This window comes from Triturus cristatus, chromosome 10 (genome assembly GCF_964204655.1).
Source record: "Triturus cristatus chromosome 10, aTriCri1.1, whole genome shotgun sequence".
In the NCBI taxonomy this organism is placed as follows: domain Eukaryota; kingdom Metazoa; phylum Chordata; class Amphibia; order Caudata; family Salamandridae; genus Triturus; species Triturus cristatus.
This window is the reverse complement of record NC_140593.1, coordinates 766,760,678-767,891,350: the sequence shown is the minus strand read 5'-3', so window position 1 is coordinate 767,891,350 and position 1,130,673 is coordinate 766,760,678. Positions and strand designations below refer to the sequence as shown.

Here is a 1,130,673-nt window from a genome sequence, read left to right as displayed (position 1 = left end):
ATTTATTTGTCGTAGAGTCAGGATTCTGGGACCCGGCTGAAGTGGATTTTTGGCCGGTACACTCTACTGAAGAGGTGACCATGTCAGTTTTTGATGACATGCGTATAGAAGTAGACAACTGCAACAGGGCCACAGGTTTACGGGACTCAGTACTAAAATGGCTTATCTCCTTTCTGAAAGATAGATCCCAATCAGTCAGGTCACCCCTTTCTCTTCAACAGCGGTACAACTGAATTATGGGGTTCCTCAAGGCTCTTCACTGTCTCCCCACCTCTTTAACATCTATATTTGCCCCTTGATTAATGCCTTCAAAAATAAGAAAATCAACATCTTTAACTATGCGGACGAAATGAAACTGTTATTCACGATTAACGATAGCCTCATGCCTTGACGGCAACTTCAGTATACTATGCTGTTCATCCGGGATTGGTTGAACAGCAACCATTTGAAGTTGAACTCCGATAAAACAGAGATAATCATCACAAAAAGTGAGATGGATCATTGGACCCCCTCGTTCTAGCTAAGCGAAATGGGTTCCCCCTTGCACCCAAAAAGGCAGTAAAAAGCTTGGGCGCTATTATCAAGACAGAGCTATCCTTCAGGCAGCAGGTAGGAGCAGTGACCTCAGCTAGTTTCTGCCAGCTCCGACGCATAAAAAGATTAAATGAATTCTCACAATAAATGATGGCTTTAATCATGTCCAGAATTGACTACGTCAACTCGCTCTACCTGGGTCTTCCCAAAGTTCTATTGCGCAGGCTCCAGCTAATCCAAAATCAGGCCGCCCGGCTGATATACAACCTGCCCAAACATGGCCACTTCAACCAGGTGACCATGGACCTTCATTGGTGGCCAGTCCTACATAGAACAATGTTTAAAGCATGTTGTATGGTCTTTAAGGCCCTCCATTTGAATTCCCCAGCATTTGTGAAATCTCGTATTATAAATTGCTGCCTCATTAGAGCATTAAGATCTAGCCACCTTCACTTTCTGGTGATCCCTCATGTAAAAACAAAGGATCGGATGGCGTAGGTTCACCCTTATCGCCCCTCGAGCAAGGAATAGCCTGCCCCTGGACCTCAGATCCACTTCTGATCTTATTAGAATTAGGAAACTCCTGAAGACATGGATTTTCAGACAGGCTTACCAACAAGTGGGGAGGAAAGCCGATCAGCTACTTAGCGCCAAGAGACCGTCTGATGAACGTGCACTTTAGAAATGGAGAGTAACATAACATAACATAACATGATGCTGTGCTGGGATGGCAGTGCAGTAATATATGATTTATATGATTCCATACACATATGGCTGCGAGTTTTCAGTATTTACTGAATTTTACAGATAAATACAGACAGAAACGAATGTGTTTTCTATCTATATTTATTTTTAAAAGCAGGAAAATACAGATAATTAGTCTACTTTAAAGTCACTCTGCATTCTGTCTTTCATGAATTCCAAGCCAACAGCTGTGCAGATAGACAGAATGGGCAGTTAAAAAACACAGAATTAAATGTCCTTAAACAATGGGGTATGTGGACTTACTTTTGTAGTATAATGCTAACATGTACCTGTGGGTATATGCTATATTTGGCTGATTAATTTGCTTAAACATGACAGGTATCTAAGGATGAGTGTGTGGCATGTTAAATGTTGTTCTGTAAAACAATAAAATAAAGTTACAAAGAAATACGTTGAGTGCATGTTTACCTGTTGAATGTAGAAATACACAATTTTATAACTTCATTCAGTCACAAAACACAAAATAAGTATAAATAAATACCGATAAGAACACAAAAAATACTGTGAGAGGAAAGTAACACAGGAAGATCTACAGTATCAAATGCTGCTGACAGACCAAGAAGTATGAGACTAGATGAGAGATATTTTATAAGAGACTGGTGTCCATTTAACAGGCAGAGAGACGCCAAAAGTTCCCAGTAGTTTTTTATATTTACACCATAGACTGCATAGGAACAGGTTTATTAAACTCTAGAGTTCTCTCTCGGGACAAAAGTGTAATGCAAGATGCAAATTAGCACAATCCCCTGGAAATCTATGAACAATAGGCATAACGGGGGCAGAACCAATCCAAACATCCTTAGGAGTACACGCAAAGCCATATTAGTTAAAGTCACGCAAATTAGCGCCACCTAGCTTTGCGTTGAATTCTATCACTAGATGAAAGCAGGCACAAACAATGGGCAAAAGGTAACTCGTGTATTACCCAATACCACTGGGCACCTGACTGCACATTGAGATTTACACAAAGGATTAGTGGTGAATTAGTACAGTGGAATATAGAAATTGAGAGGTGAACATGTTAGTCTGTTATTTTGATTGAAAAGGATGGTGGAGGGACAGAAGAGTGAGATTTTTTTTTTTGCGGTCATAGCAGTAGGAGGAGGCTTTTGGATGAGTTAAAAGGGGTTTTTGAGGGGAAGAGTCAGAGGGGAGAGTTTATAAAGGTATGTTTTGGGGGATCCGTATCGGAAAAAGAGGTGTCAGATGATGCAAGGAGGGGTAGAGTAGGAGAGAGTCTAGAAAGGGTTATTTTGGGGATCATAGTAGTGGTATAGGGTTTCGGATAAAAGAGAGAGTGGATGTAGAGGGTATATTGATAGATGTATAGGGTGAGAGATAGGGTAGTGCATTGGAAAGAGTAGTAGAAAGAAGTTTGAGATGAGTCAGAAGGTTGGGCCAGAGGATATATTGAGAGAAGTATAGGCTGGGAAATAGGATAGTGCATTTGAAATGCTAAATTAGAAGAAAGTGATATATAAATAGATCCATAAGTACAATGAAAGTATATAGATGCATAAAGGAGGTAAGTATATATAGATTAAAGATATTGATAGAGGTACAGGATGAGAAATAGGGTAGTGCACTGGATATGCTTTTTCAGGAGAAAGTTAACAGACACACAGATCCAAGTACATGGAAGGTACATAGATGCACAATGGAAGTAAGTACATGTAGACCAAAGATGATTTTTATTTATTTATTTACAACAACATAATTTTTCTACATGTTTATACAAAGCAATACACAAAGATAGGTACGTATCTATATTGAAAATACATGCTTATATACAGAGGAATATGCTGTAAATTTCTGTTTGCGTATGGTGCTTATGTGGGGAAGAGCCAATTCTTGAGTAGTTTTCTGAAGATAAGGTGGTTGTCGATGGATCTTATGTTGGGGGTTTAAGAGTTCTATAATTTGGCTGCTTGAACAGAGAAGGATGTGCCACCCACGTTTTTTTTCTTGTATCTTGGGATTTTGAGGCGAGATGCCCCTTTAGAGCGTAGGTTCCTTTGTTGAATGTGTTTGGTGATTTTATTCCTGATGAAGAGCAGTCCCGTTCCATGTATTGCTTTGTGGGTGATACAAAGTAGCTTGAACGTGGATCTTCTGGCAACCGGTAACCAATGCAGGGCTTTCAAGGCAGGTGAGATGGGGTCTCGCGGTTTGATATGCAAGAGTAGTCTGGCAGCCGAGTTCTGAATCCATTGTAGTTTGTTCATGGTCGTTAAAGGTGATCTGTGGTAGAGGCTATTGGCGTAATTTGGCGTAATATGCTGGGCCCAGGCGAAAAGCGTAGCGCTCCGTTGGGGAAACACTACAGGATTGCGTGCTTTGCCATTGGCAGCAGCATGGGATGCGATACTAACAGACTTCTGCAGCTCCTGGCAGGAGAATTCGGAAACACAGGAGACCCCCTCATGGATAGATGAGGCACACGAGCAAACTAATAATACAGAGTAAAATAAACATCATGAAAGGGGAGTTTCAGCCCAGGAAATCTGCAAGGCCCCCAAACACAGTGCACCTCATGTACATATCCAAGTTAAAACATGATCATTCAACAGCTGTGGAGGTGGGGTGTGTGGGGGAGGGCTGCTTTACACTGCAGCTGGCATATGCTGTTATCCAATTGCGTTGATTCAATGGGGCTTTATCCTTATGTTTCATTTGATAATATTAATACCCTGTTATATTTGGCACTCCAAATGCTTCGCATAAACAAAATGCTGACTATGTAATGCTTATATGATAACATCTGCTTTGTAAATTCTTTTATCTTTGTCAACATGCATTTGATTGTCAATGGTGCCTGTCTAAATACATGAGAAGTTTAAAATTCAATAAACAAATTTAAACAATATCAAGGTAACCTATGTATTTCTGAAATGGGAAAAAGATATGGCGTTTAGAAGCAGTGGTTATATGTACATCTCTGAATTTGTGGGTACCTGTAAGATCATGTGATTTAGAGGGTATTTTTCAAAATGTCTTCTTTCTGACAGACTGGCTTACACTTGGAAGGCACAAATGCAGTTACATTTAATTTGTAATAACAAACATCCTACTATTCCATGCTCTCACATGTTTTCTGATAAAAATGGTAGCTCACTTTTGTGGGTAGGCCTAATGCCTGCAATAGGAAAGGGCCTAAAACGCAACATGGATACATAACATTTTCTACTCAAACCTGACCTGTTTTTTTGCAAAGTTGGCACCTGATGATTTTGGGCCCTATCTCTGCTGGCACCTAGGAACACCAAGCAAACCTGTACATTTTTGCAAACTAGGCACCTAGGGTAATCCAGGATGGGGTGACTTGCATTGCTCTCACCAGGCTGTTTTCCCAGAATCCCTTGCAAACCTCAAACTTTGACTAAAAAAGACACATTTTCCTCACATTTCTTTGATGGAAAGTTCTGGAATCTGTGGAGAGCCACAAACTTCCTTGCACCTAGTGTTCCCCTAAGCCGTCTGATAAAAATGGTACCTCACTTTGTTATACAATTCCTGCAAATTAAGTAATACTGTGTATCAGTACAACATAAGCTTCAGAATATGGGAACTAAGGTCACACATACCATCAGAGAATGTTGGCCTGGTTCCTAGCTGGCTCACAGTGCTCTGTCTAAATCCCTAACAATACCAGAATACCAGACAGTATTAGCAACCTCAAACATGACCACTCTTTTACTCCCCAAGCAAAACGTGGAAACAGATCTATGCTTTCGTTGTTTACTTTTGCATGCCCAAAGTAATCACAAGAAGGATATCGATATACTTTTCAAACATTCATTGAAACCATCGTATTGTTGTATAGAAAGAGTCTGATTTAATTATTAGGCAGAAGAAACAAAGCATTGTAACCAGCATGACAAGAACGGTGAAAAAGATAAACAGTTCGACCATTATGACATTATTATGACTATACTTCTACCTAACACTAACTGCACTATAGAGAGCATAGTGGGAGTATCCTCTGCCAGATCCCTTGAGATAGCCTACCCCCCCATACCTGAGAATGATATATCAGGAAGCAAACACAAGGAGATGATCAACAGAGCGCTAAAATGTTTTAGACACTCACCCCCAGTCACTATTAGATCTGGGATGAATCCATCATCGTTCTTTAGCTCACTTCGCAGCCCCAGTTTAGACCCAACCATATGCACATCAATCTTGGCCCTGTTCCTCATGGGAACAGTCCAGCCCCAACTGCCTAGCCAGGTCTTCCCTGAACCGTAAACAAACATCCTGGGACTGGTATCTGGGTAACATCTCTCATCAGCCAGGCTAGCTTGAATCAGGTGGCAAAGCGAGCAAGGGACCCACTTCTGGGCATACCCCAGCCAACCCAGAGCGAACAAAGCAAACACAAGTAGATGATGGACGTAGCACTGAAACCTTTTAGACACTCACCCCCAGTCAATATTAGAGCTGGTAAGAAGCTGGCCTATGCAGAACAGGGAATCGTCCTTTGGAGGATAGAGGTGAGAGTCAGCAGAACTGCATCTCAGTCACAGTGCGTCACATTCCAGGATAGTCTCAGCAGAAGTGTTCCACTGCCGAATGTAATGCAGAGATCATTTACATAATAAAAGTACTGTTCTAATCGCACTTTGTCAAAGGTGTAGAGTTGATGTGATGTTTAGTCTGGAGTTGTACAGCTGTCTCCAACCGGAAAACAAGATACAAGGGCATTGCGTTCCATGTGCCTAGCCTTAGACATAGTGTACATAAAACATAATAATAATGCTTGCTAAGAGATGAACTGCACATGTAATAATTTCTCAATACATTATTGTGTAAGTGTAAAGAATGTAAAGTATGTTAAAAGCCAGAATGAGAAAACAATGTCAAGCTAAAACGTGAAGCTAAATGGAGACTGAGCGCGGGCACTGTGGAACATCATAACATCTTGTGTGGATAGGCCTAGTGACTCAGATACAAAATGTCCCAAAACGCAACATGAATATGACATTTTTTCACTCAAACTTGACCCATTTTTTAATAAAATGACTAGCTGTGGATTTTGGACCCTAGCTCAGCCGGCACCTAGGGAACCCTAGCAAACCTGCACATTTTTTAAAACTAGACACCTAGGAGAATCCAGGATGGGGTGACTTGCATGGCTCTCTCAAGGTTGTTGTTCCCAGAGCACTTTTTTGAAACCTCAAACTTTGACTAAAACACAAATGTTCCTCACATTTCTGTGATGGAAACTTCTGCATCTGTGGGGAGCCACAAACTTCCTTCCACCCAGCATTCCCCTAAGTCTTCTGATAAAAACAATACCTCACTTGTGTGGGTAGGCCTAATGCCCGCGATAGGAAGCAGCCCAAAATGTAACCTGGATACATCACATTTTTCCACTCAAAGCTGACCCATTTTTGGGAAAGTGGGTAGCTGTGGATTTTGGGCCATGACTCAGGCAGCACCCAGGGAAGCCTAGCAAACGTGTACATTATTGAAAACTAGACTACTAGGGGAGTCCAGGGTGGTGTGCCTTGTGTGGATACCATGAGGTCTTTTTACACACAATGCCATGAAAACCTCAAACTTTGCCTAAAATCACACATTTTCTTTCCATTTCTGTGATGGAAACTTCCAGACTTGCAGGAATCGTCAAAATTCCTACGATCCAGAATTACCCTTTTGTGCCAATAAAAGCACTGCCTCAATTGTGTGGCTCGGCTTAGTACCTGTGACAGGAATGGATCAACCAAGGTCAATGTAACCCCTTGCATGGGGACAGGTCAATGGGAGCCCTTGCATGGGGACTCCTATTGACCTCGGTTTGATCCGTTCCAAGCTAATCAAAAGTAGGGACTCTGGAGGGGTTAGATTTACTATTACCACTCCAACGTAACCAAAAGTATGGAAACTGTTGGACTTCTGAGGTGCCAAATTTCATATTCCGACTCCAGTTACGCCAAAATAGGGAAAGTGTTGTACTTTAGAGGGGTCAAATTTACTATTCCCATTAAACAACAGTAGGGAAAGTGTTGTACTATTCCCAATCCAACCTGTGCAAAAGTAGCGAAAGATTCCTGGACTTTGGAGGGGTCAGATTGTCAATGACCTGTTAGGAAGGCCCTTCTAGCACAGCCAGATTGCCCTATAGGCCAGTTGGACTCTGCTCTGCATTAATGCCAATATGTGGTATGCTGTTCGATAACGTAGTCTGAGGATTGTATTTATGTGCATGCATGTATTTATGTTCTAGTGCTTCTAAAGCGCAAACCTGCTGGCTAGCAACACAGTGTTGTGAGTGCATATCATTCCTCTATAATCGCTGTGACTTTTTGTTATTGTATAGTTGTGTTGTGTATTGTTCACGGATCACTTTATGTTAAAGTTTGGCTTCTTTGTCATAATGATGCCAAGCAAAGTGTCTATAACAGAAAACTAAAGTGGGTTTAGCAAACACTAAAGGTTTCGGTACACAAAAGTCCAAAGAACTGACTTTGCAAATGCTCGTTAAATAATGAGTCAATTTGTTTTTGTTTTTAAGATGTATATTTATATTTTCTGTTAGAACTGCGACTCAATAACAACATAAATGAATGGAGTAAATAAATAGGTCTGTTCTGGAAATTGGCTCGTGAACAAAACACCCTTAACATGCACATTAAACTGGAAAACCAAAGAACAAGATTTTAACAAAGGTTTAATTTGAATGCCATTTTGAGTGACAAGGGCAAAACAGATCCCCCTTCGATACACTCACAGAGAACCGCTACCAATTTCATAGCTTTATTTTATTCTACGAGTAGATATTCTTCTTAACTGTTCTTTGTCAGTCACAACACGAGGGTCATGATTACATTTGCCTTGTGCGCAGTTTTCCTGAACACTTACTGGCATGTACTGTGCTCGAAATGTCAGCCTGCGGGATTCACTGCTCTATTGAGCAAAGCAGACAGACTCCGCTCTCAGAAGCTAGGCATCCACAAAACTATGTTTGGGTGGGTGTTTAGTAGAAGAGCATGCCAGATTAACAAAATGTCATGCAGGGTGACTTTATTATTGTGCTAGGACCGGCACATATATGGGGATTTTAAAATGCTAAATTGCTAGTTTGATTTTTGTTGTTTATAGACTAGCAATAGTTGTACATAGCTGAACTTGCAAAAAACACCTATATAATCTGAATTATTTTTTTTTTTTATGCCCCAGAACGCTGTGCTGTACTTTAATATATTAGAGAGAATGGTTTATTCCATGACGTTTTTTCACGTGAATTTGTTTAAAAAAAGTTATTTAACCTTAAAAACAGGATGCAAGGGGACAATTTCATGCAATGAAGTCAGACTACTTTGTAGTCTGCTAGTTATGGTTTGCCTGGCTGTTGTCTGAGTTGTGGATTGTGCTCAGCACTTCAGCTATGGTCTTTAGGTACATTTCTGAGTTTTTTTTAAACTTATGTTTAGGTGTTTATTACCAAATATAACCAGAACATCAATTTAATCCTTGTTTCTTTAAGGATTGTTCTGTTTATTTGATCATATACTCCATCCAAGAGTTCCTTGCACTAAACCATTTGCAGGGGGCCAACCTAGTTGCGCATTGCATTTGGCCAAGCACAGCGGGGTTGACCACACAGCTTGAGCTCCAGACACAGTGCCCAACCCTCCACAGTTGGCCAACCTCAACTGAGAACATCCTTTGGCCATGCAAAGCCTGCACCAAGCTTTCTGTTGGAGGCCAACACCCATAGCGCATGGCCCTTTATAGTGTACAGATTGAGCAGGCCTCAATTCCTGACTTCTGGCCAGGCCCTACACCCAACTCTACACAGGAGGTTAGGCCATGCGCAGCAGTGGGCTGGCTGCAGACCTTGCACTGCCCCAGGTTCTGCCCCATCCCCACTTCATGCAGCAAGCCCCCTTATGGCAGCAGTACTGCACTAAATACTTTTTTTTCCAAGTTATATACAGGATTCACAAATCCTATGCTGAATTCACAAATCGCTAGGTCCAGGTAAGATCATAGGACTCATGATTTGTGAATCCTATGATAAAAGTCATTTTTGGATAGTGATTTTATTGTCAGTGGCAGGCACTCTGGGCTCTACCCACATGGGCCTGGGAGTCAGGGTATGGGCACCTTTTTAAAAATATGTTCCCAGCACGGTGCCCACTGCTGCAACAGATTTTTTTTCTGTGACTGACAGCCAATCAGATTCATGAATCCATAGCCAGATTTGGCAATAAACAATGCACGACAGGCGATATCAATCAATCAAGAAGAATTTATAAAGAATATTTATAAAGCGTGGCTAATTACCCAATAGGGTATTCAGGCGCCTGAAGGTCCCAGTGACTTAGTCAAACAGTCAGGTCTGTTTGAATGGGAGAAGGAGTGTCCTCCACTTCTGCTTTGGTAGATGCGGAGAGTATGGGCAAGTGAGAGGGAGACAGAGAGAAGTCTTTTTGACGGTTGGTGGAAGTTCGGACACTGGTTAATGTAGGCTGGTCTTGGTTGTGCAGAGCCTTGTGTGTGTGGGTCAGCAGCTTGCACTGGCATCTCTTCTGTATGAGGAGCCAGTGGAGTTGCCTGAGGTGGGGTGTGATGTAGGTTCATCGGGGAAGACCGAGGGTGAGTCCGGCTGAGGCATTCTTTATGGTCTGAAGTCTCTGTAGGAGTTATGAGGTGATTCCTACGTTGAGGGCGTTGCCGTAGATCAGTTGGCTGGTGATGAGGGCCTGTCTCACGGGGCATCTCATGTGTAGGGGTAGCCACTTGAAGCCGGCAAAGGAGACGGCGTTGATCTGTTATTTTATGGTGAACTGGTTGTAAATAATGATTACAAGATTTCTGGCCTGGTCTGAGGGAGTGGGTGCGGGTCCTAGGTTTGATGGCCACCAGGAGTCATTCCATGTGTTGCTGCTGTTGCCGAATATCAGTACTTCCTTCTTTTATGTGTTCAGCTTCATCCAGTCGGCAACGCTTATCAAGCATCTGTGGAAGTTGGTTCTGGTGGTGGTGGGGTCGTCAGTGAGTGAGAGGATGAGCTGGGTTTCACCTGTGCTGGAAATTATGTTGAGACTGTGGGATCTGACGATGTTGGCCAGTAGGGTCATATATGCATTAAAGGCCAGGGATGAGCCCTGGCGGACACCGCAGGTGATGTCCTTGGGTTTGGTGGTGAAAGGTGGGGGATGGATCTTCTGGATTCTTCCCATGAGGAAGGAGGGGATCCATCTGAGTGAATCCTCTTGGATGCCGATGTCGTGGAGCCTTTTGATCAGCATGTGGTGGAATACGGTGTCAAAGGCTGCTGAGAGGTCGAGGAAGATCAGAGCTGCTGTTTCTCCTCAGTCGAGGACAGTTTGGGTGTTGTCAGTGCCTGTGATCGTGAAGGTTTCAGTGTTGTGATTGCTGCAGAAGCTGGATTGTGAGGTTCTATCCAGGTGTGCCATGAGTTGCTTGTTAATGGTCTTTTCCAGTACCTTCGCTGGGAATGGAAGCAGGGATTTGGGCGGGTGGTTTTTGAGTTCGCTGGGCGACGGAGTAGGTTTTTTTGAGTAGTGGTCTGACTTTAGCATGTTTCCAGGTATCAGGAAATGTTGCGGTGGTGATAGAGGTGCTGAGCAGGGTTGTGAGTTCCTGGCCCATCCAAGGTTGAAGATGTGGTGCAAGCATGGGTCCATGGGAGCTCCCGAGTGGATGGAATTCATCCTGAAGGTGGAGTCCTGGGAGTAGAGGAGGTTACAGGTGGTCGGTCTGTGGCTCGTGTCGGTTGCGGTGGTGACGTTATCTATAGTGGAAGTCCGTAGGTGTGGGTTGGGGTTTGAAGATTCTGTATATTGTTGCTTACTTGTCGTGGAAGAAGTCTGCAAGGTTGTAGCACAGCTCCTGCGAGGGTGTGATGTTGTCTTCCCTCGCAGCCGGGTAGAAGAATGCCTTAATGATGCTGAAAAGTTCCTTGGCGTTGTTGGCTCTGGTTTTGATGTGTGCAGCTAGGGCTGTTTTCTAAGTTGCCCTCAGCAGGTTGTGGTAGAGGTTGAGGGAGGTCTTGTAGGCTGCCCTTTTAGAGGTGTCCTTGCTGGCATGCTATCTCCTCGCCAGCTGTTTGCTGTCTTCTTTTGCTGTTCTGAGTTCTTGGGTATACCAGCTGGCCTTTTTGGATGATTTTCTTTGGATGTTGCTCTTGATGGGGACAATGCTGTCGGACCAATTGGTGATTCAGGTGCTGAAGTTCCTCACTCACTGTTCGAGGTTGAGCCAGGTCTCGGAGAGGAAGACGATGCCGGGTGCGAGGGTGGCGATGAGATCCCATAATTCAGTGGAATGCTTGCATAGAGAGCATGTTGAGAAGGGCTTGTGTGAGTTGGTGTTTTTGTTCAGGTGGTTTGTTCACAGTAGGGCTGGTCAGGTTGCTGGTGTGGGTGTTGTGGCAGGTGAAGAAGCAGTGGGTACAGGTGAAGGCACCCACCGTGAAGCGTGAGTCAGAGTGGTGGCAGTGTTGTTATATCTGGAGCAGGGCCGGGCTGGGAAGTGAAAGCAGCCCTGGCAAATTTTGCCAGACCAATCCGCGTGCGCACCCGACCGCTACTAGGGGGCTTTGGGGGGGGGTTCTTCCCCCAAGAAAAGTTTAGAAAAAGACAGACCAAAATCTTGAATTTTACAGCACATTTTTCATTACATATTCAATTGTATCAACTTTCAAAGCACAGTAAATAGTAGATGATGACCTTAAAGAGCACCAGGTTAACCACCTAGTCATATGTACCCATAGACATTCTTTCAGAGAGCACCAAAAATAGACACAACTAGTAATCAGAGAGACCAAAGTAAGGGTGAGACCAGCCCCCACATGGTGTGTAGCGAGCAAGCGCAGTGAGCAACCACTACTAGGGAGAGTTTGAGGGTTGTCCCCCCAAGTAAATTTTGGAGGCAGAAAGGCCAAAATAAAGCATTTTTCAACACATTTTTCATTACATATTAGATTGTATTAACTTTTAAAGCATAGTAAATGATTACCTCATGGGTTTAGGCTTTTTTTTAAGACTGTTTCAACGTCATAACTTTACAGCATAAAAACTACATTCTGATATTCTTTTTTGTATTTTCAATAAATTGTCACTCACGTTGTCAAACATTAAGCACTGACATGTGATGTCACACATCAGCATACAGGCCACTGAGGCTAGAAACTGTGGAAATTTCACACAGAAGCACATAGGCACTGACCCAGGCCTGGTCACATCAGGCCAGAAAGCACGGAAACATCACACATAAGCACCCAGGCCAGTAAGCATGGAAATGTCACACATGAGCCTCCAGGTCACTGAGGCCAGAAACAATGGAAATAGCACACATAAGCACCCAGACCAGAAAGAATGAAAATATCACACATAAGCACCCAGGCCAGAAAGCATGGAAACATCACACATATGCACCCACGCTGCCAGAAGGCATGGAAATGTCTCACATGGCACCCTAGCCAGAAAGCATGAAAAATTCACACCAACGCACCCAGGCCAGTGGCACTGGAACACTTTTCAGAGCGTGGGTGCTGCCATTAATGTTGCCTGTACATCACTGAAGTCATGGGATTGTGAAAAATTCAAGAATCACACAAACAAGGGTAGCAATTCAGCCTTGCCTATTCTGGGACATTTAAAACTTAAAAGTATATGCCAAACCAACTAAATACACTGCACTCTGCATACTGCACCCTGTCGCATTGAAAGAGCTTGCGCTAGTGGTGACATCCCGGTGACATATGTAGTAAAAGGAAATATTTTTAGGCCTGGCAAAAGGTTCCTTTTGCCAGGTCAAAATGGCAGTTTTACAACTGCACAGGCAGACTGCAATGACAGGCCCTGGCCTTGACACATGTTTAAATAGGCTACTTACGTGGGTGGCACAATAAGGTGCCGATTCCGATCCTGTAAAAAGGCCCTACGAATCATCGTACGGAGCGTTTTATCCATACGACTCGTACCCGGTAAACTGTCCGTACAACCTAAGAAGTACGATTCATACAGAAAGCCTATTTCCGTACGAATCGTACAAAAGACCGTACAGGTAAAAAAGCGGTGCGTACATAGGGGAGGGGGGTGGGGGGGGGCCTGTACGACTCGTACCCCGGGAACAACTTTTCCCGGGCTACGAGTATTACAAACTTCGCTTCGTAGCGGGTATTGTCATTCCCCATGTACGGGACGTTTTCCATACGATTCGTAAATCGGATAGCCGGTCCGGATCGTACTTGTACGCTCGGACTGTATTTTTACAAATCGTACGGAAAAGTGTCCGGGTACGCCTCGTACAACTTTTCCCGTTACGATTCGTACGGATCGGGCCGATCCGTATGTACTTTTTCCCGTATGAATCGTACTTCACGGGTCGGACGTGACTTGTACGATTCGTACAGAAAAAAATACGGATACAAGTCGTACGGAATTTTTTTTTAACGGATCGGAATCGGCACCTAAGTGTTGCAGGCCCACTAGCAGCATTTAATTTTCAGTCCCTGGGTACATGTAGAACCACATTTCTAGGGACTTACAAGTAAATTAAATTTGCCAATTTGGTGTAAGCCAATGTTACCATGTATAAAGGAAAGACCGCAAGCACTTTAGCACTGGTTAGCGTTGGTATTTGCCTTTTTTGATGTAATAAAGCAGATCAAACCTGAATTTAATTTGGAGGAATCTGAGGCCGGCAAGGACTTATCTAACCATGTCTCAACAATCAGTATGAACAATATGTATCTAAAAAACACTTCATAAGGGAGGCCTGTGGAAGACTAGTGCTACAGCTCACCATCCTTGAAGAGCATCTCCCCATGAAGTCCCAGTATCATTTTGAATGTTTAACACAGGAGAGAGTTTACAGATGCATAAAGTATTCTGAGTGTTATGTGAAGCAGATTAGCAGATACTTATGTCCATTTACTTTGAGGAGTTAATAATTGGCATATCCCACTGCCATTGTATCAGCAGCAAATAGTTACAGACCCTACCACCAACCATTTAGCCCAACCGTGAACATGAAGAATAGGTTGTCCCCAAGGGCACTTATGTGACAATTCACTTGTGTGACAACTTGTAGGACACTTTATGACAGGCATGTGCTTTACATGTGCATCGCATGTGTGCAGCCTTTTGAATCTCAAAAGAACCTGGAGGGGACTACGGAGAGTAATCCCATTTAAATGGATGGATATATGGATGGATGAATGAATGGATAGATGGATGGATGGATGAGCTTTGATGAGAGGACAAAGATGTATGTGAAGGACATTGTAAGAGTTTGGCCCGACAGCTTTATTACAGTATATCTAAGATAAAGCCCTCGCAGGTTCAAAATACAAACAGTGCACCATCATATAGTATAATCGCACGGCCTATGCACACATTGTGTTAATGCATTCAATTAAATGCAATCCGACAGATCTGTTCCATCTCCCATCCGTACAAAGCCGAATAAAAGCGTAGTAGCCATCTCCACTTCTTGTTAGGGCGAACACAATGCCTGCGCGCACCAAATCAATTTTTTAATTATGATGATTGTCACATTGCCAAGGTATTTAAAATGATCATTTGACCTTAGAAGGGTAGACACTTCCTCTGCGTCTGCATGGCCACCTGCTATCAGTATATATTGTTTTCTCCCATATAAGTAAGAATTCAGATGTGTCCCCACATATATCCCACATATGCATATCTGGGCAAAAATCGTTCAAGGTCTTCTATGCATATTAAAATATTATCCGCATTTAGCAAAATCCTGTCTTCCTTGGATGACCCTTACTCGAAATAACTGATCTAGGGGGTACTGTTCCTACATTCATTTGAATGTGTCAACATCCATCATCAGCAGAGACATAGGTTTAGCATCAGGCAGCAACCATTCGCTAAGTCTCCACCCCGTTTCTTCTCTTTGCCCACCAAGGTCAAGCTTGAGTGTCAGTGGGGAATGATCTGACAAGTCACTGTGTATTCAGTGATTGAAATGGGAAAACAGAAGTGCAGATACTGTGTACCAGAGTACCTGCTTGTTTCTGAGAAGTGCCGGTACTCTACAATTAAAAGTTTTAAGTCTCTCTTGAGAAGTGCCTGTACTCTCCAATAAAAAGTATTACTTCTCGCTCGAGAAGTGCCTGTACTCTCCCTCTCAAAACAAAAAAGTGCCTGTACTCTATACCGACCCATTTAAAGCACTGTGTGTATTCATCATGTGTCTAAGGTTGAGGAGTGGCTTCAGAAAGAAGTAACCCTAGAAAAGGCTGTGAGCCCCAGTCCAGAGTAAACATGAATAGTCATTCACTGGAGGGTGAAAGATTCCAAGTGCCGACTGGGCTCATGTATACACAAAGCAATTCTATTTTTACTGCACTAGTCATTTATTGCTGTTACCTGTATTCGAGTACTTTCCTAATGTTTGCTTATGTTTGATCATGCTGCAGTCTGGCTTACTATAATACAGGGTCAAAAGTTAAAATAACATGGTAAAGCTACCTCTAGCTGCATCGTAGTCACGATTCCCGGCAATTTAAAATGTACAAGTGACTCCGCTTTAAGGAAATGCTTCCCGTGGTACTAGATGGAGAAACCTCAAACACCCCAGATGTACAGGAAGGTCACGGTGTATTCAAATGCCAATTCTTGAATACCTGGGAGTGTTTTGTACGACCGATAGGGTGCCCAGATCTTGAGAACCAAAAACTGGGGCATTTTGGAAAAATAGGACTACAATTTTTCTCGGAGGGTTGATGACTAAGTTACATGGATCGGGGTCCGGCCGGGATAGCGCCACTCCGCAAGGGACATCACGTCACTCTTACTTCACAACTGGGTGATTTTCCATGGATGATTGATGGTGGATCAATGTGTACAGATCAGGGTCACCCAGGCAGGCATATGCTAATCGCTGCCGCTCCTCGAGTCATAGCCTAGACTAGAGCCATGCTAAGGCCAGCCACCACCTCGCTTCGCCCCTGCCCACAACAAAATCCACTGCACTGCGGTACCGGGCCGGGGCCTACCCTTTTGCTTTTAATTCCGGCCCGGTGGCGACACCCTCAGTACCATGAATCAGATCGGGATTGCATGCAAGTCGACTGGACGGACAATAGACTCACCTGCGGGCGGCCGGGACTGGCAGACTGGGGGGCTATAAATAATTCAATTATGGGATGCCTAAATTCTCAGTCGTCTCTCTGGCCTCTGAGATGCCTGCCTCCTCGACCTCGCCTCACCAGCAGTCACGCGCACTTCAGTGCGCATGATCATCACCAGGCAGACCCCACCCTAAGGCTGAACTGTAAAACCGCAGTGCGCAGACGACGCGGCGGTGACATCTACGTGTTGCCCGCGGCATGGTGCAGGTGGATTTTAATAAATTATAATAATCATTGCAGCCTGCCTGCCTACATGAAATTGAAATCGGGTCACTACCAGGCTGAGTCACGGACACGGACGGTGCGTGCGGTGCAGCACCAGCATTATTTTATGCAGAGAGATAGTTCTGCTGGTTTTTGGTCAGAAATCGGCCCCAGCAATGAAACCGGCCCCCTGTCATAAAACTGGCCCCCACCCCATCCAGCCTACCAGGGGATTGCCCGGTGCCTGGAATTACCAGTCCGGCCCTGGTCTGGAGTCGAGGGTGCAGAGCTCGGCAATGGTGTAACTTCGGGGAGCAGCAGGGCCATGAGTGATGGCACTGGGTGCGTTCCAGATATGGACGGGCTGCATTAAGTAGGTACTGGGGCCTGGAAAGAGCGGGAATAACGGTGAGTTGGGAAACTCTGGTGGGAAAACCTGGCTGGCAGCGGTGTCACTGGATAAGTCTGGAAACACAGAAACTGGAGGCCACAGGTAAGTGGCAGGCTAGGTGTCCAGGTCCCTAGTCTAATCATGTGGCAATCTTTTTTAATTTAATTGAAGTATCCTCTGCGGGTTTGCAAATCTGCAGAGGATCTGCAAATTAAGGATCTAGATATCTCTATATGTTGTGTACTTTTATGGTTTTTATTAACTGAATAAAGTGGATTTGAATGACTAAGGGTCTAGATATCTCTAGAATATAACCTTGTAATGACCAGACTGGAACACATTTTAGTGCTAATTTGTCAAAAACTATTGAACAGATTTACACCAAACCAAGTGAAGGCACTTCCTTGATTATAGTTCTGTGTACACTCCAAGTTTGATGTAATTCTGGTTTGCTGTTTTCTAAAGGTTTCTGAGTGTTAAACATATATGCTAAGGTACTATAAAAGTTACATTATTATACTTTGTGTACTACTAATGAGTGATTTAACTGTTTAACATATATTATGTGAGTGGCTGTGTGACTGTATCCATGTGTGAGTAGCTGTATGGGCGAATAAGTGGGTGTGTGAGTAGCTGAATGGGTGCGTGAGTAGCTGTGTGAGTGGCTATATGGGTGAGTGAGTGACTGTGTTGAGTGGCTCTATGAGTGAGTGACTGGGTGTATGAGTGGTTGTGTGGGTGAGTGAGTAGCTGTTTGAGTGGATGTTTGTTTAACTTAGTAAGTTTTTTAGCAGCACTTCATCAGGACCTCTCGGCCTCAATGAGGGTCACTCAGGATGGGAAACGCACTAAGCACTTTAGGTCAGAGAGAGGGGTGAGGCAGGGGTGTATCCTTACCCCACTTCTCTTTACTATTTATATTAACGGCCTGGAAAGGTCCCTGGGGGTCCTGAGGGCAGACGCGCCGCGTGTAGGGGACCTAGTTGTACCGGTTCTTCTAAACGCGGATGACGCTGTCCTGTTGGCCCGCACATCTGTGGGGCTTCAGAGATTTTTGGATGCCTTTGGTGCCTTTATGGCTGCCTTAGACCTTAAGGTGAACATAAAGAAATCACATTTTATGGTGGTGGGGAAACAGAGAAAAAAGCTTAAATCTAGATCTTTATTTTGTAACGGGGAAGAGATCTCTAGAGTAAAGGTTTTCTGCTATCTGGGAGTCCTCTTTGACGAGAATGGTACCTGGGGCCCGCAAATCAAGCTCAAACGTAACTCTGTAGCTAGGACTACCTCTGCGTTGCTGAGTTTTGCTAAAAGACTGGGGGCAAGACCAATGGAGGCCCTGTTGAAAGTCTATTCTTCGAAAAGCCTGGCTATCGCCACTTATGGCGCGGCTCTGTGGGGTTATGTTACGCAAGACATGATCCAAGTAGTTGAAAATAGATTCTTGAGACATTAGCTCTCAGTTCCTCACTCGACCCCTGTTTTTTCTATCCATGCGGAGGTTGGTCTGGGCTATGTCACGGATAAGCTGAAGATGTCCCCATTGTTGTGTTGGGTGAAAACCTGGTTAAATCAGGAAATGACTCTTAACCATCTGATTCTTAACGACATTCTAGCCTTGGACTATGCTAAAAGAATACCCTGGCTGGAGTACGTCAGAGTGGAGCTCTCGCGTCTTGGGCGACCTAAGCTCTTTGTGTCTCCATCACATATTGTCAAGGCTGACTTAGCTTGGATCAAGCAGTGCTTTTTAGTTAGGGTCAATTTGGATCGTGAAGAAAGAGAACTCTTAAAACCTTGTGTTAGAGCGCATTTTATGCTCCTCTCATCTCCCTCGCTGGAACCTTATCTGAGTATTGTTTCCAACCCCTTCCATAGATTTTTACTGTTAAGATTTAGATTTAATTTGATCCACTACTCACTTGGCTTCTATCCGTCCTGGGGTAGGCCTGAATGTAGTAGGCCATGCCATTGTGATAATTTTTCATCCAAAGACACCTTGCATTTTATTATGTTTTGCGAGTTCTATTCTGCACGCCGGAAAAAATATCTGCGCCCAATTTTGAAGGAAGCCGGCTTTGTACAAGTTAGACCTGCCCTGCTATTTCTCCAGCAGTTGAGTAGTACTCGTATTATATTTAGTGTGGCAAGTTTCCTGGTGGCAGCTATGCGCTGCAAATCAAAAATTTCTCCTAATCTGCCCAATAATGGAGCAACTTTTTTATGTCTATTCTTAGGTATGGTATCTCTATTTGTGTGGATATGCTGTAATTATGCTGGTACATTTTATGTCTTTGACTGCCTTTTTATTATTGTATGAATTCTGTACTTTTATGATTTTAATTAATCGAATAAAGTGTTTTTGACTGACTGACTGACTGATTAACTGAGTGGGAGTGGGTATATTGGAAAGTGACTATATGGGTGAGTAGATGTGTGAGTGCTTATATGGATGTGTGAATGGATAAGTGCATGTGCGAGTGGCTCTGTTGAGAAATTGTATGAGTGAGTGACTGGGTGTGTGAGTAGCTATATTGGTGAGTGAATGGGAGTGTGAGTGGCTGGAGCAGTGAGTGCCTGTATTAGTATTGTTTAGGTATGTGATTGGCTTTGTGTGTGAATGAGTGGGCGTTAGTGGCTCTGTGATAGAGTATGTGGGTATATGAGTGGTTGTATGGGTATGTCAGTGGATGTGTGAGAGGTTGTGTTGGGATGTAAGTGGGTGTGTGAGAGGTAGTGTGGATGATATCATCAGTGATGTCATTTGAGATGTCATCAGTGATGTCACTGACTATGTCACCAGTAATGTCATATGTGAGGTCATAAGCAGTGCATTGTGGGTGTGTGAGTCACAATTTTCTCAGGTAACTATAACTGCTGAATTTCATTGGTTTTGTACAAGTGAAATCTGTGCCTAACTATAATGTCCCTGTAACCTTTGTTTTTTCTGTGAATTTCTAAGGTTCTTTTTATTCTATTACCTAACTATAACGTCCCTTTAACCTCTATTTTTTTCCGTGAATTTCAATGTTTTTTTTGGATAATCAAATTTTATTGTCTTCAAACACATCAGCAAGTGCACAGAGGACATTAAATCAATTACATTATTGTAAGCACTGCATCCCACTGTAGCAAACCCCATAAGACATACACAGGTAAAGTATGGAATCAAGTCAGTCAGAATCCTCCACAGTACCCAACCACTTCCCCCACACCCTTCGGTATTTTTTGCCGCATCCCCTTGCCATGTAAAGCGCTTTCTCCTGGGTCGCGCACCAGTCCGCCCCTCTACACCACCTCCCGAGGTCAGGTGGGGCAGGACTTTTCCAAGCCGACGCTATGTCACACTTGGCCACAATATTAGCTGTATTAAAAAATAACTTTTAATTTCTGGACCCATCCAGCCCATCCGTGATCCCCAATAGTGAGTGACGTGGATAGTGGGGAATCCCACATCCCAGTACCTCCGTAAGCTCCTCCTCAATAGCCCCCCAGAATTGCTCCAGGCAGAGGCAAGACCAAACCACGTGGAAGAAGTCAGCTGGGACTTGATTGCATCTCGCACATGACGCATCTGGGCACAAGCCTGCTCGATGAAGGCGCAGGGGAGTGAGGTACGCAGCGTGCAGGTAGTAGAGCTGAATTAGCTTAAGTTTGGCGAAGGCAGTGACTGTCCTGGGAGCCATGAGCACATCGCGCCAGTCCACCTCATCAAGAGGGCCCACCCATTCCACCCATTGGTCCCCCAACTTATCTAAGGAAGTGGGGGTGTTGTTAACTAAGGTGCGATATATACGGGAGACGCCCCCCTTGCCCAAGTCCTCCATCATTGTCTGCGCCTCGGTGGGACTTTATTCGGGGAGCCTTGTGTCGTCCACGATGTGCGTTTGGAGGGCATGCCACATCTGCAGTTACTTATAAAATTGGGAAGAATGTAAGGAGTAGCGGGATTGGAGCTCCTGGAAGGAAAGTATATGGCCTTTAGCCATATGTGCCCTAGCTGGGAGATGCCAATGAGGTCCCATGATTTAAACCCCTGCAGCCCACTAACCTCCCGGAGCCAGGCCCCATGCCAGAGGGGTGTACATTGGGTCAGCTTACGCATCCAGCCGGTTTGACGCAATGAGGCCCGCCATGCCAATAACACGGAGCATGTCACTTTTAGGCAGTCGGGATGGAATGGGCCCCCCATACATCATAGCCTGGATTTTATATAGTCCTAGCTCACTCAGCTCAAGTCCATAGGCAGGATCAGACCAGCCCCCATTGAACCAGTCGTGCACCACCAGGAGACGTACAGCCACGAAATAAAGATATAAATGTGTCATCCCCATAACCCCGTCGAAGGAGGGAATCCGGCATGCAGATAGAGCCAGGCGCGCCCTCCCTCCGCTCCAGAGAAACTTGGTAGCTAGACGGTCCAGTTCCCGGAACCAGGTCCTGGGAAATCAGAAGGGGGCATTTTGAAGGACGTAGAGAAATCTGGGGAGGAATATCATTTAAAACAGGGCAACCCTCCTCAGGGGGTTCAGAGGTAGTGTCTTCCATTTATGGAGGTCCTCCTTAGCCTTCTTGACCAATGGGGCTACATTGAGGGACCAGCCCAGTTCGGGAAGAAGGGTAATCCATATCCCCAAATATTTAAAGGATTGTCGCCGAAGTGGTATGGTGGATTGCCAATCATAGCAATCTCTAGAGAGATGCAAGGGGACCAAAACTGATTTCCCAGGGTTCAGCCGCAGACCTGAGGCCTGCTCGAAAGATTGCAAGATCTGGAGGCAATGTGGCCCGAGGAGGCTGGTTCAGCCAGGAAGACCAGGACATCGTCCGCATATAGTGCAATCTTGTCTGTTTCAGTATTAGGCCACTCCCAGCCACAGATACGATCCTCAGCCCTCATTAGGGAAGCCAAGGGCTCCATCACCAGGGTGAATAGTAAGGGGGAGAGGGGACAGCCCTGCCCAGTGCCCCTGGCAATGGGAAAGGCCTCTGACAGTACCCAGTTGACCAACACTTGCCCTCTCGGGTAAGTGTAGAGAACCTGAACCAGCACTGTAAATTGGGGCCCAAGCCTCCCCATCTCGGCCAGCACGTCCTGCAAGTATGTCCAGTCCACCAAGTCAAAGACTTTTTTGAAATCTATGGACAGGAGTGCTAAGTACGGGGTAAGCAAATGCCGATAGCTGAGCCAGCTGCAGCCTCCGGAGGCAATGGCGGGTCCCACGTTGAGGCATGAATCCACATTGGTCTGGGTGGACCAACAGGGTTAAGTAGGGCTTTAATCGTTGAGCCAGAATGGTGGCATACAGCTTGACTTCTGTATTGAGGAGGGAGATGGGACGGTAGTCCGCACATCTACGGGAAGGGGGCTGGGATTTCGGGAGAACTACGATGGTGGTGATATCCGTTTCTGGCGGAAAGGAACCTCTCTCCACGGCCTCTTGAAATAAGTCAGCCAGGTGGTGCAGTAGAGTTTTGCAGTATGCCGGGTAGTATTCCTGAGGAAGACCATCGGGGCCCAGGGTCTTGCCCGAGGAGGTTAGGGGGATCGCTTCTTCAATTTCTTTCCGAGAGATGGGGCGGTCCAGATCCTTCTGGGCTGCCATTTCTAGCTTAGGTAGACGCACCCTACCTCGTTCAAGGAGAACTGGGAGCGATAGCTCGGGGGTGTGCGCTGTGTATAATTGCCGGTAATAGGCAGCGAAGGTGTTGGCCATCGCCACAGGGGCGCGGTGCACCGTTCCAGCCTCATCCACCACCTCTGGGATAATGTGGTTCGCCCTAGGGTATGTGGCCAGTCTGTTCAGGATCGCACCATTTTTGTCCCCCCAACCATAGATTCTCGCCACCGATGACCTCCAAAGGAGCTTAGCAGCGTCCAGGGACAATTGTCTAATTTTGTCCCAAAGGTGGGCAAGTTGTCTGGCCTGTGCGTCGTGGTCTGATAGGGACAATAGCTGTTCCAAGCGGAGCGCCTGCGCTTCCCTCGAGGAGATCTCACGCAACTGTGCCTGTCTCTGGGTCTTGAGCTGCCCTTTACCGACGCCCCGTATGGTCGCCTTCCCTGCCTCTCATAGGGTACCCGGGGAGGCCACGGAACCACTGTTAGTATTGAAGTAATGTATAAGTTCCTTCTCCACCCCTTTCTTGAATTCTTTGTCTTGGAGGAACCATGCGTTCATCCTCCATGTTTGGCGGGCCGAAGGAGGGGGAGCCCTGTGCTAAGGAGTACTGGAGAGTCATTGTAAATGCCTCTAGGCAGGATGCGGGCATCTAAAATCTCAGAGCAGTCAGGTGCAGGGACAATATTCGTGCCTGTGTGTGGTGGGCCGCGGAGGTGTGGGTGAATTGAGTGGTGTGGGGGTGCCATGTGTGCAATGCATCGCAGAATCCCAGGGACTCGGACCAGTTCTTTAGCTGTTTCACGTGCGCCATTCGGGAAGTGGAGGGAGGACCCGTTGTATCAATGGCTGGGGATGAAACTGCGTTAAAATCGCCCGCTACAACCGTGTTACCCATAGGCATATTGTTCAGCAGGGCAGCGGTGTGTGCAAGTGTGGACGTAAGCATTGAGGGGGGGACATATACAGACATGAGAGTGAGGGGGAGCCAGCCAATGACACACAAACTGTCACAGATGACCCTTGAGGATCGTGAATCACTTGGGAAAGGACGAAGCGCAGGGTGCGTCTCAAGAGGATGGCCACCCTTCGGGAGCCCCTGGAGAAGCCGGAGTTCCATACTCTATCATACCCATAGCGGGCCAAGAAGGGACAGCAGTTGCCTAGTAGGTGTGTTTCCTGAAGCATGAGGATATCTATGTGGAGGCGTTGCGCATAGCGCAGAACTGCCGTGCGTTTGTGTCGGTCCAGTAGGCCGTTGATGTTCCACGACAACACGTGGAGAGACGCCCTAGGCGTATTATTAGCGGTCATGACAGGTATTACCTGGTTTAGGACGTGTAATCTGACAGGGGTATGTAAATGCGCGTGGGAGCCCGCAACTATGTGGGCAGTCGTGTGCTTTAAGGGCATATCCATCTCTGGTAAAATTAGCGTGTGTCATTCCGTGGTAACAAAAAACAACAAAGATAACAACATAGGGAAAAAAACCTTCCCGAACCTCCCCCCCACCCTACTCTTCGGGAACATAAGTATCTGTCGACCCCCCCATGTAAATAATACCAAACTGCAACATTTGTATTAGTTGCGTGGAGGATCCCTCCAGGAGAACGGATCTATAATGGAGCGGAATTAGAACAAGGTGAAAGAACTTAGTAGTCTATCAGTGTCAAAGAATCCGACCGAGGGAGTGACCCGTCCCGGTGTTTAAAGGAGAGCATACCGAGCCCCGCATGTCCTCAGAGAGTAGGAGTGTGAGAAAGGTCTGAGTCTGGTGCGAGAGATCCCACCCGGGTTGGCGATGAGGATTGTGAGGGTAGGCCCTCAGTAGAACGGTGCCAGGTGCAAGGCGGAGAGCCCAACTGGCTGGAGGAGTCCCGACACCCATGGGCCGCCACATTCGAGGATCGAGGTGCTGCTGCCTGTGACTGTCGTCCCCTACGGGACTGCGTGCTGCACCGGTGCCGGTGTCCCGGCAACCGTGTTCCCCCGGGCTGGGAGCCTGCGAACCCCGGAGAGGGGTCAAGCCTCTGACGGAGTGGCCGTTCCTCCGTCAGCCATGTCCATGCTGCCTGGGGTGACTCAAAGAACTGCATTTTGTTCTGGAAAATAACTCGCAGGCGCTCTGGGAATTGGAGCTGATATTGTAGGCCAAGGGCCCTCAGTTTCTTCCTAACGTCCATGTAGGAGCACCGGAGTTCTTGCACCTCCCCAGTGTAGTCCGGGAATACCATAATGGTGTGGTTTTGAAATCTGAGAGGACCTGCAACACGTGCCGCTCGCAGGATGGCGTCCCGGTCCTTAAAGTTAAGAACCTTCAGGATTATGGGGTGAGGCGGAGCACCCGGGGGCGGCTGGGGTGCAAGGGACCTGTAAGCTCTTTCCACCACAAACCACGATGACAAGGTGTTTTCAGGCATCCATGATGTAAACCAGGCATCGACGAATGTGGCCACCTGACCCGTTTCAACCCCCTCAGGAAACCCCACCAGGCGGAGGTTGTTACGGCATGCGCGGTTTTCAGCATCCTCGGCCCGCTTATGGAGCTCCCCGTTATGAGTGCAGAGGTTGGCCACTTGTTCTTTCAATTGTGCGATGTCATCTTCTGCGGTGGATATACGAGACTCAGCTTCTGTCAGCCTCGCAGTGGCATTACAAAGGTCTTGTCGGAGGAGGGACACATCCACCTTGATTTCTCCAATCTTCCCCTCAACGGACACTTGTGAAGCGCTAATGGCCTGAAGGATGGTGTCGAGATCCCCGCCCTGTGGGGGAGGAGGACCCACGGCCGCCTTCCCAGGGGGTTCCTGTTCGGAGGTAGTGAACCGGTCCATTTTCGTCTGCGTGTGGGCCGGTGTGGATTTAGAAGCCCTGTCTCTCCCCATAGTTGGAGACGGTTCTTATCGTTGGTTGGATATCGATGGCCAGGCCTGTGGGGAACTCAACAATCAGGATACTCTGCCGGCAGGCCAAGACCCCTGTCAGTGCACAAAGGACACCAATCCCAGGACGCGGAAAGGGGGTGAGAGATGTCCCACAGCACCAGTCCCATGGGGGTGGCTCGCCCCTCAGACGTGCCGCTGTCCGAATTGACAGCCGGTCCCCACCTCATCCAGAAGGGGTGACGCCACCTTCAGGCTGGGCAGGAGGTCAGCCGCGTGTGGTAAGCTGCTAGCATCAGAAAGGAATAGGCCCAGACCCGCTAAACACAGGACACCGCGCCCCAAGTCATCGAGCCGGGTAAGCATAGAACAATGCTCCAAAAATCAACCTCACAGCAGGGGGATGGGAAGAATGTCTCACACTGCCAGACCCGGAAAAAAGGGGGGGCACATGCATCCTCCTGTGCCGCTGCCTGAACCAACAGCCAGTCCCCTCTCCCGAGGAATCTGCAATCAGATCCTGCAGCCCAGGGTCGGCCCGGCGAGAGGGCCCACAGGTGTTCCCCAGCGGCGCCGGTATGTCACAGCAGATGCCAGCCGAGACGCTGGCCGAGCACTGGATGATGCAGGAATCAGGCCTTGAGGCCGCCACCAGCAACTCTACAGGCGACCCGGGGGGCCCGCTGCCCGAAGTGTGCAGCCAATGGGCACCCACACCCCCCGCCAAGCTAGCCCACCACACCGGGAATGGCCTGAACCCAGGCACCAGGGGGACTTTAGTGCCCCAGTCCAGAAAAGGCTGCAGCACCGGAGTCAACAAGGAGGGGGTGGTGAGAAGCCTCAGCACGACCTCCCGTGCCACTGCCTGACGCGGCAGCCAAACCCCACTCCCGGCCCCACTCACCCGGTGGTCCCTCTCATTCAGGGTCTCGATTCGGCCTCAGTCGGTAGCAGCGGTGCAGTGAATCTGCTCTGGGGACGCCGCTCAACAGCACGCCACCACTCACGCCGCAGCCACTTTCCCTCAGGCCGGACAGGGCCCACAGAGCCCCAAGGCGGATGTCCGGCTCAACAGTTCACTGGCTGTGGGCGCCGGAGGCCGCTGTCCAACGCGCGTGGTGGGTGGGGGACCCAGAGCCACAGACAGGCTGGCGGACGGCCAGAGCAGCACCTGGAGGCCAAGCGGTGGTTCGTAGGGGCACCAGTGGGTCAGGAGGTGCAGCGCCGACCGGCTCCTCCCAGTGGATTGTGCCGCGGTCACCTGCAGATCGCAACGGCGTCCGCCATGTTGCGGCCCCAGGGCTCGAGGAAGCCAGATCTCAACAGGGCCTCCGAAGCCTCGAGCAGCAGTCCGGATGCGCCAGTGCAGAGTGTGCCATCCGGGGGATCTCTACGAGCAGGTAGGGGACTCGGATGACAGCCGCATACATCGGAATTTGAGGCGAATGATGGAGGGGTCCGGAGCCCTCTTAGGGGGTCTATTATGATGTAGGGCGGATCCGCCCTACTTCATACCCCACCCGCCACCCATTTGCCCCCACCATATTAGTATGGCGGGGGTACCCCGGTGGACGGAAAGACCGTCCGCTGGTTTTCTGCCAGTCACACAGGTGACCGGGTGGAAAAGGGGCCTGATATGGTGGCGGTGTCTGCTAGACACTGCCATCCATATTAGGAAGGCAGCGGGAAGCAGCCATTCTGTTGCGGCATTGCCGCCACAGAAAGGCATGCGGATTTTGCTTTTGGGGGCCCGTTGCAGGCCCCCAGGGTATTGGGGGGGGTGCACATGGGGTGTGCCTATGGTACCCCCCCTACATTGTCACGGACAAGGTGGCAGGCACCACGCGGTGCCTGTCACCTTGTGCATGACAATGCACAGCGTGCATTCCCAGCATTGTGGCGGGCAGTGCTGTGAGCACCCACAAAAAAAGCCACGGGTCCGGATTGGGAGGAGGTCAGTTATCTGTTTGGATATGGTATGTCATGCAAGATGGGGGGATTCCCTTTTCAGGACGGTTCCCCTCACACACCAGAGGTGTCATGCTTCATCATGGGGGTGCCTCCTCACACAAAAGACCTAGTCTTCGTGTGGGCTACAACCTCCTCTCTACGAGGGAGGAGCTCAGGGATGTTTTTGTTGAATCAGGCAGGGTGTACTAAACCCCTATGTGAGCTGGTGTGTGTGTGTGAGAAAAAAGGTGCAGTGCTGTAAGGTGAGAGGTTAAAACTGGCTACAGGGTTAGCTATATTGTAACTTTATTCAGCTATTCGGTGTCAGGATTAAAAACAGCGAGGAGCTGATGGCACAAGTGCCGACATTAGAGACAAATGTGTAGCTAGACCAACATGTTTCGGCCAAGAGGACCTAAATAGTGTCACTGCCTTCTTCAGGGGAAATTTGTTCAGCTACTGCAGATATAAAGTGTTAAATACGTTAAAAAACATGAACAAACATGTGAATAAATCAAAATGTTTGATACTGAACCAGTAGTCTGACTGTTCAGTATGGACTGCATACAACCACAGTGGGTTGCGCAATTCACTACATCTGTCCAGGCGTATTAGCCATGTGGTGCGTGTACCAAAACCACAAATGTGTGGATCCCAGTCAGGCGAGCACCGCCCGCCACAATGCTGGGAATGGAGGCCTAATTGCAGGTGCAGGACCGCCGCACCACTGGCAGCCAGTACGAGCACCACTAGGGTGGCGGGCCGACTAAAGTCCGCCCGCCATCCTGATAGGCCCCTTAGAGTGTGACGGCCATGTTGACGTCTCAGGCCACATCCTCCAAACATTCTCTTCAATGTTTTTTTTAAATCGATTTTCTAGCTATAATGTTCCTGCAACCTTTTTTTCAGTGAATTTCTATGGTTTTGTAAATAATTTTTTCTATCTGTAACCTGTAACCTTTGAGAGTGCGTGTGTGAGTGACTGTATGGGTGTGTACATGGCTGTGTGAGTGCCTGTGTGGATTTGTGAATGGGTACATGTGTGTCTGAGTGTAGGTGTGTGAGTGTTTCAGTTGGTCTGTGGTTGGTTGTGTGAGTGTCTGAGTGGGTCTGTGAGTTGGTGCATGAGTGTCTGAGTGGGCCTGTGAGTTGGTGAGTGTCTGAGTGGGTTTATGAGTGGGTTTATGAGTGGGGGCATGAGTGTTTGAGTGGGCCTGTGAGTTGGTGCATGAGTCTCTGAGTGGGTCTGTGAGTGGGCGCATGAGTGTCTGTGAGTGGATGGACGAGTTTCTGAGAGGGTGAGTGAGTGGGGTGCATGAGTCTCCGAGTGGGTCTGTGAGTGGGTGCATGAGTCTCTGAGTGACTCTGTGAATAGGATCATGAGTGTCTGAGTGGGTCTGAGTGGGTGCATGCGTCTCTCAGTGGGATATGAGAGCATCCATGAGTCTCTGAGTGGGTGCGTGAGTGTCTGAGTGGATCAGTGAGTGGGTGCATGAGTCTCTGAGTGGGTCTGTGAGTGGAGGTATATGTCTCTGAACGGGTCTGTGAGTGGGTGCATGAGTGTCTAAGTGGGTCTGTGAGTGGGTGCAAGACTGAGTGAGTCTGTGAGTGGGTGCTCAAGTGTGTAACTGGGTATGTGAGTAGGTGTGTGCATATATGAGTAGTTCAGTGAAGGAGTGAGTGTCTGTATGAGTGGGTTTGTGAGTGTGTGCACATTAAAAAAGGAGGTGGCACAAGAGTGCCTCCTCTGCTTGTTTTATGCCTGTTTTTCTACCTCTTCACTATTTACTCCTGCCCTCTGCTCTGCCTCTTTCTGCTCGTTCTGCCCATTATTATGCCTCTTTCAGCTTGTTTCTAACCTTTATTTTGCCTCTTTCTGCTAGTTTCTGACCTTCATTTTTCCTCTTTCTGCTTGTTTCTGACCCTTATCTTGCCTCATTCTGCCCATTTTTCTGCCTCTTCTCTGCTCTTTGTGCTCATTATTTTGCCTCTTTCTTCTAATTTCTGACCTTTTTTTAGCCTTTCTGCTTGTTTTTGACGCTTATCTTGCCTCTTTCTGCTCGTTTTCTTGCCTTTTCTCTGCTCTTTCCGCTTGTTAATTTCCCGCTCATTTCTGACCTTTATTTTGCCTCTTTCTGCAAGTTTCTGATGGGGGTTATAAACAATAGCTTTGAATGCTCGGTGGACACAACTGAGCCCAGTACTATCTGTTAACAAATGTAAACAGCTCAAGACTTCAGTGTATCAGACGTGATAAATAGCTGCATTTTTTTCATGTCCTGAAGAGGTGCTCACGCTCATAGAGATATGCAGACCGTGACAGACAGACAGACAGAGAGAGAATGCTGTGAGCGTTGGTGTGCATGTGTGTGTGTTGGAGACTGTGGTAGTCTATGCCGCCACCCCCAAAAATAACAAACAAACAATATAAGTTAATTTCATAACACTTACTGGGACCATGTAAGCTGAATGCAAACCCGCAAATGCCGCCCACCCACTGTGCACGTACCTCTTTTTTCCTCCTCACTCCGTGCCTTTCACCTTTAAATGGGTTTCTCCAAGGTTGACGACCCATGCTTAGCCAGACCTCGGCTGTTTCAAGCGAGCTTTCTCGACAACTTTAAATTAAAAAGTGCCCTGATGTCAGTGATCCCAGACATGAATACAGCGTGTCACCCACCTCTGTCTGAAAATATCTGTTCCTTCTGGGACACATCATGTTCTCTGAAGGACAGTTAGGCCCAAATGACAGTACGACGTGTGCACGATAGAGTGAGTCCGCCGGACACAAGGCACTATACTCTTCTGAGTATCTGAATGAAGGGTGCACACTTCTATCCTATATGCACTATTGTGTGGCTAGCGCCTCTATGACAGCCAGCCACTTCTCATTGTGAGCTGCCGAGCGACATCACCGTAGAGTCAGTAAGCTAATGTGCCAGCAGAGGGGGCGGAGCTTGTCTGGCTCAAAGATGGCCACGGATTAAGAGTGCTCGCCAAGCCATCACAACGATACGGTAATTATCCTTGCATTTCCGGCCACCTAGGTCCCGGCTACCGCTGCTGCCTAAACTTCGAAGTGCAGGCTATCGATCGAGCCCGGTATGGAAGGATCGAGGAGACCTAACTGAGTGACTGAAGACCGATGTCACGTGACCTACGGTGAGCGCGAGATGAAGCCTACTGCTGGGCTCCCCCGAGATGCCTCGGAGGGCAGCTGAGGTCCCCTGATGCCGGGAGTCACGTGTAGAGTGAGGGCGGAATGACCGGAGAACACAAGTACTGCCACTAATAAAATCCGGCCGGCAGGACTTGTACCGGGGGCATTACAGGGAGAGCTGGCTACTCTGGGAGGCCTAGGAGCGGGACTGCCCGTGGAGACGCCGAGCCCCAGAATTGCGCGGTGGAAAACAAAAAAAGCAGCGGAAAGGGGGCTGCCGTGGGCTTGTGGCGTGACCGCCCTGCTTGGCCTCTGAAGGTGCCCTGCTGCGGAAAAGAAGACGGGAGGTGAGCTGCAACACGGCAGCGGACAGCACTAGCACGAGTCCTGGGCATTGGGTAGGGCTGCATGGTCTCCAGAAGGTAGAGCAGCAGGGCTGCTGTCGAGGCTGCCGATTCCAAGCCCGATAAGGCAGGCATAAGGTATCCAACATGAGGACCTGAGAGGAGACACTCGCTGACCAATACAAGCCCCAAATTCAACATCTGGCAAAACCTATTAGGTTGAAGAGCGTAGAGACTTGTGCCGCGGCCAGTTCAGAGAAGGGAGGTCAAGTCGATGTCCGCGAAGAAGGCACCTGGCTGGTGATCTGTGTATAAGTGAGAGGCGCAAGAAAATTGAAGAGACTTTCTGCAATCTTAACAGGTCACAGCAATCTCCACCTCTAATTCTCAATACAAGAGCGTATATCCCGCAAAACAAGAGGATCGTTTCCAATTCACGAAGAGCGCTGGAAGAGGGCTGCTGGGATCGCCTAACAGACACGGGCCTGACTCTGCGCTGACTGACTGACAATTTTATAGCGCTGAGCTGAATGCGTAGTTGACTCCTATCTGTACCTCTCGGGGGCTGTGGGGGAGAGCTTCCTTGTTGCCGGTTTGGGGAAAAAGGGTAGATTGCAAGTGTCAGCCCTGTCCCCCACAAACATGGGCAAAGTGGATAAAATGCAGCAGAAGCTGCAGTTCGTGCAACGCAAGTCACGGCATAGGGAGGACGAGGCAGGCCAAGCAGGACGGATCAGCAGACTACTTCAGACGAATCGGAGGGGGACCTGCGACAGATATTGTCAGCAATGCAAAATAGTCTGACCACCATTGACGGCAAGATTGACTCTCTGGCCTACAGAATCTCGGAGCGAATCGACAAGCAAGCTGAACGCACAGATATGACAGAAAGGAGAGTTGCAGATGTTGAAGAAGCTCAAATGGAAACTGATAATGCGCAGAAACAGATGAGCAAGCTACTTACGACCTTGCAAGAAAAAGCTGAAGATTTAGAAGCAAGGTCTAGACACAGCAATATCCGTTTTACCAGACTGCTCGAGACTATGCCGATGGGGAACATGGAGATCTTCATAGAAAAACTGCTGGTCACCTTGCTTGGTCGAGATACGTTCTGGTACATGTTCATTGTGGAGCGCGCTCATCGCACCTTGGGTCCCACTCCGCTGCCGGGTGCTCCACCTCGCCCAGTAATTGCAAAGCTATTGGACTATAGTGATAGAGATGCTGCACTGAAACGTGCCAGAGAGTTGAAAGATTTGCAGTATGAAGGTTCCTCCCTCGCTTTATTCCCAGAAGCCAGCTGACAGTTTATTCCACTGAAGCGGAAACAGAGATCTTGGTCTTGATTAAGCGATGCTCTATCCGGCCTGAATTAGGGTCACAATGAACGGTATGTCGAAAATCTTTGTTGACCCTAGGTCCCTACAAAAGGCCCTCAAGGACTGCAAAAAATTGGAAGGGTGAGTGAATTCGAAGCAGGAACAGCCGGGGCAGCAGGAGGTGACCTGGAAGAGTAGGCGTCCCAGTGGGGTGAAATGAATAGTTTGCAAATGAAGCAAAAGGTATGTTACTGTTAAATCTATGATCAGGATGTCAAAGATTTATCCTAGGACTGCCTAGTGGTCTGGACCTTTATTTGTGTGACTGGTAAACGGTTATTGGTTGTACCATTGATGGTCATTGAGACACTCAACAAGACTCTGTATACGCCAGCTGCTGTGGTACAGTAGTACGGAGCTGGACTATGTTTATAACTCTCCGTGCACCACTGTGAGGTTTGCCCAAGGGGGCCTCTTCTCTTGAAGTTGGGTGGGAAATGTATAATTGACTTTGATGGCAAAGTTTCAACTTCAAAGTTTCACAATTGCCTTTTGAGGCTATGCCGGTAACATCCGCCCCTGAGGAATATATGACGTTACAACTCAAACCAATACAACGCATGCTTTTACAACACAACTATTACAACGCAAATGACATTACATCGCAAGTTTTTAAAACGCATACCATTTAAACACAAATGTAGTATAAATGATCCATTACAACGCATACTACAACAACGCACACTTTTACAACGTGATATATATATATTTTTTGTACAATAAACTCCTGGAGCGGGATGCAGGGAAAATAGGGGTTTTGGGTGGGGAAGTGTATTAAGACGTGGTTATTGAAATTAATACATAAATATTAAATGTAATACTCAAGTACTAAAATTAATACTCACGTATAATATTAATACATACAAAATTGAAAAATATATAAATTTATTAAAATATTGCTACAACAGATACTATTTGATAACACAATAATTAATAAAATTACCTAATTGTAAAAATAATACTCGCGCAATAAATTAATACTCGCTTACTTTTTTCCACCAATGATTTTTTTTAATATTAATTTTACTAAACATTACCAAAATGTATAAAACACATATAAAATAAATATCAAACTTAAATTAATATCAAATAATTTATCTAGGATATTTTAACATAACATACATTTAACCAACATTTTCAAAAATGTATGTAAACACAAAAAAAATAAATAAACATTAATACACTTAATTACACAAAGTAAACTACCATTAATAAATTGTAAAGTTTCACATAAAAAAACACTATCACACACAAGTAATATCAACACAAAAAAATCCTGTTTTAAATTCCGGAAAACAAAAGTCCTACAACTCTTTCAGTGAAATTATTTTGCCAAAACGGATGTTATAACATACAAAAATAAAAAGTTACGTAAACTAACATAACAAAATAATTATTTACATTTTTACACACCATTGAAAAGACAAAGAAAAAATATGCACAAAACCTATATTCCTTTCAATTTACGTTCAACACAACAAAACGTATAAAAGAAGCCGACCACCATTTTAAAAACTGTAGTTACCTGATTACCAGAGACTGCACACGCGTTTTTCTACTCAGAACGATACACCTCGGAGCGAGCCATCTAAAACACGAAGTAAGTACAAACTATAGAAATGTTTAACTACTAAACAATTTGCAGATAAGCAAACATACTAAAATCAAATATATTAACTTTTTTCAGTTTGTTTGAAAACTTTTCAAAATCAGAGAAAACATTTCAAAATACTCTACTTTGGACAATATATATAAAGTAAGTGACTCAAACTATATATTTTTTTCGTTTTTAAATAAATGTATAATAGTAGATTTATAAAAAATATTCCAAAAATAATGTATACTATTCCAAATAAAAAAGACTTACCTGAAGTAAGACGCAGGATAGTAGTATATTAAAATAACTATTCCTGCTCCAAAAACTGTTTTCCTCCTGTAAAATACAGGATAGTGGTGGGTTTAAAATTACTATTCTAACTCCAAAAGATGCTTCCCTCTGGGAAAATACTAGTTAATAGTGGGGTTAAAATTACTATTCCAACTCCAAAATATGCTGGCCTCAGGGAAGGTGCAGAATAGTGGTATATTAAAATTGCTATTCCTACACCAAAAGGTGCTTGCCTCTGGGAAACTGCAAAATATTAAAGTGTTAAAATTACTGTTCCTACTCCAAATAGTGTTTGCCTCAAACATAACACTGGATAGTGGTGGAGGAAAAATTACTATTCCAACTCTAAAATGTTCTTGCTTCTGAAAAGGTGCAGGATAGTGATATTTTAAAATTACTATTCCTACTCCAAAGGGTGTTTACCTCCTGTAAAATGCTGGCTAGTAATAGGGTTAAAATTACGATTCCAACTCCAAAAAATGCTTGCTTCAGGGAAAAGTGCAGAGGTTTACCTTCTATAAAATCCTGGATAGTGGTGTGTTTAAAATTACTATTCCAACCCCAAAAAATGCTTGCCTCAGAGAAAACGCTGGATAGTGGTGGGGTTTAAATTACTATTCCATCGCCAAAAGGTGCTTGCTTCAGAAAAAGTGCAGGATAGTGGTATGTTAAAATGACTATTCCCACTCCAAAGGCTGCTTACCTCAGAAAAAACACTGGATAGTGCAGGGTTTAAATAACTATTCCAACTCCAAAAGATGCTAGCTTCAGAAAAGGTGCAAGATAATGACATTTTAGAGTTACTATTCCTACTCCAAAAGATTCTTGCCTCAAATAAAACGTTGGATAGTGGTGGGATTTAAATTACAATTCCAACTCCAAAAGGTGCTTGCTTCAGGAAAGGTGCAGGATAGTGGTATGTTAAAATTACTATTCCCACTCAAAGGGTGCTTGAATCAGAGAAAATGCTAGATAGTGGTGGGGTTTAAATTACTATTCCAACTCCAAAAGGTGCTTGCTTCAGGAAAGGTGCAGGATAGTGATATATTAAAATTACTATTTCCACTCCAAAGGGTGGTTACCTCAGAGAAAACGCTGGATAGTGATGTGGTTAAAATTACTATATTAACTCCAAAAGGTGCTTACTTCAGAAAAAGTGCAGGACAGTGGTATGTTAAAATTACTATTCCTACTCCAAAGGGTGTTTGCCTCCTGTAAAATGCTGGATAGTGGTGTGTTTAAAATTACTATCCCAACTCAAAAAGGTGATTGCCTCAAGGAAAACACTGGATAGTGGTGGGGGTTAAATTACTATTCCAACTCCAAAAGATGCTCACTTCAGGAAAGGTGCAGGATAGTGGTATGTTAAAATTACTAATGCTACTCCAAAGGGTGTTTGCCTCAGAGAAAACACTGGATAGTGGTGGGGTTTAAATTACTATTCCAACCCCAAAACATGCACACCTCAAAAATAGTACTAAATAGAGAAGAAGATAAAACTATTATTTCTAATCTAAAACATGGCTAACTCTGTAAAAATACTGTATATATTGATGAAAACTAAGGCGCCGATTAAGATGGCGGGCAGACTTTAGTCCGCCCGCCACCCTAGCGGTGCGGGGACCGGCCGCCAGTGGTGCGGTGGTCCCGCACCTGCAATTAGGATGCCACCGCCACCGTTACAGACAAGTAACCGACAAAGAGTAACACCCCAAACCTATTATGACATAATAATTCCACCTGAACTCTCAGTTACTGTTTCTAATGAACCTTTCCTTTTGCATGATAGCCAAAATCCTCGAAAGAGAATAATAATCTTTAGCACACCCCATAATCTAGTAATATTAGAAAACATTGATATTCGGATGATGTATGGAACGTTTAAAAGCACGCCCCATCCATTCACCCAAATATACACTATTCACGCATACATTAACAATACTGTAATTCCCTTACTATACAGTTTACTACCTGATAAACAATACTCAACATACACTAAATTATTGTCAGTGATAAAATCTAAAACAACCAACAAAAGTCAGAGAAAAGTAATATTTGACTTTGAATTAACTATGATTAATACAATAACAAAAACATACCCAGATACCCAAATTCAAGGATGTTTCTTTCACTTTTCTCAGGCATATTGGCGAAAACTACAAAAAACATCCTTAATTGAGGATTATATATCAGGTAGCAAACTAAAGTTTGACCTTAAAAAATGAACTGCCCTTTTCTTTGTTCCTCCTGACAGTGTAGACGAGTACTACACTTCAATTACAGAATCTGAATATTTTACAACTAATGAAGAAAAATTGGCACCTATACTAAATTATTTTGAAGACACATGGATTGGTCATCTTAAGCAGGTCGGGTCACAGGAGGAGACCATGTTTCCATGTGGTGTGGTGGAAAAGTTACTCGACCTGCTTAGTGGGAGGAGCAAAAACAAACAATGCCATGGAGGGATGGCACAACTCTTTTAACAAAGCAATTGGAAAAGCTCATCCTAATTTCTATCATTCCTTGGAAATTTTGAAGAAGGAGCAAAGTTTCCAAGAAATGAGAATGTCGCAATCATTATCAGGTAGTCTAAACCCACGTGTTTCTACCAGAACTAAGGAAATGTCTGAAATTGGGCGTAATTCAACAGTTTACGTTGACAGTGGCTTCAGACTACCTTGATAATCTTGCTCACATACTACATTTCTAACACACAAAATATTTTTACTTGTCTGTTTTGCCCTAAAACTACTCCCACTAATTCAATTGATTATTTCCCCTAATTCAATTGATTATTTTCCCAAAAATGTAAATTAATATTAAAAGTCGGGTCTCCTTACCTTCAGATGTTTTCTTTCTTCAATTTTTGGACTTACATTCCATGCATTATTTCACCAAGAGTCCTTTATCTTTTTTAAAATCCAAAGCAAATAACAGAGAATCCCTTTGAAATATCCGTAGACCGATGAAAAAGATATTAATATGAACACTAAAAACTGTGCATATGTAAAAAACGCCCCCCCAAAAAAAATATATTGTTCAAAAACACAACAAATTCCAACGTTGCAATCCAATTCTGATCGAAATACAATTCCATTTCAATATCTGTATAAATCCAAAATGAGTTGACCCAATAAAAAAATCCAGAAAATATTTTTCTTTGTTTGTCGAAAAAACGCAACAAATTCCGAAAATTCAATGCATCTGGCACAAAAATCCTGTTGAAAAATAATTATGAACACATCCAAAATGTTACTTTAAATAACATTGTAAATACATCTAACCGCGACGATGATAAAAATATATTGTTTATTAAAAAGCATGTCACTAAACTAAAAAAGCACACCTTTCAAAACACTTTTGTTTCATGAAGTGTTTAATATATATACCATTAACCACTTTATTAAACAAAAATAGTTTGTGAAAAGAATGAAACCCGACGTGGGCCTAGTACTACAACATGTAATGGCGGAAATTAGTTGGTAAACAAGCATCAAAAATACGTAAAACACATTTGCTACATCTATCTACCTCCCTCAACTCTCCTTACAATAAACATTACCACAACACTATGGGGCCTATTCCGCCCGCCACCCTAGCGGTGCTGGGACCCGCCGCCAGTGGTGCGGCGGTCCCACACCTGCAATTAGAATGCCACCGCTCCGTTCCCAGCATTGTGGTGGGCGGTGCTCACAGCACCACCCACCACAGTGCTAGGAATGCACGTTGTGCATTGTCATGCACAAGGTGACAGGCACCGCGTGGTGCCTGCCACCTTGTCTGTGACAATGTAGGAGGGTACCATAGGTACCCCCCATGTGCACCCCCCACCCCCAATACCCTTGGGGCCCACAACGGGCCCCCGAAAGCACAAACCGCATGCCTTTCCGTTGCCGCCACGGAAAGGCTGCTCCCCGCTGCTGCCTTCCTAATATGGACGGCGGTGTCTAGCAGACACCGCCACCATATCAGGCCCCTTTTCCACCCAGTCACCTGTGTGACCGGTGGAAAACCGGCAGATGGTCTTTCCGTCCGCCGGGGTCCCCACCGCCATACTAACATGGCAGGGGGGAAATGGGTGTCAGGCGGGGTGTGTTGTAGGGCGGAAAAGGGCGGAACGCCACCGCCATGTGGGCGGTGGCGATCCGCCCTACATCCTAATAGACCCCTAAGTATTTTAATAATGTAAATTTGTCTTACCTTAAAGCAGCTCTCCCTTGCTTCTGTTCTCTCCAGCGACGATCTCCGTAATGATGAAACTTACGTTAACGCGTCAACGTCATTTTATTCTGCAAATATAAAAAAAGGACATTTTCGCTCATTGAAAACAATGGAAAAGCGTGAGAAATTTTTACAAAAATGTATTATAAAATCTTACTGTACATAATAAAATACAAAATAATTTTTATAAAATATGTATATGTCTACTCTATTTATTTAAAATGTTTCCTTAATTTATTTCAATAATTTTAAATATGTACATTTATATGATTAAAAAATAAATATACATGTTTATTTATATCCCAAATAAATTAAAAATGCAAAATTATTTTTGTCTAGTTTACACATTTTAATATATATATATATATTATTTTTAAACATACATAATTTTAAATATACATCTACTTAACATTCAATTATATATTTTATTTTCCCATTAAAAATGTACATATCATAATTTTAAAACATCACAATACCTATCTAATTTTTTCATATTTAGGATATAAAAATATTTTTTTATAACCCAAAATAATATTTTCTATTCATTTTTACATAACAAATAACTACTTTTAATGAATATTAATACCTGAATATCATTTTTCTAAAATTATACCTAATCCATAAAATAAATAGTATCATTATTGTCATCAATATAAACTATTTAATAACAAAATTAATACCAGAGCATTATTTTTCCCCTAAAAATGTAACTAATATTTTCTATAATTTTTTACCTGATTAATAACGTTAGTATTAATATTCATACCTGAGTATTAAATTCTCAACAAAATATACATATTCCATAAAGTAATTATTATAATTACTATCAGAAAAATTAACTATTTAATAACAATATTAATACCTGAGCATTCATTTTGTCTCTAAAAATGACACTAATATTTTCTATATATTATTGCCACATTAATAACAAGTTAGTATTAATATTCATACCTGAGAATTAAGTTACCAAAACATATACCTATTCCATAAAATAATTAATATGCTTATTATCACAAATATTAACTATTTAATAACAATATGAATACCTAAATATTAATAACTTTCATTTAAAAAAAGTATTTATAATTTAATATTTCTTATATTATTAAACATACATTCTCAAGAAGTTAAACAAAAGCTTACCATACAATACTTACCAATGCGTTGTTAAAGCATGCGTTGTACTTGTATATGCGTTGTAATGGCAGGCATTGTAAAATCATACGATGTAAGTGTATATGCGTTGTAATGGTTGCCTTGTAAAGGCATTGCGTTGTAATGTCTGCGTTGTAAAGGATGTGCCCCGCCCCTGAGTGTTACCCACTATCTAGTCTAACACCGAAAATAATAGTTTCATGTAGTTCTCAAATTGATATGGAATTGTTATGGGGTCTTGGCAGGGAGGGTTAGAGTCGATCATGACCAGTTGGGAGTGGCATGGCGTGGGTGGGGGGAATTTTTCTTGTTTGGTACAACAGTGCGAAGTACAGGAAGCGTGCAAAAGATGCTCTATGTTTAATGATGATTCTGGAGAGAAATCCGAGTAATTTTCCATAAGCATATACCTCTGAAATGACAACTGTACAGATCTTAGATGGAGGGTTGAGGTGCTAAAATCCGATTGCTCACTTGGAACATTAGAGGCTTGATAGATCATTGAAAGCTGCGCAAAGTGGTTGCATATCTAGTGAGGCACAAGATAGATATAGCGTTGTTACAGGCATCCCACCTCTCTGCAGGTAGTAATATTCTGAAGCATAGAAGTCTACATGGTCATGCTCATACTGCTGGTTTTACTTCCCATGCCAGGGGAGTTCTTACATGGGTTAACCTCAAATCCGATATCGAAATTACAAGCGCTTAAAGCCGACGCATCTGGTAGATATGTAATCTCCAGGTGTGCGGGTAAGGGAATTGACTGGCTGATAGTCAAAGTCTATGGCCCTAACAATGATTGCCCACAGTTTTACCAGAACTTGCTAGACCGCATGATAGCTGGGGGAGACTTGCCTATCATCTGGGGTGGGGATTTTAACTGTGTGTTGGATCCCTCGCTGGACCGATCTGGAGGGCCAGCGAGACGTCCATCGGCAGCAGCCAAGGTTTTGTGCGATATAGCTGTGCAGCTGAATCTACTAGACGTATGGAGGGAGCGTTCACTGAGTGGGGGTGGGTTCACCCATTACTCTGCCCACATCACTTGCACACCACAATTGATTACTGCATCGAGAAGCCTGATTCAGCGAGTGCAGGATTGCAGGGTGCTTCCCTGCTCTTTTTCAGACCACTCCCCAATACTGTTGGATATAGACAATTTAAGGAGGTGACCTGCACATTTCACATGGCGCTTCCCACCATTCTCATTAATGGATAGCGCTCTCTGATCTGAGCTTGCTAAAGCCATAGAAAGCTTTTTTCATACTAATATAGGGTCTGTCCAGAGGTTCTCCACGATCTGGGAAACGTTCAAGGTGTACATCAGGGGTGGCGGACTGGCTGGAGGGCTGGGGAGATGCTGGGGAGCACAACCCACGCTGAGCCTTGTGACGATTGCCACCTCTTGTTATGTAGAACCTAAGGTTGTCTAAACCTATTCCGGGACCCCTGTGTATCCTAACTATCCTGGGCCCGGGCCCTGTAGGTTGTGCTACAACGCGGAACTGTACATGCTGACACTGATGACTCTATATCCTTGATTGTTGAACTTGGGTGGCCTCCTGCTGCAGGACTAGTACAATGTGTTTCCCTTTTCTTTTTGGGGGGGAGGGGTGGGGGCCTTCATCCCCGCATTTAACTTGTGTTGGTATTTTTGGGGCGACAGGCACTCTGCGCAGTTTGTTTAATGGGCTGGTTTTTGCCCGAGGTGCAGGGAGGCAGGGAGGGGGGCGTTGGATGAGGGGTTGGGGGATGGGGTTGTTCTTTGTTGCTACATCGGCTCCAATGATGCATACGGCTTTAGGTGTGGCATCATCTATTAATATGGCTTTGGGATACGAGTCCACCTTTAGCACTCCATTATGGGAACGCACTGAGACAAAAGCTTCACCTTAATTATTTGGAATGTGAATGGGCTGGGGGACAAGGTAAAACGCACTATTGTCCTGCAGTATATAAGACGGCACTCCCCGGAGGTGGTCCTCCTTCAGGAATCGCATCTGGTTGGAAATATGTGTAAAGCCCTAAATAGATGGGGATACAGGCTCCTTACCCACTCAGGCTTCACTAGTGGGTATCATGGCTAAAAACTCCTTCCCCTTTTCTTTTCAGTCTTCGCACGCTGATGAACGTGAGAGGTATATCGCACTCACTGGGCAATGGGAGGGTAGAGCATTAACCCTGGTGTCTGTGTATGTTCCGCCGGGACTGCAGGCTCAAACGTTTACAGATCTGGGCACTCTGCTCCTTTCCCCCCTGGAGGGCCTACTGCTAGTAGGGGGCGACTTTAATGCTGTGTCATCTGGTATATTGGACCTCCAGCCCCCCGTGTTACGGGGCCCTCTAATAGTTGGCTCCCCGACTTCCTTGAGGCATTTGGCCTGTCAGATGCCTGGAGGGCATTCCACCCGGGGACTTGCAACACACCTTTTTCTCTGGTGCCCACCACAGCTCCTCCCGCATTGATTATTTACTCTTGCCGGCCTCTCAACTACTCCACTTACACGAGGTCCATCACCTAGCATGCGGCATATCCGACCACCCCCTGTGTGGAATAGGTTGGTGCTGGGGGACCACCAGATCGACATGGTGGCTCCCATTAACCCTTGGTACCTGCGAAACCCCTTGGTTTGCATGGACCTGCAGAAGGCGACTGACTGCTACTTCCAGGAGAACCTCGGCTCAGAAGACTCCCCCCAGACGCTCTGGGAAGCATTTAAGCCCGTTGTTCGAGGGGCAACCCTCTCTCTCTCATAGCGGGTGTTAGGAAGGAGAACTCCAAAGAGCTTGAGGCAATCGAAAGGGACGTTCTACGACTAGAGCGAGACGTTGGTAGGGGGGACAACCCAGAAGCAAAGCATCTCTTGCGATTGAAGATGGACGAGTATAAAGCCATTGCCACTGACTGTGCCAAGTCCTGGGGCAGGGAGAGAGACGAAAGGGTGTATGAATGGGGGGACAAACTGGGGAAACTCATTGCTTGGCTGGACAAGAAGGAAAGGGCCAAATGCCTCGTGCCCGAGCTCACGACCGACTTGGGTGCAAGGATCTCGGACCCAGTTCATATTGCCAATAAGTTTGCCGCGCACTATAACACTGTATATCAGGCACAGTCATCCCTACTTGAGGCGGACTCAGCTGCCCTCCTCAGAGACATCAAACTCCCGGTCCTCTCTGAAGGCGACCGGAGATACTTGGATAGCGGCATAACTAATGACGAGATCGCTCATGCGATCAGGACTCTCAAACCGGGTAAAGCTATGGGGCCTAATGGATTGCCCAGTGAGCTCTATAAATTGCATCCAGACAAACTGGCCCCACACCTGCGGGCTATGTTCGAGGAGAGTAGGAAGATGGGGGAGCTACCGCCCAACCAGGGGCTGGCATCGATAGTGGTCATCCCCAAGGAAGGAAAACCGAAAGACAGATGTGCCTCTTATCGACCCATCTCCCTGATTAATGCAGAACCAAAAATCCTCGCCAAACTTCTGGCCACTCGCCTATCGCGAGTGATTGGTGCCCTAGTACACCCAGATCAATCAGATTTTATGCCCCATTGCAACACTGCTCTAAATCTGAGGCGAGTTCATGGGGTGATAGAGCGGGCCAATACAGTTCAAGAAGACGCTGTAATCCTGTCTTTGGATGCCTCCATGGCATTTGATATTATTGAATGGTCCTACCTCCTTGTCAAATTGGGATTTGGCCCGCAATTTGTATCATGGGTCAGACTCCTCTATTCCGCTTCCTGGTGGTCAACAAAAAAAGGTCCGGGCCCTTTGCACTCAGTCGAGGTACTAGGCAGGGGTGCCCACTGTCGCCCCTGCTCTTCGCCCTGGCCTTGGAGCCTCTGGCTGCCTGGATCCAGTGCGACCTGGCCATACGTCATCAGCGGTGGTCGGCAGAATGGGAGGACCGCATCACGCTCTACGCAGATGACATTCTTCTCTACTTGGCCTCCCCCAAGAAGTCCCTCAAATGTGTTTTAGACATCTTCACATAATTCGGTAGATTTTCGGGCTACTCTATCAACTGGAAGAAATCTCTCCTTTACATCCTGTCCGGTGGGACTCCATCTCTCCCCAGGGATTGTCCGATACAGGTGGTGTCCGATGGTTTCCGATACTTGGGGATTTTTGTAACCGCTGACCCGGGGCTCCGTTATGAGAGGAATTTGCTCCCGCCCCTACAGCGCCTGAAACGTGATGTTGCCAACTGGAGGGCGCTCCCTCTCTCGCTGCTGGGTCGAGCCGCTCTCTTTAAGATGATGTCCCTGCCCCGCTTCCTTTATGCCCTACAGAACCATTCCGTCCCAGTTCTAGCGCAATATTTTAGAGAGATCGAAGACCTACAGAGGCAGTTGCTATGGGACGGGAGACCAAGAATAGAGCTCCACAAACTAACCCTCAATTGGTACGACAGCGGCATTAGCCTCCCTGACATAAAGAAATATTACTGGGTGGCTCACCTAGCTGCCATCAATCAGCGTACGTACCAGGCTCCGGGAGACCCGGGATGTGCCATGGACAGATGGCTGCTGCCAGGCGGGACGTACAACAGAGCCCTCTATGTTAATCCCAAGAAACTCCTCTTGACTGGGCCCACCTCCCACTCGGTCCAAGTGTACCGCTTTGTTCGCCTTAAGTTGTCAGGGTATGCTCAGACGTGAGTCCCTTGCTCACTTTGCCACTGGATTCAAGCAAGCCTGGCTGAATACGGCTGAAATGCCAGAAACCGGTCCTAGGAAGCTTGTTTCCGGTCCAGGGAAGGCATGGCTTGGCAGTTCGGGCTGGACTGTTCCCATGAGGCACAGGGTCAGACTGATTTGCATATGGCCATGTCTGAACTGGGGTGGCAGAGTGGGCTAAAGAACGGTGATGGATCAAACCCAGATCTGTTGACTGGGTGTGAGTGTTTGATTGGTTCTGATGCTCCGTCCATCACCAACCCCTTTTGTACCGCTTTGTTCGCCATAAGTTGGCAGGGTATGCTCAGACGTGAGTCCCTTGCTCACTTTGCCACTGGATTCAAGCAAGCCTGGCTGAAGACTGCTGAAATGCCAGAAACCGGTCCTAGGAAGCTTGTTTCCGGTCCAGGGAAGGCATGGCTTGGCAGTTCGGGCTGGACTGCTCCCATGAGGCACAGGGTCAGACTGATTTGCATATGGCCATGTCTGAACTGGGGTGGCAGAGTGGGCTAAAGAACGGTGATGGATCAAACCCAGATCTGTTTACAGGGTGTGAGTGTTTGATTGGTTCTGATGCTCCGTCCATCACCACCCCCTTTTGTACCGCTTTGTTCGCCATAAGTTGGCAGGGTATGCTCAGACGTGAGTCCCTTGCTCACTTTGCCACTGGATTCAAGCAAGCCTGGCTGAAGACGGCAGAAATGCCAGAAATCGGTCCTAGGAAGCTTGTTTCCGGTCCAGGGAAGGCATGGCTTGGCAGTTCGGGCTGGACTGTTCCCATGAGGCACAGGGTCAGACTGATTTGCATATGGCCATGTCTGAACTGGGGTGGCACAGTGGGCTAAAGAACGGTGATGGATCAAACTCAGATCTGTTGACTGGGTGTGAGTGTTTGATTGATTCTGATGCTCCGTCCATCACCACCCCCTTTTGTACCGCTTTGTTCGCCATAAGTTGGCAGGGTATGCTCAGACGTGAGTCCCTTGCTCACTTTGCCACTGGATTCAAGCAAGCCTGGCTGAAGACGGCTGAAATGCCAGAAACCGGTCCTAGGAAGTTTGTTTCCGGTCCAGGGAAGGCATGGCTTGGCAGTTCGGGCTGGACTGTTTCCATGAGGCACAGGGTCAGACTGATTTGCATATGGCCATGTCTGAACTGGGGTGGCAGAGTGGGCTAAAGAACGGTGATGAATCAAACTCAGATCTGTTGACTGGGTGTGAGTGTTTGATTGGTTCTGATTCTCCGTCCATCACCAACCCCTTTTGTACCGCTTTGTTCGCTTTAAGTTGGCAGGGTATGCTCAGACGTGAGTCCCTTGCTCACTTTGCCACTGGATTCAAGCAAGCCTGGCTGAAGACGGCTGAAATGCCAGAAACCGGTCCTAGGAAGCTTGTTTCCGGTCCAGGGAAGGCATGGCTTGGCAGTTCGGGCTGGACTGCTCCCATGAGGCACAGGGTCAGACTGATTTGCATATGGCCATGTCTGAACTGGGGTGGCAGAGTGGGCTAAAGAACGGTGATGGATCAAACCCAGATCTGTTGACTGGGTGTGAGTGTTTGATTGGTTCTGATGCTCCGTCCATCACCACCCCCTTTTATACCGCTTTGCTCGCCATGAGTTGGCAGGGTATGCTCAGACGTGAGTCCCATGCTCACTTTGCCACTGGATTCAAGCAAGCCTGGCTGAAGACGGCTGAAATGCCTGAAACCGGTCCTAGGAAGCTTGTTTCTGGTCCAGGGAAGGTATGGCTTGGCAGTTCGGGCTGGACTGTTCCCACGAGGCGCAGGGTCAGACTGATTTGCATATGGCCATGTCTGAACTGGGGTGGCAGAGTGGGCTAAAGAACGGTGATGGATCAAACCCAGATCTGTTGACTGGGTGTGAGTGTTTGATTGGTTCTGATGCTCTGTCCATCACCACCCCCTTTTGTACCGCTTGGTCCAAGTATGGCATGCAGTCAACAAAAGTTTAGGGTGGGACCGTAGGCTGACGCTTGCGACACCCCTGTGGGATTCGGATCAACTGGGTACTCTCCACTCCTCCAAAGGTTTCGATAAGTGGGACCTTATTGGTATCTCTCAGGTGGGCGACCTCTGTGTGAAGGGTAACATGCTCAGTTTTGGCCAGCTGCAACAACAGTACGACCTTGTAGACTTGGAATTCTTTCACTACCTACAGATCCGACATGCACTGACCACCGCCATTAATAGGGACTCCCCCTTCCTGACTCCTCCCCCCTAGAGGATAGGTTATTGGACAGGCTACTTCCGCAGAAAGCTATCTCATTAACCTACAAAAGCTTGTCAGCAACACACCAGATCCCCTAGTTAAATTACGTGAGTCATGGGAGGCGGATGGCCTCTTACTAGAAGACGAGGAATGGAGAGAAGCGGTGGCCTCCCCCAGGGAGGTGGCGATCTCTGCACGTCTCCTTCTGATACAATTGAAAATTCTCCACAGGATCTACATCATGGGACCACAGCTGGTCCATATGGGGCATGGGGAAAACATGGACTGTAGGCGTCAATGTGGACAGGTTGCCATCTTTATACACATCCTTTGGGAATGTGAGCAAATTCAGAGATATTGGAAGGGGATACATATGTTCATGAGTGAGGTCCGTCATAAATCTGTCTGCCCGAGGCCAAGAGATGTTTACTCAATGTGTGGGAGCCCACTGACTTGGTAGAGGCGGAAAGGTTGTGGGTCACACTGGGTGCCGCCGTTGCTAAAAGAGACATAGCTCAATTATGGGGAGGCTAACTCAGCTGTTACAGCGTGGAAGCTAAATCTTGATTGGTGCATGTTGCGAGAGAAAACTGTCTATGTGGCAAGAGGATGCCCCCAAAAATGGTCAAGAGTATGGGCGAAGTGGAACGCATACAGGGGAGATATCTGTGCTGCACCTACTGCCCCTCCTGACAACGAATCATTGTCTCCCTCAGTACTCTTTCTGAAATATGTGCTGTTTCCCGCAATCGCTATGTATTCTAAATGAATTGTCATAGTCAACCATGCCTTAATTTCCCCTACATGTGATTTGCCGATTGTTTGTGTGTTTCTGTTAATACAATCAATAAAAAGATATTTTTGTTTAAAAAGTGTACATCCGGGGGGGTAGCCATGTCTAAGCATTCAGGAGTACTGCGCTCCATCCATCAGCGCCTGTCATGTTTAAAAGGGCGGCTAGCAGAGTTGGAAAAGGAAGCTATAGAGAACGACTGCCCCGAGTCGTTGAATGCCTGAAAGAGACGCTGATCGAATACCATGAGATTGCAGATTGTGAAATAAAGCACTTGGGGAAGTATGCAGTGGCTAGAACATATGATGAACGTAACCGACCGGGTGTAGTGCTAGCAGCTTTGTTATGCGGCAGGAGGGAGGGGGAAAATGTGACAGAAATACGGGCCATGGGCAGAGGGTTGTTGACTGACACCACAGATATTGCAAATAGATTTAACCAATATTATACTGACTTATACAGTAAGAAAGAGCCCACGGACGAGACAGCTATTGCAGATTACCTAGAACAAGTACGGACGCCCTGGCTCTCCAATGAGCACAGGGAGTGCCTTTTGAGGCCACTGGATGCGCATGAGATATCGGTGGCATTGAGCTCGATGAGATCGGGGAGTGCGCCCGGATCGGACGGTCTCACCTTGGAGTTTTATAAAGAATTTAGAGAACTGCTAATACTGCACTTGCGTACGCTTTTCGAAGAGATGGAATAGGAGGGGACGATGCCTGCTTCCATGAGGGGAGCACTCGTAACTATCCTAAAACCTGGTAAACCGATGGACGAATGCTCGTCATTCCGACCACTATCGCTACTCAATGTTGACACAAAACTCTTTGCGAACATTTTGGCTAACCGCCTCACCTCTTTGGTTGCCAGGCTGGTAGGCTCAGAACAAGCGGGGTTTGTCCCAGAGCGTAACCTGTCATACAGTCTTAGAACGGTATTTGGCGCAATACAACATATCAGAGCTGAGGTTAAGGCGGTGGCGGGTTTTTTTAGACGCCGAAAAGGCTTTTGACTCGGTAGAATGGTCATTCATGTACGTTGTTCTGAGACACATGGGTGTGGGTGATATCTTCCTTCAACTGGTGGGAATCTGATATAGATCTTTGACCGCCCAAATACGAGTTGGCGACATCGTCACGTCCCCTATCAAAATATCGAGAGGCACGCGACAGGGATGTCCTTTATCCCCGTTACTATACGCCTTGGCAGCTGAGCTGCACGCTTGCGCCCTTAGAGAATACCATAGCCACAGGGGGATTATATTCCCCGAGTATAATCTCATTGTGTCGGCTTATGCTGATGACAGATTGTATGTAAGGGACCCTGAGGTTAATCTCACCCCAATTCTTGACGAGGTGGTGCGATATAGTGACAGATCGGGTTTGAAAATTAATTGGGTGTAATCGACAATTTTTCCCTTGACACCCTCAATGCTACTAACTGAGCTGGGCTACCCTCTGCAGTGGTCATCTGATGAGATAAGATGTTTTAGTACTTAGAGAGAATTATGGCAGGCTAATCTCCTGATTAGAGAAAGACGTTGAAAGATGGATTTGGCTACCTCTGTCGATTCTGGGACGTATATCTCTTATGAAGATGGTAGTACTGCCCAGATTTTTGTTTCTATTTTTAAACATCCCCATTGTGCTGCCTATGCATATTTTTAAGACAATCTGTACAAGGCTGGCCTGGGCCGGGAAACAGCTGAGGGTCAGTTGGAATATTTTAACTCTCCCATACTCAATGGGGGGGTCTGGGTGCTCCAGATCTGAAGCTTTACTACAGGGCAGCCCAGAGCTCCCATGCATACCACTGGATAAACGAGGAAATGTGCCCTCCAAATTTTTTCATAAAAAAGGTGGCGGTGGCGCCTGAGTTATTGCCTGTAATGTTGTATCGGGCACCGATAAGAAGAATAGGAGTCCTGGACTCGGTAAACTCTTTGGTGCACGCGTGGCATAATTTGTTGAAATGACAGGCGGGGGTCATCCTAAATTCCCCTTTAACCCCAATTAAGTGGTGTGTTTGGATGGCAATAAGCCAGGAGAAAGGGGTGGTTCAGGCTCTCGATAAAGTGGGGGTTTCCAAGATGGAAGAGCTGTTTACAGAGGGTAAGGCCCAAAGCTGGGGCGAGCTGGCTATGGGAGAGGAGCCTCCCACGCAGCTGGTTCGCTTTCAGTTCCATAGAGTGAGACATGAGCTGAGTGAGTTGTTGGGTGCTGAGCTGCTGAAACCCCCTGAGCTAAGGGCTCTCTTCCATATTTTACGCTGCAAAACTCCCAGAAAGTTGGTCTCCATTATTTATACTATAACGCAAGACTATAGGCGACACCGCTATTCGAAAGCTAGATTAGAATGGCAAGCAGACCTAGGAGTGGCACTAGAAGATAGTGTGTGGGAATATTGTTGTGAGATCACTAAAAAAGTATCACGGAATGGCAGAAATCGATTAATCCATTTTAAGTTCCTCCAAAGAGTCTATTATGCACCAGAGCGGCAATTTAGATATGGGTTGTGCGATGCGGCAGCTTGTGAAAGGTGTGGAGTAGACCCTGCTGGATTTTTGCATTTGGTCTGGACGTGCCCACGTATTGCTAAGTATTGGGAGCAAATCTTTCAAACATTGAGTGAAATTTGTGGTCTGGAACTCACGTTAAATCCGTTGATGACTTTGTACACTGCCTAAAGATGTACACAAATTAATTGATATAGGCTTATTGCTAGCTAAGTGAAGAATTGCTATTAAGTGGGCAAGGGGCCCGACACCTACAATCACTGATTGGTCCAAGGACATGATATATTGCAACACGCAATTGGAACTGTACAGTGAGCTGCTACCACCACAGAACCCTCCTAAGAGTTTTTGGGGTCTGTTCCAGCAGTATTTGGTGGGAAAGGAAACAGGGGAAGCGGAGGGGACAAGCGAAAAAGACAAGGAACTAATGGATTAACTATGCTAGCACAAGTGGAAATGTTATACTGGATAAGAACTGCATAGCTAAGTTACTGGATAGCTATGTTACTGGATAACAGATTCTCTACCCTGGATGGAGAATATTGGAAATTTAAAGGGGGCAATGTATCATTGGTAATAGCAGGTTTGTATGACAGAGGGGAATGTTCTACTGTACTGATATAGAAACTTGCACATTGTAATTCGCTCCTAAGCATTGTATGTACTCCATTATGCTGTTTCAATAAAAACAATAATAGAAAAATGAAAAAGAAAAAAAAGCAAATGTGCCAGCATGTTGAATAAACTACACTGTGTTCACAGAGCTTGAACACGAGTGGGTTCACTGCACAGTCCGCACCTGGATCCCTAGGGCTGTTGTTTAAGCCCCTGGCCAGCTGCACAAATCTCATCACCTATCGCCACACCTGGAAATCCCTTTTCAGCGATAGGCCATAAAGTTAACTATTTTTGCACGAATATAATTTTTTGATGTCTATACATAAGAAATACATTAAGCATTATTGCATGCTTTTAGAACATAGCGGGTGCACACATTGTGAGCTCCTAGTTTTTACAGTACAGCTTTGCATGTTTCTGCTCTGTGTGTTTTCAGCTACAGGTATGCACCATTAGCATCAGTGCATACTCTCACTCTGCATATTTGCACGAACCTGTACTGCAGTGCTGTATGTCCTGCACTGCCGCTCTGCACATTTTTTTATTTTGTTTTTTTTTTAAGGTTTATATAACGCAGACTCATGCCAAAGATATCAGAGTGCTTTACATGAACACTATTTACCCTTTTTTAGTCACTGGGACATTCTCATTTGCACAGAATCACAAGATGTTGGAGCTGACGCCGAGACTCGAACCTGCTCCCCACTTCAAGACAGCCTCAGCCGCAATCTCTTACATTCCAAACTGGAGTTGTGGATGTGACGCATGTCCACTTTAAACATTTCTGCAACCCCAGCTCTAGACGTTAATACGCTGCAGCTCTGCATGTCATTGCACTTCAGCATGACACGTTCTGCACTGCAGCTACATATTTACTGCAATGCAACTGCACACTTAGTAACATGCAGCTTCTTCTGTCAGTGCTACAGATCTGCAGGCTCTGCAACAACACACATTTTACCCTATAGTCCTGCGAATTCTGCACTGCACAGTTGCACATTTCTGCACTGCAGTCCTGCATCGCAGTTTTACTGGTTCCCAGGCCGGTTCTAGAGGGTGGGCCGGGTGGGCCAGGACCACCCAAACATGAGCCTGGCCCACCCAAACATGATCCTTGGCCCTCGCAGTGAGGACATGAAGGCCAATAGAAAATGGGCACTTTAATTTAAAACGTTCTTCAGAACTTTGTTTTTCTTCCTATTCTGGGAGTTGCGTGATTGGGCCTGGACTCTCTCACAGCCATTTCCAATCACCCAACTCCTTAAAGAAAAGGTGGGCTGTGTCGTGAAGTACAATAGGGGCATGGCGAAGGGAACAAATCCTTTATTTGGCACCGAGTAACTTTTGCCCACCATCCTGTGCTGTGTGGATATTTCCATTTCTGTTCAGCATTGGAGAAAAGAAGATTGTTTATTCTGATTCACCTTTCCTGACTCCTGCTGCTGCTTATCAGATCAGGCTGTGACACAAGGAGTAGGTAAGAGAATGCATTACTATTTGTTTTATTTTTTAAATCTGCACAGGCCCAGCAAGGCACATCAGTGGCGTAACAAAACTTGAGGGGGCCCCCCTGCAAAGCACATGGAGGGGGCCCCCTCCCCGGCGGCCCGGCCCACCACCTACCACTTTTCCCCACCACCCAAAAATCTGGCATATTTTGATTTGAAACCTCCAACATTTAAATGAAATGCCTCTATATTGTCTTTCTCAAAGTTCTAATGAGAAAGTGGGAAACCCTCTTAACATATAAGCTACGCCATTTGTAACAATAATGTCAAAAGCAGGTTATTTATCTGGGGCAGCAATCAGAACAATGCCAAGGAGCGATCCTATTGTCTCAGGAACTGCCTCTGGCTGAGGAACAACTATACTTGAAACTTTGAAAGACAAACCAAACCTGCAATTTCATAAAAACGTGACTGACAATATACACCTGTGCCCATTCACGGATTGGCTTTGCCCCTTGCTTTCCCAGTGGCCATCACCGACCTAAGCCTCAGATAACAAATCAGAGAAGCGATAACAAAAGTCTTTAGTTGGCTGGGCTATTGAAACCAGGGGCGCAACTAGACCCGAACTTCAGGGGGGCTACCACTCCCAGCCAGGACTGGCCCTAGCACTGGTCGCACATGGTGCAACAGTCTTTTTTGGCACCCCCTCCCCCATTTCCTCCTTTTCCATGAATTCCCTCACTACCACTCACCAACAATGCACCTCATCTCTCTATAGCACCTTTCTGACAAACATTTCATGTTTTTATAGCGCTACTCATAGTTTACTCACACTAAGTTCTGTGATCTGCATGGTACACGTTCTTTGTAGCAGGCACATTAACCTTCTCTGCTTTGTGGGTGGTAGGAGTGCCCATGTGAGTGCATGGTGAGTGATGCGACAGTGTGAGAGTAGGGTAGGAGGAGTGACTTCAGGGTGAGTGAGGTGAACATATGAATTTGGGAGCGGATGTAAGTGCAGAGTGGGACGAAAGAATACATGGTTAGTGATGGGCTTGTTTGAGTGAGATTGCAAATTGAGCAGTGAGGGGGACAGGTGAGTGAAGTGTGACATGAGTGCAGAGTGAGTAGTGTGCTCGTGTGACTGCAGGGTGAGGTACAGGATGAACAGCGCAAGTGCATTGTGAGTGCAGAGTGATCACTGTGAGTACAGAGTGAGCGGGTGAATGGTGGGAGTACATGGTGATCAGTGTGAGTGCATTGTGATTGCTGTGAGTGCAGGGTGAGCATAAAAGTGAAGGGCGAGAATAAGGAGTGAGTTGTCTGAATGCAGGGTGCACTCCCAGACACTTGAAGTAACTCAGCATGCTATTGACGGCAGTGCAAGTATTTCAGATATAGATTAAACCCAGTGGTCGAAGTGGGGGAAAAAAAGTAGGGGAACTGTGGGCGAAGAATCAGAGGGCGGGAATAACCCGTGGATTTGGTCAGTGGGTGGAGTCAGAGGTGTGGCAGAAGAGCAAAATATCCAAATTTTTGGTATTTGTTTCCCATTTCACTAACCGGTTAAAGCTTATTACGGTTTTTAATTTAACCAATGGCTACACATGTTTATTTAAGGTTTAATATCAGTTATTGGCATTAAAATAAATTCACAAAGTGGGATACATTTCCAATCCCAGAATGTCCCAAATATCCTTAAAAGTGGAATCACAAGCCATTTGTCTCCCAGCCATGGAGTTTCTGTCATCAGCACTTCTCCCTTTTTCCACAAGAGCAGTTCAAACATGAATGGCAAAATATCCTTGTTTGCAAATGTTTCCACATAATTATGGCTCTGCCATATTAGCCACATAATACATCATCTGCTGCATAATTTGATGATTTTAACTAATAAATTGTTTATAGCACAAACGGATCAAAAGTTACTAAAAAATGGGATGTGTGCTGCTGTGAAGTGGAGGGCCCTTTGCAAATGTGGACTGGTCCCCTTTCTCACTGCTGCACTTGTATGTTTCACTGGTACTAATAAGGCAACATCTTTGCAGAGACTGTTAGCATGTGTAAAAATGTCAAAATAATAAAGTATCAGATAATGTACAGCACCACTAATACCAGTGTAGGGTGTCAGAGCACTGTACATCACCCACAACACAGAGCCAATCAATTATATGTGTGTAAATCACTGTATAGGAAATGTTACATTAGACAAAGAACTACCTCACTTTTAGAAGGCTGGTGAAGACATGGCTATTCTCCCAAATCTAATTTTTCTTAGGTGCTGTTGTCTCTCTTGGTGCTCATCTTAGCGCTGGGACGCCCCGTTGCTGGGGCAGCCATGCGCTCTACAAATATTTTTAACATTAACATTAACTACAAGGTGTAGGAGTCACATGACAACCATACTTGTAGGCAGCATAGTTTAATAGTGATTGGTCTGGAGAGACACAAACTCAGAATTTAAAATGTAATACCATGGTTGGTGGTTCTCTTTAATAATCAGAAGTGATTCTACCCAAATGAATCCTTTGTTGCAACATTAGGATAATCAAAGACTGGGGAAAAACCATAACGCTCATTTATACCTTGCAGTTTGCATGCAGCTCTTACATGACAGTTAATAGAGCTATTAACTGTCATGTAAGAGCTGCATGCAGCTCTTACATGACAGTTAATAGCTCTATGTTCTATGTTAGGATTTTAACTTTAACTGCAAGTAACAATAGGGTCTCTCTGACAAAAGCAGTAACCTACTGACCTATTTATATTATGTGCACTTTGTGATCTGCATGGTACAAGTTCTTTGCAGCAGGCACATTAACCCTCTGCACTTTCTTTCCATGAGTCAAAACGTCCACTAGACAAAACACCATCTCTCTCTACTAAGAACATTAATCACTGGAGTTATCATGACATTTTTATTGTTGCCGAAAATTGTTGGAGGCGAGGAAGGAGGCAGCAAGTGCTTTTGAAATCATATTATACTTGCAAACACGACGCCCCCACCTGAAGTCAGCGCCTGCAGCGGTCCATGCAGGTAACAGTGGTGGAGGGATTTCGAGGGACGATGCAGAGGGAAAATTAATTATTTATTTAATTTTCCCTCGACATTGTCCCTCAAAATCCCCCATTACCCGGCCCCTCTGCCCAACCGCTGTTAACTACACGGACCATGGCTGGTCAGCGCCTGGTGCAGTCGCACTACCCTAGAGCCACACTGCTAAAGGGTCCTGTGACCACAGTGACTGTGTGCTGCTTCAGAGGCCTGCCCACAAGACTGTAGGTGAACTTCAGTATGGATTGTGCCTTCAAGGTTAACCCACACTCGCCATTGCTAGGGTCCACCTGCTGGTGCTAAGACACCAGGGCTTTTAAGATCTTGCAGTGCCTTCTAAGGTCTAGCATGGGAATGTGGTCCCTCAGGGGGAGTTGTCAGGTGGACTGGTTATGAAGGCTGAACCTGGTTCTCCAGTCCCAAATTCAGCAGCTCGGACCATAGTGCCATATCCTCTCCCCCACTGAACACCTAACTGCCTCACTGAAAGAAACTCGCACTGCCTTCAACTAGAACCCAATTGTGCCCCACTATAAACACCTGGATGTGACTCAATTCAAATTACGAACTAGACAAGAGCAATATGCTGCCTAACAAAAAAAAATCAACATCCTATAAAAAGCAAACACTCATAGGGAATGCATGATTAAGTGAAGTATGTGAAATGTAAGCAGGAACAACATGGTTACCTTTTTCTTTTTACACTCATTATTCAGAAATTAGTGAGTGCTTTTGCCTGCAAAGTTAAGGACATGACTACAGGGCCCCGAAGGGACCTATTTCAATGTGCATTGCTTATATCCTTACAAAACGTCAGCGTTATGGTTTCAAAAGACCATGGGGCATATCAACAAGCCAGGCGATAAAATTATCTCCGCTTTAGTGGCAAAAAACTGCCGCTAAAACGGCGATAATGGGCTTGATAATATGCTCTATGGAATTCCAATTGAAGCCCATGTTAGACGTCCTTCACATTTAACATGGGCTTCAATTGGAATTCCATAGAGCATATTATCAAGCCCATTATCGCCGTTTTAGCGGCAGTTTTCTGCCGCTAAAGCGGCGATAATTTTATCGCCTGGCTTGATAATATGCCCACATATTCGTGAACACACAGGCGCTGTACACATTTTGTTTTCCAATTCACCCATCAAGCAGGTATTTCAATATCTCCAGGAATAGTGCACTTTCCCACCCAGGGAAAACAATGTTGTTCAAAGAGACGGAGAAAACAAAAGTAGCGCTTCACTGTCAAACACTGTAAAGTGGCGCTAATGTGTTTATTAGGTGTAAATAAATCAATCTGGCCACCTTGCAACCACTCTGTCTTACTTTAGTAAGTTAGTTAGTTATTTTTCATATTTTAAATGTTTTATTTCTCTCCACCCCGAGGCTGTACTTAGAAATTGAAAAAAGTCAGAAAAAGATGACGTGTCTAGCAAAAGTGTTTTTCTTTTTTGGATCCATTTCACAGGGGAGCAAATAAACGAAAGGAGGAAAGAGAAGGTAATACCTGTTTCTTGAAGTCTCGATTTTCACTAAATGAGGAGGAGCGAGACAGAAAGAGAGGGAATAGGGGGAACAAGGAGAGGATGGGCAGCTGCCAGCGGCAGGAGAACTGGACATTGTCCTTGTCTTCTCTGGGCACGAAGGAAAAGGCAGAGTCCTTTTCCTTCTCTCCCCGTTCCACCCATCCCTAAAAGCTGAGCCTTGACTATCAGTCTTGGCGATTTCTGCCGTCCAGGAGAAATGTTTAAAATAATAAAGTAGGGGAAGGGACTCTATGAAATGAATGAAGTAGTGGCACGCCGTGCCCTTCCGATCCCGCCCACTTCGACCACTGGTTAAACCACCTAATTCTAGTTGCCCGACTAGCCCCATTTTGTTAGCTGGATGATCATCAAATGACTTTGGGCTCGCTTCTAAAGTAATCTTGTCGGTACTCGCAGAAATCGTTAGATACAGATTTTCTATTTTTGCAGTTTTATAGAACTTGACCCGAAGGTATTGGAGTGCTTTACATGCGCACCTGTTACATTACACAAGGACAAGTTCATTTTTGGTAGGTCCGGGGAGAGATTACAAGATTTGCCCAGAATGTTGAGCCCACACCGAGACTCGAACTTGGTTCCCGTCTCAAAAGTTGCCGGCTCCGGTCATTATGCCACATCCTCACATATGGACGCCCACTATTATTATACAGAGCGGGAACCGTGCAGACTCCGACTAGGGCATTTACTACAACAAGAACCCTGCTCAGGCTGCCTCGCTCCTGACTCGATCACGGTCTCCACCTCTCACCAATATGGTTTTACCGGCTGGACTTGGACTTTCTCTTTCACTTTTCAACTTTCTGTTTTCCGAATGTAGTCAAAGGCGACCTCGGGCAGAAAACGGGTGACAGGAAAAGATTACTGCTGCCGCCCTGGGTGAGCGGAGCTGCCCTCCCCCCTCGGCCCCTCCAGGACTGACCTCACCTCACACTGGACATAGATCTACATTCGCTTGTCTGCAGTCGAAGCCGGGTCTAACGGTGTCCTTGGGCGTGGCCTCGGCGGAGAGAAAGGGGGCAAATGTCAGGCCCATCGCTTTCCTATCCTTCGACCTTTGAGCCCTTTACAACCAGTGCCTCGACGTCTGCTTGTCTGTGCGCGCGAAGCTGTACAGGCGCCGGCGAGATGGGGTGCTCAGGGAGAGCACGTGCTACTGATCCCTCCCGGCCTTTTCAAAGTTGTGCGTGCACCAGGGGGCTCTGGTTGTTGCACACGTAAGCCCGGACCCTGCCTGCGTGCGCATCGACTGCGATCTTAGAAGAAATTGAATGAATCCCCTGAGAACTCTCAAAGAGTAGAAAAGAAAAATGCACAGCTTCTCTTCTTCACTACAGGAATCTCTGCGCTGCACTTGCTGGCTCTGCTGAGGGGGCCCCTGGATCGTGGGGGCCCCCCCGCAACGCAGGGGCTGCGGGGGCCTGTGTTACGCCCCTGAGGCACATACTTCGTGTATGCTTCATTCAAATTGTTTTTATCATTATCATGGCCATGGATGCAAGCCAACAATAAAATAGGTCCAGAGAACTGGTGAATAATGATCCTACTGGGGAGCAGTCCTTTGCCTGTTGGTAGTTTTGATATGCAGATAAGCTGTATTTTATTTGAATAGCTCAGTGGGTTACTGCCTTTGTCACTGAGATTTTTGTGTTACTTGCAGTTCAGAAGTTACAATCCTAACATAGGACAGTGACCAATGAACTGTCATCAAAGAGCTGCATGCAAACATGAATGGTATAGTTGGAACTTCACTTTTTTGTGTTACTATATAGTTAGAAATTCCCCAGTCTTTCATTATTTTAATGTTGCTAAGAAGAGTTTGGGCTGATATACATTTTTATTAGTAAAGCCAACCCCCAACCACTGGGGTATGCTTTAAATCCTGAGTTTGTGCTTCCCCAGTCCAAACCCTCTTAAATTATACTGCTCACCAGTATGGATGACATGTAATTCCTACACCTTGTAATCCTCATTGGTTCATGTGACATTCCCTATAGACTGATTTACATACTTGTATGATTCATTGTCTCTGTATAATGTGCGTGTGATGTAAAGTACTGTGACACCCTACACTGATATGAGTAGCGCTATACAACAAATGAAATGTATATGAGAGGGGGCTACAGAGAGATGAAGGGCACTGGTGGAGGCTGGTAGTAATGGTGTCTGCGGAAAAAGAGGTCATTGGTGGGGCGCCAAAAAAGACTTTCACACCAGAGCTAAAACCAGTCCTGTCATGGCCTTTCTGTTTTTATTTAATTAGCAGTCAGGTCATTGGGGCAATCGTGGAACAAATTTTAAAGTGTGTGCTAAATATATTTACCGCTATATTCAATGTTTTAAGTTTAAGGTGATTTTACTAATGTTCATTACAGGAATAATGAAAGTAGAGCTGGCTGGTGGCCTGTTGGAATTTGAGTTTGAGACTTTCCACTTAAGTCCAGACATCGCTCTTACTTTCAAATAACTCTCCACATGCTCTGTATACACACAGAATTGATCCGTTGTATCATGGTGACTGTTTGCAAGTAAGTATAATGTAATCTAGGGCTTGTAGGCTACCACAAGAAGCGACAAATTGGGCCCGCAGTGGCCCACCCAAATGCACCCTTGGCGCACCCAACAAAAAATTCCTGGAATTGCCCCTATTGTACTTCACGCCTGCTGGTTCCCCGGCCCTCACTATTTTGCAATGCCTGCGTGTGCACACACACACACACACACAGTGCATACAAGAATAAACACACACACATACACAAATAAACACACAAACACTAAACACAAAACATGCATCTTAGACACTCGTTCCTAACACTCACAGCACTTAAACTGCGCATTGTACACTGTCATAAACACAATTGCATACACAGGCACACCCACTATGGACACAACTGTGCCTCCATTCACAGCACACTACACACGATCACAATCATTGCTCTAGAAACCTCTGCACACACCCTGCATATATGCTCACACAGCCTGCACACACACACCGCTCAAGCATTATATATACACACACACACATACATACACTGTGGCACACGCTCGCGCCTCCTTGGCCCCCAGAAGCCCCCACCATGAGGGCCCAGCACTGATTGCTGGTCTTCCAGAGAGCTCCTGGTGCAGGTCTACTGCAGCCACACAATATGAACTGTCTCTTGCCACTTCTGTTTACCCAAAGGAGTTCTTCGAATGGTAGACTCCGGGTGCACAGGGTGGGGGTTCAGGCCTGCTGAGGTGGACGGGGTTAGAGTGGCTGTGCACCTCAAGAATGCCTGGGGTTTCCAAGGGTAAATAGACCGCCCTCCTATGGGCTGCTGTTGACTGAGGGAGACGGAACCCTCAGTCGAGAATTAGGCACATTCAAGGCCATGAGAGAAAGGCATGGAATAAATTCCAAACTCACTGCAAGGGTGTCTAACCTCATCAACTCTGGTAAAGAGAAACACAAAGAAGCACACATGTTGAGGGATCATTTAGAGAGAGTTTCAGAGCAGTAAGAGGCAGTATTTCTACAAACAAGCGTGGGAGCTCACGCGTAATTTTTTTTCTTGCCGCAGATTCGCTGCTCCATCGTGTTTCTGTAGCAAAACCTTTAAAAAATATGTTTTTATGCTCTGGCGGGGTCACAGGGAGGACCACAGTTAGGAAGTTAGGGTATTCCTACCCTGCCCCCTTTTGAATTGAATTGAATTTGAATTTGTAGGGTGCACAGCTACCCCGAGGGGTTTTCCGGCACCGGCCCGGTAGGAAAGCTGAGATCTAGCAAAGAGGATCTAAGAATTGAAGAATCAAGGGGCATATTATCAAGGGCCATTTCGCCGCTTTTTTGGCTTTAAAAGCCAAAAAAGTGGCGTAAATGACATCGCCCTATCTACAAGGGGATGCTAACATGCATTAGCGCATGTTAGCACCCCTTTTCCGGATGCCTCGCTTTGCATCTCTAATGAGATGCAAAGTGGGCGTCACTGGGCAGTACTCCTCGTAAATTATTGCTGATGTGCACATCGCGATATTTACAAGGAGGCCCACGCATTTTTGCAGACGTTAGTTTTTGGCGAAAACCGCGGTTTTTGGCAAAAACTAACGTCTCCAAAAATGCTGACTTAGGTATACTTACCATTGGGGGTGAATTATACTGATACGACCACAGGGTCGTATCAGCAAGGTTATCGCCATTTTCCATGGAACATTGCTGAAAAAACAGCGATGTTCCATGGAAAACACCGCTACCGCTGGAAAATTATCGGCATTGCGCTATGCGTTGTTAATACAGCGCTAGCATGGCGATAATTACCAGCAATAGCCGGCGATAACATTTTTGACGCTGAGTGCGGCCAGCGATAATTATTGCTGCTGCTAGATGATATGCCCCCTTGTCTTCAAACTTCTGTGGACTATACCATAAATACTTTCCTCACGTAGTGAGATAGGTAAAGTGTTCCAAAGGGTTGGTCCTAAATAAGAAAAGGACCGGCCACGCATGCAAGAGTGTTTGAATTTCGGGACAGAGAACATTATCTGGTGGGCAGAGCGCAGAAGACGAGAGGGTTGGTAGCGTTGAAGTAACTTTTATAAATATTTGGGTGCCACTCCAATTTTGATTTTAAACATGTAACATAGGGCTTTGAATTTCATTTGGTTCTCCACCGTCAGACAATGAAGGCCACGGAGGAAGCCGGTGATGGATGAAGATTTAGGCACTTGACACAGGACGCATTCTGCACCACTTGAATTCTTTGGATTATAGCTTTATTGGAGCCCAGATAGAGAACATTGCTGTAGTCCAGCCTAGAAGTGACTAGGGCATGGACTACCGTTTTCTGGTCAGAGAGGGGAATCATCCATAAAAAAAAATGTCAGCCATTTTAAAATAGTGAAGCTGATGGTGGATATCTTAGTGACTTGGTGTTTCATAGAAAGAGGCTCGTCAATAATGAAACCCAAATTGCGAACGTGGTGTACCGGCAAGGGCAGCGCATTTATTTCGGAGGGCCAATGCTGAGGACCCCACAGATCATGTTTTTTCCCTAATATCATAACTTCAGTCTTTTCACCGTTCAGTTTGAGTAGATTGTTTTGCATCCAAGACGCAACTTTACTCAGACCTGACTGAAGAGCAGAGGGGTCTGACCCCTTAATCCCTTCCCCGCTCATGACGGAACCGTTCCGTCATGAGCCACGGTTGCCGTGTGCTCATGACGGAACGGTTCCGTCATGACAATCCTGTTGGCGGCCGCTCCGCCTGCGCGGCGCTGTTTCCCCGCCTGTGCGAGGGGACAACGCAAATGGGCGGAGTCATGACGGAACCGTTCCGTCATGAGCACAGCTCAACTGTGGCTCATGACGGAGCGGCTCCGTCATGAGCACAGGCCCACCGCGCTGCCCCCCTGCCCCCCCCAGCGCTGCAGCGGAATGTCCGCAGCAGCGAAGGGGTTAACAGAGTAAAGGGAAAAAATGATCTGCGTGTCATCAGCATAGGAAAAGATGGAGAGACCAGCCTCTTCCACACCATCCGGCAGAGGACGGACATACACATTAAACAGCAGTGGGCTCAGCACTGAACCTTGAGGAACTCCATAAGGGGATGGATAAGAGTTGGAATTATCTGACGCAGAGAAAACCTGGAAGGTTCAGTCAGCTAGAAAAGATCCAATCCACTGTAAGGCTAAACCAGCGAAGCCCACAGCCTGTAAGGCTCTCAACAAGACGGAGTGAGACACCGTGTCGAATGCGGCGCTAAGGTCCAGTAAGATAAAGGTCACTGTTTCACCCTCATCTAACCTATGCCTTATCATTTACGTAACTCCATAAAGAGTTGATTCAGTAGAGAAACCAGCTCTAAAACCTGATTGAGAGGTTTGGAGAAAGTTCTGAGATTCCACATAGGCAGTCAACTGACCATTTATATGCTTTTCCAGAGTTTTAGTGAAGGCTGGGAGCAGCTAGATGGGACGAAAGTTAGATGGCTTTGTGGGTCGGCATTGGCTTTCTTCAGAAGAGGGAGAACCATAGCATGTTTCCATTCCCGCGGTACGACACCCTCCAATAAGGAGGCATTAAGGAGATCCATAATTAGCTAGAGTATGGGAAAGTCCAGCAGGTTAATCACATAAAAGGGGAGTAAGTCATGGGGGAACCCGATTTCATGTTTGCCAAGAGGTGGCTGAAGGAACTAGGTTCCAGGAGGGTCCAAGTTTCCAACTTATTGGAGGAGATGCTATTAACGTGTGACCCTAGTCCTGCAGACTCAGGGGTGACCGTAAACAGTAGTAGTGGTCTTGGTCTCCGGGGAAATATTTTGTGTTTTCTTTTTTTTAAATGTTTTTTGTGGGTCTCGGCTGAAACCAAGTCTCAAGATGGCTGCCAACACTTCCTGGTGGAAGTGTTGGCAGCCAATTAGATTTCAGCACAGGACTGTGAGATCCTCGGAGGATCTGTATATGTACAACTTTGGATTTCCCTTAATATTTCCAAAACTACTGAACAGTTTTACACCAATTTATAAAAAGGTAACTTTCTGGACCAACTGCTACATTTCTGCCAAATTTGGTGTAATTCCGTTCAGTGGTTTGGGCTGTAGCTGTATCCAAAATCCCTATGGAAAATTGCATGGGGAAAAAGTGTTTTGGGACCTCCCCTTCTTCTTGGCCCCTGCTTTACAGATCACTCCAAAACTTTCAAGACAGCAGCTGAAGTGACTGGCAAACTAGTTTTTAAACTTTCGCGAGGATTCCTCAAATGGCGCTAAAGTTATTGGCAAAACAAAAAATTGCTTTCCCTATGGAAACTAGGTCCTACCTATAGGTCCTAACTATAACCACCTACTGGCAAGCGCCAGTGGGTAATATGAATGAATGAAATGAATGAATGAATAAAATAGCATTTATAAAGCGCATGGTTACCCGAAGGCATCCCAGCGCTAGGGCAGAACCGCACTAACTGTGGCAATCAATTTGGGAAAAGCCAGGTCTTAAGCTTCTTACGGAAGATGGAATGGTCTGACTCTTTACCTAGCTGCAGCGGCAAGTTCTGGACCTCCTGATTCTGGGGACAGACGCCAAATGGAAGTCATTTGAGTGTAACTGTCTGTTGGCTTGATAGGGCCGGACAAAAGAAGAAATGATATCCGGTCCCTCACCCCCTAGCATCTTATGGGTGGTACAAAAGGCTTTAAAATGGACCCTTTCCTGAATAGGAAGCCAGTGTAGAGACCTGAGGGAGGGTTTAGCTGATTTGCGGCTAGGGTCACCCTCAATAATCCGTGGGGCGCAATTTTGCATGGTTTGAAGTTTCTTAAAAACCACACCGGGGGCACCGAGATAAAGGGCGTTGCCATAGTCCAGGCGGGATAAGAAAAGTGCCTGGACCACGAGCTTCCTTGCTAGAGGGGGAAGCAGAGGCAACACTTTACGCAGCATTCTTAAAATGCCAAAGCAGGAGGCAACAGCATTCCTTACTTGGGTTTTAAAGCTAAGCTCAGAGTCAAGCCAGAAACCCAAACTCTTTATTTCAGGTTTGGGGACAGGCCGAGGACCCATACATGCTGGCCAAATGGAAGAAATCTCGAGGGGGGAGGGATTACCGAGCAGCATAAGCTCTGTCTTGTCACCGTTCAATTTAGGATGGGAATGGCACATCCATCTCATCACCTCCTCGAGACAAGGGCCCAGGCAGGTTGGGGAGCTGCTTTTGTAATTAAATGCCACCACTAATTGGGTGTCGTCGGCATACGTAATTATGTGCACCCCAAAAGGTAGAACAATGTCCGCGAGAAGGACCATATAAGCATTAAAAAGAGTGGGGTTTAGGGATGACCACTGAGGCACTCCATAATAAAGAGGCCTGGGACTTGAGATGGCCTCGCCCTCAAAGACCTGGTAGAATCTGTCCTCGAGGAAAGAACGCAGCCAATTCAGGGCTGTTCCTGTCACACCCAACTCTTTGAGTCAGTGAATTAAGATACGGTGATTCACCGTATCAAATGCCGCACTGAGATCCAACAATATCACGGCTAAAGAGCCACCTGCATCAAGGATCCTTCTAGAATCCTCTACAACTGCCAATAGAGCTGTCTCAGTTCCTTGAGAGGGGCGGAACCCAGTTTGGGATGGGTGTAAGAGTTTGCCAGCTTCAAGGTGCCTAGGGAGAGCCACATTAACAAACTTCTCAGCAGTTTTGCTGACCCAAGGCAAAAGCGAGATGGGACGGTAGTTTGCAAGACAGTCTGAACCTAAGCCAGGCTTCTTCAACAAGGCCTTTACCAGCGCCTTTTTCCATGGAGAGGGGACCATTCCAGAGGACAATGAAGAGTTGATCACATCTGTGAGGAAAGGGCCCAAAGAGCCGGCTACTAAACACAAAATTATGGGGGGGACAGGATCTCTAGGGGATCCACTCTTGACCAGGGCAGAGATGGTAAGAAATGTCTCTTTGTCAAGCAGTGGAAATACTTCCAGCAGAGGAGCCATCCTCCAGACAGTAGTTTCTTCAATAAAGGAGTTTAAATCAGGTTCAGAGAACAAGATTCAAATAGATTGAATTTTGTTGTGAAAATAACCCGCAAGTTCGTTGCAGCGCTCGTCTGTTGGCTCGGGGATGTCGGGGGTGGCCGTAACTTGAGAGAGTTTTTTAACAATACGAAAAGTTTCACAGGATGAGTTGGCTGCGCAAGAGATTTTTTCATTATAGTGGCAGGCTTGGGCTCTTTTAATTTCAATTTTGTAGGTTTTGGTGGTGTCTCTATATTCCTCTTTCTTAGAGGGGGAGAAATCTTTCCTCCACGCTCTCTCAGCTTTTTTACAGATCTGCTTTAATTGACATAGCGAAGGAGTATACCATGCAGATTTATTGCGGCCTAAGTTCACTCTATAGGTCTCTTTTGGGAGAACTAGATCTAAGGTATCTTCCATCCAGTCATTAAATTGGTCATTAGCTACTTCGTATCTGGGTTGATAAAAGGTATACTACCGTCTAAAGAGAGGACTCATTCTTCGAACTGCAGTTTCTGCCAACAGCGGGTTTTTTTTTTTTTTACAGGTCGAGCGGAAGGGATGACCACCTTAGGGGACCAATAAAGAGAGATTAAATGATGATCAGACCAAGGAATAGGTGTAGGCTTCAAGCAGCACAGCTCCTGCAGGTTTGAAAAGACAGGGTCAAGAAGGCGTCCTTTCACATGAGTAGCGTGGAATACTTTCTGCAAGAGTTAGAGGGCTGTGAGGTCCAGGAGGACGATATATAAGAATACCCGAAAGAGAAAGCAGGGGTGTGAGACCTACAGAAAAGTGGAGGTTCTCACAATCAGTCAGAGGGCTTCCAAAGGTTCGACAAATCAGGTGGTTTTTATAAATAATAGCCACTCCTACTCCTGTCAGCCTGTCCAACCTTTGTATTAGGTAATCAGACGGGAGAGTTTGAATAATGTCAGGGCCAGAATCGGAATTAGTCCAGGTTTCAGTAAGAAACAAAATGTCTGGAATTTTGTCAATAATATATGCAGCTCGATGGAATGCTTAGGTAAAGATCTGCAATTAAGTAAAAGACTCTTGAAGGTTTATACAGGCAATTCCACGAGGGGTGGAGGAGGGAGAAATGTCCGTAACCTAAACAGACAGTGCTGACAGGTCGAAGCGAAGCTATAAGGATCAAGGGAATGAAGGCAGTTCAGCTCAGGGGTAAAGTTTAAGCATGATAACTGAGCCGAGCTGTAGCAATACCTTACTGGGGAAGAAAGGCCAGGGGTCGTGGCCCCTGGACCCAGACGGGCGCAGACAGGCGCAGACGCGCTTGCCTTAGGTGCGCCCGCTGCGCGCGTCCGCTGCGCGGTCGCCTCATCGGTCTTTAAATCCCTTGGGTCGGGTTCAGCGACTAGAACGCTGATATATATATATATATATATATATATATATATACATATAAAAACATAGTACACTTAGTACAGCTGTTCCATAGGAAAAGTGTTTTTATTTTGTAAATAACTTTGGCAGCCATGGAAAATTTCGGGGTGATATGTCAAGTGGGGGCCGAGAAAAACGGAGGGTCCATAGAAGGTCCATAGACGTAATATCCTGAACGGAATTACACCAAATTTGACAGGAAGCTAGGTCCTAGTACACAGATTGTGCTATTGTGACTTGGCGTAAATTCATTAAGTAGTTTGTGAGAAAATAAAGTTGAAAATAATTATATATCTGGACGTTTGGGTCCATGAGAGTCTCAAGAGACTCTTGTGGGAGCGCCAATATCAAAATAGAGCATTCTAATTGGCTGCCTGCAACATGAGAAAAATGTTGCTGGCAGCCATGACAGGAGATTTAGGGGCGTATTTACAATAAAATGTCAGAGCAAATTTGGCAGCGCCGTGCTGCAACATATTCAAAGCGCAGGGATGGGCCTAATTCATAAGAACACGACGCACCTCTGGGTTTCCCCTAGCTCTGGTGCAAATAAAGCTGGCTAGCGCCAGTTTGGAAATGTACCCAAAAGTGAGCACACTGGTGCAGGGTCACCCTATCGTCCACGGGTCCAAAGACCAACAAAATAGAGATCAGCACTGGAGTTGAAGTAAAATAAATCAAGTTTATTAATCACTCATGAGTGGGACCACGTCCACACAACACTCTCAGGTGCTGCAGGAGGTAGTACACTGAACGTACATGCCATCGTCCTTATATACTGGTTTTCTGCAATGTAAGCATATGGACAGAAATGGAAAGAACAAGTTTAGACACAGAAATAGCTATCTGCAAACAAGGGTACATGGATGACCACTTGGTCAGCAAATAGGGAGGGGGAGCAGAAATGCTTATGGCAGCAGTAAACAGTCAACAGATAACATCTAAGACCTGGTGCACCGACAGCTACAAAACCCCCAGCACGTACATTGTTGAGCCATGTCAAAAGAGGTCAACTAAAATAGATGACACAAGCACGGTGAAAAGGCGAACAGCAGAGGACGAAAGAATTATGAAGGAAACAAAATGGACACCTCAGTCAAAAGGGCTGGTGCTTATGTTAATGTTAAATATTACACGTTTCCACACCAGCACAGTCATCCTGCCACCATGTTGCAAGGGTGCCTGTGATGCAGGTGTGATTGTTTATGTGCCGGAAGGGGCACTATCCTGCACATAAACATTCAATAATTGCGATTTGCACCTTCTAAGTGTGCTGCGGAATGCAGCACACACAGAAAGAGCAAAAAAATAGGAGAAATTAATAATTTCCCCCCGTATCGCCATTCTAATGACTGGTATTTCTCGGTGTTAGTTTTTGGCACTGCCTCAGTTTTGTAGATCTGGGGCAGCATCAAAAAGCAATGGGTGTTGCGGTGGAACGCCTACAGCAACACCCATTGCATGCCCCTTTGCAAGAGAGGACTGGGGCGGAAAGGGGCATATTTACAAGTTGGTGTTAAGCCATGCAAAGTGGCTTAGCGACACCTTGTAAATATGGAAAATGAAGCTGCGCCACTGGAGCGTCAAAAGAAGTTATGCTCCAGCGGTGGTGAGGGCTTGTAAATATGCCCCTTAGTCCCCTGTCTTGAAATAAATAACAAAAGAGTATAATGGGGCAGGGTAGGTATACCCTGACCCACTAGGGTTCATTGGGGAAACCACTGGGGTCAAAAAAGACTGTCTTGGTATCTGTTAAAACAAAAATCAATATGGCAGCCGGGCACAGGGAGCGTACCCCCGGGGCTGTACTCTTGAAGGGGATGGGAACTGCATAGGCCCCCTCCCTGAGCATTCAAAGGCCATTGGATGAAATTTGTTTATATGGGGAGGGGGACGCGCTGCCGCCCTCCATGAGCCTCCAGAGGCCACAGGGAGCTCACCACCAGGGTTCAAATTTAATTATATGTGGAGGTGGGCCATGCAGCTCCACTCCCCGAGCCTCATGAGCCCCCGGGGAGACCAACCGGGCCAAAGACACTGCATATAGGGAGGGGGCCTGGGGAGCCCACCCCTGGGCTGAAATTTGTTTTATTGGGGTGCAGGGCCATGTGTCCTCTCTCTCCCGAGCCTCAGAGGTTAAGAAAATTGGGAAGAGGCCACACATACCCCTTCCTGTGCATCAATTGGCCCTGGTGACCCCATTTCCCATGGCCAGCTAAGTAGCTATGCCCCAGGGAGCCCAGCCATGGGACAGAGCAGTTTTTCTGCCCGCAAGGAAACCTGTGTTTGCTAAAGTTTGGTGGGAGCATTTTTTGATTTCGCCCCAAGCGGGAGCAAACACCAAGTCTGCTCTCAGAGGGCAGGAGCTTCGAACATGCTCCTGCCTGCTGGGAGCAGCCTTTTGATCTGTTTCCCACACTGAAGCTGACAGGGAAAACAGATCAAAATATTGCTCCCGCCCTGATCAAGCAGCATTAGGAGCTGCTCCAGATGGGCAGTGCAATGCCAGCTCCAGTTGTATGTGGGGAGCTAGCTGGGGCCACAGGGGCCTTGGGGCTCCCTTGCGACCCTCAACAAGAGTATGGTTGGTGCCCTAGGTGGGCGCCTGGGCATCCATCATTAAGTTTGAGGGCCCCAGGAGATGAGATCACCGGGACCAAAATCAACCCAGGGAGGGAATTCCGCATGCACCCTAAAAATTGAGCCAGGCCCCAGGGATGGGGTTCCTGGGGGGAGTTTGTGCCTCTCGCTGTGGGTAACAATGTATCAGACAGTCTTAGTATCCCACTGTGGCTAACACCTTGTCCAGGGGAGTTTATGCCTCTCGCTGTGAGTAACAATATATCAGACTGTCTCAGTATCTTACTGTGGGTAACTCTGTGTCCAGAGGAGTCTGTGCCTCTCGCTGTGGGTAACAATTTATCAGGCAGTCTCAGTATCTTACTGTGGGTAACCCCTTGTCCCGGGGAGTCTGCGCCTCTCGCTGCGGGTAACAATGTATCAGGCTGTCTCAGTATCTTACTTTGGGTAACTCTCTGTCCAGAGGAGTCTGTGCCTCTTGCTGTGGGTAACAGTTATCAGGCAGTCTCAGTATCTTACTGTGGGTAACACCTTGTCCTGGGGAGTCTGCGCCTCTCGCTGCAGGTAACAATGTATCAGCCAGTCTCAGTATCTTACTGTGGGTAACAGTGTGTCCAGAGGAGTCTGTGCTTCTCACTGTGGGTAACAATGTATCAGGCAGTCTAAGTATCTTACTGTGGGTAACACCTTGTCCCGGGGAGTCTGTGCCTCTCGCTGCGGGTAACAATGTATCAGGAAGTCTTAGTATCTTACAGTGGGTAACACTGTGTCCAGATGAGTCTGGGCCTCACACTGTGAGTAATAATGTATCAGACAGCATTAATATCCTACTGTGGGTAACAGTGTGTCCAGAGGAGTCCGTGCCTCTCGTTGTGAGTAACAATGCTTCAGGCAGTCTCAGTATCTTACAGTGGATAACACTGTGTCCAGACCAGTCTGCACCCCTCACTGTGGGTAACAGTGTACAAGGCTGTCTCACTATCTTACTGTGGGTAACACGTGTCCAGAGGAGTGTGTGCCTCACACTGTGGGTAACAATGTATAAGCCATCCTTAGTACCTTAATGTGGGTAACACCTTGTCCAGGGGAGTCTGTGCCTCACACTGTGGGTAACAATGTATCAGGCACCCTTAGTATCTTACTGTTGGTAACAGTGTGTCCAGAGGAGTCTGAGCCTCACTCTCTGGGTAACAATGCATCTGGCAGTCTCAGTATCTCACTATGGGTAACATTGTGTCCAGACCAGTCTGCCCCCTCACTGTGGGTAACAATGTATCAGGAAGTCTTAGTATCTTACTGTGGGTAACAGTGTGTCGAGAGGAGTCTGTGTCTCTCACTGTGGGTAACAATGTATCAGGCAGTCTCAGTATCTTACTGTGGATAGCACCGGGTCCAGACTAGTCTGCGCCCCACACTGTGGGTAACAATGTATCATGCAGCCTTAGTCTTTCCCTTTTTATGGGTGGTTTTCAGTGCAGCTTCGGTCTCTCACTCCGGTTAACATTATATTTAGAGTAGCACTCTGAGGGTGTTTTAAATAACTGACTAATATCCACCACTCAAATTATTTTCATATTTCACTATACTAATTCAGCACTAATCCTTATGGGTTCTGGAGTAGCGTGCTACTCGCCGAAAAAGCGCTTCCACGCCTCGTCTGGGGTAGTAAGCGCTATATACATGCAATTACAATTACAATATTGGCCTGGGGAGGTAGGTTGTGGGCCCCCACTCTCCCTAAAAATCACACCGGGCACCTGGGGATCGGGTCCCAGGGCCGATAACGGCTCAAGGAGAGGGGTCACAAGGCCCACTCCCATTAAAAACATACATGGCCCTGGTTGATTGGGTCCTCAGGGCCTAAAAAGGCTCAGGGTGGCTGCGCAACCTTCCTTCTCTTTGTTTGAATAAGTGGCCCCGGGCCTATAACAGCACAGGGAGTCATGTGGCCCTGTTTAACATATGAGTACGGCTGCGGATGGGGTCCCCAAGGCCTAAAGAGGCTCAGGGAGGGGGCCGTGTTGGCCCCATCCTCTTCAATAAAAAATGGCTCTGGGGTATGATGTCCCTAGGGCGAGGCCCTATGGCCAAGGGCATCAGCATTTACAACGCATGCTTTAGATCGCATGCCATTACAAGTCGGTTGTAACAACGTGAACCATTACATCGCAAGTCGTTACAACGACTTGCTGTAGGGGACACAAGGTGTTGGATTTACAATCCAACACTTTCTCTGCTGTTGCACAAACTGGAGTAGGAATAGTAAATTATACTATTCCTAAATCCAGCGCGCCCCCTACAGCAAATCGTTGTAACGACTTGCGATGTAATGGTTAGTGTTGTAACAACGCGGTCGTTGTAATGACCGCGTTGTAATGGCATGTGATCTAAAGCATGCATTGTAAAGAATATATTCTATGGCCAACCCCACATCGTGGACAGCCAAAGACCTGTGCGCAGTAAGCGATTGGTTGCATGCGAGGAGTTGGCCTGTTGCCCGGCCCTGTGGCCAACCCCCCACCTTGAAAGACCAAAGACCCTGCACAGTTTGGGGTTGGATGCATGTGTGGGTTGGCTGTAGGGCTTGGTCGCAGGCGAGGGGGTTACTTTCACGAATGTTATTTAAATATTACTGTACATTAAAAAAGCCTACAAATTTACTGAAAAAACAAAGGTTAACCCTTTCCGTGCTCATGACGGAACCACTTCGTCATGAGCCACGGGTGCGCTGTGGTCATGACGGAGTGGTTCCGTTGGCGGCCGCTCCGCCCACGTGGCAATAATTCCCCACCTGTGCGGCCGATTAGCGGAGTGGGCGGAGACGTGACGGAACCACTCCGTCATGAGCACAGCTCACCCGTGACTCGTGACGGAGTGGTTCCGTCACGAGCACAGCGGACCCGCAACTGCCCCCAAACCCCCCCAGCGCCGCGGTGGAATTCCTGCCGCGGCGAAGGGGTTAAAGTAACGTTATAGTTAGGTGTGATAAAAAGGTGAGTATGTCATTGAAAACATTAATATTTTGAGCTCCAGAACATCAACCAACGCTGCTGCCTGCACCATGACCTGTGGACTCTGCACACTAAATTGCCCCATCTCACACCGCAGCCTTGGGTCTACTGATGACAATGCTTCAGCAACAACAATGCCATTGCCTGCACAGTGACCTTTCAGTACCGTAACAAGCACTGTCCCACTTCGCACCACAGCCCTGGTCTCACCAATGCCGCTGGAGGACCATCACAGAGCCACTGCCTGCAACCCAGATGAGGGCATCACACGTCGCACTGCTCCGCTTCACTCCGCAGCCCCAAAGTCTGCAACGCTGGTGCGCCTGACGTCAAACTCATGGAGTTCGACCTGCAACGCGTGTGATTTCTAGGGCCCAATGACTCCAGCACTGACTTCCGAAACCGATGTCTGTCGACGCGCTCCTCCGGAGCTCATCACAAGGTCCTATGTACTGCATCGCCAAAGGTACTGTTTTACGGGTTTTCCCGACACAGTAGCCGGCCCGCAAAGCTGCGACTGCCCGGAACTGTCGGATTTGTTTGTTCATGACGCCATGATAGCACCGGACGAAGCTATCAACTTCAAAGAACTGTATATAAAGTCTATTTTTGATTAATTAGTACTTTAATCATTGTATGTTGAACTTTTTATTGTTTTGGTCTTGTTTTACATAGATAAATATTGGATATTTTTCTAAAACTGGTGTGGTGTCATTTTGTAGTGTTTTCACTGTAATACTGTTGGTTATGTGCAAATGCTTTACACACTGCCTCTGAGATAAGCCTGACTGCTCGTGCCAAGCTACCAAGGGGGTGAGCAGGGGTAATTTTAGACACGTAATCCCCTTATCTTGACTAGAGTGGTGGATTCTGCCTGGCTAAGGTACATGCCCTAGCCAACCAGAAAACCCATTTCTAACACTGGCACTGGCCCACTAGCTCAGGGTCTGTACCATGAGGCTATATAGATGACTGGGGTGGGCTCTCCCACAGTCTGTCCTCCTCCATGGGGCTCTGCACCCTCCTCCCTGGAGTAATACCCCAGACTTCAGAATTGTCAGGGTGCCTGTGACAGGTGTCTTGCATAATTCTCCCACCAGTTCAGTGGCGCTATCCTGCAACTGGACTCCCAACTCAGGGTCAGTACTCGTAGGCTGGACTGGAGCCAGGGGCAAGGCTTCCCTCACCTAACCCCCCTCCAGGGGCTCTGCACCATCCCATCCAGAGTGGTACCCTCAGAAGACAAACCGGTAGGGGCACTACTAGCAGTTGCCCCTTCTTTCAAGTCAGGCAGACACACTGAGCCTGCCCCTCCAACCCAGGGTCTGTGCCCTGGGGCTGGACCTGTACCTGGCAAGCCAGGACTTCCAGGGGAGTACACCCACCCCGCAGGGAAACCCACTCCTCATGAGTTGTGCGAGAGTCTGCCTGGTGAGGGTCTCTAGCCTCCTGCCCACCTGACAGTGCAGTAAGACCCCCCAGGGCAGAAGTGGCCTCACCAGTACCAGTCCTGGGGTGCTCTGACCTCAGAGCTGGTAGCCTCTGACACACTGGTCCTTCCACTGGGGACTATCTCCCCCCTCACCCCTTTCCCTGGACTCATACACACTCCCCACTGGAGTGGTGCTGCCAGACACCAGAACTGGTGGGACATTTGTTACAGCAGCTCCCCCCAGCTCACCTGACACTTTGGGATCCCACTCAGGGGGTGGCCTCTCAATACAGACTAGGCCCCCCTCCTGGTGTTCCCTCAAGGAATCAACCAGCCCTTGGGACTCGGTTTTGGGCACCTTGTGACTCAGCCCACCCCCACTCCCTCTACTCATACACAGGACATGGGACCTCTCACTCATCCCACTACACTGGGACCTATCTGGGTTACTCCAAGCCTCCCCTACCTCACCTGGTTGAGGAAAACCTGAGCCACCTCCCTCAGGATCACTCCCAAAAGCCTCTTCAGACCCTCTGGAATCCACCAAAAGGTCTGCCTCCAGTGCAAGTTGCCTGGGGTCATAAAATTCACACTCCACCGATTGTTGGCCTAGCTCTGGGAAACAGGGACTGAACATATGCTCTCCAGCATCCAAATTACACAACTACCCTTCACCCAACCATCCAGTACCTCAGCATAGTACCCCATATCACCCTTGCAAGATTGGGGAGACAGTGTCTGACTGTTGCTGTCACTCAACCCATACTCTTCTGGGTGGTCTCCATACTTACTTACCAGGGCTTCTACCATGGGGGAATCCCTCTCATCTAGAGTCAGTAAAGTGTCCCTCCCACCACTAGGAAGGAACATGCCCCCCTGTGCCAGTTTACCAATTCACCTCAGGGACCCTGCGCACCACTGGAGATACCCCATAATCCTGAACCCCTTGGTGTATGTCAATCCCCTCCTTCAAGTAGGGCACCAAGTCTCTGGGTGTGTGTCTACGTCTCCCTCTTCAGTACTGGACATAACACTTTTCTGCCACCATCTGTGCTGGACCCAGCCTTCCTGGCTTTCAAGTCCAGCTCCAGCTCTCTCACTTTGAGCTCTTAAGCTAAAATCATTCGCCTTTTCTTCATCTCCAATTGCCTTTTTACTCTTTCCATCTTGAGCTTCCTGGCTCTCTGCCAATTCTCCAGCTCCTCTGGAGACAGATCTGGAAAGGGACTACTGCTGCCTGACACGAAGGGTACCACCCCCCTTAACAGCTCCTGCTGAGCCCTGAGCACCTCTTCCCTTTTAATTGGCTCCTCGGTCTCCACACTAGGATCCTCAGAATGCCCACTGGCATTCCTGGCTGCTACCCAGGCCCTCGGTGCCTTTTGTAGCTCTTCCTTTTTGGTGAGACCTCTAACTTGAATTTTGAGGTTTTTACAAACTGCCTTCAGTTACTTCGTGGTGTAGGTTTCCAAACTATCCTCCTCAAAAACCAATTCTAGGAATGTAACTGATATAGCTCTTACTGAGACATGATGCAGTAAGAAGTTCAAAACAGGGAAAGACAAACATAGACCAAAAAGGAAAAACCTAGTATGTGATACGTAGTGGTCTGCGATATGGTAGTAGTGTACACCAATCACTGTAGGTCAAGAGCAAATACAAGTCCTAGCCTCACTGTTAGCAACCAATCTTAGAAATTGTTTTTTTTACTCATCAGGGTATGCACCTAAGTAAGGCAGAATCCACCACTCTAGTCAGGATAAGGGTATTACACGTCTAAAATAACTCCTGCTCACCCCCTTGGTAGCTTGGCACGAGCAGTCAGGCTTATCGCCGAGGCAGTGTGTAAAGCATTTGCACATAACATACAGGAATACAGTGAAAACACTACAGAAGAACACTACACCAGTTTTAGAAAAATATCCAATATTTATCTGTGTAAAACAAGACGAAAAATTATAAAAATCCAACATACAGTGATCAAACTATGAGTAAAGCAAAAATAGCCTTTAAAAACAGTTCCTTAACGCCGATAGCTCAGTCTGGGGCCATCACAGCATTGTGAGCAAACAAATCCAACAGTTCTGTGGAAGAGGTGTAGCGCAGCAGCCAGGGTGGCTGACTCCGGAACACCGGGGCTCACAATTGGATCCCCGGCGACAGGTTAGCCCACACCATGTGACTCTGGGAAATAGCTTGCTTAATCTCCCTGACGGCCCCCAGCGCCTTGACACCCTTAGGGGTAATTGTTTGCGCTTTACAAAAATACTGGTATTCTGCCCGACTGCAGGGTCACGGGCCAGCTATGGTGTTGGGGAGACCCATGAAACTGTACCTTTGGAGATACAGGGTATCGGACCTTGCGGTGAGCTCCAGAGGAGTGGCTTCGGTTCCAGGAGTCGGTGGAGGAGTCGTCAGGCACTTGAAGTCACACGCGTTGCAGGTCGAACTCTTTGAGTTTGAAGTCAGGAGCGCCGGCAGGCATTGGGGCTGCTGTGTTAAGTGAAGTGGTGCGACGTGCAGTGCCCTCAGGTCGTGGTGCAGGCAGCGGCTGGGTGATGGTCATCCAGCTGCATCGGCAGACCCAAGGCTGCAGTGTGAGACTGGCCAATGCAGCGTGCGGGCCCCACAGGTCGCGGTGTGGGCAGTGGTTCAAGAACTGGAGTCGATGTTGCTGGCGTCGGTGAGCCAAGGCTGAGGTGTGGGACGGGGCGGTGCATCGTATAACTTATGAGCTGTGCCCCAAAAACACGGTGCGAGCAGTGGGGTCGATGTGAGCTTGGAGCGGCATTGTCGGTGAGACCAGGGCTGCGGTGCGAAGTGGGACGGTGATCCGTGTTCTCCACGAGCGGTGTCTACAAGTCACGGTGCAAGCAGCGGCATAGGTGAGGGCGTCGCAGCGTCGTCAGGGATATAAAGGTGGTGGTGGGAAGCTAGGCGGTGCAGAATGTGGTGCCCACAGGTCACGGTGCAAGCAGCGGCTCAGTGGCAGTGTCAGGCGGCATTGTCGGTGAGACCAGGGTTGCAGTGCATAGAGCGGCAGTGCCCTCTGTGGTGCCTTCACGTCATAGAGCCAGCAGTGGCGTCATTGACTGCATTGGGTTACCTTTTTCCTCTGTGGCATCTGAAACATACAGTTCCAGATGCCGGTACCTAGAAGAAGTTGAAGTCTTTGATTTCCTTGAGACTTCCAACAGGAGGAAAGCTCTACTTTGAGCCCTTGGAGATACTTAGAATGAAGAAAGAACAGCCCAGTCATTTCCCTGGCCAAGACAGAAGCAGCAACTGCAGGCCAAACCAGCAAAGCATACAGCAAAGTGGTAGTCTCTCCTCACAGCTCTTCTTCCTGGCAGATTCCTCAGTTCAGCAGTAATCCAAAATTCTGGGGCTAGGACCCCAATATTTATACCAAATTTCCCCTTGAAGTTGGTACAAACAAAGGGGCATATTATCAAGGACGGCATTAAAATTATCACCGCTTTAGTGGCAGAAAACCGCCGCTAAAGCTGCAATAATGGGCTTGGTAATATACCCTGGAGAATTCCAATAGAAGCCCATGTTCACACCAGAACATGGACTTCTATTGGAATTCTCAAGGGCATATAGATATTATCAAGCCCATTATGGCCGCTTTAGCGGCAGTTTTCTGCCGCTAAACCGGCGATAATTTTTAACGCCGTCCTTGATAATATGCCCCAAAGTTCCTCTGGCACACATAAACCAGTTCAGCCTGGCTAAAGCCAGATTCACCACAGGAGGTGGAGACAGTTTTGTGAGAGGCAGCCACAGTCCATTCAGGTGGAAGCAACAACTCCTCCCACTACTCTAAATGCAGCCAGGTCTATTCAGCCTGGCTATGAGTCACCCAGGAAAGGGAGGACACACCTCAACCCCCCCTCGTGTCTCTCTAGTGCTAATGCACATCCCCTGCTCCTATTACTCTAAACCGAGACAGGGTATACACAAAAGGCAGAGGCACACCGGATGGTTAAGCAAGAAAATGCCCACTTTCTAAAAAGGAGGACCTGGCCTGGCAATTCGGCTGGACTGTTCCCATTGGGCACAGGGTCAAGACTGATTTGCATGTGGCTGGGTTCAAACTGGAATGGCATGTTGAGCAGAAAAACGATGGATTTAGGCCCAGATCTCTGTACTGGGGTGAATGTATGACATTGTTCTGCATTCTGTCCATCAATAGTTCTTTTTGCATTTGTCACCCCGAGTGGGACGGGTATGCTCAGACGTGAGTCCCGTGCTCTCCATGCCACTGGAATCAAACTATCCTGGCTGAAGAGGGGTGAAACCCCGAAACCGGCCCTAGGATGCTTGTTTCCAGTCCAGGGAGGACCTGGCCTGGCAGTTCGGGCTGGACTGTTCCCATTGGGCACAGGGTCAAGACTGATTTGCATGTGGCTGGGTCCAAACTGGAACGGCATGGTGAGCAGAAAAACTATGGATTTAGGCCAAGATCTCTGTACTGGGGTGAATGTATGACATTGTTCTGCATTCTGTCCATCAATAGTTCTTTTTGCATTTGTCACCCCGAGTGGGACGGGTATGCTCAGACGTGAGGCCCGTGCTCTCCATGCCACTGGAATCAAGCTATCCTGGCTGAAGAGGGGTGAAACCCCGAAACCGGTCCTAGGATGCTTGTTTCCAGTCCAGGGAGGACCTGGCATGGCAGTTCGGGTTGGACTTTTCCCATTGGGCACAGGGTGAAGACTGATTTGCATGTGGCTGGGTCCAAACTGGAATGGCATGGTGAGCAGAAAAACGATGGATTTAGGCCCACATCTCTGTACTGGGGTGAATGTATGACATTGTTCATCATTCTGTCCATCAATAGTTCTTTTTGCAATTTCTAAAAGTGGCTCTTTCAAATAGACAATATAAAAATCATCTTTACTACAAGTTGTATCTGTAAATTCTGAGTTCAGGAAGCCTAAACTGCATATTTCCATCTTGTACCCATGGAAATTTAAGCTTGTAAGATGTTACATAGCAACTCCCATGTTAACCTATGAGACAGATAGGTTTGCAATAGTGAAAAACGAATTGTCCAGTATTTCACTATCAGGGCATGTAACACACACCAGTGCATGTCCTACCTTTCACATACACTGCACCCTGCCCATGGGGGTATCTTGGACCCACCTGAGAGGTGTCTTACACGTAAAAAAAGGGAAGGTTAGGGCCTGGCAAGTGGGTGCAATGGCCAGGTCGAATTGGTAGTTTAAAACTGTGCGCAGACACTGCAGTGGCAGGTCTGAGAACCCCTTTGAAAGGCTACTGTTGTGGGTGGCACAATCAGTGCTGCACGCCCACTAGTAGCATTTGATTTACAGGCCGTGGCCACACATGTGCACATTGCTAGGGACTTAGAAGTAAATCGAATAAGTCAATCATGGAAACACCAATCCATACACAATTTACATAGAGAGCACATGCACTTTAGCACTGATTAGCAGTGGTAAAGTGCCCAGAGTCCTAAAACCAATGAAAAAAGGTCAAAAACAGGAGGCTAAAAAGCAAACCATTTGGGAGTAAACCTGCTGAAAAAGCCAAGCCTAACACTGGTGGACACAGTCTTCTGTCTTAAGTAGAAATTGTCATGCTGAGACAATTCAGTCTAAATACTCAAAGCTGCTTACAATGCTTAGTATGTAGAATCTTTGCCCTGCTGGAAGCTTTTCTGCAGTTCCAAAAAATGTGTGTGGAACATAATTAAAAAAACAATGAGAGAGAAAGGGTTTTATGTATGGGGTACTCCTAGTCCCCTTGATAAAACTAAACAAACAATAGGAGGAGTACACCCTCAAAGGTAAATCAATACCTCAGAGATAAGGAGAGGTGCACTAAAAGGATAAATTTGTCATTTGTTATAGAAGACCCCTCACTCACCAACCTAGTTGGTGACATGCTTCATCATCGGGGTCCCACCCGGATAGCCAAGTGCCATCCGGGTGTGCTGCGACACCTGATTACAGTGGAGCAGGTATTTTTTCTTTTTCTTGTGGTGCAAGTGAAGGTAGTGAATTAAAAATTGGTCAGATGTAACTCTCTATCAAAAATTATTTAATCTTGGAGCAACTAAACAATATTAAAAGGATTAAGGGGATACCATGTGAGGTTAAATTGACCTGAGGTATCAGCAAAAAGTGAGGTGAAGAAAAAACGTGAAATAGGTCTACATGTTTCAACCTTATGGGAAAACTATCCAGGTTTTCGTCAGGACCGATGTCATTAACCAGGGCGGTCTACACATGCTAAGGTGTACCCTACCCTTGGTTAAAATAATACCTCCATGTAATTCCAAGGGGTTAATCCTTTCTTTGAATTCCTTAAGGAAAGTACTAGCGATGCGATAAAAACATGCCTCGAAGATGCCGAGGTCACGTAGCAAGATCCTACCACGATTTAGTGTAGAACCGGATCTGCTATTATGCCTAAACCGTGCCCCACATCGGCGTCCCGTAAATGAACGAGACGCCGATGCGGGGCACGGTTTAGACAGACAGACAGACAGACAGACAGACAGACAGACAGACAGACAGACAGACAGACAGACAGACAGACAGACAGATAGACAGATAGACAGATAGATAGATAGATAGATAGATAGATAGATAGATAGATAGATAGATAGATAGATAGATAGATAGATAGATAGATAGATAGATAGATAGATAGATAGATTTAACAAGATCTACAATAAAGCACTAAATCATTAAATCATATGATATATACCTCTTTCGTAAAACCTTTGATTTAATTAAGTGAATAGATAGCTAGATAGCTAGATAGATAGATAGATAGATAGATAGATAGATAGATAGATAGATAGATAGATAGATAGATAGATAGATAGATAGATAGATAGATAGATAGATAGATAGATAGATAGATAGATAGATTTATCAAGATGTACAATAAAGCACTAAAGCATTGGATCATATGATATATACCTCCTTCGTAGAACATGGGCCTGACGCACATGACACGGTCAAGGCTATAAACTAGTGCTAATTCCCAGTTTAGCCCGGTTTTTAAGCAGCAATCCTGAAATTCTTGGATGGCGTCCAGGAGAGAACAGATGGCATGCAGGCTGTGGTGTGCGAAAACGATGCCTTGTGATCTCCAGGAAATGAGGCCTGGAGATGCTCCCGACCAATGTGAAAGGGTAATCTGAAGCCGAACGTGAAATAATGGGGCACCATGGAACAAGGACGGGCCTTGTGTTTACATCTTTCTACTCCATAAAACAAGGCCTCTGACCGTCAGAGGCAGCTGCACAGGCCACGAAAGACAAATATGTTCGGCTCTTAAGGCCCCCTCATTCATTCCAGTGTTGCCTCTGTTCTCCTCTCGCTTAAACCACACCACATACCTTTCTCACCACAGCGAAGATGCATATCTCTTTCTTTGTGTATATGAAATACAAAGCTTAATAAAGTTCAACATACATTCAGCAAAAAAACAAAGGGGGATGTTACCAAGAAATTGCGATAATTATCGTAAAGCGCACTTAGCGCTGTTTTTTTTATTGCCGGCTATCGCTGGATTTCATCGCGGAGATAACGCGTTATTATCAACGCTTATCTCCAAGGCGATAGAAAATCCAGCGATAGCGGCGAAACCCAGCAATAGCGCGAGAAATCCAGCGAGAAATCCAACGCTCCAATGAAAAGCTTGCTAATAGGCAGATGAGGACTTAACCTTACAATCCACCTCCCATTGACTAGAATGGTTAAGTCAGGTTTTTAGCAGGTGTTAGATTCCAGCGATATTCGCGGTTAGCGTGAATTTTTTTATCGCTTCGTGGGCATTGCTAATAGGGGGAAGCTGGGTTTGTGACTATTTTCAGTCGCTTTAAGTTGGGAACGCCCACTTTACATGTCATTAGCGATATAGATCGCTGACATACAAAGCGGCACCAAAATGGTCGCTTTTGCCATAAAGCTGTCGCTAACAGCTGTTGCGACAGCTTGCTAATAGGGCGATAGAAATATCACCGCTTTAGCGGCAAAAAGTGCCGCTAAAGCAGCGATAAGGCCCTTGCTAATATCCCCCAAAGTTTTACAAGAATCATGTTAGCGTTAGAAGTCAGGTAATGGCAGTAGAGGTCTGCGCGTCAGTTCCGCAGATTTGAGGATTGTTATGCGGACTTGAGGGCAACGGTCCTGAGATCCACTGAGGCACCGAGTTTAAGAGCACCCGTGGCAGTGCCTTCACGAAGCCCCCGAGCACCGGCAGACACAGCTCAAATTAAGTAAGCACTGTATCACTCCCAAGCACAAACATTTCTCGTCACTTGACCAGAATTCAGGTTCATTTAGCAGACTACGTAAAACGTAACTCCTGCTTTCTCCCTCCTGCACAAAACCCTGAAGAGTGGGGGAGGGGAACCTTCCACCACAAGTTTGAGGCAGGAATATTACAGGAATCCCACAATACCGACATCTGCCTGCACAAGTCAGCATTACTAGACTAAGCTCCTTTGTCAGGAGGTGGCGTACGGAGGGCAACTTGTACTACACATTGGACCAACATATGACTGCCCAGCACTAAACCATGCACTAAGCCTATTCACATTTCACATTCACATTTCACATCCTGATGGATATACATAAAAGGATATTTTCTGCCAAAAACATATCATTACAGCGAAAGGGTTTAAAAGGAGGGGGCGGGGGGAATGCCAAGATTTGGGAGGGCAGCGTTGAAGAAAGGGGGTGGGGGCGGTAGGTGGAGACATAGGGAGACCCTCAGTTCATGTTGTCCCTGGTGCTCTCATTCCTAGGGCTATATTATCAAGAACACGTGATAAATATCGCAATTCGCGCTTAGCATGTTTTTCATTATCGCCCTCTATCGCTGAATTACATCGCCATGTTATCGGCATATTAGCAACGCTTTGCTAACAAGCGAAGTACAATCCAGCGATAGACTGCGATAATTATCATTAGCGTGTGAAATCCAGCGATGATTTCACAGCGCTAATGAAAAGCTTGGTGATAGGGGAGTGTGTACTTAACCATATAATCCACCTCCCATAGGCAATAATGCTAAGTCAGGTTTTATTCAGGCGTTAATGGGGGATTAGCGCGCCTTTTATCATCGCTTCGCTGTTCAGGGGCAGCGTTGTTAATACCACGATGTTGGTTTTGCGATCATTTCACATGTTGTCCTAGGAGGGAACGCCTACTTTGCATCTCATTAGCTATATCTATCGCTGTCAGGAGATGCATTGCAGATTCGGCCGCTAACATGCGCTAATGCATGTTAGCGATGCCTTGCTAATATTGAGATAATAAAATTGCCGCTTTTTCGGCGCTATGTGCCAAAAACGCGGCGATATATCTCTTGATTATATGCCCCTTTGACTCTGACAATGGGATCTGATGTTGTGGCTGTGTCTTCCAGGGCAGATAAAGTGCAGTTGGGCTGAAGTGGTAACCTTGTTAAATTAGATGTACCCACTTCTCACTTGGGTTTATTTTTTAGTATTCCTTTACTCCATGGTTCTATTTTAATCTGCATTTGTCCTTTCGATGTTTTACACATCTGTTAACTACTAGGGTTCATTTCGTTTTTCATTTAAATTGTACTTTGTGATTTTCCTGCTCTCTTTTGGTTCTGTTATCTACTTTTTGCTTTTATGATTGTGTTCCTATCTTCCATTTTTCGAAATATGGCATTGACTTTGTGATGATACACTGAGTAGAACATTCTCTTCTTGGAATATCTTATTTTTGTCTCCCTCATAGTCCTCCACAAAAGAACTGACGGGCTTATTTATGAGTCCCTGCGTCACTTTTGCACCGCCGTTGCATCACTTTTCGTGACACAGCAGTGGCGTAAAAAATGCACCACGTTGCGCCATATTTACAAAGTGGCTCATCTGGGCAGATGCATCACTTCGCAAACCCCTGGGCTACTTTATACCTGCGTCAGCTATAATGTATGCAGGGTGGGCGTCCCCCGCAAGAAAGGGTCGCAGGAGTGGAGCCGTGAAATCTATCAGATTTCGCTGCGCCACTTCTAGGACGCCAATGCGTCAAAACCTTACAGGCCTAAGGGTGATGCAGCCCTTTCACATATGGTTCGCCCCATGTGAAAGGGACATTGCTGGAGTTGCGTCACGCTTCCGACACAGCTCCAGCAATGCGCCACTTTTGCGCCGACAGATCCGTCAGTAATACTGTGCGCTCTTTGGCAAATGCTGGCTTCAAAAAACGCGCTTCTCTCAGAATGACAGGGTCCAGAGCGAGCCTACTGGGACAAAGGGAGAAATTCGAGAAATAGAAATAAAAAGTTGATTTGGAACATTTCCAAGCAGTGTAGTATGTATCCATTCTTCTGAACCTGTTTGACTGATAGCTTTGCTTTTGCATGACCTGCTGTTTTTCATGCCCAAGCCTGATGAATATACAAACATCTGTAACAAGTTTTCACTTGTCTTTGAATAGCTCGGAAACAAGAATAGTAGCTGACGAGGGGGGTTGTTGACAGTTTTAAAGGAGGAATGGACCACTGACCCTAGATAGGGGGTAAAACGTAACCAGGATTAGAATGTAATGGGGCCTTCACACCAGTAATCACCGGTGGCCCTGCACCTGTCGCACTAGTGATAGCTACTACCCCCCCAGACAGGGAGTAAACACCCACCGAGAAATGGAAGGGTCCGAAACAGGAACCCCATGGCGGTTTTACGATTATTTCAACACTGTATTTCTCAGTTCCAGAGACACAGATTAATGGCCTTTGTATACGGTTAAAAAAACAGCTAAAATGCATTCCTGCTCTAACAAGAAATGCCATGTTCTTGGCAGCGGGGACTTGTACAGTAGATTAAAGCCCACAAATGGCCTGAACTGAGCTCTTTGTGCAGAAATTGTAACACTGCCAGCCATGAGCACAAACGATAGTAAAAAAACGCGCTCATCACAATTAAAAAAAAAAAAAATAGAACCTCATTTCTGCGTTTTATCCCTTTCGGGAAAACTAAGTGCAAATTACTGTCAACATTTATAGTGGTTTTATTAGGCACTGCAATGCACTTATCACTTCAGCTAATGATTTATGGCACTTGAAAAAGAATTTGCAATACTACAAATTGTATGACTAATTTATTATCCAAAGCAAATATTTGGCTGCATGGTAGATTAATGTTTTTTGCGTTTTAGGTGAGGGGAAAAAGATCCACATCCCTTACTCATCATATAATAAGCATATGTTGTCTTCTGTTTATTCTGGCCCAGAGACAGGGGGAGAAACCCCTATCCCCCTAAAATGAAGTAGAACGAGTTTTGGTGTGTCTGGGCAAGATTCTGGATTTTTTTATGATTGATATAAATATCCAATTGATGCAAGTATATCAAGCGATGCCAGTGAAAAGTTTGTGCTTTTATTTGTTTGGCAGAAAAGAAAAGGGATGGCACAGCCAACACGTGTTTCGCCCTCTAAACGGCCATCAGGCCTAGGGCTTCTTCAGGGCTGAGCAGAGGTAGAGTCGCCATAAGGATTCATAACACCCAGTCAAGTGGATCATGTAGTTTAGTACATGCGGGTGTGTTAGGTGTGAATAGAGGTGAAGGGGTGAGGAAGTGAGCAAGTTGTGTAAAGGAAACCAATGAAAGACCAGAAAAAGGGAAGGAAGAGAACATAGTTAGGGTATGAGCGAAGGGCAAGGGTTATTCCCGAAAAAAGGGTGTAGTTGTAAGGAGAGGTATACGTGTGGGTTAGTGTATGACAGAAGTTATGTGGGGGTTAATGTAAGTGTTTGCGGTGGTCAAGCAAGCAGCGGTAAGGTGGTTTTGGAAAGTGGGGGGATGTGAATTCGGTATTTTGATCATTTAGATTGTGAGAGAGAGATAGTTTAGAAAGGTAGAAGAGGATAGGTTGGCATTTAACGGAGGAACATTATATACAGTTGGGACATATGCATGAATATTTTATGTTAAGTCAAATGCAAATTGAAAGACAAGTGTAATGATAGAAGGTGAGTAAGTTACAAGGTAATTAAAACACAAAAATAACAAGTAACGGTGGTGCGCGTATGTAAAAAGACATTTCAGAGCAAAAAGCGAATGAAAATGTACAGTTTGTAAAGATTTCATAATAACAGTATTTATGAGAGCGTTTGTGTCCAGAACAGGAGTGGGGCAGAGACCCGTTATGTCATGCATTATTGTAATATCGTAAGGTGACGAGACAGTATTTAAATATACAGATTCAAGCGGATATTTAAAATGCCAGGCGAGGAGAGAGCATGTCATGCAAGGAGTCGGGTATTCAGCGCGATTAATAGTAAAGGTACAATATACGGTAGAAAAGTAAAGACACGGTCAAGAAACGTCAAGAAATAGTATAAAAGGTGAATACGATACAGTTTAGTCACAAAGAAACAACGGTAAGATTATAGGTTAAATCAGATGGTAGAAACACAGTAAAATAGTTACAAAGATATTTGGAGTTCAGCGTCAAGGCGGTCCGGTCAGGTATGAGAGGAAGAAAAAGAGGTTGACTTTAGTCACATTATTAGGAGGTTGCGTCAAAAAGGTGAGGCGGTGACAGTTGCTGGCCGCCGGTCGAGTGTGTCATGCGTTCACAAATAAAGTGGTTGGGAAAATTGCAGTATCATGCATATATTCATCATTATTGATCTTGTGATGTCATTAAGCGTGGCAATAGTCATGGGCATTGCGGGAATAACGTGGAGTGTGGATAGATTCACGATGTCTAGTGGTGCTCATACGCGCTAGATCTAGGTAAAAAGCTTCGGAATCGTACGTAAATGCCAACCGTGGTGTGATACTGGTGTGTTGTTTTACTGGAGTGTCGGAATTGTGAAACGTACGGATGCACTCGGCGTTTTAAGGTGAGCAAAACCTTGTGAGGTGCTCAAGGAGATCGAGATTCCCTTACCGGGAGGTCAGGTAATGGGATATCACTTTGGTTGCGAGGGTTTGTCAACCCGAAGATTCTAGAGGGGGATCAAAACAAGGCAAAACATTATGAGATACGGGTAAGAGGCCGACGTCCAGTGGGACATAGCGGCGGTGATTAGTTGATTCTTACCTATTGTCTTGGCTAATGCCAGTGGCGAAGGGTTTCTCAGGTCGTGGCGCGATGTGAAGCCGGTTAGTTTGCGCGAAGATAAGGTGATCGTGACTAGGGACTTCCGGGTGAACAGGAAGTGACGGTGAGCTGACGACTGGCGCCATATTGGAGCGGGGTGTTTGGAAGGGAGTAAGTGACGTTTCTTGACCGTGTCTTTACTTTTCTACCGTATATTGTACCTTTACTATTAATCGCGCTGAATACCCGACTCCTTGCATGACATGCTCTCTCCTCGCCTGGCATTTTAAATATCCGCTTGAATCTGTATATTTAAATACTGTCTCGTCACCTTACGATATTACAATAATGCATGACATAACGGGTCTCTGCCCCACTCCTGTTCTGGACACAAACGCTCTCATAAATACTGTTATTATGAAATCTTTACAAACTGTACATTTTCATTCGCTTTTTGCTCTGAAATGTCTTTTTACATACGCGCACCACCGTTACTTGTTATTTTTGTGTTTTAATTACCTTGTAACTTACTCACCTTCTATCATTACACTTGTCTTTCAATTTGCATTTGACTTAACATAAAATATTCATGCATATGTCCCAACTGTATATAATGTTCCTCCGTTAAATGCCAACCTATCCTCTTCTACCTTTCTAAACTATCTCTCTCTCACAATCTAAATGATCAAAATACCGAATTCACATCCCCCCACTTTCCAAAACCACCTTACCGCTGCTTGCTTGACCACCGCAAACACTTACATTAACCCCCACATAACTTCTGTCATACACTAACCCACACGTATACCTCTCCTTACAACTACACCCTTTTTTCGGGAATAACCCTTGCCCTTCGCTCATACCCTAACTATGTTCTCTTCCTTCCCTTTTTCTGGTCTTTCATTGGTTTCCTTTACACAACTTGCTCACTTCCTCACCCCTTCACCTCTATTCACACCTAACACACCCGCATGTACTAAACTACATGATCCACTTGACTGGGTGTTATGAATCCTTATGGCGACTCTACCTCTGCTCAGCCCTGAAGAAGCCCTAGGCCTGATGGCCGTTTAGAGGGCGAAACACGTGTTGGCTGTGCCATCCCTTTTCTTTTCTGCCAAACAAATAAAAGCACAAACTTTTCACTGGCATCGCTTGATATACTTGCATCAATTGGATATTTATATCAATCATAAAAAAATCCAGAATCTTGCCCAGACACACCAAAACTCATGGTAGATTAATGTGACAATATCTCTGTCGATAAACATAAAGCAGAAACAGACCCCCAGAGCTCGTCAGGCCTGTCCGTTTCCACAGGCATGTAGCACCTAGAAGTTGATCTGACTCTGATATCTTATGAATAATTACAATATGTATGTTTAAAATGAAACTTGGCCTAGGGCGCTCGCAATATGCAAAGCAGAACAAACAGTATCAGTCATTTTGGACGAGCAAAATCATTTTTTAATATAAAATTGGAACAAGAGCTGCGCTAAGTGGATTTTGTGTCGTGTAGCGCCAAACACTCTATAATAATTCACATAAAGTGAGCGAAATTGGACAGGAACAGTGCAAAACCTCAAGGAATAAAGCAGTAAAAGAAAAATGGTGCAAATAATGGGTGAAAGGAAAAATGGAGGATTTTTCCATTGATGTGTGTAATTTCCACAAAATTACACAGATTTAGCAAATGGGCATTTGGGAAACGGCATGAAAAAAATCGAACATTTGAATAGAAATGCCCGCCACGACTGATGGGAAAATGATACTGGACTATATTCATATTTATTTCAAAGAAGGAAACTTTATCAGAAAATCAGCTGTTTTAGAACCACTCTAAGTACAGATGGTCGATGTTTAGGTGTAGATTTTATAGGAGGAACGTTGCTGCAATATTTCGAAGTATTTACAGACAATGAAACAGCTGTTGGGTAAAATCTGTTTAATGTGGGTTGAAAAATCATCAATCTTGGAGCACGGAACGGCTTGTGTGACAGCCACAAAATCTTGTTGATGTAAAAGCCTGGACTTGTACGCGATTTTTAGACTCTTATCAGCAGAGCTAAGCACACGATGTACCCGATGTTCCATTGAGAGGTTGGGTTGTAGATACTGGTTGCAGATTATGAAGCCTGTAGTACTTCGCTAGAGCTAAATGAAAGCTACTGATAATGCCAAGGGGGCATATTATCAAGAAACGGCGTTAAAATTATCGCCGCTTTATCGGCGATAATGGGCTTGATAAAATGCCCTTGAGATTTCCCATAGAAGCCCATGTTCTGGTGTCAACATGGGCTTCTATTGGAGTTCTCTGCGGCGTATTATCAAGCCCATTATCACCGCTTTAGGTGCAGTTTTCTGCTGCTAAAGCGGGAATAATTTTAACGCCGTGCTTGATAATATGCCCCAAGGTCTGTAAGGCTGAGGAAAGGTGTGTGATAGCCGGTATAAGGCTAAAAGACAATGGGGCATGTTTAAAAGAAAATCGCGCGGTGCCGCAAGCAGTTTTTGCTGCAGCGAACTGCGTCACTTTCTAAGTGCAGGAATGCACCGTATTTACAACAGTGAGGCACATTCATGTACTCACCCCTGTGCAGATGCAAAAAAAGCAGCCTAGCGCCAACCCAGGCACCCTTGCACCATGATGCAAGGGTACCTGCGTTGCAGGGAGGATTGCTGTTGTGCAGGAAGGGACACCTTCCTGCACAAAAACAATCATCAATGGCGTTTTTCTCCTTCTATGTGTGCTGCAGAAATAAAAGTATTTCTCGTTGCGCCATTCTTACACCTTCCATGGAGAGTCGTAAGTTTTTGGCGCTGCCTCATATTTACAGATCCTTGTAAATCTGGAGCAGTGTTAAAAAGCAATGAGCGTTTAAATTGTTTTTTTCTTTATTAGCATTTCAAGAGATACATTGCACTGTGAAATCAACAAACATCAAGCACGGGAAAAAGATAAGAGAGGGAAGGGGTGAGAGAATGTCTTACACATACATTATGTTGAAGAGAGAGACAGTATGCCGAATATCACATTTTACACATTAGCATTTCCGATATCACTCACAATTCCCGCACTTAACAAAGCAGTTGTAAGGCGGAAGCCGCATGCACTGACGCAACACCAATTTCGCCTAAGTACATATTATCTGACACTATTGATACAGGGGCTGGTTGTATTACACAGCTGGCATTAAAGGTGGGGTGGGAGCTTGTGCACGCAGGAATGCTAGTAATGGATCCCAGATGTCTTTCGGGCAGGACTGTTGATCCTGACAATAAGTAGCGTTACGCAGTCATGTCGACACGGAGGGAACGGCCCTCCTTCCCCAGTGCCTAGCCAGGTTGCGCTTAGCTAATATTAAAAGCATTGCAATGAGACGACATGAGATGTAGGCCATCTCCCTCACGTACCCAAGGAGGCAGATCAGCGGGTTAAGGGGATTTGATGCCCAAATATTTGCTGGAGGGTGCAGTGCACCTCGCGCCAGTAATCCATGATTAGGGGGCATTCCCAAGACAGGTGCAGAAACGAGGCTTGAGGTACAGAGCAGCACAAGCAACTAGCCTCCTCGCGCAGTCATATACGTTTGAGCTGTAAGGGAGTGTGGTACAGCCTATTAAAAAACTTAGGGGCAGATTTACAAGCCCCTTGCGCCTCTTTTACACCGCAGTTGCGTCACTTTTGTGACACAGCGGCGGCACAAAACCAGTGCCATGCTGCGGGGTATTTACAACGTGACGCATCTCAGAGATGCGTCGCGTTCTAAAGCCCTGCGCCAGAAGTAGGCGTTCCTGCGCAGGGGGGGGAGCGTTCCATCGCAGGAACGCCTCTTAAAAGTGGCTGAGTGAAATCTACAAGATTTCACTCAGACGCTTTTGAGCCCATGCTGCGTCAAAACCCTGCGCCTGCTTGAAGCAGGCGTAAGGATTGACGCAGCATGTTGGGAATAGGGACACCCGAGCCTTGCTGGAGCTGCGTCGCACTTGCGATGCAACTCCAGCAATGCGCCGCCTTGCGGGGCATGCGACACGCATCTGCCCATCCATGCACCACGGTGTGCCGCATTGTAAATGCGGCGCATCAGTGGTGTGGCACGGGTGGGCAGATGCGCCGCAACTCTTCTGGCGCATCCCTGCTGATTAGCAGAGATGCGCCAGAAATTGCAAATCAGCCCCTTAAAATGTAGAAGGCGCAGTCTGTAGTTGGGCGAAAGGGCTGCGGTCTGCGCGCAACAAATTGACCATTGCTCATCAGTCACAGGGGGGTCTATGTCCCGTCTCCATTGAGCCTGAGAGGCAGGGACGCACACAGGCGCTTTATCTTGCATCACTGTATAAAGTCTGGTGACAAGTTTACGATGCTAAGTGTGTGAAAGTAAATGTTCAAGCGCATGTAGCGTCGGGGGAGGAGCCGGAAAGGTGATGTCAAGTGCACATCATGTGGCCCTAAGTTGAGTGTAAAGAAGAGTGTCCATCATGCTAGGTTTAGAAGTGTCAGTCGGTGCAGGTGCTGCTAAGAACTGGTCATTCAGGTACAAGTCTGCGAGTGTAAAAAGGAGTTTATTCATGGCCCTTTTGCACATTCCGTTATCTATCATTGTGGGAAGCACGGGATTATGTGCTAAGGGTATAGAGGGGGCATATAAACAGTCAAGGGCCGCTCGTTGCCTGAGACCATCCCACGCCCACCTTACGCACTCCACTGTGTCCGCTGCAGTACATGTATGTTTGTAGGGCTGGTAGAGTGCTGTTGCAAGCGGGTCCGGGGCGACAAAGTCTGCTTCCACCGCGACGTGCGGCTGAAATATGACCGGATACAACCAGAAGTGCAAATATTGGGCATGGGCACGTAGGGGATACAGCTGTAGGTCAGGTGCGTTTAGACCACTCTGACTAAAGGGCAACATAAGAGTTTACAACGCTATTCTAGGCTGTTTTCTTGCCTATGCCATGGAAATCAAGTTGGACCTTAGGTGTTTGAAGAAGTGGTGTGTGAGTGGCATGGGGAGATTAAGAAAAAGAAACGCAATGGGTGAGTCGAGGACCATTTTTAGGTCGCGCCTGGGCAGCGCATGCACTGTGAGGCATGCTGTATTCAAGTATGGACTTGAAGCCCCGCCCACTCTCCGCCCATATTTGTCATTGGCTTTTGTCATTGTCCTTTATAAATGCTGGCTTCTGATTCGTTAATAGGCTTGTTAGTCCCTTGTTAGGACCGTCTTGTCTTCATTTGTAACCACCCATGACAACTGGCCCTTTTACTTCAGTTGTTACACGGTGAGGAAATTCAAATACGACCCCATCTTTGCTTGTAACACCATTACGCTGTTGCCCTCACTCAGGCCCCCTTCAACCTTCATAGTGTTTCTTTCACATTCTATACTGTTACACATATTACACGACCTTTCCTGTTTCCCTGAGCTAAGTCCATTCTGAGACCCCGCTCGAAGCAACTAATCCCCGAGATAACCATCTATTGACACTTGGTGACCGTTCTCGGCCTCTCCAGTTGTTTTATGAATCACCATCTTCAACACGCAAACACGTCCTGTCGTAAATTAATTTAACCAAGGAATGGCTATGCCACCTGACCTATAGGGTCGGGTAGAGAACACGACCTTAGGGAAGGAATTTCTATTACCCATTATCCTGTATCTTGTACAAAGAATGTTTTCTTGTGGATGATTTGTATTTTTATTGCACATTGAGGGGGTTGTTGCTTTAGGGGATTCAAGCGCCTCAAAAGACTGTGAGCCACAGATTGAAGTGGCAGTCTCCTGAGAACCTACCACTGATGTACTTCTAGGACAACTGTACCTAGCTGCAGCGAATAAATTGAATTTCCTATGCCAAACAGAGTGTTCCGTGTCTCTGTAATTTGGAAGGCTAACTCAGAAGATTCCAGGCGTACCCTGCGCCACCAGGCTTAATAAGCCCGGTTCTTCAATTGGTGCCCTCTGTGAGGCCGCTTCAGAGGTCGTGGGTCCAGCCCGAGGATCGTGAGGAGCCCCGCAAGGAAATTCCGGAGGACGCGCACCACGTGATCGGCCCCTGCATGTCGTAAGTGGACCGAAGGTTTTTTACCGTGTGGCTTCTCCCTTCCAACGGCTGCGAAGACCTGCTGCCCTGACTGCGGCCACGCTTTGGCTCCTTTGGTAATTGGTATCGCGAGACATCACACGGACCTCTGTTGGCGTACGGAAACATCTGGTGAAGTTAAGTATAGTGGCCACTCCTTTGTCTTTGTTTTGTCTTTGTTCGACTTTTGCAAAAGCCGAAACCGAGGGGTGAGTGCAGTTTTTGTACTATAAAGTGACTAATTAACCCCTTGAAGTTTGTAAAGAAACTATTGTGGTAGTGATGCCTGGTTTCAGTAAGTTTGGAAAATGGTTTTGTTGTAATCGCGATAGGGCTTCCCGACTGGAGGACTCTTGTCCAATTCCTCCGTCCGGAACTCCCACTTATGAAGTATATTCTAAACGTGGTATTGGCCCCATAGCTTTTAATAAGGCATGGGTTCGCTATACTAGAAAAGATGGTGTTTTACGATGGCCACAGAACGGCAGTTTTGAGCTCAATATTTTAGATAATTTGGAGAACACTTTGTTTAAGCGAAAAGCCCGCCCGGCTATGTTTGACTCTTTTCGCCTATGGCGTAAGGAGGCCAAACAGAAAGAAATAAAACAAGCTAAAAGAGATAGGAGGGATATGTCTATTTTACAAGCTGCGCAACAGTTTAAAAATAATGAAAGTGATCATGCGATTGAGGTCTCAGATAGGCAACATCGTATGGCGGTAGATAAATGTTATCCAGTGTTGCCAACTTCCCCTGCAGAGAAAAATGTGGACCCTGAGAAGGATCCTTTAATGTCCCATCTGTTGAGATTACCCCCGCACTATGCGCAGGGAGCTAATGTACCTTTTGGATTACCGCCTGCCCCCGGCGCGAATGCACCTTTCTTATTAGCACCTGCCCCGCCTGTTCCGCCTGTTGTCCCACCTGTCGCTCCTCAATCGATTCTTCAGACCCCCACCACAGCTTTCTCCGGTATTACTGAGCTCTCCCTTACCTTCGGCTCCCTTCGTAAATGTTACTCCCTGTTCTGCCCCACCTAATATTCTGTCTCCTGTCCTAATGACGAATTCTCCCTCCGCTCGGAGGCGAATGATCGATACCGTTTCTGGCCTTTTGTCCCCTCTCTTTGGGACATTTCAAATGACCCCTGTTCCTCCTCGTAGACAAACTCGTAGTCAGCTCCCAGGTCTGGAGGAACGGGAAGTGCTAGATCTTCAAGCCCGAATGTGGATCACGAATGGCCCCCAGTATAGTGTGCAAGATATCATGGTCACCTTTCAGCAGTGGGAGGCACCAACGCAGAGATATGTTTTTGATACTATGTGTAACATTTTAAGTCAAGAGTGGGAGGATATGGGATTGGGACGAGCCCCTCAGGGCCTGCTCGATGTACAGGCCGAGTTTGATAAAGGGCTGATTGTGGGCGCAGAGGTTGAGGACGCGGTAGGAACACTTGTCACTTTTAGAATGATGTTTGTCTGCCGGTCCTTGCCAAAACGCGATTCCTCCGTTAGGCGAAAATTAAAACACTATCCCATGAGAGAGGTTCCCCCAGTGTGGAGAGAGGAGGTTGCAGCTCAGGGTGGTAATCCTCTTATACCTGCTCACTTTCAACGTGTGTGGGTACATGTTCCTTGGAAACGATCTGAGGTATTGGCCCTTAAGCAGTCGTTACCGGACCCCCGTAAAAATCCTGCTGGGTACTACAAAGAGTTGTCCCAAACTGTCGATGCATGTATTATGAATTTGGCCGATATAGACATGCTAATGGGTAATGTGGTCCCACAACCGTTATGGGCTAGGATTCGGAAGGAGGACCATGTGAGGGAACTGGGGGGTGATTGGGCTGCCATACTCGCCGCGGACAGACTCCAAGTGTATGGTGCCAAACCTGAGGCTCTAATTACAGAACTCCCAGCTAGGATCATTGCCTTACTGAAAACTATGATGCCCCCTCTGCGAGTTAATTGGGATAAGTTAGCAGCTTGTAAGCAGAAAGTGGACGAAAACGTCTCTGATTTCTTCACTCGTTTCGAGTAGACGTTCATCGATCATAGTGGTCAGGATATGAGCATGGAAGGTGGCCAACGATTGTTTGCAGACACATTTGTGTCAAATTTGGTTCCGGAAATATCTAATAAGTTGAAGAATTCCGAAAGTGCGTGGGCGGTCTCCTCTTCGGCCCAGATATTGGCTACTGCCCAGTATTATAGGTAAGGTAAGGTAAGGTAAGTTTATTATGCATAGTTAATTAAAACCAGTGCAAACATTTTACAAAAGTTTAAAATAACATAAAAGTTTGTTCATTATAATCATCATTTTTAAAAGCGTACAGTAAAAGACCCAGAGTAATTGTCCAGCAGCATTTTTTCCCTGATGCAGGGCAGCATGTTCCTTAGCGTCCTAATGACCTCCTACTTGTTGTCTGTGTACTGCCCAGTATTATGAAAATAGGGACAAAGAGGAAAGAGAGAAACTTGATAAAAAGACCAAAGAGTTGAACACAAAAGATCTTTTACAACAAGCTTATCCTCCTCGCCCTGCCCAACTTGAGTATCAGCCGTCTCCACAATTCCAGAGACAGTTGCAGAGGCCTGGGCCTTTCGTTCCCCGACCCCCACTGGGCCAAAATCAATGCGCCTACTGTAAAGAAGAAGGCCATTTAAAGTACAATTGCCCGGTTTTGTTACAGCGCACGAGCGGTATTCCCGCGTCACGAGGCCAGGGTGGTTATCAGTCAGCACCAAGAGGTAGAGGACGAGGTACGCCGCCTAATAACCAACGTTCCATGCCCCCTGGAAACTCCACGAATTATTTTGATCAGCAAAATGTTCAGTCTACCAACTATTACAACAGTGATTACTATACTGAGGATGAGAGTCAGAATTCCCAACCTAGCTAGGACAGCCATGGACAAAGTAAGGGAGTAGTATCAGTTCCAGTGGACCAAAGCGGGCCTTATGTTGATGTGGAAGCACAAGGTGTTCCAGAGCCATTCCTATTAGACACTGGTGCAACAAAGAGCTCTATGACTCACTCTAAACTCCTTGGGGCACCTTTGTCTCGCTGTACAAATGTTTCTGTAGGTTTTTCTGGCGCCCCAGTTCAGAACCCCGTTTCATGCCCTTTGCCCATTTCCATAGGTCCTTACAAATTGGAGGCCCCGCTCCTTTTAACAACTGGTTGTGGTGAAAATTTGTTGGGCTTGGATTTGTTGAAGAGATTGTATGCGACATTACACTGTTCCCCTTCTGGTGTACATCTTACCTTAGGTAAGAAATTGACCTCACCGATGTACTTGTCTAAAGATCAGCTTCCCCTTGAATTACAATCTCTTCCAGCCACCCTCTGGGCCACTGGCCCCAATGATGTGGGCCTCCTGCGGATTCCTCCCTACATTGTAACACTCAAGCCTAATACTAAATTTCCTCGCATTCCACAGTATAAAATTTCCTATGACGGCGAAAAAGCTCTTTTGACTATAGTTTACGATTTGGTACAAAACGATGTAGTCGAAGAGACTAGGGGAAATGTATGCAATAGCCCTGTTCTGCCTGTTTTTAAACAAACCAACCCTTCCCAGCCACCTGTCTATCGTTTTGTGATTGATCTCAGAGAGGTCAACAAGATTGTGGTACCTCAATTCCTTGTTGTCCCGGATATTAATGCCCTGCTGACAATGATACCAGCCTCAGCTTCCTGGTTTTCTGTCATTGACCTCAAAAATGCTTTCTTCAGCATTCCCATTGCTGAGGAAAGTAGGGATATTTTTGGCTTCTCCTTAGCAGGCCGAAGCTTCCGGTTCAAGCGAGCTCCTCAAGGCTATTGCGAGAGCCCCTCCATTTATAGTCAAGCATTGAAATCACAGCTCGATACTTTGTGTTTACCACCAGGGGCCACTCTCATTCAATATGTGGATGACCTGTTGGTTGCAGCAGACTCTGAAGACACTTGTAAGAAGGCTACCATTTCACTGTTACGCCACTTATCTGACCACAACCACAAGGTTTCACCATCAAAATTGCAATATTGCTGCCAAGAGGTTACCTACCTAGGTCATCTCTTGTCAAAGGAGGGACGGCGATTGACCCCAGAACGCATCCAAGCAATTGTCCAAATGCCTATTCCATGTACGCAGAAAGAGGTGCGTGCCTTTTTAGGTATTACCTCTTATTGTAGACAATGGATCCCCAATTTTTCCCTTCTGGCAAAACCTTTGTTGGCACACACTCTTAAAGATACACCACACCCGCTTCAATGGACTGCGGAATGTCAGAAAAGTTTCACTGATTTACGCACTGCCTTGTGCTCTGCCCTGTGTTAGGTACTCCTGATTACAGTAAGCCTTTCACACTCTATGTTCATGAGAAAGAAGGTTGCGCGTTAGCAGTCTTAACGCAACGATTTGGGGACAAGCAACGCCCCTGTGCCTATTTTTCGGCCACGTTAGATCCAGTGGCCAAGGCATTACCTAGCTGTTTGAAGGCTACAGCAGCAGCAGCAGTTTCCATTCGCCAGTCTGCTGGATTGGTATTAGATAATACCCTTATTGTCATGGTACCGCATGCAGTAGACACCCTCCTAAACAGAACAAAGACTCAACACCTCACGAGTGCACGCCTTTCGGGGTACGAATTGACGCTCTTGGCTAGCCACATACATATTAAGCGATGTAATACCTTGAACCCGGCAACATTGCTGCCAATTCCAGTAGAAAATGACACTCAGGAGCAACACAACTGCTTCCTCCGCACGGAGGAAGAGACAAAAGGCAGAGTTGATTTAAAGGATACTCCACTCCCGGACCTGGATGGGACCTTATGGGTGGACGGTTCTTGTTTTAAGCTTCCCAATGGTGAAACGACCTCAGCCTATGCAGTCACTACCTTATACACTGTTGTAGAAACAGCGCGTATTATACATAACTCAGCCCAGGCAGCTGAATTGATAGCACTGACTAGAGCTTGTGTGTTGGCTGAAGGAAAAAGGGTGAATGTGTACACTGATAGTCAGTATGCGTTTGGAGTGGCCCATAGTTTTGGCCGCCTGTGGAAGGAAAGAGGGTTTCTCACATCCCATGGCACTAAGATACAGCATGGCCAATTGGTAAATGACCTCCTTGAATCACTCACCTTGCCCACTCAGATAGCGATTGTGAAGTGTAGTGCACACAAGCAGATCACTGATGATGTAGGTCAAGGAAATGCTTTCGCAGACCACATAGCGAAAGAGACAGCTAGAGACACTACAAGCCGCATGTATGTTGCGGGCTCTGCTAGATGGGTTGCACAAGGAGGGATGTGTGAGAATACTGTGGACAGTGTGAAAATGATCCAGGCAGAGGCCACAGAGAAAGAATTGAGTACGTGGAAAGAAAGTATAGGACGATTGGATGTGACAGGGTGCTGGACAGACTTGTCAGAACATCAACGCTGGTTGTTACCAGATGCTTATGTACTCCCAGTAGTTACCATGGCACATGGTCCAGCCCATATTAGCGCTAAAGGTATATGCAAGCTTCTGGCTCCGGTATGTAAGAATGTGGGGATCCCTAAATGTGCAGACAATCTGGTTAAGCATTGTATTGTATGCTTGATGCATAACCTGGGGAAGGGAACACCAACACCAGCAGGACACTTTGCTTCCCCAACTTACCCTTTTGAGGATTTACAAATAGATTACATCCACATGGAACGATGTAACAATCTGAAGTACGTTCTTGTTGTGGTATGTGCCTTCTCCCGATGGGTAGAGGCCTATCCCCTGAAAGATAATACTGCTCTATCCACGGCAAAAGTCCTTTTGAAGGAGTTTCTGCCAAGATTTGGGTTACCCAGAATTATTTGGAGTCACAACGGGAGTGAATTTGTGGGTCAGATCATGCAGAAAGTATGTACAGGCCTTGGCATCAAGCAAAAGTTCCACGCAGCAAACCATCCTCAGTCAGCAGGTTTGGTGGAATGCTATAATGGCACCCTTAAGCTTAAACTGGTGAAAATACAAGCCAGCACGGGTCTTGCCTGGCCTGATGCCTTGCCCTTGGCTCTCTTATCCACCAGAACAACCACGCATTCCCGTATGGGGCTTAGTCCTTATGAGGTTGTCTTTGGACGCCCTGCAAATGTTTGGGGAGTCCCAAGGCCAAAGAAATACTCAGAGATAGAGCATCCATTGTTGATTGACTATTTACATGATCTAACCACTAAGTTACGTGTCCTTCACCAACAGGTACAAGATACTTTGCCCCAGGCTTCAACGGATCCTGGTCACACCATATGGCCGGGAGACTGGGTCTGTGTCAAAAACTTCCAGAGGTCAGAGAACTTGGAACCTCGCTGGAGAGAACCTCGTCAGGTACTACTGACGACGCGTACTGCAGTAAAGGTGGTCGGCAAAAAGAACTGGGTACATGGGGTACATTGCAAGAAAGTGCCCCTACCATTGCCTTATGATCAATGGGTTCATAAACGAATTAGCGACTCTGAAACCGGAAGAGTACCAAGATTTGGACTATTCAGCGATGCGCACCTAGACTTTGCCGGAGCAGGACAGGACGACGACGAGGTCTTCCAGACAGCTATACCACCTGCAGTGAAATTGGACACGACTAAACCACATCTCCTTTTCCAAGAGCAAACTGTACCTGGTTCTCGGAGGTACGATTTGAGGCCCAGACTGAACAAAATACCTCAATAGTGCTTCATTGACTTTGTTTTTATCCCGGTTTCCACATGATTGCAGGGCCGTGATCGTAAGTCTCAGAATTGTGACCCAAGATGTGGCTCTAGGCCTGTGGCACTTGTAGGAAAGTATAAAGAACTACAGAAAATCACAGCTGAGTGAAGCAACCTCCCGTCATGGGCAATATTTAGAGCTCGAAATAACTGTTAACAAGGGAATGAACAAAATGCAAACAATGAGCACAAAGCATTGTAAATTATTGCATAATCGTTTTATAGTGGCTTTAATAATATTGATTTCGATATGTATTATATTGTCTTGTATAGGATGGGGACTACACGTAATTTTTACACAGCCTACTCCCAAAGTTACTGTTAAAATGCATACACATGTCACCCTACCACCTCATGTTGAGTCAAGAAGGAGTGAATTCCGCAACAACACATTTGTTTCCATGCTACACCAACATCAATTGGCCACTAATGCGACAAACTGTTGGGTTTGTGGTCTTCTGCCAAGTTTGGCGAGTACTGGAATGCCATACATTACCCTTCCTTTTTCATTTAATGGCTCTTGTAGTGCATGGTGGGAATTGAGCGCCAGTTGGGTATTTTCTGGAGATGGGGATACTCGAGAAGTAAGGAGCTTGGGAGTACATCTATACCATTTATGTTGGCGGGACAGAAAAAGGATATATGGGACGGATAGTGAGAAGTCAGAATATGCTGATCGCCAAACCAAATCTACGGATTTGTATTTTCTGCCCTCTAATAGAACCTCTCGAAAAGGACAAACTTTTCTAGTGGTACCTGGACAAGCACCATTCTGTATTAGGAAAGGAGGGTTAGAATATTAAGGTACAAGCAATTGCCAACATATTGTGACATTGAATGGGACAGATTGGCCTCGCATGGTTCCCTCACGTAATACATACTTTGTGTGTGGAAATAAGGCTTAAACTTCTCTACCTGGTAATTGGTGAGGCACTTGTTATATCGCTTGGTTGTTGCCCCCTACATATATAGCGGATGCCAAGCATCATTTACAGAAAAGAGGGGAGGCATCTGACCAGGATATGTCAGGTCAAGAAGTCGGGGATGTCTTGAAAGGACTCCTTCCATTCTGGGGCTCAATAGCCAACAGTAGAGACATAAGACAACTAATTTGAGTTGTAGAAGCCACTGTCAATGACACAGCTGGAGCTTTGAGTAACATCACTGCAGAACTCGCTGCTGACCGCCTTGTCACGCTTCAGAACAGGATGGTATTAGATATCATCCTTGCTGACCGTGGGGGCGTATGCAGATTGATAGGATCTAGCTGCTGCATTTTTATTCCAGACAACGCCCCTACAGTATACCAAGCCATCTCTAAGCTACATAAGATCGCTGAGTCCGGTCACCAGGATGAAGGGAATTGGTCTCTGATGGGATGGTTTGGGGGACTACTGTCCACATGGGGATGGAAGATTTTTACCTTTGTCGGAGCGACTTTGGCCATTCTCTTCTCATGTTGCCTTTGCCTTCAATGTGGTCCAGCTATATGCGGGCTCTGCGCCACCCTGTGTGTTCCAAATCCGGTATCACAGAAAGCAGCGAACACAAAGATAATGCTGCAACAACAGCTTGTAGATTTCATGGCTATTGAAGTCGATTCAGATTAACAACAGCCTCTGGTTTCTTTGCCTGAGTAATGGCAAAAGGAGGGTCTGAGGAAATTCAAATACGGCCTCATCTTTGCTTGTAACACCATTACGCTGTTGCCCTCACTCAGGCCCTCTTCAACCTTCTTAGTGTTTCTTTCACATTCTATACTGTTGCACATATTACACGACCTTTCCTGTTTCCCTGAGCTAACTCCATTCTGAGACCCCGCTCGAAGCAACTAATCCCCGAGATAACCATCTATTGACCCTTGGTGACCGTTCTCGGCCTCTCCAGTTGTATTACGAATCGCCATCTTCAACACGCAAACACGTCCTGTCGTAAATTAATTTAACCAAGGAATGGCTATGCCACCTGACCTATAGGGTCGGGTAGAGAACACAACCTTAGGGAAGGAATTTCTATTACCCATTATCCTGTATCTTGTACAAAGAATGTTTTCTTGTGGATGATTTGTATTTTTATTGCACATTGAGGGGGTTGTTGCTTTAGGGGATTCAAGCGCTACAAAAGACTGTGAGCCACGGATTGAAGTGGCAGTCTCCTGAGAACCTACCACTGATGTACTTCTAGGACAACTGTACCTAGCTGCAGCTAATAAATTGAATTTCCTATGCCAAACAGAGTGTTCCGTGTCTCTGTAATTTGGAAGGCGAACTCAGAAGATTTCAGGTGTACCCTGCGCCGCCAGGCTTAATAAGCCCGGTTCTTCAACGGTATGTGTTATTTAGTCTGTAAGTACAATTCTTTTAATGAGTTTCTCCTACTACAGGCATGATATGCTTTCCTGCAACATTCGGCGCGCCATGCATGCTTTCACTTTCCAAGCAACCCGGGACAATAGCAGCCGCATCTTTGAAATGAAATAGGTCTCACATTTACAAGAGTTAGAGCTATTGACATTGTAAATGACAATACCTTTTTTTATGAGTTAATTATCAAAACAGAAAAATAAAAGGCATTGATTTACAATGCCAATAGCTTAAACTCTTGCAGATGCAAGACCTATCCCATTGCAAATGCTCGTTACAAGGTATTATTAAGCTATGCAAAGTGGCTTAGCACCGCCTGGTAAATATTGAGCAGGACACAGCGCCACTGGAGCATTGTATTAAGTGCCACTATGGTTGTGCAATGCCCTTGTAAATATGCCCTAATGTTTTGAGGCCAAAAGGCCGGTATTAAGCGCTCTACAAGTCACAATTAACATTAACATAAAAGCAGAACATCACTCAGAAGGCCTACAATGTCCAATCAGAAGTTGATACTCTATATAAGGAGGGAACCAGAGCACATACACATTGGAAAAATTTGATTACTGAAGAGAATATGTTTGGGAAACAATAGCATGATCAGAACAACATAGCTAATAACCTGTCAGTGGTTCATCTGAGTGAGAAATTGGTAAACATTTAAGACAAAATAAATGTACATCAACCCAAAAATTCGACACATATTGATAAGTTTACTTTAGATTTTCCGTCTTTAGACATGTAAGAATGTATATTGAGAATTTAGGATTGGTTTCTGATATGTCTAGTCCAATGATCTCAAAAATCTCCCTTTACACCATTAAGGAATTATCTGTGGTCCAATGGCTTTTTGAAGAAGACCAGCTCCAGGAAATATTGTGTGAATAGAACATGAAAACTAATATCAAACAAGCCAGACCCTGAGTTATATCACAACATGATCTAACCAGTCGAGGCAATAAAATTATTTACAAACCATTATTTATTTTACCAACTCCTACTGAAAGCCTTAAACAATACGTCAAAGTCAGTATTCCTAGCAGTCTTCAAGCTTGTATAATATATTTTCTCAGAAACAGTCAAATATGGAGCCCTGTTCAGAAACCTTTGCATAGTGGCATGTAACTTAGGCGTGCAAAAAAGATATTTGGGGTTCAAAATTCCATATCCCTATTCCCCCAAACCGCAACGAGCACTTATGATGCTGGAAAATCTGCCAGTACAGTTGAGTGTAGCACCGCAAGTTGAAGGGTACGGAAAGGAGAGAGGGGTTCAAGGGGATCATGGCAAAATGTAATGACCAGTCACAACGCATACATTTGTAAGTACTCACCAAAATTTTGTAGGTAGTTTGTCAGCTGAAACCATATATAAAACTCCTGTTAAAGGCTGACCTGTGGCATACTCTTACCTTTCCGTGTTTAGCAGGCATACGTGTGGCAATAATCCAAACTTGAAGGCCCTGCTCACATTCAGAGATAGGAGAAGTCAGCAGTGCATGTGGAGCATAAGTGCCTCTTGGAAAGAGGCTTTGCAACTTCATAAGATGCATTATGCAAGGCATCTGAAGGTAAATCAGGAAAATACATTCACCCCTGAAGCCATAGAACTCTTAGGGGCATATTAACAAGGACAAGCGATAATTATCGCTAAACGCGCTTAGTGCATTTTTCATTATCGCAATCTATCGCTGGAATACATCGCCGTGTTAGTGGCGTATCAGCAACACTTAGCTCACAGGCGATGTAAAATCCTGCGATAGACGGCGATAACCGGCAATAACGTTGGAAATGCAGCGATAATTGTACATCGCTACTGAACAGCTTGCTAATAGGCAAGTGTGCACTTAACCATTCAATCCACCTCCCATGAAAATGATGGTTAAGTCAAGAATAAAGCAGGTGTTAAAATCCTGCAATAACCCTGCTTAACGCAACTTTTGTTTTTGCGGGTCCGGGCCGTATTGTAAATAGTGGGAAGTTGTGTCTGCAACTGTTTCCATGTAGGTTTAGGGAGAAATGCCCACTTTGCATGTCATTAGCGATATATATCGCTGACATGCAAAGTGGATAAAAGACGGCTGCTAACTCAAGGAAACACGCGTTAGCGTGTCCTTGATAATAGAGCGATATTTAAATCGCCGCTTTTCAGCCTAAAACGGCCCCTAATGCGATGAAATTGGGCATGATAATATGTCACTTACAATGTTAAAAAAGGCGGCAACCGGTTTAAAAGTATCAGGTATAAGTTCCTTATGGTCCAGAGCATCCTTGCTAGGCAATGGACATACATTATTGCTGCACCCAGGACCTTTTAAGCAGAACACATAGAAAACCTTGAAGATGTTTAACATTTTGAAGGCATGTTTGAAGGTTCCTAGGAATCCAGTTGTATTGCAGAAACAAACTGTCATTGTTTAAGTATTCTTTCAGTGACAACCTTTAAGAAGTATAAACGTACATTTTCTTTTGAAATTTTATTTGCTAATCTACGTGAGGAATTGGGATGATCCTTATCTGTTTAAAAGGCTTTTGATACTTTTGTCTAGATGCATATATTACAATATAGTAGTTATGTGAGATTAGTGGAGTAATTATTTGGTATAAATGTGGTCTATATAATTCTTAAAAATGTTTACAGTTTAAGAAAACAACCTTGAACGTTCATTTGAACTAGAGAGTTTGTTCTCACATACAGAAGGTAGGTCCCTTTATCAGAGAAGGTAGTGAGATGATTCCAAAACTCTAAGACCCAGACTATATAGAAATTATTTGTGTTTCAGTTCCATAAATGTCAGAGTTCCACGAGAACACAGAGTCTAAGTTATAGAGATATTCAGAAGGTATATCATGTTTTTATAATACGTGTTTGGTGCTACAATACCTTAATAAGATACTAAAAATATTAATCTTGCCTTTAGGTATCTGCTAAGATTCAGTGGAGTTCAATGCCAAGAAGAGTGAAGAGCCAGAATGGGGTTCAGTGTCTCTGTTTTCTATCTTATCTCATTTTCGATATCCCCCATCTATACTGCTAAGGAACATATTCCTATCATGTATGGTTGGCTGTGTATTCGAAGAAGTGCAGAAAATGTCTTTGCCCCGTTGGATGCGGAATACAGTTTAGCACATTCTTACACAGGCAGTTGTTGGGGAAGGTAAAGAAACACTGCCCTATTTTATTGGTACATCTGGGACCATATTACACATTATCACTGTTTGTGCCAGCTCACCTTTCAAACAGTGATAATGCGCCCCATTACGGTGTATGCGCTGCCCTCAGGGCAGCTGCAATCTCGGGCTGCCCTGGGGGCAGCGCATTCATGTGCAAACACTGAGCAGGTGCTCCGTGTTTTCAGTGCAGGCGGCACCCACTTGCACTTTCAAAGGGGTTCAGAGATCCCCTTGCAGGCAGGTGCAGTAAGTGACTGTACCCACCTGCTAGGGGATATGTGGGGGGGCCCATGGGACCCCCTTTGCCCCCTGCAGAGGGCTGCTGTCAGGAGGCGCACTGACAGTGCGCCACCTTTTAAATGGCGCACTGTCAGTGCGCCTCCTGAGGGCTTCTTTGACTCTGCACCCGCGTCTGTAATATGGTGAGGGCGCAGAGTCAAATTAATTCCCTCATTTGCATAGGGCACACCCCTATGCAAATGAGGGCGCACCCTCTGTTGATAGCAATGGCGCTTTAAGTGCGCCAGCGCCATCGTTAATATAGAAGGGGATGCACAAACGTCTGCATCCCCTTCTGTAATACCAAAGTGCCCCATGGGTGCACAAAGCGGGCACAAACGCCTGTTGTGCCCTGGGGACACCATCTGCAATACAGCCCCAGTAAGGGGTTTCCCCACAGGAAAAATATTTTCTTTATGCAGAAAAAGTTAAACGTTAAAATGCATGTTTCTGCTTGCTGTACTAATAAAAATCATGCATTGAGTACATTATGGGTTTTAGGAGTAATCCTGGAAATCTGTCTTCAAACCTGGAAATTCAAAGTAGTTCAAACTACTGACAGAAAAAGGGTTTCGAATCAGGCATTCTAGATTTCAGGGAAAAAAAATATAAATACATAAAAGCTGAGTATGTGGTCTTGCATTTACTCTCATGATGTCCACATATATTAAAGATGGGATTGGGGATGCCTAATAAGTGATGTCCTTACCCTATAATTAGGCTATCCTGTGTTAGGTTTAAACCTATAACAACTGACAAAACCCCACCAAAAGGGAAATAGCCCTCACCAGTGTAAACCTATAAACACTGAAAAAACACCCGCACAACCACAAACTAAATGACATTCAAAGAAAGGAAAAAGAGAGTGAAAGAGTCATTTTTATTTCTTCCTGAAAGGGCCAATACAACGTAACTTTGTTATACAAGGTAGGAACAAGAAAAACTAGGCTAACATTATTCTGCTTGAGATTTGTTGTTTAGGGATGTCACTAAAATATTGTTTTTCTCCTTTTTACTTTTTCAATTTTGCTGGTCTTTGGCTTAAAAGATGCTGGGTTTAGAAGCATGTTTTTAGGTCTTTTTTAATCGTTTTATGAACTGTAGAGAATCGGGAAATATCAAAATCATATTTTATATTTTGGGTACGTTTGATTCTTTCACTGATAGGTAAAATGGCTGGTTTCATAAGAATCTTCCCAATCTGCACTATAACATTTACCCACAATGAATAGGTAAAACTCCTTGATACATCAGCCCCCTTTTCTAGCAAGTCAGTATTGATAGTAGGTGCGTTGTCAAACAACCCAACCTTTAAAAATTAAATGCAAGGTGTAGTGACCGGTATATGTGAAAAGAGTGCTGTCACCAAGCATCTGGGATTGTGGTAAAAACATGACAAGCGACTTTTGGAAAACATGGAACACAGTGTCACTTGGAATGCTGCTGCAAAAAGTTCTCACCAAGTTCAACAAAGATTGGAGTGATATTGTTTGTATATGCAGTGATTCAGCTACGTAGATGAAAAAGTTGTGTGATGAACTGCCAAAATCCATACCTGAGCTGAAGTGCTTCCCTGTAAGAAATCCTTGCCTCTTGCTAGATGGTATGTTGAAATCATCTTTACAATCCTCAGAGTTAATGAAGAATGCTATTGACTTTTTAGTCCATTCTGGTGTACTGTTTTGTTATGCGCTGGAACTAAAATGCAAATATTTCTCATTTTGTGCTTTGTGTGGCATCAAAGAAAGAGTCATCCCATCTGTGTCATTTAGCTGGTGGTTCTCAGTCTTAGAGGCCGTGAATGCTATATTATCCATGTGACAACTGTTTAGAGAATATTTGCTGAGTGATGATGCCAAAGGCAAGAATTGTGAGGCTCTTTGGTCGCATATTGATAGTGATGTGAAAAAAGTACACTCTACTGCATTCTTAGATTTTTAAAGGAAAACATGACTGCTGTAGAGGACATAATGAAAACACCCTACCAAGTGTTCAGCATAATTGGGGTGATGTGAAACATCTCTGTGAGAGTAGGCTAGGCGACACTTTTAGTGATTTTGGCACTGCAACATCTTCCATGTTAGAGTGCTTGTCACTTGGTAAGCAAAGCAAAGAAATGTTGAGGAGCAATTCAGGAAACTCTATTTTACAATATATGTGAATGTATGTGAAATGGCTTGCAATGATGCATAGAAATGTCCCTTCACCAATCATGGCATTTGAAGTCAATGAAACCTCACTGTGGTACTCTGCTCAAGTTCTAGATCCCTTCTATACAGGAGAATTTTCTCCTGACTTTCAAAGGTGCTGCTTCATTTGTGACCGCTTCAATAACTCTGAGGGCATATGCGTCCAGTTCAACGTATTTGTTGCAGAACCTGTTACAGAGAATCACAATCTTCAGGTGCACCAGCATGGAGCATGGAGAGCTATGTCAGTAGTCAAAAGTAAACACAAGGAGATGGTGGACGGAGCGCTGAAACTTTTAAGACACTCACCCCTACTCACAGATCTGGGTTGAATCCATCATCGTTCTTTAGCTCACTTCACCACCTCAGTTCAGACACAGCTATATGCAAATCAGTCTTGACCCTGTGCCTCTTGGGAACAGTCCAAAGTAGCCAAAGTTAGCAAATTGAGTACTGGCTGTTTTGGCATTGCCCATCTAAAGTGCCAATGTTGAGAGAGCCTTTTCACAGATAAAGGTTTACATAGGAAGGAAAGAGCAGGTGCGCATGACCAAAGACTCACTGAAGAAGAATTGTATGGTGTACTACAATAAGTGTGATTTGTAGAAACATATGTGTACCTCATATACACTGTATGTACACTGTCTGTACACCATGCACTATCAGTGCAGAAAGTAAGCAATATTAAAAGCAAAATGTTCCATAAACACCGGACAAAACACTGTTTCTGTTGTTTTTAATGGAGCGAAAATGTGAAACCACTGATAACCACTGACTTTTTAAGGTATTGAAATCACTTGAATACACTGAAAACAAAAAACACCAGAATTTACCAAAAATAGAAACTGAAAACAGGAAAACCCACATATGATTTTTGGAATTTGCTTTTTCAGGGAACTTAAATAATCTCCTTTCAGAAGGCAGAACAGAATTACTTTATTGCTTTTCTGTGCATGATCAAAGGGCTTAAGGGCACACTTACTATCACAGTGATCAAAAGAAGGCTGTTTTATTATCATCGAGATTCATTATTCCAAAATGACAAGACATTTCTCTCTTTTATATATTGAGATCTGAAGACAATGATGATCACTGATAAACATCAAGTAATATATAAAGGTGGAATTAAGGAGATATGTATATCATATTCATTATTGGACATGAAACAATTATTTCACCAATCATATGCATCTGATCTGTGATTTCTAAATAGACATGACATTATTAATCTATTCATTCATCTTGATTGCAATATGTACACTGAAAATTGAATTAATTCTTGGCAAATGTCTGACTTGGCTAATGGATAGACAAGAATGTGGTGAAATTAGTTAAGGTGTTCCTGAAGGACAGGAACAAGAGGAGGACACAGATGAGAACGTGAAGCTGGGCCTTGAACTTAAAGACCTATTGGGGGAAATCATTTGTCCATCTGCTCATAATTTGGAGATGGGAGTCAAGAACAAAACTGGTAGCAGAGTAGAGGTGTAAGTGATTTTACATAGTCATTCAGCATTCGAAAATATAAAAGAAATACAAAACTAGACCATTTACCAAGGCAATTCCTTTAGGTTTAAGGCAATTGAGGGCTTGGTGGGCCTTAAATAGTATGGAATGGCAATAGTCTGTCTCTGCTAGAGGGTGCCTTATCAGATAATCTTACTGTTTCCTGTGAGTATCAGGGTAGGGGGATATAGTGTATTATAAGAGCATTATAACACTGCATACTTGAAAGGATTTGAAACATGCAGTGCGATAACGTTACTTTATTTTCTTATTTAGCGCGAAGACGCCTCGGCAAACACGCGCTTTACAAAACCTTCATTTCATTTCATTATATGTTATTTTATTGTAGCACTCCTTTTTCATCAATTCTTGTAAAACAGAGAGCACGTATATGTTCTCAGGAACATTTCAGAGGTTTGAGGAATATAACCTTTGGGCCTGAGCCAAGTTAGAGACCTCCTCACCGCCACCAGCCCTAGACATCAGCACTGCCTTACATAAAAGTGGATTCCAAATAGAGTTGAATTGGAGGTGATGTTTGGGAAAACAGAACTCACAATAACATTTTTATTTTTTGTCATTGGAATTAATTATTAGGAAAAGGAGAGAGGAGATGTGATCACTGATTTTGGCTAGGAGAAGATGAAAAATCAAGGTGGGACATGTGTGAAGGAGATGTGAGTCATTGACACTTAGAAAGGTGTGTGTAGATAAAAGAGAGAAAGACAGAGAGCAGTGTGAGAGTTAGTGAAGAAACCTAGGGAAATAGAGGGGCATATTATTAAGCGGCAGCGATAATCATCGCTGGCCGCTCTTAGCGAGAACTTTTTTATCGCCGGCTATCGTTGGCAATTATCGCCATGCTGGCGCTGTATTAACAACGCATAGCGCAATGGCGATAATTTGCCAGCGATAACGGTGTTTTCCATGGAACATCGCTGGTGTTCCAGCGATGTCCCATGGAAAATGGCGATAACCTTGCTGATACGACCCTGTGGTCGTATAAGCATAATCCACCCCCATTGTTAGGTATAGGTAAGTCAGCATTTTAGCAGACATTAGTTTTTGGCGAAAACTGCGGTTTTCGCCAAAAACTAACGTCTGCTAAAATGCGTGGGCCACCTTGTAAATATAGCGATGTACATTTAGCGATATTTTACAAGGTAGTCCATCAGGGGTACGCCCAGTGACACCCACTTTGCATCTCATTAGAGATGCAAAGTGAGGCGTCGGGAAAACGGGTGCTAACATGCGCTAATGCATGTTAGCACCTCATTGTAGATAGGGTGATAAAAATATTGCCGCTTTAGCGGCAAAAAGTGCCGCTAAAACTACAATACTGCCCTTGTTAATATGCCCCACAGAGAGTCAAAAAATGAAGAGAAACAAAGAGTGTGGGAAAAAGACAGCGCTAGTCACTTGGGGGCATATTATCAAGCACAGCGTTAAAATTATCGCCGCTTTAGCGGCAGAAAACTGTTTTCTGCCGCTAAAGCGGCGATAATTTTAACGACGTGTCTTGATAATATGCCCCAAAGAGAGAAAGCGAAAAAGCAGTAGATAGAAAGAATGAGAAAGAGAGATAGAAAAAGAGAGAAAGATAACACAAAAGTGTGGTCCGTCGGCTTAAACTGCCGACTTTGGTGCAGGAAACCAGGGTTCGAGCCCGAGGTCGCGTCCACATCCTGTGATTCTGGGCAAATCACTTAATCTCCCCGTGCCTGAATATGTAATGTAAATACGGTGCTATGTAAAGCGCTCCAATACCTTAGGGTCGAGTTCGCGCTATATAAAAGATGCAAAAAAAAAGAGAGAGAAATAGTTGGAGGAACTGGATGAGCTGCTGACTTGAACTTCCATCTTGATGATGGACTTGCAAGATAGAGGTGAAAAAGCTGTGACGGTTCCCCTGAAGTTGACTGATAGTGACTAAAATCTAAGGTCTTCATTGCAAGATTCATGTAAATCGTGCTTCAGACTCAAACTCCCGCTTGCAACAATATCATAATTACAACTAGTACTAATTGTGCAAAGCAGGGTTGTTTGGCTGCAGACATTTTGCCAAACAAAACCAGTTTCGAATTGTGTGGGGAAAAATGCCTGCTCTCGGAGTCTACCTAGATCTGACTGGAAGCGGAGTTGGGTGTCAGCTGTGCAAACTGTGCACACAAAAAAGACCACACCCAGAAGTGGCCCTAATTTTGAGAGTGTGTAATTCAAGATTCGGTCAAAAACAGAACTTTTGGTGTCAAAATGGCCAAAGATTAGGAATTACCAGGGGAACTGTGGTGGCCCTCCTGATTCCTGGATAATTTCTCATTTCTCAGGACACCATCTATGTCACACTTGTAATTGTTAGGTAATTTCGCTTCCTGAAACTACTGAAAGTTATGGTATCATTTATCTCGAGTACAAGATTACCGATGGAGATTACCGCAAAACATTTCATGGAGGCTCCATTATGAGCCCAGTACCGTTACTTACCTGGTGAGCAGCTGGTACATTTAATCACGGGTAACTTGTAATGAGTGCCCAAGAGCGGTAAATACGCTCTAAAATATTGCCTGTATTTCAGAAATAAGAATTCATTGCATTTCACATTCCATTTTGTAGACACGCTTTCCATCGACTTATTTTCAGTGGAAGTTTATTATCCATGTTGTATTAAACAGCACCTCCAGTAAAGGCCCACTGGAGTGGTATGCATATAACTATGAGCTGTTCCAGGTCTCAGAAGAATCTTTAGTAATAGTTATGCTTAACTCTCTCTTGAAATTGAAAGTACTGCTTTGAAGTTTCGAGCTGCTCCTCTAGCACTAAAGTGCATCTGCTCTCTAGACATTAGCCAGTTACCTACATAAACGTTCATACTCTGGAAAATGTATCTCTGGCAGTGGCGGCTGGCGACATTTCAAAGTGGTGTTGCGAGAAAACATCCACTGAGAGTGTGTCTGGTGGCGCCTGCCTTTTATTGTTTAGTCCAAACCTATAAAACGGATGATCCCATCTCCGCTGAGCGGTTTATGTAACCCTTAAAGCACAGAAGCCAACATGAATGTGCCAATCACAGTTTATATTGAGCACTATGTGGTTTATATACAGAGGGAAGCACGAGTGCGCAACATGCATCTGTCATTCACAGTTTATACTGGTCTATAAAGCGCTATATCTGATCTAGGCTGAGCGGTTTAGTGCGCAGTACCTCCCCCATGTCTCTGGTGGCGCATTTGTTTTTAGGTCTCATCTAGCATTGCAGCGCGCATGCGCTGCTCACTCTGCGCGGTCACTTGTAATCAAGACAATTTCAGAAGTGGAGTCTAGGCTCCGCCCCTTCCCCCCATTAGCTTTCGTCATCATGCATGCTAAACCCTGGCTTTCCACTGTCAGTGAGGCTTTTTAGTCCCTCCTTTTTGCCGCCCTGTCTCCTTTTGGCCCCGCCCGCCCGGACTGGATCTTTTACTTGCGGTGTGACATGGTGTCTTTTAATGAGCCGCTAAGCACTTTTTTCTTGTTTATTTATATTTTTGCGGCATCCACTTCAGGGACACCGCGCTCTGTTTGTGTTTTTTTTCTTTTTTACTTGAAACTGAGCGCCGCGCCGCTTCACGGAAACCGCGCTTGGTTTATTGATATATTTCTTAACTTTAACACTGAGCACAGCGCCCGCTTCAAGGACACCGCGCTCAGTGTTAAAGTTTTTTAAAAAACGAGCGCGGTGTCCTTCAAGCGGCGCTGTGCTCAGTTTTAAACTTAAGCATTTGCAATGCAATTGGGCCTATTGCATTGCAAATGCTGGTTATTGTTGCCAGCGCTCTTCCTAACCCCTCGGGTCCACGAACGCCCACCCAATCCTGCGGCCTAACGGATTTGTAACTCCGCTCGGCAGCAGTAGTTCTGTGGTTTTTTTCGCTCTCTCTCTCCTGCTGCCACCAGGGAGAGGGAGGGAGGCAGCCAGGGAGAGTTGGGAAGCACAGGGGGAGGAGGCAAGGGGGATTTGTGACTCGACTGTCCATGAAAGGGAAGCCAGATTGAGCGAGCCGAGAGCGTGACGTTATCGCCTGTGAGAAGGGGTGCCCGGGACTCGATTAACGCCAGCTGAAAGAAAGAGTCACCTTTGAGGGGTGTGTGAGCCAGGCCGGGCGGCTTCCTGTGTGGAACGTTGAGGCAGTTGATCCCTCTCTCCCCTCCCTTGACGGACGGTTCCATATTGTGGTCCGCTTGTCGCTGACGGACTCGCCCCGCTGAAGGTGAGTCCAAGGCTGGGGCCGGCGCCAGAGGCCAGGCGCCCCTTGGGGTCTGCTCATGCTGGGGGTTTTCCAGCTGCTAGCCCTGAGAGTGCGCTCTTGCTCCAGCTGGGAGGTTTTCCTTTAATTCCAAGTCCCGTTTTTTTCCCTGAGTAAAACCTGTCGGGCAGCTTTGTTTGGCACGGGAACAGGTGAACAACTGTTTTTATTTTGCGAAAGTGAAGGCTGCCTCTAAAGGGCGGTTTCTGCTCACGGTACCCCATCAGTCAGCTTCGGGTGTCCTTAGTGGCAGGACGCGAGGAGCGGTGCTGTCAGAACACGTGTCCTAGAGCTGCATTTTATTTGGGCAAAAAGTTGCTTATTTAGTATAGTAAATATCTGCATATTGTGTGCAGTGTTTAATCAAGCCCATGATTATTTGGTCACCCTTCCCCACCCACTTTGGCTAGTTTTAAAATGATATTTGCGCAGAGCGGTATTTGCTCAACTACTTTTATTGTCATTTAAAAGCATACACAGTTTAACAACATTCCTAGCAAGTTAAACGATCTGCCTAAAATCCTGTTTGCATTTTGGTAATTATGACATCAGCCATCACAGGAACTCGCCCCTTACATGAATTAAGCCCACGCGACTCTCCTTCCAGCCTGCAGTGCATTAATGCCATTTGCTCAATTGCAATCGGCTGATTTTGCTGAGCGCTGCATGTTGCGTTTATTTGGGCCGCATCCACGTGCTTAGTATAACAGAACAGGCATCGATTACATCTGAACGTGCTGGGATCTAGGCTCGGGAGTTGTAAATACTGTGTTTGAGGGGGCCTCTGTCTGTATCTGTACAGTCCTGGAGCGGCGCATGCGCTAATGCCATTTCCTCTGCCCCACTGACAGGAAGGAATCATGGCCCTGGACGGCATAAGGATGCCAGATGGCTGCTATGCGGGTGGGACGTGGGAGTTAAATGTCCTGGTGACGGACCTCAACCGGGATGTCACCCTCAGGGTCACGGGGGAGGTGCACATCGGAGGAGTGATGCTGAAGCTGGTTGCTAACGATATTTTTTCGCAGGATCTATGGGTCAAACTTTAGTAAGTTATGTTGATCAGTGAGTTAGTGCACATGTTGCAGAGCGTTGCCTATAAACTGGAGGACAAAGGATCACAAGCATTTGCAATGCAGTAGATCTCGCATTTGCGAGAGTTTGAGCTATTGGCATTGTAAATGACAATGCCTTTTATTTATATGTTTTGAAAACCTGCAAGCGAATCGTAAACACACACTTTGTACGAATAGTCTTTGCTCAAGAAAAGCAAGTCTGGCAGTAAAAGAGGCGCAGTTACTGCTAGCCTTGGTTCTCGTAAGCAAAGACTGTAAGTACAAAGTGTGTGTTTACGATCTGCTTGCAGGTTTTCAAAACACATAAATAAAAGACATTGTCATTTACAATGCCAAGAACTCAAACTCTCGCAAATGCGAGACTTGGGGGCATATGTATCATCATCTCTATTTGCGATTCTCAAATAGCGATTTTTTGAGAATTGCTATTTGAGAATTGCAAACGGGATGTATTTAAAAAATCGCACACATTTTGCGATTTCTTAATATTCCTTAATTGCGATTAGCAAATTGCGAAATCGCAATTAAGGAATACCTTCCCATTCATTCCTATGAGCCAGGAGGCCCATAGCAATGAATGGGAAGTCCTTCTCAATTTGCGAATCGCTATTTGCTAATCGCAAATTGAGAATATTTTCAAAGGTGCAAGGGTGTCATGATGACACCCTGATGCACCCCTGAAATCAGCATGTGTGCACATATGGCGCACATACATGCCCTAAGGGCATGTATGTGCATCACATGGCACTTTGAAATATGCAAATAAGTGCATATTTCAAAGAAATCGCAACTTACCACCAACTTAAAGTTGGTGGTATTGCAATTTCTTAAGGAGAAATCGCACAACTTGGGTGCGTGTTACATTGCATTTAAGAAATCGCTATTTGCGATTTCTTAAATGCTTACGCAAACTTAAGAAATCGCAAATTTAGCGATTCCTTAAGATTGCGAGGCTGAAATGCCTCATACATCTCCTTTTGCGATTTTGTATTCGCAAACGCTGTTTTTTTCCAATTCGCAGCGTTTGCGAATACAAAAACCTTTGATACATATGCCCCTTAGTGCATTGCAAATGCTTGTTCTATAAAACAAGTGAGGATGAACGGGGAGTCGGTGCTGATGTCGTGAGCGTGCACAAGAGCCCAGAGGTGTGCCAAGGAAGCCTCTGGCTGAGTCAGTGCTCTGGTTAGGATCGAACTGGGAGTTTGTAAAGCACACGAGGCACTAAAGCCCAGTAGTAGTGCTTTGGTGCTTTCTCCAGTCCTTCTAGCATGGCCCGGTTGAGATCCCCAGTGGCAGCTCCCCTAAACAATCTAGACCCTGCTCTGATGCTGTTAACCAGCATGAAAACAGTGCAAGGATTGGTTGGAGCAGGCTGACTCAGAGCTCACAGTGGGCTAAGGGCCTGTGCTGTCTATCCACCCGGCTGTCTAACACAGCTTGGATTGGAGAAGTTTAAACTGCATATGTCAGGCTGGCAGTCACAAGACAGCTGGCCAAAGTGACATGCGCTGTTCGAACCGGTGTAGCCCAGCACCACTCCTCCCAGTCTACACTGCAGCAATGGCCCTGCACCGCAATGACCTCACACTGAGCTGTGGTGGCTAGCAGAGCAAAAGTAAATTGGTAATAAAGTCACTTTATCACCATTTTATTTTTCACTTTTGCTGTGCCCACGTCAGGGAGGCGACGCTCCTCTGCCCAAATGGAGAAGCAGCTGCTGATCTCTGGTAAAGCTGTTGGTGGACAAAACCTTTCTTTTTTAGACCCTGAGTACAAGTTGTCCCAGTCAGATGTGATAATTATCACATCCGATAAAAATCCGACACCAAGATATTTGAAATGTACTGTGTGTGGTAATTATCGCTTGTGGCAAGTTTTGGGGGAATAACACATGGATTCTGGTGGTTACAGCATCAAAATCCAAGCGTTCCAGTAAATATTGAGCCTTGCCCAAGAATCGCTGTTCATTAGGACACTTGCGAGAGTAGGCACTAGTTCCTTCTGGATAGGAAATCAATCAGAATTAACACATTGTTTGAATTGCCTTATGTTTACGAAAGCATAGTGTCTCTGCTATAAACTGAATGGAAATACTACAGATAATTCAGTTAATTCGTTATATAAGAACATTCTAAAATCATTGAACAGTGGCCTTAATAAAAACCTTTCCATTCATTAAAACATCAGCATCATAATTACAAATCGTTGCGCAACTGTAAGGCACTTTTTCAGAATGTGGGTATAAAATGTAACAACTGCACTAAAGTTTGCATTAGAATCCCCTTCATTGGTAGTGCTTATACATCATTACAAATAGGTACTTCAGGACTGATTTACAAAGAAAATGTTCTGACCTACAGCTAAGGTTCACCAGTAAATAGGAATTACTTTATACTTGCATAAGTAAACTGTATTTTCCTAAGTTAAAATAAAAAAACTGAATGGAACTTACAAACGTGTTTGACTTACACACACTTAGGGGGATATTCTCAAGAACGTGTGATAAACATCGCAAAATTAGCGTAACGCAACTTTGCATATTGCAGTCTATCGTGGGAAAACAATGCCGTGTTAACGTAGTATTCTCAACCCGGCGGTACCATGCAATAGTCCCTCTATAACGCGTCAAATGACCGCATTAAAATCAATGCGACGCCGCAAAAATGGGATACATGAACGCCCAAAAAGTTGCGATGAGGCCAATCGCGCTCCAAAAATCAGCGATAACCAGCGAAAGGCCTGCAATTCACATGCGTCATGCGGGAAAATGCACTAAAAAGCAGAACAAGAAAACACAACATAAACAAAATAAACTGCGTAGCAACATGGATGCACCCAGACCGAGTGCCCAGGTCAACGCGAACCCCACAAGCCCCACAGACCACCAGCAAGGAACCTCAGGGTCGGGGAAGGCCAAGGAGAAGAGGAAGACGCGGTTCAGTCCGCATGACAACCAGATCGTCGTCACGTAGGTGACAGAACACCAACAACTATCCGTCACCTCCACCGTGTCATTGGCAACACAGACAGAAAAATGGTATTCCATCGTGAATGCAGTCGGAGTGTCGAGGAGGCCAAGATGCGCTGGCATGATGTGAAAAGCCAAACCAAGCAGAAACCCGCTGCCAACAGGAAGGCAGCAACGGTGAATGGTGGTGGGAGTCCTGCGCCACAGGAGCAGCTGGAGCAAATGGTGGCCATCAGTGTGGAGACAGTGCAAGGAGTCGGGAGTCCGGATACTGCTCGACATGACCTGACACAACATCAACAGGGTGAGTAACGAACAGGGACTGGGGGGACGGGGGTGACGGGCACAATGGCACACATGCACAACGACGTGTATCACACTGCACACCCACAATGACCCTGGGTCATGTTCCTGATCCCGTAGCACACTGCAGCACACATACAAACATCAAGTAGGCCACTGTCCACCATGTGCCCAAAGGGGTCCCACCCCACACATCACCAATTCCACAACACACACATGCACCCATGCGAAACACAGCAAAGATGCGTATTTGTGAGACACACTGACAATGCAAGTGGCACTACATGACGAGCTGCATGGCTGGAGTACAATCACCATGACATTGTGCACGCCACGACACTGAGGTGGCTGAGTGTGGACCACATCTGTAAAGGAGCAGGTCACACTCTGACACATCCACGTGCACAAACAACCACTGACGTCAACAATACATCTGCAGACAAACAATGCACAAGAGTACAAAAACAGTCCAAGAGCACAAATGACCCAAGTCGCCAACATCACAGCACCCTAAAAGCACAAAAGTCACAGGCACACTTCAGTGGAGAAGTGTGGCTCAATGATTAGAGCGGCAGACCCTGATGCAGAGGTCTAGCCCAGGACCAGGGTTCAATTCCCCGCCTCGGCGGGTCTTGGGCTCAAATAGTCCACGGACCTGATCATTCTTGCCTCGGTGCCTATTCCAATCATGGAGTCCCACTCTGCAACTCTGGGCAATAGCTTGCTTAATCTCCACAACGGCCCCCACAATGCTAAGGATGCCTGGCCTCCACGTTGGGGGTGCCCAGGAGTGGACGCCTCACAGGGAAAGCCAGGATGGGTTCCACAGCGGTAATCGTACAAGCACCTTGAGACCCTTGCGGGTGAGTAGTGCGCTATACAAGTATCAATTTACATTTTACACTGCCTCCAAGGGATAAGGGGCAGCAAAATCACAGTTGCAGGGGCGACTCTCCCACAATGCAGCACACACACATAGCAATGACAGCACATCCACGTGGACGACAATGTGGTACACAGTGCAACACTTACACTGCAGAACAGAGGACACAACTAGGTCCGCTTGTCTGTAGAAAATGGCCAATCACATCTGACATAGCAGGAAACTGTGAGATGAAAATGTACGTGTACAATCTCACCTACGTCATTAGTCCAAATGGCCACTGTCCCGCATCAAAAAGTCCGCTCCTCCCAAACAGTCACAATGTACATTGTCATGCAGTCTGTATGTAAACTTGAACAATGCGTCAACATTCATGCCAACACAATGTCAACAAGCATCTCCCCTTCACAATGCAGAGGGACAAACAACACCTTCAGCAGAGCAGACCAGACAACTCCATAGTGATGCTGAAGAGGACCGCCACACTTTCGACACCGATGCCCTACAACAGTTCATGGACACCTTAGGCAATCGACCTCTCGGAGCAGGGCAGCCCAGCTGCATCGCGGATACCCCATCCCCTGCATAGACCACACAGCTGAACGCACCCACCAAGGCTGGCTGCCAGCAGCCCGCCGGAGCACACATCGCATTCCAAGGCCAGGTGTCAGAGTGCCAGAAGGGGGTGGCCGAACAGGTGCGGTTGGGGTTCTACCTCATGCAAGACGAACTAGATCACATACATGGGTGTCTAAGTACCATCAGGGACCATCTACACTCCCCAACGGATGCCACACTGCGACAGAGACACATGCCTGTGCACATTTCCAGTACTGAACCACACCCAGAGCCACGGGATAATCTTCCACACCCCCACGCAGGACCGGCATACGCCGGTCCAGTTCACTCCTCTTACGTATTGAGTGGGGGACGACAAAGCTACATGTGCAAGGTCTCACCCGCTGCCTGCGGTGACATGGCTGCATCTGCTGTACATGGCACAAGGTAATGTTGTATGGCCCGGGCCCTAATGCATACATCATGAGCACACGGACACACTCAGATAGTTTGTTGAACTGGCTACGGGCACGTGCGTTCGACACCTTTATTGCCAGTGTTGCATGTACAGTGACACCTGTGCTGGATGTGTGTGGGTTGAGGGTTAGCCAGCCCTCATGGAGTTGTTGGTGCTGGCAACAACTTGAACAGTGTCACAATTAAAGCGGAAACAGAAAACACCAGCAAAACATAAACAACTGTGAAGCATCATGGTGGTAGCGGGAGAAAGTACATTGTTCACCCAATATGCAACCAGAATGGTCCATGAGTTGTGATGCACTGAGTTAGTGGCACCTGAAGCAGGGTATCACGCTGATGATGGCACCCACGACAGGTGTGAGCAACTCTGATAGTCTGGCAGTAAGACACCTCCAACTCTGGCACCTGTTGTTCGGAGTTGGTCCTGGCGGTGGTGGCGTGTGCATCTTGCGGTGATGCCATGTCCGGGCAGGTCAGGACTCGATTTGATGTGTGAGCCCAGGTGGACCGCAGTTGAGGCCAGAGGCAGTGGACAGCGCAGGACCGCAGACACATGGTGTTGATGACCCCCCCCCCGTCCATCGAGCCAGAGGCCATCCAATATTCTATCAGACAGGGTCCATGACTTGAGCTGCACAGAGTTAGTGGCCCCGGATGCACTGTGGCCGGCACGGGCACACCGCCACGAGACAGTGACTTGCGGTGCAGTGAGATAGGGCCACGTGAGCTGAGCGGGTCCACGTCGATGTCGAAGGTGAATGTAGCTGAGGGTTGTGGGGGACAGTTGAAGGTGTCCTCCAGGGGCATGATGCAGAGGGCAGAAGCTGGCCAGTAGCTGCAAATGGAGGAGTGGAATGCTACAGCCTTGTCCTTGCCACAAAGTCAGTAGCACCGACATGATGATGAAGACAACCCCTAGTCCATAGACTCAGTCGCCACCAAAGTTCAACCAGAAAGTGTCCATGGATGTTGGGGAACAGACATAGTGGCACCGGAGCTGAAAGGGGATGCAGTCTGCGATGAGGCCTGTACAATTATATAAAAACTGCCATAAATAAATCAAGACTGAGTTCCCAATGTGTGACCTACTCGACCGCAGTGTAGGCCCGAGGCAACGGTCAGCAGGGGCTCACACCCACGTTGTGCTGGCTTGCGATGCACAGAGTTAGTGACACTAGAGCAGTTGTTGGCAGTGTTCGATCACCTCCGTAATGATGATCCTTTTTTCCTCCAGACCCAAACGTGTCTTCCATTTACACCGTTCCTTGTGTGCAATGATATGAACTCTGCCATAAACAAATCAAGACTCAGTTCCACATGTGTGACCTACTTGACCGCTGTGTAGGGCAGAGGCAGCGGTCAGGGCGGGCTAACCGCTATTCAGTAAGCTCCTCCTGGACCTCTAACACACGTCATTGAAATGGCATGTGGGGATGACTTGTGGTTGACGGAGGTAGAAGCACCAGAGCTGAGCAGGTGTTCAGCCAGCAACGATGCCCTGTCCTGCCTGGTACGGACTGGATGGGATTGGTGTGAGGCCTGCTGGACCGCAGTGTAGGCCGAAGGCGTAGTCATCAAGGGCCCACAGACACATGTGGTTGGGATGCTATGCACAGACTTGGTGTCACCACATCGAAGGGTGTATAGGGATTTAAACCCTGCATTGATATGTGTACTCGGCCAGTGTATAATCAAGACTCAGTTCCAAATGTGTGACCTACTTGACTGTAGTGTAGGCCGGAGGTAGCGGTAGAGTAAGTCAACGAGAAAGGAGTACAGCGGGCCTGTGTCGCGGAGGCCATGATGGTCTGAGGAGGTGTAGGAGAGTAGGATCTGCACTTATGTTGCCCCCCGTTTTTTTCTGATGTATACACTGGTTTCTGACTATAGTCTGGCTGGGTCCCTGCTAATCAGGGCCCCAGTCTCACTGATCTCTCTAAACAACTTGGTGTGCATATTAGATGCACTAGTGATTGGATACTGTGGTACCTTGTGAGCCCCTAGTATATGGTACCTTATGTACCTAGGGCATTGGTACTTCACAGGCCTATCAGGGGCTGCAGCATGTATTGTGCCACCTCTGGAAAGCATTCACAATCTGACACCACAGGCCTGCTACTGCAGCCTGTGTGAGGTAGTGTTAGCACTCCTCACTGAGGTATAGGTTCCTATATCTCACCATACACACACATATAAACCTATCAGTCACCCCTCTAGCAGGCCCTAACAATCCTGAGGGCAGGGTGCTTGGTTTACTATGTGAGGGGGTGCTTCTGCCTGAGCACGACCCCTCTGCAGCTAGCAGAGTCTATTCTCTACTGCTGTTTGTGGATGCGGTTAAACCATATACTCTTAAGTGCATTATAACCTCGCGGTAAATGCTATCTTTGGAATGACTGCATCAAAACATGTCGTGTTTGGGGTCAAACAACTTGGAATCCTACCCCCACACCAGTAGCTGGTGTGGGAGTAGGATCCCACCCTTCTAGAGGGGATGACATGTACCCACTGTACTACACGGTAGAAATCTTTCAAAGCCCTGGCATCACAAAAGGGATGCCACCAGCACAGACACCGGGCTGCCCTCCTGCTGCTGACCGAAACTCTCAGTGGAGGGAGCCCAACAAAGGGTTTCCTGTCACAGGGAGGTGTCACCACCTCCCAGACAGGATTTAGTGTATTGGAGCTGGGTGGGTGCACTCTTAGAGTGCGTTGAAGTCCTGCACTGGGGGTGCATATGCCAGCTCAAACCGGTTCAGGGGCTACCTGCCCCTGCTCTGGCGCGAAACTGGACAAAGGGAAGTGGGTGTAACCACCCACTACCCTGACCCTCCTAGAGGAGTGGTCATAGAGCTAGTCCCTCCCATCTTTTCACTATAAGATACCAAGCATTGCCAATGCAATTCAGATTACACCTGGACGACGCTCTACAAAGAAGAATCCTGGCCCTTCGACATTCCACTATCTCTGGAAGACTGAAGAATCTCCCTTGGAGTCAAGGAGTGACTCCCCTGCTTGGCAGGCACCAAAACTCTTCGACAACGGTTGCAAACTTTACCGCTCCTGCCGGAGCCCGAAGTCCCTGCATCCCCTGAAGCGGATTTCCTGACCTCTTGACGGCCATTTTGAGTCCCCAGCGAAGCTGTGGCATCCGGACCCCGCGAGCGACGAGTAACAGCAATACCAGGGAACCTTGCACTGATTTCGAGTGCAAGCCCTAATCTACGTGCTACGAACTTGTGCTTTGGACCACTTGTTGTCCAAGTTCCTAGCAGGTCTAGTACCAAAAATCAGCGGCCTACCCCGTCCCGAGTGACCGTGGGCTGTTGTTAAACTTTTCCTGCAAAGGTGTCTTTTCAGTTGCTTGCCCGTTGGCTAGTAACTCACCTGAAGACTTCCACATCGACTTCAAGGGCTCGCCTGGTTGCTCTGGGCTTGCCCTCACTTACCCTTGCTGGGTAAGTCCATCAGACCTTGCTGGTCTGCACCATTGCCAATCTTCACTCTACACGAGACTTGCAGTTGCCAAGGCTTGTTGGCTCCAATCCGGGTGCCGACACCGTCATCAGCTGCAGACGTTGTGGGAACTTCCGAATCCAGCTGGTGGTCATCGTCGATCTCTCCTGGACCTCGTGAGACAAAACACCATCATCGACCTGAAGAGACACGACAGCTGTGGTCATCCATCTTGCTGGCCACCGGTCACTGGCAAGTGACTTTGAACTCTGTCCCCTCAATTTCTAGGTCTTCTGCAACTCCAATCCATCTTCGGATTCCAGCGGACACCTCTCCAGTCGTCACAAGCAGCAAGTCTTCAGTGATCTCCATTGAAAACAGCATCGCGACCCGACACCAAAGGACACCTATGCACCCGGCTTCCCTGGGTGAGGTAACTCGTGCACTCCGGTGCCCAAGTGTGTGTTGGCCCTCGAAATACTTACCCTGTAAGTTGCTTGCTTGTTGACTTTTGCGAAGTGCCCTAAAACTGTAAATTACAAACCGCGAAATTTGCCATTGAAACCTATTGAAAACCTGCATGTATGTTTAGACACTGCACGCGTCTCCTGTGGGCTGATTACTTACCTGCTAACACTGCAGAAGTGAAGCCCCAGCGATTCCCAAGGCCCTAGGCCTCTTCATTTTGCAAGTCGAGTTTGTTATACCATTTTTTTAGTATATGGTCTGGTACGCCCCTAGGGCTACAGCCATATTTGTGCTTAATTTATTGAGAACTGTTGATCTTTTGAATGTTTACCTGGCTCTAATCTCATAAAGAGATTAGTAGAGTATATTTAGACATAAATACATATATATTTGATATATATACCTGTGTGGTGTCTTTTCATTTGGTAATTCAAAAGATTATAAGGTAAAACAAGCTGCTTTACATTCCTCAGAGACTTAGCCTGAAGGCTGCTCTCCACAGCTACCACTAGGATAGCTTTCTTTAAAAGGTTGTCTTTAAACCTATCTACCAAGAGTCGAATTGGACTGGTGCAAGGTGGCCACTATACATACTAACATTTTGATCTTAACAGAAACATGGCTAAATGAAACTTCTACTCCCATACTGGACATATTGTTACCTCCTAAATATGACATCTCCAGACTCGACAGAACGGATAGGCCAGGCGGTGGGATAGCCTGCATACACCAGACCAACCTAACTGTGACCAACTCCTTTGCCCCCGCTACACCATCCTGCGAATACCTATGCTTAAACATCGCCAACAACAACAAACAAATCTGTTCTCTCCACACCTTCTACCATAACCTCAACTTCATTGAACACTTCATGGACATCCTAGCCTCGAATGACAATAAACAGGTCAAACAAATTTTCTTAGGGGACTTTAACCTTCACTGGGACGACCAGAACGACCCTGCGGTTAACAGTCTCAAAGCCTTCCTCACAGACCTCAATCTCACTCAAATTTGCAACAGCCCTACACACGACAAAGGTGCAATGCTCGACCTAATTATCTCCAAAGCTGACTCCACTCAGCTAGACTCGATACTCCCATGCGACTGGTCTGACCATCATATCATTACCTTCCAAATCCTTGAATCCTTTAAACGACTCCCGACACAACCCCTAAGAACTAAGATCTGGAAGAGAAACCTGAAAAACATTGAATCTGACCTCTCATCCTTAGATAACGCAAACCCCCTCCGTCCCCCGGAAGACATGAATGATGTACAAGGACTGACAAATCACTACTTTCACTCCATGAACGCCCTGCTCGACAAAATGGCCCCATTACAATTGAAAAGAACCTCCTCAAAAGATTCTAAACCATGGTACGATGGGAGGCTAAATGACGACAGACGCTCGCTTAGATTAATTGAACGCCGATGGAGAGATACTCCCACAACGGACCTCCTCCAATCTCTGAGAACAGCCAGAAACGCCTATTTTAAAAAGATCAAAAAATCAAAAACCGATTTCTTCAGGTCTCAATTAGACCTGGCCAAGAACCGCCCCAAAAAGCTATTCGACCTGATCAAAACCCAAACTAAAAGCCTACCTAATGCCCTCAACACCAGCCTACTCTCTCCACCCAATTGTGAGGAGTTTGCCTCCTTCTTCACATCCAAGACAGAATCTATTAAATCGGACTTACTCAAGAACCTTAGATCCTTAACAGATCTGACTAAGAGCCCCCCAACCCCCCTGGATGGTGATTTAACTAATATCCGCCCATTATTTAAACTCAAAAACAATGCAAACTGGTTCCATTTTGACACTTACTCTGAAGACTCCATCCTAAAAACACTCAACACTCTGAAGCCCTCCAATCACTTCACGGACCCACTCCCTGCGAATAACCTTAAAGACTTCATCCCTCTCTTACTATCCAGTTGGACTAAGATCATTAACACTTCCCTCCTTCAAGGCTCCATCCCCGACATCCTGAAAATTGGTCAGGTCTCACCTATCCTTAAGAAAACCACGGCGGACCCCTCGGACCCCAACAACTATCGCCCGATATCTAACATACCTATGTTAGCCAAACTCCTGGAAAAATGTGTTAACGTACAGCTGAACAGTCACATTGATCGATACAACTTGCTGAACCAATTTCAATCAGGCTTCAGAGCAGGTCACAGCACCGAATCAGCCATGGCGCATGTTGTAGACGACGCGATCAAAATCCTAGACCAGAATGAAGCCTGTCTTCTAATCCTACTCGACCTGTCATCAGCTTTTGACACCGTCAAACACAACAACCTACTTGACCTCCTAAAACACAGAATGGGTATCTCTGGAAAGGTTCTGAACTGGTTCACCTCCTTCCTCCAAAATAGATCCCAAAGATTCAAGATCAACCAATCCCTGTCCAACCCTACGCCAGTCACATTAGGAGTACCTCAAGGCTCCTCTCTCTCACCCACCTTGTTCAACCTCTTCATGGAACCTCTCACAGATCTTCTTCGCCTCACCAAGATTCACTTCCACATGTACGCAGATGACACACAAATTTACATCAAGATACACTCACTAGAGGACATCAAATCGCTCAACACCACACTTCAAAAAACCCAAACATGGCTGGCAGAAAACCATCTGAAACTTAATTCTCTCAAAACGGAATTCCTTTTAATCGCCCCCCCTAACAAAACCCACACTATCCTGGACTGGATGAAACACCTAACAGCTCTAAATGGTCACACGCACATAGTCGACTCAGCGAAATCTTTGGGAATAACGCTAGACAGCAACTTAAAGATGCAGAAACACATTAGCACCGCAACTAAAGGAGCCAACTTCCAACTAAAGACCCTAAGAAAACTGAAACCCTTTCTGCCTGCACATGATTTCAAACAAGCAGTTCAAGCCCTAGTAATTCCCCGAGTGGAATATGGAGCAGTTACGCTATGCGGCCTCCCAAGATCCTCAACAGCACCGTTAAGAGCCACGATCAATGCAGCAGCGAGACTCATCACAGGCTCAAAAAGAAACGCTCACATCTCCCCCGACTTGAGAGCCCTCGACTGGCTTCCATTTGAAGCCAGAATTCACCTAAAAATTGCCTGCATGACACACAAGGCCCTCCACCACAAAACCCCACAATACCTTGCACAGAAACTGGTTCTCTCGGCGGGCAACAGAGCCTCTAGGAGTGCCAAAACGTTTCTCCTTCAACCTCAACGCTTTGCCAAGAAAAAAACCTATAACCGTACCTTCTCAGGTATGGCTCCGAAGATATGGAACGCTTTACCCAGTGAAACAAGAATGAACCCTTCCACTTCTTCCTTCAAAATAGAAGCAAAAGCGATCCTCATGGCTAAATTCACTTGAACTCTATATCTATTCACTGTGATTTTCTCTAATTGTCTGTTGTCTATGTATATTGTACTTTGCCTCCTTCCTTCCTGTAAAGCGCTCTGATACTCGCAAGAGTCTTGTTCGCGCTATATAAAACTTTCAAAATAAATAAATAAATAAATAACTAGTGACCAGCATATGCCAGGCCAACTTCTCACAGGAGGCTGCCAAGGTTGTGGGCCTCGGGCTAGGAGATTGCGCCGGCACGTGGTGGGCCCTCTTTGAAACACGCCGGTGTCAGCAGGTGGGCAGTGAGGCCTGGCTGCGCAGGGGCAGGCAAGACAGGTTCGGGGACCAGCGGCCCGGGGTGCAGCAGGTGCACAGGATCGCAGGCAACACCGCTCACGGCGACAGCGTCGGCCTCGTGGCGGGGTGGGAGGCGCGGCCCTGGCAGACATGTTAGGCATTACCGGAGAGAACCACGCCCAGAGCTACGTGCTTTTTATTCACACCCCTACACTGACCTGCTGTACGCCGGCCCAGCCAACTCCGCACACGCTTACAGGGGGGACGTCACAAGCTACATTTCGGTGATATTTACCCACTGGCTGGGGTGACATGGTTGTGTCCACTGTCCACTACACTCCAGACAACAGCAGTGCATGTACACATGGATATGTCTGTGGTATGCATACTGCAGTCTGTCCAGCACATCACCGCCACACTTGGCATTGTGTACATTCTCATTCATGGGTCACTTGCCTCTTTCGCACTTGCCTGGTTCCCACCTCTCCCCACATTCCGCTATTGTGTGGCTGAGGTGCCATGCCGTTGAAGGCTCATGTACATGGCTAGCCCAGGTTGCCACAGTAAGTTGTGCTGTCGTGTCTTGTGGGTGGGCATGTTGTTTGGCATGTTGTATGTGATTTTGTAACGTGTGCATTGCCAGAGTTGTGAGTTGCATGATTGAGGAGTTGAGGTGTGTGGTGTGTTCATTTGGTACTTACCAACGAGCAGTGCATTCCCATAGGTGCCATCCTGGAAGTGCTGGATGATGATGGTCTGTTGGAAGATGAAGGAATCTTGCACACTGCCTGGGTAGTTGGCAACGACATGGGTGAAGTATTGCCTGCACATTGATGGGATGCGTGTGCTTTCTGTTGCGGTGATTGTGTGCAGTGTCGGCAGGGGGCACAAGTAGGACATGTGTGCTGTTGATTGCCCCCAACACGTGCAGGAATCCAGCTATGGCGTATAGTCCTTGCGTGATCTCCAGCTGTTCCTGCACATTGTGGGGGACGTATAGGTACTGGGGTACCAAGCTGATGATGGCATCCAGGACAGGTGTGAGGAACTTGGATGGGGCTGGCTGTGGGACTCATCTGACTCTGGCGGTAGTTGGTTGGGAGGTACCAGAGGCCAACAGGTGCAGCACAGCCAGCAGCTTTGTCTGAGGTGGGACGTTGGTTGTCCGCTGTGTTGGTACTGTCAGCCTGTGGGCAATGAAGGTCAGGATGCGTAGGATGGTTGTCCTTTTGAGCCTGTAGTGGGCAATGACATGGTCTAGTGTTAGGTCTGTGAGGCTGGTGCGTTTCCTGAAGGTCCGCTGTCTTTGTCCGTGCTGCCTCTGTGGTGGTCCGGGGGTGGAAGGGGTCCGGGGGGGCGGTCCTGGGGGTTGTGGCGATGTGTGTTGTGGTCCTGTTGGGGCCCGAGCTGCATGATCAGTGGCTCCATGGCATCTGTTGTTCTTCAGATGTGGCTGTGGGCTCCCTTTTCTGGTGCAGGTTGTCCTCCGACTTTGCACCAGGTCAGAGCAGGTGTTAATTTCCTTCTGCTAACATGCCTTATCGTCTGTTCTGTGGTCTTTTCGTGGATCTGGCTGGTGGTTGAGAATGTTGAGGTGTGGTGTTGTCGCTGCTTTTTGCTCGGGAACGCCTACTCTGCATCTCATTAGCGATAGTTGCCAGGCTCATCTGTGGCGATGTTTTTTGCGGATGCTATCGCAGGTAAAGTGGTGGTATCGGCTGTTAGCACCAGCTTGTGAATGGGGTGAGAAATTTATCGTGGCTTTGGCTGCGGTAAAGTGCCGATAACTCGGCAATAAGTCCTTGAGAATATGCCCCTTAATTTTCCGCTTACGGGCGTTCACAGGGATTTGTCAGGGAAAGTCATTCCATGAAATATGATTTTATTCTTTGGTATTATCAGGCATTTTATGAATATTTCCCACATTTAGCTGCGCAATTACATTAGTAATAGAAGGTTCAGAAGTTAATGCTCCAGGAAGTATGTGGAATGAGTACTAATTGTTCGCAATCTTCAAAGGGATGGTGGAGGAAGAAAGGGAAGTATTTCCTAGTGAATCCCAAAAGTCTTTCGTTGGAATTAACAGAAATGGTGCAAGAGTGTTACCACTGGCAGAACAAAATCTAGAGAGTCCATATTATGTAATAAGATTTTTTTAAAATGTATCGCTATAGATCTCATCAGAGATCAAGAATATATACAATTATAAATAATGCGATTAAGAGAAAATACAGAAAAAAGATGTGACACTTTCATTACAAAGCTTGCTATTAATACATAGGTAACACCGATTTTGAAAACTTGTGCAAATTGTAGTAAAGAAATTCATCAGGTTGTGTCTTCGCTAAGGTAATCAGATCATTAATTTTGAATATATTATATTTAAAACACAAAGATTTTAGACGATTCCTAGCTTCCGTCACTAACTTACTAGGACTGGTAAAAAGAAAGTGCTTAATATCTTGAATTCCACACTTACAGAGTTTATATGTTTCAGTCTTATCTCCTTTGTCAGACCAGTGCCTTTTAAAACATTTAAAGGTAAAATGTTACAGATAAATTCAATTACCCTGTGTCAGCACACTCAGATCGAAAGAAGTATACCCGGCCTAACCAGCATATAAGCTTCTCAACTATTTACTTGCAATCTAAATATATACTAAAAATATATTAAGAACAAATAAAATATAAATGTATTAAATGCAATATAATACTAATCATCTTTCTCCATTTGAGGTAATCTGGTACTCTTTTTTGCTTTGAAAAATGGGTGTCTGGCCGTCCCACGGCGCTTTGACCGCAATAAACAACAAACCAACAGGTCAACAATAGAGTTACGTTCAGCATCAGGGATTTAAAAATCAACAGTTTTTGGCACAAAGCACTGGTCTTCTAAAATAAATTGTGGTTGATAAACGTAAACAGGTACCAGCAACAGTGCCTTATTCTTACTGTCCAACATTCACTCCTTCATTAAACATGCCACAGAAGTTTGGGAAAAAGTCCTCTTTAAATTGCTCTGTTGAGTACAGTCTCTGTCTTGGACCAGACAGAAACCAACAACAGAATGGGTCGCAACTGAATAACATCCTCCTACATACCTATTCTGACTCTTTTGCTCCTATTTTATTATCTTGTTTATGCCCGTCATTACTGATTCTACATCTGATTTTAACAGTTGGTATCTAAGAACGTTATGGTATGCTATGCTATCTTACTGTTAGCTAGCCAGTGTTAAAGTGCTTGTGCTCTATCTGTTAAACATGATACAATTGACTTGCACCCAATTGTCACATTTATTTAACTTGTAAATCCCTAGTAAAGTGGTACTACATGCACCCAGGACCTGTAAATTAAATGCTAATAGTAAGTCTGCAGCACTCATTGTTTAGTGCCTGAGGAATTGTTATTTTAAACTCTCTTTAATGGCAAAGCTGGATTTTAAGCCACAATTCGGAAAATGCCACTTTTAGAAAGTCCTAAAAATATATTTGTCTTTGTATTGCACTGCCAATATAATCTGAATATAGAAAATCTTAACTCACATCTACAAGTTTGTCAAGTTTAGGCTGCACTTTGTGAGGGGGAACCACCCTCGCCCCCTAACTTTTAGGTTGAGCCTATAGCGGCAGCGCACATGCGCTGCTCGCTTTGCGAGGCATGCAGTATTCAGTATGGAGTGGAAGCTCAGTGGAAGCCCCGCCCATCTTTTTCATTGAATTAGTTGCTACATGCTGCCTTCCAATTGGTTTTCGGCTTGTTAGTCCCTCCTTATGACGGCCATGTTGTCATTTGTATCCTTACATGGTTACTGGCCCCTTTACTTCGAGTGTTGCATAGTATGTTTTTTTAAATTGTGAGAACTATTTTCTTCCAGTGCCTCCCCCCCCCCCCCCCCCGTTGTTCGTACCTTCTCGCCGTCCTGACCCCACCCGCCTGCAAACCTGTTTGCAATGCAATAGGTCTCGTGTAAATGTGAGTCCTATTGCATTACAAAGTGTCTGCTCTCGTTATATGTGATATGCAACACCCACTCTCGCATTTCCTTTTACCACTTGGGACAAATGATGTGTGTGTACCGTAAATTGATTGGACACAATGTCAGGCGAGAGCCCAGAAATCAGGCAGGAGCAAGCAAGCATGGTCGGGTGTGTGTGAGCCGCAAGTCTGATCCGAATTAAGGGACAGCCTTATCGGAGCCCCATTCCTGATCCTGGGGGATGTCTGCTGCAAGGCAAGGCAGGAGCAACGACTGGACACAATGGCTGTCAATTATCACCGTAGACACCTATTGTGATAAGTAAAGTGATAAGTGCAATCACAACTCGATGACAAATTTACCCGAGGGACTGCTGACAATTAGCAGCCGGATCGGATGTGACAAGCACAAGACCGGCAAAAAGGATGCTTTCTCCTATCGAAGTATAGCAAAAGAAATAGAAGTTCCCAACACGAACAAAATACAATAAGCATTATTACGCAATGAGCGTTTTAACAGCTACCCTTGTCCAGGCTTGTAGCTTTCGGCTAGTAATGGGTGTATAAGCAACGGAGCTGCGCATGCTGGGATTTGTAGTGTCCTCTGCTCTTTAAAAATGGGCCCTGCAAGTACCAGTTCTGCTTATGCCAAACGTCACTGATGGGAAGTCGCCCCACATGCACGAGGCTCACGTTTTTCAAGTCCATGCCCATCCAGTCCAAGTTTCCTTTTTGCATTCTGGTACTTGTAGTGCTGATTTTATAATAGGACTACAACTCCTAGAATGCATAGAAAAAGCACAGTCGGGATGTGGCACTCCCCCAGGAGTTTAGTAAACTTGAGACACTGCTCATCAAATGGGGCCAGACACCATCCTGTACATAAGGAAGTGTGCAGCAGGCAGTATACAGAAATGTCTCTCCCATGTTGGTCACGGGAGCCTCGTTTAATCCGGGTCATTTCTTGGCTTCCTGGTTCACTCCATCCCGTATTATAGGACAGTCACGTTTTTGGAGTACTCTTGAATTCGAACAGCAGATATTACATCAAAAAATACTAGAATTTAACCAGAAAAACACACATGGTAGATGGATGTCTTGCAGTTGATAAGAGCAGCTTGGGGGTGAGAGTCACGTCCCAATTTGCTGACAGGTTTGTCTGGTTAATAGCTACTTGCATTCTGGGAGTTGTGGAATCATTCTTAGCATTTTCTTCTTTATTTATTTTTTGCAGTTTTGTATAGCGCGAAATCGACCCACAGGAATCAAATCGCTTTACAGGAGCACCGATTGCCTTACAGACGGACACTCCTTTTTTTGAGGCACGGGCAGATTAAGTGAATTGCCCGGAGTCTACCGCCAAACTCGAACCTGGTACCCAGCATCAAAGTCGGCCGCTCTAGCCGTAATCTGAATAAGCAGTGCGCCGTTGGCTACAATGTGAATAATTGTGAATGGTCTGCTTGGGTTCGGGGGGCTGTTCACAGCTGTAACATAAGGCCTTTCAAACAAAACTTCCCAGCTGAATCGTGCACCTTTCTTTTTGGTCATTGCTTCTCCGTCCCACCCATCCATCTTCCCCATCTACTGGGACTATTCCCCGGTAAATGCGATGCAGTCATAAGACTGTCAGCCATACGGCTATTTATAGGATCAGGACACCCTGGCAGGCTGGCATGCTACAACAAGCATTTGCAATGCAATAGGTCTCGCATTTACGCGAGTTTGAGCTATTGACATTGCAAATGACAATGCCTTTTATTTTTGTTTTCGTTTTTAAAACATAAATAAATGGCATGTCATTTACAATGCCAATAGCTTAAACTCGCAAAAATGAAAGACCTATTGCATTGCAAATGCTTGTTAAATTAGCAGACTATCTTGAGCGAATGCTCCAGACACAGTGTGCACTACTATGGCCCTCTAGAGGGTTTAAACTCAAATCTTAAACAATAACGAAATTGCATTTGACACGTAATCACATCACTAGTCAAGCATAACTGTTCTGCAAAACAATGACATATAACATGTATCATATACTACTCAAATTCACACAGTGAATCAAGTTAATTTAATTCCAAAAACATAATTCTTGATGAAGTAGTTGACATTTGAAAGCTGGTCTCGACAGTCTTTAAGACTGCCTGTTAGGCGTGTCCCAATGCATGTCAGGCTATAACAAAAGCCCTTTGTTGGGGGTATCTATAGATAAAGGAAACAGTGTTTTTCAAAATTGTTAACTTATAATATCTAAGTTTTGGTGAAAACCTCAACCGTGAAGAACAAAACATGATGTACATGCATGTAAGAAGTCTCCATTTCTCTATTCCTTGCATCAAGCGATCCAAAATCACATAAACATACCAATCCATTCACTTCGTATTTAACTGTTAGAAATGACTGGCTAATGAGGAGTCCCTCATGATCCCACCTGACCAACACTGAAGAAAGAGAAAACCATAAGGGTCCTATGATCGACTTAAGGTAGTCCAAATATCAGTGCACGTGCCCATGCATTAATTCTCCCGGTGATAGCACGTCTAGGTGAACAACAGAGAGTTAAGCAGGCTTTCCCCTTGTGGATGGTACACGTGAACTGTATGAGCTAGTTACCTAGTGCAAGTTTCACATTTTCCAGACCTCTAGATCTCATTAAATATAGCTATACGGTTTGTAAGGCTGAAAGTCACTCGACTATGAACCAAAAAATAATAGTAATGTAAGTGAATTTAAAATCCGTAAACTGTCAAATCACCATGAGTGAAAATCTACCATAACATTTTTTCCCTTACTATCCACTCGATCCTCTGAACAATATTTATGAATACGAGCGCACTCACCAATGACGAGGCCTCTCTTCCGTAACGTGGCCGGCAAAACGCTGGAGTGGCACATTAAAATACACCTAGGGGTATATTCACAAGAACGTGTGATAACTACCGCAAGAATAGCGTAACGCAACTTTTAATATCGCAGCCCATCGTGGGAAAATAGCCCAACGTGGAATTCACAACAAGGCGGTACCATGCGATAGACACCAGATAATGCGTCAAATGTCAGCGTAAAAATAGACACCACGCCGCAAAAATGCGAAACACAAAAAATCATGCGATGAGGCGAATCGTGTTACACAAATCAGCGAAGACCAGCCACAGGCCTACACATCCCATGGGTCTGGCGGGAAAAAGCAACATAAAAGCAAGAAAAAAAAGCCCCAAAGCAATTCAAACTGCGTAGCAACATGAATGCACCCGGACCGAGTGCAGAGGACAAGCTGAACACCAAAAGCCCCACGGAGGACCAGCCAGGAACCTCACGTTCGTGGAAGGGCAAGGACAAAAGGAAGAGGAAGACGGGGTTCAGTCCACAGGAAGACCGGATTCTCGTCACGGAGGTGACCGAACACCATCAACAACTGTTCGGCACCTCCACTGCGGCACTGGCAAACCAAACCGAAATATGGCAGGCCATCATTACCAACGTCAATGCAGTCAGAGTGTGGAGGAGGTCACTGGAGGAGGTCAAGAGGCGCTGGCATGATCTGAAAAGGCAGACCAAACATAAGCTCGCTGCCAACAGGGAGGCAGCAACGGCAACTGGAGGTGGGCCTCCTGCGACACAGGAGGAGCTGGATGAGCTGGAGCAAATGGTGGTCACAGTCAGCAGTGAGGAGACGGCGGCAGGATTGGGGGGCCTGGACACAGCACGATATTACCTGACCGAACAGCAACAGGGTGAGTAACGACCAGGGACGGGGGGACAGGGGGGAGATGGGCACAATGGCACACATGCACAAGTATGCGTAGCACACTGCACACCCACAATGACCATAGACTATGTCCCTGATTGCCTTGGCACACATAACAGCACACATAGAAACGCCAAGTAGGCCCCCATCCACAATGTGCACAGAGGGCCCCCCCCCATCACCAATATTACAACCGACCCATGCACATGTGCCGAATCCAGCAAAGCAGCAGCTCTGTGACCCACACTTACTATGCAAGTAACACTGCATGTCCGATAGCATGGCAGCAGCCAAAAAAATGACATGGCCCACAATTTGACATGGAGGCAGCCGAGTGCGAATCACAGCCGTAAAGGAGCAGGTCACACCCTGACATGTCCACGTGCACCCACAACCCATGCTTTACAATACATGCAGCAGACGAACAATGCACCAGGCCACAAAATCTGTCCAAGAGCACATATGACCCAAGTCATAAGCAAATCAGGCCCCCAAAAGCACACAATTCAAAGGCACTCCGCCTCAAAGGGAGAAGGCCACATGAAATCAGAGCTGCAAGGGCAACTCCCCCACAATGCAGCACACACACATAGCAATCACAGGACACCAGCAACAACGGCAATGTGGTACAATGTGCAACACCAGCACCACAGGACAGAGCCCACAACAGGTTCCGCTCGTGCGTAGTAACTGTCCACTCACATCTGGCATTGCCAGACACAGTGTGATGATAATGAACGGGTACCACAACACATCCGTCATGTTTTCGGAAAACACACTGTCTGCCATCGAATAGCCAGCTCCCCCAAAATAGTCATAATGTACATTGGCATGCAGTCTGAATGTAAACATATGCAAATCCCCTTCACATTGCAGAGGGACAATCAACACTTACTGCAGAGCAGAACACAAACCCCATCATTGACGATGTAGAGGACAACCTGCACATATGTCAAGATACCCTCCAACTGATACTCGACAGCCTCTGCACCCCACCCCCTGGAGCAGGGCAGGCCGGCTGCCTCGAGGTGACCCCATCACCTTCACAGACCACAAAGCAGGAAACACACACCACCACAGCGGTCTCCCAGGACCCCCCGACCAATACATGGAGCACATACAACGTGTGTGGTCTTCCTAGGTGGAGTTGGCTGAACAGCTGCGGGTGAGTTTCGAGCTCATAGCAGCCGAACTCAATGCCATACGTGGGTGTCTGAGTCCCATCATGGACCACGTACAGTCCCTATCGGACACCCCCTGTCCGCACCATGCTCCGCCACCGACCTTGGCTGACCTCGCTGGTGCCATGAATCGTACACAAGAACTGTGTGGGCAGACAGGCACCAGCCATGACACTACAGAGTTGGGACAGATGCGGAGGTCAATGGAGACCATAGAGCGGATGCAGGCTGGAAGGATGTCTGACACGGATGGACACCAGCGAGTAGTAGCTGGGGACTTCAATGCCTTGCAGTACTTCATCCTGCCATTGCTGCCACTGAGCCGTTCCCAGATGACTGCAGCGGGAACATCGACACACACAGCTCCGACCTCTGATGTGTCCGTGGCACACAGTGATGCTGCCCCATCACCTTCGCAGTCTGATGTGTCAGTGGCATACAGTGATGCAGCCATCACCCCGCCACACACACCGGACACAGAACCCATATCAGGGGAGTAAGAAGGGGATGTGAACTACTGTGTGAGTAAGGAGGCAGTAGCAGCCATCACCGCCGTATGGCCTGTCCCTGCCTGGTTATGACCTATGCATCATGGCCTGGGAAACACCTCATAGTGACCCCCGGAACACTCTGCGACTTTCACCCGGACCCTGGCACGGACTGCCATTTCTTCACCGCTGGCCAATTACACAGCTATCCTGCTGCGGACTGCACTCTCCCTCTTCCCAATCACTGTGCAATCCCCAAAGGACTCTGGTTGGCACACCACTGGGCTTCCATGTGATGTGGGCTTGGATGGCCATGTGCAGCCCCAGCTCCCGCAATCACCTGAATGTGAATAAAACATTCTAAATCACACAGAAGTGTCATCACTATGTTCACTCACGTATGGAGGTATGGCTGGATGTAGGTACAATGATTGCACATGAAGGTACACCCTGGTAACTGACATCAATGCGCATGTGTATCCCTGAGACACATGGCCAATTGGATGACTGTGAAGGTGAGTACTAGCTGTGTCCCCATTGCACATCAACAACAATCTTACAACCCCCAACGTAGGCACAAGTCCATGTATTGAATAGGGCTGTGTGTAGGACAGACCCAAACGAAAGCAGGCCAGGAGGGGTGTACTACAGCACATGTGACACCAGAAGTTCATGTCGCATACCTACTCACACACATCTGTGTGGACACATTCTGTTGTGATATATGACATTGCTCCACATGGTCAGAGGTCGGACACCATACTCACATTGCTGAAGTCACGTAAGTGCACATGGCGTCCAGCACCTATCCAATGACAATGTTGGGCTCACAGAGGTGGAGCTTGCCAAAGGGACACCCCGCCATTGCACATGCGTCAGTCAGTTCCTACCTGTGTAGGGACGATGTCCATTGTGGTGCACGAGTGGAAAATCCAAACAACACACCTCCCAGTTAGACACCAGAGGTGTTGCATAGACTTTATTGGCATGTGCGTGTCAGAACGGACGAGGCAACGGCCACAACAGGCAAGGACATACTTAAGACACTTACACGCAGCATGGGTACATGTCGAAGTTCAGAAAATGTTGGGGCACGACTCACTACCCATGGGATCTGCATTGTGCTCTGCCTCCAGAGTGCGCCGATTGTCTGCTCTGCTGATAGTGATCAGGTGTGAGGGTCCAACCGGTTCACATGTCGTGCTACATTGCCATGTGTGTGCTCTCCCCCAGCAATGTGTCCGAATTGGCAACGTTGCCAAACGATGCTGTGTTGCACCGGGCATGGACCTGCATCACCTTGCACAGGTGTGTGTACACACGCGTTGTTCCATGCACATGCATCCAATGATGTAGGCAGACGTATCCTCTGTTCTGGTGGGATGTGTGAGCAATCCCCACGATGCAACAAGTTGTTGGGACGTGTTCTGTGGGTGACAATCGGATGTGGCTGCAGGAACATAGTTACTCATCCATGTATGTCTTGATAGCAATAAGATTACCACGAGTCTATACCGTAAACCGACTGACAGGAATAGCCTACTCTTATTCAGTAGTTATCATCCTAAGTCACTGAGGGAAAACTTACCCTTTGGGCAGTTCTTGCGCATCAGAAGGAACTGTAGTTTTGTCACAGACTATCAGAAAGAGTCAGCGACCCTTATGAATGATCTTATCAAGCAAGACTATCCCCAACATGTGGTGGCGAGAGCTCGCAAACGAGCAAGGAATAACAACAGAGAGAGCTTGTTGGACATAAACATCAAGGAACCTGAACAATCCATTACATGTGTCACCACCTTCACCCCTGACTCCAACAGGATCAGATCCATTATAAAAAAACACTGGGGTATTCTCAACACTGGTGACTTGGATTTGATGACCCCTAGATTCGCATTCAAACGAACCAGCAATCTTAAGGATCTACTGATTCATACTAGACCTAAGAAACCTGCGAGTAGATCACAAAGAACACTGTGGGATCTACCTCCAGTCAAGGGTCACTACCCTTGTGGGTCATGTTCAATGTGTCCCCAGACACGCATCAGCAAAGAATTGGTATTCCCTAATGGCTTGACATGGAACATCTCTAAGCACACCAACTGTAACTCATCTAACTGCATCTATATGATGACATGTCCCTGCGGTCTACCTTATATTGGCATGACCACCCATGCAGTTAAGACCCGCATGTTGGAACATAAAAGTAGCTTCAGGTGCGCCAAAACGAACACTAAAATGACATCCCACTACCAACTTGAACATCATGCCCCCAACTCATTTCAATGGGTTGTCTTAGAATCCCATCCACAAATGTCACAAAAAACCCTTTTCAGACTCGAACAGCGGTGGGTTCTTAGAGTAGCTGCGGATGCCACTGGCCTCAACGAGGATATTCCATGGAGTATGCTGACTTGATTTCATTAGGATTGACTCCTGTACACCTCAATACCTCTCTAGCAATCCGCAAATCTGTCCTGACAGCAATCCTTGTTTGCGGTTTTCCACTCCCATTGATCCCATATGACAAGTCTCTATCTTTAACCTTGGGAGTCCCGGATAACCATGACCCCTATTAGGTCATCTTTATATCCTTGGTGTTGTCTGAAGTAATTTCCTTGCAGCACCAATCATTTTGTATCGATTATTTGCACTCTTGCGCACCAGTTGCCACAACAACCATGGACGCGCCTCGCCCGACCTCCATTGTAAGGTTAGCATTCTAGTTTTTTCGCATCAGCACTTCCGTGTAGCCCGGATATTCCCGCCCCCTACGCACGCGTCCTATGCGCCACCGTGACCCTACAACTAGGAACGATCTGGACACACACTCACCAGACTCCAGTGGCTGGCGAGATTTTAGGCGGACGGTGTTTCCAATCTAACGGAACTGTAAGTACGAGGCTTGCGCAGTGTGTATACCTTACACGCCGATTACCATTAGTTCCTTTCTTGAGTGCGTGCTCTGAGTTTATTTTCACTGATAGACTTATTTTCCACCCACTAATAGGTGTGGTTCGCTGCTTTGCCTCCCGTTAACCCTGTCCTACTATGTCGCCGAGTGTTCGTGTCTGACACGGCTCGCCGACCATTACAGATTTTTTCTAAGATTGAGTTTGACTTCGCTTCCCAGGCAACACCACCACTCCTGAGGGGCTAATTTCTTGGGCTCAATGACCGGCTCGCCGACCATTACTGCATATCCTCACAGGTTGCGCTTTTGAGGCCGGTTTCATGTGTGTCATGTCCACGGCCAGACGATTTACTCTGGTCACCGACAAGCATTCACCACACAATTCTGTGAGCGATCCAACGTCCCCGTGGGTCCCTTCGTGATCAGTCTTATCTACACAGTTCTCAGGTTCGCTGACCATTAGTGGTTTTTTCTAAGATTCAGCTGGATGTCGCTTCCCAGGCAACACCACTACACCTGAGGGGCCAAATATCTCTGGCGTAGAGTCCCATTACAGCGTTCTTTAGCTGTTTTCCCTGACTGTTTTGTGTCTCCCTTATTTTCTTTTCCGTAGGACACTAAAATTTAGTGCTCTCTCACCCCGGCCTTGTAAGCAGCACAGCCTAGTAGGGTGAGTTTCTATTTATTACTCATTACCAATTAATCCTGTTTTACTTGAATTGGGCTCTGAATTGGGTGATTATTTCTGTGTTGCTGCCCTTAGCCTTGAACATGTCCTTCAAACATCGCTTACAATCCATGCATGTCACGTGTGTTTATTTCTTGACATCACCTTTGTCTGGAATTAACCCGAATTTATGAATGTATTGGTTTTTATGCTTTTATCTGTTATTTTCCCTTTTCCGCAGGTGTGCTCTTTTATCCACGGTACCACACATTTTTTTAGGGTGCTGTATGTGTGCCCACGATTGTCACCTCTTAGAGGCTGTGGGCACCACCAAAAAGGTGTAGGTAGCCGTATAATTCCCCGGTCCTGAAGAATTGCCATTTAATATAATCTAAGGCAAGAAACATGTTGACCTATTGACCCCCCTAGCACATTCACTCACATAGCTTAAGGTGAGATATGTGCGGATTATCTTTGGTTTTAATCAGGATGGTGACCATGCTTCATTAAAATTGTTTAGTGGATCACCTACCCCTGTTTTAATACACTCTCCTTCACCTCATTTGCACCTACACTCACTGTTGTAATTGATACTTTCCCCCCACACACACCTCACTCACCGGCGTTGGAAATAAAGATCTCCGCTAGGAAGGCCCCATTGGGTGCCTGATCGGGCATTGCACCTGCCGGCCCGATAAGGAGCAAAGACCCGGTGATGAAGCAAGACACCCGCTTGTTGGGTGTGTGAGGGTCTTCTTTTCCAAAAAGAAGTAAACTTGACTCCTGTCTTTCACATCATTTTACTCACCCTCACCCTGGTACCCCTTAGTGACTCTAACACACCTTGCGCGTACTTTAGGAACTGCATACCCTTTGCTTTCATTATTGACGGGCATGTATGCTGGACCTGTGATGATAATAAGATTGTCTATTATTATTTAAAGCCCTCCTTTCCCTCCTTTTGTTTGAGATTAATTGTACGGGCGACCCCCGTGGGAACCTCAGGATACCAAGCGGTTAGACAATGTCCCCTTGGACCATTCACCATTAGAATTTGTCCGGAATCGACTCATTCTATATTTTAGAACCTCAGGTCCCTTGTGGGCCGACATAAGACCTCCAGATGGAGGACTTCCAAGGACTAAGCTTTGATGATGAAGCAGCAGCAGCAATACTTAGAACTCCATCACTGCTTGCCCCTGATGGCACTTCTGCCTCTGGGAGTCATTCAGAAGACTGGACTTCTTTATCTAATCTTAAACATGAGTGGCTCAAAGTGACACTCCATGGTGCCATGATGACCGAATATCTAAGAGCTAATATAGCCCCTAATGGGCTTATCGTGAACAACTTCCCTCGCCTATTTTTAGAGGATGCGCTATTCAAAAAAGAGTGGTCCCTGGTAGCATGGAAATGCACCAGGGACTGGCTCATCTTAATCATTAACACCGCAAAAAGAATAGCGGATGCCTTGCTAATCAAGATCCAGACAGCGGAGGGTGCTATCAAAGTCATCATCCAAACTACTGCATACAAAACTAAATTAGCAGAAATCAATGCTGAACTTGCTGAGAATAGGGAGTACCTTATGAAGCAAAAGATATCTAAACTCCAGAAAGATATTAAGAAGTTTGCCACAGAAAAGATATACCCCTATCTCAAAGCAGACTATACCTCAACAGTAACCAGTTACTCGTCAGATGAGAGTTCAGGACCCTCCAGACGGAGTTCCTCAACCAATAGCGACTCCAGCACAGGCAGCTGGAACAGCAACAATAGGAAAACACGACCCTTTCAGTCATCAGGATATCCGGCATTTAATATGCCCCCATACCAGGAACCAACCTTTTGGCAATATCCCATGTACCACCAAGGCCCGCCGCCGCCCTTCTTCCCGCCTGGAATACAACAACCTTTTTTAGACAGAGGCTGGGGCAGAGGAAGAGGGCGCAGAAGAGGGCGACAACAAAAAAGAGTGCAATGGCAGGAACAACCCCCCAGGACAGTGGAAACCAGGAGCCAAACCAGGGACAAGAGAGATTGATGATCAATCTTTCCCCTAGAGTCCTTACTCCTGTGGAAGAAAGAGTACTCCAGAAAGGGTTGGGCTATGTCCCGACACCCAAGATCGACAGATTCCGTGATACATGTGAGGTCCAGAATCTTTTTCGTAAAATCAGGTTACAGGCGTTCTTTCAAGATCGCCCCCCGCCCACTAAAGATGACTCAGGGCTACATAGATCATCAACCTTCACACCTACTAGGAGCATGGTCCCCCCGGAAGTACTTACTTTCGAACAGGCAGTTCTTAAAGACCTTAACATGGTGTGACGGAGCAGGGACCGAGGATCACGGGGGGGTAGCGGACTGGTGGGTGCACAATACAAACTTACACCCTCTTATCCCCCCCCAGCAGCAAGAATGTCTTCCGTTACCGGACAGGGGAAGCCCTCTAGAGACGGACGACGCCGGGCCCTTTAAGTGGAATCCCGATGACAGCTGGTACACGCCCCTGAGTGACGGCATGACGCGAGAGACGTCAAAAAGGAAGGAGAGTCAGCACAGGACGGACGGCGATCCCCGGAGGAGTTTAGGAGACGAGTTGCGACGAGGCGAGGAAAGGAGTGAGGAGAACGAAGGCGAGGAGGACAGCGGAGGACGGGAAGAGCGAAGCGTCTTGGAGGAGGCGTCCAGAGGAAAGGAGAGGTCCGGTCCGGAGGACGACGAAAAGGAGAGGAACGAAGACGGACGGAATACGCCAGGAGGCTCAGGACACCGCGAAGCGCCCCGCCACACTCCCAGGGGAGGGGTGTGGCTCGAACAGGTACGAGGGCGTATGGCGGGGTGGATGGGCAGAGGGGAGAAACCAACCAATCCCTCTGTGTGACCCGTGTTCCCCCAAATCCTCCCACCTGACCATAAACCCGCACTACCTACACTACGTACCCGCACCCGGAGGTGTAGCCTGTATTGAGTGGCACGTTGACACACTGTTATGGTAGTCCCTCACCCCCGGCCCTGGTTTTAGGTGTAACTACTCGAGAGAGACTATTCTCCTGAACGATCCTTTTTCTTTCTTTTATTTTTGGGACCCATCCTGTCCGAGTGGGGGAGAACCAGTGACGATACAAACTGACGCCCATGAAAGCCTGAAACAGACGGGAGAGCGGGAGAAGAAAACCCAAAACCCTTCATCACGGACCCCAAGGAAAGAAAGACTAGTAGAAAGAAAAGCTATCTTTCAATAAAACCTACCGTACCTACCAGTCGAGTCCTGTCTATCCCTGACCAGTCGCCACAACTGGTGTCAGAAGTGGGATTCATTCCGTCTTACTCCACCTGCTACCAGATGGAGGCCCTTATACAGCATTTGGTGCAATGTCAGGAAAAACTCGGATGGGCAGTGGAACGTCAGATGACCTCCGCCCAGGCTGACCGGGAGGCCTTTCACAACACCATGGCGGCGCAATTGGAAGCCCTACAAAAAGGCCCCGTCACCACAGGGACACCACTCTCGAGACCGCACAGTCCTCATCCCTCAGGAATAGCCCTGCAAAAGTATGTCCCGGGAGAAGACCCGGACGCATTTTTGACTAACTTTGAAAGGGCGGCCCGAGCCTGTGGATGGGCAGAAGACAAGTGGCCCTTCTTCTTGGCCCCCCTTCTGTCCGCAGAAGCCCAGGCAGCCTACCAAGCCGCAAACCCAACAGGGACCACTCCCTATTCGGTGATAAAAGAGGTTATCCTGGAACACCTCGGATTAGACGCAGAGGCGTATAGAGTGCGGTTCCGCAAGGAGAGAGGTATGGTTGGGGAGAACCCAAAGACTTTATACTTTCGCCGCAAAATGGCCTCGGAAAAATGGTTGCGACTGGACTCCAGTTCTAAAGAAGAGATAATGTCCCGAATTTGTTTGGAACAATTTCTAGAGGCCCTACCCTATGGGACTCAGCGGTGGCTGAGACAGCATCCCAACTTAACGGTAGCCCAAACCATCGAAATGGCTACCCAGTTCAGTAGGGCCCAACCCCGACACCCCGCCCTGGAGTATGAGAAAACCCATAAACCGGGACCGCCGACAAGGACAGAGAAGAAAGTCAAAAGTTTCCCTGAGATAGTCCACCCCAGACCGGGAAAAGTGGACTTGGGAACCATACGGGGGCCCCAGTGTTATGATTGCGGAGAATGGGGGCATATCGCCCGCCTTTGTCCTAAAAAGAGGCATGAAGAGCCCATGGAGGTCGGATATCTGCCAAAGGCCGTGTTGTATTCTGCAGAGTTTGGACCTTCATATTACGTAAGGGTAACTATAAATCAAAAGATGGTAAAAGCCTTGTTAGACTCCGGCTGCAGACAGTCAGTGGTAAAAAGGGCCCTAGTACTTCCTGGCCAATATCTGCAAAACAACACTGTCCTAATCAGATGCATACATGGAGATGTCAAGCCCTACCCCTTGGCCCGAGTCCCGATTACACCACACAAACATCCCACTCAGGTAGTGAGAGTAGAGGTGGTAGACACCTTACCCGAGGACGTCATTCTTGGGGTGGACAATCCCGGGTTCATGTCACTGTTCAGGGAGGAATTGAGGAAGGGAGAAAGGAAAAGACCCGCTCCGACCCTGTTAGCCACAGACCCCTGGATTATCGACCGCAGTTTTAGGTTTTCCCAGGCCAACGACCGAACCCTTTTTAATGCATGGGAACAAGCCCATCAGAATACAACCAGTACTGAAGAAGTATTCCCCAGGTTTCTTATCAAGAACGACCTGTTATATAGGGAGGGCAAGAAGAACGAGCCCCTTCAATTGTTGGTACCTCAGCCGTTTAGAGAACAGGTCCTGTTCTTTTCACACACCCATTTAACGGCAGGGCACGCGGGCAAAGAGAAGACTACCTCAAGTATCTTACGACACTTTTACTGGCCAGGAATCTATAGGGATATTGAACGGCACTGCCAGTCCTGCGAAACCTGCCAGAAGAAGAACTCCTATCGACCTCCCCCGGCTCCTCTCCGCCCGCTACCAATCATAGGAGTCCCCTTTGAAAGGGTGGGAATGGATTTAATTGGACCACTTCCCCGGACTCGGAAAGGACATCTACACGCTCTCGTGATTGTGGATTATGCCACCTGTTTTGTGGAGGCCTACCCCCTTCCGAAGCCTAACACCAAAAACGTGGCTGACAAGCTCATAGAGCTTTTTTCACGAGTGGGGTTTCCCAAAGAAGTTATCACAGACCAGGGCCCCCCGTTCACTTCCCACCTGGTGAAGGAGGTATGCTAAACATTGGACATCCACCAGTTGAGGACCTCGGTGTACCACCCTCAAACCGACGGACTAGTCGAGAGATACAACCGCACCCTGAAGAGTACCCTGAAAAAAATGTTGGCAGTGGAAGGCCGAGAGTGGGACAAACTACTTCCTTTGGCATTATACGTCCTACGATCCCAGGTACAGGGCAGCCTAGGTTGTTCGGCGTTTGAACTCCTATATGGACGGCAGCCACGATCATTATTAGAAATGACAAAGGACGCATGGGAAACTGAGGAGAGACAGGACCATTGTACTCTACTCGATTATATGACCCAACTGAAGTCCAAGATAGGAAAATTAAGACAGATGGCACACGCCACGTTGGAAAGGAGCCAAGAAAAACAAAAAAGGTATTATGATCAAGGAACCAAGTTAAGAAGACTACAGAAGAGAGACTGGGTGTTGATCTTGCTTCCCTCCACCAGTAGCAAATTCACAAAAGAATGGCAGGGCCCCTTTCAAGTGGAGAAGGTGATAGGCAACACTACATATGGGATACGGATGACGAACTCCAAAATACAGAACTATCACATAAACCTGCTTAAAAAATGGATCGGACCCTTACCCAGACCTGCCCATTTTTTAGTGCCGACCCCCTCCCTTAAGGAATCGACGGTTCATGAATTAGTAGTGAATCCTGACCTTTCCAGATCCCAGCAACAGGAACTGGCAGAAACCTTGAAACCTTTTGAGGAGTTGTTCTCCAATAAACCAGGGAGGACCCAGCTGATAGAACATCAAATCCATACCATCCCCGGAAAGATAATCAGGCAAAAGCCCTACAGAATCCCGGCTGCCAGGAGAGAAGCCATAAAGAAAGAAGTCACCGACATGTTACAACTAGGAGTTATTAGACCATCCACCAGCGAGTGGACGTCACCCATTGTGATGATCCCGAAGCCGGACGGATCCACTCGGTTCTGTATGGATTTCCGAGCGTTAAATGAGATATCCACGTTCGATGCATATCCAATCCCAAGGGTGGACAAACTCATAGAGAGGATAGGGGATGCCAGCTACATCACGACCTTCGATCTCACCAAAGGCTAGTGGCAAGTGCCCCTGAAGGAAGCGGATCGAAAGAAAACCGCATTCGCCACAGATCAAGGTTTGTTCGAATTTACAGTGTTACCGTTCGGCCTCCACGGGGCCCCGGCCACCTTTCAACGGTTAATGAATGCGGTACTCCAACCATATATATCCTTTAGTTCAGCCTACCTGGACGATATTGTGGTATATAGTACCACCTGGGAACAACATCAAAACCATCTAACGACCATATTGAGTGCCCTTAGACAAGCGGGCCTACACATCAACGCCAAGAAATCGAAAGCCGCCTTTCATAAGGTCAAATACCTAGGGTATGTCCTTGGTGATGGCGTTATAGCTCCCCAAGCCGAAAAAGTGAAAGCGATTACCAACACTCCCTTTCCGGCCACAAAAAAACAGCTTAGAGGGTTCCTTGGTCTTATAGGCTACTACCGGCGGTTCATACCACAGTTTGCCGAATTAGCCTCCCCACTGACCGATCTTCTCCAGAAAAACAGCCCCATCAGTAGGCTAACACACCCGAGTGAGAGTGCTTTATGGGCCTTCCAGGACTTAAAAGCGCCCATAACCACAACCCCTGTCCTAATTTCCCCTGACTTCAACAAACCCTTTATTGTAGCCACCGATGCCTCCAATACAGGGATCGGGGCGGTCCTCTCTCAGATGGGGGGGGGATGGGTAGGAACACCCCTTGCTATACGTAAGTCGAAAGTTGTTTCCCCGGGAAATCAAGTATCCCACGATTGAACGCGAATGCCTGGCCATTAAATGGGCTATTGAAAAACTGAGTTACTACCTGGAAGGTAAACCTTTTGTCCTATACACAGACCACGCCCCCTTAAAATGGATGTACAGAAACAAAAGCCAGAACCAGAGGATTCTTCGTTGGTTTCTGTCATTACAGCCTTTTTCTTTTGTGGTACAACACCGTAAGGGGAGGGACAATAACAATGCTGACTTTCTATCATGTTACCCTCCTCTCCCCGATCGGGAGAATCCAGGGGGGGAGGTGTGTGACGGAGCAGGGACCGAGGATCACGGGGGGGTAGCGGACTGGTGGGTGCACAATACAAACTTACACCCTCTTATCCCCCCCCCCAGCAGCAAGAATGTCTTCCGTTACCGGACAGGGGAAGCCCTCTAGAGACGGACGACGCTGGGCCCTTTAAGTGGAATCCCGATGACAGCTGGTACACGCCCCTGAGTGACGGCATGACGCGAGAGACGTCAAAAAGGAAGGAGAGTCAGCACAGGACGGACGGCGATCCCCGGAGGAGTTTAGGAGACGAGTTGCGACGAGGCGAGGAAAGGAGTGAGGAGAACGAAGGCGAGGAGGACAGCGGAGGACGGGAAGAGCGAAGCGTCTTGGAGGAGGCGTCCAGAGGAAAGGAGAGGTCCGGTCCGGAGGACGACGAAAAGGAGAGGAACGAAGACGGACGGAATACGCCAGGAGGCTCAGGACACCGCGAAGCACCCCGCCACACTCCCAGGGGAGGGGTGTGGCTCGAACAGGTACGAGGGCGTATGGCGGGGTGGATGGGCAGAGGGGAGAAACCAACCAATCCCTCTGTGTGACCCGTGTTCCCCCAAATCCTCCCACCTGACCATAAACCCGCACTACCTACACTACGTACCCGCACCCGGAGGTGTAGCCTGTATTGAGTGGCACGTTGACACACTGTTATGGTAGTCCCTCACCCCCGGCTCTGGTTTTAGGTGTAACTACTCGAGAGAGACTATTCTCCTGAACGATCCTTTTTCTTTCTTTTATTTTTGGGACCCATCCTGTCCGAGTGGGGGAGAACCAGTGACGATACAAACTGACGCCCATGAAAGCCTGAAACAGACGGGAGAGAGGGAGAAGAAAACCCGAAACCCTTCATCACTAGACTAGTAGAAAGAAAAGCTATCTTTCAATAAAACCTACCGTACCTACCAGTCGAGTCCTGTCTATCCCTGACCAGTCGCCACACATGGATACCAATCGTATGCCCTTTCACAATCTGTCCTCCAGCGAGTCACTGGCCAGAAAAGATCTGGCCAATGACAACACGATTGTAATAAAACAAGCAGATAAGGGCGGGGCCACTGTTATCTTGTCCACTGTTGACTACGACACTGAATGCCGCAGACAACTCAATAATACAAGATATTATACCCCCATCAATGAAGACCCTACCCCTCAGTTGACCAGGACTATATGTTCCATGGTCTCCACAGCAGAACTGGAGGGCTGGATCTCAAAGAAAGAGGCTAATTTTCTTATAGCTAAAGAACCAGTGATTCCCTTTTTCTACTGTCTCCCCAAAATCCACAAAGGGACCACACCGGTGCCTGGCCGACCTATCGTGTCAGGCTTAGGATCCATTTTGGAACCATTGTCCCAATTTGTTGATCATTTCATTCAACCCCTGGTGACTACTACCCCGTCGTACATCCGCGACACTACCGATGTCCTACGCCTCCTTGAGGGGTTCCAAAATCCACAGGACATAGACCTATTACTGACCCTTGACGTTGAGGCGTTGTACACCAACATACCCCAACAAGCAACTCTCCAGGCCATCGAGGATGCCCTAATGAGCAGCGACCATACTTCCATTACACCTGTACCATTCATTATGGAATGCGCTAGTCTGGCCCTAACACAGAACTTCTTTGAGTACAATACCCAGTTGTACCACCAAACCCAGGGTACATCGATGGGTAGTACATTCGCGCCGAGTCTGGCATGTCTGTACATGTCGGCCTTCGAAGCCAGGGAAATTCATCACTCTTCAAATCCATACTCAGCGAATGTACTACTATGGAAAAGGTTTATTGACGATATCCTTATCCTTTGGAGAGGAGATTACACGAAATGTACAGAATTCTGTACTTGGCTCAACACCTTGAACCCCTACTTAAGATTCACCCACACGATCTCTGACACAGAAGTTCCCTTCTTGGATCTCCGTGTATGTCTTGATAGCAATAAGATTACCACGAGTCTATACCGTAAACCGACTGACAGGAATAGCCTACTCTTATTCAGTAGTTATCATCCTAAGTCACTGAGGGAAAACTTACCCTTTGGGCAGTTCTTGCGCATCAGAAGGAACTGTAGTTCTGTCACAGACTATCAGAAAGAGTCAGCGACCCTTATGAATGATCTTATCAAGCGAGACTATCCCCAACATGTGGTGGCGAGAGCTCGCAAACGAGCAAGGAATAACAACAGAGAGAGCTTGTTGGACATAAACATCAAGGAACCTGAACAATCCATTACATGTGTCACCACCTTCACCCCTGACTCCAACAGGATCAGATCCATTATAAAAAAACACTGGGGTATTCTCAACACTGGTGACTTGGATTTGATGACCCCTAGATTCGCATTCAAACGAACCAGCAATCTTAAGGATCTACTGATTCATACTAGACCTAAGAAACCTGCGAGTAGATCACAAAGAACACTGTGGGATCTACCTCCAGTCAAGGGTCACTACCCTTGTGGGTCATGTTCAATGTGTCCCCAGACACGCATCAGCAAAGAATTGGTATTCCCTAATGGCTTGACATGGAACATCTCTAAGCACACCAACTGTAACTCATCTAACTGCATCTATATGATGACATGTCCCTGCGGTCTACCTTATATTGGCATGACCACCCGTGCAGTTAAGACCCGCATGTTGGAACATAAGAGTAGCTTCAGGTGCGCCAAAACGAACACTAAAATGACATCCCACTACCAACTTGAACATCATTCCCCCAACTCATTTCAATGGGTTGTCTTAGAATCCCATCCACAAATGTCACAAAAAACCCTTTTCAGACTCGAACAGCGGTGGGTTCTTAGAGTAGCTGCGGATGCCACTGGCCTCAACGAGGATATTCCATGGAGTATGCTGACTTGATTTCATTAGGATTGACTCCTGTACACCTCAATACCTCTCTAGCAATCCGCAAATCTGTCCTGACAGCAATCCTTGTTTGCGGTTTTCCACTCCCATTGATCCCATATGACAAGTCTCTATCTTTAACCTTGGGAGTCCCGGATAACCATGACCCCTATTAGGTCATCTTTATATCCTTGGTGTTGTCTGAAGTAATTTCCTTGCAGCACCAATCATTTTGTATCGATTATTTGCACTCTTGCGCACCAGTTGCCACAACAACCATGGACGCGCCTCGCCCGACCTCCATTGTAAGGTTAGCATTCTAGTTTTTTCGCATCAGCACTTCCGTGTAGCCCGGATATTCCCGCCCCCTACGCACGCGTCCTATGCGCCACCGTGACCCTACAACTAGGAACGATCTGGACACACACTCACCAGACTCCAGTGGCTGGCGAGATTTTAGGCGGACGGTGTTTCCAATCTAACGGAACTGTAAGTACGAGGCTTGCGCAGTGTGTATACCTTACACGCCGATTACCATTAGTTCCTTTCTTGAGTGCGTGCTCTGAGTTTATTTTCACTGATAGACTTATTTTCCACCCACTAATAGGTGTGGTTCGCTGCTTTGCCTCCCGTTAACCCTGTCCTACTATGTCGCCGAGTGTTCGTGTCTGACACGGCTCGCCGACCATTACAGATTTTTTCTAAGATTGAGTTTGACTTCGCTTCCCAGGCAACACCACCACTCCTGAGGGGCTAATTTCTTGGGCTCAATGACCGGCTCGCCGACCATTACTGCATATCCTCACAGGTTGCGCTTTTGAGGCCGGTTTCATGTGTGTCTTGTCCATGGCCAGACGATTTACTCTGGTCACCGACAAGCATTCACCACACAATTCTGTGAGCGATCCAACTTCCCCGTGGGTCCCTTCGTGATCAGTCTTATCTACACAGTTCTCAGGTTCGCTGACCATTAGTGGTTTTTTCTAAGATTCAGCTGGATGTCGCTTCCCAGGCAACACCACTACACCTGAGGGGCCAAATATCTCTGGCGTAGCGTCCCATTACAGCGTTCTTTAGCTGTTTTCCCTGACTGTTTTGTGTCTCCCTTATTTTCTTTTCCGTAGGACACTAAAATTTAGTGCTCTCTCACCCCGGCCTTGTAAGCAGCACAGCCTAGTAGGGTGAGTTTCTATTTATTACTCATTACCAATTAATCCTGTTTTACTTGAATTGGGCTCTGAATTGGGTGATTATTTCTGTGTTGCTGCCCTTAGCCTTGAACATGTCCTTCAAACATCGCTTACAATCCATGCATGTCACGTGTGTTTATTTCTTGACATCACCTTTGTCTGGAATTAACCCGAATTTATGAATGTATTGGTTTTTATGCTTTTATCTGTTATTTTCCCTTTTCCGCAGGTGTGCTCTTTTATCCACGGTACCACACATTTATTTAGGGTGCTGTATGTGTGCCCACCATTGTCACCTCTTAGAGGCTGTGGGCACCACCAAAAAGGTGTAGGTAGCCGTATAATTCCCCGGTCCTGAAGAATTGCCATTTAATATAATCTAAGGCAAGAAACATGTTGACCTATTGACCCCCCTAGCACATTCACTCACATAGCTTAAGGTGAGATATGTGCGGATTATCTTTGGTTTTAATCAGGATGGTGACCATGCTTCATTAAAATTGTTTAGTGGATCACCTACCCCTGTTTTAATACACTCTCCTTCACCTCATTTGCACCTACACTCACTGTTGTAATTGATACTTTCCCCCCACACACACCTCACTCACCGGCGTTGGAAATAAAGATCTCCGCTAGGAAGGCCCCATTGGGTGCCTGATCGGGCATTGCACCTGCCGGCCCGATAAGGAGCAAAGACCCGGTGATGAAGCAAGACACCCGCTTGTTGGGTGTGTGAGGGTCTTCTTTTCCAAAAAGAAGTAAACTTGACTCCTGTCTTTCACATCATTTTACTCACCCTCACCCTGGTACCCCTTAGTGACTCTAACACACCTTGCGCGTACTTTAGGAACTGCATACCCTTTGCTTTCATTATTGACGGGCATGTATGCTGGACCTGTGATGATAATAAGATTGTCTATTATTATTTAAAGCCCTCCTTTCCCTCCTTTTGTTTGAGACTCATCCATGAATGCCCGTGCAGCTTCAGGTGCAATGTGTTCCAATAGTACGTCGTTGTCGTGTTCAAGGAACCCCAGGGTTCGGGCAGGTGTGCTCAGCCCATGCCGTTTCACCAATCCGCAACACAGCCCAGTAGGGGAGAGCCTCGATGTGGTCACTGCACACGAGGAATTGTGCAATCTCCCAAGCACAACTACCAATACATGCGCAGTATGTCAGGGCATTCCATGCACGGCTGTCTCGGTTACACTCCTGTTCGTGATCCAACAGGGGGCGCAGACACAAGTCATAGTCAAATTCATCAACAGTTGTGTTGGATAGGCAGACATCCATGGGACACTCGAATGTGCATGTTCGGCAGTGGAACCAGGGCTGGACATGTGACGTAGGCAATGCGGAAGCTGAGCCGGTAACTGATCCGCAGCACTGCCAGTGGCACTGCGCCCAGTAAATGCAGCATACGTGTACGGTACTGTTCCTCATGACGGGGGGTTGTGCATGTGCCCAGTATGGCCTGCCATTGCGTTGGTGCGTCTCGTGGAACCGGCACTCTTCTGAACTGCGGCAGTTGTGAGGAGGATATGCCACAGCTCTGAGCAATGATTCAAATGTGTGTGCAACATTGGGGAGAGTGGGTTGCTGTTTCGGTGAGTGTCAAGAGCATTCCATGCGGGGGTACCACAGGCAGGGGCTTCTGTGTGTGGGGTGTGGATGAGTCGGATAGTTCATTTGCGGAATGCATGGTGCGGGAGTCGTCCCCGTCTGCCATGGCATCTCTCTCAGGGTGTTCCAGGCGCGTTCTGGACCAAGGTCAGAGGTGCAGGTGTCCTCCCGCCTTCTGCAATGGAACAATGGAGCTTTCATCCCTGATGTTTGTTTGACTACTACTTGCGTTTTCGGAATGTGATGTGGCTTTGGTGCTGAGATTGGGACACGGCCTTGGGCTCATGGTGTACGGATGGCGATACACACACACATGTTGGCATGTGGAGCCAGGTGCCCGAGGAGCCTTGCACTGCTTGTGCAATCTCACTCCGTCTCTCTCCCTCGCTATTTCCCGGTCTTTCCTTTGTTGGGCGCATGGCACACCTTCCTCTCTTGGATTTGGTCTTCCAGGCTGTGTGCTACCTTTCTCGTGGGGGCCGCTCCTCTGCCCCGACTCTTTGGCTAAGCAGGACTCGGTGGGGGCCGCTCTTCTTCCCCGTTGCCTTCATCAGCATTCACTTGGTGGGCCACGCCCATCTCATTGGACAACCACAGATTGAGGTGGTAACGCGCTTGCTTGAATGTTATACGCCTGCTAAAGCGGCTAAAGCACTTGTATGAAGGCGTTCTTGTGGAGCACATGAACATCTGCATTTTTCTGTGTTGGCAAATTACTTATGTATTTAAAGTCTCTGCTTATTGTTCACGAGCTCCTACAGTTAAGGGGACACGTGATATCAGTGCATTCCAGGTCAAATAAACAAAGGTCTTCAGCATTATAATACTCCTGACGTAAGGAGTTACCTTACATGCTATCCTTCTTGGCTGCAATTCTCCTCAGCAGGCAGCCTTATTCTCTCCTGAGTGTAAAGGAGACACGGTTGTTGTGGCACGCACTTTTTGCATATTTTGTTCACCACTCTGGCTGTACGGAGAGTCAGCCTTGGTTATATTACTTTTTGGGCTACAGTTTTACACTGGTAAGTACCAATACATAAAGGCCATTACATACAGAATAGCAAGCCACCCTGGTGAATCTTTCTCTCTGTTTTATATTTGTCCAAGCAGAATTGATTGTTGATTCCTGTAACACGATTTAGTGGACACAAGTGGAAGAGGGGAACAAATCAGGTAGATGCCTTATGTTATTGGTAACCATTTTATTGCCTTGCCTTACAATCTTATCAGAGTAGTGTATTGACGAACACTTTATTTGCAGGATAACAGAAGTCTCCAGTGACATAACCTTGATGCCAAGCCGTGCAGAGGGACCTTCTTTAGCTTTCTCCTCCCCTTGTCTCCCCTCTTCCCCCTGCACACTGGTTCTGCTTTGACACTGTTGGGCGGATTGGTGGTAGAGGGAAGTTGGGATTTATTCTTCAGTCTCCTGTCTCTTGTTCCTGTGGAGACATCAGGTGAGCCTTGATACTAGCATCATGGGAGCAGCCGACGGGCTCTCCTTGCGGTTGTTCTGTGTCTCTCATAAAGTTTAAACAATAAAGTTGTGTGCTTACATAGAGTGAAGTACACAAATACATCGGAATCAAGGTGTCATTATTTGAACAACGGCTGATGATTATAAATAAACTTAGATTAAACACTCCTACTCTACTTACTTGTGAAAAACCACCCGGTGTGTACGATCCCTAAAAATAAAAATAAAAACTTTTGGCACGAGCCTGACTCTAATTCAACACTCTGACTCTGCCTGCTTGATAAAATCCATCCGGTATGCACTATCACTAAAAATAAAAATCATTGTGAAAAAACTAGACATAGACACGAACCTGACACCCAACGGCATCATTGCAAAACATGGCTTAAACAAAAGTGAAAATGGACAATGTATTAGTTCCGTCCCTAGAAAGTTGGCATTTAATTGTCCTAACAATTTGGTGCCTTCAGACTGTTTTCTGAATTACATGACTAGGTGTAGTATGCCTTTGTGTATTCCTCCAGACAGCCACGCAATATAGGGGCAGAGCTGTTATTAGTCATGCATGCACTTCAAAGACACTGCCTCAGCTCTCAGACAAAGGACTTCACACTAGCCCATTGTCCCAGCAGACAGACTGGCACCAGGGCAGTGAAGCAGGAGATTCCAGACACCTCCATAGGGGGAAGATACCAGAAGTTTCTTCCACTTCAAAGTGGATACTACAGAAGAATTGCCATGCTGCTTGAGGCCTGTCCTTCTGTCTGTGAAGGAAGGCTGGACCTTCACCCTTCATCCCATGCTGAAGTTACTCCAAGGGTCAACTGACTGACCTCATGTTCTAAGCTACAGAGACACAACAAGCTGCAGAGGTCTCCTTGAAACTGCCCAGCTGACCGGTTACACCAGACCTGCAACCTGACCTGCCTGAGCCCTGCTTTACTCTGCTATAGTGGGTTTCTGATCCCAAGAGGTTCATCCAGGTCCTGGAACCTTGGTGTGGCATCAACTGAGCTCCTCCTGGAAGATAAAGAAGAATCCAGAAGTTTTGGGATCTTTGCGACCATGAACCGGGCAGTTTGTGCCAAGATCTTACCGCTTGTGCCACCTGCCGAAGCTTCAGTGAACCAGACTATTTGTGCTGCAGCAACCGCCAGTAATGATGGCAATGTGGATCTACACTGCACACTAAAGAATCGATAGCCAGCGGTGACGCCAACGTGAATCTACAGCAACAGCCATCCACAATGCCCAACACGATCTTCATGCTACAGCAACAACTATCCGGGGTGCCTAGCCTGTTCTTCACGCAACAGCGGCAACCATAGGCAACACACTTCCTGCTTCTCGCAGCATGTGCACCGTGAACAAAACTCTTCACGCTGGATATAGATGGTAACTTTTTCAGCTGGACTAACCTCATCCCTGTATCCAGCCCATACACCATTGTGCTCGCACGACCAGCTAACCACGAGTGGTGCATTGTGCTTCTTGGTTCTATTCTTACCATAACATTTGAAATTGCATATTTCCGGTTCTACTGACTGGATTTTTGTCATTTTGGTGTCAAGTACTTTATTAAGTTTAACTCTATTTCTCTTGTGTTGTGTTTTCACTTTATTGCTGGTTGAGTACTGCATTAATACTTAACACATTACCTGAACGTTAAGACTGACTGCTTTTCTGCCAAGGTGCCAGAGAGTTAAGCAAAGGTTAATTTAGTGACTTTTGTGGTTACCCTGATATGGTTGTTGCTGTTGCTTAAGGAGGGCTCACACCATGCTCAATGAACAATCTATTTTCCCACAACCGTCCATCATGCCAATGTTATGTCAAGGCAGGAGGACAAGTGACCTTCAGAATTTCTAGTCTGGGGATCTTGAACCTTTCTTGGAGTGTTGAATGTCACCAATTAGGTGCACACTACCAACAGCTTGTAAAGTATTACAACGCCCCCCTTCATAAACTATTGAATTAATTCACACCACTTAAATAATTTCTAGTAAGGGAATGAGCTATCTCTACTCTGAAATAGTTCACTGGCTAACTAAACAAGCTGGAAGCCAAGCTACTTTTCGCCACATAAAGTAAGCAAAAAACAGGCCCTGAACAAGATAAAGTTGTCATCAATGTACTAAGATTGACTGACAGGAGCGCCCCTGTACACGCCAGAAAGAGGTATTTTGCCTCTCTAACGGAAAAAGATGGTCAAAATTCTTAAGAAAGTCACCAGTATAAACACAGTCACCTTCTATCTTACCCCAGGAAACTCTGGTTTAGCACCAGGAGCTCTTTCTATAAATATAATGACAAAATGACACACTTTTGGGGTGACCCGCCTGCTCATCATGATTCGAAATCCTATTATTCCATTATCGGAACCATACATCCTAAAAAGTGTATTGGTCTACCTTGTTCATTGATCATCATCAGAAACCAATTTCCACTCTCTCCAATAATTTCTGATATTATCATTCCCTCTTTTTGGACAACATTTTGCCTGGGTCTACATGGCTTTTCAATAGCCCTTTTTTAACATACTTACCCTTATATCTGCAGAGCCTTCTATTTGTAGCCCTCCAAACATTTCTAACTAACAGGTTAAACAACAGACTACATACCTTTGTAAAATTGTAGCAACATTCTCAATACAAGGTTCTGGTCTACTCATAGCATTATCACTTTCCTTAATGTCTGAAGGGTGTGCAATAGCACTTTCTATTCGTGAATTAAAGCCACCCTCCATCAAAGTCACACCATTTCCACCCATATTAAAGGCAAGCCACTCCCCCAGATAACTGATAAACCACACTTTTTAAATATTTTATTTATTACATTTTCCATTTTACCAACGTATTTGTAAAACAGTCGAAGTGTACATAGGCATCCATCAGTACTATATCAGCTAATGAGTTGATCTACACGTGGCATCCCAGCTAACAGTTAAGCATTTCACAATGTTGACTCATAGGTTGACATCCTCGTAGTATATGCATTAGTCAGGCAAAGTCCACAGAGTTAGCAATGTCACTATCCCATTTCTTCTATTAGAGTTAGATACTCCCTCCCCCTTGTAGGCTATTCATTCAGATTCTATATTGGCTCCATATATATTCCTGGATGGGTCCGCAGAAGTCTCTGGTCTAGAGACGTGGACGTATGGCCGCATATCATTCTGCCATTTCTCCACACATTATCATGGTTTTTAGGCAATATTTAAAGTGGGGTGTTTCCTTGCCTCGCCATGTCATTGATACTATGGCCCCATCGGACTTGCCATTGAAAACAACGTTCTATAATGTTTTGGTGCATCTAACACATATTCCAGCAGAGCATCCAAGGGAGAAATAGGCAATGACCGGTCAAACATATCAATAGCTAGATCACCTGTGTCAAGAACTTGGCCACTGCCGGGAAACTCCATGCCAGATGTAAACAGTTAATACAAGGAGTCAAGCATCTATGGCAGCTGGAACCATTTGATATACCATAATTAACCATACTCATAGCTGTATGGAAGACTCTGTGCAATTATTTGTAGTCTATTAATCTATGTTTCCCATTGAAGGATATTTCCTTGGTTTGTGAGCAGAAGTAGGACCATTGATTCTCACAAATTACAATACTTCAAGGGATTTGGCACGTGTTTCCAGCTAAGGGAGCCTTTAGTGCTACAGTGAACATGCAAGTTATTCGTTTTTTGGAGATAGCATTCGATAATAAGATAACTGATAAACCCCTTTTTTGAAAGCCTTTATTTGCAAGGGTACAAAGTGGATAAGCAGTCCACTCATATATATTCAACAACTGTGAAAGAGATAGAAATCATCACAAATGATCTAGAATTAGGCAAAGCGATCCAAGCACAGCCCATAACTTATAAAGCAACATGGTCAACCCTCATAAGAATAAACGGAATGACACAGCGGAGAGGAAAATGCATGGACATGTTGTGCAAGAATTCCCTCATAACAGACAGGGGTAGCAGCCAATGAACATTACTTAATTGGAGCAAAAGAAATAATGGCACTGTCATGGAAGTTACTACCCTAAAATATAAGCCTAAATTACATGTAGAAAGGTGTAGATCAGGCAACATAAGCTCACGTGAACAGGGAGACTTTGTCACCCGCAACCACTTTCAATTAATCGGGGAAAAGTATGCTGACCTGTAGTCTCATAATCGTATTCTGAAGCCTCTGCAAATTTTTCCATTTTTCAACAGTGACAGGATTAACACTGGGGAACAATAGGGCATGGTGGCCCAAACCTCAAAGGTCTCTTTTCTTTGAAGCCCACTGCAGAACTAATTTCTGGTATTCCTCTTTTTGTAATGTCACCAACACAGTGTTTATCGCTTCATTGGTGTTACGCTGTCTTTTTATAGGTAACGCTATGGTCCATTCAATGAGGATCGATTGATAGTTGCCATCTGAGTTCATTTTTCCCCCCAGGAATCCCTCATGTGCAGTCTTCAAATCCTTGCCGTCATCCAAATATTTCCATCTGATCAGACTAAGGGGGATATTACCAAGAAAGTGCGATAATTATCGCAAAGCGCGCTTAGCACTGTTTTTTTTATCGCCGGCTATCGCTGGATTTCATCGCTGAGATAACGCATTATTATCAAAATAGAAAATCCAGCGATATGGGCGAAACCCAGCAATAGCGCGAGAAAACCAGCGATAAATTCTACACGCTAATGAAAAGCTTGCTAATAGGCAGGTGAGGACTTAACCTTACAATCCACCACCCATTGACTAGAATGGTTAAGTCAGGTTTTTAGCAGGTGTTAGATTCCAGCAATATTTGCGGTTAGCGCAAATTATTTTATCGCTTCGCGGGCATTGCTAATAAGGGAAAGCTGTGTTAGCTACTGTTTTCAGTCGCTTTAAGTCGAGAACGCCTACTTTGCATGTCATTAGCGATATATATCGCTGACATGCAATGCGGCACCAAAACGGTCGCTTTCGCAATAAAGCTGTTGCTAACAGCTGTTAGCGACAGCTTGCTAATAGGGCGATAGAAATATTGCCGCTTTAGCGGCAAAAACGGCTCTTGATAATATCCCCCTAAGTTTGGCAGCTCTCTTTGAATTTTACAACGAGGAGATGGAAGTGACACAACCAGTTTCAAAATTGCCCATCTTTTCTAATCGCTCCTTGTTACAAGTCACTGATGCCTCTGTTCTCTTTCCCACAGACTATAGAATGGATTCAACAGCAGTGATCTTTGTAGATGCAAGGTTCAGGTGGTTCTTCACCTCTGCCTTTAACAAGGTGCGAGAAGAGGAAATATTGTCACTCTTCATCCTTGGGTCTTTCAGAGCCATCAAAAGGGCCTGCACCCCTTGAAGTCTTAACTGTCACTGTTTCATTCTGTGGGGAGTGCGCTTTTTGGGATTTTCCCCCTAGGATTTTCCCCACATGGTCTGGGCACTAGCAAAGAGCCGACAAGTTATACCAGATTATTGTCCCAACACAACAATCCTCCTAATAAACAGGATTAATGTCCGCTATGTCTCCCCTTTCCAATCAGGAACTGAGAAGTTGTCGGCGCTTGTTTCCGGCTGTTTCTGATAGCCGTACGGTGCCTACAAAAGACCAAAACCACCAAACACACCTAAGCAGACCTAGTCTAATGGCAAAAAAGTCTGAGGCCTCTGGTTCGGCCCACTGAACCACTAATGTTAGAGCCAACTCAGCCCTCCAGCTTCAACCTTCTGATAATCATATGGCCTCTCAATTCCGGGCATGTGTTGCTCTAATATAGATTGGTGGTTGTGCCCTGAGTGGAGAAACAACCCCATTTGTGCAACAGTAGAAGGAACAGGAAGTAAGAGACACAGGAAGGCATCAATGCCCTGACAGGTATGGATGACTTCTCATTACAAAGTTGGTTAGTAGAAGGCATTTCCCAATTCTATCAAGGAGGCATATAAGTGCAGAGAGGCGGGGAGAATAATCTAATCATTCAAATTATGAAATTATTTTCCGCACACTTTGAGGACAAGGGTAGGGTCAGCCTTTAGTAACTCCATCTCGCGTTCAAGTACAGGACAGAGTGCATAAGGATTAAGTTCAGTTCAGTAATGCACCTAGCTTATTATATGGCCTAAGTATCAAATCCCACGAGGCAATAGGCTCAAGGGGTCTGCCCGTCAATTTGGCTAAAACCAAGATTGAGACTTTAGCGACTATGGGGAACTGACTATGGAACGGGTGCATGATGCATGTTAGATGTTATTTAATGGCCTAATTGGTGGTGGAGAATATCCCTAGGTCTTGCATATCAGAATATTGTGCAGGGAAATATCAGACATAAAGTTTGTCTGCAGAGCCATAAGGGGTTTGAATACTGAAGTGTGATAGGCTTCTAAAGGTTTAACTGCTCTTCCCCGAACATTATCAAGGGGTCTGGCTGACACATGTTCTTTGGTGTGCCAGAGAAATGTTCCTGCAACCCAGTGGCTTCACCTTTCTTTCCCATGATCAATCACACAACTGACATTGGCTGAATGAGGGTTCTCTAGTTGTGGTGTCTTGCTACCATCCTGCTCAAGGCTACTCCCGGTGACCAAGATGCTGTGCTCATTCTCTGACTCCACATACACACGATGAAATCCAACATCTCCTGCTGTATCTTTGTATCCATTTTCTGCCTTCAAGCCAGACAGCTCCAGATCAACCTTAAATCATAAGCAGGACAAGCATTGGATACCTGCTCCACATACAAGAGATGCAGAGGTTATGCAGGTCTGCTGCTACAAACTGTCGATTGGCTAGGCATGCATGATGTAAAGTGCATTATTGTGGCATTAGTTACAAGAACTGAACGAATAAGAGGGAAGGAAAACTGAAAACAATCAGAAAAAGACATTGGTGAGGATCCACAAAGGCAGTTACGGAGCATGAGAGGAGACACCCTTCAACACTGTAGGGTAAAAAGGGAACTGCCTGCATGTATAGCCCTAGGGATAGGCAGAATGGCTGCATATGACACAGCGATGTGGCATCATGCGCCTAAAGCTCTATTGTGACAGATAAAGAAAGTTTTCCGATCCCACAATTATGTGGCAGTGTACCAACATTTTGAGAGTCGGAAAGAGACAAGATGTAGGGGTAACAGCTGTTTTAAGAACTGGAAAAACATTTCACAGAACCTTCCTAAATATAGCCTTTTCTAAGTAACTTCATAGTAATTTTGTTTCCGGTACATTTATTTGATTTAAAAAAAAGTGAAGCATAATCTCCTCTTTCTTTGTTGCATGTTTCTGTTGCATGTTGGAACAAGCAGCTGATATTTTAGGTGTAGCCAATGAGTCGTGGAGTACTCGGGAAGGTCTTACGCAATCCCATACATTGTTCCTTGTCGATGTATAGGGAATTTGTCTTCACAATAAGCTCTTGCTGAAGCCTTGATCTGTTGAGAGCAAGCAGCTGAAGAGTAGACTGCGCTTCATTTAAGCGAACCCTCAATGTCTGAATTGAGTCATCAATGGTGTGAACTTCATGTACAAGCCTATGAAAAAAGAACAATTTAAGTCTTAGAACATACCATTTTGCACCTTTAGTTCAAAGATGTGTTCACATGTTCGAATCTACAAAATAACACAGTTACTGCTAGAAAACACATTCTCTATACTGTTCTCTTAAAATACCAACAACTGTGATTTTCTTAGAGAGTATGATTTCAAGAAATGGTTGGCATCAAAGTTTTAAAATATTTAAACTACTCGGATTACATACGTCACAACAAGTGTGGGCAGGAAGTGAAGTACAGATGGAAGATTGACATCCACATTACTAATGAAAATACTCATTATGACGAATCCTCTGGAGCTCTACTAGCCCTTGAAGTCACCTTGGGTTCTGGGTTCTGGGTTCAAGAGATGCAGGTCCATCCTTCTCACCCAGGCAAGAGGGAAGCAGGTCAGCCTAGCAAACAGGAGTCAAACAAAGTGGCAGTCCTTTGGCAGCACAGTGGTCTTTCTTCCTGGCTGTGTATCCAAAGGTCCAGAAGTGTACTGAAGTGGTGGTGTCTGAGGCCCTTCTTTTATACACAGTTATGCTATTGAAAGTGAGGAGAAGCTTCTAGAGGCATGCCTTTGAAGTGCACATATGCCCTGCCTTCCCTGTCGTAGCTCTGGACTAACTACAGGGGGTATGCATCCCTTTGTGTGGTGACAAGACACAGCCTATTCAGGTGTAAGTGAGGCTGGGCCCAGCTCCTCCCTCCCATGCTGCCAGTAATAGCCCATTCAGTCCCACCTAAGCTCCCATTGTGTGAGGCTGTCAAGGAGGAATACACAAAGCCCCACTGCCAACCACATCTAGTCATGTGACCAGGCGCCAAATGGCTAAGGCAAGAAAATTGCAACTTTCTAAAGGTGGCATTTTCAGAATTTTAATTTAAAAATCGACTTTAAATTAGGATTCCAGAGACACCAAACTTGAACCAGTTATTTCTTCCCTTTTGGAAATTACACTTATTAAATGTAATAAGGCAATCCTAATGTTATGCTATGGGAGAGGTAGGCCTTGCAGTAGTAAAAAAAACAGATTTAAAAGTTTTTCACTTCCAGAACATGTAAAACTTAAAAGTACATGTCCAACGTTTTACATACATTGCACCGTGCCCTCTGGGATGTCCATGGCCTACCCTAGGGGGTGACTTATATGTACTTAAAAGTAGGGGTGGGCGGAATTTGCGTAATCGCGTTACGCAAATCTCCGCGAAATGGTAAAAATCTCCGCGAACACGCAGAAATTCCGCGAACACGCGGAATTGCTTGTTCGCGATGCTTTTTTCCTGTTCACGATCGCTGTTTGCGTGCTCGGGGAGAAATATCTCGCGAACACGTATTTTGAGAACGCGAACAAGCAAAAATTTCGCGAAGTCGCGGAAATTGGAATTTTGAACAATTTCGCGTTCTCCGCGGAACGCGAAATTACCCAAATTCCGCAAATTCCGCGAACGGTACGGAATTTACCGCCCAGGCCTACTTAAAAGGAAGGTATGGGCCTGTCAACATGTTTCCTTTACCAGGTCAAAATGGCATGTTAAACTGCACACACAAGCTCTGCAATGGCAGCCCTGAGACATGTTTAAACGGCTACTTAGGTGGGTAGCACAATCAGAGCTGCAGGTCCACTAGTAGCTTTTAATTTACAGGTCATGGGCACATGTACTTTACTAGGGACTAAGTGAATGATATATGGCAATTGGGTATAATTTAATTCTATCATGTTTCAGGGAGACAGCAAAAGCACTTTAGCACTGGTTAGCTGAAAGAGTCCTAAAGCAAAGAGTCCTTAGCTGCAAGGAGTCCTAAAGCCAACTAAAACAAACTCAGCAAAAAGAAGAAAGAGAAAGGCAATACGTATGGCAATCGACATTAGAGTGTTAAAGTGTCCTTGACAGGTCTGCTGGCTTTACATATAACATTTGGGGCTCATTTCAAAGGATGGAAACAAAATGCCAAATCAATTTGTGTGTATCCGTTTTCTGATTGCTTTGTTCTACCAGAACCATACTTCTGTCTGAGTTTTTTGGGGGTCCATGGACTGGCTAAAACTGGAGTTTAGTATTAGATGTCAGAGGACACTAGGATTACCACAGTACACACCTACATATGCCCTCAGATACCAGGTTTAGTTAGGTCGAAGAATTCCTCCATCTTGTAAATGCCCAAAGTGGGTAGGGTTAGCCCAGAGAACCTTTGCTCCATTGGTTAGGGCATCCCCAGGGTTCATTCTCACTCACTAGCTTGTATCAGGCATAATGTGGCATTTCTAGGCCTATCTTGTCATTTCAATTGGAGTAGGTTATTGGTTTTCAAGGGGCAGAGATAGCAGGTTGTGATAAGAGTTTAAAGTTTAAAGACCTGTGGAAGATCAGAAGAGTAATTAATCTGTCTTCTGAAGCCTGAGAAGAGCCTAGAATACTGGTTCTGTTCTCCTTTGTGTACCCAGGACAATAAAAGGACTCCAAGGGTCATACGCATGCTCTCCTGCTAAAGGTACAGAGACACAGCAGGTTACAAGAGCCCTTTTTCTAAAACTACCCAGTGGCAACAAGACCTAGACAGGATCCTCCTGTTCACCTCTATCTGCCACCCAGTGAGATTCAAAGTGCTTCCTCTGAGGTTCTGTCTGGTTTTAGAAGTGTACTCCTGTTGTGGATAGGGACATATAGGACTTAGGGGGGTGATTTATAATTTGTCGGATGACCTGCTCCAAGCAATCACTTCAGAAGACTCCTGGATCTGTGGAAAATCAGAAGAGTACTGAATCTACTGTCTGAAACCTGAGAAGAGCATAGAAGACTGATGCTGTTCTTCGTGCAGCCAGTACAAAGTAGAGGACTGCAAAGGTCATAAGGCTAACTTCCTGTAAAAGCTACAGAGACACAACTGCCCAGTGGCAACTGGACCTGGACTGGACCCTCCTGTTTGCCTCTACCTGCCAGCCTGTGAGTCTCTAAGTGTCTTGCTTGAGGTCCTGGCTGGATTGGGAAGTAAAAGATTTAGGTGGTGATTTATATATAGGAGGACAGCCTGCCATTCCACCATGAAGAGAAGGTAAAATACTCCGTCCCCATGATGGAAGGGCCGCCCGCCTAATTTATAAATGACTGCCAAGTAGGTGGTCATTTATAAAAGCATTGTAAGGAACCAATGTCATGCCGGTTCCTGTCAACGTATTGTAGCAGAGAGTATTTGTTCTTTCTTTACAAAACGAAAATTCCAAAAACAGGATTTTCTTTTTGTAAAGAAAAAACATAATGCTACACTCGTCATGAGAGTTTTACATTTTTACTGTTCCTTACCGCTAGGTTCTACCTGGCAGTAAGTAACAGTAAAATAATGACTACCTGTCCCCCTATCTAAATTAGGTGGTTGGGCATGTAGCCATTTTTCCGACGGCCATTACTCACCAGGGCCTCCGGAGAATATTGGACATGGCGGAGACACAGTAGACTCTGTAGTGGCCAGACGGAAGGTCCGCTCACATTTAAATCTGGCAGGCGGACCTTCATATTGGCGGTATATATACTCTAAGTCACACGGTGACATCTTTCACCAGGACGAACCTGGTTAATGTATCTGACCCGCACTTAAGCTTGGTCACAGTCAAATCGCACTTAGGTTCTGTGCTACTGCGACCATTGGCTATCATTGACACTATGTGTTTTTTGGGTATTATTATTTAATACTATAAAAATTCATATCTCTTAATTGGATTTTTTTGATTTTGGTGTAATTTTGTTTATTACATTTTACTTTATCTCTCTAATCATTTTTGGAATTTTTTTATTATTTTGCATTTCATCATTATTACTGCATAAATACTTCACATATTACCTTTAAGTTAAGCCTGTCTGCTCTGTGCCATGGGTACCAGGGGGTTGAGCTGAGGTTAATTTAGTGACTTTAAAGCTTCATCCTCACAAGGATTGTGATTATTACTTGAGGTGGGTACTTACCCTATCTCCACAATTTCTTAAAGCCATGCACTGAGAAAATGTTTTCATTTTAATACAGCGATCTATCTTGGTATTTCAATTGGAGTAGGTTATTGGTTTTCAAGGGCCAGAGATAGCAGGTTGTGAATACTGTTAAAACTGAACGGAGGAGCAAGTCTAGGGTGAATTTTTAGAATATTTGAGGCACAGCGAAGATGGGTATCTAAGGGCTGACTTCATAATGTTCTGTGAAGATTCACGTCTGTTACTGTGATGTCTTGATTTCCTTTAGTTATGTTATGTCATGTTATTTAGAAACTTATATAAGCGCACGTTCACCTACAGGTCTCTTAGCGCTAGTGGGTTTAAGCAGAAAAAGAAGTGAAAACATAAGGAAGGTCAGCTAGTTATAAGCCAGGGAGAACAGCCAGGTTTTTAAGGCCTTCCTGAACCGCATGTAGTCAACCTCCAGTCTGATAGGAGTAGGCAATGAGTTCCAGAGCTGTGGACCCAGATGGGAAAACCTGGTCCCCCCAATTAGTATCCGTTTAATTCTGGGCACCTTCAGGAGATTCAAATGTTTCGATCTCAAGTTACGCTCAGGCAGGTGCTTTCTGATGCATGAGGAAATAAAACAAGGACCGGTTTCTTGAGTGGCTTTGAAAAGTATACAGCCGATTTTGAACATCACACGCTGCTCCACTGGAAGCCAGTGGAGATCTTTAAGTAGCGGGGTAATGTGACATCTCCTATCCTTAAGATGGATGATTCTAGCTGCTTGATTTTGAATCATCTGAAGACGGTGTCTCAGATATAGTGGTATACCAAGATAAAGGGCATGTCCGTAATCTAATTTTGAGAGGATAAGGGCAATCACAATTTGAATACTGGCCTCTCTACTAAAGAAGCGTCTGATATTGCGCAGTTTACGAAGTTGGACGAAGCAGGCAGATGTGACTGCGTTAATTTGGGTGCTCATAGAGAAGTCAGAGTCAATATGAAGACCCAAACTCTTGATCGCTGGTTTAGGGATTGGGCCCGCACCTAGCTCTGGTGGCCAGTAAGATAGTGTCCAATGAGTAAGTTTATTGCTCGGGATTATTATTTCTGTTTTTTCTGAGTTGAGTTTTAATTAGTTCTTATGGATCCAGGTTTTTACATACATCATAGAATTCCTAACAAAATCTTTGCATTCTGAGGAGTTCTCCACAGTAAAAGTCAGCTGCATATCGTCCGCGTAATTAAAGATTTTTACCCCCCTCTGCCGAAGACTCGCGATAAGGGGACGTATGTAAATATTAAAAAGGATCGGCGACAGGGAAGAGCCCTGTGGAACACCACAATTAATTTCAACAGTATTGGATTTGTGGGGCGACAGCCACACCGATTGTTTGCCGTTTTCTAAAAATGACTCAAACCACTCCAGTGCCGAGCCCCCAAGACCCGCTGCGGCAATACGGTCCAACAACATTTTGTGGTTCACGGTGTCAAATGCCGCAGACAGGTCAAGGAGGATCAGAGCCTCAGTGTGATCAATGTCCGCCTGTCCTTTAAGATCGTCCAAGGAAGATAGGATCACCGATTCGGTGGAGTGTGCAGGATGGAAGCCCGCCTAGTGAATGTCCAAAAACTTGGATGCTTCTAGAAAAAAACTGAGACAGGATGCAACATGACTTTCAAATAATTTTGCTGGAAACTGAAGCAAAGAAATGGGTCGGTAGTTTTCCAACTTTTTAAAATCTACACCTTGTTGGAATGACTACCGCTTCCTTAAAGGATGTTGGTACAGTTCCCTGAGACAGGGAAAGATTGAGGAGCTCAAGGAAGGTATCAGGAAAGCCCGGTAAATTGCTTTCTTTAGATTAATGGGGCATTCTTCCTTAAGGGTGCCTGATTTAACCTTTGCTACCAATTCCAGAAAGCATTTCCTATCTAACATAGGAAAGGTGTTAAAAAAAAGAAGGATTGGGAGGAACCACACTATCTTCAATATTGTTATCGCTGCAAACAATGGAATTTTGAATTTTTGCTATTTTTTCAACGAAGAAGAAGTTCAGGTCATTACATAGTTCCTGAGTGGCTTTGACAGGTGGGGCCACGTGGCTAGGATTGGAAAGCTCTTTCACGATCCTGAAAATTTCCTTAGAGCTATTTTCAGAGTTGTGTACTTTATTGGTAAAGAAGGCTCTTTTGGCCTACACAATAGCTATTTTGTAATCCTGTGTAAGAAGTTGGCCTGGCATATGCTGGTCACTAGTTATAGTGGCCACCTTGCACCAGTCCAATTCGACTCTTGTGGTAGATAGGTTTAAGACAACCTTTTAAAGAAAGCTATCCTCGTGGTAGCTGTGGAGAGCAGCCTTCAGGCTAAGTCTCAGAGGAATGTAAAGCAGCTTGTTTTACCTTATAATCTCTTGAATTACTAAATGAAAGGACACCACACAGGTATATATATCAAATATATATGTATTTATTTCTAGACACACTCTACTAATCTCTTTATGAGATAAGAAGTCAGGAACACATTCAAATATCAACGTTTCACAATAAGTTAAGCACAAATATGGTTGGGGCCCTAGGGGCGTACCAGACCATATACTGAAAAAGAGGTTTAGGAAAGTTGACTTGCAGAATGACAAGGCCTAGGGCCTGTAGAATCGCTGGGGCTTCACTACTGCAGTGAAAGCAGGTAAGTAACAGACCCACAGGAGACGCATGCATTGTTTGAACACAGCCGCGGGTTCCCTATTGATTACAATGGAGCAAGTCGGGGTTTGATTTTTAAAGTTTTCGGGTACTTCGAGGAAGTCTACAAGCAAGCCACTTACAAGGTAAGTAATTCGAGGGCCAACACACACTAGGGCACCGGAGTGCACGAGTTACCTCACCCAGGGAAGCCGGGTGCATAGGTGTCTTTTGGTGTTGGGTCGCGTCGCTGTTTTCTATGGAGACCAAAGAAGATTTGCTGCTTGCGGCGACTGAAGAAGTGACCGGTGGAATCCAAGGCTGGATTCTAGACGTAGAAGACCTGAAAATTGAAGGGACAGTGTTCACAGTCACTTGCCAGTGACCCGGGGCCAGGTAGATGGATGCCCACGGATGTCGGGTGATTTGAGGTGATCAAGGGTGTTTTGACTCTTCGCTCACGAGGTCCGGGAAGGATCGACGATGACCAGCAGCTGGATTCGGAGTGTCCCACGACGTCTGCAGCTGACTGCGGTGTCGGTTACCGGATTGGAGCCAACAAGCCTTGGCAACAGCAAGTCTCATGTAGAGTGAAGAAAGTCGATGGTGCAGGCCAGCAAGGTCTGAGGGACTCACCCAACAAGGGTAAGTGAGGGCTGGCCTGGAGGAACCAGGGGAGCCCTTTGAGTCGATAAGAAAGTCTTCGGGGGACCCACAAGACAATGGACAAGGGATCGCGGAGCCACCTCTTGAGGAAAGGAGCCCACGGTCACTCGGGACAGGGTAGGCCTCTGATTTTCGCTGCAAAACCTGCTGGAGGCTTGGGCCACAAGTGGTCAAATGCACAAGTTCGTAGAACGTCGTGAAGGGGTTGCACTTGACAATAGTGCACGGTACCCGGGTATTGCTGTTCCTCGTCACTCATGGGGTCCACTCGCCTCAGCTCTGCTGGGGACTCACAATGGCCATCGAGATGTCAGGAAATCCACTTCCGGGGCTGCAGGGACTTCGTACTCCAGCGGGAGCGGGAAAGTTTGCGACCGTTGATTAGAGTTTCTGGGAGTAACTCCTTGACTTCAAGGGAGATTTTTCTGTCTTCCAAAGGTAATGGAATGTCGAAGGGCCAGGATTCTTCTTTGTAGAGCGTCGTCCAGGGTTATCTGCTTTGCAATGGCAAAGTTTGCTATCTTATACTGAAGATAGGGGAGGGACTAGCTCTATGACCACTCCTCTGGGAGGGTGAGGGTAGGGGGTGGTTACACCCACTTCCCTTTATCCAGTTTCGCACCAGAGCAGGGACAGGTAGCCCCTGAACCGGTTTGAGCTGGCATATGCACAGAGGAGCCTACTGCTCCCCCAGTGCAGGACTTCAAAGCCTTCTAGAAGTGCACCCACCCAGCCCCAATACACTAAATCCTGTCTGGAAGGTAGTGACACCTCCCTGTGACAGGATGCCTATTGTTGGGCCTCCTCCACTGCGAGTTTCAGTCAGCAGCAGGAGGGAAGCCCAGTGTCTGTGCTGGTGGCATCCATTTTGTGATGCCAGGGCTCTTTCAGATTTCTACCGTGTTACCACAGTAGGTATATGTCGTCCCCTCTAGAAGGGTGGAATCATACTCCCACACCAGTTACTGGTGTGGGGGTATGATTCCAAGTTGTTTGACACCAAATACGACATGTTTTGATGCAGTCATTCCAAAGTTAGCATTAACCGGGAGGTTATAATGCACGTAAGAGTATATGGTTTAACCGCATCCACAAACAGCCACAAGGAATAGACCCTGCCAGCTGCAGAGGGGTCCTGCTCATGCAGAGGCACCCCCTCACATTGTAAACCAAGCACCCTGCCCTCAGGATTGATAGGGCCTGCCACAGGGGCGGCTGATGGGTTTATATGTGTGTGCATGGTGAGATATAGAAACCTATACCTCAATGAGGAGTGCTAATCAATCAATCAATCAAAGCATTTATATAGCGCACTACTCACCCAGAGGGTCTCAAGGCGCTAGGGGAGGGGGGTCCGCTACTGCTCGAACAGCCAGGTCTTGAGTTGCTTCCTGAAGGCGAGGTGGTCCTGGGTCAGGCGGAGGTGGGTCGGGAGGGAGTTCCACGTCCTGGCGGCGAGGAAGGAGAAGGACCGTCCCCCTGTGGTGGCTCTTCGGATGCGGGGGACGGTGGCGAGGGCGTGGCCGGTCGATCGAAGCTGGCGTTTGGGAGCGTAGAAGTTGAGGCGGCTGTTGAGGTATCCTGGGCCTTGGTTGTGTAGGGCTTTGTGTGCGTTGGTGAGGAGACGGAAGGTGAATCTCTTGGTGACCGGGAGCCAGTGCAGGTCTCTCATGTGTCCGGAGATGTGGCTGCGACGGGGGATGTCCAGGATGAGTCGTGCTGAGGCGTTCTGGATCCGCTGAAGTCTTTTCTGGAGTTTGGCGGTGGTTCCGGCGTAGAGGGAGTTGCCGTAGTCCAGACGGCTGGTGACGAGGGCCTGGATGACTGTCTTCCTGGTCTCGGTGGGGATCCACCGGAAGATCTTTCGTAGCATGCGCAGGATGTTGAAGCACGACGAGGAGACGGCGTTGACTTGTCTGGTCATGGAGAGGGTGGAGTCCAGGATGAAGCCCAGGTTGCGTGCGTGGTCTGTTGGTTTGGGTGCGCTGCCTAGGGCGGGGGGCCACCAGGAGTCGTCCCAGGCGGAGGGTGAGGATCCCAGGATGAGGACTTCCGTCTTGTCCGAGTTCAGTTTCAGGCAGCTGTTCTTCATCCATTCGGCTACCTCTTTCATCCCTCCGTGGAGGTTGGCTCTGGCGGTGGCGGGGTCGTTGGTGAGGGAGAGAATCAGCTGGGTGTCGTCGGCGTAGGAGATGATGTTGAGGTTGTGCTGGTGTGCGATGTCTGCGAGGGGGCTCATGTACACGTTGAAGAGGGTTGGACTGAGCGAGGAGCCTTGAGGAACGCCGCAGATGACTTCGGTGGCTTCAGATCTGAACGGGGGGAGGCGGACTCTCTGTGTCCTTCCGGCGAGGAAGGAGATGATCCACTCCAGTGCCTTTTCCTGGATTCCGACGTTGCTGAGACGCTGCACTAGTGTACGGTGTCAGACAGTGTCGAAGGCCGCGGAGAGGTCTAGGAGGATGAGGGCCGCTGTTTCTCCGTTGTCAAGCAGAGCTCGGATGTCATCGGTGGCTGCGATCAGGGCGGTCTCGGTGCTGTGATTGGCCCGGAAGCCAGACTGCGAGAGGTCGAGGGATCCGTTCGTCTCGAGGAAGGCGGCCAGATGCTTGTTGACGGTCTTCTCGATGACTTTAGCAGGAAACGGGAGCAGCGAGATGGGGCGGTAGTTCTTGAGGTCGGTGGGGTCGGCTGATGGCTTCTTTAGTAGAGCGCTGAGTTCGGCGTGCTTCCAGCTCTCCGGGAAGGTAGCGGTGTCGAAGGAGGTGTTGATGATGTCCCGCAGGTGGGGTGCGATGACAGCGTCGGCCTTGTTGAAGACGTGGTGAGGGCAGGGGTCGGTAGGAGATCCGGAGTGGATGGAGTTCATCGTGCGGACGGTGTCTTCGGTGCTGATCGGGGTCCAGGCGCGGAGGGTGGTGGTGGGGGGCGGTGGTTCGGTCGTGGCGTGTGTCGGTTGAGTGCTGAAGCTGTTGTGTATGTCCGCGATCTTGTTGTGGAAGTAGGAGGCGAGGGAGTTGCAGAGGTCTTGTGAAGGGGTGATGTCGTTGTTACCGGCGTTGGGGTTGGAGAGCTCTTTGAAAATGTTGAAGCGTTCCTTGCTGTTGTGTGCGTTGTTGTCCAGTCGTTCCTTGAATGCGGTTTTCTTGGTGGCGTGGATGAGTTGGAGGTGTTTTCGGGTGGCGAGCTTGAGGGTAGTCATGTTGTCCGGTGTTGGGTCTCTGCGCCAGGTTCTCTCGAGGGCTCGGCAGTTCTTCTTGGAGCTCTTGAGTTCGTCGGTAAACCATGGGGCTTTCTTGCTACCGGGTCTGCTAGTCGGGGTCTTCAGAGGGGCGAGGTCGTCTGCGCAGTCGCTGATCCACTTCCTCACACAGGCATGCAGTAGCAGGCCTGTGGTATCAGATTGAGTCTGCTTCCCAGGGGTGGCATAATACATGCTGCAGCCCCTGGTAGGCCTGTGAAGTGCCTATGCCCTAGGTACCTAAGGTACCATATACTAGGGGCTCATAAGGTACCACAGTATCCAATCACTAGTGCATCTAATATGCATACCAAGTCGTTTAGAGAGAACAGAGAGACTGGGGCCCTGATTAGCAGGGACCCAGCCTGACTATAGCCAGAAACCAGTGTATACATCAGGAAAAAAGTGGGGGCAACATAAGTGCAGATCCTACTCTCCTACATCCTGTAGTTTTACTATATAATTTGTTTTGGCCTCTATAGAGTACAATTTCCACCATGTACGTTCAGCTTGGCGTACATGAAGTTTTAGGACTCCCAACTCCTTAGTGAACCATTTGGATGCTTCATGTTGCCTAAGGCGGGAGTTTTTTTGTCTGAAGGGGGGCATGGATGTTAAATGCCTTCCTTTGCCAGTCAGTTATCTCTCTTTCCCTATTGTCTAAATCTCCTTCAGAAGAAAACTGCTCAAAGGAGAGAGTATCCAGGAGCGCTTTCAGATCAACACGATTCCAATTTCTGAACGTGCTTCTAGAGTGGGATAATTGTTTCAATAGAGACAGATTATTCAGTTTGAAGCTAATGATATAGTGATCTGACCAAACGCATGGTTGAGTTACCAAGTTGTATAAGGTAATATTAGTAGACCACACTTGGTCAAGAGTGTGGCCTCCGGTATGCGTTGGGGAATGAATATGTTGCGTAAGGTTGAGGCTGGCGAGGGACTCCGTAAACTCCTTAGACAAAGTTCCCTCATCTGCTTCATTAGCCCAATGGTTCAGATCACCTGCGACCAAAACTTTATCATAATCTGTAGTCAGAGACGCAATTTGGTTCGCTAGGGTTTCGGGAAAATCAGGCATTGATTTGGGGGGTCGGTACAATTCCATACACAGAAGGGTACTGTTGTGTAGGTCCAATTTAACTACTAAGGAATCAACTGATGGCAGTTCAAAGTGAGGCATAGTGGAAAAATGTAGTTCTTTTTTTATAACAGCCGCCACTCCACCCCCTCTTTTCCCTGGTAATCTGTCAGTGTGAAAAAGCAAATAATTGTCAAGAAGGGCTGTTAGAATCTCAGGGGATGATTCCTCCGTGAGCCAGGTTTCAGTCAATAGTAGCAGGTCTGGAGAATCAGTAGTCAATATGTTAAAAATTTCTAGTTGATGCTTGACCATGGGGCGCGTGTTTAGATACATCACATTGAGATCTTGAACTCGCCGTTTATTCCGACCTGTATTCGTGACAGATGTAGGCGGGCCTGTCGGGCTAATGTATTGTTCACCTTCATTTGTGACGAGGGTATAAGGTCTAGGATTAATGTTTAAGAGCTCCAGGTTTTGCATTTTTTGTACCAGATGAGTTTTTAGCAGTTGTACTTTTTTGGGTGCCATATTTTTATGACTAGCCGCTGAGTAATAGTATTTTTGGGCAGAGTAACATGCCCCATGCCCCGACCCGGCACGGACGGGCGCAGACAGGCTTGCCTTAGGCGTGCCAGCGGCGCACCAGCGGTGCGCCTGCTCCGTGCGTCCACTGCGCGCTTGCGCCACAGGCATGAATTTAAAGCCTTTTCCGGCATCAAGGGCTCCACCCCCCTCCCAGCTGATGTCCAACCCTCCTATTGGGTGGGAAGCAGTATAGGGAGTTACCTAGTCACAGCCCCAGTAGCATCAACATTCAAAGCAGTAAGTAATCATTTCCAGTTTTTTTAAAAGAGCGAGGAACGTGCAGGTTGAAAAGCTAGAATAAGCAAAGTGAACAGGGTCACAAAAGAATCTGCTTAAACGAGCGCTCACGCCGCAGGCATGAATTTAAAGCCTGTTCCGGCGTCAAGGGCTCCACCCTCCTCCCAGCTGACGTCCAACCCTCCTATTGGGCGGGAAGCAGTGTAGGGAGTGACCTAGTGATGTGTTTCGAAGAGGAGAGGTCTGTGTAGAGGATGAATTGCAGGGATCCTGCATTTGGGGTCAGCTGGGGTATGAAGCTGTCGAAGTTTATGTCTGCGAGCCAGTCTTTAAATAAGCATCGATTGGCATACATGAAAAACAGGCTAAATTCTGTCTTTGGTGGGGTTGACCTTTGGTAAGGTGTTTGACATGTAATTTTGAAGATTTGAAGAACGTTTAGATTTGTTGTGTGTCTATCACTAAGAAGATTTTGAGGTAGAGATGTGAGCCATCTGTGTACTAATGGATCCTGATGTTGTTTGTGAGTAATGTACCTGTGATATCTCAGAATATGACTCCATATATGGCATGTATCGATTTTTCCACAGCTTTTGACCATGTAAATAGGCCTACACTGTGGTGTAAACTCAAGCATTTAAAAAGCCCCTATCATTTACTTAATCTCGTAATAGCAATTTATTCTTCTACCTAGTGCCATATATTACTTAGGAGCGACCTTGGGCTATCACTTAAGATCTTGACAAATAATGGTCTTAAACAAGGATGTATTTCAGCTCCTTTACTATTCTCCTTATATATTTATGATTTACCTATGGCTTTGGATGACCTGGGAGGGAATACCCCGAAATTAGGTTACTGTTATATAGCTTATCTGCTTTATGCAGATGATTTTGTGATCCAAGTCCTAACTCCCAGAAGTTTTACAGAAACACATGGAAAGTTTACTTAGGTATGCTGCTACTCATTGTTGAAATCACAGTAAAGTTATGGTCTTTAAAGCAAGGCGACGTAGGATGCCAAGAAAATGGGAATGGTTTTTAGAAAGAGAAGAGTTGGAGACTTTTAAAACATTTCCCTATTAGAGTAAGATTTTCTTGCTAACCTCTCTGCAAAGAAACACATCTTACTGGAAAAGTGACGGGCCATACAAATGCACATTTTATTGCTTAATAGGGCTTTAAGTTGAAGAAATGTAATCATTTAATTTCCATATATTGTGCAAAAACATCCCTCACAAAGCTCTACACTATCGAAGTAATGATTTGAAATATTAGAATTGTTTGCATTAGGTCAAAACAGGAGCGGTAGTTCTTTTTATAAGAATTGTATTCAAGCACGGCAGCACTTTAATCTGAGGGATCTGAGCTAATGGCAATGTCTAGTCCTGCACTTAAAATGTTTCTAAAACAAAGTCATAGGAATAGTTCAACAAAACAAGATATGATGATGTATTAAAATAGGGAGGTAATAATTGCCACATGTCCTAAGGTGTAATTACAACTGTACTTAAAGTGGAATTTGCGGCATGGAATTGGTAGATTTTTTCTAATGTTCTGCATGAATATCTTGCCACTAAAAAACATTACAGATGCTTTGACTGGGGTGGCTCCGCAGAACAGAATTTGTGATTTATGTTGCATCGCCATACAAACTTCAGAGCATGTACATCTTATTTGCCCCCCATTGCGTTTTATTCATGGCAGTTTGTTGAAACTATTATTTATGAAATATGGTGTTGGATCATCAAAGGAACCATTGCATTTATTATTTAATCCAGTGAATTAAATGACGTGTTTTAAAATATTTACTTTTTTTTAAAAAGTGTTGTAATTATGTATTTTTGTGTATTTTATTTAGGTGCCTCTAATTTTAGATCTGTATCTTATGAAATTGAGTAATGTACCCAATGGATCCATGAAGAGGTAAAAGGTAATGGGGAGGAGATCATTTCCGATGCACTCAGAAGAAGAAGAAGGGGAGTACCTGGTGATGATCGCCCAAGTAAAAGGTGCGCTACTATAGGATAAAGTTAGCAAACAACATTCCTATTTTGAATTCTATTGAGCAGGAGTAGGATGCAGTAGTCTTTATTGTCACTGAAGAAGAGGTCATTGCAGACTACTTGCATATTAATTGTCTCTGTTTCCCGATTCCATATGCAAGTTGATAGGAAAATCCATTTTTTATCGTTTGAATTGTGGTATTTCTAGTCCTAAATTTCAAATCACATTGACAGGACTACAAGTACCAGATAGCAATGAAAAATAACAGGGTTCAATGAGTTACTAGCACATGGAATCTGAGTCATGTGAGAGCTCAGAAACATTATGTTCCGGGGCGTAGTTTCGTGGCGGGGGGTATGTGGGATGTTACTCCCCACCTAATAAATGGATTCTTTAGTAAATAGTTGGGTACAGGTGCTTTTAGTTGGGTATAGTGAGGTGGTTGTCGGATCTCACCTAGGATTTTTACATGCACACTGAGACAAAATCATACACACCCACACACTCTCTCTCTCTCTTCCTCTCTCCGTTTTGAAATTCTTAAACCAGTTGGCTATTTCACAACATACTGGGGCAGATTTGCCATTATTTTATACAGTGCTTCCATCACAAAAGTGACGCAAGCCAGCACAAAATGTTCGATTTTATTATTTACTTTCCAGCACAAAACTGGATTTGCGGTGGAAATTGCCTAAAAGTAATGCAAAAGTAGAGTGAAGTGCTGATTTGCATCACTTAGTGACAAGGGAGCGTTACATGTGCGTTCCCATGCAACCACCCATGCTTTTTGATGCAAATTTCCATCTACCAAAGAACTGACAGTTTTTGCACTAAAAATTAATGCCTTTTGAAAACAGGCTTTAAAGGAGAATTTTTTTTTATTTCTCCTTTCTTTTCCAACTTTGCATTTGTGCTGCACTGTACAGCACGCATACAAAGTAGGAAAAGATTTAAAACTTGTCTGCTCCTAGTATTTTGAACTGGAAGGGAACCCTTCCAGTACAAAACATATGCTAGAATCACGCACACACCCTTGCACTATGGCGCAAATGTGTGTGTGTGGCATACGGCAGCAAAATTCTATGCCAGTGCTAAGGACAGGGGAGGAGAGTCCCATATGTCTGTAGATATGGCGCTCTCCTGATCCCTCCCTGCCAGGCAACGAAGCACAGCATTTTTGGCTGCTGCCCAGCATCTTGCGATATGTTGGATAATCTTTTAAGCAACTCTAACAATCTGCACTGCTCTCCTCTTCACTGCTCCTACCACCCTAAGTCCCTACTTCTTATATTATATATTTTAGCAAGATATGCCAGCATGATTGTTGGAAAATGTGATGCTCACACCTTCCAAATTCTACTGACTAAGCAACGCCCTGCTTATGCTCATGGGCGTCTGTTGGAAAACGAGGCAGCATCTGTGAGGCTTGCACAAATAACATGACTACATTTGTCCTTCACTGGGAACCAAACACCCAATTGTAGCACCTGACTCTCAGAGGGCGGAGAGTGGGCCGATGGTCCCCTGAACAAACAATGAACCTTCATGGCTCTATCTGTTGTTCCAAGGCCATCTATGGTGCAGAAGTATGGGGCTTTGCTAACATCCAGCAATTACAGCGGGAGGAAAACACATTTTTATGCTCAATCCTGAAAATACCGCAGAGCACCCCAGCTGTAATAGCCCATAGAGAATTAGGGAGGCCATACTTAGAAGACTTGGTTAAATTTAGACCTATTTTGGCATGGCTAAAAATCTGGTCAAATCCGGAGGCTACTTTAAGCAGCCAAATTTTAAGCGACTGCATGGGAAGGAACAAAAGTATGAGCATACCATGGCTGAAATATGTGTTAACCAGTTTGGAAAGCCTTGGACGCAAGGATCTTTTTTCAAATCCTATAACGATTGTATCTCAAGATATGTTGTCCATCAAGAGGTCCTTTTTGGCCCAGAGAACCACAAACAGAGCAGAGGCTGAAGGGATCAAATGTACTGTGAGTGCCTATAGCTTTGTAAAAAATACCGAGGGAATGGAGCCGTATCTTTATCTCATGCATAATGCCCAGGATAGATATTTAATGTCTCGTTTTAGGCTCAATCTTTTACCTTATTTACTAGCTGATCCCTCAGGTTTTACACTCCTAATTGAGCAGAAGGGTGCCTGCGGCTGCGACAATAGATCTCCGCAGGACACCCTTCATTTTGTACTCCTATGTTCCTTTTACTCAACGCCTAGGCGCAGATTTTTGGTAGGAATTTTAAAACAAGCTAAATTTAAACATGCCAAAGAGGCTCTAATTTTTTTGCAAAAAGCGGTTGACCCCTTGACATTATGCTGTATTATGAATTTTATTAAAGTTGCGGTGCGATTGAGGGTAACAAGAGAGTAAGCGGGATTGTCATCATCATAATGAATCATTTTTTCTAATTCCTCTTTTAACTTTGTATGTAATAGCAGTCAGGGTCTTGACAAAGATTTAATTGTATTTTAACTGTTTGTATATATGTGCTTTTATGGTGTTTTTTAATCACCGAATAAAGAACTGATTGACTCTCAGAGGGTAGCGTTGCAGAGCAATCTGAGGCTTACTCAAGGGAGGTGGTGTGGGCTTGTCGTACTTTGCAATTTGGGACCGCTCCGCTGCCCCAGGTCAGTCCGGTCTCACGAGTTCCCCGTCCTCTGGGCACCTGTGATTAGCATCAGGGCTTGACACACCATAAAGCCTTTACATTAAACACGAGCCTCCAGCTAATCTCTTTCGCACCTGACTGTTCCTGCTTTATGGCTTGTTTTCCAAACAGGAGATGCTCATGTTTATTGGGGCCTATCGATATCTGATGTGGGATCTGAGCCTTGCTGGGTAAATAATTGTGGGCTGGTTTAACTGGAATGTGGGATGGTCATCATGACTCTGCCTTTTCGTTTGAAATGTATACATCCAAATGACCATGCCATAAAACTAGGAATGTATGCCTGAAGCAGGATATTTTGTATTTGAGGAGAAGCCCGTTACTGTGATTTTTAGCAGTCTCCTGAGAACATACACGCTGTTGTACTTCTAGGATACCTGTAATTGGTCTGCAGCCAATAAACTGATCTTTGACTTCACCCAGAAGACTCTGTGTTTCTGTAGGTCTGAAACAGGAAGAACCCGAAGTCATAGGGTGTGTTCCCCTGCACCGCTGGGCTTAAAATTCCCAGTACTTCAGTTGGCGCCCAACGTGGGGCGATTTCAGCGGTACCGGTCTAAGCCAGAGGTTCGTGAGGAGCTTTGTGTGGAAATTCTGGAGGAAGGCCGCCACTTCATCGACCCCTGCATGTCGACGTGGTCCGAGAGTCTTTTCTGCGAGGTTCTCCGCGTCCCGACGGCTACGAAGGACTGCTGCCCTGATTAATCGCCCTGTTTTGGACCCTTGACGATTTTGGTAGAGCGAAACATCGAGAGAGTCTTCTGGTGACGCCATTGATCATCGATATTCAGTTAAGTATAAGTGGAGCGTCTCCCAGTTTGAATTTGGTATCCTTCGGGATTATTTTGATTTGGAGTTTGCAAACCCCAAAGCAAGAGGACTCGTGTATTCACGAGACTATCGTAATCGATAATCCTTTGAAGTTTGAAACTAGACTAGTGAGCGAAGATGCCTGGTGCTAGTGTATTTGGAAGATTATTTTGTTTGAGTTGTGGAAGGGATTTCCAGTTACAGGATTCATGTCCGGTTCCTCCAATTGGAACTCCAACTTATGAGCTTTATGTAAAACATGGCGTGGGCCCCATTGCATATAATGAAGTATGGATCCGATATACCAGAAAGGACGGTGTTTTAAAATGGCCCCAAAATGGTAGTTTCGATACAGATATCTTAGATAATTTGGAAGTGAAATTGTTTCAAAAGAAAGCCCGGCCGGCGATGTTTGATTCTTTCCGCCTATGGCGAAAGGAAGCCAAACAGAAGGAAATTAAGCTAGCGAAAAGAAATAAGAGAGAAAGAGGTATGTCAGTGATGCAAGCAGCTGTGCAATTTAAAGATAATGAGGAGGAACAAATGAATGAGCAATTGCACAGACAGCGCAAACTAGGGATTGATAAATGTTACCCTGTTTTGTCACCCCTTGTGCAAGATGAGACAAAAGAGAAAGAAAAAGATTCCCTAATGTCCCATTTGCTAAGTTCGCCACCCCCATATGCGCAAAATGCCACAGCACCTCCACAGCTTGTAAATGTGCAGCCTCCAGTAAATATGCCGCAAGCCTTCCCGCAGCTGCCAGCTCCTCTTCAGCTGGCTCCTATCCCTGCAGTGCAGCCCTCTCAAGGGCCGCCAGTCTTGTTACCTGTTACCCCCGCGCTTCCTGCGACTTTGCCTAGCACGCCAGCGGCTTCCCCTGGCGCTCCTTCTTACACTACCCAGGTACCTGTATCTGAATCTGTTTTTCTTCCCTCTGTCTATCCCCCCGTTTTCGCCTCAACTTCTCCTTCAGCACGACAACGACTAGCTAATGTAGTTACTAGTTTAATGTCGTCTCTCTTTGGGTCATCTAGTGCGACTCCTGGCTTACAGCGTAAGCAATTGCGCAGTCAGCTGCCTGGTCCCGACGAGAAAGAGGTGTTAGATCATCTGGCGCGTAGGTGGATTGGTTTCCCTTTACTCTATAATGTGGAATCAGTTGTTACCGGTTTTTCACCAATGGGATGCCCCAACACAGAGGTATGTCTTTAACAAAATGTGTGAATTCCTCTGTGAGGAATTGGAGGATAATGGTGCAAACCCAAACCCACAGGAATTGTGTCGAGTGCGATTTGATTTTGAAAAAGGTACAATTGTGGGTCCCAATGTAGATAAAGCAGTTGCGACTTTACTGTCCTTCAGAAATGGCGATTGTCAGCAATCGGTGCTCCTGCAGCCCCCCTGCACCCCTTTTCACACATGAGGGTGATCCCCTCCTCTGGGGGCCACTAGGCACCAAAACGGCAGATTTCTTCGTGCTGGGGGGGGAAAGACTGTGCTTCTCCAGCAGCTCTCCCAGCACCTTTTCACAAGTGAGGGTGACCCCCCTCCTCTGGGGGCCACAAAGCACCAAAACGGCAGATTTCCAAATGTCTGGCGAGGCCTTATGGGGCGCTTCATGCTCCTCTTTACCAGCCACAGCCACTGGGAACACTCTTCTCCGCCCTCGGGGTCTCTGATTCAGCAGGGTGCTGTCTTCACTGGCTCCCTGCGCCAGCCTTTCGCCTGGCTCTCCTCCGTGGCCTCTCTTCTCCCTGTGCAGAGGCCACTGCTCCTGCGCACCGGTCCTGGGCTCTTCTTCTGGTGCTGTTAGGGTCCTGGGGCAGTCAGGGGGTCTCTCCCTCCAACTGCCCATTGCGCCAGGCTCCAGCACCTTCAGCCTCAGCAGACCACACCCCAGAGAGAGTTTCTCTTCCTGTGCAAGCACTTTTTAAAAGTTGAGTAGGGGGCTGGCAGGAAGTCCCTGTTGGTCCTATCAAACAGCGACACATCACTTTCCTGCCCCTGCTCCCTCCTTCTTGTCCAGCCTCTGGGTTTGTTAAAAATGGCGTCGTCCAGTGTCTCTGGCCACAGGGCTCTGAAACCCAACTCCTTCCCTCCTTGGTGCAGCCTGGTGCCTGGCACCTAGTGGTGGATGAGTCTGTAGCCCCACCCATCATCTCTTCATGGAGAGGAGGCCCTCGCTTGTGGAAGAAAGGTTATCAATCCATCCAGCTGAGGTCAGCCCTCAGCCTGGGTCTGGTCATGGCTGGCTCAGAGAAATATGACAGTTCTGGATGACCCAAAAGCAGTACAAATATGACTTTGGACTCTGCAGAATACTTGTTTTCACATTCGCTACATTGGACTTAAGTGTGTGTCTGGAATCTGTAGGCCTAACGGAAGTTAATCTAGTCATGGGCCCCACATCCCCATAGGGGAATAATGAAGTGAAAACACAGTAAAACACACTGACTTTCCCTGGCATGTTTCTTTTCAGTGTATAAAGCCTATTCCATGTCACCACCCAATACTGCATAAGTCCTGCCACACCATTCACTTTGTAGCTGCTCCTGGACTGCGCACGCTAGGAATCTCCCCTGTGCAGCCCGTACACGTGTGCACACGCATGTACACATGTGTCTGCATGTAACCAGCCCATTGTCCCTTACTCCAGCTGCTGCGCAGTGGCCTGGTCAAGCCAGGGGAACACCAGTAAAATCCCTATTCAGTCTCTTACATCCTGAGTTCACTGTGGGTGAGTCCCAACGTATAAGGCTCCCCCATAGTAAAAGCTCAACAATTTGGTGCTCAAAAAGCGAAAAATCCGGGCGGCCCATAGTGTCAGAACCACCTTCTAACACACGCCGCGCCCAGCTGATTCCTACAGGGAAGAAGTAGCCACTCTACATGGGTACACTTCCCGTAGTCAGCGATAACTAGTTATAAGGGGTTCTGACCAGACCCCCCTTTCTGACCAGTTATCCGCTTAGACCACCTACTCCTCCCATCCATGAAATCTCCACCCATGACAGGGATCCCAGACTACCCTAAGAACCCTCCGGGCTCTAGGTTAGATACCTCTAGGTCACTCATGGTCTACATGGACTCAGCCTAACTAGGCTCACCTTTGCCCTTGGGCATACAGCACTATGCCTACCACTTCTCCGGACAAGGGTCCAGTGCCTCAGCACCGATGCGGTCTTCTGGGATAGATCTAAATCCCATCACCTGGGTCACTAGCTGGTCTCCCTTCCAGAGTTTGTTCCAACCAGTACCCTCTCTCCGTTTGGTCCTTGCACCCCAAAGATGCAACCTCCCTGGACCCTCACCCTCAGCCTGCCGCTGAGGTCATTCTGCTGCCACCACCCTTTCGGGATGACTGTCTTCCCTAAAGAAAGCACAACCACTTGTGCTTTGCCACACAGAAAAGCACCCTTTGGCCACTGGCCTGGCTCCCTGATAGGACCTCAGACCGGCCTCACCACCGCACTGGCAGTGCCAGGGAGGAACACTGAGGGTGCCTCATCAGACATCCTACAGCTCATTCCCCCCATCAGAAGCTCCACCCGGAAACTACCCCGGGAACTTAGACCCCTTCCTTGTTCTCCGCTGCGAGAACAGGGCCTATGTACCCTTCCCTCCGAGAGGTGCGCTCTCCTCCCGGAGTACACTTAGAGAGCCTGTGGGTCCCGAGTTAGCTAGACCCAGGCCCACCTCTCATGGCTCTCCCTGGTCTCCCTGCAGCGCCTTGGGAGACCGCCCAGGGACCTACAGGGTCCCTGGATGGCCTGCACCACCCCTTCTGAAGAGCAGGGTCCCTTCACTTAAGCTAGGCCCCACCTGTGTTCAGGGTGGTACTACCTGGCAGAAGTCCACCTCCAACCTCGAGCTAGGGGAACACCCCCATGCTCTTGGTCCTTGGGTCAAGGTCCCACAGGACCTACCGGACTGGTTACCGGCTAGGCATCGCCCCAGCCACCACTCAGGTTCCCTCCACCAGCTCCTGGTCCTGGGGTTCAAGTCCCACCGGACCTACCGGACTGGTCACCGACCACCCGACCCTGACACCTCACGGTCCACTGCTAACCCTTTCCCTGGAAACTAGGGAGCACATCGCCCCCACTCAGATCTCCACTGGGTCAGTTACCTAGCCCACCTAGGGGCTACCACTACACACCATCACTAAAGAACTACCCTCCTTGGGGGCCACCCACTACCAGCGGCCACCCCTGGGTGGCTCACCTCCCCACCAGTTAACCTGGGGGACCTGCCGGACACTCAACTCTACCACACCCTCCTACCACAGTGGGAAACGTTTCTTGGGGTCCCCCACCATGGGAACACCTGGGGCGCTACTACCCGGGTAAAGAAACCTCCTGCCCCACCCTTCCAGTGGTTTTGGCCTGCGCCATTAGCAAGACACTTTCAGTGGGGGAAGGATATCTGGGGCCCCTCCTGTGGAAACCCTCCCTGCCCTTAAAAAGCGCAGGAACCTCCCAGGACCCCTACTTCTCCTGTCCCCCTTGAAGGTCAATCCACCCCTACACCCCCACCTGTGATGTACGTATCAGTTGCTGTCCCTATCTCTTGAGGAGACACCCTCCTCATGCAGGTGTAGTGTATGTAGTGTTAGGGTTCAAAGGTGTACAATATGGCTTAGAACATTTGTATGCAATCATTTCCTGGAAAGCACCATCCCGCTAGTACATTATAATCAACATAGCGCAGTCATATCAATACACCTTACATTTAAACCATAACACCTTCACATGACACATATGGGCGCGGGGCTTTCCTTTCCCATAACTTTAGTTCACATAACCAAAACTTTGAACCTTTCTCAGAGCCTTGCACTCTTCCATTTGCTCATTACTGCATAGGTAATGTGTGGCAAAACTGGACTTATCAAATGAGCAGTTTGCTGGCCTGTTCTCTTTGACCCCAGGCATCACTGAGTGGTGTATGCACCACATTGACACTGGTGAGGCTGCGGTGCTCCTGCAGCCCCCCTGCACCCCTTTTCACACATGAGGGTGACCCACTCCTCTGGGGGCTACCAGGCACCAAAACGGCAGATTTCTTCGTGCTCGGGAGGGGGGGGGGGGTGGAGGGCGAAGTCTGTGCTTCTCCAGCAGCTCTCCCAGCACCATATCATAAGTGAGGGTGACCCCCCTCCTCTGGGGGCCACAAAGCACCAAAACGGCAGATTTCCAAATGTCTGGCGAGGCCTTATGGGGCGCTTCATGCTCCTCTTTACCAGCCACAGCCACTGGGAACACTCTCCTCCGCCCTCGGGGTCTCTGATTCAGCAGGGTGCTGTCTTCACTGGCTCCCTGCGCCAGCCTTTCGCCTGGCTCTCCTCCGTGGCCTCTCTTCTCCCTGCGCAGAGGCCACTGCTCCTGCGCACCGGTCCTGGGCTCTTCTTCTGGTGCTGTTAGGGTCCTGGGGGCAGTCAGGGGGTCTCTCCCTCCAACTGCCCATTGCGCCAGGCTCCAGCACCTTCAGGCTCAGCAGACCACACCCCAGAGAGAGTTTCTCTTCCTGTGCAAGCACTTTTTAAAAGTTGAGTAGGGGGCTGGCAGGAAGTCCCTGTTGGTCCTATCAAACAGCGACACATCACTTTCCTGCCCCTGCTCCCTCCTTCTTGTCCAGCCTCTGGGTTTGTTAAAAATGGCATCGTCCAGTGTCTCTGGCCACATGGCCTCTGAAACCCAACTCCTTCCCTCCTTGGTGCAGCCTGGTGCCTGGCACCTAGTGATGGATGAGTCTGTAGCCCCACCCATCATCTCTTCATGGAGAGGAGGCCCTCGCTTGTGGAAGTTATCAATCCATCCAGCTGAGGTCAGCCTGGTCATGGCTGGCTCAGAGAAATATGACAGTTCTGGATGACCCAAAAGCAGTACAAATATGACTTTGGACTCTGCAGAATACTTGTTTTCACATTCGCTACATTGGACTTAAGTGCGTGTCTGGAATCTGTAGGCCTAACGGAAGTTAATCTAGTCATGGGCCCCACATCCCCATAGGGGAATAATGAAGTGAAAACACAGTAAAACACACTGATTTTCCCTGGCATGTTTCTTTTCAGTGTATAAAGCCTATTCCATGTCACCACCCAATACTGCATAAGTCCTGCCACACCATTCACTTTGTAGCTGCTCCTGGACTGCGCACGCTAGGAATCTCCCCTGTGCAGCCCGTACACGTGTGCACACGCATGTACACATGTGTCTGCATGTAACCAGCCCATTGTCCCTTACTCCAGCTGCTGCGCAGTGGCCTGGTCAAGCCAGGGGAACACCAGTAAAATCCCCATGCCGTCTCTTACATCCTGAGTTCACTGTGTGTGAGTCCCAACTTATGAGGCTCCCCCACAGTAAAAGCTCAACAACTAGGTGCTCAAAAAGTGAAAAATCCGGGCAGCCCATAGTGTCAGAACCACCTTCTAACAGAATCATAGTTATCTCAATTTCCCAAAGAGTCAAAACGTTGTATGTGCAAATTTCAAAGGTTTACTACAATCAACGTATAAACACAATCAACAATCGATCACTGTGGCGTATCCAAATGACCAAGTGAATTATTTCACTTAAACACCAACAACTTAAAATATAGTGTACCATCTCATCATTCAGTCATACACTTAATTTAATAATTTGTAGCACATGTATATGAGTCTTTGGAACACTTTTTAAAGGGAAAGTTCACAGGAATAAGATTTCATAAAAACCAAATGAAGTGCTCAAAAGTCCAATGTGGAAATAAAAATACGCTGCCATTAGAAGGAAATGCGCAGAGATTCATTGTGTGGCTCGCCTCTAAAGCAAAACAAATCTCTGCATTAACAAATCTGATGCAATGGGAAATTTAACAAACTGCAACCAGTCTGATCTGCTTCTTGTAACAAGCATTGGCATAGCCAATAGGTCTCGCTGTTGGGACCTATAAGTATTTAGTTATGCAGCACAATATCCTTAGTGCAACAACATCAACTGTTGGATGGCTAAACACTTATAAGGTCCCAAAGGCGAGACCTATTGGCTATGCCAATGCTTTTTCTCACAAGAAGTGGCACATTTCTGCACAAATCTTTGTTGGTATTCAGCTGACCTTTCCTCACAAGATGTCCATGGGTCAGAGAAGACCATGTGATCCACAATGTGATAAGATGGTACATCAATCCATTTGAGCTCCACTTTCTTTTATTTACATATATTTTTTCCGAATTCCAGATACTTCTGTGAGTAGACTTTAAACGCCTTGCATGCTGTAGGCTTGATGGAACTGAGAGCGTATCAATGGACTGGTTATCTATGGTGTTGAGGGGTACTATTTATTGATAACGTACTGTTGGAACTGAATTAGTGATCTTATGGGGGACAGGTTGTCAGAGCGCTAATGCTGTTGAGCTTATGTTGTTGGTTACAAACCTAATAAAGAAATGCTAAAAAATTCAAGATACTTCTGGATTGGTACAACAGTGTTATCTGACTCAAAATAGCACAGAGATAAGATCCCAACTCTTTTAAAAGAATGACTGAAGTAAAATGGCGTGTACAAAAGAGTAATATATGTCTTGTTTCATTGTACCATTCTACCAGCTTGTTATCCTGATGAGGATGGCCTCCTAATTGACTGCGGTCAAAAATTTGACCCCATTAATCTACTGCAACAAATTTCTTTAAATAAGTCCTAATGGCCTTAAGGTTGGCTTGGACTTGCAGAATTGTAAATGTCATCAGCTTCTTATTTATTTCCTCCTCAGCTTTTCACTCTGATGTTTGGTCCTTTTAGATACTTCTTTTAGATAGCCTTTGGGGGCTGATATTGCTCTTTCCTTTCCTTTCTGTTTTTTTTTTCTTTTTCTTTTCACTGAAGGAGGGGGAGGGGTAGGTAGGCCGGTAGCGCTTGGCACCAAGTCATAGTGCCAGTTAGCGGGGGGGGGGGGTTAGCTTAGCAGGTGTGAGCAGGGACGGTTGGACTGCTCACTGTGGCTTCCGGAGGATGGAGAGGTCAAGGGGGTGGAAGGGGGAACATGAGGGAAAAAAGAAATCCATTTGTAAAACTTAGATTCATCCATTTACTATTCACAAATACATATTTTGTTAGGGCTAGGATGGGGTTGTTGATTGATGTCGTAGTTTCCCAGAACACCTTGGTCTTCTTTGCGATGTTGTTAGGAATATTCTTTGATAGCTGCTAATGGATAAAAAGGAAATTTTAAAAGTGTTCTCCTCCTCTGTCTCATCGTGGCACGGCGATCTTCCTGGGTAAAAAACTCCAAGCTGAGGTGGTCGATTCTGTAAGTGATTAGAGTGGAAGGAGGTGCTGGGTTACCTGTAATCTAGGGAACAGACTCGATTCTGCAAGTGATCAGAGTGGAAGGAGGTGCTGGGCTACCTGTAATCTGGGGAACAGACTTCTAACTTTTGCCAGCATCTATGCCCCAGTAGAGGATAATCCTTATCCATATGAAGAGCTTCTTCAATCTCTAATCCAAATTCCTGGTGAAGTGATTATAGGGGGAGATTTTAGTTTCTTAATGAACCCTAAAATCAATTCCTCAGCTATGACCAAAAAACAGTTAAAACCGAAAACTCTTAGAGTCATTCAAAATTATGGAAAGACTCTAGACATAATTGACCCGTGGAGGGCAGCATCCCCGACTAAGATCTCGTATACCTATTTTCCAGGTAGATTTCGTAATTCCTCACGTATTGTTTTCTTCCTCATCTCTAGGATATTGACTTTGATCCAGCAGAGAATTCCTCCGAACAGATTCTCGGATCATGCTATGATCATTCCAGAGTTTGGGGCGTGGCCAAGCCAGCAAATATGTCAGACTCTTCTCCCTGAGGCTCCAACTGTGGCCCGTGCAATCGCCACTAATATCTGCCCCATGCACCTGTAGACCACATAACAGGCAGTACCTGGTCTGGATGATGCAGTGACGGCTCCGGTGAGCTCAGATCCCTGGGGTGGGCTGTGCCGGTATTGCTGGGGCGCCTGTCGGAGGTTCCCTGAGGCAGCTGGACAAAATGGCGGACTCGAAGCATAACAGCGCGACCCTCTGAGGAACGGAGAGAGCAACAACATCCTGGTGCAGGACTTGCACTATCAGAGGGCGAAGGCAGCGAAACGGCTGCCGGGGGCACCGGGTGCGGACAAGGCGGCCCCCCGACGGACCCCGAGAGAGCAGATGTCCCCATACATCGGAGCGCTGGGGGCGTCCCCGTGGACAGCGTGCTGTGATGCATGGACCGCGACTCTTTAGAGTGTCAGCGCAGGATCCACCTTCTGGGCTCCACCTATCCTGAGAATTGTCTGAACGGGAGGAGGGATGAATCACGAGCCACCGGACCGGTGCTGCAGCCCCGTCAACCCTGGGCCAGGCGGGCCTGGGCACGTAATCGGAGCGGAGGGACGAACCGCGAGCCACAGGACCGTTGCTACAGCCGCGTCAACCCCAGGCCGGGTGGGCCTGGGCCCGTAATCGGAGCCCCTGAACTTACTGAAGACCGCCCGAATACATCACAACAGAGATGAGGGGAAGACATTGCTCGGGCCGCGCACGAGTGTCTGGGGTGCGAGATGAGCACCTGTCCCCTGCTGAGACCATAGCTGGCCGAGACAGTGGAAGCGCCATTGTCAGTGAATAGTACGGGTGAGAGCGCAGCGATCAAGGGGCGGACCCTACAGAGGCGGACTCCCTCTAGCGCCGGGACTTCATGTTGGTCCCATACCACTGGCCCTGCAACCTCGAGGCCTCACGTGGAGGAAGAGTGCGACCCTATACCCTATTCTCCGTGCGACTCTCAGTGAGGGGGCAGTTTGAATGGGAGATCCGCAGCCACCCCCCTGCCCACGCATCCATTGAGTCGGAGAGGTCCCACTCAAGAACTGGACGGTGTCGAGGGGTAAGACCTCCCATCGTGAAGACTGCGCAGCGGAACTCGGTGGAGTCGGGGACACCCTCTAGCTCTATACGGCTCTTGGTGACCGGGATCTGGGAAGTAGCGGCCCTTTCACCCCCGCTCAGCACTGGGGCTTGCGGTGTGTATGGGGTAGGAAGAGAGAACGAGACACATGCTGACAACCTTTGCACCCCGAGGTTGGAGGCCAAAGTGTCAACATAACAGCCCCCCCACCCCGATGGCCCTTACTGTATGACGGTGGGGTCTGGGACGTGTACTCATCTGACTGGCCAACAGCACGGTCGAGAACGACCCACCACCGACACGCCCGCTACCTGGGGACACGTCCGCAGGCTAAGCACCCCACCACCACAGGTCCGATTTGGCGCAGAAATATCAGAAGGACTGAGCCTCAACTGAATTGCTGTGGCCTCGGATCACCTCTCGGACGCGGACGTCAGGTCTTGACGCGGGGGCAGCTCACCGGGCCGCCACTGGCTGCTCTCCCCGCACTCGGGTCACAAGAGGGGGGGTGAGACGCAAAGTCAAAGTCAAAAATTGGCTTTATTCGGTTAAAAAAATTTAAAATCATCAAAGCATACACAGTAAAATTCCTATCACAATTAATCACATTACTGTATCATAATTAACACAACTAAATATATTACAATGTAAAGTGCTATTCAATTGATAAGTACAAAAACACAATAAGAAGTTTGTCACCCAATGGAAAATTAATTGTTTTTTATAAAAATTTCAGAAATCATTGCATCCAGTTGTCGTTACAGTAAAACTTTCTGCTACACTGCGGACATGAAGAGGCAGAGGGGGGCGATTAGGGTAGCAGCATTTTCTTACGACATCTCACAGCCCCTATAATGTAACTCGCCACCCCGAAACAAATTGCAGAAGACCCAAGCATTTGTAAATAAACCAGAGCTGGTCTGACCTGTTCAAAATTACAACATCTTAGCAGTGGCAGGATAAATTTCTTTCGCTGCAGTACATAGAACTCGCAGAAAAAGATCATATGCAGGACATTTTGGTCTGATTTGTTGTCACATGGGCAAGGCCCTAAAGACCCACTTTTGGCATACCCCCGGGAGAAAGATAGCAACCATGGGAGCATGCCGTGTTTGAACCTTTGCAGAACAAACAAATGGAATGGCTTATTTATGTATGTTAAGTACGGCTGAATCTCTCTCCCTGTGCTTAACATAACAAAGTTTCTGACCAATGGTTTTGCCAATTCCTCCTCTTCCCTTAGGACCATCAACCTATTTAAGTACTGAGATTTTACTGCCTTAATTGCGGTTTTACTTAAGGCCCTAGGGTTTGTAAACAAATCAAGGCTACCCATTGACTCCATTTGAGTTTTAATATAATGGATCCATGGTATATCCATGGCCTTGTCCAAGGACAGACAGTCCTGAATAATTAGTTGATTTAGATTCGGAGCTTGCTGTGACCAGATTCTAAGCCATCCTAATACCGGTGCCACAGCAATCTGGTCAGAAATATAACCAGCACCCAAGTCTTCATGAATGTTAAAGGATGCTGCAGATTGAGGGAGCGATAGGACTTTTCTAAAAAATACATTTTCTGCCATTTGGATCTCACTAGATATAGTATAGCCCCACACCTCACTCCCATACAACACCATGGGCAAACATTTGGCGTTATAAATTTTCATGATGGCCGGTACTGGCTTACAACCTAAACGTTTAGCAAAGCCCAACAGGCCCCCTGTGGCCTTCACTAATGTGTTTTTTTTCAATGAGCGTTGCATTACCCACGATCTTCTATCGTCAAAGACAATACCTAAGTATGGGAAGGCAGGTATTTTACTTAGCTCCTGCCCTTTACAGACAAATGATGCCCTTTTCGCCCGACTGCTGCCTAACGTCATAGCGTGTGATTTTTTAAAATTAGTTTTCAAATCCAAAGAGTCCATAAAACTAATAAAACAATCTAGAAGTGATTGTAAACCTCTTGCCGTCCTGGCTACCAACACAGCATCATCTGCGTATAATAGCACAGGAATCTTTTTATGGCCCACTCTCGGGATGTCCTTACATGGTGAAATTAAGGCTTCACCCAACTTGTTTATATAAAGTGTGAACAGCAGAGGAGCAAGGATACATCCTTGCCTTACCCCTCGATTTACTGGCCAGGCTTCCGTCAAGCTCCCGTTCTCATTGTAACGCACAGCAGCACTAGTGTCTTTATGAATATCGGCTAGGAAGGATATCAGTATGGGATCTAGACCTATATCAGACAGAGCAGTCCAAAGTTTCTGATGGTTTACAAGGTCGAACGCAGTGGACAGATCCATAAAGGCTAGATGTAAATCCCCCTGCTTTGCGACCGTGTACTTCCCTATGAGGAGGTGTAAGTTGAGGCATTGCCCAACAGTACCTCTTCCTTTTCTGAACCCGAACTGCAAGTCTGAGATAACTGCATTCTCTTCCAACCAGTTTGTCAGCCGCTCCAGGACCACCTTCCCCATGATTTTTGCTGCTGAGTCCAGGAGAGAGATCGGCCGATAACACGCCGGATTCTCTCTTGAACCCTTTTTAAATATAGGAACGATAACTGCTTTGCCCCAGGACACTGGGGAGCCCACTATGGTGACTGCGTTAAACACAGCAGTTAAAACCTTTGCCCACAAATGCGTATCTGCCCTATAAAGATCTGCCGGCACCCCATCCGTGCCGGGTGCTTTCCCATGTGCCGTGGACTCAATGGCCTCCAACACTTCCTCTTCTGTGAAGTTAATCTATCCTCCCTGAGTGGGTTTACTTTGAATCACAAGAGATGATTTATTTATTCCAGCATAGAGGCCACCGTAATGCTCCACCCACTTATCTGGTGGAATGAGGCAGTCTTGATTAGTGTTTACTGTCTTATTAAGCAAGGGACTGTTAATCACTTTCCAAAATTGAGTACTACTTTTCAGAATACTCACGTTGGTCAGTTCCTCCCAGGCCATATCTTTTAACTCAATTTTCCTAGTTTTAATAGCCTTTTTATAAGACCTTCTTGCCTCCGCAACCTTCTGTGCGTCCTTGCCAGGTTCTTTATCACTTCTAAAAGGGCCATATGGGTGTCACTACAGGCTTGGTTAAACCAATTTTTCCATTTCTTGGGCCTTATTTTACTTTTCCTAGTCAAATTAACTGTTACCTGTACTGTGATGCGATTAAAAGCATCCAGAATTTCCCATTGGTTCTGGATTTTCTCCTAGGCATTTTGCCAGGTCCTCGGCATTACTCATGTACAGGTTTTCCAGAAAGTCGCTAGGAGTAATGACCTCCCACCTTAGCCTGCGTCCTTGACATTTGGAGACTATATTAGAATTTAAAATAGTGGATGGTACAAGTTCAGTATTTAGTGCCCTGATATTGATAGTCAACGTGAGTGGATTATGATCACTAAAGCCTATCTGATCCACACTAAAAGGACCTAGAGAGTCCCTCAGTAGACATGACACTAAAATGTAGTCAATCGTAGACTCATTGCCTTGGCCATTAAAAGTTGGGACAGGGCGCTGAGTTTCCCCTTGTGCTGGGACAAACAAGTAATATGTCGATAAAAAACTCTCCTGATAGACCCCACTCCTAGTGTGCTCGAAATGAATATTCCTGAGTGGGTCTTCCTCAAAATCCAAATTCTGTAAACATTGCATGAGACAAACATGAATATTAAAATCCCCAAGCACTAACAAATAATAAAAGGAATTGTGGTGTTCATCATAATCATCCAGGAACCCTGATAATGCTGGTAGATGTTCTAATTCATCATTCCTGGTGAAGGAATTATAAAAATTTACCACTAAAATAGTAGGCAAGTTATCACCCTCCAGTCTTACTGCTAAAATGTTTGGGGAGCTTGTCACTACTAATACAGCTTTGTATAGTAGTTTCAGACTGAATAACAACAGAAGTCCACCCCTGGATCTCCCCATTGTGGAAGGAGTTGCAAATTTAATGAATGATTGATAACCATCCAGGTAATAACCTTCTTTAGCTTCCCACGTTTCCTGTAAAGCTATAACATGATGGGCAACAAGAAAAGCCTCCCAGTTGGTATCCCCTCTTTTGGATCTTAGTCCGGCAATATTCCAGGATAAGATTGCCATCTTGTTCTCAGATACTGCGAGACTTAATTCTTTGGGGTCCTGATTCCCTGTTGGCAATCTGTCACTCACTGGTGAGTCACCGTCCTCATGTTCCACTGTGGGACTCCCGAAACCATCTTTCCACCCTGCGGACTCCCCCATTAGTGTAAAGCTTAAAACAGACCCGTTTCTCATATTGTCCCCTTCCCTGGGCAAAATATTTTGGACTCTATGACTGGTAGGTGTGGCACAATTTACCATTAAACCACGGTCAACACATTTTAATCCCAAATCCGTGGTCGGACACACCATACATAGACGCATTGTGGAGGCCTACAATGGACGGCACCAAAGAGACAGTCGAGCAGTGAGTTGCACGCATAGTGGGACATAATTACACGAAGGACCCCTGGGAAAGGCGAGGAGAGACTGTAACAGCCCAGAGAGAGTCAGAAGTCTCTGGGTGGACGCATTCGCCCAGCAGCTGTCCATAGATCTGGGATCGGAATTGAGGGTCACTGGGCACTGACCACTGCAAGAGGAGAAAAGAACCCCCCTGTCATGGGCCATCGGCGCGCAGTGGGGGAGTCGCATGCCCTGGAACAGCAGAGAGAGACTCCCTCGACACCCGTTGTGACCCGGTCAAGAGAGGAGCCCATCAGTGAAGACCCCATGTCCAGGAAACTAGACTAGGTCCTCACAGCCATCGAACACTCAATAGTGACGATGGAAAACAAGTTCGGCAAACTGGCCACAGACCTCAATATTCTCCGAGACGACCATAGGAAATTGGCAGATAAAGTCACTCAGAGTGAACAAATGATCCAAACAATGGAGCCACAGATGCAACAACAACACAATGCTATAAAAGTTCTGCAATCACGGATAAAGGCATTGGAAACCAAGATGGACAATTTAGAGGGACGCTCCCGAAGGAGCAGTATCCGAATTATGAATCTTCCGGAAGGGGCAGAAGGGATGGACCCGATCAAATACATCACCTCCTGGATCACAACATTCACGCCCGCAAAAGATTTAACCCCCTACTGTTCTGTAGAGAGGGCGCACAGGGTCCCAGCGCGCAGACCACAGCCGGGCCTACCTCCTCGCCCATTCCTCTTGAAGCTCCTATATTATCAGGACAGGGACACCATCCTCCGTGCAGCCAGGCAACATGGACAACTACAAGTAGAAGACAAACAGGTCATGCTGTTCCCGGACTACTCGCACGCTGTCCAACAACAAAGAGCCACCTTCCTCGCAGTTAAACGCACCATGCGCCAAAAGAACATACTATATGCTCTCCTCTTCCCTGCCAAACTCAAAATCATACATGATGGCACGACTCACGGACCCAAGGGATGCGGAAACCTGGGTGGAGCAACGCATACGGCACCCTATGTATGACACTGGCAAACAAGGTGTTCGACCGCCCGGACGCTCGGGATGGCGATTCCGAAAGGTCACCCTCACACAACTCAGTACGCGGCCCAGCTCAGCCACTACCAGCTCCCCAGACCTCGCGCAAATCATAACAGAAGCAGGAAAGTACTACAAGTAGTGGATACGCTACGCTGAGCCCCGCAGAGAGGGGGTCGGACATAGAGAGAGGCCCACACTTGTTCGGCTCGGAAGACGAAGGCAGTGACCCCCCAAACGGCGGACACACTGATATAATGGGACAACGGTCATCTGTGATGCGCGGGGAGAGAGACACGACCTCGAAATGGAGTAAATGCAGACGGAGTGGCATCCAGTCTCGACGGCACGATGTCGGGATTGTCCAGGCGTGCTACAACAATTGTAGCAGTGAACGATATTCCACCCAGAAATAGATGACTAAGTGCAGGTGTGGTGCTAGCGAGCACCTCTCTGGTGCTATTATCATACGGGCAGCCACAACGACGGGGACCAGGGAGAAACAAAGCCACCAACCCCACAGCAACGAACTAAAGTCTACATATGACAACCAGTTTGGACGTATCGCCCCGAGCGATAGGTCCCCTGAGTTGGGAATGTTCCCCAGTGTTTCAGTTTAACGCCCCCCCTTCTCTTTTATCTCCCAGGTATCCTCAAGTGGGCGAGGAGATGGAAATGGACAATGCAGATTAATTGTAAATGGCGGGTGGTAGGGTGGGTTTGACGGGTTAAAGGGGTTAAAGGGGCAATGTACATCAAGAAAACACTGCTTCAACTTCACACTACATTTCCTACAAAACCCCTAATACAGACATAAAATGTATCACACTGAATGTCAGGGGAATCCACACACAGCCCGCAAGCGGTACTCTATCTATGCATACATTAAGAGACAGCAGGCTCAAGTAGCCTTCCTGCAAGAGACACACATGACAGCGAAGGAGGTGGACCGTCTGCACAAAAAATGGCGGGGCATTATCTGTGCCATTCAAAGAGCAAACACGACTAATAGATAAGGACGGCCGATATGCACTGCTGACTGGGCTGTTAGAGGGTCAATCGCTACTCATAGGGAGTATATACGCCCCCAATGTAGAACAAGAGCAAAACTGGGATAAACTCACGGGCGTATTGGCTCACCACACATCGATCCCGTAGCTCCTAGGGGGAGACTACAATTGCACACTAGATATGCACCTAGACAGATCGCATCCCCCACCGCTACACTCACCGGCATATAAACAAGCTGAGCGCTTCTGAAGATGGGTGGATCGATGGGCATTGATGGACGCCTGGAGGGCTCGGAACCCAACCGCTAGACTCTACTCCTTTCACTCCATCCCTCACAATTTGAGAGTCAGGCTCAACAGGTTTCTGTGCTCCGCGGTACTCCTACCCAAAGTGCAGCACGCAGACTACTTGGGCAGGATAGTGTCGGATCACGATGCGCACACAGTAACCCTTAGATGGCGACCGCCCCATCCCCCAGTCCTAACGTGGAAGCTACCCCAAGAATGCCTCACCAACCAGGCGTTCCGCCAAAGCCATGGGGAATACATTCCGGAACACTTTCTACAGAACGCTGGCATGGCATCCTCCAGATCAATAGAATGGGACGCATTTAAGGTCAGCGCCAGGGGACACTGCATCCAACAGGTGGTGGGGGTGAGGAGAGCACTGGAAAGCACCTTACAAAATGCAGAGACCAAATTGGCGGAACTGTCAAAAAACATAGACCAAGGGAAAGTCACGCAGAAGCGATGCGAGACCTGCGCAAATACAACTTTTGCACTTATGCAGCTAAAGCACACCGGGAGGGTAATAGAACGGGGTCACTATTGGCTTGGTTAGCCAAACAAGACGCAGTGATACACCCCATCACAGAACTCATAGACACAGATAGGCAGCCCAAATACTCCCAAACTGACATATTACGCATATTTCATGACTACTACGCGGAAATATACCGAGCTCCACAGACTGAGATGCCACGAGAGTTGGCCCAGTTTCTAGGACCATCGCCCATGCCCGAAATCTCCCCCGCAGACAGGAAGGAATTAGAAGGGAAGATCACACCCGCAGGCGTAACGCCTACGATCAGGTCGTTAGCGCGAAAGAAGGCGCCAGGAATGGACGGCTTTCCACTCGAGTATTATAGCACGTTTGCGGCCCAGGTGGCGCCTCGGTTGGCTTCTATGTACGAGGAGGCATTAACCAGAGGGACGCTCCCAGAATCGCTTCGGGCATCGATCCTGGTGACATTCCTGAAGCCGCACAGAGACCCCACACTCCCAGCCTCCTACAGACCGATAACGCTCTTAAACGCGGACTGCAAAATTGTAGGGAAGCTCTTGGCTGATCGCTACAGTCAAATCCTTCCGGCTTTAGGGCACCCTGACCAATGTGGCTTTGTTCCACGACGCAATACCTCACATAACTTACGTAGACTATTTCATATTCAAGACAGAGCAAGAGACCCATTGCCACGAGCAGCATGCCTGATCTTGGATCTAGAGAAAGCGTTCGATACCTTAATGTGGCCCTATCTGTTCGCAGTCCTCCGGAGAATAAATGTCGGCCCCACACTTATGGCATATACTCAGCTCCTCTATAGAGACCTCACTTCTAGGGTACAAATCGGCAAACTTATATCAGCCCCATTCCCGGTAGCACGAGGGACCAGGCAGGGGTGCCCCCTTTCCCCTCTCCTCTTCGCTCTGGCCGTGGAACCTTTGGCCATAAGATTGCGACGGGAGGGGGAGACGTGGGGGATCCCAATAGCAGGTACAACACATTGCGTGTCACTATACGCAGATGATCTTCTGATTTATGTTCGGGACGTTACGGACGATCTCACCCCAATATGGACAGCGTTACAGGAGTTCGAAGAGACCTCGGAACTTAGAGTAAATTGGGGCAAATCGACGATTTTTCCACTCAGCAACTATCTGGCGCCTCTGGAGATGACAGTGGGCACCCAGACACTGGTGTGGAACGCTACGGCCCCCAGATATCTGGGAGTGCAGCTGTACCATTCCCCCGGGGATCTCTATGAGGGCAACCATTGCAAAGCACTGGCGGGCTTACGAACGGCGGTGGGTTTCTGGAAGACATTACCTCTGGCACCCATCAGGCGTGTAGCCATAGCAAAAATTATTATGGTTCCTAGAATGCTCTATTACTTCACGAATCTCCCGGTAGTCCCACCGCGATCCTTCTTTCGGGAACTAGACGCGCTACTGGCAGCTTTGATTTGGGGAGACAGTCGTCATAGAATAGAACTGCGCACGTTGTACCTGCCCACAACTTGCAGAGGCCTGGGAGCTCCATCCTTCGAATCATATTTCCTCGCGGCGCAACTCCAATGGCTCTCTCACTGGACAGTTGAAAGGCATGTGGGAGAAACAATAACCGAGGATGGCAGACTACCCCTCCCCGCTATCAGAAGAATGTTAATGCCGGGCACCAAACCGGCGCGCACACACCCGCTACAGGTTTCTATAGCCCGCAAGTGTATGATGCGAGTGCACCGTATGTCGAAGGGATGACCATTGTACTCTCCATTACTTCCCCTGGTGGGATTCCCCTAGAGGAGTGAATACTACACCGCGGGAGCCCTTCGAGTATGGACCGATCACGACGTAACAGAGGTGGAGGCGCTGTTTCATGAGGGGCAACTGAAGACCTATGCCCATATGGTCAAGTGGTATAACCTCCCACAAGGACAGTTTCTAAGGCACAGACAACTCTTACACAGTGGTCGCCAATACTGGGACCTTCGGGATGGGGAGCCCCCGACACATCCAGTGCTACACACGATACTGCGAATGGGAGCGGGTAGGCACTTAATCACTTGGCATTACAAAGCGATCCGGGAATTGACTGATATCTCCCTTGACAGACTGCGACAGACGTGGGAGGACGACGTGGGTCGGGCATTCCACGATAAAGAGTGGAGCCAAGCTTTGGAATATCCCAAAAAGGTTTCCAGAAATGCGCGATTCAAAATCATACAGTTTAATATTCTACACCGCGCGTATCTCACGCCGGATAAACTACACCGATTCTACCCCGATACACAATTCACATGGCCCCATTGCCAAACGCTAGAAGCAAACTTTAAGCACATGTTCTGGGATTGCTCCTCCATACAACCATATTGGGACAAGGTACATCATGCACTTCGAACAACGGTCAATCTCCCGAACATCTCCACATGGGAAGCAAGTGCTCTGGGGGTCTTCCGGAAAAAGAAGTCTGCAAAATTACAATGGCAATTTGCATCCTTAGCCATCCTCTTGGCAAAGAGGAATATAGCCATGCATTGGAGAGCCCCTACCGGGCCTCCGGAGGCAGCTTCCGTGGGGGCAATGAACAAATAAGGGTCAGCGGAGGAAGAGACCCTGAGAGAGGAAGAAGTAAAGGGTACGCGTAAACATCCAGTATCTATGGAATGGGCGCAGTTATTAATTCACTTCAAACAGGAGATGACAGCAGGGGAAACACCTGAAGCAACACAGCCCCCGCCCCACACTCCCTCTCTATCTCCCGCTACGCAGATCCCAACAATAGCGGAATAATAGACAGGTAAGAGGGTCGATTAAATGGGATGGACAATGCCCCCGGGACAATCGCCCACCCCTACGACCGCTCATTTCCCCCACGATGACCCCATGACGTACCCGTCGGACCTATAGTCAGTCATCTCATCACTCGTCACAACCGATCATCCTTGCCCACCTTGTGTGTTCCCCCCCTCCCCAGGTTTTTCTTCCCACGGTTCACAGTTAAATCCCCATCGGCAGTTCTGACGCCGACTTAATCATCATACGGAATAGATGATCAGACACATTACAGGGGAAGGCATACACAGATAGAGGAAGGGATGATATACCAAGCCTCGCTACCATGTGACACAACGGTTCAGACACAGCAGGATACATTACCATCCAGTGGGGCAAAACAGTAGTAGATCTATGGACTATGATATGTTAATGTATTTTGAGGACTAGACAATAAATGAAATTGCCCTTTATAAACAGTGCTGATACTTAAAAGTGGCCCAAAAGATTGTTAAACTGCGAAATATCTGATGTCTCTCATGGAATATTGTAACGCAAAACCCTAATAAAAAAAAATTCAAAAAAATAAAATGATCGTTCCAGAGTTAGAGTCAGGTAAATACGATATGAATCCCAAAAGATGGACTTTAAATAGGCGATATCTATCAGAAGTTGGGTGCTTCACGTCAAAACAGAGATAAATTAGTTTCTTGCGCAAAATCACGGTTCGGCACCTCCTCACATAGTCTGGGACTTGCTTAAGGCATATATACAGGGACTAGCCATTGGAAAAGATGCCGATAACTCAAGAAAAGTGAAGGATGAAAAGCAAAATCTAGAGCAGACGGTGCAAAGGAGCTATGATACCTTTCTCAGTAGCCCCTCAATCCTTAACCAACGGAAATTTGAATAGGCTAAACGGGATCTTTGCAAAAAGTATTATATTAAATGTGAATCCTCTTATCAGAACCATAGGCAAAAGGAATATGAAGAGAGAAACTACACCAGGGAGGTTTCTTGCATGGCAGGCCAGGGAGCAGGCAGCAAGCAATCAGATTAGCACACTGAGATGCCCGATAACTGGTCTTTGTTCTGATTATCCAGTGGCCATAGGGGATATATTGTCACAACATTACAGGAATATCTATGGCCAACAACAGTCTATTGGCAGGGCATCTTTGGAAAAATTTCTCCAGAGATATGAAATGCCGGTACTCTCTGAGGATGATAAAATGAGAATGACGCGTCCTTTCTCTAAAGAAGAACTGGGGGATGTTATCAAAAATCTCCCCAATGGCAAAGCTTGTGGCCCGGATGGTCTTACGGCTGAATTTTTTACAACCTTTTTGGGTGCCATTCTTGAATATCTTTTGCTGATCGCAAATTGAATTTTAGAGGGCGTTTCAATACCCTCCTCAGTCAGAAAATGGAATAAAGGCAGTTTCTTGAAAAAGGGAAAAGATTGTGAAGACCCTAACTCTTATCGCCCTTTCACGCTCTTAAATTCTGATTACAAAAACATTACTAAACTTTTAGCCACCCGATTTAATGTAATAGCTACGCATTTGATCCATCCCGATCAAAATGGTTTTATCGCAGGGAGGCAGCTTGGGACCAATACGCATTATTTGGTTGAAGCACTTAATTATTTTGAGACCCAGTACATATCAGCTTTGGTCCTTTTATTAGACGCCAAGAAAGCATTTGACCTAGTGGTCTGGGAGACTTTATTTTTTACTCTCTTAAACTGCGGTATACCTCCCAAAATTACTGGTCTAATTCAGAAATTGTACCTAAATGCAGAAGCCAACATTATTATCAATGCCTCTGTGGTAGGCAAAGCTAGTGTTAAACGGGGGACTAGACAAGGCTGTCCACTGTCCCGGGTGCTATTCGCCTTTTTTATTGAGCCCTTGGCGATAGCCATCCGGTATAATGCAGATATCTGTCCCCCTCTACCAACTATGGGAAAACTTAAATTATATGCCAACGATATCATGCTAATAATAAAGGGAGATAAGGAGGTCCAGGCAAAAGCTTTTGAGATCTTTGAGCAGTTTGAATTGCTTGGTGGACATAAAATCAATTGAAAAAAAACCCGGAAATAATCCAGTGTGGCTGTAAATCTGCGGATTTACATGATGATATTCTTCCTTGTCTAAATACTAAACCGAAAAGATATCTGGAGGTTTATTTCTCGTCACAAATTTCTCTTTGCCCCGCTTATACGAAAAGTACAAGACTTATTCCTTCGATGGAATTAGCTTCCACTAACCATCATGGGAAGAGTCGCTCTGATTAAGATGCCTGTTCTCCCGTTATTTAATTTCCTATTTTCTGCGATCCCCTGTGTCTTAACGGCTTCTTTCTTTGCTAAATTAGAGTCTATGTTTACATCCTTTCTCTGGGGTAAGAAAGTCCCCCAAATTACACTCAACACTTTATATGAGGAACTGGAAAATGGCGGATTAGCTCTCCTCAACCTCAGGGATTATTATTTTGCATATTTTGCACAATATATGTCAAGGTTTAAGATGGAACCACAAACAGGTCTATTTGTAAACTATTTCATGAAGTTAATTTGTAAAGAGAACCAGAAACGCTGCCCTCTAAAAATCGCAAAAGTCCCCAAACTAATACGTTATAAGTCTATGCAGTGGTTTCTCGATAAACGTCAGGCTTTCTATAGAAGATATTCAATCCCCGTAATGAATTCCTCAACTCCGCTATCCGAACTCACTTCAGTATCTGGGATTATAGATTCAACTGCAATCATACAGAAATGGGCCACGGCTGGCTTTGGGAAAATCTCTGATTTCTTAAAGAATGATGTTATGTGTTATGTTATTATGTTTATAAAGCGCTCAAATCACCCGGGGGCATCTCGGCGCTGCCTAGTGGACTAACAACTTTAACACAGAAAAACAAACCAGCAGAGGGACAAGCGAGGGTTCAGAACAAAAATGCTTTTAACTTTTTTTTAAAAAGTTCAAATCTAGGCGTTGCTCTCAATGCAAACGGAAGTTGGTTCCAATATTTTGGGCCTAGGTAAGAAAAAGATCTGCCTCCTGTCCGAGGTAATCGGAAACGAGGAACCTGTAGTAAGCCCTGAGAGCTAGATCTAAGATGTCTTACAGGGCAATATTTAAAGAGTTTTTGTTGTAGGTAGACAGGGCCACCTTTGTTCAGAGCCGAATAGGTCAGACAGCAAATCTTGAAAAAAGCTCTCTTTTTCACCGTTAGCCAGTGAAGTTCTTTAAGTAACGGTCGAGAGGGGGTACCTGAAGGTTGATTTAAGATCATCCTTGCAGCCGTATTCTGAACTACCTGCAGCTTAGCTAGGTAGGTTTCACCTACCTCTGCCATTAGTGCGTTGCCATAATCCAACCGACTGGTGACTAGGGCTTGTACCAGAGTCCTGCGATGGTGGGTAGGCATATAGGGCAGAATTTTTCTCAAGAGCCGAAGGTTGTAGTAGCAGGAAGCGGAGGTAGCCATAATATGTTCTTTCATGGACAGAGCCTTGTCTATTTTTATACCCAGGTTATTAACTGAAACCTTAGGGGTAGGGGCCATGCCCAATGTAGTTGGCCACCAATCACTTGACCAAACATTAGTTGCTTTTCCCAGAAGCATGATTTCTGATTTATCTGGATTAAGTTGTAGAAAATTTGCCGTCATCCAGTCGTAGATTGTCATCAAACCATTTGCAAAACGGATTTTCTCCTCCTCTACGTTACCCCTAATAGTGAACACGAGCTGCGTGTCATCCGCGTAGGAGATGACCTCGAAACCCAATTGTTCGACTATCCTTGCCAAAGGAGACATGTACATGTTGAAGAGGGTTGGGCTCAAACAAGAACCCTGCGGAACACCTCTCTTCAAAGGCATCTTTGGCGAGGCGTAGGGGCCCAAGATGACTGTTTGGGATCTGTCCACCAGGAAGTGTTTAAGCCATTTCAAAGCCGTTCCCTTTATACCCCCCGAGACTAGTCTCTCCGCAAGCTTAGTATGTGAGATGGTATCAAAAGCTGCGGAGAGATCTAGAAGGATCAGTATAACTGCACCCCCTGCATCAACTGTTCGTCTTAGCGAGTCAGTTACTGCCAGCACAGCTGTTTCTGTACTGAATCCTTTCCGAAAACCCGATTGAGAGGGGTCAAGGATTCCATTTTGTTCAAGGTAGGAGCAGAGTTGTTTATTTACAGAACCTTCCAACAGTTTGCCCAACAGAGGCAAAAGGGAAATAGGCCGATAGTTCGAGAGGACAGCCGGGTCCGCTGAGGGTTTTTTCAAAATGGGACGGACGGAGGCCTCTTTCCAGGCTGTTGGAATAATGCCTGTGATTAAGGAGGAGTTGAAGATGTCTCTAATGGCCGGGGCACAGCTACTGGCTAAAAGGGCCATAATTTTCAGAGGACATATATCATTGGGCGAGCCTGATTTTGCCTTGGACAGGCCCTTTATAATCTCCTCAGTGGTAATTAATTCAAAGTGCTCCAGAGATTCCTTGCCCCTTGGAGCTTCAACATTCAATTCAGACAACAAATCTGAAACCAATACATTTTCTGGAGGAAAGTTATTGTAAATTGTCGAGATCTTATCCTTAAAAAACAATGCCAGAGAGTTACATAGGTCCTGAGATTCAATGAGTGGTTGGGCACAGGCTCTGGGAGAAGAGAAATCTTTAACTATGGCGAATAAGACTTTAGAAGAATTGCTGGCTTGTTCTATCTGATTGATAGTGAAGGTGCGTCTAGCTATTTTCAGATTTATGTGATAAGTAGCCAAAGCTTGTCTAAACAAAAGTTTAGATTCGTGTTCCTTATTCCCTCTCCAATTTCTCTCAAGACGCCTGCAGTTCGCCTTTTCCCTCTTAAGATCCTCAGTATACCAAGGGCTAGGATTACGTCTTCTCACTGCATTCTGTTTGATTGGTATAATAGCATCGAACGCAGTAAGAAGGGCCAAATTGAAGGCTTCTAATTTTTCGGCAGGCTTATTTAGATCGCTTTCCCCAGAAGGAAGAAAGATGTTATTGAAAGCTTCTGGAGATAGATTTCGCCACACTCCATGATGACCCAAAGTTATTCTCTTCTGTGGATCATCTTTTTTCTCCCGCACTTTGTTAAATGTAAAGGAAATCATCGAGTGATCCGACCAAATTAAAGGGTAGGGAGGGTCGCAGATCAGTTGGTCATCATTAGCGAAAACTAGGTCTAATGTGTTGGGCCGGTCACCCGTTGTGTAAGACCTATTGAGTTCAGAGCGGCAAACAGTTTGTCTACCTCTGGGTTCGTGATATCTTCAGCATGATAATTAAAATCCCCAAGAAGGAGAAAAAAATTAGCTGCAAGCACAGTCAGTGCAATGAGTTCGACCAAAAGGTTTGAGAAATTAGCTTTGAAACCGGGGGGTCTATACAGTAGTGCACCATACCAGGAATTCGTAGGAGACACAACAACCTTAAAAATGCCTAACTCCAGCCAGTCATTTTGTACTGAGAAAATCCAATTAACTCGCAAGTGCTTCAAAAAAGCAATAGCGATGCCGCCACCTACTTTCCCTTCCCTATTTAAATGTATGAATTGGTAATCATCTGGGATTGCCAGATGAATCTGGGGAAGGTTTGTAGAATTTAGCCAGGTTTCAGTAAAAAAGCATAGGTCAGGGGTATTTGAGGTAATAAGATCCCAGATTTCAAATGGGTGTTTAGCCATGGACCTGACATTGCAAAGAATGCTTTTTGAAACCACGGTGGAGGGGGTCGAAAGCCCTGGAGGTAAATCCCCTATCTGAGATCCCATGGAGAATAGGCAATGCTGACAGGCTGCCGGACCATCCAAAGCCATGGGAAAGGTCTGAGTACACATGATGAACTTATGCCTCATATCGACCCCTGTCTGCCTTATAGCCCACAAGGATTCAGCGGAATAGGTGATACGGCTTGTGCAATCACTTGCCTGGGGGGAAGCAGCATCTCCAGCCACCAGTCGCGTCAGGGCGCGGACGGGCGCAGACGGGCTTGCCTTTAGCGTGCCTTTGGCGCGCTGTCGGCGCGCCCGCTGCGCTCGTCCGCTGCGCGCACGCGCTGTCATCGCCTTATATAGCAGGGAAGACCGATGATTATCGTGCTGAGCGTGATCCCTACCCAAAATGTCTGCCGTTCCTAATGGGGGAGAGGGTGCAAATGGACCGGCACCTTACATATGCAGCAATTTAATTAAAGTGACAAATGCGAGAGCATCACAGATACAAAGGCATATTGACACCAGAAAGGCAAAGTGATTTTAAAAACACGAACAAAGTTAAAACATAAGCGATTACCACACGCTAACAGTATCCTTCTCCCGGCTTCCGCCTCAGGAGCTAGTCTGATAGGTGAATACTGCGAAATGTATGATTTAATCCTGAATGATTTCCTTCTCCTTGGGTCATATAACATTCTTATTAAATTCCTGAGTAACCTCGATCTGGTACACATTATCAAACGTAAAATTTGGTATATGAATTACTTGATGAAATCATAGTTAAGAAACCTGGGGAGTGGAAACAGTGTTTAGCTTCTATCAAGGGTATAGATCTTGCGTAGAAAGCAATAACTAAATGGGAAAAACATGAGGAGTTTGAAATCATAGCGAGTATGTGGTCTGTATTAAACAAACTTAATTTCAGCACATTGAGGGGGGCCAACTGGCGCTGGATATTATTTTTTAGCAAATGACTGCTCTATAGAACTTCACATTTTCTATCTAAGGTCTACCCCAACCAATCAGGGCAGTGTTTTCGCTGTCTAAACCATCCTTCAGCCAATTGGACACGCATCATATCACAGTGCCCCTCGATCCAGGGGTTCTGGAATGATATTTTTGACCATTTGGAAGCTGAATGTTTAATAACAACAGATGCAAATATTCGGCTGAAAGTTTTTGGTTTCGACCCTACTCTACATTTTCCTGACAAGGTGGTCAAACTCTTATATATTGCAATGGCAGTAGCCAGGTCACTCCTGCTTCAGAGATGGCGATCAGATCTTATACCAACAAAAGGCGAGTGGGTTCAGAAAATGAAGCAGCTTTAAAAAAGTGAACAAATCTATGCACTACGAATTAGGGAGCTTAAGAAGTTTGAGAATGTCTGGGCAGCCTATTTTGATTAAAGCCTCAAAGTGAGCCTATATTTCAGGAGGTACTCTTATTATGCCCCTATCCTATTTATGGCCAGATCTTTGATATAATTGCACATCTTCTTGGATTTGATTGCACTATAGACACCTATTTCTTAGCATATTTCACTATAGACACTTTAGTTTTTATTGCTAAGCATTTGAATTGGCTGTCATAGGATGAAATATTATTCATGGTACACATGTTGATTTTTCTGCATATTTTAATGTACCTAAGGCATAATCAATTTCTTAGCTTGTTTTAAAACAGACAGTTGACGTTGTATTGGACTTTGCAATACTATCCGCTGTAATAGTCAAAGTTACATTTATAAGATTTATAAGATTCATCTGCATGTACATTCTAATGTATTATCAGAACGTTTGCTTAATTTTCTTAACTCCGATGTGATATTTTCTCTGTCTTTTTGGAGTATTGTTTTTAGACTTGTTTGTGGTGCTTAATGTTTTTTTATTACCTGACATGAATTGTATAAATGTATTTATAAAACTTTCTTTATGGATTTCAATAAAAAAAATGTTTCTTTTTAAACTTGTGTGTCCTGCTGTCACACAAGGGCATGTTCTATCTCTCTTGCTCATTTTAAATCACATATGTCAGGGATGTCCACCTCCTTTATGCTGGAGTAGTTCGAATTTTGTCACGAATGCCCAAGATCGTGTAGCCACCAGTATGACGGTTTTGTGTGAGTTATGGCAAGATCGCTCACAATTTGTTATGGATGAGAAACTAGTATACCAGGGCTTGGAACAATTATATCAATGTTGGCCTCAAAATGGATATGCATCTGTATCAAAAGACCATCACTATGTCAGGAATCGCCAGAATTATCGTGAAAATGACTCTGATTCGTCAATGGTGAGAACGATTATCATTGCTATGGGTTCCATTGCGCCACAAATGGCCACAATTTCAAGCATTGACACTTTTATGCCAGATGCAGTCTCAAATATGCCACGAATGAAGGGCTACAGCTATCAGTAGTGCACCAAGGCCCGGAGGTGTCTGGTGCACTCTATCCTAATAATGGGCATTTTTAACTATCCAGCTAGGGCAGGGGGGATTTTTAACTATCCAGCTAGGACATGAGGGATTTCCCTTTCTTGCGCTAGGGTCCATGGTATTCTTACTACCACTCGGGAAAGCTCATGACATTCTGTTGAGAGAGTAAGTTTTTGTCAGGAATCCCCTCCCGCACACGGATTCCCTCCCACGATGCCACTCCCGTGAACCTGGTGCGCTTGGAGGAGAGCGGACTACAACTCCCAGAATGCCCTCCGGCAACAATTGCCTTATGCAACTCAAGAGTTCTGGTTACATAACACCAAGGGAAACGCCTAGTTTTCATGTTATGCAACTCAAGAGTTCTGGTTGCATAACACCAAGGGGAACGCCTAGTTTTCATGTTATGCAACTCAAGAGTTCTGGTTGCATAACACCAAGGGTAACGCCTAGTTTTCATGTTATACAACTCAAGAGTCATGGTTATACAACGCCGGGAGTACTACTTAAGGAGAAGATCACTGGGACTTGGCGTCGGATATTCTGATCTTTGCCGGAGTACCTGGTTGAGGTACACGGACCCGTTGGTGAGTTGAGCGGCGGAAGGAACATTCTAAGGAGCGGAGGAGAGGTGCTGGCGTGTGCTTCCTGCCGTGTCCTGTCCCGTTCTGAGAGCCGTATTCAACGTCATTGGGCACAAGTCCCGTTGGTAGAGCCGAAGCTCCCAACGGCCTGACAATTTGGAGAAAACGAGGTTGGTGCGAGCCGAAGCTCCTAACCCTCGTTCCTTGGGTAAACACACGCTTAGAGCTAAGACGCTATCCAGGAGGTGTTTCCGCGTCTTAGCCATCGACACTCGTAGGAGAACTGGGATAGGTAGAGCGGCTGCTCCCATCCATTCTCTGCGCCACCTTGGGTATCATCACTTAAACCCGGATACAAGAGACGCACACTAGGAGGTGTTCCCAGCGTCTTTGTGTTGTGGCAGTACTCTGGGGGATACTGGTAGAGCGGCTGTTCCCAGGTGGTAGAGAGCCCGGCCGGGTGACTCCCATCCTGAAAGGGAGCTGATGCTGCCCGGAGGGCCCCTCTGGCCGGTGATGTGGCGCTGATTAAAACCAAGTGCCCCGGAGCTGCCAAACCTGCAGAGGCACGAAACACTGCCACGGAGAAGCACTGCCGGCGCTCTCTAGGATTGCGTCCCATCTGGCCTGACCTTCACTGGAGCTCCGCGGTCAGCTGCCACACCGGGGAGAGTGGTCTGGCCGGGGTTGGAACTACATACTATGTGTCCCGGTGAAAGAAGCGGTGCGGTGTCTCTCTCGCCTTTCCCTCCCCCACCGATATGGAGAGCTGAGGAGGCTGAGGGGAAGAAAGGGGCCATGAGGCGGTAACTGAAAGTGGTCAGAGCAGCTGCCAAGTGCTGCGTGAGACCGGCGCCAGCCGGTAATGGCCCAACTAGAAGAGCGACGAAAGAGGTGGCGAGCCCCGACTCTGCTGCTCCAGTATTGACAATCGGCATGGAGGAAGCGTGATACCCATCTGAGGTGGGTCCGGTGGCCTTAGGTGGTGGCTGCGGTAAAGGGCAGAGATTGTGACTCCGGGACCGGTAAGGAGACGACCCACCGTGCCTCGTGCTAAGCAAGGGGAGTGACCCTGTGGCCAAAAAGAGAGACTGCTAGAGCCCCCCCCACATTATTCCTTTTGCTCTACTCGACGGCCTGGGGCAGAGGTCCAGGTACGGTGGAGTGGAGAGGGGGATTGAGCGGGGGGAGTCGAGGGCAGCTCCCAGAATAGTGCCAGAAGAGAGGGCAACATCTGGTCGCAGAGCTGAACCCCACTGTTGCTGTTGGGGCCTGGAGAAGAGGGCGGCCCTGACCCTCGGTACAAAGGGAGGGAGGAGGCGTACTGGCTATTGGCCCGAGCCCACAGTATTGCAGATCCAAGTGACTGATCCCCACTATGGTGGCAGAGGCGGGACGTCTGAAAGCAGAGAAGGACTTTGGACCAGGCCCTGGTGTGGAGAATAGACTGATTGTGTAGAGAGCCTTTCGAACACTTGCTCATGCATTTCCCCTGTGCAGTCAGCTTGAATGGAGCGGCCAGTGGAAGCGGGGGGAACCAGGAGAACAGCAGGGAACCGTCAGGGTACTATATGCAATACCCAAGCGCCACTCCTCAGAGATCGACGCCGGGAGCCCGAAACAGAAGGGCCTGATCCCTTGACTCTTTGTTGTTTGGCCCCCCAAACTGTTGGGTTACCTCACCCCACAACTTGTTCTTGGCGGTCAGACGAAATAGCCTTGCAAGTGGTCGTGCCTGGAGAGGTCTAAAAACGATATCCGCCCACGACGATGGCTAAAGACAAGGACCCCAGTCACCCTAGACAGGGAAAGATGGACACGTTCATGAAAGTGCTGGCCCCCCAGATGGAGGCCATGGAGGCCGCTCAGCCTTCCCTCAGGCATGGCCCTGTTACTCCAAGCAGTACAAAGCTCCACAGAGGCGCTTGAAGGTAAGATAAGGGAAGTCTGCTCCGAGGTTGCACTCCTACGTCAAGACCTGTGCAAGGTGTCAGAATATTTGACAGAGGCAGAGACTCGAGTCTAGGAGGTGGAGGAACACCCCGGCCCCCAATGGGCTACCGACTGAATTGTATAAACGTTGTATAGACCTTCTGGCTCCTACCTGATGCGTCTCTTCAAAGAAGCACATAAAGAAGGCATCTTACCCCCCGACTTAAGGTCAGCAACAATAGTAGCAATAAAGACTGTAAACCACACAATACATGCGACTCGTACCATCCCGACTCCCTACTGATTTTAGCGGCCCACCACCTTAAACATATCACATCTCTTGTTCATGAAGACCAGTCGTTCTTTATGCCAGTACGCACCACCAGAATAAACCTTCGTAGGACTCATAACTGGTTGATGAAGGTGAAGGACCAGGACACACCACACATTTTTCTGGATCCGGAAAAAGCATTTGATGCTGTACACTGGCCATTTTTAGAGTGTACACTGGCCAAATTTGGTATAGGCCCCAAATTCCGCAGTTGGGTAGCTCTACTATATAATATGCCCACTGCAAAGGTTAGAATAAATAGGGCGGTGTTGGCAGCCTTCCTCATTGGACGGGGGAAGAGACAGGGATTCCCCCTTTTGCCGCTTCTCTTGGCGCTCACTCTAGAGTCACTTGCCTACGGTGTCCAGTATTATCCAGAAATGCGAGGTTTCAGGATAGCTCCCACCAGCGAGGAGGAAGAAAAGATTTCCCTTTACGTCGATGACATCCTGCTCTACGTCACCAACCACGGTACCACTATCGCTGCCCTAGTCAATACTATAGAGGAGTATGGAAGTCACTACGGGTACAGTACACACTGGAATAAGTCCTCACTCTACTGCCCCAGGGGAACCCCAACACGGTTGCCACTACCTGGAGACATAAGGGTTGTTCCTGAAGGCTTTCAATACCTGGGAATTTTTATCGCCCCACACAGGAAGAGGTGCAGGTTCCATAATCTTGGTAAGGTCCTACAGAATTTCAAACAAGACACGGAGAGATGGTGAGATCTCTCCCTCTCTTTGCTTGGGAGAGTGGGCATTTTTAAAATGATTACCGTGCCCCAACTGCTATATGCTCTCCAAAACACGTACCACCCATTCCCTCGGACGGTGTTCACCAGTCTCAAGAGCGACCTCCGATCCCTATTGTGGCAGGGAGGTCATCGCAGAATAGTGCTAAAAACGCTACAGCGAAACCCCTACAATTGCAGGATTGCGTTACTGGATATAGAGGCCTACTACTGGGCCGCTCATCTCATTCCCATAAATGAATGGTTGCACCGGAAAGGGATCACCCTACATATCGACTGGAAAGTGAATTGATGGTGCCCCATACGCATCTACACTACCTCTATGGTGTAATGGGAACTTCCCAATTATTGCCCTTAACAAACGTTACCCTGGAGGCATGGGATAGAGCAATGAAAGCACTAGGGTCGACAAACCGGGTTAGAAAGGCTACGCCGCTTTGGGGAGGTGGGTGGTTTAAGGAACTGCACAAATTAAAGGGATTTGAAGCCTGGGATCTCTTGGGCATCTCTATGATAGGTGCTATCCTGGAAAGGAGTGCATTTAAACCTTGGTCCACAATTAGTCAGGAATATATGCTACACTGATCCCAATTTATTAAGTATGCACAGTTGCGTCACGCATGTCAGGCAGAGGACATACCGTGCATGGACTTACCTAAAAACGCTCCACTAGAGGGGAGACTACTTCAGGAGGAGCTCGTAGAGAAGGCAGTCTCTTTCACATACAAAACCATTAACAACAACATGCCAGACAAACTGAGTAGGTTACGGGAGAAATGGGTGTATGGCATGTGTCCTTTAGAGGATGTAGATTGGGAAGCAGCTCTAATGCATCCCAGAGAGATAGCCATCAAAGCAGGATGCGCCTTGTCTAATATAAAATGCTGCACAAGACTATACTATGACAGGGAGAAACTACATAAGATGGGCAGGTCGGAGACCCCATACTGTCTTAACTGTAGAGATATTAAGGGTAACTTCTATTACAAGATATGGGCTTGCCCCACTATACAAGCCTACTGGGAGGCTATAAGTAGTGTTGGGGACAATACTGTGGGTGTCGCTGCCAGTCGATCCTGGCTTTGTCCTCCTGGGGATCTTGAGGGGATCTTGAGTGTGGTTGACATTAATAGGGCCCAATTACTCTTTGCCTTTCTGGGTATGGCTGTGGCCCAGCGAGATGTGGCCAGACGAACGGGGGGGGGAGGGGTGGAGAGAATCCCACGAGAAAGGAATGGTCAAGAGGGATAAAGTCTGGGGTCCATGAAGACGATACTATGGGTTAGATCTCTAGGGCACTGCACAACTCCACACCAATGTCCCGTCGGTGATGTTGACACTGTTGCGAACAGGGGTCTTCCCTAGATGGAAATATAATATGTTGTCTGTTGTGATGTACATTTACCTGTTTGGACTTGGCTGCGTCCAGTCCTTGCCTCCGCTTGGAATGTTCAGGCCGAAGTGTTCTGCGAGCGTCAGTTGGTGCCTGGCTGGCGCTAATACACGACGCATCGATTTTCTTTATCTTGTAATAAACATCTGTTCCTGTCTAAGGTACAGTGTCTGGTGTCATCACTACAATTTCTGGCGACGAGCGCCAGCCAGCTGTAGTGACACGGGAGCAACGGGAGCATGCTGGAAGGAATCCTCTGAAAGAAGGTGTTGAGTGACGGAGAACTGTCAGCTGACAACTCGGCGCAAGGACGGAGCGATTGAGGTGAACAGAGGAAAGGAATTTCAGCTGGTGAGGAGTTGGCAATCCGGATGGGGAGAGTGTTAACTGCTTCATTACAAGTAAGCTGCGAATGAACAATAAGTTTGACAGCCTGGTTAAAAGGAAAATAACGTGATTAAGGAAGTAAAAGAAGCGTTATATAAACCGACAGTACTTCAAAAGTAGAAGTGTAATTCACGTGGAGGTACTGCCAGAGCAGAGCGAGGTCGAGTATGACAGCTTACATGTAGTCGAGTTATACCGCCTGCCTGGCGATTGATGACGCATTAAGAACGGCGTGAGGAGAATTCTAAAAAGAAAACGCGCGTCGACTTTTAGCGCGTGTGAGGTGACAGCTTTGAAGAGCTGATTATCAGTCTGCCTGTTTTCACCAAGCACTCCATTTAGGAAAAGTATTGTACATGGGAAGTGAAGTTAGTGGACGATTTTTACAGTAAAGGATTACTAACATGGAGTTTGACAAGGTGGAAAATTATTAAGGGAAGACGCCCTCTGGTGGTTGCTTTTAGTTGTGAAGGGAAATGGACATTGCACTTCACGTTTTCTTCGCAGCTATATTTGAATATAAATGTGGTGAAAGTATTTACACAACTCTGCAAATTACAAGCACTTATGGTATGCTGTGTGTTTTAGTTAAGGATAACATTCAAAGACATTTTTAGGTGAAAGCTTAAAATCTTTTTCAGAGACATCTCAAGTGAGAAAATATATTCAACGACCGACATAGTGAATAAGACAGGTCATGGCAGTTACAGCGATAGTAATCCCACCGTGCTTCATGGCACAACCAGGTCCGCCTACGATGCCGTGGGAGGAATGGATTGACCTTTTCGAAAATTACATCATAGCTCTGGATGGTGCAGAGTTCTCACCAGAAAGGAAAAAAGCACTTCTTTTGGGAACCATAGGGAAAGAAGCACACAGGATTTTTAAATACTTGCCACAAATGTTAGGGAGTAATAATCAACCAGTGGAGGATGTATTCTTGGAAGCTAAACAACGTCTAGAGAAGCGATTTGCTAAGGAGGAGAACGTTGTTCTATCAAGATATAAATTCTATACAAGGCCACAGAAGCAAGAGGAAACTGTGGAAGAGTTTGTGTCTGTATTGAGAGAGTTATCCATCAAATGCAACTTTGGGCAGATGACAGATGAGTTGATTTGTGATCAATTCATTGTCCAATGCAATAGCAAGAAGGCCCAGGAGAGATTGTGGGCAGCAAAGAATCCTACACTAAAAGATGCAGTGTCAATAGCCAAAGTTGTAGAGCAGAGCTTTCCAAACTGTGTGTCCCGACACAGTACTGTGTCACCTGAAAATGGTGGGTGTGTCGCGGGATGACACTGGTATTACCGGGCACTTAGCACATAACTGCTGCTAATTTAGAGGCATTCCTTTGAAAGCTTTGTTCTCACTATGCCTCATCTATTGCATAATATCTCCCAGTAAATGGTCTTTTAAAGACCTGCGAAGTGCTCGGGTGCGGCTGTGTCTGTGCCCGGGAAGCTGGGGTAAGGTGACAGAGGGTGACAGACAGAGGGTGACAGGCGGAGGGTGACAGGCGGAGGGTGACAGGCGGAGGGTGACAGGCGGAGGGTGACAGGCGGAGGGTGACGGAGGGAAGGGTGACGGAGGGGAGGGAGACGGAGGGGAGGGAGGGAGACGGAGGGGAGGGAGGGAGACGGAGGGGAGAGAGGGAGACGGAGAGAGAGGGAGAGGGAGGGAGAGGGAGAGGGAGGGAGGGAAAGGGAGAGGGAGAGGGAGGGAGGGAGAGAAAGAAGGAGACAGTTGGAGAGAGGGAGACAGTTGGAGAGAGGGAGACAGTTGGAGAGAGGGAGACAGTTGGAGAGAGGGAGACAGTTGGAGAGAGGGAGACAGTTGGAGACACAGAGAGGGGGAGAGAGAGAGAGACACAGAGAGGGGGAGAGAGAGAGGGGGAGAGAGAGAGGGGGAGAGGGAGAGGGAGATAGATATATATATATATATATATATATATATATATATATATATATATATATATATATATATATAGAGAGAGAGAGAGGTGTGTATGCCAGGTCTGGTGGCTCAGTGGACGAAGGCAATCGCTGCAGGGGCCTGTGTTCAACCTCATGGTCTCAAATTTGCTTAAAAATGCACCATTTCCCCGCTCGCTAGACTGCCTTACTGTGTCCCAAAATGATGCATCTCCAAAAAGTGTGTCACCAACATGAAAAGTTTGGAAAGCTGTGTTGTAGAGGAATCAGAGAAATGTATGATGGTGATGAGTAGGAAATTAACCACTACTGAAGAGGTTGCAGCTATAAGTCGGAAGGTTCAACCATCGAAGCCTACTCCAACAAATAAAGTGAATGAGAAAATGAACAAAAACAAGAAACAGAAGAGTTGTACCAGATGCAGAAGTTGGGCACACACAAGCGACTCTAAGTGGTGTTTTGCTAGCAAACAAGAATGTAGGAAGTGCGGACGTAGGGGACACTATGCCAGGATATGTAAGACCACTGACCGTTCAAGAGTGGCGGTTGCCGAAGGATCAAGTTCAGATGGGGACGAAGAAGAGCGTGTTTTGATGGTTCTACCTGGTAACACACTTGATGGGAAAAGAAAGCGCCCTAAAGCTGACTTTATCATTAAGAGCAAACCGGTGGAACTGATGGTGGACTGTGGATCACTATGCACCATCGTGCCAAAGTGGATGTGGAAGAAAGAGTGGCCTGAAGTTGATCTGGCACAGAAGGACATTGATCCAAGAGGATACCAGGGAGAGAGGATTGACGTACTTGGTTTCTTCGAAGCACCCATTGTGTTTAAATCACGATGTACCGTTGGCAAAGTTTATGTGGCAGAAGATGGACCGCCCATACTTGGGTGGGGACACCAATTTGACTTGCACATAATCATAGACCCGCACTCTGAAGGGCAGGTTCTCTGTTTGAATGACCTGTCTACAGACGAGATTTTGAGAGAAATGGATGCGGTTTTTACTGAGGGACTTGGCGAACTAAAAGGTTATACCCACAAGATTGTTTTGAAGAAAGGCAATATCCCTGTCAAGCACAAACTCAGAAGAGTGCCAGTGGTGGTGCGGGATAAAGTGAAATAAATGTTAATCCAAATGCAGCATGACGGTGTAATTGAACCTGCGGAGGCCACCGAGTGGGTTTCTCCAGTGGTGATCAGTAAGAAGAGTGATGGCAAGTTAAGACTTTGTGTGGACTTGCGCAGTCTAAACCAACATATTGTAACCGACACCTTTCCTCTCACCAATATTAATGAATTGTTGTTGTTGCTGGGTGGCGGTAAGTACTTTTCAAAACTAGATTTGAAGAGTGCTTACCACCAGATCAAACTGGATGAAGATAGCAAAAACCTCACTTCATTCATCACTATGGAGGGCACTTTTAGGTTCAGGAGACTACCTTTCGGGTTGTCTTCTGCAGCCAGCGTCTTTCAACGTATAATGACTGCAGTGTTGAAAGGTGTTCCAAAAGTCACATTTTTTCAGGGTGACATCCTTGTGTTTGGAGAGACCATAGATGAACACAACAAATGTCTTAGAGAGGTACTAGGTCGGTTGAGGGATGCTGGTCTAACTCTAAGGAAAGAGAAATGTAAATTTCTTGTGGAGGAGTTAGAGTACTTGGGTCATACCATCTCTGGTAACGGTATAAGACCGAAAATTGACCTTATTGAGGCCATAAGAGATGCTCCTGTGCCCAGCGATAAGGACAAAATAAGGTCGTTCATGGGCCTAATTGAATATTATGCAAAATTTGTACATTCTTTTGCAAACAAAACTGAGGCACTAAGAACCTTGTTGAGGAAAGGGTGTTCTTTTACACGGGGAAACGAACAGCAGGCTGCATTTGAACTGATAAAGAAAGAGGTTTGTGGAGCTGGGGTTTTGTCTCCCTTTGATACCAAACTCACCACTTTTCTTACTGTTGACGCAAGCGCGTGCGGGTTGGGTGCAGTTCTTTCTCAAAACTCCGAGGGGCGGGAGAGAACAGTTGCATTTGCTTCACGGACATTAACAGAGAGTGAATGCAACTATTCGGTCATAGAGCGAGAAGCGCTCGCTGCAGCTTGGGCAGTTGAACACTTTAGAACCTTCTTGTGGGGCATTGAATTTTGCATCAGGACTGACCATAAGCCTTTAGTCAAGGTCCTGAGCCCCGGGGGTGCTGGAAAAGGTTCCGCAAGATTAGCGAGATTGGCATCCAGATTGCAGGAATACAAGTACAAGGTGACACACATACCAGGTTGGTGAAATGCACAAGCGGACTGCTTGTCAAGATTGTCCCTGAACAAAAATAAATGTGAGAGTGAGAAGAAAGATTGGGAGCTAGAGGGGGCTGTAGCGCCCTTATGTGATGTGGCGTGTTGCTTGGGCGGCGCAGTGACTGAAGAGGAATGGAAAGTAGGAATGGAGTAAGACAACGTACTTAAGGAGGTGGAGCGCATGTTGGTCTTGGGGTCAAGACGTGAAAGCGTTGTTGCACCCAGTGTAAGACCTTATATCAAAATTATCGATGAACTCAGTATGAATGAGTCCAAGGTACTTATGAGAGGTGATAGGTTTATCCCTCCCTGTGACATCAGGAGGAAAATCATAGCTTTGGGTCATGAAGGTCATCTTGGACAAACTTTAACAAAAAAAATGGTCAGAGAAAACTTCTGGTGGCCTGGGATGGATGAAGCGATCAATGAATAGGTTGTTAAATGCAAGGTATGTGTGCAGGGCGAGAAAAGGCTTAAAACTGGTCCCAAAAGCAATGTTGGCCATATTGAAGATCCTGGTTCTCCTTGGGATACTGTTTGTCTGGACTTTATTGGTCCTATGCAGGGTGTAGAGGAGCACATGAAAAATGCTTTAGCTATGGTGGACGTACACTCTAAATGGCTCATAGTGAAGTTTATGTCTGTGATTACTACACAGAGCACAATAGAGAAACTTAAGACTATCTTTCAGGAGGAAGGACTTCCTTGTGTCCTTGTTACGGATAATGGGACTCAACTGGTTTCAAAAGTGATGAGAAATTTCCTGGACATGTGCGGTATCACACACCACCGCACTAGTCTCTATAACCCACAGGCTAACGGTATGGTTGAGCGGGCCAATCGCGTGGTCAAGGGTACAATCTCCATGGCAGTAAAGAATCTTAAGGATGTGTGTGGTTTGGTGAATGAAATGGTTTGGGTGCACAGGACGACAGTACACAGTGTAACTGGGTTCTCACCTATCGAGAAAATGAGGGGATAGAAACCAGGAACTAAGCTTGTACCTGCTTGGCTTATGTCGCCCATTTCTCATGTGGACCGAGAAAAAGACCTCAACGATCACACTTCAGGTATCTGTGTTGGTGATTTAGTTAAAATCAGACATGGCAGGACCGTACGTGGACTGTCAAAATTTTGGGGCCCTTAAAGCAAGTTTTTCAGAACTATGTTGTTGTGGAGAATGGCAACAAATGGAACAAGCGTAAGGTCGCTTTGTACAGTAAGGGTGGGGAGTCTACTCTTAAAGCTGATGGGCCAACAAAAAAAAAATCTGACTCACAATCTAATGAGTTTTGGCTTTTGAGTGATGTGGGATTTGACACTAACGGTGGGAGCGGACCGAGTGACTGTGTTTTGCGGCCCAGCATAAGTACTGTACCTAACAATTTGCAAGGGACCTCTGCACCTTCCACAACATCATTTTTTAGGGTGGAGCCTTCTCGCCCTTGCCGTGAGCGCAGAGCTCCTAGCTATTTGTCTGACTATGTACTCACTTGATTACCTTGTTTCTCCCTTTCCTCTGCCGCCCTCTCTTTCACTTTGTTTCTATCTTTATTTCTCTTCTAGGATGAAGGGAGGGAGGTGTGTTGTGATGTACATTTACCTGTTTGGACTTGGCTGCGTCCAGTCCTTGCCTCCGCTTGGAATGTTCAGGCCTGAGTGTTCTGCGAGCGTCAGTTGGTGCCTGGCTGGCGCTAATACAAGACGCTCGCTCGTTGCTCTATCGATTTTATTTATCTTGTAATAAACATCTGTTCCTGTCTAAGGTACAGTGCCTGGTGTCATCACTACATTGTCCTTGTTTCTGGGCTCTGAGGTGAAGATAGGTTTCACAGAACATCAACATTATTTATTAACTCCAACATGGTACACTGGGGATGTTTGGATTCTGTCATTGGTGACTTTGTTTTATGCGACTGAAGTTACAGTTTTGATATCTGTATGTACTCGTCATCTACAAAATAAAAAGATTTGTGGAAAAAAGATCTAAAAATAGAAGGCTGGTACGTTCATAACTGGGATGGCACAATCCAAACGCCCATTATGAGAGAACCACCACTTGCCTGAAAATATACTTGTTAATAAGTTTACTCACGAGTTAGACGCCTCCCTAAAGTGAATCTGCATGGGAACGGTTTCTCAATCTGGACGCCGTCAGTCACATACTGCCTAAGGAACGCATAGTAAGCTTGGCATGCACTTACTTAAGCTGGGGAACATCCCGACACAGCTCTACATTTGGACGCTTTGTTCTTTCTTCAAGGCAGGTCTGAGCAACTTTTTTTGGAAGTTCTTTCTCCCTTATTGCTTGTTGCAACATCATCACTGCATTTTCGGTCTCGCAGGTCTCCTGTAGTGTCTGAAAGGACAGCATCGGTGATTGTAATACCTCTGTATCTGAATCTACAATTCCAAGCAGTGCCTATGCAATGTTTTGCAACATTTTACATGAGTTTGAAACATTTAGTCGAAATATTATATTTGTTCAAACATTAACATAAAAATTCCGCAACTGCATTTTTTATTTAAAATCCTAAAAGAAATATTAGATACAAAGGAAAGCACACCGGAAGTCAGCCATTCCCCCTGCCTTCCGGTGCCTCTGTCTTACTAGAAGCATTTCATACAATTATCCTTGCATTCGACAGAAGCAGGTTGCCCGATCCGAAAGCTTTGCGGTTATGGGTACAAATAAAAGTAAAAAAACGTGAGATTAAGAAAGAAAATCATTTGTAACTACTTGATCTTAATCTACATTTTTTCACACACTACACACACTTCATATTTTTATGATACATAACTTTGTTGACATAACTCCTGTTCTGTGGGCCTTTCTTAAAGAGTCTTTTTCAGGGACACTTTGAATGCAAAAACGTTTTTTGTGCCAGTTTCTGTTCTTGCCCATCACTTTTCTATGCAATCACCGCCCATTTTTTTCATTAATGAAAACAGCATATTCAAAAAGTAAAAAAAAATGTGGGTTATTAACTTGCAGAAAATGAGTGCCAACATTTTTTGCACGCATTACTCCACATATTATTTACACAAAGGTGTACAGTGAGTTATCCTGTAGCTTTACCTGTGTAGTTTTAAAATGGTGGGCAAAACATGAGGGATTGTTCTGTTTTTTGGATCTTCATTGTGTACTGTAGGAAAAACATTTGAAATCAATTCGGTTTTACACATGCAATAGACTGTCATTCAAGGACACGTATTGCATATATTAACAATATTTTAAAGATACATCTGTACAGCTTTACTGAGGTGAAATACACAGATACGAAAAACATGTGACAAATACGTATACCTTGCACTCAATGAAATTCTCATGCTGATGACGTTAAAGTCTGTCATTTATCTGGTTTCTAAGTTTCACCTTAAGTGACATCAGATTCAAAGCATGCATCACTATGGAATTAACTATTACCGGCAGAAATTACTTTCCACAGATAAATACTCCGAGCATGGTGCTCTTTTAGTTAAAAAAAACGATGTTACAGAAGCAGCTATCACTGTCTACCCCTGCTAACAATTCCAATCCACCTGGTACTAGAAGCACAAGGAATTGACGATCAGGGAAAGAGGTGTGACTAATTGACCATCTGTGTTGTGATTGGTCGGATGCTAAATTGGTAACTAGACAAAATATCGAAAAAAAAATATCGAGTAGCCAAAATATCGAGTTTTTAATATCGAATGGACAGAATATCGACTTGCAAAAATATAGTGGTGAAGAATATCGAAAAACAGGTAAGAAATATCGATTGCAATAATATAGAAGTAAGTAATATCGACAGTCATAATATAGTTGTTAAAAATATCGAATTTTTTATAGTGTTTTAAGTGTTAGTATATGTGTTAAAAGTATGTATTAATATTGGAATGTATGTTAGAATATTTTTAAATTAATGAATTTTATGTTTTTTTATTTTTTTGTAATTTAATTCCGTAGCGGGTTGTGGGTTTATAGGGGAGTAGGGTGGGAAGTAATTTAATTATAGTACATTAAATAATTTATAGGAATTATTAATTATTTTTAATTTAATTTTGCGTTTTACTTCTGTAGCGGGTTGTGGGTTTATAGGGGAATAGGGTGGGAAGTAATTTAATTATAGATTATTAAATAATAATTTATAGGAATTCTTAATTATCTTTAATTTAAATTAGCGTTTTACTTCTGTAGCGGGTTGTGGGTTTATAGGGGAATAGGGTGGGAAGTAATTTAATTGTTATTAGTTAATTATTAATTGGTATTGAAAATTAATTGGTTGTTGATGAATTATTAATTGGTAAATAATTAGTATTAATTGGTAATTAATTTGTATTAATTGTTTAATTGATAATTATGTTAATTGTATTCATTTAATATTTGTAGCGGCCAGTGTGTTTATAGGGGAATATGGTGGCAAGTAATATAATTGTAAATAAATAATTATTTAATTTATTTGTGTATATTGTTAATTAATATATCTTTAATTTAATTTTGCGTTTTACTTCTGTAGCGGGTTGTGGGTTTATAGGGGAATAGTGTGGGAAGTAATTTAATTGTTACTAGTTAATTATTAATTGGTATTGCAAATTAATTGGTTGTTGATTAATTATTAATTGGTAAATAATTAGTATTAATTGGTAATTAATTAGTATTAATAGTTTAATTGATAATTATGTTAATTGTATTCAATTAATATTTGTATCGGGTATTGTGTTTATAGGGGAATATGGTGTGAAGTAATATAATTGGAAAAAAATAATTATTTAAATAATTTGTGTATATCCTTAATTAATATATTATAAATTAATTATTAATTGGTATTATTTGCATTTATTAATGTTTGTTATTGAAAAACAATTGTTTGTTAATTAATTATTAATAGTTAATTAATTAAACAAAAATGTATTGGTATTTATAAATAATCAATTCTTGTGTGATTGGTAATTAATTGTAATACTTGTTTTTGTATTAATAATTAATTAACTTAAAAAAAAAATACATTTATTATTTTCTCTACTATTGCACTTACTTGAGTGGGAATAGTAATTTTTACCCCTACGCTATCCAACCCTTTCCCTACTGTTGCACTCACTGGAGTGGGAATAGTAAATGTTACCCTCCCGCTATCCAACGCTTTCCCTACTGTTGCACTCTCTGGAGTGGGAATAGTAATTTTTACCCTCCCGCTATCCAACGCTTTCCCTACTGTTGCACTCTCTGGAGTGGGAATAGTAATTTTTACCCCTACGCTATCCAACGCTTTCCCTACTGTTGCACTCACTGGAGTGGGAATAGTAAATGTTACCCTCCCGCTATCCAACGCTTTCCCTACTGTTGCACTCTCTGGAGTGGGAATAGTAATTTTTACCCCTACGCTATCCAACGCTTTCCCTACTGTTGCACTCACTGGAGTGGGAATAGTAAATGTTACCCTCCCGCTATCCAACGCTTTCCCTACTGTTGCACTCTCTGGAGTGGGAATAGTAATTTTTACCCCTACGCTATCCAATGTTTTCCCTATTATTGCACTCTCTGGAGTGGGAATAGTAATTTTTACCCTCCCGCTATCCAACGCTTTCCCTACTGTTGCACTCTCTGGAGTGGGAATAGTAATTTTTACCCCTACGCTATCCAACGCTTTCCCTACTGTTGCACTCACTGGAGTGGGAATAGTAAATGTTACCCTCACGCTATCCAACGCTTTCCCTACTGTTGCACTCTCTGGAGTGGGAATAGTAATTTTTACCCCTACGCTATCCAATGCTTTCCCTACTAATGCACTCACTGGAGTGGGAATAGTAAATGTTACCCTCCCGCTATCCAACGCTTTCCCTACTGTTGCACTCTCTGGAGTGGGAATAGTAATTTTTACCCGTACGCTATCCAATGTTTTCCCTATTATTGCACTCTCTGGAGTGGGAATAGTAATTTTTACCCTCCCGCTATCCAACGCTTTCCCTACTGTTGCATTCTCTGGAGTGGGAATAGTAATTTTTACCCTCCCGCTATCCAACGCTTTCCCTACTATTGCACTTACTGGAGTGGTAATAGTAAATTTTACGCGCCCGCTATCCTACACAGAAAATATTGACTATTTTTAATTAATATCACGTTAAGATATATGTATTGATTTTTTTTTTTACTTACTTTAATTATTCATTAAGTTTACTGTTATTTCAGTATTTTTAAGTATGTGTCAGTTAATTATATGTATTATTTCATTAATTTAACATTACTTTTAAAACATTTAAAAAATTCGATATTTTGACTAACTATATTATTTACAACGATATTTTGGATTCGATATTTTTGTAATTTCCTGTTTGGAGATAGGACTTCGATATTTTGGTATTCTATATTTTGGCATCGATATTTTTGTAAGTCTATATTTTTGTAGTCGATATTATGTCAGTGATCCGCTAAATTGTAGCTGATGGTGGTGTACACATAGTTGTTGGGCCAAAAAGCCTTTTGGTGAGAGGCAATTGGTCAGAATTCCTGGTTAGTTTATTTCAGTACGGCCACAACTGCTTGCTATTTTTTTTGTGATAAATAAACTTTATTGATTTTTGTATACAAATAAACAAACAGTTACTTCTGTAATTACGACATCAGTTTACAACTTGAATCAAGACATCATGAATCTGCACCTAATACCTCAAATAAGCTTTCATTCCCCACTCAGCCCATTGCATGTCCGCCATTTACCCCAAATCCTGTTTCCGGGGACAAACCCTAAATTGATAAATTGGTTGCTCCTGCTCCGCACACTAGTCAACCTCGCCTGCCACTCTTCCGGGGTAGGGAGATGTGAGAACCTTCATTTGCATGCAACATCTCATTTGGCAACCACTGTTGCCACACCTACCATGGTTAGTCACATCGAGGACCACTGATGTCCTCAAATATGCCCAAAAGGGCCACTTCATGTGATAAGTCTACCTGCCATTCAAGGACCTGGGTCAGTGTCCTCTTGATTCCTCACCAGAACTGGGCTATTCAGGGGCAGGCTCGAAAGTAGGTGGGGTGGAGAATCTTAAAAGCATGCCAGCGAGTATGTGGTGTGTAGATAATTCAGCTGGATCAATCGAAACCGAGAGGAGACGGCAATTTCCCTGGGGGCTATACAGGTATCTCACCAATCAGCATCATCAAGGGGGCCAACCCCTTCCACTCGCTTCTGCTTCAGGAACATAAATGCGTTGGGGGGTTAATAACAAGCGCATGGTATATTTGGGATATTGCTCCCCTACCCAACTGACTCACCTAGAGTTTGGCATAAAGTAGGTTATAATCAGGCGGTTCTGTTATTCCAGTCAGGTGGCTAGCAAGGGCATGGCAAAGTTGAAGGTATTTTTGGAATTGTGTTTAGGACAGAGAGAAGAGATTTTGAAGGTCTTGAAACGAGCACTTGTCCTCCCTGCCATACATCTCCCGGGCTTGTGTTGTACATTCTGTCCCATTTCAGGCAAACCCTCTAGTTGAGCAGTGTTTTGTATGCACTTCCACTTCCGTGATAGAGTGACTTGTGTTAATTTGCTGTCCAAACCAAGAAAGCGCAGGGCCAAGTGCCAATTCGTGAAGACCACCATAGTGACCTATAGAAGCTGATGAGGGATTGGGTTGCCTTAGAGCGGTGTGGGATTGGGTTGCCGTAGAGTGGTGATACTCAAAGTACGACCCCGGGCCGCATGCGGCCCTCCTGACCTTTACATGCAGCCTCCTCTTCAACAGCAACACTGGGCTGCTGTTTACTTGACAGCACTAACAAAGGGTAATTGAAGTTAAAGAAAGGAAGTAACGAGGGTGTCCATCACCGCTTAACCTGAGAACACTAATTTTTTGAAGGCATCTTGCAGGTAAAGGGTAAAAATATGATAAAGTCTCTTCAAAATTCAAAAAGTGTGTTTCATTAACAAGCAGAATCTTTTCACCCGAACCTTTTCACCTTAGTACATCAGAACGTATCAGTAGATTGAGAAGTATTTGTTTTAAGACGGTTTTAAAACATGAACTTAGAAACATCAATTCTTCCTCTCACCTAGACAACAATGCCAATAGTCAACTAAGAGGCAAGCCAGTTGTATGTGCACTCTTTGGGTGACCTGGGTTCCTATTATATGTGAACAACATTATAGTTTAATAAATCAAACACAGGAGAAGGTTTTGTTTAGCACAAATGCTGCATTTCCTTAACTTCTTCTGTGTGATAATGAAAAAAAGAGGGAAGATGAACTAAAACAATTGCTTAGGATGACACGATTTGGCTAAGTGGGGAAGCCGGGATTAATTACAGGTTTTTTGTTTTCACATTGTGCAATTCAGCCACTAGATGTATATGCATCGCTTCCACTACACCCACCCAACTCCCCCCCTCAAACCCATGATCACCAACCAGGAGACATCCTTTACAACACAATGCCTTTACAACGCAACCATTACAACGCAGTTACACTTACATCGCATGATTTTACAACACATGCCATTACAACGCATGTACAAGTACAACGCATGCTTTTACAAGGCATTGGTAAGTATTGTATGGTAAGTGTTTGTTTAACTTTTTGAGAATGTATGTTTAATAATATAACAAATATTAAATTAGATTTTTTTTAAATTAAAGTTATTAATATTTAGGTATTAATATTGTTATTAAATAGTTAATATTTCTGATAATCATTAAGTATGTTATGGAATAGGTATATTTTTGGTGAATTAATAGTCAGGTATGAATATTAATACTAACTTGTTATTAATTAGGCAAACATTTATAGAATATATTAGTTTGATTTTTAGGGAAAAAATAATACTCAGGTATGAATATCAACACTAACTTGTTATTAATTAGGAAAACATGTATAGAAAATATTAGTTCGATTTTTAGAAACAAATTAATACTCGGGTATTAATTTTGATATTGAATAGTTTATATTTATGATAATAATGATACGATTTATTTCGTGGGTTAGGTATAATTTTTGGAAAATGTATATGCAGGTATTAATATTAATTGTAAGTAGTTATTTGTTATGTAAAAATGAATAAAAAATATTGTTTTGAGTTATGAAAAAATATTTTAATATTCTAAACATGAAAAAATTAGTAATGAAAAAATAGGAATTGTGATGTTTAAATATTATGATGGGTAAATTTTTAATGGGAAAATTAAAAATATTATTTAGGTGCCGATTCCGATCCTGTAAAACCCGGGTACAAAATGGTCGTACGGAGTGTTTTCTCTGTACGACTCGTACCCGGGAATTCCACCGTACAAACCAGCAAGTACGATTCGTACAGAAATACCATTTCCGTACGAATCGTAAAAAACACAGTACGGCTAAAAAATACATACAACTCCGATCCTGGACAGCGCGTACGCGACGTCCGCACGGAGTCAGGCAGCGTTTTACGGACCAGCAAGTACGATTCGTACCCACAGCACTCCGCACAGCTATATTTTTACGGGAGCCAAAAAGTGCCCGAAAAGCTAAGTACGCCGCGATGCACGAGGAAAAGGGGGCCCGGTACGTGCCGTACACGCCATCACCCACATCGTACGTGTCATCATGTACGGTGTGTACCCCAACATTGCATATGTACGGACCGTACCCCCAGCCCCCCGTATGTACGCGCCGTACCCCCAGCCCCCGTATGTACGCGCCGTACCCCCAGCCCCCCGTATGTACGCGCCATACCCCCAGCCCCGTATGTACGCGCCGTACCCCCAGCCCCGTATGTACGCGCCGGGGCTGGGGATACGGCGCGTACATACGGGGCTGGGGGTACGGCGTGTACATACGGGGGGGAACGGCGCATACATACGGGGCTGGGGGTACGGCGCGTACATAGGGGGGGTGGGGGGTACAGTCCGTACATACGGGGGTGGGGTGGGGGGGCCGTATGACTCGTACCCCGGGTACAAGTGTACCCGGGGTAGGGGTCCTACACAGTTCGCTCCATACGGGACGTTTTTCATACGCTTGTGCATTCGGAACGCCGGTACGGATCGGACTTGTGCGCTCGGACTTCAGTTTTACGACTCGTATGTAAAACTGCCCGGGGACGTCTCGTAGACTTTTCCCAAGGCGATTCGTATGTATTTTTCCCGTACGAATCGTACTTCACCCTTTGTACGGTACTTGTACGATTCGTACGTAAAAAAATACGGATACGAGTCGTACGGGAAAAAAAATACAGGATCGGAATCGGCCCCTTAATATAAAGTAGATGTAAATTCATAATTATTTATGTTTAAAAAATAGAATATATATAGATATTTAAATGTGTAAATTATAAAAGAATTATTTAGCATTTTTAATTTTCTGGGGATATAAATAAACATGTATAAACAAATGCAACACGTAATGTATTTATAATTATTTTTTAATCATAAATTTACATATTTATAATTATTGAGATAAATTAAGAAAGAATTTTAAAAAAATAGAGCAGACAGACATATTTTATAAAAATAATTTGGTATTTTATTATGTACAGTAACATTTTATAATACATTTTTGTAAAATGTTCTCACGCTTTTCCATTGTTTTCAACGAGAGAAAATGTCCTTTTTTTAAAAATCATTACAGAAAGAAATGACGTTGACGCGTTAACGTAAGTTTCATCATTACGGAGATCGTCGCTGGAGAGAACATAAGCAAAGGAGAGCTGCGTTAAGGTAAGACACATTTACATTATTAAAATACATAGGGGGTCATTAGAATGGCGGGCGGAATTTGTCCGCCAGCCATACTCCCGGTAAACGGGACCGCCCGCAATGCATGCGGCGGTCCCGCATCTACAATTAGGATGCGCCCGCCACACTGGCAGTCACATCCCGCATTCATGACATTGTGGCGGGCGGTGCAATGCCACAAAAGCAAGTTTTGCCTTCCAATGCACAACGTGGCAGGCAACGCGCGGTGCCAGCCACGTTGTACATTGAAATGCACCCCCCAGAATCCCTGGGGGCCCGCTACGGGCCCCCAATGTGGAAGACTGCCTGCCTTTCCGTGGCGGCCACCGCCACAGAAAGGCAACACCCCCCTGGCATCATAATATGGATGGTGGTGTCTACCAGACACCGCCACCATATTATTTGCTTTTCCGCCCGGTATGCAATCGGGCGGATTGCCTACCGGCGGAAAACCGGCGGTCGGTCTTTCCATCCGCGGGGTCCCCCCACCATAGTAATATGGCGGGGGGAATTGGCATGCGGACGGGAGGAAATGTCGGGCAGATCGCCACCACCATGCGGGCGGTGGCAAACCACCCGACATACTAATGGGCCTCATAGTGTAGTGGTAAGGTTTATTGTAAGGAGAGATGAGGGAGGTAGATAGATGTAGCAAATGTGTTTTACGTATTTTTAATGTGTGTTTACCAACTAATTTCTGCCATTACATGTTGTATTGTATTGTATTAACATTTATAAAGCGCGAAACTGCGACCCTACGGGTATCCAGGCGCTCTGACAGAACGGGTCACTTATGCTGAGGGGGGAGAGGTCCGGGAACATCAGGCTGCTGGAAAGAGCCAGGTCTTAAGGCTCTTTCTGAATGCCATTAACGAATCTGTCTGTCTAAGCCCCTGTGGGAGCTTGTTCCACATCCGAGCTCCAATCATGCTAAAGGCCCTCCCACCCAACCTTGAGCGTATAAACCTAGGTTGCGTCAGCAAGCTAGCAGTGGAAGATCGCAACTGTCTTGAGGGGGAATAGCGTGTGAATCTTTCTTGGAGCGGGACCGAGCCCCTCCCATAGGTTGCTTTGTGGACTAAGCAAAGGGACTTAAAGAGAACCCTCTCTCTAACTGGCAGCCAGTGGAGATCACGCAGCGCCTGAGTAGAGGAAGAATCGTACTTGCGATTTAACGCCAGCTTCGCCGCGGCTGATTGAACACGCTGTAGCCCCTGCAGAATATATTGGGGGGCTCCAAGATACAGGGAGTTGCAGTAATCTAATCTTCTTAGCACCGTGCTCCTCACAACCGTGCTTCGAGAGTCTACGGGCAGCAGTGGAAGAATTCGGCGTAAAAGCCGAAGTAGCCCAAAGCATATGCTGGCTGTCTTATTAGCCTGCGAATCCAGCTGGAGATTGCTGTCAAATAAAAAGCCGAGATTTCGTACCATGCTGGGACCAGTGGAGCCTCATCCGGTACAAGCCTGAGGTCCACTGGTAGGCGTTGAATCTGCCTTATCGGCGCAAAGTACACCAGCTCGGTCTTATCTCCATTGAACTGCAGGCTATTTCTTTGTAGCCAGTCGATGGTCCGCCTCATGCAACTTTGAAATTGCTCAAGGGGAACTGCCTGCTTCCCTTCTAATGAGAAGACCAATTGTGTATCATCAGCATAATTAATTAGCTCCACCCCGAACGCCTTGATGATTGGAAGGAGTGGCTGTAGATATATGTTGAATAAGATGGGGCTAATGCTAGAGCCCTGCGGTACTCCAGAGGCCACTGGAGTTTTTTCTGAGGAGAAAGGTCCCAGAGTCACCATTTGATGTCTTCCCGCCAAATAGGAGTGAAGCCACTGTAGTGCCCGGCCCTTCACCCCAAACTCCTCCAGACGCTCCAGCAGGATTGAGTGACTCACTGTGTCGAATGCGGCTGACAAATCCAGGAGCACCAAGACCGCGGTGCTCCCTTTGTCAGCCCGCATTCGCATATTATCCAGCATAGTGACCAGGGCTGACTCCGTTCCGTGGCCGGGACGGAAGCCAAACTGGTCCTTATCCAGCAGATGGTTTTCCTCTAAGTAGTCCGAAAGGGACCTACTTACAACCTTTTCTAAGATTTTAATGGGAAAAGGGAGGAGAGAAATGGGCCGGAAATTAGCTGGAATAGTTGGATCCAGAGTTGGTTTTTTGATAAGGGGGGAGACCACTGCCTGTTTCCAATTCTCTGGAACCAAACCCACTTCCAGAGACTGGTTGCAGATCTGGCGCAGCCATGGGAGGGTCAAGTGACCATATAGCTTCCACGCCCTATGGGGCAGGGGGTCAAGAGGTGAGCCAGAGGAGATACTATGAGCCGTTGTAACAAACGACACGTCCGTAAAAGAGGGGAAAGTAGATAAGGACCAGTGGCGGCTCGATCTCTCATTGGCCAGCCCCTTGTCTAACTCCTGGTTGGCTGTAACATTATCCTTAAAAAGATCAGTTATCTTAGCCACTTTATCTTTAAAGTGGTTAGCAATCTCATCACACAGCTTTTGTGATGCTACTGCTTTGTTCTCGAGACAGTGCGGGGCCGAAATGGACCTTACAATTTTAAACAGTTCCTTAGTCCCATTTGAGGCTTGCACTATAGAGTCAGCATAAAAATTAGCTTTTCGCTGCATAATGAGCTGCTTATATCTGCTCTGTGCTGATTTTAGTGTCAGCTTGTCCATGTCTAGGTATCCCTTCCTCCATTTCCTTTCAGCCCGTCTGATAAGCTGTCTTTGCGCTCTCAGATCATCATCGTACCAGGGAGCAGACGGTTTGTCCCTAATTCTTATCTGTTTCATCGGGACTAGATGATCTAGGTCAGCAGTGATAAACTCACAGTAGGCGTTATAATTCGCCTCCACCGTATTGGAAGCCTGATAGAGGCTAACTGTAGGAGGAGAAAGAAGGGTGCCCGCTTTAGCGAGTTTGGACCAGTTTCTGCCTTGCCGATACAATACTGCGGGTTTAGCTTGGGCTGAAGTAACAGCTATCAGCAAGTTAAAATGAATAAAATAATGGTCAGTCCAAATTTGGGGCTGAATGTTTAGGAGTCTAGCCTCGGACTCATGTGCGAAAATGAGATCAAGTGTGTGGCCTCCCTTATGAGTAGGGGAGGTGACTAATTGCTGAAGGCCAAGACTATTGCAGGTGTACGTCAAGTCCGTTAACTGGTTCTTCAAGTTAGCATTATCCCACCAATTAAAATCGCCCAGAATAACCAGTTTGGAGTGTGATAGTGACAGGTTGGTAATAGTATTCAAAAGAGGCTGCAGTGGGGTGTTGCTCCCAGGGGGGCGATAGCAGAGCAAACCTGAAAATAGATTTCCACTGTCTCCATGAAACGAGAAGGCCATCACTTCAATACCTTCCAGCTCATCCATCTGTAACAAGAGGGGTCGAAGACCCTCCCTGTAGATTAAGCCCACCCCACCTCCTTTGCCTCTCTTTCTGGGTTTATGTAGGATTTTGAAGCCCTCGGGGCAGGCAAGGCCGACCTCCACTACTGATTCTGCCCTGATCCAAGTTTCCGTCAGGAATAGTACGTCAAGCTTTAGATCTTCAATCAGTAGTGCGATTTCTGTGTGGTGCTTGACTAAAGATCTACTGTTAAGCAATCCACATTTGAGATTATTCGGCGCCTTCGTGTACCTTTCGTCTACACTCACTCCGAAAAGGGTAGCCTTTTTCACCCGCTTGGACTGGGAAGTTACAGCGTTATTCATCCTGCTGCCTATCTCTAATAGTTGTGTCCTGGAATACGAATGGCGAACCTTGGTAGCGTTATGTGAGTCGTCAGTCGTCCTGTGCTCGTCCGGAGCGCGGACGGGCGCAGATGGGCTTGCCTCTGGCGCGCCGGAGGCGCGCTAGCATTTGCCCTCTTTTATATCCTATCCCCTTGTGGTCCTGGTGCCCCTATCAATATGGCACCTGACTACAGCCTTCAAGCCTGTCCCAAGATGGCGTTTGGCACAGCGTGAGGTGAAGGGGATCCCACTCAAGCAGCAGGTGAGAGAGGATATGTTTTAAAGTGCGGGTATGCGGAGGGTTAAAAAACGCTAAAAAAACAAACACATAAGCACACAGTAAAATATTAGATGCGGTCCCATGGCAGAAAATACACCGTGAGGCTCCGAATCAGAACGAAAAGTATTTAGCAGCAATATGACAGTTTAAAACAGTATAGCAGCAGCAGCCCCCGAGACAGCCTCTCGGCTACTCAGCAAAGTGCGTCTCGTCAAATATGGCCTGCGCGCTAGCATTTGTCCTCTTTTATATCCTATCCCCTTGTGGTCCTGGTGCCCCTATCAATATGGCGCCTGACTACAGCCTTCAAGCCTGTCCCAAGATGGCGTTTGGCACAGCATGAGGTGAAGGGGATCCCGCTCAAGCAGCAGGTGAGAGAGGATATGTTTTAAAGTGCGGGTATGCGGAGGGTTAAAAAACGCTAAAAAATAAACACATAAGCACACAGTAAAATATTAGATGCGGTCCCGTGGCAGAAAATACACCGTGAGGCTCCGAATCAGAACGAAAAGTATTTAGCAGCAATATGACAGTTTAAAACAGTATAGCAGCAGCAGCCCCCGAGACAGCCTCTCGGCTACTCAGCAAAGTGCGTCTCGTCAAATATGGCCTGCGCGCTAGCATTTGTCCTCTTTTATATCCTATCCCCTTGTGGTCCTGGTGCCCCTATCAATATGGCGCCTGACTACAGCCTTCAAGCCTGTCCCAAGATGGCGTTTGGCACAGCGTGAGGTGAAGGGGATCCCGCTCAAGCAGCAGGTGAGAGAGGATATGTTTTAAAGTGTGGGTATGCGGAGGGTTAAAAAACGCTAAAAAACAAACACATAAGCACACAGTAAAATATTAGATGCGGTCCCGTGGCAGAAAATACACCGTGAGGCTCCGAATCAGAACGAAAAGTATTTAGCAGCAATATGACAGTTTAAAACAGTATAGCAGCAGCAGCCCCCGAGACAGCCTCTCGGCTACTCAGCAAAGTGCGTCTCGTCAAATATCGCACATGTTGCAGTAGTATGCCCACGTCGGGTCTCTTTCTTTTCACAAACTATTTTTCTTTCATAAAGTCGTTAATGGTATATATATGAAACAGAAGTGGTTTGAAAGGTGTGCTTTTTGAATTTGGTGACACGCTTTTTAATAAAAAGAATATTTTTATCATTGTCGCGGTTAGATGTATTTACAATGTGATTTATAGTAATACATTTTGGATGTGTTCATCATTATGTTTCAACATGATTTTTGGGCTAGATGTATTCAATTCTTGGAATTTGTTGCAGTTTTTCGACAAACATTAAAAAAAAAATCGGGATTTTTTATTGGGTCGACTCATTTTGGATTTCTACAGATATCAAAATGGCATTGTATTTTGATCAGAATTGGATTGCATTGTTGGAATTTGTTGCGTTTTTTTAACAATATCTTCATTTTTCTGGATTTGTTTATTGGGTGCGTTTTTTAGATTTGCAGTTTTTAGTGTGCATATTAATATCTTTTTCATCGGTCTATTGATTTTTTCGAATGGGTTTTTTGTTATTTACTTTGGATTTAAAAAAAATAAAGAACTCTTTGTGAAGTAATGGATGGAATGTAAGTCCAAGAGTTGAAGAAAGAAAACATCTGAAGGTAAGGAGACCCGACTTTTATTATTAATTTAAACATTTTTGGAACTAATGAATTGAATTAGTTGGAGTTGCTTTATGGCAAAGCAGACAAGTAAAAATATTTTGTGTGTTAGAAATGTAGGATGTGAGCAAGATTATCAAGGTAGTCTGAAGCCACTGTCAACGTAAACTGTTTAATTACACCCAATAGTCTTTCAGACATTTCCTTAGTTCTGGTAGAAATATGTGGGTTCAGACTACCTGATAATGTTTGCAACATTCTCATTTCTTGGAAACTTTGCTCCTTCTTCAAAATTTCCAAGAAATTATAGAAATTAGGATGAGGTTTGCCAATTGATTTGTTGAAGGAGTTGTGCCTTCCCTCTATGGCATTGTTCGTTTTTGCTCCTCCCTCTTAGCAGGTCGAGTAACAGTTCCACCACTCCACATGGAAACGTGGTCTCCTCCTGTGACCCGACCTGCTTGGATGAGCAATCCATGTGTATTCAAAATAATTTAGTATAGGTGCCAATTTTTCTTCATTTGTTGTAAAATATTCAGATTCTGTAATTGAAGTGTAGTACTCCTCTACACTGTCAGGAGGAACAAAGCAAAGGGCAGTTAGTTTTTTTTAGGTTCAAACTGTAGTTTGCTATCTGATATATAATCCTCAATTAAGGATGTTTTCTGTAGTTTTCGCCAATATGCCTGAGAAAAGTGAAAGAAACATCCTTGAATTTAGGTATCTGGGTATGTTTTTGTTGTTCTATTAATCATAGTTAATTCAAAGTCAATTATTATTTTTCTCAGACATTTGTTGGATGTTTTAGATTTTATCACTGACAATAATTCAGTGTATGTTGAGGAATGTTTATCAGGTAGTAAACTGTATTCTAAGGGAATTACAGTATTGTTATTGTATGCATAAATAGTGTATATTTGGGTGAATGGATGGGGCGTGCTTTTAAACGTTCCATCCAACATCCATATATCACTGTTTCCTAATCTTACTAGATTATGCGGTGGGCTAGATTATTATTCTTTTTTGAGGGTTTTGATTGTCATTCAATAGGAAAGCTTCATTAGAATAAGTAACAGAGAGTTCAGGTGGAATTATTATGTCAGAGTAGGCTTGGGGTGTTACTCTTTGTGGGTTACTTGTCTGTTTTTGACATTGAATAATTCTTTGCAAATTAGGTATGGTGGGCATACTACTTGCAACATGTGGAGGAACATGTTGGGATACCTCCCTTAAAACTGCACCACAGGTTGCATTGGAGGTGGATGCAATATATTTAATGTCATTAATTCTTTCTCTAACTTCAATCTCCATTGCAGAGGTAGAGTGGTTATGGTCTGTGGTTCTTAAAACTGTGTCACCAAGAGCAACCGCTCAGCCTGTGCAATGGGTTGAGTTATATTGCACACACCTCCAATGACACCTGGGTTCAGATAGTCTCTCCTTACAATAAACATACCCACTATGGTTCAGTAGTCTGTTCCCTCTTTTTGATGTCAGGTGTTTGGCTTCCTTGGATGGGGTAGACATTTTTATTGTGTATACCTGTTTAGAGGGAAAATAACAGTATATTTTATATAATCAATTTAACAGTTTACAATTCATGCATTTTCAAGTTCTGTTTAATGTTTTAACTGTGTTGATTTTCTATGTTTGTTGATTTATTATATAGAGAATCATGCTTTATTGGGAGAAAATAAAGTTAATTTGTTGTATAGAAAAATATTTACATTTTTCTTACCTTTGAATTAGATGTTGTTTGATTCTTTTTGTTTGGTAAATTTATTGATTGATTCGGTATTTCTGAAATTAAAAATATTTAATGGGTTTTATCATATATATATATATATAATTTATGGAAAAGTTTCCTAGGTAGAGAAATATAGTTTGTTTTTTGTATTGGTTTTTGTTTCACAAATCTTACCTTTATAATATTGTTTAGGTTGTTTCTTGCTTTTGTTTGTGAGTTTGAGTTGTGTTGTGGTCTGAAAAAGTAGAAAGAAATTTATTGTTAGTATATTGAAAATATTTAAAAGTATTTGTCTGAAATAGAATAGTATATGTTTGGTTAAGGAACAACAGGTTCAGGTTTTATAACTGGACAAATGTTTTTCATTTTTATTTGAAGAGATACATTTGTGCTTATTTGCCTACATTTCCTTAGTCAAGTTTAAACAATTTATTTACCTGCTATTGGTCTTTTTCTGTGGTAGAAAAAAAATCAATGTATTTATAATAATAAAAGTACAATTTTTAATGTAATAATTAATTGTTGTGAAAATTACCTTGTTATGTTTTTCTTCTTTATGGTTGTTGAAAGTTTTGAAAGCTGAAAGAAAAAATATTTGAACATTGTTTATAATTTGTAATGATGATGTTTTTTAACTTGTTTCATTTGTGTTTGTATACTATATCATTTATTTATTTATTTATTGTTGTTTATATTTAAGGAAATTACCTTGCAATATGCTTCTCACAACTTTTGTGGATAATTAGATATGCATTTACGTCCAAATGTTCTTGGTGTTTTGTTGTTGGATGTAGTAGTAACCTGTTGATATATAAAAAGAAGTATAAGTGTGTTTAGTTTGTTATAACATTTATTAGTTAAAAATACAACAGTATGTTTTACTGAGATAAGTTAATGTTTTAGTAGGATTAGGAATTTAGTTTTTATCAATATACAGTATTTTTTACAGAGTTAGGCATGCTTTAGATTAGAAATAATAGTTTTATCTTCATCTCTATTTAGTACTATTTTTGAGGTGCATGTTTTGGGGTAGGAATAGTAATTTAAACCCCACCACTATCCAGCGTTTTATCTGAGGCAAACACCCTTTGGAGTAGCATTAGTAATTTTAACATACCACTATCCTGCACCTTTCCTGAAGCAAGCACCTTTTGGAGTTTGAATAGTAATTTTAAGCCCCCCACTATCCAGCATTTTCTCTGAGGTAAGCACACTTTGGAGTGGGAATAATTATTTTAACATACCACTATTCTGCACCTTTCTTGAAGCAAGCCCGTTTTGGAGTTGGAATAGTGATTTAATCCCCACCACTATCCAGCGTTTTCTCTGAGACAAGCACTCTTTGGAGTGGGAATAGTAATTTTAAAAAATCATTATCCTGCACCTTTCCTGAAGCAAGCACCTTCTGGAGTTGGAATAGTAATTTAAACACCACCACTATCCAGCGTTTTCTCTGAGGCAAGCACCCTTTGAAGTGGGAATACTCATTTAAAAAAATCATTATCCTGCACCTTTCCTGAACCAAGCACCTTTTGGAGTTGGAATAGTAATTTAAACCCCACCACTATCCAGCGTTTTCCCTGAGGGAGTTGGAATAGTAATTTTAAACACACCCCTATCCAGCATTTTACAGGAGGCAAACTCCCTTTGGAGTAGGAATAGTAATTTTAACATACCACTATCCTGCACTTTTTGTGAAGAAAGCACCTTTTGGAGTTAAAATAGTAATTTTAACCCCACCACTATCCAGCGTTTTCTCTGAGGTAAGCATCCTTTGGAGTGGGAGTAGTCATTTTAATATACCATTATCCTGCACCTTTCATGAAGTAAGCAACTTTTGGAGTGGGAATAGTAATTTAAACCCCACCACTATCCAGCGTTTTCTTTGAGGTAAGAACCCTTTGGGGTAGGAATAGTAATTTTAAAATATCATTATTCTGCACCTTTTCTGATGCAAGCACCTTTTGGAGTTGGAATATTAATTTTAACCCTACCATTATCTAGCATTTTACAGGAGGCAAACACCCTTTGGAGTAGGAATAGTAATTTTAACATAACACTATACTGCACCTTTTCTGAAGCAAGAACCTTTTAGAGTTGAAATAGTATTTTTAACATCACCACTATCCAGCAATATGTTTGAGGCAAACAGTATTTGGAGTAGGAGTAGTAATTTTAACATTTCAAGATTTTGCACCTTCCCAGAGGCACGCACCTTTTGGTGTAGGAATAGCAATTTCAACATACCACTAACCTGCACTTTCCCTGAGGCCAGCATATTTTGGAGATGGAATAGTCATTTTAACCCCACTATTAACTAGCATTTTCCCAGAGGCAAGCACCTTTCGGAGTTGGAATAGTAATTTTAAACCCACCACTATCCCAACATTTTACAGGAGGCAAACAGTCTTTGGAGTAGGAATAGTAATTTTAACATACCACTATACTGCATCTTACTTCAGGCAAGATTCTTTTTTATTTGGAATAGTATATTTTATTTTTGGAATATTTTTTATAAACCTACTATTATACATTTACTTAAAAACGGTAGAAATATATAGTTTTAGTTACTTACTTTATATATATTGTCCAAAATAGAGTATTTTGCAATGTTTTGTCGGATTTTGAAAAGTTTTCGAACAAACTGAAAAAAAGTTTATATACTTTATTTTTGTATGTTTGCTTATGTAGAAATTGTTAAGTTGTTTAACATTTCTATAGTTTGTACTTACTTCGTGTTTAAGATGGATCGCTCTGAGGTTTAACGTTCTCAGTGGAAAACGGTTGTGCAGTCTCTGGTAATCAGGTAACTACAGTTTTTAAAATGGCGGTCGGCTTCTTTTATACGTTTTGTTGTGTTGAACGTAATTTGAAATCAAAAATGTTTTGGGCTTAATTTTCTTTGTGTTTTAATGGTGTGTGAGAATGTAAATAATTATTTTGTTATGTTAGTTTTCGTAACTTTTTATTTTTGTATGTTATAACATCCGTTTTGGCTATTTCCGGGTCAAAGTAATTTCATTGAAAGAGTTGTAGGACTTTTGTTTTCCTGAATTTAAAAACGGAAGTTTTCTATTTTGTGTTGATATTAGTTGTGTATTATAGTGTTTTTGTTATGTGAAACTTTATGATTTATTAATGGTACTTTACTTTGTGTAATTAAGTGTATTAATATTAGTTTTTTTGTTTTTGTTTAAATAGTAAATTTTTGAAAATGTTCGTTAAATGTATGTTATGTTAAACTATCGTATATAAATTATTTTATATTAATTTAAGTTTGATATTTATTTTATATGTGTTTTATACATTTTAGTAACGTTTAGTAAAATTATATATAAACATTTTTATTGGTGGAAAAATCCCTTGAGAAATAATTGTATTACTCAAGTATTAATTTTACAATTGGGTAATTTTATTAAATATTGTGCTATAAAATAGTATTTGTTGTAGTAATATTTTTAATAAATTATATACTTTCATTTTTTTAATCTATCAATATTATACATGAGTATTAATTTTAGTACTCGGTAATCATTTTAATACTTATGTATTAATTTCCAATATCCACGTTTTAATACACTTCCCCACCCAAAACCCCTATTTTCCCTGCATCCCGCTCCAGGGGTTTATTATACAAACAAATATATATTTTGTGTTGTAAAAGTGTTGTGGTAGTATGTGTTGTAATGGATTATTCAATGTATTATACTACATTTGTGTTGTAATGGTATGCATTGTAAAGACTTGCGATGTAATGTCAGTTGCGTTGCGTTGTAAAAGCATGCGTTGTATTTTTTTTGTGTTGTAACGCCATATATTCTCACCAACCTGGCTGCCATCAATGTGGCCCTCAGTAACATCACTGACCAAACTGTTTGGTCCCTGGGAAAATGTTTGCAAGTATCCATGCAGTAGAGTAACTCCATTACATTGTTGAGACGTAGGAGGGAGAGTTCTATTTGGTGCATCAGGTCGTCCCAGCCTCCACATAACCAGTCAAATGTATGCCGCCCCTTCAAATACTGAACAACATTTAGGTAGGGCTCTGGAAGGAGGGCGCCCACCCATGAAAAGGTGTGGCTCATGAAAGTGAGTTTATGGAACCAGTGACTTAGGATCCAGAGAGGAATGTTTTGGAGGGTGATTAGGAAACATGGGAGTTTTATCATTTTAAAAAGGGCCACTGTCGAGTAAGTGCGCAGGACTCGTTCCCATCTGAGGAAGTCCTGTTTAATTTTGGAAGATAAGGGGTAAGACAGGGGAAATTGAGGCTCGATGACAGGTCAGGGTCTCCAGGAATATAGATCCTCAGATGGAAGTGAAAGGTCAGTCTTTTAATAGAAATACAGATTTGCCAGGATGTGGTGGGGCGGGACCAGCAGAGATGTATTCCAGTTCACCCAGAGACTAGAGTTCTGTTCTTATAGTGCTGGGATTCCCAGGTAGAGAAGCCCGAGATGTGTGTGGATTAGCTAGCAAAAGAAGGGCATCCTCAGCATAAAGCGCAATCCTTTCTTCCGTTTCACCGTCCCAATTCCAACCCTGCATTCTAGCATCACATCTGATGAGGCTAGCTTGAGGTTCTAGTGCAGGGGCGAAGAGAAGCAGGGACAAGAGACAACCTTGTCTGATACCTCTGTGGATAGCGAACGGGCTGGAGATCACACAGTTAATTTGCACCCAAGCAGACAGCTCTGAGTACAGAAGCCTAATGTAATCTGAAGACGTGGGCTGAAACCCATACGCTTAAGGACTTTAGTTAAGACGTTCCAGTCCACGGAGTCAAACGCCTTTTCTAAGTCTATTAACAGGAGGGCACAGGGGTCTTGTATAGATTGAAGGTGGACAAGTGCCACATGCATGTGTCACATACAGTGGTGGGTACTGTGGCCAGGCATAAAACCACATGAAGGAGTTAACTCATAGGACATTCGGACCAGGAAAAAGAAAGGATGAAGATAAAATGGGAGCGCAACACGCCATCGAGTCGTACAAAATTGTATCTATGAGGATTTATGAGATAACAACAGGAGCCAAAACTGGGTGGATGACAACATTGGGATTTTGATCAAGCCCTGATAAAGTCCCACTGGGATGAAACACGTTGGCTGGGCAGAATGGATTGCTTCTGCAAATTGGCAGTCTTTTAATACAATTGGATTCATAGCAACTCACAAGACTCCTAAATAACTTTTATTAATCACATCATGACTACTTGAGCTATTACTGGAGAACAGTTAATCCTGAATAGAATTGAAAGCTCCTTTTCATTTGTTATTTCTTGACCTTGTGTTGGGGTGGCCTCTTATCAATGGGGTCACAAAAGTAGAGCGTTGGAGGAAACAGAATTTGTATTAATCACATATCAGTGCGCTGTTTAGAGCCCACTTTGCCAGTGTGCTGTTCACAAATAAAACGACATTGGTCTGGGTGGACCAAGATACTCAGGACTCGCTGAAATCTGTTAGCAAGGACCTTGGCAAATATCATGACTTCCTTGTTAATCAAGGAGATTGTTCGATATGAGAAGTTAAAGGTGGGTGGTTAGCCCACCTTTTGGGGTACCACAATTGTTGGGCATATTGGGTCCTGTTGGAAAGGCTCCCTTCGAAATTGCTTCTGTAGAGCTCGAAGAGACAGGGGTTGAGGATTTTGCAGAATCTACGGAAATATTCCAGGGGAAAGCCATCAGACCCAGGAGCTTTGCCGGTTTCATACCTTGCAATGCTTTATCTATCTTCTTCTCTACGAGAGGGTGAGAGCAATGGAAGGGTTATATAAGTCAGAATTGAATTTTCATGTTATTTCTTGGGAGTACAGCGTCCGATAATACTGAGCGAAGACCGCAGCGATTTCCACGGATCTCCCGGTGGGGTCTGGGATCCCTTGAAGCCACCTATCTGGGGGCCAGCTGGTAGAGTAACTTTCCATTTTTGTCTCCATGTTTATAGATTTGCCTCGTCAATGCCATACAGCATTGGTGGGCCTCGTCCAGGGAGATTTGCGTAGCAAGGCCCTGGCAAGGTAAAGTTGGTGGCTAAGGACCACTGATGTCTCTCCCAGTAATTTTCTTTCCGGCACTGGATTTGACCCTCAAGAATGGGTGCTTGGTGTAGCATATCCGTCTCTCTACATCTGATATAACTCTTCACCAGCCCCTCATGGTGGCCTTACATGCCACCTATAACATACCTGCTGATGCCACTGTGCATTTATTTATATCAATATTTGCCCGAAGTTCAGTGATAAGTATTCGCACCACTTAATATCTTCAAGGCACCAGTTGCCATATAGGATGTTGAGTCACTTTGGACATCCCAAAGCGAGCTGTGTAAGTTAAGTGATTCCCTCTGGAGTACTGTTGTATCTGTTACATGAATAACATTTGTTGCAGGGAGAAAGAAGAGCTCTATACTGGACAGTGTCTTATGTGCTGCTGAGGTGGATGCATATGCTCTTTCGTTGGGGTGCCATACCCGCTAGGTGTTACATATGCCCAGTGAGTCTATCCAGGCCATAAATTGTCTGGCTTATGCCAACAGACCTACTGTGGGAGGCCCAGAAGAATTGGTGTCTGGGTTGGGTGAGGCGTTGGAGTCTTCCCCTATTATAGTAGTTCCTAGTGGGAAGTTTAAAATGCTCATCTCAGTCCTTTCTTTGGCAGGAGTAGGTAGATGGGGTGGCACATGAACACTCAGGATATTCTTTTGTGTCCCCTCAAGGAGACTCTCCACCCCCACAAAGTGACCTTGGGGGTCAGCGGCAATGGACGTTACCATCAGAGGGTAGTTTTGGTGTAGTAGTATAGCCGCCCACCTGTAGCCCCTTGTAAATGCCACACAAAAGACTCTTTCATAGCCAAAACGCCTCAGGAAGGGTCAGTATGTTCTGGTGGGTCTCTTGAAGCACTACGATGGCTGGCAAGATTCGTTTGGTGTGCAGGAGAACAACTGTCCTCTTAATGCAGTCCAGCTAGCCATTAATAGATGTTTGGTGTTTTATAAGTATTCGTTACACATCAAAATCACAATCGAAGCTTTTGGAGAAACCACCAGAAGCCAACGATAGAGGAGGCAATGTTAATTACTTTACTCTTTGGGAAGGATGAAGGGAAAACCCGTATTTTAAATAAAGATGCAAAACTTGACTTCAGTGTATCTCAGCAACCATCTGCCAGTGATGGTGTAGATGATGAAATCTTCATGTGATCCACTTAAAACGCCTATTAACCTGGCAAAATAATTTAGACAAGAGACAGAGATGAACCCAGTATTACCAGAGGTAAAATTGGAGGAGCTTTTATGTCTTTTCTGCTCAAAATGATAAATGCACAGCTGGGTGGCTCAGGGTCAAGAGATGTTACAAATCTTCAATGGAAAGATGAAAAGTTTATTAAACTGAATGGCAGCAGAATTATATTGCCTTTCGATGCAACCAAAAAAAATTCTATCTAGGTGAAATTTAATACAAACGCTTGCAGAGTATGCAATTGCCATCGACTCAAAGGTATACAGACTGAATATTATGTTAGAGAAGGCTCAGGTAGAGGCAAAAAGCAAGCAAATCAATTTTGAATGTTGATGTATCTTTGACAAATTAAGCTCTTTCCAATTAAGGTAAGAGCTTAATTGAGCTAGAATCAAAAGCTACTTTTCAATCAACAAGCACTAAAAATGAAGAATTCCCCTCTCACCCGACAGACTCTGAAACCCATCCTCAAGTGAAACATGATGCGCTAAAACCTAGGAAAGGCAATCCAATAAAAGCCCCTAAGGGTGTAGTGGGAGAGCGGTCTTTAAGAGCAATGACACTAAAGTAACACCTGCAGTGAACAAATCTGAAATAGATAGTACATAGATACCAGGATAAAGTAGAAGCATCTTCACCAATTTGCTCAAAGTCATGAAACGATGAGGGCTATTGTCAAATATAAAACATTATCAAAAGAAAGGTGCAGAAAACTTCATACGTTGTATAAGAAAATAAACTGGACAATAAAGCAGCTTTTTTTAAAATTTCATCGCAACCCACAAAAGTCATTATCACAACTATATGTAATTTACCTTTAAGTCCCTAGTAGTGTGCACTGCATGTGCAATTGGTCTGAAAAATTCAATGCTACTAGTGGGCCTGCAGCACTCATTGAGCCACCCACTTAAGTAGCCCCATAAACATGTACCAGGCCTGCCACTGCAGAGCCTGTGTGTGCAGTTTACACTGCCATGTCGACTTGGCATTTAAAACCCCTTGCCAAGCCTTAAACTCCCCTTTTATTACATATAAGTCACCTGTAAGGTAGGCCCCATGTAGCTCATAGGGAAGGCTGTTGTGTAACTAAAAGGTAGGACATGTACTTTTAAGTTGTACATGTCTTGGTAGCAGAAAACTTCCAAATTTGTTTTTCTCTACTGGGAGGCCTACCTATCCTATAGGTTAACAGTGTTAAGAAAAGATTGCCTTTACGTGGCCTTCATGGACCTGAAGGTAACTTTTGATTTAGTTCCCAGGAAAGGCCTGTGGGATGTTCTTAAACAATATAATATCCCTGAAGATCTTTTGTTAATTCTAATTAAAATACACATTGGTACCTTTGCTCAAGTAAGGTGGAATACTCAAGGAGACCTCACCAACAGAATTTGAATAGATCGTGGGATTAGGCAAGTGTGTGCATTAGCTCCTACTCTATTCAGCTTGTACACAAATGGCCTGTTGGAATGGCTGAATAGGTGTCAACATGATGCTGCTGAAAAACCATGGGGAGAACTTGTAGATAGGGCCAGGAAGTGCACTAGAAATGCGCGGTTCCAGCTGATTCACTTCTTTGTATTGCATAGAGCATACCTCACCCCGAGTAAGATTAACGAATATTTTGGGTCCTCGACCGCCTGCCCGAGGTGTAACATTTAGGGTACGGGGTTTTTACACATGCTCTGGGATTGCCCACGTCTGAAAGAGTTCTGGAGAGGGGTGACTGCAGGGTTGGCGACCGTGACGGAGAGAGAAGTGGCTCTGACCCCAGGGTGTTGCTTGCTGCACTGGTTCCCTCACACTGCCAGGAATAAGGTCACTAGCAAGTTCATAGACTTGGGTTTGGTGTTGGCTAAAAGAGAAATCACTTGCCATTGGAAGGCAAAAAATGGCCCTAGTGTGCCAAGGTGGACGAGGGAGCTTGTGAAGTGGGCAGAATGCGAAGGGACATTCAGACTGCAAATTTCCTGAAGAACTAGGAACAAAAAGACGTTTGAGGCAGCGAGGGCATGGGTGGCATTAGTGGACCTACTGCAACAACCGACTGATGACGAAGATGTAAACCCTGACGGGGAGGACCCTACTGCGGGAGATTGATCTCTTGACACATCTAGTGTCCCTGTCTGCTGACTGCATAATAGGACTGACTGGTATAGTAAGCATCCCCCACAGCTTCACCAGTAGGGCAGGTTCAATGGAATAGAACACACTGTGCACTGTTGGATCGACCAACACCCACATGTGGAGGATTTGATAATACAGTGGCATGCCTGGGGGGTGGGGAGGGTGGATGTTTGGAGGAGGTGGGGTGGGATCGAACTCTGTTGGGGCATCGATTGCGGAGAAGAACCTCTAGAAGATCCATAGCTAATAGCGTGCAATGCAAAGCACTAAAGGACAAAGGGCTAAGGATCACCCTGGGGCTACGATGAACACTTATTTCCTTGCTCATTAGCGGGACTGATGATCGTTTGTAGCTGGACATCCTGAGGATACTATGCTTAACTGCATTACGATGTAAGATGAGACTCATGCGCAATCCCAATAATCTTTGTAAAATGTTTCAATATGTCTTCTGAAAATCAATAAAATTCTGTGGGGAAAAAAAACATGATGCTGCTGAATTAGCAAACATCTGTATTCTGGTACTGATGTTTGCTGATGACCCCCTCCCCATATCACATACCCCCATGGGTATCCAGTACTGCTGGATGAATTTTACAAATGACGTGAAATGAGAAGACACAAAATAAAGGGAAAAGAAAATGTATGGCCTTAAACCTCCACTGTACATTCACAGATAAGATGAAAGTAGACGTTATTCCTATTGAGCGGGTCAGGAGTTTTGATTACTTAGGAGTGCAAGGATCAGACATATTGGACTGGAAGCATCAACTGGAGAAAGGTCAATCATTGTTACAATGTTGTTTGTAAGTCATTCTAAAAAAGTTAGATGTACTTCTAGTAGGACACTGTCTCCGGTATTAGAGGTATACAGAGGAGTAGTGCTTAGGGGGGCTCTGTATGGGGCTGAAATTTGGGGATTCTGCGATAGAAGCCTCTGAGTTCGCATGGAAAATAAATTCTTAAGGTCTCTACTAGATAGACCATCACTACTCCGATGATTCCATTGAGGTGGGACCTTGATCTAGAGAGGGTTGACCATATTGTTTATTTAAGGATTATAAAATATCGAATCAGAGTCTGGTACACCCCTGAATTGGGCTAATAAAGGTTGGTGTTGAAAGAACTGATTTCACTAGGTAGGATCTGCTCAACACCATGGCTTAAGGTGGTCAAGGAACTTTAGATTAGTTTACATGTGACTGAAATGTGGGCCCCCAGAAAACCTTGGAAGCAATGTGGCATCTCAGATCAAGAGGATTTGTTGGGAGTATGTAGAAACCTGGCAAGGTGCTCGAACTGAGGGTGTACTAGATAGTCTTTTAGCCCAAAAATATCTTTCAGAATATGAGCCTTACGTGGATAAGATTGTTCCCCATCATGCCACAATATTATACTTTCATTTCAGGATTGGCACTCTTCTTTTTAATTTGCTGACAGCGAAGTGGAAAGTGGTAAGCGGTCTAGCGGAAGAGCGTCATTTGTGCCCTTCGGTTAAGGAAACCGAGGGCCACTTCTTATTTTTTCACCTAAAATATATTTTTCCCCATTCTAAGTTGATTATACCGATATATCGCCTACTGGGATTCAATCACTGTACTGTGGCACAACAAATCCTGACACATGTGAACAAATAGTGTTTGCCTTTTTGAGATATTTAAATTGGGACTGTCATTTAAGGGCATAATGCCTCATTAGTAGCCAGCAGATTGATTAATTCCACTGATGTGGAGGTTGAGGCAAACACTCATGTAGCCTCCATCTTTTGTGTAACTCATTGCTCTCTATTACTAATAACTGTCAATTCCAAACGGATACAGTATCAATGTGGGCTTTTTTTTTAGCTACTAATTTTAAGGTTTGATTATGAGCATTTTATTATGAGATACTTTCTAGTAGTTCTTAATTTGACACTGTTGTCTCATTTAGATCCGGTTTTAAGAATATTATTTGTATCTATTCTTAGAGTGTTTTCAATTGTTTAAAACTATGTTAGTAATGCTAACACTTGTCTTCAGGATATTGTACAGTGAGCTGGGCTATTCTAGAGCTTCTGTCTTACTCTGTAAAGACTTACAATGGTATTTAAGATGATAGTGCAATATATTCTATGACTATTGATCAGGGTTCTTTTATTAATTTTCCAATGCTAGGATGTATTGAGATTTATGCTTGAATTAGCTATGGTACAAGAACCTTGAGGATGATTGTCAAATGGTTAGGTAGCTCATGATCACTAATGTAAAATTTGAGTATCTGAATTGTTTATTTAGACCCCGTTTAAAGGTGGTCAAGGAACTTTGCATTAGTTTACATATGACTGAAATGTGGGCCAACCAGAAAACCTTGGTAGCAATGTGGCATCTCAGATCAAGAGGATTTCTTGGGAGTATGTTGAAACCTGGCAAGGTGCTCCACCTGAGGGTGTACTAGATAGTCTTTTAGCCCAAAAATATATTTCAGAATATGAGCCTTATGTGGATAAGGTTGTTCCCCATCATGCCAAAACATTATACTTTCATTTCAGGATTTGCACTCTTCTTTTTAATTCGCTGACAGCGAAGTGGAAAGTGGTAAGCGGCCTAGCGGAAGAGCGTCATTTGTGTCCTTCGGTTAAGGAAACCGAGGGCCACTTCTTATTTTTTCACCCAAAATATATTTTGCCCCATTCTAAGTTGATGATATCGATATATCGCCTACTGGGATTCAATCACTGTACTGTGGCACAACATATCCTGACACATGTGAACAAACAGTGTTTGCCTTTTTGAGATAATTAAATTGGGCCTGGCATTTAAGGGCATAATGCCTCATTAGGAGCCAGCAGATTGATTAATTCCACTGATGTGGAGGTTGAGGCTAACACTCATGTAGCCTCCATCTTTTGTGTAACTCAGTGCTCTCTATTACTAATAACTGCCAATTCCAAATGGATACAGTATCAATGTAGGCTTTTTTAGCAACTAATTTTAAGGTTTGATTATGAGCATTTTATTATGAGATACTTTCTAATAGGTCTTAATTCGACACTGTTGTCTCACTTAGATCCAGTTTTAAGAATATTATTTGTAGCTTTTCTTAGAATGTTTTAAATTGTTTAAAACTATGTTAGTAATGCTAACACTTGTCTTCAGGATATTGCACAGTGAGCTGGGCTATTCTAGAGCTTGTGTCTTACTCTGTAAAGACTTACAATAGTATTTAAGACAATAGTGCAATGTATTCAATGACTGTTGCTCAGGGTTCTTTTATTCATTTTCCAATGCTAGGATGTATTGAGATTTATTCTTGAATTATCTATGGTACATGACACTTAGGATGATTGTCAAATGGTTATGTAGCTCACGATCACTAATGTAAAATTTGAGTATCTGAATTGTTTATTTAGACCCTATTTACCTTATATCTGAATGTGTTTTGAGTGTTTTCAAACAGCACTATGGTGCTGTGATTTATTATGATTTTATTTCTGAACAGGTTATATTTGTGAATACATCAATGTACTTTTATGGTTATTTATCTGTACCCAAAAAAACGTTATACTAACTAACAGTGGAGATTCCTTATTTATTTATTACATTGAATAATCTGTAATTCTCAATTGGAAGGAGGTAGGTCTACCATGTTTAGTACCATTGGAATTGTAATGATAAATCCTCTTTAATGGCAAAGTGGAATTTATCGTTACCATTTTAAAAATGCCACTTTCAGAAAGATGCAATGCAAAACCAAAAGGGATGATGGATGGAGTGTTGAACATTGCAAGCACTCACCCGCAGTCAACTGATCGGGGTTTAATCCATCATCATTCTTTAGCTCACTCCGCCACCCCAGTTCAGACATGGCCATATGCCACTGGATTCAAACTAGTCTGGCTGTCGACGGCTGATTAGCCAGAAACCGGTCCCAAGATGCTTGTTTCCAGTCCAGGGAAGACATGGCTTGGCAGTTCGGGCTGGACTGTTCCCATGAGGCACAGCGTCAGACTGATTTGCATATGGCCATGTCTGAACTGAGGTAGTGGAGTGAGCTAAAGAATGATGATGGATTAAACCCAGAACAGTTGACTGGGGGTGAGTGCTTGCAATGTTCAACACTCCGTCCATCATCCCCTTTGGTTTTACTTTCAGAAAGATGCAATTTTTCTGCTCTTAGCCCCGTATGCCTGCAGCCTGTCTCTGATACACATCTGGGGAGGGTGACAGCTGGACTATGTCCATTCCTCCTAATTATCAACACACAATGGGAGCTTAGGTGTGACTTGATGGGCATCCTGGAAAGAGGGGAGTGAAGTACTGTGCACAGCCTCACACTTACACCTGAATAGGCTGTGTCCTGTCCCCACGCAAAGGGCTTAATACCCCACTGTAGTGAGTCTGGAGCCAGGGCAGAGAGGGAGGACCTGTGTGCACTTCAAAAACCCTTCTTTGAAGTCTTTCCCACTTCAAAGGCACCAGTAGGTATATGAACTGGACCTCAGCCCCTACCACTTCAGTACACTTCTGGACCTGTGAACACTCTGCCAGGAAAAGGGACTGCTGTGCTATTGAATTCCACTCTGCTGGACTGCTGCTCTGTAGGAATTTCTCTCTTGCTGTGCTGACCTGCTGCCTTTGTGGTCTGGATGAGAAGGACTTGACCTGCATCACTTGACCCCCAGAACCCAGAGTGACTCCAAGGACTAGTTAGCTAGCCTCCTTATCTGAAGTCTCAGGGATGGGCCATAACAGACTTCCAACTATACTGCTTCTGGACTCTGCCATCTGTGAGTCTACTCTGCCAAGTGGTGCCACCCCAGTTAAGAACCACTGGAAGTGGGACTAAGGTGCTTGCTCAACACTTCAATGCTGCTGCGGAGATGGAACTGGCGCATCGCCACTACTCTGTGGTCAGCAACGATGCATTTTCGCCACTGCACGGATCAGAATCGGAACATTGCCTCTATTTGCGTAGGCCAGAACGGACACGTCGCTGCATATGTGTGGCTCAGAGCCTCCGCTCTGCCTTCGGAACCACCACTGGGCGATACTCTTCGAGTAAGTCTTTTCATCTCCCTTGACAACAGCAATAACGTCGAAGCTGAAACTGTTCATCGCATGAGAGCCAAGGCAATGTTGCTGTTGCACCGCCAGGACCAGCACAGTGCTGTCGAACGCATAGATCGACATCAGCGCATCGCCCCTTCTGTGCTCTGCAGTCTCTCCGTCGACAGGATCTTCCACATCGATGCAGCCCAGAATAAGGTACTTTTACTCAGCGGGCCTAACCTGGACCCTCTAGCCGGTCCGCTCTTCATTGCGGTTGGCCTGAACATTTGACTTTGTTGCAGTCCAGCGTGACTAGCTTGCCCTTGTTGGTGCTTAGTGATTTTTGGCGCTATTTTCACCTAATTCTACTAAAATCAATATCTATAGTTCTACGTATTGGATTTTTGTTGTTTTGGTGTCAAATAATTTATTAGGATATAATCTATTTATCCTATCTGGTTTGGGAATTTCTTTGTGTTGTGTTGTGTTTTCACTTTATTACTGTTTGTGTGCTGCATAAGTACTTTACCCATAGCGCCCGATTCACAGAAGTAATCAGAGACAAAATCCTAAACTTACTACTTTTGGTATTCACAGAAGGCATTTATTAGTAGTAAAGTTAGGATTTCGTATTAAGTCGGTCTTAAGTCTGTCCTAAGTTTGTCTTAAGTTTGTCTTAAGTCTGTCTTAAGTCTGACTTAAGTCTGTCTTAAGTCAAACTTAAGACAAAATCCTAACTTTACTACTTCTAAATGCCGACTGTGAATACCAAAAGTAGTAAGTTTCAGATTTTGTCTCAGATTAGTTCTGAGAATCGGCCCCTACGTCTCTAAGTTAAGCCTGGCTGCTTGTGTGCCAAGCTACCCAGGGTTAATCACATGTTAATTTAGTGACTTTTAGCAGTTCACCCTGCAAAGGATTTTGGTTATTGCTTGAGTAAGGTTCACATCCTAGTCAACCAGCAACCCCATTTCTCCCAATTACATAAATACTCTATAGCAGATAAAAAGGAACCCAGTATTAGTATTACTATCAAGTGAACAAACCCATTAGGAAGTAGACATTTCTTGTTACATTTTGATTGGTCGTTCTAAGGTCTGTGCTAAAATACATCAATGCTTTTGGAGAATAAAACAACTTTGATGCTTCATATTTAATAATCCTACATACCGTTGGCTCTATCTAGCACACATCAACTGGTGACTTTCTGCTCCTGCCTTTCCAGAATCACACATTCAATGACCTGCTGCTTTGCATTAGTGGTGGAACAGCATCAATGTTGCAAAGCTAAGGAATTTGTCTAATAAAGAGCTATAAACATTTCATTGTTTTAGGGATCATAAAAAAGAATGAAGTAAAAGGTATTCAATGATAGAACTTGAAAAATTCTAATTGTGGCAACTATTCTAAGCACAAAAAAGGTGTGGCGAGCCAAAAATATGAAATTTAATGATGCAATCTTTTTACGAAGTACAACTTGAATAGCTTCCTTTATAGCATATTCTGTGAAAGCACACTGAGGAGGTAGAGATCTTCACACATGAAGGAACAAATGTACATAGCCATTTTGCAGTTGCAATGACAATCCTGCACAAAGAGACTGACTTTGTGCCAGGAACATATGAATATGCATAGTAAGACAACCTCTGACTCACACTGTCATGAAATCATATGAGGGTGTGGCCTTCATCGCATTAACTGACAGGACATCTATTATTATTCTACAAACCTCCAGTTACACCCAACAACCTTACAACAGTTATAATTATCAACAACACTTAAACAATTTTCACACTGCCTGCTACCTATGACAATTCACTAAGAGTATAAGACTTTGCTCTGGCATGGAATCCTTCAACCCACGACAAGAAGGTCCTAAAAGTTATTGGCACTGCACGGCCATACCAATGGCAGAATATATGCAATATAACCATGCACACCATAACATTACCATACATTTTTATTAGCACAGGGCTGGTGGTAAACAATCGCAGTATGAAAGTCTTCTGTGACAGACACTTTCCATATTGTCATGTGAAGACTAGTTATCTGCTGCAGTTTAGCCCATGAATAGACTCCTATTGATTCAACTTAGTAGTAGACTTCAAGAAATTTCCTTCAGATGCTCACGCGGTGTCTGACTATACATTAGCTGGGCCGCCTTATAACAGCTCCACATAATGACAATATATCTGTATAAATAGTGCTGAAAAAAATAATTTAGGAATTCCAGCACTAGAATGCTTTGTATTGTGATATCCTATCTTTAGGAAAGTTATCCTTTTTGCCCTGATCACCCCCATTTAGTGACTGATGTTGGTGGTTAATTACTCTGTAAGTCCCCTGGGCTCTCCTAACCAGGTCCAGTCCTCAGTCCTCTAAAGGTATATGGTAATGGTAACATTCTAATTAGCAAAGACAACCCATCTGTAGTCTTTCATATATGGTAGGGCATGTAGGATTAGAGACCCCAGTAGACTTAATGCACTTGAGTGTGCACTGCTATGGTGTCTGATGTCCTTTTAAAGCCAGGCCTGCCTTGCAGGCTAGTTTTAGGATACTACTATGTCCACAATTGACTATGGAATTAAAAGTACTTCCAAAATTCCAAAACAACCTTTTAATTACTTATAAGTCATCCCTAAGGTCTGTCCTAGGTGCCCCAAGAGTAGGGTGCATAGTTATAAAAAAAAAGCAGGGACAATATACAATATGTTTTATATGCCCTGGTAAGGAAAAACAGCCAAAGTATGTTTTCCCTATTGTAGTGCTGCTAGCCTCATAGGCTGACATGGAAAAGGCTTTATTAAACTTAATCAAGTCTATCTTTGCTTTGGAGCTAGCTAGCAATATCATTCAAAGTATCAAATTAATGGTCACATTAAATCCAACAACGTGCCAAGGTTATATTTAATGTAACTATTACAGAAATGCAGTTTTAGAACTCACTATCCTGAAGATACCTAAAGAAGCAGTGTAGCAGCCTCTTCTGATTGACCACCCTTTGACAACCTGAGCCAAGCTGCTTCCTTAGTAGGTGTCAAGAGGTCTGGGGCTGAAACAATACGGCCATTTGGTGGGAGGAGATTTGCATCCTGGAGAAGCCAGGGAGAGAAAGGGGTCTGGGGAGACAAGCTGGACTTCAAAGACAGGAGAACAGATGTCATAGGACCCAAGCCAGCCCCCATTTTCTTGAGCCCCAGCCAGATGGGAGCCCCGCTAATTAGATGAGAGGGGCTGGAAAGGGAGTGTAGTCAGTAAGCCTGGGCAAAGCACTACGCTACGCTCGCGTAGTTTGCGAAGTTTGTGCTACTTCGCACTACGCAAATTGCACGTGGCACAGTGCAAACACGCGTAGCGTAGCGTTGCATAGTGTAGCGGTCATTTTTTGCTTGCTCGCGGTCCTCAACATCAGGTTGGCGACCGCGAGCAAGTAAAATGACATCCCAGCGAGACTTTTTCCTCGTTCGCGGTCAGCAACATCAAGTTGGCGATCGCGAGCGTGGAAAATAAACCTCCCGGCGAGATTCTCAACGCGGGGAGGTCAGGTTTCTCATTGCGAGTGGTCGCATATGCTCGCGACCACTCGCGATGAGAAATTATCAGTCTGCATTGAGAAAGCTGCAGCTCGAGTAAAAGTCTACTCGAGCGGCAGAAAACTACACTGTGCAAGATGCCGTTTTCAATGATTGCACAGTGCCGGATGCTTGTCCGCACTGTGCAATCAGTGAAAACGGCATCTTGCACAGTGCGAACAGGGTACTACGCAGTTCGCGAAGTGCTACGCGTAGCTCGCTTAGTGCGAAGTGCACTTTGATTAGCTACGCGTACCGCTACTTCGCGAACTACGCCCAGGGTTAGTAGTCAGATGTTAGCAACACATTTTGGTTGGGTTACAAAGACACACACACCAAGGAGAGCTTTTCTCCATTTTGATTTTTGGTGAACAGTGTATTCTGGGTCACAAAATATGCCACACTTCACAGGAAGTGATACTAGCAGAGGGAGGTAACTTACCCCCTCTTGCCAGCCCAGAATGGAGGATAAATATGGGAGAGCTGCAGCAGCTCCTCAGAACACTGTCTGGAACATCAGAAAAAAAGTACTGCCCTTGTGGAACCTGGGACTGCACCACAGGAGGCTTGCACTCAGAAGGACTGCACATGCTGCACTCTCAAGGCTCCACAAAGAAAGGACTGTGCCTGATTAAAAGGGTAAGGAGTGGATCCCCTGATCAGCCACAGGTACAACAGAGTTGGAAGAAGTCTCCTTAAAAGCCAAAGTGACCCCAGTGGACCAGTTGCAAATTGATTTTTCCTGGACCGTGCAAGTGCACTGTGGGAAATTGAGTCCTAGCCTCCAAAAGGCAATCCAGAGTCTCTGAACCCTTAGCTGGATTTACTGAACCCTTATTTTCCCAAAAGGAACTCCAACACAGCCAGATCTCAAAGACTGGAAACTTTCTGCTAAATTTTGCAGGAAAGCTGCAGGAGGAGACCGGCTCAATGTCGAGAGTCAAGCTGCTGACACTGACTCACTGATAGTGTCGACCTTCCTGCTTCGCCCTGCTGAAAAGCTCTAGGCGGAGACCAACTCACCGCCAAGAGGCAAGCCGCCGACGACCTCTTTGACACCCTCCTCGCCATCAGCTGCAAAGGATCCGATGCCTGTCTTTTCACTGAGCTGCAGCAGACAGCCATTGTTGCCTCAAACTCCAGATTCGAGGATCCTGGGGACTTGATGTGAAGAGAAAAGCTCCAAGACAAAGACTAAGGGACTGATTTATATCTTGGCTGAACGGTTACTCCGTGACAACGGTGAAGGATATCTCATCCACCTAAATATAAATCACATAGGATATAATGGGAATTAACTTTTGGATGGCGGGTGGGATATCTGTCACCGCTGTGAAGGAGTAACCAGTCTGCCAAGATCTAAATCAGGCCCTGAGTCCGAAAGTAAACTTCTGACCGGGACCTAGCATTTAACCTATCAGACCCGCACTCCATCACGGTCGGCCTAAAACTTTGAGTTTGTCCTGGTGCAGAGTGACCCGATAGCTGCAAGAGGGGCTTTAAGCTTTTTGGAGCTAAAATAAACAAGTTGTTATTTAATCTTTAAAAATTCATGTCTCCGGTTTACTACGTTGGATTATTGTTGTTTTGGTGTTGTTTTAAAGATACTAATATTCTCTATTTTTATAAATTAGTGTTCTATTTTTATTGTGTGGTGTCTTTTACTTATTTACTGTTTCGGTGATTTTGAATGCTTTACACATACCTGTCTCCAAAGCTCAGCCTGCAAAAAAGATGAGTACGTCCTCCCCTTACATCTACCATGTTAGTGAACGTTGTCACTTCAAAACGTTCCACAGTGTAATAAATCCAGACGTAGCTTGTAGTATGTTAGTGCAAATATGGGTTGTATTCAAAAAGAGAAATTTCCTCAATCCATCATTAATAGAGTGTTCAGGATGATAACACAATAAGTGCCGATATGTTTCAGAGCAGCTGACACGTGTTTCACCCCCTGGTGGCCCATAGGCCTGGGGCTTTTTTAAGCCTGCGAAAAGCACATAGATATTATAATGAGTGTGAGGATTGCAATTAAAATGAAACGATCACCAAATGTGAGGATATTAGAAAAATGGAGAAGAAGGTGAAAAACACACCAGTAGGAAAAGAAGAAGAAATATTAGAAGTAAACAAAAAGATAAGAATAAAGAGAAAAAGTATAAATAAAAATTAGATAAGAGCGCCTGAGTGCTGCATGGTCACATTTCATGCCAGGGATGTACCAGGTAAAAAGTCCCAAAGTGGAACAGACCTGTATCTCCATATAGTGCAAGAGTTAGTTAAAAACTGTTAAGAGAGGTGCTGGTGAACTAGGAATAATCGGAAAGAGCGGTGGCAGAGTTAGGATACATTAGTCAAGACCACACTTAGTTGGCGATTTTGGAGGAAGCGTTGTGATAGCAAGCACCAAAATGTGCTCATGGTAAATAAAAAAGTAGAAAGTTATAAGGATGCGCCTGTGAGGCTAAAAGTGTTACACCATAATTGATAAAAAAAATACCTCGCAAAATACAATAGAATAAAAGTTTTCAGGGTACCTTACAAAGATAATCTTAATAGTCAATGGTAGGCTTGATGAATTCCATCTGTACAAGAATAACAAAGGAAGCAACAGAAAAAAATCAATAAACAGCTAGTGAACCACTGCAACAAGAATAATGTGTCACCACTGGTCTTTAGAAAATTCAAGTTCCTATGCAAGTAATGAAAGTAATAAACAGTACTTAGGTGTTCTTGTTTCTGAAGTGTGCGGACCAACGAGGATCAGGTGAATACATTAAATCAAGATTTCATTGGAGCTAAGGTCCCAAGGAAGATTTTATAAGTAATTAGACGGGGCAGTAGTGCAATTAGACGGTTGCCTAAGGCTTGTCCAACTATATTGTATACCGTCTAATTTGTACCATAGCATAAGTAGATATGAGACGGATGGTGGGAGATTTCATTCTGAGCATCTTTCAATTAGTTGCTAGGTGAAAATTATGTACAACAGCAATCACAGCGTTTAAGAGGAAAAGATAGACAGGAGCCAGAATGGCTCTGTTCCTCGGTCTCAATGACGGGAGAGGGCACATTAGATTAAACAATGTTGCATTTCCGAAAAGTGGAATGATTATATACACGGGACCTGGTATGGTGTTGCAGCCAGTTAAGTGACAGTCGGGCATACCATGGAAGAAATCGTACACTATATATCAGAACACCTTCCACGTGTTGGTTTTGGGCAGGGTTAATCGTACAAATAGTGCAACAACCCATCACAAGACACATTAACGACATGTTTGTGCTGCTGAATGTCTTATATTCTGACAAGCTTCAGGAAGAATCACACTTTATGTAGTGTCTACATTATATACGGGCATCTCCTTCGCATTAGTTGCAGACAAAATCTGCTATTCAGCAAAACTACAATGGAACAACACGAGATTGAAGAGTCTTACGTAGTCCTGGGCTCAATCCCAATTAATGTTGGCACCAGCAGAACTTGGCGTGGCGAGTAGACGCCAAAAAGAGCTGTGGTCCACACTGATAGGTCAGAAACCATTCAGCTAATTGTGGAAGGAAGGAGTACGAAACGGTCCGCCATATTGTAATATGCAGCGGCCCCATTTTTCAACTAAGGGCAAATGATTATGCCGCCTAAATGTTAAGATTAAAAATTTGGCAAAAATAGGAGCATGATATTATATTGCCAAAAAATCCTTTATTGGTCAAGTTGTCCCATCTTGCAGGAAACTGTGTCGGTTTATCCAAACAAAGTGGGCGACAGCCCCTAATACCAAATAAAAGTAGGGATGGGTCCATAAACTAATTCATAGTGAGGAGTATGCAACGATAGAAGCATGATCCATGTATCCTTATGTTCAGAACTAGAAAGCTCAGCTTATTACTGTGATACCATGAATGGGGGTCCTCCATCTCTGAATTGTCAGGCAGGAGAATAATAATATTGTACTTATGTCTTGTAGTGAGTATAGGGAAATAAGTCTACCAACTAATGTCCCGAAGGGAGATCAGATTCTGTGGAAAACCTCTTGATGTTGTATATATAAGTTAAAAGTAAGCTCTTGATGTTGTATATATAAGTTAAAAGTAAGTATGCACAATGGTAGTAATTCAGATGTCCCCTAAGGGCCACATGTAACTAAATGATGTGCCCGTTTATCAAAGACCAGGAATGAGAGTTCCTCAAAAGCAGTGGAAATGGATAGGCAGAGGGACAGGCAATGTCATGGACCCTTGCGTGATTACGTTGGGCGGTATCTTATGCGTTACAGAGTAAAATATACAAAAACATAATTTCAAGAGTGCAGTATGATATAGTCAATTAGTGGCTAATTTCAGGCTGCTGACACATTTGATAAGGACATATATTAGAACCTAGAAAATACAAAAATAGTAATACACCCTCACTCACGTATAAAATACGAATCTTAAGGCAGGAAACAAGATAATACTCCTCTGCAGATTGTTTGGGATACTTACAAGGGGGAAACTCATTAGCCTAGCAGATTTTCAGAGTAAGGAAACTAGGAGTAAGGTAAGAAACTTGGAGAGTGCAATACATAATCTAGTGGGGGAAGCAGAGCGTACTAGTGACTCATAAGAATGAAAGGTAATAGAAGAAAAAATAAAGGGTTTTAAGGCTGATTTGGCAAATGTTTTATAGACCATAATAAAGCGAAGATGGGAAGCAAGTAAGCTTTCCCATTTTGAATATGGAAAGGGCTGTGGTAAATTATTGGCGTGGAAAACCAAGATAGAACAAACTAGAAAAAGGAAAGCAAATTAAGAACTATCTTAATAAGATAGAGGCCACAACTCTACAAGCAGATCTGAGAGAGGGTTTAAACTCAGAGATAAGTACTGAAGAAGTGATTAACGTAATTGGAAAACTGAAAAAAGGAGAAGCAGCTGGGCCTGACATTCTCCCGAATGCATTGTATATTGCCCTAAAAGATGTGCTGGGCCCCTCCCTTTTTAAAGGGTCAAGAGTTACCAAGATCATGGGAAGAAGTCGTTATTAGTATAATTCTTAAATCAGAAAAGAATCCTAAATTATGGCAGTCCTACTAGCCAATTTCGTTATTGAACAAGAATTATAAAATATTTACTCAGATTCTAGATAAGAGGCTGGAGAAGGTGATGGGTCTATTAATCCATGAAGATGAAAAAGGTTTTTATCAAGTGTGGCAGCTTCACAAATCAACACATGACTTGATTGGAGCTATAGATTTGACCATCTAAGATAAGGTCCCTATGATGGTACTTACCTTCAATGCTACTAAAGCCTTTGATAGGGTAAGCTGGCCCTACTTACAATGTGTGATTAAACAATATGATTTGCGTGAGGCTTTCTCAAGGGCGGTACGATCCCTTTATAAAAACCGAACCGCAAAGATATTGGTAAATGGCAACCTAACAGAAAAGATAAGCATTAAAAGAGGGACGCACCAAGGTTGTCCGTTGTCACCACTGCTCTCTAAATTATATATTGAACCTTTTGTAAATTCAAATAGGGCAAGCCAGAATACTATCCAGTTTGAATATCAGGGTTGGGGGGTTGGGAGAAAAAAGTAGCCCTTTATGCTGATGACCTGATGGTATACACCAGAGACTTGGCAGGTTCTCTTCCAATAATTAGTTTGGGAAAGTCTTGGGTTACTTAGTTAACCAACAAAGAACAGAAATCATGGAGTGAAACACTTGTTGCAACAGTCCACTGGTAAAACAGAAAATATGATATTTGGGGGTTCAGGTGGAGAAAGATCTTGGTACAATGGCTCAGTTGAACTTTAACAAAGTAGCGACCATAACTAAGAAGTTATTAAAAGGGTGGGGAGGTCTCCCACTATCTTTCCTAGGAAGATCAAATATTTTAAAAATGTCAATACTGCAAAAAATTACATTTATCTTTAATGCAATACCACTAGAATTTAAGCCAGAGTGGTTCAAGAAACTGCAGAGGGAAGTGGGGAGCTTTATTTGGGCCTCAAAAGGGGTATGAATTGCATGGAGGAAGCTGGGCAGAAAAAAACAGTAGGGGGGTATTGCAAGCCCAGACTTCTATCAGTATTGCTGGGACTTTCAGTTTAAGAACATAAGATTTTTACTCTCAGAGAAATTTATATTTACCCCACTCTTCAAAGCCATGATGAAAAACTTACCCGGGGAACGGGACTGTTTTCTCTATAGATTCGGGCATCCAAAGCACTTTAAAAAAGTTAGGCTGAAGATACTACAAGCCGCATGCAAGCTATGGTACCAAATTAGGCAGACACTTGGGAAACCCTGCTACAGCACATTTGCTTCAATATGGGATTCTCCAGGAGCCCCAGAATATCTGAAGGACAAGTTATCAACACCATTGATTGAAGGAGGAATAATGAAATGGGGTCAATAGGTGGAGGATAATGTACTAATTACCTGGGATTCTCTGATGATTATTACAAAGAGTAGCTTGTCTAAGTTTAAATATTACCAAATCATAAGCTGGGCACGGGGTCTTGGAAAAGATGGGAAAGGGAATTGTGCATGGGAGGGAAAGTTACAACAAAATCTCCTCCAAAGAAAAGAGGTACCAAAGTGGTATTGGATGCTGGTAAAGGCTGGAGATGAAGAGTTTACATTACCAACAGAGATCTGGGGGAGGGACCTGCCAACGCTGGATGTGCAAGACATATGGCAAGTATCAATGTCTATACTTTGGTCGACAATCAAATCTGCGCTTCTCAGAAAAAACATCTCTTCACATCGCACAGAGATTACTGGACGCCGAAGAAATTGTCGAAGTTGGGTAATCAAGAGGAGAAGAAATGTACTAAGTGCGACGAAGGAAAGGCGGATGATACGCATATGTTTTGGCAATGCCACCAGATCCTAAACTGTTGGCAAGGAGTGGGTAATGCGCTCACAGAGGTTATGGGTCAAGAAGTGGAGGAAAACCTGGCACTAGTGCTTTTTGGGGTCACAAATGGTGAAGGGTTATTGACTAAGTTGAATAAAAAAACCAAAAATGTTGACTCTTTGTACTGATACTAATGGTAAGGCGAGAGAAATGTTTGAAATTGGTGCATCAATGCCCGCCGATGTTATGGGAAAGGTTAGCATCGGTTCAAAGGATTAATAGTTTGGATCGCAGTAGCCTCCAAACCAAGAGGACAAGATTTATGGATATTTGGGAACAATGGCATAAACTGCGTCAAAATAATAAGTGAGGTTTTGAAATTGGTCGAGAAAGTTTGTCCAGTGATTATGCATGTAAGCAATAAACCTTAATTGGGGGTTCTGAGGTGGAATCCTGCGGGTAGCTCCCTTTGATGTTAAGGTTGCTTAGGAAGCATTTGGGCCCTTCCTATGTGAGTGTTCTCTCTTCTCCTTTTCTGGAGAAAAGGGAGAGACTAGTACTTGCATTTCCAAAGTAACGATCCCCTTTGACCTTCTAATTTCTATTGCACAAATGAGGACAACAAAAAAAAAGCTACATCTGGATTTATTACACTGTGGAGCATTTGAAGTGACGACATTCACTAACACGGTAGACGTAAGGGGAGGACACACTCGTCTTCTTTACAGAAATCCTTATATTAGACTAAGTAAGGTCCAAACCTCGAGAGTGTCACACTCTGCAGTTAAAGTTAAAAGGGCATTGCATATGACAGGGAGAGAGATCTGGACCTTGCACCACTTTTACTCTCCTAAGTTCAGCCTGACTGCCCTTTTGCGTAGCTACCAAAAGCTGAGCAAGGATTAATTTATTGAGAACTGACTGGATCTAATAGTGATTGTGGTATTATTACTAGCTGAGAGTGAATACCCCCACCTACTTATAATCCACTTTCCTTCACTATATCAGTGCATTTTGCCCAGTATGTGCAATAGTTTGGCTGAACACTCTTTTTGGAGACCAAAAAGACATAATACATCCACTCTTCTTCATAATCAAAGGTATCTAGGAACAGCACAAGCAGAAATACATGATGATAAAACCTGCTTTTATTCACATATACAAAGTGAGAACATCTACATAAAATCTCGAGTACTACTTAAAACAAGGTATCAAGCACTTATCACAATCCATAAAAAAGGTGATCAATTGGACCAGTATTTTACTGATGACATGGTTTCCCCTCCAGAGACACTGATGCTGTAGACTGACAGAGGTGTCTCATCATATACTTTATTTGGTCATTACGACCATAAAAGTGCAAGTGCTTACAGTACATGAATTCGAGGCTGTATACATGGCATTTATTCCTTAAATACAACTCTTCAATTGCCATTTAATTTGTCAAATCCAAGATTAAAATAAAAATTTTCAATACAATTAGAACGATAAAACGTACTGTACCAAAGACATACACCCCAATTCTGTTTGCTAAAAAAAGGGCCCTTCATGCAAACATAGCATCAAAAATTAATCAATGCACAGGGTTAAAAAGACCTATAATTGTCATGTTAAAACATAGACTAAAAAGTTAAATGGTGGATGTAGAAGCACGCGGTAACGCGTCGTAGACGCGTACCATCTAATGATCAACATTTTGCCCAGGAACTTGTCAACTCCGCAAGCAACTGAGGGCCTCAATCGGATTTCAGCATGCGCATTGCTTCTTGGTAGCATCGGGTTCCTAACAGTCTGCAAACAGGGGCTAGCCATTTCTTTCTTGGGATAGTATACAGAGGGCAAACAAAGAAAATATGGCTAATTGTCTCAGCAGCTAAAGGGCAACCTGGGCAGTACTGTAAAGCAGAGGAGGACCGACGCCAAGCTGCTGTAAAGGAGTTCACGGGAAGGGAGCCACATCTTAAATTGGATATAGAGCTTCCTAGCCCGTGGAATAGCAATGACCTCCATATATTGTTCGTAGGAGCTCTGCAGTTTGAATTCCATGAATTCTGTTGTGAGACAGCCCAAGGACAATTGAGTGACAGACGTCCGTGCTACCCAGTTCCAGCATTGGGTTTTGGCTAAACCTTTGCTGGGCAGTAAGCTGAGATCTTTAACATACCACGAGCTCCCCAAGCCTATCGCTGTAAGCAATGACCTTTTAGTGAACCACCCAATTTTCTTAAAACGGTCAAGCGTGCAGACTTCATCAAGTGCTGCGGCGTAGTGGGAAGCTCGGGGCTTAGCTTCAGGCGCAGCCAAAAAAGTAGGGGGCGAAGCCTTGCTTTATTCACTATTGTCGATCTGCCCATGTCTAGCCCTAGTAGTTGGAGTGGAGTGCTCTGGGGAAGGGAACAAATGGACCTTGTAAATATGTTCTCAGTGTTCCAGAGTTTGGCACCGTACAAGGCAGAGCCCACTGCCTTATGATCGTAAATCTGAAGTGGGGCAGCAATTGGTTTGGTCTGGGAGGTCCTGTGCTCCTTAATCAAGGCCCCAACGGTCTGTCTCTGCTGGAGGGTCCGCTTCATATGGCCTGGTACTTGCCTAAGACCCCTTTTAACGAAAAAACAAACAAATCCGCCCTTGTATGGATGGGTACCCCCTCCCCCCCCACAGGGCAAGCATTTCAAACCACACTGTTCTTGGATTAGGGGGAGTGACTCCCGGCCATATTTATTACATATTAAAAACATTGATCATTAATTTTTATTATGTACACTTTACGCAGAAAGTCCAGATACATTGATAGATACATGGGCATCCCCTCCCCCCCCCAGGGCAAGCATTTCAAACCACACTGTTATTGGATCAGGGGGAGTGACCCCGACCGTACTTATTACATATTAAAAACATTGATATTTAATTTTTATTATGTACACTTTACGTAGAAAGTCCAGATACATTGATAGATACATGTCACTTGTCTAACCTTAACATGCTCTAATACAAATTCCACTCCTAACGTAACCTAAAAATGTAGATACTTTACTTTCTGCGTGTCCCCTCTAGAGCCTACGGCAAGGTCAATGACTGGCAGCCCCAGATCCCGGTAAACTACAAATACTACTCCACCGGAGTAAGCTTGCGTAGGGGGTACAGCTTATCGGACAGATACTTTCCCCCGGGCCCCCCCTACGCCCTAAGCCTTAAATTCCATAACGGGGGCTGCAATTCTGCATACTTGCGCCCATATGCGCATGTGCGTGCAAGGGTGGCCACTGGCCTACTGGAAAGAGTGACTCCCCTGGCCCCTGCACCCTGACAGCCTACTGACCAGCTGTCACTGCCCCCGGAGTTACATGGTGCTGGCCGCTAAGGGTCGAAGACTATGCTTACCAATCATGACCTTACCGCTGACCAGGGACACACTACTAAAATACGACAAAATTACTTGCAACATAGACCTATAAACTTCACATATTACTACGACATTGAACTGATATTTCATTACATATTAACAAATGCATTCCACTAAAATTACCTGTAACAAAAATCACCATATAACACACACTTTTGTTACCAAATTGCCAAACACATCATAATTCACTTTGAAACATATCACAGATACCTGCAACCAAAAATTAAGCACAACACTTAATTACTGTAATGCACATTCAAACTGCCTGCCCTAGGGGATGGTGGGTGGGGAAAACAAGTTACGGGCCGCCGATGGCCCGTGTGCTTTCCTGGTGGGGGCGTGAGGAACAAGAGACTGTTCCTGCACCCACCACCCCCTTTTAAGAAGGGGCAGTGGGACCACCAGGCAGGCTGGTCTAAACCAGTCTTCAACAAATGTCTGGAGTTTATGTGAACCGGAAGCACTTAATGTGCTTCCGGTTCACTGCCGGGGTCTAGCGCGACTGCCATAATGGCTGTGCGCGCTAGATAGCGCGTTGCCTTGCCCATATGGCCTGGTACTTGCCTAAGACCCCTTTTAACGAAGAAACCCCCAAATCCACACTTGTATGGATGGGTACCCCCTCCCCCCCCCCCCCCCCAAGGGCGAGCATTTAAAACCACACTGTTCTTGTATTAGGGAGAGTGACCCCGGGGGTATTTATTACATATAAAAAGCACTGATTATTAATTTTCATTATGTACACTTTACGCAGAAAGTCCAGATACATTGATAGATACATGTCACTTGTCTAACCTTAACATGCTCTAATACAAATTCCACTCCTAACGTAATCTATAAATGTAGATACTTTACTTTACCGGAGTAAGCTTGCCTAGGGGGTACAGCTTATCGGGCGGATACTTTCCCCTGGGCCCCCCCTACGCCCTAAGCCTTAAACTCCATAATGGGGGCACTGGCAGCCCCAGATCCCGGTAGAACTACAAATACTACTCCACCAGAGTAAGCTTGCGTAGGGGGTACAGCTTATCGGATGGATACTTTCCCCCGGGCCCCCCTACGCCCTAAGCCTTAAACTCCATAACGGAGGCTGCAATTCTGCATACTTGCGCCCTGATGCGCAGGCGCGTGCGAGGGAGGCCACTGGCCTACTGGAAAGAGTGACTCCCCTGGTCCCCGCACCCCGACATCCTACTGACCGGCTGTCACTGCCCCTGGAGTTATATGGTGTTGGCCGCTAAGGGCCGAAGACTGTGCTTACCAATCATGACCTTACCGCCACAGGCCAGCATAGTTGCCCGACTATCTGGCCTCCCCCTGCGCTCACTAGGAGGTCATGCCCTGTGTCTTGTGCCCTCCAACCATGCTAAGATGTCTTCCATAAGCCTGACTCCCTTTGGATGATAAGTGAAACCCCGTTTTGCAAAAAAGAAAATGCGCCCCCCGAATGTACCCATGGCCTATTGACTTCAGTTTTCCATTAGTAGTAGCCCTGAGATAAGTCGTTCCCCCCTAGGTGCAGGGTCCAGATTGCTGGTGGTCCCTTACTAACGGGGGCTGTTTCTCGTAAAGCGCGGTTCACCAGCTCCCTGAATTGCCCCACGCACAGTCCACCCTATCCATGAAACACTATTTTTGTTCCTAACTTACGCGGCCCGGCCTTGCGGGCTTCTCAAAAGACATTTTCTTTAAACGACGGACATATGAGTGACCAACTACTCAGATTTCCTGCTGTTCCGGGACCCAGGAATGCACTTGGGCCATCACCTGAGCTGTTCTTGGACTGTTGATTGCCGTCCATCTGTGTGACAAGGTGATTTCCTCCTGTCGTGATAATGAGCTGGTGCAGACTTCTCCCCTGAGTCACAGGGTGAAGAAACTGCAGGCAAACGTGAAAAGCACAATCGTCAGTGCACTGCCCCACTGGCGGGCTAACACATACACAACAGCACATAGCACTAAGTAACAGTGTACCTGCGCAAGCTTCTCTCTGAGTTGCAGAATGAAGAACTTGCAGTTAAATGTGTAACGGAACCGATGGGTTAAAGCATGTGAAGCCGCACACAGCGCTTGTAGCAGTTAGAGGACCACCTGCCGATCCTCTTGACCTGCTCCTCCCTTAGACCCCTTGCCACTGCTTCGGTGGCTGCCCTAGTTCTAAAGGAGTGGGTCCCAAAGTTAGCTGAATCCAGACCGGCGTCCTGGGTGGCCAAACTGAAGATAGTGAGGAGTGACCCATCGCCATGTAGCAGGAGGGGCTCCTTGACGACATCATGAGACTGTACCCCCCCTTTACCACCCACACCCTCAGCCCAGGGTGCATAGGTACGGTGTGACAACGCGGACCAACTGCGTAAGAAATCGATGCATAGGTACTGTGTGCCACCACATACGCATCTAGTGCAACAGTGTACAAGCACAGGGTACATAGGTACTGTATGATATGACCTGGGCATTTAATGCCGAAATGTGCCCAAGCACACAGGGAATAGGTACAGTGTGACCCAACCCAGAAATATACTGCTTAATAGGCCCAAGGGTGCATAGGTACCGTGACACAAACACGGACAACTAATGCCTAAGTGTTCAGGCACAAGGGTGCTGATGTATTGTGTGACACAATACATTAATAGTATAAGTGTACGAGCCCAAGGGTGTAACGAACCACAGGCATATAACGCTTAATTGCACAAGCACTAGGGTGCATAGGTACCGTGTGACACAACACGAACATCCAATGCATAAGCGTTTAGGCACAAGGGTGCCGAGGTACTGTGTGATACAATACATAACTTATTATAAGTGTACAAGCCCAAGGGTGTGACAAACCACAGTCATATAACACTTGATTGCACAAGCACAAGGGTGCATAGGTACCGTGTGACACAACACGGACATCCAATGCAAAAGCGTTCAGGCACAAGGGTGCCGAGGTACTGTGTGATACAATATATAACTTATTATAAGTGTACGTGCACAAGGGTGCATAGGTACTGTGTGATAAATCCTCAGGCATTTATTGCATACCTGTACAAGCACACAGGTGCAGAGATAGAGTGTGACATAACCAGCTTCCAATGCATACGTGTACCTGCGATGGGTGCATAGATGCTATTTGACAACAGACTCCTAATTCATGTGATGTGTGTAACAGCACACGCGTGCATATGGCACTCTCGAAATTGTGACAACGAGGCCTGGGATGTATTGATGTGACATCACAAGCACTGATAATGTATGTAAGTGACATCACAGAGGCAGGTGCCTCGCAGGACTGACATCAAAGACTTGGAATATATTGATGTGACCTCACCCCGGCTTGGAATGTCTTGATGTGACGCCAATAGTAAGCAGTCATGTTTCAACCTGAAAAACTTCAATGGTCTGACCATTCCGTGGGAAATAATGGTCACCCCATGGATGCGTAGCATTGCGTTCTTCTCGCTCAGATTGACCAGACACATTCTTACTCCATGAGTAATTTCTATGCCAAAATGTGCCATGAAAGTAGAGCGAGCTAACCAGGCTGTCATCACTCTTTGGCAAGCAGGGATATGTATGCTTCCGCAAGGATTCGTTTGTGAAACTACAATGAGAATAACGGGTAATAGACCGTATATATCCCTGCTGGCTGACCCGAAGCCGAGCTTTTAAACTTTACATTGATCACAGACTTTCAATTCCGAGCGCTTAGCCTAGCCTCAGTTGTATTACATCAGGAACATTGAAATCTGACTTTCAATAAGAGCGCCTAGTATAGCGCTAGTTGCATTACAAAAGGAACATTGAAATCTGACTTTCAATGAGGGCGCCTAGCATAGCGCTAGTTGCATTAAGAAAGGAACATTGAAATCATACTTCCAATTAAGAGCGCCTAGCATAGCACCAGTTGCATTACATAAGGAACACTAAAATTAGACTATCATTGAGAGCGCTTAGCATAGCACCAGTTCCATTAAGTGAGGAACATTGAACTCAAAAAATCCAATTTAAAAGCGCCTAGCATAGCACTAGTTGTATTACATGAAGAACATTTGATATCAGATTTTCAGAGAGACTTTGAGAGCACTAAGCATAGTACCAGTTTCATTACATGAGGAACATTGAAATCGTACTCTCAAATGAGAGCGCTTAGCGTAGCACCAGTTGCGTTAGCTGCTGAACATTGAAATCTGGTCCTGTCAGGCTGAAGTCCACTCGCGCCCAATGCAAACTGTGGCCAGATCACAGGAACTGCGCCGAATCGCAGTGTGCATTCTGACTGCTAACTTGTACCTTATTGTTTTGACCAGCAAACATATCCTCCTTAAAATCACAATCAGACAAATTGGTCACGAAATGACATCCCATATATCGGAACCTCAGTTCGCTATGCATTAGCACCAGTGATTTTAAACAGCCATCTAGCTGGGTGAAATTCTAATTTCCATGTTTTTTGTTATTAGTTACTCTCTGCGTTACGATCAGTGTAAGAGTATGTCGGCTCATTGCAGGGCTGGCTGACCTGAAGCTGAGGGACTTAACATTATGTTGAGAGCACTTAACATAGACCAATCACATTATATGAGGACATATTCATATTTGTTAGGCACGGAGAGATTAAGTGAACTCCTGCCTTACTCCTGTGTATCATGCGATGCAGTCGTGCTAAGATGGACATGATAAAACGTGGTAACCACCCCCCGGTAACACACACGCTGTAACACGTGTTAACACCCATGTGGTAACACTTACGTGGTAATACCCAAAAATGCCCATGTGGTAACATCACTGCAGTCACCTCCATGCGGTAACAGCCACTTTGATAACACACGGTAACACTAACACAGTAACAACCACTTGTTAACGACTAAGTGGTAACCCTTACACGGTAACAACCACTTGTTAACACCTACGTGGCAACACACGGTCACAGTCACATGGTAACACCCCCATGGTAACAGCACTGACTGTTTGTTCTTAGTGTTCCGCCTTATTCCATCACGCCTCATCTCAACTATTTCTATCCTGTGACCACGTTGCACACAATAAACGTTTACGTCTGAATTCGCGATGTGGTACTCAAATCAGATGCCTACCCTTTCATTCAAATTCCAGGATGCACGTGCCCAACTCAGCCACAGAGGTGGTAACCCTATTTGTTGTGCAAGCATCCCCCGGAGACCCCCGTCATATGCCCAAAGATTACGAGCATAAAAACAGCATTCCACTTACCCTGCAAAGTATGCCCCCTTTCTATGGGCACCTGAAATCAGGAACATGAAATCAGGTCACTGATCAGCATTAGATTTGATACATCACCGGAAGGCTCGACTTCCCAGCTATCAGAGAAATTCATACACAAAATTAAATTACCGGAATTCCCCAAGTGCCATAACACAGGGCAAGACGGGCACCGTTCTCCTGAGATAATCAAACTCCTGGGGGCTCAAACGTGGAAACATTTGAGAAGCTGTGTGGCACTCACCTCGCCCTAACACTTATGCATACAACCGCAAAGCCGTCCCCTCGGGGAGGCATGAAATTAAATAGCTATCTGTGGCATTACCAAATCACACTTTATGCTACCACTACTGGGAGGTGAACCAAGTTTCTGACATAAACACACCAAGCTTCCCACAACAGACATGTGTGGCCAGCATACAATAACAGATAACTTATATGTATGAGAAAAACAGAGTTTCATTATTTCAGGACCACAACTGTGCAAGAAAACCCCTGGCCGTAACCCCACTGTCTCCGGCACGAAGCACAAGGCCTTGCATACCCCTTCACTATCATTTTGGTCCAAAGAGTGCCTCATTGCTCTTGAGCTCGAAGTGGCACCCTCAAAGGTCATACATGACCCCACTGTTTAACCGCAAGAAATAAAGGATGAAACTTATCTGCAGAAGAAAGGACTTCTCATAGTGCAGTGTCTGCTGGCATCACCCACCCCGCTCTGTCAAGCACCAAGGAAAAATGCCGGAGCAAACTTCCCCCCGCGGTGGGCAAGAAATCGTCACTAATCAGTGGCTGTGCGCAAGTGGTCCACGGATTAAGGGATTGAGCGGTGTTACCATTGGTCGAGGTAATAGTTAAGAAAAGGGAGAAATTGTGTGCTATACACCTTTGAAAACACCCAGCACATGGGAAGCTGCGCACAAACAAGCACAAGTGCACTTTGATGCCGCCTTACGCCCCTTCCCAACCTTGTGATACTTTGCAACCAACATGCATGGCTACCTTGCTGCCACTGTACCTAGGATTGAATAATAGTACAGCTGGACAGTGATTGACCCTCAAAAAATCCCACCTTTGGCGCTCACTCGTCTCGGGCACCATACAATCATGCGGCAAGAACATTTTTGGTGTTAAGCACCCCTCCATGCGCACCGCCGCCGATCGCTGGTGTGCATACAACTGATTGCCCGCTCGAAGCGCTCACGTCTCCCGCTTGCTATGTTGAAATAACATGGTTACCAATATGTAGATAACATTCTTGAAAATAAATGTGAAAGTTCAAATAACAGTGCCCCCTGCACCATGTGCCTCCCGCTCACCACCGGAGCTAACTGCCACCACTCAATGCTCGTCCCAGCAAAATGCTTGGATCTATACAGTCATGCAGCCAGAAATACCGCCAGCATGCGTGTACTTAACGTTTGTTTTAAGCACCCCTCCTTGCGCACCACCGATCGCACTGCGGTCCTGCCGATTCAGCCGCCACTTGTCCTCCAGCTTCACCGGACAATTCCCGCAAATGCCGCCACACTTTTCCCGTTGAGCAACGCTGATGAAGATTGTCTGCTCTTCCACGAGCGCCGCCACTCTTCCGCGATCTTGAAGGCCTCCAACAGACCTGCAGGGAAATAAAAGAAAACAAGTTACGGGCTGCCGATGGCCCGTGTGCATTCCTGGTGGGGGCGCGAGGAACAAGAGACTGTTCCTGCGCCCACCGCCCCCTTTTAAGAGGGGGCAGTGGGACCACCAGGCAGGCTGGTCTAAACCAGCCTTCAAAAAAACGTCCGGCGTTCGTGTGAACCAGAAGCACTTAAAGTGCTTCCGGTTCACTGCCGGGGTCTGGCGCGACCGCCAAATGGCGGTGCGCGCTAGATAGCGCATTGCCTTGCCCATAATATGATGTTTCCAAGCCATTTACTCAGAAAGGGTTACCCCCAGATAATCGAAAGTGGCCAAACTCTCAAGGGGATCCCTCCCAACAACATTTTACCCTTGAACGTTTTGTGGGGATTCATCAGCAAAAGTTTGATTTCGAGGTGTTGACCACAAAATGCCTCAAAGCGGTCCAGGAGCAGTTGCAGACCGCTGGGGTTTTTAGAAACAATTAGCGTATCGTCCGCAAACAATAAAGTTGTTACTTTGACACCCCCCAAAACGGTGGCATCAGCGAGAACTTCTGCTAGATGTTGGACGACTCCGTTAATGAATAGAGACAACAGAGTGGGGGCCAACACACAGCCCTGACGAACACCCTATCGACAAACCGGGTCTGTCAGCTGCCCCTGGTCTCCCAGCAAACCTTGCATAGTTGCCCTCATGGAGACGGATGACTAAAGCAAGGATCTCAGAAAGAAGACCCAACCCTGGGAGAACAGCCCACAACTTATGCCTAGGAATGAGGTCGAAAGCTGATTTCAAGTCAATATTTGCAATGTAGAGACTTCCCCGTTCAATGGTCACAGTTTTCCAGGCCAATAAAGTAAAATGAAATACCTGATCGATGGTGCTAATTTTCCATCTAAACCCTGCTTGGAAGGAGGATAGGATGTTATTCTCCTCTATCCAGGTCGTAATCTTCATAAGAAGAGCACAGGAAAAGATCTTTTGAGCACCATTGATCAGGCTGATAGGCCTGTAGTTGGATGGTAATGAGCTATCGCCCTTCTTGTAAACTAGGATTACCCCGGCGCCCTTCCATGAGGGCGGTATAGGAGCCCGTGCAGCAATTCCGGTGGCGAGGGCCCATATGTATTTAGACCAATTGAGGATGTCATTTAGGAAGACATCACCAGGGATTCCATCAGGCCCCTGAGCTTAATTCCTAACAACAGAGTTTATACTTAGTATGATTTCAGCATGTGAGAACAGCCTGAGGGTCTTGGTACTAGTATGATTAATGAAAGGAGCTTTAGTGGTCGGATTCCCTGGTCCGGTATATACTGTTGTGAAATATTCGTGGCAGGCGGAAATGACGATATTGTTAGTAGGTGGCCTCGGTCTTTCTGCATCTCCTCTCACAAACAAAAGCCAAAACTGTTGCGAGTCTGTCCTCTGGCAGGCATCGCTAATCTGAAGCCATCGGCTCTCTTCCTACTCACTTTTGGCTTTGGCCAAGGCTGCCCTAAAGTTTCTCCTCGCTTCTCTTAAATCCACCAGATTATTTGCTCTAATAGCAATAGCCAATTTGGATCTTAAACTCCTCACTCTAGAGTGAACCAAGAGGAGTGTGGTCTGACGGATTTAGGCTTACCCTGTGGCCGTGGGGGCATACTAAAGTAGGATGTTAACTGATTATAAAGATGAGTGTGACAAGCCGTAATCTTAATGAGCCCATCCTGCTGATCGAGAAGGCTGTATAACTCACTAGTACTATCTAGAAGGTTAAACTTCATATCTTTGAGTTTCGATGAGTCAGTAGCTACTCGGGCCCATTTCAGTCGCCTGTTATCATTAGATGGACACATCGCCCTTATTGTAAGTGGCACACTTGTAGGGCTAGGGATTTTGGCCCAAATCGATGTCATGGTAAGCTCAAGGGGGTTATGGTCGCTGTCAATGGTCATTCCAACCACCATGTCCATCACTCCAGGCGTCTATTAGAATGTAATCAATGCAGCTCATATTTAATGTCCTATTGTATGTGTTCACCCCCATCATATCTGACTTGGTTCGACCATTAGCTGCCCTAAGCCCGTGCTCGAGGGTTAGGGCATGAAGCTGTAGCACTATGCATGTCCATTTTTTAATAGGTGGTAACTCAAGAGGGGGTACGAGCCATAACCCATCCACCTTATCACTATATGTTATATCGTCTATGTCTAGGGGTTCATAGGTGACATTAAAGTCTCCTGCTATTATTAATGGTGTCAGGTGCTCCCTCATCTCGAGACAGTCTTCTAAAGCTTGGAGAGTGGGTGAGTTGCGCCCGGCCTTGGAGCCACGGGCATAGACATTAAAAAGATCTAGCCCTATGCCATTCCTACCCCTAATGTGAATGGCTAAAATATCTGAGCTGTTGGTCTTGAGCTCTTGTGTGGTACAGTGAAGCTCAATTTTGACCCAAATCAACAGCCCCCCAGACGGTTTTCTGGTCTACTGGTAACTGCTGGGCGACCAAACATCACATACCCGGGGATAAAGACGGGGGTAGTGGACCAGGTTTCCTGCAAAATGCATATATCAAATTGCTCTACATATTGAATCCAGTGAGAAAATGCCACCTTGGTCCTTACTCCAGCAACATTCTATGATAGTGTACTGATTTTTGAGGACAAATCCCTAGAGGCTGGGCATGGAGACTGATTCCTATCCCCATCAGCACCTAACCATGGGCCTGAGGTGGTTTCTCACAATGGTAAGAACCCTTCCTCTGTGGTATCGTTAGAAGTCTGCAATCGATCGGGAGGCCCTTGACTATTTGGCTTTGAAATTGCTAACATACGGTCAATATGGAGCCTAGCATTGTTTTCAGGGCGATCAGCCCTACTAGGATATGAAGGTGCCGTATTGGGTGGGCAAGAATTTCGTGTCAGTCAATCATTGATAGCCAAAGGTGAATCTGAACCCAATAAGGTGTCATGTCAATTGGTAGTTTGTAGCTGGCGTCTGGTGAAGGGTCTGTATTTTAGCTGTATGCCAGTGGGAGTAGGTGAGCATGATCTTGCCTCTAGTGCTATGAGATTGTGAGCTAGATCCCCATCTCTTAGATGTAACCCGATACAGTCCTTTGGGAAGGTATGGTCAGTTAATCTTTTAATCCATAAAATGTCTTCCCTGATGACTGATCTACAACCCCTAACTTTGCGGATCCAATGAATAGATTTGTTAATCAGGGAGATTTGATCTTTGTATTTCACGTATGATGGAATTTTGGGCACATTCGCCATATAGATACTCCTGCCGGTGCATTGGGACTGATCTTGCCTATTGTTAGGGTGTTGTCCACTGGCAGCTAATGTTCTATCACAACTTCGGTTTAATTCCAAAACATTCTTGCTGGGGGTGTTAGCAGGGGCCTGGATGGGAATGGACATTAAGGGGCCTATGAAATCACGGGTGCTGCTGGGATCTTGCGGGCGTGCGGTTTTCAGTTTTGGAATCTGTTCTGCAGGGGGACCTCTAGCTAGCAAGAATTTGACCTGATCTGTAAGAGTTAAAATTAGTGACTTGAGAGAAGTAACTTCAGCCCTTAGATCTGAAATAATCATCGCCATCTCCTGTCCCATCAAAACTGGGCTGCCCTCAGCCCTTCGATCAATTATATCTTCCTCTGTATGTACAAGGGCGAGCCTCATAGGAGGAAGGCCCCCCACTAACTCAGACGCTTCTCCCTGCTAGTTATGAGCCAAATGCTGAAAAGGGAGAAACCTATTGGATAAAACAATGTTGGTGTCAATATTAGTACCAGTGCCTGCTACGGTTTTGTCCGTAGTAGCAATGGAAAGTGTGGAAACCGTTGCCTCAGCTATATCTGTTGCAGCTGTATGCTCAATGACATTATGGTGAGGGGTATTTTTAAAGCTACGTGTGTTTTGCTTGGACAAAATGGCAGGGATACGCTTCACAGGTTTGGGAATGAGATTAAGATTTGGGCTAGAGGAGGGCAGAGGCTCAACCAGGGATGCAGGTGTCAAGTGGAGCATGGCGGGAGCTAGGATTTCTTCACATTCTACTAGGAGGTCATCGATACGATCCAGAACACAATTGTTGTCTGCCGACTTACGAACCAGTTTTCTTCTACCGGCTTTCAAATGGTGCCCATCGGTCCCCCCTCACAGGTTGCAAGTTTTCTCTTCCCCATAGAGTTAGGCAGAGTCTAATACAGTTAAAATAACGTATGAGCTTACCGGGGCACAAATACAAATGGTATTGTGATGCTGTCCTTGTGCCACTGCGAGTGAATAGCATCTATAGAGCTGCTACTTAAAATAAAGAAGAAAAGCTGGATGCCCGGGTCACACAGTCAGGCTTCACAGAACGGATATAAGATCCAGTGTTGAAAAAGAATGACCAACTCACAGATGATGTCACCACAGTCCGCAGAGCCAAAGGAAGTGGCCCTGTCCTGCCTCTTCCTGGCAATGACGGGAAACGACTGGCCCACCCTTGGCCCGGGCGTGGCACGCGCACGTCCCGCGCAGCGGAGCTTCGTGGTCGTAGATAAGCACCTCCGGGCACAGGAAACAGCGTCAGGTGGAGTGAGGGCTCTTGGGTGCTGTAGTCTGGTGCCCCAACACAGCAGTTGGCGGGTCCCGAGCAGCGGGGCCTTGCGGTCGTAGATAAGCACCTCTGGGGGCAGGAAACAGTGTCGGTGGAGCGAGGGCTCTTGGGGGCTGTAGTCTGGTGCCCCAACACAGCAGTTACCGGGTCCCTATATTTGAGACTTAAATCACATTTTAGACTAGCACTGGCAAAGCCAATTGGTCTCAGCTTTATTATGTGAAAGCTAAGCTATTGACTTTGCCAATGCTTATTTGTACAGCACTGTTAAAAAATTTAAAGAAAAAGGAATTTTAAAATACTGGAGGAAAAGCAAACTCAAATTGGAACACTGAATTCAATCTTTATAAACAAGCATATTTTATTCTTTCAAATTTCAAACAGGAAATTCTGAACAGAATTTAAAAAGTCTAGGTATGGACCATGATCCAGCTTAACAATAACTAGAGAACAACCATCAGGTACTTACAAAACATAACAATTTTCTGAAGAAGTGTCAGAATTTAACGGAAAAAGCTTGTCATTCACTTTCCAAACAACTAGAAACTGCAATGCATTCTCCAGCCATCCAGCTCTTTGCTGCAGCTCGGTGACAGATTTCAAAAAGCCTAGTTATTGACCATGATCTAGCTTAACAATAAAAAGGAAAACAAGTTGCAGGTACTTCAAAAATATAACAGCTGTCTGAAGAAGTATCAGAATTGCAGCCAGATCATTTCCTAGTGCCAGAAATTCTGTCTTTGAGTGTCAACATCTTGACTTTCATGCACCATGAGGAAGGCTTGAGATCAAATAAAACCACCCTAATAAATTCTGCTCTTTAGTCAAACCTGGCAAAAATATACCCAATGCTGTACTTCTAAAGACGACCTGGAATGGCAGGGGGAAACACGTCTAGAGTATACAGGGGAAGGGATGTGAGGGGGAAACAGCATATGATGAGAAAAGAAAAAGAAACACATAGTTCCCTGAAATGAGCTGCTGAATGAGACAAGTCACCCAATTAAAAGGATGGTGGAGAACCTATGTTACAGGGGAGGGACAAACATGGAAAAGGGAAGGAAAGCAACTGAATAGGAAGCAAGCACATGAGACTAACAAGAAAGCAACATATGTTAGCAATGGATTGACCCAAAGATCACAGTAGCTACTAGTCTTGTATACAATAGGTCGACCTAAAACAACATTTAAATGGCTGTTTGTAGTTCTATACAAAGTTGTGCAAAGAGAATGCCGATTGGAATGCTGTTTAATTGAAATGTGATACATTCTAAATATATGCTTGCAAAGTGAAATTGGAGGTTCTACCTCTAAATGATTATTACCAGGTATAAATGGCATGTTAAGTTTTCATTCAAATTTGAACCAATGTTTTTTGACCGAAAAATAATTGTGAAGGGAAATTGGGTGTCCTCACCTAAAGGTGCTTATGTAAAATAATAACATGATACGTTTCTACAGGACGTCTGATGTTTTTCCATCAAATCTCATAATATATTTTAAAGGAGCAATATAATTTGAGCTCTCCGGAGTTCGAGAGTGATTTTATGAAAAATGAAACAGAAGAGCCATCATGGCCACAAGGACGTGATCCTGATCGGCTCCGCTCCAAGCCCCGAGAATCAGGTCCCTTCTCGGCACAGACAACAGCGAAAACCGCCTGAAAGGGAGGGATAATGCACATGAGTGTGGTGTAGCGGTCTAGTGGTTGCCGCGCCCGCCCCGTGACGTCACAGGATGTCCGGCGGCGGCCATTTTGTGGGAGTTAGAGCGCCGAATTCAACGGGTGCGGAGCTCCGTGCCGGCGCTCCTGTGAAGTGAATAAATACATCGCTCCACGACAACGTGTGCGTGTGGTTATTGTAACGAGGGGCCACGAGGGCAGTAACTTTACAATGGCGACGAGGTGGTGATCCGGGGGGGCTGACACGGCGCCCTGAAACCCGAGCCCTCAGCATCATCAGGCCCAGCAGCAGTACACCACGTGCGAGCCACAGGGGCGCGGCAGCGCAACGGAGGAAGCACCCACCAGCACAGGCGCAGGGAGGCACACAGAGAGCACCATTCTTCGCGCGCCGGAAGGGGAGGCCATGCAAAGGAGCTGAATACCCAGGTGCAGCACAGCGAAGGTACAGGCCACTACAAAGAGGAGAGAGAGCAGCACCCTGGAGGAGGCAGGCAGCAGTCCCGCGGAAGGGGGTGAGTCCAGTCAGGAGGACAACGGAAGGGGCAGCGACGGTGGGGAGGACGAGACAGCGAACGCACCCACAACAGGAGGAGGACGCGCAGGCAGTAAGAAGAAGATGTCCTCCCAGATGTGCTCCTTAACGAACCCGGTACCGTTCTTGGCCAAACCAGGTGAGCCAGAGATGCCGTGGGACGACTGGAAAAGGTACTTTTTAAACTACCTAGCAGCCCTGGAAGAGGAGGGTGACACTCCATACACGAGCTCACGACGGAAGAAGATCCTCCTACATATCCTGGGCCCGGCAGGGCAACGAGTGTACCAGGACTTGGTGAAAGAGGACAGGACGGCGGCAGGCGACGACATGTTTCAACACGCGTTAGATGATCTGGATGCTCACTATCGGCCAGTGGTGTGCACGGCGATAGACAGATACAACTTTTACCATCGGAAACAGAGTAAGAGTGAATCAGTCGACGAATACGTGGCGGCTCTTCAGAAACTGGCTCTAACATGCAAGTTTGGTACCCTCCAGGAAGAGCTAATAAGGGACCAGATCATAATGCACACTGTGAACACAAGTATCCAGGAGAAACTGTGGACAAATGGAGACGCGCCACTGAAAACAGTTGTGGCCCTAGTAAAGAAAGCAGAACTTTCCAGAAGGTGCGCGGAGGCAGCCAAGCGCGAGAGCCTCCCAGGACAGACGGTGTGCAAGATAGAAGACCGGAGGCCGACAGACAGCAAACAGCCAGTTTGGCAACAAGGTACACGAACAAACAGAAGATTCAACGCTAGGACGCCAAGAATGCAAGGACAAAGACAAGGGAACAAGACGGCCTGCTACAGGTGCGGCAGCGGCACCCACGCAGCTAGCGACAAGGGTTGCCCGGCATTTGGCGCCAAATGCTCGTATTGCGGACCCATAGGACACTACGAAAAGGTGTGCAGGAGGAAGTCTCAAAGGCAAGAAGTGAAGTTCGTAGCCCAGGGGACACCAGAAGAAAAAGAAGACGGGGACGGAGTTGAGGAGGATGAAATCCTGATTGTAGAAGATCAAGTATTGGGCATAGAGAGCGTGACGGACAGAAAACCCAGGTGCGAAATGAGGATTGGAGGAATACGAACCACCATGGTGGCCGACTCAGGGTCGCCATACACAATAGTACAAAGAAGGATATGGGAGGAAGACTTTGCGCCGAACACGACATACTACTTGAGGCCCACTGACATCCATCCTGTAACCTTCACCGGGGAACCGATACCCATGGTAGGGTACTGTCCGCTAACCTTCAAATTCCGAGGCCGCACATGCGAAGGGAAACTGTATGTGGCGGAGAAAGGACCATCGGTGTTAGGCTGGAGAGACCAAGGAGAATTGGGCATAAAATTGAACCCAGGTGGACACATGCAAGTCCTCATGACGGACGAGGGCCAAGACACCGAAGGACGGCGATGGAAAGAAGAATTCCCAGAGGTATTTAAAGACACTATTGGCCGCATGGCGAAGTTTACGCACAAGATCCAACTTAGAGCGGGAGCACAGCCAGTATCCAATAAGGTGCGCAACATACCGTTCCGCGTACGAGTTGCGGTGCAAGAAGAACTACAAAGATTGGAGGACAATGGCGTGATCGAGGCGATCGATAACGCAGAATGGTTGGCTCCCTTAGTCGTGGCGCAGAAGCCCAACGGGAAGGTGAGGCTGTGCGTCGACCTTAGAGAGCTGAATAAGAACATTGTTGTCGACAAGTTCCCGCTGCCCAGGATTAACGAGATGCTAGCAAAGACCCAAGGAGCGCAGTGGTTCTCCACGGTAGACCTTACGTCTGCCTACCACCAGATCGCCCTGCATAAGTCATGCAACCACCTGATGTCGTTCATTATGCCGTTCGGGTGCTACAAATTCCTGAGAATGCCGTTCGGACTCGCGGCCGCGGTCTTCCAGAAGTTGATGCATAAGCTGTTCCACAGGAAGACAGGCATCCAATACTTTCAAGATGGCATCTTGGTAATGGGAGCCTCCCGAGACGAGCATGACAGGAGACTGGCAGAAGTCTTGGCGGTACTGAAGCAGAACGGGCTCACGGCCCAATGGGACAAATGCAAGTTCGGCTTGAACACAGTCACATATCTGGGCCATGAAATAAGCAGGCACGGTATAGAACCAAAATCATCAAATGTCGCAGCAATCAGGGAAGCGCCCACACCATCGAGCAAAGAAGACGTAAGGACCTTTCTGGGGATGGCGGAGTTTTAAAGCAAGTTCGTACCCCATTTCGCCTCCAAAACCCACCTAATGAGGTCACTCCTCAAAAACAAGTCCACCTTCATATGGACGGGAGAGCATCAACGGGAATTCGCGGAGGTGAAAAAGAACATCAGCGAGGCAGTGCCGATTCACAGATACGACCCGGAAGCCCCCACCATGTTGACGACGGATGCCAGTGATCGAGGGCTGGGAGCAGTCCTGACGCAACGGACGGCGGACGGAGAGATAGCCACGATTAGCTTCGCATCGCGAGCGCTAGCCCCGAATGAAAGCAAGTTCAGCGTCATTGAAAAGGAGATGTTAGCTGCGGTGTGGGCGATGGAGAGGTTCCGACAATTCCTATGGGGCGGACGGTTCCTGCTACGCACAGACCACAAGCCGCTAGTGAAGGTCCTCACATCAGGGGGGCATGAGCACGCCACGCCACGAATCGCGAAGATGACGCTCAGGTTATTAGATTACGTCTACGACGTGGAATACCTACCAGGACACCGGAACAAAGTGGCGGATTTCCTGAGCAGAGCAGCGGCCAAGGAAACCGCAGAAGTCCACGAGGAAGGTGGCTGGGAAGACTATGCAGTAGCATTTACCGGTGACCACGAAAGAGCAATAAGTGCTCAAGACTGGTAAGAGGAGTACGAGAACGACGAGAAGTTGAGCGCAGTCAAGGCGTACGTAACAAACGGATGGCCAGAGAAGAGATTGTTGAGTGAGGAGCTCAAACAGTTTTGGGAAGTCAAGGATGAACTGTCCCTAGGAGAGAAGCCAGGGTTCTTGCTGCGCGGCAACAAAGTGGTTCCCCCACACTCATTGAGACAACGCATATTAGCCATCACCCATGAGGGCCACCTGGGCATTGTAAAGACCAAGGGGAGAGCCAAGGAGGATTACTGGTGGCCGGGAATAGACCTGGCAGTAGAACGACATGTACGAGGATGTGATCACTGCAGCAATGCGGACAAGACTCAAAAGATGTTGAGACCACCCCTGGGCAAGTACGCATGTCCGGAGAATCCATGGGAGGAGATCTCCATCGACGTCCTGGGACCCATCACAGATGCGGACAACATCCAGAAGTACGTTACTGTAGTGGTAGATCGATATTCCAAATGGCCAGAAGTCCATGTGGCAGACAATGCAGAGACGGAGACGATTCTGGAATTCCTGACAGACGTCTTCATAAGGGAAGGTTTACCCAAAGGGATCCTGAGCGACAACGGCCCGCAATTCACCTCCAGCAAATGAAAAACCTTCATGGACAGAAACGGAATCACCATCCGGCACACCCCCATCTACCATCCGGCCGGGAACGGCGCGGCGGAAAGGTTCAACAGAGTGATCATGGGATCCGTTCAAGCAGCAATCAGCCAAGGAAAGGACTGGGAAAAGGAGTTGAAAAGGCTGATGTGGGCCTATCGGATCACCCCCACTTCAACGGGGTACAGTCCGTTTCGGGTGCTAAGGGGACGAGAGCCCTTCACGAAGGACAATGTTGCCTGGAAGCGCCTCACCGTTCAGAGTCATTGGTCCCCGGCAGTAGTGCGGAAAAACTGGGAGAAGGCACAGGCAGTATATACGGAACACTATGACAGGAAATACAACACAAAGGAGGTTGCACTGGAAAAGGGAGAGTGGGTGAGAGTCAGGCTACCCACCCTGAAGAAGAAAGGGGACAGTAAGTTCACACCGCCGTTCCAAGTGCTGGAACCGTACTCAAGATCAGCGCTTCTCAGTGATGGGAAGATATGGTCACAGGACCGCATGGCGAGGTGCTTACCCTTGGAAGAGAAGACACCGGCAGAGACGACACCTGCAGGGACACCGCGCGGTGCAAAGAGTCCAGCGGAAGGGGGAGAGAGCCCCCTAGAAGGAATGGAAGGGAGTCCTCAGGTAGAAACGGGACACAGCATCAGCGAGGAGAAGAGAGGGCAGGAAGGAGAGGCCCGAGAGGACAATGAGACCAATGAGAAGGGACATGCAGGTAGGGAAGGCGAAGATGGGGCATCCGACCGACGGAGCATGACAACCACTCCGAAGGCAGGTGAACCCAGTAAGTGGACAAGACGGGGAAGGAGAATCACACTGCCCCGGAAATTCGGAGAATTCTGCATGGACAAGTAAGACTGTATATGTTATAAGGGGAGTAAGTTGGGGGTTGTGTTGAAAAAGGGGGAGATGTGGTGTAGCGGTCTAGTGGTTGGCGCGCCCGCCCCGTGACGTCACAGGATGTCCGGCGGCGGCCATTTTGTGGGAGTTAGAGCGCCGAATTCAACGGGTGCGGAGCTCCGTGCCGGCGCTCCTGTGAAGTGAATAAATACATCGCTCCACGACAACGTGTGCGCGTGGTTATTGTAACGAGGGGCCACGAGGGCAGTAACTTTACAATGAGGGTAAGGAGACACTAACTGCATCAAGGAGGCATCCCGGGAGACCCGTTACGGGGCTGACGGTTACAGGCCGGCGCGGGGAAACAAATTACAAGATGACAGCAGAGTCTGCATTAGTCTGAGGCTCGCTCTCGGACTGCATCCCTCAACTGGAATGTCGGCCGGCGGCTACATGGACATATGATCCGACCCCCACGAGGATGGGCAACAGAAGACTGCGGCGTAGAAGACTGCGGCGTAGAAGCTATGGGCCCTGGGCACCTGCGGCTGTAGCGATAGCACCCTCGCTCTGCATGTCAGCAAAGAAGGCCGGATCGCCGCTGCTGCTGAGGTGAGAGTGCATCAGCCGGCGATAGCAGAGGAGAGTGGCACTAGATACAACCCACGGGCTGCTTCTGGAAAACCGACGAAGGCACGGGAAGAGAAGTCGTGTGGTGGGAGCCGCTGACGATGCCTGACCCCACCATGGTGCTGGCGGGAACACGAGCAATAGCAATGTGCACGGCACTGCCCCGGGCCTAACTCAGAAGGGAGTCGGCCCAGGCGGGAAATCAGCGGGCTCTACCGTGGAGGGAGCATTCATCAGGGACCGTGGGGCCTGTGCAGGTGATATTCGGAGCAGGGTGAGGTCTCAGCAATACGTGCTCCCCAGTGGGTCTAACCAACTAACGCCATAAAAGAAAATTCACTGCTGGCCAGTCTTTCAACTACATCCTGGGTAGCGCCAGAGGGGGTGGCTTTGGCGAGGTGCTTGGAGGAAGTGACCACCGTTCCCAACTGTGCATGGGAACCTGAGAGACCCTACGCGACTATTGGGCACCAATTCGGGGCCCCATCTTGTCAAAAAGGTGTGCCTAGAGAGGAGTGGAGTGCCTCCAGAGCAGTAAGACACATGGGCTGGGGATGGGGGTCTTGAAGGTGCATCTCCCGCCCTTGGACTAGGGGACCACCTGGGACACAGTTGAAACAGAGGAGCCCTGGGTTGGGTGTGGACGTCTATCTGTAGCCGGGTCCCAGCATAACCTACAACCGAAAAGGAGACGGAATCAAGGTCCTTATGCCACCGAAAAAGGCTTAGGCCAACAGTCTCTAGCTATTTCACCCCAGCAGGGCCAGAAAGAAGGGGGAACCCACGTACCGGACGAGATGGCGCTCAACTGGGAAGATCTGCTGACATCCCTAAGGAGTTCAAGAGGGAGCTCGGGGAAGACATCAAGACAGACATTGGCGCCTCCTTCAATGCTTTCAAAGTAGAGATGGATACAAAGCGCGTGGCAATCCAAGTGGATGTGGATTCGGTCGGCACTCGTACACTGGATCTAGAGACAAAACTCCAGGAATTAGAGGATCAAATGAAACCCCTGGAGGAGGGCATCGCTGGTATGACCGCCCAACTGAACGCCGCTCTACTCAAATGCGAGGACCTAGAAAACCGCTCTCCTCACTCTTATGTTATCTCTTAGAGATAACATAAGAGTGAGGGGCCTGGCAGAAGAAAGCGAGGGAGATGACCTAGAGGCGTTCATGGTGGGTCTCTTCGGTGAGGTCCTGGGAGATGGAGGACCGGAGGGACAGTTGGAACGGGTGCTCAGAGTGGGACCGCGACTGCAAGGGGAGCATAGACGCCCGAGAGACATATTGGCCAAATTTGGCTCCTTTAAAGTCAAAGAATTGGTCCTTCAAAAACCAGGAACAGGGACACAGTTACCTTCCAGGGCGCGACATGCTCTCTTATCCAAGATGTGGCCCAGGCCACCCTGGCCCGCAGACAGCAGTTCCGCCCGATCACAACAGCATTGAGGGACCGCCAGATTAAGTACCGTTGGACCTACCCCTTTGGAATAACTTTCACCTATGGCAACAAACAACAGTACTTCGCGGAAGTGGAGGGAGCGGCGGCTTTGATGGGTCTCAAGGATTCCCCATCACAGCAAGCGTCGGCCCCGAAGGGAGACCTTAGTCAGCAGGCAACCGTGAAGCGCTCTCTGGGGCCCTGGCAGACGGCCAGTCGCTGACAAGATCTAGAACTCCAACCTGTGACCAGTGGAAAAGACACACGCCCCCCACCGGATGGACAGAGTAAGTATTGTCTTCACCCTGGGAGAGGGTGGCTGGGAGGGGGGTTCTTTAGGATACTGCAGTCACACAAGGAGAGCCAGGGAAAAGGGGTACCTACCTATTGTCAGACAAAGCCCAGACTACGCCATATGTCTTTACCATTTATCTCTACCTCAGACTCATTCTAGTCTGAGAGCCGATGTGCAGCCGGCACTTAGTGGCCAAAAGTGTGCACAAGAGGAGGCTCTAGGAGCGGAAGTGGACTTGCCCCTGGAGTCGTCAAAAGTGAAAGGATTTTTTCGCCTTGGAGACTTCCCAGTTAAATGTTTTAGTTTGTGTTCTGTTTGGTGATTATCTCTGTGGTGCCCAAGATGTGTTATCGCTGTTAGGATTGTTGGGGGGTGGAGGGGGGCGGGGCCGGGGGGACCCAGGGAACTGGGCGCGTAGATGGAAACGGTACCTGCCATCAGATAAATGGTGGTTAACTGTATGTCTTGGAATGTTCGAGGCCTCAACTCCCCCAATAAGAGACAGCGCCTGTGGAAGTTCTTAGGGAACCACAGCATTAGCATTGTTGCCTTGAAGTAACCCATCTTTAAAAGGGAGACGACCTTCGCTTAAAACACAAAACAGAAATGGCAGGAAGATCTAGATTGGTGTTGCACTACTGAGAAGGTGGTATACAAGGGAAGAGGGTGCCCAAAGAAGTGGGATAAGATATGGGGGAATTGGGTACAGTATAGGGGACTTTAAACAAGGGTTATTCGATTGTGTGTGGGAATTGGGGGATTTAGAATATTGCAATGTATAAATATGTACTGGACCATGCCTTGTCACAGGGATTTTGGGCGGCATGTAACTAATGTTGTCACATGGAATTGGTAGTGATGCTTTTGCCCAGAAATGTGCTTACTGTCAGATATATTGTCAGGTGTGTTTATTTAATAAAAAGATGTTAAAAAAAAAACAGAAAACATATCCACAAATCTTTCGATAATCTGCCGCTATTAAACAGAATTGAGTTGCCCTGCTACTTCCTTCCTCCACTCACTTCCAATTACATGATTCCAAAACTGACAAAGCGGGAAGGTTCCTAATAGTCAGGGGGGTACTGTGGGGGCGCCCTTGAACTGTAACCACGGTCTACGCCCAGAATTCTGGGCAATCAGAATTTCTTCTTACATGTCTAACCGCCCTAGAGGGCTTTGCTACCGGTGACATCATCCTATTGGGAGACTTTAACCTTTTATGGGACCCCTTAATAGATACGACTCACCCACAGAGATCACCGGGAGGAGTCTTTAGTAAAACTCTCAAATCCTTCCTGCAGCGTATGGGGTTGGTGGATATATGGTGAGCCTTTAACCCCATAACACAAGACTACTCCTTTTTTTCTCACTCCCACCGATCCTAATTCAGGATTGATTACATATTTGCTGGCCAAGTGCTCCAACATACATTTTCGAGATCGCAGCTATACCCGATATGTCTCTCGGATCAAGCTCCCCTTGAGGTTTCCTTGAATTGGCCGGCTCCCGCATCCAAACACGCAAGATGGTACTTCCCTGATATCTTGGGCTGGGATAGGCTCATCGGGGATGAGTTGCGAAAGGAGATCAAGGAATTCTTCGCCATCAACAAACCCACAGATACCTCCCATTTGACTGATTGGGACATCTTCAAGGCGGTTATACGAGGGAAAGCATCACTTTAGCCACTACCCTGAAAAAACATCAGATTGCGGAGAGGGTGTCTCTGGAGGGGGAGCTCCTAGTAGCAGAAAAGGTACACAAAGACAACCCGTCGGTCCCGAGGATACGAAAGGTCACAGCGCTGAAGGGGAAACTCCAGGTGATTTACACAAATAGGGCGGAAACAACCCTTCTGCGCCTACAAGGCCGGAGCTATGTGGGGAATGAAAAAATAGGCCCCCTGCTGGCCACGCCAGCTAAGAGTGAAGCAAGAAAAAGACTATATTAAACAAATAACCAACAGCAATGGCACCACTTATCTCAGTGAGGGGGGAAAGCGGGGGCCTTTCGTGCCATTTACTGCTCACTCTACAAGGCAGACCCTCTAAAGGATGATGAGCAATGCCAATCCCAATACCTGGACCCACTAGAGCTTCCGCAGGTCTCCCCAACTATGAATGATGATCTTAGCCAACCTATCTCGAGCGAGGAGGTTTAGAAAGCAATAGACGGCCCCAAGCTTATGAAAGCCCCAGGTCCGGATGGCCTGACAGCCCAATTCTATTGTACGTTCACAGCTGAGTGAACCCCGTACCTCACAGACCTTTTTAGCGCCATAGCCACTACTCAAAGGGAATCTCCCTTCATGGGGGAGGCATTAATCACTGTAATTCCTAAGGCAGGGAAAGATCTTCAGTTTTGTGCCTCATACAGACCCATAGCATTACTAAATTTAGATGCTAAATTATATTCAAGAGTCCTGGCCAGCAGATTAGAGGATATCTTACCCCACTTAATTCACCCTGATCAATCGGGCATTATCAAGGAATGCCAGACTCACGATAACCTACGTAGAATAATTCATCTAATCGATAAGGTCCAAAAGAAATACATCCCGGCAGCCCTGTAATCATTAGATGCAGACAAGGCCTTCCACTGGGCCGACTAGCCCTTCCTAATGCGCACCTTACGTCACTTTGGATTTGGAGAGACGTTCATAGGTATGGTGAAGGCTAACTACTGCTCCCCGAGATCGCAAGTCCTAGTAAACGGAGTAGCCTCAGATTTTATTCTGCTCTCCCGAGGAACCAGGCATGGCTTTCCCCCATCCCCCATGCTCTTCACCCTCTGCAATGAGCCGTTCGCAACCCAGATCAGAGCTAACCCGGGGATTAGCGGCATTCGATTCGGCTCAGATAAACAAAAAATATCTCTTTTTACAGACGATGGGCTGCTACCCATCACCAACCCTAGGGAGTCCCTGTCTGTCATACAGGCCGAATTACAACTCTTTGAACGAGCTTCGTGATTCAAAGTCAGTGTCTCCAAATCCTTTCTACTCAATCTAACCATGCCCCACACTCTAGTAGTGGAGACTGCAGAGACCTCACCGTTTCGTTGGGCCGGAAAGAAATAATCTGCCTAGGTATTAAAATCACCCCCAAGCTGACGGAGCTCTACAGAGATAACTGCCCCCCATTGTTGCGACAGCTAAAAACCAATTTTAAGAACTGGAGCTCCGCATACATATCGTGGATCAGCCGCATGAACCCCATCAAGATGAACGTCCTCCCCTGTCTTCTTTACCTGTTCCAGGGCCTCCCGATCACGATAGACAAAGAGTGGTTCACTGAACTCAAGACCACAATTACAAAATTTATTTGGCAGGGACAAAGTGTCTGCTTGTCCCTGAGGCTTTTGACAAGACCTCGTCTGTAGGGCGGGCTAGCACTCCCTGATTTCCTCGTATATAATCGATCCGCGCAACTGTGGGTGATGACCGAATGGTCCCTCAAAGCCTCGCACTGGCTCTATATGGATAGGCAGATAGTGGGAAGAACCATATGGATTTACTTTGGAAACCCAAATGCGATAGGCCAAACAATGCTTACTTGAGTACCCGTACCGCCACCACCCTCAAGGTGTGGGACTGCGTCACCAAGACCCTATCACTAACGACGTTTCCTTCCCCTCACACCCCAATTCATTTTAATCCTGCTTTCCCTCCAGCACTGCTAGAAGGCCCCTTTGACGGGTGCAGGGAGGGGGGATACTAGTGCTTTGCTCCTTTGTAGACTGCATAGCGCGCTTTAAGCTGCCCCTCACAGAAGAATATCATTACTTCAAATTAAAACACTGGGTACAGCCACCTTGGGAGCGACTAGCTGCATCTCTCGAGACCAACTCATTAGAGAGAGATTTGTCCAATCTGGCAGCCCAGTTACAGGCTGTATATCCTTCTTATATTCCCTTCTCCTCACTGCAGGCTGGCACAAGCCCCCCGTTATAGAGGGGTTTGGGATGCCATACTTCACACCTCTGTAACAGAGAAGCAGTAGGGCCATTTGTACAGGGACAATGCCAAGCATAATCGGTCCATGTTCTTGAGAGAAGCCCATTGCAAGGTAATGTACGACTGGTATCTCTATCCCCAGAAACTGCATGCCATCTTCCCTACACCTCCGACAGATGCTGGAGGGGCTGTGGGGCCATGACGGATTTCCATCATATCCGGTGGGACTGTCCCTCCTTACAACCCTTATGTAAGGAAATCTCATCCCAGATAAAGGAGATCCTGGGGTATCCGATCCCTGCCTCTCCCTCACACACACTGTTGGGGTTACGCGATCCAAGTCTGAGGTATCAAACATTGGGAGACTGTTCTATTATGTGGTTATGTCTGGGTGCGTCCAAAATGGCTATTGCAGCAGCCTGGAAGAAGCCAGAGGCGTCCTCTCTAACTCAGTGGCATGCCCGCCTATGGAGGGCCCCCTTCCTGGAGCGGATGACAGATGTGGCTGAGGACTACATCTGGAGTCCTTTGGTAAGCTATCTGTCGGAGGGCTTACCCTTATTCGCCTGCAGGCCCAAAGTGAGCTCTACATCTCTTCCTGATATAATAGCTTAATAATGGTTTCTCCAACCACCCCCTTCCCCACTCAGCTACTTTGAGACGGACGACACGGATCACCACAAAGAAGTTACTTGAGTTTTGTATGTTATGGTTTACTTTTCAGCTCCCGAGGGCAGGGCGCATGGCCACCCGACATTAGCAATGGATGCAAGTAAAGCGTTGTAAAGAAGGAAAGGCTGCGCCTATATAAGAATAATAGTTTTGCTGACAACCTGTGGGGAAGCTGTGAATTGTGTTTAGCTAACTAAGGATCTTGGCATGTATACTGAGCTCAGACGAGCTACAAGTGTTGTGGTTTTTCTTATAAAAAACATTAATAAGATTTAGACATTAAAAAAAATAAACAGAATTGTCGATTTATAAAGCACTTTGGAAGGTACCTCTGGGAAACTAGTTATAGAATGCTCTTAAATAGCCAGGATTTCCAGTGACAGGGGCACGGGATTGTGACAGTGAGCCTCATTTGAAACACAGAACACTGTCTTATCTCACAAGATATTTGCACTTTAACATGAAGCTGCTGCTTTATATGTGCATTGACATTGCACTCATGTAAGTGTTAACAACACCATGTCTTGCCCTCATATCTGCCTTATCTGGGTCGCATCAATCAAGAAATTGGCAATGAACAGTCATTTTAATCAGCACTTACAGCACCCAGTCCAGTAAACTCAGGAGCATCCTCAAGTAACACTGAAACATTATCAGTAATGGCGAAGTGTTGAAAGACAGAATCGGTTCTAGCCTGGCTGTTACCTATAAAGATGTCCTTCAATTCGGGCTAAGCTGGTGCGTTGTCATCTGTGTTCTTTGACTCAAGCATGGCCCAACCCTTCCAAAGGCTTGCTTCCTTGCTGAAGCTGCAAGGTTTACAAATGTATCCCTAGCATCAAAGAATGTGTTTTGCCAAAGAATAAACAGACATGCTACATCAACAAACACATCTTATGAATTTACCGCAAATGTGATATTATGTCTTTGTCGAAAGCGGTATACTGGTAGTACGGTTTTTCCAGTAAAAAGTGCACATTAGAACATATGAGGGCGATAAGCAATGGAAACAGGACATATGGTACTGCTAAACATTTTGCTGAATCACATAGCAGTGATTGGAAAGAACCCAGATTTTTGGGAATTGATACTGTCCCAAAGAATCACTGGGGTGGTGACAGTGTCAGTGCATTATGGGTCTAGGAGTCCAAATAGATAATCAAAGCAGGATGTGACACACCTGTAGGTATGAACATTAGTGAAGAATTACATATACATCTTTGACAACAATGTATGTTGTATTGTTTTCACCCTGTCGGTTTGAAAATTTGTGATGGCTTTTTAATGTTTTTAATTGTCATTAACACTTTAGATGGTCACTTAGCACTTTTCTAGGATCACAAATATGTACCCTTTCTCATTGTTTCAGGACCATTTAGAAGAACTAATTCTGCATTTAACATATGATTCTAAACTTATTAGCCACGTGTTGAGCAACTGATGCAGAGTGTCATGGTACACAGAGCTAAAAGACATAAAGATCTTTACCACCTAAAGGTGGACCACAAGAGTCTTTATTCTTTAGACATATAGCTAGAATCAATATCATTTGGTGTGGTTTCAAGTCATTCTATGAATACAGTAGCTCTTTGACGACACATATATATTGTTGTAATGCAGTTTAATGTGACTAATTAATATAAAATATACATAAGAATTAAGTTTTTGTTTTCAAAGTTTTAGCTCATTGGGAAACAGGTATATATAAATTGTATTAAAAAAATTGTCATCTTATTCAATTAATTTGGTAAGATTGATTCTCCAAGTCCTGTTTCTGTTTCCATGATTGGTATGATGCACGTTTCACAAAAGTGTCATTAAATATGGCTGATGAATTTTGTTATGCAAACTATCCGTCCTGTTGATGCTAAAATCTATTTTGCGAAGGATATCTATTAATTACAATGCTAAGAAGTGAAAGTGAGTGGATGTTTTATTTAAGTTAGTAACACACATCATTATTCACCTTATTATGTATTTTTTGGGTTGTCATGAGTGATGTAATATGTAAGGTCAAAGCAGTGCATTGCGGGGGCGTATGTTCCAGTTAGCACAGGTAACTATAACTGCTGAATTCCTATGGTTTTGTACAAGTGAAATCTCAGCCTAACTATAACGCCCCTGTCGCCTTTGTTTTTTTTTCAGTACATTTCTAAGGATTTTTAAATTCTATTTCAGAACTATAATATCGCTGTAACCTTTGTTTTTTTCAGTGAATTTTGACTTTAAAAAAAATTCTATTTCCTAACTATTCTGTCCCAGTAACCGTTGGTTTTTCAATTGAATTTTTAAAGTTTATAAATGTTATTTCCTAACTGTAAACTGTAACGGTTGAGAGTGAGTGTGTGACTGAGTGCATGAGTGTCTCACTGGGTGAGTGACTGGGCATGTGAGTATCTAAGTGGGCCTGGGAATGGCTGCATAAGTGTCTCACTGGGTGTGTGAGTGGGGGCGTGAGTGTCTGAGTGGGCCTGGGAAAGGTTGTGTGAGTGTCTGAGTGGGTGTGTGAATGTCTGAGTGGGTCGGTGAGTAGGTGTGAGAGTGTCTAAGTGGGTTTGCGTGTGCCTCCATGTGTGCATGTGTGTGTGTGAGTCAGTCTGTGAGTGCAGGAGTGTCTGAGAAGGTCTGTGAGTGCGTGCGTGAGTCTGAGTAGATCTGTGTGCGGGTGTGTGTCTCTGAGTGGGGCTGTGAGTTGGTACATGACTCTCTGAGCAGGTCTGTGAGTGGGTGTGAGAGAGTATGAGTAGGTTCGTAAGTGGGTGCATGAGGGTCTGCGTGGGTCTGTGAGTGGGCGCATAAGTGGTTTTGTGAGTGGGTGTGAGTGTCTGAGTGCATCTGTGAGTGGGTGCATAAGTGTCTGAGTGGGTCTATGAGTGCATAATTCCCTGAGTAGGTCTGTGAGTGGGTGTGTGTCTGAGTCGGTCTGTGAGTGGGTGTATCAGTGTCTGAGTGGGGCTGTCAGTGGGCATGTGAGTGGGTGTCTAAGTTTCTGTTTGAGTGTGTCGGTAGCTGTGTCAGTAACTGGGCCACAACGCAACCGCACCTGCCCCTTTATCTAAAAAGAGTCCACAGTTTTGCACAAAATATCTACCCAAGTGGAGTACTTTCTACTGGTTGATTACTAAGTGCTACCTCCTTGGATAAATGTCCAGAACATATTCTGCACTACAGCTGTGTAATGGAGCACAAGAAAATGTCACCAGTGACCTCCTGTGAGTTTTGGCAATGTGATTGTTCCTCATGCGTCTTTATCCAGTAATTTGTAATAACCTGAATCTTCCTATAGAGAAGACGGCAAGAGTACCAGGAGGTAAATCTCCAACAAACCAGGGTCCTTCCTCTTAATTATATGAAGTGCTTCTTTGTTTGGTGGATATGTCCTCGTATTCCTCAGCATCAAGAACTCCTCGCCAAAATCTGCGGGAAACACGCTGTAGATGTTGCTTGTGAAACTGTCCATCATCCTGGCAAAAGGCAGGAAGACCTTTGCATACTACTATGGTGGGTGCGGCCAAACGGTCGAAGCTTCCAAGTGATTTGCACATTTCCATACTTGTAGTCATTTAAAGGGAGAACCATGGACTATGTTTTCACCAGGACAGGACAAGAAAGACTCCACTCCTCACAGTAACATACAGGTTGCGCTCCAATAGATCAATAATGAATTCCCCTCCACAAAGCCTTTCAGATCATTTTTCAATATGGACTTGCCGAGAAAATACACTTGCTTTGCCTTCGCCAAGCCCAGGAGTTAGGATCATAACTTGTTTACAGAAATGGAGCTTCAACGGCGGCACCGGCTATTATCTGTGTAAGTGCTTACTGTTGAGGTTTAATTTTTGTGAAATGAGCATCAGGGCCAGAACGGACCCCGGGCCCTGCCCCGACTTAATGGGGGAGGAGTCCGCGCACCCCCTTCCCAAGCCAAATTTGGCCCCGGGAACTTCATCCCCAAGGGCCCAGCTTTAATTGAATGGGGAAGGGGGCTGCGTGGCCCTGCTCCCTGGGACGATTTCAGCCCCAGGAGTCAGGACCTGGCCAAGTGTCCCTGGCTACCCTGGTCCCGCCCACACAGTGTGCAGGATAGGTTCCGCGGGGGGGGGGAGCCTCAAGGTTCCTGAAGTCCCAGCTGGCTTGCCATCTCCTGCGGGAGCCAGCATTGCACTTGCACACAGGGAGCTGCTGGAAATGCAGCTCCCTGCATGCGATAGCAATATTTTTATCTCTTTCTTTGACCGCATGTCTGTGGGCAGGGAAAGAGATGAAACCTCCACTTCCAGCAAGTGGGAGCACTTTGACAGCTCCCGCTTGCTGGAAGCGGAGTGTTTGCTTTTGCTTGGTGATAGCTGTCAGCTCACGCCAAGCAAAAGCAAACTGCTATGTCCCGGGGGGTGGACACCCTGGGACATAGCAAGAGCTGGCCCCGGGATGGCGGTCCCTGGGGCCATTAATGGCTCCAGAAGGCGGGACACGCAGTCTCCTTCTTTACAATTCACGGACCGGCCGAGAGGGTGGTGGTCCCTGAGACTGTATTTTGGCCCGGAGGGGTTCCACGCGGACCTCCTCCCAAATATTTTAAATGCTGGCCCCAGGGAGGTGGTGGTCCCCAGGGTGCAGGGGGTCCATGTGGCCCCTGCTAATTATTCGTGTTAAGCCCAAGGGAGGTGGTGGTCCCCGAGCTTTAATGAGCACATGGAAGGGGGTCCGCTTGGCCCACCCTCCATTTTAATAATAAAGTCCCAGGAGGTGGTGGTCCCGGTGCTCCCTTGAACCTGTGGAGGGGGGTCCGCGTGACCCCCATCAATATTTAAAATAAAGCCCCAGGGAGGTGGTGGTCCCTGGGACTCAAAGATGCCATATGTGGGGTAATTAGCTGTACACAGGGGAGGGCATGAGTTGTAGTTACCTTGCGGCACAAGTCACTTCAACCTTTGGTATTTTCAGTGAATTTCTAGGTTTTAAAAAAAAAAGAATTTTACTTACCATATGTGAAAGCCAACTCCCCCACCTCGCACGGCCTTTGGCGCCAATTCCCAGCAGGCAGCCAACCCCCGCCGGGCCTGCAGCCAATCTCAACGGGCAGACAACCCCTCACCATGAATGGACTTTGGTCGTACGGAGCGCGGGATTGGCTGCAGGGCACGGCCGCCTGAAGCCAACTCCCCACAGGCAGCCAACCCCCTGTGAGCAGCATCAGGTTGGCAGTAGGGCCTGGCCTGCGAGCAGCCAACCCAATGTCAAGCTCGACCTTCTGCAAGACCAAAATCTAAAAAGTGAGCCTATTTGCTTTATTAACGTGTGAACATATCAATATATATAAAGCAGATCTATTATCTTTCTCTGAAAATCACCAATATTTTTTATCACATGCATTTTTCAATAATTTACACAATACAATGTTTATTAATATCGATTATTACAAAAATGTTTAATAACGTTTTAATAAAAACCATGCTTGTGACTCTTTTTACATATTTTTCATTATTACTTGTTGGTGAAAAATGTCAAAATAAATAGACACATTGTTTTAAAAAAGCAAATGATAATAAAACAATCATAAGCTTTTAACATTTTACGGTCCAGAACATGCAATCCTAAAAACAACCGCAAGAGGGTCTTGCACTCCAGCTGAAGAGCATAGAGCTCCAGCTAGGTCTGCTTTAAAAAATATAGTAAGTTCTCCTGGGGTCATGGATTTAATGACCCAGGAGACTTACTGTTCTCACTTAATGGCGTTGGGGGCTGCAGTATTCCCTGCAGCCCTAAACAACATTAACAAAACCAGGCTTGGTGGTGCCACTCCCAATACTAGAGGCACTATCAAGCTCTAAAACAATCTAAAAGAATAAAGCCCTTGAATATTAGATCAGCAGCTCCTGCCGCAAATTTTTTATTCACTTTTTTTTGTTAAATATTTGCTGATTTTGTTCCGCTGCCCACCCGGGACATCCATATAATAGTTTTATAAGGGGAAGGGGCATGCAGCCCCCTACCCAAGCCACAAGTGGCCCTGGGGACCTCATCCCTCTGGGCATTTTTTTATTAAAATAGGGGAGTTGTCGTGCGGGCCCCATCCCCTTGCCTTTACGGTCCCAGGGACCACAACCCCTGAGGTTTCTAATGGGTGCTCCGGTGCCACCTGGGGCACCCATAAACTACTTTGTTGGGGGTCGCATGGGAACCTTTGCTCCCACCTGGGCATGAGCAGCATTTTTCAACTGCTCTAGCCTAGTGGAAGCAAAGTGGAGTCTCCTGCCTGGGAGAGTGCAGGCAGGGTATGCCCACATTCCTCCGGGCAGGAAACCAAAGTGTCTGGGGATAGCTTCCCAGGAACACAGTGTTGTTTTTGGGTCCCCGGGCAGATTACACTACTGGGAGGGGGGTTGTGCGGCCTCCTCCCCTCTTTGCATTTTTTTCCCCCAGGGACAGAGACCCCACGGCCCAGTAGAGGCCCATTTATAACATTTGGTCCCAGGTGATGGGGTTTCGGGGCCCATTAGTGCCTCGTGGAAAGGGGGTGTATGCCCGCCTCCCCTTAAACACAAGTTGAGTCCTTGGGGATTGGGTCCCGGGGCCCTGAATGGCTTGGGGGAGGAGGCTGGCCCCACTCACGCCCCATCCCTAAAAATAAAAATGAGAAAAACCCCGGACCCTGTCACACCTGCTGATCTGTTTAATTATAATTAAAACACCGAAAGTCGTTTCTTTTTTTTTTTAAAGCTGAGATCCCCCGGAAATCCTGCAGAGTCGCAGCTTTTTTTTTTAAAAAAGGGGTGAGGGTGGGGGGGTTGAGTACTTATATGGCTGCCTGCAACACTTTTCTTCATGTTCCAGACAGCCAATCAGATAGATCACTCCCACAGGGGTGGATCTCCTGTGGGAGAGAATTGGCCCAAGGGCAATAAGCCCCCTGGACCAATCAGAACACTTCATTTTTTTAAATATGGATAAAAGGACTCTATGGCAAATCCCTCGAACCCAACAATCCAGATATCTAAATATTTTTTGGGACTTAATATGTGAAAAACTCCTGAATGGAATTACACCAAATCACAAAAAGAACGCTTTCTGGACCAAGATCTAGCTTTCTGACAAATTATGTATAATTCCGCTAAACAGTTATTGCTGTAGTACTTCTTTAAAAAGTCTATGGAAAATGAAGACACATTCTGCATTTTGGCAACTCCTCTGTTTCTCGGCCACCACTTGATGGATCACTCAGAAATTTCCGTAACTAGGCAAAAAAGATCACTTTTTTGGAAAGATTTGTCAAACAGCGCCAAAGTTATTAGCAAAACAAAAAAAAAAAAACTATAATTACCCAGTGGCGACATATGTATATATATCTGGTATAGGGTGGGTGGTAAGGGTATTTTAGGTTTTAGAGGTAGGTTGGGGAATAGGGTTGTAAGGGTAATTTTAAGGGTTTTAAGGGTTTATGTGTGGACAGGGGCAAAGGGTGGTAATGCTAATTTTAGGGGTGGGAAAGGGTATAGGGCGGTAAAGGTATTTACATGTTTTAGGGGTGGGTACGGTATTGGATGGCAAGGATAACTTTAGAGATTAGGTGTGGGTAAGGTTATAGAGTGGTAAGGGCGATTTTAGAGTTTAGGGGTGGGAAAGAGCATAGGGTGATATGGGTATTTTTAGGGTTTATGGGCGAGTAGGGGTATGGGGCGGTAAGAGTAATTTTAGGGTTTGTGGTAGGTAAAGGTATAGGGTGGTAAGGGTATTTATTTTTAGGGTTCAGGAGTGGATGGGGGTATATGGTGTTAAGAGTAATTATAGGGTTTGGTGGTGGGTAGGAGTATAGGGTGATATGGGTACTTTTAGGATTATGGGATGGATGCTGGTATGGGATGGTAAGGTTAATTTAAGGGCTTTGAGGTTGGTAGGGGTATAGAGTGGAAAGGGTATTTTTAGGGTTTACGTGTGGGTAGGGGTATAGGGTGGTAAGGGTAATTTTAGTGTATTGTGTCGGTAGGAGTATAGGGTGGTATTGGAATTTTTAGGGTTTGGGATGGGTAGGAATATAGGCTGATAGGGGTAAAGAGTACTAAAGGTAATGAAAAAAGAGGAGTTTGTGGGGTTCCCTCCAATCAAGAAAAAAAATTACAATTATTTTAAAATATATATTATACGTGTGAGTGAGTGTGTGTGTGTGTGTATATATATATATATAAGGAAGGCTGCTGTGACAGCCGAAAACGCGTTCTCTCTGTGCTGCTGGGTCAGAGGAGGCCTAATGCAATAAATGCCTATTGAAACCTAGCGCTCTTCGTGTACGTGCCCTTTTCTGTGAGGAGTAGGGTTGGTTTGGATATATATATATATATATATATATATATATATATATATATATATATTTTTTTTTTTATGCATCAGGAAGGGTGTTGACCTTTGCAAGGAAATTTGAAGGCCCAAGAAAATTGCTAATGCAACAAGGATCACAGATAACCTCCTCCAGAGAAACTTCGGAATCTGAGCTATCTGAAGGCGAGCAACCAGCACGCAAAGAAAAAGAAATAATCCCTTCTTTTTTTCAAGAATATCAATTACTAAGACAGGCGAAACAGAGACCGGCTGCAAGGACACACCCACCACAAAAAGAAAAAAGAGACGGAGAACAAGAAGAAGTGGGAAAGGGAAAAGCCGGAACGGCAGGATATATGGTGACCAGGAGCAGACGTGGGGGGAAAAGGAAGTAACAATGAACAAGCAAACAATTATTAATTTATCATCAAAAAAACTAAAGGTGGAAGAAGAAAAAGTACTAGAATTGGGACTTTCATTCTGCCCCACGAGCCAATTTGATTACGCAAATGTGCGCATTGATCTGTACAAGTATGTAAGAAAATTAAAGTTGATGAAAATGCACCTCCTACACCCAGGAAAATCACAACCGGCAGCCGAGAAAGGGGAGTTGGAAGGAGAAGAGATCATTACGAGCATGGAAATAGATCTGGAACAAGCCCTACATGAACTTGAATGTGAAAGCACAATGCTGAGTCAGCATGATATTGCGAAGACATTACAGGAAGCAGGAATCACGCAAGTAGGTGCTTCCAGTAATCTAGAAATAAAATCGAGATTTATTCCACAAATGGCATATGACACAATAGATGCCTTCCATGATTCTATGATCAGTGACCTTAAAAAATTACAGACAAAGGGACCAAATCTGAGCAAAGAAAACATCACGAAAGCCCAATGGAAGATAATCATGGACTTGAAAAATGATGAGAATTTAATTTTCAAACCCTCGGATAAGGGAGGTAACATCGTACTAATGGATAGGAAGCTATATCAAAAGGAAGCATGGCGACAACTCTCAGATAAAGAATGTTACAACATTGTGACCCGGTCAACATATGAGCAGAGTATAACCAACTTCCATATGATTTTGAAGAAATGGCATGACAAAGGGATTTTAAGAGACACAGATTACAAATCTATTTTGTGCGAAGCACCGGAAATTCCCACCTTTTATCACTTGCCAAAGGTGCATAAGTGTCACAGGAATCCACCAGGGAGACCGATAGTATCCTCTCTGAATAGCCTATTGGAAAACGTATCCATCTATATTGACTGCTTTCTAAATCCACTAGTCCGGGACTTAAGTTCTTATATCAAGGATACAAAGGACTTTCTTCGTGCTATCTCGAACATTCAATGGGAACAGGACATGTGGCTTGTGACCCTAGACGTCACTAGCTTATATACAAGTATTGAACATCATAAGGGACTGAAGGCAATTGAGTTCTTTCTAAAAAAACGACATGCAAAGTATTATGAGCATAATGCTATGATCATGGAATTTGCAGAATTTTGTTTGAAAAACAATATTTTCATGTTTGCAGGAGAATTGTACCACCAACAGCAGGGGACTGCGATGGGCACGTGCTTCGCCCCCAGCTATGCGAATTTATTCGTAGGCTGGTGGGAGAAGCACGTGGCCTGGGCAGGGGAGAACGAGAAATGGCTAGACAAAATTGCATTATGGGTCCGTTACATAGATGACCTCTTCATTATATGGAAGGGGACACATGAGGGGGTGAGTCTCTATGTGGCGGCCCTAAACAAAAATGATTGCAATTTAAAGTTCACTGAGTGCATCAGTAAGACCCAGGTACCCTATCTAGACTTAACAGTCTATATTGAGGATGACAAGATCCAGACAACATTATATCGGAAACCTACAGCTGGGAACAGTACATTACATGCAAAGAGTTTCCATCCGAGTAGTGTGATAGAGGGGGTCCCGTATGGAGAACTTGTCAGAATAAGGAGGAATTGTACCATTGACAAGGATTTTATCAAAGCCAAAAATGAAGCATTCAGTAGGTTGAGGAAAAGAGGGTACAAGGAAAGAACACTGAACAGGGCGGAGAAGAAAGGGGAACATCTGATAAGACAGGAGTTGGTAATGGGAGAACGCAAGTCCCGCAACACAGATAACAGCAATACAATGAGAATGATAACCGAATATTCGGCTCAGTCATCAGAAGTTGTACAGATTTTCCGGAGGAATTGGAAAATACTAAAAACAGATGTAGTTATAGGGACACATATCCCGAAAACCCCACAGATAACTTATAGAAAAGGCCCTGCCCTGAAAGATCACCTCGTAAGGAGCCATTTCCCCAAAAACCCCAAGAGAAAGGATCAAATAACAGCGTTTTTCCCTTGCATGAACTGTAAGGCGTGCAAAAATGGAACTAAGGTGAAAGAATTCTCGATTCCAGGCAGAACCACGAAAAGAAAAATTAACAAATTAATGAATTGTAACACCGAATTTGCAGTTTACTGCCTGTCCTGTCCCTGTGAACTAAAGTATGTAGGGAGTACTATTCATCCCGCTAAAAAGAGAATTCTGGAGCACATGCGTGCTATAAAGAATCATGATGCAAATTATCCAGTGGCACGCCACTTTAAGGAGTTTCACAAGTCCAACCCGAACCTTTTGAGGTTCTTTTGCCTGGACCATATCCCAAAAGATGAGAGGGGTGGGGACAGAACCAAGAAACTCAGAAGACTCGAATCGAGATACATATTGGAGTTGCAAACTAAAAGCCCCTCTGGTCTGAACAACGAAGAAGAGCTCTGGGTACACATTACATAAATAATCAGAAAGCAGTTAACAATCATCAGATCGGTATCACCCTAATTTCCTCCTTGTGAAAGGTTCGGCAGGGAACTAAGGAAATGCAATAGGGGAGACATCAATTAACAGAGAGAGGTGCTGAGACTATAGTGGTTATAAAAAAGAAAAAATATTTAGCAACCATGATAGTAACCTCTGTTTGCGTATGCCCATTCAGGGCTAAAATCTCATGTATATTTATATGTACTTCATGAATTTCAACGATTATCGAATGTGAATATTTATCACAAAATATGTAAATACATCAAACTTGATATGTAATCATGACACGTTACAAGATGTCTGCCCCTACAAGAGATCTTGTAGAATGAGATTCCCTCCTTTATTTCCATGGTATGTAAAAAGTGATCCCCTCTCTCGATGTCGATGAAACTTTATTGTTTTATTTAAAAGACAAAGAAATGTCAACCTTACCGACATTGACAAAGGCGTGTAGCCGAAACGCGTCTGTCGGGTGTTTTGTGTTCTGTTGCCGAATAAACCTTAATGAAGATATTCCCATGGAGTGCGCCTCATTCATGATCCGAGATAGGATCACCGACCAGGAATATATATATATATATATATATATATATCACAAAGAAAAGCACCAGACTTGGGAGGCCACACACCTTGTTGAATGATTTATTCCTGCAGGGCAGTATTGCACGTCAACTGTAAACGCACAAAATTCATCTTGTCAATGGTATTTCCTTACGCGTTTCGGGCGTCACAGCGCCCTTGTTCACAGGACTTTGACAAATGTAGAGTGCAGAATACCGAGCAGTTTTTAAGTCTCGCCCACTGGGCGTGGTTGCACATTGCATTCTGGTAAATAAAGTTCATATTATCAGGAAAGTCTTTTTATCACCGGCTGCTATTCCACATTAAAAACAGTTCAGATACCTTAATAGGTCTTTGTGGGCTCCGCAGTAGTGGCAAGAACGTCGTAAACCCTTTAAGCAGAAAACAGCAAGGCTTCGTATTGTGCTGTTAGGTAATGCGCTGGACACCGCTTTATGCGCAGGGGGGCTTCCCGCGACCCTGGTAGTCCGCCATTAATATCACAAAGAAAAGCACCACATCTTGTTGAATGATTTATTCCTGCAGGGCAGCATTGCACGTCAACTGCAAACGCTCAAAATTCATCTTGTCAATGGTATTTCCTTACGCGTTCTATATATATAGATAGATTTAGGGGTTTTACTTACCTTTACTATACTTACCTTGTATCTTGCATGGTAAAAGCATGTATGGTAAAGAATGCAAGGTAAAGGTATGCATGCTAAAGTCATACAACTGATGCCTGCTCTCGCTCCTTCCCCATCACACGCATTCGTAATCAGGTATGTGTGTGAACTTGCTCACCAGTGGTTCAGTTATGGAGGTGGTTGCAGGTCGTGGGCATGGACACTAAGGACCTGTTTACGATCTTGGTGGATGGGATACTCCATCACAAATGTGATGGATATCCCGTCCGCTGTATTACGAGTTCCACAGGATACAATGGAATCGTAAGTAGCACTTCCACTTGCCCGATATTTGTGTCTTCATGGAGTTCTTCTTCAAGGGTTTGTTCACAGCGTCAGAAAAATGGGCCAAAAGTATGTCTACATGGAATTCCCAGATAACTGACTACGCTGGATCATACTGATAACAAATGCATCAGCCAGGGCCGGCTTTAGGGCTGTGCGACTGGTGTGGTCGCACTGGATGCTGACCTGTGGAGGGGACGCTGACCTCGGGGGGGGGCTGTGCTGTGTTTAGCAATAACCTATGATTGAAGAGATGAGGGGAACTTTTGCCCAGTGGCAGTGAGAGAATCTGAGGAGGCGGTCATGAGGTGTGGGGGTGCCAAAGAGGATTGTCGCACTGGGTGTCACCAGCGCTAGAACCGGCCCTGGCATCTGACACTCAAGCAAAGGTGGGGAATGTCTTTTCAAAAAAAGTCTGGTCTTCAAGGCACTACCCCTCAAAACAATGCAAGTTGATCCACATACATGAAACATTATTCATTTAAACCTAATAAAGTAAACTTGTATACTGGAACTGTAATTCATTAATCTACCAGCTGCTGCTGCTGCTGCTGCTTTACGTTTTAAACAAACCACTCTTTCCTGCCACAAACTTGTACACTACCTTTTTCTTTGTTCCTGTTACATGGTAAGGAAAAATTACTCGCCAAGTTCAGTAAAGAGGTGCTTACAAGACAGCCATATTGACCACCTATTTTTGATTTTTCAGCCAATTTGGATAAAGGATAGCTAATCAAAAAGGTTGAGCAGAAAATACCAATATGTATTTACATTGCAAATGAGTCAACTACCACTCATGCGGAGTTATTTCCATGGATCTGACTATGAGAATATTGACTGGGATTTTCTCACTTGAGTGAGTCATACAACTCTTCTCCTGCAGGACTGGTTTCTGAGCCTTTTCCATTAGTTGGTGTGGTTTGTGGCACTATCAGCCGTTCCCATTGCACAAACATAATAAATCCAGAACCCATCCACACATCTTTCAAGAGACTGACACGCAAATAAAGGTAAAGTATTAAACAAATATTGATTGCAAATGTGTTCTGTCCCCCGACTACATGTGTGCTGTGTACTTTAATGGAAATGAGGCATGAATATGCATATGGTATCCACCATGACCTTTTGACCCTCGTGCCCTTAAACCCCCAGGCATCACATAATGTTCTGCTATTTGCAACAAGTACAGAGGGATGCAGTTCATCTGATTATTACAACAACACCAACATATTGTGTGTGATTTCCATACTTTATTGCACGAAATATTATTAAGGTTTCTCCACTTACAATATGCATAATTTCTTTCAATAAAATAATATGTCAGCAGGCTTTGAGGAGAATGCCTTGTTCCATGCTGGAAAGAAAGGACTAGTTACTTATCTGTTCCAATAGCTTTTATGTTTATGTTATGAAATGTAATGTCATAAGAAACTGTAAAGTGCTGTATATGTTTTAAAAAACCTCGCACTCAAAAAGGCTATATTCTGAAATACTTTTTTACAATTAAAGAAAATAAAGCAAAATGATTTTACCATTTTAATATTTTAGTAGCGCGAGGCACTCAGAGCCCATAATTATGTATTACGTGACCATACGGTGCAGTATTATTTTAGGCCAGATGTAAAAACCTTTTTTTAAAGACACAAACTCATTTCATCCCTTACCGCATTTCTGGTTCTATAAAACAGTGGATTAAGTCGTGTACTGCATAAAATACTGTTTTGTAACCATTTTCTCAAACCTTTTGCGCCGTTTTCCCGCTGTTTTTCACAATATTTCATGTGTCACTTGCGACGATCACCTCCTGCACCAGCACGCTTGCGCACACGCCTATTGGGATTACACCCACATACATTGGAAATAGTGCTGATATAACTCTCAATGTTTATTTAATTTTCTAAATACAGATCGCTATTTATACATCACAAAAGTCTTGAGTGTCTCCCTTTTTCTCGTGCAACTCTAATCTATGTTTATTTTGTAAATGTGCCTTTCCTTAATATTATCTGTTGAGACAATGTTGATTCTTATAATTAAACTACCCAGGTCTCAACTGGGTTTAAGGGTCATCTCTTCTTTTTGGGTCAATTGGGTAAGCTGGGCTCGTGGGGCCAAAGAATACTGCCATCACACTGGACAGGCTACACTATCAACATGTGAAGGACCATTAACGATAAACCTTCTGCTGGTTTCACTGATGGTACCCCTAAAATCTCAGGGGGGGATCTGTGTACAAAGGAGTACTGAGGGTCAGAGTATTCCTTCAGAGTATGATCCCGAAGACACCACCTGGCCTGATGCGCTGACCAGTCACGCTTAAGTCTCCCTGTCGAATCCTGTCCATATGTTGGAGTAATGGCCGATGTGCCACCTCTAACTACCCCCACAGTGGAATCATGTCTCCAGCTTAAGAATAAGGTGTGCCATTGGTCAACTCAAAATTAAAAATGTTACTTCAGGAAATATAATGACATAATATTTGTTAGGAGAGTAGGGTGGGTCGGCCCCTCAACCAAGAACCTGAAGGAAGATTGCACTGTATTAACTGTAGGCATCCGAGTCTAGCCCATTGTCTGATTACATTTAATAAGAAGTGTAACACCTTGCATTGTCATATCAATGTTTCCCATTAGTTTTTTTTACCAGTCACTGCAACCCAGGATGGAGTCTCGGATACTGCAGCCCCCATCCATGGTCTGTGGGCCTGTTTGACCCCTTACTCCAGTTACAAACAGATTTACCCCTTTGTCTGATCTTGAGACTATTGATTGACGCTCAACAGATTTCATACCGGCATCAAAGGCATGTCTCGTCCCTGCAGGACTTTCTTCAGCAGATCTGGATACTGAGAATGGCTCCTTGACAAAGCTAGTTTGTTGGAACATTGCAGGTTATCGCTCCACACAGCAGGATCCGGCCTGGATTATATTACCAAATTTGACATTGTAATGTTGCAGGTAACGTGGTGTCTGGAGGAAATTGTCTGGGGTGGTTTTGGAGTCTCTCTGTGTTGGCCATTACATCAGCTGGGCATAGAACATGGGGGTGCCTAGTTACTATGATTCACATTTCAAAGTTTTTTGAAATTGTTCCAATTGCTTACAAGCATCGGGGAATCCAAATTTAATGGGTTGTTTTAACAAATAAGTTTAACTTTTTCCTTGTTAACTTCTACAACTGTTCATTGTATGGGATGCCAGATTGCTACTCTATTTCATGTGCGATCAGTCTTAAAATTAAAGTCGTAATCGCCTCCTCCCACACTTGCAACGTCAACAGGGCTTGAAGGCTGGGACCGGATGGGGATTTCTTAATTGGGGGACGTTCTCCAAGGCATCACCCTCAAATCCTTTTCAGACCAGCAAGAAGAATATTTCATGCCGCGCACTCAATTTCATTAATATTTACAGTTTCGTCATGCCCTTGCACCCTATCTTAGAAACCTCACAGCCCTCTTTGAATTTAGACCATTGGAAGGGAAACTCCTCATGGGAGACCCAGTCGACCATAACATTTCCAAAGCATCAGATGCTAGTCACCCACAGCGCCACCACACTGGAGACTCTTAGAGATACCTGCCAAGCTGATATAGGTCTCATTGACAATGATGACTGGAGAGAAGCTCTGGAGTCCCTCAGGGAAGCCGCAGTCTCTTCGTGCTTGCGATTGATCCAGTTGAAGTACCTACACAGAGCACAATACACAAGCCTGAGGCTTTGGAGGGCAGGGCTCCTAGCCTCCTCAGCGTGTCTACGCAGTGGAGTGGAAGAAGCCACATTCCTGCACATGGCATGGACATGCCCAGCCCTTGATAAGTTCTGGAAGGGAGTGTTTCGGTGCCTAGCCGAGGTGCTAGGGTGGACCCTACACAGTACACCACGGCTGGCGTTATTACATATCACTAAGGATGTTGAGGGTAACAGATAGATACGCCACCTGCGGTTTCTGGGTCTGACCTTGGCTAAACAGGACATAGCCCGCACTTGGAAGGCAAATTCTCCACCCCTGGTGGGTGTTTGGAAGCAAGGATTAGATTACTGCATGAGGTAGGAGAAGCCTGTAAGGCTCGGGATGCCCTCAAAAACATGCACGCATATGGAGGCACTGGGCAGACTACAGAGGTATTGCCCTGACCCCAATGACACCAAAGCCCACACCGTCAGACGTACAGGTTCTGCTCCATGGCTAACACATACATTATGTATACTGCCAAAAAGCTGATGAGATCCAGTGGCTGCCCTATATAAAGAGCATTGCTGAGGCGCTGGGTAGACCCGAGAGCGTGCTAGGGTCAAAGAACAATTTCTTTCTGCAACCATAGAAAACAGGGAACTGGATACATAGACTTTGAGAGACTATATAGTCCTGAAAATTAGTGGGGGGCCTCAACCCTATTTTTTTCTGGTGGAAAATGTTTGGAAAAGGTCCCTTTTAACTAATTTCCGGACAGGCTAAATTAGAAGCCATCTCTGTGTCCTGTTAGGTAAGTATGACCTAAATTCAATATTGGTCTGTCCTTATGATAATACCTCCTTGTAGACGCTGGAGCATTTTACCTTTTTTTTGGCAATTATTATAAGCCCTCGGGTGTAGACACTTATTAACTACTCTTAAAATGTACCGCTTTTGCCAATATATACCAGCCTTTTATTTTATCCTTATGATGCCTGAGCCAGCCCTCGGCTATTCTGTGGGAGGCTTTCTGAAAAGTGCACTGCGCTAGCGCAGCTTAATGATTTTAATTTCTTTTAAGCCCTTTGTAATCTGTATGTGCCTTCTGTTGTGTTTTAAACTTTGGAAGTTCGGATAAAGGTATGTTTATGTAAACTGTATGTTTCGGCCTTACAGACTAGGATATCTCCATACACGAAAGCTCGATTGGCTTGGCAGGCCGACATCAGGGAGCAGCTCTCGGATGAGGTTTGGTTTTATTGCTGCAAAGTCACCCGCAAAATCTCTTAATGGCAGGCACAGATTAGCACATTTTAAATTTCTCAATAGGGTTCACTACACGCCGGAACGATTGCACATTTATGAGTTGCGCGACTCTGATTGCTGTGAACGTTGCGATAGTCCAGGTGCTGGCTTTTACCATTTGGCATGGCTATGTCCTCCGGTGGCAGAGTTTTGGCCTCAAATTTTTAGACTCTCTCTGCCATTGTGGACTCCCCTATCACACCTGATCCCTTACTGGCATTATTGGGATACACGAAACCCCTGCGTAAAATGCTGCGTAAATTGATAGCAATGGGCCTTCTCTTGGCCAGATGCAGGCTTGCCATGAGATGGATGCGAGGGCCTCTACCAACAATAGCCGAATGGGAAAGAGACATGGTGTACTGTAATACCCAATCAGACGTATACAGTGAACTGCTCCCACCTTCCTGCTGTTTTTGGGGCCTCTTTTCTCAATATCAAGAATCCAAACGTATCACTGCTACAGAAGCAGCGAACTAGTGTTGAACGCTACATTATCGAAAGCCTGCCAGCAGTAGCTTTATAGAGAAGTGGATGTCGACTACTGTGATGACAATGTGGGCTTATTGTTTTGTTATTTGGAATATATCTCCTCAGGGGATGCTACTGTTGTACAGTTGCTGTCATGTAAATGGAATGCCCCCCCTCCTCCTCCTCATATTACTCAAATGACGTATTGAACTCTGTATGTGACCTGCACACTTTTATTTATTCTTATTTTTTTCAGTAACAGTGAATATATTTTTTGTTCCGTGTCTGTGAAAATACTCAATAAACAAAGTTAAAAAAAAAAGTATGTTTATGTTATGTTGTGATGTTTTTTTTTATCTAACTCAATGAATACGTGTTGTGTGTGAATCGAATTTTAGTTGATATTAATTTGTATTTTATTGTTGCTGTTCTTGTATGATTCTTTTTTTATTAGTCGAATAAGGATAATGAATTGAATTGAATCACCGGAACAGGTACTGAGTGCGAAGGCTGCACATTAGAACATAGTTGGCATAGTGATGAACTGGCCCGCAAAACATATTTGAGAAGGGGAAGACCTCATAAATGAATACACAGAGATGTTCAAGGAAGGCCTGCAGTTCCCCAATCTACCCAAATTTACCAACACCCAGTGAAGTTTCACTGGAGGAACCCTCGCAGTCGCCCTTCCTTTCTCGATTCATTTTAAGATCCTCTTCTATGCATTTCTCTTTCCCTTGCAGCTAACTAACCAGTAACTCCCACAAGCTGCTCACTTCTCAATGTTGTAGCCGCATAGCTGCCTCTTGTTTTTAGAGTTTTGTATCTTCTGTGTAAGGGAGCCAACTTTCGGGGCCACACTGTGGATACTCGCCTTCAGCTCATTGGATATTCAATGAAGCAGTTGCTCAACACCTCCTTCATCACCTTCAGCATAACCTTTTCTTTGACCTGCAGTGATGGTCATGCTGAAGTAAAGACTACAGAGCTTACTGAGGCAGTTTGACAACTTGTCTTTACTGCACTTGACTAAGGCCCAAATTTATCAAGGTTTTGCTTCGCCCTTGTGCAACGCCTTGCGTGACCCTGCACGGCTTGATAAATATAGAGTAACGTAAGGCAGTGCAAATCGCTACTTTGCGTTACTCTGCAGCCCATGCATCCACCAATGCATTCTGACACATTCCCAGATTTACCAATACTGGTAGACCTGGCATCAGAATTATCTGCCTCCTCGCCAGAGGCGCAACAAGGAGAAATATCTTTATTTCTTCTCATTGTTTCCTCTTTCTAAGTTTGCAGCATTCTTCATCACCCTTAGAATGAGGAAAATGCCTCTGAGGATTGTTTTTGTGCAGGAAGGAGCCCCTTCCTGCACAATAACAATCCTGTCTACCATGCTGCAAGGGTGCCTGTGTTGGCGCTAGGCAGTAGTTTGTGCACCAGTGCAGGCGGGGAGCAGGAATGTGCCATATAATGTTAAATACAGTGCATTCCTGCCCTCTTCCTTTCAGGCAGCGCAGCAACGTGGCTTGCTGCGTTACGTTGTGTGAAATATTGATAAATATGGGCCTAAATATTTAATCGTGGAAACATTTCTTGTGGTTGAGGCGAGGGGTAGGATGAGAAAATGGTATGTGAAATGCCCTTAACAACAATATGAATCAACTGCATTACACAGGGACTTCAAAAGCGCAAGCATGTTATAGGGAAATTGTACAACAGCAATATTTAGATGTCACCCGAAAATGGGTAGAATGTTATTGGTATTGCATATTGTTAGATTCTTAGGACTAAAGTCACTGTACCAGACATTCCAGAAAACCGGGTGGCTACAGAGAGACAAAGTAGATTACCAAATAAAACTAGGCGATTGAATTGAGAGTTGGAACTGAAAGCTTATGATGCTGCAGACACTTATGCAATGCATGAAATTCCATCTGGAGAAAATCAGAACTAAATGCAATATAACACCATGTGAAGACTGGATCACATGCACTGATTCTGACTGAGATGGCCCCAATATGACCTGACTGTTCTTAACAGAATTAGCCAAAAGGCCAATGATAAAGCTTGGCCTGAACCCCATCAAGCTGTGTCTGTGACATTGCTAGACTATGCAACCCAAAATATACAATTAAGTCCCACAGAGCAGCACATTGTGCTGGAAGGGATCCATTCATTCATCTGGGTGCATTTTAAAGATAAAGCCTTTTATGGTAGGATAAAGTTTCCAATTTAAAAACTACTGAAAATCATGTGTATACGCCTTATTAAAAGAACTTCTTTGTTTGTAGTTGTTTGACAAATATTTATTTTATTGCATTATTACTTAAAACTATTGCAACCATTGGAAAATATTATCCAGTAGCGCGAGTCTCATAACAGAAACTAAAAATGAATGTTAGTTCCACCAATAACAATACATAAGAAGGGTCACAACTGAAATAAAGTGCAATTGTTAGTTCCAAAGTGGTGAATTTAGCAGCAAAATAGCAGACTGATTGCGAGACATAGAAACACCTTCATAAGCACATTGAGTAATTTACAAAACAAATCAAAGACAAGTTGCAATAATTTACCAACACCACAACATCAAGAATGCGTCAATCATTAACCAAAACAAAGATGAAGAGAGAAAAAAACTGTCAGAGAAAAATGAGTTTGTAAAAAAAAAAAAAAAACTTTAGTCCACTACTAGCGCCTGCTACCCAATGACGAGGGGAGGCTCAGTGTGGTACAAGGGACTAAGTGAGCTCGATAGTCTGTCAATATCGGCTCCGGAACAAAGAAGATAATGTATGCAGAAAAGAGCAAAAACTCGACAACTACTGGCCCTTCTAAGCCAAACACAAGCTGCACCTAATCTCTAAGGTCCAAATTTTCGCTAGCATCCAAATGACACCCTATATCATACCCAGGGGTCATGCATACTATCTGTGTCATGCCCAGCAGTTCAAGCGAAGAACACCTCTAACTTCTTTCAGATACCAACAGTGTTAAGAAACAGGTAGCACTGAGAAAACCCTTTTAGACTAAAAAATAAGATTGAGGTGCTGGCCCAATATCACAACTAGGGCCCAAGCGTACCTTCTGTGTAACACCCAGAGGTTCAAGCGTGAGGCATCGCCTCTATCACACCCCGGGGACAAGCGACTAACAAACTTCAACTTTCGTAGTGAGCTGGCTATGGAAAACGCCTAGGAAGACGTTTTGCGACTGCTCAGTTCGGACACATAAAATATGTAACTGATGCTATTGCCGTAATACATGTGTAATAAAGTTACGTTAAAACAAGCATCGGCAAAGCCTTTAGGTCTCGCCTATGGAAGAGATATTGTCCTTGTGAATGTGTTTTAGCCATGTTGTCTCCAATTCACTACCCAATATTTAACCCTTTTACCTCTCTCAATATATCCTCTACCTCCACTCTCTGACTCATCTCAAACCTCATTCTATGACTATGATCTGCCAAATATCCCTTTCTAGACTCTTCCCACGTCTATCCCTCCTTGGATCACCCCAAACCTCATTTTAATACTGTGATCTCCCAAACACCCCACCTCAATTTTTCCCTCACCTATCCCTCATTTGACTCATCCCAAAACTTATTTTACTACTATGATCTCCATAATCCATTTCTAGAGATTCGTCCCTTCTCCATCTCTCCTATACTCATCCCAAACCTCATCTTATTACTATGATCTCCCAATAAACACTTTTTTTATACTCCTCCCTCTTCTATCCCCCATTATCTTTTTCAATCCAACTAACAGACTCACATGTCCACCGCTCAAATTAACTCAAATTTCACTATACTAATACCCCACTAATCCTTTTTGGGTTCCGGAGTAGAGTGCAACCCGCCAAAAAGCACTTCAATGCCTCTTATGGGGTAGTAAGCACTATATAAATATAATTACAATACAATACAATAACTGTCTGAAGTATACAAATGAGGTTGGCAGCAGGATGTGTTTCAGCTGTGCCCTGCCTTCAATGCCCACCAGACAAGTGCCATGGCCGGTCTGTTCCCCATGTTAAGCTTACTAGACATAATAGTGCTGATTGACAAAAGCATTAAAGAGTACGGGAAATAGTACTAATGGAGTACTCTTTTGGACTCCTAAGGAAGCAGATGTTATGAAGAAAATATAACTCACCAACCTAAAAGGGCCATGTAGTGTAGAGAAAAAGAGGTTTTCTCTGTGACAGTCATGCATCTATAACAATCACCAACAGACATTCTACTATATTTCTTTGTTTGAGGATATTAGATGGAGTTCTGAAATCTATTGTTACATCATTCACAAGATTATCCCTTTAATACATACATCAAATCATGATGCATGAACTTGTTCAGTACTATTTAGTCACTCAGCTTCATTCAACAACATGGAAGACTTACAACTATGGATATTGACTCCAGTTTCAGATAAGGTGAAAATATTAATTTAAACTCCCACCACACACTGGTACTGCCATATTTCTACACACCAGTACCGCCTTGTGAGAAGTTGCCCTGGCATATGATGTCCACTAATTAAAGTGGGCACCTTGCACCAGTCCAAACATCTCTTATGGTGATTTAAGAGGTCAAAGATAACCTGAGAAAGCTATCCAAGTAGTAGCTGTGGAGAGCAGCCTTCAGTTTTAGCCTTGAAGGAATGTTAAGCAGCTTGTTTTGCCAGATTGCAACCTTATAGTATTAATTAAATTAAAGGAGAACCACACAGTAGTTATATAAAATATGTATTTATTAATATAACACTCTCTAGTACGACACAGAATATCCTACACAGAGATAACAACACAATACACAATACTATAGCACAGAATAAACAGTAAGTAGCAATAATACACAGAGGGCACGAGGAGGGGACCGAACCATATACAAAAATAGTGGTATAAGAACCACGGCTTGAGCCTAGACAGTGTCTAGAGGACGTAGAATTGCTGGGACCTCAAGGAACCACGCAAGTTGAGTAAGCAGGGACCCCACAGAGGACGGGTGCAGTGTGGAAACACAACCGTGTGCTTCATACAATTCTATGGGAAAGTCGCGGTTGAGGCTTTAATGTTGGAGGACCCTTCTCAGTGGATTACGAAGGAACCCTTTGGATCCCAGAAGGTTGAAGAGCCACCCCACCCGTGGATACCGAAGTACCAGAGTTACCTATCCCAGGGGAGCCGGGTGCATAGGGCTGAAGGGGTGTAGGGAACCGTTGTCGATCTCAATGGAAGACTTCAAGGAATAGCCACTGCTGGAAAGAAGAAGAACGTCTGGTGGAACCCAAAGGTGGATTCTTGATGAAAGGAACCTGAAAGCAGAGGTTTATGTCACTCAGGGGTAACCAGGGGCTCGGAAGACAAATGCCCACCGATGCCGGGTGCTTCAGGTGTGATGATGACGACCTTGACTCTACAGCTGCAGGGACCGGGAGACGTCGAGGACAACCAGGAGCAGGATAAGCGCTGTCCCACAAAGGATGTCGAGTGCTGAGGGGTCGGTGTCCGGCGGGAGCACCAACAAGCCTTGGCAGAGGCAACCCACGAAGAAGGTCAAGGAAGGTTACGGTCTAGCCCAGCAAGGACCAGGAGACTCACCGCAGCAAGGGAAGTCAGGACAGGCCTGGAGCAACTAGGGGAGTCCAAGAAAAGCAGAGTTGACCCTCAAATGGACCCACAGGCTGGAGGCACAGGAGTAGCGAGAGGACTTCGAGCAATTTCACAAAACGACAGCTTGCAGAGCACTGGGTGCAAAGAGGACAAAGTTCTTTGTAGGAAATGTGCCCAGAGGTTGGGGCTATTTGTAGCCCAATGCACTTGTTTGGGAAGCGCCAACAAGCATATGCACCTGCAAAAGAACATGGTGCACAGGGGTTCAGGTTATGCAGTCCCCACGAAAGATACTGGCCTCAGACTTGCTGAGAGGGCAGCTTGACCTCAAGGAACGTAGGAACCCACTTCCTGTGTTACTGGAGCCTTCGGAGTCCGCAGGAGCTCAGGATCAGCAGACAAGCCAGTTGTGTTACGGTGCCTGTGAATGCAGGGGAGTGACTCCTTCACCGCAAGGGAGATAACTTCAGTTCCACAGGTCCAGCACGGAGCATGTACGGTGCACGGGCACAGACGATGCTTTGGACGGAGAGGGAGATGAAGTTGGGCCCAGTCAAAGTCCAGCAAAGTCCAGAGTGTCCAGACGGTCAAAGGTCAGTAGTTTCTAGTTCAGAATCTTGTCCATGTCGAATCTAGGGTCCTACAGCCAGGTAAGCACTTATATACCCACGGGATAGGGTTGGACAGATTCAGGAGGACCCTCCCAGGGGAGGGTTTGGACAGTGAGGAGGTTACTCCCATGTCCTTTGTCCAGTTTTGCACCAGGATGAGAGCCAACGGCTACCAGAACTGGTTTGCTTCAACACCCTCCGCATGCTCCGCAAGATCTACAGATGGATCCCCACCGGAACCAGAAGGACGGTCACCCAGGCCCTCATCAGCAGCAGGCTGGACTACGGCAATGCCCTCTACGCATGAACCACCGCAAAACTCCAGCAAAGACTCGAACGCAACCCCGCCACTCCCACATCACCGCTCACCTGAAAGACCGGCACTGGCTCCCAGTCAACAAGAGGATCACCTTCAAGCTCCTCACCCACGCTCACAAAGCACTCCACAACGCCGGACCAGCATATCTCAACAAACGTCTCAACTTCTACATCCCGAACCACCAGCTTCGCTCTGCCGACTTTGCCCACGCCACCATCCCACGCATCCACAGGACCTCCACCGGCGGAAGATCCTTCTCCTACCTCGCCGCCTAGAAATGGAACACCCTACCCACACAGCTGCGACAGACTCAGGACCTGCTGACCTTCAGGAGACATCTCAAGATGTGGCTGTTCGAGCAGTAGCTGCACCCCCCCCCCCAACACCTTGATACCCGCACGGGTGATTAGTGAGCTCTACAAATGATTAATTGGTTGATTGATTATGCACAGGGACCCCAGGTGTGACCCTCGTGCAGACTTTCAGGCACTTTGGAACTGCACCCACCCAGACCCAATACACTAAATCCTGTCTGGGTGGTGGTCACACCTCCCTGTGACAGGACGCTTATTGTTCTGCCTTCCCCTGCTCGAGATTGGCTCAGCAGTAGGAGGGCAGAAATGTGTCTCTGGTTGGCAGCAACCATTTTGTACTGTCTGGGTCGAGAAGGCTGGTACCGGGAAGACCAGGGACCCCACGAAGCTCACTCCAGAGGGGTGGAATCATACCTCCCACACCGGTTACTGGTGTGGAGATATGATTCCAAGGTGTCTGATACCAAAGACGACATGTTTTGTTGCAGCTGTTTTCGAGATAGCATTTTGCGCAAGCAAATAATGCACCTCTACTTATATGTCTGGCTGCATCACCAACAACCCGGGAGAATGGTCTCCGAAGGCTGCAGGGGTGTTCTGCTCATGCGGGGGCACCCTCTCACGTAAAACCCAGCACCCTGCCTTCAGGATTGTCAAGGCCTGCTAGAGGGGTGATTGCTAGGTTTTAAGTGTAGTGACCTATTGATATAGTAAACATATATCTTTTGTAAGTGGTGCAAGCACCAGCTTACACAGGCTGCAATGGCAGACCTGTAGTTCCATTTTGCATGGCCTCTCATGGGTGGCATAATACATGCTGCAGCCCATTAGAGGTCTATGGGGCACCTATGCCCTGGGTACATGTGTACTATATACTAGGAACTGACAAAGTTACCCCAGTATCCAATCTGGAGTGTACCCAGTACATACCATAACAGTTTAAGGGGGAAAGCAGATAGGCTGTGGTCCTGATTAGCAGGATCCCAGCCAGACTAGTCAAAAACAGTATTACATTCAGCAAAAAGTGGGGGTAACCATAAGAAGCAGATCCTACTTTCCTACACGCCTTGCCTCCACACACCAGTACTGCCTTCTCCCCACACACCAGTATGGCCTTGTCTTCACACACCGGTACCACCTTGCCTACCTTCTCAATGTTTTATCTTTAATAACATAGATATCCAAGAGTGCATTCAAGGGTCTGTGCCCTAGGTACTCGTGATGGTCTTTGGGATCTTCGAACCCTTTCCAGTTAAAAGTATTTTAAATGGTTTCGCTAAACAGACTGTCCTTCAAGAATTGTTCCACAAACAATTCCATATCACCCTTTCCATGTTCTGTAAAATCTCACATGCGTATGCTATGACAGATTCAATACTGTTTTGCATTAGAGCCAGTTTAATTTCCAGAGTAGCTACTTCACCTGCAAAGACATAGTTATCTTCTCTCATATTCATTAGTGTCAATGCAAGTTAAGAGGTGACTACGTCCTCTGTGAGACTGAAGCTCTGGTAAGCCAAGACGTTTCATGGGGTTGGCACCTGTAGGAACGTGGCAGCTCCTGGTATGCCTGTAAAGTTCATTATCTTTTTATGTTGTGTCTGTTTGGCTCACAGCAGCAGAAGCAGCAGAGTGTCCTCCCAACTGTGTCATAATTTATATAGAGGATAGGCAAATAGACTCTCAACGTCATAGTATTATGAGCTTCGGAGCGCTAGGCAGGTAGAGTTGTTTGCATATGCATCTGGGGAGGGTTTCTGCAATGAAGACCTTCTGTGGCAATTAAGTAACTGCTCCTTCCCAGAACTGAATACCTACCAAAGTTGAGACTACATCAAAAAGTGTGTGCTTTGCTGTGAGGCTGCCACTACTTCCTCCATCTACCTGACTTACTAGGAGCCTTGCACTGGGACATGCAATCAAGAGCTATCTGCTGTCTGCTGCTCTGCTTCCTCCTAGGATAGAATCAATGTGCAGGCCTTCCAGTTTAATGTCATGCAGGGATGTGTATGTTGTACCACGGGGGAGAGCGTGGGGATGGGTGGGTGATTCGTTTGCTGACTTGAACTCCCAGGTCTGCTCAACACATCAGAGTTGGGGTGGAGGACAGGAAGCATTGAAGGGACTTTATAAGAACCTTCTCTATTTGTGCCAGTGCTGTAGAATTACAATATGTCCAGAATTTAGTGATGTCCTAGTAGCGAGCCTTTGGTGTCTATCGCTGCATTATGCTTAATTGTTTGTATGTTACCATAACAGCCGGCATTACATCATCTCCTTTCCGTCTGGGGGCTTTTTTTTTTTTTTTTTTACTGTTTTACCACTACACCCTGACTCTTTACATCAGCCTTTATTTTACACAGTTAGTTTCTTTTTTCTTATTGTAATTGATATAGTAGCATTTTTTAGTTAATTCTATGCTGTTTTAAAATGTTTAATTACCTGCCCTAATTGTATGTTCTAACCTAAAAATGTAGTTACAATTTTGTTTTTACTGATAGATTTAATAACCTTAATAATTGAAATACTTTATTTTGGGGGAACCAGCCAAACCCCTTGTTGTTTATTATTGTATAATGTATGTTCGTTATGCTAGAGTAATCTTTGATACCCTAAACCTAGCCTTGTTCTTTTTTGGTAACTTAATTGATATATATTTTTGGAAGTAAGCCCACCCCAAACCAACCCTTTTTTTTTATTGTGAAGTGCTTTAGTTTATTTACCCACTTTTATATAAAAAAAAATAATTATCCTTCCTCAGTATTTATTTTTGGAGTTTAAATAAAATAATTTTTGGGGTGAGAAACCTCCAACTGGCTTTTGATATATGAATTTCAGTTAGGTGATTGTCAGACCCCCTCTCAGAGCAACTGGGCAAGTAGGTATTACTGGGCCCAAACGTAGGGGTTTTAATCCTAATGTTCAGGGGCCTGAGTTACTGTGGATCCCGAATAACTGGACTAAGTACCCCTTGCGCAATTGACTCTCATGGATGAGGGGTCCGGGCAGCCCAAGGCTCCTTCGATATAGTGGGGAGAGGTTTGATGTTGATACAGGATAGTGAACCCAGGCTCACTACTCAAAATGCGCGCAGCCAAATACTCACTTTTATGAAAAAAGAGAAGTATTTTATTTCTACTGCATACCACACAAAGGAAAAATACAACAATCACAAACAATTACAGAGTCCCTCTTGAAGTCGGGCTCTGGTGTTTCTTTGGTGATTCCATGTCGCACTCACTCCTCATGTTAGTGATAGTGGTTATTCCTATTCACTATTGATAACATCCAAAGTTTGCCCCAATAGCCATTTGAGCCTCAAGAGTCCACTTTAACTCCAATTTAAAGTCAATACTTTTCCAGCGCTACTGTGCTAACATAGCAACAAGTTCCCGCAGGGCCGACGGGTCAAAAACCAGTCTTACCTGCACCGGCAGGAGTGAAGTGTCTAGAGTTCCTGAGTGCACCTTGTCTGCAGGTGTTTTCAGTGGCTGCAGCTGAGTTCAGGTAAGTCTGCCACACATGTACCAGGTGGCTACACTCACTGAGGGAAAATTCTCACTCACATTCACACTCCTGAAGCAACCGGAGGCTCTCTGTGGCTCCTCCTTCAGGATAGGTATCCGGATCCTCTCTCCGTGGGAGAGGGGCTGGCTGTGAGGATCCTGTCTTGGGTTCCTCACCTGAGTGATGGTGCACATGTGCTCCCACAGCATCCTCATTTCTCTAGGCAGAGGTGGCAGATCAGGTCACAGTACGTGATTGTACTGCTCGATTTTCCCGGCCCTATTGTGTTGATGGGTGATTAGGGTGACTTCAGTCTCTTTACCATTCAAGCCTAAGGGTTAGAGTAGTGAATGAAGTCTATTTACTAGGCACTTCGACATGATCCTGTGTTCTTCCCCATAGATTAGGGCTTGCACACATATCCTAGGGGATAGATTTGTTAGTATTAGGGATAACCTGCCCTGTAGTGAGGGTATTTCATGGAGCCGTGCTGAATTCAGGCCTGGTAGGCCTCAAACGGGAGAGACTCCATCTTTCTTTCTGCTCCGGCAGCTTGAGATGCTTCTAGGTTAAAGGGGATGTTTTAGTTATGAGGTGTTATTCGCTTGGAGAGAACCGGTTCAGACCGGCCCTTATCGAAGGATTGTATTTTTCTTCATGCCGAAGACGCTACATCAGGCCGGCCGGCTGGGAAAGTGTCCTTGGCACGGGGAGGTACAAGAATTTGGTGGGCGGCAGGTTACGGGCCGGAATTTTCCATGAGGAAATGCACCTCTATATTAGTAAAAGTCTGAGGCAGTTACGATGCACTTACTTCAGTCCGTAGGCGGCATCTAGCCGTTAGCAGTAAAGCTACTACTTATTCCAGGGAAGACAGATGACAAACTTGAAGGCGGAGAAAAACCGAGAGACAGATACTCTTCTAGCAGAATTGCCAGAGAGGAGAGAGTAGCCGATGAGGAAGAGGTCCCAGTGACTCGGAGAAAGGAGCTACGGAGGTGTGACCTCCAGGCGAGCCGAGGCACAGACGAGAAGGGAACCTAGATGACCATTGAGTGCAGGCTACACACGACTAAGGTGATGTCGACCCCTTTCTTATTAGAGTGTACAACCTAATCTTTCACTTTTCTTTGCAGGTTATGTGTTAACCAGTAATGTTATGTGATTGCGTATATAATAAATAATAAAGTATCCAGTTTGTAGTGAATCAACATGTGCTGCGTGTTCTTGTATAAGAGGGTAGCCTATTCTTCTAGTCAGCTGTGACTTGACATGAACAGATGTTAACCCTGATCAGGTAAGTGGTAACTGAATAAGGGAGAGAGGAACCCCTCGAACCAGAGAACAGGTTGTGCTCAAACTGGCAGTTCTTGTGTGATCTGATAAATAGTAAAACTGATTCCCCTGCTGTATGTTATGGTAATCATAGGATGAACTTGTATTGAGGCTGCCGTCTGGGTAGGAAGTCCTGGGTCCGTCTGGGAAAGCGAGGCTAAGGCTGCCGTCTGGGTAGGAAGTCCTGGGTCCGTCTGGGACCGCGAGGCTAAGGCTGCCGTCTGGGTAGGAAGTCCTGGTTCCGTCTGGGACCGCGAGGCTAAGGCTGCCGTCTGGGTAGGAAGTCCTGGGTCCGTCTGGGACCGCGAGGCTAAGGCTGCCGTCTGGGTAGGAAGTCCTGGGTCCGTCTGGGACCGCGAGGCTAAGGCTGCCGTCTGGGTAGGAAGTCCTGGGTCCGTCTGGGACCGCGAGGCTAAGGCTGCCGTCTGGGTAGGAAGTCCTGGGTCCGTCTGGGACCGCGAGGCTAAGGCTGCCGTCTGGGTAGGAAGTCCTGGGTCCGTCTGGGACCGCGAGGCTAAGGCTGCCGTCTGGGTAGGAAGTCCTGGGTCCGTCTGGGACCGTGAGGCTAAGGCTGCCGTCTGGGTAGGAAGTCCTGGGTCCGTCTGGGATCGCGAGGCCGCCACTTGTATTATAAGAGGTCTAGATATATATATATATATATATATATATATATATATATATATATTAGGAATTCCCTGTCCTTAGGTGGTATATATATCTGTGGTTACTTGTTGTGAATAGGCCCTAGGGAGAGGGTAACGTTCTGGCTGGGTTAGAAAGGTTCTGATGAGCGGGTTCTATCTGATCCGAAAACCCAAGCAGAACATTTGGCGTCACGAACCGTTTTCGAAACCTGTGTGCGTCGTGTTGTCTCGTGTTTGCTTTCGGCGTGTGCGTGGTTTTGTTTGTATATTATTTGTGGTATACTTGTGTGTATAGTTTTTCTTCTTCTTTCTTTTCTTTTTCTTTCTTTTCTTCTTTCTTTTTCACGATGTTTTCTAGAAAGTCAAAATCTACTTTTAAGTTGCCCGTTGATATTCCCGGATGGGATTCAACGCCTTATGAAGCCTTAGCCCGTGAGTGGGCTGATTCTACTGGTTTGAGTGAGAATTGGAATTCTTTTTTGGAGCTGGCGGAGCCGGCTAATGTGATTACTTGTTTACAGAAGGCACCCATCTCGAAGGGTGAGGAGATTCCCATTTTGGGGCGCAGAGGTTGGATTGTTCTGTCTGCGTACAGGATTCTGCATGAGAGGGTGTTGAAGCTACAGATATCTCTTAAGGATGTGGAAGCGCACTTTGTTGAGATTCAGAATTCTCATACTTTGTTGCGGTGTCAAAATAAGTTGCTTGCTGACAAACTTGAGACTTACCAGACTATTGCCGAGAGGGCGGCTGTGCGAATTGCTCGTTATAAATACAAGAATCGGCGCGGTCGGGTTTCGACGCGAAAGGTGCGTCTGGTCGTGGCGAAAGCCGGACTGGATTGGAATCCTGATGAATGGGATGGTAATCTCTGGAATTCGAGTGATTCTTGTTCCTCGGGTGAGGAATCTGTCAAGCGCGAGTCCTCTCGCTCCCGCCATGATTGTAAGCCTGCTTCTCGCACCCCTGATGGTGCACCCCGTGATTGCGCTCGTCCTTCGAGCGGGGTTGATGCTTCTTCCACTGATTGTTCCTCTACGTGTACTGGTCGAGCTCCTTGTGATGCTCATCCCGCGGTCTCGGTGCATCCAGTTTTTCGTCGGAAGTTGCAGCAGTCTCCCGCTGCTCCGCAGGGTGTTTCTTTAGACTCTTTAGAGGACTTTACTCAACAGGAAATTAGAGATATTTTGCAGCGATTTCGGCAGCGAGGTGGTGAGACCTTGCTCACATGGATGGTGCGCCTTTATGAACTGGGCGCTGCTGGCATTATGTTAGATAATGGCGATTGTTTGAAGTTTTGTTCCTTGAGTTCGGATTCTACTGTACAGGATCATTTTCGTAACTATAATGGTGGTGGTCAAATTTCTTTACTTCAATTGGCGACTGAGGGTTGTAATATAAAGTATCCTACTGAGTCTGATTGGCCTGTGAATGACAAACCATGGTATACTTTGCGCGACGCTGCACAACGTCTCAAAGAGGAGGTGATGAAAACGGCAATTTTTCTGGGTACTGCTGACAGGTTGCTTGATGGTTCGTTGACATCTTCTGTGCGGAATCGTATTATTCGTTCTTCCCCTGTTGCTTATAAGCAGGTCATGATGACTTTATTGATTAATCAAACTGGTAACGTGTTATCTACGGTACTGGAATCGGTACGCCAACTCGGTGAGTTGGGTGAGTGGTTTAAACCTGAACGTCAGTCCCGGCCTGACACTCGTACTCCTGGTGACAATAAACTTACTAGACGTGATATCTTTTCTGGTCTTCTGGCCGATGGTGTGCGGAGGGAGGACATTGACGGTGAGACTACTGCTCGTTTGTGGGAGTTGTTTCGCAAACGTGGCTTGGATCGGAAGGAGGGTGCCCGGCGTGTTCGGATGACTGAGTGTGATCGTGGTGGTTCTGACGGTAGCGGTGATGACGACCGCCGTGGGCGCTCTGTTCGTCGTGATGATCGACGTTATGTACGTGATATGTCCCCCCGTCGAGAGAGAGACAGAGAGAGAGAAGAGGAAAGAGAGAGGGGAAAAAATGATTATATTTACAGTAGACGTAGAGATGATAGGGATCAATCCCCTGAGTTGAGGAGGAGAGAGGATCGTCATAGTTTGGCCGATCGAAACCAGCAGTGTACTGCAGAAGACACGAATCCATTTCGTACTGGGAATGGATATGAACAGGAGGTACCGATACCTAAGAAACGTGAGAGTCTTTATCCTGATTTATCCTGGTACACAGAATGCAGTAAGCATGACTAGGAAATAGGTCAAGCTCCAGTACACAGATGGGCTCACAGAGATAATAGACCCTATGTAGATATTGAAATTTATTGGAGACATCATAATATCCAAAGGGCCCGAGCATTGGTAGATACAGGAGCGGAGGCCACTCTTATTCATGGAAAATCAAAGAGGTTTACTGGTCAGCCTTTTATAATTACCGGATTAGGTGGGAAGGAAACTCCTGCCATTCAAACTTTACTTGAAATGAGAATAGGTAGAATCCCTAGAAAAGAATACTCTGTACTAGTGGTGCCACTCTTGGAATTCATAATTGGAATTGATATTTTGAAAGGAATGACTTTGCATTTAGATGATGGATGTTACCAATTTGGAACTACGCATTATATATCGTCCAGGCCTATACGGGTTGGTCGTTTACGAATGCCCCCCATAAAAGTTCCTCAGGCGACAAAAGTGGTTTGTCAGAAGCAGTATCGTATTCCAGGTGGTCATGAGGAGATTAGTACCACTATTCAGGAGTTGGTGGATGCAGGTGTTATAGCCCCAGTTACTTCTGCTTGGAATAATCCTGTTTGGCCTGTACGTAAGAGTGATAATTCTTGGCGCATGACTGTTGATTATCGAGAATTGAACAAACACACACCCTCTTTGACTGTTGCAGTACCGGATGTCATTACTTTAATTGAAAGAATCCAAAAACATCCAGGTACATGGTATGCGTCCATTGATATTGCTAATGCTTTCTTTTCGATTCCGATTGCCCCTGAGTGTCAGGAACAGTTCAGTTTTACGTGGAATGGGCGTCAGATGACGTTTAGAAGTCTTCCTCAGGGCTATGTGCATAGTCCTACGATATGTCACCGGCTGGTGGCAGAGCATTTGGCTGAGGTACCGGTTCATCCACAAATTCAGATGTGTCATTATATTGATGATGTTTTGATCCAAGGCGAAACACAAGAGGAAGTTCAGACCCAATTGGACAGAGTCATTGGGTGCCTGCGTGAGAAAGGTTGGGAAATCAATCCGGATAAACTACAAGGCCCGTCCCAGGCTGTAAAATTTTTGGGTATTAATTGGCATGAAGGGCACCGTGAAGTGATCCCTCAGGTTAAACAGAAAATTCTTGATTTTGCAGTTCCAAGGAATAGGAAAGAAGCCCAAAGCTTCATTGGTTTATTTGGTTTTTGGCGTCAGCATATTCCTCATTTGAGTCAAATATTGGCCCCCTTGTACCGTGTCACTCGTAAAAAGAATGCATTTGATTGGGATAAACCACAGCAAGATGCGTTCAACCTAGCAAAAGAGGCAATTCAACATGCTTTGGATTTATGGCCCGTACGTGATGGTGAGGTGGATTTGAATGTGTCTGTACAGGGCCTTTATGCGAATTGGAGTTTGTGGCAGAAGCAAGGCAGGAGTAGAGTGCCGTTGGGTTTCTGGACCAAAAAGTTACCTGATGCTGGTGAGCGTTATACACCTTTTGAGAAACAGTTACTTGCATGTTATTGGGCTCTGGTGGATACCGAGCAACTGACTTTGGGTCATGATATAGTTTTGCGACCTGAAATTCCTATCATGCAGTGGGTTATGAGTTCGCCGAAAACTCACTGAATTGGACATGCTCAAGAGGCGAGTGTGATTAAATGGAAATGGTATATACAAGACAGGGCACGTGTGGGACAGAAAGGGGTTGCATCTTTACATGAGCAGGTGGCGCGAGCGCCATCGACTGAGACGGAGAGTGTATGTTCCGTACCTTTAGTACAGGAGTCTCCTGTCAAGTGGGGTAGACCTTTTGATGATTTGTCCGCGGAGGACAGAAACCATGTCTGGTTTACGGATGGTTCAGCAAGGTTTATAGGGACGAAACGGCACTGGAAAGCGGTGTCCTATAATCCGATCACACAAAAACTGCTGAGCACAACTGGTGAAGGTAAGAGCAGTCAATTTGCTGAACTTTATGCTGTTTATCAAGTCCTGAAACAAGAATTACCTGGCACATGTCATATTTTCACCGATTCTTGGTCTACTGCCAATGGACTGGCAGTTTGGTTACCGGCTTGGCATTCCCATAATTGGGAATTGCATTCAAAACAATTGTGGGGAAAAGAATTATGGCAAGAGATTTGGGAGATGCTCCCACAGAGTACTGTTACAATCTTCCATGTGGATGCTCACACCCCTATAGATTCTCTTGACAAATTTTTTCATAACATTGCAGATGAGAAATCTAAAATTGCTGAGGCAGTGGTGGACAGGCAAGATTCTGATATTGCGGGATTGGCGAAATGGGCCCACCAGAAGGCAGGACATTTTGGAGAGAAAGCCACTAGCAGGTGGGCTGCTGATCGAGGAATTTATATTCCCCTAGATTTGATCAAGAATGTTATTTTACATTGTCCCATTTGTCAGCATATCAGACAGCGCAAAGTGCCCCAAATTGTTAAAGGTCATTTACATCGCGGGAAACTGCCCGCTCAAATTTGGCAAATTGATTACATCGGTCCACTTCCCATGAGTAGGAATTGTCAATATGTTTGCACTATTGTTGATACATACAGTGGCCTGTTGGTAGCCCTTCCCTGTAAGCAAGCTACCCAATTGAATACCATTAAAACATTGGAATTGATTATCATGTATTATGGTGTGCCATTCCAAATTCAATCTGATAATGCATCCCATTTTCGTGGAAGATTGGTACAGGAATTCTGTGTGGAAAACAATATTGACTGGGTATTTCATGTCCCATACTATCCACAGGCCTCGGGTCTTGTGGAGAGATTGAATGGTCTGCTGAAGGGGCAGCTGCGTAAATTAACAGATGACAAATATAAGAATTGGCGAGACTTTTTGTCCCAAGCGCTATTAATTTTGAATAATCGTCCTTTTCTAAATGCTGAATCTCCACTTATGCGTTTGTTCCCTCCGAATGTTAATGCTCAGCCAAATGAAATCAGAGAGACTGTGATGTACTGGGAAATTACTCCCGGAGCTTTGGCTCCATGTAGAGCGACCCCAGGGTCGGCAGGTTTAGACTTGCATGCCATGGATGACACCGTTATAAAAGGTAAAGATCGGGTCATCATCGCGACCGGTGTTGGTGTTCATATACCACCCGGGAATTTTGGATTAATCGCCCCTAGATCGGGACTGGCTGTAAAAGGCATTCAGGTACTTGGAGGGGTCATTGACAGTGATTATCAGGGAGAGATTAAGGTGCTCCTGCTGAATAGCAGTGAGGCTGACTTGCTGATCCATCGAACTGACCGAGTGGCTCAATTACTCATAATGCCTGTCTTCAGTGGTGGGATGGTAAAAGGCACTGCCCCAACTTTGCTAACTGTACGAGGCCAGAAAGGTTTTGGCTCCACAGATAACCCTGGGGCCAGGGTTTGGGTGCAGTCGCCTAAGACTCCCCCTGAACAGGCAGAGGTCATCGCCACCGGTCATGACAACACCATTTTAGTTATGAGACCAGGGAAAGATAGCTGGGAAGCGGTCCCGGCTGACAAATGTTACTTACGAGAATGATTAATGCCTGTATTTGATACTCTTTCAGATCATTCTTTGGACTGTTGCTGCAGGATGTGTCGTCGTCGGACTATTTTCGGGTTGGTTCGACGAGAGAGGAGGAATCCCGTCAACCCCGGATGAGCTACGCACCCGAGTGTCGCGTTCCCTCGCTGCGTGGGATTCGTCATCGAACTTTTGGACCTTACTGGCGAAAAGGGTGACCGATGCCCCTCACTTTTGTTTGACGCCGATGAGATCTGTACACGACATCTTAGCAACCTGTCTGGTTGCTGTCCCTGCTTCGCTGGAAACTTTAACTAATATTTTCAACATTTCAAAGGCTCGCCCCAATGTTCTTCTGGGCGATTTTGCCACCCATGCGTATTGCCCCTTATGTACTGAACTACCGGACCAGATACCCCCCGTCCAGTCCCAAATAGTTACCTATAATATCACACAAGGAGATATGTGTTTTTTCCTTACGTGTAATCCTAGTGCAATTTCTGAATGTCTGCGTCTAAAATTGAAAGGTGCTACTTCCTTCACCCTTCATGAGCGAACTTTGTGCTTTCAAAGGACACCGAAAACATGTGCTTCGGTCCAGAACAATATGACTTGCAAGAGTTTGGTAGTTACCCCTAGTCATTATCGCACGATGTTGCTACCTGCCGGATGGCTTTTCTCATGTGGTAATACTTCCTGCCCATATGTCCCCGCAAATATTTCTGGTGGCCCCTGTGCCATTACGAGACTCAGTTTACTGATGTTCTCGTCACATCCGAATGCCAATTCTCGTGTGATTCGAGATACAGTGATGTTACAGGAGGATTGTGACTCATCTTTGCATTTATATTCCAAGTCTGAATACCTTAGCCTGGCTATTTCAATTATTGGTGTTCCTGCTTTGGCGGTTTATAATGCTAAATCTATTGAGAAAATGGCCTGCTGGATGGTAAAATCCATTAATCATACTTCTACAGTCCTGTCTGACATGCTGTTAGACGCCCAGGGTGAACGGAGAGCCATCTTGCAAAATCGAGCGGCCATTGATTATCTTTTGCTTAAACATGGACACGACTGTTCCGATTTTGAGGGTCTTTGTTGTTTTAACTTGTCTGATCATACACAATCTATTCGCGCTCACATTGACAGGCTACATGACTTGACGGAGGATGTTAGAAAACACATTGACCAGGGCTGGTTTGACTGGCTCTTTAATTGGTTACCTGATTTGTATCTGTTACGTCGAATATTAGGAGGTATTCTAATTACCATCGCTGTTTTGATTTCTATTTGTTGCTTTATTCAGTGTATTCCTTCACTACTTCAATTTTGCACATTTGGTACTAGACATAGATCAGTTAGCTTTGTTTCATATTATTCTTCCACAGATGTTAGTTCTGTTTAATGAATGTATAATAGACTGAAGTCAAGGGTGAAATGTACTGCTCGATTTTCCCGGCCCTATTGTGTTGATGGGTGATTAGGGTGACTTCAGTCTCTTTACCATTCAAGCCTAAGGGTTAGAGTAGTGAATGAAGTCTATTTACTAGGCACTTCGACATGATCCTGTGTTCTTCCCCATAGATTAGGGCTTGCACACATATCCTAGGGGATAGATTCGTTAGTATTAGGGATAACCTGCCCTGTAGTGAGGGTATTTCATGGAGCCGTGCTGAATTCAGGCCTGGTAGGCCTCAAACGGGAGAGACTCCATCTTTCTTTCTGCTCCGGCAGCTTGAGATGCTTCTAGGTTAAAGGGGATGTTTTAGTTATGAGGTGTTATTCGCTTGGAGAGAACCGGTTCAGACCGGCCCTTATCGAAGGATTGTATTTTTCTTCATGCCGAAGACGCTACATCAGGCCGGCCGGCTGGGAAAGTGTCCTTGGCACGGGGAGGTACAAGAATTTGGTGGGCGGCAGGTTACGGGCCGGAATTTTCCATGAGGAAATGCACCTCTATATTAGTAAAAGTCTGAGGCAGTTACGATGCACTTACTTCAGTCCGTAGGCGGCATCTAGCCGTTAGCAGTAAAGCTACTACTTATTCCAGGGAAGACAGATGACAAACTTGAAGGCGGAGAAAAACCGAGAGACAGATACTCTTCTAGCAGAATTGCCAGAGAGGAGAGAGTAGCCGATGAGGAAGAGGTCCCAGTGACTCGGAGAAGGGAGCTACGGAGGTGTGACCTCCAGGCGAGCCGAGGCACAGACGAGAAGGGAACCTAGATGACCATTGAGTGCAGGCTACACACGACTAAGGTGATGTCGACCCCTTTCTTATTAGAGTGTACAACCTAATCTTTCACTTTTCTTTGCAGGTTATGTGTTACACAGTAATGTTATGTGATTGCGTATATAATAAATAATAAAGTATCCAGTTTGTAGTGAATCAACATGTGCTGCGTGTTCTTGTATAAGAGGGTAGCCTATTCTTCTAGTCAGCTGTGACTTGACATGAACAGATGTTAACCCTGATCAGGTAAGTGGTAACTGAATAAGGGAGAGAGGAACCCCTCGAACCAGAGAACAGGTTGTGCTCAAACTGGCAGTTCTTGTGTGATCTGATAAATAGTAAAACTGATTCCCCTGCTGTATGTTATGGTAATCATAGGATGAACTTGTATTGAGGCTGCCGTCTGGGTAGGAAGTCCTGGGTCCGTCTGGGACCGCGAGGCTAAGGCTGCCGTCTGGGTAGGAAGTCCTGGGTCCGTCTGGGACCGCGAGGCTAAGGCTGCCGTCTGGGTAGGAAGTCCTGGGTCCGTCTGGGACCGCGAGGCTAAGGCTGCCGTCTGGGTAGGAAGTCCTGGGTCCGTCTGGGACCGCGAGGCTAAGGCTGCCGTCTGGGTAGGAAGTCCTGGGTCCGTCTGGGACCGCGAGGCTAAGGCTGCCGTCTGGGTAGGAAGTCCTGGGTCCGTCTGGGACCGCGAGGCTAAGGCTGCCGTCTGGGTAGGAAGTCCTGGGTCCGTCTGGGACCGTGAGGCTAAGGCTGCCGTCTGGGTAGGAAGTCCTGGGTCCGTCTGGGATCGCGAGGCCGCCACTTGTATTATAAGAGGTCTAGATATATATATATATATATATATATATATATATATATATATATATATATATATATATATAGTAGGAATTCCCTGTCCTTAGGTGGTATATATATCTGTGGTTACTTGTTGTGAATAGGCCCTAGGGAGAGGGTAACGTTCTGGCTGGGTTAGAAAGGTTCTGATGAGCGGGTTCTATCTGATCCGAAAACCCAAGCAGAACAGTGATGCTCCTGAAGACCCCCTCTGGCTTACGGGTTGACAGTATCTCAAAGTGCATGGGTTCCTGCCCGATCAGCAAGGTGAAATCCTTCACGGTGGCCCCTCCTGGCATATGGGGTCGCCTCCCACTACCACACAAGGCTACGCCCTTGCTGTATAGCAGTATTTTATAAGGTAGCCCCCCGGCATACAGGGTCACCGACTCAGCACTACACACAGGCTTCAGCCCAATCGGCACAGAACGGAGCACAGCTCAATTCATGGCGGCCTTCTCCTGGTATAGGGGGATCATTTACTCTGTCCAATGACCAGATCGGTGCAGCAGCCATTCCCTCACACCTCGCACAGGGAGTCCACTCAACAGGGCTCCCCACTGGACCTTGCTCCCTCCAACGCTCTCCCCTTTCTCACAGAGTACAGAGGTCTTGGCAAGCAGATAGGCACTGGAGCTCAAGACTCCAGGGAAGGTGGTCTTCCATTCCCTGGGTGATATCTCCAAACACATTAGGGAGACTAACAGGCCTTTCCCCCAGTTTTAGTCACAGCTAGACATTTTGCAGAGCTTCCCCTCCTCACACAGCCTGTCTGGCTGCTTGGTAGATTACATTTTTTGGGGTCTCAAACTCCCCATCTTATAGTCCATTTCCCGACACCAAATTTGATTTAGGGTCTGAGTCTTTGAAGGTTTATGTTGGAGTTCTGCCTCTTTTGCAGAGTCTTTTCATCTGCTCTCTCTTCCTCCTGACAAGCAGTCCGTCACAGCAGGTGAAAGTCCCACAACACAGGCCATGGGAGTGACTGGAGTTCACATTCAGATGTCAGCCACAGTCATTTGTGCATTAAAAGGTTAGCCCAGGGCCCACAAACCTACTCTTTATGATTCTACTGTCAGCTCCATTTCCTTACTGAGATGTGCCCAGGCCCTTTCCTTGTAACCTCTCACTGAATCAAAGTGCACTCTTTGAAGTGTACAGGGAAACCCTGTCCCCCTTCCAGTGTGTCCCACTCAGCTTGAGGGAATGCAGCAATACACAAACCTGCCTGGGGGGATTGTTCTACCTCCTCTCCATGTTTCACCATGAAGGCCTAGGACTCCCAAAATGGAACACAAAGCCCGCCATGCATTGTACCATTCACAAGCACACATACAACCAGTACATATATACAGGATGCACACACTGCACAGTACTGCATCCTTCATGTACTGAACCACTCATAGTCACACAAACAACCAGGGCATACATTTAACATGCACGCACTTCACAGGACTGCAACCTTCATGCACTGTACCACTCATAGGCACCCATACATCCAGTACACGCATTTAAGCTGCAAGCACTACATCCTTTATGTATTGTACCACTCAAAGGCACACATACATCCAGTGCATGCATTTAACATGCATGCACTGCCCAGTACTGCATTTTCCCTGTATTGTACCCTTCCCGTGCACATATACACCCAGTGCAGATACACCACTCCTGAGCTACGCAGCACTTCAAACCAAACCGATGCAGGCCAAGAGTGAGTTAAGCACACAGCAGCTGAACTTTAGAAATGAGAATAACGTTTATTTGACTGAGTGAGTTGGTAGTCCTCTCTCCAGTGACACAGGTTAAAAGGGCTTGTTCACTCCTACTGATCACTACACAGTATGCTGCCGCCACCACACGTGCTGCTTAACTCTAGGTGAAGGCAGCGGGCTTCAACCACTATGAGCGCAGTGCTTTGGCTCCCCTTCTAAGTCCAATAAGACAGCAATCTGTGAGACAGATCTATGTTATGGAGAACACAAATGATCTGTTATTTGCTTATGATAAGAAAAATCAGCATTAGGGATCCAGGTACAGTACAGGTGGGCACTCAGGGCAGAGGTGCACGTCCATTACTATGCAAACGACTTTTCCATCCCAAAAGCGATTAATTTTCCGTAAATAACATTATAACGGTTAACCATGTTTGAATAAAAAAAATTAAAAAAAAATAATTTACATGTTTTTCAATTTATTTGAAACTAAATAGAAAAATATGCTTGGTATTTTTATTAAGTAATTAACCCTCAATGTTACTTTGTTTGATTTATTTGTTGGTATCCCATTTTATTAATTTGCCACGGTCTTTATTTATAATTATTATATATTTTATTGATTAAGCCGAAAACCTAATGTAATTATAAATAAGTTAATTAATACCTTGGACGATTGTCTATTACATACGGGTGAGGGCGATGCACTACAGGCAATAGAAGTGTAGGTCGATGCAGTGCTGGTGATGTAATGGTAGTGCACTGAAGAGATATGTTTTCAAGGGTCAGCAACTGAATGGCAGGTTTTGGGTTCTTTTCACCTTCATAACAAAAGGTGAATTCTCAGTAACTGATCTGCATAACATATTTTAAAAGGGAAGGGTCGCCCATTTTTTCCCACTGGATGGCACTCACTGCATGCATTCCAAATCATACGCTTGTTAGGAGTCGCCTACTAGAGAGTGCATGTCTGTTGCAAGACATATTGTGAATTTACCAAGAACATACAGTAGCTTGGAACCCGCCCACTGGTTACCATCGGTTTTCTTTCCCGTTATTGTCATTTGCCTGTTTCTTATTTGTGTCTCAGCTTGTCAATCTTGTGATCGTCACTCCCATGGAGCAAATGCCTCTTCACCATCACTTTTGATTGGTGTGCTTATAAACTTCTACTGCTTGGTTTTTAAGCACTACTTTTTTCCTTTAAGCTAAGCACCAAAAGAGAGTACTTCCCCTCCCCTGCACTCCGTGCTGCTCTTTGTTGTCCGTGGGCTTCTCTCGCTTCCATGCGGCTCTCACTGTTGTGTACTTCCCTATTGTTTTCTCACTGTATGCTTCTCCCTTGCCTGCTCCACGTTGCCTCTTTTCTTTTGCAGTCTCGCCCATTGCTTCTCCTCCGCACCTTGCTTTACCCCACCCCAGTACTCCCCCCCCCATTGTCTGCACACGTGTAGTTCTCCCTCACCCCATCCATGTTGATCTGTCGCCTGTTGCTTCTCCGCCACCCACCCGCACCCCCACGAGTTGCTTTCGCCCCCAGTTCACAACCTACAGCATCAATCGAACCAGCGCCTAACTGCATAAACCCATGAGCGCCTTTCCCTAAAATGAAGTGTTGGTATTCACCACCTGCTCAAATTAGGCACTTTATTCAACCGCCTCGCCCGCGCTCAAATAATGAACACATCATGCAACCGCTGAACTCGCTGGAAATGCCCAAGGGCCCATAATCAGTTATTTCTGCCGGGACGGTTAATATTTCTAAAGTCCCAGTGAGAATTACAAGATCCCAAAAATGTACTGCCGACATGTTGCATTTAGAAAGGAGCTTTAGGTTGCTTAAATCTCTGCAGGGGGGAGTCTGTGGGAAAATTACGAATTACTGGTGAATCGGACACGAATTGACCACATCTTTAAGGGACTGTGTGGGTTCCACTTGTAATCGAATGTGGTCCGTCGGCTGCGCTGCCGCCTCTGGTGCAGGAAACCAGGGTTCGAGCCCGAGGTCACGTCCACATCCTGTGATGCTGGACAAATCACTTAATCTCCCCGTGCCTGAATGTGAAATGTAAATACGGTGCTATGTAAAGCGCTCCAATACCTTCGGGTCGAGTTCGCGCTATATAAATATTCAAAAAATAAAATAAAAAAAACCCTCGCCCCTTTTACCCCCGGTATCGGTTACTGGGTGGGGCTGTTGGGTGCAGAATTAACGGCCATAAATCCGTGGACCACCTCATCCTGAGACCCCAATAGGAACAAGCTGCATACGATTCATACGCAGCTATTACATCATTTGAAACAATGACTGACATTAAAATAAAGACAAAAAGTGGACATTTCTTGTGTCTGGGGGTCTGAATATTACTTCTGTCCTGAAGTGTATCTTTCCTGTTGGACCCTTTCTGCTACATCGAAGTGATTCTACGTACATGCAGGCAGGGATTGGCCGAGAGTATTACTTTAGTAATTCAGAGATTATGCTTCTGAATAGGGCGCACTGACACTCGCCAAAACTGTGTTTTCTTTACTTCTGTTTGAACTCCAGCCCGCCCTGGCGCCCTGCAGGTGAAGCCGTGCATGGATTTTGTTAGGGTCGCATACAGTACTGCTGGCTGAGGTCTCAGATTCATAGCATGCCATTGAGAGCGCACAAAGAAAGCGCCTGGAGGGAAACCGCCTGCAACACACCAAAGATACTCTTTAGAAACGCAGCTGTCTTTGATTACAGCTAATGCTTTCTCGGTGGATTAGTTCAATTGTATGCTTTAAGGATGCGCTCTCTGAATGGGGAGTTGATCACAACATGCCCCCCCATGCTCTCAAACAGAACTCCTTAATGCAAATTTCTGATTTAATACAACATCAATCAAATTTAACCTGAAAGAAACGCACTGCCATCTAAGGCTGGCTATTGGAGTTGTCTGCACTTGAGACCTATACGCGAGCTTTGTTGTGTATGATTTATAAGGCACCGACTTAGCATCAACAGGTCCTCACTGTGAAAGGGGTGGGGGGGGGGGTGAAGCAACCCACAACACAATTTAGAGAGCCTAACAAATGTGATCACCTCTTCCTGCCCACTAAGGTGCCTGACTGCACGAATGACTTATCCTCTTGACAGCAGGGGTGTAGTTTAGTTCAGCTGACACTGTGTGTGGGGAGGGAGCATGGCAGCTCGGGTTACACCATCATTCACTTTCCTCTCCTGTGCGCATTCTTATTTCTTTGAGAGCTAAAGGTGGTTAAACCAGTGAAAAGCTCGAAATCCACCACACATCTGTGGTATTGCTGTCACGGCCTGGGACTAGCGTTAAAAGGACACAGGGAGACTGTGGTAACTTAGTGGCCAGCTCCGAACTAAGCCACGCCCAGGGCCCTGGGCTTTTATTATCTCTTACACGTGGTCCCGGCGTAAGCCGGGTCAAACCCATTTAGGCACTAACACCGGGGGTGGTGGTCTAACAGGACCACCCCCTAGCACAATGGGAGACGTGGACTGTTCCACTGTCTCCCGCAACATTACAACATCCTATAATGGCAGCGGAAATCAGTTTGGCAGCGGAAATCAGTTTCAAATCTTTTTGGAGCCAAAGACTGTTTTATAGAAAGGACACCCTGCCCCAGTTGGTGTCACAGTGCGCCTTTAAATGGGGGCCACGGGCGAGGCGCTCTTCTACAGATGATGCGCAGCACAAGTGCAGCCCAAAACTCACATTGTATAAGGGAAAGGCAGGACTGGTTGCTAGAAGCAGTCAGTCTGTCTTTCACTTTGCACATGGCAACAGCCTGCCTCTGGAAGGGGGAAGAGATCCCGCCTTCTGTCGAGTACAGTGATTGACTGTGCCCCCCTGCAGGGAGCTGTCTAGAGGGGTCCCTGGGACCCTCTTTGCCTGCTTTAAAGGGGACAAATTCCCTTTTGGAATAGGAATCCTGACAGGCGGCTTTAGGGCAAGGAGGCAGTAGTGCAGGGGAACACTGCCTGCCTTCCCGCTTGTCCTCCCAAACCGGAAACATTAAACAAACACAACAAAAACAGCAACTGTGCCCTTAAGAAACACAGGCTGCTTTAAAAAAAGTTTCCCTTTTGGAAGTGAATGAAAGGATGGTGGTTTGTTGTTTCTTGTAGGCCACCATAACTGTGTTTGTAGCCAATCACTGGGGATGGGAAATTAATATTCACCAGACAGGCTGTGTTGCGACCTCTTGCGAATTTTATTCTGCTGTGGGAAATTAGGAAATTAGGAAAATTATTTGATTCTGCTGTGGGAAATTAGGAAAATTATATTACAGCCAATAATTCTATTCAAAATTAACCTGCACCACCGCAGCACAACCATGATGAAGTTGTTAAGTTGCCTACTTATAAGAGTTTGTTGATACGTACTCGAGATAAAGAAGCCAGACACATTTGCTAATTACATTTTAAATATTAATGTAACCTGTTTTCTATTTACCTGAAGGGGGATATTATCGTTTTATTAAAGGGGAAGTAATATTGTTTTCATGCAATGATGTCATGTCAACTTAAACAGGGGCATGTTAGTGTGGCATGTGTGCCCAAAAGGGTATTTACCTGTCTCTCTGTAGGGAATTCTAATAGAAAACAGATTTCTTTCAGAAAAACTTGTTATAGAAAAACAAACCTTGATAAAGTTAATAAGTTTCCCTTTTTTTATAGTGCCTTTTCACATACAAACCACAAAATATACACCTAAACATGGCCCTAAATGAACATAAAGGCAACTATTGTAACACAACATTCCTACATATAACCATGCATACACTGACCCTCACACCTCCAGCCATCGACAAACATATGTGAGCAAAAAAACAGGCATCCAAATGCTCAGATCAGATTCACAGGCATCTGTCCACATACTCGCTACACACAGGAAAATTCAATAGAAGGGTCCTAGGGAAAATGTAAAGACATCCCCAATATTATACATCAAGAACACAATCAAAATCCTTGGGTCTATTCAAAGAAAAAGAAGACACTGACTATATCACACAGTCCTAACTGTGGGATGATCCCTTTTTTGGACGAAATCCCTCACCCACCAAAGGTGGCATGCTTCATCATTCCGGATTCTCCTCTCAGAGGAAAAACCTAGTTGCTCTGAGGGCTACAACGCCCTCTCTGAGAGGGAGGAGCACAGGGATGTTTTGATACCTACTCTGCACAGATATTCTAAATCCACCAAATGAGACGCATAGTGTGAGTGAGGGCGCAGCGCATAGAAAGATTAAACGTGGTGGGAGTGATGATAACACTAGCTAGAGAGGACACAATATATGCTTTATTGGTATGTTCTCACTGCCAGGATTAAAAACAGTGCATCTGCGGTATGGATTTAAACCGCATGTATCAAGTGAAATATCATGGTCAACATGTTTCAGCCATAATACCCCGGAAATGGGCAAGGCTTTCGTCAGGACTTATAAGATGCTGCTGCTTAAGTGATGTGTGAAATAACAGAATTTTCTTTTGAATTAAATACGGAACCAATGATGTTGGCGGTTCTTCTTCTTTGAAAGGTGACTGTACCTGGTAGGAACAGAACCGTCAAGGCATGAGATATAGACAGTGGCTACAATCATACATAATAAACAACAGAACTGTAAATGGGATCAACAGATGCCTCTCTTTACATGCTTTACCAACTGCGTATATGAACAATATAAAACTAAAAACAAAGAAAGACAAATATGCTTCCCCGCAGTTGCTGGGTAAATGACTTCACCTCAACCTGGCAACAGCTCAGGGAAGGGGGCGCCGCTCTATAGAAAAGTAATTGAGGGTGCTTGTGTCAATAACACTATTGTTGAAAAGTCAAAAAATGGAAAGGACTGACCGGGGTAGGACATTGGGGAGAACCCATCTAACAGAAAGAAACCCATACAATGTTGTAACAGAGAGTCTGACCAACAGTAGTGCAAAAGAGAATACTGTCTGAACTCAACACCTGAGTGATATTGGTAAAAGACTCAGTATTTGGTCAAATCTCTTGGATGTTATAACCCAGGGTCAGTATGACCAAAAACTCGTAAGTATATATGTGAAACACCTGTGCAGGTATATACAGAGTTTCGATTGATAACAAAACATTTCACTTGCCGCCAAAATTCAGGAGTGCTGTAAAGAAAACTTGGCAAAGTCAAGGTATACTACGCATTCACCCCCTCAAAATGGATTCATCAAGATAAACAGTGCACTTTGTACTACAGTTATAGTTATAACACACCTTGTTAGAACACTAGATAGCCTTTCAACCCTGCGAAGTATACCAGGAGTTGACAGCCATATTATAAAGATTGCAAGGCAGGGATTCCCCAGGCTTCGTTCGAATCGTATGCCTGTACCCTGAGTTTATAAAATGGACAGCGAGCTATCTCCGTCGGTACCCCACACTGAAAACAGCCTGTGACCGGAGGTGAGTGTTGTTTGATGCAGTCGCTCTTAAATACAGCTTGATAATTTGAAAACCTGATACTGGTGTGTGGTGCGTGCTACACCAAATCTAGGCACACATGCGCAAGATGGTATACTAATCAGTTGCGCATGCGTGCAACGTTAAATGCCTGCCGGGAAATGTAGTTTTAAGTTTTAAAATATGATACCGGCATGATTGTCAATTGTAATATGAACGCGGTCAATACAATACAATGATGTAATTAAAAGCAAACTGATTGGGCAACTAGGTTTCTTCAAGAGTAAACAGACATAGACCAAAAATTATTATTTAAGATGTAACGGATCAATCTAACCAACCCCCACTCGGATGTTATATTAATGGCTGGGTGCGCCGATGATCTCTGTTTAGAGAGCGTCAACAGACATGATCAGTATTGGAAGAGGGTTACAAGATGAAAGCGCATGATTTTAAATGCATACTAATGGTTATGCCAAAGGGTATCAAAGAACTCCCCTCACTAATGATGCTGTTTACAGAGAAACCTATGGGATCTCATCATTCAAGCCCATGTTGTCACTATTAAGCCGATGTACTCATCGTTGTTCATGCCTGAAAACGTAAGTAGAAATATCAGTGACATGAGCTGGAATGTGCGTTTTTTCCAAAAACCGTCCATTGCAAGTCTTCTGGAGAGTGGTTGACTTCTAGGAAGTGACTGGTAAGCTTAGTTGCAGGTTTTTTTTACAACGAATAGTGCTTTTATGTTCTAAAATTCGAGTCTTAACCTTCTGTGTAGTCATCCCCACATATCGCAACGTACATGGGCAAGTGATCAGATAAATTAATCTGTCGCTATTGCAATTTGTATGTTGGGACAGTGTCCATGGTCTTGTGGTCCCAATATATATAGAGATTGTATGTTCCGTATGTGGACAAACTGCACACATACCACATGGAAAATGGAATTTGACCGCAGGAAGGTTCCAGAGAGTGTTTTTGTGCCCTTTCTTAGTAATGCGTGGACGTGTATGCACTAGCTGGTCTTTAATGTAAGTGCTACAATTGAAGGCAAACAATGGTTGCTGTAGGGGAGTGTTCTCAATGTTGAGTATTCTCCAATGCGAAAGAATACTTTCTTTGATTTTGTTAGAGAAGCTGCAGAAGGTGTTCACACATGTGAATCTGGTGTTAGCTTCTTTTGGTCCGCTGGGCTCGATGAGTGCTTCCCTGTTATGTTGGCTGCACGTTTCATTGACCTCTTTACCAACTTTTTAGGGTCGTTTTTCACATTCAGTTGGAGAGCCAGATGTTGGGCATGTTCTTGGTATTTAGAGGTTGAAGAGCAATTTCTCCTGATTCATAAGAATTGCCCGAACGGCAAGTTGTCGCAAAGAGCTTTGGGATGGAAGCTCTTGTATGACATCAAGCAAGTTCCTGGCCATAGGTTTCTTGTAAAGTTCGGTTCTCAAGCCAACTCCTGTTGGAAAAATCCGGACATCTAAAAAAGGTAAACTGATGTTACTATATTCACAAGTGAAATTGAGGAAATCGTTCCTCCTGTACAACCACATCTTGAACTTAGTGATAGAAAATGGTGTACCTCTCCAGACAACCAACACGTCCTCAATATAACGTTTCCATACACGTATATGACCCTTGTATGGATTGTCATTGCAAAAAATATGATTTTGTTCAAACAAATGTACATAGAGATTGGCCAAGCTTGGGGCAAAAAAAATCCCCATCGAAGTTCCTGATATTTGAAGTGCATCATTGTATTGCCCGCGTTCACATTACAATCGACAATAATGCCGGTATCCTATTTTAAAACTTAAAACTACATTTCCCGGCAGGCATTTAACGTTGCACGCATGCGCGGCGGATTAGTATACCATCTTGCGCATGCGTGCCTAGATTTGGTGTAGGACGCACCACATAGCGGTACCGGGTTTTTCAATTATCTAGCAGTATTTAAGAGCGACCGCATCAAACAACACTCACCTCTGGTCACAGGCTCTTTTCAGTGTGGGGTACCGATGGAGAGGTGAGTGTTGTGTTTATATCTCGCTGTCCATTTTATAAACTCAGGGTACAGGCATACGATTCGAACGAAGCCTGGGGAATCCCTGCCTTGCAATCTTTATAATATAGCTGTTAACTCCTGGTGTACTTCGCAGGGTTGTAAGGCTATCTAGTGTTCTAACAAGGTGTGTTATAACTATAACTGTAGTACAAAGTGCAGAGGTCACTGTTTATCTTGATGAATCCATTTTGAGGGGGTGAATGCGTGGTATACCTTGACTTTGCCAAGTTTTCTTTACTGCGCTCCTGAATTTTGGCAGCAAGTGAAATGTTTTGTTATCAATCGAAACTCTGTATATACCCGCACAGGTGTTTCGCATATATACTTACGAGTTTCTGGTCATTCTGACCCTGGTTTAAAACATTCAAGAGATTTGACCAAATACTGAGTCTTTTACCAATATCGCTCAGGTGTTGAGTTCAGACAGTATTCTCTTTTGCACTACTGTTGGTCAGACTCTCTGTTACAACATTGTATGGGTTTCTTTCTGTTAGATGGGTTCTCCCCAATGTCCTACCCCGGTCAGTCCTTTCCATTTTTGTGACTTTTGGGTTTTTAACAATAGTGTTATTGACACGAGCACCCTCAATTACTTTTCTATAGAGCGGCGCCCCCTTCCCTGAGCTGTTGCCAGGTTGAGGTGAAGTCATTTACCCAGCAACTGCGGGTAAGCGTATTTGTCTTTCTTTGTTTTTGGTTTTATATTGTTCATATACATAGTTGGTAAAGCATGTAAAAAGAGGCATCTGTTGATCCCATTTACAGTTCTGTTGTTTATTATGTATGATTGTAGCCACTGTCTATATCTCATGCCTTAACGGTTCTGTTCCTACCAGGTACAGGCACCTTTCAAAGAAGAGGAACTGCCAGCATCATTGGTTCCGTATTTATTTCAATTTGTTTTCCTGTTATTTCACATATCACTTAAGCAGCAGCATCTTATAGGTCCTGGCGAAAGCCTTGCCCATATCCGGGGTATTATGGCTGAAACATGTTGACCATGATATTTCACTACACACCTGCGGTTTTAATCCATACCGCAGATGCACTGTTTTTAATCCTGGCAGTGAGAACATACCAATAAAGCATATATTGTGTCCTTTCTAGCTAGTTTTATCATCACTCCCATCACGTTTAATCTTTTTTTGTGCTGCGCCCTCACTCACACTATGCGTCTCATTTGGTGGATTTAGAATATCCGTGCAGAGTAGGTATCAAAACATCCCTGTGCTCCTTCCTCTCAGAGAGGGGGTTGTAGCACTCAGAGGAACTAGATTTTTCATCTGAGAGGAGAATCCCAAATGATGAAGCATGCCACCTTTGGTGGGTGAGGGACTTCGTCCTAAAAAGGGATCATCCCACACACAGTTAGGTCTGTGTGATATAGTCAGTGTCTTCTTTCTTCTTTTTCTTTGAATAGACCCAAGGATTTTGATTGTTTTCTATCTGTCCACATACATCACTTGACTTGCAGTCACCCATACACATAGACCAAGAGACAAGTATAATGCTGGTTGCATGTATAGCACTGTACGAAGCTGTAGCATCATCACAACGAAGTAAATCAGATAGAAGAGTTGAAATGTGGTAACTAATGAGAGGGAAGGAGAAAAAACAATTTTTAATGCAAAGATCTTCTCCAAAACAGAGTGGTAGTGATAGACAACCTTAGGAGTCTGGCTAGCAAAGAAAATGCAGGAGAGGAAAAACGGCCGTAGAAGAGAGAAGAATAGAGCGCAAGAGGGTAGGAGGTGTAAATTAGAAGCGATGGTGACACTTTAGTAGGAACTGAGGCCTGATGCAGAATTAGGAATGGAAGCCTATTTTCCAAATGCCAGGTCAAGCCAGTAAGAGTCAGTGACCTAGATAACATAAAGGCACACATTCAGTCCAACATAGATACTCTGAAGTAGCATACAAGCAGGCACAGAGAGGGACATGGTGATAAACCGGCAGAAAGAAGGAACAACAGAGGTAAGGATGCATGTTTCTTACCCACTTAATATTTTGGGCCTTTGCTAAGGAAATCATATTTGAGGTGGGGAAAGATTGGTTCCAGTGCCAAACAAATCCTTTGCCTCTACTTAGAGAAATCACTTTATCTGGTGATGGAATACTTCATTCTTCAAGAGCATTTGTTTAAGGATCTCTCTGGAATAATCATGTCAGCAACAATACAGTGCTCTCTGCATTCCATGATTTGCCTCTTCGCTATAATCATACATATGTAGAACCGCAATTCAGCCTTCATTTCTTTAATACAAAATGACACACGTAGCTATACAAGATCGCAACATCCACATAAAACATGGTGTAGTCGGTCCTGCAATTTCCCTTTACAAATCACTGTTATTAAATGTGTTGGTTAACTCAAGCAAATGAAGACTGTAACTCACAGATAGAGAAGTGCACCATTGTGAATGTTTTTCATTTAGAAATTTCGAGAAATTACGCTTAGATAGTGAAATGTGATTTGCCAATATCTCATGTGACTTTTTAAGCACGCAGACACCTCGGGTAAAATGTCCTGCAAGATACCGGCAGGCGGCCGGTTTGAGCAGAAAAGGTTTCTTGGAAAGAGACTACTGTGAAAAATCTCCTGCCAGTATTTTGTGAGACCTTTTTATGCAAAGTGTTCACTAGCATAAAAACGTGGGAAATTGTGTATTGAAAAATTTCAATATATTTCTCAATTTCACATAACGTGAAATTCAGAAATCTTTTAATTTCGCCAGTGAACTTAACATTTCAGCAAAGCCTACATCCACAATACAGTGAAAAATCAAAGCCCAGAACCAAGAACATGGGACTCACACAGATGAGATGAACAAAGCCAGGTAAAATTTACTTAGTTCTGTTACCATACTTGAGTGACATTTCAGTTGCTTTTTAAAAGATCAAAAATAAAATAAAATGTCACAAATTAATGTGTGGCCTCTGTCTGTGCTAAACATGCACTAGGTGTTTATGATACCTTGTTGTCCTGGGCCTTCTTTCACAAAAGTTACATTTTGTAGACATTGTTAAATTTTTCATCAGCGTTGTCTCTATTTGGCAGTAGTATGCATCCTGTCCAAGTAGGGACCCTTACTTTTAGTCAGGGTAAGGGGATTACAGAGCTAAGATATCCCCTGCTCACCCCCTCTGTAGCTTGGCACAAGCAGTCAGGCCTATCTCAGAGGCAATGTGTAAAGTAGTTGTACATAATACACACAGTAACACAGTGAAAACAATACAAATGGACACCACACTAGTTTAGAAAAATAAAGTATCTTTATCTAAAACAACATAAAATCCAGCTACATAACTCAAAATATCACTTTTAGAAGGTTTTAGTAATTCTGTCCATATAACTGTATGAATGCTATGATTTTACAAAGCAATCACAAGGAGATGGTGGACAGAGCCCTGAAACTTTTCATAAACTCACCCCCAGTCACAGATCTGGGCTGAATCCATCATCATTCTTTAGCTGACTTCGCCACCTTAGTTCAGACCCGGCTATATGCAAATCAGTCTTGACCCTGTGCCTCATGGGAACAGTCCATCCCGAACTGCCAAGCCAGGTCTTCCCTGAACCAGAAACTAGCATCCTGGGACTCGTTTCTCTGTAACACCCTTCATCAGCCAGGCTAGCTTGAATTCAGTGGTAAAGTGAGCAAGGGACCCATGTCTGGGCATACCCTGCCAACTTAGGGTGAACAAAGCAAACACAAGGAGATGGTGGACAGAGCGCTAAAACTTTTCAGACACTCACCCCCAGTCACAGATCTGGGATGAATCCATCATCATTTGTTAGCTCACTTCGCCACCTCAGTTCAGACCCAGCTATATGCAAATCAGTCTTGACCCTGTGCCTCATGGGAACAGTCCAGCCCCAACTACCAAGTCAGGTCTTCCCTGAATCGGAAACAAGCATCCTGGGACCAGTTTCTGGGTAACACCCTTCATCAGCCAGGCTAGCTTAAATCCAGTGGCAAAGTGAGCAAGGGACCCACTTCTGGGCATACCCTGCCAACTTAGAGCGAACAAAGCAAACACAAGGAGATGGTGGACGGAGTGCTGAAACTTTTCAGACACTCACCCCCAGTCACAGATCTGGGTTGAATCCATCATCATTCGTTAGCTCACTTCGCCACCTCAGTTCAGACCCAGCTATATGCAAATCAGTATTGACCCTGTGCCTCATGGGAACAGTCCAGTCCTAACTACCACGTCAGGTCTTCCCTGAATCGGAAACAAGCATCCTGGGACCGGTTTCTGGGTAACACCCTTCATCAGCCAGGCTAGCTTAAATCCAGTGGCAAAGTGAGCAAGGGACCCATGTCTGGTCATAGCCTGCCAACTTAGGGCGAACAAAGCAAACACAAGGAGATGGTGGACGGAGCGCTGAAACTGGGGTGTCATGGTGAGCAAAAGAACGATGGATTTAACCCAGATCTCTTGACTGGGGGTGAATGTATGAATTATTCAGCATTAGGTCCATCATTTGTTTTCGTAGTGATTTTACAAAGCATCTTTAGATGTGTAAAAATTCACAAGGAAAAACAGCTGCAGAGGGAAGTGTCGGAAAACACAGCGATGCGTCGGTTCCTGAGTCCCTGGGGAGGCAATAAATCAGTTCTGCTACACGCAGGCGAAGTGTTGACTCGTAAGAGGAAGCGAGGCGTCAAAACCCAAGATGGTTCTGGTCTGTAGGTGATGCGGTGAAAACTTTGCGCACAGGTACGATGTGTGGAAATCCAGACGCATTGGAGGTCGATGCGTCGGTGGCAAACAGGTGCTGTGTTGATTTCTTCAGCCACAATCCAACAATGTGTCGATTCTTTCAGCCTCACAGCAGGGCCTGCATCCGAGTCAGTGTGGTGGTCTCGGAGTTCAGAGACACGGTGCGCTGAACTTGGGCTGCGGCGTTTTTTTGGGCCACGGTTATGTGCGATGTCGAATTTTGTGTCCGCACAGCGGGGATGCGTTGAAACTTCTTCCGCACAACGGTGCGGTGTCGTAAAACCAGAAGATGGAAGGGCTATGTGTCGATTTTGTATTGTATTGTATTAATTCTTGTATAGCGCTACTGTGACCCTACGGGTATCCTGGCGCTCTGATATAGCACAGCTATTACCGGTTCGAGATGATAAACACACGGGGGATTAGGCTTTCGGAAATAGCCAGGTTTTAAGGCTCTTTCTGAAGTCGGTTAATGAGTCAAGTTGTCTAATCTTCTGTGGTAGCTCATTCCACAGCAAGGCTCCTGCCACGCTGAAAGCCCGCCCGCCCATCCTAGACCGTTTGAATCTAGGAACTACCAACAGGTTAGCGCTGGAAGAGCGAAGCTGTCTCTGTGGGAGGTACCAGGTGAATTTTTCCTGGAGGGGTATTGGGCCCATCCCATGTGTTGCTCTATATACCAAACAGAGGGATTTAAATTGGACCCGTTCTTTGATTGGCAGCCAGTGAAGCTCTCTCAGAGCCTGAGTAGAGGATGAAGCACGTCTACGGTTTAACACTAATTTGGCTGCAGCTGATTGGACTCTTTGCAGCCCCTGGATGATATATTGAGGGGCCCCCAGATACAGGGAGTTACAGTAGTCCATCCTACTTAACACTGTGCTGCTCACGACCAGGGAGCGCATCTCATTCGGTAGAATCGGTAAGATCTGGCGCAACAAGCGCAGTAGCCCAAAACACACACTGGCTGTCTTGCCTGCCTGAGATTCCATTTGGAGGTTGTTATCTATAAGGACCCCCAGGTTGCGTATTGTCTTAGTCGGGGTCAACGAATCTTCCTCTGGGGCAAGCCTGAATTCGACCGGGGATAGTAGAGGTACTCTTGCTGGTGAGTAGTACAGTATCTCAGTCTTTCCTCCATTGAACTGTAGAGAGTTACGCTGCAGCCAGTCTGTGGTCAGCCGCATGCACTCATGGAATCGTTCCGTGGGGACAGCATGTTTACCCTCCATGGAGAATACCAATTGCGTGTCATCAGCATAGTTGACCAATTCAACCCCGAATGCTTTGATAATAGAGAAGAGTGGTTGTAAGTAAATGTTAAAAAGAATGGGGCTGATACTGGAGCCCTGCGGTACTCCATGGGCTATAGAAAAAGTCCTAGATGTAAATGGTCCCAAGGTTACCATCTGCTGTCTCCCTGTCAGATAGGAACGGAACCACTGCAGTGCCCGTCCCTTTATCCCGATGCCCTCCAGTCTCCTGAGCAAAATTGGATGACTCACTGTGTCGAATGCGGCCGACATATCCAGGAGCACCAAAACCGCTGTGCTCCCGTTGTCCGCCCGCATCCGTAGATTATCCATCATAGTTGTCAGGGCTGACTCTGTCCCATGTCCGGGTCGGAAACCGAACTGATCCCTATCCAACAAGTTATGCTCTTCCAAGTAATCTGAAAGCGATCTGCTCACAACCCTTTCCAAAATTTTAATTGGGAAGGGAAGGAGGGAGATTGGCCGAAAGTTGGCCGGGTTATTCGGGTCCAAAGAGGGCTTCTTGATCAGAGGTGACACCACCGCCTTCTTCCAACCCTTTGGGACTGTACCTTCTTCCAGAGAGTGGTTACATATCTGTCGTAACCAAGGGAAGGTCAGGCGGCCATATGATCTCCACACCTTCTGGGGCAAGGGGTCGAGTGGTGAGCCCGAAGATATGCTTTGCACCGTAGAATTGAAGACAAGGTCTGAAAGGGTAGGAAACCTATCCAAGGTGCATTGCTGACCCGGGACCCCTTCAGTTACCTCTAACCCATCCTGGGTAGCAGTTTCGTTGTCCTTGAAGGAGCCCACGATCTTTGCCACTTTTTCCTCAAAGTGGGTGGCGATCTCGTCGCATAACTTCTGTGAAGCCTCCACTTTGTTTTCTAGGCAAGTTGGAGCTGAGAGGTCTCTAACAATCTTAAAGAGTTCTCTGGTTCCATTTGTTGCTTGTACAATAGTTTTGGCGTAGAAAGTGGCTTTACTTTCTAGAATAAGCGTCTTGTACTTAGTCTGTGCCGTCTTTAGCACTAACTTATCCTCCTCCAAGTACCCCTTCCTCCATTTCCTTTCTGCCTGCTTGCACCGGAGGCGTAGCTGTTTCAATTCCTCATTGTACCAGGGCGCAGAAGTTTTATTTCTGGTTTTTATATTCTTCAGAGGGATTAATTGATCCAGGGCATCCGTAATGAACTCCTGATAAATAGCATAGTTTTCCTCCACTGTGCTAGATGCACGGAAGGGGTTCCCTATAGGAGGTATCAGGAGGGCACCGGTCCTGGCCAACTGAGCCCAATTTCTACCTCTTCGAGAAGTCGCAGAGGTTTTAACTTGGTCCCGTCGGCCAGCTAGCAGCATTTTAAAATGAATTAGGTAATGATCTGTCCAGTTTTGAGGAACAATGTTTAGTATTTCAGCTTTCAGCTCATTTGCAAACAGGAGATCGAGAATGTGCCCTCCCTGATGGGTCGGGGAGGTAACTAATTGTTGGAGATTAAAGTTGGTGCAAGTACATTTCAAATCTCTCAAATAGCTACCCATATTTGCATTCTCCCACAAGTTGAAGTCGCCCAGAATGATTAGATTAGAGTGAGTTAGGGATAGGTTGGTAATGGTATCCAAGAAGGACTGATACATAGTGGTACTCCCTGGAGGACGATAGCAAATCAAACCTGAAAAGAGATTACCCTTGGCTTCCTGCAGCGAGAATCCCATCAGTTCAATGCCGTCTACCTCGTCCACCTGTAGAAGGGTGAATTTAAGTTCTTCCCTAAATATCACCCCCACCCCTCCCCCTCTGCCTCCTTTCCTTGGGTTATGTAAGATTTTGAAGCCTTCGGGGCAGGCGAGGCCTATCTCTACTATCGATTCTGCCCTGATCCATGTTTCCGTGAGGAACAGGGCATCAAGCTTCATATTGTCAATCAGCAGAGCAATTTCCGTGTGGTGTTTTACCAATGACCTACAATTAATCAGCCCGCAGATTAGGCTACTGGGCGTTGTAGTGCCCCTTTTACCCACAGTGGGACCAATGTGTGCAGGCTCAGGTTCAACAGTGGTACCTAAACTGTTGCCTATATCCAAAAGCTGTTCTCTGGTAAAAATGCGACGTACCTCGCTGGGTAATCGGGCAGCATGTACCTCACCGAGCACATCCGGAGCGCGGACGGGCGCAGACGGGCTTGCCTCTGGCGCGCCTACGGCGCGCCCGCTGCGCGCGCCCTCTCCGCGCTTGCATTTCCTGCCTAAAATAGGCGTCCGTCGTATTCCTGAGCACTAGAGTGCTCACCAATATGGCGCCTGAAATGTGTCTCTGCTGCCCCCCAAGATGGCGCTCAAAGAGGCAAGGAAAGGAGAGAGCCCTGCTCAAACGGCAAGGTGATCGACTCGATTTAGGTGCGGGTATGCGGAAATGTGAAGGTAAAATTAGAACAGTTTAAAAAGCGTTTTTAAAATATGTTACTAGCTTTAAAATATAGCACCCACAGGCGATAAAAGACCCTTGGTCAGTAACTAGCAGCAACAAAATCCCACTGAAAACCTCCCGTATCCTCTCAGCTCGGCATAAAAGCGCTGTATCAGATTAGTGCCGGCGCGCTTGCATTTCCTGCCTAAAATAGGCGTCCGTCGTATTCCTGAGCACTAGAGTGCTCACCAATATGGCGCCTGAAATGTGTCTCTGCTGCCCCCCAAGATGGCGCTCAAAGAGGCAAGGAAAGGAGAGAGCCCTGCTCAAACGGCAAGGTGATCGACTCGATTTAGGTGCGGGTATGCGGAAATGTGAAGGTAAAATTAGAACAGTTTAAAAAGCGTTTTTAAAATATGTTACAAGCTTTAAAATATAGCACCCACAGGCGATAAAAGACCCTTGGTCAGTAACTAGCAGCAACAAAATCCCACTGAAGCCCTCCCGTATCCTCTCAGCTCGGCATAAAAGCGCTGTATCAGATTTTCAAGTTATTTGTAGCTTTTTACGGAAGGGTCCACCTCCAAGGGTCCTAAACTTGAATTGGCATCTCATGACAGGTCAGAACCCCAGCAGGGGAGTTCAGGAATACTGTAGGTCAGTGATACTCAAAGTATGGCCCGGGGGCCGTCTGCGGCCCTCTTGACCTTTACAATCGCCCCCCTGGTGAACAGCAGCACTAGCTGCTGATCACTAATAGACAGAATTTTTTTTATATAATCGGACAAGCATTTATGAAACTGCATATAAATGCTTGCCCGTTTATTTAATAGGTTTATCGACATCCTTAAACAATCCCTGGCCTACCCAGACCCCTTGCAGCCACACCGCTGGCATCGGTGCGGCCCTCTGTCACACCACAGACCATACTTTGTGGCCCCTCGACCAATGTTTATGAGTACCCATGCTGTAGGTGAAGTCTTTGATTGCCCTGAGCTTTAACAGGGGGCAAGCACACAAAAGCCCTTGGAGAGACTTCTCTTGCAGGATACACAGCAAAGTCCAGTCCTTTTACTCTCCAAAGCGGAAGCAGCAAATACAAGCCGACCCATCAAAGCAACACACAGCAAAGGGGCAGTACTCCTCCTTACAGCTCTTCTCCTTGGCAGTCTCCTCTTCATCCAGAAGTGTTCTATATTCTGGGGTTTTAGGTCCAATACCTATACCCTTTTTGGCCTTTGAAGTAGGCATACTTCAAAGAAAAGTATTTGTGGTTCACAAGTTTCTGCCTTGCCATGCCTTGCTACAGACACACTTCAGTGGGGTGGAGACAGCATTGTGAGAGGAAAGGCACAACCCTATTCGGTTGTCAGTGACAACTCCTCCCACCACTCTAGCTCAGGAAGACTCATCGGCCTGGTGATGGGCCATAAGGATATGCAGGGCACACCTCAGCTACTTTTTGGTGACTGTCTAGAGTGAATTCACCAACAGGCCCCTATCAGTCTAAACCAGACGTTGATTCCACAGACAGGCAGAGGCACAGGATAGTTAAACAAGAAAATGCCCACTTTCTAAAAGTGGCATTTTCAAACACACTTTGAAAAACGACTTCTCTATAAAATGTATTTTTTAAATTAAGTTCAGGGAGCCCACACTTCAAATCTCTATCTCCTCCCAATTGAAAGTTACACTTGTAAAATGTTACAAGGCAGCTCCACTGATAACCTATTGGAGAGAAAGGTCTTGCAATAGTGAAAAACAAAATTGGCATTACTTCACTACCGGGACATGTAAACTACACCAGTACATGTCTTACCTTTTATATACACTGCACCCTACCTATGGGGGTACCTTGGGCCTAACTTAAGCATGCCTTACATGTAGAAAAAGGGAAGGTTAGGGTTTGGCGAGTGGGTGCACTTGCCAGGCCGACATGGCAGTTTAAAACTGCACTCACAGACACAGCATAGGCAGGCCTGAGACAAGTTTACAGGGCTACTGATGTGAGTGGCACAATCAGTGCTGCAGATCTACTAGTAGCATTTTATTTATAGGCCCTGGGCACATACAGTAACTACTAGTAAATCAAATATGCCAATCATGGGTAACCAATCAGAATCATATTTTACACAGGGAGCAATTGCACTTTATCACTGACCAGCAGTAGCAAAGTGCCAAGAGAACATAAACTAGCAAAAATAAGCCTAGCACACCATCAAAAATACAGGAGCGAGAGGCAAAAAGGCAGGGGAAACCACGCCAAGGATGCCAGGTCTAACAATGAGGCCCACCTATTTGCATTGTTTTATGTTACTTGCCAAAAACTGCTTCCATGTGATAAAATACTGTATTGGACGGAGACCTCTACTTTGAAGAAATGCTACTATCAGCAAGCCACACATTTATATGGGCCACAAAGCTATCTCAAGACATGCCTGAAGGAAAGTGCTCTTAGTATACATTAACTTTATTTCTACTAGAGTTTACTAATGAAAACAACAGATAATGAATTAGCATGCAATAGATATAAACTTTATTCTCAAACTGTGCCACTTGCATATTTCGCTCTCTTAACTAAGGCAATTCTATAGACCAGTGCAAAAGTCCCTTTTTGTTGAGTACAGTATGTAATTTATACTGGTGTTAATGGTGCAGGAGCAAATACATTAACCCTAACACCAGGAGGGTAAGTGGGTCCAGACTTTAATCCCTCTTCGGCTGCTGAGTGTAGCACACTACCAAACAGGTAGGTGTAGGTTTCAAAGGGATTTTGCAACCACCTCCATATAATACATGCCTATTTGTAATAATATAATAGCATTCTATCTCATTCACAATTCTATTCTGTACAGGAAAGAACCAAAAAACTACATCAAAAGATAGTAAAACTACATTTTAATATTTGTTTCATTGGAGCAGCCTGTCAGGGGGTTGTAGACCATCCTCCTAACTAGATGGCCTGGAGACTTCAAACTAAATGTTGTTTTCAAGTTTTCTATTGAGACTTCTCTAAAAAGTTTACAATTTTCTTCTACCTGCTTTGTACATAGACATGCCAATGAGTTACATGGGTCTTCATAAGTATATATTCCCTTCAGTCTAGACAAGTATGTAGACCAAACAAGTATCAGCCTGCATATAAACTGCAGTTCAGATGCTCAATAATGAGTTAGAAAGTGCTGTGTATATCAGTGTATGGTCACCTGAGAACATCGCAATAGAACTAAGGTACAGATGTACGAAGTCATTTTGTGGTGGCAGAGGGCCAGATTCTCAGAACTGGTCCATGTGCGACCCCTATAAGACCTTTTCTTATGTATAACACTAAATTACGATTCAGTAACATGTAACCAAATTGCAATTTGGGTTTGGACCAAATACCAATTGGGTATTTGGAAGGCGCTTGTTAGGGCGTCCCTTCCAAATACTGAATAGAAGTGGTACGTATTCATATTTTGCATCCAAATTTCCGTTGCAAAACAATAGCTTTTACCATCTACTCAAAGGAGGTGGAAAGCCATTGGCAAAGGAGAAGGGAACCCCATGAGGCATGTTCCCCTTTGTGATTGTTGAAAAAAACATTTATGAACAGTAAGAAGCAGTTCCATTGACCACTGCTTACTCTTAAAAAATAAAAAATATACACATTTCATTTTCTTTTTTCAAACACAACTGGCTTTTCTTCAAGGAACGTTTTCTTATAATATAGTTCAACCCAAACAGGTCTACTTATGTTAAAAAATCCTTCTTAACTTTTATAAAGTTGCTAAACTTTTCCTTGAAATAACCAACAAGAAACCATTATGTTCTTGTTACTTTTAATTAGACAACTAGAGCAACACCTGACACATATTTAGAAAGTGAATTCTGATGTGTGACCACATTTGATTTTTTTTTGAAGAGTGTATGTTAGAGGAAAGGACTAAATCATCTCACCCACTAATTTACCACTTCCCACACACCTCAGAATACATATTTTGAGTGAGGTCCTGCTTTAATATTTTTGGACTATTTATGTATGTGCTCACTGCTTTACCCAGTAACCCTATTCTATTACTGGTAAACCCTCTGACCATATCCTTCAACTTCTCTCTATATTTTCCTTGACCCATTCCTTGCTCATTGCTGTGCTCCACACTGTAGCATCTGTTCCCAGCAGTGTTCTTCTTCCTTTACCCTGTTCGCTGCTGTACTCCCCACTTGGACCACAGCTGCCTGCTCTATACCTGAAAGTGATCTGTGCTACCTGCTTAGTCTCTGCACCTTTACCCACTGTCAATTACAATTCAATGAGTCTTCAAGGTGTCATTCCCACATTTATATTTCTATGGCCTCTACTTTTCACCTGTTTCTTAGAAATCTTTCACCTCAGAGTTCGATCTGACTCATTGATGTCTCTAAAGGTCTTTCTGACCTGTGCTTTAGAGTTTTTTTTGGATATTTATTTATTTGTTTTCCTGATAATTACAAAATCATTTCATCAATTTTCAGGCAAAAGAACACATCTCATATTGGATCAGGTTAACATTAAAAAAATAATCCAATTCATTACATAGTCAATTACTGGTTCGATTAGCGGCATCTGTAAAATACCTCCATGTCTGTAGGAATTATTTTCTTTGATACACCCTTTGGTGCCTATAGATTTCTTTTACATATAACTTATGTAGCTTAGGAAGCCATGTTTGTAATTTCGCATAATCAAATGTTTATTATTAGTTTATATATTATTATTGCTTGTTAGTGAAGAGGTGGCTACTAGAGTAGCTATGAACCACCAGCCACAGGCGTCTCTGGAGTTTACCTTTAGATTTCTAGAACTTCCTAAACACATTGATCAAGCATTAGGTATTATGTTGATTCTGGGCGAGTTTTTAACAAAAGATATAACCTCACACCAAAATTCCTTTAACCTAGAACAGTTCTAACTCACATGAACCCATGTCCCCTCTTCTGACAAGGTGGCGCCCATGGGCATAACCGGGCGTAGAGGATGCTCGCTGGGCGGTAAGCCCCGGGGAGGGGGGGGTCAGAAGAACCGTGTGGCCGGAGATCAGGAGCAAAGCAGCGGCCCATGGTGCCTACCTCTCCCTAGGATCTAGACACTTCCAGCAGCAATGGGATGCCAGCACGCAGGAGCAGCACCTGTGACACCACAGCCCATCACCGACACCACCCGTGCGGATCAGGATCAGAGGCTGCTGGTAAACTAGACTCTGTGCCGCAGGTGGTAGAGAATCTGGGTACCTCCCTGGACCAAGCACACACTTCTCTGGAGGAACCCATTGATAACATTACAGTGCACTTCACCCTACTGAATGCAGATCACTGCAAGCTAGTAGGCAAGGTGCGCTACATGGAGCAAGAGTTGACAAAGGTCTGTCCTGTGATCGAGGCTGTGGCGGCCGAAGTGCAAGATCTGCAAGCGTGGGTATAGATACTGGAACGGCAAGCAGCGGATGCCAAAGGCTGCTCAAGATGGAATAATGTCCGAGTGGTGGGGTTACCTGAGAGGACGGAGGGGGCTGACGCTGTGGCACATACCGAACAACAGCTATGAAACTTACTGCCACCCAGAAGTGCTCTCAACCTTATTAAATGAGCTGGCCCATAGAGTGCCCACCACCGCGAAAAAGGCTGCAACCTTTCCTCTTCTGCCTATTGAACTATAGGGGCCGCGACACAGTCCTTAGAGAAGTCCTCAGTCTGTGTGAGGTGAAGGTGGGGAATGCCACGGTGCTCTTTTTCCCAGACTATGCTATGGGAGTGCAGAGTCAGAGGGGGTCCTTTCTAGTGGTCAAGCGGCAACTGCGAGGATTAGACATTCAATACTCCCTTCTCTTTACGGCCCATCTACGAATAATCTCAGAAGGCACCACCCATTTCTTCGATACACCGGGAGAGGTTTGGACTTGGCTGGAGTCCACCGGGTGCCACAGCCCAGAGTGAGGAGTGAGAATGGCACCAGTCGTAGAAGGGAATACAGTGGACGCCTGTTCCCACCGCCGTGGGCAGTCCCTATCCTGGAGCAGGTGATACAAGAACAGTGATAGGCTCTACTAGCAGCTGAGACGATATGCCATCATGGCAACAGCCAGGACCAGGATCCCTCGTCCGTACACTCCCTCAGTGAAGATGGGCCGTCGGCGATGTGGCCATCTGGCAAAGAAACAAGGAGACCTACACGCGTCATGCCACAAACAGCAGACAAATCGTTCCAACTGAAGGCGAGATATGAAATCCACAGGCTGCAACTTAATGCACTGTGCATATTGAAGAGACACTGGAGATATGTGGGGGGAGGGCACTGCCGCCTGAACACCATTGTGTTAGGCTGGCCTGGTATATGATGTCTACTAATGTAAGTGGGCACCTTGCACTAGTCCAGACAACCCTTATGGTGATTTAAGAGGTCTTAAACAACCTTAAAAAGCTTCCTAAGTGGTAGCTGTGGAGAGCAGCCTTCAGGCTTAGTCCAAGAGTGTAAAGCAGCTTGTTTTACCAGAATGCAATCATATAGTATAGATTAAGTGAAAAGAACCACACCAAGTATTTATAAAAATATGTATTTATAATATAATACTCTCTAGAATGTTCAATTACCTCCAACATGGAGATAAACACAATGCACACAATACTTTAGCAAAGAAACACAGTAAATAGCACGAAATACACAGTGGGCCCAAGGGGGGGACAAAACCATATACTAAAAAAGTGGTATAAGAACCACGACTCGAAGCATGACACTGTCAAGAGGTCGTAAAATTGCTGGGGACCCACAGAACCACCCAAGGTAAGCAGATAGGGACCCCACAGAGAGTGTGTGCAGTGTAGGAACACTCCTGCGTGCTCCGTACAAGTCTATGTGCAAGTCGTGGTTGGATTGTTAAAGATTAAGCACCCTTCCCAGTGGACCCTGAGGAAACCCCGTGGAAGACAAAAGGTTAAAGAGCCACCCCACCCATGGATATCCTAGTACCCATGTTACCTACACCAGGGAAGCCGGGTGCATACATATGAAGTGGTGTCAGAAACCGCAGTCAAATCCAATGGAGGACTTAACAAAAGTGCTGCTGCTGGAAGAGGAGAAAGTGTCTGTGGGAATTAAAATGTGGATTCTTGAAGAGGAGTACCTGGAAGCAGAGGGGACAGAGTCTATGTCACTCAGGGTTGACCAGGAGACTTGGAAGACGAATACCATCCGAAGTTGGGTGCTTCAAGATGGATGATGAGGACCTTGACTCTGCAGCTGTGAGGACCAGGCGACGCTGAGGAAGACCAGGACCCGGATACGAGCTGTCCCACGAAGGATGTCGAGTGCTGAGGGGTCGGTGGTGTCATGTTACGGCGCTTGCCGTCCCCCTCCACGAAGACGCACACACAGAGACGACCCGAAATACTCACTTCCGGGCGGAAGTCGAGTACCGGTCTAGTCATCCACAGGAGCACTAGGGTCAAGGAAGCGCTTCCGGGGGAAACGCTTATACGCCGCGTTTCCCGCCGGCTCGGCGCTTCGTATTCTTTGGAGTTCCGAGCAGCGAGGAGCGAGAGTGACCGTCCTGAAGCCGAACGGAAAAGAACGCCGTCCCTATCCAGTGGAATCTGTTTCTACCTTCGTCCACGCTTCGGAACCAGTCCTGGCTTCTCAGGTTTTTCCTAACCCTTGCCCCCTAGCCTTCTCGGGCTGTTGAAGGTTTCTCCTGTTCTTGTGCCTGTGGGGGAGTGGAGCCTACCATTGCTGATTTTGCCTTTTATGATTTTGCACAGTTTATTTGCCTCAACGCGCATAGCGCCATTGCAGATTTCCATTGCTGATTTTGCCTCGATGATTTTGCCACTGTTGGTTTTGCCTAAACGCGCATTGCGCCATTTCTGATTTCCATTGCTGATTTTGCCTGGATGATTTTGCCACAGTCTGTTTTTGCCTAAAACGCGCTTAGCGCTATTTCTGTTCTCCATTGCTGATTTTGCCTTTGATGATTTTACCCATTAGTATGTGCTGAATACTATAGATGAGTTACTTTCTCGCTGTGGCGCCTTGCTGTTTGTTTTCTCTACTCGGAAGCAGGGGTTAAACATTGATTGCCGCTTCCAGGGTTGTTACAGGAAACTAGCTTGATTTCCACTGACCACGGTGTGAGAGCACCGACATTTGCTTACTGCATAGCCTGTCCTTGGCCTTTCACCTACGCTACGGCCGTGTAGCGACCGGCGTTCCCGCAGTAGGGTGAGTTCCTTGAGTCTGGGACAGGACATAGCTCTGTGTGTGCTTCCATTGTGGTTGTGGGTTCTTCACTGACCATAGTCTTCCTCTATCACAGGTCATTCCGAGATACCCTGCACCCCTACCCACCGCTTTCATTCAGGCTCCTTTCCCTGCGTCCATCTCATCCCTGCTGGGTTCTACGGTCCACGAGGGTGCGGGGACGGGCGCTCCTGTCGTCTCTGCGGAATCGCTGCACAAGCAGAGGTAAGTCTTGTGGAGCAAATTGACAGAATACGAAGCCCACGTTTACCATTCTGCCCAGACGACATGGGCGACCCAGAGGTCACCTTGCAAGACATTGCCTCCATGCTAACCGCAATACAGGCAGAAAACCTCAGCTTACGTCACGACATGACTACCCTACAGGGCCAGATGTCATCTGGGGTCACCAACCCTTGGGGGTCCGCCCCGAGCCACCGGAGCATACAGGAAGGGATATTACGACAGCCAACATTTACGTTTGGGGGGTCCTCTGCCGCCAGCAACCCGACTCCTGCGGTCCAAGTTATCGCTCCTCATCCCGTACAACTGGCACCACCGGAACGGTTCTATGGCGACAGTACCAAGTATGGCATCTTTATCCATCAATGCCACTTGCATTTTATGGCCAGGAACACTGCCTTTCCTGATGATGCATCCAAAGTTGCCTACATCCTGTCGTACATGGGCGGAGACGCCGCTCAGTGGTCAATAGCCTTGGTTGAACACGACGACCCCATGCTGCACCACCTGCCGACCTTTAAGGAAGCTATGCGACGTATGTTCGCGCGGCACACCTTTGTGCAAGCCGCTGATAACGCGTTGCTCAGCCTCAAGCAAGGCAACCAGGACCTCCTGCACTACATCACCACTTTCAGTAGGCTAGTGATTGAGTCCCAGTGGCCCGAGGACAAGAAGGTGTCAGTCTTTTATCGAGGATTGCGAGACGAACTAAAAGATCTCATTTCGCAGTTCCCTGACCCACCCGAGGAAATCGGTCCCTTCATCGATCTGGTGGTGAAGATGAACTTTCGGTTGCAAGAACGAAAGTCAGATAAAGGAGGAAGCAGTGACAGTCGTCTCCTATCTATGGGGGAGAAGGAGACCCGGAAGACCCAGGAAGGGCCCGGTCCCCAGAGCGACGCACCTGAACCTATGCAAATCGGAGGCATAAGAGGTCCTTTGTCAAGTCAGGAAAGGGAACGGCGGAGGAAACAGAATCAATGTCTGTACTGTGGGAAAAGCGGACACTTCGTCAGGGAATGTCCGGTGAAGCCCACGAAGTCCCGGAGCGGGAGGCCGTTCGCGTTGCCCATCACCAAAACGGAGAAGACGGGAAACGAGACAACCCAGTAGATAAGGGGATCCGTCCTCTGGGTTTTTCGTATTGCAATGCCGCGATCCCTGCTGTAGTCGACGGTACTCACCATATAGGAATGGATGTTTCCTTGCAAAACCAGGAGGGCAGAACCTGGCAAGTGACGGCGATGTTGGACTCCGGTGCTACAGGCTGTTTCATAGACACCGCATTCTCTCGTGCCTTGGGTATAGCCACAGTGTCAAAGGCCCAACCCGAGACGGTCAAGGCGGTGGATGGAACAGACCTAACTTCCGGCCCTATTCGGCACCACACCGAGAACATGACTATGTCCTTTATCAATCACCACGCCGAAGTCATCAGCTTTGACGTCATTGATGCTCCTCAATTCAAGGTGATATTGGGGTTGCCGTGGTTGGTGAAGCACAATCCTCGCGTTGATTGGGTATCCAGAAGCATCCACTTGGACTCAGAGCATTGTTGTGATTCCTGTTATACCCAAGACCACCTCCTCGGGACTCGCTCCATACAAGCAAGATCGCTGCCCGTGCAGGGAATGGGGTTGGTTTCCCAAGCAGCCGTGCCCAAAGAATACCTGGACCTCGCCGACGTGTTCGACAAAAAGGGAGCCAACACCTTGCCGCCGCATCGCTCGTTCGATTGCCGGATAGACCTGATTCCCGGTTCCACGTTGCCCTGCAGCAGGATTTATTCTCTCACGGAGAAAGAAAACGCCCACCTACGCTCCTACTTGGACGAGTATTTGGTCAACGGCTTTATCCGTCATTCCAGGTCTCCGGTTTCCTCTCCTCTATTTTTCGTGGCCAAGAAGGAGGGCGATCTGCGGACGTGCATTGACTTTCGAGCGATGAACAACATCACCGTCAAAAACAGTTACCCGCTGCCCTTGATAACCAATCTCCTGGAACAGGTAAAAGACGCCTCGGTGTATACTAAACTCGACCTGCGGGGGGCGTACCATCTAGTCAGAGTCCGAAAAGGCGACGAATGGAAGACCGCTTTCCGAACCAAATTCGGGTTATTCGAATACCAGGTCATGCCTTTCGGACTGTAACGCTCCAGCAGCGTTCCAGTACTTTATCGACGAGGTGTTACGGGAGTTCATAGACGTCTTTTGCATCGTCTACATAGACGATATCTTGATCTATTCGCAGACCATCACAGAGCACGTGCAGCACGTGCGTTCCGTCCTTCAGCGGCTGGGTAGACATCGTCTGTATGTAAAGCTGGAAAAGAGCGTCTTTCACGTCACCACGGTCGAGTTCCTGGGGCATGTCATCACTCCAGCGGGCATACAAATGGACAACAAGAAAGTGGAAGCCATCCTGTCCTGGCCCCCCCCGGAGTCCGTGAAAGGGGTACAACGGTTCCTGGGGTTTTCCAATTACTACCGCCGATTCATCACTGGCTTCTCCGAGATGGTAGCCCCGATTACCCGGTTGTTGCGTAAGGGAGTGCGCTTCAATTGGGATCAAAAGGCGGACGACGCCTTCCAAGAACTGAAGAGACGTTTTACCGTAGCCCCGGTTCTGATGCACCCCGACACCAAGCAGCCCTTCGTCGTGGAGGCGGATGCCTCTAAAGATGCCATCGGGGGCGTGCTGTCTCAACGGAGCACCCGCACTGGACTACTGCATCCGGTGGCATTCTATTCCAAGAAACTACAACCTGCGGAACGTAACTACTCGGTGTCGGACAGAGAGCTCCTTGCCATCAAGACCGCTTTCGAGGAATGGCGCCACTTCCTGAAAGACGCCGAACACACCGTAACCATCTATACGGATCACAGGAACCTTCAGTTTCTCCGGTCAGCACGCGCTCTCACCGCCCGACAACTCCGATGGACCCTTTTCTTCAATGACTACGATTTCGTGATCACGTTTCGGCCAGGAAGGGAAAATGCCAAGGCTGATGCCCTCTCGCGGATGGAAGAAGCTGACAACGAAGCTGAGAACACCGAGCCTGTTCCTATCCTTGCCGAGAAACACTTCCAGGGTGTGGTGACGTCTTCGGGCTTCTTAACTCAAGTACGGAAGGACACGGAGCAAGTCAACCTGGAGGGACTGGCGGATGGACGCACAGACGTGTCATACACGGACGGATTGCTGTTTCATGGAGACCGGCTGTATCTACCTGGGGTGCCCAGTCGGCAGGAAGCGGTCCGCCTATGTCACGACCACGTTTTGTCCAGCCATCCCGGTTTCCATAAGACACTGGAGCTCTTGCAGAGACAATTCTGGTGGCCGACCATGGTGGCCGACACAGGACTTCATGTGAGGAGCTGTACCATCTGTCTCCTGAGTAAGAACGCTTCCGTGTCTCCGGTAGGCCTTCTGCGTCCCATTCCGATACCACCGTATCCATGGCACACCATCTCCATGGACTTCGTGGTGGAACTCCCTACCACCAAGACGGGGCACACCACGATTCTCACCATCGTCGACCATCTCTCCAAAATGGCGCATTTCGTGCCTTTGCTGAAGGTGCCCACAGCTGTGACCCTGGCCGGAATCTTTGTGCAAGAAGTAATCCGCCTTCATGGCATTCCATCGGTGGTCATAACAGACCGGGGATCGCAATTCGTGTCCCACTTCTGGAGAGAGGTGTGCAGAATCCTCAAGATGGACGTACGCTTGTCCACAGCGTACCACCCACAAACGGACGGTCAAGCGGAAAGAACTAACCACACCATGGAGCAGTACCTCCGTTGCCTGCTGCTTATGGTTGACAAAGACTGGTCCGAGGTCCTATGGATGGCTGAGTACGCCTACAACAACAGTAAGCATTCTGCCATCGGAATGTCTCCCTTCTTTTGCCTCCAAGGCCGTCACCCCCGCACCTCTGCCTGGGAAATACCCCGGGACTGCTTCTTGCCGTCAGTTCGTTCCTATCATGCTGCCTTACGTACTATCTGGCAGCAAGCTCGCTTTGAGTTGGCCAAGGCAAAGGACACCTACAAGGCGCATGCTGACGCCCATAGACAGAAGGAGCCCGAATACCGCGTGGGTGACCGAGTGTGGTTGTCTATCAGACATCTCAACGTGCATGGCCCCAAGAAACTGTTACCCCGTTATGTGGGTCCCTTTGTCATTGAGAAGGTGGTGAATCCGGTGGCCATGAAACTCACGCTCCCTCCGCACATGAGGATCCACCCCGTTTTCCATGTTTCTCTTCTGCAAGCGGTCCGCCCGGATGGCGGGGTTCCCTCTCCTCCGTCTCCAGTGGTGGTGGAGGACCACGTGGAGTACGAAGTCCGGGCCATCCTGGGTTCTCGTCGTACCAAGAGGAAGTTGTTCTACCTGGTCGATTGGAAGGGGTACGGCCCGGATGAGCGGTCTTGGGAGCCTTTGTCCCATGTTCACCATGCTCCTGTTCTGGTCCGTGCCTTTCATCTCAGTCACCCCTGCAGCCCTCGCCCTGCAGTCCCTTTTTGAGCCCCGGGGGGGGGGGGGACTTGTTTTTGAGGGGGGGTTCTGTCATGTTACGGCGCTTGCCGTCCCCCTCCACGAAGACGCACACACAGAGACGACCCGAAATACTCACTTCCGGGCGGAAGTCGAGTACCGGTCTAGTCATCCACAGGAGCACTAGGGTCAAGGAAGCGCTTCCGGGGGAAACGCTTATACGCCGCGTTTCCCGCAGGCTCGGCGCTTCGTATTCTTTGGAGTTCCGAGCAGCGAGGAGCGAGAGTGACCGTCCTGAAGCCGAACGGAAAAGAACGCCGTCCCTATCCAGTGGAATCTGTTTCTACCTTCGTCCACGCTTCGGAACCAGTCCTGGCTTCTCAGGTTTTTCCTAACCCTTGCCCCCTAGCCTTCTCGGGCTGTTGAAGGTTTCTCCTGTTCTTGTGCCTGTGGGGGAGTGGAGCCTACCATTGCTGATTTTGCCTTTTATGATTTTGCACAGTTTATTTGCCTCAACGCGCATAGCGCCATTGCAGATTTCCATTGCTGATTTTGCCTCGATGATTTTGCCACTGTTGGTTTTGCCTAAACGCGCATTGCGCCATTTCTGATTTCCATTGCTGATTTTGCCTGGATGATTTTGCCACAGTCTGTTTTTGCCTAAACGCGCTTAGCGCTATTTCTGTTCTCCATTGCTGATTTTGCCTTTGATGATTTTACCCATTAGTATGTGCTGAATACTATAGAGGAGTTACTTTCTCGCTGTGGCGCCTTGCTGTTTGTTTTCTCTACTCGGAAGCAGGGGTTAAACATTGATTGCCGCTTCCAGGGTTGTTACAGGAAACTAGCTTGATTTCCACTGACCACGGTGTGAGAGCACCGACATTTGCTTACTGCATAGCCTGTCCTTGGCCTTTCACCTACGCTACGGCCGTGTAGCGACCGGCGTTCCCGCAGTAGGGTGAGTTCCTTGAGTCTGGGACAGGACATAGCTCTGTGTGTGCTTCCATTGTGGTTGTGGGTTCTTCACTGACCATAGTCTTCCTCTATCACAGGTCATTCCGAGATACCCTGCACCCCTACCCACCGCTTTCATTCAGGCTCCTTTCCCTGCGTCCATCTCATCCCTGCTGGGTTCTACGGTCCACGAGGGTCAGGTGGGTGCGGGGACGGGCGCTCCTGTCGTCTCTGCGGAATCGCTGCACAAGCAGAGGTAAGTCTTGTGGAGCATATTGACAGGTGGCCGGCGGGAGCCCCAACAAGCCACGGAAAAGGCAAGCCAAGCATGAATCAAAGAAGGAGCAACATCGGGACCAGCAAGGTCCAGGGGCTCACCAAAGGCAGGGGAGTCAGGGCAGGCCCGAGCAATCAGGGGAGCCCAAAAGAAACAAGTCAGACCCTCAAGTGGACCCACAGGCCGGAGGCACTGGAGTCACAAGAGGACCTCAAGCAGCTCACTAAAAGATGCAGGCCACGAAGCACACGATGTGGTGTGGCTGAAGATTCTGGTCATAAGAGATGCTCGAGGTTGGGACTACTGTTGCAAGGATTCTGCTCATGCACAGAACTATGCGCAGGAAACCAGGACCTCAGTGAATTGTGGTGTACCAAAAAACTCACCTCAGTACCCAGAACCACTATCCAACTAGCATCAGTGTCTCATTCGTTCTGCGTATCATCTCGAAGCTACCAATGATTAGACAACCCAGAACAAGCGACTTAGAGTACTCGCAGGAATGGTGGGAATCAGAAACACCTTTTTGTTATTATTCTCATATCAGTCCACAACAAGAGTAATCAGAGACACGGTAGAGTTTAAAATGTTTATTTTAAACTACGTGCTCTAAGGTGCAGTACTTTGGCCAACATAAGCAGACAAATGATTAAAAACAAAACCATCAGCATTGTTACAATACCATAGAAAATGAAGGAAGAAATCATATTACAAATGATAGTGGAAAACAACGACCCTCCCTTCGCTAGTAAACAAACTTTTATGAAACTAATAGAAGGTCTAGGCTTGAATGGGGAACCCCATACCGTAAATATCAGCTTAGGTGAATCACATCACAGGATCAGGTCTGCTCTCTGTGTCTGGAAAGTTTTTCTCCAAGTGCCTGAATCATGCATGCAAATGCAATATTAAAGGCACCTGAGTTTCAGATATTTGCAGCTGTGTGCGTGTTGTGTCTAGAGCGTGGGCCGATCAACCTGAATTCAACAGCATACATTGTTATTTGACCTTGACCGCTTCTGCACACAGTGTTCAGACTAAGGTCGCGGTGTACGTCTAGGGCTGTGAACAACAGACCGTTCTCATGTGAAGAAAAAGCAAGCAAGCAGTTTTTCTTGTAATAACAGCTACCTGCAGTGGCGTGTGTAAAAGCAGCAAAGTGGCAAGATGGTGTTTTACATCTAAAGCGCTTATGCTAACATAGCAATGTGTGCACATAGAACCCCGTCCTCACTCCACCCTCCCTTGATCGGACCACGAACAGAATAGGGAATCAATGTAGGAATGCAGAGTTCAAGTTCAAGTGAGACAGAACCAAGGTCCTATAGTGCCAATGCATATAATTGGTTAGTGATAGTTCAAAAAGTTGTTGTGAAAAGGAAAACATTTAAACATCTCTCAGGGGCGTGACACAGCCCAATGTGGAGTAAAAATGAAAAAAATTAAAATTCTGGATTTGGACGTGCAGAAGATGGACAACTGCCAATTTAATCCATCAACGTGTAGGCACAATAAGTAGCAACTGCCTCCAAGAGGAAGTCATTACAATGCTCAGCAAAAGATTCAGCCATCCAGTCAAGCAAAGTAAATGAACATACATGTTCTTCGATAGCCGGAGCCTCTAGCACAATCAGAGGACAACTTGCGTGTTCTTCAAGATAACTTCTCACCAAGAAGTCATATGCTGCCGCATATATATCCCAATTCCCTAGGACTCCCTGTGCCGCTCCACAGGCCTTAATCCCGATGCCAGAACAGTCCAACTCATGAGCCACCAAGGGACTCATTAGTCGATCATAATCCGGGGCAGGAGACACTGTTTTCGACAGGCACAAATCCCGAGCCCATTCGAATGGACAATCTAGGCAATGGAAAACAGGTTGCACGCAAGTAAAGTAAGAGAACCGGAAGGATAATCCATAGACTACGCTTAAAGTGGCCAGTGGTAATGTTCCATAGTATTCAAGCATCCGGTCATGCTGTTGAAGCAGCCGGTGCAGGCTGTCTTGTGATACAGATCGTGCAGCCATTGCGAATTAAGCAAACCAACAGGAGCACACCAGCAGTCAGGGCGAGAATCAATGGTAGCTCGCCGAAGACTCTGGAAAAAATAGAATGAAAAAATGCCGGTATCACACCAAATATTGTTTGGAAGGAGGTCACGAGGCCGGAGCCCACAACTTTGAAAAAATCACTAAGCCAGTTGTTGACGAGGCATTGAATATAGTATGAAACAGAGCACCGAAATGAAGGGGGAGATCAGTATTTAAAAGCGCATGCGGGGGAGCGCTAGGTGGCGCCTGACCGTCATGGACGCCTTTCCGTGAGGCTCCCGATGCCGGTCCCCGCAAATCCGCCTGATTCCCCCCTGGACTGCCCTGGCCGGCCACGATCTGGGCGCTGGGGTGTGTGAGGCTGCCCTGCTGCCCCACACCGGCTCCTGGGACGCTGTGATCACCGGGGGCCTGCCTAGACGACGCGCAGCCCGGCCGGCGGCGGACGCTGGCGGCTGCGGAGCCACAACCCGGGCAGGCAGCAAATTTAGCTCGCGGCGCCCACGAGGGGCACAGGCCTGATCCGGCCAGGGACGGGGACGCGGCGGCCGCGAGGCTGCCGCAGATGCTGTGGACACCGGCTGGGTGCTGTCCTGCTTCGCGGATACAGCCCGAGGCCCCTGGAGTGCTGTGATGGGACCCCCCCCTGTGCGGAGCCCGAGGGCAGATTAGGCGGTGAGTGCGGCGGCGTGGGACCGTTTCACCGGGGCAGCTGCGGGGGTCGGAGGCGGAGGGGAGATCCCCCCATCGGGCCGTGCGTCGGCGGCCGGGGGACCCGGACCCCCGCTCCCCCCCCCTTCTCTATACCTTCTCTTCCTGGCTACGGCGCTGACCCGGCCCCGTTGCTCCGAGACTGGCTGCCGGTTCCGGGGGTGGGGGGGCTCTCATTGATTCGGGCCGCACATCGGCGGTCGGGGGGGTGTCGGTGCTGTCTCCCCCCTCATCGTTTGGGGCTCCAGCTGGAGAGAGCCGACAGGCGGCACCGTGCCCCCCCCTGGGGGTGGCGGGGGGAACGCACGGGCGAGGTGTCCCCCCTGGAGAGGTGGGCTATGCTCAGGAGTGCTGGCCCTGGCGATTCCCGGCTGCGGTGCTCTTGAGGAACGATCCGCCGGCCTGGGACTGTGAGCTGCGTTGCTGGACCTCGCTTCGCTGGGGGAGGCCTACGGACGCGACTGCGGCGGGGGATCGGACTCGCTGCCCCGCTGAGGAGCTCATCGGAGATTGACCGCTGGGGCTGGTGGTGCCGGGCCCTTTCCGACCGCGGGTTCCCCCCGCCGTCCCCCTGCTGGGCTCCCGTCCGCTTGAGCACCCGCTGACATCCTGCTGGTGTATCTTCCGTCCGTTGCCCCGATTCACTGACGGCCGCCCCAGAAATGGGTAAAGACAAAGCCAATAAGCCAGCGTCCGGGGCCACCCAAACCAGGATGGACAAATTCACGACTTCCGACAAGGGGCCCGGCTCCGCGGCCGTGCCGGCCCCGGCCCCGGCCCCCGCCACAGACCTTGCTGCCATCCTGCAGGCCATCAACTCCTCCCGCGCCTCCCTCGAGGGCATGGTGGGAGAGGTCAAGGTGGACGTTGCTCTTCTCCGGCAGGATCTGCGGAATGCCACCGCCCGCATTTCAGAAGCCGAGTCCCGGATATCCACCGCTGAGGATGACATCCGCCACCTACAGGACCAGGTTCGGGAGTTGACCACCCACTCTAAGGAACTACACCGCCGGGTCGAGGATGCAGAAAACCGCGCTAGGCGCAGCAACCTGCGCTTAGTGGGATTTCCGGAGGGAGTTGAATCGGGCCGGGCGGACGATTTCATGGAGCGATGGTTCCGGTCCTGGATGCCGGCGGACAGCCTATCTCCTTCGTTCGTGGTGGAGAGAGCCCATCGTTCCCTGGCCCCCAGGCCCCCGGGTGCGCCCCCCCGGCCGTTCATCCTCAAGCTCTTGAACTTCCGCGACCGGGACGCCATCCTCCGTGAGGCCCGCTGCCAGGGTGCCCTCCACTACCAGAACCACAAAATCATGATATTCCCGGACTACACCCGCGAAGTCCAAGAGCTGCGCCGTTCCTACACGGAAGTGAAACAAAAGCTGCGCTCCCTGGGACTCCAATATCAGCTCCAGTTCCCGGCCCGCCTCCGGGTCGTCTTCCAGCACAAGACTCTGTTTTTCGATACCCTGCGGGCGGCCTGGACCTGGTTGACAGAGGAGCACCCCCTGCAGTGCTCTGGGCACGGATCGCCTACGGGTATGCGGGGGGGACGGGGAAGGCCCCGGACATCGAAGACCCGTCGGCGGCACCGCACATTACCCCGGGAGCGCACAGCGGAGGAGGTGATCACCACGCGCTCTGGGAGACGGTCACGCCGAGGGTCGAGAACCTCCTCTGCCTCCTCGGCCGCACACGCTAGTCCCGTGGCAGATGGACGGCGGGCCGTGCCGCTCCGGCTCACGGGCCCTGCAACCCAACCGGCCGAGTTGGTGGACTCTTCGGACCTCTCTCGCAGCCCTAACATTTGACTTTCTTTGCTTCTTTTGGGGGAGGGGGGGTGGGGGATGCCTGGGCAGGGGTGGAATGCTTCGCTATGAGTGTTGCTCTTGGCCAGGGCAGGTAAATCAGGCTTGACTTTATTTATATCAGGGGTCCACTAGCGCTCAAGCCCAAGCGTTTTAGCTTGGTGGTTCTTCCATTTGGTTCGGGCGACAGATGCTTCCGTTTTCGAAGTATAGGGTGGGGGGTGGGGGGTTGGGGTTGGTTTGGGGTTGTTTCTTCCTCGTTGGGGAGACTTTGTTGGTGGGGGATGACTCCCTCTTAATTGTTGTGCTAAGGTATAATGTGCTGTTTGGCCTGTTCTCTTGCCCGATGTCCCGCTGTCCTTCCTCTCTAGGGGCCTGCTCAGACGCGCCTCCATTGGCCCCCTCTTCTGTCCTAGACCATGGCTGACCCACCTGTCCCTAGGGCCGCCATGCGCATACTATCCTGGAACGTCAATGGTCTTCTGGACCGTTAAACGCATGGCGGTCCTCAAATATGCGCAACGCGCAGAGATTGATGTACTCCTCCTCCAGGAGACTCACCTGTTGGGTAACAACTGCCTCTTCCTTGGCCGTTACGGTTATGACAGGGTATGGCATTCAGGTTTTGCACGGGGATCCCGAGGGGTGGCCATTTTGCTCCGCAAGTCCTTCCCCTTTGTCCTGACCCGGGTGCATTTGGACCCCCAAGGTATGGTAGTGGTGGTTTCTGGCAATCTGGAGGGGCGGCCCCTTACCCTGATGTCCCTTTACGCGGCGCCATCCCTCTTGCCGTCGGCCCTCTCCCACGCAGCGGGTCTCCTCCCGACACTCCCGGCGGGCTCCCTCATTCTCGGCTGAGACTTCAACGCTGTCTACTCGCCCCACCTGGACTCAACGGGCCCGGTCTCCCTGACCCGCGTCGCCCGTGCAAAACAGCTCTCATCCTGGGCTGAATCGCAGGGCCTCTGCGATGTCTGGCGGATCTGGCACCCGCAGGCGCGCCAATACACCCACACGTCGGCGGCCCATCACTCCCATGCCCGGATCGACCTCATCTTCGTACCATCCACCGACTGCGCGGGGGTGCGAGATGTACGCATTCTCCCGAGGGGCCTTTCGGACCACTCGCCTGTGCTCCTCGCTCTCGGCCCCCCCCCCCTCTCTGCCCGTCCGATGTGGTGTCTGAACGCCTGGTTCCTCCACGACAAGGCTTTTCGGAAGGCGGTCGGGGGCGAAATAGCCGACTATTATTCTCATAACGAGGGCTCTGTCATCTCCCCTGCCGTCCTGTGGGAGGCCGGCAAGGCGACTGTCCGGGGCGCCGCTAAGGGGCATCTGCAATGCCAACGGCGGGCCCAATCCCAGAAGCTCGCGGAATGCGAAGCCCAAGCCTTGGAACTAGAGCGCAGTCTGGGGGACTTGGATGATGCCGCACGGTCTCGTCGCTTGGCCTTCCTGCGGGAAGAGATTCGCCTACACTCCCTGGAGGCGGCGAAGATTCTATGGCGCTCCTCGGTGGCCCGGGTTTACGGCTGGGGAGACAAAAACGGCACTCTTCTCCACCGACTGGCGACCTATCCCCGGGCGGGAAGGATCATTCCGGCCATCGCGGACCCAGCGGGTGGCATTCACACGGCATCGGTGGCGATAGCCCAGGCGTTCGCTGACTATTATTCCCAGCTGTACCGCCACAGGCCGTCCACGCTCTCCCTAGAGGAGTTGCTGGGGACGACCGGAGCGACGCTTACGCGGCTGCAGCCTGAGGTTTCTGAGACCCTTGATTCGCCGATCGAGCTGCAGGAGATCGAGGAGGCTATCGGCCGCCTGGCGCCTGGGAAGACCCCGGGACCCGACGGGTTCCCCCAGGAGTACTACGCTCACTATCGTGAGACGCTGGCCCCGAGGCTTCGGGACCTATTTGCAGCCGTGGTGGAGATGGGCTCGTTCCGGCCCGAGACGGACACAGCAACCATAGTTGACCTCCCCAAGACACAGCCTCCCTCGCGGTCTTGCTCCGACTACCGGCCGATATCCCTTATCAACACCGAACTCAAAATCTATGCTACGGTCCTGGCGCAGCGGTTGCGCCCGTCGCTTGCCTCCCTGGTCCACCCGGATCAATGTGGCTTTATGCCGGAGCGGGGGACCAGACACTGCCTGCGGCGCCTACATCTTGCGATGGCGCACCGCGGCCGCCTTTCCCCCTATCTGGCCCTCCTCTTGGTCGACTTTGAAAAGGCCTTCGACTCCGTGGGATGGGCGTACTTAGATGACGTCCTGGAGCGCATGGGCTTCGGTCTCCGGTTCCGTGCCATGGTAGCGGTCCTGTATGCGCACCCGCGAGCCCGTGTGTTGGTCAACGGGGCTCTATCTCGCCCGTTTCCCATAGGTCGGGGGACGCGCCAGGTATGTCCGCTCTCGCCCCTCCTTTTCGCGTTGGCCATGGAACCCCTGGCGGTGCTGATTCGCGCGGATCCCGTTCTTCGCGGATGGGAATGGCCAGATGTGGCCCCCGATAAGATTGCCCTATACGCGGACGATGTCCTCCTCTATCTTTCCGATCCAGCGACCTCGGGGCCCCGGGTCCGCCAGATCCTCCATCGGTTTGGCCAGGTGTCGGGTCTCCATCTGAACCCCAAAAAATCCGTTCTAGTCCCGCTACACCCGTCGCGGGAATGTTTCGACTGGCAATCGGATATTCCCCTCCGGAGACTCTCCTTTAAGTACCTGGGGATCTGGGTCACCCTCCTTCCGGAACTCTGCTGGGCCCTCAATGTGGCTCCAGTAGTCAACAAAACCAGATCAGATATGCTCCGGTGGCAGGCCCTCCCATTGAATCCGCTAGGGAGAGTCGCCTTATATAAGATGATGATCCTCCCCAAGTTTCTTTACATGCTACAAAACACTCCATGCCCCTTTCCGCGCCCGTGGTTCCGGGACCTGGATAAGATGGTGACCAAATTCCTTTGGGGCGGTGGTAGGCCTCGGCTGGCCTTGGATCGCTGCAGGGTCCCCTCCTACGACGGCGGCCTGAGCATGACTAACCTCTACCTTTACTATCTGGCCACCCAGCTACTGGTGATCCACGACTGGTTCTCGGGTGGTTGGGGCGACCCGGCTTATCGACTCGAGTTGCACTGCCTCGGGTTCTCCTCCATCCAAAACATGCTCTATGGCACAACGATCCCCCTGTCACTCCCCGACGTCGTACGGGCTCCCTTTCTCGCGTGGCGCACGGCCTTGCGACACACCAGATGGTCGGGGACGTCCACGCAACTCACTCCGCTTTGGCACGGGACGTGGCTGCGGGAGGTGGTGGGACTAGCGGGCTTTCGGCAGTGGGATCTTCTCGGTATCTCCTGTCTGGGCGATATATGGCGTGGAAGCCGCATGTGTTCCTTCCAGGAGCTTCAGACCCGCTTCTCGCTGCAGCCTTCTCAAGTCTACCGCTACCTTCAATTGCGCCACGCGGTCCGGGCTCACGTCCCTCTAGACTCCAGACTGCCTTCCCATAGTCCGCCTGAGGCCGAGGTGATGTTGGGGTATCTTGGGAAGGGGGGCATATCCCGCATTTATAAATCCCTGATTAACAATACCCCGGTGGACTGGAGCGGGCTAAAACAGCGATGGGAGGCCTGGGTGGGACCCCTGGATGAGGCGGACTGGAGGGACGCACTTATGGGCCCTCGGTCGCTTACCACCTCCGCTAGGCTGCGGCTTATCCAACTCTATTACCTCCACACTGCCTATCTGACCCCGGACCGCCTGTATCGTGCGGGCCTCCGCATGGACGCCTCCTGCACTCGCTGTGGGGTGGTTCCGGCGGACTTTTTCCACATGGTGTGGTCTTGTCCCCGTCTGGAAGACTACTGGGCAGCGATCGAAGCCGAGCTAGCGGAGGTCCTGGGTTGGGAGGTTCCCCACGAGCCTAGAATGGCCCTGCTGGGCATCATGGACGGGATGGACGGGTCCCGTAACGAGAAGTACGTCCTCGCCACTGCCCTTATGGTGGCTAAGAGAGATATAGCGGCAGTGTGGTCACAGCCAGACCCGCCCAGAGTGGCTACCTGGAGTAGAGGGGTGGATTGGTGTGCGGCCCAGGAGCGGTCGCTATACGCTGCACGGGGCTGCCCAAAAAAATTCCGCAAGATATGGGGGAAATGGTTGGGGGCCTGTTTTTAAGGGTGGGGGCGCAGAGGGTGGGGGCGGAGGATGGGAGGGGACGGGAGGGTCTTTGCAATTGCCTGTTGATGCTTTCCTGATTGCAGGTACTGATGCCTTGTTCACTGCACTGCTGTATATCATTCTTGATATTGTTCTTTATGTCGCAAAACACAATAAAAAGAAGTTTATCAAAAAAAGCGCATGCACCTCGGTGCGGGTGTTTGCCACGTGAAGGACGAATGTTTCACGGGAGAAAGTCAGAGCGACTTCTTTTTGAGACAATAGAGCCCTTATTCTGCTCATTTTATTGAACTCCGCTTTCAAGGTTTGGATGAAAGGTCAGATGCATACATCCAGTCTCCCATGCGGGGGCGGGAAAAGGACATTTTTACAACAGACTACGTGTTGTGAGACAGTTACAATGTACGGAATCCCCACTAGCATCCTGCAGCATGCCTCATTATTTACAAGCAAATAACTAGCTAATAATGTAAAAGTTGTTGTAACTGCTGGCATAGGATTTCCCTTCAGAACGCAAGCCAAATTCGGTGCCTGAACGTTGCATGCGCCATGCAATTGGATGTTTCTACAGACTACTGAGTGATCAGGTGTGGAAGTGCATTCTTCTCCTTTCAAATAAACCTCTTTCCCCTTGCTCAGGCACCTGTATGTAAATGGTAGTGACCAAACTTCATGCAGGAAAGCGGTACCCAATGGTTCGTATCTGCCTAGGGCATAATGTTTCATACATGAACTGAACTTAAACAATGGAAATGGTAAGGTGATTAAACCATGGATAAGCCACACAGCTGAGTTCGATTCAGCCACAGAGAAAGGTAAAGGTTCCAACTTTTCAATATGCAATAGTGAATATGTTGCATCCTTCATGGACATGAACTGTTGTTTATCTGTCAGGTTAAACGGCAGAAATAAAGATGATGTGTTCATGTAGTCCCACGGAACTTTCCCATCCTTCAATGTTTGTAAAGTCCATGCAAACTGCATTATAGAACGCAATTGATTTTGACCATGGTATAAAACAGACATATCATCCTGAACAATATCCACAACAGATGAAACAATATTATCTAACCTGTAAATTCTAGAAGAAAGGGTGTTAATGCTATTATCGATGACAGCTAGCACTTTTTCTAAATTGGCTTGATCAATAGCCCTTAATCTAGAAGCAGCTTCAATTTGAGATAATTTCCAAACTTCGTTGTAAACAGCATACACCCAACTTTTGGACCTGCCACCCACAGGGCCCTTAACAAAATCATTAAAATCTACTTTGTCATTTAATTTGGATAAGTGAAGTTTAACAGATGCCACGGTAGAATGTTGCAGCCAGGTCTGACATAACTTCCCTACAGAATAGGTATTAACGAATGGGAAGATTCAAATCGGGGGTCCACCCTAACCTGTGTACAGACCTAGAAAACGATGTTGACAGGAATCCAAACTTTTCTGCCATATTAACCATCCCTCAGGATGTAAGTTGGAAATGTTGAAGGATGTATTAGTAATAAATGATTGCAAAGCACCAAGAGACAGATCTCTGTAATTATCCCATTTTGGATAAGCGCCCAGATCAGGAATAGTAGAGGAATTAATTTTTTTAGAAGTAGCCAATCCAAAGCAGGTGGTCTGAAAAATAGTAGAATTCAAAAACAGCATGTGGTTCGGAATAAGGCATGCACGATGTGGTGCCTCGTTGCCTTGTACCTGCCAAGCTTTAGAACCCCAAACAGATTTAAGATCAATGGTATCTTTCCACAGCTCATAGCCCCCTATAGCTAAGTTATACATAAAGGATTTTGAATACAATAATTTAGTGTGGGTCAGTCTGACTTTGGAAGCTGCCTCAGCAGCAAATTTAAAATAAAAGGCTTCAGGTTTAGATACACTGAAGTCAGTAAAATATGTAAATTTGCTCAAGAGAGTTTTGGAGCTGCCTTCAATTGGTGCTGGACAATGTTTCCATTGTGTATGATTGACAAAATTTCGAAATTTATTTGCTTTATGCAGGTAATGATTGCCATAGTGTTGGTAGCAAAACAACTCTCCGTAGTTTGCTGTGTCTAAATATAAATCTTCAGCATCAATAGCAGCATAATATTTCAAATCAGACAAAAGAGCCTCTACGGCTTGGACATCCCAATCATCACAGCGTATGTTTTGTTTCACAACATCCCCCATAGAAACACGAAGTACATTGGGGACATTAATCACCTCTGTGGGACCATGAATTTGAAATTTAACAGCATCCCATAAAATCCCATCTAACACAGGCCAGGCAGTAATATTCACAAAAGTCTGGTCCCTCTTCATGATGTGTGACGAGGAGTGGGGTGCCAAAGTTTCATCAATTAATCTAATTGTAGATCTTTCGGTGGCATAGTGCCCATTTACTAGACGAAAAAATACGACCTCAAATCCAATTGACTTAAACAAAAAAATAGTTATGAACACCAGCCAAATGTAATTCCAAGGGGGAATTAAAAAATGTCTTTTAAACTAAGCAGCAAAATATAGAAATTTTCGATGGGGCATTGGAAGTCATAGAGTTAGTGTCAAATGAAAAACGTGACTGGTCAACTGTACTTGAATGTAAACCATGCAACAACACATCTGTGGGTTAAGTATACTCAGTATCTTCAACTGGACCACCAGCCGGTGGAGGCAATAAAGGATTAGTAACTGTATGCAACTCTATGGGAATGTCAGGCCTGTTGGTAGTTGCCGGAGCCAAAACAGAATTTCTCAGCATTGCTGGACAAGAGACCGCTGGAGTCATACTAAGAAGAATCGGCCACTCGTTGTAGTTTGACATTGTCAATGGAGATGTACCTGTTATCCGATGCGACCAGGAAGTGGAGGTAAAATGACTGTTCTTGTACCCTGCATGCCAAGCGCTGGTACTGGTGCACGATAAGAGGGGCCGAACTCTTACTTGTTCTCCACCTTCTCACGGACCAGGTCACCAACTCGAGGTAGCCAGCCGACTACCGGAATCTAAAGCGCAGCATCCGTTGTGGAGGGCAAGTGTTCCCTTGCAAGACTGTCTCTGGTCTCTTGTAGATTCTGTAATACAGCAGAGTGATTATCTACATCAAAGGGTGCGGCCGACACCGCCATGTCGAGACCATCAAGGTCCGGGACAAACATCTTTATGCCAAAAGAGCATTTCGTATGGGGTCTGCCCACCCAGAGACCTTCTCGGGAGATTATTAAGTGCACGTTGAACGCTATACAAATGGGCCAACCAGTTCCTGCCAGTACCTAGAACCCTAGCTGTCAGGGATTGCTTTAAGTCACGGTTCATCCGCTCCACAACACTATTACCCTCAGGTCGGTATGGAGACGAAAATTTGACTTGGACCCCCAAAGATCGCATGGCATCTTTGTACGCCTTAGAGGCGAATGCTGGACCTTGGTCAGAATGTAGGGTACCACATGCAAAAATTCCCCCAAAGACACGCAAATCCCTGATGACAGTTCAAGCATCAGCACTCCGTTGTGGCCAGACCCATAGAAAACATGTGCACGAATCCACTGCAACTAAGATGTACTTATACGCAGTATCAGAGGAGAAAGGACCGCAGTGATCTAAATAAACACACCCAAGTGGTTTATTAGATATGTACAACTGTGTTTGTGGTGGACGCACAGCAGTCGAAGGCTTAATCTGCTGGCAGATGTCACAATTAAGAATATAAGCTCGAGTCTGTTTATACAATCCGCGCCACCAGTAACGTTGTTGTAAGATAGTAACAGCCGTTGAAACGCCGGCATGGGCAGAAGCCATACCTTCGTGAGCTGCTGTTATCAAAGAAAGTCTGCAGTCCGCGTTGGGAATCAATCTGTCACCAACGTCGTTAATTCTCACATAGGGAACTTTATCAGGACTTAAATGATAAGAGTATTTAGAAGGGAAACTCCGAGGGTAATTATCACCCTTCTCTGTCGCAGCAATAGCTGCCAAGATATCATCATCAATCTTACTTTTGGATCTTGTAACTGCTGCTACTAGATATGTTGCCACTGCTGTTTTCACTGCTTCATCAGCTAAGCTGTTTCCGACAGTGTGGACACCTACTCGCTGGTGCCCAAGAGTATGAATTACATTCACAAGCTGCAGACGTTGTTTAAGGGCTGCAACTCGAACCCAAAGCATTTTATGCTTGATTGTGCTACCTTTGGAATCACGATACTCATTTTGAGACCAAAAGAATAAATTTTTGTTGAAAGACTGAACACAGCAAAAAGAGTCACTCACTATAAGAGTAGTAACTCGAGGGTCAGCAAACTCCAGTGTAAGCACCAGAGCACGTAGCTCTGCCAACTGGGCGGTACAATCACCCAATGTCTGCGTGTGCACGACATCAGATTTGAATTCACCATTCACAAAAGTACCAGCCACTATTGCGCAGGCCGCCGAATAAGCATGCTTAGAATCCGTCGCCGGTTGCGCCGAACCGTCAGTATAAATGATACAATGGCAATCCTCAAGCGGGCGCAAGGACAGAGGAGCTGGATGAACAAATTCCTTCTCCTAGTACTCCTGAGTCTGCAATGAGGCATCAAAGATGTAAGTGACATCCGGTTTTGTTAAAGAAGTGGGCCATTGTATCCAACGTGGATGCAAAGTTTTAGAATTAGGTACACTGGCTTTCGTCACTGCCTCTAGGGCAGGATATGGTGTAACAACCAACATGTGTTTCCCTTGCGACAGCACTCTCTCCTTCAGAATCGCCATCTGCACTGCAGTCAAAACTTTTTCGACAATGGAAAAGCGCATTTCAGCCAAAGTATACAAGTGCGATTTGTAAGCAATGGGGACTGTGTCGCCCTCATTGAACGTTAAGTACGTGAAACCCACTGCGCCAGGCACAATTCTTATTACCAGGTTAATGTGGTTATCACGCGTCGGTAAGTATTTTGAAGCAAGAAGATCAGCCTGCAACGATTGCAGGATAGCCGAATGTTCTGGCAGCCAGCTCGATTTGGAAAAAGGAGGTTGTACCAAGGCATATAGCGGCTTGATACGCTGGGCATAATCGGGAATGTAAGTACGCCCGAAGTTCAAAAATCCCTGCAAAGACTAGCTTTTTCAGAGTTGTCCATGTGCATTTCTCCAGGAAGTGAGGTGCTAAACCTCGACCTTCGTTGTTGAGTTCATAGCCCAAAAACAACACTGTTTACTCTGCAATGTGTGATTTTGCAAAGTTAAATTTGTAACCGAAGTCCGCAAACATAACAATGATGTGGTTAACGCGACACAGATGCGGCCATAATTCGTCTGTGAGATAGATATCATCAACATATGAGTACGCATCAGGGTCAATGCTCTCTAACAGAGAGACTACACATGCAGCAAAGACTCCAGGACTGTTTTTATAGCCCATGGCTAATCTTTTAAACTGTTTCTGTTTGCCGCCATAAGTAAAGGCTGTCCATTGACTACTAATAGAGGACAGATTATGGCTGTAAAAGCCATTGGAGATGTTAAGTGTGGTCTTAAACCTTTTTCTCACAAGACTATCAATGAGGGCAGAACTGTGGGTATTCTGTACCGCGCACATCCGACAATGAGAGTTCAAATGCCTATAATCCAAAACTAGGCGGTACGACCCATCAGGTTTGGTTACAGTAAAAAGAGGATTATTCATGGGTGACACACATGTTTCAATTACACCTTGATATTCCAATTGTTCAAGGATTTCCGCGACGTGAGATCTAGCTTCACGGCGCATGGGATATTGGGGTTGTGGCAGGGGCATAGACCGTAATGGAATCTCATGGTTTAGCGACAACTTATCCCACCCAACCTGAGTACGGTACAACACCGGAGCAAGTACCTGATCCCACTCTTCTGCAAACGTCTGAGCTTGCTCCTTCGGCACAGTGTGTGCGAAAGATGGGAGGATTACCTCCTCCCCTCTAGGAGCGGCCAAAACGAAAGCTGGGGGCCAGTTTGCCTCTGCTAACAGAATGTCATATGTAGAGGTCAGATTTTCCCCAAAAATCCCTTTTATGGTACGTTGTATGTCACCTTCTATTGAAAGGACTATGTCATATAGCCTGTCAGGGGGAGCCACTCTAGTATCAGCAGTTTCTACAGTAATGAATGTGTCAGTTGCTTTCGCCTTCAGATATGGACGCAGTGCTTGCCGCACTATTGTAACCTCCGCTGCGCTGTCTATCAGCGTTAGGGCCCATGTTAGGTTCTGAAGCTGCGTTCTCACTAACTGTGGCATACCTCGCTGTTAGCGCAGCAACTTTCTTTTTCTGAAACGGGGGTCTTTGTCATGCAAATTCGTCCAGCTTGCCTTTACCATCAGCCGGAAGGGGCTGTTCACGTCCTTGGGCGGCACCCCGACCTTTGCCATGGTCTCCTCCACCCGACTGTGAGACCGATGTTTCCTGTGAAGAACGAGGAGAACGTTGTTCAGGAACCTGAAATCTATCAGGAGACCTAATTCTAGTGCGATTGCGCAAATCATATGTACGTTCAGTAGTCGCTTGAACCAGCGACGTGGTACGAGACCCCTGTTTCTGTTGCTGCTTTCCCTGTTTCTTAGATTTCCAATTTTGTTTAGGAAAAGCTGGATGGTCGTCTTTAGAAGATGTCACCGTCTTAGTTTGTGGTTGTGTCGTTGTTTGAACAAAAGGCGTAACCACTAAACTATTGCGGCCAATGGTCTTATAAGCCTCTGCAATAATTTTCAGTAACTGCCGGGGTTTATCGACGTCGTCGACGAGGCGCAGGGCATTCGACACTTGAAAGTTAACCGCATCTCCCTTGACGTTAGCAAGGATGAGCCTGACAACTACGTCGAACACGCCGACAAGCCTCATCCCTAACTCAACCGCCGCCTCCGGACTGTGTTGATCCTGAACTAGCTTGATCACGGAGGGCAGTACAGCCATAGACGGCGTGCCAAAGCACTTCGAGTAGACTGCTGCAAACACTTTACCCCAGTTGCCACAATCAGCTACCTCTGGGACTAAGTCTTTCTGCAAACTAATGGTGAGGATCCTGTGTTTTTCCACGGGAGTAGAATTCGGAAATACCGCTTCCAGCTGGTCAAATTTCTCAGCAAGCCAATAAGGCATATCGTCCTTATTCTGGGGGCGCTTGACCATTACCGAATTAACCATGACGGGACTAATAGTAATCCCGGCCGGGCCAGCTGGCTGCGCCGCAACCCCAGGTGCCCCCACCTAGACATTGCGTGAGACGTATTGCACTAAAGCCCTATGTACCGTAATCAAGGCGGTATGGAGCTGATGTAAGTCATCCTTTGGGGCTTGCAAATAACATGGATGTGGTGTAAACCCGGCCAAGACTGGCCAAGTGGCCCCTGGAATGGACAAGGGACCCAAACGAACCGGTGTAACCGTGTGGGGGAGGGCTCCATTGAACCAAATACGATGCTGCCAAGCAGAAATGGGAATTTCCTGCGTCCTATACGGCGTGTAATTAGCCGGGTCTGCCGTAGGAGTGTATGTGTGAAACGTATTATCATCCGCATTCACTTCCGGCAAAGTAACCCAAGAGTAAAAAAGCTCATAGGGATGCGATGCATCGGCACTCACTACAAAGATAATAGACATCCCATCGTCATAGCGACTTCAGCCATAAGGACACAGAGAAGAAAAACAATCTATATAAACAGTAGCACAAAAAGGGTATAAGATAAAATGAAACCTTTTTAATTGTCAAGCTTGAGAGAACCTATATATTATAACGATTTAGGTAGGTTTACACCGTCACTCCCGTCAACCGGAAACAAGAGTGAGGGTATTGTGGACTAATATAAGCACTACTAAGGCGTCTCAATCATAAGACCAAAACTTTAGGTGCGCCATGTTGCAGGGATTCTGCTCATGCACAGAACTATGCGCAGGAAACCAGGACCTCAGTGAATTGTGGTGTACCAAAAAACTCACCTCAGTACCCAGAACCCCTATCTGACTAACATCAGTGTCTCATTCGTTCTCCGTATCATTTCGAAGCTACCAATGATTAGACAACCCAGAACAAGCGACTTAGAGTACTCTCAGGAATGGTGGGAATCAGAAACACCTTTTCATTATTATTCTCATATCAGTCCACAACAAGAGTAATCAGAGACACGGTAGAGTTTAAAATGTTTATTTTTAACTCCTTGCTCTGAGGTGCAGTACCAACATAAGCAGACAAATGATTAAAAACAAAACCATCAGCATTGTTACAATACCATAGAAAATGAAGGGAGAAATCATATTACAAATGATAGTGGAAAACAACCACCCTCCCTTCGCTAGTAAACTAGTTTTATGAAACTAATAGAAGGTCTCTAGGCTTGAATGGGGAACCCCATACCGTAAATATCAGCTTAGGTGAATCACATCACAGGATCAGCTCTGCTCTCTGTGTCTGGAAAGGTTTTCTCCAAGTGTTTTAATCATGCATGCAAATGCAATATTAAAGGCACCCGAGTTTCAGATATTTGCAGCTGTGTGCGTGTTGTGTCTAGAGCGTGGGCCGCTCAACCTGAATTCAACAGCATACATTGTTATTTGATCTTGATGGCTTCTGCACACAGTGTTCAGACTAAGGTCGCGGTGTACGCCTAGGGCTGTGAACAACAGACTGTTCTCATGTGAAGAAAAAGCAAGCAAGCAGTTTTTCTTGTAATAACAGCTACCTGCAGTGTTGTGTGCAAAAGCAGCAAAGTGGCAAGATGGCGTTTTACATCTAAAGCGCTTATGCTAACACAGCAATGTGTGCACATAGAACCCCGTCCTCACTACACTACTAGGAGCCCAAAGATCTTCTTGCAAAGAAGCCTACAAGCCATTGAAACTGCAAGTTGGACGCGGTACCCAGGGGTTCGGTTATTGCAACCCCGACGAGGGATGCTGGCCTTAAACTCAGTGAGAGGGTAGAGCAGGCATCGGGAGCTGTGGAAAAACACCGCCTGTGTAGCAGAGCCCATGGAGCCCGGAGGAGCTCAGGATCTGCAGACCGGTCGACTTAGTTGAGGTGCCTGCGAATGCAGAGGAGTGACTCCTTCACTCCAAGGGAGATTATTTTGGTTGTCTTTGATGCTTCATAGGACTTGGAGGTTCCTGTATGATGCACAGGCACAGACAATGCAGCAGACTGGAAGGGAGATGAAGTCAGGCCCAACCGAAGTCCAGTTAAGTCCTGAGTGCCCAGACAGTAGAAGTGCAGTGGTGTCTGATCTGAATCTTATCCCATGACGAATCTAGGGACCTAAACCCAGATAAGCCCTGAAGTGCCCTAGAGAAAGGGTTGAGAAGATTCAGGGGACCCACCCAGGGGAGGGTCTGGACAGGGGGAGGTTACTCAAGTGTCCTTTGTCCGGTTTCACTCGAGAGCGGAAGCCAACGTATCCCAGAACTGGTTTGAACTGGACTATGCACAGGGACAACAAATGTGCCCCTCATGCAGACTTTCCAGAGCTGGCAAGCGCACCCACCTGGTCCCAATACACTAAATTCTGTCTGGGAGGTGGACACGCCCCCCTGTGACAGGATGCCTATTGTTCCACCTTCCTTTGCTCGAGCTTGGCTCAGCAGCAGGAGGGCAGAAATGTGTCTCTGGTTGGCAGCAACCAATTTGTGCTTTTTGGACTAGAAGGTTGCACCGGGAACACTGCGAGCCTAACGGAGGGCTCTTCCAGTGCTTGGAATCATACCTCCCATACCATTTACGGTGTGGGGATATGATTCCAACATGTTTGATACCAAACATGATAGGATTCGTTCACCACTGGCACTTGACAGATATATGGAGAGCACTGAACCCCAATGTGCGGGTATACTCTTTTTACTCAACACCACATGATCTCCATGTCCGCACTGTCGGCTTTGTGGGTTCAGCAACCTTATTCCCCAGCTGCCATCATATAGATTACATGGGGTGGACAAACTCGAATCATAACTCCTAACTTCTCGAGCTGGCATGGGAGGGCACAGGGCAGGCTACACGTATATGGCGCCTCTAGCCATTAGCACTTGAGGATCCACCCTTTCAGGCATCCCTGGGCAAGGCCATCCACACTTTCTTTGAAGAAAACATGGGCTCCATCACTGACAAGGGAGTGGAATGGGACACATTCAAGACAGTGATCAGAGGACAATATCTGGGTCTCAGCTGGAGCATTCACAAACAATTGGACGGGGACACAACGCGCCTGGAAGGGTCACTCCTTCAGCTGTACTCTGACGCGGTGGAGGATTCAGAGTGCAGGCAGCAGTTGAATGAGGTGCGGCAGGAGCACTGGAAGGACTGCGCTGCCTCAACTAAGCTGGACACTCCACCCATACACATGCTGTAGGGGACCAAGCAGGACGTCTACTGGTGTGGCTGATCCGCCAGGAGCAAATGTGGTGGACGATTCTTTCCTTGCACTCGATATCGGGCCAGCTGCTGAGCACTCAGCAGTAGACACCAGTAACTGGTCAGGCATTATACGGCACTACACCAGTCCATTGTCAGGGTGGAGCCTACAGCACTGGAGTCCGTCTTCTCTACTCTCTACTTGCCCACTATTACGCCATTGCAACGGGCAGAACTTGCAGAACCGATTATGCTTTTCGAGGTCCAAACAGCAATTGGGGCATTGGCCACGGGGAAGGCGTCTGGGCCGGATGGCCTACCGGCCAAGTACTACAAAGCATACACTACAACGCTAGCCCCTCGCGGCCTTTTATGAAGCGTTACTTGAGGCACCTGTCCTTCCAGCCTATCTCTGCGAGTCGCTGCTCATCTCGCTACCCAAACAGGCCAGAGATCCCGAGTGGCTGGGCTCGTATCGCCCACTGGCACTCCTGAACACCAGCTATAAAATTCTAGCCAAGATACTAGCCGATTGCCTGGCTCCCCTGGTTTCCTGCCTGTGCTTGATCTAGAGAAGGCATTCGACACGTTGGAATGGTACTTTCTATTCTTCACCCTCTCCCAATATGGGCTGGAAACACATTTTCTCTGCTTTGTCCTGCTTTTGTATACCCTCCACACCATCAAAGTGAGGACGGGACCACTTGTGTCTGATTCTGTGGCCACTGGCCATGGTACCAGGCAGGGCTGCTCTCTGTCACTGCTACTATTCTCACTGGCTATAGAGCTGCTGGCCCTCCGGAACAGCAGAGCGGAATGAGGGATACCCTTGGCTGACGGGATGCATATGATTTCCCTTTACGCTGACGACCTGCTTCTCTACGTCAGGGAAGTGAGGGACCCTTGCAATAATATAGCGAGGACGCTCGCTACCTTTGCGTCCCAATCTGGCCTTCAGGTAACTAGGGCGAAGTCTGACTGCACCGGGCCCCACTTTGATTGTTAATGGCATGGGTGTACAGTGGCAACCATCTGTTTTTAGATACCTAGGGGTCAGGATTTACCATTAGCCTGATGAGCTGCTGGAGGGGAATCTCGTGCGAGGGACTTCTGTCATGAAATTGCAAATGCTTTTCTGGTGGAGTCTGCCCCTAGCAGTCATGGGTCGCATAGTCCTACTCAAATTGGTGGTGCTACCCCGACTCTTGTACTTCTTCTCTAATCTGCCAATATATATTCAAACCCCCTTCTTTTTCTAAAGCACCATGCAGGAGATTATTTGGCATAGCTCACGGTGTTGAGTTGTACTATCCAAGCTGTACCTGCCAGCTGGTCAGGGGCGGCTCGCAATGGCCAATATGGAGCACTACTACTTGGCTGCGTAACTGCAGTGGGTGGCCAAATGGGCCAGCGGGCTGAATCTAGAAGATACTGCCACGCATTCGCCGCCGTGGGCGCACTTGTCACTACTCAGGCTATTTCACCCCTGTAGGCGAGACCCAAACACCCACCCAGCTGATGCTGGGGGTGGCCCATTTGTGCTTTCTTCGGGACCTACGTCTTCCGGGCATTACAGTCCCCTATGCGCCTGCGTTGCCCCTCCAAGGCACACCAAGGGTCCAACGGACCACCACCAGGACGGAACTCTCCGCCTGGAATGCGGCTGGATTGCAGACACTGGGAGACCAACTTGATGTTTTGGTGGACAAGGATGGCCTGCTGTGAGTTCAGTTCCTCCTCCAGTTCCTCCTCCATACCTCACGGATCCCAGCACTACAGGCGATGTGGGGAGACATATCACAGGAACCAACCGTTAACTGGTGCCCTTTGATGTTTTGGTGGACAAGGATGGCCTGCTGCGAGTTCAGTTCCTCCTCCAGTTCCTCCTCCATACCTCACGGATCCCAGCACTACGGGCTATGTGGGGAGACATATCACAGGAACCAACCGTACACCTTATTATACAGTACATACACATGATGGGTACAGAGAGGCACCTCACAAATTGGTTTGCTGACTCGTTGCATACATACACGGTGTGCCCGCTAAACCCCCTCAGGCTCCACTGGGACGCGGACCTCCTCCGATCGTGCACAGACTGCAAATAGGATTCAATATTGGCGGGGTCCATGCTCATCCCCCAGGAACACCAGGTTCCGGCTCATACAATATTATATAATACATAATACATAGGGCATACCTGACACTGGCCAAAATCAATAGGTACTTCGGTCGCAACGATGCCTGCTGTCCTAGATGCCAACAGGTTGACACAAATCTGCTCCACATGCTGTGGAGCTGTTTAGTGTTGGGCACTTACTGGTGGTCTGTGGTCACCCACCTGGCCGACTGTATTCAGCGGGCGGTGGACTGCACTTGGGAGGTGCACATACTGGGCCTCTACCGCCGGCCCAAGAGACACAAGGTGACGCTTAGATTTATCGACTTGGAGTTTATCACGGCCAAGCGTCTGATCACTAGTGTAGGAAACAGCCAGAGTCCCCACCTGTAGCGGCGTGGCACCGCTAGCTGACTAATTGGGAACAGGCAGAAAGTGTTACCTTATGTCATGAAGACACCCTGGGACTTTGTAAGCTGCCGGTGGCAACTTCATGGGGCACAATCCTCCTGGAGCTCCATGGCACCTGGCAAACAGACGATGAACCCAACACAGATCACGGGCTAGGAGGTGGCACCTATGGAGACCCGCGGTGAAGCGTAGCGGAGGTATTACGGGGACCTGGTGGGCGGTCAGATTGACATCCGCCCGCACGCCCCCTACATGTGGCCGAGCAATACATCACTCGTCGGGGTAGGCAGATGCTGCCATCAAACACATTATGGGTGGGGCGAAAGCCTGGGGAGAGACAGAGACCTGGGTTATGCGAGATTATTAGTTCATACCTCAGCCCCATCTTTCCCCCCTGTTAGAAATGGGATTTCTGGCTGGCTAAGGCGTGCGCCAAAGCCAAGCAGAAACTACATTATGCACAGTTATCACATTAGGCGCCAAACGCATTGTACGCCAACTTCATCAACATAACCACATTACGCAATTCTCTGACAAGTCTAAACACATTAGACCCTGACCTCCTAAGTATAACTATATTAGGGAATAACTCTCACTAGCATAAACCATTATATGCGAACCAACCTCATAATCATAATACACATTTAGAGGTATCAACACAGGTGCGTAAATCATTCTACATACATTACATTTCCTAGCACCCAAGAATCACAGTAGGGCCTGGCGCCCTAGACTTTGAAAAATGACGGGGCCCCTGGAAAAAGGATACAACCTACCAAGAGGAAAAACTGCGTTGGGAAAGAGGGGAGAACAGCAACGATAAATTTGATAACTATGCAGGAAGGAGCAAGAATTAAATCGATGTTGCAGGTTTTACAATACTGTAAAAACTTTCACTTTGAACATAATACTTATAACATCAACATGAATTATATAAATTTTGTTTATTTAATTTTGTTTTAATATTTTTCTGATAAAATATCAACGTTTCTTGTATCAAAAATAGAAGAGACATATAGATATACATATGTACATTCAGCATTGTAATAGATAGACAAATTTACTAGTGATACAATTCAGAACCACATGTACACATAGCCTTAAGTCAGCAGTGATTCTAGACAATGATGAATGAATGAGATAGTACAATTTTCTGTATCATTCTTATCCCAACATCTCATTGCTTGATTCGATGTAGGCTCAAATCTGTATATGCCAAGAAAAAGTGTGAAGAGAACAACCACAAATAATCAATGGCGTGTAATAGCAGAACATATAATGGAAAGACCAACGCGTTTCGGCAGTGCCTTCATCAGGATTCCATCACAGTTTTTAACTAAACACAAGAAAAAAGAGAATGTAATAATGAAAAAAAGGTATGTGTACATATATACATGTGTGAAAAAACCTGGATATCAATTTGCTCCTTCATGCAATTATGCAATAATGGTGTTAAACTTAACACCATGTTAAAAACTACACAAGTAGCCAGCGCGGGATTACTAAAACCCAGCCCCCGGGAAAAGGATGGAAGAGTCAAAAAAATATATGAAAATGAACAACGTGAATAATGTAAAGACATGATTAGAATCTTCTGTGTTGTAACATTCTACAGAGGAAGGGGAAGGGGAAGGAATAATGAATTGCCTTCATAGTCTATATGTCCCTGGTCCAAATATATTGGATCCATATGTGATGTATGGCTCGCCAACAAAAGATAAAGAGAATCAACGTATAGCAGATCCATATTATAAGGGATTGTATCTAGTTTGCTAACAAAACGATATACCGAAAGCCCAGTTTAATATTGGTGGCAATGCTTGGCGCTATATTATATCTGCCCTACCTATGGTAGTCATAAGGAGTTATAATAGGTTCAAAAAATACCTTGGTAAGGGGAGCCACTAACGTTGGATAGAGAGGCAGTGATGATTACCAATTCTTCGTTCAAATTTTGTGACCTGCACAATCAAATACGTGAAACTCAGTTATGCAATGTTTCAAAAGAGTGATTACAGTACTCCTATAATTGTACAAGCATGCAACCATGCTTCAATCGAGCTTACCCTAATGATGCAATCACAGTTCTCCTGATGGGTTTCTGGATATGTTAAAATTTTCACTCCATAGTGAACCGTCCCCTTATATTTTAGAGAGACGTGATGAAGCTTCTGTCCAAATGCCAATCTCTATAACAGGAGAAGTTTGTTTTTAGAAAAGATCTCCTAGGGACACCATTATTACTAACCCCAAGTGTTCCTAATCATTTGCAAGGTTAATACTGACCTTAGGTACCTAGATGTTCATGCGTTATAGGCTATACAATAATGCCTTAAATATTATGCGGTGGATTCTGGTGTGTGCAACCCATGTTTAGTTTTCCACTGTTGAAAGAGGTAAAAGAGAGAGAAACCCGAATTAATGAATTTGAAGCTATGAGTTAAAACTGCCCTAATTTAATGAACAGAAGATTCCTAATAGAATACTATAGTTGATTAATGTGTCGGGCAACAATTCCTGATCTAATATAGTTCAAATGGGGTGGCTCTTTATAAGCTTTCACTAATATGGATTCCCTTTTCATACGGGGATGTATGTCCTGCGTAATACTATCTTAGCTGCAGAGTCTTGGCAAAAATACAAATCAAATAATACATGCCGATTTAGCATTTTTATATTGTTAACCGCCGGCAGTTACGGAGATAATGCGAAGGTCACTGGATAACATATCGACACAACAGTCAACTGTTTGCTATTGTTAAAAAGAAAACTACATGAAAGCTGAACAGAAAACGGCTAAATAAAACGGTATTTTTGCCAACTTCTGTCTTCACATTAGTGATGACAAATAAAACTATACTGCTCGAATAGTGAACTTCCGAGGTTGGAATAGCTAACATGAGAGGCTCTTACCTCTGGGTAGATAATGGTGTCGGACGCCAAGTAGGGGTATCCTGAAGTGACGGTTGCAAGAGAGGGTTATATGTAATTAGTCCCACCCACCTCAATCGCGTTTCAAAATCTCTCCGTGTTTGGATAAATGACGCTCGGGTGCGTAAGCGCCATCTTAGAAAGGGTAAATAGTACTGTATGAACCCGATACAGGTCACAACCTGTTGCAACAGTGCTGTAAAATATATACCCCCGATCTAGGCGAACAAGTCCAGCCCTCGAATGAATCTACGCCGCTAATTGCCATATCGGTCAAATTAATACGTGTACTTTTATGATGGCTGCTATCGATGTACTAGCTTGCAGGAGGAACTTTATCAAGAAATCTTTTGTGCCCCTATAAGCAGGAATTCGCTGGAGTTTCCTTGGATTAATCTGGGTGACCAATACATGCACTCCAATCAAATTACCATTTTCGTCTAAAAAGGCGCCATCTTGGATAGGCTCTTATGGATATGATCCTATAAGTTCCAATAGGAAAAAGGAAAATCGATTGCATGATGGCGATTACATCAGTTGAAAATTGTTCAATATGGTAGTAAAAGTATATGTTCCAAGGCTGACTGTGCTGGAGTTCCTGATTAATGAAACCAATATGCATGGGGCCCCCACTAGGGTATACAGGATACAATGAACCGTGATCTTTGTCTCTTAATAAAGAGATAATGTATCATTTCAACATAGGGACTGTGGGTCTGACTAAACGTTTCTTGCATGTCAGAGATGTTAGATACTGTAGACCCCATGTATAATGCCTACATAAGGTGACTGTTGCCTAAACAAGACAAAAACTGGAGACAGGGGGCCTTGAATATTCCTGATATAGACAATGTGTACCGGGGCTAACTTTTGATTCCACAAGATAAAACTGGTAACAGAGGGCCTGGGGTATTCCTATTTTAAACAATGAATAACAGGGGTGGTTGGGAGAGGCCATAATGAGATGGCACGCATGCATCTAAAACGTGTCCATAAGGTGACTATGCCCTACTTACAACATGAAGTAGATTTGAAAGAGCAGCAGTATTGACCCAATTCTCGCTGTAGGTTATGCTTAGTTATGTGGAACCAGAGTAATTTTCACTTATTGTATTTGATGGCTTGATCCCAAGGTATTTCTAAATTCAATCCCCTAGTCGATGTACCCAGAATAAAGATCCAATAGACTTCCCTGACTTTTCTAGTTTTTTCTGTAGTCGTGCCAGGTCTGGGGAGAATTTTTTCAAGAATGTACCATTGCATTTCATCAGGAGTGTGGTTGCTATCTAGATAGTGTTTTACCAATGGGGCTGTCATTTTCTGTGTTCTGATGGCAGATCTATGCTCTGTAAGTCTGGTACTCATTTGTCTTCCCGTTTCTCCCACATATCCTAATTGACATGGGCATATGATTAAATAAATGACATCCGATGTCTTACAGTTGTTAAGTCTAGTTGAAGAAATGACTTGTCCATTGAAATGCAGGGTGGGTGACTGTAGGGCTGTATCACAAGATTTACAGGTAGTACATTTATAAGTGCCTACTACTGGTTTGGAGCCGTCAATAGTTTTCTGTTGCTGACCGGCAATTTTGCCCATTCGTGAATGCACCACATGATCTTTCAAATTTTTGTTGCGCCTGTATGCAAAAAGTGGTTTCGGAATTACATTAGAATTGTTAGATCTATCAATGTTCAAGATTGACCAACTGGAGCAAACTGCTTGTCGTACACGTGCATTCAGCATTGAGTGTCTGGTTACAAAGATTAGTTGGGGATCTTCTTCTTTTTTAGTTTTGGTTAATAGATGTTGGCGGTCGTAGAACCGCGCTCTTTTGTATGCATCTCTTACTATCTTTCTTGGATAGCCTCTCACCAAAAACTTATTCTTCATGTCCTGTGCTTTATTGTCATAGTCTTGGATGTTGGTACAGTTACGTCTGACGCGCAAAAACTCTCCAAACGGAATGCTGTTTTTCTGTGTGGTGGGGTGATAACTGTCATAGTGGAGTAATGTGTTTCTGGCTGTGGCTTTTACAAATAGGTTAACAATTAGGGCTCCAGCCTCATGTTGGATTAACACATCTAGGTATTCCACTTGCTCAGTGCTAATGGTATGTGTGAACCGAATATTTGAATCACATAAGTTGATCCATTCCAAGAACTGAGACAGGTCCTCATGGGAACCACTCCAGATGAAAAAGACATCATCTATGAACCTCGACCAATGGGTCACAGATTCATAAAAGGGAGATATCTCATTGAAAATGAACTGTTGTTCAAACAGAGACATGTATATATTAGCCACCGTTGGTGCACAAGACGCCCCCATACTGACGCCTTGTTTTTGTTTATAGATGTTGTTGTTAAATTCGAAAATGTTATCTGTGAGGACAATTTTGAGACACTCTAGAAACAAATACCTTGGGGCATTTGATGTTGAAAGTATGTAGAAACCACTGAACAGCACATATGGCCCCGTCAATGGGTATGTTGCTGTAAAGTGCTTCTATATCCATGGTTACCAAGTATTGGTTGTTTGGATTAAAAGTCACGTGTTCCACAAGGTTTATGATATGTCGAGTATCCTGTACATATGCCTGGCGCCCTATAAATCGAACAATCCCCCCCTGGCCAACTGGCCATCTCAGAAAGTGGGCTTAAATGCCCGGTGTCCCCAAAGTCAAGGCGCACTGCAAAAGCCGGGAAAGTCAAGGGTGCGCAATCTGCGCAGACCTAAACGTTGCAGCTGCCCACTACTTGCTGGGCAGCTGTGAATATTAAATGAGGGCCTAAACGGTGCAGCTGGCACTAATGGCTGCGCAGCTGTAAATACTCAAATGCGGCATGGGCTTTCAGTAGCCCTTAAAACCAATGTACCAAACGTTGGAGCAACCTAGGCTCTAAGAAGGATGGGGGCAAACGTGGGAAAGAACGCGGACTCCTCTGGCCCTTTAAAGTAAATATGCCCCCAGCGTTAGAGCGCACTGGCGCCCAAAAACATATCATGTCCACTGTGAGACCCCCACTGGGCCCTCAAAACAAATATACCATCGGTGGAGCAGCCCGCAGCGGCTCTGTAGGAAAAAAAAGTGATGTGTCAGGTCGGAGCCACACGGGGCTCTGAAGATTATGGGCGAAACCTGGGAGCCACGCAGGCTCTGAAAAACAACTATGCCCCCGTTGGGGTGGCCCGCTGTCAGACGGGGCCGCCCAAGAACCCTAAACACGGTGCCTTCACTGGCACGTAAATCCAGATATGCTCCCTTCGTTGGAGCGGGAGAGAAATGCGGCCCGGTCCCCCCCATTCCCTCACTCACCGGCTCTGGGGGGTAAAGGCAGCAGACTCCGCTTCAGCCGGGCCCCCTCTTCACCCGGTCCCTCTTCTGGGACCGGGGCTCTTGTCGGCACCATACGGCTCGCTTTTCCCCCGGGGCTCCCGAGGCTCCCAGCCGCCCCAGGGAGCCCCGCGGGGACGCAAGGCATCTTCTGATACCGGACTCCTCTCCTCGACTCTTCGGCGTAGGCGGGCTGCACGGGGCAGGCTCTCCCCGCGCGAGTGCTTCCTCTTCACCCAGTCCCTCTTCCTGGGACCGGGACTTCATGCGCCGGCCGCGAGACTCTGTTCTCTTCGACTTGGGGCCGAGCTTCCTTGCAAACGCGGAAGTCCCGCCCCACGTCAGGCGCTGCATTCGCCTGACTTCCGGTTTCCCCGGCGTTCTCCTTCTTGGCGGCTCGGTGCCGTGGCGGTGATTCTCTGACATGCGGGGTGGGTTCCCACATTAAGGAAGGACACAAAGCGGCTATGTGGGGTGGGCACCCACTATTTAAAGTCAAATAGCGGGGTGGGCACCCGCGGAAGCTACAATCACCGAGCGGGGTAGGCTCCTGCCGAACAAGGCACACAGCAGGGGAATCCCTACGCTGGGGATTCCCTTGAAGACAATCGCAGCCCAGCGCTGCAAGTGGAGGACAGAAGCGCTCCTCCTTAGGACAATTAAAGCACTTTGCTGCCAGGGAAATAAAGCGCTCCCAGGGCGCTAGGACAGTATCAGCCTTGGCAAAGTAAAAGGAAAATCAAAAAGGGGGGGGGGTCCAAGAAGTCCTGGGCATCAAAGGTGGAGCAAAGCAGCTCCCAACAAAGGAAAGTCCTCCAGGCATCCAGGGGCAGGGCAGGGCCTAGGGAGGCAAACCTTCCCCTGGGCCCCAGCAGCAGCACGCCCCTGGTAGTTTCAAGTCCAAAAACAAGAACATTTTCATGGGGTCACAGCCCCTTCTTTTATATTACATGTTCCTTTGCAGGGCCGGACTGGCTACCGGGCGTTTTAGCATGCTGCCGAGCTAGGGGCTGATTTCGTTGATGGGGACCTGCGTGTGCTAAACGAAATTCGTTTTGCTTTGTTTATTTCAAAGCACACACAGGTCTCCATCAACGAAATTAGCCCCCACCGCAGTGACATCAGCCCCCAGCTCGGCAGCATGCCAAAACGCCCGGTAGCCAGTCCGGCCCTGTTCCTTTGTCTCAACTGTAGGGCACGGGGAGAACCAGATACAACTGGTTCAGGAGCACTTTGTTTTGCTCAGCTCCCCTCTCTATTCACAGGACAGGCCAGGGACATCAGACGCACCACAGGAGGTGGAGCCAGCATTGTGAAGGGAAAGCCCAGCCCCATTCAGGTCCCAGGTGCAACTCCTCCCTCCCATCTACATGCAGATCTCTCCATTCACCACCGGGCAGACTCACCCTGGCTCCTGGAATTCCCCAGCCCTCCCAGCTCCTGTCAATCCCAAGCCAGACAGGCAATTCACATCACACAGCACACAGACATGCCAACTTCTAAAAGTGGCACTTCTCCACCAGTCACAATAAATCTGCGCACAACATTGCGCAGCATTTATTCTCACGAGTTCGCACATATCAAACTCGCCCCTGCACTCCTCTCACATCAGGAACTACCATGGACACACATATCCCCCATGCATTCCTATGGGAGGGCAGGCCAGTCTCACAAAATGTCACACAGAGCGCACGCACTTTACACTGGGACACAGTGCTAAAATGCCTAGAGGCCTAAAACTACTAACAGTACATAGGGAAAAAGGCCAGGATAACTGCAAAAAGTTTAGGGGTGAACCTGCCAAAAGGGCCAGGTCCAACACCCCCCTTTCCCCAACCTTCCTCTCCCAACCCCAACATGCCTTACACAGACATGTGAGCCACTGACATCGGATGTAGCAACTGCCTCTACATACCACATGTCACCCTATAACATGGGCTTCAATAGTGCATGCCAGGGTAGATGTTTGTAATGTACAATGTTGCTTTATCACTGATATGCTGTACCATCTGAGACTCGCAGTTTACTTATGACTGATGTAAGTGCATGCAGGTCACTTATTACTAAACCGGAAAATGAATAAAGAAATTTAAGCAAAAAATACAATAAAGTAGGAGGATACTGCTTCACAATCTTTCCCATTCAAATTGATACCTGTTACATTTTGCCATTTACTTTGCAGTATTCAAAATATTAATTTAAAATCATTTTGATAATTCTGCCACTGGCCTACCCTTCTAGAGGTGCTAGGTCCCTGACTGTTTTGCTTCAAGTGTCAACTTGTATAAACAAATGTTTGCTTAATATTATGGATTTGTAAAAAGTGGTATTTGTTCACTATCTTAGTTGGTGGAAGTCCAGTCTTAACGAATTCCAAAGAATCTATTTCATCATTGAGAAACCAATCCTCTAATTTTCTGAGGTCTGCTTTATCCCATCTCTGTAATCTATATGGGGGATTTAGGGGCATAGGACTTTTAAGTGAGGTTGCCACATGGTAACCATGAATTGTCAAAGATCACCAAGTTGCTGTGGTTTTCTTTTTGTTGTAAAAGGTTGATATGGTCCAATTTTAATAATTTGGGAATAAAAGGTAATAAAAGCAGCAGGCTGGGATAAGGGAAATATTCCCCTTTCATCCTTTCTACAAAGTAGTTATCAAATAGCTTTAAGCTGCCTCTGTTATAGAATCTAAAAAACATTATTATTAAAGCTGCAAGGTAATATTTCTTCCAATCTGGAAGTGCCATACAACTTTCTTCCTGAGGAAGGTTTAATTTTCACAAGCTTAACCATGGTCAATGTTTACGCCGTATGAAATTATTGATTTCAGAGTCAATTTTATAAACAAATTGGCTTGATAAGCAGCAAGGGACAGCATTAAAAAGAAAATGAAGCAGGGTAGTGTATGCATCTTAACCATACCAATTCTGTCTACATTCGATATTTGTAGGCTTTCTCATCGATCTAGAATGGATTTTATCTTCTGAATGAGGGGGATGAAATCGAATTTATATAATAATTCCTAGTTTTTGGTGAATTCGATCCGTGAGTACATTATATTTTTGTTTACCTTAGTTTAATGGCAAATATTGAAAAACAGATTCAACAATCGGTTTAACAGTACCATTTCGGTTTCACTGGTGTTTAGCTTATAGCTTGCAAGGGCAGTGTAAGATGCTATTATATCAAACAGCTTTTTAATTACTTTGATATCGGGCTGGAGACACAATACCAGGTCATCAGCGTACAATTTCAAATTAGGGTCATCAGGTATTGCTGCTTTAATTCCCCTGCTGTCTCCAAGTGAATATGCTAAAGGGTCGATAAAAAACGCAGCTAGAGAAGGTAAGAGCGGAGAGCCGTGCCTGGTACCCCTAGTTATTTTTCCTGGCTCTGTGACTCTTCATTCAGAACTATCAAAGAAGAGGACCCCTCATATATGCTGACAGTTGACCCCACAAGCTGGGCAGGAAAACACATTGTTTTCAGTACTTTAAACAGGAACCTCCAGCCCACCAAGTAAAATGCCTTTTTAGGATCTAAAAAGAAAAGTGTTGGTAGAGACTTGCTACTTTTGAAGTAGTCAATAGTTTTTTTCAAAAAGTGTGTGTTGGTATATAACTAACGAACAGAAATGAAGCCATTTTGATCTCTACTGATCAGTTTCAGGATTACCACCACCAATCTTTATGTAATAATTGTCATTAAAATTTTATAATCTGCATTTACCAGCTAAATTGATCAGTAGGTCTTTATGTCTTCTAAATCTTTATCCTCCTTAGGGAAGCATATCAGGATTCCTTTTTTAAATGAGCACGGTATAATGAGCCTTTTAATATCTGAATTAATAATTTAGTTAAGGGTACCTTTAACTATATGAATAAGTACAGATACCATTCTTTTAGAAACCCCTCTTTCCCGTCAGTCTAACATTTGGTAAGATGTTTTGCTAAGTTTACTAATTCCTCTTGCCCTATCAAACGTATTAAATCAAGTCCTGAACTAGCCGTAAGTGAGGGGATTTGGATTTTGGCAAGGAAGCTTGCTATAGCAACCTCTGTGGGTTTAATTCTTTTTTTTTGTCCTCATATTCAGCCCATTTGAAGCCACCCAGGCATTGGAGCGAGAAGAAAAGAGTGACACCGCCTCAGTGCACTGGATTTGTAAACTTTATCAACAGACAAGCTTACCGGTGTATCTCCTTCTCAAACACTAGCCAGCGGCGACATACACTAGGGACCCAATTGCTAGGCCCGGAAGGCAGTAGCAAGGCAGGAAGGGCAATGAAATCATTGGACAGGGGGGAAAAAAAAAAAAAAAAAAAAAAAAAAAAACCCCGTCACCACTTCATAAGTTTCCAAAATTCCTGCTTCTTCTTACTTCCTGGTCTTATAAGGTCCATCTTGGATATCCTTAAGAGAGAAGTCTGCCAGTCTAAAAATTCCGGAGGCTTGGGATCTTTCCATTTAATACAAATCTCTCTTCTTGCTATTAAGATGGCATAAAATAGCAGATGCTTGGGTGAACCAGTCAAATTGGGTATTAATCCAAAGAAAATCAGAGAAAAGTCAAGGGTAATAGGTATCCCCAAAGAGGTAGACAGAGCCTTACCCACTTGGTACCAAAAGCTCGATAGGAGAGGGCAAGTCAGGAACATGTGAGCATCAGACGCCGTTTCTTCACCGCATCTAGCACAGCACACAGGAAGATCTTTTGCAAATTTAGTTAGCCTCTGTGGTGAAAAATAGGCTCTATGAATCGTGAAGATATGATTCCTTCTTAACCAGGCAGGCTTTACAATATCCCATAGAGTCTTACACGAATTAAGCCACAACAGCTCAAGATCAACCTGTGGAATGCAGCTATTCCACAATGAAGTTGGGAGTTTAAAGTCACCATCGATCTCTTCAAGAATAGTGCGATACCAAAAACCAACCTCTTTTCTAAATGGAGATTTCTGTGTAGCCTGTGTCTCCAACTGTGTAACCCTACCTAGAGTGTAATTGCTTCTAATAGCATAATTTGTGGTGGCCCAGCTAGAAAGCTGGAGAAATTTGAATCTGGAGATAGAAAAGCCAGTATTTTCTCGGAGGGCCTCCCAAGGGATCAGTGAGCCCTCCACGAAAAGTTCACCCCACCTCGCTATACCGGCTACCCTTAGTGGTAAGGACAAACTATCCTTTAGGAACTCAGGTGTCCCAGGCGAGTCCCAGATTGGGGCTAGGTTAGAAAAATTCTTTTTTATAGATATTATGAAAATGCCCAAGGAACATTGCTTCAATTTTTTTACTGTCTACTGCCTTTGTTCCAGTTTGGGAGGCCTGAATTTATGTGATTGTATAGTGAGTTCTATGAACTATAGTTTGCCATGTGATCAACTTCTCATTGAATTCTGTCTCTTTTTACAGCTGTCGACCAAAGGTACATGGATAAAGAATTATTTCTCCATTAGATAGTTCAGACATATCAGCTGCCAGAAACCCCTCCGGCATTTAGAAATTTCCAAAGTCATATCAGGCAATAACTGAAAACAAAATACTTCACATATTTTCTGTTGATTGCTGTGGAGGGAATTCGCTTCTGAATGCTAAACTGGATAAAGTTCACAAGTATTGTCCTTGTGTGCTTGCTGTTTGTATACTCCATGAATGAAACTCGGTGACCTCACATTATTGTGAGGTCCTCTTTGGATTCTGGTAGAATTTGAGTTATGATTAAGTCTTCTATTAAGTCTGCTACTATTGAGGCAAATTCCTTTCTTTCTAGGATTCCAACATACCTTAGATCAAATATCTTCTATCTGTTCCCCCAATCCTTGAATTGCCCCTTAACAAAGCCCTACTCTTTTATGGAAGTGGATGTCTGTCTCTGTAGAATACGTTGGCCTAAGACCCTTAGTTGGAACTCTTCTGATTGAACTGAGTAAGGATCGATCTCTTCTATTTCAAGCATTTTATTACTTAGAGAAAAAACTAAATTGGCAGTCAGCCACATTTCAACGGCACCATTGGTTATGTTATCTGGTAATAAGTTATGAGTGTACTTGAGTTTCTGCTTGGCCACTGGGTAATGCTCCCTTAATGAGATTGGGTCTTTTCTTAACTGAATAGTCTCTTCCATTACCATAGCTTGTGCATGGTTAGGTAAGCTTACTCACTCTTCTGGGGCATCTGGGAATTGGTCTGATTTATTGATAATAGAATTTTCACTAACCCCCTTGGACTGTACTTACCTCCTAGATTTTTTATATACTTGTACTGTTTGTCCTTTACTGAAGAATTCTGGGTATATCTTGCTTCTATCACCACCTGTGGTAAATAATTCTGGGTTTCACAGGCAGGGTTGCCAAGTGGACTAAAACATTTATTTCCGCCCTCTCTGTATATTGTAGTTGTCTGCTGAGCTATTGCCTACTTCTTTGCCCACCTCAAGTTTGTTTGAAGCAGTCAGAGAGGCTATTAGTCCTGGCACCTTGAATTTGACTTAGATAGCTGTAAGACAAAGGTTTTATTATTTTGAGCTGCCCCCCCACCACCCAGTGGTGTTTATCTTCATATGCTGCCCTGAAGAAAATATTTGAAACGTGATTGATTTTAGTTTCACGGTTTCGTAGAACTAATTGCACTATAACTGATCTCTAGCATTCTCACCTTTGTGTATCCGAGGTCTATCTCACACCTGAATAACTGAGATCTTGATTTCACTTCTCCCAGCCTACGATCCCCTTCCAAACTCATCTCATTGTCAGCCCCTAGCAATGCATTATCTGTTACCATGGCAAACTGTCACATAGATCTCTAAGTGATTTAGAAAGGACTTTAATCACACAACTATTACAACTCAGAACTTCAGCACATGGGACTTATAACACTGCAAACACTGCCTCTATTATGTAAATGTCATTCAGCTTTGAACAGTGTAATGAATATCAAGAATAAAAACAAAAATTGATTCTTTTCACATAAAATCTTTCTAGTGTACACCACCCTACAACTGAACATATTGCAGTTTTTACACTGTACATTTATCTTAGAACATACCCAAACACTACTTTATGTACTAAATTATTTAACATGCGGCAAGAAACAATCACGGCACTTGCTGAGTTCGGAACACTTCAGTATACACACACTGATTTTTGTATGTGAGTAGCTACCATTGGTGTAGTGCAGTAAGACCTTAACAAAGCCTACTGGCCAAGGCATCTATTCATGTTACCTGGAGATTTTACATAGGATTTGTCATAGTATATAATTACAAAATCCATTACATTCAAGTGAAGGGAGCTCTTGTTGAAGGGATAATATGGGTACCAACCAAGCAGATGACTCATTCTATGTTAAAAATGTACAAATTCCAATCAGTGGGTGTGAAGGTTATGAGTTAATGAGTCACAGAACACGGCAGCTACATAAACAGTCTTGCCACTGCCCAACATAAGGCTCATTGCTTTGACAATAATCATGACTGAATCCTCACTGAATCCTCACTGGTATCACTAATAACAAGACACAGGACATTAAGATGTTACCAGAGGCATGACTGATGCCATCACAATATGCTAAATATACCTCTGTTTTCCTTATTGTAATACTTGTCTATTCAGTAATTAATTTCTCCTGCTGTGCAGACCTTTTCTACTGAGCTTGCTACTCTAGCCTATTGGGTTGCATTGGCATGTCTAAAGCTTAATGGATAAGCAAGTCATCAGATGTGGGTAAAGGGTTGATCAAATGAAGGCAATCCAGTACGCAACATTGTATCTTAGTGAGTGTCAAGAGGTGAGGTGAAAACATTAGAAAGACTGGCTGAGGAGGAACTTTGAGAGCACATATAAAGCAAGAGTATAAAGAAACACAAGAGTTCTACAAATATGTACACAATTCAATAGATGCTGGCTGTGGAAAGCACATAGGTGAGAAGAGTGTCAGAAAACATATGGAAAGAACTATGAAGCAGAGCATATAAATATCTAGTGAGTGTGTGTGTGTCAGACTTTGAAAAATCATAAAAATGTTACTAGGCCTGCAGATCGAGTAACTTCAACAATCTACTCAACCTAACTGAAGTATGTGATCATTGGTAAAGATTTTATTTTACATAGTTGCCTTTTTCTTCATTCTCCCATGAGTACACCTTCAAATATGTGAGCTCGGCATTTCTGCTGTACAAAACAAACTTTTTTTTGATTAAATAGACTACACGTTTGCTCCATGTGTAATGAAAATCCACCCCACATATAGCATACACATGATCCCTAACTTGTCTCCCAGTTTACTAATAGCATTGCCATTAGGGTAGGTGCAGGAGTGTTTCTCAGTTCATATTTAAACACTCACTCTTAATAAATATAATAACTAAGGCATGATGTGGTAGCGCACTGTCACTTACAGACAGTACATTTTCAAGAAATGGCCAAAAACCTTCCCACTACCATGCAGACTTACTGATAAAACTATTTAGTATATTAACAATCATCTGTGAAAATTGGGTTTCAGAAAACATATTTATCCTTGCACTTCACCAAATAAAGCGTTCTGATGTGTTTTTCATCCTATTAAAACATTTTGTTCATCACATAGAAGTACAGAAAATGGGCTTTCACAACTAAAGAAATATATTTTGAAATGTCTGTACAGTTGACTTAATAGCTATTTAAATGTGTATCAGGAAAAACCTGATACCCTACAGCCTTTCATTTCACACCTCCTACAGAAGGATAGACAGTTAACTTTACAAAATCCTGGCACTCAGCAGTCAGAGAAGGAAAAGTCATTGTAAACGGACTTCTGACCACTCTGAACACAGAGTAAATATGACAAGATAAAAACAAGGGGGCATATTTACAAGGGTATTGCGCCAATGGAACATCACTTTTTGCAATGCTCCGGAGGCGCTGTGCCCTGCTCCATGTTTACAAGACGGCACTATGCCCCTTTGCGTGGCTTAATGTCACCTTGTAAATAGGGTCCTCCTCAACACAGTTTTCTGCGGCAAAGAGGCGTGCAATGAGTGTTGCTGTGGGCGTTCAACTCACCAGACCGAGCGAGTAGGTCCTAAGCAAGCAGGTTCTAAATATAGCTCGACCTGATAAAATCTGACTCGCCATAGCGAGTGGGCGGGTAGATTTTTTGAGGCCTGGTGTGGGTGTGTATGTGTGTGCAGAATACATGGATGCCAGCAATGTGCCTGGAAAGAAATATGTGCTACAGGGAAGTGTGAAGATATAAATCCTACATTTAGTGTAGTGGTCACAGGGCTGTCAAATGAGAATTAGTATGACACATATGTAGCAGGATTGTGGAGACCAGAAACTGGTACCAACAGTGGATGCCTTGTGAAGAAACAGATCTGTGTTATGAAAATGTGTAGTTATCATGATCAGTTAATTGGAAATGTTATCCTTTGTGATGTCATGATTGATGTAAAGGTAGACACCGTACATTATTTTTAATGGTTTAGAATATTCTTGTCAGTGGCGATTAAAAGGGGGGTCTTTCATGAATCACTTGTTATGACACTCACGTATTATAGTCTGCTCTTTATTCAACATGCTAATTGATGGGAGATTATATTATCTACTCGTATTTGCACAGATATACAATGGTTTTATGATTCCTTTATGCTTTTCTGAATCATATACTGTCTGGATAATGTATTTTATTGAATAATAAAGAAGATTTCACAACTAGAATTAATGAGAAAATTATAGCATGAGGCTCCTTGGTGGTCCCACATAGGCATTCAATATTACTTGACCTCATAAGATCTTAGGACATAGTCAGGTTGTAATGAGATATAGCATACAGCACAGTATTCTGAGGTATATTAAATGGTGATCTCTATTAAAAGAACATTATATATTTAAATCATACATGTGTGAATATTTGGGGTTTTATTGAATTATTCTTTTTTTGACTACCCACAATACGCTTTATTTAGAATGTTTGAACTTTGTTTTACTGCACCAACAAAGTGAATCCTTTTTAGAGCTACTGTCTACCGTTTTGTGATGCTCACTGAGATTTGCCCTGCAACTAAAAAGCCTTGCAATAAAAGTGATGTCTCTTGAAACCAGAACTAGGAAACTACTCTCTTAAGACCAAAATCAACCACTTTCCCAATGCTGCATCTTTTAAGACCGCATACAAGATGAGTCGGGCAACACAATAGGATCATTGAAAGTTGTCTAGCAAGAGATATTCCTTTCACAAGTCATATCACACAATATCAGTTTATTTATCTGACAGGTACGCCCCATCTCAGAGGCAAGTTGGATGTATCTCTGAATACAGAAGCCTAAAGTCAAAATATACATTGAACAACGTGACTAATATAAAGGCAAAATTACAAGAATTAACAACATAGCATCCAAGGTGCCATCCATGGGTACAATGTGCTCAGCGAAGTCCCACCTTCCAACAATGCGCTCTGTATCGCCCCAACCCTTAGTAAGCAGTCAATGAGTGATACTCATGAATGGTCACCAGCCAGCTGTATGGGACCTGAGGAAGCTATCAGTCCCTTTGGTAGGGATGAAGTACAAGTGGAAGATACGTGTGTTGCCAATGCCCATCTAACAAAGTCTCAGGCGGTACACAGTGATAGTGTCTTCAAAGCCATGGAGGCTTTCAGTTGGGAAGACAGCACCCCACATGCATGCAGTCCAGTTTGGATTTCACAAAGAACCTCAAGAAGATCTTCATCTGAAAATAATAGACACAGACCTTTTGGGAGTGATCTAGAGAGTGGCTGAACAATGGTGGGGTCCACATGCTTCTTGATAGTAGGGGTAACCTTAGCCTATTAAATTATCTCTTTGGACAAAGTACAGAGAGACACAACAGGCATATACCTTTGCTAGTAGAAATCCTCTGATAAGAATTAGCCTACGGTGAAACTGTATAGAGAACCAGGAAGTGTCCATCAAATCTACAGTAACAAGAATTTGCAGATAAACTGCATCAAAGGGCAGTCTGAATTTGAAAAATATTTCAATATTCAGTTTTTTCACATTAAAAATACCAGTCTCATAAGGTCACATACAACAAAACATTTTGTGTGTAAATTTTAAAGATCAAAAGTAATCAGCGAAATTTGCCCATCTAGTCTGGTTCACACTGTTTAAAGTTTTACCTGTCCAGGATTCATACCCACTTATTTCTCATTTTAACCTCTTTGTTTCGACATCTAGAGGTGCCGAGCTCTGTTAACCACTCCTCAGTAGCTCAATAGTCTTTATAAAATTTCTATCCCTGTCATATCCAGAGCACCCTTGCTATAGCAGGCCTGTCCTTACAAGGAGTCAATAAACTAGGCTGTCACTGGGAGGTGTGAAATATTGATAACAGTCATATTCCCTTTCTTTAGAGCGACCTGTGCCATAGGACTGATTCCCCAAAGACATATCATCGAGTGGCATCTTACATTTGTGTGGCCTGCAGGATCACCTGAAAATTGATATAATAATTTAAAAATGTTATGAAGACTTACCGGCTGGTTAGTTTTTAACTTTATTACAACTATGAATATCAGGAATTTTAATTCATACTATTTATTTTTTCCTCTTTAACCTTTTTAGTCTATTTACTTTATGACTTTAGTTTAAATAATTGAGTTTATCATAGTAGTAAGATGTGGAAGAGCTGCTAGAGGCTAACTGCTTCTTCAAAGAACCTGCAAACGGGGCTTTCGTTAAGGATGCTTTTCACTGGGAAGACTTTTCAAACTACCATGTCTTTAGGACTTGAATCAGGTCAGTGGGTTTCACAGGCAAACGGAATGCTTCTGTTGTTGTGGAATGCCTCTTTGATTTCTAAGGGTGCAGTAAGGGGGAGGATCAGGTTTGAAACAAAGTTGTTTTCAGGGAAAGATACCTTATGTTATATGCCTCAAAGCAAATATAAGGCCATAATTAGGTCATAAGTTTTTCAGAACATGTTTTGTGGGATAACGTGTCTCCTTTGTACTGCTAAGTCCTACTGTCGGATTTGATTTCTGAAGGCATGGGCTGCTGGAGTTTGAAGAAGAAAACTGTGACCACTGGGAAAGGATTTCCAGTTAAGTGATGTACTATTTGAAACAATAAGGACATGGTTCCAGTGAATGAACTCTCCAACAACTTTTGTCCAAGAGAACTGGGTCTTTAACGATCTGTTGTGAAGGTTTCTTGTAATATTTTTTAAAATGTTGAATCGGGAACTATCTTTCCATAAATTCTGCCCATTAATATATTATTTACACTAAGAACTGAGGAAATATGGGCTCTCATGTGAACCCTGATTTACTGATTTACTGATTGTTGGATTCGATGATAACAGTCTTTTGCTACTTATAGTGATGTTGTGTTACTACATTTAAAATCTGTGATGTAGTTACACAGCACAGCTGCATGAAAAACGAAGACTATGAGCACTAAAAGAAAGCTGATTCTAACTTAGCACCATTACATTTGGAAACATACCCAGATTTACACAAGTTCATGCAATTCCACTCTTTAAAGCTAAATGCCGGTATCGGTAGCGCATTTATCAATTTTGGTGTTATCCCAAATTTAATGAACAGGTCACAGTGAAGGCCCAGGGATTTTTAGCAAAATTGCTGACCTTCTCTAATGGAAGCATTGGGCCAGATGTGCGACGCCCCCAATTTGCAACTCAGACACTGTTAGCGATTCCTAATGGGGTCGCTAATTGCATGCCTCATGAATATTAATCACGCTGTCGCAATTTGCGACCCCATTAGGTATGGCGGGCATTCCCACTGATGGTGGCCTGCTGGGGTCAGCAGACCACCTTGTCTGGGACTGCTTTTAAAAAAAACAGTCCTTTTTTTTCAAATGCAGCCAGTACTTTTCAGTTTCATTTTTTTAAGGGCAGGCAGTGGTCCCGGGGAAAAATATTTTCTCACATACTCACAAAGGGGAAGGGGTCCCCTGGGGACCCCTTCCCGTTTGCAATTGTTTTAGCATCTACTTGAAGTAGGTGGTAAACTGCAAGTGTTTTGCGGCGGCAAAACAATTGTACATGGCATGGTGACTCGCTATTAGGAAGGGACACCCGTTCCTACTAGCAGGAGTCGCAAATGCTATTTTGCAAGTCAGTGACTCGCAAAATAGCATTTGTGCATGCCATTACCCTTTTCTGCGGTCGCAAATAGGAGGATCTCCCTTTTGCGGCTGCAAAAAAGGGTCATACATCTGGCCCTTTGTCTTTAATACACGTGGACGAAATCATGCCTAGTCCGGCCACAAAACTGAGCAGACAACTAACTGCCTCTTCTCCATTTCAGTCAAAACTGATTTTGTTTAATTTACCTTTCTGAATGAACATTTGCTGTAAAAATCGAGACTTCCTGCTTTGAACAAACAGCAGCTTTGCATCAATATTTATTTTGCACTGAGGCTTTACCGTTTTGTGTGTTGAACAGCAGGAAACCATTAACTTGATGCGACCTTTTATTCTCTTGCCAAAGCCTTGATAGTCTTCGAACATCGACCAAAAACGTGGCCTGTGAACTATTGTGTTCCAGTCATTAGGTCTCGCGAGCCAAAGGCTCGAAGAGACATTTTATATGTGGGATTTTCAAAGTGCTACCCACAGTTTTGGCTGGCCTAAACCTTGAGTGCACGATCACATGCACGTGCACAGCTGCTCCCACTCCCCCCTCCCTCCTCCCTTCTCTATAGCTTTGGCTCCTTTGAGCACTTCAAAGGGTCCGCTCCCCCGCCCCCAAGCGCTCGCGCCCACGCTCCGCCGGGCTTGTCTTGTTTTGTGTGTTGTAGGGTAAACACAGACAAATGTAATTCATTCAAGCAAGATGCTAGCAACGGGGATACAATGACCATCTTTTATTCATTTCATATTACCTAGAGTGATTTTTGTTGGGCACACACCTCCATAAGGAATATACCTTCAAGCACAATGCTGTCAGTCAAGTACCTGATGGCACTGTGTGTTACTAACAAAAAAAAACGCTTTGTGGCCACGTGAAGCCGAACATCATGAGATATAGGGTTCAGTAATGCTGACACTACGGCAAAACCAGCTTCAAATAAACGCAAATGACGGGACTTTTATTATAGCCGAGTAATTAACTGACGTTTCAACAAAACTGGAATATATTGACCCCTGAACTGAATTTATTTTAATTTTTCTTCCCTCGGTACAACCCTACGACTTCTTTTATCACCCGCTCAGAGATAGTAAACTGTGTGCGCATATCACAGTTCAATGCGCTCCATGGGAAGCATTCATACAATCGTTTATTACCTCTCTTTGTTTACCATTTTGAAAGGAAACTTGGCTAAGTGCGCGCAGTTTAATCATATCAAAGACAGATTTAACACCCTACGCATTGATTTCCGAGTGTTGTGGCGCTGGCTAATGAGTACAGATGGAAATACTTGTGGTTTTCGCCAGAATTGTGTCTTTCACGGAGCACACACGCCTCGTTTAGCAGCTCTGAGTTAAACACTGCACGTATCTCAGACTTCAGGGAGCGCAAGGAGCTCGCTTTGAAATAAGGTAAAGCAGGGGGGCTTAATTTGAGCCGGTGGTTGTCGGTGGGGGCCACCAACACTTATGTTTCCTGGGTGTGGCCTAACGACCAGGAGCTGCTGATCTTGGAGCCGGGGATTCAAGTTCGAGTCACAGCATCGGCTCGATATCCTGTGATTTTGAGCAAATCACTTACTCTCCGGCGCCTACCAAAAAAAAAAAAAAAAACATTAATGTGTCTTTCTGTAATGTAACTGCTGTTCGTGTACAGCACTTCAATACCTTCAGGTCAACTTCGCTGTTTTTTTATGTGACTAGCCATGAGACCCGACCCACTTAAAGGCCAGGCTACAATTCATGCACCTACCAGCCGTCCTTTATCAGAGAAGACTCTTACAGACAGAGCGCCGAAGTATTTGAGCAGCTCTTCCTTGTCCTCGTACGTTAGTTCTGCAGTGATCTGCTGTCTGTGAAGATGCGTTTGCAAGCTTTAGAAAGCCATTCTTCCACAGGGGAGCCCCCTTTCAGGCCGTTTCAGTAGATGAAAGAAGCCATATTAGACACCTCAGTTGTCACCCCACGACTTTAGTATACCATGAAAAAAAATTAGTTGGGTGTTAGTGCAATGTTACGTTTAGTGTGATTTTTGTATCGTTTATTGCTTTTTCATTAGTCAGGCGTGACAACGCTCCCTGCCATGTCATTAAAAATGCTAATTACTTGTCACGATACAAAAGACAAACTGGCGGGATGAAATCAGACTTTCTATTGACTTGTAAGACCTTCAGCACATTGCAATGCAGCGATTGGTCATCCTCAACAACAATCACTTTCGTTTGCAATCCCCGGGACAGAACTCACACCCTACGTGGTCAAGAACAAAGCAATTTCTTCGAAAGGAGTAAAGGGCAAATAAGTCGAAGGGTCATCATCATAAAAAAAAAAGGAATATTTTCTGGAATATTAAATCTGATCCAATTAATATGTGCAGAGCTCAGTGTAGCAAACGTCGTCAGATTACTCTACGTAAAACACGTCTCTAGTGTTGTACGTTCAGTTACCAAATCTTAACAAAATATTACATCTGGGAGTTTATATCTTGCTTCAAGTTAACTAACTGAATTAATATTTATGACAACAATGCATTGTGCAACGAAAGCCGAGGATTTAATTAATTTGCTTGGCATACATGGAGCAATTTGTCAAACATAAACGTGACACGAGTTAGTACTTAATAAATGTAGGTATTATGGATGAAATTGGCATGCCGAGTGCACTGCAGTTACCCACAGGTGATTTTTCCAAAGACTTCAAATAATGGAATAGGCACATAGACTGAAATATTCTTTTACCCAGTAGGAGTGATTGTAACAAACAGAGGCCAAGGACTGAATGGGTATTGAACCTACACTTCTATCTCTACCTCAAATGTGATTTTCACTGCCTTGGGGCTCCGGAATAAGCTTACGTCTCTCCAGCATCCGTTTTGGATCTATCCATCTGACACCGTCCATCAGTTCTTTATTTTTCTGTCTGTCACATAGTGTATGTATGGCTCTATGATCATTGTATGTGATCGGTGACTGTGTGACATCTGTGTCTGTATGTGTGAATGAAAGAGTGGCTACATGTTGTGCGCTATACACAAGTCATATATATTGGCTTCATCAATGCTTTTAGGGTCTGTCTTGATAGTGAAGGTATCTGCGAAACTACCGGTACCAGTACTCTAATACTTTGAATATATACATAGAGTGGGATTTGGCTCCGCCCAGATTCTTATCTTTTGCTCTCATCTCATGCGTCAGTCGGCATCCTATGGATTGTTTATATTGTAGTTCACGAGGGCTAATCTTACAACTGAAAAGTACATTGAATCATCAAACATTAAATGCTTTAACTCATAGTTGCATTATATAGAGAACGTAATCGATTTTTTTTTTCATAGTTTTTTCACTGTAGCAGTTTTTCTACGATGTTTTAGTTAGGATTCAAAATGCCAGGCCGACGTATTGGCTTCGGCAATGCTTGCTTGAAACGGAGTTCCACCCCAGTGTCTGTGACGTCACCATGCCCCTGTGTGCTTAAGCCAGTCACTTCAAAGCCGGGGGCGCTTTCTGTATTTGATCACATGCTACCACCAGTCAGGCCCCTTTCTCATTGTCTTCATGCTGAGTGAATAACCCTCGTGTGATTAACAAAAGTAGTACCACAGGGGGCCTCACTTCACCCACATTGCCTCCGCCCCAACACCAAAAGAAAGGATGCGCAGGCATTTTGAACAATAATTGAGAAGGAACATTCGCGCCTAAACTCAAGACATTAGATTACACAGTTGGTGCATTTACGACTATCCACAATAAGCAGACACACAGGCAGACACAGTGACAGACACTCAGAGAGCCAGACACACACTCATACACAGATACAGACTCGCATCTAGACACGCAGACACACAAGCAGACACATTTACAGACACTCAGAGAGGCAGACACACGCACCACGCATACACCCAAACACACTTACACACTCGCACCTAGACACACAGACACACGTACAGACACATACGGCTCTAGTCACCTGACCTGGGTGAAAGGGCTGCACGTGCTCTTCTCCTGGGAAAAGAGGCTGGACTCACTCTGAGAGCCCTGGTAATAGTAAACAAACAATCTGTGTTGTTGCTGAGGACTCCCTGCTCTGTTCTGCTTGTCTTGAGGAATGTGCTTCCATGAGATAAGCACAAGTTTTATGGGGTCCCTTTGCTCGACCGAAGAATTCCTTGTCTTTGCTTTTGAAGTGTAGTGGGGGGCGGGGGGTTTATGACCCCTCTATCCCTTTGCTTAGCAAACTTTTTGCAGACGTGAGCTGCATCTGGTGTCGCGTTAGAAGTTCTAGAGCCCAGATATTTACTGTTTGCGATAAACAAACAAGCATTTGCAATGCAATAGGTCTCGCATTTATACGAGTTTGAGCTATTGGCATTGTAAATGACAATGCTTTTTATTTAAGTTTTTTTTTTTTAAAACATAAATAAAAGGCACTGTCATTTACAATGCCAATAGCTCAAACTCGTATAAATGCGAGACCTATTGCATTGCAAATGCTTGTTTCTAATTTGCATTTGGATACACTTATAAGCAGACAAAATCAAAATCTGTTGCAGTTGATAATCAGGTCTGTGCCGATTTGGGAAATTTTGGAAGCTTCTATAAAGTTTTGAAAATATAGGAAATACAATAGGGATTTTGCTAACTCTCGATGGAATTCCGAGGCATGCAATAGGGGAAAGAATAATAGCTGGACCGTAGGAGGAGGATCTCCAGTGGCAGTCATGAATATGCAACAAGATGTCCTGGTGGGTTAAACACATGCTGCAGACATCTACTATAATCAGTTTAAATGCCACAGAATACCACCTGTTATTTATAACACTCAAGGGGTCAGTTAGAGCTTAGAGTAATGGTAGCCTCGCACTAATACAGCAGAGCTTCTTTTCCGCCACAACCCGCTCCACTGAACCCATTTCTGACTGGGGTGGCGAAGTGAGGTAAAGAATCTTGATGGATTCAACTCAGATCTGTGACTGGGAGTGTCAGAAAAGTTTCAGCACTCCGTCAATCATCTCCTTGTGTCAGTGCTTAATTTGTAAATAAATAAGTGCTAGGGCCCTCGTCAAGAAGTCACAGCAGCTTGCACCACCCATTTTCCCTGCTAGCGATACCAATGACAATATCAGCACTACAACTAACCATCACACTCCTAAAAGTGTGACATTTTGGACTGTTCCAGTGCTATAGCAATTGCTTTTGAGATATGTAACAGCCATTTTTAATCTGTATTGAATGTACAACTGTTAGTGTGCTGATCTCTAAACTAGAAACACAGCGCCACCCTGTGGCAGACTGTCATAAGAGCCAGTGTTGACACTTAAGTGCCGGTGCAGAGCACCGGAAACCACTGCCTTGTGTTTGCTTTGTTCGCCCTAAGTTGGCAGGGTATGTCCAGACGTGGGTCCCTTGCTCACTGTGTCACTGTATTCAAGCTAGCCTGGCTGATGAGGGGTGTTACCCCGAAACTGGTCCCAGGATGCTTGTTTCTGGTCCAGGGAAGATCTGGCTTGGCAGTTCGGGCTGGACTGCTCCCATAAAGAACAGGGTTACGATTAATTTGCGTATGGCTGGGTCTGAACTGGGGTGGCGAAGTGAGCTAAAGAACGATGATGCGTTCAACCCAGATCTGTGACTGGGGGTGAGTGTCTGAAACATTTCAGCTCTCTGTCCATCATCTTCTTGTGTTTGCCATTTCTCACAGGGCCCCATCAATGAGTTGGGAGAACCAGCACAGATTATCAGTTTGCGTTTCTGCCAAAAGAACATTCACAGCGACACACCCATGAAGGATAAAAACCTCTTTTGCCTCAGAGCCATTATTCTTCATAGAATCTACCCCCACTTTAGAGATTTACTTCTGAGAAACAAAGTAGAATGACAAGCAGCCCGCATTGAGCCACCCACCCCATGCTGGCGACGCCTTACCCCCGAATGGCACGCATGTAACCCTGATGGCCAGGCACGGCCAGGGGTATAAATAAAGGGGCACAAGACCGCTCAAGGCTCGGCCCATACTAGCCAACTGTGAAGGTGCTTCATTTGTGCACTGCACGTCAGGCCCACTTTTGCTGCTGAGCACTCCACACTGGCGACGACTATACTCTTGGCCACACCCTTCAGCTTCGATCTCACCAAACCCACCAGTACCTGCAGCCCCGGTCCATGCTACAGGACTACTTAAATGCAGAGCCCCTCGAGAGAGCACAGACAGCGCCATTCCTAAGACTTCAGCTGGCAGCCTACGTGGATGCACCCCTGCTCAGCGGGCCACGCTATCCGGCGGCTGCATTTGGACCCCGTATGCCGCTGCACTCATCGGCACTGCAGAGGACGAATTGGCATCTTGCACCACTATACCTGCCTGTTCAGTGATCCTGGACATGGTACCAAAGCCACGGAGGGCACTCCAGAGCCTGCCACGAGCATGTGCTGCCAGCACACAGGCCCCATTCAGGAGGCAACTTCAGAGGAGACACCAGGAGGTGGCTCCCAGCAACCAGTCGTGCTCCACAATCCGGCAGCAGAGGCCACATGTTGCGACATCAAGTAACTGCACATTGGCGAGGAACATCATGAACACTGCATTCCCTGACCACTGCCACAAGAATCCTCAGATCTCACAGCATGGCAGACGGTGCACATGCTGGTCAAGGACCGGTGCAAGCCCCTGTAGTGCCACAATCACCAGTGGGCCACACACATTTATCTGTGAACACACTCCAGCCTTTCAGTGAACTCCCCGACCCCGCCACGGCAGCACCGAGTTGGAAGACCTGGGTAGGCCGCCTTAACAATTTCCATGCTACCAGGGAAATGGTTGGAGCAGTCAAGAAGTCACTACTGCTGCACTATGCAGGGTAAGAAATATACAAACTGATTGAACGCCTCCCAGGGACTGGCGCAGAGGATGACTACGAAGCCATTGTCAGAGCCTTGAATGCCAACTTTGACCCACAGCTCAACCCAGAGTTTGAGCTTTGTAAACTGCGCAAGCATGAAAGCGCAAAGGAAAGTCCATCCACAACTTCTACGCCCACCTAAGAAAACTGACCAGAATGTCTGAGAGGGCCACCCATAAAGCTACACATCGACAGGACAGTGAAACCAGTGGCCCTGCGGCACTGCCAAATTCCATTCCACTTATGACCCCTCATCGAACAGTAGCTAGAAAAATTAGAAAAATTCCATTTCAGTGAAATGGTCTCCAGATCTACTCCATGGGTGTTCCCCAATGGTGATCACAGAAAAAACAGACAACCAGCTGTACAGCTGATGGAGTTGACGGCATTCTCCAGTGTAGACCTGAAATTAGAAAAGGTCTTTGCGCTTTTTGGCATCCCCGAGGAAATCAGGACAGAAAAAGGGCGACCATTCCAAAGGTCAGAAATTTAAGATCTTCTACACTGCCTAGCCATAAAACACCATAAGATAACCCCTCAGTAGTATGATTTATCTATACGTTGAACAAGGTCCCGGTGATAGTAACACAGTAAGGATCAAACCATGAAATTGTCCTCCACAAGTTCCTTGGGGGACATTGTAGCATTCAGCATTGCACCACACGCTGTTCTCCATGAACACTCATGCTAAAAAGAAGAAGACGCAACACGACTCACCCTAGGTGTACAGCACTAGAGTACGACCCAGACAACACCCAAGAGTGGAGAAAGTGAAACAATGACAGGACAAGACAGAGATCGGGAAGCACCACTGCCTTCTCAACTCAGGGGACAGAGTGCTGCTGCATCACCGTCACCCTGGGTAGAAGTTCCCTACTCCCTACTCCCTAGCCAGGGCCCTGGGTAGTCACAGCAGTACATGGCACTATGGTGACGGTCTGCCGGAATGAGGAGACAGCCATCAGAAATGTGTCCTGGTACAAAAGGATAAAGATCCCAGTCGAGGAACTCTACTCAGCACAAGGTCCTGAAATTGCTGTAGCATCACCCGGTCAAAATATCTCCCAATCATGCCAACTAGAGAGTCAACCTAGTGCCACTGATTCTCCACTGACGACCCCAGGGATGGACAGACAACTTGGGCAAAGGCAGAGGAAACACCAGAGCCACCCAGACCTACTAGGAACCATCGATACAACATTTGGCCCGATCCAAACCCCAACCAGACACTTTGGGCCCGATTCACAAAGGTAAACTTAGACATTTGGTCTAAACGTATACCAAATGTCTAAGTTTACGACTTTGGGAATTCACAAATGGTATTTAAGAGTACTATCTTTATTTCCGCATTCGGGTGGAGATCCTAGCCTGCAGCAGAGTGGTAGAAACTGAAGCCTCCGCAATGTCATCATTTTTGTGAGACGCCTATACTAGGGTCTTTATAGCCCACAGAGAAGCAATAGAATTGTGATATTAGGCAGTCTGAAACAAACACCGGTAACTGAAGGTGTCTCGAATACTCGCTAGGCACCAAGCCATCGTTTTAGACTTAGAAGCTTTTAATACCTCATTTTAAATACCTCATTGTTGAAACTGCTGATGTTGGGGGAGCTGTGTTAAAGCTCAGGGGTGAAGTTGTGTTTTTATTGCCTACTGCACTCGCACTTTTTCGGTTTTCAAGCAGCCATTTTCTGGGTCAGCGCTCTAGTGGCTGAAGCCCTGCTCTGTTCTGGGCTAAGTGCCAGATGATGCGATCGCGCAGTGGTAACTGAAGGTGTCTTGAATACTTGCTAGGCGCCAAACCAGCGTTTTAGACTTAGAAGCTTTTAATACCTTATTTTAAATACCTCATTGTTGAAATTGCTGATGTTGGGGGAGCTGTGTTAAATCTCAGGGGGGAAGTTGTATTTTTATTGCCTACTGCACTCGCACTTTTTCGAGCAGCCATTTTCTGGGTCAGCGCTCTAGTGGCTGGACCCCTGCTGTGTTCCAGGCTACATAAGCGCCAGATGACGCGACCGCACAGCGGTAAGGATTAGTTACTTACCTGTAATCCTAGTTCTCTTCCAGGGGTATCCTCATCAAAGTCATAAGCATTAGAATATTCCCGCCCATGCGCGGGACCCCGGAAACACTATATTATATGTGCCCCACATATATATCCATATATATATACCTATATATCACCCAGTCCTCTGCAACCAACCAAAGGATGACGACGCCGTGTCCAGGCTCAAAAAGATTTATTATTCAATCAGCCGGTTTGTACGCGTTTCGCCTGCCCTGCAGGCTTGATCACCAACAATTCATTTAAACTCAAACTCCTTATTTACATAATTTTGCGTGCTCGTGACGAGTCACGTGACGGAACTACAACATTAGTGCATTAAAAGACAGACTCGTAGTCCAACAGGAAAGGAAAACTCTTGGCTCTATAGTGCACAATTGATCATGCAAATCGTAATACTTATAAGGACAAATACCGTAACAGCACATCTCATGTCATGCCTCCCCCAAGAGAAACAAAAGCGGGCAAGTGCCCTGATTATTCCTGATTAATACAATTCCTGATAACAGATATTATCGTAACGTTATCAACACGTGTACTGCGCAGATCCGTGTGGTTATCTTCAATTCGACAATTTGTCATTTCTCACAATTTGCATGATTAGCAATTTAAGCCCAAGTGGGCAGTCATTCAAATTACTTTTTACAAAGTAGCCCATTGGTCATGTCTTACTCTAAACAATACTCAACAACAAAATGTGTGCAGTGCAAAAGGAACCAAAAAAAACCAACTCAAAAGTTTAAAACACAATCGAGGGGGATTGTTGCTGCTATTCCATATATATATTGTACAGGTCCTTTAAAGATGTGTAATTAGATCTTCCTCAATATTAAGACCTGTGGGGGTTCGAGTATTGAGTGCAAGGATATAGGTTGATTCGAGTCTCCTCAATCTTTTTCTCGAATGCCCCCTCTTATGTTTGGCGGTACACAATCAATGACAAAGTAAGACAGGCCTTTCTCATTCTTCTCATGGTGAGATTCAAAGTGGCGGGCCACAGGATATGTCCTGTCCCCATTTTTAATGGCCCTCAAATGCTGTAAGATCCTCTTATGGGCAGGATGGATTGTGCTGCCCACGCACCGCATGCCACACGGGCATTGCAGGACGTAGACAGCATAATCCGTCTTACATGAAAGGCATCCCTTGATTTTTTTGGTTCGTTTTGAGAGGCCTAATGTGTAAGAGGTGGTGTTTTTACCATGGCTGCAGGCTTTGCATTTGTTACATTTCATAAAGCCTGCTCATCTCGTCAGCCAGGCACTGCCTATAGGCACTTGCTTTTTTGATGTAACCATGTTTGTCACTAACATCTGTTTGAAAGAGCGAGCTTTTCTGAAGGTCAACGCTGGTTTTTTCTGAACAAATTTCCCCAGTAAGGGATCATTGCGAATTAAGTGCCAATGTTTGGAGAGAATGCCCCTGATCTGTTTATGGCTTTTGTTATAAGTTGTGATCATCCGTATTTCATTATTCTTACCGCTTTTTCGGTTGGTTTGACTCCGACTCTCATTGAACAGAATATCCTCTCTAGTTCTCTTTTTGGCTCTTGTAATCGCTTGCTCAATGACCTCATCTGTGTAACCTCTGGCCTTAAAGCGGTTATGCAGACAGGAAAGCTCTTGTTCAATGACTACCCCCTCGCTGCAATTCCGGATAGTTCTTATACTCTCGCCATACGGGATGCTTCTAATCAGGCTATATGGATGGAAACTCTTAGCGTGCAGCAGTGTATTCGTCAAGGTAGGTTTTCTGAACAATTTAGTTTGCACTTTCCCCTCTCTGATATAGATCGTGAGGTCTAGAAAATTTACTTCGGTTTTGCTGATTAAGCTAGTAAAGCTTAGATTCAAGTTGTTAATTTGCAACCTCTTAATGAAATCTTGGGCTGCTTTCTCCGACCCCTTCCATATGATAAAAAGGTCGTCGATATAGCGACTCCAAAATAGCACATTTTCCTCCCATTCACTTTGATGACTGACCTTGACCGCCTGCTCCTCCCACCAGCCCATATGCAAATTAGCATAGCTGGGGGTGAAGCAGGTGCCCATCGCTGTGCCGCAGATCTGATGGTACAGTTGGTCATTGAAGAGGAAAAAATTATTTTTCAAACAGGTGGAGATCATAGAAAGCAGCATTTGTGTATGGGACCATAGTTTAATTGGTCGATTGACCAAAAAATGTTTAACAGCCTTGAGGCCGTCCTCATGTCTAATGCTGGTATACAATGCAACCACATCTATTGTTACCAACAAAAGGTCTTCTTCCCAGGGAAGGTCATAAATCTTTTTCAAAAAATCACCCGTGTCCTGAATAAAAGCTGGTAAAGTCCGCACCAAGGGACCTAAGAAAGAATCAATGAATCTAGATGTGTTCTCAATGCCCCCCCTATGGCAGAAATAATCGGCCGACCTGGGGGGTTCTGTTTACTCTTGTGTACCTTGGGGATCAGGTAGAATACTGGCACAACAGGATTGACAATTTTCAAAAACACTAATTCATCACGTGTAAGCAGACATTGACTATACCAAACATATAGTTGATCATTGAACATTTTATAGCTCGAATGCATGGTATTCTCTTTGATCTTAACATAGTTACTGGAGTTGTTCAGTTGTTTATGTGCCTCTGCATGGTAGCTACTCCTGTCCCACAGGACAATGTTGCCGCCTTTATCAGCATTGCGCACTATACAGGTGTCATCTGACGCAAGTCTAGTCACCAATGCAGAGTATTCTCGTTGGTGTTGAGTCAGTGCTTTATATTTGACACTTGTGCACTTCTCTAAATTTTTTAAGTCATTCACAACAAGTTCATTATAGACATCCACTGAGTCTCTAGTGGTTAGCGGAATGAATCTCGAAGGTGGTTTAAACTTGGTAGGATCGCTACCCCCAATATCCACTTCTTGTTGTCTAGCTATTACCTGCGCCTGGGAGATCGACACTGGTTCGTCTGTAGTGTTAGTTGTTAAGACCCCAATATCCATAGTGTCAGATGCCTCGTCCATTGGTCTTAAATTCAGGAGCAGGTCCATATCATTCACTGCTAGCCCAGCAGGGTGGACTTCATCCAAAATACTGGGCTGGTTCGATTGTGGTCTTTTGTCTAGATTTGAGGCGAAGTGTTTTTTCAATTTCAATGTTCTCACAAATTTGAAAACATCTACTCTTGTCTTAACAGAATCAAAGTCTGCCGGTGGGCAGTAAGATAGACCAAGACTTAGAATGTTCTCCTCTTGTTTCGTTAATTTGATGTTGGTCATGTTGATTATTGGATTATCTTTCTCAGTCAATACGTCCATTATTGCTTGTTGATTTTTCCTCTGCCAGAGCTTTGCCCCCTTGCGCCTTTGTTGCCTCTGCCTCTTCGTGAGCCTTCGTTTAACTGAGGCGGGCGTGGACGGAGATTGAATCTCCTCTCTTGCTCTAAAAAACTGAATTCGTCTATTATTGATGGTACTGTAGCCCCATTATGGCGGCTTGGAATTTCCTCAATGTCCGTGTCCACCTCAGAGCTTTGGATACTACTGAGCTCTGCCTGGGCGTCTGTCTGTATATGGCTTTTCGGGTTCATCCGTTGTCTACGTAAAGTATCGAATTTCCTCGCAAAGGTGTAGATTTGACCACGTTCGTAGTCATTCTTGTCTCTGATGAATTTTTGCGCCTTTCTCTCTTTAATCATTGTCTCCAATTTGAGAAGTCGTTCTTTCATTTCCTTCATGTACTTCTCAATTGGTTCCTGATTGCTTTCTTTAGCCAGCATCCCTGAAATTTGGGAAATTTCTTCCAGAATTTTGCTTCGATCTATATCCGCATATTTCACCAGGATAGCCAGCATCCTGTATGAGGACTCAAAGTTGTTTTGCGCCCATTCATTTAACATTAGTGGGTTCGGATCTTCATATGTCGGGGCCACCATGATGCGAAGCCCCCGAGGGATTCTTTTAACCTCCAGATAACGTTGGAGGGACTTCGATTCCCACCACTTTGAGAGTTCGCTGCGCTTGAGTTTTTCCAAGCGTTTCAGGCGTGTTTGCACATCAGAAATTTTGTCACCGATTGCATGTGTGCCACCTTTTGCCGGTATTACACTTGCATCATCAAAAATGGAAAGTGCAGCCTCCTCCCTCTCTTTCATTTCCTCGGCTGACATATTGACAACCAATTAACAGCTGGTCGCTGAGAGCCCGGAACCGTCAGCCACTACACAGCGAAATCGCTTGCAGTTCCTGAAATCGTGACTGACTTCCCCTCTTCCCGTTACCGTTACACAAGGGAATTCGTACCTGGGAGTCCTATATATATATATATAAAAACAAGCAATTGCAGCCTACTAAACACCAGAGCTGAATCATGCCATAAGAAATTTCTACCATACATGAAAAACATGCATTAGAAACAGGAGAAAACAATAGCAAAAATTATTTAGAAACTGTTTTAATGCTCAGCACACAGTAGAAATCCTCATAAATCACTGAAAGCATAGGAAGCTCCCAGGCTGCATTGCAAACACCCAGTCTAAAAAGACTGAAAAGCTAACTTGTAGCTGCATACCAATAAACTGACACCGTGCCTTTAAGGCACACCTGACCCCCAACTTCCCATCATGCCTCAGGGGTGACAGGTCAGTTGTTCTTTGCGGTGACTGAAAAAGCCATGGCACAAAGAGTTAACAACATCTTCAAAAGATAACCATCCTTTGCCCGGGGAGGCGGGAGGGTTGCTTATGACTTTGATGAGGATACCCCTGGAAGAGAACTAGGATTACAGGTAAGTAACTAATCCTTCTCTTCCAGGGGATCCTCATCAATAGTCATAAGCATTAGAATAGAATAGCGAGCCTCACCTCATCTCCCTGCGGGCAAAGGGGAAAAAACAGAAAATGATCAGTAGGCTTAGAAAGAAAAAGCTAAGCTACCCAAATAGATTCCTCAAGGAGGCTTGGCCTACTTGAGCATCAGCCCTGGAATCAGATTCTAGGCAGTAGTGCCTCGTAAAAGGCATGAACCGATTTCCAGGTTGCCGCCTTTCAGATCTCTGACATTGGGACGTCATGCAAGAAGGCAACTGTGGCCGCTTTCCCACTAGTGGAATGCGCCTTAGGAGGCAACGGTAAGGGCCTTTTCGCCAGCTGGTAAGCTAAGGTAATGCAGGACACAATCCATCTCGAGATGGATCTCTTAGCGGCTGGGAAGCCTGTTCTCATGGCGCCATAATTGACAAATAACTGATCTGTCTTCCTTATGCCCTTGGTACTTTCTAAGTAGAACTTAAGTACCCTCTTGAGGTCCAAGGAATGAAGCGACCGCTCAGCCGGGGTTGCAGAATTCGGAAAAAAAGAAGGAAGGGAAATGGACTGATTGATATGAAAATCAGACACTACCTTAGGGAGAAAAGATGGATGCGCCCTTAAGACCACTTTGTTATGGTGAAAAACAGTGTAAGGCTCCTTGGTACACAGAGCCTGGATCTCGCTTACTCTGCACGCCGATGTAATGGCTACCAGAAAAGCGGCCTTCCAAGACAAATGCTGCAAGGAAGCTCTATGGATTGGCTCAAAGGGCGGGCCCATCAATTTAGATAACACCAGGTTCAACTCCCACGGAGGAGAAGGGTTTCGAACAGGGGGATACACCTTCTTCAACCCCTGTAAGAAGTCCTTGACCACCTGCATCTGGAAAAAGGAGGGCTGACTAGGAGATCTCCTGTACGCTGTAATGGCAGATAAATGGACCCTGATAGAAGCATACTTTAAACCTGATCTTGCTAAGTACAGAAGGTAAGGGAGAATGACATCCTCCTGCCCCTTCGTAGGATCAAGGTGATGTTCTCTACACCAAAGAAAAAACCTCTTCCACTTGAACGCATACAACGCTCTCGTGGAGGGTCTTTTCGCTTCCTTCAAAATATGCATGCAATCAGGCGGCAGTTTCAAATGTCCATATTGCAGGACCTCAGGAGCCATGCTGCCAAGTTCAGTGAGGGAAGGTTGGGATGAAGAATCCTCCCGCCCATCTTGGTCAGCAGGTCTGGCCTGCAAGGCAGTTTCCTGTGTGGAAGTACCGACAGATGAAGAAGGTCCGGGTACCACCACTGCCGTGGCCAGTCTGGAGCAATCAGAATCATCGTCATGCTGGATCTGAGTAGCTTGGACACCACCTTCAGGATCAGGGGCAGAGGAGGAAAGGCGTTGGCATATGTCCCTGACCAGTCCATCAAAAGCGCATTCCCCCTTGTCCCTGGACGGTGGAATCTGGACGCGAAGGCGCGGCATTTTGTGTTTTCGTCGTCTGCGAATAGATCTATCTCCGGACGACCCCAACGATGAAAAAGGTCCGCCACCACCTCGTCGTGCAGCACCCAGTCTGCCTGATCTTCGAAGTGCCTGCTGAGTGCGTCTGCCTTGATATTTAGCTCTCCTGGAAGGTGCACTGCCACTACCGAGAGGTTCCGGGCGAGAAGCCAGTGCCAGATCGCCTGTGACTCCAGGGAAAGAGGACGTGACCGAATTCCACCCTGCTTGTTTAGGTAGAACATGGTCGTCATGTTGTCGGTCTGGACCAGGACCGAATCGGACTCGATTGCCGGTAGGAAAGCTTTCAGAGCAAGGTGGACTGCTCGGAGCTCCAACATATTGATGTGGTAGGTCTGTTCCTTCGCCGACCACCGCCCTTGTATCTGAAGGCACCCCATGTGTGCCCCCCTGCCTTGCAGAGACGCGTCTGTCACCACCGATTGCACTGGAAGTGGCTGGTGAAAAGGGACTCCCACCATCAGATTCGGCTGCTGAGTCCACCATGTGAGGGAGGATCTCACCGCCTGGGAGAGACATATCTGATCTTCCCAGCGACCTGTTGACTGATCCCACTGGTCCTCCAGAGTTTGTTGCAAAGGCCGCATCCTCAGCCATGCGTTGGGGATAAGAAAGATGCAGGATGCCATGGATCCCAGCAGCGATGCCACCTGTCGGACTGACGGGTTCTGCACCTGGAGCAGGAGCGTGCACTTCCGTTTCATTGAGGACAGTCTCTCCTCCGAAGGATACGCTCTTCCCACGCTTGTGTCCAGAACGAAGCCAAGGTAGTGGATGGTTTGGGTGGGCTGCTGCACTGACTTCTCCATGTTGACATGAAGGCCGAGATCGTGCAACGGTTGCAGACAGATCTGGAAGTCTTGCCTCACCTGCTGCTGGGATGGACCTTTCAGCAGCCAGTCGTCTAAGTATGGGTAGACAAAGAGACCTTTTCTGTGAAGAAAAGCTGCCACCACTGCCATGCATTTGGTGAAGACTCGCGGAGCCGACTTGAGTCCAAAGCGCAGGACCTTGTATTGGTAATGCTTGTGGCCGACCACAAAATGCAGGTACTTGCGATGACGCTTTGCAATGGAAATGTGGAAGTACGCATCTTGGAGGTCTACCGAACACATCCAATCCCCTACTTGCAGATGTGTACATATCTGATGAAGTGCCAACATGCGAAACTTCTCCTTGACTATGACCTTGTTCAGAAGACGAAGGTCCAGGATCGGACGAAATTTGTGCTCCTGATCTTTTTTGGGGACACTCCCTTTCCAATTTGAGAAGGTGGAACCTTTTCGATAGCCTGCTTTTGAAGAAGGGCCCTCACCTCCTTTCAAAGCAGCTGTAACTGGTGAGGACGGGACTTTTTTGGTGGTATGTCCTTTGGAAGCGCACGGAAACGAAGCGCATATCCATTGTGCAGTATATTTAGCACCCAGCGATCTTTTGTGATGCTGTTCCACTCTGCCAGATGTTGTGAAGCACTTCCTCCCACTGGAGTGGGCAACGGCGGCAGAGGAAGCCACTGCTCATGACTTCCCTCCTGCTCTCGCCATGGTAGAGGACTGCTGTTGTTGGCCCCCTCTACCTCTGTTGGACTTTCCTCACCGATATTGTGACTTTCCCTGGGCCTTATTCTGGGACCACTGAGGGGTTTGAACCCTCTGTTGAGGCCCCTTGCGCTGGTTGGGTCTGTAGCGGCGTCTGAACTCCTTCTTTTACTCCAACTCAACCGCCTTGAGGGTGTCCAACTCGGTCTTCATGCGACCCATCTCTTCATCCGCGTGCGTGCCGAAGAGAGAAGAGCCAGAGAGTGGAAGGTTCAAGATTCTCTGCTGCGCATCTGGTTTCAGCCCTGTTAGTCTCAACCAGGACGATCTCCTGGCGCATTCTCCATGCGCGTAAGAATGCGCTGATAGCACCGCTCCATCCGCCGCCGTGCTAATCGTCTGATTAGCCACCAAGGATCCCTCAGTGACTATCTCCTCGAAATCCTTTTGGTCCTCCTTTAGGAGCTTGGATTTGAACCGCTCCAAAGAGTCCCAGAGAGCTCTGTCATAACGGCTGAGCAGCGCAGACGCGCTGGAGACCTTGAGGGATGCAGCCGCCGACGTGCAGGCTTTGCGACCCCACGAGTCCTGAGCTCTGCTCTCTTTATCTGGTGGGACAGAAGAAGATGACGATACTGCGTGAGTCTTCCTTGCCGCCGCTACTATTACCGAGTCTGCAGGAGGGTCCATCTTAACAAAGACCGGATCAGAGGTAGCCGGCTTATATTTCTTAAGGATGCGAGCCGGCACCGACTTGATGGTTGCTGGAGTTAAGAAGGTGTCCATGACAGGTTCCAGGATCCCAGGAACCAATGGAAGCAGCGGTCGAGATGCAGTCTTCTGATGCAGAGTCTCGAAAATCACCGTCGTCGTGACTTGCGGGACTGACATCTCAATGTTGAGCTTCTGAGCACCCCTCTGCAGAACCTCATGGTATGTGTTGATATCGTCTATGGGCGAGACCCTGGACACTGGGCTGTCCGATAGTGTGGGGGAGTAATCCCTCTTTGAGGATCGGGTGGAGGAAGTCGAGGAAGTAGATGGTGTACTTCTACCTCGTCGATGATCACGGGCCCGTGATCTGACTGCACGATCTTCTCGCCTGGGGGAGCGCGATCTATGGCGCTGTCTCTCAGGTGACTTCTCGCGTGCTTGCCTGGGAGGACTCACTCTGTCTACTTCGTCCACCAATCTTTGAAGCGGAGATCTATGCGCCAGACTGGCATACTCTTGCATCCTCCTTGTCGCCCCTGAGTCCTGCCAGTGACGTACGGGCAGCAGCCATCAGGGCGACAGTGGAACCGCAGAAGTGGTCTCACGTTGTCTTGAAGGAGACCTGCGGACATGGCTAGCCACTTCTCTCCGTGAGAGACCTTGCGGAGTAGCTGACCTTGGAGAAGCCCCCTTGGATGAGTGCGAGGACGAATGGCGCGAAGCTGACTCCGTCACTAGGACCACAGATCCATCCTCAGACCTCACTGAGGCCTGTTTCGACGTTGAGCGTGCTCTCGACGTCGATCTGGGCTCCTGCCTTCCTGCTTGTCGGGCCTCTCGTCTGCTCGACGTCGAACGCCGTGTCGACGGCGACCTGTGCCGATGAGCAGGCGAAGAATGGTGCCTCGTCGTCGAACGGCGATGTGAAGCCGACGACGGAGGGACTCTCTCTCTCGACGCCGAACGTCGTCCAGATGACGGCGGAGCTGCGTCCAATCTCGACGTCGACGGTCTGCGTGACGATGTCTGAGGGGTATTTCTCGCCCTCGAAGCCGAACGCCGTCGAGATGACGACGGAGACCTCATCCTCGACGCTGATCGTCGCCTGGTTGACGACGGCAGAGGAGTCTTTGCTCTCGACGTCGATCACTGGTGGAACTGCGACGACGGAAGTGAGCCTGCCCTCGACGACGGAGGGGTGACACTCCTCGACGCCAACCGACGGCGAGTCGACGACGACGGAGGGTCTCTGCTCCTCGACGCCGATCGTCGCCGGGTTGACGACGGCGGAGGGTCTCTGCTCCTCGATGCCGATCGTCGCCGGGTTGACGACGGAGGAGGGGTCTTGTCTCTCGACGCCGATCGTCGCCGGGTTGACGACGGCGGAGGGGTCTTGTCTCTCGACGCCGATCGTCGCCGGGTTGACGACGGCGGACGAGTCTTCGACGTCGACGACGTACCTTTTCTCGACGGCTAGCCCGCTGTCGAAGGTCTTTTCTTGGAAATATGACCCACCTGAAGATCTTTGTTCAGCGCCGAGCCCGACGCTGAAGCAGAAGGACGCGAGGACTTGCTTCTAGAAGGCGTTCTAGACCTCTTGGAGCCCTTCCTTACTGGAGATCTTCCTCTAGATGGTTTACCTGCCAGGCCATACAGGCAAATTCTTTCCCTGTCCTTTAAAGTTCTTCTGGACAGGTTCTGGCAGTGAGGGCAGGTCGTAGGATCATGGTCCTCTGGTAGACAAAGGATACAGACCTTATGAGAATCAGTCTTGGCCTTCTTTTTGCCACAAGAAGGGCAAGGGTCAAAAAGAGATGGCATTTTAAGATATTAAAAAATGCCCAAACCTGTCAAAAAGGACAGCTTCTTACTTTAACTGATGAAAAACGTTGAAGTAAGGAATAAAAGTTGTGAAAAGTGAAAATAGTTTCTGACAAAAATCAGAAAAGAGTGGAGCTGTGTTGCCAGGATCCTTCCTGAAGGAGCCGGAAAGAACAACTGGCCTAACTGTCACCCCTGAGGCATGATGGGAAGTTGGGGTCAGGTGTGCCTTAAAGGCACGGTGTCAGTTTATTGCTATGCAGCTACAAGTTAGCTTTTCAGTCTTTTTAGACTGGGTGTTTGCAATGCAGCCTGGGAGCTTCCTATGCTTTCAGTGATTTATGAGGATTTCTACTGTGTGCTGAGCATTAAAACAGTTTCTAAACAAATGTTGCTATTGTTTTCTCCTGTTTCTAATGCATGTTTTTCATGTATGGTAGAAATTCCTTATGGCATGATTCAGCTCTGGTGTTTAGTAGACTGCAATTGCTTGTTTTTATATATATATAGGTATATATATATGGATATATATGTGGGGCACATATAATATAGTGTTTCCGGGGTCCCACGCATGGGCGGGAATATTCTAATGTCTATGACTATTGATGAGGATCCCCTGGAAGAGAACTGAAGGTGTCTTGAATACTCGCTAGGCGCCAAGCCATCGTTTTAGACTTAGAAGCTTTTAATACCTCATTTTAAATAACTCATTGCTGAAACTGCTGATGTTGGGAGAGCTGTGTTAAATCTCAGGGGGGGAAGTTGTATTTTTATTGCCTACTGCACTCGCACTTTTTCGAGCAGCCATTTTCTGGGTCAGCGCTCTAGTGGCTGGACCCCTGCTGTGTTCCAGGCTACATAAGCGCCAGATGACGCGACCGCACAGCGGTAACTGAAGGTGTCTTGAATACTCGCTAGGCGCCAAGCCATCGTTTACGACTTAGAAGATTTTAATGCCTCATTTTAAATACCTCATTGTTGAAACTGCTGATGTTGGGAGAGCTGTGTTAAATCTCAGGGGGGAAGTCTTATTTTTATTGTCTACTGCACTCGCACTTTTTCGAGCAGCCATTTTCTGGGTCATCGCTCTAGTGGCTGGACCCCTGCTGTGTTCCAGGCTACATAAGCGCCAGATGACGCGACCGCACAGCGATAACTGAAGGTGTCTTGAATACTCGCTAGGCGCCAAGTCATCGTTTTAGACTTAGAAGCTTTAAATACCTCATTTTAAATACCTCATTGTTGAAACTGCTGATGTTGGGAGAGCTGTGTTAAAGCTCAGAGGGGAAGTTGTTTTTTTATTGCCTACTGCATTCGCACTTTTTCAAGCAAGCCCGTCTTCACTCGCCCGGGGCCAGAACCCCTGCTTCTCCTCCCCCATATAACTATTGCTACAACGGTGAGCAGCTTAGACAGCTAAATAGAGCTTGTGGGGCGGAATTTCCCCATTCCATCTCTCTCAGCAAGCTTGTCCCTGGCTGCTCACATTGTCCGTTTATTCTCCAGCCATCCCCTCTTACCCTCCTGCCTTCCTGGAAACTATATGAAATGCTTCTGCTAAATTGCAGATAGCTGCCTAAGCATGCAGCAGAGATTTCCAGTCTTCTAAAAGACTCAGGTCCAGAAGTTTTGTTTCTCACAGAAACTTGGCTTAACTCAGGCTCAGAGCCCGATATTGTCCAATCCCTCCCTCCTGGCAATCTAATTCAGAGGTTGGATAGAACGACAGGCAAAGGTGGCGGTATTGCCATTATCTATAAAAAACACCTTATCTGCCGCATGCTCGGCAGCCCACTAGCAGACTGTGAGAATTTTCACTTCTCAATAGGATTCACTCCTACCCTCTCTCTTTCAGGAATCCTTATCTATCGCCCGCCCGGGCCTATTGGCCAGTTTTGTAAATCATTATTGGAGACAGCCGCAAATTTTGCTTGCACGGCTGCTAATCTCACTCTCTTAGGGGATTTTAACCTGCAGTTTGACGATCCTACATCCTAGGCCGCAACAGGATTGTCTCATGATCTTGCGGCCTATCAGCTTACACAGAAGGTTCTGCTTGCGACCCACGCTAAAGGACACCTCCTTGACCCCATATTTTCTAACTTGGAGGAAATAATTGGAAAAGAACCCATTCCTTTACCCTGGTCTGATCGTTTTTTCATACCTCTTTCCTGGACCCCTACAAGTGTTGCCCCCCTAACTCGGCCAACACGAGCCTTGTCCCGTCTCTGGCCTAAACTCCCCTTAGATAAGTGGGTCCTGGAACTGGAAAGGTCTAAGCAAACCCCTGACATCAATCCAGTTGCCACTAATGAAAGATTCAACAACGGGATAGAGGGCACGCTTGACCAGGTCCTTCCGAAGAAACTGATCCAGATAAAAGGAGGGTCTAATAAGACGGCTTGGTATTCTCCAAACCTCGGGAACTAAAACAGATAATCGAAAGAGTCTGGAGAAAAGATTTTTCCCCCAGCAAGAAATTGGATTACAGGGAGGCCATTAGAACATATAAGGCAGAAATAAAAAGGGCCCAGGCCTCTTATTACGAGGAAAGGATTTCCCTGGCCGACAATTCTCCACTGAAAACCTTTCGCATCGCGAAAAAAATACTTAAAGCCCCCCTTCCTCCAGACGTACCTGATGTATCAGGTCATCGCTGCAATGAACATGCAGACTATTTCTATAATAAAATTCAAAACATCTATTTATCCTTCCCCTCGGTTGACAGCTACATCAATCTCCACCATGAGGACACTGGCCCGCTTGACAGGGAATACTCCTTAGAGGCCCTTCCCCAATGAACCAGGAATCTTTCCAGGCCATTTCGGTACTTGGTAAGAGTGGGTCGTCAAAAGACCCAGCTCCACCCAATATTCTGAAGGAGGCAGCCGATACAGTTGCCCCAATCATCCTTGATCTGATCAATGCCTCACTCTCCATGGGCATTGTTCCTCCCCTGTGGAAAAAGAGCAATGGTGAAATCTCTTTTGAAAAAACATAACTTGGACCCGGATTCTCTGGGCAACTTTCGTCCCATCTCGCTCCTTCCTGGGATCAGCAAGGTAGCGGAGAAACATGTCAACCTCACACTCTCTACATTCCTGGAATCCCATAACCTTCTCCATTCCTCTCAAACTGGCTTTCGCCTGCGCCAAGACACTGCAACTGCTCTGTTAGTGGTTTTCAAAGAATCCAGAATGATTCTTGATGCAGGAGGATCTTCAGCTGTGGTTCTTTTAGACCTCAGAGTAGCCTTTGATACGGTCAACCACCAAATTCTGGTCCACCGACTTAGAGGTTTGGGGGTGACCGGTACAGCCTTAACATGGCTGCAATCATTCCTGGAAGAAAGATCCTTCCAGGTGTTTGAGGGTGAGGCCATCTCAAAATCCCTGTCACTTCATTGTGGAGTTCCCCAGGAATCGTCCCTGAGCCCCACTCTTTTTAATGTTTATATGGCTCTCCTGGCGGATATTGTGCTTCATTTGGGGGTTCACACAGTAACATACGCTGATGACACCCAACTGGTCGTAGCACTGAATCACTCCTTAAGTTTTGCCCGACGTTTGGGTGGTAAACCATGTGATGCAGTTCTTGCCATCTATAGGGCGAAATGTTTAGCTTTAGCGGTTTATGGTGCTGCAATTTGGGGGTATAGAAAAGCGGAGGGAGTCCGTTCACTTCTCTCCATCCCCCAATCATCCCCAACCTTTTCAATACACCAAGAATTGGGGATGGATTATGTGTCCGACCGTATAAGTTTGGCCCCTCTAATATTCTGGTTGAAAACATGGTTGAACCTTGAACTTTCTGTTAACAGATTGATTTTAAAAGACTGCATTGGATTAGACAGAGTGGCCGATATCCCTTGGCTCTTGTACATCAGGAAAATGTTTTATAAGTTAGGGCGCCCAGAGATTTACGAGAACCCAGAAGTGATCACTAAGGGGGATATTGGCTGGGTTAAAGTCCAGTTTCTGAATTTAAGGTCCCAAGAGCGGGAGGGAGAGGAACTTAAAAAACCGTCGGTAAGGGCTCACTTTTTATTAATAACCTCTCCTCAGATTGAGCCTTACCTTAAGTTGGTTACAAAACACTATCACCGCTGGTTGTTGACCAGATTTCGTTTTAACCTGATTCATTTCATTTTAGGGACCTTCCAAGGCTGGAGTAAACCAGAAGATGCTGCTTTTTGTAACTGTGATGGCAGCTCAATTCAAGACACTGCGCACTTAATCTTATTCTGTAAATTTTATGCTGAAAGCAGAAAGAAGTACATTATGCCATTGTAGCAAGGAAGAGGATTCTCTCAAGTTAAACCTGCATTGATGTACTTGCAATTACTAGACTGCCCATGGAGTATTTTTAACATTGCTAACTTTTTGGTTGCCGCGGCGCGGTCAAGGAAAAAATATGACGCCCAGCTTGGATTATGTCTTTAGTGTTATATGTATTTGTCTGGATGATTTTTTATGATTTTTTTTTATCATATTGTATTATTACGATGTATCAAAATATTAGTATGAATTTTTGTGATGTACTTTTATGATTTTAATTAATCGATTAAAGTGGTTTGACTGACTGACTGACACTCCGACCAGGTTTCTACTGGCCTCTGTCCCTGCCATGAGGAAGTCGCCAAGTGGATGAATCGGTCGCATTTAAAATTGAATGGCGACAAGACTGAGCTTATGGTTCTTGGTAATCCTCTCTGCTTTAAAGCAGACACAATGAGACCAGCTTGTATGGGCCCTGCTCCTGCTCCTAAGACCGAGATAAAGAGTTTGGGTATCTGGCTGGATCAGGACCTCAGCTTTAAAGTTCAGGCCAGGAAGGTTGTTGCCTCCTGTTACGGCATTATCAGAATGCTTCGCAAAGTGCTCCCCCTTCTTCCCTTCCAGGCCAAAAACCTGATGATCCATTCACTCATTATATCTCGGATAGATTACGGCAATGCCTTCTATCTAGGTGCACCGAGCTTGGCACTCGCGAAACTCCAGATAGTGCAGAACTGCGCAGCAAGGATGCTCATGGGGATCTCGAATCGGCACTCTGTGAGGGCCGCCCTGCAGTCCCTCCACTGGTTTCCTATTCAGGAGAGAATCAACTTCAAGGCTCTGCGCATTACCCACAAGGCGCTGGGAGGGAATGGTCCACCAATCAATCATTCTATGGTTTAGCCCTACCGGGCGAACAGGCAGCTGCGCTCAGATGAGCTCCACCTGGCAGTTGTTCCCAGGATCAAGAAGGCCAGAAGTGGCGGCCGGCTCTTTTCTTATAATGCCGCCAGATTATGGAACTCCCTCCCACTGTACTAACAAAAGGAACCTAACCATCTGGTCTTCCGTAAACAGTTAAAGATGTGGCTCTTCCCCTAAGTGTTCTCTTCTGCCTCATGATCTGCTTCAGCACTGGGATGCCTCGGGGTAGATACGCGCTTTAGAAGTGCTGTTTCATTCATTCATTCAAACACATTAATATTCTTATGATTAATATTACAAACTAACAATAATGTCAGCCCTCATCAAGTTACTAATTTCTTATAATGTCAGCTCAGCCAAGTTACAGGCAGGGCTAAGCAGTAGATACCTGCATTATAAGTCTTTGAAGGGAAAGTGTTCCATACGTGCCCATAATGGCCCTCTTCTGGACACATTGGTGCCTATTCACAAAGGTAAATATACATGTGTATATTTAGTCACATGTATATTTACTTCTACACGTAGGTATAACTGCACTTTTTCGCTATTCAACATTTCCATCTAAGTATAGACTTGCGTATCTCCGCTCCCTCAAATCTAAGGGTGCAGCCATTTACAACAGGATTTACAGCTGTAAAGTTACACCTAGGCACATCAAGGCGGAGAAATCCCTATGAGAAAGAATAAGAAAAGCATGAAAGTTTCTAATTCTTACAAAAATATTTTAACATAAAACCTAAATCTAAATTCATTCCAAATATTTTTAACTTTGAACCAATAAAATAAAATGTTACAAGACATTACTTATCAAATAATTAAATGTGAGCTAAATAATTCATTAATTTAATTTATTTAAAATTAATACTTTTTTGGACAGTCAAAAAATCACACCCTTGTTAACTTTTTTTATTTTATTTAATATGGAGTACATTTTATTTACAAATATTGTCATCAATTCTTTTAAATTCTTTTTAATTTTTAAGTAAAAGTTCGATTTATTTTTTAAATTAAGAACATTGTTAACTTTTAAAATAATAACATTATTAACAATTACATTTAATGTTTTAACACACATACACATTTATATAAATAAAATGTCAAAATAATTAATTAATTTAAAATGAGTGCCTATGGGTGTCTTTTTTTCCCTAGCTCCAATATTTTCTATGAGAGTGTGCTACAGTATCTGTGAGTGCCAATGTGTGGTGCTTGACTTAATCTAAGGCTAGGCTGGAGTACATTTACACCTCTTGTGACATCTTTAAGGGCTATATCAATTTATAAGTGATGTTTGTGAATACAATGGTCTTTTGTGGGTGCGTGCTTGTATTGCCATGCCCATTCTTAACCCTCTCCTGAACTTTCCCTAACTCAACCTAATAATAGCAGGTATTCCCCATTTTCCAGCCACTCCCCCTTGTCACTCCCACATTTAACATTGAAAGAATACCTACTTGTGTGGATATCTCCGCCACTTTGGTCGAGATGTCTCTGCCTTTAGGTTTGTGAACAGCATTTTGTAGCACATAAGTAGTACTTCTGTAGTACTGCTTTATTTACTACAAAATGCAGTTTGTTAAATAGCCCCACAGTCTAAATGCTCAGCATTACTCTGATTCTCTACTCATCATCTCATCCTTATCACTTAGGAGCTATCATCTACGAGAGGCATGTCATTGTCAACATTTCTACTCTACCCCTTTAACTAAAAAAGTTTCCCCAAGAAGACTTCATTACCCTGGGAGGGATCCATAAAGAGGACCCACACTGTCCACTCTTTTATTTGACTAACACAGAGTCTATGAGCGAAAGGATCCTCCAGGTGAGAAAATGGTTTGTAAAGACTGGAATGAGTAAGAGAGCATCAGAGTAAAGAGGGTCACAAATATATAAACATTAAATCTTCATTTACTTCCATATCTTGCTCCTTTTTACTGAGGATATACTTAAACAGAATAGAAAAATACCACTTTGTACAGATCAATTTATTTGTTTAATTATCTTGTAAAGATCTGGCTTGAGGCAAGAAACTTCATAGTGTTGATAGACTTTGGATTGGTGCTCCGTGAGATAGCCAATCCTTCCTGACTGGCTAAGGATCTGTAAAAGCAGTCCAGGGTATCTCTTGATGTACGGCTATCAGCAACGGTATCATAGTATATTACATTTAGAGCAGACGAGGCAGCAAATACAAAATTGGCCTTTAATGTTTTGTGGTACCCCAGGTAGGGGAGGATGCTTCTTAGTATCCATATTGTGTAGAAGGTGCTCCTTGTGACAAGATGTTGGGGATAGTTTTGAGTATGAACACTCCAAGGTTTATTATTTCCCTAGATGTTGCGGGTGGAGCCTCACATTCTTGGGCCATATTGTGGTGGACGTGTGGTTATTCCATTGTTCACCGGTCGTTATCTCAGTTTTGAGGAGATGAACTTATGATGGTTGATCATCATCCAATCGTGGATAGCGCGGTGAAACTCATCGAGTTCACATGTAGTAAGATTAATGAGAGCTCCAGTTTGAGGGTGAATTGTGTGTCCCCTGTGCAGTTCAACTAAGTGGGACAGAGCCACTGAAAAAATTCAGTCAGGGGGTCAGAGGAAGATTGAAAAGTAAGGGAGAAATGATCGAGCCTTGTGGTATGCTGGTTTTGGAGATGAATGGTGGCAGTGTCACCATACTTTGTCTATTTTTCAGATAAGAGGGCATCCAGTTTAGTGCTTTCTTCTATGTCAATCTCTTTAAATTAAGACTCTGAAGCACGGTCCAATTAGGCATGATATCAAAAGTAGCAGATAGGCGCAGAAATATGTGTGCTGCATCACACCATTTCTGTTCAGTTAGTGTCTGGTCATTCAAGAAGGCTATCAATATTATCTCTGTGCCTCTGCCTGGGAGGAATCTTGAACAATGGTCTGTTGTTCTCCTCAACAAAATCTGATATCTGGGAGACAGACACTCTTTCTATTAGTTTTGCCAGAAATGGCATTTTGGAAATCAGTCTGTAGTTTGCTCGATTTACAGGGTCAAGATTTGTTTTTTGAGGAATGGTCTAATGTAGGATGCTTTCAGTTTAAATGGAAAAGATAGAGTATCTCAGGAGTCTTTAACAATATTTCTGGCTATGGATCCAATGCAAGTAAGTAGAATGCTTTTGAAGAGTTGAGATTGTGTAGGGTTCCCTGGAGATCTAATCTGGTAATTTATTTGATTAGATTGTTAAATTGGGGCTCAGATATCTGTTTGAAGTAGGTTAAAAGTTGTTGGTTATTCTTGGCTTTTGTTCTGTTGCTTCTGACTTTGGCATTTTGTTGTTTTATCCCTGAGATAATGTTGTAGATATTTTATCTTGAAGTTAAAGTTAATGTAGTCTGAGTTGTCAAACGCCTTTGAGTGAGGTATGGTAGAGGAGGTGCACTGTGGATTGCAGCATTTTTTAAGAATCCTGTACACTTCTTTGAAGTGCATACTATGTTGTCTACACCTGTTGAGTATTGTAATCTCTTAGCAGTTTTGATTGTCAATTCGTACTCGCTGTTGTGGCAACAAAGGAGGATTTTATCTGTCTTGCCATTAGACTTTCTCCATTTGTGTTCTAATACTCCAATTTTTGTCTTTAGTTTCTTAGGTTTTTAGCCATTTTCTTGGGGTTGTTTCTGGTGAAATTCTTCCCTAGAATCTGTCTGTCCAGACTATTGGTAATCAGTTGTAGTATTAAGCTACTTCCATTAGTCATTTGCTGAGTGAAGGTTTTTTTGGTCTGAATATAATGCTTGGACGTCTAGTTTCCTCGAAAACTTCACCTGCTGCTCTGTGCTATTTCTGTTGATTTCTGGGTTTTTTACTGGGAGATTTATGTTGTAAATTTGATTTGGTGGTTGCTCCAGATTATGGGGCTGTTTCCTATTACCTTTGAATGTCCCGGAAGGATGAATCGTATGTCCAGAGTGTGCACAGTTGCATGTGTGGGTCTCATTATTAGTTGATGAAAGTTGAGGGCCTCAAGGTTTAAAATAATTGATTTTGTCTATGTTAAATCCAGGCAGTCAAGCAGTATGAAGTATTGGAATAACATATTAATTTTCATTTATGCCTATCTATAAATTCTATGGCTTTTAGCAAGTTTATTTGAAAAAATGTGCTGACAAATGTACGATCTACCATAATTTAGTCTTGTAGCAAGTGGAGAACTGAATATTAAAGTCTTATATGATGCAAAGGCAGGTACTAATAGACCACTACATGAGTTCTAATTACAAAAACTGTGATTTGTGGTATTCGAGAGAGTTGTCCAGCCACATTATTGTTTTAATGAAAATAAAGCATTATTAACAGCACCTTCGGGCAATAGTAGCTGTTTATTACCTGCATCTGCCATTAAGGTTCGAAGCCACACTAGAGTGTCCATAAATAGAGAAGAGTCATTTACAGCCATTATTGCCATACAGGTTCAGGGACTAAGACTCTTAGCACCTCTCTACTACAGAATAGCATGGTTAACACACAGCTTTTCTTTTCTCTGCAGCCCTTATTTGTCTGCCCTCACTGCCATGAGTGCCACAGTTGCCATGCAATAGCAGAGATACTGGTTGCCATGCTTACCTAAACAAGCTAAAAGCTATGTGTGATAGTGTAATAGTTAGCAACAAATTAAGCACTCAAGCATAAAAAGATGAGTGCAGAGTCTGTAATTGTTTATCTGGCGTAACTTATCTTGATAATATTAGCAAATCAAATCTGCCAATTAAAATCAGTATATATTGGTTGGGAATTATTCATGCTCCCGATTTCAATGTCTTTGGACACAGAATAATGCTGATGCTCAAGCAGTTATAAAAGACTTACAGTGAATAGTAGCCATGGCCGCAGTTCATACATTTCAGTGAATGGTCCTACGTTTATTGCACAGGCTTTCGGGGATGCCATGACTGCTCTGGAAGTATATCTGCAATACAAACAACTATTTCGAGTGGAGAACAAAGAGGTAATAAAGCGAGCGTGCCAACTGTACAATTAAACAAGCCATAACCGCAAGAGTGTTAAGTTCAGGACTGAATTGGTACCATTATCTGTATCCAGTGAGCATTAAATTATTTGCTTAGAGGATGATTAGGCGATCACTCTCCATTCAAGATCCTTTTTGGAGTATCTATGTATGTACCTGCCCTAGATAATCCTGGAAATGTGGCAGAAAAGAAAAAAATGACACAGGCCAATATTTTAATGTTTTGCAGAGCATCCAAAGGGTCATAGACAAGCTATTTAATCTGAAGAATTTTGACTCAGCTACCAGTGAAAAAAAGGTTTTAAAAGCTGACGATCAGTGGATTCCCATAGTAGGTGATATAGGCCAGGAGAAGATCCCCAATAAACAAATATTTGGGCCATTCTACAGACCACCCATTCCAGTTTTTGGGCTGAAACGGCACACAAACTGCAATCTTGCCTCCATTGCCAGGTTCTAAATCAAACAAAAAAGTGTCCATCATTCATGTTAAAATGCATTATGTGTCTGATTCTGTTCAGCAGACCCCCTCAGACACCAAGGAGAAATCAGCGTAGAGCCTCGCAACCACGCCCTGTTCTTAGGGTGCTACCCTGTGAAGAATACAGCGCTGATGATAGCTTGAGGCACAAACTAGGGACTACCAAGTTTGCTGTGTCTCCAGCTTGACATTGAATGTCTAGAACATTTATAGGGCAACCAACTATTCCCCAAGGAACTGGGTGTAATCATTAACATAACACAGGTGATCCTTGAGGAATCATTCAACTGTAACTTATTAATTAAGGGTCGTCAGAAAAGTGAGCAAAATGTTCAGAACTCAGAAAGTTTCTCATCCATAGATAGATGTTTTTTTATATTAGAATCAATCAATTTTATCACACAAAACTTTATCAAAAGAACATAGAAAAACATACATTAATCATATGTATGGCAACACATTAACTACTGACTCACTTTGTCTATCATGAACAGTAGTAACAAACACCTTTTGTTATGCAGTATGGACAATACATGTAATCAACCATACATTGAAATCAATTCATTGTTTATATTAATGTTATTGTGCATCAACACATAGCAATACAAACAAAAAGGTGTGGTAGCGTCGACGTTTCGCTCTCATATAAGGTCTATTGAATCCACAAGACCATCCTCAGGACAATAATGTTGCACCATGAATATAGCATAATAAAAAAACCATAATCAACATATAGGAAAACCCTGAGTTCAGAGAGTATCGTCTGCTCATTCCTCAGTTAGAAGATAGAGTGCACCATCCCAATACACAACCATCACGTGCCAGAACACCCAATCTATAAACCAAAAAATGTGTATACTCATGCAAAAGCCAAAAAGAAGTAATCTTATAAGATTTAACCCTACACCAATGGTTACAAAAAACTCACATCACCACAAAGGTCGTAATCTTACTTGTTTCAAAACCGGATATCTCTCGGCAACTTCCACCTAAAAACAGTATCAAGTCATGAGAACCCCAGACTCGCCACAACAGATCACCAGTAGTGAAAATATCACCACCTACTCTTATCTTCCATATAGTAGTCCTCAGATTTAAAACCCAAAATGAATTGGAATTTAAATAACCGTTAAAAAGACAACTGTGCACTAGTGACTAAAAAGAACGGTGTACTTACAAAAAACCTTACATATCACTCCGCGGCTTTTACCTACAAAATGAAAGTGCCACAGTATGATAAAAACCATACTGACACGGGACTTATAAAAAGGAATAAACACACACAAAAACATGCGCGTGTGTTGCATGCTGACTTACTTTTCCAGGACTGAGTCAATCCGTCCACCACCTGACAGCAAGACCGAGTGTGGACGCTGTATCTCACCTGACCTATAACCTTTCCTCCGTATCACGCTCGAACGTCAAAAGCATGTCGGCCATCTTAGGTGTACTTCCAAAGTATTTTTCGACTACAAATTGTATTGTGACATTAATTCTCTATTTAAACAATATCATGAAACCAGACAGATAATTCAAAACGAAACAGATAATTCAAAAACATAAAAGGGAATCCAAACTGGTAGTTCAAAAACAGGTTGTTAAAATCAATACAGCGCGTTGTGAATTAACCTAGTTAGCATCAGCTATCTATCAAACACCATCACTTCTACCATAATAGATGGAATATTTCCAAATATATCTGTTTACCAAAAATTGTACTCAATGACAAGCCAAGGACACATATATAACCCAGGTTAAATGCCGCACCGTGTCACTATATATATGCAGAATCTAATTTCTCATTGGTTTAAACATAAGTTTAAACATAACCCACTATAAGGTTGCCTGCGTGTGCCATTCAACATATGAATTTAATCCTTTCTCCGCAGTTCTAGCTGACCAGATCCATCTATTCTCCTTGAGTGTGAGCAGACGATCGACATTCTGCCTTCTCCTTGAACTCTTAACAAGCTCCAGCACAAACCATTTCATATCCACAGGAGTATGTGATTTGTCCAAATATAGCTCAACCAAAGGTGCAGTTGTAATTTTACATCTAATGCGAGATTGGTGCTGCATTATACGTTTCTTCACCTCCTGTGTAGTTTTGCCTATATGGGACAAAGAGCATGGACATTATATACAATAGATGACATTCCTGGTCAGACAATTTGAGTGGTGTCGTAAAATCCACTCTTTTTCATTTAAAATACATGATTTTACCACAGATGTAGTTGCACAAGCTGCACATTGTCCACAAGGATAGTGTCCCACTATAGGTGTTAATCCCCATATATTTTGCAGGGTTGTAGGAGCTGGTTCTCTATATGCTTTTACCAAGTGATCTCTAAGATTTCTTGCTCTTTTAAAAGCGAATCGAGGTCGCTTTAAATTGAGGTTCAATTTTCTGTATAAGATGCCAGTTCCTTAGCACTATCTTTTTTATTGTATTTCACTCAGTTCCAAAAGTTATTACACAGGTTATAGAATCATACTCATTTTCCTGATGAGTTTTTGCTTGCAACAAAGCCTGTCGATCATAGTACCAAGCCCGTTTCAACGAGTGCTTCACCAATCTATAGGGATAGTTTCCCATCACCAGCTTGGATTGTAAAACTTTGGCCTCTTTAAAGTAATCCTCCCTCTTGGTACAATTCCGTTTAATCCGTAAAAATTGTCCAAAAGGGAGATTATCGCGTAAATTACGTGGATGATGGCTCGTATATTTTAATAGCGTATTTCTCGCAGTGGGTTTGGTGAAAAGGCTTACTGATAATTCACCCTCATCATTCCAAATGAGTAAATCTAAAAAGCTTACAGAGTGGTTATTATATTCAATCGTGAATTGAAGATTAGTATCTTGCTCATTGAGCCATGAATGGAACTCATGTAACTTAGTGGTAGTGCATTCCCATATTAGGCATACATCATCTATGTATCGCAGATATTTCTCTATATGGGAAAGAAAAGGATTGTTATTATAGATCACTCTCTCCTCAAAGGAAGCAACAAACAGGTTTGCTATATCCGGAGCAAAAATGGCCCCCATAGCGACACCTTTCACTTGGCCAAAAAAGTCTCAGTTGAACAAAAAATAGTTCTGTTCTAACGCAATTCTTGCACAATTTACAATACAGTCAGTGGGAACCTGGTGTGGACAGCATCTCTCATCTAGAACATCTCTGATGACATTGAGGGCTTCAATTAGAGGTATGCTTGTATACAAGCTCCCTATATCCATTGTTACAAGGATATTTGTTTGTGTGTCATATGGTTGGACCTCCAGTTGTGTAATAACACTTGAACTGTCCCTAGTATAAGATCTTGTCAATGAAACAAAAGGTTTAATGAAAAAATCAACATATTCAGCCAATGGTTGTAAAATCGACTGACAACCGGCAACAATAGGCCTACCGGATTATCCTTATGGATTTTTGGTTGCGTATAAAACGCTGGGATGGAAAAATCGTTTTTGTTTAGATAATCGAATTCTTTCTGGCTCAACCATAGACCATCACAACTTTGCATTGTAAGGTTAAGGATTTCCTTCCTGATTCTATCCGTGGGATCTCTAGATAATTTAACATAATGTGATGCATTATTTAATTGTCGTAACACTTCTGCATTGTAGTTTGTCTTGTCCTGTATGATGATACTGCCTCCCTTGTCAGCCGGTTTGATTATTAAATCATCCCGACTAGCCAGGGCTTTTAGAGTCAGATACTGATCCTGAGAGAAATTATGCTTGATGTATTTTCTTTCCTGAAAGATTTGTTCAACTTCGGTTAAAACAACATTTTCAAAGGTAATCAATTATTTCGGCATGAGATTAGTTGCTGGATAAAATGTAGAGGAGCACCGTAACCCCGTGATGTTATTTTGTGTGGTTAAAGGAGTCTTATTGAAAAAATATTTCAACCGTAAGGTTCTAAAGAATTTATACATTTCAACCTGGGTCATAACTGAGTCATTTCTGTTAGTTGGAATAAACAATAAACCATGGCTCAAGAGCTCAATCTATTTGAACTTAAATCATGTGTAGATAAATTAAAGATAGGGACTACTTCCATGGTAGGATTAGTCTGATTTATCATTCTTGGTGTATTATCATCAGATATTGGTTCTACCATTCGTAGTAACTGTTCCTTAACCACCCTCTTCGTGTATTCCGAGCTCGGCCTCTCTGTGATAATTGGCCTCTCGATAAAAAAGAAGGATTATGTCCTCTTCCAAATCTGTAGTTAGGGATGTTACCTCGACTATTGTTTTCGTCTGAGCTTGAAGAGGCTGTGTCAGAGAAGGTAGTGTGTTTTGGTACCCAACTGGACTGGTTAGGATTCTGTTGGAAAGTCTTTCTTCAAATAGGGATAAGTGCGCTCCCTGCTATCGTTTTTTATATCCTTTTACAGTTTTTCGGTCTTTTTCAAAATGTTATTTCTTTGGAAATCAGCTACAGTGGTTTCTAATTTCTTAAGAAACTCACAAGCATCTGTTGTTGTAGAATCTTCTAAAATTGGTTTCTCCAATTCTGCAATTTACATTTTTAGTTTCTCTATATGTTTTAAAGTGGTCTCAATACTAAGGACCATCCAGCTTCGTGAACATTTGTTCGAAACGAAACTGAATCCTACTTTAAAGTCCTCATCATCGACAAAGATAATCGGGATATTGAGCACTTGTAAACCTACCGAAATAACATTATTGTTTAAGCAGTCGGTCAAAAACAATGCAATTCAGTTCTTATTAATCTCTTGCGTAGTCTTTCTAAGTTATTACGTACTGCGTTCTGTTGTGTGTTATAGCTTGTATTACTGGTATGGGGATCTAAAAGTGAAGGTCCAAATGCTATTTTAGCAATATACTCGTCTGTATATGTAAGGGTTTCCTGTTCTGACATTGAAAATACTAAACAAAAAATATATACAATACTGATAAACTAGTGACACAAAGTATCACACCACATATGTAGACAAATACAAACACAACTAACTACTTCTTTGCAAAGGGCCCTTGCAGACAGCGTCCGCGCTTACAATCTAGAACATTAATAGGGCAACCCACTATTCCCCAAGGAACTGGGTATAATCAATAACATAACACAGGTGATCCTTGAGGAATCATTCAACTGTAACTTATTAATTAAGGGTCATCACAAAAGTGAACAAAATATTCAGAACTCAGAAAGTTTCTCATCCATAGATAGATGGTTTTCTATATTAGAATCAATCAATTTTATCACACAAAACTTTATCAAAAGAACATAGAAAAACATACATTAATCATATCATGTATGGCAACACATTAACTACTGACTCACTTTGTGTATCATGAACAGTAGTAACAAACACCTTTTGTTATGCAGTATGGACAATACATGGAATCAACCATACATTGAAATCAATTCATTATTTATATTAATTTCATTGTGCATCAACACATAGCAATACAAACAAAAAGGTGTGGTAGCGTCAACGTTTCGGTCTCATATAAGGTCTATCGAATCCACAAGACCATCCTCAGAACGATAATGTTGCACCATGAATCTAGCATAATAAAAAATCCATAATCAACATATAGAAAAACCCTGAGTTCATAGAGTATCGTCTGCTCATTAATCAATTAGAAGATAGAGTGCACCACCTCTATACACAACCATCACGTGCCAGAACACCCAATCTATAAACCAAAAATGTGTATACCCATGCAAAAGCCAAAAAGAAGTAATCTTATAAGATTTAACCCTACACCAATGGTGACAAAAAACTCACATCACCACAAAGGTCGTAATCTTACTTGTTTCAAAACCGGATATCTCTCGGCAACTTCCACCTAAAAACAGTATTAAGTCATGAGAACCCCAGACTCGCCACAACAGATCACCAGTAGTGAAAATATCACCCTCTACTCTTATCTTCCATATAGTAGTCCTCAGATTTAAAACCCAAAATGAATTGGAATTTAAATAACCGTTAAAAAGACAACTGTGCACTAGTGACTGAAAAGAACGTTGTACTTACAAAAAACCTTACGTATCACTCCGCGGCTTTTACCTACAAAATTAAAGAGCCACAGTATGATACAAACCATACTGAGACGGGACTTATAAAAAGGAATAAACACACACAAAAACTCTGCGTGTGTGTTGCACGCTGACTTACTTTTCCAGGACTTGAATCAATCCGTCCACCACCCGACAGCAAGACCGAGTGTGGACACTGTATCTCACCTGACCTATAACCTTTCCTCCGTATCATGCTCGAACGTCAAAAGCGTGTCGGCCATCTTAGGTGTACTTCCAAAGTATTTTCAGACTACAAATTGTATTGTGACATTAATTTTCTATTTAAACAATATCATGAAACCAGACAGATAATTCAAAGCTAAACAGGTAATTCAAAAACATAAAAGGGAATCCAAACTGGTAGTTCAAAAACAGGTTGTTAAAATTAATACAGCACGGGGCGTGGCTTGAGAAGCCAACATGACGGACGTGTTCTAAGCCGGCTCCGTCCAGCCCGCAATACATCAGACGATAATCCTGGCATCCCGGGAACACTTGAGGCAGTCATAGACGTGTCTGAGGCGCAGTACCCGGTTCCTTCCTGATTGGTGAAATCTGGGAGCAGGGAGCTGCTGAGAAACTGTAATTCTGTTGCTGCAAGGGAGAGGCCTAGCCGAGTGAGGAGGGCCCCGGGAGCTGTGAGCGGCGTCTCTGCTGGAGGCTGAGGGCGGACGGTAGAGCTCGACCTGGCTGGTGGGCACACCCGGCGGCGGAGTGCGGACTGGTCCTGCGGCGGGAGGCTCGCCATCCGATTGAGCTGTGGGGACCTGAGAGACGGAGACGGAGTGTTCCGGCGGCCGGACCGGGCCGCGGCAGTAAGGCGGAGCATCTGCGGCAGGAGAGGCAGCCGATCCTGGGCCATTGTGGGGGCTGAGGTGCTCGAGGACTGAGGCGGCCGGCGACAGGGGCGGCGGGCCTGCTCGTTGAAGTGCCTTTCATCTCTGGTGTTGCGGGGGGACCGGCGGCATAGTCGGGCCGCGCGGGGGGCTGCCGGGGGACTGGTACGCTGCCTCACCCCAGGCTCCGGTGAGTCCTGGTTCCCCCCACTTTCAGCGGTACAGACAGGGATTGGCGGCTGGGTCGGGCCACGTGGGGGGATCTGCTGCAACTGCGATTGGCAACCTCGACCCCTCTTTAGGACACTATGGGGCCTGCATGCTGTGCGGTGGTGCACCCCTCGTTCCTCCGCATTGACAGTCACGGCGGGAGAGCGGAAGGGCAGCTGGACTGCTTTGGGGATCACTGGACACACAGTAAGGCTGTCCCCACCCCGGTTGCGATAGCCTGGGCCCGCTGGGTCTTTGGTGTGGGGACCAGAGGGAGGATCCTGTGCCCCACGAGGTTACCCCATGGAGGGGAATAAGTAGCGGGACTCGGCGGCACTATCGAGTCGCGGGGTTGGGACGGAGGATCGGGTCGCTTGCCGGCACCCCGCCACCCGCTTCAGGACTTACCTTGGGCGTCTGGTGCTTTCGGTGGTGTCTGAATTGATCTGCAGGAGTGAGGGTTGGGCTGCTGGGGGAACCAGTCGCCGCCTGTGTGAAGAATATTTAGCGGTGCGGGTGGGTGAGCTCCGCCCGGTGACCGGTCGCTTCAGAAGCTGGTGGGGCGGGGTCCGCAGTCCCACACACCTGGGTGGGTCTGGGCCCCTGGGGTGCTAGGAGAGCCGGAGGAGTGGGGCCGACTAGAGCACACTCGGTGGCTAGATCGGGCCGCGGGATTCGTTATTTCCTGGGTTTGTACATCGCTCGGGCGGGGGCGGGCCAGTCCAAGACGCCCACGGCACCAACATGACCAGAGACAAGGGGGGCGGCGGCTCGACCAGGCAGGGGCCTATCGATAAATTTACCAGCCCAGGGGCAGTGGGTGAAGCTTCTGGGGGCCAACCGGGAGCAGTGACGGACAACGCGGCCCTGATGGCCGCCATTACCCAATCTGGGGACATGTTGGATGCGAAAATAGGGGCAGTTGGAGCGGATGTTACGCTGCTGCGGCAAGATCTACGCAATGCGGTGTCCCGAATTACGGAGGCTGAGAAGCATATCTCTGGAGTGGAGGATGACGTTGCGGAGCTGAAACGAAAGGTGGCAGCGATGGAGACTGTCCAAAAGGGCCTCACGCTCAGAGCAGAAGATGCAGAAGGAAGGGCCCGACGCAACAATCTCCGATTCGTTGGATTTCCGGAGGGCTGTGAAGAGGGAAACATGGAGCGCTTTCTCACGACCTGGCTGGAGGGCTGGCTCCCCCCCGAGGCGATGTCCAGATGCTTTGTGGTGAAGCGAACTCATCGGGCTCTCCTGCAAAAGCCTCCGGTGGGTGCTCGCCCGCGGCCTGTAATCGCCAAATTATTGAACTACTTGGACAGAGACGCCATCCTGAAACAGGCTAGGGCCAAAGAACCCCTGTTTTTCAATAATTCTCGAATTCTGATATTCCTGATTATACGCGACAGGTCCAGCAGCAACGTCAGTCATTTATGGCCGCCAAGACCCGGTTGAGAGAGCTCAAACTTCCTTACGCTCTGCTCTTTCTGGCCCGTCTCCAAGTGGTCTTTCGTTCCCGTACTCACTTCTTTGATACTCCAGAGGAGGTCTTCAGGTGGACGACGAAACGGTGCGGGTGAGGCCTCACACACCACCGGGTAGGGAATCAGACTCATCCTCGAGGGATGCGGCGCGGGGGGGCCCCCGTGGCCAGAGGCAGAAGGGGGACAGACGATCGAGGTCCCGGTGGTGCTCGCGGTCTGGTAGTGCCACCGTCCGAGGGGGGCCAGCCCTGGGGGACAGACATTGGATCCTTAGCGGAGGATGCAGGTGCTGCGCTGTTAAACTTCAACTACTGATAACCGGGATGTCCTAAACTGGACTTGACCTACCGTCGGATGTGAGATGGCGGGAGCCCTGCCTGATGATTATGGGCTGTGACTTGGGGATCCATTGGTTGGGGTGGTTCGCATCCCCCTGTTGGGGGTTGGGAGCCAGCCCTGCCGCGACAGATACTTCAGGGTTTTTTTTTAGGTATGGGGTGGGGGGTTTGTTGGGGAAGGGTTGTTGCTGTTTTCAGGTCGCACATCCATTACAGGTCCATTGCAGGTTGTGCACATGCCACCGAGGCTCCATGATAGTATTGAACAGTGATGCAACCCCCATGGTTGAAATGTCTGATGGTGGGCAGGGGACGCAGGGTGGTCTCTGTATCCTGAGTTGGAATGTACGAGGGGTCCTGGACAAGATTAAGCGGGGGGCCATACTCTACCACGCGAAGCGGCGAAGGCAGATATTCTTCTGTTACAGGAGACCCACCTCATGGGCACAAAGGCCCTTTGCTTGCAGCGCTATGGGTTCCAACAGGTCTTTCATGCTGGATTTATGAGAGGGTCTCGTGGCGTGGCTATCCTGATACATCGCAGGGTCCCTTACACGCATGAGCAGCAGTGGATTGATGGGCAGGGTCGCTACTTGTTTATCTGGGGTAGGGTCGGGGAGGATCCTCCGATTTTAGGTAGTGTGTATGCCCCTCCCCCGTTGCAGTGGACTTTAATTGAGCGGCTACAATCTTTGTGGGTCGACATGCCGGATGTAATGTCTGTGTTGGGTGGTGACTGGAATGATGTTATGAACACGAATGGCGCGGTTCGGGAGTACACGTACCTTTAGGGCAGTCCACCACTCCTTCTCCAGATTGGACTACATCTTTGTTCCCCGGGCAATGGCTGGGAGGGTGGCAGCAGTGAAGATTCTGCCTCGGGGGCTCTTGGATCACTCCCCAGTGCTCATAAAACTTGAGGCAGGCAGGGGAAGGCAGCCGTTTCGATGGCGCCTGGCGGTATGGAATTTCCAGAAGGCGAAATATGCAGCACATATGGGTGAAGCCATAGCTCAGTATCTGACGGCGAATGTGGGATCCGTCTCTAGTGCAGCCACTTTGTGGGAGGCGTTGAAGCCCACACTGCGAGGGGTGGACATCTCTTGGTGTGCAGCGGCTCGCAGGAAGCATAGGGAGAATCTGATCCGCGCTGAGGCGAATATAGAGATCCTCGAGCGACAGAACCGAGAGTCGGGGAGTGCTCTGGGAGTGCAACGGTTGCTGTTGGCCCAACAGGAGTGCGCAGCTCTGCTGATGGATGAGGCACGGCAAGTCTGACTGGCAACGCGCAGCAGAGTGTACCAATGGGGGGGACAAGTCGAGCAAGATGTTGCATCGCCTTTGCCAGGGCATCTTTCACACTCAAGCCCTGCCGGGAACTTTAGACACCGCAGGGGAACCCGATTACCGATTCTCCATCTATTGCAGAGAGCTTTGCTACATATTTTGCGGACCTTTATGCCCCCCGGGAGTGTCTGTCGGCCACTACAGTTGAGAAATGTATTACAGATCTGCCTCCCAGGGCGCTTTCAGACGAGCTGCGAGATAGGCTGTAGGCCCCCTTGTCAGATGAGGAACTGGGAGCGGTCCGGGTTTCCGAGTGAGTTTTTTCATCGGTACCATGTGCAGTTGGCCCAACATTACCGTGCAGTAGTGGAGGAGGCCCAGGACAGGGGCTTGCTTCCTCAGGACTGGAGACACGCAGAAGTGGTGGTGTTCCATAAGCCCAGGCATCCCCCGGAACATCACGCCCCTTACCGCCCCATATCCCTCTTAAATGTGGAGGCCAAAGTTCTGGCGAAGGCGCTGGCCAATCGACTATTGCCTCATATCACGTCACTCGTGCACCCCGATCAGGCGGGGTTCATGCCTCAGCGGGCCACCCGGCACAATATTAGAAGGGCACAGGTGGCGATTGCGGCGATCCAGCGGTTGGGGGAACCGGCGGCAATACTTTTGGCGGACATGGACAGGGCGTTTGATTCCTTGAGCTGGGTTTACCTGTTTGCTCTGCTTCCTAGACTCAATCTCGGTCCACGCTTTCTTTCCTACATGAAACTCCTGTACATGGGGTTGACGGCGTCGGTGTGGGTAGCGGGCGCCACCTCCTCCACTTTTGCTATTCAGAGGGGAACACGGCAGGGATGCCCCCTATCGCCGTATCTGTTTGCTCTCGCCATGGAGCCCTTGGCGGCCTGGGTGCGTGTGGACGCCCAGGTACGGGCTTATGAATGGGCCACGGGCCTGTCCGATAGAATAGCGTTGTATGCGGACAACGTCCTCTTTTTCCTGACAGCACTTGACAGGACGGGGCCACAGCTTCTGCAGATAATGCGGATCTTCGGGGAAACGTCGGGTCTGTATATGAATCCCCGCAAATCCACATTGTGGGTGTTGGGAGGTTAGACGGGGGTGGGCTCGTGGGCGACCGAGGTCCAGTCGGCTGCAGGTGGCTTGAAATATCTGGGGGTGGTACTTTCGGATGTACCGGCTGTGGACTGGGAGTGTAATATGACACCTGTGTGGGATCGGGTTCGGGCAGACCTTAAGTCCTGGTCCCGCATGCCCCTGACACTGTTTGGTCGATCGGCAATCTTCAAGATGGTGGCGCTCCCCCGACTCCTCTATCAGCTACAGAATCACCCATATCCGATTCCGCCTAGATGGTTCCGATTGGTGAACTCTCTATTGGGACAGTTTCTGTGGGAGGAGGGACGGTGCGAGTGGACATACGAACATGCTTTTTATCTACCTATAGTGGGGGTCTGGCATCCCCGGATCTCCTCTTGTATTAACAGGCCTCGCACCTGCTGGTCCTTAACGAGTGGTGGTATGGGGAGAGGGGGGACCCGGCGTACGCACTGGAACGCTATCTTATGGGGAATCACACACTGCATACATTTTTATACTCAGCGCGGTTGCAGAGCGCGTTGCCGCCAGCTACTCGGGTGGTGTTCATGGTTTGGAGGCAGGCGTTGCGGTGCATGGGCTGGTGGAACATCCTGACCCGGGAGACTCTTTTGTGAGATAATGGGCATTTGCCCCAATTGGCGGCCCTTCCGGGGTTACGGGGATGGGACGCCATCGGTATCTCCACCCTGGGTGATGTCCTGAGGGGCACGACACTAAAATCCTTTTGTGATCTTCAAGAGGAGTTCCATATGCCTCAGGCTCAATTTTATCGTTATCTGCAGCTGTGCCACGCGTTGTCCCCTAGTCTACAGGGCCTGGAGTCCATACCTGAATTTAGTCCTGTTGAAGCGAAAGTTTTTATGGGGGATCTACTAGACAAAAAGATTTCGCGTATTTATCGGTCTCTGGTCATGCATTGCTCCCCTACACTACAGAAACTCCGGGGGGACTGGGAGGCTGATGTGGGCGGGCTGGAGGAGGAGGATTGGACGGAGGCCCTGGCAGCCCCGTGGGGGGCGGCCATAGCAACACGATTACGCCTAGTCCAATTCAAATACCTTCACAGAGTCTACTTTACCAGGTCACGATTGTGGCGGGCAGGGATGATCGCCTCCCCGGACTGTCTTCGCTGTGGTCGGGCGGAGGGTGCGTTTATACACACAGTTTGGCAATGCACATCGTTAGACCGTTTCTGGAGGGGGGTCTTCGCCTGTCTCTCAGAGGTTCTGGGATGGGAGCTTATCCGCACACCAAAGCTGGCACTGTTACATGTTATGGAGGGGGTTGGGGGTAATGTATATAAATGACACCTCCTACTCCTAGGCCTGACTTTGGCGAAACAAGATATTGCTAAGGCCTGGAAGGCGACGAGAGCTCCCTCCGTGGCGGCCAGGAATAATGGCCTGGACATCTGTATGGGTCTGGAACAGCCCATCTTTGTGGCCAGGGGGTGCCGCGCAAACATTATAAAATATGGAAGAGATGGGCGGAGTACCAGGGCCTCTCGCTGGAACCTCCGGCAATGGAGGAGCCTTCGATATTGGTTTAAGTCCAGGGTCCAGCATAGGGGGAGGGAAGGAGCAAGGGGGGTGGCGAGCCTGGGTTAGGACCTGTTGATCTATTTTTTGAAGTTACAGATGAGTGGGTATGGACCAGTGCGACTTTTGAGGGGGGGAGTGGGAGGAGGGAGTTGGGGGTGTGGTGCAATATCGTCAAATGCTCCTATGTATTGTATGGTTGTTCATGGGGGGGGAGAAAAGTTGTTTGCTGTAATGCTTGTCTTTGGTTCGCTTTGGCAGATGACTCTGGAGTGCAGAGCCCTGCGCAATATATGCAAATTGACCAATAAAATATGTTTAAAAAAAATAATAATCAATACAGCGCGTTGTGAATAACCTAGTTAGCATCAGCTATCTATCAAACACCATCACTTCTACCATAATAGATGGAATATTTCAAAATATATCTATTTACCGAAAATTGTACTCAATGACATAAGCCAAGGACACATATATAACCCAGGTTACATGCCCCACGGTGTCACTATATATATGCAGAATCTCATTTCTCATACCAGGTTTAAGCATAAGTTTAAACATAACCCACTATAAGGTTGCCAGCGTGTGCCATTCAACATATGAATTTAATCCTTTCTCCACAGTTCTAGCTGACCAGATCCATCTATTCTCCTTGAGTGTGAGCAGACGATCGACATTCTGCCTTCTACAATTTAAACAGTCCCAATAAATGTGTGGTTTACTACTACGATCCGCCGACTCTGCCAACATCAATCAAAATGATGCATTTGCATGAAATAACACTTTATGAAAATGACTCTAACTATAAAACAGATGACTTACCAACACACTCCATAGCCACTTAAGACCACCAACTGCTTTTGGCTTATCACTGGTTTTGTCACCGGCATCGAATACTACTGTGTCCTATTTTTGCATTGCTACAGGAGTGTTTTTCCTTCTTATGTGGCTCATCATGTTAATTGTTGTTTTCTTATTACTGAATGGACATTACATTCCTGATAAATCTGTAGCACCTACCCAAGGTTCTAGAGCTGCAACCTCATTCTTCTTCTCACAGAGCATAACATGATAATCCTGTTGTAAACATAACGGCATATCCTGTACTAGACTACATGGTTTGGGAAAAGGTTCCTTATCAAGTCATGGGACCAACAGAGACTTTGCAAATGCCCTCTGTATCAAAGGTTGATTTAAACGATATAAAAATCCCCGGGTCTTTGTCATATACATTGGACATTAAATCTGTTTAACGCATAATATTGAACTTACAGTCATATGTAACCTCTGACCTCTGACAATGAGGATCCTTATTTAAAAGCTGACAATTATTTTAAAAAAATTATTATTACCACCATTTTGGATATCACTACATACAAAAAACTAGTTATCCCTGACAGATACAAACAAATATACACACTGGGAAAATTGCCAAACACTACCCTTAAATGACCACACAAACATCTTAAAGAAAGTTCCTTACTTCAACAGTGCTGAGAGATCAGACCTTTCAGCTGTCTATTACTCACAGAAACCAGAACCATCTCAGAACAGTTCCAGGTGAATCATTACTAGTAACTTCTGTTCCTGTGAATTTATGAAAAATCTGGCTACAAAAAGACTATAAACATCGGAAAGAAAATATTGATGAGAAAGGTATTTTGGTAACCAAATGCTGACAGATTCAATGTAAAGAAGCCCTATTTAGCGCATGCATAATACCCACAGAAATAAGCTTTCACAACAAAACAATTCAACAGACCACTTCTTTGAGATATGGGTCGAAGACGGACTTAAAAACACCCTGTATTAAAAAAGTAATTTTGACACAATTTCCAAATTGGCAGGAGAAAAATAATTCTACTGACAATGAACTGAATGATATGGCCCAAAATGAAACTTATAATTTGACTAGGTCACACACTAAAGGCATAGATCTATGGCCCATTGATATTGATATATGCAGGCATAGATTTCTCTACAAAACTCCTGGACCTATAGCTAATCAGCCAGGATCCAGGTATAACAGCTATACGCCTGTGACTGCTACCACATACAGTGAAGGTAAGGTGTCCCAAAGAAGGCTAGTTCATTGCAGATTAACAGCTGGGATTAAGCATTTGTCCAAAAGTATTTAATATGTGGTTTTCTCTGATTTACTTATGTGCCCACATCAGCTAAAATCAAACGTTTTATAGTTGCAGAAGGTTATTCGATATATAATGAGATGTAAAAATACTCAGTTAAAGAGGCTGTTGTTGAGAGAAATAGATTAGCTGATAGAGACATTTTACAGACAGCATTTAAAATGATAGGCAATGTAACACACATTCTATAAAATAACAAATTCTTTAAATAACACAATCTTCTTCAACATGGACAGGCTCAGTTGTGAGCAACTACACACAGAAATTGAGCATTACACTAAGGTCTGGCAAAGTACTATGGCAGTGCATAAATGAGAGTGCCATATTTGAATTCTACAATTTGATACAATAAACAATGGCTAAGGAAGAAGCCACTTGCACCGTATTAAGCATAGAACAAATAAAAGCCTAGTTTTCCGTAGCAAGAAATCTTCCTATCACATGGCTACTACATGGAGTAATTTCACTTCCTATTGCAGATTTACACTTTCATGAGTGTCAGAAACAAAAGTTCTTGGGCTGGTATGAAAAAATACATAATACTTTTCTTCATTATTTATGGGGATTACCGTTTGAATTCTCCTGCCTTGTTTAAGACAATCCCGCATTCATAAGCACATCTAGATGCATACATTCCCTAGGCCATTTTCTCCTATGTGATTCCATAACTTTCCATGGAGCCAATAATATTTGAAATCAGGTCTGAGCTGCACATTATCAGTTGCATCTGTATAATACATTTCAACCCATCGTACACTCCTGAACAATGGTTCCTATTTAATACTTACTAACGAAAGTTGTTGTGGCATGACCCAATGCCAACCAAGTTTATTAACTGTATCAGAGATAGTGAAATGTTGTAAAATGTTGTAAAATAAACATGTATCGCCACCTCGAAGGGTACTTTAAAATATCCTTTAGCCTCTAATTGGGACAGAGGTTATGCATTTTAAAAACAGTGTCACTTGGTGCAAGAATGCAAGACTAGAGACAGTGTGTCAGATGAAATTATATGATTTGTTAAAACAGATTCTGTTTCTTTAAGTCCTTATTCTTTTTCTCGTTTAGGTCCTTGGAAACTCATGTTCACTGGCACCCTCAACAAAGTAAAAGAAAAGACCAGGTGATTCTTAGTGGTTTAGAGTTAATGTTTCTTCTTGTGAGGTTAGTATTGTGAGATTGTCTGTTTTCCTTCTTAACATAAGGTGACATTGTTTTGGTGAAAATGTATGAGTGAATTCCCAAATGTATTAGGAGGTAAGAAAATCTTTATCTCAAGTTTTAGTAGAAGAATATAATAAGAAAGAAAATCATCTTAACAAATAAAATTTAGACATGCAAAATGTCAAAAAATTAGGGCTCTAGAGAAACAATGGAGGATAGCCTCAAAAAGTAAATAGGTTTACGCTATCACTCTCTTAACAAGTAATCTTGAGCTTATTTCTCTTTGTCTGTTGTAACTGCTTCCTTACCACTCTAGTCCCTCCTAGGCATTCCTGTCCCGCTTATTAACCTTGCCCAGGAGTCATCCAAACACCTGGTGACGCCACGCTTTTCCTAGAGTGTGGTGGGACGAAAGGTTCTGCCCGCATACAGGACTCAGGATGGGTTCCTCTCCTGCCATCTCTTCTTCTCTCAGAAAGTGAATGGCTGAAATTCCTAGTTACAGCAACTGGGTTGTCAACGCGTCTCTTGATGTGTCCAGCTGAAAATCAAGGGCAACCTTTTTTCTTTCCCCCTTCGTCGAAAGGATCCTCTCTCACCAATACTCTTCCAAGGCTTTTTTGCTGGGTTCTTAGCCATCTCCCGAGTTGGCGCACACACAGGTCAATTGGAAGTCCCGCCGCACCCTGTTTTGTCTGACTTCCCATTTGGTTCTCTGGTGGCGAATGGCGCTGTAACACAGAAAGATTCTGATAGCTAGGGGTATACCCAACAATTACCCTACCATTACCTGGGTAAAGAAAACACAATATATAAAGAAACGTGGTATGGAGGAAAAGATATAACAATATTTTTGAACATGGACACTTTTAATTATCCTTTCAAATGTGATTAAATTCACTTCTCATTTTCTTTGTATTAGTGCTGAGCATATACAAAAACATATATTTACAAAACAACACCTCTGTACATATAACAAAACTACGCTACTGTCCTAAACATTAATTTTCAATTGTGGGTCCACCCTTCAATAGTGGGGACAACCCCAGAGGGCATATACATTGCATGAGAAGTATCAATGTTCCCACAAATTCTAAGGCAATGCAAGGTTGTTGAATCCCAACGTAATCAAATTATTTTGGGTCCCTCTATAAAACCAAAATGTCGACGCGGTCGCGTTTCAGCCAATCAATTCCTTTTGGCCTCTTCAGGACAAGGAAAACAGCAGCAATCTTAGGCTGGTCCCTCTACTCAGCATACCAGGCGTAAGTACTGTACAATAGCCAGGGGTGGGACGCAGGGGATCCACCCCCTATTCCATCCTTTTATTGAAAAGTCAGCTGGGCCCCCTGTTCGTGTTCTAAAGTCAAGATTTCTTCCGTCGTGATTACAGAAGCAAGCGTGTAATCACGACGGAAGAAATCTTGACTTTAGAACACGAACAGGGGGCCCAGCTGACTTTTCAATAAAAAGATGGAATAGGGGGTGGATCCCCTGCGTCCCACCCCTGGCTATTGTACAGTACTTATGCCTGGTATGCTGAGTAGAGGGACCAGCCTAAGATTGCTGCTGTTTTCCTTGTCCTGAAGAAGCCAAAAGGAATTGATTGGCTGAAACGTGACCGCGTCGACATTTTGGTTTTACAGAAGGACCCAAAATAATTTGATTACGTTGGGATTCAACAACCTTGCATTGCTTTAGAATTTGTGGGAACATTGATACTTCTCATGCAATGTATATGCCCTCTGGGGTTGTCCACACTATTGAAGGGTGGACCCACAATTGACAATTAATGTTTAGGACAGTAGCGTAGTTTTGTTATGTGTACAGAGGTGTTGTTTTGTAAATATATGTTTTTGTATATGCTCAGCACAAATACAAAGAAAATGAGAAGTGAATTTAATCACATTTGAAAGGATAATTAAAAGTGTCCTTGTTCAAAAATATTGTTATATCTTTTCCTCCATACCACGTTTCTTTATATATTGTGTAACAGAGAAAGGGCGCAGTCGGCTTCTGGGATATATGACACACAATCTTTACAGTCAGGCTGGTGACAGTTGCAATTTCAATACAAAAAGAGGCTCCTTTGACCTCAGCACCAGAAACATTTGACAGCTCGCTCTGCATCCGAACTTCAAAAGCTCCTTGAGACGCAGTACCTTACTTATTTTGCAGACCTTGTGTACACTATCTTCCACTCATCAAACACTACTGGCATAGTGCGCTTTTTCAAAAGCATTGAATCTGGCCTGCTGACTGGTTTTAAAACTGTTTTTGACAAATTCCTTCAATCTTTCATTCCTTGCTCTAAACCAGCCCAACAACAACATGGAGTCCTAATTGAGTACTGGCCTCTATCCTTCTGCAAAATAAGTCCATCACAAGTGAGACCAGACATTCTGGTGCATAAACTGAATGCAAGTATTCACCCTGTGATTGCCTCTGGAGGTACCCACTATGGCCTTCATTAACGTGAAACAACTTCTAAGGTCACTAAAGTTGTACCATGCATATTGGGAAGTACTACACGTCCCAGTCGTGAAATATATTCAATATGATGGACAGATATCAATGTTTGAACCATCAACAGCCACAATGCTTCAACAACTTGTTTTAATAGGAATTCATGCACAAGCAATGCCACCATTCCTGAGTGCTTCAGAAATAAAGGATGTGTTCTAGAGCATCTGCCCATCATCTTCACAAGCAATTGGCACCAAGACAAAAGGGAAAAGTCGTCACATTGAACATTCAGAGCATTTGAATGCAAATAATCGACATCCTGAGGCAAAGGCTCCAGAATACTATGGAGACTATATGACACCATCAGTAATTGGGAAAAATAAGTTGAATACTCAGTTATGTTTCAGCACTGAAAGGAAAAAGGCTGATCCTCCTTCTCTTAAACAGAATGGTAAGAAATATATTTGGACAATTTATACCCTGTTCTATATCTTTTTTATCTTTTTCACTCAGCTGCATTAGTTAGAAACCAAATATATTACCTGGTTTGCTTTTTTTAGAAACACAGATATACTATCCAAGTGTTTTTATACAATGATTTATACTTTTATATGCAATTAATTAATATATTGGCTTTATACATTTTATTCATTAATGTTATTCATACGAACACATCTTTTATTTAGAAGTAACCATAAAATCCTCTTAGATGTTTTCTCTTTAATGTATTAATAATTCTCTCTTTGTGTATTATGAAATGCATAATTTTCTAATACATATCTCAAAATATGTTATATCAACCCCACTATCCGGGGATGTTGTGACCATCATGATAGGCTTCATTTTACTTAGCTCATGTCTGCTTCATGGCCTGCCTTCAGTCTAATATCTGTTATAGAAAGTGTGAAGTTTCTAGTAGATACACAATTAACCCTATTGAACACTCTGGTAATTTTTGTGGTTGCAATTGACGGTAAGCTAGGTACGTTAAATACCTTTCTACAAGACATACTGGTTCACACACAAGTTAAAAACGAAATCTGTGGGTGCGGCCCGGTTGTTGACAAACTAGCTATTGTTCCATCAATATTGAGTGATTTGTGCTCACAAATTAAAAAGGCCTCACAAGGCGCAAACATAAGGATCTCAAGCGAAAATTCCTCCAACAGAGCTCAAGAAGCTACGGCTACGCAATTGATTTCAACCTTTAGGGAAGAAGATCCCTCCACTAAGATAAAATCAAAACAGAACATATCAAAAAACAAGGGCAGGCAAAACATAGCAATATCAAGCCAACAATCTGATCCTCTAGTGGAAGACAAGCTGGACAATAAAATGAATGCAAGACAAAGACGCGCACAAAGACAAAAAGGACAAAACCAAACGATAAGTACTAATCAGTACGGGTTTTTGCGCCTCTTTGGGACAACAACACTGCAAAAAGAAATACATCAAGAAAGCAAACCTAAATTAGGAGAAACAAACAAAAAGATCACGAAAGTTAAGATAGAATTAAGTCAATATTCCCCTAGCGAAACACAAGGTATAAATATGACTCAGACATCTGGGAAAGCAGAGTATGAAGAGACAAGTCGGTCTCATTTAAAAGGAAACACTGCTAACTTAAAACCGGATAAGCAAAACGACAAATGCATAGATGACAGGGAGCCAGAGGGCATAAAGATCGTTCAATCGAAATCCAAAAGTATAAACAATACACAAACAACCTTCAACGACTCAACCAACAATAAAAGTATAAACCATACACAAACAACTTTCATCGTGCAACCAGAGGTGCAAAGGAGAGAGGTAGCTCAGGCGCCCACAAAACAAAATCAACTCAGTACGGAATCTCCCTGGCAGGGAATGAAAGGACAACTGGCAGGAATAGTACAAAACATGCAGTTTAAAAATGAGGAAGGAGACACGGAGTACAGCAGACACTTGTCCGCAACAGGACTATCAGGTCAGGAGGTTATCACTCAGCGCTTACGATGTCATTAAGACTCTAATCCTGAGGCAACCGGGAGTGAAACAAGTGCCTTATGGTTCATACCCGAATATAGATCAAAAGGAAGACATGACATCCTCAATCGTGGTAACATACTGCGATGGCTGGCTCATTTACCAACCCTAATAGAGGTGACAACGTCGGACCTGGTCTCAATAGAATTAATTTAATGCAAAGACTCAGTGGATGGAGAAAAAACAAAAAGAACTTGGACATCGTCATCAATTCTACAGAAAATACTTCTAGAAACCCATACCTTTAAAAACTGGGGGATAACCATCATTCCATACACCAAGCCATGATACCCCGATTTGCTAAGCCCAGAAAATATAATGGCGGTTGGAGCAACTCCAAATAGACCAGTAAAATCGGTGCTTAGAGGAGCTGTGGGACACTGTCAGATGAATACGGAGTCTCATGAAGGAAACTCCAGGAAGCGCCAGGACTCTATAACATCGCAAAACTGGCTATCAGACTTACGATGGATATCAAGGACAATAAACAACCAAAGAATTTGACAACACATAAGCCCGTCGAGAAGGAAAAGTACATAGGGGTCTCTACGAATATGCTCTTGGAACGTAAACAGATTAACTAATAAACTAATAGATCTGGATTTTGTCACATATATAAGGGCATTTGACATCATAGCATTAAAAGAAACGTGGCAAACAGACCCCCGCACCTTCAGGGCTTTCTGTGTTTCTTCACTAGCGCATACAGGGGAGCAAAATACGGTCACCTTCAAGGAGGTGTAGCAATGTATATCTCAATTACAAGTATATCTATAGCCCGTGAAATCGGCCCAACATCTCCAGCAAAAATGGCAGTGACGCTACTCACTCTGTCTTTAACATCAACTACAGAAGATACCGACATTACGATAGTGAATGCTTATATCCATCCGAAACGGAAAATGAAGGCAGCACAGGAACTGCGTAATTTTTGGGAAATATGTATAGGCGAAGGGCCTACAACAGATCTTATTCTCACCAGGAAATGAACCTCAACTTAATGGGTGCCTCATCGTATGAGGAAGCGCTACTTCAAAACTCAATCTGGAATATCCCATAGCAAGGGAAACCACAATCAGGTAAACAAACGTAGATCGGACAGTGTGTACTGGAGGAACTTGAACAACTTAACCTCAGAGCAATCAATGGAAGATCTGCAGGGGATAATCCTCCCGCAATAACACACTGCTCGACAAAAACCAGTACAATACTAAACTACACCTTTATCTCCGTAGCCTTATTTCACCAATTATCCTCGTTCCAGCTGGGGGATGAAATGAAATGAAATGACATTTATAAAGCGGGATGGCTACCCTGAGGACACCCAGCGCTATGGACGAACAACAGAGGACCGAGCAGGTAGCGTTGAATACAGTCCCTAAAGAGCCATGTTTTTAGAAGCTTTCGGAAGGCCATCAGGTTGGGCTCACTTCGAAGTTGAAGTGAGGCGTTCCAGAGAATTGCAGCGTTATAGGAGAAAGCCGATAAAGCCGATAGTGGCCATCAGCGCCAAGAAATCATGCTTAGAACAAATATCCCTATGTTTGAGCGGTCCTTAGCTCCCCAAGGATCAGCTTATACTATCAATTTTAAAAGAATAAAGTTAATGCAAGCAGCAGACAATAGCATTGAAGGTGGTGCCCTTGGTCATTGCACCCTCGTACTGTTGTGGTTCCTATGTGAATCGTGGAGCCAGTAAGATCTCTCACACCCTGGACGGCTGGAAATTGACTGGCCCAGAGCAGGCTGCTACCTATTGCGACCATTGTTGAATGTACTGCCCCATTTGCCAGAACATTGGAACTGGGTGATGGAGTTGCCCTCCTTTGTGCAGTGTGCCCTCCCTTGCCACCTGGGACAGATTGCTGTGGGACCTGAGCACCCTGGCTTGGAGGCTCCCACTCAGCGACTTTGCTGTATAGCAGGGGCGGGGGGGCGAAGCCGCTGGCCTTTTGGTGTTGTAAGAACTGGGGGCCCCTAAGAGCCGTCGTGGGGCCCGGCGGCGCTGACCAGGACCTGCTTGTGGTGAGCGGACTTTGGTGCCTGGCTGCGAATGCGCAACTCAGTCCATAAGAGGGGACATTACCTGGTCATTGGTTTCGCACTGTTCCGTGGCACTGGTATTACATCTCTCCTGGTGGCTGCGCTGGTGGGAGCCACTGATCCATCTTTGCCTGGCTGGTGGCTTCGTACTCCTAGAGACATGGGGAAGCCCAGGGGCAAGCAGACGGGGGTGCCCCAGGACCAAGCGGAGTCGGCGTCGGACCACAGACAACAAGATTCACCCGAACCTTCAGCCGACAACTTGGTCCAGCAACAACTGGCCCAGATCCTGCAGGCTATATCAGATACCAAGGACACGTTGCACCAGGACATTGCTAATGTGGCGGTGGGGCTGGGGCTGCTACAGGCAGAACATTCCAAGCTGCCTGACCGGGTGAAGCAAACGGAGACCATCCTGGCGGACATGGCACCGGTGCAGCAATCCCTCTCTGCCCAGATGGGGGATATCTCCCACAGAGTTAAAACGCTGGAGAGAAGAGCCAAGGATGCTGAAGGGTGTAACCGCAGGAATAATATAAGGGGGCTGGGACTCCCGGTGGGAGTGGAAGGAGCTAGTATGTCTACCTGGAGTGCTGGCTTCGAGATGTGGTGGCACCTGATGGACTGATCCGATTCTATACTCTGGAGAGGGCTCACCAGGTTCCTGCTCGGCCACCGGCTCCAGGGAGGCCCCCGCAACTGGTGGTCACTCGCCTCCTTCATTACAAGGATAGAGACTTCTTGCTGCAGAGGGCACGTTCTTCAGGGCCTTACACAGTGGACAACAGCAGAGTCTCGATATTCCCTGATTATACGATGGAGGTCCAGCGCCGCCGCACGTCCTTTCTTGAGGTCAAGAGGGCGCTGCGCGACGAGGGCCTCCAGTACTCCTTGATGTTCCCGGCTCGGCTGCGGATAGTTCTTGATGGCAAGACTCACTTCTGTGAGGACCCCAAGGAGGCGTGGGACTGGATCAAGTCCTATAAGACAGGCCGCGGATCGACGGAATGACGATGCACGCTTCCCCCGGAAGGGCAGCGCTCACAAAGTAATAGTAACGGATAAGGCATCGCCACAATCCCTTGCAAATACCTAGTGCCTCCCAGACGGAGAAGGAGAGATCTGAAGCAATGTGAGTAGTGTCGGAACTATTGCAAGACCATAAAGCGCTGTCTGGAACAGACACTGAGTCGGAGAAGGTGTCTGATGGGGCAGCCTCGGAGGAGTCCCAAGCTGACAGTGTTAAAGGGGACGAAAGGGTGGTGGGGGAGATCTTTGGGCTCGTTGTGGAGTGCCCCTGAGCACGGGGCAATGGTGGTGTTGGAGGCTTGGACGCTGTTCTGATTGTTGTTTCTGTTGCATAGCAGCGTCGGCTTGCAGCCGCCTCCCCTTTAGATCATCTGTAGCTGTTAGAGGATTCTGAGTGTGTAGTGAGTTTGGAAGGGGATTAGCGTTGTAATGCCTGTTCTGGGGAAGGGGTATTGTTTTTTCCCCTTTGTTTAGTCTTGGGATGTTTTTGGGGCCATGACGTATCTTCTTAAAAAGGTTACTAGGGTACTGGGCACTGCTCTGTCATGGGATCGTTACTTGAACAAAAATGTATATCATGGAATGTCAGGGGCATGCATACAATGGTGCGCCGTCACAAGATACACGCCTATTTAGTGCGTAGAGGGGTTCAAATCGCCTACTTTCAGGAAATGCACATCACACATCAGGCGGGTCTTGCCCTGCAGCGTAGATGGCGGGGACAGATTTTTACTACAACCTATTCTGCCTTTGCATGGGGATTATTATTATGGATCAGGGCGGGGGTTCCTGTTCAAACTTCGCAACAATGGGTGGATCCGGAAGGGAGATATGTAATGGTTGCGGGTGGTCTTAATGGCAGGGATGTTGTGTTAAGCAACATATATGCACCCAACACGGAACAGCCGGCTTTTTTCACCCAGCTGTCTGGGAAATTGGCACCATATCTGACTGATTCGGTGATTATGGGTGGGGACTTTAATTCCATTACTGATGTTTCCCTGGATAGGTCTCATCCCCCTCCTTCGGATGCCCCTATTCATAAGGTTTCTAGGGCTAGAAGAGATTGGCAGCATAGATGGGGGTTAGTTGATACATGGAGGGCTCATCACCGGGGAGTGTGCGATTATTCCTTCTTTTCAGTACTGCACGAACTTCATGTTCGCTTAGATGCGATATTATGTTCCCCAGATGTTCATGCGGCAATCAAGCACAGTGAGTACCTTACTAGAACACTCCCAGATCATAACCCATTACTAGTGCGGATCCACTGGGCCCAAACGCGCTCAACAATCCCGACACGGAGGGTGCGTGGCCAGCAGTATGGCCGAGTGAGACGCTTTTTCGGCGAGCTCCGGCGGAAAGCTAGATCCGACGTTGATTCCGGTGACCGGCGGACCCGGAGACCTTTACACGTACCTCCAGCTGAGCCTTGGCTGTTTCCTGAAGTGGGAGGCTGTGTAATATACCTCCAAGGGGCAGCGGCTACTTTCATGACCGGACCAGCCACCGAGAGTGAGATTCAAGACTTGAAGCGGCGAAGAACGGACCCGGGAGCTGGAGACTGCATCAGCGGAGTGGCGGGGGGACAGGGGCCGACGAGGTGAGCTGCCCTCCTCGCCCGCGCCTGCTTGAGTGGTTTAGAGTCCCGGGGGGCACCGCCTGTGACTGCGGGGTGCCGCTAACAGAGGGGAGGGAGCTGTGGCGGAGATCAGGCGGCCCGGGAGTGAGCCCGCGGGCCTGGAAATGAGCCCGGATCGGCGGAGCTGAGATATGATGATCCGCCTTTCAAACGGTGCAGCCGGATCCACGGACAGGCAGAGCATTGTGCGGTGGTTAGCCTGTGGATCCGGGAGAGCGGACTTGCGGGACCATCCGATGAAGCACTAACCGGCTGGAGGCCCCTGCCTAGTGGAAGGACCTCTGTGTCTCCGTACTGGTGGGGGATCTCCAAAGCGGACCTGCAGGAAGCGGCGAGGGACCGCGGCCGGGAGCCTGAATGCCGGGATACGAATGAAACGGCCCCCTAGAGGTAAAACCGATGAAGGAATGTGTAAAGGAGGACGGCCAGGCGGCGATAGGGGACAGCGCCTTCCCAGGGAGTGCTTGAGCTGCGGGGGTGCAGCCGGGCGGTGAAAGGTCGCACTGGATGGGCCCTTCCCACTCCCCTGCGTACAGGATCATATCTCGGGCCTGGCACAGGGGGCCTCAAGATGGTGCAGCACAGGATCTGAGGGGCAGAGAGGAGGATGTAGGAATCGGGACTGGATTGGAGGTGACAGAATTGTGGAGGAAAACAGCAGACAAGGTGAGCCGATTCCCCCTCCCCTGAGCAGCATACGATATGGCCGGTGGGTGCGGCAGTCACTGAGGGGGCGGCCGAGTCGGTGCGGAGGGCCGAGGCCTGGGCCTCTACCCCTTGTGTCTCCTGCCCCCCCATTTCGGGGACACCTATACTACTCCAGAGACATCGGAACAGGTCTGGTGGTAGAGGTGGGACTGGGGCCCCCGGAGAGTGCAACAATCTACGTGTGGCTGAGCGTCTGGGCGGCTGCGATGGGGCTTGGCGGGGGCCGGCCGGCGTGGACCTGACTGCCCCCTCACGACGCGCCCGCTTCAGGAGGAGCATGGGTTTGTGCAGCGGATTCATAAGTACCGCAGACAAGGTGTGCCCTTGCCCGCAAGAGGCGGGGCAGCCGTGGCAGACCTAGGCCTAGGCGCTTTCACCATGGGGAAGGGCAGGGAACCAAAACCACCTCGCCAGGGCAAAATGGACCAATATGCGAAGGTAATCGCCCCCCCCCCCCCAGGAGGAACGCCCGGGGTGCCGCTCAGATACGGATACCCTCCTCAAGGCGATCCAGGATTCCAGGACTGCGTTGGAGGGTCAGATTGGTGCAGTGGGGGCGGAGGTGCCGCTCTTCCGCCAGGACCTCAGAAACCTGGCTGAGAGGGTCACTGAAATGGAGACCCGACTAGGCGAGACGGAAGACTCAGTAAACGACCTTCGCAAAGATAGGAACTCCAATCTGCTCATAAAGACCTACTGTGGCGGGTGGATGATGCGGAAAACAGAGCAAGACGCAATAATCTCAGTTTTGTCGGTTTTAGAGAGGGAATCGAAGGGACGAATATGCCGGAATTTCTACACACTTGGCTGCGAAGCACCTTCCCGACAGGCAAGTTCTCCTCTTGTTTCGTCATAGATAGAGCCCACCGAGAGTTGATGGCCCGACCGCCTCCCGGGGCACAGCCCAGGCCCGTGATTGCACGTTTTCTGAACTTCCTGGATAGGGACATGATACTAAGGGAGGCACGGAAATTAGGGGAAATCCGCCATGAAAATACCCACATAATGATCTTCCCAGACTATAGTAGAGAAGTACAAAAGCAGCGACGTATGTTTGATTCCGTAAAAGCCAAATTCAGAGAACGTCAGATACAATATATGTTACTTTTCCCCGCCAAACTGAAGTTCCTGTTTTTGGGCAGATCGCACTCTTTTCAGATGCCGGAGGAGGCCTGGCGGTGGCTAGAGGAGCACCCCCCCCCCTGAGGCGCCCAGAGACACAGACACGCGGCGCAGCCTCTTTGGATGGAGCTGGCAACAGGCCCTTGGACTCGCAACGCCCGCCTAGACCTCGGCAGTTGCGAGGGGGTCGCGCCATAGAGACCACCCCGTATGCCCCGAGAGGCACAGGAAGACGTAGACGGCGTACTGGCGGATCACTTGACTCGCGGCTCCCGGCGAGCGCCCGTGTGCACAGTCCCCTCAGACGGCCTCGGATGGATAAGGTCATTGGAACTGCAGCTGAAACTGACAGCAGACACCCTTCCTCTGGGGAGGAGGAGGTAATAGGCCCCTCGCTACACCCCTTGGCGGCCGAAATCATGGCGTTGGAACAAACAGCGTTAGCAGAGGACGGGTCATCCCAGAATGAACCCCCGGACTCTAACTCCTGAACAGGGGTCTGCAGGATTGACCGTGGTATGGACTACTGCGCCGGAGCAGGCAAGCTGGACACGCACTCCCACTTCTTTTCGTCCTTTATTGCTCATCTTGACTCTCTCCCTATTTTCCTCTCTTTCTCTTCTTTCCACATTGACATTGGCGGAGACCCAGAGATAACCTTGTGGCTGTGTTCCTTGTGGTCTCTCTGGTTTCCTCTTGATTGAGTCTTGATGGTTTCGGGACAGCTACAGGAGTTTGAACTTGTGGCATAAGTTGGGACACGGGAGGGCGACAGGCCTCCGCCTGACCTAAGGTCCATTCCCTGGCACCTTTCTGGGGATGAGTCATGGGGGAGGGGGAGGTGGGTGGGAAGGGAGGTGGAGGGGGCTGTATTTGTTTTAGGGAGGGGAAGGTTTTGTTTCAAGGTTTTTGCTTTCAAGTTTGTTTGGCACATGGTTCGCAGGACCGCACCGGCAGGCGCGCATCTCACCGGCTCCCCACTAGAGATAAACTTGATATACACCACTCCATGGCCTCCCTGACTGATTATGGGACTGCCGAGGGTGGACTGAAGACTGGCCCCTACTGGGTGCTCACGTGGAATGTGAATGGCCTAGGGGAGAAAATTAAAAGAGGACTTGTGACGACATATATTAAAAGACTACATCCGGACATAGTCCTCCTTCAGGAGACCCACCTGAAAGTCACGAAGTGTGGGTTCCTTGCCCGAGGGGCCTATAAAGTATTGGCGCATGCGGGCTACACGAAGGGCTCCCGGGGGGTAGCTATTTTGATAAGGAAGTCCCCACCCTTTACGGTGACTCGGACATGGACGGACCCCTAGGGGACCTATGTGGGGGTATCAGGAACATGGGGGCGACGGAGGGTTACATTGGCCTCGATTTACGCGCCTCCGAAACTCCAGGCTCGGACCCTTTCTGGTCTGGCCGATATCCTACTTGACACACCAGACATGCTCCACATCATAGGTGGTGACTTTAATGACGTCATGTCCACCCCCATGGACCGATCAGGAACCCGAGCCGACAATTCCACAACTACACCTTTGGCTAGGGTAATGACTACACTGGGCCTGACAGACGTATGGCGGCGGCTGCACCCGGATAGCAGAAGCTATTCCTATTACTCTGGGGCCCATAGGGTGCACTCCAGACTGGACTATATCTTCCTCCCCTGACACGCACTAGGGGCTGAGGATGAAGCCGAGTATTTAGCAAGGGGAATCTCGGACCACTCCCCCCTTCTGGTTCGACTGGGTGGGAAGTTCTGTGCCAGTAACAGGGGTTGGCGACTGACGGCATGGGACTTGCAGAATAATGAGATACTGCAGGGCCTTAGGGCCGACACGAAAGTATATTTTGCAGAAAATGTAGGCTCAGTACAATCTGGTGTTATCGTGTGGGAGGCCTATAAAACAGTGCTCCGAGAACCGGGCCCAAAATCGGATATCCTGGGAGAAGCGGAAGACGCAACAGGATCTCCATACCTTGGAAATTCAAATATTAGACTTGGAACAGCGGTATCTGTCCGGAAGGGACCCACAGGTGCTCTGGCGCCTCACTAATACTCAGCAGCAATATAAAGCCCTGGCCACGGACGAGGCAAAAGCACAGGCACTGGCAACCCTACACAGGCTCTATGATGTGGGGGACAAGTCCGGAAAGCTGCTGGCTTGGTTACGCCGTAAGGAACAGGATGCCAGGTGGATAGACGGTGTGGTCGACGGACAGGGGCAGCTACGGAGGGGGGGCGCCCAGATCGTTCAGACGTTCGCTTCCTACTTTCGGGAATTTTATAAAGGCAGGGACTTAGGCGAATCAGAAGAGATTAGGGCTTACTTACTTACCATTCAAACCCCGATCTTAGTGGACGAAGACAGGGATGCCCTCGAAGATGACATATCGGCCACTGAAATTAGAGAGGCAATAAACAGACTACGAACAGGGAAATCCCCGGGGCCCAATGGACTCCCGGCTGAATTCTTCAAAAGGGGGGTTGATTTGTTGATACCACATCTCTTAGCGCGACCCAGGAAGGTACCCTCCCCCTTGACCTGCGACTGGCCACGATAGTACCGATATATAAACAAGGCAGGCCCCCCGAGGACTGCGCGTCATATAGACCGATCTCCCTCCTGAATGCGGAGGCTAAACTACTAGCGACGATCTTGGCCTTTCGCCTGCGTCAAGTGATTTCTAGCGTGGTACACCAGGACCAGACGAGATTCCTCCCAGATAGGGCGACTAGGCAAAACTTGCGGCGGACTCATAACTGGCTTATGGAGGTGAAGGGGTATATGTTCCTCTCGCATGACGCTGAAAAAGCGTTCGATGCGGTGTATTGGCCCTTTCTGGAGGCGGCTTTGACTAAGTTCGGCGGTGGCCCTAACTTCAGGAAATGGGTGGGACTTTTATATGCAGACCCCAGAGCCCGGGTTAAGGTAAACGGGATCCTATCGGAAGACTTTCCTATTAGGAGGGGGACCCGGCAAGGATGCCCCCTGTCTCCCCTACTATTTGCCCTCACTGTTGAAATAGTGGCCTGTGAGGTCCGGCAGGCAGAGGAGATATGAGGCTTTCAGATATCGCAGACTGACGCGCAGGAAGAAAAAATATTGTTATATGCGGATGATATTCTGCTATATGTAGCACAACCGGCCACCACAGTCCCTGCATTGTTCAAGCTCCTGGGTCGATATGGCTCCTATTCGGGGTACACGATAAATTGGCATAAATCAATCCTATATAGTCCGCGACGGGAGGAGGAGTGGCCCCCCCTGCCTGGCGCCCTCCAGTTCACCCAGACGGGGTTCACGTACCTGGGGATATACCTGACTACAGACAGACACTTGTCCTATCAAAAAAACATCCAACGAGTGATTAGGAATTTTGCGGACGATGCCCTTAGATGGAAGACCCTTCCCCTCACGATATTGGGCCGAGCTGCACTGTTCAAGATGATAACATTGCCGCGCTTTCTATATGCCCAACAGAATGAATATTTCCCCCTCCCCAGACAGACGTTTAAAGTGATCAATGCGGAAGTGCGCTCTCTGCTATGGGTGGGAAAACAACAGAGAATCGCCCTGGACACGCTCCAGAGAAATCAGTATAATGGTGGGATTTCCTTGCCAGATATAGAGGCATATTATTGGGCTGAACATCTGGCGCCGATAAATGAGTGGCTCTACGCGCCAGCAGATCACCCGACATATAGACTGGAAAGGGACACTATGGCACGCCGCTCCAGCCTACATTATTTGTATGGGGGCCCTGGAAAACGGAGGTTACTCTCGGCCACACAGATCACTATAGAGGTCTGGGAAAAGGCAACGAGGAAGATGGGGTGGACACGTAAACCGACAAAGCAGACGCCGATATGGAATTGCCCATTGCTGAAGGAGCTCCACAAACTCAGGGGTTTTGAAGGCTGGGATAACATCGGGATCTCCACGTTAGGGAATCTGGTGGTTAAAGCGAAGCTTAAACCCTATGGGACCTTGGTGGCAGAGTATGGACTACGCCCCACTCAGTTCTTCAAATATGCACAGCTGCGCCATGCCTGGAGGGCGGAGGCGACACTCTCCTCGCCCTTGCCAGAGTATGCACCACTGGAGGGTCGCCTGTTGCAAGAATGGGTACCCAATAAGCTAGTATAGACTAGGGAAACTGAGAGCAGCCTGGGAGCAGGACTTGGGCGAGATGGACACACTAGATTGGGAAGCAGCCCTGATGCATCACAGAGAAGTCGCGATTAAATCCCGCCTAAGACTCATTCAGTATAAGATATTACACAGGGTATACTATGACAGGGTTAGACTACACAATATGGGTAGAGCCAGTCTTCGCTGTGGACACCCGCAGGGGACCTTCTATCATATTATTTGGGACTGCCCCACTATCCATACGTACTGGACACAAATACTGGGAGAACTAAGTAAGGTGCTTGAGGCAGAGCTTTTTGTAGAACCAATATTGGGGATAACAATTGATGTGGATCTGAGACGCCTGCACCTGATCTTTGTGATGCTAGCCCTGGTAGTGGCGAAGAGAGACGTGGCACGGGTGTGGGGAGCATCACTGCCTCCCCAATTGGGGGATTGGAGGAGGGGGATGGACATGTATATGGCGGCAGAGAGGGTCACCTATAAAGCAAGAGGTTGTCCCCGGAAGTTTCGTAGAGTATGGGGAAAGTGGAGAAGGTATTATGGCCTAGATGGAGGTCTGGGACCGGATTGATGCACTGAGAATCTGTCGACCCAAGGCTATGTTCCAAGTTACCGGTGGGTGGCCAGAGGTCCTAGATTTATGGGGAGCTGCAGAGGACTAAAAGAGCATAGTGGACTTATGTGTGATGGGAGCAGACTGGATTTGGATGTGCAGAGGTTCACAGTGCTGTCATTGTGGATGATGGATGGAGGGGTGGGGGGACCCCCGGGAATGCGGATAATCACCTGTGACTTGTTAGTGGTGTCAATGTTGATTAAAATGCAAATAAAGAGTTATAAAAAAAAAAGAAATCCCGACACGGCGCTTAGCTCCAGAGCTGTTAGAAGACCAGGCCTTTCGTGAGGTAATGAGGGATGGTGTTAATCAGTACTTCCTCGAGAATGCTGGCACGGTGTCCTCGACTGCTGTGGAATGGGATGCTTTTAAAGCTGTACTACGGGGCCACTGTATTACCATTCAGATGGGGGTGCATAGGACGCACCTACAGGATATAGAGACCGTGCACCGGCGCCTGCGTGAGGCTGACAGGGTCGACCTGGAGATCCTGATAGGCAACAGTGCTTATTGGAGGCGAGGGAGAGGTCGCCACGAGGGTTGAGAGTTTGCGCTGTTTTGATTATAAAACGTGCGTAATGCGCGTTCATGCACGGCATGATACATCTGGGGCGTTGCTGGCTTGGCCAGCCAACCCCGCCAGACAGGGAACAGTCATTGTAGAATTGTGTACCCCAACGGGGGACATTTGCTACACCCAGCAGGAGATAAATGACCAATTTCTTGCTTATTATACGGATCTCCATCGAAGTAAAGTGACGCCAAATGATGATGCTATTGGGGAGTTTTTAGATACAACTGAACTTCCAACACTAGACAGGACACAGGCGGAGATACTAGGCCAAGATATAACAATTGGGGAAGTTAGGGGAGCGATCAAGCATATGGCGCGGAAGAAGACCCCTGGGGCAGATGGCTTGCCGATTGAGTTTTATTTGACTTATGTAGATCTTCTGGCTCCTAAGTTGGTAATACTTTATAATGAAGCGAAGCGTGTGGGACAACTACCTGCCACCACTCACAAAGCCATTATTATTCCCCTCCTGAAGCTGGGGAAAATGCCCTCTGATAGGACCGCTTACCGTCCATACTGACTATAAGATTTTAAGCGGGATCTTAGCGACACGGCTGCTCCCACATGTGATTCATTTAGTACACAGTGATCAAGCTGGATTCATCCCAACAAGGAACACAACCATAAATGTGAGATGTCTGCTTCGGATATTGGAAGCTGACACTTACCCGAAAGCAGCCGCTGCCATTCTGGCGGTCGATATAGAGAAAGCATTTGATAGCATGGAATGGCCTTACTTATTTCAAGTGATGCGCAGGTTTGGCTTGGGGGATGATTCTGTTGATTGGACGGCATTGTTGTACAAGCATTCTACTGCTTGGGTGAAGACGGGGTCTGATTTCGGATGCCTGTACTTGAGTCATGGAACGAGGCAGGGATGCCCGCGCTCCCCTCTGTTATTTGCCCTGTCTTTGGAGCCCTTAGCGGCTCAGGCCAGGACGGGACAGCGATATGTGGGCCTCTGTGTACATGGTCAAATCCATTACATTGCCCTTTACACTGATGAGCTACTCATGTTTTTAGCCAATACAGCTGAAGCCCTCGTTAGAGCAAAGCGATTGCTTCATGATCTTGGGGCTGTTGCTGGACTTAGGGTGAATTGGGTGAAGTCTTGCCTATTCCCAGCTGCCCCACTGGCTGGTGGCCTTCCAATTACAGATGGAGTACAGTGGGAGTATCACTCCCTGCCTTATTTGGGGACCCAAATCTATCATACACAATCAGATTTATTAGAGGGTAATGTGGGTCGAGCCATTCGGGGCTTTAAGAGTAGCACTGACTTTTGGGGGACCCTGCCTCTCTTGTTGGGTGGTTGAGTGGCTCTCATCAAGATGGTGACTCTTCCCAGACTGCTGTACTATTTCCGTACCCTCCCAGTCTGGATACCGGCATCGATTTTTAAACAGCTCCAATCAATGATTACGGGGTTTCTCTGGTCTGATGGCAGACAAAAGGGTAGCACTGAAAACACTGATGAGACCAAAGTCCGAAGGCGGTCTGGCAGGCCCTGACTCTGAGACTAATTACTTGGCGGCTCAATTGCAGTGGCTCATCCAGGCAGTAGCACTGGAATTTAGAGAGTTGGATGATCGGGGGGAGCGGGGCAGTTGCTCTCTCAAATCATTTTACAACTGCCGTTGAGGCTTAAGGTGCTCACTAATGAGTTCAGTACGTTTCGGCTTTGTTGGAACAGGAGCCAGAAGAGAACGCGGATCATGTGTCCGTATGCCCCTGAGATCCCTATGGCCATGTGTGCTGCTTTGCCGCATGGGGGCAGCTGGGCTGCGTCGATTGGCTGGAAAAAGAAGGGGGGCCATTACGGAGATAACACCTTGCTTCCCTTCGGTATACTCTGAGGCAGGTACGACCTGCCTCTTGGGGACTTTGTGTTCCATTCGGCCCTCGTGGCTGCCATCCAAAAGCATTGGAAGGAAGGGTTGTCTGAACCACAAACTTCAATGGTCTGCCAGTATTAGCGGCGGGCACTTTTACGGCTGTTACCTGCCTCTATAGGCGTATGACGCACAAAGCTCTAACACCGCTGTTGGCGCTGCGACAAAAGTGGAAAGAAGACCTAGGCGAAGAAATTCCCGAGAAGGTGTGGGCTGGGTTAGTTGAACAGGCGTGGAGAAGCACTAGAAGTGCTTGTTTTCAACTGGTGCACTTTTTTATTCTTCACAGGGCAAACCACACCCCGGCTAAAATTAACACTTACTTCAGCATGAATACGGCAATGTGCCCGCGTTGTAATGTGGAGGGTGCGGATTTCCGTCACATGATGTGGGCCTGCCCACGGCTTGGGACATATTGGGAGGAGGTGGTTACTCTGCTGTGCGACGTCACTGAGAGGGACGTGGAGCCCACAATAGGTCTTTGTTTGCTGCACTGGTTCCCCCATACTTCTAAGAACAAGATCACTAGTAAGTTCCTGGAATTGGGTCTTCTCATGGCTAAAAGAGATATTACAGCGCATTGGAAATCCAAGAAGGGTCCAAGTTTCCTGAGGTGGAAGGCTGAATTCCTTAAATGGGCAGAAAGTGAAGGCACTGTCAGAGTACAGTTGGCTCGCCGAGCGAATAGCAAGGGCTTGGGAAGCGTTAGTAATACTGCTGAAGGTCTCCGAGGCATATCAGGAAGTGGTCCCCACGGTTGGGGATCAGATTGGTTTGTATTCATTAATTGGTTACCTCTACCAGGGGATTTCCAGATTTTCTTGTCCTCTGACTCTGCAGAACTCCCTGATACTATCCGCAGGATATCTGTAATGTGCCTTCTTAGGGTTACACCTAGCTTTTACCATACAGTTTAATATGTGTGATACGCCGGGGAGGGGAGAGATAAGTGGTGGGGGGGTTATTTAGTTTTGTATTTTTAAGAGTGCAGCACAGGTATCTCCTGCATGTTTTCATAGATAAATTGGCCAATATTGCTATGTCTGCTTTCAGTAATCTTGCTGACAGTTTCAACCACTATATTGTGGACTGATATATGACCGCTGTTGTTAATGGCTCTGACCAATGTACCTGGGTGCGTCCAGGGAGTTGGGATGTTAAATGAATATCTGCTTGCCTGTATTATTCAGATCATGATGGACTGTTTCTGTCGTGGAAATAATAAAAATAATTTTTTTTAAATGGACTCATTTCCAATAAGATAACGAGTTTGTGAATATGGAGCAACAATTCCCCATTAGAAGGGTAATAACCAACATTGCCCGGACAGCAAACATCCAGATATCTCGTGAAAGTCCTGGGGAATACCTACTAACTGAGGACCACCGAAAGAGCAAAATTAGCACCATCAAGCGACAAATAGGGAAAGGAAGGAAAGACGACCCGTCCAAACGGAATTCCACCAGCAGTGTACAAACAAGATGCAAACATGTGGACCGTAGCACTGGAACCTCTTTTAGTGAAAATAAGGCTGTTGAATGTTCTCCCATGCTCCTGGAGAGGATCAATCATTTTCCAAGTTTTTTTGCAGGCGAAAAGTTACCACAGAACTATCGACTAGTGGTCCTTATGGATAATGAGGCAAAGTTTTTCTCAGGAACGTTACTACAGGAACTCCAGGCATGGGCCAAAGAGAAATCTGTAATTCCACCAAACCAGACTGGTTTCGTAAAAACAGTTGGAACGGCCACAAACATTTTAACCATGGCAATGTTAATGGACAAGGCGGAAGCTGCAAAGATCAATCTATATAAAGGAGCTAAAGGGGCAGAAAGCAGGTCATCCCCCACTCAGTACATTATAAACAACAAGGACCTGCTCACACTGTGAACGGATATTTCATACATCCGTATTGATGGTTATGAATATTAGACCCTCATTTATAGCTTGCGATTCTATCGTCTAAGCTATTTTACGGTGTAGTTCACTAACAGAAGACGAAAACAATTTGTCTACGAGGTATGTCAAAATGACTATCTATGTATAATAGTCCTATGTCTCCCCCACCCGAATATGGTGAAAAAGGAGTGAAAAAGGAGTGAAAGGAGTGTTGGTGCCTCACGGTAGCGCCACCAAGGAGGGTTAAGCAGGATGGTACTCGCCTGCTACCTCAATTTCTCATCATCAGCTACCAACACTCCAAAAGCAGGAAACTGTGTCTGATACTAGTGATAAACTGAATAGGTGCTAAGGTGTATATTCAAGAAAGAAAAAAGAAAGAGAAACTGTGCTAAGATGTGTGCACCGTCTCAAACCCCTAGGTGATATATAATAATATCTAAAAAAGCTAGATCACACTGGCTTGCATACTTTATTCTAAGCTGCGTGATAGCTCATATGTTAAAAATGCCGACATGTTTCGTTACCATTGGACAACACTCACGGCAACTTCTTCAGGGCGTGGGGTCTGTTCGATTCACCCTGCACCTCAATTTTTTCGTTAAAAAACCATTCTGTGGGAGACAAAAAGAGAATATACACACACACAACAGCACAACTGGGTTGGTAATCTGTTAAAAATAGGGCAATTGTCCTATGAATAGTCTTATGGAACCCCCCATATGGCATATATTTACCAGGGTGTAGCCCGCCATGGGCATACCTTTACCCTTGGGACCTTGCGGCTCTCTGTGCGCGTTCAAGGCACCACTTGCTCCACTCCAAACGTGAGTCTGTAATGTATAATACATGATAAAAGATACATGCTTACTCCCGTTTTTGTATCTCATTTGTGGGTAATATGGGTGTGTCCCCCTCCCGTTTCAGATGATGCCTCCATAACTCCGGAAATCATTGCCTGCACATTAGACATCCCCTATAGAAATGGTGATGCCCCTCCTTCTCCACACTACCTCGCACAGAGAGCCGCAAGGTCCCAAGGGTAAAGGTATGCCCATGGCGGGCTACACCCTGGTAAATATATGCCATATGGGGGGTTCCATAAGACTATTCATAGGACAATTGCCCTATTTTTAACAGGTTACCAACCCAGTTGTGCTGTTGTGTGTGTGTATATTCTCTTTTTGTCTCCCACAGAATGGTTTTTAAACGAAAAAATTGAGGTGCAGGGTGAATCGAACAGACCCCACGCCCTGAAGAAGTTGCCGTGAGTGTTGTCCAATGGTAACGAAACATGTCGGCATTTTTAACATATGAGCTATCACGCAGCTTAGAATAAAGTATGCAAGCCAGTGTGATCTAGCTTTTTTAGATATTATTATATATCACCTAGGGGTTTGAGACGGTGCACACATCTTAGCACAGTTTCTCTTTCTTTTTTCTTTCTTGAATATACACCTTAGCACCTATTCAGTTTATCACTAGTATCAGACACAGTTTCCTGCTTTTGGAGTGTTGGTAGCTGATGATGAGAAATTGAGGTAGCAGGCGAGTACCATCCTGCTTAACCCTCCTTGGTGGCGCTACCGTGAGGCACCAACACTCCTTTCACTCCTTTTTCACTCCTTTTTCACCATATTCGGGTGGGGGAGACATAGGACTATTATACATAGATAGTCATTTTGACATACCTCGTAGACAAATTGTTTTCGTCTTCTGTTAGTGAACTACACCGTAAAATAGCTTAGACGATAGAATCGCAAGCTATAAATGAGGGTCTAATATTCATAACCATCAATACGGATGTATGAAATATCCGTTCACAGTGGAAGCTGCAAAGATGCCAATACACTTGTGCTTCATAGATTACAAGGCCTCCTTTGATCATGTCAATCGTAACAGCTTATGGCTCAAATTGATGAGTTGGGGGATCCCACAGCCACTATTAAACCTGCTCATCAATCTGCATACAGGCACTTGGGTTCAGATAAAGCTGGGCGATGGGTCACTACTGTCAAGACGCATACCAACTGAAAAAGGGCTCGAACAAGGATGCGTCTTAGCTCCTACGCTGTTTAACTTGTTTTTAGCAGACCTTGTCCCGCCTTTAATCAGCTGTACTTCACACGCCTCAAGACTAGGAGGGTTAACACTACCATGTCTCCTTTATGCGGAAGACATAGTTTTGATCAGCCACACGCAAGTAGGCTTACAACATCTCTTGAACACTACGTAGGAGTACTCTAAAACAAACGGTTTAACCATAAATCTTGAGAAAACAAGAACTATGACGGGCAGTAAAAAAAGGAAAAACCCGCAGCTTAGTTCTGGGATAGGACCCGAATTGAGGATATATTTGAATACAAATATCCTGGAGTGTAGATTGATGAAGGTGGACATTTCACTGCACAGAAAAAAGCATCAGAAGTAAAGGCCTTGCCTTGGCAATCTCACTAAAAGCACTAAATATCAAACTGAGTGGCCCATCAATTCTGCCCTTGGTACAAGTGGCACGTGCTAAGATCATGCCCGCAATTGCCTATGGCAGTGAAGCACAGAGAGAAAGAGATGCAAGAACACTTGACATCACAGTTACAGCATCATACAGGGTTATTTTTGGTCTACCGAAATATACCTCACGGGCGCTAACCAGGCTAGAATTTGGCATTCAGAAACAGTCTTTTGCAAGACAAGGGGCGTATATTATCCCCTGGGATAATGTGCAGAAATCCTCACTAAACAAACATCTGTGGAAAGAGCTACAACAACAAACGGCCTCACCGCTGCTAAATATCTCAATAGTAGCCTGCATAACATGGGGTTGAACCAGCTTTGGGCCACTCCCACAAATACCACCGCATTTAAAAAATTGGTCTGGAAGACGGTCAAATGTCTTTCGTGGATTGAGGACAAGGCATCTATCTCAAAAAGAGCATATTGATGGATGACTTTAAACACCTACACGGCGCCAGCTGCTCAAAACTACTTTGAAGCACACACTTGGTCTGCTACCTTGTATACAGCACTTTCCGCACTGGCTAAAGGAAAAAGCGGGCTCTGCTTGCCGCTTATGCGGTTCAGCGCCAGAAGATCTGCTGCATCTATTTTATACATGTAAAGAACTTTTAGAAGAACGAAAGCAACTGTTAAAAGGCCATTTTAATCAACGAGGTGTACGTACCAGAAGACAGGCACTGTTGGCATGTGTTGCACCTAACGGCCCACAACTGAACTACTGTCTAGTGAAATTTTTGATATTAGTGGAAAAGAAAATGCCAAGACAACAGTTATAACCCATTTTAATCGCCAGGAACAAGTGCGATGTTAGTACGGAGGTTGGATGGGAAGCACCCATTTTTAATTTGTGGCACTAACGCACTTTATAAATGTCCAAGGTACTTTCTTTTGCACTTTGTTCTGGAGCCTGGTATAAGGAGTAAAGGGAAGCAATGATCTGGAACTGAGTACCATCGACCACCAATAACCGGGAACAAGTGCAATGTTAGTGCGAAGGTTCGACGGGAAGCTTCCAAGCATCCACACCAGTCGTGGCACTGATGCACTTTACAATGTCCGAAGCACTTTTTGCACTTTTATTGTAGATTGGTTTTAACTTGATGTTAATTGTATTGCAACAGTTTTAATTAACTATGCAAATAAAAAAACTTGAACATATTTTATTTAGAAGTAATTATACAATCCTCTTAGATGTTTGTTCATTAATGCATTCATAATTCTCTCTTTGTGTATTATGAAATGCATAATTTTCTAATACATATCTCAAAGTATGTTATGTCAATCCAGGGCTCGAAAAATCCACTCGTCCCCTCGAATTTGTGAGCCAATTAGGGCGAGCTATTTTTAGGTCCTACTCGCCCTTTCTGGCGAGTAGGAAGACTGACTGACACTTGACCTCTGTCTCTGAAAGCCGAGGAAATGTGACAAGATAAGATGTAAAGGCATCTTTATAGCTCACAAAGTGAATGAACAATAAAGATGCCTTTAAATCTTGGTAACTTGTCACATTTGCTCCGCTTTCAAAAACTGAGGTCAAGTGAATTTCAGTTTGGTCGAGTAAATTTTTTAGGTTACTAGACCTTCAAGTCTAGTAAAAACTAAATGATTTTTCGAGCCCTGCAATCCCACAATCCGGGGACGTTGTGAACATCATGATAGGCTTCACTTGAATTAGCTTGTGTCTGCTTCATGGCCTGCCTTCAGTCTATTATCTGTTATACAAAGTGTGAAGTTCCTAACAGCACCCAAAACTGCTGAGTTCATCATGCCTGCCCACTGTCTACGCTAACATGTTTGTTCAATTTAGTCAATAATAACATGGCACCTCAATTAAAATTAAACATCTGTATGGATCGGATGTACTTTTCACCTTGGTAGTTTAGTCTGGTTTCCGAGCTCTGTTTTATGTTCAAAACATGGGACAGAATCAGAGGTAGACCCTATTTAAACCCAAGGATTTGACCATTGAGTAAGAGAGGTCTTCACGCTAGAACTACCACCAAGGGTCACACTAGTTTGCCAATCCAGCTACTCTCAGTTTGAGAACTAACAAGCTCTAGAAAATTTGATCACATCACTCCACATCTGAAAGGGCTTAATTGGCTGCCATACGAAGCAAGAATCTAATTAACGATGGCATGTATCACAAAGCGGTACACTACAAAACCCCACTATACCTAGCCCAGAAAATTACGATATCTGAAGGCAACAGATTCTCTCGGAGCATCGGTGATCTTTTACTTGAAACCAGCATTCTTTTGTAAGAAGTGAACATATGATAGAGCGTGCTCTGGAGCTACACCAAGAAATTGGATTTCACTCCCTGCAAACATAAGAAGAATCCCAACCTCTTCAGTATTCAAAAAGCAAGCTAAGACCTTTCTAATGAGCAAATTCCTCCCATAACTAACAACAGACCGAACACATGTATGGTATAGTTTGAGACTAACAGACAATCTCTCGATCTTCTACAATCTGCTCGTTCCAGTAGATTACATAAATGCAGGATAACAGACCCTTCATTTTATAGGAATTAAACCTTCGGATAGCTTATCCCAGATCATACTCCTAGATTTAGCCCTACATTTCTAGAAAAAAACCATGGTGTCATATTTAGGACATGTACTATTGTAATACAAGCTGATCTCTAGTAATCGTTAGGACATGTATTATTATTAAGTACACATGCTTTCTACTTGAAAATGAATGTATATGCTTGGTAGATTGCTTAAAGGACTTGTCAAACTGTATGTCAGAAGTTTAATGATATTGAATTGTGAAGCGCTCTGATACCCAATTGGGTCATGTTTGCGCTATATAAAACACTACAGAAATAAATAAATAAACTGATTTCAGACTCCAAGTGCTCTGATGAAGGATTCCCTGACTGAACACACACATTCTCGCTCGCCCGCTGACCTCTGATAAGGAACAGTTGAACTAACTGTTCCAAGTATGATGTGCGATCCATCTTGAGAAAATTGAAAGGCAGGTTTTCTATTTAATGCTGTAGCTACAATTTAGCATAGCTCTTAGGAATAGCTTTAGAAAGTTAGGATGTTAGAAACAGCTCGCTAACATGCTAGAATTATTCTGCTTGAGTTTGCTGATCATAACACGCCTATCTATTCTTGTTTTCATATTCTGTATGGTTACTGTCCATATCATACTTATTAGATTGAGGATTTTAAAATAAACATCATAATCTACATGCCCCTGTTTCCTGGTGTTATCTTTAAATGTGTATTTTACAAACAAAAGATTGTTTTGATTGCCAGTGCGTACCTGAAACTTGAATAGGACTGATAGTAACCTGAAAACATTGCCTGAGCAAAATTGCTCAGTGTGTCTGTGTCATGGCGAATGGCTGTGGTCTGACTGGTGTTTCTTATTTAATGTTGGTGTACTGAACTAGGTCCATGAACCAGAGGATTAAAAAAAACTGACCCCTACAGCTCTGGGGGAACCCCCAGAATTGATATCATCTGCTAAGAGATGCCGGAACCACCCGCTGCTTTGCTGAAAGCAAGTCTAATCAACCAGTACAGTAGAGAAAAAGGTTTCTATACTTCCTCTGCTTCTGTGGTTGATCACATTTGCTTTCAGCATGGTAACGGGTGCAACCAGCATTCCATAGCAGGGAAGGAAGAGTTGCTTTTGCTTTCAGTAGCTGTACCTAGAGAGAAGCAGGAGTTGATCAGAAAAGAATGCAATCTTCAGCACAGTCCCTCGCAGAAGGAGTTCAAGTAGCAGGTTGGGAGTTGGTAGCCAAGGAGTACTGCATGAGCATACCTATAATGGTAATAATGGCCCACAACTGAATCATTCTAATTGGGTGGCCAGCATCCCTCATTCTTCTGCATGTGCTAATCTGTTTCAATGAGTTATTAGTTGTTTAACAATATTTAAATAATTTGTCAAATGGATGAGATAGTTTAATGTTTGAAAATATTCTAATCTGATTGCCAGGGTAAAGTTCAAAAGCAAAATAATTGAATATATACTCCAAATTGTGCTCATTCAAAAAAGTGTAGGTGAGTAAACTTATATATATGTGAAGATTAAAGGTACTCTATTTTGGGGGTTTAAAAGAATTCTAGAGTGTTATACTAAGAAAGCTATGACATTCAGGCATGAATCCGCCAGCCACCTTAACTAAACAAGTTTTTGGGAATGGATTGACAGGACATTTTACACTCGTAAAACTTGATTTTCACAACTGTGGGAAAATGTTTCCCTGTGAGAGATTTCTTGTCCAAAACCCCAGTTAAATAACTGTCTGTTCCCTTTTCTTTCCCCACCTGGGAAACACACCCCAGAATATTTCAGAAACAGCTTGTTTGCACGTTTGCAAGACAAAATCCATCCAAAATACTTTTGGGCTATGCATAACAGTATACTTTGAAACACCCCTTGTCTCCCCTTATCTCAAGCTCTTAACACAGTGTTAAACACTTCTAAAAGTAAAAGGCATACCCGTTAGCTATTCTCTCGATAGCTACATGATTTTGGATTATTCACAAATCTAGGCACCAATATACCCATTTCAGTCAGTTGATGTGTAAACAATGAAAACATCTGACCATACTGAGCGGCAGTTTCATTGCTATTAAACATTTCAGATAAACAATTGATGAGAATAGTGTTTGATGTTTTTATATGAAAAGCATGTTTGTAATCAGTATTTTCCCGTTGATTTATTTATACATCATGGTTCAGGTTTGCGGAGCAGAAATCAGTCTTACACCCTGTGATTAACATCTATTTCTAGTTCTTGAGTGACGGCCCATGACAGTAATGTTTGAATGATGTTTTGATTCTGTCTAGCTATTAATTGTTCAAGACACTAAAGAATAGATTTGTAAAACAAAAAATGCTGAAATGCTATAGTAAAACTCTTACCAACTGGCCACACTAGTAAAACTATGGAACTGCATTCTGAATTATAGGAGACCAGCAGGAGGCATTCCAGTAAAATTATAAGGTGGGCTTGTAATCTGGAACTATAAGTATGAAATATACAACTTCATTAACTTTATGAGATGAAAGTATGAGACAAAAAACTTCATTAACTCTTTGAGAGACTACGTGGTATGTGCACTAGAATACAATTGACATCTTCAATATGATTAAAGTAGCAAAAGAAAATTGAAGCACAGAAGGTATGGTCTATTTAAAGGATTCACAATGTTGGTACCAAAGCAATGCATATAAAAGAAAACAGGAATTTATATGGTTTTACGTTTGGGGGTTCTCCCAAATGCTTCTGACCCTGGATGGGAAAATGGAGAAAAACTGCTGAGAAACAAAGAAAATGGTTTATCAAATTCATGTGTGTAGACTACATGGTTTGGACTTAAACAGAAGACAACTTCTCTTTGGCAATGGAACAAGTTGATAATTTAAGTACTATTTCTCATATTTTCCACCTATGTCATTCAGTAGGCTATGACGTGAAAATGCAAAAATAGCTGTTTATGTATTGTTTTTGGAAATGTACAAATCTGCCTGCTTGTACCTAACCAGACAGCAGTGCATTCAGAATGCAGCTGCATGTCTCTTTCTGGGACAGATGTTTTATCATTTTACCCATCTTAAATATTTATTTTGGCTCCTGATTAAAAACTGTTGCATACTTAATTAATATTAATAATTTCTTTCCTCATTCGGATGAAAACACATCCATAAAAGATACAATTATACACTCATACAATATAAAAATCATTACATACGGATAAAACAGTGCAACGATAATAAAACAGAATAGCATGAGCTACTAAAACCGCCAAGATCTGCGGCTATACTCCCCATCGCACCAGCAATAACTTCATAAGTACAAAACGTTGGAGATCAATCAAGCCTGGAAAGCCTAGATCTATAGGCTGCCCGCAAAAAGCCTTTTACTGAGTGAAGGGTATAGGGGTTTGGTAACAACTGCAAGTTCAAAAGTGCCACTTTAGCCTGCCTTAACTTCAAACTCTTTAGTAAAGGCCGGAGATACTGCTTTCTTGGCACTGAAAACAGATTACATAATAAAACAAAGTGAAGTATGTCCTGTGAAGATCTGAGATCGCAGCCACAAGGGCCTCTGTGGGCTGGAGGGAGAAATCCAGCCGGCAATGCTAAAAAGGTGTTGCAATTAATTGAATTTAAAACGTGTGATTACAAATCTGTTATGGGCGCTGGACAGTGCAAAAAGATATGGCTCCATACCCAACACAGACTTTAAGATTACATAGGCCTTCACTGTGAATTTACCAAGATCCCTAATTTCACGCTGGGTAATATTACATTTAAAAAATAGGTCTTTTATTATAGTTGCATCCATGGGACTTAAAGTGTTGTGTGCTTAATTATATATGCCTTTGCAGCAAAGCTCATTATGCTTTTGCCACCAACCATATGACACTGCACATGAGCCCTCTAGGGTTCTCAGTACTAGAACAACTTTATTTTTGAAGGTTCTGAGGTTTTGGGGAGTACTTATGGTTCGCTGTGCTTTCCCTGCTCTCACAACCAAAGCCTGAAACATATTTCCCATGCGCCTCTGATAAATCACCTGCCTTGTCAACTTTTGAAAGCAACACGTTTATTTTTATCCTAATCAGCATCCACAGTGTGTTGTCCTGCAGTGACATATCTGCCATGTTTCCAAGTCCTGCCCCCTCATCAGTATCCCACTATTTCTTTACATGGCTGCTGCCCCGTTACCCTGCTTTTTAGGTCTTGCCTGAGCCAGCACGCATGCGCTGCTCTGCTAGGCTTTTTTTAAGGGCTTCCAACTGGGACCACACACTCATGCGTGTGTCTTTTTCCCGGCTCCCACGCTATTGGCATTTGCGTGCGTCTTTCTAAGAAACACAGCACGCAATTGGGCAAAGGCAGATACAAAGGTGCATGGTCCACCTTTGCATCCGCCAACGGCCTACGGCTTGCGAGAGCGAGCATCAGCGCCATCTGATTCCAATTATCGCGCCCGCGTCTCGCATTCGCGTTAATTAGAAACAGATGGCGCTGCGCTGGCTTTTTTTTTCTAACAGCGACCCACTTGATTGCATCAGAGCCGGCGCTTGTTTTGGGGGCAGTTCACCAGTAAGATATCTGAAACTGATGTTTTGTTCAAACTAGTGTTTGACGCTCTACTGAGGCACACGTGCACCAGCAAGCAACGGAGCAGCATTGTGGAGGAGCATCGCAGAGCCTTGTCGAGGCCGTGTCAGAGGTTGGCGGGGCGCTGGAATGTTCGGCAGTGTTTGTGCCCTCTCCCCGCCTCGAGGTTGTTGATTTAGGGGGTAACGAGGTGACTAGGCCAGCTCGCTGGCACCAGCCACTATTAGCCCATGCGGCCCTGTATGCCCGCAGTTTGATTGCAGCCCCCAGGTCATCGAACTGTAGTATTAGCTGTCTGCTTGCGCATAACCAGGCGCCCTGCAGTCTGGTTGCCTGTGGTCTCGGGCCAGCCTAAAGGCTAGTTTAAGTCGCCATCATCTCCAGAATAGGACAGGGCAGCTTGAGCCACTCGAGCTGCCACCAGACAACATGGCCACGCAGCCCACACCCCCGCATCCTACAGCCCGTGCACCCCATAGCTCATCTGCAACGCCTGGATAGTACAGCAATCTTGCTGCAGCACTGTTGTACTGCCGTGTTGCACCACACTGGCCCTTAAAATCTGAGTTCAGCATAGCCCAGCCCAGGCGAGAGGAGGACCACAGGTACTTGGCACGAGGTACGAGAATGTATTCATTTCTGTGGAGTCTGACAATTGTGATTTCTCACAGGGGCTGCCTGGCTACGTTTAAACCCTATAAAGTAACCAAGTCAGAGCGGCTGGATGGCTAAGAAGTAACAGCAAGGTGTGTGTGGGAGCACCTGTGTGCTGGTTACAAGTGGCGTGGTGGTAATCTTTAGAGACTGCTGCTGGAGGGTAGAGCTGCTGGGAAGCTGAGACGGTCTGGCCAGGTCAAAGTGCGGTGTGAAAGTACCTTGTGAGCTCCCCCGCACGTAACTCAAAACCAGAACTAAAGCTGAGGCATGTTTCTATAATTGCATTTTGTTCTCTGAGAGACTTTGGATGGTAATATGGCATAAGTGGAACTGTAGTCAGAAGTGTATGTCTTAACAAGCCACTGCAGATTTCAGCAGGACTTTTAAATACGATCAGACTTGAGCTTAGTCAAATGTGATGCAAAGTCACTCACGCTAGGTGACGTGTTTGTTACCTACTCATTGAATGTATTATAAAGACTTTATTATGGGGACTTGCTGTAAGGCAGCTGCTCCAGGGCAGAAGGAGTATATAGGCAAACCTACCTTCTCTCAACACAGGGCTGGGATTGCAGTGTACTGTTGAGGCACTGTGTGGAGGCTGGCGCCATACTTGGCCTGTTTGTATACGCCCTTACGAATCCTCTTGTAAGCACCACTATGACAGGTTGCATAGCACACTTTCACTGTCGAATTTGTGTTCAAGTGTAGTGTTGACAACATAATCTATAGCTCATGGACTTGTTACTCAGGCGGACCCCGTTTGCATGTTTCACAGACCCCTATGCTTAATGAAAATGTTTCAGAAGGGCTGCTTCTCATAATCACCCTGCCCAGATATGTGGTTGGTGGCATGCGGTGTTAACGGAAACCGTGGAAAATGAAGCCGGGGAAGCAGCTGTCAAGGTTTAACAGTAACTTCTGTGTACTCACATTTCTGCAGGAACGTCACGTAATGAAGAATAGTCCACTACTTCCCCAATGTGCGTATCTCACCCAACAATGTCAAAGTATCAATAGCAACTTGGGGAAGAAGGGAAAGAAGACAAGGAATAGAGAGGGTCCCGCGTCGCACCCCAGTCTAATCAGGATTGATGGAACCAGAGATGGTGAAGCAAACGCAAGTCTGTTAAAAAGAAATAGAAGGAGAGGTGAGTATATATGTACCTTCTGAAAAACACTATATTCTTCCTCTGGCATATATGTCTACAGGGTTAATTCACTTCTTCCATGTGTGATTTTCATTGGGGTGAGGGAGAAAGCGTAAACATCTAGGGAGAAATAACAGTAAGGTAAGTAAGTGCGTGTTTTGGGAAGATGCTGCAGTGATGGAATTAAATGGAATGTGAGAACTCACCTAACTTATAGATGTCTGGTGCCCAGAATAATCTTTTCTTTGTACTTGCTCCAGAAAAGTTAATCTTCTTAGCAATCAAAAAATAAAATATGTATTCTTAATTTCAGGAAGGAATCAAAATGAAAGAGAGAGCCGATCTCCACAGCGCCGGACACCAGTTAGATAAGTATATACAATTTGTACAACAAAAAGTTCAGTAAACAATACTTCAGCACTGTTGTCAAAAGTGCAGTAACATAGCGGGGATCTAGAAGCAGTGAGAGACTGCAGGGATCTGAATCCGACGAAGAGGACGCCAAGACCATGAGGAAAGCCGACGCCGAAGCGGCGGGGAGTTCCTGAAGGCCGACGCTGACACAGCGAGGAAATTCGGGAATGCCAGGTAAGTGACGCTGAGAAACGTAGCCTGATTCCAATGCCGGAACGCGAAGCATCAGCAGCCGGAATCGGGACGTTTTTATCTTTCTGGCGGACTCCCGCGCATATGTCGAATGCGGGAGTCAGCCATTTTTGTAGTTTTTTAGGCTTCCGCGCTTCCGGCAAGCCTGACAGTACACCCCCCCTAGAAGCCCTCCCGTCGGTCTGGGTTTATCGGGATACCGACGATGGAATGACCTCAGTAGACGAGGAGCGTGTATATGACTAGCAGGTTCCCACGTACATTCCTCAGTACCGTAGCATTTCCATTGTACTAAACATTGGAGTTTGCGCCTGACTCTCCGTGAGTCAACGATAGCTTCAACTTCATATTCTGGTTCATCGTTAATTAACAATGGGGTATCTGTGACACGAGTACCAGGTACAACAGGTTTTAAGAGAGAGACATGGAAAACTGGATGTACTCTTAGAACAGCCGGAAGGCTTAATTTCATAACAACAGGGTTTATAACCTTACAAATGTTGTAAGGACCAATATAGCGAGGCTTGAATTTACAAAACCCTTTTAATGTGAGGTTCTTGGTGGACAACCACACTTTGTCTCCTTGAGTATACTTAGGTTCCTGGCGTCTATGGTGATCAGCTCTTTCTTTGTACCTTGCCTTAACTTTGTCTAGATTCATCTTTGCTGTTTTGTGAATATCCTGCAAGTGTTTTACCAAATCTAAGGCTGCGGGAACAGGACAGGAAGAAGAAAGGGGTGTTAACATGGTTTGTGGGTGAAAACTGTAAGAACAATAGAAAGAAGAGTAAGCCGTAGAGGAATGACAACTGTTGTTGTAGGAAAACTCAGCGATCCAAACCATTTTGTCCCAGTCTGAGGAAGAATGTAAACACTGACACCGTATGTATTGTTCAAAACATTGGTTAACTGTCTCAGTTTGGCCATCTGTTTGTGGGTGGTGGCTGGAGGATAGTCTTACCTCAATCTGTACTAAATCACACACCTCTCTCCAGAACTTGGATACAAATTGAGCACCCCTATCAGACACTAGAACAGAGGGGAGACCATGTAGTCGTATTATGTGTTGAATGAACAGGGAAGCCAAAACCTTGGAAGTGGGTAACTTTTTCAACGGAATAAAGTGAGCCATTTTTGTTAATAAGTCGACCACAAAAAGGAGTGTGGAATTCCCTTGAGCAGTCTTTGGTAGGTCAACAATGAAATCAAGAGAAATTGTATGACAAGGGCTAGGTGGAGTGGGTAATGACATTAACAACCCTGCAGGGGCCTGATGGGACGCTTTTCCCTGTGCACACACTTGACATGTTTGTATGTAGTGGTTGATGTCCCTCCCCATGCCAGGCCACCAAAACTGTCTCTTCGGGATTTCCATAGTTTTTTTATATCCTGGGTGTCCAGAGAGAGGATGGGTGTGGCTCCACTCTAATGCTTGCTGCTGCAAGTTATGTGTGGGAAGAACTAAACCCCCTTGACAAAAAAGAAGTCCTTTTGTTTAACAAGCTCATTTGGGCCCACTAACCTTTCAAGATCTACAGACTCTTATGCCCTTAACTGTTTTGAGAAATTCCCCCTCGGAACAAAGAACTCCTATTATGCGCTCCTGCTGTATTATGGGTGGGGACTCAATTTGGGATTCGTCTGTTTCAAAACCTAATCGAGATAGGGCATCCGCCTTCGCGTTTTTCTTTCCGGCTTCAAATTGTATAATGAAATCATAGTCACTAAAGAACTGTGTCCAGCGTAGCTGCCTCATAGATAAGGCTCTTGCAGATTTAAGAAATTGCAAATTACGATGATCGGTGAGAACGGTTACCTTGTGATTAGCACCTAAAAGATACTGCCTTCACTCCTCAAAAGCCTTTTTTATAGCTAACAATTCGTGAATAATATGCTACAGGGTGAAGAGATCCTGACTTTGGATCTGCCTGAGGAAGAACTCCTCCCACCGCTGACTGGGAGGCGTCGGCCTCCACTACAAAGGGTCGGGAAAGATCAGGATGTCTTAAAATGAGTGCCTGAGTAAATGCTTCCTTCAGTTTACAAAAAGCCTCTTCTGCCGCAGGGGTCCATACAAAAGTAACTCCCTTCCTAAGGAGTTTGGTGATAGGAGAGGCCACTTCGGAAAAGTTAGCAATAAAACGCCTGTAAAAGTTGGCAAAGCCAAGAAAACTCTGAACAGCTCTTTAACAGTTTTTGGTGCTTGCCAACGGGTGATAGCTTCAACCTTCTGAGGATCCATACTGATTCCTTGTGGGGACACGGTATACCCAAGAAAGGCTATGTGGAAGGTATGGAAATTACATTTTTCTAATTTGCAAAACAAATGATTGTCCTTTAATCTCTCAAGAACTTTCCTCACAAGAATTTCATGTTGCTGTAGGGACGAGGAATAAATCAATAAGTCGTCAATATAAGCAATGACAAAGAGGTCCAACATATCTCTTAGAACTTCATTAATAAAAAACTGAAAGGCTGAGGGGGCGTTACATAGCCCAAATGGCATGACCAAATATTCATACATCCCAAACTTAGTACAAAAAGCCGTTTTCCATTCATCACCTTCTTTAATTCTCACCAAATGATAAGCTCCCCGTAAATCCAATTTGGTGAAAATCTTAGCATCTTTTATCTGATCAAGGGAAGAAATCAATGGTAGAGGATATCTGTTCTTAAGACTAACGTCATTAAGCATTCTATAGTCTATGCAACACCTTAACCCTCCTTCACGTTTGGGAATGAAGAAGAGAGATGAGGAGGCTGGTGATCTAGAAGGGTGAATAAATCCAATTCTAAGCATCTCATCCAGATACTCTCGTAAATAGATGTTCTCTTGTTCGGTCAAAGCATATATCCTACTACAAGGAATGCAAGCACCTGGCAAAAGGTCAATTCTGCAATCATAAGGTCTGTGAGGTGGAAGGCTAGTTGCCTTTTCCACATCAAACACCTCTTTCAAGTCGTGATATAGAACAGGTAAAGAGGATACATCAAGCCTAGAGAGAGCTCCTACTTTCTCTGAATTATTTAACTTATGGAAAACATGTTGTTGACAAAACTCAGGATTGAAGACCAATCTAGTTTCCGTCCAATTTATGATGGGGTTATGTTGACATAACCAGGGTAACCCCACTATTGCTGGGAACTGAGGAGATTGAATGAGATCGAATGCGATACGTTCTTGATGTCTTTCTTCAATAACCAGAGTTAAATCAATGGTAGCTTGTGTAACAGGACCAGATTTAAGACTGCTACCGTCTATGTTTGTGACTTCCTCCCAAGAGGTCTTAGGCACCATAGGAATCTTCTTACTATGCGGCCATTGAAGGTCCATAAAGTTACCTAAGGCGCCAGAATCCACCATTATTTGGCCATCTATAACTTGTTCTTCCCATATAAAACGAGAGGAGAGGAGAAAGTGATTTGAAGATGACATTACAGGCTCAGTTTGCGAGACAGTGAAACCTGAACTACCCGAAGTCTTTATCTCAAGAGACCCCGGGCTTGCTAGTTTTCCGACATTCTCTTTTGTTTTGGCATAGCAGGACAATCTCTTAAGAAATTACCTGGATGTCCACAATATAAACACAACTTTTTATCACGCCTTCTTTGCCTTTCTTCTCCACTAAGGGGTCCTCTAATGCTCCCTATTTGCATAGGTTCTGGTTCTTCCGGTTGTTTTTCAACTTCTGATTTCTTTCTCTATAGACAAACACACGTCCTTCTGTCCTTCCTCTTTCTCTCTTTCTTTCACTAATTCTGTGGTCCAACTTAACTACTAGATCTATAAGGGCTGTACAAGACTCAGGGGGATCGACTACTTGTGCAAGGAGATCTTTTAACTCATCTCTCAACCCTCTATAAAAAAGGGCAATACGTTTTTCGTCAGGCCAACAAGCCTCTGCTACTAGCCTGTTAAAAGTAGAGATATAAGTTGGAAGATCCTTTGTACCCTGTTTAAGATTCAATAGCTTAGAGTCTACAGACTGCATAAAAGAATGTCTATCAAACAACTTCTTAAGTTCTCCCTTGAAAGCTATATAATTACGCAGCAGTGGATCATCCCTTTCTATGAGGGGTAAGGGCCAGGTGGCTGCAGGTCCCCCTAAATAGGATAGGACAAAAGCTACTTTGGCTTGGTCGGTTGGGAAACATGCAGCTTTACACATAAAAGAAGCTGACATTGACTGATGAATGTCGCAAACTTAGTAGGATCCCCCATAAAACGCTAGGGGGGAGCCAGGGGAATTGACTGTGGTGTTGTTACTTGTATGACTGGAACGTTAGCACTAGAAGGCTGAGGAGCGGGATACTGCGTACCTGTCCTACTACTCAAACTAGATTCAGTTCCCATGCCCCATTGGAGAGTGTCCACCCGTACTGAGAGGGCTTGGGTTTCTTTTTGTAAATTCCACAGCTTGGAAGCTAGGTCTGCAAGTGTCTCTTGACTCATTCCGTAACGTCCAGGCAGAAATCAATTTTATGTTTTATGGCTTCGTGTTCTGTCAAGGTTTAACAGTAACTTCTGTGTACTCACATTTCTGCAGGAACGTCACGTAATGAAGAATAGTCCACTACTTCCGCAATGTGCGTATCTCACCCAACAATGTCAAAGTATCAATAGCAACTTGGGGAATAAGGGAAAGAAAACGAGGAATGGAGAGGGTCCCGCGTCGCACCCCAGTCTAATCAGGATTGATGGAACCAGAGATGGTGAAGCAAAACGCAAGTCTGTTAAAAAGAAATAGGAGAGGTGAGTATATATGTACCTTCTGAAAAACACTATATTCTTCCTCTGGCATATATGTCTACCTGGTTAATTCCCTTCTTCCATGTGTGATTTTCATTGGGGTGAGGGAGAGAGCGTAAACATCTAGGGAGAAATAACAGTAAGGTGAGTAAGTGTGTGTTTTGGGAAGATGCAGCAGTGATGGAATTAAATGGAATGTGAGAACTCTCCTAACTTATAGATGTCTGGTGACCAGAATAATCTTTTCTTTGTACTTGCTCCAGAAAAGTTAATATTCTTAGCAATCAAAAAATAACATACGCGGGAGGAGCCAAGATGGCGACCGGAGCAGTCGCTTGAGCGCCCGGCTCCGTCGGCCCTTGGCCTCGGACTATCATTCTGATTCCTATCCTTGCCGATTTTCGAGGTGCAACGCGTGCGACGACGCGCTGACTGCGCCGCCGCTTTCCCGAAGTCTTAGCCCGCCCGGATGCCGGAGTTTTTGGTGCCTTTGTTCCCCGCCCTGGACCCTTGCTCTACTGTGGCCTCGGCCGGCCCCCTGGAAGCGTCGCAGTCACCGGACCCGCTGGTGCAAATCTGAGCCCGAGGTCCCGATCCCGCCTCACGCCACGTACGGTCGCCAGAGGAGCCGGGAGAGAGTCGCCCGGACACCTCCTGTACCCTGCATCTGACGGGCTGGAGCCAGAGGGTAAGCCCCGGTGTGGCGGGTCTCCTACCCCGCTCTGTGGACCACGCCGTGGAAGGCTGCAGACCCCCTTCTTCTATGGTCTAGTCGGCTGCAAAGAGCGCCCGAGGGAGGGGAAGAGACTGCTGGCTTTCACCTGTTGCGGCGCAGACCTGTTGGGAATTGCCTCCTTGTCACGATCCCCCCCCCTGGCCACGGTACCGTTCAACGGTAAAACATGGCGCTGATTGACTGCTCGCTGCTGGGGGGTGATGCTCCGGTCTCGCCCGCTGCCCGCTTCGCCCTCCCTCTACCAGACTCCAGCTCCCCAGTGCCGTCCCGGATTGCTGCCGTTGGGGGGACGCAGCCTCCGCTGACATACGGCTCCGTTCTGGCTGCCCTGCGGGACTTTCGTCTGCAATTGTGTGTCGGCTTGCAAACGCTGAGTGAGCGGTTCGACTCTACACTGTCTGCTGCGGGCCGTGAGCGCCCCGTTTGTGATCAACAAGACGTGAGTCTGCCAGTGCTGTGGCCCTCCTGCGGGGAAGCAACGACTGGGTATAACGGTGCTACACTGGTGTCTGCATTTGGCTTTCCCGGCGCTCGGGATCAATCGCTCTCCTGCTCAACGGCAGATACTTTGTTTCCCCGGTCATTGCTGCCTGCTTTGTTGTTGCCTGCCTCACCGTGCCCGCAGGAGTTTCCAGCTGAACTACACCTGGCGACCTCGAGGAACCGTTCACGGTGGCCTATGACTCCTTTTATGTGGAACTCATGTACTTTACAAGCCAGGTCTGGATTTTATGTGGTGTGCAAGGGGACCTCCATAGATGATCGGCGGCCATTTTGTGACTCTACTTCTCCATCTTCTCCCAAGTGGCCATATTGTCTTTGTCTGTTCGGGATGGGGGGCATTCAAGAGGGGGCGGGTCTAATCGTACGCCCGCGATCGGGCCAGGGCTAGATTACTTTCTATCATCATGGCTTCACGGCCGGGCTGGACTGGGACTGGAATTGTCTACTTATGTTGTGCGCACTCGTCGCGATCTGTCTGCCTTCATTTCCGTGGTGTTACATGCTATCTTCCCACGACCGCCTTCGGGTGTAGTGGGGTTTCAGTGTGTGGAGGCTTGGTTGGCCGGTGGTGTCGGGCGCTCCTGAGGATACGTGGGCTCCTCCCCGCCTCCTTTCTTCTTTCTTCTCTTAGTTTCTTTACTCTATTCCTACTTTCTCTCTCGTCTATATTTCGGGTTCATTGGGCGACAGGCACTATGCTGGGGGGGGGGTAGGCCATAGCCTCCGCATTGGTGTAGGGTGGGGGGGTAATTTACTGTTTCTTCTTAGTTCTATGGGCCTCTTTCTTTCATGTCTCTGCGCTATACTTGTTTCGATTCGGGGTCCGGGTGTGGGGTGGATTGAGTGGGGGCGGCTTTTAGGGGGTGCGTATTTACTACTGTGATGATCCTGTTATCTAATTGCATCGCCTTACTGTATGAGATTTTCTATGGCTGTTTTAATGATGCTGCTGCTCTCCAGTGTATGAAGCCGACTTGCGGACTCGAATCTCCTTGTTTCTATCCTTTACTGACTTTATTCTCGATAAAACATTTTTTTTTTTTTTTGAAAACCTTAAAATTAACCTTCACTTCTCCTTCCCCCGGTGTCAAGGATCCCTCCAGTGTATGAATCCTGAATCGTTGCTAATCTTGACCTTGCCGCACAGGGAATGTATTGTTTGCCTCTGTGCTCAACCGTATTGTGGCCGGCCTGATGGTTGTAGGCCCGTATTTGTTCTTTTACTCTGCACAAATAAAGGTTTTTAAAAAAAAAAAATAAAAAAAAATAAATAACATACGTACTCTTAATGTCAGGATGGAATCAAAATGAAAGAGAGAGCCGATCTCCACAGCGCAGGACACCAGTCAGATAAGTATATACAATTTGTACAACACAAAGTTCAGTAAACAATACTTCAGCACTGTTGTCAAAAGTGCAGTAACATAGCTTTGGCTTGCCTTCTATGTTGTTTATTTGCAGGGGAACGAGTCTTGTAAAACCGGAGAGCAAGGACGGGGACCTAGAAGGAGCGAGAGACTGCAGGGATCTGAATCCGACGAAGAGGACGCCACAACCATGAGAAAAGCCGACGACGAAGCGGCAGGGAGTTCCTGAAAGCCGATGCCGACACAGCGAGGAAATTCGGGAATGCCAGGTAAGTGACGCGGAGAAACATAACCTGATTCCAATGCCGGAACGCGAAGCGTCAGTGGCCGGAATCGGGACGTTTTTATCTTCCTGACTGACTCCCGCGCATGCGTCAGATGCGGGAGTCAGACATTTTTGTAGTTTTTTAGGCTTCCGCGCGTCCGCGCTGTCGTCAAGCCTGACAGCAGCAAAGCAGTATTAAATAGGAATTACCTACCTCAGGCTGCAAGAAACATGGTTATTGAAAAGAAGAATAGTATGCTAAAAACCAATTAAATATAGAGCCTTTCACATCGGAACAAATTTAACAATTGCACTTTTGATATATTTTTATATATACAATTATAATAATTACACTCTACTCAATGTAACATAAATACACTCCATATAATACCACTCAGTCCATATAATTACACACCACATATTTACACTCTAATCAATGCAACAGAAATACACTCAATATACTACCATTCAGTACCACATAATTACACGTCACATAATTACACTCTATTCAATGCCACATAAATACACTCCATATAATACCACTGTGCCACATAATTACACTCCACTCATACAACATACCCTCCAAATAATACCACTCAGTGCCACATAATTACACGCCACATAATTACACTCTACTGAATGCAACATACACTCCACACAATACCACTCAGTGCCACATAATTATATGCTACATAATTACACTGCACTCAATGCAATATACACTCCAAATATCACTCAGTGCCGCATAATTACACACCACATAATTACACTCTACTGAATGCAACATTCACTCCACACAATACCACTCAGTGCCACATAATTATATGCTACATAATTACACTGCACTCAATACAACATACACTCCAAATAATACCACTCAGTGCCACATAATTACATGCCACATAATTGCACTGTACTCAATGCAACATAAATACACTCCCGATAAATGCACTCTATACCACATACCACCAATCAACATAAATGCACTCCACACCATGACACAATTTCACTAAGCATAATTTCACTCAACACCACAGTTCCAGGCCACACAATTCAACTCCACACATTTCCAATACACACCGCATAATTACACAACAAACAACATATTTCAACTCCACAATCCACAACATACCTCCAATCCACACCATATAGTGTCACCACCTGAGCACCAAACATCATTCACCACCACCATTTTGCATCAGCACACCACCTAACCATCACGTCAGTCTGCCCTTGGAATCTGGCATCTGTTGATTCTCCCCTAGTGTCCGTCCACTGCTCATGTTCTAATGAAATTACTGTTTTCCATTCTCCACTCCCCCGTTATTTATGTCCCGCTCCCCCATAACAATTGTTTTTTATGTTAAAATCTTTTTTTAATCAGGTTTTTCAGTTGTATGTAATGTCGTCTTCGTTTGGATAAAGGTAACAAAAATGCTTAACACTTTTTATTATAACTTTACAACATAATGCACAGCAGCCACAATGCTCTACAACATAGCCAAAAGTTCTGACTAAACACATAAGGTTCCAAAGGCGAGACCTATTGGCTATGCCAATGCTTGTTTTGAATGGGGTGGCCCACTGTACCACAGCATCTTATCTCTGGCGCCTACCCCGTTCCTCTCACATTTCACCGCCTGGAACTGTTGTGTCGTTTATTACTGTAGCGAAGTGCAGGTGAAAAAATGTTTGCAGCACCATGGCTATGTAGCATCAAATTTACATTCTTTCATTTTTTTTATTACATTTCCATTAGAAAGCCAACAACAAACATGTAGCTGACAATGCCCATTATAAAACAGTTATTGTAAATTTCTCTGATGGAACCAGAGATTAGGTAACATTGCATCTTTGTGGGCTACGTATATACCGCTGCCATACGCAGTTGTCTTATATTCTGTTGAATGTGAAACTACATGCAGCAATAAAGACATATATGAAAAGCAAACTCCTAACAGAAATATAATGGTGTGTGGTAGAAGGGGGAGGGCCATTTCAGGAAAGGCACAGAGTCTTGTGCGATGGTGAGAGACTTTGTTTGTGTAAAGTAGCAGTGGGATGTCAATGGGCACCCACAGGAGAGGGGAGGCTGTCGACAGGGCTGTGTTACACACCGGTGTTTATTTAACTTCCAGAAGCAGGGAAAGGGGGAGCAATGCCAGGAGGCTCATGCCGCTTCAGTGGCAGCGTGTGGGGAGGATGTTGACTGGGAATTGGGTTGTATGGAGAGAAGGTAGTCACGGAATGGCTGCCAGATATCCTTTGGGCGTGAGTTGGGAGGTTGGAGTATATCTTGCTCTGTGTTTCGCAGTATGTCATGCTACGCAGCCATGACTCCTTAGTGGGACGGCCCGATTGCCCCAGTGTATTGCAATTTCTCTCTTAGCCAACAACATGGCGATGGCTGTAAATCTGCGGTCGCAGACCTGTACATCGGCGACATTGCCCAGCAAAGCAAGCATGGGGGATGGCTCGATGGTTGTGGATATCATGAGTGATATCGCCTGGAACACCCCAGTCCACTATGTACTGATCCAGGGGCAGACCAAGGTGATGTAGGCAAAATCGCCATCTGGAACGTGGCACTTAGGGCATTGCGATGATCTGGAAGTGTCAAACCTAGCCATCTCCTGATGGGTAATGTATGACCTGTGTAGGAATTGGAGGTGCAGGAGTTTATGGCGGTAGTTGAGGGACACTGATTTAATTTGCTTCCTCCCAACACCGGCAGGCTCCTCCGTCGTGTGTGTGCTTTAAAACTATGCATGATCTGTACAGTTTGGCGGTCAGGTCAGCTATGAGCAGGGTGAGAGGAGGAATTCAGTGGGTGCCAGAGAGTAAGTTGTCATGCGTAAAGTGCCTTGTAATCTAATGAGGTCAAATATATCCATATAGGATAGCGCAGTCTCGTGGGTGGTGTCAAATTGCGTCTTAACATGTCCGTCTGGGAATAAGTCCCCAAAAATGTGGAGGTCAAGTTTTTGGAGGGTGCATTGTACCAGCCTCCCAGAAGTTAGGGGAAGCCAGGGGTTTCATGACAGTGGAAGTTTAGGGGAGTAAAGATACTCAAATTACAGCTTTCTGTTGAGCTTGCGCCAGGCCCTGCTTGTTGTGGACAGCGTCTGAACGTCTGTGGGTCCAGTCGGATGCCTCGTGGTAGTAGTACATTACGGGGCGTAGGGTCAGCCAGGTCTTGCTCTGGTTTATTATACGGGAGGCGGACATCTGGGTGAAACCAGTGGTAAGCGGTGTGGCACCGCGGCCAGGGCGACTGACTCCGGAATCTGGGGATCACCGTTTGATCCCCGGCGCCGGCGGCAGATTAGCTCAGCACCATGTGACTCTGGGCAATAGCTTGCTTAATCTTCCCGACGGCCCCCAGCGCCTAGAGACCCTTACGGGTGATTCTTCGCCCTTTACAAATGTGGATTATTATATTATTATTATTATTATTAAGCGAATTGGGCCTGTCCTACCAAGTAATAAAGGTGAAGATCTGGAAGAGCGAATCCGCCCCGGTCATAAGGGAGTGTAAGTGTGTCCCAGGGTATCCGTGGCCTGCGGTCTGCCCACACCAGTCGAATCAGCAGGCCGCGGAGCTGGAGAAAGAATGCATTTGTTAAGGGGATAGGAATGTTTACGAATAAATACAGGCAGTGGAGGAGGACATTCATTTTAATGAGGGCAATACACTCGGCCATGTAAAAGGGGAGACGGATCCAGTGGTCGACTTGGGCAGCAAGCTTGTCCATGCAGGGTTGTAGTTTAAACAAATGACGTGCTCCTTGTTCTCTGTGAAGTGAGATCCCCAGGTACTTAGAAGTGTTGGCAGCCCAGCGGAGGAAGTGCCCACCTGTGAACGGTGTAGTGAGATCTGACAAAGGAAAGAGTTCCGATTTTCCCTAGTTGATCCTTAAGCCAGAAACGTCTCCGAATCTGGGAGCTAGATTCTCGGAGGGGTGTCTGATAAATAATGCGATGTCATCAGCATACAGAGACATCAGGAGAGGGCCATGTCTAAACCGCAGGCCACGGTGTAGATGTTTTTCTTGAAGTTTTCTGATTAGGGGATCCATCGCTAAGATGAATAGTACTGGTGATAGCAGGCACCCCTGCCTGGTGCCGCAGGAGATAGGAAAAGGGCCTGAAAGCGGGCCGTTTACCCGTAGGCGGGCTGTGGACGAGGAATATAGGAGTGTGATTAATGCGTTAAAGCCATTTGGTATGCCAAGCTTGCGGAGTGTGGCATGAAGAAAAGGCCACTTTTTGGCATCCAGGAGGGCCAATTCTGCAGGAGTTGTTGTAGACACCCTATTGAGGACTGAAAAATATTGTTCTGAGGTTAAACGCAGTCGATCAATGGGGGATGTCCCCGGACTGGATGGGTGAGAGGATCTGTTCTTATAGGAGCGATAACCTGTTCTCCAGCGCCTCAGCCAGGATCTTGTTCTCATTGTTAAGGAGTGAGGGGGGCCTATAGGATGCGCATTTTGTGGGATCTTTGCCAGGTTTCAAAAGTAGTGTGATTGCCGCTTCACGCATTGTGGGGGGAGTGCCCCCTTCTCCAAAGATTCTGAATATACTGCCAGTAAATATGGGATAAGGGTTTGTTTAAAAGTTTGTAAAAGATTCCAGAGAGGCCGTCCAGCCCTGGGGCCTTCCCTCCATCTAGTAAGTCTATCGCCTGGGCGATCTCTTCCACAGAGAAGGGTTTACTGTCCAGAGGTGAGCCATACCATCGCCACCTCTTCCAAGTAAGCCATACGCACTGTAGAGTCGGGGAGGAGCTGTAGAGGGATTTATAGTATGAGACTAATTTGGCATTATGTCAGTAGTATCTGATAAATTAGTGCCATCGTCGAGGCATAGGGATGTAATATGTCTCGCTTCTCTGGGGGGGTCGTAAGAGGCGAGCCAGTATTCTCCCTTCCCGTAATGGCGTGCCGTGCTGTGCTGACCCAGAAGTAGGGCCTCTCTGTCAGCAAGCTCGTTAAATTCAGTCATAAGGGATGCTCGGTTATGGAGTGTGGTGGGTGTGGGGGCGGAGCTGCCAGGCGTGTTGATGGTTGCCAAATTTTTTTCGATTCTGGCCAAAACGCTTCGCAGGGTGCGCAGTACTCCAAATTGTTTAGCTATGCAAATGCCGCGGATGTACGCCTTGAAGACGTCCCATAGGACAGAGTGTTGTGTGACTGAGTCTGAATTAAGTTTGAAGTATTCGAGAATTGCAGTGTGGAGTTCCGATCGAAATACTGCATCTAGTAGCGCAGAAGCGGAAATTGACCATCTGTGCTCCACCCAGTGGCACGAGGAAACGAGACCTGTAGCAAAACTGGGGCATGAACAGAGAGGGTGCATGGAAGTATCTTAATGTCCCTTAGCCATTGACAGGAACCAGTAATTGATAACTGTCCAGATGAAGTGGGGGGGCTGAGTGAAAGGTATAACCTGGTGTGCTGCTGTATCGCGTGCGCCAGGCGCCCAAAGAGCTAAAGAGGATAGAAAGTCATGGACGGCCTGAAGTGATTGGGGTTTGCTGCCTATGCTGCTGCCCGATGTGTCGTAGTGAGGGTTTAGGCATAGGTTCAGGCCACCGCTAATGAAAATGACATCCGAGTCAAATCTATCCAAGAGGGAGGTTATTCTACTGAAAAAGAATGGGGCATCGGTATTAGGAGCGTAAATGTTAAGGAACACCGTTTCCCTGCCCAGCAATGTTCTAGCCACCAGTATGTACCTGCCCTGGTCATCTGCTGTTGTGGAATGATGGGTAAATTGGACCCAATTAAATTGTTTGTGCTCCCCATGAGTAGGCAAATGGGGGGGGATGTTTGTGGGAGCAGGTGCGTTTTCTGTAGGAAAGCGATTTGAATGTGATGTTGATGCAGGTAGGAGAGTACTTGCGTGCATTTTCTCGGGTTGTTGTTCCTCTGGACTTTCCAGGTCGGCATGTTTGCCTTGACCTCTGCTCTAGAGGTACCCATCTTCCATGTAGTAGCGTGGTGCATGCTCTGTGACCAGGGGGACCCTAACTACTATTTAGAAGGGGATGTGTTCGAGGGAAGATGGGGGAATGGATAAATAATAAAGCAAACTAAGTGTCCCACGTCTCCCACCCTCCACCCACACCAGGCGGAAAAAACCTGTCGAACTCGCAATGACCTTAACCTATAAAACAAACCCCTAACAATAGGATAACCGGAATCATCCGTGGGAGGCAGGCAACGCCTCGGGGGCCCAGAGCCCAAGTTGTAATATCATTCAGCCGGATCGTTCACAGGTAGTGGAAATCAAACATTACTGTTAGCCACTAGAGCAGCAATATTGGTAATAGTCCCAGAGTTAGTGTTCTTTTTGTGCATCAAAAACAGTGAGAGTCGTCATGTAACACCGGGAGTCATCAGCTAGTCAGGGGGGGAAAAGTTCCACACTGGCTGTGAGAAGTTTGTCGGGGGACTGGCGGCTAGAGGATGGATGGCGGTCGCTACAGTTGTTGTCCTCCATTGGCTTGCAGAAGGCTAGAGCTTCCGTGGGGCTGTCAACGTATTTGGACTTGTCTGTGACCATTACATGCAGTTTAGCAAGGGTATACCATGCAATATTTCAGACCCATCTTCCTGAGCTGTGCCTTCGCTTCAGTAAACTTGCGCCTTGCCTCCTGCAACACGAGCACAAAGTCAGGGTAAATAGAAAGAGTGGTGCCTTGATACCTCAGTGGGGAATTTTCTCGGGCAAAGCCGGAGGACAGTGTTGCGGTCCTTGTAATTCAAACTGCTGGGCACTATAGGGCGAGGGGGGGCTCCTGGTGGAGGGCGCGGGCCCAAGGATCTAAGTGCCGTCTCAAATATAAAAGTGGGGGAGAAATGTTCGGCCCTGAATAGATCAGTGAGAAGGGATTCCATTCCACAAATTGTTTAGGGCAGCCCATGTTGGTCGACTCCCAAAGGCCAAGAATGCGAATGTTGTTTCTTCGGGAATTAGCCTCTAGGTCCTCGTTTTTGACCGCCACTGCTTTCATGAGGCATTCTGCTCTTTCCAGGGGACAAGACATTGTGGTAGATTGGTCAACATGGGTGGACACTGGCTTCTCCTTCGCGTCCAGACATGGGTCGTGGGCCTCTCACGGGGCCGGGAAGGATGGCGGGGCACTCCTGAGTGGCCAGGGCAGGTCTTGTTCGCAGTCTCTAGGTGCTGCCCAGTAGTGGAACGGCGAGAGAGGTAAGTCTTTTGCCCTAGAGTTGCAGGGCTCCGCAGGTTTAATGCAGGGTGTAACAGCCTGGTGTGTGTTTCTTGGGGAACGTGTAGCCGCAGCGTGGTGCACCCTGGATGGGGAGGGGGATTGGTAAGACAGGGGGTCTTCTCCAGTTCGTGAGGGGAATAAGGCCACTACTGTGTGGCCATACAGCGTATGGTGGGTGATCTTTGGCCTTGCTGGGTGGGGGTTGGGGAGGTAGGCCTTTTCCCTGTGGTTGATGATCGGTTGCGCCTATCAAGTGGGGCAGCCTGCAGGATCCAGGTCCACGCTGCTGTGCCAAATGCTTAGGGGATCAAGCAGGGCTTCAGTACGGGAGGGGGAAAACCAGAAGTGCCTCAGTGATAGGCTCTCCTGCGGTCTCCGTTATATTTGGGTCTCTGGGGTGGGCCGGGCCGCCCCACACTTCTGTGGTTCAGAGATTGGCTGCAGTATATGGGCAGCATGCTGGCGGGGCACTGGGCCATTCCCACAACTGAAATGGAGAGGGAGAGGGAGCAGCCTCAGCGAGAAAGTAATGGCTTACACGCAGCCCCTTTCACCACACAAGCCTCTGCACCAGGCCAAGCCCAGGGACCTCCTGCACCTCTTACTGGGTAATTCTGGTTCATCTGCACTTTGCCTTGTGCTCGCCTGCGGCCCTGTTGGGCTGGGCCTCAGCGTCGTCTCCGGGCACCCAGAGGCTGCCGGCAGGTCCGATATGGGGGATTAGGATGTAAGGAGGATGTTGGTATCCACTATCTGCTCATTATTTGAGTGGCAGGCACCGGAGCTTAAACGCTGATCAGCCATCTTGGTCGAAGGCTTGAAGGCTTGGCCATGCCCCCTACATTCATTTATTAGTCATTCATTAAGTACTGCATTTATATTGCAGAGGTCATCAAATTATGACAATTCTTACACATTTACGTAATGATAATATATAGTATTTCTAGAACAGCAGTGCTAACAATCTGTATGTATATTGCTTCTTATCAACAAATGATTTGTTATGTTTTTACAGTTTTGCAGTACTAGGAATAAACAAATGATGTTCTACTGCAGATTCCTCACCTTTAGAATAATCTCCAGCCACTAGACTGGATCCGGAAATTTCCAAAGCCAAGTGCTGCTAGATGGCACCATGCGGCTCTACATTGACTTGGTCCGCCCGAAAGTGACAGGGTGGGAATGCATATAAGTGCCAACCATGCATGTCAAAGTCAGTTCCTGCTTGATCCTTTCTGTGTCCTTGGATTCAGAGCACAAAAGAACTGTTGATACCAGTGTGCAGGTCAATAATTTGAGGCCTTTCTATATATTAGAAAGATGCCACTGCACAAAATGGGGAGCTGGGAGTGCAGTGAGAAATCTGTGGTTAGAAAGAGTATCCACCAGAAAGAGCGTAACTTGTTCTTCTGATGGATACTTCTAATCACAGATTGCCCACCTTTAGAATAAATACCAAAGCAGTACCTTCTGACTGTCTGAAACGAAAAGGCTGTCGGAAACTGACTTTGGGGGCACCTAGCAGGCCCCCCTTCATCCTGAGGTTTCTGGTTGGGGGCCGTGGGGGTACCCATTGGACCCCCCTGTTAAACCATGCAGTGTGGCAGACACCATGGGGTGCCCGCCACAGGGTGCAAGGTTTTCCGCAACCGGCCCTTTTTTTAATGGCAGCCTGTGATGTCAGTCAGAACACAGGCCCCCATTGAAGTCAAGGGGAGACTTTCTGAACGGTATTCGGAAGCATCGTAATCGGTCGGTCGGACTCGCCAAACGCGAGTTGGTGGGAACCGATTCCGACAAGGAGTTGATCGGTTTGGTTTCCGACCGACATCGTAATGAGGCCCTAGGTGTTCAATAAACACACAAACAACATCTATCACTAACCTCTAGAATTCCCTGTACGTCTCCTCTACCCTCAAAACCATGAAAAAAACTTTTAAAAAGACTTACCTGGTCCGACAAACAGCACCACCTTACACATAAATAGACTAAAAAATAGAAGGGGTAAATAAAATGGCTGCTACATGAAACAAAAAAAAAAGACTATCTCCCCATAAGAATAAATGGGAAAATAAGTAAAAAATGTTGAAATAATGTATTAAAAAATGTAACAAAATAAACATGTAAAACATGTCAAAATTGTAAAGTATAAATTAAATAATAGTATAAAAATATGGCATTATTTAATATATACTGAAAAAATTATGTTTGGATAAAATATTAAATTAAACATATTGTGAAACAAAAATATTGGGTCAAGAATATCGGGATGTAGACGTCTCAGGTTCAGTCTGGTTGAGGGACCAGGCATAAACCCATTCAGGTGTGGCTGTACCAACTCTAAAATCACCGCCCTAAGTCTGGTCGCTAGTAGTTTAGCCAGGATTTTGATGTCATGTTCAGAAATTACATCGGCCGGTATGATTCACACCTATCTCTGGCCTTGCCTGTCTTCAGGATAAGTGCCATGGTTACCGACCGCATGTCGTCCAGCAACTCCCCCTCCCGGAACACCTTCAAAAAGGCCGCATGCAAAGGGGCCACTGTCCGCCTCTGTAGTTTAAGGAACAGTTCAACCAGGAACTTCCCGGACTGCATTTGGCCCATGGCAAAGGAAATTTCCTCCTCCGTAATGTCTGCCTCTAACTCTCTCACCTGCTTCCTGTCCAATCGTCTTATCCGTTAGTCATCAATAAATTTCAGCACTTCCTGTTCAGGGGCCCGCAAGTGAGTATTGTAAAAAAGGTCTCAAAGTTGCAAGCGAATCCCTTCACTATCTCCCGACTGCCTCTCACTGTGTCCTCGGAGTCCACCCGTAACGCTCCAACAGCCGTACTTTCCCTTTCCTTACTACTGAACCACGCTAACAATTTGTTGGTCTTGTCCCCCCTTCATATATCGCAATGGTTGCACAATGGTCAGTTAAAACATGCCCTCCGGGCATGTATATCATTAGAGGGGAGGCAAAAAAAGGACTCCTCGTTGGAAGGTAGACTCCTAGATGGAAGGGTTGACAACAAGTTGGTCTCGTTGACATATGGGACAGTGATGAGAAACACGCAATCCCCTCTCTTGAAACTACAGGAGACATGGGAATATGACATAGGGGACTTAGAGGAGGATGACTGGCCGGAGGCTCTGGAATTCCCAGTGATGGTGGCCATAAAGATGAGTTTTCATCTGATTCAACTTAAGGTCTTACATAGGGTCTATTACACTCGTACTTTGCCACATAAGATAGGAAGGGTGGGTAATGCCTTTGGGGTTGTGGGCTGTAAGGCACCTTTTTCATACACTTTGGAGCTGTCCCTGGCAGAGGCAACAGGGTTGTCCCTGGAGATGAAGACACGACTGATGCTTCTGGGAATATGGGGCTCAACAGATCACACCCACTATCAGAAACTGTTGTTGAATTTGGGTTGTATGATGACAAAAATGAACATTGTGCAGAAATGGGGCTCTGGGCTTCCCTTTAGACACAGGGACTGGAAGTTTCTAATGGTATATTGTAGACTAATGGAAAAGGAAATCTATAAAGGGCGAGGGCACCAAAGGAAATTTGATCAGATTTGGGGAGGATGGGACGTGAATGTAGGTTGAAAGTGGGCAAGATGGATGTATAACCCAGCACCGATATGGTGGGGAGGGGCGGCGTTTATCTGACTTAGAAGCTCAGCATGGAGGACTGGATATAGTGGTTGTTCAGGGGGACACAGTGGCCTGAGGGTGAAGAAGTGGAATTTATTTTTGTAAATTAGCTATGGCCACACTCCAGGCCGATTGGGATGTTCGGGGATGTTGTGCTGTGAGTGTTGATGTACCTGTTATAATGTATAAAGCAATCAAAACTTTTTGAAAAATTAATATTAGGATATCAAACTGTTGTCAACAGCAATATCAAAGGTAATAATATTGTTTTAAAGGTTGTTTTTAATATCATTATATAAATATCAATTTAGAAAATATTGTATATGATATCATTTGTAAGTCTTATTTTTAAGGTATTTTATTCGTAGTGTGTTTTGTTTTTATATGTTTAATTATTTGTATTTATATATTTAGAAAGGCAAATTGTTAATTATGAAATTTTTTAAATTTGAATTTTTTGTTGTATGAATTTTGTAAAATGCTGGGTTTTTACAGATAAGGGTAGGGAGATTTTTAAAAAGCAAATATTATAAATTAAATTATAATGTTAATGATATTTTTGACATCCCGATATTCTTGACACAAAACTTTTGTGCCACAATCTTTTTATTCAATGTTTCGGCCAAACATCTCAAGTGCATGAAGGCACATTCCTCGGACGTCTTGGCGTTCCGTCACCAACATCTGTTTTCAACAGTCACAGCAGGGTTTGAATCCTGTAGTCTACGGTGGCGATATTGTTCCCTTGCACATCGAAAGGAAAATTTGTCAATCGACAAAAAAGCGTGGGGCTCTGGATTCACATTCAAAGGTGCGGAAAAAAGGGAACTGACGTTGATGTGGCTCTGCTCTATGACTTCCATGGCGGAATGAGGCTAAGGTAGAGATGCAGCGTGCCTCCTAGTGGCGTGGAAGATCTCTTTACTGAAAATTACTGGCTCCAGCCTGGTGAATATTCTAAAGGTGTGGCATATGCAGTTAAAAGAATCCATCAGAAATTATTATTTTTTGTAACAATATTATCTTCAAGAAATCATATTAACAGAGCAGTAAGGCTGTATTTTTCACATGATGTTGTTTAAAGCTTACTGTAGAATTTATACCAAACATGCACTACACCAAAACTCTGAATATGTAACAGTGCTGCAATATTTATCCCTGCTATGCTGGCAGGTTATAGGTATTATCATTTAGATAAGGGCAGTGTTTTTATCATAAACTCGTTATATAAAATGGAATACTGTTATAAAATAAAAAATAGTTTGCAGAATTAAGCAAAACAAAGAGGAAGAACAAACAAAAATGAATCAAGGAGAGAAGAATCAGAAAGACAGAAAAAAAAGTTGAAGGATGATAGGAGAAATAATGGAGATAAAGAGAAAACAGAAAAAATGAATACATGAGTGGAAGGTAGATTAAAGTGAAAAACTGAGAGAAAAATAGGAAAGCAAGAAGTAAAAGTAGAAGGCTCCACAGGGGAATGGAGACAGGTAAGTCTATACTTAGGTGTAAATCTACACTTGGGAGATGGTGCATAGCTAAAAGGTGTAGAGTTACACATGTAAATCTACCTTTATGAATTAGCTCATGTTGCTCAGCATTCCATCATTAGCGCCTCTGCATGGAACCATTTAAAGACTTTTGAATCCTACGTTTTTATGGGCTACATAAGATAAAATGCAAATGTTAATAGATATTTGAAAATCTAGAATGTTAACTTACTAGCAGAGCCAAGTGACAGAAGTGGCTGAAATACTATTTTGGCCATTCTGTTGCATAAACACAGCCAGTATGGTAGCTTACCGTAAGCCCTTAGCTATATAAATTGAGAATTGAGTAAGACTAACTTAAAAAAACAAATGGAACCACAAACATTCAGAACAAGCTTACTAGTTGCTCTATTCCCCAAAAAATAAGGTTTCAAATAGAATGCACCCTCAAAGCGCACAATAAAAGAAACAAATAAGAACTAGGATAAGAGTTCCCTAAGACATGTTAGCCACAGAATAGAAGAATTACAAATCGCAAGTACCTAGGATTTATCACCATGGAAATATCACACAGGAAATGCTTTTAGAAGCAATAGCTATAGAAAGAAAATAAGACTATTGATGTAATATAGTCAGGGTCCTTCTGATACAGAACTTGAAGGATGACCAAAAAGACTGTACACACAGAACTAACAGGTGGATTATGATGGAAAACTCATCACTAGTCACTTCTTCCATCCCTATAAAAATCAGTCACTCATATATAAGAACTAAAATAGGCATCTTGCTAATTTCCCATGTTCAACCAAAATCATGGGAAGGCTTAGACTGACTGGAATGGAAAGCATTTCTGCAAATGTATCAGTTCTCAGACAAAGCAATAGAAGCAAAAACTAGTGGATCTGAAATCCAGGAATTCACAGTAATACACAGAGAAGATTATTATACAGGTTTCCTGGGAATTTACTTCATTTAATGAAACAGCATGACTTGGGGGCAACTCCTAGTGAGCATGAGAATACATAGATAAATAGGATAGCCCTCCTTTTATCGACAGGTCAAAACCGAAAAGCAAACACAACACAGACTAGCATGAATGGGTGTGGTTACTTTCCAACAAAAGTCAGAAAAGGATTAGCATACCAGCTACCAAGAAGGAAATGACCAATGACAAAGAGTTTTATGCAAGACATCAAGAAAACAGAGGGGCTACCATGACAACTTCACAGGAAGCAACAAATGCAAACATAGAAAGGAAAGATCACTAAGAGAACATTGTAGAAGCCAATGGTCAAGTGAACAGTAAAAGTGTTAGTTTGACATTGGCCCAGTACTTAACAATGTAAGTCTGAGTAAAAGCACTAGCTTAGTACTATCTGAGGAATATTTTACTACTGAACAACGAGGACTAGTATGTAAAGCTTCACTGGAATACCAGAGCAAGAGTAAATTGATAATCATCCACGAAGATCTTATTAAAAGAAACATAGGCCAGCAAAGGAAATTCAAGACTGGAAGGTCCACAGAAGCCCACACCTAAAGCTGTTTCTCATTTATTACACATTATATGTCTCTGAATGGTTTTAAAACCCTTATCTGAGTTTTGACAGAGTTGTAAATGTCTCTAATTTTATATTTATGGGCAAAATTGACCAGAATGTTTTCCTAAGGTCAATAAAGCATAAGGGAGGATTGCTACTTTTCTGCATCACTTAGAAGAACTGAGGATTTATTTGAATGTGTTTACTGTCATGCTGGCTGCTCATATCTACTTTGTTATACATAGGTAATATAAGAACCTATTCTTTTAAAACCCTCACACCACTACTTATACTGTAGGTATATTTTAGACTTTTGTGCTTTATGGTACCATGTTATGGCAAATAAATTGCATACCATTTGCAGTTAACATTACAGTCTTGTCACTCCAGATCATTATATAGTGGCACTTTATATTCTCTGGTGTTCTATTTTTTTTTTTTGTAGTTTTAGGTACCAGTGGTATACCTTTGGAGCGTTAGAGCACTTCAGAAGCATAAAAATATTTACAAGTAGATATAAACATTAGTGTGTCGTATAGCCACTAGGGCTATGCAATTAAAATACATATTTACAAACTGTAAACATCATGTAAAGACCTATAGAAATTACAGATTTTAACAAATAAATACAGAATGCACAAATTGTTAGCATCAGAATGAGAAAACAATAGCTCATTTGTGTTGAAAGGAAAAGAACTTTCAAAGTTTACAATAATTAAATCAAACATTTACAGGAAAGGCTTGCAAAGATGTACAGCTTTAAAAGTTGTAAAGAGAAAGAATGGTAAGCACTTTTTTGTCATCGTTTTAAAGGGAAAGAAGGAGAATAATAAATTACAAAAAGAAATGAAGAGGGGGTTGAGCTTGAACACAGCTTGCTTTGATATGAAATATGACATGAGGAAGATGAAATGTCTTTTGGGGGATAAAACAACATTAACAGCAGAAGGTGCTTTGTTTTTAGTACAGGTGTGTTTCACACTTACATTAGAATGTTATACCAGCGTGACAATATTTCAATTTTCTTAATATGAATAATCGATTGTGGATTTTTCATTTTGTTTTTTTTGTTTAAATATCTTTATTGGTCTTTGTATATTTTTCCATTTTCTCAAGGTACATAACATAGCAGAGCGTCAGAAATAAAAATAAAAATAAAACAACATTTTCAATTACATATTGCATTTTCACAACAGTACTGTTGTGGATTAACTACTCATGTTACAGCAGATCGCATTTCGATGCATTACAACACATCAACTTAACATCAAGGCTGTCTCTCATAGCGTCTTTGTGATCCTCTGACCTGCATTTTTCCCCACACCACTTAATCACCCGTGATGAAAGAGGCGTGCAACCAGAAAGAAAAAGGAGAAAGAAAAAAGGGTGTCCAACACCACATGATGACATCGCCTCTAACAATTAAAGCAACCCTGATCTGATCGTCCCGAGATTAGCAAATATTGAAAACAGTCCTATGCGGCCAGTGCGATAGGCCGACAATAAAATTGTACCAAAAGAAAAAGAAGGAGGATAAAAGCAAATACACCAATTAAATAAACATTTACAATATAATAACTATTAACAACATAACTAAAGAGCTGCCATCCAAAAAACATTATGAAAGCCAGTACATTACAGAGCATGGGACAATAACGTGTGGGAGGTGCGACAGGGCAGCACACTGTGGTGACAGTCAAACTCGTGTCAGTGCCAGGAGCTAGCCTCATGAGTGCAGGCACCGGGACAAAAGGGAGTGAAGACCACGCTACACCAAGCGTACTCTACGAGGTGACATTAGGTGGGGTGTAAGTGTGTGCCATCATGTTCCCGTCCCCCGCCCCCAGGATCTCTGGCATGCGTCCTATGGAATAGCTGGCTAGGTGTTATTATCCTCCCCGGCATCCGCAGTGTTTAAAGCCGACAGTATGGTGTCCCATTGTAACGCTATGGGATATTTACGGAGCCCCGCCGTCTCCTCCCTGTGAAGTGCGGGGCTTTCTGCCTGTGCCCATATCTTAAGTGATTTTGTCCAGCTGATCGTCTCTGGGGGTCTGCCTTTTTCCATCGTTTCGTAATTAAGTGCTTGGCAGCTATTAGTCCTAAATCCCTGAATCGTGATGTAACTCTATTTTTCTTGGACCTATTATAGATTCCTAATATGCAGATTTCCCACGTGGGCGGCAGGAAGGTGCCAGTGCAGAGGGCCAACGCTGCAGCAACGCTCCGCCAATAAAGTCGAAGGGAGGGACAGGACCACAACATGTGGAGTATATCGGCGTCAAGTTGTTGACAACGTGGACACTCAGATGTAGCAATGTTGAAATATCTGTTAAAGTTGTCGGGAATGAATTTTTCATTTCTTTATGCTTTTTACACTCCTATTTATTTGTTGTAGACTGCTCCTGGGGTGAAATGCTGATATATTTTCCAGTCAGTAATAACGCTTAGGAACTAGGTAAAGGTCAGAATTTTAGGACTACTGTGATTAGGGAAGATGATAGTTGATTTTGCACTTGGATTTGAATTCTGACAAAACGAAGGTTAGACCAGCATTACCAGTGTCTTGTGAAATTCCCATATGCGCAGTAACTACTAGTATTCCAAGTTTTGCACTTGGAAATGAGGCATAATAAAGTTTGTTCTAACTGCACCAAATTCTGCATGATGTGCCTTTTTCAACACACTTTCCACTAACAAATGTTCTCAATTTTTACTTTCGGGAATGTGTCAGTGGAAAATTGGGTATTTCTGTTAATTACCTCTGAACTTAGAATTTCGATTGATGCACAAACTTTGACCAGGGAACGAATTTAACCCAACTAATAAAAGGGCCACGGAGGAAAAAGAGCGTGCCTCTGAAAAGAACTTTGTGAATAAAAGGAAGCTTTTAAAAAATGTAAAACAAGACTTTAAATCCATCATGACTAAGGAGAAGGTAAAAGAGTGATTAGGGTATGCTGTAAGCACGAGGGCAGTGGAAGAAAATCTGTGTGTGAAGAAAGCAGGAGCGAGAGAGACCAGGGAAAATGTACTGTTAAAGAGCTGGCAGAAATAAATAGCGCAATCTAACAGTGAGTTAAGAAAAAAGAGAAGACTCAATGGCTGGAGAGAACGGATAACAAAGAAATTGAGAGAAAGACGAGTGGAAAAAAAGGAAAAACAGCTTGATTATCTGCTGGAGATAAGCCAATGAGTCTCAGTGCCCTAAAAATGAACTAGGGTGGGACTCGGTTGGGTTCTGCTTCTGCGTTGCCTTTCAACATTAGTCAGTACCTGGGTGTAGGAGCCTGTTCAAGTCAAACCTGATTCATCATAAGCTAGCACCGCTGCATATAACTCCACGGTTACACTCCCAACAAATGCAAACAACACATCCAACAGGTGTTACGAGGAGGTGGCTGTGCCAAAGCAAATACATGCAAAGATGATGGAAAAGATATGCAAAATGTATAGGAAGGGCGAGTTACGAGGTGAATTCAGAAAAGCGACTGTTTTATACCACAATCAAATTTTTTGGAGTAACTTACATGGAGTCATTTTTTCCACTCTCCAAAGGAGCCGAGGCAGACAATCAAATGGAAGCTGCAGTCATTCCATACCCGCAAAAACGCCAGGAAGTCTGCAAATGCAATTTTCTGTGTTTCTGCAAGCAACTCAGTTACAGAGAAGAGGCTTACAACGAAATAAAGGCACGAGTAGTGTAAGTTGAAAAGAAGATATCCTTGGCGACAGGTGTGAAGTGTCAGACAATTTGTGGCTACTGCTGCAGGCAGCTCGTGGACCAGGAAACGAATCTGGACCTGTTAGGGCTGCAGGATGGACTTACCAGACAATGAAGGAAGTGGATCAGCAAGACAAGTTATTTAATCAGAGAAACAATTCAAAGAAATGTTTCGGCTGCAATCTAATTGCAAGTAATGTGTCCTGAGAATGGCTTCTTAGCGCGGGAATTTCAACTTTTCTTCCGGAGTCAGTTAACTATGAAAGCATAACATATACTCTAAAGGCGTATATACTAAAACAATGTAAATAGGCGTATTCTGAATCATGTTGTATTAAAAACAGCAATCCCCGGTATTGTTAAATATTACTTAATCAAATATCACAATATTCTATTGATTCGGATAGCCTCTGATAAAGTCAGATGAGAAATAACTGATAAGAAGAGTAATACATTTATTTATTTATTTTATTTTATTCATTTATAGAGCGCATGGTTATACCTATCGGTGTGTCCCCGCGCTGAGACAACTAGGAGAGAATAAGATAAAGAACGGATCAATGTTCAGAGGTTTTTATTCAGAAATAGCCATGTCTTCAATTGACTGCGAAAAATGTGTTCGCTAGGTTCAATTCTCATGGTCATAGGTAGTGTATTCCATAATTTTAGCCAGATACCTAAAGGAGCGAGCTCCCATTCTGGCTCTGAAAATTCTAGGGATTGTCAATAAGGCCAAATCCCTAGATCGGAGATCCCTACCTGGGGTGTATTTAGACACCAATGGCAGGAGGTAAAGAGGGCTTTTGCCAGTCAAAATGCGATGTACATAACACCCTAAAGTCCACAAGGGCCATGAATAAAACAGAATGGCCAATTACTGGTTGCGTGGTACTGGGGCGGAATTACCAATCATGAGTTCAGACCACATAAAATGGAAAACTACCATGTGGGATCGATTTTTCTGGTTGGGAAAACACACAGAACTCGCCATTCCATGCGGATCTTCCTCATAATTTACCACCTACTCTGACTAGGTGATTAACATATGTGGGGACAGGTGCATGAAGCAGAGGTGAGGACGAAGTATGGAGGAGTAGGGCACGGAAGGCAACGTTTTTTTCTAACATGGGGAAGCACTATGTAGAAAAAAGCAGAATGTGAGTTGCCTGCAGCAGCCAAAGTCTCATGCGATTATTCCAGCCAGATCAGGCCCTATCATATCTGGTGTAACCGGGTGAAGGAAAAACTTATCAGTAGTAATCAGGTAGAGTAAATGTGCTAATTTGGTTCCAACTGACTTGTTGTTACTTTAATATGGCAGCGATATTGTGTGCAGTAATTTGTACTTTACCATATTTAACACCTTTCAGGCGCCTTGACTGAGTTATTAAGTGGAAGCTGGGCAGTAAGGTAACATTCAGCCATGTCAGAATAAGAGTTCTGAAAAATGGGTGACATCATGAGGAAGGGAAAATATGGCACTGCGGTCTTTGGCTGCAGCTGCAGGCAACAGAGAAAGAGAATGCCTGCCGTAAATTGATAGGGGAACAAGGCCCTAAAACGGGTCCGAATAATTATTACCCACTGCCACTGGGCAGACCAAGACAAACATGTAATGATGCAAAAAGGTTTATAATGTTTTTGACAATTTTTTATTTTTATTCTTTTTTATTCAAGCTGATAACGTGATCTTTTACGGCAAGTCACATTCCACTCTTTTTTCTTTACAGTGCTTCTCCATGTTAGCAAAAAACGTCCCCTTCCATCCTCTACGAGGAAATTGTAAAGGAGGCTGAACAACTGCAAGGAGTGAAGAATTACATCAAAGTGTACAATGCCGGAATGGGTCAGTTGGATTGTATGATGGAGCAAGGCATGCCTGAACAATGTATGCCTGAACCACGCGGTCTTAACCATGGCCACGTGTTTACCATGGATGCCTTTACCATGCATGCCTTTCCCACACAATTTCGTGGTAAAGACATGATTGGTAATGGGACATGTGTGCTAAAGATGATACCCCTGCCCCCAGCTCTGAAAGCTGTCCCTTTTCCTTGCCTCGCCCTGAGCCCTAAAAATTAACCCTGCCCCCTAAAAACGACCCTGACCCCAGCCCCCCCCACCCTGAGCCCTAAAAACAGTCCCCTATATCCGTAAAATTCCCCAACCCAGCCCCCCCCACCAGAGGCTTAATATTGCCCCAGCCCTTAAAACTGCTTTCCCCCACCATGAGCCCTAAAAACTGTCCCAACGGCCTAAAACTACCCCAGCACCCCCCACCCTAAGGCCTTAAACTGACCCAGCCCTCAAAACTGTCCCTTCCACACCGACTTGAGCCCTACAAACTGTCCCATGCCCTTAAAACGACTGAGTCCTAAAAACTGTCCCCTACACCTGTGAAGCACCCTGACACAGCCCCCCCCCCCCCCCAGGCCTGAGCCCTAAAACTGCTAATTGCCCTATAAACAACCCAACCTCCTAACCCTAAAACTACCCTCCACCATAAAAAAAAACCCAACCCTCCCAAGTCCCGGCCCCAGCCCCACTTACCTCACCACGTCCTCTCCCGATCCTTCCTCTTCCTGTGCCCGTCCATCCGCTCTGCATCTATACCACGCATTGCCTTAACCGTGCATAGGCGTTCTGAAGGCATATGTGTGATTAAGGCAAACGTGATTCGGCTTGCAGGGAAATGGCATGCGTGGCTGAGCCCGCGTTGTTAAGGCCGTTTCCAGGTCAGTTGGTGTGAAGTGTTGCCCTGATATTGGGTGACAAGTCATCAAGCATTAAGTTGCGATAGGCTTGTGAAAGAAAATTAGGATTGTAGGAAAATATTGACTTACACGGAATTGTAAACTGAACAAAAATACTGACATTTTTTATTTGAATACTGTTCATTTATTGTCAAAGTATTGAAATTATGAAACATTTCAAAGCTCTTGGAGATATGATGAGGAGGGAGAGTGAAGAGACACCACTGGATGGTACGTCAGCACATTATATGGCAACAAATGTAGGACATGTTTGTTGATTCATCAATGGTGGAAGATCACTGAAAATGAAGGACTATTCAAATTTCCACAATATGGTACTGTTGATTTAAACATTATTGAAAATTATATGAAATGCAGACACCTCTTAGACCTACACAATATGAAGCATTAAATGCTTGGGAGGTAACAGCTCATGCCAAAGAGAAAGAAAAATATCAGTATAGAGCAAAGAAAACCGCAAAATTATGCAGATGCTCAATAGGATGAAGGGCGGCAGAAGTGGAGGAGCTAGAATGGACCCATTTAATACTACTGAAAAGTAAAAAAAGAATTGGAAACAGGAGACTGATGATGAGGAAGGCCCAAGGAAAACACACAGTGAGAGACTTGGCTTTTCGATTGATCCAAGCAAGCACCTATTGCCTGGATACCGTTGTGGTTGATTAGCCGCGCCCTACAAATCAGAGTTGATTGAATGATTGATAACGATTCAGGGGATGACATTTCAGCTGCCTTTTTATCCTGACGTCCACCACCATATGTGGCTCCCCCAATAAACACAGAGGGTGTTACAACATCTAGTGCTGCAGTGGCTACAGCCCTTGTTGCTACAAATAGAATTCCGATTGAAAGACAGCTTCCAACACTTCAGATTGCACCTGAACCTGTTGAAACAGCCTTAACAGTAACTGTTCAGGGTGTTACTGTTTCAATTGTGACTGTTCCTGCCCCAGTGTCACAAGCTGTATCTCCTTGTGTTTGCGCAGCTCAGACATTGGAAGTGCCTATTACAACTGGCACCAATAAGTAATGTTTTGAATCCTATTGTTCAAGGTGCTACTTGAGGAGTGGCTGCAGCAGGGTTCATCTCAACGTCGCAAATTGTTACCAGGACACCAACACAAAATGTTCAATCGTTGAGAGAAGGGATAAAATATGTCTTTATGACACCAATTGCACAGTGAGAGACAGGCCCATTTAACAATGGGATTTTCCCCCCATGGTTTGAAGAACCCACCAAAGAGTAGGCGAAAGAGAGAGACCATCTTCTAGTCAGGCAACCAAAATTGTCAACCAAAATTGAAAGTGGAATTAGAAGAAATCATTACAGGATGTCTAGACATATCACATTTGAATCAATATCAGGAAAGTGAATTGATATATCTAAATAAAGAACACAAGACGTGTGGCTACCACCTATGGCAAATTAACTAAATTGGCAGGAAAATATGAGGTGGATCTCTCCAAGAGTGTTCCTTTACAGAAAAGCTTTAGGGCACAGTTAGATGATGAAGTTATTGTGACAATGCGGTCTTCAGAGACGAGGTTACACAATGCGGAATTGATAAAGCGCATCCGCAAATGGAGTGATTTTGACAGATTAGAGAGTAAGTGGGCAAAGAAACAGGAAAAGAAAAATAAACAATCAGATGCTAAATAAGCACATGTTAAGCCCCCACCAATATCCCCAGATGCTAATAAGGCTTTAACTTTTCCTATGAGGGGAATACTAGTTGGAGGGTATGTTCATGTACCATGAAATAGAGGTGATCTTGCAACATTTATGAACAACTTTCGAAAGCTGAGAGAGAATCCCGCTCAGTGGTATACAAAATTTGCCAGATTTGTAAAGATTTCAAAGGTTTTGTGGACAGACTTGATTACTTTTTTTGATATTGAGGTACCAACTGATCTAGGGGCTGGATGTACGACAGCTGTGCAATGGCAACATCTTGAGCCCCTAAGGGATGCGCATACTAGTGCATCTTCACCTTTGGTAAAGACCAAGTAAGATGAGGTGATTACCTTTTTGAAAGGAAAAGTTCCAGCGAGAGACATCGATTGCCTAAAGCTCAACAGAACCAACCAAGAAACTAAAGAATCAGTGTATGCTTACTATGAACAATTGCTGCAGGTGTTTGAACAGCATAGCAGACAAGAAAATCCTGAAAAGGGAGATATGGGGAGTTTTGTGTCACAGTTCATTCTTGGATTGTGACCCGAGATCATTATGCACATGCAACAGAATATGATGTGTGGCAGACACAACCTTTAGATGAGATCCTGAGTAATGCAAAATACAGTAGTGATGAGCAAGGAATGACGCAGAAGAGACTTGAAGAGAAGTTTATGATAGTACAATCACATGGAGTAAATGTTGGAGGAAGGCAAGGTGTTGGTTTTCAGGTTGGAGGTCAAATTGTGCAGGGTGCAGCTGGTGTTTTACAAGGCAGAGGTTGAGGTGTTTTGGCTGAAATTCAGGAATAGAAATTGCAACATTTAAAGAAATCTACTTCTTGTCACTATTATAACAGGCTGGGAGGAAAGGGAGTGTAAAGAAAATCCAAATCAAGTGAGCGGTGATGGGCAAATGCAGGGGGTAAATTAATAGCAAATGCGAAATGTTCCAGTTCAGGTTCCAATCCAACAAATGCAGATGCTAAAGCCGTCACAAGTTCCTATGATGCAGGTCCCAGAAGCTGTGATGTCCCCACAGAATAAGGGTAATCCCAGATTCAATATGAATCAAGTATTGAGAGCATATTCAAATCCCTTCCAAAATCAGAACTCGTTTCAACAGTTCCCCATGTTGAAAAATAAGAGTTTTCATTCTGACAATTCTCAATGATGGTGCCTGAGGGTTTAGGAAGATTGTGTGCTTGGTGCAGTCTTAGAGATAGACTAAAGTGGACCATTTGCAGAAGGAAAGGTTAATGGCCACCAAGTGTCATTTCTCTTTGACACAGGATCTGCCCATTCCACTGTTAGAACAGAGGAAGTCCCGGACCTAACCCTGTCAGGAAAGAAGATCCAAGTTTTAGGTGTCCCAAATAAACAAATAACTCATCCTGTTTCAAAGAAAGTGCCTGTAAAAAGAGATTCATTTGAGGAAGACCATCAGTTTGTGGTACGTGAGTCAAGTCCTGTAAATCTATTGGGAGAGATATTTTGTGCAAATTAAATTGCAAGATTTACTCCACACCAGGTAGTGTTGAATTTAAAATGCATGATGAAGATAGTGAATTCAAAATGGCCTGACAAGGAACAGATGTAGGATTGTATCCTGTTAGGACAGTACAGGATTTATCTCCTCATTTGAGAGGTACTGTAAAATCAGAAGTATGAGACAATTCAGGCAAGGACAGCAGATTAATCAAAGGTGTAGAACCAGTCCTAATCACAATAAAATCAAATGCAGTTTTCCTGAGAACACCACCTTATAATCTAACACCAGAAATAGTGGCTAGAATAACCCCAGTGCTTGAAAACATGCTAAAAACAAGGGGTTTTGAAGGACGCTGTCGGCAAATATTGAATTATACAGGAGCTTCAAAAAATGAACAAGATAGTTGTCCTATATTGTCCCATGGTACTGAATCCAGTAACAATACTATTTCAAATCCCCTGTCTTAGACCTGGTACCATTGGTGTGGGTCTCCCTTCCATTTTTTGCTGTTGCCTCCTGTGTTTTTGCTATATGTTTTGCTGGTCTAGATGCTTTGGGCACTGTGCCACTGCTATTCAGTGCCACAGTGCAAGTGCTCCCTATGTTAAATTGATGTAATGGATTAATGACTCCATGATTGGCTTATTTGGTTTACTTATCAGACCCTAGTACAGTGCACTGTGTGTGCCCAGGGCTTGTAAATCAAATGCTGCTGGTGGGCTTGCAGCACTGATTGTGCCACCCACCGGAGCAGCTTGTAACCTATGGCTCAGGCCTGCCATTGCAGACCCTGTGTGCAGCCTAGGGCTGCCATGTTGATGTGGTAAGTGCACCCACTTGCCAGTCCCTAAACCTTCCCTTTTCTAGATGTTAGCCACCCCTAAGGTACGCCCAAGGGCAGGGTGCATTGTAAGTAAGAGGTAGGACATGCCCTGATGTGTGTGGCATGTCCTGATTGTGAATTACAGCCATTTTCGTTTTTCACTATTGCAAGGCTACCTGTCCCCATAGGCCAGAATGGGCAGTTTGATTATAACACCTTATAATAATAACTAACCCAGGGAACATGGGAGAAAAACGAATTTAGTAAACATGAACTCAGAATGATAAAATACATCTTTTAGTGAAGTTGGTTTTAACATTCTGTGTTTGAAAATACCACTTTTAGAAAGTAGGTATGTTCCTGCCTAACCATCCAAGCCTGCCTCTGCTAGGTTGTGTATTCCATGTCTGGTTTGTGAGTGACAAGGGCTGGAGTGGCTCCAGGAGACAGGGTGAGTCAGCACAGGGCTGAATAGACCTATCTGCACGAGGAGTGGTGGGAGGAGTAACACCTGGGTCTGAATAGGGCTGTGCCTGCCTTCCACAATGCTGGCTCCACCTCCTGTGGTGCGTCTGATGACCCTGGCCCACACTGACGAAGAAGTTGTGCACTGGCAGAATGCACCCAGACTGGTTTGGACTAGGTACAGACACTCTCTGCCTTCAGAGACAAAGGATTTGTGTGTATAAAAAGGGGGACTCAGACCCCAGAATGTTAGATCACTTCTGGGAATCAAGACGAAACTTTGCTGAGGAGAAGAACCAGGAAACTGAAGGTGGAGACTACCCCTGTGCTGCATGTTTGGGGGTTGGCCTGCAGTGGTTGCTTCATTGCCAAAGAAAGGAGAAAAAGACGGTGTGTGCTTTCATCATCTTGAAGAAGATCTCCAAGGGCTTGAACTGTGCTTGCCTCCTGCTTGAAGTCTTAGGAATACAAGACTTCACCACCTGCTCCCCCCTGAATTCCCTTGCTGGGAACTGAAGTGCCTGCTGTTGTGTTGGGCCTTCTGAGAGACTGTATTTCGCTGGGAGCTGGAAGCGCAACTCAACGAAGAAGAAGCGTGTTGCCGCCGCAGCAGTTGCCGTCGCATCGCCGATGAAGCATGCCGCCGCTGCCGCTGTCACCATCGCATCGCCGAAGCCCATCACATCACCGGAGAAGCGTGCCGCCGCCGCAGAGGTCACCGTCGCATCACCGGAGAAGCGTGTCGCAGGGCCTGTCGCGGTTCAGAAGTTCATCGAATCGCCGCACTGCAATCAGGCGTGCACGCACCGCATCTATGTTGTCGCACCGTCACCAAGACGCCATTTTGTCGCATCGCACCGGAGCGTCATCGCAGCGGATCGCAGTAAGAAACCGGCGCGTCAACTCCCCACCCAGTAAGGAAGCGAGCATCAACTCCCCTGGCAGCAGTGTAAGGCATCGACGCATCACCTTCCCTGCGACCCTTTTATTTGTTCTGCGTTACTCATCCAAGGTACTTTGAGAGTAAAGTGTCGCATTTACAATCTAAAGTGAACTAAGCTATTTCCTACCATTTTAAAGTCTATTTTTGATTACAATATTGTGGATTTTGGTCGTTGGTCATGTGTTAAGTCTAGTAAAGATTACTTATTTTTCTAAACCTGTGTGGTGACCATTTGTAGTGTTTTCACTGTATTACTGTATGTGTTCACAAATACTTTACACGCTGCTTCTGAGATAAGCCTGTCTGCTCGTGCCAAGCTACCAAGGTGGTCAGCAGGGGTTATTTTAGAAGTGTAGGCCCTTACCCTGACTAGAAGCAAGGGTCCCTATTTGGTCAAAGGTACCTACCTCTGCAACTAGAGACCCCCAGTTCTAACAGCCTGCACTGCAGAGTGGTTTACTGTTGTGGATCTCTGCCAGGCCTTTTTCTCTATTCTGTTGCACAAGGCCAGTCAATTCCTGCTCGTATTTGTGTTCAGAGATAAAGTTTTGGCATGGTGCTGAGTTCCACAGGGGTATACACAGAGTCTTTCAATCTTTAATCAGATCTTGAAAAAGAATCTTGGGACTCTGCAGATACCTTGCAATTCATTTCTTGTGCAGCACATTGATGACCTGCTTGTGGCATCATGTACGTGAGAATCCTGTAAACAGAACACAATTGCTCTTTTAAATCGTTTGGCTGAAAATGGACACATGTTGTCCCGGGCAAATTACCATTCTGCCAAAAAGAAGTCCCATAATTAGGATATCTCATTAACAAAGGAACAAGAAAGGTGCCAAAGGAGAGAATAGAGACAATTTCTGTAGATGATTCAACTAAGGAACTCAAGAGAGAAGTCAGGATGTTCCTGGGAATGGTTGGCTGCTATAGATAGTGGATACCAATCTTTTCCCTAGTTGCCAAGCCTTTATTGAGGCTGACCCATAAAGATGTGCCTAATCCACTTCCATGGGACAACAATTGCTTGAAAGCTTTCTTAGAGTTGATAGAAAGCCTTTGTTGTACCCCGGCGCTAGGAATTCATGATTACAGAAAAATGTTCACGTTGTTTTGCAGTGAGAGGAAGGGCTGAGCGCTCTCAGTGCTTAATTGCATGGAGACTCTCGAAAACCTATGGCATATTTTTCAACTACACTTGACCCTGTTCCCCGGCTGCCTTAAAGCAATTGTGGTGGTTTGTGTTATTATTAAGAGATGTGAGAGTAAAGTGATGGGACACCCTCTTACAGTGATGGCCCTTCACTCAGTGGAAATATTGCAACCTGTACAAAAACACAGTATTTGATAAACAGCAGACTTACAAAGTATGAACAAATACTTGCTGCTGATAACGTTGTTTTGAAAAGATGTCAACCACTCAATCCAGCTTAATTTTTACAGTTGCCTGAAAATTAAATTGATGGAAACAAGGTTGAGCATGACTGCCTGGATGTTATGGATTTATGCATCAAACCAAGGTCAGACATTAAGGATGAACCTCTCGATGAGTCTGACTACATAATCTTTGCGGACAGCTGATATCTAAGAGACAATGAAGGAACATTGTGAGCAGCTTATGCTGTCTGCACATTTAAGGAAGCGGTAGATGCCGCCTGGCTTCAAGGTGCTACCTCTGCAAAGGTGTTACAACAAACAAATGATGGACGGAATGCTGACAATGCAGACATTCTCCCCCAGTCAACAGATCTGGGTTAAATCCATCGTTCTTTTGCCCACTACGCCACCCCAGTTCAGACATGGCCATATGCAAATCAGTCTTGACCCTGTGCCTCATGGGAACAGTCCAGACCCAACTGCCAAGCCATGTCTTCCTTGGACCGGAATCAAGCATCCTAGGACCGGTTTCTGGCTATCAGCCGTCATCAGCCAGGATAGCTTGACTCCAGTGGCGTAGTGAGCACGGGTCCCACGTCTGGGAATACCCATCCCACTTAGGGCGAAAAGCGTTACAACAAACAAATGATGGACGGAATGCTGACAATGCAGACATTCTCCCCCAGTCATGAGATCTGGGTTAAATCCATCGTTCTTTTGCCCACTACGCCACCCCAGTTCAGACATGGCCATATGCAAATCAGTCTTGACCCTGTGCCTCATGGGAACAGTCCAGACCGAACTGCCAAGCCATTTCTTCCCTGGACCGGAATCAAGCATCCTAGGACCGGTTTCTGGCTATCAGCCGTCATCAGCCAGGATAGCTTGACTCCAGTGGCGTAGTGAGCACGGGTCCCACGTCTGGGAATACCCATCCCACTTAGGGCGAAAAGCGTTACAACAAACAAATGATGGACGGAATGCTGACAATGCAGACATTCTCCCCCAGTCAACAGATCTGGGTTAAATCCATCGTTCTTTTGCCCACTACGCCACCCCAGTTCAGACATGGCCATATGCAAATCAGTCTTGACCCTGTGCCTCATGGGAACAGTCCAGACCGAACTGTCAAGCCATGTCTTCCCTGGACCGGAATCAAGCATCCTAGGACCGGTTTCTGGCTATCAGCCGTCATCAGCCAGGATAGCTTGACTCCAGTGGCGTAGTGAGCACGGGTCCCACATCTGGGAATACCCATCCCACTTAGGGCGAAAAGCGTTACAACAAACAAATGATGGACGGAATGCTGACAATGCAGACATTCTCCCCCAGTCACGAGATCTGGGTTAAATCCATCGTTCTTTTGCCCACTACGCCACCCCAGTTCAGACATGGCCATATGCAAATCAGTCTTGACCCTGTGCCTCATGGGAACAGTCCAGACCGAACTGCCAAGCCATGTCTTTCCTGGACCGGAATCAAGCATCCTAGGACCGGTTTCTGGCTATCAGCCGTCATCAGCCAGGATAGCTTGACTCCAGTGGCGTAGTGAGCACGGGTCCCACGTCTGGGAATACCCATCCCACTTAGGGCGAAAAGCGTTACAACAAACAAATGATGGACGGAATGCTGACAATGCAGACATTCTTCCCCAGTCAAGAGATCTGGGTTAAATCCATCGTTCTTTTGCCCACTACGCCACCCCAGTTCAGACATGGCCATATGCAAATCAGTCTTGACCCAGTGCCTCATGGGAACAGTCCAGACCGAACTGCCAAGCCATGTCTTCCCTGGACCGGAATCAAGCATCCTAGGACCGGTTTCTGGCTACCAGCCGTCATCAGCCAGGATAGCTTGACTCCAGTGGCGTAGTGAGCACGGGTCCCACGTCTGGGAATACCCATCCCACTTAGGGCGAAAAGCGTTACAACAAACAAATGATGGACGGAATGCTGACAATGCAGACATTCTCCCCCAGTCAAGAGATCTGGGTTAAATCCATCGTTCTTTTGCCCACTACGCCACCCCAGTTCAGACATGGCCATATGCAAATCAGTCTTGACCCTGTGCCTCATGGGATCAGTCCAGACCGAACTGCCAAGCCATGTCTTCCCTGGACCGGAATCAAGCATCCTAGGACCGGTTTCTGGCTATCAGCCGTCATCAGCCAGGATAGCTTGACTCCAGTGGCACTTAGGGCAGGTGGCAGAATGAATTGCCCCTATAAGAGCTTGCTGTCTTTCAGCTCAATTGAGAGTGACTATATTTACAGATAGTTAATATGGCTGTGGTTGCTCTATGATTTTGGGCAGTTATGGTCACAGAGGGGATTTATGATGTGATCTGGGTCCCCAGTTAGAAATGGGGAACATGTAATGACATTTTTAGAGGCTTTGCAGTTGTCCCAAGAGATTGCGCGAGGTAAATGTGCAGCTTACAGAAGTGGCAATGACTATGTCACTGTTGGAAATTGATATGCTAATGAAGTCGCACAATATTGCCCACTTGGGGCATGCACAATAAACGGAGAATATCCAAATGAATCTGAAGAGGACACTACCTATTCGATGTTGTTGTCAGTGGCTGATACTCGGAAGAAAATAAAAAGACTGCAGGAAGAAGTTTCAGGGGGAGACAGAACTACAAGGATGGATCAGAGAAAGATGTGTTAACATGCTAACTACATTTGGGTTTCAGCTGATGGAAAACCAGTGTTGCCAGATAGCATGTTGTTTCCCATGACACAACATTTTTATGGGCCTGCCCACATTGGAAGGAATATAATGGGTAGACTGTTTAGACAGAATTGATTTAATCCCATTTTTGGAACAGTGGAAGAAATAAATGAGACCTTGAAGTCTCAATTGGCCAAATTCTGGCATCCACTTCTTTGAAATGGCCAGATGCTTTACCATTGGTCTTGATGAGACTGGATTATTTCCACATGAAATCCTCATGGGTCGTCCCATGAGCCTGCCTGTTGTGCCTGCAAATGCATATGTAAACATCTCAGATGGCATGAAATTCAATAACTGCAAGGATTAGCTGATGTGGTGCATTCTGTTTCTCTCCACGTTAGAGGTGCCACTGCGAGTATACATCAGAAGTAGTGCCATGACGTTAACCCAGGAGATTGGGTTTTGATGACTTGTGAAAATCCTGCCTGGAGCTGAGGTGGAAAGGTCCCTACCAGGTCATCTAGATAACCAACACTGCTGTCAAATATACCGGGATACCTAATTGGGTGCATGCTTCACACACAAAGGGAGTGAGGTGCCTGCATGAAGAAGTGGTGATCTATGAGCAGAGTCCGAGATCTACTGTTTCAATACGTTCAGAAAGACCAGAGGTGGATGAAATACAGCAACATCTGACACCGGTGCACGTTCATGGAATCTCACAATTGTGGAGTGAAATACCCATTGAAGAAGGTGGATTGAGGACTGTGGATAAAGGAACTGTTGAAGCACCATCGAGCAATCAAATGATCCAGGCGAAGGAACAAGTGTGAGAAGGGAAAGACTTCTCTGGAGATCAGAATGGCCAAATGGTAGGAGGCAATTGAGATCAAGTGTGTCAGTTGAACATATACCACAAACCATCATCGAAGAAACAGAATCTAGTGGATGCCAAAAGCATCAGGTCAAAATCCTAATGAACTGAGATCAGAGACATTTGAACCTCCATGATATGACACACTAAAACAGAACTGACTAAATAAAATATGTGAAGTATTTATTACAATTAGGAACTTGAGAAGCACTATTTAGTTAATTCAAAACCAAATTAACTGAGACAACAAATGAACTGTGTTTAAAGTCGAAAAATAAAATATTGAAATTGAAAATAAACAATTAATAAAAGTGAATAAAAAGAATTACGAAGGTTTCCACAGTGCCATGGTTGCAGTAGAAGATTACAGATAACATATTTAGAAGAATATGGAGTTGTGCTAGGGAAGTCTCACAAAGATTTTTGTATATAAGCTGAATGAAGTAAATACAAGTTGATCATCTAAAGTTTTGCACATTTGTACAAGTAGAAGGTAATGCAGAATATTTAATCTGCTTGCTGCTATATTCTACTTAAGGTCTGACTGTAGATGAACATGTGTATCCCTACCAAGGCTAAGGGTAGAATAATGATTATTATCACACTAATAGTTGTTGTATTAGCAATTACAGTTTTTAGTTAGAATGAGTTTTACATCAGAGATACAAAAACTTCGATCTACACCTTCACCTACAACACTGACAAATACACTAGATGAGACAAGCTTGAAAGCTTCATTTGTAGATCAATCAAAAGAAGATTTTTCGACTAGTGCCTATTCTCGATTACTTCAGGAATACACTCAAGCTTTAGACACTAAGGAATGTTATGCCTGTGCACAATTACCTTCTTAAGCTACAGAAGAAGTAATGTATCATCACATCCCACTTTCATTTGCAATTACATTTATTTTATAGACTGGAGAGTTTTGAATATTATTTTTCTGACTGTGACATAACTCTTTCCAAAGTTACACTTCAGAAAAGAATGAATCTTCATCCACAAGCAAAGGACATGAAAATTGCATGATTTTTTTATTTTTTTTTTTAGATCTCTCATAGTTATAGACACTGTTGAGACATACGAAAGAAGAGCTAGATGTTTAAAGAAAAGTTTGGGAGAAAGGAGATGAATACAAAAAGAAACTGGTTTATCCTAAATTAAAATTAAGTAGAAGACAAAAAGAGAAATTATGTATTCATAGAAGGAGAAACCAGTCAAGAAAGAGACACATTGGGACAAGTAATTTTGAACATACATTGGACGATTTGGGAGGGCCTGTACACATTTTAAGAGAGGAAGAAGCAATTATTACTGGAGTCTATTTTGTGTGTGGGAACAGGATGCATATTTTTAGTTACCTGCTGATTGGGAGGGTGTTTGCTATTTAGCTTCACTGTTTCCTAAAATGCATTATGTGAATAGCATAGATGCTTTAGCAATGACAACACCCCATGGATAAGCAGGGAGGACTAATGATGGGACACGACTATTGGGAGACATCTTTGGAGCAATCATACCACCAGTAGTAGTTTTAACTGATGAAATAAAAATAGAAAGCTATCAACAGTAGTAAAGAAACTGGCCACTATTACATCTGGTGCCTTGCTGCCAGTCAACACAGAATTAGTGACTATTAGATCAATAGTCTTGCAAGACTGATTAGCTTTAGATATATTAACTGAGAAAGGCAGAGTCTGCAAAATGTTGAAAGCTCCACATTGCTGCTCCTACACCCCTGACATTAGTAGAAAGATAGAAGAATTTGCAAATAATATTTCAGACCTGAAACCTGAATTAGAACCTTTAGAAACAACTCATTTATTAAGGAGTCTTGGGAAAGGAGCTTTTGTTATTGGCAACTGGTTTGCAACAGTGCGTGGAGGACTATTTAGAGTCATATTGAGACTTGCACTATCATTGGTATTTGCTTGACACGCTTTTCTGCTTTATATAAAGGATTTAGATGTTATATGAAGAGGAAGAAAAATAAAGAAAGGGAAAGGCAAATTAGAGAAGAAATACAATTAGAGAATGAACAGAAACTATACGGAGTTGAATGAAATTGAAACCCTGAAAAATAAAAAGGATGACACAGACGAAAATGAGAGTGCACTCAAAAGATTCAATTGTCAAGAAGAAATTGTGATAGTTTTCCAACCATCAGAGGGGGGGGGGGGAGACTGTTGAAGCACATTTTATTCGCTAACAAAATGCTTACACTATTATTGTGGAGAGGTGTGGCTCACTGGTTAGAGGCGGCAGACCCGTAAGCAGAGGACAGCCTGGGACCAGGGTTTGATTCCCGACGCGGCAGGGTCGTGGACCAGGGTCAGCGGGCTCGATAATTCTCGACTCGGTGCCTACTCCAGTCAGGGACCACACTCGGCAACTCTGGGCATTAGCTTGCCTCATCTTCACAACGGCCCCCCCAGACCGCCGGGGATGCTTGGTTGCACCTTAGAGATACCCATTAGGGACCATCTCTCAGGGTGAGCCAGGACGGGTTCCCCAGCGGTCGAAGCGCGGAGATACTCCTCCGGGAGTCGATTCTAGCGCTATATAAACCCACAATTAAATTAATTAAATTAAATGTGCAATTTTATTTTTAAGTAAAATATATACTAAATGCAAAATTGTGTAGTAGGTAACCTTACTTAAATTATAGGCCCAAACATGAATAATGTATTAATGTTGAAAGGCCTGTTTTCACATTGAATAGGGATCAGAAGTAATAATATGCAACAGGGGCAATCGCTATTGAAACTAGGTAGGCCCCAGCTAATTTCATTAGCACACACCCGCATGCCCTATTTTGGGAAAATATACATGGTTAATGTACCTAAACTTAGCGGAAGAGCGGGATATGAGGAGGAGCCGTATTAACAAATAAAGCGATCCACTGGCTCTGCCATGTCATGGGATGCCGTTCCGTGATTCGTGATGACACCATAAGAGCAAGAAGATGCACTTTCTCTGACCGGCCCATTGATTGTATCGAACTCACGTTCAACGGAGTGGAGTTGGCCGAAAATCTTCTTGCTCTCAAAAATGCGAACTTGCTCCCCTGACGTATCCTCAATTCAATTTAAACGTTTTATTTCACAAGGGCAGATAGATACCAACTCACTTCCCTTCTACGGTGGACTAACCAGTGGTTCCCAATCAGAGACTAACGATTGACTCTTTGGAAATGACCATCGGCATGTTAGACCACCCCCCATATTCACTGCTCCACTGCAATTACGAGCAGTAGCCCTACGGCTCTATTGAAGCCGGCTCTTACAAGGGGAAGTGAATCCCAGTTAATGGCAGATGAGGGAAGTCCATCGGTCTTTTTTAGAAGGTTGGACCCCAGTGTGAACTCTTATCCCCAAGTATCGCCCCCGGCTCCCAGTGATCACTGCCCTGCCAATTCCAGAGCTGTAATTACTCCTAGCCCCGAATTCCATTGTCAGCTCAGAATTATATCTTGGAATGTGGCAGGCCTCTCTCACTGGAATCACTTAATTGAAGGATACAATATCTGTATCTTTCAGGAGACCTGGAGCCTGGTCCACCGATTTAAATCTGGGTATGTTTGCTACTGTTCACTGGCAACCACTAAAGGATGAGGGCGCCCGGCAAGGGGACTGATCATCTGGGTGGGGATCACACTTCTCTCAAATACTAGTCCAGACATCTTGGGGATTCCCATTAAGGGACCTGGGGGAGGGGGGGGCGGATTATATCGATCTGTTTAACATCTATGTGAGGGGGATGAAAGGGGGGAGACCTTCGCCAACGTTAATGCTATCAGAGGAGAGCCTAGCTAGCTGTCCATCATATTCGAGACCAATAGTAGCGGGCGATTTTAAGACCTCCTTTGAGCCCCTCGACAAGGAGGACCTAAAGGTACACATGAAGAGGACCTCACATGGGCTATCCCACCCCTAGATCTGCCCTCAGTTAAAAAATGGACACAGCTGTGAATGCCCTAAATGTAGAATACAGGTTGAGGGCAGTAAACAGAAGATTTCCCTCAGACAGACAGGGTGCTAACACATTTAATAGAAATAGCGGCCCATCCTGTATTGATTATATTCTTCTCGATCTGAGACTCTGGAGAGACATGGTCGACATGAATGTGGGCATTACAACTGATAGCGATCACAATCCTCTTTGCCTTAGCCTAAGGCCACTGTGGGATGTCCCTCACAACCCCCTGGGCAATCTACCCCCGAGTATTGCCAAGGAGATTTATCCATCTAGTAACAGGCGTACACTAAAATGGCGAGAGATAGCTCTGCATGAAGATAAGATAAAGGGTATGCAGTATGCTCTGGTGTAGGTTACTCTTGAGCTTCAGTCCTTGGCTGCAAGCACTGATGGTGTGGCTGAAGTAGTCACTACCCATTCCTGTATTTTCGATTATCTTAGTTCTCACTTCACAGCCCCGAGATCAAACCAAAGATCTAGCACCCCATCAGGGGAATCCTCGTGGTACACAAGGGACTGTAGACGGGAGTGCTTAAAGATAAATCAAAGCTACTAGGAAGTGCTATAAGACAACTCTGCACCAGGCGAGAAGGTCGTGGGACGAAACCCAGTGGCAGCAACTAAAGGAGGCATGCACAGAGAAAGACTCTAAATCATCCTGGTCCCAAGTCACCTGGGGCAACAAATCAGGGGCCAAATCACCCCCAAACCACATCACAGGCCATGCCTGATTTGAGCATTTTCAGAAGCTCTACATTGACCCAGGGGACGTGCCTCTAATGGAGGCAGCCTTCCCCTTTAGCCCATCCCCGAACAATGAATTTTTTTACTTTGGGAGAGATTGAGGCCTCCATTGGCTGAATAATGCATTCTAAAGCAGCAGGGCCTATTTTTATCAGATGTTATATCTTACTCGTGTCAAACGCTGTAGCCAGCGGAGGCCCAGTCCCAGAGTCATGGAAGGGGGCAGAGGTGGAACCCAATATACAAAAAAGGAGATAGAGAGGATCCCTCCAACTATAGGCCCTTCAGCCTGATCAATGCCCTCCAAAAGGTGTTTTGCAGAGCCATCCTGCAGAAGATCCAGACTTGGGCAGATGACAACGTAATTTTATCCCAATACCAAGCTGGCTTCAGGGAAAAGACAGGGACAATAGATCAGGCATTCTGCCTCCTAATTCTTTACTGGAAAGTTGTAGATATTGGTAAGGGTAGCCTTTACTTGGCTTTCCTTTGACCTGAAGACAGCCTGTGATTTAGTCCCCAGGTTCAAACTCTGGCAAATACTCGAAGGCATGGCCATCCTGCTGCCTATACTTAGCTTGGTAGTCAGACTGCATAAAGGCAATTATGCTGAGATCAGATGGGGTTCGCAGGGGCAACTCACCAAGCCCATTCTGGTCAGCAGGGGATTCCGCCATGGCTGTGTTCTGGCTCCCACTCTGTTCTCTTTGTATATGAATGGAGTGGTGAACTTTTTGCAACAAGAACCTGCTGACGCACCCACCCAGGGAGGGACAAGGTACCATACCTCTTGTTTGTGGATGACACCCTGCTGGTGTTGAAAACACCAGCAGAGCTACAGCTTCTACTAAATAAATTCCAGCATGCCCCTGGAAAGAGTCAGTACTTTCGACTATCTAGGCGTCTGTCTCTCGGACAAAATGACATGGAAGCCCCAGCTGCCCAAGCTGCTACTGGGGCATAGGCGAGCTATGGGGGCTTTGAGAAAGGAACATCGCTCCTCATGCAGCAGACCCATAGCTTCTGCCCTACAGGTCAATCACTCAAAAGCAGTCAGCACAGCTCTGTATGGCACAGTGCTGTTGGGATTTGAGAAGATACCCGAGCTCGGTAGTTCTGAGCAGACATTTCTCAGGAACCTGGTGATGCTGCCTCAAAGTACCCCTCTTCGCACGATATGGGCAGGCGCTCTATCGGCAATATAGTGAGGCTCCGCCCGTTGCTCTTCTGGGCACGCATTAGGAGGACCCTGGAGTGTCTGCCTTATGCAGAAGCCCTTTCAGAGGACCTCCGTTTACACACATGCAACAGGGTAGGGTGGATCAGAAATGTTAAGAAACCGGTGTTAGATGTAGGGCTCCAGGCTTTCTAAACCCAACCAGGGGAAACTGACAACAGAATTTTATTTCCATAAACAGGCCAGGCTACTGGAACTCTACCTAGACTCAATCCAGGTCCCCAGGATAGGATGCTATACATCCAATTTAGGTTTGACTCTCTCCCTGTGGGCGAGGTTATAGCTAAATGTTTCATGTCCGAGTATTTGACCAGGATGCAAGGCACCGGTGGAGTCCGTTGCCTATGAATTGTTTGCATGTCCGGAAGATCCAAATGACTAAAACCGATCTTCAGACAATTGGGCATACGGAACCTTCGGAAAGCCTTGCATATCTTAAAATCGGACCCTAGACCACTCTCTATTTGTGGAGTGGTAAAGTTCCTAAGCCACATGTGGGGAATCAGGAGGAAGGCACTAATGAAAGAACCCCAAGGGTAAATATCAGGCAGTCTCCCGGACCAAGATGTTCAATGGATTACCAGCTTCCCCCCCAAGTAATCCGGGATACTCATAGACACAACGCACAAGCACTTTAGCACAAAGAACGTCTGTGCAGCTCCCCCATTAGAGGGTCCAAAAGTCAAATAAAACAACATGACAGAAGGGCACATAAAGTAGGCTACCGCATTGTCATAGCTTTAACATTTTGATGGACTCTTTTTTCCATTGAGGCCGTTTTAAGTATATTTTATCCTTTGAATCAACCAGTTTGCTGTTTTTAAAAATTTAGTTTTTATCTTTATTTTTATTGTTATACATGTTGTATTTTTAAACTAAATGATTTTCATTTTTGTTTGTAAAAAATGAGTCTGAATGATGAACTTCTTTTCAACTGTTTTTAATGATAGAGCATGGCACATTTTCACTAGCCTATGCTCGGGATCGTCCTTCAGCTGAGGTGTTGCACGTAGTTGCATTGCGCGTCCCATATCATTGCACGCCGTTCACTATGAGGTCCTATTATAGGAAGAACAATGCTAAATAACATTGTTGTGAAGGAAGAACTTGTATGTTCATTGTAATGCCTGTTGTGTGATTAGCTCATTCTCATTTTCTTTACCTGTAGTTAAACTGTTTTTTTAGCTTTAATGACGTGTGTCGAAATAAAGCTTATACAACAACAACATTGAATAGTTGTTTGCGCATGATGTATTTCTTTGTGTTGCATAAGTTATATTTTTTCAGAAGCCTTCTATTAGCTAGTGAATAGGCATTTGTTTAGTATTAGACAACTGAAAGAGAGTTCTCACTGGGAGGAGAGGAGGCAACAGGAAGAATGAGACATGAGAAGAGCAGTCTGGACCGCAGAAAACCATTGATGTAACTTTTTAAGGTCTAATATCTGAAAGTCCATTGTGTCAGTACATGAAACCGGGGAGTTTTCTTATTGCCAGGAGTTTGATACATTTCTTTTGGAGGACTTAGGAGGAAATAATGCTGCAACATAGAATATTGTGTGTTTATAATAGTGCGTGTTCCTAGAATATAGTAAGAATCCTTCCCCGACTCTCTGACTGGAGACTCGCCTTTGAGTTTCTGATGCATTCCTTTATGAAAGACTGCCTCACTTAGATTTTGTTAATTGTCTGCTGATTTTTGGACTAAGAATACTTTCCAGCTTAATATGCAAAGTCTTTATGCTTGCACATTGTTTCTCTCATCAGAACTCTTTATTGGGTATCTGAACTGACACCTTATTTTCTCTCATGATTCCAATATATGTTTGATTAGTGAATCTTCCTTTACGGAACACTCCTGCTGTATTATTACAATATTAACTGTGATTTTAACAAACACTGTATTCTATTTTATAATCAAATATTGATTGATGGATTATATTAACTTTTAATTCTGAGATCTAAAGATTAATATGCAATGAATAAAAGATTAAAAACTAAAATAATTGAAACATTGGTTTTAACAAGTATTAATTCTCTTTATTGACTGGACTAAAAGTCATTAAAGATGTATAATGTTATTGGACTGATGTAGATGATCGCATCTTACTTCTCTTTATCGACAATTAAGGGCCTCATTACGATGTCGGTCGGAAAGGCTCCGAACGGCATTCGAATTTTCCTAACACAAGTCGAAAGCAATGTTTCTGACCGGCTCGGAAATATTTCCGACTGACTGATTACGATGGAAGGTAACCGTTCGTTCTGTCCGATTTGGTACCGAATGGCATTCGGAGCCGAATCGTACAGCTCTATGGACTGCGTTTCCGACCAACATATTACGATGTCGGATTCAAACAGCCTTTACGAATTAGTTTGTCCGACACGGAAAGGCTATTGGAAACTGACTTTGGGGGCCCATAGCAGGCCCCCCTTCACCCGGAGTCCTCCGGTTGGGGTCCGTGGCGGTACCCAAGGGACCCTTCTTTGCAACCACGCACAGTGCAGCAGGCTCAATAGGGTGCCGGCCCAAGGTGCAACGTTTTCCGCAACCACCCCTTTCTTCAATGGGAGCCTGTGTTGTCGGTCGGCACACAGGCTACCATTGAAGTCAATGGGAGTCTGACTAAAAGGTGTTCAGAACCATCGTAATCAGTCGGTCGGACTCCCCGAACCTGAGTCGGTTGTAAACCATTCCGACAAGGAGTCGGTCGGAATGCTTTCCAACTGACATTGTAATGAGGCCCCAAATTTCCATACGACCAGTGGTGGGTGTTATTTAATGATTACACCCGAAGATTGAAACAGTTTATCTCAGTGGTTAATGTACTTGCTACTGAAATAATGGAGCAATTTGCACATTATATGAGTTTGAAACTCAGCAGGAGAAACTAATTGCGACTATGGTCTTTACTGAGATTATCCTCAATTTAGATGCAGGGATACTGGTAGCTGGAATTTTTTATTCCAGCCTGTATCCCTTCATCTATATCTGAGGATCACAAGCTATTTCCCAGTGAATGAGGAATATGTCAACCCGGAAATATCAGGTCCAATCCTGTGTGTTTTTCTCTCATCTGGTGGAAATGACATGACCAAATTTACCACCTGGTTCAGGCAGGTGATTAATGGGTGGAGGGCAATTTCTCTCAGTCATAGTCAGGGCGGTAGGGGAAGCAGTGTAATTTACACTACAGCTAGGAGGCAGTTTTTTTTGTTTCCCCTCAGTCTGTAGTTTACAGTCGATGAGGGGACGGGTTCAGCAGCGTCCCGCAATCTCGCCAGAAATCTGCGTCCGTTGTCTTCAGGGCAGGAATTAACAGAGCCTGAGTTTGCAGGTCTGATAATTCCCAGGGCAAAGGTACTGAGAAACTTATAGTTGTCTGGAACAGTAACTTACCCGCTACCATCCGACCATCCCCCAGTGAATAACACCACTGACAATTTGAAATGAGGTCTTAAGCTGGGAAATACTAACCTTTGGCAGGTAAAGTACTATGAAGCCGCTATATTCTAGACGTAATTGCTTCAGGAAAAAAAGGTTTTGTTCCAAACAAGTGTTTTAAGATTAGGTTTATGAGAAAAATTACAAGTTTCATTATATAGAATATTTGAAATAATCTGTATGCTTCTAATAAAATTCAAATATTTTTATGAAACTTAGGGCACGTAAAAGAGTATACTTCCATTAATTGACTGTGGAATGCTTGCAGCCCACAACAGGTAAAGATCAATACTAAGCAGACAAAAAAATCCATGTCCTTCAGAACAATGATAAGCCACTAGCTTCACAACAATGGATAAAGCAGAATTTATATCTATGATGACTCTCAGCTCGCTGTAAATAACCTCTAGTACCTAATTTAATGTTACTAGATTTCCAAAGCTAAAAAAGATGGAAGACTTAGTTGGCCTTGTGAGGACTCTTACTCATGCCAGGTAGAAAATGCCACATGTTGGTGACAAACGATAAGCTTCATAAGCCATGTTGACAACTAAAGAACTGTTCTTTCATAGTTTTACAGCCGAGTGTACCTGACAGCACCGCTTTCATACTGAGTCAAAGGTAATCGATAAGACAGATTACACTTCTCCACTATCTACTACTGTCAAATTTGTTGAAAACAAGATGCCAGGAAGAGTGTATCTTATGAATGAGATGCAGTACAATAATTTGCTTTATAAATGAGTCAACATAAAAAAGTAATCACAGTTGAAAAATTAGCAGCCATCTTGAAATTCAGACTTCATAGAAAACCTGTCTCTTTACATTCTCTTTAAGAAATGAAAAATATGCAACACCTCATGCTCAGACACAGCACCCAGTTTGCCACACCATGATTTCAGATCGTCTCTGACCCTCTCACACTACATTCACTAGTCTCCATGCTGCCCAAACTACTACCCAAACCTCTTCAACCATTCACTCCACAATGAAGCCCAGGAAGCAGTCTTTGTTGTCTCATTAGTGCTATGAAGTGATATAATAATTCCACAATACAGTGTAATAAAAAAAAGTTGCTCACTTAAACTGAATTTCCAAACATTATAGTTCAAATAAAAAAGAGCAGACCAAGCAACCAATCTCAAAGTAAACAAACATATTCCCCTGAATTGGGGAATAACAGCATGGACCCACTGTTGTTCCTGATCTCAGCAAAAAATTTTAAAAGGCTGACATTTTCTACCTGCTTTGAGCAGGTGTAAAATGTCATCATAGTGGCATCAGGGGTGCCTGTGTGGTTTGGTGTGTTTGTAGGGTTGCAGGGCATGCTTGTTCCTGTGTGTCTGGGGAAGCACTGTATGTCCCCCCCCCCGACAGCTGCAGGAGGGAGTGGGCTGGGTCAAGCAATGCTGCTAACATCAGCCCCCCTACTACTAAAATGACAGGCCTGGTGCCTCAGAGTGTAGAACTTTAGGCTTCAGAGCTTTCAGACCCGATAATTCTAGACCAGAGACTCTAGATTGCCACATGGAGTATTTCGCCTGGAGCAATCAACCCGTGTGCAATACCCCAACATATACTGAGGGTGTTAGTTATTCTATCCTCTGGTATCTTGACTCCTTTCATTCCTCCCTTGCTCCTACCTTTCTATTCTTTTCAAATAAGTTGCTCTCTGCCCCAGGTGAAATCTTCTTACCCAATACCCCTCAATCCTTCATTTACATGACAGAATCTCACTGATCCCCTGCCGTCCAATGGCCAGACCCTCCTGCACTGTGATCAATGTCTCACTATGAGGTGCCTAATGTACCACTCTCTTTAGTGACAAGGATTAGTGCATTCCTGCTGAAAATTACTTATTCACTTCCTTTCGATTAAAATAACTGCGGGTACTCAGTGACTTGCTGTAATTCTTTAAAGCACAGCTAGGAGCTTCTCGTAGTCCTGTACCACAACTAGGCAATATTGCTCTTATTAGATTACTTGTTAACCCCTTCCCCGCTCATGACGGAGCCGCTCCGTCATGAGCCACGGTGGCCGTGTGCTCATGACGGAACGGTTCCGTCATGACACGCCTACGCGGCGCTGTTTCCCCGCCTGTACGGGGGGACAACGCAAATGGGCGGAGTCATGACGGAACCGTTCCGTCATGAGTACAGCTCAACCGTGGCTCATGACGGAGCGGCTCCGTCATGAGCACAGCGCTACCGCGCTGCCCCCCCGCACCCCTCAGCGCTGTGGCGGAATTCCCGCCGCAGCGAAAGGGTTAAATTGTTACTGAGATCAAAGTTAGTATGCATCTGATTTCTATCATATTGATAATAATCAGAGGTGCCAACTCAGAGTCCAAGCTCCTCAAACTGGGCTACAGTTCTATGGAAGTTAGCGTCTACCACCATGTCATGACACATATATTTCCAGTCCACTCCCCACTCCCCATCACAATTGCATGGTTCCTCTTGTTCTCATGTTTATCAATTGAATTCATCCAATTCCACCAACCATACTTTACTAAATTTTTTGTTTAAATGTAGATGTATAAAGTCTTATTTAAAACAACATCTCTTATTCCTCTAATTTTCATTTGTTGTGAAAATAATACCCACATTTTAACTAAGTGTCATATATACATATATATCTTGTAAAATATAAATCAAATTATTTTCAAATTAGCACCATGTATCAATAAGTAAATCAATATGTTGAATGTTATACTTTAAGTGCTCAATTATTCACGTTAATGTTTCAGTTATTTCAATAATAACAAAAATCTTTAACAAATTTGTGTGTTTGTCCGCAATTTCTCAATTTATAGAATACATATAAATCATGTTATTCATTCATTTCCCTTGGTTTTAAAATATCAAAAGTGCTAAACCACCAATTTCCTTTTGACTTAATATTTATTCCAATTACCTCATCTTGAAAGCTTTGGTGAATGGTCAACTACTTGAAATTTTATTTTGATAAAATATGCTACGCTTTTTTTCACTGAAATATCTTGGCATAGCTGATGTTTAAATTTTTGTCCTAATATTTCATTTTGTTCATTGTGCCGAACTTACATTTTTTATATTATTATCACATATCACATCAAATTTAATAAATTAGTTAAAACATTTCATATGTTGTATGATGATTTTGCCTGTATAGATTTGCTGCTGAATGGATGGTAAGTCTTTTCTCAATAAGTAGCAAAGCTGCAGTTTGTGCAATTAAAGCGTGGAGACGTTCCCTTCAACTTTTTTCAGTATTTAATGTACTCATCGTGAATTTAGTGTCTTTGGTTTTACCAACATATCAATTACATTATATGCTCATTTACATGCAAAAACAGGTGGTTCTTGACACAATTCTATCAATTTCCAATGTTTTATAGCTATCGTCTTCAAAGGCGGTAGAGATATTGTAGAATATCTGCTGATGTATTTTGAGTTGTAATTATGTCTTTCTCTAATGATGTCTATCTCATTATTACATTTGCTTAGTTTCAGTTGTTTGTAGAGTAGCCTCCATATAACTTCTACTTAACAACTGAACCAATAATTTTTCTTCTGTAATTGACATTTCTTTGACATGACCCGTTTTCCTGATGCATTTTATTTGTGAGACTTGGCTGTACACCAATTCTTTATTAGAAGTTGAAGATGGAATCTTGTCAGTTGTGCCAGTGTATTCTATCTATAGAGTTATTTGCACACTCCTGTTACAGATAAACCAAGCAGAAATGTAACTTGCAGTGTAGATAGAGTACTTTAGGTCTCTCAGTGTTAACAGTAAATTGGATTTTCTCAATTTCACCATTACCCTGATAAAATTCAGAAAGTACATTAAAACTCATTAAATCTTGGCTGTTCTCCCAGTAAACTAGTCTGCCTATAATGTTTCTTCCCGTATGACATGTGGCTTGTCCAGTCTGCACTAAGAGACTTCATGGGAGTGTAAGTTGTGCTTAACGAATGTCCATAAATAAACAAACAAATGTCCATAAATAAAACTGTATCTGGCATCTCAAACTGTTCATGCCTACAATTCCCATGGACCATCTTTGTGCACCTTCAAACATTGGCCGTATGACAAGCTACTCTTACACTTCATAATGACATAAAGGGAAGCTTCCCATATTTCCAAGACTACGTACTTTGCGTAAGGAGCCAATAGAATGGAAATTCTGGGTTGGACCTCAGCCTTAACAAGAGAGTAAGTTGGGAGGCATAGCCACAACCACAGCTCAGAGTTCCTTCCTTTTGCTGGATTTAACACAATACTGTTCAATACAAAAAGGTAACTACACTGTGGTTTATGCCAGTCATAAGCATTCGGCACATAACAAGCTACTCTGTACACATTTCCTTCAAGTATTTCAACAGACAGATTTAATGGCCTCTAATGCAGTGATGTCTCTTCCCTTGACTCTTACTTCAAGTGCTTGCGTCTTCATTTTCGATTTTATATACATCACACTATGCATAATGAGGTGCATACAAGTCAACTACCCACATCATTAACACATCTACTATGTTACTGAAAAACTTCTCAAGCCAAACTCAGGATAATCTCTCCTAACATAGCCATTCACCTCACAGTGACTTACCATCGGACAAATCCCTCTCTTTTAATTACCCACTAAACCCTGCCACTAGCACCATGATAAAACAAAACGGGTTGGGGTGTGTTTGGACTGGGGTGATGGTCAAAAAGTTGTGGCCTGCTTCTACATGTTTGAGCCAGGGGAGATAAACATGTGACAGCTGTGCCATTTACATGGTAAGAGTTTTGCCTGATTTGAAATGGCCACCACCTTCTTATGAACTCAGTTTCCTTAATGGTTTACTTCCCAATCCAATATGGCCGTCACTGACTTCCAGGTTGTCCATCCTTCACTCCAGAGTTAAAAGGGGATCTGGAAGCATTTAGGCCAGCACTGCCTTCTAATATAGTTGATGGATCACTCTGCACCCGACTAGCATGCTCACCCAGCCCCCTTCTTTCATGTGCATTTTGTTTTGTTTGCAGGTGCCCCTGTGGGTTATTGTGAAACTGCTTAAGATTTAACTCTCTCCAATTATTCACGCAGGCTTACCACTATGAGCTACTTTCTCACTGCTACCAGGTCCAAGCTGCCATCAGGACTAATGGTGGAAAGAATTTATGCTTTTGGGTTACCTTAAATACTGTCAAGTGTTTATCATGGTATTAATTTATTCCTTAATTTACAGGAACTGGTGTTCCCCTGACCTACTTACAGTGCTAAATTTGTGAAATAATAAGGGCCGGTCACCAAGGGTTTGCTCAGAAGCCAGAAGGCGCAGCTGCTGAATGTTGAGGTTGCAAAATACCAAGGCTGTTTAGCTTTGATTCCATCTTCATTCACATGCCCTGCATCTTTATCTTACCCCTGCGTGTTTTTTTCACCCATGCTTTCGCCTTTCCTCCTTGTTTTCCATCAGTCTCTTCCTCTTTTTCCCATTTTCTGCCTTTTTTCATCATCGCTTTAGGTCGAAGTGTGATGAGTGAAATGTAAAAAAAAATAACTCAAATGAAGAACCGCTAACTTACTCAAGCTGCTTGAACAATGCTGTTTTCTGTGCCTACCCTAATGCTGTTTCCTCTCCTTCTTCATTCCCAGAGTCCGCACTACAAACAGGGTTGATGGTGTTAGAAAATTTGGGTGCTGGGGGGATACTGAGCACAGTCCTCCACTCTGGTTATTACAGACCTTCACCTAATCCAGTGACCTGCATACCCTGACCTGGCAACGTGAACATGAGAGGTTGACCAGGTCCTCTGAAAAGGTACTAGGTCTGGGGAATGCTGTACATATGACTTTGTATTTTCCAACCATTTTCATCTTCATCTCCCAAACTCTATGTAGTCTGCACTAACCAAAACTGTAATGCAGCAGCAAAAACAATGGACCTATTGTGTTCGCCCCGCAGCTAAAGTGCTCAACTGGAGATTTGATACAACAGATCGAGCTATTCTTATTAAAATGTTGGACCAGGTTCCAAGGGCCTAATAGGACATTATAAATCTAAGGCGTATAGTCAAATTAATAAAGCTTACATCAGACTGCAGCATCTGACCAGGTGCTTCCACCCCCAAATCTGGTTCCAACCTGAGCATTCGTGCGCTGCAGGGTCTCCTGCCTGGCCCTTGCCTTCAGACCTGAATTAAGAAGTCAGATTAGAGCGACCAGAGCTGGTATGTCCAGTGATGCCTGAGACCGTGCAACTCTTGGAGACATTTCGACGACAGATTGACAAATGATGAGGGCGATGTGAGATCTAACTGTGTGAATTTGGAATATTTAATCGTGCAACAGACATTTTCAGTCCTGATTTGAGGCTGCTTGAGTCCGCGGATTTAACCTCAAATTAACAAACAACCCAGCACTAGGTGCAGGGAAGGTCCATATCCCAAGCAGGAGCGTCACCAACCAAGGAGCTCAGCTTTCATGCCAACAAAGAGACACTTGGAGTCTCAGAGTGGGATGTTTAATTGTATTAAGGACAGGCTGAACCGCAATGGACAAGATCTACCAACTAGGAAATAGTCAGAGGTGTTCCTGGACCAGCAGAACTGGTCACTTTTACACCCACAAGATAAGACTTAGTCACCAGTTTTAGAGACCTTCAAGGCTGAACTACGTCTCAAAGTAAACACAGACCTGTTGGTGGACTTCCGATCCCTGAAGTCAGAGTGGGGCTCTAAAATGTACTCACTATGCACCAACATGGATTCTTTTGGCTCCAGAGTTCTGGAGAAGGAAGAAAGTGTGGAACGTCCGAAGAAATAAGGCCAGTGGATTATTTTGTATTTGCATGAAACGGAATGCATTCCTACATCAATAACACATTCCATTCATGAATAAACCCATATTGCTAATTGCTAACAACCTGAGTAATTACTTTGACCAGACAATGCATAACACTGCCAAAAGAAGTTTTGAATTTAAAAGAGATAGGGTGGTAAGAACTGAGCTTGCTCCTGCCCTTCTGGACGAACACACATTATTTGCTTCTGTCTGTGAAAAGGTAGCCTCAACAGTTTCCTCAATATTGTGAAACAGTTTGAACAATAAAATGTCTACTAATATTTTATAACAAAATATTTTCGATTGCTAACTGGGGACATTGCTTTGTCACTAGCTAATGCAGTGCTTACTTTTTTGTTTTCTGAGGGAGTTATTTTGCTCTGAAACAGTAAAGTATACTTCAGTGTATTCTGTACTGGTTCAATCTGGCTAGAAAAAGCTTCAATTTCAACCGCAGTATTCTGCCAGCAATAAAGTTTCCAGACACTTACAGTGTTCCTGAAGCAATGTTATCACCATTGTCAGATTTGACCTGCCATTTTTGATTTTCTTTTATCATTTCAAGATCTTATGATAAGGTGATACGCATTTCTCATGCTTCCTAACGCTCCAGCAGATGTGATTTGCATTTTTGCTTCTCATTAATTCCTCTCTCAGAAGCGGTTTTCTATGTTTTCCTGTTATAATGGTGTTCATTTGTTGTTCTTTTATTTTGTCTATCACTCTAGCCTGAAGGCTTCAAGGCGTTCCTCCATGCTATTTCATTAACAGAAGACTCTTCATCGATAGGCAAAATGGATCTAGGAATTCAAGAAGTAGAGCCAAATAGCTTTAACCCTTGAACAATTTATGATCCATGTTGTGTTTCCAGTTTTATCACAATCTGGTAGTTCCAAGCCTAATTCAATTTCATCATGACTGGAAATTTATTTGATTCTTACTTCAGCAATACTGGGAAACTGCGCTCATCACAAAATAAAACATTTAAGACAATGTTTTATGGAGCAAAAAGAGGGTAAATTAAAACGTATTGGTATTCAGAACACACAATTAATATGATCAATAGCCAATTGTAAGATTTTAATTCAACTTTTATTCCCTTTTATTAAACCGCCAATTATGTTTTCATCATCAAAGATACACAGAAACATAGTGAATACTCATTCCCCCTCAGTTACAAGTTTCAAGTCATACAAGAACTAAAGGACCACAGAAATCCATTAGAAAATCAGTAGTAGAAGATCAAAGAAACAGTGAAATCAACATGCCAGGAGGTACTGGGTCCCAAGAAACACCAGCATAAGGAATGGATCTCCACTGAGACTCTCTGCAAAATCTAAGACAAAAAGGAAAAGAAACCTGCAGTCAACACCAGTCAAACAAGAGCAGAAAAAGCAAAAGCTCAAGATGGATACACCAAAACCAACTAGGGAGCAAAGAGAAGCTTAAGAACACACAAGCGATGATTCATCGATGGTCTTGCTAAAGAAGTCCATTAAGAAGCAAGCGATGGGAACTTGAAAGAACTCTATGACATAACAAGGAAACTCTCTGGCAAATACAGCAAGCCAGAAACATATGTTGGAGACAAAAAATCTCATCAGGATCCCCACGAAAGGTGACCTGACTAACTGCGTAAACAGCAGAGGGATAACTCTTCTGTCAACTCCAGTCAAAGTGTTCAACAGAGTAATTCTGAATAGAGTGAAGGAACAAGTCAACGCTCAGTTGAGAGACTAGAAGCTGGCATCCGCAAAGATAGATCCTGAACAGGCCAGACTGTAACACTGTGTGTCATCACTGAGCAGCTAATAGAATGGAACACCCCCCTCTATGTCTACTTTATCACCTATGAGAAGACATTCAACAGCTTGAACAGAGAGACCCTCTGGAAACTCCTCCGACACTACACAATATGTCAGATAAACTCATAAGAATCATCAGGAACTCCTAAGAGGGAATGGCCTACAAGATAGTCCAAGGAGGACAACTCACATATGCCTTCGAAGTGAAGCTCTCGAGTCCACCAGGGTTGCTTCTCTCGACTTATCTCTTCCTTCTGATCATAGACTGGATCATGAACACATCCACAGCAAGGAGAAGAAATGGGATCAAGTGGACACCTTGGACATAGCTCAACAACCTGGACTTTGCAGATGACCTCGGTCTACTCTCCAATACCCATCTGCAGATGCAAGAAAAGACCAACAATGTGTCAGCCACATCAACACAACTTGGCCTCATTATCCACAGGGGAAAAACCAAGATCCGGAAGGTTAACACAGCCAGCGCAACTGCAGTCGCTCTTGTAGGTGATGCATTGGAAAAGGTTGAGGCCTTCGCCTACCTGGGCAGTGTAATAGGCAAGCAGGGCGGCACAGAAGATGCGGATTTCAAGGCAAGAACCGACAAAGCAAGGGCTGCCTTCATTCAGCTAAAGTAGATCTGAAACTTGAGGACCTAAACCAAGATCAGGCTTTATAACACTGACATAAAATTGGTCCTTCTGTATGGAGCAGAAACTTGGAGGACAACAGTTACCACCACCAACAGACTTGTGCTTTCACCAACACCTTGCTGAGGAAAATCCTCTAAATCTGATGGCCAAACACCACCAGCAACAATGACCTGCGACAGCAGACTTTCCAAATTCCTGCTCATGAAGAAATCATGAAAAGATGTTGGGGCTAGATAGGTCACATCCTCTGCAAGCCCGCATCAAACACTACCAGGCAAGCCCTGACCTGGAATCCTCAAGAGAAAAGGAAAAGAGAAAGGCCAAGAAACACCAGGTGCCAAGGCTCAAGGCTGACTGCAAGGAGATGGGTTGCACCTGGAGTCAGATTGAAAGAAAAGCCGATGACAGAGATGGCTGGAAAGTCCTGGTTGTTGTTCTTTACCCCAGGAGGGTAGTAGGCATAAGTATGTTTTAAAGAGCTTATCTCAAAGCTGGAGTGAAGGTAAATTAAAATCCACTCTTACAATTTGTGGTTGAGGCAATGAAGAAAGATTTTTTTATTTCTGATGTTAGTGCATCATCTATGGTGGGTCATTAAAACAGTCCATAGTATATGTTTACTCAATTAGAAGTACAGGTAAGGAAAGAAGTGAGGAAGGGGAAGATCCTCTTGTCTGACTGACTTTTTGCTCTTTCTTCTTCCACCTCTGTAGATTCAATAGTACTTTCACCTAAAAGTTTGACTTTCTCAGAGATGCTTAACTCCAGTTCTATCTTAGGCTATGGATCTAAGCCTACCTCTGCTGTAGGAATAGAGATGCGCAGAGTGTCTTAAGTAGGTTTGGCGTATGCATTTTAATGCCATCAAATCAAAAGCTTTTTTATTTCAGACTAACTTTTCCTCTTTCTTATTTTGGTTACTAGGCATATTTCTGCCCTGAAAATGGGCGGTTTCTCCATTAGGGCGGCAGGGCTCCGCCCCTGCTTTAATTTCTGCATCAATTGCTGTCACGTTACAAATATTTAATTTGTTATAACTTCAAAGAGTGTGACCCTCCCTCAGTGCGAGGGTCAGGCAAAACCAGGCACTTTCAATAGGCATGTGTTAGAGCGCATGTGCCGGCAGTCGCATGATTTATAGGGCTTACCTGATCTCAGCCCTGGCCTCCAGCAGCCTACAACACTGTAAGGCACTGCCCTCTGATGACGCACTGCAGCCTCGTTGATTGTAAACAGCCTGGGCGCTTTAAGCAGAAGCCCTGGGTTTCCAAGGCTGTTTGTTAATCAGCGAGGCTGTGTACTGCTGCAGCCACCTATTTCTTAACTCGTCAGAGGGTAGGGTTGGAATAAGCCTCCATGACCCCACCGTACTCTAGGGAGGTTTTAGGACATCGGTGCACGTGAGGGGTGGCACCATAGTCGCTGCCATCGACCCGCAGTGCTGGTCATTGATAAATATTCTTTCATAACACATGAGGGCTTCAGTGCACACAAGTTTAGAGTCTGGAGGTGAGTCTGCCATAAAGCCATGGAATTCGCTAATCACATCCTTGATGTGGGCTTTCGGCTGCTGTTTCTTAGTGACAGGAGTCCGTTGTAAATGATTTTGTCACCATTATGTGAAGGGAATTCAATTAAAATGCCTCCCTGTGAATGAGTATTAACTGCACATTTTAACATCTGTGCAGTTCACGGCTTCTGACCAGAGCTCTACACATCTTCGGTTTTCTAATGTGTATTATCGGGAATTCGATCCTTGACCTCCCACGAAAAATGTGCGAGTGCACAGTATAAGACGTGCCACAGCCACGCTATACTCTCTCTGTAGGTGCATTTATACAGAGCTTTATAACAGTGTTTCTACATAGCATGTCTTTTAGGAGTATAATATTGCCATGCTGGTTTGTACGCGATATGTATTGCATGCAATTTCTGTTTTCTTTATGCTAAATCTGGTTGCATACTTTTCTCACAGAGGAGACTTGGCTCGAGATACAAATGTCTCGCCGAAAATCTACCCCATTCTCTTTATGGAAGAGAGTGACTGATTTATTTTTTTCCCGTTACTGATCTTCGTCCTGTGCTTATTCATCTCCCCTTCTAGCCTTTTTTCTTCTTCAACTATAAATCCCCTTCCCCTAACCCGACTGTCAGCTATGTTGCAATCACACCAAGCTCCATAGCGGTATCCCTATATCTATGTTCAGAGTGACTGATCGGCATTCGTTTTCCTTTAATGGCAATAAACAAATACACAATTGTAAAAATAAGAAACCAAAAGTGCACACGAATTCCATCAAGAGTTATGCCATGGTACCTCTGAGAGTTTACCTTTTAATATTAAACTATACCAACTCCGACGTTCACCCTTCCGTGGTCAACAAACTGAGTGCCATTGAAGGAGCTGATAGTAACATCTGTTACAGACATTTGAAAGGGCAGAAGAATAAAAGCAAAGTAAGTTATAGTTGCTTCTTTTAGTCTCACTAAATCTATATTGGGCTCTGAAAATATCGTTATCCCTCCCTTGAAATAATATGCAAATTATTATTTTTGCATCATAGATCGTGATTGAGGAAAGGGCTGGCAGACTGCCCATGGTGTATATATCAGTGGCCCTAAATCAAAATCTCATAGCAAACTTGCGTGCACCCGAGGGTTGTGAGGTTTTGCGTTGTCCCAGTCACTGTTTCCAATCCCATATTTGATGACAATATTCCCCAGCGTAAAACATAATCTCTTATTATATCGAGATTAACCTCTATTGCGAATACTTGGAGTTCATCCATCTCTCATCAGGCCCTTCTTCTGCTGAATGTGTCTGTACAGTGTTGAGTAGTATGTGATGATTGCATGTGCTGAGGGCTGTCATAAATAATGTGGACAGGACCAGGATGTGCTGGGAGACCGCGATACGAAGCTCGGACCTTTGTTGCTAGCCCCTGCTGATCTCGCACACCACACTTTACTGGGAGTCCCTGGAGGGGCTTCTAAAGCTTCTCGGCGGTCCCGCAGCGCGGGAGACCGCGATATGAAGCTCGGACCTTTGCTGCTAGCCCCTGCTGATCACGCACACCGCACTTTACTGGGAGTCTCTGGAGGGGCTTCTACAGCTTCTCGGCGGTCCCACAGCGCGGGAGACCGCGATACGAAGCTCGGACCTTTGCTGCTAGCCCCTGCTGATCTCGCACACCACACTTTACTAGGAGTCCCTGGAGGGGCTTCTAAAGCTTCTCGGGGGACCCGCAGCGCTGGACGCGCGCGGGGCGTGCCCGGGCTCGGCCTGGGCCAAGACCTAGACTGTTTGAGACCGGGCTGGGCAACCCCTCTAAACTGGGCTGGATTCTCCTGGATTTCTCTTCGTCATCACTGTGTCTTTGGTGAGTGCTCGGGATTCCTGTTTTTCATTTCTGACTGTCAAGCTGTTGTAAAGACTTTCAGTTATATCTCCCCTGAGGCGGAAGCCGGGGGCTCTATCTTTCCCTTTTGTTACTTTACACGAAAAAGATCGAATTTTGTTGTGCAGCGATTTTAAAAAACTTGTGAATATTTTAACTTGCCATTTTTAAGATAGCTAAGAGGCCGGACACTCGTGTGCGCGATATTAGTCACAACGAGGCTCCTTGTACCCGATCCTTCACTCCCGGCTCAGCCGATTAAGGTGCTGACGCCGCGGGGTCAAAGGGCGCTAGCCGCCATCTTACCGGGACAAAACAGGTTGCGGTCCAGCTTTAGGACGCCTCCCGCCCACCTCTGCATAATATAAATTTCCATGCCTTCCCGACCGCGCAGCGGGCGGGCGCAGCGGGCGCGCCATCAGCGCGCCAAAGGCGCGCCAAAGGCAAGCCCGTCTGTGCCAGTCCGCGCCGGGTTCGGGCCGTGGGCCAGAACCCCTGGTTCAACCACGCAAGGGGCCCAGATTACCTATTCCTCAGACTCCTTGTTCCAGCTCAGACCACACCACTATGATCAGACCACTACAGATCACTATGATCCTGAGTTTGTGATTGGAGATGCTATCATCATATGTCCAGAATGTAAGTGCATCCCACCATTTATAAATAAATCAAGATATGGAAAGGCTGGAAATGAAACCAAAAATATTGTTGTGGCATTAATTAATGCGCGTTCAGCTGGTAGGCATAGACAAGAAATAGCGGATGTAATCCAGGACAATAATATAGATATTTTATTTATGACAGAAACATGGTTGGACGATACCTCTGACCCGGAATTAGTGATTGCAGTCCCACCGGATTTCTCCATCCAGAGAATGGACAGGCAGGGAAAGAAAGGGGGTGGCGTAGCAATAATATCCCGGTCTGAGTTTCCTATAAGAACTAATCCTATTCACTCTTCGTCCTGTGAAGCTTTACATTTTAATATCCTGCTCACACCTACATTTAATCTCAAGGGCATACTTATATACCGGCCACCGGGCCCCGCAATGATTTTCTGTCTAATTTTAGCTCATTGCTGGAAACCCTAGCTATTGAAGACTCCTGTATGATACTAGGGGATTGGAATTTCCATTTAGATAAAACTGACGATATAGACACGCAAACGCTACGGGCAGATCTGGATGCCTTTGGCTTCTCTCTTGAGATTACCACATCCACACACTAGGCTGACCACACGCTGGATGCTATATTCTCTAATATCAATGGGCTAAGAATCTCTGATATTCTGCCACTTACGTGGTCCGACCATCATGCCATATTGGCCGGGATTATCATCAATTCTGTACATTGTAGGAAGCACGTGCCCAGAAATCAAGAGTACTTTAAAATGTGGAAAGATTTAGACTATGTCGCTTTTAAAGAGCACCTAGAAAGCTCACGTCCTAAGATTTCCCCAGAAGCCAATACAGCTGCCAATCAGTACACCTCCTGGATTGGAAATGCGATTGATACCCTTGTACCTATAAAATCTATATAAAAAAATAGGACGACACCATCTGCCCCATGGTTTAATGAGGAATTAAGAATAAAAAAGCAGCAATGCAGAACTCAGGAACGTTGCTGGCGTAGATCCTATGACACTGAGAGCAGAAGGAAATATAAAGACACTTTACACTGTTACAAAAAAATGATCAACGAGGCGAAGAAAAAGTTCTATGCACAACAAATAGAGAATGCTAAGAACTCGAGCAAACAATTATTTGGAGTAGTACAGCAGTTGGCAGGTAAAGTGGTAGATCTAGTCCCCCCCTCCTCGCAGAGCTTTTGCGACTCTCTAGCTAAATTCTTTTTTACTAAAGTAAATGATATCTATGTAGAATTCGCATCCAAGGATAATGTAGACAACAATTTTTCTAATCATGGGCGGCTGAACTGTTCCTTAGACCAATTTAAAGATATAAATACTGCACACATGAGGACCATCATACAGCAGATAAAATCGGGATCGGCATTGGATCCCTGCCCTCCAAAAATTCTTCTCCCAGTCTTGGAAACGATTATAGAGACTGTCACCTTAGTCTGTAATACTGTATTTAAAACAGGTACCTACCCAGATAGCCTAAAAAACACGACAATTAAACCTCTTCTTAAGAAACCCTCTTTGGACAAAGAGGAGCTTAAGAATTACAGACCTATTGCTGGACTACCATTCCTGGCAAAAGTGTTCGAGAAGGCTATAAATTCCCAGCTGGCAGAATATATAGAACAACATAAATTGCTGGACGACACACAATTTGGCTTCCGTAAGCTTCATGGCACGGAGACGGCCTTGATTAAAGCAGCAGACGACATTAGAGTCATCAAAGACCAAGGTGGGACAGCAGTTTTAATACTGCTGGACCTCTCGGCGGCCTTCGACACGGTCAATCATTTCATCTTGATTGACCGTGTCGGTAATCTAGGCATTCAAGCAAAAGCCAAGGATCTGCTCGCCTCCTTCTTATCAGGTAGAACACAGGCGGTAACGCTAGGCCCTTTTAAATCTGCAAATCTGGCGTTACCTTGTGGGGTTCCGCAGGGCTCATCCCTAAGTCCGACACTTTTTAATATCTATGTGTCGGACTTAGCTAGGGTGATTAAACAACACCGGATGAGCCTGACCTCTTATGTGGATGATACCCAGCTTGTGCTTGCCATTAAGAACGATGGGGAGGAGGTAGCGGCAAGGTTCCAGGATGGTATGCTGGCAATCAGAGATTGGATGGCAGAGAATTGCCTGAAATTAAATTCTGAGAAGACCGAGGTGATCATCTTTGGGAAACTTTCCCCAGGGTGGTCATCCGTCTGGTGGCCTCCATCCATGGGAACGCTGCCGACTCCGGTATCTAAAGTTAGGAACCTAGGTATCATCTTCGATGATAAACTTAATTTCGCCTCTCATGCAAATCAGATGGCCTCAACTGCATTTCAGAAATTAAGGATTATTAAAAAAGTCATTCCGTTCCTACCTGACAATGCGGCTAAAACAGTGGTGAGCATTTTAGTTCTCTCATCTTTAGACTACTGTAATGGCCTTTTTGCAAATGCTCAAACATGGGTGATAGCGAAAATGCAGTCAATCCAGAATGCGGCGGCAAGATTGCTTTCCAAAACCCCCAAATTTGCTTCTATTAGTCAAACCATCAGGGATTATCATTGGTTTACAATCAGGAATAGGATCAAATTTAAGACCTTATGTCTTACTCTCAAAGCCCTAAACAAGCAAGGCCCACAAGTTCTTCAAGATCAACTAACCTTATATCAACCCACCAGATCCCTAAGATCTGTGACTAGTTTACAAATCACTGTCCCACGCACAAAAACTGTGTCTTGGGGAGACAGACGTTTTGTGGTATCAGCAGCTAGAATGTGGAATATGTTACCACCACACATCAAACTAAGTCAAATTCTCCTTCAGTTCAGGAAATTACTGAAAACTTGGTTATTTAACCAATAATCATGCCTACTGTATCTGCTATATTTCATCCCTTCTGATTATTGCTGAAAGTCATAGCGCCAAGACGCCTACGGGCGAATGTTGCGCTTAATAAATTGTAAAAATAAATAAATAAAATAAATAAAGTAATGGGTAAAAGGAAAACGGGTCGCATTGACACCTTAGTCCAGAAAACGAGAGGCAAAAAATCACTGCTGACCTATTTGACTGGTGCAATGGGAGCTATTGAGGAGCAAATAAATACGGTAGAAGAGACCCATACTCAAGTGAGACGAGACATGCTAATGAGAAGCAATATACGTGCTAGCTCTCCCGATAAATCTGCCACTACAGTATGCGAGAGGCAAGCTGTTCAGGGTGCCTATAACGGGTGTATACAGGAGACCTCAGATCTTTTATATGTTTGTGACACAGAGGATGATTCCCAACCACCGTCGAAACGCTGTAAGAATCCTGATGTTGTGGAGGGGTCTCAAACAGCAAACTCTGTTGGGAAGAGCTCGACGAGCCTGAGTAAAAATCGATACCTAAGAAAAGGAAAAACCTGGGTAAACAATCAAAAACAGCTGTACTCAGAAGTTCGGTTAGCGCAGTGAGATCCATGGCGAACACACTAATTGAGGCCCAATCCAAAGAAAAAGGAAAAATCTCGAGAAAAATTGATGATTTATTTAACTAAGTGGCTGGCGCCTTAAGGAAATTAACGGATAGAGTGGCAAACATAGAGGGGTGTTTAAGAGGAGACATTAAGGCAATCGTGGGGGGTGAACGCGCAACGCACTGATAACCATCCCTGTAGTTCACTCTCAATCCCACAGGTAGCGTTCGATTACATCAGGACTGGAACCACAGAACCATCAAGCTCAGACACTATGAACAATGTTACCAGTTTGCCCACACAAAGATCAATTCTTCCTGGTAATAAATCGCAAGATAATAATTATCATATTAAGTCCTTAATAGAGAAGAAAAGATCTAATAATAGAACAGGGGGTCACCCAATTGGTACAAGGGTACCCTCAGCGAACCCGGAATATAACCTCCTTGACCTTCCGCCGGCGGCTACTCCATACATAATAATTCTAGCAAATGCCCCCTTATTGCATACATCTGTGCACAAAACAGGGGAGGGTCTTCGAAATAAATCTCTTCATTGGTTAGGAAATAAAACCGGTCTACTGAGGCTTTAATTAGAAAGTTAAAAATGGTCAGACGAGTTTCATGGGTGGGTAAGGGCCGGAAAACACTACAGGGAGATTGTATTGTCCTGACCTTCAGCGATCCTATGTTAGTGAATGCTGCACTTTTAAGGGCAGGAAATGCACGTTTTAATTACACTGATATTAACGTTTTACCTTTAGGTGCTTTTTATCCGCCCCTTGCTGTGAATCCTTTTAAAAATTACGCAAGGGATCCCTATGCTGACACTATGAGATCATGTAATGTCTCGCTTTACAATCGTTTCAATGTGTTAACCACATTGGAGGATATAGATTGACCAAGAACAGAGTATATGAGGGGCGAAGGCTGAATGAAGCTAGAATTACCATCGCTTCCAGATGACACCCCATACGAGCAGGACCGTGGCTTAGATATCATGTCTGATAATGGAATAGATTGCTATCTGAGCGTAGAGCATATAACTGAGGGTGCGGACAAGGATGAAAACTTTTTAACTTCTGAAGGTAAACCTGAAATTAATTCTAACTATGTAGAAATCCCAATTATGGGTGGGGTTAACTCTCATGGAGAAGCAATAATCAAGATGGCCGGAGGGGTCCTGCAATGGAAGACATAGTGTTGCAGGGATTCTGCTCATGCACAGAACTATGCGCAGGAAACCAGGACCTCAGTGAATTGCGGTGTACCAAAAACTCACCTCAGTACCCAGAACCCCTATCCGACTAGCATCAGTGTCTCATTCGTTCTCCGTATCATCTCGAAGATACCAATGATTAGACAACCCAGAACAAGCGACTTAGAGTACTCTCAGGAATGGTGGGAATCAGAAATACCTGTTCGTTATTATTCTCATATCAGTCCACAACAAGAGTAATCAGAAACACAGTATAGTTTAAAATGTTTATTTTATAAACTACGAGTCCCACACAATCCCATCCAACACAGGCCAGGTAGTAATATTTACAAAAGTCTGGTCCCTTTTCATGATGTGCGATGAGGAGTGGGGGGCCAAAGTTCCATCAATTAGTCTAATTGCAGATCTCTCGGTGAGATAGTGTCCATTAACAATACGAAAAAAATACCACTACAAATCCAATGGACATAAACAAAAAAATACTTATGAGCGTCAGCCAAATGTAAGTCCAGGGGGGGACTAAAAAATGTCTCTTAAACCAAGTAACAAAAATAGAAACTTTCAATGGGGGATTGGAAGTCATTAAGGTAGTGTTAAATGAAAAACGTGACTGGTCAACTGCAGTTGATTGTAGACCAGGCAACAACACATCTGAGGGATAAGCATACTCAGTATCTTCAGATCGACCACCAGCCAGTGGAGGCAGCAAAGGATTAGTAACTGTATGCATCCCGATGGCAATGTCAGGCCTGGTTGTAGACGCCGGAGCCAAAACAGAATTTCTCAGCATCGCTAGACAAGAGACCGCTGGAGTCATACTAAGAAGAATCGGCCACTCGCTGTAGTTTGACATTGTCAATGGAGATGTACCTGTTATCCTTGCGACCAGGAAGTGGGGGTAAAATTACTATTCTTGTACCCTGCACGCCAAGCACTGGTACTGGTGCACGATAAGAGGGGTCGAACTCCTTCTTGTTCTCCACCTTCTCGCGGACCAGGTCACCAACTCGAGGTAGCCAGCCGACTACCGGAATCTGAAGCGCAGCATCAGTTGTGGAGGGCAAATGTTCCTTTGCAAGACTGTCTCTGGTCTCTTGTAGATTCTGTAATACAGCACAGTGATCATCTACGTCAAAGGGTGCGGCTGACGCCGCCATGTCTAGACCATCACGGTCCGGGACAAATATCTTTATGCCAAAGAGCATTTCGTATGGGGTCCGCCCACCCAGAGACCTTCTAGGGAGATTATTAAGTGCACGTTGTACGTTATACAGATGGGCTAACCAGTTCCTGCCAGTGCCTAAAACCCTAGCTGTCAGGGATTGCTTTAAGTCACAGTTCATTCGTTCCACAACACTATTGCCCTCAGGCCGGTATGGAGACGAAAATTTGACTTGGACCCCCAAAGATCTCATGGCTTCTTTGTACGCCTTAGAGGCGAATGCAGGACCTTGGTCAGAATGAAGGGTTCCACATGCGAAAATTCCCACAAAGACACGCAAATCCCTGATGACAGTTCGAGCATCAGCACTCCTTTGTGGCCATAACCAAAGAAAACGTATGCACAAATCCACTGCAACTAAGATGTACTTATACGCAGTATCAGAGGAGAAAGGACTGCAGTGATCTAAATAAACACACCCAGTGGTTTATTAGATATATACAACTGCGTTTCTGGTGGGTGCGCGACAGTCGAAGGTTTAATCTGCTGGCAAATGTCACAATTGAGAACATAAGCACAAGTCTATTTATACAATCCGCGTCACCAGTAACGTTGTTGTGGGAGAGTAACAGTCGCTGAAACGCCGGCATGAGCAGAGGCCATACTTTAGTGAGCTGCTGTTATCAAGGAAAGTCTGCAGTCCGCGTTGGGAATCAATCTGTCACCGTCGTTAATCCTTACATAGGGAACTTTATCAGGACTTAAATGATAAGAGTACCTAGAAGGGAAACCTCTAGGGTAATTACTTCCCTTCTCTGTTGCAGCAATAGCTGCCAAGATGTCATCATCAATCTTACTTTTGGATCTTGTAACTGCTGCTACTAGATATGTCGCCACTGCTGTTTTCGCTGCTTCGTCAGCTAAGCTGTGTCCGACAGCGTGGACACCAATTCGCTGGTGCCCAAGAGTTTGAATTACATTCACGAGAGGCAGATTCTGTTTAAGTTCTGCAACTCTAACCCAAAGCATTTTATGCTTAATTGTGCTACCCTTGGAATCACGATATTCATTTTGAGACCAAAAGAATAAATTGTCATTAAAAGATTGAACACTGTAATACAAGTCAATATAAAACAATCCGAAAATGATAGTGGAGCCTTTTAACTACCAGCACCTAAATGAATATTGCTCCTAGATTTAACTCCCTTTTATACTTTCGAGGGTGTATGTGCACACGGATCAGCACCCACCATCACAATGCTCGTTCCTACAGGAACTCTATAATTTTTTAGAACAAAAGCACAGGTGCACCATACTACAACAAGCAAATTAATTAGAATAACTGTAAAGTCCAAGTCCAGTTGATAAAAGCGATGAGAATTCTTTTTAATTTTATCTCTTTATTCCGGATTTGTATGGTGTAAACATAGAGACACAACACAGCCGACGCGTTTCGTCCTGATACAGGACTTCTTCAGGGCTTTTAGGAACATATAAAAATACATATATAAGATCACTTACAACAATTAAAAAACATTGGACATGGACTGATACATATAAAACAAATTCCAAACCAAAAGGTTATATTCTATAAACTTGGCCTTAGATCTTGATAGTAACAATCTTATTATTTTGTGTATGACATGAACAAAGAAACCTACAGACAGACGGTCATTTAGTTTTTATATCATATACATGCAGGATTGCAAAGCTCTCTAAAGCCATAGTATGAGGACATTTTTCTTTTTATATTATTATGTGATGTCATAAGGACTAGTAATTCCTTCGGGATTGTACCATAACATGCTCTTTTACATTATTCTTTTCATTCATTACTTTGTTAAGTCAAGAGGTGACTGCCCAGTCCTAGCTATAATATACCCGACATAGGCAAGGTTACAATAAAGTTGTCCCTTAATTGAAAGTTGTATTATCAATTTATATCAATTTAGAACTAAAGAAGAGACAGAAAATGAAGAAAAGAGAAAGAAATGTACAAGAAAACGAGAGAGGTGACAAAGAGAAGGAGGGGAGAGGGCAGATGTAAATGAGATGCCAATAATGGCTATCTTAAGGGGTTAACTTCCATAGATCATTTTGCATCTTAGATATGTTTGAAAGAGTTGGTTGGGCCATATATAAGTACCGGTTTAGTTGAGATAATTAAGCTCATAGATACAGGGTATTATGATTGTATCTATCCATAACACGCTCCTATTACATCAGACACAGGTCCTGATTGAATACGGAATAAGGTATGAGATTTGTACCTACCTCTGTATATAAGTCAGAATATCTTCATACGCAAAGAAGGGTAAGAAAAATATGATAATCTTAATGATAAAATTCCATCCAGACAGATCTACAATATAAACAATAGTACAGTTGTATTCATGACAATTACCAATATTTCATGGCGAAAGATTTTTTAGGAGATGCTATAACATAAACCCATCTATCAACAGTTGAGGATCCATCCAATTGTGGATCACAAGACATCCTAAAGCTAACCTTATCATCCCATGCGTATTATCTCCAAAACTCCACCATTTAGTAATTGAAATGGACAAGGCAATCAGACCCACAGGGAGAAAGAGTTAGAAGTCCTTGAGGGAAGCTCCAATCCAACGTATATCAGTCTATATATAGATCATAAAACGTTGGCCCAATATTCATAACCGATTAGTATTTTCCCAATATTTATAACCAATTGGTATTCTATGTGCAGAGAAACTCCCTGCAGGCAGCGCTTTATAATGGGTATGCCATACCTTCATAAAGTTCTTCGCATATACAGTCCTAATGAGGTCATCAGGTTCATAGATTAAATATCTGAGTTACTTAGAACATTATTAAATGGACCTGGAATGGAATAGAAATGGGGCTATTCAAATTCAGTTTACATGCATTTTTATCTCCAACATAAACCCCATATATTGACCCTGGAATTCATATATCATATCCCAGTATGAAGGGGTTATATATTCAGACAATACAATTATGTTAGTTGTATCCTCTTTCCTACAATATGCAACCTTTAACAAGTTGGAAGTTCCCCAAGTTGAAATGTTCAGCATTCACCTCAGCCAGTATATATAAGTACATCTCCACACATATTTTATATTTCCAATACGGTTCCAAATAGGATGTATAGTCTTAAAATAACAAGTCATAAGTAAAAAACAGACCGAGAGTTTCCATCACACCTAGAAGTCACTAGGCAACTCAGAACGGACAGAAAACAAAACGAGAACAAATTCCCGGGTTTACACCTACCATCATTCAGTAGTCACGGTCACCGATAGAGTACAACGGCAAGGCTTCCTTCAATGCAGCATCACTATGAACGCCATAAACCTGTTTAAATAGTGCGGGACAGTTGCTTAAACCGGTACACCTGTGTCGGGTGGATGCAATGCGCCCAAGGAAGATCACATGATTTGTCAAGGGAAGCTCGCGGCCATCTTGAAATGTATGTATTTGGCTCAAATTACATTAAAGTTAAGACATGATTTGACTGCTAAGCGTGCCAGCTAAATAGCTCAAATCTAAATATAAGAGAAAATAAAACGAAGTCCGTAACCTCATGCAGCATGTTGAAGTGCCCCTTATTTTAATCAGCGACCATATACAACAGTTTTTAATGAATTTTCCTGGCGATCCCATTTTGCAAGGAGGTGTGTATATTTTCTTGATCCAATACTACTGATACGGGGGAGCTGAGTTTTTGGGCATTAGTATGACAAAGTCATAATAGAATGTACTTCGCGTGTTGCAGTGAAATATTTGTCAATAAAGACATAGCGGCCATCTTGGATAGGTCTCAATGCCCGTCCTGGATATAGGTAACTTAAAATTTCAAAGAATGAAAGACACAAATTATCTCTAAGATATACAGATTTACTCCCTTGTATTAAAAGTCCCTTTGTTCTCAAAATCTGATTTCTTGAAAATTGGCCTGTTTTTAATTTATATAAACCAATCGCAAGAAAACAGGGGTTTTTTCACTGTATTAACGTATCGATGTAGAGAAAAAAAAACAGGAGGGAGAAAGAGAGAGAAGGGGAGGAGAGGATCAAGGTAAATGAGAAGACAAGGACAAAGAAAGTTAATTACAATCATAAGGTATCTGATATTCAGTTCTGATTGTAAAACAACATATACAGTATTATGCCTGAAAACTAATTCACAAGTATATAATGCATGCAAAATGAGAAAAATTATTATTAGATAAAAGTAGGGGATAATGAGATATGGTCAACATTATAAATAAATATGAGCCCATATTCATTGATATTAAAACCAACAGTACATTTTTGAGACATTGGATAAACGTCAATCTTTGTGTGGAATACATTGCATGGTCAACAGTTTGTTTGTGACCATTACCCCTTAAGGACTTTGTGTGCGGCAACAGGCTTTAGTCTGTAAACAGATAAATCAGAGGGGCAGAAAAGTATCAATATGAGTAAAAAGACAGGAATGAATAATCAAGCATGATCCCATACTTGTTCATACTGTCAAGGCATTTCTCTCTGTACCCATGAAGTTCATATTCTACTAGTTTCTAAGGTGACTTTTCATAAAAAGGAGTTTGTTTGTGACCATTACCACTTAAAAGCTTTATATGCGGCAACAGGCTTTAGTCTGTAAACAGATAAATCAGAGGGGCAAAAAGGCATCAGTAGGCGTAGAATCTGTCACAAATGGGTCAGAGTGTCAGCAGTATAACGTACCCAAACCACTAACCTGAGCCGGCCAGCAGGAACGATGAGAGCGTTGCCTATCCCTTTTCTTCCCTCTTCCGCTAACGCTCACCGCGGACAGAAAGCCTGCGCAGTGTACGGAAGCAGTCGGGGGAAAAAAGGGGGAATTAGAAACATAAAGGTGTGGAGGCACCAGAGGTCTTCTAGGGGAACAGTTGGTCAAGGACTGGCTCAGTAAGGTCTCCCGGGCTGGGCCCTAAGGACAAGAAAACAGAAAGCTATAACGAGAGTATGCTATATGCAGGCAATCCTCATGCCCTAACCCCACAGCCCGGTACTCACGGTGGTTCAAGCCTTGACTCTAGCAGTAAGGAGGCTGCGAGATCACCCATCGGTTAGAAGGCATTATCCTCTTTACTGGCGGGGCCCCTATGCACCTCTCCCACCACAAACCAGGGTCAGGAATGAATAAGGAAGGTTGCCGCCTTTGTCAGTAGGAAAAAATAAAGTATAGTAGAGAGAGGACAAGGGAGGGCTCTTTGTGGCCCCCGACAATCCTGCGTCTTGCCTCTCGCCTCGCTGCTAGCAGCACCGCTCTGTCTGAGGGTGAGGCTTCCCTCACGCGCTCTACCGCTGTTCCATCACAGCGAGAGCGTGTATCATCCCGGGGAGTAACAGCTCTTTTTCCACTGCGCCCGCCCGCTATCTTACTGCGGGGGCGCCCAAGGAATTGAGAAGCTCTGAAGCTTCTCCATCGCGCTCGACCGCTGTTACGTCACAGTGGGAGCGTTCTGTATCCGGGGAGTTTCCGACCTTCCATTCCGCGACTCAGCACGGGTTTCCTGGAGGTCTCACGAAGAAGGTAGTCTCTCGCTGACGTCCCAGTAGGATTCTTCGTAGGCAGTGGACTTGGGGAAAAAAGGAAACCAAAAGGGAGGTCCGGCGTCAGTTACCTCCGAAGACAAGTAGCATCCGCACTCTCGGCGTTCTCGGGAGCGGATCAACGCAACTAAATTCGTAACTTTGCTCAAAATTGTCAAGAGCCTCCTAGTGGGGGAGGCGGTCTTTTATACGCACTTGAATGACGCGAGTCCTTCCGGCTCGCCCCAGGGTCTTCTGGTTGATGTAGTTTTCGAGCCATTTTCGGGTGACCGCGACAGAAACACAGGGATGAATAATCAAGTATGATCCCATACTTGTTCATACTATCAAGGCATTTCTCCCTGTATCCGTAATGTTCATATTCTGCTGATTTCTGAGGTGCCTTTTCGTACTGAGGAGTCTCTGCTCATGGCCAATACCATAAGGAAGCATTAGTGAACAGTGATCATAGATAACACACAGGCTGTATGCACATGTTAATATGCAGGCAAAGTCAGTGGTTGGTCACAGGATCTACTTCTTACAAAAAATAGTACATCTCATCATCACTATTGTGACCCAGGTCAACACTTCGCAACCTACATATCCAGCCAGCTTCCTTCCTTCTCAGAGCCAATTCCCTATTTCCACCCCTTGGGTGAATAGGGACATGGTCTATCCCTATAAATCAGAAATCTTCCTCTTTTGTGTGGTTTTCCTGCATATGGAAGGTGAGAGGATATCTAAGGTCCCCATTGCGGCGTGCTCATACATGCTCCTGTATTCTTATCTTCAGGGATCTGTTAGTGCTACCCACATAGATTTTATCACATGGGCAGCCTAATATGTAAACTATATATTTGGAGTTGCAATTTATTAGATGTTCTATCAAATATTTACGTTTTGTGTTAAAACAGAAATCTTTAGTCTTGTTTCTTCCTATTTTACAAACAGTGCACTCTCTACATGTATAGAATCCTGTCACAGTCGGGGTAAGCCAGCTTTGTTTTATTTGTTGTGACATAGCTAGGACATAGCATGTCTCGTAGGTTTTGTCCTCTTTTGTATGTCAACTTTGGTTTCTTATCCAGGATTCCCTGTAAGCTTGGTATCTCTGCCAGTAGGTGCCAATGTTTTCTAAGAACATTGTACACCCTACTGCTACGATCATTAAACTGTGTACTGAAAGAAATGGGGGCTTGTTTAGACCTTGTACCTGATTTCACAATTAGAGTGGCTGTTCTTGGTGTCTTTCTTACTCTTCCATGTGCACTGCTCAATACATCTCTGGGATATCCTCTCTCCAGGAAACGTTTTTCTGTTTCTCTAAGATTGAGCATGAAGTCCTCCTCTGTGCTACAATTCCGACGCATGCGAATCATCTCTCCATAAGGGATGTTCGTAATTACATGTTGTGGGTGTGTACACTGGAAATGTAATGTACTATTACAAGAGGTAGTCTTCCTGTGTGTGCGACTGTGGATGTGATTATCCTTTATGAAAAAGGTCACATCCAGTAAGTCGATTTCTTCCAAGCTGAAATTGATAGTAAACCTTACATTAAACGGATTGTCATTGAGGTAAGTATAGTACAACATGAGTTCAGGGGCAGGTCCATCCCAGAGTATAATAACATCGTCAATGTGCCTGCCCCAGAAGATTATATGTTCCATCCATGTTGTTGCATGGCGTCCCCAGGCATGCTCCCGCTCAAACCATCCCATAAAGAGCCCAGCGTAAGCGGGAGCAAACCTGGAGCCCATCGCAGTGCCCTGAATTTGATGGTACCAGTTGGAATCATGAAGGAAATAATTTTTGGACAGGATGATATTGGTCATCTCCAACAGTATCTCATTGTGGGAGTAATGATCTGCAGTTCTTTGTCCCAAATAATGTTGTAAAGCCTTCATCCCAAATTCCTTTTTAATACAAGTATACAAACTTGTTACATCCAGTGTAACAAAGAACAAGGTATCAGACCATTTGAAACCCTCAAATTTACTCAGGATATCCTTGGTATCTTTTATGTATGCTGGTAAATAAATTTTGCACCAGGGCTGGATATAGCGGTCCACATATTCGGACAGTTTTTCCGTGGGTGAGTTAACCCCAGAGATAATCAGGCGGCCCTTATGTGTTTTGGGCAATACATAGATACAAGGAAATGATGGTTCCACGACTGTAAGGTATCTACATTCTTCTTCACTTAAAAGACCTACCTCCCGCCATTCTACAAGTCTCATATTAATATGAGCAGTCAGAACCTTAATGAGATTTTCTGATATTTTAGTGTAGCAGGTGGTGTCAGCTAGTTGGCGATCTATTTCTCTCATATAGCTTGTTTTCTCCATTATGACCACATTTCCCCCTTTGTCAGCTTCACGTATGACAATAGTGGGATCCGATTTTAGGCCCTTTAGGGCTACATTCTCCTTAGCTGTTAAGTTATGAGTGTTATGATTGCGCTTATTAGCACTAGAGGGGTGTTCCAATAGATGATGAAAGCCTCGTGTTACCTTGTCACAAAAGATATCTATATTGGGATGTGTACCTATTGGGATGAACTTTGATTTTGGTTTTAGGCCACTATCAATCGATACATCTTTCAAAATTTCAAGTTCATTTCGTACGCAATCTATATCAATCGAAGTTTCCAATTCAATAGACATCATAGTTTGAATTGCTTTTATTTCATGTACAGTATGTGTCGAGGGAACTATTTCAATCAAAGGCTTGACATTAGTAGAGGGATTTCGCATGAAGTGATCCTTCAGCTTTAATAATCTAGTAAATTTTGACAAATCAATAAATAAATCAAAATCACCTCCCAGCTGATTTGGTCAAAAACCCAATCCCTTGCTCAGGACTGACATATCATCATTAGAGAGCTCTCTTTTGGATAAGTTCACAATCATCACTTCCTTAATCCCTGTCTTGTCTGCCTCCATTAATTCCCTGTCTTCTTTGATCTGGTGGTTCTGGCCACCAATTCTGATTTTGCTTTTTTGTTGTTGTTGTTTCTGTTTCTATTTCTGCCATCTCCTCCCCCCCCCCCTTCTTGTTTTTGGTCTTTGGGTGTGGATTTTGCACTTAATCTCAATCGTTCCATTTCCAATAAAAAATTATTGGACCTATTTTCAGTCTCTACCACTCCTACTGAATCTTCCGTGGCAACTGAACTTACTGCTGATGAGAGTGAGGTTGTGCTACTGGCAGGTGTCAAATCTGAGGTATCTTCCCTTGGTCTTTTACCTTCACCAGGCGTCTTGATGTTATCGTATCTATGGGAGAAGGGGTAAACTCTCCCATCTCTATAATCCTTGTCATCCCTTTTGATTTTCTTGACCTTCTTGTCTCTTAAGTACATCTGGTACCCTTCAAGGATCCCATCTAAAATGGCATAGTTTTTTTTGACAGTTTCTTTAAGTTCTGACAGTTCTATCTCCTTCTCGAGTTCCTCAATTTCTTGTTGTAATTTTACTCCCTTGTTTTCAGCATTTTTTATCAGAATACGCATCATATTAAATGATGCATTTCGAAGCTTTCCCTCCCAGTCCTCCAATTGATCCTTATCCAACTCCTCAAAAGTGGGGAAAATTAAAATTCTGAGGCCCCGGGGTATCTTTTCATTTTCTATATACTTTTCCAGAGTGGTGCCATCCCACCATCTGGACATTTCATGTTTTTTTAACTTTTCTAGTCTTTGGAATTTTGCTTTTAAGCCCTCTGTTGCTTTTGTTCTGAAAAACAGTAATACAAGTCACTCACTATAAGAGTTGTAACTCGTGGATCAGCAAACTCCAGTGCAAGCACAAGAGCACGTAGCGCCGCCAACTGTGCGGTACAATCACCCAATGACTGCGTATGCATGACTTCAGACTTGAATTCACCATTCACGAAAGTACCAGCTACAATTGCGCAGGTGGCCGAGTAAGCATGCCTTGATCCCGTCGCCGGTTGCGCCGAACCGTCTGTGTAAATAATACAATGGTAATCTTCAAGCGGGCGCAAAGACAGAGGAGCTGAATGAACAAATTCATACTGCAAGTACTCCTGAGTCTGCAATGAGGCATCAAAGATGTATGTGACATCCGGTGATGTCAAGGAAGTGGCCCATTGTATCCAACGTGGATTCAAAGCTTTAGAATTAGGTACACTGGCTTTCGTTACTGCCTCTAGAGCAGGATACGGTGTGACAACCAACATGCGTTTCCCTTGCGACAGTGCTCTCTCTTTAAGAATTGCCATCTGCACTGCAGTCAAAACTGTTTCCACAGTGGAAAAGCGTATTTCAGCCGAAGTGTACAGGTGTGATTTGTAAGCAATGGGGACTGTGTCGCCCTCATTGAACGTTAAGTACGTGAAACCCTCTGCGCCAGGCACAATTCTTATTACGAGGTTAGTGTGGTTATCACGCGTCAGTAAGTATTTCGAAGCAAGAAGGTCAGCCTGCAAAGATTGCAAGATAGCTGAATGTTCTGGCAGCCAGCTCAATTTGGAAAAATTAGGTTGTACCAAGGCATATAGCGGCTTGATATGCTGGGCATAATCGGGAATGTAAGTACGCCAGAAATTTAGAAAACCCAGCAAAGATTGTAGTTTTTTCAGTGTTGTCGGAGCACGCAAACATGTGCACTTCTCCAGGAAGTGAGGTACTAATCCTCGACCTTCATTGTTGAGCTCGTAGCCCAAAAACAATACTGTATACTCTGCAATGTGTGGCTTTGCAAAGTTGAATTTGTAACCAAAGCCCGCAAACATTACTATGATGCGTTCAACGCGACACAGATGCGGCCATAATTCGTCGTCTATGAGATAAATATCATCAACATACGAGTACGCATCAGGGTCAATGCTCTCTAACAGAGAGACTACACGTGCGGCAAAGACGCCAGGGCTGTTTTTATAGCCCATGGCTAATCTTTTAAACTGTTTTTGTTTGCCGCCAGAAGTAAAGGCTGTCCATTGACTACTAATAGAGGACAGATTATGACTGAAAAAGCCATTGGATATGTCAAGTGTGGTCTTAAACCTTTTTCTCACGAGACTATCAACGAGGGCAGAACTGTGGGTATTCTGTACAGCACAGGTCTGACAATGAGAGTTCAAATGCCGGTAATCCAAAACCAGGCGGTACGACCCATCAGGTTTAGTTACAGTGAATAAAGGATTATTCATGGGTGACACACATGTTTCAATAACACCTTGATATTCCAATTGTTCAAGGATTTCTGCGACGTGAGATCTAGCTTCGCGGTGCATTGGATATTGGGGTTGCGGCTGGGGCATAGACCGTAAAGGAGATAATTTATCCCACCCAACCTGAGTACGGTACAAAGCCGGAGGAAGCACCTCAGCCCATTCCTCTGCAAAGTTCTGAGCCTGATCCTTTGGCACTGTGTGCGCAAAGGATGGGAGGATTACCTCCTCCCCTCTAGGAGCGGCCAAAACGAAAGCTGGGGGCCAGTCCGCCTCAGCTAATAGAATATCATATGTAGAGGTCAGATTTTCCCAAAAAATCCATTGTATGGTACGTTTTATGTCACCTTCTATTAAAAGGACTATGTCATATAGTCTGTCAGGGGGAGCCACTCTAGTATCCGCAGTTTCTACAGTAATGAACGTGTCAGTTGCTGTCGCCTCCAGATATGGACGCAGTGCTTGCCGCACTACTGTAACCTCCGCTGCGCTGTCGAGCAGCGTTAGTGCCCATGTCAGGTTCCGAAGCTGCGTTCTCACTATCTGTGGCATACCTCGCTGTTAGTGCAGCAACTTTCTTCTTCTGAAACGGGGGATGTTGACGTGCAAACTCGTCCTGCTTGCCTTTACCGTCAGGCTGACGGGGTTGCTCACGTCCTTGTTGTGCACCCCGACCTTTGCCACGTTCTCCGCCACCGGACTGCAAGGCCGATATTTCCTGTGAAGAACGAGGAGAACGTTGTTCAGTAACCTGAAATCTATCACGTGACCTAATTTTAGTGCGATCGCACAAATCATATATGCGTTCACTAGTCGCTTGTACCAGTGACGCGGGACGAGACCCCTGTGTCTGTTGCTGCTTTCCTTGTTTCTTAGTTCTCCAATTCTGTTTAGGAAAAGCTGGACGATCGTCTTTGAAAGACGAACCCACCTTAGTTTGCTGTTGCACATCTGCAATTTGAATAGTCGGCTTAATCCCTAAACTACTGTGGCCTATTGTTCTATATGCCTCCGCAATAATTTTAGGCAACTCTCGGGGTTTATCGACGTCGTCTACGAGGGCTAGACCATTCGCCACTTGAAAGTGAACCGCATCCCCCTTGAGATTATCAAGGATGAGAGTGGCAACCACGTCGAACACACCGACAAGCCTCATTCCCAACTCGACTGCCGCCTCCGGACCGTGTTGATTTTGAACACGTTTGATCACGGAAGGAAATACGGCCATAGATCGGGTGGCAAAGCACTTCGAGTAGACCGCTGCAAAAACCTTACCCCAGTTCTCACAATCGGCCACCTCTGGGACTAAGTCTTTCTGCAAACTAATGGTGAGTATCCTGTGTTTCTTCACAGGAGTAGAGTGCGGAAATACTGCTTCCAGCTGGTCAAATTTCTCAGCAAGCCAATAAGGCAAATCGTCCTTATTCTGGGGGCGCTTGCCCATCACCGAATTAACCATGACGGGACTAATAACAATCCCGGCCAGACCAGCTGGCTGCCCCGCAACAACAGGTGCCCCGACCTGCACATTGCGTGAAACGTATTGCACTAAAGCCCGATGTACTGTAATCAGGGCTGTATGGAGTACACGTAACTCATCCACCGTAGAATGGACAAAGGGCCCAAACGAACCGGTGTAACCGTGTGGGGGAGGGCGCCATTAAACCAAATACGATACTGCCAAGCCAAAATAGGAATCTCCTGCATCCTATATAGCGTATAATTCGCTGGGATCTGCGTTGGAGTATAGGAGTGAAACGTACTATCGTCCGCATTCACCGCCAGCATAGTAACCCAAACATAAAACAACTCGTAGGGATATGATGCATCGGCACTCACCACAAAGATAACAGCCATCCCATCGTCAGGCACCCTGAACTGCGTCAAATGACGCCGGAGAGGTGCGCGGCTATGCGCTGCAATAGGGACCGCAGCCATAAGGACACAGAGAAGAAAAACAATCTATTATAACAGTAGCACAAGGGTTCAAAATAGAAAAACCTTTTTAATTGTCAAGCTTGATTGAACCTATAGTGTAACTATTAGGTAGGTCAAAACCGTCACTCCTGCTATCCGGAAACAAGAGTGAGGGCGTCGTGGACTAATATGAGCACTACTAAGGCTTCTCAAATCATAAGACCAAACGTTAGGTGAGCCATTTTGCAGGGATTCTGCTCATGCACAGAACTATGCGCAGGAAACCAGGACCTCAGTGAATTGCGGTGTACCAAAAACTCACCTCAGTACCCAGAACCCCTATCCGACTAGCATCAGTGTCTCATTCGTTCTCCGTATCATCTCGAAGCTACCAACGATTAGACAACCCAGAACAAGCTACTTAGAGTACTCTCAGGAATGGTGGGAATCAGAAATACCTGTTCGTTATTATTCTCATATCTGTCCACAACAAGAGTAATCAGAGACACAGTATAATTTAAAATGTTTATTTTATAAACTACGTGTCCTAAGATGCAGTACTTTGACTAACATAAGCAGACAAATGATTAAGAATAAAACCATCAGCATTGTTACAATACCATAGAAAATGAAGGGAGAAATCATGTTACAAATGATAGTTGAATACAACCACCCTCCCTTCGCTAGTAAGCTAGTATTATAAAACTAATAGAAGGTCTCTAGGTTGAATGGGGAACCCCATACCGTAAATATCAGCTTAGGCGAATCACATCACAGGATCAGCTTTGCTCTGTGTCTGGAAAAGGTCTTCTCCAAAGTGTCTATCTCATGCATGCAAACTGCAATATTAAAGGTGCTCGAGTTTCAGATATTTGCAGCTGTGTGCGTGTTATGGCTAGAGCGTGGGTCGATCAACATGAATTCAAAAGCATACATTGTTTGTTGGCCCTGACTGTTGCTGCACACAATGTTCAGACCAAGGTCGCGGTGCACGTCTAGGGATGTGAACAACAGACCATTCTCATGTGAAGAAAAAGCAAGCAAGCAATTTTCATATAATAACATCTATCTACAGTGTCGTGTGCAAAAGCAGCAAAAGTGGCAAGATGCCGTTTTAATTTCTAAGACGCTTATGCTAATACTTTTCTGGAATATTTCGGGCCTATCCACTAAAGCGAGAGATACGCAGTGGTTAACCTTTGTAGAAGAATATTCCATAATCTGTCTACAAGAGACCTGGACAGTTGAGGAAACACATGTTAATGGTTTTCGAACTTTCCATACACCAGCAACCATCAGTGAGCATAGGCGTAATAAAGGGGGACTATGTAACTATGTCTCTAACACGGCAGGGGTGACCAATTCGAAACTCTTGATTGAGTCTGATTATTATCAGATCCTATTAACGAATATGGTAGGAGGATATGGTACAGCGTTAATCAACTTCTATAATAACATATCTAAAACAGAGATCACGAGGGCATTAATGACTTTATGCCAAACACTGAGTAATTTAGAAGATAAAATGTCTGGTGATTTGTGTATTATTTGGGGTGGTGATTTTAACTGTTTTTTATGCCAACACAGTCAACGGGGCATTTGTGGCCTAGGTAAGGACAAAGAAGATGTGCTGGCCCATTTCTCACACACAATACTGGGGGATTTGTTGAATGAAATTGTTTTTCAGTTTGATTTGGGATATGCTAATGAACTGTGTATGCCCCTTGTACCTTTTGAGCCTACTTTTAATGGTAGGGGATGTAATTCAATTATTGATTATGTCTTAGTGTCCAATAGGGACTCCGCCAATGTCCGCACTTTTGAAACCCATGGTCTTATAATGAGTGACCAATATCCTATTAGTATGGTCCTCAATTTAGAGAGGTCAGATAGAATTAGGAAGAAAAAGGACTCGCACTATAATTTTAACATTAACCTTTCTAGCATAAATGGGTATTCAATTAACTGGGCAAAAGTGGATCCTGCGGTTTTTATTAAACAACTTGTAAATAGGACTAGTGATGACTTTGAAGTCTGTCTTTCCGAGGAAAGGAATGTTGAAGAAGTTTTAAATGCCTTCTATAACATCGCAGGCGAGGCGCAGAAACTATTAACGAGGGAACAAAAACAGGGAATGTGTAAGTCACAGGGTTGGTTCGATAAGGAATGCAGTAAGGCCCATACCCAATTGAAGAAGGCACTGAATAGAGAAATTAGATCGAGGGAGGAAATAAGACAGGCTAGAACCTTATATAGTCAGGCGATGAAAAAGCGTAAGGCACAATTAAGAACAGAGGCGTGGCAGAAGCTACACCAGACATGTGTAAGGAAGGATAACAACGGTTTTTGGAAAGCGGTAAATGCTCCTTTTTTTGCTAATAGGGACACTGATATTATAGATATCGCTATTACTGAGGACAAGTGGGTCGAATATTTCGCTGCCCTCTATAATGTTGAGACCTGTGGACATAATGAGGTACCTGAAGTAGCCATGGTGACCATTGAAAGCGTACAGGCCTCAGTATTTCCCATAGATATCAGCTTTTCGCTAGAGGAAGTTATCAGCGCCATAACGGAGAGCGCATCTGGTAAAGCCCCAAGGCCGAATGGCGTCCCAGTGGACGTCTACAAAACTAATATTGAGCTGTGGGCCCCACTTTTAACTAATGTCTTAACTACCTGTTGCCAACATGGTTTTATCCACACATGGTCGGACGCAATATTGATCCCCATTTTTAAAAAGGGGGATAGAAATGAACCAAGGTGTTATCGTCCTATCTCTCTGCTAGACTCCCTCCTAAAAGTAGTAGGGAGGGTAATTCTTAATAAGTTACAATCATGGGTCGATGAGATAGGTGTGTTGTCTAATTTGCAATATGGGTTTAGAGCGGGTCTTGGCACGGTTGAGCAAGGACTTAATTGAACCCTGATTATAAGTAAATACACATTAGCAAAGGGGGGTAAAAAATGATACGCTGTGGAGTGTTCTCAAAGATATGAAAGTTGATCCACCCTTGCTTTTATTTATTAAGGAATTGTATAGGGAGGCGGGGGCTAGGGTTCGCTATGGGAGGCAGGGGGTGTGTTCATCTAAGTTCCGTATAAGGAAAGGAGAGAGGCAAGGCTGTATACTCGCCCTTTTCCTTTTTTCTTTATACATCAATAGTCTAGGTCAATACCTGATCGAACATCGTCAGGATTATCCCATCATTAGAAACACTCCCGTGCCCATCCTCCTTTATGCGGACGATGCAGTTATCATGGCGCGGACACAACTAGGCCTACAAAGAACTGTCACTAATTTTGTTAATTATATGGAAGACAGGGGTCTAAAAGTAAACATCAGTAAGACATACAGAATGAGCTGCGGGAAAAAAATGAGAAATAAATGTGACATTTTTATTGATAACAATACAATTGAAAGTACTGATAAGTTCTCTTACCTGGTAATCAATTTTGATCGGTCTGGGTCCTGGAATACGGCTACGCAGGGTAGAAAACTAATGTTTGCAAGAGCAATAGGTGCGGTTATCAATTTCTCAAGGAAATTAGGTTGTAGACCTGTCCCTGAGTTATTAGCTATCTATAAATCTAAATGTATATCCACAGCGATATATGAGGCAGGAATCTGTGGATCTGTAGATGTTCAACATATTCAACGTTGTGAAAATGCTTTTATCCGTTATCTCCTGGCAGTTCCTAGCTCCACTGCCACTTTTAATTGTCACATGGAACTTGGTCTCCCTTTTATTTCTGATATTATCAGTATTCATCCTCTTTTACTTTGGCATAAGGTGTGGGCATCAACTGAGACTGATTTTAACCGCGATGTAATTAAGGATTGTTTAAATCTGGATAGGGCGGTTAATATACCATGGCTTAGTTATATTAACAATATGGTGAATGAAATTGGCCATCCTGAATATTTTGAAACCCCGGAGATCATGGTCACAATCCTTAGAAAAACATTAAAAACGGATTGTCTGACTCACCTAGAGAACAAGCGTTGGCTCATTATCATGGATAACTATTTGATGACAACATGTCCAGGTTTACAACCCTATTTGGTTCAGGTCCATGGAAGTTTTGGTTGTATGCTTCTAACCCGTTTTCATTTTGGGACTTTCCATAGAATGATTACCCTCCCAGAAGCTAATGACTGGTCGATAAATTTACTCCCATGTCCATTGTATTGTCACTAAATATCTTGTATTTTTAAACTTTGCACTGCCTCCTGGCATACTTTGGACCACAGTAGAAACCCCTCACTCACCTCAAAGCGGATTTAACGCTGGGTCTAGGATCGAGCGAGGACGCAAACAAAATCGCCATTTCCAACGAGGCGCGAGGCGACGCCCACTCCGAGGCCACGCCCCCCGCCCTCTTTGCCCCCTCAAATATGTGCAACTACCGTACGCGCAGCGGACGGGCGCAGAGGGCGCGCCGCATGCGCGCCGAAGGCGCGCCTAAGGCAAGCCCGTCTGCGCCCGTCCTCGCCAAGTCATCGCCTCTCGCCAGTCACCCTGCCCAACAAAAACTGACGTCTTATCACTATGACAAAGATCATCTCCTCTCACTCAACCTAGGTCAACGCTGCGACAAGTTTGAGGGTTACATTGGTCAGACTGCTCTTCAGTGTAAATCTTGTAACTTACACACCCCTGAGCCACAATCTACCCGATACAAAGCTACCAGAAGGAACCAAACTACACTCATTATTTCCCAGCTAAATGTCCGGTCCCTGGTCAAACACCATGCGGAGGTTAAAACTCTACTAGAAGACGAAAACCCAGACATTATGTTCCTGAGTGAAACCTGGCTCAAGGACGAACTGACCAGCATCCCGAACCTAACGCTACCGGAGGGGTTCTCTATGACCTCCATTAACAGAGATACCAGAGGAGGAGGCATTGCAGCCATCTATAGAACATCTTACTCCTGCTCCTTCTCAAAGGAAAATATTACGGGCTGTGAATGTGCCCGTTTTAAAATCACCATTAGCCCTCATTTTTCCCTATCTGGCCTTTTTATCTATAGACCCCCTGGACCCTCCTCCAAATTTGTAGAGGAGCTCCTAGAGTCAGCTCATGCGTTGGTCGCTAGCTCCGCAAATTTCACGATCTTAGGGGACCTAAACCTTCATTTAGATGCCAGCGCGGATCCTATCATCAGCAACCTCCTGGCTGACCTAGCAGCCTTACAACTCATCTCCCTTATACAATCCTCTACCCACTCCGCCGGGCACCTACTTGACCCGGTCTTTACCAACATCCCGGGAGCTAATGCGGATCCACCTAAGCCCATGGGCTGGACGGACCACTTCCTCGTCACAGTCAGGATATCAGTTGCTACCCAACTCAACAGGGCAACACCTACCTCTTGCCTCAAACGACCCTGGCACAAACTCCAAAACTTAGACCTTCCGGCCAGACTAGGAGAGCTGAACTTTGATACCACTAACGACGTTAATGCGTCATATGCAGCCTTCCAAGCATGGATTACCAAAGGACTTGATATTCTCATTCCGAACAAATGGACTAAAGGACGTTCTACTCCATCTAATCCATGGTATGACGAGAACTTAAAAACATTGAGGAAAAAATGCAAAAGAGCGGAACGCCAATGGAGAAAAGAATACAGGAACGAGGACAAAAACTTATATCTGAACACTCTCAAAGTATATCATAAAGCTATACGCACCACCCGCGCTTCCTTCTATGCCAGGGAAATTGAGTCCAGTTCCAACCCCACAAAAACAATTTTTAAATTAGTCCAAAAGCTACAAACCGGGGGCAACCCTGCCTCGATTATTTCCTCCACCCAACAGTGTGAAGACCTCGCTACATTCTTTACTGACAAGGTGAGGAAAATTTATAATTCCTTTTCACCAAACTCCTCCATCTACACCAGCCCCCCTAACTGTCCCTTTAAGGGATCCAGGCTTACACATCTGCCAGCTATCACCCAAGACGATCTAGCTAAAATTTGTAGAAGGGTGAAATCGGGAGCCCCCTCTGACCCCATGAGACCAGCTTATTTTTTAGGAGTCCTAGATTTTTTTCTCCCCTCACTGGCCACACTTCTCAATCTTTCCTTTTCATCGGCCACAGTACCCACCGGCTGGAAACAAGCATGGGTAAAGCCCATTATTAAAAAACCCACCCTAGATCCCACTAAACCGGAGAACTATAGGCCCGTATCACTGCTCCCTTGGATATCCAAATTGGCAGAGACCCACGCTAATACAGTACTCATGAACCATCTAGCAGAAAATAACATCTTAGACCCCTCCCAACACGGGTTTAGGCCTGGACATAGTACGGAGTCTGCCCTCCTTTCCACCACTGAACACCTCCGGCAGATTGTGGACTCCGGTCAGAGTGCTGCGCTGATACTACTCGATCTCAGCGCAGCCTTTGACACGGTCTCTCATAATATCCTTCTAAGCCGTTTGGAAAGTTTTGGAATACAAGAACTGGCACTGGAGTGGTTCCGATCATTCCTTACGGGCAGGTCCTTCTGTGTGTCAGCCCCCCCATTTATCTCCCAACCTCAGACTATAGGTCAGGGAGTACCGCAAGGGTCTTCCCTCAGTCCATCCTTTTTTAACCTGTACATGCAGCCCCTTGCGGCAGTAGCCAGGGAATGGGGACTTACGCTGGTGTCGTACGCCGACGACACACAGCTGGTTATCACCTTGACAGAGGTGCCCTCCACTTCCGCCACAAGATTCAGGGATGGACTGGCCGCAGTCGCCAACTGGATGACAGCAAACTGTTTACAACTAAATGCAGGGAAAACCGAAGTGCTACTCCTAGGCAGGAACTCCAGCTGCTGGAATGACCACTGGTGGCCCCCCCTGTTGGGCCCCACTCCCCCTCCTAAATCTTTGGTCAAAAACTTAGGTGTATGGCTTGACTCTGCACTGAGCTACCAGAATCACACAAAAAAAGTAGCGGCTACTTGCATCGGGTTGCTGAGAAGCCTTAATCCTATTCTAGGCTTCTTCAACCACAAAACACGGCAGCTCATTGTCCAATCTACCATCCTGGCTAGATTGGACTATGCAAGCGTCCTACTCTTGGGCGCCAATAAAACCGAGAAAATCAGGTTCCAGCGAATACAGAACGCTGCGGCCAGAGCAATAATTGGCCTCCCTAGAAGGTGCTCGGCTAGAGCCACAATACACAAACTCCACTGGCTTCCAGTAGAAGCCCGCATCCAATTTAAAGCCTTGACCACGGCGTTTAAAATCCTGAAAATGGATGGCCCTGAACTCCTCCGCCCGCTGCTAACACCGTACACCCCCCAACGCCATCTACGTTCTACGGGGCAGCACTTAGTAGTGGTCCCCCGCACGAAACTCTGCCGTATTGGGGGCCGCTCCTTCAGACTGCTGGGAGCAAAATTGTGGAACTCTCTTCCCCTCCACATCCGTTGCCTCGACAACCTTGCCGCCTTTCGCAAGGCTATCAAAACCCACCTTTTCCCACCCCTATAAACCTCCCCCCCCCACAGGTCATGCTATGGTTCTTAGCGCCGGGACGCCCCGTTGCTGGGGCAGCTGTCGCGCTCAACAAACCCCTAACATAACATAACATGTGATGACATTTCAACCCAAACTACGTTCCACTGTAATTTATTCTGTAAATTCTATACTGTACCCAGGAAAAGGTTTTTAATACCAGTTTTGAGGAGCATGGGCCTTAGACAATGTAGAATAGCCTTTCTGAAGTTACAATCCTTAGAAAATCAACTGATTATAACGGCTATCTCCTCTTTTTTAAAGACTGTTATTAGATTTAGGAACACAATGTAATGATATAAAGTTATGTTTTTTTTGTTTCTCTGGATATATATTGATTGTTTTTTACTGTCAATATAAGTGATATGTCTTCTTTTACTGCGCTTTTATGATTTTTACTGTACGAAAAATCGAATAAAGCTGTATTTGATTTGATTTGATTTGTGTTGGGAAAACAATGGCATATGTTACCTCTTGAGGCAAATACCACATAATTATATTAGAATCCGCCTTTATCGCTTCCAGCACAGTCCAAAGGCTTTTTTCTAGCTCCTTAAATATGAAATTAAAATCCACCAGAGAATAGCTGAAATCGTGCTCTACCAAGCTAAAATACTTTAAATTGTATTAAATTTGTTTGATTATTTTCTTGGCATTTTGTCATTGAAAATGAGCGAAGTGGCCACTGTGCTGAAGATTTTAGAAACCTGGGTTTAACTCTTCTTCACTTGACCAAAATAAATGTGAGGCTGGGCATATCACTTATCACTCTGTTGCTGAAACTGCATATGTGGGAAGTAAAAAGGGCTTCAACCCCAGTACAAAAGAGCAGAGACCCATGAGATGTACCACTTGAAGGTCTAGCTAGTCTTGAAGCAGTTTGCAGCTGACCCAGTATTGATATCCTTCCTGGCCGTTATGCATGAGGACACTACTGCTGTCGTCCGCTATAGTGAAGATGGGAGTCTATCAAATGCTTGGCAGGTGAAGCGAGGGGTCAGACAGGGGTGCATTCTCGCTCCCCTGCTTTTCTCGCTCTATATCAATAATTTGGGTGAGGTTTTAAGTTCAATCAATTTAGACATTCCTAGAGCCGGCTCAAAATTGATTCCCGTGTTACTATATGCTGACGATACTGTTTTACTGGCGAGAACAGCAAGAGGTTTGCAAGCGCTTTTAAATGGATTTAATGATTTTATGGTCTCTTTAGACTTATTAATTAATTTTAAAAAATCTCATTCCATGACAATAGGTACGGGAAGAGCCAAACGGGTTAAATTCTATTGTAATGGCCAGGAACTCACAAAAGTACAGACGTTTCCATATTTGGGGATCGTATTTGATGATAATAGTTCCTGGGTTATGCAACGCTCCCAAAAAAAGAATATTTTTGCTAGAGCCACAGGAGCGCTGTTGGGTTTTGCAAAGCGTCTGGGATGCAGACCTCTACCTGCATTATTGAAAATGTATAGAGCTAAGTGTTTACCCATGGCCCTATATGGTAGTGAGGTATGGGGTTATAAGACCTCGGCAGAAATGCAAATAGTGGAAAATAGTTTTTTCCGTAAACTGCTGTCCCTTCCTCCTTCCACTTCAATTTTTAATATTCACGAAGATCTCGGGATGGGTTATCTTAGTGAGGAGATTTCTGTTGCCCCATTGCTAGGTTGGCTTAGAGTGTGGGCCCAGCAACCCCCAAATTTAGGTCAACTTATTGTACAAGATTGCCTGTCCCTTGATGGGACAGGCAATCTCTAACGTACCTTGGTTAAGGTACGTTAGAAATAATCTGAAATCACTTGGGTGCCCTGAATTGTTTGATAGGCCATGCGCATTGAGTAAAATGAAAATAAAAACCGTGAAGAATCAATTCTGGAGTAAAGCCATGTCACTAAGGGAAGAAGAACAATTGGGAAAGCCGACAGTTAGGAGGTTGGTCATGTTAAGTACAGTCAGAGGGATTCAATTTTACCTTACCTTTATAAACAAACCTTTTCATTTGTTTCTGTTAATAAGGTTTAAACATGGCATGCTTCCCTGGCTTTTGGCCCACCCTAAGGGTTTCTTCAAAGAAGGAACCCTGGGGCCCTGCCCCTGTGATAATACTTCCGAACAAAATTTGTTGCACATGGTTTTCTTTTGTGAATTTTACTCTGTACTTCGTAAAAAATATATTGTGCCTATCTTGAAGAAGCAAAACTTTGTGCAGGCGAGGCCTGCTTTGGTATACTTGCAAATGCTTGACTCCCCTGTGGTATGTTTTGGGGTAGCAAGCTTCATTACAGGTGCCATCAGGCGCAGAAACAGAGTTTGATCCTACTAGTAATGATCCCCAGGCCTTCGGAGTACCGTTTTTTTACTTATGATACTTGGAATGTGATGTAAAAATGTTTTTAGTGAACTGTAATTAATTAGATTTATTTATTGGACATACTTTTAATGTGTATTGCGCCAATGTTTTGTATTTTTTGTGAAATTCTTTTGTACCTGCCCGTACCATGAATTATTGTACCGTGCTTTGATGGTTTTAAATATTAACCGAATAAAGCAAATCTTTGACTTTGACTTTGAGCTGTGAGCAAAATCTTAAAGAATACTAAATCCAATTAGAACAAGCATTTGCAATGCAATAGGTCTCATATTTGAGAGAGTTAGAGTGATTGGCGTTGTAAATGACAATGTGTGTTACTCATGTGCTTCAGTTTTAATCTAATAATACGGTACGTGTGCTGGAGTTTTAATCTGATAATACGACTTCCCAAACCCTGCGAGGTTAACACCATAACCGTAATGAAGTGACATTTACACAGTATGAATATCAAATGCATGAGAGAGTGCTTCAGAATGCAGTTCCTGAAACCTCAGAATCCATAAACTATAATTTGAGAGTTTTTTCCGAACTATGGAGGACGGGATGCGCCAGCAATATATTGCAAGCGTGAATGAAATGTTATATGCTGATAGTGAGGTTAATGTACAAAACACTGTATGTAAAAGATGCAAAACCCCTACTGGCAGTGGTATGTTGCAGCAATTTTAAGGTAGAATACCTGGCGACTTTTCATCCAGCTCTTCTCTGCATTGTATTCCAGTTCCACTAGCCTGAAGTACACAGGCTGTTCTTGCAGTCGCACTCTACGAGCCCTTGCTGTCTGCTGCAGGAAAAGCTCGGAGCGCAGAGAAAAACAAGCATTTGCAAAGCAATAGGTCTCGCATTTACGCAAGTTTGAGCTATTAGCATTGTAAATGACAATGCATTTTATTTATGTTTTGGTTTTTAAAACATAAATAAGGCATTGTCATTTACAATGTCAATAGCTTAAACTCGCGTTAATGCGAGACCTATTGCATTGCAAATGCTTGTTTAAAGATACAGTCGTGGCTGTACATAGAAATGAAATGAAAATGAAATGAAATTTTGTACTTGTATAGCGCACTGCTGCCCCAGCGACGGGGCGTCCTGGCGCTTGTACTCATACCGCTGTGGAACCCTTCCTGGCTTTCCCTGTGAAATGTCCACTCCTGGGCACCCCCAAGGTGAAGCCAAGCATCCCCAGCGCTGTTGGGGCCGTTGTGGAGATTAAGCAAGCTGTTGCCCAGAGTTGCAGAGTGGGACCCATGATTAGAGTAGGCACCGAGGCGAGAATTGTCAGGTTCGAGGAAATTGAGCCCAAGACCTGCCGAGGCGGGAATTGAACCCTGGTCCCGGGCCAGATCTCTGCATCAGGGTTTGCCGCTCTAACCATTGAGCCACACTTCTCCACATAGAGACTATTAAGTGTCATTATTTTTGTCACACCTTATCAGAGTTCCAAACACTATACATCCCCGGAGTACAAGTCCTGACTACAGCACAAAGAACATAACCTATATTGAAATAGTACCCATGCCTCAGGCCACGAGTGGTGACGACAATACTACCCAAAGATGCTGTCCAGAAGGACAAACTGCGCTGGAGATAAGGCTTCACACTCGACGCCTGCCAAGTTGCAATGGCCTCTTTCCAAGAATGTTGTCTATGTGCTAGAAGAGAACATGCTCAACTCAGCCGGTGTGGTTTTCTGTTTTACTAATACAAAATAAAGTTTCACGCACAAAATGCCTAGTCTTACCTTTCCCAGTTTAAGAAGAGTGAATTGGCAGTTTGTTGCCTTTTCCCTGTACCCAGAACCCACTTTGTTCAGAACGTTCACGCGCGTGCTGGGGCTTGATGACCTAGGATGTGGTCTGCTTGTGAAATATACATTGGAGGAGTATGAATGAGACTCAATTGGTTACAGTGAGTGAGTGACACGAATGAGGTCTACAGGAACGTTCAAATGGCATGCTCAGGATTAATGTGTCCGATCACCCCCAAGGTGACCAATTATCTTCTGGATGAAAAGGGTTAATCTGTCACTAACAAAGGTCTCGAGAATCTGGTCTCACCCAAGCAGAGTGCCTGCAGCGGTCCCGTACGCTCCTCGCTCCTGAGATGGCTTTACTTGTGTGTGGGACAATAATACAGTACAATGTATGAGATAACCAAACATAACATAATCAGAAGCATTGCCCTATGGCAGGGTGGACTCGTTCTACTGTCGTTCTCCGGGGATGGGGAGCTGAAAGTCCGGAAAGAAACAGAGCAGGAGAGATTGAGAAAAGCACTTTTATTCTCAAACACGTGAGAGGCGAGGAAGGCTCGGCCTGTGATAGGGCGGTTTCCGGATGTAATGCTGCAAACACTGTTGTTATACTTGTAATAGCGCGCGCCCGCCTGCCTATGACTTGGTCTCGTAGCGCTTTTACCGGCAGACGAATCACAGTGCATCAACAAGACAAACACTGCTTGCTGCCTCTCTGGAATACAATGTTTCAGGTATGTTTTTTTAGCTACTTCTAAGAAACTTACTGGTTTGCTATGCTTGAATTCCTGAGACTGGAGCCCTGAATCTAAACTGCCTGCTATAATCCGTCCCACACCCAACCTCAGCGCACTGTGCAGCCACAGCCCCCCGCAACAACAGTGCACTGCCTCGCGAGGCATCTGTGCGTGCCCGAGAGGAGTGGGCAGGGTATGTGGGCTGGTCCCGAGTAAATGAATAGTCCGGCGTCGCGTGTCACGCGGAGAGAGTTCGAGAATGAAAAACTTTACATCAACTTTAACCTGGTCATCAAACCAAGGTGATAAACTACATAAGTCAATCACCCGATAAGTTGCATGGGACTAAAAGGTAGCTAAGTTCTCATACTGTAACTGGCGGGTGCTGCGATTGTAGCAAAAGTAAACAAATAGAAAAAAAACGATTTCTTTACTTTTTCAACAATCACAGCACCTGCGTTTTACCTTAACATGGCTGAAGGTAAAGCGCGGGTGCCGCGATTGCTGCAAAAGTAAAGAAATAGAAAAAAACAACTATTTCTTTATTTTTTCAACAATCGCAGCACCCTTTAATAAATAAATAAAAGAAGCATTACACAATAAAAAAAAACACAAGCGCTGTGCTATAGTGCAGTACATGGCGGCCCGTGAAGCGGGAGCAGCCTTGCTAAAGCAGAATGAGCACAAAAGAGTGCTTACCCACTAATAAAGGAGACAGTGTAATGCCGCAAGTGAAAGATCAAGTCCGGATGGGCCATCCGAGAAGGAGAAAGGGTGGTAACAAAGAAGCCTCATTTTGAATCGGAAGCCAGCGTTAAGCATTAACGATGACGCCAGCCAATAGGAATGATGGGCGGGGCTTCAAGTCCACTTTTGAAATCGGCTTGATTACAAGAAGCCTCGCAGAGCGAGCAGCGCATGTGCGCTGAAACGCAGGTCTGCAAGACCTAAAAATGGATAGACATCTTAACTGTCCTGCAACAGATACTAGGCCATTTATATCTCATCTAGTTTATTTGAAGCTTCCTGTACTCTTTATTGATGTCATAACTACACTTTCTCAATCACTATATTAACCTTCTTGCTTTCTAAATTTTAATTGAAAATGCACCATTTACCCACTCTTTTTTCAAAATGTTCTTGGGGGAGGGGAACCCCCCAAAGTCCATGTACGCTATGCTCGCTGGCCACCAGGTATATGTCCAAAACTTTTACACCTCACCACTTTCTAATATCACCAGCCACCACTGCTTGAAGAGGTCATTGAATCTTGTTAAAGTACTCTCCACATAGGGCATGCCTTGGCATCGACTAAAGATGGCTGTTCCCTGAGGAGCTGTGTTTTGGATGGGCTGATGGCACGTATCATAATGAGAAAATAGTGAGAAACACCAAACGTTTTTCAATAATGAAAACGTGGGAGGCACTGTTCAGTGTATTATTTGATGCTTTTGAAAGCAATTCCGCGAAATATTACCTGTACATTTTCTGCCAGTAAACTATTGGTGTTGCAGCCATTTTATGAACCTATACAACCTGTGCAAAGAGCTTCTCTCCTTACAATGCTGCACGATTACGTGTGCCAGAGAGTATGCTCATGTATCAGCCAGTCATAGATGATTAATCCTCAAATATATGAGGTCTGGTTACTACGCTAGAGGTGCTTTTTAAAAAGAAAACGTCTGCTCACTTTAATGGGGGAAGCTCACCATGCCTGATGCTGTCAACTGTGGCAAAGAGCCGCTAAAGTACTAGAGTTGATGCATTCAACCTATGCCCTCTAGTTAAAGATCTTACAGGTTTAATCCTCAGACAGTAGAATTTTATGTGAACGCATACCATCCTAATACCAGTGAACACACTGCAATAGTCTTTAAAGGACATTTTGCCACCCGAGTTTCTATATTGACTTAGTATGTGACACTCACATATTCATGTAGTTTACTCATTGGCCAAGTATGAAAAAGACACATTGTGAAGCCTGTATTTCAATTTCGCATGCACGCAAAAATGTACATTACTATGCCAAATTTCAGATTGTTCAGATATGTAGCACCTGCACTGCAGTGCTAATTCCACATTGTGGTGCATGCAAAGCACACATTACTATGCATTCTTCTACATTACTCCAGTATGTAAATTGGAAATGTTGGACCAGGTTCTGCGAGTTTATAACTTGCAGAATATGTAAAGGGCATAGTTTCAACACTGCTACAGTATCGATGTTTTACCCGTATGGAATTAACAAACAGGCAGCTATACCCAGAAAACCCCCTGTGCTTATGCCTATGAGGTATATTTTTAGATCCATATTCTCAGAAAGAGATATTGCTTGCTTCTAGACGCATGGCTATTCTGTTCGCACCAGCCTCCAAAACTCCAACTCTCATCATAGGATACTGTCAGGATACCAGTGGAGAGGGCGAAGGTCAGTCACATCATGCTATTTGGTGCTGTAGAAAAGTCACTGCATAAGTGCTGAAAAAGAAACGTGTGATATGGGTGGACAGGGGTAGCTTTTTCTAGGCCTTTGACAACAGCCGCTAAGCTTCAAATTAGCAGGACAATCCCAGCAAACATCCCAGCAATGTGCTTTATCAACATTTTTCAAAACAAGACTCAGGCAGAATAAGAATTGCAGGTATACATCTAGAGACGATGGGAAGAAGGTGTGCATTTTATATCTACACCTGCAAGATGTTGAGACATTGCTTCTCCTAATCTGCAGTGTTCTCTAAACATATCCCTAAGAAGTCTCTTAAAACTTCTGATTCTGAGAGTAGCGGCCAAGAAGACCACACTGGCCTTAAAAAAACCTACTTTTAAGCCTGAAAGGAGGATCTTGGTAGATTTTAACGACTAAGTTTAGCATGCACAATCGCAGCTCACAGGCTGTAGACAGGGTTCAGTGTTGTGGGAAAAAAGTTATGGTTGTAGGAAGTATATCACACCTAATGCTGCCTCTTCTCACAGACTCCACATCTCTCCCTAATGATCAATTAACGTAAGGTCAAAGGCCACCAGCCAGAGGTCAGCCAAGCACAGAGTAAAAACACAAAACACCAAGCTAAATGACAAGTAGGAAATATAGATGGTATTGTAACGTTCATTGCTCCACATGTACCTATAAAGGCAGACCTCACCTAAATAAACCTGATTTGGTTAGAGGTGTGGCTTAATGAAGCTGGGGAAAAACCTCCCATAAAATGTGAAGGTTCCAACTATTTAGCTGTTTGGTGCCACAATTTGCTATTCAGTTTCCTATGTTAAATCATTAAACCACAATCCAAATTCAAGTTCTGGAATCAATATCGATGTTACTACTAAAACAGATTTTACAACAATTAGGCAGCACATCCTAACATTTGATGAACTTGACATCCCACCCCATAAATGCCTCCTGAAATGAAAACGGATGATTTAATTGACTGGTTAGCATTCTGTAAAGTTTGGGAATTCTGTCTTTGGCAGAAGCATACCATTTTAGGGCAGCTTGTGAAATGAAGTAATTGTATTGCAATTTGGGTGTTTTAAATTACTATTCTGCTCTAGAGTTCTGTGGTAACCACTTGTAAAAAGTACATAAATTGTTAATACTATTTTAAAGACCAAGTCAAATATATCTTTATTCGGCCAATATGTATGACCATAAAAGGCTAGAGTAAAATCAATATTACATTTATATGATTAATACAATAAAACACATAAAATAAGCAAATCATGTCAAAAATGTCTCTGGAAGAAAAAATATCATTACAATAACTCATCCAATATGGTTAAAAGTGCATACATTCTACTTAATAAAAAGCAGCAATAATTAGGCTAAGGACAGCAGTACACAATTGAATAGCAATCATCTGACAAGCGATTAAAGTGCATATACTCTCCTACTACTTCATAGAAAGAATTCCTCTTCTAAATAGAGGTTGTCTGGTCTTGTTTCATATGTTTCAACGAAAAACACTAGTCACTAGCACATTCCATGCGGTTCGCGCAGACGCGTAGGAGCTGTTCGTGAGTGTATTAGTGCATTCTACAGCGACTCTCCCACCAAGCAAAAAACGAGAAATATAACTCAAATGACTTCTCAATTAAAACATTGATATGTTTTTAATATTTGGCCACCAGACCGTAAAGGTTTTACATTTAGGAACAGGATCAGAGTCATGTCAAATAAATCATGTTTATAAGTTAACAGTTTATTTCAAGGCATATTACCTTCATCCTCCTTACTCATCTTTTAGGCCACAAATGGATTTTTGCAGTGGTCTTTTTGAAATGGAGCATCAACTACATTTAAAAGGCCCACTGAACTAAAGGAGTTGCACTAGCGATCTGTAAAACAGCAAAGATCAGGATCTCGAGGGATTTCACATGGGCAAATTAAAAACCACAAACCACTCTGAAATGTTTACAGTGTTGTGTTCTAAATGATAACACCAAGCTACAAACATGCCTTTCGGTAGTACAAAGCTGTTGTAAATTTGATATTGATTTATAGGCCAAGGCGGAAGTACACTGTACAGAACAGAGGCACCCCAATATCCATGAGACCCTGGATACAATAAAAGCAATTCACATAGCAGTGGTTCTTTCCGGGTTATTTAAAGAAAATCCTTTTGAAATAGGTGACCAGATATATTTCGAATTCCAATCATAGTTAAATCAGTATATGACGTACACTAGCGATTATTCAGGTATTTGCTGAGGAGGCAAGAACACATTTTAAAGGTTCAATATGAAGAGGGTGATAAGTAGCGGTGCAGTGAGCAAGGGCCAGTCAGGTGCTAAAGAACGTGAGGAACACAGCAATTAAAAACAATTCTGTGACTGCCTGTTAGGACGGAATGGCCAGAGACGTGTACCCCTGCCCTGAGTGCTCAATTCTTCTGCGATCTTCTTCTAATTAATTAGATTTTGGCTCTAAGTTCTGCAATTAAATTCTTCTTCAGTATTGGGTCAGCTCTCAGGCAGCATCCCGGTCTCTCAGCAATACGAGCATCAGCAGCATCCGCATCAGCATCAGCATCTATTAACTAACTAACTAACTAAACCACCTCAATTATACTTTTCTAATGGCATGTACCACCCCTAAATGTTTCACATTTATGAAACACCTAATTCTGATTGGGCAGGAAAGGGCGGATGATCATCACACCATGCTAAGTTTTAACAATTTTCTAGTTCGTTGTTCAGCGGTCCCACTCCATAATTTATTTTCCCAAGCTTTATTTCCCACCCGCATTTCACATCTTTATCAATAAAAAAGAATTCATAGAACAGTTGTCTTGTTCATCCTGCAGGATGTCCATCACTTTCCCAGGACATGTTGCGAATGCGGCCTTGGACTGGATCCAAGAACACCCTCATGGCTTCGGCCTGGTTGTCACTGCGCCAGTGTGAGGAGTCACGTGACTTATAGACTTTAGCATCGCTCAGAGGCCCAAATACGAACTAATAGAGAGGTCAAAAAGAAACATGTTAAAATCAAAATAAAATGATTTCACTGTATACCACCTATCTCTACTCTAATCCCATTTACTTATAATAAGTGTCCCTGCATTAGTATTTAGTAAATAGCATATTTTAGTTTCAGCAAGGCAGATACTTAGCATGTGAGCTTTCAAGCGGCCATTTTAGAAGCAAGTGCGCAGAAGCAGAAAAATTCCCTCCAAGCTTTAGTCCGTCATCCTACGTAGATGCAGGTGACGCATGCGCAGTGCAATTTACCACGTTAGCAGCCATTTTACGTTTCACTCTGGTTACTTGTTAGTAAGACACATACGCAAGCTTCCTCTAAGCTAATTATATGGAATGTGGTGCATATTAATCTGTACAAACATGATTAATACAGTGTTACGAGTTATTTGAGAGGATTGCTTCCGAGCAAGTCTCTTTAATACGAGTCCTTGCTCCATCACGCTGTGTCACTGTAGTGAGGCCTTAAGTCTCATTCACCTTTGTAAAAGTTCTGTTGCTGTATGCTTAACACACCTTAGCCCTACATCAGGAGAGATGTGGAGTGCTGCATAGCGCAGGAGTGGTGACTCGGCGTTAGTTGTATATATGCATGGGAAGGGTAGGGTACAAGGAAAGAGAAGTACTGTGCAGTGTATGTGTGGTCAGTACATGTAATGGGTGTATGTATGTTGTGAGGGATACATTACATAAAAGATGTAGTGTGTGGATAACCCATGAGCAGAGTGTATTTGTGCCTGCCAGAAATAACATACACAAAGGGAGGGGCGTGGCCGGGCAAGATGGCCGATCGGACGTAGTTCGTCTCTGCTCCCGGCCCGCGCGTTATCCGGTTATAGCGGTTGTGCGGAACCCTGATGGTCGAGGAGCATATCTACGTGAAGCGGAGGCTGTGAGGCACCATCGGGGCATCCCAAAGTGCTGCAGGCGCCATCCTATCGCCCTGAACTGAACAGCGTAGCAGAGAGCCCACACTCAACAAGATGGCGCCCTATGCGCGGAGAACATTAGAGCAACCCCGAGCCGGTGATGAGCGAAAACCAGGGGCACATAACTTAAATCTACTCACCAAGGCTGGGAGGAGACCTGCAGATACCTCTGTCATTATTGCCCCCGGGGAGAAGCAGTCGCTGGGATGGTGCGGCCACCATAGGGGATTTTGCCGGCCCCGAAGACACTCGACCCCCACAAGTGCATGTACGACTAAATTGGCAGCGGGGACTCACTGATATGCACTGGGCTGCCTCGGACCATGCAGGAGTTGCTGTCGGGGGATAATTTGTGCAGCCCGAGAAGACAGGCCTCCCCACGCGGCCTGCCTGACCTTAAGATGGCGACTGAATTGCGACTGTGGGCGCCGCTGCTTGACTCCGTCTAGGACTCCTGCCTTCATCGGTCTCGATGCAAGCACCGGCTTCGCCGATACACCCGCGAGGTCTGCGACTTTACCTCTACACTAGCGGCGGCCGGCGACTGCATCAGGGCAAATGAACCCATTCGCTGAGGCCTGGTTGTTCAGGTGAAATCAGGTGCCCGCTCTGCCCCGATCTCAGAGACCTGCTTGAAAGGCTGCCGGGGACCTGCTTGAAAGGCTGCGTCGCCCTCCCCTACCAGATTGTACTCCCTGTGTGACCCCACCAGCTGGGCCTCTCCCTTCTTCTGCAACGCCAGGCGGGACACGAGGTGGGGCCTCGGCATGGTGGCTGGTGACGTCCGGACGACGGGCCTATGTAACAAGGGCAAACCGCCCCGTGACCTGTCATCCTAGGCATATCGATAGCGCCCCATGAGGAGGGGAAATTGAGAGCATTGTCCACCAGCTACACTACACCTCCAGGCGCGGACCAGACGCTACTACAGCACACACATGCTGACGACAGCGGGGCAGCATCCTCGACCATGCTCTGAACTCCTGGGGACCTACTACGAGATCGACGATTATCTATGAAGCGGCTCACTAACAGGGCGCCCACTGGACTTTACACACCCTAGGAAGACCTTGAAAACAGGGCCCAATGAGAAAACCTGTGAATACGGGACTTGGAGGAGGGCGCAGAGGGGCCTGACCTAGAAGCCTTTATAGAGGGGCTCTTTGCGGAAATCCTCAGTCCCCAAACGCTTGGAATCAAATTAGATCGTGTCCATTGTGTGGGAGGGCTGAAGACTGGAGAAAAGAAACGCCCCTGAGACGTGCTAGCTAAATTCCACCCCTACAAAGACGAGGAAGCAGTGCTAATGGCTGCCAGGAAGAAGGGTCCAATTTCATTTCAAGATCACTCCTGCACTGTATACCAGGACCTGGCACCAGCCACGTTAGCTCGCAAGCAGCTCTTTAGACCCATCACCTCGAAGCTTCGTGATGATAAAATCCGGTACAGATGGACCTATCCTTTCGGTCTAAGTTTTGAGCTCAACAACAAACAAAGGTACATCTCAGAGCTGGGTGAGGGACTGGATCTCCTGGGTCTCCCCTCGGAGGAAACTGGCCCCGGCGCCTCCAAGTCACCGGGGGGCCCTGGGAAACAGCCCTTTGGTCGCTCCTTGGTCCACGGAATCGCAGGTAAAGTCTATGTGAGGATTTCCCTTTCCAAATTGAGACAATGGAACGCTGATTACAGTAAGGACCCCCGCCAACCATGATGTCCAAGCAATGGGCTCTTTCCTTAAGTTATGGATGACCTTAAGGACCGCTACGAGTTAAGCTTCATGAACTCCGTTGGCCACCGCGGAGTCCAACCAGCCACAATCTTTCTCCAGCTTCCTTATAAATCTGTTGGCCGGATGTTTTATTGCTCCACAAGCTGCCAAGATGCCTTACCCGTGTGGTCGCCACAATCTCTTCCACGCCAGCGGGTACCTCCGGTATAGAGACTTGCCGATGGGAACGTTAGCTCTCTTTGCCCGTGGACTGATTCTGAGCCATGAAGTACACAACTGGCTGTATCTTATTGGTAAATGGCAGCTTTGTGGGACATTTGGGAAGGGTGGTCGTGGCTTGCCTCCATGTGCACTCTTGCAACGTGGATCCCTTTGTGACCCAGCTTCCCAAGGTCATGGCGAAAAATCGTGGTACGGGGGTACTGTGACATAATTCGCCCCTATAATTAGGAGCAGTGACTTTTCACCCTTCCTAAATGTAGTACTGTTTTGTTAACTGTACCCTGCCTCACGACGATATCATTTTGAACTATATCCGGGAGGGCGCGGACGGGGTCCTCGGGCGTACTGTCCCCCCTAGTCCCTGTGGGGTAGTGTCCCCCCCAGCCAGGGACCTGGCAGCGGTTTTCCTACCGCATCTTCTGTTAATGTTTGTTCTACTGTTTCTGGGGTTTGTGGGGAGGGGAAGGGAGGGTAATGGTGGCGGCTTTTTAAAACTTTTCGATGATGTTTTTTTTGCTTTAATATACCTACCGGTAGCACTCAATTGTGGGACAATCACTTCTGGGGACACCCTGGGACTCATGACATGATGGGACGGCTAGCATTAGCAATGAGACAATGTTTGACCCTTTAACACAATGACGATCACCATTAGATCCTGGAATGTTAGGGGGCTTAACTCCCCTCAAAAACACCAAAAGGTGTGGAAGTATATCACTGACCACCATCTCGACATACAGGCACATGCATCAATGGAAAACCAGTCGCAAACGGGCAGATTCTCAGAATCTGCTCCTTTGCGACCGGTATTTTTGCATTTGGGATGCATCATCCCAAATGCAAAAATCGCAATTTAAGGAATCTCTGAAATGCGATTACTAAAATTGCGATTGCGTTTAAGGAATCCCAAATTGAGATTCCTTAAATGCAATGCATTAAAGTAAAGAAATTAGCGATTTCGCTAATAGGGGGAGCAAATTACCATGAAGTTGAACTTCATGGTAATTTGCAAAAACTTCATGTTGTGCACACACATGCCCTTAGGGCATGTGTGTGTGCAACATATGAGCACAGATCAATTTCAGGGGTGCAAAAGGGTGTCATTTTGACACCCTTGCACCTTTGAAATTGTATGAGCAATTTGCGACTACCTACTGGTACTCGCAAATTGCTCATGCAATCTCCAATTCATTCCTATGGGCCTGGAGGCCCATAGGAATGAATGAGACGGCATTACTTAATTGCGACTCGCAATTTGCGAGTTGCAATTAAGGAATGTGTAGGAATCGCTATTTTTATAGCTATTCCTACATGCATAGGCTTTTGCAATTCCTTAATTGCGATTCCTTAATAATCGCAATTAAGGAATCGCAAAAGCCTACATTGATGCATGTGCCAGATAGTGGTTCTGCAAGAGACACATTTGGCTAGGGCTGAAGACACAAGCTTACGTCACAAACAATACCCACTGATATATAGATCTTCTGCACTTTCGAAACATAGAGGGGTGGCACTCCTATTTCACTCTTCCACAAAATTTCAACCACTGGACATCCAGTCTGATAAAGACGGCTGCTGGGTTATGGTCAAAGGTCGTTTGATGGGCAAACTCTGTACCTTCATAGCAAACAATATTCTTAAAATCACTAATGGGGAGGATTCTGGACTTTGTGGAGGGACCAATGATACTCATGGGTGACTTCAACCTGACCTGGCAGAAGGGCCTAGATAGCACTCGCCCACACCGCTCTGACCTAGGCTCCTTTTCAACTGACCCTAAGCAACTCATCCATGACCTGGCTCTGCTGGACGCGTGGCGTACTCTCTATCCCCACTCCCGAGATTATACCTTTTACTCCCATGTCCATCGCACGTACTCCCGATTTGACTACATTTTCATTAGCCAAACCCTGCTGGGCGCGCTGCAAGAAGCTAAAATATTTCCCCTCTCAGTGTCGGATCATAGTTTACTCTCAATCTGCTTGACCTGGCATAGTAATGTTTCGACAATCCCCAGATGTTATTTTCCGCCCTCCCTCACGCGGGATTAAGAGTCCTGCACCAAGCTGAGGGAAACCATTACTGAATTTTTTGACATCAACAAACCTGAAGACACCTCAGAATAGGCCACCTGGGACACGTTTAAAGCAGTCTTCCAAGGGAAATGTATTGCCCTTAACTCGACACTGAACGCACAACGAGCTAGAGAGAGGGAAGCATTGGAGAAAGAAGTAGCCTCTATCGAACGCGCACATAAATTAAATCCCACAAGAGACACTCTTCGCAATCTGACTGCTGTGAGGGGCAAACTTAAAGCTATTTATAATAATAGGGCGGAATTCACGCTACTCAAACTCCGACACCTATCTTATTCACAAGGTAATAAGATTGGCAAGCATCTAGCCAGGCAGCTAAAAGACAAACGAGAACGGGAGTACATAGGAAATATCCTAGGGTCCACTGGGCAGATTACGTATAAAGATGAGGAAAAGTCCGAGATCTTTGGCTCTTTTTACAAAACCCTTTACACTGGAGACCAGTTAGATTCTGACACACAACGCGAATATCTCCGGACACTGCACTTCCTGAATGGAATGATGCACTTACTGTCCCCATTACCTCCGAAGAGGTAAACGCGGATATAAAAGCTCGTAAGCCCCATAAGGCCCCGGGACCAGAGGGATACACCGCCCTATTTTATAAAACCTTTGCTCCTGACATCAATCTACTCCTCACGCGGCTGTTTAATAAAATAGCGGAAGAGGAAGAGACTACCGTGTCAACGACCGAGGCCATGATCTCTGTTATACCTAAACCAGGGAAGGCTCCTCACCTATGCGCCTCGTATCGGCCCATCGCCCTGTTGAATCTTGACGCGAAACTTTACTCCTCCATCCTAGCTAAACGATTGAACGACCTCATGCCCTATCTCATACGCCCCGACCAATTGGGATTCATTAAGGGTCGACAAACTCATGATAACTCCTGCCGAATTGTGCATCTAATAGAGAAGGCCAACAGGCGTCATATCCCCGTTGTATTGGTAGGACTGGACGCCGAAAAGGCCTTTGATAGGGTAGATTGGACATTCTTATTTAATACCCTCAAGAGCTTTGGGTTTGCACCTAAATTTATTACTATGATCCAGGCCAATTATGTTCAACCTCGATCCAGGGTTCAAGTCAATGGAGTACCCTCAGCCTCCTTTTCTCACTCTACAGGTACTTGACAGGGGTGCCCCCTCTCGCCCCTACTTTTTGCCCTGAGTATTGGGCCCTTAGCGATGGCTGTCAGAGCCAATCCCGAAATTCAGGGAATCCCCTTCAGTGGGGACTCCCACAAAATTTCTCTCTTTGCAGACGATGTCCTCTTGTCACTCCAGCCCAGTCCCTTCCCCCTTTACAATTCAAGCTTGAGCGATTTGAAGCAGTGGCGGGCTTCAAAATAAATCTCGGCAAATCGTACATCCTCAACCTCACTCTTCCACAAGCAAAGTGCGCAGGTTTCAACCCCTCACTACCCTTCAATGGACCGCTTCCTCCATACAATATCTGGGGATCCAGTTAACGCCTAGGGTGGAGGGGCTTTATACTGCCAACTTTCCCCCCATTCTCACTCGTGTTCAAACGGACCTTACGAAATAGAAACCTCTCTTTCTTTCCTGGCTTGGCCGAATACATGCTGTCAAAATGACACTCCTTCCTAAGCTCCTTTACTTATTCCAAGCCCTGTCCATAGAACTTGAAAAGGACTTTTATCATCGAGTTGAATCCATGCTCCTTCAATACATTTGGCAACGGGGGCGCACCCGATTTTTCTTTTTCTTTATTGCGTCGTTCCTGAGCGGAGGGCGGAGTGGGGCTCCCAGACATAGCATTATACTATAAAGCAGCACAGCTGAGGGTACTGAGCGAGTGGTCCAAACGAGAATCCGATAAACATTGGTTACATATGGATGGTAGTGTAGCAGGGAGGACTATTTGGGACTTGGCCTGGCGCCCCAAGACGGACAGGCTTTAGTACTCCTACACGTACCACCTTGAGGGTGTGGGACTCTGTCGCGGGACACGATCATTGGACTTCTTTTCCCTCACCATTCGCACCACTTCATTTCAACCCAGCCTCCCCCCCAGGCTTGCACGAGGGACCCTTTGACGCTTGGAGAGAGGGAGGGTGCCTTGCCCTGACGCACCTCTTTCCTAACAATGACTCACTGACCTTTGACAACTGCAAAAAAGACAATGGCTTGGAGAACACAGAACGATACCACTACACTCAACTACTGCACTGGGCTCTCACTCCACAAGTCCAAGATGCAGCCGCTCGTCCCCCTACACAATTTTAATCCTTCCTCTCCAAGGCTACCACTAAGAAAGGGGTGATCTCGTTCATATATAACTTCCTACTCACCACCACAATCTCACCTCGTCCATGATACATGGCCATGTGGGAGGGAATTTTACAGTGTGGTGTTTCAGAGGAGGAATGATCACATTTATGGTCCGACATCACAAGATTCAACCACTCCGTAGCTCTCTGAGAAGCCCATCTTAAGACCATGATGGACTGGTATCTCCACCCGTCCAGGCTCAAGCAGATCTTTCCCAACACTTCTGATAGATGCTGGAGAACATGCAGACTCCTGGGGGACTTCCAGCACATTTGGTGGGATTGCCCGACTATACGCCCCTTTTGGGAAGAAATACTGGCACACATTAAAGATATGCTGGAATAGCCCATCCCAACCACCCTGGCAGAGATCCTCTTGGGGCTCCACGATCGTGCCCTGAACACCAGACCCGAGCGGACAAGGCAATCATGTGGCTTTGTATAGGTGCAGCTAAAGTGGCCTTAGCAGCCGCCTGGAAGCAGAGGGAAGCCCCGGCGATCTCCCTTTGGCACTCCCGGTTGTGGAAGTTACTCAGCCTAGAAAGAATGTCTGATATTTTTCGGGATAGCTACCAGAATTTTGAATTCAAATGGGGACCGTTAGTTACCTTCCTTTCACAGGGGCTACCACTGGCTGTCTGTCCTCCTACTGTCAGAGCACTACAACTCTTTCAATTGTGATTTATCTGCCATTATCCCAACTTGAATATACCAATTCGATCTTGCCGCCACCATTGTTTGGGACGGGGGAGGGGGGGATGGGGTTTTGGTTATTTTTTAACGGGGAGTTATTTTTGTATGACATTATTACACTTCATATAGAGCCTTCCGGTCGGAAGGATTTGATAAAACACCATCACAAAAGAAAGATGGGACACCCAATTAAGTTGTTTGGTTTTATTATAATGACCACGGGGGATTGCCCAAGCCCCTCCTTCGTCAGCAGCTGTATCCTTTATTTTAGCATTTACTATGAGATTGGGGCCAGGGCACTTTCTAGGCGCTGTGCTCTTATATGCATCCTCCGTCTCGTTGATATTTCAACGCTCACTGCGATGAGCGAAGTGATGGTGATAACTTACGATGTACTTGCAAAATTTTCAATAAACACAAGTTTGACAAAAAAAAAATACACAACGGGTGAAGTGTTGTGCAGTGCACACATAGTGAGTGTGTGTGCCAGTAGTAAGTGCATTTGTAAATAACACATCCTGGTTAAACACAGAAAAGCAGATTGAGTCTGTATACTGAATGTATATGTACATGTAATGGTACACAATGCATAGAGGTAACAGTGCTGGGCCCAAAGTGTGCCATGAAAGTACAGAGTGAGTGTGCTTCAGTGACAGATCACAAGGAAGGGACCTGGACACATCTCAAGAAGACATATGGGGCTGATAACAGATTCATAGTGGAGTAGGGATGTGGGTCAGGGAATAACCTTTCGAAGCACATATCACTGTGGCTGACTTCCTGATTTGAACTCTGATCGCTCCCAAGAATAGTGATGTGAACAATTAGCTTTGGAGTCATGCCTGTTCTGTCAGACCTCTTTCATGAAGGAAGATGAAATGGAGAAGTGACCACTTCAAAAGAAGCAGACCCCCAAAATATAACTTCAAAGACCCAGATCTTAAATCACATTTGTTGCCTGGAAAAGGACTATAACAAGAGGAGGAAGAGTCCCCAAAAATCTGTTATCTGCCAAGCAGCCATACGGGCTGTGCAAGACGTCTGCCTGTAAGCAGGACTGGGGGCCAAGGCCTGCTAGTCTCCCTACTCTGCTAGGTGAGGGGATATGACCCAGGGAAACCAAGAGCACCTGTCCTGGAGCCTGGAGCACCAGTGCCTCCCTGCTTCCCAAGATCAGTGTGCCCTCTGAGAAAGAGGAGTGTTGGAGTGAGCAAGGTCCAGTGGAGAGCCATACCATGAGGACTTCCTGTGTAAGGTGCGAGGATTCAGCTGTGCACCAATCGGGCCAAGCCCTTGTGCAAAACTGTTTTCAGCGATACCCGTATGTGACCCCAAATGCCAGAGGGGGGCCACCGGTGAAGAAGTTGTGTGACCAGTATGCCAAGACTCATGAACATCTCAGAAGCTACCCGGTATGCCAGGAGGGGCTGTCGTGGTGTAGGCAATTACACCTGAGGAGTCTACACTGCCTCCAAAAGGTACAATGGCAACCCCGTGTGCCAGGAGGAGCAGCCAGGAAAAAATCATCAAAGACCAGCAGATCTAGCTGCACCAATGATCCACCCTGACTGATTCCCGTTGACCAGGAGGAAGCAGAGGAGGACGACGTGCCCTCGTGGGATTCCAGTCAGGAGCCGAATGACTGAATTCTCCCCCACCAGGGAGGACTTGACTTACTGCATCGCTGACAGCTGGAAGCTGCTTCAATCGCTGGGTAGAGTATCCACGCCATTCTGAAGAGTGAGCCTGCCCCACCAGACACTGCTGCCTTGACCATGATAGCCGACTTCTCCAAGCAGGATCTGATCTTGTGAGTGCACCCGCTGTAATGCCAAACACTTCTGTGCTACAGGAGTGGATAAGTCTTGAATTAGGGACTTTAAGGGGGGACCAGCATTTACAATGACGCCGAAACAACAACATGCCTTTACAGCAACGCATGAATGAATTCATCATTACAACGAAAGTCTTCTAAAACAAAGTTTTTTTACCATGAAAATGTTGTACTCATGAACAACTTTCCAACAAAATTGTGAGTATTTCACAGGTAAGGATTTTACACACACACATATATATATATATATAGGTACGTGCCTTTTTTCTGTTGGAGCAAAGGGTTTTGTGCATATATATGTGTGTGTGTGTGTGTGTATGTATATATATATATATATACACATATATATGTGTGTATATATATGTATGTGTATATATATTTTAAAAGTCTCTATACGAGCATTACAAACGCAGATGGCCTCAGAGCATGCCAACACTTCCTAAAAGCAAGGAACATTGAATTTCTAGAACATACACGCATGATCTTACAGATGATTGAAATATGCCTGACAGAAAATGTATTTGTGTTCGATGGGAAGTGGTATAAACAACTACAGGGCACTTCGATGGGTACCTGCTTCGCCCCCAGCTATGCCAACCTTGTGGTAGGCTAGTGGGAGAAGCAGGTACTTTGGAGTGAAGAAATGGAACCATGGTCAAACAATGTTGGACTATGGCTAAGGTTTATAGATAATGTTTACTTTGTGTGGGAGGGCAATGAATGTGATCTTCTTGAATTTGTTGAGATGGAAGCCCATCGGAGGGCTTGAATTCTTGCCACACAGAAAACAAGAAGAGTGGATCCATACAGGGTCTTATGAACTTGACAAACCACAAGGACCATAATTCTTAGCCCATTGAAGGGCGTGATATCGTATTGAAAAGGGAGTGTCCTACACATCAGTTATCTATATGCACAATAAGGTATCCCCCAATTAATTTGAGGTCTAAGAGGAGGGGGAAAACGATAAATACATATAAAGAGACCTCTTATCTGACCTTTCCAATTTCACACTGGTAATTACTCAAAAATAAACATTCCCCATACACAAAAATTTCATTACAGAACCTGATTTGTTTTCTGTCTTTTTATTTATCAAAACATTTAGATTTTTTTTTATTATATTGGATATATATCATTTTTATGTATTATCATAAAATCATTTACACATAAGAACAATTTCAAAAGAACAAATATGTTGAGAAACAATTGAAATAGCAAAGCTTCTTAGTTTTGGAAGAACAATTTTGAATAGCTCAGTTTTGAAAAACCCCCATAAATAGCACCATCATCCTTTCATTCTCACCTATCATTCTACTCATACATACCATCAATCAAACCACACAAAAGGTACAATAAAAAACACATCTATAGTGGGATCCTACTAATAAGTTTCTGTCCACAATATTTTGCGGATCTAAATTGAAAGTTCAAAGAAAATTCTTATTGAATGCGTTCACAATTAGTTCTTCTGTAGGACTCCCAGATGTGTGATCACTGGTCTACGCACGTTTCGGAGAAAAATACAAGTTTGTTTCTCCTTCTTCAGGACCAAGAAAAAATGTGTTTCTTTTACATCTGTGTAGCAACCTGGGGGTTCTCTGCAATAATATAATAATAAATCATATACGACTGGGGAATGTCAAGCTGTAATACTAACTTGTATATTAATGCTCATAAATTAGAAAAACCCTAAAGACAAAAGTTTTAGAGCATCATCTTATCACTTCTGACAAGCATAGTTGAATATTTGAGAAGGAAAAATTTGCATACGATATAGTACCAAGAGTTTGAATATCCCGAGTGTGCTCTAAAGAAAAGTGCAACACAAAAATAAACTTCTTAATAATGTGCTCAGTGATAAACAAATATCAGGTGAGTCCCCAAGATAAGAGAAAAGCAATAATCCAATTAAAAAATATTTTTAAAGAAATGCCTACATGTGTGATGTAACGTAGGATTATCTCTGGCTTGAGAAAGATGTATTCCATTTTCTGGATAGATGTGATCCAGCAAAGTTTCTGTCAAAAGATATTTCTATTGTCAAAGACAGAAATACGGATTAGTTTCCTATACATTGTCCTTTTCTTTGATAGTACTAGTCTGTAGGACAGAGTAATTATATCTTACCCTTTATTTAGTTTGTCTTGTGAGGAAAAGATGTACCTCCGATGGTTAAAGTCCAATCTGTTATTGTTTTTAAATCATGATATATCCTCCATGTCTGCAAGAGTGTTGGGGTTCCATCTGTAATATAAGGTCCCAACAATATATTTTTAGACGTGTATTTCATAGGGATTTCTTGTCTAGGAATACAGTATAGATATTAATCAAGGTTCCTACAAACGTCTCACCTATAAATGGGTGGAGCATATAGTTTCACAAAATATATGGGTAAGACTTGTCTTCTCCTATAAAGGATCCTATTTATTTGATTGTGAGTTCACAAGGTTTCATTCTGAAATGAGAAAACCCTATTAGGAATCGTTCGAACTACTGGGACAAATAGCAGCAAAGACAACATTTTAGTGGAGTTTACACATATCAACTATTGATATGATTCGATATAGGCGGGATTCCACACAATTTAATTAAAAGCATGTAGTCAGCATCTAGATACGAATAAATATATTTCTTATTATTCAACTTATTCCGTTGGCTACATGGTTACTAATAAGTGCTAAACGCACAGGGCAGCATTAATACGAGGGGATGCACTCGCATTCCCCCCATATGTGCTCCCTACCGCTTACAGCTAAGCTGATTTCAATGTTTAAAAATCCCGCTATCTCACTGTTATGTTGACCAAGTGCGTAAATGCATGCCTGACTTCAATCGTAGTAAGGCTTACCAACACTAGAGCTAGTTAAACAAAGACAAAGTCCTTTCAAAAAAGGAAAAATAGGCGTGTACTACAACCAATGATTTCCTTACCCGATGTTCTACGGAGATGGCCTCATCTAAATAAAACCAATTAAAAAAACACTGACTCTTTCGCGTCTACTAATATGATGTCTTATCGCGTGCACCTGAATAACACTCGCGATAATACGTATGTTGGTATGAAGGCTTATTGAAAGGGATTACCAATATAGACGCCATTTTAAAGCGATAAGATACAATCCGCACGCCCTATTTTTTAATACGATGTAACATAATCCAATATGATTATAGCATTGTAGAGTTTACCTTACTCGCACTTCACACATGTGGTCCCCACTGCTTTCAACCACTATATTATCATTACTTAGACGTCCCGTTACCTCGCTATAATGTTAAAAGCGGGTACATATATGTACGTTTAACTTCCCTAGTAATGCGGTTTGCCAACACTTAAAATGGTTAAACAAAGAACTATATCCTTTCAAAAGAGGGGAAAGATTTTTTACAAGATAAGCGTATACTTCAACTGATAGATTCCTTACCCGATATCCTTCGAGGGTAACGCCATCTAAGTCAGACCAGTTCATAAGAAAGCGTGAGTTTTTCCGCAATGCTTTTATGACGTATTGTTGCGTGCATCTGAGTTGCGCTCGCAATATTACATATATAGGTGCGCAGACCTCCTAAAAAAGGATTACTACTGTGGTCGCCATTTTAAAAGGGTCAAATACGAACCACACACCTGATTTTTCAATAGGTGTGACATAGTCTAATACAATTATAACAGTGCAGAGTAAGACACACTGTGACCTAATGTTAGAAAAATCGTATTAATACTCTCCAGCCGTATAGAACTGAGTTTTTCTAAAATTTTGATGTTAGCACCAAACGGTGTATGACACAATAATAAGTGTCTGAATGACCTAAGATTTAATAGGTGGTATTGAGAGGAATTATTCTGAACATATGGACATACCCGCCTGAATAAAAGAATTATTGCTTGCAAGCCCCGAATTGTCCAACTGATCGGCTTCGTGATTTTACATAATGTCTAATGTTATAGGCCATCCATGTAGCATAGTATACTATGTTAGAAAAAAAGATATGGCTGATATTGGTAAGTAAAAGCTAATGTGCTGCAGAAAAGTTGTTTTTAAATGGTGTTGTTTATGCAGATAACAATAAAACTATAACACATGTTACTGCTTGCACTAAAGAGGTTGCACTCAGATTACCCTGTAACTAACCAGGTGATTTCTTCATTTAGACCTTTGCGAACTGTATCAAGACAAAAAATCCAATATGTTTCCCGTTGTTTCCTCGTTATCACTGGGTCCTTTCCTGGAATCATTTTCACCTTCTCTAAGATGAGCCATTTCATTTCTGTTTCCATATGTTGGTGATCTAGGCAGTGGCTCACTAGTGGTGCCTGTTGTTTGCCAGTTCTTATAGCAGATTTGTGTTCTGAGAATCTCGTCCGAAATTCTCTAGAAGTTTCGCCTATATATCCTAATCCGCAGGGACATAGGATCAAATAGATAACATTGGAGCTCCTACAGTTTGCCATCTGCCATAGTTTGCCTGTTTTCTCTCCATATGTCCAAGTCTGAGTGACAATCGCTGATTCACAGGCATGGCAATTGCCACATCTATAGTTGCCTAAAGGTAGTGGTAGTCCATCCATGGTAGTTTGTCTGGTCTTATCCTGAGATATAAACCTGCCACTCCATGATGCAAGTTTCTTTCATTTTCATTTCTTTCTCAACTAACTAATTTTAAAGGTGAGATATGAGTTTGAGAGGGGATGTATGTGGTGATTTTTGATATAAATATTAGAATTGTGATTCTTCTTTAAAAGTTATGTTTTACATTTTGTGGTGTGGGAGATATTTAACTGTCTTGAACTTGTAAAATATTATGGAGTATGTTTTCACCATAAGTGAAGGTGTACTGGTATCACTGAGGAATACTGTTTTGTGCCTATGATCAAACCATGAGTCTGTGTGCACACAGGAATTGTTGTCAGAGATTTTATTTGTGTTGGTCCGGTTCTGTAAGAATGGCATTTGTAGGAAAGAATCAGCTTTTTTTTTTATAAATATGATGGTTTTAATAATAAATAATTTATTTTGTTGGTCAGGTAAGTGTGAAATTTCTGTATTTGTCACACATTTAGTTTCATGCTCCCTTTTTTTCACTTCTCCTCTATCTGCTTTTCTCATTTACGTTGTACTCCCTCAAGGACCTTGTAGGGTGTAAACATTTTTTTTTAATTTTTTTAAAAAAATCCGCGTACGGTAAAAAAAAAATAATAATTAAAAAAATATAAAAAAAGTTGTGAGGTAAGGTTGGCTCTTAAAGAGCGGTTGTGTTAATACAGGGACAGAGGAAAGAAAGAATGGGAATATTAACAAGGACCACAGATGTGCTGGTCTATCTTATTGTTTATTAGGGAAACACTGGTCTTCCCATGAACAATTAGACCATAACATCTGGTGCACCTCATTTGTACCCTCTGAAATCGAGGGTTCGTTTCCAGAGGAGCAGAAGAGGGTGATGCTCCCACCGCAGAGGAAGTGCTCGGCTGAGCTGCCGAAGATGTACTCGGCTGAGCTTCTGCGGGTGTGCTCGGGTGACTTACTGAAGGGTTTGCTTCAGTATGTCGAGCAAAAGTCCTGGGATGTACATCCCTAATGTGTCTCACCATAGTGTGATTACCAAAGGAATACTTCTTCCTTGGGTTACCTCTAGATAAGACACGCTCACAAAGTGAGCAGGTGACTAATGGAGCATTTACCTTTTTCTGCCCCTCTGGAAAAGTGAAATACTCTCAAACAAAAGAATTCTTTTGTTTCCTCCTTCTCTGTCTGATGATGCTGCTGCCCTGCTCACTCTCAGAAGAGGTCTGCTGCTCTGCCATTGTATCCCAAAGACAATTCAGCTCCTTCTCCTAGAGAATCAAAAGCAGTAATGAGGGGAATTGGTGTGGTGTAGGAAGATTCTGGAACTGAAAGTAGTTTAAACCAATCAAAAGTGTTGTTTCTTGATCACATGACCAACCGTACGCGCACGTTAAGCTTACCGAGCGCGTACGGTAAAAGTACGCATGCGCGTACGAAAGACACGCGCACGCGCGCATGCTCATTACAGGCACGCTCATACACTTCCGCGTAACGTGCGCGCGCGCGCGTATGAAGCATGCGCTTACGCGTCGCGTAGGAAGTACAGACGCGTACGCAAATTGCGTAAGCATGCGCACACGGAGTATAAATATTACGTACGCTCACCATAAATAAAGCGAAGCGTGCGCTTACGGTAAGCTTACCGTACGCGCACGGTAAAAAAATGTTAAAAAAAAAGATAAAGGTTCGTTGAAGATATTAACTATGTTATATAACTATATCTAACCATTTATTTAAAAAAGGTGAATCTTTCTATATTGAAGAATGCATTAAAACCATGAATATTTACATAGGTAGAATAGTGTTTAAAGGAAAAAAAAAAAGAAAAAAATGATGTAAAAAAACAAGCAAATTCAATGAAAAAACCATAGGTATCACACACATTATAGTTAGGAATTAGAATTCAAAAAACCATGCAAAAACACAGAAAAAAACATAGGTTTCACACACGTTATATTTAGAAATTAGCTTTTAAAAAACCTTGCAAATTCACTGAAAAAACCATAGGTTTCACACACGTTATAGTTAGGAATTCGCATTTAAAAAACCTTGCAAATTCACTGAAAAAACCATAGGTTTCACACACGTTATAGTTAGCTGGACATTTCTCTCGTAAAAAACCATTGAAATTCCCCCGTTATAGTTTGTTCAGCTAGCTATAACTCGCACACCCGCAATCCACTGCTGATGACGTCACATATTACATCACTCATGACATGGTCAGTGACATCACTCATGACATCACTGATGACATCTCAAATTACATCACTGATGACATCACTAATGACATCATCAATGTGCTAAATTACCACATCTTCTCACACCCTTATAAAATCTTTGATATACCAACTCAAAATTACAGAGTTCCATTCTCATATCCATAAATAATGCAATACCAATAACTGCATACCCACATATTAACTTTTAGGTCTTCATACACCTCCACACACTCACCTGTAAAGTCACTCATAGTTACAGTCACTCCATAAAAAAGTATCATATGAATTTATACACACACCTATATAGACACTCACACACTACCAATCATCCATAGAGGTACTCTCAAACCTAGTCATTCATACAAATGATCACACTGCCATTTACTCACTTATGCAGTTATACACACTCAAGTTCCCTTGCTCACAAAAATAGTATCTCATTTTTATGCTCTATTAGAATCATTGACAAAAGCACACACTCATCCATACAGTCACTGTCACAATCACACATTCTCACATCTAGCCACTTATATACTCTTACACAAATATATACTGCCTTTCACATATGTAGTTAGTCACAAATGTACCACTGAGATATACATTCAATCCCTAACACACCCATACATACACTCGCTCAACAATACAGTCCATCACAGATGCACTCTTAAAACCATGCACCCATAGAATCACCCACTCACGCATCTATGCACAAAGTCACACACAGCCTACCCACACTAACACTCAGGCACCCATACAGATACTGAGACAAGCAATCAATAACTCATATAGACACTCATATAGCTATTCACAAAACCATGCAGCCACTTATACACCAACATACAGACACATACAGACATTTACACAGTTTAGTTACTAGTCTGCATTAAGATACATTTAATGACTCACTTATAGAGTCAGTTACGCACCACAGAAAATCATCCATTTACACACTTGTACACCCACTCATTCTTCAACAGGCCTTTCCCTATATATATTAAACATATTAAAATTGTTCAGAAACACATACTCAATGGATGACGTCATCAGTGATGTCATCAGTGATGTCATTTGAGATGTCATGAGTGATGTCATGAGTGATGTCACTGACCATGTCATGAGTGATGTAATATGTGACGTCATCAGCAGTGGATTGCGGGTGCGCGAGTTATAGTTAGCTGAACTAACTATAACGGGGGAATTTCAATGGTTTTTTACGAGAGAAATGTCCAGCTAACTATAACGTGTGTGAAACCTATGGTTTTTTCAGTGAATTTGCAAGGTTTTTTAAATGCTAATTCCTAACTATAACGTGTGTGAAACCTATGGTTTTTTTCAGTGAATATATATTACCTACTGGCGGTCGCCAGTAGGTAGTTATAGTTAGGACCCTGTTTCCATAGGAAATCCGCAACATTCTATTTTGAATAACTTTGGCGCCGGTTGACAAATCCTCGCGAATTTTTCAAAATAGGTGGGGCGCTACGCTCCGCTCCTACCCTGAAAGTCTCGGGGGGATTCGTCAAGCGGGGGCTGAGATAAAAGGGGGGTCCCAAAACGCGTTTTTCCCATGCATTTTTCCATAGGACCTTTAGACACAGCTACAGCCCGAACGGCTGAACAGAATTACTAGAAATTTTGCAGAGGGGTAGTCCTCAGGTCAAGGAAGTGCCTTTTGTAGGTTTGGTGTAAATCTGTTCAGTAGATTCTGAGAAAATAGCCTTTAAATCAATATATATATCTGAGCCAGCTTACGGTGCGCTTACGGTGCACTTACCGTACGCGTACGGTGGCGTGCGCGAGCGCGATTCTGATTGGCTCTTAGATCTTAGTAAACATTCGAATCGGTCGAAACCAGGAAGCGGCGGCCGCCATTTCGTGTGTTTCACTCAGAAAAAAAAGAGTGATATCTTGAAAAGGGGGCAAGGAGGAGAGTTACAGACCCCCTAACATTTGTAAGGGGGTCAAAGAAGGACAGAAAAGTACAAAGAAAACATTTATTGATTTTAAAAAAAATCGCGGGGTACGCGTACGGTAAGCTCAACGTAGGCGTACGGTAGAAAAAAAATAAAATAAAAGAAATGAAATGCAGATTTAAGAGTTTAGATATTAGGGGGCTCTAAAAAGAGCTGTTGTGTTTATGAAGTGATTTTTTAGTGGTACCTACAAGTAAGTACCAATGCAGAGTCTAAGGTTCAAGAGCAAGACTCTGTTCCCTTCATCATTGAAGTGCACACCATCTCCTCTATAAATGTCTTGCATGTCGTAACGCAAGTTGTTGTGGTAAATGGAACCCATACCATAGTCACGGAGGAAAGCAGAAACAGATTTGTTGACGTGCTTTCTTGCTTTGTCAATCTGCGGACAGAAATGATTGGACCAGTTCCATTTTTGCCTTTGGCATATGTTAGAAAACACAAAGGCAGTTTTAGGGAAAAGTGAAAACAGTTGTGCAAAGGTGTCCTTCATAAGCATTTCCAGACCTACCCCAGTCAAAGTGCCTAGGTCATTGCCACCACAGTGCACTATTATGAGGTCAGGGTGTTGGATTTGCATGAAGGATTTCACCAATGGCATCAATTGGTGCCACTTTAACCCTCTCTGACCAATCCATTTAATGTCTACATTTGGCAAAGCAAGGTCTCTCACCATATCTGTTTTCTCTGCATACTTTTTACTCCAGAAGACATAGCTGTGCCCTACAATCCACACTGTGAACATCTTCAAAGGAGAACTGGATGCACTCAGGAGGTGTAATTCAGTAGAATGGTAAAAAGAAATGAAAGACAGTTTGGAAATGGAGGCATACATATTTTTTTCATAAAAAAAAGAACTGATTGGCTGTTTCATACCATTCTAGAATAAAAACTAGGCTGTATGTGTAAATTAATAGAAGCATGTTTTGTATTGGTACAGAAAAATGTGTTACCAAAGAACAGTACTATGGATTTGCTGTTAGGTTTGAAAAGTCAAGCACTCTTGCTCTGTGGAATTGAAACATTGTTTGGTGAACTTCTGACCTAACTCCACACAGCAGTGTTCCATGAGCTGTTGCTATGGTAGCAGGCAGAAGTCAAGTTGGGGGAAGGGTACTAGGCAGAAGTCAAGTTGGGGGAAGGGTACTTTTGGAAAAGGGTTGGTTTTCAACCAATAGAAATGTGTGATTACATTTGAAAAAAAGGGGGAAGCACTGAGATTTGAAATTAACATGTATATGTGTGGAAAAAGAGAGGGAAAGTTTGCCATTATCTGGTTCTGCTGAGAGGAGAGAGGTGTAAAGAACAGAGATCCTGGCTCTGATAATCTGCTGTTTGAGTGCCACATTTCTTTCACAGCTAACTAATTTTGAAGGTGAGTTTAGAGTTTGAGAGGGGATGTATATGGTAAATTAAGAAATGAATAATAGAAATGGAATTCCTTTTGTTGAAGTTGTGTTTATTATTTTCTGTTTTGGGAGAAATTTAAATGTGAGGAACATGTAAAATAATATGGACTATGTTTTCACGATAAAATAAGGTGTACTGGTAAAAATAAAGAATACTTTAAGGGTTTGAGGTTGGACTCAGTAATGCAAATACATACAGCATCAGTAAGGCTGGTTGCCCTTGCTGGAGTGTAGGCAGTCACCCAGGTTACACATGGTGCTGGTCTGAAAAAGCAGTTTGGACATGTGCTTTTTTAAGAATCTGAAAAGTGGATTCATAATGTGTCAGTCTGTAAAAGTGTTTATCACTTGCCAAAAAAAAGAGTAGTAAGTGTGCTTTCAAATTGGCAAAGAAATTTCGTTTTGTGACTAATGTGAAAACATGACTCTGTGTGCAAATAGGAATTACAGGCAGAGATTTATTGCGTATTGCTCTGGTGATTTCACAGTTGCATTAGATGGAAAGGGGGAGCCATTTTTTGGGGCAGAAGCAGACTCTTAGCACACACCCAGCTGCTTACCCTGTGGAATCATGCACAGTATTCACAAGCGAGTGGGGTTTGAGGTTTCAGTCAGTAATGCAAATACATTCAGCATCACTAAGGCTGGTTGCCCTTGCTGGAGTGTAGTCAGTCACCCAGGTTACACATGGTGCTGGTCTGAAAAAGCAGTTTGGACATGTGCTTTTTTAAGAATCTGAAAAGTGGATTCAAAATGTGACAGACTGTAAAAGTGTTTATCACTTGCCAAAAAAAAGAGTAGTAAGTGTGCTTTCAAAATGGCAAAGAAATTTCGTTTTGTGACTAATGTGAAAACATGACTCTGTGTGCATATAGGAATTACAGGCAGAGATTTATTGCGTATTGCTCTGGTGATTTCACAGTTGCATTAGATGGAAAGGGGGAGCCATTTTTTGGTGCAGAAGCAGACTCTTAGCACACACCCAGCTGCTTACCCTGTGGAATCATGCAAAGTATTCACAAGCGAGTGGGGTTTGAGGTTTCAGTCAGTAATGCAAATACATTCAGCATCACTAAGGCTGGTTGCCCTTGCTGGAGTGTAGTCAGTTACCCAGGTTACACATGGTGCTGGTCTGAAAAAGCAGTTTGGACATGTGCTTTTTTAAGAATCTGAAAAGTGGATTCAAAATGTGACAGACTGTAAAAGTGTTTATCACTTGCCAAAAAAAAGAGTAGTAAGTGTGCTTTCAAAATGGCAAAGAAATTTCGTTTTGTGACTAATGTGAAAACATGACTCTGTGTGCATATAGGAATTACAGGCAGAGATTTATTGCGTATTGCTTTGGTGATTTCACAGTTGCATTAGATGGAAAGGGGGAGCAATTTTTTGGTGCAGAAGCAGACTCTTAGCACACACCCAGCTGCTTACCCTGTGGAATCATGCACAGTATTCACAAGCGAGTGGGGTTTGAGGTTTCAGTCAGTAATGCAAATACATTCAGCATCACTAAGGCTGGTTGCCCTTGCTGGAGTGTAGTCAGTTACCCAGGTTACACATGGTGCTGGTCTGAAAAAGCAGTTTGGACATGTGCATTTTTAAGAATCTGAAAAGTGGATTCAAAATGTGACAGACTGTAAAAGTGTTTATCACTTGCCAAAAAAAAGAGTAGTAAGTGTGCTTTCAAAATGGCAAAGAAATTTCGTTTTGTGACTAATGTGAAAACATGACTCTGTGTGCAAATAGGAATTACAGGCAGAGATTTATTGCGTATTGCTCTGGTGATTTCACAGTTGCATTAGATGGAAAGGGGGAGCCATTTTTTGGTGCAGAAGCAGACTCTTAGCACACACCCAGCTGCTTACCCTGTGGAATCATGCACAGTATTCACAAGTGTGTGGGGTTTGAGGTTTCAGTCAGTAATGCAAATACATTCAGCATCACTAAGGCTGGTTGCCCTTGCTGGAGTGTAGTCAGTCACCCAGGTTACACATGGTGCTGGTCTGAAAAAGCAGTTTGGACATGTGCTTTTTTAAGAATCTAAAAAGTGGATTCAAAATGTGTCAGACTGTAAAAGTGTTTATCACTTGCCAAAAAAAAGAGTAGTAAGTGTGCTTTCAAATTGGCAAAGAAATTTCGTTTTGTGACTAATGTGAAAACATGACTCTGTGTGCAAATAGGAATTACAGGCAGAGATTTATTGCGTATTGCTCTGGTGATTTTACATTTGCATTAGATGGAAAGGGGGAGCCATTTTTTGGTGCAGAAGCAGACTCTTAGCACACACCCAGCTGCTTACCCTGTGGAATCATGCACAGTATTCACAAGCGAGTGGGGTTTGAGGTTTCAGTCAGTAATGGAAATACATTCAGCATCACTAAGGCTGGTTGCCCTTGCTGGAGTGTAGTCAGTCACCCAGGTTACACATGGTGCTGGTCTGAAAAAGCTGTTTGGACATGTGCTTTTATCAGAATCTGAAAAGTGGATTCATAATGTGTCAGTCTGTAAAAGTACTTTTCACTTGCCTAAAAAGTAGTAGAAAGTATGCTTTGCAATTGGCAAAGAAATTTCGTTTTCTGCCTAATTTCAAAGCATGACTTTGTGTGCACACAGGAATTATTTTTAGAAATTTAATTTGTGAAGGTGTTATTGTGATTTTCATTTATAGGAAAGGGGTTTATAGTATTTTAAGATTTCTAAAGAACATAAAAAATGTAGTAATATATTTAAATAAAATAAAGGAATTTTTTTTTAGTTTTTTTCAGGTATTGCTGAAGAGCAGTGAACAAAATTTAAGATGCCTACAAAATCCAGAGTAAAGAAAGACCACAAAAAAAACCTATATTTGAAGACAACTGGAGGACCTAAGTTAGTTGGAGATGCTCATGTTGGGAAAAAGAAAAAATCTTCTGGTAAGCAAACAAAAGATTTTTTAAAGAACATATTCAAAAAAAGGAAAAATGTACAAAATGTCTGTACTGGAAAGAATGTTTTCAATAGAAAAGGAGAGGAAAAAATTGAGCATTTAGTTAATGCAAATATACCTTCTGCAACTAAAAAGATTAACTTAAACAGAAAAACAGCGTTTAAAGAGATACGTAGAAAAATGTTTCAGAGAAGAGTTATGTCCAATTTGATAAAGGATGTGAAGAAATATAAGCAAAAGGCTAAGTTTTATAAGAGAAAAAAAGAAATTGAAGCAATTGCAGCAAAGGCATTAGAATTAAAAAGGAAACTATTCATTTTAATTTTGAATAGGATGCGTACATTAGATAAAATGGTTAATGTACTGAAATCACAAAGCAAAAGGAAAAGAGTAGTGAACAGAACAAACTTTTGTAAAGTGTTTTTAGGAAAATGGATGCATAGTTCAAGTAGTGAACCTTTTTTTAATGAAGAGAGCTATTTTCAAAGTAATAGTTTGCTGCATGCAGTTGACACCAGAGGTCGTGCTTACGAAGTGAAAAATGGTTGCATAATGGAGAAGGAGATAATGGTTCCAAGAGATGAGGTACAAGTGATGGCGGATGAGGCTATGGGGAGACGTCCTAAAGCCCCAGTGTACACTTGGAATTGTAGTAGTATTTGCACTGTGCGTCAGGAATCTATTGATAAATTTTGTGAGTTTCTAAGAGAATATAGTAAAAAAAAAGTGTAAAACAGAAGATTAAGGTGCTTCAAAGTCTAGATCCATGCAGAGTGAGAGGGAATACTGGTTTGCAGGGTCATTCTCTGGCTTGTCTATCTAGAAAAGTGTGTATTAGTGTTTTCCATCATTTTAGAATGCTGGCTGTTCATCATACTGAAATGAGAAAGTTTGTGAGACGGTTGTATTTTGCTAAAAGTCCAGCAATAAAGTTAGATGAATTGAATAGGGCTCTGTTCCGTGGGTCAGTATCAGATGTAGAGAAGGTTGTTGATGAAATTCAGTTTTGTTACTTTGGTCCTGAACAAAACAGTGCAGAAAAGGACACAGTAAATGAGGAAGAAGTGGAAGAGAATGTACAACCATTCGTAAGTAAGACATTTAATGATCACATAACAAAATTTGAAAAAATCTCTAATGAAAGACCAAATATTACTTGTATTTGTTGCCGCAGAACTCATTATAGAAAACAAACCAGGTATGTTGATCTCTATAGAAAAAGTGAAAATGAAGATAATTATAAGTGGAAGTATTTTGCCACATATATATTTCTTGAAAATTGTTTTGAATTGGGTGAAGTTCAGCGTATTTGTAAATACTGTTATAATAAGTTAGAAGAAAATAGAATGCCGACCAGAGCTGTACATAATAATTTAGAATTGGATGCTATTCCTGCTGAACTTTCTGAATTAAATACATATGAGTCTATACTCATTCAATGTGTTCATCCGTTCCAGACCATAGTACGTATGGAGCCCAAAACTGGTAAATTACCTCCTTCAGATTTACTGAGAGGTTTAAAAGGTAGAGTGGTGTATTTGCCCTTGGATTTGAAAAAAAATATGGAAACTATTGATGCGGATACTTTGGAAACTGAACCATTAATTATTCTGGTTAATGGTGTACCTACAAAGAATAAGAAGATTTGGCAGGAGCTGGTAGATGTACGGAAAGTACAAAGAGCAAATTTGTATTTGAAAAGGAATAACAAATGGTATGAATCAATTTATATAGAAGAAGAAGAAGAAGAAGATTTACAAGAAGACACAGAAACACCAACTGGACAAATTGAAAAAGTGGACAAGTCAAAGGAAGAAGAAATTTATGAACATTTTAGCATACATCCTCTTCATTCAAAAGAAGTTATGGGAGACAATATTGATCTGTTTCAGATGAAGAAAGCAAAAGGAACTCCTGTGAGTGTATGGGAGGAGAGCTTGGAAGCTCGATGTTTTCCCCAGCTGTTTCCTAAAGGAAAAGGAGGACGATACGATGAACGTCCGGAACAGATTCCAGCTTCTGAGTATCGGACTACAAGACTATATGCTGAAGATCCCAGATTTCGACAAAGTATTCCTTATTTGTTCCATCTTTTATTTGAAAGCGACTTGTCTGCACTGTCTTATGCAGTAAATCACATTTTAAAAAGTGGAGTACATTTACAAAATCTGTCTGCTAAGGATTTTATGGAGAAAGTGCAGCACCGAGATGATCATTTGGAAACACAACTGATCAATCTGATGGCTTGTCAGCGTGGGACAAATGAATATTGGTACAGACGCCATGGTGAATTAAAATGCATGTTACGGAATTTAGGAACACCAACATGGTTCGTTACCCTAAGCTGTGCTGAGTACGCTTGGGATGATTTACTGGATTTTCTACGAGAGGCAAATTCAAACATTAAAAACATCGAATACAAGACAGCAGGAGAACTGTGCTCATTGGATCCGGTTAATGTTTGCAGATATTTCAATCATAGATTTGAGACTATGATGTCGTTCATCTGCAATAAAAAAAATCCACCTCTAGGAGAAGTAGTGGATTTCTTTTGGAGAAAAGAGTACCAGGCAAGAGGTGCTCCTCATATTCATCTGCTGTTGTGGATCAAGGATGCCCCAAAGTTTGGAACAGATGCTGATGAAGCAGTGTTATCTTACATTGAAGAATATGCAACATGTGCTATACCAAAAAACACAGAAGAGAAAAAGTTAAAGGAGCAAGTTTTACGTTTCCAAAGTCATCGGTGTGGAAATTACTGTCGACGGAAATACAAGAGCAAAGATAAATACTACACTAAATGTCGATTTGGATTTCCTAGACCTGTTCTTTCAAATGGAAGAGTAAACAGTTTTATGTCATCTGTGAGACATACTATCACAAGAAAATCACCTAAGAATACCTACAACCTTAAAAGAAAAGAAGAATCAAAAAATATAAATGACTACAACCCAGTCATTTTATCCATGTGGAATGCTAACATGGATATACAGTATGTAGCTGACAATTCCATTGCTGTTGCTCGATATGTAACGTCTTACATTACGAAATCAGAAAAAACAGAATTGAAGGAAATGTGGGAAGAGATTTCTCACGAGAAGACTGTCAGTAAGAAGCTGTACAGTTTCAGTTTGAAGATGTTATCGCATCGAGAAATTGGATCCTACGAATGTTCAGATAGGTTATCTTCTGCAAGTCTCTACTCGAAATCAAGAAGAATAATTTGGGCAAGTTTAGGCCTTGCAGCAATGAGAAATCGGGTACTGAAATCTGTTGGAGAAATTGAATATTTGGCCGAGAATGACCCAGAAAGTACAGATATTTTGAAATCAAACATGTTGGACACATATTATCCCAAGAGAAGTCATCATCTGGAGAACATGTGTCTCTATGAAGTGCTGCAGAACTACATTTATTCACGGAAAGCCACAGAAGACATCAACAATGGAAAATATAAAGTCATTGGTGAGGAAGGATGTTTGGTGAAGCAAACAAAAGGAAGTTTGATAAATCACAGGAAGCTGAGTTGCGACACTACTGACAAAAAGGAATTTTACTACTTGGCTCTTTTACAGCTGTTTAAACCATGGCGTACAGAGGATGAACTACTGGGAGAATTTCAAAGCTATGAAGATTCTTTTAATGCTTGCAAAGACAGCATACAATGCAGTACATTCTCAACTTATCTGCAAATGTTAAATGAAGAAATTGAACAGGAAACTACAATTGCAGCAGAAATAGCTAGAGACAGTTCTCAGGACAGCCAAAGTTCAGGAACACTCAGTCAAGATCCCCTAGGACAACCAATCGTTGAAAATGAAGCATCAATAGCCATGAATGAAGTGGAAACGGCTATGAATCAAGCTCAAGAAGAATTTATAGACTTACAAAATTTGGAAAGACAACTGAATGAAGAGCAGCAACAAATTTATGAAGAGATCAGAAACAAAATTGATCACGGATTTCTACATGAAAAAAAAGAGTGCTCATGCACATCATTTCATCCAATCAGGATGTATGTAAGCGGACAAGCTGGAACTGGAAAAAGTTTCCTTATAAAAGTCATCAGAAGCTACCTACAGCAAAAAACGGATTCTACTTTGTCTTGTGTGGTTACTGCTCCAACTGGGTTAGCAGCATATAACATAAAAGGAATCACTTTACATCGTTTGCTAATGTTACCAGTGGAGCATGAGAACAAAATACAATACAACAAGCTAACTGGAGAAGCATGCTTGGAAGTTTCAAGAGTATTGAAGAAGATGCAAGTTCTCATTATTGATGAGGTGAGCATGGTATCAAACTTAATGCTTGCCTTTGTGCATTTAAGAATGCAGCAAATTCTGAAGACAGACTATGACGTGTTATTTGGAGGAAAACACGTGACAGTTTTTGGGGATCTTTTGCAACTTACTCCAGTTAAAGGACAACCAGTGTTTAATACTGTGACACATGAAGACACAAAGAAGTCATTGGGAAGCATCGGTAATGCAAATATTTGGTCCTTCTTTGAGTACAAGGAACTTACTACTAATATGAGGCAAGCAAACGATGAAGAATATGGAAGTATTCTGAAAGATATCAGAATTGGACTACTCACTGAAGCTGGCACGAAAGCATTACAGAGTTGGCTGCTACATAATTTATTTCCAAAGGAAGAAATAGTTGCAGAGAACATATACAAGAACATTGCAGAAAAGAAAAGTGTCATCTGCTTAATGCCAACTCTACGTGAATGCTCAATATTCAATGAGGAGCTTTTGAAATTGGAAAAGGAAGATATCAGGAAATTGGAAGCAGTGGACAAAATTGAGGATGGAAGAATTACTGTCACATTAACAGGCACACTGAAAAATAAATTGGATTCACTAGAGAAGAACATTTCCAAAACAGCTGGATTAGAAAAAAATCTATATGTTTGCATGAACTGTAGAGTATTTTTAAGGAGAAATTTGGATGTTGAAAAAGGTTTAGTTAATGGAGCTATGGGAAGAGTTGTGGGTTTTATTAATTATCAGAAAAAAGATGGAATTGAATGTTTAAAAATAAAATTTGATCAGATAGAAGAAGTTAAAGACATTTGTCGTTGTTCAGTTCGTTTCATGCTTGTGAAAGACTTATATGTACGTAGGAAGCAGTTTCCGTTTTCTCTAGCATATGCTGTAACTATTCACAAGTCTCAAGGATTGACTGTAGATTGTGCATTTGTGAACATTGGTTCAACTGTGTTCAAAGAAGGTATGGCATATGTTGCTTTGTCACGAGTGAAAACATTATCAGGTTTATTCATGATAGACTTTGATGACTCAAAAGTTAGTGCTGATGCAAATTGTGTAAAGGAGTATAATAGATTAAGAAGAAGCTATGCTCCTCATTTAGGTCAGTATCCTGTGTTGGAGAAACGTGTAGTTTCTCGTAAAAGGAGAAATGAGAATATCTGTAATGAAGATGTAGAGAGGAGGAAAAAAAAGAGGAGTGATGTAATTGCAAGCAAAAAGAAAAAGGAAAATGAAGAACAGGTTGTAGGATGTCATTTTGAAAATAGCTCTGGTGTCAACTGCTACGCTAATGTAGTGCTGAATGTTGCATTTTATCTGGAAAGTGTGCAAGAGCAGATAATAGTAAATCAGGGAAAAAGATTCTGTTCTGAGTTGAGTCTCCTTTTTCAAAAGCTGAGTAATGATAAAACTCAAATAGAAAGTGCTACTGAAATTAGAAAACTTTTAGATGTATGTTCAGGACGAACACAGTTTTCTCAAAATGTACAGCAAGACGCACAGGAATTCTTGATGTTTTTTCTTCAGGTACTGGAAGAAGAAGGGGTTCCCATTGAAAATGTATTTGGTCTCTCTTATAAATGGGAACATAGTTGTGAAAACTGTTATAATATATGTGGCTCTAATGTTGATTCTGAAAGGTTTATTTATTTAACATTGCCAGACAGTAAAACAGTCACTTTTGCTAAATTAGTTAAAGATGCTAATCATAGCATGGAATGCAGTGAGTGTCAATCTGACATGTTTTCAACGTTAATTTTAAAGGAATACGGACAGTATGTAATTTTAATGATGCAACGCTGTAAAGCTGATGGTTCAAAATTAGATACTTTAATAAAGAAGTTTACAGGACAGCAATTATCAATTTCAGGAAAAACTTTTGTAACAGTTGCAATAATTTTCCATGATGGACCTACTGTAACTTCTGGTCATTACACAGTTTATCTTAAATGTGAAAAAGGCTGGACACTGTGTAATGATTCCCAATTGATTTTTAAGCAACGTTTGCCTTTTGATTTAGCAAATTCCTATCTAATCTTCCTGAAACCTAAATTTTAGAGAGATTTGGCAACATCTGGACAAAACAATTTTACCATTTTATTGGATTACCATTGGAATTTTCAAAAAAAATGATTTTACAAATTACCATTTGGCCTAATGGAAAGGTAACCAATTGTAATGTGGACTTTTTCAATTTTTAATGAAACTTTGGAAAACCAAAAATTTAGAAAAAATCGGTAACATCTGCATAATTTAAATTTTGGAATGTTATTGGATTGCCATTGGAAATTTATTCAAAAAAGATTTTTAAAATTACTATTTGGCCATGCGGAAAGGTAAACAATTCTATTGTGGACTTATTTAATTATTAATAAATCTTTCGGAAACCAAAATGTTACAGAGAATCGGTGAGATCTGTACAATTTAAACTTTAGATTTTTATTGGATTACCATTGGAAATTTAATCAAAAAAGAATTTTAAAATTACTATTTGGCCTAAAGGAAATGGAACCAGATGTATTGTGGAGTTATTTGAGATATATTTTTGTGATTATACTTCTGAAACAAAAATATCAGACGGTATTTTAAAGAAATAAGTATTGATATTAGATGATATTTTTTAAGAATATTATGCATTTCTATAAAGTTATGTTTATGCAAAAAGAGATTGTGGGCTTTTTTAAAACAATCTTTGAGATTGTTAATTTTTTTTTTGCCCGCTGTTAAATGATGAATGCAATTGCTTTCACAATTTATAGTGAAATGCAATATATTCTGAAAACAGCAAAAAAAGGCAAATTTTTTTTTGAAAAATATGTAAATATGTGTACTGTATTATAAAATGTTTTATTAAATATTAATACTTTTGTCTTTTTTTTCAGATTGAGATAGAAAATTTTCGAAAACTAGAACCATTTTTAAAGCAATTAAAATTTTTTTTAAATGAATAAATATTTTTTTGAGTGGGTATGGTAAGTCAAAAATATCATGGTCCCTTTTTTCCACTTCTCCACAATCACATTTTCAGTTTTTCATTGTAGTCTCTCAAGGACCTTGTAATGTGATAATTGATTTAAATAATTACGCGTACCGTACGCGTACGGTAAAAAAAAAATCAAAAAAAAGTTTTAAAAACATATATAAAAAATAGATGAAAGGTAAGGTTGGCTCTTAAAAGAGCCGTTGTGTTCATGCAGGGACAGAGGAAAGAAAGAATGGGAATATTAGACGGTACGACAAATGTGCTGATCTATTTTATTGTTCACTAGGGAAATACTGGTCTCCCTATAACAAATTAGATCATGACAAGAGGCGCACCGTATTTCAACCCTCAGAAACCGAGGGTTAATTTCCTGAGGAGAAGAAAAAGGAGATGCTCCCACCACAGATGAAGGGCTCACCTGACCTGCAGAAGAAGGACTCGGCCCTGCAGATGATGGTCCAGGCTGAGCTGCTGTGGATGTGCTTGGTTGACTTACTGAAGGGTTACCTTCAGTATGTCGAGCATGTGTCCTTCTGTGTACATCCTTAAGGTGTCTCAACATGGTGTGATTCCCGAAGGAATACTTCTTGTTGGGATTCCCTCTTGAAAGTACACGCTTACACAGCTTACAAGTCACTAAGGGTGCATTTACCTTTTGCTGGCCCTCTGGAAAAGAAAAATACTCCCATATGAAAGAGGTCTTTTGTTTCCTCGTTCTCTGCCTCAAGGTAGTGCTGCTAGCCTCACTCTCAGAAGGGCTCTGCTGTTCTGCCATCGTATCACAAAGACAACCCAGCTCCTTCTCCTAAGGGATCACAAGCAGAAATGAGGGGAATGGGTGTGGTGTAGGAGAGTTCTAGAACTGAAAGTAGTTTCAACCAATCAAAAGTTGTGTTTCATGATCACATGACCCACCGTACGCTTACGGTGCGCTTACGGTGCGCTTACGGCAAAAGTACGCATGCGCGTAAAAAAGACACGCGCACGCGCGCATGCGCAAAACAGGCACGCCCCTTCACTTCCGCGTAACGTGCGCGTGCAGCGTACGCGTTACGCGCTGTGCGCGCGTGACGTGCGTCTACGCAAATTGCGTAAATGAACGCAAACAGCGTAGAAATCTAACGTAATTAAAGCAAGGCGTACGCGCACGTTAAAAAAAAAAAAAAAAGGAAAAATAAATATGTAATACTAATAAATTTTACCTGTTTATTTTAAAAAAATGGTAAAATAAAAACATATTGTAGAATTTTTAAAATTTAACCATAGTCTTTAAAAAAAGGATAGAAAATTAAAATAAAAATATGTAAAAAAAAAAAGAAAAAATAAAATAAAATTAGCATTTAAAAAACCTTGCAAATTCACTGAAAAAACCATGGGTTTCACTCACGTTATAGTTAGGAATTAGCATTTAAAAAACCTTGCAAATTCACTGAAAAACCATGGGTTTCACACACGTTATAGTTAGGAATTAGCATTTAAAAAACCTTAGAAATTCAATGAAAAAACCAAAGGTTTCACACATGTTATAGTTAGCTGGACATTTCACTCGTAGAAAACCATTGAAATTCCCCCGTTATAGTTAGTTCAGCTAACTATAACTCGCGCGCCCGCAATGCACTACTGATGACGTCACATATTACATCACTCATGACATGGTCACTGACATCACTCATGACATCACTGATGACATCTCAAATGACATCACTGATGACATCATCCTTGTGATAGAGTGGCAGACCTCCTCTTCCCCTAATATAACCATTGAAACACACATTCAAAAATAGAAACTAAAATGTTCAAAATAATGAACATATCAATATCAGTTACAACAACCTAATCAGTAATTCTAAGAACCACATACACATACAGTCATTCACCAACAGTCCTCTACAGTCACTCATACATGTACTCACTCATCATATGTATTCATACACCTATACATCCTGTTACACAACGCCACTCATCCATAGAGTTACTCACACACATAGTCACTCATGCTAATAAAGAATCAAACATCCATTTACTTGCATATACAGTTATACACACACCACCACACTTACTTCTACAGAAACTTACATATACTTACTCTTTTAAACAATAACTTATAGAAACACATACTTATTCATACAGGAACTCTTCCAATCTCTCACTCTCACATATACTCACTTATATACACCAATAGTCACATATACTAGTTTAAAACATATGTAGTTACTCATAAAGACACTATAGAGACAGTCATTCACTCACTAACACACCCATGCACACACTCATCCACCCATACAGTCCTGCACACATGCTGTATTCAACACATACAAACAGTGAGTCACTCATTCATGCACCTATGCACTAAGTAATACCCCCCACCGAACCATACAGAAACTCAGACACTCATACTGATAAAAAACCAACTAATAACCTATATAGACACTCATGTAGCTACTCACCAACCCATGCAGCCACTTATACACAAAGTAAGAAACTGATACAGATATTTTCATATTTAAAGATTACTCAGTAAGCCATGTATTCACTATGATACACTTAATCAGTCAGTTACACAAAAACATTTTTAAAAAAAGCATCCATTTAGACACTTATATACCCATTTATTCTTCCATTGACCTTGAGATATACATAAATATAAAACATATTTAATTTTCAGAAAAACACACAATCACTGGATGATGTCATCAGTGATGTCATTTGAGATGTCATCAGTGATGTCATGAGTGATGTCAGTGACCATGTCATGAGTGATGTAATATGTGACGTCATCAGTAGTGCATTGCGGGCGCGCGAGTTATAGTTAGCTGAACTAACTATAACGGGGGAATTTCTTTTTTTTTTTTTTTAAAACCTTTATTGACAGTTCAAGAAGAACAAGTATGGGCCTACAACCCCCCAGGGCCGGCCGCTAAGCAATCAGAGCAAGAACGACAAGTATAAACACAGGCAGCACTTCGGGGAGCAAAATCGTACTGCTTATACTGTGGACAGCGTAAGTAGGGCACCAGGAGAAAGAGGTTTTCATTTTATGATGAAACAAGGCAGAAGGATCAGGTGACAAGCAATTTTAAAACAACGATCACGGATATGCAGAGTAATGAACGTTGGCGATTTACAGCAATCTATTCGGTCAATGGCGCAAATACAAGAACATCAGGATGGAGAAAAACATAGTCTACAGCTGCGCCCGCAGTCCCCCGCCAGAACTCCCCAAGAACACCCCGGAAGTTGTGAACACATGGAACGGCAACAAGGCATAGCAAAAGGAGGTGTATCACGCTGATCCCAGAAAAAGAAAGACAAAAAGAATCAGAGAAGAAAAAGGAGGCCATGGAAAAAGATGAAGGAATACAGAGTCCCCTCCCCCAACACCCCACCCTGCACCTCTGCAGATGAGTACGGCCCCCCCCCCCAGCAGTGTGCCCGTCGCCCTGGAACCAGACCCGAAATGTAGGAGAATAGGGAAAAAGAAGTAGGAAAGGACCCCCACCAGACGGGGGGGTTGAGAAAGCATTTATAAACTGGAGGAGGGCCTTCATAACAGACCCCCGGCTTCTCCCTCCCGCACGGTAAGGTTCCCCTAAAGTGAACAAGGAACAGCACAAAAACAATCTTCTCAAACCACAATGGGGAGCATTATGCACCTATTGTGCCAGTAGCCATGTCAGGAGAGCACACCACCCCAAGCCCGCCCGTCCACTAGGCGACCACCCCCGAGGGGCCAGCCTCATCCCTGACCACTCTGTGGAATGCTGCCCATGCCAACCCCTCGACCCAGCACCATACCCAATGTTCCTAGGCAGAGGAATGTCCAACAATGACAGAGAAGCGACGCACACAGGTGGGGTGGAAGTCTCTGAGCATCAACACAGTCCGCCGCGTGAGGAAACAGGCTTCCCAGTGCTGCCCTAGGGTCTGCACTGCACGCAAGGCTCAGGAAGGCAGAAGCAGCCAAAACAGACATTAGTTGCTGGAGTTGTCTCGGGGTCGCAGGAGGGCATGCACGGGATGAGGCCACCACATCCCACCCAGGTCCAACGCCTCCGGGACAGATCAGGCCCTCAGAAGGTCGAACACACTGTAGCATCCTGGCCGGGGCGTCCAGTCGTGTACTAACCTCAGGGGGGGCCGCCACAGCGTCCTCCTGCGCGCAGTGTGGGTAGACTCTGTGTTCGTGCGGACAGGCGGGCCGCCACTGCCCCAACTCCGACGCCACACCATCGAGCTTACTCCCCAAGATCACGCAACCATGAACCAAGGAGGAGTGAAGAGCACCAAGAGCCTCGAGGAGGTCGCCGTACCCCAGCTCAGCTCTCTGTGATCTCGCCGCCACACTCCCAAGAATTGTACGCTCACAGGCCCGCTGCGGCCCAGCGGACAGGATGGTAGGCTTCATCGACCCAAGATGGCCGCCAAGTATGCCCGACCCTCACCGGGGCCGGGACCCCGGGACAAGCGTCGCGATGTCCACGTCGCGGGTGATCGGGTTCCGGGGGCAGGCAAAAAACTATCCGTGGTCACGGGCAACAGTCGTCCCCACCACGGACCAGCTCCCGTAGAAATCCGGGGGCGGCCCGCAATGATCGGGGCAGGATACGGACGGCGGCCGGGCAGCTCACCAGCAAGGCAGGGGCAGTCACCGGAGGATCTAAGATTTGCACCCCCGGTCATGCACTCGGTCAGCTACACTGGGCAGTAGAAGTGACCACGCCGAAAGGTAGGCCGAGTTTAACACCGCTTCGGGGGGCCGACTCCACCCAGTCACCACCGGCCGCTGTTGTCGCACTGCCACCCGGCCACGGCGCCCACTCGATGTCCCGGCTCTAGGGCCGCACAGGCCGCAACGTTCAGATGCAGTTTTCTCCGGCGATAGCACGGCTAGAAACCTCGGAGTCACACAGTCGGGAGCCCCTCTCCTTCAGAAACACGACCACGTAGCACAAGTTGAGGATCTCAGGCAGGATATCCGTGCGGGGTGCGGAGGTTCACGGAGCCGGGAGTCTACGCTGCCGTCCCGGTCGCCATCTTGGCTCCTCCCCTAACGGGGGAATTTCAATGGTTTTTTACGAGTGAAATGTCCAGCTAACTATAACATGTGTGAAACCTTTGGTTTTTTCATTGAATTTCTAAGGTTTTTTAAATGCTAATTCCTAACTATAACGTGTGTGAAACCCATGGTTTTTTCAGTGAATATATATATATATTATTATTATTATTATGGAATTTTGTAAAGCGCATGGTTACGCACCCCGGCGTGTCCCCGCGCTTATTCACTTAAAAAACCATAGGTTTCACACATGTTATAGTTAGCTGGACATTTCACTCGTAAAAAACCAATGAAATTCCCCCGTTATAGTTACTGAAGGCAACTATAACTCACGCGACCGCAATCCTCTGCTGATGACGTCAGATATTACATCACTGTATTTAGACACCTATTTACCCATGTCTTCTTCTATTAATCTTTAGCTATACATATATTACAAATATTTATTTTTAAGAAAGACACATATGTCATCAGTGATGTAATATCTGACGTCATCAGCAAAGGATTGCGGTCGCGTGAGTTATAGTTGCCTGCAGTAACTATAACGGGGGAATTTCATTGGTTTTTGACGAGGGAAATGTCCAGCTAACTATAACATGTGTGAAACCTATGATTTTTTAAGTGAATTTGCAAGGTTTTTTAAATGCTAATTCCTAAGCTATCAATCTAATACTTCGCAATAAAGGTCCTACCCATCAGGCTGGTCACCTACTCGACCCCGTCCTTTCTAACATTCCGCTCGACTGCACCTACCCTACCCTTCCCCTTGACTGGTCTGACCATTATGCTATTTATTTTACTTTGCCTGCTGACCCCAATAGGTGCCCGCTTCTTCCCGGCACGAGAAACTATCCTAGAGCCTGGTCCAGGCTTAACATTTCGGCCTTTAACGCCTCCCTTGCGGCCAGTTGCCCCGATATTAATCTCGGGTGCACTGTTTTAGCTCAGGAAGTATCGCATTGCCTAACATCCAACATTGACTACCACTTACCACCACGTCTTAGGCCACCTACCCCGCATCTTGCTCCGCCCCTTGGTTCACAGATGCCTTAAAAGCCACTAAATCCAAATGTATACACTTGGAGAGGCTATGGCGAAAATCCTACGCACCAAATGACAAATCAACCTACCGTGTAGCACTCAGGCAATACCATCAAGCCTGTCGAAAAGCAAAAGCACTGTTTGTCTCACAGTCGATTGCAAAGGCCATAAATCGTCCAAAAGCCCTCTTTTCTATGGTCAAGAAATTAGCTGGCTCAAACACTGTCCCCATTCCACCCGCGTTAGGGGAAGCAGAATGCAATGAAATTGCTGACTTTTTTATATCTAAAGTCGAAACTATCTACAAAGCTCTGTCTCTTGCTTCCCCTATATCTTTGTCTGACTCCTTCATCTGGTCCTTACCGAACCCACCATCCCAGGACATACTGATCTCCGAATGGCCTCTGCTCGATCCCAATTCACTGTATGCCTGTCTTTCTAAAGTCAACTCAGGCTCTCCCCTGGACCCTATTCCTTTGAGCGTCCTTCGGCAACTCTCCCCCGATGCTCTATTAATTATTCAAGAGCTCCTTAATTCTTCTTTGCGGGAATCTATAGTCCCGGACGATTGGAAAAGGGCTTTGGTAGTGCCACTTTTTAAAAAAAACGGCGCAGATCCTAAAACGCTTGCCAACTTCCGGCCTATCTCCTTGCTGCCCATGTTCTCAAAGATCCTGGAGCGACATATTAATTTACATCTCACCTCTCACGTGGAGACCACTGGTTTTCTACATCCTTTCCAGTCAGGTTTCCGCTCCCAGTTTTCCACTGAAACAACTCTTTTGGGGGTTACTGAGAACATTCATATCCATCTTGATCATGGCCAGACCACGGCGCTTATTCTTTTAGATTTAAGCGCCGCTTTCGACACGGTCTCACATCCTATCCTTCTGAGAGCACTGAGATCTGCGGGGGTGTCCGGCCCCGCTCTTGACTGGCTGGGCTCTTTCCTAGACCATCGCACATTCCAGGTGGTCTCGTCCGGTTCTTCCTCCTCTGTTCGTTCATCTGCGCATGGTGTTCCGCAGGGGTCTTCACTTAGCCCTTTGCTTTTCAATATCTACGTGAGACCCCTTGCCTCCATCATTGAAGACTCTGGTCTTTCCTTTTACTCATACGCCGATGACACTCAGATTCTCTTTTCCCTTTCTTTGGCCGCTGCCAACTCCCCTTCCGCTCTTAAACTAGGACTTAGTCGAGTTGCAGAGTGGATGCAAGTGAATCTCCTGAAATTGAACGGAGAAAAAACAGAGGTGCTCATTCTGGGCAAGCAAAAGCACCTCTGGGGCCCTTTACATTGGCCGGCTGAAATGGGCCCATTGCCCGTTCCAGCGACTCAGGTTCGCAATCTCGGATTCATTATGGATGAATCACTCTCCATGCGACATCAGGTGGTTAAGGTAGCAGCCACCTGCTTTTCCATTCTGGGGTGGCTGCGTAAAATCTTGTGGATGCTCCCAGTAGGATCCAGACGCCAGGTGGTCCAGGCTTTAGTCACCTCTCGCCTGGACAACGGCAATGTGCTCTACCTTGGCATCACCCAGGAGCTCCAGCGGAGACTTCAGCTGGTTCAGAATTCCGCGGCTCGCCTCCTTTGTAAGGTCCCGTGGAAATCTTCAATCTCTCCTTTTCTTAGAGACCTTCACTGGCTCCGCATTACAAACCGGATTAAATTTAAGGCCCTCTGCTTTCTGCACAAAATTAAGCAAGGGCGGGCCCCAGGTTATCTCAAAGCCCTGCTCCAACCATATTTTCCACCACGTGCCCTCAGATCTTCAACACAGGGCAATTTTGTGATTCCCCACTTCAAACTCTCGAGAATGGGCGGCTGTTCCTTTTCTTACATCGCCCCCAGACTGTGGAATTCTCTTCCGACCACTTTGAAACTGGAACCATCTCTTATGAAATTCCGCAAAGACCTTAAAACCTGGCTCTTCTCTCTTTAACATCTGTGATGGGTATTTCATTGAATCCTTCGGCGCCGGGAGACCCCTTGTGGGTAGCTGCGCGCCCTACAAATTCAAATACAAATACAAAATTCAACTATAACGTGTGTGAAACCTATGGTTTTTTAAGTGAATTTGTACGGTTTTTTAAATGCTAAGTGTTGGAAACCGGGCAACCGGGTTAGCAGTCACCAGGTTCCCAACACGGTGGTAGCTTGGCTCGAGCGGTTGGGGTCAGGCACCGTGCTAAGCGTACGTCACACCCTCACAATAACCATGCGTTCATCCGTTCCAAAAACGACACTACACCGTAAAAATAATGCAAGTCAATTTGAAAATATATATGTCTTTATCTTATTTTCTCTTAGTTGCAGGTTTCATAAAATAAATACAATACAATAAGACTTTCCTTAGAAGAGCAGGTCAAATAAATAATACTACATTAGAATTTCAATAAATAGGTTCAGGTCATAAATAAGCAAGGAATAAATAGGGTGCAATAAATACAGATGGCAAATAAATACAGTCAGACAATAAATATAGTGCAGGAATAAATACTGGGTGACAATAAATAAAGCACTTCCAATAAATAAGGTAACACAATCAATGACAGTGACAATTCAAATCATTTACATGAGGTCACTTGGTCTTACTTTGCCCACACACAACTTAAGGACCTTTTGATGGCATGAGGGTGTCCCACCTAGATTGGTCCAGGCTGGGCCTAAGCTGAGGCAGAACAAGGGTAATCTACAGATCTGGCCCTCCAAACTACACAGCTCTTTATGTAGGTCACTGTACCAGTCTCAGTTCACCCCTGGCACTCTCAGGCTGGTTCTAGCACCCCTTTAGCCCCTAGAATGGTCTTTTAGGGCTCCACAGGGCCTTAGACGCCCCCTCTACCACTTACTGTCCTTTTTAAGATGATCGGCTCCGCTCGGCACCGTGTCGACGCCGTGAGGCGGCTCCGGTTCGATGTCGCTGGGTGGTCTCGACTCGATGTCGCTGGGCGGTCTCGACTCGATGTCGCTGGGCGGCCTCGGCCCGATGTCGCTGGGCGGTCTCGACTCGATGTCGCTGGGCGGTCTCGACTCGATGTCGCTGGGCGGCCTCGGCTCGATGTCGCCTTCCGGCGTCACAGGGACTCGGACTCCCCACTTCCTGGTGTCTCCGGAGTGCGATCTCCACTCCCGACCTCCGGCGCGCTTCGCCTCGACCTCCGGCGACTCCGGAGTGCGATCTCCACTCCCGACCTCCGGCGCGCTTCACCTCAGTCTCCGGCGACTCCGGTGGGCGGACTTCACTCCCCCGTCGACGCCTCACCTCGACCTCAGGTGATTCCCGACTCGACCTCCGGCGCCTCTCCACGACCTCCGTCGGCGCCCTCACCCGACCTCGGGTGACTCCTTACTCGACCTCCGGTGTCTCTCCACGACCTCCGTCGGCGCCCTCACTCGACCTCTGGCGGCTCCGGGTATGACGTCTGCTTTCTGTCTGCGCCGCTTCTCCACCTCAGGCCCCAGGTCTCCAGGCTTCTCGACGTCAGGACTCCAGGAGGACACTGCTGAACAGGTCAGGAACTTGCTGTTCTCCTTCTTTAAGGCCTGTTTCGACTTTTCAGTCCTTTAAGATGGTTCTTCTGATCTTGATCCCACACAGGGCTTTAGGTTGGGCTTAGTCAGTAGAGACTAGCATCAAGGGTGGGTTTCTGGACCCCACTCCAAGCACTGGTTTCCACCTCTGCTGCCTTACTCCGACCTCCTTCTATCTCTGTCTTCTCTCTTCTCCAGTCAGTTGCCAACTGCCACTCTGAGATGGCCTTCCAACATTCTAAACTGCCTCTCACTGTCACAGGGTTCCAGAATGTTACGGAAGGTTCAAGAAATCTCCAGTGGGTTCTGATGATGTCACAGGTGACAATGGGTGTCCACCATTTTGTGTCTCAGGCCCTCAGACAGAAGTTCCAGGGGTAGGGAAAATGGCTCCCTGACCCTGCATCAACACTAAAAAGTCTGGTGGTTCCCAAAAAGGAAAAATTATAACAGGGTTTGAGGCAAAAGTGGGACAAAATAAATAATGATGAGGAGGGACCACCCAAAGGGCTGACAGGTCTAACACGCGTCCCCCCCAGCTGAAAGTGGGGAGAGCTACCCAACCCCTTGGGAGTTCTCATCACTAAGGCGGAAATACCTTGAGAGACCGTCTGCATTGGCGTGGTCCACTCCAGGCCGATGTTCCACCTGAAAGTCCATTCCCTGTAGGGAGATAGACCACCTTAGCAACTTGGGATTCTCCCCCTTCATCTGCATCAGCCAACGAAGGGGTCTGTGGTCGGTCTGAACTAGGAAGTGCGAGCCAAACAGGTATGGCCGCAACTTCTTCAGAGCCCATACCACTGCAAAGGCTTCACGCTCTATTGCACTCCACTTCTGTTCCCTGGGAAGTAGTCTCCGGGATAGGAAGACCACGGGTTGATCCAGACCCTCTTCATTGAGTTGCGATAACACTGCCCCAATGCCATGTTCCGATGCATCCGTCTGGACAATGAACTCCTTGGAAAAGTCTGGGGCCCTTAAGACCGGGGCCTCGCACATGGCTTGCTTCAGTTTCACAAAGGCCTGCTGGCAAGCCTCCGTCCAGACTACCCGTCGAGGTTGTTTCTTGGACGTAAGCTCCGTGAGGGGGGCCACAATGGTCCCATACCCCTTCACGAAGCGGCGGTAATATCCTGTGAGGCCCAGAAAAGCTCGGACCTCAGTCTGAGTCTTGGGGGGATCCCAGGCCATGATTGCCTCGATTTTTGCCTGGAGGGGTTGCACCGCTCCTCTACCCACCAAGTGTCCAAGGTACACTACCGACCCCTGCCCGATCTGGCATTTACTGGCCTTGATCGTTAACCCAGCGTGTTTCAGGGCCTGGAGAACAGCTTGCAGGTGACGCAAGTGATCCTCCCAGCTGTTACTGAAGACGGCAATGTCGTCCAGATAAGCAGCAGAGAAACTCTCCATTCCGGCGAGGATCTGGTTCACCAGACGCTGAAACGTGGCAGGTGCGTTCTTGAGCCCAAAGGGCATCACGCAGAACTGGTAGTGGCCCTTGGTCGTGGAGAAGGCTGACCTTTCCTTAGCTCCATCAGTCAGAGAGATCTGCCAGTACCCAGAAGTAAGGTCAAAGGTACTCAGATATTGGGCAGCTCCCAGCCGGTCAATCAGTTCATCCGCCCTCGGGATCAGATGAGCATCAGTCTTGGTTACTGAGTTCAGTCCCCGGTAGTCCACACAGAACCTCAGTTCCGGTTGGGCCCCCGGTGGTGCAGCTTTTGGTACTAGTACCACCGGACTGGACCAGGGGCTGCTGGAAGGTTCAATCACTCCTAGCTCCAGCATCTTAGTGACTTCACTGTGAATGCTGGCCTTCACCTTGTCTGTCATCCGGTAGATCTTTGACATCACAGGTGGGCTGTCTCCTGTGTCCACGTCATGGACGCACAGGTGAGTCCTACCCGGAACAAAGGAGAACAACGAAGAGTACTGCCCCAGGACCTGGCGGCAGTCCTCCTGCTGTTCAGGAGTTAGGGACGGGGAGAGAATCACTCCCTCCACCAACCCATCCTTTTCTTGAGACGCAAATAAGTCGGGGAGAGGCTCGCTTTCCACGTCCTCTGCTCCGTCAGTCACCATTAACAATAGGACTTCGGGCCTCTCATGGTGGGGTTTGAGGCGGTTGGCATGCAGCACCCGTAGGGGCTGACGAGGGGTCTTCAGGTCCACCAAGTAGGTAGCCTTACCCTTCTTCTCCAACACCTCAAAGGGTCCTGACCAGCGATCCTGGAGGGCGCTAAGCTCTCCGGGTTCGATCACCCACACCTTCTGGCCAGGCTCCAACTCCACCGGGTGAGCATTGTGGTCATACCACGCCTTCATCACTGCTTGGCTGGCTTCCAAGTTGTCAGAAGCTTGCTTCCACAACTTAGCCATTTGGCTCCGGAAGGCCAGCATGTAGCTCACCAAGTCCTGGGGAAGCTTTCTGGGAGTTCTTTACCATCCGTCTCTCACCAGGCTGAGAGGTCCACGCACAGGGTGCCCATACAAAAGCTCGAAGGGGCTGAAGCCCACTCCCTTTTGTGGCACTTCCCTGTAAGAGAACAATAGACAGGGTAGGAGGACGTCCCATTTCCTCCGCAGGCTTTCAGGCAGACTTCTGATCATGCCTTTCAAGGTCTTATTGAACCTCTCCACCAGACCATTGGTCTGGGGGTGATAAGGAGTGGTGAACCGGTAGGTCACTCCACACTCCTTCCACATCGCCCGCATGTATGCTGACATGAAGTTGGTCCCCCTGTCGGACACAACTTCCTTGGGAAAACCCACTCGGGTAAAGATTCCCATCAGGGCCCTAGCCACAACAGGTGCAGTAATGGTCCTCAGAGGTATAGCCTCTGGGTACCGTGTGGCATGATCCACCAGAACCAGGATAAACCTGTGACCAGCTGTCGTAGGCGGATCTAGCGGACCCACAATGTCGATGCCCACCCTTTCAAAGGGGGTGCTAACGACAGGAAGTGGTTCCAGGGGAGCTTTCAGCTTCACCCCTGTTTTCCCACTGGCTTGACAAGACACGCACGTCCGGCAGTAGGTGTCAGACGACACTTTCATTTGAGGCCAATAAAAGTGTGGGACAAGACGGGCAAAGGTCTTGTCTTGCCCCAGGTGTCCTGCCAAAGGGATCTCATGAGCCAATTCCAGAAGGAAGGCTCGGTAACGTTGAGGGACAACCAAGGCCCGTGACGATCCGTGCATGGGTGCCTTGGGTTCACTGTAGAGGAGGCCATCCTCCCAGTAAATATTGTAGTTCCCCTCAACGTTCCCTGCTGCCTGGGCTTCGGCCTGTCGCCTCAGTCCCTCAAGGGTAGGACACTCCCTCTGGCCCTTGCAGAATTCCTCCCTGGTCGGCCCTCCCTCCACGTGCCACTCGGCCGGGATGGGTAGGTTCTCCAGTTTGGTAACATCCCCCTCCGCGGACTCCTGGTCCACCACCTCCGGTGGCCTATCCGTCACACGGGGCGCGGATGCCGAGGCAGGCTCCTCCTGCCTTCGGTTCTTCCCTTGATTGGCAGCCGGCGGTGCCTTTGTTCCAGGCTCCCGCCTAAACGAACTCCCTCTCCGGGTAGTCGCAGACCTTGTGCTGACACAGGCCCAGTCAGGTGTACCCAGCATCTCAGCATGAGTCCGGTATTCCACCTCCTTCCAAGCATTATGCTCCATGTCATTCCCCAGCAGACAATCGACTGGCACGGCAGGGCTTACGGCAACTCGAATTAACCCTGCAACCCCTTCCCATTCAAATGGAACCTCGGCCACCGGATAGTGGCCCATTCTGCCGTCAGCCATCGCGGCAGGGTGGAGTACATGGGGAATCACCTGCTCTGGAGACACCAGTTGGCTACGTACCATAGTCATACTGGCTCCTGTGTCTCTCAGAGCCTCCCCTCTTTGGCCGTTGATGGTGACCCACTGCCCATACTTTGTGGTATTTGCGGGCACCTGGATCTTAGGAACCATCTCCCGTTCTCCCAGGGACACTAAAGTGACACCCGCCCACTCCCTTCCCTTACCTAAGGCCATCTCCTCCCCGAGCACTACACTAGCTACTCCGGGGGCCTTTCGTCCGATGGGAGGGGGTGGTCTTTTCGGGCACTTCACATCTCCCTTATAGTGTCCGACACCACCGCACTTGTAGCAATGGACAAACCTTGGCTGCTGACTCTGGCCAGGATTAGGGTTTCTGGGTGGGTTAGCCCTAGGGGTGAATCCTGTTCCCTTCCCTTGGGAACTATTTTGGGGGCCTTTAGAGAACTCCGTTTTCTTTTCCCCTCCCTCTTTCTTCTGGGGGGCGCCCTGTCCGGTCTTTTGAGAGTCCCCTCCAGTCCCCCTTGTGGACACCCGGGTACTAGCCCAAATGTCCGCCTCCTCAGCAAGCTTCCGGGGATTGGTCAGCTTGCTATCCACCAGGTGTTGACGCAGTTCAGGGAAACATTTTTCGAGCAGGTGTTCCTTCAACATCAAATCAAACAACCCCTCGTAGTCCCTCACCTCACTGCCTTGTATCCAACCCTCTAATGCCTTCTTTGCATAGTCCAGGAAATCCACCCAATTCTGTGTGCCCAGTTTGTGGCTACCCCGGAACTTCTGTCTATACTTCTCGGGTGTTAGTCCAAACTTCTTGACGAGCGCCACTTTCATGGTGGGGTAGTGGGTCTGCTCATCCTGCTCCAGGGCCAATAATGTATCCCTACCAGCTGGAGGCATGTATTTATACAATCCCCCTCCCCAATACTTCTCTGGAACCCCATGGACTCTTAATGAGATCTCATAGGCCGCTAGCCACTTGGTGATATCATCACCCGCACTGTAGCTAGCTACTATGTCTTTTGGCAAATAGGGTTTGTATTCCCTGGTGATTTCTCTTTCTTCGCTGCCACCACTAGGAACAGGGTGTGCCCCGACCCGTAGGATCTGGAGATCTATCTCCCTGAGCCTCAACTCGTGAGCCATCCTCCGTTCCTCTTTTTCATTCTCCAGCTTCGCCAAATCCCATGTGAGCTGTCTTTTCTCCCTCCGGTCAGTGAATTCTGCTTCTAATAAGCCGTTGCTAGAGACACTGCTGCCCTTCCTTGAAAGTGTTCTGGGCCCCTCTACTAGGTTCCCCACCTCAGGTTGGTACAAACCAGCCCCCTCGCTGTCAGGCTCTCCATCCCTGTCCTCCTTCTCAACCTTACTTTCTCGCCGTGCCTCACCTCAAGCTGGTCTGGAGTTCACCCTTCTTTGCACCTTGGGGACAAAACACCCCCTCTCGCTCACAAAACTCTCTGAGTTGGGCCACAGTGTAAGTTTCCACATCCTCCAATACAAACTCCATTTTGCCCACTCAGGTTAGAAGACAGTTGCTTACAGAAGCTATGCAGGGGGGTACCTTTTGTAATACCTCCTCCCACCACCAGAAGTAAATTTGGAAATAACAAAACTCAAAATTAGGAAGTCCGCTTGGAGAAAACTCCCGGTGTAGGCCTATGGACTACCCACAGTTATTGTCGAGTAGACTCAAGCACAGCTCTATCCCACCACTGAACACCAATTATGTTGGAAACCGGGCAACCGGGTTAGCAGTCACCAGGTTCCCAACACGGTGGTAGCTTGGCTCGAGCGGTTGGGGTCAGGCACCGTGCTAAGCGTACGTCACACCCTCACAATAACCATGCGTTCATCCGTTCCAAAAACGACACTACACCGTAAAAATAATGCAAGTCAATTTGAAAATATATATATGTCTTTATCTTATTTTCTCTTAGTTGCAGGTTTCATAAAATAAATACAATACAATAAGACTTTCCTTAGAAGAGCAGGTCAAATAAATAATACTACATTAGAATTTCAATAAATAGGTTCAGGTCATAAATAAGCAAGGAATAAATAGGGTGCAATAAATACAGATGGCAAATAAATACAGTCAGACAATAAATATAGTGCAGGAATAAATACTGGGTAACAATAAATAAAGCACTTCCAATAAATAAGGTAAAACAATCAATGACAGTGACAATTCAAATCATTTACATGCGGTCACTTGGTCTTACTTTGCCCACACACAACTTAAGGACCTTTTGATGGCATGAGGGTGTCCCACCTAGATTGGTCCAGGCTGGGCCTAAGCTGAGGCAGAACAAGGGTAATCTACAGATCTGGCCCTCCAAACTACACAGCTCTTTATGTAGGTCACTGTACCAGTCTCAGTTCACCCCTGGCACTCTCAGGCTGGTTCTAGCACCCCTTTAGCCCCTAGAATGGTCTTTTAGGGCTCCACAGGGCCTTAGACGCCCCCTCTACCACTTACTGTCCTTTTTAAGATGATCGGCTCCGCTCGGCACCGTGTCGACGCCGTGAGGCGGCTCCGGTTCGATGTCGCTGGGTGGTCTCGACTCGATGTCGCTGGGCGGTCTCGACTCGATGTCGCTGGGCGGCCTCGGCCCGATGTCGCTGGGCGGTCTCGACTCGATGTCGCTGGGCGGTCTCGACTCGATGTCGCTGGGCGGCCTCGGCTCGATGTCGCCTTCCGGCGTCACAGGGACTCGGACTCCCCACTTCCTGGTGTCTCCGGAGTGCGATCTCCACTCCCGACCTCCGGCGCGCTTCGCCTCGACCTCCGGCGACTCCGGAGTGCGATCTCCACTCCCGACCTCCGGCGCGCTTCACCTCAGTCTCCGGCGACTCCGGTGGGTGGACTTCACTCCCCCGTCGACGCCTCACCTCGACCTCAGGTGATTCCCGACTCGACCTCCGGCGCCTCTCCACGACCTCCGTCGGCGCCCTCACCCGACCTCGGGTGACTCCTTACTCGACCTCCGGTGTCTCTCCACGACCTCCGTCGGTGCCCTCACTCGACCTCTGGCGGCTCCGGGTACGACGTCTGCTTTCTGTCTGCGCCGCTTCTCCACCTCAGGCCTCAGGTCTCCAGGCTTCTCGACGTCAGGACTCCAGGAGGACACTGCTGAACAGGTCAGGAACTTGCTGTTCTCCTTCTTTAAGGCCTGTTTCGACTTTTCAGTCCTTTAAGATGGTTCTTCTGATCTTGATCCCACACAGGGCTTTAGGTTGGGCTTGGTCAGTAGAGACTAGCATCAAGGGTGGGTTTCTGGACCCCACTCCAAGCACTGGTTTCCACCTCTGCTGCCTTACTCCGACCTCCTTCTATCTCTGTCTTCTCTCTTCTCCAGTCAGTTGCCAACTGCCACTCTGAGATGGCCTTCCAACATTCTAAACTGCCTCTCACTGTCACAGGGTTCCAGAATGTTACGGAAGGTTCAAGAAATCTCCAGTGGGTTCTGATGATGTCACAGGTGACAATGGGTGGCCACCATTTTGTGTCTCAGGCCCTCAGACAGAAGTTCCAGGGGTAGGGAAAATGGCTCCCTGACCCTGCATCAACACTAAAAAGTCTGGTGGTTCCCAAAAAGGAAAAATTATAACAGGGTTTGAGGCAAAAGTGGGACAAAATAAATAATGATGAGGAGGGACCACCCAAAGGGCTGACAGGTCTAACACTAAGTTATGTATTTATTAATATTTTTTTTTTCAGGTTTTTCACCGTGCGCGCACCGTGCGCGCATGACGCGCTTCACGCACCGAAGGCGCGCTGTGGGCACTCGGTGCGCTTCGCGCACCGAGCGCCCACGATGCGTTGTGCGTGCCGTGCGCGTACGGTGCGCGCACCCCGCGCTTTTTCGTAAAAAAAACAAATGTTTTTTTCACCCTTGGGGGTCCTTCAGTGACCGCCTGACAAAGGCTAGGGGGTCAGGAACTGTCCACCCTGCCCCCTTTTCACGTTCTCCACCTTTGTTTTTCACTGCCTCAGACTGCGAGAGACAAAATGGCGGACGACACTTCCTGATTTCGACCGATTGGAATGTTTACTGACATCTAACAACCAATCAAAATTGCGCTCGCGCACGTCACGGTGCGCGCACGGTGCGCGCTTATAGATATATATGTACTTTTAACTGAAATTTTCTCAGGAACTACTGAACAGATTGACTCCAGATATTCAAAAGGCACATCCCTGACCTGAGGACTACCTCTCTGCCAAATTTCAAGTAATTCTGTTCAGCCGTTCGGGCTGTACCTTGGACTAAAGGTCCCTATGAAAAAATGCATGGGGAAAACGTGTTTTGGGACCCCCCTTTTTTCTCGGCCCCCGCTTGACTAATCACCCCGAGACTTTCAGGGTAGGAGCGGAGTGGAGCGCCCCACCTATTTTGAAAAATTCGCGAGGATTCGTCAACCGGCGCCAAAGTTATTCAAAATAGAATTTTCAGATTTCCTATGGAAACACGGTCCTAACTATAACTATCTACTGGCGACCGCCAGTAATTAAAATATATATATATATATATATATATATTACCTACTGGCGGTCGCCAATAGGTAGTTATAGTCAGGACCTATTTTCCATAGGAAATCCGCAACATTCAATTCCCAATAAGTCTTGCGCCGGTTGACGAATCTTTGCGAAATTTTCCAAACTTTTGGCCAGCTCCGGTCCGCTCCTATCCTGAAAGTTTCGGGGTGATTCGTCAAGTGGGGGCCGAGAAAAAATGGGGGTCCCAAAACACGTTTTCCCCATGCATTTTCCCATAGAACCTTTAGCCGCAGCTACAGCCCGAACTGCTGAACGGAATTACACCAAATTTGGCAAAGAGGTAGTCCTCAGTTCAGACTCGTGCCTTTTGCTTAAATGGTGTTAATCTGTTGAGTAGTTCCTGAGAAAATTACAGGTAAAAGCACCTATATATCTATGGCCTCGGAGGCTCGGCGCACCCTATGCGCACCCTGAGCGCACCCTCTGTGCACCTTGCGCGCACCCTCCTGATCATGCGCTGAATGCTAATTGGCTGTCAACATTCGAAACCAGGAACTGTTGGCAGCCATTTTGTGCCTCGGTAGAAGCGAGGCTGAAGCAGTAAAGGGAATAAGTGTGTAAAACATATAAAGGGGGCAGGGTAGAAATACTCTGACCCTCTAGACCTGCTTAGGGTGTCCCAGAAGGACTACCAGGAACCCTTTTTTTTTTTTTAAACGGCAAAATGCGCGCTGGGTGCGCGAATCTGGCTGTAGAAAAAAAAACGAAGCGCGGGCTTCCGTGGTTCCTTAATAATTAGCCCTCGGGGGGGCCAAATCCCGGGGGCAAACACTGTAACATTTATTGGGGGGCCCAAGGGGGCCCCCAAGCCCCGGGGACCGCTACCCCCGGGGCTAGGAAATAAATAGGTGGGGGGCTTTTTTGAGGGAGGGGGGCTGCGTGGCCCCCTCCTCGAGCCCTCTAGGGCCCTGGGGACCGCCACCCCCCAGTGCCGGCTTGTGCAGTGTCCTGGGGTGCCCACCCCCAGGACACTGTTGTTTGCTATGGGAGGGCGGGAGTCTCCCGCCCTCCCATAGCAAACTTTGTTTGGATTTTGAAAGAGAGAGCAGTGAAACCTGCTCTCTCTTATAAAAAAATCCAAACCATATTGCTTTTCCACACGGGGAGCTGCATGTCAGCAGCTCCCCATGTGGAAAAGCAATGCCGGCTCCCGAAGGACACGGGGAGCTGGCTGGGACCGTGGGGGCGTTGGGGCTCCCCCCACGGTCCCCAATGTTTTTTATAAAATCCCCGGGGATGGGGTCCCCGGGGATATTGAAAATTAGTGATAGAGGCTATTTTTTTTTTAACGGTAAAATTTGGAGTCGCGCATCCTAACGCGTTGGGTGCACGATTCCTCTCGCGTAGGGTGCGCGATTCCTAACGCATTGGGTGCACGTGCGCGACTCTAAGCAAAAAAAAAATGAAATTGTTTTCAGATAAACACCGTACGCGGATCCTACACTACAATCATAAAATGGCGACTATGTTCTGCGCAGGGATCGAGAAAGGTGCACATTGGGTGCGCGAATCCAAAAAATAATTGAAAAAAAAAAATCTTAACAAAGTATTAAAAATATAGTTTAAAAAATATAAAACAAATTATAAAAAAATAGTTTAAAAAATGTACAAATATTTTTACTTTTTTTTTCATTAAAAACAAATAATATTTATTAATTTTTTTAAAGAAATAAGTTTCAAAAAACTGTAAAAAATGGTGAAAAATAATATAAAAAAACTGAAAAATAAAGATTTAGAAATCCTATGAAAATCATTAAAAATCATGGGTTAGAGATAAGTTATAGATAGCAATTAGCATTTAAAAAACCTTTGAAATTCACTTAAAAAACTATAGGTTTCAGGTATGTTATAGTTAGGAATTAGCATTTAAAAAACCTTTGAAATTCACTGAAAAAACCATAGGTTTCAGGCACGTTATAGTATGTAATTCTAGATGTCATCAGTGATGTCATCAGTGATGTCACTGACCATGTCATGAGTGATGTAATATGTGACGTCATCAGCAGTGCATTGCGGGGGCTCGAGTTATAGTTAGCTGAACTAACTATAACGGGGGAATTTCAATGGTTTTGTGCAAGGGAAAAGTCCAGCTAACTATAACGCCCCTGAAACATATGGTTTTTTCAGTGATTTTCTAAGGTTTTTTAAATGCTAATTCCTAACTATTATGTGCCTGAAACCTATGGTTTTTTCAGTGAATTTCAAAGCTTTTTTAAATGCTGATTCCTAACTATAACATACCTGAAACCTATGGTTTTTTAAGTGAATATATATATAAATAAAAAGTCTCTATACAAGCATTAGACACGCAGACGGACTCAGAGCATGCCAACACTTCCTAAATGCAAGGAACATTAAATTTCAAGAACATACATGCATGATCTTACAGATGATCGAAATATGCCTCACAGAAAATGTATTCATGTTCGATGGGAAGTGGTATAAACAATTACAGGGCACTTCGATGGGTACCTGCCTCGCCCCCAGCTATGCCAACCTTGTGGTAGGCTTGTGGGAGAAGCAGGTACTTTGTAGTGAAGAAATGGAACCATGGCCCAACAACATTGAACTATGGCTAAGGTTTATAGACAATGTTTACTTTGTGTGGGAGGGCAATGAATGTGATCTTCTTGAATTTGTTGAACGTTTGAATTGTAACACCATGAATTTGAAATTCCCCATGCAGCACAGCCAGCAAAGTATCAACTTCCTTGATATCAGATTACCTGTGAGTGATGGCAAATTAACAACAGACTTATACAAAAAAAAACAGCAGGGAATTCCATCCTACACTCAGCAAGCTGCCACCCCCATAATTTCTGGTGGAGCGTCCCGTAAAGCGAGTTCCTTAGAGCTAAGCGCAACTGCAGCACAGAAACCTCCTATGAGAAAAACAAACAAGACATGGTTAAGAGGTTCAAAAGCAGAGGGCACCCGACTAAGATGCTACGAATGGGTATCATTAAAGCTGATTCTGTCAGCCGCAATGACGCCTTATTCCAACCTCCTAAGACTCACGATAAACCAGATGATGCAGGGACACCAGTCAGGTTCATAACCACATATAGCACACAGGCAGATGAACTGAGAAATGTCCTAAAGAAAAGATAGCATATCCTGACACAAGATCCACTACTTGAAAAAAAGCTAGGCCACTCGTTGTCATGCCCCTCGGTCCTGCCCCCGAGACATGTATAAGTATATAAGGAGAGTGGGCGCGTGCAAACGCTGCTTAGTGTTCTTGCCCCTAGCCCCATTTCCGTCCCCTTGGTGTTTGCCTGACTTCCGGTTTGTTAGTGTTTCCTGTTTCCGGTTGCAGTCGACCCGAAGTGAACGAGTGCTGGCGGACTCGTTGTTCCTTGTCTGGCGTGGCGTTGGCGTTGCCGTGTTTGCAGAAGCGGCAACAGTAGACGCGCGATCCATTTGGTTGGTGTTGCTTTACCCGATTGAAGTCCCGTTATCAAGTAAGGTCCAGGATTCCGTCTCGAGTCCTATGGTGTTACCTTGGGTCCCGTTCCACAAGCTGTTCTTCTGTGTGGACTCCTGTTTTGAAACCTGCATTGGTATTTTTTGTTCATAGTAGTGGAGCCTGCAGTTAAGGCGCCTCTCTGTCGTTGACATGCCGGTGTGAAACCTGTTTCTGTTATTGTTTATCTTGAATATCACTCGTCCTTTGATCTAAAGATCTTCCATTGAATTAGAAAGGTATTCCCGTTCTATATCCTGCACTACGTTCCTCTATACGTATTGTAGGTGGGGTTAACTAGTGTGGACCATCGCGCACCATTTAGGAGGCAGCAGTGCATTACAGAAAAAACGGTAATATCCCTTTACAACACTTGTCATAGAGATAGGGTGGGGTTTACATATGATTATCCCCCATGAATTCCTGACCAATGAATATCTCTACCCTTCAGCCCTTTAGTAAACCACTCACCTTAGGAGATTATTAGAAGAAGACGTTATTTTGCCTCACTCCCAGTTCGCTTGGATACTTACGGGGTGAGCCCGGCACATTCTTTGTTTAAGCACCGTCTCAAAGAGATTGCTTGTTATTAAACTTGTGTCTTGTCATAGGGATTTCTAGCATTGTGAGGCAAATAGAACCGTGCTGAGAGTTCCTCGAGAGGTGAAAGATAACCGTGGTAGGTTTCCTTAACCTAGAGGGTCCATACATTGAGGTCACTTGAAATTGATGCACATTAATTTAGATTTTGTTTTACAGCTGGGAGTTCCTGCCTTTTAACCCTGACGTGGTCCACCAACACAACCTGCCTTTCTCCCCGCCTACCCTTGTTTTGTTTCCCTGTTTTCCCCTAGCGTGTCATCCTTTACTCTAGAGTCTGATAGAGTCGGAGGGCCGTAGGGGACGACTGAGGACTTATCTCCAGGTTCCTGACGCTCCTGTGGAACATACTCAGCGATCCTTACACTCACCAGCCGTCACCTTCAGGAAAAGCTCGTCCTTTAAGGACACCTTAGTCAATAGTCACTTACAAAGCAACAAACAAACCTGCCTAGAACAAAGGGGAGACTTCTACAAGTGCAGTAAATGCAAAGCTTGTAGCCATAGTGAGAATATAAGGGAAGTGACATTGCAGAGATCAAAAAGAAAATGGAACATAACAAAACCCATAACATGTGGGACAGACTTCGTAGTCTATGCCATCACTTGTCCATGTGGAAAGTGGTATGTCGGTTCGACAACATTCCCAGTCAAGAAGAGAATCTTGGAGCACTGGAGAGCGGTAACCAACCGCAACTTCAGTTACAGCACATCCAGACATTTTAATGAGGCACATGAGGGCGAGTGGACCAAAGGCAAATTCTTTGGTTTAGCAACAATCCCCAAACACCCCAGAGGAGGAAACCGAGTTTTTGCGCTGCGCAGACTTCAGTCCAGATTGATTCTTTTGGCTGTTAGCATGTTCCCCACAGGCATGAACAACGACGAGGAATTATACGTGCATCTATGATATTTGGACACTTCCTGTCAACCAATCCAATAGTTCCCATCCAGTTAGACTATAGAGTCTCTAATATTAATCTCACCCGTTATTAATTTTATTTTGTATTGTTGAGTTCTTGTTTTTTCACAGATTTTTTGTTCTGTTGAAAACGCATGTTGCATTGAAGTACAGCATGCAGATATTATTTAACTGACAATGCAATGTCAGATCCTGAAGTTCTAATGCCTTCGCCAGGTATTGTAAAAAATGATGTTATGAGTATAGGGGAACCGCTACATTGATACTACCAGTCTCTGTGTTTTATATTTTTAACAGATTGGTTTTACAACATAAGAGGAAGATAGCCACCAAGATATTGCTAAGATCACAAGAGATCCAGCATGTTCATAGGAACTGTCACCTCTAGAGAACCTTTGGTCACGTTAGAGATATTGTCGTTAACTGCACTGCACGGATAATCTGGCATAACCCCACACCTTTTGTGTTAGTAGATAGACAGGGCTTAATGATTCAAATTTGCTTAGCTGCGAGAGGAGTCAAAGTACAGCATGCACAACATGCAAATTAACCCCATCCCAGAGACTTCCCCCACGATGAGCCACGTCACACACTAGTCCCCACACTCGCACCACATTTAATATAAGGAGCAGATGGCCATCATAAGAAGGTCTGTTTTAGGAACTCACTGCTGTGTCGAACGACAGGGTACTACACCCAAGACAAGCATTTCTCAGACACTCCAAACTTAATGGAACTAGACCCATGAGATAGTGCTCAGGAGCATAAGATAATACTACAATGCTGCTGTATGAATTATAAATTGTTCACTACAATGTGTAAAAAAGTCTACATTTATACATATGTATATATATATTTTCTCGAATGCATTTGTGACATCAACAGTGTATTATTTTATTTAAATAACACTAGAACTCACCGAAGTATTTTCTTTATGTCTCACTGCACGCTGCGTCGTGCATGTTACTATGTCTTTAAATATACGAGGAACTGGCAAGAGGTCATGTGACCAAGATCTCGTTGGAGATCGAAACGCGTCGTCTTTGTTGCCGAAAATAAACCTGTAACATTTTGCAACTTTAAAACTGTAGTGGCTCGTTTTTCCTGCCAGGATTGCAGGGACCAGCTTTGCATATATTTGCTAGGAGGAGTATCGTGTGATATTGTTTGCGTCGGCCAGAGACGCATTTCAGAGACCCCCGCTTCGCTTCTAGGGCTGGACTTTACTGGCGCTGCTTCGGCTGTTCTGTCCTATTTCATGGTTGTGAAATGGTCCGTGCCCGCCTCGAGAACTGGGAGCTTCAAGGCAGTTGTGAGGCTACTCAACCTCATACTGGGCGGCGTGCATTGACACTGCTACCCCTGCTGAACACGTTCCTGTGACCCGGGGCTGAAGCGGTGTGGGGACCCAAGGGAGCGCTTGATTGCTACCACAAGCAGGATAATTTGGCTCACGTTCGTATCAGATCCTTGCACTCCGCCCGACCACTTGGTCCAGTAACCACTCCACACATCACCTACCTGGAAGCAGAGTGCTGCATGCTGGGATTTGGAGTTTTCGACCACTTCAAACACTGCAAATAGGGGGAGTTACGTTTCAGAGGGCGGAGCCTTATTGTACTACTACATAAGGCGGCAGGACTTTGCACCTTGTGACGATGGAAGCCACCTGAAAACTTTGGCGCTGAGGAAGGCAGCACTATGCCGAAATGCATTCGCCGTGACATTTTTGTTTCAATTAAACGCTTCCATGATCATCCCCCGCTGTGGTCTCTGCTCTTTTGTGAGGAGGAGAATCGTGTGATATTGTTTGCGTCGGCCAGAGACGCATTTCAGAGACCCCCGCTTTGCTTCTAGGGCTGGACTTTACTGGCGCTGCTTCGGCTGTTCTGTCCTATTTCATGGTTGTGAAATGGTCCGTGCCCGCCTCGAGAACTGGGAGCTTCAAGGCAGTTGTGAGGCTACTCAACCCCATACTGGGCGGCATGCATTGACACTGCTACCCCTGCTGACCACGTTCCTGTGACCCGGGGCTGAAGCGGTGTGGGGACCCAAGGGAGCGCTTGATTGCTACCACAAGCAGGATAATTTGGCTCACGTTCGTATCAGATCCTTGCACTCCGCCCGACCACTTGGTCCAGTAACCACTCCACACATCACCTACCTGGAAGCAGAGTGCTGCATGCTGGGATTTGGAGTTTTCGACCACTTCAAACACTGCAAATAGGGGGAGTTACGTTTCAGAGGGCGGAGCCTTATTGTACTACTACATAAGGCGGCAGGACTTTGCACCTTGTGACGATGGAAGCCACCTGAAAACTTGGGCGCTGAGGAAGGCAGCACTATGCCGAAATGCATTCGCCGTGACATCTTTGTTTCAATTAAACGCTTCCATGATCATCCCCTGCTGTGGTCTCTGCTCTTTTGTGAGGAGGAGAATCGTGTGATATATATATATATATACACACAAAGGTTACAGGGGCGTTCTAGTTAGGCTCAGATTTCACTCATACAAACCCAGAGAAATTCAGCAGTTATAGATACCCGATCTAACTATAACATATGCCCCCGCAATGCACTGCTTATGACCTCACAAATTACTTCACTCATGATATGGTGACATCACTGATGACACCTCAAATTACATCACTGATTACATCATCCAGTGAGTGTAAGTGTTTTGTAAACATTTCTAAGACTTGAAGATATATACTAAGCAACTGCATAACTACTATTCTTTCTGTACTACTAATGAGTGATTCTATTCCTAACATATGTCATTTGAGTGGTTGTGTAACTGTCTGAATCTGTGTCTGAGTGGCTGTATGGGTGTGTGTGTCAGTGGCTGTATGGGTGAATAAGTGGGTGTGTGAGTAGCTGTATGGCTCAGTGAGTGACTGAGTGGCTGTATTGTTGAGTGAGTGTGTGTGTGAGTGACTGTTAGGCCTGGGCAGGGTTCACCGAGTCACGCTATGCAGAACTTACGAACTAGTCACGGAACACCGCTGAGCTATACGGTCACATTGCGTATTATGTCAAACACAATGCGCAGTGCGTCCTCTTGTTCGAAATACCCGCGAAAGGCGCTATGCAGTTCGCTTGGGCGTGGCCATCTTGTTTTATCTATTGTGCTCATGGTACTGAGCCTATTTTTCAATCTTCTCTAAATCTTATTAATCCTCCGCCCTCCTAATAAATCTATCCCTAATTTTTATTTATTGTATTAGTGTGTTTTTGTCTTTTTATTTTTCATTTTTTTAGTGTGTTTTTGGCGACATCCTGTATTTAAAAAAAAAAAAATCCTTTACTTCCTTAATATTTCATTTCCTTTCTTCCTTCCTTCCTCCCTTCCTTCCTACCTCCTTCCTTTCTTCCTTCCCCTGTTTTTGTCTCCCCCCCAGCATCATGTTGAAGCAGGGGAGCGGCAGCACATGGTCCTCGACCAGCCACTTTTGCTGCGGACGCCAACACAACTCAAGTGTGCAGCCCCGGGCTATCTTCAGTGAGGTGGAGATGGCAGCACTGTTTTTTTTCTGTGCAACGCCACCTTCCCTACATGCTGGCATCAGGCACAGCAGTGGGTACACCCCTGCGGGGGCGTCAGCTGCGCTGGGGGAGGGTGCACCGGTTTGTGCAGCACACCGGTCAGGTTCGGCGCACCATCCACCAACTGACGCACCACTGTGCGGATATTCTTTTTCTTTGTTTAATTTTAACAACTTATTGGATACAAGTCAAGAGCTTGCAGTACAGATACATTATCAAATTGGGTCATTGCTTCACAGTAGTGAGTAGGTAAATATGAAAAAAGGCAGCACTAACATCGACCCCGTCCCATCTATTATGAATATTGCAGCACAGAATAATAATTTGCAATCCCCTCCATCTCTCCCGTCTACTCCCATGCCTCCCAGTGTATACATTCTTGTGCAGCCTATTCCTGCCCATTTAGTGGGTCAACATCTCTGTTCCTGAGGTATATTGCAATGTGTTCCCAAATATCTACTGGTCTGGATCACACTGGCATGAGTTTCCAATATAAGCTGAGTCGCTCCTGGCAGTGAGCAGCATCTGATAACCATGCGGCGTGTGTGGGTGCAGGTCTCCGGCCCCAATGTAGTGCTACCCTGCGCTTATCCAGCAGAAGCAGCATCGCCACCAACCAACGGTGTGTCACCGGTGTCTTCTCGAAATCCCCTAACAGACAAGTCACAGGGTGCAGCGGCAAGTGAGTCTCTGTAATATTGCTGATTGTTTCACAAACCCTCACCCAGAACTCTGCCACCCTCAGGCATTCCAGGCCAAGTGCAGAAACGTGGCCCTTTCTGTGGAGTAGCTGCAGCAGTTCGAAGTATCCCGCAGTCCCATTCTATGCAACTGCAGGGGTGTGCGGTATATCTTGTGGAGATATTTAAAGTGGATCAGACGCAGTTTGTAATTGAGGGATAGTCTGCCCACAACAGTATATCCATCTTTCCACCGGAATCTCGCTGTCCAGCTCTCGCTCCCACTCCTCCCTCGCCCGATATGCACCTATTTGGGGTGACTTCACTATGATAGAGTAAAAGCTAGTGAACAGTTTCCACGGAGACTCCGTGACATTTAAGTTTTACAGCGACACAAGAGCCGGGGGGGAGGGTCAGGAAAGGTGTCATAGGTCACCCAGCGGGTCGCACGCAACTAGTAATAAAGCACAGTGTCAAGCGCTGTGGCCTCCCGCACAGTAGGGTTGGACAATGATTCAAGGAACTGTTCGCCAGGGAACAGATCCGTGATGGTTTTAACCCCCAGCTCAGCGTTCCGGCTCGCCGGCCCCCTTGTCTCACAGTGGGGAAATAGTGGGTTTTCTGACAGTTGAGCTGACGGAGCATGCAGTACTGGGAGGCCAACCCAACACCGGAGTCTGTCCCATTCCCATCTCATACATTCTACTGGGTCTATTTCTCCTTGGGGTGCTTTGTACTTGCCAAACAAGGCTGTCCAGGTATTCCCTGTGGCCTGTTGCCAGCCAGAGTAGTTCCATAGTGTCAAGGTATTCTTGCAATGCCAGCGGCCCACCGGTCGCACTTGCCATGTATAATTTGGCGTAGAAGGAAGACCTAATCGTAGGAAGTTAGGTCAGTGCGGGGATCAACCAGTCATTGCAGTCTTTGAGTTCTGCCACGTAGGTCGAGGCGGGCGGTTTACACAACAGTCCAGCCAGGGTTTTACTAGGTCTAGCTCCCTCCCCATATCATTGCACTGTTTTCTCCCTCCCAAGGTATTTCACCACCCTCTCTGCCTCTTTGTTATACTCCAATGTCTTGTCTCTGATATCTGCCAGCGTGGTTTGGCAAGAATTGGCAGCCTGCTCAAGTTTTAGTCTGCCAATCTCGGCCTCCAGCAAGGTGCCCCTTATCGCCCTCAAAATGCCTGCTTGCCTCCCAATACATTCCCCTCTCATCACAACCTTAAAAGCCTCCCATAGTGAGGAAGGCGACTCCACCGTATCAATGTTGTGTGCGAAGTAGTCAGTGATAGTAGTGCTTTTTACTTCCCAAAACGCAGTGTCACGTAGGCATGGGGGGCAGCCACTAGGAGAATGCTTGTGGGATAGTCTGCAGTATAGTCAACATCAGCTGTACCGGGGAGTGGTCCGACAGCCTCCGGAGGAGTTGGTCCACAGACACTGTCCAGGGCTGCTGGAAGAGCTTCCCTGCAATGATAATATATCTCCCCTCCTTATCTATGAGCGTGTGTGTGGTAAACCTTGGCAACCCCTTCCTCAGTAGGATAGCAACACCCCTTCCATAATTGCAGTATACTGATGAATAAGTTTCACCGCACCAGCGGGCAAGGAGTCTGGCACCAGTGTCCTCTGTCAAGTGTATCTCTTGCAAGAAGCACACATCTACTCCCTGTCTAGTGAGGTTGGCATGCACCAGTCTAGATTTCCGGTAGTCATTAAGACCTCAGACATTCAACGTCATGCAAGTTATTTTAGCCATGGGAACCAGTAAGCGTCATGGGCATGTAATAGTGTAAGGGAGTATTTGACTCTACGCAGAGGGGGGCGCAGGTGTACTCACGTACTCCACATACATTGCAAGTTTGTTATCAAGTTCATTTGTGACCCAGCTGGCCTGTGACCTCTGTCCTCCACTTGTAGGCAACTCCCTCCCTCCCACACATTACTCAAAAACAATTTATCAACAAGCAACCACCGCAAACTCTTCAAACTCCCCATTCCTCCCCACACTCCCACACCAACCCCCCAATTAGGTTGACATTTGCTCCCCCTCCTTCCCCTCCCAAACTTGCAAGGTCCTGCAAAGTACTTAGGGAATTATCCCGTGGGGACACGGCCTCACCCAGCGGTCACCCCTGTCATTTAAGGCAGGGTGGCCAAGCAATGCTCAGGTAGGTGGACTTGTTGTCTATGGATGCGATCCAATACTGTGGGTGGCCTGTTTCCCGGGGGTCATTTCAATCCAGCAAACGTGATTCAGGTCTCGTTTTGACAGTTTCCCAGTCCAGAAAGTTTACATTCCTAGTGGAGGTTTGTTAGTCATTATCGCTGGTGGTGCTACCTTCATCCCAGTCCGGGGTCTTTGAGGGTGACCACTGTGCTTTCTCTAGCTTCTTGGCAAACGCCAATGCGTCCTTTTGGATCTGTGAAGAACTGCGTCTCATCCTCCCTCCTTACGCGCAATTACGCCGGGTAGAGCAGGGCGTACGGTATTTCCTGTTTTTGAAAGATGCGCTTAGCAGGGAGGAATTTGCGGCATGCAGCCTGGACTACCAGTGTGAAGTCTGCGAAAAAGGATAGGACATCCCCCTGGTGTCTCACTTATCCCATCTCTTGTGCAGACCGCAAGATTGCGTCCCGGTCACAGTAGTAGCCACTATTGGGTGAGCAGGCTCACCGGGTGGTGGTCTGGGCCCCAGCGATCTGTGCGCACGGTCCACGATGAATACCGAGGATAGGACAGTTTCAAAGAGTTTGCTCAACAATGCCTCCATGTAGTCTTCCATCCGTGAGTTTGCAGTAGATTCCGGTATTCCCGTGATGCAGAGGTTATTCTTTCTTGAACGCGAATCCAGGACCTCATTCTTGGCCTTTATCAATTCACGTACCTTAACCATTTTTAGCAACCGTTGTTTGCTGTCCACAAGGGCATCATCATTGTCTGCGACTCTGGCCTCCAATAGCATGATTTTGCATCGTGAGTGTCCACTATTTTACACTGGGTAGAGATGGGCTGATAACTGATCCAGCTTGGATTCAGACTGGTTTTTATTTCCAGGATAAGCGAGCAAAGGTCACAAGATGCAGCACCATCCATTTGTGTTGCTTGTTCCTCCGCCTTAAGGGGCCAGGTGGGTTCCTCCTGTCGATTTTGCCATCTGCTCTCGAACAGAAGTTTGGACTACGTACCATCCGCTTTACCCATGGTAGGTAGTAGTGGGCCTACAGTTAGGCTGTGCTGTGGGGTTCGCATGCTTTGCAGGTGGGTCACCCCTCTTGGTGATAGTGCACATGGGGGGTTTGAAGCTATCCAAGTAGCAGCCAGGAGGACAAAGTGTTTCTTTGCCCGATTTTGTGGAGGGGGTGCCTTCAGTTCCCATGCCTTGCGCTTATGGTTGTTGTCCCCAGTCACTTCTCACATTACATCTGCCCTGTCTCACAGTCTTGTTTTCTATTTTTATATTTCACCCGGGATACGGTGTATTAGGCCAGTTCAATCTGTGTGTAGGCCTCACATCTCAGGCCTCCAACTTGTGCGGCACTGTCCCCCAGTTACTTCTCATAGAACGTCTGCCCTGTTGACCAGTCTCATTTTCTAATTTATAGTTTATCCGGATGCGGTGCATTAGGCCAGTTCAATCTGTATGTAGGCAACGTTGTGCGGCACCAGCGTGGCCTAGTTTTTCTCTCCGGCCTCCTCCACAGCTCTTCCCCTCTCTCTGCTCGCGGGTCAGCCTGCCGTGGGGGGGAGCAAGGAGCCACGAGGGAGGTGCTTTGGGGTCCGGGGGAGGCGCTGGATCGCTCCCGCACCGCGCAGGGAGATGGGCCCAACACCTTCCGGCTCCAGACCTGGTTCCCAGCCAAGCATTCCACCCCTCTGCAGCTACAGCGTCCCCTCCCCAACTATGCCCCCATCCACCTACAGCATCCCCGGCCCGCTCAACTGAAGGGTCTGGTGCACATCTCCATTCTACGCCCAGCTCCCGTCTGTTCCAATGTCGGCGGCCCTTCTCGCAGGTGGAAGCGTGGCTCGGGTCATCCCCACAGTCGCGACCCCGGATTCACCTTGTCTAGCAGTCAGGTGGGCTCGATCAGCTCTCCGCTGTGCATTGTTAAGTCCTCCAGGCCGCCGCTACACAGGCACGGCAGCCCCCCTCCAGGCATATGCAGCCTGTGCAGCCTTGGAGTGCAGCCATTAGCAAGCTGTGCCGTGCTGGATGGCGTTTAGGGTGTTCCCCGCCTCAGACAGTCTCCGCAAATCATCGTTTTGCATTTCGGTAAGACAGTCGCCTCTCTTGATATTTAGGGGTTGTCAGGGGCCCACCAGTATACAGAATTCCTTTGGATTTTGAGCTTGGCCGGTAGAGCCCACTCAAGGTGTGGCGATCTTGCAGCTGGCTAAGACACGCCTCCCCCACTGTGCAGATATTCTTGACTGGGAGCAGAACCTGCTTGCTGTCCAGATTCCGGGACTCTGTGATTATTCATTTTTTTTGTGTTTGCGTTCTACAATGCTAAAAAAAATAATTCAGAGTAGCATGCTACTCACACTCAGTAAGTTACGTTAATTTATGTTTGAATATTATTACTATGTGATCCAGTTTCAGCTAGGTAGGTGCGCAGCCCCCAATCATACTCATTGGCGCTCGCTTTGGCCCTTCTTTCCTTCTGTCACTAGAGTGAATCAGTGATATCAGAGAGTTAGCGTTCTCTGTGACTTTATTTATGTAGATCGTACACTCCCAAGCTATTTCACAGTGATGTGTAGTATGCATCTATGCATTGCAAAAAAGGGAGACTGAGTTGGTCCATCAAGGGGTTGAAAAATGAGAATAGAATCAAAGATCATTCATTGCAATGCATTAGATCAAAATGTAGGTTTTGTTTAAGGAACTTTGGAATAGGGATTTTAGGATTATTATGGCCAAATCAATGACAGTCGATAGGCTCAAATCTAGTACTATAGGCGATCTGTTTTAGAGGTGACAGCGTTTGCCTGTCATAATCATTTTGTGGAGATTAACTCTACGACTAACCTATTTTTTTATTCTCTTTCATTTCTTACATCAGCACCCAAGGGAAAGACGAGGGGCAGTTCAGTGGAGGGTTCGGGAAGAGCTGGGGAGGAGGTGCTGAACACAAGCGGCACCGCTGAGAGCTCCGCTGAACAGACACTAGTAAGTCCTATTATTTATTATTATATTTTCCCTAAAGTTCTTTTTATTGTTGTGGGCTTAGGGTAGCATCTTGGTGTATTGGAATGTCGGTGCTGGGTTCCAGGACGGGAGTTGCTGCCTGGAACCTGGTGTTGCTGGCGAGACATAAAGTTGCTTTGACACACTTACCTGCCATCTTGCTTTCACGTGGTGACAAGGACAGGATACAAACCAACACATGCACAGCACAATGGATTTGCTCATTTTCCTCTGCCCACTATGCTTCTTTTATATTTTGCATTGTTTCTTTTTTTAACTCTCTCAATTTTTTCCAACTCACCTATTCAATTTTTCTTTCATTCCTGTTATCCCTGCACTATCTTTTTTTCCTTATTTGATTTTTTTTAGTACAGCATGGCTGGAAAGTATAAGGTCCTATTCCATTTACCAGCCAGCATCATATGTGTTGTAATCGCTTTCCTGTTCTTGGTCCTTTACAATAATATGTCTTTCAACGACCTTTAAACCACCCCTTCATTATGCTTCAATGACTCAGAGTCATCATGGTGATGATCATCATAATAACTTTATTTCGATCATCACAAGGATCATAAAAAGTACATGGTAAAATATCATGAAAGCATAAAAGTCATAAAAAAGCTACATCTATTCCATATATAGAATTAAAATCCAATAATATTATTATAGAATACATTTTGAGCGTTTGATCCATAAAGCTAACAGAAATTTTGCTACACCGAAAACTAGTCCTCTAAGGGTGTCTGGAGAAATAATTCTCAGCACATCAAGATAGTGGCCAGGACCAATAAGCCTACACAAAGGGATTATCCACTTTACCCTCAAGTTCTTGTAATGGGGGCAGAAAAATATCATGTGGACTAGGGATTCAAGGCTACCTTTACAAGCTGGACATTTATCATTTGAAGAATCATTAGTTCGCCACTTATTACAGAACAATTTAGTGGGAAGGGTCTTATATCTGAATTGGAGGTATAGTTTGCGAGCAAGGGGTGGTATAATTTCATTGATTGTTTCCTCAAACAGCTGAAAAGGTTTCAAATTCATAAACACCTGGGTCAAAGAACCCATATAATTTGTCACATCTTTCACCAGGATAGACTCTCATTGGAGGGTTTTGACCTTACTCTTCGGAATTGCACACAACTCCTCCGGTCTTGACCAATAGACCTCCATCCCTAGTACTAGGTACTAGCTCTCTCAGAGTACTAAACAGAATTGTGATTACCTTGGACTGTTTCAAAAGGTCCCTAATTGCTGCTTGATAGGGGGTCAAGCTCCTCTATTGACCATAGGCGATGTCAGAACATTAAATGTTTATAGTCCAGCTTGTGGACCAAATTTCTTTGAGCCAGATCCAGGAAAATTGGAGTCAGGGGAGTGCTGGCTGGCAGATTAAAAAGGGATCTTATAAAGCGATGTTCAGTTACAGTAAGACAATCATTCTTTACACTACCCCATAGTTCTGCTCTATAGAAAACTGCTCCTGAGGCTATGATGTATATTTCTAATGCTGGGACCACTTTCCTAGGCACTGTATTTTTGTGGATCTTACTTATGTGGGCAGTCTGCTGGATTAGGTACAACTGTGTTTTCTCTACATGGGGTACCCAGCATAGGTTTGGAGTTAAACGGATCCCCAAATAGTCAAAGACAGAGACTAGTTCTATTGTACGGTCCCCTACAAGCATACGTTTCTTAGAAGGCTTAGAAATCGCCTTAGTAGTTATCAAATATTTTGTTTTAGCCTCATTGAGTTCCAGGCCGTGCTCATCACAGAAACGTTTAAAATCATTTAGTAACTGTTGGAGCCCTTGTGGGGACTTTGATATTAATAGCATATCGTCGGCGACACTCTTCTCTACCCAACTTGTAGGGCATCGCACCCATCCCTATCGAGGAAGCCTACTACCCCATTGATAAAGAGCAAGAATAGGGTGGGCGCTAAAACGCATCCCTGTCTTACTCCATAGTTTATCCTGAAGGGCTTAGTTAATAGACCTACCTAACATGGGGTTTATTTGCTGAATGCAGACAAATTAAAATATCAGCAAATTTTTAGGGAGTCCCAGCTCTCCACCACCCTCCAGAGTTTGCCACGAGGGACCTAGTCAAAGGCGGTGCTCAGATCCACAAAGGCTACATATAGCTTACCCCCTTTGATGAAAACTCTCTAATAAATGCTGAGGAAGCAGAAGACCTCGTCCGGGGTCCTGATATTGGCATTAAAACCCGCCCAAAAGTCAGATAGATATTTGTCTCTAAGATCCAATCCTGAATGCGGGCCAGTAGCTGCTTGCAGAAAAGTGTTAAATAGGCTGATAGGTTTATAACTGGCCGTCTTTGCTCTATCTCCTTTTTTATAAATTGGTATGATATCAGCTAGGTTCCAGGAAGTAGGCTGAAAGAATAGCATTGTTTAGCATATTGATATATGGGGCCCAAACTTCTATGTCCTCTCTGTACAGGTCATTGGAGATTCGATTTAGGCCAGTAGCTCTTGCTGGAATACACAAGCTAATGGCTACTTGGGTTTCCTCGAGGGAGATTTTTAGAGCTTTCACAGCGCCAGGTGAAACTTTCTCTCTCTTACCTACAAGCTCCTCTTCCTCCATGTTCCCTACCGAATATAGACTCCCAAAGTGGGATACCAACTCTTCCGACTGGACTGTAAACTCCATAACAGACTTTGGTCCATTCAGACAGTGGGCTGCTTTCCTTTAAAATTACTTATTATCTTTGGCTACCAGTGCACTATGTAGAAAGGCCCATAAGGATCATCATAGGCTATAGCTCTGCCCATATAGTATGAAAAGTTTTTGGCTGGCTTCACTACCTTGCTTTGCCCAAAGTGATATTTTTGTTAGAAGATGCTACAGAGCTAACTGAACTGTAGTGAAGTATTGCAGTAGTATTTTTTTTTATTAAAGAAATTAAGGGGATGTGTATCTGGCATTTAACAAATGTGTAATGTTTTTTTCTAGCCACACTGACCATTAGTGACGTGGGTAAATGGATGAATGGGTGAAAGGATGGTTGAAAGAAAGCGGATACTGAATGGGTGGATAATGGATTGAAAATTGAAAATTTTGATGAAGGACTGGATGAGAAAAAGTAAAACTTAAATCATTATGGTTCTGGGTGAATATGGAAGAATGAAAGGATGAATAATTGGGTTGCTTAGATGAATGAGCAAGAGAGATCTTCAGGAGAGGGGCATTCTGCTCAACTATGTTGTTTACTTGTGTTATGGTTAAAAAAGCAATGATTCAAAGTGGGGGGTATTTTTTAAAACTTTGTTCCACTCCCTTGACTCACTGTATCTGTTAAGTGAGGCAGATATGTATCCCATCCATCATGATTCATCACCCCCCTCCCTGCCCACGGCATTTTGTCACCCATAACCGAAGTGCAGTATGGTTCAATTTCGCGATTGCAGTGTTGGCTGTGAACTGTGCATCTGCTTCAGTTAATGCAGCATTTACAAATATATATATTTGGTTAAATTCTTTTTATTAACAATGCTCATGAGACCATACAGTACTACATAATCGTGATATACCACATTGGGAGATATTAAAAAGTTGGGGTTCGAGATTTCTCTAAAAAAACTCCTTGTCTCACGTGACGTGAATGCCTAAATATTTAAACCCCTCGAGAACCACCGGGGCCGAGCACCGGGACGGGATCCGAGGGGGAGGACCCGACAATGGGAAAATCACAGACTTCGACCAGTTGATGGTGTAGCCAGAGTAGCTGCCAAACAGTTAAAAAATGTGCAGCACTTGGGCTATCGAGTGGTATGGCCTCGCCAGATATAAAACAATATCGTCGGCTTAGAGGGAGATACGCTCTTCCCACCCATCAGTCGCCGCCAGTCCCGATATCGTGGGGTCCCTCCTAATCCAATGCGCCAGTGGTTCTAAAGGAAGAGCGAAGAGGAGAGGAGACAGGGGGCAGCCCTGCCTGGTACCTCTCTGCAACAGGAAAGCCCTAGATACTGCCCCATTGACCCGAACACAGGCAGTTGGTTGTTCGTACAGGAGCCTTATCCAACTGCTGAAGACCGGGCCAAAGCCCAGACTCTGGAGTACCGTGAACAAATGGGGCCATTCAATGCTATCAAAGGCCATTGAGGCGTCCAGCGCCATCAATGCCGTTTGAGTATCCCCAACGTCCTCAGTCATGTACAGCACCCCATACAGTCGCCATAGGTTATGGCGGGTGCTTCTACGGGGCATAAACCCGGATTGGTCAACGTGTACCAACTCCGTTATAACAGATATCAACCTATCCACTAGGACTTTGGCCAGAACCTTGGCTTCCACATTTATCAGAGATATTGGACAGTATGAAGCACACTGGTCGGTCGGCTTTCCTCCCTTATGAATCACTACAATCATAGCTTTTTTCTGATCGGGGGGGAGCCTCCCGGAGTCGTGCACCTCAATAAACATCTTGAGAAGGGGGGTTATTACGATTGTGGCCTGTCTTTTGTAAATTTCTATTGGAAGCCCATTTGGCCCGGAAGCTTTCCCTAACTGCAGGGAATTCAGAGCATTACCAAGCTCCTCCTCTGTAAAATCCGCCTCAAGCCGTTCACTCATTTCAGCGGACAATGTAGGTAGTGCGAAGTCCCTCATAAATTCCGCACAATCATTTTCGGTCCTTGTGCACACCGGAGAGTATACTCGCTCGAAATGAGCCGCAAAGGCCTCTGCTATGACCATGCTAGTCGAGCGGATAGAGCCAGATGCATTCCTCACTTCGGACACCCACGAGCGATCTTTATCGCGACGCTCCAACCACGCCAGTAGTTTCAGTGCCTTGTCACCCACATCATAAATCCACTGCTGCGTGGCTAGTGCATAGGCTTGTGCCTCCCCCTCAGCCAGCGCCCTAAGGTCTCTTAGTTTCAGCATCAGTCTATGGCGAAGGTCTACAGAGTAGATAACTGCGAAATCCCTTTCCATCTGCTCGATCTCTCGTTCTAAAATTCGGGTCTGCAGGGACTCTTCCTTTTTCTGTGACCCAATCAGCGCCTGGGCCAATCCCCTCAGCACCGTCTTATAGGCCTCCCACAGGGTAATTTGGGAAACACAGACCCCTAGTTTTCCTCAAAGTGTAACTGGGAATTCTCCCAAAGCTCTTCCCCTATTGCCGGATCCCAGAGGTGCCAAGGATCTATCCTCGGGAATGTCACCCTGTTGATGACCGGACCTCTGAGGGTAGCACAAACTGGGGAGTGATCAGAAATCCCCCTTGCCATATCTTTAGTGTCGATGAAGTCTCCCATTTGATCATTGCGGGTGAAGAAGTGATCGATCCTGGAGAAGGACCCATGTCGAGCCGAGTGAAACGTGTACTGCCTAAGTGAGGGGTTATGTGCCCGCCATAAGTCACACAGTCCCAAAGCTGTGACGAAGTCTACCAGACGCCGTTCACCTGTCTGCCCGTCTGAGAACTGGACTGGTCCAGTTCCGAATTCATGGCCACATTCATGTCCCCACCAATAAGGAGAACTCCAGAGGGTAGATCCGTCAGAAATGAACTCAACTTTGGGAAGCCCATGGAGTGCAGGCCCGGGGGAATATAGCAGGAGCAGAATATCAATAAGCGCCCCTCCCATCTACCCGCCACCGTAGTAAAGCAGCCCGCGTCGTCCGCCCACGTGCCTGAGATAACTATGGGCAGGGTGTTACGTATCAGGATTCCCACCCCTCAGGACCCAGATGTGAACCCCGAATGGGCTACCGTTTTATAGCCAAAACGATCTAGGGCTTTACACCTATTTCCTCGTAGATGTGATTCTTGGCGCAGGACCATATCCGGGGAATGCCTCTTTAGGTGTTGTAGTACTAGTGTGCGTTTGATTTTATTGCCAAGCCCATTCACGTTCCAAGTCCATATCTGAATTTTAGTTGGTTCACCCATCATCGCGGAGGAGTTTCAACACTTTTGGATAATCCCTCGTCCCTGCTGTGTCCCCAGGATCAAACCCCAAACGTTGATGACAATTGTGGTCTCGAGCGAACTTCCCCACCCCCGAAATGAAATAGACCAAAAACCCAACTCGCCCCTCCCTGCCGCCCTGCTGGGTGAGACCTCAACCTCCCACCATTCAAACTTGCAGAGTGCCTGTCGCCCCAACAATTCTAGAAAACACATTTATGAGGAACCATGAACTTGCAGTCAGCAGGAAGAACTATAAATCTGCTATCGAAAGTTGAATGCCCATCCTGTGAACTTTAGATCATCACCCCGGTACCAGGCCACCTGGGCTACCCAATTCCCACGTACACTGAAATATCAACAAGTAAGCACAGGCCATATAATGTCAGAGTCACCCAGGGGGCCGCCGGCCCTCACCACTATGTATTCTCATTATTCACCACCCTCCACCGCATGTTTTAGGAACCTGTAAGAAAGGCACATTTGAAGATAACTTGTGAACTTCAGCAATGTTCGAGCTGCCCCAGGGTCACTTAACTGTCCGCTGCTTCTGCCTCTGGCTGCCAGCTGACCGCCCTTTGTCGATCTCAGTGTCATCCCCGCGTGACTCAGGGCGCTGCTGTCCACCTTTACGACTAACAGTTCGCCAACCCTCCAGCCAGTCGCTGACCTCCTCCGGCGCTTCGGAGAAATACGCTTTTCCTCCATCCAGGATTTTTAGTCTGGCCGGAAAGAGCATCATGTACTTCACTCCCTGGTCCCTAAGGGCCTTCTTCACGCCATCGAAGGAGCGCCGCTGATGCTGAACCCGGATCGTAAAGTCAGGGAAGAAGCGGACGGTGGCATTCTCCAGCCGAAGATCGCCATGCACTCGAGCAGCCTGCAGGATAGCGTCCCTATCTTTCAAATTCAGGATGCGGGCGATGATAGTGCGGGGAGGAGCCCCAGGTCGGGCTTGCCCCCTAGTGCCCTGTGAGCCCGCTCGACGGAGAAAAAGTTTGATAGGCGCTTGGGCTTCAGGTGGTTCAACACCAGGTCCTCTATGAACCAGTCCATGGACGGTCCTTCCAGCCCCTCCGGTACCCCCACTACGCGGATGTTATTACACCGGGCACGTCATTCTTAGTCCTCCAGCTGGGCATAAATATCTGCTTGGTTTTTCGTGAGGGTAGCGCCTGTTCTTCCAGCCATTTGGTTTTGGATTGGAGACTCCTGATGCCAGTCTCAGCTGCTGAAACCTTCACAGACATTTTCTTGAAGTCCGCACATAGGAGATTTACTTCCTCTGTCACTGAGTCTAATTTGGGCTCCATGGTCCAAGGAAGTCTCTGATAGCCCTCATTATGTCCTTCAGAGAAGGGTCCGGGCCGCTGTCATCGGGGTCGTCCTGTCGGCCACTACCCATTGCCCCCTCATCCCGTCCCATGGCGATGGTGTATTTGGCGATTTGATTAGTCTGTCCAGAGCCTGCGGCTTGGTACGGCCCATGGCGGAGCGTCAGTGGTGTCTCGAACAATTATCCAAAATATTGAAGAGGCCTTGTCTGGTTGTGCAGAGTGGATGGACATCCCCGTGTACTCCTTTTCAGAGCTACCTGGCTCCTGTCTGGACTAGGCGTTATAGGGACTAAGTCACTCTGTAGGCTGCGCCGTTACCCCCTCAATGTCTGCCCAGTGGCACCTCTCCTTGGCAGAAGGGATGGGTCTGTGTGCCAGCGGGGGTTCTCTTCAGCAGGACCCACTGTCGTGGCCCCAGCTCGCTGCCCAGAAGCAAAAGCGGACCCGGGTGCCAGCAGGGCTCCCCGCCAAAGGACTCGCTGCCGTGGCCCCAGCGCGCTGCCCAGGAGTCAAAGCGGGCGAGCCGGTAGGTCTTCGTGCCTGCACACAGCAGGCTGAGCAGTGCAGCAATTTCAGGTTTGCCAGGCCGCGCCACGCACCACCCCGAGCACTCTTCTCGCCACTCACTCACTGAGAAGCGCACACTTGTCTCTCTGAGGCCTCCGGAGCAATACAAAACACAGGCGAGACTCCCCAATGGCACCGAGCCCAACGACTGGCCGCTGCCTCCTCAGGGTCCCTCGTGTGGCCAGTGTGGGAGGAGTCCAGCCCTGTCTCGGTACCGCTAGTATCTCCGGGGAGCTCAATGCCCCAGGTTGAAGCCACTGCTATCCGCCGGGTGACCGCTTCCACCAGTACTGGGCTCACCTCTCTTGTTGCCGGGGACTCAGGACCCGCCGGAGCCCTCCGCTGCCACCGTGTCTCAATGCGGCCCCGACACGAACCACCCGATAGCTGGGCACCGCGCGCACCAGCGTGCGACCGCTGACGTCTCCAGGTCAGTCTTGTCCCCAATAGCACCTCAGCGGGCAGTCCACATCCACTCCGCAGCACGTCGATACCGGCCAAGGGGTTATCGGAGATCTCCGCTTACAGGTCTCCAGCGGGCACCATCTTGTCTCCTTCTAGTCGCAGGCTGACGCTCGATGTTACTTCGCCCACAGTCCGGTTTCACGGCTGCAACTCGCCGCAAATGATCGCTGCCACACTCCGGTGTCGTCTGGTTCCTTTAGGCGCCTTATCAGTTGATGTATTGTGCCGGATATGTGGGCTTACATGCCGACTGCTAGCACAGCGCGATTAGTAAGCAGCCATCTTCCGCGGCTGCAAGCCACGCCCCCATTTACAAATATTTTGATGCACTGCAAATTGAACACACAAGATGTGTTTACCTTCACCCACTCAGTCACCTCTTATTACTCCACTCCTTTATTCTGTCCTAAGTTCTTTCATCCAAGCCTACCAAAAATTCTAAAAATCTATTCTTGGCATGTGCCACATTTTATGGCCATGTGAAGTGATTCCAAAATATATTTTATGGTTTCCCATAACAGATTTATTTTAGCCATGTTCGGCTTTTTCCCTTTAAGTTTTTCTTCAACTGCAGTGACTGAATAAGCCAAAGCTTAATAGTCACATGACAAATCGATGATCAGTGACACCCCTCTATTCAATATAAAAAGCTCTAACTACCTACCTAATTCCTTTACCTTACCCTGCAGTAGAGTAAGTCAAGTTTTCTTCCCTTACTGACAAGCAAATTAATTTGTTGGAAATAATCTGTGGTAATGGGCGAGGCCAGTGAGTAAAGTAGGACTAAGTGCCTGATTTTATTTCAACTTCAAGTTTGGCATATGGCATATTCTGTGATGAATGTACCACATAAAAGTATATAGCCCATTCCTTTCCTGTTGTGCAGTGCATCGTTATCTCCAATAACTACTTACGGCAGACAGGATAATATCTGTATTTTTTATACATGAGGTGCGTGATGTAATATCTTATTTATTATTTATCTGCCTCTTTGGGGTCACAGTAGAAAGTGAAAGTCTTTTGGAGAAGAGCAGGACCATTGGAAGTAAAGATAGATAATTGTCACCTATAGCAGACAGTAGCAAAGTACCCGACGCGCTGGCTAGCATGCCTCCATTAATTTAGCACAACACAACCTGTACTGCATAGTGCATAAAGCCTTACTCATTAATGAGAGGTAATTTATTTTTATTTTTCAACTCAAAGTGTCTGTTCACCTACTAGAAAAGCCTTTAAAAGAAAAATAAATTAAATCACTGTTTTTTAATCCGGTGTTATCCTGCTTTAATACTTTTCTGCCAGACAGTCAGGGCTTTTATGCAAGGCATGTAAGTATAAAATATAAAATTGGCCTTGTGACTCTCCTAATCATAATCACATCAAATTCCAATGGCACTTAGGGGACCAGCAATGTACTACTGTGCAACCCACTAATTTTAAACAATTGTTTGCACAGAGCATGCTCATTATAATGTCTCTTATTTCTTTTTGTTTTTATCGATATAGCTACTCTCCTGCTGGTCCAGCTGTACCACCCAACAGGCTGCAGATAGCAGCCTGTCTGCGGCGGCAAAGGCTGGACCTGATCCAGAAGGAATATCGGCGGCTGCAGGTGGGCGAGGAAGGAGAGGCTGGAATATCTAACTCTCAGCTGGGACCTAGTAAAGCCAATTGGCCACACCCATTAGGCTCCCTGCCCGGCCCAGCTTTGGACCCAAATCAACAATGCCATCTTCTAAACCTTTATTAATTTTTTGATTTGGTGGGAGGGACTTGTGGGAGGAGAGGGTGGTAAGGGAGTTGGGGCTGGGTTGTTTTTTGACCTGTGGACATTGGTTGTTGAATGGGGATGGGTCAATTTGTTTGTGGAGAGGGGGAGGGGTAGGCCTGTTGTGGGTGAAGAGGGTAGAGTTTTGTAAAAATATAAGGTAGAAAAATGTATTTCTTCACGATTTATGCCTGAAGTAGTTTATTTGTTTTTTACTTTTACTTTGCATGGCTGCCTTTTTACACAGCCTGTTTTTTCTAATCTCCTTATTTAAGTCTATACCGGTTAGTTATAGTTAGATATACCTCTGTAACTATCTTGACCTTTAAGGGGGATGCTGCTATGACCTCTATTGCCTACAGCAATCTAGATAAATGATTTATTATGGAGTAACAGTTATTCGCTTACTTACTAACTTAACTAGTTCATTTCACTCCATGGTTCTCTTACCTGAATATAGATGAAACAATAACAGGGAGCGCATCACAAATTCACAAGCGAGGGCCCACTCCCACCCAGGTGAGCTTCAACTGTAGGATTAAGTTGTTTCACTTTTGCCACCATTGCAATACACACACTCAGCAGCATTTCACAAATCAACGCACCTCTCTCCATTCCACATAGCTAAGTACTAGGCATCAGAGTCATGATTTCCCTTTAAAGTCAATAACTTCTTTCTTCGACTTGTTGATGAGGTAGTCCCGCCCTGAGTTCTCCCATCCTCAACCTGACTCCGAGTAACTCCGTCCCATTCAGGACCCGATCAAGATAGACATGTAGTGCACTGTTGTTGAAGAACAAGTAGAGAAACAGAAATTGAATATTTTGTATAGGTTTTTATTTGTGAACTACAGTGACTGTTCTGGTCCCTGAAGAACCAGGAGTGAACCCAGCAAAAATCTGAATCAGTGTGAATGGGCCAACCACCTGCAGGAAAAAATGATTACCCATCATTCAGACCCCAACCATTGCCAATCATCCCAATCAAATTCCCAATTTACAGTTGAATATCTTCCCTCCCTCACTGTCTGCTACTACATGAATCATCAATCATCACTCACAATCACTCAATAATATATCACTCGTTGGTGCAATGGCTACCTGTTCCAATCCAAGCACTTGTACACTATCTCCTCGTGGATGCAACTAACAGATTGGAATTTGGCAGTCTTGTAAATTAAATTATAGTCTTGGGCAGCCCTCCTATGTGATGAAAAAACAGAAGGATCACAGCAGTGGACCATGCAGGTTAATTTTTTGGTAAGTAAGTTTTCAAAGGCCAGTCATCTGCAGTGAAAAATGATCAACCATCATTCAGGACCCAAACATTGAAAATCATCTCAATCAAGTTCCCAAAAAAACACCCTCCCTCACAGTCTGCCACCACATAAATCATCATCACTCACAATCACTTACTTATCGTTGCAATCGTTGACGTTACCTCTTCCAAGCCAAGCACGGTAGGTTGGGTAGTAGGTGCATAATTGCATCTTTGACGCAGGCAACACATTGGAATTTGGTATTGGCACTCTTGTAAATCAACGATCTTTTGGAGAAGCCCTGCTAAGTGATGCAAAAAAGAATAGGCATGTGAGGGAGGCAGACATTGTCTCCAATGTCATGAAGGAATTCTGGAGTCTTCTTCACTGCACACTGGTCCAACTGCAATCTGGCCAAATATATATATGTGACTAAAAAATAGAGGGGTAGCATATAAATCTGACACAAACATGTTCCACTAGCTATTTATTTTTTTAAAAGAAAGGAGTTCAAAGGGAAATAATAAAAACGTTCTATGGTGGCACTGGCATACTCAATCCGGTAAGTAGAGTTTGTCCTCAAACTCAGGTGGTTCACCCAGATTTTGTTCAGCTAACACAGTTGATTTGGACCAATCGTCGTCCTACTCTTCCTGTTCTGTTTCAGGAACGGTGTAATTGTGTGGTATAAAATACTGGTTCATTTTGATCAAAGTCAATCTCTTCACATTTTAAGGCAAGAGACTGATCCTTCCCACTATAACAACTGCACCAGCTTCACTGAACACATGCTCAGCAGACACACTGAATACAGGGCTAGCCAGACACTTTACTGCCAGCCTGCTGAGCTCTGGCCATTGTCACATCTTCTCATACCAATACATCAATGGGTTTTGATCCACATAGACTTCTTTGGATCAAAAACACTGGAACATCCTCTGGATGGTCATTGGTGCTGCCACTTGCTCGACCTCTTTTGCCATAGCCTCTGCACTGGACTTAAGCCCTGCCAATTGAAACCAATACAATACAGAGGTTGGGTCCGGTTCTCCTGTTGCTGTTGTTCCCGGTGTTCTGGTCGATGGTGTTGTTGGCTGCTGTGAGACACGACTGCCCTCCCAGGAAGCTAAAAGTGGCACCCCAGAACTGTGGGGTGGGACTCTAAGTTCCAGACGTTATTCTTCCAGGTCTCTGGCTTGCTCAAAAATCCACCTCTTGTATTTTGAAACATCCCCTTCAGAAAAAGGAATGAAAGTGCGCACAATTTTTATGTGCCGTGGATCAAGTGGTGTGGCACAAATGTACTCTTTGGACAAGATGACGTTGTCTTGCATCCTCATACTGGACAGACCCCTCAGGATATTGAGGCATGGATTAGGAAATTTAGCGGCACAAATAAGAAATTTTGCAGCATTTTTGTGGCACTTTATTTTATTCCTAATCATTCATTTTCAGCCTGAAATCAATGGAAACTGTTTTAGCAGAGTATTCCACTTTGGAATAGGCATGTTTAAAGTGTCTGCAGCTCTACAGAAGTACAGCTCCAGTCCTAACCTCTTAGGAGGGAGCGGTATTTCTAAATGTAATTTTTTAAATAGACCTCTCTGAGTGGAGTCTAGTTTCCATGAGTTCATCCATAGCAGTCTAAGACCCTCACGTAGCCTCCGAGGAATCTCCAAACCCAAACAGGAATCTTCTGATCCGTGGCTTACATTCCTTCCTATGACTCCGTCCCAGTGTTCATCTGATTGTATTTCTTGCTTTTATGTAAAGCGCCCTAAAGCTTCATAGTTAACAAGCCATATATATAAAACTCAACAATAAACCAAAGAAACATTCCCAGGGGTAAATACAAGCATGAACCACAATGGAATATTGTCATATGATGGTGTGCATGTTTGAGTTACACCGTATTGTTATATGTCGATGTGCATGTTTGAGTTACGCAGTATTGTCATATGATGGTGTGCACGGCTGAGCTAAGCAATATTGTTATATGATGGTGTGCGTTTGAGTAATGCCGTTATTGACATATGACGTGTGCTTTTGAGTTACGTAGTATTGTCAAATGACGGTGTGTGTATTTGAGCTACACAGCATTGTCATATGATGGTGTGTGTGTTTGAGTTACGCAGCATTATCATATGACGGTGTGTGTGTTTGAGTTAAGCAGTATTGTCATATGACGGTGTGTGTATGTGTTTGAGCTATGCAGCATTGTCATATGATGGTGTGTGTGTTTGTGCAACACCTCAAATCTGAACATGTATGGGACTGTTTTGAACCCGAGCTGCAGTTTCTTTAATGTGGGCGGTCAATAAACATGTCAGAAAGATTTTTTACCATTTGGGTACTTATTGAGTGTAAAACTGCAAATCTGTATGCGATTGAGAGTGTTTTGAACGAAATCAACTTCAAATTAAATTTTCAGGTTACATTTTTACTCGGAACGTTTGGGTAATTTTTTGAGTGTGTGATGCAGTTACGCAGTTACGGCCATTTTGCAAGATTATTACGCGAGTTACGCCCACCCCTAAGGTGCCTGCACATAGTACAGGAAATAGAGGCGTCACCTTTACTTTATTATTCTATATGTCCCAGAGCCCTCCTGCTCCATCACTCTCTTGATAGGCACAGTCAGGGTGTCCTACAGAGAGGTCAGAAGGGTTCATCTCTAAGTCCAGACAAACTCACATCCCATCTATTTTAAGACTGTTCAAACAACAGGCCCAGCTGGTGCTTAATAGTGGGTTTAGCTGCTTTATGGACACTTTGCATGCAGACATTAATTTATGGCAGATACTTTGAACAGTGATGTTTTACGTTTATGTTTTAAAGTCTACACTATGCAGTTTCTGAGCCACATGTTCAAAGAAATTAGCATTCTGAAGATCGTACGGGTGTAGATTTACTAATTTCCAGAATTCACAAAAATACTCTAATTTCCACCTACAGTGGACACCAGACTTAGCTTTGCAAGCATTACCCCGAAAAACATTTGTCAATTTAAATTTTCTCATGCAAAAATGTACACACGTTTCTCATGAGAAAACCTGCAGAAGCAGTGAAAATGCACTTGCTAACTTCATTTTTTCACATGGAAAATATTATTTTATCATGAAAAACTGCTCTTCCTCCAATGCACCTTACTAATTTTGAGTGTTCTCTTCGCTATTCCATTTTTTTTTTTTTTTTACAATTTTATATGGCGCCAACGTGACCTGAAGGCTTTTGAGTGCTCTACATGGGCATCAGGTACATCACAAAAGGTGATATATATATAAATAATTTGCCCCGAATCACATGACGTTGAGCTGACGCCGAGACTTGAATTTGGTACCCAGTTCCAAAATTGGCAGTTTTCGCCATAAAGCCAGGTCCTCTCCCCACTATGAAAAGGGAACACCTTTCCCATTGACGTAAGCAAATTACTAACTGAGGAGTGGGTTTACTGAAATTAAAATTTCAGGGAGAGTATAACCATTTATGAGTGGAAAACCAGTTTTCTTTCAAAATACATATGAGCATTTGCATGTGTAAGTCTGTCCTACAGCACATGTAGTTCTAATATTAACAACCTATGTTTTCACGTGCTACGTTAAGCTGCCCACAACAACTTTTAAGGGTAAGTAAAATGTATTCTGCTAAGTAATCTTCCATTACAGTCCAAGTGGAACAATTCTCTAGCCTCAAGGCGCTAGAATAATTGGATTTCCAGTAAGCATGACGCCGCACCACTAGCCTAACACGTGTGACTAAAAATAACCTAGCTTCCCCGCCACTGGCTCCAGTTTTTCGATAATTGCACTTTCGCTGTCTTAATCAGGGGAGTTAATGAGGCTAAAAATTACATTTATAATCTGGTCGGAATACAGTTGTCCTGCAAGCGAATCTAAGAAGACCCCCCAGGATATTGCGGCATGGATCACAATTTCCAAATTTCGCAGGCAGTTTTGTAAACATTGCAGCATTTTTACAAAACTGCTGTTTTCGTGATTTTTTGGCAAATCGCGAAATCTTGGAGGGTCTGATTGGAAGCCAATCAAAAGAGTAAGCTCTCAACCAAGGCATGCACTTCTGTGTTTCCATTCACTCCAGCAGGGGTGAACCTTTCAAAAACCTTCTTTAGCTAGTCCTATAGCAGATGCAACAATGGGATAGCTTGGCTTATCGTACTGTCCTCCTTCCTAGCTTGCTGTGTGAAAGTCTCAAAAGGGAGCAGCATCTGTGTCAGACATTTGGCTAGGCCCTATTTCTCTGCATCCATGGTCATAGCTTTTCCAACTGCATCACTTCCTCTTTGAATGTCATAGTCATTGATCTGTTTGTACTGCTCAAAGAGACTTTGCAACATATAATAGGTCGAGTGCCAACGTGTTGGCACCTCCTGTATCAGGGCTTTAACTGGTACTCTATTAGCACGCAGAATTTTCTGCAATTGCTTCCCGGCTTTAAAAGAATGACTGAAATGAGTGCAGATTTTCAACAGGTGGTCAGTATGTTGCTGACTATGTCTTCTTTTTTCAGAAAGTCTTGCACCACCAGGTTGATGCAATGGGCCAAATACAGGACCCTGAAGTAGCCACCATCTGACCTGGTCTTGACTTTGTTACTGCCATTGTGTGCAGCAACAAATCTACTTCTGAGACAACTGAATCACAGTCATTCATACACCTAGCTTTTAAATTTGTCAAATATGTTTACAGCTGTATGTGATTTCCCCACAGCAAACTTGGCCACTGTTGCATGCCACTGAATACAGTTAAAACTTTCTTCTGGGCTAAGACCTGTAGATATCTTTTGCTTAACCCCCGCAAAGAGATTCTGTGTGCAGTGACGCTCATGTAATCAGTTGCCTGACAACTGGTCCACATGTCTGTTGTCAGGTCGATAGTGCGAACAAACCATTGCTGCAAATCTTGCCCAACCAATTGCAGCACACCATGATGCAGCGCTGTAACAGGAACTCTAGCAAAAGAAGTCAGACTTGGAACCTTCCATTTTGACCAAATGACTGCCACAAATTTTAAGAATCCCACTCCTTCCACAAAAGAAAAAGGGAGGAGGTCCAGCGCAAATCAATTTTGCCAGCTTCCCACTGTACAAACATGCTGCTGGGTGGTTGCGGTCACAGGGCCCCTCCTGCCTGAAAACACCCATAATAGTAGCCTGGAATTTCTTCCTTTCTTGGGCCACTGATGGAGGTGTCTTTTGAGAAGCAGGTGGAGGTAGACTCTGTGTGCGTCCTAGGAGGGCAGTCAATGTATACTGTGATGTCTCCATCTGACTCAGAGTCTTATGCCATTGTGAAGTCGCTGAGGTGGGTGAATCTGTTGGTGCACTGCTGGGGACAGGGCTGCTTTGTGTGAGGATGTCACCCTCTTCTTCCATATCGTCACCTACCACTGTGATTGGTCTTGTACCCGATGTTCCCCGGCTCTCCTCCCCTTCACCACCGCAACCACTTTCAGCAATATTTGTAAGGTGCTGCTCCCACCGTTTTGCATGGGGTCTTCTCATATGGGTTATTTGGCCTGCAGTACCAAAATTTGTACCAGGCTTACCTCGACGAACATTCGTGTGGTTAATGCTGTATCCTGCAATGTACTCCCCCTCTTTGCTAACTGTAAAAAAGACCCAAACTGGGGAGTAGTACTTTTTTTACTAAGTCCCTAACGAAGCCTGAAAAAGAACTGGAGGTAGGTGGGTGTGTCGACAATTGCCTCTCTGCTGTGTATACTCCTACTGAGGTAGTGGTTAGTGTAGGTCTCTGTGAGGGCTTTGCACATATGAGAGGTGGCAGTGCTACCAGTGCCATAGTCCTTGGAGCAGGTTTAATAGCAATATCGGACTCTTCTGTGTCACTTTCCACAATGACTAGCTCATCGTCGTCACCCTCCTCATCATCCCCTTGCATAATTCTAAGGCTTTGAGGAACTTTTCCTTTCCCTTACCTCTCCTGGCGTCTTCCGGACTCTGCCGGGGTCCACTCCATGTCCCTTTCATCATCATCAGAAGTGGTGTTTGGAAAGGATGGTGGAGTAGTACCCCTCCTTTTCCTTGCTGGAGATCTGGGAGCCAATGATTCTAAAAGAAGAGGTTCTTGCTCAGGAGGAGGCTTGAACTCCTGTTCTGCTCCTGCATTAGTAAGATGTAGTATTGTTGGCTGCGGCTGCTGTCCACTTTGCTCTGTTTCCTGAAACGATTGGGTACTATCAGATTCAGTGTAAGTGCTTGTCTGCCTCGCCATACTTGCATTGGTCATATCAATGACAGATATGGTCTTGGGCTTAGGTTGGGGTGCTGCTGTGGATGCGGGAGTGCTGCTCTTAGTTTACCCCCCCCCCCCTCCCCCCTTGGAGGCCGATACAGCAGACATACAACGTGGTCCAAAAAGGTTTGGGCAGGCACACCACTGGTGGGAAGCTGCTTCTTCTCACTGACCACTTTCTTGGCAGCATCTTTCTTTCGGGCAATCCTAAAGCTCTCAGTCGGTAGTTGCACTAAGCTGCACAAGTGAAAGAGATTCAGGAATGATGTGTGACGTCACTGCACAGGACTTCTGTTTGGCAATACTGCGGGAGATGTCTCTTCCCTTGTGCACTTAAAAGCAAGCAAGCAAGAAAAACATTTAGTGAAACGTGGCATTGTTGCAGTCTAAATTAATACAGACAAAGGCAACATTAGTGTGGTTGGTTACTTAGGTAATAACCACTTTAAACATCAAGCCAATCCACACCACCATACCATAGAATGTAATTCCCCGGATAATGCACAATATACAGAATGATAGATCTCTTTCCTTTATGTCCATATATTTTAAAGGAGACACCTGTGGTACTCAGACACTGCATGGGTAAATGGAATAGTAATCTTTCAAAAAATAGAGGTTAGTGTGCGCCTATTACAGGCAATGTGGTCCAGGGGTAAAATGGAATAATCATTACACAAATTAATGATGCTGATGTGTCTGAAGTGCAACGCAGCCATGGTGTCCAGGAGGAAATGGAATTATATTCCTAAAAAACCTGAATGCTGTTGCACGACTGTGCGCCTATGGTGGATGGATGGATCGACCAATGTAAAATGAAGAAAAAAAATTGGAATAAACTTTTACAAATGAAATAAAAAATAAAAAATAAAAAACAAAATGAAAAAAGAGAAATAAAAATATATTTAAAAATAAAAATTTAAGATATTCAAATAAAAAGGAAAACAATAAATTACAAAAATTAAAATTATAGATAAAAATTATAATTAAAAAAAACACTAGTTGGTGGGAGAGGTGCGCCATTTGGCACGGGGTATCTCGGACCATTCCCCGCTCCTGTTACACCTGGACCTTTTTCCGAGGGGTGAGGGTAGGGTGGTCCCGATCAATCCCTGGTACTTGCGCGACCCCACTATTCGCGCTGAATTGATTAAATCCCTCCAGCGCTACTTTGACGAGAATGTGGGGTCCGTGCCTTCGGCTGTCTCACTGTGGGAGGCATTCAAGACAGTACTACGAGGAGAGGCCCTGTCCCTCATTTCCCACACCCGGAGGCGCGAGCGGGAGGAAGTGACCCGGGTGGAAGCTGAGATAGCCGAGTTGGAGGGTAATCTAGAAAGTGGGGTGACGGATGCCGTATTGCATGTCCTCCAACTCAAGCAAGCGGCCTATAGGGCCCTCGTCACGGAGGCAGCCAGGGGCCTCAGTAGAGAGCAACAGGGGAGATTGTATGATGTGGGTGATAAGGCTGGTAAATTGATTGCGTGGCTGGACAAAAAGGAGAGAGCGAGTCGTGTAGTCCCGCTGATTGAGAAAACAGACGGTGTGTGTGTTACTGAGCCGGAAGAAATTGTCTCCTGCTTCGCGGACTATTTCCGTGGGGTGTATTCCCCGGTGTCTTCCTGCTCTGAAGAGGATTCCCGTACCCTGCTCAGGGATATCGCGCTGCCTTCCCTTTCGGAGGAGGACAAAGTGTCGTTGGACGCCGCCCCAACCTCCAACGAAATCGCCCTTGCCATACGTTCGATCGCTTCCGGCAAGGCCATGGGTCCTAATGGTCTCCCCATCGAGTTGTACAAATTGAGACCGGATACGCTGGCACCACATCTCCGATCGATGTTCCTGGAGGCCCATTCGGTGGGCTCCCTCCCGCTGGACCAGCGTCTGGCTACAATCGTGGTTATCCACAAGGAGGGGAGACCTCGGGACCGGGTTACATCCTATCGGCCCATTTCGCTACTGAACGCGGAGCCTAAAATTCTCGCCAAGGTCCTGGCCAATCGGCTGGTCGGCGTGGTGGGCGAACTGGTTCACCAGGATCAGTCCGGCTTTATTCCCCATCGTAACACAGCTCTTAACTTGCGGCGTTTGCATGGGGTGCTTGCACATGTTCAATACATACGGGAGCCGGCCATTTTGGCATCCCTGGACGCCACCATGGCGTTTGATACGCTTAAATGGCCATACATCTGGGCGATGCTTGCGAAGTTTGGCTTTGGCGCAGGGTTCATCAGTTGGGTCAAATTGCTGTATTCGGGCCCATTGGCGCAGGTGGTGGTGAACGGTAGAGTATCGGCTCCGTTCGAGCTGGGCCGGGGCACGCGGCAGGGCTGCCCCTTATCGCCGCTCCTTTTTGCGCTTGCCTTGGAGCCCCTGGCAGAGTGGCTGCGGTGGGAGCCTTCCATCCGTGGTCTCCGTTGGACCCCCGAGCATGAGGACCGCGTATCCCTATACGCTGATGACATCCTCTTGTACCTAGCTTCCCCACGTAACTCACTTATAGTACTGGTTGATGTTTTGCATTCATTTGGTCGTAACTCCGGCCTTGTCATCAACTGGGCTAAATCGTGCGTGTATGTTCTCTCTGGGGAGGCGCCCATTCTCCCGCGGGGCTGTCCGATCCAGATCGCCCCGCAGGGATTTCGGTACCTGGGTGTCTTCATTACTCTGGACCCGGAGGCCCGGTATGATCGGAACTTGCTTCCCCCCCTCCAGCGCCTGAAGGAAGATGTCACGCGCTGGCGGCGCTTGCCGCTCTCGCCGCTCGGCCGGGCGGCATTGTTTAAGATGTCTCTGCCGCGCTTCCTCTACGCTTTGCAGAATACTATGGACCCCGTCCCAGCGCGCTACTTCCGTGAGGTGGAGAGTTTGCAGCGCCGCCTGTTCTGGGACGGGAGGCCGCGTATCGCCCTGGCGAAGCTGACGCTCCCATGGTATGATGGCGGGATAGCCCTCCCGGATATCAAACGATACTATTGGGCCTCCCAGCTGGCTGCGATTAATCACGGCCTGTATGGGCCCGCTTTAAACCCGGCATTCGAAATGGATAAGATGCTACTCCCGGGTGGGGACTATAATCGAGCGCTCTACTCCAGCACGCCCGACGCTCGGCTGACCGGCCCCACGCGTGTCATGGTGCGAGTGTGGCACGCGGCTAATGTGGCGATGGGGTGGAAGGATCGTCTGACCCGGGCGTCACCACTATACGCGTCCGAGCAGTTGGGCTCCCTGTGGACCTCGAAGGGCTTCGAGAAGTGGGACATGATAGGCATTAGCAAGGTGGGGGATCTCTGGACGAGGGGAGGATTTAAAACGTTCGAGATGCTGCAGACGGAATTCCACTTGCATGGCAGGGAGTACTTTCGGTATTTGCAGATCCGTCATGCACTGGGCTCCGTCTTCCCAGACGTTGCATCCATCCCGGAGTGTTCCCCCCTTGAGGATAGAGTGCTGGATGGACACGTTCCGGACAGCACGATCTCACTGATCTACAAAAAACTGATCAATGACCGCACGGGATTGCTGACTGCCCTTCGTGAGGCTTGGGTTGCCGATGGACTGGAGCTGGACGACGAGGACTGGACCCTTGCGGTGGCCTCCCCGAAAGAGGTGGCCATACCGGCCCGCCTTCGCTTCGTCCAGCTCAAGATACTCCACAGAGTCTACATGACGGGGCCGAGGCTTCTGCGTATGGGCTATGCTGTGGACGGGTTGTGTAGGCGTGGGTGTGGCGCTTTGGGGACCTTTCTGCATATATTGTGGGAATGCCCGGAGGTGGAGCGATTCTGGCGTGGTGTGCATGAGGTCCTGCGTGTGGTTACGCATGTTGTGCTGCTACCCGAAGCGAGGAGATGCCTGTTGAATGTGTGGGAACCTACCGACTACTCGGCGCCACAGACGTGGTGGGTGACTCTGGGATATATGGTGGCCAAGCGTGATATTGCTCAACGGTGGGGATCTCAGAGGTCCCCGACTGTCTCGGCCTGGAAGGAACATATGGATTGGTGCATGTTTCGGGAAAAGGTGGTGTATGTTGCGAGAGGTAAGCCTGGGACATGGGTGAAAGTCTGGGGCCCCTGGAACGCCTACCGCGGGGGAATCTGTACTCCACCGTTATTGCCTGATCCGTCGCCTGCCCCATCCCCGTAGCCGACCCATCTTCCCTGTTCCGGGCATTGAGTTTTACCCAGCCCTAATCCTGATCTCTTCCCCTTCTTGATACTCCTATGGATTGGTAGGGCCCCCCTCTCAGGGGAGCACATGCTGCTATTACTGATTGTAGATTGCCTTGTGGTTTTTGGTTTTTCTGGTTGTTATTTCAGTTTAAAATGAAACCGTACAGTGGGGTCCGGATGGTGTGGCTATCAACGCTGCTAACTCCTGTGCATCTTCCTTAGCCGCAACGCGCGCTCTACAATGTGTATCATATGCTCCTTTTGTTTACTAGCGGCCGGCCGGAAGGTTGTAGGCCCTTCTTTGTATATTTTTTGAGTTTTGTAATAAACGGTTTCAAAAAAAAACACTAGTTGCCAACGTTTATATGGGAGGATGAGAAGAAATGTATAGTGAGGCAAGGAGATGCAAATTTAAAAAATGCAAAAAAATACATGCAACTTATATAGCACTGTTCTTAATATACATAATACAATGATCCTCAAGCATATTATTAAACTGATAGCTCACATCCATCCATGCAAGCCTTTGGCAAAGGCACGCTGGATGCACAAAATGACTGCCAGCCAGTGCCACATGGTTAAACAACGACACTGAGCAAACAGAAAAGGGTAACAATAATCGCACGCAAGCAGATGGAAAAAGCACACTGGCTGGATGCACAAAATGACTGCCAGCAACTGCCACATGGTCAAATAACAACACTGAACAAGGAGACAAGGATAACAAAAAACGCATGCAAGCGTATGGCAAATGCATACTTGCTGGATGCACAAAATGGCTGCCAGACAGTTCTACATCGTCAAACAACAACAGCAAGCAAGAGGCATCGGGAACAAAGAAAACATACAAGCCTATTGCAAGGGCACACTGGCTGGATGCACAAAATGGCTGCCGGCCAGCACCACACGGGCAAACAACAACACTGAGCAAGGAGGCATGGGGAACAAAGAACACATACAAGACTATGGCAAAAGCACACTGGCTGGATGCACAAAATGGCGGCCAGCCAGTGCCACATGGTCAAACAACAACAGCAAGCCTATGGCAAAGGAACACTAGCTGGATGAACAATATGTCTGCCAGCAACATGGCCAAACAACAACAGCAAGCAAGTTATCAAGGGTAACAAAACATATTCAGGCCTGTGGACACAGACTACACTAAATGGCATGGAGAACAAAGACAAATCAATGGTGGCCTATGGCAAACACAAACTTGACAGACAAAGGAGGTATAGTAACACCGAAGGAAACCGTACCATTAATTCAGCAATGCTAAAAACGAAAATGAACTGAGCTGTAACATTTTTACAACGCACATCCTCACAAGGCATCAAATATTACCTCACATATTAACACTTTTTCTACACACAAAAAGCGTGAAATACAAAAAAACACAACATATTTAATTCAACCCAATGCCATACTAGCACTAAATAATGTTTTAAAACAACATATACCACAGAAACAGTTGCTGCATGCTCCCACGGCTAGCACTGGCCTCGGCCTACAGGAGGGCCCTTTGGCAGACAAGGCCACATAGAAAAATAAATAAATATTGTAAATTTCACAAACAGAGAGAAAATGTACTGAACTGTGCAACATTGTTCCTTTACAAAAGAAGAACAATTAAATGCAAAAATATAACTATGCCCCTACTGAAAAAATGCAGGCCACCCATCCCAATAACTTTGAAAAATCGAGTAAAACTACAAGCAAATACTGGTGCATGCCCTCTATCAAACAAACACAACACCCTTATACAAGAGATTTTGAAGTTACTTGTGAAATCTCAAATACAAAGTCCATAAATCCAATGGTATATGCAGCAGACAAGGACAGTGATCCTTCCAGCTCCAAATCCAAATGAAAAGGGACCAGGAGAAGGGCAAAGCACTGGGAGGAGCATTATGGACAGTAACAGAAAGTTGGAGTCTCTGGGGCACTTCTTTCCAATTGCAAAAAAAGCATTAAAAAAGGCTTCTCGCATAAAAAAAATAGCTGCAATGGCCCATTTGAAAAGAAAATCCACTCAAAAAGCCTCTTAACTGCTTCTCGAGCACAAAATCTACTTGAGTGGTACATTCGCGACCGCAATCGGCACTACGTTATGTTATGTTATGTTAAAACAATTTATTAAGCGCACAGCGACTCCAGCGAAGGAGCATCCCGGCGCCGAGACAAGGAGCAGTTATAACACAACATGGAGATGATGCAACAGAGAGGAACAGAAACAAGGAAACTAAAATAAGAAGGTTTTTATGGCTCTGCGAAACGTCAGCAAGTCCTCTATCAACCGGATTTCAACTGGAAGGGTATTCCAGATTGACGCGGCTCGCACCCTAAAGGACCGGCCCCCCCATCCTGCTGAGCCTAAATCTGGGGACAACAGCAAGAGCCTGACCCTGAGATCGAAGATTGCGGGTGGGAACATAAAAAGAAATGGTATTGGCCAGGATCTCAGGGCCTATGCCTCTGAGGATTTTAAAGGTCAGACACAAGACCTTGAAGACAATACGCTTCCTCACCGGAAGCCAGTGCAAAGAACGGATGACATGAGACACCGGGCAGAACTTAGGAAGTCCAACAATGGCTCTTGCAGCGGCGTTCTGCACCCGCTGCAGCCGGGTCAGCTCAGCCTGGTTAGCCCCCACCAGCAAAGAGCTAGCGTAGTCCAGACGAGAGATGATAGTTGCCTGGACCACGAGCTGTCTGGTAGGGGCATCAAAGAACTTAAGCACCGGCCGTAAGCCCCTAAGTAGACCGAAGCAACAGGCTGCAATTTTTTTGGTGTGACCTATGAATGTAAGACCAGCGTCTAACCAGACCCCAACATTCTTCACCTCCGAAACTAAGGTCGGAGTGGGGCCCAGCTCAAAAGGCCACCACTGATCGCCCCAAAGCTCCACTCCCTTCCCGACAACCATAACCTCAGTTTTTGTGGCATTGAGCTGGAGACAGTTAGCTGTCAACCAGCTGGCCACCGCCTTCAGTCCGGACTGAAACCTGGGGGCATCCTCTACCGCATCCCCGCTGAGAATAACCGCCAGCTGTGTGTCGTCGGCATATGAGACCATGGTTAGGCCCCACTGCCTTGCGACATCAGCCAGCGGTCTCACGTAGAGATTGAACAGCGTGGGACTCAGCGAGGATCCCTGCGGAACCCCCATGGCCAGAGGCAGAAACCTGGACTTGAAGGGAGGGATGGAAACACAGAAGGAGCGGTTGTCTAGGAAGGAGCGGAACCATTGCAGTGCCAGGCCGCCAATACCAGTCTCCTCAAGTCGCCCAAGGAGGATGCTGTGGGATACAGTGTCGAATGCGGCGCTGAGATCTAACAAAATCAGCGCCGCCGTCTGACCAGCATCCAACCTTGCGCGTAGATGTTCCACCATCACCAGAAGGGCAGTCTCCGTGCTGTGACCAGCACAGAAGCCATTCTGTGTGGGGTCAAGGACATTGGATCGGGTTAAGTGTGCAGACAGGGCCAGATTGACATGAGCCTCTGTTAACTTGGCAGGCCAAGGCAGCAGCGAGATGGGACGATAGCTTTCCGGCTTAGACGGGTCAAGAGATGGTTTTTTAATAATCGGTGACACCACCGCCCGCTTCCAACTGGTGGGAACAACCCCGGTCTCTAAGGAGAGATTGACCAGAGAGCGTATAGCCACACGCCCCACAAAGGTCTGGTCTCGAAAGAGGACAGGCCTCACTGGATCAGATGGGGACCCAGATTTAACTTGCATAGCAAGTTTGTCAAACCCTTCCAAGGTAAGGGGGGGAAGTGAGAGCAGGGCGGGCTGGTGAAGTGACTCCTTAGGACTACCCGTCGCTATACCAGTGCTCGGGAAGGACCGATATATAGACTGGACCTTTCCCAAGAAGTAGGAAGCGAGGGACTCACAGTGTGTGACAGAGCTCTCAGCCATAGAGATAGCCCGCTTAGACATAAGGTCTTTCACCGCCTTGAAGATAGCCTTCGACGGGTTAGGGCTATTCCGAAATTCCTCGGCGTAAAATGCCGCTCGGGCACGGCAAATGGCCCGGTGGTAGAGCTTGACGGACGCGACATAAGTGGCTTTTAACTCAGCCCCATATGTCTTCCGCCAGGCCCTCTCCGCCCGTCTACAGGCTCCCTTCAGAGCGCGCAAAGCATCATCATACCAGGGGCTTGACACTCGAGGGTTGATCTTCGTTGTTGCAACAGGTATCAAAACATCCAGAGCCCTAGTGAGCCAGGCACAGAAGAGATCATACCCCTCCTCTACGTTGTTGGGTAGGGCCAGAGGATCCACTGACAGAAGATGGTAAAAGTCATCCAGCCTGAGTTTACTCCAGGGCCTCCTGGATACCCGCTTGGCTGAAGAGGTGGAAATGTTGGTAGTCATAGGGCAATAGATGGATACCAAAGAGTGGTCCGACCACCCTACAGGAGCCACCGACGTGACTTTAGCCTCGATCAAGTTGGTAAAAAAAGGGTCAAGGATATGTCCCCCGGAATGAGTAGGCTGGGAGACCAGCTGAAAAAGTTGAAAGGCATCTAAGTCCATAAGAATACTACGAGCTGTCAGACAGGATGGAGCATCAAAATGCAGGTTTAAGTCGCCCAAGATGGAAAAATTGGCACAGTCAGTGACCAAGGTGGCGACAGTGTCCGGGAAAGCATTCCTCAACGCCACATCACTGCCCGGCGGACGATACACCACCATCCCAGAGAGTGTAAATTCTGGGCCTGACAGAGACTTTAAACGAGGCACTTTCACAGCCAGCGATCTCGAGAATGGTCCACACACAGGAGAAACTAGATCTCACTATCAAAGCTATGCCTCCGCCTCTAGTTAGCCTGTTCGCAATGTACATAGAGTAACCGGGAGGACAAGCGAGGTTAGGAATAGCAGTGTCGGCCTCCTGAAGCCATGTTTCGGTTAAGGCTAAGATATCCGGGACTTCATTTTCAATCAGGTCGTACACATTCTGTTTATGTGCAAGAATCGACCTGACATTAAGATTCAAAATCCGCAGTGAAGGCGGTAGCCCCCTGTAATGCCGAGCAGCAGGGGGACACAGCCGAGGAAGAAGCTGCGGAGGGTCAAGCGCAAAACCGTTACAGGGACAGTGGTAGGGGCCACATAATGGGTGGACGGGCTGTAGAGTGCAATGACCGCCCACCCTGCCAATGGAGTACAAGTGCTCCCTGGAATATGTACGCATGGCAGCAATGATGGATCGACGGGGGCAGGCCAGAGCCCGCCACGTCCCGCACGGCCTTAGCGCGGACGGGCGCAGACGGGCAGGACTCTGGCACGACTCCGGCCACGCGAGGACACGCCCGCTGCGCGATCCCGCTGCGCTAGGGGAGGAGCATTAAATGCCCGCCCAACCACTGGCGCATGCGCAGTAAGCTCTGACTACCCGGTCCGCTCCCCAACCCAAGATGTCAGCCACCCCGGAAACCAGCCCGCCAAACGGCGGTGAGGACACAAATTAAAGTGCAGGTAAGGGGGAAGTGAGGCACAGATCCGCAGACCTAAAAGAAATAATAAATACAAACTTTTAAAATTCGCGCGGCAGCGCCGTAACGCTCCTGCTGCAAACGCTCCTCGTCAGGGGAAAGGAAGGCGGGGACTCGCCTTAAATGCCCGCCCAACCACTGGCGCATGCGCAGTAAGCGCTGACTACCCGGTCCGCTCCCCAACCCAAGATGTCAGCCACCCCGGAAACCAGCCCGCCAAACGGCGGTGAGGACACAAATTAAAGTGCAGGTAAGGGGGAAGTGAGGCACATATCCGCAGACCTAAAAGAAATAATAAATACAAACTTTTAAAATTCGCGCGGCAGCGCCGTAACGCTCCTGCTGCAAACGCTCCTCGTCAGGGGAAAGGAAGGCGGGGACTCGCCTTAAATGCCCGCCCAACCACTGGCGCATGCGCAGTAAGCGCTGACTACCCGGTCCGCTCCCCAACCCAAGATGTCAGCCACCCCGGAAACCAGCCCGCCAAACGGCGGTGAGGACACAAATTAAAGTGCAGGTAAGGGGGAAGTGAGGCACAGATCCGCAGACCTAAAAGAAATAATAAATACAAACTTTTAAAATTCGCGCGGCAGCGCCGTAACGCTCCTGCTGCAAACGCTCCTCGTCAGGGGAAAGGAAGGCGGGGACTCGCCTTAAATGGCCGCCCAACCACTGGCGCATGCGCAGTAAGCGCTGACTACCCGGTCCACTCCCCAACCCAAGATGTCAGCCACCCCGGAAACCAGCCCGCCAAACGGCGGTGAGGACACAAATTAAAGTGCAGGTAAGGGGGAAGTGAGGCACAGATCCGCAGACCTAAAAGAAATAATAAATACAAACTTTTAAAATTCGCGCGGCAGCGCCGTAACGCTCCTGCTGCAAACGCTCCTCGTCAGGGGAAAGGAAGGCGGGGACTCGCCTTAAATGCCCGCCCAACCACTGGCGCATGCGCAGTAAGCGCTGACTACCCGGTCCGCTCCCCAACCCAAGATGTCAGCCACCCCGGAAACCAGCCCGCCAAACGGCGGTGAGGACACAAATTAAAGTGCAGGTAAGGGGGAAGTGAGGCACAGATCCGCAGACCTAAAAGAAATAATAAATACAAACTTTTAAAATTCGCGCGGCAGCGCCGTAACGCTCCTGCTGCAAACGCTCCTCGTCAGGGGAAAGGAAGGCGGGGACTCGCCTTAAATGCCCGCCCAACCACTGGCGCATGCGCAGTAAGCGCTGACTACCCGGTCCGCTCCCCAACCCAAGATGTCAGCCACCCCGGAAACCAGCCCGCCAAACGGCGGTGAGGACACAAATTAAAGTGCAGGTAAGGGGGAAGTGAGGCACAGATCCGCAGACCTAAAAGAAATAATAAATACAAACTTTTAAAATTCGCGCGGCAGCGCCGTAACGCTCCTGCTGCAAACGCTCCTCGTCAGGGGAAAGGAAGGCGGGGACTCGCCTTAAATGCCCGCCCAACCACTGGCGCATGCGCAGTAAGCGCTGACTACCCGGTCCGCTCCCCAACCCAAGATGTCAGCAACCCCGGAAACCAGCCCGCCAAACGGGGGTGAGGACACAAATTAAAGTGCAGGTAAGGGGGAAGTGAGGCACAGATCCGCAGACCTAAAAGAAATAATAAATACAAACTTTTAAAATTCGCGCGGCAGCGCCGTAACGCTCCTGCTGCAAACGCTTCCAGCTACAATAGCGCCATTGCAGCTGGAAGCCATGCGAGCACACGCAAGGTGTCATGTGCGCAGGCCTGTTAGCTGTGTTGTAGAGTCTTCATAAAATCAGTAGACTCTCCCCCGCGAGTGATGCGTCCTTTCTAGGAGGGAGAGAAGACGAGGAGCGATAATATATATATATATTTATTGTTGCACATACTTGTACATTTTTACTTTTTTTTAGGCTCGCGAGTCCTTCGCGACAAGTCCTGATATGTGTATTGCGGTACCACAGTTATTCACGGAACCAACCCTTTTTTGACAGAAATTGCTGCCTTTGGTTGAAGGCATTGTGGATTGCCAACATCCAGACCTCATGATTGTGCACTGTGGTGGCAATGAACTGAGCACAATTACTGGAGTAGCACTGAAAATCCTAATGAAGGATACCATTGGTCCATTATTGCCACTTTTCCCTCACACTGCCTTGGTGTTTTCCAACATTTGCAAAAGGCAAAATTGGAAGCGATCAAACAAATTCTGTTCACATATAGACAAAGCCAGGATACATGTGAAAAAAACTGTTTCTGCATTTTGCAGAGGCCATAACATGAGCTCCATCTACAATAATAATTTACGCTTTGACATGGAGAATATATAGAAGTGATGGAGTTCACTTCACAGAGAAAGGCAACATGGTGTTATTTAACAACTTGAAAGACTGCATTCTGTTTTATGTGTAGTTATAATCTACACACAGTAAACACAAAGGCTCTTTTCAGAGCTGCCCCTTTTCCACAAAAACTGATTCGTTTTCTTTATAAATCCCTTTTTTTATATTTTTTTTGATTCGCAAATTTACACTGATTTGACTGTCCATCTGTCAATGACTTCGCGAGTAGCTGTCTGAGTGTCTAAGTGGGTGTATGAGTCTCTGAGTGGTCGATTACTTGGTGCAAAAGTATCTGAGTGGGTCGGTTAGTGGGGTCATTAGTGCCTGAATGGGTCTGTGAGTAGGTGCATGAGTGTCTAATTAGGTCTGTCAATGGGTATGTGAGTGTCTCTGTAGGTCTGTGAGTGGTGTGACAGTGTCTGAGTGGGTCTGTGAGTGGGTGTGTGAGTGGGTCTAAGTGGTTGCATGAGTATCTGAATAGATTTGTTAGTGGGTGCCTGAGTGTCTGTGTAGGTTTGTGAGTGGGTACAAAAGTGTCTTAGTTGGTGTATGAGTAGGTGCATGGGTGTCTGAGTGAGTCTGTAATGGGTGGATGAGTTTCTGAGTGGGTCTGTGAGGAGTGTGCATCAGTCTCTGAGTGGGTGCATGAGTGTTTAATTTGGTTTGTGAGTATGTATATAACTATCTGAGTGGGTCTGTGAGAGGGTGAGTAAATGTCTGAGTGGATCTGAGAGTGGGTTCATGAGTCTATAAGTGGGTGAAAGAGTGTCTGAGTGGGTGTGTGAGTGTCTGAATAGGTATGTGACTGGAAGTCTAAGAGTGAGTGTATGAGTAGGTATGTTACTCAGTGGGTTTGTGAGTGGGTACAAGCATGTCTGAGTGGGTCTGTTAGTGAGTGCATTGGTATCTGAATGGGTCTGTGAGTGAATGTGTGAGTGTCTGAGTGGGTCTGTCAATGGGTATGTGAGTGTCTCTGTAAGGTCTGAGAGGGTCTGTGAGTGGGGGCATGTGTGGGTCTGTGAGTGGTTACGTGAGTGTGAGTGGATCTGTGAGTGGGTGTGTGAGTGTCTGGTTCTGTGAGTGGGTGTAAAAGTGTGTGAGTATGTGACTGTGAGAGAGAGTGCCTGAGTGGGTGCATGAGTGTCTGAGTGGGTGTGTGAGTAACTGCATCAGTGTCTGAGTGGGTCTGTGAGTGGGCGAAAGTCTCCAAGTGGGTTTGTGAATGGGTGTGTGAGTGTCTGAGTGGGTTTGTGAGTGGGTACATGACTATGTGAGTTGGTCTGTGAGAGGGTGCGTAAATGACTGAATGGATCTGTGAGTTGGGTGTAAGAAACTATAAGTGGCTCTATGACTGGGTGCGTGAGTCTCTGAGTGGGTTTCTGAGTGGGTGTGTGAGTGTCTGAGTGGCTCTATGAATGTGTGTGTAAATGTCTGAGTGACTCTGTCGGTGGATGTGCAGGTATATGAGTAGGTGTGTCTCTCTGAGTGGGTCTGTGAGTGGGTTTATGAGTGTCGGATGGGTATGTGAGTGGATGTGTGACTCCGACTGGGTGCATTAGTCTCTGAGTGGGTCTGTGAATGGGAGCGTGAGTGTCTGAGTTAGTCTTTGACTGAATGCATAAATGTCTGAGTGACTGCCAGTGGAGTTGTGTGTGTCTGAGTGGGTCTATGAGGGTGTGTGTGAGTTTCTGAATGGGTATGTGACTGGTGTGAGTCTACGAGTGGGTGTATGAGTGGGCGTGTGACTTTCTCAGTGGGCTTGTGAGTGGGTGCAAGAGTGTATGAGTGGGTCTGATAGTAAGTGCATTCGTGTATAAATGGGTGTGTGAGTGGGTGCGTGAATGTCTGAGTAGGTCTGTCAATGGGTATGTGAGTATCTTTGTAGGCCCATGAGTGGGTCTGTCAGCGTATGAGTGCATGAGTGTCTGAATATGTATGTGAGTGGCTGCATGAGTCTATGGGTGGGTGTGTGAGTGGGTTCGTGAGTCTCTGAGTAGGTCTCTGAATGGGCGCGTAAGTGTCTGAGTATATCTGTGAGTGGGTGTGTGAGTCTATAAGTGGCTCTGTCACTGAGTAGGTGAGTTTCTGAGCAGGTCTCTGCATGAGTGCATTAGTGTCTGAGTGGTCTGTGAAATGTGTGCATAAATGTCTGAGTGGCTCTGCCAGTGGGTGTGTGAGTGTATGAGTGGGTCTGTGAGTGGATGTGTGAGCATATGAAGAGGTCTCTGAGTGGGTCTGTGAGTGGGTGTGTGACTGTCTGAATGGGTATGTGACTGGGTATGAGTCTACAAGTGGGTGTATGAGTGGGTGGGTGACTCCCTCAGTGGGCTTGTGAGTGGGTACAAGAGTGTCTGAGTGGGTCTGTCAATGGGTGTGTGAGTGTCTCTGTAGGTCCATGAGTGGGTCTGGCAGTGTCTGAGTGGGTCAGCAGTGGGTGTGTGAGGGTTTAAATGTGTATGTGAGTGATTGCATGAGTCTATGAGTGGATGTGTGAGTTTGTTTGTGAGTATGAGTAGGTCTCTGAGTGGCCGCGTAAGTGTCTGAGTGGATTTGTGGGTGGGTGTGTGACTCCATAAGTGGCTTTGTCACTGGGTAGGTCAGTCTCTGAGCAGGTCTCTGAGTAGGTCTGAGTGGGTGCATGAGTGTCTGACTGGGTCTGTGAATGTATGCATAAACATCTGAGAGGCTCTGTCAGTGGGTTTGTGAGTGTATGAGTGGGTGTGTGAGTGTATGAGAGGGTGTGTGAGTTGGTACGTGAGTCTCTGAGTGGGTCTGTGAGAGGGTGGGTGGGTGTCTTAATGGGTATGTGAGTGGGTGTGTAATTCTATGAGTGGGTGCATGAGTCTGTGAGTGGGTCTGTGAGTGGGTATGTGAGTGTCTGAGTGAGTCTGTGACTGTGCGTAAATGTCTGAGTGACTGTCAGTGGGTGTATGAGTGTATGAGTGAGTCTGTGAGTAGGTGTGCAAGTGTCTCAATGGGTATTTGAGTGGGTGTGAGAGTCTATGAGTGGGACACCCCCGCGCCGCACGGCCACCAGCTGCTGCGTGTGCCCCTTGCCTGCCCTCTGCCTCGCTGCTGCCTCGTTTTGCCGATTGCCGGCGGGCGCCGCTGCGGTTGTTTTTGCCCTTGTTTTGTCCAACATTTGTGCCTGTTTGACATAACTTTGGTTTTTTCCTTGTTTTTCCTTGTTTTGTTGAGAATTTGTGCCCGTTCTGTATAATTTTTATTTCCCCCGTGTTGTGGTTTCCTTCCTTGTTGTCCGCCTACCTCGCCGCACTCCACCCTCCCTTCCCGCCACCGCCGCTTTTCCCCGCCCCTTTTCTATTCTGTACCCTCCCCGCTCCCGCCTCCCAGCTGCTCCGCCCACCCGCGCACTTCGCCTTAAATGGCGACCGTGCGAACGCGCAGCGGTCACGCGCAGCGGGCGCGCCGATTGTGCGCCGAAGGCGCGCCAAAGGTAAGCCCGTCTACGCCCGTCCGCGCCTGGACCGCGCCCAGTGCCAGGACCCCTGGACCTCGAAGACCCCGACCGACCCGCCTGACGTACTCCGCCGCCACCCTCACCGCTCTCAACACCGGCCGACTCCCAGAATGCCATCAAGCCTCTCCACGACGTACCCACGGACCCTTCAGCTGCCACGCCTGCAAGTTCACCTGCATCCGGACCTGCCTCGCACCAGCACCCACCAAGCCGAACACCAGCAGCACCCACCTCAAGTGCATCCTGATCAACACACGCTCCGTCCACAGACATGCCATCGAACTCTGGAACCTCCTCGACACCACAGCTCCAGACGTTGCCTTCCTCACGGAGACCTGGATGAACGCCTCCTCAGCTCCCGACATCGCCATCGCCATCCCAGAGGGCTACAAGATCGTCCGGAGGGACCAAAACGCCAACCAGATGGGAGGAGGCATCGCCATCATCCACAGGAGCACCATCCGTCTCACGACCAGCACCGACAACTCCCTGACCACCGCCGAACACCTGCATTTCCAGATCCACACCAACCCGAACACCACCCTCAGAGGCACCCTGATCTACCGACCCCCTGGACCACGCACACAATTCAGCGAGGACATCGCCGACTTCGTCAGCCCGCATGCCCTCCCCTCCGCTGACTACATCCTCCTGGGAGACCTCAACTTCCATCTGGAGAACAACAACGACCGCAACACCAGCACCCTGCTCGACAACCTCGCCAACCTGGGACTCAAGCAACTGGTGTCCACCCCCACCCACCTCGCCGGACACACACTCGACGCTGTCTTCTCATCCAGCAAGGACATCGACTTCAGCCACGCCACAGAGCTTCAATGGACGGACCACAGCTGCGTCCACTTCACCTTCAAGAAAACAACGACCCACCACCACCAGCAACAGGCCGCCCGCAGAAGCTGGAACAAGATCACAGCAGACCAGCTCGCCACCTCCCTGAGCCAGCACCCTCCTGCCAGCTCAGCGAACCCCAGCCAGGCCGCCGACAACCTCACGAAGTGGATCAGCAACTGCGCGGACGAACTCGCCCCACTGAGGACCCCGCCCAGCAGACCCGGCAGCAAGAAAGCCCCATGGTTCACCGACGAACTCAAGAGCTCCAAGAAGAACTGCCGAGCCCTCGAGAAAGTCTGGAGAAGGGAACCGACACCGGACAACAGGACCTCCTTCAAACTTGCCACCCGGAAACACCACCAGCTGATCCGCGCCGCCAAGAAAACAGCATTCAAGGACCGGTTGGACAACAACGCACACAACTGCAAGGAACTCTTCAACATCGTCAAAGAGCTTTCCAACCCCAGCGCAGGAAACAACGACATCACCCCATCGCAAGACCTCTGCAACTCCCTGGCTTCATACTTCCACAACAAGATCGCGGACATACACAACAGCTTCAACAACCAACCAACGCACACCATGACCGAACAACCACCCCCCACCACCACCCTCCACGCCTGGACCCCGATCAGCACCGAAGACACCATCCGCACGATGAACTCCATCCACTCCGGATCACCGACCGACCCCTGCCCTCACCACGTCTTCAACAAGGCCGACGCTGTCATCGCACCCCACCTGCGTGACATCATCAACACATCCTTCGACACCACCATCTTCCCCGAGAGCTGGAAACACGCCGAACTCAGCGCTCTACTCAAGAAACCAACAGCGGACCCCACCGACCTCAAGAATTACCGCCCCATCTCGCTCCTCCCGTTTCCAGCCAAAGTCATCGAGAAGACCGTCAACAAGCAGATGGCCGCTTTCCTCGAGACGAACGGATCCCTCGACCCCTCACAGTCCGGCTTCCGAGCCAACCACAGCACCGAGACCGCCCTCATCGCCGCCACCGATGACATCCGAGCCCTGATGGACAACGGAGAAACAGCGGCCCTCATCCTCCTGGACCTCTCCGCGGCATTCGACACGGTCTGCCACCGCACCCTAGTACGGCGCCTCAGCAACGTCGGAATCCAGGACAAGGCGCTGGAATGGATCATCTCCTTCCTCGACGGGAGAACACAGAGAGTCCGCCTACCACCGTACAAGTCAGAGGCCACCGAAGTCATCTGCGGCGTCCCCCAAGGATCATCTCTGAGCCCCACCCTCTTCAACGTCTACATGAGCCCCCTCGCGGCCATCGTACGCAAACACAACCTCAGCATAATCTCCTACGCCGACGACACCCAGCTGATCCTCTCCCTGACCAACGACCCCGCCGCCGCCAGAGCCAACCTGCACGAAGGGATGAAAGAGGTAGCCGAGTGGATGACGACCAGCCGCCTGAAACTGAACTCGGACAAGACGGAGGTCCTCATCCTGGGCTCCTCTCCCTCCGCCTGGGACGACTCCTGGTGGCCTCCCGCCCTGGGCACCGCACCCAAACCGACAGACCATGCACGCAACCTGGGCTTCATCCTGGACTCCTCCCTCTCCATGACCAGGCAAGTCAACAACGTCTCCTCGGCATGCTTCAACATCCTACGCATGCTACGGAAGATCTTCTGGTGGATCCCCACCGAGACCAGGAAGACCGTCACCCAGGCCCTCGTCACCAGCCGACTGGACTACGGCAACGCCCTCTACGCCGGTACCACCGCCAAGCTCCAGAAGAGACTCCAGCGGATCCAGAACGCCTCAGCCAGACTCATCCTCGACATCCCACGAACCAGCCACATCTCCGGACATCTGAGAGACCTTCACTGGCTCCCCGTCAACAAAAGAATCACCTTCCGCCTCCTCACCCACGCACACAAAGCCCTACACGACCAAGGCCCGAGCTACCTCAACAGCCGGATCAACTTCTACGCTCCCAAACGCCACCTCCGATCAGCCAACCACGCCCTCGCCGCCGTCCCCCGCATCCGAAGAGCGACTACAGGAGGAAGGTCCTTCTCCTACCTGGCCGCCAAGACCTGGAACTCCCTCCCGACCGACCTGCGCCTGACCCAAGACCACCTCTCCTTCAGGAAGAAGCTGAAGACCTGGCTGTTCGAGCAGTAGCGGCTCCCCCCCCCCAGCGCCTTGAGACCCTACGGGTATGTAGCGCGCTTTATAAGTGTCACTGATTGATTGATTGATTGATTGAGTGTGTCTCAGTGGGTTTGTAAGTAGATGCATGAGTGACTGAGTGGTCTGTTAGTAGGGACATAAGTCTCTGAGGGGGTCTGTGAGTGGGTGCAACAGTTGCTGAGTAGATCTCTCAGTGGCTGCATGAGTTTCAGAGTGGGTCTGTGAGTGGGTGGTGCAAGAGTCTGAATGAGTGTGTGAATGGGTACATCGGTGTCTGAGAGGGGCTGTGAGAGTAAGAGTGTGAGTGGGTCTTTGAGTGGGTGCATTAGTGTCTGAGTGAGCATGTGAATATATATTTATAGATATTGTCTTTTTATTTTTTGATAAAATTCATCAATCTGCAGCGAAGTTACATGTGAGCCACACTGAGGCTCGCAATAGATTTGTGAATATCTGCAAGTGGAAAAAAAGATTGTTTTGGGGCATTTTGTTCACATAAATGGTCTCTAGGAGACCTCCATATTCCACCCATGGGGTCAGAGTACCTCTACCCTGACCCCTTCCACAGCTTTCAACATTTATTTGAAGCACCCCAGGACTGTGTCCCGTTATATAAAATGGTGGAAGCAACTCTCTACACAGGTTGTGTCCAGCCAATCACTGCATTTTTGGTGGCAAGGATTTGCGAAGCTCTGAGATCGATTTGCGTCTCTAGATATACACATTTGTTTTTCTTCAACTATCTCAAAACCTACTGAACGGATTTATACCAAATAATGAAAAGGTTGCTTTCAAGACCAACAGCTACCTTTCTTCCAAATCTGGTGTAATTCCGTCCAGCGGATCTGGCTGCAGTCATGTCTAAAATCTCTACGGGAAATTGCATGGAGAAATCATATTTTGGGACCCCACCCTCTTTTTCTTGGCCCCTACTTCACGAATCGCCTGAAACTTTCAAGACAGCAGCTGAAGTCAGCGGAGTAAAGTAGGTTTTTTAAATATATATATTTGTTTCCAAGTTGGGGCAGGGGCGTTGGGGATCGGAGGGAGCTCCCAGCACCATTCAGCATGCATTCGCCAGTTGGCAAACAGCTCCCTCCTTTTGCTTGGCACAACACAGCTCTTATTGAAGTTACATCGATCCAGCTGCCACACTTACCTTCGTGCTGTATGCTGGGAGTAGTAGTCTCCCATTAGACTGCTGCGTTCCCAGTGCAGCTGTGTCAGCTGATCTCTCGCCAATAGGAGTGCCTTAGTAAATTCAAAAGGAGGGAGTAGGTGATTGCGGGGTATTAGCAGCACCTCCAATTTAAGGAGGCCTGGAGGGGCTAGGTCGCTCATGCTAAAGTCAGATGACCTGTCATTGTTCGGACCCTGTTTGTAAATATCCAGAAATCAGGAGTACCATGTCTCAGGCTAAATACAATTAGCCAAACAACTGGATGGTTGACGATTGCCATGGGCTACTAACTGCCAAAATTACCTCCTGCCCTTGTGGGCAGAAGCCTCATATAAATTCTCCCATATATGTGAATCCCACTCCATGCGTGCTTTTATCTGAACTCGTTTATATTCTTGGCGTTTAGCATGAATCAGATTATAATCACCACAGATCAGGGCAAGACATAACTTGTCTTTTTTGTCATCGCCCACTTTATTATACCAAGCGTGATTAGCATTTGGTGAAGCCTGGACAGGCCCACGGTGGCTTACAAAACACTGGTTAAGCAGCTTAAAAAGGCCCTTGTTAATCTTTGTAATCTTAAATTGCTATAATCAATCACAGGACTGGGCTAAGGCCATATCTTCAATTTCTGATACAGCATCCCCTGAGGCCTTAGTCATAAGGGCTCTGGAGTCCGTGTTTGTTTCGACTTTATCCCATTTAAATATTTGCTTATCATTAGACAGGGCTACATTAGTACTTAGCGAAGACAGGACATTTGCCCTAATGGTGCATAGATCTCTTAGGGTGCAGTGGAGAGAATTATGATCACTATCAAATACCTTCAAATCGACCAAACTACCTCACAGCTGCAACAAAATCAAGCAGTAATCAATTCTACTTGTGCAACATGGGTGATTGAAAGGGTGGGCAGCAGCTGGATATGCAGGTGTTCAGCCTTTATAGGCCCTCATGTCATATGATAAGGTAAAGGACATAAGCTGATAAGCTGCACTTGTCCAACGTTTAAGTGGTTTGGTAAACATTCATGACTCAATTTCAGGGGAAAAAGTTAGTTTTACGGTCAGTTTGCGGAAGTCAAGCAGTATATTATAAACAAGCATTGGCATAGCCAATAGGTCTCGCCTTTGGGACCTTATAAGTGTTTAGCCATGCAACAGTTGTTGTTGCACCAAGGATATTGTGCTGCATAACTAAATACTTATAAGGTCCCAAAAGCGAGACCTATTGGCTATGCCAATGCTTGTTGGAGTTTGCTCCCGATCTTGCACATCTGAAGAAGAAGCAACCTTCAATGCATGTATTTTTAACAGGGGAATATCAGAAGTGGTGCTATCTTGGATCTTCAGATTTCTACTTTGAATGGACATTTTGGGTTCAAATTGTAAGAAGGTGGGTCTTGCCCCATGGATTACCAGGTATGTTTAGGGAGACCACCCAACTCCAAGTCCTTATAGACACTGTCTGCAGTTCTGAAAGTTTCTCTTAAAAATCACTGATTTCAGATGTGTTTGACTAATCAGTTTAATGAAAGCAAAACAAGACTACAACACCCATAATCCATTAGATTACAACACAAATGTCCAGCACTACAAACAGTGTCCGTAATGGCCTGGAAGTGGTCACCTGAGTAACACAGACAGCCTAGATTGAGCTTCTTCTCAATACTGGTAACCAGTGTAGGACTGTCAGGGCAGGGATACTGTTTGCCCATGCGTTCAAGTTTAGGACTTCTCCAGCTCCTGAATTCTGGATTCATTCATTTCAGTAGTATGAAATAAAAGTAATTCATATAATCAAGACACAGCAATATTAAGACTACTGGGGCCATATTCTGACTACAGCACACTTTCCAGGTCTGTGCAATGGCGCACCTTTCAAAAGGTGAGGCATGCAAATTCAAAGAAGGTGGGGGGAATTACAAAGAATGCGATGCCCCCAGGGCAGCCACAAACTCATGCTGCCGTGGGGGTAGCGCAATCAATTGGAATACAGATCAGCTGTTTAAAAGGTGCTCTGTGTTTTACAGTGCAGGCGACAACCCACCTGCACTTTAATGGGGGATTAGAGATCCCCTTGCAGGCAGGTGCAGTGAGTGACTGCTCCTTCTGTAATATCATTATGCCCTGGGGGTGCACAAAGCAGGCGCAAAAGCACATTGCGCCCCGGGGAACAATTTATAATATGGCCCCGATGCTTGAATCCTATGCAATGGGTCTAAGCAAGGGAAGATATAACATGCTATATTCAATGTGAAGAAAGCAATTCTAGTCACTTTGTTAACTTCAATTTTGAGTTCAAGTTAGAGAATTTCCATGTTTGCTGAGTTAGATTTAAGGTGATTCTTTAGGATTCATTGGTTTACTGCCAATAGGCAATCAAAAAGGTGGGAAGCCTTAAGGTCTGACGATTTTTCAAGTGTTGAGATAGTTGAGTCACATCATCAAAGTTTTAGCACATGAGATTGAAGGAGTTTCCAAAGTCAGGAATCGGTGAGTTACACAGTTAGGTGCAGAGACGCAATTATTCAGCCAGGAGGAACACTTACCTTGGAGGTGAATGGCATCATACAGAAGGATGGATGTAACAATTTGGGCTGTCACATAGGTCAGATTTTATTGAGTTAAGGAGACAGTACATTCAATTTCTATGTCTTTTATTCTTCATTACTATAGCTGGTGGTCTATTGTATTGAATGCTGATGACATGAACCAAAGCAGTAGGGCTGAGTACATACAGAGTTATTGAGGCATTTCAGAAGATTAATGCTGACCCATGCTCAAGCTGACATCTGTCTGTCTGTCAGACTAGAGTTCGTGTTGTTCACTTGAAGCCGGATATTTGACCCAATGCTCCTTTTTCAAAGAACTCAGTTATAAATGGAGCTTTAGATACTGGTCTCTAATTTAGGATGGCTGATCAAAGGTTTGATGTAAGATGTTTTTAGACTGATGAGCAATTGTCGAGTTGATAAGGATGAGAAAATTATTATTCCGCAGAGGTTTCTTGAAGAATTCTTTAAAATATTTTCGGAATAATCAAGTGTATGCAGGGGATCCTGCTATGTGTATAGCTTTAGTAAAAACAATGTTTTATTGTAAGCAGGTTGAAGGAAATCACTGTAGATTTTACTTTAGAGGTAGCATGATTTGGAGATATTTTTAGAGGAGGCCTTTAACTGCCTGCTCTCTTGGAAAACTGAGTTTTACGTTCCTTTTTTTTTTTTTGTCATGAAGTGGTCCAGAGTTGGTTAGGAGAATCTCCTTGGTGAGCTCAGCAGACCACGGACAAGGAGCCAGATGAAACTACTGTAGCTTCTCTAATACCAACATGAAAGGATACTCGGATGAGAATTATCCATTTTCCCAAGTAATACTGGGGAAAGATTAGCGCAATTCATCCACATATGGCATTTTATGACTGGCGTTGTATGTGTACATCAGCTGGTCATGGAGCTTCAGATGGAGTTTTATGGGACCCAGAGACAGGTTGTAAAACTACAAACCTAGCTTTTTTCAGGGAGGGGTAGACCCTCATGGACAAAGAGGTAATGGAGATGGAAGCGAAAGAGGGGATAGTATCTACAGTATTACACCTAAAGGTTTACTTGAGCAACTTGTTCCTGGTGGAAAGCGATACAGGGGTGATCGGCTAGTAATCATTCTGATAAAAGAGCTTAACGTTGCTTTGTTCTATAGGTATTTCAAGACAGAGGGGATCTATCTTTTCAGGGACATTCTCTGAAGATGATTGAATGATTTGGCTAGTCCCGAAGGACATGTACGTGAAAATCCCAATATCCTCACCTCACCCCATATTCTTTCGGTTTTACTAGAGTGTTCAAGATTTGAGTTTGCAGCCTTTTTCTGGCTTTCAGAGCTCTGTGGTGCTTTGCCAAATGGATGAATCCATTGGTGAAGTTTGAGGACCAGTTGAATGAGTAATGTTATCTACCTGGACAGCACTGAAGAGGGCCTTTTTTAAAGAAAAAGATATACAATGCCTGGTGTCTTTCACAGCTTTCTTTCCAACCTCCTTCAATACCGGTTCCTGTAGAAACTGAGGGTGGTGTGCTTGAGGTTGGATCCAAGTATTCAGAGAGTTTATGACTGATGGGAAAGATCCAGTGGTGGCTAAATGACATGGAAGCCTGGAAAGGTTGAGCTATGTTCCTGGTCATAGTGATGGATTCCCTTTTCTTAGGCTATGCAGCACACCATGGGGATGCTGCTACACGACGAATCATCAAGAGAAGAGCTGAACTTCATATCAAATGTATGGAAATACAAATAGACTCATTTGCATTCAAGAAAGAGTGGAGTGCTGCATTCCTCTGTGGATGGACAATGTGGTGGTAAGTTCAAGATGTGGGCCAAGTTGACCAAGGACTTTTGCCACTTGTGCCACAAGAAAGATATTTCAGGAAGGGCAAAATATATGCCATGGAAAGAGAATATAGCTATGGACTGGTATTCCTAGTACCCCAGGGACAGCAAACAGATGCTGTCCTGGAAGGTGTTTAGTTAATTGGAGGGATGGGGGTCGATGTGAAACAGACCTGTTTGCTATAAGGTTGAATACACAGCTCCAGAATCATTTGAACTTTTAGACCAGATTCATAAGCGGCTGCACTGGATACATTCCTCCATAAATGGGGACTGCTATACTTTTCCTCCATTTGTCAAGAACACAAGGGTGATGCCGCAAACAAGAATGTAGAAGGCAAACTTGATTCTGGTCACTCTAAAGTGAAGGTCTCATGTGTGGTATCTAGTTGTTCTGGACCGTTCTTAAGATTCTCCTGTCCTTTTGCACCAGTTTCCCTTAATTCTGACGGATCCCCTGGGAGGTGCCCATCGTTTAATGTTGGAAAGGTCTCTGTATTTGATGCCATGAAGGATCTTGTTCTTTTCCTTCCCTTCCCAATCCTCTCGGGTGTTGGGCTGCTGTTGGATTATTAACAGTTATTGCATGTTGAGTTTTCATGGTTCTCCTGGGTTCCATGCATGTATCCTGTTGGGTTTTGGAGCTAGTTGTAGCCTGCCATCAAAGGAGACTGGTGAGTCATGCCATCGTACTACCCCGATACAAATCAATGTGCACTCCTCTGTTTCTTCCCTAAACCTAAAAACTTTTGTTTTCTGTTTGAATAAAGAAGTCATTGTACCAGTGTCAGGGAAGTCTGACACGTTTTTTAGCACAGCGTAAATCCTTAGTCCTTCCCAAACAAGAAATTAGGGTTGGTGGCTCAGGGAATAATACCTGCCAAGTCAAACGCAGGCCATGGTTAATGAGGAACACTGAGGGGGGAGAGAAAACATGTTGGGTGTGGGTTGTAAACCCCACACATGTGGATGGGAAATGCAGTTATTAACTGTTATTTGGTTTTAACTGCTGACAACTGAAGAAATAGCATACTCCATGCCTCATTGCCCGTTCCACGATCTGAACTTTCCATCTAAGATATTTTTCATTTTAATATTCTATAGGTGAATTGGAAAATGTTGAGAGAAGTAGAACAGAACAACAGTTTCAAGGAATATATGGTCATGCATTGTTTGAAATGTATGAACTATTATCCACTGTTGCTCCAAAGAAGTCTGGAAGCCTTCTTACCTTTGCCAAATGAACTTGTATTCTGTTCTTGGTTTCGGCTATTTCAGAAATGCGTTTAGTAAAAGCCACATTGACCTCATTAAACTTGGACCACATTTCCCTGGATGAAATCTCCATCAGGTTTTCTATCTCTTCTCGTAACTTGATCGAGGCAACCCGCTGACACTGGGAATGCAGAATATTCTTATCTGAAAACTTTCCCCAGGTTTCTGGAATAGAGACACTGCAAATACATAAAATGGAAGAATTTGAGGGAAGTTTAGAAACGATTCAACACCCGAGTAAAGCACAGAATAAATATTAGATTTAGTCTCAGAGTGGAGATATGTCCAGGCTGTGTGTTGATAGATATGCCTTCATATGATCATCAACAGTATTCGTATGTACTTTCGATTACTTTAGTTTCTATAGTATGATGGTAAGGAACACACTGAAATGGCAATGTACAGAGTTAAGTAAAATGTGCTTATGCATCAGCATTATGCCTTGCACCTGAAGCTTATTAGGTGGAGAAACCTATTTGCTTTCCTGAGGTACTTGTAATTTTATGGAAATTATGGTGATCTGGTCACCTCAACTGGGTGATTGTAGTTGGCCGGAGCCTTTGTGTTTAATACATCCCTTTATTTATGCTTTTGGGACACACACATACACACACATACAAATGCACTCTTGCCTTAAGGAGCAGCCTTGGAATAAATCCACATGTTTTACTAGACGGCCTTGCTGTTTGCGACACTTTGAGCTGAAAAGTGTCACTGTCACATGAACCTCAGGACAATCAAAACTGTAAATCTGAGCCGCTAAATAAATAGCAGTCATGCCAAGACCAGTTGGAGTACCCAATTTAATAGTGTTTCTAAATATAGATGAATACATATGTATATAACTCACAAATAATTCATTCATTCAAGTGTTGTGTTCTATTTAAACACAGGGAAACTGGGAAGAGCAGGGAAAGTTTTAATTACACATTAAAGTGATGCTCTGAGATGTTTAACATTACCTTCAGACATGATATGTACAGGGATCAACAGTTCACTACGGTGTCCAGAGCATATCTGCCTTCATGTCAATAAATTAGAAACCTATTAAAGTGCACTGATAGAAAACGTGTGTGCCCCAGTGGGCACTCTACACTGTGCTTAGCAGTATGGACAACAACATTTATTTTGGTGACTCTATGATGCTATCATGCTCTGCTCCCAAGCCACTTCAACAATATGAAATACTGTGTGTAAGGTAGGACCCTAAAGGACCACGGCAAAATCAAGCCCACAACTGAGATGGCTAAGCTCTAATTAGTAAAACAAATATCCATACTACTACAGCGGTGAAGCATGCTCCCTGATTCTACTAAATATGTCCACTTTATTTGACTACTTTGACATGTAGTACTACTCTATATGACCAGAACATGTATAAAAGGCCATGTATTAAATTGAACTGCATATTTCCTCTCTTTTAGATTATAATCCATTAAATTAGGCCCCTTCAAACCTCTTGCCACTGCAATGCACTATGCAGCCCCTCAAGTCTCTATCATTTATTCCCCTCTATTTAATCTCTTCATCTCCAGTGGTCATGGAGGACCATTTCATCAGCTCCTACAAGAACAAGAGATTAATATACATCAATATGCAGATTATAAAAAACATTTTCTTGAATTATCTAAACCATTTGACATTACAATTCCCAAATTCTTCATCAGAAAACCGGTTGCCTGTTTGAGTTAATTCACCCTAAAACTAAATTCAGCAAAAACACAATTCCTTCTACTCTACTCCAGAGAAAGAATCATCCAGTCCAAAAAAGGCTTCCTATAATTTAACTCCACAGCATTACTCCCAAACAGGTCCAATCTGCAAAATCACTGGGCTTTACAATTGACCAGAATCTCACAATAATACTCCCCATCTTGAAACAGGCATAAGCTGCAAAATTCTAATTGCACCTATAAAACTAACTAAAACTGTTTATCCCCCCCACTAATTTAAAAGCAGCAGTGGAGACACTAGCCTTTTCCCATCTTTACAAGGGCAAAGTCCTATTTGCTCCAAAAATCATTCACTCAATCAATCAGTTATGGTAAAGCGCTGCTAATCACCAGGGAGGGTATCCAGTCACTGGGTTCCTGGGCTCAGTCAAAAAGCCAGGTCTTGAGTCTCTTCCTGAAGTTCTCCACTGAGGGTGATGTCCGGAGGTGGAGAGGTACTAAGCAATGAGGTAGAAGAAGGAATGGCCTCCACTGTGGCTTTGGCAGATGACTGGTGTCTGTGTGAGGGCGAGGGATGCAGAGTGAAGGTCTCTGGATGGTTGGTGGAACTTCAGGCGGTGGTTCATGTATGCAGGTCCTTGGCCGTAGAGGGTTTGTAGGCCTGAGTCAAAATCTTAAATTGGCATCTTTTCTGGATGGGGAACCAGTGGACTTTCCTGAGGTGTGTGGTGATGTGGGCCCGTTTGGGCAGTTTTGAGTGCTAAGTTCTGTATTGCCTGGAGTCTTCCCATGAGTTCGGAGTGGGTCCCTGTGCACAGTGCGTTGTTGTAGTCCAGCCGTCTGGTGATCAGGGCTTGAGTGACGCTTTTTCTCCACTTTTGCCTCCTCAAAGCATTATCCAGGTAGCAGCAACTCTTGTTAAAAGTGTTAAAATGGCAGCCCAAAAAAGAAATATTCTGAAAAGAGCTTCATCCCTCTTGAGCAAAGACCTTATTTCCAAATTACCAGCATCCCCAGTAATCTTGGCTTCCCCATCTACCTGCAAAACATGCTTTGAAACTTAGGATGGGAGAGAGAGACACAATAAAGACACATCTAGATTCTTTACAAGATTTCTAGTGTTAGAATTGAAATGTGTTATTGCCATATTACCCGTCTTTTACTCGGTATTATGTTATCCTTTATATAGCTATTTTATAATACATTCTCGTTGTATGCATACGCAATTAACAAGGATAGATGCTATGTAAGTTAGGTTGACATCTGTGCCAACATTTTACCTCTACAGACGCCATCTTGTATTATAATCAAAACTGATACTCGATAATTTATGAGAAATGGTCCTTGGTAAGTTTTGTTTCTTATAAAGTTGAATATTGCTCATTAACGCATGCCTTTCCCGTTAGATGAGGCCTTCTCCCACCTGTCTGGTGGGGAGAAAAAAACAGTCGACCTTGGGCAGTAGATAGCTTGTACCAGGCTGTGGAATCAAAACTTATGTTCTGTACCCCCATTGTATTACGACATCTGCCAGTGTTTTTCCATAATGGGCAGGTCTTTGTGGAATCGCAATTAAAAATCCGCTAGATGAGATGCATGTACCGGATCTTTAATTTTTAGCGATCCCTTAAAAATCGCTAAAAAAATACAGAAAACATGATTGCGTGTCGCTAACCCGCAAACTAGCAATTTGCGATTTCTGTATTTGCGAGTTCGCATTTTGCAATTTCGGTGTTAGCAAATTCGCAAAAAGCCGGTCGCGTTAGTAGCAGGCTGATGACATCACAACCAGGAAGTCATTCAGTCCATGCTTCATTCAGTGCCCTGAGGAGCTCAGAGGAGGAGGCAGAGCACTGAAGCTGAGCAGAGACACATCACCTTCACAATCCAGCTACAGTTCACATAGCCAGGATAGACAAAAATGCTGAAGGGAACAGTGCCACACAAAGGAAGAGGAAGATGAAGTTCTCGGACAGGGAACTCGAACACCTGATAGAGGGGGTGAGCAGCAGCCACGACAAACTGTTTGGCAAGTTGTCCCTGAAGGTGCCAGAGGCGGAGAAGCGCAAGATATGGCTGTGCATCAAGGAGAGAGTGAATGCTGTTGGAGTCACCCACGGCAGCATAGAAAACCTGAAGAAGAGGTGGTACGACCTCAGGAAGCGTGTCAAGGAGCACATTGTCGAAAGGGTGAAGGAAGCAGCTGGCACAGGAGGGGGACCATCGACAGCACCCGCTAATACAGCCCTGGAGGACCTCGTTGAGGGGACGATCAAGCCCGAGGCAGTCGTGGGAGTCACCCAATTGGACAATTTCGGCGCAGTGAGTACACAAGGTAAGATGCATGCAAGCGCTACTACTATGCGTACTGTATATCCATGCACATACCCCCAGGCAAATCACAGTGTGCAGGGAGAAGTCCATTCCACATATTCCCTCATACACATGAAGCATCATGGGAGTTGTAGTCATATGAGCCAAGTGGCCATGGATATTCATTAATGCTCAATTAAACATAACAACACTTCACATCAGACAGTTAGTTTAGATCAGTGATTTATTATGTACAAAGTAGGCCATGTGAGAAACATATTTTGGAACAAACACTACTAACACTGCACTGTTTCACACACAGATGCAGCTCAGGTGGACTCCGAGGACAGTGACCGATTCATCATCTCTAAGACACCTGCAGAGCCGGATGTAGAGATCCCTGCGGAGCCTGAATGTACACCACCCCTACCACCAAAACACAGGGCACATGTACCCACACTGCCAGAAATTTAAGCAGAGCCGACTCCAGCACCCACAACAGTCCCCAGCCAGCCACGTGTCCCTTCACCAGCTCCAACACCAGCACAGCTCCGACTAGGACAACGGTGCAGGCCGAACAGGCTCCAACTGTATATGACGGCGTTGAGTCGCACATGCTTCGTGTGCAGCGCCTGCAGGGGAGACACATGAGCGCCATCAACATACAGATCTCCAAGCTGGCCAAAAACATTAGCACTATGTCGGACTGTGTGCGTGACCTCACTACAGTTGTTGCGGAGGGAAACCGAAAGACAAACCATAGCCTACAGGAGCTCACCCGTGCCGTTCTTGCAGGACAACGCTCTTGGCTTCGATGGCATCGGCAGAGTTTGCTACATACATCAGCCAATACGAGGGCCATAACCAAGCTGAGCAACACCACTGCTGTATTGGCACGGCGCTCCGTGTCTTTACAGATTGATCTGGGCCATTTCTGTGGGGACGTTGCAAGGGCCTTAGCCCAAGTGACCACTGCCGTGGAACACCTCCAGTCTGGGACTGTGATTGCTAGCAACTTGGAAGGGGAGGAGGGTAGTGAGGAGGCATCGGGCCTGAGTAGTGTGTCTGTGCCAGTGACCACTATCAGGAGGTGCAGTTCGCGCAGCTCAACATCCACAAGCACACATCAGGCTGATGTTGCAGAGTCATGCGACAGGAGGCTTTGGGTACGTGGCAAGAGGCGCTAGCCATGTGTATCTACCTATTTGGCCATGGTGGCGTAACCATTGGCCCTTTCAACATTGTGATTGCCCTCCAGTGCTGTTGAATACCTTTTTTTGACGTAATCATTCTTTGCAATCACCGTCACAATTTTCAATACAGAAATCTTTTGTTTGACATGTGCTCATGTAAATAAAACATTCTCAATCCATGATATTTTGTGACGGCTCATTCTCACCTACCTCAGAAATGATGTTGTGTGATGTGTGCACGTCTCCTCTGACCTTCGGCTGTGTTTGCCACATGTGCCTGTCGGTGTTGTGCGTGTGGTTGATCGTCACCATCATTGTCATTCTCGTCCATCTCGATTGGTATGCCTCTTCTTGTGGCAATCTTGTGCAGCATGGCACATACTGCCACAATCCTGCAGCAGGTTTCGGTGTTGTACTGTAGAGCACCACCAGTCTTATGAAGGATCCTGTAGTGACTTTTTAGTATTCCGAATGTCCTTTCGACCACATTCCTTGTGCTAATGTGTGCCGCGTTGTAGCGTTGTTCCTGTGGTGTTGCTGGGTTGAGGTATGGGGTCAGGATATATTCGCGCAATACGTATGCGCTGTCACCTACTGTCAGGCGTCGACATTGAGCCGAGTCAGGGACGCTCTGCGCGGCGCCGGGGAGCCGAGGGGTATGAAACTACAATACCCATCGGCCCCAGCGCACGCGTGAGCGCACTTCCGGAGGCAGTACAAAAGCTTCGTACACGGAAGGCCGGGGGCTTGACAATCAAGTTCCGCCTGGCGTTTGGCGAGGTACGAACCTCGCGGTTTCCTATCGCCAGGGTTTCCGTGCTTCCCTAGCACGGACTTGACCCGACCCCGTGGATTCCGACCCCGAGACCCTGAGCGCACGAGAACGCTCCACCCGCACCACGCTTCATCCCTGACGTCTCTGAAGCGCGCTGCACTTGAGGACACCGCCGTGACCAGAGACCCGACTGGAGTCTCTCCCCACCTCGGAAGCGTCCTGTCTTCCCCAAGACCATTATCCTTCCTTCGCTTGGAGCCGTTGAAAGGCTCGGAGAGCGCCCGGACCCGCTACATCAGTCAACCCCTTCCGCGGGTTGTTACTCTGCTTGGAGCCGTTGAAAGGCTCGGAGAGCACCCGGACCCCGCTACAGCAATCAACCCCTTCCGCGGGTTGTTACTCCGCTTGGAGCCGTTTGAAAGGCTCGGAGAGCGGCCCTACCCCCCTTCCTTTGGTAACAACGACCGGAACATTCGCCTCTCGCCTATACCTGCTGAGCCGTGAGTACCTAGTGCTGCGTGATACTGAATTGACGACACAGACATCCGTCTGTGTGTGTATGTGTGCTGCTGTACTGGTGGTTCTCCCTGCAGTCTGTGTGCCGGTGACTCAACCTGTCCTTCTCTCCCTACAGGAGTGGGTACCCAGAGAGCCAGTCCCGTGTAGTCGCCGCTGCCTTTCCCCCTGTTATCCTTCCCGTCTCCCCGGGGTGGTGTTGCTTATCGAGGGTTACTACGAGTCCTCATCGGCAGCACCGTTCTTGGGGAGGGTGGACTCTAGCGTCGTGGATCGCTCCTGCTGTATCCGTCTTGTAAGGTTAGTGAGCATCCGGGGTGCCCGCTGACAGATTGTCAAGCCCACGGATCAATACAGCCTGAGCGATGGATACCGCTACTGTCCTTGCCTCCATGCTGGAGACCTTGAACGCACTTAGAGTAGAAGTAGACGCCGTTAGGGGGGAGAATCTAGAGCTGAAGAATGAGATGGGCACCATGAGAAGAGAGGTAGCCTGCCTGTCCCGTCACCCACCAACTGGGTCCAAAGGGGGTTCCTATATTAGAGACTGGACTCTACCTCCACCCAGGAGCACTCAACCCCAGGCAGTGGATGGGGGTGCCCAGGCGTCCGGCGGGGGCGTACCCACCTCCGGGGTCTTCCCGCATAGCGCATCCTTTGCATCTCACCCCTCCGGTTCTCCCCCGGTACATGTCATGCAGCCCTTACAACTGCCCCTGGCCCCACCTGAACGCTTCTTTGGGGACCCGAAGAAGTACGGCATCTTTATGGGCCAATGTAGGCTCCATTTCTTGTGCAAACCGACTGTCTTTCCTACTGACCAGGCCAAAACTGCCTTTGTCCTGTCGTATTTAGGAGGCAACGCTGCTAGCTGGTCCTTCCCGTTGATCGAACGGGATGATCCGGTGCTATACAACTTCCCAGCCTTCTGTGTGGAAATGCGACGGCTGTTCGACCGCAAGGCACATCAAATGACGCTGGACAAAGAACTCCTTACCCTAAAACAAGGGTCGCAGGACCTTCTGACCTACATCACTTCCTTCAACCGGCTCTTGGTAGAAACGGACTGGCCGATGGAAAAGAGAATTACCTTATTCTACCAAGGGTTGAGAAGCGAACTCAAGGACGTTCTGGCCCAAGTGGTACAACTGCCGGCCACTTGTGATGAATTGATTGATTTAACCGTCCAGTTAGATCACCGGCTTCAAGAGAGAAAAGGGGACAAGAACCGCTGCGATACCAGGTTTATACCCATCCGACCTCGTACTGTTCCCGAGGACAGACCATCTCAAGGGGATGGAATTGAGCCCATGCAGATCGGCGGGATCCGAGGACCCCTGAGTCAAGCAGAAAGGGAGAAGAGGAGAACTCAGAAACTCTGCTTGTATTGCGGTAAGCCTGGTCACTTCATCAAAGACTGCCGTAGTCGGTCCAAGAATGTAACTGCCGGAAGCCCGGGGCTTAAGACCGCGTCCGTATTGGATTACACGTCCGAGGACCTGGGAAACTGACGAGCCCAAATAAGATGAGGACCGCTTGTTTGGGGCCTAGAAGTGATGAGGTCTTCCCGGCTGCAGCGAACTCGATTCAACCCTCAGTCGCCCACATGAACGTGTGCATCGTACTGAACTTGCCTCAGGACATATCTGTGGTCGTCCACGCCCTATTGGATTCTGGCGCCACCGGCAATTTTGTAGATCAGCAATACGCTAAAGACTTACACATACCCTGCGATCAAAAGGAAACCCCCGAGATGGTGAAGGCAGTGGACGGATCGGCTCTGACCTCAGGTCCCGTGTGTTTTCACACCACGCCCCTTTTGATGCAAATAGGGATGAACCATTTCGAATGGATATGTTTTGACCTAATCGACGCACCCCACTTCAAGCTCATCCTAGGAATGCCGTGGCTGACACTCCATGATCCTTTGGTGAGGTGGACTGCACGCACCGTGACGCTGAATTCTTCATTTTGCCACGAACACTGCACCGCTGAGCAAGTCAGAACCTCGCCTCGGGGGGGCAGTTCCGCGAGATTCCTGGCCAGCACAGGCAATCAGCAAGGGGTACGTCCAATCACTACGTTACCAAGCGAATACGACCAATATCAGTCAGTCTTTAACACGCAAGAGGCAAAGAGATTACCCCCGCACAGGGAGTATGATTGTGTCATCGAGCTAGAGGCTGGAGCCAGCATACCTTGCAGTAGAATCTACGCCCTAACCGAAGCCGAAACCACGTATCTCCGGAGTTATCTAGATGACATGCTTTCCTCTGGGTTCATACGCCCGTCTTCCTCACCTGCCTCCTCACCGATCTTCTTCATTCCGAAGAAAGAAGGCGGGTTACGGGCCTGCATAGACTACAGGGCAATCAACAAGGTCACTATAAAAAACCGATATCCCTTGCCGCTGATCCCGGTGTTGCTGGACCAACTGAAAACCGCGACCATATTCACCAAACTGGACCTCCGGGGAGCCTACCATTTGGTGCGAGTAAAACGCGGAGATGAGTGGAAAACCGCCTTCCGGACCAAATTCGGCTTGTTCGAATATACGGTGATGCCCTTTGGCCCATGCAACGCCCCTGCCGCGTTCCAGTACTTCATGGATGAAGTACTGAGGGGCCTCTTGGACGTGTCGTGCATCGTGTACATCGATGACATCTTGGTGTACTCTGCGTCCAGAGAAGAACATGTGAAGCACGTGGCGGCAGTGCTGGAGCGCCTACAGAAGTATGCGCTGTACGCCAAACTGGAGAAGTGCTCGTTCCACGTTTCTGAGGTGGAATTCTTGGGATACGTCATCGGTCCCGACGGATTGTGCATGGACGATAAGAAAACGCGGGCTATTACCCAGTGGGAATCACCTACCAACGTGAAATCCCTACAAAGTTTCTTGGGCTTCGCGAATTTTTATCGCCGCTTTATAAAGAACTTTTCAGGCATTATCCAGCCGTTAACACTTCTCCTACGAAAAGGTGCCTCCTTCCAGTGGACCACGGCAGCGGAACAAGCCTTTCAGACTCTGAAGATCTGCTTCACCACCGCACCGGTACTCCGACATCCAGACGCCACACGTTTCTTTATGGTCGAAACCGACGCCTCCCAGTATGCAATAGGAGGCATTTTATCACAGAGACATCCGGAAACCGGACAGTTGCACCCCGTTGCGTTCTTTTCCAAGAAACTATCTCCCTGTGAGGTAAACTACAGCATAATGGATAAAGAACTTCTGGCCATAAAAAGAGGGTGTGAAGAGTGGCGTCATCATCTGCTCGGCGCAAGACATACCGTAGAAATCTATACGGACCATCGGAATCTCCTATTCTTAAAAACCGCCAGAGCCTTGACACCCAGACAATTACGCTGGTCGTTGTTTTTCTCTGATTACGACTTCTTAATCAAATATCGTCCTGGACCACAGAACGGAAAGGCTGACGCTCTGTCCCGGCCCCACCAGCCCTTCGTTACGAACCCCACGTCCGCCACAGACAACCCTCTGATTTTGAAGCCAACCTCATTCCCTGAGGTACAGACGGCGGCCGCCACTACACCCAACTTCGTGGAAGAAGTACAAAACCAAACCGCTGGAACCGATGAAGCAGGATGGATAGCCGAAGATCCGTTACACCGGTCTTCCAAACAGCGTCTATTATATCACGACGAACGCTTATACCTGCCAACTCCTTCCCTGCAGCAACAAGCCTTGCAATGGGTTCACGACTCCACCTTGGGAGGTCATCTGGGAGTACTGAAGACCACGAAGGCAATGAAGCGCCATTTTTGGTGGCCTACGTTATCTACGGACACTGCGGCCTACGTAGCGGAATGTGCTATCTGTACACAAGGGAAGGCTCAACACCAACGACCGAGCGGATTGCTCCGACCTATTCCAATCCCCCCCGCTCCGTGGCACACTCTGTCTATGGATTTTATAGTGGACATGCCCTCTAGTAGAGGAATGACTACCATCCTGGTTGTCATAGACCACTTGACAAAAATGGGCCATTTCCTGGCCATGGACAAACTCCCTTCAGCGGCGGAACTAGCCCAGCAGTTCTTACAACACATCGTTCGGAGCCATGGAATCCCCGCTGTTCTCGTTACTGACAGGGGCACGCAGTTCACGTCACGCTTCTGGAAGGCCCTGTGTCAAGTTATGAAGGTGGATGCGCGTCTCTCCACTAGCTACCACCCTCAAACGGACGGCAAGACGGAGAGACTAAATCAGACGTTAGAGCAGTACCTCCGCTGCTTTACTTTACTCCATGAAGAAGAATGGAGTACCCTCCTGTGGATGGCGGAATTCGCCTACAATAATGCCGAGCATTCATCGCTAGGATGCTCCCCCTTCTTCTGTTTAACAGGATACCATCCAAACATGTTGCCCTTTGAATGGCCTGCACAAACTAAACACCCGTCAATCCAAGAACACCACTCGCACCTGAAAAAAGTGTTACAAACAGCAAAGACACAACTGGCAACCGCGCAAGAACGAGACAAGCACTACGCGAACAAAAGAAGAACCCCCGAGCCGGCCTATGCTGTAGGAGACATGGTGTGGTTAGATACAAAACGCCTCCGAATCAAGGGGAACGCCCGCCTGAAACCAAAGTACGTGGGCCCGTATCCCATCACAAAGGTAGTGAACCCTGTGGCCATGAAATTGACACTCCCCCCTACATGGCGCATACACCCCGTGTTCCACGTTTCTCTACTCAAACCCTACCTCCCTCGCACAAGACTCACCCCAAAACCACAGCCCCTACTCTTAGATGGAGGGGAGGAGTATGAAGTGAAAGGGGTATTAGATTCCAAGTACATCAGAGGTAGGTTGCACTACTTGATCGATTGGAAAGGGTATGGACCCGAGGAGAGGTCCTGGGAGCCGCTGGCCAATCTGCGGTGCCCAGGGCTGCTACGCCGCTTCCACGCGGCTCATCCTACGAAACCCGGAGGCCCGTCGAGACGCCGGCCCTTGCCGGGGGATTCTGTCAGGCGTCGACATTGAGCCGAGTCAGGGACGCTCTGCGCGGCGCCGGGGAGCCGAGGGTATGAAACTACAATACCCATCGGCCCCAGCGCACGCGTGAGCGCACTTCCGGAGGCAGTACAAAAGCCTCGTACACGGAAGGCCGGGGGCTTGACAATCAAGTTCCGCCTGGCGTTTGGCGAGGTACGAACCTCGCGGTTTCCTATCGCCAGGGTTTCCGTGCTTCCCTAGCACGGACTTGACCCGACCCCGTGGATTCCGACCCCAAGACCCTGAGCGCACGAGAACGCTCCACCCGCACCACGCTTCATCCCTGACGTCTCTGAAGTGCGCTGCACTTGAGGACACCGCCGTGACCAGAGACCCGACTGGAGTCTCTCCCCACCTCGGAAGCGTCCTGTCTTCCCCAAGACCATTATCCTTCCTTCGCTTGGAGCCGTTGAAAGGCTCGGAGAGCGCCCGGACCCGCTACATCAGTCAACCCCTTCCGCGGGTTGTTACTCTGCTTGGAGCCGTTGAAAGGCTCGGAGAGCACCCGGACCCCGCTACAGCAATCAACCCCTTCCGCGGGTTGTTACTCCGCTTGGAGCCGTTTGAAAGGCTCGGAGAGCGGCCCTACCCCCCTTCCTTTGGTAACGACGACCGGAACATTCGCCTCTCGCCTATACCTGCTGAGCCGTGAGTACCTAGTGCTGCGTGATACTGAATTGACGACACAGACATCCGTCTGTGTGTGTATGTGTGCTGCTGTACTGGTGGTTCTCCCTGCAGTCTGTGTGCCGGTGACTCAACCTGTCCTTCTCTCCCTACAGGAGTGGGTACCCAGAGAGCCAGTCCCGTGTAGTCGCCGCTGCCTTTCCCCCTGTTATCCTTCCCGTCATCCCCGGGGTGGTGTTGCTTATCGAGGGTTACTACGAGTCCTCATCGGCAGCACCGTTCTTGGGGAGGGTGGACTCTAGCGTCGTGGATCGCTCCTGCTGTATCCGGCTTGTAAGGTTAGTGAGCATCCGGGGTGCCCGCTGACACCTACAGGGTGGGAAGCAAAGGGTTAGCCGCAGTAATGCAATCACTTTTGGTATAATGATGTCACAAATAGGTGTATGTATGTACCAAGTAGGTGTACCTCTACAAATTCACCGACGAGCAGACGCCTGTGGATGCCACTGTGGCGGAATATATAAGAATCATGTGTGCTTCCGGGAAATTGTGCTACGATGTCCGTTATTATATGCTTAGCATTGCACACGACCTGGACATTGATGGAGTGGTAAGTCTTCCTGTTTCGGAAGATGTACTCGTTGGCTGAGGGGGGACAGATGGGGACTTGCGTGCAGTCAATGCATCCAATGACATGTGGGAATTGAGCCACCTGGTAGTGCTCCAGTTTGCTCTGATTCAACTCCTGTGGGGTTGTGGGGAAGGTGATGTGGGTATGGATCATTGTCATCATTGGGTCAAGGAATTTCCAGAAGAAGCGTGAGAGTGCGCTTTGGGATACACCTCCGGCTTCCACTACGACCCCTGGAAACTGCCTGACGACAGTTGGTGCAGGCTACATAGGACCTGGACGTGTGCAGGAATGGCATTGGTCCTACGGGTCTGGTGCTGCAGTAGGGGTTCCAAATCTGCTATGAGGCGCATTATCATTGCACGATTCAGACGATACTTATCATATATTTCTTCCTCATTTTGGCTCAGCAATGTTATGCGCACTCGGAATACCCTCTCCTGTATCCTCCTCCTGCGCTGGCCTGCTGCATTTATCCTCATCCTCCTTGCAAGCACGTAGAGGGCTGCCATTGTGAATGGCTTACGGGGTCTCCTGATGCATTTTGAAAGGGTTTCAGATTGGTTGCACCTGTGATACAAAGTTTTTTTTTTCTCTCAACTTTACCTCCTGGTTGAGATTCCCCTTATTCTGCTCTTGCTAAATAGCGATTTTTGTGAAAATCGCTATTAGCGAATTTTGATGCATTGGTTTGTGATTCATTATTAGCTAATCACTATTAGCAGGAGCAGTTTTAGTTTTCACTATTATATAATCACTATTTTGCTAATCGCTAATTTTGCGGGGCCTTTTTTGCGATTTTCTGGTTTTTTCGCTATTGGGGTTGATGCATTGGAAAGTGTTACCGGCTATTTTACTGAATCGCAATTTTTGCAAGGGGTATTTTGCTTGATGCATGTGCCAGAATATTTCTGTAGTTTGATATTTCTAAATCGATATTTTGTCCAAATACCAGAGTAAGGACTCAACTCCCAAAGCACCTAAGGTTGATCCTTAATCTACATACATTTTGAGGAGATTTAAAACCACCTTTTCATCTTGCACCAACAATGTAGACATTTCCATACATGTAGAAATTAATACTGTAAGACATCAGAAGATTAATGCTATTACACTTATTCTCTATTATTTGTGAAGCACTTCATTGCCCTTTCGGCCTAGGTCTCCGCTAAATGAAATGCCTTGGTAAATAAATAGTATGTAAATACCACTTAATAACTTATTCTAAACAACTATCCCTGGCCGGGCTTGGCTCCGCTATTCCCTTGTGATTTTTCCCCCAGCCGGGCTTGGCTCCGCTGTATGGTGTGGTCGGGACTCCATCCCCCAACAATCCCGCTTCTGACGAAGACGCCGATGACGCTACTTCCAGGTGCCAGGAGGTGCATAAAGGCCTGTGTGGGGCCGAGGCCCTTGTGGAACTTATTCTAAACAACTATCCCTGGCCGGGCTTGGCTCCACTATTCCCTTGTGATTTTTCCCCCAGCCGGGCTTGGCTCCGCTGTATGGTGTGGTCGGGACTCCATCCCCAAGCAATCCCGCTTCTGACGAGGACGCTGCTGACGCTACTTCCCGGCACCAGGAGGCGCATAAAGGCCTGTGTGGGGCCGAGGCCCTTGTGGAACTTATTCTAAACAACTATCCCTGGCCGGGCTTGGCTCCACTATTCCCTTGTGATTTTTCCCCCAGCCGGGCTTGGCTCCGCTGTATGGTGTGGTCGGGACTCCATCCCCCAGCAATCCCGCTTCTGACGAGGACGCCGCTGACGCTACTTCCAGGTGCCAGGAGGCGCATAAAGACCTGTGTGGGGCCGAGGCCCTTGTGGAACTTATTTTAAACAACTATCCCTGGCCGGGCTTGGCTCCGCTATTCCCTTGTGATTTTTCCCCCAGCCGGGCTTGGCTCCGCTGTATGGTGTGGTCGGGACTCCATCCCCCAGCAATCCCGCTTCTGACGAGGACGCCGCTGACGCTACTTCCAGGCGCCAGGAGGCACATAAAGGCCTGTGTGGGGCTGAGGCCCTTGTGGAACTTATTCTAAACAACTATCCCTGGCCGGGCTTGGCTCCGCTATTCCCTTGTGATTTTTCCCCCAGCCGGGCTTGGCTCCGCTGTATGGTGTGGTCGGGACTCCATTCCCCAGCAATCCCGCTTCTGACGAGGACGCCGCTGACGCTACTTCCAGGTGCCAGGAGGCGCATAAAGGCCTGTGTGGAACCTCGTCCCGCGGGACGCGCGCGGGACGCGCCGGGAGAAGCCCGGGACAAGGGCGGGCCGTCTTAGGCCGGGCTGGGTAACTTCTCTTGGCTGCCGAATTGTGGACTGGTTCAGGTTACGTAACGATACCATTGTGGACTGTTTTGTGCTTTACGCAGGGTGACTTTATAATTGGTTTTATTTCTTTTGTGGGCAACTGTGTTGGTTAAATTGGTACTATAATTGAGGGATGCTATAGTCCTTGGTTCTTTTTTTTATTAGTTGTTACCTTGTCTTATTAGGCTTAAGACAATGGGCAAAACTAAGCCAGCGATTAGTCGCCCCCGCACTAGACAAAATGTAGACTCTAACACTCCTCTTCCTAATCTCACTACTATTGACAAAATGTTGCAAAAAACTATAGGGGTGGTGGCAACTGCAATAGAGAATACCTAGAGACGCCTCTCTCTTACTCCAAGTTTACTTTCCCCCCCAATACTTGGGAACGCCTCCATCGTTTCAGATAATCATCAGGTTTCGCTACTTGTGCCCTTATTTGCCGAGCTTCCCTGTGCCCAAGAGAACTTGGCGGCCAGCCCAGTGGCCATTTCACCTTATAACATATCATCACCCCAGGTTCCCCAAGTAATTCCTAGGATTCAAAAGCCTCGCGGCAAAAATTAGAAGGTAAAGCCAACTATTAAACCTTCTATAAATAGCTCTGCACTCAGAGTATCCTCAAATTCAGGACTAACACAATCGTCTGCTTCTCCAGCACCTCCAGTATGGGCTACCCACCTAATAATTGATCTGCAAACCAAATTGGAACAACTCATCACTTCTCAATTTAAAAACTTGATGAGCAAAATTGATAGAGTTGTATCCTTAATTATTAGCAAAACAGTTGGGCATTTATTTGCCCCTTCCGGGAGTGGGATTACTCATACGGTTCCTGTGACTTCTATGCCTAGTAATCAAGACACTTGTCCTACTGTATCTGTATCTAGTCCTAATGATACTGGGGCGCGGGTATCAGCTACTACGAACATACTTCCTCCCACTATAAGCTCTAATGTACTCGATCTTCCCCCATTTTCCAGGCCATCTGTGTCTGTGTCCAGCTTGCCCCCACCCCCCTCTTCTTTTCCTATTTTAGCATCTGGCAAGAGGAGAGTGGACTGTGATTTCATACCCCACTCTATCGATGGGAATGACCATAGTATTGGGCAACTATTACCATCACTTCTTCCACAGTTGCCTCTGGAGGCTTCGCCATATGTGGTAGTCCTTTCAGCCGTCCCCCCATTGTCTGGTGCTCGCCAGGAATCTTTCCCTGAGCTGAAGAACAAGGTTACCCACTGGTTGAATACCTTTAGATCTCTACCAAAAGGGGGCTATGGGGAAATTTTGTTTGTGCGAAGGGTAAGTTGGTTGGGGGTGAAGCAAAAAGACAAGGGAGGGGATTGTGTCATTATTAACTTTAGGGATCCTAGAGTGGTTAATTTCATTCTCGAATGGCAAGGCTCGCACTCCCAGAGCTCGATTTTACCTCTACCTTTGGGATATTTCTATCAACGGCCGGTCGGTATGGTCAGGCCCGCCTCAAGGAATTCTTATTTTGGCCCGCAAACGGCTGTCTACAATGTCCCAGTTAGCAACTCTTTTGGCATTTTGGGCAACGAGGCTTGATTAGTCCCTTGTGTGGGGGCTATAGGTTTATTACATGATGGGGCCAATGCCACCAAGATGGTGGGGGAGAGTGTAGAGGCCGGCCTTCCCACTGGTTGTTATTCTAACACACCTATGATTTCCTCTGGCTCAAGTATTGGTAATTTTACCGATGACGCAGGTCAGACCTTGGTGCCCCACCGAGGCCTCCCTTTAGGCCCTGAAGTTGCACCCTGTAGTTCCTTCGGGGCCGTCAACTCTGGCTCTCTAATTGGGTCCTGGAATGTAGCAGGGCTGGGCACCAAACTTTCTAATCCTGACTGGGAAGCATTGGTAGATGATTATGACCTATGCTCTTTCAAGAGACTTGGATGACGACTTCTCCGGCTAGGGCTGGTTTTGCCTCCTATAGTATTCCGGCGGTGCAGGGCCCCAGGGGGCAACCCTCGGGGGATCTATGCATTTGGGTGGCTACCCACTTGGGGTGTACAGTTAGAGTGATGGACTCCCACTCACAAGATATCCTTTGTATTATTTTGAAGTTTGGGGACGGTACCTCGGTACTGGTAATTAATATCTATTTACGCCCCACTCCACTACGCTTGGGACTTACTATTCTTAAAGCCCTCGACGACCTCTTGACCTTGTTTTCTGCACTTGCCTACAAAGTAATTGGGGGTGATCTTAATTGTCACTTTGAACCCCTGGCTGGCATCCCCTCTATTACTTCTGAGGAGGATTCAACCTGGGATATTCAGGATTGCCTTACGTATTCTGCTATACGCTTAACACCATTGGCTATTGAGATCAACAAGCTCTTACTTATTCACTCTCTTCGAGCTTGTAATGGCAGACTTGCTCCTGATACCCCGGGGAAGCGTACTTATAATAGATTGGGAAAAAGCTCAACTATTGATTACATCTTGGTAAACGTGGAGTTTTGGCCCCATCTCAAGTCTTTCACCATAGTGGATCGGGTTGATAGTGATCACAATTTCCTTAGATTGGAATTTCTGCACCACTTGGACCCTAAACGAGTTCCAGGGATCTCGGACCATTCTATAGCACCTAATTTAACAGTGGTGGCAGGCGGTCGTCGCATTAGGTGGTCAAAGTTTTTGACAACTCCAGATAAAATCGCTGCATTGTACTCCCATGTGGCTAACCACCTAGATGAAGTGTTTGTTCTTATGGAGGGTAGTCAGGATCTATCATATTTCCAAGAGTTAGAGATTATCCACACTAAACTCATTACTATGGCCGCCAGTTTTTTTTATGTTGCGGCCAACCCCAAGTCAAATGGGGCGAGGAAACAAGCTAACTGGTTCAACTCTAACTGCAGGGATGCTAAACGGGCACTCCTGCGGGAGGTGAAAAGTGGTACCCCGCACAGTTTTAGAGGAGCCAGATTCTTGTATAAATCCATAACATCTGAATCTAAAAAAGACTGGGAGGCTGCCAGGTGGGATAGTATAACGTATGCCCTGGATAGTCATGATTCCACAACCTTCTGGAACTTAGTTAGGTTTGGTAGACAAGAGGGATCTTCTGCTATAACTCCCGGTTTAAGTGAAGAGGTTTGGTTGAGGCATTTTAAACCTCTTTTTTGTCTTCCGACAAATGATATTGCAGTTGAATTATCGCCACTTTTGATGGGTATATCTCCTCAAGTGCTTAACGAAGTACGGGTGTCTGACCCACTACTCTGCACTTCTTGTGAAATTCAGGCTGCCTTAAAGAGTCATTCCCGTGGTAAAGCTCCCGGTTTAGATAGGATTCCTGGGGACCTATTCATTAGTGAACCGTTGGTTTGGGTACCATACCTATTGTTATATTTTAATGCAATCCTCCTGGGTATGGACATCCCTTATACTTGGAAGGGCGCAGAAATCATTCCCATCCACAAGAAGGCCTCTCCACTAGACCCAGCGAATTATCGGCCAATCAGCCTTATTGACGTCTTACAGAAAGTGTTTGCCCGCATTTTATTAACTAGGCTTGAAAGCTGGATGGTAGATCATCATATCCTATCATCCTTTCAAGCGGGCTTTCACTCTAGGGTTTCAACAACTGACCAACTGTTCAGGTTACAGTTGGTATACTGGAAGACGGTACTTCTGGGGAAGGGTTCCCTCTACCTGATCTTTGTGGATCTTAGATCCACTTTTGATCTGGTTCAGAGGGACAAGCTCTGGTCAATCTTGTTTGAGATGGGTGCTCCTCCCTACCTCTGTGACCTCTTCAAGCGTCTCCATTCTGGAACGTTTGCGAGGGTTCGTTATGGTAGGAATGGTGAGCTCTCTGCTCCCTTTCCGGTAGACAGGGGTGTTAGGTAGGGGTGTGTGTTGGCTCCTACCTTATTTTCCCTATTTATTAATGGTTTGATTTCACATCTTTTGGGGATAAAGGATTTAGACTGTCCGATTCTAGCAGCACGTAGAGTACCTGCCCTAATGTTCGCTGACGACACCCTTCTACTCTCAAAATCTCCAATGGGTGTCCAGCGAACTTTAGAGGAATTTTGTTCTTTCTGCCGCTCTAGAAATCTGGAGAGAAATCTCTCAAAAAACAAATTTATGGTTTTCAATTCCAAACCATCAACTTACCCCCACCTACACCTCGAGGGATGCATTTTGGAGAAAGTCTCCACTTTTGATTACCTGGGAGTCACCCTGAATGACAGGATGGAGTGGGACTCCCATATGGTTAAGGCTAACCTTAAGTTGATTCAATCAACAGGTGGAATCCTAAAGGTTTTTAAATAATGCTCCTATAAACCTTTAGGTCCCCCAGTTGAAATATATATGGCCCAGGCTAGGGGTGCGGCACTATACGGTGTAGAGCTTTGGGGCCATGTTAACGCCAGCTCTATGTCCATTACAGAGAATAACTTCATCAGGCGTCTCTTGAACCTCCCCAAGAGTACTCATTTGACCCCCCTAAAACTGGATTTGGGATTGGCCCCTATCCAGGAGATCATCCTACACCGACCTTTGTTATATTGGAGGAGACTCTGGTCCACTCCAGAGCTGCTAAGCTATAAGATCTACTGTCTATTAGGGGATCAGGCAACATCTTGTGGCTTAAACATGTAAAACAGCTCTGTTATGATTTCCATAGGGAAGATCTGTGGACTTTGCCTGAAACATCTTGTCCTCTGATTAGTAAGAGGGCGTTGGGGGTCATTCTTAAACAGTACCACCTGAATCTCCGTGATCTGAATTCTAGCTTGGGCAGGTTGTCCCTCCGATTTCTGGAGGTGAAAGACCATTATTTTTTTGAAAAATTTCTGGATGACATCCAGCCCTCGCTAGCAAAACAACTATACCTTCAATTCAGACATGGATCTCTACCACTGCGGGCCCTGTCAAATAAATGGTTGGCCCCTTCCTCCAGGTGGAGTCTTTGCCCCGGTTGTGATTCTCTAGAAGAGACCGATTTGCATGTTTTGCTCTTTTGTCCCTCTTACATCAGGGCACAAACCAAATGTTTTGTTCCCCTTTGTAAATCAAGAGGTCTCAGGGACTACAGGAAGGTCTACAGATTATTAAAATATGATACGACCCCTGTGTTTGTATTCGCCACTTCGAGATTCCATCTTTCTATGTGGTATGCAAGAAATGCAATAATTAAGTTAAAAGATGTCCAGCCCTATGATGCTTTACACTGAGATTTATTGTATTCAATTTGACCTTTGATTATCTCATTGTTTTATCTTTTTAGTACATTTTATCTATTCTAATTAATGAACTGTGGTATAGTATGATTTATGAATCCCTACTAATGTGCAATAAGTATTGTATATATGTACTTTTATGGTTTTTAACCGAAATAAAGCTTTATGAATTGAATTGAATAAATATATATACCACTTCCTAAATCAAGTAGGGTCTCCGGGCACCCTACCACAGTGACAACAGACCAATTCAAGGTACATTGCAGTTCCTATCTAAGGAGATGTTTATTTTGATGAAATTAAGAAACACATTTCAAGTTTACCATCCCCACCGGGGAACTTATTAGAATACTCATTATTTCGGTCTGGGAAAAGTACCAAAGACCATCCTCTCTATGCCGATTCCTCTATGAACATGAAGGCAAATCTGAAGCACCCTCCTTTATTAAAAACCCATCCATTCCCCATGGTGGGTGTCGAACATGCCTGTTGGAAAACAAAAATAGTAGTAAACACACTTTATCCTTTCACTTCTAATTGCCTTAATTGATCCAGTCATAAGTTAAATACGAATTTGTCTTCAAATGTCCCCCAACGTCTGTGACTTTCATCTTAGGGTCAACTTCCTCATGCCAATATTGGGCCAGCACAGCACTAGAAGGGCCCTTTCACAGATTAGCAGGGAGAGAACTCACAGCGACTCTGTTCTAATGTGCCTTAGTAATGGGGAACCTTGCCCATCTGAAGGAAAGAGGAAGTCTGTTATGGATCCAGTCAGCTCCAAACCAGTTCTTGCCCTCCCTTGAACCAATAGCTACCTCCTCTACAGTCACATTTTACTATTCTACTCTGCCTTTTTTCTCTGGGTGAATAGGTTCACTTGCACACTGCAAGACTACACAGTCACTCCCCATATTATCATCTAAACTTGTGTATATTCTCACTGCAGAAATCTGTCCTTCAGCTAGAACGTTCTGTACAATGGCTGTGTACCGTTAAAAGTTGAATACTTTGATACAGACCTTTCATACCAAGAGCCTAATTACAAGGTCGGAGGCTTTCCGACCAAAATGGTAGGTTTAAACTCCGACCGCCGCATTAGGATGGCAGCGTTTGGAGTTTAAACTGGCCGGGTGATCCGACTCGGTTCCACAGGGCTCAATGAGCCCGTCGAGCAGTCAGAACTCAACCATAATCCCTTAAGGACTGCATTTCCGCCGTCCAGATTATGTTGCCACTTTCTCACAGCTGTTTCATGTCGGGCTTTCCTCATTTGGGCTTGGGGTGCACCATAGGTCCCACCTCTCAACATCCCTGCACCATGTGGCAGGCACCATGGGGTACCTGCCATATTGTGCAGGGATGAGTACAAACTTCCATTTTTCAATGGGAGCTTGTGCTGCGGGCGGTTTCAGTCCGCTGCACAAGCTTCCATTGAAAAATTGAAGTTTGCAATCGCACCATGTCCTGTCGCATCCTAATAGGGAATGCAGAACCGCCGACCCATGGTAGGGCAGTTCATTTCCAGCAACGTGTCGGGCAGACGCAAGTCTGCCCGACATCATAATTAGGGCCAAAGTGTTCCAGACCTAGCACATCAGACACTCTAGTAAACAAACACCCCAAATCAAAGTGAAATAGATGCCATGTTTACCTATGTGTTTAAGTATCTGCGCCGTGCCAACACCAGGCTAAAAAGAGAAGCCCATGGCTGGTGTTAAGGAAATCAGTGGTTTCCTATTCCACGATATATACTAGACCCCTATGCACTACTGAAGGCATATGTCCTAATTATGAGTCCTGCACTAATCCTAATAGGAATAGCAATGGAGGTTACCATCCTCACTGAGAATATGAGACCCACTGAAAATTCACACACCCAGGGTGATACACCTGGTAACTTCCGTTCCCGAAAACAGCAAAAATATCCAGGTAAACCTCTGTAGGAAAATCTGGTGAGGTATTTCTCTTCCCAAGTAAATCCTCAAGTTCTGAGGGTACATTCAAGGTACAACTCAGAATCCCACAGAATTACCCTACCTAAGACGTATCACTGCCTCTGATATTGGTAACATGGAGAGGAGGTGTAGAATATCAATCTGTTGTATGGCTCACCTAAAAGGAGGATGACTGTGAGTGGTCTGAAGCACAGTCATTTTCAATATTTCTGTCCCTACGCTGGTAGCACCCTGACGATAAGGTGGACAAGTAAAATGAATATTCATGTTAAAGGTTGGCTGGAAACATCGAGTTTATGGAAGAGACTCCACTACATGGGTCTGCAACATAACTCATCATTGATTTCCTGATGAATATAGAGTTTATTATTTTGCATACGATTATGTATAATAGACACTACTAAGAATTGGAACACTAATTATAATTTAGTTTAATATGGATACATTTGTACAATGAGGTACAATTCCTTTTTTATTTCAATGACAGATTAGGACTCACAGGGGGAATCGCATGTTCACGGGATGTTTGTTGATTACGTTTTTATTGGAGGAGGTCACGGGGAGGAGTGAAATTGGCTGCAAGAGCACGTTCAAGTTAGTTTTCTTCGAATGTGGATGAGGAGGTTATGCTGCTGGTTACTGTATCAAGATCAACAGAGGTATCAATCAGTTTAGCAGGAGTTTCTTAATTCCAAAAGGCTTTTGGTGGAACGCACTGGGTGGGGTTGTAACTCTTTTATTCAAGACATAAAATTGGAAGCACAGGGTGGGATTGTAAGCTTGCGTGATGTCTGTAGAAATGGCTATCACCTGGGGAGTTTAATGGAAGGAGTGAAATAGAGTTATTTTTGATTTATAAGGGATTTTGGTAGCACACACTGGTTGGGACTAAGGGAAGCATAGGAAGCACTGACTTAGAGATTTTTGGCAACAATGGGGGTACAGCACAAGGAGGGATCAGTTATAATTGATTTCAAATTATTGCTTAATCGTCGCTTAAAGTAATATAGGGATACAGCACTAATGGAATACAGTTTAAAACATTTTGGTTTTTCGTGAAAGCCGTGTAGAGTGGATGTTTACTTTAACATTGTAGATACCCCTGACGAAGGGCTGATTAGCCCAAAATGCATTGGGTGAATAATGATGTGGTGTCCTGGAGGAACCGAGTATTCCTATGTGCCAGGGAATAAGGCCTGGGTGGGCAATTCTTGAGCATTAAAAAACGTTGGAATCTCGTCAGCTTTTGATGTGAATGGATAAAGCATTGATAACGTTTGAAAACAATTGACTAACAATCGGATTAAAATGGATTGATTTGGTATAGACTGGTTTCTGTGTGACGAGTGCCTTTCCAATAATTCAGGTCATCTTTTAAAAGTGGTGGGATGTGTCCTTTCTGGTCATATGTATTAGCTCATGAGAAAGGGCAGTGCTATACTTCTGTGAATGGACAGTGTTTCAATTAAAAGACTGAAGAGTGAGAAAATGCAACAGAATATGATGATATCACAAGAAATCAGAAAAGTAGTATTTGAATCTTCAAATGAGCGAGAAACAGTGCCCTTCAAACAACGGTAAAAAGGAAGGGAAAGAAAAACAAGTTGGATTCAAATTGAAAACATGCATTTTGCCAAAATCTGATTCTTGAAGAGAACAACCGTTTATATTCTGTTCTTCCCCAGGTATACTAACTCAGAATATCTACATGCTGAAAGAGCTACCAGAGCAACCCTTAAACCCATGAGTACCTGAGTATCAAGTGATTATTATGCAACAGTGGTTCTTAAAGTTATCATTCAGGCCAAATTATGCCTAGAGGTCAGATGACTCATGCAATGAATGATCATAAATAGATCACCACCATAAGAATAAACATATACAAACAATTTAATGTCTTTAATATCATGAATCAAGAAAAATTGAAAAAAACAGGAAAATACACCACATAATTGCATACAACAAATGGTGCAGTTTAACCCCAGTGTGATGCCCAACACAACATAATCAAGAAAAACACAGTCTCAATAGGGGCTGACTTGTTGCTAACAAACAACCACCTAAAGTATTTTGTTACAGAAGTTAACTATTCCTGTATCGATTTGCTGGTTATATGTCGAAGACATTTTGACTCCTAGAAGGTTGCAGGGGTCTCATCAGGACAAAATTAATATGGGGACATCTATAGAGATCAATAAAAAGCAATTAGAAATGGTGGTGCACTGTGTTGAAACAGAACAAAGGGTGAATGGAAGGTATAATACCTGAAAAATCCTGAATGGTGGATTGTAACCATGTGAAAATCAGATCACCACAGTGAGTTAGTGAGTTAAAAAAATCAGGTACTTACTCAGGAGGGAGAGACACGGGGGTAACCCTGTGAGGGTAAGACTGTATTACACAGTTATAAAAATACCTCAAACAATGCATTGAAACATAACAATATTGTGCCACAGTAAATTAACTCACCCCTGGAAGAAATTAGGCAAGTAATATTCACAGGGCTGTCTGAGCTGCAAGAATCCAAATAATGCCTCCGAATGTCCCTCACATGGGGCCCCATGGTGTAAAGAATTCAGTGATAACACACAGAAAAAAACAGTGCTTGATACTGTGCGTGTGGAGGGAGCTGATGCTCGGATGAAGTCGGTATGCCGATCTTGTCAATGGGACACACAACTGCGTGCGCACTGTCTGAGTGTTTAAGAATAAGCTTCAAAGCGAGGCTTGGTTCATGGTCGCGTTCCAAGCCTTGCTCTGGTGCTAAAGAAACTGGTGCCTGTCCAATTTAATGAAAGGCAAAAGGGACGAGAGAAGGGCATATCAAGAATGGGTAACGTAATGTATAAAAGGAGCTTAAAAATGAAGCTAAAATGGAAAGGAAACATGGATACTAAAGGCAATGTATGCACGAAAGGGTGGATGAAGGGGAATCAAGAGGCAAAGAGGAGGAAAAAAGAATTGCATAATAATCAAGGTGAGCATTCCTTAGGTACAGTCAATAATCACCAGGTAAAACAGAAGCAAAAATGTTTATTCAAAAACTCATGGAAAAGTCCTTTTACAATGTATCAGTTATCAAAATATCATCAGTGTAAATAAAATCAATTTTATGGTGACATGACGAACCTCCGCCATTCTTCAAGAAAACTCAGTCCATAAGTAATTGGGTTACACAACATGATCCATTTACACTTCAGCCTGTGCATATAGTGTGTGACTAGAGGGGCAGTGACAATCCACAGTGAATCTTCCTCCAATGTTGATCAATTCACGTCTTGAGTAAGCCTGGGCAAAGCACTACGCTACGCTCGCGTAGTTTGCGAAGTTCGCGCTACTTCGCACTACGCGAACTGCACGTAGCACAGTGCGAACACGCGTAGCGTAGTGTTGCGTAGTGCTGCGGTCATTTTTTGCTTGCTCGCGGTCCTCAACGTCAAGTTGGCGACCGCGAGCAAGCAAAATGACATCCCGGTGAGACTTTTTCCTTGTTCACGATCAGCAACATCAAGTTGGCGATCGCGAGCATGGAAAATAAACCTCCCGGCGAGATTCCCAACGCGAGGAGGTCAGGTTTCTCATTGCGAGTGGTCGCGTATGCTCGCGACCGCTCGCTATGAGAAACTACCAGTTCGCGTTGAGAAAGCTGCAGCTCGAGTAAAAATCTACTCGAGCAGCAGAAAACTACAGCTCGCACTGTGCAAGATGCCATTTTCAATGATTGCACAGTGCCGGTTGCTTGTCCGCACTGTGCAATCATTGAAAATGACATCTGGCACAGTGCGAACAAGGTACTACGCAGTTTGCGAAGTGCTACGCGTAGCTCGCGTAGTGGGAACTGCAATTTGCGTAGCTTCGCGAAGTGCTACTTCGCGAACTACGCCCAGGGTTGGTCTTGAGATGTTGGGTAGACTGTCCAATATAGATCAAGGGGCAAGGACACCACACACAATAGATCACATTTGCAGTATTACAATTAGAAACAAATCTTCAATTCCAAATTAATGGTATTGTGCGTAAAAGGACTTCATAGTAACTGTGAACAGACAGACAACACAGCCCCCACATTTTTAATGGTCTTTTACCGGTGAGTGGCCCCATATATGATCTTCGGGTAGGTCTTCTTGGACCTATGGGAGTACAGAATGTACTAGGTGATCCTCAATGTTCTTCCACAAAATCCAGTTGAACATTTTCTTTTCCAATAAGGAATAACCACTTACTGAATCAGCTTCTGGGTTACAACTTCCCTCTACCTTTTATCCTGCTACGGTGGGTATGTCCCCGAAACTTCTTACCCTTTCAGAAATTGCTTTCTTCAGGACATGACTCATATGAAGCATGAAAATATATTTATCCTTTTCAATATAACACTGGCACAGAGATATTCACTATAAAACTTTAAGAAAGACACTCCCATAGTAATAAACCCTACAGACAAGGGGGTGGAATAGTAGTGCAGAGCACAGAGGATTATGGTACGAGAGTCTAAAAATAGCTTTTCAATCACAACCATTACCTCCACCTAACCCACGATCCCATTGAGTGCATAAAGAATCAGATCTTAGAGGTCACCATGAGTGTTCCTTACTACTTAGAAATTCCAATTTCTTAACAAAAAAACACTCCAAGGACACCTGTGCTCTATAATCTCCCCAAGGTTAACAAGAACCTGGAACATCCACTGGGTAGACCGATTGTGTCAGGCTGTGTCTCAATATTAAAGTATTTGGGTAAATACATTATTGTTTTTCTTAAAGACATAGTAGCCACCCTGGGACGTATGTACGTACAGAGTGCCCAGGGGTGTGGATTTTTTTAAATAATCTACTTGGCCAAGGGACAAAATGCTACTTAGATCTACATGTCCTGTAAAATCCACTTGTCCCACCTACTCCATAAATCAGAGAAACAACTGTCAATGTTTATGGGAAAATATATGTACTTTTCCCACTGCTCGCCATATATACGGAGGATGATATCACAGTCCGCTTTATGCGAGGGCAGAATTAATGGTGGATAAATTTGCTCCCGGAACCAGCAGCCTCTCCTATAATATTTAGACCAGGAACCGGCACCCCACCTTTAAACTGGGCTCAAGAACCAACACTCTCTTGACTTAATCTGGGCTCAAAAAACAGCACCTGCGTTATCAGCTCAGAAAACAGCACCCCCAGGCCACTCAACTCCTAAGCTGAGCATATGCACCAGTGCCTTCCTAATTTTGTCCCACGAGCCGGTGCCCTCTAGAGCACACCCAGGAGTCTTCAGCCACCTTTAGAGCACGCACAGGAGTCTCCAGTCTATCGACAAGGCCCAGGAATCTCCAACCCTGCAACAAAGTTGAGCCTTTGCTCCCTAAACCAGACACAGAAGCCAGCCTCAGCACCCAGCCTCCCTCCAAAATCAGGCCACAAGTCAGCACCCCATTCACACCCAAATAACTCAAGCCTACAAGCCACCATACCTACAGTTAAACAAGACCAATGAGCCAGTTTTGCCAGCCCTCTAAAACAGGCTCATCTGCCACTGTTATTACTCCTCTAAAACACAAGGTCAAGAAGCAAGCGTCCCCCCGAAACATGGCCCAGGAGCAAGAATCCCCTCTAAACTTGTCACAGAGGGAGCGATGTGCATAAATAATTTACAGCTGGGCAGTCTGTACAGTGCACAGGTCCACAGATGAGGAAGCAGGCAAGCATACTTGACAGAGAAGTCCGCTACTCCAGCGCACAGGTGGCTGGAGACAAAAAGATAACTTCTGCAGGAGGGAAAAGCAGCCAAGAGCGTAAACTGCCTACTTGCACACAATCAGAAGAATATACACATTACAACCATGATGGGAATTAGTTCTCAATCTAGCAACTTTGGAAGGATTAAAAGCATAAACCACACATCAACTCCCCCTTCTTTGTGAGTGTTGTCCTCCTGACGTCACTGTAATTTCACATTAAAAAAGCTGAAAACTTACAAGACTCCAACAGCATTCCCCAAACGCAGAATTCACCCTTTATGGGGGGCCAACAACTTACTTACATTTCACAAATGAAACTACATGGGATACCACAAGCAAGGGGTGTAAATAAAGTGAATGAGTATAGAGAACTGGAGAACAGAGCCCATCCAGTGGACCAAGGAGCCACTGTTGTACGTTCACAGTGAGGAAAAGTAACAGAGGAAAAGAGCACACAGCTAACTTCCATAGACCTAGAAAGGGATGCATACAAGGACTTTAGAGACAGGTAAAAGCGGACAACCAACAACCTGCGCAAAGGAGAAAAGTTTGAGATATATGAGGTAAGGGGCAGCCCACCTCCCTGCACCCAGAAGTGGGTATATGCAGCGCGCACAGAGCAGGTGGAACCCATCTCCCTGCACCCATCCGGATCAGAGGGGTCAATGGGACAGACAGAGTGGAATGAGGGACTCTTGGAACCCTGTACTAAGGTGAATGTGATGTGTACAGAGAGGCAAGGGGTAGGGGACCATTTCCCTGAGCCCTACAGAGGGGGTAGTATATGAGGTATAGGGGAAGACCTACTCTCTCCACCCAAAAGACAGGCGCATTAGGGGGCCCATCCTGCCTGAATCAGGGACACAGGTTAGAGAAAGACACACAAAGACTATACATCACTGAGGATCTAATCATTTTAAGCATGATTAAATTCTGTACTGGGAAGAACAGAACCAACAAGCCCTTGCACAAATTGCAGGAGAGGCAGACTGGGAAGCATCTTTCAAAAAGTGAGGAATTCTGCCGTGGGACGTTTGAAGAAGTTAGTGCTAGGGAAGGCCCCTGTTATGGCTGGGTTTATGGCACAGTCTTTGAAACTGAGGGAAGTAGCTGGCTCCAGAGATGGGCTTTAGGTAGGGGCTGGAGTTGGTTCTTTGGTTAGGGCTGGTAAAAGGGAAGAGTCGTTAAACTGGGGAGAGGCCAATCCCCTGAGAATAAGGAGATCGCAAGACTGGGGTGCGAGTGGAGGGTCAGGGAAGGCGAGTCGGTGCCATGTGAAGATGGTCTGTGAAAGGAGGTGCGGCCTATGCCCCCACTGATACAGCCTCATGACATACTGGAGGTTTAGGGTGATCCTAGCACTGGTAATGTATCTGCTCCACAGCTGCATCCCTGGAAGTCCCTTAACTGCAGCCTTTTCTCTATGCTCAGTGGCAGGGCCAGAGCGGCTGCCTCAGTGTCTGTCTCTCCTGTCCCACGCTGCCGGCTCTCCTCTTCTGGTGGCTGCCCCTTTCTCCCTCCCCGGCGTTTGCCCCACCCAGAGCCTGCCCTGACAGGGAGGCACACCTATCCCAGTTCACAGGCTGCTCTCTGCCAAGCCCGTCTGGTCTGTAATTCCCTGAGCTGCCTCTCTCTGCAACCGGTTCTGACCCTCGGATAATTTCTTCCGGGCCTTCCCTCCGAGCAGCCTGCCCACTGCTCCGATCATAGCTACTGTGAGTCTATCTCTGCCCCCGAGGCCAGCCTCTTTCTCCCGCAGACCGGCCTTTTCCCTAGAGCAACAGGCAGAAAGCCTCTTCTCCCTCCCACCATCCTAAGTACACCAGACAGCTTCTGTCCCCTAGGCAGCCTCAGGCCTGGTCTTCCTCTATCGGGGGTCTGTCTCTGAGCCCCCTACCCGGCCACTGTCTTCCAGTGCTCTGGGGGCTTGTGTCTGCTGCCTCCCGGGCCCCTCTACCAGGCCTGGTCTATGTCTCCAGCCCCGCTCCACTCTTGGGGCCTTGTGCCCGTCCATCTGCTCCTGCGCACACTGGCCTCTACCTGCCAGCAGCCGAAGAGACCGTGAAGTTCTCTGTCTGTCTCTGTGTCAGCCCCGCAGCTCCACTTCTGGGGCAGCGGCATTGCGCTTCCAGATCACAGAGCCAGGGAGCTGGAGGGCAGAGACCAGTGTTTAGTGATTTAATGTCTTCTTGTCCGTCGGACAAAATAGACATTAAATCTTCTTGCCCATTATAAAAATCTACATGGTTCGGGCGTCTGGCGATATGATTCCCCCACCCCTGGTGCCCATTGAGGCGCCCATTGAGACAATCTTTTTTTGGCACCCACCCCAGTGACCTTCTCCACTGATTCCCTCACTACCACGCAGTGCTCCCTATTTCTCCATAGCCTCTCTCTGACATACATTTGATGTTTTATAGCACTACTCACAGTTCACGTACACTCAGTACTGTGATCTACATGCTACACGTTCTTCACAGCAGATACATTATCCCTCTGCGCTACTTTATGATGAGCTAAAACTGTCACTATACAAAATTCCGATCTCTCTAGCAGGAACAATAATCACCAGAGTTAGCTTGACATTTTTATGGCAGTCTGAAAGCTGCTGGACACACATGGAACGCTGCAGCACATGCTTTGAAACCCAAAATGTATTTTTAAACACAGCGCCCACCCTGGCCCTGTGTATGCAACAGAAAATACATGATTAATTTGATCGAAAACATACCATTTGATCCAAACATAGAACTGCTGGTTACTTTGGACATTAACTCCCTATATACTAACATACCCCAAAAGGAGAGTACCTTGTTTACTGAACAGATCTTAGATGCTCACCCCAGACCTCATCTAGTACCCACTCAGTTTATTATTGATCTTCTAATAAAAGCCTTAACTAACTATTTTAAATATGGCAATCAATATTGCCAGAAATTCTGTGGTACTTCGATGGGTGCTCTTTTTGCACCAAACTTGGCTAATATTTTAGTGGATGCATTTGAGCATCAATTTATTCAGACTAATGACAACTCATATCTTTAGTCAACCAAGAAACTTGAGGAGTTTGTTCAGTATCTTTTCTGAAAGCAGCTCCATTTACGGTTCACATGTCAACGCGAAAATCAGCAGATCCCATTTCTTGATCTGATTTAATATGATGTGGGTAGAATCATCACCTCCTTATATAGAAAATCTACAGTGAGTAATACTCTTTTGTCTTATGACAGTTTTCACCCAAGATCTCTCAGAGATGGCATTCCCTATAACCTATTTCTGAGACTCAGGTGTTAGTGCACCAATAAAAGCAAATACATCAAGGAGGCGAATATATGATGTTACTTAGCATACCGTTACTCCGCAGGTATTTACTTCGAAGTTTTTACTTCGCAAATACCTTTACTATGCATGATTTTACTGTGCATGCTTTTACTTCGCAAATATATACAAATACATAAAAAATGCTTTTACTTCGCAGTTATCACGCATACCGTTACAACGCGTTATTGGTACTTTAAAACAAAAAATTAATCGTAATAGTAACCTAATCCCTGGCGCACACCCTGAACCCTAAAAATACCCCCTACAACCCAAAACCCTATCTTACCCTGACCCCTAAAAATATCCAAGCACCCCAAAACCTAAACGCACCCTGAACCCTAAATTACCCCCTACACCCCAAAACCCTAGCCCACCCTGACACCTAAAATTACCCCAGCACCCCAAAACCTAAATGCACCCTGAACCCCAAAAATACCCCAGCACCCTTAAACCTTAAACGCACCCTTAAACCTCAAAATACCCCATGCACCCCAAAACCCTAACCAACCCTGACCCCGAAAATTACCTCAGCACCCCAAAACCTAAATGCACCCTGAACCCCAAAAATACCCCAGCACCCTTAAACCTTAAACGCACCCTTGAACCTCAAAATACCCCATGCACCCCAAAACCCTAACCAACCCTGACCCCGAAAATTACCCCAGCACCCCAAAACCTAAATGCACCCTGAACCCCAAAAATACCCCAGCATCCCAAAATCTTAAACGCACCCTGTACCCTAACATTACCCCCTACACCCCAAAACCCTAACCCACCCTGACACCTAAATGAACCCTGAACCCCAAAAATACCCCAGCACCCCAAAACCTTAGACGCACCCTGAACCCTAAAAATACCCCATGCACCCCAAAACCCTAACCCACCCTGACACCTAAAATTACCCCAGCACCCCTGAACCTAAACGCACCCTGAACCCCAAAAATACCCCAGCACCCCAAAACCTTAAATGCACCCTGAACCCTAATACCCCATGCACCCCAAAACCTTAACCCACCCTGATACCTAAAATTACCACAGCACTCCAAAACCTAAACACACCCTGAACCCTAAACTTACCCCCACACCTCAAAACCCTAACCAACCCTGACCCCTAAAATTACCCCAGCACACCAAAACCTAAACGCACCCTGAACCACAAAAATACTCCAGCTCCCCAAAACCTTAAATGAACCTTGAAACCTAAAAATACCCCCACACCCCAAAACCCTAACCAACCCTGACCCCTAAAAATACCCCTGTACCCCAAAACTTTAAATGCACAGTAACTCCATTATGCGTAGTAAATGCATGCTAAGTAATGGCATCTGCGAACTAAAATATGCGTAGTAATGGTAATACGAAGTAATGACCGTGTAGTAAAAGTAGAATACCCAAAGAAGCTACCCCAGAAGACTTGTGAGAATGCACGGAATTCTCTTGAAAAATGACAGAGCTTAGTCACTTCACTATAAAATTGACTTTATTTACACTGATGACTTTTCGATAACTAAAACATTGTTTTACCTGGTGATCATTGACTGTACCTAAGGAATGCTCATTTAGCTGAATTATTATGTTATTTTTTATTTCCTCCTTCTTGCTCCTCCATTCCCCTCCCTCTCGCTCTTCCCATGGTCAAGGATGGTCAGGTCCTGCGATTTTATTGGGGCATTGGCTCTCCCCACAGGCACAGTAACAAGCCTGTTTGTTTCCACGTGTTATCGCGGGGCTCCCTGTGGAACCCATTCGGAGGCATTATTTAGATTCTTGCAGCCCTGGCAGCCCCGTCAATATTCTATTACTTGCCTACTTACTTCCAGAAGTGAGTTAATTTACTGTGACAAAATATTGTTATGTTTGAGATGTATTTATAGCCGTGTAATATATTTTTATTTACCCTAACTGGGTTATTCTCCCCCCTAAGTATCTGTTTTTACCTCAGTCACCCAATCAATCAAGACATTTCAATCAAGACATTTATAGAGCGCACACCTACCCGTAGGGTCTCAAGGCGCTGGGGGGGGGGGGGGGGGGGGGGGGGGCCGCTACTGCTCGAACAGCCAGGTCTTGAGCTTCTTCCTGAAGGAGGGGTGGTCTTGGGTCAGGCGCAGGTCGGCCGGGAGGGAGTTCCAGGTCTTGGCGGCCAGGTAGGAGAAGGACCTTCCTCCTGTAGTGGCTCTGCGGATGCGTGGGACGGCGGCGAGGGCGTGGCTGGCAGATCGGAGGTGGCGTTTGGGAGCGTAGAAGTTGATGCGGTTGTTGAGGTAGCTCGGGCCTTGATCGTGGAGAGCTTTGTGTGCGTGGGTAAGGAGGCGGAAGGTGATTCTCTTGTTGACCGGGAGCCAGTGCAGGTCTCTTAGGTGTCCGGAAATGTGGCTGTGTCGTGGGATGTCGAGGATGAGTCTGGCTGAGGCGTTCTGGATGCGCTGGAGTCTCTTCTGGATCTTGGCGGTGGTTCCGGCGTAGAGTGCGCTGCCGTATTCCAGTCGGCTGGTGACGAGGGCCTGGGTGACGGTCTTCCTGGTCTCTGTGGGGATCCACCAGAAGATCTTCCGAAGCATGCGCAGGATGTTGAAGCACGACGAGGAGACGGCGTTGACTTGCCTGGTCATGGAGAGGGAGGAGTCCAGGATGAAACCCAGGTTGCGTGCGTGGTCCGTCGGTTTGGGTGCGGTGCCCAGGGCGGGGGGCCACCAGGAGTCGTCCCAGGCGGAGGGCGAGGAGCCCAGGATGAGGACCTCCGTCTTATCTGAGTTCAGTTTCAGGCGGCTCGTCGTCATCCACTCGGCTACCTCTCTCATCCCTTCGTGCAGGTTGGCTCTGGCGGCGGCGGGGTCGTTAGTCAGGGAGAGGATCAGCTGGGTGTCGTCGGAGATTATGTTGAGGTTGTGTTGGCGTGCGATGGCCGCGAGGGGGCTCATGTAGACGTTGAAGAGAGTAGGGCTCAGCGAGGATCCTTGAGGGACGCCGCAGATGACTTCGGTGGCCTCTGACTTGTACGGTGGTAGGCGGACTCTTTGTGTTCTTCCGTCGAGGAAGGAGACAATCCATTCCAGTGCCTTCTCCTGGATTCCGACGTTGCTGAGGCGCTGCACTAGGGTGCGGTGGCAGACCGTGTCGAAAGCCGCGGAGAGGTCTAGGAGGATGAGGGCCGCTGTTTCTCCGTTGTCCATCAGGGCTCGGATGTCGTCAGTGGCGGCGATGAGGGCGGTCTCGGTGCTGTGGTTGGCACGGAATCCGGACTGCGATGGGTCGAGGGATCCGTTCGTCTCGAGGAAGGCGGCCAGCTGTTTGTTGACGGTCTTTTCGATGACTTTGGCTGGAAACGGGAGTAGAGAGATGGGGCGGTAATTCTTGAGTTCGGTGGGGTCTGCTGTAGGTTTCTTGAGTAGAGCGCTGAGTTCGGCGTGCTTCCAGCTCTCGGGGAAGGTGGCGGTGTCGAATGAGGTGTTGATGATGTCCCGCAGGTGGGGTGCGATGACAGCGTCGGCTTTGTTGAAGACGTGGTGAGGGCAGGGGTCGGTCGGAGATCCGGAGTGGACGGAGTTCATCATGTGGACGGTGTCTTCGGTGTTGACCGGGGTCCAGGCGCGGAGGGTGGTGGTGGGTGGCGTTGCTGCGGTCGTGGCGTGCGTCGGTTGAGTGCTGAAGCTGTTGTGTATGTCCGTGATCTTGTTGTGGAAGTAGGAGGCGAGGGAGTTGCAGAGGTCTTGCGATGGGGTGATGTCGTTGTTTCCGGCGTTGGGGTTGGAGAGCTCTTTCACGATGTTGAAGAGTTCCTTGCAGTTGTGTGCGTTGTTGTCCAGCCGGTCCTTGAATGCAGTTTTCTTGGCGGTGCGGATCAATTGGTGGTGTTTCCGGGTGGCGAGCTTGAGGGTGGTCCTGTTGTCCGGCGTGGGTTCCTTTCTCCCACTGTGGTGGTCTGTTTTTTATGTGGTTACAATCCCCTATTTAGGAGTATTTTATACCTTGCATTACACTATTACTCTGTTGAATCTGTCCTGTTTCCTGTTTATTGTAACTGCTCTTACTGAAGATTTTGGGCCAGATTTACAACAACTCATGTATTGTTGCATGGTATTGAAAAAGGGTTACTGTATTACACAAATTTATTTTTTAACATCGCCAGCGCCATATTTACTATGAATGGCGAAACTTCGCTAATCTCTCTGTTTAATAGCGCTACACTTTAAAAAGCAACACTAATCTGAAATAAAATTTCGAAAGCTACAAATGGCAAACTGAGAAAGAGGCTACTTGCCAAGAGGTCACCCAGGACACGGTGGGGGGACTCAGGAAACTACCAGAAAAAAAGCTAAGCTTTACCCAAAAGGAGAATTACATTTTGATTTCTGGAAAGACAAAACAAGAAAAATGTGTTTGTCACCGCAAAACTCACACTGGCTAACAAGCCTGGTTTGTGGAGAGCAAATGTTGACAAAGTCAATGCAGGACTGTGGGGGAATGCAAGAAAAGGTTACATAATTACAAGCACAAACCTGAGGCCTGCAATGGCAATTGGTGGAGATCCAGATTTCCAGGAGGAGTTGATGTCCATGGAGTATCATAGGACCGAAAGTGGGGGCATATTAACAAGACAGGCGATAAAATTATCGCTGCTATAGCGGCAGAAAACTGCCGCTAAAACGGCGATAATGGGCTTGATAATATGCTCTATGGAATTCCAATTGAAACCCATGTTAGATGTCCTTCACATCTAACATGGGCTTTAATTGGAATTGCATAGAGCATATTATCAAGCCCGTTATCGCCGTTTTAGCGGCAGTTTTCTGCCGCTAAAGCGGCGATAAATGTATCGCCTGTCTTGTTAATATGCCCCGTGGTTGGCAGCACTGAGAGTATTAACAACCTTGAGGACACCAACACATCTCAGGGTAAGTTATGTCAAGTATCAAATTGAGTATGTACTACTGTTTCATAATTTGTTAGCTAATCATTTTTTAATTTTTGATCATTTTCAGGCTGGATTATAGTTTCTCTATGTTGTGAGAAATGTTTTCCATGAATGGTGTGGAAACGTGTCCCCTGCCCCGAGTGCCCAACTTCAAGTATCTGATATTATGTTTTTTTATGTTAGCCCCAAACTCCTGTTAATCTAATGTGTGTGTGAAATTCCCAATATATCTTGGGTCAGTACGGGCACCCAAAGTCTGCTCTCATTTTCAGTACTGCACTACTGTTGCTGTCAGAAGTTAGCATGTAGAGTGGTGTTGTCAGCATGTTGTCTTTTTCTGAATCAATAGCTGTGACCAAACTTGGGAGGGAGCCTACCGGCTCACTTGTGTAAAGTTATGCTGACACATACTAACATGGATCCTAGTGCTAACATCCTTGATGTCGGTTTCCAACAGGCTTTACATGTCTGGTTTCAGACAGGAAAAGCCTGCAAGAAAGCGACTTTAGGGGCCCCTTGCAGGACCCCCATGCATCTGAAGGCTCCGATTGGGAGCCTGGGGGTCACCTCTAGTGCACCCCTCTAAATCCCTGCACCGTGCGGCAGGCACCATGTGATACCTGCTGCGCAGTGCAGGGATTTACAGAAACTCCATTTTCCGACCGCCGCACAAGCTCCCATAGGGAAATGGCCATGTGGGACCGCACCATGTGCGGTTGCATAGTAATACAGTGTTCGGAACCGTCTACCTACGGTCGGACAGTTCTCATACCAAGATGGTGTCCGTCGGAGGCTACTCCGATCAACATCGTAATCAGGGCCTAAGTGTAACCTTCTTTATCAAAAGGCAAGTTAAGAACCACTTTCCGAACAGGGGTAGGCCTCTGCACATACACTGTATTTCACTGAGGGTAGAGAAAACAAAAAGAAACAACATACAACATCACTGCAGTTATTGACTCAGAGCAGGATGAGACAACTTTACACCATGCAAGGACATTCACCTTTAAACACTTAATATAATATCGGATTTTGTTTCACATTTATGTTTGATATGGACCGCAAAACACAGCCAGATTTATTACTTTAACAGTCAATTTATGATTAAAATTCAATCAAATGTTGTAGGTTATAAAAAGTTCCAAATATATAACACTTAACTAATATTATTGTCCTGCTATTGCTGTTATAGCCTGCACTGTCACTAACATATGTTGTCCTTGCACAGTGTATACTTTCACTACATGGTACTGAGGCAAATGCATTCAATCAATCAATCAGGGGGTTTATAAAGCGCGCTACTCACCCGTGAGGGTCTCAAGGCGCTGGGGGGGATGGGGGGGTGCAGCTCCGGTTCAGTCGAAAAGCCAGGTCTTGAGGTTCTTCCTGAAGGTGAGGAGGGTGGGGGAGTGTCTGATGATGATGGGGAGTTCGTTCCAGGATTTGTCTGCGACGTAGGAGAACCCTCTGCCGCCTGATCTGGTTCGGCGGATGCGGGGGGTCTCTGCGAAGGCAAGGTCGGCGGAGCGGAGGTTCCTCTTGGGTACATGGAAGGAGACTCTCTCGTAGAGGTATTTAGGTCCGATGTTGTGGAGGGATTTGTAGGTGTGGGTGAGAAGTTTGAAGGTTATTCTCTTCTCTACGGGAAGCCAGTGGAGGTTTCATAGGTGTTGTGTCATGTGTTCGTGCCGAGGAGTTCCATGGATGAGTCTGGCTATGGCGTTCTGGATGGTTTGAAGCTTGTGAAGGAGAGTTCTGTTGATTCCGGCGTAGAGGGCGTTGCCGTAGTCCAGTCTGCTGGTTATGAGAGCGTGGGTGACGGTTTTTCTGCATTCGGGGGATCCATTTGAAGGTCTTGCGGAGGATCCGAAAGCAGTTGAAACTGGTGGAGGCAATGGAATTGATCTGGCAGGTCATGTTGAGGGAGGAGTTGAGGATGATGCCGAGGTTCCATGTGTGGTCTGTCGGGGTGGGCGGGCTCCCGAGGGCGGAGGGCCACCAGGTATTGTCCAAGGCGGAGGGTCCAAGGATGAGGACCTAGGTCTTCTCCGAGTTGAGCTTCAGGCAACTGTTTTTCATCCAGGCGGGGACATCCTTCATTCCTTCCTGGAAGCACAGTCTGGTGTCTTCGGGGTTCTTGGTGAGAGAGAGGATGAGTTGGGTATCGTCGGCGTATGATACTATGCTGAGCCCATGCTGTTTGACGATGGCGGCAAGGGGGGCCATGTAGATGTTGAAAAGCGTGGGGCTGAGTGATGATCCTTGGGGCACTCCACAGTTGATCTCTGTGGGTTCAGAGAGGAATGGGGTGAGTCTGATTCTCTGGGTTCTGCCGGAGAGAAAGGATCGGATCCAGGAGAGGGCGGCTCCTATTATCCCATTGTTGTGGAGTTTGGCAGTGAGGGTGTGATGTGAGACGGTGTTGAAGGCTGCAGAGAGGTCTAGTAGGATGAGGGGCGCGGTGTGTCCCTGGTCGAGTAGCATGCGGATGTCATCGGTGGCAGCAAGAAGGGCGGTCTCGGTGCTGTGGTTGCTGCAGAAGCCGGACTGCGAGGCGTCTAGGATGGAGTTTTATTCGATGAAGGCGGTCAGCTAAGTGTTTACGAGTCCCTCTGTCACTTTGACAACGAAGGGGAGGAGCGAGATGGGCCGGTAGTTTTTCAGGTCTGTCGGGTCGGCCGTGGGCTTCTTGAGGAGGGGTTTGACCTCTGCCCGCTTCCAGGCGTCTGGGAAGATGCTGTATTCGAAGGAGGCGTTGATGGCACGTCCTAGTTTGGGTGCGATGGCGGCAGCCCTGTGGTAGATGTGTGGTGGGCATGGGTCCGTGGGGGCTCCTGAGTGGGTGTTCTTCATGGTCACAGTGGTGTGTTCCACTGTGGCAGGATTCCAGGTATTGATGGTAGGGGCTGTGTCGGTGGTGCTGGCGAGGGGGGTGGTGTGCTGAGTCTGTTTGCTGAAGTTGTCCTACAGGGCCTTGATTTTCAAGTGGAATGAGGAGCTGAGCTTGTTGCATAGTTCCTGGGAAGGTGTGACGTCCGTGGCTTCGCTGGGGGGTTTTGTGAGTTGCTGTATGACGTTGAAGAGTTCTTAAGCGTTGGTGTTGATTTTATTCTTGATGAAAGTCCGCTTGGTGTCTCTTATGCGCTGGTGGTATTCTTTCAGGGTGCTCCGGTAGATGTTTTGGTCTTCCGTGGTTTTCCGGTTTCGCCAGGTTTCCTCGAGGCGTCTGCAAGAGCGCCTGCCTTCTTACAGTTCAGTGGTGAACCAGGCGGCTTTCAGGGGGCGTGGCTTGCTGGGGTATCGGAGGGGTGCGAGCTTGTCGGCGCAGCTGGAGATCCAGCGGTGAAGTTCCTTGGCTGTGGAGTTGGCGTCAGTCATGACGCCGGGTGGGTCTTGGAAGATGGCAGTGTTGAGGTGCTCCTCTGTGATCTTACTCCAGTTCCTTTGAGGCGGGCAGGGGGGGGGGGGGGTTGGGTACGGTGGAGGTGTTGAAGGTGAAGTGTACGCAGTGTTGGTCCGTCCAGAGGGGCTGCGAGGTGTGGCTGAACTGGATGTTTGTCCCTCCTGCGAAGATAGGGTCGAGGGTGTGACCTGCTCTGTGCGTAGCGGTGGTGACGTGCTGCTCCACTCCGAGGTTGGAGAGATTGTCTAGGAGAGTGATGAAGTTGAGGTCGCTAAGGTTGTCGATGTGAAAGTTCAGGTCTCCTAGTAGGATGTGGTTCGTGGAAGCGATGGCGTAGGGCGCGACAAGCTCAGTGATGGTGGTTGCGGCCTGGGAGCAAGATCCAGGGGGTCTGTAGGCGAGGGTGTCGCGTAGCGTGGTTCTTGGGTTTGTCTGGATCTGGAAGTGGAGGTGTTCTGTGTTGGAGTGGGGGTGCTGGGGTAGGAGGTGGAGAGTCGAAGGGAGATCTTATGTGCGATGGCGAGTCCTCCTCCTGGGTGGTCTGGGCGGTCCCTTCTCTGGATCTTGTATCCATCGGGGATGGCTGTGGCGATGTACGGGCCGGAGGTGGCATTAGTCCAAGTTTCCGTGAGGAAGGTGACGTCGGGTGAGAGGGTGTCGAGCAGGTCCAAGATCTCGATGGCGTGCCTATGTAGGGAGCATACGTTGAGGAGGATGCATGTCAGGGTGTCCATCGGGTCTTCGGCGGTCAGGGTGGTTATGGTGGTGAAGGATCGTTGGCAGTGTCTGCAGGAGAACTGTCCTTGGGTGGTGTTCGGGGTGGCTCTATGGCAGTCCTTGTGTCCTCCGGGGTTGAGTGCGCGGAGGGCGGCGGAGTTGTATCTACAAGCTCCCGGGGGTGCAGGGATCCTGGCGCTGGCCGCGGTCGGGTCGCGGACGGGCGCAGACGGGCTTGCCTTTGGTACACCTTTGGCGCACCTGCTGTGTGTCCGCTGCGCAACTGTGCAGCGGCCTAGTCGCGCAGCGGCCACCATTAAGTAGGGGAGGGGGGCGGGACTAGAGGTGGGGAGGCGGGAGCGGGGCAGAGTCAGGGGGAGGAGCCGCAGGGGCAGCAGCGGCAGGAAACCGGCAGAGTCAAGAATGAAAATTAAAATTAAAATAAGGCGGGGTCCAAGAACGAAAAATAGAATTAAAATAAGTTACAGCGTGGGAGCAACAGCAAATAGGAAGAAGAAGTACGCAGCAGCGGTCTGGGGGGGAGCACATCTGCTGTCCTCAGCGCGGGAGAGTGCCACGGCGCGAACCCTACTCCGGGGAGGCGCTCTGGTCTCAGGCTATGCGGCATGGAAGGAAGACCTGCTGGGGAGAGTGCTGGCCTTGACCGAGGTCGAGGTTTCACACCATTGCATTGCAAAATACAATAATTTATTTTTACGAAAAACAACATTAAAATTATATGTTTTAAGAACCGGCTGGGCAAATTTGGATGAGAACCAAATATGCCTAAGAGTAATTAGACATGCCTAGTACAATCATCTAGAAGCAGTGGCTCACAGGCTTCAGAAGAATGGCTACAATATTTGAATGAGCAAGGGTGCAAAAATTTGTATAGATTTTAGAATAGATTAGTTTAGAATTAAAAGACTAGATTCATTTTTCGAATAATATTTTAAGGTCGTTTTTACATCGGTCGGTCGTTTTTGGGGACGATTACGATGTCGGACGGAAACTTTCTGCCTGACACTGACTCGGAATCGGGACCGACTGACTCGCGGTCGCCAGTTCAGCCCGCCCTATTACGAAGTGACCGAACACTGTTCGGTCGGATTCACATTGTTTTATATGGGAGCTTGTATTCCTCCAGACAACTGGCTGTAACACAGGCTCCTTTTGGGAAATGGGATGTGTGTGGAAAACCCTGCACCCTCTCGCGGACACCCCGAGGTGCCTGCCACACAGTGCAGGGTTTTAAAGGGGGGTCCCATAGGTACTGCCTTGACCCCCAACCAGAGGCGGCAGGATGAAGGGGGCGCTGCCAGGGGCCCCCAAAGTCACTTTCCGACAGTCTTTTTTTGGCGGACAGGCCGACGCCGAAAGGCTGTTGAAAATCGATATCGTAATCCCGAGGTCGGAAAGGCTGCCCATAGGGGTGTACGATGCGGTTCCGACCAACACAAATTCTCCGAGAGCCGGTTGGAACCGATTCTGAATGACCACGCAGTTTACCTTTCGACCGCGAACATCGTAATCAGTCAGGCGGACTGTAAACCGCCCGAGTCGGTTGGCAGGACTCCGACAAGGTCGAGGAGAATCCGACAGTGGGGAGGAGGCCTTCTGCCCGACATCGTAATCGAACCCTATGTTGATTGTTGTTATGTTATTGGTGCAAACTTAAATTAATGTTTTTTAATATTAATATAATTTACAATTGTTAAAAATCTTTTTTTTTTTTTAAACATGTAGAAACATTTTTAAATTGAGAAAAGAAGAAAAATAGTTTACACAATATAAATGTAATGGTTCATTTGATAAAATAAAGCACTTTTTGTCATGTAAGTACATAAAATCTATACATATAAAATATCAACATAGATCAATAAAAAGATAAAATCTCTTTAAGAAAGTTTTACATTCAGATTAAATGTACATTTTATAACATTGTTAAACAAAGAAACCAACCACATTTGTGTTTGAGAGAAATTAAGCTATTAGGAAAACAAGTTCATTTTAAATCACATCCTGCCATTGTCAGATCTCCACAGGCAAATAAGACACTAGTAGATGTCCTTAAATCTTAGAGAAATGAATAAATGACATTCAGGCAGCTGCCGGCTGGGGCGTCGGCTTTAGAAGTGAGCAGAGAGGCAGTGTCTGGGTCATACATAAAAGCACATACCTGTCAGAGAAAATTACTGAGCAGTGTTATTTCAGAGTCTGATTGTCAGAGTAGGCATCCTGGCAACATTGCTCAATGAGAATGGGATTCCTCATTTGTTCTTGATTCACCTGGCCGTTGCGTCCTACACGCCTATTGTATTTTTCCTGTTACAGTTCCCTCACACTGACAGCTGACTTTGCTTCTACTCGTTCTGGCCTTTGACTGCTGTTTATCCACCTATATTGATCCTGTAGTTTTCAAGCAACTAGTGTCCTAATCTTGTTAAATACTTGAACGCCACATCTAGGATCAATTCTTCACCTGGCTACAAGACTAGTAGACAATAGGTTGTTTCAGGATAGACATTCCAAGGTCCCTGGAATTCCAACCTGCGATGTTGGGGTGGTGTTGTTTTCCTTGTCTCGCCGGCCATTCCCTCTTATCTCTGGGGTCTTTACTAGCTACACACTGCTCTTCTCAAGATCATACGAAGTAGTTTAAACCAAAGGAGGATAGCAGGTTGCCTTCTGGTTCCTGCCCTACACTAAGTTTGAAATCAACAGCTAGTCCCATGCCTAATTAACTCCTACCTCTTAACCGAATCAGAACCTGATGGCCCTCCTAAAGGTTCAGATCCTCTCAACTGCTTAGACCTCAAGGTTGGACAGCCAGTGTTGATGACTTATTCATTGCAGATAACTGTAAGTAGAGAGCATGCTTTCAGTATCTTGGTCATGGTGGCCAGGAGCTCAAATGCGAATATCTCAGGAGTCTCTGGGACTAGAATGATGCTGTCTTGATTTAAGGATCACCTGCTCTAGCTACCTCACTGCATCCCTAGGCCAGGGGTTAAAGTCAAGACGGTTGGAGGTAACAAACGTGTGCACATAAGGACCCTGACTAACAAGGATCTGTGTCAAATGAGGCTCAGCTTTGCAACTGCAACAGACTATTATCTAGGGTCCCGATGGCAATGTGCAGATGCATATTGTTAGACCTGACACCTTGGCGTGGGTCTCCCTTCCATTTTTTGCTGTTGCCTCATGTGTTTTTGCTGGTGTTAGATGCGTTGGACACTGTGCCACTGCTATCCAGTGCCATAGTGCAAGTGCTCCCTATGGTAAATTGATGTATGGATTGGTGATTCCATGATTGGCTGGTTTGGTTTACCTGTCAGACCCTAGTACAGTGGACCAGGAGTGCCCAGGGCTGGTAATCCAAATGCTGCTAGTGGGCTTGCAGCACTGGTTGTGCCACCCACAGAAGCAGCCTGTTAAAATGTGTCTAAGTCTTGCCATTGCAAAGCCTGTGTGCAGCCTGGTACTGCCATGCTGACTGAGCAAGTGCACCCACTTGCCAGTCCCTAAACCTTCCCTTTCCTTCATATCAGACACCCCTATGGTAGGCCCAAGGGCAGGGTGCATTGTAAGTATAAGATAGGAAATGCCCTGGTGTTTGTGGCATGTCCTAATAGTGAATTACAGCCATTTTCGTTTTTCACTATTGCAAGGCTACGTGTTCCCCATAGGCCAGAACGGGCAGTTTGATTATTACATCTTATAATCCTAATTGACTCAGGGAACATGGCAGAAATTCGAGTTTAGTATACCTGAACTCAGAATGATAAAATACATCTTTTAGTGAAGTTGGTTTTAACAATCTGTGTTTGAAAATCCCACTTTTAGAAAGTAGGTATTTTCTTGTCTAACCGTCCAAACCTGCCTCTTCTAGGTTGTGTATTCCTTGTCTGGAGTTTGAGTAACAGGGGCTGGGGGATTCCAGGAGACAGGGTGAGTCAGCACAGGGCTGAATAGAGAGATCTGCATCTAGATGGGTGGGAGGAGTTACACCTGGGACCTGAATAGGACTGTGCCTTCCTTCCACAATACTGGCTCCACGTCTGATGTCTCTACCTTGGACTCTGAAAGGAAAGAGGAGTCTTGTCAACAAAGTGCTCCAGGACTGACCAGAACTGGTTTAGACTAGGCAAAGGCCTCTCTGCCTTCAGAGAACAAAGAGAAACTGAGTATAAATATTGGGATCCAAACCCAAGAACTTTAGATCACTTTGGGAAACAAGAAGAAAGGAGCGGAACCATAGAGACTGAGGAGAGACTATCCCTAAGCTTGAGGGGTTAGCCTGCAGTGGTTGCCTGACTACCAAAGAGAGGAGAAAAGGAACTTTGTGTACTTTATTCAACTTGTGAAGGATCTCCAAGGGCTTGAGAAAAGAGGTTGCCTCCTGCTGAAGTCTCTGGGACAACAGACTTCACCCACCAGCTCCCCAAGAGTTCTTTGGAAGTGCCTGCAGTTTTGCGAGGCTTTCTGAGGGACTGCATGTCGCAAGGAGCTGAAAGCGTGACTCATAAGCAAGAAGCGTGTCGCCGCACTGCCGCTGTTGCTTCACAACGAGAAAGCGCCTTGCATCGCCGGAGAAGAGGATCGACGTCGCATCAGACACCGCTGCATCACCGGGAAGTGTGTCGCAGGGCCTGTCGTGGCCCAGAAGAACCGTTGAGTCATCGCAGGGTCTCTGAAGCGCCTCACATCACCGGAGAAGAGGATCGACGTCGCAGCAGACGCCGCCACATCACCGGGAAGCGTGTCACAGGGCCTGTCGCAGTTCGCATCATTGTCGAAGCAACTCGTATTGCCGGAGAAGAGGATAGACGTCGCATCAGATGCCGCCGTATCACCGGGAAGCTTGTAGCAGGGCCTGTCGCGGCTCGCATCGTTGCCGGAGCATCCCGCACCATCGGAGAAGAGGATCAACGTCGCAGCAGACGCCGCTGCATCACCGAGAGGCGTGTTGCAGGGCCTATCGTGGTCCGCATTGTGTCGCATCTAGAAAAGACGCCATCTTTGTTTCTTTGCACCGGATCTGCATCGCATCACGGAACCGCAGTAAGAAACCGACGCATCACCTCCCCTTGCAGAGAAGAACCGACGCATCCCCTGCGCAGCAGTAAGGAACCGACGCATCACCTTCCTTGCAACACTTTCGTTGTATTGCGTTACGCATCTGAAGGTACATTGAACTCAAAGTGTCGCAATTTAACATCTAAAAAGAACTAAACTAATTCTACCATTTTAAGTACAGTATTGTGGATTTTTGTCGTTTGTGGTCTTGTGATAAGTCTATATAAAGAATACTTATTTTTGATATAAAAACTTGTGTGGTGTCCATCTGTAGTGTTGTCACTTGGTTACTGTATGTGTTCCCAAATGCTTTACACACTGCCTTTGAGATAAGCCCGTCTGCTCATGCCAAGCTACCAAGGGGGTGAGCAGGGGTTATTTTAGGAGTGTACCCCCTTACCCTGACTAGACGCAAGGGTCCCTATTTGTCAAAGGTACCTACCTCTGCCAACTAGAGACCCCCAAATCTAACACATATGAGGAAAAATGGTGGCCTCATATTGTGTAGCAGGCATAGTTCAACACCAGCTCCTACAAGTCCTCTGAGTCAGGACGGCTCTGGACTTTGCAGGGACTCAAGCACTCCTCCTGAAAGAACTAGTGTCTTCTACACAGGCAGGCAGGCAGGTATCTCGCTTAACAGATTGGCCCTAACACTACTTCCCACAAGTCAGCAGCCTAGACTCAAACCTAGCCAGAAGGAGAAAGCGGCCAAAAGGTTCTTATCCCTGGAAAGCTTTCCATCTCAGCTACACAGGTGTGCTGCTCCACCTTGGATATTAAGAGATCGTGGAACCCTGTACTGATAACTGAAGCCAGTACATATAGCCTGTATATCGGATCATGCTCAAACTTTGAATTTGGGGGGCCTTCCAATTCCAGAGAGGTAAGACCCCAATGTAATCAAGGCGTGCAGGGGTCATGGTGAACTGTTGCTTCTGGAGCAGTTTGAACTTGCAGCTCATCTGTAATCTGCATCACTCCTAGACATGGCTCAGATTCAGGTATGCAAATCCTGAAACAAAGAGAGGGAGACGCTGGCAAGACTAGTGGAATCACTTCAGTTAAGTCAAAGGCTAAAAGGACACCCACTTTCACCCATATAAATAACTACCTTACGGGAGGAGGGAAAGAAAAGCAAAAATGTGCAAATTCCGAGGTCCTGAATGGACTCTGGACTGCCTTGCCCCAGGCAAGAAATAATTCTGAAATGCAATCAGAAGTGGAGTACAATGAACTACATCATACACACAGCCAGTCATACTCACAGACCGTACACACACCTCTCCTGCCTGTCCCAGGCTTGATAGAGACAAAGATCTCAGTTTGGGGAGACTGAACTGACCTTTTACATGCTCCAGACCAATAGGCAATTCCACAACAGTAGCATGCATTAAGAGAATCCTCACACATGTCCACAAGAAGCACCATATCTCACCTCAGAAGCACCATATCTCACCTCTTACTGAGATGGTGGAATCAAAATTTTGTTTTTTAAATCTGATGCATTATCCTTAATAACTGAAACCCTGAGTATCCTTCAATTAGTTCACAGAATGTCAATGTTGGTCTATATGTGTGGCGTATTAAAATTCAGTGACGTAATCTGCTTATATTGTGTATTGTGCCTGCAGTCCTATGGAATTTCGATATTATTAAGAGGCCTCGAGCCCAATCCAACAAGTTGACTCCCTAGTCTCATATGTTTTCTATTTTAAAATGCTTTGCAATGAAGCACTGCTTCGCTGCTGAAAAAGGTTTCACTCATAGCAATTACATTCAAACGTTTATCACAATTACATACAGTCTGATTTGCAGAGTAGTTAAAACACTCTCGTATAGTGCTGCAGTCAATTCCAACAGAATGATTCATTGTTTTTCTTTCCGTACATAGGAGCTATGGATTAAGTGCAGTCAAAGGCTCAGCATTCAGGTGGGTGTGGCTGGCAGTTACTTTGTGGGAAACATAAATCGGGTGTTAACTAGACAAATACAAGAACAGAAACAAAGGACTGCACGCTGTAAAGCGCAGACTACAAAGTAAACAAGCATTAGAAATGCAATAGGTCTCGCATTTGTTCGAGTTGGAGCGATTGGTATTGTAAATGTCAAAGTTTTTTACCAATGCAACAGATATGCCCTCCTCACCTTAATAAAATAAAGAACTCAGTTGTGTATGTTTTTATGTACTATTAACATAGCTATAAAAAAAATGTCCTTTCCATAATAAAACACTAGCCAATCCTGATTGGCAGTTTAAAGTAATTAAAATGTCTTCGTGGCATAAAACGCAGCCCATAACAAACTTGACATATTACAACATATGTTGTTTTGTTTCACTTATTGTATATGTTTTCGTTGTTGTTAATACTAGAATACTTGTATCCAATGTATATAGTGCTGATATGCCAAGACATCAGCTTCAAAGCACGTACATAGAACAAGTAGCAATATATACAAAGTAGACAAGGGTAAAACAAAGGAGGACAGCAGAGTATAACTACACGTTCAGGTGTGTAACGGCCCCATTTTGTTTGTATTGTTGTGTTTTCAGCTCCTCGATGTTTCATATGTTTAATAGTAGTTATTGTAACAGATATTGTTCTCAGTAAAGCGCTCTCACCCACCGCCTGGGCCTTTTATGTGCTACAAAAAAAGTGTCAATAAACATAGATGCACACAAAGACTCGCACAAAAGTGCAGGCACAGATTCACAGAAACACGTATACACACACAAATGCATACACAGACATGCCCACATTCAGGAACACAGCCAGCTACAGCCTCATACACAGATACATGCAGACACACAAGCAAACATACACACACACTCATGCACACACATTAGCAGGCACCAGCACATACATACAAATAGACACACGTGCACATAGACATACACGCAAGCAAGCACATACATATACAACATTACCAAGGGGAAATACATCGACACACACACAAATGCACACATACAAGCACATACACACACTCCTACATACCTGTGCACACTCAGACACACATGTGCAGGCATGCACGCACACACACAATTATCGTGTCATCAGGTTTGTTGGGACATGATATGACACCAAACTAACTGTTGTGTTGGGATTTTCAGGGGAGCTCTGCGGCTAGCTTTCATTTTTAAAGCAAAACAGATCAGTTTCAGGGAGTAAGTGGCCTTTTCTTGTACAGTTCAGGGTCTGCGGAAGATTAGTTGAAGACAGCAGCCTTGCTGCTGCCAGCAGGCCTGGATTCTACTGGCTCTGGCTTTGCCATCTTGCTCAAGCATGGACAGACATATACGCACACTCACTCACATACATACGCATGCACCCACGCAGTTCTACATAGTAACCTACAGATGCACACTCAGATACACACACACACCAAAGCCCAATGACACACGCATGTAAACATGCAAGCACATGTACAGACACACACAGACAAGCATGCACATACATATACGCACATACGAACACATAAGCATAAACATGCTCATCAACTGACAACATTCACGTGCATACAGAGGATCAGACATGTATGTTGGTTTTTATGGCATCTTTCTTTTGCCTAAACCGGTTTTCCTGAACGTTGTAGGTGAGATTAACGTTTATTCTTTATAGGTGATGTTTCATCCTGATGCTAAATAAGTCTTGTCTAGTAATCTGGCCAGGCCGCCTGTGAAGAGTTTAAATTGATGACAGCGTCTGTAAAAGCGATCACTGATTACTGGATTAATGGACGGGTGGGAGGACTGAGATATGGAGATCTTGAACACTGGAGATGGGCATGGTGTGGGCGCTGGTCTGCTTCCCACAATACAACAAGAGTAATCAAAAATAAATCATTGTTTAGTCTTATCTGAACTGGGAAGGGGGGGGGGCATCTTATTAACCCAGGTGGAGGCCTTGGGAATATGGCAGGCTAACATTATTACATGCTCACTGAGGTGGGTGGGATGTGTGGAGGGCATACAGGTTATAGAACCAGGCACCTGTCAAAAGGTGGTTGAAAGCAAGGTGGGTACCCAGTGCAGTAGTTACAAAGGTTATCAGTTTGGACGAATTTGGTCATTTGAGGACTGACCTGGCATAGTAAAACCAAGGGTGGGAGTTAGCACGTTTTAGTTATTATCGGTGATGGCGTTCAGTGTCTCATTTAAACCCCGCTTCCCAGTGAATTTTCAAAACATTGGAGCACTTGCACGAAGGAGGGTTTTATTTGCATTTGTTCGGTTTGACAAAGACACATTTTCACACCTATGATGAGATACTGGCTGGGACTCTTCCCAGAGGGGAACTCACCAACCTCTTCTGGAAGAGAACGGCCCACATGTCAGCAAAAGAAGATGCTCATATGAAGGACAAAATGGGAACGGTCTCAATTCGCTGGTCAAAATACAGGCAAGATGCAGCTCTATTAGAAATTCCCATCCAGATGTATGCCTCCAAGAAACGCACCGCATAAGGAAGGACCAGAACAGGATGAAACCTTATTACAATATTGCCTATTACTTATCCTGTGCATATACTCAGTATGGGGCCTCCATTTAACGCAGACTCCTTTTTAACTACACAAGACACCAAAATAGACAAGGGAAGAAGATAAGTCATACTATGGAGCAGAGTAGGAAGGAAGGGCACTCACTATAGCTTTGGTGTAATCCCCTAATAGGGCACCAGACTAGTTTCCGATTAAATTCCTCAAAACACTGGAGGAATGGGCCAATGGAGCTATTGTCGTCACTGCAGGTTTCCATGTGATGTGGGACATATCCCAAGAATTTGGGGGTGGGGGTATGCGAGAGGAACTTCATCCTTTAGAAAAGACAATACTCTTTTGCACATCCACCGCATGTATTCCCTCAGATTTACATTTAGAAAGTAACCCTCTAATGTATTCACTCTAAGTGTGAAGATGGGTACACTGGGTTTTTCGAAAACAAACACACACACACACAAACAAACAAGCGGCCGTGTGGCCACGAAAGTTAAAGTGATCGCGATCAAAGTGAAAGTAATCTCGGTAAAGTGTCGCGCGCGCGCGCCCGTGCACATGCACTGTCTCTCTATGCTGGCCTGGTAGCACTTTTTGGAGCCCTCTCAATAAGTCTCGCCAGACCAGCGCATGCGCTGGGTCAGGCGATTGGAGCCCTCTCAATAAGTCTCGCCAGACCAGCGCATGCGCTGGGTCAGGCGAGACCTAAAAAACACCTATGCCACGTCAAAAATAAAACATCCTTCAGTAACAGTTACAGGCAACACACCCCTCCATTGCAAACGAGTTAGTTAAGCTCTATAAAGCTTGAGATTAAATTTACTGAACCCATACACCCCATGGTTTAACTCCTCTTTTCTCACCTAAGGGAACAAGCGAAATAACCGAGATGCCTTGAAAAGGTAGCGCTTATTGACTTACGACCCGTAAAGATAACAAACACACATTTTTCCATCAATACACGGGTTTTCGTCGTTTAAACGATGCAAAAAACGGCTTACAAAAAACTTGTCTCTAGAAAGCGCCTCTGGTGTGCTGTGAATGTAGCATACGAAAGGACAACAAAGAATCAACAAAGTCCCACACACCTCTTCAGGATTCACCCTATCTCCCAATATTTAATATTTCTACTCCATTAGCGCTGGGGCGCGGTAAAATTAGAATTCCCTACCTCCGTCCCGCCCTACCCACAGACTGATGTGCATCATGTGTGACCAGTGTCTATACCTCCCTAGGTTGGTTCAGGACTAATATCAATATTTCATCTTGCAGTAAAAGTTTGCCTCTGCCTTATTAGTATTTGATGATGCAGAAAATAAAATATGCTTAAACTACTCTGAGAACCACAGTTAAAGATGGCGTGAATTATAGAGTCAAAACGCATCTAAGGAAAAGCCAAATGAGAAAATGATTTGCTCCGACAAAAAATTCTGGACTCTTGAAGATGAACTGAAAGAAATGAAAACAAAGTCCCAAATGCTGGTGCCATCTGCAAGGTCATGATTTCAAGTGTGACATGACTTGGGAAGAGGACACTCATACTAACTCATTGAACACAACATGGTTAGTCACAATAGAGTTCTTAAAGAAATTCTGCTTTTGAAGAAGCAGCGGACAATTTCCCAGATAAATCGTGCTAAGTTCAAGCAATACCAACAGTTTTAAAGTAATTAAACAACAAATTGGAGTTCATAAAACAATTCTGAAAAACAAAGATTTACGTTATGAGCACCCAAAACAATCAACATATAATAAAGGGAACCAGGTATATGACTGTCTGAAGTTTGTATGCACAACCCTCGCAGTAAACATTAAGGACCAATTTATATGATCAGTTTGTGGGTGACTGACACCTCAGCATGATCTCAAGCCTAAATTGGTGGAGAAAGGGTTGGGTAAGCAATTGCACAGTCAAAGCTTTTACTTAAGGGACTTTTTTCGAGTTTGGGAGAGAGACTACTACACCTAACAAATACACCAGAGTGCATTGTACACCAAAAGCCTGGTTCGTCTATTTTATTTAGAATTGGGAGAATAGCAATGTTTTCACCGGCGAAGCCTTCCACAGTGGAAACCATCGACTGACAGCCCGGAATGACATTGCACTGTTAATAGAAGTAACTCAGATCATCTGAAAAAAAATTGCAGTGCAGGTACACCGAATAAGGTTTCTGCACAGCAAAGTTCCTGCAGGGCATGGACTTGACTGTCCATGCCCTGCAGGAACGTGCAATGACATTCCCAATGTGGTGCCTTGCGAAGGGTCACGTATGAGCCTTAGCACTGCACCGCTGCCGGCTAGCCACTACAGGACCGCACGACCTGGATTCCAGTTGGAATCCAGCGGGTGGTCTCAATATGTCTTTTGCGCTATGGCAGCGAGGCACTGGTGTGGCTACAATACCGCCAAAGTCATAATAAGGCCCTCAGTGTTTTCGCTGTGGTGGTGGCTCCTCTGAAGGCACAGAGAGGTCTGCCAGACAGGTGGCGATCTCTAAATATGACAAACTGTAGTCCGTCAGGGCAGCAGAGTACACCCTTTTGTAAACTGGAAAAGCTTTTGTCGAGCTCCTGCTGAGGTAGTTGGTTTTAGTGCCAAAAATGAACAGCAGGACAAAGCTGGATTCCATTGCTGCCAATTTAGATCTGCAGATGGGATTGGTTTGCCACTTTGTCCCAGTCCAAGGTTTTACCTGCAAACTTGCACACTTTTTTGAATTTCAGAAACCACCAGGGCTTCACAGGGATGAATACCTTTACCGAGCCGCGGCCCATGGAGGGAGTTGCGCGCGCTACGAAATTTGTTTTATTTATTTAATTGTTTACTTACCTGCAATTATCCATATTCCGGTTTTTAGAACCCCCCACCCTGCCCCACCCCCGCCCCAGCCCCACCTTACCGCACCACGGAACTCCCTCCACGGGCCGCGGCTGCCTTTACCATATGTACCTGCTGAACTATTTTTCAGAACAGCAAGATGCTCTTAGAGGGACAAACCTTTTTGTTTTGCCCAAGAAGAGTGCACCCCCCAGGGGAAGCCTCACCACCTTGTCCCAGTCATAAGGAGGCAGAAAACAATTACTGATTCCCAAGTTTTTTTTTAAACTGCTAGTAAGTTCTTCCTGGCTAAGGACTCATATAATAGCTCTAGAAACAGAGAGCAATCGTTTTCCTCAACAGATAGTACTACACCTAGGAATTCCAAAACCTCCACATGGGTCAATAAACATTGGCACTCTTTACACAGTGAATTATAAAAAGATTAAATGTTCAGATTCACTGATAACTCAGTCTTCAAGTAACCGAAGCCACCTACTCTGGCCCAGTTTAATACTGGGAGGAATTCGGGGGCGTGGCCACGCAAGATGGCAAGATGGCAACAAGACCTGCTAGGGAAGACCTCCCCAGCACCCCCCAAAATCCAACATAATCCTCTGCCTAACGAGCACTTTTGAAGAGCCTCGTCTCTCATAAGGATAGCTGCCTTGGTGGCGGCCATTGTGAGCCCCTAAAAAAGAAGCTGATCAAGTCTGCGAGAGACAGGCCCAGTCACTTCGTAATGGGCATCGCAAAGCAAGGCACAGCCCAGAGGCTGCGTCAGTTACACACCACCAGAGGCTGCGTCTGAGCCAGCAGCCCGAAGTGCATGCAGTGAGGCCTGGAGCTGCAGGCCGCCACGTACAGAATCGAGCAGCCTGCGCGGCAGTAACCTACTGGCTTGGACCCTGGCTCCCATACTGGGCCCTGATGGGGTGACCCACGCCAGGTCTCACTCTCTCCAACCCCCACCAGTACAACTGCAGCTGAGGCCGGGACCAGCGGGTGACCACACGGCCAGAAACAAGAAGGCCATGAGAAGAGACAGATGGGACAAGGCCAGGAGTGGGCGACCTGCATGCCAACTGCCCTAGGAATGGATGCTGTGCCGCCCATAGGGCCTTGATTTGAAGACCCTCATCTTGTCTCCCCTCCCCCTCTTGCCCTGATTCACGGTGGCTGGAGTGGGGCTGCCTTGGGAGTGCCACAAGTTAGTTGACGGCAGAAGGAGTGCCCCCATCCTTGCGGGCAACCAGTGGACAATGTACGACGCAGCCTAGCTTTGAGGCCAGGGAGGTGAGCCCTGGGGAGCAAATGGCCTGAAGCCTACTGGCCCTCGATGGTGAACAGGGCACCTGGTGAACTACATCCCTTTTTCCCCCTTACCCCACTAATTCTGCAGAGCTGATCTGGCAGGCTGAGACCGGGGGGGGGGGGCGGGGGGGGGAGGGAGGGAGGGTCATGCCATGTGTAGGTGGCCCCCTGCTCTGTCGAGATCGCATGCCAGGAGAGGAGTGAGCTGGGTCACATATTTACCCTGAGAAAGAGGAATCAAAGGACTGGGGAAGGCTTCCGGAGTGGCCCTCAGTGTGCCACTGGCCCTCCGGGGATGGAAGCTGGGACAGCCTCTGCCCTGTAGGGATTGGGACATAGGAATCAGACTGGTTGAGTCAGTGTTGGAGGCCTGGTCCTATCGCACAGCAGGAGCTTTGCAGAGAACTGAGGGTCATGGGCCTAGATTGTGGAGGGGGGCCTTGGCACTTCCCCTCCACTCCCCAATCAGGGGCAAAGCAGATCGATTGGCACTGACGTGGGGGGGACCTATTGCCTCCAGTCAAGATGGCGGAGGGTCCTGTGATACACGAGAGGGACGGTTAAGCTGTGAGCCGCTGAGTTTGACAATTACTCCAATATGGTGCGAGGAAAGGCCATGAGAGAATTGCAGCAATTGCACATGGACCACATCACAGAGACTAGACCAGCCGCTGGTGCGGGAGGAGAGAAGCACATTTCTGGTGGCTGCCATGGAACTCTCAGTTGCGCAAATTCTGGCAGCGACTGAGAGCTCTAAACAGATCCTGGAGCACAAAATGGGCAGCATTACCACTGAGGTGAACCTGCTGCATACAGATCCTCGTGGGGTATCTGGGTGATGCACAGATTCTGAAGAGCCTTGAGCAATCTCCTGGAGCCCAGAAGGACACTCGAGTCTTCCGCAAAATTAAAGTGCTCTATACAGAGTACCAAGCCCTGTCAGAAGGGGAGACGAAGAAGCAAATGTTAGACACACAACACTGCCTATGCTGTGCCGGGGACAAAGTTAGTAAGCTGCTAGCATAGTTGAGAAGGAGAGAAGTAAAAGCCTGCTGGGTGCGTTATATCGTTGATGAGTTCTGTGATGCCCACTCAACAGATAGAGAAGTAGCAGAGTTCTTTTCAAGACACAATGAATCTTTCTATAAGGCACGCCAGCTGGAGGACACCAGATGCATCACAGACTACCTAGACACATTAGATATGCCGGTGGTGCCCGATGATGACCGGATGGCACTTGAGGAGGATATCTCACTCACCAAGGTCCAGGATGCCAAATGAAATAAGGGAAAGCCCTGGGGCCTAACGGCATCCTGGCTGAATTCTTTAAGTGTTATGATGGGCTACTGGGACAAAAACTGTTTGACCTTTAACAAGAGGCTGGGGACTAGGGAGAACTACCTCCTGACCTACAATGCACTACCATTGCAGTGATCCACATGAAGGGTGAATTGGTGACTATCTGCGATTCATATCACCCAATTTCCGTGCTGAATATCGAGATGAAGGTGCTTGCCACGAAATTTGCTACACAGCTTTTTACGGTGGTGGTCCCACTTATCCATAGAGATTAGTCTGGCTTTATGCTCAGCACATCAACCAGACTTAATCTGCGTTGGTTGCATAATTGGATGTCGGAAGTGAGACATACAAAGTAACCTCATGTGTTCCTTGCATTGGACGCTGAAAAGGCCTTTGACATTATTCATTGGCTCTTCCTTTACCAAACATTGAAGAAGTTTGGATTAGGCCCCAATATAAGAAAGTGGGTAGCCCAATTATACCAGGCCCCCACAGCGGCGGTAAGGGTAAACGGCACCATTTCAAAATTCCCTATTGGGAAGCGGACCTACCGGAGAGGCACTTGTCCAATCTTGTCATTTGTCCTCACAACTGAACCCTTGGCCTGCATGGTCCACGCATTCTCTGATATCCGGGGATTCAAGAGCTTGGGTGCTAATATATAGGAACTACACAACATCGTAGGACTATTGGCCCACTTTTTTAATGGGACTGGGGACATAAATGCATCAAAAATTGCAGCCATACATGTCTTGTCAATACTTAAATGTAAGGGACTCTACCTCTCTCAGGTCCTTGCCGCTCTTCTACTGGAAGCCATTTGAACCATACTATGGTGGATGATATTGGGAAGAGTCGCCAGTATGAAGGTGGCTTGGGTGAAGTAGGTGTCAAGATTTCTCCCATTGTCTGTTCTCAAGAACCCAAACATAAGTAAGTCTCTGACAAAATCAATCAATCAGTACTTGTATTGCGCGCTTATCACCACGGGGGTATCCAGGCGCTGCATGGGGTGGGGATATTCGAACATCCAGGCCTTGAAGCAGCTCCTGAATTCAGCGAGGGAGGTAGAGGTTCGGAGGTGGATGGGAAAGTGTTCTAGCACAGAACAGTGAGATAAAACCCTAGGCAGTGCAGGGCCTCAAGCGGTGATGGTTGGTTCTCGCGTTTGGCCACTTCAATATTTCATGGGTGTGAACTGACCAGTTGTAAGAACAGCTGCACAGTGCACAATCAGCACATTTAATGCACACAGAAGATGGTTAGCAAGGGCCTCACTGTGAACACTGAGCTAATCCCAATGGACCAGTAACTGGAGTTACAGTAACTTTGTGGATCCAATGTTCTTCACCCGTTTACTTCAACTGCTGAAAGCAGACAAAATACTAGGGTGAAACTCCTTGTGAAAATTGGGAATTAGTGTAGGATCCAGGTACGGTGTTCCTGATTCCGAAGAAACTTCTCAAAACGGCATCAAACTCAACTCCTCCCTCACCATGACCCGACAGATCAACGTCATCTCCTCCATGTGCTTCAACACCCTCCGCATCTTTCGCTAGACCTTCAAGTGGATCCCCCCTGAATCCAGAAACACTGTCACCTACGCACTCTTAACAAGCAGACTGAACAACGGAAAAGCCCTCTATGCCAGAATCAACAAATCCCTGCTCCGAAAACTCCAGACCATCCAGAACACCGCTGCCAGATGTGTCCTCGGCATCCACAACATGACCACATCACCCAGCACCTACATGACCTCCAATGGCTCCCCGTCGAGAAGAGAATAACCTTCAAATTACTCACTCACGCCTACAAATCCCTCCACAACATCTGACCCCAATACCTCAACAGAAGAGTCTCCTTCCACGTACCCAAGAGAAACCTCTGCTCTGCCGACATCGCCCTCGCCGAAACCCCGTGCATCAGCAGAGCCAGAGCAGGTGGAAGAGCCTACTCCTATGAAATCCAGTATTTGTAAAGTGCACAATTACCGGAGGGTATCAAGGCGCTGGGGGCCGTCTGGAAGATTAAGTGAGCTATTGCCCAGAGTCACATGGTGCTGGACTAACCTGGCACCAGCACTAGGGTTCAAACCGTGAAACCCGTGGTGAGGAGTTTGGCGCCCTGGCTGTTGTGCCACACTTACTCCTACATCACAGCAAGGACCTAGAATGAACTCCCGCTCAACATTAGACGTTCCCCCACCCTGCACACGTTCAGGAAGAGCCTCAAGACCTGGCTCTTTGGCTGAATCGGAGCTGCACGCCCCCTACCCCCCCCCCCCCCCCTTGTGACCCTCACACGTGAGTAGCGTGCTTCACAAATCCCTGATTGATTGAATTCTGATGGCACCATCAGGATACACCTCGAATTTCCCGGTAATTCGAGTACCCCGTCCTTCCACCAGTATCATAGCAAGTGTGCCAGGGAGCCCAGTACATGAAAAATGGGCCGACATCCCATGGTATGGTAGTAATAAGCAGCTATCACTGGAGTGGAGTTGGCTCCTCACACACACAGTACCATTGCACCTGCTGCTCTCTTGATAGCTAACACTCTGCCCCTCACACGCTCACCCTTCTCCCCTCAAGACCTTTACCCCTGGTTGGTCAAAATGTGGGCCACTCATAACGAGGCCAAATGAGAATTAGACACACTAATGAGTAAAGGTGCTGTGATGCCACAGTAATGATAGGGTGTGCGCTGTAGAAATGATAATTACTAATAATAATAGTACCGAACTACAACCCATCCATGAAGCTGCGAGGGCAGTGTTGCTGCACTGGGGCTCCTGAAGCAGGCTGCCTTGTCCTCTTTGCCAAACGCGACAATCTGTCTTGTAGCATACTGTAAGCCGTGTGTGAGGAATGCTGCGCTTCATCCACAGAACACTGACCTTTGTTTTGATGTAAAGTGATTACTCAAGGAAGAAAAAAGGCGATTGGATTAAGTCTGCCATCCAGTGGTTAAGTAAAGAATCGCCTGAGTTTAACACCCGAGGTTAACTATTTTAGAAAAAAGAAATCATGAAAGTAGTGAAATGTTACATCACCTCTAGCAGAACTCGACTATTTACTAATAATCTCATGAACGGTTTGTGAACTCAGACTGGAAATTTAGAAAGAATCCATTACACGCAAGTTTCATGTTCTTAAAACAGACGCTGACAACCAAGAACTTTAAATGAGAAATCAGTCAGCTTGGACCTCATCATAGCCTGGTAAAGGCTGCCAATTTGAAATTGGGGATGCAGAAGAATCGGACTCCCATGCCAGAGAGCGAAAGAAGGCTACGTAAATAGTAAACACCCTATCATGCGACCAATTTTGGAAGAAAATAAAGACCAATGTCGCATTCTCCCATTACTCAATGGGAGCTTGTGTTACTGCCGTAAACCGGCCGTAGCACAAGCTCCCATAGAGAAATGGGAGAATCTGTTCATCCCTGCACCACGTGGAAGGCACCTCAAAATGCCTTCCACAAGGTGCAGGGATCAACAGGGGGGAATTATAGGTGCCCCCTCGGCCCCAACCAGAGGCCGAATACAGAAGGGAGCCTGGCTAGGGGCCCCCAGACACGCGTTCCGACAGGGTTTCCATGTCGGAAAAGCCAGTATGGAAACCCTGCTGGAAAACATGCATCCTAATCCAGAAGGTAGAAACACCTTCCATTTGGATTACGCGCAGTCTTCGACAGGCAGACAGGCTCTGGGAAGCCAGACGGAATGACCAGCCGGTTTCAATTCCGACCGGTTGTATCATAATCAGTCTTTCAGAATTGAAACCAAAAATAGCGTTCGTAAGGCCTCCTACCTAAGGACGGAGGCCTTGCAACCGAAATCGGGCCCAAAGTATTCGTGGGTGGGATGCTGTTTTGATCACATTTTCAAAATATTCTAATAGGTTCTTTGGAGAGGCAATACACTTCACAGTTTCCTCTCTCCTTTGGATTCAGAGTGCAGCCAGCTGTAATTTTTACTATATATACAGCTATAGAAGGGGACATCAAGGGGCAACATGTCTATGGTGCCTAGGTACTGAGCTAATCAACCCAGTACTACAGTCAGTAGTACAGGAACAATGTGCCACACACTGAATTAATACTAACAGTACTAACCCTCGTGTTGAACAGAATGTGGGAGAGGGTGTAACCAACGGCTAGGGCGGTCGACCTCAAATCTGAAGAACCAGGTTCGAGTCTCAGCAACAACGCTCAACACCCTGTAATTCTGAGCAAATCATTTAATTTTTCCATGCCTAACAAAAATGAATGCGCCCTTGTATAACACAACTGGTGCTCATGTAAAACGCTCTGATAACTGATACCTTTGGGTCATGGTCGCGCTATATAAAACTCCCCCCCCCCCCCCCCCCCAAAAAAAATGTGGTTGGGTTTGACCAGAAATTCTTAGTTAGCGATGGAGTGATCTGCCTGTAGAAGACATATTTTGATATAGGGAAAATATGTTAAGACCAGGAATTTGGGCAGGTGTTTCTTCAGAACTCTAGGATTAATAATTATAATAATGTGTTTTTTTAGACATAGCTTCACATCAAATTATGCCACTTCTAAGCGCAGTAAATTTCAGATGTTACTATTAGCCACTCATGGTACTCAATATATCAACTTTCCAAAGGACGAAAGGCTATATCAGCCTTGCCGGGAATCAAACTCCATAGGAACTCCATGACAAAAGCTTGTTATATTCCTCTGATTTAGTGTGAGCTTTGATCCCTTATTTCTTCAGCTAGACTCAAGCGGAAAGAGGGCTTGTGGTATTTCCTTCAATTGCTGAACAGTGGTCCTTGCATGCATCCCTAACAAATTTAATATATTCTTCATTTACCTTTTATTGCAAAACTACAAACCAGCAAACCATGCAAACAATTATTTATTGATTTCGCAACCCCAGCAATGAATACATCACTAAACACACTCAGTGGCGGCTTCTCCACTATGGTGTCGGAGCGTCGCCCCACTGCTTTCAAACAGTGCGATAAGAAAAACTTAAATGATAATAACTTTCAGTTATTATCATTTTATGTTTGTGCTGCTTTGCGGGCGGGCGGGTTGGCAGGACTGCTCTTCGAGCAGGGCAGTGGAGGAGTGGGTTGCCCACTCCTAAGTGCGCAATGCATATTTGGTCGGCCCTCACGGGCCGTCCCAAACCAGTCATGCGCACTTTCCCACTTCTCCATGCAGGTTGCATTACAGCCTGCATGGAGAACATGCCCAACCCTCCTGCCTGTGGCAGAGCGCCATGTTACAGCGCTCAGACCAATCACAATGCTACATTGCAGCATTGTGATTGGCTTAGGGGAGGGAGCCTGGCTGCCTGCTTCCTGTTCCTGAAGTTGGAGGTAGGAGAGCAGGAGCAGACATGCAGGACACGGCGGCGACAAGGTGACTGATTTATTTTTTATTTTTCTCCCTCCCGTAATCACGACCCCGCCACACCTCCTAGGCCCGCCCCCCTACCCACGAGCTATGCCAGCTACCACTGAACACACTGTGATGTCACTGCCCATGGCCTCTTTATTGCTGCTCTTGGCCAGATGAGTTGACTAAATTGCCTAAAAGTTAAAAACATTAGCCTTCTTTTATTCTGTCCTTTTGTGTACACTCCCTTCACTCTGGTATCCTCTCACCCTTCCATCTTCCCCTGCGCCTATCCCACTCTCATTTCCTCAATCTCTTTTGGCAATTTAAAAATCCTCTAACTTTCTTTTCTTATCAAATGATTTCCACAAGATGAGTGCTGTCTCGTTCATATTCATGCAGCATCCCAGCTGAGCAAGAGAAGAAGGTAGCAAGCTCACAGATTGTTCAATGCCTGATGAATTACCAGAAGTTTAGCTCTTGAGTCCTGTGCCCGTGCCTCCTAAATGCACATTATTCACTCCTCGAATCCAGGGGCATACTAGCTGTGCCAGGTAATTGTGCCTTCAGCACTACTCTCTATCCTGTTTTACCACTCAGAAGTCTTTTTTCAGGTTCAGTGACCTTCCTAATCTTCACAACATTCAATGTATGGCTGACACTAGACCCTATAATGTGAGACACAGCAACAATTTTGGCCTTACATCACCTCCATAGTAACCCACCTGCACACATTAAATTTGTATCATCAATGCACCCCTGAGTGAGATTATTCCGCTTTCCTTTACGACACCAGTTGAAACAAAGCAAATCCAAACAGTGTCTTAATAGAAGAGGAGCTTAGGAAGAACAATCTTAATAACAACATAGAGAAGAGAGTGAATAACAAAGGGATGTGTGTGTATTATTACAGCCTTCTTAAGAGGATAGTCTCTTCCTGAACAGGGTAAGGCATTGTGCTTCAATATCCCCTCCTGTACCTCATCCTACCACAAGGGTTAAAGCGCCCTGCCCCTGTACATTAATGAGAGCCTTCTTAAGTGTTAAACAAATTTCATTAACTAAACCTGCTGGCTCGCCCCGTCCCATCTCTGGAGGATCATTCCACTTTCACTTATTGGAAAAGACCAAGTTCAATATGAGTCAGATATCTTGCAAGCCTCATCTTTTTGTACAGGCTGGTCATTAACATAGAAATCCCTCCAGCTTCCAGAGTGGCAAGTTGCCCTTTATTCTTTCCATGGGCATGAGGACTTCCCTCTGGCTTCTGATACCTGCCAACTGTCTTCCTTCATGTGGTCAAACACTGGGGGGCTCCAGCCATGGCCTTAAGAAGTCTGCCCTTCCTCCATCCTCCAAAGTTAAGCCTTTCTACTCTTCCTTCTTTTTGCCATGTGGAAGGACGGCAGGTTGCTTTATGCAGTTCCTTCTCAAGGAGCAAAGGATCATCTCAGACCTTTGAATCCTGTAAACTGTGATTGTGAACTACTTTGATCTTGAGGTGTTCACCATTAGTTCATTGCGTTTCCGAAGGAGGTGCACCTTTCTGGAATGGTCAGTCTTGTCAATATTGATAAAGGTTGTATATGTTCAAGCTTTCTCCCTGTAGGCTTTGTAAGCTTCAAGTTCCTAATGAGTAAGGAGAAAGATCCTTAACCAGGTATCAAATCTTTCAACTAACAATTGAGTGGTCTTCCAATCTTTCGTGATGGAGGGAATCCAATGGAATACTCTTCATCTGGGAAACTGAATGTTCAAGCTGAATGTGAAAGAGGCTTATTTTGTCTACCCCCATTTTTAAAAGGCTGTCAGCCATTCCTAAAGATCCAAAGATGACATCAAATTTGGAGCATCCCTTATTGTGTCACCATGGTCCTACGGGTAAAGGTGTCCCTTCTTTGCTCCAGAGGTACCCATCGCATGCAATCAGGTCCCAATAACATGTCTTAGCACCCAGATCTGGTCATCCTTATCGTTGATGAACTGGGTTTTCATCTCAATTTTGGGAAGTCCTCTTGCATCCTGTCACTGAAAATACATTGTGGGGATTTCACCATGACACCACCTTATCAGCTTGTGCGTACTAAAGATTTCTCCAGAGAAGTTGGTCTTGATCAGATTCTTATTACATTCTGTTGAGGAGGCTGGCTTAACTTGTAAGCCCTTTGGTGGTGCCATCCAGGCTATTAAGACCTAATTCCCTTGAATGAGAAGTCTCATTCTGAGTATCGCTAATAGTTGTCAAAATCAGACGCCTTGAAATGCATAGTCATTTTTGGGTAACTACTCCTTACCTCATCGTCAAATAAGATGCCTGCAGTTCAGGATGGGGAGCTAAGCAGAATGGCTAATCCACTAAAGATTTGAGTCTTCCGGTCAAGCATCATCTCCACACCAATTAGTTGGAACCTGGAAAATAATTGTGACATCCTACTCCGAATAGACAACCTCTATGCACTGAGATATGTCAAAAAGATTACAAAGTCCACGTCACTTAAAGCAGATGCTCCTGTCACCACATTTAAGGGTACACAATTTAAAAAAACTCACACGGATGGAAGGTAGCTTTGCTGGAATTCGAACAAGTGACTTCCAAATGGCTCCATCTTTTGGTCCCAACCTTCAGCAGCAAGCTTTGAACTCATTCAGCTATTCTGCTGATGCAGTGGGAGGTGAAGAAGTGCATAAAAGAAGCACGGTAGGGTTCTGCAAAATGATCAAGTAGCAGGTTTTAACAGTGAGGATACAACACTAATGGCACACCAATCATATGCTGAATCAAGAATTTACAGCATATGCATGTGTCCCCACATACACTGCTAGATCAATTGGTCAGAAGAAGTGTCCTTTTTGTCATCTTGCATTGCCACTGGCAAAAAATGTAATACTCTGACACACTCGGAAATAAACCTGCTGTGCCACACAGGGAAACAGTCCAGCTCTCACACAGTGAGTAGCTGGTTGCCTACCATTGCACCTTTAAATCATAGTTAGTTATCTTTGTATGATGTACACAGTGACCTTTTTTCATGAGTTCTAAAGCCAGTTCATGGTTACTGGACAGCATAATTGTGAGTACTGTTCTTTACCTTTGGTGTTCCATGGCCACACTAAAGCAGCACTCCAAATGGATATCCACATTATTTGCTGTATGAACTTGACTTCTGTGAGCAGTGATAACTTACTCCAGTAGGTGAACTCAGAGTTAGTATAACACATTGAACAAAAATTCATAACATCAATGTCCAGACTGTGCTTTACGTTACGTTAATAAACTATATTTAATGGGTAAGTACATAGTTCATTTAAACAGAAAGGTACACAAAAAACTCCAGAAGGCGCTAGCAAATTTTGGGACTGAGATGTAATGTGAATTATTATAACTCACTCCTTAGTCCTACCACTTGATTTCAGCTATTGATCGAACTTTGGTGAATGTGATTCTTGTTTTGGACTAGCTCAGGAAGTTTTTGTAAGTGGTCAGCTCCCTACTTCTTAACAGGAACAAAACTGTCACAAATGTGGGTCTGCATTTTAGAAACAGGGGTGATTCTAAACACAACTCTGGTCTATGGACACCTACCCTTAACAGAAGGAGATAGCAAGAATAAAAGGTGTCACCCTAAAAAATTTAAAGTCCAAAAACCAACTACCTAAATAGATAGGAATCCACCCATAAATGTATTTCATGCTCCACTGCTGCCAGTGATATTCAGGCGACCAGGTTTCCTGTCACAAGTGTCTGGTTAGAGACACAATGAACTAAAGCCCACGGATATATTAAGGGCCCAACTAGTCTCTATGTTTTCTTAGGAGGACTGTTGGAAATAGTGTGTCAGCTCCCTCAATTGAGTCAAAAAGATGCCTTTCCTTTGGGGGCTGTGAAGGTATCTTGAGATCTGCCAGTGATTATCAAGATTATCAGGTGGTGGAGACACCCATGTAACTGGGAACACCAACAATAGTTCCTGGTAGCAGCAACCCCAACCAAGAACTGTTCATTTTTTTGTGAGGCTTGACCATGACTTCAACTAGCAATCTTTCCAGAACTCTAAGGGCCAGAAAGATTGTGGAGAGCAACCGCCTTAAGCTAGCCCCAGCAACAATCGGGAGGTATGAAGCCTAACTTCATTCTGGTCCCTTTGGGGATGAATAAAGGATGATACAGGTATCTTCTATGTCCTCCTTCTCTCCCCATAACAGAGGAGCAAGTCGACACCACTGGATTTGCAGACTTAAGCCAAGGCAGTTTTCAAAATGTTATGACATTTATTGACTAATGATTTCTAAAGAGCCTAAATATCACCTAATAGTCACTTCAGAGTTGAGCCAATATCTAATAAGGAAATAATAGTGTAGCAAATAGAAACTTGAAAGCAAGGAGACAAGAAAGGAAAGCTTCTGGCCACAAATTTCGTCATAGATTAGTCAATAACTCTGTTTAAAAGCCAGAATCTCCCAACTGAGAGAAGACACAGTGTTATTAGCAGGCTGCATTCTGGTATTGGAGTATAAGTGGAAGGGTGGCGTCAACATTTTTGTGAGGTTGTGGTTAAAATCTCACAGCATTGAGGGGCCCTCCACACTCGTCAGTATTTCCTCGCCAGCCATTGTATGTAGGCAAGAGTATATGTTATTAACCTTAATAAAAAGCATCTGTTTCATAAAAGGTCTGAACCGTCACCCTAAAACCCACCTTTATAATGTTATTACTTGGTGCCAGGATCCCTAAAATAAATACTCCTGGCTACAACCCTGGCTACATAGTTTTGACAACAACACACACAAAAGGTGATGGGAGAAATGCTTGCAATAAGTGTAAGCAGAGGCAATTGATTGGGTAGCATTCCAACCCATCATCCTGTGGATCATCAGCTTGGACCCAGTCATATATAAATTAGTTCTCACCCTGTTACAGTAGGAACAGTCCAGCCCAAACATCCAGGCCAAGTCCTCCCTGAACCGGACCACAAGCATCCCAAGACCGGTTTCACCCTAATTGGGGCTCCTCCGTTGGGTTTAGCTTGACTACTGCCAATTCTCAGCAAATTTCTTTTCAAGCTTCATAAAGGGCAAGGGATACAAAGGGGACATTTCTGAATCAGTTACCGTGCAAGCGTGGGAGTTGGTAACTTTTGAATGCTTTTAAGCCTGATTACGGCCACAGACTTTTGATATATTAGGGTCAGGATCGCTATTTGGAAGGGATGCCCAAAACACAACTCTTCTAAATAGCGATTCTGAAATGATTTCTAAAGCCATTTAACAATTCCGAAAGGTTTTTACAAATTGCTAAATGGGCTAGGTACATTTGATAAAGGGTTTGAGCATTGGCAAACTCTCTGATATACCCAATGTACATGAGGCTCATATACACTAACCTGTTAGGTCAAGTCACACGTTTCAGTGATTTAAACATGAGCTCTTCCCCTGGTAGCTATGGCACAGAGCAACCAGGCATAACTCAAAGAGAAGGGGTAAAACATTCAAAAGTACCAAATCATTTAAATAGACAAAGACAACACAAAATGAAAATCCCACTCCAACATATGTAAATAGCGAAAAATGTAATAAGCAAACTAACACTACAATGACTAAAATCCAATTAGGGAACCCAGAGATACGATTTTTCAAATATTTAAGGTACAAAGCAACAAGAAAAAGAAAAGCTCCAATGCTAAGATTTGATCACAGTTGACTGGGACTTAGATGTGATTTCAGCCTTAACGTCATGGAGCGCAGATGAAATACTCCAAGTAGGAGATAATATCTTAGGACTTAGCAGACCATGGTTGCAGATCATATCCAAGGAAGTCCTCTCAAAGTCAGGTAGCCATTGGACAAGGTCCAGCTGAAGCTGTTGGTTCAAGCAGAAAAAGCTGGGAGTGGGAAAAATTCAAATATTGCACCCATGGAGTGCTCTCATTGATCGGATACTTTTCACGTCATTACCCCGTCAAGATTTCTACATTCGGACTCAGTCCCTGTTTTTGGAGCACAGAAACCTCCAGCGAGGGCAAGGCTGCAGACTGTGTCTTACAACGAGTTTCAAAATTCTGGATACCTTCTCGCTGAGGGTCTGCTGAAACAGATTTGCTGCTGCAGAGAAGTTCCATGTGGGAGTACCCACTTTCTTCAGTGCAGCAAAGTGACTCCTTGGCCGATTTAGCTCAGGTGTTCGTTACCAGTCCTCTGGAAACTGGAATGCAGAATTTTTCATATGTCCCTCCTTTTTCAGAGTTGTTAGTGGAAGTACGGTTACACACAGTCAAGGGTCCCAGAAAAATAGGGACAGCACTCAGGGGTCAAGACTTACCCCAGCAAAGACCACCAGCATAGTCCTGTCCTTCTGAAACTGGTCAGCTGGGATCTTCAGGGAAAAGGCCTTTTTCAGCTTGTTGTGTGCCTGGAGCCATACAGAAGGTCAGCAAACCGACCCTTGGAATCAACTTCTTTGTCCTGCGTACAAGTGGGAGCAGGTCAAGCCCTTCAGGTCTCTTCATAGGTCTCAAACAGCAGGTAATCCTTTATCTGCCTTCCACAGGTCCAGAAAGTTTTCTGAGGTGCCTTGGGGTGCCACATTTATGCTTGACATTAGCTAGTGGGTGGGAGTAACTCCTGGCTCCCACTTAATCAATGGGGTAAATGTTCCCATGGCAGCCCTACCTACTTTTACAGCAGTTTCTGTTTGTCCTACTGTAAACAATCGAACAGTACACTCTATCGTCAAAATCCAAAATGGGAAGCCCCCCGTCCCTTATGGAGAGCCTGTGTGCCCATGCAGACATGTGGCTAGGGAAATGAACAGTCTCTTCCTCTATTGTCACTCAAAACAGGTTCTGGAATTAGCACTCTTTTCTCTCTGGGTTTGCAGAATGAGTTAAGAAAGTATGGCCCTCTCCACATCTCACCATACATCTATTTTGACAGGACAGGCTGCTTTCAAGTTATTATTGATCCTGGGTCCACCCCAACTGATCTTCATGCCATGGGAAAAAACATCTTGCCACACCCAAGATTTGTCTCTGCTCTCAGAGTAGTTTTCGCACCTCATTAAGGTTATACACTGGTTGGAGAACTGCTTGAGAGCTAATGCAAATTAGACTCTTGAAGCTTCAGGCAGAGAAAAGGTAGCTTTTAAAAAGTTACTTTTCCTAAATATGTAATAAATATCCAAATTCACTACTGAATTGGGCTTTTATTATATATAGAATGGTTGAATTATGTTTCTAGCTGGGCCCAAACCTGAGATTCAGAATTGATATTTTAAACTGTACTCTAGTTTTCTCATAGGAGAGCCAGAGGCTTAGGGCCAGATGGACAACCCTTTTTTGCAGCCGCAAACGGGATATCAGCCCATTTGCAACCACAATAAAGGTTCCAGGCATGTACGAATGTTATTTTGCGAGTCACTAACTAGGACCCTTTAGGGGAGCCCCTATCGCTAGAAATCAGTTCGCAGAGCGCGGAGGGTGGGTGGAGTGGTATGTAATCTACAACTAATATATGTCTATTGCAGATACATTGTTACCAAAAGTAAGTAACTTGTTCATCTGTAGAGATTATTAGTTGTAGAATCCTTACCTTAGAATAGATACCCCAGCAATACAGACCAAGATAACACTAGCAAGTCCTGGAGGACTGAAAGGGCAAAGTTCCCATCCATCCGGACTTGGCTGTCCAGGCAGTAGTGTCTGGTAAACATGTGCAGGGATGCCGAAGTCGCTGCCGTACAGACATAAAGGACTGGGACTCCATGTGCTAATGCAGTTGTTGACGCTGTTGCTCTAGTGGAGTGAGCACACAACGCCACAGGAGGTTCCGTCTTCACAAATGCATAGCATATTTTAATACAGAAGACAACCCATCGAGAGATTGTCCATTTTTGTACAGCCTAAACGTTTTGGGTGCCCACATAGCCAATGAAGAGTTGATCATCCACCCAGAAGTCTTTGGTACGATCAAGATAAAAAGACAAAGCACGTTTTGGGGTCCAGATGGTGGAGTCCCTCTTCTTCATTGGATGGATGTGGGGGTGGGTAAAAGGTGGGCAGAGTGATAGATTGTCCCACATGAAAGGGCGTGACCACTTTAGGAAGGAACAAAGCTTTCGTTCGAAGCACCGCTTTATCCGGATGGACAGACAAATAAGGAGTCTTGGAAGACAGAGGCTGAAGCTCACTAATTGTGCGAGCAGAGGTGATGGCAATAGGGAAACAGTTTTAAGAGTGAGAAGTCTGAGATGGCAATTATGAAGAGGCTCCAAGGGAGCGCACATAAGAAAGGTCAAGACTAAATTCAAATCCCACTGGGGCAATATAAAAGGAGGAAAGTGAGCAAGGCCTTTAAAGAACCTATTTACAATGGGAGACTTGAACAAAGAAGGCTAATCTGGAAGTCTCAGACAGGCAGAGATGGCTGCAAGGAAGCCTTTAAGGGTGTCTAAAGCACAGCCCTGCTGGGCCCAAGAAAATATGTACAAGAAAACATCTGATAGAGGGGCAGAAAGAGGATCAACAGTCTTTGTTGGGCACCATGCCACAAACTTCTTCCATCTACAGGCATATACCGATTTAGTGGAGAGACGCCTGGCTGCCAAGATGACATCACAGACTTTGGGTGGAAGATCGAAAGCTGTCAACTGCCACCACTCAATCTCCACGCAAGAAGTTGGAGGCTGGACAGGTTTAGTGAAGAACCATCCCCTGCTGCTGCGACAGGAGATCCTCCCGAAGGGGCAGTCTGATCGGAGGATCGATTGCCATGTTCAGAAGGTCGGAATACCAGACTCTTCATGCCTAATCGGACCCACAAGAATGACTTGAGCCCAGTCGTGCTTGATCTTCTTGAGCACTCTGATGAGAAGTGGTATAGGAAGACAGGCGTAGAGGAGGCTGAAGTTCCACTTGTGACGAAAAGTGTCACTGAGTGAGCGCTGGCTTGGAAACTCCAATGCATAACTGCTGATATTGCACGTTCTCTTCAGAGGCGAACAGATTTAACCAAGGCTCTCCCCACTGCTGAAAGAGACCTTGCGCCACGGATGGAGACACCATTCATGATGGGACAGGCACCGACGGCTGAGTTTGTACGCTCTGGTGTTCAGAGAACCAGGTGCTGAACCACCAGGGTTATGCCCTGATGTTCCAGCCATGTCCAGAGGCAGAGAGCCTCCTGACAAAGGGTCCACGGCCCCACCCTGCTCTTTTTGTTGCAGTACCACATGGCAGTGGTGTTGTCCGTGAACACCTGCACCACTTTCCCTTTGAGAGAGGGAAGGAATACCTTCAGTGCCAGTCTGATCGCCCCGGAGCTCTAAAAGGTTGATATGGAGACCGGACTCTGCTGGAGACCAGGCGCCTCTGATCTCCGCCTCTCCCAGGTGGCCGCTCCTTCCCAGGAACGATGCATCTGACACCACCGTTAGATCTGGTTGGGAAAGGAAGAAGGATCAGCCTCTGAACCAATCTTTGTTTGTTACCCACCACTGCAGTTGAGAAGTTCCTTCAGAGATCTGGACGTAGTCCGAAAGATTCCCCTGATGCTGTGTCCACTGGAACTTCAGGTCCTACTGAAGAGGCCTACATATGCCACCTGGCATGATCTATCAGCAGGATGCAGGAGGCCTTGAGGCCCAACAGTCTCTGGGTCCTTCTCACCGAAATCCGAGATAAAGGCTGAAACATCGGTATCATAGCCCGAACATCCTGGACTCGCTGCTCAGGACGATAGTCCTGAAACTGCACTGAGTCCAGAACCGCCCCAATGAAAGGGACAGTCTGAGAGGGAGTCATGTGTGTCTTCGGCACACTGATAGTGAACCCCAGCGAGTGCAGGAGGTCCACCGTAGTCTGGGGATGGGAGATGATAGCCTGGGGCGAGCTCCCCTTCAACAGCCAGTCGTCGAGTTAGGGGAAGACGGGTACTCCCGATCTGCTCAAATGAGCTGCGACCACCACCATCACCTTTGTGAACACCCGGAGGGCATTGGTAAGACCAAAGGGGAGCACGGTTAACTGAAAGTGCTTGTGGGCCACCGTAGACCCTAAGTAACATCTGTGGGCTGGCAGGATGGGGATATGAAAATAAGTGTCCTGCAAGTCCAGCAATACCATCAAGTCTCATGGTTGAAGGCAGAGAGGAACATGGCCAAAGTGAACATCTTGAACTTCTCCTTCCGAAGGATGAAGTTTAGGGTCTAGAGGTCAAAGATAGGATGCAGGCCTTTTTTAACGAAAGAGGAAGGTGCACCAGTAAGAAGTCCAAAACAATATGGAGAGTCCTTATTATGTTTCTTTAATCCTTGTATATTTTCTTAAAAACAGACATCAGCCAACGCGTTTCGTTCTATAAGACAAGAACTTCTTCAGGGCTGAAACAAGTAACAAACAAATATACAGACATAACTACATTGATATAAAAATATATAGTCATACACTATATTGTAAACGACAAAGAAGCACATAGGACCATACAGAACGACATTGATATATACACAAATATTCATACAATACATATATATATATATACAAAAATACATCAAACCTTTGTACTATAAAAACATACAAATACATTCAAATATCATGAATAGTATAAAATCCAATAGCAACCATTAATTCAAAGAATAAAGTCCATTGTGAATATTCCCAAGCTATTTTGAACACTTATATATTCATATTTTTCAAGAATATATAAACAAACATAAACTTAATTGGTGTGCAGCCTATCGAAAATACCCCAACAGTAAAGTTAAAATGGGGGAAGGTATATATAATTAAAGCGATCTCACCTCTACTTTAGCGAAGTTGGATTCCCGCAAATATCAATCTGTTTCCACACGATCAATAGATCGGTATTGTAATAAAATTCAGTAAAGAATTCAAGGATGTATATAACATTGAGTCATACAGATGTCTTTCAAAAGGTCTAAAGGTTTGGTAACCGAGAAGAAAAGAGAAAAAAGTTCTTCAATAGAAAAACCGCGAAAATAAAAAATAAAAAATAAAAAATAAACACGAACAATAATTTTTGTTCGTAGGTACTCAAAATGAATGGTTGTCAATGATCAACAAAAATAAATAAGCAACAAACTTGTATATGTTTAATCCATGAAATATTATCAGCGATTCAATTTATATACAGCATGCCAATGTGTATTTAAAACGAGATATCCAATTGATTAAACCATATTATGGTCATACTAAAGAATAATCCCAAATAATAGCTCACCTAAATAATGTTGGAAATTCACTTGAAAAATATAATTGAGACCATCGATAAAGGATGCCAGTATGTCCTTTGAGTCATGACGCCAAGTGGCATGAGTCTGAATGTTATTAGAACATTTCAGAGCGCTAGGATATAAACAAAGCGAGAGGAAAGCGATGAACGAAGGAAAAGTACACAAAAGTAAAAAACAGCAATAAGTGAAAAAACAAAAAAATATAATAATAATCAAATCAAAATAATTTGCTATAAGTATGAGAAATAAGCATGACCACAGTGCTAGTAGTCACAAATAGAATAAATTCTTCTTAAGATTGATAAATATTCAAACAACGCATGGGCGCTTGGTCACAGGATACAGTCACGAATTAAGAATTAATTCAAGTTGTCAAACCTATGTAATGCTATTCTATTGACATAGCATAAAAACCCATAAGGCATGTAGCATGTATATCTCCAAAACATGTTTGAACACGGTATCGCTGACCCCAATATAAGGCAAAAAATGCTGTTGACTATCAATCCCTACTAAAAGTCTGACCGTAAAGTTAGGTAGCGAGTAACTGCAACAGAATTTCCAGTTACCAGGATTCAAAAGGACGAGTGATTTAGGCGAAATTAAAGCTTACCTTTTCCTGATACGAAAAGCAGCGAAAGGAGTAACGCGATCAAACAGCACACCTGTGTGTTCACAGGTTACCGCGGGAATGCTATTTAAATCTGTTGCCGGAAATGAGGTGGCGCCACCCAAAGTATAAATTGGAGGGCCTGTAAATAAAGGCGCCATATTGGAGTAGCGTAAAGCGAGCATCAGAAAATGTAAACCTAAAAATAAAAACGGCTTTGAATATATAAAGAAGGAAGTAAATGACCAAAAATTCCAAAAGTAATAACTAAGGCATTACCATCTGCCAATATGTAAACAGAGAGGAAGAAATAAAAACAATAATATATAACGTAAATAGAAAAAATAATTATTAATATATCGCGTCCGAAATGTAACGAGACCTGAGTGGAATACTCCCACTTGATCATAATTGCAGATGCGGAACGCATGGTCCGGATAGTACTGGTAAACCGAATATCTGAAAAAAACGGCTACATATATTGTAAAATCGGCCGAGAAGCGCCATATTTAAGTGATATAATAATCACACTTAATCACAAATGTGAATTCGGATCTTATTGCCGGAATAGTATTATTAGACCGGACATCTGAAAGATACAAGCACATGTAATATACAGTCGAGCGAAATGTGCCGTATTTGAGTGATGTATAAGTCAGGCATAGTTGTGTATGCAGTATTTACGGGCCAGACAAAAGTAATATATTTGGGACTGAAAAAGAAATGTTGTATATATCTTAATTGATTGGAGGTAATATATCTCCACCTATATTGTCGAAATAGATGTCTTTACAAAGAAGAATATATTTATTATTTGTACCACATCCCAGATATATACTGGGAGTGAGAAAATAGACAATAGCACTATGGACATACACACATGAAAAGAGAAAGGAAAAATACAATCTAAAAAATATATATATGTAAGTGATGCATCGGACAGGTATGAACTGATCCCAGATCATATCCAAATGATTAAATACACATATTGATTATGACCGTGTATCGTCACGAACATAGAACAGAGGCTCAGCTTAAATAAAAAAATATAGTTCAACCATCATAAAAAATAATGCATCTCGGTATCAGAATTGTGTCCCAAGGTGGCAGCTCGTAGACGACAAATCCATTTAGATTCACATTGTCTCAGTATCAACTCTCTATTTTGTCCTCTTTTGCCTCCAGGAATATGTTCTATTCCATGGAACCAAAAAGAAGAAGGGCAGTCTGTATGTTTCATCCTGTAATGTTCAGTGATGGGGTATCTGGTATCATTATTTATTAGTGCTCTCCTATGTTCTTGTATACGTGTTTTTAAAGGGCGGATGGTACTACCCACGTAAATGATGTCACAGTCACATCCCAGGATATATACAACATGGGTAGTATTACAATTGATAAATTCGTTGATGTTAAACGTTCGTACACAGTTGTACGAGAAGCTTTTGGTTTTGTTTTTACCCATGGGGCATACATTACAGCTACCGCAAACAAAGAATCCTTTAGGTTTGTTTGGAAGCCAAGTACCACTTGTTTGTGGGGAGGTAATATAACTGGGACACAAATCGTTTCTCAAGGAAACGCCTTTTTTGTATGTAACACTAGGCATTAAGGAAATACTATCTTTGAGTCCAGCAATGGAAGTCAATAGATGTCAATTCTTTCTTAGAGCTCTAAATATACCATCACTATGTGTAGTGTATTGAGTAATAAATCTTGCCATGTTGTTAGATTTGTCACCAATTTTGTTTTTGTCCAGTAGTGTTGCATCCCTGGTTGAGGACAAAATTCTTCTTTCAGCATTATCAAGAATCTTCTTACTGTAACCTCTGGTTTGAAATCTTTTTTTAGTTTCACTGACATTTAAGAGAAAATTGTTCTCCTCGCTGCAATTCCTTCTAATGCGTACAAATTCCCCAAAGGGGATGTTCTTAATTACTGAACTTGCATGGGCACTAGAGGCATGTAGAACTGAATTGCATGCAGTCTCCTTTCTATAGAGTTTACTTTGGATCATGTCATTTTCAACATAAAAGTTGATATCAAGAAAATTCATACTGCTTTTATGGTAAGACATAGTCAGTTTTACATTGAACACATTATCATTTAGATATGTGTGGTATTGCTCCAATTTTTCAACAGAACCGGACCAGAGACAGATGATATCGTCTATGTAACTCCCCCAGAATACAATGTATTCGGTCCAGGGGGAGGCACATCGGGCCCAGGCATGCTCCTTCTCGTACCACCCCATGAAGAGGCAGGCATACGAAGGAGCAAACCTGGAACCCATCGCCGCGCCCTTGATCTGCTGATACCACTGGTTGTCATGTAGGAAAAAGTTGTTCATTAGTATAATATTGACCATCTCAATGACCATCTCGTTATGTTCGTAACGCTCCGCACCTTCCCGGTCCAAAAAAGAGCGTAGTGCCATTAGGCCAAATTTTTGGTGGATACACGTGTAAAGACTTTCAACATCAAATGTTACAAAAAGTAATTCCTCAGACCATTGAAAGTCTTTGAGTTTGACAAGAATATCTTTACTATCCTTTACGTAAGATGGTAAGTCCAATACATATTTGCATATTTGAAGATCTACAAAGTGTGAAAGTTTTTCTGTGGGTGAACCAACTCCCGAAATGATAGGTCTTCCTGGGGGGAATTGTCCCCCCTTGTGTATTTTCGGTAGAATATATATACAAGGGAATGAAGGACATTCAACCTTTAAGAATCTATATTCATCCTCTGATAGTAATGAGATATCCCTCCATTCGACCAGTGTGGAATTGATCATAGTAGAAAGGGCAGGTATTGGGTTATTTTTAACCTGCCTGTAACATGTGTTATCCTTTAGTTGTCTATTGATTTCATTGAGATAGTCTGTGCGATTCATAATGACTACATTTCCCCCTTTAATGTGACTGTGACATCATTTACGTGGGTAGTACCATCCGCCCTTTAAAAACACGTATACAAGAACATAGGAGAGCACTAATAAATAATGATACCAGATACCCCATCACTGAACATTACAGGATGAAACATACAGACTGCCCTTCTTCTTTTTGGTTCCATGGAATAGAACATATTCCTGGAGGCAAAAGAGGACAAAATAGAGAGTTGATACTGAGACAATGTGAATCTAAATGGATTTGTCGTCTACGAGCTGCCACCTTGGGACACAATTCTGATACCGAGATGCATTATTTTTTATGATGGTTGAACTATATTTTTTTATTTAAGCTGAGCCTCTGTTCTATGTTCGTGACGATACACGGTCATAATCAATATGTGTATTTAATCATTTGGATATGATCTGGGATCAGTTCATACCTGTCCGATGCATCACTTACATATATATATTTTTTAGATTGTATTTTTCCTTTCTCTTTTCATGTGTGTATGTCCATAGTGCTATTGTCTATTTTCTCACTCCCAGTATATATCTGGGATGTGGTACAAATAATAAATATATTCTTCTTTGTAAAGACATCTATTTCGACAATATAGGTGGAGATATATTACCTCCAATCAATTAAGATATATACAACATTTCTTTTTCAGTCCCAAATATATTACTTTTGTCTGGCCCGTAAATACTGCATACACAACTATGCCTGACTTATACATCACTCAAATACGGCACATTTCGCTCGACTGTATATTACATGTGCTTGTATCTTTCAGATGTCCGGTCTAATAATACTATTCCGGCAATAAGATCCGAATTCACATTTGTGATTAAGTGTGATTATTATATCACTTAAATATGGCGCTTCTCGGCCGATTTTACAATATATGTAGCCGTTTTTTTCAGATATTCGGTTTACCAGTACTATCCGGACCATGCGTTCCGCATCTGCAATTATGATCAAGTGGGAGTATTCCACTCAGGTCTCGTTACATTTCGGACGCGATATATTAATAATTATTTTTTCTATTTACGTTATATATTATTGTTTTTATTTCTTCCTCTCTGTTTACATATTGGCAGATGGTAATGCCTTAGTTATTACTTTTGGAATTTTTGGTCATTTACTTCCTTCTTTATATATTCAAAGCCGTTTTTATTTTTAGGTTTACATTTTCTGATGCTCGCTTTACGCTACTCCAATATGGCGCCTTTATTTACAGGCCCTCCAATTTATACTTTGGGTGGCGCCACCTCATTTCCGGCAACAGATTTAAATAGCATTCCCGCGGTAACCTGTGAACACACAGGTGTGCTGTTTGATCGCGTTACTCCTTTCGCTGCTTTTCGTATCAGGAAAAGGTAAGCTTTAATTTCGCCTAAATCACTCGTCCTTTTGAATCCTGGTAACTGGAAATTCTGTTGCAGTTACTCGCTACCTAACTTTACGGTCAGACTTTTAGTAGGGATTGATAGTCAACAGCATTTTTTGCCTTATATTGGGGTCAGCGATACCGTGTTCAAACATGTTTTGGAGATATACATGCTACATGCCTTATGGGTTTTTATGCTATGTCAATAGAATAGCATTACATAGGTTTGACAACTTGAATTAATTCTTAATTCGTGACTGTATCCTGTGACCAAGCGCCCATGCGTTGTTTGAATATTTATCAATCTTAAGAAGAATTTATTCTATTTGTGACTACTAGCACTGTGGTCATGCTTATTTCTCATACTTATAGCAAATTATTTTGATTTGATTATTATTATATTTTTTTGTTTTTTCACTTATTGCTGTTTTTTACTTTTGTGTACTTTTCCTTCGTTCATCGCTTTCCTCTCGCTTTGTTTATATCCTAGCGCTCTGAAATGTTCTAATAACATTCAGACTCATGCCACTTGGCGTCATGACTCAAAGGACATACTGGCATCCTTTATCGATGGTCTCAATTATATTTTTCAAGTGAATTTCCAACATTATTTAGGTGAGCTATTATTTGGGATTATTCTTTAGTATGACCATAATATGGTTTAATCAATTGGATATCTCGTTTTAAATACACATTGGCATGCTGTATATAAATTGAATCGCTGATAATATTTCATGGATTAAACATATACAAGTTTGTTGCTTATTTATTTTTGTTGATCATTGACAACCATTCATTTTGAGTACCTACGAACAAAAATTATTGTTCGTGTTTATTTTTTATTTTTTATTTTTTATTTTCGCGGTTTTTCTATTGAAGAACTTTTTTCTCTTTTCTTCTCGGTTACCAAACCTTTAGACCTTTTGAAAGACATCTGTATGACTCAATGTTATATACATCCTTGAATTCTTTACTGAATTTTATTACAATACCGATCTATTGATCGTGTGGAAACAGATTGATATTTGCGGGAATCCAACTTCGCTAAAGTAGAGGTGAGATCGCTTTAATTATATATACCTTCCCCCATTTTAACTTTACTGTTGGGGTATTTTCGATAGGCTGCACACCAATTAAGTTTATGTTTGTTTATATATTCTTGAAAAATATGAATATATAAGTGTTCAAAATAGCTTGGGAATATTCACAATGGACTTTATTCTTTGAATTAATGGTTGCTATTGGATTTTATACTATTCATGATATTTGAATGTATTTGTATGTTTTTATAGTACAAAGGTTTGATGTATTTTTGTATATATATATATATGTATTGTATGAATATTTGTGTATATATCAATGTCGTTCTGTATGGTCCTATGTGCTTCTTTGTCGTTTACAATATAGTGTATGACTATATATTTTTATATCAATGTAGTTATGTCTGTATATTTGTTTGTTACTTGTTTCAGCCCTGAAGAAGTTCTTGTCTTATAGAACGAAACGCGTTGGCTGATGTCTGTTTTTAAGAAAATATACAAGGATTAAAGAAACATAATAAGGACTCTCCATATTGTTTTGGACTTCTTACTGGTGCACCTTCCTCTTTCGTTAAAAAAGTCTTTATATCTGTAAATCAGTAAAGTCCTTCTGCGGCGGACTTTTGGAAGAATTGTGCACAGGACTTATATTTTTGTATACAGTAAGACTGAGGTGCAGAACCGGTGGTCAGCCGTGGTGGTGCTTTGTGTTAAGTATTTTCTATTTTGACCGTTCTTGCACTCGTCTAATATATAAATTGTTTGTGACAGTTTTGATACCAATGTCTAAATTTAATGATGGTCGTGAGGAGATGGCATACAATCTCTTTGGGACAAGTACCTCTAAGGAGACAGTGACTGAGGAAACTACACATAGGACCAGTCTTAAAACCCTGTTTATCAAACTAGAACGCCTTAAAAAAGCGGAATTAAGCAGGTGGTGGGATGGCGTAACCCTCCAACAATATATAGAAAATGGCAAGGTGCCAAGAGGGTTACGCATCCTGATTTTCCCAACATTTGAGGATCTTAGTGATGCCTTACTTCAGGAATGGGAAGGCAATCTGGAGGGAGCATCACAGATTATGATGAAAATTTTGGTGAAACATGCGAAGGAAAAAGGGGAAAAGTTGCAGGAGGAGATTGCAGTGATTGAAAAGCAGATTAATGATATGGCTGAGAAAGATCTAGTCGAGAAAAATTATAACATCTTGAAACAGGTTATAGATAATCACCAGACATACCTTAGAGATAAAAAACTCAGAAAGATTAAGAGGGACGACCGAGACTACCGTGATGGTAGAATTTATACTTTTCACAAAAAGTTTGATAATGTACAAGGGCTTGAGGACAAGAAAAGGAACAGAGATGACAAGGGAGAGAGTGATGATACTGGATCAACTAGCAATATATCTATCTCATCACAAGGGAGTGTTGCATCAACCTCTGTAGCGCAGGACATCCCTTTAGGGGAAGGGGCATCGCCCTTTCAAAAAGAACTTGCGAAACTACGTATCTCCAACAGACTACAACAAAAGCAGGAACAGTTAAGATCAGGCGCGGTGGGAGGAGGGCCAAAAGGAAACATCAAGGCTACAATAGGCAAGGGGGATACATCGACCAAGGCCAAAAAGTGAAACATGATTTAATATCTGATGATATTGTTGCTAATGAAGATGAGCATACTTTGAAAATTGTCAATCTTTCCAATAAAATTCTTGATAACGATGAGATCCGTATCCTAAGCAAAGGTTTGAACTTTTGTCCTACTCAATGTGGTGATTTGGTTAACATACATGTGGATCTCTATAAATTTGTTCGAAATCTTAAACTCCGTGACTATTTTTCGAACAAACCCCTAGAACAGGACATTAATGTAACAACTACTGAGTCTAGCTCTCATACAATAGCGGACATTAAGAATATCCAATGTCTTTTGTCTATTTGTGATGACTGTCCAAGTGATATACCCTCTCTGTTGAATGAATTTAATGTTTGTCAAGATGCCCATAATGATAGTGGTTTACGTCCTAAATCCAAATTTGTACCTACATTTGGATACGATCCAAACATTGATATCTTCTATAAAAAAATGACTGAAGAATTCTATGCACTTGAAACACCTAATAAATATAAACCACGCAAAACGCAGAACATTTTCCTTGAAGAAAGACAGGCCCTGCAGCGTTTAAAAGATGATGATACCATAGTGATACGCGAGGCAGATAAAGGGGGAAATGTAGTCATTATGAATCGCACAGACTATCTCAATGAAATCAATAGACAACTAAAGGATAACACATGTTACAGGCAGGTTAAAAATAACCCAATACCTGCCCTTTCTACTATGATCAATTCCACACTGGTCGAATGGAGGGATATCTCATTACTATCAGAGGATGAATATAGATTCTTAAAGGTTGAATGTCCTTCATTCCCTTGTATATATATTCTACCGAAAATACACAAGGGGGGACAATTCCCCCCAGGAAGACCTATCATTTCGGGAGTTGGTTCACCCACAGAAAAACTTTCACACTTTGTAGATCTTCAAATATGCAAATATGTATTGGACTTACCATCTTACGTAAAGGATAGTAAAGATATTCTTGTCAAACTCAAAGACTTTCAATGGTCTGAGGAATTACTTTTTGTAACATTTGATGTTGAAAGTCTTTACACGTGTATCCACCAAAAATTTGGCCTAATGGCACTACGCTCTTTTTTGGACCGGGAAGGTGCGGAGCGTTACGAACATAACGAGATGGTCATTGAGATGGTCAATATTATACTAATGAACAACTTTTTCCTACATGACAACCAGTGGTATCAGCAGATCAAGGGCGCGGCGATGGGTTCCAGGTTTGCTCCTTCGTATGCCTGCCTCTTCATGGGGTGGTACGAGAAGGAGCATGCCTGGGCCCGATGTGCCTCCCCCTGGACCGAATACATTGTATTCTGGGGGAGGTACATAGACGATATCATCTGTCTCTGGTCCGGTTCTGTTGAAAAATTGGAGCAATACCACACATATCTAAATGATAATGTGTTCAATGTAAAACTGACTATGTCTTACCATAAAAGCAGTATGAATTTTCTTGATATCAACTTTTATGTTGAAAATGACATGATCCAAAGTAAACTCTATAGAAAGGAGACTGCATGCAATTCAGTTCTACATGCCTCTAGTGCCCATGCAAGTTCAGTAATTAAGAACATCCCCTTTGGGGAATTTGTACGCATTAGAAGGAATTGCAGCGAGGAGAACAATTTTCTCTTAAATGTCAGTGAAACTAAAAAAAGATTTCAAACCAGAGGTTACAGTAAGAAGATTCTTGATAATGCTGAAAGAAGAATTTTGTCCTCAACCAGGGATGCAACACTACTGGACAAAAACAAAATTGGTGACAAATCTAACAACATGGCAAGATTTATTACTCAATACACTACACATAGTGATGGTATATTTAGAGCTCTAAGAAAGAATTGGCATCTATTGACTTCCATTGCTGGACTCAAAGATAGTATTTCCTTAATGCCTAGTGTTACATACAAAAAAGGCGTTTCCTTGAGAAACGATTTGTGTCCCAGTTATATTACCTCCCCACAAACAAGTGGTACTTGGCTTCCAAACAAACCTAAAGGATTCTTTGTTTGCGGTAGCTGTAATGTATGCCCCATGGGTAAAAACAAAACCAAAAGCTTCTCGTACAACTGTGTACGAACGTTTAACATCAACGAATTTATCAATTGTAATACTACCCATGTTGTATATATCCTGGGATGTGACTGTGACATCATTTACGTGGGTAGTACCATCCGCCCTTTAAAAACACGTATACAAGAACATAGGAGAGCACTAATAAATAATGATACCAGATACCCCATCACTGAACATTACAGGATGAAACATACAGACTGCCCTTCTTCTTTTTGGTTCCATGGAATAGAACATATTCCTGGAGGCAAAAGAGGACAAAATAGAGAGTTGATACTGAGACAATGTGAATCTAAATGGATTTGTCGTCTACGAGCTGCCACCTTGGGACACAATTCTGATACCGAGATGCATTATTTTTTATGATGGTTGAACTATATTTTTTTATTTAAGCTGAGCCTCTGTTCTATGTTCGTGACGATACACGGTCATAATCAATATGTGTATTTAATCATTTGGATATGATCTGGGATCAGTTCATACCTGTCCGATGCATCACTTACATATATATATTTTTTAGATTGTATTTTTCCTTTCTCTTTTCATGTGTGTATGTCCATAGTGCTATTGTCTATTTTCTCACTCCCAGTATATATCTGGGATGTGGTACAAATAATAAATATATTCTTCTTTGTAAAGACATCTATTTCGACAATATAGGTGGAGATATATTACCTCCAATCAATTAAGATATATACAACATTTCTTTTTCAGTCCCAAATATATTACTTTTGTCTGGCCCGTAAATACTGCATACACAACTATGCCTGACTTATACATCACTCAAATACGGCACATTTCGCTCGACTGTATATTACATGTGCTTGTATCTTTCAGATGTCCGGTCTAATAATACTATTCCGGCAATAAGATCCGAATTCACATTTGTGATTAAGTGTGATTATTATATCACTTAAATATGGCGCTTCTCGGCCGATTTTACAATATATGTAGCCGTTTTTTTCAGATATTCGGTTTACCAGTACTATCCGGACCATGCGTTCCGCATCTGCAATTATGATCAAGTGGGAGTATTCCACTCAGGTCTCGTTACATTTCGGACGCGATATATTAATAATTATTTTTTCTATTTACGTTATATATTATTGTTTTTATTTCTTCCTCTCTGTTTACATATTGGCAGATGGTAATGCCTTAGTTATTACTTTTGGAATTTTTGGTCATTTACTTCCTTCTATATATATTCAAAGCCGTTTTTATTTTTAGGTTTACATTTTCTGATGCTCGCTTTACGCTACTCCAATATGGCGCCTTTATTTACAGGCCCTCCAATTTATACTTTGGGTGGCGCCACCTCATTTCCGGCAACAGATTTAAATAGCATTCCCGCGGTAACCTGTGAACACACAGGTGTGCTGTTTGATCGCGTTACTCCTTTCGCTGCTTTTCGTATCAGGAAAAGGTAAGCTTTAATTTCGCCTAAATCACTCGTCCTTTTGAATCCTGGTAACTGGAAATTCTGTTGCAGTTACTCGCTACCTAACTTTACGGTCAGACTTTTAGTAGGGATTGATAGTCAACAGCATTTTTTGCCTTATATTGGGGTCAGCGATACCGTGTTCAAACATGTTTTGGAGATATACATGCTACATGCCTTATGGGTTTTTATGCTATGTCAATAGAATAGCATTACATAGGTTTGACAACTTGAATTAATTCTTAATTCGTGACTGTATCCTGTGACCAAGCGCCCATGCGTTGTTTGAATATTTATCAATCTTAAGAAGAATTTATTCTATTTGTGACTACTAGCACTGTGGTCATGCTTATTTCTCATACTTATAGCAAATTATTTTGATTTGATTATTATTATATTTTTTTGTTTTTTCACTTATTGCTGTTTTTTACTTTTGTGTACTTTTCCTTCGTTCATCGCTTTCCTCTCGCTTTGTTTATATCCTAGCGCTCTGAAATGTTCTAATAACATTCAGACTCATGCCACTTGGCGTCATGACTCAAAGGACATACTGGCATCCTTTATCGATGGTCTCAATTATATTTTTCAAGTGAATTTCCAACATTATTTAGGTGAGCTATTATTTGGGATTATTCTTTAGTATGACCATAATATGGTTTAATCAATTGGATATCTCGTTTTAAATACACATTGGCATGCTGTATATAAATTGAATCGCTGATAATATTTCATGGATTAAACATATACAAGTTTGTTGCTTATTTATTTTTGTTGATCATTGACAACCATTCATTTTGAGTACCTACGAACAAAAATTATTGTTCGTGTTTATTTTTTATTTTTTATTTTTTATTTTCGCGGTTTTTCTATTGAAGAACTTTTTTCTCTTTTCTTCTCGGTTACCAAACCTTTAGACCTTTTGAAAGACATCTGTATGACTCAATGTTATATACATCCTTGAATTCTTTACTGAATTTTATTACAATACCGATCTATTGATCGTGTGGAAACAGATTGATATTTGCGGGAATCCAACTTCGCTAAAGTAGAGGTGAGATCGCTTTAATTATATATACCTTCCCCCATTTTAACTTTACTGTTGGGGTATTTTCGATAGGCTGCACACCAATTAAGTTTATGTTTGTTTATATATTCTTGAAAAATATGAATATATAAGTGTTCAAAATAGCTTGGGAATATTCACAATGGACTTTATTCTTTGAATTAATGGTTGCTATTGGATTTTATACTATTCATGATATTTGAATGTATTTGTATGTTTTTATAGTACAAAGGTTTGATGTATTTTTGTATATATATATATATGTATTGTATGAATATTTGTGTATATATCAATGTCGTTCTGTATGGTCCTATGTGCTTCTTTGTCGTTTACAATATAGTGTATGACTATATATTTTTATATCAATGTAGTTATGTCTGTATATTTGTTTGTTACTTGTTCCAGCCCTGAAGAAGTTCTTGTCTTATAGAACGAAACGCGTTGGCTGATGTCTGTTTTTAAGAAAATATACAAGGATTAAAGAAACATAATAAGGACTCTCCATATTGTTTTGGACTTCTTACTGGTGCACCTTCCTCTTTCGTTAAAAAAGTCTTTATATCTGTAAATCAGTAAAGTCCTTCTGCGGCGGACTTTTGGAAGAATTGTGCACAGGACTTATATTTTTGTATACAGTAAGACTGAGGTGCAGAACCGGTGGTCAGCCGTGGTGGTGCTTTGTGTTAAGGATGCAGGCCTTTGTCCTTCTTGGGCACCAGAAAGTAGCAGTAATAAAAGCCACATCCTACTTGTGGCAGAGGGACCCTTTCCATGGCCCGCTTGGTCATAGAAATTTCCTCGGGAGAAGTGTCAAATGATCCTCTGACATTTGGGCATAGGAGGGTGGCATGGCAGGAGGGGTAGTTTCGAAGGGGAGGGAGGAGCCCCTCTAGACAACTGCAGAACTCACCTGTCCAACGTAACGGATTGTCAGCGGAGGCGGGAATGGCAAATCCTGCCTCCGGGTGGCCGTTGATGAGCCTGAAATGTTAGAATAGGAAGAATTGGAGGCAGTGGTGGGTGGTAAAGGGTGAACTGGCCCGCCCGCTGGCTCCCTGACCCACCAGAACGCTGTGTCCCACATCCGCGGCCACGCAGAAGCTGGACAGCTTGCATGACTTGGTGGCTGGGCAGGACAGGGTTTAGTTTGGTGCCCCTTCCTTAGCCACGAAAGGCAGACTGAGGTGAACGGGAAGTAGCTGTGAGGACCAAGGATCTGGTCATAGCTCGAGAATCCTTGAAGCGCCCAAGCGCTGAGTCTGCCTTGTCACCGAATAGGCGAGTGCCATCAAAGGGCATGTCCATCAAAGTAGACTGGACATCCCCAGAGGAGCCAAAAGTCCTCCACCAGGCGTAGTGTCTGAGTGCTACCGATGAGGCAACCATTCTGCCCAATGAGTCGGTGGTGTCCAGTCCACAACATATAGTGAATTTGGTAGCGTCTCTTCCATCTGCAACTGCCTGGGAGAGAACAGCCTGGGCCTACCCCAGGCACCAAGGCAGCACCTGCGCAACCATATTCCAGATGGTATGGGAGTAAATGCCCAAGAAGCAAGCGGTATTCATCAACCGCAATGCCAAGCTGGGGGAAGAAAACATCCTTTTCCCAAGGTGGTCCAGCGTCTTCAATTCCCTATCTGGGGGTGCAGAAGGGAATGCGCCCTTTGAAGATGAGGCTTGGACAAGCAAGCTTTCAGGGTAGGGATGTTGCGTCAGGAACGCTGGGTCTCCCGGAGCGGAGCGGGGCAGTGGTGGCAGGTGATTGTTCTGTGCACAGGATCCCCTGTGCTGGGCTTGGACTAAGTGCCCAGAAGGACATCTGTGAGGGCTTAATTGAAGGACAAAAGGGGTTTAGAAGTGGTAGCCGTAGGCTGAAGCACCTCTGTCAGGAAGTTAGTCCTGACTGTCACCGAAGGGAGCTTGGGGCCAAGGACCTCGACTGCCCTTCTCACCACCACGGCGTAGGAACCTTCCTCCTCCGTAGTCACGGTAGGGGGAGAAAGCAAGCCAATGTTAGGGGAAGTCTCCAAACCACTGGCCTCACCCAAGTCTGTCCGCCAGTCCATAAATTCTTCAAGCTGGTCAGTTAAAGGGTCCAGCTGCCCCTCCCAGTCCTCTTCCCCACCTTCTGGCACAGAATCCACACCAGGGATGAACACAGGGACAAAAGTCCCTTACGGTGTCGGAATTAATGCCGAGCGACGTCAGTTAGGCTTTGTATCAATGTTGGGGACGAGGATGGGGTCAATGCCGACCTGGGACACAGCTGATGTCAGGAGCGTCATAGCCGGGGTTGACATTGGGGAAGGTTGAGTAAGATCGACCACCATCTGACCAGATCCGAGAATGGATCCATGGGGGCCCTCCGGAGTTGGGGCTGGAGGCCCCAGCGTCAAAAGTCTAGTGCCCCCAACCGACTCCACGGGGCCTGAAGGCTGCCCAAAAATGAGGTAGAGGGCCCAATAACATTTCTGAATATGGGCAGGAGATGCCCCGGCTCCCTGAAATGCGGGGAGGCGCGGAGCCATCTCAGAAGGAGGCTCCGGGGACAGAGCTTTCGAGCGACGACGCTCAGAGTCCCGCTTCATGTCAGCCGACCGATGGGGTGAGGTCAAAGAATGCCTGTGCTTCTTTGACTTCTTCTTGTGCTTACCTGACCTCACCGATGATTTGGAATGCGACGAGGAGTGCGGGCTCCATGACAGTTCTCGGGACCGTCCTACTGGATGAGAACAACAGCGACGCGAAGCCGAGGGCAGGCCTCGAACAGCTTTTGGGATCGCTCCCGCAAAGCCCTCGGATTCATGGCCCGGTACTCGGAGCACGACTTCGGGGCGTGGTCACGCTTCAGGCATCAGAGGCATACGAGGTGCGGATCTGTCATGGACATCAACTGGTGGCAGGAGCCGCAGGGCTTGAAGCGGGTCCTGAGCTGGGACATCCTCGACGCATCAGGAGCCAAAGACTCAAAACAGAAGTTGACAGAAGTCGAAAAGGGCTAGCCAAAAAGTGGCTAAGGAGTAGCTCTCTCTGGCCTGCACTTAGGCTGGCGCGAAAATGGAAACAAATGACGTCAGTGCACATGGGCGCGTCTATATAGGTCCCGCAACATCATCCCGGCGCCTGACACGGAGCCGACCAAGCCACCTACCGATACGCAGGGGTACTGCTGTTAGAAATTCTCCGGATCCAGAGTGATGCATGGGGGAAATTTTAAAGTAAGGAATCTGTAACTAATAGTCTCTATCAGATTGTGACGTGAGTGTGGTAAACATGTCTAATCTTTAATAAAAACTATGCACCTTACCTAGTAGGCTGCAAGGCCAACACAGGGTAACTTATTAATATTTAAATGGACTGTTTTTCCCATCAAAAGGGTTATTTTCACAGGTCGAGGTGCAAGTTTAAACTGTCGGCGACAGGAGGAGGCGGGGTGGGGCCACCCCTTGATTGCAAAAAACTAGGACAGACCGAGGTCGCGAGTGTGGGATGGAACCGAACCTGCAGAACATCGTGCGGAACTTGTTGCCAAACCTGGAGGTGTGTACTTAACAGATTCGGATAGTTAAGCGCTCCCTTGTTACAAAATAAGGTACTGTTCCAAGATTTTAAGTTAAGATTATTTATCTTCTCTTGCCTTCTGCATCTGAGGACTACAGTTTTTATGTCACCTGGCTTGTTCTGCTGTAACTATCAATTGTATCATCTTTCGCGCTATACGGGACTGTGGACATTGAAGTATTAGCTAACTGCCAACCGTGTCAGGGTTACTGTCGATTCATTATTGGACTACTTTCTTTATTAATTTTTTAATTGATTTGGAGGGGAGTGTGACAACTTGAAAATTATCTCAAGGGACAGGCATCACATCTGGCAATAATTAGCATACATTTAGTAGCTAAGAAGTGTTAAACCGAGATCTGCTTCGAGCCCCACGCCTTTGCACTCTTGCAACTTTTACTTTATAGATCATTTACTAAGATATGGAAAAGAGAAAGCATCCTACCTCATCATGCTTTAAAAGTACACAGTTTACAGGGGCTATGGGTGCCATTGAAAAGCAAATATCAACAGTTGAGGAGTCACTACTTGTACATAACAATTGTGTTTACATCCCAACACCCTTACTCCTTGTTTCCCAAGCCCCTAATTATCGACCAGAGAATTCTAAAAGCCTTCCTGTAGATACTAGCGAAGATACTGGGTCTGGAAGGGAGCATAACAGCAGGGTAAACTGCTGTATTCAACATCTTCCTGATACCATCTCTCCATCTAAGTCCAACTCCCCACCCCCAAAACGGGTTAGAAAGCCACGTAAAAACCCCTATGGGACCTGCATAACCAGAGAGACAGTGCGACCTAAACAAGCAACTAGTCAAGCCCAGGCCAAAGAACAATCAGTTGCTGTTCGAGTTTATACAAATAAAGAATCTGACATGATAATAATAAGTATGCTAGATACCTTAGCCGAGTCCCTCAAAGTACTCGACTAACACGTTAATAATATTTTGGGTTCCATACAAACCCGTCTAGCAAAGGTAGAGACAAGAACTAATTCATGTTTGGAGCTTTTTAATATTGTTGCATACGCCCATGCTCCAAACGCCCGACGTAGTACGACATGTTTAGCTACATCTGAAGTTCTAAACCAAACCGCAATCGCAGCAAGCAATACACTGTTAGTGGGACCTGGTACACATCTCTCTAATCATGTAGGGACACAAAACGACAGAGTGGTGGGAAGGCCACCACAACTGTACATACATCCCAACTTGATGAAAGAGGAGGAAGAAATAGTGGTACCCCAGCCTTAGTAGACTTTTATAGTGGACACACAGTGTACGTATCTGACCGCTTGGATCTGCCACTGGCAGCTACACCTTACGTGGTAGTCCTAACGAATGCCCCTACGCTACCGACAGATGGTAGGGAAAACTGGATCTCATTAAGAAATAAGTCGCTAAACTGGTTGGGTGTCAGAACAGGGCTAACCGAACATCTCTTTAATGAATTTAAAATGACAAGGAGAGTTAAATGGGTGGAGAACGGGAAAAAAACATTGGCTGGTGATTGTGTCGTACTCATTTTCAAGACACCCCAGTTCGTTGAAACAGTGCTGAACAGCACCAGAATTAGCAACATTTTCTCAGATGTGATTATTCCTGTCCCTCTGGGGTATTTCTACCAACCCAAAACTTATACCAATGATTCTATATCAAAGCCAATATTTGCTCAGGGAAAAAGGATTGTCCACAGATATATGGTTCTAACATCTAATCGCTTCCACTGTTTATCTTCCTTAGATGGCCTTGATTGACTTAATGATTATCCATCTATAGGTAGTATAGATCGTTAAGAATTCATCCCATAAAACAAAAAAGATTACTAAAGGAAAATGTCCACAACTAATGACTAAGGAAGTCATATTGATTACAGACAGCAGGGCCGAAATGGGCAGTTGTAACAAATTAACTCTTTCGATAGTCAATAATAAAATGTAACAGAAAACCTATAGACGATAACTATGAACTATTAGGATTAAGGATTACTAAATTGGAATGTGGCTGGTTTGAAAAAGAAGAGATATAATACGGAAAGGATAGTTTGTGGCACATTATCAAATTATCTCCCTCCAAGAGACATGGCTCACAGAGCCTATCCATATCAATGGTTATAGGACCTATTTCACATCGGCCATTCAATCAAGTCATGGTCGGGCGAAGGGGGGATTGTGCATCTTTGTGTCCAATAGCGTTCGAGTCAATAGAATCAATATGGTTACACATAACCCATATTATCAACTACTATTATGCGGGTCGCAAGGTATGGCAAGGTTGGCATTAATCAATTTTTATAATAATACCACAACCAGGGAAATTATAGACACCTTGAACAGTTTGAATGCCTAATTGGAGTACATTGTCTCAGATAGTGGAAGTAAAACTATTATTTTTTGTGGGGGTGATTTCAATTTGCAACAATGTAACATCCAGATGGATAAAATGTGTGGTACAGTAGATTATGAGGGTGGAGACCAACCCCACTTCAGTCATGGCTGTTATGGGGATAAGATCAACGACATAATAGCTAAATTTGACTTGGTATTTGCAAATGAATTCTTTTCACCTTATGTTGTTAGCAAAACAACTTTTCATGGAAGAAATAGTCAGATCATTATCGACCACATTTTACTCTCAGACGGGTGCGCAGGCTATTTTAGCAATTTCTCTACTCACTCGACTCCGATTAGGGACCACTTCCCCTTGAGCATACAATTAAATATGGCAATATTTTTCAAACAGAGACGCAGTAAAATATACAAACAAGCTACAGATATTGAATTAGCAAGGAGTAACGGTTATTCTCTACGTAGGACACAGATCTCCCCAGAAGACTTCCTCAATAAATTGATCAATAAAAAGGGGAGAGCCTTCGAGTGCTGTTTAGATGACACTGCTCAAATAATGAAATTATTACAGCCTACCTGTGAATAACAGAGGGTATCAAAGAGGGTATTTTTGTCACTGGCGAGAAGGCAAAACAGAAGGAGAATGGATGGTTTGATTCATCATGCTCTAAGGCACTTAAAAGATTAAAAGAGGAATTACATAAATTGCCCAGAAGCATTAGAGAAGTGTGTAAATGTAGAGCCGATTACAAGCAGGCAGTAAACCTAAGGAAATCTATTTTAAGTGAGAAGGCTTGGGAGAACTTACAGGAAGCAAGCTCCAGCAATGATAACAGAGCCGTTTGGCGGATAATTAACTCTATACCTCTTATAACTGTCAAAGCTCCCAGAGTGGAGATTGCCATCCTGGAGTCTGAATGGATTAGCCATTTTTCTAACATCTATGCTTTGCCCAACACAACACTAGTATCTGAGTCTGCCCATAGTAATACTGAAAATACCACCCTATTTCAGCCCTCCTCCATTACTCCTTTTACATTGGAGGAAGTTAAAAACGCTATTATAGAAAGTAAGATTGGTAAAGCACCGGGACCAGACGCAATACCGATTGATCTATATAAGGACAATACCGATCTCTGGGGGCCTGTGTTAACTATGGTACTAAGGGCTTGCTGTTCAACAGGGAAATTGCCTACCTGGGGTGAGTCTATTATTGTCCCGATTTTAAAAAAAGGAGATCGCCTCAATCCAGCCTGCTACAGACCCATTTCACTCCTTGACTTCCTCGTCAAGGTAATAGGGGGTATAATTCTAAAAAGGTTGCAGGACTGGGTGGAATCACAAAACATCTTGTCAGATTTACAATACGGTTTCCGACGGGGGATTGGGACGATAGAGCAGAGCATCAATTTGAATATGCTAATTGGAAAGTATGTCCATGTCAAAAAAGGGAACTTATATGTAGCATTTGTCGATTTATCTTCTGCCTTCGATTGTGTCATACAAGCCAAACTTTGGCATAATTTGAAGGACACGGGGGTGGAGGTTCCGGTCATGAGCTTTCTTAGGGACCTATACTCGGGTGGTAAAACCAGGGTTTGATATGGCAGCAGGGGAGAATGTACTGAAGCATTTAGCGTAGAGAGAGGGGTGAGACAGGGATGCGTCTTGGCCCCCTTCCTGTTTGCATTATATATTAACAGTGTACGGGAGGCACTTGCACAACAACTAACGATCTACCACAAATAGGAACACACCCTGTCCCGGCCCTCCTCTATGCTGATGACGACGTTCTTATGGCCCGTACACCATTAGTTCTTCAGTCCGTGCTGTCAAATTTTTCTGAATATATGAAGGATCTTGGTTTCCTAATTAATCTAGGGAAAACATTCATTATGGAATGCGGCAAGACAAGTAAAAAATGCAGAGACATAAGAATAGAAGACCCTCCCATTGGCTTTACTAATACCTTCTCGTACTTGGGGATTTTATTTGACAGAGATGATCTGTGGAATAAAGCTTTTGCTAGTAGGAAGTTACAATATAGCAAATCCTGCATGGCTCTCAGGAGTTTTGCGAAACGTTTGGGCACAAATCCTCCCGGGGTAATGATAAAAATCTATAAAGCCAAGTGTCTGAGCATAGCGACTTACGGGGCAGGGTTGTGGGGATACAGACACTGCACAGACATTCAAACTGGAAAATGAATTTTTTTATGTATCTATCTGCCATTCCTAAAAGTACATCAGCCTACGTCAGTAATAGGGAACTAGGGGCACAACACGTTACAGACTTAATAAAACTACAACCAATACTTCTCTGGCATAAAATTTCGGAATGCACAGTGCTTAACCGAGCTATTACCGGAAACTGTCTTAAATAAAGTCTGTACTCAAGAATCCCATGGCTAGCATATGTTCAATGTTTTTTCTGTGACATTGGTTGTTCTGACTTCTTTGAAAGACCAGAAACTCTAAGTACCATTAGCAAAAACACTTTGAAAGAGAAAGGGATGATGCATCTGGATAATCTTAGATGGACACTTGAAGCACCAAAACCAAGTGCATCAAAGAACCAATTAATCTTAAATACTTTCAATATGCAACCTTACCTTAAATCTATATTGCATGGTGGGCATAGATTTGTTTTAACTCACCTAAGACTAGATATTTTTCATCTACTAGTCAGCTTTCCAAAAATGATTGACTGGGCAGCAACTTTGACTAATTGTCCTTGCGATGATATGATGCCTGAGAACACAATGCATGTGGTTCTTTTCTGCAGGTTTTATAATCACCTACAGAAAAGACACATTTTACCAATACTGAAATCGTATTGTTTTACTCAATGTCATCCGGCATACTTATATCTGCAATCATTACCCACTTTAGAAATATGTTGCATAATGTCGTCATTTTTATGGTCGGCATTCTATACTAGAAAGAATATGGTATTATCCTTATGATTGGACTAGACTGCATAATATCATAATTTTAAGGTCCCAGAAACATTGAAACAAGTATTTGGTGGAAATTAGGTCTGAGTAACATTTAACTTTGTCATATTTTTATTTTGATCGGACCTTGCAATATTTTGTATCTTTGTATTTTACTTAACCAGATCAGTCCACTTGTGTATTATATTAGTTGGAGGGTCTGGGGGATCAAGCCCTATAATATTCCATTATTCCATCAACTTATATGAGCCGAGGTAAACCATATGCTCCAAACACAGACCTAGGGTACGTGGGATAACTTTAGAGGTCGGAGCATTCATTCTACCCAGCGTATGACGATTAGGACATCTTAATTAATATTTATATATATGCACTTTATAAAATTGGCTAAGAATGTTTGTCACTAAAAGTGTCCTTACAGTGGACAGTCTTTTATATTTAACTATGATGTGTGAATAAGTATAAAACCCTATTATAAACTGTGGTTTTAATATTTAATAATGTTTGTGTAGATTTTAACTATTTACTGTAGTCTTTTATTTTCGGACAAGAACTGTATAATGTTGTCTGATCTGTGTGATGCTTTTATGGATGTATTTTATGTTTCTGAATAAAGACTATTATGACTTATGACTTGAACTGTAGCAGTCAGGCAACAATAGTAGGACTAGTCATGTTTGAATTCTCACTTTATTGAACCACACAAAAAGTGCTGCAGTCAAGAGGTAGAGGGGGCATTTAACTTTATATGCCTTCAGTGTATTTTTGCACCATCAGCTATACCTTTATAGGACAGTTAAAGATTAGCCGATTTCGGCATGTTTTAAGAGTCAGAGCCCATACAATGGGCACTGGACAGCAGTGCTCCAGTTTACAGAATTGAAATAACAGAAATAAACTTCAGGAAAAAAAGCTGAATGACTACTTAAAAAGGGTCATATTCTCACACAGGAATTTCATAATTTATTGGAATTCAAAAAGAATACCAGAAGCAGCATTTAAACTACCCAGGTCGTAGGCATCCAAAATGCAAAAAGTGTGCATTTCTGTATGTGGACAAAGCAACTTAAATGGGCATTTGCATTTACATTTTGGATATCCTCTCTCTTGTCCAAAGTGAAAGTAGTTTTGTCTGTAGAAACACCCAAGCTCCCATATGTCCATCAATTTTGGTGGTGTTCTTTCCCAACACAGCACTTTCGGCCCTGCTAAAAATAAACAAGTTTACTCCTGTCCATGACTAGAGTATATTCACCAATCATTTCATGGTGGAAAATTACTTGCAAAATTGGGATGAATGCCCATAAAACTGCATGTTTGTTCACCTATATTTACAGGTGTCATCAAGAAATGCAAAGCGACAAGCCCACTGTAGTGGATTTGCTCACATCCATCAAATTGGTGGGGTTAAACTCTTTAAATTTCTCCTTCACAAATTATATTTTTGGCAGATCGGTCCGGGGCATGATTTTTTTTCCAAAACATGCTATTGAGGTGGCACTCTAACAGGAAAATAACATCTGAAATAAAGCTGATCATGAAGTGCTAGAACATGCTGGTATGAAAGCCTCTCATTGTTCTCACAAAAATGTATCTACAAATAGATCATAAATTTATAGAGAAATAATTCCAATTGATGCTGACTTAGGTCAACAGTTCTGCCTTGACCCTAAAGGGCTCTTTACACCTCCTACATTCTTTTCAAGATTCAATACATTACCTGGGAAATACTGATATCATAGGGTGCGGTATTTACCAGTTGCACCACCACAGCATCATTATGAGTTCTGCTCATCAGAATGTAGGGTAGTCTGGTACTATGGCATGTTTTCTCCCTTTCCATGCTACAACACATAGAAAGATGTGATCTTTCTGCAGAGGAATTCTGCAAATAGGGCAGGTGATAACATGTTGGAGCTGTAATGCTTGCAAAACTCAGAATTCTAACTAAAGTGCAAACTTCAATTTGCAGTCAAATCATAATTTCTGTTGGAGTTACTCCGGTTACTCCCATAAGTACTTCCCAATGAAATATATCATGCACAGCTGTGTGTAACAAATGAACTTAGTTCAGTGCACTAGCAACTGAATGTGAAAGATAGGTTGGTGTCTCCGCACACAACACCATCCAATACATAGTTGAAGTGGTGTCTGTGGTTCAGGTTACTAACAGTCCCTCAAAAAGGATCTGGGGATACAGTGGTAGCCTAGAAGCTCAATTTAGTTCTGTACAATGTCACACCCAAGAACTGCACTAAGCAAAGGAGACTTTAACAAAAAAGTATTTATCTCATCTTGTTTCTTAACACATTTAAAATAATAACACAGAATATTATGAAAACAGCAAAAGTGCACGTTGCGAACAACAAGAATCAAATTAACATTCCTGCCATAGTTAAAATGTCATCTAGCTACTTTTTGAAACTAAAAAAAAGTCAACTAGCAACCTAACATCCTAAAACCTACTTCTATGCGCTATACTAGGAGAGCATGGAATAGTGTAGTTTGCACCTAGACTTTCTTAGGAAGAATCAACGCGCTACATACCTGCAAAACACTGTAGTTATCAGCAGTTGGGAGCCAGTGTTTCCTCGAAAGAAAAACACAGCTGTAGCTTCTCTCCCACTGGACTTAGCTCAATATCAACTTTCAGCACAGAACGCGATGCAGCAGCATCCAGTAAGTCTGAAGATCTTCTGACAGTATCTTGCACGAAAATCTGGGGCGAGGGACCTCTCTTGACAAGTGGTAAATTGGTAGACCTTTTATACTGTATCTTATCTGAGATTGCAATTTCTGACATAACCTTAGGAATGGAATGTCTGACATAACATGTGTGCATCAATATGCTAGTCTTTAATGGAATCTTATAAACAAATAAGGTAAGAACACATTAATTCAGACTACAGTGCTTATTTTGTTATTATTATATATGACATTGATATAGATACCATGGTACATGTCCCAGACTGATGTTGCATCAAGTGTTTTATCAAGGTCATTGTCGGCACAGGAGGTTTATTATCAATGTCACTATCTGAATGACATGAGACTTTCACAGGTTCTTGGAAAGATAAGAGCATACGACATCTGCGTCAAAGGCAGATTTGTCAATGATTCTTCAAATATAGAGTAAATGAAGTCTCATCCTGTTCACGATGGAGTCGGGGCTTAAGGACTCTATGTCAGCACAAATCAAATATATTGAACGGAACATTTTGCACAGATAAACACAGCTCCAGGTTGTCACACATCCAGCAACACCAGGCTTGCGTGAGCGCTAATCGGAGAACAAAGGGCATCTTACAGTCTAAAAAGAAATGCAAACAATTGGTGAAAGATCTCCAAAGGATCTCTTAAACCCCAAAATTCACATACTCACGGATATTTGGACATGACAATACCACACTCGCAAAGATGTTCCAGAATACAATAACATTGGTACTACTGACTATCGACAGCCAGAATAACTTGGTACAGTAATATAGATGACAGAATATCGAGTGACAAACTATCAAAAGGCAAGTGTATGTAGAGAAGTACAGATTACTATTTACAACTCCACACCTACATACCTTGAAGTTATATGTACCGCACACATACATATATGCAGAGTTTGGTATAGAAAATCTAGACTTATCATTCAATATTGCTTTGCGATATTTTGTCCCCAATATTGTGTCCCCTCGGAATTCTGGGGTCGCTCGTCAGGGTGCACACCTGCAATAACCATACCACAAGATGAATCAAACTTCAGTTTACAATGGGTCTTTCTGTATGTTGTGTGGAGGGGCTTCATTGGAGACACATGAAGTGTGGCTTCAAAGCTCATGGTATTTCATGTGTACATGAGATCTGGGAGGTCTTCAAAGCTATTTTATATCACCCTAATTGCACTCTCCCTTTTGATTAAATAAAACAGTATCTGGTCTTCCATCTCAGAAAGGCATGACGGCAAAAAATGCATCCTTTCGCAGAGGCTATGAAGTAGTGATTAACATTTTTTTAACCGGTGCTTTTCAAATTTTTCTACCAACAGCAATCGGTGAAATGTTGACATTCTCAAGAAGATGAGTCCTTTGAGTAGGGTTTGCGGCAGATATGATACTTCCCGGGCCAGCAAAGGAATTTCAACAATTTGCTTAAAGACAAAAATGAGACGGCGCGGTGCATCTTAAGCTTCATACTCATGACACCAAACTGCATTCGGCTAATCTTGATGATTCAAGACCATTAACACCCTTTTGAGTCCACCAAAACAGGATCAGAGCCTGATCTGATTCAACGCAGCTCTCCAAAGGCTTTTGAGAAAGATGGTTTCAGACGGATCATTTCCCAGTCTGTAATCCAGGATAATAGTACTGTGGAGGAGCATTCACGAGACAGGAAAAGGAATGCATTTAAGCAAAATACTGCCATCGAACCATCACTTTTGAAAATGCCCTTCACTGCTAAACCGACAATTTAGACTTCATTATGTGCAATGAACGGCAGCTCTCTGGAGCACGTCAGGGGCTCTACACCTTCAAATCTGAGATTCATTAGCGAGGTTCGTTCAAGAATGGCAAGCACTGACAAAGACAATAGGTTTGGCTTTGGTATAGCGCATGAAAGCAGCAGAGCACCTGGTGACGCTTTTCAGAGAGGGCTTGTGTGACCTGCTTCTTGGGAGCACTGGGTCATGTACAGGTCAGAGACCCTGGGCTGAATGGATCACAACATAATGAGTGGAGGGGGTTGTGGGGTGTCTCTGATGTACAATGCTTGCAGATGGCAGCATACAGTAGAACGTTAATGTTGCACATGCCATTGTGCAGCACTTTCAGCCAGTCCTGGGTTCTTTGGTAGGAAGCATTTCAAATGATTTTAAGCCTATTTTTACAATGGAAAAAGAAAACAGCAAGTGCCACAATGCAAATTCTATAGGTTAAAAATCGGAATTATCTTAAAGTCCATGACTGGGCCACTTGGCAACAAAGTAGATAGAAAGATGGATCTTAGTTTAACAAATAAGGCATACTCAGGAGTTTTCCACGGTCGTCCAGACACAGGGACAGGGATATATGACGTTACAACGCAAACATTTACAACGCATACCTTTACAACGCAGCTTTTACAACGCAACATCCATTACACCGCATGATTTTACATCGCATGCCATCACAACGCATTTTTAGAAACTACATTTACAACGCATTCCATTACCATGCCTACCATTACAACGCATATAACTTTTAGGGCAACTGTAGGGTTAGTGTTGGATAGTGTAGGGGTAAAAATTACTATATCCACTCCAGTGAGAGCAACAGTAGGGTAAGTGTTGGATAGTGTAGGGGTAAAAATTACTATTCCCACTCCAGTGAGTGCAACAGTAGGGTACGTGTTGGATAGTGTAGGGTTAAAAATTACTATTCCCACTACAGTGAGTGCAACAGTAGGGTAAGTGTTGGATAGGGGAGGGGTAAAAATTACTATTCCCCATTACTTACCTTATATTGCGTTGTAATGGCATGCGTTGTAGTGACATGCGTTGTAATGACATGCGTTGTAGTGACATGCAATGTAATGGCTGCGTTGTAATGGCATGCGATGTAAAGGATGTTGCGTTGTAATGACTGCGTTGTAAAGGTAGTGAGATGTAATGACTGCGTTGTAAAGGTTGTTTACCCAGGGACAGCCAAGCACTATCGACGTTGAGAGTGTTAGTGTTGTTCAATCTGTTTATTGCTTTTGTACATTTTACTTCACTCATGTAGGGTTACAGTTAAGAGAAAAGAACGATGACAGGGGCGCAGTAAACAATCACTGCTTCAGTGCGTACATGCATAGCAGTAACTTGCAATAATATTGGCAGTGCCATCAATAACATGAACAAAGATACTGACCGGAGGCAAGAGATCACTGCAGATAGAACCCCCATATGCAAGCCATAAGAAGCGTTTTTACAAACGATTACTCACAACATTAGTTGGACCCGCCCCACGCGCAAAAAGCAACAGTAAACTTGCAAAAATAGGCCATTGAGAACTGCAGCCAGTCAATAGTGAGAACACTAATGAAAGAAAAGGAAACGTAACAACTTTCATGCCAGCCCCTACACCCACCAGTGAACCCGCCTCCAACCCCCCAGTTGTTGGTTGAATAAGTCATCCGTGCTCTCCCTCAGAGGTCTCAGCTCTAGGCCACATGCAGCCTAAGGTGCGCTCACCACAGGGGAGCATCTACTGAGGGCCGCGCTGCAGTTGTCTCACCTTTTGGGGCGTCCGTGTCTCCGGTGATGGGGGACCAGTAGCGATTTCCACATGTAGCTCAGCCATGATCACATCCCAGCTGCTGGCACACGGATATTTACGGAGGCCTTTGGCATCTTCCCTATGCAACGCAGTGCCCTCCGCTTATGCCCAATTGGGGATTGAGTGCGTCCAGACCTCAAGCTGCAGAGGATCAGGCGACTTCCACCTGCGCGTGATCAGTTGTTTACCCATATTATGCCCAGATCTATTTAGCGGCACGTGACTTTATGCTTTTTATCCCGCTTATATAGACTAAGTACACACACTTCCCACGTATAGAGGAGTTCTCTTTTAGTGCAATGCACCCGGCAGGTATGTACACCGCACCAGTAGCTCTGCAAATGTATGCACGCCTAAAGCATGTGCACAACGTCTGCGTCTACCAGTCGGCAGCGGGGACAGGCAGCGTTCGTACAGTGAAAGAATTTATTGATGTTGGCCGGGTGAGGTTGGTTCTGTGCACTACATACAGCTGTATCAAGCAGAAGTGGGCATTGCAATGGATATATGTAGGGCTTTCAAGCACAGAGGCCCACTCCCTGTCTGTGCAGGGGCAAGACAAGTCCGCCTCCCAATGAGTTCACAAGGAAGTCAAAGGCTAGGCTGTCTGGGTGTGCAGAGCCGTGGCAAACCGTCTTACCAGTGCCAGCCCCGGCCCATAACACGTAGCTATTGTACAGTTAGGTGAATAGGTAGTTCTTGGGTCATATCTCCCCACTTCTCTCTCGTTGCCCCAACCACTGACGCGTGGAGAAGAAACTGACGAGGAGGAGGCCATCTTCCTCCACCAACTGCTCATAAGTCAGAAACTCGCTATCCCTGTACAGATCCCCCAGTATCTGTATTCCCACCGCAGGCCAATTTGCCAATTCCAATGCAGTGATGTGTCTCCGACCAACCGGATCAGATGGATCAGCCATGCAAGGCGCAAACCAGCTCAGTCAGAGGCCGCATGCATCCGAGTGGAGTGTGAAGCGCAATGTGACACCTCAAGCGCTCCAACAGGGCCACACGCTCACGCCGTGCGTCCTCCAGACCATTGTTAGTTGTGGGAGGGGAACATCCTTTACATCGCGGTTAGTACACCGCAATGCAGTTACATCGCAATCGTTACAACGACTGCGATGTTACCACGCCAGTCTTTACATCGACTTGCGCTAGATGGCGTGCTAACATTACAAATAGTGTACACAAATAGTGTAGTTTACTATCCCAACACCTTCCCTACTGTTAAGTGGACTGGAGTTGGAATAGTAAATTATGCTTTTCTAATGTTAGCACGCCATCTAGTGCAAGTCGATGTAAAGACTTGCGTTGTAAAGGCATGGCGTGGTAACATCGCAGTCGTTGTAACGACCGCGATGTAACGGTACGCGTTGTAAAAACTCGCGTTGTAACATCGTACATCCGCTGGCAAATGTCCCACCTAACCAGTCTGTCAATCTGTACATGCAAAGAATGGGCCGCAGAATAAAAGGAATACACCCTGGCGGTCTCATTAGGACGACGCCATAAGTCTACCAATCCCTGAACCAGTTATGGAGCACCAGGGCATTTGAGGACGCGACTGTACTGGGCAATGGAGGGAACAAGCAGTCCAGTTCAACATCTAGCCCACTATTAAAATCTCCGCCCAGCAGCAACAGCATCCCACTCCAGCACGAAAAAACACCAGCAAGCGCAGACAGCAACTGCGCTTGTCCTACATTGTGCGAGTAGACTCTGCCTAACAAAAATACTGACTGTCCAACCTTACAAATACAAATCTGCCTTATAGGTCTATGACTGTGTCGCCTGGCTTAAATGACGTAACCGGGCATACCAAAATCAGTACTCCTCGGGCGTGGGAGGAGACATTAGAGGTAAACATCTGACCATGCCAGCGGCGCTGCATCTTAGTCATTTCGGGGCGTAATAATTGGCACTCCTGCAGTAGCGCGACTTAGACTAAGTGCCGCTAAGGTATGAATAAATGGTATAACTACGCGCAGGGGTATGTAACCCGTGGACACTCCAAGTGAGTATTTTAATGGGTGCCATGTATGCTGTTAAGTGTGATGGAGGGGGAGCACAAGAAAGGGTGCTAATTGGCAAAAGTAGGCAGCGGCAAGGGTCCCCCAGCAGGGAGGGCAAGGGTCGGAGGGCCATTCAGCACACATGAAACTGTGAGAAAACAGCATATGAGAAAAAGAACAAGACTAGAACAATGAATTCCAGATGTGCAGTACACGAACTAGGCGTCTGCCAAAACCCAGCTATGACGAACATCAAGATACTGTACAAAAACTGTGTGCAATGGGGGTCAGCTCAGATACCAGAGGCTGCGGATCCCCTAGAGTATATACCAACGTGTACAAATAGAAAGCAGTAGGGTAACCTGCTAACCATCCACTTTGTCAATGGCACCTGCGAATGCAAAAGAAGAGGTGATTACAAAGTATGCAAGGTGGAGTTCCATTAACTCAGGTCTGCATGTGCCCTTAGGGTGTAAATGACCAAAGCAAGACCTGGGTGGTCACACTTCTCACCTCACATGATAGAGAAACGGTAGGTAAGGTAAAGATCAGTTCAAATAATGTCATAAGCCGTAGGTGGGGTAATCTCTGGAGGGGGCACAGAGTTAGCCCTGAGCCATCATCGCTGGAAGAGCGAGGCAAATAGGGTTTGAATGTCTCGCGTCATCCATTAGGGCAGCAGTCTGCTTCAATGCCCTGCACCGCTCTGCAATTATTTGCTCCAAATAGGGTGTAGATTTAGGGGCCGAAGATCGGCACGACCCAGAGCAACAGCGGTGGCGGCGACCTCCAGAGTGCCCCTCGTGTCCGATCTCAGGGTGCCAGTAGAATGAGGCCCACCGGGGAAACGCCTGGTGCCCGCTACCGCCAGTCCGGCCCTGGATGGACAGGGAGGGGTTCAGAACAAAGTTACCGTAATTGCTGGATTTTTTTTTTTTTTTTTTTAAGGTTTTATATAGCGCTGGCTAGACCCGGAGGTATCAGAGCGCTTTACAAGAGTATCAGACAATAATTGCAGGTTACATCTTTACAAAGGTTAAACAGTCATTAGAGCATGGCAATATAGTGACAAGTAAGGTTGAGACAAACAAAAAGGAACATATAGGTCAGGGAAAAAGCAGGCAAAGGGAGAGATTCCGGGGGGGGGGTAAGAGCAGGGGAAGTAGACAGAGAATGGAGGAGGGAAAGAGGATGGGAGGGTGAGAGACACAGCATGGCAAGAGGAGGGGGAGGGTGACAGGGACACAAACCTGTAGACGAGTCAAAGCTGCGCCCAAAGTCCAGTAATCTGTGATCCCAGGGGGAGTGGTATCATTACCCCATCTCTGTTGCGAGAGGCTCCCTAAGAGCAGTGGACTCTCTCAGAGGGGTCTCTGAGACTCCAAGCCTACTTACTGGGTCCTTCCCCAAAAGGGGAGAGGGAGTGCTTTGGCCAGGGGTGCCATACCATACCTCAATTGTGAGTGGCTCCCTTGGCGCTGTGGGCTCTCTCAGCGGGTACGCTGAGACTCCAGCGTATATATCTTGGATCTTTCCCCAGCAAGGGGAGAAGGAATGCTTAGTCAAAGGGCACAAAAGGACAGGGGGCTAAGCGGTGTAGCGGGCAAGGGGAAAGAGTCAGGTGAGAGGGGAAAGGAGCAAAGGAAGTAGACAAAGAATGAAAGAGTGCTGAATGGGAGCAGATAGCTAGGAGATAAGGAAAAAGCAGGGTAACAGAAATACGTTGGGGGAGGGTGGGTGGGCGAGACAGGGAGACGGGGAGAAAAACTGTGCCCAAAGTCCGACTGGGTAGGTGACAGTCAGGGTATGAACAAAGGCCGATCTCCTCAATAGCTGAACAGAGCAGCTCCATCGGGCGTCGGACATAGAGCTCGGACTCCGCTGTCAGGATGGAGATCAGGAGTATGCTCAGAGATTGTCATTGTGCGTAGATTAGGTGGTTGTCGCTTCCATTCCTAGATGGAGGGCTGGTCTGGAGAGACGCAGGAGAGTTTGCCCAAAGACCGGCTGGGTAGGTGATGGTCAAGGAGGGAATCCATAGCCCATCTCCCCTTTAGCTAGCGAGGTAGCTCCACCGGGCATCAGTCAAAATAGCTAGGTCTCAGCTGTTGAGGGAAAGATTTCAGGGAAAATGTCCTGGAGGGTGAGCAGGAACAAAGTCGGGTGAGGGCTGATCAGGATCCGGACGATGATCCATAATTTTGGACCAGGAGAGAAAGAGCATTGAGGAGGGTCTCACTTGGGCGGCCATCTTGAGGTCAGGCAAGGGGAATGAGACCTTGAGGTTCAGATTCAGACAGTCCCCATTAATCTCTATAGCCCAGAAGGAAAAGTGGGTGTAAGCAAGCCAGTTTATCAGTTCTGCAATATTCTTTAGGGCTCTGTATTTCCGCAGTGTGAACAGTTGGAGGCCTCTCGTTATTATCTGTAATCGATGTCTTACTCGGTCGCCATTTTAAAGTCAGGCACCGTTCATCCGAAAATCATCTTAAAGTCCCATTTGGATGTAAAACGCCAAAATATATTGCAAGTTGCAGGCATTACTATTTTAGCGCTTAACTAGCATAGCGGTAGCAGGACACCAAACGTTTAAATCTGTAAAGCAACGCTCCGTATTGAACGTGGAGCTGCCATTTTGCAATCTGGTTGCTTAAGATGAATAAACATCGCCATAGCCTCTAATAATGCCAGCAATGCCGCAAATACCTCGTCGAGCGTGCGCCCAGACTTAATCTCTTGGATTCGGTGTCGGATCCTCGTTCCTCCGGCCCCAGCCCTCTCAGGCGGCAGCGGGACCAATGCACCTTCAGGCCTCACTCTTAGCAAAGCTGGCAGCGGTCTACGAGGTCACGAAGTCATCCCCAACTACACCGCAGTAGCTTCACGGGGCTCCGCGGCTACCAATGCGGTGCGCCCAGCTGCGATAGCCAGCCACTTGCCTTACGTTTCTGGGGGTCAAGGCACATCACAGTCCGCACTGGGCGCAACAAGCTGTTCAGGCCGGTCACACTCCGGTGTACCCGGCGCTTCACCACGGCGCCAATCCGCGCCCGCAGTCAGTGCACGCTATTCACTGGTTCCAGACAGCGCTGTCTGCCGCACTGGTGGACAGCCCGGTGCTTCTTGGTCTTCGCTGAGTTGCGGAGTCATTACGCTGCCCTCTTAGGGACCCTCGAGGCCATGAGGCTGCGGTCCCCTGTCGCTACTGATCCAGGACTCACCAGATGATTGGTAAGTCCAGGCAGCCAGCGGGGGCACCAGGTGGCTCCACAGCTCCAACTGCAAGGCTCTCTCTATGTTATCTAGTGCGGGTCCGCCATTTTTGCCGCCACCATGCGATCTTGGCTGGGGAATGGATTACATGCTTCAAGAAAAACACAGCAGGTATCAGCCTAGCGATAAGAAACATTAAGAGTCTGCTAAGCAGTCTAATTGGAAAGCAGACTAACACGGTGTTCACCCAAGCTCGCATTCCAGCAATCATGCTCACAAATACCCAGCATGACGGTGTTGCATTTAATACGCACAGACATCTGATCTGGACCGCCTTGAGAGAAATATTCCCTGACCGCTCAGATGTAGGAGGGCTAATGGCAGAGACTATGAAGCCAGAGGAAAGCATAAACGATTTCCTAAATAGAATTAGGGGAAAATGGGGACAAACCGGACAGCCGTGGACCAATACGGGCCCACAAGTCACATTTTTCTGTAACATTTTGAAGAAAGGGTTAACCACCGAGATACAGAGCGGGCTGGATAGTGTAGTTGGTTTAGAACCAAACCCTGGCGGGAGATACAAGTTCACATACTCAACTACCACAGGAAAAAGTGAGATGAGGATAGAGGGAAGCAGGAGCAAACCCAAAGAAACACAACAAAATTAGTGCACCAAAAGTAGAAAAAACCTGCCCTTGAGGTGGCAGATATGGCTGCAGCCGTGCAGATGGCACCAGTCACAATGGGGCCTCTACCGGAAAACTTTGAGAGTTCCAAACAGGTAGTTCAGGAGCACAAACAGATTATGGTAGTGGAGACCAGAGAGGCTGGTTGCAACCAGACATTAGACAATGCTACTATTGCCATAGGTAGGGTCACCTGGTAGAGGCATGCTGGATCAAGGCCTTCCATGAGCAGCAAAAACAGCAGAGGTTAGAGAGCCAGCACCAGCTGCCACAAAACCCCATGAACATCTCTCCTCAGTACCAAGCACAGGGTAATCAGAACGCATCATATACTCAGTCGCAGGGAGGTCCCAAGTCGCCACACAAGCGCAGCAGGAATCAAGTAATTGGTAAAGCATGAGGCAGAAGCAACCACAGACAGGCCACCCAGCACAACACGGACCGGGGCCACAACCCCTGCAAGGAGGGGTGACAGTGTGGGGAGGTAGTGCCTTCACACACCACAGAGCCAAAATTCAAAGCAAAACAGACACCCCGGCAGATGAAGACAGATAGTAATAACGCCAATGACTTATAACCAGCACTCTCCTACCCTCTTTCCCAAACAATTGTATCGGAGCAGAAAGGACTACAGACAGCATTGGGGGTCCAGAACGTTTTTGCTTGCTTCCAGGAATTCTGGGTTGCTGTGGGCTATGTCGATCACCAAGTGTGGCATCAATGATGATTCAATGGGAGCACAGAATAAATAGGCCCCACTCTGCTGTTGATCCCCTAGGGCAGGGTTCACTGGCTACACCCCAGAGGTAGGACAGACTGATGACGGGGCGGGAAGAAAAACTGGTTAAAAAGCCAACACCCAGGTTCCAAAGCCAAAGTCTAATGGAACACATTCCAATCACCAAGGCAAAAGTTCCCCATTTCTGGACATCATGACTATGCTTAACGATTCCTTCATGGCGTGAAGTCCCCACAGCACCTCCAAATCCTCTAAAAGCCTCTGAATCCATGGATGCCTCCCTTTAAGAATGAAGTTATCCTCAGTGATAGAAACAATGTTCTTCTTGCGACTGGGATGATGGGACCATAAAACTCCACAACCCCCACACGTGAGAGTTAGAAAGCTAAGAGGCCTCGGTATAGAGTGACCAGCCTTCTCAGATTTGCCCAGACAGTTCTGTTTTTTTGGTCATCTGTCCTGGCACATTTGCCAAGGTTTTTGAGAGGCCACACTGAACTAGCACCGGGGAAACGCCTGGTGCCTGCTACCTCCAGTCCGACCCTGGATGGACAAGGAGGGGTTGAGAACAAAGTTACCGTAATTGCTGGATGGGGCAGAGGAATGGATTACATGCTTCAAGAAAAACACAGCAGGTATCAGCCTAGCAATAAGAAACATTAAGAGTCTGCTAAGCAGTCTAATTGGAGAGCAGACTAACACGGTGTTCACCCAAGCTCGCATTCCAGCAATCATGCTAACAAATACCCAGCATGACGTTGTTGCATTTAATACGCACAGACACCTGATCTGGACCGCCCTTAGAGAAATATTCCCTGACCGCTCAGATGTAGGAGGGCTAACAGCAGAGACTATGAAGCCAGAGGAAAGCATAAACGATTTTCTAAATAGAATTAGGGAAAAATAGGGACAAACCGGACAGCCGTGGACCAATATGGGCCCACAAGTCACATTTTTCTGTAACATTTTGAAGAAAGGGTTAACCACCGAGATACAGAGCGGGCTGGATAGCGTAGTTGTTTTAGATACCAAACGCTGGCGGGAGATACAAGTTCAGATACTCAACTACCACAGGAAAAAGTGAGATAAGGATAGAGGGAAGCAGGAGCAAACCCAAAGAAACACAACAATATTAGTGCAGCAAAAGTAGAAAAAACCTGCCCTTGAGGTGGCAGAGATGGCTGCAGCCGTGCAGATGGCACCAGTCACAATGGGGCCTCCACCAGAAAACTTTGAGAGTTCCAAACAGGTAGTTCAGGAGCACAAACAGATTATGGTAGTGGAGACCAGGGAGGCTGGATGCAACCACACATTAGCCAATGCTACTATTGCCATAGGTAGGGTCACCTGGTAGAGGCATGCTGGACCAAGGCCTTCTATGAGCAGCAAAAGCAGCAGAGGTTAGAGAGCCAGCACCAGCTGCCACAAAACCCCATGAACATCTCTCCTCAGTACCAAGCACAGGGTAATCAGAACGCATCAAATACTCAGTCGCAGGGAGGTCCACCAGTCGCCACACAACCGCAGCAGGAATCAAGTAATTGGTAAAGCATGAGGCAGCAGCAACCACAGACAGGCCACCCAGCACAACACGGACCGGGGCCACAACCCCTGCAAGGAGGGGTGACAGTGTGGGGAGGTAGTGCCTTCACACACCACAGAGCCAAAATCCATAGTAAAACAGACCCCCCAGCAGATGAAGACAGATAGCAATAACCCCAATGACTTATAACCAGCACTCTCCTACCCTCTTTCCCAAAAAGTTATACGGAGCAGAAAGGACTACAGACAGCATTGGGGGTCCAGAACGTTTTTGCTTGCTTCCAGGAATTCTGGGTCACACAGCACCCCCAAATCCTCTAAAAGCCTCTGAATCCATGGATGCCTCCCTTTAAGAATGAAGTCATCCTCAGTGATGGAAACAATGTTCTTCTTGCGCCTGGGATGATGAGACCATAAAACTCCACAGCCCCCACACTCGAGAGTTAGTAAGCTAAGAGGCCTCAGTATAGAGTGACCAGCCTTCTCAGATTTGCCCGGACAGTCCTGGTTTTTTGGTCATCTTTCCTTGCACATTTGGCAAGGTTTTTGAGAGGCCCCACTGAACTAGTTTTTATGAGCTCATAGTTAGTCTATCGGGGTCTCCAACTTTTTCTGTATTGAGAACTACTTATGCTCAATGAAATGGTCTATTCACCGTAGTGCCTAGGGGTCTGTGTTTGCTCCGTTGGTGAGCACTGTCTTCAAAGCATTCTGCAGCCCTCTGCGATGTAGAATTGTAAGTCCTACTTCTGTCTTTGTGAAAATGTCCAGATTTTTGGGCTTTAGAAACTTGGTCACCCTACCTCAGAGTGATAACGAGTGAGACTCCAGTTGGGGGTTCACTCAACCTTTCAAGGTGGGGTGGGGCCCGAGAGAGAGGGGACATGAAAGGGACAGAGGCTTACCAGTCTCTACCCCTGCTCCAGATGGATCGCAGAGCACCAGGTGTGCCCCTTCCAGGCCCAACCCCATTCCAAGCATAGTCTACTCAAGTTGTTCGAGCCTTGCAGGCACCAGTCTGCCCTGATGGTTGACTCAAAAGGGGGCATTATAATTAAGGGGGGAATATCCACAGAGCAGCCTTTGACCCTCTCCCTGTGGGGCAAGGGAAGCAATGAATGGTGTGGCTTAAGGAAATACCCAAAAATAAAGGTGAAAAAATGCCCAAAACGAAGGTTCCAGATACAAAGCCGGGGTCGAGATCAGCCAGAGCCAGGTTTCTGAAGCTACGAGGGAGGCCTAGTAGACATGGATGAGGTTTCAAGGATTAGTTCAATGGAGGGGGTGTAGTATGAGTCATGGTACAGTACAACTGATCCTGTATGTTCACGGGTTAGGAGTAGAGAGCTTCAAGATGTTTTGCTGCCTTCTTTAGACTACTTGGTCTGGCTGGTAACGTCTGTGCAGGGAAGGTCAGAACTAGCTGCAGGGCACACCAACAGAGCTTCAGCAGGGACTTCAGACTTGTTCCTACCCAAAGAATACAGAAAGCACTCAAATCCATGTTCAGCTCCATGTTCTGAAAGCACCAACAGTAACAGGTTTCAAGCAGGAATGGTTCCAAAATGATGATCAGTGAACTAGGTTGAAACCACAGTTTATATTTACCAGTCCAGGCAGTTGAGCAACACCCAATTGCTGATCACTTTCCATCAAAGTTCAAAATCCAACAAATCAAGCTGGAGCCAATGTTCCATCTTCAGGGGTGATTCTGGGCAGGACACCGCTTTCCAAAAACTAGTGTGGTGGCCAATATCTACATGTAGCTGATCAGGTACCTTCAAGGGCCAGTTCTGTTGGGAGACCATGTGTATTCTTTAGAATGCAAAGAACAGGAATAACGATAAAATGGGAGATAGGCCTGCCTATATTGTCCTTTTTGGAAAACATTGTTCCCCCATCTTACAACCATCAACCTAAAAAAATTATATTCACTATCAGAAAAGGGTAACTGTAAAGACAGGTGTGCCACTTGTACAATAACTTATGAAATGCTGCCACCGGCAAGGACTTGTGCAAAGGCCATCAGGGACTACAGGAGATTATGGGAAGGGAAGACTATTAGAGGGTAGACACATCTTCTAAATAGCACCAATGTGTACCATTTCATTAGGGCCCTACATACTTTTTCAAGAAGAAAGTTTTTGGGGAATGCTTGGGATCAAAGAGAAAAATTGACGGGGAAGGCCCAGCTGCTCAGATAATTCCGGATCTCTCTCTCTCCCACACATACACACACACACATAGATGTCCACAAGCGCAGCACACAGACAACATTATTCTTTATAGCAATTTGACAATATTATTTTGCTTGAAACAAAAAGTTTCTTTTCTCGACACCTTGCCATTATTTTCTGCTGCTTAAATATTTTAATATCAAGCTTTCTCAACACAAAGGGCCTAATTACGAATCTGGCGGTCCGAGGGCCACCAGACTTGCGTGCGGTCCAGCCACCGCTGCGCCTGCGGTCCGACAGCCAAAGTTGCAATTCCGCAGTCACCAGGGGATTGCCATTCCCTGGTGGAGGCACGGCGGTCTGGGCCTCAGTAATATACTGCGAGTTTCAGGACCACCAGCAGTGCCATGGATGTCTATCCTCCATGAAAATGCTGGTGGCCCTAAAACACAGGGGATCCTAGCTCCCTGTTTCCCATTTGCACGAGGATGCATGCAGGGGGGACAGCATGTACCCCCCCATGTGCATGCAGCCCAGTTCCTGCACGGCATGGACTTTACAGTCCATGTCATGCAGTAAATATTTTTGGCTTTCCCATTGCGGTGCCCATTTTCAGAGACAACGCCGTGGGCCTGCCAACAAAAGCCCACCAGACATGAATAAACTCATAATCTGGCGGGCAGTGGGACCCTGGGCCTGGCGGAGCGGGCCATCAGTGTGGTGGTCCACTCCTGTACCACCAAACTCGTAATCAGCCCGAAAGTGTCTATTTGGTAACAAGTTCAAGTTTTACAGTACTACACTGAAATGTTTTTTTACACGACTCAAAATTTTAATGTGCAAAAATGGTTTAAGTGCTATAAGGATAACAGAAGATCCATTAATGCTCCTCTTGCGATCAAGAAGTGCATTGTCTGATTTAAATGTTATTGTAAAGACTGGATTACTTTCCACCTATGTCAGACAAATGAAAACAGCAAATGGCTTGGGGCATGTCCAGGCAACAAACAAGGAGAATATACTCTCTGGGAGCTACCACTTAGGAGATGACAATAATAAAACTACTTCCCAGTAAATTGCCATCCAAGCTGCAGAGGTGCCTGGATAGATTCAGTTGACAACAGAGAACAAAGCCCTGGCTCAATTTCTGAGATGGGATGAGGTTTAAAGCTAAAAAAGGAAGACTGAAGCTGGCACCCTGCCTTTCTTTCCATGCACTAGAGTGAGGAGGACTGAATCTTAGATGGCTGCTCAGAGGCGCCAAAGGGACCCAGACAGAGCTGCAACTCCATAATTACCATAGGCCTGGATAAGGACAGCAACTGCATAATTTTCACAGGCCAAAGATTGTGGTTGCAACTTCCAAGATTGTTATAGACCAGGCCAAGGCCTCACCTGCCTGAAGTCCATTTGGGAACACAACTGCTGTGACCACTGTTGGCCAAATCTGGACTGCAACTGTCCTCTGCCTCTTTGGGGCCCCATCACAGCAATCATCGCAGAATGCCATGGCAGATGGACGTGTAATGCAACCGGGTTTGCCTGCAGCACAGCAAACCTGATGCACACTGTGGCACCACAGGAGACATGCAAGAGAGCCTCCTGAGCCTGCAAGGGACAGGCAGCTCAAGGTCTTCAACTTGCCATTCCAGTACTGCAAGGGGGTAAGATAGAATACTGAGTGCTTATTTGACCATGAGCAAGAAAAGGCTGCACTTGCACTTGATTCACTCTATATACTGATTTCTCAGACTCAAAGGCACAGAGGATACGGGCGACCAAGAAAATAATTAGTAGAGAGGAAACGGGGAATTGTAGGACCACAAACTTGACTCCTACCCTGTGACACTAACATGTTTAATGCATTGCACTGAGGAGTATTTAGTAAAGCGTTGTCACTAAATGGAATAAGACACGTTAGAACGCATGCGTTTACAACGCATGCCATTACAAAGCGGTAATTACAACGACCACGTTGTTACTACGCATACCATTACAACGCAAGTCATTACAACGACTTGCTGTAGGGGGAGTACTGGAGTTTGGAATAGTATAATTTACTATTCCAACTCCAGTTTGTGCAACATTAGGGAAGGTGTTGGTTTTAAAATCCAACACCTTCTGCCCCTACAGCAAGTCGTTGTAACGACTTGTGTTACAATGGTATGCAATGTAACAAGGTTGTCGTTGTAATGACCGCGCTGTAATGGCATGTGTGGTATCGCATGCGTTGTAAACGATGTTTACCGATTAAATGTAATGTCTTTTTTTTTTAAGATAAGCAATGGGCTGGACACTACCCTGTGAATCAAGTGCAGTATGGGTTGCACTTGGCCAGGTTTGCACAGCCATAGTAGGGCAGGTCCAAGGACACCAGTGGCAAATAACCCCATCCCCAACTGTTTGGGCCCAGTAGCCGCTTTCTGCCGTCTGGGCCCCTGCATGAGGTTGACAGTATGAATTATATAAACATGACCACTGGAGCCTACTGCCCCATTCAATGAGTTGAGCATTTCATTAAAGTTGACATTTATTTGCTGATGTTTTTAATAAAATGAAAAATCGCATCTTTAACATGAGTCCCGCTTTTTGAGCTAGGGGCAAGTCATGGATTGTGCTGCTGAGTGATTCAGGAGCAAAATTTCAAAAGGACGACTTGGGATGAAATTTACATCTACATTTGAAATTAAAATATACTATAAAGCGCAAGTGTGAAACATATAATTACTTTCGGTACACTTTCTTTTACACTTACGTGGCGTCTACATTTTCTACTCCTAGGAAATAGCTAATATCTTCTGAGGTGTTCCTAAAGTTGAAGCACTTTCTGTCAATTTCCTGTGCTACCTTTTTGTCAGTAAGATCCATCTCCAGCTGATGCTGAGCAGTTCTGTTTGCCCTGCAAAGAAATCAAAGATCATTGACTAGGTTGTGAGGATTCAGTCAAAATAACTGATACGTATTTTCCAGGACAAAACAAAATATACCAACTGACTGAGATCATTTCCATACAGTGCACACATGAATGGGAATCACAGTTCAGCATTATCACACATTGGTGTGCTTGGATTTAGTGTTTGCAAAGTGTGTCCTAATGAATGACCATGTTTGCATAGCAGGGATTTCATTTAACAAGTAAGTGCATTCAGGTGATTGTCCTCTTGGGTGAGTGTGGTTGGACCAACTGAACTAATATAACTGAAAATATTTTTTATTAAAGATAAGTCTGGGAATGGAAAACTTGTATTCGATGTCGTGTGGTAACCCCCAGAGTACACTGTAGGCTGGCATCTGCCACCGTAACACAAATTTCACAACACTGCCCACCAACGGGCATCAACCTCTTACTGGCAGTGGGGGTGCGGGGGCTAGGGTGGTGTGGATAATGCAGCTAGTATACTTAATGTTAAACCTGTAAGCTGTGATAATCATCACCTCTTCCAATATGTTCCTATATTAACAGAAGCATTTATTTAAGTGGATACTCTGAAAGGAGCATCTATTAGAACACCTTCAAGCCCCTGATGAACACACTCAGGGCACTGTATGGTATACCGAGAACCATCTTAAAGATTCATAATCTCCTAACTAGTTGTGCTCAGATTAATTCATTTATTTTCAATAGAATCCTCTTATATATGCCCTCCAGTGCCACCTGGTTAACTTTGAAACTGGTGTGGTATAAATATCAGAAACAAACTCTACCCAGGATGCAAGTATATCAGGTGAGTCGGCGACTTCCCAGAAAGGTTTGCTGGTGTTCTCCCACTAAGAACATGCTGATTAAAAACTTGTCAAAATAGTGCAATTTTCATACTTTTTTCAAGTAAACCACCAAGACCGCCAGCCCACAGACGGATAGTAAATGAAATCATCATCATCATCATCAAACTTTGGGGGCGTGGCCAAGCCGGCTACTATGGCGGTCGCAGTCTGCTAGGGCTCTCCAGTCGGGCCGGCCAAATGACCGACTCCAGGCGTTGCTCCCACTAGAAAATGCAACCCTGGGTGTCGGAACGGCTCTGGCATCTGCTGCCCTGAGGAGGCACGACGCAGAGAAGGAGAAGTGCACCGGCGGCGCGGTGAGCCGCCGCACCGAGACCCAGCGACACAAGATGGCGGCGAGCGGTCCCGGAGCTTCGGGACGGTGACCCTGGGGGAGGACTGTACCGGAGCAGGCGCGTTTCCCTGGGGGTCCCCGTCGGGGTGATCCCGGTAAGGTGCCTGCGGCAAATCGAGGACTCGATCACCCCCCCACCAGCAGCGGTGCAAGAAGGCAGGGCGGCCATGACTCCAGCGGCGCGCGCTCTACGCGTTGCCCGGCCCCGCAGGTGAGCGGACGCGCCGGTGCAGACTAGAGCCGCTACATCCCCCTGGGGGCACCTGGGGGCAACGATACCTACGGTGGGAGCGGAGCAGCGGGGGAAGCCCTGGCATATATCAACGCTGGGCCGGGACGCCTGACCTCAAAATGGCGCCCGGCGAGACATCGCTGTAGAGGAGCCTGAGACCAGCACCAGTGGGACGCCCTGCCTCACAGGGAAGCACACAAATGGATGGCACTCGGAGTGCGAAGTGTACACCGAACCCGTGACTGCCAGCAGCGAGGGGAGAAGCGCGTGGGGACAGAGCCTGTCACTTGCTCTGACTACTGACCCCCGAGATTGACGGCCGGTGGCTCCTTGGTGGCGAAGGCAGGATAGCGGAGTGTCTCCTAGACCTATAGCAGCACTCGGAGGCTACGGCCAAAGACGCGGATCGTTGGTGCGGGGTCGCTCCTGGTGAAGCCCCCCTGCCTCCCCGGGGAGAGAGGAAGCCCGCGTCTTCAGCTGACGGACGCGGCGCACGGAGGTGCTCCGGCCGCGACGATGGGGAAGCCCAGGGGGACACAACAGACGACGGTCCCCGAGACGGCCCCGGAGAGGATGCCCAGAGCCCGGACCTGGGTGGGCGCAGTGGAGACGCAGCCTGACTCCTCGGTCTCCGTCAAGCTCGACCAGGTCTTGGCTGCCATTGAGCATTCCAGAGTCGCAATGGAGGAGCGACTCGGAACGCTGGCGACGGACGTCAGCCTTATCCGTGATGACCATCGGAAACTGGTGGATAGAGTGAAGGACGGGGAGAAGAAAATGGAGGACATACAGCCAACGCTCGACAAACACCAGCAAACTCTCCAGGAGGTGCTGCATCGCCTCACCATTATGGAGGAACGGGCGGACGATTTAGAAGGGCGCTCCCGGCGCTGCAACATTCGCGTAATAGGGCTGCCCGAAGGAATCGAAGGCACGAACCCCCTGCAATATCTGGAGACATGGGTGAAGTCCTTCATTCCGGAAAAGGATCGCTCCGCATTCTTCTCTGTGGAAAGAGCCCACAGGGTCCCGGCTCGCAGACCGCCTCCAGGGGCGCCCCCAAGGCCGCTGATAGCAAAGTTCCTCCACTTCCGGGATAGAGATGCGATACTACGCGCGGCGCGTGTGGCGGGCACCCTGCGGGTCGACAACCAACGAATAATGGTGTTCCCGGACTATGCTAGAGCAGTTCAACAACAAAGGGCCTCCTTTCTGAATGTAAAACGCAGGCTGCGTGAGAACAATATTCAATACTCTTTGCTTTTTCCAGCTCGCCTCAGGGTGGTCCACGCCGATTCTACTGTGTTTTTCGCCAACGCCGCGGAAGCCCAAGATTGGGCGGACCTGCATTGCACACGACAGTCTAGAGCGGAGATCGCAAGAGACCCATACCCTAAACCTTCACGATCCGGAAAGCGATCACAACGGCGCCCACGGGGTGGAATGAGTGGCAGAGATCGCGCACACACGCAGGACTCTCCTGACCTAGAGCAAATTGTGAAGGAACGAAGAGAGGCTCTACAAGCGGTGATCGACTTACAGGCATCCCCCCTGCCGGACGACATCGACCGGCCACCGCATATCTTTACGTCAGAGGGGGAGAATGACAGTGACGACACACTATCGGGGGAGAACTCCGTGACGCCCCCCATGGTCACTCCGCAGACAGCGGACCTCATTCTAGATGAACAATCCGACTCCCGAGCGAAATGAGAGGGGACTGCAGACACTAACATCGAGCTAAGTACACTTCCTTTCCCACAGGCCGAACTTTGACCCCAGTTTCGTTACTTGCTATAACAGGAGCAACGTCCATTTCCCCTGATCACGGCCCGATTCGCAGCCAGCCCGGCACGCATGCTCCGCCGCCCCCTTCTTATATTGTTGTACCTCCCTTAATTGGGTAAACCAGTTTGGACGCATCGTTCCTGACGATGGGCCCTAGGCATTGGGAATGTTCCCCGACCCTGTTTGTTCAGTTACATGTCCCAGTTCAACACTTTCCCACCCCTCACATGGAAGGATACGGACCCCGACATTCCCCGCTTATGCTTACACGGCGTCGGAGGACACAGACACCCGCAACCAGCTGGGGCGACCGCGCTTTGTGCACTGCAATGGGCATAACTCCCGCGCATGGCGTACAGATGTGGAAACACGACACCTCATACAACACACACTGATGTTACCATCCTTACCCTGAATGTTAGGGGGCTTCATACTCCACGCAAAAGGTATACGGTGTACTCCTATGCAAAACGGCACAGCGCCCCGATAGTCTTTCTACAAGAGACGCATCTCATTGCAAAAGAGGTGGGGAAACTGCAGTCGAAATGGAGGGGGCTCATCTGCGCCACAACATACTCTGCGTTTGCGCGGGGGGCGTTGATCTGGGTGCGACCGGGAACCCCCTTCCAGGAGCTTCGGAGGGTGGTCGACAAAGAAGGTAGATATGCGCTGCTGGAGGGGCTGTTGGACGGACAGGTAGTGCTTCTCGGCAGTATTTACGCCCCCAATGTGGACCAAGACAAGTTTTGGGACCATCTCACGGGGGTTCTTGCCCCATTCGCTTCCGTACCGTGGGTTCTGGGAGGAGACTATAATTGCACGCTTGACTGGAACCTTGACCGCTCCCACCCGCCCCCACTGCACTCCCCGGCATATAAGCAAACTGACCGCTTCCGGGCTTGGATCGCCCACTGGGCACTCACCGATGCTTGGCGAATGCGCCACCCTCTGGTGCGATTGTATTCCTTCCACTCCATCCCCCACAATCTACGCGTCCGTCTTGACCGCTTCTTATGCTCGGCGACTATCTTGCCCACGATTACCCACACGGATTACTTGGGCAGGATCATATCCGACCACGATGCCCACATTCTCCAGTTACACTGGCGACCCCCACACCCGCCGGTCCCCACGTGGCGCTTACCACGGGACTGTCTGTCGGACCAGGTCTTCCGACACGATCAGGAGAATAGCATCCAAGACTATTTCGCACGCAACTCGGGTACGGCATCCTCCAAGTTAGTGGAATGGGATGCATTTAAGGTGGTGGCCCGGGGTGAGTGCTTGAAGCAAATAACGGGAGTTAAGCGCGTACTAGAACAGGCCCTAACCGTTGCGGAGCGCCGTCTGGCGACCCTCACGAAACAGGATGCCACATCCGCAGAGGAGGTGCGAAGTGTCACCGAGGCAAAAACTGCCTACCAAACTGCCTCCACGGACTTACGGAAGTACAACTTCCGATCTTACGCTACACGGATGCATAGGGAGAGGGATAAGACGGGCACTCTATTGGCGTGGTTAGCCAGGCAGGACACGGATGTCAAGCCCATCACTGAGATACTGGACCCTGGAGGGTTGGTCATACGTTCTCAGGCGGGGATTCTGGGCGCCTTCCGCGATTACTATGCGGAAACCTACTGTGACCCAACTTCTACCCCGCAACCTGTAGTGGATCGATTCCTCGATCCCCTACCCCTTCCAACGATCACGAGGACAGAGAGGGAGGCTCTGGACACGGTGATAGCCTCGGCGGATGTGACACGGGCCCTACGTGCCCTAGCCCGAAATAAGGCTCCGGGATTAGATGGGTTCCCCCTAGAATATTACACGACATTCTCCGTTCACCTGGTCCCTCGATTAGTGGAGGTGTTTGCGGCAGCGCTGAAGAAGGGAGAGCTGCCGAGATCCATGCGAGAATCCGTAATTGTGACGTTCCTGAAACCGCACAGGGACCCACAACAAATGGCCTCCTATCGTCCCATATCGCTGTTGTCCGCCGATTGCAAACTCCTCGGGAAGACCCTTGCGGATAGATACGTACAAATCATACGCTCCCTGATCCACCCGGATCAATGCGGTTTTATACCAGGCAGATGCACCTCACAGAACATACGTCGGGTTTTCCACATCCAGGATCAAGTACAGGGGATATACCCTCGAGCGGCCTGTCTCATCCTAGACCTTGAAAAGGCCTTTGACTCCCTCACATGGCGGTTCTTGTTTTCGGTGCTGCAGCGAGCAGGCATTGGGCCCACCCTCCTGGCTTATACGCACTTACTGTACACCGGGCTGACCTCGCGGGTGCGCCTGGGCCGGTACATCTCGACGGAGTTTGCGGTTCAGAGGGGCACGTGACAGGGCTGCCCATTATCCCCTCTGCTTTTTGCTCTGGCGGTGGAGCCTCTCGCCATCCGACTCCGACGGGAGGGGGAGAGCTGGGGTATCCCGATAGCGGGCACAGTGCATAGTGTATCTTTGTACGGTGATGACCTGCTGATCTATGTACGAGACATTACAGACGATCTGACCCCCCTCTGGGAAACCTTGACGGAATTTGCCGCGGCCTCGGGGCTACGGGTGAACTGGGATAAATCCACGATATATCCGCTGCATCCAGACCTACCCCCACAGGAAGTTCGCCTTGGGGCTCAGCAGGTGCCTTGGAGCGCGGAGGCCCCCCGATATCTCGGAATCCGTCTTTACCATTCCTCCACAGATATGTTCGAGGGCAACCACGGTAGGGCGTTGGCGAGTCTTAGGGCCTCGGTCGGATTTTGGAAGAGCCTCCCACTGGCGCCTATTGGGAGAGTGGCATTGGCCAAGATGATCATGGTTCCAAGACTGCTGTATTTCTTTACCAATCTGCCAGTAATCCCGCCCAAGGCCTTCTTCCGGGACCTCGACTCCCTCCTCAGTGCGCTCATTTGGGGGGCTGCCAGGCACAGAATAGCCCTGACAAAACTGCAGCTGCCCACTACACAGGGTGGCTTGGGAGCCCCCTCATTTGAAGCCTACTTCCTGGCAGCACAGCTGCAATGGCTGTCCCATTGGACGGCAGACAGGTACACGGTGGAAACTTGTACTGCTGCAGGACGGATATCGATTCCGGAGATCCGTCGCCTGCTCCTACCTGGCACTCAGCCAAAACGCACATACCCTCTACAGGTGTCAGTGGCACGTAAGTGCATGCTACGGATACACCGCATGTCCCCGGGGACCCCGTTGTATTCCCCCCTACTCACCCTGGTGGGGTGGCCCAAACAGGAACGCTACTACACAAATAATGCGCTCCGCATGTGGACGTCGTGCGGCTTAACGGAGGTGGAGTCCTTTTTCGAGGATGGGCGACTAAGACCATTCCATAGCCTGATGGAGGTGTACGATCTCCCCCCGGGACAATTTCTGCTGCACCGCCAACTCCTAGATAGCTACCGACCATATCAAGACCTAAGTAAAGGGGAACCACGCACGCACCCCGTTATCCACACGATCCTACACATGGGAGCTGGGCGCCATCTCACTACATGGCTTTATAAGGCCATACGGGAACTGGTTAACAAGCCACTAGATTCCCTGCGAGCCACCAGGGAGGCTGAAATTGGGCGGGCACTGCATGACGGGGAATGGGGGAAAGCTCTGAAATACCCTAAGAAGGTCTCTAGGAACGCACGCTTTAAAAACATTCAATATCACATCCTACACAGGGCCTATCTAACCCCCGCACGCCTCCAGCGATTCTATCCTGTGCCCCAGATGTCAAGCGCGGAATGCAGACTTCCGACACATGTTCTGGAGCTGCCCCATCATAAAAATTTTCTGGCACCACATTCACACTGCTCTGGGTACTCTCACGGGGCTAACTTGTATGAACACTTGGGAAGCTAGCGCCATAGGCATCTTTCGCACAGGTAAACAGCACAGGGTGCAGACTCGTTTCCTCTCCCTAGCAGTACTCTTAGCTAAGCGCAGCATCGCTATGCACTGGCGTTCTCCCACTGGTCCACCGTTGGCGGCGTGGGTGGGAGCTACCCACAAGTGGGCGGCGGCTGAGGAGGAGACATTACGGGAGGAGGAGGTAAAGGGGACCCGCAAGCACCCTATATCGATGGAATGGGCCATGCTATTGTATCAATTTCGACAGCTTTCCCCGGGCGCTGACCCGAGTGGCAGCCCCCCTACGTCGTCAGCCCCACGCACACAGTCACAGGCCCTACCCAACTGATCTCTCGGAACCCCACCCACACAAGCTCATCGCAAGCCCTGGCGCCTGGAATGCGGTCGCAGCCCTCGGCCGCACCCACTAGGATAAGCACACACGAGTCGCAGAGGTGTCCTGCCCAAACAACGCTGTATACCGTCGCTAATGTAACTGGATATATTCTTCCATACCCCTTCCTTAGTTTATGCCCGTGTTCCACCCCAGTTTCTATGCCATATCTGGAACCCGGACAACAGGATATAAACATCATGCTCTCTCTATACCCTGTTTATGCTCCTTGTTTATGTACAAGCGATATACACAGCCATTCTGTCCCACTACTGGATGTACACTCTGCTATGTCTATCTGAGGGTTGTGTATGATGGTCAATGTCTGAAATATGTAAATGGCAATAAAAATAAGTTTAAAAAAAAAATCATCATCATCACACTTTATTCACATATATAAAAAATGCTTAAAAGTACATACAAATTCTTTGTAAACAACTGTAAATACAATAATTCCTCCTTTTCGTTTTGCAATGAAATATAATCACATTTAAAATCTATAAAAAAAATATAAAATACAGGACCGTCACATTAATTATTCAAATACTTCCATATCTACTTCACTCTGTTTTGTTTTTTATTTTTATAAAACAGATAACCTTCTAGTTTGTATTGCAGCTTGCAGAAATGCTGCAATTGCAAAACATACAAATGGCGTTTCTAATTGTGAAGGACTGAAAGAGCTAAAACATAATCAGTTAGGCTAAACTTACGCAATAACGGTACAATGTACTGTCTCCGCTCTGTTTGATAAAACGTACAAAAGAATAAAATATGCAAAGTTGTTTGGTTTGCTGTAGCATTGCATGGGCGCCCAGAAAGTTGGTTTAATGAGTAAGTGTTTGATGGCTAACCCAGCATTAAGGGAATATAACCTAGACGAAACCTAACCAATAAATATCGATGGAGGGGATTCGTAACAAAGAACAGGTAAGAAGAGGATCCAGACAGCACAGGCGGTGAAGCATGATATAAAATTACTGTGCATTTTGATATATTCCTCTCCCATCTTAACTGGTTTGTTTTCGCCCAGAAAAGATCTTTTAATCTTGATTTAGGGAAAGCTGCGCAGCTAAAAGGGGTTTCAAAAAGAACTTCCAGACCAATGGAAGTAAGAGATTGTTTCACATAGGTAAGCCATGGAATTAACGCAGCATGATCAAGTTTCAAAATGTCCCTTATAATATGTTGATCAAATTGGACCACCTGTCTTTTCCAAATAGATAGCCACAGCAATAACGGGGCTATCTTAATGGTGTCACTGATATACGGCAGGCCTAATTCTTTGTGTACAATGAAATTGGAACATGATTCAGGGATTGATAGTAACCTTTTAGCAAACTTGTCTTCTATATTTAGCAATTGTTCCACTTGCACTGTTCCCCATACTGCTGCCCCATAAGTAGCTATGGAAACAGTTTTTGCTAGATAGATTTTAATCATCTCCTCAATTGGCTTATTGCCTAGGCTTTTTGCAAATTTAAAAAGTGCAGCTATACTCTCTGACATGTGGCTAGCTCTATTTATTTACATTTCTTTCCATGTCAGATTCGAGTCGAACAAGATGCCTAGATAAGTAAATTTGTCAACCCACTCTATACTATTATCTTCTATATAAGGCCTCTTTTGGTCTTTTCTTAGCCCAGCCCATTGCCAAGGTAAACGTCTTTGTTCTATTTACATGCATATCCAGACTTGCCATAAAAGCCGAATAGACCAATATAGATTTTTGAAGGGCCTTCGGGGTTCTAGCCATCAGGACCGCATCATCCGTGTGTAGCAAAATTGGTAGAGGGATTGAAGAGGCATAAGGAACGTCCGTGCTATTATCAATCAGAACAGTATTTAGGTGGTTAGTGTACAAAGAGGACAGGAATGGGGCAGGGACGCAACCCTACCCTACACCTTTCTCAATCTTAAAAGGTTTCGTACACTCCCCTTGCTTGCCGTAACGGACTACCGCTTCTACCTCCACATACATTTGTCACCAACCTATTCATTTAGGTTGGTTGACAATGCACTCCAAATAGTAAGTGAGGTTGATCCCATTTTGTCAATTTATTTGTGTACACAAGGGTATTGCGTTCTGATCATAGCGTATAACCAATGAGCTGAATGTGTTTTCCCGTGTCGGGAGTAGTGTCCCCTTTGCTCACTATTGTAAATCTCAGGATGGGGATGGTGATCCACTCTCTTCACCGTTCTTTTCAGTAGTTCCTCAACACAGTAAACATACTTCAACTGTAGTCATTCAAAGTTTTTTTTTTGATAAACAATTGTATTGATTTTCGAACATAAGAACAAAGCCAGCAATAGTGCACACAACCGGAAATTACAGCTTTACATTCATTTGGTTGAGTCATCACTCTGCACGCGACACTTGAAAATGCAAATATTACAAACATTAGGTGAGGTACATCAGTTACCCCATGGTACCCAGCCACTTGCCCTACACCCTTCGGTATTTCTTTGGGCATCCCCATGCCTCATACATGGGTTTCGCTTGTGTCACACACCAGTCCACTCCCTCCCTCCAGGACCTGATGGTGGGCGGGATGGGTCGTTTCCAGGCAACCGCAATGTCTCGCTTGGCCACCACCATGGCTGTATTAAAGAACAATTTCTCATTGCGGAACCCGTCCAGTCCGTCCGTGATCCCCAGAAGGGAATGCTGCAGGTCATGAGAGACCTCCCACCCCAAGATGTCGTTGAGTTCCTCTTCAATGCCCTTCCAGAAGTGGGCCAAGTGTGGACAGGCCCATACCATGTGGAAGAAATCCGCTGGCTCATGGCCGCAGCGTCTGCAGGAGGGGGACGGGCAGAGGCCAGCTCTATGTATGTGTGCTGGGGTTAAATAAGCGGCGTGTAGATAGTATAGCTGGATTAGGCGGAATCTGGCCGAGGCGGTGACAGTCTTAGGTGCCATCAGCGCATCCCGCCCAATCCTCCTCCTTCAGTGGGCCCACCCAATCTTCCCATTGGTTTCTGAGCCGATCGAGTGTAGTGGGGGTATTATTGATTAGTGTGCGGTAAATACGGGAGATACCCCCTTTCCCTAGGTTCCCTAACATTATCTGACCCTCGGGTGGGTTGTATTCCGGGATCTGAGTGCCATCCGGTATGTGTGAGTGAAGGGCGTGGCACAATTGTAGGTACTCATAGAATTGTGATGGATGTAGGGAGTGTCTAGATTAAAAGTCCTGGAAGGAGCGTAAGTGACCGCTGGCACACACGTCCACAAGTTGGGAGATCCCTATAAGGTCCCAGGTCCGGAAACCCTTCAGCCCGCTAAACTCGCCCAACCAAGTGCCGTGCCACAAAGGCGTATGTTGGGTTAACTTTTGTGTCCATTGGGTGTGTCACAGTGATGCGCGCCTCGCCAAAAGAGCCGTGAGTGTTGCGTCAGGTAGAGTGTGTGGTATGGGGTCTCCGTACATCATGGTCTTTATACGGGGTAAGCCTAATTCGCTCAGTTCCAGCCTATAGGCCGGGTCGGACCATCCTCCATTGAACCAATCATGGAGAATGAGTGCGTGGTATGGGGTCTCCGCACATCATGGTCTTTATACGGGGTAAGCCTAATTCGCTCAGTTCCAGCCTATAGGCTGGGTCGGACCATCCTCCGTTGAACTAATCATGGAGAATGAGAAGGCGGGTTGCCAAATAGTACAAAGAGAGGTGGGTCATTCCCATGTCTCCATCAAAGGGCAGGATCCGGCAATGGGTCAGAGCTATACAGGACCTCCGTCCCCCCCAGAGGAGCCTGGTGGCCATGCCATCAAGCATCCGAAACCATGACGGCAGAAAGCAAAAGGGGGTGTTTTGAAGGACGTAGAGGAATCTGGGGAGTATCATGATTTTAAATAGGGCGACCCTCCCCAGGGGATTGAGAGGGAGCGCCTGCTATCTCCCAAGGTCCTCTTTCGCTTTCTTCACTAAGGGAGTGATGTTGATGGACCAAGCAAGGTCTGGTAACATGGCAACCCAAATCCCCAAATATTTCAATGATTGGCGCCTGAGGGGTATCGTGGATTGCCAGTCATAACAGTCCCTTGCTAATTGACTGTGCAGGGGAGCTAGGACAGATTTGCTGGGATTGTGCGAAGACCGGAGGCCCGCCTGAAGGACTGCAGGACTCGGAGACAGCGAGGGTGTGACAGAGCTGGCTCCGCAAGGAAGATTAAGAAGTCATCAGCATACAGTGCAATTTTGTCTGTATCTGAGTTGGGCCACTTCCAGCCTCGAATTCGGTCGTTCGAGCGAATCAGAGTCGCCAGGGGCTCCATCGCCAAGGGGAAGAGGAGGGATGAAAGGGGGCATCCCTGCCTCATCCCTCTGCAAATGGGGAACACGTCTGAATACACTCCGTTGACACGCACCCGTGCCCGAGGCCGGGCGTATAATACCCTCACCATGTTGCGAAACTGTGGGCCGAACCCCAACTCCAGTAACACGCCCTCCATATATTGCCAGTCCACCGAATCAAACGCTTTCTCGAAATCGACGAGAAGGAACGCCAAATAAGGGGTGAGCAAATGACGATGCGCTAAGGCCAGATGCAGGCGACGGAGACAATGTCTAGTCCCCCGCATGGGCATGAACCCACATTGTTCTAGGTGGGCGAGCTGAAGGAGGTAAGGCTTCATCCGCTGGGCAAGGATATTAGCAAAGAATATAACCTCGGTGTAGATAAGAGATATTGGGTGGTAATCCACACATCGAGGTGACGGAGGTTGCGTTTTAGGGAGAACGACTATCGTGGCCAGGTCTGTCTCCGGTGGGAAAGGGCCTTTTTCGAGACCCTCTCTGAAGAGGTCTGCCAGGTGGGGAACAAGAATGTCCCGATATGTAGCATAGAACTCCTGTGGGAGTCCGTCTGGACCTGGAGTCTTGCCCAATGAGGTATGCGTGATGGCGTCAGTAAATTCTTCACAGGTGATGGGAAGGTCCAGGGCGGCCATGACGGTCGCGTTGAAGCGGGGGAGGTGGACAGGGCCCGTGGCAAGCAAGTCCGAAAGGGAGACTTCGGGCCTTTGTGCCGAGTATAGAGTGCGGTAATATGAGGCAAACCTTTGGGCCATTGCTAGTGGGGATCGGTGAGTTAAACCATCTGGGTCTATGATTTCGGGGATGATGCGGTTGGCCCTCGGGTAGGTGGCTAGCCCGTGGAGGATCTTTCCATTCTTGTCGCCCCATCCACACACCCTGGCTATAGAGGACCTCCAGAGGAGTTTGGCTGCTTCCATGGAGAGCTGTTTGATTTCGGTCCAGAGGCGCGTGAGATGCCTCTCGTGGGTGGCATCACGATCCTTGGGGGGAATTGCTCGAGGAGCAATGCCTGTGCCTCTCATATTGTGATCTGGTGGGATTGGGCTTGTCATTGAAGTTTGAGCTGACCCTGGGTAAAGCCTTGGATTGTAGCTTTGCCAGCTTCCCAAAGGGTGCCAGGAGAGGGGACGGATCCCGTATTGGTGAGGAAGTACTGTTTTAGTTCCGTTCCAATCGCCTTTCTAAAGTCTTTGTCCTGCAAAAACCAGGCATTCAACCACTATGTTGGACGTGCCGAGGAGGCAGTGCAGAGGAGAACCGGTGAGTGGTCGGAGATACCCCGGGGGAGTATGCAAATATCTTTAATCTTTTGGCAGTCCGTGGATGGGACAAATACGGCATCTATACGTGCCTGCGTGTGGTGCGCCGCTGACGTGTGTGTAAATTGTCTGCTACGAGGGTGCCAGAGTCGCCACGCGTCACACAGATACAGGGAGCCCACCCAGTTCATTAGATATTTAGCTTGGGTAAGTCTGGAAGAAGAGGGGGTGCCGGTAGTGTCAATGTAGGGATCGGAGACCGCATTAAAGTTGCCTCCAACGATGGTGGTGCCCAATGATAGGGAGAGGAGGAGGTCGGAGGTGTCTTTCAGTGTAGTCATGAGCATGGACGGGGGGAATAAATGGACATGAGGTTGAAGGGTTGCCCATTTAGAGTCAAGCAGAGGGTCACATATCTACCCTGGGGCTCGCAAGTAACCTGAGTGAGAACAAATGGGAGGTTACGCTTTATAAGAACAGCCACCCCACGGGAGCCCCGGGAAAACCCTGAGTGTCACACCTTGTCATACCCATACCGTGCCAGGAAGGGGCAGTCGTTCCCCGCCAGGTGGGTATCCTGCAGTAGGAGTAAACCCGTTGTCATGCGCTGGGCATAACGCAGGACCGCGGTTCGTTTAACCCTGTCTAAAAGCCTGTTAACGTTCCAGGATAGTGTACGGAGGGGAGCACCAAGACTGATAGTAGTGTTCATAGTCGTCGTTGGTATAGAAGGGGGAACACCCACACCACGGTTCGCAGCGTGTGCAGGTGGGGCCTAGCGCAGGCCAGTGGCAGTGTCTGTGCTGTGCGAGCAACGTGAAGGGCCATCATAATGTGTACTAGTGAACTCGAAGTGTGCATCTATACGGCTGGTGAACAGTATGTCGACGTAATAGTAACAGTAATGGAACAACGGTCCCATTACCTCCAACCCCCACCCCCTCCCCCACCCTATACTTCGAAAACAGAAGCATCTGTTGTCCCAAAAGTAGTAACAGTAGTAAACAAACTAAAACGCTTGGGTTCGGTGACATGGAGGACCCCTCCATATAAACAGATAAAGCAATGTCTCAGCAGGTAGACGCATATATCAGAGCAAAAGTCCTGCTGCGGTGTCTTGTCCATAGGTAGGTGAGGGCATGCCCCCAGGTAGGGCCCCTAATGTCAGGGTTCCGCAGGGCTCGCTGGTCGGGTCTCTGAGATTCTATGCCTCAGCCTCGCATGATTAGAGCAGACATGTGTTCGTGGGGGGGAGGGGGGGGGGGATCGCGCCGACCCGGACTGGGAGGTCACCACCTGGGTGTAGCCCCCGTCTGTCACACCATTATAACTCTGTCTGTTTCCCCCTCCGCTGTCTGTGTCTCACCGATGTAGATCAAACTGTTAGGCGACACCTGCCCCCCGTCTCATGGTCCCAACACCATGGGCAATCACAAGGTTGGGCTACGGGACAAGTCCGATTCTTCGGCCCTCGATCACTGGAGGCTCTGCGGTGATGATTTTCCGCAGAGCCGCCGGCTGATTGGTTCCTGTGGCGTGCGGGGGAGCCCGAAGGATTGGGAGAGCCATCTGCCCCACCGGCCACCAGACTGGAGGATCTAGAGGCATCTCTGCGGGATTGGCGCCTCCTGAGAGATTGTGGGCGCCGCCAGCGCTGCTGCTTAGGTGATGGTGGTTGTGTGGACCAGAGGCCCCGGCGCGAGGGGGACAGGTTCTGTTGGGATCTGAGAGGGTGCTCCTCCCTCAGCCATGTCCAGGCGGCGTGAGGGGATTCGAAGAATTGTGCTTTGTCTTGAAAGATTACACAAAGGCGGGCCGGAAACAGGAGGCGGTATTGTAGGCCAAGGGTCCGCATCTTTTTCTTTACTTCGATGTAAGAGTGACATTGGTCACGGACTTCCCTGGTTTAATCAGGGAAGATCCTGATGGTGTGGTTTTGAAATTTGAGGAGTCCGAGGGAGCGGTCTTCACACAGGATGGCATCTTGATCCTTAAAATTGATGATTCGGGCTATGATGGAGCGGTGTGGAGCCCCGTGCGGAGGTCTGGGCACCAGAGAACGATGGGCTCTCTCTACCGCGAACCAGGAGGAGAGGGCTTCTTTAGGCATCCCTGAGGTGAGCCAGCCTTCAATGAAGTCAGACATCTGTGCCTTCAGGAAAACCTACCAGGCTGAGGTTATTGCGGCGTGAACGATTTTCTGCATCTTCCGCCTGCCGGTGAAGCTCCTTGGTGTGGGATTGTAGGTAGGACACTTTGTCCTTTAGCCAAGAGATGTCGTCTTCCGCCGTGGAGAGACGGGACTCGGCCTCCGTGAGGCGGGCAGTGGCATTGTGGAGGTCTTGCCGGATGAGGGATACGTCCACCTTGACTTCCACTGAGTCCTGGGATGTGCTGCAAGGTGGCCGAAAGTTCTTTACCTTGGATAGGGGGGCCGCCCTCACCCTGCCCCACGGTCTCTTGATCTGCTGTGGTAAACTGGTCCATCTTAATTTGGGTATGGGAGGCCGTGGATTTAAGGTGGCTGGCCTTCCCCATTGCGCCTCAAAAGCTGCGGGACTGTGTAAGATTAAGGTGAGGGTAGAGCCGGCTGGGTTCCAACAGATACGGATCAGAGGAGCGCCTCCGGTATTAAAACCTAAGCTCCGTTGACGCCGAGGGCAGTGCTCCAGCGTTGGGTGCAGTCAGGAGCCCACGCCTGAAAGTGTTGCCGGAGATGGACCTCTGCACAGACCTCAGTAGATCTGGGCGGGGGTGAGGGGGCCCCTGGCCAGTTCGTGGCCCAGACAGAGTTTCCCGGGAGCACCCAGCCACCCACTGTCCAGGCGGACCACCGCTCCACCCCTCCTCGTGTTCCGTCAGTCAGCCAGCCACCAAAGTAATCTGATAAGTGTATGGAGTTAAACGTGGCCCCCCGCAGGCGGGCTGTAACGGTGGGGGTGATGCACGGCACGGCGCTCCAGGGGCCGCACAGATGCAGGAATGATGCGTGGACTCCAGCACCAAGGACCCCACGCTGCTGAAGGGTTGCAGTCAGATCCACTCCCCTCCCCAAAGGTCCATCCGGCAGCAGCATCACAGGAGCATGCCTCCGGGCCCAACACCAGGGCACCCAGCAGCAGAAGGCTGATAATAGGTTGTATGGGAGTAATAGGAGCAAGTCCGAAGTGAGGGGGTGGCGGTGGGGGCCCTCACCTAGGACCCCACGCCACTCGCTGGACGCGGCCGATTCCACACCCCCCGTGCTGGCAACCCTCCGTGCCGGATGCCACACCCCCGGCCGGGGCTGACAGGCCAACTGCATGGATTCAAGCTGTTTGGCCCAGGCAAGGACCAGGCCGGTACAGCGGGACCAAGGTAGGTGAGAGGGACCTGTGGAGGGGGCCCGACCCCGCACTGCCCGACCAAGCAGCCGATTCCACCCCCCCCAGCCGGCAGCCCAAAGCACGCGGGGGCACCGCACAAGTCAGTTCTGGCACCCCCCGCCACTGGGGCACTCACCGGAGCTCCGGAGCCTCTGTGTGTCAGTTCACTGGCGTCCCCACCGGAAGGTATGTAGGCCGCAGGTCTGTCGCCACTGCCAGGCCCCAGCTGGGTGCAGTCTCGGTCCCCCTGCCTCCCAAAATGGCGGCCGATACTATGGCTCTGTCACACCGGAGCCACCGGTCCAGCCCTGGTTGCCCAAAGCCACTTCTACCTGAGCCGGGAGCTCACACCAGGGAGGTTAGGCCCCACACAGGGAACAGGGCTGGACAGCGACGGTAGCAGGCCGCTGAAGCAGAGTCCAGGCCAGCCGGAAGAGGGAGACCCTGCCGACTATCTCGCGATGACCGGACCACCGGACTGCCCAGGAGGATCCGCAGTCCACTTTCCTCGAACGCCGCACCGTGCCTCCTCAATTCCCCTTCGCAGTCTCGCCCACAGTGAGACAGATGTAGAACGCACTCCTCCAGTGAATTCCGGAGCCGAGGGTCAAGTAATGGGGGCCGCCATCTTAGACGTGAGGGCGCGGTTAGTGCAGGAATGCGGGGCCTGGGGGAGCCCTGCGGCTGGAATTGTATGCCCACGGCGGTGGTGATGAGCAGGCAGCGAAGTTTGAACATAAATGGTTGCAGAGACAGGCGGATCTTGGGCGGATGACGGAGGGGTCCGGGAGCATTCTTAGAGTGCGACCGCCATCTTGACGTGCCAAGCATGCCTTCGTCATTCAAAGTTTTAATTCATCACAAGAATGCATTGAATCCCATTTTGGATAGATGATGCTTGAAACATTCCAAATAGATTGGCATATTTGATTTACTTATAAGTCCCTAGTTAAGAGCACTACATGCGCGTAGGGCCTAGAAATCAAATGACACTAGTGGGACCGCAGCACTGATTGGGCCACCCACTTAAGTAGCCCTTTAAGCATGTCTCCAGCCTGCCACTGCAGAGTCTGTACGTGCAGTTTTAAACTGCCATGTTGACCTGTCACATTAACCTACTGGCCAGGCCCAAACATCCTTTTTATTACATACTGGGCACCCCTAAGGTAGGCTCTGGACATCCCATGGACAGGGTGCAATGTATTTTAAAAGTAGGACATATTCTTTTAAGTTTTACATGTCATGTTAGTAAAATACTCTTAAATTTGTCTTTCACTACCACAAGGCCTATCTCTCTCGTAGGATAACATTGGGATTGGTTTCTTACATTTTATGAGTGTAGTTTCCAATCGGGAAAAGATAGGAAAACCCAATTTGGTGTCACTGGACTCACAATGTAAAGACATAATTTATAGTGAAGTTGGTTTTTAGATTGCAGTTCTGAAAATGCAATTTTTAGGAAGTTGTCATTTTCTTACTTAAACTATTTGATGTCTTCTGGTGACAGAAGGCGTCCTACCTTCCCTCTAGACAGCCACACACAAAGGAATGATAGGTGTGACTGAGTAGCCATCTGCATGTTGATGGGTCTTTCCGACTGGATGGGAGGGAGGAGCTGAAATTCTGCACCTGAAAGGATGGTGTCCTATCCCCACACAAAGGATTGCACAGCCCCTTGAAGTGAGTCTGGAGCCAGGGCAGAAAAGGCAGGGTCTTGTGCATTTCAAAGCATCTCTTTGAAGTCTCCCTACTTCAAAGACCCAGCTGGGTATAAGTACTGGACCTCTGACACCATGAACTCAGAACACTTCTGTAACTGAGGACATTCTACCAGAAAAAAGGACTGCTGTGCTGCCAGGAGGGACTGCCATTTTTCTGAACTACTTTGCTGACCTGCTGCTACTTGCCTGGGAGTGAGATGGTCTTGACTTGCTCTCTACATCCAAGAACCTAAGTTTCTCCAAGGGCTTGTTGGAGTGCCTCCTGTTGCTGAAGTCTCAGGGATATCATAGACTTCACTTTCATCTTCAACCCAGCACCTGGACTTTACTTGCTGTAAGTCTTGCTCTGCCAAGTGGTGCAAATCCTGTCCAAGGCCTTTAGAAGTGAGTTTAAAGTGCTACACCTGCAACGATCTGCGCATCAAAGCCACTGTGCCATTCGGAATTGACGCATTGACTGCACTGTTTCCACCTGCCTACACAGTTAGGGAGGCAACACTATGGCCTTCGATAAATGTTTCCAGCATACGCTTTGATGCCCTGAGCAAACTGAAAGCCATGCTTTTTCAACAAGAAGTGGCCTTAACATCAGCCAGAGAGACGTTTGATTTCCAGATTGCAAGGTCCTCGTCCGAGATACAAACGCTACTCAATACTAACTTCCCGCTGCATTATGGAGAGCTGGTCCACCGTATATTTAATGTGTCTGATACATAGGAAAAAGCTCACTTTTTTAAATGTATTGGCTCTGTACTGGTTAGCGCTTTTCAGATGATTTTCAGAGTTATACCATCTTTTATACAAGTGTTCGGAAGCATTTGTGGAGGTCTCCCACTTGTCCTGCTACTTGTGGCGGGAATTCTGATTGACATTTTTCACGTCCTAGTTCAACCTGGAATGGAGACAGCACTGGCTGTGCTATGATGCAGTGGGTGCATGATACACTGCTATGCACACCTCAGCTACAAGAACTGAAAGAGTACTGGTTCTATCCCGAGCGTACTCCATTGTTGATACATGCATTCTTCGAGCCACCCTTGGTTGCTTTGGCTGCTAGTGAACTGGATACCGGCTCTATGATAGGCTTGCAGGATGCAGTACTGTGGCTCCTGTTGGAACTGACTGGAACCACCTTTGCAAAAAGAACAACTGATGGACAGAATGCAGCACAATGTCAAACATTCACTCCAGTACAGAGATCTGGGCCTAAATCCATTGTTGTTTTTGTTTTTTCTAAACTGGGATGGTGTGGTGAGCAAAAGAATGATAGATTAAACCCAGATCTTTGACTGGGGATGAATGTTTGCATTGTTCAGCATTCCATCCATCATTTGTTCCTTTTGCATTTATCGCCCTAAGTGGGAAGAGTATGCCCAGACATGGGTCCCGTGCTCACTGCTCCACCGGATTCAAGCTAGCCTAGCTGTTGATGTGTGATAACCCAAAACCGGTCCCAGGATGCTTGTTTCCGGTCCAGGGAGGACCTGGATTGGCAGTTCAGACTGGACTGTTCCCACAAGGAACAGGGTCAAGGCTGGGTCCAAACTGGGGTGGCGTGGTGAGCAAAAGAGAAATGGATTAAACCCAGATCTTTGTGACTGGGGATGAATGTTTGCATTGTTCAGCATTTCGTCCATCATTTGTTCCTTTCGGAACCACCTTTGCTCCATAAACATGCTTCGAGGTGCGCCCCTGGGAACGTCATCTGTGGTTGCGAGCAACAGCAATGTTAGGTCTACCACTGAAAACACATAAACAATTGTCTTTTCCGTGTGGTGGGGATGATTTGGCCCGTTCTTAAACAAAATGATTCAAAACAATATTTTTTCTGCTTTTCTAGGCACCATGGATTTCTGATGGCTTGTAGTTTTTAAATGAGTATATTGGTTTTTTATGAATATGTTTTTTACATTGTATTTATTAGATTTTCAGGTAGCAACTAACGTTGAACAATTGAGATTTGTCAAAAATCACATCACTAAGTCACACTTAATAGGCATCTTTAAAGAATTGGTTTGAAATCACATGAAGCTTACAAAACAATACGGCATGGAATTTAGGAAACATACTGGGGACCTAGATACGGGATATCTACGAATGGACATACTGAAAAGAGACATCGATCAGTGGCACCCTGCTCAATAGTGCGGAGATATGTACGGACAGGCAGCCAAATATCTTTGGGATGTGAGGCGGGGGACTGGAGGCGGGCAGGCATGGTCTTCGGCAATACTCTCACACCGACTCATGCTCCCCTGCCCCTCCGAGGGGGTAGGTGATCTGGCGTTTCCCCAGTGTAGTGCAATTTCCTGCTTGGCCAACAATAGTGCCAGAGAGGGGAGGCACCAGGTAGGGCGGGTATGTTTTGGATGTAGCCCAAGAGGGCAACTAGTGGGTCAGGAGACAGCTCTGCTTCAATCATGGCAGATATGTGCGCAAATAATGTTACCGAGTAGGTGGCCATCAAAAGACATGTTCAATTCAGGTGTGCAAAATGCGCCCGAGGGGAATGGCACTTCATATATTGATCAGATCTGGTGTGATTGAAATTGACGATATCTAGCGGTAGCAGCGGTTATAAATTTAAAATATAGTAGATTGTGCCTGTGGAAAATAGAGATACGTTGAATTTGCGTACAGCAATATGTCCAGACTTTATCAGTGAGTGGTACCCCCGGTTCTGTCGGCCAACCTCGCACACCTGTGCAGTGGTGTCTGGTTTCAAGGCAATACATGAAAGGTACAGTCTAGACATCATATGTCCTCCATCTGTGTCGGCGATCGCTATCGTCAGAGGTGGAAAGTCCTCAGGGGAAAGCGGATAGGAGGGTATAAGCGATCACAGAGTGTGCTGAACTCACCGGAAGACAAAGAGGTCCATGTATGAGGTGTTCCGTGCTTGTGGCTCCTCAGCCAGGTGTAGGACATGGCTGTTAGGGAACAGCACACAGCAACACACATGCCAATACTGATGTCAGTTAGTCATCACTCCACATGATCACACATGACACTTGATGTGACCGTAAACCATGACTGTATTTATTTTATCCTTTCACTTTTTCCATTTGTTTGTGAAAATATGTTTTCATAACTTTTGTTTTCAAATATTCATCGGTTTTCTAAAGTCAAAGATCAACATACAAAGATTCACAGAAGAATCACAGCATTAATATGGATCAAGTTTCGAAATACTCAACGCCACAAACTACATTGTTGGAGAAGACATAGACACAACATAGACAGCAGATTCAACATTACAAAAACAAATATGATAAGCTTGAGTTCTGCATTATATAAGAAAGTTCCTTTACAATAAGAGACAGATAAACAATGCCCTGAAGGTTGAAATAGGATATTGTTTTAACAAAACCAAAACCAAGAGTAACCTTAGTCAGGGCTGCAACCAGACAGCGAACTATTCGGGCTCACAACCATATGTCATAATTTTGTGTAGTTATTTAACAACGTTATCCAAAGTGAGCCAGCGTAGTCTATTTTTGAAGCACACTTGTGTGGTCAGGTGATAGTCGACGAGATTCGAACTCAAAGTTATAATTTGGCCCGGTTCCCCTCAGGACTCAAAACTATTTGAGAGCTCTCTTTGAGATCAACAGATCTCCTCTGTTATATTTCTCCTTGGTCAAGTTCAGCCATAATGAGATTAAGTGAGGTCGATCGATGTGGAACTAAGCCGGACTGGGCTGGAGAGATAATTTGCTCCATCAATAAAGCTAGCCTGGTGGCAAGTATCTTGCCAGTATTTTATTATCTAGATTTAGCAATGAGAGCGGTCGATAGGAGGAGCAGCGACCGGGATCCTTGCCGGGCTTTAGCAATAGTGTAATAACCACTTCACGAAGTGTGGGTGGAAGCAAGCCGAGATTTTATGATTGGTTATTCAGTGCAAGGAGTACCGGGCAATTTGTTGCTTAAAGGTTTTATCCAGTCCCAGTGCCTTTGAGCTATCAAAAGCCTCGATGGCCTGTGTCACCTTCCTAGGGTAGGTGGTTCGCTAAGAAACTGCCGCTAGCCATTTGTGGGCCACCTTCGCAATCTCTTTAAGATAGGAGGATATTTCAGAGACTACATCAGAGACATGGGAAGCATAGAGTTCCTAGTTGTAATGCCCGAACTTGGACAGAATACACTCTGTGCTTGATATAGCCGCTTCAGAGTCCGTTCGGAGTTCGGCTATGTAGTTCTGTACCCTGTTCGGTCGTAATAAATGTGTATGTGTGTGGCCAGATCACTACCTCTCTCAGTAACAGTTGGTCTTGGCATGTTTGCCCATATATGCAATCCCCCTCTCTGCAAGCTTCCAGAACTCCACAAGCAAGACCGAGCGTTGTTGCAATTGGGCATCCCCACCCGCCACAGCCGTACGCTCCAGATCCTGTAGAGCACCCTCAACCCAGTGCAGCTCGGCGCAAATGTCACAGAGGATGTCCGTGTGCTTTGAGATGCTCACTCCGCAGATATGCGCTTTAAAGGCCTCCCACAGAGTGGCCTGAGTGGAGACAGTTCCTAAGTTTAATGTGAAATATTCGATAATAGAGTCGAGGAGATCGCTACGAAATACTTGATCATGGAGGGCCTCACTGTGGAATCGCCAGCTGCATTCCAGGCCGCATCCATACAGAATTCGTAATTTGAGCAAAACAGGATTATGGTACGGAAGTGTCCGGGGGAGAACACCAACCTCAGAAACCCACAAGTGAACACTGGCTGAGAGGAACCAGTAATACAGTTGTGTCCAAATGGAGTGGGGTGTGGAGTAGAACGTGAATCCCGAGGCAGACATCTGGTGAGTGTGCCATGCATCTAGCAATGGAAATGCATCAGTGATATATCGGAATATTTCCCATGCCTGGGCATTGTCACTGGGTTGTGTGCTAGTGGAATCAGTGTACAAGCAGTGTGGCATATAGATGTCGCCACCCAGTATTAGATGGTCTGTCTCCAAGCCATACAGGCAAGAGTATAAGTTCTGATAGAAGTCAAGGTCGTCTATGTTTGAGGCATATATGTTTATTAATAACATATTTTTGCCTGCTAGGGAACCACGGAGAAGTATGAATCGGCCGTTCGGGTCAGAGTGACATGTGTGACAGTGGAAGGGGACACTTTTATGAATCAAGATACAGGTGGCGCATGAATATGAGCTATAACACGAGAAATAACGATGTTGGCCCCAGGTCTTGGCAAAAGCACGGTCAGTGCGGGAGGAAAAGTGTGTCTTTTGTAGGAAAGCGATTTTAATATCATGTCTACTCAGGAATGATGCAAAAACAACAATTGATGGACAGAATGCAGAACAATGTCATACATTCACCCCAGTACAGAGATCTGGGCCTAAATCCATCGTTTTTTTGCTCACCATGCCGTTCCAGTTTGAACCCAGCCATATGCAAATCAGTCTTGACCCTGTGCCTCAAACGTTCAAACTGGAACGGCATGGTGAGCAAAAAAACGATGGATTTAGGCCCAGATCTCTGTACTGGGGTGAATGTATGACATTGTTCTGCATTCTGTCCATCAATTGTTGTTTTTGCATTTGTCACCCTGAGTGGGAAGGGTATGCCCAGACGTGGGTCCCTTGCTCTCCATGCCACTGGAATCAAGCTATCCTGGCTGAAGAGGGGTGAAACCCCGAAACCGGTCCTAGGATGCTTGTTTCCAGTCCAGGGAGGACCTGGCTTGGCAATTCGGGCTGGACTGTTCCCATGAGGCACAGGGTCAAGACTGATTTGCATATGGCCTGGTTCAAACTGGAACGGCATGGTGAGCAAAAAAACGATGGATTTAGGCCTAGATCTCTGTACTGGGGTGAATGTATGACATTGTTCTGCATTCTGTCCATCAATTGTTGTTTTTGCAATTGTCACCCCGAGTGGGAAGGGTATGCCCAGACGTGGGTCCCTTGCTCTCCATGCCACTGGAATCAAGCTATCCTGGCTGAAGAGGGGTGAAACCCCGAAATCGGTCCTAGGATGCTTGTTTCCAGTCCAGGGAGGACCTGGCTTGGCAGTTCGGGCTGGACTGTTCCCATGAGGCACAGGGTCAAGACTGATTTGCATATGGCCTGGTTCAAACTGGAACGGCATGGTGAGCAAAAAAACGATGGATTTAGGCCCAGATCTCTGTACTGGGGTGAATGTATGACATTGTTCTGCATTCTGTCCATCAATTGTTGTTTTTGCATTACTCAGTAATGATAGCACCTGCTTCCCTTTCCACAGATTGTTAATACTGCGTATATTCCACGAAATGGTGGTGAGGTCAACCATTCTGATCATAGTGAAGAATGAGAATATACTGAAAAAAAGCATTCCTGGAGGACAGATAGCATGTGATGACATGTAAGTGTGGTGTAGTATGCAGCAGCAAAAGACAATTTAACAGTGCCAAAAATCAACCCTGCAAGTCTCCCTCCCCCACCCACACCAGATTAGAAAACATCCAGTGGATCCCAGGTAGTAAAACAAGAAAAGAAAAAAAAACAATACGTAAGAGTTGGTGATCACCATGGGAGCATAACGACAACTCGGCCACCGACGGCCCATCAACAGAACAAGTAGGTAATACATATATTAATCAAACGTAAGTAGATAACAGGAATAGGAAATAAATGTGGGTTGTGAACAGACAGAATGAGTAGTCCATGTCCGCCAAGATGTGGGTGAACCTGCATGCATATTTTTACAGAAAGCAGCCACGTTTGCAGGGGTGTCCAAAACGGTAGTGTGTCCATTATGTTCCACCTGTAGGCGGGCAGAATAGGGCATAGCGTATCGAATGCCCAGCTAACGAAGAGTGTTTTTAACATCGTTAAATTTCCTTTCGGCCTCCTGCACCTTAGGAGTAAAGTCCGGGAACAGTAAGATGCTAGCAACTTGGTGTCGAAGTGGGCCTTTCTCATGTTCTGAGCAAACAGCGACATCTCTGTCCCTATAGTTGAGGAGGAAAGCTATCAGGTATCATGGCGGGGCGCCCTCTGGAGGTTGAGAGCCTAGAGAATGATGTGCCCGCTCTACAGCAAATGTAGAAGAGAAGCTGGAGTGATGGAAAAGATCTGACACGAGTTGTTCCACACACACTTCGGGGCGCCCCATGTTGGTAGTCTCCACTATTCCAGATATGTGTATATTATTCCTACAGGACTGGGCTCGAGGTCCTCATTTTTGATGGGCACCTATTTTAGTATACGTTCTAGCTTGTCCAGTTGCTTTTGCATTGTGGTGGTGGTTTTCTCCAAACCGGAGATCCTCTTCTCTGCGCCCTCTATCCTGGCCCCCTGTCGATCCAGCTGCTCTCGCAGCTTAACTATACAGCCTGCAAGGGTGTTGAAGCGTGCATCCATTGTGTGGAAGCCTGCTTTGAATTTGGTCATTATAGTTGACATATTACTAGGGGTAGCTGCATCCATGTCTGAGTGGGAGCTAAGGCGCCCTGTCATTTAAGTGCGGACCAATGTAAGCCGCCATAGCTTGGGGTCAGTGCAGCCTATAGTGCGACAGTGGTGCACTGTAGTGGCAATAGTAGTGGACACAGTATCCAGTCTTGTAGTGGCAGCAACGCAACGGGCCACTGACCCAAATGGGGAAACTAGTCCTGATTGGCCCTCCATGGGCCAGTAGTGTGGCCTTTGCATTAATCTGTGAGGAAAATGTGGTGGATCAGCTCAACAGTACATAAAAAATACCCGTACCTCAAGAGAGGGGTGGAAAATCTTGTGGTCTCAGGCAGTGCACAGCAAGCAAGGCAGAGTGTTTTGAAGCGGGCCGGTGGCTGAATGTCCCCAGGGAGGTCATCTAGTGAGATAGAGGCCTAGCATACTGCCCACATGATTGCAGGAATCCCTAGTCAATAGGGACACTCTGGTAGATGCCCCTCAAGAGGCAACAGATCCGGCCCTCCGCTGTGAGGCCTGTCGTATGTTAGGGCAGGTATCCCTGCATGCTGAGGGCTAGGAAGGGGATCCCATGTCAGGGCCAACACTCAGCACCTCCTCCCAGGCCCGGCGCCGAGTCTCCAGTCACAGCAGCCGTTCCGACTGGCACGTATCCATCCACCACGAACTTCAGCAGCCCCAGAAGGGACCACGATCCGGCCACAGCAAAGCCAGGCAGGGATCGACGCCCAGCTGGTAGGCGCGAGGATGGCCACGGCCGCACCTGCTGTTCAGGTCCCACAGGATATCCCAGGCCAGTAGTGGTTGCCAGGGGAGCCTCCAGGCAACCAATTTCCTCATTTGCTGGGGATGGCCACAGCTTCTGTGATATGCATAGTAGGAAGGGGGTTGGAGATCACACACAGCGCCGACGGGATGGGTGATCCCAGCCTCAGGCTCACCCACGGCCCCTGTTGCCGCTGGGCCTCCGAGGCGGTGTCAGCTGTGCAGATCTGCCACCGCCGGAACGGTGCGATGCGGGCTCCCACCCCCACTAATGAAGTGGCTCTCCCGATCCGTCAGGCCCCAAGTAGTCACAGCGGGACACACATTTCATTCCGTGGGCGATGATGGCAGCGATTACAGTCAGGTACAGGCCAACGGAGCTGCCATCTTGGTGGCGGTTGTGGCCACGCCCCCTCAGCTTTTTATGAATATTTTATAGGGAAGCTTGCTTTTAGATGAATTCTTTAAAAAAAGTGGTTTTAGACATTTTTTAATTTGCATTTCATCATGGCATACTGCCTTTGTTAGATAGCTGGATATATTGACCCTTAGTATGACGAGTGGGTGTTATGTGCCCGGGTAAGGCCCAAGTAAAGAAGCTGAACATTTTCTTATATTGTCCTATGTCAATAACATTTGTGCTGTGACCTTTTGCACATGTTCGTGTGAGTGACAATATTGGAATAGTTTCATCTAGCTTTGCATAACATTATCATGAGACTCAAACACCATGTACAAACCCTTTTTTACTCATAAAATTTAAAACAATCAAGAAGAGGGTGTAGGCTGTAAATACCGCACCTGACAGATGAATAGTATCTTTTTATAGAAATTCATATAGTGCTACGAACCAAGGAGCACTCCCCTCTAAGCTCCTCAACCAGGAACAAGTCCTATCACAGAATTCAACACAAGAGGGTTCAGCACTATTTACACAGTAAATGAAAATTACAGACAAATGTCGAAGACGTAGATGGAATTTTCTTTGAAAAATTATTTTCTTTATTTCATATTTTCATGTGCATGATGAATCATAGCCAACGCGTTTCGTCTCCTAAACAGAGACTTCTTCAGGGCTTCAAATATCGATGTAAGTTCGTTCTCTGTACAATTCAAACTAATAGTTGAGAGTTCCAGTGTTTCGAAAACCTTCTTATATAGTGAATTTTATCAGAATAACGTTTTGTCCCGTAATTGTAATCACGAAATTTTCAAATAGTCAAACGAACTCCAGAGCGTTGGTATATTTGGATTCACCGCTCTGCAAAAAGTATTATCAGAGAGGCATGGTGGCCTGTGATTCTCAGTGACAATGGTTATCACTCGGAACCATTGCCACTGAGAATCACGGGCCACCATGCCTCTCTGATAATACTTTTTGCAGAGCGGTGAATCCAAATATACCAACGCTCTGGAGTTCGTTTGACTATTTGAAAATTACGTGATTACAATTACGGGCCACCACGTTATTCTGATAAAATTCACTATATATGAAAGTTTTTGAAACACTGGAACTCTCAACTATTAGTTTGAATTGTACAGAGAACGAACTTACATCGATATTTGAAGCCCTGAAGAAGTCTCTGTTTAGGAGACGAAACGCGTTGGCTATGATTCGTCATGCACATGAAAATATGAAATAAAGAAAAGAATTTTTCAAAGAAAATTCCATCTACGTCTTCGACATTTGTCTGTAATTTTCATTTACTGTGTAAATAGTGCTGAACCCTCTTGTGTTGAATCCTTTTTTACTCATAATGTACAAATGTCATTCTATCTTCATTCATGGGGCGACAGGGCTATCTACATATCCATAACATTGCTAATCTAAATATACATCACAAGAATGCTTTCTATTATAAATAATGACCATCCCAAAAGATTAGCAGAGGAGGCACTTCAGCTGACACTGAGGGTCCCTGCATGCTGAGACTTCATCACACAGCGGTCTAACATCTCAGTGGTGTGTCTAGCTCGTGACTAAGAAGGGCTCCTACATTCTCTCCTGCCAGGTAACTGGCTTCACTCCTACACACACTCTAGTTACACAAAGAGTAGGGTTTGTGTAGTAGGAGTACGCCTGTCTATTGCCTTGTTTATATGCCTGCATTTATATACAGTTTTAGCACCATGGTAGAACTATATCTACTATTTTGGTGCCTGTAATCACTTTCATCTGCTTCTGTCTACTGATTATCGCAATACATGTATTCTATACAAGAATAACGTTGGGTCAATACATATACTGAAAACGTCCCTCTGTGTATTCTCTGTATATTTCTCTGAGAACAAGTAAGCACGAGTGGCTGAGCGAGAGGTTCTGATCTGTTTCCACGATCCCTGGGGGGGTCAGGGTTGTCATGTTCAGTGGTTGCCAGAAACCATTTACTCCCTGGTAGATGGGCTTATGGTGGCACTGTGAGCTAGCTGGTCTCTAAGCCAACATATCCTGCGGGGCTGCTTTGAATCAGTCAGGGCACCTCACCCAAAGTTGTTGTTGTCCACAAATGCGCAGGTCCTATGGATTAGTGGGAACTACATGACAGATGTAAATTTATACTTATTTCAATCTCTATTACGCGTTCACTAATGCTTCAATTTCGGACATCAGCAAAGGTTACATCTTTCATGCAAATGCAGGCAAAAATTAAATGGGTAAAATTGCTGTAATTCATTTATGTCAATGTCAGAAGTTTTTATAGAGCGCGCATTTCACCAGATGGTCTCAGGGCACTTTATGTCAGAAGAAATAAATATATTTTCTAAATTCCAACTAATTTAGCCATTTTTCCCAATGCCAGAAAAAATCTGTTTTTTAGATATTCTAAGTATGTATTTTAGCTTGTTCTTTATGTATATATTGGTTTAAAATCATTAACGTAGCTTTATGAGTTATAAATGATTTATCTTTTAGCAGTGTTCTTTTTCCAAAACTATTTAAATAGATGTTATGACGTGTTGTTATTTATCAATGCTATTTATTCTAGAGGAAATGTGTCAATTTTTCTTCTTCATTTCACTTATTATTATGCGATCTAATTAAAAAAAGAATTACTTATCATCAGAGACAGAGGTCAGATCTTTTTAGCTCAATTCAAAAATATGTATCAGAGCTTACATACTATTCCCTCTGCAAAATTATAAGCACATTTGCAAGAGTTAAAAATTCCAGTGCTCACTATGGAGAATGTGGAAATGTTTCCTGCACCAAGTACACAGGAAGAAGTGGAAACATCAGTGAACAGTTTCAAAATAGTAATGCTCCTGTTGCTGATGTCTTTCCTGCTGAGAGATATATAATCTTTATAAACAAGGGTAAGAAACCAAATTGTTTAAACATATTTTGGCAGGTAGAAAGATTCCCAATTCGGTTCACAAGGGTGTTCTGATATTTTTTTTTAAAAAGGCAATAACCCAAGATCCAAATTTGTATCATGATAATAATAAATAATAATATAATAATAATAATAGTTTATTGTTCAGTTAATTAAAACCATAACAATATTACATACACAATTTCAAAAAAGTTCCTAAAAAATTACATTATTGTATTCCAAAAAACATCATAAGATATACACAATTGTTAAAATATTCTCCTGCATGTCTCATTAAGATACTTTTGCTTTCAGTTCTTGTTCATGAATGCGTAAAAACTTTATCAATTTGCAATTCATTTGGGAGTTGGTTGAGTCTAGTCCTCGTATAATAGCGGTTCTATGCGATTTTATTCCTCTGTCCAAGAATGCTCTCCGTAGAAAGGTGATTTGCGCTGGTTGCAATATCTTACAGTGGCATACAAGATGAACCAAATCTTCCTTTTTATTGCCACAAAGCCGGCATTTTTGGTTCTCCATATGCTTCCATTTCAGAGCGTCTGCAAGACTGGGGTACTTTCCAAACCGTAATGCCATTAATTGTCTTTTTACATGAAAAGAAAAAGTGGAATCCAAATAGGCCGCTTGTTTCAGTATTTTATATCTATTGATCACTGCCCAAGAATGAGATCTTTTAGAAAATATGCCTTTATCAACCAGCAACTAAAGGAACTTTGCGGCTTTGTTTAGTGCTAGCTTGAATGTTGGATAGGGCATATTTTTAGTCCGGAGATCAGTAGCACAAGTAACTTTTAGCGCGTGTTCCAAGAATTTATAGGCTGGCAAGTTTTTTCCTGTTCCAATTCCAGCCATAAAGATTTGTTAAGACTATTTTCCTCTACATTTTGTTTTATCTGATACCACACCTTTATGTACGTGTAGTGTCTTCCCAATGTTTCATTCAATAGCCCAAATTCTAGGCGCGTTTGCGCTGGTGAGGCAGTCTTGGGGAGCTGTAGAACATTTTTATAAATTCTAGTTCTAAACTTGTTTAGAGTTTCTGAGTCCTTCCCATGCATAGCGGCACTGGCATATGATAATGTTGGCAGTACTTTAGCAGAAATAGTCATCAGTAGCGGTCTTAATGAAGGTCCCTCCAGTTTCTTTGCAAGCGCTTTAAGGGCATATGTTAGAGCCCCCGCTCGCTGCATCTTATATTTTTTCTGGCCTCGAAAGGATAACTTATCATCTATATAAAATCCCAAATACTTGTAGCATGATACTTTCTCTAATAAATTGCCTTTTAGCCTGATCTTATGATAAGAGGCTATTCGGTTTGTAATGAGCATTGATTTAGTTTTAGATAAATTAAGTTCCAATTTATTTACAGACAGAAATTCAGGGAGTTTGTTTAGTAGTCTTGTTAAACCCACCTTAGTTAATCTCAAAAGAACAGTATCGTCTACATAAGCAAGATGCGACAATTGTAGTTTGCCCAACTTCGGTGAATGTGAGTTAATACCATTGAGCTTTCCAGATAGGTCTGAGATGAATAAATTAAATAGGTGCGGGGCCAACACGCACCACTCTTTTAGACCCATGGTGGTATACACCTTTCTGGAAATTCTAGCTCCATTCCCAAGCTTCACACAAACCCAGGTATCTGTATAAAACAGCAGTAGAATCCTAAGTATTCTCTCCGGTATATTCCAGGATTTTAATTTAGTCCACATTAGTTTCCGGTCTACGCTGTCAAGAGCAGCTTTTAAATTTATACAGCACAAATGCAGGTCCTGTTTCTTGTTTTTACATTTTTCAACAATCAGTGAAATTGACAGGATATTTGAAATAGTTCCGTTGCCCTTTCTAAAGCCTGTTTGATTTTTTGGAATTAAATTACATTCTCTTGACCAGTCAACCAGATCTTTAAGGATAAGTGAGGCAAAATACTTAGCATTTAGCCTATAATTTGTAGGGTTGGATCTGTCTCCTCCTTTGTAAATAGGGGTTATGATTGATCCCTGCCAACTATCTGGAACTCGATTATTAATTTCTACATCAGTGTAAAGTTTTTCTAAGTGTGAGCTCCAATACTCTGAATCATATTTAAAAGTGGCTTGGGGAATGCCATTCGGGCCCCGAGCTCATCACTTTTACCTTTGTTTATTATATCTATTATTTCCTCTGCTGTGTAGAATGACTGATTTATCTGTGGAATCAATTCATGCCCAGTTGTCTGTGTCAGTCAGTGATTGGCAATCATCCGCCTCTTGAAGTTGTTTCTGTTTAAATTTCTCCCTGAGAAAATTAACCCATTCCTGCTCTTGTATATTCGATGTTAATACATTTTGAGGTCTTGACAAGTTATTTATTGTCTGCCAGAATTTGTTAGAGTTCGAATATCTTACGTTGTAAAGTAGTTTGGACCAGAAACTCTCTGCTTTCACTTTTTTAAATTCCCATATTCTCTTTTTAAATTGTTTTCTTGGTTGTTGAAATGTTTCCCAAATTATCCCCATGAATTTGTCCAAGCCCAGATTCCTTTGTGCTCTTCTTAATTCTCTCTTTAGCATTTGTGGATCATTTGGTAGATCTTTCGGTTGATCGTATCTTTTAACCCTGATTTCGGGTTCTTTCATTATTTTTGCTAATTTGTTTAGAAAAAACGACCAAGCTTGTATTCTGTTAATGGGTTCTGTTGTTTGTTCTGCCAGGAGAACTTTTATTGTTAAAAACAAATCTGTTTTGGTTGTGTTTGTCCATTTCAAACGCTTTAGATTTATAGATGTAATTTCGCCCTCTGGTGTATTAGTACAATGAAATCTTGGCATGTTTAAATTAAAAATGACGTGCTGCATTGAGTGATCACTCAAGGTGGTGTACTCTATGAAGAAGCGAGCTAATGATGGCATCAGAGGAAGTGTTATAAGTGTAAAATCTTAAGTCGATTGCGCCCTTGGGCTGTGATACGTTTTTTCCGGCGGGCGTTCTTCGTCCGTTCTCCCGTTAAGCACACGCATACCGTGGAAATTCAAGATCTGTTGCTAGTTGCTGACCAATATGCTCCACACAACAATTCCCAGCATAATGTTGCTGTGGAACACACCAAAATGAATTATCTGCTGTTAAGATTTCATCATCATCCGACGAAAATATCAGATTTGAATTAAAATCTCCTGTCACTATTAGATTCCATGTGGGCTCAGTACAGCGTAATCTTGATATTGTTTTAATTAGAAGGGCATTTTTTTTTCCTTTTTTATCTGAGACTTCAGTTGTGTGTAGTAATTAATTAATAGCATTGTATTACCTTTACTTGAGTGTTGATCTCAAAATTTTACAAGTTGTATACTGGGATCCGTAGATTTCAGCTGTTCCGTTGTTCTTTTTATAGCTGTGGACACGTATACTATCCTAGCCATATTGCTTGCATTTTTCCGCAGCTACTGTATAGTGGGTGAAACCTGCTATCGGAATCTCTTCCTGTGACCAAGTCTCCTGCAGGGCTATTATATCACAGTCTGCCCACTCCTTAAGTGGAAGGCCCTCCTCAAGTAATCGCCTGGCTCCAGCTATGTTCCAAGATAACATGTGTATAGCACTTGTTTTAGAGCTGGTAACCTTAACTCTCTTATGTCAGACACTGCTTTTGTTGCTTAGTATACTGGGTAGCCATTCCATTGATCTTGATTTCGTTCAGTCTCCCTTTGTACTTCTGAAACAAATCCCTCTGAAATCTGGACAGTCCCCCTCCTACCCTTTGCGTTATATAGAATTGAATACACCTGTGCGGAAACTGCCTTTTGATTTGTTTTTTGTTTTTAGAATTCTGCTTTTCAATTTCTTTCAGTGGAAATGGATATTATTACTGGTGCTATCATTTGAATTCCCAAGGCTGAAAATTGATCCGAGCTACTTAGTATTAACTGTGCTAACTCTGACGCCTGCCACATAGTTAATGTTCGTTCTTTTATTGAATTATTATCTCCTGGTAGAAATTGGACTGCTACAAGATCAGACGATTGTATGTGTTTTAGTTCCCGAATTTCTGCCACAGGTTTCATAATATTGGCTCAATTTAGGATATCATAATTGCCCTGCGTTTCATATTCTGGGTTCCATATTACCTGGTGAGTTACCTGGGTACTAGATGCTATTCCCCATCTTATATCTTTGTCTTCCATAGTCTTGAACTGAGATTTAATTTGATTGGGAATACAGATACTTAGATGACCATAAGAGGGACATTGCTGCTTAGTTTGTATATGATTTTGAGATACTACTGGAGAACATTGATCTGCCACTTCTTTTACTTGATGTCGAGGTAAAGAAGTTGTGTCTACCTTCTCAACATATGTGATTGCCCCACTAACAGATTTCCAATTATGAGTATTAGTAGGTTCCCTGTTTACCACTAGATCCGTTCTTAATTTTTGAGCACTTAACAGAGTATCTGGCTTCATTGCAACATGCTTTTTTGGAGTTTTTAAGTTTCCCTCTGAGATGACCCTATCTTTTCCTTCTTCCTCCTTGTTTTCTTCTAACTGTGGCTGCGTTGGTGAGGACAGGTCATGTTTTCCAGGCTTATTTTTGCTTGCCACATTGTCTAATTCTTTGTATATTCTATTACTTTCTTCATGCTTTACTGTGGTGACTACAGGTTTACCCTTTCCCTCGGTTTTCTTGGGATCTTTAAATGATGCTGATGAGCAGCCCTCAATTTCCATTGAAATTGTATTATTAATGTAATTCCTGGGGGCTACCTCCTATTCCTTCTATGTGCCTTTGAGTCCTTCACTAGAGGTATTTGCGTTATTTATAACACTAGACAGTGTTGTTCCAGCACAATATTCTTCTTGGGGCTCTCCTGCTATTGTTTTAGAGAAGATGGGATATACTCTTTTGCCTTGCTGCGGTTTAGGATCGTTCGTCCTATTTCTTGCATTCCTTTCCTTCTTCTTTTGCTTTCTAGATTGAGGCCTCTTCTTTTCAGATTTCTCTTTTGTCACACTCTGTTCAGTACTTATAAGATCCACAGTCTCAGCAGTGGGAAGTTGAAATTCTTTCTTTTGTTCTTGAGTTATAATTGTGGGGGCCTGTGCATGGTTCTGACTTACAATTACCTCTGATTTTATTGTATGGGCAGTCTCTAAATTCACAGCCGGCGAAACCAAGCACTTATTCAAGCAAAGTATCTGTTCCAATATTGTCCGAGGAAAACCTAATTTGTCTAATATTGGTCCACATGTGCAGGTTGATTCCCATGGTGAGTAAATTGGTTGTACTCTTTTTATTAAATGTGTTAAGTCTTCAAGTTTTATATTTATTCCAGCTGTATATAATGCGATGATATTCATAAGACCTATTTGTCTATCCAATTTATCTGACTGCATTATCAATGTAGCTGTCGACATTTGTAGTGCCTGGAGTATTGATGGAATTAATTCTAGTTCCCCATTTTTATTGCTTTTGATGTTACTTGTCCCTTTTTCAGGTGAGTTTCCAGATTTCTCCATTGGATTTGATTGAAAGTTGGCTCTAAGATCAGATGTTTTGTCTTTTCCCCCGTGTGATTTGGGCTAAACATCTGTTTTACCTCTTCAACCCTTTCTTGGGCCGCCACCTTTACCACGTGTGTATCTTCCTCAGGTTTACTCGCCCATGAAGCGACCAACTCATCTTTTTCGTTTCCTTTTGCCGTTATCTCCTGAGTACCTTCCACAAGTTTACTCGCCCTTGAGTCATCCAAGTCAGTTAAAGATAGATCTTGGTTTGACCAAAGGTGTACTAGATCATCTATGTTTGATTGCAAGTCATTTAGGCTAACTTCTTGTCCATGCTCAACAGTTTGTAAGGAGCAGCTGTTTGATGTATTCAGATCGTAGGGCTTCTGTGTTGTAGCTGAACTACATGGCGTACTTCCCACGCAGATTTTACTAGAGGTTCATGATTTTGATGTTCCGAACTAATACTGATGTCGTCTGGCGCAGCATGTACTGTTGCTGTTGTTATTATGGCGCTATGTGGAGAGGTTACCCCGGTTAGACTGCTCTTATCTTGAATATCTAGCTTCCCTATCTGTAAATTCGGGATTTGCGTCTCAATGGGGTTTAAATTTGAATTTAATTTACGTGCGGTAGGTTCTTGATCCAGCTCTTTCCCCCTTTGGTGTATCTGTTGCACGATTTTTTGGGGTGCCAGCGGGGTCATTAGACCTGATGTTTCTCCAGGGGTAGCACAGAGAGATGAACCGGGATCCTTTAAATAATGAAATCTTGAATTTTACATTGTTTTTCCATTTAACATTGATTTTTCAAACATATACGCAATAGGTGAGATTAGCTGGCTCTTCAGTATAGAATTTCCACCATTTACTATTGCTGGTTTGTCGCCTTTTTTCCTTTTTCCAAGGCTTTTATGAGTAACTATTTTTTCTCCCAATGCCTTTTCCTCACCCTGCCTGATCGTATAGTTAAAAGTTTGAATTATTTCTATTTGTTTTAAATTGAGGTGGCGTTATTCACTGTTCACCTTCTTTTTACCTCTAGTCTCTTCCAGCCTCCTTGAACCCCCTTCCTTGAATCACCAGATTCCTTTCCGCGAGCCTGTAGCTTTTTCTTCCATTCTGCTCAGCTTCCTGAGGCAGGGGAGCAGAGAGCAGGGAACTCAGGGGAGCCTGCAAGCTGCCCCCAACCTGGTTGGTTCGCTTCCGCAGACTTAACCGGGCACACACTCCGCTGTCGCCCCCTAACGGTGGCTCTGCTCTCTTGCACCCCCGCTCCTGCTGTTAGTGCTGTTGCTGCTGTTGATCACCCCCTTCGGGAATTGCTCCAGACACGTGCACTCCTCCCTCCCTGACGGAAGTGCACTGCAAGGGGGCCAAACTGCTCTCTACTCTTTCTCTTGCTCCAACTTTGCCTCACTTTACCCCCTCTGCTCGATCCCGGTGGAGGTATGGCGCGAGACAGGGGGCAGTAGGGGCAGGGTAGTCTCGTACTGTCAGGGGGCTGTCCGGGGGCTGAGCTGCTAAACTGCTCCCAAGCCGCTGCCCTTACAACCCAGCCTCCACTGCCGGTCTCTGTCAGCAATCCGCAGTCTCTCCTCTGGACTGCCCACCCGAAGCACAGCCCGCACTCACAGGTCCCGCCACTCACTACCTCCTTTTCTGAGAATCCTGAGGCGGTTGCTGCAAGAGACGCTGATCAGGACAGAGCAGGTCAGCGTGGCATTCTCACAGCTGGGGAGAGAAGCGGAGCAGGCAGCTTCAGGCTGTCAGGCAGACAGACGGGCTGTCAGGAGCGAGCGAGCAAAAACTAGGGAGCCAGCGGGGGCAGTGATCGCTAGTCCCGCTTAGTCGTGCTCAAGCTCGGCTCAAGCTGGGGCTCCGACCGCGAGCTCCGTGTACTCCATGTACACCGTGCGCAAACTCCTCCCCTTCCGACAAATTCTGACTCGCCAGGAACCAGTGAATCCGTGAACCCATCAGTAGAAACAGGTCTCCGAAATTTGTATCAACTTATTACATATTTAAGTAGTAATTATAAAATCTTAAACAAAATTCCCAAGCAATGTCTCATCTCTCTGGCACTAATTCATAGAGATTAAAAAACATTTATTCCTACTAGGCAGTAGTACACTTACATGCATTTTGTAGTAGAGGAAATTGGTTATCTTTCATCAAAACATTTCAAGCTGCTATCATATTATTAAAAAGGCCTTTGACTTTGTCACTTGGAAATTTTTGCTTAAGGTGCTAGAAAATATTAGATTATCGTCCAAGATGACAAGGTTGATAGCTTCTCTATATATAAAGATTCTGTAGGGCGTCTGCTACTTAACAACGTAAGAGTGAAAGGTGTAATTGTTACTCTTGTTCCATGACTCCAATTCTCCAATTCTTTTTGAGCTATATGCAGATGACATGTTGCTGATGTTACAAGCTCAACAGGATAATATAAACTAGCATTATATATTTGTAATAGCAAAATTCACGGGTAAAAAAATAAACCCAGCAAAAACTGATGTATTATTATTACATGCTTGTAGGAAGTATTATTCATCCCTTTACAAAGTAGTTATATTTAAAACCCAAAGGTATATTTTGGCATATGTAACTGAAAATTATCCAGATTCTTTTGAGCTGAACTATATACCTTTGCTAAAACAAATTGAAGGCCTATTCGAAACTTGGAACTTGCTCCCAATGATTCTTATGAGAAGATTATCATTGATATAGATGAATATATTACCTTGTTGTTTGCTTATTTTTTCCAACCTGCCGTGTATCCTTTAAGAAACATTATTTGAAACATTAGAGCCTAATTAAATATTTTTGTGAAGTAAAAAAACAACCTAGAATGAGCACTAATAAACTAAGCTTCCCATCTGACAAGGAAGGATTAGTACTTATGGATTTTCCGAACTACTACATAGCTTCTAGTATTAAAAATCTGGCCAGATTATCAGAGGCAAGTTATGTGAACAATTTTTTTAAACCAAATAACATGTATAAAATCACATTCCTGCTGTTTCTAAAACGTAACCCATAACCCAAAATGAGTTTGTTATCATACACTGAAGTGTTTGAAAACACAGTATTAGTACATGCAAGAAATACCTATACACGTCTGTAACAATTTTGGTATAAGGGAAACAAACAATTGGAGTCGTTATGACATGGAGAAAATTGCCAAATGGTTTTTGAAAGGTTGCCTTGTTCGGTACGTCCAAATTTGTATCAAAATAGAAACTGAGAAGGGGGTGGCATAGATTTTCTTGTAGGCAAATTACTGCAGTGCTACAAAATCTACCTATTAATGAGTGTGAAAATTCCAATGGCATTGTAGAAACCTATCCTCTAACTAACTGAACTATTTAGGTATTGAACAATGAGTTAGATATATGTCTCATATCAATAGCAAACAAGGGCAAATAATTAACAATTTTATATAAATGGGAGAAAATAAAATTCACCATTGTGTGAATCTTGCAATTTGGAAGGGGGTGTCTCGACATAGGGAAATTAAAAAAACGTAACTATTCACTCAATGGCTCCTCTACTATACTCCAAAATTCCTACACAAAAAAAAACAGTATACCTCTAATCAATGTTCCAGACGTTTGAGTGCCGATACATATAATTTGCGTTGTGCTTTCTAATATATTGAAGCCAACCAAAAAATAAGGGGACTGCTGATGTCCTGGGACTTCATTGACACCATCCCAGAACCATTAACTTTGATTTTCCAGTGTGCAGGCCGGAATCCAGTGGACTTTGGACCTTAAGCTCAGAGAAGGTTCTCTACCTTCCACTCAATGCAAAGAATTTATTTGATCCCTTCATCAGCAACCTCTAGCTGAAAAAGATGTGTCACAGTCATAGCCATGCTAATACACTGGGCCTGAGTGAAAGGAGAGCATCCTATGTTCTCCTCCGTGCTCCATCACAGCATGCCCTGTTCGCACATTTTTAAGCCCTGGGGAAGGGAGACAAGCTTCCTCCGTAAACTTTCTGCCCACAGGGCAGGTAAAGTCCATGCAGGGAATAATAATGGGGCATATTATCAAGGCAAGGCGGTAATTATCGCTAAGCGCTCTTAGCGCGAGGATACTTATCACTGGCCAACTGAATTTTATCGCGGAGATAGCGTGCTATCAGCAACGCTTATCTCCAAAGCGATAAAATTCAGAGCGCAAGCTGCTAACTGTGCGATTATCGCTGGAAATACAGCGATAATCGCACAGGATTTGGCAATAGCTTGCTGATAGGGCAAGGCATACTTGGCCATGTTATCCACCTTCCGTAGGATATCATGGGTAAGTCAGTTTCAAAGCAGGCGTAAGGAAAGTAGCGATAACAGAGGTTATCGCTACTTTTCTTGCCGCCATGCTTCTTAGCGTGAGGCTTGATAATAGGAGAAATGTCGCTTAGCGACATTTCTCCTCTTATTCTGGGGAGGAACGCCCACTTTGCATCTTATTAGAGATGCAAAGCTGGACGTTAAGGGAAAGGGCGAAGAAGCATGGATTCACGCGTTAGCGTGTCCTTGCTAATAGGGCGTTAAAATTATCGCCGCTTTTCGTCCGAAATTTTTTTTATCGCCTCGTTGATGATATCCCCAATGATGTTTTCATTAAAATACGTTTATTTCACTCTGGCAATGCGGTTCAACCCTTTGGGGTGGGGGGGGGGGGGGGGGGTGTTATCGTATGAAGAGTTTCACAAAAGAGACCACTCTAGCAATGACTAAACACAATGCAAAACAGGCTATGAAACTTGAGTTTGATGTTTTGTTTCACCTTCAGATTTAAGAAGGTAACCACAAGCTAGAGCTACCTCAGTTCCTGGTCGGGAAGATACAGACTTCCCATACATGGAAACATATTTGGAGTCACTGTCTATTGCCATGGTCCTGGCCTGAATTTTCGTCACGTCAGTAGGCTTAAACCGGGAAATGACAAAAAAAATAGCGCTTAATAATTTAGCTGTAATAGCACAGGTCATAATGTTCATTTAAAACAAAATACATTTCAAGCTTTGTAATCGGTGTCAAAGTTATGAAAAGTTCACATATCTTTACTTTATCCTCATATACATCGTTAGGCTGGATGAGAAATAAGAAAAGCTATGCATAAGGACTCCCTCCAAGGGAGTCTTTGCGTCTCTCAAACTTTAAAGGCTTTCTGGACAATAGGGAGAGATAACCCTGTTTTTTCCCTGAACTCTGTCTCTGTTCACTCCACTATTCATGCTGGTAGGCATCCTGCCTTCTGTTTAGCAAAAGAGGAATCTATTTGTGATGGGTGCTGGACTGGCTCAAAGGGGAAGGGTTTAAATATCGTACTGAACTCATTTTGTGTAAGAAGAGCTTTTATCACCTCCGGTTTTGCAGAAAATGGCCTCTTAATTTTGAGCGATCATAAGGCAAATTAAGTGTTGGCTACACGATATTGTTTAAAAGGAGAAGTGAAACATTTCTGAGTTTTGAGTGAGATATCACAGAATGAGGGAAAGAGCACCGACCAGACACATTTGATACAATGGCACACTTTCATATTGTAATTGTAATCCGTTGTACATGAATGAAGAAGGTTAAACAATGCAATTATTGCCTTAAAAAATACAAAAGCAAGTGCACATTTTTTGGTTACTGATTGCGCAAGACAATCATTGAAAAAAGCCACTAAGTGTAGCTTTTTGTTAGGGGGAAGAGTTTCTTTTCTTTTTTTTATTAAAAGTTTTTAATGGTATATACATTTAAAGCATTATAACAAATCAGCAGTACCACTTTCCACAAGACTGATGTTGCTACAATGCACTGCTTATCCTACCAAGGAATTCTGTGCAGATGTAATAATCCATCTTGATGTCGCTGTATGTGTTCTTAGCATGGCCCCACTCATCCGTGTAACCCACGTTATTGAACTCATTGCCCCTATATCTTCTAATGTTTTGGGGAGCATCGTCAGGCTACATAAATTACCAATGTCCAAAACAGATTTCCAATAGGCCATGTTTGGGCTTCTGCACAAGTCCCAGACCAAGAAATCTCTTCTCATACCTACTAAACCCTAAATCACGCAAGGTATTCTATAATGTGCTAGGGGAGGTGAGGGTGATTAGGCAATTGAGGAATTCTCAAAGTATTCTTTCTACTGCCAGTCAAAAGACCATGATAATTCTGCAATCCATACCCCGTGGAAGAGGTCCCCTTCCTCTGTGTGTCATCTAAGACACAGATTAGAAGAGTCAATGTCCCTTTACGATAATTACTGGTGTGGTAAATTTAAAGTCAAGACTGAAATTAAGGCCCCGGAATCTCTATTATTATTTTAAAGATAATTCAGTATTCCATCTATTTCTGTCATGACGTACGATGTTAATCATACATCATGCAAACAACGAGTCTACTCGCCCTGTTTGTTATTTTACATATTTGTCTGTGTTCCTGTAAAAAGATATACAAAAACCACCCGCAGTTTACATATGTATGTGTATGTGGCACACAAACCAACATTCTTTGGCACACAGCCCACACCACACAACAAATAACCATTAAATGCCAAGTTATGGAATACCCCAAACTGCATTTGTCATTTCGGCTTCCTGATTGGCTTTATTATTTCCCAGTTTTGGATTCTTTTTTCAACCTTGGTAGAAAATACTTTAAGCCCTTAACCAGCTAAAAGAGGGCTAAACCCCTCAAGCGTGCAAAAGTATGGTAATCTAAATATGAAAATACCACTATGCACCCATTCTATCTGAATTGGAGGTTTGGCAACATGTAAATACCCGAATAGGCACAGGAGAATCATAACAAGATGACTGCTATCCCAGGCTGTCTGCTCCCCTAATGGCACTGTGCTTAATTTACATATCAGTTTTCAGAATTCTACAAGAGGTTTAAGGAAAATACCCACAGGACACACATGGGTACCTATTTGTGAAATGTGAGTTGATAATTCAGTCATTGTTGTTGATAATTCAATCATTGCGTGAAACATCAAACCGTGCACCAGGAGGTGCTGTTATCACCCTCACACTAACCAACAGCTTCCTGATTATGCCACTCAGTTGTGAGTCTGTCTTTCCTCTGCCACTGTCCTCCTGCAGTTCTTTTTGATAGTTGAGTCAGATCAAGCACATAACATTTATCCATACCCCTCTGGGAGAAGCATTCTTCACTGGGCCACGAAGAATTGTGTCATAATCCCCAGACTTGCTGTTGTCCCTCTGCATTTCCCACTTGTCGACAAAGCGACTGGTGAATATACACTGGATTACTGTACAAGGTACAGAAGGCTTTCCTCTGCCTTATGGTTTTGCCTGAAGATAGCAGTGCTTTGTGTAGAAAGATGCTCTGGCCAATGAAATCTACGGTCATCTTTATCCGGGACCTTAGCATAACGAAACATCAGTCTTCCTTTCACCCACTTGTTACTGGGCACAGTCCAGGACATGTTGATCTTAGAAGGAGTACTCAACTCAACAGGGATTAATGGCATTTCCGCTTCCCTCCATTCATCGACATAGGATGCAGGACAACAACATGGAGGTGTGATTGATTTTCAGAATAGATGTTCAATGCAGCAACAATACATACACATTCACTTAGTAGTGACTTTACATGCTGATGTCGTGATTACATGGCTTCCTGGGTCGATTTAACCTACTGCCATGCAAGTAACCATGACAACTACCCGCCAACAGACAGAAAAAGATGAGTAGTGGTGTTAAGGACTACGCTCAAATTAGCTACAAATACTCCTCAATCAAACGTTAAATCCATTCTGGACCGGTACTAAAACATATACAGGTCTCAAAGCTGTTCATGCAGATTACCGACACAAAGCTTGAGAAAACTGAATCAAAATAGAGGTGCAATCATAGAAAAAGCCGAACAAAGGGTGACTGGAATGGACTTCCAAAAGTGAAATTAACCTGAAAGAAGCAATACGAATAAAGAAGCTCTGTGAAGATCAAGAGGATAGGTGATGTGATGAGTGCTTCATAGTGGCACTGTTTCCTGTGCATCACTGGGTGCTGTGTGGTGAAAACACCGCAGACTCTAATATGGCATACTATATTTTTTGACAACTGTTTGCCTATTCCCAACAAGATTACCAATTTGCTCTAGAAATAAGCAAGTATTTTGTATGCTTGACACATGTGAAGGAGATGAATGATTTTCACCACTTAAGTTTGTGAATAGCATATCATTATGTAGGGATTCACATCCCAGCGAAAGTTAGGGACTTACACTGCATATCAGTTTGGCTGAAACATGTTGAAGATGAATGAATGTAAAAGATACTAAGTATCTGATACATCAAGCTTAACCCTTTTACTCTTGTCCGAGGAGTCCCAAACAAATAATTATAGGATTATTCCTCTAGGCAATTTTAAATTCTTTTATCCCTATATACACTCTTAAGCATTCCCTCATTAGAGGTTGAGCCCACCCTGGATGACAATCATCAGGTGTGACCCGATGATGAAGCATGCCACACTAGTGGGTCGGGGTCTACTAAATAGAAGAAAGGACTTTTCCTTTCGCATCCCTGCAGACAAAACCCCGAATTTAGAATGGTTTTAATGTGTCCGGGAGATTTTATTATGTTATGATGTGATGACAACCTGCGCTCTTAGAGACTACCTAAAAGGCGGAGTGAAACAGTGAGGCAAAATATTTACAATTTCTCCTTCACAGAGAGTTCACCACATCAGGCCATCAGAATCACAACTTTCCCCCAATGTAAAAAAACAAAAGACGCTTTGGGTCTTTTCTTCAATATATTCTGCCTATTCGAGTCTGAGAGACTTTATATTAAAGCTGAAATCAACAAATTAAGTGCCTGATGTAGGTACGCCCATTCACAAACCACGATGTCAAATTTGCATATTGACCAGTTTGCAAATGGGTGTGCAATTTGCGCTGCAACCTTTGTATTAAAACGTCACATTACAAAATGTTCATTTGCAACCGGTCACAAAAAAACATGCCAAGGCATGCTAATGAGTATTAATGAGGCAGGTCACAATTTGTAAAACCTGTTACTGGCTGTAAATGCATGGATGAAGCCAGCATGGGACGACAGACGTCAGTGCCTGCACTTGCATTCCTTTATGGGACACGTGCTGTCTTAAAAAACACAAATGTTTGTTGTTGGGATGACACTGGGATGAGGGGATCTGAAACCAACGCTTAAGTCATGTTCTGTCTTGCACTTATTGTACTAATCTAAGACACATCACGATCCACAAAGTCTCTGAAGCTTAGGGCCTGAATATGAGTTAGGCAGTGTGTGAGTGGGGGTGCATGCCACAGTCTTTCTCCCTGGACCGGACTGAACTGCCAAGCCAGGTCTTCCCTGGACCGGAAACAAGCATCCTGGGACCGGTTTCATGGATCACCCTTCATCAGCCAGGCTAGCTTGAATCCAGTGGCCCAGTGAGCAAGGGACATTGGTAGGCAGTGAGGGCACTTTCAGAATGTGCCTAGCAGCCATCTCAGGATCATATTGGTAGAAACACCACATATGGGACCTCTGTGAAACGGGGTCAACAGTCAGTCTGAGCTAAGAATTTACTACATTCCTTTGTGGCTGAAGCCCTGAGACAATGGTGTACTACCCATGAAACAGCTGACAGGTTTTCACAGGAATAAAAATCTGTCATACAAAGCATCTGATGCTGAGCAGCCAGGAACATCAAATAATACTTAAGGGCATCAGCATTCGAGAAGAGTGATGGGTCTCTCACACATCCATTGAACCCTTTGCCAGGCAGCATACAAATAGAGAATGAGCAAAAGGAAAGTTAAAAAATAAACTCCTGACGAAAAAGGCAAACCGGTATTTAAATACTGAAGACATCTAGAATGGCGAAAGAGACCAGTGTGGTGTGCAAATATGTTTTATTCCTTGAAAGAAAGACATAGGGGTATATTCTCAAGGACTTATCGTCAAGTTAGCGGCACTTTATCGCAGCCAAAGTGGTGATAAATTTATCGCCCTCTTCAAAAACTGGTGCTAACAGCCTATATCACCAGATTTCCTGCGATAGCAGCCGCAAAAAGCATCGCCACGGATGACACCTGCAACTAACGCTAATGAGATGCAGAGTAGGCGTTCCCGTGCAAAAAGCCGCGACAACACCAGTTCGCAACATTCTCAACGACCAGCCAGATCAGCGATGAGAGCACAAAACATGCGATAAGGCGCATTAGCAGCAGGGATTTAACACCTGCTCCTACCTGATGTTAAGTCGGACGACTACCTGCAGTATGAAAGGGAGCCCAGCCCAGAGTCACACCTGAAGAACAACAGATGCCATGGAGCTACTGATCATGCAGCTCGGACACCCAAGAGCGCCACAACACCCCCCCCCCCCTCCCTGGACTACCACAGAGGCAGCGCAGACAAAAACAGCAGACCCTCAGAAAAAATACCAGCCTCACAGACTTAATGCCAGAGGATGTCATTGGCCACTACAGGCTCAAAAGGACAACCATCCTCCGCATCATGACCTTCATTGCCAACACAGCGGACAGCCAACGGATGTATGACGTTACAACGCACACTATTACAACGCATGCACTTACAACGCATTTTTTACAACGCATAATCCATTACAACGCATGACATTACAACGCATGACACTACAACGCATTTTTAAAAAATACCTTTACAACGCACTACCATTACAACGCATACTACCTTTACAACGCATACCATTACAACGCATAATATTAAATTACATTTAAGGTAAGTATTAGATAGTATAGGGGTAAAAATTACTATTCTAACTCCAGGGGGTGCAACAGTAGGGTAAGTGTTGGATAGTGTAGGGGTAAAAATTACTATTCTAACTCCAGGGGGTGCAACAGTAGGGTAAGTGTTGGATAGTGTAGGGGTAAAAATTACTATTCTAACTCCAGGGGGTGCAACAGTAGGGTAAGTGTTGGATAGTGTAGGGGTAAAAATTACTATTCTAACTCCAGGGGGTGCAACAGTAGGGTAAGTGTTGGATAGTGTAGGGGTAAAAATTACTATTCTAACTCCAGGGGGTGCAACAGTAGGGAAAGTGTTGGATAGTATAGGGGTAAAAATTACTATTCTAACTCCTGGGGGTGCATCAGTAGGGTAAGTGTTGGATAGTATAGGGGTAAAAATTACTATTCTAACTCCAGGGGGTGCATCAGTAGGGTAAGTGTTGGATAGTATAGGGGTAAAAATTACTATTCTAACTCCAGGGGGTGCATCAGTAGGGTAAGTGTTGGATAGTGTAGGGGTTAAAATTACTATTCGAAACTCCAGGGGGTGCATCAGTAGGGTAAGTGTTGGATAGTATAGGGGTAAAAATTACTATTCTAACTCCAGGGGGTGCATCAGTAGGGTAAGTGTTGGATAGTATAGGGGTAAAAATTACTATTCTAACTCCAGGGGGTGCATCAGTAGGGTAAGTGTTGGATAGTATAGGGGTAAAAATTACTATTCTAACTCCAGGGGGTGCATCAGTAGTGTAAGTGTTGGATAGTATAGGGGTAAAAATTACTATTCTAACTCCAGGGGGTGCATCAGTAGTGTAAGTGTTGGATAGTATAGGGGTAAAAATTACTATTCTAACTCCAGGGGGTGCATCAGTAGGGTAAGTGTTGGATAGTATAATGTAATATTATGCGTTGTAATGGTATGCGTTGTAATGGTAGTATGCGTTGTAATGGAATGCGTTGTAAAGGTAGTTTTTAAAAATGCGTTGTAGTATCCTGCGTTGTAATATCATGCGTTGTAATGGATTATGCGTTGTAAAAAATGCGTTGTAATGGTAGTGCGTTGTAAAAGTTGCGTTGTAAAGGTTGTTCCCCACAGCCAACATCCCTCAGCAGACAAAGCTGCTGGCTGTGCTGCACCTGTTGGCCTCTGGGACCTTCCAACCAACAACTGCCAGAGTAGAAAGAGTCTCACAGCCAGACTATCAGAGTTGCTCACACCTGTCGTGGATGCCATCATCAGCTTGATACCCTGCTCAGCTCTTCAGGTGCCACTAACTCAGTGCACCACAACTCATGAACCCTTTCTGATTGAGTTGAGTGCTGTGGACAGCTCACGCAGCAATGTCACCTCAGGCAGTGGGGAAGACCTGGGACGATGATGAGGAAGATGATGCAGGTGTAACACACCCCACTGCAGCTGCAGCAGGAATATCCCGAAGGGACACAATCCTAGACAATTTCTTCACATGTGGAAGCTCAAATCTGGTGCCCCAACCTCAGTGCACTACAACTCACGGACCCTTCTGATTGCATATTGGGTGACCTCTGTACTTGCTCCGGCTACCACCATGACGCTTCGCAGTTGTTTGTGTTATGTTGGTGTTTTCTGTTTTCGCTGTAATAGTGATCACTGTTCAAGCTGTTGCCAGCACCAGCCAGTCCATGAGGGCTGGCTTACACTCGCCCCACACCCATCCAGCACAGGCGTCACTGGACATGTGACCCTGGCAATAAAAGCAGCCGGGCGCACGTGCCCGTAGCCAGTTCCACACACTATCTCAGTTTGTCTGTGTGGTCATAATGTATGCATGAGGGGCCCGGGCCCTACCACATTACATTGTGCTGTGTACAGCGGACGCAACCATGTCACCGCATTGGGTAAGACCTTGGACATGTAGCTTTGTCGTCCCCAACTCAATACGTAAGAGGAGTGGACTGAGCCGGCGTACGCAAGTCCAGTGTGGGGGTGTGAATGATTATCCTGTGGCTCTGGGCATGGTTCAGTACTGGAAATGTGCAAATGCGTGTGTCTCGGTCACAGTGTGGGTCTCCGTTGGGGTGTGTGAGTGGTACCTGATGGGACTTAGACACCCACGTATGTGATCTAGTTCGGCTGCCATGAGGTCGGACCCCACCTGCACCTGTTCGACCACCTCTTTCTGGCAGTCTAACACCTGGCCTTGGAATAAGATGTGTTCTTCGGTGAGGTGCTGGGGGCCAGCCGTGGTGGTGGGTGCTTCATGCTGTGTGGTCTGTGCAGGGGGTGGGGTCTCCTCGATGCAGCTGGGCTGCCCTGCTCCTGGAGGTGGGTTGCCTAAGATGTCCATGAGCTGTTGTAGGGCGTCGGTGTTGAAGGTGTGGTGGTCCTCTTCATCATCACTGATGAGTTGTTTGGTCTGCTCTGCAGGCGATGTTGATTGTTCCTCTGCAATGTGAAGGGGAGATGCATTTTAACATTGTGTTGACATGTCTGTTGACGCATTGTTCAAGTTTACATACAGACTGCATTGCAATGTACATTGTGACTGTTTGGGAGGAGCTGACTATTTGATGGGAGACAGTGGACATTTGAACTACCTCACGGATGTGAGGTTGTACACGTTCATTTTCATCTCACAGTTTCCTGCTATGCCAGATGTGATTGGCCAGTTTCTACACACAGGCGGAACCAGTTGTGTCCTCTGTTCTGTGGTGAAAGTGTTGAACTTTGTACCACACTGTTGTCAATGTGGATGTGCTGTTATTGCTATGTGTGTTTTGCATTGTGGGAAAGTCGCCCCTGCAGCTGTGATTTTGCTGCCCCTTATCCCTTTGAGGCGGTGTGCCTTTGACTTGTGTGCTTTTACAGTGCTGAGATGTTGGCGACTTGGGTCATTTGTGCTCCGGGACTGTTTTTGTACTCTTGTGCATTGTTTGTCTGCAGATGTATTGTTGACGTCCAGGGTTGTTTGTGCACGTGGATGTGTCAGAGTGTGACCTGCTCCTTTCCGGATGTGGTCCACACTCAGCTACCTCAGTGTCGTGGCATGCACAATGTCATGATGATTGGACTGCAGCCATGGTAATCGTCATGTTGTGTCACTTGCATTGTCAGTGTGGCTCACGAATACGCATCTTTGCTGGGTTTCGCACGTGTTCATGTGTTGGTTTTGAAATTGGTGATGTGTGGGGTGGGACCCCTTGGGCACATGGTGGACGGGGGCCTACTTGGTGTTTGTATGTGTGCTGCAGTGTGCCACGGGAATCACGATGGACTGCCATATTTCCATTTGTGTTGCCAATGACACAGTGAAGATGACGGACAGTTGTTGATAGTGTTCTATCAACTCCGTGACGATGATCTGGTTTTCCTGCGGACTGAACCCTGTCTTCCTCTTCCTCTTCTCCTTGGCCTTCCCCGAGCACGGTTCCTTGCTGGTCGTCTGTGGGGCGTGTGGGGTTCGCGTTGTCCTCTGCACTCGGTCCGGGTGCATCCATGGTGCTACGCAGTTTTTGTTTTTTAATCATTTTTTTAGTTCTGCTTTTATAGTGCATTTTCCCGCATGACGTGTGGGCATTGCAGGCCTGTCACTGGTTATCGCTTATTTTTGTATTGCAATTGGTCACATTGCAACTTTTTTCGCGTTCGTGTTTCGCATTTTTTCGGCCTCTCGTTAATTTTAACGCTCTCATTTGACGCGTTATCGTGAGACTATTGCATGGTACCGCCGTGTTGAGAATACAACGTTAACACAGTGTTATTTTCCAGCGATAGACTGCGATATGCAAAGTTGCTCATTTTGCGATGATTAACACACGTCCTTGAGAATATCCCCCATAGGGTTTTGTGAAGCTGGCCTGCATATTATGGTGGGAAGTCTTTACACGGGCACTGTAGAGCATTCGTTGCACCTGGGATTCTCTAAGATTAACATGACAAAAGCCCACGCTGTTCAACGTTGCTCTCTCCCACACGTTTCGATAAAAGATACTCAATTAATTTAGAGCTATGATACATAACTTAATAGTCTTAAGAATTGTGATAATTAATTTAGTACAATTATTTCATGATGCACTACATGAATTATAAAAATGCATTGCTTGGCTGAAAAATTATTTGATCAAAATACAAATGTAATTGCCTCTAAACACATTGACTGTTGCAACAAAAAACATAAGTGGCAAAATATAGAAACTACTGCACGCCACAAGCAAGATACAGCAGTGAATTAAAATTAATTATACAACTTTGCCATATGCAGAGGAAACGGCTGAAAAGGGTTACTTACTGAAGTTGGGCTTCAACTTTTACTATAAGTCTTTTCATTTTTTCTTTCACGCACTGTATCATTGCAATCTCCTGTTAAATTAAAGAAAAACTATATAAAAATACCTTTAAGAGTATTTTCTCTTCATTATCCACATCCACAAGCAAAAAAGATTTTACACGTTTGGGCTTTTAAAAAAAATACGTAACATATATTAAAGTACAAAGCTGTATTTATCTTTTTTTTTAGATGATGAAAACCTGATAAATTAATTGAAAAACACCCAAAGTATCAATAGGCAACATCATGGTAAGAAGATGGGGTATTATGATATGTGAAGCATTAAGATGAGGATAGACTCTACTTTCTCAGGGGAGAATGATTTGATCAACCAGTGTTTGAAATCCCTGAATTTTTCACATTCCTGCATAATATGGGGAAAGCCTATTTTTATGAAATTTTATAGAAAAGGTCTAAAAGACAGAACACATACGACTTCTCTGTTTGCGATTTGAAAGGTGAGGGTCCTATATTTTTGTTCATGTTATCCCCAGTGGTGGTATATATATCTTCCTACATGGACACTTAAGGCTATAGCAATAGCGCAGAATCCTAAGCAATTTCACCAATTTAAACCTCAAACCAATATAAAATACACAGAAACAAATACACAAATTCTGAGATATGTTCTTTATTTCACAAACTAAAAAAATAAATGCAAAAATCGAACATTTTATTTTGACAGGAAGGTTGAAGCTTTTCGAAAACTGGTTATATTTCTCAAAGACGAAGCGATATGCTAGACTCTAGAACATGATTTTGTCTATTTTGATCCTAGTACATGCTTTCTTTTTGTGGTTGCATACCAGTGCTTCAATTAAGGCTACCACTCATCTGTACTCGATACTGTTTGCCTTACTTGCTGCTTTCAGTATGCTAGCAAAGAGGATCTGAAACCAACTATTAAGTCATGTTCTGGCTTGCACTTATTGTACTAAACTAATACATATCATGATCACTAGGCCTCTGATATTTAGGGCCTGATTAGAAGTTTAGCAGTGTGGGAGCGGTGTGGCATGCCAATGCCCCGCTCCCACACCACCAAACTTCACCATAATCTGGGCAGGCGGTCCTGCGGCGGCTGGCCCACGGCGCTGGCTTTCAAAGGCTCATAGGAGAGCGTAATGTATAACCTAATTTCTTGCACATCTACAAACATTTTAGTTTTTTCAGTTTTGCATTTTTCTTTTTTATGTATACTTTATTAATCTGTTAATATTATTACAATTGTTATGTTCTTACCAGTTGCGAAACCCTTGAGTAGTTGTAAATGACCCCCAGGGGTCCGCGAAACCCAGTTCGCGAAACCCAGTTCAAGAACCACTCCACTGATAAGCTGCTACTTACCCTGGCAAATCTCAGATATAAAAAAAAATATTTTAAGAGGGTCCGCCCTTGGGGTGGGAGGCCCCTGTAGCATAGTAGCTGTGGAGGCCTATTTTATGCTCCTAAACAAAACCTGAGTGACACCGCTGATTTGAATCACACATAAGTAGAGAACAGACATAGGGCTCCCCTGCATACTGAGTAAATGAGCTAGGACCAAGTAAAGGCTCAACAATGACTGACTGACAGACTGAAGGTATTTATACAGCGCACTACTGCAGAGGTGTAAAGAGATAATCCTGTTGCAGTCAACTACCTTTCACTTGCATGGATATTGCCAGTCAAGAAGCCTATTGAGTTTAATTTGATTAGTTACCAGTAATATCATTAATTGGAATTGTCTTTCTCATCCCCGTCCTTAATCAAGAGACATAAAAAAGTCACGCAACCCCCTAACTAAAACAAAAAGTTTAAATATTTCAACCTGCAGATGTGCCTATAAATGGCCAAGTACCACTTCTCCCCAGAATGCTGCCAAGTTGGCTACCAGAGCAGCCCAACTGGACACGCTTGAAGTTAAGACACACAGCAGGGAGGGCAGTGCTCTTACGCACTATGAAAAGGTAGATGAATCTGAGTAATTAGAAAACTAGTAACAAATCAAAGAATTAACTCCTCATGGCTTTAATGTCCCAGTGATTACATTGTGAGGCTCTACCAACCCAGGCAAAGTCTGCATTGATCATCTACCAGGCATGTAACTGAAACGGCAAAGCCGAGCATGAAAGGAGGAAAAAACAAACTCTGAAGATAAACACAAACACAGCACTGGATCGAAAGCAAGACAGCAAGCACTGGAACCCCAAAAGTCAGAAAGCACAAGTGCACCCATAATATCAGCCCCAGAGAGTGGGAAATGGCAATAGCAGACCCCACCCATAAGACAGCAGGAGAGATAAGAAGCCAAGACCAGCCACCAGCCAAAGTAACCATCAAGAAGAAGCCAGGCTATCATTTCAGCCCAGCAAAAGTAGGTGGGTGGGGTGGAGGAGGGATAAGGCGGTTCAGGGAGAGGTACACAAAAGAGAAATCTGAGATAAAGGCGGAGAAATGAGACAAAGGGCCTCCAAACAAACCCAGCCCAACCAAACCCCGGTAACACAGACGTAAAACCACAAGCACACACCATACCATGGCCAAAATATGGGGATTCAAGAGCAGAGAAGCTTAAGCTACATTTCAAAGGCCCATATAAGGAAGGGGAACCCCAAGAGTAAGGGCCACAGTCACTTGCAAGGCAGCAGAACATAGTCCAATCCTAGGGATGGCGAGGACAAAGCAACTAACCCCACTGGGAGATGATCAACAGGGAAACACCGCAAAAGAACACCACAGTGGCAAAAGCACACCCTCACACAAAGGCAAAGATCTGCTTAATCACAGAAGGAGACACGGCAAGAAGACGGCAGTCATGTATGCTACCCACCAAGAAGCACCTACCCACCTTGCATCACTTATAAAGACAATCAAATGTACCACCCCCTGAAAACAAACCCAAAAATGCAATAGATGTAAACACTGAATTCAGCATCATGGACACTCAGCAGAAAGCACGCAGACAGCAAGGGAAAGGGGATAAGATATGAACCACAAAGCTGAGACTCAGTCTCAGCCAACAAAAAGAGAATATGCAAAAGAGAAAAGGAGAAAGACAGCCAAAAAGTTTAACAGGAGCTCCTATAGGGTGACTGCCTCCTCAGAGAGACAGACCAATAAGGATGATTCTGGGTAGAGGTAGTCCTTTAAAGATACACCTATATGTGTGCTGTACAGCACTATACCAATTCATGTAACCATGCATTATATGTATGGTCCCACTCCCATCCTTATTAGACCCAGTAGACAAATGTATGACTTACTGCAATGAATATGTTGCTCGAATATGAATTCTACGTCAGGACCCAAAGGCGAGTATTAGGCAATCCTTTCTTCCATTTATTTAAACAGAAGCCATTTTAATATTTCAACATTCCAAGAAAAAAATTCATTTCCCATAACCACAGGGAACATGGAGTGTAAAGTCATAACAACAGTCCACCAATCAGGAGTCAGCCATACTGATAACCAATACTGTCCTTCGTCGAAATCCCTCTTTCTTCGCTGCTGCAGCCTCCAGTTAAGTGTGAAGTTCGCTCCTCCTGTTTGTTTCATGACTATTGTTTAATCTGTGTTTTTTTCTGTTGAAACGTTATGTTTTGGGTGATTGAAGTATCGGCTAAGTTTTAATGGCCGCAGGAACGCTTTGTTGTCCCTTCAGGGCCGTCTCTGTTGTGTTTTCTAGACGGGACCGGGAAGCGCAGCGGTCTGCCGACTGCTAGAGATCGCACCTCCCTGCTGTCAAAATTCCTCAGAGACGTGGGCGGACAGCACGTCAGTTACGGCCTGCAACCGAGCGCATCCACGCGCGTTCTCTCGTCAAGAGTCCCAGCCGGCCTGGAGCTTAACACCCTGCGGGGTTAGACTGCAGCGAGGAAGCTGCATTCATTGGCAGACATGCCTAGACTGGTTTCCTAACCAGTGTTGACTTTGAGAGTGCTAGTCTGCTTCTGCTGCCTCATTTTGGACTGGGTTTGTTTCCCTGTCATACAGGCCTCCCCTTTGCACTATCTGCAGCCGAGCCTTCCTCACTCCTTGGGGTGCCCATATTGGCTGGGCTTTGCCCAGTGTTTACTGACTCCCTCTTACCAGGTGGCTGTCCATCCTTGCCTTACCCTCCTTAGTACTGAATAACCTGCCTATGGAGGAGGAGGATTATTACGAGGAGGAGGACGTCCAGTATTTCCTCGTCACAGATTACTTCTGTGATGCGGTGGACACCTCTATAGTGAGGGCAATTTTGGAGGCAGTGTCCCTCCTTGAGAAGCTGCTCATTGAGCTGGCACAAAGGTGCTTTCCACCCCTCCCTCAGAGGAAAGATCTTCCCGGGCCTTCTGCCCCAAAACCTCAGGAGCGGGCCACTGATGCTCCCCCAGAGAAACCCCGCAATCGAGCCCATTCCAAAGGGGTTGATCTGGACGCATTCGCCAGACTTAAGCAAGTGTATCTTGACACTAGAACCCTCCACCCCATCAGGTGGACATACAGGCAGAACCTCCTGTATTGGATAATGTAGACCAGGGAACCTACCCCCAACCTTCTGACGACTCCCCTCAAGGGTCGGACGGAGAGTCTGACCACCAGCGGTTAAAGCGCCCCTCTACCGCTCCCACTACAGAGACCCCTGTGAGGGCCAATCGAATCTTCTGGATCCGTAAGAACTTCTGCGTCCCCGCTCTTCGGAGTAGGGCCCTTTTGAAAAGGTGGCAAAGTACATGGCTAGTAGGCTGCACAAGCCTTTAGACCAGGAAGTGCGTTCTAGGTTGAGGGGGGTTTGTCCTTCTCTCTCTTTGGAGGGCAAGGTGGAAGTGACACCAGAAATAGCTGTCCGGATGGCAACCTTCTTGACTAAACACATCAAGGATCCCAAGAAGGGCATCGACCGTTCTTGACGAGCTTGCCAAGACAAGCTCCTTGACATTACAGTCCCGTTAGTCAAGATATTTGACAAAGATGAAGATGCCAAGGCCTCTGGTGCCCTGATTCAGCCTGACATCCTATCCAGCTGGGCCCAGAGAGCAATTATATTTCTGGACAACGCCAACTGCGCGATTTCGACTGAAAGGCGTAGGTCCTTGCTCATTAAGTTGGACCCAAAATTGGGTGAGTTAGCTACTTCGGAGGCAGGCCAGGTAGCTCAAGGGGGACGTTTTGGAGATACTTTTGTTAAGGAGCTCAGCAAATTTTGTGTCCACGTTTAATTCATTAAATAAGGCCCGATCGACGGTCAAGCGCATTTTTAACAGGCGTTTTTCCTCCGTGCCGGCCGCAGTAGGCGTGCTCGGCTGGCAGTTCCTTTCAAGGCACCTCCGGCAGAGGACAACAATCTCAGAGAGGGCAATGGCAGGACTCCACACGATTCGGAGGCTTCTATCCGACCAGGGGACGTGGTCGACAGAGGGGACAGCAGAACAGCCCCTGTGGGGGCAGTAACAACAACTCTCCCATGGTGAGTTCTTTAATTCTCTCATGTGTTTGCTTGGGGGGGGGGGGGGCGGTTGGCTCAGTTCCTCGAAAGTTGGCGGTCCCTTATCACTGACGCATGGGTCTTACAGTCAGTACAGGGATTCCACATAGATTTTTATGGGTCGCCCGTTCAACCGGTACCTCCCAGGCAAATTCGCTTCTCAGGACGGGAGGCTTGCCTGATTCAGCTGGAGGTAGAAGAGTTGCTGAGGAAAGGAGCAGTTTGCACGTCTTCCTCTCATCCAGCAGGTTTTTTGAGCAATCTGTTCCTGGTTCAGAAGCAGGACGGGGGCTACCGCCCAATTATAAACCTTCAGGAATTCAACGAGTGGCTGGTTTATCGCTACTTCAAGATGGAGGGATCCATCTCTTGCGAGACTTCCTTCGCCCTAACGATTGGATGGTCAGGTTGGATCTCAAGGACGCGTAACTGACGATTCCGATCTTCCCCCCCATCTTCGCTTCTTGCAGTTCCAATGGAGGGACGATACTTTTGAGTTTACTTCTCTGTTCTTCGGTCTCTTCTTGGTTTCTTGATGCTTCACCAAGGTTCTGCATTCAGTGGTAGAACATCTCAGGGAGCAGGGAATTCGGATGATCATCTATCTAGACGATATGCTCTTCATGAATCAATGTCCTCAGGCTCTCTGCCGGCAAGTGCACTTCGCGGTGTCTCTTCTCCAATCACTGGGATTTGTGATCAACCTGACCAAGTCCAGTCTCTCCCCTTCCTCCACGATCACATTCCTGGGTTTTGTCGTAGACTCGGTAAGGGCAACGTTGAGTCTCCTGTCCAGGAAGGTAACGAAGACTCGACGCGAGGGTCAACAACTGCTAAAGAAACCTCAGACCTCCCTGCGCAGTATTGCCAGAGTATTTGGCCTCTTGTCTGCTTCGATTTAGGCTATATTTCCAGGCCCCCTTCACTTTCGAGCACTCCAGAAGCTCAAAGCATCTCACTTGCGGAGAGATCTCTCATACGCCCTGCAAGTACTGTTGTTGGAGGAGGCCAAGGAGGAACTCAATTGGTGGCTAGCCCACATGGAGGCATGGAATGGTAGTGCCATCTTCGGTTGTCAGCCGAATTTCGTGATAGAGTGTGACGCCAGCGGCTCCGGTTGGGGAGCCCGCTGTGGAGAATTCACCACCAGAGGCACTTGGTCCGCCGCGGAACAATCCCTGTACATAAACTGCCTGGAACTAATGGCAGGCTTTTTCGCGGTTCGTTGTTGGACCAGAGACCGGTGCAGGCCTGTGTTCTTCTCAAGATGGACAATGTAGCGGCGGTGCGCTATATCAACCACCTGGGAGGCGTGCGCTCCAAGGCTTTGGCCGATCCGGCCAAGAACGTCTGAGAGTAGTGTCTCGAACACCAGATCTCGGTCATGGCGGAACACCTCCCGGGTCTGGACAATCAGGTGGCAGATTGGAACTCCCATCACCTGCGGTACTCGAGTCTGTGGAAACTGTTTCCCCCAGTTTTTCAGGCCCTGTCGGTGCTTTGGGACCCTTTCTCGATCGACCTCTTTGCGTCTCGACTAGACCACCAACTCCCCAGATACTTCAGTTGGAGACTGGATCCAGGGGCGACTTCCATGCATGGTTTACTCCAGAACTGGGCGGCGGAACTTGTAGGAAAGTAGGATCTGCTTCTTATGGTTACCCCCACTTTTTGCTGATATCTCACTGTTTTTGGACTAGTCTGACTGGGATCCTGCTATCCAGGGCCCTAGTCTATCTGTTTTCTCCCTTAAATTGCTATGTATGTACTTTAGGTACACTCCAGATTGGATACTGGGATACCTTTATCAGTCCCTAGTATATGGTACACCATGTACCCAGGGCATAGGTACCCCAGAGGCCTCCCATCGGCTGAAACATGTATTATGCCACCCAGGAGAGGTCATTCAAAAATGACACCACAGGTCTGCTACATCAGCCGGTGTAAGCTGGTGCTTGCACCAATTACTTAGATATAGGTTCACTATATCTATCTAAATCGCTACACTTAAAAACCTATCAGTCACCCCCATGGCAGGCCTTATCAATCCTGAAGGCAGGGTGCTGGGTTTTACGTGAGAGGGTGCCCCTGCATGAGCAGAGCCCCTCTGCAGCCTTCGGAGACCATCCTCGGGGGTTGTCTGTGATGCAGCCAGACATACAGGTTAAGTTGCATTATAACCTTGCGGTAAATGCTAACTTTAAAACGGCTGCTTAGAAACATGTAGTGTTGGGTGTCAAACACCTTGGAATCAAACCTCCACACCAGTAACTGGTGTGGGAGGTATGATTCCACCCTTCTGAAACCACTACTGTGGGTCACCGGTCTACCTAGTACCAGCTTTCTCGACCCGGGCAGCACAAAATGGACGCTGCCAGCCACAGACACGATTCTGCTCTCCTGCTGCTGAGCCAAGCTCCAGCAGAAGAAGGCATGACAATAGGCATCCTGTCACAGGGAGGAGTAACCACCTCCCAGAAAGGGTTTAGTGTATTGGGGCTCGGTGGGTGCACTTTGAGAGTGCCAGAAAGTTTGCACTGCGGGCACATTTGGTGTCCCTGTGCATAGTCCAGCTCAAACCAGTTCTGGGGGCTACTGGCTCCTGCTCTGGCGTGAAACTGGACAAAGGACATGGGAGTAGCCACCCCTCTGGCCTAAGAGGGTCCACAGAATCTGTCCTACCCGTTCCCATGGGTAAAAAGTGGGTTACCTGGCTACAGGACTTTAGATTTTACCTGGACAAGATTCCAAGTACTTTGACTGCCTGCACGATGCTGCACAACTGAAGAATCTCCCTTGGAGTAAAGGAGTTACTCCCCTGCAATAGCAGGCACCTAAGAGCATCTGACCGGCTTGCTTCTCCACAGCTCCTGAGGACTCTGAAGATTTCAGCAACACAGGAGGTATGTTTCCGAAGGTCCCTGAGGTAGATCTGACCTCTCAGCGATTCTGAGACCAGTATCCCTCGTGAGGACCGTGTGACTCGAACCCATGTGCACAGCGTACATTTGCAAGTGCATATGCTTGTTGGCGATTCCCGAGCTTGTGCATTGGACTACATGTAGTCCTGACCCCGAGCAGTATTTGCACCGAAGAAATCCGGCCTCCTCGCACTGAGTGCTCTGTAGGCTGGTGCTTTGTAAATTCGCTTGAGGTCTCCTGGCGACTCCTGATCCGTTGGCCTGTGGGTCCTGGTGAGGGTCACCTTGGGTGTTCTTGGGCTTACCTGGTTGCTCCAGATGTGCCCTGACTCCCCATTGCTTGGAGAGTCCCCTGGACCTTGCTGGTCCACACCGTAACCTTTTTAGCCTTCCTGCGTGGATTGCATTTGCCAAGGCTTGTTGGTGCTCCAGTCGGACATCGATCCCTCAGCACTCGACATCCTTCGTGGGACAGCTCACCTTCGGATCCTGGTTGTCCTCGACGTCTCCTGGTCCCCATGGCTGCAGAGTCAAGCATCCCTTCTTCACACCTGAAGCACCCGACATCGGTGGGCATTCGACTACCGACCCCGTGGTCACCTGAAGTGACCCAGACTCTGTCCCCTCTTCTTTCAGGTTCCTCTCACCTATAATCCAGGCTTGGATTCCCCCGGACACTCTTCGCCTTCCTGGAAGCAGTACTTCTTTGCAGCTCTCCACTGAAAACGACGAAGGTTTCCAACACCACTTGACCCCTATCGCCCGGGGCCTCTGGGATAGGTAACACTGGTACTTTGGTACTCACTGGTGGGTTGCCTCTAGAACCTCCTATGTTCCAAAGGTTTTTTTTTTGTTTTAACTGAGTTTTATATAGCGCGAACTTGCCCCGAATCGGGTATCAGAGCGCTTTATATAGCACCAGTTGCATTACATGAGGACACATTTATTTTTTTGTTAGGCAAGGGGAGATTAAGTGGGTTGCCCAGAATCACAGGATGTTCAGCGTCATTGCCGAGACTCGAACCCAGTTCCCCAGATTCGAGGTCGACCACCCTAGCCGTTAGGCCAACTCCTCTCCCTTGAAGTCCTCGTAGAAGTGTCCTTAAACTGTAACTTTGCAACCGCGACTTTCTCATAGAGTTGTATGGAGCACGCGGTCGTGTTTCCTCACTGTACCCGTCCTCCGTGGTTTCCCTGTGTCACTGCCTTGGGTGGTTCCTTGGGGTCCCAGCAATTCTACGTGCTCTAAGCACTGTGTCTAGTCAAATCATGATTGTTATACCATTTTTTTAGTATATAGTTCGGTCTCCCCCCGGAGCCCACTGTGTATTGTGCTACTTACGAATGTTTTATTGATTCAGTATTGTGTGCTTTATGTTCTAATCTTGTGTAGAGATTAGGAGAAAGTGCTATATTAATAAATACATATTTTTATATAACTACTGTGTGGTTCTCCTTTATTTGGTAATTCGGGAAGTGATATTCTGGTAAAACAAGTTGCTTTACATTCCTTCAAGATTAAGCCTGAAGGCTGCTCTCCACAGCTACCACTAGGATGGCTTTCTAAAGGTTATCTTTGACCTGATACATCACAAGGGTTGTGTGGACTGGTCCAGGGTGTCCACTTTAATTAGTGGACAGCATATACCAGGCCACCTTCTCACAGAACTGGGGTATGCCTTTCTCCCCTTCGCCATGGTCATGAGATTGACGACTAAGGTCTGCAGGCAAAAGGAAGAACTAGTGGTGGTCACCCCAGTTTGGAAGTCGCAAGTATGGTTTCCAGTTCTGATGGAACTTTCCTGGGGTTCTCCAATCCGACTACCCCAGCTGCCTCATCTCCTGAGCGATCCAGCGGGCAATCCTTACCCACTGGTGATGCCCGGTTCACTGCCTCTCATGGCGTGGAGGGTTACCGGACTCAATGGCAAGTCCCTGGCCTTTCAAGAAACACTGCAGACCTCCTTTCTCGGGCGTGGTCAGACGGACCGATCAAGAGATATCGTTCAGCCTGGGCCCATTGGATGGGTTGGTGTCTGCAACGGAACCTGGATCCTGTGGGGGCAGATGTTGTCCATATTTTGAATTTTCTGGCGCATCTGACTTCGGATGGGTCTGGCCTATCGGTCGCTCAATACCTTTCGCTCCGCTATTTCCGCGGGTCAATGTGGCGAACTTTCCGGTGGGTGAGCGTGCGCTAGTAAGGAAACTCTTTCGGGGAATTCGGTTATCGCTTCCATCAGAGGCACGATATTTTGTCCTTTGGGACGTGAACAAGGTCCTCAATTTTCTGACGGGTTGGTCGAGCAACAAGTATCTTTCTCACAAGCAATTGTCTGCGAAACTGGTGATGCTTCTATGCTTAATATCATGTAGACTAATTTCTGATGTTCGGGCTCTTGATGTCACAGGTCGTTCCTTTACACCTGATGTTGTCACCTTCCATGTTTCAAGCAGGACTAAATGTAAATCTCAGGTGATTTCCTACCCAGCCATCCCGGAGGTGCCTAAATTGTGTGTAGTGCGATGTATTAAGGCTTATGAATGCATGATGGAAGAATTACGTCCCCACGGGGAACACCAGTTGTTAATCGCTCTGAGAAAACCTTTCAGAGCTGTCATCCCCGACTATTGCCAGGTGGGTTCGATGGCTGATGTCGGAGGCTGGTATTGATACCAAGGTCTTTGGGGCGCACTCAACAAGGGGTGTAATGCCTTCAAAAGCATTTGCCTTGAGAGCTCACTTGGAGGACATACTAAATGCGGCAGACTGGTCATCTGACTCAACCTTCAAAAGGTTCTAGTTCAACCCAGTCTCCTCCATTGCGGCTCTGGTAGTGGACAAGCTTTGAACTTGCCTAATCCTCCGAGTCCTGACAAAGAATGAAAAATTTCCTAGCTTTCGTAATGGAAAGTTTCAATTCTATTAAGGACTCGGAGGCGAGGATTAGCCCACTCTGAGATCAAGAATGACCCACCCGGGTTATTGGATCGTAGTATGAATGTAAGTAACTGAGTTTCAAGTTGGTTTTCCTTCTGTATTGACGAATGATGTTGATAAGATTGCTTTCAGGGATTTTTTCCTCACTTTCCTGGCAATCACAAGTCTCTCTTTTTCAGGATTGGAGTCCGCGAAACCAGAGTAAGTATCTTCGACTGTCGGCATGGTTGCAGGAAGAAAGAGGGATTCCGACGAGGGACAGCATTGGTTATCAGCACGGCTGACTCCTGATTGGTGGACTGTTATGACTTTACACTCCATGTTCCCTGTGGTTATGGGAAATGAAGTTTTTTCTTGGAATGTTGAAATATTAAAATGGCTGCTGTTTAAATTAATGGAAGAAAGAATTGCCTAATCCTCGCTTCTGAGTACTTATTAGAATTGAAACTTTCTGTTACGAAAGCTAGAAAATTTTTCATTTACTTTGAAAATACAAAGACAAGAGGCATTTGGCAAAACAGGGCGATACCAAAGGGGATGATGGACGGAGCATTTGAGCGAATCAAACACTCACCCCCAGTCAATTGATCTGGGTTTAATCCATCATCATTCTTTAGCTCACTCCACCACCCCAGTTCAGACATGGCAATATGCAAATCAGTCTGACCCTGTGCCTCATGGGAACAGTCCAGCCCGAACTGCCAAGCCATGTCTTCCCTGGACCGAAAACAAGCATCCTGGGACCGATTTCGGGTTCATAACCCTCCTCAGCCAGGCTATCTTGAATCCAGCAGCAAAGTGAGCAAGGGACCCACGTCTGGGCATACCCTGCCAACTAAGGGTGAACAAAGCGATACCAAAGGGGATGATGGACGGAGCGTTTGAGCGAATCAAACACTCACCCCCAGTCAATTGATCTGGGTTTAATCCACCATCATTCTTTAGCTCACTCCACCACCCCAGTTTAGACATGGCAATATGCAAATCAGTCTGACCCTGTGCCTCATGGGAACAGTCCAGCCCGAACTGCCAAGCCATGTCTTCCCTGGACCGGAAACAAGCATCCTGGGACCAATTTCAGGTTCATAACCCTCCTCAGCCAGGCTATCTTGAATCCAGTGGCAAAGTGAGCAAGGGACCCACGTCTGGGCATACCCTGCCAACTAAGGGCGAACAAAGCGATACCAAAAGGGATGATGGATGGAGCGTTTGAGCGAATCAAACACTCACCCCCAGTCAATTGATCTGGGTTTAATCCATCATCATTCTTTAGCTCACTCCACCACCCCAGTTCAGACATGGCAATATGCAAATCAGTCTGACCCTGTGCCTCATGGGAACAGTCCAGCCCGAACTGCCAAGCCATGTCTTCCCTGGACCGGAAACAAGCATCCTGGTTTGGCAAAACAGGAACAGCTATTTTAATCAAACACTACAGCCAGGAGTGCAGCATACAGAAATGGGTCTGAAGACTGACTCAAAGTACAGTAGTTTTGAATGTCTTTTTATACATTTTGTGAAACATCATAAAACAATTCAAAAGATCCTGTTTCGGGAGTTGAATGTGGGTCTTGTCGTGAAGCCATAAATGATTCCCAACTTATGACAAATGCAGGTGGGTCTCAACCTTGCAAGGGCACAATGAGGACCAGTGGGTAATGTTCAGATATCTGCATGGGGAGCGTGTTATCACTGCATGTGTAGTGTGTGCTGTGTCCTGATTGGCTGAGTGTTCCTAACTTCATGTGGCATCTAACTTTATGGTGTTTAGGGCACACGCGCTCCTCCGGTCAAGTGCATTTTATTGGGGTCAATCTCCTCGGACCATTGTGGTGTCGCTGCCTATCTGTGGGACTAATCTGGGCTTTTCCTGTTCACCCATATGTCCGGCTGGTTATGTGTCACCCCACCTGTAAATCTGTGATTGGTCAATCAGTAGCCTCAGGCTAGGGTGCAGGGTCTGACTGTTCATGTATTTCTGAATTGGGGTTGAAGGAGAGGTCATATTGGTGGATTTTGACAGCAGTTTTTCCTGGGTATATTTTATCTGCGGGAACAAGGCATATTATCATTTGCCAGACCATTGGTATGGCACACGTTATGTAGGTCTGGTCTTTCCAAAGATATTCCACATGGGAAGCAGAGAAGATGGTGTACATAAGTTAGGTAGTCATCTAGCACGTAGAAAGAGAGAAACTTGGTCAGAAATTGTAGGAGACATTTTTGGAGCATTGATACCAGCAGTGGGAATATCTCTGAATGCACACAAAATTAGAAAACTATCAACAGTAGTGGATCGCTTGTCAACAAGCACCGCTGGAGGATTTTTATTGGTAAATACTGAAATGGTTGCCATGCGTGCTATGGTAATGCAAAATCGACTTGCCCTTGATATCTTATTAGCAAAAGAGGGTGGAGTCTGTGGAATGCTGAAAGTTCAACATTGTTGTACTTACATTCCAGACGAAAGTAAAGATCTGAAAATTTACATAAAAAATATAACTGAATTGCATGAGGAAATTACACCACTGGAGGTTAAAAGTGTTTGGGAAAAGATTGGGAAGAAACTTTCTTCTATTAAAAATTTCCTGATAAACTTAGGTAGTACCTTTTTAGGTAGGATCTTATTTCCATTAACCTGTGTGATTTTTATAGTATTAATTCTAAGATTATGTTGTTTATGTCATAAAAGGAAGAAAATACAGAAAAAGTTAAAAAGAGAAAATTTGAAAAGAAGACAGAATAAGAGACAAGAGAAGGATTTTGAAGAGATAGAATTAGAAGAAATGAAAGTAAGCATGTATAAAACAGCCAGAAGAGAAGAAATTGGGGAAACAGAGATGTAAACTAACTAAAATAATTCATTTCACTTTCTTGACAAATCAATACAAATTTTTAATGGTCTGGTGATAAAATCACCAAAGGGGGGATTGATGGAGCGGGTAGTACAACATTTTGTATACCTCCCCCATTCTGCATGAAAATACTAATTAAATAATCCATTAACTATAATATTATTAAATGAGTATGCATGTTTATTAAATCAACATTACTAATATCAAAATTACACGTGGGATTGCATATTGCATGGCTAAATAACCTTTATGACTAAAATCCGTACGCATACTAACAGTAGTATATGTAGTAAATAGAATACTGCAAGATATATGTTGCTTTTGTGGTGTCTTTGTAATGTTGCTCGAGAAGAGGACCAAAAGGGTGAATATAAATGCTTTAAATGATTAGTAAGGGGTTAACATTAGATTTATTATTTCTATGCATTAATTACTCTTTTGTGTTTGTTTAGTTTAAGTTGGCGTTTGGGCCTAAATCCCAAAATGGCCGCCGACGCGACACGACAAAGTGGCCACTGTCCCACGAGGCATGGAGTGAAGTGCGCAGAAGCGACAAAGTCTTCCAGACCTCGTCGTGAACCCTGATCTTCGTGTTGAAAGCAAGGACACCGTGGGATGACAGCCAAGTCGAAAGACAATAGACTTTCACAGTAAACCAGAATGGACTGACTTTAGATGAACTTATGACATCACCCCTTGAACTGTACCAAAAACCCAAACTTCAGCATCGGACGATCTCAACCAACCAATCACGACCGTATTAAGATAACGAAATGTATCTTCTTGCTTTGAATTTATTATAAAAATACACGGTAGAATAGAGAGGTTGGCTTATTGCAATCATTCTTTCCAATGACGACGATGACGGTGACGCTACGCGAACTATACTACTTAGGGCGACTGCTGCGTTTTCCTGAATCCTTGATGGTCTGGATGCTGCCCAATTATCTGATGACTGCGAACTTATCCTAATTCTATGGGCGCTGACAGATGCTTGCACGTTTCTGGTCTTTATCGATCCTTTGAGACTGTAGCATGCTGAGCAAAGAACTTTGAACTCTTAGACGAATGACGACAGATCTGAGTATGCAGACCTAATGATTTAGAGGACTTCAGATAGCCAGATTAGGTAAATATGATGTTCTGCGATATACTAGAAATTTGATATAAACTTTCCAAATGCAAACCTAACTTTTAAGAAATTTAGATAAACAAATATTGATTAACAAGAATTGAGTTTGTGGTTTATTAAGAAAGGTAAGATCTAAATCTTGAAATGTGTGTTAGCTGGTTCTAAATCACCATCAACCAATCCAACTATTTGGTCCATTGACCACGTGGGAGAAGTGCCTTGAACTTTAGGATTGAGATCTGTAGGTGGAAGGGGTATTGATGTATATTTTGTAAATTAACTTTTCTTTCCCTATAGGTTAGTGTTTCCCCACATGTTGAGCGCTTGAACCGCTCATCCATCCAAAAGCGAATGGTTAGTGTGAGTGTTGGTGTTATGGGCCCCACCAATGACTGCATGTGTGAATGAGTTAGTGTGAAGTCGGGTCTGTGACGCAGTGGAGGATATCGGTACGGGGTTTGCTTTCCCCGGGTTTTTGCGCTCCATCACTTACCACACAGATCTTCACCTCCAGTGCATATGGCCTTTCAGGTTATGTCAGGGAATGTTAACGGTCTGCTAGAGCATATAAAATGGGCAGCTGTCTTAGCCTTTGCAATCAGCATCACACGGAGGCCCTCCTTCTGCAAGAGACCCACCTCTTAGGGGAACTTTACCCCTTCTTAGCACAGAGGGGCTACGATAGGGTCTATCATACGGGGTTCTCGTGTGGGGCAAGGGAGATGGCCATACTGTTACACCGCTCCTTTCCACTGCGGTCACTCAGGAGGATTCACTGAGCCTCACTGAAGGTGGGATCTGTCACCGGGCGCAAAGAATATTATTGTGGATATCTGTATGAAATACATCGATCACCGGGCGCTAAGAATAGTATTGTGGATATCGTTATGAAATTTTGACCAGCCGGGTCGGAATTAGAACCAGCAGAAAGCCACGATTACCTCGTGGTGGTACGAGATTTGCACTCTGGGACGGCCTCCATACTCGAGAGGATTCACAGAGTCTCATTGAAGGTGGGATCTATCACCGGGTGCAAAGAATATTATTGTGGATATCTGTATGAAATACATCGATCACCGGGCGCTAAGAATAGTATTGTGGATATCGTTATGAAATTTTGACTTGCCGGGTCTGAATTGGAACCGGCAGAGAGGATTCAGAACTTAGAAACCAAATAGTTTCACAGCCCTGAATAAGTTGTGTGGTCTTCCCCATTCGACGAAACACGTGTTGGCTGGGCGTGCTTTGGATTAAAGAAAGACACGAGGAATATTTACTCTTTTATTATGCAATTAGTTTCTACTGTATGTTTCTTAACTTGTAAATTGGGCGTGTGCAGAGGATAAGAATCAACAATAAATGTATTTAATGTATTATATATATGTATATCATAATATGTAGATCGTAATATGTAGATTCTTGCCTTTACATGGGTTAATGCTTCTTCATATGATAATACATATATGTTAGGGTGTGTAAAGAAAGCCCTCCAAAGAACTCCAATTTCCTTTAGCTTTGAGCATTTCCCCATATGGGATGCTCCATTTGAGCGTTTCTAAACGGCTACTCAAAGTGTGAAACAGACTGTTATTTGCAGTAGGTTTATTATGCCAATTTTCACCTATTTACTACTGTCTATCTTTACAGGCACAACTAAAAATGCTGTGTCTGATCTAACTTTTTTTGGTAAGTTTATTACTACAGAGACTACTCAGTCAGGGTGGAAAACTCCGCTCATAAAAAAATAGCCCTGTCCTATCTTTTTATGTGTGTAATTCTTCACCCTGACTGCGGAGTCTCCACATTTGTAAACGATCTGTTAAGTCGTAGTTTGTGAATACCACTTGAATAAACATGCACACTCATTTAATAATATTATAGTTAATGGATTATTTAATTAGTATTTTCATGCAGAATGGGGGAGGTATACAAAATGTTGTACTACCCGCTCCATCAATCCCCCCTTTGGTGATTTTATCACCAGACCATTAACATTTTGTATTGATTTGTCAAGAAAGTGAAATGAAATATTTTAGTTAGTTTACATCTATGTTTCCCCAATTTCTTCTCTTCTGGCTGTTTTATACATGCTTTCTTTCATTTCTTCTAATTCTATCTCTTCAAAATCCCTCTCTTGTCTCTTATTCTGTCTTCTTTTCAAATTTTCTCTTTTTAACTTTTTCTGTATTTTCTTCCTTTTATGACATAAACAACATAATCTTAGAATTAATACTATAAAAATCACACTGGTTAATGGAAATAAGATCCTACCTAAAAAGGTACTACCTAAGTTTATCAGGAAATTTTTAATAGAAGAAAGTTTCTTCCCAATCTTTTCCCAAACACTTTTAACCTCCAGTGGTGTAATTTCCTCATGCAATTCAGTTATATTTTTTATGTAAATTTTCAGATCTTTACTTTCGTCTGGAATGTAAGTACAACAATGTTGAACTTTCAGCATTCCACAGACTCCACCCTCTTTTGCTAATAAGATATCAAGGGCAAGTCGATTTTGCATTACCATAGCACGCATGGCAACCATTTCAGTATTTACCAATAAAAATCCTCCAGCGGTGCTTGTTGACAAGCGATCCACTACTGTTGATAGTTTTCTAATTTTGTGTGCATTCAGAGATATTCCCACTGCTGGTATCAATGCTCCAAAAATGTCTCCTACAATTTCTGACCAAGTTTCTCTCTTTCTACGTGCTAGATGACTACCTAACTTATGTACACCATCTTCTCTGCTTCCCATGTGGAATATCTTTGGAAAGACCAGACCTACATAACGTGTGCCATACCAATGGTCTGGCAAATGATAATATGCCTTGTTCCCACAGATAAAATATAACCCAGGAAAAACTGGATCATTTCCTCCTTTAAATCCCCATCCACCCATGATTCGGTATGTATCATGGCACTCACTGTTACCTACAAAGTAATTATCATATGCAGTTTGATTCCTTCTAATACACAACTTTCTTTTCAGGGTCCAATCTAAAGCCATGTTTGAACTAGCTTCTCCCTTCAGGTGTTTTTCCATTTCAACATCCCAGACTGTCTTTTCCTCCTTACTCTCAGATGCTTTCTTTTGCATTTTCAATCTCCTTTCTTCAACTATATCCAAGAACGTCTTTTCTTCTTTCTTCAAACTGCAAGTCAAATTATTTCTAAATACATATTCTAATGTTAGTTCCTTAGTTTCTAAGAAAAATTCACCTTAGCAGACTTTACCTTATTCAACTTGTTAATTGCAGGTACTTGTGAAAATATGTTATCTACATCTGAAAAATAATAATCTAATTTCCCTATTTGGTAAAACAGACTAGCTATTCCACTACATGTTATTCCATATGTTACTGGGAGGTGATGGTAGGTCACTCCCTCTGATACAGATGCAGGTAACTGCATACAAACGTAGCAATCCCTCACATCCATTGTCTTTACATATTCATGCAAAAGTTTCGAAAACACATTGTTAATGAAATCATTTATAGACCTGTCTTTGTGTAGATAATTTCTATCTATTTTAGTTGGATATACTTTCTGAATCTTTTCTATATTAGTTTTATTTTCACTATGTCCTTCTATTGTGTCTATTGTAACCTTAAATGAAATCATCACAGCTAACACACTCCATAGAAGCATTACTAATCCTGTACAACAACAACACATTTGAAACCATCTTTTTAGAAATACACATTTAGCTTTTCTACTTTCTGTGTTTGCCATTTTTGCAAAATGATCAGTGTCTTTTGACTTAGCCTCTTCTACTTCACAACTAGTTTTGTCTAACCCAAGGCTCTAAGCACCTACTTGGTTCTATCTGTTATGTCTTTTCCAGTATTCTATTTTCTTTCCATTAACAGCATTTTTGTCTTGTTCAGTTTGGCATTTGATCGTCTTTCACTTTTCTCTCATAATCTAGATACAGAACTTCCTGAACATCCGTCTCTTCTCCAATATCGGACAAGATAACTCTCAGGATTTCCGATTCTTCGTCTTCCTCAACCACTTCCGGTACAGTCACCTCTGGATTTTCTTGGCTATCCGCCTCTTCTTTTATTTCAGGCAGGGCCACATACGACCATTCTGGCGACTTATACTTCTGGTTGGGCTTTCTCGTTCTTTTATTTTCCTCTACTGTAGATATTTTCTCATTTTTCGACTTTTCTTGGCTTGATACTTCATTCACCTGCTCTGCTCTTGGTGACTTCACTCGTGTCAGTCCATATCTTAATCTCTTTATCTTATTGGGCCAGATTTCATCTCTTGCTGGTCTTTTCGGTTTATTTCCTTTATCATTCTTTTCAGCTCTCCATGTTCTTTTTCTCAGGACTCGACCTTCTGGTACTTCCTCATCACTTTCTTCTGATTCTGTTTCAACTTGCTTTTTACTTTCAGTTATTCCTCTTTCCACCACTTCTTTTATTTTCCCTACTTCTGTCCCTCCTCGTGTTTCTTGCACAATATCTTCCTTCTTCTAGCTGGATGTTGGAATTCCCTACAACTCCTCGGGGGTCTTCCGCAAGATTCTTTCCCTCTCTTTCTGTATCTTGCACCTGTTCATCTACTTTTGTTATTTCAGGTGGAATTTCTCTCAGCTTTCCATCAGGAATCTCCTTATCAATAACTTCCTTGATTGTTTCTTCACTGCTTTTCTCTTTTCCCGAGCATACCGGTATGTGTTCTGTCTCTGAGTCTGAGCTGGTATCAGAAATCTGTAATCTTCTTCTCAAGGGAATATTTTCTGGGGCAACGATCAAACTTGGTTTGGACTCCCCCCTTTCAGGATTTTCTCTTGTTCTTGTTTCTTCAGCATCCGATTCAGTACTAGTTTCTGACACCTAAAAATATTCTCCTTCTTTGTTATCCACTGGATTTAGGATTCTCAGTGTGTGACTAGCATGAATCCAGTTCTTGATTCCAGCACACTTCACAGCTGTTGTTGTAGTCAAAATCACTTGTCGTGGTTTTCCCCAACGTGGGACCAGACAGTTTCTTCTTCTGTGTACTTTAATTCTCACCCAGTCTCCTGGGCTCAGATCATGAGCTTGCTTCTTTTCAAGGGTGGTGGCATCCGCTCCAACCTGATGAAACACAGAATGAACTGTGTCAGCCAGCCCCTTACAGTAATCCAACACCAAGTCATCAGTTATAGGCAACAGCTTTTTGACTGGTATGAATATATGACGCATTGCTCTTCCCATGATAATTTCATGTGGACTCAAACCGGTGGTTCTATCTGGAATTGATCTAATAGTCATGAGTACCAGAGGCAAGACATCAGGCCATTTCAAACCTGTGGCTAAACATATTTTTCCCAATCGGTTTTTAATGGTACCATTCATTTGTTCCACCACACCAGAAGCCTCTGGGCGATAGGCACAATGTAGTTTTTGTTGTACATTCAATGCTTCACAAATCAACTTCATGATCTAATTATGGAAATGCTTTCCTCTATCTGATTCAATTGTAACTGGGAACCCGAATCCAGTAATGAATTCTCTCAAAAGCAATTTTGCTACAGTAATTCAATTACTCCTTCTTGTGGAATATGTTTCTACCCACCTTGAAAACAAGCAGACCATCACTAGAACATACCTCAACCTATTACAGGGCGGCATCTCAATTAAATCAATCTGCATTCTGGTGAAAGGCCCTCCTTCTCGACCTATTGTTCCTAGACTTACTATTGTCTTTCTTCCAGGATTGAACTGCTGACATATAAGGCATCTTTGACAAAGGCTCTCAGCTACTAGTCAAAATTTTGCATTGTACCACGTTTGCTTGAAGAACCGAATCATCGCGTCCCTCCCTATGTGTCCCTGTCCATGATACATCTGTGCCATGGCAGATATCATGCTATCAGGCATGACTGGTCTTCCATCTCGATAAACCCACACATGATCTGTTTCCCTTGGTGCACATCCTGCCTTTACCCACTGTCTCATTTCCTCATCTCCTGCTCCTTCCCAGGTACCCACAATGTTAGTAAACATTAGAGGCAAAGAATTCATCTCCCTCTCTTTAGCCCTGTTTACTGAGTTCTGATTTCGAGCACAATATTGAGCCATATCGTTGGCATATGTGTTTCCAACCGCGATATAATCAGCGGTTTGCACATGAGCAGCACACTTCACAACAACCAATTGCTTTGGCAGCTGTATCGCCTCAAGCAACTTTCCAACCACTTCAGCATTCTTTATAGGGGTTCCACTTGAAGTCAGAAATCCTCTCTGCAGCCATATCTGGCCAAAATCATGCACAACACCAAAATCATACTGACTATCAGTTCTCACAGTCACTCTCACATTCTTTCCAATCTTGCAAGTTCTAGTCAAGGCGACAAGTTCAGCAACCTGGGCTGATTTTACTCCCTTCAGATAAGATGCCTCTATTACTGCTGCAACTGTGCATACTGAATATGCTGCACTCAGATTTCCTTCCTCTGTTCTCAAACATGATCCGTCCACAAACATCACAAAGTCACTCTCAGTCAAAGGTACATCTTTTATATCAGGACGTGGTTTGGTACAGAAATCCAATACATCCAAGCAATCATGATCCACTTCATCCCTGACTTCAACATTCTCAGCATCAGGCAATAGTGTTGAAGGATTCACATTCAAACATCTTGCAAGGCTCACATTCGTTGCACCTAATATGACCTTCTCATACTTAGTCAGCCGACTATGTGTCATGAACTGAGTGCGACTCCTTGTTAAAAGGATTGCCACATCATGAGGTACAAACACTCGCACAGGATATCCCATTCATTACAAGTAGCAGCTACTGCTTTCAAACAACCTGGCAACGCTACAGCTACAGGGTCTAGCATTGCTGAAAAATATGCAATTGGTCTTCTCAATTTTCCATGTTTCTGTATTAATACAGAGAGTGCACATCCATTCCTCTCACTGCAGTACAACTCGAACTCGTTTTCATTGTCAGGCATTCCTAACGCTGGCGATTCACACAAACTGTCTTTCAATTTCTTAAAAGCTGCTAGCTCTTCCCTACTTAAGTCAATGGGGTCTCTCACATCACTTCTCGTCAGGCGTACCAATGGTTTTGCAATCAGGGAAAAGTTACTTATCCACTGACGACAATATCCAACCATTACAAGAAACATCCTCACTTCTCTTTGCGTCATTAGGGCTCTCATTCCTTTTATTATCCTGATTCTGTTGTTATTTTCCTCAATCCCTTTTCAATTTTGTGACCCAAATATTGTACTTCTTTCTGACAAAATTGCAATTTCGATGGTGACACTTTAAGTCCTCCAGCTGCCAAATGATTTAACAATGCTATGGTGTCCATTACACAGGCTTCTCGAGTTTTCGATGCTACAAGCAGGTCATCGATATACTAGACTAGTACTGAATTCTCGGGCATTTCTAAATCTTCCAAAGACTTTTTCAATATCTGATTAAATATCGAGGGGCTTTCTGTATACCCCTGTGGGATTCGGCACCAAGCCTAAATACGTTCGCCAAAATGGAACGCAAAAATTTGCTGGCTATCATGGTGCAACGGGATGGAAAAGAAAGCGTGACATAAGTCAATTACTGTGTACCATTCTGCATCATGAGGAATCTGATACAAAATCACAGATGGATTTGGTACAATAGGACAGCATGACACAACACTTTTGTTTATCTTTCTCAAATCCTGCACTATCCTGAACTTTCCATTAGGCTTTTGCAGTCCCATAATTGGTGAATTACATGGACTACTCATTATTTCTCTCAAAATTCTTTGTTTAATCATGTTCTCAATTATTGGGGTAACTCCTTCAATTATCTCGGGTGTCAATTTATATTGAGGAACATTTGGGTAGCTTATTCCTTCCTTCACTGTTACTTTTACGGGATCCACATTTCTCATCAATCCTACATCTTCTCCAATAAAATCCCAAACCTATGCTTTTACTGTTTGTTTGAATTCTTTTGGTAATTCGTCAGGGTTGAATACAGCATAGGCTTCAGTAATCTCAGTTTCCATATTAGCCATAGTCATTTTATACAGTACGTCTTCATCAGGGGACTCAAATGCTATGCCATCAGGGGTACAAAATATGGTGCAATTCATCTTGCACAACAGGTCTCTTCCTAATAAGGTTACAGGACTCGAATCGAACACAACAAAGCGGTGCTTTTCGGAAAATTTCCCTATATTGACTTTTACTGGTTCTGTGAGATACGTTTTGATTTGTCTGTTGGATACTCCAACCACTTGGATTGTTTCATCCGAGAGAGGAAGATTTCTAACATCAGCTGACCTAACAGTTGCTCTAGTAGCACCAGTATCTACTAGGAAAGTAATATTTTCGTCATTTACCTTTCCGTCCACAAAAGGGCCGATCTGGTCTACTTCTAGAGTTGCGCCAAGTATGCACTCATCTTCCTCCCTTCGGCAACGTCAATAATCTTCTTCTGACTCACTCTCATCGCATTGTAGCCAATACTGCGAAACAGCGCTAGAGCGCGGCAGCTTAGTTACCTGTTCTTCGTTGTAGAATCCTGTCACATTACTGTATTTCTGTGAATTTACGCTCTGTGGAATAGGTGCCTTTGGCACCTGATTCTCTTGGGTAACAACCTGCTGCTGTCACTGCGGTTGACCACTCACCTTTTTCTGCACCTGCGGATTCAATGATGCATTATCACCATTAGTATTCAGGGGAAATTTACACTCGGATTTCCAGTGCCCTATTCTTCCGCAATTTTGACATGGCCATTTCTTTTTGGCTTTTTCAATATTGAATTGTCCCTTTCCTTTTTCAGTATTAAATCTATGTTTTGGTCCTGCATTATTTGCTTGTTCAATCAATTGTGCTTCCTGTCTTTCTGCCACTTTCACTTGTGCCCACATAGCCTTTTCTTTTAATTTACGCTGCTTGGCCTCAATTTCATCACTAAAATATTTTGCATGTCTCAGTACTTCATCTATTTTCTTGTTTTGCCAATCCACTGTATGCTGCTTAATCATTTCACTAATTCCAGGACGTAGTCCATATACAAATCTGTATATGAAATGACTTAAATCCTTTTCACTCAAATTTTCGTCACCACTAAATTGCTTAAAAGCAAGTATTAACCTTTTGTAGTATGCATGCACTGACTCCTTAGCTTCTTGATGAGTTTGGGCTATTTTTACCCTCTTTGGGAGGTACTTTGTTTTTCAAAAAACGTAATTACTTGTTCATATTTTTTCATCACCTCTGGATCAGGAGCACCCGTCTTTGGATCTCTAGGGTATTCTTTTGTAAGCCAGTCTATTACAATTTTGCACTCTGTCCATAAATCTGCTGGTACTATTATGTCAAATAGGCTATTCAAATCAATCCACAAAACTTTTGATAATTTTACAAATCTGTCCACTTGTCTAGCCCACTCAACTGGATTTTCGCGTAGTCGAGGGAAATCATTTGTAATTGACAAAATATCTTGCCTAGTCCAAGGAACATGTACATATCCTCCTACTGGAATTTCTCTCATAGGGCATTCTGTCACTGTCTTTTCTTTTTCTCTTAAGTGGAAAGCTGCAAACGTTTTCTCTGAGGCATCATCTCGTTTTCAAAACCACCTACTTCTCCATTTATACACATCTCCCCATTTTCTCAACAAAATGATTATGTCTTTAATCTGGATTATCCGTCCTGTGGTGTTCAAATTTTCAATATCTTTCTCAGTAAAATCTACTCGATATGGTTTTTGTATAGCCTTTACCTTTTCAATGTCTATACCCATTTCATTTGCTACTTCCTCTAGTCTCTCATGTAGATTCTTTGCTCTCCAAGTTATACTTTTGCACAAAAAGAGTAATTCCTCATCCTGATAGGATTTTAATTTTACTGTGGGGATGGATAGTCCCTACTATTAATTCTTCCAAAACCATCCTTAATTTGGCCACATCTATAGATTGAGATTCCCTGTCTTTTCTCTGTAGGCTCCTTAACCATTCACTTAATTCTTCTGAAGTAGGACCTACTGGTTTCTCTGGATTTGCTGTCAAATTTTTAGGTGTACTCTGTTCTGATGTACTTATTGTTTGTCTCCATGGGTTCTCTTCTGAATTTATCCTTGGCCTTTCTGTCTGTTTATTACTGTTATAAGGGACCGTTAAACAATGTTCATTTTCCTTCTGTTTATCAAAAATAGGCATTACTGGACCTATGGTTACGGGAACAGTCACGGCTTCTAAGTTTTTAGTCAATTCCCTAATCTTTTCGGTTAACTCTAAAGTGGTTTTTGCTAGTTCCGTTGAATTTTCACTACTTACCTTGCTATCCCGATTTCTCTCTATTTCTCTGAAAGAATTATTTTTCCCTAACTCTTGGGGTATTGGTTCAGTCTTAATGCTTCGCAAAGTCTCTCTCATTGGGGCACTTGGTGTTAACATTTCAGAGTCTGGTTGATACGGGGGTGGATTTTTATAAAACATGTCGTCAAGAACATCATCCTCCGATTCATTCACTCCACACCCTACTGACCCAATGTAATGTCTCTTTTCCATACATTTTTTACCACTAACTTCTTCAGCATGTCTCACAGGAAACAAACCATCAGCCATATTTGCACTTCGCCATCTCCTCATTCTGTCATCAGAATTTTCTTGTCCATGGGATCTACCAAACATGTACCTATACCTTCCGCCACTGCTCTGTCCTTCTCTGTCATGCATCTCATCTTCCCATTCCGTCAATGCTTCAAACTGTGTTGGTCTAGGTCTCGATTCTAGATTCATCATTCTCTCTCTTAAATTTCTCAAAACCGCTAAATTAAATGAACCATGCTCTGGAAATGCCAAAACTCCATCATCTTTAGTATACCTTGCCCAATTGTCCAACCAAATACAAGTATGATATCCATATTTCGCAACCATAAAGGATGCAGGCGATTTCGGTGGAGGAAGCAATTGTCCCTCTCTAGTCTTAATCGGTTTGTCCTTTTTAAATAAACTCTTGATTTTCCCAAACCAGGACTTTTTCTCCTTTTCTGGTGGATCGTAATACATCATTTTGTCTTCCGTGTATCGCTAGTTTTTTTCTACGACTATTCTGTTGTTTTAACCAATCGTAGCGCGACTCACACTAACGCACCAATCCTGAGCGTCTATGTCACTTCTGCAACTCTCCAATCCCAGCACGTCTCGCACTTACGCACCAATCAGCAGCGTCTACGTCACCCTGTAATTCTCCACTCCTAGCGCGACATACACTAACACACCAATCAGGGGCGTCTATGTTTCTTACTGACTAGCCAATCTCAGCGCGGTCTTTCTGACGTCAGTTTTTCTCGCTGTCGCAGCTCCTGCTGACCCCTCCTTTACAAAATTAATCGGTAACTTTTTCTTACGCTCTTCTGACTTACAAATCTGTTAGTAACGACATGAAAACGCCACCATTGTCCGCTTCGCTAACCAAAGAACAGTCAATGACCGTTTTCACAAGAATTCCGTCTTTCCCGAGAGCAGCACTTACCTCTGCCCTACTACGGAATCGTTACTTCCGTTGATAAAGTAGCACATCCCTCTACTTCACCACCCTTCTAGCAAGTATTAGCTAACTGTTTCTCCAGAATTAAGACACCTAGTTGGAGACATAATGCTCCTGAGAAATAAAAGCAGAGTTTCACAATTAACCTGAATGCCTTTTCATTCACGCACTTTCACACGGAAAATGTAGTACATTCACTCAGAATTCTGTCTTTCCCGAGAGCAGCCACCAGTCTGTCCTACTACAGAATTATGACATACGTTAATAAAGTAGCACTTCCCTCTACTTTATCTTTCTAACAAGCTTAGGGAACACCTATTACCTTTCCAGTGATAAGCGTTATCAGAGCTCCTTTTGGACTCCTGGTACTTAAGACCAAAATTTCATAGGTGACCTTCGCTACCATACACTTCTCTCATACAGAAAATTTCCCTAATGGCAACACACGACAATGTTACCGACTCAAACCCAGACAATGCGTCGTGCAACTCCATTCGTCACACGTTTTCCCTGTGTACCTACAGGGCAACAACAATTCCGTCTTTCCCGAGAACAGCGCTTACCTCTGCTCTACTACGGAACAGTTACAACTTCCGACTTCCTACATCTCAGAAGCCGTCAAACAACATAGAACTTGACGTGACTCAACATAGAGTGTTAATACATAAACCAATACTAATCAATAATCAATAAGCAATTTACAAGCAATAATCACTAAACCAAAACAATATAACCATCATCTTGCTACCAGAAAAACTGATGGAGCGCGAAAATCCGGGGAAAGCAAACCCCGTACCGGTATCCTCCCCTGCGTCACAGACCCGACTTCACACTAACTCATTCACACATGCAGTCATTGGTGGGGCCCATAACACCAACACTCACACTAACCATTCACCGGTCTGCACGCAGTTGGAGGGATGAGCGGTTCAAGCGCTCAACATGTGGGGGAACACCTTATAACCTATAGGGAAAGAAAAGTTAATTTACAAAATATACATCAATACTCCTTCCACCTACAGATCTCAATCCTAAACATCAAGGCACTCCTCCTACGTGGTCAATGGACCAAATAGTTGGATTGGTTGATGGTGATTTAGAACCAGCTAAAACACATTTCAAGATTTAGATCTTCTCTTTCTTAATAAACCACAAACTCAATTCTTGTTAATCAATAATTGTTTATCTAAATTTCTTAAAAGTTAGGTTTGCATTTGGTAGGTTTATATCAAATTTCAAGTATATCGCAGAACATCATATTTACCTAATCTGGCTATCTGAAGTCCTCTAAATCATTAGGTCTGCGTAATCAGATCTGTTGTCAATCGTCTAAAAGTTCAAAGTTCTTTGCTCAGCACGCTACAGTCTCAAAGGATCGATAAAGACCAGAAACGTGCAAGCATCTGTCAGCGCCCATAGAATTAGGATAAATTCGCAGTCATCAGATAATTGGGCAGCATCCAGACCATCAAGGATTCAGGAAAACGCAGCAGTCGCCCTAAGTAGTAGAGTTCGCGTAGCGTCACCGTCGTTGTCATCGGAAAGAATGATTGCAATAAGCCAACCTCTCTATTCTACTGTGTATTTTTATAATAAATTCAAAGCAAGAAGATACATTTCGTTATTTTAATACGGTCGTGATTGGTTGGTTGAGATCGTCCGATGCTGAAGTTTGGGTTTTTGGTACAGTTCAAGGGGTGATGTCATAAGTTCATCTAAAGTCAGTCCATTCTGGTTTACTGTGAAAGTCTATTGTCTTTCGTCTTGGCTGTCATCCCACGGTGTCCTTGCTTTGGAACACGAAGATCAGGGTTCACGACGAGGTCTGGAAGACTTTGTCGCTTCTGCGCACTTCACTCCATGCCTCGTGGGACAGTGGCCACTTCGTCGTGTCGCGTCGGCGGCCTTTTTGGGATTTAGGCCCAAACGCCAACTTAAGCGAAACAAACACAAAAGAGTAATTAATGCATAGAAATAATAAATCTAATGTTAACCCCTTACTAATCCCTCAATCTGTTTGTATTTATCTAGCGAATAGCGACCTTTAAAGCATTTATATTCACCCTTTTGGTCCTCTTCTCGAGCAACATTACAAAGACACCACAAAAGCAACATATATCATGCAGTATTCTATTTACTACATATACTACTGTTAGTATGCGTACGGATTTTAGTCATAAAGGTTATTTAGCCATGCAATATGCAATCCCACGTGTAATTTTGATATTAGTAATGTTGGTTTAATAAACATGCACACTCATTTAATAATATTATAGTTAATGGATTATTTAACTAGTATTTTCAGAATGGGGGAGGTATACAAAATGTTGTACTACCCGCTCCATCAATAGCAAGCAGTGGTCTACTCCCGTGAGTGCCCTTCCTGGGCCCCCAGGGGCCCTACTAGGTGTATCTGTGGCCAGAAGGAAATGCTGCCATCAAAGAAGAAGGATTTGCCCGGATTAAGGACCCGGAGGCGTGCCTGGAAAAGAAGTCGATACTGAATTTCTATCGTCCTTAGCTTCTGTTTGACCTTCGTGTATGAGCGGCATCTCTGTTGAACCTCACAGGTGTAATACGGGAAAAGAAGGACTCTGGTTCCATACAAACGGAGATCCGCTTGTTTCGATGCTTCTTGGAGGACGGCGTCCCTATCCCGGTAGTTCAGGATGCGGGCGATAATGGTCAGAGGCAGAGCTCCCGGTGATGTCTGGAGGGGCAGCGCCCAATGTGCCCTTTCAATAGCGAACAATGAGGACGGACGGTCAGCTGGCATCCACGACTTCACCCAAATCTCTCCTCGGTCCACCACCTGTCTGGGGTCATCCCCCTCTGCCCTTTCCGGTATGCCTATGAGGTGGATATTGTTCCACCGGGAGCGGTTTTCTGCATCTTCTGCTCATTTATGGAGGTGTTCAGTTCTAGTGCGCAGGGTGGAGACTTGAGACTTGTGCCTCCGTGGTGCAGGAGCAGAGAGCGGTCTGACGGCAGTCCCTCAGGAGCCAGTTGAGCGCACAGTGCGGGAGTATGCAGGGGGGACCCCACCAGGGCCTCGCTCCCCAACCTCAGGCCGGATCCCTCTGCCTCAGCCCCCCCGCCCAGTCCGAGCCTTAATGTGTCCTCTGCCTCCTCCAACTGGTGATCGGGGTTGCAGTCCTAGGGCTGGAGGGCCAGCCCGCCACAGGTCACGCACTCCTCCCCCGTGTAGAGTGGACATGAGCCAAAAGCTCTTGGGCCTCCCATGCCCCCGACAGCCAAGCAGGCAGGTGGGCCCCCACTTAGTCCTCGCCCCAGGCAGCTCAGGTGACCCCCAGTCGGTCGGTTAGGCCGCAGGATCAGGGGCTTAGCCCCCGCGTTCAGGCCCAAGGCAGGCCCCCTCTCCAACCGAGGCAAACACCTCAAGAGTACCTTGATATTGGGCCCGTCCGGCCCGGTGAATCTGCTCTTCTTTTGGATCTGTTGGGCCCCTCCCTCAGCTGTGTTTGTCCAGGCAGGGAGGGAGGGGGCAGGCAGATCTCCTCCACCAGGCCGCTTCAAGTTTCCTTTACGGCACGTAGCACAGGGGCACAAAGGTCCGTGCCGCTCCGTCTGTAAACCACTAGCCCCCAGCCCCATTCTCAGCTGCACAGAAGGGGGACCCCCAGTGACCACGGCCGCCTCCGGTACTTTGTCCAGGCCGCCCAGTGTTCTAGGATGGCGCCTCAGCAAGGCCCAGGCGATCTTTCCCAGGCTTTGCCCGGCATTTGAGCAGTCCCGCACATTCCACGGCCACCTCAGATCGCTAGAAGAGCTACAGACCGGTCCCGGTCAGGGGGTCCAGACGAGCTTTCACAGGCTCCACTAGTATCGTGGGCAATCCTGCCGTCTTCTGCCCCCCTCCTTCACGCGGCCGGGAGGCCTCCAGCCACACTCCAAAATTCCGGGCACGAGGCTCAGGATGTAGCGCTGCATCGCCGCTGATCCCCACCCACCATCAGGTAAGGAGATGATGTAGTATGGTTCGGATTATGAGTGGATCTTGGGGATAGGGCCCAGCGAGACATTAAGATGCATCCGCCATGTTGGCCTCCTTGGCCACGCCCCTCATATATATAACATTTACTACTACATAAAAACGTATATAAACATACACACATAAGTATATATATATGTCTAGGTTTACATATAGATATAATATAACACTGTTATTAAAATATATATTTTACATTAAATAATTATTTTTCTAAAATAAATTATCCAATTAATAACATTTACAAAACAAAAGACATTTACTGAAAATATTTTTTTAAGATGATATAAAAAATGTACATATATGTCAACAAATATAAAATTAAGCAAATTAACAAATAATAATATTAAAAATATTTAAACAATACAAAAAAATAATGCAGTCTCACAATAATAGATATATTATTCCCACTCCAGTCTATGCAACAGTAGGGAAAGCATTGGAGTTCGGAGGGGTAAAATTTACTATTACCACTCCAGTCTTGCACAGTAGGGAAAGCACTGAACTTCAGAAAAGAAAAATGTACTAATCCAACTCAAGGATTTGCAATAGTAGGGAAAGCACTGAACTTCAGAGGGGTTAAATCTACTATTCCCACTCCAATCAGTGCAACAACAGGGAAAGTGTTGGACTCCGGAGAGGTAAAATTGACTATTTCCACTCCAGTCTAAACAACCGTAGGGAAAGTGCTGGACTTCGGAGAGGTAATATTTACTATTCCCATTCCAGTCTGTGCATTAGTAGGAAAAGTGTTGCACTCCAGAGGGGTAACATTTATTTTTCCTACTCCAGTCTGTGCAACAGTAGGGAAAGCAACTCCAAAGGATTGACATTTTCTATTCCCACTCCAGTCAGCGCAATCATAGGGAAAGCACAGAACTTCAGAAAAGAAATATTTACTAGTCCAACTCAAGGATTTGCAATAGTAGGGAAAGCACTGGACTTGTAGGGGGGTTACATCTACTATTCCCACTCCAATCAGTGCAACAACAGGGAAAGTGTTGGACTCCGGAGAGGTAAAATTTACTATTTCCACTCCAGTCTGTGCAACCGTAGGGAAAGTACTGGACTTCGGAGACGTAAAATGTACTATTCCCATTCCAGTCTGTGCATTAGTAGGAAAAGTGTTGCACTCCAGAGGGGTAACATTTATTTGTCCTACTCCAGTCTGTGCAACAGTAGGGACAGCAACTTCAAAGGATTGACATTTTCTATTCCCACTCCAGTCAGCGCAACCATAGGGAAAGTGTTGGACTTCGGAGAGGTAACATTTACTATTCCCATTCCAGTCTGTGCAATAGTAGGAAAAGTGTTGCGCTCCAGAGGGGTACAATTTATTGTTCCTACTCCAGTCTATGCAACAGTAGAGAAAGCGTTGGACTCCAGAGGAGTACCATTTAGTATTCCCACTCCAGTCTGTGCAACAGTAGGGGAAGTGTTGCACTCCGGAGAGTTAACATTTACTATTCCCACTCCAGTCTGGGCAAATGTAGGGAAAGCGTTGGAGTTCGGAGGGGTAAAACTTACTATTCCCCCTCCAGTCCGTGCAACAGTAGGTAAAGCATTCGATTCCAGACGGGTAACAAATACTATTCCCACTCCACTCTGTGCAACAGTAAGGAAAGTGTTGGACTCCGCAGGTGTAAAATATACTATTCCCACTCCAGTCTGTGCAACAGTAGGGAAAACGCTAGACTTCAGAGGGGTGATATCTACTATTACCACTCCATTCTCTACAACAGTAGGTAAAGCGTTGGACTCCAAAGGGGTAAAGTTTACCATTTCCACTCTATTTCAGTCTATTTAACTATAAGGAAAGCATTGGACTTCGGGGGAGGAGGCGGGGGGGGGATATACTATTCCTACTCCAGTCTGTGCAACAGTAGGTAAAGCTTGAACTTCAGAAGGGGTAACATTTACTATTCCTACTCCAGTCTGCTACAGCAGGGAAAGTGTTGGACTCCAAAGGGGTCAAGTTTACCATTCCCACTCCAGTCTATTTAACAGTAAGCAACGCAATTGACTTTGGAGGGGGAATTTACAATTCCTACTCCAGTCTATACAACAGTAGGGAAAGTACTTCACTTCAAACACATAACATACGTAAAGAATCAATCAATCATGGGTTTGTTGAGCATGACTACTCACCCGTAAGGGTCTCAAGGCGTGGGGGAGGCACACGGTCCTGTCCATCAAGGAGGAAGTCTATCGAAGAGCCATGTCTTGAGGTCCCTTGTGAAGTTGGGGAGTGATGTCGTCTGTCTGAGGTGGAGCGGGAGTGCGTTCCAGGTTCTGGCCGCGAGGAAGGAGAAGGAGCGGCCTCCCAATCTGGACTTCCTGGTGCGAGGGACCACGGCGTGAGAGAGCTGGGCTGATAGTAGGGTTCTTTGGGGTGCGTGGAATGTGAGTCGGCTATTCAGGTATGCTGGTCCGGTGTTGTGGAGTGCTTTGTGTGCATGGGTGAGAATCTTGAAGGTGATTCTTGCCTCGATTGGGAGCCAGTGTAGTGGGTGCAGGTGCTGAGTGATGTGGCAGTGTCGTGGCAGGTTGAGGATTAGTCTGGCTGTGGCATTCTGGATGTTTTGAAGCTTGCAGGTGAGGTTTTTGTTGATTCCGGCATAGAGTGTGTTGCCGTAGTCAAGTCTGCTGGTGACGAGGGCGTGTGTGACGGTCTTTCTATGTTCGAGGGGGATCCATTTGAAGGTCTTGCGTAGGAGGCGGAGGGTGTGGAAGCAGGAGGATGCCACAGAGTTGAATTGGAGGTCCATTTTGAGTTCGGAGTCTAGGATGATTCTGCGGTTGCCTGCATGGTCCGTGGGGGTGGACGGGCTTCCGAGGGCAGGGAGCCACCAGGTGTCGTTTCAGGCATCCGGGTGGGGGCCCATGATGAGTACTTCTATTTTGTCTGTGTTGAGTTGTAGACAGCTGCTCTTCATCCATTAGGCGACTGCTTCCATGCCTTCTTGAAAGTTGTGTATGGCTGCGTTGGGTTCGCTGGATAGGGATAGGATGAGTTGGGTGTCATCTGCGTATGAAACAATTTTGAGTCTGTGGGTTCTGACGATGGGGGCGAGTGGAGCCATGTAGATGTTGAACAACGTGGGGCTGAGGGAGGATCCTTGATTGACTCCACAGGTGGTCGGTGTGCGGTTCGAGAGGAAGGGAGGGAGTTTGACCCGCTGCGTTCTGCCGGAGAGGAATGAGCGGATCCAGTCGAAAGCCTTGTTCCGGATGCCTGCGTCGTGAAATCTGCATGTTAGGGTGCGGTGAGGGACTGTGTAAAAGGTGGCTGGAAGGTCAAGGAGGATGAGGGCTACTGTCTCTCCTCTGTTCAGGAGGGAGCGGATTTCATCTGTTGCGGCAAGGAGGGCGGTTTCCGTGCTGTGGTTCTTTCTGAAGCAGGATTGGGAGTGGTCAAGGATGGTGTGCGGTTGTGATGAAGGTGGTGAGTTGGTTGTTGATGGCTTTCTCGATGACTTTCGCTGGGAACTTTCAAGGACGAAGCGTTTCGGCGTTTGCCTTCATCAATGATAAAGGCAAACGCCGAAACGCGTCGTCCTTGAAAGTTAGTGCACAATAAAGTTTTTGTGCCGTTTCCTGGTGTGCTGTCCTTTGATTCCTGGAATTATTCGTGGAGCAAGGAAAGTGATCGTAAATGAAGTGGCTGCTGCTGCCACAGACGGCATCAACGTCGTAGGCAAGGGCACTGCTCTGGCAGTGAATCAGCGAGTGTATACATACATATTTATATATATATATTTATATTTATCTCAACAATTTAAGTAATCAATTCATTAAATAATCAATTAATAATTTTTTTGTAACCAATTTAGCAATAATTATCTTCCCATCCTATACCCCTACAAAGCCACCAACCTGCACCTAACAAATAACTTTAATAATACAAATATTGCAAAATGTACATAATTGATAATCAAGTAAATATTTATTAATAAATTAATTACTAATTATTCATTGCCTAATTACTTCCACCCTATTTTTCTAAAAATCCAGCAACTTGCACCTAACATATAATTCCAAAAATCTAAATTAAACATTCATTAATAAATTATATTTAATGAATTTTCCACCCTACAACCCTACAAACCTAGCAACCCGCTACGACAATATAAATTACTATTATATTTTAAGTATAAATTATAAATCCCTTAGCATTACAAACTATCTTTTACAAATATTATTAACAATAATACAAAAATCAACATATAAACTAGCACTCATAAAGATAATTAAAAAACAATATTTTTACAACTATATTATTGAAAACAATATTTACAATAATATTCTTGAAAACTATATTATTTACCTAAAACAAATCAATATTCTAGACAATGATATTTCTGAATCATGATATTGCTGTATCCCGATTTTTTTTCCTGCTATTTCTAAAGACCGATATTTACAACTCAATATTTTGGCCAAACGCCATTAAAAGCCTCAACTCATCTTGATGCACACACTCACATGTATTCGCACAACTACTGTACGCTTACACATCTGAAGTGGGGGGTAACCATTAACTGCTATATTGTGTTGCTGTGCCCATACACAAAATTAATACATGTTCGGGGATTGTGACCAACCTACAATTAAGATCACTTTTTGAAAAAACTAAAACTGTAAATATCTAATCCTTCAAATTGAAGTTCAGTGGTTTCCTGCACTTAGAAGCAGCTGAAGGAAACGGTCGCTTGCTCCAAGCCTAGAAAAGATGAACTACGTCGTTTCGCATACGGGGATCCCTAAGCCAGGAAAATACGAAGTGAGAGATACTTAAACCTAAACTGGGCCATAAGGACAAAGGACGCATTGGAGCATGGATATACACGCAACACAAGTCAAGTAAAACAACCAAAAATAAATTAGGAAAATCTAACAGGTGATAATATATTTCACCTTCCGATACACAGGACATAGGAACAGATGGACGTACATTGGATTCTCTAAAACTGATGACAATTTGAGCATTGACTTCTAGCAAATCCAATGGTATTTTGCAGCCAACCTATGTATCAATAGGTCAGTTCACAAAATACAGAACTGAAGAGAGTCACAATTTGACCTACTTCAGGAATATTAATATTGAAGAGGTAGGTTACAAATCGTGATCCACTATGATTTGCTGGCATCAAAGGGATGGTGGACTGCTGGAGTCAGACGGCCACCATGTATGTGACTGCTTTTACATAAAGCAATCTTTTTTTTACTACAGCTGGTATAGCTGGGATGCGTTTAAAAAACCCAGAAAGGTTTGTATAACAATTTTTTAAGAGTAGGCAGTGCTCTGATGGACCCCTTCCCATTTGCGAACAGTTTGCCACCTCCTTTGAGGTGTCGGTAAGAATATTAATGTTTTGCAGCTACATTTGCAGAACATTCATACATACTATAAGGAATAGCTATTTGGAAGAGATGCCCTAAACATGCCCCTTCCAAACAGCAATTCTTTCTAGTTTCCTAAACCCATTTAACGATTTGGTAACATGTTACTGAAGCGCTAATTGGGTTTATTACATTTGAAAAACACATTTTGTTGGCATAAACAGGCTTGCAACAAGAAAATGCATCAGTACATCTGGCCCATAGTGCTCAATTGCAAACTTCCTTCTTACGGCTCAAATTAGGTTCTAATATATTATGCAATTTGCCAAAAACCCAAGAAAGTTAGTTATCTGGCCAGTCGAATCCTGATACTAGTGCTTTTCAAACCTTTATTCTCTAGTCATAGTTATGGATAACTTAATATTGCTGAACTGCAGTTACTAACTTTTTAGGCACTCTATCTAGTAAATATTTCATCGCATCATCACTCAATGGCAAAGGATGTATGTGCACTAGGCGATCTGGAAGCGTGCAATGGGGATTGGGCACAAGTGTAAAGCAAGAATGCAAATATTTAAAAAAACTTTGGCAAAGCCAATCGGCCTCAGCAATCCGAGAGCTATTGGCATTGCCAATGTTATTGTCTTTTAGCGATGTGTTATGGAGAGGCATAACCAATTGTCTTTGCTTGCAAAGACAGGTATAAAAATTAAAATAGTGATACAGACTCCGAACCAGGTCTATGAAGACTTTTACATGGGGATCTTGCAATGAACGGCCAGCTTAACTACTCTACCTCACTGCAAGCAGCGGTCTTCTGTCCACTGAGCAGCATGTAGCACTCCAGGCGTCATCGAGAAAAGAAGACCAACCACCATTAAAAAGAGCCCCGAAAGAAATTGAGCCTACCAATGAACATGGATAGAACTCGAAGTGGGTTTTCTCAAGTAGTATTTACCACAGGCATTAATATGCATGGAGTATGTATTCAGAGCGGGACAAAGCAGTGAAAAACAGTAAACAGTGAAAGTCTAAAACATTGGCTACATTTAATACTTGTATCATATTTATTGTTTAATGCCATCATTCTGAAAATCAAGCAAACATTCGATTTAGAGTCATTGTATGTATGTTTGCTGTAGAATAGAAAAAGTGTTATACAGCAGTTGCAAGTGATTTAATTGAATTCTTTACTTGCTGGCCGATCAGTTAAGAAGTAGTTGTTCCATTCTAAGCTGGCTTCAGCGTGTCGGTGGGGAAATAAAGAAACATGATCTGTGGAGGGAAAGAAGCCACTGGGATGGGGGGGGGGGGAGTCGGAAGAGATGGAGCAAGTGAAAAACTGAGCATTCGTGTGGTGCGCTCAAAAACAAAGCAAAAAGAAGCTCCTAAAATGGGAACAGTGGATGGACACAAGAACTGGGTCCATCCTCTGGGGGTGGGCAAAACACAGGAAGGATACAAGAGTGATGTAGAAGCAATCAAATGGTAAGCTTTTGGGCGGGCTGAAGCACACTAAATTGTAAATGACATGTTTTCGAGACAGCACATGCGCTGTCTAGCCAAGACCTAAAAAAGGGCATATGCTGGGACACAGTCATAAGCATGCATGGGGTCCAAGCGTAGAAGAAAAGCAATCAAAATATTTTAAAATAGCTTTTGATACAAGATGCTCTCCATTGCCCTACTACATATATGTAGCAACTGACTGTAAAAAAAAGAAAGACAACAATTTGCCAAATAGAAAGTAAGCTTGGGATATAGGCAAAATAAGGTTGTATCTGCTGTTTGGTCAAATGTAAAAAATATGAGCAGTCATATAAAAGCAAAGGCGCTGACTGCACTTGAAGAAAAACATGTACATATGAAAGGACAATACAAGCAAATATATACAAGTAATGAACAATTTCTGAACATAACTACCCTAAGGAGCACGTTAATATCACAGCACTTTTGACAAAGGTGTAGCAACTCAAAAGTGAAATGTATTATAATTTCACAATGTAAATTTGAATCCCATATTTTAAAATAAGTGCCTGATTTAGATTACTGCAGACCTTGTCCACGCCACTACTTTTTTAACGGTTTATCAGCCCGCCTATTAGATGCTGGTGGCTCGACGGAGAAAAGACCTTCAGGGGTGCCGCTGACTCCATCAGGTATGTTCACCTCTGCGTGAATGGCGCAATAAGCAAAAGCAGCTGTCGGAGGGAGGACCACCAGTTTGTCTGCCAGGCCAATCACGATGTGCGTTCCTACTAGGTAAAACCTCCACACTTAAGTTGGTTGATTGAACTGATATAAGGCAGATACTCACCTGTTCTCACTTTCACACTTCCTTTTTCGCCATGGACCCGATCTTCCAAGTCCTTCCGCTGCTGATGCTTTTTTTTTTGATAATTAATTTTATTGAGTTAAAATCACACCAAAACAGTACATTGGTAGCAGAATCAAATACATTAAGACGAGAGTCGACAGCCACACAACTAGGGACAAAGGAGCATAAGGCACACAGCAGGGTAAAGTAATGACTGTAAGGGACATGAAGCCTACACATTCACAACCCTCTTAGGGAACTAGGTTGAACCATTTGCCCCACACCTTCTGGAAAAGTTAAGGACAGCCACGGGCTTCAAAGAGGGATTCATCTTGGGTCCCAGACCAGTCCATCCCCCGTTTCCACCGCCTGACACTAGGAGGCTGGGCCTGGGACCAGAGTGCCGTAATGTCCCGCTTCACCACCGGCACCGCTGTGCTGAGAAAGCACTAATCTGCTCGGGAACCGTCTAGGCCATCAAACACCCCCAGAAGCAAACGCACCGGTTCATGTGGGACTTCCCTCCCCAGGGTCAGTGTAAGTTCCAGCTCCACCCCTGCCCAAAACGCTGCCAGGACCGGACATAGCCAGACCATGTGGTAGAAGTCTGCAGGAGCATGATCGCATCGTGCGCAATTGGGGGAGGACCGCAGGCGGCCACTGTAGAGACATGCAGGGGTGAGGTACGCCACGTGCAAGTAATAGAGTTGGACTAACCTCAACTTAGAGGAGGTCGTCAACGTTTTAGGAGCCATAAGGGCGTCCCTCCAGTCTGCGTCCTCCAAGGGGCCCAACCACCCCTCCCAACGGCCACGCAGAGAGTCTAACGAAGTGGGACCGTTATTCACCAAAGAGCAGTAGATCCGAGACACCCCACCTCTGCCCAAATTCCCCATCATCACTTGGGCTTCCAAAGGGCTGAATTCTGGGAGAGAAATGGGAGACGGAATGTGTATGCGTAGCGCATGTCTAAGTTGCAAGTATTTGTATATTTGGGAGGTGTGGAGGGAGAAGCGCTGCTGCAAGTCCTCAAAGGATCTGATATGGTCCCCCACCCAGAGGTCGCCGAGAAGCGAGATCCCAATGCTGCCCCAGCGGTTAAAGTCCGAAAGAGACAAGGTCTCCCGCAGCCACGTACCACACCACAGAGGCGTCTGTCTAGTGAGTTTCCGGTCCCACTTTGTGTGGCGCAACGCCATGCGCCAAGCCAGGAAAACTGTCCTGGTGACCGGGGTAGATCCCGGGGTATAGGAGCGCCATTTAAGTAAGCCTGGAGTTGAGGGAACTCCATCGAGCGAAGTTCCACCTGGTACGCCGAGTCGGACCAGCCGCCCGCGAACCAATCATGGATCACTATGAGTCTCGTGGCCAGGTAGTACAGGTGGAGATTGGTGACTCCCATACCCCCGTCGTAGGGAGGTATACGGCAATGCACCAGGGACATATACGTGGTCTGCCACCCCCCCCCCCAGAGAAACCGGGTAAGGATACCGTCAAGTTCACAGAACCAGTTCACCGGAAGCTGGATGGAGACATTTTGTAAAATATATAAGAACCGGGGAAGTATCATCATTTTAACGAGGGTACACCTGCCCAAGGTCCACTTTTGTTTTGTTAATCAGAGGCTTAATATTTAAAGCCCATTCAAGTTCCGGGAGGAAGGCGATCCATACACCCAAATATTTGAAGGACAGCCTGCGCAGAGGGATACTCGTCTGCCAATCAAAGCAGTCCTGTGATGGATGGAGAGGTACCAGGGTGGATTTCGCAGGATTGAGCCGCAGACCCGAGACCCGCTCAAATGCGGAGAGGACCGCCAGACAACGTGGGCCAGAACTCTCCGGCTCCGCCAGAAAGAGGAGAACATCGTCCGCGTAGAGAGCGATCTTGTCGACCGGATAAGGGTCCCAAGCCCACCCACAGATACCAGAGTCTTGGCGTACAAGAGTTGCCATGGGCTCCATCGCCAGCGCAAACAAGAGCAGCAAGAGTGGGCATCCCTGGTGTGTGCCCCTCCGGATGGGAAATGTCTCGGAGAGCACCCCGTTGATCAGGACCCTTGCCGTGGGACTGGAGTAAAGGACTCGGACGAGGCGCCGGAACGGAAGGCCGAACCCTATCAACTCCAACACGTCCTCCAAATATCCCCAAGCGACCGTATCGAACGCTTTCTCGAAATCAAGGAGAAGCAGGGCCAGGTACGTGGGAGAGCTAGGTGGCAGTGCGCAAAAGCGAGATGGAGGCGACGTATGCAGTGCAGAGTGCCTCGGGCGGGCATGAAACCACTCTGATCCGGGTGGACCAGGGTGTTTAAATGGGGAAGGATCCGCTGAGCCAGGATGGTAGCTTAGAGTTTCACCTCGGTATTGATGAGAGAAATGGGGCGATAGTCCGCACAGGCAAGGGAGGGCGGGCGTGTCTTCGGGAGAACCACTATGGTGGCCACGTCTGTCTCGGGGCAAAGGATCCCGTGTCCACCACATGCTGGAACAGCGCCGTCAAGTGGGGGACCAGGAGGTCTCGGTATGTTGCGTAATATTCTTGCGGGTACCCATCTGGCCCAGGCATCCTGCCCGAGTGTAGGATTGAAATGGCCCCATGGATCTCCTCCGGGGAAAGGGGAAGATCTAGGGTCTCGGAGACGTCCTGGGGGAGGCGGGACAGCCGGGTCCCGTTCTCCGACAGCACCGCCGCCAGAGAGTCCATAGGAGGCCCGGCCGCATACAGCTTGGCGTAGTACCCTGCAAAGGCCTGAGCAATGGCCCTCGAGGTGAAATGGTGATGGCTGGCTGTATCGCAGACCTCCGGGATGACGCGGTCCACCTACGGGGTACGAAATTAAGTTATGGAGCAATTTGCCATTTTTGTCACCCCAGCCATACACACGCGCCACAGATGAACACCAAAGCATTTTGGCTGAATCCAAGGAAACCTGACTAATTTTGTCTCTTATTAGAGCAAGTTGCTGGGAGGAGTCAGGAGTATCAGCATCGGCCTGGGCCTCCAGCTGCACTAGGTGGGCGGCCTGAGCCACGCGACGTGCATGAGCCAAGCCTCTAGCCACCCCCCGCATTGTCGCCTTGCCAGCCTCCCATAACATGGCCGGCGAGGCGACCAAGCCTGTGTTAATCCGGAAGTATTGCCGCAGCTCCTGTTCGAGGGCCTCGACGAAGTCCTTGTCCTGCAAGAACCAAGCGTTCATACGCCAGGTCGTACGGACGCCCCCAAGTTGAGTCCCGAGACGAAGGGAGACCGGGGAGTGATCCGAGATGCCACGCGGTAGAATATCCGCCCCGAAACCAATTGGCAGTCGGTGGCCGGCACCAAGAACAGATCAATACGAGAGTGGGTGCGATGGGCAGCCGCGGCGTGGGTATATTGTTCCCGGCGAGGATTCCACACGCTCCAAGCGTCGCTGATACCCAGGGCAGAGGACCAATCAGAGAGTCGCTTAGTGGAAGAGAGGTGGGATGCAGAGGGAGCACCGGATGCGTTGCGTGGTGGGTGCATGACAGCGTTAAAATCGCCCCCAACAACCGCCAAACCAGACGGGAAGGAGGAAAAAACGCTTGTAAGGTGTCGGAGGGTGGATGGCAGCGTGGCGGGTGGGACATATACACTCAGGAGATTAATAAGGTGCCCCTCGATCTTGCCAGACAGGGCCACATAGCGGCCTTGTGTATCCATCTCAGCTCGTGTCAAGATAAAGGGAAGACCTTTGCGGATCAGTATGGCCACCCCCCTGGAGCCCCGCGAGAAGCCTGAATGCCAAACCCTGTCGACCCCATAGCGGGCAAGGAAGGTGCAGTGGGTGTCCATCAGGTGCGTCTCTTGCAGGAATAGGATATCAGGGCCCTGACGGTGGGCTCTACGGAAGACAGCAGTGCGCTTAATGCGGTCTAAGAGGCCATTGACGTTCCAGGATAGGATGCGGAGGGGTCTACCCAGGACGGACATCATTAAGGTGGACATTGTGAGTAGAGGGCCGCGCGGAGGGAGACCGGGCTCCACTGCAGTGGACATGCCCAGGGTGGAGCACGGGTGAGGGAAGAACCACCCGGCCGAGTGAGGCCCGTGTCCCCACCGGACACCCAAGTACTCGGGGAAGCGCCATAGGGGACCAGGGATGGCGGCCCGTAGGCAGCCGAAAACAGTAAACATTTAGGCAACAACATGGTGTCCCTCCACCCACGCTCCCTCCCCCACCCCCCACTGCATGCGGAGCCTGAGAGTAAGGTCCACGTGGTCTACCAACGCTTTTGTCAATGTCGGTGGCTTGTATACTTAGTAAGCTACCAAGAAAAACAAACAACATTAGCGGCTTGTGAGCAGCCGAAATCAACAAACCTGCGGGAGACAACGGTGTACCCCCCTCTTGCCCCCCAACTCCCCCACCCTACACTTCCAAACATGAAGCATCTGTCGCCCTGAAACAGCACCTAAAACAACAATACGAGACTCAAAATATTAAGCTAAAACGCTTAGCAGGACGTGAGCGTATCATGGCGGGCCCCAAGAGCAAGCACAAAGTACTCAGGGTACCAACAAACCCGCAAGTCAAGCAGTGTCTTGGCAAAGGTGGACCCCTCCATATATACGGATACATGAGGGTAACAGCTGCAAGGAACAATTGGGAACAAATTTGGACCCCACTCAGCTGGGCCACCGGATTCAATCCGCATCACCGTTGGCAGATCCATGAAGCACGGGGCTCCAGGATAAGTTCGGGCCCGACAGGGAGGGCCGCAGCGGCGCCGATGGGATCGAAATTGGGCCCCACCCCCCCGATGACCCAGTCTGGCTAAGAGGATCAGGGCTCCGAGAAGGTGTGGGGGGGGCGTCTGAGACCTCGCCACCGGGGATAGCGAGACCCCTCCCTGCCAGCTGTTCTTCTTGCGGGAGCGATTGTGGCGTCTCTGAGTTTTAGGAGGAGGAGGTTGGGAGGGCCGTGGGCCACCGCCAACGGGAAGGAGGGCCAGACGCGCCTGAAGCAGGCGCTGCTCCGTGAGCCAGGTCCAGGCCTCTTGGGGGGTATCGAATAAGAAGGTCTTATCCTGGAAGATGACCCGGAGGCGGGCCGGGAAGAGGAGACCATACTGAAGACCCAGGTCACGAAGTTTCCGTTTAACATCGTCGTAGGTGCGCCGTTGGGCCTGCACCTCCCTGGTATAGTCAGGGAACACCATAATTTTGTTTTGAAAGAGCAGTGGCCCCTGCAACCTCGCCGCCTTAAGGATAGCGTCCCGGTCTCGAACATTTAAGATCCTCATGATGATGGGTCGCGGCGGGGCCCCGGGCGGGGGACAAGGAGCCAGAGAGCGGTGGGCGCGCTCTACCGCAAACCAAGGAGAGAGGAGGTCCTTGGGCATCCAGGATCGCACCCCGGTCTCCATGAATGTATCCGCCCGACCCTGTTCGGTCCCCTCCGGAAATCCAATCAGACGCAGGTTGTTCCTACGTGATCTGTTTTCTGCATCCTCAGCCCGGCGGTGGAGCTCGGAAGTCCGGTTCTGAAGCTGAGCCACTTGGGTCTTGAGCTGGGCTATGTCATCCTCCGCTGTGGAAATACGTGACTCCGCTTCCGTAATCCGGGCCGTGGCGTACCGGCGATCCTGACAAATGAGGGCCACGTCAACCCGTACCTAGGGGTGGGCGGAATTTGCAAAATTCACTTTCGCAAACTATTGCGAAAATGTGACAAATCTCCGCAAACACGGGTAAATATCGCGAAGACTCAGAAGTTTTTTTCCCGCCCGTTCGCGGTATATTCTGCGTGATCGCGGCTCGCCAACTTACCCATGTGGTTGCTCACGGGCGCGAGATCTCAATCATCTCATACTCTCGTGGTGCATAATTGCGAGAAGAAAGACGTGATCGCGCGACAAATGACTTTAATGCGGGCGCGAACTGTCGCGAGACAGAGCAAATGGCTACCAACATCTCGTGGAGAACGCGACCGGATCGGGAAAACTTGTCGGCGAAGGCGGGGATTCAAGTAAGGCGATCGCGCGCACGCGAGAATGTATTTTTTTACAGCGTGAGCAAGAAACCAATTTCCGGTAAGATACGGATCGCGTAAATTTTGACATTTTCGCGCTCTCCTCGGAACGCGAAAATGTCAAATTATCGCAATTTCTGCGAGCAGAACGGAATTTTAGCCCAGGCCTACCCGTACCTCACCAATCTTGCTCTCGACTGAGGCCTGGGAAGCTCCAATGGCCTGTAGGATGGTGTCCAGGTCACCCCCAGCAGGAGTGGGGGGCGCCGCAGTCCCCTCTCCAAGGTCCCGGTCGCTGGTAGTATACCGGTCCATTGTGGTTTGGTTTGGGTTGGCTGGGCCGACAAAAATTTAGGACCAATCTTCATCTTTGCCCTAAACATGATAAGAAGGATTTTAAAGAGAAGTCTTTTGTGGACCGGGAGCCAATGAAGTCCCGGTCTCGAAAATTTAAGATCCTCATGATGATGGGTCGCGGCGGGGCCCCGGGCGGGGGACAAGGAGCCAGAGAGCGGTGGGCGCGCTCTACCGCAAACCAAGGAGAGAGGAGGTCCTTGGGCATCCAGGATCGCACCCCGGTCTCCATGAATGTATCCGCCCGACCCTGTTCGGTCCCCTCCGGAAATCCAATCAGACGCAGGTTGTTCCTACGTGATCTGTTTTCTGCATCCTCAGCCCGGCGGTGGAGCTCGGAAGTCCGGTTCTGAAGCTGAGCCACTTGGGTCTTGAGCTGGGCTATGTCATCCTCCGCTGTGGAAATACGTGTCTCCGCTTCCGTAATCCGGGCCGTGGCGTACCGGGGATCCTGACAAATGAGGGCCACGTCAACCCGTACCTAGGGGTGGGCGGAATTTGCGAAATTCACTTTCGCAAACTATTGCGAAAATGTGAAAAATCTCCGCAAACACGGGTAAATATCGCGAAGACTCAGAAGTTTTTTTCCCGCCCGTTCGCGGTATATTCTGCGTGATCGCGGCTCGCCAACTTACCCATGTGGTTGCTCACGGGCGCGAGATCTCAATCATCTCATACTCTCGTGGTGCATAATTGCGAGAAGAAAGACGTGATCGCGCGACAAATGACTTTAATGCGGGCGCGAACTGTCGCGAGACAGCGCAAATGGCTACCAACATCTCGTGGAGAACGCGACCGGATCGGGAAAACTTGTCGGCGAACGCGGGGATTCAAGTAAGGCGATCGCGCGCACGCGAGAATGTATTTTTTTACAGCACGAGCAAGAAACCAATTTCCGGTAAGATGCGGATCACGTAAATTTTGACATTTTCGCGCTCTCCTCGGAACGCGAAAATGTCAAATTATCGCAATTTCTGCGAGCAGAACGGAATTTTAGCCCAGGCCTACCCGTACCTCACCAATCTTGCTCCCGACTGAGGCCTGGGAAGCTCCAATGGCCTGTAGGATGGTGTCCAGGTCACCCCCAGCAGGAGTGGGGGGCGCCGCAGTCCCCTCTCCAAGGTCCCGGTCGCTGGTAGTATACCGGTCCATTGGGGTTTGGGTTGGCTGGGCAACTGTCTGCGTGTTACGGACTCTACCCATCGTCACCAGTGGAGAGTGTCGTCGGAGCAGGTCAGGAGAGAAGGCACGGCCGGAAGTCCAGCAGGAGGAGGAGATCGGCCCCCAGACCGTCGGTACGCAGGTCCGGGTGCGCTCCGGTCTGTCCGAGCCGACCCGTCACACAGAGCCACAGCCCGAGACAGCCGGAATAGTGTGGAGACACCAACTGCAGGAAGAACTCCGACCCAAGACGGAAAACGCTGGGCCGGAGACACGAGGGGCCAACGCACCCCCAGCCAGCAAACATGAAGAGGCCCCTCCTAGGGAACCGTGGCACCAGAAGGCAAGGGAGGCAGCAAGAAGAGAGGGGGGGACAGGGCGGTGCCACCACCACCCCACCTGCCACCCGACTATGATGGCCGAACCCAGCCCCACACACCGGCAGGAAGCCTCCAAGGACACAAGCCAAGCCAGATGCCCCCAAGGGCCGGACGCCCCGGCCAGCCCAGAGCAACAGCGGTGGGTGCTTGGAGCCCAGTGAGAGAGAGGCCAGGCAGGTCCCAATGCCTCCCATGGCCGACAGGCACAGGGGCACCCCCTGGGGCGAAGGGTGTTACAGGGGGGGTGGCCCGGAGCAGCTGAACCATCACTTCGCCCACCACCCGACACAGTGGCCGATCACCGCCCTCCCACAGTCCGGGGCACAAGGCCCCCACCGGGCACCAGTACCTCCGGAAGGCCTGCAGCAAGAAGGGGTCCCCGCTCCAACACCAGTCCGAGTCAGGAGGGAAGGTATGGTGAGGCAGCTGAAGACAGAGCCCCCCTCAGGTCCTCAGGCACAGGGGAGCGCCTCTAGATTTGATTTGATTTGATTTGAGATTGTATTTGTATAGCGCATTACCACTCCGCGAGGAGTATCTTGGCGCTGGCGTCATACAGTAGTGAGGGCACGGATTATTGACTTGCTGAGAGTAATTAAATCAGAGCAAAGCAACAGTCGTCCGAGATACCATAAATCCAAGTTTTGAGATCTTTCCTAAATGAAAGTTCAGTATTACAGAGTTTAATCTGGGCTGGCATCTTATTCCATGCTTTGGCACCCAAAAAGGCTAGGGTTCTTGCGCCTTTTAGTTTATATCTGTAGTTGGGTAGTTTTAGAAGGTTTGCCGAAGAGGATCTGAGATGTCTGGTGGTAGTATAAGGAGTGACACGTGCCGACAAAAATTTAGGACCAATCTTCATCTTTGCCCTAAACATGATAAGAAGGATTTTAAAGAGAAGTCTTTTGTGGACCGGGAGCCAATGAAGTTTATTTAAGGCGGCAGACGCTGAGGATCTTCTGGGAAGTTTAAGTACCAGGCGGGCTGCAGCATGTTGTACTACCTGAAACTTCTTTAGAACTGATCTATTGGCTCCAGCCAGTAGCCCGTTGCAGTAGTCAATACGAGAAAGTATCAGGGCCACTGCTACGGACTTTCTAGCTGACAAAGGAAGGAACCGGAAGAATTTTTTTAGAGTTTTAATTAAGCCGAAACACGTTCCTGCGACTGCTTTAGTATGAGGAAGAAAGGAAAGGGAGTTATCAAATTGCAAGTTCTTGGCGACCTTGACCACCTCAGGGGGTGGGGTAGCCCCATCAGGCCACCACATTGACGGGTGGAAGGAGGTGCCAGTCCCTATGGGGAGAATCTCTGTTTTATCGGTGTTACACTTCAAATGATTAATCGACATCCATTGGAGGACAGCAGTTAGACAGGCTTTAAAATTCATTTCAGCTTGCGTGGAGTCGTTCTCCAAAGAGATAATCATTTGAGTGTCATCTGCGTATGACAGAACCTCAATACCGAAGGAACTAATCAGAGTGATAAGAGGGGCCATGTAGACATTAAAAAGTAATGGGCTTAGGGAATATCCCTGGGGGACTCCTGCTGAAATGGGTCGTTCAGAAGAGAGGAAAGGACCAAGGGTGATAGCCTGTCTCCGTGAGGTCAGGAAGGATCTGATCCATTTCAGCACCGTGCCTGAGATGCCGCTGCATTCGAGACGTCTCAAAAGGATGTCATGAGAGATCGTATCGAATGCAGCTGACAAATCCAGCAGAATCAGTACCCCCTTCCTACCTCTATCTGCAATCATCTTCAGGGCATCAGAAACTTCAATAAGGGCTGATACCGTGGAATGTTTGGGTCGGAATCCTGCTTGGCAAGGTTGAAGAATCTGTTGGTCTTCCAGGAATTTTGTGAGCTCCTTTAAGACAAAGGTTTACGTGATTTTACCTAAGGTTGGAAGAAGTGAGATAGGGCGGAGATTGGAGAGCACAGCTGAATCAATGTGTTGTTTTTTTTTTTTAGTGGTTTAACCAGTGCCAACTTCCAGTCTGCTGGGACAATGCCCAAGCTAAGGGACGAATTAACAATCTGATTAATCAAGGGGTTTGCTCCCTCTGACAGTTTGTGAAGAACCGATGGAGGACAGGCATCCAGGGGCGACCCCGATTTACATTTTTTCGTGGCCATAAGGGTCATATCTAACGATACAGGTGTGAATGCCACAGGAGAGGCAGAGATACTCGTCGGAGAGGAGTCAAGGGAGCAATTGCCAGCTGGAAAATGTTTCTGAATTGTGAGGATTTTTTCCTCAAAAAACAAGGAGATCTGATCGTATAGTAACTGAGAGGCGGGCATCTCTCTTTGCTCCGCCATCGGTGTTGAGAAAGATTTTACAATTTGAAAAATCGTCTTCAGATTGTCTTGAGCTAAGTTGATTTTGTTTGTGAAGAATTCCTTTTTTGCCAGTTGAAATTTTTTTTTTGTTTCTCCGTATATCCCTTTCTCCACTGCCGCTCCAATTGCCTACAATGCAATCGTGCAAGAGCCAGTGTGGGCGTGAACCAGGGGGTATTTGCATTTTTTGGTTTTAGCGGCTTGCTCCTTATGTCTAAGGGCGTAATGGCCTTGCTGGTGTTAGTGAGCCAGGACTGAAAAAGGTGAGATTCAGTATCTGTATTGCCTGTTAAAGACGGGACCAGACTTTTGGCCACTGTCGTTAAATTAGGATTTTTAACAATCTGCGTCCATGAGGGTCCCAGCTGAGGTTTATTAAAGGTTTTTACAAGCTGTGTCATTGGAGGCATAGTAATTCTAAGGGGGATAAAAGAATGATCAGACCAGATTAGGGGAACGGGGGTATCTGCAGCAAGGTACGATAGATTTGAGCAGACCCCATCGAGGGTATGACCTGCCGAATGGGTGGGGCCATTCACTATTTGCTGTAGTGAAAACATATCTAAAGTTTGAAAAAAATTATTTGTTCCAGATGCAGAGTTATCCTCTAAATGAAGATTAAAATCACCTAAAAGCGTAAAATTGTCATATTTGAGCATAAAGTAACTTAAGGAGTCGTTGAGTGAATTAATGAATTTTGCACTTTGACCGGGAGGCCGATAAATAAGAGCAGCAATTCGAAGAAAGTACAGACCAATGAATCACGTAATATAATAGCCAGTCATCCCCCTCTACCCACTGGCCGTTCCTTCCTCTGTATAAGATAGCCTGAAGGGATAGCGTCCGCAATATCTGGGCTGCTCCAGTCCTTGAGCCAGGTCTCTGTTACAAAAAGGATATCTAGTTGGGAGTCTACAATAAGGTCCCTGATGTCTTGACTATGTTTACCCATAGATCGTGCGTTAATAAGGCCTCCAATAAGTAGACCCCCGTTCCTAGCAGTGCCAGCCCTAGAGTAGACATTCTGATGAGAAACTCCATTGAGAGTACAAATGGAAGGTCTGACAGATATCTGCCACAAACGCAAGCTCCATGTATGGAGTCAGGATGTATAAGATGTTGGCAAAGGGAGGTCGAATTTAAACTCTTTAGGACCTCAACATTGTAAGTTATTCTAACCGGAAGAGCAGTATGTCCCGTCTTTGTCACGTCCTTGGCGCGGACGGGCGCAGACGAGCTTACCTTTGGCGCGCCTTCGGCGCGCCGCCGGCGCGTCCGCTGCGCACGTCCGGCCCAGCTTGAAGTTAAATAGCTGCCCGGCTCGAGGAACCTCGTCTCCGCCCTTCCTGGAGGAGCGAACAACAGAGGCCCTGATAGGTCAAGGCGTGGGAGGGGAATATCCGCTTCCCTCCAATCAAACGGCCACAAAGGCCGGCGTTGGACCGGGGAAGCAGAGAGATGCTAGAATAGGCGAAGATTGACGGAAGCTTCATCAATATCAGTGTATCATCAGAGGAGGAGCCTAGCGCTTGACCAAGATGGCCGCGTGAGCTTAGAGCTCCCGAGACCCTCGCGCCCTCCGTCGACTATCCTGTCTCTAATCCTGATGGTATGCATGGCACCGTGTAGCTGAGTTGTCAGGGAGGCGATTGATGCTACCCGCGGTCGGATCGCCCATCGGGAACCGGACTTACGACTGGCGAAAGATTGCGGCCTAACTCCCGGAGATGCCAGGGGCTAGAGTTGGCAGGATGCCCGACTCCTATTTGATCAACAACGGCCTGGTGAGGTGTGAACTGTCGGACGGAGGCCCTCGCTCTTTCACTTTCGATTTCGTTCCCTTTGTCTGCCCGGACACTGTAGAGCTCTGGGTGGCTTTATAACCCCAAGGACGCTCGGCGGGCTACTCTGGCAGCACAAGGCGGACCTGCTCACTCCTTATTCCTCTCTCCGAGAGGGAACGGTCTTCACTGCATTGGACTGCCGGGAGTCCATTATGTCGGGCAAAGCAGAAGGGGATCGGCTGAAGACTAAGTCCACCAGGCGGGGAACGTATTCCCAAGTCAACAGTATGGACCGCTACGCCCTCCTGAAAACATCGCCGAGTGGACCGAGCCAGGCGCCGGATGCCCAGAAGGAGGACTCGCCTGGGACACCGGAGCTATCCCTGCAGGATGTCATGGGCGCGCTTGATGGGATGCAGACCTCGATGGGGAGGCAATTCGAGGCCCTGGCGCATAAGGTGGATGCCATCCTGTTGGATGTCAATTTGATCCGCTCGGACCTGGGCAAGACAAACGAACGCGTCAAGAACCTGGACCACAAGACCACGGGCCTCACTAATGATGTCGCGGATTTGCAGAACGAGGTCCGGAAGCTGAGGGCCGAGAGTGACCTCGCCGCCCGCCGGCTGGAGGACTTCGAGAGCCGGTCCAGGCGCAACAACGTGTGCGTCATCGGGGTCCCGGAGTCCTCGGATGAGGCTTCGACGGACCTGCTTGTGGAAGATTTGGTCCTCAATCATCTGAAGCCTAAGGGCCTTGGAAAGTTTTTTGCGGTGGAAAGGGCCCACAGGGTACCGGGCGGGCGTCCCAAGGCGGGTGCCCCGCCGCGGCCGATTGTAGCCCGGCTCTTTCATTTTCGAGATCGGGACGCTATCCTGCAAGCTTCGAGGGTGGCGGGCCCAGTCCCCTTCCAGAATGCGTCGGTGAATTTTTATCCGGACTTCACCCAGCAGGTGCAGAGACAGAGACAGAGCTTCCTGGGGGTGAAGCGGAGACTTCGGGAACTGGACCTGAAGTATGCCATGCTTTTCCCCGCCAGACTACGGGTGGTGCATGAAGACCGGACATTCTTTTTTGACTCTCCTGTTATGGCCGACGAATGGCTGGACGCTTTGCCCCGGCGACGGACCGGGGACGACACAGCCGAGCATGGAGACAGTGGCCGGGATGGACAGGGCTGATATCTCAAAGCCGGCCTGACTTGATTTAACCATACTTGAAGATTTGAACAGAGTGCAGTAACTGTGGAGGGTTGCGGGAGGACGAGGGGTGCTCTTTTCCTCCCTTGGGGTACTTTTTGTAGATTTTTGTTTTTGTAGGGCGACAGGCACACTGCAAGTTGGGGGGGCTTTTTAAGCTGCAGCAGGGGTGCAGGGTGGGGGGAGTTTTGGGGATTTTGAGTTTGTTGTTGGGGGGTTTATTTCTGCAAGGCTTGATGATTATCCTCAGGGCTGTTCCATGGTGGCGCCTCGGGTGTGGGGTGGGCCTCTTTCCGTTTGAGGATGGGGGGTAGAGGCTTAAGTGTTATAAGCTGGAATGTTAATGGTTTGGGGGATCGCATCAAGAGGGGGATTGTTTTGCAATTTTTGAAACGCTCAATGCCAGACGTTGTCCTGCTGCAGGAGACGCATCTCATAGGCAATACGTGCTATGCCCTGAATAGGAAGGGGTATAAATTCATTGCACACTCGGGATTCTCTTCTGGGTCCAGGGGTGTGGGCATCCTTGTTAGAGCATCGTTGCCTTTTGAGGTGGACTCCACCATTGTTGACGATAGGGGGAGGTTTGTGGCGGTGGCGGGGCGGTGGGAAGGAAGGACTTTGGTTTTGGTTTCGGTTTATGTCCCGCCGGCCCTGCAGGCCTCCACATTTGCTGAACTGGGCAGGGCTTTGCTGACTCTCCCGGGGGGAATGCTGGTAGTGGGAGGGGATTTCAACGCTGTGGGTTCCGGACTGTTGGATAGATGCCCGCCCAGGGACACAGGGGGGGCTCAGAAATGGCTTCCAGACTTCCTGGATACGTTTGGTCTGATCGACTGCTGGAGGCTCCGGCACCCCACACAGAGTCAATACACGTTTCACTCCGGGGCGCATGGTAGCCTCTCCAGGATTGACTACCTGCTCACTTTGGCAGCACATGCCTCGTTGATATCCGAGGCGAGGCACATGGCACGCGGTATCTCTGATCACTCGCCAGTGTGGATCCGGCTGGATCTAGGTCGGGAGGGAGGAGGGAGGGTGGCCCCCATCAACCCATGGTATTTCCGAGACCCCAAGATGCGCAGCGCCCTGGTAAAGAAGGTAGATAATTACTTTAAGGACAATCTGGGAACCGTGGACTCGGCGGTGTCGCTGTGGGAAGCTTTTAAGACCGTGCTTCGGGGGGAAGCCCTCTCCCTGGTGGTGGCTGCCAAGAATCGGAGGGATGGCGAGGTGCGGCAAGTGGAGGAGGAGATTGCGGCCCTTGAGGGGGATATGGAGGAGGAGGTTACAGAGTCCTCATTGCATGAGCTTTGCCTGAAGCAGGCGGAGTATAGGGACCTGGTGACGAATGCCGCTAAGACCCTCAGCAGGGAACAACAGGGCCGCCTGTATGACGTTGGGGATAAGGCAGGGAAACTCCTGGCGTGGTTGGACAGGAAAGAGCGGGTCAATAGAGTGGTGCCAGAGTCGATTGGAGAGGGGGGAGAGGCGATTGTGGAACCTGAGGGGATTGTGAAGTGTTTCGCGGAGTATTTTCATAGGGTTTATTCCTCTGTGTCGGACAGGCCGCCCGAGGACTCGTCTGATCTCCTCCGTGATATCGAGTTGCCCTGCCTCTCTGACATAGATAGGGACGATTTGGATGGTGACATCACGGTTGACGAGGTGGCGGGGGCGATTCGCGCGTTGAACTCGGGTAGGGCCTCTGGACCGAATGGACTGCCGATCGACCTGTACAAACTGTTCCCGGATAGGGTCGCCCCTCACCTGCGCGCCATGTTTTTGGAGGCGCGGGGGGATGGGATCCTTCCGTTGGACCAGCGGCTGGCGTCGATCGTGGTCATACATAAAGAGGGTAAACCCCGAGATAGATGCGCCTCCTATCGGCCCATTTCACTCCTCAACGCTGAGCCGAAAATTCTGGCCAAACTCCTGGCTACCCGTTTGATTAGGGTACTTGGCGATTTGGTCCACCCGGATCAATCTGGCTTTATCCCGCACCGAAACACAGCATTGAACCTTAGGCGTCTTCATGGCGTCATCGCCAGGGCGGGCACGCTGCGTGAACCGGCTATTGTGGCATCTCTTGATGCCACGATGGCCTTTGACACGGTGGAGTGGGCATATTTATGGGCCGTGCTGGCCAAGTTTGGTTTCGGTCGCGGTTTTGTGAGTTGGGTTCGGTTGCTGTACGAGGGGCCACTAGCGAATGTTGTGGTGAATGGTCGGTCATCTACTCCGTTTCAGCTTGGTAGGGGTACCCGGCAGGGCTGCCCCCTGTCGCCTCTGTTGTTCGCCCTCGCCCTTGAACCGTTGGCTGCGTGGATACGTTGGCACCCGGATATACGGGGCCTTCGGTGGTCGCCTGATCACGAGGACCGTATTTCGCTTTATGCCGATGATATCCTACTGTATCTTGCCTCACCTAAGAAGTCACTTATAGTGGTCTGTGACGTACTCGCATCGTTCGGTAGGAACTCGGGACTTGTGATTAATTGGGGCAAATCGTACTTGTACGTTCTTAGTGGCGAGGTCCCACCGATCCCTAGAACATGTTCGATACAGGTTGCCCAGCAGGGTTTTGTGTATTTGGGGATTTTTATATCCATGGATCCTGCTGTGCGCTATGAGAGGAATCTGCTCCCCCCCTTGGCACGCTTGAGGCGAGATGTGGAAGGTTGGCGGAGGCTGCCGCTCTCCCTTGTTGGGCGTGCGGCCCTGTTCAAAATGATGTCTCTTCCCCGCTTCCTCTACGCCCTCCAGAACACCTTGGACTGGGTACCGGCCAAATACTTTCGGGAGGTCGAAGGCCTCCAAAGGACGTTGCTGTGGGATGGGCGGCCGCGAATAGCTATTTCAAAGTTGGCGCTCCCATGGTACGATGGGGGCATTGCGCTCCCAGACATCCGCCGGTACTATTGGGCCACGCAGCTGAGCGCAATCAACCATGGGTTTTATGGCCCTGCCCTCAGCCCTGGGTATGCCATGGATAGGTGGCTGCTGCGTGGCGGCAACTACTACAGGGCGTTGTATTCGCGGTCCTTAGACTCGTCCCTCACGGGGCCCACAGGTGTGGCGGTGCACGTATGGAAGATGGCGACTGACTCGTTGGGCTGGAAGGATAGGCTAACCCTCGCTACCCCATTGTTTGAATCGGAAAGATTGGGAAGACTCTGGCACACGAAGGGCTTTGATAAGTGGGATCTGATAGGTATATCCAAGGTGGGAGATGTGCTGCATAAGGGGAGGGTGAAGTCCTTCGAGGAGTTGCAGACGGAGTTTGAGCTAGGGCCCTCAGAGTATTTCAGGTATATCCAGCTGCGTCACGCCCTCCGATCAGTCCTCGTGGAGGGTGAGAAGGTGCCGGAGTCCTCTCCCCTTGAGGACCGAGTCCTTGATGGTCATATGCCCGAGAGCACGATCTCGCTCATATATAAGAAGTTGATAAACGTTCGGGCAGACTTGCTATTGGGGCTGAGAGAACAGTGGACCAGGGATGGCCTTGAGTTGGATAATGAGGACTGGCAGTCAGCGGTTTCTTCGCCTAAGGAGGTTGCGATCCCGTCGCGTCTGAGGCTGGTGCAGCTTAAAATACTGCACCGGGTGTATGTGACGGGGCCAAGGCTGGTCCGCATGGGATTCTCGGAGGACGGCCTGTGCAGAAGGGGATGTGGTATGGTGGGTACTTTCCTGCACATCATTTGGGAATGTGGTGTCATTGTGGAGTTCTGGAGGAGAGTCCATGCAGTTATGGGGGAGGTGACGGGCATTGTGGTACAGCCGGAGGCGCGGTGCTGCCTCCTGAACGTCTGGGGGCCCACTGACCTCGATGAGGCGCAGACCCAATGGGTGACTCTGGGTAACATGGTAGCTAAAAGGGATATCGCGCGACTATGGGGCTCCTCGGGACCCCCTACATTGACCGCGTGGCAGGAGAACATGGATTGGAGCATGTTTAGGGAGAAGACGGTCTACTGTTCTAGAGGTCGCCCCCGGAAGTGGCATGCCATCTGGGGGCGGTGGAACCAATACAGGGGGGGAATATGTCATGCCCCAGACCTGGAACCTCCCGAGGAACAGCTTTCCCCCTGACCTACTTTCCAGCACAGTTTGGTTTTAGTAACTGTTCTGGGCCTCTGCTGTTCCCCTTCTTCCTCCGTACACAGTCTTGTACTTAGTAGACGAGTGGGGTCCGGCCTCCCCTGGGGGCCTCCGCCATGGGCTTTCAATGTCCTTGCCTTGCTGGGGTTTGTTGTTAGTTTTTCTGTGTTTACTTAAAATTGGACCTTTGCATTACTCTTTGAACTGCATTGGGGACACATCACTGTATCTAACTTGCAATGCTGCCGAACCTCCGGGCTGTCGGCTGAATAGCTGTGTCCTGAATTTTGAAATAAAGGTTTTCAAAAAAAAATAAAAAAATATCAGTGTATCAGAGCATCAATACATTTAGAACATTTTAAAAACATTTAAAAGGTGACAGTTCAATTATAAAGTACAGCTATGCAGGTTTAAGCTAGAAAAGTGCAAATATGGCAAGTGCAAATAGCAGAGTAAGTGCAAATAGCGCAAAGAACGAAATTTCGTCACAATTATAATTCCCCCCTAGTCTCTATAAGCATGAGTCACAATGAGCAATTTTAGATTTATGTAAGATGAGGGATTGCCTCACCGAGTACGACGCTGCGCGTCCGGCCCAGCTTGAAGTTAAATAGCTGCCCGGCTCGAGGAACCTCGTCTCCGCCCTTCCTGGAGGAGCGAACAACAGAGGCCCTGATAGGTTAAGGCGTGGGAGGGGAATATCCGCTTTCCTCCAATCAAACGCCCACAAAGGCCGGCGTTGGACCGGGGAAGCGGAGGGATGCTAGAATAGGCGAGGATTGACGGAAGCTTCGTCAATATCAGTGTATCAGAGCATCAATACATTTAGAACATTTTAAAAACATTTAAAAGGTGACAGTTCAATTATAAAGTACAGCTATGCAGGTTTAAGCTAAAAAAGTGCAAATATGCCAAGTTCAAATAGCAGAGTAAGTGCAAATAGCGCAAAGAACGAAATTTCGTCACAATTATAATTCCCCCCCTAGTCTCTATAAGCATGAGTCACAATGAGCAATTTTAGATTTATGTAAGATGAGGGATTGCCTCACCGAGTACGACGCTGCGCGTCCGGCCCAGCTTGAAGTTAAATAGCTGCCCGGCTCGAGGAACCTCGTCTCCGCCCTTCCTGGAGGAGCGAACAACAGAGGCCCTGATAGGTCAAGGCGTGGGAGGGGAATATCCGCTTCCCTCCAATCAAACGGCCACAAAGGCCGGCGTTGGACCGGGGAAGCGGAGGGATGCTAGAATAGGCGAGGATTGACGGGAGCTTCGTCAATATCAGTGTATCAGAGCATCAATACATTTAGAACATTTTAAAAACATTTAAAAGGTGACAGTTCATGGAATGGATGTCGGACAACAAGCTGCAGCTAAATGCCTCAAAAACCGAGGTCTTAATCTTTGGAAGAAACACAGACCTCTGGGGAAACCAGTGGTGGCCTCCGCAGCTTGGCCCTGCCCCGACGCCCGCTGAGGAAGTCAGGAATCTTGGGGTGTGGTTCGACAATAAGTTGTCCTACATTCCCCACACCAAAAGACTGGCCGGGATCTGCTTTGGCACCTTACAGTGTCTCAGACCTATTTTTAAATTTTTTGACCCCACAACTAGGCAAATCATAGTTCAGGCTATGGTTCTAAGTAGATTGGACTATGCTAGTTCACTTCTATTGGGACTGAACAAAGCTGATCTTCTCCGCCTTCAGCGTATCCAAAACGCGGCTGCCAGGATGTTGGTCGGATTGCCTCGCTTCTGTTCCGCCCGTCTAACCATCCACAATTTGCACTGGCTCCCGGTGGAACAGAGGATCAAATTTAAGGTACTTTGCATTACTTTTAAAATCCTAAAGCTGTCTACTCCTCCTATCCTTGCCCAGACTATATCCCCTTATCTCCCTAACAGAGCGCTTCGCTCTGCAGGATCAAATCTGGCAATTGTTCCCCGCTTCAAAAGAGCCAGAATGGGTGGACGTTCTTTTTCGGTGTTGGCTGCCTCGCTTTGGAACACCCTCCCCCCTTCGCTTCGTTCTATCACCAGTCTTCTTCCTTTCAGGAAATGTCTGAAAACTTTTTTGTTTGCCACGACTTAGTTCCTTTAGCTTACTCTGATTAGCTTTTTTCTCTGTTATGTTTTACCGTCTCCTCAGCGCCAGGACGCCACTTTGCTGCGGCATCTGTGCGCTATACAAAAAATTATAACATAACATAACATAACAGTTCAATTATAAAGTACAGCTATGCAGGTTTAAGCTAAAAAAGTGCAAATATGCCAAGTGCAAATAGCAGAGTAAGTGCAAATAGCGCAAAGAACGAAATTTCGTCACAATTATAATTCCCCCCTAGTCTCTATAAGCATGAATCACAATGAGCAATTTTAGATTTATGTAAGATGAGGGATTGCCTCACCGAGTACCTAGCACCTAGAGAAGAAGCACGAAGCGTGGGGAGCGGGCGGAGGGGGAGGAAGAACACCTATGCCCCCCCCACTGCCTGCCACCCGACACAGTGGCCGATGCCCCCCGCCCCACTCACCGGCAGTCCAAGTCTGCAGATGACACCAGGCGCTGGCCCCTCCACGAATCCAGGGACCAGGGCAGATGATGGGAAGAACGCCCGCAGCCCCAGCAGACCTCCGGAAGAGCCCCGCAAGGCCCACGATGACCCCGAGGTTTGGATGCCTCCACCAATCCGGCGTGGCAGGCCGGGAGCGGGTCCAGCCAGATGAAGGGGACCACAGCCCCGGAGGGCCTCAGGGAAGCACCGAGCTACACCTCCACAGGCTCCAGTGCGGGGCGATGTCCGGGCCTCCTGCCTCCACCAGGGAAGGCCTCACCCTGCAGGCACTGTGTACTGTGCCGTCAGTGCCGGTCGTGGTAGAGCACTGGCAACGATCAGGGGTGGAGCCCGTTCCCCACACCACTGCCCGGCACCGGCGGCCGAGGCACCACCATCCGCCCCCGCCGCAGGTCCAACCAAGGAGATTCGAGGATAGGCCCTCCAGAGCCACAGGCCGATCCCCGAGACCTGAACGCCGGGACACTCCTGGCGGCTGCCGCACTCCACCTCCTGTGTTACCGCGGGAGTTGATGGGGCTGTCACCAGATCTACGACCGCCACCTCGCCAGTAGGAGATCTGTCCAGGAAACCACAGCACCCCCGGCAATGCTCTTATTTGACTATCGAGGGGGTGATATCGCACGCCTCCCAGCTCCAGTGCTTCAGCCAGGTGCCGAGCCTTTAAGAAGAGAATCCGCCGGAGCCGCCATTTTGAGGATGCCAGGCAGGGTGAAGGCAGCGGCCCTTCAGAGCGAGATCACAGGGCCGCCCACAAGAAGGATCCAGAGAGAGCCGGCGGCGTTGGGAAGCTCAGCGGGGATGCATTAAAAGGTAAGCAGCAGCTAGTACTGGGCAGATGCCAGGCAGATGATGGAGGGGTCCGGAGCACTCTTAGAGTGAGTCCGCCATCTTGACGCCTCGGCCACGCCCCACTGCTGATGCTTGATGACAAATAAAATCAACTCTGTCGTGGATGGAATCGACAGTAAGCTCCACTTTTACCTGTTACCTTTTGACTTGTCTGTTAACATTTGCACTGAACTTGTGCATTTTTACAATTCTCTTACAAGCAATGGCATACCAATTTGTAATCCATAAGTCTGTAATGTTGACGTTTAAGAAATTTAAAGAAGCACATCTGTATAATCACATTGTATGTATAAATTTAGTGTACCCTGCCTTAAAAAAACATGGGCACTTGGACAAAAAAGGATATCAAATCAAAAATCCAAGTTACCATAGAGGTGTGTTTAATTAAATTTAGAAAACTGTCACGTTAAAAATATACACAACACACATCATTGAGATAAATGCAGTGCAGCATGATGTAGAAATAGCACTAGAAAAGGTGTAAGCTTTACCTTCTAAATTACCAGTAAAATCATTTTCAGTCTGAAATTTGAAGTATTCAACATATAAATCCATGTAACCTTTCCCCATGTCTAGTGAAAGCCCTGTATTGTATCAAATTTCAATAGTCACAATGTTTTATAAGGTGTAATGCACATGTGCTCATACATATCAGTAATCAAGGTGAAACAAACACACCTGTAGTAACACATTAAAAACAAATGTAAACATCAATCGGTTGTTGCAAGTGACCATTACTATGAGGAATGCCTGCATCTAAATTCAAATGACCATCACATACTATGTTAAACAGTGTATGCAATTAACAAAAAATACATTAATAAATCTTTTATATTACGTGCCATCATGGTTAAGAAATATAAGTACTCACATTTTAGTCAGAAACATTGCTAGGAATGAAATAATTGCAAAAGAAAATTAATGCTAGGACTAACTCGGTGAAATGACAATTATGGATTTATTTCAAACAAAGAGAAAAGTCTCTGCATATACTTCTAAAGACAAATGGCAGTCCATAACATTTCTACAAAGTCCGGGGCACTGTTGTGTGGAGGGACAAATCTTGCCCCCTAATTCACTGCCTCCTCACGAAGGGGCATCTGGTGGGCAGAGCAGGCACATCAAATATCTTTTTTAGGGAGGGGAGGGGGGTGGTTGGGAGGGGTGGTCTTGGGTTTGAAGGGGGTTGTGTTTGGGAGGGGTATTTTTTGGTTTTAGTAGGGGTGGCTTCTGTTTTGGGAGGGGTGGGTTGGGATGTGGAAGGGGTGGGTTGAGGTGTGGAAAGGGGAGCTTTGCATTTGGCAGGGGTGAATTGGGGTTTGGAAGGAGTTATAACAAGGGCAAAAAGGACATTCTCTATGGGAAAATGGAGAGTTGGATTTGGGAGGTAGGGGAAGCATCAGTGTCTGATGTGCATGTGTCTGTTGAGGGTGCAGGTGCCTGTGGGTCTGGTATATTTCATGCACATTTGGGTGTGTGTTGCTTTCAAAGTGTCTGTTGTGTGGGTGTTTGTGTTTTGTAGGTGTGGATTCTAATGAGTGTGTGTGTAGATGGGTGTGCTGTGGAGGTGCTGGGTGCGGTTGTGGTTCATGTGGATGCAATGGTGCATGTGGGTGTGGTTGTGCATGTGGATGTGGTGGTGGGTGCGGTGTCTGTGGGTGTGCTGGTGGTGATGCATGTGAGTATTGTGGTGAGTGCGGCATCTGTGGGTGTGCTGGTGGTGCATGTGAGTGTGATGGTGGATGCCGTGCCTGTGGATGTGCTGATGGTAGTGCATGTGGATGTGGTGGCAGGTGAGGTGTCTGTGGGTGTGCTGGTAGGTGCATGTGGGTGTGGTCATGGGTGTGGTGTTTGGATATTTGGATGTGTACCTGTGTTTTTTGCTGTCCCTGTGTTTATATGTGGCTTGTGTGTGTTGGAGTGGTGAAGTACTGGGTATTTTAAGCCCAGCGGTGCAGGGGAACACACCCTATGACTTCGGGGTTCTTCCTGTTTCAGACCTACAGAAACACAGAGTCTTCTAGGTGAAGTCAAAGATCAGTTTATTGGCTGCAGACCAATTACAGGTATCCTAGAAGTACAACAGCGTGTATGTTCTCAGGAGACTGCTGAAAATCACAGAAACGGGCTTCTTCTTAAATACAGAATATCCTGCCTCAGGCATACATTCTTTAGTTTACGATATGGCCATTACATGTATACATTACAAACAAAAAGACAGAGTCATGATGACCATCCCACATTCCAGTTAAACCAGCCCGCAATTATTTACACAGCAAGGCTCAGATCCCACATCAGATATCGATAGGCCCCAATAAACATGAGCATCTCCTGTTTGGGAAACAAGCCATAAAGCAGGAACAGTCAGGTGAGAAAGAGATTAGCTGGAGGCTCGTGTAGGATGAAAAGACTTTATGGTGTGTCAAGCCCTGATGCTAATCACAGGTGGCCAGAGGACGGGGAACTCGTGAGACCAGTTTGACCTGGGGCAGCGGAGCCAAGCTGCCCAGGTCACAGAAAAGTCAAAGAAGGGCACATGTGCTCTAAAAGGCCCGTATTCGCTTCATGCTATGTAGCCTATGTGAGGGCAACCATAAGATGGCCACCGATACAAAATGGAACCCACGTAGTGATGTATAATAACGTATACACAGTGCATTCATAGCTAAAACATTACACAAAGCACTTGTACATACCGCATTAACCATTCGCGGTTCACTATTACCGGGATAGACAGGGGTAGGGCCCTGCCTCCTACGCGGTCCCAAATTGCAAAGTACGACAGTGGGTGCGTGCAAAGATGCAAGTTGCCTGGGACAAGGATGCAGGTATAACTGGAGCAGTAAGGTCTGCCACCACAAGGGGCTGGCCGCCTGGAGGGCCTCCGATGAAGATGTGGAGATGGTGGCTTCCATGCCTATCTCCTCACCCTCCATGTCATTGTGTTCCTCTGTGTTGGTGGTCTCACCAGTGAAGGCCATGAGATGAAAGCCTTTTACCATAACCCAGAAGTACAAACTTAATTTATTTAATTACCTCTTACCCTCCGGAGTCCTGCACCCGACTCTCTGCAACAGGACTCTTAGGTATTAGCTTGCCTGTTTATTTCTCCTCTAGGTGGTCCAAGACAATTGAGCGCACTCCGCTAAAGACTGTGGGGGCACATCCCATCTCTTCGGCTGTAAGCAGTCTGTCCCCCCGGGTTGTTGAGGCATTCGCCTCATGCTTATCCCCACACTGCGCATCAGTATTTTATTTAGATTTATCATGACATTGGGTTACTTCTGATATGGTAAAAGGCTTTCCTCTAGTGGCTCGCCAAACGTCGGGCTATTCTACCTTTTGTCTCTATGAGTATTGTCCTGAGCATGCAGAGCTTCACATGTATAGCATAGGAATATGTATACATTGATTACAAGCTCCTGCTTGATGTTTTGTTCTTTCTTACCCCCTTTTGTTCCTTCCAGGTCTGTTTACTTACTGATTGTCCATAGGTATGCTACATACTATGTGTGATTGGGTGAAGGTATGGCTTTAGAAAGTACACATACCGTTGACCGACCTACCCTTGAGTAGTCTAGCCTTCACCTTTTTCCGGTCCTGAAGAACTGCTGCGATTATTTTCTTGCCATAAGAATGGCAAGACACATGTCGACCTCAATTTGATCTTAGAGCCAACGTGGACCATTATATTCATTCCTGGTCATCACTTGTTTTTATCGTAACAGAGCGATCCAAACATTAAATTCATTTTTTGTATTGACTTAAGTTAAGTGTAGATTCACTTTACAGCAGTCTACTCACTTCAGCACACTTACACTGCACCTCACTCATTACATCGGCAACAGCAAAAGAACTCCACCAAAGAGCCCCCTGCGTAGCCCTTTGGGCATGGCAGCACAGGGCCAACAAGGAGCTGCCCAGTTACTGAACCTGTACTATTGGGGCGTGTATTCTGGCCCTTCATTTGCCCCTTGTCCCTCTTTTTGTAGACTCACCCATATTAAAGAATCAAATGCAATTCACAAGATGAAACAGATCACACCTTGATGTATTTAACCATTTTCCAAATGAGTCATAAATCAAGCCTTATTTTAAGTCTTCAAGATGGGATACTCCAACATATATGTGATGGAACATGCAATCTGCCAAAATCCCTTCAAGTATCCAATTTTTTTTCATCATTGAGTGCTCATCTGGACATAACAAAGGACATTGATAAATGGTTTGGGGTATTTGTTACTCTGTCACCTTTATGTACACATTCCTATCTGTGTTTCTGCAAAATCTGTATGCCTATCACAAGTATTTGTACAAAACACACTGGCTTACATACACATTTGTGAAGGAGTAAGACATCATGCAAATCTGTTGCTTTTAACATGTATGAAACAGTATATCTGATGTTAAACACAGTTGGGATATGTGTAGACCAGTAGCGGTCCGTGGAGGGAGTTGGGTGGGGCAGTGACGCGGGGCGGGGAGGGGCAGGGTGGGGAAATGTAAACACTGGAATATGGATGAACGGAGGTAAGTACACATTTAAATAAATAAACGAATTTCGTTGCGCGCGCTGCATCGCATTTAGCCATTAATTCTGATGTGACTAGTGATTTTGGCTCACATGCTCACTTTTATTTGTGCAAAATCCCAACTTACCAATGTAATGTTTGGAACACCCACTGTATCATAAGTGCATAGAATGCTATGTCACATATAATTGGTCTACCATAACATCATGCACAATAGTGAAGGAGCTCACACCTGACACAACAAAGACTAGTAGCCTGTTTGGTACAACTGTCCCTCATGAAACCAAACCACCTGATGTATAGGTGTAGTTTAGCCAGCCATTGTCTGTTCAGAAAAGTTCTTTGGTAGCTAACAGGAATCAGGTGGGATCCTTTCCAACAAATTAATAGACAAAGCACATCATCATACACATTGTGCAAAACGTACACCTTCAAGAACTCTTCTTGTACGTTGAACACGGGTCACCCTTAATGTTGATGGGAAAAATCCTGGCTGCAACAAAAAATCAGTGATGTAAAATGTGTAACTTAAATAAGAACCTACCCCCTCCATGCTGCTGTTGGTCTCTCAACTGCCCATCAAGCTGGGGATAGAGCACCACAAGAATGTGGGGCATTGGGGGTCAGGGTGCGGTGCAAGCGCTACCCAAGTTAGGAGGACTGCCCGAGCAGGACTACAGCTGACTTTCAGGTCCAGCATCGTAGGTCCTCCAACCTCTTCCTGCAATGGAGTTTGAGCCACTTGTAGACCCCAAGGGTCTGCACATTCCTGGTGATGGCCTTCCAGATATCCCGCTTCTGATGGGCGTTGACATGTATGGATACAAGAAACGAAAGAAAAAAAGTATGGTTTGTGACTGAATTGATGTAACACACTTTTACTACATCTATCAGAAGCATGACTCATAAGTTACCATACAAAAGTGTATTTTCACATGCTGACCAAAATAAAAATGTTGATACACACTTTTGTAGTGACCTGTTGACTACTCTCATACCGTTGTCATGACCTAAACTCACTAATCCAGGCCAGTGACATCTAGCCCAGGGGGCTCCTACATTTTCTGTGCTGTGAGCATTTTCAGATCAGAGCAAAACATTGTGAACTATTGCATTGTTGCCAGTCACCCTCACGACCAGCTTCATTGGCCTGATGCCTAAAGTCCATAGAGCCAGATACTATGGTTTGAACCACATACTATGACTAAGGGCAGTATGAAAGGGCTGCCAAGTGTGTCGGTGAGAGCCTGCTCTTTGGGGATTTATGAACATGGGTATTTATGAATGGGATCTCATTGTACCTCTGACAGATTCTGTTTGGTATGTACTTGCAGCACAGGACCCACATTTTGCCATATGGGGCACTGTTACATGGAGGACACAAACGTATGTCCTTTTGAATTGGGGGAATTTAAAAGCGTAGAGAAATATTCTATCATGGAACTTTTTCTGCACTTTAAAAATTCTATGTCAGGACCGGAGGCGAGGATTAGGCTTTTCTCTCTTCGTTTATTTTTACAGCAGCCATGTTCAAACAAACATTTAACATTTGGACTACATTTCCAATGAGTCCAAAAATAACAACCAAGTTCTAGAACAAGAGAGTCCATGCAATCAGGGACCTCCATCTGGCATAAACGTCAATCCCCTTTCCTAGGGCTTCCTCTTTCTTTGCTGCTACAGCCTCGTGAAGATAAGCGTGGGGGTTTCTCCTTTTTCCTTTCTTTCTCTTTACCGCAGTTATTGTATGTTTATTCATATTTGTGGTTTCTGCTTTTGAACGCGGACATCCCCGCTGCGCATACTGTTATTGCCTTGGTGAAATTGTGACAGGTTTGTTTTCTGATGGATCAAGAACGCGGCACGTGAGACGTCTCCTCATGAATGCTTTAGCGCTTCTTCGCGGCCGTGTCTCTCAGTGTGCAGCGAGGGGTTGGAGTGCGCGGTGGTCATCCGGCCGCTAGAGGGCGAGCCTCCGAGTTTTCAATAGACACGCGTGACGTCTACAGGATCGAGAGCGCGTCAATTTCAAAGAGCAGGCTGAGCGCCTCCGTCTCAGTTCGTTCGCTTGGTCTGAGGCCTGGCCGGCCTGGAGGAAAACACCCTACCGGGTACGTTCAGGGGCTAAGTCCCTGTTTTTTTTTCTTCTCAGTGGCAGACGAGCCCAGGCTGCTGGTTTCTGAAGAGGTGAGCACAACTCTGTGTACAATTCTACCCAGAATATCCTCAGGGCGCAGTCTGCCCGGGCCACATGCCCTCCCTTACAACTGTCTGAGCCCCCACTGCCCCCAGGGAGGTTCTCATCTGTGGGCACTGAACTTGCTAGATCTCTCTCGTTTGAGGACCCCCCATCCTGTTCCCTCTAGCTAAGTTTTTTCCTCTGGGGATCCCAGACCCTATATCCCTCTTACCTGGTGGGTGGCCACGCTTCCCCTGATTCCTCACGAGATACTGACATTTCCTTGTTCACTTACCAGGATGGAGGATTTTGTGGGGAGTATTATGAAGAGGACGAGGAGGTCCAATACTTCCTGATCACTGATGAATTTTGTGATGTGGTCGATGCCTCCATTGTCAGGGAGGTCTTGGATGCCATGGCGCCTCTGGAGAAGAGACTGATGGATCTGGCGCAAAGGTGCCTTACACCCCTCACTCAGAAAGAAGACGTTCCCAGGCCTTCAGTCCTTTACCTCCAGAGGAGGCCATTGCCACACCCCCTGAGAATTCGCGAAAGCGTTCCCATTCTGATGGGGTAGATCTAGACGCCTTTGCTAGATCAAAAAAGGCATTCTTGGGTGCTACCCTCCCCCGGTCGACATTACGACCGTCCCCCCACCCTCAAGTGACCAAGCCCTGGATGTTTCCCTGCTGGAAGATTCCCCTACGGAATCTGAGAGTGAGTCAGACAATGAACGACCATGTCATCCTTCCACGTCCATTCCTGCTCCCTTCGGGGATAGAGCGCCCTACCTCCCAGTCGGATCTGCTTCATCCCTGTTCCTCAGAGTGGGTCCATCCCATGCGATAAAGTGGTCAAATATGTAGCCGGGAGGCTGCACAAGCCTCTGGACCAGGAAGTTTGCTCTCAGCTCAGAGCAGAGTGCCATAGGCCCTCATTGGAGGGCATGGTGGCGGCCACGCCGGAGATCGATGCCAGTATGGCAACCTTCCTATCCAAGTATATCGAAGATCCCAAGAAGGGCATTGACTCCTCTTGGCGGTCATGGCAGGATAAATTGCTGGATAATACTGGCCCGTGTGTTAACATTTTTGACATGGCAAAGAATGTGAAAGACTCCTGGGCGTTGAGTCCCCCCGACGTTCTATCCAGTTGGGCGCAACGGTCAATGACATTTTTAGGGCATGCCAACTGCGCTATCTCTATGGAGAGGCGTAGATTTTTCCTGATCAAGCTAGACCCCAAGTTGGGTGAGCTTGCAACATTGAAAGCAGGACAGGTCGACTTTTTGGCAACCCATTCATCAAAGAACTTGTCCACCTTTAAATAGCTGAACAAGGCCCAATCCACTGTAAAGCGTATATTCAATGCACGTGTTTTCTCTGGGGCAGGCTGTGGGAGGGAGGGCTCGGCTGGCCGCTCCGCTTAGAGAGCCTCTGGTAGACGACAACCTTCCCAGAGAGGACAGTGACAGGACACATAGCGCTTCTGAGGGTTCTACCCCACCAGGGGTCGCTCCCGACACAGAGGCCAGCGCAACGGCGCTCGCAGCCGAGGAGCGGCCAACTCCCAAGGTGAGTCCTTCAATAATTTCATGTTATCGTCTGGGGGGGTCATCTGGCCCTTTTCTTAGACGCCCGGTGGGAGGTCACCTCCGATGCATGGGTTCTGCAGACCGTGCAGGGGTTTCAGGTGGAGTTCTATGGTTCCCACTCCCAGGTTTTCCCTGCCCGCCCCGTTCACTTTTACGGACAGGAGGCCGCACTTATAGAACAGATGATCCAAGAACTCTTAGCCAAAGGGGTGATCCGTCTCACTACACCTCATCCCAGGGGGTTTTTAAGCAACCTTTTCTAGTACAGAAACAGGATGGGGGTCAACGCCCGGTCATCAACCTCAGCGAGTGGGTGGTTTATCGCCACTTCAAAATGGAGGGAATTCACCTCCTCCACGATTTCCTTTGGCCCAACGACTAGATGGCCCACCTGGACCTCAAGGAAGCCTACCTTACAGTGCCAATCTTTCTGCCGCATCAGCGTTTTCTCCAATTCCAATGGCAGAACCAAACTTTCAAGTTAACCTCGCTGCCCTTTGGTCTGTCTTCGGCTCTGTGGTATTTTACCAAGGTGCTTCATCCGGTGGTGGAACACCTGAGAGCAAGGGGTATTCAGATGATTGTGAACCTGGACGATATGTTGTTCATGCACCAATCTCCTCACTCTCTTTCCCGCCAGTTGGGATACGCTGTGGACCTGCTTCAGGTTGGGTTTTATCATAAACCAGACAAAATCCAATTTGGAACCCTCACAGACGATCATCTTCTTGGGATTCGCCATACATTTGGTGGGACCAACTTTGAGCTTTCCATCAAGGAAAATTGCAAAGATCAGGCATGAGGTCTGGAGGATGTTAGCGAAAGCCCTTTCCTACCTGCGCAATAGCGCCAGGGTGGTGGGGCTCCTGTCTTGTCAATCCAAGCTATCTTCACCGGACCCCTCCGCTTCCGGGCACTCTAAAGCTTAAAAGCGTCTCACCTGCGTCGGTGACTGATGTATGTCGAGCAGGTGCCACTCTCTGAGGAGGCCAAGGCAGAGCTTCAATGGTGGTTGTCTCACATGGAGGCGTTGAATGGGCGCACCATTTTTGGTTCTCGCCGGCACCTGGTCATCAAGTCAGATGCCAGGGGCTCAGCCTGGGGAGCCCGTTGTGGAGAGTTCACTACCGGTGGCGTCTGTTCCGCAGAGGAACGATCACTCCACATCAACTGCCTGGAACTCATGGCGGGTTCCTTTGCGGTTCTTTGTTGGACCAGAGAACGCACGCATTCTTGTGTCCTTCTCAAGACGGACAGTGTGGCGGCAGTCCGTTACATCAACCATCTTGGGGGTACTGGGTCCAAAGCCCTGGCAGACTTAGCCAAAGACTTCAGGGAATTCTGTCTGGAACATCAGACCTCTGTGTCCACAGAACACCTTTCCGGGTTCAGCCAATCTGGAAGCCGATTGGCAACCCCGCCACCTGCACATGCAGAGATAGTGGTGATTACACCAGTGTGGAGGTCGCAAGTTTGGTTTCCAGTTCAGATGGAATTTTCTTGGGATTTTACAATCCCTATACACCCATCGCCTCATCTCGTGAGCTACCCATCCGGCAATCCTCACCCCCTGATATCACCCCCAGATATCAAGGGACAGTCTCCTGCTAGTGGCGTGAAGGATTATCGGGATTGATGGCAAGTCCCAGGCCTTTCGCAAATCGCAGCGGACCTCCTGGCTCGAGCATGGGCAGACAGTGCAGGCAAACGATACCCCTCAGCTTGGCTCGATGGATGGGTTATTGTCGACGACTGCGTCTGGATCCCGTGGGGGCAGACGTTCTGCATTTCCTAAATTTTTTGGCCTGTCTGGCTTCTGATGGCTTAGCATATCGGTTTACTAATACGTTTAGGTCGGTGATCTCAGTTGGACTTGTGCCGTGACCTTAATAGAATTGAAACTTTCCGTTACGATTGCTAGGAAATGTTTCATTCTCACATGTAAAAAAGGACTGCATCTTTCATAAATACTTATGGCACAGTGAATTTTGCTCACTGGGAGTAAGGGGCCTGCAGTTTGGAAATGAAACACTATGAAATGGAAGTAAAATTAAATGAGGTGTTAGCTCAAGAAGTTTGGTAATTCTCCATTTCAATTGCCGTCCATTTAAAAGCATGAATGGGCATGTTTTTGTGCAAACCTCCAAATCTGAGTTGACAAGGAAATATTTTAATGACAGATATACCTCAGTGCTTCAGTTGTTTGTCCCTGTGACTTAGCCCCACCATGGCCCATGTTTCTGACTGAGCATGCTCATTGTCAGGCCCTGCTATCTACAGCCTGATGATCATGATGTCAAATGAACACATCCTTCCCATAACGTTTATAGGAACAAATGACCTTATGCCCAAGGCTGTGTGCTACTCTGAAGGGATCTGGGAGCTTCTGGTAGCTCCCAATCAACTGTTTGGAGACCCCAGATCTAAGCTGAGTGGTTTGTTGGCCGATATACATTGCAAATATTTTCATTTGGTTCGTGCAGAAAACATATAATGTACTGTTGTAAAGACTATATAATGTGTTTTCTAATTTACATGATGTGAGATAACTAAATTTCACATGTAATTCAAATATATACATAGATATATCTCTACAAACACACCAAATAAAATCTAGGGCTTTATACAGACAACACATACTAATGTTGTTGTTTTTAGCATTGTAAAGTGCTTACAAATTCCCAACATCATTGCCCTATGTAAGGAACAAAATATATGGCACTTCACATCAATCACTACACTTCACTCAGGAACTCAAAGGAACATTGTAGCCTGTGTTAATGGGAAAAAAACAGACAGATTCACGTGTACATTTCAAACATGTATCTGTTCTTCTGATGAGCCATAGAGCTGGCTATACAGGGATAGGACCTCCTTTGCCAGGGGCCCACTCACCAGCTCGACCTGACATCATTGCTCCCATTGGTCACAAACAGCAGAAAAAGTGAAGGAGGTCTTAATGGTTGCAGTGTTAGGAGGCAAGTGAGTTTTTTTCAAAACGCTGCATATATGTATGCAATATACGCAATCACCAGCAGAGAAGGACACAGCTATCGGCCTTTGTGCATTGCTTTTACCCATGTTAGCCTATCACTGTGTCCCTCGTCGAGTTGAAAAACCCACACGTGGTCAACTTCCGCCGCAGACGTCTGATTACAAATGTCCTGATGGCGACGTCAGGCGCCTTCAACTTTAGAAGGTCAAAGGTGTGTTTGTGACCGTTCAGTGCGTCACCACCACTCAAAATGGTGGCTGGTTTGTTTACATATTCAAACTTCGACGGACACTAATGTATTTAAAAAAATAAATGTTATATGTAGTGCATTACTGTGGTTATATGAGAACGTTGCGCACAGTTATTTACACCTCTGTTGAAGGTATTTTGGACGAAATAAAAAAAAAAAAGAATGTGCAAATAATACAGTAGTAATGTATTATTTGCAAAAAATATATATATTTAAAATATTTCAGCTACACAATGACATTTATGAAGTAAAATTGACAAAAACAAATGTTAGATGAAAATATGTTGTGAAACTACATATATTTTTGGCACAACAGTACATTTGTGTTAATAATCAAAAATAAATATGTGGAAAATGTTAAAAAATGTTCACAATTCTTCCAATGCAGACATTTGAAACCTGGGAGAGAGAGGAGACAGCCCGAAGTGTACCGCTAACTTCCAGACCTTTCTCCACCATGGAAGAACTGGATATTATCAAAAAGTTCTGATTGAAAAGGCAAACTATACTGTATTTATGTCATCAGCTAGAGCCAGATCTTCTGCCTCACAACCAAAATCCATAACACCAATTGCCAAACTTATGTCAGCACTTCATTTTGTGGCCACAGAATTATTGCAATACACTGTGGCAGTATCTGGTGGAATGTCACAACCAACTTTCAGTGGAGTGCTACAAGAAGTTCTTTTGTCTATGATGAGACACATCAACAGCTTCATCCAGTTCCCACGACATGAGGATTTTGCAAATGTGAAGAGCGATTTTCATGGTTTGGGTTGCCTACCACATATGGTTGGAGCAACTGATGGCACAAATATTGCCTTAGTTCCACCACACACCAGGGAACAAGTCTACCGGAATCTGAAGCACTTCCATTCACTCAATGTGCAAGCTGTCTGCTTAGCTGATTTGTACATCAAAAAAGCCTGTGAGAATTTCCCCGGATCAGCCCATGATTCCTTTGTACTACGGCACAGCAGCATACCCCTGCAAATGTAACAACTTGGAAGCGATGGGACCTGATTTGATGGTAAGTACAATCTGACATGATACTGTTTAGGTAATTTCAAGGTAAATCATCTGAAATGATCTCACATATCTTGGCTCTTCTCTTTTTTTCCATTTAGTAGACTCAGTTCATCCTAAACCGACCATGGTTGTTGACACCGCTGAGGAATCCAACAATGCCAGGGGAAGTCTGCTTCAATGAGGTCCATGGAAAAGCACAGAGGCCACTGGAGTGAGCTTTCGGGCTCCTAAGGCCAGATTTCACCGTCTGGACAAGACTGGTGAAGCCCCACTCTACTCACCTGATAAGGTGTGCCAAATCACCATGGCCTGAAGCATACTAAAAAACATAGCCCTGCGATGAAACATCCCTCGCATTACAGAGGATTGAGACCATGAAGAGTCACCGGTTAAGGATCCTAAAATGCCAACTGAAGATGATAGTGGTTAGGAGGAAGGAGTTGACCTACGTCAGGAAGGAGTTGACCTACGTCAGGATGTCACTGACAACTTCATCACATGAGTGTAGGCATCTCTTTATATATTATCACATTAACTGTTAAACCAACTATTGATGTAATGAGGAAAAAAGTATGTGCTGGACATTATTTAGGAAGGGCAAGTTCAGGGAAATTCAGGCCATAGGTCTAAGTTGATCAACATTTTGACACATTGACTTTTGTGTTCATTTGTGTATCTGATTGTGTTTTTGAAAATGTGTCCTTAAAAAGATAACTTTGTAATGTGTCACTTTTGTTATGTTTAATTTCTCATCTTTTTGTTTTAAACTGTTTTAGCAGCTGCAGTGGGTCCATTGGGGCTGAGGGGCCACACCACCCCCTTTGCCTCTTATGGACAGTGTCTGTCAGGCTGAACAAAGGTCAGCATGACAGACAATGTTCATTTTCAGGTCAGGCAGCCAGGAGTCAGACATGTGCTAAATTTGAGCCTCCTTGCTGCCTGAGCTGAACTTTGCTGGTCTGAGGAAGTCACACCTCCCGTGGGCCTGACCTCCTCAGCTCACAAAAGGTCCCTGAGGCCCTCCCCTCAGTGACGAGGGGTGGCGTTACTGATTGGCTCACACCTGGGCTCTCCAGTTTTAAGCCCTGAAGCGCCCAGGGTCGAGTGTCAATCAGTGACACTTCATCACAGAGTGGGGTGGGGTCAGCGGTCTCACCAGCCGCGGCTGGTCCATTGGGGCTGAGGTGCCACGCCCCCCACCTTTTGCCCCTCATGAACAGGGTCTGTTAGGCTGAACAAAGGTAAGCCTGACAGACACTGTTCATTTTCAGGTCAGGCAGCCAGGAGCCAGACATGCGCTAAATGCCCAAGCTCCTGGCTGCCTGAGCTGAACTTTGATGGACTGAGGAAGTCACAGCTCCTGTGGGCATGACCTCCTTAACTCAAAAACAGGTCCGTGCTTCGAGGGGTAGCGTCAGTGATTGCCTCGCACCTAGGCGCTTCCGTTTTAAGCCCTGAAGTGTCCAGGGTTGAGTGTCAATCAGTGACACTTCATCACAGCGTGGGGTGGGGTGGGGTGGGAGTCTCACCGACCCCATCACACTCTGTGATGACATTGGGAGTGCTGCCTTCCCTCATTGGCTGACCTGAGGTCAGCTAATGAGGAAAGGCAGCAGTCCCAAGCCTTCTGGGACCTCGGGGGCAGAGCTTGCGGTAAGTGAGTGTTTTCAAACAAAACAATGTTTTGTGCATGTGAGCATGTATGTATGAATGTTTGGTAATGAGTGTTGTGAATGGATGTGTTTGTTTGTGTGTGCACACGTGTGAATGCTTGGCTGTGAATGTGAATGTGCATGTGTACGTGTGTGTCTTGTCCGCCCCTCCTACCTAAACTTACCGGCCGCCACTCAGTCTCACTGATCCAATCTCACTCTGTGGTGATGTTGGAACTGCTGCCCTCTGTGAGGACTATGAGTGTCTCAGAACAGAGCAGGCCAGAATCCATGGGAGCGAAGATGATGTCTCCCCTCTTCCCAGAGACAACGCACCACAGCTAAGTGAACAGCTAAAGAGGTGCGTAATATCAGAGAAATGGGGAGACCGGAATGAGCCACCAGGAAGGCTCGTGTGGGTTCTGTGGTGTAGATGGTCAATGGGATATGACAACCTGTAGCAAGAAAGAAAACAGATACAGGGTATAGGTTAGCACTATAACAGCTTTTAAGTCTATATGGTAATCTCTCTTATAAAGCAATCGTGTGTACTTTCTCACTTACACTCCAGAGGGATTTGTAGAGTTGAGGATTGTCACCAAATAAACTTTCCCCCTGTGACCAATAGTGAGTTCGTGCACCGTGTGTTGTACAATGGTCAAATGAACTGTCTTGTTAAACATCCTTATGTACAGTACTCAGGTGCACTCATGTCTGAGGGAATCAGGAAATATCCCTCTACGGAAGCAGATGAGCCAATCAAGTAAGACAGCAAAAGAAATAAGGATCCGCAGTATCTATACAGCCCCAGTACTCAATTGACTTGAAACCATATAAACGAGGTTCAATACACACAATGCGTTCACTCAGCACTTGATATAATACTTGCGGTTAGATGAGAGCAAGTCAAATGAAGGCGCTTCCTAGCGCATGTGGAATTGACAACTGAACAGAGCCGATAGCAGTCCCACTCGGCACCAAACCAAATAATAAACGAAACTCCGGGATCCTCAAGGCTTTTCTCCCCTGGTAGCGCGACCTAGCGCTGAATGGCAATCAATTTTGATCAACGGGTCCTTGCGTCCGAGTGCTCTCCTTACAGGCAGGAGACAGGCAGTCAATACGGGTCCTTGCGTCCGAGCGTACTCCTTACAGGCAGGAGATTGGGCAACTATAATGAAGAGTTCAGCGCTACTTCGCGCTAGAGGTTGAATAAAGTTCTCAACCAAAAAAGGTAAAAAAAAAAAGAAAGGGAGGGAGGAATTCAACAGCGCGTCCTAGCGCTTCTAGATAAGTCTTTTATACCAGCTTCCAAGTTGAACAGAGAGTCCTTGCACTCAACAGCATTAAGGTCCTGGAAACCACGATCTCACGAGGGAGGGCAACGAGCATCCACTTCACACACTAAGGGAGCAAGGCGTGGCTCAAGCACCAAGAAACAAAGCCAAGCACCTGGGAGTCGTTACGGCTCGCTTATAAGCTGGCTCCAGTCAGCTGCTGCTTCCCAGTGTATTGTGGGAAAGTACACAATCATGCTGCCCTAATGCATTATGGGACATGTGGTTTAAGGTAGGAGCTAACAGTACCCCCCCTAATGATCCTTCTTAGGACGAGGTTTATTAGGGTTCTTAGCGTGGAACCTCTTGATTAGGCGAGGGGCATGAATATTTTTAGCGGGTTCCCAAGTTCTATCTTCAGGGGCATATCCTGTCCAATCTATGAGGTATTGTAGCTGACCTCTACAAAAGCGGGAATCAAGAATGTCTTTTACTTCGTATTCTAGTTCTCCTTCTATAGAAATAGGAGGAGGTGGAGGCTCAGGAAAGGAGGGAGGAAGGTAGGGTTTGAGTAGCGAAGTATGAAAGACAGGGTGTATTTGTAGATCAGGGGAGAGATCTAATCTGAAAGTAACAGGATTGAGGACCTTTGAAATGGGAAATGGTCCAATGTATCGAGGGTGCAATTTTCTTGGACCGGGCAATCTGAGATTTTTCGTGGAAAGCCAGACTTGGTCTCCTTCTCTATATTCGGGGGCGAGACGTCTGTGTTTGTCTGCTTGTGTCTTCATTGCCTTTTTGGCCTCACTCAAATGACTCTTAGCCTGTTCCCAAATGGACTGGATATGTGTATAATGATCTGTTACTGCAGGTATGTTAGTGAAGGGGAGGGACAGAGGTAGAAACCGTGGGTGGTGACCAGTGATAAAGTAAAATGGAGAAACCTTAGAGGCGGAATGCGTGGCATTATTGTAAGCAAACTCTGCCAAAGGCAATGCTCGGAGCCAGTCAGTGGTAGTAGTGCTTATCAAACACCGGAGATATTGTTCGAGAGTCTGATTGGTCCTCTCCGTCTGACCATCTGTCTGTGGATGATATGCCGAAGAGAGACGGTGATCGATCTGCAGAACCTTGCACAATCCCTGCCAGAATTTAGACACAAATTGGGGACCTCTATCGGAAAATATGACTGACGGTAATCCGTGTAATCGGACTACGTTAGAAATAAAGATGTCTGTGAGACCTATGGCTGTAGGTACCTTCTTGAGGGATGAAATGAGTCATTTTGGACAACATATCTACTACTACCAGGATTGTGGTAAACCCTTGAATTGATGGTAAATCAGTGATAAAGTCCATGCTAATGGACGACCAAGGTGTATCTGGAACGGGTAAAGGCTGTAGTAGGCCAGCTGGAGCACAATGTGATGCTTTCTGTCTAGCACAAGTGGAACAGGCGTTAACAAAAGCTTCAATATCTTGATTCATATTCTTCCACCAAAACCATCTTTTGCAAATGGACACGGTTTTTTCTCCCCCAGGATGACCAACCAGAGGTAACGCATGACACCACTTCATGATAATGGCACGGGTTTCAGGAGAGGGGATGAACAGACGATTCTGGTGGAAAAACAGGTCCTTTGTTATAGTATGGTCTGTCTCCGCTAACCATTGTTCCCTATCAATGGATGCAAAGGCACGAGAGACTTGTTCCATGAAAGACTCAGTCTTGTTAATAGCAGCTAGTATCTTATGTGCAGGGATGATGGATAGGGGTTCCTCATCTACTTGTTTCTGTTCTTTGCCTAAGCGTGACAACGCATCCGCTTTTCCTTGCTGAGAGCCTGGGCGGAATGTGATTACAAAGTCATACTCAGAGAAGAACGAAACCCATCTCATCTGACGAGGCGTAAGCGCTCGCGCCGACCTATAAAATTGAAGATTTCTATGGTCGGAGTAGATGGTGATGGTATGTGGTGACCCCAACAAGTAATGCCGCCATTCCTGAAAGGCCATCTTAATGGCCAACAGTTCTCGATGGTGTAGTTCTGCTCGGCCTGAGATAAGGTTTTTGAAAAGTAGGCTACGGGATGGAGAGCACCTGATTGAGGATCTCGCTGTGACAGGACCCCTCCTACTGCAAACTGGGAGGCATCAGCCTCCACATAATACGTTTGTGTTTCATCTGCATGTCGTATTATGGGCGCTGAAATGAATTTATTCTTTAAGTGACCAAAAGCTTCTTCCGCTGCCTCAGTCCACTCAAAGATTACTCCTTTCTTTAACAGTCGTGTTATAGGGGACACGACTTCGGAGAAGTGATCAATAAACCTCCTATAAAAATTGGCAAAGCCCAGAAACGATTGCACCTCTCTTACCGTCCTGGGGCTTTTCCAATTGGTGATGGCTGTAACCTTCTTGGGGTCCATATGTATCCCTTCTGGGGAAATCACAAACCCCAAGAAATCCACCTTTTCAACATGAAAGAAGCATTTATCTGCTTTTGCAAAAAGATGGTTGTCTTGTAGACGTTGCAAAATTAACCTCACATGAGTCACATGATCTTGTGTGTTCTGAGAATAAATCAAAATGTCATCAATGTAAACGATAACATAAACATCCAAGTATTCTCTTAAGATATCGTTGACAAAAAACAGGAAAGCCGCAGGGGCATTGCAGAGTCCAAACGGCATCACACAATATTCGAAGAGTCCGAATATTGTGCGGAAGGCCGTCTTCCACTCATCTCCTTCCTTAACTCCGATCAAATGATAAGCCCCCTTAGATCTAATTTGGTGAAAATCTTAGCTTTTCTCACCTGATCCAAGAGTGAAGAGATGAGGGGAAGAGGGTATTTATTTTTAATGGTGACTTTGTTCAGAGCTCTGTAGTCCAAACAGGCTCTCAAACCCCCTTTGCGTTTGGGAATAAAAAAATGGGGGAAGAAACCGGGGAGGTGGAGTGTCTGATGAATCCTTTTTGTAACATATCCTGTAAATATTCAGACAAATAAGTGGTTTCTGGTTCTGTCAGTGCATACACCCGACTGACCGGGAGTTGTGCCCCTGGTATCAAATCGATTCTACAATCATAGGACCTATGAGGAGGTAAGGATACCGCTTGTACCTCATCAAATACTCCTGCAAAATCTCCATATTCTGGAGGCAACCCCTCGGGTTCAGGGGGAGACACAACACAACATATCGGGGAGTGCCAACTTGCCACATCTTTATAGCAATGAGTCAAACAATAAGAAGATCGTAGTGTGACTGTTCTGGCTGTCCAATCAATGAGAGGGTTATGCACTTGTAATCATGGAACTCCCAAGATTGCCCCAAAGTTTGGGGCAATGTATGGCCGTTATCACATATTACCAAAAGGCCAGGAGTTTCATACATAATCGAACCAGACGAGAGTTCTGTACCATCTACGGCTCGTACTTTTTCAGATTGGGCTTTAGGGACGAATTCAATCCCTAATGATTTTGCCAATGAGATGTCTAGGAAATTACCCGTAGCTCCAGAGTCAATCATAATGGTCAAGGCCTTTCTAATCTGTGAGGTCAAAACCACTACCACAGGAATGGTAAAATGTTTAGGGACAATAGCTACTGTATTAGCCAAATAATGTGAGACCTTTACTTGGGAAAGACTTGAACGAGCGATCTCAGTACTGTCCAAGTCAGTTAGTTTTCCGACTGGGTCAAAGCTGCAGTTCTGGGGGCCACAATCTTTCCGGGCAACTTAGGTTTCACCAAGCATTCTTTAGCAAAATGACCACTCTTTCCACAATATAAACATAAATTTAATCGTCTGCGTCTGTCACGTTCCTCTATAGAAAGGGGACCTCTAATCCCCCCTATTTGCATAGGTTCTACGGTTTCTTTTATGTCTTTCTTCTCGTTTTTACTGAGGAAAAGACGCGTGTATTCTCCCTTGGTTTTCTCACCTTTCCTCTCGGACAATCTGTGATCGAGTTTTACCACCAGATCAATAAAAGAAGAACAATCCTCTGGGGGATCGACTATTTGTGACAAGATATCTTTCAAGTCGTCCTTAAGACCTCGGTAAAACAAGGAAGTTCTCTTTTCCTCAGGCCATTGTGTTTCTGTTACTAAGCGATTGAATGTGGTGATATATGTCAACAGATCTTTGGAACCTTGTCTGAGATTCAGCAATTCATTATCGCTTGCCTGCATATACGAGTGACGATCAAACAGACTTCTCATCTTCTCTTTGAATCTATAGAGGTCATAGAGTATGGGATCATCAGTGTCCACCAAATGCACTGCCCATAACGCAGCATTGCCACTAAGGTATGAAATGATAAATGCCACCTTGGCTGCGTCGTTAGGAAAGGAAGCGGGGCGACACAGGAATTGAAGATGGCACTGGTTCATAAACACCCCATACTTGCTACTATCCCCACTGAACCTTTCAGGCATTGCTAAAGGAGTGGGGGATGGAGATACTACTGTGACATTAACCGGGGTTGTGGCAGGTGTCCCACTACTAGAAACAGTGGTTGAAGAGGGGAGCTGAAAATGAGCAGGGTGAATGTGATTTTTTTTTGCTTTGGGAATAGTGTCAGGGGTTACTGCGTCCATCTGTCTTTGAGCTTTCATCACCCCCAGTTCAGTTACGAGGCGGTGATTTTCGCCTCGCAAGACACTGAGCTCAGCTTGTAAATGAGAGACTACCGTCATTAACTCAGTCAGGGAAGTTTGAGAGGCATCTAGAGCTGTTGCCTCATCCATCCTCGCTCAGGGGACAGTATAAACGTGGGCTTGGCTTTTCTGTGAGGACTATGAGTGTCTCAGAACAGAGCAGGCCAGAATCCACGGGAGCGAAGATGATGTCTCCCCTCTTCCCAGAGACAACGCACCACAGCTAAGTGAACAGCTAAAGAGGTGCGTAATATCAGAGAAATGGGGAGACCGGAATGAGCCACCAGGAAGGCTCGTGTGGGTTCTGTGGTGTAGATGGTCAATGGGATATGACAACCTGTAGCAAGAAAGAAAACAGATACAGGGTATAGGTTAGCACTATAACAGCTTTTAAGTCTATATGGTAATCTCTCTTATAAAGCAATCGTGTGTACTTTCTCACTTACACTCCAGAGGGATTTGTAGAGTTGAGGATTGTCACCAAATAAACTTTCCCCCTGTGACCAATAGTGAGTTCGTGCACCGTGTGTTGTACAATGGTCAAATTAACTGTCTTGTTAAACATCCTTATGTACAGTACTCAGGTGCACTCATGTCTGAGGGAATCAGGAAATATCCCTCTACGGAAGCAGATGAGCCAATCAAGTAAGACAGCAAAAGAAATAAGGATCCGCAGTATCTATACAGCCCCAGTACTCAATTGACTTGAAACCATATAAACGAGGTTCAATACACACAATGCGTTCACTCAGCACTTGATATAATACTTGCGGTTAGATGAGAGCAAGTCAAATGAAGGCGCTTCCTAGCGCGTGTGGAATTGACAACTGCACAGAGCCGATAGCAGTCCCACTCGGCACCAAACCAAATAATAAACGAAACTCCGGGATCCTCAAGGCTTTTCTCCCCTGGTAGCGGGACCTAGCGCTGAATGGCAATCAATTTTGATCAACGGGTCCTTGCGTCCGAGTGCTCTCCTTACAGGCAGGAGACAGGCAGTCAATACGGGTCCTTGCGTCCGAGCGTACTCCTTACAGGCAGGAGATAGGGCAACTATAATGAAGAGTTCAGCGCTACTTCGCGCTAGAGGTTGAATAAAGTTCTCAACCAAAAAAGGTTAAAAAAAAAAAGAAAGGGAGGAATCCAACAGCGCGTCCTAGCGCTTCTAGATAAGTCTTTTATACCAGCTTCCAAGTTGAACAGAGAGTCCTTGCACTCGACAGCATTAAGGTCCTGGAAACCACGATCTCACGAGGGAGGGCAACGAGCATCCACTTCACACACTAAGGGAGCAAGGCGTGGCTCAAGCACCAAGAAACAAAGCCAAGCACCTGGGAGTCGTTACGGCTCGCTTATAAGCTGGCTCCAGTCAGCTGCTGCTTCCCAGTGTATTGTGGGAAAGTACACAATCATGCTGCCCTAATGCATTATGGGACATGTGGTTTAAGGTAGGAGCTAACACCCTCCCTAAGGTCAGTCAATGACGGAAGGCAGCAGTCCCAAGCCTCCTGGGACCTCCGACGCAGGTAAGTGTATGTTTTTTGAAAATTAATATTTGATGTGTGCGTGCGTGTATGTATGAATGTTTGGTAATGAGTGCTGTGAATAGATGTGATTGTGTGTGTGCACGTGTGAATGCATGGCTGTGTATGTGTGTGTGTCCATGTGTGTTCCATCCTCCCCCACCCTCCTAAACTTACAGACCACCACTCTGTTTTAGGTATCTTCAGCATGTCATCTTCATTTGGACATTTCAAATTTGGAACATTTGTAGCTATATGATGCTGTGTCGAAGTACAAAGGAATCATGGGTTGATCCTGGGAAAGACAGACATAGACTTTGGGTGTACACATCTTGTACCAATTTAACCTGCACAGTGATTGTATGGAGGTTTTGAAGATTGCATTGGACTCATTCTCTCTCATGTGCTGTGCTAAGCCAATATAAGTGTCATCAATTGATCAAACCACATGTGGTAGTGGAGCCAAAGCATACTAAAACCCCTTGACATAGCCTAACTCCTCATTTAGATTAATGTGTAAGAAGCTGTTGATGTGTCTCATTGTAGGTCAAACTTCTTGTAGCACACTACTTAAACATTGGTTGAGACACTCTCTCAGATACTGGGATAGTGTATTGGAATGATACTGTGTTTTCCACATGTATTACTGCAATGATTTTGACTTCTGGTGTTATTGATGTGGGATTCCTTATTTGAGCCAGATGATCTCGCTTCAGCTGATGACATGAATGAACAATGATTTAACTATTAAATCCGGTTGTTATTGTTCTATTCCCTTCATTCATGGGTGCAAGGATTGGAATTGGCAATGTGAAAATGACACTGAGTATTTGTGTCATGTATGGACTGTCATGTTTGTGAACATGTTGAGAGACAAATATTTGACAAATGTGATAAATTACAAGTTGACGACTTATTGGCATTTGTATTTTGCTGTCATGGTTGCGAACTTGAGAGAAGCATGACCTACTTGCAATTCATTTAAGATTTACCAATAATTTGCTTTCTGACATTGTTAATTTATGATGGAAGGAAACAAGTTAATTAATTGAGTTGATAAGACACACAAGTCTTTGACTTTGTGAGTTGTGATTATTTTATAAAACAAAACCTAGTGAACTAAAACTGAATGAGAATGAAAAAGCGAACCAAAGAAATAAAAAGTCAGTCATGGTGAATGAAACCAGTCTTGCAGAGCCAAAATTGATTGAAGTCCAATGTCCAAAATACAACTGGTATCAGAAAGGTAAATGTGTCCAAAAAATAGTCCATCGAGTGAATGATAGTCCCACACTGGAGGAAAATAGATTCAGCATCTCTTGCTGGTGGTGTTAGAGGTTTTGCCATCCTCTCCGGCTGGCAGTCTGGATGGACATACCCTCCTGCGAGTGGGGGATCCAAAGTTGCAGGGACTGGTGAGGGTGCCGGTGCTTCTAATTGTGGCAGGGTCTCCCTTTCTGTGGCTACGGCAGATGTGCTTGGACCAGATGTTGTAGGCCCACCGAAAGGGGTAGAGTTACTAGGAAAGCCCTGTACATATGTGTGTGATTGGCACGCAGCACCCCAGTTAGGGAGTCCCAATTGGAGTTGAGGATCTCCATCTGTACATTGTGCTCTCTCTGAAATTGCTTCATGTCTCGGACTCTATGAGTACCTGGCCTATCATGTCTTGGGGCTGATGGAGGAATCCCAAGACTTGGTTGAGATTGGCCTGGGTGACATTCAACCAGTGGCCTCACTATTTTGGTCTGCAGTGTCCCTCTCACAACCCCTACCCCCCTACCCTGTGGCCATGACCCAATGGGCCCCTCCACTGGTTCCCACGCGAACTGTAGGTGGTGGTGGTGTTGTCTCAACAGAAACCAAGATTGGGGGGGCACAAGATTGGCGTGGTGTTGCTTTGGACACAGGAAGTGGAGGTATCCATGAGCTAAGGTGTTGTAACAGCTTGGGTGGTAGTTTTAGGTGTTGACCGAGTGAGACTCACTGGAGCCATCTGCCTAGGCAGACCAGATGGCCCAGGCCGCTCCTCTTCATCCAGACTTGCAGTACTCTAGTCATCCCTCGAGGATTGATTGTGGGCTGGAGTGAAGGTTTCCTGAGTGGCAGATGGTGGGCCACGTGCTCTGGCTGTTTGACCTAATATGAATGTAAAAACATTGATACATAGTAAAAGTGTGGATTACACATGCAATGAGTTGTAAGCCAGAAATGTTGCAACCTAAAAGGGAAAAGGAAATCAGTATCATGATTATACTTTTCAGTGGTATTTTAATTCTTTACACAAACAGTTTAAATTTCAAACAAAACCTTTTTTTTAAAAGGTATGTCCTGAAATGTAAAAATTAGTAACTGTACATGAAATGTACCAACAATTCAACACAACACAGTAGAGACCAGAAATGTGAAATTAACCAGTCATGGTCATGAAACTAACAACAGGGCAAGGTCTTAGAGCTTGCAATGGTCGGTTACCCTCGGATAGACCAAATACTCCAACCTTCTGTAGAGGTAATTATAGGAGTAGCATCGATTATATATTGGTTTCTGTTGAGTTTTGGCCCAATGTATTAGATCTGAAAATTGACGATAGAACCGATAGTGATCTTCATCCCTTGCACTTGTCACTAATACCTGACCTTTTCCTTGGTAAAAGTTTGGACAATGAAGAAACTTTTACCTCTATTAATGCTAACATAGTTAGTAACAACCGCCGTGCTCTAAAATGGCCGCACATACTAGGAAAGGCTGAATCCATGAAACAGATATATAACATCTTTGCTGATACTGTTTCTCTTCATTTAAACTCATCAGGAGTGGAATTTCCAATAATGGCTCTACATCAAGCTTTGCAGGATGCACTGGCACCAGTATTGAGTAGATTACCAGGGGAACATAGCGGAAAAGGTAAAAAAAAATAGGAGTAAACCCATGGTATAATAGGGAGTGTTGTGAGGTAAAAGCTGACCTCATACTGTCAACAAAAGAGAAACAATGTAACAGCTACAAGGGAGAAAAGAATTAAATATAAGCAAATCCTTGCCCATGCTAAAAAAACGTGGGATGATAATACTTGGACAAATTTAATTGAAGCGGCCAATTCCAAAGATCAATCAGGCTTTTGGCGTTTAATAGCAAAAGGCAGAAAGACAAGTTGGGAGGATAAGGACCTTTTCCTAGATGCAAAAACTTGGGAGGACCATTCTTCTAGACTCTATGCAGATGCACAAGTGGTAGAGACACCTTGCACTATAATAGCGGTGCCCAACCCTACTATTAATAATCTTCACTTTAGCCTGGAGGATACATTAATGGCAATAAATGCAGTTAAGCCAGGGAAAGCCCCAGGCCCTGATAAAATACCGGGAGATTTATTGAAGCATGATAGCAGTGTTTGGGGCCCCTATATTAATTACTTATGTAATGCAATTGTGGCAGGTTTGCCAATACCGGAAACATGGAAAGGGGCGGAAATTGTCACAATTTTTTAAAAAGGCAATCGCAGTGACCTTGCAAATTACCGACCAATTAGTTTAATCAATATTTTACAGAAAATGTATTCTAGGCATATCTTAATGAGATTGAACGACTGGCTTAATGAGAATAATGTGATCTCAAAATTCCAGGCGGGGTTTAGATTAAAAACAAGCACAATCAATCAGGTTTTTAGATTTTTATGCTTATGCTGGAAATATATAAATATAAAAAAGGGCCACTTGTATATTGCTTTTGTAGACCTTAAGGCCGCTTTTGACCTCGTACCCCGGAACTTACTTTGGGAATCATTGAAACAGCAAGGCGTCCCTGTTGAACTACTGATGCAAATAATAAGATTGCAGAAGTAAGGTGGGGCCCGAGGGGTGAACTAACTGAGGCCATTCCGGTAAGAAGGGGTGTACGTCAGGGGTGTGTACTGGCACCCACCCTATTTTCAATATATGTCAATGATATTCCAAGTCATTTACTTGGGTGCACACATGACTCGCCCAAGTTGGGTGGGGATTTGATGCCAGCCCTTTTATTTGCTGATGACACCATACTGATATCGCAAACACCTAAAGGTCTACAATCTCTATTGAGTTCTTTTAATACTTACTGTAAAAAAAAAGGGCCTTGAAATAAATTCCGGCAAAACAAAGTACATGGCAATAAATCCACACAAATCTTTTAAACAGAATCTAGCAGTTAGTGGCTAAAAACTAGAGTATTTACACGATTTTAGTTATTTAGGTACAACTTTGGACACAGAGTTGTCCTGGAAGCAACAGTTAGAAAAAAATAAGATTGTCCAACTTCAAAACTCGTTGCCAATAATAAAGATGCATGGGAGTAGTATATCGAAGGCGTTGATTCCTGCTTTGGAGGTTTACAAATATAAAGTACAATCAGCCGCTCTTTATGGCGCCACACTGCAAAAGGAGCTTTGAATTAGGAGAAAACAAGTTTCTCAGAAGGGTTTTAAGCTTGCCAGTGAGAACACCCCTAATTCCAATTCTTATGGATTCCAACGTCAAACGAACGAACCACCATGCAATATTAAGACCCCTACTATATTGGGTACGGCTCTGGTCAACTCCTGAATTGACCAGTTACAAGGAGGGTTTACAGGAGATTTTAGATATTGACATAAGCAGGGGTACTCCGTGGACCAAACATGTTTTTTCCTGGTTCGAGAAATTGGGCTTGAAACATTTTTGGGAAGCTCCGACACAGCTGACTATGGCTAGTAAAAAACTGTTTAAATCCACTTTTTGGATCCATATTCAAAACAACGTGTTACATTGCGCAGGCAATGGTACATTAACAACTGAGTTTCTTCTTTTTAAGGAAGTAGCCAGTTTTGAACCTTTCTTGGATGAGATATACCTACCACTAGCCAAGGCCCTGTACATGAAGTTTAGGTATGGTGTGCTCCACATCAATGCGAACATATCTAAATGGGCAATAAACTGTGATAGAAATAGTAATGAATTTTGTGAATTATGTCAAAATGCATTAAAGGAGAATGACTTACACATACTATTCTTTTGCCCAGCATACGGCAAATCGAGGAACAAATGGATTAAACCCATCTGCCATAACCTGACGACTAGAGTCTGTATAGAGGCAGGAAGAATATTGAAAACAGATACTTCCCAAAAAATTGTTTTTAGTGTTAGTAGGTTTTTATTTAATGTGAGTCTTATAAGAGCTAAAGCTGGATTAAGACTGTAACCACGCACATGCACTTTATGACCTTAAAGCCAAAATTAAATTATGGATTTATCCTTGCATAGAAAAGTATTTCAAGTTGGTATGACCACGTGGAAATAATAGTGAAATATCATATAATTATGCACATGCGCAAATTAGAATAATAAATAATTACTTTTGTGTATAGTTTACTAAAAAAAAAATTCAAAAACTTTATGCCTACGTTTTAATGTATTTATTGTTTTAATAGTATTTCTTGGTACGGAAAATGTATTAGTCACTCAGATTGCAGCCCCTACCATGTTGAGGTGCAACTATTTATATACGGAATTGTCCCATGTATTTTACAATTGTATGTGTATATTGAAGATGTATCTTTTATGGTTTTATTTTGAACCGAAATAAAGAATATGATGATGATGATGATGATGAAATTAACCAGTCCAATGTCTAACAGAATAAAACCCAGACACTGACACAACTTATTTGGATGTTTAGCAATATTTATTAACAGTGCAGAGTAAATTATCAGAGATACCACTTACATTCAGCATACAAATTTACAATAATAAAAAGTTTTATGTCAACAAACTTTGATTCGTGCAACTCATGAAATAAATTCAATTACATGACAAGAAAAGGACACCATAACCAACTTAAACACAAACAATTTCCAACAGAAAACATTAAATAGGTATTGATCGATAAATGGCACTTTACCACATGTGAAAAAAAGTTTGAAAATGGAGTATAAACAAAATTACATAACAATATGATTTTCACAAAACAGAAGCAAGGCATCATGGTAGTTGCAGTTATTTCAATGATACAATCACTACACTTACAAAATTGCAACTTGAACATACCTTGTATAAATCTGCAGTTAAAACAGAACAGACATTAACTATGTGAAACACACAATTGTTATGTGTTATTTGGAGAACATACACTTACATGCACCATAACATCATGTGAAATGTGATGGCTATTGAAACCTGTTATCTTAAATAGAACTCAATACATTCAAACATACAAGCCAAACAAGACGTTACTGATATATTTAGGTTTCTGTGTAAAATAAAGTGTACTAAACACATTAACAACAGTAAACTAAAATCAAACAGGACATTTAGGTTTAGTGACACATTGTAAAGTATAACTTACCAGTCTCCACTCCACAAGGGATTCCTGTCAAGCCTTCATGATGTAGGATCTGCAAGACCTTCTCCTCCCAGGGATATAGTTGTAAGGGGGGCTGGGAGAACCACCACCAGGCCTCTGGGCCTCCAGGTGATGCTTGGAGGCCAGGGCACGCAGTCTACCCCACAGGCTTTTCCACCTCTTCCAAATTTATTCTTGTGTGCGCATGTTTTTTGCTACAGCAATTACTCTGTCAACTATTCTGGCCCACATTTCCCTTTTCTGAGATAAGGGTGTATTTTAGACTTGGATTACAAACAATTGTGACTCTACTCTTGTGATGTCATCCACCATGACTGACAATTCTCCCTCAGTAAAATGTGGATTTTTGTGCTATTGCATTATGAAATGATATATTTAACTGATTGTAATTATCCACCAAAAAATAATTTGCAAAACAGAGAGAATGAGCAAGTAACAGGAAAAGCAAAAAGAAAACCTGGCTTGACTGAGAAATCGCCTGGAAACCATGTTATGCTGCTGTGGAATGGCAACGGATGATGGTTTGATATGGAGAGTTTTTTGATGTGGTATGCAGGTGCAAACAATTACCCAATACACATCAGGTGTGTGATGCTTGCATCCAGGCTACAGCTACAGGAATAGTCCAATGTTCACTGCGTCCTATGATGGAATCACTCCGTCAGCACCCTGCTGTTACTCCGTCAGCACCCTGCTGTTACTCCGTCAGCACCCCGCTGTTAGAACACCGCCAGCACAACTGCGAAATCTAAATCGGCTCAGCGCAATCTCGCTGCTCTGACAGCGACAAACTACTATTACCAGCTGATGAGTCCTCCGTGTCGGCAATGGGAGCCACGTACACGAATAGTCCAATGTTCACTGCGTCCTACGATGGAATCACTCCGTCAGCACCCTGCTGTTACTCCGTCAGCACCCTGCTGTTACTCCGTCAGCACCCCGCTGTTAGAACACCGCCAGCACAACTGCGAAATCTAAATCAGCTCAGCGCAATCTCGCTGCTCTGACAGCGACAGACTACTATTACCAGCTGATGAGTCCTCCGTGTCGGCAATGGGAGCCACGTACACGGTGGTAAACACTAAGTTGATGCGGAAGGAGAGTCAGCCAGCATAAATCTAAAAAGGGCAGGTGGACCGCCGTCAGCTTGATGGAGTGCTTAGAACCGCTGCTGCAGTGGGACGACAGTGATACCGCCAAGATCTAAATCAGGTCCTAAATGTAGGTTGATGCATGAGCAGTGATCGCATGCCACTTCTGTTAAGCGCCAACTTTGCTTTCTCTTTACTTTTAATAATACTGTTTGTTTTTTACTTTGGTAACTTTGGTTTTAGACCTTTACGTTATCTTGTTGTAGTTGCTGTCTTTAATATTTGGTGAAGTCAGAGGTTGTATTTGGAAATGTGTTACTAGAAGTGTGTATTGGTGCTTTACCATTAGCTTGTACGCTGCCATTTTCGGCCCATATGCTGCATGTTTTGCTAGTGTTGAAGCTAATATTACAATCCAAATTAAGGTTTATTGCACTGGCCGATTCTCAAGCCATTCCTTCCCTTTACAACAAAGTGAGACCGATTGGATTTGCCAATGCTTGTTAAGTATCTGTTATCCCTGCAGTGGATGCATATGCTTTGCATTATTCTTTTGGCTAAAAATTAAAAACAGCTACTGGTAGATCATCCAGCATACAATCAATCATGACAGTGTCACACAAAGAGAGTACACTATCGGCATAGGTGTGAGTCCTAATATGGTATTTCATTTCACTTCTCAATCTAGTGACCAAGGTCCAGATACAGTGTTGGAAAATAGGCTCCTTACGGTAATATACTGACTGGTACTCCCCGACCAGTCAGGCATTATGCCCAGACAATAAACAAGATTATATATCAACAGATTTCAGATCTGGTTTAAAGTACAGGGGTGGGAGGAATTCCTTTCCAGTTTGTCCCTTAATGCTGAGAAAGTGTTTGAGTAGATTGAATGGGACTTCTCCTGGTCCTTTGCACTCAGGATTGGGACCCAAGTTAAGGGAGTGCCTTAATTACTGTATGTGAATCCAGTGGCCTCTGTCAGAGTGAACAGGGAGCAGTAAGCCATATTTATACAGGGTAAGGGGGCCCTCTTCCAGCTCTTATATGCATTATCTATACGATGCTCGACTAGAACCAAACTACAGCTGAATGACTTTGCGAGAGGCAAAGAGGAAGAGGTTAGCATACTATTGCATGTGGACCATCCCTTCTTTATGCCACAGACCCCTTGAAAACTATACCCAGTGCTAGACTTTGTCCAACAATTAGGGGTCTTCTTAGGCTATAGAATCAACTGGACCAAATCTCCGGTCCTGCAAATTAGCCAGATGGATACTACGTTAAATGGGTATTTGGACAAAATATTGAGTTTTAAATATCAGGATACAGAAATATCCCCCAAAAAATATTATGATAAAAACTATATTCAGAAAAACCGTTGTCAAGTAATATCGTTTACAATACAATAGTTGTAAAAGATATTGTTTTTTAAATATCAACAAGTGAGGTATCATTTTTATCAGGAGAACCGAGGGGAATTCTGTGTGGTATGAAATTTATGCCAGCGCAGTGATCCCACACAGAAATGTGAGGAAAATGTCATTTTTTTAGCTAAATTTGAGGATTTCAAGGGAATCTGGGTAAAACCACGTGATGAGAGCCAAGCAAGTCAGCCCACCATGTATAGCCCTAGGTGTCTAGATTTCAGAAATGTACGGGTTGGCTAGATCTCCATAACTGCCGGCTGAGCTAGGATCCAAAATCTAGAGCTACCCACACTGGAAAAAAAAGCCTCCGTTTTCGGTGGAAAAATGCGCTGTGTCAATGTTGCGTTTTGGGCAGTTTCCTACTGCAGGCACTAGGCCTACCCACACAAGTGAGGTGCCATTTTTATCGGGATTCTTGGGTAATGTGGGGTAGATGGAAGTTTGAAGCTTCTCACAGATGCCTAGAATTTTCCATCATAGAAATGTGAGGAAAATGTGCTTTTAAGTCAAAGTTTGAGGTTTGCAAGGGATTCTGGGGAATAAAACGTTGTGAAAGCAACGCAAGTCGGCACACTCTGCATAACCCTACGTATGTCGTTTTCAAGTTGGCTAGGTTTCTCTAGGTGCAGACTGAGCTACGATTCAAAATCTAGAGCTACCCACATTAGAAAAAAAGGGTCAGTTTTCGGTGGAAAAATGTGCTGCGTCAATGTTGCATTTTGGGCTATTTCCTATCGCAGGCACTAGGTCTACCCACACAAGTGTGGCACCATTTTTACTGAGAGACTTGGAGGAATGCCGGGTGGAAGGAAGTTTGTGGCTCACTGCAGATTCCAGAACTTTCCATCACAGAAACATGAGGAAAATGTGTTTTTTAGTCAAGGTTTGAGGTCTGTGAGGGATTCGGGTAATGAAGTGTGGTGAGACCCAAGCAAGTAAGCCCACCCTGAATATCCCTAGGTATCTAATTTTAAAAAAATTAACAGGTTGGCTAGGTTAACCTAGGTGCCGGCGGAGCTAGGGTCCAAAATCTGGAGCTACCGACATTGGAAAAAAAGCAAACTTTTCAGTGGAAAAAAGCGATGCTTTCACGTTGTTTTGGGCCGTTTCCTGCCTTGGGCACTAGTCTTGCCCACACAAGTGAGGTACACGTTGTATCGGAAGACTTGGGGGAATGACAGATGAATGGAAATTTGTGGCTCTCTGCAGATTCCAGAACTTTCCTCACAGAAACGTAGGAAAATTTGTTTTTTCAGTCAAAGTTTGCAGTTTGAAAGGGATTCTGGGTAAAGCAATGTAGTGAGAGCCATGCAAGTCAACCCTCCCTGGATATCCCTAGGTGTCTAGTTTTCAGAAATGTACAGGCTGACTAGGGTTCCCTAGGTGTCGGCTGAGCTAGGATCCCAAATCTAGAGCTACCCACATTGGAAAAAGTGGGTCAGTTTTCTGTGGAATATTGTGCTGTGTACATGTTGCACATTGTGGTCCGTATCTGGTTGAGGGCACTAGGCTTACCCACACAAGTGAGGTGCCATTTTTATTGGGAAACTTGTGGGAGCATACAATAGTAGAACATTTGCTATTAGCAATTCAATTTCGCTGCATTTGTGCCTTTCAAATGCAAGTCAGTGTATAAAAAACATGAGATTTAGAAAAATATCCTCTTGATCATAGGCTAGTACGGGTACCCGCAAATTCAGAGATGAACAAATAACCACTGCGTTTCAGAAATACATAGGTTTCCTACATACCCATTTCTCACTCTGCCTATTTTGCTATATGATTTCATCATCATCACTTTATTTCGACCTCCAAGAGCATAAAAGTACATTAACATAAAAACATAAAACCGTAAAATTACATCAAAGTCAAATTCCAATAAAAGCCAAAAGATATATACATTTGTGAATAAGTTAATGATCATAAAATCCTAGATCGAAATATACATTGTACAAAAAGATTAATAACCAATTAAAATCATTCATTATTCCACTTAGATTAATTGGTATATTCTTGGTACTCAATGCAAAACCATTACTAGTACTGGGTACCTTGGGGTCTTCGGAATCCTAGAAATCCTAAATAATCCCACAACCAGAAGGGTCTAGCAGACGTAATGATTTATCGCTTTTTTGAATCAGCCATCATAACAAAAAGTTACAGATGAAAATGTTGTCACAAATGCCCATTTTTTCCTCCTCATTTTTAATAGTTATTTTCCTTGGGAAAATCTTGGGGGATCTATACAGATGACTGCTAACGGAATTCGAAATTTTGTCTACTTTTCAGAAATCTGTAGCTTTTCCGGATCACCTGTTTCACACGGGTTTCCACCACAAACTGGAAGCAGGTTGAGAGTACAAAACATTGGGAAAATAGGCTACCTCTTAGAAAAATGGCAAATTGTGATAAAAAAATAGTTTTTCGGATTCAGCTCTGCAAATTCCTGAAAGCTGGGAAGATGGTGACCTTAATACAGTAAAGCATTTGTGGCTGCCATTTTCAGGGGGAAAAACTGTAATTTGTAACTGCAGCAAAGTTTCCCTATTTCATTTTAACTCAATATTTTGCCATATTTTAAATATTGTTTCAGCCCCCTCTAGGGGAATCCACAAACCCTGGGTAACTTTAGAATCCCCAGAATGATGGGAAAAAAGGACGCAAATTTGGTGTGGATAACTTAAGTGGAAGAAAAGTAATGGAGTCCTAACAGCAAACTACTCCAAATAGACAATATAGGGCTCAGCACAGGGGGAGGGGGAGGAGGGGAAGGACCGGTAGGTAAGGGGTTAATCAAGTAATAAATAATAAAAGAATAATTATTATTTAATTTTTTCAAAATCGTGTAAATTGTTTAATTGTTTTTTCTATCTATATATGTTTTTGGGTTAATTAATAATATCCATATTAAGAGTTTTATAGCTGTTGTAAATGTATAGGGTTAGTCAAATATGTAATTTGTTTGAAGTGAAGTACTTGCGCTTCTGTTGCATAGACTGGAGTGGTAGTAGTAAATGTAACCCCCTCCGAAGACCAACGTTTTCCATACGGCTGCACAAACTACAGTAGGAATAGTAAATCTTACCCCTCTGAAGTCCAACCTACTTCTACAGAGACTGAAGTGGGAATAATAAAAATTACCTCTTCGAGGTCTAATGCTTTCCCTACTGATGCACAGACTGGAGTGGGAATAGTCAATTTAATCCCTCTGAAGTCCAACGCTTTCTCTGCTGTTGCAGACTGGAGTGTAAATAGTAAATCTTACCCCTCCGAAGTCCAACGCTTTCCCTATTGCTAAACAGACTGGAGTCACAATAGTAAATTTAACTCCTTCGACATCCAATGCTTTCCTTACTGTTGAACAGACTGGAGTGGGAATAGAAAATGTAACACCTCCGAAGTACAGTGTTTTCCCTATTGCGGCACAGACTCGAGTGGGAATAGTTAATATTTCCCCTCTGAATTAAAAGTTTTCCCGACTGCTTCAAAGACTGGAGTAGGAATAGTAAATCTTGCTCTTCCTAAGTCCAATGCTTTCCCTACTGTTGCACAGACTGGAGTGGGAAGAGTAAATCTTACCTCTCCGAAGTCCAATGTTTTCCCTACTATTGCAAAGACTGGAGAGGGAATAGTAAATCTTACCCCCTCAAAGTCCAACACTTTCCCTGCTGCAGTAGACTGGAGTGGGAATAGTAAATCTTACTCTTTATAAGTCCAATGCTTTCCCTACTGTTGCACCGGCTGGAGTGGGAATAATAAATCTTACCCTTCCAAAGTCCAACGCTTTCCCTACTGTTGCACAGACTGGAGTGGGAATAGTAAAATGAACCCCTCCAAAGTCCAACACTTTCCCTAATGTTGCACAGACTAGAGAGGGAACAGTACATTTCATTACAAAACCAGAAGCTACCATTATGCATAATTACTTTAATGCCACTCAACACAGCACTTGCAAGACCTTTAACGTCATAAAGAAAACATCCTAGAACAGAACATCCATTACATATAACATGTCCATGGACATAACAATCTATCTCTTTTAAATGCTGCTAAATGCAAATAAGTACCTTCACTTCTCACTCGTAGTATATCGCTTGTTATCTCATAATTCTTGTTTGCAATTTCTTTACCATTTTTTTATGCATACTGTGATATTCCAATTTATGGAACCTAGCTGTGCTGTCTAGTTAAAGTTGTTTAGTAGTTTGCCATAGCGTGACATTTGTTCAATATTAACGCTGGGGTAACATATTGTTTACTTAAGAATTAAGGGTACTCACCCTCCTTAGCCTGTTAAAGATGTACCTTGCGGGCAAACTCGGCTATCTTCCGAACCCAGTAAAGGTTTCACTCTTCCCCTGTGCAGTCCAGTCCGCCGAGGCTGCCTTTGAGCACCTCAGCCTTACTGTGGGCCACGTTTTAGTTTCCCAATTTATTCACTGAACACAGGGGCCACCCCTTACTCTACCACAGTCCTTGCACTGGGTCAGTGTTGTCGGTATCCGGATACTCTTGGAGCTGTGGGCTCTATACAGGGTCGCATTCACCCAACTCGTCTCTGGCAACAACGTGTTAGGTTGAAATTGAATGAAACTGCTGGGCAATGGACCAGCGCACAGCATGCCACCATCTTTGCTTGTGTTTGCGCAATGCATCCCAATTTCTGCAAGCAGCCGCAAGGAGACACTGCAAGGTCACAGTGACAGTTGACTGTTGCAGTGTCTCCGCGATCAGCTGTTAATAAACCAGATCTTACTGCTCTTCACCCCAAGCATTATTTAGATGGTGAATTAACTTTACAGCATCAGATTTAAATTAATGCTGCCTTTATACATGAACTAGTGATAAGCCTCTCCCTTATTTAATGGCTTAAATAATAATTAAACTCTCCCTTGATATAACATAATGTTACCATTCATTTTTGAGGAGGTACTCATTATTCCGAATAATTTCTCCTCCTTATTCTAACCATGTCACCTCAGGAGACAGAGAACCCCCAAGATTTCTCTGGCAAAGGTTAATGAGAAACTGGTTAAAAAAATAATTCAGCATGAGATGCGTACCTGAGTACGTGTGGCCCTTGATCAGGTCATGGCCAAAAATACATTTATTGGTTCAGATAATGAGTTAGACTGCGGGTTCATTTTGGGGGGAGATTCCGAGTATGGAGAAAAAGGAGGTAAGAGAAGGAGAACATCAAAATATATACAGAGAGAGGTTACACCCCCTTAAAAATTGGGATTCCAAGCACTTCCACAAAGACGGAGGTCCAAGCACCTTGAAAAGAATGGGAGGTCTAAGCACCTCAAAGTGGATTGGTGACCTACGCTGCACAAATATGAAAGGTGTCCAATGCGGCAGCTCAGAATCAGGTGCCCACAGCTGCGCTCAGGAGACTGCGTTGGGTGAGGATAAGCAAGAGAGTGAAGTTCCCTTAGACGAATACTTACTAGACATTACCCAAGGGAAATTTTATGAGGATGACCTCTTTGACAAGGACGAAACCCCTTCTACCTCCAAGGGAGTAGTTAAAGATCCACTGGGGAGGAAATGTTTTCCCCGCATAACATAGACATCCCAGGAGTGCTGAGTGGTGGCCTCTGGACCATGTGAGCAAATTCATCAAACAGTGGTTTAGGAGCCCACTTGAGAAAGAGCCACATATTATTTTAAAGGCTGAATGTTCAAGGCCTGTAATTCATGGGAAAGTGTGCCTGACCCCCAACCTAGACCCAGAGCTCATCACCTTCCTCTTTAAGCTAGGGAGGGACCCAAGGAAGGGGCTTGAGAGATCCCTTACGGCTTGTCAGGACCGTTTCCTTGACGTATTGGGTCCCCTAGGAAGGATAATCTACATGGCCAAGGAGACACATGTTAACGAGCTCCCACAAGACACAAACCTCCTCAGAGGTTGGAGCCAAGACTTTGGTCCTTCTCAGAAATGCTATTGCTGGCCTCAATGCAGAGAGGTGTAGAGTAGTCCTTATGAAAATTAATCCCAAACTCGGAGACATGGCTAAATACAAACCTTCAGAGAATCCCAAAAACCTCCTCTTCGGAGAGGACATGATTAAGACCCAGGGCAAGTACATAGCTACCTTTACTGCCCTCGACAAGGCCCAATCTAACATGCACAGGGCTTTCAGTCCAGGTGTTTTTGCTGACTGAGGCTCCCACAGGTCCCACTTGGCAAACGTTCGCCAAATAGGATTTGGCAGAGGATATCAGGCCGGAGGATCCAAGGCCTTCCATCCCCAAAGAGGACGTCTGCATTGTGCAAGGGGGAACAGGTTGAGCGGACAAGGCTTTTGGCTTTCGGCTTTTGGCTTTCGTGCTGAACATAGCACTGAGTCGGCACTGATTAAATCCACTGAGGAGGTCAGGAAAGCTCTAGATCAGGGAGGTGACGCCATACTTGTTCTACTGGACCTTTCGGCCGCTTTTGATACGGTCCATCATGTGGTTTTGATGGACCGTCTATCTGGACCGTCTATCTGCGGCCGGGGTCACTGGCAAGGCTTGGGATCTTCTTAGGTCATTTTTGACCAAAAGAACTCAAACAGTGGACTTAGGCAAATACAAATCAAGACCTTTCGCTCTTCCCTGTGGGGTCCCACAAGGGTCCTCACTTAGTCCTACCTTGTTTAACGTGTATGTGGCGCCGCTAGCCGTTGTGATCAGATCATTTGGTTTTCAGCTGACCACATACGCGGACGATACACAAATTGTGTTATCTATTAAAAGGGGGGCTGAAACCGAGATTGGATCCAGTTGTCATAATTGTATGCAGGCGATTTCTGCCTGGATGGCATCGAACTGTTTGAAGCTCAATGCTGACAAAACGGAAGTGATTGTGTTTGGGAATAGCACTAACCTCTGGACTCCGGAATGGTGGCCAGCAGAAATGGGCTCACCCCCACTACCTGTGGTTCGAGCCAAGAACCTGGGAGTGATTATTGATTCCAAACTCTCCTTTGGAGACCAAGTTAGCAGGGTTGTTTCTTCCTGTTTTTTCATTTTAAGAACCCTTCGGAAAATTAAATTTCTCCTCCCTGAAGATAGCCTAAAGACAGTTGTCACGGCTTTTATTCTATCTAGATTAGACTATTGCAATAGTCTTTACATCAATATCCAGGAGAGACACTTGGCTAGACTACAGATTGTACAGAATGCGGCAGCCAGGCTGATCACAGGGACACCCAGATTTGTCTCTGTGAGGAAGGGTATCAGGACACTCCATTGGCTGCCCGTCAGGCAACGAATTCAGTTTAAAGCACTGTGCGTTGTTTTTAAGGCACTCAGTGGAATTGGTCCTGATTTTCTGAAACGTGCCTTTCAGTGGTATGTTCCTGGAAGAGCTCTGCGCTCGGCTCAGGCTAATCTAGTTACCCTCCCCCGCTTCAACAAAACCAACTGGGGAGGTAGGAGTTTCTGCCATTGCGCTGCGAAGGCTTGGAATGGGCTGCCTCCTAAACTCAGGAAGCTCACGGACCTTCTTTCTTTTAGGAAAGAATTAAAGACATGGCTATTTACTAAATCTTCTTAATAGCATTTCACAGACCAATCTCAGGTGGATAGCTTACAGCGCCAGGACACCTCAGGGTAACAGCGCGCTATACAAGTCTTTTTAACATTAACATTAACATTAACCCGGGTGAGTACAGTGGTTTCACAGGCTTCTTCTTTCCTGGGAAGAGTGGGAGGTCGACTTGGACTTTTTACCCACACCTGGGAGGCTATAATGCAAGACCCTTGGGTATTAGAGACTGCCCAGTGTTTCAAGATAGATTTCCTGATGGAACCCTATTAAGATGTTTCCTAAGAGAATTAGCCTTGACCACAAATCAGCAGAGAGAGGTGGAAGAAGTGGTAAAAAGTATATTGCAAAAAGGGCCCCATTATAGAAGTTCCCTTAGCCCACAGTTTTTCCCTAAGTACAACTTTTCCTAGAGGAAAAGAAAGATAAGGGGCGATGTCCTGTGATAAACGTACGAGATCTGAACAGGTTCATTGTATACCGACAATTCAAAACGGAAGGGATCCATCTCTTAAGGGATATGTTACTTGAGAAGGATTCGTTGGTAAAATTGGACCTGAAAGATGCCTATTTTACCACTCTACTGGGCAGAGAGAAACCGTGTTATCTTCAATTCACCTGTCAGGGCCGTCTTTACCAATTCCGCAAACTCCACTTTGGTTACTCATTGGCCCCAAGGTGCTTTACCAAGTGATGAAAGCTGTAATTTCCTACCCCAGGGAGCGAGGTGTGCATATGGTCGTCTACTTGGATGATATCCTGATAATGCCCCAATGCCAGACAGGTTTTGAAGGACTTGGGCACGGTTATATCCCTTCAAGAGAGTTTAGGCTTCATAGTACACAGGGAGAAGTATATTCTTACCCCTCCAGGTCTCTGGAGTTCTTAGGCTTCACAATAAAGGCAGTGAATTTGGCTCTACTTTTGCCCATAAATAAGATCAACAAACTTCGATAGGAGATAAAGTATGAGCTGAAACAGGAGTCTTTGACTCTGGGAGAACTAGACAGACTCCTAGGTCTTCTGTCCTCTTGAATTCAGGCTATTTTTCTAGGTGCCTTACATTACCGGGCACTGCAGAGAAAAACACCTTCAGTCAGGTTTGTGCTATGGAGACAAGGTAGCTGAAGATCAGAAGGGCAAGTTGGAGTTGAACTGATGGCTGAAGAATTTGGACACCTGGAACGGCAGGGTGATCTTTGGATGCTCCCCAGAATTTATGCGAATTTACAAGGTTGGGGTGCACGCTTGGGTGCACTGGACACTGGGGAATTGTGGTTGCAAACAGAGTGTCGTGTTCCCGCAGGTTTCCTCTCCTCAGGATGTCGCTGATGCTCTATGGGGTCCACCTCCCATCTGCCCCTAGTCCGGAGGATGTGTAACACACTCGGACGGAGGAGGCAGGTGAGCGAGGGAAGGAAGGATAGGGACGGCTGGGAGGGAGATCTGAAACAAGACAAATAAACAGTGAGCTATGGAATCTCCTACCACCTCCCCGGGTTCCCTTCTCTGGGTGGCTCTCTCTTACCTGTCGTCTCCTCCCGCCTTATTGCTGGGGATACGTGACTGTTCCTCGACACCTAGCTGTTGCGTCACAGAAGATTAGGTGGGGAGTGCGGCCAAGGTGTCTGTTAGGCACTAGTATCAGGGAGCCGGGAGCAACTCGCTTTGTCGAAGCGGATTGCCTCGATGAACTTAAGGGGGCACCCAGCACCGTTACGTCACTGTACTGTTGTGTCCCGTCAGGGGTATCCCCGCCACTGGGGGAGTTGTTGCAGGCGGTTGCTGGCGGTCGTGGCCGAGGTGGTGGTGATGGCGCTGCCACTCAATGTTCTGGAAACCAGCGAGCAGAGGAACGCAACCTCGTTGTCTTGCGGAGGCCCGGAAATCCTTGGGCGATGACCGGGTATGATGCGCTGCGACTCGATGCTCCAGGAGGAGCCGGGAGCAGAGGAGCGGAACCCAAGGTGGTGCAGCCCGGAACTCCGTGGGCGTTGAGGGTGTCGCGCTGAGGCCCGGAAATTCTTGGGCGCTGCTGGAGGCGTCGTGCTACCTCTCAGTGCTCTAGGATGCAACCGGGGTCAGGACAGGAGGCGCTACTCAGGAGTCGTCGACGGGGCGAGACTCAAGAAGCCAAGGTACGCAGTTCCAGCCGAAGAGAACTGCCAATGCGTATCTGCATAGACGGGAAACATCCGGGAATATTCGGCGCTGCCCTCGATGGAGTTTCGGCCTATATGCCTTCTCGTTCATGTAGGCTTGTCACGTGGGGCGGGTCTTTACCCGAGAATTCTGGGAATCGTAGTCCTTTGTCCGTGAGCGGCTGTACCGCCGTAGTTCGGGTGTTCTAGATTGCGGCACTCAGCGCATTACCGAGTGTGCATCCTGACAGTACATCCTCCCTCCCTCCTTACGTGGCGCTGAGGGAAGCATCAGGATTACCCGGACTTCTGCGATGAAAGGCAGCCACCAAGCGATCTGCATGAACCGCTGACGCCGGTTCCCACGAGTTCTCCTCCGGCCCGTACCCCTTCCAGGCCAGGAGATACCAGATCTTACCTCGTACCATCTTGGAGTCCAACACGCGTTTCACCACGTACTCACGTTCATGTTGAACCCATACAGGAGGAGGGAGTCTCCGAACTGGGCAGAGCGATGGTTTGAGCAACGAGACGTGGAAAACCGGGTGGATGTGCAGATGAGAGGGAAGCTTCAACCGCACCGCCACGGGGTTCACGTGTCGGATCACAGGATAGGGGCCTATGAACTTAGGGTTAAAGACGCTGGGTCTCCTGAATCTAATGTTTTTCGTGGACAGTGTCAGGAATCCCCTCCCGCACATGGATTCCCTCCCACGATGCCACTTCCGTGAACCTGGTGCGCTTGGAGGAGAGCGGACTACAACTCCCAGAATTCCCTCCGGCAACAATTGCCTTTTGCCACTCAAGAGTTCTGGTTACATAACACCAAGGGAAACGCCTAGTTTTCATGTTATGCAACTCAAGAGTTCTGGTTGCATAACACCAAGGGGAACGCCTAGTTTTCATGTTATGCAACTCAAGAGTTCTGGTTACATAACACCAAGGGTAACGCCTAGTTTTCCTGTTATGCAACTCAAAAGTCATGGTTATACAACGCCGAGAGTACTACTTAAGGAAAAGATCACTGGGACTCGGCGTCGGATATTCTGATCTTTGCCGGAGTACCTGGTTGAGGTACACGGACCCGTTGGTGAGTTGAGCGGCGGAAGGAACATTCTAAGGAGCGGAGGAGAGGTGCTGGCGTGTGCTTCCTGCCCGTGTCCTGTCCCGTTCTGAGAGCCGTATTCAACGTCATTGGGCACAAGTCCCGTTGGTAGAGCCGAAGCTCCCAACGGCCTGACAATTTGGAGAAAACGAGGTTGGTGCGAGCCGAAGCTCCCAACCCTCGTTCCTTGGGTAAACACACGCTTAGAGCTAAGACGCTATCCAGGAGGTGTTTCCGCGTCTTAGCCATCGACACTCGTAGGAGAACTGGGATAGGTAGAGCGGCTGCTCCCATCCATTCTCTGCGCCACCTTGGGTATCATCACTTAAACCCGGATACAAGAGACGCACACTAGGAGGTGTTCCCAGCGTCTTTGTGTTGTGGCAGCACTCTGGGGGATACTGGTAGAGCGGCTGTTCCCAGGTGGTAGAGAGCCCGGCCGGGTGACTCCCACGTGCCCCCCGTAGATTCCACAACCTTGGAACTACCCTTCACAGCGGTCGAGTGGCATTGTCGGCCACTGCTTAGCACTGTGCCCTCCGTTGGAGCATACCGGGTCCGGTGTGCATGCGGAGGACGGTTAGACGAGCTGTGAATGGGTATCGTACTTTAACTGGTGATTCCAGTACCGGTATTCTTTGTTGTCTGTAGTTGTTTATCTGTTTATTAAATCATCCTTAAACCTCCATTTATCTGGTCCGTCGTCTGTTTGTCCCAACCCCGAGAAAGCCAGGACGTTACAGACAGCCATACTCTATCCCCTTTGTGGTACACTGGATTGGGCCTGCGGTGTTTGTCCGCTTGGTGTTTGTACCGTGTCTTCGCTAACCGAAGGCTCGTGCGGGCCTTTCTGAGGGTCACGCGAATCGTGGTAAGCCTGTCTTGTACATCAGGAAGGTTGAGATTAGTGTGAGGGAGCAGGAATGGTGTGAAACGGGGATGATACCCAGACGAGAGAAAAAAGGGTGTTTGTTGCGTGGATGCATGTATGGAGTCATTGTAGGCTACTTCGGCCACCCACAACCAGTCCACCCAGGCGTCTGATGCCTTGTCCACATAACAACGGAGGTATTGCTTAAGGGTCTGGTTGAGCCTCTCGGTCTGTCCATCGGTCTGAGGATGGAAGCTTGTTGACAAGGACGACCTTATGCCCAGTTCGGCACACCAGACCTTCCAAAACCGTGCCGTAAACTGGGTGCCTCTGTCTGATACTATTGCGAGAGGAAGGCCATGGAGCCGGACCACGTTCACCAACAAGAGTTTTGCAAGTGCTCCTGCCGTAGGCACCTGTTTGCATGCCAGAAAGCGTCCCATCTTGGTAAGGTAGTCGATCACCACGACTATGGCGGTGCAGTTCTGATCTTTGGGCAATCCTACGATAAAGTCAACCGAGATTCTCTCCCAGGGATTCATGGGGGTAGGCAGAGGACGTAAGAGGCCTTGTTGTTTGCGGTGATCAGATTTCATTTGGGCACATACCTCACAGGTTTTGACCCACAGTAGAATGTCCGGTCGTACCGATGGCCACCAGAATTGTCTCAGCACTTTCTCTAGGGTTTTAGTTCCTCCCATATGCCCTGCACAGGGCAGTTCGTGACACCAATGGAAGACAAGTTTCCGTAACCTGAGTGTAGGGACCAACATTCTTGAGCCACACATGGGGATGCCTTGCTGTAGACGCCACTCTTTGTGTCGTTTTAACCAAGCGTTCCAATAGAACGAGATGATCCCTCGCTTCACTCCGAGAACGAAAGACTCGGTTTCTGTTCTTCCCACCACTTAATCCGGGGACAGGATGGCTTGCTTTGGTTCCACCTCCGGGAGACCGGTCATGTCCTGTCTGGATAATGCATCGGCCTTTTTATTCTGCGAGCCCAGCAAGTAGGTGACAAGAAAGTGGTATTCTGCGAAGAAGAGCATCCATCTCCTTTGACGGGGAGAGAGATGGCGAGCCGACCGCAGAAACTGGAGGTTTCTGTGGTCTGTGAATACGGTTACTTGATGTTGGGCACCCATCAACCAGTGTCGCCACTCTAAGAACGCCTCCCGGATAGCGAGCAGCTCTTTCTCGGACACTGTGTAATTCTGTTCGGCGGTGTTCAGCTTCCGCGACAGGTAGGCAACCGGGTGGAGGTGCCCGGTGTCTGGATGGCGTTGGGAAAGAACGGCTCCCATGGCGACGTCGGATGCATCAGCCTCCACTATGAAGGGAAGATCGGGCTTGGCGTGTCGCAAGATGGGAGCGGACGTGAAGGCCTTCTTGAGCTGTTCAAAGGACCTCTGGGCTTCCGGCGACCAACAGAACGGAACACCTTTCCGTGTTAACCGGGTGAGGGGCGAGACCAGTTGTGAGAAGTGGTGAATGAACCGTCGGTAGAAGTTTGAAAAGCCGAGGAAGCTTTGTATGTCCTTGACAGTCCGTGGTTGGGGCCATTGGTTCACGGCTTGCACTTTTCGGACGGACATTACCTGTCCGGCGGGGATCAGATAGACTTCGAGGAATTCCACGGTGGTGACGTGGAACTCACATTTGGTGAGCTTACAAAACAGCCGGTGGTTCTTCAAGGCTTGCAGCACTAGCCCCACATGGACGACATGTTCCTCCTGATTTGCTGAAAAGATCAGGATGTCGTCAATGTACACTACGACAAACCTGTCCAGGAAGTCCCGTAACACCTCATTGAGGAAGAACTGGAAGGCTGCCGGGGCGTTACAGAGCCCAAAGGGCATCACCAAATATTCGAAGAGGCCAAACCGCGTTTTAAAGGCGGTTTTCCACTCGTCGCCTTCTTTCATTCTCACCAAATGGTACGCCCCTCGAAGGTCCAACTTGGTGTAGATCTGCGCCTCGCGCACTTGTTCCAACAACACCGGAATCAGCGGCAAGGGGTACCGATTCTTGATCGTCAGGGCGTTGAGGGCGCGGTAATCGATACAACAGCGCAACTCGCCATTGGCCTTTGGGATAAAGAAGAGTGGCGACGCTGCAGGTGACCGCGAAGGACGAATGAATCCTAACTCTAGGTAGGTGTCCAGATACTCCCGGAGATGTTTCGTTTCCGGTCCGGTGAGGGCGTAAATTCTGCCACATGGAACGACAACACCCGGTACTAAATTGATGCGGCAGTCGTACTCCCGGTGTGGGGGCAGCTCCTCCGCTTTTTGTACGTTGAACACCTCTTTATATGACAGGTACCATTTCGAGAGCGTCACATCTTTTTCGGCGGCTGTGGCTACGTGTTGGGTGGTTGACATGACCATAACCGGGGAGGTATCGGAGCGTCCGCATCGGAGTCGACAGAAGGCGGAATGGAACGAGATCGTATTGGTAGACCATTCAATCGTCGGTTCATGCCTTCGTAACCAAGGTAAACCCAGGATGAGCTTGCACCGAGGGGCTTGGATGATATTCAACTGACGCCACTCGCCGTGGTTCCTCCCTATGGTTACCCAGAGAGACGGGGTAACGTACCGTATGGGACCGGATTCCAATTCCTTGCCGTCCACAGCATAGACGAGTTCTGGCTTGTCCTTGGGTGTTAAAGGGATTCCCAGCCTTTCTGCTTCTTGTTTGTCCAGAAAACATCCCGTAGCCCCGGAATCTACCATGGCCCTTATGGTTTGAGTTTGCTGGTTTATCACCGCTTCCATCGTGATAAAAAAGTGGTCAGGTTCATGAGTGTTGTCAGACTCCATAGAAGGGATGGAGTGGTGGCTTGAAGGCTTCCCTTCCTGGTCCTTCAAGCTTTGAAGTTTCCCGCTGCTCCTTCTTCTGTTACCAACGCAGCTTGTCCTGTCCGTGATCTGCTCGTTTTGGGTCGGACCGGGCATTCTCGAAGGAAGTGGCCTTTTTTGCCACAATACAAGCAGAGGCCCTGTTTGCGGCGATGGTCCCGTTCGCTCAAGGTCAGTGAGGCTCTCACCGTCCCTATTTCCATGGGGTCGGACCTGGGAGCAACATGGTCGGGAGCTCGGGCGGTTTCATATGAGGAAGACACTTTGTCTTTTCATTTGTGGTCCCCTTTTCTTTCTCGGAGACGATGTTCCAATCGGGAGGCCAATTCTACCATTGCGGAGCAAGTACGGGGTTGAGGGTCGATTTGGGCGATAACGTCCTTCAGGTCGTCCGTGAGCCCCCTGTAGAATATGGCAGACTGCTTAGCTTCGGGCCAATCGGTTTCTGCCACTAACCGACGGAAGCTGTTGAGGTATCCTATGAAGTCGTTGTTGTTTTGCCTGAGATCCAACAGGTCGCGATCTGCGGAGAAGTGTGTCGGCCCGCCGGTCGAAGGTTTTTTCGAATTCACTGCGGAAGGCGTCCCAATCATACAGCAGGGCTTCGTCCCTTCGGACAATGGGAACGGCCTATTGCGCTGCGTCTCCAGCCAAATAGGAAATCAGGAAGGCCACCCTGGCTTGGTTGGTGAGAAAGAGCTTCGGCTTACAGTGGAAGTGTAGCATGACTTGAGTCATGAAGACCTGGACCTTTTGTAAGTCTCCATGAAACCGTTCTGGGGGGGCCAAAGGAACATGTGCCGGGATTTCTACCACCACCTGGGGGGTCTGCGGAGGAAACGGAGTCCCCGCATCGAAGGGGTTTCTCTGGAGACGATCTATTCGTGCGTGTAGTGCGGCTGTTTCTGACCTGGAAGCAGCTAACTCTACTTGTACTTGGGCTAGTGCGGTAACCACGTCTTCTAAGGTGGCCATGATCTAGATCAGCGCTATCGGGAGGAGAATTATTCGTGGGCCGAATATTCTGTCGTGTTCCCGTAGGTTTCCTCTCCTCAGGATGTCGCTGATGCTCTATGGGGTCCACCTTCCATCTGCCCCTAGTCCAGAGGATGTGTAACACACTCGGACGGAGGAGGCAGGTGAGCGAGGTAAGGAAGGATAGGGACGGCTGGGAGGGAGATCTGAAAGAAGACAAATTAACAGTGAGCTATGGAATCTCCTACCACCTCCCCGGGTTCCCTTCTCTGGGTGGCTCTCTCTTACCTGTCGTCTCCTCCCGCCTTATTGCTGGGGATTAGGTGGGGAGTGCGGCCAAGGTGTCTGTTAGGCACTAGTATCAGGGAGCCGGGAGCGACTCGCTTTGTCGAAGCGGATTGCCTCGATGAACTTAAGGGGGCACCCAGCACCGTTACGGTACTGTTGTGTCCCGTCGGGGGTATCCCCGCCACTGGGGGAGTTGTTGCAGGCGGTTGCTGGCGGTCGTGGCCGAGGTGGTGGTGATGGCGCTGCCACTCAATGCTCTGGAAACCAGCGAGCAGAGGAGCACAACCTCGTTGTCTTGCGGAGGCCCGGAAATCCTTGGGCGATGACCGGGTATGATGCGCTGCGACTCAATGCTCCAGGAGGAGCCGGGAGCAGAGGAGCAGAACCCAAGGTGGTGCAGCCCGGAACTCCGTGGGCGTTGAGGGTGTCGCGCTGAGGCCCGAAAATCCTTGGGCGCTGCTGGAGGCGTTGCGCTACCTTTCAGTGCTCTAGGATGCAACCGGGGGTCAGGACAGGAGGCGCTACTCAGGAGTCGTCGACGGGGCGAGACTCAAGAAGCCAAGGTACGCAGTTCCAGCCGAATAGAACTACCAATGCGTATCTGCATAGACGGGAAACATCCGGGAATATTCGGCGTCGCCCTCAATGGAGTTTCGGCCTATATGCGTTCTCGTTTGTGTAGGCTTGTCACGTGGGGCGGGTCTTTACCTGAGAATTCTGGGAATCGTAGTCCTTTGTCCATGAGCGGCTGTACCGCCGTAGTTCGGGTGTTCTAGATTGCGGCACTCAGCGCATTACCGAGTGTACAGAGAAATCGCATCACATAAATTGTTCAGAGTTGACTGCAGGTCTCTATGCCCTTATGAGTTGCAAACATTGTTAGCAAGATAGAGCAGTTTTGTTAAAGAAGGACAATGTTTCTGCAGTAGCATATATAAATTGCTTAGGAGAGGCGAGACCTTCAAACCTGTCAGACTTAGCAAAGAAACTCTGGCTTTTTTGCTTGGAGCACAATATCAGCTTGAAGGCAAAGTATTTGCCTAGAAAAGCAAATGTGTCTGCGGACTGGAATTCAAAGATTTTTAGGAAGTTCAGCGACTGGAAATTGAGCGCGGCCTATTTCAGGAAACTGTCAGTTTTGAGGCCCACTAGATTTCGACCTCTTTGTGAGCAGACTGACATTTCAACTGAAGAAGTGCTACAGTTGGATACCACACTCAGTTGCTCTAGCAATGAATGCCTTCTTTCAGAACTGGAAGGGGTCCTACATTTATGCATTCCCGCCATTTGCGATGATTCAGAAGGTTCTTCAGAAGGAGAGGCAGGAGAGATGCTTCTCCCTTGTCCTGATTATTCCCATTTGGGTATCACAGGCGTGGTTTCCAATGGCCTTGGCGTTAGCTTGTGACATTCCCTAGTTCCTTCCTGTCGCACAGGGTCTATTGAGAGACGTGGACAGAGAGGAGAATCCTCTGGTTCTGTCAAGGACTTTGAGCCTTCTTGCTTGGAAAATTTCAGGGGATATAAATAGATGTCAGGCCTTTCGGCTGAGGAACTTCTCGAGGAGTCCTGGGCTCCAGGAACACGCTACAGGTATAAAGGATTATGGAAGATGTGGGTACGTTGGTGCTTGGAAAGGGATTTGGTTCCCATAAAGGCACCTATAGTTGAGGTGATGAATTTTTTGGTAGAACAGTTTGATAGGGCCTTAGCCACAGTACGTTAAGCTGCTACAGATCTGCAGTTTCTGCAGGATACAATCTAGTCAATGGCAGGAGCGAGGGAAAGAATGTGATGGTCTGTAGAGTACTTTAGAGTTTAATGTTGAGGAGACCCCCCAAGACTTAAGTATGAGACTCTGGGATGTAAATATAGTTCTAAGTATGTTTTTCTTTTGGCCTGGTAATAGATATTTGGATCTAAGAAAACTTACTATGAAGCTAGCTTCCTTACTTTGCCTAGTCTCCTGTCATAGAGTCTCAGAAGTTAAGGCTTTGGAGGTAAGTAACAGAGTTTATGATGCCTTTGGAGTAACTTTTGAGATAGTTAGGAGAACAATGACAATGTCTGACACCATATTTTTCCATAAATGTGATTCTTGCAGAAAATTGTCTGTTGTAAACTGCGTGAAGGAATATGAATCCAAGATGAGCGAGTTTCGCTCTGGTAGTACTGATCAACTTCTGATTTTTTTTGTGAAACCATTTAAAGAAGTTACCAGTGCAACTATAGCAAGATGAGTGAAATGTATTATGCAATTAGCTGGTGTTGATTTACAGAAGTTTGAAGCTGATTCCAAGAGGGGGGCTATGGCTGGTCAGATATTCTGGAAAGGCGGCAGATTGGAGGACATCTTGAGGGCCGCTGACTGGTCAAATTCTAACACATTTGCAAAACATTATTGTGAGCTAATTGAACATGTCTGATGTGGTTTCAGAGGGCTACCAACATGCATAATGGTAGCCTCTGGTCTTGTAATGAAATAGCCATTCTCCAAATTAAATGCCAATAGAATCTGAATTTCATTAAAGATACTGAGGATTACTTTATCCCGCCCGCCCTCCCGTCACTGAGGTGAAGACTTATCTTTTGTCAGTACACTGGGTAAAAAAACAAATATATATATATATATACATATATCAGGCTGCCGTGAGCAGTTGAAATGCGTTGAATAGGTTGTCGTATATATATATATATATATATATATATATATATATATATATATATATATATATATATATATATATATATATATATATATATATATATATATTCACTGAAAAAACCATAGGTTTCACACATGTTATAGTTAGCTGGACATTTTACTGATAAAAAACCAATGAAATTCCCCCGTTATAGTTACTGTAGGCAACTATAACTCACGCGACCGCAATCCTCTGCTGATGCTAATACTGTATTTAGACACTTATTTGCCCATGTCTTCTTCCATTAAATTTTAGCTATACATATATTACAAATATTTTTTTTTCATAAAGACACATATGTCATCAGCAGAGGATTACGATCGCGTGAGTTATAGTTGCCTACAGTAACTATAACGGGGGAATTTCATTGGTTTTTTATCAGTAAAATGTCCAGCTAACTATAACATGTGTGAAACCTATGGTTTTTTCAGTGAATTTGCAAGGTTTTTTAAATGCTAATTCCTAACTATAACGTGTGTGAAACCTATGGTTTTTTCAGTGAATTTGTACGGTTTTTTAAATGCTAAGTTACTTTACGCCATTTGTGGCGTGCGCGCCCACTTAACGCAGTTCGTTCCGTGCGCGCTAGGTGCGCTTCGCGCACCGTGCGCGCACAGTGAGCACGCGGTGCGCTTCGCGCACCGCGTGCCCACGTTACGCTAGATGGGCCATGAACGCACGATGCGCTTCGCGCACCGTGCGCACATGGAGGACATATGATGAGCATCGTTGTGACAGGTAAAATATATGTTTTGTTTAGCTATAATAAGCCATGCACAAAAGGTGCCCTTCGGGCACCTTTTGCACACGGGGTGGGGAGAATGTGGATATTTTTTTTTTTTTTTTATTATTTCTTACCGTACGCGTACAGTAAGCGTAATCGGCGAAATTTTCGAAAAAATTAAAATTGCCTTTTTTCACTTGGGGGATCGTTGGGGACTCCCTCGACATGGCTAGGTGCTTGGGAGCTGTGTAAACAGCCCCTTTACATGTTTTTGCACTTGGTTTTTCAACCCCCTGTCAGAGTGCGAGAGAGAAAATGGCGACCGCCGCTTCCTGGTTTCGACCGATTCGAATGTTTACTAAGATCTAAGGGCCAATCAGAATCGCGCTCGCGCACGCCACCGTACGCGTACGGTAAGCGCACCGTAAGCGCACCGTACGCTGGCTCAGATATATATATTGATTTAAAGGCTATTTTCTCAGAATCTACAGAACAGATTTACACCAAACCTACAAAAGGCACTTCCTTGACCTGAGGACTACCTCTCTGCAAAATTTCAAGTAATTCTGTTCAGCCGTTTGGGCTGTAGCTGTGTCTAAAGGTCCTATGGAAAAATGCATGGGAAAAACGCGTTTTGGGACCCCCCTTTTATCTCAGCCCCCGCTTGACGAATCCCCCCGAGACTTTCAGGGTAGGAGCGGAGCGTAGCGCCCCACCTATTTTGAAAAATTCGCGAGGATTCGTCAACCGGCGCCAAAGTTATTCAAAATAGAATGTTGCGGATTTCCTATGGAAACGTGGTCCTAACTATAACTACCTACTGGCGACCGCCAGTAGGTAATATATATATATATATATATATATATATATATATATATATATATATATATATATATATATATATATATATATATATATATATACTGGCGTTCGCCAGTAGATAGTTATAGTTAGGACCGTGTTTCCATAGGAAATCTCAAAATTCTATTTTGAATAACTTTGGTGCCGGTTGACGAATCCTTGCGAAATTTTCAAAACTAATGGGGTGCTCCGTTCAGCTCCTACCCTGAAAGTCTCGGGGTGATTCGTCAAGCGGGGGCCGAGAAAAAAGGGGGGTCCCAAAACACGTTTTCTCCATGCATTTTTCCATAGGACCTTTAGACGCAGCTACAGCCCGAACGGCTGAACAGAATTACTGGAAATTTGGCAGAGAGGTAGCCATAAGGTCAAGGAAGTGCCTTTTGCAGGTCTGGTGTAAATCTGTTCAGTATTTCCTGAGAAAATAGCATTTAAAAGCATATCAATATCTATACGCGCGCAGGGTGCGCGCACCGTGCGAGCACCCTAACGTGCGCGAGCGTAATTCTGATTGGTGGTTACATGTTAGTCAACGTTCGAATCGGTTGAAATCAGGAAGTGTCGGCCGCCATTTTGTTTGTTTTCAGTGCGAGAGTGAAAAAGGAAGGTGGCGAACGTGAAAAGGGGGCAGGGTAGAGAGTTCCTGACCCCCTAGCCTTTGTCAGGGGGTCCCTGAAGGACCCCGAAGGCAAAGAAAAAAAAAATGTTAATACGTAGTTTATTGTAAAATAAATATATAAAAAAATAATAATACATAAATAAATTAGCATTTAAAAAACCGTACAAATTCACTGAAAAAACCATAGGTTTCACACACGTTATAGTTAGGAATTAGCATTTAAAAAACCTTGCAAATTCACTTAAAAAACCATAGGTTTCACACATGTTATAGTTAGGTGGATATTTCACTCGTAAAAAACCAATGAAATTCCCCCGTTATAGTTAGTTCAGATAACTATAACTCGCGCGACCGCCACTCTATCACAAGGATGATGTCATCAGTGATGTCATGAGTGATCCCACTGACCATGTCATGAGTGATGTAATATGTGACGTCATGAGCAGTGGATATCGGGCGCGCGAGTTATAGTTATCTGAACTAACTATAACGGGGGAATTTCATTGGTTTTTTACGAGTGAAATATCCACCTAACTATAACGTGTGAAACCTATGGTTTTTTAAGTGAATATATATATAAATATATCCAATGGAGGTCGCCAGTAGGTAGTTATAATCTGGACCAGAGTTTCCATAGGAAAAGCATTTTTTGTTTTGCAAAGAACTTTGGCGTCGCTTGACGAATCTCCACGAAGTTTCCGGCGAACTTTCCTTTTTTGGCTCCGCTGTGTTGAAAGTTTCGGGGTGATCCATCAAGCCGGGGGAAAGAAAAAAGTGTGGGCCCAAAACGCATTTTCCCCATGTAAAGTAAATGGGGTTTTTCATTTTTTTAACACGACTACAGCCCGAACTGCTGAATTGATTTACACCAAATTTGGCTGAAAGCTAGAAGTTGGTCCATAAAGCGTACTTTTTGTGAGTTGGTGTAAATCTGTTCAGTAGTTTTTTAGATATCTATCTTTAAAAAATATAGATATCTGGGGACGTGAGTCCCTGCAGTGGACTCGCGAAACCTACTAAAATGTATTTGGCTGTCAACACTTTAACCAGGAAATGTTGGCAGTCATCTTGGGACTGGGCTTGAAGCCGAGTACCAGAAAAGAAAAGGGGGCAAGGTAGGAATACCCTGACCTCCAGATAACAAAAATATGGCCAGGCTCCCGTGCGTCTTTTTTCTAAAGCCCCTGGGTGGGCCAAGTCCCAGGGGCATGGTTGAAATAAAGGATGGGGGCGCACTGGGCCCCTTCCTCTGGCTATTGAAAGCCCCGGGGAGCGCCACCTCTGCTTTCAACAAGTGAGAGCATAAAATGCTCTCGCTGTTGAAAGAAGAGCATGTCTGTTTCCCTGCCCGCTGTGAAGTGAGCAGGAAACAGACATTGCTTTGAGATCCAGGGAGTTGCATGTTAGCAGCTCCCTGATCTCAAAGCAATTTCGGCTCCCGCGGGAGGCCTTGAAGCTACCCCTGGGTCTCCAATTAAGGGTTCTGGCCCTACAGGATAGGGGCAACGGGGCCAATATAGGCACGGGGAGGGGCCTGACTGCCCCCCCACTTAAACAAAAAAAAATGTATGAAGGCCTGGTCCCAGGGTATGAGGTCCCCAGGGCTGAAATTGGCCCCCCTCTCCTTTAAAAAAATATATATATATTAAGGCCCCCCTCACTTGTTTAAAAAAAAAATACAAAATAAGAGGGGCAGGCCCCGGTGGATGGGTCCCCGGGGCTGAAAATCCTCAGTGGAGCGCGGCAGGACCCCACTCCCTTTTAAAAAGAAAAAACGAAAAGAACAAAAAAGCGCAGCTCCAGGGGATGGGGTCCCCGGGACCCAAAAGGTCCAGGGAAGGGGGGGGCATGCAGTCCCTCCTTCCTAAAATAAAATCAATAGAGTTTTAGTTTTAAAAGCTGCATCTAGCCGGAGGCCCCACCCCCTTACTCCACTACTCTGCAAACATGCCCTCTGATGCGCTGCTGGTTGGTGGAAGAAGTCCCCGTGGTTTCAGAGGGTCCTTAGGGGCCAACAAGACCTCCTGTTACCTCCAGTAAGCCCCACACAGTGGGAATGCTGAGAGATGGTCGGAGGCCACGCCCCCTTTCACCACCACTCTGCAAACGCACATCTCGGCATGTTGCTGGTGGGATGATGAGGTCCCCTTGCCTCCTGAGGGCCTCAGAACTAAAGTGGACTTCTTCCCCCAATCAGCAGTGCCCCAGGAGACACGTTTGCAGAGTGGTGGAGAATGGGGGCGTGGCCTACTACCAGGTCTCAGCAATCCTGCTGCGTGGGACCTACTGGAAGTGACAGGAGGAGTAGTTGGCCCCCAGGGACATCCTTGGGGGCCAACTACCCCTGCTGTTATCTCCAACAAGTCCCACACAGTGGGATTGGTAAGAGGTCTTCGGAGGCCACGCTCCCTTTCTCCATCACTCTGTAAACGCAGCTCGTGGTGCACAACTGGTTAGGGGATTAAGTCTACTTTACTCCTGAGGTACCTTGGGGGCCAAGAAACCCTCCTGGTAGCACCTGGAAGTCCTACACAGAGGGATTCCTGAGAGCTGGTTGGAGGCCCAGCTCCCTTTCTCCACCACCCTGTAAACACGACTTCTAGTTAAAAAAACATAGAAATTCACTGAAAAAAAGCAAAGGTTACAGGGACATTATAGTTAGGGAATAAAATTTAAAATGACTTAGAAATTCACACACAAAAATAAAGATTAAAGAGATGTTATATTTAGGCTCAGGTTTCACTCGTACAAAACCAGATAAATTAAGCAGTTAGCTAACTATAACTCGTGCCCCCGCAATGCTTATCACCTCACATATTACATCACTCATTACATGGTCAGTGACATCACTGATGACATCACCCACAGAATCTCAGACGCACCCACTCACACCTGAATAAAATCCTTTCATACACCCACTCCAACTTCCACAATACCATTCCCAAAACCATTGACACACCCATACTAGTATTTACATACCCATTCAGATTCATAGGTCTACACACACATCCACTCAGTCACCCATACAGCCACTCATACACCAACTCACTCACTAACACAGACACTGATATATCCACTCATACATACATACAGCCACTCACACAATGTTGGTCACCCATAGAGCTACTCACACACCTACTTACTCACTCAGAGTCAATCACACAGTCTCTTACTCCCCTATACAGCTATACATACACCCGCTCACTTATTCATACAGATACTAACACATACTCACTCATCTATACAGTCGCTGACACAAAAACACACTCACTCATACAGCCACTCTCACAATTACTCTCACACAGTCACTCATATACTCCAACACTCACCTATACTGCCTTTCACATATGCATTTACTCACCCATATTTCACTGACATATCCATTTACTCACCAACACAGCCATACACATACTCAGTCACCCATACAGCCCCTCAAAGATGCACTCACTAACCCTTACAGCCACTGACTCACCCACTCACTCACCAATGCAGACAGTCACACACTCCCTTACCCACCCACACAGACACTCATACACCCATAGAGGTACTCAGACAACCAATCAATCACCCAAACAGCCTCTCGTGTACCCACTCATAAACCCATATAGCCACTCACATACCAACTGACAGACTGATAGACATTCACACAACCTAGTCACTCACCCATACATTAACTGAGACACTTAATCACTCACTTATACAGTCAGTTACACACCCACTGAATCATCCATAAAGGCACTCATATACCCACTAATTCTCCGTACACCTTGGTGTAATTATATTTAACACTCATAAACTTTTAAAAAACATTCACAGTCACTGGATGATGTCATCAGTGATGTCATTTGAGATGTCATGAGTGATGTTACTGACCATGTCATGAGTGATGTAATTTTGTGAGGTCATAAGCAGTACATTGCGGGGGCGCGGGTTATAGTTAGCTCAGCTAACGATAACTGCTGAATTTCTCTGGTTTGGTACAAGTGAAACCTGAGCCTAACTATAATCTCTCTGTAACCTTTGTTTTCTTCAGTGAATTTCTAAGGTTTTTTTAATTCCATTTCCTAACTATAACGTCCTTGTATATATATATTTACTGAAAAAAACAAAGGTTACAGGGACGTTATAGTTAGGCTGACATTTCACTCGTACAAAACCAGAGAAAGTCAGCTATCATAGTTAGCTGAGAGACCTATAACTTGTGCCCCGCAATGCACTGCTTATGACCTCACACATTACATAAGTAATGAAATGTTCAGTGACATCCCTAATGACATCTCAAATGACATTACTGATCACATCAGTGACGACATCATCCAGTGACTGTGAGTGTTTCTTAAAAGTTTATCAGTGTTAAAAATATATACCAAGGTGTATTGTTGAATCAGTGGACGTATGAGTGACTGTATGGATGACTCAGTGGGTGCGTGACTGACTGTATAAGTGAGTGGTTAGGTGTCTCGGTGAATGTATGGGTGAGTGAATGGTTGTGTGAATGTGTGTTTATGTCTGTCAGTTGATGTCTAAGTGGGTGTATGAGTGTATTAGTGGGTATGTGAATGGCTATATGGGTGATTGATTGGTTCTCTGACTATGTCTATGGTTGCCTGGGCGTCTGTGTTTGTGGGTGAGGAGGTGTGTGACTGCTTGCATGGCTCAGTGAGTTGGTGAGTCAGTGGCTGTATGGGGTACTGTTGCGTGTGTGAGAAGTTGTATTTATGAACGTGTGTCTGTATGACTGTGTCGGTGATTGAGTGCAGGTGTCAATATGGCCGAGTAACTGATTATGTGAAAGGCAGTATACGTGAGTGATGGGGTATATGAGTGACTATATGCATGATCGAGTGAATGTGAGAGTGGCTATATGTATGGGTGCATGCTTCTGTCAGTGACTGTATAGCTGAGTGAGTATGTGTTACTATTTGTGGGTGTGTAACTGGGTGAGTAAGTGGCTGTAAGATTGTCTGTATGGATGAGTGTCTAGGTGTGTGAGTAGTTCTATGGGTGACTTACTCAGTGTGTGAGCACCTGTATGGCTGCATGAGTGTATATGTCAATGGCTGTATTAGTGACTGAGTGGCTCTAAGAGTGGCAGTATGGGTAAGCGAGTGGATGTGTGTGTAGATAAATTAATCAGTGAGTGGGTGTGTAAGTACTGGTACGGCTCTGTGAATGAGTTTTTGAATGGTTGTGTGGGAGTGGCAGTGGTTGTATAAAAGATTCTATGGGGTGTGAGTGGGTGTGTCATAGATGCTGTGGATGATGCCATCACTGATGTCATCAGTGGTGTCATTTGAGATGTCATCAGTGATGTCACTGACCATGTCATAAGTGATGTAATATGTGAGTTCATAAGCAGTGCATTGTGGGCGTGCAACTTATAGTTAGCTCAGCTAACTATAACGGCTGAATTTCACTGGTTTTGTACGAGTGAAATGTCAGCCTAACTTTAACGTTCCTGTAACCTTTGTTTTTTTCCGTGAATTTCTACGTTTTTTAAAATGCTAATACCGAACTATAACGTCCCTGAAACCTGTGTTTTTTCAGTGAATTTCTAAGGTTTTTTAAATGCTAATTCGTAACAATGACGTCCCTGTAACCTTTGTTTTTTTCTGTGGATTTCTTAGTTTTTTAAGGAGTAGTCGCATTTGCAGAGTGGTGGAGGAAGGGGATGGGCCTCCGACCAGCTCTCAAGAATTCTGTTGCGTAGGACTTACAGGAGGTACCAGGACGGCCTCTTGGCCCCCAAGGTCCCTCAGAGGGGAAGTAGACTTCAACCCCCAACCAGTAGTGCATCAGGAGGCACGTTTGCAGAGTGGTGTAGAAAGGGGGGCGTGGCCTCCACAGAACTCTTAGCAATACCGCTGTGTGTGACTTACTGCAGGTAACAAGAGGGGTAGTTGGCCCCAAGGACATCCTTGTGGGCCGACAACCCTCCCTGTTACCTCCAGTAAGTCCCACACAGCAGGACTGCTGAGTTCTGATAGCAGGCCACGCCCCCTTTCTCCACCAGTCTGCAAACGCACCTCCTGGCGCTCTCTTTTTTGTGGGATGGAGTCCCATTTAGTGCTGGGGGTCCTTAGAGTCCAATTAGCCTACTGTTACCTTAAGTAAGCCCTACACAGTGGGATTGCTGAGAGGTGGTCGCAGGCCATGCCCCCTTTCTCCACCACTCTGCAAAAAACCCTCCTGGTTTGCTCTTGGTTAGGGGATGAAGTCCCCTTGCCGCTTGAGGGTCCCTGGGGGCCAACTAGCCCTACTGTTACCTCTAGTAAGCCCAACACAGTTGGATTGCTGAGAGTGTTCAGAGGCCACACCCCCTTTCTCCACCACTCTGCAAATGCGTCTCCTGGCGCACTGCTGCTTGAGGCAAGAAGTCTACTTTACTCCTGAGACCCTCAATAGGCAATAATGTAGAATGTTAGCCTCCGTGCCTTTAATGAAATTCAGATTCTCTTGGACTTTAATGTGGAGAATTGCTATTTAAACTCTCCAAAGTCCAACGCTTTCCCTACTGTTGCACAGACTGCAGTGAGAATAGCAAGTTTTACCTCTTCGAAGTCCAACTCTTTCCCTACTGTTGAACAGACTGGAGTGGGAATAGTAAATTGTACACCCCAGAATTCCAATGCTTTATCTACTGTTGCACAGACTGGAGTGGAAATAGTAAATCTTACCCCTTCGAAGTCCAACTCTTTCCATACTGTTGCACAGACTGGAGGTAAAATAGTAAATCTTACCTTTCCTAAGTAAAATACTTTCCCTACTGTTGACCTGTTTGGAGTGGGATTAGTAAATATAACCCCTCTGAAAGCCTACGCTTTCACTACTGTTGCATAAACTGGAGTGGGAATAGTTTCTCTATAAAATAGATTGGAGTGGTGCACTCCGCAGTTTATCTGTGTTCTCTATGACTCAACCTAGCTATCCACTTTTTCAAAAAAATATATGCGTGCTACACAGTATTTGGAGGCAGCCAATCCTCCATAGACTAACTGCAACTAGTGTCCAAGTAAACGTGTACCTGAGTAAATGTGTGCACAGCTGTGTGTGTATCAACAATATCAAATAAAAGCTTTACATTTTGTCAAAACAAATTACAAACAAGTAATTAAAACATTTGTTTTCATTCTTGTTATATTACACATATGTATTTTTATATATACATCATCTTGTGTGATTTTCCCATTTTATCACTCGTTCAAAGTATACAGCAAAACAATCATAATACACAGTAACAGTAGAAATCAGTATATCTTTGGAGTAACTCCATCTTTAACCATATGTTGCCCTATGCATTTCGGGACATGGGGTCCCTTCTTTAGTGAATAATTCACTTTTCGGGGAATTAAAGTACCGGAGACGGAGTAGGTTGGACGTAACCGGGCGCAGTTTAAGGACAAATCCTGGGTATTCTAATGAACAATACGAGATTTCCATTTATGATGTTGTTGTCGTTTAAATAGCAACCGGAAGACTCCGTCTTATTAAGGCCCCTGAGGAAGGGACCCCGTGTCCCATATCAGAGGGCCAGGGGAAAAGGGGGCCCCCCCTACGGGCCCCCAAGTCTCTCCGCCCCCTCCATCCGCCCACCATTATAATGCAGTGGGCGAACATGCTCGGACGATGGCGGTGGGATGGCCACCAACGGCTTGACGGTGGCGGTCCCACTGCCATCGTAATGAGGCCCATTTTCTCAACTCCTAGTAGATATGGCACAAACAGAGGCAATATTCCAAAGAAGTGTGTGGGAAGTTCAAGCAGTATCAACAATTTTAAAGTCAAGACACAACACAATAAAAATTAGCAAACCAACTTAGAAATATAAAGAAAAATGTAGTGAGCAAAAAACACCAAGATCATCTAAATGGTATAGGGGAACCACAGTCATGAGGCCCATATCTGCAAGAAAAAGTAAAGTGGCAATCCAAATTCAGGTCGACCATACAGGATGGTGGTCAGATACACCAAGCATGCCATCTTGGTCAAAGATTTTACTGTCTGACTGAGACTTTTAAGTGTATGCCACAATCGTCCAGTGGGGTAAGGTAAGGCTGTTGCCCTAAGGGTCCCCCAAGTCGGATTTGTCAAGCTCTAATTGAACTCATTGGTTTTGGTACCAAAAGCTCAAAGCAGTCCAAGGTTGTTCCTAAGAATTTAGTCACGTTTTTGGAAATCAAAATCCTTCAGACGGACAACGCTAGAAGCTGTATCTGGGCAAAGTTCACAGTGAAGTCCTGCTGAGCAAGTTTCAGTGCAAAGGGGGCAGACCTGGTGTTCTTGTCTGATGTGGATGCAACCTCCCTTACCAAGCCTCAGCACTTGTCCCAGCCCTTCGAGGTTGGAAAAATGACTAAGTTCCAAGTTTCCTCAATGGCTGGAAAAGTTCTTTTTTTTATAATCAATTTTATTGATTTTATGAAGACCAACTAAAGAAAACAATACCAGCCATTAGCATAATTTTCAGTGCAAAACAAAGACAGGATAATATTACACCAGCATACAGAAACTGACAGACAAGGAGAAGATCGCATCGCACCCGTCCCAGTCCATAAGTGCTCCTCTGAGATTATCAATCCTCTACCACCTGACCCATTTGCCCCCCGTTCTACAAAACTTCTTCGGGCAGCCTCTGGCCTCGTACATGGGCCGCTCCTGTGCAGCGCACCAATCCACCCCCTGCGCCAACGCACCATGGTGGGTGCAGCCGAGTTCAGCCGAGTTCAGCCAGTTGGCCACAATGTCTCTTTTGGCCACCATCATAGCTGTGTTTAGAAAGAGTTTTTCAGCTCTGGAACCATCCATCCCCTCGGTGATACCCAGGAGCACGTTCATTGGGCTAAGGGGAACCTCCCAGCCCAGGACCTCAGTGAGCCCCCCGTTATTGATTCCCAATAGTGCGTGATTGCGGGGCAAAGCCATACATTGTGATAAAAGTCAGCCTGGGGGTAGCTGCAGTGGGGACAAGATGCATCAGGCCGGAGCCCAGCGCAATGAAGATGCAGAGGTGTGAGGTAGGCAGCGTGCAGATAGTATATTTGAACTAGACGAAGCCTTGCTGAGGCTGTGACTGCTTTAGGAGCCATCAATGCGTCTCTCCAATCAGCGCCATCCAGGGACTCAAGCCAACCCTCCCATCTGCCCCTGGGTTGGGATAGTGAGTTGGGGGTGTTATTTGTGAGGGAACGATAGATACGGGAGATCCCACCCTTCCCCAGGTTACCGGTCATGACCTGGGCTTCTGGCGGACTATATTCAGGCAGGCAGGTGTCCTCTGAGATATGAGAGTGGAGGGCATGGCATAACTGCAGGTATCGGTAAAACTGGGAAGCGTGGAGGGAGTAACAGGTCTGCAAATGCTGAAAGGTGCGTATATGGTTCCCGCCCTAGACATCACCCAGTTGTGAAATGCCAGTGAGATCCCATGCTCTAAAACCAGAGAGATTGGCGACTTCCCGAAGCCATGTACTGCACCACAGTGGGGTATACCGAGTCAGTTTATCCGACCAGTGGGTGTGACGCAGAGAGGCTCGCCAGGCCAGAAGCACTCGCGAGTGACCTCAGGCAACGTTTGGGAGATGGTGTTCCCGTATAGCATCCCCTGAATGTTAGACAAACTCAGGTTGTGCAGCTCCAAGCAATATGTCGGGTCCGACCAGCCGCCATTAAACCAATCATGTACGGTAAGGAGTCGAGTCGCTAAATAATAAAGGTATAGATTCAGGCCGCCATCAAAGTGTGGGATCTGGCACTGGGCGAGGGCCAGCCTCGGCCTCCGACCTCCTCATAAGAACTTGGTGGCTAAGCTGTCCATCTCCCGGAACCACGACCGTGAGAAGGAGAAGGGCTTGTTCTTAAGCATATAAAGGAATCTGGGCAGAATCATCATTTTAAAAAGAGCTATTCTGCCCAAAGGGTTCAATGTCAGCGTTTGCCATTTGAGGAGGTCAACACAAACCCGTTTCACTAGTGGGATTACATTGAGTGACCAAGCGAGGTCGGGGAGGAGGGCCAACCAGATCACCAGGTATTTGAATGACTGTCGCCGAAGGGGTATCGACGACTGCCAATCAAAGCACTCTCGAGAGAGGTGGAGGGGGACCAGAACAGATTTGGCCGAGTTCAATTGGAGGACAGAGATTCGTTCGAAATAGTGCAGGGCCCGGAGGCACCGCGGTCCTGTCGAGCTGGATCTGACAAGAATATCAGAACGTCATCAGCCTAGAGGGCAACCTTGTCCTCTTCCAAGCCAGGCCATCTCCTTACCGTAAGAAGCGGATCAGTTCGGACAAGACATGCAAAGGGATCCATTGCCAACGCAAAGAGGAGGGGCGAAAGGGGATATGCTTGCCTCGTGCCTCTCCTGATGGAGAAAGGGAGTGACAGAGCTCCATTGACCAGTACCTGGGCCCGGGGTTTACAATATAGTGTCCTGACCAGGTTGCGGAAGGAGTTCCAAAACCCATTTCCGTCAACACTGCCTCTAGGTATCGGCAGTCCACCGAATTGAATGCTTTCTCGAAATGAACAAGAAGAAGAGATAAATAGGGGGTCAATTGTTGCCGATTCGCGAGAGCAAGGGGAGACGTCTGAGGCAGTGTCTGGTTCCCCGGGAGGGCATGAATCCACACTGGTTGGGGTGGACCAGTTTGTCCAGATATGGATGTATGAGGTTGGCTAGGACAGAGGCGAATATTTTGAGCTTTGGGTTAATGAGGGAGATGGGGCGGTAGTCAGAGCAATGCTTCGAGGGAGGCTGGGACTTAGGGATCACCACAATGGTGGTCAAGTCCGTCTCAGGACGAAAAGAGCCGTGGTCAGCCGCTTCTTGATACACCTCTAAAAAGTGGGGAACCAGCATGTCTCGGTAGGACGCATAGAACTCCTGCGGAAGTCCGTCTGGCCCTGGTGTCTTACCCGCGGCCATGCGTGAAATGGCGCCATTGATCTCTTCAGGGGCGACCGGAAGGTCTAGCTCCTCGGCCTCAGATTCACTGAGTCGCGGAAGGGGGAGCCGTTCACGCTGGAAGAGTTCTGGGAGTGAGAGATTGGGAAGCTGTTCAGAGTAGAGAGTAGCGTAATATGTGGCGAAGCATAGGGCCACTGCCACGGGGGTCCGCTGGAGCACCCCATCTGAGTCAATCACCTCAGGGATGATACGGTTGGCCATAGGATAGGTGGCCAAACGATTTTTTTTTGTTATAAATATATTTATTGTTTTCAATAAACAAGGAACAGAGAAAAAATAAACACAATATAATCTGGCACATACAGGATACACATTTTCTCAGGTGTCCATCAGGCAATTATGAACCTTGGTCGCTCATGTACACTAACAAGGCATTCTGGAGCTATCAATACTTATTCCAATTCACATAATCGGAGCACTCGTTCGAGCCTCACGGATTGATGTCTCCCCTTACCAATACAGGCAATCAAAAACAAGGAGGATCTTAATAGGGACGCCTGAATTTTACATTCAATCAACCAACCAGATATACCCCCCTCCCCCACCTCCCAACCCTCCCCTCTCAACGTGGGTCACAGGACAGGATAATATATATTCTATAAAACAGCGTAGTACGTCACGGTGCATCAGTCCTGTACAGCATGACTAGACCTTAGTGTACTTAACAGGGTAATTCTGCTACAAGAGAATAGGATGTAGTCAGGGAAAACAGGCTCAGTCATACAGTGCTAAACATGGGATTATCGGGGCAAGCCCTGCGGTTCACTAAATGAAGAATCGGCATCTGTGTCGGCCTCTGAGGTTTTCAACAGCAATGTTAGCGCTTCCCATGCCCGTGTGGCCTCCAATGCTTTCTCGTTATGTGTGCGGGTAGCTGACTGTAACCTGATGGTGCCCCTACCTTCCGCCCATTTAATGAAATTAACCCTCCACCTCCGAAAACTCGGTCCCCTCTTAGACTTCCAGTGTGCCGTGATATCCCTTTTGGCCAACAGGAGACTCAGATCTAAAAACTTGCTAGTGATTTTGGTCCTAGAGGTGTGGGAGAACCAGTGAAGTAAACAAGGCCCAATAGCATGTTCAAATATCTCGCTCCGTAACCTCGCACAGCACCTCCATCACCTCTTCCCAATAATTCTCAAGTTTGTGGCAGCTCCACATCATATGACGGAAATCCGCCCCTTCAGAGTTACAGCGCGGGCAGTGGGCAGAAGTAGTATCAAAATATCTATTAATCTTTTCTGGAGTAGGATACGCCCTGTGTAAAATAAACATTTTTACCAGTTGGAAACAAGCATTCCTAGTGCTTTTCCATGGGCGCTCAATCAGCTCAGCCCACACCTTTTTTTTTTTTTTTGTAAAACATTTTTATTGCCATTTATAAACAGTTACACACATAGGCACAGATGATATCGCTATTGTCATATAGGCTTACATAGCATGAGCGCCCATTCGCATCCCTTTCGGTCCCTCAATCTCGTGGGCCCACGGGCTTCTCGCCTCTACTCTGAATTGGGCTGCAGGCATGTGTCCGGGATCTACATCTGGGCATGCCCTACTGGAGCGCGCGCTAGTCGCCGCGCCGCAAGGGGGCCGTGCAGTGTGATTAATCCCCTGTGAGGTGTATCATAGAGGCTATAGGGCTGCAGCCACTAACTAACCGTCAACTAACTGGGGATAGATAAACTAGGGAAAAGGGTGCACTATGTCGCGGACCATGAATACTTGTAGCTATGCGCCTGAGAGCTGGACCATCGTATGGGACAAAGTCGGGGTGGTCGCGGATGCGGGGGAGGAAGGGGAGTCAGGGGAGGCGGGAGCACCGATCACTGCCCATATGGGACATGGCGGTGGAACCTGTGGTGTCTACCTGTGCGAGCCACCGGGCGCTTGGGCTGCTTGTGAATTTCCCGGGGTGGGCTCCGGATACGTGGGCGCCCCCGGGAGGTCAATCATTCTTGGACCCGCCACAGCTGCTGTTTTCTGCGCGAAAGCGTGCATTAGCATGGCCCATGGCAGAGAGATCGGGTGTTTGCGCATCCCCCGGGCCTCCTCTGTTCTGAGTGTTGTTTCCTCTGCCTTGCCCCACTTCTTGACTGCACCCACCCATGCCGCTAGGGGGGGACCTCCCGGCGTCTTCCAATGCATAGCGATGCATCGTTTGGCTAGGAGCAACACCAGGAAGGCATACCGCCTTTCTACCTTCTTTTGTTTATGTCGCCCATGGATGCCCAGTGCACACGCCTCCCATGGATCACTGACATAATATCGACTACAAAAATATAGACTTACAAAAATATCGATGCCAAAATATAGAATGCCAAAATATCGAAGTCCTATCTCCAAACAGGAAATTACAAAAATATCGAATCCTAAATATCGTTGTAAATAATATAGTTAGTCAAAATATCGAATTTTTTAAATGTTTTAAAAGTAATGTTAAATTAATGAAATAATACATATAATTAACTGACACATACTTAAAAATACTTAAATAACAGTAAACTTAATGAATAATTAAAGTAAGTAAAAAAAAAAATTAATACATATATCTTAACGTGATATTAATTAAAAATATTCAATATTTTCTGTGTAGGATAGCGGGCGCGTAAAATTTACTATTACCACTCCAGTAAGTGCAATAGTAGGGAAAGCGTTGGATAGCGGGAGGGTAAAAATTACTATTCCCACTCCAGAGAATGCAACAGTAGGGAAAGCGTTGGATAGCGGGAGGGTAAAAATTACTATTCCCACTCCAGACTCCAGAGAGTGCAATAATAGGGAAAACATTGGATAGCGTAGGGGTAAAAATTACTATTCCCACTCTAGAGAGTGCAACAGTAGTGAAAGCATTGGATAGCGGGAGGGTAACATTTACTATTCCCACTCCAGTGAGTGCAACAGTAGGGAAAGCATTGGATAGCGTAGGGGTAAAAATTACTATTCCCACTCCAGAGAGTGCAACAGTAGGGAAAGCGTTGGATAGCGGGAGGGTAACATTTACTATTCCCACTCCAGTGAGTGCAACAGTAGGGAAAGCGTTGGATAGCGTAGGGGTACAAATTACTATTCCCACTCCAGAGAGTGCAACAGTAGGGAAAGCGTTGGATAGCGGGAGTGTCAAATTTACTATTCCCACTCCAGTGACTGCAACAGTAGGGAAAGCGTTGGATAGCGGTAGGGTAAAAATTACTATTCCCACTCCAGAGAGTGCAACAGTAGGGAAAGCATTGGATAGCGTAGGGGTAAAAATTACTATTCCCACTCCAGAGAGTGCAACAGTAGGGAAAGCGTTGGATAGGGGGAGGGTCAAATTTACTATTCCCACTCCAGTGACTGCAACAGTAGGGAAAGCGTTGGATAGCGGTAGGGTAAAAATTACTATTCCCACTCCAGAGAGTGCAACAGTAGGGAAAGCGTTGGATAGCGTAGGGGTAAAAATTACTATTCCCACTCGAGAGAGTGCAACAGTAGGGAAAGGGTTGGATAGCGGGAGGGTCAAATTTACTATTCCCACTCCAGTGAGTGCAACACTAGAGAAAGCGTTGGATAGCGGTAGGGTAAAAATTACTATTCCCACTCCAGAGAATGCAACAGTAGGGAAAGTGTTGGATAGCGGGAGGGTAAAAATTACTATTCACACTCCAGAGAGTGCAATAATAGGGAAAGCATTGGATAGCGTAGGGGTAAAAATTACTATTCCCACTCAAGTAAGTGCAATAGTAGAGAAAATAATAAATGTATTTTTATTTTTAAATTAATTAATTATTAATACAAAAACAAGTATTACAATTAATTACCAATCACACAAGAATTGATTATTTATAAATACCAATACATTTTTGTTTAATTAATTAACAATTAATAATTAATTAACAAACAATTGTTTTTCAATAACAAACATTAATAAATGCAAATAATACCAATTAATAATTAATTTATAATATATTAATTAAGGATATACACAAATTATTTAAATAATTATTTTTTTCCAATTATATTACTTCCCACCATATTCCCCTATAAACACAATACCCGCTACAAATATTAATTGAATAAAATTAACATAACTATCAATTTACCTATTAATACTAATTAATTACCAATTAATACTAATTATTTACCAATTAATCAACAACCAATTAATTTGCAATACCAATTAATAATTAACTAATAACAATTAAATTACTTCCCACCCTATTCCCCTATAAACCCACAACCCGCTACAGAAGTAAAATGCAAAATTAAATTAAAGATATATTAATTAACAATATACACAAATAAATTAAATAATTATTTATTTACAATTATATTACTTGCCACCATATTCCCCTATAAACACACTGCCCGCTAAAAATATTAAATGAATACAATTAACATAATTATCAATTAAACAATTAATACAAATTAATTACCAATTAATACTAATTATTTACCAATTAATAATTCATCAACAACCAATTAATTTTCAATACCAATTAATAATTAACTAATAACAATTAAATTACTTCCCACCCTATTCCCCTATAAACCCACAACCCGCTACAGAAGTAAAACGCAAAATTAAATTAAAAATAATTAATAATTCCTATAAATTATTATTTAATAATCTATAATTAAATTACTTCCCACCCTATTCCCCTATAAACCCACAACCCGCTACAGAAGTAAAACGCAAAATTAAATTAAAAATAATTAATAATTCCTATAAATTATTATTTAATGTACTATAATTAAATTACTTCCCACCCTACTCCCCTATAAACACACAACCCGCTACGGAATTAAATTACAAAAAAATAAAAAAACATAAAATTCAAGAATTTAAAAATATTCTAACATACATTCCAATATTAATACATACTTTTAACACATATACTAACACTTAAAACACTATAAAAAATTCGATATTTTTAACAACTATATTATGACTGTCGATATTACTTACTTCTATATTATTGCAATCGATATTTCTTACCTGTTTTTCGATATTCTTCACCACTATATTTTTGCAAGTCGATATTCTGTCCATTCGATATTAAAAACTCGATATTCTGGCTACTCGATATTTTTTTTTCGATATTATGTCTAGTTACCGCCTCCCATGTGTGCAGGTCCTGTAAAACGTAACCGTTTTCAGGGCAGTATGGATCGTGTGCCAGTAACTATAAAGCGTCGGGCAATCCCAAAACATGTGCTTAAACGAGGCAGCGGGCTCCAGGCATCTGGGGCAAGCGAACACACCGTCAGGGAAATATTTCTGTAGCTTTTCGGGGGTGAGATACGCCCTGTGTAGGATATGCAGCTGTATGTTCTTAAACCGGTAATTGCGGGACACTTTTTTAGTGTATTCAAGGGTCCTGGTCCATTCCCTATCATGTAGAGGCCTTTGGAAGTCATTTTCCCAGTGTTCTCTGAGGGGTGCCAGCGTTGGACTCCGCAGGGTCCGTACAGCTTTATAGATCCAAGTGACGAGATGGCGTCCTGGCCCCATCTGCAGTAGCGCATGGATGACCGGGTGCGTGGGGGGTTCTGTGTCGATCACACGCCACTGCCTGCGGCAGTCCGTGAGAAGTTGCCTATGCCTAAGGAACTGCCCCCTGGGAAGCTCGAAGTCCCCGACCAGTGCATCAAAGGTCTGCAAGCTTCCCCCGGAGAACAGCATACCCACCTCCGTCACAGCATGATCCGTCCACACCTGCAGCATTCGCTCCGTGTAATGCGCCCGACACCTGGGGAGCCCCACCAACGGCAGCAGCGGAGAGTACAGGGGAGTATCCCGACTAAGTCGTTGGACACGCGCCAGACAGGCGCGCGCTGTCATGACCTGGAGGGGCCGGGATAGCGGCGGTGTTGCACCTGGCAGCAGCATGCGATGGACAGTGGAGGTTTGAATCCGCCCCGCCTCAGTGATCAGCTCCTCTTGTGCCCGGCCTGCCGTCCAACGTGACACCCACTGTAATTGGGCGGCAAGACAATACGCCTCGAATGAGGGAGCCGCTAACCCACCCTGGTCAAGGGGTAATTGCAATTTTGCCAGGGCTATACGCCGGCGGCCGTTGCCCCATATGAGGGTCCCAAGCAGGGTATCCAGCTCACGGAACAGGGATCGCGGGGGGACCACCGGAAGATTGGAGAAGAGATACAGCAGGCGCGGGACCAGGATCATTTTTGCGACGGCTATCTTTCCCGTGACAGCCAAGTGGAGACCCTTCCAGAAATGGACCAAAGATCGGATGCTACCCATCAATGTGCGGTAATTCCCCTCATAGATATCTTGCGGCGTATGATATAATTTAACGCCTAGGTATCGAACCGCTTGGGGGCTCCACGAGATATCGACGTCCCCTATTCGTATCGGACATTGGGGCACGACTTGTGTTAAGGGATAGACAGTGGACTTGGCCCAGTTCACCCTAAGGCCGTTCACCTCCGCAAAATCATGCAGGATGCGTGATATAGGGGTCAAATCGGCCGTAATATCCCGGACATATATGAGTACGTCATCAGCGTACAGTGATACTGCGTGGGTAGAATCACCTATCGGGATGCCCCACTCCTCACCCGCCCCACGCAACAGGGTCGCCAGCGGCTCCATCGCCAACGCGAAGAGCAGGGGGGAGAGCGGACATCCCTGCCTGGTACCACGTTGGATCGGGAAGGAGTCCGAGATGAGGGGGCCTATACGTGCTCTGGAACTGGGCGCGGAGTAGCTGAGCCGAGTGTAGGCCTGCAGTTTGGGCCCTAAGCCCATGCGTTGCAGGACCTGAAACAGATAGGTCCATGAGAGCATGTCAAACGCTTTTTCGAGGTCCAGCACCAGACACGCTGCCCGGGGGAACCGTTCTCGCACCTGGTCCTACACATGGAACAACCGTCGGATATTAGCTCAGCCCACACCTTGTCAAGAATTTCGCCGGCTAGATCTACCTCCCATTTCTTTTTCAACCCGTCAGTGGAGTCAGCATCTCAGTCTTCATGCGTCGGGATAGATACGTTTATTGCCTTAATGGTGTCCGCTGCTAAAACTACATACTGGCAGGCCATGGAGGTCTGCGGTTCAGAAAGCCCACCGCCCCAGTACTTTTGGATGGCCGATACGAGGGCCGAATGCAGCAAATAATCCCCCCGAAGCAGATCGTATCTATCCTGCAGTGTGTCAAATGGCAAAAGGACAGAATCGTCATAAAGGTCTCCAATAGCAGTCAAGCCCCCCAGGTATTTATCGCCGCCCAGTTGCCCCCATCAGGCAGTGCCATACACACTGCCAGCGGGATTTCAGGTGCTTAGGGGCGGGCAATCTGTGCCCTCGGCTGGCTCCTGCTCCAGCAGAGCTTAAACGTTCTAAGTTCAGTGGAGAGCGTTTTGAGTCGCAAGGGTTGCTGTAAGATAATACGGGAGAGAGTCTGCTCGGGTATCCGATCATCCACACGTCCACCCACTCCTCGGAACACCGACGCCATTGCCTGAGTAAGCCATTGCAGTTGGGCCACCAAATAATATGTCTCGAAATCCGGGACCGCTAGTCCTCCCTCTCCCCTTGGTCGCATAAGGGTCTTTAGGGCCACTTGTCGCCTGCCAGCAGACCATAAGAAACCCGTGATCACTGTCTGAAGCCGCTTGAAGATTGATGCAGGAACCCAAATGGGGAGGGTCCTGAAATAAAACAGGAGCCAAGGCAGTGCTACCATCTTTTTTGGGGGGGGGGAATTTTTAAGGCCTTTATTAACAAGTTCATAACAGTCAGAGCACAGTTTGCAACAGATCCAATCGACATAAACAGTGAGTTCCAAGTCCATTGTAACAAATGCAGACACATTCCCCAAATACAGCAAACAACGAACTAGTACTTTTGGTGTGACAATAAAAGAAACAATAATAGCGTCACACAGAAGTGGGTGGAGGCACCACGGCTATGAGGATGTCAAGTGCAGCGAACAGGGGGAGAAGGAGGGATATGGGAAGCCATTACTGACCTGCAACGGCGACCGCCTTGGGCGGAGTGCCGGCGGGGAGCGCGGGGGAGGCAGCACGACCTGAGGGACTTCGGGTACGGAGATATGTCACCAAGGGACCCCATATGTCTATTGGGCGCGACCTCGCAGGTATTAGGTCCCAGAATTCCTCAAGCCAATAGTGCTACCATCTTTAGCAGGGCCACTCGTCCTGCTACCAAAAGCGGCAACGTTCCCCAAAACTCCATGCTGCCCTGAAGGCCCCGGAGAGCTCTCCCCACATTGCCTTCCAGGAGATTCGCCTGCTTATGATAGATGCAGGTCCCCAAATACGTCAGGCAATTAAGTTCCCAGTGCACACCATCTGTGAGTAAGGGGCCCTCACTCAATGGGACAGTGAGAAACAGACATGACTTCGCCCAATTTACCCTAAGGCCCGCCACTTTTTCAAGATCTTGAAGTAAACTCTTCGCGCCGACGAGGGCAGCCCCCGTGTCCTCTAAGAACATAAGAAGATCGTCGGCGTAGAGCGCGATATAGTGAGTAAAGCCATGCACATATAGTCCCAAATATCGCCGCCCCGTCCAAGCCTGAGCCACTAGCGGTTCAATAGCCAGTGCAAACAACAGAGGGGATAGTGGACAACCTTGACGTGTACCCCGACTCACTGCGCATGCCTCTGAAATCAATCCTCCCGTTTTAACTGGCGCTGTAGAGCACTTATATAGCAAGGCTGTCCAATTCACAAACCCATCCCCCAACCCAAAAGAGCGCATAACCTTAAAAAAGTAGGGCCACTCCAAGCTATCGAAAGCTTTTTCGATATCAACCGAAAACATTACCGCGGACATATTTGAATACATATCAGTTCCAAGATGCGGAGTAGCCATCTCACATTACCAGCAGTATTCCGTGTCGGAATAAATCCCGCCTGGTCTTCATGCACTAAGTGAGTCATATGAGGGAGCAAGCGGATCGCCAATATCCGTCTCAAGATCTTATAGTCAGCAGTAAGCATGGATAACGGGCGGTAGGCTGTCCTATCTGATGGCGGCTTCCCAGTTTCAACAATGGGATAATTATCGCTTCCCGAGTAGTGCAGGGGAGCTGCCCCACCCTCTTTCCCTGGTTATAGAGAATAACTCATTTTGGCGCCAAAAAATCAATATTAGTCGAATAAAATTCAATTGGCAGCCCGTCAGAAACGTGAGTTTTTTCCACGCCATATGTTTAATCGCTCCTCTCACTTCACCCAGCGTAATGTCCTGGCCTAGTAAATCAGCCTCAGCAAGCCCCGGAAGGTTAGCTGCAGCCAAAAAATCCTCCAGAGTTTCCTCATGCAACGTCACCTTACTCTGATATAGCGCAGTATAGTAGTCCTGGAACTGTGCATTAATCCCCTGTTGTGTATATCATGGTTCCCCCGTCGGGCAATTAAGTTCCAAAATAACTGTCCCCCGCCTAGCCGGATTAACCAACCAAGCCAGCAACGTGCTTGATTTTTCTCGCTTGGCATGTGCACGCACTACGTATTTCCTATAGTCAAAGCATCGAAGTGTCTCGACCCCTACTGCAACTTCCTCCCACACTGCTAGCAATTCCCTGTCTATGAGGTTGCTCAGGTCTGTCACGTTCTTATGTACGTAAGCGCTGGTCCGCAGTTTCAATGTCTTGCAGGAGTATCTTTCGTATCCCTACTACACTGGCAATGCAGAGCCCCTTGACCACCACCTTAAAAGCATCCCACTCCACAGCGGTCGACAACGCTGTTCCTGTATTATCACCAAAATACTAGGTGATCCCTGTCCCTACCGCCTCCCGGAAGACTGGATCCTCCAAAAGCTCCTGGTTTAGACGCCAATTTGGGATTGCAGGGCACACCTGGAAGCACTGCACCCGTAGTAACAGTGGGTTATGATCTGACAATGTCCTGGTGAGGTATTCGCTATGTTTGACTGCAGCGTGCAGGTCTGTGGAACATAGTATAGTATCCAGCCGAACATGGAGCTCATGCAGCAATGAAAAGAAGGAATAATCGTGATCAGCAGGGTGGTGAGTCCTCCACATGTCCACCAACCCCCAGCGAGACTGCCAATCCCTCCTGGCTTTACAGATCTTATGGACCGGAGCAGTAGGGAGGGGTGGATGCAACCTATACAGAAGAACATCAGTGACAGAGTTAAAGTCTCCTCCCATCATTACAGTGCTAGTCAGATAGGGTGCCAATTTCCCTGATAACCGAATAAAGAAAGCCTGCTGGTCCGTATTAGGGACATACACACTTCCCAGCACAACATCCCTGCCATTGAGCCAGCTCATAACCATCACATATCTTCCCTCCGGGTCAATAATTTGATGTACCAGCTGAAAAGGGCCCCCCCCCCCCAGAATCAACACCAGTACCCCACGCGCAAAAGCAGAGTAAGCTGTGTGGTACTGCATAAATGGGGACCCCCTCTAGGAATTTTTACTTTCAGGCCAGTAAGAAGAGGGGAGAAAACCAAAAAGAACTAAGAATGCTCCCTCAAGGCCTATCTTTCTATTATACTGAGGACGTTTGCCTCCACACCAGGCCGATCTTGCCCCACGGATGGCGGTTGCAGTCCGGCATGCCACACCCACGACTCTCTCTCGCGGCTCCCAGAGTCCGCAGTCAGCTAGGCCACGGGCCTCTCCAGGCCCCCGCAGCCGGGGAGTCGCGTAGCGCCGAGACCGACGTCGCCACCCAGGGGAACGGCCTCTTCACTCCGGGTTCGGCCACTAGCGCCGCTCCACGAGCCCAGAGCCAGCGAGCCCCAAACTTGGCTCAGCTGTTCCCGACCTCTCGATGGATATGTAGGCGGCAGCGTGACGTCTCCGCTCGGTCCCAGCTAGCTCGCTTTTCAGGAGAAAGGTACGGTTGGCGCGGAGCTCCTCGCTCACGCGTCTACCATCATCCCCAGGCAAGCCAAGCCCCCGATAGGTGGCCAAGCGATGCAGTAGTTACAGCTCATATCTCTTCAGGCTCACTGCAATCAGTGCATGTCTGCGGCTTGCTGTTCTCTCCTCCTTGATGGACTCAAAAGATTATCTGCATTAACTGAAGAATAAAATGCTACTCGTACGCTAAAGCTCATACTCTATACATCATTCATCTCAATGCCACTACCAATTCAAGTGCAAAAACCTATGTCAGGAGAGAGCGCCACTTGTAGCCATCACATGCAACACCAACAGGCTTTTCAAATAGCACTCACTGCAATACAACACTCTTCCAAACAAGCACTGCTACTTCTCCGCTAATGTCTTTAGGTGTCGCATCAAGGGTCTAAAACACTAGATAAATGCCCATGAAAAACAAAACTCATGCAGCAATATTTATATTTGTTTCACTCCTGATACCCATTCACCCACATCTATAACGACCATGTTCCCACCTACTCTTGACCACAGACAGTACTCTTCCATGCCAAATTGTCCAACTCTGAGCTACAAATAAAGGTACCCCATAACTCCTCATTTTGTTAATGAGATCCATATGTACAAGACTTCCTTCAATGCTGTCTATTTTGGCTCTCGTTTTTCCTCTCTGAAGTACTTTAGCATAACAGAAACATGAAGCTATACATCTACAATGCCTGCAGCTCTCCACAATACCATAACACCTTTTCTACTCAAGGATCCCTGTCCTTATTGCAGAAACAACAAACGAATCATCTACCTCTACTGATTCAATCCCCAGCATATCCCTCCGTTATAGCCAGAAGCTGCAATTCATCAACAAACATGACGTTGAAAAGAGTTAATGTGCTCTGCAGTAATCATCCAACACAGAAGTTTTTCATTTTTAAATGCACCTCAATATCCACCCACACCACATTATGGTCCTTAGCACAGCACTGCTTCACTGCCAACAAACCCTCATGCTCAGATTCCAGTACTTTATTTGCTATCACCTCACTACTAAAATAGTTTCTTGTGACAACCTGAGGGCCTTTACCACACAGCCCATCTGCAAAAAAAAACAGTAGCTTCTTACCAAATCAGACCCAGCAACACTTACACCACTGCAACCTTATGCATACAGACTAATGAAAATGAATATGGGTTCACTGGTATACTTTGTATTCTGCAACTTGTCTTTTTATTCCCTACAAGTTCACTGTTCTGTTTTACTTCGGGTAAGGTAATTCCAGCGTGCTGAATTTTAGCATCATTATGTGTTTTAACCCAGGGAAGGGAGATTTCTGCCGAAATTAGCAATCCCGAATTCATTGATCACGATTCCACCGTTCTGGATACTTTTCACCAGGCATATACTTTTTAGTTTTTACTGGAAAAATGGTTCAGTGAAAAGCCTTGAGAGTACGTGATTACACTATTTCCACCCAAATCGAGATTATCAGAGACGTCATGCTGAGGGCCTAAGTGCTTATGAGCCCTTTTACATGTAACCTATGCACAGCATTTTAGGACAAAAAGCTGAAGATGGAAATATAGTCAGATACAGTGTGTTTCATTTATCAGATATCTGGATCAAGCATACTGTACCTCAAGGAGTTTTATTTCCACCGTATCATGCACTAAATCAATGCCCATTCGCTTCTCACGATGAAACAGACATTCTTGTGCTATCTGAAAAAGACAAAAAAAAAATATTTTTCTCAGAAACTTTGTATGTGTGCTCTTCGTTTCTTTCCTATGGTACTTTATGAATATAGTTCTGAGCGACAAAAACTGAAATAAAATGCATGGCTTTACAAAACGTTCAATAATAATAATAAAAGCAATACATGGAAGGTATAAATTGAATACTGGAACAATGTGTTCCACAAATGCAAAGTTGATGGACCTTATTCTCCTCTGCCTCCTGGTCCTAAAAATCACACATTATAAGCAAGTATGGTACAGTGGTTGCTAAACCTTGTGATAAAGCTAAAATGTCGATGACTGGTGTTATGTAAATATTTAATGTTTTTGGGTGATTCAAAAAATCAACCCATCAATTTGCCTGAGTGAAGAACGTATGTATATGTGGAAGCGACTGAATATACTATGGGCCTGATCACGACTATGGCGGTCCATTAGACGCCCGTAGTTGCAGTGGCGGTCTGCGGACCCCCAGACTGGTGGCCCAACCGCTGTATTACAACTTTGGAGGTTGGACCGCCACTGGACTGCTGATACCGCCTGGGACGCGTGATCCTGCGGCAGTGGCGCAGCGATCAGAGGAAGTAATATGCTAGTGGTGCTGCTGCAGCACATACGAGCATATTACGAGTCCCCCCACGGGGGTAGCCTGCCGTGAAAAGGGTGGCAATGAGGAAACTAAAGGGGCCCTAATAGGGACCCCTGCCACTCCTAGGGTCAGGGGGTACATGCAGGGGGCACATGTTGTGCCCTCCTGTACATGTGCACCCCCAGTTCCTGCACACTATGGATTGAACAACATTCTGCATTTACATAGTGTGCAGGAATGGACTGCAGCGGTCTCACGGCAGTGGATGTCTAAGGCACGCCTATGTGCCTTAGATGCACACCGCCATAACACCGCGGCAGCACGGACCACCTGTGAGGATTAAGCCAGTAATCCAGCATGCGGGTGGACTACGGGTTTGGTGGTCTTCCTGCAGGGTGCTGGTGTGGCGGCCCGCAGGAAGACCGCAAAACTTGTAATCAGACGCTATGTAATGAGACAGCTAAAAAAGTTTGAGAGTGAGGCATATCCTCATTCTCATAGATGCTATAGGGAGTTAAAATCTAGATGTTGCTATATTTGAAAACCCAACACAGACATATATTTTGAAAAATCAAGATGCTGTTCTCAGCCCACCACTGACTGACAGTAAAACCAGGTCCTGGCACTTTCTGTCCCCTGAAAATGCAAGGGAGTGGATAGGTGTCTGGTGGAAGACTGAACAGAAGAAAGGGAGAGGTGTCAGATGAAAGCAGAGAGGGTGCAGGGTAAATAACAGTAACAGAACAGCTGCAAACCGTGATAGTATGGCCTCTATGAATTGCCAATACTCTGTTTTGGGGAACATCAAGCGTTGATCTCTCTGATGAACTTGGACAATCAATCTAAATGGGATAACTGGGTGGTGGAGCAGCTAGCAGAAGAGATTTAAAACTCAATGGAAGCTCAACTAAGTGAACAGTTGATGAAGAGATGCCCTCCTCTGTTTTAGCCCCCCACAGAGTTGACTTTAAGAAGAAGAATGTGTGTAGAGAGATTTATGACGTTGGCGTACATCTTTACTGAAGTGGTGTTATATGGCAGCATCAATAGTGGTTAGGATAACTCCCTGATTATTTTGAGCAATGACTACTATTGTTTTGTTTGAGGGGATAAGAGTCATGTTGTGGTAGTACAAGGGGTGTATGCCTGTCAAATCCTGTGGTCATTCAGTGATTTTTGGAAACTTTGATGGTTCTAAAGTTTGGGATACAGAGCATTGGGAGCTGGAAGTTGTAGGCCTGCCACAAAATGGAACGGGTTGGTGGTTTGTAAGGTTTTGGCTGCTTAGTTGTTTAGTGTCAGGGTTCTTATACATAGACAGGCACATTGACCTGACAATCGGGACCACCTCCTTAAGTATCTCAGGAAGTAAGAAACCTTGGAATTACCATAGACTCCAAATTATCAATGAATGGCCAAGTGGCAAGTTAGCAAAAGCAAGCATCATTTCTATGAAAACTCTGCGATGTATCTTCCCCACCTAAGGTCCAAGCAGCTATCTCTCTTGTACTGTCTAAACTTGATTACGCCAATGGCCTCTACCATGCATCATCTTTATCAACTATTAAACAATTACAATGAATTCAGACCACTGCTGCCAGACTACTCCTACATGTAAAGCCACAAGCCCACATCTCCCCTGCCTTGAGGGTCCTATATTGGTTACCAGTTGCCAGAAGATCCACCTTCAAGCTGCTTTGTATCACTCACATAGCAATATATGGAACAGGACCACTTTTTATCAGGAATAAAAATCACCAAATACATACAACAAAGGAAACCTCCGCTCAAGACTGGCACCTCGCGTCAAAATATCAGCATGCATGAAATAACCATGGGCGGTACATCTTTCTCTCTTCAACCAGTCAAGCTATGGAATTCATTACCCACAAACATAAGAGCAACAGATAACTATCTTATCTTCAGAAGCCTACTTAAGAGTTGGATCTTTCCTACATGACCACCACACTAAAACACAAATGTACAGCATATGCCTGTGCATGTAAATATGTATAATTAGATTATATGTATGTATATAGATCGGGTAATGTCTCCTGAATTGTCAAGTGAAATGGTCGTAACTAAGCGATACTTGTCATGATGCTACCAGTTTTCTCTGTATGCTGCTGCACTTATTGTAATGTTTGTCGGGATTTAAGGTTGTATGCAAAACGAAAATAAGGTTTAAAATAAACCAAAATGTATGTATATAGACGTGCATTTACTTGTACAAAAATATATACTACGTATGGTTAAAAAATATATATTCTTCAGTTCCGCTTAAAAAATGTATACATTACTTATGGTTAAAAAAAAATATATATATATAGATTAGATTGACAAAGCCTGCTGGGTAGGCGAAGCGCGTCTCTCCTTTTATGCGGGGTCGTGGGAGACCTGAATAGCAATAAAGAAGCCTTATCCATGCATACCTCGAGGACGTGCCTCTTCTGCGTTGGAGCAGGATTGTTTTCTTATATATATATATCTCTCTACCCAGAGAATTTTTTTCTGAGCAGTACCGCTGCGTGTTGATAGGTGGCGTTGGTCGACTCTGTTTTCGTCGTCGGCGTTGTGGACGCGGTGTCTACTTTGACGCCACCCCTGTGCACTGACGTCAGTTCTGACACGACTTTCCACGCCAGAAGCGCAGAGCCATGCAAGACACTGACCACTGGTGCACAAAACTAAGGCCCTGGAAGGGAGTCCCTAACCCTAGAAGTCAGTTTGCAGAACTGGGAGGATAGGTGAGGCGGTAAGGAATCTATAACTAAGGTATGTCTCTTACAGATACATCGTTACTAAAGGTAAGTAACTTGTTCATATGAAAGAGACCATTAGTTATAGATTCCTTACCTTAGAATTGATACCGCAGCAATACCAACCCCGGAGGTGGGTCTGCGAACCAAGTTAACACCAGGAAGTCCTGGAGAACAGAACTGCCGATAAAGCCATCTCTGCGGACTTGGCTGTCCGACAGTAATGTTTGGTAAATGTGTGCAGGGATGCCCTCGGGCTGCCTGGCAGATATCATTCAATGGAACTCCACGTCCCAAAGCAGTAGTGGCTGCCGCCGCCCTGGTAGAATGGGCGCGCAGTCCTACTAGAGGTTCCTTTTTAGCCAAAGAAAAACAGATCTTGATGCATAGGACAACTCATCAAGAGATGGTACCCTTGTGAACTGCCCGACCTTTCTTGTCACCCACATCGTCAACCCAGAAGTCTTTTGTGCGGTCAAGGTAGAATGACAGCTCATGCTTTGGGTCCAGACGGTGGAGCCTCTCCTCCTCTGTGTAAGGGTGCGGAGGGGGACAGAAGGTGGGCAAAGTAATGGTCTGACCTATGTGGAAGGAAATAACCAATGTGGACAGAGTGCCTAGCGCGGAGGACTACTTAGTCCGGATGGACAGCAAGAAAGGGAAGTTTAGAAGATAAAGCCTGAAGCTCACTCACATTGCGAGCAGAGGTAATGGCAAGCAAGAAAGCAGTCTTCAAAGTAAGGAGAAGAGGACAATTATGTAGTGGTTCAAAGGGAGCACACATAAGTTAAGTGAGCACAAGGTTCAAGTCCCACTGGGGCATTACGAAAGGAAAAGGAGGAAAGAGATGAGTGATGCCCTTAAGCAATCAGTTAACAATCGGGAACTTGAATAGAAAAGGCTGATCAGGAAGGCAAAGAAAGGCAGAAAGGGCCAACCAAAAGATAGCCCTTAAGAGTGCCCAGAGCAGAGCCCTGCTGGGCCAAGGAAAGAATGAAGAGGAGAACCTCTGAAAGAGGGGCAGAAAGGGGATCCACAGCCTTTGCTGTGCACCATGCCACAAATTTGTTCCATCTACAGGAGTATACCGTGTTGGTGGAGGGACGCCTGGCTGCCAAGTTGACATTACAGACTTCGGGGGGAAGGTCGAAAGCTGTCAACTGTCGCCGCTCAATCTTCATGCAAGGAGGTGGAGGCTCGACAGGTTCGGATGGAGGACCGTCCTCTGCTGCTGCGACAGAAGATCCTTCCGAAGAGGCAGTCTGATCAGAGGATCGATGGCCATGCTCAAGAGCTAGGGGTACCAGGTCTTTGTGCCCAGTCCGGAACCACGAGAATTACTTGGGCCCCGCCGCGCTCGATCTTCTTCAGCACTCTGGGTAGAAGTGGGGCAGGCGGAAAGGAGTACAGGAGCCCGCATTTCCTGGAGCTCCAGAAGGTTGATGTGGAGCCCGAATTCTGCCGGAGACCAGAGGCCTCTGATCTCCGCCTAGCCCCATGTGGCCGCCCCATCCCAGAAGTGACGCATCCGTCACTACTGTGAAATCTGGTTGGGGAAGGGAGAGGGATCTGCCGCTGACCCAATCCTGGTTTGTGAGCCACCACTGCAACTAACTTGCAGTTCCCCCAGAGATCTGGACAACATCGGAAGGATTCCCCTGATTCAATGCTCACTGGAACTTCAAGTCCCACTGCAGAATGCCATCGGGCATGATCTACCAGCAGAATGCAGGAGGCCACAAGGCCCAGCAGCCTCAGGGTCATTCTCACCGGAATCCGGGACAGAGGCTGAAACATCAGTATCATAGGCCAAATATCCCGGACTCGCTGCTCGGGTGGATAGACCCGAAACAGTGCGGTGTCCAGAACCGCTCCGATGAAAAGGAGCTTCTGAGAGGGAATCAAGTGCGTCTTCGGCACATTGATAGTGAACCTCAGCAAATGCAGGAGGTCCGTCGTAGTCTGGAGCTGGGAAACGACAGCCTGGAGCGAGCCCGCTTTCAACAGCCAGTCGACGGGATAGGGGAAGACTGGAACCCCTGATCTGCGCAGATGAGCTGCGACCAACTTTTTTTTTTATAATTCTTTTTATTAACAGTAGGAATCAATATCACAAGGCAAAACGCAGTACATTCTCATTTCTTATCACGACAAGGTTATTACACAGATAATAACGTACACTATCGTAAAATTTGGTAACTTGTGTCGTGTCTACAATGATTCATCTTGAGCTGTTACCAGTGGTGGGGTACAAATGTTCCCTCTATACTCATTCCCGTCGTTCCAAATGCGGGACCACTTTTTGGGACATCCCCTGGCTACATAGACATGTTTTTCACGGAACATGCACCAATCCATATCCCTCTTCCATGCTTAGACCGCAGTTGCCAGAGATGCCCCCCATTTCTGAGCAATGTTGCGTTTCGCTATCGTCAACCCCAACATAACCCAAGTGATGCGCGTGTTGTTTAGATCCGTGGGCTCCCATACATTCAGGAGACATCTCACCGTCATCACTTTAGTTAACACCCGAGGGGCGCTGGTAAGGCCAAAGGGGAGAACGGTAAACTAAAAATGCTCTTGTCCTACAGTGAACAGTAGGAAACGCCGATGGGCAGGCAAGACGGGGATGTGAAAGTAAGCGTCCTGCAAGACCAACGCTATCATCCAGTCTCCAGGGTCAGCGAGGCCTAAAGACCTGACTTGTGCCCTAGAGTCCTTGAAACGCTCAAGCGTGTTGTCCGCCTTGTCCCCAAACAGGCGACGGCCATCAAAGGGCATGTCCAAAAGGGTAATTGAACATCCACAGAGAAGCCAGTGGACCTCGGCCAGGCGCAGCGCCTCAGGGCTACTGACGTTGAAATCGTTCTTCCCAGCGATTCGGCGGTATCCAGCCCACACCGGATGGTGAACTCTGCTGCATCTCTACCCTCTGTGACAGTGCCAGTGAGCACAGCCTAGGCCTACTCCGGGCACTGCGGCAGCACTTGCGCAACCATGTCCCACACAGAGTGTCTGTAACGGCCCAAGACACATGCAGAGTTCACCAGCCGCAGTCCTAAGCTGGCGGAAGAAAACATCTTCTTCCCAAGATGGTTCAGCTTCTTCGATTCCCTATCTGGAGGAGCAGTAGGGAACGTGCCTTTTGATGTTGAGGCTTGGACCACCAAGCTCTCGGGGGTAGGGTGTTGGGAGAGGAAAAGTGGGTCGCCCTGGGCCGGATGGTGGCCTCATTAAAAGGCAAAAGGGGCTCCGAAGAGACCGCTGCCTGCTGAAGCACCTTAGTCAGAAGGTTAGTCCTCACTGCCACCGTAGGAAGCTCAAGGCCCAAGGCCTCAGCTGCCCTACGCAACAACACAGTGTAGGAGGTCCCCCTCCTCCATAGCCACGGTAGGGGGAGAAAGCATACAAAACCTGGGGAGGTATCCAGACCACTGGCCTCACCCAACTCCTCTCGCCAGTCAAGCTCTTCAAGTTGGTCTGCTAGAGGGTCACCAGACCCCTTCCAGTCCTTCTCACCCTCCTCTGGCTGCCAGTCAGGGCGGGTGGGAATGCCAGGAAAGAACAGTGGTACAAAAGTACCGGTCGGCACCAGTACCGGCGTCAGTCGACGCCGGTCCGGCTCCGTGTCCAAGTCGGGGTGAGGCTGGGGTGGACGCCGGTTGGGGGTCCAACCGGCAACAGGGCGTTGTCACTGAAATCGGTGCCGGGGAAGGTACTGTGAGGTCAACCGGCACCAATCTGGATCCAGGCCTGGATCCTTGGGGGCCAGAGCCAAAACCGCCGGCCTCGAAGGCCCAGGGCTCCCAGCCGAGTACGGGGGGGCCAAAAGCATGGCAGCGGAGTCGGGCTGCCCAAAAGATGCTATGCAGCACTTCGTAGAAAGCTTGAAGAATGGGCAGTTGACGCTCTGGCTCCCGGAAAGGTAGGAAAGCACGTCGGCCGACGGACGGGGAGAAGGCGAAGAGTGACGATGCTTCTTCGCCTTCTTCTTGTGCTTCGACTTACCAGAGGAGTGCGAAGACTTCGATGACGAGTGGTGATGGCTCCACGACCGGTCCCAAGACCTTCCTTTCGACCGGGACCTCGAGTGGTGCAGAGCCAACTGCCGGGCATCCAGAAGCTTTCGGACCACTCCCGCAAAGACTTCGGGTTCATGGCCCGACAGTTGGAGCATGACTTCGGGTCGTGGTCGCTCTCCAGGCACCAGAGGCACACGAGGCGCTGATCTGTGACAGACATTAGCTGGTGACAGGAGTCACAAGACTTGAAGCCGGTCCGAAGATGGGACATCCCTACGTGCACCAGGAGTTGAAGGACTCAAAAAAGATGCGGACAAAAGTCAAAAAAGTTTTAGTCAAAAAGTGACTAAGGGGCACGCTCTCTCCGGATCTGCACTGGCTGGCGTGGAAAAAGAAAGAACTGACATCAGCGCGCAGGGGCGGCACCTTAGTAGACACTGTGTCGTCATCCCGGCGATCCCAATGCCAACGACGAACGCGGAGTCGACCAACGTCACCCACCAACGTGCAGGGTTACTGCTAAGAAAAAAATTCTCTGGATCCAGTCTGATGCCTGGGGGTAATTCTAAGGTATGGAATCTATAACTAACGGTCTCTTTCAGATATTCAAATATGCATGACTCCGTCTGGGAGCTAGACTAGTTTTACACCCTGTTCTAGTCTCTCTATCTTCAAGGAAATATTTACTCCTGAGGAGGGGTATTTTGCCCCCCTCACCAGAGGTAATGACACTGAAATCCACAGAATGGCAAAAGCATTATGGAAGCTTGATACTTGGGAGCTGCATAACTCAGAGATAATGGCCTCCCTATCTGATACCCCTGATAAGAACGAGAAGGAAAATTAAGACCAGTTAGGGGACAATGGCCTCCCTATCTGACACCCCTGATAAGAACGAGAAGGAAAAATTAAGACTAGTTAGCTCATCCATGACATTATACATTATACAAGCATATGAAGTGGTAATCCAGGGACAGCCCATTTTAAAGACAGCAGGAGTGAGAATGGCTAGCTCCGAAACTGCCATGACAAGTGGGACAAGAGTATCAAATATGTCCACAACATTGGGAAACAATGAGGTTGATATTGCCATGGAAGTTAAGGAAATGGTAGACAACTGTGCTGAATTCTCTTAGATGTTTTTGGGCCAGACTGACTTTTTAATTTCCATTATTCTTTATTGATTTTCAAATAACATTTTATACATGACTTTAAGCAACTTACCGTTCTTTCCCCCTCTTGGGGTTATAAATTTACAAGCTTTTACAGGAAAGGCAGTCCTCCAGATAGCAAAATAAACTGAAAAGGATTGAGAAGCCTAGGTAGTGCTTGTGACCGCACTGCCGCTACTCTCTCTCCAATCCCGCACTTTGCATTTTCCCCTTTTTAAACTGTGCTCGTTATTTTACTCTGTGTATTGTTCTACTTTTAAATAAATTGTTTTTAAACAACTGCGCCCTTTTCCTGTACTCAGATAACTTAGACCGGGGTAATTTTGTACCTTTAAACTCGTTGTTTGGTCCACGCCGTTCACTTCTCCCCGGTCCACCGCAGCTGCTGTGATGCTGTTTGAGTGGAGGGAGCTCTCCTGGTGATGGTCCTTTCCCTCCGGAGTACCTACTTCCGGCGGGCCATAGCACTCCGCCATCTTGGAGGAGAGACATTCTAGTTCTCCCTTCAGCTAGTTGTTGAAAGCTACAAAATTTAGCTGATGGAGCTGACGCGCAGCACTGAGAAGCCTAGGTAACGCTTGTGACTGCACTGCCGCTACTCTCTATCCAAACCCGCACTTTGCACTTTCCCCTTTTTAAACTGTGCTCGTTATTTTACTCTGTGTATTGTTCTACTTTTAAATAAATTGTTTTTAAACGACTGAGCCCTTTTCCTGTACTCGGACCACTTAGACTGGGGGCATTTTGTACCTTTAATCTCGTTGTTTGGTCCATGCCGTTCACTTCTCCCCGGTCCGCCTTAGCTGCTGTGACGCTGTTTGAGTGGAGGGAGCTCTCCTGGTGACGGTCCTTTCCCTTGGGAGTACTTACTTCGGGCGGGCCATAGCACTCCGTCATCTTGGAGGAGAGACGTTCTAGTTCTCCCTCCAGCTAGTTGTTGAAAGCTACAAAATCAGCTGATGGCGCTGACCTCTGGACCTCTTCTGGAGGACTGAGCGACATGTGAACCTCACAGACATCAGCCCATGCGCCTGGTCAGACCACTCACTAATTAGATGATGGGTTCCGCTAGCTAGTCAAATGTCACAGCCACCTCCAGAGTGGAGAGTGGTGTGCAGCTGGAACAAGATTGAGGCTGATAATCTAATAGACACCCTGCTCAGTACCTCCCTTAAAAAATCTACGAGAGGTAACCTCGACCAGGAGAGCGAAGCCCTAACTGGTGTCTTAAGCAGGGCCATTGACCAGATAGCTCTGGCTCGAAAGGAAAGAATTAGAGAGAAGGGCAAGGGAGCCCCCTGGTTTAACGAGGACCTGCGAAAAAAGAAGCAAACCCTTCGTCAAGCTGAGTGGCTATGGCTTAAACTATACCTTCCAGCCGCACCTGCTAGTTATAAAGCCATGCTACCCCTTTACAAAAAGGCCACTATGCCAAGAAAGGCCAAATATTATGAGGCAAGAATCACAGATGTGACAAACAAACAAAGGGAAACATTCAGAATCCTTAAAGAGCTTAGCCAGAAATCAGAACAGAAGGTGGCACCTGAGCCGGCAGACTGCAACAGGATTTTCTTCAAAAAGTTAGGGACATTCTCACGGAGATAGACAACACTCCAACAAATCAGATAGCCCCGGACCAGACTCTAGCCCCCCCATAACCCTGCTGAGCAGCTCACAGTCTTTCCTAACTTAGATCTAGCACACCTTTCCTGCCTCATGAATCGCGTCAAATATGGCTCCCCTGCAGATCCGTGTCCTCCGAGTAGCTTTCGCATGGCCCTTCCTGGGCTAGAAAGAGAGTTTCTCTCTCTACTTAATCACTCACTGGAGACAGGTTACCTGCCCACCAGTATGAAGGAAGCCAGGGGCAAATGTGGCCAATTTTAAAAACTATAGGCCCATTTCTCAGCTCCCCTTCCTAGAAAAAGTACTGGAGCAACATGTCATCACAACACTTTCATCTTTTATAGAGGAACATCACCTACTCCAGGTGAGGCAGGCCGGCTTTAGGGCTCATCATAGCACTGAACTAGTGATGTTGGCCGTGCTTGATGAGCTCAGAGTTAGGGCCGCTAACAAAGATGCGAGCGTCCTGATTCTGTTAAATCTGTCAGCGGCGTTCGATACGGTCAGTCATGCACAGCTCCTGTTTCGAATTGCTAATCTAGGCATCTGCGGGGTGGCCCACCAGTGGGTCGAGTTTTTTTTGCTTGGGCAGTCCCAAAGGGTCCAACTGGATGAACAGATTTCAAATAGTGGGGCTCTTACCTGTGGGGGTCCCCCAGGGCTCAGCTCTATCTCCTCTCCTCTTTAATGTGTATCTCCAGCCACTGGTGGCAGCCTTAGCCAGTATGGACTGCCAAGTTTTCAATTATGCGGATGATACCCAACTGATTCTGCAGATCAACAACTCTCCGCAGGCCCACACTCACGTTCAAAACATCCTTAGATACACTGTGACTTGGATGACAACCAATTCACTAAAAGTCAATTCTGATAAAACTGAGGTTATTGCAATCTCCTCTAAAGGGAACCCCTGGAATGACCTTTTCTGCCCTCAAGAACTCGGTACTGCCCCTACGCCAGTCCCCGTTGTAAAGATCCTGGGCATTAAGATCGATGCCAACCTCTTCCTGTCCAATCAAGTTGCCTCTGTGGTTGGCACCTGCCTGGGCCTAATGCGACAGCTGCGGAAACTTGCCCCGTTGCTCTCGCCCACTACTTTACAGATGATTGTGTCGGCCACGATTGTATCCAGGTTGGACTATGGCAATGCCTTGCACATTGGCCTCCCTGAGAAACTAATCAGCAAGCTGCAGGTAACCATGAACGATGCAGCTAGGCTGATTTTTAGGCTCCCTAGAAGGGTTCATGCCACCTCGTTGTTGCATAGGTTGCATTGGCTCCCGGTCAAGTAGAGAGCAAAATTCAAGGGCCTCTGCATTACCCACAAAGCCGTATATGGTCAGGCTCCTGGCTATACTGAGGAGCGCCTGGTGAATTATACACCGGGATGCACACTTCGCTAGTCCGAGGCAGTTTTCTGGCTCACTCTGAGGTTCCGTGTGAGACGGAACGACACTTTTTGAGTGGTGACGAATATGGATGAGTTTGGTGTCTACGAACCGCAAATGACGAGTATAGTGGGTGTACGAAGTTTCGCTACGCAACCACGTATGGTTCGTCTCATTTTTGGGTTTGTTCATCCGAACCCTCGGGTTCCATTTTAGATACGGCATCCATTTTGTTTCTTGCCCTCAAGTAGCCAGCGAACGGACTTAGTCCGCTCCGTGACCCTGGGACTCCCAAGCTTACACGAGGGACACGTGTTTCTTTGAGGGTGACTTTTACGATAAGGGAAATGACACGGCGAAGGCAGATGGCCCCGCTCGAGGCTCATCTTGCCGTGCTAGTCTATTGTTTCAGTCATGCATGCATTGGACACGAGGTCTTTGATCCTGTCATCAAGTTTCCTTTATTACTCCCAACACTCTTTTCTAACCTGTTGTGCATCCTTGTCCTTTCTTTGCATCTGTTTTTGTCCCCTCTCCTAATGTGTTTACGGTCAGAATGGAATGTGTTTTATTGCGGGGTAGATATGTTTTTACAGTTGGGAACCGGCAATGCTGCTGTAATTATGTTCCGGCCTCCTGAAACATGAACACGACTCTTTTGAAGTTTATTGTGGGAACTGAGTTGTAACCTTTGTTCGCCATACTGTGCAATGGCAAAAACGTGTATAAAAGGAGTGATCCACTTTTGCAATTTGAAGCAGTCTCCGAGAACCTACACGTTGTGTACTTCTTGTGATTTCTGTATCCCTGCAGTAAATAAACGCTGATCTCTGATGTCGCTGGAAGTGTCCCGTGTCTCTGTGTTTTGTACGCCAGAACAGGTAACCCACGAAGGTTTCAGGTGTTGTCCCCTGGCACCGCTGGGTCTTAGAATAACCCAGTCCTTCAGTTGGCGCCCAACGTGGGGCGACATCAGCGGTACCGGTCCAAAGCCCGACGATCGTGAGGAACTTCGTGTGAAATCTCCGAGGGAAGGTGCACCCCGCTTCATCGATCCAGTTGTCGAAATAAGTGGCCCGACGTCTTTTCCCGCGAAGATCCCCGCCTCCTGACGGCTGTGACGGACTGATGTCCTGACTGTCGACCTGTTTTGGCGCCTGGCGTAGTCCTTTGTACGGCGAGACGATAGACGGGCCTTCCTGGTGACGCCATTGCTCTTTCAGTTAAGTATTTGTGGGTCGCTCCCAGTGTTCCTTTGTTGTTTGCATGGTTCCATTGCATTTGTGGTTCTTAGTTGTTGGGTTTTATTTGACGATTGCAATTGCCAAAACCGAGGGTCTTGCATTTTCTGTGCGAGGACATCATAATTCGATAGCCCTTGAAGTTTGTAAACTCGGTTAGTGTGCACGATGCCTGGCCGTAGTACTTTGTTTGGGTTTCTTAAATGTTGCAGAACGGATTCCCGGCTGGAGGATTCATGTCCGATACCTCCGGTTGGAACTCCAATTTACGAGCTCTATAGTCGCCATGGCGTGGGTCCTATCGTATATAACGAATATTGGGTTCGTTACACTAAAAATGATGGTGTTCTTAGTTGGCCATCACATGGTAGTTTCGAAACTGCCGTTTTAGATAATTTGGAAGCTAAACTGTTTAAAAAGAAGGCTAGGCCAGCCATGTTTGATTCCTTCCGGTTATGGCGTAAAGAGGCCAAGCAGAAAGAAATCAAACAGAGTAAGAAAAATAAGAGAGAAGGTGTCATTACGGTGATGCGAAATGCAGAACAGTATCAGCGAGACAAAGATGAGAAAGAGCAGGAAGTTAGTGCTCGACTTCATCATATGGCGGTGGATAAGTGTTATCCGGTGTTACCGTCTAATGCCGATAAGACGGGAGAAGAAGTGATAGAAGATTTGCTACTATCTTATCTGTTGAAATCACCACCTCCCTATGCTCCAGATACTGTGGGTCCTATGATTCTTCCTATTCCTCAACCTGCTGTTTTGGCGGCTGCTGGCCAGTCCGTCGTTCCTCCCGCTCTCCCGAATCCTCTTGTGCCGCAAATCGTGCATCCTCCTTTACCGGCTTTTCTTCCTACTGCGCCTTTCCCAGCCCCTCCTCAGCCTGTCGTTCCCGCTACTCCTGGTGCCGCGTCCACTTCTACTGTCTCCACTCCTACTGTCGCTGCTCCTGTACCTTCTTCTTCTTCTCCTTCTGTTCGTAGCCGTCTCCTGAATGCTGTTGCTACTCTTTATTCTCCGCTTTTTGGGCCAATACTTGGATCGACTCTTTCTGATGTTGCCCAGAGGCGCAGCCAGCTTCCTGATGGTAGGGAACGTGAATCGTTGGTAAAAATGGCACGTAAATGGATTCGTAATCCTGTTAAGTACACTTCGCGTATAGTGTTTGAAACATTTTCCCAGTTTAATGCGCCCACGCAACGATTCGTGTTTGAGGAAATGTGTAAATCGTTGAAGGAAGAGTGGGATCATGATGTGGTCGATAATGTACCGTCTGAGGTTTCTGAGCTCCAGCATCAATTTACAACTGGTGTGATTGTAGGTGATAAGGTTCGAGATGCTCTAGAACGCCTGTTATCCTTTCGATGTACAGTGCAACCTCGAGCATTGTTTAAAGACGAGACTGAAGAGTGGATGGCAAAACCTGGTCAATATCCTATGCGGGAAGTTCCCCCAGTGTGGATGCCAGGTGATCCTAATGCTAATCCTGCTGTCCCAGGACGTTTTCAGAGAGTGTGGATACACCTCCCTTGGAAGCGATCGGAAGTTTTGCAGGTGAAGCAAACTTTGCCCGATCCCCGTAAAAATCCTGCAGGTTATTATAAGGAGTTGTCCCAACTAGTGGATGCTACTGTTATGAATCTTGCTGATATCGACATGTTGTTTGGCAATGTAGTGCCTCAGCCGATCTGGGTGAAAATTCGTCACGAGCCACGCAGCCGAGTTAGGCGGTGACTGGGCTGCCCTTACGGCGGCAGACGCCCAGCAAGTTGGTGGGGCTAAACCTGAACAGCTTATTGTGGATTTGCCCCAGAGGATAATTACTCTTATGAAAACGCTTATGCCAGCAATGCGCGTCAATTGGGACAAACTGTCCGCGTGCAAGCAAAAGAGGGATGAGAGTGTCTCCGGTTTCTTTACGAGATTTGAGGAAGCATTTGTTGATCATAGTGGTCAGGACATGAGTTCGGAGGGTGGTCAGCGGTTGTTCGTTGATAAATTTGTATCGAACTTGTTGCCCGAACTCAGCAACAAGTTGAAGAATTCTGAGAGTTCGTGGGCTGTTTCTACCACTGCTCAAATATTGGCTATGGCCCAATATTACGAAAACAGAGAAAAGGAAGAAAGTGACCGTGCAGATAAGAAAACGAAGGATCTTAAAACTAAGGTCTTATTGCAGCAAGCGTATCCTCCGCGCTCAAATTTCAATGACTCGCAACAGCCAAATCGATCACAATCGCAGTTTTCTAGATCACAGGTGCGTAATGACTCTTCCGCACCTCGCTTTGTGTTGGGGTATAATCAATGTGCATATTGTCGGGGTGAGGGCCATTTGAAGTTTAATTGTCCAGTTCTACGTGATAGGAACAATGGTGTGTCGGCTCGAGGAGGTCGTAGTGGTCCTCAACAAGCTTCACGTGGTAGAGGTCGCGGAGTTACTCAGAATCAGGCCGAGCGTCTTGCCACTTCCTCAGACTCGCAGAATTGTTTCGATCGACGCGACCTCTCGTCTGGTAGATCTGCACAGTATCATGTGAACGACTATTATGTCGAGCGTGATGTTGATACGGACGGTATTTACTAGGACAGCCATAGACAAAGGAAGGGAGAAGTATCAGTTCCGGTTGATCAGAGAGGGCCTTATGTCGCAGTTGCCACATTGGGCGTCGTTGAGCCTTTTCTGTTGGACACTGGTGCAGCAAAAAGTTCCATCATGCATTCGAAACTCCCTGGCGCGCCTTTGTCTGGCTTAACGAATGTTTCCGTTGGATTCTCTGGCGCCCCCGTTAGCAATCCAGTTTCTAGCCCCTTGCCCCTTACGATTGGGTCTCATGAGTTAGAAGCTCCTTTGATTTTGACTACTGGTTGTGGTGAGAATCTTTTGGGCTTGGATTTGTTGAAAAGGTTACATGCGACTTTGTACTGCTCTCCTACGGGAGTGGAGCTTACATTGGGTCAGAGAGTGATTTCCCCTATGTATCTGTCGATCGATAAGCTCCCACCGGAATTGAGTTCTCTTCCGGCTTCTTTGTGGGCGACAGGTCCCAATGATGTGGGCCTGCTGGATATACCACCTTATGTTGTTCAATTGAAAGTTGATGCGCGATTACCGCGCATACCCCAGTATCGTATCTCCCTTGATGGTGAACGGGCACTATTAGCGATCATCTATGATTTGATCGATAAAGATGTTATTGAGGAGACACGAGGTAACGTGTGTAATAGTCCTGTGTTGCCTATTTTGAAGCGAACTGATCCCTCCAAGCCTCCCGTGTACCGTCTAGTTATTGACTTACGGGAGGTAAATAAAATTGTTGTCCCGCAGTTTCCTGTGGTGCCCGACATTACAGCTCTACTGACTCTGATTCCAGCCTCTGCATCATGGTTCTCGGTAATCGATCTGAAGAATGCGTTCTTTAGCATTCCGATTGCTGAGAAAAGTCGAGATTTGTTCGGTTTTTCATTAGGTGGTCGTAGCTTCCGGTTCAAACGTGCACCTCAAGGCTACTGTGAGAGCCCATCGATCTACAGCCAAGCTCTCAAGAGCCAACTTGATGCATTCCTGCTGCCAGCTGGTGCGGCCTTGATTCAGTACGTTGACGATCTGTTGGTAGCTGCAGACACTGAACAAATTTGCAAGACTGCTACTGTGTTACTGTTGCAGCATCTATGTGACTTACATCACAAGGTGTCACCTTCTAAATTGCAATATTGTTGTCAAGAAGTTACCTACCTAGGTCACTTATTGTCAAAGGCGGGAAGAAGGTTGACCCCTGAAAGAATTGCAGCAATTGCTCGAATGACTGTGCCAACAACTCAGAGAGATGTGCGTGCCTTTTTAGGTATCACGTCATACTGCAGACAGTGGATTCCAAATTTTTCACTGTTAGCGAAGCCATTGATAGCTCTCACGTGCAAGGATGTTTCGACTCCTTTGCCATGGACGGAGGAATGTCAGAAAAGTTTTTCTGAACTTCGTGATGCGTTGTGTTCGGCTCCTGTGTTAGGTACTCCTGATTACAGCAAGCCATTTACACTATACGTCCACGAGAGGGAAGGTTGTGCGTTGAGTGTTTTAACGCAACAATTTGGTGGCAAGCAGCGCCCGTGTGCATATTTTTCCTCGACCTTAGACCTGGTAGCTAGAGCGTTGCCGAGTTGCTTGAGGGCGACGGCGGCAGCTGCGGCGTCTATTCGACAATCCGCAGGTCTTGTCATGGATAATATGCTCATAGTGATGGTTCCGCATGCAGTTGACACTCTCTTGAATCGTACAAAAACTCAACATCTGACGAGTGCAAGGTTGTCTGGGTACGAGCTGACCCTTTTGGCAAGTCATATACAGATCAAGCGTTGTAATGTACTGAATCCGGCGACATTGTTGCCGATTAATATGGAATCAGATGATGTACCACCACATGATTGTTATTTACGAACTGAGGAAGAAACAAAGGGTCGTGTGGACCTGAAAAACACTCCATTGACAGATCCCGATGGTACTTTGTACGTTGATGGTTCTTGCTTTAAATTGCCGAATGGCGATGTGACGACTGCGTATGCTGTAGTGACGTTGAGTACAGTCGTGGAAACTGCGAGATTGAATCAGAATTCAGCACAAGCGGCAGAGTTGATTGCATTGACAAGGGCATGTGTTTTGTCTAAGGGAAAGCGAGTGAATGTGTTTACCGACAGTCAGTACGCATTCGGTGTTGCGCACAGTTTTGGAAGACTTTGGAGAGAAAGAGGATTTATGACATCGCATGGTACGAAGATCCAACACGGGCAGCTTGTGAATGATCTTTTGGATGCACTTACATTGCCTAAACAAGTGGCGATTGTTAAATGTAGTGCACATCGGAAAGTGACGGATGATGTTGGTCGTGGTAATGCATTTGCGGATGAGATTGCTAAGGAAACGGCTAAGAATCTTACAACCCGAATGTACGTGACAAGTTCAGTGAGATGGCCGACGGAAACTGGTATGTGTGAAGACACTGTTGAGAGTGTGAAAGCAATTCAGAACGAGGCAACTGAAGCTGAAAAGATCAAGTGGAAAGAAAGTACGGGAAGGTTGGATATGCATGGATGTTGGGTTGACTTGACGGAATGTCAGAGGTGGATGTTACCAGATGCGTACGTATTAGCTGTCGTGACGATGGCTCATGGGTTGTCACATATTAGTGCAAAAGGAATATGTAAGTTCTTGTCCCCTGTATGGAAGAATGAGGGTATTACTAAGTGTGCTGAGAGAGTGGTTAAGAATTGCATGGTGTGTTTGATGCACAATCCTGGCAAGGGCACCCCCACTCCACCTGGTCATTTTGCTCCTCCTGTTTGTCCCTTTGAGGTTATCCAACTGGACTTTATCCATATGGAGAGATGCAATAACCTGAAGTATGTTTTGGTTGTGGTTTGTGCGTTCTCTAGATGGATTGAGGCCTATCCTCTTAAGGATAATACTGCCCTGTCCACAGCGAAAATCCTGCTGAAGGAATACTTTCCTAGGTATGGAATGCCACGGATCGTGTGGTCGGATAATGGAAGTGAGTTTGTGGGAAGTGTGATACAGAGTGTGTGTAAGGGCCTTGGAATTCGTCAAAAATTCCATAGCGCTAATCATCCTCAGGCAGCGGGTTTGGTTGAAGGGTACAATGGTACCCTGAAACTGAAACTTGCAAAAATACAAGCTACGACTGGTCTATCATGGCCTGATGCCTTGCCTCTGGCTCTCCTATCAACCAGGGCGACTGTACACTCTCGAGTAGGGCTTAGCCCATATGAGATTGTGTTCGGCCGCCCTGCGAACATTTGGGGAGTCCCGAGACCTAAGGCCTTTGATAGTCTTGAGTATCCAATGCTAATTGATTATCTTCATGATTTGACCACTAAACTACGGTTAATCCATCAACAGGTCTTTGAAGCTCTACCGGCGCAGACAGAGGGTCCTGGACATCAGCTCCGGCCAGGCGATTGGGTCGTTACCCGAAATTTTGGTCGGAAGCGTAACTTGGAGCCAAGATTCGTAGGACCCTTTCAAGTCTTGTTGACAACGAGGACTGCGGTTCGATTGGAGGGCAGGAAGAACTGGGTTCACGCCGGCCACACGAAAAAGGTACCGATCCCCTCACCAACAGACGGTTGGGTGAGAACTGGGATTGCGACAACGGAAACTGAGACTCCTTTAAACTTTGTGCCGTTTAGTGACGCTCAACATGTAGGGGATGATTTGTCACTGCCAAACCCACTTGTGGAGTCATCAGTAGCAGAGAACCCAAGGTCTGACTCGTCGTTCACTTCATCGAACACTGTTGCGCCAGCTGAACAATTGTTTGTAGAGCAAACTTGACCTGGAAGAAGTCGATACTTTCTTCGTTCAAGGACTAATAAAAATTAGTTGTATATTTGTTTTCCCTTTTTCTGGTGTTATGAACATTATGGACAATTACATCCTTTCTTTTTGAGTTTTTATGTGCTTTTCACTGCTAAGAGATTTGTATTAAAACTGAACGTTTTGAGGAAACCCTACCATCCGGGTTACCGTAGGGCCGTGCGGGTACTCCTTTCTGTTTAGCAGGTTTCTGACGCTAGGTCGGTTACTTTTGTCGATTCCTGGGAACCCCTGGGAATTGATAATCGCTACTCAGAACGAAGTGCGTCAAGTACGTCACGGACGGTTTGTAGAGGATGGCATTCTCTAAGCTGTTGGAAGTAGAAAGGATGTCGGCGCAGAGATCAGAGTTGCATAGGGTTGTACGAACAAAATGTTTTCTGTTTCAGGTATTCCTACTGTTTCTGACTGTGTCTATGCTATTGGTGGGCGGAGTGTATTTTGGAATACAGTTGTTATTACCTTCTGTTTCACCTACTCTTTCTCCTAAACTAAGCTCCATCACCACTGTTTCCCCACATTCTTTTCATCCTCTGCCTCAACACGAACAGGTTAGACGTGCGGAATTTATGAATAACTCCTTCGTTCAACTCCTACATCAGCATCAGTTGGTGATGAATACTACCAACTGTTGGGTGTGTGGGTTAATGCCACATACCATGGATAGGGGTATTCCGTATTTGGTCCTTCCTTACAGCTCCCAGGGTTCAGCTCGAGCATTCCAAACTATGTTTCGTAGTGCACTAGATTCCTACCCCAGTCGAGAGCCACGCTCTGTCAATTTTGGTCCTGGTCCGTACCACAAGCCTTTGGCGATAGCGATAGCGGATTTAGATAGAGATGTTTTTGATGCATCGCTTATCCCAGATGAAGAGGTGCAAGCCTATAAGGATCTGAGTGAGGCTGAGTACAGTGTTTCAGTGGGTGATAGACAGCTTAAAAGCTCGTCCCCAATATGGATTGTACCACACCTCGGTAATTTCTGCTTGAAAGGTTTGGGTCGAAATCCGAGAGCACAACTTGGGAACAGTGCTTGTACTGACACGTATGTCCTACCGATGCTCTCTTCCCCTGTTTTCCTGACTGCTAAGGGCACTTATTTCGTATGTTATGAACGCGCATATACATGGTTACCCCGTGATTTTTCGGGTACCTGTTATATTGCGAATCTTTTACCACCGACTTTCACAGTTGCCTCAGACTATCACAAGACTAGAGTTGTGAGAGGTGTTATTAGCAAAGAGGATACTGCCGGTCAAGAAGCAGGAGATTTCTTTAAGGGTTTCTTGCCGTTTTGGGGACCTATGGTTAATAGTAGGAACCTAAGACAGTTGACCCGTGTAGTTGAGTCGACTGCTAATATTACCGCGAGTGCCCTTGGTAACTTAACAGCTGAACTTCAGGCGGATAGACTCATGACGTTGCAGAACCGGATGGTTCTAGATGTTGTTCTTGCAGATAGAGGTGGAGTGTGTAAAGTTATCCATTCGAGTTGTTGCATTTTCATTCCTGACAATGCTCCAACTGTCTACCAAGCCATCTCAAAGTTGCACAAGATTTCCGAGTCCATACACGTGGACGAAGGTAATTGGACACTTCTAGGATGGTTTTGGGGTCTGATGTCAACTTGGGGTTGGAAGATTCTGATGATCGTAGGGGTTGTTGTAACGCTTCTATTCACGTGTTGTCTTTGTGTACAGTGTGGTCCTGCCTTATGTGGCCTCTGTGCTACAACGTGTATAAGACGGCCATCTGTAACCAAGGAGACGTTGATGAATAGAATGATGTTCCAGCAGCAGGTGAACGATCTGATGAATATTGAAATCGATTCCGATCTTGACTAGTGCTTGCCTACATGAGGGCAAAAGGAGCGTCTATGGTTCCGTGTGAGACGGAACGACACTTTTTGAGTGGTGACGAATATGGATGAGTTTGGTGTCTACGAACCGCAAATGACGAGTATAGTGGGTGTACGAAGTTTCGCTACGCAACCACGTATGGTTCGTCTCATTTTTGGGTTTGTTCATCCGAACCCTCGGGTTCCATTTTAGATACGGCATCCATTTTGTTTCTTGCCCTCAAGTAGCCAGCGAACGGACTTTGTCCGCTCCGTGACCCTGGGACTCCCAAGCTTACACGAGGGACACGTGTTTCTTTGAGGGTGACTTTTACTATAAGGGAAATGACACGGCGAAGGCAGATGGCCCCGCTCGAGGCTCATCTTGCCGTGCTAGTCTATTGTTTCAGTCATGCATGCATTGGACACGAGGCCTTTGATCCTGTCATCAAGTTTCCTTTATTACTCCCAACACTCTTTTCTAACCTGTTGTGCATCCTTGTCCTTTCTTTGCATCTGTTTTTGTCCCCTCTCCTAATGTGTTTACGGTCAGAATGGAATGTGTTTTATTGCGGGGTAGATATGTTTTTACAGTTGGGAACCGGCAATGCTGCTGTAATTATGTTCCGGCCTCCTGAAACATGAACACGACTCTTTTGAAGTTTATTGTGGGAACTGAGTTGTAACCTTTGTTCGCCATACTGTGCAATGGCAAAAACGTGTATAAAAGGAGCGATCCACTTTTGCAATTTGAAGCAGTCTCCGAGAACCTACACGTTGTGTACTTCTTGTGATTTCTGTATCCCTGCAGTAAATAAACGCTGATCTCTGACGTCGCTGGAAGTGTCCCGTGTCTCTTTGTTTTGTACGCCAGAACAGGTAACCCACGAAGGTTTCAGGTGTTGTCCCCTGTCACCGCTGGGTCTTAGAATAACCCAGTCCTTCAACTCTCGGGCCAAAACTGCATCTAAAGGTGGCAGAGTTTCTCTGTCCTAATTCCTCAACTCTGGAACGAACTGCCTGTTATCCTCTGTAAGGAACCCGCCCTTCTCCCCTTCAGGAAACACCTCAAAACCCTTCTGTTTAGGGAGGCTCTGGACACAGTTTAACACATCCGTTTGGTGTTCATCGGGGATGGTGGAGGGTATCTGAGCTTTCTCTCCAAGCGCTAAGAAACCTGCAGGTGATTACGCGCTATATAAGCTATAGTTAACATAACATAACAACACAAAAATTAATCTAACTTGTATTTGATATATTATTATTAAATCGTTAAGCGCTGTCTATGATTGTTTGAATGCCCCAATGGAGATTTTTCATGTTTTCTGTGAGGTGTCCCTGTATGTGTTCCTACATGTATGCGTTCTGTTACAGTAACTAACATGTTGTCCGTCTAATGTCTGTGTGCTTAATCTCACGTGTGCAGCCCCCTTTCAGACTACTACGAGTAGCACGTTTTGCCTGTGCTGCTGCAAATATGACACTTGCATCATTACTCATGGATCTATCTGGGGTTGACTGTGTAGTCCTAAGATAATAACTACCTTGTTTGTTGTCTAAGGGAGACACTCTTCTGTTTTTGATTCTACCGCTGTTAGAATCGTATGCCATGTGATTAATGTTCTTCTAGTTCCCCTTTGACTTTATATTTTAATTAGGGTATCAGTTTTGGATATGGTCCACATTTCTAGACCCCTAAACCGTACTTTTACCAAAGGAGCTGTGGAGATCTTCCATGCCAAAGCAAGTCCTCTTTTTCCCAGTACAAGTCCCAGATCAAAAAACTTGTTGGTGTAGTTTGATATTTTAGTCATGTGGTTTTGTCTGAATAGCATGCTAAAGAAATTGCCTTAATCTGCTTTTCTACAATTTCTGGGATTGTTTTTGTAGCAGCCTCCCAGTATGGTATAATTTCAGGACATCCCGTCACCATGTGACGGAAATCTGTATTTACTGTCTTACATCTGGGACAGCTTTTGTTTGCTCTTTCAAATGCAAGGCCAATATGTTTGGGAAAGAGATATGTGTTATGTAGTTTGTTAAATTGTGTATATTTCAGTCTGGGATACTATGTTTGTGTATTCTAAAGAATGTGCCCATTTTTTATCTGGTATCTCTATGGTTACAGTAGCCTCCCCCTTCATTTTTAAACTTTTCTCTTCTAAGCAATATAAGCGTTCGATTGCATTATATATTGAAGTTATTGCTTTTTTACCATGCCCATATGGTAATAATACCTGCATACAGTCACCTTTCAGCCAAGTCACACACCCAGGTCAGTTTTGGAACTCCAGTGAGCTCATTTTAAGTTAGGAATGTTAGGAATTAGCGCACAGCAATTCCATACATCTCCCTCACATTGCCAAAGAATTGGAAGGCCATCCTCGTAGAGATCACCCACTGTGTTGGAGCCCACAACTGTCCATGAGTGGTTGTGCCTATCTCAGAGTGATATTGAGGTAGAATATTTTGGCACTGTACTGGGCAGGTCCAAGCTACAACCAATTAACAAAGCTTAACGCACCAGAGACTTGGAGGTGGACAAGAGCACAGAAGCATTTTCCATATTGAAGGTCAGGAAGGTCCCTAGTTTCAATGGCCAACTGACACTATTTTTCTGCCAGGTTTCTAGTACAGTAACTGACCAAATTTTGAACACTCACACAGAGGCCAGAGATGTGCAATGTTTCCCTATAGGCCTTTGTGTAGCATCCTCCGCAGTCTGGGTACCCACCAATTACTACACCACACAAGGAACTTAGTATGACACGTCTTTATTCGTCTTGCGTGTGACTGCAAACTCAACATTCTGAACCAGTCTTCACTACATTCCGCTCTAACATTTACATCACAGTTCTAAGGAGTCTATCAGGAGCCAAAAGAATTGCATCATATCTAAATCGCAAGATAGTACATTGCCAGGGCCGGACTGGAATAAAGGCACCCTGTAACAAAAGCAACTGCAGTTTTTTCCACTGCCCCCCAAAGACCCCCCCCCCCCCACAGCGGCCGGCCAGACTCTATTGCAAGGGCCGGTTTGGGTTCCCAGTCCAGCCTTGTACATAGTTCCCTCTGTTAAATACATTTTTTAAAATATTCTACAAAATAGACATATATAATCATACTGGTTCGGTGGAGGCTTTAGATTTAGACAGGAAGAAATGGCGCTCAAGCAAGTACGCAATGGAGTGTGAGATGTGAGCAAGAATTACAGTGCTACCAGGTCAGGGGAAACAAACCTAAACAAAAACCCCAGCGAGTGTGTGGGTCTGGACCCACACTGAAAATTAGAACCAAGTCCTGTGCACACGTTTAGGGTATTGGTTTTAGTGTATAAACCACTATTCAAAGTACTTTCTCTGCAGAAATCATGAAGGTCGACATCAGGAATATCTTTAAGCCGACGCGTGTTTCGTCACTGGGGAGTAATCCCGTGACTCTTCAGGGCTGTGGGAAAGAAAAAATGGACAGTGCATTCAAAAGCAGAATGTGGAAGTGCCACATGTGATGGAAGGGGAGGACAGGTCTGTCGAACTCCCCGGGTGTATCGAATTCAAGACATCCGCCAGACCAAGCAGTCTATGTCTTTCCGCAAGACGGACTTACACGTCCGCCCACCACTGTGGAATTCGATACACCCGGGGAGTTCGACAGACCTGTCCTCCCCTTCCATCACATGTGGCACTTCCACATTCTCCTTTTGAATTGAACCCGTGTTAAGACTGGGTTGGAATTATCACCGGTCCAGCGACTTCCGCACTGTCCATTTTTCTTTCCCACAGCCCTGAAGAGTCACGGGATTACTCCCCAGTGACGAAACACGTGTCGGCTGGTTTTTCTTTCTGTACTTATCAAGAAACGTGATATAAAAGTCATCTTAAAGATATTCCTGATGTCGACCTTCATAATTTCTGCACAGAAAGTACTTTGAATAGTGGTTTTTACACTAAAACCAATACCCTAAACGTATGCACAGGACTTGGTTCTGACATATATAAGCATGCACAATTAAATCTCTTCAAACAATCTTTTTGGGACTTTTTATTTGTTCGACCTGATCTGGTCTTGGAAACTGGGAACTGTCACCACCACTGTCCAGGATCTGCATTAATGGTGTAAAGCAACAGCAGCCGCTGATGTTTCAGACCCAGTCTCTCCTTCAACAGTTAGATCTGATGAAAGATTAGTTAAGTGCCTGAAATGAGGCTCACCACACCTATCTAGATTCACCCATCACCAATGAGGAAATTGAGCAAGTTACTAAAGGCCTGTCAGGTGATAAGGCGCCTGGACTCAACTGGTTCGCCACTGCCTTTTATAAAGAGTATGTCTCCCTACTAGCCCCACACATATTAGCTATGTACCAAGAGTTCCTGAACAAAGGCACCCTACCTTCTTCGTTGAGAGAGGCAGCTATCAATGCACTCCTTAAGCCAGGAAAACCCGCTAACCTTTGTGATTCTTATCGACCCCTCTTATTAATAAATATAGACAACAAAACTTACGCCAAGCTCCTTGCAAGTAGGCTAAACCCTTCCATAGCCCCTAATAGTACGGCATGACCAATCAGGCTTTATCCCTGGCCGTTCAACATTCCACAATCTCTGCATTATTTTTGCGGTCATGCACCTTCTAGACCCACCGATTTTCTGTGGTGGGCGCCCTATTGGATGCCACCAAGGCTTTTGATTCACTAAAATGGACTTATCTTTTTCCCCTTCTGGCTTGACTCAGTCTTAGCTCCGGCTTTCTCAAACATAAGATCAAGATAATATCTGACCTTTACCCAGATGGACAATATCTCCCACTATTCCAGTCCACTGATTCATTGCCCCCCACGCTCCTTAACACGCAACTATATTACCAACTGCACCACATATCGGGCAATATATGAAACATTCCCTGCTTCTCCCCCAGCCCACCCAGTGTTGGAGCACATCCTCACCAATCCTTCCCCACGTAAGCTAGTAACACGCCTATATAATTCTATGCAAAAGTCCTCCCTGATCATAACTCCAAAGGCTCGAAAACTGTTGGAGACAGACACGGACTTAACCATTATGGACGCCAAATGGTCCTATTGTTGTGGACAATTAAAACTTCTTTCCCCGAACTACCAATTAAGATTAATTCATTTAAAACTCTTACATCGCGTCTACTGCACCCATCAACATTTATTCAGAATAGGATTAGTTGCTGACTCATGCTGCTTATGTTGCAGAACACCGCAGCCTTCCTTCATCCATTTTGAATGGCGGTGTCTGGATGTGGCATCCTTCTGAGGGGAGGTGTTTGCAAATATACAAATGATTACCGGTCACTTGGTCACTCATTCTCCCTTGTTTGGTCTATTGGGCTATGTTAAAGACACCCCCAAGATGCATCTTCATCTTACTGCCAAGTTTCTCCTACTAGGCAAGTGGAGAGTGGCCATACAGTGGAGCAGGAAACCTGCTGCCACCATCAAGGCTTGGTTACATGACATCACATATTGCCAAGAGCAGCTGACTAACTTTTGGTAACTTATGAATCTTTGTTCTTGTCCTGTAGACGGGAACCGTTCACTTCTTGGCTCCGACAAAGAGACTCGATCTCACCTGCACCCACCCCAGTGCCATAAACTCCAGGTCCTGTTGAGCTTTTATCTATCCCCCCCCACCCCACCCCCATGACCTGTGGGAAGATCGCCTGGCCATCACCGTAATTATTATACTCTACTTCTCAGATTTTTCTTACAGTGATATATCAGCTTAATACTGCCATTTTCATTTCTATGTCCAATATTAGTCTTCTATCATGACATGTAATATGAATGACAATGCATAATTTTTTGTGCTGGAGTGTTAAAACATATTTATATATAAGAAAACAATGGTTCCTGTGGATAAATAGAACTAATATTTGAAATACTTGTGCACATTCGCAATAAAAGGACCATCTAATGTCAGAGGGCAAGAAAATCTTTCTACACAGTTTGCTCGGTATAACATATTTTATGAAAAAATAAATAAATAAATAAACAATAGGTACACTTCTTTCAGTCAAAAGTAGTACTGTTTGTGCATTGTGTCCCCAAGTGAAGAAATGGAACCAATAAGTGAATATACAAACTGAATTATTATGTACACGGTTTCCATCAGTTGTGAAAAACGACCATTCTTATACAGTATTTTTTACAGCTTCAGTACACAATGATACGGGCTGGGTAATGGTCTGTTCTTTTTTACTTGTCGACGGCGTTTCGACCCTGGCGTCGCTCTTTGTACTTACATTCAATGACCTCCTCATTTCCTTTCCTCCCCTTTCACTCCCCGACTCCCTTCCCTTGTTCAGCTCACATTGTTGTTGTGTTGTACTGTTTACAATGACAAATGCTAATAAAAATACATTTTTGTAAAAAGTACCTGAAATTAGAAGAGTCTCTGATGATAGACGTCCCAGGGCACTGGGCAGTCACCAGGTGTCCTTCGGTAGGCACCACTTGAAAAGGTTCGGCATCAAATGGAGCATCAGATTTTCTTCTCCGCATTTGTCGAGCGAGCACGGAATCTCCTTTCTTAAAGACAATGTTTTTTGCATGTATTCTTTTGTCAGCATACCCTTTCATCTTTGGTTTGTTAACCAAGTCCTTCTCATGAGTCGCTGTCTCATCTTTCTTTCTCTGATTGGTCCATTGAGGTAACTTGGTGTTCATTGCTATCCCGAACATCAATGTGGCAGGACTTTAAACTGTGGTCAAGTGGAGTTTTGAACAATAAGCTCTCAAGGTAGAATTCAACACAGTTTCAAACTGAGCTTCTCAATAACAGCATGATGCACTGCTTTCTTTAGGGTACTCATAAAACGCTCAATAAATCCGCTGGCTTGCGGTCACAAAGGTATGCTCTTCTGATGCTTTATATTAAAATGTTCCAAGAAATCTTAAAACTCTCGACTGTTGAGAGGCAGGCCATTGTCAGACTTCACTATGGCTGGAACACTCCATATCGCAAAGATGCCATCTAGTCTTTCCATGGCTCGCTCTTGAGTAGTAGATGAACAATCTTCAATTAATGGAAATCTTGAGCATTCACCAAAATCACCATTGTCGAGTGGACCGAAAAAGTCAATGGCTATTCTCTCCTATGCATGCTTTGGGAGTTCTGACATGTTCAAGGAATGATGAATAAATAAGTAGTTGCATAGATGATTAATTCCCTTTCAACCTTGTCATCAAGATAAGGAAACCAAACTTGGTCTCGGAGAGTTCATTTTGTAGCAACGATTCCATGATGTCCTTCATGTGCCACTTCAATTATCTTCTGTCGGAGAGTCGCAGACTCTCCCAGATTAAAATTCTTGATCATCCTTGACATTTTTGTACTTTTGATATTCCCCATCACTGGTGAGCGGTCAAGTGTGTTGTTTCCATGACTGGTGTGCAATGATATCTTTCAACTTTAACATGTCACTATCATGGCTTGTGGCAGTGATAATCTGGACTAACGAAATGGCAGCTGGTGTGTTTGAATTTACCATGAAGTTAATATAGGCCTCAGACATCTTGGATGAAGTGCCGTGAATTTATGAAGGCACTCTGAAAAAGTAGTCAGCATGGTTCTGATCCTTCCCGGATGATGCACAATAGCATAATTATGCTCTTGTAACCGTAGTCCCCATCGCTGAATGCGAGGAGGCATTTTGGCCTTTGGATTGCCAAATATAGTCCGTAAAGCTTGATGATCCTTTACCAGCGTAAAAGGTTTTCCATATAGGAATACATGGAAATGTTCACAAGTCCATACCACGGCTAAATGTTCTGATTCTGGTTAAGAGTAAGCACGTTCTGTTTGGGACAAACTTCTCCTTGCATATGCCACAATATGCCTTCAAGCATTTGGATGTCAGCTGGGCTGTGCAAGAATAAGCCTAATCTGATTGGGCTAGCATCAACAACAACCCCTGTATGAAGCTTCGGATTGAAGTATGCCTTTTCAAAAACATTCTCAATGCTCGTTTGGTTTTCTTAAAACTTTTCTCACATTCATGTGACCAATGAAATGAAACATTCTTTTTTGTCAAGTCTCTTAAAAAAGCACTTACAGTGGCAAAGTCTTGTATGTATCTGAAACAGTAACTGGCAATGCCACGAAATTGACAGTACCATAGAAACAACTTGTGAGGAAATCAACAGTTGACAGCGCCTGTACTTTAGCAGGATCTGGTGTCATATCCCCATTGGAAAAGATATGAACAAAGAATTTTAGCTTTGTCTCATGGAACTCACACTTATCTGCATGCAAAGTCAAACATGCTTTGGCAAGTAAACAACATACTTGTGTAAGAGCTTTATCGTGTTCCTTTTGTGTAGCTCCAAAAAACAATATCTCATCACTGTTATTGAACGCATTCGTGACAGACTGTATGATACGTCGAATGATGTCTTGAAACAATTCTGCAGGGGATGACACACCAAAACTTTGTGTTTTGTATCGAAAAAGACCAACATGTGTATAAAAGGTTGCAATATACTCCCAATCTTCTTTGGGTTCCAACTGATCACCTTTATTTAGATCAAGGCAAGAGAACACCTTTGCACCATTTAGTTGCGTTATCATGCCAGCAATGTGTGGACCTGGATGTCATTCTCGTTCAATTGCCTTGTTTGCCTGACGCATGTTGATGCATATGCATACAGCTCCTTCACAACCCTATTTGGGTGCTACGACTATGGAAGAAACCCATAGCGTTGGACTAGTAGAACGCTCAAAAATATAATTCGAAAGTAATGATTCAAGCTCTTTCTCAACAGCTTCCTGCAGATGAATAGCAATTTGCCTCTGTCTGTCAGCAACAGGAAGGACGTCCTCATTAATATACAACTTGACTTTCACAGTTTTAAGATTTCCTAAACCATGAAATAATGAAGGGAATTGACTTACTATTTCGTGCTGAGCATTCATGTTGTAATTCACAGAAATCAGTTCCATATCAGCGGTAGTGCTGAAACTGAGTAGACAGGCACTTGACGCCGTGATTTGAAGCACATGGAGGGGTGATTGCACCTTTGTTTTCTTAAGTTTTGTTGTTGCTACAAATGAACCATGACTTTTTAAGGGCATTGATGCAGCCCATGTTTACACTTTGGTTTTCGATAGCGTATGTTGCGGCAATGGACATAATTCGTTGTACTTCTCCTTAGGCATAATGTTTATCAAAGCACCACCGTCTATATTGAAAGGTATCGAACAACCATTTACTTTCATTGTACTATTCGGACAATGTTTGAATGACTTTGGTGCTTTGGCATGTCGATCTTTCTTTGACTGACACTTTTCTTCACAAGCGACCAAACCAACATGCGCTGATGATGCAGCTTGGTCTTGTGGGTGTTCGTCGAATGTTGCTTCTGGAACGTTCTGGCGGCCATTTTCCTTTGCACTTACTTTTTCCTTCGCTTTGCAAACTGTCACAAATTGGTTCTCCTTCCCATAGCCTTTACATATCTGTCCAAGAGTGGGACATTTCAAATCAAATCAAATCAAAAACTTCTTTATTCGACCTTCCGGAGACAGGTCATAAAAGATACACATACAAATAGAGTGTTAAAACATCTCATAAGAATGTACCATCATTAAAAAATTCGTTGAATTTAAGTTTTAAAACCAAAAGAATACATACACAGATAATCACGGGAATTTGATCACGGCTAAAGTGACAATGCATATAAAGTGACTGGATAAAGAGAATCAATATATTTTAACCATCAATAAGTAATAAAATCAGTCATAAATAAATATAGATTAAAACCCTCAAATCCCATCATTGACCCGTCCCAATCGTTAAACCCTATTAAAATCATCCTACATGGTTTTAAGTAAAGCAAAGATTTATAAGGAAATTAGCCAGGGAGGTAATTAACATATGGGTTGGAGACTTTAATCAGACTTTTTGTCAAGTAACTAACAAATTTATCTGTGGCATCCACGATGAGAGAGATAACCCTATCCCCCATTTCAGTCACACGAGATTAGGTAGCTCCCTAAATGAAACCATGTTCAACCTAGACTTAGGAATTGCCAATAATTTAGTTAATCCGAACATGGCGATGGCCCCTACATTTCATGGGAGAGGTTTTTACACCACTATTGATTTTATCCTGGTGTCAAATGGAGTAATAAGAAGAGATAGTTCTTTCCATTTACACCAGAATGCTTTGAGTGACCACTATCCCCTGAGCATCACTATTCAACTCTCATATAGGTCCAACCCTAATATCCCTAGTTTATTGGATCAAAATAATTTAGTATTAGACAGATTCAATGGCTACTCTCTTAAATGGGCTCTTGTTGATCCCGTTGAAATTGTTAAAACTGTGGTAACCAATGTACACTCGTCCATTCAGAAATGTTTAGATTTGGCTACTACAGATGTTGATGTTATTACCAATTTTGGCACTGTGATTAAGGCCATAAACGAAGCCCTAATGGTGAAAAAAAATAAAACACCAAGGAAAAGACAGGGCTGGTTTAATCACAGGTGTACTGTAGCTTATTCAAACTTAAAATCAGCTTTACGTATGACAGTTAGGGTTCCCGTCTAGATCTCTAAATTGAGGGGGGCATATAATTCTGCCATAAAAGAAAGAAAACTGGAGTTAAAACAACAACTCTGGGACCAATTGCATGAGAGTTGTTTATATAAAAATAGTGCTGCATTCTGGAAAGTGGTAAAATCACCTTTTTTAATTGATAACGGTGACTCCCCCAAAATTGAGGTCGCTATTGACGAAAAAGACTGGGTAGAGCACTTTTCAAAAAATTTTATGAACAACTCAGCATCTTTTAACAAATTTGATAACGAGCGGGACGCGCAACTAGAGGACCAGAGAACCTTGGCTGAACCTTTGCTACCTTCCCAAACGCGGCCAAGAGGGGAGCGGCTTCTGTGGGGGTGCACACGAGCTTGCCACCAAAACGCCGTGAGGGAAACGGCTTGAGAACTACCATACCCAGCAACCTCAGCGCTGGGCGCTCGTCTGTGACCTCATCAGCCTGCGCCCAGTGTACATAAAAATCAACCAGCCACAACGCGGCGCGGGACGCGCAATTAGAGGACCAGAGAACCTTGGCTGAACCTTTGCTACCTTCCCAAACGCGGCCAAGAGGGGAGCGGCTTCTGTGGGGATGCACACGAGCTTGCCACCAAAACGCCGTGAGGGAAACGGCTTGAGAACTACCTTACCCAGCAGCCTCAGCGCTGGGCGCTCGTCTGTGACCTCATCAGCCTGCGCCCAGTGTACATAAAAATCAACCAGCCACAACGCGGCGCGGGACGCGCAACTAGAGGACCAGAGAACCTTGGCTGAACCTTTGCTACCTTCCCAAACGTGGCCAAGAGGGGAGCGGCTTCTGTGGGGGTGCACACGAGCTTGCCACCAAAACGCCGTGAGGGAAACGGCTTGAGAACTACCTTACCCAGCAGCCTCAGCGCTGGGCGCTCGCCTGTGACCTCATCAGCCTGCGCCCAGTGTACATAAAAATCAACCAGCCACAACGCGGCGCGGGACGCGCAACTAGAGGACCAGAGAACCTTGGCTGAACCTTTGCTACCTTCCCAAACGCGGCCAAGAGGGGAGCGGCTTCTGTGGGGGTGCACACGAGCTTGCCACCAAAACGCCGTGAGGGAAACAGCTTGAGAACTACCTTACCCAGCAGCCTCAGCGCTGGGCGCTCGTCTGTGACCTCATCAGCCTGCGGCCAGTGTACATAAAAATCAACCAGCCACAGCGCGGCGCGGGACGCGCGCGGGCGGCGCCCGGGCGAAGCCCGGGCCAAGGGCGGGCCCGTCTGTGCCCGTGTGAGACCGGACCGGGCCCTTCATCGTGACTCAATTTAACATTTTGGCCACTGTGTCCGCAGCGACTGGATCAGAGCAAACCCACAGGTATTACCTACTACGTATTGATAACTCTGGACATAGCATATACTGATTGACTCTTATTTTACTGTCTGCACTGAGTTTAATGAAGTAATTATTGTACTGTCTGCCGGCAGATACGTTTTTAAAACAAAAAATAGGGTACCCTAGAAGTATGGGCAAAAGGAAAGCACAGAGCTGTGAGCCATCGGAGGGCATGGATATTAAGAAACCTAAAAAACAATCACTATTAACATATCTGACTGGGGCTATGGGGGCAATTGAAAAACAAATTACCACAGTCGAACAAACCCTAGCAGCAGGCTCACTGACAATCGGAGACGATAGAGAGGAGGTCGGTCTATCTACTCCCATTCTAACTCCCATCCCTCTTGTGACGGCTGAGTCCGGAACAGCAAATAATGGCTGCATTCAACATAACACTAGAGACATTATAGTCCACAATCATAGCGACATAACCACCCTACAACCAGAAAAGGGGACAAAGGGCCAAAATAAGGCCGAGGAACAGCCAGGGAAGTGCGGACCGGGCATTAGGGAAATTGGCAAATCAAGGATATATAAAGGAAAGGAGACTAAAACAAAGAAAAAACATCAAGATCTAGTTATTAGTTCTTTGCAAACTCCTCCGATACTTCCAACAGTAGTGAATACTATCAACGAACATATTAAGGGGCATGATATGACTAGCATCCTCTCATCTCTAAACAGCTTAGATTCTTTTGTGAGAGGAGCTGTTGAGGCTATCGGATCTAGATTAGACAGGATTGAGACACATGTGGCAAAACTCCTTTCCTGTAATGAAGATAAGAGTACCATATCTCCCAGCCCTAAGACCATTAGAGATGGCCTGAATAAAAATAGGAAAACACGACAATTTCAACTGCATACTGATCCCATAGATGAAACCTCCACTATCGTAAGCAGTAATCAAGGTAGGATTAAAGACACACAACAAAACCTAGTCCCTGAGTCCCATTCTACCATCAATAAACAGACCACACCGGCTATTAAATCAATATCTTTAAAGACACCATCCTCTATACATCTGGATCTTCCTCCAGCCTGTACTCCTTACACAGTGATCCTGGGTGATGTCCCCCACCTACGATCTAATGACCAAGAGACCTGTGAATCATTAAAGAACAAAGCACTACACTGGCTGGGGGATAGAATGGGCGACACTCGCATATTATTCGAAGAATTTAAGATGATTCGCAGAATAGGATGGATGGGAAGCTCTAGGAAAGCATTTACTGGTGACTGTCTGGTATTGACCTTTCGCTCTCCCTGGTTAGTTAAAATAATTTTGGGGTTAGCGCCCAAAAATATTCTTGATCCAGGAATCAAGATACTTCCCTTGGGCTTCTTTTATCGCCCTCCTTTTGAACTAATGAAACCAACTTACCACCAGCCCATCCCCAACCAAACTTTTAATATTCCCACACACAACCGCTTCAGCGCACTTACCTCATTAGAGGACCCAGATTGACTACTCCCAACAACAATAATAAGAATAACGAGTCAGGCTGGGAATTCTGACACCAGCTTACCTATTCCTCCCCGTAGGGGCTTACTTGAGTCTGAGATCGAACTAGCAGATGAAGCTAATTGTGCCCAGGGCCAAACACAGAAAGGAGCAAAACAGTTGATTAGCCCTGCCTTTCTCTATATTAGGGAGGATAACAATCCCTTATCTCGTAAAGGGGAAGGAGACATAAATATTACATATTGGAATATATGGGGCCTACACTCTAAATTGCATAATGATATATTTCTTGATTTTGTTAAGAACACGGACATACTTTGTCTCCAAGAGACTTGGTCGCAAAAAACCATCAATATTAATGGCTTTAAAACATTTCATACACCAGCCTCTCCTTCAACCCATGGAAGGGCCAAGGGAGGCTTATGTATATATGTCTCCAATCTAATAATAGTGGAATTTTTTTTATTTGAGCCACCTAACCCCTATTATCAAATCCTCACCCTTACTATGGATAGGAACGACACTCTAACAATCGTGAATTTTTATAACAATATCCCTAAAGAGAACGAACCTGAAGTCATCGATCAACTCAGACAAATGGTATACAAGATCCAGATGACCAATCCAGGTAACACTCAAATCATCTGGGGAGGGGATTTCAATATTAATCTGTGCTCTAATAATAATAACTATATTTGCGGCTTGAACGACGAGGAAAACTCCAACTTAACTCACTTCCCACATAATACTCTTGGGAGTGCTCTGAACGAGACTATACTCATGTTGAATTTGAGTTTCGCAAATGAATTAGTAAATCCACAAACTGCCTTCTCACCGACCTATAATGGGAATGGGACCGGTTCGGTGATAGATTACATCTTGGCATCAAATAACTTCGGGAACAGGGTAAAGCACTTCACTACCCACAAGATAGTCATAAGCGATCACTTTCCACAAACTTTAACAATCAAGAAGAAGAATTCCACTCCCCATAAAAAGCATAAAAAGAATAAATTACATTATACCCATCCAAATCTTACTATGGATAGGATGAATGGGTATTCATTGAAATGGGAATTAGTCGATCCAGACACCATTACACATTCTGTGGTGGCTAAAGCCCTACCGCATATTCTCTCCTCTCTGAATGAGAATTCCTCGCCCTCGCTCATTCTTGAAAGTTTTAATCATATTACAACAATAATAAAAAGTTCCTTGTCCGTTGAGAGGAAAAAAGGGGACTCTCAAAAACCAAGATGGTTTGATAGCAACTGTACGAATGCTCACCGTATATTAAAAAAAGCAATACACAATAGGGACGGAGTTGGTTTAGGAGTGCAACAGGCAAGGAAACTATACAACCAAGCTCTTGCGACCAGGAAAAAGTTAATAAAAACTTCCTTGTGGGAAGATTTACGCAGGGCTAGTAACCAGAATGATAGTAAGGCATTCTGGAGAGTAATTAGGTCCCCACTCCTTCTTTCCAATGACTCTCCCTCTATAGAGATAGCGATAGATGAGGCGCAATGGTTGAGTCATTATACAAAAAATTTCGGCCTCCAAGTGCCGATAGATACGACAGCCCTGTCACCACCACCAGTATATGCACATAACATCTCCTTCCCCATAGAGATATCCTTCTCACTCGATGAAGTTTTAAATGCATTAAAAGAAAGTAAAGGTTCTAAGGCCCCAGGACCTGATGGGGTCCCCGTAGACATATATAAATATAATACAGATCTATGGGCCCCAATTCTGACTCGCGTCCTTAACGCAACCTCTTCACAAGGCCTCATTAATAGCTGGACAGAATCCATCATGGTCCCTATTTTCAAAAAGGGCAACAGACAGGATCCTTCCTGTTACAGACCAATTTCACTCCTAGATTCACTGGGTAAAGTAGCAGGAAGGATTCTTCTCACAAGGTTACAATCTTGGGCCACAAAAAAGAACGTATTGTCCGACTTACAGTTCGGATTTAGGGAAGGTCTAGGGACAATAGATCAGGGGCTTAACCTGGCGATTTTGATGGGCAAATATACGAGAGCGAAAAGAGGGAAAATTTATTTAGCGTTTGTCGATCTCTCTTCGGCCTTCGACTGCGTTTCTCATGGGAAACTATGGCATACCCTAAAAGAAATGCAAGTAGAAGACTCATTAATAGATTTTCTGAAGGCCCTATATAGTAACGCCACAGCACGAGTCCGATTTGGCAGAGCTGGTGAATGCACCTCTTCATTTAAAGTCCTTAGAGGGGTAAGACAGGGGTGCGTCTTGGCTCCGTTTCTCTTTACACTATACACTAATGGCCTTGAGAAGGCCTTATTAGAAGGAAGTCAGGACGTTCCCCAGGTCCAACAAGATCAGGCCCCAAGACGCATACCAGCACTGCTATATGCGGATGACGCTGTTATTTTAGCCAGGACCCCCTTAGCCCTTCAACAGGCTTTGGACTCGTATAACAAATATATGCAAGACATTGACTTAAATATCAACGCCTCAAAAACCTTTGTGATGAAATGTGGGAAAGGTAGCAAAAAGAGTAAAGATATTTATTTAAATGGAAGCAAATTGGCTACTACATCCACTTACTCATACCTGGGTATCCTCATAGATGACAAGGGCTTATGGGGCCAAGCAATCACAACAAGAAAACTTCTTTTCGTTAGAGCTACAACCGCCCTTGTCAATTTTGCCCAAAAATTAGGAAGAAGACCGCCCCTGGAATTGATAAAAATATATAAGGCAAAATGTACAAGTGTAGGAGGGGGCAGGGGGTTGGGAGGGGGAGAGGAGGGTGGGGGGATAGTTCAGGTTTAAAAGTAGGTGTAGTATGTTCTTCGTTTAACAGTAAAACAAAATGGATTGTGCTGTTGTTATTGTGATACATCTGCCTGGCTGACGTACCTGGAGGTCAGGGCTCAGCAACTGTAATGCAATCATTTAATAAAATTTGTTTTAAAAAAAAAAAAAAATGTACAAGTGTAGGAACATATGGGGCAGGGATATGGGGCCATCGGAATGTTTCCGAACTGCAAAAAGTGGAAAACGCTTTCCTTAGATATTTATTGGCGGTCCCGGCTTCTACGTCCACCTACGTCTGCCATGCTGAGTTGGGAGTTTCATATATTACGGATATTATAAAAATCCAACCCCCAATTCTCTGGCATCGTATTTGGAAGTCTGAGTCAAACTGCCTTAATCAGGCAGTCCTTCAAGACGCCCTTAAATTGGACCATTGTCTCGACATAAAATGGATCAAATATGTGAAGGATTTCATGACAGACATTGGCAACCCTGAATATTTTAATAATCCTCCTTCCATGTTTGCTATTGCTAGGAAAGATTTTAAGAAACGCTGTATGTATCACATGGAGAGCCTGAGATTTGCGAGTGAAGCCACAAAACCGTCTGTTTGCCAAAATCTTATGATATCAACCTCATTTGGCATGCAATCGTACCTATACAAATCTGACAAAAGATACGATCGATTTGTTCTCACTAGCTTTCGATTGAACATTTTTCATAGGCTGGTGACATTTCCAACTGTTAATAATTGGTCAAATGACTTACCACATTGCCTGTGTGATTCTGTCTCCACGCAATCAACTATCCATGCAATTTTATTTTGTAAATTTTATGAAGATTTGAGAAGGAAATGGATAAAACCAATACTCAAAACTTGGGGTATCCGCCAATGTCGTCCGGCATTTCTGGCCCTGCAATGTCTTGATAATGACTGTGTAAATTACAACATTACTGCTTTTTTTAAAAGTTTGATCAAATGTCGAAATAATATTGATTCAGGTCCATTGTGATAAGAACAAAAAGCAGAACGTTAGACTAACGAAACCAAACGTCGTTTTGGATTTACCCCCCAAAGCATCATAATAATGCAGTAGGGGGTGCTCGTTTCTTCTTTTTGCTCTAAAGTTGTAATCTAATCTCACTGCCCTAGGAAAATGAATGCTAAAATATGGGATTAACGTTTTGTATTTTTTTGCCATTGTCATTGCTTACTCATCATTTTTAACTGTCTATCTATCAAAATGAAATGCTGTCCTCTTTGAGTTTACTCGCTGCTATATTCTGCATTTTAATTAGAACCATGGAATGAGTTTTTGTGGACAGATGGTGTTTAATAATATTTTTATAAACTATTTGTTTTTTGTTTAAGACGATCTGTTAAATTGTAAATGCTTTTATGGATAGAAATTAACTTTCCGAATAAAGCTTATTCTGATTCTGATAACGATTCTCGCTATCAACGGTCTTCCCCGTATCCCATTGACCTGGTCATTTCATCAGACCAGATCACTCGGGCTTTGAGTGCAAGTAAGAAAGGGAAGGCCCCGAGTCCCGACGGGGTTCCAATAGACTTTTTTAAAATCTATATTGATCTTTGGATCCCCTTTTTGACCAGGGTCTTTAATGCATTGTGCACAATGGGACTTCCGGAATCCTGGAAAAAATCTATACTGGTCCCGATCTTTAAGAAAGGGGACTGGAGCTCAGTATCCTGCTATCGCCCAATTTCCCTATTGGATTCCCTGGGGAAAATGATGGGTCGAATAATTCTTGGGCGTTTGCAGGAGTGGGCGGAGGATAGTGGTATCTTATCCGACCTACAATATGGGTTTCGGAGGGTCTGGGGACCATTGACCAAGCCTTAAATCTATCACCTCTGATGGATAAATATGTAAATGTCAAGGCTGGAGCTCTCTATATGGTCTACGTTGACCTATCTGCCGCATTCGACTGTGTCAGTCATGCTAAACTCTGGTCTGTTCTGTTAGAGATGGGGGTGGAGCAGAGCGTAGTTACCTTTGTGAGGGAACTATACTCAAATGCGACCGCCAGGGTGAGGTTTGGGACCAGTGGAGAACTCACTGCGTCATTCGGAGTGGAGAGGGGTGTCAGGCAAGGATGTGTCCTGGCTCCCTTTCTCTTCACCCTTTATACCAATGGATTGGAGAGGGAGATGTTGAGGGGGGCCCAGGACCTCCCTATGGTGGGTAATCGTCCAATACCGGCTCTTCTCTACGCGGACGACGCAGTGATACTGGCCCGCACCCCTAACGAACTACAAAGGGCGTTAAGTAGGTATTCATCCTTTATGGCCCCCCTCAACATCTCCCTCTCCAATCCATTGAATACAATTGAAGATGTATTGCTCGTAATCAACACTGGAAATTAGATTAAACTTGAAATACAGAACTTCTTTAATCTGACGATATGCAACTTCTTCATCGGTTCGCAGCATTTTCTTTATTTCTTCTTTTACACCATCACCAGCAAGATTTTTGTTATCAGTCTCTTCAAGTGATTAACAACATCATCAAATGTCTCTATCCAAGCAGCCCATCTATCGTCAATAATCAGCTTTTCTGGTGGCATTGAATGGTAGGGGTGGTGGTTTCAGGAAAGCAGCAGCATTGTAGCCATTTATGGGAGTGGCTGACACTAAGGGTGGACTTCTTCCTGGCTCCCTCAGCTGTTTATCGTGAACCTGTTCATGTGAGCGACCTGTAAGGCATTGAGATGTGCAGGCCACTGGATCATCCTTGATGACTTTAGAAAGATGGCGTCAGTCTTTGTCTCCATTCTCTCAACCTTCCCCAGTTACGGAGATATCTTTGGTCGCTTCGTATTGTCACCAACAAGGTAAGCACAACCCTGGTGCTTTGCATGGGCAGAGGCGCCTGGAGCTGAAGTCGTACCGGCTCACTTTACACAGGTGGTGGCGAGTAAATAACTGTTTTGTTCTTTTGATTCTCTTTCCGCGCTCCTTGTCTTCACCACTTTCTAACTAACGTTATCTTGCAATTTGTGATTATCAATAGCTGCTCTCTGAAAACCTGGTTGTCTCTGTCATCAGCGCAAACACTCCTGATTACGTATCACTGTATTTTGCATAGCAGCGCTGTACCTTTATGTACGGTTTGACCAGAAGGTTCTTGGTCACCAATATGTAGATTTCTTTGTGATGCTTTCGTTGTTTTCAACTTCTCTACAGTGGATGGAGTTGTACTTTGACTCCACATGTGTTAAGCGTTGGTTCCGTACTACGACTGCAACACACGTGGCACGCACAAGCAGTTTGCATGGACCATGGAAAACTCTCTGGGAAAGCACTGTCGACCTTCAGGTAAATAATCCCTTAACTCGTTGCAAGTTGTAGCGTCATCCCCAATCTGGGTACCCGCCAATGACTGCGCCACACGGACCAGCAAGCTGCTGGTGACAGGGTTCACAGGCCAACACGAACCTACCTAATTGCTGGGGACTCCATGTCCCACCTCTACTAATGCCAGGAGGCACCACTGCAGTATTGTAAGGGAAGGGGGCATGACCTCCCACAAACACACTGTAAAGCACATTCTGTTGTTCCGCTGCCCGGGCCCAAGAAGCTGCTAGTGAGAGGGTCAGAGACCTCCACAGACCTACCTAATTGCTGGGTACTCCATGTCCCACCTCTCCTAGTGCCAGGAGGCGCTACTGCAGTATCGTCAGGGAAGGGGTTGTAGCTTCCCAAAAACACGCTATAAAGCGCATTCTGTTGTCCCGCTACGTGGGACGCAGCAGGCCATGGGCAGACCCGTTCTGAGCCCGTCAGCGCCAGGAAGAGGCAGGGCAGGGCCACCATCCTTGGCCCCTCAGTTTGCTTACTAATTACATTTTGGACTCTACTAGGCCTCTGCTTTTTACATTAAGAGAAGACCATTTATCGCCTTTACATCATCACACCCTCAGGTTAAGTGAGAATTTACACTGTATTTTCACAGCTGGTCTTGGACCCTAGAAGTATCTGTCGCTGCCTTTTTTTAAAATGTTTTTATGTCTCTTCCTGACAAGGTTACGCGTCCTTGGATCATATACAGGCCGAGAAGCACTGGTAACCTAGAAGCTTTAGCGTTAGTGTTTCTTGTTTCCTTCTGTAGAGTATTTGATCACCAACCAATATTGGGAAGCATAAAATAAACCCTTCAACTAAACCTGGTTCTTCGTCCTCATACCTAGATAGAGTTGTTAAACAAGCTCTGAACAAAGAAATTGAGCATGTGGAACATCGCCTCTCAGGTTCATTGGCAATAAGCAATGGGCCCTGTCCTACGTTTCCCAGGGACACAGAGAGTGAGGAGTCACCAAGTCCGACACAGGTTCAAGATTTTAAACTTACTATAGCCCCACTCGCCACTAACACTACCCCTGTGGAGCCGGGCCAGCCCCCAGGATTAGACAAAACACCCTCTAGAAATAATGGCCCCCTGCAAAGCAGAAAAGGAGTCAGGCGCCTCGGAAGGCAGCCTCATCAAACAATTCCCAATACAGCCATGCAACGGACTGCACTTTGTTTATTGACGAAAAATTAGACCTGTTTCAGAGAACCTTGCTGGAGAATGTCCGCGATGTGATATGTAATCTGCTTACACCTTACGGTCTAGGCTGGGTCTAACCAAAGAGCATTTAAAGGATCTTAAAACAAAGGGGACTATATTCTCCACTACATCACTCTCCATACATCAGCAACAGCAAGAGGTGGAGGGGGCTGCCACACATCGTTTGCCATTTCTCCCTCCCCCGATCAACAGATCTCAGGGCCTTGTAAATCCCACTCAGGCAGGGTTCCCCAGAATAATAAACAATCTGCCACGCAGACCACTCTATCACAGCTAGGTTCTCATGATGAAGAACCAGAGGGGAAGAGAGAGGGTGCCCTGATCACAATGAGGGTGGTCAAGGCACGTGTGGACCTCCTGACCATAGGCTGGTTATGCAACATACTCCCCAGAAGATGCCGCTAATATAGCTAACCCAGCAGACAGACCTCTGAAAGCCACTCAGCTACAGGGAACTCGTCATGGGGTGTAGGAGCTGGAGAGCTGCATAACAGAGGGGCAGGGTGTCCCAAACAAGATATGATTGATTTACACTCCGCACGGTGCCCCTATGTAGTAATCATGACAAACGTTCCACCACTACCAGAGGGCTTAACTAAGTCGCCCTTCGAATTAAGGAACAAAGTCCTGCACAGGCTTCACCAGAGGACAATATTTCCAAATTCTGCTGACACGGAGGGTGGGCTGGATTGGTCCGTCCAAAACATAACTTGTTGGAGATTGCGTCATCATTAAAGTTAGGCATCCTAGGTTTCCTGGGAAGATTCTACATGATATCTCTTTTAGACTTGTGCCGGACGCAAATATATAACTTCTACCCCTTGGTTTATTTTATAGACACCTATCACAGGTCTGTGTAGGCTTGGCTCCCCATCATCTTGTCCTTACTCCACTGGAAAAACAGGTTCCCCACTTACACTTTCAAACAGATATGATCCCCTGAACGATCTACAGGATATAGATTGACTCCCAGTAGCTGTTGAAGACTCAGCTTCGCCTATCCACCTCATAGGCTGTAGTAGGCCCTCGGGCAGGAGTCTCAGCCAGGCCAACACAACTAATCCCTAGTTTCAAAAAGGATTTAATGGGGTAAGTGATATAAAAATAAATTAACTGCGTATGAGTGGTTTAATATTACTCTTATCACACATATAATCTGCACTTGAGAAACATGGCAGGTGACCCCCCCCCCGCATATTGAGGGATTTTTTCTTCTTTGTTTATTCCAGCCACCCGGTCCCCCGTCGGCCGAGAGAAGAGCAGGCTACAGTTGCTGATCTACCTGTCACGACAAAAAGATCTGTCAGGTCCTCTTCCTATTATCAATTTGTGTGGTTGAATATTAAGGGGGGGTTTGATGCGATCATTATTAAATATTATAAAAATGTATTTGACTCTACACATGGGGATGTAGTAAGAGCTCTGGAAACGGACCCTGATACATTTATTTTGCAATTCAAATCTGTCTGTCCAATTGCCTTGGGAGGGGATTTCAACATACAAAGATACAGTCATTCAGCAAGACGGGTGTGTGGCTTCACTAACGGGATGGTGAGGGCACATTGCATTTTCAACATAGTGAGTATGGGGACTGTCTGAATAACATGCTTTAGAAGTACGATCTACTGTTGCAGGAAGAAATCAAGAGCTTGGGCATTGTACAAACGTATACCTTTGTAGGAGGAGGAAACCACTCCATCATCGATCACATTAGGATTAGCTCTACCTTTGATCAGATGGTCACTAGTATTAGACTCAAACAAACAGTAGCTAGCAATCATAACCCTTATCTGTCTTATCTGTCCATTTGCAAACGAACTGCCCCACAGCCCCTACCAAGATTTCACATATCGCTCCGAGTAGGCCAAATGGAGTCTGTATCAAATGGATGGGAATTGCCCCAGAGGGCATTCTACAGAGGTTTCTGTCCTAAGTGCTGAATTGGTTTGCCGAGTCCCTGAGGTGGATAATGACATCTTGGTTCCAGCCTTGGAGTCGATTACTGTGGACCTTAACTCCCTTCTGGTTTGCCTGGTAACAACAGGGCTGTCTAATGGACAGGGATGGTCCAATCACGAATGTAGTGGGTTTTTTTTGTAAAAAAATTGAAAACTGATTCTCATCAGGCCCCAAGAGGCCATACCTCTGTTAAGCTTCTAAGGAAACAGTATAATAAAGCCCTGCTAAGCCAGGAAGGAGGAGTTGAGGAAAAAGGCATGGCTAAATCTAATGCAGCTGAAACTAATGATATTCTGCTGTTCTAAAAGACCATAAATACTCCTTTCCTGAAGAATGACTTTGGGCCTGTCTTAACATCCTTTGTCCCCTCGGAGGCGTGAGTTGACCATTTTGAAAAGATTTTGATCCTCTATCTCTTAACGAATCAGGGCCCCCATTACTGGCTCTAAATAACTTGGCTGAGAATTCTAGTTCTTTTCCTCGTAGTACCTTGCCTCTGGCATTCACTTTAAATTAAATCTGGTATGCAATGCATACGTGTGCTAAAGGGAACGTCCCTGGACCCAATAGGGTCCTGGACGATGCTTTCATAGGTATGGGAGAACTGTGGGCCCCAATACTAACTTGCGTCTTTAAAGCAGCAGGTAAGGGTATTTTCCTTTCTTCCTGGGCTAAGTCGGTCATAGTGCCTATAAACAAGAAAATCGACAAGGCAGATCGAAAGGCTACTGTCCCATCTCCCTTCTGGACTCCTCTACAAAACGTCAGGGTAGGGTCATCCTAAAGAGATTAGAGGATTGGGCAACCGATAATTCCATTCTGACCGAGGCTCAGTATGGCTTTAGGAAGGGACTTGGGTAGATGGACCAATGTCTAAATCTCAAACTCTTGACAGGAAAGTATACTAGAGCAAAACCAGGTTTGCTCCATCTGTGCTTTGCAGACCTCACTAACATGTTTTGCTGGAGCAGGGTTTTCTGTCAAAATCCGAACATCAGCATATGTCATAATTAAAATCACTAATAGATAATTTTAGATATTAATTTTGTTGAAGTTTCTGACTAATCAACCTTACTAATGAAAGAATTACACGTGGGGATGCATTTGTGTTGCTTTATTAAAACGTGAACTAAGTTGGTGAGCGAATTAATAAAATAAGTGTTGCTAAAGTGCTATTTGTTTCGTGTTTGCGCTTTAAAATAACGTGCTTTAATGCTTCTTTATGTCGCAGATGGCTAGATAATTACATACACATAAGGGTATTAGTGGGAAATAACACTGTATAATCATTACGATGTGGTAACGTTGTTTTGTGTTTCTTTTAATTAAGATTGTCCATTCTGGCCTAGTCAAAGATGGCCGATATTTACAGCCTGCATTTGAGTAGCTGAAATACGAAGAGAGGCCTCGCTGAATATGGATGAAATCCTGACCTCGGCCTCTGTCTGTATTGAAAGTTTCCGTGAGGACAGCAGCTCTGGGCTTGTTGCCAGATGTCACCAGTTATCCTTGGAAAAGAAAGAAAGCCACAATGAACTTTGATAAACTTGCGGTGGCTTCACTGTGATTCCGAGGAAGAGCATTCATGGATGTTACATTTTTTAGTTTGAGCTTCCTTCTTCCGTGTTTTTATTTTTGTGATTTTCGAGAGCGGAGGTTTTTCTAAATGTTGCGAGTCAACATCCTTTCCTGCTCGCTCTGCTCAACGGCTCAACGGACGTCCATAATTTGTTTGTAACTTTTAAAATGTTAGTTTTCCTATAAATATTGTTAGACTAGAGAGGGTTTAAGGCCACTTCTTCCCGAACCTATGCTCGAGAGGATCGACGCTGATTGAGAGGACGGCGACTCGGGAGACTTTACTGAGAGACCTGTCCTGACCTAAATGACACCTAGCTAGAATAGGTAATTATGAGAATAATGTTTTGCTATTGATTGACTTTTCATTTGAACTAATTTAGATAAAATAACCTTTTGTTTGAATCACAGTGTCGGGTGGTTATTTCTTTGTCATTTATTGAATTATCGAATTTGTTCTTATTGTTTAAATCATGACTCAAGACATAACAATTAGGTCGCATTGACCTCAGTTTAGATGCAGATTGGTTTAGGAGTTCTCTCGTATATCCAGTGTGGATAGAGTAATAGTACGAATATTAGTGTGATGGGCCCTAGCGTATGATGAGTGTGTGTGCGTGTGACTGTGGAATTACTCTGTCCGTGGAAGTAGGGAGAATTTGTATGCTCTGATCATGCTCTGATCTGCAGCAGTTTCACTTAGTTGATCACTCTATACTGTGGCACACCTGCACTCTATCAGGGCTCCCACGGATAATGTATGCCTACCTGCACAGCTTTATGAGAATTTCTCAGCAAGAGTCTGATTTGGCCCCAACGGCGGACTGTCACCATCTTTTAGAATTAGGCATGGCATCTGACAGGGGTGCATATTGGCCCCTTTTTTATTTTATTTATTTATAAACTGGGTCAATTACACTTTACGGTCCCTGCTGGCCGATGCAGCGATCATAGCCAGCCACTCGGTACCCGTGCTCCTTTATGCTGCTGAGGCGGTCCTTTTGTCTAGAACCGTGGTCGGGCTGCAGAGATTAATGGACTCCTTTGCACACTTCATGGCCTGCAGAAAACTAAAAAATAATAAGTCCAAGACATTTATAATGTCCTGTGGTGATACCCCCAAGAAAGTAAGATCATTCAATCATGGGGCACCCAGATAGCTACGGTTAAGTCCTTTTGCTACTTAGGTTTACTGTTTTCAGGAAAGGGCACTTGGGCTAATCATACGCATAATACTCGGCTTAAATGAAAAGAGTCTGCGAGGCAGTGTTAAGATTCGCAAGCAAACTTGGCAGCTGACCCATTAAAAAGACTGTTACTATCTATAAAGCAAAGGTTTTATCTGCTGCAACATATGGCAGGAGTGTTTGGGGCCATGCGACTAGTAACTCCTTACAGGTTGAGGAATATAACTTTTTAAGGTGCCTGCTGTGTAACGCTTCCATGGCATCGTCCCCTATTATGCACTAGGATGTAGGGTTCAACCCTCTAGAAGACACTTTGTCATCTAATCTATTTCCGTGTGGTGCTCTATGTGGGCCAAACCGGAGCTGGAACTAACAAAGTTAATCATACAGGACTGCCTTACTTTAGATCAGCCCTTACAGTCTTTTATCAATAATGCTATTAGAGCAGTGTTTGGTTTCTCCAGTATTGAAGGCCCGGTTAAGATTTTAACGTTGGAGAAGATGGAAATGAAAGCCGTCTTGATTGCTGCAAGGGTTAGAATGAGTGCCACTGCAATGAGATGAAACAAACGGTGGTCTTATACTTTACCTATAGCCTTCCAACCCTATCTAACCTGTGTGACAAGTCAAAAACACTGTTACGTTCTGACTAGACTACGGTTGAGTAATGCACACTACCTTGTCTAGTTTCCTAACATTAATCAATTGGATCCAATGATAGACTTGTGCCCGGGTGATGCAAAAATCTAAACAGAGCACCTTACACTTTATGCTTTTTTGTCGATTTTATATACATTTAAGGAAGCAATTTTTATAACCCATTTTTATTCAAACAACAATAGGGGCCATAAAGCTGCTTTGCGTTTCCTGAATGCTTTGGAATTTCCAGCTATCTGTTTTAGTGTTGCATCGTTTATTTGTAAAACAATCTGTATTAGGAAGAGAATGTGTTGAGAGGGCCTTTTCCGTATGTGCTTGGAGCTTTCATCTGATTATCTAACTCTCTCCTGATGCATTGTATCATATTGTTTATTTGTAAAGTAATCTGTATTATAGAAATAATGCTTCTAATGATTACTAGATTTGCATTATTAATTTGAATGCATCTGGATTGTTTATTTTAGTAACTAAAAGTCTCTTGATGTATTGTTTTTATTGTTTTCACTATGTGCTTTTATAGCCTATCCCAATAGTGCTGAAATAAAGTTTCTTTGAACCTTTGACTACGCCACACAAGGACCTTAGTATTACACGTCTTTATTAGACTGCGTGTAACAGCGAACCCAACATTCTAAACCAGTCTTCATTGCATTCCGCTCTAACATTTACGTCACAGTTCTACGGAGTCTATCGGGAAGCAAAAGGGTTCCATCATTTCCAATTCGCAAGATACTGGAAAAGGAAGATGGTGGGTTGAGACTGCCACAGGGAACACAAGCTCAAGATCACCCCTGCCTTTAGCTTCTCACTCACCTCTTGGCGGCACGGAGACCGGCACAGTTCTGCTTTTGTACTTAGCGGGAACCTGTTTCATTGATGACGGAGCCTCCAGGAGTCGGGGCATGCTGTTGCAGCAACTGCTTTTTGGGTCATTACATGGCGTTTTGCTGCAAGGACGAGTAGCTTTGTGGCAAAGTCGGACACTCGGCAGCCAGCAGCATCGAAAACCTGGGATGGCACCGCGACAGGTAAACACATTTAGAAAGGAGGACAGGGGGGCCATGCTGCAGCAGCAACATCTGCGGCTGCAAGCTGCGAGACGTCCACCACAGTACCTGCAGCAGTGGCAGTTGGAGGATCAGATGGCTGTCAACTTAACAAAGAAAAAGTATTTAACTCACGGGTCGGACGACCCATACTCAAGTTTCTTCAATCGGGTAATGCAACCGGGCTGATACATGGCTGCAGCGAGGATGGGACAGACTCCACAATGGCGGATGCTTTATTAAGCACAGTGCAAGGCTCTAACGGACCTCTAGGCGTGGATCCACCTAGTGCATCGAACGCAGCAGAATGCTTCGGTCAAGTATAAGGTAACAGGCATAATCAGATTGACTCATTCAAAACAAAAATAGATATAACAGACATAGGACTTTACGAAAATGTCTTAGTATAGTCCAAGGGGCCCCTACCTCTGATGACAGAGCCCTGCAACGCTTCTAATCAGGGGGCTCGTGGACCCTGTGTACCTGGTCCTTGTACGGGTTCTGGATCAATGGGGATAAGTGGGAATTCTGACCAGATAGGCCCAAGTAATGCTGAGCTAACTGAGCAGGCGAAAGGAAAGGCAGAAGAGCTGGGGGATACTGTTTCAAGTACCCCCATATATGGGTCCATTGGATGAAGGAGCAGACATAACACAGATCCATTCTGAGAGTCTTGAGGATACATATGACTCTGCACTGGCAGCCGAATAAGAGTTAAAGAACGGGATGCCTCTGGCAACTCCATGCCTTGGGAATAGTGCCGCCAGGAAAGGGGAAGCTGTAGGTGTAAAGCAAACTAAAACTACGAAGGCCCGTGGTGGATTTAAAAAAAACTCAAGGCTGCTATTCCAGTGACAACTCAACGGCTGCGCCTTCAATACGATCTAAGGGAGGGCCTAAGAACAGTCCTCTTCATAAATGGGTTACTTCCAAGGGGGAGGTCAAGGTTTTGATCTCACGGCTTTCAGATAGAGACCCTCTCCCGCAATCCCACTCTTCAGCTACAGCAGATGACACCCAGCTCTCAAGCGGTGGCAGTCCCAATGAAAACGCCTTCCTAAGCCCAGACCCAGGTAGTGGTCCAGGCGGAGACATTGACTCGCCCAGTAATCCATCTACCTGGGTGACCCCAGAAGCTAATGCTGATACCATCGCCTCGGATCAGATTCATCACCCATTGTATCAGGCAGAGAGCCCTCGCTGACTACAATTCTTCAGTTCCTGCAGGTTCAACGGACAGAAACATTGGACCATTATGCGCAAGTCAAGGCAGACAACCTTGCTATGCATCAAGCTTTAAATTAAGTTACTAGCAAGGGTGCCTCGCTGTCATATGAAATCGCGAGCTTCAGCAACAAGTAGCCGTGACAGAAGTCGTCGAGTCGGCAGCGGTCCAAACAATCAAGGAGCAGGGGAGCAATTCCCAGAACTATCAGACTGGGATATGGATTCCCAGATTCAGCGAGCCCTCGGACTACCTATAGTCATAAATCAACCAACCCAGGCAAAATACCTGCATCCTCGTCCTATTCTCACCTTTGTGGGTAATTTCTTGTTGAGACAGGGCATTTATATTAAAGCCTATCCTGCTGCACCAGTAATAGTAGACTACATGTCTATCTATGTGTGATCAGATTTAAGCAATGGCACAATGAGCAAACGCTGGAAGTTGCGTCAGTTAATAGACCTGTTTAAGTCAGTTGGGGCTCAGGTGTTTCTGCATGAACCGCCACGACTCAAGGTTATTAAGGATGGATGGACACAAGTATACCACTTTGAGGCAGAGGCCTCCTTAGTCTTGAATCAGTGGTGACAATAACTCTGTTAGCTCCATCTGCTCGTTTCAGATAATATTTATTTACCTAGCCTATGTTAAAGATGGATAAGGTAGATATTGGGTTGGAGAATGTTTAGGATACCAATCACAGAATATGTGGGACTGTTTAGTAATTTACACTTAGGTAGGTGGGTGATGGGGTGGGGGGCGGTCGTATGGTGTGTTCCTATGGTGCTGTCAAAGCAGCTGACAGCGAAGAAGGTAGATGATTCCTTTTCTAGGTATGGGAAAGGGGGAGGGTTCACAGTTATGGGGATGGCACCAACATTTCTTATGTGGGGTAGGGATTGGGGGGTTATAAGAGCCAGAGTGTGTGGAAACAGCGTACAGATAATGGCACGGAAATGGAGCAAGGGAAGCATTGCTGTAATGAAGTTAGGGAAAGAGCTGACAATTTTAGAAAAACATGATGGTTAGTTTTAGAATTCTGTGCTGGAACGTTGCTGGGTTAAACCAAGCCAGAAAGCGGCATCTATTGCGGGAGGAATTAATTGTTTATGAACCACACATATTGGGAATAACTGAAACGCACTTGGCACATAAGGATCAGTAACTTTTAAAACAAATAGGGTATGATAGTATTGTTTGTTCATCACAAACAATCTCTATATTTGAGGTGGCTGTTAATCTTATAACTAAGGAGTCTGAGCAATTTGGTGTATTCTCTGGCTATAAATTGAACTTAATGAAAACTCAGATAACTCTTAACTATAGACCACTTAGCCTGATAATGAGAGTTATGGATACAGCTACATACCTCGGCATTTGGCTGAATAGTAATGTGGAAAAGATCATCAGGCTGAATTATGACCCCCCTCTTAAAAATTGTTGTAACTAGAATACGGCAATGGCATGGGTTCCCACTAAGTATCTTGGGACGATGTAACATTGTTAAAATAAACATATTACTCTATCTGTTTTGATCTATACCACTCCGGGTCCCTGACTATTTTTTTAAACAACTTGAAGGGGCCATCAGCAGTTTTGAATGGGACTATAGGAAGGTGAGATGAGCTGTTCACCTCATAAAATTACCCTATATACTGGAAGGATTTAAGCTTCCTGATTTTAAGTTATATTTTTGGGCTTCATTCATTGGGCGGATTCAAGGTTTACTGCTCAGGCAAAAGCCTGGACTAATTGCATTTGGCTATCAACTTGCAATCGGCCATGAAATTAGGTACTTGTTACATAAACTATTAGACCCAAATTATTTTAAGCATGTCAGATTTAAGGTGATTAGAGACGTTGTTCGGATATGGCGTGAAAAATGTTCTAAATATGCTTTACCACTGGTACATTTTTATACTCCGTTATGGGGCAACCCACTACTCGCAGACACATTCCATGACAGATTGGTGGACTCCTGGGAAGTATGGTCTCACATAATTTAGGACAACTGTATGACACTCACGGGTCCCAGACTTTCTCTTCTCTTCAGGAGACATACTGGCTTGAGAAATGCTATTTCTTTAAGTACTTGCAGATTAGGGATTATCTCTTACATAGATGTGAATATAATAGTGATTATGAAATACCTAAGATTCTCACATATCTCTTTCAGCCAACTAAGGAGACAGGCTATACAAAGATAAGCACTATGTATAAGGGGCTTATGCGTAATGCCTTTAATGATATCACACAGTTGGCATTAAGGTAGACTCAGTCGCTCTCGACTACAGTCACGGCTACTGAAATACAAGATGCTTTTGCAACACTAGATCAGTTGTCAGTCCTTAAGTTACAACAGTTCAGGACAGTCTACATGCTTTACCACACAGCGGAGTGCATTTCTAAATGGGCACTGTCTGGCACATCAGAGCAGCTATACTGCCCTAAATGCTGCGTCTTGGCAGCAGACATAGTCCATATGTTAATTGATTGCCCTCTGCTTAAAGAATTTTGGGACAGGGTGTTTCAACTGGTTTCAGCACAGCTTGGGTTTGAAATCTTTAACAGCATAGAAATACTGTTGGTTCATACGATAGGGTCGGACAATAGCATTAGTTCCCTGTTTTCAATCACAATAGTGTGTGTACGATTATGTATCACTGTGGCTTGGATCGATCCATCACCACCTAGAATAACAGAATTTTAAGCTACGCTCCACCAAATCTATGAAGGTGAAATGGCAGTTGCTAAGGCCAGGGGACCCCAATCAGTTAAAAAGGCAGAAAAGATTTGGTCTCACCTACATTGGTTTTAGGGGGGATACGATGGCTTGTTGACATCTTAACAGAAAATTCATATATTTAACCCAGGTCTGTAATAAACAAATGTAAATCTCTGTATAATATTCTTTTCTCATCCATAATTTCAGATTACTCTATGTTTTTGCTTCCTTTGTGTTCTATTTGTATGGTGATGTTTCTTAATGTATGATAATAACCCAGATTTATTGCAATTTTTGCTTTGACCCCCGTGTGGGGGGAATCCAATAAAAAATAATAATAATAATTTGAAAGACACTACACTATGTATGGCTACAACAGTGTTAATACTAAAACCTACCCAGGGAAGACTACACCGCAAGCTACATAATAAATCCAATAACCCAAGTACTGGACCCATGATCCACATTCTGGGTGCTCACTTGAGATATTGAGGGGGGGGGGGCAGAGTGGGGCTTTAGGTAACTGGGAATATCGATCACAAGAGATAAAGAGAAATGCCGTCAGTGTAACCTATTGTAACCCTAGAGAAATTTGTGACCGGAATATCACTTTAGCAAAAGCTCACTGCTGCTGATAGGGAGAGCAGCCTTGTATAAAAAGGATGCACCTTCTCCCAGATACCTCTGCATATACTATCTACTTATGTCTTGTATCAACTCACTGCATCTCGTCCCCAGTTGCCACATAAGACTGCAGAAGGTGGACAGCCTGCTAAGTGTCACTTATAAGGGGTTAGGCTAAAACATTCTGAAAATGACCTTGCACAATGTCTCAGAATGTTCACCCGTAGCAACTGACTAAGCTGTGTCATCTCTCAACCTTCAATTCAACCCTACAGTTTGCCCTTGTTCCTGTTCCTTTCTGCCACAGGCAATTGGAGGAGAGTAGTTTGGCCCCACTTTGAAATGACAGTCGGAGTGCATCATGAACGCAGGTAGTCTGTACTCGCATATATTTTGTGTGACTAATATAGAACTAGAGAAAGAGGGGTACGAAATATTAAAAGTAGCCCCAAGATTAACACAAATCATCCATGTACTTCAGAAATGTAATTGACAAGATTTAGGATTTGCACCGATACTTAAGAGAAAGGATATCAAGCAAAGCATATTTTTGGAAATGATTTAACGTTGTACTTGCAACAGGAATATAGGAGGATTTATCATCCGCAGATGTTGGTATATAATTCGAACGTATGGTCTAATTTCATGTAGAAGGGTGCACATACTGTAATTTGTGCGATGCTAATTTAGCTTAGCTCTAAGCCTGAAATGTTTTTCTGATTCACTTCCCAGCTAACATTTGAGTTTGTATTTCTGCTTGCACCGTGGGGACACTTTGCTCAATTTGGTTGGAAACTAAACGGAGGAGTTAGCATCGCCAACTGCCGGCTCACCTGTCTTTCACTCGGCTCCCTACCACCACTCGGCGCACCCGCTTCGCGGGTGCCCCTTCGCCCGTTCTGAGGAGAGGCTCACAATCTACGCCTGGGAGGAGTACTGAGGAGGAAAAGCGGCATCAGGCGTGTGGCTGCAGCGGGGCTGCGAGCGTGCGGGGACTTCATTTCCCAGAAGTCCCTGCTAGACCGACGGCGAGCTTCCGGTCCGCTCTCCCTGCTGCCCCGCCCCCCGCCCTCCTGAGGCTTTAAAACACCAGTTTGTAGTAAAACAAGCGGGACACTTTGCTCAATTTGGTTGGAAACTAAACGGAGGAGTTAGCATCGCCAACTGCCGGCTCACCTGTCTTTCACTCGGCTCCCTACCACCACTCGGCGCACCCGCTTCGCGGGTGCCCCTTCGCCCGTTCTGAGGAGAGGCTCACAATCTACGCCTGGGAGGAGTACTGAGGAGGAAAAGCGGCATCAGGCGTGTGGCTGCAGCGGGGCTGCGAGCGTGCGGGGACTTCATTTCCCAGAAGTCCCTGCTAGACCGACGGCGAGCTTCCGGTCCGCTCTCCCTGCTGCCCCGCCCCCCGCCCTCCTGAGGCTTTAAAACACCAGTTTGTAGTAAAACAAGCGGGACACTTTGCTCAATTTGGTTGGAAACTAAACGGAGGAGTTAGCATCGCCAACTGCCGGCTCACCTGTCTATCACTCGGCTCCCTACCACCACTCGGCGCACCCGCTTCGCGGGTGCCCCTTCGCCCGTTCTGAGGAGAGGCTCACAATCTACGCCTGGGAGGAGTACTGAGGAGGAAATGCGGCATCAGGCGTGTGGCTGCAGCGGGGCTGCGAGCGTGCGGGGACTTCATTTCCCAGAAGTCCCTGCTAGACCGACGGCGAGCTTCCGGTCCGCTCTCCCTGCTGCCCCGCCCCCCGCCCTCCTGAGGCTTTAAAACACCAGTTTGTAGTAAAACAAGCGGGACACTTTGCTCAATTTGGTTGGAAACTAAACGGAGGAGTTAGCATCGCCAACTGCCGGCTCACCTGTCTTTCACTCGGCTCCCTACCACCACTCGGCGCACCCGCTTCGCGGGTGCCCCTTCGCCCGTTCTGAGGAGAGGCTCACAATCTACGCCTGGGAGGAGTACTGAGGAGGAAAAGCGGCATCAGGCGTGTGGCTGCAGCGGGGCTGCGAGCGTGCGGGGACTTCATTTCCCAGAAGTCCCTGCTAGACCGACGGCGAGCTTCCGGTCCGCTCTCCCTGCTGCCCCGCCCCCCGCCCTCCTGAGGCTTTAAAACACCAGTTTGTAGTAAAACAAGCGGGACACTTTGCTCAATTTGGTTGGAAACTAAACGGAGGAGTTAGCATCGCCAACTGCCGGCTCACCTGTCTTTCACTCGGCTCCCTACCACCACTCGGCGCACCCGCTTCGCGGGTGCCCCTTCGCCCGTTCTGAGGAGAGGCTCACAATCTACGCCTGGGAGGAGTACTGAGGAGGAAAAGCGGCATCAGGCGTGTGGCTGCAGCGGGGCTGCGAGCGTGCGGGGACTTCATTTCCCAGAAGTCCCTGCTAGACCGACGGCGAGCTTCCGGTCCGCTCTCCCTGCTGCCCCGCCCCCCGCCCTCCTGAGGCTTTAAAACACCAGTTTGTAGTAAAACAAGCGGGACACTTTGCTCAATTTGGTTGGAAACTAAACGGAGGAGTTAGCATCGCCAACTGCCGGCTCACCTGTCTTTCACTCGGCTCCCTACCACCACTCGGCGCACCCGCTTCGCGGGTGCCCCTTCGCCCGTTCTGAGGAGAGGCTCACAATCTACGCCTGGGAGGAGTACTGAGGAGGAAAAGCGGCATCAGGCGTGTGGCTGCAGCGGGGAAATGAAGTCCCCGCACGCTCGCAGCCCCGCTGCAGCCACACGCCTGATGCCGCTTTTCCTCCTCAGTACTCCTCCCAGGCGTAGATTGTGAGCCTCTCCTCAGAATTGACGACCTGGCGAAACTTCGCCCTCTACTGCTATGGGCCCGACTATGGCGTGTCCCGGAACTAGCTAAATATGCCAAAGGCCTCTCCGAAGTTATGTCACTCCCGGGATGGCACAAGATAAAGTGGCTGAGCGACATGAAAATCCTCTTGTGCAATCTCGGGCTAAGCGCAGCATGGGAAAACAGGTCTTCCCCCCCGAAAGCTACGCTTAAGTCTCTATATTGGAATTGGATTGCGACCCAAAGAAAAACGAATTGTACATTGGGTAGACTCACGGAGGACTTTCTGGAATTCAAGGACCAGCCGATCCGGGAACTGTATCTCGACATTATTGAGAGACCTCATGATAGATCTCTTTACTTCAAATTTAGGACCGGGACTCTCCCACTTTATGTTTTTACTTCCCGGTGGAATCCCCCTGCCCAGACCACTGAATTTTGTCCTTTTTGTATATCCAGACAAGAGTCTGTGGCCCATTTTTTATTTGAATGCCCACAGTATGTATACCCAAGAAGAAGATGGCTCAAGCAATTGTGCCGTTCCTTAGGCACTAGGCACTACATTGAGGCGTTACGTATTTTAATGTCTGACTCCCGCCCTCTGTATGCTTGCGCCCTATCAAAATTTTTATCTTGGGCATGGCGCATCAGAAGCAAAAGGCTTAAAGAAATTGTTTAATCCGTTCTTAACATCTATTTATGATATGTTTTATTCTTATTGTAATACTAGGATTTTAACTTAAATGAATTTAAATTCTTTTTTAATTGTAAAGCTTTTATGATATGTTTTTATCGAAATAAAGCCTTTGACTGACTGACTGGCTTGCACCGTGAAATGTTGCACATATTTTGTGTTCCCACTGTAGGTGGCCAAGGCTTCATTACTTGAGAGAAAGAGAAGTTGGAGAAAAGTCGATGGAAATTGTTAGAATAATGAAAAAATACTAGTAGAGCTGTGCTGTGGGAGATGCCTGTATTCAGTGATTGCTTATGTTCTAACTTAGTTAGGGACAGCTGACACTCTACTTTAGGACACCTTGAGGTACAGATCTCGTTTTGGCTACTGTAGCTTTATGATACATGACCCAGGTTGGAGTTTCTTCTTTGGAAGACTCTGACAGTTTACACCTTTTTTCCATCATTTCTGAATTTTTCCTTAACCCCTTTAGAGAAATGTACGGGCAGTTAGGGACTTGAAGGGTTTCTTAATGGAGCCTGATGCAATTGAATTTACATGTTTGCCTCCTTATAACATATGTGGATGTAACTGAGCTCATGGTGTTCTTTCTGTTACATAGGGTGAATCTGTTCCGGAGATTTGGCTTTATCCTATTTATTTACTTTGCATATTTTTATTACTATTATGTTGAGATTGATAGATATTAATCTGTTTGAAAATGTGCAATAAAAAGACTATCCTGAGTTTAATTGTTGACCTGAGTTTATCAAATAGTAGTTTTCCTTCGGACATATGTTAGCAGTCATTTTCCTTACCTCTTATGCTGCACAACAAGACCATTGGCCAGATTTTGGAGGAGATGGTTTCCAGCACTAGCACAATCAAAGGGTGTAAAGAACTCTCGTGTGATCAGTGCTCAGCCCCAGAGGTCTAGAGATGCTAAATGGATTCTGTCGAACGCCACCCCTGTCATAAACTGTAATTGGTGCTGGCCAGCATGTCAGCACATCCTAAATTACATGCTGTACCACTTGAGTCTTCTCGACCTTCCTGGGACTTCCGCCAGCCTGCGGCCATGTGCACTACTAAACTGTTGTTATCCACGAAACAAGAAAGCTCTAATGTAATCCAAGGTATGCAATAATTGATACATACTAAATCACCCTAAATGTTTTTAACTGGGGTGGAGCTTGCAGGTTGAGAAACAGATATACAATCTCAGACTTTTGCGCTGCTTCATTGCTGCCACGTTTTAAAGGTTTGAATTACATTTCCAAGTTTCCAGTGTGCCTTTGTGGAAGCTCTGGATGAAACAACACCAAAGTCTTTCATTTTATATCTATCCCATGTTTTTTTCCCCAAAATCTCCACTCTCCTGTTGTAAAATGTTGATATGTATGGAAGCCTTGTTCTAGAATGTTCTGTGCCCTTACCTGTTGAGGTGCCTGCGTGGTCTCCACCAGCGCCCTCTGCAACCGCTCAAGGGCGCACTTAAGCCGACAATTCTCGGCGATGAGCTGCTCGAGCTCCTGGCATAGCTCTGAGTACCAGTAGTGGATGTCAGTCAGACGGTGGTCGATGTTTCGGCGGCTGTCGGCCTGCATAGCCCGAGTGAGCTGGTCCTTGTCCTGCATGATGCGCGACAGGTCGGAGCGGTAGTTCACGGCGCTGTTGAGCGAGCACTCGGAGCCCTTGAACTGCGCCTCGGTGGCTGCGCGCCAGTCACAGGTGTTATAGCGAGCGTAGAGCGCCGTGCGCACAGGGGGCAGCAGCGTGGGCTGCCGCGGGATCTCCAGGCAGCAGAAGTGCTCGACCCCAGGCGGGGGGCATATGGGGCCTACATCGATCCGGCAGTGGCAGGGTGGCGGGCAGATGGGCCCTTCCTCTATCTGGCAAGTAGGACCAGTGTCATGAGGGTAAGTGGGACCCGTGTCATGGTGGGAGGTGGGCCCCCTGTCCTGGGGGCAGGCGGGGCCTCTGTCGTGCGGGCAGGTGGGGCCTCTGTCGTGGGGGCATGTCGGACCCTTGTCATGGGGGCATGTGGGGGCCTTGTCGTGGGGGTAAGTCGGACCCTTGTCGAGGGAGCAGGTGGGGCCTTTGTCGGCCTGGCTGAGAGGTGGGCCTACCGACTGTTTGCGGAACTGTGAGAGGCCCTTGCGCGGTGAGACGGGGCTGGCACCCTTCACGTAGCTCCGGTAACTGTCCTGGTAGGTGGTAATGGGTATCGGCTCTTGTAGCCTCCCGCCGATCTGTCGGGATCGGGTGTACACCGAGGTTTCGGTGGTCCCCTGGATCTCCATGGCCGCTCAGTTTGTGTACAGCGGTGCACCGGAATCGGGGTGCGTGGGAGCCGACTGAGCTTGGTGGGCCGTGACCGAAACGACGTGTCACAAGGCCGCTTGGGCACATCACTGCGGGTCGCACACAACACACCCCTTGGTGCAGGCCCATCCATGTTTTTGGGACGTGTTAAGGGGTGGCTGTAAGTGATTTAAACGTTATTAAGGTCCTTAATATTTGTGTGAATTTGTCCCCTGGAGCTTAGGTTACCACCTGGCTGGTTTTATTCTGGCATGACCGATATTTTGATGTCGCAGTCGGTGTAAACATTTAAAACAACCACGTAAGCCGGTATTTTTCACATTACCAGTACATACATTAAACAATATATGTGAGAAGAAAACACTTTAGGGTGTATTCTACGGCTGGCCTAATGACCCCTGACTGCTAATTAAAGTAAACAAGGACAAATAGGCCATGTTAAAAATGAAAGACAGACAATTTCGTATAAGTTCTGCTTAATACTCATGTCCGGGCCTGTGCAGAATGTTCAAACGACGTGAACATGGCCGGCATTTTGTCTCTGGGGAAGATGGCAACCCTACTGGTGCTGCAAGTGTCTCATTCTATTGTATGTATGGAAGAACATGTTTTCTTAATCTTCCCTTATGTCAGCCACATTTCTCTGACGCAATTACACTATATTAGTAGGACCCCCAAATTACAATTGGCTCTGTAATTTGTGTGTTATTGATTGCACCTGATAAAATCGTACAACACTGAGCTGTAATTTATAGGGTGCAATTAACGCAAACAAATTTTTGGAAATACCGTGGACTTTGTCGTGATAATCATAATTGGGAGGTATTTATTGCACCCAGTAAATTCTGACTCTGTGGAGTCTGATTTTATCAGGTGTGATAAATATCATACCAATTCTCAGGCGACTAGTAATGAGTGTCTTATTCAGAGAAGTAGGTGCTATTTATGACAGCCGAAAAAATCAGACCCCCTGGGTTCAGAATTTATCAGTGCCAATAGCACCTTTACCAAGTTTTTAGGGAATAATAAGCAGATTTGACATACATCCAGAGAGACCCAATTCAGGCAGGAGACTCATGATTTTTGAAGCCAAGAATGGCTTTATTTGAGATCTCTCCCACATAAAATTGCCTCTGCTTCAATAGTAATCAATGGGGAAAATAAATTCTCCCTGTTTATTTTTTTCAAAATCTCCCCTTTTCCTGCTCTAAAATGTTGGCATGTATGATTGTGGGACTTATGCACCAAAATCTGCATGTCACAGTAAATACCGTTTCGATTATGGCAGCTTTGCCCTTCCAAAATGTAACTAAGAGCCAGTGAGGTATTTAATGCACACGTTAAATAACATGTAACTAGGAATTCTGAACACTTGGTAAACGGGTTTCTGCAGGGTTTAGAAAACTCTGACAAGCTCGGAATTAGAGCTTATTTGTTAATTTTTGTGTTTTGAGCATTTGATAGTGAAATAGCAAAGTGTTGGAAAGGGACTCTTTGAATTGTTCGTTTACTTACTTTCTTAGCTCATTCTTGCCAATATTATGTGATGAAAAAGAGGTCGTTTTTTCTAGGTTTCAAATAATAATTGGAGAAACTGTAACATATCAAACAAGCATTTGCTATGCAATAGGTCTTACATTACTCAAAATTTGAGCCATTGGCGTTGCATTATTATTAGCAACGCCAATAGCTCAAACATTCAGTAATAAGAGACCTATTGCATTTCAAATGCTTGTTTAGTATACCTAGTGATTCTGAACGTTTTATACATTTTTTAAACCACACACATTAATAATCCCTGAAGGTCTTCAGCTGTGTGTTTTTATGGACTAGCTGTATGTGATTATTTTTGGTAAAAACAATCTAACATCTTTGATAAACAAACTGTGTTAAAAAGTAACAACAAAGGGTGGTATATAGGGGGACAGGCTGTTGAATTTCTAGGAAGAAGCAAGGCCGAGCAAAGCCAGGAGTCTGGTTTGTTTGTTGTTGCAGATTTATATAGTAGAAATTCGACCTGAAGGTACTGGAGCGCTTTACATGAGCACCCGTTACGTTACACAAGGACACATTCACTTTTGGTAGGCACAGAGAGATGAAGTGATGTGACCAGGATCACAGGATGCTGAGCCGAGGCTGGTACCTGGTTCCCCAGCTATAAAGTCGGCAGCTCTAGCCATAAGGCAAAGTACGAGCCAAGCCATGTAAACATTCAGCATGTAAATGATGCATCACACATCTTGAAAAAACACCATAAGGCGCTGTCATGCGGGTAGTGCTTTTGCCCTCTAAAAGGTGAACTACGAGGGTAAAGTGCACTGGTAGAATGCTTTGCTCAGGTGAAATGCCTGCATCTTCAAACCAATAGAAATTGGAATCTAGTGCCCACATTTCTATCATTGCAGAAACAAATAGAAAATGAAATACCTTTCCTAAAAAATCTACATTTTAAATATACAAAAGACTCACTATGAACAATATTTTTAAAACAAACAACGATTCTTGTATATCCATGTGCTCTATGATTAAACTAACAATACGTGCACAAACAGCGTACGAAACTTCATTCACCATGCCTTCAGTCATACACAACAGGTTCAGAAAGTAATGCATGAAAGAAACGGTGTCTGACGTTAAATATCTTCATGCTGTGAATAAACTTGGATATATTTGGGCCTGATTTTGTGTCTGGTAGGACTTTCTTTGTCTCTGGAGGTAGACATGAGGAGGAAATGTTGTAGACACAATCATTTTGTTTTCATTCAAAAATATGCCATGGTCTTCAACCCTGTAGTGCGGACTGCCTGAGAATCAATGGAAAAACGTGGCGCGATTGATTTAGTTTGCCGCATGCATAAGGCGCCTCATCTCCCAAGAGATTCCGTTAGTAATGAGGAACGATGTAAGGAGGACATTGTTCATGCCTTAGATGTGCGTTATATATTCAGGCAGAAGATGTCACTGACCACCACGAGAGGCACCTTTGTTTCGTTAGGTGAGCACTATGCATTGCCCGGCCTTAGTTGTTTATCCGGAATCCTCACTGATAGCCCGGCTGTGTGTACATAGGCAAAGCAAAGCTGGCAGGGCGTCAGAATAAAAAAGCCTTGGCAAAGCCAAAAGAGCTAAAACAAAGTGCGGTGTCCCTGTCGAGGGCGCTTCTCTTATCTTTAAAGTAAAAAACAAAAACGGAAACATGAAGCACGGTGTCCCTGAAGCGGGCACCGCACTGAGCTTTAGAGTTAAAAAAAAAAGTGAAACAAAATCTGGTGTCCCTGAAGCGGGCGCCACGCTGAGCTTGAAATTATTTTTCTTATAAAACCTGGATCAAAGCGCAGTGTCCCTTAAGCTTTAAAGTTAAAATAAAGCTGCAACATAAAGCGCTGTGTCCGGACGACATGCTGATGTTTAAAGTGGAAAAAAAAGAAAGCAGAAACGTGAAGCGTAAAGTAAAAAAAAAAGGAGAGACCTATAGCATTGCAAACAAACGGCTGCCATTGTCCTGGCTGCTTCGAAAGTGAAAGTGGGCATGGCCCACTGAATATAAGCAAAGCATGTGCCTAATGTAGCAGAAACTCAATAATGAAAATAGTACACCTACCGCGTAACGACCAAGTAAAGGGACCAGTATGCCACGGGAGGTTACAAATGGCGGTACTAAGGAGGGACTAACACGCCTATTTAGGAATCAGAAAACAGCATTTACAAAGGACAAAGACACAAGCCAATTAAAAATATGGGTCGGGGAGGGGGCAGGGCTTCTCTCCCGTACTCTACTACAACAGATCGCCAGAGCAGGCAGGGCTTGCGTGCTGGCTCAGGCTCGACCTAAAAATTACATAATCTAACCATGCCTATCTACAGCTATTCAGCACTTTTGGTTCATGCTTCAATGCTCTGCTTATAGAAATAACATAGCGAGTGAGATAATTTTAGGAGTGTGAGCAAAGTTTTCAGGGTGGGTAACAAGCTGACGTTTGTGTGATGCATTTTGCTTCTTTGAAGGGTTAATTAAGAGGTATGTAATAACATAATGTATTCAGAACTATAATTGTGATATTACTCTTGCTCTATGATATTAATCTTTTACTTTGAACTCTTGACCTGCTGATTAACAGAGCTTTGTGTCTATTTAAACCAGACTGAGACCGATCTCTTCGGTGGAACTATCCTGACTCTGAGGAGACTAGATCAGTTAATACCAGACATCGAATTCTGATAATATCAAGAGCTTTGCATCTATGAACACCAAGTCTCACCCTGAGTTTTGTTACTGAAAATCCCTGAGCTTTGCATCTAACACCTTGACTCACCCTGAGTTGTGAACCTGTCAAATGATGCTTGTTTCCAGTCCAGGGAGGACCTGTCCTAACACTTCGGGCTGGACTGTTCCCATGAGGCACAGGGTCAAGACTGATTTTCATATGGCCGTGTCCAAACTGGGGTGTCAAAGTGAGCAAAAAAACGATGATGGATTCAACCCAGATCTGTGACTGGGGGGTGAGTGTCTGAAAAGTTTCAGCACTCCGTCCATCATTTCCTTGTGTTTGTTTAGTTCACCCTAAGTTGGCAAGGTATGCCCCGACGTGGGTCCGGTGCTTACTTTGCCACCGGATTCCATCTAGCCTGACTGATGAGGGGTGTTACCCAGAAACCGGTCCCAGGATGCTTGTTTCCGGTCCAGGGAGGACCTGGCCTGGCAGTTCAGGCTGGACTGTTCCCATGAGGCACAGGGTCAAGACTGATTTGCATATTGCTGGGTCCAAACTGGGGTGGCGAAGTGAGCTAAAGAACAATGATGGATTCAACCCAGATCTGTGACTGGGGTGAGTGTCTGAAAAGTATCAGCACTCCGTCTATCATCTCCTTGTGTTTGCGTGATTCTTATAATACCCAACACTTCTTGATCAAAAGTTAAGGCCAACCACCATGGAGCATGGTTCGACTACACAAGGTGAATTGGTCCGGTCTCGGCTTACCTTCGGACTTAGAAGAAATTCTGAGAAAAAGTCCAGGAGAAGGTAGAGTTCATTGGTAAAAGGCAGTAGGTTGTGGTTGAAGAGAAGTTGTCACCGGGGAGTGCACCCCAGCCAGCCACAGCAAACGCAGGTGAGCTGTGGTAAAGGTCCTTGGATGGCTAGGTTTGCAGAATCAGGACACGTAATGCAGCAGTTTATGGTGTAAAAACACAGGATTTGTATCACAATGAAAACTCAGGCCACAGCGCCTTGTACTTCTATTAGGCCTGTTACGGTACTTTAGTCGAGAAAATCAATGCAGGCTACGTAGCCCACGAGAACCAAAGGTCTCGCTATACTTCCTTGGTCTCTATGAGAGAGGACGATTTCTCTATGGGTGAGGAGCACCGGGAAATTAGCTTGGGACCGCTCGGATCCATGGAAAACAATCTCCAAAACACGGCAGTGGGCCGGGACAGAAAAGTACCTGGTTGCAGGTGGGGAAGCATAGTCGGGCAGGCGATTCCCGCGTGTTGTCGGCGGGTATCCTTTGTTGACCCAATGCAGGCACCGTTGGTGAGGAGGGGACCGGACTGACAAGCAAGTCTGGGCTCCCGGTTGTTGGAACGTTGGAGAGCCTTCCACACGGGGCCCGCGGTGCTGGGCTGACAGTCCCTCTATCTAACGGCTGGCAGGGCCAGGGGGGTGAGGGAGGTGCCGAGTCTTCCACAGTGCTCGCACGCAGTGGGCAGGCCAGTACGACTCACCAGCTGGAATGCGCTGCTCCACTGGCACTCCTTTGCAGGGAAAGTGCGGTCTTCCTTGGTCCCCCAGAAACTGCTCACAAGGTCCCAAACACTGCTGTTCCTCAGGGCTGGACCCCAAATGATTCTGCCAATCACCTATAAATTACAATTCATTTGATTCTAAACAGCATATCCCTATTTGCTCCCAATAAAAAATGAGCAATTATTAAATGTAATAAGATAACCCAATGTTATCCAATGCAAGAGACAAGTTTTACTTTAGTGAAAAAAATAATTTAGCAGGTGTCCACTACCAGGACATGTAAAACTTAAGAACTTATGAGTTGTTACAATTCGAATAAAGATTCTTTGAACTTGAACTTGAACTTGAAGAACACACCCTACTTTTTAAATACAATACACTCTGCCCTATGAACCTTTAGTATCATTTCTATTTATTAACACAGTCAACATATAGGATGACACAGCATGCTGCCCACAACCCATTAGTGCTGGCCACGTTTACTTAGTGTTGTAGATCGCTTCCAGCAGTATAGGTAGGCGAAGTCGAACAAGACTGACTTTAGAATACTTTTTATAAAACAAGACAGAAAAACAAAAGAAAAACCCCTTTCCCGTCCCCATCATCCTCTCTTCCGAGCTTCTTATGAGGGGAGATTCAGGCAGTGATCAAAGAGCATAAAATGTGGGTTCCCATCTGTAGGAAGCTGGCTCTGAATATACTATTCCGAAGTAAGGTATAGTGTGCACCGAGTCCAGTGGATCCCCAAAGGTAGGCAGAGGTTAAAGTAGACAGTACATTACTCTCTATTTGTGGCAGTGTGGGCGAGCAGTAAGGCCTTATCCGAGGGTAGTGCTAAGCATTTATTGTACAACTTAGTCAAGAAAATGATTACACACACTCAAGGACTGAACGCTGACAAATTGGTTTGCATAAAAATATTGTTGAGTTATATTTAATTTCTAGAACCAACCCAGGCTTGTATAGGTAAGTATAAGAATACTTTGCAAGCATATGCAGTATAAATACAGTTTGAATGCAGTGAATTAGTTACAGTATAAGTACTTAGTATTTGCAGATAGACAGTATTACTTTGCAATTACTTTTCTTATGCAGCCAGGTATCTCTAAATGCAAGGCTGGTGCACTTCCTGGGGGAAGGAAAAATGATACAGTGTGTTTTGCAAACTTATTACAGGTTTATAGAATTACTCAAGAGCCACATTAAGTCCTGGGGATGCAGAACTGAGTTTATGGGTCCGCAAGAAAGATTCTGTCAAATGGGCACTTGAGTCACACTGCCAGCGGCACAGAGGCAGCCGGCTGAAAAGTGCAGGGACCACACGTCTGCCAATGGGCTTAGCATAGTCCTGGGGTTGAGATCAGCACTAGAGGGCCCAATGGCCATCACAAGAACTACACTACCAGCGGCGGGTGTGGGATGCATTCTTAGCTGATGCTGCAGATTTGGTCGTTGTTCCCTCGGATTCGGACAGCTGCTGTTGAGGCGAATGGGTTCTTTGGGGTTCGTCATCCTGTGACCACAAGCGTTCAGTGACGGAGTAGGTCAGACAGTCGCAGTTGCTTTTTCTGGGCTTCTTCGGTTACGGAGCCTGTCAGGGTGTCGCCTTCGGTCGCGGTTAAGGGGACCTTCCAGTTGTTTGGCTGGAGGTTTGTTTTAGTAAGTTCTGGAGGTTCAAGGGTCACTGGGATCCAGGCTAGAATCGTTTTAGAGACCGCCTTGAGGGGTTGGCTCACTCAGGCTCGGGGCACCAGGAGTGGAGTGATGGAGACTCGCGGAGTCTGCCAAAGTCAGAGTCGGTTATGTTTGAGCAAGTCCGGTGCTCACTGGAGACAAGATCCTTTTTGAGTCACAAGGCAGGGCAGGTTCTCCAGGTTTTCGAGGAATGCTGGCTGCAGTACAGACCGAGGTTTTGTTGGAGGAGTCTGAGGTCAGGACAGGTCGGTTGGTCTGGGGCCAAGGCAGTTGGTGTCCTCCTCTTCTTCTCTCCGCTCGGCTGTTCGGTCCTTCTTCTTCTTGCTTCTTATTTCGGCTCTAATCTGAGGTGGCAAGGTTCAGGGTTGCCCCTAAATACAACATTTTGGGGCGTTTACCAGGAGGTACAGGTCGGGACCAATGGGTCCCTTCCTTGGTGTGAGTACATCTCCTATTATGCCACCCTCCAGTGGGAGGGGGGCATAAGCCTCACTCTGGTTGGCTGGGTCCCCTCAACTGCAAGATGGCGGGACTCACCTCGCCTCCCCCACCTGATGGATGGGGTTGGCAAAGGGGGGCAAACTCTCCTCCTTACGTGGTTTTCCTGCCGATTCTCCTGCGCAAAGTGGGTGTCAGAACCGGCGGGGGCTAGGTGCTGGGTGCAGCAAATGGCTGGGGTAGGCTCACAAAGGCGGCAAGCCTTTGAATCTTCCCCTTCGTGGACCCTGCCCATCCTGGAGAGGAGGTTTGGAACCTCGCCCCAGGATGTGCTTTGTATCAAGACCCCAAGAGCAGCAGGCTCTCGACCCAGGGGTCCAGAAAAATGTCTGGTGGTGGCAGCTGGCGAGTAGCCACTCAGCCAGAACACAAGAGTTAGGTTGCTTTTTAGGGGGCCTCTCTAAGATGCCCTCTGAGTGCATTTTTCATTAAATCCGACACTAGTATCAGTGTGGGTTTAATGTGCTGAGAAGTTTGATACCAAATTTCCCAGTTTTCAGTATAGCCATTATGGTGCTGTTGAGTTTGTAATGACAGACTCCCGGACCATGTACTCTTTATGGCAATACTGCACTTACAATGTCTAAGATTTGACTTAGACACTGTAAGGGCACAGGGCTCATGCACCTGTACCCTCACCACTGGTATAGTGCGCCCAGCTAGAGGGGTGGCTTACCTAAGCCAGGGCAGTGGATTGTAGGCATGGAACACAGGGATGTGTGCCATGTCGACTCTTCACTTTGTTCTGCACCAAAACACACAGCCTGCAATGGCAGTGTGTGTGTGTGTGTGTAGAGGTGCAGGGCCTCTAAGGGTGGCACAGTAAGTGCTGCAGCCCTCGAGGTCTTCCCTGGTCACAGTGCCCTTGGTACCTATGATACCTTTTGCAAGGTGTGAGAAGTTGGCCTGGTATATGCTGTTCACTAGGTATAGTGGGCACCTTGTACCAGTCCAAACAACCCTTATTGATGAATAGGTTTAAGACAAGCTTTATTGAAAGCTATCCTATTTCTAGCTATGGAGAGCAGCCTTCAGGCTAAGTCTTGAAGGAGTGTAAAGCAGCTTGGTTTACCAGATTATAAACTCTTGAATAACTAATTTAAAGGAGAACCACACAAGGTATATATATAAAATATATGTATTTATTTCGAAACACTCTCTACTAACCTCTTTATGAAGTTAGAGAGCAAGGCACACAATAACACAGTTATTAAACTACAGTAAATAGCACAATATGCAATGGGCCCCAGGGGGAGACAAAACCATATATTAAGAATGTGGTATAAGAACCACGACTTGACCAGACACAGTGCCTAGAGCACGTAGAATCGCTGGGACCCCAAGGAACCACCCATGGCAGTGACACAAGAGACCCACGGGGGACGTGTGCAGTGTGAGAACACAGCCGCGAACCCCGTACAATTCAATAGGAAAGTCGCGGTTGGAATTTTAAAGAATAAGGACACTTAGAAGAGGACCTTGAGCAAACCCCTTTAGACTTAGGGGGTTCTAGTGCCAGCACCCACAGGAGCACCGGAGTACTTATGTTACCTCACCCAGGGAAGCCGGGTGCATAGGTGTCATTTGGTGTCGGGAATCGTTGTTGAATTCAATGGCGATGTGCTGTAACTTGCTGCTGCTGTGGAAAGGAGAAGTGTCCGGTGTGATCCAAGCCTGGATCGAAGATGTGAAGAACCTGAAAGCAGTGGGTACAGAGTCTGGGTCACTTGCCAGTGACCAGGGGCTTGATAGACGAATGCCCACCGATGTCGGGTGTTTCAGGTGCGAAGAGGTGAAGCTTGACTCCACTGCCACGGGGACCAGGAGGCGTCGACGGCGACCATAGTCCGCATGCGAGCTGTCCCACGAAGGATGTCGAGTGCTTGGGGGCCAGTTTCCGGATTGGAGACCAGCAAGGCTTGGCAACTGCAACCCATGCAGTGAGAAGAAAATGGCTTTGGTGTGGACCAGCAAGGTCCTGCGGACTCCCCAAGCGATGGAGAGGCAGGGCATGTCTGGAGCAACCAGGAAAGCTCATTGAAAGTAAAGTTACCCTTCTCAGGGACCCACAAGTCGACAGACAAGGGATCGCAAAGGGACCTTGAGAGGAATCACTAGATACCAGCCCACGAGTCACTTGAGGAGAGCAGGCCAGCAATCTTTCTTGGAATCACTGCTCGGGGTCTGGACTACAAGTAGCCCAAAGCACATCCTCAGGGATCGCCAAGAAGCATATGCTGCTGCAAATGGTCACGGAGCCCAGGGGTTCGCGTTCCATGGTCCCCACGAGGGCTTTGGATCTCAGAGTTGCTGAGAGCATGGATCGGCTTCAGGGAAGCTTGGAAACCCACCTCCTGTGTTGCAAAATTGTCGGTGTCCTTCGGGAGCAGTGTCGATGCAAACCAGACAGATGCGTCTTTGGTGCCTGCCTTGCAGGGGAGTAACTCCTTTACTCCAAGGGAGATTCTTCGGTCATCCAACGTCGTGTAAATAGTAGATGTTCTGGGATTCTGTAGCAGAGTTTCATCCAGGTAAATCTAAAGTCCTGTAGTCAGGGGTTCCTACTTTATACCCAAGGAAGGGGTGGGACAAACTCTGGGGACCCACCTATGGGAGGGTCAGGAAAGAGGGGTGGCTACACCCATTTCCTTTGTCAAGTTTCGCGCCAGAGCAGGGGCTGGTATCCCCTGCAACCGGTTTGAGCTGGACTATGCACAGGGACACCAAATGTGCCCCCAGTGCAGACATCAAAGCACTCTTGGAGTGCACCCACCCACTCTCAATATACTAAAGCCTGTCTGGGAGGTGGTTACACCTCCCTGTGACAGGAAACCTATTGTGCAGGCCTCCCCTGCCGGAGTTTTGTCCAGCAGCAGGAGGGCAGACTCGTGTCTGTGGCTGGCAGCATCCATTTTGTGATGCCAGAGCTTGTTAAGCTGGTACCGGGTATACCGGTGCTGTCATGTTTCTCCCTCTAGTAGGGTGGAATCATACCTCTCACACCAGTTACTGGGTGGTGGTATGATTCCAAGGTGTTTGACACCAAACACAACATGTTTCCATGCAGCCATTCCAAAGTTGCCATTTACCGCGAGGTTATAATGCACTTAAGAGTATATGGTTTGGCTGCATCACAAACAACCCCGTAATAAAGGTTCCGAAAGCTGCAGAGGGACTCTGCTCATGCATGGGCACCCACATGAAACCCAGAACCGTGCCTTCAGGATTGTTAAGGCCTGCCATAGGGGTGACTGATAGGTTTACATGCACAGTGATATGGAGAGATATAGGTAACCTATATCTCAGTAAGGGGTGCATACACACCTTACACAGGCTGCTGTAGCAGACCTGTTGTGTAATTTTAAATGGCTTCCCAGGGGTGGCACAATACATGCTGCAGCCCCTGGTAGGCCTCTGGGGTACCTATGCCCTGGGTACATAGTATACCATATACTAGGGACATATAAGGTTACCCCAGAATCCAATCTGGAGTGAACCTAAAGTACATGCAATCAATTTAGAGAGGAAGCAGCTAAGCTGGGGACCTGAATAGCAGGGTCCCAAGCCAGACTAAAGTCGAAAAACAGTGAAACATCAGCAACAAGCATTGGCATAACCAATATGTCTCGCTTTTGGTACCTTATAAGTATTTGGTTATGCAGCACAATATCCTTGGTGCAACAACATCAACTGTTGCATGGGTAAACACTTATAAGGTCCCAAAAGCGAGACTTATTGGCTATGCCAATGCTTGTTTATTTTCCAATTGGTGCTTCCAAAGCACGTAATATGCAAACAGCATCCTCAGTCCACATATTACACAATCAACAAACGCATTAAAGGCCCAGCTGCCTCTTTACAACAACAGGTTTGTAGGGCCAATCAAGCAGTGATGGCCACACAGGCTGACAGACAAACTTTTTGACTCACTGGGACAGGTCACCACATCTCTCTCGGATCAATAACCAAAGCAGCTGGGCCCGAAGGAACATCAAATTCAAGGGCCTCTTCCTCGTGCTGGGGAACTAATCCCTTTGTAGAGTTGTGGGCCCTAGGCCCACATGTTACTAAATAATGACACTCACACTAGCAGTATAGTTAGTAAACTGGCCACGAGCACCTGGGTCCTTTTATTAACAGGGTCACACCACTCCTGCCGCCTGTGGTGGATGGGTGTCGGGTGCATGTGTGTGCAGCCCTCTGGGGAGTGGCCGGTAAACTCATTGCTTGCTGAGACACTACACCCTTGATTAAGGTAAGCAAAAAGAAAGTAAATCAACTCTGGGGCACCTCGGGAGGAGTCCAAGGAAGCCAGAGCAGCACCATAAGGAATGCTGAGAAGGAACTAAGAGGATGAGAATGGCGGCTCCGAGGAAGCACAGAGACCCCTTTAGGGCAAACCCGCTGCCTGACGTCAGGGAAAAGAGCTAAGCTATAACCCCCTCCAGCTGTGCGAGCATCTCACAACATCTCATCTAAGCGACATTGCACAAGTCCTGGGTTGACCCCAATATTCCCCACGTACCTTCCTCAGTAATACTCAAAGTGGTACAACACTGGAGTTCATTAGTCTGGTTCCAGCTATCCTATTGTTGTACTTCCCATCATATATTTAGGAACTGGGGGAAAACATACACACCTAACCAATGCCTTCCTGCTCTGCCAGCACTGCTTCATATCGACTCACAGCCCACTGCGCTGTATTAGGGCGTCACTTGTTAACTGCAAGTACCAACAAGCTACACTTTTGAGTGTGCTAGAACCCGTTACCTTGACCAGGCCCTGGAAACATCCTTCAACATGACAGTCACTTTGTTTGCTTTGACACTCAGTATTTCCTGAATTCCCGCACTAATTTTGTCAGCTTCTCTATTCATTCTGAAGCAGCAAATATGGCTAGAGCCTTGCATTAAATCAAACATATAAACTATGCATAAGAACTAAATATATATGCATACGCATGAATGCATACATACAAAAAAATGAATGAAGAACAAATGTGTGTGCTGCATTCTTCGTACAGCTATCTGGAGTGGACACTCCACCCACTGAGCTGTCTTAGTCACAGTGAGTCCAGACACATTGCTGTCTCTCCATTAGGTGTGTCCCCCGGTTTAATTATTGACTGCAGCATGCTTCTGCCAAGTGATTTAAATAAAATTGCTCCGATTGTGTTTATCCTGGCCTTAAACTGGTAAATTAGTGGTGATTAAGAAAGAAATGCACACACTTGGTGCCAGTTCCTTGTTGTTCTTAAGTTGGTGCCAATATACACAAGGCCCAGTGAAGTACTTTGAAACCCCAGGCTGGCTGAGAAGGACAAACATTCTCCTGCCTTTCTATTGATTTTTTTTTTACTGCACTATTCTCACCCCATATTCCACTGAATGATCTTTGCTTACTCCCCAGTGGTCTGGAGATGGGTCCGCGAGGGCGGGAGGGGGCAGGCTAAGGAAATAGGGCAGAGCAGCTTGTTTTTAAGATTCAGGGACCCGTCGAGAGTGAATTGAGCAATTAAAGACCTGAGATCCCTCATCACTTCTTGCTCATCTCATTAACACCTCGTTGTGTGCAATTAAGCAGCACATGCTAAAACTCAAGATGACGTATATATTATTAGAACATAGCTACTTGTGATGTAAAGAGCTTGTATGCAAACACGGTTTATTATATTCCATTTCCAGTTTTTGTATAGCGTATGGAAACCAAAACTAAAAACCCTGAATAACGTGAGATAAAGAGCATGCAGCACGTACAGCGTTAAGTATATTTGCCGTCTCTTTGAACAAAGTTGGATGCCTATTGCTCAGCAATGCTTGCATGTCAGTGACGTATGTAACCACAATTTAAATTCATTTTATGCAACTTTATCAGAAGGCTACGCTGAAAATCTGGCAAGGACTGTTTTTCTTTTATTGACTACCGTTTGCCGACCCTGTTATATGCTGCTCATATGTTATGTTTAAGAGTGATCAGATCAGGATAACCACAGACATAGAAGTAGGACTCTGGCTTGGTAGCCACTCCCAGCATAGGACTAAAATGAATACTGCCTGGCAAAAGATAATAACAAAGCACTCACTGGCAACATTATATACACTCCCATACAAACCTAATGGCGAGGTGTCTCCTCCACAAGTTATTAAAATCATACAGGCTTTTTAATGGTAATAAGGAAGTGAATATAAAATGCTCATTCTGTAAGCCATTTGCATATTACGTCACAGATACACTGCAAGGACTTGCTGAGTGAAGAAAGGGTTCGGCTTGTAAACCGTTCCAATGGGATTCATGAGAGCGAGGCGCGCTGTAAGTGTGCTGAGGAAAGGCAGATGGCTGCGCCGCGAAAGTAAAAAGTAATCGCGGCGCCGTGAAAGTAATCGCGGCTGTAAGGGTGCCTGCAAGATGGCACCTGTGCTCGTAAGCCTGCGCCCGCGCGCGTAACCGCAAGCTCTAGGCCACCACCAAATGCATGTGGTAGCATTTTTAGAAGCCCTTACTAAAAGTCTCGCCAGAGCAGCGCATGCGCTGGCTCAGGTGAGACCTAAAAAGTAGGGGTAACCCTAAGAAGCAGATCCTACTCTCCTACACAAGGTACTTACTTGTGGCTGGAGAGTTGCCAATTGGGTATTCAACAATACAGTTTTGGGAAAAAACATAGGCCCTGGGTACCTGGTTGGCAGGGACCTAGGTCACACTCAGTCAAAGTACATCAACAGTAGGCAAAAAGTGGGGGCAGCCATGCAAAATGGGTAACTTTCCTACACAACCCCCCCAAGCTATATATTAATGAGCTGCATAATGAGTTGTCTAAACTGACTATGGACGTCCCAATGATCAACGGCAACAAACTACCCGCCTTATTATATGCGGACGATGCGGTCCTAATGGGCCGCACACCTAATGCATTGCGCATTTTAGTTGGGGGCTTTATTGATTTTATGAACAAGCTGGACCTTTGCACACATTTTAAAAAATCATTTTTAATGAATTGGGGCCCCAAAAACACTCTGTTTATGTTATTACCTCTGGTTCTGAAAAATTGTTATGCACAAGTACTTTCCCATATTTGGGCTTAGTATTCTCAGATAATAGTTCTTGGGCTGCTCATTTGGCACATAGCCGGAGCACATTTTTAAAGGCTACCAACTCGATCTTGTGCCTTCCCCAACCCAGAAAACCGAGGTAGTGTTATCCCTATTGGAAATATATAAAACTCAGTGTATACCTACTGCAACATATGGAGCTGAAGTTTGGGGCTATGTGAACTGTAACAGCATTCAGGTAGAAGAAAATAGATTGTGCCGGAGAGTTTTGGGGGCACCGATCTGTTCCTCACCCTTCCTCTGCCACCATGAGTTAAAATGATCCTATATAGAGGACTACATCAGGACCCGCCCAGCCATTTTTTGGATAAAAGTATGGCAAAATCCAGCAGCTACTTTAACTAGAGAAATCATAGTTGACTGCCTCAAATGTGATAAGGGCAGTGACATACCATGGTTGGCAGCTGTCAAGGCTAGCCTGACTACTGTAAATCTGTTGCATATTTTCACAAAGCAAAGCCATATGACAGGTATTAACATAGAGATTATTCAGGAGGCCCTGTATGAATATTATGGCGACTTGAGACATAAGCAAGAAAGTTTGAAATCTTCAGTCGCCCGGTATATAACTATGGTGGACGCTGATGGCCCCCCCCCCCAAAAATTTCCAGCTAGCTATCTCCTAAAACCGCTGGGAACGAAGCTTGCTCTTTCGCCTTAGGGCTGGCACTTTAAAATACCTACTGTGCTTCCCCTTAGGCTTTAACATCAATCTTGAGCAAATGCCCTGTCCCTGTGGTAATCATGGTAGCCAATTTATGTTACATTTTTTATTCTTTTGCAACTTCTACCAAATATATAGTAGACAGCTGCTGATTCCCTTTTTCACGGCTTCGGCTATCACTGATTTTAAGGTGGCTTACAGGGATATTGTCAAGCTTAATGGGGAAAATCGAACCCTTCGCGTTAGCACCTTTCTGAGAATGGCTGTTCGCTCCCGTGCCTCTATGAGCACTGTATAAGTAGCTCTGATTGCACCCTTCGATATTCTTGATCTCCACGTGAGTTGCATAACGTAATTGTATGCATTTTATTGCACTGTGTTACTTATATCGGATTGTGTTTTTTTGTATACTATCTTGCTGCTATGGGTTAAATGGTCTGCACTTTATTATATTACGCTGCTATATTTTATGAATCACATAGTTATTACTTTTGATCCAATGTGTGTTTTTATATTACTTTGCTGCTATTCGTTATATTATTGGATCCTTATAATATTATGCTGCTTCATTTTAGGAACACCTGTGCTATTAGCTCCAACTAAATTATAAGTCTATGATGAACTCGCCGCGCTGACTTTTGCATTATGTATATGTCCTTGTGTGCTTACTGCTTTAAGTCATGCGTTTATTGTTTTAACCATTCGTTTATTTATGTATGTATCAATTTTAATGTATATTCGTGCTGATATTTTACTCTGTACTTTTATGGATATATTTTTATCCGAATATAGAATGAATTGAATTGAATTGAAACCCCCCCAAGCAAAAGAGGGTGAGACTATCCTTTCCCTAGAGAGTCTTCATTCTCTAAGTGAAAGAAGAACCTGGAAAGTCCATCTGCATTGGCATGGACAGTTCCAGGTCTATGTTCCACTGTAAAGTCCATTCACTGTAGGGAGATGGACCACCTCAAATGTTAAGTATTATCACCTTTCATTTGCATGAGACATTTCAGAGGTCTGTGGTCAGTTTGTACTGTGAAGTGAGTACCATAGTCTCAACTTCTTCAGGGACCAAACCACAGCAAAGGACTCCCTCTCAATGGCACTCCAACGCTGCTCCCTGGGCATAAACCTCCTGTTGAAAAAAGCAACAGGTTGGTCTTGGCTTTCATCATTGGTCTGGGATAGGACTGCTCCTATCCCTAGCTCAGAGGCATCAGTCTGCACAATGAACTGCTTGGTATAGTCTGGAGCATTGAGAATTGGTGCTGAGCACATTGCCTCTTCCAGGGTGTCAAAAGTATTTTGATAGCTAACTGTACAGTTTACCTTTTTTTTTAAAATACTTTTTATTGAAGACAAACAATAAACAATACAGATTTACAGGCATTGTTGTCATCGCATTCTTGGGCTTCGGTAGCGTTTCATTACTTTCTTTACAATCATTAGGTCAACAATATTTTGGTAGGACCCACCCACCTACATCTCCATGTCCTCCAAGGAGGTGCGGTCTGGTAATTTTGGGCGGAGCACATATATCTCCTCTGTAAGAGTTCCACTTACCCCATATTTGCATCCACTTTTTGGGGCATCCCCTGGACACTTACACTGTTTTGTCTCGGAACATACACCAATCCATATCCTCCACCCATGCCTTACTGTTGGTGTCTCCTCTGCTCCCCCCTTTTTTGCATTGTTTCTTTTTGCCACAATTCCCCCTAGGGTCACATATGTCTTCTCCTTGGTTCCCATGTCAGTTGGTTCCCAAATATTCAAAAGGCATAACTTTGGATTCAGTTCTAGATGAGACTGCCTCCCAATATGTCACTATGAGTGGGCATTCCCACAATATGTGTAGGAACGTACCCTCTTGACTGCAATTTCGTCTACAGCTAGCGTCCTCCTTACAGCCCATCTTAACTAATGTGCGTCCTGTATAGTGTATTCTATGCAGCACTTTCAATTGCACTAACTTCAACTTCGACGAGGTCGCCACCTCTCTGGGTGACGCTAAGGCTTCGCGCCACTCCTCTTCGTCTAACTCCTGTAACTCTTGTTCCCACTTTGTCCAGAGCTGTTGAAGTGGATCCGGGGAGTCACGTGTTTCTAGCTGGCATAAAGCCGGACTGGTCCGGATGGACCAGTCCAGAAATCACACCCACTAGTCTGGTTGCCAAGAGCTTAGCCAGTATTTTAACTTCTGCATTTAGCAGGGAGATAGGTCTGTAGGAAGAGCATTTACTCCTGGGTTTCCCTTCTTTATGAATGACCACCAACATGGCCATTCTCTGATCCTGTGGAGACATCCCTTCTCTAAACTCTCATTTGTAAGGGGCGATCCTGTATGGTTTCAGTTTGTATAGTTCAATGGGAAGCCCATTTGGACCCATTGCCTTTCCCGACTGGAGAGACCGGATAGCTTGGGTTATTTCTTCTTGGGTGAGATCACTATCTAGTGAAACTTTGTCCTCCTCTGTTAATTGTGTTAGTTGCATTTCTGACCACAAGTCTGTCGCCTCGCTGTCCTGTCTCGTGGACTTCGACGTGTATAGCCTCTCATAGTATGTTGCAAACTCAGCAATTTCCTGGGGATTTCTCAGGATGTCTACTGTACTCCCCTCCAGTTCCACCACCAGCAGACTCGCCATTTCCCTCTCATCGAGCCATGCCAACAATTTTCTGGCTTTATCTCCCAATTCGTAAATGCGTCCCAGTTTATGCCTGTCTAACACTTTAGCAATTTCCCTCGCCTTCTCCCTGTATTAGTTTTGCTTAAGTTTAAGAGTATGTGTGGGTTCCTGTCCCCCTGCTGATAACCTCACTCTCCAGCTATAATATCTCCTGTTCTTAACTGAGCAGCCTTGCGTTCTTTTCCTTCCTAGCCCCTGCCACTTGTGCCACTACCTGCCCCTGTATTACTGTCTTGAAGGCCTCCCATAGGGTACCTGCCGAGTCTACCGTTCCTTCATTCTCTTTAAAGTAGTAATCAATTTCTTTGGTCACTTTTTGCTTAATTACTGGGTTGCGCAGGTGCCATGAGTTTATGGGCGCTACACGGGTATTGTTACTGTATCTCATCGCAAACTGCACCCATATGGGGGAATTATCCGATATGCCTCATGCTAGGTGTTTGATCTTTTGAATATACCGGATCTGATCAGAAGAAGTGAGGATGTAGTCAATGCGAGAGGAGCTAGTATGGGCCCCTGAGTAAAAGGTGAAATTTACTTCATTAGGATAATGTATTCTCCAACTATCCACTAGTCCCATGGCATCTAGAAAGTGATAGAATCCTTCCTGTGCAGTGTTAAGTATCCAGGGAGGGTGGGGATCCAAACTACCTGAAACTACCGCATTAAAGTCCCCACCCATGACCAACTTTCCTGTATGGAGTGCCATCAGCACCTTCCCCAAGTCTGTCAAGGCCACCTGTTGGAGGCCTGGCAGTAGGTAAACCGATAGTACGTTTAGCGTCTCTCCCTCCCAAGTCCCAGATATTGCTACATATCTCCCCAAACTGTCTGTCTGCACCTGATCATTACTCATGGGGAAGGAATTTCTCTTAAATATACCAACCCCACGTGATCCCGTGGTAAATCTAGAATGTGCCACTAGTCTGTACCCCATACGTCCCAGGGCTTTGCACATATTGCCTATCAGGTGTGTTTCCTGAAGAAGTACTAGGTCTAGCCCCTGCCTCTTGATAAATTGCAGCACAACTCCTCTCTTCAATTTATCCTTCAGCCCATTTACATTCCATGATAATAGTTTGAAATGCCATACCCAGTCCTCATATGTATATTTGTCACAGTTCACAAGAACACATGTATTTATAAATCCTCCCGCTATTCTGAACCGCTTCAAGGGGAGAAAAGGGGCAAGTTTACCTTCCCATTTAACCGCTGGTTGTATTTCCAGTATGACTGTAGGAAGGTGGAATCTGACTAATGGTTGCCCCCAACTTTTTGCCTGGTATTTGAGTGGTTTTTGACTAGTCTGGCTGGGATCCTGCTATCCAGGACCCCAGCCTATCTGCTTTCTCCCTAAAACTAATGTGAAGTACCCTAGGTACAAACCAATTGGATGCTGAGGATGCCCTGACAGTCCCTTGTAGATGGTACCCTAGGTACCCAGGGCATAGGTCCCTCAGTAGGCCTACCAGGGCTGCAGCACTTATTGTGCCACCCTGGGACAGCCATACAAACTGACACCACCAGACCACTACTGTAGTCTGGGTAAGGTGGTGCTAGCACCCCTTACAGGGATATAGGTACCCTATATCTGAGGAACTTCGATTTTCGATCACGATCGAATCGACCCGCCATTTTGTGACCCGCCGCCATTTTGTGTTGCCATCACTCAGGCAGCACGGCGAACAAAGTCTATTCTGCTTTTTCTGTAGCCCGGTGTCAAAATACGTCCTCGACCTTTATTTGTAAAGCTGGTGTTAGAACTAGCCAAGTACACTAATCCCTGTCTGGTTTTTCTAATCCGCGTCTCAACTATCTGTTGGCTCACACTATTCTTTCCTAACCTTATCTTATCGACTGGTCTTCACTGTCTCCTGCTAGTATTCTCTCGTTTCACGACTGTCCTCCAATACACACAAACGTATCTCACCACCTGCAAGTTAGTTATGAATCTGTAATGTATTAGCCTGAGGGTGGGGTGACAAACACAGTTGGAGGAGAGGTCTCTTCGAGTCATCTGATATTTCTGTTTTCAAACCTCTCCTATTGGTTCCGCTTTGTTTTCCAACTTTCCTTATTGGCTCTTTTCTATATGCTCTGGGAGTGTATTTCCGTTAATAATTGTATTTTGTATAGTATTTAACCTGATGCGCCACAGAGTGAAGTGGCAGTCTCCTGAGAACCTACTTTGTGTACTTCTAGGATAACTGTACTAGCTGCAGCTAAATAAATCCAATCTTCAAACGCCGACAGAGTGTCCCGTGTCTCTGTGTAGCGAAGCAGGAGAACTCCGGAGACATAGGGCGTACCCTGCGCCGCAAGGTCCAAAAGGTTCTGGTTCTTCAACTGGCACCCAACGTTGGGCGGCTTCAGTGGTACCGGTTCTGCTCGCAGGTCGTGAGGAACCCCGCAAGAAAAGTCCAGAGGGTTTGCGAGCCACACTAAGCGACCCCTGTATGTCGAAAGTGGTCCGAAGGTCTTTTGCAGCGCAGTTACTCCTTCCTGATGGCTACTGACGACCGCTGCCCTGACTGCCGCCCTTCTTTGGCCCATTTCTTTGATGATGTATGGTAAGGCGAGACGATAGACGGGCCTCTGCTGGTGGAAGAAGACGTCCTTAGTTAAGTATTTTCGTGGGTCGCGCCCACAATTTGGTTCTTTGTTTGGTTTTCTTAGGCTTCTTAGATTTATATTTTGCAAAATATAAAGCCGAGGGTAAGTGCATTTGTGCTGCGTAAACTGAGTTTTACTCCCTTGAAGTTTGTGAACAGTCCGGAGACATCTCGAGATGCCTGGTCTAACTAAGTTTGGAAGAATTTGTTGTCTTGGTTGTAATAGGGACTCCCGACTTGAGGACTCTTGTCCGATTCCTTCGGTTGGAACTCCCACATATGAGCTCTATTCGAAAGATGGTATCGGCCCCCTTGCCTTTAACGAGACATGGACTCGATACACGAAGAAAGATGGTGTTCTCAAATGGCCAGAAAACGGTAGCTTCGATCCCGATGTGCTAGATAATTTAGAAGCAGTTTTGTTCAAAAGAAAACCCCGCCCGCAATGTTTGACTCTTTCCGCCTTTGGCGAAAGGAAGCCAAACAGAAAGAAATTAAACAAGCAAAACGAGATAGGAAAGCATAGGGTATGACAATTATACAGGCTGCCCAACAGTTAAAAAATGATGAAATTGATAATGCGACTGAAATTTCAGAAAGATAACATCGTATGGCGATAGATAAATGCTATCCGGTGTTGCCTGTTTCTCCTTCTGATAATAAGAAAGATATAGAAGAAGATCCCCTAATGTCTCATTTATTAAGGTTGCCTCCACCTTATGCGCAAAATGCCAATGTACCTCAGTTGTTACAGCCTGTTCAGCTGCCAGTGGTACCTCCGCCGGTTCCGGCTCCTCAGCATTTGCCTCCTCCAGTATTACCGCCCTTGCCGGTTTTACCATTAGTCTCAACTTCTTTGCCTTCATCTCCTGATCTCAGATCTCCTTTGCCTTCTGCTCCTCCTGCGATTACCAGTTCTCCTCCTGTCAGTTCTCCTAATACTCTGTCTCCAGTTCTAATGTCTAATTCACCGTCTGTGCGTAAGCGTCTCACAGACTCTGTCACTAATATTCTATCTCCTTTCTTTGGAGCTTTTAATGTGTCCCCGGCTTTTGCTCGAAGACAATCTCGTAGTCATTTCCCAGATTTTGAAGAACGAGAGAAGCTAGACTCTCTTGCACGAAGATGGATCAAGAAGGGTCCACAATATAGTGTTCTTGATATTATGCCTACCTTTTTGCAATGGAATGCGCCTACGCAAAGATATATTTTCAATGTGATGTGCGACATTCTCATTAAAGAATGGGAAGATGTGAGTTTGAGTCCGATCTCACAAGATCTGTTAAATGTTCAGGCGGATTTTGAAAAAGGACTTATTGTAGGTTCTAAAGTTGAGGAAGCTGTAAGGACACTTATCTCTTATAGATCCTTATTGTTTCCCAGATTTTTCTTGATTCCGATTGGTCGGTTAAACTGACGTCGAGAAACTACCCTATGAGAGAGGTTCCTCCAGTTTGGAAAGAGGCAGTTGCGGCTGTAGGCGCTAATGCACCTATTCCTGCTCATTTTCAACGTATATGGGTACATGTCCCTGAAGTTTTGGCTCTTAAGCAGACTCTACCAGATCCTCGTAAGAACCCTGCAGGCTATTATAAAGAATTATCGCAGACAATTGATGCTTGCATTATGAACCTAGCAGACATCGATATGTTGATGGGTAATGTAGTCCCACAGACAATATGGGCTAAGATTCGTAGAGAGGACCACGCACAGGAACTAGGAGCTACTTGGGATGTTATAACTAATACAGATAGAGACCAAGTGGGTGGCGCAAAGCCTGACGCTCTGATCTCGGAACTTCCTGGTAGAATCATCACGTTAATGAAAACTATGATGCCTGCACTGAGAGTTAATTGGGATAAACTAGCAGCATGCAAACAAAAGAAAGATGAAAGTGTCTCTGACTTCTTTACTCGTTTCGAGGAGACATTTATCGACCACAGTGGTCAGGACATGGCTACCGAGGGTGGACAGCGATTATTCGTGGACAAATTTGTATTTAATTTGCTTCCCGAGCTGTCACATAAATTAAAGGATTCCGAAAGCTCATGGGCTGTTTCTTCTTCTGCTCAGATATTGGCTACTGCACAATATTATGAGAATAGGGACAAAGAAGAAAAAGAAAAGCAAGAGAAAAAGATGAAAGATTTAAAAACGAAGGTTCTCTTGCAACAAGCCTATCCGCCACGTTATGTTCAGCCTCAAATTCAGCAGCCTCCGTAGTTTCAGAGGTTGTATCAAAAACCTGAGCCATACAATCTGCGACCTTTGTTAGGTCCTAATCAATGTGCCTATTGTAGAGAGGAAGGTCATTTTAAGAATAGTTGTCCGGTTTTATTGCAGCGCAATGGAGCGTTATCTACACCACGAGGTCGTGCTGGCCTCCAGTCAGCAAACAGAGGTAGAGGTCGAGGTGTGTTGACTCAAGAACAGCGTGCCCTTCCTTCTCCCAATTCTGTGAACTACTTTGATCAGCAAAATGTGAGATCTACACAGTATTACAATGAAGACCATTATGTTGAAAGCGAGAATGAGAGTCTTCATACTAACTAGGACAGCCATGGACAAAGTAAGGGAGTTGTGTCAATCCCAGTAGATCAAAATGGTCCTTATGTCAACGTCACTACAATGGGTGTTTCAGAGCCATTTCTTCTGGATACTGGAGCAATGAGAAGTTCTATCATTCATTCTAAACTACCCGGGGCACCTTTGTCTGACTTAACAAATGTTTCTGTAGGATTCTCTGGCGCCCCTGTTCGCAATCCAGTTTCTTGCCCTTTGCCTATTTCAGTTGGTCCCTATGATTTGGAAGCTCCACTTCTGCTAACGAATGGTTGCGGTGAGAATCTGTTGGGTCTAGACCTATTGAAAAGAATGCATGCTACCATATATTGTTCTCCTTCTGGCGTACATCTTACTCTAGGACAGAAGTTGATCTCCCCAATGTATTTGTCCAAAGATCAGTTTCCTCCTGAATTACTTTCTCTTCCAGCAGCACTTTAGGCCACGGGTCCGAACGATGTGGGTTGTCTTGAGATTCCGCCTTATGTTGTCACTCTCAAGCCCAATGTTGAATTACCACGTATCCCACAGTATAGAATTTCTGCTGAAGGTGAGAGAGCGCTTTTGGAAATCATTCATGACTTAATTCGGAAGGATGTGGTTGAAGAAACAAGAGGTAACACAGGCAATAGTCCTATTCTTCCTGTTCTTAAACGCACTGATCCTTCTCAGCCTCCTGTGTACCGTTTTGTAATTGATTTGCGAGAAGTCAACAAAATTGTGATTCCACAATTTCCTGTTGTTCCAGATATCACTGCTTTGTTGACAATGATACCTTCCACAGCGACTTGGTTTTCTGTTATCGATCTAAAGAATGCCTTCTTTAGTATTCCCATTGCAGAAGACAGTAGGGACATTTTTGGTTTTTCTCTTGGAGGCCGAAGCTTCCGGTTTAAGCGCGCACCCCAAGGCTACTGTGAAAGTCCCTCCATTTACAGCCAAGCTTTAAAATGTCATCTTGATACTTTTCACTTGCCGTCTGGTGCTGCTCTTATTCAATACATGGACGACTTGTTAGTCGCCGCCGATTCAGAAGATATCTGCAAAGATGTCACTGTTGCGTTGTTGCGCCACTTGTTTGAACTGAATCACAAGGTTTCACCTTCCAAACTACAATATGTTTGTCGAGAGGTTACCTACTTGGGTCATCTCCTCTCAAAGGAGGGACGACGTTTGACACCAGAACGAATATGCCTAATGGTGATACGGTTTCAGCCTATGCTGTAACTACTTTACATACGATTGTGGAAACTGCACGTATTAGACACAATTCAGCGCAAGCAGCAGAATTGATAGCACTAACGAGAGCTTGCGTATTATCAAAAGGAAAGAGAGTGAATGTGTACACTGACAGCCAATACGCTTTTGGTGTAGCGTTCAGTTTTGGGCGTCTCTGGAAAGAGAGAGGTTTCTTCACTTCACATGGCACCAAAATACAGCATGGTCAGTTAGTGACTGATCTCCTTGAGTCACTTGCTTTACCCACCCAAATAGCGATAGTGAAGTGTAGTGCACACAAGAAGATTACGGATGATGTTGGTCGAGGAAATGCATTTGCAGACGAAATAGCGAAGAGAACAGCGAGAGATTCAAAGAGTCGAATGTTTGTGGCAGGTCCTGCGAATTGGGTCAGAGAGAGAGGAATGTGTGAGAATACAGTGGAAAGCTTGAAAGCGATTCAGAAAGAGGCTTCAGAAAAAGAGTTGAGCAAGTGTAAAGAAAGTACAGGAAAGTTAGATGAGATGGGTTGTTGGGTGGAACTATCAGAACATCAACGTTGGCTGTTACCAGATGCTTATGTTCTCCCAGTGGTTACTCTGGCTCACGGTCCAGCCCACTTAAGTGCAAAAGGCATTTGTAAACTTCTGGCACCAGTGTGGCAGAATGAAAATATCCCAAAATGTGCAGACAACGTAGTAAAGCACTGTATTGTTTGTCTAATGTACAATCCAGGAAAGGGAACCCCAACTCCAGCAGGTCACTTTGCTCCTCCAACATATCCATTTGAGGTGTTGCAAATCGATTACATTCATATGGAGCGATGCAACAACCTCAAATATGTTCTGGTGGTAATATGCGCCTTTTCGAGATGGATAGAAGCATGCCCTCTAAAAGATAATACAGCCCTAGCCACAGCTAAAATCCTACTAAAAGAATTCTTCCCCAGGTTTGGTTTGCCGCGCATTGTCTGGAGTGACAATGGGAGCGAATTTGTTGGCCAAGTCATGCAGAAAGTTTGTGCAGGTCTTGGAATCAAGCAAAAGTTCCATGCGGCAAATCATCCACAATCAGCGGGTTTAGTAGAGTGTTACAATGGAACTTTGAAGTTGAAGCTAGCAAAGATTCAAGCAAGTACAGGACTCAATTGGCCTGATGCTTTGCCGTTGGCTCTGCTATCCACCAGACCTGCAGTACACTCTCGTTTGGGACTTAGCCCTTACGAAGTGGTATTTGGCCGTCCGGCCAACGTATGGGGGATACCTCGCCCTAAGAAATTCTCAGACTTGCCATATCCAATGTTGATTGATTATCTGCATGACCTTACGACTAAATTGCGTGTTCTTCTTCAACAGGTTCAGAGTGCTCTGCCGGAGGCCTCCACAGACCCAGGTCATTCCATCCGACCAGGTGACTGGGTGTCTGTGAAGAACTTTCAGAGGTCCAATAATCTACAACCCAGGTGGAGAGAGCCTCGAATGGTTTTGTTTACTACAAGGACAGCAGTTAAAGTCGAAGGAAAGAAAAATTGGATTCACGGTGTGCATTGCAAGAAAGTGCCTTTGCCTTTTGATCAGTGGGTTCGTAGAGGGGTTGGTGACTGTGAAGGCGAAACAGTTCCACGATTTGTACCCTTCAGCGATGCACACCTGAGTGGGACAATGTCTGAGAAAGAGGACGACGACATTTTACAGGAAGCAATTCCATCGCATCGTCGCTTGGATACGACTGAACCACGAACATTGTTTCAAGATCAGAATGTTCCAGGGAACGAACATTACAACTTGAGGTCCAGACCAAAGAACATTTAAGACTCTTTTCTCCTTCCTTGTGTAGTATTCTATCCTGGTTGCAGGGTCACGGTAGGAGTCTAGGTCACGACCTGAGTAGTGACAATAGGTCTGCAGGATCTTCAGTGTCATAGGACGGTAGAGCATCGTGACTTCAGTGATTGAGGAAGATTGCTGTGAGCATCCTTTAGTAAGATGGAAGCTACACTAAGTAATAAAGAAAGAAGAGATGAACTGAAGAAAACATCCTGTAAAATAATGTACAGTCGTTTTAGTATAACTATATGTGTTCTTATATCATTATGTATTGTTTTGGCGATTACTGGGTGGATAATTTATGCTTTGCAGCCAAGGAATACCTCCCCTTCTTCTTCTTTGCCTTCCTCTACTATCTCTCCACACCTCTTTCATACTCTCCCTTCACATGAACTCGTCAGAAGAACTGAGTATTATAACAATTCTTTTATCCAGCTATTACATCAGCACCAATTAGTGATTAATACAACTGATTGTTGGGTGTGTGGGCTTATGCCACATACCACCGAGAAAGGAATGCCATATCTCGTCATTCCTTTCTCTTATGAAGGTTCTGCTTGGGCTTATTTCGTCATCTTCTCCAACGCTTATCAAAGCAAATTCAGACGATCCGTTAGTTCACAAATTAATTATCCAGATTTTAGTCACAGTTCCTTGATTAAGGGTATGGTAGTTATGGCTAAAATCATGGAAAACAGTAAAATTTCCGTAGACGAAAGAAAAGCATACACCAATTGGAACGTCACCCAATATATGTCGAGTCTCAATAGTAAGGTTGGAAAAGGAAAGTCCTCGCCGATCTGGACTATACCACATCAGGGTAACTTCTGCTTACAGATAAACGATCGCTCTTCTGACACTACACAAAAGAGTAACTGCTCCTATACGTACATTTATTCCTCTCAAAACTCGCCTCCTCTAGTGCCGTCTCAAGGCACCTATTTCATCTGCTATGATAGAGCTTATACTTGGTTACCAACGGGTTTCTCTGGTACTTGTTATATAGCTTTTCTTCTTCCCCCTACTTACACTGCTTCCGCAAATCATCACCGAACCCGATATGGCAGAGGGATTATTGATTCAAAGGACACAGCAGGACAGGAAGGAGGAGATGTCCTTAAAGGTTTTCTTCCCTTCTGGGGTCCCATGGCTAACAGCAGAAATATAAGGCAATTGGTCTGTGTCGTAGAGACTACAATAGACATCACTGTAGGAGCCTTAAGTAACATCACGGCAGAACTACAGGCGGATCGTCTTATGACCTTGCAAAATCGAGTTGCCTTAGACTTTGTTCTTGCCGATCGTGGTGGAGTGTGCAAATTGATCGGGTCAAGTTGCTGTATTTTTATTCCTAATGACGCTCTGACAGTATACCAAGCTATCTCCAAGTTGCACATAATCTCTGAGTCTATTCATCAGGACGAAGGAGATTGGTCTTTAACGGAATGGTTTTGGGGACTACTGTCCAAATGGGGTTGGAAAGCATTGACGTTCCTTGGTATAATCCTGACCATTATATTTTCCTGTTGCCTTTGTATGCACTGTGGTCCCGCTATCTGTGATCTTTGTGCTACTATGTGCATCCCAAAACCCAAGCCACAAGTAACGGAAAACATAAGAATGATGTTACAGCAACAGCTCGATGACCTCATGGCTATTGACGTGGACTCCGATTAACATGAGTCTATCTTGCCTGAGTTCTGGCAAAAGGAGGGTCTGAGGAACTTCGATTTTCGATCACGATCGAATCGACCCGCCATTTTGTGACCCGCCGCCATTTTGTGTTGCCATCACTCAGGCAGCACGGCGAACAAAGTCTATTCTGCTTTTTCTGTAGCCCGGTGTCAAAATACGTCCTCGGCCTTTATTTGTAAAGCTGGTGTTAGAACTAGCCGAATACACTAATCCCTGTCTGATTTTTCTAATCCGCGTCTCAACTATCTGTTGGCTCACACTATTCTTTCCTGACCTTATCTTATCGACTGGCCTTCACTGTCTCCTGCTAGTATTCTCTCGTTTCACGACTGTCCTCCAATACACACAAACGTATCTCACCACCTGCAAGTTATTTATGAATCTGTAATGTATTAGCCTGAGAGTGTGGTGACAAACACAGTTGGAGGAGAGGTCTCTTCGAGTCATCTGATATTTCTGTTTTCAAACCTTTCCTATTGGTTCCGCTTTGTTTTCCAACTTTCCTTATTGGCTCTTTTCTATATGCTCTGGGAGTGTATTTCCGTTAATAATTGTATTTTGTATAGTATTTAACCTGATGCGCCACAGAGTGAAGTGGCAGTCTCCTGAGAACCTACTTTGTGTACTTCTAGGATAACTGTACTAGCTGCAGCTAAATAAATCCAATCTTCTAACGCCGACAGAGTGTCCTGTGTCTCTGTGTAGCGAAGCAGGAGAACTCCGGAGACATAGGGCGTACCCTGCGCCGCCAGGTCCAAAAGGTTCTGGTTCTTCATATCCCACCCCATTACAACACATACACTCTCATTGGTCACCCCTATGGCAGGCCTTGGTAATCCTACAAGGCAGGGTCCTGAGGTATGTGTGAGGGGGGACCCCTACATGAGTAGGGCCTCTCTGCAACCTTCGTAAAATCATTGCTGGGTTGTTTGTAGTGTAGCCATACCATATACTCTTAACCGCATTATAAGTCTATCGCGATAACTTGAGAATGGCTACACAGAACCATATCGTGTTTTTTGTCAAACATGTAGGAATCATACCCCCAGTCCAGCCATGGGCATGAGGGTACGATTCCCCCCTGCTAGAGGGGCGATATGGGAAAAGCGGCAGAATTTAGACACCAATTTAAAAGTGCACAAGTAGTACAAAATGGCTACTGCCCGCCACCTACACGACCCTGGCTGGCTGTTGCTGGGGAAAATCCCAGCCTCGCCAGCTGGACAATAGGACTCCTGTGGCAGGGAGGTGCTAGCATCTCCCCAGACAGAATAATGTGGATTGGAACAGGGTGGGTGCGCCAAATGTCCTTTCAGAGTTGCACGTAGGCAGCTGCAGTGCCTTCATTCTGCATACACCGCTTGGAACCGGTTCAGGGGCATCCTGCCCCTCGCCCAGGCGGGAAACACACAAAGGGGAGAGGGTGTAGCCACCCTTTCCCGCCTCACCACTCATTGGTGGACACTACTCTGGACACTCCCCTAATCTTGGGGATAAAGGTGAATAACGTGGCCCCAGAGCCTCAGATTAATCTTGAACTTTACAGTCTTGACCTTCGACTTGCTGCTGCCCAGCTGACGGAAGAAATCTCCCTTGGGATAAAGGAGTTATCCCCCTGCTTGGCAGGCACCTGAAACACTGCAAGTGACCCGGTTGGAACCTCGCTGCTCCTACGGACTTCGACGACTTCCAGCACCCTTGAGGTGGGTTTCCTAAGCATCCCAGAGGCCAGTGAGTGTGCACAGCAAACCTGTGTACCGTGGACCGCGTGGGTGCCGAGATTCCCAATACCCCAGGACACCGATCACCTCTTGCGTAGCACACGACCCTGACCAGTGGGGAAGTTTTGCTTTGGCCCATTATTGAGCCAATCACCAAGCAGCATTTGTGCTAGAGACCAGCGCCCTAGCCCCCTCCGGTGGCCCTTGGGCTCCCTTTTACGCACTCCATTTTGCTTCCTTCCACGGTCCCTTGTCTCTCGACTTGTGGGCCCTAGCGGAGGATAATCTCGACAACTAAGAGTTCCCCTGGTTGCTCCAGGCCTGCTCTACAGTCTCTCCAAAGGAGACCTCTCACAGACCTCGTGGGTCTGCACCAGTAGCTGATTTGTTCATCTTGCGTGGGTTGCGTTTGCCAAGGCTTAGTGGATCCAATCCGGACACTAACACCGCAGCGACCCTCATCTGACGTGGGACAGTTGCCCTCCAGAAGCTGGCCTTCCTTGAAGCCTCCCGGAGCCCGTGGCTGCAGATCCAAGCTACACCACTTCCCACCTGAAGCACCCGACATCGAAGGGCCCTTTGCTTTGAGCCTCCTGGTCACTTTGCCGTGACCCAGACTCTGTCCCCTCTGCTTTCAGGTTCTTCTCTACAATCTTCACATCTTTGATCTTCACGGAATCATCGACGCTTTTGGCTAGCAGAACTTTTGACTATTTTCCCATTGAAAATCAGCCCGCGACCCGACATCGAAATCGACCTATGCACCCGGCTTCCCTTGGGCAGGTAACAGTGGTACCTCGGTACTCTCGTGGTAGTGGGCTCCTCAAAAGCTTAATTCTAAAGTTTTAACTTTGAACTCCTGCTAGAAGTATTTTAAAACTGTTTATTTCCAACCACGACATTCTCCATAGGCTATAATAGAGATCCAGATAGCAGCTATTTCCACTGCATGCCCCTCCCGTGGGCCCCCTTCCTCATAACCTGGGGTGGATTCTTAAGGGGCCAGCGATCCTAAATGCCCTAGGCATTGTCTGTAGAATTGTCGTGGTTCTTATACCACTTTTTTGATATATGGTTTGGTCCCCCTCTGGGGCCCTGTGATTCCTGTGCTATTTATTTTGTTTATACATGCTTGTTTGAATTGTAACTTTGCCACAGCTTCATAAGAGACTGTGGGATTCTGTCTAGAACAAATACATATATTTTATATATATACCTGTGTGGGCTACTCTTTCATTGGTTATTCAAGAGGTTATCTATGGTAAAACAATAAGCTTAACACTCCTTCAAGACTTAGCCTGAAGGCTGCTCTCCACAGCTACCACTAGGATAGCTTTCTTTAAAGGTTGTCTTAAACCTATCATCAATAAGAGTCGAATTGGACTGGTGCAAGGTGTCCCTATAACTAGGAGACAGCATATGCCAGGCCAACTTCTCACAATGACCAGTATCATGCAATTTGCTGCCTGAATCTGCAATAATAAAACCCAACAATAGCATATTACCCCATAGACCCCCCCACCCTGCTCCCCTGCACTCTGGGCTTCGAACTACCCAGGACCCCAACCATGCAGAGTGCCTATCGCCCTACGCAAACTAACTAAAAGTGGATTGAGGGTGGTAGGCCTCAGGCCAGCTCCCCGGGCTCCACCCCAGCAAGAGTCTATAACAGTGTTCATACATGTATCCTGCTAGTACAAAAAAAGACACTTATCCTTCACCCGGCCTCTCATGACTACAGCGTCTTCAAATGTCCATCGGTCTCAGCCGTACATTCCATCCCCTTCGGTCTCCGTCTCCGCTGTTTCTTGCCGTCTTTCCTGGTGCAGGGGTTTAACCATGTCCGTGCAACATTTCATTTTCCCAGCGTTGTGAACCTTTGCAGGCCGCCATCCCTCCAGCCAGTCCGCTGCCGATTCTGGGGTGTCAAAGAACCATGGCTTGCCATCCTTCTCGACCATTAACCTTGCCAGGAATATCATTGAGTATTTAAGCCCCCTTTCGCGTAACTGTCTCTTGATTTCCAGAAAGGTTTGTCGCTTTTTCTGCACCACTATTGTAAAGTCTGGGTAAAATGTAATCTCACTGTTTTCATATCGTATCGGTGGGGCCGTACATGTAGTCTGCAGAATATTGTAAAGAACAATGGGAGAGCTAGGGAAAAATAGGGGGGTTGTGTCCGTATCCCCTGGATTTAGATAAGCTTTGTCAAAGGTGGACAAACCCAATGTAGTGTGGTACGGTCAAAATGAAGCAATGTTTGGGAACCCACCAAGTGGGTTAAAAGGCCCCTCACACACCAACCTGGTTGGTGTCATGCTTCATCATTGGGGCCCCAACCGGGTGGCCGAATGCCTCCCGGTTGTGCTGCGACGCCTGACTACAGCGGAGCTGGTGTAGTGCAAAAGTGTGATGTGGTGATAATTAAAAAATACCGCTGAGAATCCTTGCCATTAGAAGATTTATTATTGGCGGCTCAGGGTATTGATTAAAAGGATGTGTGATGCAACTAAATGGAGAAATAATTATCTGTTAGTTGGCTATGTGGTGGGTCTACATGTTTCAGCTCACGAATAAAAGTGGTAAGGAGCTTTCGTCAGGACCAGTGTGAAGTGAGTGGCAAAAGGTGATGTGCCACGTGGTGAAAAAAATTAAAAATATATAAGTTACCTACACACTCGCTAAGGTGTGTGGAACGCGGTGTCAACACAATAGCGGACACTGCGGCGCAAACCTGTGGGAGAAAACAAGACAGCACACAAGACACATAAGAAATCAACATTGGTGCCCTGGATGACAGGCAACATACAAATAGATTTTAGGTGCTGTGAATAATCAAACCTGTCTTCAATGAACGTACCGTAGGTGACACACATACATATGAGGTGTATCATGCTGCTATGCGAAAAGGCGGAGGCAAGACCATTAGGAATGCTAGGTTGTACGCAAAGCGCTATGTGAACTAAGGGTGCCAAGTGGTAGGTATTACGGCACTACAGAGGACTACTGGTGAATTTCACACGAATAGCGCCAAGTGATTATACTGGCAATGGTTGCGAAACCTCTGCATGAGGTGTGAGAGGCCCAATCTGCGCTGGTGGGAAGGGGCTGAATATAGCCTCCAAGCGCTAGAGGTAAGTGATGGGCACAGGCTCAATAAAAGAAACACAGTGCGCGAAACAGCAGGGGGAGGGAAAAGGGAAAGGGATAATTACACTATGGCTGAGTGAAGGCGCTATGCAGGAAGCGGGAGGGGGGCGCCTCTTACAACAATTCTGTAGGCAAAAGAAATAACAAGATTAGAATGCGAGGTAGGCAGGAAAGTGACGGTATCCAGTTAGAGCGAGTGGGAGACACCTTACTTGGTTGAGAAGCTACCATCGCCTTGCGCCTACTGTGGCCTCCCGAAGTCCCGGATGCTGACGGACCCCGGGGGAGAGGAAAATAAATAGAAAGGAGCGCCATTGTGTACGTGCGTCCGTGCTGGCAAGCTAGGGTGTTGCCGAGTGGACCACGCATGCGTGTATGTGTAGCGTGGGGCTAGCGCGCATGCGCGTAGGGTCACCAGCGGTTAGGGGCGCCTGCTCAGAGGAGCAGTCGGAGTCCCGCGAGCATGCGTGAAAGAAACAAGTCCCGAATGGTGTGAATGGAGCTCAGGAATACTGGGAACAGCAGAGAGGGCGACCAAGTAACACAAAAACCATGTGCCCACACAGGAGTGAGAGCCTGGTTGGGATTGAGACAAGACAATTCTATAAAGTGCCCGGGAATGGTGTAGTAGGAGAGTTAGGAGAGTTACGGGTGGGGACATGGGCATCTGCGGCCAGCTGTGTAGTAGGAGCCAGGGCCTGTGTGAAAGTAGAAATGTCAGATGGCCGAATAAGCCGAAACGGGAAAGAACGATGGGGGAGCCTATGATGTCAGTACGAGCTACAGATTTAGGCGTAATAAAGTGGTATCAGGTTGTTAGGACTTTCTCAGGCAGTTCCAAGGGATATTATCGTTCAAACCAGTGATGTGGCTCGAAAGACGATATATCCATCTTTGTTCCTGTTCCAGGAGGCGAGTCTGGATGTTGGGAATGTTGTTGTCCAGGGCTTCGAGTATGACCCATCTCATGTCGTTGGTCGTGTGGCCTTTTTCCAAGAAGTGATTTGTCATTTTTGTGGTGTTTTTCTTGCAGCGTATACAATCTATTTGTATGTTGCCTGTCATCCAGGGCACCAATGTTGATTTCTTATGTGTCTTGTGTGCTGTCTTGTTTTCTCCCACAGGTTTGCGCCGCAGTGTCCGCTATTGTGTTGACACCGCGTTCCACACACCTTAGCGAGTGTGTAGGTAACTTATATATTTTTAATTTTTTTCACCACGTGGCACATCACCTTTTGCCACTCACTTCACACTGGTCCTGACGAAAGCTCCTTACCACTTTTATTCGTGAGCTGAAACATGTAGACCCACCACATAGCCAACTAACAGATAATTATTTCTCCATTTAGTTGCATCACACATCCTTTTAATCAATACCCTGAGCCGCCAATAATAAATCTTCTAATGGCAAGGATTCTCAGCGGTATTTTTTAATTATCACCACATCACACTTTTGCACTACACCAGCTCCGCTGTAGTCAGGCGTCGCAGCACAACCGGGAGGCATTCGGCCACCCGGTTGGGGCCCCAATGATGAAGCATGACACCAACCAGGTATTCCTGGGCTCCATTCATGTTTCTTTCACGCATGCTCGCGGGACTCCGACTGCTCCTCTGAGCAGGCGCCCCTAACCGCTGGTGACCCTACGCGCATGCGCGCTAGCCCCACGCTACACATACACGCATGCGTGGTCCACTCGGCAACACCCTAGCTTGCCAGCACGGACGCACGTACACAATGGCGCTCCTTTCTATTTATTTTCCTCTCCCCCGGGGTCCGTCAGCATCCGGGACTTCGGGAGGCCACAGTAGGCGCAAGGCGATGGTAGCTTCTCAACCAAGTAAGGTGTCTCCCACTCGCTCTGACTGGATACCGTCACTTTCCTGCCTACCTCGCATTCTAATCTTGTTATTTCTTTTGCCTACAGAATTGTTGTAAGAGGCGCCCCCCTCCCGCTTCCTGCATAGCGCCTTCACTCAGCCATAGTGTAATTATCCTTTTCCCTTTTCCCTTTTCCCTCCCCCTGCTGTTTCGCGCACTGTGTTTCTTTTATTGAGCCTGTGCCCATCACTTACCTCTAGCGCTTGGAGGCTATATTCAGCCCCTTCCCACCAGCGCAGATTGGGCCTCTCACACCTCATGCAGAGGTTTCGCAACCATTGCCAGTATAATCACTTGGCGCTATTCGTGTGAAATTCACCAGTAGTCCTCTGTAGTGCCGTAATACCTACCACTTGGCACCCTTAGTTCACATAGCGCTTTGCGTACAACCTAGCATTCCTAATGGTCTTGCCTCCGCCTTTTCGCATAGCAGCATGATACACCTCATATGTATGTGTGTCACCTACGGTACGTTCATTGAAGACAGGTTTGATTATTCACAGCACCTAAAATCTATTTGTATGTTGCCTGTCATCCAGGGCACCAATGTTGATTTCTTATGTGTCTTGTGTGCTGTCTTGTTTTCTCCCACAGGTTTGCGCCGCAGTGTCCGCTATTGTGTTGACACCGCGTTCCACACACCTTAGCGAGTGTGTAGGTAACTTATATATTTTTAATTTTTTTCACCACGTGGCACATCACCTTTTGCCACTCACTTCACACTGGTCCTGACGAAAGCTCCTTACCACTTTTATTCGTGAGCTGAAACATGTAGACCCACCACATAGCCAACTAACAGATAATTATTTCTCCATTTAGTTGCATCACACATCCTTTTAATCAATACCCTGAGCCGCCAATAATAAATCTTCTAATGGCAAGGATTCTCAGCGCAATTTTTTTTTATTATCACCACATCACACTTTTGCACTACACCAGCTCCGCTGTAGTCAGGCGTCGCAGCACAACCGGGAGGCATTCGGCCACCCGGTTGGGGCCCCAATGATGAAGCATGACACCAACCAGGTTGGTGTGTGAGGGGCCTTTTAACCCACTTGGTGGGTTCCCAAACATTGCTTCATTTTGACCGTACCACACTACATTGGGTTTGTCCACCTTTGACAAAGCTTGTCTGCAGAATATTGTCACAATCTCTAAAGTTCAAGATTCTGGCCAACAGAGGCCTAGGCGGGGCACCTAGTTTTGGCCTGCTTCCGGGTACTCTGTGCTCTCTTTCAACAGTAAAACATTTTTATAATGTTTTTGGCTTGAGGTAGTCGCAGATCAACGACTCCACAAATAGATCGGCCGTCCGTCCCTCCGCAGTCTCGGGCAGCCCAAGAATTCGCACATTATTCCGTCTAGATCGACCTTTCTAATCATCTAGAAGCCTTTCCATCCTCTGACTAGTATCTTGAAGCTCTTTAATTTCCTTCTGCATCTGTTTACTTTTGCCGCTTAATTCCCCCGTGACATCCTCCACGTTCTTCACTTTTTCGCGAATGTTCTGTAAATCTGCTCTCATGAATGTCATTTCGGTTGTGATTACATCCATTCTCGATTCCAGCGATGTGCGAGTTCCGACCAGCAATTCCATTATGTGTTTTGGGGATGGGTCGTCGTTCTCTCCACCTCGTGACACCCCACCCCCGTCTCGTCCTGGGTCTTCTGGCTCAGATCGCTTCTGTGTCGCATACTCATCCAGTTAAGTGTGGAGGGATCTTCTCACCCCTATACTTCCGGACATTGCGTCAAATGCTTTGTTAGCAGTAGCCTGGCGGCCCTGGTCAAATATTTCAGTTCTCTGTGGCGTTCTTATAGCACTTTACTGAATCGCCCCGTCAGTTGTCTTCGCCTAGTACGTCGTTTACTCGAAGGTAGTGAGGCCTTGGTTTACGTTCGCCACCACGCTTCCCAAAACCTCGTGAGGCCGTGGACCCCACCCCTGCAAAGCGATCGGCAGCAGGAGCGCGATTGGGCTGTGCGTGTCCGAATAGTTACTGTCCTATGGACTACTGGTACAGTGTTGGTCAAGTGTTATGCTCTCTGTCTTGCGAGTTTACACTGCCCCCCTCTCACTGCTGTGTCTTGATCAAAGGGAGGCTCTCCTCTTCGGCACAATACCACACTGAATCCTGTGTCGTATATGCTCCCCAGACGATTTACCGCTCCAGCAGCTATGCATCAGGCTAACGCCGTCCTGACTGAGCCGCTGTGCCCCCTGTCTGTCGAGCTCATAGGAAGTCCGTCACAGATGCCGCAACTTTTTGCCTCTGAGGGAGTCAGTTCTTCAATGTACCCAGGGGCCTTCGCTTCTTGTTATTCCGATGCCTCCGCTAATGTTTCTTCGTCTGTATTTATTTCAGCTCCACTGAGAGGGGTAGGGGGGTCCCCGGATGGTGAATAATGGGCCTGGTCTTGTCGCGCTTGACTCTCCCCCTCGCCCTTCCATCTGCCCGCTATAGCCGGCCACTGAGCTGGAACCTCCCTGTACCTGTGGCAGTTTCAGCGACTTCCCCACAGACTTCCTCTCAGTCGGGGGTGCCCGACCTTCCCTCCGTGCTTGAAGTTCAGGTCAGCCTGTCCGCAAGCCCGCTGCTCCGTCCAGGTGCCTTTCTTCTTTCCAGTCGGCTGCACCTTAAATTGAGGAGGGGCCGCACTCCCCGGAGTGCGTAGTCCACTATTCTCTGTGTAATGCTTCAGCGTCTCAATTCTGTTAATATTCCGGATTTGGTGCAGATTGATATGGGGCAAAAGCCAGAGGATTCTCGGGAGCCCTAAGGCAGTGCTGCCATCGCTCTTGGCGTCGAAGCCACGCCCCTCCAGTTCACCTTTGGGAGCATTTTCTTGGAGGTGAGTTCTGTGAGGGGTGTCCCAATGGACCCATACCCTTTCACAAACCTCCTGTAGTACCCAGTCAAGCCAAGGAATGCCCTGACTTGAGTCTGGGTTGTTGGAGCTTCCCAGTCCAGGATGGCCTGCATCTTGGGTTGTAAAGGTTGTACTTGGCCTCCACCAACATTTGGATGGCTAGATAGTTAGGCCTGCAGTTTGCAGGGCTTTTAAAAACCTCCCCAGGCGGATCAGGTGATCCTGACAGGTGGAGCTAAAGACAGCTATATCATCAAGATATGCTGCACTAAAGGCCCCCAATACAGCAAAGACTTGACTCACCAACCTCTGGAGGGTGGCAGGGGCATTATTTAAACCAAAGGGCAAAACGGTGAACTGATAATGCCCATCAGGTGTGGAGAATGCATTTTTTTTCTTTGGCTCCTGGTGCCATGCCAATGTGCCAGTACCCTGTAGTTAAGTCAAAGGTACTTAGAAATTTGGCTGCACCCAATTTATCTATCAGTTCATCAGCTCTTGGGATAGGTTGAGCATCTATCTTGGTGACAGAGTTGAGTCCTCTATAGTCCACACAGAACCTCATTTTTCTCTTTCCACCCTGTGGATGAGGTTTGGGGACTAGAACCACTGGGCTTGCCCAGGGGCTCTCAGAGGGTTCCATAACCCCTAACTCCAGCATCTTGCTGACTTCAGCTTCAATGCTATCCTTAAATTGATCAGACTGTCGATAGATTTTGTTCTTGACAGGTACACTGTCCCCAGTGTCCACTTCATAGGTACACTAGTTTGTCTGACCAGGGGTCAAGGAAAATAGCTTATCATACTGTTGTAGGACTTGCTTACAGTCAGCCTGCTGTTGGGCAGTGAGGGTGCCTGAATAGACAACTCCATCCACTGACCCATCTTTGGGGCTATAAGAGAGGAGGTTAGGGAGAGGTTCACTCGCTGTGTCCTGATTTACATCAGTAACCATCAGCATAGTTAGGTCAGCCCTGTCGTGGAATAACATGAGGCGGTTCACATGGATCATCCTTTTGGTGGTCCTGCTTGTGCCCAGGTCCACCACCACCACCATAATGTCTTGTTGAACTTTTCAACAAGACCGTTGGTTTGTGGGTGATGAGGTATAGTAAACTTGTACTGCACTCCACACACTTTCCACGTGTTTTGAGGTATGCAGACATAAAGTGTGACCCTCTGTCTGAAACCACCTCCTTATGACTCCCTACCCTGGTAAAGACAACAATGAGGGCCTTAGCTACTTTAGGAGCTGTAGTAGTAGTAAGTAGTAAGAGGAATTACTTCAGCATACCTGGTGGAATGATACACTACTACCAGTATGAATTTGTTTACTGATGCTGTGGGAGGTTTAAGTGGGCTCACTATGTCCACATCGTTGGGGAGAGGATATGGTCTGATGGCTAGATTGCCGACTTTGGTGCTGGAAACCAAGGTTCGAGCTTCGGGGTCACGTCCAAATCCTGTGATTCTGGGCAAATCACTTAATCTCCCCGTGCCTGAATGTGTCCTTGTGTAACGTAACCGGTGCTCATGTAAAGTGCTCCAATACCTTCGGGTCGAGTTTGTGCTATATAAATCTGCAGTAAAAAAAAAACCTTTCAAAGGGAACCCCAACCACTGGTAGTGAAATTAAGGGGGCCTTTGGGTGTCCACTTGTTTTGCCACTGGCTTGACAGGTGACATGGGAGCTGACAAACTCCTTAACTTTCTGGGCCATTAAAAGTGGCTGACTAGCCTTTCCCAAGTCTTGGTTTGGCCAAGATGCCCAACTAGGGGGATGTCTTGTGCCAAAGTGAGTAAGAACTCTCTATACTTTTGAGGTACTACCACTCTCCTAGTGGCACCAGGGTTGGGGGTCTCTGGCCTCAGTGTACAGGAGTCCCTCCTCCCAATAGGCTCTGTGGATACCACTGACATCTCCCTTTTCCTGTGCAGCAGCTTGCTACCTCAGGCTTTCAAGAGTTGGACAAGTCTGCTGTCCAAGGCACAGCTGTTCCCTAAAGGTTCCCCATGGGCCTAAGAGGTCAACCTGCTAAGGGTAAAGTTCCATGGGCTCAGTTCCCTCTGGGGCTTCCAAGCCCTCTCCCTGAGGAGAGGGGTCCTGAGTTTCTGGCTGTTCAGAAGCTGGTTTCCCAGTCTTCTTATATTTTCTCTGTGAAGGTCGGGCCATTCTTTCTGGCTCCAACACTTCTTTTTCACCCTGTTTTCAGCTCTGTGCTCTAGTCTTGACACACACAATCTCAGGGATGCCCAGCATTGCTGCATGGGATTTCAATTCAACCTCAGCCTATGCTGATATCTTCAGGTCATTTCTAAGCAGACAGGCAGCTGGAAGTTTTGGAGAGACCACTACGTGTTTCAGACCAGTAACCCCCGCCCCCCCCTCCAAACGTCTAATGTCACCATAGCCATGGCATGGTTAGTAGTATTAGTAGTAACACTGTCAGCGTAGGTGACTGGATAAGACTTTCCAATCAGGTATTGCTCAGGGGCAACCAGTGTGTCTCTCACCATAGTGACACTGGCACCTTTATGCCTCAGGCCTTCTATTATAGTCCCATTTATCCAGAGGTTTTGTAAATACTATTTTAAGTTGGGTGGCCACACAGCTAGAGTGGCAAACTCAACTTTGCCCTCTGTGATTATAACTACTTAAGTGTGAACCCTGATTTGCTCCGGTTACACTGTTGATCCCATCTGGAGATTAGCTACACCAGTACTAACTGTAGGAGGACTAGGGGGCTTCTTGCTAGGGCAAGTAGCATCTACAGTTAAGTGTCCCAACTTCTTACAGTTGAAACAACACACCTTCTGGGGATCAAAGTTCTTCCCTTTATACCTACCATTGGACTGGGAAGAGTTTTGGGACCCACCCCTGGAGTAGGTGTTTGGGGCCCTTGAGAAGACTCTGTCTTTTTATCTTTGAGGTTCTCACCCCCTTTCCCCTGGGGAGGTTTTGTAACCCCTTTCTTTTGGTCACCCCCAGTGGTTGTTGTGGGTACCCCAGTCTTCGCCCAGTGGTCTGCATTCCTCCCCAATTCTTTTTTTTTTTTTTTTTTTTTTTTTTTTTTTTTTGAAACCGTTTATTGCAGTTTGTAAAAGTTACAGGTATGGGCCTACAACCACCCGGCCGGCCGCTAGAGTGACAAAAGCATATTGCATACATACAGTAAGAGTCTCTTGGCAGTGCAGAGTAGCGAACCAGGAGATATCAATGTTGCAGGCCGCATAGCTCCATGCCCACAGTACGGTTCCCTTTTCTCAAAACAAAACAACACGAAAAACCACACCCGCAAGGCAACCCGCGATCCAAAGTGACAGCACGTGCTCCATAAGTGGGGGATCCAAACCAGCAGCAGAACTCTGACGAGGGGAATGGGAGTAGATCAGGGACTGGGGGACCGCGTGCCCACGGCCGAGGGAGGGGGGCCATCTAGGGAGACGGAGCAGGCGAGGCAGCCGGTAGCAGTGGCGGCTCACAAATACCCCCGCGGTAAGCGTTCCAGGGGCCCCAGATTTTCACCCACGCCCCAGGCTTACCCCTCGCCACATACACCACCTTTTCACGAAACATACACCAATCCATATGTTCTTTCCAAGCCAACACCGCAGGGGGCCTCTGGGATCCCCACAATTGAGCAATATTCCTCCCCAATTCTTGAAGAGAAATTAGACCTAGGTCTACCAGATGTTAATGTAACTTTTCTTTTGTGCAATTACTCAAAATACGTTCTTCATAAAAAGATTTTACAGTCCATTGAAATCATGCACATTGTTTTCAGTTAACCATCCATGTAGTGTCTTAACTGAGTAGTCTACGAAGTAAATCCAGGATTGGTTTGGGGTTTTGTGAGGCACCCTGAATCTAATCCTATATTCCTCAGTTGTGAGTCCAAAGCCCTCAATCAGATTGTTCTTCATGAGGTCAAAAGACCCAGCATCTGCCCCTGTAAGGGTCAGGAGTCTGTCCCTGCAGTTAGCAGTGAACAGTTCCCAAAGGAGTGTTCCCCCAGTGTGACTTCCTCACTTGCCTCATTTCACAATCCTTCTCAAAGGCTATGAACCATTTGGTGATGTCATTCCCTTCCTCAAATTTGGGGACAATCCCTTTGGAAATTTTGGGATCATAAGATTGCGCTATGCCCCTATTTAGAATGTTGCTGCCACCATTGATGGGAGCTAAGCCAAAATCTGCACTTTCTTTTTCCAGAGCCAGGAGTCTCGGTTTCAGATCTAATCTTTGGTCAACCTCACTAAGAGGTTGGTCTCCTCATCAACGCTATCCTCAATCGACTCAGAAGTACCTGACCCACCTGTATGGAATTTAGGTGCTGTGAGTTGTATTCTTGAATTCAGGGGTACAGGGGGTTGGAAGGTCCCCTCCATCATCCACACCATGTGAGAGGTCTTCACCTTACTCAGAGGTATGGTCCTTAGCATACCCTGCCAACAGCTCATGGAGCCTTTGCTTGGAGGGATGGGACCCCATGGTAATGTTTTTAAGTTTACAAAGAGACCTTCACTCCTTAAATGCTAAATGGAGATAAGGGGTGAGGCCGAGCTCCTCAACCATATTCTCTATGTCATTGGTGATGTTTTCTCTAACAGAAGGGTTCTTGTTAAGAGATATTAAAAAAAAAAATCTAACCCCTGTTACCCCGAACTATAGTGAGCTTTATTGTTCCTAAAATTCTAAAGGGACTTAACTAAGGCCCTAACAAGTCTTTTAGGGCCATATGTAGGTGGCTACATACCAGTCGGTAACTCCGAAATTTGGTAAATTTCAGCGTTACCGACCGGTATTTAGCCATTTCTAATGGGGGTAAGGAATCGGTAAATACCGATTCCTTATTTCTCTTGCATTTAAGGAATCGGTAATACCGAATCCTTGAATGCAATGTAGGAAGCACATTAAAGAGTGCTTTTGAGCCTTAAGAAATCGGTAATTACCACCAACTTCAAGTTGGTGGTAATTATCGACTTCCTTTAAAAAAAAAACACTTTTTTGTTTTTTGTTAAGTGCCCTTAGGGCATGTATGTGTGCCACATGTGCACACATGCACATTTCAGGGGTCCTTTTGACACCCTGGCACCCTGGAAAGTGCTACCGCTATTAGCGATTCGGTAATACCGAATCGCTAATAGTGAATGTCTTCACATTCATTCCTATGGGCCTCCAAGCCCATAGAAATGAATGGGTAGGTATTCCTTATTACCGAATCTCAATTACGATTCGGTAATAAGGAATATTAAGGATTCGGTATTTTTTACCGAATCTTTACCTACATAGGAAATACCGATTTCTTAATAGCGAATCGGTAAAATTCGCTATTAAGAAATCGGTATTTCAGATTTACCTACATCTGGCCCTTAGTAATTTGAAAAATGTGTCAATTAAAAAAATCAGAATTCTAAAGACAATTTAGGAGTTCTGTTGGGTGATCAGGCGTTGAGCAAGTCAATCCAACAAATGCAAAGTTGTATATCCCACCGCTGATCCACCAGTGTAGGAAGCTGGCTCTGTATATACTATACCACGGTAAGGTGTAGTCCAGTGGATCTCCAAAGGTAGGCAGAGGTTAAAGTAGACAGTACCTTACTCTCTATTTGTGGTAGTGTGGGCGAGCAGTATGGCCTTATCAGAGGGTAGAGCTAAGCATTTATTGTAGAACTTAGCCAAGAAAATGATTATACACATTCAAGGACTGGACTCTGACCAATTGGTTTGTTTAAAAATATTGTTTTGTTATACTTATTTTCTAGAACCAAGCCAGGCATGGTACAGGTAGGTATAAGAATACTTTGCAATCATATGCAGTATTAATAGAGTTTGAATGCAATGAATTAGTTACAGTATAATTATTTTGTACTTGCAGGTAGTCAGAATTACTTTGCAGACGTGTATTTCTAAATGCAAGGTTGTTGCACTTCCTGGGGGAAGTAAAAATGATACAGTACGTTTTGCAAACTTACTACAAGTTTATAGTATTACGAGCCACATTTAGTCCTGGGGTGGCAGAACTGAGTTTACGGGTCTGTGGGAAAGATTCTGTCAAGTGGGCACTCGAGTCGCACTGCCAGCGGCCTTTTGGCAGCCGGGTGCATAGTGCAGGGACCACACGTCAGCTAACAGGCTTAGCACTGTTGTGGGCTTGGGGGCTGCGGCAAGCAAGTCACCAGGATGGGGGGACAAAAGCTCCTGGGGTCAGGGTCAGCACTAGAGGGCCCAATTACCGTCACAACTACACCACCAGCGGCACAAAGGCGGCTGGGTGTAGGATGTGGTCTTGGCTGATACTTCAGATTAGGTTGCGGTTCCCTCGGAGTCGGTCAGCTGCTGTTGAGGCGAATGGGGTCTTTGGGAGTCATCTCCCTGTGACCTCAAGCCTTCAGTGACGGAGTCGGTCGGACGCTAGAGGTTGTTTTTTCTGGGCCGCTTCGGTTATGGATTCGGTCATAGTGTCGCCTTCTGTCGCGGTTGAGGGGACCTTCCAGTTGTTTGGCTGCAATTTTGTTTCAGGAACTTCTGGAGGTTCAGGGGTCACTGGGATCCAGGTTAGGATCATTGGAGGGACCTCCTTGAGGTGGTGGGTCACTCGGGGCGCCAGAAGTGGAGTGATGGAGACTCACGGAGTTGGCTGGAGTCAGAGTAGGTTAGGTTTGAACTAGTCTGGTGCTCACGAAAGACTAGGTCATTTTTGAGTCGCAAGGCTGGGCAGGTTCTCTAGGTTTTCAAGGACTGCTGCCTGCAGGACACACCGAGGTTCTGTTGGAGGAGTCTGAGGTCGGGACAGGCCAGTAGGGCTGGGGCCAAGTCAGTTGGTGTCCTCCTTTTCCCTCCGCACGGCTGTTCGGTCCTCCTTCTTCTTGCTTCTTCTTTTGGGCTCTAATCTGAGGAGGCAAGGTTCAGGGTTGCCCCTAAATACTAAATTTAGGGGCGCTTGCCGGTAGGTACAGGTTCGGACCAATGGGTCCCTTCCTTCGTGTGGGTACACCCTCTATTATGCCACCCTCCAGTGGGATGGGGCATAAGCCTCACTCTGGTTCTCTGGGTCCCCCCACCTGCAAGATGGCAGGGACTGAGAGTTGTGCTTCATCTCGCCTCACCCACCTGAAGAGTGGGGTTGACAAAGGTGGGCACACCTCTCCTCCTAACTTGTTTTTCTCACCGATTCTCCCGCCCAAAGTAGGGGTCACAACCAGCGGGGGCCAGTTGCTGGAAGCAACAAAAGGCTGTGGTAGGCTCACAAATGTGGCAAGCCTTTGAAGCTTCCCATTTGTGGACCCTGCCCATCCTGGGGGAGGAGGCTTGGCAACTTGTCCCAGGAGGTGCTTTGTTTCAGGACCCCAAGAGCGGCAGGCTCCCGACCCAGGGGTCCAGAAATATGTCTGGTGGTTACAGCTGGCGAGCAGCCACTCAGCCATGATACTAGAGGTATGTTGTTTTTCAGAGCGGCTCTCTAAGTTGTAGAGTGCATTTTAGAGTGCATTTTCTACTAAATCCCACACTGGCATCAGTGTAGGTTTAATATGCGGAGAAGTTTAATACCAATCTTCCTAGTTTTCAGTAAAGCCGTGTCACCAAACATCGCACTCCCCATGAGTAGAACAAGGACACGGCTAGACGGTATACTTGGTTTGTGGGTTTATTAACGTATACAATCAATATCTTGGTCTCTCTCTCTCTCTCTCTCTCTCTCTCTCTCTCTCACTCTCTGTGTGGGCAGGAGCGCTGTTATCTTCTCCGTTTCCGAGGTCCTCGTCAGGTGGTAGGCCTCCGGTGGACATGCAAGGAAGGGAGAGCAAATATTTAGTGGTCTGTTCCTTTCCTTTGGGGTTGTGAGGGGGGAAGGGAGTGAGGAGTCACCGGGGTTCGCCACCAAAAACACACATGGTACAGGATGAGGTCTGTGAGTGAGTCGAGTCCCTCCACTCCTGAGAAGGAAACAATACCTCTAGAAGCCCCGTGACCTCCCCGATAATAAAAAAAAAAAAAAACCCAGACAGCTAACTCCCTCCCCGTGTGGACAGTAAGCCCAGGATCCGGCCCGTACCTTTCCCAGCCACGCTCCTCCAGGCGCGTGGCAGGGCGAGACGCCGTGTAGGTGGCCTCCTGGCTCTGCAGCTCTCTCGTCTCGTCCAGTCCTGACCTCCGAATCTCCTCCTCCGGTCTTCACCTCGTGCTCCGTCTCCCTCGCTCCTCGCACTGCTCCGCTACCGACCTCCGCCTCTCGTTCTCCACTCTTCAGCTCGCTCTCCGTCTCCCTCGCTCCTCACTCTCCTCCGTGGGCTTTCGCGTCGTCTTCCTCGCGGGCATCCGCCTTACGGGGGATGATTGTTGCTGATTGGTTCACTGTCGGTGACGTCACAGGGGGTGTCTCCTCGTCCGCGATGAGCCAGCCTGCGTTAAAGGGGCCGCCTGCACCCTGTAGAGGAGGTGTAAAGGTTTCGTCAAAGAGGGTTTTCTCGTACCCCTCCTCTTCTCCTGAGGCCTGGCGACAAGCCGTTATTGTGCTGTGAAGTTTGTAATAACAGACTTCCATGCCATATGCTTTTTATGGCAATACTGCCCTTACAATGTCTAAGAATTGACTTAGACACTGTAGGGGTACATGACTCATGCATCTGTACCCTTACCACTGGTATAGTGCATCCAGCTAGAGGGGTGTCTTACCTTGACCAGGACAGTGGATTGTAGGCATGACACACAGGTATGGATGCCATGTCGACTCTTTACTTTGTTTTGCACCAAAACACGCAGCCTGCAATAGCAGAGTGTGTCTGTGTGTGTAGAGGTACAGGGCCTCTAAGGGTGGCACAATAAGTGCTACAGCCTATCGAGGTCTTCCCTGGTCACAGTGCCCTTGATACCTACGGTACCTTTTACAAGGGACTTAAATGTGGCCGGAGAGTTGCCAATTGGGTTTTGCAAAAGTGCAGTTTTTTTTAAAGAACATAGGCCCTGAGTACCAGGTTCGCAGGAACCCAGGGCACACTCAGTCAAAGTACATTAACAGTAGGCAAAAAGTGAGGGCAGCCATGCAAAAAGGGGCACTTTCCTACAGGGAGCCACAGAATTACACCGACCCAGCATTCCTGCAAGTCTCCCGATAAAAATGATACATCACTTGTGTGGGTAGGCCTAGTACCCATGACAGGAAACCCCCCAAAACGCAATATGGACGCATCAAATGTTTCCAGGCGTTTCTTATCATGGGCACTAGGCCTACCCCCAAAGTGAGGTACCATTTTATTGTGAGACTTGGGGGAATTCCGGGTGGGTGAAAGCTCCTGACTCCCTGCAGATTCCAGAACTTTCCATCACAGAAATGTGAGGAAAATGTGTTTTTTGTTTTACAAAGTTGGAGGTTTGCAAGGGATTCTGGATAACAGAACTTGGTGAGAGCCAGACAAGCCATCCTATCCTGGGTTCCCCTGGTTGTCTGACTTTAAAAAATGTATAGGTTTGCTAGGTTTTCCTAGGTGCCAGCTGAGCTAGGGTCCAAAATACACAGCTCGGCACATTGCAAAAAAGAAAGAATTAGATTTCACTGGCAAAATGTAATGTTTCCATGTTACGTTTTGGGGCATTTCCTATTGTGGATATTAGGCTTACCCAAACAAGTGAGGCACCATTTTCATCTGGAGGCTTGGGGGAATGCTGGGTGGGTGGAAGTCTGTGGCTCCCCACAGATTCCAGAACTCTCCATCACAGAATTGTGAGGATTTCTTTTTTTTTTACAAAGTTTGTGGTTTGCTAGGGATTCTGGGTAATAGAACCTGATGACAGTAGCACAAGGCAGCCCATCCTGGATTCCCACGGGTGTTTACTTTTCAGAACGGTACAGGTTTGTTAGGTTTCCCTAGGTGCTGGCTGAGCTAGGGTCCAACATCCACAGCTTGGCCCATTTCCTGTTGCGGGCACTAGGCCTACCTACACAAGTGAGACACCGTTTTTATTGGGAGACTTGGGGGAATGCTGGGTGGAGGTTTGTGGTTCCCCACATATTCCAGAACTTTCCATAACAGAAATGTGAAGTCACTGTGTTTTTGTTTTAAATCAAGTTTGAGGTTTGCAAGGGATTATGGGTAACAGAACCTGATGACAGCGACACAAGCCACGCCATCCTAAAATTAACCTGGGTGTCTAGTTTATAAAAATATACAGGTTTGCTAGTTTTCCCTAGGTGCCGGATGACCCAGGGTCCAAAATCCAAAATTAGGCAAATTGCAAAAAAAGGGTCTGATTTAACTGGAACAATTTGATGTGTCCACGTTGCGTTTTGGGGTGTTTCCTTTCGCAGGCATTAGGCCTACCCACACAAGTGAGGTACCATTTTTATCGGGAAACTTAGGGAAATGCTGGGTGGATGGAAATTTGTGGCTTCCTGTAGACTCCAGATCTTTCCATCACAGAAATGTGAAGAAAATATGTTTTTGTTTGACATAGTTTGAAGTTTGCAAGGGATTATGGGTAACAGAACCCGATGACAGCAACACAGGGCACCTCAGTCTGTATTTCCGTAGGTGTCTCGTTTATAAATGTACAGGTTTGCTAGGTTTCCCTAGGTGCTGGCTGAGCTAGGGTCCAAAATCCACAGCTAGGCACATTGCAAAAAAAGGGTCATATTTCACTTGAAACATTTGATGTGTCTAAGCTGCGTTTTGTGGCGTTTCCTGTCGTGTGCACTAGGCCTACCTACACAAGTGAGGGACAGTTTTTATCGGGAGTCTTGTGGGAATGCTTGGTGCGTGAAAGTATGTGACTCCCTGCAGATTCCAGAACTTTCCATCACAGGAATGTGAGGAAAATGTTTTTTTTTTTTTTTTTACAAAGTTTGAGGTTTGCAAAGGACTCTGGATAACAGAACCTGGTGAGAGCCACTCAAGTCACTCCATCCTGGAATTCCCTGGGTGTCTAGTTTCCAAAAATGTACAGGCTTGCTAGGTTTCCCTATGTGCCGGCTGAGCTAGGGTCCAAAATCCACAGCTAGGTACCTTTCAAAAAAGGGTCAGATTTCACTGGAAAAATGGTTGCCCGTCAATTTTACAGTTGCCGGGCATGAATGAAAGTTGCTCAGGGAACTTTATGTACCAAGATAGATTAGTTTGGATGAATGCCTATGAAACTTAAAAACACTATAGTAAAATACACAATATAAATATGTATTATTAAAACTTAAAACGACGAACGTTGATCATCTGACAAAAATAAGTACTTTTATTTTACTTAATATGACACTATAAAACCATTGAGTATTACGTGCAATAGGTATGTGAATTACTTTAATCAGTGGCCAGGCGCTTCCTTACTTTATATGCAGCTAACAGGAGCCCAAGAGTGCAAACACCATGCGACTGAAGTGTCTGTTTTGAATAACTATGACAAGACTCACCCTCCAGATACCCTCATTCAATATTTTAAACCATTTGGCTGTAAGGCTGGTGTTCATTGAGCAAAAAAGCAAGAACTGCATTTTGTCTTTGACCTGTATAGGGAGACAGGGCAAGATTTTGATATTGTACACTTGTATGTGAAAAGGATTACGATAAAATGCTGAACATAAATTTGGCCACTATAGATTTATCTTCATACAGGCAGTGCTCATATCTAGATGCAGAGTTCCTGGTGAGAAAGCCCTTGGTTAAACATTCACTCAATGGATTTGTGACTATTGATCATCAGAGATAGTTTTTTAAAAATTATATATTAGGTTAATTATCATATAGATAACTAACTAGATGGTCCGGCAAATCTGTCTTTGGAAGAGATGTCCACCTTAAATGTATCCTATTAGAACTAGCGTGTTCAGCTGGTTTATCCCCAGACCTTTTGCTTTTGGGCCTTGTGAGAAGTTGGCCTGATATATGCTGTCCACTAGTTATAGTGAGCATCTTATATCAGTCCAAACAACCCCTTATTGGTTATAGGTTAAAGACAACCTTTATTGAAAGCTATCCTAGTGGTAGCTATGGAGAGCAGCCTTCGGGCTATGTCTTGAAGGAATGTAAAGCAGCTTGTTTTACCAGTCTATAATCTCTTGAGTCACTAAATGAGAGATATCCACACCAGGTATATATATATAAAATATATGTATTTATTGCTAAACACGTCCTCCTAGTCCCTTTATGAGACTAGAGTTCAAAACACATAAGTTACACTTCAATAATCACAGTACAATAGCACAAATACACATCAGGCCCTAGGGGTGAGCCAAACCATATACTAAAATAGTGGTATAAGAACCACGACTTAACTAGACACAAGACCTAGAGCCTGTAGAATCGCAGGTACCCCACGGAACCACCCAAGGTAATGACACAGGGGACCCATGGGGGCCGTGTGCAGTGTGTGAACACAGCCGCGAGCTCCCGTTAGCTTCTATGGGTAAAGTCGTGGTTAGATTTTTAAAGATTAGGGACACTTAGAAATGAATCTTGACCAAACCCTTTTGGACTTAGGAAGTTCTAGGGCTAGCACCCATGGGAGCACCGGAGTACTCGTGTTACCTCACCCAGGGAAGCCGGGTGCATAGATGTCTTTTGGTGTCGGGTCACGTCGTCGATTTCAATAGGAGCTGGCGAAGAAGTGCTGCTGCCGTGAAGATGCGAAGTCTCCGAAGAGATCCACACCTGGATCGAAGATGAGAAGAACCTGAAAGCAGAGAGGACAGAGTCTGGGTCACTGGCCAGTGACCAGGAAGGCGATTTAGCAGACGCCCACCGATGCCAGGTGATTTCAGGTGAAAGAGGTGAAGCTTGACTCTTCAGCCACAAGGACCACGAGGCGTCAAGGACGACCAGGAGCTAGATTCGAGCTGTCCCACGAAGGATGTCGAGTGCTGCAGCGTCGGTGCCCGGATTGGACACAACAAGCCTTGGCAACAGCAACCCACGCAGAAACGAGAAAGATGCTTCGGTGCAGACCAGCAAGGTCTGTGGGACTCACCACTTGGTTGGGATTCAGGGCACGTCTGGAGCAACCGGGGAAGCCCAAGGAAATACACAGTTACCCCCTCAGGGACCCACCAGTCAACGGACCTGTGATTGCGAAGGGACTTCGAGACGAAACACAAAATGGCGGCCTACGGTCACTCGGAATGACCAGGCCGACAATCTTCGGTGGATTCAGTGCTCGAGGATGGGGTTACAAGTCAGCTCAAGCACGACTTCAAGAGACGTCAGGAAGTCAATGCACTTGCAGAAATGCATGGTGACCTGGAGTTCCGGTTCCACGCTACTCACGAGGGCTGTGGGTCTCAGCTTTGCTGGGGACTCGGGTCGACCTCTGAGATGTCTGGAAATCCTCTTCCTGGGCTGCAAATACTTTGGAGTCCGGCGGGAGCTTCGATAATGCAGACCGGCAAATTGCTTCGTTGGTGCCTGCCAAGCAGGGAAGTCACTCCTTGACTTCCAGGGAAATTTCTTCAGCCCTCTGATCTTGAGCAGAGCATCGAAGGTCCCGGATTCAGCTTCAGAGTTTCGTCCAGGGTAATCTAGAGTCCTAAGAACTGGGGTCCCATACTTATACTAAGGTAGTGGGTTGGACATACTCTGGGGACCAACCTATGGGAGGGTTTGGAAAGAGGGGTGGCTACACCCATTTCCTTTGTCAAGTTTCGCATCAGAGTAGGGGCTGGAAGCCCCTGAACCGGTTTGAGCTGGACTATGCACAGGGACACCAAATGTGCCCCCAGTGCAGGACTTCAAAGCACTCAGAGAGTGCTCCCACCCAGCCCTAATACACATAAGCCTGTCTGGGAGTTGGTTACACCTCCCTGTGACAGGAAACCTATTGTCCAGGCCTCCCCTGCCGGAGTTTCGGACGGCAGCAGGAGGCCAAACCTGTGCCTGTGGCTGCAGCCTCAATTTTGTGATGTCAGGGCTCTATTAAGTTTCTACCGGGTATACCAGTGCTGTCATGTCTCTACCTCTAGAAGGGTGGGATCATACTCCCACACCAGTTACTGGTGTGGCGGTATGATTCCAAGGTGTTTGACACCAAACACGACATGTTTCCGTGCAGCCAGTCCAAAGTTAGCATTTACCGTTTGGTTATAATGCACTTAAGAGTATATGGTCAGGCTGCACTACAAACAGCATCAGAGAAGGCTCTCCGAACGCTGCAGAGGGACTCTGCTCATGCAGGGGCACCCTCTCACATAAGAACTAAGCACTCTGCCTTCAGGATTGATAAGGCCTGCCATAGGAGTGACTTATAGGTTTATATGTGTGTGTATATATAGTGATATAGGTAAACTATATCACAGTTAGGGGTGCATGCACCACCTTACCCAGGCTATAGTTGCAGACCTGTGGTGTCATTTTGGGTGGCTTTCCAGGGGTGGCATAATACATGCTTCAGCCCCTGGTAGGCCTCTGGGGTACCTATGCCCTGGGTACATAGTATACCATATACTAGGGACTTATAAGGACACCTCAGATCCAATCTGTACTGTACCTAAAGTACGTGGAATCATTTTAGAGAGGAAGCAGCTAGGCTGGGGCCCTGAATAGCAGGGTCCCAGCCAGACTAAAGTCGAAAAACAGTGAAACACCAGCTAAAAGTGGGGGTAAACTCTTCACCCCCCCCCCCCCAACGCAGGGACATTAAACTAACCTTGACCAGTTGAGTCTTCATGTTCTAAGTGGAAATATCTGGAGAGTCCATCTGCATTGGCATGGTTACTCCGAGGTCTATGTTCCACTCTATAGTCCATCCCCTGTAGGGAAATGGACCTCCGGAGCAATTTGGGATTTTCACCCTTCATCTGTTTTAGCCATAAGAGCGGCTTATGGTCTGTCTGATCAATGAAGGGGGTACCAAATAAGTATGGCCTCAACTTCTTCAGAGCCCAAACCACAGCAAAGGCCACCCTCTCAATGGCTGACCAACATTTCTCTCTGGGGGGGGTCAACCTTCTGCTTATGAAAGCTAGTGGTTGATCATGACCTTCACCATTCAACTGTGACAGTACAGGCCAAACCCCCAACTCAGATGCATCTGTTTGGACAATGAACTTTTTGGAGTAGTCAGGACTTTGCAGAATGGGAGCAGTGCACATGGCCTGCTTCAGGTCATCAAATGCCTTTTGACAACTAGCTGTCCACTGAACCTTTTTGGGCATTTTCTTAGAGGCTAAGTCATTCAGGGGTGTCAGTATTGATCCATACCCCTTGACAAATCTTCTATAGTACCCAGTCAGGCCTACGAAGGCTCTCACCTGAGTCTGGGTAGTTGGAGCAACCCAGTCCATTATGGTCTGGATTTTGCTGTGTAATGGTTGAACCTGGCCTCCACCTGCAAGGTGACCCACGTACACAACCTGACTCTGCCCTATCTGGCACTTAGTAGCCTTGATAGTTAGGCCTGCTTTTTGCAGGGTCTCCAAAACATTCCTCAGGTGGACAAGGTGATCCTCCCAGGTGGAGCTAAAGACAGCAATGTCATCTAGATATGCTGCATTATTGTCTTCGTGGCCTGTAAGGACTTGATTCACCATCTTTGGAAAGTGGCAGGTGCATTTTTCAAACCAAAGGGCATTACCACAAATTGATAGTGCCAACTAGGGGTAGAAAATGCTGTCTTGGCTTTGCATCATCAGCTAGTCTGATCTGCCAGTAGCCAGCTGTCAGGTCAAATGTGCTTAGAAACTTGTCTGAGGCCAAAGTATCTATTAGCTCATCTGCCCTGGGGATGTGATGGGCATCAGTCCTAGTGACTGCATTGAGACCCCTGTAGTCTACACAAAACCTAATCTCTCTCTTGCCATCTGTGGTGTGAGGATTAGGTATCAGGACTACTGGACTAGCCCAAGGGCTAACTGAGGGTTCAATAACTCCCAAATCCAACATCTTTTGGACTTCTGCCCTTATACAGTCCCTGACATGGTCAGGTTGCCTGTAGATCTTATTCTTCACAGGCATACTGTCCCCAGTGTCCACTTCATGAGTGCACCAGGTGGTCTGACTTGGAGTCAGAGAAAACATATGTCTGAACTGGCTGAGAAGTTTTCTGCAGTCAGTTTGCTGCTGGTCAATGAGGCTGCCTGCCAAGGCTACACCATCAACTGACCCATCATCAGGGTTCTGAGAAAGCAGGTCAGGGAGTGGGTCACTCTCTTTCTCCTGTCCATCATCAGTAGCCATGAGCAAGCCCATGTCTGCCCTGACAACATATGGTTTTAGTCTGTTGACATGAAGTACCCTGTGGGGACTCCTAGGGGTTCCAAGGTCTACAAAGTAGGTGACCTCCCCTTTCTGTTCAACAATTGTATGGGGGCCACTCCATTTATCCTGGAGGGCTGCTGGGGCCACAGGCCCCAACACCCACACTTTCTGTCCTGGCTGGTAGACAGTCAGTACAGCCTTTTGGTCATGCCAGGCTTTCTGTAATTCCTGGCTAGCCTCAAGGTTTTTGGTTTCCTTTTTCATGTACTCAGCCATCCTGGAGCGGAGACCAAGTACATAGTCCACTATGTCCTGTTTGGGGGGCTTGAGAAATAACTCCCATCCTTCCTTAACCAGACACAATGGACCACTGACAGGGTGACCAAATAAAAGTTCAAAAGGGCTGTAGCCAACCCCCTTTTGAGGCACCTTCCTGTATGCAAATAAAAGGCAGGGCAAGAGTATGTCCCATCTTAGCCTAAGCTTTTCTGGGAGTCCTTTAATCATGCCCTTTAAGGTTTTGTTGAACCTTTCAACTAAACCATTGCATTGTGGGTGATAGGGTGTGGCGAACTTGTATTTCACTCCACACTCCTTCCACATAGCAGTCAAGTGACTAGACATGAAGTTTGCATCCCTGTCAGATACTACCTCCTTAGGAAAGCCTACTCTTGAGAATACACTCAAGAGAGCTCTTGCCACCACAGGTGCTGTAGTAGTCCTTAGGGGAATTTCTTCTGGGTACCTGGTGGCACGGTCCACCACCACCGGTATAAACCTGTGCCCAGATGCTGTTTGAGGATCGATGGGACCAACAATGTCATTCCCAACCCTCTCAAAGGGAACCCCCACCACAGGTAGTGGTATCAGGGGGGCCTTTGTGGTTCCACCTGCCTTGCCACTGGCTTGGCAGGTCCCACGGGGCGACAAAACTCCTTAGTGTCTTCAGACATGTGGGGCCAGTGAAAGTGAGGGACAATTCTGTCCCAAGTCTTGTTCTGGTCCAGGTGTCCTGCTAGGGGAATATCACGGGCTAGTGTCAATAGGAAGCCCCTAACTTCAGAGGTATAACCAACCTCCTGGATGCACCAGGCTTGGGGTCTCTACACTCTGAATAAAGGAGTCCATCATCCCAATAAACTTTATGCGTGCCACTAGCATTCCCAGCAGCCTCATCAGCAGCTTGCTTTCTGAGGGGTTCAAGAGAGGGGCAGGTTTTCTGCTCCTGGCTCAGGTCAGACCTGGAAGGGCCCCCTGTCCCCAAGAACTCAACCTGGTCAGGTTCAAGCTCCTCTGGGACAGTTCCTTCTTCAGGCTCAAGTTCATCTCCATGAGGAGACTGATCTGCATTCTGAGTCAGGTGGGAAGGCATTGCCTTAACCCTACTGCTCCTCCTCTTGGGAGGCACCTGGTCCATTATTCCAGAATCCAGGGCCTGTCCAGCTTTAGACATGTTGGCCTGTGACCTAGTCACAGCAAAGACACGAGCAGGGATCCCTAACATTTCTGCATGTGTCCTGAGCTCCACTTCAGCCCAAGCTGAAGATGCTAGATCATTGCCAAGCAAGCACTGTACTGGTAGGTCTGCACTTACCACAACCTTCTTAAGGCCAGTTACCCCTCCCCAGGAGAAGTAAACAACTGCCAGAGAATTGTCTGTTCTGACATTGCTAGCATTGGTCACTTGGTACATTTCACCAAGTATAATCTGCCCAGGATCCACAAGATCTTTTGTCACCATTGTGACACTTGCTCCTGTGTCCCTGAATGCCCAAGCCTCTACTCCATTTATTAAAGGCTGCTGTCTGTATTTGCCCAGATTACTGGGACTCACAAAGGGGGACATATCCGAGCCCCCATCACAGACAAGAACAGCCAGTTGGAACTCTGACTAGGCCAAAGTCCATCTCAGAACCCAGGGTCAACCCTACTACACCCTTATTCTGGTCATTGCCACCACCTATTGTAGCTGTACTAGGGGGAACAGTTGCCTTAGGGGCAATGGTGGCTGTAGTAGATTCTTTGGACTTGGTGCAGTCACTGGTCCAGTGAGTTTTCTGTTTACAGATTTTGCACCAAGGTTTCTTTTGGCCTTTTCCCTTGTTAGACTGTGAATCCCCACCTGAAGAACATTTATGGGGGCCTTGTGAAGACTTCTGGTCTTTACCCTTCTCCCCACCCTTATCAGAGTTTTTAGAATCTTGCTTCTTTGGGTCACCAACTTGGTTATGTACCTTCTGCCTCACCCTGGTTCTAACCCACTTGTCTGCCTTCTTTCCCAATTCTTGGGGACAGGTCAGATCTGAGTCTACCAGGTACTGGTGCAACAGCTGATTCTGACAATTATTAAGGATCTGCTCCCTCATAATCAAATTGTACAATCCTTGATAGTCATGCACTTTACTGCCAAGTAACCAACCTACCAGAACCTTAGCACAATCAACAAAGTCTACCCAGTTCTGAGTCTGTGCCTTTTGGGTATCCCTGAACTTCTTTCGAAATTTGTTGACCATTTCATTCAACCATTGGTCAGGGCGACTCCTTCCTTCATTAGGGACACGGCGGACATGTTACGTCTCCTTGAGGGTACCCAACATCTAGAGGAAGTTAACCTGCTGGTTACCTTGGATGTTGAGGCCCTCTACACCAATATTCCCCAAAGAGCAACTCTGAATGTCATTGAGGATGCCTTAAACAATGTTGAGTGGGAATCCCCCACCCCAGCGGCCTTCATAATGGAATGCGCGACACTAGCACTGACAGAAAATGATTTCCAATTTGATACCCAACTCTATCACCAAACACAGGGTACATAAATGGGCAGTACTTTCGCTCCAAGTCTGGCACGTATGTACATGTCAGCCTTTGAGGAAAGAGAGATCCTTAATCCCCGTAACCCTTACATCTCCAATGTAGTGTTATGGAAACGATTTATCGATGACATACTGATTCTCTGGAAGGGAGACCGCAATAAATGCGATTAATTCTGCACATGGATCAATACATTGAACCCTTTTTTGAAATTTACTAACACCATCTCAGCAGAAGCAATCCCCTTCCTTGACCTATTGATTAGACTGGAGGAGGGTAGGATCTCTACTACCTTGTATTGCAAGCCCACTGACAGAAACAGTCTCCTGCTTTTCAGTAGTTATCACCCCAGGGCTCTCAGACATAACTTACCATTCGGTCAGTTCCTCCGCATCAGGAGGAATTGTAGCACCATCAGCGACTACAAAAAGGAGGCTACCACTTTAAAACAAGACCTCCAGTGTGAATACCCTAGTCAGGTAATTGACACAGCTTACAAAAGGGCTAGAAACAACAACCGAGAAAGTCTATTGGAAAATCAGATTAGAGAACCAGATAACACTATCACGTGTGTCACTACGTACACCTCTAACTCTAATCGTCTGAGGAGTATTGTTCTTAAACACTGGAACATCCTTAAGACTGGTACACTAAATCTCTCCACACCAAGGTTCGCCTTTAAACGGACCAGCAACATCAAGGATATGTTGATACATACAAGACCCATGAAACATCGTAACAACAAACAAAAAAATCTATGGGATCTTCCTCCCGTCCATGGTCACTATCCTTGTGGGTCCTGTTCAGTCTGTCCCCAAACAAAAGTCACGGAGGAACTGACTTTCCCTAATGGCGTCACCTGGAAATTGAAAACGCACACCAACTGCAACACTTCAAATTGCATCTTCATATTGAAGTGTAGGTGTAGCCTCCTCTACATTGGCATGACCACTAGATCAGTCAAAGTACGAATGATGGAATGATGGAACATAGGAGCGACTTCCGATGTTCTAAGACCAACACCAAAATGACTACTCACTTCCAACAAGCACAACATCCCCCAGATTCCTTTGAATAGGGGATATTAGAAGCACATCCAGCTATGTCCAGGGATGCATTGTTCCGCCTGGAGCAACGGTGGGTGCTCCGATTATCTACAGATAAAACTGGGCTCAATGAAGACATTCCCTGGAGTCTATTAACCCGATGACATTTGGATCAGGTCTCCACACACTCCCACATATATGCATTGGTGTTATGCATTGGTGTTACCCATCAATACAACACAACATCTAAAACAACCAACCACCCTGCTTATAAAATAATAGGGTTGTCTACTATATAAATGAATTAATTTTATCTCTGATCCTAGAGGGGTGGATGACACTTGTACCACCTTTGACTTTACACGCACACCCCAGTTACATCACAGGACTACATTCCCCATGATGAATTGGTTACCAACAACTCTACGATTTATTACTCCGGTGAAATCCCTTATTTTAGGTCTTGTCACGACAGACGTCTAGCCAGCGAGAATTGTTACATACCAAGCTTGGGTTTATTCAACTTTTGTTGCTACTAGATAGATCACGAATGAACTCTTATCATTTCCTCAGCTAATTTAATTATTTTATTTGCACTTCGCAATATTTTCAAACACCATTCCAATGCATTAATCACCGTAGCTTCTTAGGGTGTGAACATGCGAGTCCTGTACGCAGCAACCACATCGGGTCTCAGGTGCCTACGTAGTGCCTATTCCAACATGGCGCCCGCTTGGGGATTGGCTTTTCAGTTGCTGCACTAGCGACCCGGAAGACACCGGTAGAACCGCCCACCCCGCCTCCGCGGGCCGATACTTGTAGTTGAGCCGGCATCACGCTCACTACTACCTGGACCGGCCGAGTGAGGGGTAGGACAGACGCCGATGCTCCACCTGGGGTTACGTGAGTAATTGTGACCATACCTTGGTCCCATTGTGTTTGCAACATGACCATTTTCACCTAACTTGGTTTATCTTCTATTTTGACTTTGGGACATACCATGCACAAACCGAATCGGTTTCTGCCCTTGTGTTCATCTGCTGCATGCGACTGTCCGAACGACGAAGGTATGGTATTCCGGCTTCCGCTCGATCGGGTAGGTCCCTGCAGACAGAGTTGTACAATGTTGGCCCGATTTGTAAATGTGTGTCAAACTCGCCCTCGCTCTCATTTCTCCTTGCCTTCCTCCAGGTGTCATGGTTCAACCCACTAGCCGCAATCACGGTTCTCTAAGTTGACTTGACCCGAGGAGGGACTACGCGGTGCCTGAACTGAACATGAGCACCAGTGGGTCTCTTTCGTTACTTTGGGCTTTTTATCCATTGAACCGTGCAGGCGCATGATAGGATGTTCCGATGCACAATCAAGCGTTATAGGAAATTGGGTCTGTTGTGAAACACGAGGGCTTCGCTATATGTTGTGATTACTAGCTCTTAGTCTATTTGACATTCAATGTGTTCCACTGCTACTGGTAAACTAATGCTCCTTACACAACCTAATGAATTTTTTATCCCATATATCAGGACACTACACTTTAGTGTCTACACTGGCCGGTACTGTTGCGGCCCACAGCTGACCCTAATTGGGTGAGAACTTTCATTTTAATCATTATGTATCTTACTGTTTAGCTTTCATCCTGGTTTTATCTTGTTATTACTAGCTCTAACGTTCTACAATATTTAGTACAAGTGTACTAAGCATGCCACCATTCACTAGCGCTCGGCATGCGTGTCTCACATTAAACACTGATTGGTGCACATATCTTCATGAATACTATCCGTCACTTTCATACATGACTTTGCTAAAGTATTTTACAAACGGTTGTTATTCTTTCTCCCCTTTGCAGGTTGTTGCTTTTTGTTAAACGCAGGTACCACCACTTTTTAGGGTGCTGTAACGGTGGTCACCACTCACAAACTATTGATAGTGACCAAGACCAAAAAGTGTAGGTAGTTCTTCACAGGTCCTGAAGAATTGCCATCTACTTGATATAAGGGCAAGAAACATGTCGACCGCCATTTCTAGCGTAAAACCTCACACCATAGAGTGAACATACGCGCATTTATCTTTTAATTAGGGAAGTCGCCATCTTCATTAAAATTATGTTGAATGGACCATCTCTCCCTATTTTATTTCACATTTTCCTACACATCACCTTCACCTACACTACTCTAGGGCCCCCACACGCACATCACCCTACGGCTTCAGGAATAAAGATCTCCGCTAAGTAGGCCCCATCACTGGCGCCTGATCGGGTATTGCACCGCCGACCCGAGTAGGAGCAGACCCAATGATGAAGCAAGACACCTAGCTGGCTGGGTGTGTGAGGGCCTTTTTTCCGAAAAAGGAGAACACTCACCTGAGTTTTTACTCCATTTGGAGTATCTCTATCTTTACCAACAACCTATTCTGACATTAGGAACTGCATACCATTTTTTGTTTAGATGTATCCCTGAACTTTAACCTGTATTTGTCAGTGGTTAGGCCAAACCCATCAATTAAGGCACTCTTCAGACTGTTGTAATCATCTGACTCCTCCTATCTAACAGTGAGGAGTTTATCTCTACCTTTGTCCGCAAAGGAGAGCTATAAGATTGCTGACAACTGCTCCTGGGGGACCCTTAATACTTTACAGTCCCTTTCCAGTGCAGTTATCCATTTGTGGATGTCATCTCCACTCTGGTAGGGAAGGACAATCGTATTCTGGTTTCTGTGGTCATGAGACCTTTCCCTATCTCTAGGGATGTTGCTGCCACCATGGGACTCTAGTCCCAACTTTTTTCTAGCTCTGTAGAGCTCTAGGGCCTCCTTATCTAGGGCTACCTGCTTCCTTCTGATTTCAAGCTGAGCTTCCTCATACTTAAGCAGTCTCTCCTTTCTCTCCTGTGAGGTTTGCCTCCTATGAGAGGAGAATGACGCCCCTACAGATGAGTTAGAAAGGTTAGACTCCACTGAGGGAGATCTTGACCTTCTTGGCCCACCACCAACTCTCCCAGGAGGGACAAATAGGGGTCCATTATGGTCCTCTCCATCACTGTCTAGGGGAGCTGGATATGCCAGGTCAAGATCATTCTCATCTGCCTGGCCAGCCTCAGAGTTCAGGTTATGGCGAATTATACCCCTAGGCCCTTCCTTAGGTGCTGTCCCACCCACTCTGCCTAACCCACCAGATCCTAAAGATCTGCTAAGGTCATCCAGCTTAAGTACCTCTATGAGATGCTGGGTGGTTGGACTTTTGCCTGTCTTCAGTTTCCTAGTTGTACATAATGCTCTCAGTTTCATGAATGGGAGTCTATCATACTGGGAATCTTGAAGCCCATTGGCTTCTGGCAAGGACCTACTGGTTCCTGGCCTTGAAGACATTACTAGTGTGGTGTCATGTATTGCACTACCTACTCTAGTGTGGCCTACTAAACTCTGTTGAGTTCTAGAAAGGGTGTGCTAGCCCTTAACACACAAATCTAAGTTCAGTAGAGCTTACTGTATTCTAAAGCTTGTATTATATGCACCTAGGGTACCTTTAGTGGTTTTCAGTTAGTTACTCAATTGAGATTATCTGGTAAAACAATAGCAAGCTGGAATCCCACACGCTGCACACCAATGTGAGAAGTTGGCCTGATATATGCTGTCCACTAGTTATAGTGGACACCTTGTATCAGCCCAAACAACCCCTTATTGGTTGTAGGTTAAAGACAACCTTTATTGAAAGCTATCCTAGTGGTAGCTATGGAGAGCAGCCTTCAGGCTAAGTCTTGAAGGAATATAAAGCAGCTTGTTTTACCAGTCAACAATCTCTTGAGTCACTAAATGAAAGATATCCACACCAGGTATATATATGAAATATATGTATTTATTACTAAACACACCCTTCTAGTCCCTTTATGAGACTAGAGGTCAAAACACATAAGTTACACTTCAATAATCACAGTAAAATAGCACAAATACGCGTTAGGCCCTAGGGGCGAGCCAAACCATATACTAAAATAGTGGTATAAGAACCACAACTTAACTAGACACAAGGCCTAGAGCCTGTAGAATCGCTGGGACCCCAAGGAACCACCCAAGGTAGTGACACAGGGGACCCACGGGCCGTGTGCAGTCTGTGAGCACAGCCGCGAGCTCCCGTTAGCTTCTATAGGGAAAGTCGCGGTTAGATTTTTAAAGATTAGGGACACTTAGAAATGAGTCAGGACCGAACCCTTTTGGACTTAGGAAGTTCTAGGGCTAGCACCCACGGGAGCACCGGAGTACTCGTGTTACCTCACCCAGGGAAGCCGGGTGCATAGGTGTCTTTTGGTGTCTGGTCGCGTTGTCGATTTCAATGGGAGCTGGTGAAGAAGTGCTGCTGCCGTGAAGATGTGAAGTGTCCGTAGAGATCCAAGCCTTGATCGAAGATGAGAGAACCTGAAAGCAGAGTTGACAGAGTCTGGGTCACTGGCCAGTGACCAGGAAGGCGATGGGCAGGCGGCCACAGATGTCGGGTGATTTCAGGTGAAAGAGGTGAAGCTTGACTCTTCAGCCACGAGGACCAGGAGGTGTCGAGTACGACCAGGAGCTGGATTCGAGCTGTCCCACGAAGGATGTCGAGTGCTGCAGCGTCGGCGCCCGGATTGGACGCAAAAAGCCTTGGCAACAGCAACCCAACGCAGAAACGAGAAAGATGCTTCGGTGCAGACCAGCAAGGTCTGTGGGACTCACCACTTGGTTGGGAGTCAGGGCACGTCTGGAGCAACCAGGGAAGCCCAAGGAAATACAAAGTTACCCCCTCGGGGACCCACCAGTCAAGTGACCTGGGATCGCAAAGGGACCTCGAGACGAAACACAAAATGGCAGCCCATGGATCACTCGGAATGACCAGGCCGACAATCTTTGGTGGATTCAGTGCTCGAGGTGGGGGCTACAAGTCAGCCCAAGCACGACTTCAAGAGACGTCAAGAAGTCAATGCACTTGCAGAAATGCACGGGGACCAGGAGTTCCGGTTCCACGCTACTCACAAGGGCTGCGGGTCTAAGCTTTGCCTCTGAGATATCTGGAAATCCTCTTCCTGGGCTGCAAATACTTCAGAGTCCGGTGGTAGCTTCGATAATGCAGACCGGCAAATTGCTTCGTTGGTGCCTGCCAAGCAGGGGAGTCACTCCTTGACCCCAAGGGAGATTTCTTCAGTCCTCTGATCTTGAGCAGAGTGTCGAAGGTCCAGGATTCAGCTTCAGAGTTTCGTCCAGGGTAATCTAAAGTCCTAAGGACTGGGGTCCCATACTTAAACTAAGGTAGGGTGTTGGACATACTCTGGGGACCCACCTATAGGAGGGTTTGGAAAGAGGGGTGGCTACACCCATTTTCTTTGTCCAGTTTCGTGTCAGCAGGGGCTGGAAGCCCCTGAACCGGTTTCAGCTGGACTATGCACAGGGACACCAAATGTGCCCCCAGTGCAAGACTTCAAAGCACTCAGAGAGTACTCCCACCCAGCCCCAATACACATCCCTGTGACAGGAAACCTATTGTCCAGGCCTCCCCTGCTGGAGTTTCGGTCAGCAGTAGGAGGCTGGACCCGTGTGTGTGGCTGCAGCATCCATTTTGTGATGCCAGGGCTCTATTAAGTTTCTACCGGGTATACCAGTGCTGTCATGTCTCTCCCTCTAGAAGGCTGGGATCATACTCCCACACCAGTTACTGGTGTGGGGGTATGATTCCAAGATGTTTGACACCAAACACGACATGTTTCCGTGCAGCCAGTCCAAAGTTATCATTTACCGTTTGGTTATAATGCACTTAAGAGTATATGGCCAGGCTGCACTACAAACAGCATCAGAGAAGGGTCTCCGAATGGTGCAGAGGGACTCTGCTCATGCAGGGGCACCCTCTCACATAAGAACCAAGCACTCTGCCTTCAGGATTGATAAGGCCTGCCATAGGAGTGACTTATAGGTGTATATGTGTGTATACATATAGTGATATAGGTAACCTATATCACAGTAAGGGATGAGGGCACCACCTTACCCTGGCTGTAGTAGCAGACCTGTGGTGTCATTTCGGGTGGCTTTCCAGGTGTTGCATAATACATGCTTCAGCCCCTGGTAGGCCTCTGGGGTACCTATGCCCTGGGTACATAGTATACCATATACTAGGGACTTACAAGGGCACCTCAGATCCAATCTGTACTGTACCTAAAGTACATAGAATCATTTTAGAGAGGAAGCAGCTAGGCTGGGGCTGAAGGACTGGGTTATTCTTAAGACCCAGCGGTGCCAGGGAACAACACCTGAAACCTTCGTGGGTTACCTGTTCTGGCGTACCAAACACAGAGACACGGGACACTTCCAGCGACGTCAGAGATCAGCGTTTATTACTGCAGGGATACAGAAGTCACAAGAAGTACACAACGTGTAGGTTCTCGGAGACTGCTTCAAATTCGTAGAAGTGGATCGCTCCTTTTATACAGGTTTTGGCCATAGCACAGTATGGTGAACAAAGGTTACAACTCAGTTCCCACAATAAACTTCAAAAGGGTCGCATTCGTGTTTCAGGAGGCCGGAGCATAATTACAACAGTCCTGCCGGTTCCCAACTGTAAAAACATATTCCCTCCGCAATAAACACATTTCCTCCCAACCATAAACGCATTAAGGAAGGACGAAAAACAGAATACAAGGAAAGGACAAGGATGCACAACAGGTTAGAAAAGAGTGTTAGGGGCAATAAAGGAAACTCGATAGAGGGATCAAAGACCTCGTGTCTAATGTATGCGTGGCTGAAACAATAGACCGGAGCGGCAAGATGGGCCTTGAGCGGGGCCATCTGCCTCGCTCGTGTCATTCCCCTCATCGTAAAAGTCACCTCAAAGAAACACGTGTCCTTCGTACTAGCTTGAGAGTCCCAGGGTCACGAAGCGGACAAAAAACCCGTTCGCTGGCTACCTGAGGGCAAGAAACAAAATGGACGCTGTATCTAAAATGGAACCCGAGGGTTTGGATGAACGAACCCAAAAATGAGGCGAACCATACGTGGCTGTATTGCGAAACTTCGTACACCCACTATACTCGTCATTTGCGGTTCATAGATACCAAACTCAGCCATATTCGTCACCACTCAAAAAGTGCCGTCCCGTCTCACACGGAACCTCAGACGCTCCTTTTGCCCTCATGTAGGCAAGCACTAGTCAAGATCGGAATCTATATCAATATTCATCAGATCGTTCAGCTGCTGCTGGAACATCATTCTATCCATCAACGTCTCCTTGGTAACAGATGGCCGCCTTATACACGTCGCAGCACATAGGCCACATAAGGCAGGACCACACTGTACACAAAGACAACACGTGAACAGAAACGCTACAACAGCCCCTACGATCATTAGAATCTTCCAACCCCAGGTTGACATCAGGCCCCAAAACCATCCTAGGAGCGTCCAATTACCTTCGTCCACGTGTATGGACTCGGAAATCTTGTGCAACTTCGAGATGGCTTGGTAAACAGTTGGAGCATTGTCAGGAATAAAAATGCAACAACTCGAATGGATAATTTTACACACGCCCCCTCTATCTGCAAGAACAACGTCTAGAACCATACGGTTCTGCAACGTCATGAGTCTATCCGCCTGTAGTTCAGCTGTTAGATTACCAAGGGCATTTGCAGTAATATTAGCAGTCGACTCTACCACACGGGTCAACTGTCTTAGGTTCCTACTATTAAACATAGGTCCCCAAAACGGCAAGAAACCCTTAAAGAAGTCTCCTGCTTCTTGACCAGCAGTATCCTCTTTGCTAATGACGCCTCTCACGACTCTAGTTTTGTGGTAGTCCGAAGCAACTGTGAAGGTCGGAGGTAAAAGATTCGCAATATAACAGGTACCCGAAAAGTCGCGGGGTAACCATGTATATGCGCGTTCATAACACACAAAATAGGTGCCCTTAGCAGTCAGAAAAACAGGGGAGGAGAGCATCGGTAGGACATACGTTTCAGTGCAAGCACTGTTCCCAAGTTGTGCTCTCGGATTTCGACCCAAACCCTGCAAGCAGAAATTTCCAAGGTGCGGTACAATCCATATTGGGGACGAGCTCTTAAGCTGTCTATCACCCACTGATGTACTATACTCAGTCTCACTCAGGTCCTTATAGGCCTGTACTTCTTCATCTGGAATGAGTGATGCATCAAAAACATCTCTATCCAGATCTGCTATGGCTATCGCCAAAGGCTTGTGGTACGGCCCAGGACCAAGGTTGACAGACCGTGGCTCTCGACTGGGGTAGGAATCTAGTGCACTGCGGAACATAGTTTGGAATGCTCGAGCTGAACCCTGGGAGCTGTATGGAAGGACCAAATACGGAATACCCCTATCCATAGTGTGTGGCATTAACCCACATACCCAACAATTGGTAGTATTCACCACCAACTGATGCTGATGTAGGAGTTGAACAAAGGAATTATTCATGAATTCTGCACGTCTAACCTGCTCATGTTGAGGCAAAGGATGAAAGGAATGTGGGGAGACAGTGGTGAGGGAACTTAGGTTAAGAGAAGAGGTAGGTGAAACAGAAGGCAAGAACAACGATACTCCGAAATACACTCCACCCACCAATAACATAGATACAGTTAGGAACAATAGAAACACCTGAAACAGAAAACATTTTGTTCGTACAACCCTCCATAACTCTGATCTCTGTGCCAACACCCTTTCTTCTTCCACCAGCTTAGAGAATGCCATCCTCTACAAACCGTCCGTGACGTACTTGACGCACTTCGTTCTGAGTAGCGATTATCAATCCCCAGGAGTTCCCAGAGATCGACAAAAGTAACCAACCTAGCGTCAGAAACCTGCTAGGCAGAAAGAAGTACCCGCACGGCCCTACGGTGACCCGGATGGCGAGGTTTCCTCGAAACGTTCAAATTTATTACAAGTCTCTTAGCAGTGGAAAGCACAAAAACTCAGAAAGAAAGGATGTAATTGTTCATAATATTCGTAACGTTAAAAACCACTATACTGTTAATTTTTATTAGTCCTTGAACGAAGAAAGTATCGACTTCTTCCAGGTCGAGTTTGCTCTACGAACAATTGTTCAGCTGGCGCAACAGTATTCAATGAAGTGGATGACGAGTCGGACCTTGGGTTCTCTGCTACTGATGACTCCACTTGTGGATCTGGAAATGACAAATCCTCCTCCACAAGTTGAGCGTCGCTAAATGGCACAAAGCGCAAAGGAGTCTCAGTTTCCGCGACCGAAATCCCAGTTCTCACCCAACAGTCGGTTGGTAAGGGGATCGGTACCTTCTTTGTGTGGCTGGCATGCACCCAATTTTTCCGGCCCTCCAATCGAACCGCTGTCCTCGTCGTCAACAAGACTTGGTGGGGTCCGACGAATCTTGGCTCCAAATTACGCTTTCGACCAAAGTTTCGGGTAACCACCCAATCTCCTGGCCGGAGCTGGTGTCCAGGACCCTCTGTCTGCGCTGGTAGAGCTTCAAAGACCTGTTGATGAATTAACCGTAGTTTAGTGGTCAAATCATGCAAGTAATCAATCAACATTGGATATTCAAGACTATCAAAAGCCCTAGGCCTCGGGACTCCCCAAATATTCGCAGGGCGACCGAACACAATCTCATATGGGCTGAGCCCTACTTGAGAGTGTACAGTCGCTCTGGTCGATAGGAGAGCCAGAGGCAAGGCATCAGGCCATGACAGACCAGTCGTAGCTTGAATCTTAGCGAGTTTCAGCTTCAGGGTACCATTGTACCCTTCAACCAGACCCGCTGCCTGAGGATGATTAGCACTGTGGAATTTCTGACGAATTCCAAGGCCCTTACACACACTCTGCATTACACTTCCCACAAACTCACTTCCATTATCCGACCACACAATCCGTGGCATTCCATACCTAGGAAAGTATTCCTTCAACAGGATTTTTGCTGTGGACAGGGCAGTATTATCTTTAAGAGGATAGGCCTCAATCCATCTGGAGAACGCGCAAACCACAACCAAAACATACTTCAGATTATTGCATCTCTCCATATGGATGAAGTCCAGCTGGATAACCTCAAAGGGACAAGCAGGAGGAGCGAAATGACCAGGTGGAGTGGGGGTGCCTTTTCCGGGATTGTGCATCAAACACACCATACAATTCTTAACCACTCTTTCGGCACACTTAGCGATACCATCATTCCTCCATACAGGAGACAAGAACTTACATATTCCTTTCGCACTAATATGTGACAACCCATGAGCCATCGTCACAACAGCTAATACATACGCGTCTGGTAACATCCACCTCTGACATTCCGTCAGGTCAACCCAACATCCATGCATATCCAATTTCCCTGTACTTTCTTTCCACTTGGTCTTTTCGGCTTCAGTAGCTTCGTTCTGAATCGCTTTCACACTCTCAACAGTATTTTCACACATACCAGTCTCCGTCGGCCACCTTACTGAACTCGTGACATACATTCGAGTCGCAAGATTCTTAGCCGTTTCCTTAGCAATCTCATCCGCAAATGCATTACCACGACCAACATCATCCGTCACTTTCCGATGTGCACTACATTTGACGATCGCCACTTGTTTAGGCAACGTAAGTGCATCCAAAAGATCATTCACGAGATGCCCGTGCTGGATCTTTGTACCATGCGATGTCATAAATCCTCTTTCTCTCCACAATCTTCCAAAGTTATGCGCAACACCAAATGCATACTGACTGTCGGTAAACACATTCACTCGCTTTCCCTTTGACAGAACACACGCTCTTGTCAAAGCAATTAATTCTGCCGCTTGTGCTGAATTCTGGTTCAATCTCGCAGTTTCCACAATCGTGCTCAACGTCACCACAGCATACGCAGTCGTCACATCGCCATTCGGCAATTTGAAGCAAGAGCCATCCACATACAAAGTACCATCGGGATCTAACAAGGGAGTGTTTTTCAGGTCCACACGACCTTTTGTTTCTTCCTCAGTCCGTAAATAACAATCATGGGGCAGCACATCATCTGATTCCCTATTAATCGGCAACAATGTCGCCGGATTCAGTACATTACAACGCTTGATCTGTATATGACTTGCCAAAAGGGTCAGCTCGTACCCAGACAACCTTGCACTCGTCAGATGTTGAGTCTTTGTCCGATTCAAGAGCGTATCAACTGCATGCGGAACCATTACTATGAGCATATTGTCCATGACCAGACCTGCGGACTGCCGAATAGACGCCGCAGCTGCCGCTGTCGCCCTCAAGCAACTTGGCAACGCTCTAGCCACCGGGTCTAAGGTCGAGGAGAAATATGCACACGGACGCTGCTTATCACCAAATTGTTGCGTTAGAACACTCAACGCACAACCGTCCCTCTCATGGACGTATAATGTGAAAGGCTTGCTGTAATCAGGAGTACCTAACACAGGAGCCGAACACAGCGCATCACGTAGTTCAGAAAAACTTTTCTGGCATTCCTCCGTCCAAGGCAAAGGAGTCGAAACGTCCTTGCACGTGAGAGCTACCAATGGCTTCGCTAACAGTGAAAAGTTCGGGATCCACTGTCTGCAGTATGACGTGATACCTAAAAAGGCACGCACATCTCTCTGAGTTGCTGGCACAGTCATTCGAGCAATTGCTGCAATTCGTTCAGGGGTCAACCTTCTTCCCGCCTTTGACAATAAGTGACCGAGATAGGTAACTTCTTGACAACAATATTGTAATTTGGAAGGTGACACTTTATGATGTAAAGCACAGAGATGCTGTAACAAGGACACTGTAGCGGCTCTACAGAGCTGTTCAGTGTCAGCAGCAACCAACAGATCATCAACGTACTGAATCAAGGCTGCACCAGCCGGTAACACAAATGCATCAAGTTGACTCTTAAGAGCTTGGCTGTAGATTGATGGACTCTCACAGTAGCCCTGTGGAGCGCATTTGAATCTGAAGCTGCGACCACCTAATGAGAAACCAAACAAGTCTCTGCTTTCCTCAGCAATCGGAATGCTAAAGAACGCATTCTTCAGATCGATCACCGAGAACCATGATGCAGTGGCTGGAATCAGAGTCAGTAAAGCTGTAATGTCTGGCACCACAGGAAACTGCGGAACAACGACTTTATTTACCTCCCGTAAGTCAATAACTAGACGATACACGGGAGGCTTGGAGGGATCCGTTCGTTTCAGAATAGGCAACACGGGACTATTGCACACATTACCTCGTGTCTCCTCAATAACATCTTTGCCGATCAGATCGTAAATGATCGCTAACAGTGCCCTTTCACCATCAAGGGAAATACGATACTGAGGTATACGTGGCAAACGCGCACCAACTTTTAGTTGGACAACATAAGGTGGTATATCCAACAGGCCCACGTCATTGGGACCTGTCGCCCACAAGGAGTCTGGAAGAGATCTCAATTCCGATGGGAGTTTGTCGATCGATAAATACATAGGGGAAACCACACTCTTACCCAACGTAAGCTCCACACCCGTAGGAGAACAGTACAAAGTCGCATGTAACCTTTTCAACAAATCTAAACCCAAAAGATTCTCACCACAACCAGTAGTCAAAATCAAAGGAGCTTCCAGCTCATGAGACCCAATCGTAAGGGGCAAAGGGCTAGAAACTGGATTGCTAACGGGGGCGCCAGAAAATCCAACGGAAACATTCGTTAAGCCAGACAAAGGCGCGCCAGGGAGTTTTGAATGCATGATGGAACTTTTTGCTGCACCAGTGTCCAACAGAAAAGGCTCAACAACGCCCAAAGTGGCTACTGCAACATAAGGCCCTCTCTGATCAACCGGAACTGATACTTCTCCCTTCCTTTGTCTATGGCTGTCCTAGTAGATACCATCCGCATCACCATCACATTCAACATAACAATCATCCACATGATACTGTGCAGACCGACCGGACGATGGTTCGCGCCGATCGAAACAATTTTGCGAATCCGAAGACGTCGCAAAGCGTTCGGCCTGTGTCTGGGTAACTCCGCGACCTCTACCACGAGAAACCTGTTGAGGACCACTACGTCCTCCTCGAGCCGACACGCCATTAGTCCTATCACGGAGAACCGGACAATCGAACTTCAAATGGCCCTCCCCACGACAATATGCACATTGATTATATCCCAACACAAAGCGAGGCGCAGGCGAAGCATTTCGCGTCTGCGATCTGGAAAACTGTGATTGCGATCTGTTTGGCTGCTGTGTATCACTGAAATTCGAACGCGGTGGGTAGGCTTGCTGCAACAAGACCTTAGTTTTGAGATCCTTAGTTTTCTTTTCTGCACGCTCACTTTCCTCTTTTTCTCTATTCTCGTAATATTGGGCCGTAGCCAATATTTGGGCAGTGGTAGAAACAGCCCACGCACTCTCAGAATTCTTCAACTTGTTGCCGAGGTCGGGCAACAAATTTGATACGAACTTATCAACGAACAGCCGCTGACCACCCTCGGAACCCATGTCCTGACCGCTATGGTCAATGAACGCTTCCTCAAATCTCGTAAAGAAATCAGAAACACTTTCATCCCTCTTTTGCCTGCACGCTGATAATTTGTCCCAATTGACGCGCATCGCTGGCATAAGCGTTTTCATGAGGGTAATTATCCTCTGGGGCAAAGCCACAATAATCTGTTCAGGTTTAGCCCCACCGACCTGCCGGGCATCTGCCGCTGTAAGGGCAGCCCAGTCACCGCCTAACTCGGCTACGTGATTCTCGTGACGAATTTTCGCCCAAATCGGCTGAGGCACCACATTGCCAAACAACATATCAATATCGGCTAGGTTCATAACAGTAGCATCCACCAATTGGGACAGCTCCTTATAATAACCCGCAGGATTCTTACGGGGATCAGGTAAGGATTGCTTTACTTGCAACACTTCCGATCGTTTCCAAGGGAGGTGTATCCACACTCTCTGGAAATGGCCTGGGACAGGAGGGTTAGCAGCAGCATCACCTGGCATCCATACCGGGGGAACTTCCCGCATAGGATATTGACCAGGTGGTGCCATCCATTCCGCGGTCGCGTCCTTAAACAGCGCACGTGGTTGCACTGTACATCGAAAGGATAACAAGCGTTCCAGAGCCTCTCGAACTTTGTCACCTACAATTATACCCGTGGCAAACCGAAGCTGTAGCTCGGAAACCTCAGGTGGTATATCATCAGCTACATCATCGTCCCACTCCTCTTTCAATGACTTACACAATTCTTCGAACACGAATCGTTGCGTGGGCACATTAAACTGAGAAAACGTTTCAAACACTACACGTGGGGTGTATTTAACAGGGTTACGAATCCATCTACGTGCCGTGTTCACCAACGATTCACGTTCCCTACCATCAGGAAGCTGGCTGCGTCTTTGAGCAACATCTGAAAGAGTCGAACCAAGTATCGGCCCAAAGAGCGGAGAATAAAGAGAAGCAACAGCAGTCAAGAAACGACTACGAACAGAAGGAGAAGAGGAAGAAGATGCAGGCGTAGCAGCCATAGGGGTGGAAACAGTAGAAGTAGACGCAGCAGCAGGAGTAGCGGGAACGACAGGCTGAGGAGGGACTTGGAAAGGCGCAGTAGGGAGAGAAGCCGGAACAAGAGGATGTACGATCTGTGGCCCAAGGGGATTCGGGAGTACGGGAGGAACGGCAGGCTGACCAGCAGCCGCCAAAACAGCGGGTTGAGGAAGAGGTGGATGAACGGGACCCATAACATCGGGAGCATAGGGAGGTGGCGATTTCATCAGATAAGACAAGAGCGAATCCTCCATCGATTCTTCTCCTGTCTTATCGATCGTAGAAGGTAGCGCCGGATAACATTTGTCCACTGCCATATGATGAAGCCGAGCACTAACTTCCTGCTCTTTCTCATCTTTGTCTAACTGATATTGTTCTGCATTGCGCATCACCGTAATAACACCTTCTCGTTTATTTTTCTTATTCTGTTTGATTTCTTTCTGTTTGGCCTCTTTCCGCCATAACCGGAAGGAATCAAACATGGCCGGCCTAGCTTTCTTTTTAAATAATTTAGCTTCCAAGTTATCTAAAATGGCAGTCTCGAAACTACCATGAGGTGGCCAACTAAGGACGCCATCCTTTTTAGTGTAACGAACCCAATATTCATTATATACGATAGGACCCACGCCATGGCGACTATAGAGCTCGTAAAGCGGAGTTCCAGCCGGAGGTATCGGACATGAATCCTCCAGCCGGGAATCCATGCTGCAACATTTGAGAAACCCAAACAAAGTACTACGGCCAGGCATCGTGCACACTAACCGAGTATACAAACTTCAAGGGCTATCGAATTACGATGTCCTCGCAAAAATGCAAGACCCTCGGTTTTTGGCAATTGCAATCGTCAAATAAAACCCAACAACTAAGAACCACGAATGCTATGGAACCATGCAAACGACAAAGCAATACTGGGAGCGACCCACAAATACTTAACTGAGAGAACAATGGCGTCACCAGGAAGGCCCGTTGATCGTCTCGCCGTACAAAGGACTACGCCAGGCGCCAAAACAGGTCGACAGTCAGGGCATCGGTCCGTCGCAGCCGTCAGGAGGCGGGGATCTTCGCGGGAAAAGACGTCGGGCCACTTATTTCGACAACTGGATCGATGAAGCGGGGTGCACCTTCCCTCGGAGATTTCACACGAAGTTCCTCACGATCGTCGGGCTTTGGACCGGTACCGTTGATGTCGCCCCACGTTGGGCGCCAACTGAAGGACTGGGTTATTCTTAAGACCCAGCGGTGCCAGGGAACAACACCTGAAACCTTCGTGGGTTACCTGTTCTGGCGTACCAAACACAGAGACACGGGACACTTCCAGCGACGTCAGAGATCAGCGTTTATTACTGCAGGGATACAGAAGTCACAAGAAGTACACAACGTGTAGGTTCTCGGAGACTGCTTCAAATTCGTAGAAGTGGATCGCTCCTTTTATACAGGTTTTGGCCATAGCACAGTATGGTGAACAAAGGTTACAACTCAGTTCCCACAATAAACTTCAAAAGGGTCGCATTCGTGTTTCAGGAGGCCGGAGCATAATTACAACAGTCCTGCCGGTTCCCAACGATAAAAACATATTCCCTCCGCAATAAACACATTTCCTCCCAACCATAAACGCATTAAGGAAGGACGAAAAACAGAATACAAGGAAAGGACAAGGATGCACAACAGGTTAGAAAAGAGTGTTAGGGGCAATAAAGGAAACTCGATAGAGGGATCAAAGACCTCGTGTCTAATGTATGCGTGGCTGAAACAATAGACCGGAGCGGCAAGATGGGCCTTGAGCGGGGCCATCTGCCTCGCTCGTGTCATTCCCCTCATCGTAAAAGTCACCTCAAAGAAACACGTGTCCTTCGTACTAGCTTGAGAGTCCCAGGGTCACGAAGCGGACAAAAAACCCGTTCGCTGGCTACCTGAGGGCAAGAAACAAAATGGACGCTGTATCTAAAATGGAACCCGAGGGTTTGGATGAACGAACCCAAAAATGAGGCGAACCATACGTGGCTGTATTGCGAAACTTCGTACACCCACTATACTCGTCATTTGCGGTTCATAGATACCAAACTCAGCCATATTCGTCACCACTCAAAAAGTGCCGTCCCGTCTCACACGGAACCTCAGGGCCCTGAATGACAGGGTCCCAGCCAGACTAAAGTCGAAAAACAGTGAAACAGCAGCAAAAAGCGGGGGTAAACATGTGAAGCAGATCCTACTCTCTTACAGGCCTCCTGTTTTTGACCCTGCTTTTGTTGGTTTTAGGACTCTTGGCACTTTACCACTGCTGATCAGTGCTAAAGTTCATATGCTGTCTGTGTAAATTGTTATTATGGATTGGTGTTTCCATGATTGTTTATTTGACTTACTACTAAGTCCATAGTACAGTGCACTGTGTGTGCCCAGAGCCTGTAACTCAAATGCTGCTAGTGGGCCTGCAGCACTGGTTGTGCCACCCACACAGGCTGCCTTTCCTCTGGGTCTCTGACCTGCCACTGCAGTGTCTACACGCAGTCTCTACTGCCATGTCGACCTGACAAGTGCACCCACTTTCCAGGCCCTAACCTTCCTTCCCTTTTCTTATTTGTAAGTCATCCATATGATAGGCCCAGAGTACCCCTATGAGCAGAGTGCAGTGTATGTGAAAGGTAGGACTTGTTCTGATGTGTGTAACATGTCCTAGTTGTGAACTACTGTAAATGTAGTTTTTCACTATTGAAAGGTTATCTGTCCCATAGGCTAGAATGGGAGTTAATTTATAACTTCTTATAAATATAACTTACTGTGGAAACGTGTAATATTTGACGTTAGCATAAGCGACATTCATTTTTGCTGTGGTGTCCATTTGGTTTCCTTCGTAATTCTTCCATCTTCTGCTGCTCGTCTTTTTCACTAGTTGTGTTCTCTATTTTAGTTGACTTCCTGACTCAGCTAAACCAATGTACGTGCTGGGGGTTTTTAGCTGCTAGTGCACCTGGTCTTAGCTGTTAACTGTTGGCCAGTTACTGCTGCCAAAAGCATTCCTGCTCCCCCTCCCACTTTGCTGACAAATGGTTATTCATCTGCCCTTGTTTGCTGATTGCTATTTCTAAAACTGTTCTTTCCATTTCTGTTCACATGCTTACACTGCAACAAAATGGTATAAAAGGGATGATGGTTTGTGAATTCAGTGTACTACCTCCTGCAGCATTTGAGAGTGTTGTGTGGATCTGGTCCCACTCATGAGTGCTTAATAAACTTATTTATTCCAACTCCAGTGCTGATCTCTATTTTGTTGGTCTTTGGACCCGTGAACAAGAGGGTGACCCTGCACCAGTGTGCCCACTTTTAGGCACCTTTCCACAGATGGCGCCCGACACATGGGTCCCCATCGGAGACATGGCCGTCCGAAGGAGTGGTCTCGACGGAGGATCGAAATATTACTGAGGAAGCGCACTGCATGAGGAGACCCTTGTCTTTGCAGGGCGACGTGACTTTTCCGGTTTTACCGATTTGACCCTCCAGGTGGTGACCGGTCTCCAGTGGCGTTTTCTTTGGTGTAATTTTGCAGTGACCATTAGGTCGACCAGAGATCGTCAGGTGGGAGATGGAGACTTCTGTTTGGTAAGGTCGCTGAAGCGGCACTCTTGATTTGTTTGGCCTAAGTCTTTTGGTTTGGATTTGTTATTCACTTTTTGCAAAAATTGAAGGCAGGTAATGTGGAGATTTTTCTCCTTTTGGAATATTTGTTTGGAGAAGTAATATTTTACACATATTTGTAAAACATGCCTGTTCTCAGCACACTCTGTAAGTGGTATTGCTGCTCGTGTGGTCCCAAAGTGAACTTGAAACAAAGTCAGCCGGCTCCCCCAGAGGGGGCACCTAATAGAGACGTGTATGTCAAAAATGGTATTTCTTCCATAATGTACGGGACACTGTGGAACAAATACACAAAGAAAGATTCTGATCTGCAATGGCCAGTGAATGGGTCTTTCGATTCTAAAAAGGTTCAATATGTAGAGCAGTGTTTATTTAAAAGAAAAAGTAGACAGGATATGTTTGATTCTCCAGTATTGAATCTTTCATAGATTCACATGCTTGTATCTTCCCCGTCGTCATGGTGGGAGTCTCTTGGTAACAGAATGACCACAGCAGTATAAGAAAAACTGCATAGCAAAATCCCATAGGGAATCATCTTATTTGGTAACCAAATCTCATCATTATGTGGTCCAAGACTCAGCCAATCGGCTGCTAGCCCTGGCCTCACACTCCCCAGCAGAGCCTTCCTGCCTCAGATTTCCAACCGCCTTCGTGTGAGGAGGAGTCTCCCTGAGCCTTGCTGAGTTTTGTTCCTGTGTGAACTTTTGACCTCTGGTTCATCTAAAATTACCTTCTTCTGGCTGGTTTAAGGTATTGTGCTTCACCTTTTCTTGTTCAGTATGGCTGAAAGCTCTAAGAAGAGGCTTTTCAGGCCCTGCAGATCCTGTGGAAAGCCTAGATTGTTCTCTGAGGACCCACATAAGGACTGCTTATATTGCTTGCACCCAAAACATGTGCCTAAGGACTGTAAACATTGCAGAACCTTTTCTGCGAAGACCCTACGTGACAGGGAGGCACGTCTTCTGCTGTGGCTTCAGAAAAAGAAGGTCACTTCAGATTCTGACTCTGATGAGGATTCTAAGTCTTCAAAGAAGAGAAAATCTTCAACTTCGGAAGATATTTCAGAGCTGAAAAAGCAAAAGACAAAAGACAAAGGGGCCCCTGCGTCTTCATTACCTCATACTCCTCTTGAAAAATCTAAAGAGTCAAGAGAAGTTTCCCTCAGCCCCGTCGACGAAAATTAGGGCGTCGCCGGCGATTATTGCTTTGAAACCGTCGACGATGACTCCGTCGACGACCACCATATCGACGACGACTCCGTCGACGACCACCATATCGACGACGACAGCGGCATCGACGGCGACTAAAACCTCGTCGTCGAAGAAAAGCCCGTTGACGATTCCGTCGACGGCCACATTACCTTCGTCGTCGACAACTACGGTGTTGACTATAATACTGCTTACTCCGTCGACGAGATCTCCGCCGACGACAGTCCCGTCGACGGGAACTTTTACATCTCCTAAGGTACAGAAAATAACATTGAAGGCTATGGCGTCGTCGACGGGCTCGTCGACGAAGCAGACTAAGTCTACGGATTTTACAACATGGACAAAAATTTCTCCGCTTCCGCCTTCAAATTTACTAGACTTACAGTCCGATGATGAGGAGTCTTCAGGAGTGGCTTATAGTCCTTCCCAACTTCGCATTAAGAGTCAGGAAACAGATGAGGAAGAATTTCATGAGGTTCAAGAAGTCTTCTCATTTCAGGATCGTCCTCCGAGAGATTCACGGAGATATGAATCTTTTCAGGAGTCTTATGCCTACGAGGAAGAGGAAGAGCCTCAGCATACTTCTAGAGAGGACTCTATTTCCATGCCGGTGTCCTTGGTGACTGACTTACGCCTGATGATCAACGATTACTATCGGCGTTTCCCGGACGCAAACTCTCAAGCGCCACAGACGGTGGAGAAGCCGACACAGGTGCGACCACCTCACTCTTCTCCCAAAACTTCCACTCAGAAGATCCGATCTCCACCGATTATGACAATCAGAGATGACTTAGAAGACAGTGACGCCGATCAACTGGAAGAAGGAGAACTCCTTCAAGATAAGCAGGTTGACGATGAATGGGATCAATATATTCTCCCAACTACGCCGTTGCCATCTCCAACACCGGCAAACTCTCCGCCGCAAGATATAGGAGGATTCCATGACATCATGGAGAAAGCATCAAAGCGCTTTGATCTTCCCATTCCAGTTCAGGAAGCCGAATGTTTTCTTTATGACTTTAAAGAGGAGTCACGCAAGTCTATGCGATCCATTCCAATAATCGACCATATTTGGGAGGAAGGCTTGAAGATTATGAAGAACCCGGCTTCAGTGGCTGCTTCAGTTCCTCGAATAGACAAAAAATATAGAGCTCCGGAATCGTCTCCGGCCTGTTTGATTGGTCATCCTCGACCAGACTCTGTGGTGACGCAGGCCGCCCAAAGAAACTCAAAAAATCCGGTTTCAACAACAATGGTTCCCCCGGACAAAGACGGAAGACGAATGGACGGCGCAGGGAAGCGCTTTGCAGTGATGGAGCGTCTTCCATAAAGGCTTCTAATGCATTAGCCCTCATCAGCAGATTCAACCGGCAGATGTGGTGCGATATAGCTCCCTTGCTCTCCCATCTTCCAGACGATAAAAAAGAAGAAGCGGTTGCTATTCTACAGGATGGGGCGAGGGCAGCATCTGAATCCATCGACATCGCTATGGATTTGTCCTTAGTGGCTTTTCAACAAATGGCAGGTGCAGTAGCCCTGCGCAGACAAGGATGGTTGAAGGCCACCTCGTTCAGACCGGAGATACAGGCCAAAATAGTGGACATGCCATTTGATGGAGAGAACCTGTTCGGAAAGCATGTCGATGAGGCCCTCCAAAGTATCAAAACGGACACAGATACAGCGCGGGCGCTGGGATCTCTGCAACAGGGCAGGTTTCAGTCCTTTCAGAGGAGAGGATCCCGAGGACAATTTACACAACGATCCTCGTTTCAATCGAACAGATATCAGCCGTACCAGCAGCAGGGATCTCGTCAGTACTCGAGCAATCAACAATTTCGATCTTCCAATAACTATCAACAACAGTCCAGAGGAAGGTCATCTACGAGAGGGAAGTCGCAGCAGTCCAATCGACGACAATGACTTCTCCAACACATCCGACACTTGTCCTTGAAGCAGCACCCATTACCTGACTTCATTTTACCCAGCTTGGATGTCAATAACAACGGACAGATGGGTTTTAGATGTAATACAACATGGCCATACTCTGGAATTCGTAGAAAAGCCTCCAATTCAGCCTCCTATACACAGGAGGCAAGAACATCTATCAGCCCTCAAGGCAGAAGTGATAGCGTTATTACAAAAGGAGGCGATAGAAGAAGTTCCGCACCTTCAACGCGGGAAAGGCTCTTACTCGCATTTCTTTCTCATAAAAAAGAAGGACACATCAAAATGGAGGCAGGTAATGGACCTCAGAGGTCTCAGCAAATTCATTCAAAAGAAATCATTCCGAATGTTATCCCTGCAGGAAATTCTTCTCCTAATTGGCAGAGGAGATTATTTGGCATCCCTGGACCTCTTAGATGCTTATTTTCACGTCCCAATCCACGTAAAACACAGAAAATTTCTACGCTTCACGGTGGCGGGGCGTCATTACGAATTCAAGGTCTTACCTTTCGGACTAAAGTCGGCACCGAGAGTCTTTACAAAGTGTATGGCGCCAATTGCGGCCCACCTACGACTCCAAGGTCACCAGATATTCCCGTATCTGGACGATTGGCTTATCAAAGGAAGTTCGTTCAGAGACACCCTCTGCTCCCTTCACGTTTGCATGGAGCTTTTCGATCAGCTAGGTCTCAGACCAGCGCAGTCCATTCAATTTCTGGGTGCTCTAATCTGCACGGAGGAGGCCAAGGCTTACCCGTCAGAGGAGCGTATTCGAAAGATCATACGGTTGTCAACACAATTGCAAACAAAAAAGTCTGTTTCAGTAAGAATCTACAAGTCATTGTTGGGAATGATGTCCTCTTGTATTCCCCTACTCCCAAATTGCAGGTTCCGCATGAGGCCTATACAAGAACTGCTAGACGAGCAATGGCTTCAGTCGCAGGGATCCTTCGAGGATCGGATAGTAATCACTCCTCAGATCAGAGACGCCCTGTTATGATGGTGGAAGATCAGGAATCATTTAGCGGAAGGACTGACTTTCGAATCACAGGTCTACAATTTCGTGATGATGACGGATGCTTCTCTTCAGGGTTGGGGAGCGCATCTCCAGGAGCTCGAAATTCAAGGCCACTGGTCAAAGGCCGAAACGCAGCTCCACATCAACTTGCTAGAGCTGAGGGCCGTGTTCTTGGGTCTCAAGGCTTTTCTACCCAGAATTCGCGGATCTACGGTTCTGGTGAAAACGGACAGCTCCACGTCTATGTTTTACCTGCTAAAACAAGGGGGCACAAGGTCGATACTTCTGTCAAAGGAAGCACAAGACATTTGGAAATGGCTTCTAGCTCACAACATCTCGCTGCAGGTGCAACATGTTGCAGGAGTGGACAACACAAGAGCGGATATTCTGAGCAGATCTCCCGAAGTCTCTCACGAGTGGGAACTACATCGGAAGCACCTTTCCAGAGTTTTCAAGTTATGGGGCACGCCAAGGCTAGACTTATTCGCGGACCGCCACAATTCGAAATGCAAAAACTTTGCAAGCAGGTTTCCACAGAAGGGATCGTGGGGCAATGCGCTACAGATGTGCTGGACAGGAATGTTTGCGTATGCCTTTCCCCCCTTTCCTCTCATACTGAAAGTCTTAAGGAAAATGAAATCAGAGCCGTGCCATCTGATTCTGATTGCACCAGCGTGGCCGAGACAAGCGTGGTTCTCCGAATTGATCAGCCTCTCAATGACACCCAGGATACAGTTCCCATTAGTGCAGGATCTGATAACGATGAACAACGGACAGATACTGCATCCAAATTTGAAATCGCTCAGCTTGTCAGCATGGAACCTCACGAGCATGAATTCCGCCTGTTAAAGATCCCTCAGGACTGCAGAGACATTCTATCACGATCCCGGGCAGTCTCCACAAACAAAATATATGCGGCGAAATGGAAAAGGTTCTGTCAGTGGTATGCATCTAACAACTTGCATCCATTTTGGGTCTCTTCTGATCAGATTCTCCCATATCTACTGACATATGCAAAATCTGGACTCTCTCATATGTCCATAAAAGTACACCTAGCCGCGATTTCAAGGTACACAAAAATGCCTGATCAGCTCTCTCTGTGGTCCCAGAGAGTTATTAAGGAATTCCTCAGAGGGCTCTTCAGAATGTTCCCTCCGGTTCAAAGACCAGTTGTTCCTTGGCAGCTGAATACAGTTCTTACACAGTTGATGAAACCGCCCTTCGAGCCAATCCATAAGGCGGAATTACAATTTGTCTCATGGAAGACAGCGTTATTGTTAGCGCTCACATCGGCAAGAAGGGGCAGCGAGATTCAAGCGTTCTCCATTGCAGAACCATTCCTACAATTCAGGCAGGACAGAGTGATTCTCAGGACGAATCCCAAATTTATTCCTAAAGTCCCTTCCAGTTTTCATCTGAATGAACCAATAGTTTTGCCTACATTCTTTAAAGACCCGTCAACAGTGGCAGAAAGAGCATTGCACTCTTTAGACATTAAACGATGTCTCAAATTCTATATCGACAAGACCCAATCATTCAGAAAGACAAATCAGCTTTTCGTAGCCTTTGCTGGCCCCAGGAAAGGGGTGGCACTTTCTAGATCTAGTATCTCAAGGTGGATATCGTCAGCAATATCCTTGTGTCATGTCAAAGCTGGAAAACCTTTGCAAACCAAAGTACGTGCGCACTCCACGAGGAAGATGGCAACTTCTACGGCCCTATTTGCAGGGGTGCCATTGCCAGACATTTGTAGAGCTGCGACATGGAAGAATGCGCACACCTTTACTAGACATTATTGTCTGGACGCAGCGTGGAGAAAGGATGCAGCAGTGGGACAAGCAGTTCTACGGCACCTATTTCATTAAGGTATTTATCATGGATTACAACGATGTATGTATGTACAGATATATGTATATTTACGCAAATTTTTCAAATACTGCAATGTATGTTAACATTCTATCCAAAAGAGCAGAGCCCACGTTTATTGGGGGTTCTAGCCTGGAAATGCAGTTTGGGATAAGTACTGCTTATTATTCTGATACAAGCATGTGAATCTATGAAAGATTCAATACTGGAGAAAAAACGAGTTACTTACCTGTACACTATGGTTCTCCAGTATTATCTTTCATAGATTCACATGCGGCCCGCCCACCTCCCCATTTCTCAGGCAGAACCTCATTGTCTCTAAGTGTATTTTAGTCTCGCACTCGGGGCTGGAAATCTGAGGCAGGAAGGCTCTGCTGGGGAGTGTGAGGGCAGGGCTAGCAGCCGATTGGCTGAGTCTTGGACCACATAATGATGAGATTTGGTTACCAAATAAGATGATTCCCTATGGGATTTTGCTATGCAGTTTTTCTTATACTGCTGTGGTCATTCTGTTACCGTGAGACTCCCACCATGACGACGAGGAAGATACAAGCATGTGAATCTATGAAAGATTATACTGGAGAACCATAGTGTACAGGTAAGTAACTAGTTTTTTGTGTGCGTATGTGGGAGAAAGAAGTGCGAGAGAGAGCGAAGAGAGCAGAAGCTATAGCAGAAAAAGAGCAGCGGAAAACGATATATCAAAAAGCGTTAGAATTAAAAAATAAAGAAAAGAAGGAAAAAATAGAAAAAGAAGATAGAAAACGTCGATTAGAGGTAAATGGCCAGTATCCTTTAGGTGCCCTCTCCATTACCTACTTGATACGTCTCGGGATGATTGCATCCTATTAGAACGCCTTCCACCCCCGTATAAATTTCCCACTCCAAGTGCCCCTGATGAGGTTTCTGGTGACGAGCACTTGTCTTCAGACGAAAAAGAGCAAGATCAGCAAGGTGGGCGGCAGACTCGCTCTACTTTGACTGAAGCAGATGCGGATATATTAAAAACCGCTGCTAGAGAGAAGGCTTGTCGGCCTCACACTGCATCTGTCATCGTAGCTATGGCTCAACAGTGGCAAAATATAGAGCAATTTTATTTTGTAGAAAAATTTGTTTGGGATGTAATATTTGATTATAGACAAATTTCTCAGGAAGTAGAGCCAAAGGATACAAATACTGATTATAAACGATTAACAGATGGCACTTTCCCTTTTTCGGCCTTATCTGATATGATTAGACGAGTGGTTAAAATATGAGATGCAACATTGCATTTATGAAAGGAGCAAGAACTAGCTAGAAAACAGAAAGGTGTAGAAACAGTTCAATCCCCAGCACAGAAAGTAGATGCTCCGGTGGATGAGGTTGCACCTTTTAGTAGTACAGTTGTTATAAAACCTATGCGTGAAGCTGCACCCCTGTATTTGCCTCCTAAGGGTGCGGGAATAAATTATGATAAAACTTCGGATGATGCAAAGGGGTATTTTATATATAATTGGGTTTATGCTCCTTGGAGTAGAACAGATGTGATGGCTCTTAAGGCTGCTTTGCCTAACCCCCGGAAAAATCTTGCTGCCTTCTATGAGGAGGTGGAAGGAGCCATTAGCTCTTGCACTATGACCTTGCCAGATATCGATATGTTCTTTGGGCTTATTTTGCCCCCTGATATGTGGAGAACAATACGTAAAATAGATAAAAATGTAGCATATGGTGATACCTGGGAACATTTAGAACAAATAGATGTGGAAAGGGAGCCTGCGCAGAAATCTCAGAAGGAGATATTAGATCTTCCTAAAGCTATTGTGACTAAGTTAAAGACTCTCATACCCCCTAAGAAAATAGATTGGACTACATCAGCGTCCTGTAAACAGAAAAACGATGAGTTCGTTTCTGATTTCTTTTCAGGATTTGAAGAGATATTCCATGATTTTAGTGGTCAGTCATTGGCCGATGATACTGGTAAGCATGTGTTTGTTGACAAATTTGTCTCTAATATGTTACCTGAAATAGCTAGTCGCTTAAAGGCCAGCGAGAGTTCTTGGACTACGTCTTCCCCAGTTTCCCTTTTGACTATGGCCCAATATTATGAACGACAGGAACAGGAAGCGAAAGGCAGGGAGGATAAGAAGGTTAAAGAATTAAAGACAAACGTTACGTTGGCTCAAATATATGGTCCACCATTTAGGGGAGGTGGAAGAGGCAGATGTGCAATTGATACACCTGGGGTGCCCCCTCTCCCTCGAGCAAATTTGTCCCCTGATCAGTGTGCTTATTGTAGAGAGACTGGGCATTGGCGTTTTGAGTGCCCTCTTTTGCCAGGTCAGCAGTACCAGCGGGGAAGGGGAAGTATGAGAGGACGCCCAGGGAATTCAGTAAACAGGGGCGGTACAGGAGCTCGCCCCAGATTTGAAGCAGTTGAATAAGGACCAAATTACTCTAATACGTTTGATAGACGAAACCAATCTCAAATGTCTGATTATTCTGCTGATGCCCTTGCAGATTCCGACTATGCATAAGGATGCCTAGGATGGGGTAGGGAACCGGTTGAGGTGCCAGTAGATGAAATAGGTTCTTATGTTGACGCAAACGTCTTGGGATCTACTGATCGGTTTCTGGTTGATACAGGGGCTACCCGTAGTGCTCTGTCTAAAAAATTGGTTCCTAGGGCTCCCCTGTCTGGCACAATGATACCATCGATAGGATTCGATGGCACACCTACACCTAGCCCACTTTCATAGCCAATTGAATTCAGACTTGATAAATTCATTGCAGCATGACCATTTTTGCGTTCCCCTACCACACCGGACAACATTGTGGGTATCGATATGCTTAAATATTTTCATGCCACAATACGTTGTTCTCCGGAAGGAGTGCGTGTTATTTTGAATGACAATTATCCAGTGGTTGAGAGATCTTGTCTTATCAATGAGGATGTCGCTCTGGCGTCCTTACCTAGTACTTTGTGGAATAAATCAGGTACTGATGTGGGTCAAATGGTTATCCACCTGTACATATTCAAGTAAAGGAGGGTGTTTCATTGCCTCGACTGCCCCAATTCAAAATATCCCGAGAAGGTGAAGAAGCATTAGTAGTACACATTGTTCAAGAATTGATTAAAGTGGGGGTAGTGGAAGAAGTCCCCTATAATACTTGCAATAGCCCTATCCTTCCTATTTTGAAAAAAGACACTGACATTAAAATCTACAGATTCATTTTTGATTTGCGGGAGGTTAATATAATTGTAGTGCCCCAATATCCAGTCGTTTCTGATATCACTACACTTCTTACTATGGTCCCTCCTACTGCCACTACATTTCGGTGATCGATTTGAAGAATGCTTTCTTCTCGATACCCATTCACCCTGAAAGCCGCTATCTTTTCGGATTTGCATTGAAAAATAGATCATTCCGGTTCTGTAGAGCTCCACAGGGCTATACAGAGAGTCCTAGTATTTACAGTCAGGTGTTAAAAAGACAGCTTGATTCCTTTTCTGTACCAAAAGGGTGGCTCTTACTCAGTATGTCGACGACATCTTGTTGGCTGCAGATACCCCTGAGCAGTGTGAATAAGCAGGAACACTGTTATTTTTATCCTTTCTCGCCTCTCATAATCACAAAGACTCGCGAAAGAAATTGCAATATTGTAGACAGCAGGTTACCTATTTAGGTCACCTCGTGTCTAAGACCGCATTCAGACTATTTTAGATACTCCTGTGCCCCGTACTCAGAAGTATGTCCGTGCACTGATTGGCCTTACTTCTTTTTGTAGGCAGTGGATCCCCAATTTTTCGCACATTATTAAACCTTTGTTGGCCCTCTTGACTAAAGACACTTTGATGCCCCACCTATGGACTACTGAATGTCAGAATGCCTTTCAACAGTTTTACGCCAAGCTCTTTGCTCTGCACCAGTATGAGGAACTCTAGACTACACTAAGACTTTTACACCCTACGTACATGAGAGGGAAGGTTGTGCCCTCTCGATTTTAACACAGACACACGGTGATAAACAACGTCCTTGTGCATATTTTTCATCTGTCCTTGACCCAGTCGCTCGTGCGCTGCCTGTATGTTTCCGAGCGATGGCAGTAACGACTGTATCAATACGTCAGAGTGAAGGAATAGTTTTGTCACATAAATTGCTTGTGTTAGTAACCCATTCTGTTGATGCTTGGTTAAATCAAACGAAAACACAGCATTTGACTAGTGCTCGCTTGACAGGATATGAATTGACACTTTTGGCCCCTCATATTACACTGAAAAGATGTCTGACCCTAAACCCTGCTACACTATTGCCATTTCCAGCTACTCAGTCTCAGTCGCAATAGTTACATGATTGTACATTCCTTACTGAAGAGCAAACAAAGGGCCGCGTTGACCTACAAGCTACACCTCTCTCTAGTGTTAATGGGGAGTTATGGGTTGATGGCTCGTGTTTAAAATTGCCTGATGGCACTACATCTGCTGCCTATGCGATTACAACACTTCAGACAGTAGTGGAAACAGCTTGCATCCCACAGAAGTCGGCCCAAGCGGCCGAACTGATGGCACCGACGAGAGCATGTGAGCTTAGTACAGACTTACTTGTTAACATTTTTACTGACAGCCAGTACGCTTTCAGGGTGGCACACAATTTTGGTCGCTTGTGGAAAGAAAGGGGCTTCCTTACCTCACACAGGACGCAGATAGTGCATGGAGAATTAGTGCATAATCTTCTTACTGCCCTAACCTATCCTAGGAAAGTGGCAATTGTTGAATGTAGTGCACACAAGAAAGTGACTGATAAAATAGGAGCAGGCGATGTCTTTGCGGATTACACAGCCCGTGAGACCACAATGCAGCAAAGTACCACCTCTATGTATGTGGTGAAGTCACAAGCTGAACATTGGCATGATGCTAGGCAAGAGGTGCTGGACATGCAACAATCTGCCTCCGCTGACGAACTAGACCAATGGTCTAAGGAGGGAACACTAGATGATGAGGGCTGCCCGAGCAATAAAGATATGATCAAATGGAAGTTACCCGCAGCCTACTTATACACCTTGATTCACATGGCACATGGGCCGGCACATGTTGGTGCATCCTCAATGGCAAAATAACTTATGCAAGTTTGGGATCATCCTGATATTGCTGGCACTGCTAAAAAGATAGTCAAGTCCTGTCTGGTCTGTCTCCAGTATAACCCTGGAAAGGGACCGCGAACTCCAACAGGAGGATTTGCAACACCAACTGCACCTTTTGAGGTCCTGCAAATGGACTACATTCAGTTTGAGCGCTGTAATAACCTACAATATGTCCTAGTAGTGGATTGTGCCTTCAGTAAATGTGTGGAGGCGTATGCAACAAAGGATAATACAGCTTTCACAACAGCGAAAGTTCTAAAGGAGTTTTTTCCTCGATTTGGCATTTGTCGGGTCTTATGGAGTGACAACAGACCACATTTCATTGGGCAAGTTGTCGAATATGTCATAAAGGGTGAGGGATTAAGCAGAAATGTCATGCCGTTTTTCACCCACAATCAGCACGCTTGGTGGAGCGTTACAACTCCACCCTGAAATTGAAATTGGCTAAAATACAGGCTTCCACTGTGAAACCTTAAAATCTGAATCTCGTTTTCTGATTCAGCTATGCCTCATCCATACTCACCATTGACCTGTTTTCAGCCTGATTCTGTCCCTGACGCCACCTGCATAAACATTAAGTCACAAAGCTAAAGTTGAGACATTGTAGGCTGCGTAAACATGCAGAGTCAGCTTGCTCGAAGGTTTTCAGGCAATAGTTAATCCATAAGTAAAGTCTACTCAGAATAGCTGTAAGAAGTTGGCCTGGCATATGCTGTCTCCTAGTTATAGGGGACACCTTGCACCAGTCCAATTCGACTCTTATTGATGATAGGTTTAAGACAACCTTTAAAGAAAGCTATCCTACTGGTAGCTGTGGAGAGCAGCCTTCAGGCTAAGTCTTGAAGGAGTGTTAAGCTTATTGTTTTACCATAGATAACCTCTTGAATGACCAAATGAAAGAGTAGCCCACACAGGTATATATATATAAAATATATGTATTTATTCTAAACAGAATCCCACAAGTCTCTTTATGAGGCTAGAGGCAAAGTTACATTTCAAACAAGCATTGATAGATACAATAAATAGCACTGGAATCACAGGGCCCCAGGGGGGACCAAACCATATATTTAAAAAGTGGTATGAGAACCAGGACAATTCTACAGACAATGCCTAGGGCATTTAGGATCGCTGGCCCCTTAAGAATCCACCCCAGGTTATGAGGAAGGGGACCCACGGGAGGCGCGTGCAGTGGAAATAGCTGCTATCGGGATCTCTATTATATCCTATGGAGAATGTCGCGGTTTGATTTAAACAGATTAAAGACACTTCTAGCAGGAGTTCAAAGTTAAAAACTTAGAGTTAAGCTTTTGAGGAGCCCACTACCATGAGAGTACCGAGGTACCACTGTTACCTGCCCCAGGGAAGCCGGGTGCATAGGTCGTTTTCGATGTCGGGTCGCGGGCTGATTTTCAATGGGAAAATGTACAAAACTGCTGCTAGCCAAAAGCGTCGATGATGCCGTGAAGATTGAAGTTGTAGAGTTTGTAGAGAAGAACCTGAAAGCAGAGGGGACAGAGTCTGGGTCACGGCACAGTGACCAGGGAGCTCTAAGGAAAGAGCCCTTCAATGTCGGGTGCTTTAAGTGGAAAGAGGTGTAGCTTCGATCTGCAGCCACGGGCTCCGGGAGGCTTCAAGGAAGGCCACCTTCTGGAGGGCGACTGTCCCACGTCGGATGAGGGTCGCTGCGGTGTTAGTGTCCGGATTGGATCCACTAAGCCTTGGCAACCGCAACCCACGCAAGATGAACAAATCAGCTACTGGTGCAGACCCACGAGGTCTGTGAGAGGTCTCCTTTGGAGAGACTGTAGAGCAGGCCTGGAGCAACCAGGGGAACTCTTGAAAGTCGAGATTGACCTCCGCTAGGGCCCACAAGTCGAGAGACAAGGGACCGCGGGAGGTGGCAATTTGGCGTGCGTAAAAGGGAGCCCACGGGCCACCGGAGGAGGCTAGGGCGCTGATCGTTGGCACAATTGCTGCAAAGTGGTTGGCTCGATAATAGGCCAAAGCACAACTTTCCCACTGGTCAGGGTCGTGTGCTATGCAAGAGGTGACCGGTGTCCTGGGGTATTGGAGATCTCGGCACCCACGCAGTCCACGGTGCTCAGCTTTGCTGTGCACACTCACTGGCCTCTGGGATGCTCAGGAAACCCACCTCAAGGTTGCTGTGAGTCGACGAAGTCCATAGGAGCAGCGAAGTCCCGACCGGGTCACTTGCAGTGTTTCAGGTGCCTGCCAAGCAGGGGGGTAACTCCTTTACCCCAAGGGAGATTTCTTCAGTCAGCTGGGCAGCAGCTCGTCGAAGGTCAAGTCTGTGAAGTCCAAGATTAATCTGAGGCTCTGGGGCCACGTTATTCACCTTTATCCCCAAGATTAGGGGAGTGTCCAGAGTAGTGTCCACCAATGAGAGGTGAGGCGGGAAAGGGTGGCTACACCCTCTCCCCTTTGTGTGTTTCCCGCCTGGGCGAGGGGCAGGATGCCCCTGAACCGGTTCCAAGCGGTGTATGCAGAATGTAGGCGCTGTAGCAGCCTACGTGCAACTCTGAAAGGCATCCTAAGGTGCCCCCACCCAGTTCCAATCCACATATCCTGTCTGGGGAGGTGCTAGCACCTCCCTGCCACAGGAGCCTATTGTCCAGCTGGTGAGACTGGGATTTTCCCCAGCAACAGCCAGCCAGAGTCGTGTGGGTGGCGGGTAGTAGCCATTTTGTACTACGTGTGCACTTTTAAATTGGAGTCTAAATTCTGCCGCTTTTGCCATATCGCCCCTCTAGCAGGGGGGAATCGTGCCCTCATGCCCATGGCTGGACTGGGGGTATGATTCCTACATGTTTGACACCAAACACAATATGGTTCTGTGTAGCCATTCTCAAGATATCGCGTTATCGCGATAGACTTGTAATGCGGTTAAGAGCAATGATTTTACAAAGGTTGCAGAGGGGCCCTACTCAGGTAGGGGTCCCCCTCACACATACCTCAGCACCCTGCCTTGTAGGATTACCAAGGCCTCCTATAGGGGTGACCTATGAGAGTATATGTGTTGTAATGAGGTGGGATATAGGGTACCTATATCCCTGTAAGGGGTGCTAGCACCACCTTACCCAGACTACAGTAGTGGTCTGGTGGTGTCAGTTTGTATGGCTGTCCCAGGGTGGCACAATAAGTGCTGCAGCCCTGGTAGGCCTACTGAGGGACCCATGCCCTGGGTACCTAGGGTACCATCTACAAGGGACTGCCAGGGTATCCTCAGTATCCAATTGGCTTGTACCTAGGGTACTCACATCGTTTAACAGAGGAAGCAGATAGGCTGGGATCCTGGATAGCAGGGCCACAGTCTGGCTAGAGTCATAAAACAGTCAAAACATCAGCAAACATTTGGGGGCAACTATGCAGTCGATGCCACTCTCCTACACAACCCCCCCCCCCTCCCCACCCCATACGTAGGGACATTAAACTAACCTTGACCAGTTGAGTCTTCATGTTCTAAGTGGAAATATCTGGAGAGGCCATCTGCATTGGCATGGTTGCTCCCAGGTCTATGTTCCACTGTATAGTCCATCCCCTGTAGGGAAATGGACCACCTGAGTAGTTTGGGGTATCCACCCTTCGTCTGTTTTAGCCATTGGAGGGGCTTATGGTCTGTTTGAACTTGGAAGTGAGTGCCAAACAAGTATGGCCTCAGCTTCTTCAAGGCCCAGACCACAGCAAAGGACTCCCTCTCTATAGCTGACCAACGTTTCTCTCTGGGGGTCAACCTTCTGCTAATAAAAGCTGCTGGTTGATCCTGGCCCTCCTTATTCAGTTGTAATAACACAGCACCTACCCCCACCTCTGAAGCATCAGTTTGAACTATGAATTCTTTGGAGTAGTTGGGGCTTTGGAGCACTGGAGCAGAGCACATTGCCTGTTTTAGGTCATCAAAAGCTTTCTGACAGCTGACAGTCCACTGAACCTTTTTAGGCATCCTCTTAAAGGTGAGGCCATTCAAGGGGGTCACAATGGATCCACATCCCTTTACAAACCTCCTATAATAAACAGTCAGGCCTAAGAAAGCTCGGACCTGAGTCTGGGTGGTTGGAGCAACCCAGTCCATGATGGTCTGGATTTTGCTCTGAAGTGGTTGAACCTGGCCTCCACCTACAAGGTGACCCAGGTATACAACCTGACTCTGCCCTATCTGGCACTTAGTAGCCTTGATAGTGAGCCCAGCCTTTTGCAGGGCTTCCAAAACGTTCCTC

The 1,130,673-nt window shown here is 45.8% G+C and overlaps 1 protein-coding gene and 2 long non-coding RNA genes across 3 annotated transcripts; 1 reads left to right on the top strand and 2 right to left on the bottom strand.

Annotated features, from left to right (window-relative positions):
- Nucleotides 1-157,333: 157,333 nt before the first annotated feature.
- On the bottom strand, nt 157,334-1,039,204 carry LOC146789978 (tektin-5-like). The gene is made up of 7 exons (XM_085631236.1): nt 1,038,338-1,039,204; nt 980,493-980,576; nt 846,504-846,574; nt 796,146-796,289; nt 683,693-683,915; nt 219,992-220,146; nt 157,334-162,030 (listed from the first exon to the last, which is right to left on the bottom strand). Exons 1-7 carry the CDS (start codon nt 1,039,202-1,039,204, stop codon nt 161,814-161,816), a joined length of 1,761 nt encoding a protein of 586 aa, XP_085487362.1. The 3' UTR covers nt 157,334-161,813.
- Nucleotides 378,126-385,850, bottom strand: LOC146789980 (uncharacterized). The gene is made up of 5 exons (XR_014969510.1): nt 385,781-385,850; nt 385,154-385,251; nt 384,934-385,056; nt 384,755-384,828; nt 378,126-384,203 (listed from the first exon to the last, which is right to left on the bottom strand). It is a non-coding gene; the product is annotated as an uncharacterized LOC146789980 (long non-coding RNA).
- LOC146789979 (uncharacterized) lies at nt 540,690-651,217 on the top strand. Its single transcript, XR_014969886.1, has 3 exons — nt 540,690-541,126; nt 640,615-640,721; nt 650,567-651,217. It is a non-coding gene; the product is annotated as an uncharacterized LOC146789979 (long non-coding RNA).
- Nucleotides 1,039,205-1,130,673: the final 91,469 nt, after the last annotated feature.

Coding starts and splice junctions, on each gene's coding strand:
- LOC146789978 (XM_085631236.1), bottom strand. CDS start 1,039,204: ATGGAGATCCAGGGGACCACCGAAACCTCGGTGTACACCCGATCCCGA. Junction 980,577..1,038,337: donor CCACGCAGGCACCTCAACAG/GTAAGGGCACAG, acceptor TGTCTTTTTCAG/ATAGCACAAGAATGTCTGTT. Junction 796,290..846,503: donor AAAGTTGAAGCCCAACTTCA/GTAAGTAACCCT, acceptor ATTTCTTTGCAG/GGCAAACAGAACTGCTCAGC.